The following is a 1,057,764-nucleotide window of genomic DNA, read 5'->3' on the forward strand; positions in this document are numbered from 1 at the left end:
TCTTGCTTTTGCAAGGTTTATGCTACTCACCATCATAGTTCCCATGCCATTTCGATAAGCGAGCCCCTCATCATTTGCAAAGAGCTTTCACTGGCTTCTTGCAAATTGGAGGAAATGAGCAATGGGTATACCACAGCCTGTGGGAATCTTCAGATCAAATCCTCCAATAACCATAGTCATCAACATCTTTCAATATAATGTTATTTAATAACAGTATCATTGGGAGATCATCTGAATTGATAGGTCTCTGGGGGAAGATAATGGACCAAAAAAAAGAAACCATGATAAGTACTCAAAATCTAAATAGACAATACTCAGAAGTTGTAGTGGCAAGGAGCCAGCAGGGGTAGACACATATACAGAGACAGACATTAAAATAAATACATATACATTTAAATTAAAATAGCATTATGATTCTTTTCTTCCAAAGCAAAGACAAAGTCAAGCAGATAGTTTTTTTTTCCTTCCTGATAGTCTGTATAGACTGTCTGCTCAGATTTACTTTCCAGTAAACTGAAAATAAAACTGATGTGAATATTCCAGGTGGGCAGCAAGGGGTCAGCTTTTCTGTCTCCCAGGCAAAATATTGTGTTTTCCAAATACTTAAAAGTTCTTCTTTGGGTATTTATGTGTTTTGCAAAAATGGCATTTTGCAACAGAGAATCATGGGAAATTTCCATCACAGCCTGCTGTACACAGGAGCTCAGAAAGCATTCAAAATAAAATAGCTCAAAAGTGCACCCAGGCAGCAGTGGCATGGGCAGTGTATGAAGCTACTCCACTCTGCTCCTGCTGTCAGTGCCAGCTGACTGCTTCCAAGAGCCTCTCTGTCCCCAAACTTGCCTGGCAGGGAAAAAAGTTACAGCTCTGCTGCCATACCAAAACAGAAAGGGGAGCATCACCCTGCCCACCTCTGGCTCCAGCGGTAACCAGGGATGGGGAGAAGACTTAACATGTCCAGTTCTTGTTCCCCTCCCCCTTTCCAGAATGGCCAAAAGTGCTGAGTTGTAATCTATTTCAGATTAGCAAATCAGAGTTCCCTACTCAACATCCAAATACATTATTTGCTTCTAGTCAAAAACAAGATCTTTGGTGATGATAAGCTGTTCTGTGAAAATATCTACTCAATGCTCTGTCAAAAGAGAAAATCAAGGTTCAAAAATTAATAGGAAAAAGAATAATGTGCCACATTATAAAGCCATTATGTGCCAAAAACTTGACAGGAAAGCAGTTCTGGTCCTATAAAAGCAGAGAAGAACAACAAGGCCAACTAGAAAAGCTCTAACAGCTTCAGATGGGGAATGATTATGGAGACTAGATTCTTTAGCCTAGAAAAGAGATGGTGGGTATGCGAAGGATTGTCAACAGGAGGCCATAACAGAAATCCATAAACTTATGAGTAGAAGGGAGAAGGTGAATAGAGCATGACTGTTCCTTACCTTCTTCTGTAAAAAACATGTCTGTATTAAATGTCAAATGGCCTTTGACATGGTCCCCCACAACTTCCTTCCCTCTAATTAGAGAGATATGGATTTGATGGGTGGACTGTTCGCTGGATGAGGAATTGGTTGGATGGCCGCATCCAGAGGGCAGTGGTCAATGGCTCAATGTCCAGATGGAGATCAGTCATGACTAGTATCCCTCAGGGGTCTGTACTGGGACCAGTACTGTTTAATATCTTCATCAATGACATAGAAGGTGGGATCGAGTGCATCCTCAGCAAGTTTGCAAACAACACCAAGCTGAGTGGTGCGGTTGATGCACCTGAGGGACGGGATGCCATCCAGAGGGACCTGGACAAGCTCGAGAAGTGGGCCCATGTGAACCTCAGGAGGTTGAACAAGGACAAATGCAACGTCCTGCACATGGGTCAGGTCAACCCCTGGTATCATTACAGGCTGGGGGGTGAAGGGATTGAGAGCAGCCCTGAGGAGAAGGACTTGGGGGTGCTGGTGGATGAAAAGCTGGACATGAGCCAGCTATGTGCGCTCACAGCTCAGAAAGCCAACCGCCTCCTAGGCTGCAGCAAAAGAGGCATGGCGAGCAGGTCAAGGGAGGTGATTCTGCCCCTCTGCTCTGCTCTGGTGAGACCCCACCTGGAGTGCTGCGTCCAGCTCTGGGGTCCTCAGCACAGGAAGGACATGGACCTGTTGGAGTGTGTCCAGAGGAGGGCCACAAGAGTGAGCAGGGGGATGGAACACCTCTGCTATGAGGAAAGGCTGAGAGAGCTGGGGTTGTTCAGCCTGGAGAAGAGAAGGCTGTGGGGAGACTTATTGCAGCCTTTCAGTACTCAAAGGGGGCCTATAAGAAAGATGGTGACAGACTTTTTAGCAGGGCCTGTTGTGATAGGACAAGGGGTAATGTTTTTAAACTAAAGGAGGGTAGATTTAGACTAGATATAAGGAAGACATTTTTTATGAGGGTGGTGAAACACTGGCACAGGTTGCCCAGAGAGGTGGTAGATGCCCCATCCCTGGAAACATTCAAGGTCAGGTTGGACATGGCTCTGAGAAGCCTGATCTAGTTGAAGATGTCCCTGCCCACTGCAGGGGGATTGGACTAGATGACCTCTAAGGGTCGCTTCCAACCCAAACTATTCTGTGATTCTATGAAGATGCATGGTGGTAGACTCAAAATAAACAAGAGATTCTTCTTCAGTAACACAGTTAAGCAATGGGGAGCCTCTAGGCATAGGACTTTGTAGGTACCAGACAGTTACATGGGCTTAGAAAGCATTTGGGTAAGTTCAAAGAAGAAAAATGATGTTTAGTAGCCTTCCCTCATATGAATGATACTCCTGTTGGCTAAGGGATTCCTTGGCCACAAAGTGCTTGAGCCTAGAAGACTGTCCTGTAAGAATTATCAGGCAGTTTCCCTGTTGTTATATATTGCTTGGCACCAGCTAGCAGCCACTTGCAGAGACAAGTCGACAGAATAAATGGACCTTCATGTATGTCCTATTGAACTATTCAGATGTTCAATATTCATTTTTCTTCCAGACTGGTACAAAAGAATAGCTGGTGCTGAAAAGCAACAGAAAAGAGCTATTCTGGTACACAGGTACCTCTAATTTTTCAGTGCTGGCAGTATGTCTGCAGCATGGTTAGACACCTGTAAAATATATTGACATGCATTCCAAATCTTCCACAGGCATCCTCTAGTTCACTGATTTGTACCATCACACTCACAAGCTCCAATAAGTAAATACTTATCAGATACATTTCTGTTGGTATTCAGCTCTCAGGCCTGAAGCTTCTTAAAGTCCAGGTGTTGCTCTAGGTAGAACCATGAACATAATAAAATGGAAGCTGTCTCCAAAACGAAAATCATTGTCTGGAAAGTCCTGTACCATCTTTCACCTTGCAATGTTTCCAGCACATTACCTAACACCAAACAATCCAGAAAGTGAACTTTGTTCTGTATTATCACATTGGAGCTTTCCCATCTGCAGCCAAAGCAAGCAGTAGGATCACAAAGGCTGACTGCATATTGATTTTGCAAGAGAATGCACATAACTTCAGAGAGCACCAATGACAGCTTTTGCTGTCAACACACCTCACTTTCCAACAAAGTTGGAAATGAAACCTTATTCACCTTTCAGCTGAAGATTTTCTGTGCTTCTGACCATTTCTGATTAACCAGCTCATCTCCAGATGCTTACAAGTTAGATACCAGATGTCTGAGACAAACAGGTCACTTTAACATAACTACTTTTTTCCTTTAACAAGTGAATTGCTGGGTCACTTATACCCACCCCTCTGAGAAAAAGAATAATGGAGCCCATAGAGCCCTCTGGATATCTATGTTTTTGCAATGATACTTTTTATTACATGGCTGGTAGGAGAAAGCAATTTTCTTCCGCACACTTATTTGCCTACAACTGAAAAGCATTAAGTGTTTCAGGCTGTAGTAATTACCATATTCATTAAAAGAATCCCACTTAACTCGGCCATGCTGGGATCTTGTGTGTTCTTTTGTCCCAATAAACTATCCCTTTTGACATGAATTACAGGCATTTCACTGGATGAGACCCAAACACATACATGTCTGGGGGCTGTATCTGTCTGCTCTGCATCTGCACAGTGCCTATTTGAACCTGGATGGCATTCCATGACAAAACTAAAATTCTTTTTATTATTGCAATAAAAGATAAGCACAGCTCAGCAGTCTAAGCATCATAAATAAAAGCAAAAATCTCAGTATTTTTGCCTGCAAAGACAGTTTCTTCCACAATGATACAGGTAATTTAGCTAATAGCTTTTAATTGTTGCTCATACTTGCTTACTGTTTGTCTGCTTACCACAGCTGTACGGAATAGGCATCAGAGCAGCACAGGGATAATGCAAACATTTTAGGAAGCTAAACACGCCTCATAACATTTGATGTCCCCAGACATCCCTCAGTGCTTGGTCGGGTTACAGATTATTTAGCTGTCCTGAGAATTTCCCTGACCTGAGTTAACTGTGGCTAAAGTTTATCTCTCATTTCCTGCCCTATCCCCCTCATAAACCCCAGCTCCTGGTTACACTGTCCAGCACTGAAGTCAAGCCTGAGTGTGTCACAGCTTAGGAAGTCCGGGACAGCTTCTGCCCCATCCTCGAGGCTGGCTGCTTCCTACTTCTTCCCCTCTCATGCCTTGTATGAATTGAGTGAATCTTAAACAAAGAGATTCAACAAAATCTCAACACTGGTTGTCAGAATACTGTGAGCCTAGAGACAGCTTTACTAGCCAAGATCAGGTCCCTTTTAGTGAGGCAAAAAACACCAGAGGACTCCAAAACTACTCTAATTGAATTGCTTCAGTTGTGCTCCAGTTTCTTCACCAGAAAAAGTATCTATTATTCCATCTCTTCCCCATTTCTCTTTTGTGATTGTATAGGTTAAACTATTCATTAAGTTTTCTGCTAATATATATTGTCTGCCAGCTGCTTCTGAGAATATATTTGCCTTTCAGCAGGGCTGCTTTGAGCTCTTTGGCACCCCTTTCAAAGCGTCGCCCCTGCACTGAACTGTGTTGCAATCAACGGAGGGCAGACTGTCAGTTCATAAACGTTTCAGTTTCAAAGCAGCAGAATTGTTTTATATTCCTTTACTGAGTGGAACTCGAAGCCAGTAAATCTGCTATTGAATTGGAGCGTACGGCAGAGTGCATGCTCCATTGGAAGGGGAGACAGGCGACTGTCAGCACAGAGGATTTACTGCTGCCTCCCCTAGTCAGGCATAGCCTTGCCCTATAAACTCGGCCATGCTGTCTTCTCACACTAACTCTAGCATCCTTAGAAAGCCAAACCCGGCTCCGCAGCCTACTTTGTTCCTAGAGCATCTACCAAGCATCCTTTGAATGAAAGATGCTGTGCATGCTTGCCAGTCCAACACATATAAAATCCAGACTCTCAGTTGCAGTCTACACAGGCAGACTGTCTCATGTCCTGCAACACCGGTGACTATGTGCAGGCCCAAGCACACAACTTCCATTGTACGGAATCAAGGCCTCAGTGAGCACTGAGACAGAGAAGTAGCAGAGATGGCTAAGGAGATGTAGAAAGTAAAACAAAAAGGTTCCAGAGTCATTAAATTCAAATTGTGAGTAGTTTAGGCTGGGATTTTTCATAGATGTTCAAGCGAGTGGGGCATCTGAATCCAGTTAAAATTCAGTGCAACTAGAAACATTAACTCACATAGGCTGTTTTAAAGATTCCAGGATCCACAGGCTTGTTTTTATGAACAGTAACTTCCTCTGTGTCATTTTTGACTGATATTTGAATAACCATATTCTTAGACTCATTGTTCTCCTCTAGTTAAGAAGACTGCCCCAAGAACTAAAACACATGTTAGACTGCCTTACGCAGAGTTAGGAATGCTAGTTAGTGTCATTACTGCAGAAAACCTTATCTGTAAAATGCTATAGAAGAAGAGATTTTTCTTGGGTAAAGGAGCAAGGAATCCAGCAGACAAGCAGGAGACCATAAAATAGCAACTTTAACAGTGATGGCACTGTGTCTTAATTATATACCCACTTGAGCTGCTTATATGCCAAGCAGATCTTTAGATGAAAAGGCAAACTCTCCTCTTCTAGCAGGGAAAGAGAAATTCTGTCTCAGTGTTTGCAGCAGAAGAGGCATGGAGAAAACAAGGAAGCAGAGTGGTGGGTGAACAACCACACAAGCTCATCTCTTACAGGAGTCCAAGGAAGAGGAAGCACACCCACTGATTTAGACCTTACATTTTACCCTTTTTTAGTTTCTAGGTTTTTAATGGGTTTAGTTACAGACTTATTTAGGTCACCTATTTCAGTCTTCCCAAATCTAAAAGAGAAGAAACTAAAAGAGAAAGAGCTAAAAGGTACCCATTGTTTTTTACTGCACAGTGTCTGTATTTTCTAAATCCGAGTTTTTCCCTATAAGTTCTTAATCCTGTGATTGCTTCAGACAGTCACTGAATATTCTTCCTTTCAGTTTCTTCTGCTACACTTAAATTTAGATCAAGGGTTGCAATCTGTCAGCTCCTGCTCTAGAGTTCTCTATTGGGTTACTTCACAATATTTCTCTCTAGAAAGCATTTACAGTATGTCCAAAGCACTATATAAGCATACATTAGTTAATTCCTACAGCTTTCCTTTACCATAAGCACTTTGTGTACCTCATGCTGTTTAGTAACCTGAGGCAGATCTACGGTAGAAACAGTTTATCTGGATTAGCCTCCTTGATTAAATTGCAACACACCATGCCTTGCAGAAAGCAAAGCTTTATCCACCATTCCCTGTATTTGGTTAATTTCTAATCCCTAAGAGACTTTTTATAAGAAGAGTGCCCCCAGCAAGTTCTGCTCACTGCCCCTTCTGGTGTCTCTTCCAGGGACCATATCATCCAGGTTAACAACACACCACACAGGCTCCCTTCAGCATATTTCTCCAAGCCTTCCTTACTTGAAACTTTTGTTCCTTTACCTCCATTCCACTCACGTCATCACACATCCTTTTTTTTAATACAGAAATCACTTAAGTGTAAACCCAGCTTGCAGCTAACTCCTTTAGCCTGCTACTGTTCATATTGCTTCAAATGTAGTGGCCTTTAAACTCACCTTCAAATCCTTGCTTGTGCCACTGCTGTTGAAGGTGTACTTGTTTCCACCTAAATTCAGCTTTTGTTCTTTGAATTACCTCGTCTTCATTCTCTTAATTATAAGTACAACTTGTTTCCTTAGACCCTTCTATGCCATGTTTGCTCAGGCTTCCCCTGTACCCACTCTCACCACGTTCTTCTTCTGACCTTGGTAATGTGTATCCCAAATCAGCTATGACCAGTTTAATGGATTGCTGTTGTTATTGTGGAGGCACTGATGTCCCACTGCAATGCCTGTGATTGTTTTATGCAATTGCTTTGTGTGAATGCTTATCAGCAGGACCAGAGAGGCCTTATGTTTTTGGCTGCTCTCTCATAGCACACTGCCTTTAATGCCTGGTTAGCCATCACATCTGTGGTTTCTCCACTGATCTCCAGCAATACTATCCCTCACAGCCACAAAAAATTCCAGTTCCCTGGTTCATCATTCCCTCTTCATTCACTTCTAACCTCTGTGTGGGTTTATCCAAGTATCTGTTACTGTAAGATAATGAATCTTTCCTGTCACCTCTCCCTGAGCTATCTTTACTCAACCTGCTCATTGCGTTCTCTTGGTACTGAATCATTTGGATGCTCCCCGAATGTACCCCATAGCCCAAAGGCACTTTGAGAGACCACTCAGTATCATGATATGAAACCTATATTAGCTCTGACCAGTATTTGTAAACATTTACAGAGGTGGGGATTTCCCAAACAGTCTATCTTACACTGTCATTATTACACTTTTCCTAGTATTTAAACCAAATCTTCCATCCTAAGGAATGATTTCTGAAGATAAAAGCATTTGAAAAACTGCTGAGAAGTAGAACTTATTGCCTTGAGCACACTCCCATGGTAACACATCTATTTAACTTCCATACAAAATCTTTGTGTTTCTGTCCTTTTTTCTATAGCATATGGACTTTAGTTATCTTGTCTGTCTAGCTAAATTCTTCAGGGCAAGTTTTCCTCCTCAGTATATTCACATAGTTCATCCAAAGAGGGAAATGAGAATGAGGAGTATATGAACTCCTCACTTCTGTATGCACCAGTGCAGAACAGTCAGTTGAAAATAAAAGTCATTACATGAAAATTTCCACTCTTGATCCTTTTTCTTCTTCCCTATAGTTACTGTTTCATTATAAGATTAGCATATCAGTAGTCAGAGAACAGGAACATTTTAGAGACCACCTATGTAATCTTCTTTCAACTGCTATATCCAACAGAAAAATCTGAATTTGCAAAATTATTCAGGAAAAAACTAACATCTTCATACTGTGAAAGATGTTCTTAAACTGTTTAGCTGGAGTTCTGCTATATATGAAAGGTATCCCTGTTTTCAGGAGTTACAAGTGCACTGGACTGAAATTTGATATACAAATTATTAACCTCAAAGAAAGTTTTCAGATCAGAAATCTAGGGCTCCAATTACTTGCCTTACCAAAGCAATACTTAGAGGGAATTAGATGGTGAAAGAAATGTATGTTTGAACTTCATTGTTAGAACTAGATTTTTCAGTGCAAGCAATACACTTGGAAGTGTGTCTAGTGCCTTCCCTCAACCTAGATTTTCAGGATTTTTAAATATAATCCAAACCTATTAAGTCACTTTCAGTCAGCCCCGTGAAAGCTGAGTATGGGTAGATAGCACCATATTCTTTTCTTTGAGATGCAGGTGATGAGATTAGAAAATTTGCTGCTACTCCTGTTCAAGAGTGCCAATCCATCTGTCCAACTCAGTCTCCTTACAGAGCATGTCTGTTTGCTTTACAGACAAAGGAGATCAAAGCCCTACGTAAGGATTGTGTTTGCACACCTTAAATACCTGAAGCAGCTCTCATGCCAGGGTCACAGCATACAAGTAAAACTTTATGGGCCAGTTAGAAAATCAGAGTGTAATATCACTTGACCACAGCTGCCTCTGGGATAGAGATATCAGCACATTAGTTTGCTTACAGCTTGGCTACACAAGAAATAAGGGAACCTCACAGAAAGTGAGGTTACCAAGATAAGAATTTCTCCAGGATGCTGCTTAAAAATTTCATCTTTTTCTTACATGTTTTCCCTGTTTATTCAGCTATAAATAATACCTGGAAAAGCATTCATGCTCATTTTCTCAGGCAGACATTCCTGCTCCGTTGCATTTCCAAAAGCATGGTAGCTATGGTATCAGCACACAGTTTTAGCCTATTAGTTTGCTGGCAATTTCAAAAACATTTGTCCCTAAGTACAAATATATTCAGGGTGACTCAGCTGTGATTTTCCACAGTGACTATTGAATTTGCATGCAAATTTGGAGGCTTGTGTAACTAGTTAATGAGCCCAAAATCTGAGGAGGAATAGAGGAGGATAGGTTGCGTATTTGCCTGAGCCCAAACACTGCATCTTAAATGTTATCCGAACCACACAGTCAGTGGAAGTTGGGCCAGTGGTACTGGTAGCATGTATCTGTCGAAGTACACAAATATCATACTGTGTTTCCATAGTATAGAACTTACTTACATAAGTAATTACAGAGCAGGCAAGATGTGGTGCTTGTTCCAGCAATGTGTCATTCATCTTGACTTTAAAACAGGGTTGAAAATAACTTTCAGAGAAATTAATTTTGCATTCTAGAGCCACATATTGTGCTCATTTAACTTGCACAGTATTTACTTCTAATATATTTGCACAGCATGTTTTTAGTTATAACTCTCTGCTGCTGAGCACAGTTGTAGCAAAAAAAAAGGCGAGTGACCTCACCTCCAGGCATGCAGAAGAAAACTACTAGCTAGCCCCGACTATTCACCTTGAATAGGACCAGACTGCAAAATATCTGAGCATGGGTGTGTAAATATCTATAACAAGCATTCCAGTCCTTCAGTATTTTGGAGCCAAACCTGGATACAGGAAATACAAACACCATGTGGGGAACTCCCATCACATGTTCTGCCTGTTGTTGGTCAAAAGAGTGGTGCAACAGTTCAGCCAAGACGGACTGTTTAATGAAGAGCACAGGATGGGGCTTCCATCCCCCATTATCCTGAGAGCAGCTTCCTATACCAGGAGCACATCTGCTCACAGAATAAAGACATGTCCACACCTTAGTGATAACATTTGCATGCAAGATGCGCATCTCGCACTCATTCAGTAGCCGTAGACAAATGCTACACATTCAGTGGGGCTGCAAGAAGCAGTTAAGGCCATGCCCGAGTATAGCAGCCCTGAGGATCTCAGTGGCACGCACTGAAAAAACAAAATGACCTTTCTCTGTCGTTTCCTCAGTACACTCACCCAGCAGTGCTCCATCCTCAGTAAGAAAAGGTGTGAGATTAAAGGAGAAAAACATAAAAAGAATGAGAAGAGACAGGTGGAAGAATGAGCTCATGCTGTAAGCAATCTCCAGATATCACAGAGTTACTTTATTTCTATTTTGGGTATTTTTTGGTTAATCCATTTTCTCAGGAAAAAAAAAATGAGTCTGAAGACAGAAAACAGCTAAAACCTGACAAATGTGTAAAAGCGTGTTCAGCCTCCTGCCTTTTGATTGCAGAAGCCAAACTTGAGAAAATAGCACTTGTTTTCTTGCAAGGCTTGTGTTAAAGATGCAGAAAAATTGAGGTAACGGGAGATTCTTGTGGAAAAGAAAATAAAGAAGGAACAGGACTCACTGGTAAACAAGACTTTTTTACAGCTAAGAATGGTTAGGAGTGGAACCAATGCAAAAATAATGAACACTAACTCAAAGCTGCACTATGTTCCTCCCATGCGTGTAGTCCTTCAATGGTCCGCTGCACCTCCCATCGGCTCACTTACCCTCAAGCCTTGCTACAGATGCTGGCTCCTGTGCAAAAGGGTTATAATCAGACACTCTGCTTCCCCATAGCTGCAGCCACTTTTTGGGAGGAGTCTGTAATGGAAATTTCAACTCACATTTGCATCTTTCCTCAGCAGTACATCTGCACACTGTTTTCAAAACACTAACTCCAAGGAGATGGACATTGCCATCACAATTGCCATCATTGATGATTGTGTGCAAAACTGCAGGTTGAGCCCACAGGAGCTCTCACTGTCTTTGTGCCGAGGCCTTGCTTTGCTTGCTGGCATTCCATGGCACAAGGAAGTAAGTCTGCAAACCAAACTTGAAAATAGCACAATTTTGTAAATAGAGAGCTATCTGACGCCTCCAGGGGAATCCTTGAGCTGGAACCAGCCTCTCAGCTTTATCTTTACAGCCTGCATTCTTGGCTGAAAAAAAACCAACCAGCACAAACCCAACAAAAACGACAAAAGCAGAAAAATGAAAGAGGAACTAAAGAAACTGAAATAGTTCAGAGAAGGAAGACAGAATATACTGTTCTTTAGCAGAGAGTAAAACCAGACAGGCAGGATTCCTCCATTATATACAGGTGTCAGGATGAAAAGTTTTGATGCAGTACATTGCAAACATGATCTCACAGCATGAACTGCAACAAGATGTGGGGACCAGTGATTGTTGACCCAGTGGTTGCTACGATTTTCGTGTGAAAGATTAAAGAAGTTTGAGTCACTGTGCAGAAGTGTGCCTGGCACAAGGTACTAATCATCCTTGGTGCAGCACACCAGTGGTCTTGATAAACTGTTTTCAGTATCTGCACCATCTCTCTCTGTAGCACAGCTGGACTGTCTTCTCACGCTGAAAGATAGTGTCACGAACCTTTACAGGGATTCCTCTTACAAAGAGATGAACTCAGGTGGAAGACTGGGCCCATGGGGCTTTGCACCAGTAGGAGTACTATAGGTATTTCATTGTCATAACTGGAACTACACAAGTCTGCATTAATCCCCCATTATGGCACATGCCAGTAAAACATGCGTACATAGCCTCTCAGTTTTGAACAGTGCTCAGAATGGAGTAACACAGCCTGTGGTGACTTTTGTAGATGTAAATATGGAAACAGATATAACCCATGCGTCAGTGAGTGTAGAACCTCTTCTGCTGGCCATATCAAATCTGTGCTTAAGAAGCTGTCTTTAATATTTAAAAGTAATTTTTTTTATAGTGTAGAAGTTCCCAGTTTGGTCATCTGTGTGAGACAAAATGGTGGCCACAACACAGGGAACTCCAACTCCACTTGTAGCATATTTGGCTTTGGAAATCTGATGTTACCGACTTTAGACACCTAGTTCAGTCATGCAGCAGTCCCATGTGTGTAGCACTCAGCTAGCACATGTCACAGTCTCACACTTCATTTATATGGTCATTAACTTCACCTTTCAGTAATACACCAGAATGAACTAAGACTGAGAAGATCACACATCAGTTTTCCCAACGTACTAATGAAGACAGCAACATGCATAAGAAATATAGTTTGGAAAGCTAAGGCCAGTGATTGCCTAAAGTGCTACCCCAGTGTGCACCCCTAGATACCATAAACATGAAGCTACTTGGGATGGAAAGGGAGGATGACTTAACCCAAAGGTGATCATAGTTCTAAAGCCAGGACAGTGTCATGAAGATATTTTGGAGTTAGCAGTCATAAAACGAACACAAATTATAGCCCAAAACCCTTAAAACTAGCTTCTGATTCAACAGCAACATGCATGTTTCTTGACCAGATTTTGTCCGCTTAATATTCTGAACAAGATTTTCATAAAACAGTGATCAGGCATCATTAACTTTCACTTTAAGCATATGAACAGCTTCAGTGATATTTATGATTATTTGATTTCTCTTCAGGCCAATCGCTTTGTGAACTAGAAGCAAACAACTCATAACAAAATGTGTTTGTGTACCGAACAACTTGAATATATGTATTCTCATAAAGTGAAAATCTTGATTAACAAATGAAACAACCCTGAAAACAAATCAAAGTGGTGTACAGGATGAGCACTACCAACAAAATGTGTGGTCACATAAATAAAGTTTGATTTGCTACAGGATTATCAGTAGAAGCAGTACAAGTCATGACTTCCCTCAGTGTCATAGTAAAGCAAGTTTTAAGAAATCTTGTCAAAATGGATGCCAGTTTTAACTATATACACCAATGCACGTTATCTTCAAAACATATAGCTTGATATTTGGAGTTGTTATGTAAATAACATGAAATTTAAGAATCTGTTTTAGGACTGATCCAATGCTCCTTTTTTTAAAGGATGATTTTTCACTGATGTATTTGTTTACTGATAATGCAAACAGTAAGCAATAAATTTGTGATACAAGGCTCTGAACAAATATAGCAAGTAAGCTATATGAGTTTACATTCATCCACAACTTTACTAGAGTAGTTTTTGTCCCTTCAAAATAAGATTAGAGAAAAATAAGAAAATAAGAAATTTTTTGGGCAATTGATGTGTTTTATCACAGGTGACTCCTCCACTATCCAGCAAAGCCCAAAGTCTCTCCTTTTCGAAAAAGAGGGAGTACAGGGGATAGAGGGGACAGTGAAAACAGTCTCCAGCTTCATTTAATTGTCTATTAATGCAGCTTCCATGCAGTTAGTGTCTTAGTGAACTTAACCTCTGACTGAAGTTTGTCAAGACAATCAAAACTTATTTGCATAAACAAAAGCTGTGATTACATTTTCCTCAAAAATCAGATTAGAAAATAACCCATTGCTATTGGAAAAAGAAAACTAACAGTCTTGCACTGGAAAACAATGCCACAAATAGGTGTGATATAGAGAGGAAAGAGAATTGTAAGGCCCACTTTCTTATTTGACAAGCAAAAGTGTGAAAATATTAATAGCAAATTTTCCCTTCAGTTTTCCATTTCCTTCTCCAGGTATCTGATGCCATGACACCATTCACAAGGGTCCTCCCTGTTTTCCTCTTATTCTTTCGGCACTAGGCCTTCAGTGCCTTAAAGTAAGGCAATTAAAACATTTTTTTTCAGTCTGAATGCTACCTCTACCCCTCAGTGTAGGCCCAGGAAAAGATTAAGCAAACATACACAGAAAATCTAAGCTATGAGATAAAAGCAGTAGTGCATCATCACCAATCCAGTGAAATCTAAAAGTTCTGTTCATCCGCTTTCACCCATACAGTTTCAATACCTGGCAATCTGAAAGCAAGTGCTAGAGCTAAACAAGCTGCAGTAGCTGATCAAATGCATTTTTTGCTCCCTTTATCCAGCAGGAGCTTTCATTATGCATCCATGACAGCACTACTGAGAAAATAATCTTCTTACCAGCTTCTACTTAAAATTAAATCCCACTATGCTAAATAGCCTGATATGTCTAAGCAGCACAGACTTTAAACTTTATTTTGCAATGTTTCCTGGCTATTCTTTACTATAAGAGGAAACAATTCAGAGCTTGTCTGGGCATTTCATCCACAGAACTGCAAAATATTTCTGAGAAATTTCAGAATATTGAATTTTCCTAAGACAAGACTTAAAGCATTTGTGTCCCTTTCCCAAGTTTACTAGTTATGTTTCATTTTATGATGAGGTTATCAAAATCCTAAGGTGCTTTATTCAAATTAATCTTTAATAAGATGAATTTTTCCCTCCTGATGAAGTGATCTAGCTCTCTCCCACAGGAATACTGTAGTATATATTCTATGTGTGTATAACATATATATACATCTATACATAGCTACAAAACAATCATTTCACAGGAGCAGGAAAACAATGTTGTGCATAGTCAGCCTGGTTCTCAGTGCTTTGCCTTTATGCTTGTACAAATTGGTTACAAAAGGTCAGTATGCTCCATTCACTTTACATTTCTATACATGGAAAACTGTTTAACTATACTAATTTCGTAGTTTTCCTTGTGTGGATTTATAACTGTTTTGAATTAGTTTTTCTTATTTCAACACATTTCTAATCAGGTGGAATCCATACAATCTGTGAAAAAGAGCACCCATGCAGAAATCCGCACCAGTTTATCTGAATCTATTCCAAAACTACTTTTAGTTAAGTGAAGGCAAATAATGTAAAGACCAGCTTTTACCTTGGTTGCAGTATTTTTATCTATGTCACATCATGTATGACCTTGAAGAAAAAAAGTCTTAAATCCAGTCAGCCACTAGAATTTGAAACACCATTTAATATTCAATATAGTGTAACATCTTCAAATATCACATTAGTCTTACCACCTATTTTGATCTATGTATGAATGTTTCTACTGTATGGCAATAAAAATGAAATCTTTCTTTAGCAGATATTGCAATTCTTAAAGAGGACTTAAAACTTCAATGTACCGCAGATAGGCTGCCCAACAAACTACATAAGTCCAGGATGAAGCTAATCCATAGTAGTTATTAGGTAGTAAAAAACAGTTTGATTTCATACTCTAAACTCATGGCACAACATGTTTTATGTACATAAACTATTTATATCTAAATAATATTAAGAAATTCCTGTTCAGGAAATGATCCTATTACATAGAATCAGTGGGACACTTCCAGGTACAGCTTTTTTTTTTTTTTACTCTTTGATATATTTTCTAATTTATTATCTTAATTATACATACATGTATGAATGCATAAATATGCGTACATCCTTCTGCACTTTTCTTTAAAAGTGCTGATATTAGAATAGTAAATCATATAAAATAATCACAGTTCTCAACCTATGACTCTAGTCTGTACTATACATGCCCAGACATAATCAATGTACAATACCCAGATTGCTCAGAAAAGCTGTGAAGAGGAAGCAAGAATTGACTGTGTTCTACATCTATAGCAGACATCAAGGTCTTAAAATGAATACTGTTAAGGCAAGCTCAAGTACAAATGTCACAGGAAGCTAGGGTTTTCATACAAGGAAAACACCACCCAAGTACTGAAAACAAAATGTAGTTTATTGGATATTTTATGCCATAAAGGAACATGTCTATGTTTGATTTAGAAACCTGTATGTGTATTACTACCTTTTTACTGCATTCTGTGTCACGCAGGTTGCATAAAATAAGGAAGGGATGTAATAACTACATTCACCCACAACTAGAAGCAGCAGTTAAAGACCTGCAATCCCTGAACAAAAGAAGGGAACAATAATGGCAATCTTCTGTAAGGAGTATTTTCTTCAGCTGAGAGGTAGGGGAAGATGAAAAGCGTAAAGTGCAGTTTGATGGAGCAAATTTTTTCCAAGAAACTACAAATCAGGTGCTGGCACTGGAACTTAAGCCTCATGAAAGGCAATAGACTTCAAGTGACACTGCAGAAACAACACATGAGGAAGAATGGCAAAGGAGTATGATAGACAAATTAAGGTACTGATGTAGGAATTTAATACCTGACTGAAAGAGGTAGAAGCTGAAGGTTCAGAGTGTTTTGAATTCCTTAAAAGGTTTGCATATAAACTCTAAAACACTTGTCCATGTAGGGAAAATACATTTATATGGTTTATTACTGCTTAGAGCTGTTTGAGTCTTACATTAGTTACAGTGATTTGGTTTCAGATTGACTAAGAAATTCCCAGGAGCTTCCCCATAGAGCCTGAGGAGCTGCTCCATTCATTCCCTGCCAACCTTCATGTGCGACTAAAGCTATGAACAGTGCTGAGGCAGCAGGACCCACAAGGCTGGGCTTCTGCACCTAAGCGTGCTTTGCAAAAGTGGTGCCCCCTGCCCAGCTGCCTGGGTTTGGCAGAAGGATCATAATACTGAACTGCTACATATTATTACAATCACACAGGGCTATCACACAGGACCAAACAGACAGCTTGATGGCAGTAATATTACCAATCTAGAGCCAAATCCTGTGCTTTTTGGTCAGACCTCCCATCACCTTTGATGGGAACAGAAAGAGTCATAATGGGAAACAGATCCTCAGCAACTGTGGAATTTTCCTTTAAAAGAGGCATGTGGAAATGAACTAGCACGTTCCCCATCAGCATTTGATCTAGTGTTTTAGATAAACCAGAGAAAGGGGAAGGATATGTTTGCTGAGAGGCTGCAGGTAGTTTCATTCCAGGTGTTTAAAATACCCCGGCATTAGACGTAAAGTGAAAATTAAACTAAAAAAAAATCCTCTTCACCTGATCCTTCAGGATGAGCTACTGTTGACATAGATGATATAGCAGTATTTTTCAAAGCACCAGCTCATTTAGGAGGAAGGAAATCCCCCTACCTCTATTTTCACAGAGGAGTTTTAATAAAGAGTGCCAAGAGCCATAGACACTGCTCCTACCCTGGCATCTACAGGACGCATCTTAAAGTTAACAGCTGGCTTTTTTGAGATCTGCAGTTTTGAGTTCAGGCTGTTTCTCAGTGGTAGCACAGCAGATGTGCACTGGATGCACAAATGCATGCCAGCAATTTTGCACAGTGGGCTTGTACAGTATCTTCAATTTGTTATGAAGTGTTTGGGAGGTAGGCGGGTTGTGACCTGTCAGCAATTCAAGTGTAAAGTTTGTCTTTCTGGACAAAGGGTCCGTTTCATGGTTAACTGCAATTCCAGGAATATCCTTCCTGGCCTATCTCCTATGGCCAAAGAGCCAACTGCTGCATTATCATAACTATTCACATTTAGTAGTTGGTAGGGCTGCCTGGGAAGTAGACAAGGGCAAATTTTCATAGAAATCCTGAAATGCATGTTCACTTTATCATAACGACATTAAAATGCAATGTTGTCTTGCTAATATCTTACTCTAACATCAGTCTACCTTTCAAGGTAGATTAGGCAGTGGTAATAAAATAAAGGAGAAAGACTGATTTCAAAGTCTCAGGCTCAGGAGATCCAGTCTTTTTTGCTTTGACGTTACTGATACGAGATATCTATATAAATAATGTCACAAATCCTGTGAGATTTAAGTGTGTAGATAAATGAAATGCACTGATGTCAAACAATCATTATTTCTAATTGTCAAGACTTGTGTGCTCCTAAAATAACCAGAAATCCAGCTTATTATAATGCCATAAAATAAGATAGATTACACTACACTTTAATTTGGAAAACTTCAGTAAGCAGAAGACTTAAACCCTAAGGCAATTCAAGTACTTAAATGCTATATATTTTATTTGCTATAGGAAGGGAAAACAGTGAGTCATCCAAGCTGGTATTATTTTCTACCATAGACAAGTTTATACTTCAGTGTGAGCAGGTCTCTAATTGAAAGTGTCAAAAAAACCTTTTTCTCTTACAAGGTATTGCTAAATTCTAATTAACTAATCCACCTAATGGATCCTGTGCAAAAAAGCAGATGTTGGAAGCAAAGCATTTTTATGTGTTTAGGTTGATATCCTGCATGTTACTTCATAAAAAGCAGAAATTGGTAGAAAACTACCTTTAATTAGTAACACTAAAAGAGCTTACACAAAGAGGCTTTCTAGAGTTAAACCCTATAGCTGGTAGTTGCTAAATAGACTCAAATTTGAAAGCCCTCTGAGCAGAGGAGTTTAACAACTGGTTTGAAATGATCAGTCACATCAGATGTATGGCAGACAAGGAAGTTATTTTTTACTCTGTAGCTCATAGATGCAAGGAAGCAGCAGGCCCTATCTACCTTAGAAAATTTAACATTGCACATTTAAGAGTGCAGTTGAACTGGTTTTGAACATAATTGTAAAGGGGGATAGGATCAAAACATTTACCACAGGTACTGCATAGTTCTATACCTGTACCTCCATCACAATTTCTGAACAATGAATGCAGACCTGAGCATCAGCTGAGTGTTTATACTTGCACCAAAAAACATTTGACTACTTTTCTGCTTCAGCTGTTGACAATATCCTGGAGGATACACAGTAGGAGATTTAATACACACAGACAAGTTTTGGCAAACCACGTTTTCATTATCACACTCCATAATGCAAGACAGTTAACACTTTTGCTTTGATTTATTTGTCTCCTATTCATTTCTTTTCTCTGTTCAGTAATACAGCAGTTTATCCCTATTGTCTCTGAAATACTGCATGCTTCTTAGACTTTCTGTTTGGGAACAGAAACCTTAAAACTAAGTACAAAACAAGATGGATACTTTTTTTCCACATAATTTCCCTGTGTTTGGAGTTCCTAGTTCCTCCCTTACCTTTGAGAGAGGTAACACAGGCTAAGAGGAACCACAGACACCAGGAAAACAAATTTATCTTGTGCAAACAAAGCTTTCATCTTGTCATCTCCATGTAGAGTATATCTTGCTTTACTAGTTTTCAGTTACAATTAATGTTAATACCTACTTTTATTGTTTTTCTCATTCCTTTAAGGACATGTTGTAGAGAAGAAAGACAGGTTCCTTTTGGTATTCATTTCTGTGCTGACAGGAATCAGCCGGACTCTGCATTGCTTGTGTGGAATCCCTTGGGGAGGGAAATTACAGGACAGAACCACAAATCAGGTACATTGAGCTTTGTGCAGTGCTCTTCACCTGTGGTAAGAAGGCAGGAAGACCTGAGTGCAGTTCTGGTTTGCTCGGGTTTTAGCAACCTAAACTACTACAACCCAACCAGATTTTGCTGCTTATGAGACTTATCTAACTCCCCATAATACAACTGGCACATAGAATCATACAATCATAGAATCGTTAAGGTTGGAAAAGACCCTTAAGATCATCGAGTCCAACCATTAACCTAGCACTGCCAAGTCCACCACTAAACCATGTCCTTAAGCACCACGTCTACCCGTCTTTTAAATTCCTTCCAAATGTAAACTTTTGAGAAGTATTGAGACCTTTTGTGCTCAGTGATGTATTGTTAAAATCACTGTGCCTGCAAATCCATCAGGGTGGCTGCTTTTACAGTCACCGCCACCTCCACTGAGTTCCCACACCTGAGGGAGAACAGAAAATAATGGGCTTGGGTGAATGTCTAAATGTCAGCACAAGTATTTTTCATGTGGTTTTCTTCTTCAATGCTAGCGCTCTCGATTAAATAACTTTCTGGTAACATCAGATCTCAGGTACAGGCACAGATGTAGCCAGTGTACATTATTGCCTAGATGACTAGAAATAAGCAAAAGCTAAAAATAGTTAGCTGAAAGTAGCTAAAAATAAATAATGAGACCTGAAATAAAAGAGCAGCAAAGGACATTTCAATAATAAAGGCAAAACCAGGCATGGTAAAATCATTTGGACAAGTGCGGATTTGAAAAGGTTGATAATTTATATACGTTGGCTAATCTGAATTAAGCATGCCAACAGTTTGTCAGGTTATAAAAGTCAGACATATTGATTAAAAAATATTGTCAGATAATTAATAATTTTCATTCTTTTAGTTTTCCCTAGGTATTTTCAATCCATTCAAGAAGCATTTTTCCTTGCCAGGTCTTGAATTTAGATGACATTAACAGGAGATCTAATTCAGCAACAGCTTCCATTTCTATCTGCATAATGACACTTAATGATAGGTTTCTGTTGCATTTTACTGTCACGTAAAAATGTTGGTATATACACAGTCTGATAATGTTAGAAACTATCTAGACATCACTAATCCAGGATAGTGTCAGCTACCCACTTCATTCTGCATTTGAGGGTAGAAACTTAATACATTGTCTTGCCAAAAAAAAAAAATCACTAGAGAAAAAGGGTCATGACTGAAACAATCCACAAGGGTTAAATGCAACCCTAGAGACCTTGCTGTAATCTCAAATATTTCCATTTAGCTTGTTGTCCCTCATTATTTGCCTATGCTTTTCAAAGCTATTGATGTTCAACATCATCTTTTCTCTTAAACAGCTATGGGCCGCATTAATTTCCCAGCTGTAGTTCCCATCACCTTTCTGCAGTATCGGCCTTCAGCTTCACCTTTGTTTCTTGTCTTGTTTGAAATTTTTTATTGTGCCTGTAAAGATGTTTTATGTTGTAGATGTTCTTGCTTATTTATAAGCTAAATGTCATGTAATCTGGAATTGAATAATATCAACTTCAATTTCTACATTACTAATTAAAATACTAGTTGAAACCTCAACACAAAACATTTACAGACGTGCTTCATTTTGACTCCAGCGAGACTCCTCCCATGAGTCAAATGTTCAAACTTAAGCAAAATAAAGACATGGAGGGACCTACTCCACCACCAGGTAATCCTTTGGCAGGTCAGAAATTTGTTTTCCAAGCCACTGAGTGGAACAGGCACAAGAAACATCCCAGGAGTGTGTCCCACCCACCAGACTATTGGGTATTGTAGAAAAGCCATCTTAATCTGTTGGCATTACTCCACTTGGGATAATAATTAAATATTCATTGAGCCAAAGAGAAGGAGACAAGGACTTTCAGGCCCAGTGGTTAGGGCACTGAGGTGGGAACAAGAGATTCCAGTCTCTGCTTCACTGAATATTTAATTATTTATAAAGCAGAAGAGCTCCAAAGATAAGATTAAGAAAGACCCTCTCAAGAATAGATAACAACCTGCAAATTATCGTATGTGGAATTCTAGATTTAAGTCCCTACCTCTTATCAGACAGGGTAAAGATTCAAAGCTCAGCCTTTTATATCCATCAGAGTACTCCAAACACTGGGCAGTTGAGTAGAACAAACCTAATCAGCATGTCCCCAAAATCTCAGCCTTCTTACATGTGACACCTCATGGGAAGGGTACATGATTTGGGAGTGCTTAGCTGGATGGATTTGCAGCTGCAAAAGATAGCAAGAGCCTTAGCATTTCATCAGGGTTTTGGTGTGGGCTAGTAGCTCCAACTAGCAAACTGTGTGGTTAGAAATCCACTTTTCAGCAGAAAGTTAGGGGCTGAACACTTAGTCAGCAGAACCAAGTGTGGACAGCCCTGCCTAGACTTCACCATGCTGAGTCAGTGAGGTGCAGACCGTAATGGCATAAGAAGAAATTGCATTTTTATATAATTTTTTTCTTTTGTTATTGGGTATCATCATAGGTAAATGCGAGGATTTATTTCAATTTTTAAGTAAAGACTTGCATAAGCCTTTAATCTTATATAGCTTGGCTTCCAGGTTGGTCTGATAATTATTTAAGTGAGTTTACTTTGTCATTATTATTTTACATAAATTTCTGTAATTGTTTAAAGGAGTTGTTTTCATCTACATTGTCTTTTTATCCCTCCCCCCAAACATATGAAAAGATTAAAGCATCTGATTTTTATGTTCTGAAGAATAGGTTTAGAAAAGTTTAAATCAGCTATTGGACTTGAATCCGCTAGCCTTTGCAGGCCCACAAAAGTCATAGCACATCATGAAAGGGAGTTAAAAATGCAAATAGAATTTGTCTTTTTTCCTCCTTCCCTTATAAAAAGACAGACACTACCCACTTTCTTTAAAAAGCAGACAGAAACAAGATTCTCATCCTGTCAGTAGAAAACAAGTGATGTTATTTCCACCAATGCCAATACCCATGGCATGCCTATGGTAAGAATCTGCTGTTCGATCTAAACTCTTTTCAACCCTTGCTCTGTTGGACATAGACACTGAAAAAACAGGAGTTCCTTACCCACAGCAGCTGCACACTATAGTGATAGGGCTAGAAGGAGGATTATGACTACAGCGCTCGGGATTAGGGGTTCCGAGTTCCTGGCGAGGCCACAGATTTCCTGCGTGTGCTTGACTAAATCATCAAGCTTAAGTGAGCCAGATTTTTTTCTTAAGTATTTCAGCACTTCGTCATGTAGATTGACACCTAATACCTTTAAATAACTCACACATGTTCCTTCATTTCCTGCACTGCTAACTGGGGATAATGCTGTCTTTTCCCCATGGAGTGGTGTGAAGCTCAAGTCATTAACATATGTAAAATGCTCTGAAAATCTCACATTTAAACCTGTGGAGACCAATAAAGCACACTTGTATTCTTGTTTACGATTTCCTCAGGCACAACAGTCTCTCCATAAAATTAATATTTAAAGAATGACCAAGTTCTATGTCAAATGCTTGACCGAACTATTAAAAAATACCACTTCATACTATGTGTAACATCAGCACAGTATCTTAAAATGACATTCAGTTTCTTTGCCACGTATACTGGAAACACGCATCTTGATTCACTGATGAAAGTCTGGGAGAGGCATGTTAGAAAAAGTGAAAAAACTTATATACTTCTAAAGCAGTGCACATTTTTCAGAATACAATTAGTTATATACAGTAAAAATCTACACAATACCTTCAAATCTTTTGTTATTCTGTGAAACAAGGAGACTTTGTGAAAATAGATTTATGTCCACTCTTATTTTACCTAAAGACTTATAGCAAATGCATGGAAATGTAACTGTGAATTAATAAAATGCTAAACTATTTTTAGCTGGAATAAAATGATGGTATACTGTGCATGGTTAAGTCACAGAATAAATAAATAAGTTTAGAGTATTGCTGCCATGTCAACTTTAGCTAGGTTTAGCTCAAGTGCCATGTAGATTTTCAGTGTAACATAGCATACTTAAACAGGTGTGTCACCTGCTTCTTTGTGAACATAGGACAGAATCTAATTCCAGAACTGTAACAGGAATGAAATGCATCATCTCTGTGTTATGGTTTTACTGTATAAGGGCTTTAAATGGTTTATTTATTGATGTTCTAAGCAACTTAAGGATATTAATATTCTATTGCATAACTACTTCAGAGATAGTCAAAAAACATTAATCTAAAGAAACTCCTGACCTGATGACTCCACAACCATCTTAAAATATATACTAAAATAATAACCTTCCATAAACATAGTTTTAATCATGTTTGTTTGTGAAATTTTTCATTTGTGGCTTAAGATCATCATATGATCAGTCTTTTTTTTATCTGGGAGTACAGTACCATGTGTATATACATCTTCAATTGTGAGGTAGCTTCACACAATTCTAAAAATATACCTGATACAAAGTACCGACTCACGAAACAGTTTCTAATAGTGACCATTTCATCTGGACCCCCTGGCAGCTCTCCACAGCACAGGTCCAGAGTGAGGAATTTCCCCTCTGAGCTCTACATCCCAAATCCTTGCTTTGCCAGTGGCTTGATCTCCTTACAGGAAGCTCCTGCTGCTTGTTCAGTTTGCTTAGGCTCCTCCATCCAGGTAGATTACCTGGAAGTAGTGCCCTGCCTGAGTCAGAGATAGTGTGTCGTTACAAATGTTTCTGCCCTCTGTGTTTATATATTTTGTATATATGTCATATGTATATGTTTTGCTCTCTTATTGTTTTTGAGACTTACTAGAGAAAGTTGGCATCTGCTGATCATCTGCCATATACAGTTTCCTCTGCAAAATATGCATTTTTGCCATGTACAGACTGTCTTAATGCCTCTGTCCTGGGTAAACTACAAAAGTCAGCACATTAATATATTTATATGTGGATTCTTGAAGATATAAGACTTTGGGGGAGCTTTTTAAACTTTATGTCCCCATATGAGAAAAAGGAAGCCAATCAGCCAATACAGTACAGAAATTTAGAAGATCTCATTAGAATATTTTTATTTCCCCTTTCTCTCACACAGCACAAATGTATAGGATGACAGATCTGGAAACTCATATTCTGGTATTCATCTACATCAACCTCAGGAGAAAAACACTTGCTTCTCAGCAGAGGCAGACAGATACTGTCTGTCCCAGTCAGCAAGCAATGCCTCACCTCCTGCCCGGGTCCTTTTGTCATTGGATTCAAGAAACATTTAGTGCTATTGTAAAAAAACAGTAGCAAACCATAACAATCGAGGTAGAGGAATGAGATGTAGCTGCAGCTGGGAAGCTACAGCCACAATTCCAAAAAGAGAAACAAAGGGTGGAGCAGGCTAGAGGTTCCCTGGTGAGGCGTAAAGCAACCTGCCTGCTGATTATAATTCAGGGATAGGTTTTGTCTCTTAGAGCATGGAGTGTTACTCTAAGTCAATCCAGCTCTCTTAGTGCTACCTGCGCTTTCTATGTGAGTGCTAACAATATGCTAGAGGTGACCCATAGCAGGTCGGAGGCGATTTCAGTGTGCTGGAGGCTTAGTTGGAGTAATAAAGGTAGAAAGAAACACATGAGTAAAGGTCAGCCAGGTATAAATGCATTCTGGAAACAAGCACTGTTTTGTACTGGGGTCAACTGGAAAGCTTTAGTCTCTTTGACAGAGAATGTCCGAGGAAGGAAGAACTGTAGCAAAAAGTTGGGTCCAGCTCCCAAAGAGATTCTCAGTCCTAGAAAAGAAGGCTTTAAAATTTGAAAGGGGCAGGTGATAAAAGACTACAAGAAAGCAAAATACAGTAATAGCCTAGTCAGAGAATTAGCTTCTAAGGGAAAAGAGAAAGCAGCAAGAAGACCATATGGGAGATAGGGATAAGACTTATTGGATCACATTCTGATGTCTCTACATGTGTCAGGAGTGTAGGAAATAAAGAGAAGCAATGAGAAACTGAGCATGCAGCCAAAGCCATGACAGAACCGATATCAAGGAAATGTGGTAGAACAAACTGTGAGATAACTACTGGTATAAGAGTACAAATTATTCACAAAGAACAGAAGGGAAAATGCAAGGATATACTTTTTCAGTATATGTACTTATTCTGAGCATCAAGAACAAGTCAAAGGGTAAAGAAAAGTGTGAAGAAAGAAGAGTAATGTCATGGTAGGGTTCTGTCTCTGGTTAACTGTGGGAAAGACGTAGTAAGTCTAATGCTACATGAAAGTCCCAGCCACTTAAATACCCTTTTAGACAAACTTGCTAAGAGATAATTGGATAAAATGAAGGAAAAGTCTTAAAGAAGAAAGAAGAATTGAGTAAGTATCTGAAGGTGGAAGATAATTTGCATGAGTTTAATGAGAAATTAGGTGTTATTCTAAGAAATTGAAACATCAAAAGAGGGATAGTGTCCTACAGAAAAGCAGACTTCAGTAAACTCTGGTAATTGATAGATAGTATCTCTTGACAGATAGCCAAAGGATTCAAGGAGCACTAGCTGTAATTTAAGAAGAGGTGTTCAAAGCACAGCAGCAAAGTGTGACCCCCAAAAAAGAACAAATAGGATATGTATTGAGAGTGCCTTATGGGTAAGAGACTTATAAGCCCCATAAGACCTTTCAGGAGCTTTCTAATTATTTAAAAATAAGAAAGAACTTAAAATTGGAAGGTACATAGCTGAAGGTAGCCATCAGAGCCCAATTGTATGATGTAAAAATAAAAACTACAGGTAATCTAACTTTCAATGTGAAGGACACATAAATAAAAAATAAAAAATAAAAATAAAGTTCCACAAATTTATTAGAAATGAGAATATGCAAAAGGAATTAGAAGAAGCTGAAAACAAATAATGAGACATGATATATTTTCTGCTCCAGTCCTCACACATACAGATACTCTGGGTGCATTTATTCAGTTAAATAAAAGGTAGCTATGGAATGCTCCATGTCCCCAAAAGGCAGCTGATATTAGTGCAAGCCTCTTTGGATTTATTTGTACTTATGAACAAATCTTTTCTATTATGAAAGTACAAGAATTGTAACTAGTGTCACATGAAAGATGTTGGATGGCATTCAATATTGTATGTGACAACTGGTACAGGAAAGCTGGATGTCCAAACACTGGATTCAGAGACATAATGCAAAACTTTCAGTTCACGGTCTTGTTACTGCTTTATCTCAAACCTTAATTTTTCCAGTGGTTTTGAGTAGTTTTAAATTGATACTCCTTTATAAATATATTAAATAGGCCTCCTTATTACTAATTAACACTATAGGTAAATGTATATGTTAGGGTTGCCTTTACCAACATCCTCCATGCTACAAAACTTGGGTTACAGTGTTTCTGTTTGGATTCAGCAAGAGAATACGGATGGGATTCAGAAACACTTTGGAGACTTTGGAGGAAAGGATCACAACTAACAATGATGAGAATTCCTTAAAATAAATTGCAAAAATTACCTGAAATCAGGTAATTTTTCTATGTCATATTTGCAGTACGGAAGGTCAAAACTATTTAATGCATTTGTAATACAATATGTGCTGTTCAGTCATTTTTACTGCCATGACATTCCCTTTCTGATGGAACTTCTCAGGGGAAGAATAGTAAGGAAGGATATGGCACAAGAAGCAACTTCCCCTATAAATGTATGAAGTGATTTGGTATTCATTGTACTGGCAATCATCAGGATGGATTGATTGAAAATGCACCTAGTAAAAGATAAAAAAAAACACCCATTATTGGTATTTGTTCTATTTAATCCGTTCTTCCAAAGTCACGCTCCCTCACTCCATGCGCCAGTCACACTCCTACACAGCAACAGCCACCTGTTCTGAAGAGCACTCTTTTGCCTACCTCCGGTTAGGGCATGTCTCATTTGTTTAATATCTTCCCAGTATTAACAGACCGAGTTAGTACAATAATAAATACAAAGGGTGATCCCTTGACTTCTCTTTGGCATTAAAAACTGTAATCTTCTCTACATTAACCAGCAAGAGACAAGGTTGTTTTAATAGAAATGAAGCTAGGGTTTGGTTTGGAGTACTTCACTGATTTGCACAAGTCTATTGTGGTTTTTTTGCCCTTTTTCTTCAGGTGATCAGTCCCTACATACTACGATTATGTTGAAGAGCAACAGCCTACCTAAGAATTATGTTCATCAGCCTGCAACATAAAGTGGATTAGGAATATATATATATGTAGTCCAAAGATACCTATTCATCATTATGATTCATGATGCATTGGAAAAGTTTCTCACAGTGAATTTCCTGACAAAAGGTGCGTGGGAGGGGGGGTGGAAAGAAACACACACCAAAACATACTCAAATAACGGATAGCTAGCTTAGGAAAGTTCATTTGTTTCTTTGCTGTTAAAATATTCTAGACACTATTATTTTCCCATTCCGCAACAGGATAAAACCAAGATATTTGTAAATAATATGAAAGATGCATATGAAAATCTTTACTGAAAAAAAGGAATAAGAGGTATAAAGTAATTCCGAGAAGCCTAATGATTAGGGATCTGATTTGGGATGCAAAAGACCCAGTTTTAAGCCCTTGGTATGCATTATTTAGTGGCAGGACTCTCTGGTCCCCTGTCTCCCCAGTGACTGTTCTAACTTCTAAGCTGATCTGACAAGTTGTGACTGAAGTTATCCTGTGGAGTTCTGGTTGTATAAATAATTGAATGTTTTTTTGGAGCAGAGATTTGAACCTTATTGTTCCCAAATGAGTACTCTTAACTGCTGGGTGGTACAGTTCCTCCTCTCACTATTTTTCACTGGTTCAATGAATATTCAATATTTTATATAAAGTGGAAATGTTCCAAGAAGAGCAACAGAAGAACTGTATTTTCTTTTAACTCAGCTCTTTACCATGACTGCTGCTACGCTGTCTTGTGTTCCTGTTAAAAACACGTCTGGCTCAGCACCATGCAGTCTGTCAAATTCCCTTCATCCTCTTTAAGAACTGTATTTTGAAGGACCTTCTTTTCCCATTGGTCTTATAGTGTGTCCTATCTTATTATTTGGTCAGTAAATTTTTAACATTCTCCTCCCTACCTTTTTGCACTGCCCCCAATTTCTGTGAAAGTGTCATCCATTTTCACTGGCAGACTTTTCACAGGTTTCAGTGTGATCAAATTTGAGTTCCATTACTTTATCTGTTGTTGGCATACAAGGCACCACAGTAAGGAGCAAGTGATTAACTTCAATTGATCAAAGGAACAGAGGGGAAGAGGAAGACAACAAAAGGTAATATGACATTACTTCAAAATGTGATGAATCCAAAGGCTAGTTTCCACCTCTTTTTGGTATTACATGGCACAGCAAAACTCTTAGGAAGGCTTTTGACATAGCAGGCATAAATGCATATTTGCTGCTTTTTAAAAAAGTAGAAAGTTATAAAAAATAATACTAAAAAACCCACTAAAAGAATAATATTTATTCCTGAAAAAAGAATATCACAAAGAAAGCTTGAAACTTTTTTATTTTAAAATAGAATGCCATTCTGCGGTGAAAGAAAATATCAAGACAGCAGTGAAATATGGATGGTACTCAAGAAAGGGAAAAGAAATCATTAATATGTCCTATGGCTAAAGCATAGTTCATAGGGATGTATAATTCTCTTATTCTGCCTTTAACCAAAGTCCTTAAAGGAAAATTCTTAAGTGTTGTCTTCTTATGACATCCCTAGAAAAGAGAGTCATTAGTGGGCCTTTTTGCTATGCTGTATAACAACCCCAAAAATATCTCAACTGCAATAAGATCTCAGGAGAAAACTCAGAGAGTTTTTCCTTTTGAGGAACACCATCATTAGGATGGAAAAACATGCACTTTTTCAGTTCACAAATTAAAACAAGAGCCATGTTTTTTTATGTTTTCTTTAAAATTAAATTATTACCAGCTGCTAGCAAATGTGTTTGAGGAGCAAATCTTGTGCTCTCAAGAAACTCATATCAGCCCAACAGTCAGTCCCTCTGTGTGACAGTTGTCTGAAACATGCAAATCATTCCAAATTCCAATGTATGGACATATCATACCATGTAAACTCTGAGTCAGTACTTCTTAGAGCTAGATGTACTATTCCACTGAGGTTTCAAAAATGACGTATTTTGAGGCATTCCGTTTAACCTATTGCAGCTGTAGTCTTTGCACCCACACTTCTTAGGTTTTTCCCACTTTTTTAATTTGTCTATAGCATTTTGAAAGGCCTGGGCTTACCAACCCCAGGTGTAGGAATCCAGGCATTTATTTCCTCAATGGTCCTAAATGCCAAAGGGTATCTGAGTCAATCTTCTTCAATACATGGTTGAAATAAGTACTGGATGGGATAAAAACGTTAATTGCTGTACTGCTGAATGACTGAAGTCTTTCTTATTCAAAAAATTAAAAAACGAAGACATCAGGTATTTAGGCAGCATGTTCCCTCACTCTGGAGGGAAAACTCACCTGCAGTTATTCTCCAGTGCCGGAGAAAGGAGCAACTTGTGGAGTCTTCCATTTTCCTGAAATGTTCCTAGAATATGGTGCATCTTGAAGGATGAGATCATAAGACACTAATTGTGAAATCTGGTGCCCAACCAGCACATTCTTCTTTTCTGCCTCTCTTAATATATTATTTCCCAGCGCACTTAGTACAGAAACCCAGCAGATGCAGACAAAGACAGTTGTGTCTTTGGTCAGCGAGCTGGCCCAAACCATAACACTCCCATCCGTCACTGCTTTCTGGGATCATTACTTCCAGCAAATTGGAGTTCTAAATTTGGTCTGAAGACTGAAAGGCAAGCTTAATGGCTCTACAGAATATTATCACAAGCCATTGTTGACTATTTTCTTATGTTTCAAGTGAAGTCTTAATTATGGTATCACAAGGCATTATGCCAACGATCCCATTTTGTTTGAGCAATCCCATTATCCAACTTTTTGCCTTTTGTGATTCAGCTAGATTATATTTTTTCAATTGAGTTTCCATTTCCACTTTCATCAGTGATGTAATTCTACTTGTACTCTTTTCCATTACCATTTCTTGGTAAATGGATTAGTTTGAATATTGTTTTGTGTTTACTTTCCAGAATTAGCAAAAGAAATGTTCTAGTGGATGAAGCATTTTTAAGTAAAATCCACTTTCCTTTGGAATATTATACATCATTTCATAAAGACCTCACACTGTTTTTCAGCTGTTCAGGAGGCTATAGTAAACGTAGAATGGATAGTTTAGATGCAGAAATGTAAGGAGTAGTTAGAAGCCTTTTATCCTAGGACACCTGTGCCTAAATTCTGTTTAACAGTTGGTAGCATAAAAAGTGGAATTTGATGCTATCATGTAACTTACCAGTGACACTTATACACTTCTAAGTTGTAAATCAGTGCAGCTGAATTACACCCTTCTTGCTAGAGAGCCAGGACTGAAGCATACAGACTTGAAAGGCAGAGATAGAAAAAGTGGCAGAACTGTGTTACACTGAGAAACAACCAGTGCCTGTCATTCTGGGTACTGAGACTGGCAAGTCTACAGAGGTATACCACATATTCCCTCCATCAGATTATGTGGCTTCCCCCCCTTTTCTTCAGTTGTTTACTTGTAACTCTTGAGGATGAGCTAGAATATAAAAGCTCTCCATTTAGGGGTGACAGGGACACAACATAAGCCACACCCAGAGAAGCATCTTTGATTTGCTCTTCCAGGGCAGATCTCAGATGGATCTCAGATCAGTGGAGCAGGAGAAGCTGACACCATTCCCTGCCACAGCTGGAAAGCTTCAGGGAATGAGAACAGCAAAGTGCACATATCTCCACTGAGAACCCAACTGTCATTATTGCAAGAAAGAGAACTCCTTCTGGCATCTCTTGACTTGTGTTGAAAACTTTCTATAATAGCAATATTCTACCTTAAAATTTCAATGTAAAGGTTATTTCATTTGCAGTGACTTAGTTTCTGATGGGATGAAACCATTCCTTTTTTCCTGAAGGGACTTTATTTATTTTTTATCTCCTTTTACTTATAAAAGAAAGACTATGCATCATGTGCTGGCTTATCCTTTCTTTCAGTGTAAAGAGAGATCAGAAGGATTCTAATCTCCTTTTTATTATTTCATGTGTTTCATCTTTTTCTTTACTTAATGCAATAGGGGCTATAAAAAATATTCTTCCTGTAAATATATATACATATTTCCAGATATCAAGGGCTGAGATGTGGTCTGGCATTTTTGAATGACATGTAACATGGGGGGATGTAGACTGTAATTGCTATGATGTAACAGACAAACTATTTGGCTAGTGCAAATGCTACTTCCTTTCTCAATTAAGTCTGCTACTGCGTAATACTACAGGCTACATTCTGAGGAGAGGAACTGTTCAGCTTCTAGGAGGAGACACAAATTTATTCCTCTAAACTGTTAATTAAAATACAAACACAATGGCTTTTGAATCAGATTTAGCCTGCATTATTGGTTCTGGGTTTTGAAATGGAGATTGTTGTTGGCAGCTGCAGGCTGCACACAAAAAGTTAAGACATAAAAGACTAATTTCTGTCTTATCACATGGAAGTGCAAATTACCCCCTTTCTTTATGATGAACTGAACTAACTGCTTAGGCTTCAGAATATCACTGCAGAATTAGGCCAACCCATTGGGATAATTTCAGTGTTGGAGAATCAGCAGTAAATTTGGGTCTTCAATAAAGGCAAAGTAATGAATAAAAATATAAGGGAAACTAGTAATATGTAAGGCTTTGCTCCCAAAAATACTCAAAGGTTAGGATTTAAGACAACATTATGTTCTTTCCTATATCTGCTTACTTCCGGAAATACATTTGTGTGTTTTTCATACAGAGCTGAGCTGCTTTTTTCCTCCTGCTGTTGGGATTACCTTCACGACATTTGAAAAACATGATTTTCCTTAGTTTTCCAGTATTCTAAGAACAATAGTTTAAAGCAGATATACAGTGGCCCCACTTATTCATATAGGTTGCTGAGGAGACAAGGAACTAATGCATACAAGAGAAAAACAAAAATCCCTGCAAATACTCATCTGAGCTATTAAATGAAATCAGTGACATTATTTTTGCATCCCTGTTGTGCTTTCCAATAGTCATGGATGAGATGAGTTACTTGTCATGAATATTCACTAGAACAGTAAATTTAAGTGGCAATATATTCATAAAAAACATATTTCAAATTGGTATTTACCATATTCAACAACAGAACACAATGGAGATAAAGCTGCACAATCAGTCACAGCAGCCTGAATTTGGAATATTCAAAAACAACTCTGGAAGAAATTTCAGACCTTGTATAGAGTAAAATGTCAAACACTCTCATAGCCATAACTAGTCACAAAGAAAATGGGTTAAATACATTATTTGTCTCCAAACCAAATTTTTAAAAAATCTTAGAATTTTTAAGGTACTTTCTGCTATGGAATACTATGCAGTCTTCTTTACAAGCAAATCTGTCACCTTTTTCCTTATTCTAATAAACACAGGTGTTAGAAATCAGAGAGTCTTGTGTGATCATCTGTACCACAGCTCTAAAGCTGTTATTGCTTTCTGTACAATCCCTAGGGCTGCACCACATGCGTGAAAGTGGGCACCGTGCGTGTTAGATGCCCCATGAATGCAGACTAGCCAGGGATGGCGCTGGTCTCCCAACAGCCCCGTGTCACATCTGCCAGGTCTATGCAGGTTCCTAAAACACCCTTGCCATTAAAGAAAGATGTCACTAGACCCCTATGCATAGACTGCCGCAGTAGAAATCTGAATAATCTAATGTTACAGAATTCCAGAACTAGCGTTTTTACCATTGCTTTTAGAAACTCTCCCACAACGAACATGGCCAAGTTTTAAAGGCACTCCCTTCCCTATATACTGAACAACATTTTTCCTGACATGAATGTCTTTACCACACAAGGCCCATTGCTGGAGATGCTTCTTGTTCGTTAGCACTAACAATATTTACTGCACAGAAGAATTCTTGCAACACAGTATAAGAATTCTCCGGAGTTCAGTCCTTACAAGGACTATACAACATAGCACAGTAAAGTCTCTTTGTGGAGCGAGTACTTTACAAAGCTGGCACAGACTAAACATTTCCATTTTTTGTCTGAACATGCCTTAGAAGGAATAATTTCTAAGTCATGCAGCAATTAGTTAAGGCATGTGGGTGCAGATGTACTTCTGCAGCTCTGAATGCTGCATGTTGTTGCGAGCTCTTCTGTATTTCAGTTCACTCTCACCCTAACCTGAAATTCTTATGTTCAGTTGTAAGAAGCCTGAAAAGATATTTTTTTTAAACCCAGCATTTAAAGGTCAGTATAATAGAACATCTCAATCATGCATTTTAATATGGAAATCTAAAGACTAAAGACAAAAAGGAATTTGGCCTTTAGTTCTTTAAGACATATTAGAGGAGTTTCTTTAATTATTAACTTATTAAAAATGAATCTGTGTGTATAAAGTATCTTTTGTTATTGAAGGAAATGTAATACAGAGAACATATTTAATATCCTATTGAAATGGGGGGGGGGGGCGCAAAAAAAGGCAAGAGAAGAAAGCATGCAACAAAGTTCAGCCATAAATCAGAGACAGAGTATAGATAACTCCTGGCTATTTAACAAAGTGCCACACACAGGAGCCTTTCTTCAGAGAGCTCTCTGTTTCTGAGCCCTATTCACACATGACTGAGTGTATTTCTTGAGGTAGCACAGGCCTCTACATATCAGCCTCCATCAGAGCAACAAGCTAACAACATGAGGTAAAGACCCTGCAAATGGAAAGGCCTGGATCAGTAGGCAACATGAACAATCCCTGTTTGCAATTGATATGCTACTGCTGTGGATTGCTTTCCTCTTTTATGTATTTACACGTGAAATGGTTCAGCTAACCATGGCTGAGCTAACCAGAAAGACGTGGAAGGGGCAAAAGACAAGAGAGGTAACAGGGCAAAAGTAGAATGCAGTGGGTGAGCGAAGTGAGGTCAACCAGCAAGGGGAATCTCAGTGAGGACAAGGCTGAGGGGAGTGGAGGAGGCAGCCAAGCAGTGAGGGGAAGTGAACGCCCGGGGACAAAGCTCTGTAAGGAACACTGCTAACTTCTACTCCAGGAGAATGACCTACTGCTGAATCTACTCCTTCGTGGCATGAGGAAGAGGGAGCCATGCAGCCACAGAAATCGGAGACTGAGTGACAAATTTAGGCTGCCAGGGATCTCTGGAGATCAGCGAGTCCAAATGCCTGCTCCAAGGAGGACTAATTGCAGGGTCAGATGATGCTCTAGTGTCTTATTGCCCTTATAATGAAGAATATATTTCCTTTTATGATCCAGCAGGAATTTCCCTTGATGTAAATTGTGACTGTTGCCTCCTGCTCTTTTGCTGTGCAGCTCTGAGAAGAGCCTGGCTCTGCCTTCTTCCACCCTCCCTTTAGGTTGTGGAAAGATTGCTGCTGGATGTCCTTTCTTGTCTCCAGGTTAAACAACTCCAGTTCCTCCAGCCTCCTCCAACTCCTCAACACGAGTGGTGTAAAGTACTGATGGGACTAGAACTTTCAGAATATCCAAGATCCTTGTTATTTCTGATTATATATAACCTGGATCTGCACAACTTCCTTTGCTTTTTCAAGGAATAGTTTACTTTGCCATAAAAAAGGGGGTGATGGGAAAGAAAAGAAAGTTGTTATTCTATTCCCTGAACTGAATTAGTTGGCATAAAATGAAACCAAGTCATAACTGCCTTTTCCTGAGGCCTGATCCTTTTGCTCTTTCACATTTAAGCTTCTCATGATGAGCAGATGCAGAGAAGAGAGTTAAAGACCTGCTACAGAAGTTCAGTACTAATCCTCTGTTTAAGTTTCATGCCAGGGGCAAGTAATATTATATGCAAATCTGCACACAGCAGAAAGTTGAGGAAACTTGGATTTCTAAGAAATCTCACAGACATAAACTGACAAAGAACATTTGGAAAACACATGTTTGTCAGTGTAAGAAACTGATACCTTGGAAGTGCTTGTAGGGACAAAGATTAACAGCAGTTTCAGCCCAGATGTAAGGAGTCGTCATAGTACAAGTGGCCAGTTCCACCTACATGTGTTACAAGGGGAAAATGGAACATAAGAAACAGTTTAGAGATTAAAAATATGCATTTCCAAAGGAATAATTGAAAATTATTATAATTACAATTGTAATAACATTGTATTGTTACATATCTCCACTTGAGGCACAGAAAGAAACAACACGGACCTCACCCTCCCTAATTTATCACAAGCAATTTGCAGCAAATGCAAGACCAGTGTTCCGCAAGAGGTTTGGCCCGTAATTCCATGAAATAAGCCCTGATCGACATTCAAACCCTTTCCTGAGGTATATGAATGGTATTTTGGAGCAACGTGGCCTATTGATGTTTTCACTGTGACATTCTAACACTTGAATCAGGAATTTATGTTTGCCAATACCAGAATAAAAATTTAATTCTCCTCTACTGAACTGAATCCTTTTGATTTGAATTTCAAAATAGTTTTCACCATTTTCAAGAACTTAAAGTGAATCCACTACACAAAAATGAGGCAGAAGGGTAAAAATAAGGATAAAAATAAAAACAATTCTAATATCTAACTAGACCAGAAAACCAGGTAACATTTTCTCCCAGTGATAATGACTTGTGAAACTAAGGTTCAAACTGTTATAACAATCCATCACTTTATTAATATATTTTAAAGAAGTTCTTTTGGCAGGTAAGAACTAGAATGATGCAGGGGCCTCAATTATCCATGAAGTTTTGAGAAAGCAGATCTAGTGGGAATGATAAATTGAGAAGTTTTATGGCCAAAACAAATATCTGTGATTCTCTCCTGTGGCTCATTTAGGTTTTTATTATGTTGCCACCAGTCCCATATGTTGTTTTCATTAGTGACTCAGCAAAAAGGACAGTCTTTATGACCCCTGACTCTGTCTGCCTCCTATGTAAGTATATCTGGAGCATCCTTGGTGCATTAAACAACTGTCTGGAGCGCTAAGCACAAAAAACAGCCTCCCTATTTTAGAGCAAGGAAGGAGACCAGGGAGAAGAGGAGAAGGAAGAGACAGGGACATGATTCAGATCCCATCAACCTGCCTGGCTGTGCCTGAGCAAGGGCAACCGATGTTCTATAAATGTAGCAGGCAGCAGGCAGCTTTTTCAAGGCATTAAAATAACTCAAATTTAATAGCATACATAGTCTTCTACATTGAAACAAGCTTTGCCATATGACAGCAGTTTAACCCCATTCAGTTTCTTCATTCTTCATGGGGTCCTCACTAATCACTTCCTAGACAAGCTGGGGTGACCTGGGTCTGAGGACATATGCACTGGTAGACCCACTACAGCTTGAGACTCCATGCTTTTTTGCTTATAAGACAGTCTCGGATCTTTCCACAGAAAATGTTCCCCTTGGATCCTACCAGCACTACAAGGCCAGTAGGCCAGTTTTCATTTGAATAGGATCAGTGAAGCCACCCTACAGAAATTCCTTTGGATTTCACATTTCTGCTGGTGTGAGTGACGCAGCGACGACTCTGCTTCTGGGTTCCTAATAGCCCCTCCAGCCCTTTTCCTTCTTGGATCTGACATGGCTGCCCACATCTGTAGCCCTAACACACAAGATTAACTAGGAATAGGAAGCAAAGTTCACTCTCTTTGTCCTAACAATGAAAGCCAATGAAACCTCTTAGAGGATGTTTCAGCTGTAGAAGTCATCTCTTTACAAACTACCTATCACAATCTTTATTCTACTCGTTAGCGAACTGAGTTACCAAAAGCTGCAGTTACTTATGCAAGGCTCGCCACTCAGCTGATTCAGCTTTCTCAAAGAGAAAATGTTAAAATTCAGCTCCCATACAAGGTACCAAATCCATGTAAAAGGTGGGGATCATTCTTCTGAGGCTCAAGAGATATCCATAAGATTTAGCACACACATTCCAATGTGAAATAAATTTCTGCAGGATTAAGAGATGTAAAATAGCTGTATAAATTAACAAATTAATTTTTAGTCATATATGGCACCCTGGACATGACTCTTCTGTATTATTATATGAGTTCTGTATATAGTGCAGTACATAGCCAAGAAGAGAAGTCTCTCACAGCAACAGCTTTAAGATCACTCTGGTAATGAGCTGTCTGCACAGGACTTAATAAATAAATAAATAAATATTATTTCCTCCTCTTTAGAATGGCAATGACTCAAAATGCTAAGTTAGCGATACCATGAAAGAAAACTAGGACCACTGGCACGTAAGCCTAAAGCTTTCCATGCTATCAGCCAGATTACCCAGACCAAGGGTAGGACATACTTCTACTAAAGAAAAACATGTTTGTCAGAACTGGAAAGCATGGCACATGCCCCAAACTCCAGCTCAAATATTACTTTACATGCTCAAGGAGCCTTCAAGTGATGCAATTAAGCCTAGGCACCAAGAAAGACAGAGAAAGAGGAGGGGAGAGGAAGGGGAAGGGAAAGGGGAAGGGGGAAAGGGGAAGTGGGGAAGGGGAAGTGGGGAAGGGGAAGTGGAAGGGGAAGTGGGGAAGGGGAAGTGGGGAAGGGGAAGGGGAAGTGGGGAAGGGGAAGTGGGGAAGGGGAAGTGGGGAAGGGGAAGGGGAAGTGGGGAAGGGGAAGGGGAAGGGGAAGGGGAAGGGGAAGGGGAAGGGGAAGGGGAAGGGGAAGGGAAGGGAAGGGAAGGGAAGGGAAGGGAAGGGAAGGGAAGGGAAGGGAAGGGAAGGGAAGGGAAGGGAAGGGAAGGGAAGGGAAGGGAAGGGAAGGGAAGGGAAGGGAAGGGAAGGGAAGGGAAGGGAAGGGAAGGGAAGGGAAGGGAAGGGAAGGGAAGGGAAGGGAAGGGAAGGGAAGGGAAGGGAAGGGAAGGGAAGGGAAGGGAAGGGAAGGGAAGGGAAGGGAAGGGAAGGGAAGGGAAGGGAAGGGAAGGGAAGGGAAAAGGAAAGGGGAGGAGAGAGGAGAGAGGAGAGGAGAGGAGAGGAGAGGAGAGGAGAGGAGAGGAGAGGAGAGGAGAGGAGAGGAGAGGAGAGGAGAGGAGAGGAGAGGAGAGGAGAGGAGAGGAGAGGAGAGGAGAGGGGAGGGGAGGGGAGGGGAGGGGAGGGGAGGGGAGGGGAGGGGAGGGGAGGGGAGGGGAGGGGAGGGGAGGAGTTTAGTGGATGTTTATGTTATTGACACAAATTTAGAGTGATCAAATACTGCTTAATAATTTGCTCCAGACAGTCATTATTTGTGTGTTACATTTTCCTGAACTGGAGGACTTATGTTGGGGGATGTCTGTTGTGTAGGGCTGCAGCACTGCCTGATGTGCTGTCTGGATCATATAACCAGGGAAAGGCAGCAGTTACCTTGAAGTACCACCTTCCCCCAGCACAAACCTCTCCATCTTAGCACTGTGTTGCTTCCAACTCCTTGAATTATACCAAATAGTAAATCTCTACACAGAGACGTGTCATCAGTTCAGGGTGTTATATGATGTAGATATTTATGAGCTTCATTCTTCTGTGTATGTTTGGGAACCTTTGTTTCTAAACGAAGTTCTGTAGGAGTTAGATGGAAATTGTCATTATTTAAGAAGGGTGCCAGTGGATACAGAGGTGAAAGATAGTGTAACTGTTGAAGTGCAGTGCCATTTCTCTTCCTTGATGTTGCTGGTGAAGAAAGCATGATTACTAATAGATCTTTTTAAAAACGTCTTCATGTCTGCCCTCTTGTTGAACAGCCTCCCTTTTAGCCTCTTTTGGGTTAAGGGGTATTCAGGGGTTCCTTAGTATCTGCTGCAATAGTTTGGGACCTCCTCTGAGCTACACACAATTTCTCATAGATAGTGAAGAAGATAGAGAGGAGAGCCACCAGACCCATTCTCAGCACATGCCCTCTGCCTGCAGCTGAAGTTTTAGCAGCAAAGAGCAGTTCTGGCAGCTGCAGACATAACTCTTTCCCAAAGGTTCCTGGAGACAGTTTTCTTTTCTTTAATGCCCACAGACCTGAGCAGAGAAGCCATTCCACAGTTCTCTTCTCACACATCAGTGTGGGAAAGCCAGTTCTTTACTTAACCATTCCCTCTGACACATAAGCACACACCCCCCTACATAATATATATATATATATATATATATATATATATATATATAACATTAATGAACTGTTTAATTTAAAATACATTGAGGCTTGTCCTCTGTTTAGCCCTGAGGACTAACATATGACAAACCTGGCCTGACCTTTTTTCAAAACCTGGTTTTTTGTTTGCTAAGCCAAGAGGAAAAGGTTTTTGTTACTTTGGAAGAACTCCATTATTATGTGAGAAACAGCTCTGGCAGCATCCTATCCCTTATTTGGTCACCCGTTTTTGGCTACCCCTTTGAGGAATGTGGAACAGGATTAATTTCCCCAACTATAAATGTCTACACTGTAGCCACCTACATCAGAGCTAGTCATCTGGACTCCCTGTGCAGTGGGAGGAAAGGAACAGGCACTTGTAAAATGCAATAAATCTTGCTTATTTTAGACATTTCTCTTAGAATGAGATGAATCACTCTCTGCATGCATTTATTTTTCTTAATTTGCTAGAAGATCTCAGAGATCTCAAAGAAAACTATACTGTAGATTTCTGAAGATGAGCTGAATCCCACCCATCCATTATTATGACAGAGTCCTTTATAAACAGAATGTTGTGCTATCATCTTTTATATTTCACACTGTTGTCATGTTTTTAAGTGCTTCTGAAGTTTATTAATTTGTAAATGGTTTTTGACAATGTGTTTAAATGTAGTTAGCATACTGAAATGTTGTGCAAACTGTGTGAGGAAACCATTGTTCCTTTCTCTGCTTTAAAGAATTGTAATCCTTCAGCTAGGCAAGTATAGCTGAAGCAATATAACCAGCTCAGGATATATGCAATTATCTCAATATAAAGAGCTCATGTCTTTTATTCTAGACCAAGAAGGGAAACAATAATCATATATTGAAATAAGGCATTTTTGTACAAGGAAAACTGTAGTAATCCTGTGGACTGTACTGGCATAACTATGTATATTGAAAACACCAAACTCTGATGTTGTTACATGTTTGTGTAGCTCAGGCCTTATGAGAAACACATTTTAACAGTGCCCTTAAACATTTCATACCTCTGAGCTGGTCCTAAGCATGCTGCTTTAGTGCTGAATCTGCAGACATGGGCAGTGTAGTCATCTTCCCTAACTTTTGGTGTCAACAATGTAGATACCTATCTCCAAGCTAGCAGACTTCCTTTATAGTCAATCGAGTGGGATGCCTTTTGGCGTTTTAAGGGCACAATTCATCTGACCTATTTTAGACACGTACTTTAAGAAGAGCTGAATCATGCACTAGAAATGCCTGTTTCTTTTAATTGACTGTAGTCTCCCAAAGACTAACACAGATGTACATTTCTCTCTCATATATGTCTGCTTTTCAGCAAATTAATTCCACCTCACTCTTTTCCACAGTCTTTGTCTTTCTGATCTTGTTGCTGTTAGTGAAACAGGACCACAGTGGAAGTACTTGCACAGGCATACTAATATCATTATTTTAAGAGCACAGCTCCTGGCATGGTTTTGGCTCATGCCAAACAGCAGTCTCCCAAAGAGAGGAGGACCAAGGACCATTCTCAAAAGGCAGTTTGACTGCAGTAACCTTATTATCTCTTAACATAAGAGATTTTAGGCCTATGGACATGAGCCATGCTATGCCTTGCAGCTTTGAGGCTAGAGAACTCTCCCTTTGGGTACTTAGACAACATGATCACTATGGTACCTGGCTACAAATTGAAGAGTTGATTCCAGCCAAGTCCCATAGCTAATCTCTGCTCCACCAAAGATGAAATTTACTGTATGCCAGTGTGTTCACTGCACTCAGGAACTTTTACAGTGTGGAGAATATAGCCTGTGACAAGCTTTTAGTTTATGGCATTCATAAATGCCTTTTATGAAGCATGAAGAAATCCATTATCAGATTTTAAGTGAGTATGTTTCAAAAATGTCATTATGTCTGTGACTAACCAAACACCTATGATTAGTTCTTTTATTGCTGACATTTCTAAGAGAAAATTGAAATGTTCTGTGTGGTAACCATCTAGCTGGTTTTCTAATTGCAGTCTGAGAAGACCTGCACAAACATGTATTGATTGTCATTTATTCTTACAAAGCATAAAAGCTCTGTCAACCTTCTGGTCCCACTTCTCACATTTAGAATTGTAGAGGGCTCACCACAGAGAAAGCCCTGCCCCACACCTGTATCTGACTTTGTACCTCAACGACTAGATGCAGACCTATGGACTTCCTGGCAAATAGCCCCAATATGTGTGCCCATCTTTGCTGGCACAAGTGCTGGGATCTCCAATAGGTGAGCTTTCAAATGTGAGGATTAAGACTAGGAATATATCTAGAAATTACATTTGTCGAGGTGAAACATCAAATCCTAGAAAATACATGACTGTGCACTTGTTCAGGAAACTGAAATAAAGTAGAGCCGTCCACACTCTCTAGTTTTGCTAGCACTACTGGGCTTGATAATTCCTCCATGCTTACTGGCCAATAAAGACTGTTGAAAATTTTGGTAGCTGTGAGAACTCATTACAGAAACCAAGTCAGCTGGCTAAATTCTGCTCATTAAGTAGTGGTGTATACTCTGGAGTATATCTGCCTTCGTATTAACATGGAATAGAAATAAAAAAAGAAGTATATCTTAGTGCAGCAGAATTTGCTATTTAATCTCTTTTTCCCAAAGCTGTTAGTGACATTACTGTAAACTCTTCACACAGACATTAAGCTCCTGAGACAGAAAGTTCTTGTACTGTGTAGGATGCCTACCCCAATGGGACTCAGACTTCCAACCTTTAGGCCATAGCATTACACAGAAATTTGAAAGAAAACCCAAAAGCTGTCAAACATCACACAAATATCAGTTAATTTCCTTAGCAATCCTATCTATGCTCCAAATTCTATAATATCTCCAGAGATGCTACTTTAATCTCCCTGATAAACAAGATTTTTATTCCTTATTCCTGCTGGGAAGCAGAAGCCATTTTCCTACTACAAAATTTGGAACAATTTTCCGATAGAGGGTACAGTCCAAGAACCTTAATTAATTTCAAGACAGAGACCTATTTCTTAGGTGGTAAAAAAGGAAAGGACTCAATATCCAATATGTGCCATCTGTTCAAATGTGCTCTTATTCCTAAATGTCCTTGTTTTGAGAAGGTTAAAATATCCAACCAGTTCTGAAGAGCTGTTGTTTTGATAGCAGTTATCGTAAACCATGTCATGATAAAAGGAAGCTACACTTATTACTTAGTCTAAAACAGTCACAGTAAGATCCTACTAGGCTGTTTTGTAGCTTAACCAGCAACTTGTAAGACATGAACAAAGTGAAAAAGGACAGGGGACATCAGAGGCAAATACTCTTCTTCCATCATTCTGCCAGGTCTACCATATCACTCTATGGATTGTGTTAGAGAAGAGCAAATGCTGTTCCCCATTGAAATCAAAGGCAATGCTTTTAATTATTACAATAAAAGCTGGAGCAAGAGTTCCATGAGATTTCTTGTTATGATCATTTGCTTCAGTTTTATTTGCTTTGTTGCTTTTTCAGTATAGGCGTTATAAGGCAGAACTGAAAACAGATCACAGTTAAAGGCAAAATGTGTGTGCTTAGGTCTCTATTTTAAAATATTTTTTGTTAAGAATCATTGTGGTTCAGTGCATTAGCATACTGACCTATAGGTCAACAGAGACATGTTTTATTACTTATTCTGCCAGTAAATTGCCTTGAAGCCTGAAGTAAGTCACAGTACCTTCTGTTTTAACATGCTATATCTACACAACATGCTGTGGCCTCCAGTCTCAACGCATTCTAGTGATGCAAACAGATAAACTCTAAAAAAAAATATCATTCAAACAAGTAGGTTTAGGAACAATCCACTTTTGTAGAGTCCTCCTTCTGTTCACTGACTAAACTTTACATATAGGAAAATAAAGCAAACGTGAAGCAGCTTTAGGTATGAGGTATTACAAACGTGCTTCTTGTATCAGCCTCTCTTCTAACTTTTTTAATGTAACTTCGCCCCACCATGAAATTATGCTGGTGATGTCTCCTGGTCTACACAAGTCTACTGGCAGGACAGTCCACTCCTTGGCATAAATTACTCTCATTTTTTGAATGAAAAGCTTTGATGGCAAAAGGACATTTTCTTTAATGATGGTATCTCTGCCTGTATGAGGGTTTCTGCTGTGTCAGTTAGGATATCAGATTTAAATGCAGACCAAGGCAAAGATTGTGCCAGCTTTTCCATTAAAAAAATTATCTCCAATTACTCATTACTTCCTGAAATTGTTTGGTTATAATTGCCCTGGGCTAGTTTTTGCCCAGAGCTGTCATGGTGCTTCAGTATTTCAGCAAACATGAATGTCCTTTAAGTCTGAGAAAGCTGAAGGAAAAAAACACTTTCCATACAATAATACATTTTCATTAGTGGTCAAGGAACTTTGAGAAAGAGAAATATTCTGGCAAAAAAAATAGTCCTCAATGAAGAAAAATGTCTTGAAAAATGTTTTTGGAAACAGTGACAGTGATGTTACTGAGTTATGCAGAGTTCAAAATTGTATTTTGGGAATTATTCTGGTTTCATCACTTTTTTGCCAAAGCAGGACTGTGTTTGCATGTGCACTTAAATTAGCTGATGGGAATATCTCCAAGAAATGCATTAAATGGATTCATAATTAGGAAGAAAAAAAAGTCAATGTTTGCTATACCCATATTCTTTGCTCTTGAAAAGTATTCAGGGTGGGAATTGCATTAACTTGTACTCTGAAAGCTGTAAATCAGCAGAGGGTGAAATTATTGTGTAATCCTCAGGAACATATTTTAACAACACTTCTTTTTGCCAGATACTGTACTGCACATTTATTATCACAAGGTAGTTCTTAACATATAAGACATATGACTCTCTATTCAAGCTCTCATTCAACACATTTACATCTTTGATGAATTCATGAGCTTCCTAGTTGAAAGTCTACCTGATGACTGTCACAAAAAAGGTCTAGTATGGTTTGAAGGGGAGCAAATGTTTAAGTCAGAGAATCTAAGTCAGAATTGTGTGACCCGTATACAGCATCCTGCTGCAAATGTTTCTGCAATTTCCCTCCTGTTGAAAATGTCACTTGTTTCGCTGTTCCTCACCACAGATCAGAGTTTGATGAAAGCTTTAAAGGAAACAATAAACGGGATGAGGAGCTTAACACCCCCCACCTCCCAATTAAATATCTTGGAATAGAAGAATAAGTCTCCAAAGACTGGAATGCTATCTTGAAGCTATAACAACAGTGCAAATCCTATTGCCCTCAAAGGAATAATGTCAGAAAACAAGATCCTACGGGTTCAACCTGCATAAACCTGCTTCTAGCCTTGCATATATTTATGCTCTATGGGAAAATCCTTCTGAGCATGGACAGGGGATTATGTGTCTTGGAACACCAGACACAGGCCTGGTAATTAAATTTCTAACCAAACATCCTTCCATCCCCACTCTCTCAATTAAAGACAGTTGCTCCACATGTCTTCTTTTCTGGAGGCCAGCATGTTTCTCTGTCCCCATGTCATAACCCAAAATCCTGGAATTGTTCCCATTATCAGATCTCAGGGAAAAAACAGAAGACAGAGACTCCTTGTAGGAACAAATCCCAGTCGTTTAACCTAAAACACAGTGTGTGATCTTGACGTGTGAGTTTTTGCAATGTGGGTGTGTCCTTATCTCACATGGAGGTTATGGCCTTGCATGTAATTTTGTTTTTTTGATTTGGTCACTCCTCCTTATTAATTCCTGTACAATGGGGTCACTGTTCCTTTCAAGCAGAGTCATAGGATCTATATAGAAATACAATCACAGAGCATACGATTTGCATCTGGAATCAGACCCATGAAATTCAGGGTCTACATGAAAGATTTGGCAGAAAATATGTGGAGACTGCTGCCAGAACTATCCCAAATAAAAAATGATGGGAATTACCCATCTATTTACTATCCCAGTTTCAATCTTCAGGCTTGACAACCAGAGGTACGCCACAGAATAACTAACACCTGACCAGGCTGTGAACATTTTCAGAAATCAGTGTGAGATCTGTTTAGAGATTCTTCATGAGTGAAGATTCATTTTTAAAGTTACCTCACCCTAGCTTCAGTCACTGCAGTCTTAACTATGAGGCATATTGAGCTAGCTTATGAAGGTATTTATAGATTCCCACATAAAACCAGTGCTGCAAGTTTGCTAAAATGATTTTTCATTTCTTTGCTTCTAATACACATGATATGTTAGAAGCAACTCGTCTGGCTTCCATTTGGGATCACTTCAAATACACATGCAGAAATTCCATGTTAAGAAACTTCTTGTAAGTGAAGGGATCTGTCTTCCTATTTCTGTACTAACTGAAAAATGTTAGGCTTGTCCCATAGAATCTGAATTACAAAGAGAATTTGGCCAGATTAATCCTTTGTCTCGTAACACACCCAGAGCATACACAAACACCTCAGGCTTGCACAGCCTGGTCTGGTTTATTGCTATAATTAAGCACTAGACCTGTCTACATCTCTTTTTTTTTTTAACTGAAGTGGTTTAACAACAAGCACTATCAAATTTTGCTTTGCAGTTTCAGCCATCCCCAGTCTCATCATAATGCCATGCAGCTGAACGTAAAAGAAATGCTGAGACAATTTCTTGAGGCTCTCTTGGAGTGGGAAAAGACAGAAGATATAAAACAAAGTTAAGTGTCCATGCACATAGCTGACTGGCTAATTTTCTGTCTGGAAGACAGCTGGAGTGGAATTTACAAATGGAAATAAAGACAATTAAATTTTCTGGGCACTCTAAGAGAGTTCTGACCAATTTCTCAGGGATTATTTCCAATTCTGTCAAAATGTATGGAACAGCTAGAAACGCAAAGCTTAAAATGTATCCAGCTCATGTCAATTATTATTTAGCGATACTTAATTGAAAGGATAGATCAAGAATTGTGTTTTTTCAGTGTTAATGCTACAGCTGGGATCCTACTGCTGATGAAAGGGGTGGGTCAAACTGTAATATTTGAGGGGCATTACCAACCATGTTTTCCTCTGATTGATAGGTACATCACTATCCTGGCTTTTTTCCTCTCCTATGCTGGCCCTGTGATCATAGCCTAAGTTATGCCACTGCCCTAGGCAGTGAGCAGTTAAAGCAGGCTATAAGAGGAGGAGAGCTCTTCCTGCTCACCAAGGTGCACTGGCTGTTCATTGCGTCTGAGCGGAGCGAAGCAGCAGAGGAGTAGCTCTTGCAGTGCTGTCTGAAGAACAGGGACAACTGAACTCCTCAGGGCACACAACATTATTATATCCACATATGCCTCATAATGCAAGAGAGACACTGCTTGGGGAGGGATCTCTGTGTGTAACTGCAACACGTAAAAAGCACTATGATAAAGATATGCATTTGCACTGAGCATTCAATATACAGAATGATACAGACAACTTTAATTAAAAACGTAATATAACAAGTGACCCAGGTGAGACAAAAGTCTGTCTAGCCTCGTATCCTGTATCATGCAGTGACCCAGAGTGGATGCCTACCAAACCCAATAAGAACATAGTAAATGTACTGTGACAGTTCACGCAATGCACTCCCCAATTCCAGTTTAAGGAACTGCTGATTCAGAGGTGTTTGTCCTCATGATTAATAGCTCGTGATGGACTTTTTTCTATGTTTTCTGTAATTGGCTTCCAAGAGCACGTAATCTTTCCACATTCTCAGCATCTTGCAGCACCAAACTCCAGAGACTAACTACATGTTATCCGGACAAGTATCTCCTTTTCTTGTTTTGAAAGTGCCATCTGACAATTTCCTCTTTGCCTTCTCCTTGACAGTCCTGATTTTATAAACATCCATATATCTTCCCTTAAATGTCTTGTTCCCAGGTTGAATACTGCTAGGCAGTATACATATGTAAATCTTTACGTACCTTTCCTGCTGTTCTCTGTATTCTTTTTATTTCTCTTTACCATTTTTGGGGCAGTGGGGGGTAACTGGAACTACACAGAGTTTTCAAGGAATGTGTGTATCATGGATTTCTGCAGGATTTTTTCTGTGCTGTTCAATATTTCTTTTCTGAACATTAATATCCTATGCAGGTTTTTTGTTTGCTTTTGGTTGCTATTGAACACTGAGCTGAAGTTCTCAGTGAACTGTCCACAGTGGCCTCAAAATAATTTTTTCTGAGTGATATTAGTTAATGCAAAGATTTTCGTTACATATACCTTCTCAAGACTGTTTTCCCTAACACATTACATTCCATTTATTAGCATTTAGTTTCATTTGCCATTTTATAGTGCAGACACTGATTATGGAACTTTCCTGCAACTCTTTGGATCACCACACATCATCATGCTCACCCTGTTCCCAAATCATTCTTGACAATGTTTAACAGCACAGAGTTCATCATAGCTTTTTATGGACTACACTGAGAAGCTCCTTCCACTCTGAAAACTCACAGTTTATTTCTATCTTTTAATTCCTGATTTGTATATATCATAGGCCCACAAGAAGATCTCATTCCATAACACTATGGTTTCCTTAAAAGCTTTTGGAGAGGAACTATGCCAAAAGCGTTTTGAAAATCCAAATAAATATTATCATTTTTGCCAACCAATCCATATCATCAATGATTTCTTCTAAGAATTCTGATAGAATTATGACATATGATTTTCTGTACAAAACAAGTGTTGGTTATTTGCCATCATATCATAGTTATAAATGTGTTAATTAATCTCATTCTTTAGTGTGATTTTTATCAATATGGTCTGTAGTTCCTTGGATCACCCCTGAAATTATTTTAAATTGGTGGCATGTTAGCCATTTTCCAACCCTCTGGTACCAGAGCATTCAGTGTAAGGCTTATTTAAATACAGTTCAGCAATTTTATATCTGAGTCCTTTTAGAACTCTAGAGAGAATACCATCTGCCTTAAGCAATTAGTGTTCATTATATTGATTTATTTTAGAACCTCTTCAACTCTCCCTTTATTTGAGACAGTCCCTCAGTGTAATCTCGAATGCTAATTAAGCTGATTAATTAAAATATATTATATATAGCTGAAAGTAAAATCCCTTACAGTTCTTAAGAACAATGGATGCAGAGCACATACATAGAATGAGTGACCGCATCTTGGAAAGTTATTCATGAAAAGGATGTAGGGATCCTGGTGGAAAAGCAATAAAACCTCAGCTTGAAGGCCAAAGACATTGGCAAATTAGCTACTACTACCCTTTGACCAAAAAAAGTGAGAAAGTAGGAGCTAAGAGAGGAAGCAGGAGCTCCTAAGTAGGAGGTAAATTGAAAATAGGATCTACACAATTTTACCTTATGTACAGCAATGGTAAAACATTACTAGAGCATGTCAGTGCTGTTGGCTGCATTTTATAAGACTTTGAAATATTGGAAAAAGTACAGAAGAGAGTAAGAAAAACCATTTGAAGACTGGAAAAGACACCATCTCCTCACAAAGGAAGCAATTAGTTATTGAATAGAGGCCCAAGGGGAGCTAGGTATTCATTACTCTTTCATGTCTTCAGAACAAGTTGGAAAGCCTTTTTGGTACATATGCTTTGCCAAACCAATCTCTCCCTTCCCAAACTTCTGTCTGTAAGGGACAATTTTTTCATATGGGACTTACAAACTCACAGTTTCTTCAGGATGCTTGAAAATTATACAGTTTCTTCCCCAGAACTCCTAGGCCCATAGCCTGAAAAAAAGGGGAAACAATATGGATGCATGTGGATGTCAGAAATTCTGCAATTCTGTAAATAAATACATAAGTAAATAACTCAGCTGACAGTGTGGTTAGGCAGAAAAATGACCCTGAATTGCTTCTGACAACCTGTGAGATTGCATCCTTTTCTTTGGTAGAGATGCATTTCTTTTCAGATCATTTGTCTTTCATGTACTATTGAATGTAAGATGTGTCTCAGTGATTGATTGACTGACTGAAACAAGGACAGAAAGAAACAATCATCATTAAACATTTAAGCCCTTTTCTGGGTCATCTTTGAGGATGTATCTTGAGGAGGCCAGGCTGCCATTGAAGGTAACAAATCTACCATCACATATCTGTTGTGCCAAATGCTTATTTTGATTGTTTGAATTATGTAACTGGAATTTTTTTTTTCTCAGAAACACCAATGCAACCAAAACCAATTAAATAGCTATGGGTCTTCAGGTTTGATTGTACAGTTATACAAAACACTCTTTGCAGAATAAGAAAAGAAAGCTCATCTAGCACTTACAGTGGAAGAAGTCCTGTTGATAAGTCATATTTAGGTTGTAAGCCTTGCCAGAAAAAGCTGGTTTTGCTTGTACATGAGGTCTTATGCAACAAATGAGCCACTTAAAATTTTACAGTGAAATGTGGAACTATAAAGCTCATAAATAATTGTGATCTACATTTCAACCCAATATGAGCAGAAAATCATGACTGTGATTACTGTCAGGCTCATCTACATGAATTTTCCAAATCGCAGCTGGCTGCAAACAAGAGAGAGAAACAGTCGCAGTCATGTTGATTTGAAAGCCAAAGTTTCCTTACATTTAAGGCACTCAAATATGAATGAAAAAATCAAGTCTGGGGTGAAGGTTTGGCTCTCAAATTATTAAATGGAGACCTGGATCTATTCAGTGCTAATCATTCTGCTAAATCAGAACCTGTCCTCACTTGTTGTGTAACTTTAGATGCTGTATTCCCCAGCCCCCTCTTTGTCAACGTTTGCAATTAACTCTCTACCGAATGGCAACACTGCGTGAGAGCAATTGATCTGCTGGCAAGGTATCAGTGCAACACATCAGTAATCCATCATTATGCTTCATTCATTGATGAAACACAGTAGGGAGCTGAACACCAGCCAGCAAAACAGTCCTGGCTGTGCTTCCTGGCTCCCACCTGATTAAGACAGATGGACTTCAGGAATGAATGGTCAGAAAGAAGACAGACAGGCCAACAGTTTGAGGACATGCTCTCCCAGAGCACCGCTGGGGCAGAGAGCAAGCTAACAAAGCCAAGTGGGAGAGAAATCTCCACCAAAGGAGAAGCCTCCCTCACACCTTTGACCAAGTTCACTGGGAAAATGGACCAAGTCCACTTACCTTTCACATGGACCATCAAACAATCCCAAACAGTCCCTAGAGCCTGCACCCTGAAAGTTACTTCCTTAGCAGTGAGCCACCCTTGGCAGACATGAATTTAACAGAGGGCCTCAAGCTACTTTGGTGCCTCACAGAATGCATGGCCACACATGTCTCTCTGAACGGCTATGGTTACTCATGTTCTTTCCCTCTACTCTTTCCTCCCTCTTCCTTTGTCAGCATCCTTCTCAAAGAAAGAGAGTTGTATTGCAGGGTCGCTCAGTAATCAGAGACAAGCCTCTGGCAGAGGCCAGGTTCACGCCAAGTCCCTGAGCCCTGCTCAGCATGGGTAACTTCACAGCACACCACCTTGATCCCGCTGGCTTGTACCAGAGTCTCATAAAGATATAGTACTTTCCTCTGTACAGAACAATTCCCAAAAGCTGTTATTGTACAGAAAGGATGCAAACTGACAGCCTTCTTGGTTAGAATCTTCCCATTTTGTTAACAAACATGTTCTTAACAAACAAGTTCTTAAGCAGCAGAAAGTCTGCCACTCCAAGCTTTACCCATGGGATTACTTGTACACGCCATAGCTGTAGGATTGACACGTTCTTTCACCACATTTTTGGCCTCCATGATACCAGAGAAATTGTGTGCTACCAACACATGAGCAGGGCTTCCAGTTATTTCCGTCAAGGTAGCATACTTGGACAGGACCTGTGAGATGTACCTGTGTCAGAGCATGACACAGTGCTACATTTGCGCACCTAGAGTTTCATTTGTGCTTCCTGCAAAGTATGTTGAGCACTGTAAGTTTGCACTCTCATATTTACAAGTTTATGAAAGAAAAAGTTTTCAGAAGACACTTTACCATTTCAAACATAGCAACAAGACAGTGAAACTGCCTGTTTTGGCATCACTGACAGGTTGAATTTTTGTCATGGAGGATTTCTGGTCTTCTTTTTATTTCCTCAACAGAATTAACTCAATCTGGTTTGAAACTCTCTCAATAAAACTCCCATATCAGTATTAGCAGTGTGCACAGCATGAGAGACCCACAAACAAAAAAAAAGGCCAACAATTGCACAAAGGTAGGGTGGAGAAAGTCTTTGCAAAACAGTATATATGTTGGTGGAGCCAGAGATTCACTTCAAAGGAAATGGGGGAGAAATACAGAAGAGAAATGTAGTCATATCCAGAGAGCAATAATCTGTTTCTGTAAAATTCACCCTTAGGGGTGAAGTTAAGGGCCTAATAATTTCCTTGGGTTTGTGACAAGGTCACAGTGGTTCATGGTGCCATTATAGCTCACTGATCACTTGGTCTCATAGGCCTCCCAGACACCCTGAGGTTTCAAGGGCCTTTGGAACTGAAGAGTCTGTCCAAGTTCAGGGCATGTCAGCACTCTTCCAACAACTCTTCAGCAACAGTTTATTCCTAACTAATTACTCATTTTAACCACAAGCATACATAGGCTCCTATTCATAACACTCAGAAGTATCTTAAAAACCCGAATGCTCAGCTGATACTCATACAAAATCTGCCCTTTTCCTCAAAAAATTTTCCCCAAACTTTACTTTGGTGGAAAACAAAAGTTTGGGGTGCATGATAAAAATACTTATTACAGTAATCTCTTTGATCTAGTGATCTGATTTTTATATGGTTGTTTGACATTTTACAACTGGTTAGAATACAACAGTACTGAGTGAGATTGTTAACTAGCCTAATCATTTACCAGCAAAGGACACCTAAAGACATTATGTTCCAGGAGAGCCAAACAGCAAAGCAGTGGGAGAGTTGGAGCTTCCAACAATAATGGCAATCAGTCGTTCAGTCCCTCAAGAAAGTAATTAAAATGAAAAGACAAAACAATTGCAATGATCTAATAACATGGCTTCTTCACACAAGCATGTTTTAAAAGTTTATATTTTTTCAGAAAGCTTGGAATATGACGTCCCCCACCTGTGTCCAAGGTCCCTCAGTTCCCTCAGAAATCTTGCTGTATGTTCTACAGTAAGGCATTTATTTCCATGACACTCTTCAGTCACTCAGACTGGCAATCACATGGCAGCTCTGAAAGAGGTACAAAATGTTAATATTTTATTGAAGTAAATGTGGAAATGAATAACAAAATCAGACCAGTTCTTTCTTTTTAATTCTTTTCTTTTTACTGATCCCAGATTTTTTAATAGCATGCCATCTGACGTAGGATAGCCCCAGAGGTACTGTCATGCAAATCACATTTTAAAAGATAATACTGAAAATGTGTATCCACAATTACAGAATTGTCACAAGAAGCCCATTCTGAGCTCACATTGTGCCATCAACATTAAGGAGGAAGGAAGTTTTAGATGGGGAGGACAAACTCATTGCTGAAGTATTAACAATTCTGTTAAACTGTTCACTGTTAAGAAGTATATGCAATTCATTTCAAAAAATAAGTCTCACTACAACAAACTGAAAGCTATTCTGGGAGAAAAGGGTACTCCTCACTCTGGCTGAAACTCTGCTACTGCACAGAGATTAAAGATTCATTGGGCAAGAAAGCATGCCAACTCCCTTGTGTAGGAAGACGCTGTCGCTGTTCCCTGGCACATGTGAGCTATGCCTTTCTTGGGTGCCAGAAAGCATTTCTCCATTTTACCCAGTGACTGTTCAACATGAAATGAGGACTGTCCCTAGAACAGGCCTGGGACCCATGACGTTGTCTCCCTGCCGTATGTACGGACTGGAACATGATGCTGCATTCCTGAAGCAATAGGCTTGGAGAAGCAGGCTAAGTACCGTGCTCCACGTTATCAGGTTCTGAATCCTTCATGGGTGGAGGGATGCCAGAGATCACTGACGAAGGTGAAAAAGCCTTGGTCATGCATGGGATTTAAGACACACTTTTGTTGTCAGGGTTCACATGGGAGTACTCCAGGGATCTTTTACATCTCTCCCCTGAGCAGAATCTCATCCCAAGGAGTTCAGCCCTCCACTTAAACTGTATCGAGACTGCAGGTAAGGCTTTGGATTCCCCTGTAGCATGAGAAGATAAAATATTGCAATGCTGAAAAGTGTGGCAGCCTCAGTCTCTTTTTTAAGGAATGCCTCTATCACCACAAAGCAATAGGTTCATACAGAGATGATAGTGCCTGGATAGATAAAAAATACCTCGTGGTAATAAATATCCCTGTAACTGTGCTTATCTTCACTTCTGTGAGCAATAGAAAGTTTGTGAAGACTTGAATTTTGGTATCTGAATTTGCAAAAAGGTAGGTTTTTCTCAAAATGACACACCTGCAGGCTTGCAGAATATAATGGTTTCAGTTAAAACCAGGACAAATCCAAAGCTGCAACTACCAAGAAGAAATGAGACAGCAAAATTTTGAAACTGCAATGCTTCAATGAACATCTGACACCGTATTAGCCACTACAGCTTTCTAACCCAGGGAACATTTTGGAATATGAGTGCATTTGCTGAGAAAGAAGGACAGTCTGAGGGCAACAGGACCTCCTCTGTAACTCTATTCATTCTTTCTTTAAGCATTATCCATTTGGTAGACACTCAGCTCTACATATATAGGCCAGTCATAGGCATGGAATAACTACCCTCTGAAAAGGAACATTCATATCAGAAAGGGAAACTGCTTTATTTAAATATGGTCAGAAAGAATTAAGTAAAGTCAGTGATAGGGAAAAGTTCACAGCAGGAATTCGTGACAATGATAGGTCATGCTTGCACAGTGAAAGCTTTGACACAAAGCTTGTGTCACTGTTAGCTCAATGGAAGGTTAGTCACTCTGTATTAGTAAGCACTTGACTGTATGATTTCCTAACAGAAGGTGCAGGACATGTCTGAACACTTCTTAAAATAGTGAGAATTCCTTTTTCACATTGCAGAGCCTTGGCTCTTCCTGGAGGTGGGAGGGAACATGCAGTGCAAAGCTGTTCTGGTACTTTACAGAAATACATATTGATAGGGATGTATTTCTAATCTGTAACTACTCTCCAGCTCTGCTTTCATTAACAGTCTGTCAGGCTTTACCTATAAATCTCTATTTTCATGCCTTATAGCTCAGCTCTAAAAATTCACTGCAGTGTAACATTTGGCAAAAAGTTTCAGCCTCAGCACAGGTCTCACCATCACTTTCAAACCAAAAATTAAAACAACACCTTAAAAAAAGCGAAATAAAAGAAAGACCACAAATATACTACTCCTGCACTGAATTCAGAAAGAAAACACAGGATTGACACCGAAGGCTAAGTTAGATGTTGAATGCCACATCTAGCACTCAGATATTGAAATAATTTCCTACAGCAGACCATCTTCCTGTGCAAACACTGTCTCATTGTGTACACATGCATTAAGGCTGAAACAGGGACAGGGTTGGGCTCTGCTTCTCCATCTGTGCCTGTGAGAATCTGGCTGATCTTTGCAGCTCAGTCTCCTCACTGCTTGCTAAACGCAGGTAGATGCTGGACCGCTCATTTTACTAGACCTAATAGTAAAGTAGATCTAGTACCAGATCTTAGTAATAGACAGATCTACTATCAAGTTCACTGGTATGTTAAAGTTTTTCCCAAGCTTGGGAAAACATAGCAGAGAAATGGCTATAACTTACATTGACCAATGATATTGCCCCAGAATAATATGCCATGAAGTGTCATTTCTGGGTGATTCTCCTGTCCATGCCTGTGCTGGAACCCGCAGGGAAAAGAAGAGGTGGTGGTTATGCCAGCATCATATTCACCAAGGACCCCCCCCACAAGCCTTCCCAGCTGGGTAGGGTCTATTTGTTTTGCAGTCCCTGGTTGGTACAAGGGGATGGAAGAGGACAGACTTCCTTCATCTTCTTATTTATTCTAACTTCTACTGAAAACACATACACTCCAGGGTTCCTGCACGCAATACAACACAGGTGGGAAAAGCACTCTTCGGTTTCCTTTCATCTCTGAAATAATCCTCCACCTCAGTATCCTTAGGCACTTCCTAATGACACATCACTAATTAAACAGAGATAACATGGCCAAAACCCATGAATGAATGACAACATAACAACCAGGCTCGTTGTACTGTCATTGTAGGGAAAAATAAAGGGCTGAGAGCAGAGTCTTCGGGGATCAGTGATTTACTGGACATAGACTGAACCCAATTTCTTAAGCTATAGCCCTTCTTAAGCTGCTATACTTCAGGCTTTGTGCCTCAGCTTTTCTGTAGGATGTTTGCAATATGTTTCAGTCCATCACATCCGTGGCTTTTCAGATAAGAACTCCATACTTGTGCAGTGTGACATGCAGGGTGGAACTGAGCCTACAGAGACTAAGACTCCAGTCGGTACTTGAATGAATGTTTGGAGGATTTGTTACTTAATTCACATGATGGCTTACATACTTGGTTTTTAAATGAACTAAATCTTTCATATAGACCTCATTAATTGTAATTAAAATATGTGTAGTGCAGCAAGATTTTAAAGAAATGTCCTTAGAGCTATCCAAGCAATCTTTCACGTGACAACTAAAGATTTGTACCTTTACCTCCAGTAAAATGAGATGCTACTGACACTTAAGAATTTCTTGGAGGAGCAGCTACTTTTGCTGCAAATATGGAGTGATTATGTCACAAAACTTTACATTTAAATAGATAATACATATGTGACTACACCAGTGTCAGGGATGATAGCAGTGGCCACTATTAGAATTTTTTGTTAATGTTGTTATCCTCAGTACCAGTCCACAACATATAATGAAAGGCATCAGAGGTCTTCCTGCATCATAAGTGCATTCTAAAGAACAAAAGCATAACTGTATTTTCAATGGCTGGAATTATTATTAGGTCATGCGAGTGAGGAAATGATAGATGCTTCCAGAGAATGTAGCATTGCTTGCTGATGCAAAAGAGGTACCTGGAAAAAGTAAATATCAATGACCATTTAAGAGCAGGCTTTCCTTTTGATGTGTAAATGCAACCCAAATTTGCATTAATTAGAATTATTCTTGTAGTATGAAAAAAAAAACTTGTCTAGGAAACTACCCTGCTATATTGTCATGTAATAATAAATAAAATAATCACTATATTTAAAAGGAGATTGTTGCCACAATGAAACCATTGGATTTGGTTTATTTATAGAATTTTCAAGAAGAATTGTTTCTCTGTCTTTTTTCAGACCTCATTAACACATAAAATACATCTGTCTGCTTATGTCTAATTTTCTGCTTGTAGCACAATTTCTGCCACGTTCACGTACTTCTGTCAGTATGTCTCTCTGGCTGAATGATAGAGATGTATACTTTTTATTGCATTACTTAGGAGACACAGGACAGAAAGCTTAGCCCAAGAGGGCTTGCGAAAAAAATCTAGTGTTAAGCAACTGTACCCCTCTGCTCACCATTAAGGCATGATAACTCCCCACTGCATCTCACTGGTGACTCCCTAGAGACCTTACAGGCTGCTTTTCAAACAAAAATGACCCCAGTCTACAATATTTCAGCCACATCCCTCTAATTGTGGGTGCTATGAGGAGGAACAACATAAAATGATTATGTCAAGTCCAGACTGCAATTTACACAATGAGAAATCCCTGAGGTTTCATTACAGAGTCTTTGCATGCCATCATGGAGTCACTGAGAGCCACGGTGGATGGAAAAGGAATTTTTCTCAAAAGCTCTTTCTTTTAAAGGCAAGTTACAACAGATATCCCAGGTCCTACAGCCAAATTACAAGCGCTGACTCCCATGCAAGCTAACCACAGCGGAATTCCTGCAGTGGCAATTGCATTCATAGCACTTAACCAAGATGTGAAATTGATACTGTAAAAAAAATTTGCTGAAGCTTTAGACTTTTGGTTATCCTTGTTTGCTAAGCATATTTTATATTTTTGTTCTCCTCTTTTCCCCATCTGCAACTAGAAGACGAAATGCCAGACAGAGGAAAAAATGTTGCTCTTGCCATGTTTCTGATTCAGATGTAACTCATACAAAAATATCTTCAGATTCTGTTCCAAAAAACTAAATCCAGTTACAAGTTAGAGTGTTTTAAGGAAGCTTCCAGCAAGCTGAACATTTGAGAGTTTAGTCATTATCTGAAGCCCATCCATTATTAGTGCTTTCACCCCTTAGGGTGAAAGTCAGGCAAGTAGAGGTAACCTTATGCAAAGCTCACTTTTATGCCACGCTGGAACTGAAAATGGTGGTAACCGAAGGGTTATCCACAGAGGTTAAATTTATCTTTGCCCCTGAACAGAGAACAACACTTCTAAGCTAAAACACAACTGGTAGTACTCCTATGGATCCACAGATCCCAATCACTTGCACAGCCTGAACAAAGCATTTGTGGTTGGTTTTAATGCACATAAATTTAGACAAGGATATGAATTCTATCTCCCCACAGTTCCTCATCAGATAGAGAATTACTCTTTTTTGTGCTTTTGTTGTGAAAAGAGGACAGAGAGAGCAGGAGAAGGGAAATTTATATCAGCCATCATAATTAACTGTTCATAAGTGTTACATTTCCATCTCCACATCAGTGTCAAGTGATGGGATTTAAAGATGTCAGACTGAATTAGTCTAAAAGAGGTATCGAAAATTAAGCTTTATTCCAAAAGGCATGATATAGGGAGAAAAATTGAAAAGTAGTTTGGCAATTGGTTGAAAAAAAATCCAGATTTCTTTCCTGCCACATTATGTTCTGTCTGGCAACATAATGTAACACATTTAGCAACACGTGGGCAACGCAATGGCAGGCCACAAAGTACCATGCTATTCTTTCAGTTATGCATATTTACTTAAATATATATACATATATATTTATAAAGAGAGAGAAATATGTTAAAAGAGACATTTGTTTAGCATTTCCCCTTCAAAGAAAGCAGGATAAACAACATTTTTTTTTTAATCCAGTAGAGCTGATTTGCAAACTAACTGCTGCAACAAAGAAGGGTCTAGTTCCAGCCTTCTTGCTAAAACCTATTAAAGAAGCAGGTGCTAACTAGGCTGTTGAAGTTGCTGAGTGCATGACAATCAGCGAGTAACAGCATCTCCCTTTGTTTTTCTACCTTTGTTTTATTTTTCATTATCTTACTATTCCATAATCACAACTCCTAATCTTCAAAACTGACAAATGTTGCTTGAGAATTTAATCAATGAACAAGTCTAGGACACTCCTATGCCACACAGCTGTTCCTGTGTCTGGGTTTTAGTGTCATGGCCACATCAACAGATTTAAAGTGCTGGCAGAGTGCCAATTTCACATTTCAGCCTTTGCTGTTATGTCTTTAGATATGGCTGGTATAGAAGAGAAAGATGTTTTGGAAAAAAAGTGAGAGGTTTCATATTTGTTGGTGTTATATCCAAGCAAGCTACAGAGAACTTACATTGAGGGCCTTTCTCCTCCTGCTCAAAATAGGTCATTTTATGTGGTTGCTTTTCTAGATTTTAATCTCTCGGGCTGCAATCCTGCAAACACTCATGCATGTGATTAACTCTGACTACCCACATGCGTGAAGTGCTTGCAGGATGGGGGCTTTAATTTACTGTGACAATGTCATGGGGGAGGGAGCTAAGTGGCTATATGTGAGGAGAGCAGTATAACTGAGGCCATCAAGTGCAGGCTGTGTTAACCCTGCACTGGGAAAGACTTCACTAATGACTGGTGCTTCTCCCCAGACCAGTAGTTCATGTTATACTGTCTTTTGTTTCTGGAGATGCCAGAATCACTACCAAGAAGGTGAAAGGAAAACCCAAGGAAGCTCATCATTATGCAGATTTTTTGTTTCAAAGAACTTTTTTCACAATGCCTTTCTATTACCAGTTGACTTGGGGTTTACCCATGGGAGTGTAATGGCTTTGCTCTGCTGTCCAGGATGGCAGGACAGAGACACATCAAGTGTTTGGCACTCCTCAAAATTGACATGCACATAGAGAAGAGTGTACCTCCTGCATTTATGCAGCACAGTGCGATGGCCTCTTTCTCTGTCCATGATCCCCTGTGCCAGATGCAGCTGGTCCACAGATTAGGGTGATTCCCTAATTGTTTGCATCTAGGACAGAAAGCAGGAGAGAAGGCTCAGTGCTGAGTTGTGTCCAGTTCTCAGAGGAGCTCTGCTTTGAGGCATATTCCATAGCTGCAGTTTAGTGCCAAAACAACATGTCACTTGCCACAGGACTGGCCCCTACAATGTGAAGACAAGAGGTGTAACATGCAAAATGGAGCGGGCATACACATATCCAAGCCAGGAAAAGATGAGCATGCTGTCTCATGTGCTAGAAAAGACAAGACCTGCTACTTGGCTACCTGGTTCAGTTTCAGTCATACCAGTTCACCAAATATTGCTTTTCCTGAAGTTCTGCAGGCTTTTTATGTTATTACTGTTTGGCATAGGCTGTGCTTACTAGATACACCACACTGACATCTATCCCGTTTTTTCTCAAGTGAAAGCTCGGTATTGCTCTCATCCTCTTAAACATTGCAGGACAGAATAATTTTTCATTTTAATCACAATGTAGTAAACCTTGGCAGACGAAATGACAAGCAGAACTTGTAAGAAAATATTGAAATGTCACTAGGAAATGGAGAGAGTGTGGGCCACAAGCATTTCTTCCCAATCTACACTAGCACAAGGGACTATAAAGCTGCTGTTGTAATTTAATCAGAGCAATTTAATAAGAGCAAAGAATACGACCTTTAGAAATATGAGTAAAACTAATTTGTCTAATAGAAATTGGACAACATAATGCAAATGCTTATAATTTTAGCAAGTAGCTGAGCCTCTTATATAACTCCCTGCTTCACTAGACTGTGGGTGCCTGAGGAGATTCTGTCATCAGAATGTATTATCAAGTGCCTTACCTCCAGTTTTCAGTTCTGTGAACAATTCATCAACAGCTAGAAATCAAAACTTCCTATGAAATGATTGATTCACTCCAGAGGTGTCTGTCACAAAGATATAGGTAAAGCCATAAGGGATTGCCAGGTGTCAAACTGTAAAACAATGAGAATCAAGTGATAACATTATTGTGGTCATAATTCTGTACCGAAGATAGGGGGGTTTATAAAGCAAGTTCTATAAGCAATGGAATGGATAAAAAGTGGTTGCCCATGGCTTCCTGTAATGCGGTTAGATTCTTCTCAAGGAAGAGCAAGCTCTGACTGATGCTTTTCCTCTTTCAAAATGTCTGTCTCTCATGTAGATTCTCAGATAGATATTAAAGATGGGAAATGATAACACTGCAGCACTTCTGCCAGTGGGAGAACAGGAGCATCTCTCACCATATACTTGAGCCACTACTTCGTAACAGAAGGGAGACTTTAATATCTCTAAGCACCCTATACCACTATTAAACACAGAAGATATTGGCCAAAATATTCAAAATTGCTGGTAGAAGCATACAAACTCTGACTACATAAACTCTGCTTCTTTTGGAATTCAGGCTAGAAAACTATACATTAAAAGCTTTGTAATTTTTCCATATGGCCAGATATTTTGAACCTACATCTGTAGACAACAAAAAGAACATGAGGAAGGAGAAAAATCTTCCAAGAAGTATTTAAATTGCAGCTTAAAAGACTCAAAATAATTCAGGGCACCACCTCACAACCTACTGTGTTGCAATGCGCACCAAAGACATAAGCTCCCTGTAATCTAAACTAATGTACAGTATGTCTACATATAGGACTCCCAAGTATGTCAGTGCATCATTTGATCAAAAATCAAGGATACAGTTTGGCCTAGAGTGTGTCTCGGCATATCTCATTGTGAAGAGTGGAGAATTTGAACATCTATCTGGTGGTTTTTATGTCTTACAGGATTGAAAAGCGTTTAAAATAGCCATGGTCCTTTCAAAGTGTTTTTGCCCCACTAGACATGCAGAAGCAGCTATCGTCCAGCCAGGTTTTGAATTTCCTTCATGTCTTATTTTGGATTTCCTTACTCTCTTATTTGGTCTATGGCAGCAGGGTCTATTTATTCACAACAGACAAAAGAAGCTTTCTTCTGGCCATATTCAGTGCAGTTTGGCCAGATGAAGAGCTGTTGTTCTGTTGCAGATTTTTGAGCTAATAGAATGGGGCAATGTTTGTACTGGAAAAACACTTTAGCACATTCATACATAAATGCAGAGTCTGTGATACAAACACATTTTCTAAATTTGATTTTAGAAAATCAAAATATTTTCTGTTTCAAGTCTAAAAGATTACTGCTTCTGAAGTCTTGTTAATTTTTGTTTTTTTTTAAGTTTGATTGCAAAACTAGGCTACTTGTCCAAAGACAGCGAGATTCAAAGTCAGGCACCCAACAGACATGGTACATGATGCAGTCTAGGACCAAATTACAGGTTCCAAACAAGTTGGAACATTTACCTGATCCAACACAGCTCAGACGCCATGTGGCTGAGAAGATGCAGAGTATGGTGCTACCTGAGCTAAATTACCTGCCCCCTTTGTGCCAATTAATTAGGGTGTAGCACTGTGCTGACATAGCAATTCTGCAGCCAGTTCTGGAATTAGCTCAGATACCTCTGCCTGTCGCTGAGTTGCAGGGTGTACACCCTGCGAAATCGTTTCTAGAGAATGTGATAGTGTTCTGCACTATCCTATGCTTAAGTTCTAATTCATCAAAACTATTAGAATATGCTTAAATTCTGATATGAGATGATATTTTTTTTCCTGTATCAGAGCCTTTTATCCCTCAAATATAGAGGTGTGGAAAAGACATAGGGAGATGAAACAGACTACCACAAACCGGATTCATACCCTCCTATATGTTGCTAGCACAAATGGCTTGAATAGCCAGCAACACTTTTCTAATAACAAAGGTAAAACAATATGGAAAAAGACGCCATTTCACCTCTTCTTGAAGTGTATAGGATATCCCTTTTGACCTTTTTACATGTTGTCCTTCCAAAAGGAAACCCAGTGAATGCTTACATCGCCTCTAATCAATCCACTGCCAATATTCCAGGTGGCATAACCAAGCAAAAAAAACAAAACAAAACCAAAAAATCACCAAAACAAACAAACCAACCAACCAACAAAAAAAACCCAACATGACTCCAATAGCAGTGCCAAAATCTCTAGCAGATTTGCAGTTTGTATTAAAAGTATTTTGGGTTAAGTCTTTGGGGTGGGTTTTGTGAAACATGGAAGTCTGCATCCGAAGTGTCATATATGAAAGACTTTCTCCTAAAGATGGTCAGAGTCTGAAGTTAACTGCTCCCCTGTGGAATATCTCTTCATAGTCAAACCTCCAAGGCAATTATTTTCTTCCCTCCTGGTCTTTCTGAACATAGGAATTTTAATTCGATTTTTACTAAGATGCTAGGTATGTCTCCCCTGCACAGATATGTATACTCAAGCCAGCATTAAACATGCTAACTCAAAAGCAAATAAGGATGCCTCTGCACTGTTAATTTCAGTACACCTTGGGTCATTCCCAACTCTGAGACTTGAAATTAGCTGGCTGAAATTAGCCCATTTCTAGAATTTAAACTCCCTCACTGCCCCAAACATGATGATCACATCTCAGCTGCCTTTTGGCAATGCTCCTTAAACCGTGCTAATTCCCTTGCCATGTTCAGGAATTGTTTGGCCCAGAGTTAGCTGGCTCAGGTTAAAGGTGTGCCCAAGTCTAATGATCTAACAGTATAAACAATTGAGTTTCAGTGCCCAGGAATGCTGTCTAGCACTTTTTAATTTAACTGTATAGAGGAGTCCAACAATCTACCAGTGAGAACACGGACTTCTGGACAGGGGTATTTACCCTGACTGTCTAGCAGGGCTGAACAGTCTGAACTGAGCTCTGTGGTGCAGCCACAGAACTGCTAATCAAATTGCTCTTTAAAAGCACTGTAAGCTTCTGTTGTGTAGATAAGATGTGCCCTGTCCTGTTCCAAGCACTGTACACTACTCAAAAGGAAACTGCAAAGACACTGTGGCATGAGTGGCCCCATGACATCCTGCAATCTCTACCCACAGCCTTCTCTAAATGTACAGTGCCAACTGTTATGCCCTGTTCTCCCTGACAGGAAAGACATTAAAAGTCCTTCTGTAGTAGATTACATTAAGTGTCCTTGATTCCAGACGAGATCAGGCTCTCTGCAGAGGCTTAGCCATTTATGTATTCTGCGATCATTCAGGAGTGGCACAGTGACAGAGCAGTCCTGTGGAGATTGTTAAACACTTCAGATAGCTGTACTTTATTACACAGCAGTACACAGTTAACAGCATGGGCATCTAGCTGAACTATTTAAGAGGCCTTTTTGCCAGAGTGCCATCCAACAATGTTTGTATAAATACTTCAGTGATCATCCCAGAGCTCGTTTTGGCCTAAATGTTAGTAACAAAGACGAATTATTAAGTTATGCAGTCTGTGCCCTGTCACTGACAATGGCCAGCACTAGACACTGCAAGAAAGAGGTCTGAGAAACCCCATTACAGACAATGGAGGAACAACTTCTCCAATGGGAAGTTTCATTCTGCTCTCAGGCAATTATCGATTGACTCACACTCTAAAGCAACAATCTTTATATCTCCCCTGTAAAACTTACCATCTTTTATGTTATTGTGGGTGATTATGTTTGCACAAGTGCCAAGTGGCTTTTGAATTTTTTCCAAGTCTTGGCCTCACTGTATCTTTTGGCAAATAGTTTCCCAGGCTGAATATCTTTTCCCTTTTTAATATATGCTGCAATTTCAGTATCATTGGATTCTCTCCCCATGGCATGTTTTTTGATTAGGAAATAGGACCACACAGTTTACTTTCACTCAACTATTCCTATCTCTACCATCTCCCTTTTATTGTTTTCTTGCCTAAGCGTTGCTGACATTTTCCAAACTCTAGAAGGAAACTATTTCAATAATACATACTTGATAGGATATGTCACATACTCCCTGCAGCTCTGCATCAAGAAGATTTGAAAATAGTCACCATCTGTGTGGATGTCTCTAGGTTTGTAATAATTTAGAAAGTGCTTGGGGTTTTGATCCAGGGTTTTGGTTTTTTTCTTTTTTATATATAGTGAGAAATCTTGCATTGGAATTAAAAGAGATGTCTTGTTGCAAGGAATCTTATTTCTGTTGTCTGCCTAACAATAATTGGAAGAAACAACAATAATTAACAGTCAAAAATAATTAAAAGAGAAATTAGCAAAGATCAGTCATGAGACAACAGAATGTGTTACCTCTGTCCACATGCATACATAATGCAATGTATTTCTTCGTGCTTTGAATGTCAATCTGAAGTGGAAAGGAAGTAGAATCCTTTTCAAACAAATTACAATTATATGCTCTGCCTGAGAACAAAAAGAAACCAGGATGCTAGCCCTGCTCTTTTCCTTTTCTTCTCTGCAGGCTTGGTGACAGTGAGAGAAGGTTGCACGTCCTGCTTGGATATAAACATTGAAGGATTTGCTGACACAGAGATATAACCTCAAACAGCTCCTCCACAAGACGTATTTTGTGCTGTTCTGTTCTTACAAGTGCCTCTTTGAATGGCTATTTTGGACTATTTATCCAGGTAGAGAAGCTTCTAAATGCTAATTTATTTCCTTTCATCTATCGACCTTAAGAGTATAACAGCATAAGAATCCATGAAATGCAATCACAAATACCTGCTGTTCAGAGACTATATTACCAGGGAATGGTAATAGTCTCTGAACTATGGATCTAGACCTGGTCCCTGAGGAGTCAGCTTTAGATCCCTTTCATAGCATAGCATAGCTCTTTTCTCTACAAAGAAACATCAGCTGACCAGTTTTTAAAATAAGGCATTTATGAGGATAAGCAAGAGGATCAGAATCAGGTCTTCAGTGAATAACATTTATAAAGAGCTGGGAAAATGCACATGGCTCCTGGGCAGAGAGCAATACCAAAAGAGAGGAGGCCTCTGGCAGGTATAGCCTCTCAAGAGCATCTTGTAGTAGACACTCTATTTAGGCCCTATGGCTATAGGTATTAATCTGTCCCCCTATAACTGTCTGAAGACGCAGACATCAGACTGAAAACATTATGCCTCAAAAAATGAAGAATGAGATCTTCTAGGAGAAAAATCCTATGTATTCAGAACAAAGCAGGAGAGAGGATAACACGGCAAAGATAAATGCAGTACCCTGTTGCTGCTGATGAGGAGGAACAAACATCTCTTTAAATTCTGACAAAAAAAAAGACTTGTGCAAAAGTTTGTATCAGTGTAAAGTAAACACAGCCATATAGAGGACTCTAAGATTTAGTATATATAACAGTTTATATTCTACTGTCAGGAACAAATCCACATTTAAAATACCTAGACATCTCCTTAACAGGAGTTTCTCCAGCCTTTTTTTTTTGTGTGTTTTGAGACATGTATTTACAGGTTTAAAACTTTCCACACATAAGAAAACTTTCTGTCATGTTTTGTTTATGTTTTTGCGGGCAGAAAGTACAGAAAACTCCAAACCACCAGTGAAAATTTAATGGTGACAAGTACATCAAAATGGAAGGGACAAGATGATTTCACAGAAGAAAATTGTAATTTTCTATATTGAAAAGGGTTTGGGTGGTTTTTATTGTTTAAGCAGAGATGAGGTGTTAATTTGAAATTTAAAGTAGTGGGAGGTTTAATGATACAGAGATAGAGAATGTTTGGAGATTACATGATTCATCACACCAGCATGGTTGCTTTAAAATACATATTTACGTAGCTAGATAGATGGCTACAGATTTTCCACTGTTTCACCCATTTCACTGTGCAATGTTTTGGCATGCAGGATATGCATGGCTCTGAGGTCAAATAGAATCAACATACTATATATGCATAGCGATCAGTGTGCTCTCATTCCAGATTATTACATATTTCATGAAAGTTCTCTGGACCTCAGAGTAACACAAAGTCATAACACCTTCTGTCCTCCTCCATGTTTGCGTTAGATCATTAAATCATGAAAAGCGCAAAGCCAGTGTCATTTTCCTTACAGACTTCACACACACCCTCTCCTACTGAAAAGGTAGCAGCAGTACTACTGATACTAGATGCCAGCAGTATGGTGCTCAAATAGACTAATCACTGGAATTTACCAAGCACTCAACTGGGTCTTGCAGCCCATGCTGGGCTCTGTGCTACTGATACCCACATCAGGCAGTTTACACTACTTTGGGTACATCTACAAGAGAGGCCACAAGAACAATATCAGCTTTACAGACTAACTCCCAAGTTGTTAATACTACCAACCATCCACATTTTCTGTAGGCTGCTGGGTACCGTTATGCTCAAAATTTGTGTAGAAAACAGGTGCAGTGCTACAGACCACTCAGCATGGCCTACAAAACTCCCGTGAGACACAGGAAGCACTGATGGAAACACAGCCTTTGACTTTATTGATGTTATGGGTGAATGGGAGGGCCAGAGGAACTGCACAGATGTGGAAGATGGTGTGCTGCACCCAGTACTATTGAAGGAGCTTTGACCTTGTCAGCCAAAGCGCGTATCTGCATCTGGATCACTGAAAACAAATTGACCATGTTAGTAACTTGCAGTATTTCTATAAAAATGACTGTATTTGTGTTTGCTTTCAATCATGCTTCCCCATCTTTGTCAATAATTCATTTTATAGCAAGGCAGGGAAGTCTTTATCAAAGAGGTAGTGAACTGTAAAGGGTGGAATATATAAATAGAAGCATCTCTGGCCTACAGAAATCACTGCAAATTAGTGATAGTTTCAAGATTTTTGATGTATTGGCCTTTAATCCTGGGAAGAGGAGAAAATGGGTCATCCTTTTCACATTGTTCTGCAGAGAGTAAAATGTGGTGAAATAACATGAGCTTGTTAGTTTCAGTTGATAATTTCTACCCTTTTCACGAACTGTCAAATCGATCAGCTGAGAAATGCAGTGCTAAGGGTATAAGAGAATAATGCAATCAGGGGAAAAAATACTGAAAGATATTTTTAGACAGTTCAATACAATAAGAAAAGAAGTCACCGTGTACAGTTGAACAGAAGTTAAAGAAAATGTGTCCATTCCCATAGGTGCTTGAAATATAGAGCAGAGACACCATATGTGTATTATGAGTAAATCACATATGGATTGAAGTGTTTCTTACAAAAGGAAATTTTCAAAGCTAATTGTCAAATGTCAATTTAAAAATACAACACACAACATTAAATAAACAATTTAATAGGCCAGCTCTTCATATAGAGCAGCTAATTTATACTTCAGGCATATGAGACAAAGAAATTTATTACCTCAGATTTGTTATATTGCTTTAGCAACAGAAAGAAGTCTGGAGAATCGATTAGGGACTGCTAATCCTGAGGAAAGGGCAAAGCAGCCAGGTGAAACAATCTGTCAGTCTTGGTCACAGACAAGGCACTTAGTTTTTCCTCTCCCTTTAGTACCATTCTGAAATTATCTGAAATTAGAGGCCTATGCTATTCCAGAATTTAAAAATAGAGAGATTGATCCTTTTTTTTTTTTTGGTGCTTCCTGCATTCTGGGAAGGAATCAGAAGTCAGCTCAACCAGCAGTGTCAAGCAAAGCAGCTTCCAGGCTGTTCTTTGTGGTCTGTTCCCACAGCATCCAACAGACTGGAAGTGGCAGCGCAGAACTGGAGCATAACAGCCCCCCGCCTAGATTACAGCATCTTGTGGCTACCTGCAAGATGCTTTCTTTGTTAGCAGCTGGTAGATGAGTTGGCTTAGAGTTGCCCAGCTGTTCTATGGCTTCTATACAGTAACCTTATTGGGTTTTTTCCACTGAGGCATTGCCTACTCTTTTATGTTGTAAAGGGGCTGACATCCCACTGTACCCAGCCAGGAACTGTGCCCAGTGCGGCACTAGGAAGATCACGGATCTGATGGGTGCCAGGCCTGGTTTCGTTCCAAATAAGCAGTGTCCAGACTGTGCTGTTTAAATAAAAGAGTGCATGAACTCCTGCATTAGATATTCACATGGTGTTAGCCCAGAGCACAGGAATAAGATGTTCAATTACTTTTGGGGAGAACAAAAAGTGTATTAGCATATTTATCATTATACTTTAAAATAAGATTGAATACTCATCAAGCATGCATAAAAGAATGTAAATGAAATTAAATCCTCGCAGGCAATTTTCAAACACAGGACTTCGCCACTTCAACCAAAACCTTCTGCCATGGTGCTATGTCGAGATTAAATGTACATGTAAATTGGTGTTTTCCTACTGCCTCTGCAAAAAAGCAATTACATTTTCAGAGTCGTTAGTATTTACTTCTCCTTTTGCCCCTGCTACCACCTTTTCATCCCTATAAATCGGATGATATAAGGAAGTAGGCTACGCTCTTTTTCTAGTCCAACAGTCTTTTCTAACAGCTTCCTTCCTGTACCAGTTCCTGAAAGCTTTAGGTATTTAATAAAATCAGTATTTTTTTCCCCTTTGTGATTTATAATCTGTTCAGAATAGCATGGGTTGACTTAAAGAATCATGTTGCTTTCTGTGTACTCATCTATGAGTGTGTGTGTTAACGGGAAAAAATTGTGATATTTAAAATTGTTTCCAGAAGCTAAATCTGTCCTGAAACTAACACCATGTATTGACAGAATAAAATAGCCTGTTTGTTTATCTGTCAAATCTATGTTGTTATTTATTATCTATATAGCTCCACTGATAGATAGGATGCTTATAAAACAAATAAGATGAGTTCAGTTTTCTCTTGATTTGAACCATCAGAGCAGTCTTAGAGTCTTGCATAACAAGTGCACCAGGCACGGGTTCAACCCCCAGCCTTCCCAAAAGCAGGAACCTTTCTTACTAAATCTCCCTTACTATGCTAAATTCACTTTGAAACTCTGCAGTTTATACCTAGTAAGAGTAGCGTATCTGCTAGCATATCTTCACTAGGATTTTAGCTGGAGAAAGACTGACTAAAATCTGAGAAATATTTCACAATTTGGACTAATGTCAGTAAAGAATATTGAAGGAGTAATCCTAGCCCTGTTCTTAAAATGTTTTCCGTATTTCTATTGCCAGAACACTGAAATAATCACAGTATCAAGTATGACAGACATAGAAAATCAAGTTCCTTTCACTCAATTTGCAGCACTTATGTCAGAAGAGGGGTTAGTTTATCTTCTATAAAGTAAGAAATTACAAATATAGAAGAGAACTTCCTGACGCAGCTGGTAAGCGAGCCAACCAGGGGAGGTGCCCCGCTGGACCTGCTGTTTACAAACAGAGATGGCCTGGTGGGCGATGTGGTGGTCGGAGGCTGTCTTGGGCCCAGCGACCATGACATGATAGAGTTCTCAATTCTTGGAGAAGTAAGGAAGGACAAGCCAGCAGTAAGCCAGTAAGTAAGTAAGCCAGCAAAACTGCTACCCTGAATTTTAGAAAGGCAGACTCTGGATTGCTTAGGAACCTGGTTAACAGAGTCATTTGGGAGGCAGTCCTGAAGGGCAAAGGAGTCCAGGAAGGCTGGATGTTATTCAAGAAGGAAATCTCAAAGGCGCAGGACCAGGCCGTCACCATGTGCCGTAAGTCGAGCAGGCAGGGGAGAAGACCGGCCTGGCTGGACAGAGAGCTTTGGCTGGAACTCAGGAAAAAAAGGAGAGCCTACCACCTTTGGAAGAAGGGGCAGGTGACTCAGGAGGACTACGAGGATGTTGTGAGGTTATGCAGGGAGAAGATCAGAAAAGCGAAGGTGCAGCTGGAACTTAAACTGGCCACCGCCGTTAAACACAACAAAAAAAGTTTTTATAAATATGTTAGTGACAAAAGGAGGGCCAGGGAGAATCTCCCTCTTTTGTTGGATGCGGAGGGAAACATTGCCATGAAGGATGAGGAGAAGGCTGAGGTACTTAATGCCTTCTTTGCCTCAGTCTTTAATAGTCAGACTGGTCATCCTCAGGGTTTTCAGGCCCCTGAGCTGGGAGATGGAGATAGGATGCAGAGCGAAGTCCCAGTTGTCGAAGAGGTGGCAGTCACTGACCTGCTCCTCCACCTGGATGCTTACAAGTCCATGGGGCCAGATGGGATCCACCCAAGGATACTGAGGGAGCTGGCAGAGGAGCTGGCCAAGCCACTCTCCATGATTTATCAGCAGTCCTGGTCAACCGAGGAGGTCCCAGATGACTGGAAGTTAGCAAATGTGACGTCCCTCTACAAAAAGGGTCGGAAGGAGGATCTGGGGAACTACAGACCTGTCAGCCTGAATGGAGCAGATCATCTTGAGTGCCATTACGCGGCACATGCGGGACAACCAAGGGATCAGGCTCAGCCAGCACGAGTTTATGAAAGGAAAGTCCTGCTTCACTGACCTGGTCTCCTTCTATGACAAGGTGACCCGCTTAGTGGATGAGGGGAAGGCTAAGGATGTTGTCTGCTTGGACTTTAGTAAGGCCTTTGACACTGTCTCCCACAGCATTCTCCTGGAGAAGCTGGCTGCTCACAGCTTGGATGGGTGCACTCTGCGCTGGGTTAAAAACTGGCTGGATGGCCAAGCCCCGAGAGTGGTGGTGAATGGAGCCAAATCCAGTTGGCGGCTGGTCATGAGTGGTGTTCCTCAGGGCTCAGTACTGGGGCCAGTCCTGTTCAATATCTTCACTGATGATCTGGAGGAGGGGATCGAGTGCACCCTCAGTAAGTTTGCAGATGACACCAAGTTGGGTGGAAGTGTCAATCTGCTGGAGGGTAGGAAGGCCCTACAGAGGGACCTGGACAGGCTGGATCGTTGGGCCGGGGCCAACTGCATGAGATTCAACAAGGCTCAGTGCCGGCTTTTGCACTTGGGTCACAACAACCCCATGCAACGCTACAGGCTGGGGGAGGAGTGGCTGGAGAGCTGCCTGGCAGAAAAAGACCTGGGAGTGTTGGTTGACAGCCCCCTGAACATGAGCCAGCAGTGTGCTCAGGTGGCCAAGAGGGCCAATGGCATCCTGGCTTGTATCAGGAATAGTGTGGCCAGCAGGACCAGGGAGGTGATAGTGCCCCTGTACTCGGCACTGGTGAGGCCGCACCTCGAGCACTGTGTTCAGTTTTGGGCCCCTCACTACAAGAAGGATATCGAGGTGCTGGAGCATGTCCAGAGAAGGGCAATGAAGCTGATGAAGGGCCTAGAGCACAGGTCTGATGAGGAGCGGCTGAGAGACCTGGGGTTGTTTAGTTTGGAGAAGAGGAGGCTGAGGGGAGACCTTATTGCTCTCTACAACTACCTGAAAGGAGGTTGTAGTGAGGTGGGGGTCGGTCTCTTCTCCCAAGTAAAAGGTGATAGGATGAGAGGGAATGGTCTCAAGCTGCACCAGGGGAGGTTTAGATTAGATATTAGGAAAGACTTCTTCACTGAAAGGGTAGTCAGGCATTGGACCAGGCTGCCCAGGGAAGTGGTTGAGTCTCCGTCCCTGGAGGTTCAATTTAAGTTTTTTAGGAAGAAAATAATCAATATTTTTTCAGCATTACTGTTGGAGCATGTTAGTTTATACAGCAGGGTAATTCCAAAAGACCCAGGCTGTTAAATAACAGATGCATATACTGGACAGAACATCAAAACCATCTGTATCTTCACAGACAATACGATGTTACAGCAGATTTGACCTTGGAAATATAGCACTTAACATCCTTGGTTTATGAGTACAATGCTTTTTATAAAACTCGCAGCAAAGCTTATTAGAAGGCTTTGAAATTTCTGATTTTATTATTTCTAGGTACCAAGTAAAATAAAAATCAAACCTTGCTCAATAGCAAGAGGCTTAAAAGTCAGTAGCAAGCAGACAAATGAAATCAATATTCTGATCACACAGTGAATGTTTATTTCAAGCTTGAACCACTAAAATGCAAACCCACAATTTTTTTAATTCCTTCAAGAAGTCCAATCAGCAAAAAAGGGCCAAAGAAGTCTGAAATTTACAACTCTGAAACAGATTAAAGTGTTAAAATACTGACCACTGAAGTGTTTAACCATTTGCTGTTTACCACAAGTGGGATCCATAGTCCCAAGATAAGCATGAGGACAAAGCACCTCCAAAAACTTTGCCAAGTCAGGCACAGAGCTTGCCAAACTCACGAAAAAGAAATATCAAGAAAGACAAGTGTTAAACTTTGTACTTCTGAAAGACTTGAACAACTTTCCCCAATCTGTAGAGAAGTGGTTCTGTTTTTTCAAAGGTTAAGAGGTTCAAGGTAGTTGCCTATGCTTGACCAACCTGATCGTCATCTCTGTAGAAATGACTGGCTCTATGGATGAGGAGAGAGCAGTGGATGCTTTTTACCTTAACTTTGGCAAGGCTTTGGTGTGGCCCTCCACAGCACATTTATAGCAAAACTGAGGATGAGTTTTGGATAAGTAGGTTGCAAGGTCACTGAAGAACTAGCTAGTAAGCAGGGTTTTACCACTGCAGTGATTTACCATTGAAAGTATAACCTCCAGTTACCCCCTCAGGAGCTGATGTGGGGGCTGATATTGTTTAACATCTTCATCAAGGACAGGGACCATGGGATGAACTGCACCCTCATGGATGGCACTAAACTGGGGGACTGCTCAGTACTAAAGGGGAACTGGCTAAGGGGGAATTTAGCTGCAGTCTTCCACTATCTGAAGGATCGTTATAAAGAAGATAAAGCCAGACCCTTTTGGATATGTATAACAAAATGACAACAGCAACAACAAGTGAAACCGCAGTTGTACATGAGGGAAAAAATTCTTCACAGTGAGGGTGGTTAAGCACTGGAACAGGTTGCCCAGGGAGGCTGTGGGATCTCCATCCTTGGAGAGTTTCAGAACTGGAGTGAACAAGGTCCTAAGCAAATTGGTCCACCTGTTAAGTTTGCCTTGCTTGGAGAAGGAAGTTGGATTAGATGGTCTACAGAAGTCTCTTCCATCCTGAATTTTTCTAAGACTCTGTTCATACATTCTTCAGATCTGTATGTGTGACAGAGGTTTATGGGCAGGCACAGCTGAATCTTTTTCCTGAACCAGGATATTTCCTAGAATAAAGTTCACTTTTTACCAGTTTGCATTGGGGGAAAAAAAAAAAAAAAAGAAGAAAAAGGACTTTGCACTTTGAAAAGTGCAGGTAGCTTTCAAAGAATCTGAGAACTCTCTCCAATAATAAAGATTATTCTGTCACAGAAAGGAAGTCCACTTACGTGAAATTCGCACACATAGAAATACATTCATTTCTGGGTGGGCAACAGCAGAAAGACATCTTGAGCCTTGCCCCCTATAAATCTGTTGTATGAAAATAAATAAATGAAAACTATTACATTGTTCTGACACCTTAGACTTCATCAAAGTTTTTATACAGACTAGAAAAGCACCTGATCATTCATAACATTGTTTTGTTAATGGAACCCAGCAGAGTGCAGAAAAGTTTTACTTTCCCACCCATGAATCTAAGGCAGATTTGCACTTAAACACCAAAAAGATAACATTAATATCTAGTATTACTTTGAAAGTACTTCAAGCCCTGAAAAAGCTCATGTTAAGAAACTTGCTTACCAGTATCACTTAAAGAAAGGTTACTTGATAGTGCCATGTGAACCATGACTTATACTTCTTTTACTAGGCCAGTATCCTAGAAGGACATTGCAGAGCAGTTAGTAATTTCAACAGGTCTGATGCAGCAATGTGTTTATGTGTGAACTTAAAGGAAATTTCTGAAGAGCTTGAATGTAAGAAAATAGCAAATGAAGAACAGCTTATGAGTGATCTAAAGTCCCATAAAACTGTTGAGATGTGAGCCAGTGATGTTTACCAAATTCCTGCTGAAATCCCCTTGATACTTTCAAACCTGTATGACAATTAATCTTGCATTACAACTTCCTTTTCCAGCTAAACAGACTTTATCAGACCTCAAGTCTAAAAACACTTTTTTGCACTACTAATATCATATGTATGCCAATGCTGAGAAAGAATTTGGAGTACTCCTATGATTACCTTCCTATCTGGAAAAAAAGAAAAAATTACTCTGTGGTTGCCTTTAAGCCTAATGAGAATATTTAAGGATCTATTCCCACTGGGAGAAATCCGCTTCCGTCAGCCAACTGTGAGTTAATACGATGTATGTACAAGTGTTCAGCAAGAAATTCTTCCCATGTCCTCAGAGTACCTGCACAGCAGGGCAAAGATCTCAGAGCATTGCCACAAGGGGGCTGGGAAGTGAGGCTGTAAGGCATGGCACACATGGCATGTTCCTAGCCTCACAGCAGGACCAGTAAGCGTTGTGTTCCTTTTCAACCTGTTCCCGAAATCTATTCAGTATATGCCACAATCTTATTAACTACTTTTAAAATGCCTCAACTTTCTTCTTCACTATTATACTACCACAGCTTTGTTCCCCATGCAAATTGGCTCCATTGCTGAGGAGCACACTCTAAACTTCAACTTAATCTATGAATTAACCATTGCACTATCTATATATAGCAAGCTTGCACTGGCCTGCAAAGTACTCACCCCGGTTTTATCTGGATGACACTATATAAAATAAAAGAAATAAAAAAAAAACCCAACAAACCAAACAGTTTGAAGGAAAGGGGGGGGGGGGGGGGGCATTGTGTTCCCACAGTAAACAGCCTTCTATTCAAGGCATCTCATTTATTCTGTAAGAGTTCTTCACTCTTCCTCTAGATGAACTTCCCTAAATTACCTATAAAGGATGCGAAAAGGTCACAGGAATCATCACAAGCTCCATCATGCAGAAAATGGCCACGCAATCCCTATCAAAATTGGCAAACCTCAAGGAGAGAAAGGTGTCAGAATTTAACTCTTCATTTTTACTTGGCCATAGAGTATCATCGAATTTTTTTTCCTCCCCTTTTTTTCCCCCCTCACAAATATAACCTACTTTTGTAGATTCACACAAATAGAAGATGGATAGGACATTTTATTTTTGAAAGTAGCATTAATTCTTGCTCCTTCATGGGGTAAACAAAAAATAAATTACACTATATTTTATGAGAGATAATAAAAACTGAAATAGTGAAAGTGGCTAAGTGGATTTTAGTGTCATCAATTTCAATACAAAATTAATTTGGAAAATAGAGTAGAAGGGTAAACCACAAAAAGAAAATGGGAAATATTTAACATGTAAAAGCTAATGAGTCTTTTAGCTGAGTAGCTGCAGATAAGCAGGAGAATGTGTTAGAAGTGTTAAATTATCTGGCAGCATAATGACAACTTTCTTAGATTTTCAAAAGAGAATAATGAAATTGAGTGTCTCAATTTTGTTTGTTTAATGGGTTTTCGTTCAGGAACCAAAAATGTTCACCCACTCCCTGAAAAACATATCTTCCTTTTAATCTGGATAAAGATGAACTGCTTACATTCAAGAGTTCTAAAATTCAGCTCTGAGTGGCACCACTTCTTCTGTAATTAACGAGATTTTAGTCTTCTTATTATAATTTTATATTTTGCTGCACATAGTATTTATAAGCCACATTTAGCAGGGAAAGATTGTTTAACTTCTGATCTGCATCAGCACTGATCCAGTTCTACTTCCAATAATAGCAAACCAGAGCAAAGAATAAGACTGTGTGTTAGGCAAACAAATCCAGTGTTTTCTGAGGAACTCCAGCAAGGTCAGATGAAGGGGAAGCCAAAGGCATGCACATTCACACTAGAGGTGTGTGATTGCTTTGTAGGCAACTACAAAGACTAAAGGATAAAACACCAAAGTAAGAATCAGTTGAGATAGCAAGGAAAGCAGCTGATAAAGAAGCACAGAAAAGGTGGGATACCAGCCATGCTTCTCAGGTTGTCCTATACAGTAAGAGGATGTCCTGTATTAAATGACTAGGTCTTAGTATACATTAAAAAAAACAAAAACAAACCCAAAACAACTCAAGAGAGAGTCCACAGATGGACACAGTAGGTGTGATCACCACTGCCCATTCCAAGCAGCCTGAGTGTAAGCCAGTTCCATTCACAAGCCATACAGCTACACCATACCCAAGCTGTCTTTTTTCAGGGTGTATTTGGGATGACAGCTATGAGGACCAGAGATGCTTGCTTCTGACCAGCTTGGAGGAAAAGGAGCATGAGCTCAGGCCTGTCTGCTTCTGCCTGTGGAGACTGCTCAAAAGTCATGTCTGTGGGCTTGATCGTGCTTTTTGTTTAGGGTAATAGTTCACTGATCTTAGTGGTGTCAGACCAGGCCAGGCCACATCATCACTTTGCTGTGTTCTGTTACCCAGGTGTGTCACCCAATGGCCTATGTCCCCTACTTTGCCAATGCCAGCAGCCTTTGTATCTTGGTCCGACAGCTAGCTCTGTGTTTTTTCCATAACATGCCCTCTGCACAGAGTGCCTGTCCTGAGTCGTTCTGCAAGTTCACTGTCCTGAATTCTCTTAAGTCCATCCCCCAGACACACTCCTTTCACAACGCCTTAGTAACATTAGCCAAATAGGACACTCTAATTAGAATAAAACAACAAACAAAGAAAACCCCTTAACTGCATTATACCAAGCACCATCCCTTGCCAAGTGGCCACATAATCTTACTGTTGTTCCTTCTGTCATTCATCACTGCCTTATTACTCAACAATTATTCTGTGTCTATAATTAGTTCACACTGCTGCAACAGGAGATACTAACTCAGCTCCTTAGGCCTGTCTGAACATTTCCTGAAATCAGAAGAGTTTTGCAGAGGACAGCAGCCACTGGTAGCAACTGCTCGGCAAGGCCCTCAGGAGAAGGGATCTCACGTCCTTTCTCTTCAGAAAGACGCTTAGCCAGCCCTTATCAGCACTAGCCACATTCCAAAAGATCTGCGATCTCAGGCCCTTACCTAACGAGAGCACTGGCAACAAATACAGCTTTTCTTTCTCAGTGCAGTTCTCCTGATATCAGTGGAACTGCTAATGTGACCCATGTGAGCATAATTTACCCAAAATAAGCACCTAAGGCAATAAGAAGTGTCTATTCCATTTAAATTAGGTAATGATTTCACATTCCTTTGTTTTTGGGAAGCATTCAGCAGGGACAAAGAAAGAGATGCCTTCTTAAAATGAAACCAGTAAGTTAAATTCAGGCAAAATGACAATTTTTTTTTTACATTTCTTTATTGCTCTATTCAGGAAAGAAGTCAAATCAGTGCTGCAATTTGCTGTGCTGTACCTTAAATACTACAAGGTTTCTTCTAAATTTAACTTAAAAAGGTGTTATGGATTTACTCACCCCCAGATAATATTAGGTAGAGTCATTCTACTTGTTCTTTGTTCCTGCTTTAATCTTACTTTGTAAGCATTCTTGAAAGCATGAGATGTAAAGGACTTAGAGTTTTATGGTTGTTTTACATCTGTTCACTAGTAGAAAACATTGGATAACTGATCCCTTCTCTAGCAAACTCAGAAAGCCTTTTATAAGCATTACTGAAATTACAAATATGAAAATGCTCTTTCTTTACGCTATCAAAGAGAGAATTAATTTAATGACATTTCTAAAAGTCTTTGAAATGGCAGACAGTATACTAATTACATTTTCCTCCATTTTCTAGTTTAGCAGAGTTCAAATTGGTTAAAAAACAACATTTATAAACCTCTGCTATTGACCATAATTACAACTGCAATGTCCAATACTCAGCCTTAGGAAATGGTAGAACAAAGGTTATTCGTACAACATAAACTGGTCACATAATTATAGGATCACCCTTTGTTTTTCCAAGACCCTGGTTTCAATAAATCCACAGCATAAATCCCCTGTTTGTGGAAAGTATTGGGATTAAGTAGAAAATGCCACATCTGTATATAGGATGCTTTCATGTGTTTGATTGCCTTTCCCCCCCCCCCCCCCCCCCAAAAGCAAGGTTATCACTAGTTGCAAGTTCCTCATCCTCCAAGTTCCTACTTTGAGAACCCAGGACCTGGTTAGGAGAAACACTGAGCAAGAGGAGTAGTAATTGATACCAGTAAGAGCTCTGAACTTTTGATAAACACTGGAGAAAGAAATCTCAAGCTGACAGACGAATTCCCTCTGAGATCTGTTTCACTTTTGCAAAATGGATGTACTAACGCTGCTTATCCAACAGGCTCATTCTGCATAGAAGTGTGATAGTATCCAGAAAGAATTTGTGAAGTGGGAAGCCCTGCAGAAGAGCCCCTACATACTAAACAGATTCCCAAGGGGACCTTCAGCACTCCAGGTATGAACTGGGTGGATATAACATTCAAGAAGGTGAACCAGACTGTGACTCACAGAGACAATGATGCTATAGACTCTCATTTTGGGCCAGGCCCCTGTTTCATGTTACTGAGTTGTTACTCTTTTCAGGTAACTGTATTTCCAATTTCCACCCACCTCCCTGAAATCTGTTTATCCCATAAAATGTCCTTCTACTTGTGTGTTCCAAATGGTTCAGGTTATCTGAGCTCCGTATGCCAAATTTGTGATATCTGGATACACAAGAAACATTAAGGCTCCTCCTGCGTGGTATATTTGCTGTTGCTATTACTTAGGTTAGCTAATATGTGGGTTTTCCCCCTACTTTTCCACTTACACAGATGCTGCATGATGCGAAGTTAGCCAGTAACTAGTAAAACCAGGAGATAGGAGGCCTACTGTTTTATTTTTTGTTTTACTTTTCTCATTGAAGGATGGACAGTTACAATGACTTTCTACTCTGCTTCTACATCTGAAACTATCTGAAAAGGTAAACCTGAGGCAGAAGAAGCAATCTGTTAAGAAGACACTAGTTTCACTTATTATGGATAAATTAGAATTGGTTGGTTCTAAAAAGGCCACCCATATGTCACACACCTCAGGCAACAACTGCCATATGCCTGGTCACCCGCACCACATAGTCCCTGACCAGTCAGGAGCCCAGCTTCATGGAAACAGGTTTTAGTTGCCATGCGTGCTGTTTAGTCATTAGCCTTCTTCCCTCTGAAGACTTCCAGCAAGGATACCAATTAGTGCAAATGGCTTGTAATTAGCAGTGATGATTTTTGTAATGTGGATACCTTCTCAGTATGAACAGGAATGAGCCACCAACTCATTTCACATGGTCCATAGGCAACCATCAGGAGGTAAAGATTTGCAGTTAATAAAGGCCCATATGAGAACGAAACCGGTGACTCAGAGGAGTAATGCATTGTCTTGCAATACTGATCTCCAGTGCTAGCACCTCTAATCTAACTGGATCATTGTTAATCCTTTGTTTTACTGAGAATGTGAAAAATGCTTCACATTTAATTTCCTCAGAGATGCACATTGTGTGTAATAAACGTGCTGCCTCCTGACATGGCACCTTCTCCATTATGTGGAGGGGAATTCACTCTCCCTGTGTTATCTCCTGCTTTCGCCTGTCCTGCTCTACTCCCAGCTCCTCCTGCCTGCACGCCACCTGCATCTACTGCCTTCACTCTTGCACCGCTCATCGTCCGCTTGACACACTTGAGCGCTGCTCTCTCACCTCTCCTGCCAGCAGATGTGGAAAGGCTCATAATAAGTAAGTTCAAGTATTCTCCTTCTGTTCTAAGCTCCATTTAATGTGGAAAGGTTCTAATTTTTCTGGGATTTTGAACTTCTCCACTTGACTCATTCCCTTCTTGTTTCTTGATTCCTGTTGCTGTCTTTTCTCCGGTCACAACATTTTCTTCCCTTGGTATTTCACCCCTGATCCGTGCCCACTTTTGTCACCAGCGCAGCGTGCCGGCTGTCTTCTCTGTCATCTCCCATCCCCTCAGAGTACCGTCTCTAACAGCTTTCTTTGACACAAACTCGTGAGATGACACTTGAGCTCGCTCCCCTGCTCTGAACACACGAGCTCCCACTTACTTCTTCTTCTTCCTTTTTACTGACTGATAATGGATCAATTCCTCTATGGCTTTTATTCACTATTATTTTGTCCTCCAAAGACCACTCTCTTCTTCCTCTCTCCAACCCTGCTATGACCTGTATCTGCGTGGTAAAGGTGGCCGCAAGTGGGCCTCCGCCGCCCCGGGCCTGCTGCGAGGCCTCCCCTGGGCCTGCCCCAGGCCTTCTCCGGGCCTAAGCCTGCAGTGAGACCTGTCCCAGGGCTGTCCCCGGCTCCTGGGGCCTGCTGTGAGGCCTGCCTCAGGCCTGCCTGATGCTGCCCCACCAAGCACCTCACCTGGCTGTCTCTTTCCTCCCTGCCTCCACTTCCTTCACAACATGTTCGCTCTGGAGGAGGGTTCAAAATGGGTGCCTCTGCCTCCCAGGATCTCCCCTCCACCGGCTGCCCCAGCCAGCCCCATGTTTCCTTCCCAGGGCTCCCTCCCCTGAGGCATGGCTCTCCAGCAGCTTCCCTTCCTCCTGGTGTTACGAGCTCCCTCACTTTTTCCAGAGCCCCTCTGTAAACCTACATGTTCCCACATACCCTCTTGTGCCGTGACTCACCCTCCCAAGCTAACCTTCTAATTATTTATAATTAACAATAACAAGAAGGAACTGACATGATGTGGAGATGATCAGATGTGAAGATGAGAAGCTCAGTGTAAATGCTTAGAGAGACAGAAACAGCATCATATACTACTGAATAATCCTATAATCGCTCTGTGTACATTCCCCTTTCCATAACCTCTGCCTGACACTATCACACCCTGCATCCTGTTACGAGATAGCTAACCTCGATTGTAAGCAGAGACCATCCACTTTCGTTTCCATAGGTGCTCAGTGCTAACAGAGGTTGGGGTGTCTGAAAATCAGGCCAGCTTTTTTAATTTTCTCTGTAAAACATCATATACAACCATTGCAGTCTGTGCTAATATATAATAAAACACATTTAAATTAGCATGAGCTTGTCTCAGCTGCCTTGGATTCCCTGTACCAAAAAGTCCAGCCTTTCCTGTTCTAGCCGCTTATTGTATCTCTAATGCATTTTTTTACTGCAGCTATCCATGACAATGTGATGGCAGGCATGAGAAGCTGGCCTTGAGGATGATAAGCAAATTGGTTTTTTTCCCTTAGAAGATTAAACTTGCTTTGATGGCATAAGCTTGCTTCCTTTCTTCCACTCTCATCGACTATCCTCCTCTGTCATACCCTACTTTATAACACAGTATACTTCCCCCTTCTCCTCCCATCAGAATCAGTAGTTTTCATCCACTAGAGCCAGAATCCCACTACAAAAGCCCTGTCTCTTTCTCTCCTCCAGTGAATGCCAATCCAAACCGATAAACCTCCTTCAAATGTTTCAACATCTTTTTTTAATAATAAATAAGGAAAAAAGCCTTATCACCATAAGTTATAAAATACAGAGGCTACTTTTAAGAGCAGAAAATTTCATATGTGTAGCATTTTTGTGAATTGTCAGAGTTTACCTATTAATTTGATTCTAATGGTTGTGTCTGTGAAATCAGTGCTTGAAACATGAGTGGGAGCAGGTGAGGTCTTCTTGAGTCTGCAGTTAAGATTAAGAAGATGACGTCAAAGCTTCTTTTACTCATCTTGTTGATGTGGTTGTCATTTGTTGTGAAATACTGTGATTTGAGTCCCTCAGAAGAATGGCCCACAGGAATGATGTCCAAGATGACCAGGTTTTAAATGGGTTATTTGAATTACTATAGCACTTTGGAGTCATCTTTGTCTAGGAAGACCTAGCTGTGTGACAGGTATCAGCCTCAGAGATCTTAAATCCAGGTAAATAATCTAAATGAGCTGGTGTTTATTCTCCAGGCTGGGATCTTGAGAAAAAAGAACAGAAAATCAGAGGGTGGGTAGAAATGAGATCTGCAGGAAGGGAAAAAGGATTAGCTGAGACCTCTAGTAATAATAGCAGTAAAGCACTAAATATGCTGTGGAGCAAATATCTAACTCTTCTTTTTTTCTTTTAAACAAAGTGATAGATTTAAAAAGAATTTTAATCTGAACTATTTATCTATTCAATATCCATAGTCAGAATATGAGTATTTCTCTGGACTAAGTCAGCAGAGAGATCAAGATTGTTCTCTGGTGGGAAAGCTACAGAGGTTGTGCTGAAGTCATTGGGAAGAGTTGGTGAGGAGAAACGGAGCATTGTGCATGTTTGGGGCTCTGGGCTTATTGCCTGTTCCCTCCACTTTCTTTTGTCCACCTCTGCCTAAGATTCTCAGTGTATGGAGCAGCACCTATCCACTCACTCACTCATGGAGCACGCTTGTTCCACTTTCTCCTTTATCTGACTTTTGCAATTATTGATGGAAAATAAGCAGTCATTTTCATGATCATTCAAGGTAAGTAAGGGAGGCAGAGCATGGAGTAATCTTCATTTCTGTCCTGCCGCAAAAGAAAGCGGCACCACGTTCTGGCAAAGTGCTGGGGAGTTGATTCAGTTCTTCCACTCAGAATCCTTCGTGGAAGCAACTGTAAAGTACCTCATTGCTTTTTAACCACTGAAGAAAAAGTGTTTAGTAACTCCTTACCTGGGCTAGTTTGGTACCAATAATGCCTCTGTGAAAGGTACTGTTGATTCCATTAACTTTTTTATGTTCCCATTGTGACAGTTTAAGGTATTTCTTCAAATAGTAAGTAGGAAAGAGCAGTAAATGGTCAGTCAGGATAATACCTTATTCCTGTTCAGATCACATCTACATGATATGGACAATGTAAAATGTTTTTTTTTTCCCCTATGATTTCATGGTAGAGAAAAAAAAAACAGCAAGTGTTTCAAACTTAGCCTAATTCGATGTCAGTATGACAGAATCTTTCAAATCAAATTTGTTTCCATACTGAAGCTAATTTACACAGATAAATCCCAGACGCTATATCTTTACATTCTATTATACTAATTTCCAAACATTGATGAACCATGGTATTTGTTTCCAATACTGTATATTTAAAAGGAGTTTAATCTCTTCATTTGTATGTATTGGTCTAACATTCTGGAAATTTAATCAAAGACATGTCTGCCACTATTGATGTTAATAAGGCATAAAGAGTATAAAAACAGACCAAAAGAAAAAAGCTATGGTCTCTGCCATGCATGATTCTGGTTGATTCCTTTGGTATGCATCTAGCTGGGGGTTCATAATTACCTATGAGAACCTATAATTTTTTTTTTTTAAATTCACATTTACATTTAGAATCCATCTAATCAGGCAGGAAATTCGCAGTTATTGATGGGCAGCTGAAGGGTCATCCTCCAATATGACTGTTTTCAGAAGCAATGAAATAGCTTTGGAGTGACTGAATCTTTTTCAGTTTCCTAAGTAACCTGGACAATGTCAGAAAGCTTGTTCAATATTGCAGAGTAGCATATAACTCAAACTCTCATCTTTTTTCTCATATACAGTATATGAAGTGATATAATGGAGTAATTTCAGAACACCTTAAATGGATTACAGAATGCCCTAGAACACTTGAGTGACTAGTGGCATCACTGGGTAATGCATTACATTAATGTTGAAGCATGACCTATTTCAATCGTTTCCTTGACTTGTTGCTTCTGGCAGGTTAGCACACTGAGCTGTACAAGTACGTATACTTGCAAAAATATAATTTAAGATTTGATAAAGATGTTTTGATAACAGTACAAAAGATGTGGGGTTTTGGCAATGTTATTTCCTGTGTCCACCACTCATACCTGAGAAACCTATGTGCCAACTTTCACCTAATCCTTTAATCCCCACATTTTCATTCAAGTACATATGCTCCTAAGCTAAACTCTTATGCTACATTTGCTCTTGTTTTCCATAGAGAAGATTAGGATCACTGCCTGACAAACATAAAAGCCAGACCATATACCTTTCTTTCAAGAGAAGGTAAGACATTTGTTATATAGAGAAGTGGATAAGTACTTTTCTAATATTACATTACGTGATTGGGTAAAGGAGGTCAATTAGTACACTACAGTGTCTTATCTAAGACAGGATCCACCCTGGGAAAGAATTTCAGAACCATTGTTCCAGATGCAAGTTCTTATATTACAAATTTTAAAGGAGCTTTCCCTCCCTGGGCTGAGGGACTAGGGCAAAGGTAGTGTACTTTGAAATGGGTATTTCTCTTTAACCTGATCTAAACACCTCTTATTTTGCAATATGAAAATAAAAAGTGAGGTGAGGGTGCAGAGCACTAACCAGAAAGATACAGAAGGATTTAGAAAGCACAAAGCACCCTGGTACCACACATAATCATTGCATACAGGTAACTGATTCACTTAACTGTATTTGAATGAGGTGCATTACAACTGTCCACAACCAACTAGCATCCTACAATAGCATTTGGGGTCTTTACATCCACTTTTAAACATCTGACACTCGAAGTCGGTTTCTTTGCTTACACTAGCCTGAATTTCAGCCATAGAAAGATGATTTTGATACTCAAAGAAATTACAGCAGCTGAAGTAACGGTTTATACTTTCTCTGGCACATATACAGTCAAACAACTGTTTTTCCATTTGAAGAAGTACTCAAGTAATTTTTGTGTTTCAAATACACACAAACTGTATGCTTACTGGTGTCACAAACAAAAAGTGAGATCTTACTTTGTAAGAGAGAAGGGCTCAACAGTGACTGTATGTGTGCAGCAGAATTAAGTAAGTCATGGCCTTCCAGGAATAAAATCAATCATTATCCCTTGAAGAAAGTAGACAGCTGGGAAGCTGAATTCTGCTCACTATAGCAAGTATATATTTAACTTCACTGAACTGCCTGGAGTTACATTAATGAATCCATCTGAAGAACTCAATTACGTCTTCCTGTCTAGACTTGAGAAGTAAATAAATATTACCTAATGCATGGTATTGAATACAAGGAAAACAATCACACTTATAGACACTCGCTGAAAGATGAAGCAAGCCAGTGATACCTCCTCTGCTACGTATTTTGGGTTGACATCTGTACTTTGCTTAGTCTGCACTTTATGACATTGACTGCCTGCTCCTTGCATTCAGCTGCTTTGACTGAAACTCCCATGCCAATTGAGGTCTGTCTTTCAGAACAGACATCATTCAGTTATATGAAGATTAATCCAAATAAGCAATTTGAACTACTGCTTGCTACTGCATCAGAACAGTTGCTTGAAGACTGCTATGCGTTTATATAGCTCCAGGTGCTATATAGTATCTGGAGAGAAATAAGCCCAGCCCACAAGTAGTGCAGGGGGAACGTGTGAGTCATGAGTTCTCAGTAACACTGTCTATTTGCACAGTTTAAATGACAAATGGCATTGCCTTCAGTTTAGGAAAGCAATTGCTCTAATAAGTGTATACTTATTAGCAGTGGGATTGCACTAAGCAGCAGGCCATCCCTATGCTGTTCTCAGCTGTTTTGAGCTACTTTACAGAGAACTTACGGCATACCATTAATGATGTTTGGTCTTAGTAACACTTGTGGTTGCCTAATGTTACCAACTTGGTAGAGTAAGCCCAAAGTTGATACTAAGTCAGCCTTTAATCTTCTCACCATTTTGATTTTACTTTACTGGGGTTACCATTTAACCAAGGGCAGAAAGACACACACACACACAATAAAGAGCAATAGAGGGACAGTGATAGGTATGGACAATTCATTCTGCCTCTGAGGTGTGAGGGTGCTTCAGTCCCTTGGTGAATAAGAGCAATACTTCCACAGCAAGTAAGAGGAGGAAGCTTATAGAGCTCATTATCATAGCTACTGTCCACTGAGTATCATCCAGAAGTAAGGAGTTCTATTCAGTCAGTATAAAACATCAATATCAATTCTGGAATGTAGTATCTTGAAAAGATCTGTACTTTTGTTTTTAGCCCCTAGGACAATAACTAGGTCATTACTTTGCAAGCTCCATCAGCAGATGCTTTAGGGTTGCTGATATAATTAGCAGCAGGATACTAGTGCTTGTGACTACGTGTGTGCATAGACATGGACAAACTGCTCAATGTTACAGCCTGTCTTTCATATCCTGACCTGTAGCAGACTTTTTAAAAATGGCATAAGGAAAGCAGACCTGCCAGGTTTTCAGTAATGCGAAGCAAAGCATGTTAAGTTGTATTGTAAAAAGAGCAGAGAATGATGCTTCAGATTTCCTTTCTCTTTATTGCCAACAGATTTATATTTAAAATGCCAAGGTCCAAAAAAAATGTTGTGTAATAAATACTTCACTTAAGGCTGTAATAAATAAAAAAAATTATTAACAAGGAATGCACTTTGCCAGCCACAAGTGTGGGTATTTTTGAAAAATAAGGGGGGGGGAGAAGAGAGTATGGCCATAAGTTCACAGTTAAGCAGCCAGAAGCTGCTTATTACCGCTATTCCACAACAATGGAGCTCTCCCTTCCCTCCCTTTCCAGATGCGTATTCACAGTTTAACTCCATCAGAAATGCTCTCTTACAGAGGCAGCAGTCACACTCTGCTCAGAGTTCAAGTCAAAAATATCTTTAACACACACACATGAAGCAAGGAAAACTATGGTCCCAAGAACTCCTTGTCACACCATTTTAGTCCAACAGTAGGTTTAGGCTTCTGTCTAACAGATGTGTGCCCAGCACACTAGGACAGTCAAGTTTTCGTACCACCGCACATCCATCATCAACATACTAGTTGCTCCACCATCTCCACTGTAGATGTCACAGTGAACAAGAGGGTCCGTTTGGTTTAACGGAGTCAGTCCTTTCAGTTACATCGCTGCAGCAGCATGTTCAGAGCATATTCCATTCTGTGTTTTAGTTCCAACGAGCATCCAGAAACCAGAAGAGTTGTCAGACGAAACGTTGTGGATATCCTGTCTTCATTGATGTAGGTAAGGAGATACTCCTCACTCTGATTGCAAATGATGATTTTCGTGTGATCATGATAGAAGTTCACCTGTAAAAGAGAAGCGAGTTCCTGTTTGTATACTTTCTCCTCTCAGTTTCTGGCACTTATCTAGTTCTATTGCAATAAAGCATTTGAGGAACATTTTCTCTGGTGATGCTACCAAACTTACTTGAAACGTGCCATCATTGAAGAGCATCATTAATGCTTTATCAGATTTAAGCCACTGTAAGAGGTAAAGCCTGGGCCTGCGTACATCTGTTAGGCTGGGCAAATCTCCACCCTAGGAAAAGCAGCAAAGGACTACATTAAGCACTCAGTTCACATTTAGTGCATTTTTACAGCTCAAGATCCAGAAGGTGCTGAACTTACATCCATGAGGTTCTCTTCCATGTAGTGAGAGAAATACTTCAGTACAGTTACTTGGCTAATGAACTGTTCAGGAGCCTCTGTGGCTGAGAAAACAGAGCACTGGCCTAGCTCAGCATAGTAGTGGACTGTCCTGTAACAGGAGAAATAAAGTAAGAAGGTTAGGAGATGAGATAAAAGTATTTCATGTTTAAACTGCCTTAGTGAGTTGTCAGTTTTGTAATCATTCTTACTTTTTGTCTGGCAGAAGGCTCATATGCGCCCCATTGTTGAAAAGGACACCAACAGTGTGATCTGACAGCTGGTACCCAAAGCCGTACTTGTTAGAATAGTCCACCCATTTTGTAACCCACTGGAAGGATGCTGTCAGCTGTTCTTTGGGAATGCTGTCTGCTTCTGGCATGTTCTCCAGACATCCTCGCAGTACCCTTGCGACCGTATCAGCAACGCTTCCCATGGTACTGTCTTCCAGACCTGCAAGAGAAGGATTATTAGACTGACAAAGAGGACACAGAAGAGCAGCCTTTAATTCTAAACCTTTCAGTTATCTAGACTGTAATTTTAAGAAGTTTAGCCTTTATGGCTTTCCAGTTTTAATTCTTCCAAAATATTAGCTGTAAAATTTAGAGCCTCAAAAATAGGGGGTGGGTGGAAAGCAGCTGTTGGTTTCAAGCTTCTGAGACATGAAGAAAGTAAAAGTGGGATTTAGAATTGGAGATTACATTTTGCTGCACTTACATTCACTGCTACTGCTGCAGCTTCCCAAAGTTCCTCTGACTATCATCCGAATAGAGTCTCCAGTCTGTTTAGTTTCTGGTAATGCTCCCGGCTTTGCTACTGTTGTGATAAGAGGCTGGATCTCCTAGAAGAGATGTCAGACTTGTAAACATCAAACATAACACAAGCCAAGGCTCATACACAAGTTTTGCATGGCTCTCCTGTCTCTCAACAAATGATAAATTCTAGGGAAACTGGTATTAATGTTTCCAGCAAGTACAAAGAGCTGCTGTTAGACTGAGCTTAAAGCAGCACACCAGGTCTTTCCATTCTTTAGATCTTCAATTTGCATCTTACACGCTATTAATCAGTCCTCTGCTCTCCTGCCCTAGCAGAACAGCTCTGTGCAGGTCTGAACACCAAATGGTAAGAGTTAGATCTCAGCAATTTATTCTTTAAGAAGTCCTAGTTAATCGTGAACTGAAGCCCTGTATTTGGAATATTGGGAAAGAACACCTGGCAGACAAGTTACCACATAGACAACAATGGAGTCTAGGCAGATACTGTTATTACTCAAAAACCAAAATTGATAGTCTCCCTACAAAGGCTACCATACCTTGGTGAAGCTTTGTTAAGCCCTCTTAAAGCAACTCTGCTAATCATTTAAGCTTGATTATGCTGTGTACAGCCCCAGCTCTGATATCCAAGTCAAATATAATTTAATTATAGCTACTCCACCCAACTGTTATTGGATTTGAATTGAACTGCACTTGCATTTACCTCATCTGTTCTGTGTTTGTGAGGTTGCTGGGTTATCGATGCCTTCTTCAAATCATGCCTGAGCTTGTAGATTTCTTCGTCTTCTTTAGCTAGTCTGTCTGTAATACAGGAAAATATACTCAATGCTGCATCTGGAAGTGCTGTTCAATTACAGAAAGCCTAATAAGTTAGCTGCAGAAAGCGCATTGTCTCCCTTCAGTAGCTTCCTCTAAACTTGCCATAGTCTCCCAGAACAGTGGTGACATGATACACACAGATCACTAAGAGACTAAACTTTATTAATAGACATTACAGACTAACAGATGGCCAATATAGATTGTCAGTATGCCTTAAGAAGCATTTACTTATGTAAGTTGGTGTAAGTTGCAGGCTACCATCTATATGTATTGATAAAGAGGTCAAAGCTAACCCAGGGAAGCTCTGAGACATAAATACAAGTGCTCTGTTGCTATCTCATAGCTGTACATTACTAGCGTGACATTGATGGCATAGAGACAAGTTTCAAGCATAGCTACAATCTACTTACTATGTGTGTCGAAGTATCTGGCTTTATCCTTTTTACCACCAAAGAGAGCAGCAGCTGCTTTTTTGAAGAAATTTTTAGCAGGACTTGACAAATGGAAATCAGGAACGGTGTGACAACAGCTAGCAGAAAGTCTATCAGGTGTAAAGCCCTATGAAAATGAGATTCAAAAAAATAAGTTTTTAGACTACAGAGTGCATTTTTAGGGTGGATATTTTCTTCAGCCAGAACACTAGACAGTACAAACCTGTAAGAAAAATTCATGCCGAATTATTTCATCTAAACTGGGCCGATCTTCAGGATTTTTAGACAACATGCTAGCTATTAAGTGTTTCGCAGGTGCCAAGAGAGATGAAGGCAAGCTGTATCTTGCTTCCCTTATACATCTGTATGTTTCTTTAAGATTTGTGGTCTCAAATGGGGGTCTTCCCAACAGCATTGTATACCTGTTTAAAAGCAAAGGAAACCAATTTTATTTATTTTACATACCCACAATACTTATCTACAACTACTGAAAAGGCTTTCTTTGTCTCTTAAGACGAAGGAGAATTTCTGCACTTGGGCTATACGTGTATAAAGGGCTGCAGTACTGCATCCCCTTTGAACTCTTAAAAGGCTAAGCCAGTGACAGAAATATTTCATTTCAAAGGCAGCGAAGTACTTACATTACACAGCCTAAGGCCCAGATGTCAGATTCACAGCCGTGCCCTTGTTTGTTGAGGACTTCTGGAGAGAGGTAATTTGGTGTGCCACATATTGTTCTGCAAATCAAAGAGGCCACAGAGCCGGTTAGTATTTCAGATAGAAAGAGGAGAGAAGCTATTTTTCATAGAGCAGGTTTTCCTCTCAAGTTTGGACAAGAACTTAGAGACTCCTAAAGAGGAGCTGTATGAATATTAATAGTGTAGACATGTTTCATGGTGTCTTAATGATACAGGAAGAGCAGACTCGTATCTGCACTATTCGTCAGTCAGGTACCCTGCCGCTGGCATTTGCTATTATTCAAATGCTCAGAGGAAAGCAGAAGTCAAAGCATGGCAGCCTGATTTCTAGAAGGGGAAATCTTGATCCCAGAAGCAATTAGCTTTGCTGTGGAACAGGATTTCTCATTTCTAAAGGAATTTGGTTTCATTTACTACTAGACTTTACATCTTTTCATGCTCCTACCTCCTCCTGTGCTCCAGTGGTTCCAGCCTAGCTGCCAAGCCAAAGTCACCCAGTTTCAGTTCCATGTTCTCATTAATGAAGAAGTTACCTAGCAGACACAGAAATTCCAGTTAGTCCTTCTCTTGCAGGGTAGGAATGCATTTGCCACAGGTGCTGAGTCATTCTTTGTTCAAAGCCAGAAGTTAGCCAAGATCTATTTTTTTTTAAAGTAGGAATGCTTAATGTCATTCCTTAAGCACTCGAAGTTTCCACTGTAAAGACAGACTGAGCTGATTCTATTAATTAAGCTATCACCATACAAGTGTAAAGTGGTACCCTGCTGACAGGGCTGGAGGAGTGTGTTTTGAAGTCGGCGAGGTGCAGAACTTACCTAGTTTAAGATCCCTGTGCAAGATTTCCTGTTCATGAAGATACTTTAGCCCTGACACAATTTGCCTGAGGTAGTATCGTACTTCTGGTTCTGTCAATACCTTCCTCGCTTTTAAGATGTGAGCCATTGACTGCAGAGGGAAAACAAAGGCAGAAATGTCACCGAGCATTCATGCACAAGATTCACCTTAAGCAACAGTAAATCAATGCATGGATAAATGACAACTGAAGAAGCCACAAAAAAATACCTTTTACACATCACACATTTAAATTAGTTGCAGATTCCAGGTAAGTAAATACTGGTTTTCTCCCAGTTGATGCTCACCCTTCTACTGCAGTACTCCAGAAGAATGTAAATGTTCTCTCTGTCTTCAAAGTAGTGGTAAAACTGCACAACATGTCTATGATTAAGCATTCTGTGCAGCTCAATCTCTTTATCAATCTGAGGAGACAAGGGGAGAAAAAAAAGTGTTGTTAGCCTTGCATCCACAAGGTTGAGCAGAGGCTCTATCAGAACCATTTCAGGGAAAGGGCTGGGCAATTCAGCACACAAAGAGAGTTTGAGGAGGGGAAAAAAAAAAAAGAAAAGTCATTCATGCACACACACCTTTTCCCTTTGATGAGGTTTTGCTACTCTGCTGTGAGGAATGATTTTTGCAGCATAAACTTTATTTGTTGTCAAATCTGTCATCTCATAACACTTGGCGAATCCACCCTAGAGAGACATACGAGAAAAAGGCAATTAGAGCAGGTATGAAAGAAGTCCCACACTTAGTCATTCCCCAGCTCACGCATTAGTCAAGGAGCGCAACTTCCTTTGCACGGGGCAATTTGGTAAAAGGCAGGTCTTGGGTTCATCGCCTACCTGAAGGATCGCCTTGCGGCTCCCCCCCCCGCCCCGCATGCAACACCAGAGTCATTTCTGTAGGCTTGCCCGAGCTGAAGGCACGGTTCCCCTTGTATTTAGGGGCAGAGATGAATCGGGGTGCTCGGACCCACTGCCTCTGGACCGGGGCAACGCACGGGCAAATCGGTCTCCGGGCGGCAGCGCGGCGTTCCCCGGAGCAGGCAGCCCCGCAGAGGCAGCGTCCGCCGCACGCAGCGCCCGCACCGGCGCCCCGCACCGCGCCGCGCTCCGCCGGGGAGGGCGGCCGGGCCGGGGCACAGCGGCCGCCGCCCCGGGAGGGCACGGGGCCCGCCGCGGCCATTACCTTTCCCAGCACCTTCCCGCGGCAGTAGCGCTTCCCCGTCGTGGGGTCGGTTATAATCCGGGAGACCTCGGCGGCGGGGTGGGCGTGCGGGTGCGGGTGCTGGTGCGGCTGCTCCTCCGCCTTCTTCCTCCGCGACTCGCCGCCGGCCGCCCTGCCCAGCGCCGCCTCGCAGCCCTTGGCGCCGCCGCCGCCGCCCGGCGGGTACGCGATGGTCCGCAGCAGCTCCATCACCGCGCCTCGCCGGCTCCGTCCTGCCTTCCCGCCCCGCTCCCGACGCGCTGCCGACGCCGAGCGGCGCCCCGGCTCGTCCCTTATATCGCGGGAGGCGGCTCCGCCCCGGCGCTGCGGGACGGCCCCCGCCGCGCTCTCGCTCCGCCCGCCCGGCTTGGCCCGGCCCCGGGGCGGCCCGAGGGGAGCTGTGCCGCAGCGGGCCGTCCCGCACCGCACCGCAGCGCAGCGCACCGCACCGAACCGCCCGTGCGGCGGGAGCAGCTTCGCCGGGCGGGCGGTGAACCCCGCTGGAGTCCGGGGCAGCCGGGCCGGGCGCCTTTGGGGTCTCCCTGCCAGGCGCTCCGACTGCGGCGGCCGCTCTGCCCGCCGCCGGCCCCGGGCGGGAGCACCCTCAGCAGAAGGTGTATTTTCCTGGCTAGTGGATTGCTGCTTGTGGGGCGGCAGGAGGCTCTGATAGACGATCAGTGCCGTGGCCTGTATGAGCAGCCCCCTACAAGTGTCTGTTGCTGCATGCGAGGAAGGGAAGGAGTTTTCCCACCTATGCCTAAGCAACTCCCCCACAGCAGAGAGCCGGGGTCTGCTTTTTCTCTCAGCGTCAAGCTGTGGCCCATGGACTTGCTCAGCGCAAGTCATTGGGGTGCATGCCCCAGTGCCAAGGAGCTACCCTGTCCCTCCCTTTGCATGGAGAGCCCATGCCAAGTGACACCCCCCCCAGAGCTGTCTGACAACACTCAGCTCTCAAATCTTCTTTTCACAAGCAGAAGCATTTCCTTAAACATCCCGAATGCACATAAATTAATTTTGAAGACCTCTGAAGGAAGCTGTAGTCCAGGACCTCTGACCTAGATGTTTGAGTACAGACAACTGTTGAAGAGTGAAGTTTGCGTATGGGAGAAAAGTTTCAAAATGTGAAATTGTTTTGCGTTTCTCCCGTTCTGAAGATGCAAAACCACTGAAGTTCCTTACTTCCTTGGTTTGTTACACATTTCTGAAGTACTATTTGCTTGTTGGCACACACTAAGAACACTTCTACTCTCTTCCATTGCTGGTAAAAATCAAAGTCTAGTTGATTTAATACAAATGACTCTCAGACCATGTAACCGTATAAATTATTTCAGTGTCAGTCTCTGAACATCCCTCATTTCAGATCTTAAAATAACAGCAAAATAGGCTTATTTTACAGTGTTAACATCAGGATGCATGCTTTATCAGAACCTTCCCCAAAACAGCAAAAGTGCAGAACAATGGTATCTAAGTTTCCCTATGTAGGTATTGCATTATGAAGGTAACAGTGCTCAAGTCTCAAATATATTGGATTGCGTACACTCTATTTCTACCCATCCACAGTTTTTTACTGGACATGCACTCTTACGTGCAGGTGTCTTAGAATCATAGAATCATAGAGTGCTTTGGGATGGAAGAGACCTTTAAAGGTCACCTAGTCCATCCCCCCTGCAATGGGCAGGGACACCTTCACCTAGATCAGGTTGCTCAGAGCCCCGTCCAGCCTGGCCTTGAATGTTTCCAAGGATGGGGCATCTGCCACCTCTCTGGGCAACCCGTTCCAGTGTTTCACCACCCCATTCTAAAAAATTTCTTCCTTATATCCAGTCTGAATTTTCCCTCTTTTAGTTTAAAACCATTACCCCTTGTCTTATCACTACTGGCCCTGCTAAAGTCTGTCCCTATCTTTCTTATAAGCCTCCTTTAAGTATTGAAAGGCTGCAATAAGGTCACCCCGCAGCCTTCTCTGCTCCAGGCTGAACAACCCACTTACCTCACTCTGCAAAGTCTAGTCAAGTCATGTTAGCATTACTAGTGATTAACCATAAGGACAGAGGTGAAAACAAGAAGAGTGAAAAATTGGGATACCTGGGATGTATTCAGTCCTGTGCCCACTCACATCTTAGCCTTACAAGCATTGGCTTCCCAGGCTAATATTTTTTCCCTCACACAATTTAACTTTCTCTAAATTAGTATCCATTATTGCAAAATAAGTTGCTTAATGTAAACGTGATTTCTTGATGCTTTGTTTTCTGTCAGTAAGTTGCTTTGGTCTGCTGTGCTGAGAGATGTATGGGGAAAGGAAAAAATAGGCAGGATAGACGTACACGTTTTCCCTCCACTGGAAAGAAGTGGCACTACACATGGTAAAAAGCAAATTTGAGAAAAACAAGCTTTGTTTGGTAAAGGGTTAGGGGAGATTGCTAAGCTTGTCTTCAAGAAGACACAAGGACATGTTTAAATCTGAATATACAAAGTGTTCTGCTAAGCAAGACTAGGACTATTTGTTCTCACAGACTTTGCTGAAGCAAAGTCTTTAAGCTATGTTCCCTCTGAGTTACAAAAGGCCATGAGGCTGCCCCATGCAGCCTGTTCAGTTACTCTAAGATTGCTTCTCCCACTCTGGTACAGGTAGCATAACACTTGTGTCAAGGTGCCAAGTTTACCATACTACTTATTGTGAGGTTTTACAAAGGAAAAGCCGTTGCAATAATAAGAATTTTTGACAGCATTCTTAACCCCAGTGATGAATTGTGTTTCTGCCCTTTCTGCCTCTGAATTTGCTCCTCCATCTTTTCTCTTCTCCAGTCGTTCCACTGTCTTGTGAGTTCTGCCCTGCCTTCGAAGTCCAAATATGCACAGCTCATCAGGTAACTTTAGCTGTAGGTACTAAGTTCAGTACTTCAGTGCTCCAGAGGCCTCTAAAAGCTTATGTGCTGGCACTTAAATTTCTTGCACTTACATTACTTACATTTCTTAGCTTCTGCGGTGAGCTACTGGGTATTTTGCAATTAATTTATTTCACTTTTTCCTTCTAAAGCTGTTCTCTTGGATAAAATAACATTAATGCAAAGGCTTGAAACTGACCCTTTCGTATCTTGCAAGAGGAAAGCCATCCTAGCCAGCGCTATGTAATCTCCCACTTCTTCCAAGTTACATCAGCAGAGTGCTCATGCAGCCTGCATGAAAAGCTCGTTTGCAAGCTAGCTAAGATAGCAGCAGCTCTGTAGCCAGATCAGTACGCAGCACTGCAGTTACCCTGCCAAGAAACAGGGCAAACATTGCCTGAACTCAGGCTTCACACATGCCTTCTGTCTCTGGCTCCAGAAAAAAAGTAATCCCTTATCCCTACAGCTTCACTTTGACACAAGTGTACAGCTTTTTCATAAAAGCCTGATTATCGAGGGTCTGGGAAGCCTGGGCATGCATAAATCCCTGGGTCAGATGAGGAATGGCAATTTGACAGAGTCATAAGTGGCCTAATTACAGGCTTGTGGGAAGAAGGTCTTGGCAGGAACCTCTCATTCTTACCCTAGCATTGGGAGAAAGAGGTGTTTGAAGACTTACGTTTCCAGAAAGAAGCACATTAAATCCTGGATGTCCCACTCCCTGCATGTTACAGAGCCTTGGCACTCTGTTCATGGCTGTGAATTTGCCAGGGCAACCAAGTCCTTATGTGAAATCAGTATCAATGCCACCTACCTGGCCTCCAGACTGTCTCACAACTGAACTTCCTTCCTACGGGGCCGCTAATACGCTTTTTCCTCACCAGCATGCCAGTCTGAGCCAATTCACTGTGCTTCGACAGCCCCACGCACCGACAGCCCCGCGGGCCACGCTGGGCTCAGGTGGCAGCCCACGCTGGTTCGGCGGGCAGAGCTGGCCTTTACCCGGGGCTGGCCTCCTCACTTGATTTCTGCTATCAAAAGCTCTGCTCTCCTGCCTCAAGCTAGCTGTCGGCAGGACCGCATTTTCCACTTAGACAGTCATGGAGTGCCCTCAGCTGCTGAAATGAAGTTATGACAGTTTGTCCGAAAAGAAGCATATTCTACTTAAAGATGGGACAGACTAATGAGCCCCATGAATAGCATCATCACTGGAATATGTACCAACATATATGGGTGATAAAAATTACGCAGCTCATTTCTAGAACATCACACTATAGAAAATGTGTTATTAAAATTGTGGCTTTTACACAATGTGCTTCAACGATCCTCTGCGACTTGTCAGAGAAGAGAGTAGTTATGTCTGGAGAAACTATTGCTAATCTTACTGTATTATAGTGATCGACTAAGTCTCATTTCTCCTCTTGACTTCTTCCCTAGCTCACCCCCCTCATTTCATTCTTCTAGTTTAACCTTTTCTACCCCACCAGCTCCACACCAGCCTTGTCCCACTACCCCATACAGGTCTGTACGTGCTCTCCTTTTGTGTTCCATGCTTTCCCTGCTCTCCAGGGCACTTGCTGTTGTGCTTCCAGTGAAGTACTCATTTAATAGCCTGTAGGGTATGTAGCATAGGCAGCCTCACCAAATAAAGTATAAAACGCATAAAAGCTGAACTAGATACAGAACTAAACATTTGCTCTGATGCTGCCATGCAGTTTCAGTGTGCCACTTCCCTTGCAGGATTTTATTGTCACAGATCATCCTCACACACAGTTGTGATACCATTTATCTTCCCTAACTCACTGCAGAGCTAGTGCAAAGCACTTGTTTCTGCTATATTTCATGTATTTTCGTTTCCTTTGTTTGAAGCTTGGCAAAGTTTCCAAAGATCTGAATTCTTTCGCAGTTTCATTTGAAGTGATCTACTAATTAAAAAGCAGGCAGACTACCAAGAGCTTAAGGCAATCATATGTTTTCCCAGAAAAATCTCCAGAAAAGAGGGTGCTTAGCCCAGTGGTCACATAGGCTGTGCTAGTTTTTTGTTCCTTCTGGGGTGGTGCCAAGGTCTCTTCCTGCTCTGCCACCTCGGTGTGGTCTCCCTGCGGCTGGCAGGAAGGCAAGGCTGCAGTTGTGGTGGTTATAGGATGCTGTATTATGTCCCCAATGACACAAAACTCTTTTTATTTCCTGGAGTTTAATAAGTACCTACATGGTCAGGATGGCTGGCTGGCTCTGAAAGGCAATCCCTTGGTGCAAAGATTGAGTATGGGAAATAATATAGCTCCAGTCAAGCGTCAGTGTCAAGTGAAGACAGTGTCAAAGAGACTCAGCTTTCTCTTATCCCTCATTGCTCTCACACTCCTTCCCTGTCCTGCTTGGGTTGAGTAATGTCTCACAGCTTGATTTCAGGCACTAGCCCCTGCGCTCAGGAAGTGCAGAAACACCTTCATACAGCACCTACTTCTATGACTGAAGTAAGACCACAGGTTTGCACATTGTGGTATTTTTCTCATTTTGTTTTTTTCACAGCTTGACTTGTTTTTCTTGTACATCCCAGACCAAAACAACGACTATACTAACCTCAAAGTTAACAGTAAAGTGTCTAAAGCCTCTGCCTTTACCTCTAAAGGTTGATCAAACTTGTTATTTTAAACTTTGCAAGGTTAATAGTTGAGGATGTGTTTGCACAGACAATACTGTCAGATACATCGTTTCCTTCAGTGAAATTCTCTACGGCCTCTATTCGACCCCCTTCCAATGCACTAGGGAGAACCAAGAGTGCCAACTGTATTACCCATCCATACAAAACAGTTTAACCTAATGACCACAAACACATGCAAATACTTCATGCAGTGCCCTGTAGGAATCACACTCACTCCGCCTGCAATGTGAATGCTCCTAAGTGCTCACTTAGCCAAAGAGTATCTGTCCACAAGATATTTAGTAAGACATTCTGGCACCCTGGGCACCCTTTCTGCCAGCAGCAGCTTTGTTTTTTGCTGCTACTGCTTCTTCTGAAGCACTGGTGATTTTCATACGCTGTTGAAGGTGCTTGGAACTTCATGAGACCGGGACTTAAGATACCACATGCCAATGATATAATGGTTATGCCCAGAATTAGCCTGCCTCCCATATAAAAGACCACTAGGCCCATTATGCAACTGCATCAATCATGCAGAAGGAACAAAGATCTGTGTGATGGTAAAGCATCATGCCCAGTATTAGAGACACTTGGCTTCAAACCTGAGGAACAATTGGAGTAGTGTTTTGTGCCCTAAAGAACTGTCTAGATTCTTTTGCTTTTTTTTTTTTTTTTTTTTTTGTAGCCCTTCTCAATGCCCAAACATCTTAAACATAAAACCTCCTTGTTAAAGGAAATAATGCCAAAGGGTAGTCAAAATCCTCTAAACAGAACAAAGAGGTCACTACTTCAGTCAGTTTGTTTCCTTTCCTGCTCTGCCTTCCCCTTTCCAATTTCAGTCTTCAGCCACTGCAGGACACAGAACAGGAGACAGTTTTCTACCGATTAGGCTAAGCACTTACTTTCTTTCTATAGGTAGGAACGCAGTTTCCTGAATCCACAGAGCAGAATTCAGTGTTACTGGTGTTCAGATAACACAGACAACACAGGAACAGAGTTATGAGATATATGGGGTAAGAGCCCATATCCCAGGTTATCTGTCTCCATGACACTCCTTTCTGTCAAGAGCAATCATATCTGTTTTTCACACATGTGTTGCTAGTAACTAGACATGTACAGGCCACTTCTGACTATATGTTATAAACATGAAACACAAAAGAGAAGAACAAGTATTTAGGAGATTGAAAGCATTTGTTGCCTTATTTTCTGCAATTAACTAAGCTTGTAGAACACAATAGCTCAAAAACCTAAATGTTCTGGCAGACAGGAGTACAAGTCATTATTCCTAATCCTCAACAGTTGCATATAATGTTCAAACTCAGCAAGACAGTGATGCATGTTTTATGCATGCCTAGATACAGAGGAACTCTGGGAAGTTAGAGTTGAAGGTAGAGGAGTTGATGGTCTACAGAAAACTAAGATACAAGGCCAGCGCTTCCTTTCAGCACTGCAGGTACTAGAGAGGCTCTTTGCTACCAAAGTGAGGCATGCCAGAAGCAATCCTGGAACAGAGCAGAAGAGAGAGCCTGTTCAGGAAGAAACAGTGGACTGAAAGCTGCTGTTGTCAGAGCCAAGTGAAGCAACCATATAATCTATGAAAGATGGGTATCCTATCCTCTTTTGCCTATTGGGATTAGATCAGACCCAGTTAATATTTATTGCCTTTCCTAGATTTCTTCTATCCACGACTCTAATATTAAAGCAACCGGCTTAAACAAAAGCATGTAGAGAGGAGAGTTAGCACCATATGTTACTATCAAAGTCATTGTTTATTAGACACAACATGACAGAGGCACATGTTCAGAGATTCTGTGGAAAGCTTCTGAGAAGCACACTTTTCAATAAGCTGTTTACTGTCTTGCATACATTAGAAGCTTTTCTAAGTGTTTGTTACCTCCATTTTGTTTTATACATAGATCACTACAGCTTTTCCAGGTAAGAGTACTGTCTATATTTATGTAAATATTTGAAAGTGACTGGCACTACGTTTAGTTTATTGGAGTTATACTTGTCTTGACTGCTAATCTGAAGAGTTGAAGCATGTCATTAGTAAAGCCAGTATACCACAAAAAGTAAATCATACACAAAAAGTGGCCTCTGATGAAAGTTAAGGTATCTAGGAAATAGAGACATATAAAATCCAGTCTGCTGGCCTCTTTGAGAATAGAAATGAGAGCAGGTGGTGGTTAAGACAGGATGGATAAAAGAAAAAATGAACAAAAAGCATGCCCTAAATAGCTAGGTGTGAAAATGAAAATCCCCACTAGATTTTTTTTTCCAGCAACTCACTTTGATCTTTTTGTTCTAGCATCCTTTTCTGATTGAAGCTATTATTAGCATCAGCCACCCAGGGAAGGTAGGTAGGCCAGCACGGTGCTTTCCTCTTCCTGAGCTTAGCTGCACAGTCCACCAATGGCCAAAGACCTAGTGTGGCTATTGGACATCTGCTTTTTTAAATAGGGAAGTCAGTACCTTGAATAAAGCTCCTCATCAGTACAAAGAAAAAACCCAGGGGAAGGTATTTGACAAGTGCAAACAAAGCCAGAGCTGTAACTGAAAACCTGCTGGCAAAATGACTAAATCCACTAGCCAGAAGGCCCTCCAAACATGGAGAATCTGTCTGGGTGCAGTCACTGACCCCACAGACTGGACACATGCTGGGCAGTAAAAAACACATATTCCTCCCAGCATCATAGCAGATGCTTTTCTGCGCACCTGCATTAAGAAGAGAAAGTCAGGACTACCGAAAGGGAAAATGAGAATTCAGTACCACAGCTACAAACTGACTCGGGCATTTTGGCCAGCACAGGGGATGTTTTGGGAAACTTTAGTTCTATCTAATCTTTAGCTCTATGTCAAATTGATATTTTAAGCAGGTTTGGGTTGTGGTTTCTCTGTTGGCCTTTAATGTTCTCTATTGCTTGACGTGGGGCAGTTGTTTTTAAGTTTTGAGAGCAGTTACTATTGGCTTAGATCAACCGCAGCGAATTTATTGTGTAACAAGTACATCACACTTTCATGTCTAAAGTGCACAGTTGTAGCCCACAGCAAACGCAAAATAATACAGAAAGATAATGCTCAACTGAACTTACGACAAGGTAAAAACGTGAACACAAGTAGTTATTGCAGCTCTGCGATGCCAAGAGAAGCTGTGATACCTGGCAAAGAGTGAGCCTTCAGAAAGGAAGTAAAATATTGCAAATACAAGTTTAGCAACAGGATGCGATAGCTTAGCCCACAACATGGATTATTGGACTTCTGAGATGGGACTGAGCTAATTTTAGCTCTCATTTCAAGTAGAGCAGGGCACTTCCTCCAGTGAAAGAGTAGCAGTGACCTTCACAGCGAACCGTGATGTTTCTCCTATCGAAGTCTGCATTTAGCTTTAAAAGTTCCTGCTTCTATTTTAGACTTCCAGGAGGGCTGGTGTGCTGAAAGACCTGTCTCTTTTTTTAGATACATCAACCCGAGTAAATAAAAAAATATTACCTCTCCCTTGTCTGGTTTACATCTTTAGATTCTCATGGCAGAAATACTGCCACCACAAGCTTGCTGATTTTTTCTTAGTTAAGTAGCTCATCACTGTTAGCCTTAAATGACAGATTTGAGAATCGTGGAATCAGCAGACTTCTGATTCTAACAGACATGGACAGCTTTTAGTCATCTGTCAAATGGTGACAGGGGCTTATGGTCAGGTTTCCAAGGAATACCCATCTGGTAAGTAAAATGTATGAAGGACATCTTCCAATACTCACTTGCACAAAACATACCTACTTTTAAAAAATTAGAACTTTGCTTTCCTGGCCTTTGGTTCCCTGGTGATAGTCTTTCTGGTTAGGCGTATGGTGCTTAAGGAAACACGGCTGCTTCTAGAAGAGCAATACTGATTGAGAGGGGCAGAAAGAGAGTGAGCAGCTTTAAGAAGTCCAGTGACAAGAAACTCTGGTTTCATGCCCTTTCAGCAGTCAGACAGGCTGTTCACACTTGCATGTGCTTTGCCAAAAAACAGGAGAAGGTCATCTAAGTGGAAAACAATGTGGTGAGTGTTATTTTGCAACTACCTTACAGTGCTTTAAAGACATACCAAGATGTTAAATATACATAGCCATTTGTGGTTGGAACAAATGTTTTCAAACACACTTCAGTCCCACACAGAGCACTGCATCACAAACCCACTTCAGAGGTATTCCAAGTTCAGTTAGACTGATCCCCAAGCTTGTCTTTGTACAGAAAGAAACAAAGCAGATAAACTGCTTAGCAAGGTCTCTGACCAAGAAGCGCGGATGCCCAAGCCTATACGCATTAAGGACTACAGACTTCGGTGGACTTTGTTAGACCCAGGCTTACCAGGTTATTCTCCCCTGTCAATATGGAGATACTTGTCACATGAGCCTGCCAGTAGAATTCCTTCTCCTGCACAGACCTTGCCATACCTGACAATATTTACTAGGTACTGGAGGACTTGCTCCAGCTTCAGACTCAGAAAAACTCTATTTTCTTATACCACTGTTCCCCATAGATTACTGCCAGATAACCAAGACTTTTCATAGAGATAAACTCAATGCACAATCTTGTCACTGATGAGAACAAAGAACTGACCAAAGAGAAAAATAAAACAGACCATATTGTATTCTGCGCTGAAGAAATAAAGGAAAAAATACATGGAATTTGCATTGGACTGACATACATTCATTCCTGGTTGAGAAACGGACTTAGCTATTAGGACTTCTTTGCTAGAACTGATGGGAGAAAACTTTGGGAATAATGATTCTGTCCCCTAATCTTTTCCTGCTTCCCCCATCTGTGACTATTCTTTTGTTGTTGGTTTTTGGGTTTTTGGGGGGGTTTGGGGGTTTTTTGGGTTTGTTTTTTTGTTTTGTTTTTCTGCTTTTAATGTATCTTACCCTCTCTTAGCCACTGTGTCCCTCTTATGATTTTTAATTGAGTGATATCCTCTGCTTCACTAATTTCTTAAGCTAAGCTGGCCTCCACGAGTCAGTCTCTTGGGCAGCTCTCAGACCCTCTTCTGCAGCCTAAACCTTTTCCAGCAGCTGCCTGGGGCTGTCTCCCACTTGCATTAACTCAACCTGTTCACTTTGCTCCAGGACAAAGTTTGAAAACAAGGGGAAAAAGCTCAAAACCAACTTTGGAAACATCAGGAAACAACATGTGGAAGCATCAGAAAATTAAGTGTATCGTGAGAGGAAGGGAGAGTAACCAAGTTGAATAGCCAGTGGAAAGAACAAAACAATGCAATAAATCCAAAGCAGAGACTGTATTAGAAGCTGTTGCTTTGCAAGAAGTTGATGCCAAACACTAAGCTAAATGGATTTTAAGGTTAACAAGTTTCGGAACAAATGGATGTGAGTCGTCTCACCTGAAGTAACTCCTAAGTTCCTTCTCCCTCACTGCTCTCTAAGAAGGAACAATGTATTCAACAGTCTTACTGAGATACTGCATCAAGCAGCATTTATTGAATTACAAGGGGTTTAGAAAGAGAAGAATATTATGGGAAGAGAGCGCGCACACCTCAGTAAACAGCAACAGGCTCAAGAACTGGCAAGTACCTCGTTCCATGAACACTAATTATACAGTTGCTTCTTCTGTGGACATCATCCTGTGCCTCACGAAACAAAGCAGTGCCTGTGAGGGAGTTGAGAAACTCTCCAAATTACAGTTATGAAGATACTCGTCCACTGCATATTCTCTCAACAGATTTGATTCCTTAACGTTCAAATTAGTTGCAGGGGAGAGGGGATAATAAAATAGATCACCTGCTTTGTAATCTTATGAGAAGTTATGAGCAACTCCTTTCTCAGGGACTGCAAAAGACAGATTGATTCAGGAATGAAAGTTGCAAGGTGTTTATCTAAGGTGTTACATTTTGTTGTATGCATGCCTTGTGGCTAAAACCTGTATTTTGCTCCCAAACTGGAGAGAAATCTGCACCTGCAAAGATGTGCTGACTGATCTGCTCAGGCCATCTGAGTTACGTTGTACCAGGGCCAGAGAGTGTGTGTGCACGTGCAACTGGGGCACAGCTCCCCAGACATGGAGGGTGCAAAACAATTAATCATGAAACTCATCTGGCTCTTTAGAGTTAACACAGTCTGAATTAATTCACTGGGCAGTAAACGGATAGGAGGGATCTTCTTGCTGGGTGCAAAATACTTTTTTTTACCATTAAACAGGACCCTATTTCAAACAGTATGAGAAGGGAATAGCTAATGCTATACGCTCTTTCCATAACTGTGTTGGGCTCCAGACCAAGTAAACTCCTGCTCCTTTCTTCAAGCATTGCTTCTGCTGGGTCCACAGCTATGACCCCCCATCACCTCCTCGTAATTGAACTGATACACGTGGGCACCATTTGGCTGGTTCCTGACTGCCCCATCCCCCATGCACCCAGGACTGTGGTTCAATAGGCTGCAGCCAGACACTCCAAAGAGCCTGCTTAAAGCACACTGCAAATGCTTTAGCAGAAAGAAATGCATAATGCAAAGGACAAGAAAAGAATATTAGAGACTCTGCATGCGGTTTTTATCTAAAGGCAAAGAGGTGTAATTTATACCCCCATCCTTTTGGGGTATGACAATCCCCAAAAGAGTGATTCCCACTGATATCTCTGCAGATTCCCTCTTAACAATGACCTCCTTTGGCAGACATAATGGCTTCAAAATGAGCTGAACTGCCATGTCATTTAAGTGTTTAAGGAGTGTATGACAGTTCATCTTCAGCTTTAGGTGTATGATGCTTGGAAATGCTGCTTCCAAACAAGTCCAATAAATACCTCCAGCTACCATTCAAAAACTCATCATTAACATTACTCTTGTGAACTCTTAACATGTAACTTAAAATCCATTAGACTATGCTACAAAACTCCCACATTTGTATAAACTCACCCAGGCACGAGGAATTTGTCTGAGCTGAGTTCTAAAGAACATAAATCTTTTTGTGAAAGCCATAACTGCAAACGTGAGCAAACCGTTCTTCTCCCATCCATGGGAGGAATATATATCTTTTTTTCTGGCAATAAGTGGACAGGACAGAGCCACTAGTAGTTTTTCTAAGAACTCTCTTGCCATAAGTCATTCCAAGCAGATGCCGAGCACACCTGTGTCAGCCCGCCCTCCCCTTCTCCAGCTTATCAGGAAGTATGGACACTTCCAGGGTGAGAACACCAGAGGTTTCTTTTTCTCAAGACTTTCCTCTGAGCAAGAAAGCCAGAGTCCATTCTCCCTCTCTGGTGCCTGGAAATAGCAAAGGCAGGCAGGCAGCTTAACCAAAGTTTGAGTATTTTCAGCTGCCTGTTTCTGAACTAGGGCCCAATGCTGCTTCTTGCTGTGAAGCAAATCCATGAAAAACCCTTCAGTCCAGGACTGGAGCAAGGCCTTCTGGTTCTTCAAAATGCAAAAAACTTCCTATAGCAGCAGTCAAATCATCCATCTTCAACCCCCTGATTTCAAATCCATTTCAAGGCATGAATAAATGCCTTGGGTCCAACTTTTTCTCAGCTCTGTCTTTCTATGTTCAAGTGGAACATTGCACTGAGAGGCAGAACACGGCATGTTCCTCCAACAAGCACATTGCTTCCTTCCAGCCACTTGACCGGCAGGTCTGAAGGATGAAGGTATACTTCCATCCTCAACACGTGGCTCATGCTCATGTAAGTAATAGTCCCAGTGCCCACAAGTCAGATATTTCTTTAAGTTTAATGCCTCCAAACCACTCAACTGATGTTATCCATCTCCTTACATGAATTATGTGAACTGTGACTGATGGAAGCCAAAGCAATATAATGATTTACTGTCTTTTCTTAGCCAGTAATGTTTGTGTGGACCCTGAGGGAAGATTAAAGGAAGTTTTTACAATCAGCAGTGTTAAAAATTGTAGCTTGGTGTTACAGGTGCAATTTTAGCTCATAACTAACTACACTTACCTTTCTTTACAATACACAAATGTTAGTAGCAGGGCTAAGCCGTAGTTCTGTTTTGGATATCTCTCTGTCTGAACACATTTGGTACTCAAACAGATCTCAAATGGCTTAAGCTACACAAGGAGAAAAAAAAAAAAAAATGCAAGATTTAGGGGACCTGACACAATATTTGTATGAAGAATATTGGCATAAAGAAGACACTACGTAGATGGAGGTACATGGAACTCAAAAAGAGGAAGAGAAGACACAACAGGAGATTAAAAACAAAGCAGTCACACCTACTAAATATTTCCAGGTTCCATCTTTCACAGACATTAGAGAATACCTTTTATGAGAGATAAACTACTTTTCCTCAAGGGTTTAGTTCATGAGATAGTGCTTATGAAAAAGTAACAGAGAAATGTTCCCGTAAGTCTGCCCAGCAAGAAGTGCTCATACTTTACTACAAGCAAAGCAATGTGCAGTTCAATTTTAAACCATATATCTGCAGGCTATCACTTCCACCTACTTGAGGAAAAACCCTTTAATACTAAGACTTCCTCAGAGCAGACTGTTTAGCAAGAATGGCCCCAGGCAAAGGATTCACCCACTGCAAGAATCACTAGGGTTTTCTCTGCAAATAGCACTCAAAATCCAAAGTAAGCCCATATTTGCTGGAAGATGTCTCAGCAGTAATGCCACATTAAGGATAATGATTTTGTATTAGAATGTGCAGCCCTGGATTGGTGATCATTTATTTAGAGGCTGCCTTACTAAGGAATATGGCTACTGCTACAGTCTACATGTTGCTGTTACAAGGGGAATTTCCAACCCTTATAAACAGATATTATTTTGGAAACACATGAGCTTTCAAGGCTAATCAGCTTTAATTTAAAAATGTTCTTTTACAAAGAATCTTTAAGTGAGAAAGCCTTTGAAAATGAAGCCGTTCCCAAGCAATGCTTAGCTTCCAATGTAATTATCTCCTTAACAGATAATAATTTTCACAACTGAATGTGTTTTTTGGAGACATAGCCAACCACAGGCAGGAGAGAGATTCCAGTTCTCGCCCCTGAAGAGACAGTTCCCCTTGCCCTCTCCCACCCGCATGGCCTAAGCTTTTCTAATATTTGGAAGAATACACAGAAAAGCAAGGTACTACAAAGAATTACTATGAAAGTTTCACTTTTCCATACTCTCCTCAACTTCTTAGAGCAGCATCTTCCACACTTTCATACTCATCACTCAGACAAGTATTTTTATAAAGGTAAACTATAGCTACAATAGATAATAGCATCTCTTCATAAGTTTTAAGAAATTAGAGATTAAAACATTGCCACAGATGAATGTTAGTTTTTAATTAACAAGTTCTTATCACATTGTCCTAGCATCATCTAAAACGAAAGGGGAAGAAAACAGAGCAGCTATTTATCTGGCACCTAATTGATTATTCTTTTCCATTCAGATAAGAAACCAGTAAATAGTTATGAGTACGTCTGTGCAAGGTTGTTTTTTTTAATAAGAGCTCTATTAAACTCCTATTGCATCTGACTTGTTGCGTCGTTTGTGGGTAATAATCTAAGTATTTGAGTTTTTCATACTTCTGAAAGAGGAACTTAGTGAAAATCATATTTATGCTCAAATCATACACTTAGATCCCACAAGTGAGGTGGAAAAGATTAATAGCCCTATTAAAAGACAGCTGGTTGTATAGTTTTAGATGTATGTGTTGGCTTTAAAAATACAAAGCTATTGCATGCATTTTTTAACCATTAGTTCCAAGTTGTATACATCAGTTTCTGATTTCAGCTTATTCAATCTTTCAAGATACAGACGTAGTTTTGTCCTGCACTATGTAACTGTATACACTTTCTTTATATACAAAAGCATTTATTTTCCTCTTTTCCCTTTTCAGTATTTCCAGTTCACAACCATACTGTTCAAGCCCCTTTAAGATGTGCAGTATTTGATAAATAGAAAATTCCCAGTAAAAGCAGGAAGAAATATTTCTATCCTTCACTGGCACAGAAAGGCAGCGTACCTGCTAACATCAGGCACCTGCTCCCTTACACTGCCCACAATTCAAAGCAGAGTATTAAAGACTGTCAGCGTTGAGTTCAGTGATTCCAAACATCCCTGAAGTTTGCTGGACTACTGTGACAGAAGTGTTAAGACATTTTGGAAATACTTTGCAGTACTAAACCAGAGTTACAGTAGAATAGTACTGTGGAAAAAAATAGTTGGCTTTAAGCAAGAGGGGAAAACAGCATTCAGCTATTGCTGCACAGCCCCTGCTCTGTACGTGGGTGCAGTGTGCTGCCTAGGGCTCTTAAGAGTCTGGACAATGATGAGCTGGGGAAAGCAGCAGAAGCAGTTTTCTGGACATCTCCTCTGGAGATGGATAGTGGATTTAGAGACCCCATGTCCTGAATCTCCAAGTGAAACTGGAATAAGCGGCATTGCTAGGGGGTTCCCTTTCAGTGTGGGCCCAATACAATCACAGTAGTCACAACAACTAGCCCTACACTTAACCACTTTAACTGCTTTTTTCTTCTGTGTGCCCCAGCACTTTGGAAAACGTTGATTAACACACACATGCAATGTTCATGCAGTATCCCCTGCTTATCAAAACACAGAACAACTCTAATGCACATTATTAAACAGGTGCTATCTGAGAAGATGATCACAGTTTGACATGTGCAATCCTGTTTATTGCAGTGGATTATAAATGTAAAGATGTCTGGAGCATAAACATCTGCTTTTGGGTGCCCAAGTTTTGGTGAGCTATTGAATCCCATGCTTCACCTCATAGAAACATTAATCAGAGCTCCAGTACCCTGATTTTTTTGTGTGTTTTGATCAAAAATGTAGTAGCAAAGGTGATGCCATTTTGAAAGACCTCTGCTTATCCCAGCATGACAGACCCATTGGGAAGCCCGTCTTCTCTGGGAGGTTGAGCAGAGCAGACCCCACTTGCCAGGATCTTCTGGGAACCACCACCCCCTTCTTTCCCTCGCTATGCACCTGATGCAGCCAGCACAGAGCCACTCCAGATGTCACACCTGTGAAGGAAACTTTCTTCTGCATCAGTGACAGAAGAGGAAAAGGAAAAGTAGAGAAAAGATCCTTTGTATTATAGGGAAGCTAAGGCAGAAGAGAGGCTATTTTTAGCAGGCAATCATTTGGACACTGACATGAGAACCTGTTGTTGCAAGAGATGCAGTAATACAAATAGTACAGTTTGTTCCTTATCAGGCTTCACATTGTTTTATATCTGCATTTAAAAATAACATTTTCCAGCTTGTTTACTCAGCTCTTTCCTTCCCAATTTTATCTGCTGTTAATTACAATTGGAAGTGATAAAAGCCCAACAGCACAAAGAGCACTTTGCAGCAGCCAGCCACTCTCCTGTTAACAGCACTCACCCTACATTGCATGGCTGCTGGTGATATCCAGCAGCTTGCTGTTCCACAGAAATCAGCAATAAAACAGGCTAAAGCAGAATCAATGCCTTATCACTAAAGACTACAGCTTGCGTTGTTAAGAAAGAAGGAACAGAGATCCCTTTCTGATGTAATTTGCAGCAAGAAAAGGCAGTTTAGGTAAACCTACAGAATTACAATATGTACAACACAGCTAATCTATATTGTCTCTGTACAACAGCCAATTATTAACTATAGCAACCCAATTCAATTCAAGGAATTTTCTGTACAAGTGTTAAAGACTTTAAATGCAAGCGTGCCTGGTCAGTTGCTACAGAACATTGGCTTTAGAAGGCTGCTCAGGCAGGTGCTGCCACTGGGCTTGCCAGGCTCACCTATGTTTCCCTGCTGAAACATGCAGATTTGTCTTTTAAAAGTACAACTTTTACTTTTAATAAAATAAGTTTATTTATTAAGGGATAAATAGTTTTGTTTAATTACAGAGCAGATATAATGTCTAGCAATAACATAAACCTACCTACTAGAGTGCGTCTGATGTAGTAACTCTGAACACAGACTATTAAGGGCAATTTACATGTTTGTCAATTAGCACAATTTATGTTTTTCAATTAGCACCTTAGTAAAACATGCATGCAAAGTAGGCATATATTTAAGGAGAGCTCTTGAGCAGGTAAGCTGGGTAGTGGTGCTTGTGTTTTTCTCTGGGTGTCTGGGGGAAAGTCATAAGGGGGTCAACTATAGAAAGAGCTATATTTTTGGTGACTTCCTTAGCAGTATACTGGTGTGCAGAGTCTCAGGTAGACTGAGTTACTTCTAAGGTAACTTCTTGCCATGAAGGATGAGGAGAAGGCTGAGGTACTTAATGCCTTCTTTGCCTCAGTCTTTAATAGTCAGACTGGTCATCCTCGGGGTTTTCAGGCCCCTGAGCTGGGAGATGGAGATAGGATGCAGAGCGAAGTCCCAGTTGTCGAAGAGGTGGCAGTCACTGACCTGCTCCTCCACCTGGATGCGCACAAGTCCATGGGCCCAGATGGGATCCACCCAAGGATGCTGAGGGAGCTGGCAGAGGAGCTGGCCAAGCCACTCTCCTTCATTTATCAGCAGTCCTGGTCAACCGAGGAGGTCCCAGATGACTGGAAGTTAGCAAATGTGACATCCCTCTACAAGAAGGGTCGGAAGGAGGATCCGGGGAAGTACAGGCCTGTCAGCCTGACCTTGGTGCCGGGAAAGGTCATGGAGCAGATCATCTTGAGTGCCATTACGCGGCACATGCGGGACAACCCGGGGATCAGGCTCAGCCAGCATGGGTTTATGAAAGGAAAGTCCTGCTTCACTAACCTGGTCTCCTTCTATGACAAGGTGACCCACTTAGTGGATGAGGGGAAGGCTAAGGATGTTGTCTACTTGGACTTTAGTAAGGCCTTTGACACTGTCTCCCACAGTATTCTCCTGGAGAAGCTGGCTGCTCACAGCTTGGATAAGTGCGCTCTGCGCTGGGTTAAAAACTGGCTGGACGGCTGAGCCCAGAGAGTGGTGGTGAATGGAGTCAAATCCAGTTGGCGGTCGGTCACAAGTGGTGTTCCCCAGGGCTCAGTGTTGGGGCCGGTCCTGTTCAATATCTTCATTGATGATCTGGAGGAGGGGATTGAGTGCACCCTCAGTAAGTTTGCAGATGACACCAAGCTGGGTGGAAGTGTTGATCTGCTGGAGGGCAGGAAGGCCCTACAGAGGGATCTGGACAGGCTGGACTGATGGGCCGGGGCCAACTGCATGAGATTCAACAAGGCTCAGTGCCGGCTTTTGCACTTGGGTCACAACAACCCCATGCAACACTGCAGGCTGGGGGAGGAGTGTCTGGAGAGCTGCCTGGCGGAAAAGGACCTGGGGGTGTTGGTTGACGGTCACCTGAACATGAGCCAGCAGTGTGCCCAGGTGGCCAAGAGGGCCAATGGCATCCTGGCGTGTATCAAGAATACCGTGGCCAGCAGGACCAGGGAGGTGATAGTGCCCCTGTACTCGGCACTGGTGAGGCCGCACCTTGAGCACTGTGTTCAGTTTTGGACCCCTCACTCCAAGAAGGACATTGAGGTGCTGGAGCGTGTCCAGAGAAGGGCAACAAAGTTGGTGAAGGGTCTAGAGCACAAGTCTTATGAGGAGCGGCTGAGGGAGCTGGGGTTGTTTAGCCTGGAGAAGAGGAGGTTGAGGGGAGACCTTATTGCTGTCTACAGCTACCTGAAGGGAGGTTGTAGTGAGGTGGGGGTCGGTCTCTTCTCCCAAGTACCAAGCAATAGGACAAGATGAAACCTGCCTCAAGCTGCGCCAAGGGAAGTTTAGATTGGATATTAGGAAAAACTTCTTCACCAAAAGGGTAGTCAGGCATTGGACCAGGCTGCCGAGGGAAGTGGTTGAGTCTCCATCCCTGGAGGTATTGAAAAGACGGGTAGACGTTGTGCTTGAGGACATGATTTAGTGGTGGACTTGACAGTGCTAGGTTAATGGTTGGACTCGATGATCTTAAGGGTCTTTTCCAATCCTAACGATTCTATGATTCTATGACCTGCTACACAGACACACCTCTGCTCTCCATATTTATTACTTTCTTCCCTCAATTTTCCTCTGACCACAGACCCTGACACAAGTTCACTCTCCTCCTGGCTGAGCTTCAGATCTGAGAGTCTTTGATTCTGACCCCTCCTTGTGCCCTTTGTAACCCTCCGAGGCTTCTAGGCCTGTGGCTGAATTAGCCACAGTATCCAAAGATGTGAAATGCAGGAAAACTTCTGAATCATTTCTAGCAGCAAGGCAATCCAGGAAATCCATGAGATGGACAGGCAAAATGAATAGACTCATTTGTGCAAATTCCTCAATCAGATCAAAAAGTAGCATACCCATATGGATGTATTAGATACCCAGTGTGTCCCACAGAACCATTAGATCTTGCATCTTCTGAATAAAGGTTTTCTTTCAGGACACCATACTACTTGGAAAGGCTATTCTTTCCTTTTTTCATGTGCTAGTTATTTATTTGATAACATTTGCAATTAACACTTTCTAAAGTGGACTTTTTCCCTTAGACAATTCATTCAAGGACTGCACTTGAGTTTCACATCTCTGCTTACAATACACGGGAAAAGTGGCAGACTAGAAGTACCTGCCTGTCTTAAAAGTCCTGTCACTATCCCTTGTCGTGGTTTAATCTCCCAGCCCTCTAAATTAGGTAAGCAAGAAGTCCGAACCAGGGCACAAAATAAACTAGAAGGCTGATCTTGTGCTCTATCTACCATGGACATTCAATTTTGCTACCCAGGGAAGTGGTTGTGCCTCCATCCCTAGAGGTATTTAAAGAACGGATAGATATCGTGCTCGAGGACATGGTATAGTGATGGACTTGGCAGTGATAGGTTAACGGTTGGACTCGATGATCTTAAGGGTCTTTTCCAACCTGAACGATTCTATGATTCTATGATTCTAAGGTGAAAACTTCGAAGAAGGAAGGATTGTATTATTTTCCTCAGGCAAGTAAACCTTGGAGGAAAAAAAAAACCCAAACGTCTGGGTAGATAAGATGTAGTTATCTAACTCCTAGTCTAACAATTTTTGATGTGCTTTGTTTCTCACAATATGTGTGGCTGCTAACATCTGGTGTTTTTTTCTTGTTGGAAGCAGGGGTGACTCATAACCTCTAGGAAGAGATGATGTTTGTGTTCACAGTGTTTGTGTGTACCTGCATGAGAATAAACAAGCTAAAATAAGCCTTTTATTCTTCTCCTGAATAAAGTGTAATGAGGAAAGCGCAGAGAGAAAGATACATGATATGTTAGTGACTATTCCAAAATATCTCAATTGTTTTGACTGTTACAGTCTAAGTATAATAACATAGTCAAATAGGGGTTGACTATTTCAATGATAATATTAAGAAAAATCAAAGATATGATGAGATTGTAATTAACACATTTCACAGAGACTAGGTATAAGATTTTTCAGCACCTAAACACTATTGTGGAGAGCAGCAGACTTTTTAACTACCAGCAGCATCTAACAGGAGGGTTATATGCCTCAAAACTGGTTTATCTGCTGCTTTCTTCCAAAAGACTTGCTGCCAGCAGCCAGAAACCTAGCTAGTAGTCTGGGCAGTAGGATGCTATGTGTAACAAGCAGCATTCTCCATTCTCAAGGATGAGCCTAGAGGTTTAAAACCAATTAATCTTACTGTGAAGGAAATAACAAATCTGGGTTTGAGCTTACAGTATTGGTTTTATTCTGTCATCAGTATTGCCATGTTGGCAACAGCACTGAGAGAATTTCCCCAGAATGGCTGCGAGCAACAGAGGCAGTGTTACTCTTTTGCACTGTGCAGCATCATGATTTATTATCTATGGGTGATGATGTCTAATCTAAGGACAATTTTTTTAACGGTGTGTTGTGGCAGGGTAATAGTGAGCACAAAATCATAAATGGTTTGGGTTGGAAGGGACCTTTAAAGGTCATCTAGTCCAACCCCCCTGCAATGAGCACGCACATCTTCAACTAGATCAGGTTGCTCAGAGCCCCATCCAACCTGGTCTTGAATGTTTCCAAGGAAGAGGCATCTCTGGGCAACCTCTTCCAGTGTTTCACCACCCTCATCGTAAAACATGTCTTCCTTATATCTAGTCTAAATCTACCCTCCTTTAGTTTAAAAACATTACCCCTTGTCCTATCGCTTGGCCCTGCTAAAAAGCTTGTCCCCATCTTTCTTATAAGCCCCCTTTAAGTACTGAAAGGCCTCAATAAGGTCTCCCTGCAGCCTTCTCTTCTCCAGGCTGAACAACCCCAACTCTCTCAGCCTTTCCTCATAGCAGAGGTGTTCCAACCCTCTGATCATTTTTGTGGCCTCCTCTGGACCCGCTCCAACAGGTCCATGTCCTTCCCGTGCTGAGGACCCCAGAGCTGGATGCAGCACTCCAGGTGGGGTCTCACCGGAGCAGAGCAGAGGGGCAGAATCACCTCCCTTGACCTGCTCGCCACTCTTCTTTTGATGCAGCCCAGGATACGGTTGGCTCTCTGGGCTGCAAGAGAACATTACCAGCTCGTGTCCAGCTTTTCATCCACCAGCACCCCCAAGTCCTTCTCTGCAGGGCTGCTCTCAATCCCTTCATCCTCCAGCCTGTATTGATACCAGGGGTTGACCTGACCCATGTGCAGGACCTTGCATTTGTCCTTGTTCAACCTCCTGAGGTTCACATGGGCCCACTTCTCGGGCTTGTCCAGGTCCCTCTGAATGGCAGGAACAGCTAGCTATGACTTTGTTTAGGACAGCTTTTGCTCAGGTGTCTTGGTTTGCTCACTGCTTCAGAAGACATCTCCATGTTACAGACCTTAAGTCACTGCCTGTGCACCAGTTCATCTTTTCAGGGAGGAAACCGCTGTACATTGAGGTTTCTGTTTTAAGTGGAGTGCTTCCCTTCCTGCCTCGTGCCTTGTTCAGGGCTCCTTCACCCTATTGCTCCAGGATGTGATGAGAGCCCCCAGGTGTGCTTAATGCAACTTTCTTGTTAACTATTACCAAGCAGGGAAAAGGTTATTCTATTTCTTGTATTTGAAGTTTGGCAATTGTGGAAATTAAAATTATGTTATTATTCAAAAGTCCTGGCTTGTTTTTTAATCCTTTAGCAATATCATGTATTCAAAATTTAAGAAAGAAAAGAAAACAAAGGTACAGTCCTGAATAGGATTTAAAGTAAATGACTCTAGGACCAGACCTCATTTGTATTCTGCTTGCTAGAAGCCGCCAAGAGAAGATTGCCTCCCAGTCTGAGATCTATGTCCATTTGTCTGGACTTCTCAGGTAGGCTTCAACACTTCTTTTTCCTGCCTACCAGCAGGCATCATCAAAATAAGCTCCCTCCACTTCTGAGTAGCTAGGATTAAAAACATCTGATACAATGCATATTGCCCTTTACCTGAAAATCAGAGCTGAATATAAAAGAGATATCAGGTAGAAAATTTTCTCCTCAAAAATTACTTCTCTCCCCATGAAGCCTAATCTAGCCCCTGTGGTATTAATCTTAAAACTGCCCAAAGTTATACTGAAGTATACATCATACTTTATCCAGGTATAGGTGACTTTGACTAAGCAATCCTTATATGAAATTATGCTTCCTAGAATGAGTATAGAATTAAGATTTGCTTCTTAAAGTTCAGAGGAGAGGTTTAGGTTTTATTTGATAGTCAACAGAGGACATTTAACTGCAAGGTTTTTATTTTAGACCTATAAGACAGCCAAATATATAGACTACTCAATTCTGTATCTCTTTGCTGGTGACCAGCTGTTTGCAGCCACTTGAGCTGTTTGCAGCCAAATATATAGACTACTCAATTCTGTATCTCTTTGCTGGTGACCAGCTGTTTGCAGCCACTTTGTACCTTTACAAAGTGAAAGGTACAGGTGGGAAGATGAATGTGACTAGGAGAGGCAAAACTCAAATCTTAAGCCACAGTTTGGACTTCCCAGAAGAGTGCTAATGCACCATATTTTGTGAGGCCTTTAATGGAAAAAACTGCCCAAACAAGAGAGTTTTCATCTTCATTGGGAATCTCCTTCCTCTCTACTTCAGTGTTGAGATTCCTCCTAAAATTTTTTTTTTGTTAAAGGCAGAGAGAAGAATACAAACACAGTAAGCTGGCAGCATTTCCTGGTAATGCAGGAGAAACTGCTTAAGAACATTCATTTTTCTATCCCCATTGCAACAACAGATGAGGGGGTTGATACAAAACCATTTTTAAGATGTTAGCTATGGTGTGAATTTGCAGTGCTCTCATCACATGATAACTGAGAGGGAGCTCACACTTCTCCTACATGGACAATCAATTAAAGCATGAATACTGATACTTCTAGGCTCCGAACACTAAACTCATGTTTCGAACTGCATATGCTGCTATATCCTGAGAAGTTCATGACTTTCAGTGTATTTTAAAGTTAAAAACCCCAACCAACCAACACCAAAGATAGTGATGTTTCATTTATCCTTCTTTCCTTTTGTTTGCAAAGGCAATACTGAATGTGACTTACCTAACTGTAGAAAGGAAGTGTGTAGCAAATGAAGAGCATGAATCTTTATCTCCCAAGTGCCAGCCTAGTACTTTGTCTTTATATTGCTCTTCCTGTGCATTAGACAACTTACACTTTGAATCATTAATTTAATAGAAAACAATATTCCATTCATTTATATTTTAATTCAGGCAAGACAAGAAAGAGGCGTGGATATATTCAAAATCTTTCCCTTACCTTTCTGATCCAAAGAGTCTTTCAGGAATTGTCTCTTGCTGTAAGTAGACTTACTAAAACCAGTTTCCAAATCAAGGTATTTCTCCTACCAATATATGTCATATACCATGCAATAGTTCAGGCATAACTAGAATGTCAAGTTTCATTGTTATCATTGTAATCTTACATCATGATGCTTGTGTTGTCTTCACAAGTTAAAAAAGCAGCTGGTACCCTACAGCTATTTTTTTTTTCAGCAAGCCTAAAATGATTTAAGCATTTTGATCACAAGCTGGGAGAGGACCCATTGCCTGTAGCCTTTAAGTGTCCTCATTAGCTGGAATTCTTGTTCAGAACTGCTCCAAACTCTCTCCTTTGCAGAGCTAAGCAGCCACAGGGTGGACAACTAAATCTTCCTTTCAGGTAGGGTAAGGTGCCAGGTATTCCACAGGGTGCAGGGGGATGCAGCAGTAAATGTTTCAGAGTTGTAGGAGAATGCCAATTTTAGTATGGAGGCTGCCAGCCGAAAGAGGCAGAGATTAGAGAGGAGCACTTACCTTTTGGTTCATTTGTTGAAAGCGGCAAACATCTGAGGCAGCAGTTAGGAGAGTACAAGGAGAAGAGAGATTTTGACGCTGCATGTAGATCAGAAGATATGTAACCAAAGAAGGTCAGTGTCTAAAAAGAGTGTTACTTTAAATCAGTTGCATGGGTTTTTTTTTGTTGCCAGATACAGTGCACACTCCAAATAGGATTTTACAACTTGTGAACATTCGAGGTCCCATGGATGGGAGTTTACGCTCCCCCAGTGTTACAGGGCAGTGCTTGGCATTGATTTTTGCTGTTCTCAGCACTTCCTCACAAACACGACAATTGCATCGCTGAGGACCACTTTCACAGGCCCAAGGGTGAAATGGAAGTTTGTGGGTTTCTAATGGATATTTCCCCAAGAGGAGAGATTGGATATGTGCAGAGACCACCTAAGGACCCAGTGACAGCAGCTGGTGAAAGCATCAGCCCTTCATGCACTGATCCTCGGGGCCCCCTCCGACTAGGCCATGCCAGGCTCTGTGCTGCCACCTGGCCAGCCTTCTCACATCTACATTTTATGGTTCTCCTGCAGGAACAAGTTGTAAGGAAGGTCTTGGTGCCATTTTCAGGCAGTAACTTTGTCTTCAGGATAGCAGTGGTTTGAGTAGCAGCTTGCATGCTTGGCAACATTTGTCTGATATCTTACTTCCAGTTCACCTCATAAAAAGCCATATATCAGACAATCCCAGCTTCAGACCAGATCCATACCTACATCACAATTTGGTGTTCTGGCCCTTTCTGTGCAGGTGAAATTCATTCAAGTACAAACTTTAAACCTTACTTAAACATCACTTCAGGGTTTTTAGGGTCAAATTGGATCAGGCAGACCAATGTTTACTGCAAAGACAGTGCAAATGAATGCAGAAGAGAAGAAAAAGGGTCTTTCTTACCTAAATTTGTACAGAGCAAGGCATGCTGTCTGCATACAATAAACAAATCAGGGGAGAGAAGGAGGAACCGACAAGTGAAACTGGAAACTTAGCTTTCACTATGATGGCATTATTCTGTTGAAGGTAGTTCAGCATTATGCCAGACTTCTACAGTGCATAGTAATTTAGGTCCCAGATCAAGACATGTCAAATGGTTGTGTCCATAATGCCCTCCCTGTATGGAATAGAAGGTGTCCCAGAACAGAAACCTTTAGTTAGGAAAAGCCAGACTACCTGAATGGTCTTAATTGGTTAGGTAATGAAGGCTTCATTATCTGCTCAAAACACAAGATGCAGTGTACTTCAGTCATGCATTATGTTTCATTTAGCAGAATTAGTAAGCTCCTTACTTAAACCTGCATTATGTAATTAAACAAATAGATAAATCATCAGGGAAAGATTCAGTAGAAGCTTCTGAAGCCTGATCTATTTCAAAATATAGGCTGGTTATTAAAGGGGGCTAACTGGTAAGTTAAAGGGTTGAATACATGTGCTGCTGTGACCCTTTCAAATGCTGTGATTCTTCCCAGTGCCCTTTCTTTTGGACTTGCAACACTTGATGCTTCTCCTCAGGCCCTTCAATGGCAACAGGCCTCTCAAGAGCACCGTAACCTTTTCTGCGCCTTGGCTCCCTCCCAATTCCTGTTTCTAACATTCCTCAGCACCCTGGTCTTGCCAAATACCAGCCTTTCAAAGGCATTTTCACAATGCCAGTCGGCTTATAAAGGAAAGCTAAATCTTCTTTTGCAGTGCCTGGTGATTCAGTTATGTCCCCAAGTCATCCAGGTGTGATTACCCATGCTGTGTCTTCTATTAGTCCCTTTTCTAATGGTGGGAATTGGCTGTTTTACCAGTCTCTGGCCTTCCTGCTAAAACACCCAGGGTGCAAAACCCAGACCTCCTTTCTGACATTATACCCTCGGGCTATACACTTAGCAGGCTGATCTGCAGCTCTCATGAAGAAAGTTTGGTTTTTTCTCGTTAAAGAGCTTTGCTAATTGTTGCAAATATCAATGTCTGAGCTTTATTTGCAAGGACAAGCTCCCTACATGGGAAACTCTGAGCCCAGAGGTGGCTTTGCTGATACGAGATGAACTCCTAATGCAGAGCTCTGTGGCTTGCAGCGGCTCAGTTGTTTATTCAGAGGCAGCTTCCAAGTCTCCGATTACTTTGAAGTCATTGGCAACTATGATGAAACACAATTAGAGAATATGAAATATTCAGGTTTTTTATTTCCTTCGGGATTTTTTTTTTACTAAACCCAGCAGTGACCCAGATTCCTCATCAGATTTAGGTTTTGCTTCTGTTGCCTGGAAGCTGGAATAACAATTGCAGCTGTCTGGTGCAGATCATGAGCCCTTTGCTCTGATCCCAGATGTCTAAATAAATTCTGACACCTTGCAGGAGCACTTTTGCAAATAGTGGGCAGGATGAGTATGCCAGTTACATTCTTTGGTTTTGCTTGGTATATAGAGAAGCGACAGTGATATTAAAAAGAGCTTCCATTAATTCACCCTGAATTGAAGTTTGCATATTCCCCAGTCTTCCCTACATTTACATCTACAGATGGTACATGTTTGTTGTGCTGCTGAAAGACATAAATAAGATTTTTATCCCCTCATCTTATGGAAATGTACAAAGAAATATTGGACAAAAGGGTCTTATTTGCTTTTGCTGGACAGAGATTTCAACAGAGCATTTGAAGACTGCCCCGACTGTGTTTTGTTTTTCTCAGGTTTTAATAAGGTGGCAAACTGGCTCTGATTTAAAATGGTGACAAGGACAGATCTGCTCATATTCTATATCAAATTGTGATACATAATTTGACCTCCCTTCATCTTGGAGGATGTACTTTGGCTGTGCTGCCCAATTGTTCCTTTTATGTGTGCCTTCCTTCAGGGTAAGGGAAAAATGGAGTGAGTTTCTTCAAGCTTCAAAAACCTTGACAGTGATAAAGACTCACTTTAATAAGCAGAGTTTTCCAAGCTCTAAGATCTTAGGCAAACAGCACTGAGGAAAACATCTTATTTCAGCAAGAGATTATAATGCTAAAGAATAAAGCAACAGAGGAAAATGGGGGAGAGAGAGGAAATTAAAAAAAAAAAAAGTGGCTGACTACCAAAAGCAACTACAAAATTATATTCGTTCCTCCTCATATCCTAATATGAGACCAATCAAATAAACATCCATAGCTTTATTTTCTGGTTCCAGCAAATGTATGTGTAGCATGAAAATCACTGAAATGGATATTTTAGCCTGAAGACCAGGGACTGAAAGGATGGCTAATTACTTCTCATCTTTCACAGCACCCTTCACTCCGTGACAAGCGCAATCCCAGTTGAACACTGTGCCTTAGCAACTCTTCTCTTCCAGCCTCAGCTGGTGAGACACTCTCCTGAGAAACAGAGACATCTTTTTCTCTGGTCTAGGTTATGGAAAGCTATAAATAGCTCCTAAGGGTGAAATTAAGGTTGAAGGAAGCAAATAGTGCCATAGTTAGTGTACATGCATTTATGGTACCATCTGCAGGGCCCATTTCAAACTTGTGCTTTATGGCAGACCTGTAGTTGGTAACACTGAACTGGAACCAGTTGCAATTGGGAAGTGAATCAATGACACCAAGACTATTCATTGCAGGTTACTGTCCAACCTATTCACAGACAGGTATTGCTAATGCTTAACTAGCCTTTCTCTTAGAGTTTTCCTCATGGTCAAAACTTTGCAGCAGTACATAAGCCCATCATTCCCAACCCCATTTCTGGCAAATACAGAGAAGAATTTCTTACTTTCCTCCCTTTCACATATTTGAAGAATGTTGTATTGCCTCCTAGTCTCTTCTTGAAGAGAACCCAATTTTTTTTTGTCTTTCCTTACAGAATTTCTAAACCTCTGTCTCTATTTACTGCCTGGACTCCTCCAGATACTTTCCAATTTGCCCATATATTTTCAGATGCAGGATCATCATGTCAGGACTGCAACCAAAGCTTTGCAAGTGTGGGAGGACTGTGTGGTATGTCTCCCCAGCCGTGCTCTAGATTTCATATTTTAGCTGATCCCATTTTTCAAAGTATTGCTCTTTTTTGTAAGCTGGTGTTAATCATTTGATGTTCTTCATGCTATGAATACTCTTTTGTAGAAGTGCAGCACAGTCAGTTGTTCTATTTCATAAGCCCGTGCTCTTGATTGCTCCTATTCCATGTGCGGAAATTACTGCTTTCCCTTCACTCATTCCATCCTAATTTTTCAGTTGATTCAGTCCAATTTGTTTTTTTTTTTTTTGTCTGTGAGGTAGGGCAAAGAGAGGGAAACACCTTGCACAGTTTTCACAGCTGGTATTTTCAGTAGTTTAATGGAAAAAAAAAATTATCTTTCATAACTTTGTCTTCTCAAATTAGGGCAATACGTGGTAAATGCTAGAGAATTCACCACTCAGTGTAATCCTGGGCAGTATTGAGGACAAGGAAGAGGCACACACACAGTCAGCTGTGTCTGTGGTGACAACCCACAGACAAACACGGAGATCACGTCTGGGGTTTAGATGGGCTCTTTATACTGCAAAAATCCCATCCTACCAGTGAAACCGCATGGCCTTCTGTATATGGTCTTTCGTGAAGGGTCCCTGTCCTATGCTTTCCCCAGGGCTGCACCTGGGCAATGCCTCAGGGGTGCAGACTGGCTGTGCTGGGGAGCACACTAATACTTATGCATGTGGGGTGGCCAAACCCCCTTCCTGTGCTCAATCCCATGCCCTAGTCTAATTAGGTCTGTTGCAAAGATGTAGCTGCAGCTCCCTTTGCTGTTTGCTAGCTTACTTGCTGCTGCACTACTGACTTACTGTTCAACCTCCTTGATAATCATGACTAAGGAGCTGAACAGCTGTAACCTGAATCCTGGTTTTGGAAGGATAATATTCATCCACAGCACAACCTCTTGTAGGTAAAGATGTGTTTTATGCTGGCTTATAAAGTCAGCTTGCTACCCTCTGCTAGCCAGGACTGACAGTGACCTACACTGTGATGGCACCAGAAAGCTCTCTGCTTTGTTCTTAAGTCAATTTAAAGGTTCAACATCAATTCCCCCAAAAGCGGACTATTACAGGACACGCTTTTCCTTGCATTTGCAGGTGATTAAAATAGCCCAGAATGACTTGCTGTAACAGTGCACTTAGCAGCCATCAGCCATTTAAAATCCCAGATATAGGTAGAGGGTTATTATATCCCCCATCCTCTGCCAATAACTGTCACTCCCACTAAGATCTATGATAGTAATTTAATTTCCATAAAGGACACTGTTAATTCAGCAGACATGCAGAGAAAAGTACAAAAAATCTAAGCTGAAATGACAAAAGTGTCAGGACATACAGGGCTTCCAGAACAGAAAACCAGCATTTATTAAAATATGTATATGCATATATATCCTTCATTTTGTACTCTTAACTCTGAACACAGACAGCAAGGTGAGTCCTAAATGTCTGGGCTTACGGTTTTAGTCTTGTCAAACACATTTTGGAACATTTTGCTTGTGTTTTTTGGAAAGTAATTGTATTTGTGAATAAGAGAATTGTACTGAAACCTTCAGGAATTCACATCTTGGCTACCATAATACCTTATTCATCTGTGAAGCGTATGCTGTATTTTATTAACAATTACTGTATTCAGCAGGATTCTTTCTCTTTCTAAAATGAAAAGAGCAGGCCTGAACCAGTCTGACCAAAACATTTGATCAGGAACAGGAAATAATGGTTAAAATTAGCTTGACCTTTTAACTAAAAAACCTTTTGCAACTGAGGGAACATTTAAAACAAGGTTAGCTTGAAAGATCCTGGTGGCTCAGAGATGGTTACTGTTTTCTTGTTGGGTATGGTTTCTTTGCACACTTTTTGGGTGCCTTGTCCAGCTGCTGTCCCATAGCAGTTGCCAAGTAAGATCACCATGTGTGAGAGTCTGTGCTTATTTCCCATAATGTCAATAATAATGGCTAGAGATGAGCTCTAATTCTACACCTTAAACTACAAGGCATTTACATTAGACTTCTTGACTTTTGTATCTTGGGATGATGAATCCTATGGGCTGTGTCGAAGTGAAGTGAATGTTGTTGTCCTTTCATATAACACTGTCTACCCTCCAGTAATGACAGTTCACCCGCCGAAGCCTTTCTCAGATAAATAAACCTACAGTACAACATCTGCTTGTTGTATTTTGCTAGTTTCCTAATGCTTTGTGTCCCCTGTGTTTTCAATTTTTCCTATTTTCTTCCTCCCACTGATCTCCTATCTCAGATAATAGTAAACATTTTAATGTTTTTTTTAGCCCAGAGAAGGTAATTTAGTCTCTCCTGTCCTAAAAATATAGATCAGAGAATTTTGCCTAGCGATGTTTCATTTAGCTCTAACTAGCTTTTGCTTGGCCTGCTGGTTTTAGGTTATTTTAGAAAGTCACCCAGTGTTGATGCTTCTTTTCCACCACTTGGAATTTTTTGTATCTTGTTATCTCTTTAAATGCTTAATTGTTCTTTCTGTTAATCCTGCATTATCTGCAGTTTGAACTTTGCTGACTTCAGCTTCAAACTTCTTACATCTTGCCTTTCTCTGCTATACTGAAATAATGTGCTACCATCAGCTCTCTGTTCACCATGTCTGCAGAGTGCAATTGAATCATCTCTTACCCTCTCTCTCACAAGCTAAATCAATTAGGCATCTGTCAGCTGTTAAAAAAAAAAATAATGTTTTTTTGACATTTCTGAAAAGTAAGATCTTCTAACTCCAGTGCAGGTGAGTCATGTTAAGGATACAGGAAGACTGTATAAGGGATACCCATGTGTATAAAATACTTTGGTGGCCTGAAATGGTGTGGTTCAGTCTCTGACCTTCCATATCACTCTGTCACATGTGGAACAGTATCGGCATCCTACATTTTAGTATCCTTCTGCCAAAGGCTTCTTTGTTCATTAAGACTGTTTAAAAGACGACAGGCAGAGAGAAAGTGTCACCTTAAAATGCCTGATGTTAATAACTTGAAAGCCTGTTAGGAGTTATTTTTAATATAATGAGACCATCAGCCACTAGAGGCCCTTCATGTCTAGGAGACTGGCTGAGCCAAGATGCCGTAGAATATCCCTCTGGTTTGATTTAGTGCACCCGGAGGGGAAATATTAAAATGATAAACCACCTAACTGAGAAGCAACATTCAGAGTGTTTGTGTTAGGCGCCTCTGACAGTATTTGGTCTCTTCTCAGCTATTGTGTTATTCAAAAAACACCCTTGATATTAAAGTCTCTTCACTCAGGCACATCTTTTCATTCCCCCTCTTCACCTTATTTTCTCCATTTCTTAAATTGAAGTATGGATACTGATCTTTTATACTGTTTCTGGTGTTAGTGCTCAAGGCACCTTATCTGGAAAGCAGCAGGGGACCCTAGGGCCCAGGTGGGAGAAGCAGCAGCAGGACACATAGGCAGCACTGCTGTATGTCTCTCCCCAGTTCAAACAGACAAAGTAATTTAGGTTGGATCTGTCACAAAATGGGGACTCAGACCTGCAAATATTTATTGTGAGTGCTTAGACGGAAGGATAAGAGTCATTTTATGACTCTTCCCAATATACTCTTGGGAGAGGGGATTCACAGTGAATTACAATCATTTACGTTACCACTATGCCAGAGCTTCAATCTGAATTAGAGTTTTGTTGTGCTGAATGCTTTTCAAATAATAACACATTATTGTCAGCATATGATGCTGGTCCAACTCTCAACTCTAGAGGGCAGAGCTTAAGATGTACTGTTATACTGAGAAAAGTGGCTGCCAAAAGAAAAATGATCCTTTGCCTTGGAAAAAGACTAGTATATTCTGCAAGTCTACTTCCTGAATGCCAGGAGTGACGCCTGGCCACCTGTGCCGTCACGGCCCGCCACCTCTTTCACAACACACACAAGTGACAAGGAAAACACGGTGTTTCTCAGGTGTTGCCTGGTTTTTTGTTTTTTGGGTTTTTTTACTGTGTATTTTCTCTGTGGCAATTAGTTATCACTGTTGTGGTCTTTAGTGTTGTTACAATACTAATACAGAAATTAAAATCGGATCCCAACTGGAGGCCAAATGACCTTTCAAGATTGTAGTTAAGTGAGAAAGGAGTTCTTTCAAATGACTCACACCTTGCTCAGGATCAAAATAACTGTTTGAAATACCGTAGAAAAACTTTGGAAGGCTGGTACGATCAGAAGAGTCCTTGAGCTAATCAGACCAACGATAAGAAGTGGAAGAGCTATGTGTTATTTGGAATGTTGTAACATATAAACCATGAAGTGATTTCTCACTGTGCTATCACCACCACGAAAGAAAGCAGATCTGGGTGAAGGAAGGACATTAAGCTTCAGCAGGACAAGAAACTCATTGCTCTATAACACTCTTAAAAGTTGTGTCGAGTCAACAATCCTGTTTGGGGTGGACAGATTGTGAGCTCTAAACAGCATGATTAACATGGAGGGCCTGTTAGAGATTACCAGCTTTAGAGCTTTATAACAAAAAACCAAACTGTTCTTGATGGACATATGCCCAGCTTTGTGTTTTTCTTAGTCTATATTCCTTCTTTACAATTTTCAAAAGAGTGTATTTTAACAAGAGCTTTTTCTTGTACTTGGCTATTAATGTGACACCAGGTACTGGCTCATTAGCCAAGAAGGTAAAATATTTTCTCCTTTTGCAGGAGAGAGTGGTAGGAAGAAAACAGAAGCAGCAGAATGGCCTATGACTTGCACAGAAATACTCACCGGCTGAACAGAACGCAGATTGCAAGTGATGAGGCATAACTGTGGGGGTAAACAAAGCCGAAAAGAGGCTTGTGCTCTTTCAAAATTCCTAAAAGTACAAGAAGTGGAAAAAACACATGGCAGAGGATATCTATCAGCATTTTTATTTCACTGTGATATACATTTATGCAGTGCGGATCTTCTTTAATCTTTCTTTTCCCTTTCCTTTATTATCCTTCCTTTTACATATATGAAGTTGTGAAGGGGGAGGGAGAACATTTGTAAAATGTTTGAGCTGCTCTCCAATTTTTCCCCCAGATGAGGGTGGCAGGGCATAGCTGGAGGGAGGGTGTGAAAGACTTGAAGGACTGCCAGCATGTGTCTGCCTCAGCCTTGCCAGACGGCACGAAGCCCATGGGCACTCCGTGCAGGTGCTGTGGCACATCGGCTGTAATGAGCAGACAGGGCATGACCTGCGTCTGAAACACGTCATGAGCTGAGAAACGGTGGTGCCCGGAGAGGACCCAGCGGATCCTCAGGGAGGTCCTGGGGTTTGTACCACAATGAAGGCAGGGGCAGCTCTGGCCTTTATTCTTCGCTTTATCTAGCTGTGACCTTCTGGGGGCCATTTTCCTGGAAAAGCAAGGCGATGTGGCCTGATGAAAATTCAGACCCCAAGGCGATGGAGTGGACTATTTCATTCTTCCTTTGTCATGATAAAACCCGTCCGCCTTGTCTCTGCCGGGATTTCCCACTGCAGGCAGACACTGTGCTGTGAAAGGAAGCCTGAGATAATTTTTGTCAACCCTTTCCACCAAGGTCCTTACGGCCCTGTCCTGAGTGTCTGTGTATGTTCAGCTAGGAAAAAAATGAGCACAGTTTAAGGATGTTAGAGGTCTTGGACAAACTTCCTTTTTCTTTTGGACTCTGCTTTTTCAACACAAGTTGAGTGTGGACAGAAGTAATTCAAGTAGACCAAACTCAGAAATAACACCCCCTCTTTCACAGAAAACACCAGAGGCATGTCAGTTTTGGGCATAAGACCTGGGAAAACTACAAGTCTTACCCTAACAAGACCTCCTAGAATGGCGGTGACCAGTATCTCATGTAACACTTGAGCACAAAATAGTCACTATGTGGCCATCACTGTGGACAAGAGGAGAGGGCAAAGACTGATTCTCTGGGAAGACAAACCTGTATGGAGACCAGTGTTTTCATGGACTTTAATTCTTCCAGATCAGTTTGTACAAATATATATAGGAATCTTTACAATATCAAACTGCATGGAATGAGCACCAGAAAACATTACTAATGTTGTATCAAGCACCCCAAAATGACAAAATTAAGGCTGTCTGTGTAAGAGAATTCAATCTCCTTGTGTGGCTGCATTTATGATAATCTTCTCAATTTCAGACTGTGTATGTTTTTCCAGTGTCTTTGCATAGGATAGGCATAGGCAGCACTCAGTTAATGAGCTTCCATTTAATATTTACTGCCCACAAGTCAGCGTCTGCTCTGAAGACAATATTTTTCATTTTCTCCGTGGTTTTCAATGGTTCTTGCTGATATATTATGAGTACCTAAGAAACTTTTTTTTTTTTTTAGAGAAAACTACTGCTAGAGTTTAGTCATTCCCATTTTATAATTAGTAACAGAAAGATTTAGGTAAGAGAACAGTCACCTTTTTTTTTTTTTTTTTTTTTTTGTATGCCCAATCCCAGATCTCTTAGATGTAACTTGAAGAAAAGTGGCACTATTCAGTATGCTCAGAGTCCTGTTCTTGTGACCTGGACAGTTTCCTCTAGATTCAGTGCTGCTGCTAAGCAATGCTATATATTCATGGACTTAATGGATAGCCTTGTTATTAGATAATATTTAGTTTTGACAAAATCAAAGTGTCACTAGAGGACACTGTTTTTTTAACTACATTTTCAACAGGAAAGTATAACATTGTTTTGAGGTATTTTCTGCCCACAGAAATGGAAAATTCTAAGCACAATTTTGCAAAAATTAGAAGCTGCTGACAACTGTCTTACAATAGTGGGTGTCTGGCAGTGCTGGGGTAAGCTATCAGTCCCACTTACTACAACTGCAGGACTTGCTGTGAAGCAGAGTGAGGATAGCTTCTTCACTTCTCATTCATTTTTTTGCCATTGAAAAAGAAAACCAAAGGGAAAAAAAAAAAAAAAAAGAAATTTCAAGAGTCTGATCATAACAAATTGATTCTCTTTTATCATGATCTTGCCAGACTCTTTCTGGGTAACTCATGCTTTAGACTTGCCGCCTTTTGTGAAATCCACAGCTGTTTGGAAGGAAGGAATGGAAAGGCTTTTACTTACAAGCTCCCAGTCTTTATCTCTTGAAATTGCTACAGCTGCTAGAATTGAACTTTGGTTACTCGTGTCAGGCTCTTCAACTTATGTTGATGTCTGATCTTTAAGGCATTTCTTTTAAAAGCAATTTTCATTACTTTAATACACTTTCCCTCAGTGCTCAAATGTATACAAGTTAACAATTACTGAGAATGGCTTGATACACAACTGTATTCCTGCATTCAGTAGCAATAACATTATGCCTAATCTTTGTTGATAAAACTATCATTTTAATTGAACAGTCTTTTAAGAAACATTTAATGAACAGTAAAAAAAAAAAGTAGGGCAAAGTCCCTAATGATCAACGATACCTGTTAAGTAAATGAAGTTGTGTTTGCTGTTGCCAGGATGCAGGCTGGAAAAAAAAACAGCCAATACTTTGAAAAATTGTACAAAAGGCATTGGTTTTAAATTCTTTTAGCTCAGATGAATACAAGAATCTTTTTAGCCTGTACTTTAATTGTCTAAGTCTTTTGGCTTGCTAAATGTGTAGATTCTGGAGTGTTTGTGGTTTTGTTTTGTGAGCAAATTCCTTGTCTTAAATTAAAAATTCTTGATCAGTGTACGGAAAAAATGGGATTATGCACATGGATGAGAGATGATCATCTTTACCTTTCACATTTTTTATGTTTGCAGACCACGTCAGCATATTTTAGTGGATGGACAGAGTGCCTTACAGGGAGTTTAAGCCTGCTGTTAATTAGGCTTTTTTAAAGACACTCTTTTCCAAATGAAGTGGTTGAGATATCCTTTAGGTTGAAAATCATGGACTAAGTGTTTTCCTGCTAAGCAAATTTCGAGCTAGAATGTGATTTATGTCCTGTCACATCATGGTTGTATTGAACTATTTTTGCTGAGTATTTCTGAAAAAATGGTGTACGTACAATTAATTTACTGCATAAGTTTGTCGTAATGAAGATCAGCTAGAGAAATTAAGAGACGCATTTGGGGTAGCAGTCAGAGCTGCTGAATCTGATTCTCTATTCCTTCAAAGTCTGCATGGAGTGGGTTACACTTGCAAATACTGGTGTAAATAAGCAGATTTTGCTGTGCAAAGCTGCAAAGAAATGGCAGCCTTTACTGCTGAATGAGATCACATCAGATGCAGGCACTTGGCCACTTTCAGGATGGACTTTTAGGACTTTTGGTGCATAAGATGTGCTTTTCAAAACATGAATACTGCAAAATTGAATGTCCATGGTAGATAGAGCACAAGATCAGCCTTCTAGTTTATTTTGTGCCCTGGTTCGGACTTCTTGCTTACCTAATTTAGAGGGCTGGGAGATTAAACCACGACAAGGGATAGTGACAGGACTTTTAAGACAGGCAGGTACTTCTAGTCTGCCACTTTTCCCGTGTATTGTAAGCAGAGATGTGAAACTCAAGTGCAGTCCTTGAATGAATTGTCTAAGGGAAAAAGTCCACTTTAGAAAGTGTTAATTGCAAATGTTATCAAATAAATAACTAGCACATGAAAAAAGGAAAGAATAGCCTTTCCAAGTAGTATGGTGTCCTGAAAGAAAACCTTTATTCAGAAGATGCAAGATCTAATGGTTCTGTGGGACACACTGGGTATCTAATACATCCATATGGGTATGCTACTTTTTGATCTGATTGAGGAATTTGCACAAATGAGTCTATTCATTTTGCCTGTCCATCTCATGGATTTCCTGGATTGCCTTGCTGCTAGAAATGATTCAGAAGTTTTCCTGCATTTCACATCTTTGGATACTGTGGCTAATTCAGCCACAGGCCTAGAAGCCTCGGAGGGTTACAAAGGGCACAAGGAGGGGTCAGAATCAAAGACTCTCAGATCTGAAGCTCAGCCAGGAGGAGAGTGAACTTGTGTCAGGGTCTGTGGTCAGAGGAAAATTGAGGGAAGAAAGTAATAAATATGGAGAGCAGAGGTGTGTCTGTGTAGCAGGTCATAGAATCATAGAATCGTTAGGATTGGAAAAGACCCTTAAGATCATCGAGTCCAACCATTAACCTAGCACTGTCAAGTTCACCACTAAATCATGTCCTCAAGCACAACGTCTACCCGTCTTTTCAATACCTCCAGGGATGGAGACTCAACCACTTCCCTCGGCAGCCTGGTCCAATACCTGACTACCCTTTCGGTGAAGAAGTTTTTCCTAATATCCAACCTAAACTTCCCTTGGCGCAGCTTGAGGCTGTTTCATCTTGTCCTATTGCTTGGTACTTGGGAGAAGAGACCGACCCCCACCTCACTACAACCTCCCTTCAGGTAGCTGTAGACAGCAATAAGGTCTCCCCTCAGCCTCCTCTTCTCCAGGCTAAACAACCCCAGCTCCCTCAGCCGCTCCTCATAAGACATGTGCTCTAGACCCTTCACCAGTTTTGTTGCCCTTCTCTGGACATGCTCCAGCACCTCAATGTCCTTCTTGGAGTGAGGGGTCCAAAACTGAACACAGTGCTCGAGGTGCAGCCTCACCAGTGCTGAGTACAGGGGCACTATCACCTCCCTGATCCTGCTGGCCACGGTATTCTTGATACACGCCAGGATGCCATGGCCCTCTTGGCCACCTGGGCACACTGCTGGCTCATGTTCAGGCCACCGTCAACCAACACCCCCAGGTCCTTTTCCGCCAGGCAGCTCTCCAGACACTCCTCCCCCAGCCTGCAGTGTTGCATGGGGTTGTTGTGACCCAAGTGCAAAAGCCGGCACTGAGCCTTGTTGAATCTCATGCAGTTGGCCCCGGCCCATCGGTCCAGCCTGTCCAGATCCCTCTGTAGGGCCTTCCTGCCCTCCAGCAGATCAACACTTCCACCCAACTTGGTGTCATCTGTGAACTTACTGAGGGTGCACTCAATCCCCTCCTCCAGATCATCAATGAAGATATTGAACAGGACCGGCCCCAACACTGAGCCCTGGGGAACACCACTTGTGACCGACCGCCAACTGGATTTGACTCCATTCACCACCACTCTCTGGGCTCAGCCGTCCAGCCAGTTTTTAACCCAGCGTAGAGTGCACCCATCCAAGCCGTGAGCAGCCAGCTTCTCCAGGAGAATGCTGTGGGAGACATTGTCAAAGGCCTTACTAAAGTCCAAGTAGACAACATCCTTAGCCTTCCCCTCATCCACTAAGTGGGTCACCTTGTCATAGAAGGAGACCAGGTTAGTGAAGCAGGACTTTCCTTTCATAAACCCATGCTGGCTGAGCCTGATCCCTCGGTTGTCCCCCACTTGCTGCGTAATGGCACTCAACATGATCTGCTCCATGACCTTTCCCAGCACCAAGGTCAGGCTGACAGGCCTGTACTTCCCCGGATCCTCCTTCCGACCCTTCTTGTAGAGGGATGTCACATTTGCTAACTTCCAGTCATCTGGGACCTCCTCGGTTGACCAGGACTGCTGATAAATGATGGAGAGTGGCTTGGCCAGCTCCTCTGCCAGCTCCCTCAGCATCCTTGGGTGGATCCCATCTGGCCCCATGGACTTGTAAGCATTCAGGTGGAGGAGCAGGTTAGTTACTGCCACCTCTTCGACAACTGGGACTTCACTCTGCATGCTATCTCCATCTCCCAGCTCAGGGACCTGAAAACCCCAAGGATGACCAGTCTGACTATTAAAGACTGAGGCAAAGAAGGCATTAAGTACCTCAGCCTTCTCCTCATCCTTCATGGCAATGTTTCCCTCCGCATCCAACAAAGGAGGGAGATTCTCCCTGGCCCTCCTTTTGTCACTGATATAGTTGTAAAAACATTTTGTGTTATCTTTAACGACGGTGGCCAGTTTAAGTTCTAGCTGGGCCTTTGCCTTTCTAATCTTCTCCCTGCATAACCTCACAACATCCTCGTAGTCCTCCTGAGTCACCTGCCCCTTCTTCCAAAGGTGGTAGGCTCTCCTTTTTTTCCTGAGTTCCAGCCAAAGCTCTCTGTCCAGCCAGGCCGGTCTTCTCCCCTGCCTGCTCGACTTACGGCACATGGGGATGGCCTGCTCCTGTGCCTTTGAGATTTCCTTCTTGAATAACATCCAGCCTTCCTGGACTCCTTTGCCCTTCAGGACTGCCTCCCAAAGGACTCTGTTAACCAGGTTCCTAAGCAATCCAGAGTCTGCCTTTCTAAAATTCAGGGTAGCAGTTTTGCTGGCTTACTTACTTACTGGCTTACTGCTGGCTTATCCTTCCTTACTTCTCCAAGAATTGAGAACTCTATCATGTCATGGTCGCTGAGCCCAAAACAGCCTCCGACCACCGCATGACCCACCAGGCCCTCTCTGTTCGTAAGCAGCAGGTCCAGCGGGGCACCTCCCCTGGTTGGCTCGCTTACCAGCTGCGTCAGGAAGTTCTCTCCCACACACTCCAGGAACCTCCGAGACTGCTTTCTTTCTGCTGTGTTGTATTTCCAGCAGAGATCTGGTAAGCTGAAATCTGCCACAAGAACAAGGGCTAGACATTGTGAGACTGCAGCCAACCGCTTGTAGAAAACTTCGTCTGTTTCCTCCTCCTGGTCTGTAACAGACTCCCACCAGGATATCTGCCTTATTAGCCTTCCCCCTGATCTTTACCCATAAGCACTCAACCTTATTATTACCGTTGTTGAGTTCCAGACAATCAAAACCCTCTCTAAAGTACAAGGCTACGTCACCACCTCTCCTTCCTTGCCTGTCCCTTCTTGTAGCCATCCATTGCAGCACTCCAGTTGTGTGAGTCATTCCACCATGTTTCCGTGATGGCGACCACATCATAGTTTTCCTGCCACACAGTGGCTTCCAGCTCCTCCTGTTTATTGCCCATGCTGCGTGCATTGGTGTAAATGCACTTCAGTTGGGCTGTTGATCTCTTCTCCAACACAGGCATGCCACCCCTAGGCTCATCCCTAGGAAGCCTGGTTTTATCCCCTTCCACCTTCGCATCTAGTTTAAAGCTCTCTCAATGAGGCCTTAGACTAGATGCGAAGGGGGAAGGGGATAAAACCAGGCTTGCTAGGTCAAGCTGCAAGGGCAAGAATCAAGTGTTTTAATTGAGAAAATAAGAGAAAATCAAGAACTGAAAAAGAATAGATAGCATGGACTAGGCAAGATTAGCATTTTTAAAGCTATTAAATTAATTGTAAGGAGGAAATTAAGATTAAAAAAAAGGTTTAATAAAAGGTGTATTTAAGTTTCATTCTAAAGTTATTCCACATTCAGAAAATATCCAAGGTCAGGCACACATGACGGTAGGAAGATTAGGTCTGTCAAAGTTAACAGAACTAAAAATAATAAATAGTATCAGTGTATGAAAAACAGATCCTGGATGAATGTGGTCAGCCCTCAGAAATGGAAGGACTGACTGCAGTCAGAGCAATCTGGACTTATAGTTATCACAAATAGTTATTTGATTCAGTGCCTTACAAAAACTTAACACAATACTCAATTAAAAACACCTCCGAAAAGAGCAGTGTTAAGTGAAAAGAATCTGGCTGCATGTCTGTAAACAAACGATGGTGACAGGACGAAGAACTGCCGGGATGAGGGTGTGTATACTTACGTGGGTGTGTGAAAAGCACTCTTCTCCAAGAGTCTGTTATGCCAAGCTGAATTTCAGTTCTTTGTTGGTGATTGATCCAGAAGATGGAGTAAGTTTTTAGCAAGTACTGTACTGGCAATACTCCCTGTGCTCATTTAACTTCCAGTAAGAAATGAATAAACCCAGAAAACATTTGCTAATAGATTTGTGAAAAATCAGTCTCCTAACTAAGGATTCAATAGAGCAGTAATTACTCACAAAGGAGAAACAAGACACCAGACTGCCTGCAAGAGGAGAGATAGCAGAAAGCTACTTAGGTATCAGGTTGCTGCAAAACTAGACAGATACAAACAAATGAAGAAAAGAGAAAACCCAGCCAGTATAGCCTTGACTAACATGTTAAAATATTTGCCCAGTTCTGGGTTTAATGTGGTGATTTTTCCGTGCATGTGAAATTTCTGTATTGAGATTCCTTTCTTGGTCCATAGCTATCAGAAAGGATAGCTGAGAAGCATGTCGTTTTGGTCACAGGACATGGAAATGCACACAAAGCTGAGACCTCTTAACTCTTAAAACTGCATAGGATCTGAGGGCCGAATTTAATGATCTGACGAAAAATTATTATGACGTGAAACATCTATGAATAAGAATTTTAGGTGAAATGTTAACACACCAAAGAGATCAGAAGATGCAAGTGGCACAGATGTCCACCCTCTGAATTCCACTTGGCTGTATAGCATGGGATGGAGGGGGGACATTCTGCTTAGGGCTTTCCATCACCAAACTTGGGAACAATTGCTGTAAAAAAATAAGTTAAAAAGCTGCCTGGATGTATATTTAAAATGTGATGTGCCACAGTACTAATATTAATCTTTTCATTATCTTGTAATGAAGAACTCTGAATAACAATATTAGGAAATATTCTGAAGTAAATATTGGGGAATACTCTGAAGAAGAAAGTAACATGAGTACTTGAAAGTAATATATGACAGAAAGAGGGTGCAAATGGTACAAAGCTGTTGATGATCTTATTTAATTGTCATCAGAACTGAGTACTTTGAGGATATGTTTTCAAGAGAACAACATTTGTTGAGTACCTAAAATGCAGTGAAGAGTAGCAAATACATTAAAATTGTTTTGGAGACATTAAGCTTTGGTTTAGTAAGTGTTTAATTTGAAACAATGTAAACAAGTTGGATAATGAGATTGAGTCAAATATAATCAGAGGCTATGGGGAGTGTTTATTTTCCTTTCTGTGCATTCGGGGATTTGTATTCAGTAGTTAACTCCTGTGAAGCTACAGAAGGAGGTAGATATGAAGAGTGAATCCATTGTGAAACAGATCCCTGTGGCTTCAAAGGGCAAACAACATGAGCAGAGATGGGTTAATTCTGTAAAATTGTTCTGCAGTGCTGGTTAGAAGTAAAAGAAAACAAGTCCCGAGCCCATTTCTAAAGATGCTGTTCACTAGCAAAGACATGCTGACCTCATGGAAATTAGTGGCAAAACTGTTGACTTTTATGGACCTGGAATTCATTGAAGGTCTCCAACACTTCAGCTGTCCATCTGAAGGAATTCTTGCACTAGTTCAAAAGCAGAATTCCATATGTTTTTTAATGCGCCTTGTTAAGGGAATGATCTCTGCGACACAAAAAGCATACCAAGGGAACTGAGGCATAAGAAATGTCAAGGGACTAATTACACTAAAGGCATCTTCACAGCCACTAACATTGATGATTAAGATCCTGACAAATCTTGTCCAAAAAGCGTTTCTAGCCTGCCTACCTGGAAGAGTCTCTGCTGACCAAAGAACAAACAAATAGAGTGAGGAAACAGTGCAAATTATTTTAAAGTCCCAGTCAGCTTAGTCTAAAAAGGGGAAAGTCATTGCTCTACTTAAATATGGGAGAATAATCCTCACAACGATACAGTCATCTTGCAAATTGCAAACCTCTGGATATTATGCTTAACTGCACAGTCTGAAGCTGAGGGAAGGCCTAGCTTATACAAGCCTATATAAGCCAAGCCTATATAGCTTAGTCTATATAAACTAATCATTACCTCAGATAATACAGGCAGGATTCTTTGGGTGGAAAGGTGCAAACAAAGCAAAGTGTCAAAGTCATGTCTGAAAATCAGTGTTACACAGCACTTGAACATAGAGTTCAGGATCCTAGGAAGAAGACATAGAAGGAGGTCATCACTGAAGTATAATAAGATTAAAATACTCATAGATTTTTTTCTCCATTTATCTCAGTTTCTGGAGGAGAATGTTCAGCAGTGGACATTTTGTAATGACATAAGTTATATCTACTAACACAAGCCAAGAACTTAGCTTAGCTGCTTATTATTTTCTTGTTTACTGCTCCAACCAATTTTGCTCTGTCAGTTATCAGGTGGTCTGCTAAAAGAGATACAGCATGTGAGGCTGAGTTTTAGCCATTGAAGGCACAGTACAGCTAAATATAGTTGCTGGATATAATTACATGTGAGAAGTCAATTCTGATTGCTCTGGGGTGAATTATGGGTGGATGTAGTCATGACCTTGCTTGGTAGTTTGCTGACAGTTAAGGTAATGCAGACTCAGACAAATATGTCATAGTGTTCAGGAATGGTAATATTAAACTACTTTCTAATTTTCTGCGAGGTGAGAGCATTTAAAGAGAGGCAGCACATGTGATCCAGCACTGCCCACTTCCAATTTTTTTTGTAGGTGAGGAGCTGTATGCTGCTGACACTGTTTCTCCAGAGAAAGTCTTTGAGGAGGGACTTGCCAGCTTTTCCAGCATCCATTTAAAAGTAAACACAAATGTTTTCCGTTATCAAATGCAGAAGGAGATGGTAGAGGAAATGGAGTAATAGGAGTCTGAGAGCAGCCTGAAAGGGCTGTATCATGACATCAGCCAGCCCAGATGTGACATCAGCCTTTACCAGGTTTCCGAGAAAGAGCTGGCAGGAAGGGAATGTGGAGGATAAAGACTGTGTTTAAAGTACCCTAAAGAAACTCAGTCTTCCTGTGATCACTCCATGAGGCTTAAATAATCTTCAGTCTCCATTTTTCAAAACAATTATGCTTTACACAAAAAAATACACTGATAGCACTTTCATGTTTATCACAGTGTAATGACATGACTCTGACCCAAAATGAATACCCCTTTCCTTAATCATCTGCAATTATAGAATCATAGAATCATAGAATCGTTAAGGTTGGAAATGACCCTTAAGATTATAGAGTCCAACTGTTAACCTGTCACTGCCAAGTCTACCACTAAATCATGTCCTCAAGCACGTCTACCCATCTTTTAAATACCTCCAGGGATGGAGACTCAACCACTTCCCTCGGCAGCCTGGTCCAATGCCTGACTACCCTTTCGGTGAAGAAGTTTTTCCTAATATCCAACCTAAACTTCCCTTGGCACAGCTTAAGGCTGTTTCATCTTGTCCTATCGCTTGTTACTTGGGAGAAGAGACCGACCCCCACCTCACTACAACCTCCCTTCAGGTAGTTGTAGACAGCAATAAGGTCTCCCCTCAGCCTCCTCTTCTCCAGGCTGAACAACCCCAGCTCCCTCAGCCGCTCCTCATAAGACTTGTGCTCTAGACCCTTCACCAGCTTCATTGCCATTCTCTGGACACAGTCTAGTACCTCGATGTCCTTCTTGTAGTGAGGGGCCCAAAACTGAACACAGTACTCGAGGTGCGGCCTCACCATAATTTTTTTTTTTCTTGGATGAATTTTCCTCCTTCCTCCCGTGCGCCCTCCCCCTCCCAGCCTATAATCTTAGACAAAATAATTCTAAAAGAAAGGAAACATACACTTTATTTGTGTACCCAGTAATTAAACATTGACCTGCCTTAAATGTAAATTATACATAGTTAATAATATTGTCTTTGTTCAATTTATCAAAAATGCCAGGCAATAAATAGGAAATATCCTATGATACCTACATATTTATTTTGAAAAATATTGCTGACTTGATGCTAATAGTACTCAACATTTTACTAAACTAATATAAGCATTGATTTATTACATTGAAACACAGACTTCTTTTATGCTTGCTTCCTATGTGTACAAGAGAAGATTTTTGATACTCTTAACAGTTTGATCTTCTTGTCTTCAAGCAGTTGAGATTGTAGTGGATATACAAGATACATATATTATTATCATATAGGAAAATTAGCTGTGAACAGCTAAATGTTATGAATTGCCTTTTTTACTTCTGATTTCAGAATGGATGCTACAATCTACGGCAGAATAAATACAGCGCAGCCACTAGTATTGTAGAGAGCTGCCAACTCTGAACTCTGTTACTTAAACGGATATCTGCAATACACAGATATGCAATGTGAATGTAAATAAAAACCTCCACTGCGTCTGTTCAAAATAATGTATGTGTGATCTATATGCAATTCTTGTTAGCACAGAGAAAAATCTCCCTCACTGAAGATGCCTTCAGAGCTTAATACTGTCTGTTCTCAGTGCTTTTACCAAGAAACAACTGATGATGGTTATTAGGAAGAGGCAACCTAAAGAAAATCATGAGGAAAGCTTAGAGACCATCACTGGAGACTAACACCATGCAGGTCAAAGCTGCTTGAGGACAGTATTCACTCATTGTTCCTTTGCCAACTATGCTGCACTATTAAGTGTCCTTTATTACTAGATGCACTCAACAAGATTACTTACACTACCCAGAGCCTGAAATACTGCTATAGACCACCTATTCAAACCCTGGAATGCAGATCTATGAACTTGGGAAAAGCAGACTACTTTAGATACCTAAAACCCGCAGGAGCAAAAAAAGCGCATGGTAGGTAATCAGATCTGTTCTCTTATGGAAAAGTGTTGCGAGTAGAGGCCACTAGTGTAAGTATTTGGGTTTGAATCTGGGGTGGTTTTACTTATGATGTGTGGCACTTAAAAACTATGCTTGTTCTCAGCATCAGCTGTCTTTTTTTCCCAGAAAGCATCAAATATTCTTTTAAAGAAGAATCCTGGGGTCATGAAAAGTTTGTAAGGTCTTTTTCCTCTTCTGGCGATATGTGCAAAGTGCTAGCCAACCTCTGGGCAGTAACATTTCTATCCTTTCTTGTATTATTCCCCCGCCTCCTGCCCCCACACGCAAAGGCAAACACAATCTATTTTGGCATAAGGTCATTGCAGAAAATCCATTTCCCCTGAGTGTCCACAATTATACGAATTTCTAGTGCCTCAGTTGCTCACATTGTTGAAATGTGCGTGTTTCTCATTCTCCTTTCCATTCAGAGCCTGGGCACTGCACCAGTGTGTACATTCCTGAGTTGTGGAGGCAGCTCAGGCAGGCTTTCTTGAAATTCTTCCCTATGACAACCCTCTCTCTTTTGGTAAATACTGTTGCTGCAAATCAAATACAATATGCAGCGATTTTCTACTGAAGAATAGGAGCAGGTGCCATATCTGTGATAAACCTTGACTCTGAGCCAGGGAACCCAGTCTCTTGAATGCCGTTTGGCATGGCTGACTCAAGAGCTGCTACATACATACAGTGTATTGATCAATACATCTGCTTTTCTTCTGTATAATAGAAGCTCCTGCTGGCTTCTGTCTTCACTTCCTGATGCATTGTTTTTAGAAAGCAACATTATGTTTGTTACCTGTGTAAAACCAATTGTTCATGCAGTGAAACTACTCCCATTTGAGATGGACATGCAGCAAAACTCAGCAAGCACCCATGATAGAATACACATGCGTGCAGGTCTCAGGCAGAAAAACAGGTTCAGCTTTTTCATTATTCCCAGAAGAAATGAAATCAAAAGGTTTAAAAATACATGGAAAACAAGTTTTCTGCTTAGTTACACTCCAAGCTTTTTGATATTAGACCTTTCAAATAAAACAGAAAATATATGGCTTTGTCGTCATGTTCCTTTAGCTAAAAAAAGGGCCATCTGGGTCTAACAGATGACTTCTTTGTTTAGCCCAGTTCAAAGAAGGTCTTTGCCCTGGCTTCTTGCAAGGTATGAGAGCTCAGAGGTGTGATCTCAATAGATCCATGCATGAAAGATATGGTGTGTGTTTCTCCACTGAATGCGTTTTTCTCCCTCTTTACTGATGTCTGACACTGCAGCTCTGGCCACTCTAAAAATATATATTTGAACAGTAGAGCTCTTGATGTAATGCTTTGCCTACGTGCCCTTAACCAGAGTATTCACTGCCATTGTTGGTTGACTGAACTTGTCATATATTTCAGTAGCTGTCATAGGGCTGGAATGATCTGGGACACTGGATGAATACAAACAGGTTGACATTACCACAGTACATATGTTTTTACTTTACAAGGCTGACAGGTGAGTAATTATGAAGGCAATCCTAGTGACAAATGAGATTAACAACCACAAATCTACATTTCATATTCTTGAAACTAGAGCCATATGACCTTGCTTTGTGTTTCTAACCAGCTGAGAATAATAATGTACTAAAATCTGAGGAAGCAGATACAGCTTAAAGTAAATCCTTCCCTATGAATGTACCTATTCCAAGAACATAAAGAATGATTCATAAACTAGAAGAAATTTCAAACACAAACCATCAGGCCCTGCTGAAAACTAACTAGAATATCTCAGTGGATGAGTTTGGAAGTGTGTATCCCATGGAGACTTTTGTTTTCCTTCTGCCATGCAAAGCTAGTAGTGAGACTTTGAGAAATATTTAAAAAAATAACATTTTCTAGAATCTTGCATTTTCTTGAAGGAATATTTTTACTTAAAGTTATTTGAACTGGAAAAATGCTGTCTGAAAAACTATGCCAGAGAATGTTAGCAAATCCAAAGAAAGATTAAAATTTGTTGCCAGCACAACATTAATTCTCATTCCTCTGCATCTCAATACCGTTACCAGAAATACAGGAACAAGCTCCTCACAGTATAGAGTTCCAATTGTAGAATTAATTTCTTTTCTTCAGAAAGTGTATAATAGATGCCGCTTCAGGAATAATTGTCTACTTATTATTTTTACCCTTATTTGTAAGTGTCTCTCTTTTACTGGATCACATTAAGCACCATTTTCAAAGAACATAATCTTATTAATTTCCTCAAGATCTTTTTTGTTGGTGTTTTTCTTCCTCCCAACTGTTGTTTTTTCCCCTCCCTAACACCTTCAAAACTGGCACCAATTAAGATGAGGTAACAATATTATCTTATTTTACACAAAAGGAAATGGAGACAAAGAGACTTCCTTAAAGCCACCCAGTGAATCAGTGGTAAAGGCAGAAACCAAACCTACTTTCAAACAAATTTCTGATGCAGCTTGGCATTTTGATTGTACTTGTGAGAACTAAACATTAGATTAGATTGCACTTAGAATCATAGAATCATAGAATGTCCTGAGTTGCAAAGGTCCCACAAAGATCACCGAGTCCAGCTCCTGTCCCTGCATAGGACAACCCCAAAATTCACCCCATATGTCTGAGGGCGTTGTCCAAATGCTTCTTCAATATTGCCAGGCTTGGCACTGTGACTACCTCCCAGGAGAGCCTGTTCCAGTGTGAAGAACCTTTTCCTAATGTCCAACCTAACCCTCCCCTGGCACATCCCCCTGCCATTCCCTCGGGTTCTATCATTGGTCACCAGGGAGAAGAGATCAGCGCCTGTCCCTCCTTTTCCCCTTGTGAGGAAGCTGTAGACCACGATGAGGTCTCCCCTCAGTCTCCTCTTCTCCAGGCGGAACAGACCAAGTGACTTCAGCCGCTCCTCATATGGCTTCCCCTCTAAACCCTTCACCATCTTCGTGGCTCTCCTCTGGACACTCTCTGGTAGCTTTGTACCCTTTTTGTACTGTGGCACCCAAAACTGCACCCAGTACTCAAGGTGAGGCTGCCTCAGTGCAGAGCAGAGCGGGACAATCACCTCCCTCCACCGGCTAGCAATACAGTGCTTGATGCACCCTAGGACACGGTTGGCCCTCCTGGCTGCCAGGGCACACTGCTGGCTCATGTTCAACTTGCCATCGACCAGAATCCTCAGATCCCTCTCCGCAGGGCTGCTCTCCAGCCTCTCATTCCCCAGTCTGTATGTACATTCAGGGGTGCCCTGTGCCAGGTGCAAAATCCGGCACTTGCCCTTGTTAAACTTCATACAGTTGGTGATTGCCCAGCTCTCTAATTTGTCTAAATCTCTCTGCAGGGCCTCTCTGCCCTGCAGAGTGTCAACAGCTCCTCCCAATTTTGTGTCATCAGCAAACTTAGATAGCAAACTTTCAAGTCCTGCATCCAAGTCATTTATGAAGACATTAAAGAGCACTGGCCCTAAGATGGATCCCTGTGGAACCCCGCTAGTGACTGGTCGCCAGCCCGATGTAACCCCATTTACTATAACCCTTTGAGCCCGACCCGTCAGCCAATTGCTCACCCATTGCATTATGTGTTTATCCAGCTGCATGCTGGACATTTTGTGATACTGGATACTGTGACAGACAGTATCAAAGGATTTACTGAAATCCAAAAAGATTGCATCAACTGGCTTCCCTTGGTCAGCTAGGTGGGTAACCTTGTCATAGGAGGAAATCAAGTTTGTCAAGCAGGCCTTTCCCCTCGTGAACCCATGATGGCTGGGGCCAATGACTGCGTTGTCTTTAAAGTGTTTTTCAATAACTCCCAGAATAATCTTCTCCACGATTTTGCCAGGCACAGAGGTGAGACTGACAGGCCTGTAATTACTGGCGTCATCCCTGTTGCCCTTCTTGAAGACTGGGACAACGTTTGCCAGCTTCCAGTCAACTGGGACCTCTCCAGATTCCTAAGACCATTGAAAAATCATTGAGAGAGGTCTCGCTATGACATCAGCCAGCTCTTTAAGTATCCTTGGATGAATCCCATTGGGCCCCATTGACTTACAGGGATCCAGCTGGAGCAGCAAATCCTGCACAAGTTCGGGGTTGGTTGGGATTTTATTGTTCTCAGTCATGGTTCTCTAGCCCAGGGCTCTGGTGGTTCAACACCCCCATCGGTGTTGAAGACTGAGGCGAAGAAAGCATTAAATGTCTCCACTTTGTCTATGTCCTCACTTAGGCACCCCAAAAATGAGGAACATGGAAGCTTGACCATGCTGAGTTTCACTGCAGCATGGCAGTGTAAGGGAACCTTCCCTGAGCACTGCCCATTACTCCTCCTTGCTAGAGGTTGCTACTACAGGGGAAGAGCTAATGGAATGACTTGTGTGAGCGCCTATCATCAGCTCTGGTGGGAAATTGGCCAGCTCCATGCAATGTCTTAAAATGACACAATGGTTTCTGTAGTGAATATCTAACTGTGGACTCTCTGGCCAGCTGCCAATAGTTTGCTCGATAGCTTATGCAGAAGTCACGATGGTAGAACTGGGTTCTTTTGCAAAACATGAATCTACCATATCCCATCTTTATCCACCTGCCTTTATGGTCTCACTTTCTACATATTTTGCAGTTTCCAGAGCACTTGGGACAGACTATGCAAAAAGCCTGATTCCCTTCCTGATTAATTCCTCTGCACCTTCAGTCCTGCGTGCCAAATGAGCATACCCCTAGGACTGCCAGGCAAAATGAGCTAAACCATGTTACTATGGCTGAACCTGCCCTTAGGTTCAGATGTTCCTGTTCAGTTACTATTTTGGCAAGATGTACAATTTTGCAATGAGCAAAAGCAGGAGAAGGAAACAGACATTCAAAATTTGGACATACTCACATGGGACACGACCCCCCAATGCTTTTTCCAAACAGATTAAGAGACAGTTGCAGATAATAGAGATAGGATATGATGATTTGTCTGAAACAGTTAAAAATCTCTCCTTTAATGGAAAATAATGGTGATCTAATGCCAGGGGCTACTGCCAGCTCCCTAGCATGATAATGTACTGTGTGTATAACAAGGAAGACGGTGAAGTGTGGAAGCATTTAACTTGGAAATAAGGAGTAAAATGGAGGCAGACAATATGTCATTAATCATGTATGGAATCTGCCGACCACTCAATGTCTCTACTCTGGTGAAAAAATTACTGGCTGCTTTTAGAGACTCCAAATGATGCTCATAAAGCTTATGTGACATTTAAGGCCAAGTTGGGGCTCCTTCCTTTGTTTTGAATTTCAGCCTGAGATCTCAGACCTGAGAGAAGGTGGATGCCTCTAACCGAAAGCTAATGAGATCTACAGGGGATCAGCATCTCACAGAATTACATCCTCACATTTGAGCTCCAGAGGCTTATTCTTCATCTCCCTGATGAAACAGGACTGATGTCTGAGTAGGCCTGGTGATTGGTGTTTTAAGTACCTAGGCAGAATAGAAAATCAAGTAATGATTCTTTTTCTTCCTGAGTCATGCATAGCTAAGGGACCCAAAAATAGCCATTAGGTTGTTTCCTGCCACAACAGCCTCTTCTAACACAGCTGCAGAATATTCGTGGGAAGTACTTGATAAAATCATCATGATATCATTAGCAGCAACTGTGTTTCTATCTTGAAATGCTTATTAGATGAGAAAAAGTAAGCAAAATTAAATTATATTAGAGCTAGATGTGAATATATTTATTTCCTCATTCATTTTTACATTTTTGGCGGAAAAATATGCAATCTGACTACCTGCAGTTGTTTTAACTAAACATTTCTTCTTTTCACCTTCTTTTTTTACTTCAGTCTGTAGTTACTGTAGCAGACACTTTCAAAAGAAAATCTAGTGAACTGTAGAACTAGTGAACTGTAGCAATATCTGTCTCTGTCATTTCCATTAATTATTGGAAGCTTTATGCTAACATGATACTGAAGGAAGACAGACAAGTCAGATGTAAAATGAATGAACACAACATCCCTAGGAGTCTCATTCACTCTGTGTGTGTATCTGATAAAATCAGTAAGATTATTTCTTTAACCAACCAGCCTCTCACCAAGAGTAGAAAAAAAAAAAAATCAGCCTGTTTGGTCTGAGAGCCTAAACCCCATTGTTTTACAGCTGCTGCTTCCCTTGGCTGGATTCATTACATGGCGTTGGCTGCTATGCTCTTTTAACAGCTATTTTAGCAGTACACAAACGATTTGACAGGAGCAACTGTGTGAAAATTCCTACCAGAGCAGTAGCCCCAGAACCCCTCTCTCTACGTCACCCAGTTGATCTGAGCTGCTGTCCACACTGAGCCATCGACGTCATCCAATGATTGTCCAGAATTGTGACGTGGTATACCATGGATCTGACAAAACTCTGTTTTGTTTGCCATGTTTAAGAATTTCCATGCTTGACAGAAACTAATGCATGCTTTTTTCTCCCATCAGAGCTTCCTCTTGTCTAGGATGGATTGTGAGATTAATGGTATAGAAATGCATGGACAGTAAAAGAACCATTCTCCTGGTACAGAAAAAGCTTACGATGATGACATTTCATCATGAATATAAAGCTTGTTGCAAAAGCATTACATAAGCAGTATGTTTAATATGTAATTTAAGTGCATTTTTTAATTTGATGATGCACGCACTGCTACTGCATATCTCTACAGATATATGCACAATTCCAAGCACGGGTTTTAGTTCTGTAATTTCTATAACGTACATAACCTGCCCATCATGATGAATCTACGCTGTTTGTATCTTCCCCTTGAACGGTATGCAGACTCTGAGTGTAAAGCCTGTGTTCAGGAAACAGCTGAGCAGACATTTTTAAGATTTTTAAAGTTAAATTTTGTACCAAAAACTGTGCCGGAAGACTTAAAGTACTGCCACCTTCAGCTCCAGGTGGCAGTTTGTCCCTTGCCTGCAGAGGTCACTGGACATGCCCATGCATAGTGGTGTGAGTGTTCAGATTAGGTAGTGACCGGAGTCAACCATAAGAAGCTCTTTTTCTTTGGTCCCAGGACACGTAGCAAAGGAAGATGCCTTCAAAGGGAGACGTATGAACTGCCTGTTTGATCTCCACTGACCCAGGTGAGCTTACTGCAGACAAGACAGTATGCTGTGCAACAGAAAATGAAAAACACAATGCAAGTTTTCCCTTTTGTATACGCCAATGAAACCATTGCATGTAGAATATGAGGATGCAGGAAATGTGATGGCGTATCTGGTGCTGTGACCCAGTAGCCATGGCAACAACAGTGCAAAGACAGATTACCCCAGTGCTCATTTCCATCAACGGCAGAACTGTAGTGATTTACGCTGGTCCCTTATGCACAAACATGAAAAGCTACATTTCAGTTCTGTGTTACCATTTTAGTGGTTGCAAAGTTTAACGGGGAAGAGACCGACAGTACCTTCTATACTGAAAATCAGGAGAAGGAAAAAAAGTATCACTGACAAGAACCATTTACTTGTCTTTCATTGTAACGCAAACCTGTCAAGTCTCATGTGATAAGCATCAGACTTGCTCTTTTAGCCACTGCTTTCTCATTCCCTACTGTGGCATCTCCAGTTCATGCATCAGCAGCGTGCTGTCATGTGGCCTGACGTGTGAGTCTCGTCTGTTGGGATTTTAAGGACTTGCAGAATCTGGCAAGGTCACAAAACCAAGCGTCTACACAGCAGTGAAGTATCTTCATCTGTTGCAAATATAACAACTTCCTTGATTTACCCCATGACAAGATTTTATGTAGTTTATCTGTCTTCTAGCCTGATGGGAAGTCCCCACAGACTTTTTTGAATGACTGTGTACCTGAGATCTGTGCTTGAGACAGATCTCGTCTTGTTTCAGTGTCACATCTGCTCTCAACAGAATTTCTAGTTTCATTTCAGAACCGCATTTTGTTAATTTATGCTTGCCTTCATGATGAAATAATGTTTAACACTGTCATTGGAAAGAAACATTCCTGAGATCTTTAATCACCATTTTCTTGCTCTCTTCATTTCCTGTTTACCTAGTCAAATATAAAGATTGCATACTTTTTTTTTTTTAAAAAAAAAAAAAGGCTAAAGAAGGCATACCTCAACATTTACATTTTGCAAGCATAAGCCAGACTTGCATATATGACAGACTGAGTCAGGGTGAAAGACCTTTACTGCTCAGTGAAAGACCCATGACTCTTCTTTTCCTTTTCTCTGCATCCAAAGTCCAATCCCAGGGTAAGTCAAATGGCATGCAGGAGTAAAAGAAATACTGTCTTCTAAAAGGTCAGGGGAAGAAAGAAAGCTGTTTGACATTAAGGAAGAGAACATGAGAGAAAACATTGTCAAGATGTATAGATATTTCAAAATGGCTGGCATTTTGTACCTAGCAAGGACCTTTATTTTCTTAAATCAAAAACTGAAAGGATTTGTATTTCAATCTAAAAATTACAAGAGAGGAACAATGATCATTAGTTAACTCTCTTTGCCTTATTATTCTCCCTCTTAGCGTAGGCTTCTTCTACTTCTGAGTCTTACTTACTTGTTAATTTTATAGCATGGCCTACACTTTGAAAGTTTTGAAAGCACAGAAAAAATTTGCTCCCAATACATGCATTGAACTTGTGAAATAAAAGGTACATTCCATTCATATTATTTTTACTTATGTAGACCTCTAGTGAGAAATTGAGAAATACCTTTGTCAACGTGTCCATCGTTCCAGAATTCACTCATCCAAAACAACTCAGTTGCATACAAACCAGCTGTCTGATGGTGCCTTTGTTAATACAAAATTTCTTATATTTAGTATGCAGCCCTGAAAATTATTATCTTCTATGTACTGTAAAATTAGTGTTTTGGGCAAAAACCAAAATGTGTTACACAGACTGAAAAATGTCCTAAAATCACACTGTTCTACATCTAGATGAGCCAGATTGACTGTATGAGCTATCTCATGGGGAGCATGCCCATTCTAGGTTAGCTTTTGTGATGACATATGTTATTTGAATGACTATTTGCCATCACCTAAGGAAAATGAAAATTTCTCCTTTTTTCTATAGTCCAAATTAGCAAATAATGACTAACATGTTCTGTGCATTGCATGATTCAGCATTTGTTATGAGAAAAAAAAGATCACTCTTGCGAGTGTTAGCAAATGAAAAGGAGGTAGGATAATCAAAGCAGTCACTGAAAACCTGAACTGATGTTCATGACTACGTCTGCAGTGTTTCTACTATTCCGGTTAAAAGAATTAGACATTTTACTAAACTGGGTCCCTTGTATGTTAGCACCTGGTGAAAGTAGCTAGTTCATAGTAATTATGTACAAAAGACAGCTTCAAGCACACCATGTTCCAAAAATGTTAACAGATTGTAACCCAGTGATTAGTAATCAACAGAAATTCCTGCCCCATGAAAACAGTGCTCTGTGGACAAGAGTATCCGGGAGTATTGTCATAGCATGCCACTGGACTAGGATGCTTGAGGTACAAAACCTTAGTTGTGTCTAGCATTATACTATTTAATTCTGGTCCAGTTCTTTTCCATACCATCTTCAAAAGCCTCTGAAGAAGACAGAAAGAAAAGGACAAAGTTACTGCCAGATGACAAATAATAAACAAAACCCAAGGAATTAAAAAAAGCAGTATTGTCTCTTCAACCAACACACAAAGCAAAATCTCAGCATTACTTCTTGCGGTTTTATGCCATTTAAAAATTAAACAAAGAAACAGAAAAGTATTGTTTATGCAGAGATGCTGTTTACTTTAACATTTTTAGTAAAAAAAAAAAAAAAAAGATCCCATGCTTTAAAGAAGGACATATGACAATCTAAAAAGCAACTCTGCTTTATATTCTATTGATAGTTTCCTATATGGACATTTTAGGTGAGAGATTGCTTAGATACTTCAATGCTAAGATAAATGCTAATTTAATAAAAAAATGTGGAGGATCTTTGTCTTGGGATAAATTTGGGAACCCAGCATCATTTAAGTCTTGTAATTTCTAATACAGTATCTGCAGTAAATCTACTTTAAAAGTTTAATAGAATAATAAATCCAGAGTATCTACTTTCTAAATTCTATAACCAAAAGCTTCTCTGACTATTTTAATCTACAGTTTCACATATCTATTTAGCTAAGATTTAAGATGGCATTCCAAAATGAGAACTGTTTTATGGAAAGCTATAGTTTAATATATTCATGATTGTGTAATATAATACTTTCTTAAAAACAAAACTCCATAAAACACTTTAATAGGAGGAAGAATATCTCTGTTTTTCCATAATTGCAATTGGTAACAAATATAATGTGCCCTGTTTTCAGAGGGAAATGGGTTGTTACTCATGACTTTTTGGTATGTATTCACCTAAAATCAATAGCAAGAATAAATCACATGCATTAAAAAAAAAAAAATCAACTTCTAGCATTCTCATGCATGCATGCATATATACAGATGGTCTAAAATGTTGAGCAAATTCATGATGTCCACATGCCCACATTGGCAGAAAGAGTAACATTCAGTGTTTCATGTAGGAAAGAATCAGCTGCCAAAATGCATGATGTCATCATGTCGTTGAAAAAAACTCCATTTAATTCCTATTTCAGATTATAGTGAGGTATGTTTAAATAGCTGTAAATGAAGTTAAAACCCTGCAGAGCTGGAATGACATTACTTCTGACATACACGTTAATCCATATTAATGTCTCTATTATACCATTTGCCTGCGTCATAGCTCCTATAGGTGATTTACGTGACTTTACACATACCACATACGTAGAAGTGGGTAGTCCACAGGGCAGCCTGCTGTTTCCATGCTGCCTCAGCCACCTCACCTGCCTCCTCCTGCCCTTCCCCTCTGCCCGGACAAGGTCCAGTTCTCAAACCTAGGGCAGACATCCCTAGAGCGAGTCACCTTTGCTGCTCACACCCACGGTTCATCCTCACCCTTCCAGTAGAGGAGAACACGCCAAAGCTTAAATCTGAATACAACACTGCTTATCCATTTGTCTACTCTCTACGGACCTGTATATTTGGGCCCAAGATAAATATGGGCTCTGTGTTAGAGCATGAGGTTATGGAAAAAGTGCCAAGAAGATGACAAAAAACCATCTTCTCGGACAATAAAATTCAGCATTAGAGACATGCACAGAAGGTGTGGTGCTTTTTTGATGTTTTACTGTCATTCCCTCATGATGACCTCGATACTGCCATCAAAAACGAGTGCCACCGCCCAGAAGCGATGACGCCATGTCCACGCGGGGCTGCCGCCATCCTACAGTGGCCTGGCCTGGCCTCTGCCTGCCGCTGTTTGTCAAAGGCCGGAGAAAATCCAAGTGAGGAAAGAGAAAGCAGGGACAATGGGATATGATGAAGAGGCGGAGAAATCACGGCGGTTGTAGGGACTGTTACCACGCAACAGCACGGACACCAACCAGCAGCCGCCATGCCAAAGGGCGCTCGGCCTGGCTCGGCCCCTGGGCCGGCTGCGGGCAGGAGCAGGCAGGCAGGCAGGAGAGGGACAGACGCACGCTGCGCGCTGCGGGCGGCCCTGGCCCGACGGGCGCCGCACGCCCTCCCCTCGGGCGCCCGCGGGCCGCTGGGCGCGGCGCGGCGGGGCCCGCCCGCCTCGGAGGCCGGCGCCACGGAGGGGCGGGCCGGGAGGTGCGGGCGCCCCCTGCCGGCGGGGCGGAGCCCGGCTGCGGGCGCGGGGACAGAGGGACGCTCCGCTCCGCCGAGCGACGCCCCGCGGCCCACGGAGAGCCGCTGCCTGCCGCGCCCGGCGCCGCTCTCGCTGCCCCGGCCCGGCTCTGCTCCCCCGCGGTGGGGCCGCGGAGGGCAGCGCATCCGCCCAGCCGGCGGGGCCCGGCTCCGCTAGCCCCGTCCCTGCTGTCCGCCTCGGCGCGGACAAACGACGCCGCGACCCCGGCCGCGGCGCCCCGCGCTGCCGGGCCTCTCCCCAGCCCCACCGCCTCTCCGCGGCCCCGAGAGGAGCTCGCAAAGCGCCGCGCTCGCCCCGCCGCCGCCCGGGCTGCACCGCCTCCGCCCGCGCCGTCCTCGGCGGCGGCGGGCCGCCGGGCGCAGAGCGTCCCGGGAGCTGTAGTCCTTCCTCCCCGCCCTGGCGGCGGCGGGCGCCGGGGAGCGGGGCCGGGGGACTACAGCTCCCGGGGGTGCGCGGGCGGGGGGGCGGTGCCGGGGGAGGAGCGGGGACAGCTCCGGTGCTGATCGTGACGCGGGTTTGCCAGCAGAGCCCGGGCGGGCAGCGGCGGCGGCGGCGGCTGTTGGCGTGAGAGAGCGAGCGGCGAGCGGCAGCGGAGCGAGCGGCGGGCCGCGCCCGGCGATGAGGCACGAAGCGCCCGTGCAGGTCGGTCCCCGCGCCGGGGCCGAGCGAGCGGCGGCGGGGGGCGGCGGGCGCGGTGCGGCCGAGAGCCGGGCGCTCGCGGGACGGGGCAGGAGCCCCTCCGCCCTGCAGCGGCGCGGCGGGGCCGCTGGGCCGGGATCTCCCGCTGGTGGCCGGGAGTGTGAAGGGGGAGGCGGTGAGGACGCCTGTGTGTGAGGGGCCCGGGGTGCGTGTGAGGGATCCGGAGTCTGTGAGGGGCCCGGGGTGCGTGAGGGGCCCGGGGTGTGTGCGATGGGGCCCGGGGGGGGTCGTGTCCCTGTGAGAGGGCTCCCCGGCGGGCGGTCTCGGGCAGCGCGGGTCCCCGGGGCGGGGGGCAGCCGGGGCGGGAGGCTGTGCGGCACGGCCCTGCGGTGGCCGCCACCCCGCCGCCGTGGCCGCGGGTGGGTTCCGGGCCTCATTCGGGCAAACCAAAGGGTCTTTTACAGATACTGCCCTATGAGCGTTGGTCGCAGCTCCCCTGGGCGTGAATGGGTGTAAGTTGTTAGGCGATGAGATGTAAAGAGGTCCTACCTGGCTGCGCAGGAAGCTGGCAGGGTGTCTCCACCTGTTTATTCAAGGAGCAGTTATCTGTCTGCACCAGGGAGAGGTGGCTCATGGCTAGAACCGGGGGTAGCAAAGAGGTGGCCCCTTTTCAGCAGTTTTTATGTATAGAAAAATACAATGCCCCTTAGCACTAGAGGAACAGATGCTATACAGATACAAGTCACATTATGCAGAGTTTTTAGCAGTTTCTAGGCTGTTGGTTCAACACAGTTTATGCTGGTGAACTGTACTTCAGTTATTAATTAGCACCTATTTTATAATCTCATGCAGGAGCTCTGGGGGCCCCAGACTATACACTCAAACACATGATTGTTTTTTAATAGAAGATCGGTCATGTTACCAGTGGCTTGGTAACAATCAATCCTGCTGATTTTATACAATGCAAAGAGCACTTCTGCAGTCTGCTGTGATTTAAGTTATGAACTGCCGCTCTGTTAGCTAATGTTTTTCATGCTGGATATCTACTCTGGCAGTAATGGAATTTCAGCTTGAAGGAAAGGTCTGCATCCTCTTCAATATGCATGCTCAAAAGAAGTCTGAAATCTTAAGTTACACTGATATGGAGTTGGGTTTGCTTGACTTTGGACAGAGACTGATAATCTCATGAATCTTTTGCAGACCAATAGCTCGGATGTTACATGCTGAAACCTTTCAACCAAAGAGGTGCACTAGAAATAAGTCATTCTTCAGTAAGAATGTCTTTCAGTTTCCTGATTGGAGAACAGCAATAATTATGATGCTCTTTAAAATGCCTAGTTCTGCATGCTACATGCATGTGTTGGAAATGTTTATGTGGTATTTGCCATTTATTTACACGTGCTTATTGAGATTCTGAAGTCATGTTTAGTATGTATTGGCTTTGGAGAGCATTTCATTAAAAGCAAATTTCTTTAATAAACGATGACAACTACAGATCAGTCACTATTGCATTTGACATTTTTGACAGGTGTTGAATTCACTGATGTTGTTAAATAGGTGTGGAAACAAAATGGTGGTACAACATTAAAATAACATCTAAAGAAAGGAAAGTCCAGATATAAAAAAGTATGTACTTGACACATATCACAGAACGGCATCTTGGGGTTTTTTTATATGATTGTCAGTACAAACGGAATTATTGTTAAACATAATTGAATAAATGTCAGCAGAAATCACAGCCTTAGTATAAAAAGAGACAGCAGAGAGCTATAAAAACCCCTACAAATTCCACTTTTTCAAGGCTGGTGAGATGGTCAAACAGTGTCTATTTTTAAGCATATCTCATCCAAAATGATAATCACAAGCATCTGGATTTTTCCAAGATGTGAAAATGCAGTCTGCCAGATGAGCTTTGATTTTCACTTCTAGTTTCTGCATTTTTTTTTCCTTTCTTCTACTTACACTATTCCCAGCATACTCAAATATTGTTCTTATTAAAGATTCCAGTAAAACAATATTCTGTTGTGGTTTCTTCTTCTTAAGAGTCTTTTTGTTTTCCAACGTTAGGCTAGTATGGTTGGGCCTTGTTCAAATGTGGTTTAGACTGGCTGAACTAATTGCTTGATTTATCTCTTTTAGCTATCTGATTTCCTCTTACATGAAACAAATGTAGCTGCTTCTTTGCACACAACAGATTTACGGAACAGTCTGTTACAGAGCTACCATCTCTGAATTGTAGAGCAACAGAAAGAGTGATCAAGTGTATGTCTTTTGATCATGATAAAAACAACTCAGAAGAGAGTGTAAACATTTTTTTTTCCATTTCCATCAAGCACTAATTAAAAAGAAAACTAAAAAGTTAAAATATTTTAGCAGGATGAGAGAAAGGGCCTGTGCAGTGGCACTGTCTTTCTATATTTATGAATTCTTTGTTTCAATCTCAAGCTCATGCCATTTCTCTGCAGGCAAGAAGGGCCAACAATTAGCAGAAAGGCAGCCCAAACAGTCCTTCCAGAGAAGGAGTTACCTAGTGTAAAGGTTTGCTATTGTCATCTGTTGGATATAATTGTATCTGGGTCAGAGTCTGTGACTACTGATCATTTTTCTAGCCATGTTTGTTGTCAAAGAACAGATATAAGTCTTAGTAGTGCTTATGGCCATTGAGAGGGCTTTGGTTTAGAATTCAAAAGCAATGAACTCTCTTTGCAGTGAAACATATTTGTTTAAGAATTGGTCTGAATTAGTTGAAACCTCTGTGTATCTCTCAGTAGTTTCCCCTAAGGCTTTTGGGAAGTGAAGATTCAACAGGAAGTTCTCGGTGATTCATACACTGATTCACTCCCTTCAAGTTTCACTCCTTATCTGATTGTAGCATGCAAATTTTCCACATACCTGCACTTTGCCAAAATAAAAAAGCAGGAGTATAGTTTGAGTAACCTGTTCTTCATGTTTATCAGAGCATATGGGCATTAATGGTGGTAGTTTGTAGAAAATGCTAGATGTCTAGAGACCCTCTTTTTCATTTGCCAGGGCATCAGATCATTTCAAAGGCGACTGAGGCCATAGAGGTGAGGGAAAACTAGGAAGTGGGGAATAATCTGTAAATAATCTGCTTTGCCAAGGAAATAAATGAGAACATTTTCTTCTTAGCTTTTAATATCCTTTTGTCACTGGCAATGGTTACACCCAGACAAAACAGGTTTATAACAGACACATCCAAACACAATGGAGAAGGGCAATAGCAGGCAAAAAGGCTGCTTCCAGATATTTAAGAGGTTATTATAAAATTATGATGAAAAAAGCCAAATCAAAGCTGTTAGACACAGGAGTTAGCATGGCAAATCATCTCCTTTCACTCAGCAAAATTATTAGATATGTCAGTCTTGGTTCAAATTAGAAGCACTGGTGTAGAATAGCCTGCCAAGCCACTGACTCCATAGAGCAAGTTGTATACACCTTTTTGTTAGCCGGTCAAGCTGCATTTGGAGTCAGTAGTCCTCTTTCTGTCACTAACCCTTTTTGGAAGTGTACTGTGGAAGCTCATTCCCTTGCTGGTTAGATACTCTAGTCTCCAGCTCAGAGGCACTCAGGCCTAGTTTATACTGACTTCTTAATGTCCAGTGTCTGCTCCAGTATACATCAGTTTAAATGGTTCTCATTCCCTAATGTTCACTCCAGATTACTATCTAGAGAAACAAGCTGATGTTTTGCTTACTCCTTTTTTTAGATTTCTCTCATAAGATAAGCTCTTCATTCTTCTGGTCTTCCTAATAACCTTTTTCTGTACTTTCCAGTTTGAACTCAGCTTTCATAAACACACTTGACCAGAATTGTTACTAGTGGCATCTCACCAGTGCCTTAGACAGTGGCATTAGTATTTCACTTTGTCTCTTGGCCTGATGCAGCTGCTCTGGCAATTGAGCAGCTGCACAGTCTTTGCTAGTCTCATGACCCTGAGTGCTGCACTAAATAGGGCAAATGGCAGAGGGCTGTAGCCATCTTGTCTTCATTCTCTTTCCTGCCCCTCGATAAATCCAAATTTATTTCTACTGGATTACGTGGCCTGACACAACTTGTATTTTTTCTTTTCAGAGTTGCACTATTTCGGTGGCTTCTTGACATCCTGTGTTAGACTAACCCACTTAGGACTTTATCTCTCGGTTTGCCACTGTTTGGAGAAGGGGATTTAGGCATACTACCTAGAGTGGGAACTGGAAATATGTTTCTTAAGCTACCCTTTTCATGGAGAAGGTAAACTTAGGTTAAAGAAAGACAAACAAGGGATAATGCTCTAGCTCACCACAAGCAGATTCACCAGAATCTGTGTGCTAGAGCCTTGACAGAACCGTTCTTTACTGCACCTTGCATTCTGCTGTCCTGGACAGCTGCCAGCACTGGCCACGTTCATGCTACTTCTGCTGATATGAAGCAAGTAAAGCTTCTTTAAAATGTTTTAGACTCTCACCTCTCTGTATCTTCCCAATATTCCCCAACTTGGCATCTCAGTATGCTGCTTATAATAAAACTTTGCATTTCTAACTACACCTTTCAGACTGGGTTATAATATGCTTACACATATTCATGAATCTAACCTCATAATACCTTGAAGCAGATAAGCTTCTCCTGATGCTGCCAAGTACATTGGTTCACAAGCTGTGCTCTGCAGATGGCTGGCAATCCGTAAATTCCAAGTAAGTGGGTGGTGCATTGTCCACTGAACTCTGTTAAGTCTTATTAATTGGTCAGTTAAAAATTAGGTGATAAGTATTTGTGAGAATTGGCTGTGGTCTGCATCTGTGGATACTGATGTATTTGTTGAGAGCACACCAAAAGTAAGAGAGGTTAAGCAGCTTGCCCAAGATATAGAAAAAAGGAAAACAAAAGTCATAGGATGCCTCTGAAAGAGTTAGGAATAAAATCCAATATCTAGGTTATTGCTGTGGTATTTTACCTAGAAAAGCATTGGTTTCTTCAGGACTGGGTTATATTGTCATAGCATTCTTATATGTAAGGATCTTGGCAACATTTTGACTACTCTAATGATGACATTTGATATGCACATTGAAGACACTCACTTGCAGTGCATCCTACCTACAGTCCAGTGAGTTACAAACATTAAATTTTCCCATTGTATTTCATTGTTTCAACATCCATTGATTATGTTTGACTAATTATATTCTACAAAAAGCAAAAAGATCACCTCATAAAAAGCTACGTGTGCAGGGAACTCTGTTTTTTTACTAAAATAATGACTAACATCAGTTTCTTTTTAGAAAGCAATGGCAATTTATATATTTCTACACTGTATATAGAAAAGGAGTGTTGCTCTTTGAAACAACTGTAAATTAGCTAATGAGTGTCTGTCTATCTTTGCTATAGATAGACAAAAGGCATTTTCCCTGGGCTTACTATCAATCTTTTCCTTTAAGACATGCCTGTTATTATAGTTTTTATAAGAAAACAATATATTTGTGAAAGGCACAAAGGAATGAACCTCAGTATTTTCAATCCCAGCTTTTCTTGCCCTTTGCATGATATTTTTCAGGGGCAATTCATCCTGCATTAGGCATCCAGAGTGGCATGCATATATAAGTGCAAACTGAAGTGATGTGCAGGCCGGGGAGATCATGGCATGCTGCTCTGCTTAAGTGAGAAAGCTGTTCAAATTAATTCTGTCAAAGAATGAGGTCTTCTAAGGCCATAAAGAGTAACATAGCCAAGTATTTTGTTATTAAGACGAAGGTGGCAGGTGAACACCTCAACCCTTTCCTGTTTTAACCTGTTTCTTCTGGTATCAAGGAAACAGCTGAACATGAGACTTGAAAAGTACCTGGGTCTCATATAGAAAACTCTGCTTAATGGTTAAACTTGCCTATGCCCATAAATAATCAACATTTAAGGAGTTCAAAGATGTGCTGTAAGCAGGGAAGCATACAAAGCTATCCTTTTTTGTCCTTGGACCGTATTCAAGCTGGGGACATACCTTCTCCCAGTTTTGATAAGGAGCAAGCATGTGAGACCTCCTGACTATAGGTCTTCTGATCGTTGTCTTTAGATTAGATTTCCCAGTGGACTCTAAAGTCTGTCCTGAGTCCTCTAGGAGGCGGCCTGAGACTGCCTGAGACCCATCCTGATGGGTGTAGGGATCTGAATAGGGACTCATTCTACAAAAAAGCAAGTATGCAATATGCCAATGATAATAGCCTTGTGCATTCTGTCTTCAATTTTACTAAATAAGGGGAAAACTCTACGGAAAAGAAAACTCAATGTGTTTTGCTGAAAGTGATGCTTGTTTAGTATATCCATTTAATCATTTGAGAAGAGAACTTTGTTAAAATAAAGGTAAGAGTTTTGCTTTCTTGGAAACAGAATATCGTAACATTAGTGAAGCTGGCATGTTTATTTGGTTCTTGTCCATGTATGTAGCATTTAATTACAGGTCTGAACTTGGCATTTCTGGTGATTATTTCCAGCATTGTTTCCAAAGGAGGAACATAACATCATCACTACCTTCTTCACATTTCTTTGCCAAATGCCTCTGTAGCAGGGACACGTCCTACTAGGAGTGAACTGAGATATTAATACATCGGGAAGTGGGCTACAATGCATCCCATACTTACTTGAAGTCAGCAGCTTGCATTTAAGAAAAAGAAGCACTGCAGTCATATTCACAAAGTTCAAGAGGCCCAAGCATCTAGGTTTCCCTTACAGTCAGCAGAAAAACAGAGACTCCTCTAGAGTATCATTTAGAGCGGGAGCCTGATGTAGGTGAATTGTACTCTGAAGAATCTGTCTGTGCGCTTACTACTGAATGAGTGAGTTTGGGAAGTAGTGGCAAAGTCTTAGCACCTGTGCTGAGTTTGGTGTTTCTTCAGACCACTGCAGGCACTAGTACTTTTCTAAAACTCATTTGGGTTTTGGACATGAGCAAGGATCGCTATCAGTAGTGTAAGGAGACTGGCTCTCTAGGCTAAAGTTAGTCTTTCCAAACAGTTTGAATTATTATCAATACCTCACTAATCATCTCATGATTCCCCAGGTGGGAGATGGAGAAATTAGTCCTTTCCCATGCCTTTCCTATGCCTTTTGCATCCTGTAATAGGCAGACATACTCCTACACCTGAAATAAAAGTTGGTTGCAATTCTGCGTTCAATGTGCCCATAATTTTGCCTATGGTACTGCAAGTAATGAATCCCTAAGTTCAAGGCACAGTGAAGATGTAGGGTTTTATCTTTTTATTATTTTTTAGGAACTTTTAAGGAAGCTATTGCATGGGCAGTGCACATGAACACATTAATTCAGAGGAGCACTGAAATTTCTTTGTGGGGCAAGTCTGTGTTTAAAACCATCCACAGGAAACACATTCTTACTCAGGGAGGCTCAAGATTTAGCAAGACTATTATTAGAATCCAGGTCTCCTGATTCCTCTGCTCACTGATTCATACTGTTCCTGAAGTGTTAGGCATTAAAATACATGGGGATGAATTGTAAGGCACATAGGACTGAGGACAGCAGATGAAATAAAAGCCAAACCCGCTTTTTGTAAACCTTAAATGAGTTGAAGAAGCTACATGGAAGGCTTCCTAGGAGATAAAATCAAGAAAGAAAATGATTATTCTTCTTGGTAGAAGTGATAACTACTGGTTTCAGCTGCTGCATTACAGAGAAGAGCCAGAAGGGCAGTGGAACAGGCTGCTGGGGAGAGTGTACAGGTTACATGCTGGGATCCCCAGCTGCTGCACAGTCTTTTGTCGGCTGGATTTTATTGACCTGTTGTTGCAAACTGTACACATCATCAGCATACTCTTTATTGCTTTATAGGCAGTTGTGATTAGACTGGTTTAAACAGCATCTGATTTTGTTTTTCTCATGTTCTAAGCAAGATCTCCCCAAATAGTTTTACAAAAAGGGAGAGTAGTGAAGGTGGACAGGATTTGTTTCTGTGTTTTGCTATAGAATATGTATTCGTGGTAATATTTAATTTTTTGTTCTGAAACTTCTTTGTTGCATGCCTGTGAAAGAAGTGAATAAATATTAAGGCCGATGCAAACACTTAGGCTGCAAGCACGTAGATATCCAAAACTACATTTAATCAAGAACTTTAGTCACTACCAAATAAAAGGGTAATTCTGTAATCAAACACACCATACTGCATTATTTATGAAATATACATCTTACAGTGAATTTTCTCTCAAAAGCTTGCTACTTCCGTTGTCCCCATCAGGACTTTTTGTCCCCACTTCTATATGCCTCTTCAGTAGCCCAAAGAAGCTGGCATACTGTACTGTGAGACAGCAGAATTAGTTCAGAAAATTTATGCAGTAATTGAAATGCTGCTGAGAAGGTGGGTTAGTGTACAGCCCTCACCATGGTTCCAGCTGTCCTCTCTGATTGCCCAAATGCACTCTGAGATGTCTAACTTAGACAGTTTTGACGTGAGCTGCTTTGCCATAAACCTTTCTTTATGTTAGGATATGATGTCTATCTTTCTGTCTGAAAACAATGTGCAAAAGTGTTGCCCTTAGTATTACCAAACTCCAAGAATTTAAAATCCTGCCAAGCTCCCAAAATACTTGAGATTTTTTCTTAAAAAGCATATCAGGTGAAACACGACCTCCTTCTAAGTTCTTTATTTTTGCCATCTGTTTTTTGAGCATCCCAGGTAGAATTTTGGTCAGGTTTTCAAGTTAATCTCTGCAACTCTCCTGAAAACCAAAAGTGTACTTTTTTATAAAGTACATGGAACCCATGATCTTTGAAGTCCCTAGAGCAAAATAAACTTGCTATTTAGCCGTATTCAGTAATCTGTGCTTATTCAGGTGTTTTCTATAGTTTAGAAACTGTATTTTAAGGACTCAAATTTGAAAACATTGACAACTTCCACTTATGGTGACATTGCATTAACATTGCAAATTCCAAAACTATGAAATAGACTAGAACTAGAAAAAATCAAGACCTTATTTCAGAGGTATATACCCAACTCACTATTTAATGGTATGGTAACTGAAAGCTGGTAAAGGCAAAATGCTTTGAATAAGGTTACAGGCATTACAAAAGACAGCGGCATATTTACAGTAAAATAAATGGTTCAAGAATTTTATCAGATATAAAACATAGTAAGGTTTTGCTTGGAAATATACCTCCTGTGTCATGATGGAGCATTGATCTCTTATTTCCTTCTTGTACAAGTGAAGTATCTTTGTCTATATTTTCAGTGTCTATTTCATTGATCACACTTTCTGAAGGTAGATCTTTTTAATGATATACTCAAGAACTGTCCTGGATTTTTAGAATTTTTTTTTTTTTTTGTACCAGTCAGCAGTGTTGTTTGCATCCTTTTTTCCAACTGGAATTATTACCATGGATACAAGAATCTTAAAAAGAATTAAACCTCTGTGGACTTCTTCTTGAGTTCATTCATATCTGGTATCAAAAACTTCAATAAAATCTGAGTGTTTCCAGTTTTATATGATACCAGAGACAATAAACTATTTCTTTTTATTTTGAATTACAGATGGCATCTGCTCAAGATTCCAGATATGGCCAGAAAGATACATCTGACCAGAACTTTGATTACATGTTCAAACTGCTCATTATCGGCAACAGCAGCGTTGGGAAAACCTCCTTTTTGTTCCGATATGCTGATGATTCCTTTACGTCTGCATTTGTAAGCACGGTTGGGATCGATTTCAAAGTAAAAACAGTTTTCAAAAATGAAAAAAGAATTAAGCTACAGATTTGGGTAAGCCAAAAATAATAATTCTATGAACTAAACAAGCCATAGCAGTTTGATAGACAGCATTTAAGATACTGTAGGTTTGCACTGAATGTCATAACCTTTACATATATATAAATATATATATGTAGCATAGTAATGAAAAAGCAGTAAATTATTTCCTGCATCATTTTTCTGTCTTGAATAATAGAGTGTAGACAGTATTTTTAACGTATTGAAGTGCAGCAGAGCATATATTCAGAGTTAAATTCCACTAAGCAATAACACAGGTTGACACATATTGATATCTGTGCAGTAAGGTATAAACTGTGCAATCTCTAGGCTATTAAAAGTGATACACGTCATTAAAAAGTACCTGGAAATACCAGTTGGGATCTGGTTTCTTCCCACAAAAATTATAAATTTATGTAGGAGCTATGATAGTGGATGCATAACAGAAGGCATATTTTTTTGCTCTGTTAGTTATGTTTGTCATCCTGATCACCTGAAACATCTTCCTTCTTCTGCTGAGGAAGAAAAGGTGTGGAAAGAAAGAGTGTAACAGCTGTGTTGCCCAAGTGTACAAACACCCTCGTCCCTTGCCTACACCTTAGAGATGGTAGAAAGATGCTAAATGTAGGAAAGTGTGATGCCATGGAATAGGTGTTCTTTTCTGCAAACTTTCCTCAGAAAGAAAGGATAGCCAAAACTTATTTATGCAGGAGCCACTGATGCTCACATGTCCTAATTCTTGGGTGATAGGGTGATACTCATTTAAAGGAGAGGGAGGGATAGCAGAACATTTAACAATGTGGGACCTGGAGTTAAAGCTTCAGGTCTTTGCCATCTTCCTTGGGTGGCTGAAGATTTTGAGCAATGTTTCCTTTGTGAGATATTCATAACAGCCTTATTAACCAAGATTTTCTTTTTTGTGCATGAATACAAGTCATTTAAAAATTTATTTAATGACAGGCAGCCATTAAATATTAGGAAACCTGGGATCAAATACAACAAGTTCACCTAACACGTTTTGAACAGCAGATAAATTGGGTATCTTTTTAATATGGCACAAAGGTGAATTTCCCAGAGTTGTCTAGGCTATATCTCGTTCATGTCTTTTTAGGTAGGCTTCAGCCCTTGATATCTCAAATGATTTGTTCTGTGCCCGCTAGGAACTGGAACACGGGCTCTTTGCCTCTCAACTTCTCTACATTTTTAAGCTTAGATTCTTGCTATTATCATGAGCATAACAGTGCTACATACTAAGTAACTGTATGTCATGTGCATGCTTTCACTGCAGTAACTTGCTAGTTTCGTTGTAGTACTTTAATGTTGGAGATCACATGGTAATTCACATTGATACTACCTTATTATTTTTTATAATGGCACAATAAAATTGTGTTCACATTATAGTCTTTACACAGTTCTTTTAATCATCAAGTATCCTCTACAATAGATTTTATTGTTCATGTCTGCAACAGCAGCAACGTTAGTTTACGACGTATTAATGTGATTAGTTTGACACCAAGTATATTTCTCGTAATGCCTCTCCACAGCAGACTACAAATATGTGCTTGGCTCAAAGCAGTCCATTAATCTAAATGGGTTCAGGGCTATCCATGGCATAGAGAGGATGTAGCAGCTGTATTCTTGCCAACTGGAATAAACTTGCACTTCTAGCAAAACAAACATTTTGTTGTTCTTTGCATGGCAGTAACATGCAGTGTCTAAATGGTCTCTGACAGTCCTGCAATTGAAATGGGTGAAACAAACACAAGGGCTCCATGTCCCTTAGGGAAGTGGGAACAGAGGCTCAGAGCATGGAAGAGACCTTCCTAAAGTCACCTACCAGGACGTGAGGTTAGAGACAGGACTTCAGATCTTACTTTCATACTAAAGCTTTTTACCCCAGCCAGCACTGCATCTTGGTTTGTTATTTTTTTTTCCCATTCAAATTTTAATGCCAGTTCTTAAAAGGCCTTGTCATATTGCCAAATTAACCCAAATTGCAACAGCTCACTATTGCTGTTCGCACTTTTTAGACTGAGAATTCTGCATTGGAGCATTGTGTTGCAGTTATGCTTGCGAGTAAATTAGTTGACTGTTGCACCTCTGGGACCTTAAATAAAATCAGTTAAGTATCTCAGAAAGCTATTCTAGTGCATGAAATCTGAAATAGAGCACTATTATCCCATCTCATAAGCTATATCAGCAGCCATGTTGTTAGATAAAATATAAAATTGAATGAGTCATAGTGAGTGTGATTTGATGTTAATTCTGAGTAGAAACATGCATGAGGTTATAACACTTCCTTCAGAATCATAGGCAAAGTATTTGGTGACATCATGTGGTAAATGATATTCACCATATATGAAATAAAATATTCTGAAAAATCTCACAGGTTTGATTAGTCAGCAGAAACTGGAAGTGCAACTTTAAAATGTGTTCTGAATGACAAGATCGGAACTGAATTACTTTGCTATGTACTGCAGTGAAGAAATACATGGAATGCCACTGCTCTGCTGTCCTTGCCTGGCAGTAAGATGCAGAAATGCGTAAATAGTAATGCTGTTAAGTCACTAAAATTCCCTAGCTAGAGACACAGTTAATCTAACGTGTCCTGTTAGAATTTTGTACATAGTCTTCTTGGCTAGACATTTAAAATTTGTGTTTAATAGCCCTTTGAGCATGATACTTTGTGTTTAACTTGAAGCATGTTGGAGCTTGAAACACTGATTTCTTCAGAGTAAGATTCTCATATGCTTACCAGTGAAGGGTGCAAGTTTGTTTGAACGTCAGCATGGGCGCTCAAGGAAGCAGATTCATTATTTCTTAACAAAATTCACTGTGTGATTATCACAGATGAACTAGCACAGGTTAAAAGGTTAAATACTGGGATGCCCTGCAGATCTTTAGTTTGTTTGAGGTTTTTTCTTGCTTTGAGGCAATGGTGTCTTATTCTTGGATTCAAAGGACCTGAATTGAATTGTCTTCTTTCATTGTTCAAGTCAGGGAGAATGGGGCTCTCTCTAGTACTGACCGTTATATCTCTTTCATATGGTCAGAAAGAGCCTGCTGGGAACGCTGTAACGTTTGCTTTTTTCCCTTCTGAGCCAAACACCTTCTTTCCACAATATATCTTACTGGAATTGAGAGATACTCAGAGTTCAAGTGCTATATTCATTAGTGATAGCACATTACCTTGTCATAGCACCACCAGCTGGCCTGAAATTTTGTTTCACAGCAAGTTATAAATGTGACAACCCTGGTATGGACATTATGAAGGCAGCATATTAACAGTTTTTTTACCTTTTAAAGGAGAGAAATCCATAAAAAAGGCACTTTACCTAAAAAGATATTGATTTCTCAACAGAAACTACAATAAATTTTGGAAAGGAATTGTGCATGTATGTAGCACATACCTGCATAGGATAAAAGTCCATCAGAGGGCTCTAGGATGTTTTACAGTGTCAAATAATAAACAGCAATAAATTTTTCCTTTATTTGGTTTGAGCTAGTAATATTAAAGGGATGGGATTGGAAGGCTTTAAGATTCTTTTGGTTTCAAACTGCTAGATTTCAAATTATGTTGAATTAAAAAAAATTGCTTGTCAATACTAATTCTGACAAAAATAGCTCAGAGGTGTAAATCAGAAAATAAAATTAAGTTTAACCTTAGAAATCTATCACTGTATTCACTGTATAAATCACTACATTCAGTATACCTTGTAGCTGTGATGCCATAAAGATTTGCATTACTTTTGTAAACTCTGCCAATGGTTTAATAGAAATAATAGACTGCAAGAGCTTATGGAGAAAATATAGGCTAATTTGGAGAGCAGAATATGTTAGCTAATGTTTGTCAAAATAAATCATTAGAATGGGGGAAAAAAAGGAAAAATAAAGTGCAGATATTGATTCCTAGAAAACAGAATAAGATTTACAAAGACAGGTCAACATATTTGTTTAACTGACATACCACATCTTTAGCTCATGTTTAAAATTTACTTGATCAGAACTCCCAGTGATTTCTAACTGATTTCAGTACAAATTTTGTTTGAGGAATAAAGCATCAAGTTTTCCCTCTCTGATCTGTTTATTACACGAAAATGTTCTAACTGCATTCATACAGCAATGTTCACATAGTTTCTATCTGATTGCAGCACTTTGGGGCAAGTATCAAATAAGAACACGGCACCTCCTTTTGTGGCTTAGATGGCTTTTCCCTGGGACTAGTCATAGACTTCATGGACTAGGTACAATGATCACACACAAATAAAAGATATCCTCCTAAAGAAGACAGTGTAAGAGCTGCTTGTGTCAGCATATCCTTCCTAGAACTGTGTGTGACAGTTTCATTTGATACCCAAAATGTTGCTGTCTTCACATCGACTGTTTCCTGTAAATTGTCATAGGGCTTAGGGACTAAGTGAGGACTAGGTTTTATACACTGAATGAGAAAATCCAATGTGATCATTCAATAATTAAGATTATAGTAGCTGTTAAACAAAAAAATCAATAAATGTTAGGCACCTGAGGTTTTGCTCTACAAGCTCCCTAACAGTGCTTTAGCAGTAAAAAAGGGTTCAGTTAAAATGAGAATAATAATTTTGTGTGTGTGTATGTGTGTGTGCTAGAGGGGTCTGTGGGAGTACCAGTATGAATGAAAATTGCCTTGGTATTGAAGTCTTGAAGGGGTATCCTGCAGTAACTTGCAAGTGTGGAGGCAGTGCAATATTGCAGAAATATCCTGTAACAGTGACTAAGGCTATAGCATCAGTGCAAGAATCACTAAATACACTAGTTCAGAAGAAAGGTAGTGAAAGCTGAAGCAATAAAAGAGGAGTTAAGAGTAGCATGTGGAGATAGTGGATAGCGAGTGTAGCAAATGTTTCATCACAGGAATTTCAGGGCCTGATTTTGTCACATCTGACTCATCTGAGTATTTTTAATTGGTATGATAGCCACATCAAAGTTTATTTCATGATTCCTTTCTCAGGTGCTGGTGACAACGTGTAGCTCCTGCTTTAAATACACAGATCTCAGTCAGAGAACCACCAGGAGTTTTTAATCTTTGTGTAGCTTGGGCATCTTAATTACTTACAGAAGTTGTATACTTTCCTTAATTTAGGGATTCTTAGTGCTCTCTTTACCTTGCCCTGTTTATTCTGTATTCTGTTTCTTGTACCTGTTCTTCTGTTTATATTAAAGTTGCACCCATGGATCCAGTTCAGCTCAGGTTTCCATTGTTTTAGGTAAGTAGCCAAGAAAACAATGGTTGAATAGTTCACTTTTAGCCAGTCAAGTGGGAATGAACAGGTGGGAAGGGCAGATGGCTAATGTAGATATTTGCTGGGGAAAAGAAAACTGCTTACTTAAAAAGCAGACAAGACAGCTTCCTTTTCTCTAACCTTTAGTAGATGCTAGTAGTTTATATAATCTGTATAATGTATACATAATGTAAGTAGTTTATGTAGCTTAAAGTTTAAAGACATCAGAGCAGAAGGAAATATAAGCAGAGACTGAAAAGATAATATGTGTGTTATTTGAAGTTTGACTACAATTGCTCATACAATGAGGCATGATGTGAGAGAAAGCACCAAAGAGTCTGAGTGAGAATGGGACCAAGAGGTTATGAGACAGGACACCATAAATGGTGTAAAAACTCAGAAACAGTTCCAGGTACTACGTGTGATGGCTTGTATTATTTCCTTGCAAATCACACTGCAAAAGCGGTAACAGATGTGATTCTACAGTCCTTTACTGGAAAACACAAAACTGAACTCTGTAAAACTTTTTGCAAGAAATGCTACCTTGGGATCTATGCTGGGTGCAAAATATAGATGCATCCATTATAAACAGTACACATCTTGTAAAACTACTTGACGTATTTCCTGTATAGAACCAGGGCCCAGTCTTCAGAGCCAAGGAAGATCTTGGCAATGTAAAAGGCATACACAGTTCAGATGGACTTCAGTGCAAAGAGCACGTGCTGTATGCTTTGTGAGACTGGCCACGTTGGCCAGTGATGGCACTTTCAAAATTTATATGCTTTTATTTAAAAAGTAGCACTGGCTATTCAAATATTGATGTGACATTACAATTTTATTGCTTTAAAAAGCACATGTCTTGAGGATTTCAAACATTGGCTCTAAACCCAACTCAAAAAAAGGATGGTACCTATCACTTCAGCACCCTGGGTAGAAAGCCCTGTGGCCTGCTGCCCTGTGCTTGCTGTTACACTCATACACACCAAAGTGGTTGCAAACTCTGGCCTCAGATAGTTTGGAGAGGAAACTTGAGGTAAATGTGCAACTGTAACTAGCATTAAATTCCCCTATTTTTCCCAATATTTCAATGGTTTTGTAAAAGCCTTCTGTAATATTAGGTCAAAAAACTTTGTAAAAGTTCTGTGCTTTACAACCTCCCCCCATTGCCTACTTCAGTAATTTTGCTGTATAGCTTTGCTTGCAGCATAGAAATCAGGTCCCTGTGACCAGCTTAGCACTATATATATCAGCTGGACTTTAAATATTCTTTAACAAAGGCTCCTCTTGTCAGTGAAACGATACATCTATATTCAAAGGCAAAGATTAATTGGAAAGAGAAGGTGGCATTTAGCATAATTAAAATTCTAAGTAAGGGTTATCTTGATGTTTAAGTGGAAAGTTCCATGGGGATTCTTTAAAAGAAACTGAACTAGTTTAAGACACTTTTCTGTAGTGTGTCTTAGGCAGTTTTCTTCATCGGACTCCTGGGAAATGCATCTTTCCATCGTTTAGGCCAAAAAATCATTATCCTGCCAGACCTAAAGTAATTGCAGTTTCCCCTAACCCATCACCAGGAAGTCTGGTGTAACATTTTTTCATCTGCCTTTGCCTTCCACATCATGATCTGTGAGTCACCAGCTTTTCCCATGTAGGGAAGCACATACCAGCGGAAGAAGTGTCATGGATCAGCACTTACATGTGTGCAAGCATCATATAGAAGCTACATAGGCTCCTTAAAAACTGGTGATGAGAAAGGGAAAGGGAAGACAGAAAAGTCTTTCATATATGTGTATCTGAACAGCAAGATCTTTGATTTTGCTCGAAGTGAGGAGTCAGGATGGGAAGGAAAAGGAATGGAATGATTTTGGTGTGATAGGGGTCTGAAGCAAGAACAGTAACCTTAGGCTAATGTTGAAAAATAAATGAGCTATTTTAATTGTTCAGGCTCAATAAAATCCAGAGAAATCTGACAGTATACTTTAAACTGTGAGATGCAACTTATGCTTACTAAGCTATAGTTTTAAGAAGCAAGAATAAGTCTATTTCTAAAATGAAATTAATGTTGACAGCATTCCTTAAAATGAAATCAACCATGCTACTAGGTCCTGTGAACCATTTTAGCGGCACATTTAAGACATCTATGCAGCTGCAGTAAATCTACAAAGAAGAAAAAAAAAGCCCATGCAGGCTCTTTGCTGCATTTTAATAAGATTCGTGTTGTAGATTAGAGCAAAATGTTGCACTCTTGCTGTGCAGTTGTTGCTTTGAAATCGGGGAACCAGAGCCTTGGATGGGAGCCATAAAGTAAATACCATGAAAAGGGGAGTGTAGAAACAGTATTTAAAGCTCACTTTTGCATTCTCCTGCTGCTCAGTGCAAGCTGTTTCCCTGTGCTATGTTGGAACAGCTTGAAGTAATTCTGAAATTATGCTGGGTTGAGAAGGGCACAAATGACTGAGGGAGGATGGGGGTCACACAAAAGCAACTCATTTTTATTTAACACTACCCAGTTTGCATTATGTTCTGGAAGTAAGCTTAAGTGCATTTTGTAAGAAGCCAAAGCCATAAGGGACTCTGTGTCACATCAGGATAATGTTTGTAGTAGCTATCACATTATGGACAATCCACTCAGCTTTTACATGTGAAATGATAACATCAAGCACAACAGCATCCCTGGAGGATTTAGCTCTGGACTTACATTGTTATTTCTTGGTCAGCTAAGAAAAATCAATTAGAATATTGGTTGCATTTTTTTCTAGTACAGAAGCTGCTTTTTCCACTTTTCTTTCTTTTTAGTGTAGTGGAAGGCTAATCTCCTTCAATCTTTTCTGAATAAATATATTGTTCTTCTGTAATCATCTAGGTATTTTCTGGTTTAACCCAGATTGTTTTATTACTCCCTGCTCATAAACAAATTCTTTCCACTGTTTTTACCTTTTATGACTTTATTTATTCATTAATTGCAGTTTGAGAAATACAGAGAATTCTGCCTCAATGAATTCAGTAAACAACTCAGATGGAAGTTGTTGATGGTGTAATTTAGACAACTTGTTTACTCTAAAATTAAGATGGTACCTAGGTATAGGGAGTTCTTACTTTCCTGCCCATTGGGTTATTATTTAGGTGTATTTATAAAAAGAAAAAGGAATTTAGGTCTGTCATAGGAAATCAATTGTTCTGTTCTGACAGCGAGAATGATACTTGGTGGACATTTTTGCCCCCTATGTATACATTGGTTACTATTGACTTTGGTTTATTTTATCTGGAAATAAAGCCAGCCCTGCAGAAAGGAGTATGAAGTAACCTCTCATAGCGGTTTCTGGTTTTCCTTTCTGAATGGTTTGGTCTGTCATACTGGCTAGCAAGGCCTATATTTGTTCAGCTTAATGAATCATTCTAGGATGAGCTGAGCTAAAAAAAGCCTATAAGTGTAATATTTTATAATTCTATAGTCATCTATAATTAGGACTTGTATTTTCTGCAGTGTCCTGAAATCTTCTGGGGCTGCTTATTTCTGACCTGTTCTCTAAAAGATATTCAAATTCTAGTCATCATATCAGACTTCTTAACAGCAATAAGTGCAATTTACTTCAACTGTAATTTCTCTGGAGAAATCTGTTTGTGATTAGGGTTCCTAGATTTTAGTGGATATGATCACACATGAGACAGCTTCACCTATGCTAACTGTGAACTAGAAATGCGAGAGTGAAGTGTGGAAACATCCCAGCTGGCTGGATGTAAATGTAAGATTCTTTAACTGGAATCAAGGAAATTTCCTGGAGAAGATGGAGTTTAGTAATGAAAAGAAGTGTGGGTAAGGAACTAATGACAAGCTGTCTTAAAAGGAGAGGACATCTGACTTAGAATGCATTGTGGAAAGGTTTTAGGACTTAAACAGTTAGTGAACTTAATACATAATAGGTATATGCTAATAAAATTTGTTAATGATGGGAAGATGGGAAGTCTTACCGCTATAGAAGAGGATCAGTATACCATACAGAAAAAAATAGTCACTTTCAAGCGTCAAGTAATAGAAATATAATTTAATTTAACAGTACCAAATTGGGCACTTTGGGAACAACAACAAGAAATTATTTTATCAGCTAGAAGTTACTCAGTTAGCAACCACTGAAGAAAGGTACAATCTGGGTATACAAGAAAGACAGAAGATTCCTACCAACCATCCACTGAAAAGCAGTTAATATGGCTCTTGCATGTGCCTGGTGAAGTATTTCCAGAGGAAATGGGACTATTCCATTATCTACTGCACTGGAGATATTTTGTATGGAGAAAGGAACTCAAACTGAAGACAGGTGCAGAAAAACCCTATTGTAATGAGTAGAGGAACTAAAGGAAATAGAAAGAAACAAAAAGTGTGGCTTTTTTACTCCAGAAAACAAAGGCAAGACTAGTGCTTTGTTTTTTGATGAAGTAATTTTTTTTCAATAAATATACTTAATTTTGCCCAAAACGCACAATTCTCTGCTGAGAAAGAGTTTGGATGGGAAAAATGTGTAGGCAGGCCTATTGTTTACATGACATCAATGTGCTGTTAGAAGAAACCTGTAACAAATGGACAGGACATGCACTGGTGGTCTGCGTAACACACAGAGGCATTCATGAATTGCCTTAGAAAGCATGTGTGGAGGTGGGCTGACAAATGGCACATGCACTGTTCTGAATGCTCCCAATTGCTCCCTCCCCAAACACACAGTGGAAATCAATGCTTGTCTGACATTTTGTATACGGCAGTGGTCTTACTTGCAGCACCTCAAAGACTCAAGTATTTGTCTTGCTTCATGTCCATGAGACACCAGCCTTCCTCCTGTTCTTATTTAGGCTGAATTCCTTTTGGAAAGTCCATCCATGCAGGTGCTAAGAATGCTTTTTTCACAGTGCTCTGCTTCAGGCAGTTTAATGAAATAAGGGGGTCAGAATAGTGTCATTAGCTGGCTGCATCCCATGAGATAGAGCTGGTGGTAGGTAGGAAGAGTCATAACAGAAGCGTGACTTGAGAGCGATCAACAGGATATCAATTTGGTCATTGGGTATGATGAGTCTGGTAGACAAAGAAACTCACTAGACAGCAGCTGAGTGTGAACATGTCTTTGCCATGTCGCAGGGAGTATAGAATCTATCAGGGTAGAAAGGCATTAAAAAGATCATATAATAGCAAGGGGGGTTATAGTTGCTTTGGCTGGGAAATGGAAAGGCTGAGAAAAAACAGTGTTGTGCTAATTAGAGGGGAAGAGAGAAAAAAATGATGTGATTGAAGCATATATGAGGAGTCCTGTGAAAACGAATGTCAGGCCTGAAGCAAGGCAGTAATTAACAGCCTGAAGGATAAAAAGACCTTACAGAGAAGTCAGATAGTCCAGGAGAAATGCCTCTACACTGAAGACAATGAATGCCGTTATGATTGTACAGGAACAGGATTCTTAAAAGCTAAATGGAAGAAACAATGATAGAAGATGACATTTGTATGTAACACCCTTAATTGGACATCAGCTCTGGGGATTAAACTCCATATATAGTTAGAGCTAAAATCATGAGCACTTCTTGCTTTGAAAGGCTAAGACTGCCTACAGAAATGTCCTGTTGTAAACCAGCCATTATAAGGGCTGGTCTATATGAGAGGAATGAGCCTGTGATTTTAAAGGGATAGAAAGAAGAAAACCTGGAATCTCTTCATACATTCTGTCAGTCCTGTACGTGTGGATAAGCAATGCAAGTCTTTGCTAAAGGACATTGCACATGCTAAAAGTTTACATCACTTAAGAGAAGTCTGGGCAAATTCATGTAAGAGGTAGATACTCACTGAGAGTATTTATAGACATAGAAACTGCTTCTAGCTCAGAAAATCACAGAGCTGCATGTGGTTGGAGGTCAGGGGGATGTTGAAAGAATTATTGTATATGTCCACCTTGCGGTTACAATTTTCCCTAAGCATTTAATCATCAACACTGTGACAGAGGATACCGACTAGGTATACTTTTGATCTAACCCATCAAGACTGGTTGTACATTAATGTTTATTTACTTGTAAAACAGATCATTTTTTTGCATTCTTCCAGGAAAACCTTCCTTCTTTTTATGAAGCTATATTTCCTAGCTAGAAAAGTGCAAGAAAATTCAGTCACAGCCATTTTAATACTCAGGCCTCTGTCATGTACAAATGTGCCTTAACACTTTGAAAATAATCCAAGGAAACAGGAATTTTACCTGCCTGTCCCTTACAACAAGGTTTTCTGAGAGCTGTCATGTAGTAGTACACAAGTTGTCACAGAAGAGGTTGGAGGTGAGGCATGGCAGAACTGCAGTCTTCTTGTTTCATCAGGGTGAAAGATGCAGGTCAAGAACTGGGTAGATTCCAGGAAATCTTATGGTAATACTTGTGCTTTGATTCCCATTTTTAAAGTATTGCTAAGTGGCTAAAGTTGGTATAATTACCATGTAGTTCCTGATAGATTACATACTAGCTGTCTTTTGCTAAATTATAGAATTTCTTGACTTATTTTTAAGCCTCAGATATCACAGTCTATTTGCTTCTGAATTCCTTTAGAAATCTTAGGCCATAATGCAGTGGTTCTTAACCATTCATTTGGGCCCCCAGTGTCCTGTAGGACAGCCAGATGTGGTCTGTGCAATGACTGCAAACTAAAAATAAAATACATTCTCACAGATGTAAGCAAGGGAACAAAATGAGGGAAAATTAGTAGTTTAGATTATTAGCCCAACCTGTATTTGGCTAGAAATAAAAACTCTTGTGGGCATCTCTGAAAAATAAGTTGAGTAACCTTGACTTAGAAAGCCCTATTTTCCTTCTGCAAACATAGGAATGCTACTATCTCCTACCTCACTTGCAATAACTATTCTCTCTTGAGTTCTTAGTTTCTTTTTTCTTCTTCCTTTGTATAAACTATGGAGTTCACTCTGAACACAACACAGCACAGCCCTTGGGACTTAATGCTTTGATATTTTCCATTTTGTGTTGCTGCTAGGAAGTGAAATAGAATTGTAGGACTTCCCTTCTCTTTGCATATACAAGAAAAAGTAAATATTTACATCTTCTTTATAAGAGTGGGAGAAGGTTTTCAGGGAAGACTGGCTTTGGTTTGGATAAGGAGATTGTTGTATTTTTAACATGTTCTGGAAAGATGCTAGGTGCTGTCTCTGTTGACAATGGTGGACACATGTTCATCTACTACATCTTTTGTCTCAGTGCAACCGCTGTGCAAAGCAGTTTCCAGCACATACTGTACTACCACACAAAGGGTCTCAAACACAAAGCAATGACACAGGAGCACAGCATGGCAGCCCTCACATAGTAGAAACAGGCAATGTTTTTCTAACCTTTTTTAAGTTCAGGGGGGATTTTTTCTTTTCCCTTTTGCTTTTTTACCTGATTTACTTCCATGTAGTACAGTGAGAACATAAAGAGTACCCAGTGGGTTTGCCTAATGTTAGCTCAACTCCAGATAAACTCTACTGAGTGCAAAGGTAAATTTGTTTTTTTTTTCCCTATGTACAGAAGTTCTTAGGAAATAGGATCATTCTGCAGGCCAGGAGAATTCACTTCCTACAGCTGTTTCTTTCTGATTATGCAGAAGGGAGCCTGTGTTAATGATTTGACCAAATATAACTTTCAAGAGACCAAAATGAATGTATGTCTTTTGTGAGAACTTGAGTTTTCAAGAGCAGCACTCATCCTTTACTATGGCTATTTCTTTTGGAAGCATATAATTAAATCCACAGGTACAGCCCAGTGACACAGGTATATCTTGTTTAGTGTGTTTATAAACATGGCCTACGTAGAATGAATTTTAAATGCTGGAAGTTTCTTTTCTTTCAGCAATGTAAAAAAAAAGTAGGGTCACCCACATAAAATGTCCATTAGTACATTTTCCATTGATTTGTCTCATTAAATATAACTCCAAGCCTAAGTAATATAGGATTTTTTTTTCTGACTGGCTTGTGGATTTTGTCAGTAGTGTATGAACAAGGGGTTTAGATGTGGCTGACAGTTTCATAGGTTTTTATCACATATAGTGTTTAATAATAGCACAAAGGCAAACCACTTCCAAGTCTAAAAGAACCAATGTTGAATTACTGTGATTCATCCTCTTTGTAACCCAAATTGTATCTTCAGGGCTGCCAGACTACCAGAATTTTGATGATTAATAGGCTCTGTTTTCTGTTTCTGGAAGGGATTTTGTAGTCTGGCTTTGAATAGGCTAGGGGGGAAAGAAATAAGTTTAACAACTTTTGATGTCCTTGAAGGTCTTAAATTAACTGATGGACAATCCTTCATCCAGAACAGAATCACCTGTAAATCTAACTTAGTAATTACTCTATAATTTGCATTTCTTGTACACAAATAAGGCCAAACTCCTTAAAATGAAGTAAGGATTTAGGAAAGATTTTAGCATCATTACAGCAAGGAAACAGGTGAATTTGACAGCATTATATTAAGTTCAAGATCTAACAGTTTTATCAAGTGCTGTGACTCTTGTGACTAAGTCAGCAGCTACATTGTGGAAAAGTCGGATCTCTGACTATTACATGAGAAGATTTTCTCTTACACAACTAAATTGAGTGATGTTTTCTGGACCTATCGTGATGAGATTTCCACTCAGATTTCTAAATCTGATAAGCTTGTGGACATAACTTCCAAACCTGGTGATGTTTGCTCCCGAGTAGTTCAAATAAGAAAGCTTTCAGAAAAGCATGCAATAGCAACTTCTTGTTTTATCTATTCTGGAATTGTAAGTAGCTGTTACACTTAGGGACAGATTGTCAGTTGATATACATCAGTTTTTCCACCAAAGTGAAAAGAGCAAAGTTAACAAGCTTGGTAAGGCGGACATCCAGGTTTTATACTGGAAAATGGAGGAGGGAGACGTAACACAGAATCGGAACCAGAAACTTAAGGTCTTAGACAGCTAAGATTTTGATATCTGCTCTAAGCTAGTAGTCTACCATGGCTCTATTACTGGTGGGCAGAAATATCTATCTTCAGAAAGTGATTTATTCTGTGCTAAAATACATCTCTAAAAGAAAAATTCCCTGTAAAAATTTCCTTTTTGGAAATGTATGTTGTATGAAACTGAGAAAGAAGTAGGCCTAAAATATAGTAAAATAGATGCTTATATTTTAGATGGCTGAATCCCACCCTTAGCAGCTGGAAAACAAAGGGATGCATTTGACAACAAGAACAACCAGTGGTTAAGAGATTACTTTTGGTGTAGTCATGGCTTTTCATAACTTTTGCAAAAATCTGTATGCTGTAAATTAATGACCACCAGAGCACTTTGGAGTAGCACAAATGATATTAAGGAGACAGACACTAACCAATCAATCAGCGTTATCCATGCAGAAGCCTCCTTTAGCTGGATGCCATTGCTGAAATGATGCCAGTGGCTAATAACATTAAGGCATTTTTTGTTTATTAGAACCAGGTGCCTATGTTCTCATTCTGGATTTCACTGTCTGGTGAAAAAAGGGATTTTGCAGAAGGAAAATTAAGATGGGTACTAATAATTATTAGTCAGGAAAGTTTAGAGCTCAAAGACATGAATATGCCAGCTTTGCTAAATTTTTGAAAAAGGGGGTGGGAAAAAGAGTGGCCATCGAGACAGAATTTTTAAGCAAAACAATAAATTTTCTAATCTCACACTGTATGGATAGATGTTTGCATCCATTTTATGGAAAAAAAGTTGTATTAATGATTTGGTCTGATGTCTCTGTGGAGACCAAATAATTGTCTGAATTTATTGTAATCATGGGTCTATCTTGAAAAACCTTTGTGGCAGAATCCAGAATATTCTAGAAAGTCTCTATACTTTTTGGTCCAGAAAATGTTACTGATGCTATATTTTTACAAAAGGGTGGAGAACTGAGAATAGACCTCATACAGTTTGTTTTGGGTTGAGGTTTTATTTTCTAGTCCTTCGAAGATGGGTCATAATACCTGTTGCAGGCTGATAGATTTATCTGTACACCGCTAATCGTTTCCAGAGGTGGTGTTTGTGATGCATGCTTCCCAGGGAGAAAAATGCTGCACTTCCTTAAATTTGCTATTTTATCAAGCATTTTTGGGCATAATTTTTTGTAAGCAAAAACTACTTTTGTTACAGTCAGTGGCATCGTACCTCATAAAGAACTTACTAAGGAGGCCTTTCAAAATTTTTAATAGTCATTTTTAAAACCACTTCTAAGAGTTATCTTCTTTCCCCAAAATCTTCTACAAATGGGTATGTTTTCATGTTTGGAAAAGGGTCGCATGGATTTTTCCAATGGGACATGGGCCAGGCAGCCAAAGGACTCCTGGGGCAATAACTGAGATCAAGAAAGAACTCTAAAACAACCTAGCAAGAATGTCCTTGTTTTCTCCTGTTACCTGTGGGAGTGAGCAGGAATCTGTGCTTCATAACCATAGCTTAGGAAAAAGATATGTAATTGATTCTCTCAGTGGTGATGTCTGCTCACCAATCCATTTTCTGATTTGTTTATATTTGTCAGAGAACACTGTGTAATGCCTGCTGCCATTCTTCTTACTGTTAATTATCTGGACTGTAATTTAATTGTCCCTTATATTGTTCTGCATCAGAAATCTTAAATAGTATTTTTTCCTAAAAGCCAGGCATTTCTCTTGAATGCAAGCCAAGATTTTGCAGCATATGTCTTAAGTAAATGAGCTGCATGTGATACTAACCATTTTGTGTTTCTCTTTTTCAGTCTGTAATAGGCTTTGGCACAAATCTATATTTTCCTGTGTCTTTTCAAAATTATTTCTGGGGATCTTCAAAAGGGGAGAGTTGTAACTCATTTTTGTGATTTGGCCTCCATGCCAGTAAGATGTTCCCTTGCATGAAAATAACATGCTTGCCTCTACCATCCATGAGTATGTGTTCAAGAGAAATTGTGTTCGTTGTCTTTGTACTCCCTCCTGCTGTCAGGAGCTTCCAGAATTGAAATCACTCGCAAGTGACAATCCTAATTGTCCATCTTAGATCTCAGTTCTGCAACCTCTACGTGCATGGTTCCTGGTCACATGGATTAGACTGTTGCAAATAAAGACATTACTCAGGCAAATAAAGACTGAAAGACCAGGCCCATATTACCTACCCCTTAGAGGTCTGCATCTGCAATCATTGAGCTTCAAATTTTACCATCAACTTATCTCATTTGAGTCATGGCTAAATATATTTCCACCTAGTAACAATTAATCCCTGGTGGCAGCTGCCTGTTTTCAAATCACATTCTGTACCCATGTGCCTGCAACACATGTAGTTAATTATGACAGAGGACCTGGAAATGTTATTAGAGTCCAGCCACTTAGAGACCCTCATTAATTACATACAGGGCTACCTGTGATTGGTTACATTGTCCACTCAATATGATCTGTGTAGTACTGAGTCTGCATAGAGAAAAATCATAAGAATTAAGATGGAGAAAGAAAGCATCTACTTTCTACTCTGTGAAGGAGAAGAATGCCTAAGGATCTTCAGAAATATGAGAAAAATTCATATTGATATATTTCTTGAGTGTCTAATCTGTGATGGAATATCCGAAATGTCTATGTTAGATGAATGTATATGTTCCTTTCTTCTTGTTACTTGTCAGAAAAAATTACTATCTTTTGTGAGGTATATTAATGCCCTTTGGGTTCCCTACTGAGTTTTTGAGAAACGAAGGAGGAGGAATAACATCAGCTGAGGGGTGCGCTTACAGACACAAGAAACCTACGGCTTTTCACAACAGACTGTCACATCTTCAGGACATGTTAGTGTTCTTGTTTGTACACACATCACCTGCTCATGTAGAGTAAGGCTAGAGTGGGACCTTCTCTTTGCAGAAAAAGAGGTAGAGAAAGTCAGAATAGCAGCTAGGTAGGGTGAAATAAGAGAGAACAAACCATATTTAGGAGCAAAAGTATGCTATAGCATTTTTTCCTCTCTTAAAATATTCTCAAATATTAGAGTACCTCCTCTCTCATTACTATTTCTTTCTATGAGTGCCTCATGTTATGCTGCATAAGGAGAGGGTTTTTTCAGCACTTAGCAGATGTGAAACATGGAGTCAGCATGGCTTTTCCACTTTTATGACAGATATCACTGGACCTCTTGGAATATCCTTGTAGTTGCTGGGAACGGACTTTTGGCAATAAGGTAAATAGTGGTGTCTTCCCCACGACATTGACAGACCAACTGAGGCGCGGAATATTGTCACAATTTGCCTAGGATTACAGAGCAAAGCTATCATTCCTCAGCTTTCCTCTTGCTCTTTGATGTTGTTTCCACCCATTGCCATTAGTTTCTCAGAACATCTGTGAAGTAATCAGCATATGGCCTTCCTATGTGATTGCTAATGAGCTTATTAAAAGCCACAGCACAAAATTGCAGTTGCATGTGATTTTTGCCTTACTTTACACTGGGCTTTTAATTACCTACAGGCACTTTATGAAATACTTTGGCTTAATAACTTTGCAGTATTATTCTCTAATGATATTTGAAAATAAGGAATTCAGTGGGCAGGGAGTAATTAGCTTGGCAGAGAAGTTTAATGACTTTTACTTAAAGCAACATTTCTCTCCAGGCCTTTGCTATAGAGAACATGCTAGATGACAATCCTAAGAGTAAAACAATGGATTCTGTAGAAGTTAGGTGTACCTAAACAGTGTGTAGATCTTGTGCTAGCTCTTTGTATAGGGATAGATATCAGTCTTAATCCTAAAATGACAGCTTGATATCAGAACATGGGAGTATTTAAATAGTGAAGAATTTCTAGCTAAATTCCCAAAGATTTCCCATAGAATAGCAAAAGTCACTGAACTGTTTTCATGCTAAATAAAAAACAAATTTTCATATCTTCTAGTACTTGAGAAAAAGGGCAACTAGGAAACTGGAAAATATTGCTCTTACTTCAGAAAACAATAATTCTGCATTCATGTGTTTTGCTTTGGTTTTATGTGTTTCTTTCCCTACTGCCTTTCAAGACTTCATAGTGAGTGATTCGGTTTAGTTTGGCATGTTCATTGTAAGCTAAGCAAGATGTTTGTTGCTCATGTTTTTTCTTCTTAAGGGTCAAACTCCACAATGGTAGGAATTAAGTAGAACTAACAGCACTAATGATTCCCCCTGGATGGATTCTGGGAGTAGCTGATTTAGTCTGCTCCATTTTCAGTAATTAGCTCATTAGGTTCCTCCTCCTGTCATTGTTCTGAACTTCACTGGACCTCTGCGTTTGCAGTGATTGGATTTTAAATAGAGAACCTAACACAGGTAAAAGATCACAACTGTTCATTTTAAAATTATCTCAATTTTTAAGCACAGCTTTCTTTGGTTTTACTATACAGCCTCTCTGTCACTGGGATATGGAGTGATGGTTTGTGTGAACTGTGAATGACACAGATACATTTTTGTGTGTGTTGTCTTCAAGGAGGCAGCAACTGGCACAAGCCTAGTGTGCAGATGCTTCAGTGGAACTGATGCCTCAGGACATGTTTATGGCACTCTTGAGCTTGGGACAGCAATGTCCAGAGATTACTGCGAAGCTGCTGACAGCTGGGAAAGAGTTATTTTTATCACCTGATATAAAAAAATATCCCTTCTGTATGGGGTAGATAAGAGACACATACTGAAGTCCCTATGGCATCACAGATCCCTTACAAACTCTCAGGATAGTCAGTGTGGCATGAGTATCATTCCTTATTCTGTCAAAGGAATTTAAGCTTATTCTGTCAGAGGAATATTATATGTTCCTTGCAACAAAATAAGGTATTAGTGACATTCCTGCCAAAGCAAATCAATCTGGACAAGTAGATTCATTATCCATTCATTATCCACACAGAGCTGTGAATGGCTTGGGGTTACTATATACCAATTATTATACAATCATCTGTCCAGCCTTGCTCTTTCTAGACTTTTTCAAGGCATTTTAGTTACACCTTCATTATAGAATTTTTTTCTTGGTGTTTCCAAATTCTTTAATCAGTTGTCCAAGTGTGAGGTAGATTAGGACTGCCTTTTTATTTTATGCAACACACAGTTTTATAGCACACTAGATGACCAGCTGATATAAGTCTGTATTATTTCTTTGGCTTTTGTGGAGCTACCCTGACCTACATGAGCATAGGATCTAGTCCAGTACCAATTAACACATCAGCTAATATGCTTGAAAACAATATTCCTTATTCCTCATTGCCTCTGAGTAATTCTGAAAACTGTGAACATTAAAGCTGATACTCCTCTCTAATGGAACAATATGTGTATTATTTATGCAGGTAGCAGATCCAGATTCAGATAGACTTTTTGAAGGGCCAATTTATTTTAGACATAATTATTAGACTTGAGAAAAAGCCGTACAATTGTCATGAAAAGAATGAATCGCTCACCAGTTCGAATTATATTAACAAAACAAGGACAAGGTAAATTTGTCATATTAATAAGTTACTGAAAGATCTCACTTCTTGCATATATTTAAATCACTGTACTTTGTGGGGCAGTTTAGCACTTGTTTCTGCCTTCACTGGTCAGGCTAAGTTTGACTGACAAACCTTCCAGTGTCAGATTCTGTGTGCTGGCAACCTTGAAACCACAAGGATGACAGTCCTAAACAGGATTACTGATGTGATTATTGTGGTGATCAGGTATATGTTACCATGGACAAGAAGTTGTTTTGCACTGTAACACAGGTGCTGCCTCAAGAGTAGGCTAATACTGAAAGCAAAGAGTGGTTTTTTTGCCTTGTCCATGTCCTGACACTGCTCATGGAACCTGATTCACTGAAATTTGCTCCTGTTAGACTGTAGTAGGCAAACCTAAGATACTTCTCTCTGTCATTTGCTGGAACCTGAGTGACTTATTCAAAGCTGTACATTTTGTTTCCATGTTAAATGTATAGTGAAACATTCAGACTTCAGTTTTTCCCATTGCCACAGGGTTGGAGCTCTTTTGATCAATGAGAGGTGTACCCATGTAGTAATGAAGGGCAACCACTCTAATAATAACAAATCACGAAGGGTTAATGCTGATTTTTTTTTCTTGTTTTCTTTCTTGGCTTGTTTCTCCAAAGTCTCATTGTCTCATAAAACCGTAAATTTTGATATAACAAAACATTATATTACTGCATTTTTAAGTCAGGAGAATAACGTTCTTCTCCAATTTATCTTTGAACTATAGCTGGTCTCAACAGAACATCATTTAAGCTTTGGATGGCATCTCTCTCTGTTCTTTTTCTCTTCTGCTTAGAAGTATTCTTAACTTCTGAAATCCTGCAAAACCTTGGCTTTCTACATCAAAACCTGAGAGTGGACAGATATATTAACTGTAGAGTAAATGACTGGAGTTCAGGACAAAAAGTAGCTACTGAAGAGCATTTGCTGGTAATTCTCTGTTGTTTTGTTGAAACTAAAATTTTCCAATCAAATTCTTGCTGAGGAAGGTTTCTGAGGTTCTGCATAGAATTTCTGTCTGTAATCACGAAGTGGTAGAGTCCAAAGCAGGCAGTAGATAGCTGGGTCTGTCACATCCCGAATGTGTTCTCACTGCTGTTTATATAATGACTGTTCTGGGGTGAGCCTGTTTCTCTCTTCTGTTGTGGGTTGGGTTTTGGTTTTTTGTTTGTTGGGTTTTTTTTAATGAAAACCTTTTAAGTGTTTTTGGTTTTATCTGAATATGACCAAGGAGCATTTTAAGAAATCCCTCCGATGAAATGGAGAAAATTCTTTCCAATTCCAGTATTCAGTCTATGCAAGAGAGCAGGATTACATGAATAGAAGAGAAAAACTGTTTTGTTTAGGTTTGGGGTTTTTTTTCCTCATGGTTTCCCTTTTAAATTTGCTAATTTCCTGGAAAACTTTTGCTGATACATACAAGGAGTAAAATTTGAGTCGAACTGGAGATTCAACTCTGCTTGCAAACTGGGCTAAACTAATTGTGTTGGCTTGTGCTTGTGTTGGCTAATTTGACTGGATCTGGCTGAGCTTCAGCAAGAGAGTTAAAGAATGTATATTATTTGCATACATTTTCATGTATTGCATTGTGAAATTAGAGGTTACTTTGGCAACAGGAATTACTGGTACGCTTTGGAGCTTTCTTAGGAGCAATTAGTGGCTAGAAGATATTTTATTTTTCTAGATATCTCGATTCGTAGTTCTAGGAGATGAATCAAGAATGATTTGTCACAAAACTATGATTTGCCACATCTTAATAGTAGTAAGCCTACCTCTCCTGGCACGATTCTCCATGAGGGATGAACTAAAATCACCAAAATTCCTAAGGTGTTAAACATCTCTGATACCTCTTAAGGCCCAACATCTTCAGGCTCTCTTGGGAAAAGAACTTATGAACCTGAAAATTATTTGGAGAACATCCTTCCTTCAAAGAAATGGTCAATCATTAGGCTTCCTATCTAAGGATGAGGGAAGATAAATGTCATGAATTGAGACAGATTGATCTAATTAGAAGGCAACCTGGCCAGTATGGCCAAGTTGGAGTTAGTCCAAGAAAAATAAATGCAGAGGTGAGAATAAAAGTCAAATCAATCTACCAGGTAGAGAAGAGAACAGCTGGGGGTGTTTGTGTCAATGTCATATGGAGCACACAGAGTGAAGAGAGCAAAATCAAGGGATAGTATTGCTGAGTATGCTGCTGAATGAACCTTGTGCAGTATGGATTGCCTTTTAGTGTCCAGGAAAGTCCTTGTGTGTTCAGGTGGAACTGGATTCCTTAGCTATCTTCAAGTTATTGTGTCTAAAAATAATTTTACCTATTGGTTAACTGAAATTACTGTATCCAATGCACATGTATACACATACATTTTGTGTGGTCTTTAATAATATACACACTACATAGAGATTCACCGTTCGTGCTGCTGGCAAATTTATAAAAGAATTCTGTACCATTGGGGACTCTATTGGCAGGAGCACACCCCTCCTCATTAAACTGTATTTGTGATACTACGTTGCGTCCCTTTTGAGAAGCAGCTGTCCTCCTGCTCGTTTGCCCTGTGTATAAGAACACTTTTTTTTGGAAGGATCTTCAAGCTCTCTGCTTGATGCTGTGGGTAGGTCTTTTACCCAAACCTTTTGAGTTAACTTCTTACAGAGTAGATAAGACCTCTTTCTGGAAGGACATTTTTTGTTGTTGTGTTTTAATGAATCATATTTGGATTTGGGGTTTAACAGTTCTTGAGAAAATCTAAGTGGAGGAGAGTTCATTCTCTAGTCAAAGTGAAATATGGATGATATTTTGTAATTCTCATGATGCTCTTCTGTCCAGGAGATAAAGAATAAAGAAAAAAATTCAGCTAGGGGGCATTTTGGTCCATTTCATCAAAATTAGAAGTTTTTTTGTTTTCACCTGGTCTCTGTTTACAGGTTCTTTTCTGAATTGAGTGTTTCCATAATGTGAGACAAAACAGCTTCCTAACAAGTTTGCCATATACCTGCGTATTTAATCATGTGCTATGTATAGCATTTATATTGCATATAGTTCAGGCAATGGCAGTTTCACAGAATCTATGAGAACACTCCCCCCTGCATCTCCCCCAACACCTGTGCTGATGTTTCTTTCTCTGTCACCTGACATGAGCATGGGAATTGGAATAATTTTTCTCTTCTCATCTTCTTCATTAAAATTAAGAAGTTATATATATTTCACACATTTGAGAAACATTTTGGAGAAGGTGCTTGTGCAGCAAGAACAATCATGAGTTTTATTTTAAAACCTAATCCCTGTTTACAGTATATCCATTGGTTATGTGTTTAAAAAAAAAGGGGGAGGGTGGCGAGAGAAACAAAAGAAGACCCAAACACTTCAAAAGTCTGGTATTCAGCAGCAGTGCAAGTTTTATAAGTGTGCAGGCAGTAACAGGGAAAGATTAAACCACCTGCCCAATGTGTCCGGTTGCTGAAGGCCTGCTTCTCTGCTAAGACTCCATTTGTTTTTCTTTTTTCCCTCCTTATTTTACATGGGTTATCTGAAGACTTATTTCAGGTTTTGGTACTTTTTAAAGGCATTCATGTTGTCTGCTGTACTGGCTTGTGTGGCTGAAAATACCATTATTTAAGCTTTACAACTAAAAATAGTCTTGCATATAAAATATTTTCCAAGCCAGTCGCAATGTGTCAGAAAACTGTTCTGAGGCAGTATGTGTAGAGCAAGTAGCAGTCAGTGCGATCAGTCAAAATTATATTCTAAATCTCTGATTGCATCAGTGTCCCAGAAGTGAAGAGCATTTTAATTCTTGAAAAAATAATCATTGAAATTAAAAGACTTGTTTTGTATTAATGCTACCTGGATGATTTTCAGTTGATTTGAAAGCAATTAACAATGGATTTTCTCTTCCCTTTTTTTCCACTGTACAAGAGGTTCTTTGAATTAAAAATATTCAGCTTCCTTACCTAACTTTTTCACTCTAGATTTTTTTTTTTTTTTGGTATTGTCATTATTTCAGTGGAGATCTGGCATTTTCCCTTTTATGAAACTTTAAAAATGTTTCCGCTTTGCTAGTAAATGCAAAAAGTGCTTTTAATCAAGGCAACATTGTACATCCTGGTTCATCTATGCTAGTCAATGTTGATTCAGAGTCATTTCTTGCTGATAACTCTGCAAAAAGAGGTTATTTGGGGACAGAAGATGAGTTCCCAGTATTCTTCCATTGCTTCAGATATTGGATGTTCCCAAGAACACTAACAATGCAGACTACTGATAGCTTTCAAAAAGTACACTTTGTATCTGGTTTGCTGACCCAGAAATATATTTTGCACAAACCCCATTCATAAATAGGTGAAAAGCATTCTGGATACTTAGTGAAATTGATGTTCTTAATTCATTATGAGCAGAAACATGCTGTAGGCTACATTAAATCTTATTTCTTGACTGATGCTGTCTACTTTTTGGACAGCTCAGGTATATTCTCAGTGACCTCCACTCTGGCAAACATCATCCCATGAGGCATCACTGCTGAAAAATCAACTGCAAAATGGATTTGAATTCTTAAATAACTTCTGTGTGGTTCTGGTCTCTGCTCATAGCATCACTTCACTTTCTAGAATCATTGAATTGTTCAGGTTGGAAAAGACCCTTAAGATCATCGAGTCCAACCACAAACTTAACACTGCCAAGTCCACGGCTAAACCATGTCCCTGATTGCCACATCTACACATCTTTTAAATACCTCCAGGGATGGGGACTCAACCACTTCCCTGGGCAGCCTGGTCCAATGCTTGACAATCCCTTCAGTGAAGAAATTTTTCCTAATATCCAATCTAAACCTCCCCTGGTGCAACTTGAGGCCGTTTCCTCTCATCCTATCGGTTGTTACTTGGGAGAAGAGACCGTCCCCCACCTCGCTACAACCTCCTTTCAGGTAGTTGTAGAGAGCAATAAGGTCTCCCCTCAGCCTTCTCTTCTCCAAACTAAACCACCCCAGTTCCCTCAAGCTGCTCCTCATAAGACTTGTGCTCCAGACCCTTCACCAACTTTGTTACGCTTCTTTGGACACAGTGCAGCACCTCGATGTCCTTCTTGTAGTGAGGGGCCCAAAACTGAACACAGTATTTGAGGTGCAGCCTCACCAATGCCGAATACAGGGGCACTATCACCTCCCTGGTCTTGCTGGCCACACTATTCCTGATGCAAGCCAGGATGCTGTTGGCCTTCTTGACCACTTGGGCACACTGCTGGCTCATATTCAGGTGTCTGTTGACCAACACCCCCAGGTCCTTTTCCACGGCGCAGCTCTCCAGCCACTCTTCCCCAAGCCTGTAGCGTTGCATGGGGTTGTTGTGACCCAGGTGCAGGACCTGGCACTTGGCCTTGTTGAATCTCATACAATTGGCCTCAGCCCATTGATCCAGCCTGTCCAAATCAACGCTTGAAATCAGTAGTTCCTTGTGCATCTTCACTCCCTGAGCTTATCCTTCTTTCATTGAATCATTTGCATTGGAAAAGACCTTTAAGATCATCAAGTCCAACTGTTTATTTTTTTGCATTTTGGGATTTTTTTTTTCACGGGTGCTGGTAAAGTTTTGACTTTCCCAAATAATTCTTTTGTAATGAGGACATGCCTGAAGACACAAAGCCAGCTGAGCAAGGAGTGCCGTCGTTCATATATGAGTATGCTTTCCTCACAGATATTCATATGATACTGCATTGCTTTCATAGCAATGACATTTCTTTCCCAAGAAAAAATAGTTTAAGGACATTTGTGGAAGAGGCAGTAAAAGGAGAACAGAACTAATTGTATTCCAATCGGATTCAATTAACTTGTTTCCAAATAACTATTTTCATTATTTTTCCAGATCTGTTCCTCAGTAATTAACAACTGAAGAAAGTCCTAATCTTTTAATTAATATATGGGTAAGTTACAGAGTGGAATACTAGGTCTGCATGTGCAGATGGCCATCTCCACTGTGAACTGTTATGGCTTAGTTTCAATGTAAAATCACGGAATAACTCTACTGGAATATAAATGTCTCTGTGGACAACAAGCTTACAGAAAATAGTTGCTTGTTCTGGCAGAAAGGAAGGTAAAACTAATTATTCATGTCCTGTGAGTGACTGAGATGAATGGGAAGCAGCAGATCCTGAAACTTCTTCTGATACCTGAGAATGAACATCTCAGAGATCAATTGACGTTTTTGTTAGCCTTAGTTTGCAAACCCACAAAACTGACAAGAGCTGGGGTTTGGATTTCCTAACACTGACTAGGTGTAGACCCCAATGTTTCTCATCCTCCTGACTTTTCTTGATGAGGACTTTCTGCTTACCATTCTCCCTTGCCACATGACGGGAAAGCTGTGCTCTGTGAAGCATGTGGAGGATAGAATTGTTGAAGGGAAAGAGCTGGAAATCTTACTTCCACTGAAGTGAGTAGTGGGTTTGGCTCTGCTGCCGTCAGTGCCAAGATCTCCTTCCTGGGCTGCAGAGGGAAGGAAAAGTTTTCTCTCACAGTAATGACTACCTGCAGAATGCAGTAAGAAAAGAAGTAAGGATGCAGTAAGAGAAGAATCACAAATCAGATGGATTATAGCTAGGTGATAAAGGAGGAAGATATTTCAGGGAAAATAACATCACTCTTCTTCTGAGATAGCAAATGTGATTCAAACCACCGAGGAACTACTAGGTTTAATAAATCATAGATTTCTATCAACATATTCCTGTCAGAACTTCCATATTCAGTTTTGGCTCTCCTGTGTTCCCCTGAGACCTATGAGACCTAGTTTGCCTTACTAAAGAACCCTCCAGTAGATTCTTTCATCCCATGTCTATGTTAATTTTAGGTTTCTTTTCTATAGAGCATATGAAGGGGTATGAGATAGACCAGTTAAAAAAGCCTACGTTTTAGCAATACAGCATTAATGAGAAGAAAATATTTGGGGTCCACCATTCATTTTTGTATGAGTAACTGATTTATTTCTGCAGTATGAGAAGTGAGCAGATATTTTTCTAAAGAATTATTTTAAAATAGTATACAAGAAGATTATCTGCAGGTCTTCTGGAACCTAGTTAATTGATCAAACTGACTGTAGATTACACTAATGATATGGTTGCAACACCTGACCAGTGGTTGTATTCACCACAATGTTCATCTTCTTACGGTCCTACAGGATGGGAACAATGAGAATCTAGATTTTATGAAAAACTTTTCTTCTCTATACTTCTATAATTTCAGAATTTTAATGTTCCAGCTCCTAAGTGGTACAGGAAACAACAGGATCATAAATGCAAGTGCGTAATTCTCACAATTAACTGTATTTAGTAGCTGATGCTCGAATGCAAGTAACAGACTTTTCTAGCTAGGAGGAATCACATGAAAGTTTTGGAAGTTCTTCCTTGCTTTCCCTAATGAACTCCTCAGTAAGTTGGCCATTTTCCATATTATGGACTAAAGTATTGCTTTGCGTATGCTACTGCCTGATTGTCATGGCTTTTAATCTGTTGTGTACCCATCATGTACATCCATCTGTACTACTACTTGAATTTCAGGAAGGTCTAGCATGGCTCTCTGGAGCAAAGTTATTCATATTAAATATTTATACCTGATAAATATATACAGAAAAATAAATCATACTCTTGCAGTGTTTTAGGGCCCAATCCATCTTATATATGTAACATTACCAGGAGAGATGCACACAGTTGTCATTTAATCCAACAGTAGAAGCCAATACTATCTGAACATTTTCTGTCCACCCATTTTGCAATAACATCATGGCTGTGCAACTCTTGCCACATTGATGACGTTATCACCAAGGCATATGCTTATACTTTAAAGTCATTGGAAACTTTGCCCTTATTTCTATGGAGCCAGATTTTCTCTGCAGAGTTCCTGCTGCCAGCTGTTCCAAGGAAGCAGGAGATTCCTTTCCCTTAATCTTTTGCAAATGATAGTCCAATGCTGCTTTTGAATGAGTAATTTATGTGGGGCATTGATTTCCCATAAGGAAACCAATGTACAGGACTTAAGATGAAATGGCATCATTCTTTGAAGTGAACTTAATAATGGGATATGATGTTCTGTTTATAAAGCAGTGCATCCTTGTTTTATTACAGTAATAAAAAGAAGCTCTCAGAAGAATAATTCTGCAACACTTTGTGGAACATGAAAGCTGTGTGCTGTTTAAAGAGTGTTTCCATCGGGCTCTAACTCAACTATCAGCCTTTCAGCTAGCTTCAGTTAGCATCCTTAGCAGCTGACAGCCTAGCAAATCCCTACCAGCTGAGGACTGGCCTATACAGCTGACTTTGTCTCCCTGCTAATGTATAAGGGAATCTCAGTTGTATCCCATTGCTATTCAGCCAGTTTCTGGATTGTATTATCTTCAGCTTTTACTTTATTGCCCCTGTCTTTGGCTCTGTCCTGATTTGTGTTTCAGCTTCTGCACCATATTCTCCCAGCCTACTAGTTCTTACCTTCATCCTTGTTCCTGATCTTGTTTTTGGTCACACTGATGGTAATACCTCTTTCTGACTGACTTTCTTAGCCTTTCTGCTGTCATGCCTGCTTCCAGCTGTGGACCCTGCATTACTCTGTGGTTGGCATTTCTCACCCTTTACCTGCCTTCGAACTGTATCTGGCCTTGCAGCATGTGTACACCTCTGCTTGCACCTTAGCCAGACTTCTCATAACTCTTTTGCTTGATCTTTTAGCTTTTCTTTCTGATTTGGCCACACTTTTACTCCTGCTTCTTCTTTAGGTCCTATATTCAAGTTGGAGCACACTGACACTCGAAGTTTCCCATCCGCAAGTGCTAGATTAATTTGTGTTGTCAGTTAGCCTTCAAGTCCCAACTCCAATAGTAGCTGAGGATGAAGGTCAGAGGATGTCAGTGTTTAAAAGATAAAACCAGAAGGAAGTTGAGCAAATTTGTATGGAGAATGACTGTTTATATGCATATATCTATGAATTGACTAGATATTCTCCAGATCTTCTTCAGCCCTTTTCTGTTTTCATAGCAGCAATCCCATAAGTGTTCTCAGTATTTCTTCTACAACTTTATTTTTCAGGCCCAGCAGGACCTGTACAGGAGAGCCTTTTAATGTGGATGAGCTCTCAGGCATTTTCCATCCACTTCAGAGCTTATTTTAGACCAACATTAAGTGCAAAATCTAATTCTGCTGAAGTGGGGAAATGCTCCAGGCTAAGAGATGATAAAATTATCAAATTCCCCTCTTTTCTCAGGATAGACTGTCGTTTTAAGAGAAAACAATACTGGATGTAGAGCATGTATTGAATCACAGTTGCCACTGCACCATTGCATATAGAAGGCACTGATCTTCTATAAACTCTTTTGCAGGATCAAATTTGCTTGATAAATGCTTGTGATCTCTTTGTATGAGATAGCTTTATATCATATTTACCTGAGTCATTCTAATCTTACATTATATCAGTAATGTCTGTCATTGTGCAAATTATATACCATCATGATGTCAAATTAATTTCTATAAGGGTGCATTCTGGGTAATTGGTAAAAATGTGCCAAGCTGCCTGTTCTGGATTTGGATCAAATTTATACTGCAATGTGTTCCCATATACTTTTGGAAACATAAATGTCATTAGCAAATAACTCAGGATTTGCTAAGATAAAGCTGAAAAAGACAAAATTTCTGGCAGAATCCAGTTGCTGTGATAGCTGTATGTATACTCCACAAGTCTTGATAAAACAGACTTTATATAAACATCAAGCTATAATACACCAGAAGACTACCTTTGTAGTCTTAAGATCACCGAGGAAAGCAATGGAAATGCATTCATTTGTTACTACCCTTCAGACATGGACAGATGCAGAGAAGATGGATATTTTCCATACTGAAGTGTAGTGCAAATTGCTTATCACGTTCAAGGGTTTTCTCTTAAAAAAAAAAAAAAAAAAAAAAAAGGCTGCAAGGGCATATTATTGTCTTAATACTACTTAGATATAGGTTTCATTCATAGATGGAAATATGGAATTTCAGTATTTCAGTGGAGTAGCCTTAATATTTAAGCTGATATTTATGTCGATGTATTTTTCAGGAAATTGAAACAGCTTTTAGATTTTTACATAAGAGCTTTTGTGGAGGTGCTGAACTGGAATAAATCACCCACATTTAATGGAGATTATCTAAAACATTACCTCTCCCTTAGTGGGAAGCTATGGGTAGATATATTGCAGCATGAAGAAATCAATCCTTTACCCTGCTCACCCTGAAAAATTATTGGTACAAATCCAGGAATACCTCTGTCTTAAAAAATGATTGTTTTAACCTAAACTGCCTCATATTAAGAAAACTCTGCAACACAGATTGTACCATTTCTGTGTGAGTTCAGAATACAGAGAAATTAATCTCTCCCCACAAAGGTACTTTTTTTTTTTCTTGACAGATGCATTTATCAAGATATATAATGTGGGGATGTTGGTGCAAATGTTTTTAATTTCTCTGACAACTGGCCTACCATAGCTAGTCTAAAGGACATGAAAAGCTGTTTCTTTAAATGTCTGGTGTCAAGATGATTTCTATAGTGATTTGCACAACAGACAGTAAATATATTATACTCTTGTCAAATTAAAATAGGTAGTTGAACCTTAGTAATGCAAATGCTGTTATGCAGCTCCCCCGTTATAAAGTTTCATTAGGATAGTAAACAATTAAAATAATAGTGTGCTCTTCTACTAGAATTCACATTCCTTTGATCTGTTTTTTTGAGGAACTAAAAAGACAAACTCCTAAAAGAAAAGAAAAAAATACAAAGGAGTTGGTGTTGCTTCAGTTTGGCACAATTAAAATTATTCTGAAGGTGTTGTAAGTCTAATCCTGCAGCCCTTACAAACTGGCCCATCTATTTCAGCAGGCTTGAAGAGAGTCTTGCTAGAAATCCACATAAATATAAAACCTTGCAGTATCTCATGAGAGGAAGCACGTAAAAGATGTAGAGAGGGAAAAACTTTAAATAAGATAGATTAGCCTAGCTGCGCTATGTTTACAAACATAAACAAATAATTAAAAAAACCCATCAGAATGGTTAGGGTCTCCACAAAGAGAAAAAAGTGGACTCTCAAAAGAGAGAGGTAAGTGTTCTTTTCTAATACTGCCAATTGTAGCAGACTTGGTCAGTCCTTCTTAGGCAAATGTTGGTTGTATGGTTTAAATCACAGTATTTTCACTTTTTGACTAAATGGGAAAGAAATCTCTTGAATAAATGTTAGGAGAACTACAAAGACAAGAAATAAAATACTCACTTAATGTGAGTGGTGACAACCTTCACACTAAGAATACAGAAAGTCAGCCTGGAGGGTCGTGAACAAAACCAAGAAACAAGCTAATGTTAGGTGCTTAGTTCAGGTCAGAAACATTTACTCATTCTGTGGGTTTGAAGTGAAATTATTTCCTATAAAAAGTTTGGAAGAAAAGAATTCATGATAAATGAAATAGGCTACTATATTTACTTTTCATACAGTTCTCTTCCTAAATACATAACGTGGAAAAGTACCTATTTGTAATAACTTAGAAAGAAAGCTGTCAATCGAATGAGTCATAATAGTTGTCTTCGGATACTTTTTATATATGAAGAAAAAAGTAATCTATGAAGTAACCTGCTTTATTTTAGCTGATTTACTGGGCTCTATGAAGTAATGACTTCCAGACCTTTTTAGCTCAGGCTAAACTTGCATCACAATACTTGATGTGTTAGTGAAGTAAATACCCACCATAGGTCAGAAAGCAATACAAGTCTAACACAAAATAATATGAAAACATAGTCCACCTTCTGTACAGGCTGCTTGGGATGAATATGCTAGGCAATCTATGCTAGAGATTTCTGGGAACTGCAATTTTGAACTTTTGAGAATTTTGAAAATACTGCTTTGTGATATTATAGGCTTTGAAGCTCTAAAGGAAGAACATTAAATGAGACAGATTAGTTCGTGGGGACTGTGTTTACAGAATCAACCAAATCCAAGAACATATAACACAGAATAGAAAGGCCTACTGAATGGCAGAAAAATATATTTAGAGTTAAACCATTCAAGTAACAGATCCATATTTACCTTAAGAAAGACTGATAATGATCAAGTCTCATCTACCTGTCAACCGTACTAAAAAAGAACACTTAGCTCTGTCTTTTAAGTTCAGAGTCCATTTTTTTGGTCCAACACTCTAGTAGGATTAGAAATCCAAATTACTCATGGAGACTGTTGTGGGGTTTACATAAAAACTACATGTTCAAGCTCCTGGTCTTTGAACTTAATTCTGTTGTTCCCATTTGTGAAATAACACATCTTGTTACGACAGTGAATTACACTCTAGGAGGAAGCTGCACTCTGAAGTACTCTGTAGAAAGCTCAGTTTCCAGTAACAAGAGAGGCATGCTCTGTGACTCTCCCTCCGACTGAAAAATGCTGTTTCTCCAGCATGGTGTTTAATTTGTTTGCACCCCGTAATACAAAGCTAATATTTGAATGAAGCTGGAAAGGATGATTTAGCAACTAATGGCCCTGAGCGCCGGTATTTCCTGACCTCGCAATAGCAGTGTAAATTGAAGATCTGCCAAAGGCACATGAAAAGGAATGAAGGATTGTGAAGGATATCAGAGTTCTGGGCAAGGCCTGTCCTGGTAAGAGTAGCTGCATTTCCTGTAACCGTGACTGTGTTTCTCATGTGGAAATAATGTGTGTGTGCATGTCTGTATTGTCACTAAATCTCTCCTTCATTTTCTTCTTTGTTTCTTGATATTTAAAGTGCTTTAAAAATATTTTCTGAATAGCATTTTTTTCTTTCTTTTTTTCCTTTAAGCGAGAGCATAATTTTTGGCAAAGGTTTAGCACAGGAATGCTTGAATTATTGCTCACTTTGATCACTATTGATACAAATCTAGTAGGTATTTTATGAGCTATTCATATTTCTCTAATTTGCAGTGAGATTCAACTCTGAAGTTAGTCTATATTAAAGAATAAACTGTGACTTTCTATGTTTGCCCAGAATTGGCAGCTCAAATGTCCAATTAAAAATTAGAAGTTCCAGGCCTGGTAATTCATGTCTTAGTAAACAGTTAAAATCTTGGTCTCCTTTTAAATTCTTTTTTTGTTCTAAGTCAATATCACTGTCAAAAATTCAAGCTCTAGTCTGCTTTTTTCCTGATGAAATTAGGGATTGGCTCATTCTGCTTTTATTCTAAATTTAAATAACCATGGTACAGTAGCACATGTCAGATGTGGGGAAAATGTTGCCAATTTCATATAATGATTATGAAAGAAGTTTGTCCATAGATCAGTGGTTAACCTCCAGTATATAGATAATGGCACATGCTATTGGGTTTTATAGCAGAGAGGTTTATCATTACTTTGTTTACTGTTTGTGTTCATATTAATTTATTACACACTCAATTTTTTACTTTTAATGTTTCTTTGTAACACAGATTGGCAGCTTTTGCAGTTTGGGGGTTTTACTCTGTCTTTTTCCTAGTCATTAAGACACAGATCCATAAAGTGATTTAGATGTGCCAAGACCTTTTCTAGAGGCCTGGTTCCCAGAGTAGAAATCATATACCTAGATTAGACAACTGCATTTCCTAGTGCATACAGGTAGTCGAACACATAGGACCAGAACTTAAAACAGCCAGATGGTGCCTGGTGTGAAGCGCTGGTATTTGTAAAACAGCAGTAGGAAGCATGGGAAATGATAGGTCTGAAATTTTCTGATCCTAAATTAGTTACATTCATGATATCAGAATTCACAGCATAGGAGCGTAGAAGCATAGAACAGCCCAGGTTGGAAGGGACCTTGAAAGAACATCTGGTCCAACTTTTCATGGGAAGGGAAGCCTAGATTTGGTAAAAAAAATTAAAATTCAATTGTTAAAAAAAGAATGGATGGGTTGGAAATGCAAAGCAATTTTTTATGATTGTTATTATTTTTAAGTTTTCCACAGATTGTCCCCTAGAATTCTCTGTAGGATATATAAAATAATATGGTTCATAGATTTTAAAACTGGGAGAGATCACTATAGGCAGGAGTTTTTAAAAAAAAGCAAATGTCAACAAAGTCTAGCTCAGGAATTCCTTCACCTAACCCCATAAAATGCATTAAAACATCTGCTGGATTTAAGTGGCTTCTATATTCTCTCTCTGTATGTTGAGTAACCAGTTTATTCCTAATCTGTTGGAGGTGATGGTGGTTAAAGAATTTAGCCAGGATGGGAGAATTCAGTTCTTACTGCTGCCAGGAGTCAGAGCCACTGTTCTCATCTGCATCGAGAAAGTCCAACCTGCAGGCTCTGGAGATAAGTGTTCTCCTTCCATGTCTGTTTGCCTGTCTGTAGAAGACACAAGTCTTCTCCTTCTATGTTGGTCTGCCTCACTGAAGGAGCAATATGAATTCCTAAGGCCAAAGACAAGAGAGGGCATTCACTAGATGAGGGGAGTCAAGAGATAAGAACATTTTCTTGAGAAGTGGGAAACAGTCTTCAGCCCTTGCACTGAGCAGGGCATTGAGCCTTTTTTTCTTCTTCCTGGATAAGAGCTATAACTGTGAGGTTACCATGTAAAAATCGTCACTGACACCATACCCACCACAGAACTGTAGTTTTCATTAGAAAAGAGAAGTGGCAGTAGCTGCAGTGTTTTGTGCTGAACTTGATACTGTCAGCATGTGTCAAAAGCTGCTTTTAAGGGTGGCTTCTTGGGGTTTTAGGTACATAGGTTCCTAGTTTGTGGTTTCCAAATATATTTACGTGTAACAAGAGGGACCCTTGACCTATACAGGAGCGGGAGTTTTACACATGTACAATGAAATCTATTTCTATCCTGAAATCTACGGGACTATTACAAATGATAAGGTGAGCACATAGAGCCTAAGCCAGGCAGGAAAGCTGTGGATTGTATTCTTGACAGCTGGATTCTCCATCAGACATGAGTATTTCACTAAGCATTGGGAGTGGAGCCTCGCAGTACAGAAAGACAGTAGTCAGTCTTGCTGCTTTAAGCACTTGCTTCCAAGGTCAAAATTTCAGTCCTTGGTCAAAGTTCTTACACCGGAATTCATTTCAGGGTCAGAGGAATTCTAATCCCAGTTAGTCAAAAATTGCCCCAATTTAACTTTTTTCTGATGTCTATGGTTTATATTTGATGAAAGGGTGTTCTTGATCTTCACTGGGCTTTTGAGTGATCCAGGATAAGAATTATTAATGCTGATTTGAGAAAAGTAAATTACTTTATACCAGTCTTTTCTGTCATTTTTTCAATTGCCAAAGGATTCTAGGAGTCAAAGTTTCATATACAAGAGATGACTCCAACCCAACCATCAAAATTCATTTTAGAGAATAGTAATGAAGTTAGAGCTTATTTTACCTTTAAGCATCTGTCTCATTCTACTAACAGAGGACTCTGAACACCATGTTTAAGATTGTGTGAAAGTGTTTTCCTGGATCAAATGTTCCGCACCATACAGGACTCAAACAACTCAAGAGATACTTGACAGTTCCTGGGTTTTAAGAGAGAACGCACAATCATGTATGTGTGTGAAGCTTCTACAAAAAATGGATAATAGCAAATACTATAAGTATTAACAAGTAAATCACCACAAATCATGGGAAAATGTGTTTGAATATCCAAATAGGTATTAGCTATACCCACAGCTCATATTAAATGTGGGGAATGGAACATTTGGCCTAAACTGAATTATCTTCTTCAAATAAGGCTGTCTCTTCTGTGTTCAACTACACACTGACTGTGTAGTTCAAATGACCTTACTTATGTTAATGTAATTTATAGATTGTCTTCTGAGAGCATGCAGCAGGGGTTGGAAACAGCATGCAATTCACAATTAGATTAGTTTCAGAGCACCACTTTGTATTACCCATGATACACATCTTTGCATACAAAACATCTGAATCACAGTTATATTCTTGCTTTTTATTTGCAGCAGTGTCCCCGCTGTTCTTCCTGTTTTCCAGAGACTTGCCCAACTCTTGCTCTAAGCAGCTCAGTGTAATACTGACCAGAGGCGTAACAGGGGGCAACTTGCAATAGTTGATCACAAGAGGTTAATGGCTCATTGTAAGCAGTATAGCAGAAGTGTATAGCAGAGGACCTAAGCAGAAAAAGGCTAAAGGTTTTGGGGCTGCGCTAAGGGAGCTGCCCCATGCACAGTGCTGGGTTGTCATATGTGAGTGGTGGCTGCCAGCTTGGACGATAGGTCCTGAGATTGAACAGGGGAACTTCCTCCAGAGCTGAAAGCCTGAGATGCTGTGCTGGAGCTGCACCGGGAAGCCTCAGCAGCAAGAGGTGTAACAGATTCCTCTTCTGCTGATAGCACTAGAACTCACACTGCAACACATCCTCATTACTGTTGTTGCCAATTATCTTCTGAAGATAAAGATTCTCATGTTGAATTTTTCAGTTTTCAGCAATTTGGGTAAATGCTTCTTTTTATTTTCATTTAAATGCATGGTAGTGAATCCCCCTAAAAATATGCAGCAGTTATGATCCCTGTCCCTGCTTAAGAAAAATGCAAATTGACGTGACAGGTTTTTCACTAAAAAAAGATGTCATGATTAATTCTTAAAACTTCTTTGAAAATCAAGAGTTGTCTTATCTGATCTAAGTTTTGGGTTAGGTTATAGGTTGGATTAATATAGCATGCATTTTTATATACTAAATAAAGAGGATATTGTCTGTGCTATTGTTTCCTAATGACATAGGTCTAATTTATAAGTTTATTCTTTATGATTAGTAACATACAAAATGCAGAGGAATACAAGATACCTGTAGAAAAAGTTATCTATATTTACAGAAGTGAATATTTTTAACTGCGTCTTTCTTAAAATTCAGTCCTTAGCCTTATGTCAATTAATTTTTATTAACGTTATCAAATTTTGTCGTATAATCCAACAAAATACCCACTACACATCTCTGAGCGTAAATGTAAGTAATATAATAGTGGGAGGCATCTTTGTTCTGCAGGCATTGTGTTGCAATTGCGTTTTCTTTATTAGAGGGAAGACATGTCATGATAGTATACAGCAGATTTTACTGCTTTAGGAGCAAATGAACTCTGTACTAAGGATTCAGTCACTCTTCTCAGCAAGCGAGAGAGTTGGAAGGGAAGAGGAAAGCTGGCATGATTAAAACAGGTCTTGGTTTTAATATTCTGCACCGCTCTACATGGATAATTCACTCAAGCTCTTTCTGTGTTTCAGACACTCCAGCTGGGAGGTATTCAGCTTACCTATTTCATTGTACTGTAGAGATACATAGGTTATTAATGCACAAAGGAACTTCAGTAGTCAGAGAGAAGACAGAGAGGACAATGCATCGTGTTTAAACTGCAAAGTATAGCTGTTGTATTGAGCACTAAGAAAGAAAAAAGTTCATCCTGCAGAGATATTTCTTGCTTTAGTCTTCAGCATGCTGTTTTACTATTTACTGAATTGAAATACAGACAAACAAATCTCCAAACAATTCTGAACTTCCTAAATGAAGTGAGTTTTTAATTGAGCCACCATCATGGAATATGAATGATCTTAGGTCACCAGTCAGGACCCATGTTTCATTCATTGTCACTGGTGCCTTATGACCCATACCCTTGCCCATGCCTCATGCCATACTTCAGTCAGTTCAAACTTTACTAGCCCTAATCATGCTACGTGGATCCTGGGGTGATGGTCGAAGGAGAAGTTAGATGTTTGTTTGGACCTCACAGGTTGAAAGTATACCACCTACCTTAGACACTGTATTCCTGCCCTACCCCCTTTTTGGTAAGATTTAGCCTACATTATCCTATCTAAAAATGAAATTGACAATTTTATGTTTGAACATGTATGCTTTCTTTTTTTAAAGAAGGGACTTAGATACTTTATGTGTGTGTGTGTATATATATATATATATATATAGCGCTATACACTTTTCTGCTAAACATTATTGGAATGGATAACAGTTTATTTTCAGCAGTCCTTCCAAAGACTTGTTAATTCACATGTTCTGAAAAATTAAAGGGTGTATCTGACATTCCAGTTTTTCTATTTTAGATAAGCATATGGTAAGTCTAATAAAAGATTTTAGACCAGAGAATAATTTTTGTGGTTAGTAATTTTGCTCCAAGTTCTGTTAAATAGTGCTGTGAGATTAAGATCATGCTTGGATATATGAAGTGACTAAATTGAGAGTATTTTGCTTAAATTTGTCATTTAAAAGTATTAACTAGTTATTGATTGAATGTACTATTTCTCTATATTACATTGTCAAGTACATGTCATACTTTATTATGAAACATCCACGCTGGAACCACTTGAACTTTTACTATATAGTATCTGGTGATGAGTCAACAGTTTGTGTAATTTTTCTGTAAATACTTGTATTGGGTTTGCTCCTGGTATATCTGCCTTGGGAAAGGTCTAACCCTGAAATAGCATCTTAATTAAACAAAAATAACCCACATAATTTTTTTTTCAGGAAGTACTTGGAGGTTAATATAATTAAAACAGAAACACATAAATACAACACTGCATTATACAAAAAGGTAAATGTTATGGTGAAACCAATGTCCAATGTAGGAATAAATTACCCAAAATTTTAATTCTGTCATTTGGGAAGTTAGATCTTTACTTTGGTTTGCATCAGTCTGGATTTCATTGAGCTATATGTGCTTGTTTAATTTTTTGGTGTAACTAAGGACAGAATTGGGCCTCCTTCCTTTTAGATTTCAAATCCTATTAATCATTGCTATTTTTTTAGTGTCAGTTACATCCTCAGCCTTCTTGAACACCTAATGCTGTCCTATGGAGCTGTCCTCATTCACAGTTTTGAAGGCTGGCTACCTGAAGTACTCGGAAACTCCTGTACGGGTACAGAAGAGAAGTCTTATTTTCATAAGTTTGGAGAACATGTAACTTCCTGCAGCATCCAGTAACTTTGATGGCACTTGGCATCAAAGAAAATGTAGTACAAAACAAAGGATTGTAGTACATTCATCTTAGCCAAAATTGTTTGTCATACGGATCACATTTTCATCATACTGAAGATTAAAAGGGAAAAAATGGGAGAAAAATCATATGTTCCCTACATTCATTTGTTGCCTCTGCTCATCAGTAATGGTGACTTTGAAACCCAAAGCACATTTCAATGCTCCTAGAACTGAATGTAATTTCCAGGTTTAAGTAGTGAGTTCTGTCATCTTCTAAAATTGTTCTTTATGATGGCAGATGTTTGGAAAGGGCTATTTCCCCTCCCTCCCCTCCCCATTACCATCCGTTAGATTTAGCAAAATCAATAGCTTCTGTTTGAGCTATGTGCTGTGGGCTGAAACACGAACCCCTGGGACCCTATGTGGAACTGACTAATAAACAACTCTGGCAAATTATCCTCCTCTTTCTTACTTCCTTGAAGCATCAGTCTTTAAGCATGCTTACATGTGAAATGACCAGAATTTAGGTTGGGTTTTTTTTATTCCCCTCCCCAGCCCCCAATATATTAGAAAGTATACCAGAGAAGAACTCCTTTCTGGGGTCAATTCTCACTTTGATCTTTCTTCATTCAAGTCTCCTCTTTGGCTGTCAGTCTGTCTTGTCAGTCACAGCAGCATTTTGTCAGCTGATGGATGATAATTCAGTTATGTCTGCACAATGAGAGAACATGTCCCACAATTTAATCAAATCAGGGTAGAAATAATCTTCAATTTTTATCTAGGATCAAAGAACACATGGTTGAGTGTCTAATAATGCATTTTCCAGTTAATATGCTGGTCAGTGTTATATTCAGTGAAAAGATTACTGGGGTTTCTATTCAGGTTGCAGCAGCCAAAGGCAGAGATCGCACGCAGAAAAAATACATGTCCACACAAAAAGATGTCTTCTGCACTGAAAGAAGCCTGGAGAGGCATGGTTAAGGAACCTGAATGTTAACTTTGCTGTGTACTTAACAGCTGCTCTATCAACAGATTTCTTAACTTGGCTTTTGAAATTAATTTAGTCTAATCTGTAATTGAAAATGATTCATTTGATTGGCTATCATTTATATTTAGCTTTATATTTTATTTTCTTTGGTAAATAATACATGAATCTGAAACAATTACAATGTCTTACTATGCTTGCATTTCTGATTCATATTCCTGAGTTTAACTCTTCTGTAAGGTAACTCTCCTCTTTGTTTATAATTAATGAAATGTAAATGTATATGGGAACAATTATGAATAGGTATATTTTCTTCTCTTCATGCTTTGATGAGGTCAGTCAGAATTCTGGGACTGTAGGCACAAATTTGCAATGTGAAAAATTTGCTTTCTTCATACCTGACATAAAGACATAATACTGAGGGCAAGTTTACAAAAAAATCTTTATATCACAATAGGAATAGTGGAATACATATGTTTTATTTATGTTATATACATATGGTCATATTATATACATATATATATATATATATATATATAAATTTGTGTATATACACAGAAACATGCACCTGTGTGACTATATTGTTTACAAATTCATGAACCCTACTACTGCTATAAAACCACTATTATGTGACAGTTAGAAGACTGGGAAGGAATGGGATAGAGCTGTAGTAGGATACAGTGGCTTCCAGGAAGCTGCATCATAGTTTTACTGAATTTTTAAATTAGAGAAGAAATAGCACAGTGTATAAATTAAAGCAGAATTGTTGTCATCAAACATCTACCGCTTCAATGTAGTCAGTGCTGCACTGTAGGCAGTGAAGCCCTTTGAAAGTTATTTACACTCAATTTGTTTTTAGGCTGTTCTCTGACTGTGTATAAGCCGAGTGTCTGATTTTGTAGTAGCTAGTGCTTTAATGTAGCTCTGATTATAATTATACTTGCTACAGATTTCACAGCTGGTTATTTTTCTGCTTCCATTAGACTATAATTTCCTATTCCTTTATGATGCATTAAGACAGAATAACTCTGATTACTGCAAAAATACCTGTAGTTTGAAAATCAAAGCTGAAGAATAGCACTAATTATAGTACCTCATATGTGATCTTAATCCTACCTTTAGAAATTATTTATAACAGCATGTTTTATTTTATTGAAATATTTGCATTCAAAACTTTTCAAATAACCTGTGGCAATCATTCTGCCTGGTAATACATATAAGAATTGTAGAATGTTTTTGGAAAGAAAGGTGCATTTCAATCAGGCCTTCTACTTTAACAGGTCAAAATCTTCTCATTCTGTTTTTCTTTGGTAGTTGGTTTGACCTCTTGTGATGACATTGCAGTTTCAGGACTGATAGAATTGTCCCCCTTTACTTGACCAGCATAAATGGTTTTGGATCTTCCTAAAAGGTTAATTAAGTTACTAATTATATGATCTAGATTTTCTGTCTTTAAACTTATATGTAGTTAATTAAAAGAAAAATAAGCATGGATATGATGTAACTATTACAGCTACAGAAACAAGAAGGCTTTTTTCTTTAACTGTAAATGTGAACTAGAAGACAGCCTGGGATAGTCAGGCCTACCATATCGAACAGTCTCTTTCAGCCAACGCTTTTATGATTCTGTTACTCTATGGATTTCTACAACCTATGACCTAGTACCTGTTTCTGGTGGGACTTATTTTATGGCTTTAGCCAGTAATTCCTTGATGGATTGGATTTGATCCAATTACCTGCTGTAATGAAAACTTTCACACAAACATAATCTTCAGCAAAAGTTCATTTGGATAATTCAGCATTTTCCAGTGAAATAACATTACATCAAAAATCCAAAGTGGCAGTATTATTTCTTCAGTTAATTTAGCACTAAAATCATTAGTATTTTTAGTGAATAAAAATTTTATTTGATTTTTTTTTCTATAGGGTTATATTATTTACTGTCTGTGAGTAGTCAGCAAACTGCTATTCATATGTAACAGGTAAAAATGGTCATCACTTGTAAATGACAAAGCATCAGCAGTTTCACATTCTTTTTCTGAATTTCTAAACACAAAGTATTAGTTTTACAAATGATGTTGACCCTCACCTCTTTTTCTTTAACTAAGTCTAAAAAATTTTCTTGGATTTTCTTAAAAATCCAAGACGTAATGTTTGTTCATCTAAGATTTGATCCCAGAATGTGATTACTGTTCTAGTCCTCATCCAGCAAAGCACCTGAAAGCTTCAATTCCTTTCAGAAGTTACTTCTCTGCATGGGGACTTCTGGACATTTCCTTTTCTTAAAGTGCATCAGCCTACCTATGCATTTATAAAGTTTATCATATACTTTTTTGTTAAGAACTCGTTCTAGATTCTCTTGCTAAGTTCCGTAGACACTTGTAGAACTTCAAAGCCTATTCCTTCAAGAAATCTTGCTGCTGCTTTGTTTGCCTGATGCTTTTTGAAATACAAATATAGGAGGAAAATTTCCTAGTTAATATCATCCTTTTTCTTTTGATACCTGTTCTTTGCTTCACTTATTGCTCCATTTATTGAAGAAACTTTTGAATAAATATATCTTTCTTTGAACTCTTGTTGAAACCACTGTTGCTCATGCCTCTTTGTAGAAAAAAAAAATCAGATTTTCTAGCAAGATTTTGGTAACACCTGACACTAAATACTAGTTCTGAGCCTTCTTGAATGTTAGAATGACTATATTGCATCAGACCAAAGATCCAGTTAGTCCTGTACTTTCTCTATGTTGGTTGCCAGTATTGGATGCTTAAGAAAAATGGCTGAAGAACAGGTAAGTGTATTCCTACATAAATAGACTTTAAATGCTACCTGTCTTCTATTTTGTCCAGGCATGTGAATTTGCATACTCACACCTACCTACATGCCTATGTTTTTCTCACAAAGGTTATAGTTTGCACAGGGAAGTCTGTTGCAGCCTACCTGGCAGGTGACAAGTGTGCTGAAGTTGTGTTGTCTTCAGGAGGTTAGAAAGTAAACGCCCAAATACTTAAAGCCTAAGTATGGAAATTGTTTAGACATTTAAAAACACAGCACATCCAGTAAATCCCCCTAAATATATTTAGTAGCTTTATATGCTTGCACTTTGATAAAATCAGGATCCAACTTAATGGCCACTCTTTTTGAAGACTTTTGTGAGAGGTGTTTACACCTAGGGCCAAATCCTTATGTAAGGAAAACTTATATAGCATTTTTTATAGAAGTGCGATGTTATAATACTTTAAAAAAAGAAAAATAAATGTCCAAACTCATAAAATAACTTTGCAGTGATCTAGGCAGTAACATCACCTCATTTCCTCTAGTGCTGTAACATGAAATGTCTCTGCTTACAGATTGTCAGGGGGGGTGTTCAGTGTTCTGCTTAAAATGATACTGGAAACTTATCTTTTAAATAAAACTTGCTAATTATTTCAGGATTTCTGTGGACAAAAAACTAAGGGAATAAAATGTGACCATTTCTGAGAATAATAGAATGAGATAATGTGGGTTTTTGTTCTGCTTCCTATATGAACCTGTAAGGGTGGTGCTGATATCAGCTACTGTACCACAGTCTATTGCACAGTGGCCAGGACTCCAAAATAGCTGCCATATGTAAAAAGACTGAATTTCTCGTTACTCAAATAAAGCAAGAAATATTAATATTATATTTATACTGTATTTATATTTGTTGTTGTTGTTGTTGTTGTTGTTGTTGTTGTTGTTGTTGTTGTTGTTGTTGTTATTATTATTATTATTATTATTATTATTATTATTATTATTATTATTGAATGAATATATTAATCTTAAAAGGTTGCTAAGGTACTTGAATGCATCCAGAGGAGGGCAACAAAACTGGAAAATGCTGGAAGGCATGTCTTATAAGGAGTGGCTAAGGACTTCGGGCTTGTCTAGTTTGGTGAGAAGGAGCCTGAGGGGTGACCCCATTGCTCCCTACAGCTTCCTGAGAAAGGGAAGCAGAGAGGGAGGTGCACAGTTCTTCTCCCTTGTATCCAGCGATAGGACGTTTGGGAACGGTTCAAAGCTGCGCCAGGAGAGGTTTAGACTGGACATGAGGAAGCATTTCTTTACTGAGAGGGAGGTCAAGCACTGGAACAGGCCTCCTAGAGAGGTGGTCGATGCCCCAAGCCTGTCAGTGTTTGAGAGGCATTTGGACAATGCCCTTAACAGCATGCTTTAACTTTTGGTCAGCCCTGAATTGGTCAGGCAGTTGGACTAGATGATCGTTGTAGGTCCCTTCCAACTGAAAACTATTCTATTCTGTTCTGTTCTGTTCTGTTCTGTTCTATTCCATTCCATTCCGTTCCATTCCGTTCCATTCCGTTCCATTCCATTCCATTCCATTCCATTCCATTCCAGTCTAGTCTAATCTATTCTAATAGGTCTAGCCATTATGCTTTTTGGTGAGACTGTGTTTCTCTCAAAAGTTTGAGTTTAAAATTACAAAGAAGTCATTAGAATTGCTAAATATGATTATACATATGCTAAACACATAGCTGTCAACCAGTCTGAGCTAAAGAAGAGAGACCAGGGGCCAAATTAAACAGCAATTCAGCTGAAATCTAATTTAATTATGCCACTTTATGCCAGAACTCCCTAAGAAGAGAATGCAAGGATAAGGGCACTGTACTTGAAATAATGTAAGATTCATACATTAATTACACCTGACATATTTAACTTCTTTTTACAAGTCTCTCTTTAATAATTTACAGTCTTAAACTAGAACAACATAAAGGTCATGACTGGTTGATGTGCATTAAACTGTGTCAGCTGCTAAAATGTTTTCAGGGTAAATAAATATTTCCTTGTCAGAATAACCTGTGCTTTCTTAAATTACATTTCTCTCATCAAATACCAGGACATTAGAGAAGTGTCCTAGGTATAACCTTTTGATGTGCAGCCATAGTGCATAGGTATTTACTGACAAGCAAGAGAACACAGAGGCCTTTAGTTTAAATAATATATTTACCAGACAAAAATTTACCCCAAATCATATAGTAGATTATATTGTTGTTTCTATTTGGCATCTTTAACCGTTCTTTCCTTTGTGAAGAGATTCTAGCAGTGCTATCACTAAGTATATCTAAGAATTACATCTAAGATACATTATATCTAAGAATTACATCTTGTTTTGATGAGACTTTTTTTTCTTGGTGACTTCAATACAATTTAAATATTCCCCAAATTAATAGACAAATCTTATCTAGGTGTAGATAAATCTAGCAGCATATGGATGGCAAAGGTATCTTTTCGTTATATAGGGTGTGTCCTCTTAATTTTTCCATGAGGAAACTAAAATGATTAAAAGCCAGAAAAACAGATTTTCTAGGGTCTTGTAAGAGTTGTTAATTAATTATCGGCTTTGAAAGAACTAGAGAATTCATTCAAAGTCTAAAAGTCTTGGAGACAGATTCTTGGTCTTTCATGAATCACCTTTGTGTCAAAAGCTATCTGGATGCAGTGGTGGACTCCCATGCTGTAAAAAAACCCCTTCCAGCACCTGATGGCTGGAATAATCTGTTCTGTGCCACCTGTCCTTTCTCAGTCTTTCCCTTTAACACAGAAACATTTTGTACAGGTTCATCTGAATGTGTTGAAGATGACAGAAGAACTGACCTGGAACATGATGTTCTTTAATGATTCTGGCCAGCTGACGACACCGTATAATACCCATCATTGCAAACCTAAATTACTAATTGCTACAATCAGACCCAAGAAAAAGAAAAAGCTAAGATGATGGGGAATTCAAAGATCTCACCCACAGTCACATATTAAGTGAGTGTTTGGTGATGACACACTTTTGGAGGGCAAAGGGGTTAAAAGCGGAAGAAAGGAGAGTTTGATGGACACTGTCCTGCAAACACAGCTCTCAATATTTCTGTGTCAGGGGAGGGAACAGCTCCCTGAAAGGTGTGAAGGGCTGCCTTGCTAGTGGAGAAAAGATGGTGGCATTCTGCACCTTCGATACATCACTGGAGGAGTTCTCCAGAAAGCACCAGGTGCTTTTTCAGCTGAGCCTTAGAATCTTAAAATACCTGCCATAAAAAAGTATGGTATACAAAGAGCTACCGGAATTTCTTTAGGTATCTTTGATGTCTGCCCCAGAAGACAATGTCTACCACAGTCATAGAAAGAGTATACAAAAGTTACCTACAGATCACTGCACAAGGAATCTTCCAGACAGCTCCAAAGCAGCATTATGTTGCCAAGGCAGGAGGAAACTGTTGTAGCACAGACCACACTGTAGTCCAGTACTTTTGTTCTGCAGGTTTTCTAGAGCGCTAAGCTGTGCCTTTTACCAGCCCTCATGGAAGTTCTGAATGGGATCGAACTTCAGCCATGTCTGAATTCTTCCAGAAATATTGCATTTATAGTTTTGTGTTTAAAATAGGTAAAATGTGGCTTGTTCCGTGTTGCAGATTTGTCTTTTCCTTTTTCTAGGTAGTTGGGATTTAAAACATTTTTATGTAAAACACGTAAGTTGATAGTAATTCTAACGAGCCTTTAAAGTGTTTTGTAAACTCAATATTCTGCACAGAAATGCATTCTTTTACTCCTGGGAAGGTTTGGAAGGTTATTAATATTTAATAGGAACGTTCCTGTAATTTGTTCCAAATAAGAGAAACTTCACTGCAGATTTAAGCACAGGGGTTATCACAAGGAAAAGCAGAGGTGGAGAGTTTCTGGCAAGAGTGCTTAGTTAATGGTTTTAAAAGGTCCTTTTTACCACTAATTCATTTTTCTCTTAGAGTTGGAGAGTTACAAAACTGTGCTTCTAAAAAAGGCCCAGAACAAAAATGTGCTAAGCTCGGTGTTGTCATGAGGAAAGAATTGTATTCATAGCTCTCAATAGCTAAGAGGTACTGTTAGCTAACCAGTGGACAAGGATTTGCATAATATTGTAACATGATGACACTATTATGCAAATTTGTTCAGTGCAATGAGCCACTAACATGTAGCTATTATCAAAATGGCTGGTCAAACTTTTCTCTATCCATGGATCCCACCTCATCCTGAATAACAAGGGCAAGTTAATTAAATATAAGTAGTGAATATTAATAGAGAGAGCTGTCTTCAAGATGCAGAATAGGACAGAATGAAAGAGAGAGAGAAAGCTGAGAGCTTATTATTTTATGAATAAGAAGTAGATAATCCAAAATATTTATAAGTATATTTTCAATGTACAGCAATAGGAAGAGGAAGATACTCTCGCGTTCCAATATACCTCGAACTTGTTCTCTGTTTATGTGATAATAGTTAGATTGACTCTAAGTCTCTGAACTTATGTTATAGCTCAGTGTTTTTTTCCTATCTATCTCTGCTAAATGAAAGGCAAATGCCCTTAAACAATGGTGGAAGATCAGACAAAGATGTCAAAGCTTTAGTACAGCTGTAAAAAACCCCGACCAAAACCAAACACAAAATAAAACAAAACAAAACAAAAAAACCCAACACCCCATCCTCCCCAAAGAAACCCAACAAACCAAAAAAGACATTTATCCCCACATTTATCATAGGGCAAGAACACACCTCTTTTTAGGCTACCAAGTGCTTTACAGATAGAAGAGCCAGTTTGAAACACTGGCAAGTTGCAAATACCTTTAGCAGTCACCAAAGCCAAGTGAGACAAGGACTGAAGGACTGTTTAGTGCCTTCTTCATGTGTGGATGAAACAGCTCTGCTTCTTATTTTCCTAATAGGGTAAGTCTTACAGCGTTAGGATTGACTTTTGCATCCTATCCTCATCCCACTGTGAGTATGACAACCACTGTTTGTTTAGTGTTTAAATTACCAAGTACACTCCTGGAGCTTAAGGAGACTTTCTGTCAAGTCTGAAGATTGTCCATAGTGTATTTGAGTGGCAGGTTTCTAAGATTACCATTCCTTGTAATGTTATTATAGATCTAACATTTCTTTGTGTCCCTTTCACTCAAAAGCAGGTTGTTCTAATCCTCTCGAGATCTGCCAGAATTCAGTGCCAGTTGTCAGCATTCCAAAATTATTTTGGTTTTAGTAAAAGTTTTATTCTTAATACAGTAATTTCAGTCCATATTAATGCCTCTTGTTTTTTCATTATGCACTGGGACACATCTCTGACTACAAAGATTAAAAAAAAAAGAAATAAAAAAGTTGCTGTTCTTGTACAATCACAGGACTCTGGGAGCAGGAGCTTTAAAAACAAAATATGACAAAACCAAGAATATCGCATGTTTTTCTAGTGCTGCTTCCAATATGGTAATAGCTGCCTGTAGACCAAAGATCCTTATCACAGCTTTGCTGGGGGTTTTTGTATATAACTATTTTTTCAGAGTGGCTCTCTGTTGCTTCATTCTTTTTCTGAAAAATACGAGGAAATTTTTATAATCTGACTTACAAGTATTTAAAAATAATACAAATAGAAAGTTATTCAGCTTATTTTTCCCTAGCTGTAGTTACAAGCAGGGCTCCAATATTAATTTGCCTTTTAATTTTACTCATTAAAAAATACTTGCATTATTATATGAAGTGCAAATTAGATTTTGTAAATTTATGATTTCCACTATACATTTTTGGCAGCTGTACTTAATGTTTGATTCTGTAACACTTTTCATAAAAGAAAAGAAAAAAAAGATCTGGAAAGAAAAACCTGAGCCTTTCCAGAAAGAGAAATTCTTCTTAAGACCCAACATGAAGCTAGGTTAAAATATAAAGTGTAACTTTAATTAATCTGTTTTCCGTTTGAAGAGAATGCCAAGTCCTACTGATCTGACAGATGCTTTATAAAGTATGTCCAGAGATGGGGAAGAAGTACAAGAGGAATTGATCCTCACCTCCAAGAGAGCAGGACAGGCCACAACCAAAGTGAAGACAGGGCAAGGGGAAAGCTGCAGCTCGTGGCAGGGAAAGAAGGAGGCATGCACTGAAATGGCAGTGGGGTTCAAAACTTGTGTCCAGAACCGATGGCAGCTGAGGTCAAGCTATGCTGGGCTAGAAGGGAGACAGTGATACCATGGCTTTCTTAAACTTTGTGCTTTAGGAAGGCATGGTAGCTGAACTGCAGCGAATTAACATTTTATGCAAGTCTTAAAAATACAGAAGGGGAAAGAATTAAAAACAGGAAAGGAGAAAACCAGAAAATTTAAAAGGAAATTAATTTCGGGCACAGTCACCAGCTGCATGGATGGAGTGAGAGAAAGCAAATCTGGCAGTAAAGTACTTTTACAGTCCCAACTTGGACTTTCTAGGAGCCAAACTCTCTCTGCAGTGCAAGCTCTGCCCCACCTTCTGCCTGCCAGGACAGCCCTCCCAGGCCCTTTTTTACTAGCTGCATTTGGAATAATGCCTCTCCCCACCGCTCTGGCCCCAGCTATATCCAGCTGGCCCTGCCATGCTCCCGCATCCCTCTCGTACGATGAATGAACTGTCAGCTGTGATTTTGGGGCGAGTTCCAAGGACTAGCATACAGATCTAGCAGATGTGTACTGGCAAGCTGAGTACCTGGCGTTTCGTGCTCCAGATGTTTTTTTGATATACATCTATATATTTCTGCAAACACATGCACGCATGCACACAGGCACGCCTACATATACACATGTATATATATAAAAGACAAAATCCCTGGGAAGCCAAAGCTATGAAAAGTCTGGGAAGAGCTGCTGACAGAAGATAGGTACATAAGCAAAGACTAGGTTGGCAATATGCAGTGTTACATTTTTTGTCCATATATTAGCTAAAGAAACTGTTTTGAACTGTGTTTTCCATTCCTGGTGCTAAATGTTCATGTATCTGTGTTTCTATGTGCCTAACACTTTCTGTTGGAAGTGCTGTTTGTTGAGAAACAGTGCTCCCAGGATAGATAGCTCCTCCTGCTTCAGCAGCTTTTCTCCCTGTCCTCTTTCTTTGTGCCCTGCCCAGTTGCTTCTGCTGTAGACCCACAGCTGCTCTTCTGGGGTGGTTAGCAGGCTTCAGGTGGGTTTACCCCTGTCTGCCCCCCATCTCAAAAGGATTTTTTCAGAGGCTGTCCCTTGCCTCTCCCTGAACAGCTCTCTTACAGGTGTTGTTTTTTTTTTTTTTGCTTGTCATACTTTTCTTTTTATCCTTTCTTCCCTGGGACCCCAGAGATCCCTGAGGAAAGATCAGAGACATCTTTTGTGCTGCTCTGAAAAGAGCCAGTTTAGATTTTTTTTTCATTTACTGCCTTGAGTCCTTTTATGTATCAATAGGAGAAATTAGAGAAATATAGAGTCTCTTTGATGGAGTATATAAATAACCCTTGGGAAGTAATGGCAGGAAAGAAATATGAAATTCATAAAGGAGCAGCAGTTCTTGATTGCTGTGCCAATTTTGTTTACCTTAACAGAAAATTTTGACCTGCAAAGTAAGAATTCACCCAGTTCATATTTCTAATTTTATCTTTCTGTTTGCCTTGCCTTCAAATGTTGTGGATGTGCACCAGAGATATAAACACCGTCCAAGAAATCCTCCTCTCCTGCTGCCAGATTTTTGGCACATAACACAAGCTGTATTGTGATATGACTAAAACTCATAATGTGGGGAAGAGGATCTAAAAAGATATTTGTATGTTTACCATATAGGACAGAAATGCAGAGGCACAGAGTCACTCAAGTGCGCTACAAAATAAGTTTGTGTTTTGCAGACTGAATTCCTTCATGACAGGCTCATTAAAAGTCCTTGCAGACAAATGCTGTTTGCTTTCACCTTCAAAACTGTTTGCATTAATAATGAGCAACTCCACTTGGAAGTTATTTACATAAAGTATTGTTCCTGTCAGTGGTGCAGTGCTAGGCGAGGGTGGGAAGGAGAGCACACACTCAGCAAATTAATTCAAGGGCCTGATTTAATGTATTGCTTAAAAACATTGGTATAGTCTAAGCTGGTATGGCACATTCTAGATGAAGTCTAGCTTAGCAGGACTTGACAGTAAGGGGGATTTACTTACTTTACACTGCTAAGTTAATTCAGCTAACTGTACTTTGCAAGCCTAAATAGTTATTATTTTCAAGATAATAGTTATTATTTTCAAGATTACTATCAGAACCTTCTTTTCTCTGTTCCATATTTTGAGCCTTTCCAGCCCCGTAAACAATTAACTTCTTGAGGAATACAGGTTCTTCTTGAGTCAGCTAGCTTGCTTTTCCTAAGTGTTTCTGTTTGCACAGATGGCTATTACGTTATCTCCCTGTTCCTTTGAGAGCGTTGTTGTCAGCAGCTGGTGCATTCCCCAGACACTAAGGCCTTCAATGGCAGTTGGTATGGCAGGTATGGCAGGTATGGCAGTTACACAATAATAAGGAGAATCTGTAGGAACTTTCCCATAACATTATTAAAGGGTTGTTTCAAGGGAGATGCACAGGACAAAACCTGGGTCATGTGGTTACTGTAAAAATAACTAACATATCTTCACTTTAAGCTTTATTGTCCTGTCAAATGCACAGCTTTAAGTTTAACTCAAATGAACAGACAAGGTGAGCTAGAATTATCTATCTCCATACCATTTGATACATATACGATAAAGGAGAGTTGACCAAATACAGACCAGATTGCTGTCTTCACCCTGAGCCAGAAACAGATATTTTGCACTCAGTCTATACCTCTACTGTTCCTCTTTCACTGCCTATAGATATACCTGCCCTATTCAAGATCTTTACTGATGGAAAAGCTTTACCAGTCCTTTTAGCTATTGAATTTCTGGCAAAAGGCAATGAATTTTTGTAATATGAAATTATACATATCGGGATCTGGAGCATAAAAATGTTTTCAAATATCTAATTTCAATTAGAGGTTAAAATTAATTATGAAAAGAAAGACCAAAACATACTAGAAACACCAGAGCACACAAGACCAAACCACGCAAGCCTCAGAATCCTCCAAATACTCAGGACCATAGGCAGCATGCTGTATTGAATGCTCAGAAAATGGATAATTTCTAAAGTACTATGTCCACTAAACCTTGTCATTCTGTGATTTAATATCTAAAATCTGGTGCCCATTAAAAAAGATTCACGGAGATAGGATCACCTAACCAGAAGCTAATGGAATTGTGGGAATTTTATTAAAAACAGAATTTATGAAAGTGAATATAGTATTTGAAAATATTTCCTGCAGCTGCTGAGACCCTTTTTGTTTTGTTTTGACTAAGATGTAAAATATTTTTTTTTGTCTTCTGTGCATGAAACTTTTTATAAAGCATTCCCTCGCTGTCATTCATTCGCTTCTACTTTTCCACTCTACTTCTTTAACGAACAGTCGGTCCTTACCAGCCATCACCTACAGGAATGAAAGGGCCCCCAAGACGATCTACGTGTCTTGTTTTCTGCCCATCAGAGATGGAAATGAATCGCCCTGATTAAAATGCTAGTCAATGATAGGTCAAATTTCATTCTTCCTTAGGCTTATTTTATTTAGTTTGCTTAGAAATAAACATCAGTCAGTGTGAAATACAGATATTATATTTCAGAATTTAAACCTAAAATGATGGTCATCAGATTAATTCCATGGTCTTGCAAAAAAGACTAAGATAACATAGCAGCAGCCAGCAGCCATGCCAAAATTGGCAAAGGTTTTCTTCAAATAAAAGTACAAAACAGTACCTGAGGATAAAATCATAGTGATTTACAGATATAAATTTGATGAAATATGGAAATGAGTTATTTTCTGCTGAGTTATTCCATAAGAATAAAAGCTAATGAACAGTGAGAAAGGCCACTTACATTGTTGCATTACCTGTTTCAAATAAATTAAATCATTGTAATAAAATATAGTATTTAATATTAAAGTATTTGATGTTTCTAATGTGCTATTTCTCCTGACAAATGGTATTTGAGTTCCTTAACCGTCATACAAAAGGAGCTGTCTTTAGGGCATTTATGAATATATTCTAGTCAGAATACAAAGGAGATGCTTATGAATGTGTGGAACACAAAAGTTCTGACAACACTGATTACTGATATTTGGGTTCATTTCTTACATGATCATAAACACTCTACTGCATGATTTGTACATTAGGTGAATTAAAATTTCAGTTGCTTCCTTATAACAAGTGAATAGAAAATACCAACAAGAATGTGATTATCAATGTTTGAAACTAATAAACTCCACTTTCTTCATGGTTATCCATCTATGCCATATACTGAAACACTGCTTTAGAAAAATCTTCTGTTTTATCATCATGTTAATATAGCATTGGCTACAGGCACATATTAGATGCCTGTATCAAGAGCAACCTCAAGTATCTGCTTCCTTCCCAGACTGACGCAAATGAAATGCCTAGGTCCAGAAGAGCATCTCTTATCCCAAAGTTAGTCAGTTTTTGGATATTCATCTGCAGCTTCACTTCCCTTTCTGTAAAATTATTTCAGAACTTTTATCTTGATTTGTCTTCCTTTACACTCATCTTTTATTCTCTGTAATCAAGAGTGCGTCAGCCCCCACTAGCTACCTTTAACACTGCGCAGAAAATAGTTGGCGTCTTGGATAGGAAGCTTCACTGACTTATGGCTTTATTGCTAGGGCTGTTCACTCTTATCTGCAGAGAGGCTTCAGTGGAAATCACCTGCAGCAAAGTAAGATTTGCTTCAGTAGCAGTGGGTTCCTGCTTGTCATACCATCATATTTCCAACCATACACGTCTCTGACTGACAAACAAGCACAAAGACACTGACAAAACTTGTTTGAAAAATCATATCTCTTCTGTACAGAAAGGCTGCGTGCTTGCTATAGGTCATATTTTCCTCCTGTCCCTCCCAGCTCTTTTCTCTAATATCAAATCAAATAAATGAAGCCAGCAAAACATGTGAGAGTAAACCTCATTCCATAAAAGAAATACAAATAAATGTTTTTAAAAAATGAGAGGTGATATTTCTTCTGCTAATAAATGATTTTACTCAACATTTCAATGATACTTTCATCTTATTGACAGACTATGACCTACTGAGAAAGAACTGACCTTTGAGTATTGGAATATGCACAGGCTTAGCGCAAGGGTCTTAATACCTTAAAATTCAGTAATACCACCAGAAAATTTGGGAGCAGTTCTGTTAATGTAGCTATCCAACCTCCAGACCACAGTTGGTATGGGCTTAGACAGCTCAGAGTATAAGCAGAAGTTTAAGTCTCTCCGTCTTTTCCCGCAAAGACATAACCTAACCTCCTGTGAGACTTGTTAGAGTCTACCTTCTACATTAGATTTCTGTCTTGGATCACTGAAACTACTTCAAAGCAGTAGCGGCTGTAATCCAGAATGAACAGAATCCATGTATTTTACCTAAGACCTTGTTTGGTTTCAGTAACTGTCTTGATTGTTTCTTATTCTATAAGTGGTTTCTGAGGTATGTAGAAACTCCTTATTTTACTTTATTAGTTTATGAGATGAATGATATATTTTTAAAGAAGACCCACTTAATCTATTTTTCTCTTGTTTGCAAGGCAGTACTACTAGCCCAGGAACCATTTCAGAAAACATACCAAATAAAACCTTGTTTATCACTGGTTATTCTTCTCTCTCTGTAGGAAGGCAAATTAAATAAATTTGTCTGTATTGTAAAATAAACTATTTCTTATCCACTCAAAAAATCTGAAATAATGAAATTAAGTTTCAAAGTTTGTTAAAATTGAATGCATGCAGATGATCTGTTAAACAGTTACAGGATTGCACTGAAATGTTATGTATGAGCTTTTAATGTTTATGCTTTAAAAATATTAAATAGGTATGCTGGAACAGGAAATAGCTATGCATTTCCTGTATTTTAGTTGTCGCTGTTGACTCACAATCTTAGTACAGACATGGGTGGTTATGCTAGACATTGCATATAAATGTAGTAAAAGGTAGTCCCTGCCCTGAAAATTTTTTAATGGAAATAAGTAAAGTAAGCAGTAGGAGAAAGGAAGACTCACATTTCTGACTTTAAAGGCAATTGAATGAGATATGGAGAATGAGGGAGAAAACGGGTTTCAGTTAAGGGACTTCTAGCAAACTTTTTTTTTTTTTTGTCAGATATCATCCTTATTTTAAAGGCAGTGCCCTCCAGCTTTTATTTTGTCAGCACAGATCTGTCTGTATTGATGCTAAAGTTAACATGAGCACCGATAGCTTAAAATTGCAAGACCAGAAAGATTAGACATTGCCTTTTTGGTCAGGATGTTTCCAGACTTCAGGAACCATCCTGATCTTATAATGAAGATCTTAATGATGCTATTTTGTCCCAGCATTTTATCCAGGACAGGAGATTTTACCTGTCCCCTCTGTCAAATTGGGAAGGTAAAAGGCAGGAGCAGGAGACAAGGTTCTTACCCGACTCTCAGGTTGAATGACATGAATCAGTGAACAACTCAGGATATATGACCTGACAGAGGGCCATGCCTTTCTGCTTTTCTCCACTCTCACCTCATGACAGAATGGATGTGCCCCTCCTATTAGGATTCAATGCAGAATTCTCCTTTTTCCTGTTATTCTCAGTTTTCTCCCCCTTGATTAGTTTTATGAGTAGGATTGCAGAGTTGTACAATAACTGTTGTCAGAGTTTTCTTTCTATTAAAAAAAAAAATTATCATTTGTCAATTCATTTGCAACATGTAAAAATTTTGTTTGTTATTGTTTCAGGACACAGCAGGGCAGGAGAGATACAGAACAATTACCACGGCTTACTACCGCGGTGCAATGGGCTTCATTTTAATGTATGACATCACAAATGAAGAATCTTTCAATGCTGTGCAGGATTGGTAAGTAAGACTTGGAATCCATATTAAACAGCACAGAGAATATTTTATATCACTCACCTGCTGTGACGGTGTAAATTATTTTGGAAAACTTATTTGCAAGTACAGTCCCCAAGCATTCCTATACCCAAATATATGGTGGGGTTTTTTTTCTGAAAAGACAATGAATACTTTGAAATGAGTTGCATATAATTCATTGTAACTATTGTGTTTTCTGTGATTTTGGTTAATGTGCATTATTCATACTACTAAAACCAGCAACATGCTAGTGTGAAGAGTAACTGCTAAGATACCAGAAAGTGTTTCCATATTTCATGGAAAAAAATGAGATACCATCTGCAGAGGTTGTCTTTTATTTTAATTTTTCGTCATGTTGCTTTTAACCATAGGTGGTTATACATTATGCTGTCAGTCTTGTACTCAAGTGTAAAAATGATGAGCAAACTTCGTCAGAATAGCAGAACCTAAAATGGCTGGTACTTACATTGCCTTGTATTATGTGAATGTCAAGATGTCTCCATAAAAGTGTGTCATTTTAATCAGATATGGGTCAGTCAGGATCCAAACAATCTAAGGCTTTTTTAAGTAAAGCTGACCCAAAAGGAAAGCTAGAGTTAATCTCAGTGATCTCTTCCTTTACAAGTTATTTTGATATCTGAGGGCCTCCTATCAGTGCTCTGAGTGATATGAATAGCATTTGTCATGTGTGTTCCACGTGCTCTCTTGCATGCTGTTCCCATAGGAGAACAGTATTTGAGAGAGGATTTTGTTCAGAGCTTGTGTGGTTTGTTCAGTATGTTTCTCTGACTTTTTTAAAATTTATTTTATATGCACTGTGTACTTCTTTCAGGACAGGCAAGGTCAGAAACATGTTTCACACTTAAAGTAAAAGGCAGTGATGCTGTGATGCCTGTTTCTAACAGGAGTTGTTGCCCAGCCTCAGACTCTCCCAGAAAAAAACTTCCTCTCTTTCAGACTCTTCTGCTTACTTTTGTGGTAGTAAGTGCCACTTTCTACTGGAGCACCTTCCCTCTCTACACCTGGAGTCTTTCCTGGTTGGTATATGCTCAGCCTGGCCATTCACCGCTCTGAAAATAAGAACTGAGAACCTTAGCTTGATTCTGCTCTACAAGAAATGGGATCTTGGGTTGCCTAACGTTTCCTGTGTAAACACTAGTGATGTAGTTTTTCACAGTCCTCCAGGCGAAAGGGGCAATTCCAGAGTATGTTCCACCTTCTCCTCTCCATCTGTTATCAGTACGACCCTACACCAAATTGCTCTTACGAGCATCTCTTTCCATTTACTAGAGAATCGATAAGCTTATATGACTCGTATAGACCAGACAACTAGCTTTTGGACAATTGAATGTATTTGGGAGGAGTCTCTGCTTGATACTCAAAGACACGTTTGCTCACTGTGACTCATTACACCAAAGGGATGTTCTGCCCATTTTGTACAAGCTGGAGACATCATGCTGAGTGCTTGCTGTTACACATGATTCTATGATTTGTGAGTACTGCTCTGTTCAACAGAATGAGACAGAATCTGCTACCTAACAGGAGGTAGCTGAAAGTGTTATTCATAGACGCTGCTGTGAAAGTTTAGCAAAAACAGGGAATTAAGGAGTACACCCAGCCTCCCAGCTGAACGTGCAGTTGTGGCTGCCAGCACCACTGCTTACTGGGCCTGCCAGCTGAAGCACTTTCTTGCTTTGCCTCTGCTGTTCTTTGTCTGTGGGCTGATTCTCTTCAAGCACTGTTTTAACTTGGTGATAATGGCTGCCTAGGACCAGCTGTAATCTGCAAATCTCATTGCCCCATCTCTGGGCAAACCAGATGGCATGCCATGTATTATCTAGCTTCCTCCAACACAAAGGTTTCTTTATAGCAAGTGTAAATATGAGTACTTATTATTAATTTTCCTACCTGTTTGTTTTCCAGCCTCCTAGATCTGGTATGGTTGCCACCCTTTGTCTCCTGGTGAAAAGTAACTAGGCTTCATACTAATTAAAAAAAAAAAAACCTCCCTGCAAGATAAAACAAGAAAATATTTAAAAGCTATGGAGTTCTTAAGTAGGCTTGTGAAATATGATTTTTCCGTCATTTTATCTAGAAGCTGTACAAAGAGTTGGCAGCTACTATAGAAATTTGGTGGACAGGAGGGATTGCATTATTATGTGCTGAGAGCTACTGAGCAGTCATCTGCATGATGAAAGGGATGACAGAGAGGCAGAATGCCTCACTTGTCAGGATGAGACATAGATTTGCTTGTTATTTTTATTTTTAATTTCATGAGCCCAGTTGCTGCCCTGCTATTCTTCCTCTGTTTTATTCTTCCCATCTCACAGCTGATAATTGATTTTGATTAGCCTATGGACCAATTTTGATAGTAATCACAAAACTACAGCTTGCTTCTGAGTGTGAGAGAAGTTAAAGAAAACTCGCAATTACCAATGCTGCAGAAAAGCAAGCATGGCTACATGCATGTGTCTGTGCGTTTGTGAAAGATATGGGGGAAAAGAGTGGGAGCTTTTAAGCCTCTCTGGGGCTTAAAAAGCTTTTCTCTGTGATAAACGTGCCTCTGAAGTCAGTGGTGCCATTTCATATACATGCACAATGAGCCAAATCCAAGCTCAAATCATATCGGCTTCAAGGCTTGATCTTGGAACTGCACTGCAGTCAGGACAATGAATCTACAGGTGCCTTTTAGATTTGGATAAAAGAGTTTGGTTTAAAATATTGTTGGGATGATTCTTTAAAAGCAATTAGTTCTAAGAGGTTGCACTCATATTGAAAGGCATTTTATTCAGTCTGAAGTCTGGCTGACATTTCTCCTTTATAACAACAGATGGATAGTTGTATTTCTAGATGCCGTGCCTAGGTCAGCATGAACATATTCAGCTGTGAGAAATTCTATATCTAATTTGACTATTAACATTTTACATTAAAAAAAAATCAGTACCTGTAATTTTATCTAAACCTATTAGCACCAATATATACCACAATATAGTAGCCAAGCATTTGTCCACCACTCTGTGAGACTGAGAAAGGGTTTTGTCTAAAAGCTTAGCTAAATGACTTGAAGGTCCAGTAAATTTCAACCATACTGCAGACTCTTCAGGAAACATTAATATAGAATCATAGAATCATTAAAGTTGGAAAAGACCTCTGAGATCATTGAGTCCAACCGTTAACCTAACTGCCTTCTCCACCTCTAAACCATGTCCCTAAGCACCACATCCACACATTTTTTGAACACTTCCAGGGACTGTGATTGCACCGCTTCCCTGGGCAGTCTGTTCCAATGCCTAACCACTCTCTCCATGAAGAAATTTTTCCTAATATCTAACCTAAATCTTCCCTGGCACAACCTGAGGCCATTTTCTCTCATCCTGTTGCTTGCTACCTGGGAGAAGACACTGACCCCCACCTCGCTACAACCTCCTTTCAGGTAGTTGTAGAGAACAATAAGGTCTCCCTTCAGCTTCCTCTTCTCCATATCTTACCTTCCCTAATTAAAATTAAAAAAACCTTAAAGATTGCAAATGAAAGTAACAACAAAAGTTGTAACCTCAGTAGAGATGTTTTTTGAGATTCAAAAACTTTTGGCACGAGAAATCTTGAGTTGGTACTTCTGATAGTTCTGCTGTATGTATACCCAGTGATTTATTGCCTTCAGTCTCATCCAGAGGATAATGCTAGGAATACACTGCCAGTGCTTATGTTCTAAAATTGTTTAGTCACTTCAGAATTGCTGCCTTCTAGGGTATGTTCAACTAACCTGTGCTCTCTGAGTAGCTATGTTCCCTGTATGGTTTCACACGTACTACAACAGATGCTGTTTAAATGAGCCTAGCTTGGCAGATGGTTCAGACTGACCTACAAAATTGACAGGTCCTTAATAATTTTTTTAGGAGACACCCTTCTGAAGGGAACAGAAGGCCTAATATGCAGACTGGACCCACTTCTTAGGGAAGTCTGCTGCCTCCCTGGGGCCCAGGTTAAAGATATGAAGAGAAAACTTCCTAGCCTAGTACAGCCCTCAGATTATTATCCGTTATTGATTTTTCAGGTAGGCAGTGGTGAAGTTGCAACTAGAAGTCCAAGGGCAATCAAGAGAGACTTGAGGGCCTTGGGATGACTGGTTAAGGGATCAGGAGCCCAAGCAGTGTTCTCCTCTATCCTTCCAGTTGCAGGGAATGATGAGGGAAGAACCAGGATATAAACAGCCAATACCTGGCTCCGAGCCTGGTGTCACCAGCAGAATTTTGGGTTTTTTGATCATGGGTTGGTCCACACGACACCAGGCCTGCTGGCAACAAACTGGGTACACCTGCCTCAAAGGGGAAAAAAGGATCTTTGCACAGGAGTTAGCAGGGCTCATTGAAAGAGCTTTAAACGATATTTGAAGAGGGAAGGGATAAAACCAGGCTCGCTAGAGATAAGCCTGAGGGCGGCACAACAATGTTTGAGGGATGGTGTGCTAGCCAGGTCCTTCAGTCTGCCATCTCAGAGGACGTAGGGCATGGAGATCTATGCAGCAGCAGACGCAAGGGTTATGGATATGTTAGAAACCATGGAAGCACCTGAGAATTATCATGTAGGAATTAGGGCTTCTTCCTCCAAAAAGGTGGTGGGATCAATAGTCCAACTGAAGTGCATCTACACTAATGCATGCAGCATGGGCAACAAACAGGAGGAGCTGGAATCCATTGTATGGTAGGAAAACTATGATATTATGGTGGGATGACTCACACAACTGGAGTGCTGCAATAGATGACTCTTCAGAAGGGATAGGCAAGGAAGGAGAGGTGGCAGCATAGTCCTGTATGTTAGGGAGTGTTTTGACTGTCTAGAGCTTAATGATGGTGATGACATGATTGAGTGTTTATGGGTAAGAATCAGTGGGAAGGCCAACAAGGCAGATATCGTGGTGGGAGCCTGTTATAGACCACTCAACCAGGATGAAGAGGCAGACCAAATATTCTATAAGCAGCTGGGAGAAGTCTCACAGTCGTTAGCCCTTGTTCTTGTGGGGGACTTCAACTTACCAGATGTCTGCTGGAAATACAATACAGCAGAGAGAAAACAGTCTAGGAAGTTCCTGGAGTGTGTCGAAGATAACTTCCTGACACAGCTGGGGAGGGAGCCAACTAGGGAGGGCGCCCCGCTGGACATGTTGTTTGCAAACAGAGAAGGACTTGTGGGAGATGTGATGGTTGGAGCCCGTTTTGGGCATAGCGATCAAGAGTTTTTGATTCTTGGAGAAGTAAGGAGAGGGGTCAGCAGAACGGCTACCTTGGACTTCCAGTGGGCAGCCTCTGGCCTGTTCAGGAGCCTAGTTGACAGAGTCCCTTGGGAGGCAGTCCTGAAGGACAAAGGAGTCCAGGAAGGCTGGACATTCTTCAAGAAGATAATCTTAAAGGCACAGGAGCAGGCCATCCCCATGTGGTGAAAGACGAGCTGGTGGGGAAGAAGACCGACCTGGCTGAACAGAGAGCTTTGGCTGGAACTCAGGAAAAAAAGAAGAGTTTATGACCTTTGGGAGAAGGGGCAGGCAACTCAGGAGAATTACAAGGATGTTGTGAGGTTATGCAGGAAGAAAATTAGAAGGGCCAAAGCCCAACTAGAATTTAGTTTGGCTACTGCCGTAAAAGACAACCAAAAATGTTTCTACAAATACTTTTGCAACAAAAAAAGGGCTAAGGTGAATCTTCATCCTTTATTGGATGCAGGGGAAAACATAGTGGCAGAGGATGATGAAAAGGCTGAGGTACTTAATGCCTTGTTTGCCTCAGTCTTTAACCCCAGACCAGATGTTCTTGGGGTACCCAGCCCCCTGAGCTGGAAGACAGGGATGGGGAGCAGAATGAAGCCCCCATAATCCAAGGGGAAAGCATCCTGCTACACCACTTAGACATACACAAGTCTATGGGTCCAGATGGGATCCACCCAAGGGTACTGAGGGAGTGTCCTGGTTTCAGCTGGGACAGAGTTAATTTTCTTCTTAGTAGCTGGCAGACTGCTGTGTTTTGGATTTAGGATGAGAATAATGTTGATAACGCACTGATGTTTTGGTTCTTGCTGAGCAGAGTTTATACTAGTCAAGGACTTTTCTGCTTCTTGTGCTCTGCCAGGTGCATAAGAAGCTGGGAGGGAGCACAGCCAGGACAGCTGACCCAGACCGGCCAAAGGGCTATTCCATACCGTATGACATCATGCTCAGTATATAAGCTGGGGGAAGAAGAAGGAAGGGGGGGACATTGGGCGTGATGGCGTTTGTCTTCCCAAGTAACTGTTACGCGTGATGGAGCCCTGCTTTCCTGAGGATGGCTGAACACCTGCCTGCCAATGGGAAGTAGTGAATGAATTCCTTGCTTTGCTTTGCTTGTGTGAGCGGCTTTTGCTTTACCCATTAAACTGTCTTTATCTCAACCCATGAGTTTTCTCACTTTTACTCTTCTGATTCTCTCCCCCATCCCACCAGGGGGAGTGAGCAAGTGGCTGCGTGGTGCTTAGTTGCTGGCTGGTGTTAAACCACGACAGGGACCTGGCAGAAGTGGCCACCAACCCATTTTCCGTCATTTATCAGCATTTGTGGCTAACCAGGGAGGTCCCAGTTGACTGAAAGTTAGCAAATGTGACGCCCATCTACAAGGAGGGTCGGAAGGAGGATCCAGGGAACTGCAGGCCTGTCAGTCTGACCTCGGTGCCGGGGAAGGTTATGGAGCAGATCATCTTGAGCAGCATGTACAGGACAACAAGGCGATGAGGCCCAGTCAACATGGGTTTATGAAAGGCAGGTCCTGCTTGACTACCCTGATCTCCTTCTATGACATGTTAGATCCAGTTGGCAGCTGGTCACAAGTGGTGTTCCCCAGGGCTCAGTATTCGAGCCAGTTCTGTTTAATATTTTTACCAATAATCTGGATGAGAGGATCAAGTGCACCCTCAGTAAGTTTGCAGATGACACCAAGCTGGGCAGAAGTGTTGATCTGCTGGTGGGTAGGAAGGCTCTACAGAGGGATCTGGACAGGCTGCATCAATGGGCCAGTTGTATGAGGTTCAACAAGGCAAAGTGCCGGGTCCTGCACTTGGGTCACAACAACCCCATGCAACACTACAGTCTTGAAGAAGAGTGGCTGGAGAGCTGCCTGGTGGAAAAGAACCTGGGGGTGTTGGTTGACAGCCCCCTGAACATGAGCCAGCAGTGTGCCCAGGTGGCCAAGAGGGCCAATGGCATCCTGGCGTGTATCAAGAATAATGTGGCCAGCAGGACCACGGAGATGATTGTGCCCCTGTACTCGGCACTGGTGAGGCCGCACCTCGAGTACTGTGTTCAGTTTTGGGCCCCTCACTACAAGAAGGACATCAAGGTGCTGCACTGTGTCCAAAGAAGGGCAACAAAACTGGTGAAGGGTCTGGAGCACAAGTCTTATGAGGAGCAGCTTGAGGGAACTGGGGTTGTTTAGTCTGGAGAAGAGGAGGCTGAGGGGAGACCTTATTGCTCTCTACAACTACCTGAAAGGAGGTTGTAGCGAGGTGGGGGTCGGTCTCTTCTCCCTAGTAACAACCGATAGGATGAGAGGAAACGGCCTCAAGTTGCACCAGGGGAGGTTTAGATTGGATATTAGGAAAAATTTCTTCACTGAAGGGATTGTCAAGCATTGGACCAGGCTGCCCAGGGAAGTGGTTGAGTCCCCATCCCTGGAGGTATTTAAAAGATGTGTAGATGTGGTGCTTAGGGACATGGTTACTGGTGGACCTGCAGTGCTAGGTTAACAGTTGGACTTGATGATTTTGAAGGCCCTTTCCAACCTAACCGATTCTCTATGATTCTATGATTTACCATTTGGACATTTTTTCTATTATCTATAGACTATCAGCAGTTAGTCTAAATGATTAAGAAGTTTGATAAAATAATTGAAGAGTATTTCTCTTCAATTTTAGATAAGTCTCTGCATATGGTTCCTCTGAAGAAAATGCCAGTGGCAGTAGTCACAGCACTGAACAGTATTCTCCCTTACAGATAAAGATTTTCAGAAGTTCTCAAGGACCAACAGTTTCTGTTTTTATTCAGGGAGTGTGGATGTGTGCTACAAATCTGGCTGCTAGCAGAAACAGCAAATCAAACATGCTTTGACTCAGCAGGTCTCCTATGGAGCTCTGCCTACATTTTGAAGCTGCCTTTTCCAGGAGGCTTTTTCCTTCAGAAATGCAGCTAATGCTGCAAGTGCAAGGTATGTACCTTGCAGTAGTTTGGTGCATGTTGGTCTTGCCAGCCTAAAAAGATGCAGATTTTGGGAACACATTTATTTCCTATACATAGGAACCACTTGTAGGACATCATTTTCTGCCTGGCTGAGGTCTAAATTAGAAACAGGGAATAATCAAAACATCCGATTTAGCTGAATTCTTTAGACAGCATCCACACGTTTCAAGTAATTGGTCTAGTGGAATCTGATTTTCTTCAAAAATTCCTTCTTATCAAATCTGAAGGGGAAATAAGTGAATGTTGAGAGTGGCTCCATGCCACTTGAATGCATAGTTGGTTTAGTTCAGTTATAATGTCACAGTGGTTGTGTTCATTCCTCTCTTATACTACCACATGTAGCATTTATGTTTGTTAGCCTTTTCCATCATTACATTTAACTAGGAGCTGTTATGCCCCGTTTCCTTAGTGGTTCAGCCCACATAAGGTGTTAGCTTTATGGCAGTGGTACCTTACAGTAGAAAGGAGAGGGTGAAGGCTTTGTATGGTCTCTGCAAATGCTATCAACTAAGTATGTTGAGTTCTATAGAAGTGCCAGGAAAATAAATGCCTCTGAGTTGAAGTTAAACCTGTTTTTATAAATACAACCTTTCTAGACTTATAATGACTGAATTGGAGTCAACAAGTTATTTATACTCAGGATATTTCTAACACAGTGTCTCCGGCTAGGTCAGAAACAGCAGGAATGTAAACCATGATCTAAAAGCCTGAAGTTTTATGTTCTAGACTGAAACCCTAGACTTGAAACTTTTCTAAGACCAAAGGCTAGGCAGGGACAGAAAGCACATTGTGTGTAGTTGTTTACACTGACTTTAAGTTGTTCCTCTGCACCTGAAAACATTGTCCCAACTTCAGGTGCTCATCCGGTGATATCTTTATCATTGCCTGGTGAATGCTGAAGGCACAGCTGTGAAGTGCTTCCTTGTGCAGGAATTCAAAATTTGAGAATTCCACATTGCTGAAGTCTCAGATTCAGGGATGCTTGCTTGGGAGACACACAAGACTGAAGGAGCCTAAGAGGCTTGAATTATTGAAGTTTTCAGACTATCTGTGTTTTTTAAGCCTGTCAAGGTCTACAGAATTGGTTGTTCCTGCATTTTTGGCTGAAGCCTACGGGAGCAGGGAGGACAGCATCCTAGGAAAAACTTCGATTGCCTTCACTTTTTAAAAGATAAAGTATTTCTCAAAAATTATAGGATGGATATTTTTTAATGTACCTGTTGGAAAGGATTATGATTACACATCTTCTTAAGAAATTCAGAGGGTCTTCCATGAAAGATGTTTCTCTTTCCTCTTTTTCTCTTGCTTTTTTCTCTGGTGTCATTTAAACGGCTCCCTCTTACCAGTCTGCTCAAGCTAGTCACCTTTGAGAAGGAGTCAGCTGGCAGAAGGTACATAAACTGCCTATTTTATGGAGACAGAGGCTTAGGACACAGCAGGCAATTTGTGATTTTAAGAACTCTATTGTGCTGTGTTTTCTTCTGTATTTCTATAGAAACTATTTGCAGAATTTAGTACTAACCAATATGCTTGGAACAGCACGAAAATGAAGTTAATTTCAAATTAAAGCCAACAGAATGCAATACTGATTGTGCGTCCTTCATCTGTGCCCATAATAAATGGGAGATGGTTATTGGGAACTGGGTCTGGACAAAGACAATAGAAATGAAACAGTAGCCATCAGGTAAGACCAGAGTAGATCCTGAGCTGTGCAATATGAGTTTAGCCATTACCAGAAATGTGAGGATTTTTTCCTATAATATACATGGCTTGAATTAAATTCTTCAAGGTATCATTTGAGATTGTTTTAAAGCAGAACCTTAAAGAGTCACTATGCTGCTATCAGTTCAAGATAACATTCAGAATTAAGGCTTTTAAAATATGAGCATTCACTACAATACAGCATTTGGCAGCTGGATTTACTGGATATGCCAGTATTAGTTGTCATTCTGGACAACTTTGTGGAAAAAAATTCTTCCATTTCTTCAAATTATTAGCATTTTCTTTCCTTTTAGCACCTAACTAAACTATAAGTTAGCATCTACGGCTACAGTGCACTAGAAATTGTTTTTTTCTGTGTTCTGTAGTGTCTCTCTTATTACAAGAATTTGCTAGTTTTGGCTGGGGTAGAGTTAATTTTCTTCATAGTAGCTAGTATGTGGCTATGTTTTGGATTTGTGCCGAGAACAGTGCTGATAATACAGGGAGGTTTTAGTTACTGCTGAGCAGTGCTTACACAGTCAAGGCCTTTTCTGCTTCTCACCCCACCCCACCAGCGAGTAGGCTGGGGCTGCACAAGAAGCTGGGAGGGGACACAGCTGGGACAGCTGATCCCAACAGATGAAAGGGCTATTCCATCCCATGTGATGTCATGCTCAGCATATAAAGCTAGGGGAAGAAGAAGAAAGGGGGGGACGTTTGGAGTGATGGCATTTGTCTTCCCAAGTAACCGTTACACGTGATGGAGCCCTGCTTTCCTGGAGATGGCTGAACACCTGCCTGCTGATGCGAAGGAGTGAATGAATTCCTTGTTTTGCTTTGCTTGCGTGCGCACCTTTTGCTTTACCTATTAAACTGTCTTTATCTCAACCTACCAGTTTTCTCACTTTTACTCTTCCGATTCTCGCCCCCACCCCACTGGTGGGGAGTGAGTGAGAGGCTGTGCGGTGCTTAGTTGCCAGCTGGGGTTAAACCATGACAAAGAGACATGATGGCATTTTTTGAATTGTCATTAAGAGAAAAAATAAAATTGGAAAATACATTAGCATGTTAATGGGCAAGTGTAAGAAGTCCTCAAAGCAAATTAAGCCCATTAAGTTAATGTCAGCACTGCTACATGCACTTCTAAAGGGCATATGTTCTAAAGGATACCTTCTTTTTGCTTCCACCTCTAAAATTTCAGTCTAATATTCATGCTCAGCACATGCTTGATCTACAGACAGACTATTTTTCTTTTACATCTCAATATTGAACTTAGTTCTATAATTTAAGAAAATTCCATTATTTGCTGTATATGAGGGAACAAATCTGGAAAGTGTTTCTAGTCAAACATAGCCTCCATCCCTCTTTGCCAAAACGTATGACCTGACATGCAGAACAATTTGTGTGGTTCTACTGCACAGAGCGCAGACGCAAGCCATGTATACCATCCCCTGCGCGCGCCCTCAGGAGGTCTGTACCATGGGTCTCTGTCGGGACATGAGCTGTATCACGTCCGCTGGTGATCCACGCAGAAACTGAGAGTCTGCCATGGAGCTGACAGCAACCTCCACACAGTAATGCGGCTTAGAGCCAGCTGGAACAATATTCTGATGGAGCATACCGATATTAAATGTATTAACTTGGGCTTGATATAGACAGAGATTTAAGGAGATTCCCTGTTTTTTTGACATAGCTATAGTTTTCAGCCAAGCAGGTGCAAGAAGTTGCATGTTGGTGGATAGTTTCATGTCATTCTCCTAGTTAAAACAAAAGAATGAAATGCTAGTATTGCACAAATTATATTCTGTGAAAAGAGGAGGGTGAAATTTAAGCATGAATATTTCAGAAGAATCACAGCTTAGTATATTTTTTCATTTGTGTCTAAGTCTTTCTTCTGCACAATGGATGAACATAAGGGGAAACAGGACGGGTATTTTTTAGAAACTTAAATATAGGAAACAAAACCACATATTACAATTTGAAATATTGTTAGTGGTTGTAATTACATGAAATTTACAGTTTTTCCTTTTATTGCTCACTGTTGGAAATGGACTTTTGTTATGCACAAAATGACACTAAAATTATTTTCATTTTTTCTTTTCACTTTTTACTCCTGTGAGAAGAACTAAGGCCAGTGGCAAATTAGATATTTTTTCTAAAAAATATATTTTTCTCACTCAAAATCACATCAAGACATTTATCAAAAAGTTATTCCTGGTAGAACTAATGTGTTTTAAAAAATTTAAGCAAAACTCTATATTCCAGGTCAGTTTGCTTAGCCATTTTTCACCCATTGTTTGGTACGGAATTCCTGATGTAGTAAATTGCATATGGAAAACCGGAAAACTTAGTTCTCTGAGATGACAACTTATTTTTTCCCTCAAAAGTCTGTCATCAAACTTTGGCTCACAAATGCTAAACTGGTGCTAGCTCAAACCACCTAAATGATTTCCAGTTTCACAGACCCACTCCAAAGTCTTCCACAGTGTTTCTCCCAGCATACGCAAAAAGAGTATCCCACATTTCAAACTCAAGGGCGGGGCATATCCCTAGAGATTTGAGGAGCAGCATCTACTGCAACTGAGTCTCTCTAAGGAAAAAAAAAAGCCATCTATGATGAGAGGAAAGTGTTGCAAATAGATTGTTTTACGTTTTTAATTACAGGTTTCTATAATTTTCAGCAGATCACTCATGACAGATCAACAAAAAATATTCAACGTCATCCAAACTATCTGTTCATTGCTTGAAGTTTTGGATGTGCCAGAAAGTAATGCATTACTCTCTCTTATCACTGACATTGTCAAATGCATGGCTTTAAGTTTGCCTGGAAAACTCTCAGTGACAAAAAAGAACATATGGATGTTTTTTTAAAGGCTCTTCCTAATAGCGTATCTGATGTTAGGCTTAAACAGCACAGTAGCTTGGACAACATTGCTTTGATGAAGATATTTTCTTATCTTTTTCTTTCTACTAAACCCTGAGTTTAAATATGCATATTATGTGTGGAAATTTATGCAAATCCTTATCCAAGTGTTTTTGTCTTGAAAATAGTAAACCTTTGATTTAGAAGTTCAAACCTCATCATAAAATGTTTTCAGTAGTTTACTGTCAAAAAAAATTATTCATGCATTATAGCAGTTAATCAGGAGAGACAGCTGTTAAGTTGTCATGACATTTTTCATTCTTTCCTATTTTTATGGTCTTAAACCACAGAAAGAAACATACTTGTGCAACTGAAATTATCCATATGTGGTTCTTGGTCCCATTGGCCCTAACTCACACTTGCTCATTTCATTAATTTTGCTGTGGGACTAAGCACTTCTGCAGAAGGTCCTATACCCCCCTTGAACCTCCTTCACTTTAGATGTGCCATTTTCTTAGATACTAGGCAGCCACCCGGTATCAGGGTGTTCATTCAACTGTCCTCAACTGCATCAAACCATATTAATGCTGCCAGCGGGGAGTCTAATAAGAAAAGGGAATAAATAGTGCCTGGACAGAATTCTCTCAGGGTGTTCCATGTCTTTCTTTTCCCTCAAATCTAAGATCAGGCAGCACAATCATGAAGTTGTTGATAGCAATCACTCACGCAGATCCTGCTCAGTCACCCGTGGCTGAGTGGAGCTCCTCAGTGGAGCTAGTCTCACTAATATGCTTCAGGAGTTCACCAGCAAGATTGTCACCCTTGACTTCCACTGGAACTAACTGGCCTAGCAAGTGGCTTAAATAACTACTGTTGGTTTTTTTTTTTAATTTCAGGTCACACAGTAGTTGATTAGGACTGCTGTTGATCATAACTATACATGACTTATTTCGGTATCATGGATTGCAGCCTCTCTGTTAGCACCAGCTGCAGACTGGTAACTACCTCACGAGTGTGGCTGCACCTCCTCTACAGCCCCCACCCCTACAGATAATGGCTGCAGTTCTGGAGATTAATTTTTTTCTCTTTTTATTAGAGCAGGGCAGTAGTAAGGAAGGCTGCATCATTCCATTCCTAGGCCCTTTTTCCTCACTCATAAAAATGTGGCAGTCCTGTCTGATACGAGACCACCAAAGTCTTTTACTTGGGAAAACGTGACAAACTAGCAAATCATGCCTGGCTACTATTTACATCTGGCAAGAAGAGACATCTGGCTTAACTAGTGCCATACTTCAGTTCTAATCCCCAGAAGCATATGTGGCAGAATTATCCTCTAGTTCATGAGTTTCTGCCTGTTGCTCTTTATGATCAAGCAAGAAACAGAACATACCTATTTTGTAGCCTGCTGTCTCTCAGCCAGTAACTGAACACCAATAATTAATAATAATAGTGCAGATGTGACAGTGTGAACATAAACTCACGTTGTTGGACTGGAAATTTCACAGTGGAGTTTCATTGCATGGCTGATGAGGCAATATAGATACTCAGCCATTCAGAGAACTGTTGTTAAATAAAGGAGGTGTCTTCTGTTCTGTACCAGATCCTGCTCTTCTTCAGATATGGTCACTGAGGGGTACACTGAGGTAGATGAAAGCAAACCAGATGATGAGATTAACATCTAAATGCTGCCATGCTGAACCGCTATCCATTAATTAGGCTATGCCATGATACTCTTAATGAGATTTTCAGTTTTGTCTGGTTTTTCCTTTGATAACACTTTTATTTTTCAAAAAGTTCAAGTGGAAAATGCCTCTGAGAGGCCAGTGGTGAGCTGCTGGAGTTTATTAGGAAGATAAACAAACTTAAGCATGGTCATATAACTGTATGCTAAAGGAGGTATACGGAAGACTGATTCCAATATTGAGTCTAGTCTGTCTCTTTATTTTATAGAGAGACACAGATAGTAGCAAAAGAAACAAAACCTGGCATGTTATCATCAACTCACAATATTTATTTTTGTTAATAATAAATGTCATAAAATCTTGTGGCAATGATAGTTGTTATTGGCTGAACAGTAACTAATGTATTCTTTTTATTTCCTTGTAACTGTGCATGTTGACAAAATTACACTGTCGTGCAGTGTTCCCAAGTGAAATCTCTGCTGCAAGCCAACAACATGTGAGTCGTATCAGTGACTCAGTAATGTCCCTAAACAGTTCCCACTCTCAGCTCAAGTTGCAGAAGATTTACTTCTCTCCGTACTCTAATACTCTAAATCTGTTATTCTTAACTTCAGAGGATTATCATTGCCCCTGCACCAGACTCAAACCTTGAGATTCTCTGAAGGAGATGTTCCTTTGGGAGATTTCAGATTTGCAGTTATCTTCTGTGGATTGGGGTATATGTAAGTAGCACCAAAGGCTGCAGTTTCATTCATGCAGCCTGGAGGTTATTTGTTAAAAAAGCCAACAAAACCGAGACCGCGCGAGCCAGCTGCAAAGTAGTGTACAGCCTTGTGGGCAGTCTGAAGAAGTTTAACTGAGTTCCCTCTCCCTCATTAGCTTCCTCACCTCTGATCCCCTCAGGCTGCTTCCTTTCTCCTGCTAGCTCCTCTGGTTTTGATTCCTCCTTTCCTCTACATCTCATTTCAACACAGCTTGTTTAGAGTGTTAAGCACTGGCAGTTTTAAAAGGATGATAGCTATGTGAGATACAGGCTGTATGTGGGTGAGTACAACAAGTTTTATTGGAATTCAGCCATCTGATCAAGCAGCAAAAGTGCCGTCAGTGTTCTTATATTGAAACCCAAGCTGCAAAGTGACATGGCAATGTAACCCAGTAATAGTGGTTATTTTCAAAGCATAACTTAACACTATTTAGGTCTGACCTGCAAATGAAGCAACCTTTAGAGTGTCTTTCACCAGAATATTGCAAGGCCTTGACCATTAAACTAAGGCATTCATAGTGAATGCTTAATAATGAATGTTTTCAATTAAAAAAAAAAAAGTTTAGTTTTTTCAGTCCCATTGTTGTTTGAGTCACTGCCAAATCCACACAGACAACATCAGAGCATGAGCAATGTAACTTTTGGCAATTTCAGTTTCAAGGGAATAATGAACAGTGACTTAAAACAGATCTTAAAACTGTAATGGTGGTAGGTTCCAGCTGGCTACCAGAGCAGATTGCATGGTACTTGAAGAACCGTGTATTTCAGCTTCTTAGGAAGCTCAGGAGACGGATATTTTCTGAACAGACTATGTCTGGTATAAATCCAGCAGACCTGTAGAAGCATTACAACCTAGCTCTCTCTGATTGTTACAAAAAATCCAAAGCTACTGCCTCAAGAAGGAGTTTACATCAGGAAATCTAATTTTATCATATGCAGGTGTGGCCAGCACCCCCTGCTCCCAGCCCCTGGTAATATGGTTCGCATAAATAACACCATTTTATAAGTCTAATGGCCGTTCTCTGTGACCAAGCTGGTCACTTATTCATTCCCTTTCCCCTCATTATCAGTCCCTGAAGGTCTTGTGCACCAAGTAGACAAACCAAACAGATTTCTTCTTCCCCTCCCCACCGGCCTCAAGATTCCTGGGTGCCAGGCCGATCACTCCCTTCCTCACCAGCCCTGAAAGTCCCAGGCACCCAGCCAACCAGGTGGTGATGACCCTGTCATGGAACAGGGAAGCATAACAGCACCCAGAGCACTGTCTATAAAATTAAGCAGTTACAAGTCCTAAGTGAGGAAACTGGACTGGAGTTGCTGCTGGGCACTGAGACCCGGGACTCCCCGGTGGCCAGGGTCTGCATCCTCCAAGGACTGAGTGAGTGACTCGTCTTCTTTTATATGATTCTTGAGTCTCAATTATGATTGCTATATTGATACAGCAAATCATGTATTAAGGTCTGACCCAGTCTGCAGAGGGTCTAAGTGATTAGAAATCATAAGTTAAGTTAAGGTCTAAGTGATTAGAAATCATAAGTTAAGTTGTAATATAAATTCTGTATTATGCTACTTATAGATTGTACTACATTGATTCTGCTCCTAGAAATTCTGTGCCATTCTAATCATAAATTCTGTGCTATACTAATCATAACATTCTGTTAAGAAAATAAAGCTTTAATTGTAACTACAATTTAGTGCCATCGTCATTGTGCCAAGGATCCCTAAAAGAACCTGTCTGTCCCCTTAGCATCAGGTGACAGCATGTTACAGACAAATAAACATTTCTGAATTTCTCTGAATATAGAGTTATTACAAAATAAGGAAAAAGAAGGAAAAATATCTTGTTAATCCAAATTAGAGATTCTACTTTTGCCCAGTGCTCACTCATGTTTCCCACAATACAAGAGGCAGTAGGGCCCTTCTCTTTCTGGAGAATAAGTAGGACAGAAGAGCCTGTCTTCTATTTTGGCCAAGGTTTTGTGTGTTTATTAAATAGGCTTTAGTGGAAAACATACTTCAACAGCACCTAATTTCTCCAGACATCATGTGATGCCCTTGCAGAACTGGCAGTGAAAACAGTGAGCCTTGTAGGTCACAAGCTGCTTATAAAACTCCCCAGGGGGACCAGAGGAGGGACTGCCTTTCTGCTTTAATCCTCCTCTGTGCTGGCCACCAAACAACCGAGGAGCATCTCAGTGGCTGAATATGTTGCTGTTGCTTTTGCTGTATAATGCAATGCTGCACAGAAAGGTGCAAGCTAGCTGAGATGCCCCAGCGAGATTCTGGGATAACACTGTTTCCAATGCTTAAGCTAATTTGGTCCACCCAAACTTGGATATCACTGTGCAGTCCTTAGTTCATGCAGTATAGACTTTAAATACAAATTATTCCTGCAAAGTCATTGCAGGTCTCCCTGTGGCAAAACCCAGCATACATAGCCTCAGCAATTTAGGGATGTTCACTGTAAGGGGTCAGGCAGTGACAGCTCAGTGATCACTTGTGACAGGTATTTCATCTACACATTAGTGCTTCAGCAGGAGATTGTGAGCTATGGTTTCAGTGGAGTTGGGGAGAGGAAATTAGAAGGCACTGGGTCTGTGCACAACTCCTGGAAACACTGAGCAAAATGTGGAGAAACAGATGCTGTTACATATCAGTTCAGCTCTAATTCTACCAGAGACAATAGGGACCTCACTCCATCCTTTCTTCTTTCTTGCTACCATTGGGATTTTAAAAAGTGCAGCTAAAATTTGATTTACACATGAAATCATGAGAAGAGTTGTAGCTGTCCGGTGTTCACAGCAGGGAAAGCTTTCACAAGCTCTTCGCTCCCCCCTACTTGTAGCAAACATGCTCTGCCATGAGTTCACATCATAAGATGAACACACTCCAAGGGGAAGAATAAATCAATATATTTTATCTTGAATTGCCTCCTGTCACTTGCACTGTAAATCTCTATTTACAGTGCTTTGTTCACAGCAAGTGAAAAGAAAGTGTTATATCAATTAAAAAACACTTGATAGGGAATGGCTCCCTGGAAAACCATAAGAGTGACAAAACTGATTTCAGGCCCAGTTTGACAGAGACAAATCTGCATGACGTCCCCAGTTTTTCCATATCTACGTTTTAAACTGTGCCTTTCAGATGTACACTAAACAACAAAACTAGCATCTGCCATGTGAGGTGGTTGTTTTTCCTGTTGTTCCTGGAGGGCAAAACTCTGTAGGAAATCCATATTAATTGAACACATGAAATTCACACTTAGCTATGTGCATACATTAGCAAAGGCAAAGTGTACTAAAGCAAGCAAAAATAAAGACAAAAACCCAAATAAATTATGTTTCAAAACAAGTCTGAAGAAAGAACAGGACTCTAGCAGTTTCTCTTGATAGTCAGTGAGAGGAGCCTGGGTATTACAGCTCCCTTGCTACGAACAAGGAGATAAAGGAGCTGAATGTTACAGCCTCTGGGAAAAAAGGAGAGAAGGGGATGCAAACCTTCCTTTAATGTAATATTTAATATCAGTCCTTTCAGTTTCAGTTGCTGGGGCAGAATCGGCAAACACATCATTAAGACCCAGTGACAAGTCACCCACAAGAAACCTGCATCTGCAATTTAAAAAAAAAAAAGAGACAGAGAGACAGACAGACATAGATTAAAATTGCATGCATGTAAGCTGTGGAAAGGTTGAGAGAAATCATAAATATCACTTTTGTATTATAGTTTTAGATGCACAAATTGAAATTAGCCACCTTAGCCTCTCTCCTTATTTAGTACAGCCTTTTTAATCTACCATTTTTCTGAGCTTTTAAACCACAAATGCTCACACTTTACATAGCAGTTAAAGTTATATTTCCAAGCAGATATAAAGATATTTCTTTCATAGATCAAGGAAAATCAATATTGGTAGTTCATCTTAAATACAAATGTGTATTCATTTTTATAATCTTCATAGTTTTGTTGTCTATATGTGTATTTACATGAGCAGATTACAGAAAATACAAAAGTAACCAAAAATGATCAGGAAATGTTGCCTCTAGCTGAAAATTCATACAATATCTGTTAAGAGAGATTTATATTCTGAAAGTCATGGGTGTTTAAAATGACTTTTCAGTCTCCATGGAGACTCTTCGCTGGGTTAGTTACTGCAGTCAAAGCTTAGATATATAAACAAAAGTATGAGTACCATGGCTAGAGGGGAAGTCTGGGTTTATCTGAGGTTGTTAAAGGGCTTTTCAAACTGTCTACCACAGTAAAACAGTCTTCTGGATCTAATGTGTTACTAAGAAAGTAAAACCTAATCTTTTCCTCACGTTTAAGTTAAGATGTTAAAATTTAAATAGTTTTTTGCCCTCCCAAAGCAGAGAACTTCCAGGGCTCATATTTTCAAGAAATTTGGGTTTTAGCTCTTTTATAAGACTATCTAAACTGCAAGCCTTGAGCTAAAGCTTAATTTTTTTTTAATTCCAGTTCCATACTTAATTATTTCTCTCTTTCCCAATACAGTCACACAAGGAGAACCCAGTCAGAGCTTACAAGAGCTGTCCTGCCAGCTTAATGTGAAATGTCCCAGGAGGCAGAAGGGAACCGTGCAAGGGGGTGACAAAACCGCATCTCTCTTAAAGAGACCAAAAGTGCCGTCCCACACAGCAAACAGGGAGTGCAGACAGAGAGCGAGAATGATCTGAGGCCTTGTCTTCTTTTCGAAGAGGATGGTGAAATCCCAAATGGACAGAAAGGAAGGTTTTAAAGAAGGGATCTGAAAAAAGAAATAGGTCCTCCAAGTCAGCCAAGAAGAAGCAACGGTGTTTGTCAAGAGTAGTAGTTATGCTGGAAAGTAGATATATCTCTAGTAGAGAAGGACTGGAAGGTGATCAGACATCCTTCAGAGATTTCCTCAAGTCAGCTTCTGCAGTAGGTGAAGGACAGCAGCTCTTGCTGAGGAGCACAGTCCTTGCAGCGGGAGTGGGGGTCACAGGGCTGCAGGAGATATCGCAGGGACCTGCAGGAACCAGAAAATGCCACTAATCAGAGGGAGCTGAGTGAGGGCTGGGAATGAGGCAGCACAGATCATCCCCCACAGCTTGAGCACCTGTCTTCAGACTGTGACTAGGATAGAGCAGGAGGGCTCACACAGCAAAATCACTGGGGAACTGCTGCTGGAAGCTTGTCGTTATTTGGTATTTCTCTTATTGATCTTTGTCTAATTCATACATACCCTCATGCTGATTTCTCTCCCTAGTCTCCACTGCAGCTCTTTAAAAATAATTTCTCACTACTCTGTGGCTCTCTTCCATACCCTCTAACCTATTGACATCTTCATTTTCATTGGTGTTCTTAGTTTTTCTCCTGAGTCCAGAACACCAGCATCTTCTTGAGACTCCTTCCAAAAATGTGGTTTATCCCCTCTTCACTTAACTGGCAAAAGCTGTCATGGGAAGGGATAAAGGAGAAAGGGAAAAGGCTTTTTGTAAACTATATTTAAACAAGTCTTGGAATGGTTCTGTTTTCACTTAGGTTCTGCCAGAGCCCACTTGTGGACACATACATATTGCTGGAAAATCTCTGAAGCAGCTCTCACATTTCAGTCTGATTTTATGTAATAAACTGCTGAAGTTGACTTTTCTGACAGCAAAGGTTATCTTGAGAACAGTGCAGCAAAAGACCAAACAAGGGTGTTTCAGTATTGATCTGGTATATTCATAGCACAAAGCTGAAGCTGATGACAGTCCTTTCCGCAAAATCACTTCCTGAGCACTAAGGGCTAGAATGCACTTCCAAAGCACGCTCAGCTTAAAACAGCAGAGAACTGTGCTATCCAAGAAGAAGTGCTGGGTGGCTTGGAAATGCACAGTTATCCCCACTTGTATGGGCAGCACCCTGCTGTAAGAACACAGTCAGCTCTTCTCCCTGAGCATGGCTGGTAACCCACACTGCTTTCTGCAGAAAGAATTTCAAGTACTAGAGTTCATCCCATGAGTTACAGAAAGGTGATGAAAGTAAAGGCTTACATTAAATTACTGGGTAGGTTAAGGCGTTTCAAATTTCCATGTGGTGTGCAAAGTGAGGACAGCTGGACACCGTCTCCCATTCTCCTCTGTCCTATTATCATATACAGAGGAAGTGCTTAAGTTTGCTTTCATGGCTTCTAGACTAAAGCTGCCTCATATGCAGCCAGCTTATTCCCCAGCCACGGACAGACCTTGCTAGCCTCTGTCTGTGCCCAGCCAGTCAGGCAGAACTGGGGGAGCATTTTGAAGTGTAGAGTTGCACTGTATGTGCTTGTTAGATTAAAATGTTATTGTAGAATCCCACAGATAAGATGGGTCCCTGTCACAGCTTTATTACATTCAGGTGGTTTTTGCCTTTGTAAAGACAACAGTCTTCTGATGTGCAGCAGTCTCACCAAAATACAGTATATTGAAATCAGTTTCTAGATTTCATTTTCTTTAATAAAGATTTTGGAGGAAATGAATAAAAATTGAGATTTACAAGCTGCAAAACATGTGAAGGCAAATTATAACGTAGGCTCATTCTTATTTAGTAGAATACTTGAATCATTAGCTGTCTTATTCTATGATGTATGTACATGTCCAATTTGTTTCTGTATTGCCTGTCCTTATTCACCATGTTAATAGTGCTTTCTTGTGGTGGAGTCAACACTGATCTCTCCTGGACTTGGACTAACTTGGACTAAAGATCCAGATTTTGAAAACAAGGATCTTCTAGTAGTAAAAGTCACAAGGAGCTGAATGGCATCATAAAGTAACTACTTTGATACTTGAATATACTTAAGTTATTTTTATTAGGGATTACTGGTATGACAATTAATTAAAAACTCCAGGAAATGCAGCACTCCTTTCTTATGTGGTAAGATTTAAACAGAAAAACATACTCAATACATTCTGCATGAGAATCCTAGGGAGGGAAATGCTCATAAACACAAGTGTTTGGATTCACTTTTAGGCATTATTAAGTCAATCAGTCAATACAGATTTCATTATCTTCATTTTTACTGTATTGCTTTTTGGAGTTTTTTGTTTATGCTGAAGGCAGTGTCGCACTTTTCCTAGGTATACTTAATTGAAAACTATTGATTCATTACATTGGTTGCTCTCTTTTTGATTTTTTCCTTTTTTACAGCCATGGCCAATTTCATACACATAAGGACCTGCTGCAGAGAGCTGAAGTCCTCCACACTATTAAAAATCAGGTTTTAAATGTCTTTTGCTTTCTCATTTTCACCTATAGCTAAGGACATCAAGGATGAAATCAGCCAATCCTTCCTAATTAAATGCCTGAAAAATATGAATGCTTGAAGTATTGCTTATTTAATATTCAGCAGTTAATCAACATTTTTAGCATTTCTTTTGATTACCATTTCATGGTGATTTTTTTTTTTAATTGAATTCTGCATTTGTAAAAATACCTCAGGAAACTAACAGAGTGGAAAGAGGGAATTTCTGTAAAGAATGTATACATACCTTACCGTGGAGTACATGGTTTCCTTCTGAGCCTTAGCAATGAAGTCTGCTGGGAACGTCTTTCAGTTTTGCTCAGGATTTAGACAGGGGGGAAAGAAGCAAAAGGCATGAAGAAAATGAGGTGGAATCTTTTCTGTTAAACCAGGTGACTAACTGTTTTGTTGTGTTTTTCTGCTTGCTCTTTGCAGACACAAAGTTGTAAATTAGGATATTTGGGGGATGTAGATTATTTCTTTGGGCTTTGGCTTTTGGGGAGATGACTATATAATAAAGAAGAAAAAAGTGCAAAATAAAAGGCCCAAATTAAATGGCTATAAGAAAGGGGGGGTTAAGAGTGTGAATAGTGAGAACTGTGCTTAAGAAGGATAGCAAAATATGGTAAGAATCATTTCACTCTTTTGAAGAAAGAAAAATTGAGAAATAAAGTGGTTCTGATGGGCTGCCATCAGGTTAGCGGCATTGGCTGTACTCATTCCAGCCATTTTCCGTTTTGGGAAACTCCCCATGTCTTCACTGATGGCTGACGAGCGGTGCATATTTTGTGCTAGCTCACTGTGACATGAAAGAGCAGTGCTGCTCGGCCTCCAGGCCTGGGGCAATTTAAAGCCAGAGCAAGGTGTTGTATTTAGAAGCCACAGGAATCTGTCTGCTCAGCCAGGGCACATGCCAGGGCTGGCCAAGGTTCCTGGAGCAGTGGTGCCCTTGACGTTGTCAGCAGAGCTTTAGACCTCCGTGGGATGGGGTTCAAGAATATAAGCCTGTCAAGTTTTAAACAAATTCCAGCCAAATTCTAAGACAAAATGTCATGTTCACAGTAAAAATATGTCAAAATGTATGCCTCCTGACATATATAAAACTGTGGAGATGAAAAATGAAAATAAAATACGCAGGAGCTGAGCTTGTTTCTTCCTCCAGACATTTATTGCTTTGCTCAGTATATTAATTCATTGCAGCAGTTAATTCATAATATCCATTTATTTAAACACAATACTATGAAATAATGTATCTGTAACTTAGTGAGCAGGTGGCAAATATAATATAAACTAGAAACATAACAAATACCAGAGTGTCTGTTCAGCAAAGCACATCCAATGCTCAGTGTCTTACACACATTAAAGAAGACAGTGACACGGGGTTTTAAAGTATCTAAAAAAAACTTCAGCCAGCATGGTGCTTCTTATGGTGATTAAAAGGACATTGCCACTGTATTCGTTGAACAAGTTTAAGTCTTAAAGTAAGTCGTTTATAGATCAGCATTAATATTGTTTTTTTATTTTGGCTATACCTCACACAAATTATACATCCAGAGTGCTTTATTGTCACTTTCAAATATGTATTACTGTTAAAGGAGTACTTGGAGATCTACCAGTAGAACACCATTTTTCAATATTCAGAATTGAAGAAATAGCTGTGTTTCAGCTTTTCAGCTGAAGCAACTGTGCTGTTCATGAGGAGCCTGTCTAATATCAGCTTTACTGCATACATTTAAATGTGATTTTCGATGTTGCTGATCTGTACTGAGCTATGACCAAAAAAAAAAGAAAAAAAAAATCTAGGGAAGAATAGAGTCACAAACATGAAAGTATTAACTTACAAAAGATTTCTGGTTTGGTAAAATGCGATCTGTGATGATACAGCATTGATAGATGTCCTAGGAAGGAAGGTGTTAATCTTCAACTAGACAGAGTTAATTAGAATAATGGAAGGATATGAGAATGAGGTCTGTAAAAGATATTACTTATTCTTGTATGTCAATACATAACAGGAAAAGCAGACAATTCGACTTTGGGGGCCTTATGAACTGCAAAGAGATTATAGCCTAATTGTTGACATTTTTTCTATATGAATGATTTTTATGATGGATTTTTAACCTCTATTGTAAGAGTGTCAATAATTATCTGACCTGAACATAGTATACACTGAAGAAGGACCTAGAAATAAATGCTCCAATAATAATTTTCACCTATGGTCTGCCAGATACATGCCCAGCATTTTAAAAACAAGTAGGTTCCTGTATACAGGTAGGGAGTATATCCTATCTGACCTGCAGCTGGCTGCATCATTGGGCTAGGCAAGTCCTGTTTCTGTGGGCAAACTAAAACAAAATATTTCAGTCAGTCTGAGAATCTTCTTTTTTTATCTCCAAAAGAATATTATTACCAAAGTAAGAACTGGGGGGAAAAATCAGAGTGAAGAAAATATTTTATTCTCTCTTAAAACTGGTAAGACTTTGTGGTGAAAGGGACTGTGTGGCTTGCAAACGGCTCCATTTTGTTTTGTTTCCACGGGTTGAGGTTCTGAGGTACCTTTACACCCTTTTTGGTGTTTTAAATGTTTTCAGACCTTTACCAAGGACCATGAGGGCCAATAATATCCCTTTTAAAAAATTACATGTAATATCACAGTCTCAAGAGCTGGTATTTCAAAGAAAATGGTGAGTTTTATGATAAATTTTAAGAAAAATAAAATCTTGGCATTTGGAATGCTGCAAACTTATAACCTTTAATATATTTCCTTGCAAGAAACATACCCTACCACAAACAAATCCATTTGTTCTCCCTGGAAATTACTAAAAAATGGATGGCTTCAGAAAATATTATCACAATGACCTTAAGAATGGCTCTAAAAATCACATTATCACTTAGACATGATGATGTGAACTAACTGTACATTAGGAATGTAGCCGAATCCTGTTTTCACAGTATTTTGTGAAATACACAGTGTGTATTTCACACTTTATGCAGTTCCCAATTATTTTCTTCCTTCATCAGGTTCAGCTGAATTTCAGCTGGTGAGTTTTTGGCTTTCCTTTCTTTCTGCTCATTCGCCAGCTTGGGCTTTCTATGATGCCAAGGAGAAGAGAGTAAATTCACCCAAAATAGTTCAGACCAGATGATAATTGGTATATGCACCAGGCAGCAACCTGACTGCTTCTGGGATTTGATCTCATGTCTCTGTGTGATGCTGTGTTGCGTTGTATCACTTATACATCCAGATTACCTAGGAGGATCCCTAAATTAGTAACACATGGTGCTGTACACATGCTCTCCATCTGTATTTGTGTGTGTATATCATCCCTACATTAATTATCCTTTCTGTTTTCACTTTCCTATACCCTGAATTTTAATAAGATATGATGAGAAAGGTAGATTGATTTAGTCACAGTTACCCTTCTATTGTTAATATACTGCATTAAAGGTCTTATCAGAACTGAGAGCCAGTTGTAATAGGCTTCATGCAAAAATGCCATATAATATGTCAGTTCTTACAAAAATAAAATAAACCTTTGGAGCTGAGGTTATGGAAGACAAAATAATGCTAAATATCTGGTGGAACTTTATTACAGGTTTGTAAATTCTGTAATAGGATGGGAAGTGGCTTGTTTCCATAAACAATTGTTTACCTATATTCATTAAGTAGTTATTGTAAAGAAGATAATATGTTGGCCAAAAGGCGTTTAAGTGTTCACAAGTACTTCAGATACATTGGAAACAAATTCTTGTCAAGGAGATTATCACATCCTTCTACACTTTTGCTTTTCTGTTGTCAACTATGTTTCTCACTTTAAAGGCTTAGAAGTGTAGAGGAAACAAAGTAATGCATTTAATCAGTACACAAATACTGAGTGTTGATAGGAAGACCTTTTTGTATGAACTTTGCAAAAAGTTCCACCTTAAATCGGTACACAGCTGTTGGAAATAGGTCAACACTGAGCATCTTGTTGTTTGATGAAAGAATTCAAACCTGTTTCCAAGGTAACCAATCCCATCCTCTATAAATCTCTGCCATGCTTCCACCTGTTTTGTGAAGCTGAATGCTTTTTTCATTTCCTGAGATATAGTTTGAACTTTAACACACACGTGTACACACACACCACATGCTGCTTTCTTTCCACTGTGACAAAGGAGACAACAAAAGTAAATAGGAGATGGTTAATATTTAAACTGTTAATGCAGGTGTCTCAGTAGCACATTTTTAGAGGTATTGTAAGTGGTACCAAGCAGCACTTGAACAAATAGCTCTTACAGGAAAGGCAGATTAATTTTGGATGAATTCCTGGCTACCTGGACGCCAGATCACTGTAGTCTCCTTTGTTCTCTGCTCTCTATACAGGGTAGGAAGGATACTGTATTTTATAGAGAGTAATGAGGATGTGTCAATAGAGGCAATGACATTCAGTAATAACATTTAATGCATAAATTGCCATCTTCTCCATTGCATTAAGTAGTTGCTCCACACATCGGATAATAGCGTGTAAAGGCAGAAAACTTACTTTAGAGAGTTTTCTTTGCACATTCCACACATTTCTACACACATTAAAGTATTTTCTGTAAAAGATCTGAAAGATCATTCTTTCTTTTCTTAAGATTATTTTTTCTATTGAGACAGTAAGCCTTTGGGAGGGTTGGAACACAAAATGTATGGCAGGAGAACACAGAAGAGTAGAAAGTGGAGGGAGGCAATGAAAAAAAGCCTCACAAAAATATCTTGTTTTATCTGGAAAAAAGCATGGACATGGTACCTGATTAAGGACATTCTGAATGTTGCCAGAATTTTATAGAAATCATGTCCAATTATAATTTATTTTGCTTTTGCTTTATTTAAATATTGACCATACAGGCTATTTAGAATTTCCTAAATGGGTCTCAGAGTAAAATAAAATAAAGCAATTGCTGCAAGACAGAAACTGCTCCTGCTCTGATGCAACAGGAGATGTATCAAACCTATAGCTCACTTTTAATAGATGACTTAATAATGATATAAAACATGATCTTCTGTATCCAGTAGTAATGCTCTAGATCTACTAATCTATTAATCATATAATTCACTAGTATTAATCAAAGAATGTCTAACTGCCTTAAGTCATTCATAATATACTTCCCTGCGGTCTGATAAACACTGTCAGTTTAGCCTCTGAAACTTTGTTATCTGAAAAGTGACCAGTTGTATCACTTACTTAGATAAATCAGCTTAATAAAAGATACTGCCTGTGACAGACAGTGTCTCAAATAAAAGAAACAGCACAGGTGATTCACCAAATAAAATTCTGCCAAGGCCTCTTCAACTATATATGAGTGAATACAGTGTTGTTCAGATACCCCTGCCTTACATTTAATTTGTAACACCAAGGATCATCTTAAACTTCAGTTTGAGAGGGTGTTGTCTTCTATTGACAGAATTAGAAGAAGAAAGCCACTGTCATGCGTAAACTTCAAGGCTTGCAATTGCTTTGGGTAACTCTAGTGAAGGTGACTTTCAGAAGCATTTCTGTCTGTAATGGAAGCTCTGCAGAATCTCAGTGCAGGGTGCACAGTTCAAGAAGAAGCAGTGAAATAGATTCATGTTTCTTTTATGAAAGTTGTGAGTGTTTCTCTAACTGACTCTTCTGGAAAATGTCTTGTAACAATCAGCATAAAACACATCATAGATCATTTCTGCCTAGATCATCAGGAAAGCAAAATGCACCCTTTGTACATGGGCATATTTATTTTTAAAGTACTTATTTACAATATTCCTTAATTAAAGTTGTTGATATCGCAGTATCCTGTTTAGGTCTTGTTCAATAGCCTTTAGCATTTTGGTCACAAAAGAAGACCTATTAATTGTGTTATTTCAAAAACTGCTTATTATCTTGATCATACAGAAGTTGCAGAACATGTACTTCATGTTCAGTAAATTCCTACTTTGGGGGAATTTTGGAGCTTGTCAGTAAACATTTGTCTTGGTAATTGCTCATGTCACTGCTGGATGTTTTTTGCCTTTGATATCTCTTTATATTTCTAGTCCAAAGTTAATTTTCTCTATCTCTTCATATCTAGCATCTTCAACCTCTTAAAAGTCTGTTTACTCTCTCTATATATTGCATATTAATAAATGTTCATTTGCCTTTGACCCTTCAGATCTGTGTAAATATAGATGATTAAGCAATATGCTTAGCTGGTTATAACAGAATCAGTCTCTCCGAACTTTAAATTAGGTGTTAGTCTAAGCCAGTCACCAAAGCTCTATTTATAATCAAAGAAGAGAAATAATAACCTGAGAGGGGAAATTCAACTACCAAACTTTCGCAGTCATATACAGTGGAATGAATTGCTCTCTGCCAGGTCCTGTGCCTTTGCTTTGACTATGGAAGTCATCAGGCTTTCAGAGGCTGAAGTTAAAAGTGCTGAATCCTAGCCTTGCTGCATTTTGTTTTGGACTTATGATTGTTTGCTGTTCCATGAAGAAGTCGTGTAAAAATATTGTGGACGTTCAGGATCAAAATGTCAAGACACAATGTTTAACTAGCTAGCTAAACAAGTATTCATTTAGTAATTTTTCATGGATAAAGACATTTTGGCTGGATTTGGGGGCACAGGACTGTTTCACCCACTTTAACATATCATTCCATTCTTGGAGCCTGGACCCTCGATTTGTGTCAAATATCTTGGTTTTATCTTTTGTTAGAATTTTATAATAAAAGGACTCTCACAGTTTGGGAGATTCAGAGACTCATCATGTTTTCAAATGTGGTGCCGTAATGCATGTAAAGGAATTTTCTCTGGAATAGAGTGTACATATCACATCTGCAAAGCACAAAGAAAAATGCTGATCTGTGCCTCGGTGACTCTAATAAGAAGTGCAGCAAACTGATTTGCCATAGAAAAGGATATTCAGAACCATAGTAAGCCAAGCTTGTCAACTACGTCACTAAGAAAGATGCAGCATGAAATCAAAATGCTCCCTGCCAACAGGGGCTGTGGAACAGAACAGTGTCTAGACATTCCCCATGGGCCACTGTCAGTGCTCACAATTTCTCATGGGCTATACAACTTGTCTCCAGCTGAGGTTAATAATTTATTTTTCTTTGTACCTGTTTTTTTTTAAGTATTAGAGTACTGTTATTATGTTGCTGCTTCTACCACCCTTTCTAAATTAAAATTATAATCCTTTAATATTTGTTCACAAGTTTCTAAACCTCTGATCTGTCTTGTTTCTGTCTTCTGTAATCCTCCTAATTTGTCTTAAAGTGTAGCACACCAAACAGAGCGAAAGTCCTGCAAATGCTGAGTAGAATGAATAATGCTTATTCTTAATAACACCTCTTAACTCTGCCAAAAGTCAGATTTGTCTTATCACTGTGTTACCCATACTCAGTTTTTGGTCACTGCAGCCTCAGACTCCTTTTCTTTAGAAACACCATCCAGTCAGTTATTTCAAAGTTCATAATTATGCATTTGCTCTCTTCTTCCAGAAGGTAGCACTTTGCACTTGTCTGTATTAAAGTTCATCTCATTGATTCCAGATTGCTCCATCAGTCTATCAAGACCATGTAGAACTCTGATCCCGTTCTCTGAAGTGCTTGCAAATACTTCCCTCCAGCTTGGTGTCTTCAGATTTCATCAGTGTCTTCCTTATTCTATCATCCAAGTCATTAATACAGCAGCAAATAGAAACGTATTGACAACACATGTTCACGAGTGCCTTTCTAGCTTGACAGTGTATCATTCATAACTAATCTGAGGGCAGATGTTAATTTTGCTGGTTTCGCTTCCGCATATTTCCTTTGCTGCTGTAGAGAAAATTCCTGTATCATGTTAACCTTACTAGACTCAAGAGGAATCTCATTCATTTTCTCCCCTGTATGTGCTAGGTTAGTTAGCCTATCAATGAAGGCAGCCAAATTGGTCTGATATTCTTTGTTATTGACGTAGCAATGTCAGTGACACACCTATGGTGGCTATGTCTTATGGACTTGTTACACCTAAGGAGTCAGGAAACTGTTCTGGTGTTAAGTATTTCCAGGCATTAAGTGGGCTTATTGGTCTATAATTCCTCAGCTTCTGCTTTTAACTTTTTTTTTTTTTTTAATGTATTCTAAGCTTTCCTATGTTTAATTTCTTGGGACCTACTTCACAAGTACTCAAAGGTAATCACTAATATTTTAGAGATTACTTCAACAGTTTCCTTAATGCCTTAGGAAGCATCAGGCTCTGCTGACTTAAATATGTCTAAATTGCCTGAACATTCATTAACGTCTTTGCTATTTTGGCATGCTTTTCTCTTCTGTTATTAAACTTGCATTATGCATGAAAACCAATCTTTATTTTAAAGACTGAATAAGGTATCAAGTACAGGATATCTAACACTTGGACTTCATTAGGCCATCATAGCTCTTCGCCACTCAGTCATTTCCCCTTACTTCCAGCTTGTTTCTAATGCATATATAGAACTTCTAATTTTAATTTTCTTATTTTTATATCCCACTCAAAATTATGTGAGACTTCACTCTTGCTCTGAAACCAGAAGGATTTAGGTAGGTACTCTTAGCTTTGTTCCATGGAAAACACTTTTCTGCTTATCACCAGTCACGAAGGCATTTCCACAAATGCAATTTCTGTGTGGATGTGTTCTCCTGCTTTTTGGGTACTCTGGAAGACATGCTGTGGAGCTAAGCACTTTTATTAAGCTGCACCAGAATCCCCATTTTCAGATTCCTCTCCACCTTAGATGACGAAACTTTCAAAATCACGCCTTAGTCAAGTCAGGTTACAACTGAATGCAAATAAAATCTGCTTTTATTGGGCCAAGTAATACAGCTGGAATAAAGAGACAAGATTTTAGGCTTTTTCCCTGAAGACTTAATGAAGGATATGTGTGACTGAAAGCTTTTCTGTTTTCCCAGCTCTGCCACTTGGCCTAATAAAAGATATTACCTCCTTGGGCGGTCTCCTTGTATGCAGCTGACATTCTGTAGATGCTTTCCTTATACAGCCAGTTAGGAATTTTTTCACCTGGAGTATTCTCTGTCTTAGATTTTACTCCTCAGGAACAAAATAGTCTTCTGATGGAAAATGTTATCTTTTATAACTAAGCTGCTTAGAGTCCTTCAGGAGATTCAGACAGATTTAATCTTTCCTTCCAAAACATATTTACTGCAAACTTATTCAAAGAATGGTCTTAATGCACTATCTGAATTAAGGACAAATTTATGTCTTCAGACACACAAATGCCAATTGGGTGGATGTGGAACTCTGTACTGTATTTCATTGGTCAATTAACAACTGACTGAGTGAGAGTCACCTCCTCTGCTATTTTGTGAATCAATATGCATTTTTTACTGTAAAACAACACTATCCACTGAATCTTATGTTTTATATTAGCAGATATTCTTCACAGAAAAATATGAATGGTATAAATGCATGTAATAAAACTGAATTTTGACCGAGACTAGACAAAATGGTCATACTTTGTACACAAATTCTTGGCACAATGGTAAACCTTTGAGATGACTGAATTCAAAGCCTCTTGACAAGGGATATCATAAAATACTAATGTGTGATGGGTGTGGGATGGACAGCAATGCCTTGTCTAGTGTGTGTTGCTCACACTTTTGAGCAATCCTCTGTAGGTCTGCATAACTTTCCATCCGTTTCTGATTTAATAAAGATAATTCAGCCTAAATGCTGGAAGACTTTTACATACCTGTTATGACAGACTTGAAGTAGGTGCTATATCTTTCTTCATCCTACTTAACAGTTCTACCGCCCCTGTTTCTCTGTGTAGGAATGCCATAACATAAACAAAAATAATTTTGGAAAAAGACCACATATGTTACATCAACATACTAATTCCAAAATATCTTAGTCCTCCTACAGGAGATCTGTTTTATTCATGTATTTGTCTGCTCCATAATTCTTTGCATGATTAGTAGAATCACTAGTAGTGTCAAAACTGAAAAACAGGGAGGTCTGAGCAAAATCTTCATTTTTATACACAAATCAAACCCCAAAATTACTGACATTCACAGGGGATGGTACAAGTGTTGTTGTAATTGTGATGGTCTAAAGACATAAGTAGAGAGTCATCAATATGCAAAGGTTTAATTTTATTAAGCCATTCGGTGTATTTGCAAATTGCAGAGAAGGCTTTGGATTGCCTCGAATCACTCTAAATTCAAGTCACAGTAAGCAGGATACAAATAGTTATGTTTAAAATGCATGACATTGTTACAAATATTTATAAAGGGAGGGGCTGGCAAGCTGGAAAAAAAAAAAGCATACTTTGTCTACTTACATAAACATTAAATCAGAAGGACCTTCTTCCACTATGTAATTAATTTGCTGTAAACTATCCTAAAAGTATGCTGGCACTGAACAAGTCCCTGCAGGATGGATTTTGTTGTGCTTCTCTGACCCCATAGCTATCTATGCGAGACAGCTGAAGAAGGCACTGACTAACTTCATGCCCTCTAGCTCTTTTATCATGGCAAGTTGTTCAAGCTCTCCTTCCTAACATCTTCAGAGAACAGCAGGTTTCTGCTGTGTATGGATTCAAAGATTTTTAAACAGACTGTTCTACTAATCTACAGTTATTTGCAAACTTGTCCCTTCAGTGCTTTGGTTTTTTTGTAAGAACTACTTGGCTATGGGAGGGTTAAAAACAGCCCTATTATCTATACTTATCATAAGGCCTTGAATTCCTTAGTGTTGTACCCAAGCAGACAACTCCAATTTGTGTATGGCAATCATTGTTGGATTTAATGGGAAAAATTAGATGTTGAGCATGAAGAATAAAATTAATTTAATGTAAAAGGCTGAGGTCTGGAAAAACTATTTTTGAACACTCTTTTTTGAGGCCTACAATTTTTTAAGTCTTATATTCTCTTCTCAGATAAAATTATTGGGTTTTGGCTTCCATCTGCTACACATTAAATGAAGATTCTTTTTTTTGTTATTTCCGTCCATCAGTTACAACAAAGTAGATGAAGACTTTCAGCTTCTTGTGTTCATATGCCCTAAACTGGCCATACCTCTTGCTTGCAGCTAAGACACCTGAAACCCCAGGACAGGCTTTTGTCCAAGTACCAGACAGCTATGATCTACTCAATTATTCAGTCCACTACAAGACAACAGAATAATTTTTAGTACTTTTCTGAAAATTTCAAAAATAACCAAACAGTTTTGCAAAATGAATATGACATGCTTCTGTCAGTGAAACTAATAAATTCACTTGTCTGAACCAAAAATAAATGTAAATGAAGCCATCATTTGTTTTAGGTACATAGGACACTGACAGTTCACAGGACACAAAATTCCAATTTCCATATCATACAGTATGCTTTTTCTCAAGTCTTGTTTATATCTCAAGGCTACATTTATTTATACATTTCTGTGCCAGCATGATTAGAACTGAGCACCTTGTTCCAAGCAAGCTTCTGCAAACAATTTATGTATTGGAGTTATTGGTTTTTTATGATGAAGGTCAGGTGAAACTATGCTGTTGATACGATGTCCATATGTCATTAAGAGTAAATGGAAGAACCAGTAGAAATTCCTGTTTTGGAAAAAACTAGTTAAAAGGTTGACATTTTCTACTCTCTTTATACATACACTATTTTGAAATACATATATATTCAAAATATACATACAATATTTTGGAAAAAAAAAAGAAGTTATGATTGAGCTGGGATCATGAGATGTTGACAATCTGTAAGGCTGGCATTCACCTGGCAAGATGTCAGCATCTGCCCTGTGCTAGTTATTTTAGGCTTGCTTTACACTTGCAGAGAATTGGACACTTTTGTCTCATAATTTGTCTCATCCTAAGATAGATATCTCAAATGGGTTGTGTGATTTGTGCTTTGAAAGTGCCTTTCTCTCTGCAGTGAGGGAGTCTGGAGTGACTGACTTGCAGTCATGAACACTTGCACTGTAAAAGTCTCAAGTTAGGTAAGGGGGAGCCTATTCTATGTATTTAAAGGCAGAAGACAGAGAAACAGCCAAAAACAAAAAAGAAAAAAAATGTGAAATGTGCTCCTCTGAGAAAATGCACGAGTTCTTTGTGCAGGGATTTCTCTGGGGAATAGGCTGGTTTTACAAAGTTTGGGAACTGCGAGAGAAATTACTCTCTTATTTCTATGGTGACCTCAGCTTTGAGCACATTTTTTGTATATAAGAAAACTGCATCAAAGATATGTGTGATACTCTCCTACAAACATGAAAAAATAAATAAACCAACAAAAAACCCTAAAAGAACCCTACCTACAAAACCCTAAACTTGGCTAATGACCTTGGGCAAGAAGGAGTTTTTTAGCATTCTCCTCAATCGTGTTATGCATGCAGCCAACATTTTGCCTGGTTGTTTAACTGTTGCAGCATATTGAGCACCAGTTTTCATTTAGCAGCTTGCAATGACACTTGAGGTTTTTCCTAAGTGATTGTAGTTAATTTAGACTTCATTAGAGAAGATGAATAGTACAGATTATCCCTTCTAATATGCACGTTTTAAATTTATCAGCACTAAATTTTAGCAGCCATGACTCTGTCCATTCATTTAGATTCCTTTACTCCTGCAGAAATTTTTCAGTCATCTTCCATCCTGACTATCTAACATAGATTTACCCATGTGTTCTCATTTTACTTTGTTTTTCAGAATGTTATTTTTACTGTTTCACAAAAATTGGAGGCATTGCTGTTCTTTTTTCACCAAATTAAATGTTGGTTTTCTTTCCCTCTTTGTCTTGTGTCTCTTAGCCAGCTCCTATTCTATGACGATATTTTAGTGCTTGTACTATACTGAACTACTTGTGTTTACTACACAAATAGCTGCAATACCCTGAGATGCTACTTCCCTGCCTCACCTTTCTGTAACTGCTCTTCCTCCATATTATTGCTGCTATACACAACTCAGCAGAACAAAACATATACCTGCACCTCAACCAGCTCACAGCTCAGAGCCATAGCTCATCATCAGATAAGCTTATATGCTGCTATTGATGTAAGTATCTGAGAGACATCATGTTTAGTCTGTTACACTAAAACTCCAGCAGGAAGAGTGGGGAGATGACTGGGATTTCATATGTCCAAATCCTCAAGCTTCTTAAAAAAGTTTCTAACTTTTTAAGAGTCCAAATAAATTATGTCAACCAACTGGTTCAGAACTAAGAGGAAAACAATTATTGAGCTTTACAGAAAACATTTCTTCAGAGTACTTGAGCTGAGTACAATTTTTCCTTCATAGGTTTTGTTGAAAAGAAATGTTATTCTCTTTGACCTTGTAGAATTACACATAAAATCCTTGAAAGTACAATAAACATCAAGAGTTTATATTATGTTTTTGTTTTATTACTAAAGCCTCAGAATGCTATGAATTGTGGGGGGTATTTCATGATGCCTGTAAAGCACCCCACATCATTCTGTCATCATAGCAATAATTAAGAGTAACTTTAAATATAGATGCATTGCTCTTTTAATATCATTCTTGTTTTCTTCTTAGTGCATGCAATTAGCTGATATCAGCCTTTAGCACAGCTGTTTCTCTGTGATGGAGAAATTTGTTATTATTATGCAGGTGTAATATCTTTTTCATTTGCAAATACGCATGCAGTGTCCTGTTTCCCTGAGCACAGTAGAAGGAAACAGGAGCCAAAGGTCTTCATGTGTTATCAGTCCATAAAATTCTCATGTCTTCCTCCTGCATCTAGGTCTGGTTTTGGTTTCCTCACTTGGCTCTGTTTTGGCCCCAAGAGTGAGACAGCTACAAACCAATACTATATTGTAATCCCATGTGCTTAGCTCGAACTTGCTGTCTGGCTTAGTCCTTGGGCTTTTCCTTCAGTGTTTGCAGCTCTCTTTATTATTGTCAAGTCTGAGGGAGTATGTGACATACCATTGTGTTAATCACTGTACATTAATATAAAAAATAAGAATCCCTGACCAAAAAAGTATGAGTAAAGCATGAGCAGAAGAATAAGGAATAAAGATATAAGGCAACATGAAGAAAAACAGGATACCAGTGAACAGTGAGAATTAGTGTAATAACTTCATTCACAGCATCCCAGCTGGCTACTCATTAAACAGAGACATCACTACACAGGTTATTTTTCAGCAGAGATTTAAAGGAGGATAGCATCATGCTGCTTTTTAAAAAGGACAGCTTGGAAGAATGTGTGAAGGTTACTATTAGAATAATGCAACATGTTGGCCATCCAGGCTGGAGTTATTAGTAAGGCAGAGGTGAGGTTTGGTGGCATCATGAAATATGGGAAACGTGAGGGTTTTTTTACAGAGGTATTCCAACCAGAAGCAGTAATTTGGGATTTCAGAGAAAGAACAGCAGCTTTCTTCCATTTGTTTTCTTTGGTACTGAAAGAATGAGCCAGATCATGTCAAGATCACCTCAAGGTCACATATGTGGATGTCTGATGTCCAAATATCACACACTATGCTGGAGACCCTTAGGAAGCACTGAAAATGAGAGGCTTGCAGTTATTCTCATGGCTTGTGGGCAAACTCAGAAAGAGGGATGGTTTAGTGTTTGCATCCATTTAGGGTATCTGTGAGAGGTCAAGCAGAGCATAGCTGTAACCATTCTGTGACTATTCTAATTGACAGCCCAAAAATAGACTCATAAATCCATATTGAGGCACTTGAACAATCAACATAGTTTAGTAGAAGTCAACACACAAATAAAAAGCTCAGGACAGTGTGACTCCAAATTTTAGATGTCCTTTCTCTGAATATCGTTGTCATCAATGTTGAAGTGTTACAGCACAAAATGCATTGCTAAAAAACCAAACCAAACCAAAATCTGCTAGGATGCTACAGTTAGTATCTGACAGTGATTTATACAGCCATATTTCAGATTACAGGTAGAAATACTTGTCTTCCTTTTGTCCTCAGTCTGAGAATTAAAAGTTGTGGTGTGTTTGCTTTTCCCTTTACATTTCTAATCAAAGGTGTTAGACCTCCTGCTATTCACAGTGAGTCCTCAGGACCACCTGTGCCACCTTACTCCCTGCTGTGGATTTGCGGTCAGCAGTAAGACTGTTACAATCAGGATTAGATCCCAGGTATCCTGCTGCTCGGAGACATACACTTAACACAGCAGGCAACACTGACTGTTTTACCATGAATTCCTTAGCTCTAAGATCTGCATACAAGGAATGAGCATGCAGCATGCCTGAGGTATAATTTTAGGGAAACCTGTTTGTGCCGTCTTTCAGGTATCAGGATAAGGGCATTGTCCTCAGTTTCTTTCTACAGTGATATAGTGGAGGGTCTCTCCCTTCCCCCAGCCTTTAGCATTTATACCTGCATTACAAAGCATTATGTATTCTTTTTAAAGCCCTGAACAAAGGTGAGGGACAGAGGCATATAAAGAGATCAATTTTGTATTACCTACTGTTTCTCTGCGTGAGGGTTTTATAACATAAGTCATTTATTTGATTGCTAGGTATGCTTAAAGTGGTTGGCCAGAAAGCTTTGAACTTCACTGAAGTACAAAAAGCAAGCTGTTCATTTAATCAGCACATTTAATTCATCCTGCTTTGCATGCTGTGCCACACTGTCTTCTTTCCATATAAGGATTCTGTGGTATCTTCCTGCAGCACCCCTGCCTCTCTTCTGAAAGCAGCCAAAGATGGCTTTGTGCATATCGCTTATATATGCTATAGGCCCAACTCCTTTTTGGTGTGCAATGTAGCAGCTACATCCTTCTCAAATATCTCTTCTCTTCAGGTGAGTTGTTTATATTCACGTTTGTTTTTCAGACTGACTGAGAGCATGTTCTTAATTTATCTTGCTTTTAAATATTTATTTTTGTCTACGTGACTAAGTGAGAAGTGAATCAGCAAACCGAGTTTTGGTTATATTAAGGATTTATATCATTTATAGGTGTCTTCTGCGTTTAGACATTTCTTTTTGTTTAATACCAGCTATTCATCAGATTCCTGTTTAGGCAGCCATTGTTTAGAATCCAGTGAGGGTTTTGTAATGCTATGCAAAAATTTTAGAAACATGTTCAAGGCAGAATTGAGGAGAGGGAGGAAAGATTTTCTAATTGAGCAATCATATAATATTAACAAAAATATAGCATATTTGTTCTGGACTTTAGGGAGATTAGGGCTATTTGTTTTTTTGCTCAGACTCACTAACTCACACATGATACATGAATATGTAACATGCAATTTATAACAAATTAATAGGACCTTTTGTGTCACTTTCGGTGGTCTCTATTTTTTATCTGATTTACCTTCTTATTCTAAATTGTTTAAGGACAGTGTGGCACTTCAGCCTTCAGAGATTACCTGCCACAAATGTTAGTACAGGTACTTGATTATCCCTTAGCATCTGTTCATGCATACCCCACTTTACTTAACTGGACGGGTTTCAGATAACTCATAATTTCTTTCTCAGTCACATCCTCTCTTCCATTCTAAGTCCTTTCCCTGCCAGATGTCCAGAGGATACAAGTTAAAATTTGTTTATTAAATGATTGATCTATTCAGCACCGCTGTGACAAATGGGAAAAGAAAATATAAACTTTGCGGTCCAAATTCTGTTCTCTACTTCTGTGTGGAAGACTGAAGCTATTGATGCTCACCTAGAGGTCATGGGATTGCCATGGGAAGCACTAGGTCCATGGAAGAAGCCCTGTTTCTCTGGAAACTCTCTGCATGTTCCCCAGGGGCTCTGTGGCCCTCAAGAAAAGAGAGCAGTTCAGTTGCATTGCAGCTCATTCTGCTTCCCCTCCCAAACCTCCCACATCTGTGCTTCAAGTTGGCCTTGGATTGCACACATTCCTTTTTATGGACTGTCTGAGAGGTAGTCATCATTTGTGTCTTTGAACACAAGCCCTGATGAAACTGAACTGTCTGCTTGAAATGTCTTCTTTTTTCTGTTAATAGAGTACCATTGACTTTCTCTTCACCACTTGATCGGTCCCACTGGCAGTTCTCCAGTCTGCAAGTCTACAACCCACAGTACAAAAGCCTACTTACAGAGGACACCTCGTGTCTGTGAGCAGAGCTATCAATAAAGTCCTTGTGTTAGTTAACAATCTGGAGACGACCTTTTAGCTGTCTTGGGCAAATCTTGAAAAGAAGGATCAACACTCAGACCACAGTAAAATTTGGTGGAGCTAGGAACTAAACACTTAAATTCCTTTTGTGACTCTGATGTGCAGCCCCAATGCCTATAGAATCATAGAATCATAGAATTGTTTAGGGTGGGAAAGATCTTTAAGATCATCAAGTCCAACCGTTAAGCTAGCACTGCCAAGTCCACCACTAAACCATGTCCTCAAGCACCACATCTACCCGTCTTTTAAATACCTCCAGGGATGGAGACTCAACCACTTCCCTGGGCAGCCTGGTCCAGTGCCTGACCACCCTTTCAGTGAAGAAGGTTTTCCTAATATCCAACCTAAACCTCCCCTGGTGCAACTTGAGGCCATTTCCCCTTGTCCTATCGCTTGTTACTTGGGAGAAGAGACCGACCCCCACCTCGCTACAACCTCCTTTCAGGTAGTTGTAGAGAGCAATAAGGTCTTATATAGGGTAAATGAGCTCAGAGCAGCACACATCATTGCTTAGAAGACAATGAGGGCTGGCTGAAGTTTCTGAGCTGTAAAGGTTTTATACCCAGTGATTTCTTGCTCTAGTCTCATCAGATGGTGTCAAAGGCATGTATAAACGACGCCAGGTTTGCTGTAACCTCCCATTCAGCTGTGAACAACAGAGACCTCATTTTCAAATGTTGCTATGCAGAATTGAGCTTCAGTGAAATCCAGGAACTTTCCTAGATGAAGACAGCCATGTCTCTTTGTTGTGGGACCTGGTCGTTCATACCATCAGCCTTTTCAGATACATCACTCCTCCCTTTTAGTCTTTCTTAGCTCTGCCGATCAGCATAGGAAAACACATGGTTATCCCCCAAATACACTCACAGTCCAATGTGGCACCATTCACAGACAAATGGCCAGATGAGAAATTCTCATCCCCATGAACTTCCTAATAGGCCTTTCTGAGTTACATCCAGCAGCAGTGAATGAGGCTGTTGGTAGCACTTGGGCTTCTGGTTCCCTGCGTATACAAGCAGTGGCATTGCTTTGGCCTTCTGTTGTTGGGAGTTTCAACAATCAAAATGATTGAAGTTTTACCTTTTCAAGAAAATAATGAATGCTGAGATTCTGCATAGCACACTGAAGCTTCAGAAATAAGGAGTAGAGTCATTGCATCTTGAGTAGTGGTCACAGACTTGATATAGTTGAACTAAACTCAAGGGAACAAATGAGGTCTGTTAACCTCAGTATCTTCTGTTTCTTTTTCTTTTCTTTTTTTTTTTTTCCCCCAGATTTGTTTTGTGGCAGTTGGGTTAGTTCTTGGGTTTCCAAAAAAAAAGACAGAGAGTTTGCCTTCTCTTTGAATACACATGATTGCATTTGAGTGTGTTTAGTGCTTATTTTACAGCTCTTTCTGGGCATAAATAGTTAAATGGTTCATACAGAGACAATTGCTGCAGCATGTAGGATTCTCACAAGGAATTCTTACTGATTGTAAGTGATCCACAGAATTCCAGTTTTTATAATTAAGTTAGAGTCCCTACCAGCACCTGGTCTGTGGGAAATATAGGTCCCTGCACCCACTGTCTCTCTGTCTCCAGGCTGGGGTTTCTACACATCTCAAATGACGAGGAAAAGGTAAAGCTGGGCCTACAACTTGGTCCAGGGTCAGGATGATACCCAGAGGATTTCCACATGACAGAGGAGCATCACATTGGCATTTTTCACCTGCTCAGCCTAGGAAATGTGCCCAGACCTACCTCAGAATTATTCATGTCCACCCATCAGGTTTTTTTTCCACTTGCCCTGGGGATCCTTGGTTTAGACTGAAAGCATATGAAGGAATATTAGGAGAATAATGCTCTGTCCACACCAGAGATGAAAGAGAGGCCCTCTGCTCCTTCTGAGAAAGAGATCAGATGGTGGAGACCGTAAACGAAAGGGGGAAAGGAAGCTGGATGGCAGGAGATGGTGCCATCTTGCCCCAGACTGTAACCCTTCTGCAGTTCTGCAATACACACTCAGGTGTATTCAGCTGTCCTCGTAGTCTGCCACAAGCCAAGTCCTGTGTTTTTCTTTCTTGAGTTACAGATAGTGAACACGCCTTAGGGGATCAGCCTTGGCTAGAAATGTTTCATAACAACAAAGCTTATCTAAGTTCACTAGCTAAACTGTCTCCTGAGTGTTATAGCTCTGCAGAAATCTTTGATATAAGTCTGCTTGGATGTTTGCTAGTTTATATTTGTAAAGTAGAGGTGTATGGGGAACCTTCACCTGATACTGTTGTTCTGTAGACAAATCTTGTAGTCTGTCAGTGAGTTCTGTAACCCTGGAGACCTTGACAACATCCAAAGCTGTGGATGAGTCTCCTCAGAATAAATTTAGCTGATACATTGCAGACATCCATATCCAAATTAAATGCATGAGAATCCCTTCTAGTCACTGGCAAGAAACAGACACCTTTCTCTCATTACTCATCTCATTCTAAAGTAGTTGTCTAGAATAGATCAGATTAATTCCACCCAGAAAGACCTCTGCCAGCCCATCTGTGTCAGAGCTGTGACTCTTAACCTGTCTAGCTCTGCCAAGAGAAATCTCTAACGGGGATGTGGTTATATGGGCAAAAGTTTTACTGCTTTATTTTGATTTGCTATAGGATCAGATCTGGCAGTGCATGATAATTCATTACATTCCAGGGCAAAATATAGTTTTGTTGGTATAGTTACGTTCACACTGGAAACACTTTCTGGTAAAGCGCAGTCATTTCCTCTACTCCATGCCTTACAAAGACCTGCTGTCCAACTCATTCATTCACACTTACTTGTTTGCAATTGTAGGCTTTCATTTCTGGAACAGTGCATAGGAATTGTTTTATTCTCTTGATTTTCCAGTACATTACTTCACTCTGCCGCTCTGGGGATAGAGAATAATTTCACTGATGAACTTTTGATTTTGTGATGCTTGCCCTTATAAGCTGTCCATCCAAAGATTACTGTCTACCAAAGCACCTATCTAATGCACACAGTTATGTCCTCTGAGAGGGGTCTCTCCCCGCTGAAGTCAGTGACAAAGTGTCAGTAAGACAGTATTAAATACTTTTTTTTTATTACCAGAGAGAAGCTGTAACCTTAAAAATGTGTTAGCTAACATGATTTAAACAGTATGCTTTAAAGTGCTCACAGGCAGACTGAGATAAACTTTAATTTATGAAAGTTCAACATGAGCCCTAAGATGTATCATATTGAAATGCCACTGTGTTCAGTTTTCAAAAGTGTTAGAAAGTTTTAAATCGAATCTCCAAATTTTTTATTAAAAAGTTGTATTCATGCCCGCATATGTTGCTGACAGCTTCCACCATACTGAGGATTTCCTTTTAAATCTGGCTTCTGGGGTCAGGGACAAGCTTTTATTTTAAGATTTTTTTTTTTTTTACTTTTTATACTTTTTATTTTAAAATAAAATACTTTTATTTTAAGAATTGCAATGGAGAACAAAATTCAAATATATAATAGCTAGGGCTTGAGGGGCAAACATATATATATATATATACACATACATATATATAAACACAGTCTTTTGATTTGTGAATCAGGTAGCAGCACAATCGACATGCTGAACGAATACGCAACTCTTTCATTTTTTTTACAGCTTTTTTTCTTGCTTTATGTTTAGTCCTAGAAATCAAATCTAAAGTCTAATGCCTCCTGTTATCCTCTGTGAGTCAGCAGAAATAAACCTGCAGTTTACTTGCTTGCAGGGTGAGTCAGCAAGACAATCCTGCCACCCTGTGTCAGGCAGGATGTAGACAGTGAAATGCTTTTTACTGTTGTCTTTGGCTCCTGGCAGCCCTCACAAAATGAATTTTGATCAGCAGTATCCTGAAAGCAAAGTGTGACCAGACTAATTCAACCTTCAGGGCCTCAAAAAAAAAAAAAACAAAACCAAACAAAAAAAACCCACAGGTACAATTATGTAACTCATGCTCATCTGATTAACCAGTATCAGTTAACAGTGAGATTAAGGTAGTTGCCATTTTGCCAGTCAAGTTTCAGGTATCGGTGAAAAAAGGCAGAAGCTCAAGTGTTCAGATGAAAACTAGGCCAAACGTATTCTGACTCAAAATTTCAGACCTCGTATCTCTTGTGCTTGCAAGTCTACAGCCGCATAGGCAAATTACTTCCAAAGAGGTATTGGTGCAAGGACACAACAGTGGAATCACATTTTTACGCCTAGGGTTCAAGTATAGCTCTGAATGTTTCCCTTGCTCTGCTTCCAGAAGATAACAAGATAAGTAACTTTAAACACAAAATGCTGATAGGATTTATACCAGTTCTGGTAAAAAATGTACTTTTAGTAAAACAATGCTGTCTATCTTACCAACAAGAAGTAAAATGACTCACATGACAGCCCTGACTCATGGTTTGCAAGCTGGGTGAATCCTTAACAAGGATAGTCCACAATAATTTATCACAGCTGGCTTCAATGACCTAGTAAGGTTTTTCAGTGATTAAAATTAGGTCTGATTGTTTTAACCCCTTCATTAAAACATGAACACAGGCATTTCAGAACACAATTTGTGTGCATATAAGACTGAGTTGTTTATGAAAGAGTTTGTGCAAAATACCCAATGAGAAAAACAACCCTAACAAGATCAGATATAAGTGAAGCACTAGCAGAATTCATTTAAACTTGAAAAATGAAAGCTAAAACAATTGAGGAAATAAAATCCAAGCCAGTGAATTTGAGAAGTGAGAGAAACTTAGAAGGCACTCCGGGCAAAACAGGCAGAAAGAGATTAATAGCCACAAATAGGCAAAGAATTTCATAATGAGCTATGACAGCAAAAAGTCAAGGTCAATCCAGAATTCCAGGGAATTGTTTAATGAGAAGTTCCCTAAAATTGGATGTCTTGTTGCCAGACACTTGCCATATATATTGCAAATATGAATTTGGATTTGCTATTTAAAAGAAAAAAAGGAAAAATAAATAACTTTGTCTGACCCAGCTAAATTATAGCTACAGAACTATCAATGTTGTTACAAACCAAAAGAACTTGACCGTGCCTGGGAAAATTTTGCTACTTCCAAAATGCCATTGCTGTGCAGGTGCGACTTGGGGCTGCAGGCAAGAGGCTAATAGATAACCCCAGAAGTGCAAGAGAGGCTCTTCGGCAGAGTAGTGCAGTCCAGGGTTAAGGGACCGTTGCTGGCGCAGTGAAGAGGGAATTATTAGATATAAGCATGTAGGACCTAAAGGACTTGCTCAGCATCAGTATCGCTTCGTTCACTATTTTTTTTTTAAATTATCAAAAGCACATCACTGTGAGAAAGAAAAACAGCAAATGTAAGCACACATACATATGTGTCTGTATCTGTTTCCTGATATATATGTATATGAATACAAAATGGCAAGCAAAAAATATATTTTTAAGTGACAGCAAATATAGCTCATTTACTTAAAAGTGTAATATACTCACATAAATGCTGTAGTTGCTTTAGTAAATGACTTCAGTACTCCCTTATTTCACAGCTATGTTTTTCAAATACCAGAGTTAGGATCAGCTGTATTGATTAGGGTCATTACTCAGAGTTCCAGCGACAGTCTGTGCAATCAACATAAATTGATGATTAACAGGATCATTTATTTGGAAGCATCTGGAACATGAAACCATGGGGACAGTCAAAAGATGTGCATTTGCAGACTGTATTTTGCCTTTTATTGTTTCCATGAACATTATTTTCCTGTAAATACTTTTTTCCACCCCTTTCAAACCCTAATTTTTGATGATTGTGTGCACTGTGCATGTGTAGTAGTAGCTTTGAAGGATGATAATTTAATGGTGGGTCTCGCAGTGGGGAGAAAATTAAAATGTACAGCCTTTTGTCTGTGTGGTGAGTTGCTAAATCACTTCCCACAGTACGGCGCAGCTTGTGGCATTTTACATGACATAAAAACTCTTCATTAACATGTGTCGTTACTGTATCCCACTGTGAAAAATGTGTTATATTAGTTGGTCTGCTTATAGGTAAACCTTGTTGTAGGGAAGGATTTTGTACTCCTGTGAATAAAAATTAAATATTGAAATGTATTTCATATAGTTTTATCATGACACAAAATTCAAGGAAATAGGTTGGAAGATCTCTCTGCCCTTAATGTCTAACACAGTATTTGTTGTCTCTTCTCCACTGTCTGTGTAAACATCTGTTCAATTTTTCTAAACAAAAAGCCTGGAAAAGAAGTATATACTACACATTAGAAAAGGAAAGAAATACAGTTGGCTTTGACAGGGAATTACTGTCTTTTATTAATTCTGCACACCTTCAACCAAAGTCCACCTTGCCTAGGAGTAGGTCAGGAGCTTCCATATGAGTACTCTGTCATCTGCCTCCATGACAAAAAAGCCTCCAGGGTGTGCAATGTCAGTGTGACATACTGTGTGTCGGGACCTTACTCTGCCTAACGCTGTTCTTAGACTTACTGCCAGCTGTTTAAGTGCCAGCTGCAGTGTGCTGGTTGTGCAGGTACAGGAAAACACCTCACCTGATGGGCTTTTCTTCTAAAGAGGTGGCCATCAGAGCTCAGGCACTGGAGGTAGTGGGGAGGAGGGATACAGAGTATAGTACTAACTTAGAGCACAGTCTTTTTTTTTTACCTTTTTTTTTTTTTTAAATGTAGTAAGTGCATAATTGGGCTCCTGCTACATTAGAAAGTAGTTTCAAGGTGTATTTGACAGCTGGGAAGAAAGCAGGGTGCAGAGATTGTGCCAAAGATGCAAAAATTAAGGACATCTGCAACCTGATTAATACAAATTAAGTATGCCCTGCAAGCTTGTGGTCCTTCATTGTAACTCCAAGTAAAGGGACATACATAAGAATTACAGTTTGAACACGAATGTCTTTTGCCCACAATATATTCATTTGATACCATATACCATTATCAAGTGGATTTGCATTTTAGTGTCAGAAAATAATCTTCTGACAACAACAGACACTTGGTACTCTTATTTGAAACAACACTGTACGGAAAAGGCACCAAAGCTAATTCACGGACTATTAAGAAAATTATTTGGATATTACATTAAGAATGGAATGTAATTCAATAAAGTACCCAGCAGAGGCACTTCTGAGTGCAAGGTAAGAACAGATAGAAATGGTTGATTAGAAAGAGAGAAAATTCTGATTGATGAATCTCTGTGATGCCTACCTCGCATCTTAAATACCACACAGAATTACATAGTTATCAATGCCATGTCAGTTCTTATTGCATTGTGTTAAATGCAGACCCAGACTGGACATTATTGAGCAAGCATATACTTCCTCATTACAGTTATGGTAATGGATTATCACTAAGATACTTACATAAGAAAAAATGTCTTAAACACACAGAGAATATCAGGTCTTACATCTTTAGTAGTTCTCTCCTTTTTCTTTTTTTTTCTTTTTTTTTTGAGTTACTACACTTTTTGCAAAATAATATGTCATAGTTCCTTGCATAATGTCATAAAAATGTATATATTAAAGATTAGCTCAGTTTTACCCTCCAAAAGAATTCATTCTGAGTATCTGTATAACCTGTCAAAACTGAAATGTGGTTTTCTAAAATGAAGTTATGGCTTCAGAAACTTGTAGCGGAGTCTTCTGTTAAGGTAGCTTTTGTGTTTTGTTCACTGCCAAAGCTAAATTTATTTTAAGTAAAGTAGACGCAGTTCCTACCAGAAGAATGAAAATCTCTGATGCTCTGGGTAACGTGCATTTTGACTAGCCTTCTGGCTAAAAATGAACGAGAAATTTGTTAGTGCCACACCTGTCATGCAGCTTCTGCATCATCGATTTATCTTCCTCCAAGGGAAGGTTAAACGTCTAGCCTTTCATTGCATGGTGTGCATTCTTTGGCTCTGCAGAAGGAAGATAAAGCCTGTCAGAAGGAAGTCGTGAGTCATTGGTATTCTTCTGGTTTCTTCAATATCAGCTTATTTCACAATCTGAAGGCATTTTTCAATTCATTTGCCCTTCAATCCAGACAGAAAACATAATATTGTATAAACAATAACTGACATATCAAATACAGTCAGTCCTGCCCAATATTCATATCTCCCAATCTGTCGCAAGAGTAAAGGAGTTGGTATATCCCATTTTTGCTATTACATCCACTTCTTCCCAGATCCTTCTCCCTTGCTGCTTTATGATACTGAGGATGGAAGAAATTTATTTTGTTCATTTTTTCCCCTTTTTTGCCCCCATCCATCCATGTTCAATACTCCTGTGTTGCTGGGACATCTTAGCCTATTCTCTATCACATGTTAATAAGCACTTGCAGTCAGCAGGTGCTGGTACCATCACTGAAAATAAACATTGCAAATTCAGTATACGTCATCCATTCTGAATAGAAGTGGAGATGCTAGGATGTGCACTAGATTTAAATTCTCGATGAGACGGATTGAGGTGCAATTTCCCCATTCCTGTCACAGGTTCATCTACCTCAGCTTTGTATTTTGATATATTTCCTTTATTGATTGCTTTTCTTGGTTTTCACTAATTGCTTCAATAATTATAAAGGGGTTCATGAATGCAAGAGGTAAAAGAATCTGTATTAGCCATAATCATTTAGCTTTTATGGCCCTCAGCTGGGGCATGCCACAAAGATGAAACGAGTAGCAATAGTTTGAGTTTAAATGTTGCAAATATCCAGATCTTCCTTGTCAGTAAGGGAGAAAAGATCCTGAGCTATTTCTCAAAGCTAGTTATGTTTCTTGGGACTGTGTATGCCCCCAGCGGCTCATCAGTTCAACTAAAATCTGGCAAATGTTAGGATCTTCTTTTTATTATTACTGATGTTATTACTAATTATTTCTAATATAATCCCACTATGCCAGTAACCATGGCCACAAAAAGTCTAGTATTCAAGTACTCCAGGACCCTTCTGTCTTGTTTTTACTCAGTGCTTCAAATTTTTAACCTCAGCACTGTCTTCAAAATCCCAATCAGAAAGTTGAGCTGGGGTTTTTGCTTGGTAGGTTTATACATTTTGGATGGCTTGTCTCCCACTAACAGTAGATTATTTACTGGAGAACAGATGGAAAGCCTGAGGCCACCTCTGTCCCTGCCCTCCCTGTGGCAGGGTCTGAGTGCCAAGTGCAGAGCAGCTGGTGCAGAGCCAACTTCCACATGGCCATCAAGATTGAGCACTGCAATCATTTAACATGCCGTATAGAATAATCCTATATAGGCCCCATCTCCATCATGTCCCCAAGATGAGTGGGATAGAGGAGACGGAAAAACTCCAAGATACAGGGGCATTCCTAAGGCACATAATCTATCAGGATTGCTGGGAAAAATAAGGGTTTAGGAGATATAAAGGAGGGCATGGGGAAAGGAATGGAGCATATGGTACACACTGAAGTATAGAAGACACTTGGTAGTATGAGGGAGACCTCAGACTCCCCCTGTGGAAAAGACGGCTTGAATGGGGACAGTGCCAGAGCTCCTCACAGACAAGGAGGGTGGGAAAGGGCTCCTGACATGATCCTGTCCCCTGAAAACATGGGAATGGCAGAGCTTCCCCTTACCATCCCAGTCTGTGTCAGGGATTGGAGAGGGCTGTGCCATACCTTCTGACAACATAAGATGGGGACTGGGGGAAGGGGGGAAAGATATCCTCCATTGCCTCAATTACAGAAGGAAAATCATGTCTCCTGAAAATGCTAGAAAGCAAGCCTTCCTGCTCAGAGGTAACCAGGCATTTGGCATGCTGCTTGCAAATAAAGGAAGGAAGTTCAGCTGGGGGCACTGAATGCTTTTGGACACACCTCCACACCTCCAAACTCATAGCTGCTTCTCTGACATTCCCCCTCACCAAACACTTAAATAAACTGTGCAAGTTTTAGAATAGATAACCTGGACTCCACCCCAGATCCTGTTACTACACTGCAACCCCTCATAGTTCAGCTAATGGGCTTTGGAGGCAGCATGCTATAGACAGAGATGGGAGAATTTTAAGGATCAATCACTGAACTCAACATAAGCCTAACTTCAAAAAAATAAAAAGGTTTTGATACAGGTTTTGTTAATTTGGCTTTGGGTTGGATTTTTTTTTTGCTTTGTTTTTTTTTATTTGTTTTCATGGCAAGATGATGCACTCCAGTTAATTGCATACTCCTTTCTGAAACCAGAACATCAGAAGCACAACATGTTCCCTGAACTTGCTGGAATAAACATTATACATGGTCCCCTCTGGAGCATTTTCATTAGGGTGCTTCTCTGCTGTCAGTGCGTGTGACTTACTACACAATTAATCTAAAAAGCCCATAGAAACCAGCCCCTCTAGGGATGACAGGCATCTTTGGAGGGCTTAGGCCCAAACAGTGGTGCATAGATTGCGGCTGTCTCTCAAAGTTCATGTTCCTGATATATTTAGTGTATGGGCATATCTTTACTGAATATATTTGTTTGCTATCCTTGCTGTCTGTGGGTGAGAATATACTGGAGACTATTCCAGGTTAAATTAATGTTTGTTCTGGACATATATGAGTTAGTAAAACGTGATCCTCTGGAAGAGTGAACCCTAAGGTGTGCCAGTAAGTGGGTTCTACCTGAAATGGGTCAAGTACAAGTGGCAGTTTTGGTTTCTGTAGCAGTTTCTCCAGGGTACAATGCAGCGTTACCCAGGCGTAGCCGAATTAAGTCTGAACTCTTAGGGGAAAATATATCACGCTGGATCTGACAGGTCGAGAAAGGCAAGGCTGCTGCAGCTCCATGCCCCAGGTCCAACCAGTAGTGAGGCTGAAGATGTATTCCTAGCAGGCACGTATACACAACACACGCATGTACAACACATATATATGCATATATACATGGCCAGCCACACAGATCACAGACAGACACACAGAGCACTCCCACAAACAAAACAGCACCAACAGCCTCATCCTGCTCCCCTCCCTGGCAGAGCAGCATGGAGGTCCACTAGTGAGAATACATATCTGTGTAGACATATATACAGCGTGGGTCCTTCCATCAGCTGGGCTCATATACTCAGTCTACCCAGTAGCTGCCCCTGGATCCTAGTCTCCTCCGTTGCTGGCACCTGGACATACAAGCCTCCAGTGTTGACCCATGGTGATTGGGTTTCACGCCTGGACAGTGGGGCTGAGGCTCTTCTGGGACAGCCCTGGGAGAGGCCTGGATGTGGCGTCCCTTCTTCTGAGCCCTTAATTTGGGTTGTCACCTGTGTTTGTGCCCCTGTGCTCCTCTGGGCTTGTGGATATGGGCCTTTGAAAGGCTGATGGCTTCTGCAATAGTCCTTGAAGCAGCCAGGGCCAGGATATTATTTGGGCTCTCCCACCCGCCACCGTCTCTCTGTGCTCCTTTGCGAATAGGCAGATGAGTTTTATCACATAATTTAATGTGAACAAGCTAGTTTGCACAATGGTAACATCACAGCAGTGCTCCTATATTGCTCTGTGCTAGCTACCTTGGCTTCCAGCATGTCAGCTACCTCAGCCAGCTGGGGCTGTGCATTTCTGAAGCCTGCTCCATCTTACTGTGCAATACTCCTTGTAAGCTGCCCACATGAGCACACGCAGACACCCCACCATTGTTGCCTGGACAGTTATTTGAAGCTCTTGCATGTTCAGGAATGCAGAGTCACACTGCGGCACGAAGGTTAGTTTCCTGCTTCTATGAAGGTTTTGTTCTTTCATGGTTGGTTTTAGTCTTCCTGCTAGAACCAAGTTCTTTATTAAACTGGTTCTTTTATAGATGTCAAGCAGAGTCTTACCTAAGAATAGACATAGCCCTTTAAGCTTGTACCTGATCTTTTCGCAAAAGATAAATGTGGTGCAACATAGATCTTTTACCTACTGCTTCCTCTCTGTCATGAAGGTGCATTTCACTATGCTTGGTTATAACCAGAACTGACATTTAATTTTTTGGCAGACTTGGAGGGGGGTAGTGCATGGTAATAGTGTCTTTGGTCTTTATAGTGGTGTTTTCACCATTTTAAGCATTGTAATATTCATTTTGAAACCTCTGTGCTCATGAGAAATGAGGTAACAGTGGATAGTTTTGCCTAAGCAACACTGGTTTTATTCTCTCCTTCAGTAAATGACAGCGTTAGAAGTGGCAGCAATACAAAATCTCATTATACTCTATTGAACTAAACAGCAATATCTTCAGAAGAATATTTTGTGAACTAGCAAGTATTACAAGGCATTTCCTAGGAGCAGAACTACGTAGCACAGTAATACTGAAGCAGTGTGCATATGGACATATGCCAGTGTGAACCATTTAACTTTGCCTTTCTTTTAGGGTTCATTTCAAACAAAGTAGGATTTTTGTGTTTAAAACACAAAACTGTTTTAAACATTTTTTTCACATAATATTTCATTCCATCAAACAAAGGAAAAAAGCCTCCATATTATCTTCGACAGTCTTCTGTCATAATAGTCCAAAACGCTTTTGGAGATTTATTGATGTAACTTTATAGTACTTCAAACCAGTAGTGGAAAATACAGCACTGCTTTAAGATGAGGAAATAACATTGTTTTAGTTAGCATTCAGCAAGTGCTCTTTTCTGACAAGGAATATGGCAGAATTACAGTACAGGGAGAACAAGTCTTGCGTTGATCATTGAAAGTAATGGATCATTGAACTCCTACATTAATCTGCCCCTCTGGTGTCCCATACATTATAAAGATTCAAGCATGTTGCAGATTGCCTGCCTGCCATACAACTAGAATGTGAGAGATTTACAGGGTAAATTACTATTGACATACACCAGGTCACTGAGACTGAACAAGAATTGCTGTATTCAGCTTACTGCAAACATCAGCTTTGCCTTTCCACGTCTTCAATCTTCCTGAGGCTAAAGTTCTTTACAAGGACAATGGTTTGTGTTTTGGATTAATCAGAAGCCTCAGTCATTTGAAAGGTCATGTATGCAAGGAACAGCAAAATCTCTTTTTTAACTGACCTGTGTGTTGGCTTTTGTGGAGAATTCTGGAAAACAAAATCTATAGAAGCCGTTAGTGGAAATGTATGTCTAAAAGAAAACATAACAGTGATAAGCCTATTATATTCTTTGAATCCAAGCTCCTACTGATGTAGGGTTGGGTGGGGATACATTTGACTGATTTTCATAGTCAGTCATTTCTATTTTTGCACTACAGAGTCTTTTGCAAAACGTAAGCCTTTGAATTGTTATGAAGGACAAGATCTCTTCTCTTGTTGCTTAAAAAATTCTGTATACCTAGAAGATGAGACATAAGCAAAGCAGATAAAAAAGTCTAAGAATAAAATAAGTCACTTTGGTAATGAGAAGCATTTGAATGCACAAGTTCATAGTTCATAGAATGAAAAATCACATCTGGCTGCAGTAGAATGAAGGGTGTTACATTCTTAAGCAAAGAAACTCATGTAAGGCTCTGGATCAAAACCAAGACTGAATGAATACTCTTTACACTGATACGATGATATTTCTTCAGGTTGTATTTCTTAATTCAATTTCTTATATTTCACCTTTGAAGAATATGCAAGTAATTCCTTCTGTAAAGCTTAATATTTTTACTGTATACTTTGCTTTTGAAACATCTTCAATTTCCTGCTGACATAAGGGGAACAAATTGACACCCAACTCATAACTGTTCAAAGCTAAGCTCTTTTAGAGTCCTTAATGGACTAGCATCCTCTGACGTTTGAGCTACTAGTATTTGCAAAGTTGCTATGGTGACAAATGTAGTTCTGGTTAAAAAAAAATAATAATTCTATTTTGCTTAACCACAAACTCCAGAAGAACTCATCATGGTTCCAAAAGGACATTTCTGCCAAAATGAATGCACGGTGCCCTTTTTTCTGAGCAATTGTATCTTTAGTAAAATGTAAGCGTACAGGGAAGTCTGACCTCGCTTTGGTCACGGTACCTTATGACTGCCTACTCAAATTACTTTAAAACAGGTTTAAAATAGCACAGTGTCCATTTCTTGAAGGAAAGATCAGGGCACAAAAATGCCTGAGGCTTGCTTCAATTTGTTTTTGGTCATTCCGATGAAGTATAGCAACCCTAAAGGCAGTGTGATCCTTCCCGTTAGGTTCCTCTGCCCAGCACAGCAAACCAATCACACATGGCGTAAAGGTGCTTTGACTCATGCAGGGGGGTCTGGGGCTATGGGCAATGGGCAATGGGCAATGGCATTGGACCCAGGGTTACAAAGATAGCTGTAGCAGTTTTTGCCCATGTCCATCCCTCTAGTCTTGCAATAAGCAAAGCCAGCTGGGGAGATTTGATCCATCTTCTGTCTTTCACTAGAAATGGTTGTCAGACGACATCATGATCTTTTTTGTGCATGAAACATTTTGCAGACAGGGATCTGAATATGTAGAGATAATAGCTGTGTTATGAGAAGGGGGCACTAGTGAACTTGGCACCCAGACAGACCAGCTTCCAAAACACTTAGGAGACAGACTTGTGAAGCTATCTCATCTTTTCTTACAGAAACCCAGGGCCCTGATATATAACCGGATTCCCTTCCAGGGTGCCCTCTCCTAAATGTGTAGCCAAGCAGGTTAGTTTCTATTCCAGTGCAGTTTTCCTAAGCACCCTATATTGTCCAAGGGCCAGGGGGAGGAGGCAGAGAGAGAGATGCTCTACATCTTTTGCTCTCTCCATTGATCATATGGGAACAGAAGGGAGATTAATATCCTACCAAGCACTTGACTCAGAGCCTAAAGCCAGACACAGTCACAAGTTCAGGGCTTAGAGTAAGCTTGCTGCACCCTGCGTTACCTTCAAGGGCAGGTACTGCTCTCAGTTAGAAGGTGGTAGCCCAGACGTGGAGCTTTCCTTCCTACAGAGCATATCAGTATCAGCAGAATGGTGGCAGTCAGCAACTGAGAGGTGCTACAAGTGTGCTCCTAAGTTGCCCATTAGCTGTATCACATTCAAACTGCAGAAGAGAGCTTTGTAGGGTAAGCTGTTTCACCACCATCACTCAAGGTACCTTAGTCTTTCAAGGCCTCAGAAACTCCAGTTCAGCTGTAGCCATGGTTAGGGTTTGTATCATTTAAATGGAAGGTAAATCAAAGTCCAAACTCAGCCCCTGTCCGTGGCTTAATGCACGATATAAAAGTTCCTGGTAGGTCAAAGACCTCTAGTGCAATGTGCTGAAGAGAAACAACAGAAGGAAGACCAAATGGCTTTGAAGTTTTGCTGATAAATTTAGACCTAAAAGGTGAAAAATAAGAAATTAATAAGCTTTTGATTTTGTTTCAAAGCTCTGGTTTTAGATGATAAGGTTTGCATTAAAATGTGAAAATACTTTTTTAATTATGTGAGAGAAAGTGTCACCACTTCTTTCTAAAAATATCAATGGCAGGAGAAAATATTGGAAGACTATCTTGTTTTTCCAAGGAAGAGTAAAACCTGTGTTGATACTATTCCTGTAATAATAATTCCTGACAGATAATCCTTAGTTTATTTGAAATCCAGAATTAAACAGAATCATGTTACCCTAGATGTCAAAATCAGTATTATATTTCTTGTCTTGTTACAATTCTGTTTGAAATTGATTTAAGGGGAATTTGCTTTGTTTTGACTTCTCTCTCTCTCTCTGTGTCTCTCTTTTAAGGTCAACTCAAATCAAAACATACTCTTGGGATAATGCCCAGGTTATTTTGGTCGGTAACAAATGTGACATGGAGGATGAACGGGTAATCTTCACTGAGAGAGGCAAACATTTAGCAGAGCAACTTGGTAAGAAAAGAGATGACAAAAGCTTTACCATTGCTTGTGAGAATGCACAAAGTAATGTCATTCATTGCTACAGTACTTCTAAGGAAATGTTTGTGATACATTCACTATAAAGGAATAGCCATACACCGCCTCCCTTTTGTTTCTGCAGGCTGACGTCTGAACTGTCCTTGTTGGTATCACTAATACTGTAATATCATTAGAATGGACTTGTGTCCAGGGATGACCTTATGCAAAGTTGTGACATGTCTGTCATCTAAAAGTGTCCACAAGACTAGTGCTGGCTCAGACGCTGGCTTAGACTAAGGACATATCTGATAAAATGTTCCTTATGCTGCTTTTTAGATAGGAAGTACATTATGGTCTTTGTGATAAACAGCAAGATTAGGCGTGTGTCTGTATATACACAATATGTTTAGACAGTTATATCTATAGGCAGATACGTCCTAGTCAGGGAAAAATTAAAAAAAAAACACCAACAAACCAACAAAAAAAAACGAGAGGAGAGGAGAGGAGAGGAGAGGAGAGGAGAGGAGAGGAGAGGAGAGGAGAGGAGAGGAGAGGAGAGGAGAGGAGAGGAGAGGAGAGGAGAGGAGAGGAGAGGAGAGGAGAGGAGAGGAGAGGAGAGGAGAGGAGAGGAGAGGAAAGGAGAGGAGAGGAGAGGAGAGGAGAGGAGAGGAGAGGAGAGGAGAGGAGAGGAGAGGAGAGGAGAGGAGAGATTGAAGAAACAGCTTACTCAAAATATGAACTAGACCTTTTTGCAAATTGAGAATATTTGGGTATGATTTCCAGTACCAATAATCCAAAACAGAAGGATGCCAATATCCAACTCCTACTGCTAACAGTTCACCTACTGCACATTTACACAGGTGTAAATAACATGAACCTCTGTTTCATAAAGTCTCCCTCTAGGAGGCAAATGTTGTCCACAGAGAAAATTACAGAGCTGTGACCACCTCTGTTCTTTGTGTTTCTGCCCAGCAGTGGTGTCCTTTCATACCATGAAATGTTTTTGAGGTGACACTGGACAAACTGTAACGCAAAATCTCCAGACCATCATCATAATACTACCACCCAGCCTGTTTTTTTCCTTCAAATTTGCTGATCTCTGGAGACCATGCTCAGCAGGTGTACAAATCAAACCCTGGCATCACTGGAGGTCAATTTCTGTGCTCTGCTGGGCATGGGTTTGTTGTTATTTTTAAAACTGACTGTGCTAAAGGGTCAGTCTGGTGAACATGTGTGTAACTAACATCTCCTTGTCCCTATTGCTATATAGGTGTTTAGAGGAAAGGGCATTATAAGAGTAACTGCATGGGAAACAGAGAGAGATGGTGGCATTTCACAGTATACCACCTGTGCTGAATTTAATCCCATGCTGGTGGTTCTTAACATATGCATATTCATGGCTTGCTGACCTTATTTTTTAAAATATTCTTCCTAGTTGTACAATTGCTTATCCTGGTAAATAATTTCATCAGAATAACATATTATCCTATTGCATCTGTCTAAATATTCAATGGAGAAAAAGATCTGAAAAATGCAACTGCATACTTTTACCACAAATTTAGACCAGGCACTAAAGTGTCTGGCAATAAACAAATTGACAATGTAGAGTTTGAAGGGTTTTTTTAACATCACATAACTAATCTGAATTTCTGTTCTTGGAACTATTTTCCTTTAGAAAGATTAATGCAGTGAGTTGACAAGGAATCCCCAGGGTCATGAATTTAGCAAGACGAGAAGGAACTTTGCATGTTGTACAGTCAAGAATCCTCAGCTGTAATAACCAATGCTTGCAAAAAAAGAAAAAGAGTAATGAGATAGATATCGAAACTCATGTTTCAGGCTTTAAAGCAAACTCTAACTCCTGGGACTTAGAATTCAATCTTTATGGAAGCAGATTATCCTCTGTTCCCATCTTTATCTACTCTGGGGTTTTCGTTTCTCAGATGTACGTCCTGTGGCTATCTCAAGGGCAGATTATTGCATTGGATAAATTGTGGCTCTGATCCAGTATGTCATTTACTGTACTCAGAGTGCACACACAAATATTTATATGTTTCCTCTACAGCTGCAATCATTTCTTAAATCTGCTCAGAGATTGTGGGAGGTGGTGTCAGGAAAAGCAGAAGAATGAGTTTCCCTGAATTTTAGTAAGTGCTCTGGCAATGTTGGCCAGTTTGAAGGGCATGTGTTGTGTCAGACACTTGGGACTGTCTTTTCTTTCTCTGCCAGTGAGATGACAACATCTCTTGCAGGCAAGTTTTAAGAATAAGGATGTAGATTTTTGTGTTCAGCAAGACATTTTAAGAATGTGGTCCCTTTGAATGCCATGGTTTTCAGTGTTGATTGTAGCCACAATTACAAGCAAGCACAACACGAGTGCTGTACAAAGAACACGTTGTGAAACACTCTGTTCTCAAGCGTGGTTTTATTTTCAGCCCTTGTTTATTTGAAGTCACTGAGAAAATGAATACATGTACATTTTGGGCGAGGTTTTCAAAAGGTCAAAAAGAGCACTGGACATTTAACCCGCCAGGAACACAGTATTCTCTCGAGGAGAGTGTTATTGGAAAATTGTACCTCCTTTGTGGCTGCTGACCTCTTTGAAAAGTGTGGCCTTCAATTTTATTAACAAAGTGTAATCAATCATTTCTTTGAATCTCAGTGGTGGCTTTTTTCTCAAGTGTAACCCAAACAAGTGGTTTAGATCAACCAGCAATAGGCCTCATTACTTGTGAAGGTCTGGCTAAACCAGACAAGTATCTTGTGGTAGGTCGAGTACCTCTCTCATAACACTAACAGGAGTTATAAAGGAGAAGAATGGTTAAGAAAACCAGATCTGACCTTGAAGGGAAATTAGCAGAATGTTTATGAAGACAGAATTTGTCTTGTTTTCATTTTAGATTTTTTTAAAGTTTGTTGTTAATGACATAGGGCAAGGCACTGGGGATACCACCACAGATCATAGCTGCAAGCAGCATACTACCTTACCTAGGGTAATGGACAGAAGTAGGTGCCTTTTGAAAGGTGTAAAAGGACAAACATATCGTGATACTTTCCCAGACTGTAGCAAATTATATTCATGGGTCTCATGAACCAAAGGCAGTATCTTTATATTCAATAGCCCTTTCATGATTTTTTTTTTCCATGGACTTGTCCAATGATGTCTTCGAAACCATATAAAATCTTACCATCCACAGCATCCTTTAAATATGTGCAGTTTATCTGGGTTATCTGTTTCTGCTTTGAATGGCCACTTGCTAGTTTTATTTGATGTTTCTTCACTGTTATATTCTGAGAAACAGTGAAAAATCGTTTGCTGTTACCTGGTCTGTAACACCATTGGTTTCGGAGACCTCTATCATACCCCTTCTTTTTCTCCAGGCTGAAATTCCCTGACTATTTCATTGTTCCAGACACAAAGACCATCTCACACTTTAGCCATTCCTTGTCACCCTATTCGGTACTTTTTGTAAGTGGTACAGCCTTTTTTCAGAAATTAGTTAGTTCATGGTTGTTTAACATAATAGCATCATCAAAAGAGTAATGTTAGAATGAGGTGAAAACTGACAGGATTAAATAAATTCAGTTGAGTCACGTAACTTCACCTCACAGAGGTATTGTACTGAGAAAATACAGAAATGTGACAAACCAGCCATTAGAGAGAACTAATTAACATAATGTTAATATTGACACGAGAATCACAGCAAACACATTTAAACAAGTTTATTCACTAATCACTACCAAAAAAAGCGTGTGGAACATAATGCTTATGCTATTTTGCCTCTTCATGAAGGTTTGCTCTGAGCAGTACATGCATTGGCTATTGAGTGAACGCCCAATATAGTCAGCACTTACGTGCTTTAAAGCATTTTAGTTAAAAAGGCTTGGAACTTCTTGCAAGCAAAATGCATGCACACTTGCTAGCTGCATTACTCACACAGCTATTCTGACATATTCATCTCATGCATCTCAGCTGAGTTCAAAGCTTCATACATTCATAAAAGTTTGGTGTCACTTGTCAGAACAAAAATAAAAAGAATGACTCACAGATGGCATGAATTTCTTGGTTCCTTTTACTCGTGGTCTGTATGATATATTGTGATCTACATTCTGGCAAAGGATTAGCAGGCAGAGGTGTGCACAGAGCTTTGAATAGACTCTGAGTAACTGCACACGCAAATGGACAGTTGCATATGCAGTTTGACATACGGTTTCTCCATTTATTTATGACATTTTGCTGTGCATGCAAATTAGGTACATAATTTTATATGTGCTCTTTGGTTGTTCATGTGCTTCTGTACAACTCCTATTTGCCATGTTGTGCTACAAATTACTTCAACACTCGTTAGTTTTTAATTGCAAGTACTGCCATTACAGAGTATATTATATCTTCAAGACCAGGGCCCCTAAGGCTGCTGCAAAAGTACAATCCTGCCATAGGTCCAAACCATGCCTATTGTGCTCATGCTGCACCAGGTACTACGGGGGTACTGCAAGATCTGCCCTAAATGTCTGGCCACCTTTTCTGTAAGGTCTTGTTTGTCCTGTCACACCTTTTTGGCTCAGGTTGGTTAAGGCTCTGGGAAATGGAGCTGTTATAGAAACGTTGGCTAGAAGGGACCTCTGGTGATCATCTAGTGTGATGCCCTGCTAAAAACTACCGCTGGCTCTATGTTCTGTCCAGCAGTTTTCAGGGCAGTGCCCTTCCCATCAGATTTTCTGTGCCTCCACTCTGCTACCCAGGGTCACCCATGGCTGGGGGCATCCAGCACGTCTGAGCATGCCTTCAGGTGCACTCACCTGCTTTCTAAATGTATCCTGGCACACCGTCTCTCCCAGAGGCCACCAACCAATGTCAGAAAACGAAACAAAATGGGCCCTTTCTGGGTGAGCTCCCACATTTCCTTCTGCAAGGGCTGGCAGAAGCCAGGCCTCATGATGCATTCAGGGCACCCCAGCGTCAGCAGTGCCCAGGGCTTCAGTGCACGTCCACAGCTTGTCACTGAGAGAGGCAGTCATTTTACCCCTCAGATTATAACACATACCTTATTTTGCATATTTTGGGGTGGTTTTCCCCTCTCCATCCTTTCTCTTCTCATCTGTTTTGGGCCATTTCTTCCTTAAAGTCTTTATTTTCAGCTTTTCTTTTCTTTTCTTCTCCTGATTCCCAGTGCTTTGAAAATAAATTCCACCAAAAATGAGAAGAAAATTTCTCACTTCAAACCAAAATCAGCCTGCCTTGCCTATTTGGTTTTCATTTTCTTCTTGGCTCAGGCCTGTATGTACATAATGGTTATGCTGGGGAGATGCCAGAGACCCGATTCAGGGGTGATTAGATTTCTCCAAATTAAACCCATTTAGCACCCCAGCAAGCCTGCAAGTGGAGTGTTTGTCAGTGCCGTGTGCTTATACAGAGTGCAATTTGGCATCCAACACTTCTGTGTGATCTGACCAAGCCTGCAAGACCAGGCCTGCTGCTGCGATGGGGCAGGAACATGACTGGTTTCTGAATCCCACCAGGGCTGAGGCACAAGACAGCAGCTCCCCAGTGTCCAGACTGGAGTGAAACTTCACTTGCCTTGGGGTATGAGCCCTGGGGGGTAATGTGTACATTAGACATCTGTGGGTACACTGGGGCTATTAGGCATCTGTGAGTTTGGGCAGCAACTGAAGAGGCATTTTTAGGGCTGTATTTTTGGCATCTAAATCGGGAATCAAGTCGGACTTGGCACCTCAGCACACAGCTTGCTAGAACAGCAAGTTCTGTTTTGCCTCCATGGCTGGCTGGAGGCCCTGGTGCAGAAGGCAGGGTCGCAAACAACTTTGAGAGCATGGACATATGGCTGTGTCTAACTTTGCATTAAAAATGAAAGTAATTGGGCAGTGCAGGAACATGCCTGTTCATAGTTCCACCCTTCACCATTTTTTAGCTCTTTTTAAAGGGCAAATGTTAGTGCCAGAGGAAGGAGACCGACTGACAGCACTGACAAACAACAGAGTCTTCTGTTCAGTTACAACACACACAGGGTACTGGCAGAGCAATTAAAGGCTCCTGTCCCCAGGATGATTTTTCACAGGAGGGAAATGCCAGCCTGCCATTGCTTTCATGCACTTGGAGCTGCGTTACAGGGAAGTTACTTAATGACAATGGAAAGTAAGGGATTGTGTTTGCTCAACAAATGTCTCATGTAAACAAACAAAAAAAATTTCTTTGCCAGGAATCTAATTTATTGCCCAAATGCACTCATTTAAAAGGTATCTGGAAGTGACAATCAAAATCAGTACAACTGGAATTTATATGGAAACTTTCTGTTCTGAAAGACTGGAAAAGAAGGTGTTTGCCAGAGCATTACCAGTACCTGCCCCTCAAGTCTGTATGTTCTGTCACAGCTGAGAGACCCCCTTTAGCTTTTTTTTTTTAATAAATTTGGCCACCCCAAAGGTTGGATAAATATCTTAGCATTCCTGTTAACAGTCTTTACTCTAGCTCTATCCAGAATGGTGCTAAAGCACTGCTCTTTGCTGAGGTAATATTAGCAAAGTGCTATTTTGGGGTTTAATGTTGCTTTAATACTTTTCTTAGCATCGTCCAGCCCTTGGGCTTGCTTGGACAGCAGAGGTCCCATCCAACTGATCTACAAAGCAGAGCACAGTGTAACCAGCTCTGCCACCGTAGTTGCAGGAGTAGGAGATACTTTGAAGAACAGCAATGGTCACCAGCTACTTTCAGCCCAGTTTCCTAGGACACATGACCTTTGCAATCATGCCACATGTGTCTGTCGCTCTTTGGGAGAGGGGCAGAGGTCTCAAAGATATTAACAGTTCTGAGGAAGTGGACATCTCAGCAGAGGAGAAAGGTCTTGCAGTTGCCTTGACTGACAGCCTGCAATGTGAATGCAAACCTTATTAGATACTATTCACAGCAGGCAAGAAGATAGGTGCCTGCCAGCGCCCCCTGAGAACTGCCCACAGGATGCAAATCCAAGAAAATAAGGCACCATTAGTTCCTCTTCTTTATATACTATGACATTGTTAAATGATTCATTCCCATGGCTTCCTAGATTTTGCCTTTTGTACACTGCTGTCTTACAAAGGTAGCAGCTTTCTGCAGCCACTTCTTGCTCTGATGTTGCAGTCTCCTACTACTCCTCAAAATACTGGATCGAACAGGGCACTGGCAAGAACAGCACTAAGGATCACAGTTCAAGCTTGTCTTCAAAGAAGGACAGTTATTGCGGAAACACACCCTTGAGGACATCTGTAAAATGTAACATCAAGGGTGGTAGATAAAATTGTCTTGGTTGTGGACAAACACTCTGAAACCAGAAGGTCTTCCTGATCAGCTGGTGAAACATTAACATAGCTTTGTTTGTATTGTCTGTGGAATTGTGCTTAAAATTTGCTAGCTAGCATGTCCTCTTGATATCAAATTTTCTCAGAAAGATGAGAGGGTGCAGAGTGTTCTTCCCTTTGCATATCCTTTCTGGTTTTTTTCCTTCCTTATTTTTCAAAAGTAGGCATAAACAAGTGTTAATGAGCATTGATGAAGGAGCCTCTGCAGAACCATGACAAGTGTGAGGCAGAGAGGGAATAAAGTCAGTAATTCAGGCTGTTTATGTGTTTCAGCATGGCCATCTAAACTGCTCTGTGTGCATTACAGCTCACCAGGTGAAAAACAGCACCGTGCTGGTGTCCTGGCTGGCCCCTGCTGCTGTAGTACTCTGCGGGGGCAGCTGAGAGCTTGCCAGCTTTCTTTGAGTCAATACTATTGGGAAGAAGGGAGGTAAGGGAAAGAGACATAGTGTAAGGACAGCAAAAGGAAAACTGAATTAAACACAAAAGAGGCATTTAAATTAGACCATCCTGATGCATGTTCCACACACATTGCTCCTATGTTCAGGCAGCACTTTGATATTTTGGATTTTCTGTTTCAGCTCTCTTCTGCCTTACCTACCCACTTGCCTCTTGGGCTTTGTCATATCTTTGCAGTAATCTGCTCTGCCCAGTCTCATCCACATCAGCAGTAGAGATCATCACAGGTGGTGGGAACATGGTGTTCTTTGAGCTCTGCTGCCCTGAACATCACCAGAGAGTCGCCTCACTTCAGGCTTATACTCGCATGCAAAACCTTTTCTCTCCATTAGTAACGAGCAGTGGAAAAAAAAACCTGAATAAAAGCATAGATCTGAGGCCCTCATACACAGGCATTTTAGAAGCTTAGGGTGTCTAAGCACTATTAGTAAAATAATCACAAGATGAGTCAGGAAGAGGAGAGGTCATGGGAAAAAGGTCTGCAAAATATTCCATAATAAAATGCAAAACAATCAGAATTCAGGTATTTATTCCAGGCACAGTCTGCTAGAAAAAATGCTCCATATCTCTTTGAAACTGTTCCACAGACAGAGTTTCTGTTAAAGAAAAAAAAGAACCACCACTCTAATTTATTGGGATTTTTTGCATAAGGTAACACCCACGTGGGGAATTGAATCCACTGCACAGGACAGTCAGTTGCTGTCTGGATGGCAAGAGGAGCCTCTGTTGCAAGGGTTTTCACAACGGTGTCTTCAGCTGCATCAAATGAGACTCTCTGAACTCTTGTTCTGCTGAAGTCTTGTAATCCAGCTGGTCCTGTGTGGCCACTACATACCATGATCCTTTGGCAGCGATTACTTTAAACTGTGCACAAAGCATCTCTTAACTGTCTTAACTGGCTTCAAAAGACTGTTCTGTGTGACCATTTCTGCATCTGCAAGAACAGTTTCCACAGACCATCTACAAATGTCTTACCTATGTGCAGCTGAATCCATTCTACAGCAGGAACTGCCTGGGGGAAGCCCACCAGCATGCCCTGTTCTCTGCTTAGCATATTTATCAGCACATTTAAGCATATAAATAGTTCCTATCAGTTGGCCTATGGACAGCAGGGGCTGCTTGCGAGAATCTCCAGAACCGTCCAAAATTCTCACCTGTACAGTTCCTGTAAAGAATAAAACAAATAATTTGTTGTGGATGCAGCTGGGAGTTCAGTCACTTTCTCACAGGCCAGTGCATTGTCTCATCTATGCAGGGTCTAGCTGGGGAGGTCCTATGTCACTCAGGCAATTAATGACTAAGTTGATGTATACAGGTGTCTAAGCTGGTGTATACAGGCATAGCCTGATACCCAGCTACACCACTACTGTGATTACAATTTCCATCTTATATCAAAATTGTAACTGAAATTCCATAGATTTCACCACAGCTGTAGTGTCTGTTTTTCTTTTATTTGAACAAATATGTTTGTGCTTGAACGCTCTGTAAGCCTCTATTTTACTTAGAGAATGGGCGCCTCTTTTTTCAGAGTGTTCTTATGCAGACCGCCCTCACTCACTGTGGTAGTGGGCATGTTTTCTTGATCCTGTCCATGTTACAGTATTTCCTGACATGGGTCTCCTCTCTTCTTTGTGACCCTTTTCCTTTCACTTTCTGCTTTTCTCTGTCCAGATCTCTTCCCTGCCTGTCATACCTGCCATTTCATGATCATCTCATGGGCCAGTTATTCTGTCTTCTTATCTGTGAAACCTGCTCCTCTCATAAATGTCCTTAAGATTCATTCTTCTTCCTGTTGTCTGCTCCAATGCTTTGGTGTGCCGTTTCTCAGGCATCCTCTCATTGTCCCTCAACCCTTCTGCCCTCTAGTCCTGCTTGCTCCTCCTTGGAACGGCTGCTTTCCTCCTGCTTCCCACTAACAGTTGTGGAAGGATCAGTCTGTGTTGCTGTGCGAGAGTTGCAGCCAGGTTTCAACACAGAGCACTGCAAATGTGGAGGATCTTCCTTCCCCCAAGCAGTCCCCAAGCGATCTGAACAGTTTTCTCCTGCCTGTAGCTCTGCAGGAGGGCTGAAGTCACCAGCAAGTGAGGCTACGCTGGCTTTCCCCATTTTCCTTCTAGTGTAGAACAAAGAAGATGTGTAAGCCAAGCTGAACTAAAACAATGCCATGTAGATTCAAACCTCCTCCCAATATGTGATTTCTGTAGACAGTCTTTTATTATGCACAGTTTTCCTGCTTTCAAGAGAAATGTGGAAAGGAGAAGTTTTCACAGCAATGTGTTCTTATACCTGTGAGGTTATCCTTACGCTACTTGCTGATATTAATAGAAGTTGTATGACAAAATCCCTGTACAATATTTATACCTCTTTATTATCTAAGCTACCTATGAACACTAACTTTGGCCCGTGTTTTGCTCCTATGAATTTAAATAATTTACAAAAAAAAAATCCCTTTGTGACATTTCAGCATAAGGCACCTTATGTAAACTAAAAATATATTAACATATATTAAAAATATGAAGAAAATTCAGAACCGAGAGTTACATTTTTTCATTGGTTATTAGTGCATGCTGGGATATCATGCCAAGGTAAATATAATTATCTGCTGTAATTCTAGGCTAGTACTCAAACACACAGAAGCTACATGGTAAGCAGTTATAGGACTGAATGTGCACATCCTGTTTAGATGGCGTATTGAAGACATAGTACTAATGAGATCAAAGTAGTTGCATTTAAATTTCAAGTGGCCTTTTGAAATAGAAGATTAGCCCATTCACTAGAAAACACACACAACATTAAAAAAAAAAAAAAACACCACCACCAAAAAAACCTGTTTTGTGCCATTCTGCCAACAGTTTCAAGTGACTGACATTTTCTTACTGGGATTGTTCTCATAATTAAACATGGTGGTAGTTGCACTTTGTTAGTCAGATTTAACTGAAAGAATCAAAATAGCTGTACAAAGGTGAAGCCACTTCTGTAAAATTACCAGTGGATTAGACATTTTGTAAACTATTTTAATATTGAACCCTTATGTAGTGAAAAGACAGAAGTAGGAGAAAGTTTTAAATTACCAGGGAACCCTCAGGTGAGCAATGTGGTAGCTGTGGGAAAAGGTGGAGCATGACGGAAAAGGCTTAGAAAACAAATTTAAAGCGACAAATGCTTTGCAAAGGAAGCAAGAACATGGGAAGACCCAGTGCTGGCAGAAGCCTGCTGCATTGCAGGCTGACCAGCAAGTGGATGAAGGAGGCAGAGGTGGGAGATGAGACATGGGACATATAGGGAGAAGAGAGCTTAGGAAAGCTGACTCTGCTCTTTAAAGGCTTCCAGTGTCCCTTCTGGGTTAAGGATAGCTCTGATTTTTGCCTTTGGGGTAGTTGTTGGGAACAGATAGATAAAAAGTCCTTCTATATAAAATAATTAAGGAAGTTTTCTTCCTTATGTGCATTTGTGTATTTTTTATTAGTTTGATTTGTGGGATTGGGAGTCCCTTTGGTCCCATGGATTCACCTCTAACTTAGATATCAAACTCCAGAAATCTCTCCTTGTCTTGCTTAGTTTTTTACCTGGTTATTTCCAAACACAGTTGTCTGTTTTGGCACCAGGTTAATGACCCGATGGAAGTGGCTGTTTCTAGCTGAATAATGCTCAGAGGAACATAATAGTCAGAGATGGAGCAGTAAATTATTCTTTCACAATGGCAGGATCTATAAGGCATTTCTAAAATAATAATACTCTCAACTGGTGTTAATTTTTAGATTAAACTGTTTTTTTAAAGTAGAATTTGTCTAAGGGAATGTATTTGGGCCAGTCCTGATTTTATCTGGCTTGGTATAAAGCAAATAGCACTAGTGTACTTACTCTGATTGTATTACAAATTTAACTGCTCTTCCAATATCACTCTTTTATATGTGTGCTCTCAGATCTTTGCTTTCTGAGTGCCTCTCCACTCTTCCTTGCCCAAGAGAAGTTTGTACATTTATTGGAGATACTGGAATACACATTGAACATAAAGGTGTTGTTTATTTTCTTAGGATTTGAATTTTTTGAAACAAGTGCCAAGGACAACATTAATGTCAAGCAGACGTTTGAGCGACTCGTGGATATCATCTGTGACAAAATGTCAGAAAGTCTGGAGACGGATCCCACCATCGCTGCCAGCAAGCAGAACACACGGCTAAAGGACACCCCTCCTCCACAGCAGCCCAACTGCGGCTGTTAATGCAGCTATCAGCAAAGGCAGCTCCAGTGTGTTCTGTTGCCAACAGAGTATTTATGAATGGTCTATATGCCTTTATTTATACTGTCTTATTAATTTATTTGGGAGAAAAGTCTTTTATTTCACATCAGCAGCTGGTCGAGTATGTGTATGGAGATGGAGAGGTTATTAGTTTGAAAGAACGATCCATTTTTAGCATCTGGCTTTTGCATGCAGGATGGCTATTAGTTTATCTTTTCTTTTTACTATTTTACATGACACTTACTTCAGCTGGTGCCATGTCCTCAGACCACATTTGCCTAGAATTCACTCCTGCTTCATCAGTTTCAAATTATATGGTTGAATCCTTAGGGTAGTGGCCAAGATGTTTTAGAATAAGCTTCCTGATGCCACTTATATTTTCTCCTGACAGAAAATCAATTTAGAAATATTTCTATAGTGAGCCAATCCCTCATTCTGTCCAGATCATTTGTATAAGGAACACTTCCTGGAGTGTATTGCCTTGGCAAATCTACGCTCATGATGTTACACATCATGGCTGATTGAAAATTGCAGAAGTTAGAAAGAAGTTAGTTCCTGGACCCAAAGCCACCAAACTTCCCTGTGAGTTTCCAGCTGGATGTGGATGTACAGTGCAGACCCTCAGAGATATTAGGCACTTCATCCTGTTTGGATAGCTAGTATGTTTACATTTCCATGGGAGCTGCATGTCTAATATCTTTCTGAAACTGGACTTAATTTCTCATTCCATCATTATGGAGATCCCGGTAGTACTTACCCCAGTAGTGGAGGGCTGACTAGCTCTTTTCATTTCTACTTGCATGAGATATTAAACACACAGTTCTATATTACCCCTGACAGAGCCAAATCCATTACACTTGGTTGCTCATAGCCAAAAACTGCCTTGTCATGTTGCTGTCAAACCTGCATACTTAAGTTTTCAGGAATTTCATCTCCCATGTCACTGAGATAACCATCACCACACTGGCTACAAACACCTGTATTTTACTCAGATCTATTGCAGAAGTGCTCCTGGTGTCAGTGAACTGGAGTTTGGCTTCATTTCTACTTTGATGAGGATATCTATCTTGAGAAGACCATCAGAATTTCACAAGATCTTTAAATACTTCAGGAGTAACAAAAAATTGTCAACATTTCTAGTGTTAGACTGAATACATTCATAAGATCAGCAAAGGCTGTGAAGATAGCAGAATAAAATACACAAATTCTTTTTTAATAAAGTGTTAAAAATAGTCATATTTCACAGTTTTTAAAAGTACTCCTCCAGTAATTAGTGGCAGTTTCTTACATCTGTGCTCTGGAGTACTTTGTACAACTGCTTTACTTGCGTCACAGTGACATTTTTTAACTAAATGGCATAACAGAAGAAGCATTAACTGTTTTATTGTTCCAATTAGACAGAATTTAGGACAAGGCTGACATTTCTTAATCTGCAATAGGAAAAATCAGAAGACAAGTTAAAAAAGGGAAGTAACACAAAGTACTGAAAACTGCTCACAACTGCAAAGAAATCCCTCTGATTTTTACATTACTTTTTTTGAAGGTAGTTTATACAACTCCTGAAACACACTAAAAGAAAATGGTCACTTTTATTTTACCAATTAAATAACCTACATACACTTTAACACAGTAAAAGTGACTTCCAAACAAGGCATATAGACACATATAAAATGGATATGCCATCAGGGCGCTACGTTGGCTGCCTAACTTAAATGAATAAATGTTATGTCTTCAGTCTGGGGTTTTAAACCATGTCTGTCCTGTTAGCTAGTTTACTTAAGCACTTGTTTTCCTAGTAGACATGGAGACTGGACTTCACTTGTTTACTTCCATGAAGAGATAGCACTGTCCTCTCTGGGGCCGATGAACAGCCAGGTGGAAGAGGTATGTGCTATCCCAATAATAATCCCGCCTCTCTCTAGGGACGCTGATTTTCTCCCCCCCATCTAAGGCAGCATGTTGATAACTGTGCTGAGAGACTTTCATTAATACCTCTTCACCCACTAGGTACCAGCTGCTTCGGAAAAAGAAGTGATAAGAAGCTGAGGAAGATTTGTGTGAGACGGTGGGCAGTTTTCCATCCTTTTCTTGTTATGTGCAGTTATTCCTGCTGGAGAAAAAGGAGCAGGCAAGCCTTGAGACAGCACTCAGCTTCATCCTTCAAGTCCTTTAGAAAAGGTTTAGGTTGTATTATTAGTCTGAGCCATCTAAGTCAAGGCAAGGAAAGAGGAGGACATAGTCATACTTACATGAGTTTGGGCATATCCTGGATCATGCAGAATGGTTACAAGTGCAAGTATTCTTCCAGCTTTGCTCTGGGGTGCTTGCTGCAAAATGGCCATCTCCTGTGCACGTTGTAACAAGGAAAAAAGACTCCAAGATGCCCCTTGCTACAGCCACACCTTGCTTGTACTCCATTGCAATGAATTCCAGACCCTCCCTGCCTCTTTACGACCATGTAGACTCTAATCAGTGGTGGCAATACATTATTAGCATATATTTTTTTTAAACAAATTGAGTGATAGATAAATAGTTCTTTACTTAAATAGGATTAATTAATGGCTTTTCATTTTGCATCAAGACTCTGGGCAGAAGAGTGACAGCAAAATCAAAGAGGGAGAATCTCTCCTTCACATTTCTGAAACAACTAACCTCCCAGGCCTCCAACGTGTCTGACCATCTGCATGGGATGGGGAGGATAGGAGAAGCAGCTGCCAGAGTAACATTGTTCATTAGACTGCCAGCCATGTGTTACACGGAAAAAACTCGTCTGAAATACAGCAGCAGAACCAGTCAGGATTTAAAAACTCCTAGGATCTTTGTATTGACACTCAGACATTGTCATAGAGTTCAGAACTAGTCAGATTAAATTTTAAAGTGTTCACATCAGATCCTTGGAGGTTTTCAAGATGAGAGAGGCTAAAGCCCTAGGCAGACTTCTCATACCTCTTAGTTGACACTGTTTTGAGCAGCAGGATGGATGACCTGCTGATGTCCCATCGAATCCAATTTATCCTATCAATCATCCCTTCCTCTGAAATTCAAAATGTATGGAAGGTCATGTAGGCCTTTTCTTAACAATCAGGGTTACCTACTGTTAGAAAAGTAGGCTTTGATTTTCCATCACAGGTTGGCTTTTGCAGCCACGTGTTTCACAGCAATATTGAGTTTTCTGCTATAAAGTGTGGTCAGATTTAGATCAGGAGCATCAGGATCTCAATACCTCTCTCAGCTGGAACCTGACTATTGTAGAGAAACACAAAAGAAAGACTTTTGGGAAATAACTTACTAGCCCTTCCCCAAATATTCTAAAAATGTAGCTTGAATTCTGGGGAAACTATCAGGATTGGGATTTGCATTCTATTTAAAATTATGCCATGTCCTCTTCATAGGGTAGGATATCCAAAAGCAGCCTGTGTCAATCTAGTTCGGCTTCTATTGACTTATGTGAAAGAACTGCAATTTTCTTAAATGCAAGTAGAGTTAGGCTAGCACTTTTGGAAATCCCATCCCAAGCTGATCAAGGGCCAAAAGTTAAACAATCAATGGCTTGTTCTTCACACATATCCAAGTCACTGATTATGAGTTGTTGGAGGATACAAGCAGGATTTTTTTAGATCCCTGATCTATCCACTGGTGTAGCACAGTCCCATCAAGAGAAAGTACCAGGCTACAAAGAGTTCTATTTTAGTCATGAAGAGGGCTGGATCATTAAATTGAAACCTGGGATAAGAGATCCAGAACTATTTTCAGCCTCATCGTAATTCTTGGTGAAAAAGTACTCACACACTTTGCACTAATTTGTTGTCACTCTCAGCACAGAAATAGGACTGAATGTCTTGGAGCGTTATTGGTCCAGCCACAGATATCTCCTTCAGCTGAGATTTAGGCCACTTGGTAAGATACAGCAGTTGACACACAGAGCATATTAAATTTCTGAGAAATTAGATGCCTTTGGGCAGAGGGTCCTGAGCTCCATAGTGCCAGCTGAACTAATAATACACAACCCATTTTCCAAGTTATGATCTAGACTAAAGCTTTTTAGCAGCAGGCTAATCCTGTGCATGGGTAATGCACCAGCCTTATCATGTCCTGACAGTGTCTTGCTTGCTGCATGATCAAACTAGTGCTCAGAAAATGCCTTGGGAGCACACAAGAGCACAGGACGTGACTGGTTGCTGTGGTGCCTCCTGGCACCGACCTGACGAGCAGCTAGCGAGCCCTGCTGGGTTGAACTTTCAGATGCATGTTTTCGATTCTGATAGGAGTTCATGTTCACAAGTGTTCTGGTCCTTATAACACAACTAACTTAACACTTTATCTTTTTGTTGTTGTTGTTGGTTTGCTTATTTAGACCTGTTTGTTTGGTGTTTGAAATACATATGAGCTAGCCTGATTTTCTGTCAAAAAATACTCTTTCTGAACAGCTGTGTACGTGACTGTTACCTGGAACTCTTTGTTCCTTTGTGCTTATACTTAATGTAACACCTAGAGAAACTACCTGAGCAACTACATCTATGTGGCCTTTCCAGAGCACCAGTCTGAAAGATTAAGTTTTCTTCCCAGTCTGCTCAGCTCTGTATATTCAGCTGTACCACCTGCACCTTCTTTATTTTAGGAATGAAGTGCTATTTCAGGGTGCACAAAGTCTGCTGGAGTTTGATCCTAACTTTGAGAATGCTTTAATTGTAATTTTTAGAAAAAAAATGGTGGTACATATTCTACATCTGATGATGATGCCTTTGTTTGTTCAATAGCAGATGAATTATGCTGCATTTGCATTGCAAAAGAAGCCCCCCTCCCAAATTCCACCCCCCTCCCCGACTACTCTTTTCTATATTTGTTTGTGAGAGGCAAGTTTTATTACTTGCATTCTTAAGGGCATCAACTAAATTACTGTTCTGCTGATGGACAGATTCCCCTTGGCCTGTTTCATATAGGCAGACACACAGTGTATGAGCCTAGTTCTTCTTTAGGATGACAGATTTAGCGATGTGAGGCCATGAGTATGTAAATCCTCATAGATAAACCCTCAGGGGGGTGTAAAGCAACATGTCTTCACTTATGCCAACAGGGGAGTGAGCTGTGTGGATTGACACCATTTAATCCATACACATAGTCTCTTCAGTACATTCTGACTCCAGATTGTCTAAGGTTCATCATTTGTCAAGTCTCATGTAAAGTGGCAACTTGTTTCAATTATTTGAATGATTTCTATCAGTTTTCTTTATTAAGGGGTAAAGGTAGTTCACCTTTGCAATTTAAGCTTTTCTTTTCCTTTTTTTTTCTTCCTTTTTTTCACCTAGTTTATCCATGGATGTTCATTGAAGCAGAAATTGTAACTACACATGTATAGTATACACATATAAACAGCAGTACATCTTTGACACTCATTCAGTTCCCACTCTTACTTGTTCATGTTCAGTGCAGCCTTCCTTAAACACCACAGCAGAATTTATCCATAAATTCTCATTAGCACCTGAAAACAGCTGGGTTACATTTGCAGACCATACATTATCCATGGTTCCAGCAGATGTAGATGGCTTGTCATTTATAGAATAAGGTACCTGGTATTTGATTTCGGGGGGAAGCAAAAGTCCTAATCTTCCAATAAGTTCAGCATAACATGCAGAAAGGAAAGCTAGAGATTGCTTACTACTTCTGGTGATAAATTTCCTCAAGTAATTCTGACATGTACCTGCAACTAGTGTTAAATGAATTGTTTGTGCTGTAACTCCTGTTTAATATTTTGTCAGTAATGTCAGATGTGTCGTGGCTCAGTTGGACTGTCAGAATGTGTAACCTATATACTAGTGTTTGTGGAATTCAAATGTCTTAAATGTTGCATGAAAATATGTTATAAAAATAGATACGTTTTCTATTTTTGAATACCTCAAAACTGAGGAATCATGGGCCAATAAGTGCAATATTTAATTATTTACTCAATGTATATAAACTTGTGTGAAAGGGAGAAGTGTCATGTATGTGTGATAAGCTGTTGATGATGCCTGTGTGGCTTAAGATTTCCAGTAGATGTATGTGTCTTGTAGTAAAATATATATAGTAAACACTTTACCAGTGTAGTGTAAGAATACTCTATTCCTAAGTCATTTAAACTATTTTTCATATATGAGACAATGGCAAAAGATATTTGTATGTTTACTGCAAGTGCATGTCAATTTTACTTTTAGAGTTGTGAGTGTCCTTTTTGAAAATTATCATGTTACACCAACACTAGTGGGACAGCGCTTTCAGTCAGAAGATGTTTGTAACCATTTCTAAACTATCTGCCTATATTTTTTAAGCATGTTCTCTAGAAGTATTAAAAGAACCTCAGCAATTATGATGAGTTATTTGTTCTTAAAGAATCAGTTACATGCTCTGTCTGCCTGTATTGCATAATATCACGTGGGCATGTTTTCTTTAATCTGATACAGTTAACTCATAATACTTACCTGAAATATTAAATAGGAGTACCCAATACTACTTCAGATGACTCAGCAAACTTCAGCTGATGCCCTGAGTTAACATTTTTGGGAAGAGTTTGAAGGCCACAGTCAAAATGATCCAGCACAGTGGATGGTAACCTTAATTAGTCACTTCTGCCAATTAAGTTTCTTAACTTTTCTAGAACCTAAAGATGGAAGATGCATCCTTAAATATACTGACCCAGACTCTTCACTGAACTGTTACATGGCCCTCAATGTTGAACAACTCCACTGTTAGCAGTAAAGCTGAGGTATAAATGTAAACAAAATGCAGACTAGAATCTAACCATGAAATTACAAGGAGACATCCAATCATTTATTTTTCCTTTCCTGTTATCCTTGCATATTTCTAATAGTTCTCTAAGCACACGAGCAAGGCCATCACTATTCAGCAAAACCCTTGCGTACATTTTGGACCTTTAACCCTGAATCACTGCCCTGCCATCGGTTCCCAGCTGTGCCCACAGACTCTGAAGAGAAGCTCATTCTGTTAATTCTTGCTACATCTCTGGTTTCAAAGGAACGTGTCATCCAGCCTTGGGAATTTGCTAAATAGAGATGGACCAGTGAGTCTGGGCCAAGGGGAGTAACTAGTTTTGCTGAACAATTTTCATAACAAATTATTTTAATTAGTACCACATTAAAAGGTACATAAGTAGATTTTTAGTTTGATCTGATGCATTTTTGTAACAATGTACACCACTGATTTAGGTTTGGGTTTGGTTTGTTTTGTTTTTTTAATTAGCTTGATCAGGAAAAGAACTAAACTCTAAAGCCTACTGGAAACCAGTATCATGGGTTTCCTGTCATCAAATAGTTTCTCTGAGAAAGCAAAGTAGACAGATTGCATTAACTACTACAGGACGATACTTGCAATGACCTGAGCAGCCCTTAATATTCTCCCTGCTTTTATACCTTCCACCATGAAAACTTCTGCAAAATTATACAGACCAGAGTGAAATGAAAATGTATATGGAAAGAAATTTGGGATTGCTTAAAAAAAAGGAAATTCTCGATATCTTTGTAGCTGAGCAGCAGACAAAGTAAGAGTCATAATACAAGGTACCACTTTAATACAGATATACAGACTGCTACAGGACTGAGGATGCTTTACCTAAACTTTTTATTGCTAAGTGACCTGACTGTTCAAGGGCTGGCAGATAATTTTACCTAGCATTTTTATTAGTCCTTATACATATACCATGATAACTGCTTACCTGAAAATATGTAGCTGTTCTGCCTCCCTCAAGCTAACTTGCTTGCTGAATTGTTCTTGAAGAAAAGTTGAAGTGCTTGCTTAGGATACATTTGTGAGGGGGTGTGACTCAATCTGTCCCTCCTCCCCACAACTCTTACTGCAATATAGTTACTGTGGTTCTAAAAAATATATTAGTTTAAAATGCTGCTGGGTGACAAACTTTGTGAATCTTCTGCATACATCCACAGGAGCTCTTGTCTGAACGTGAAGTACAAGTTTTATCCATGTGCAGAGTTTTAATTCTGTGTGAAAGTAGAGACCATGTGTATTCCATTGGATATTCTGTTTGTATGTGACTTCTGTATACCAAGTGGATTTTGTTTGTTTAATTTTTTGTTGGAAGTTTTTTTTCCTTTTGCGACTACAATAAATATTCAAGAGACTATATTCATGAATATCTCAGTTGTGGTGACATGGTCTTACCCTCCTCCTCCTTTTATTTCATTTCACTTACTAAAACTGGGAGAGAATTACTTCATTTTTAACAAAACAATGGACAACGATACCACATGTGCAGTAATTCATTTCATTAATACCCTCTCAGTAGCACTGGTGAGTCGTAGTTCTGTCTGAATCCCACAGAATTCACTGCAGACTTTGCCCTAGGAGTCTGCAGGAGAAAGTAGACATTTCCCTACCAAAAGCACACTGTTGTCTCAGCCTATACACTGACCCTTTAAAATGGGGCAAAGTTTTTTCTTTTGACTTTTCACTGTATAAACTGTTAAAAACTATCTGTGCCTTTTGGATGCTGTTATTAGTTGGTCATGTAATCTTAGCCCGAATGAGCCATCTCAATTGTAGTGGGTGGTATTTCACACAAATTTTGATATATCACTGTTCACATATTGCTTTTTTCTAGACACAAACCCCACCTTGTGCTAGTTTGAACCCTACTGTGACTCCTGAATTTATCTTCCCTCCACATAAGTCCTAATCTTCAATCGATCTGTTGAACAGGTCACACTGTCCCCTCTGTCCCCCCAGCTCCTGCTCCAGCTCCTGACCTGGAAACTCCTCTAGCCCATGTTCCCTCTTGTTCCACTGTGTTTCAATCAAGTCCCCCAGTTTTTCTAGTATCTTTACATATCATCTGCAGAGTAATCATTGCCTGATTAATGTCTAGTTCTCACTCTGCACCAAATGCTACCTAGCTTATTGCTTGGGATCCTATATCTCTAAGTAGGTTTCTGCGGAGGGGTCTATATCTGTGCAGCTCACTGCCCTCACTCATAAAGCTTCTCTTTCTGGAACCAGCTCTTGTCATCGAATCACCTTTGAGCATGAAAATCCCTCATTCCTCCTGGCTACCAGCAAACGTAGTCTCTTCTCCAACCACCTTCCTCATACATTGCCCTGTGAGACTGGCCCTAATGTACTGCCTACTAGGGTGAGTGGAAGAGAAGAGAATGAGGGGTAAGAGGGGGAGGATAACAGAGAAGGAACAGACAACTTCTGACGGATACCTTGGAACAAGGTTATCTTTGAATTGCTGTTATTTTGAATATATTGTGTCTTCCAACATACAGAACTAGACCAGAGAAAATCACAGATGGGTAGATGAGAACGATGATCTACTACGATAAAAACTGTCTCAACAACAGGTGGTTTTGCTCAGGAAAACCTATTTTTATCTTATTTCCTCTCAGAAGGCTGGAGACAGAGACAGAAAATTCCTAACCACCCAAGAAAAAGGTGTCAGAAAAGATGCTGGAAAGGGGAGTTATAAAGTGGCACAGGAAAGATTCCCGACGTCGAGTAAGAAGGGGCAAACAGGCAGAATGTGTCAGTGAAGTGAGGGTGGATGACTTAGCAATGTGATCCACCAAAATCAAAAAGGACAAACTGTGAGCTTACACCTGACTGAAGGGACTCTGCAAGAGGAAGTTGAGTGCAAGGAGGGTTAGTTGTTTTTTGCACAGATCTGTGGAACTCTTGAGCTGTAAAGCGAAAAACAAAGGTCCTTTCAAAAATCTTATGAAGTGCCTGCTATATCTGTGTGTCTGTTTGCACCCAAGCAAGATCCTGAAGAATTAAACTGTAAACCAGAAGATTTACAGCTTCACTGGTTGACACCAGGAAAAGATGTGTTTTGAGCCATGGTGAACTCAGGTCATCAGTGGCACAGGCACAGGTGATGGGAAGCTGGTGTAAGGTCCTGTCCTCTGTGATGTCCTAGCCAGAGGGTCTGGTCCCAGTGCTCCACTGGGGCTCGAGAAGCTGGAGGTGCTGGAGGAGTGGCAGGATGAGGAGACACCCCAGCCCAATGAGTGACCAAGCCCAAGAGTGAGCTCAGGCAGCTCTGCAGCCCACCTCAGTGGGACGGAAAATGAGACCAGAGATCATTCCAGCCTTAGAAAAAAGGTCTGGAAAGGCCAAAGCCCACCCAAACCCCCTGCTGTTAGGAAGATAAAAACCATCTTCTTGAGGAGTTAGAAACTCTAGTATTACACTCTTCACTTCCTAACAGCTGCCCCAGGGGAGGGTATCTGGCATCTCCCCTAAGCAACAACATGCTCTCCTGAGGAGACACTGCCTTTTCCTCATGTCCAAGCACACACCAAGAGTGGCCTTGGGCAGGCAAATTGTCACCCCTAATGATGCAGTGCAGCTAGCCCGATACAACTCGGCCAGGCGCAGACATAAGCACGCTCATAGCACAGCAGCCTCGCTCTGTGGCCCGTGCTGGGTTTTCTGAGGCCCCAGGAAGTGCGTACATACTTGTTTCAAACCAATGCCTGTGGTTAGAAAATAAGTCTATGAATAACTGTAGAACATCTGGGGATGCCACACAGGATGTCTGCCTCTCATCAGCCTCTTAAAGTTCTAAAGCTTAAATAAGGTTTTGGGAATATACTATCAGGCAGACATTTTTTTAAAACCCTTCCCTGCTTTTCTTTCAAGAAGCTGTACCCTAAGAGCAAAGCTGGCCACAGCATGTCTTCATTTTTGCTGTTATCTTTAATACTCAACAAAGCAGAAAAAGCTTAGCCCTGACCCTAATACTACCAGGTTCTTCGCAGGCCAGCAATGCAATGCATACAGTTTGTGCTGCTCCACACGCCGCCCAGCCAGCCTTATCCTGCAGCAGCGAGGAGGCCATCGGCTCAGGCAACATCTGGTGGGTGTCTCAGGTGGAACTTGCCTTTGGGCCATCTCTTTTATTTCTGTTCAGGAACAACATCAGGAATTGTGTAGAAAATAAAGCCCATTTCAAATGGCAGTTTCTCTCTTCAGCAATTAACAATAGGAGGTCGAGTTTTCTGATGTCTCCCTTCATGAGGGCACATAACTGTCCACATCCCACCTGGCAAAGCAGAAGAACACTGAGGTTGTACTGTATAACTAAAGTCAACATGCAACAAATGTTACTTTGCCTCTACCCAGGATAAAAACATCTGCACTAGCATTACTGACAAGCTGGTTAAACAGCCTCCTTTCACGTTGCAGGGAATGGGGACCACCTACCAGCACGGAGGTGGCCATTTCAAGCCTACAGGAGGTCACTTAACCCAGGGCACACACAGGATTTCAGACACAGCCTTTCATTTCATGATTCCTACACTTTTGGTCAACAGGCTGGCTGCTATCCACTTTTATTATATGGGTGTTTTCCATACCATGGCATTAGAGGACATAAGCACCTGGCCCTGGGATGAGAATTTCAGTCTGGAGATTGCCTAATTCCACTTCTGCATGTGACTTCCAGTTTTCTTCCACTAATTACTTTCCTGAAAAATAACAATAGAGATTCCTGAAATATAAGTGTAGGGATTTTTCCTATTGCATTAGCAGATAATGACTTCCCTATTACATTTCAGAGGGACCCAGAAAGACAACTCATTGACATGCTAAGCCTTCTCTCTTGCATTACCAGTCTTGGCTAAAGATAATCCACGCCTGCACAGACCCATAATGCAGAAATCACTAACTTAGCATGGCAGGTGCCTGGCAACTGCTACCAAAGCGAACTACATTTCGGAGATGTGCTGGCAATGCACTTTCCCCCTGCATTGAGCTCATTGATGGGTTAACCTCATGAGCCTGGGTCAGTGGCGTTGGCATCTCAGTGCTAGGCAAACAGATGCTTTCTCCCCCATTCACCACTTTTACATACCAAAGAGAAACTGTGACCTTTTAGTGCTGGGATTCTGGGAAGTGAGTCTTATTTTTTGAAAATTATGTCACATAACCAGAAGAACCATTCACTGTACCAGGAAAGGTGCGGATAAATGCTGCGCTCAAATAATAAGCCACGGCTTATGCGCATGATGATGATGAGAGACAAGCCACAGCAGGAAAAGGCAGCTGGGCCTGGATGATTTTGACAACCGCAGATACTGTGCAAAGCCACTTCCAAGTATGAGCAACGGAAACTATGATATTGTGGGCAGCCTCTTTCCTGGTTGTCTGTTTGCCTTCAGCCACCCTTCACGATCCAGCCATGAGGTTTCTGAGCACTGCATTTGCTTGGAAGTTGCTGCTCCAGCCCAACAAGTGGGGAGTCACACAGCTCAGCTAATGGTTTCATCTCATAGTGCTAAAAGAAGGTGTGGAGAAAGGAGAAGGGGAGGGTTTACGAGAGCCGCACAAAGTCTTGCTGTAAAAGCAATACTCTTCAGGAATAGGAGTAAAGTTAGTAGATCAGGAATGACCTAGTCCCTTCATCCATTTTAGAGGTCCAAAGCCTTCTGGGAAGTCAGAGCCCTGATGTGTGCAGTTGGTAAACTTGCCATGGGTCTTTCTTACACCCTGTGCTACGCATGCCTGGGTACAGAGATCACACAGGGTGGTCACTAGGACTTGCTGCTGCAGCCCCATGCTTCTGTGGTCAGCATGGCCAGTTCTCAAATTAACTGGGTTACTTCAGCATGACATTTAACTGCCCTGTGCTGATGGGCTTATCTAAAAATCTTGCTTTCTCCCTTCCACCACTGTGCTTTTCTTTACACTGAAATGAAAATCAAATGCCAAAAATGTCTTTTAACTGACCATCACGTCTGGTCTCAGAGCAAGAAACAGCCCTTGTGTTACCCAGCACCCCATACAGGTGCTACTGGCTCAAATCTCTCCCAGCTCCCTCCCAGTCCATTTTTCCCCAGGCCCCTCGGGAAGAAGCAGCGCATGCCTTTCTGCTGTGCAGTTTATAATTGCATTAGATAGCCCTCTAATGTGTGTGTGCCGCAAACGCACCTTGCTGCACATCGCAGCCATTCGGAGCTGCCTGGCAGGGCCCCGTCCTTGTCCCTGTCACCTGCCAGGCAGCAAGGGGAGACACAGGCACACAAGAGGGGAAAATTAACCTTTTTGTATTACATTGGTTAAAACAGCTGAGAGGAATCTGGATCAGAAGTGACTTTCCTGACTGCTTCTGCAGGCTGAGGGGTCGCTGCTGGCCTTTTCCTTCACACTGCTTGTCAAAGGGCTAGTTGTTATTTATTACTTTCGTATTTGTTATCGGTATTACTGTGATCACCAGAGCATCCACTCAGCTTCCCAGATTACTTGTCACCTACCTGACTGGAAGCCATTTAGAATGCGGCTGGCTCAGAAACTGATCCCGTCCAGCAGTGACTTCAAACATCAAAGCTGGGGTTTTTAGGAACACCACAGGGATCTGTACTGGGAGAAATCAGGGGAGGGGGCACAGGCTGAGGCATGCGCGGGGCAAGGTGGGCACCACAGCTGACTGTGGGCACAGCCAAGAGGCAGGATGAAAAGGGGCAGCCTTGGAGTACACAGCTGGAGCTGGGCAGCAGCTGGGGACACGGCAAGGGAGGTGGCAGTGCTGGTGGCAGGGGCACGTAGAGCTGTGGGGAGAGCTGGTAAACGCCAGGACTGGAGAATGTGGACTTCAGGGAATACATGACAAAGGGGGAGAATTAAGCAATCTGGGGAATATGAAGAGGAAGAAAAAGATGGAAGAGTTGGAAGAGCACCCTCATGATGGGAAACAAGAGTGGGGTCTCACCACAGAGCTGCCGAGGACACCTGTGCAGCCGCCAGTGGCTCTGAAGCTGAATGTCATGTTGAGATGTTCATAGAGGCTAGAAAGGCTGCCTGATTTGTTTTAGCAAATGTGTCTAAAATACTTTAAGACGTGATAATTTTTTGTTTGACTTAAAAATGAGGACAAAACAAGTCAAAATACAGTAATCCTTTACAAAGGCCACCTCTGGGGAATAAACAATCTGAACTTCCTTTATTCAGTGAAGAAATCCCTTTCTTCAAACAGCAAAATTTTTTTCAGAGCATTTTGCCTTGGGAGCAGTTTTGTCATTTCAGCTTTCATGGGAAGAAGTTTCCATTTTTAACCTGCTCACTCAACACCAGGCTGCTGCTCAGCTCGGTCGATAGATTGAGCTGCCCCATCATGTGCAATTCACTTTTCCCATCACTTTAATCTCTGTAGTTGAGTGTCAGGCCTGAGCCCCAAGCCAGGCTGCATTTTCCGGCTGCATCATTGCCCCATCATTCACCGCGAGCCACAAGTCCAGCGGGCGTGCAAGCGCAGTCCCTCGGTACAGGAGGGGGTGATGCTTAAGAGCTGCTCTCCTGATCAGAACAAGAGCTCTAGTGGGGGCTCACTGAGCTTGCAATGCACTCTGCTGCCCCGATGACCATGTAGAGTCGCTTTGACCCACCTTCCTCTGCCTTACCCCACAGCTGAGTGCCAAAGAGGGACTGCTGCAGAACAGGATGCACAGAGGAGCACTACTACATCCCAGGATGTAGCCCGGGTCTAAGCTAGACAGGATGACATCTGATGAGGGGGCACTTTGGCCCAGCCCTTCCCCACCGTTTTCTGTCCGGAGCGGCGCAGGACGGGGGCTGCCCCACGCCGCCCGCCCCCCTGGGGCCGGCGGGGAGCGGAGGGGCCGCGGAGGCAGCGCCCGGGCCGCCGCCGCCCGGCGCCCCGCGGGGCAGAGCCCCCCGCGGCCCCCTCGGGGCGCAGCCGGGCTGCTGTGCCCCTTTTATGCTTTGCTAATGTTTTCATGTGTAATTCCCTGCAGCTCGCCTTTACGTCTGTCTACAGCTCCTTCCCTTTTTTTCTTTTCAGAAGAGGGGGGAGAAGGGCTGTTCTCTCCGCGCCAGAAATGAGTGGCCTCTCTTGGCCACGATGTGGCGACAAGGCCTTTTTTTTTAGCTCGGTGCCGCCTGCTGAATCCCTTGCAGCTATCCGTATCTGCTACCTTTTACCTGTCCGGACCCAAGCATGGGAAGGATTTCTGCGCCGCTGAGGCCCTTTCCCTTTTCCCACGCGGACCCCATCCTGCTTCGCCCGCAGCACACATTTTGATAGCAGCTGCTGACGCTTTTCAACTCTGTCTTTAATTATAGATTTCAATATTGTCATTCTTCTAATTTCCCAAGCCATGAGTCTGACTCCAGGAAAGTTGTGAGATAGGCGCCTAAAAGCTATATAATATATTGGCTTCATCTCTTCTATTGTCTGGTGCGTAGGGTTTTTTGTCCATACTCCAAGTGCGTCTGAGATGTGTGTTTAGTGTGTTAAGAGTTGCTGCTTAGGTGAAGGGAAGAAAGAGCAAGAAGGAGAAATACGTCATGCTGTCAGCTCTCCCGTATATATAAAGAAAAGCGATCAAAGATGTTCTCCCGCCATCCCTCAAGGGCACCCTGGTCTCTGCCTCCCCATTCGAGCTCAGCACCGCAATGCTCCATCTGCCCCTGACACCTCCCATGTTGTCAGCCTTGCTCCGGGCACCAAGGGCTAGAAACTCCCTGGAGAATTAGGGCTGAGAGACTCTTTAATCATTTCCTAGCAGCTTTAAGACAAGACATTATGGTTCCATAGCCAGAAACACCTCAGCATTGACAAGCTTGGAGGTTTACCCAAACTTCTGCATTTTTTTCAGACAGCAAGGTTAGTGGTGCATTTGCCAACACTTCCAGGTGGGCTCACAGGGCCACCCAAACAGGCTTTCCTGTTCAGGTCCTGCGACCCAGCCAGAAGCAGGAGGTGCTGCTGCACAGGACCCGCAGCCTGCGGTGGCCTTGGCAGGGAGCTGGCAGGCAGACAGCTTCCCAGCCGCAGCAGAGAGAGGGAAACACACAGCTTTAATGTGGGCCCATGATGCAGGGCGTGCTGTTTGTGTGAGCAGAGGTTTCATGTCTGTGTCCCGTCCCCCCCCCCATTTCTTGTCCTCGCTGTGATCCCAGGGATAGGAGTGGGGCAGAGCTGGTTCCAGCCAGGAGACAGGAAACACCTTTCCCCCCTTCCCTGTAGCCTAATGCATGGCCACCCTCCAGTGGAGAAAGTATCTTGACATGCCGTGGGAAGGGGTTTCACCAAGATAGCAAAGCAAGGAAACTTTACACAGTGTATAGGAAATGCTCTTTAGCACGCTATGAACAATCCTTTGCTACCTTTGCTTTGCCACGTGGCAGGCATGTGGTGCATGAGGCTACAGTCTGCAAAAATGACGTATCCCACTGCTAATTCACATGATATTATTGCAATTCACACACTTTCTAGGGATTTGCTTAAAACCCTAGCCCTAAGACTGACTCACCAGAATGCTCAAAAATGTTTACATTTTTCAAAACATTTATTATAGAAGTAAGCTTGCAAACTTGAATTTTAAAGGCTGCCAGACCCAGTAGTGAAATAGCAGGAACACCAACTATGTTTTTTATTAACTTGTCAGCCAGGAGAAGCAGGCCTGCTCCTGACCTGTGGTCCTCTGCATGGGCAGCACAGTGCACGGGGTTGTAGAGTAGTCAGGGACAGACTGGCTCCATTCTGCACTGAGCAGAGGCTGTGGATATCTCAGTCCTCCCCATCCTTCCCATCTGCCCCAAAGATGGGGGCCACCCGGTTTGGAGGCTTTTGGCTGGCATTTACATTCACTGGAGGTTTAAAGCTTTGAGAGAGAGCAGAGCTGGCTGCAAATGCTCAGCTGACCTCCTCCTCAAATATCAGGGGAGCTTGTTCCATTCCTGTACGGGAGAAGAGGCTGCTTCTCTCCTTGCATCCCCCACATCTAAAATATCACAACCTACTGCTCTGCCCCTGTCCAGCCAGAAGGCACGGTGAGAAGATGCTCAGCTCAGACAGACGATGTTCAATGCTCCTGCCCTCACCGCGGGTTCCCTGGCCCCCATGTCATGGCAGTGGCGGGGCGGGTGGCTGGGAGCACAAAGGCTCCCTTAATGTGGCGCCTGGTGTTGTCCCCTCTTAACCTCTATTGCAGACAACACAGAAATATTTCTAAGCAGGGACACACACAGGGCGTGAATCCCAGTGCTGGCTTATGACTCCAGAAAGGATGCTGACCTAATTTCTGAAGGCTTTTGGGGGAGGAACACATGCTCTTGCCCTTTGCGTGCCAAAGTGGCTGGGAGGAACGACTGAGGGAAAGGGCACTGCCAATGCTGCTACCCAAAAATGTGCTCACGGAACGGGAAGAGAAGGGAGGATTTATGTTCCATGTAAAATCTACTAAAGCAATGGATTTCTCCCTCCCAGTCTTCCCCATGACTTCTCCTTTAAAGGTGTGACTCCTTTTGTACTCTGTTTTTCCCCAAGGGAGACAGCCTGGCCCAGCCCATGGCCACAGACAGCTCTGCCGATATCTGGCTCTGCTGGGGCTGTGCTCCTGGATCTCAGCATCCTGCCTTAATATGCCTGCAGCAAGTGATTAGGAGAAATAGTCCAGCTCTAATTTATATAGCAATGGCAGTAATCATTGCACACAAGAGCATGAAGCATTGAAAACAGGAAAAGCAAAACCCACAAATGGTGACAAGACAGAGCAACTCTCATGAGTCTGCTGTGCAGTGGCTTTTCCTGGGGAGGACTGCTGTGACCAGCCAAGGGACTTGCCATGTCCACTTTCACCCTGTTATCACCCTGCTTTATCTTGGCCATCAGTTGATTGTAGTACCAGTCAAAGCTTTCTCTCTGAACAGTGTCTCTGGGAGAGAGAGCTGTGTTTTAAAAAAACATACTTTGCCAGTGGGCCAGGAGAGGCCTGGGACACCTCATCCCTGCTCCCAGCACCATCCTGGCTCTGCCTCTCCTGCAGTTTCCACCCACTCTCAGTTTCTCAGCTTAAACCAGGAGTGACTGGTGAGGCCCGAGGAAGCAGAGCGGGTTCTCACCGCAGAGCAGATCAGAGGAGGTCTCGGTTGTCAGACAGGGAGAGGCACTTGCAAGCATAAGGGGCAGCATGGCAGAGGCTGCAAATTTAGACCGTACTGAGAGATGTGGCAGTGAACGGAGCCATTTGTGAAGTGTCTGGGTGAAGGAAATGGCATGTGACAATTAAGAAGTATCAAGAACAGAGCAGGTTTTGAAAGCTTGAAGATATTAAGTGAAAAGTGCAAACAATAAGAAATGTTGAAACAGAGAACATGGGAGCTGCCTCAGACCATGAAAGCATCTTATTTTTTGTACCAGGCATCTCTGAGGTTGCTCCTTTTTGAATGAGGGGAGGTGCTGCCATGCTGCCCTTCTGTGAAGGCACGCAGAGCTTTTGCAAGCCAGGGAGGGCAGGGTGACAGGGATTGCACGTTGCGTGACCTGCGGTCACCCGCACTCTTGTCCTGCCCCTTCGTTTGACAAGAGACCTTGGAAACCTGCTGGTTTGTGGCTGACTCAGAACAGCCCCCAGGGACAACACCAATGCTCTCATGAGATCAGTTGCTCCCCTGCTGCCTGCCCTAATGCTGGGTGAAGGCTACCTTAATCAGGGTCCAGGAATTGCGGTGGCCCAGGAGTGACTCTGCACAAAACTCTGCTGCAGGATCCAGCGATCCCAAGGAGTTGGAGAGCCATGAAAAACTGCCGGAGATGGTAACTGCATCTGCAATGGGAGCATAATCTGCTACTGCTGGAATGCTTCTGCTGATGGCTGGAGGACACAGATAAAGTCATGTAGAGTCTTCAGCCAGCAGTCCCTGCCAGGGAAACCCTGAGTGCAGAAGAGCCTTACAAGATGAGAGAGACATTTCTTATAATTTTAGTGGAAAAAACCTTCCTTGGACTCATGGGTTCTTACTGTAACAGCTCTCCCAAATTCCTTTAAAGCTAGATCATACAGTGACATACAGAGGAAAAAAGAAATCTCTTGGACTTGCCATGAGATAATGCTGACTGCTGTGCTGGAGCCTTCCAGTTCTTGATGCCCAAACAGATTCTCCCAAAACACACCACTTCCAGCAGATAGTGGCTTCTCATACAGTTTCAAGTGAGCATTGTCTCACGACAACTAGGCTATAAGTCTCCAAATAAAAATAATTTCAAATACCTGTTTGCAATTTTATAAATATCCTACAGTCTCTTTAATTCTCCAGTACCTAGGTTGAAGTATCCTTTTTATTTTATATTTTAGGCTTTTGGAGATTAAGGTTTTACCTGTATTATAGCCACTTAGTTCTCATCAGTAAATGCCACTGTTTTCAGGTTTAAAACAGGAGGAACTCTTCAGTGAAAATGTCTGTGTTTTTTCTGTTAGTTATCATGATGACTGTCTCCGGATCAAGTTCACAGTGTGAAACGTTTTCACCTTTCAGCAAAGCAAAAGATCCTCCCAAAAGAGTCAGCCTCCTCTCTGCCATACTCCTCTGGCTCATCAAACACTTTTCATATGGTCATGGTGGAGACAGAAGTCTCCAGAAAAAGAAATTTTTAACATAGTCCAATGAAACATTTGTTAAATGCCAAGCCCATCCCAAATTTTTTACATTGCTACATGACTTTTTATTTCAGTTGGTTTTTTTAAAAATAGTTTTGAGTCAGCAGCGTAACACAAATTAAAGTCTACTGTCATTATGTGCTAACAAAAGTTGCCTTGCCCCTGCAAAAAAGTCAGAATCTACACAAAAAAAGAAGAGAAAAGCAGCATTGTGTATAAATAGAGGTGTTCAATGCAAGACAACGGTAATTATCTAACATAGCACATGGATGAGTGCATATTAAGTGTGTGTGTGAAGTCTGATTCACCTTTCATGCTCACGTTAAACAAGAATTTCTCAATAAAACTCAAAAATTACCTACTGCAAGGTTACCAGTTCATGGTGTTTTATTTCCAAAAAGGGCATTATAGTGCTGCTGCATGTACAATGAAGGCTGGAGTATGCTGGCCAGTAGGTGTGTTACTTGCTTTAGGATATGGTAGTGATAAAATGGTTAACCACAAAATCCTTATTTACCTAAATGCTGAAGATTTCTCTCACCTCTGTATTTATATGCATTGAGATCTGTGGGTGTGCCTCAGGTGCATCTTTGTTTAAAATTTAGGAAACCAGGTGTGCACAGGAGAGAGGAAAGAGGATCAAAAGCTGAGCTCTGAGGAAGAAGTGCTGCTAAAGCCTGTGCGAAAACAAAGAGGGACAGAGCGAGAGAAAAATGCAGGTGGGTCTGATGTAATTAGATTCAGTTTTGCTTGGTTTGGAGGGGAATGAGGACTTGAGTGATAGTCAGGAATCACTGCAAGAAGGAATCCATATACTTCTCATTCCTGTACCTCTTCAGAGTATTCAGCTGCTCCTGCCTTGCCAAAGACATTGGTATCAGGTCTGCAGCTGTCCATACAAGTGTCCATGCACTATAATTTCATAAAAGGCTGAAGCTATTGGTGGTCTGATATTGTCTCTCTGGTCAGCCAGAAGCAACCACGTTGGTATTACTTTTCAAAGGGCAGCTTGGTGCATCAGCTCTCCTCTGTCATATAGCATAGGATCAGGTACCTGCACCATCCACTTCCTTCCCCAGGACCACTTGCACCACAGCATTACCTGTATACGCTTTGCTGTGTCCTTCCTGAGCTCCAACGAGGCTTTCTAGGAACCCACGTTGTCACTGTGCTGCTACTTACTTTAGGGTCCTCAAAGATCCCTCTCTTTTCCCCACAGAAATACTCTGTCAGAGTAGGGAGGGTGCTGACCATGCTCATATATACTCTTTATACAAATAAACCCTGCTCTAATCACGTACTGCTAAGCAGCACTGTGACAGCTGTACTGACAAATTCCTCACTCAGCATGGAAACCTGGACATTTACGCTATATAGAGACTTCAGGTGGGATTTCCGAGGGCATCCTTGTGCCCTTGCTCAGACACAGAGGGACTTTTCTGTCTTGCCAGCTCAGACAGGACTTGTGCATATAAGCGAATTTCACTTTTGAAGACGATGATTAGTAAGAGAATGATTCATAATGCAGCTGGGAAGCCTGTCAGTCCAGCTATGAGAAAAAAAGTACCCTCTAGAGAAAGAAGTCTCTTCAGAAGAGGCAGTTTCTCCAAAAGAAAGATAAAGCACTTTGGCATAAGAGGGTAAAAGAAAAGTGTTCCAGCTACTTGAATGTCATAGTGGAAGATTTTTTTTTTTTTAGTCAAACGCTGCTTTGAGTATCTACATGTGATTCCAAGAGCTGAAAAGGTCAGGTTACATGATCTAATGACTCTGCAATCCTCCAAGTCTGTGTGTGGATAAGTAAATGACGAGGGAGCTGGGGATTTTGGCTCTTCTCAGCTGAATGACTCCAAAGTCGAAACCGCAAAGAATTCCTGCCTCCACTTTCAGTATCTATAGTGTTTCCGTCACCAGGACTGATGGTTTCTTCCCCACAGATCATGTCACTGGCTTTCACTAGTGGATCCACACGTTGCCTAGTTCGTATGTGACACGCTAACTAGAGCAAATCTTTAAAACAGGCATTTATGAGTCACCTGCCATTCAGCTGTGCTCTCCAAAAACCACACTTTGAAGACATAAGACAAGGGCATGAAGAAACACTCTTAAAACCCCTGAATCATTTCCCCTGACGCTGTCATTCTCAAGCAGTCTGAAAATGCTGCACGTTCCTGGAGCAGTGCAGCCTGGTTTAAACACAGCGAGCACACCTGACTGTGGCTCAGGGCTATTTTATTTTTCTTCAGGCTGACAACTTCGACCAGTACCTCTGGAAGCACGAGAGAGATCTCAGGGCAACATGCCCAGCTTCCCGCTGCTGCCTGCCAGGCTGGAAAGCCTCACATGTTTTCCTACCGCAGGAGCTGCTAAAAGCTGGAGATATTGGGGGTGGGGGGGAAAGAAGGAAAAAAACCTCACATGCCTGCAAATGTGCAATTTTTTTCCACCATTCTGTGAGATACTTTTGGCTTTCAGCTCATTTTCGCATGGTGACATGTTTGACCGTAAGTTTTCAGTACGTAGAGAAAAAATTTTCATGAATGCATTTACTGCCATCAGCTTCCTGAAAGCAAGCCTTAATCAGTTCTCTATGGCAGGCATTTAAAACTCTCCATGTTTCTAATGAGGCCTGCATAGCTTCAGGTGGAAGAAAAAACATGCTTTAGGTATATAACTCTTTCTACACACACCCCCTGAGGTCTGCATAGCAAGATTTTTTTACTTTAAATTGATCAAATTAGGGTATGATCAGGTGGCACTGCCATGCCATAATGCAACGTGATGCTGATTGTGTTGGAGGTGATTCAGTAGAGGCAATGAGCTAACATTATGATACTCCCTCTCTAGTTCCTGTTGTTTTTATTAGGAGCCCAAATTTCCAAGGAACATCTATGATTCTAGTTACAAGACAGCTAGATGAAATTTGCACCTGCATGGGGGATTCAGGAAGACCAGTGCTCCACTTATGTCCCACTTTTAAGCAATGTTTTGAACAGCTTAGTAGTCTGCATTGATTTTGGGGAAGAATCACACCCATCTTCGGTATCAATCAGATGTGAAGCCACTGGGCACATGGTGGTTTACAGCGGTCCTGCCAGGTCACAGCACAGATTCAGCCCTAACCATGGCCTCCTTGAGAATGTGGTAAAGATGTCAGCTTCAGGTCCCTGTTCTGTTTGTGACATCCTAAATGTGCTGAGTGGGAGACAGGGTGCAGGCTAAGCCAGAGAGCTCAACCTTTTGCAAGGTATTGAGGAAAATGAATACATCAAGCCAAAACATCTGCTTGCTTATGCTTGTTCACAGCATCGAGCCATGCAGACAGGAGGGATTTACAGCTATGTGTTATCCTCGTCCCTTTGCCTCTTCCCCCTACCCCAAAACTTTCAAGTGCTGTAAAAGTAAATTGTAAACAAAACAGCCCCTGGCACAATTTTTTCTTTCATACCAGGATGTTCCCTCTGTGGTTGAATTAAAAGCCTGGGTCAAAACACAACACTGCTATGGGAAGTGAAGTCTGAGGCTGTCATGGGAATCATAGAATCATAAAGGTTGGAAAGGACCTCTGAGATCATCGAGTCCAACCTGTTAACCTAACTGCCTGGTCCACCTCTAAACCATGTCCCTAAGCACCACATCCACGCACTTTTTGAACACTTGCAGAGACTGTGATTGTGCCACTTCCCTGGGCAGTCTGTTCCAATGCCTAACCACTCTCTCCATGAAGAAATATTTCCTAATGTCTAATCTAAATCTCCCCTGGCACAACTTGAGCCCATTTCCTCTTGTCCTATCACTTGTTACTTGGGAGAAGAGACCGACCCCCACCTCACTACAACCTTCTTTCAGGTACTTGTAGAGAGCAATAAGGTCTCCCCTCAGCCTCCTCTTCTCCAGGCTAAACAGTCCCAGCTCCCTCAGCCACTCCTCGTAAGACTTGTGCTCCAGACCCTTCACCAGCTTCATTGCCCTTCTTTGGACACGCTCCAGCACCTCAATGTCCTTCTTGTAGTGAGGGGCCCAAAACTGAACACAGTACTCGAGGTACGGCCTCACCAGTGCCAAGTACACGGGCACCATCACCTCCCTGGTCCTGCTGGCCACACTATTCCTGATACAAGCCAGGATGCCATTGGCCCTCTTGGCCACCTGAGCACACTGCTGGCTCATGCTCAGGGGGCTGTCAACCAACAGGTCCTTTTCTGCCAGGCAGCTCTCCAGCCACTCCTCCCCAAGCCTGTAGTGTTGCGTGCGGTTGTTGAGGCCAAAGTGCAGGACCCGGCACTCAGCCTTGTTGAATCTCATACAGTTGGCCTCAGCCCATTGATCCAGCCTGTCCAGATCCCTCTGTAGAGCCTTCCTACCTTCAGGCAGATGAACACTTCCACCCGGCTTGGTGTTGTCTGCATAGTTACTGAGGGTGCACTCGATCCCCTCATCCAGATCATCGATAAAGGTATTGAACAGAACTGGCCCCGATACAGAGCCCTGGAGAACACCACTCATGACCGGCCGCTAACTGGATTTGACTCCATTCACCATCACTCTCTGGGCTCGGCCGTCCAGCCAGTTTTTAACGCAGCACAGAGTACACTTATCCAAGCCATGAGCAGCCAGCTTCTCCAGGAGAATGCTGTGGGAGACAGTGTCAAAGGCCTTACTAAAGTACAAGTAGACAACATCCACAGCCTTCCCCTCATCCACCAAGCTGGTCACCTTGTCATAGAAGGAGATCAGGTTGGTCAAGCAGGACCTGCCCTTCATGAACCCATGCTGGCTGAGCCTGATCCCCAGGTTGTCCTGCACATGCTCCATGATGGCACTCAGGATGATCTGCTTTGCAAAGTTGGGCAACAGGCATTAGTCCAGAAGGCTAACACCTTGGGAATAAGCTTTTCCCCAGAGCACAAGGGAGGTGGGTCTGGCCTTGACATGAGCAACCCAGGGTTAAGCTCTGCCATGGTCAGACTGATGACCCTATGCTGCAGAAAAATGAGGCAAGGGGGTGTTGTAATTCTACCTCGGACAGGCTGGCACAACTCTCACTGCTTTAATGGGCATTGCACACACTCAGCTGATAGCCCAGTATGACCTCGTGCAGGCTAACAAAACTATCAATGCTGGCCTTGCCCTGCCACTGCTGCTTCTATTCACAGATATTCGTATCGACAGATGTCACAGCGAGAAAGCGAAAAACCAAACACTACCTTATTTTCCCTCCCTATAAAAACCTATCACTTCAGAAGCCTCCCTTCGTGCCCCCTTTCTCATCAAGCTACATATACCTGCCCAGAAGATATAGGTGAGAAAAGAGGGTAGGAGGCATCAGTCATTGCTTCACATGGTTTGGCATTAGCATGTCACCAGCATATCAGGGGACTCATTGGAGGCAAGAATAGCAGGTGACTCACAGGCAGTGGTGTGTCTGTGCTTTTGTACATCCCTGGTTCAGGTAGTGTATTAGCTCATCGGATTTTATGTGTCATGCAGTTGAGATGGGGGATTTGTCAAGGCTGAATCCACCTGGTGTTGGCTGTCAGTGTGGGATCCCCGCTGCTTGGTTCACAATCTGCTTCCCTCGCTTGTTGAGATGAGCTTTCCGCAAGGCAGTCAGTACCTAGAGAGGTGTGCTTGCTGCCAGGGCTGGGTACAGAGCAGAGAGGCTCTTCATGGGGCAGTTCCCTGAAATGGTGGGGCCCTAAGACATGTGTCCTACTTGCAGGTCTGTATGGCTGCACCCATGACACAGAAGGGCAGATGTCACAGTGTGCATCGCACCGGGAGGAGCACCTGCGCTGGTGTAGCTGCGGCTCACTGCACACACAGGCCCTCAAAGAGCTTGTTCAATGGTCTGTGCTGCATGATTCGCATCCTAATACATGGACTCTGATCTAGGTCAGCAAACTTGCTTATTAGGGTGGTAGCTGGCACAGGCTGCAAGGAAAACTGCCTTGCAGTCATTGCTTTTCTACATCCCTAAAGGAAAATAAGCCTTATGGCTGTCTTTTCTCCACCCCGCCCCCCCCCCCCACCCCCGCTTTTGCTTTTTTCTCCAGTGCGGGAGAAGGAATCCTTTCAGGATTTCCTAAGGAATGTCTTTCTCTGTGTCAGGTGTTCTGCTGCAGAGTGAGTCATGAGTGTCCTGGAGACCTGGTGGCGTGATCTCTGCCGGCTCAACAGCTCCCTGCTCATTTCAGCAGCAGAGAAGAGCATGCTGTTTTCATTACTGTCTCTAATTAAATACTGGGAGGATATCCAGAACTAGCACTAAGGCACCCAGCCATAATTTGGCTACTAGCACATGTTTTCCCCTGCTCCAGGGGGAACCCAGGCTGGAGAGGAAATTCCTTTTGTTGGGAGATCCCTCCATGAGATAGGGCAAAGCCCTGGGCTGCCTCCAGGAGCCAGAGGAAGCCAGCTTGCACAGCAGTGCCCTTCTTTCTCTTTCACTTATCCAGTGCCTTGTAGGGCCTCTCCCCTAGTAATGCAGACGGAGGCTCCTGTCAGAGCCTACTGCCCTGCTTGCAGGCCAGACAGTGTCCTGGGCCTCCATTTTCTGCTTGAAACCCTCCTGTGAAGTGATCTTTGCAGTTACTCCGTTGGCCCCATCTACGTTTTACCTTGGTGGTCATGTGAAATTACTCGCTCAAACCCAGTTCATGTACCATTTTGCCAGGCCAGAGGGTGCACCTGGATCTGACTGCTTGTAGATACCACCTTCCCCCCAGCAATTCTAAGGAGACCAAGTGACCTGCCTTAGTGACCACATACCTGCTGCCAGCAGGGCTAGGCACAGTGCTCCCACCCAGGCAGCCCACAGTAAAGCATGGTGTCAGCACGAACATCTCTTCTTTTCCCAATATATGCCACTCAAACCACTTCTGGTTGTGGATATCTCTCCAAATATAGTGTGAGGAGAGGTAGGATAAAGCAGGGCATCAGAGCATGGTCCAAGTCATATAACCTTAGATTTAACAGGTATCTTTGAAGTTAGTGGTAAACCTCTGCCTGGCCCAGGCACTGCTCTGTCCTGTCCCTCTTCCAGGCACATGCAAATAACTTTAATGCAGGCAGAAGATGCTCTTGCCCCCATTGAACAGATGCAGCTCAGAATATGGGCTTGAGTGCAGGTTTCATCCTTTTCCAAGTGGATCACCAGCTTTTTCTGCACTGAGAACTAGCCTTGACAAGTTTTCGCACTGCTAGGCCTTCTTGAGCCATCCCACAGTTATACCTGGGCACTTGGGCTGTATTTTCCTTTTTTTTTTTTTTTTTTTTTTTTGCTTTTACCTTTCTCCTATGCTGACATCTGCCAAGAACAGCTCAGCATTTTACCTCCATATTTTTTTGTTCTGGTTGAAGCTCTCCAGGCAGCAGAGAAGGCTGCTGGGTGCTTCAATGCAAGGTGTTATCCTTGTGCTGATGGACGACAGCCCCACGCTTACTGAGCAGCAACAGAGAGCCTGTGTGCACGCACAGTGAACCATCCCACTCCATCCTGTACAGAGATGTGGATAGCGTCAATGTGAAAGCAGCTACACCCATCTGGGTCGGTAGGTGTATGCGATGACAGCACACCATTTACACTGGGCTGGCTTCTATATTCTCTGATGAGCATCATCTCTGCTGTTTGAGAAGTTGCCTGCCCCTTTCCTCTCCAGAGACAGGGGAAGGGAACAGGCACCCAGACATTAGTCGTTTCAGTGCACATTTCCACGGCTTTGCACAAATCCACCTTCGGTGGCAGTGTCATCGGTGATGCTGGGCTTTGCGTTGCAATGGTTGAGTCATGGGCAATGTTCCCTGCGGGTGACTGTGCTGTGGGAGAGGTAGCTACCCCAGGCGTACAGCAGGCAGGTCAGGGATCCCACATGCTCAATATCTACTTCATCCAGGGTCATCAGAGGGAACCTTGCACCTCCTTGTACCTGGAGCGAGCCAGCTTATTCTCTGATGGGAGAATGGGACCAAAATCCTTTTGCATAAATGCTGCAAGGGTTTATTTCTAATGCAGCATCAAAGATACCCTTTACAGTTGAAAATACTTGCTGTTGAATTATGTTTACCAGGAAGGAACATCTGAGGAGGATGTTTCTGGGACACTCAGAGCCACGAGGAGAATTAGTTTGTTTGTTATGTATCTAATGACCTATATCACTTGCTATAGTTATCCATTCCAAACAACATAATATGGTAGAGGTGAGTTCCCCCATCCTAGCAACAGCAAAAAGAGCAGACCAACATCCTTTGCAGTGCTCAACCAAGGAAATGGAAGGTGCGAGAGTATCGAGGTGATGACATACGAAGTACAAAGAAAGAAACCTCGTGGGACCAGGGAAAATGACAGTGATTGAATGACATGGCCTAAAAGGAAAGGACCCATGTGTGCAGCAAAATTGTGAGAGTGTGGGGTGTTACTCAGAGGAAAGGTGTGAGAAGTGATAACGAAATGTGATGAATATGATGAACTGCAGTTAAAATACAGTTGACAAGTGGGTTAGTTCTGCAGCGCTCTGAGAGAAATGGGTTTGGAGGGGGGGCAGACTGAGGCTGCAGCCCCTCCGGCTCTGTGACTTCCTCCGACCCCTTCCCTCCTCCCAGAGGCTGAGTGCTGCTTCGGGGAAGGAATTTTGTTACAGCCTAGCCACTGGAAGGGGATGTGATATTTAATCCCTTTCTCAGTGCCTGACAGAAAAAGGAGTGAAGATTGGATGTAACATGTTTAGGGGCGAGGGTGCGGAAGCTAGGAAGACGAATAGGCTGCTAACACAGCCACAATGACAGCACTTTGCACTTTGCCCATAGGATAGGCTTGGTGGTACAAAAAAAACCCACTCTGTTATTGAAAGTGCTCCAGCTAAAGTGCGTTATTTGACCCAAAGGGGGCTGGAGTAAACAAGCCTTTGAGCAGCAATGCTGGCAGTGAGTCCCTGGAGAGAGGTCGTAGAGGTGTCAGTCCCTTTACCACAGCTGCTGCAGAAAGCTCCAGGCTTGCATGGGGTCCCCACTGACATTCAGGAAACTTATTGACCATTGCAGATGAACATAAGATTAACCAACTTGCATCTTTTGACTCATTCAGTAGTTTTTTACATGGCCCTGTCAAAACTTACTGCCAACGGCTTTGTCATGAAAAAAACCCAGACATAAACAATGATAGAGTTCTGCAATTTTCTGTTTTAATCAGAGACCCTGCTCTGCTCTCTCTCTTCATTTAAATTGGAAAAAAAAAAAAAAAAGAAAGAAAAAGATGAGCCAGTATCTTACCACTTACTCCAGTCTGCACAGCCAGCCTCTGAGACTCCCTTGCCAGCTTGCTCTCCTGCAGCTAGGGTGAACACAAGCAACAGGGCTGTGAGCTTGCTCCATTCCTCTCAACTGAGTGTTAAATTCAAAGTCTATTTTAATCATTAAATGCCATCACTTGTTTGATCCTTGAGACTTTCCTGACCACCCCAATATGGAGTATATTAAATACTTTTAAAGTCCAGGCAGAGTTGGTTCTGTTGCATGATTTCCCCGTGGCTCTGTTATTGTGAGACATTTTAAGGAATGTCTCAGCTGTATTCCTCATATGTAACACAGGAACATCTTACCTTGTACATGCATGTGCGTGTGTGTTTATAATTACTTGTGTGTAGCTACTTAATTGTCTTAAATCTTGCTTCTAAGGTGCGTGCATTTTGCTGCTTGTGTCTGGAGGAAGGGAGGTGGTACTCAAGACTGCGCTCATCCCCGAGCTCTCTGCCCCTTCGCAGCAGAGCTGCAGCAGTGAGAGCAGCCACAGCAGTGCATTGAAGCTGTCAATAAACATTCATACGTTCCTTCTTGTTGATACTTTTGCAAGGAAGGTTCGTTCTTATATACAGCCTGACCAGACATTCACTCCTGACAACTTCTTGAATTGCTCCAGGTAGACTAACTAGCCTGGGCACGAATGAGCTGTGTGGGACAGCTGTTTTCTGCTTAGTGCAACTACTCCACAAGACAAACATGTTCACCCACACATCCACACAGAGTTTCACTTCCTCAACAAGTAAAAAAGGGACGCGTACACATACATATATATGTGTATATATACATATATATGCTTTTTCACACCAAGCTTAGATGATGCCATACGTCTTTCATTGATAGAGACATAATAAGCTTTCCTAAGGTACTAATTTCAAAAGGTGACTAAGCAATAGTCATTTCTGTACTGTAAAAGCTTTTTGGAAAGCCTTAACTCACAGACATGTGCAACGAGCTCCATGCTGAGCTATAGCTATAGCTTGTTAGATGATGTCAAACACCAACCCACCACCTTGACATAGACAATTGCTTAAAGTAAGCAGACATTAAATTCCCTCTGTATTGGAGGAAGTTGCTACTTTATTCTTGGTGAGGAGAGATGATAAAATAAATTGTAGATGGACTGAAGTAGGATCCCAATCTGCCATGCACATGGTTAAGCTGTTCACCAGGGCCTGACTTACTCTACACAAGCTGTCCTGTAGATGTTTCTCCAAGGAATTTTTCCCTCCACATCCCAGGACTGTGGCAGCAGGAGGTCCCTCTCTTGCCTTGTAAGCAAGCTGTGGCCCCTCTCTCTCAACACTTGCTGGACGTGGAGCTTTACTTCTACCCTAAAGGTGCTCCCAGCATTGCGCCATCCACCATCACTCTCCATGCTCAGATGCTCACTGAGAAATAATTCCTCAGCCAGGATTATGCCCTGATTTGTGCCTGATTTAAAAAAAGGGAAGGGAAATCCAGCGATTACTAGTGAGAGCGAGTATGAATCACTCCTTTCTCTTTCTGCAGCACCACCCTGCCCCGACCATCAGCCCTCCCCAAGAGATGCATAGGTCAGAGGTGGGGGCCAGGCAAGCAGCAGAGCCAGGCACCTTTGCAGAGCAGATCTGGGAGGTCACGGGGCACCGGGGGCTGGGCAGTCCTTCATCTTGCTGTAACCTGCCTCATGGACAAACGCAGGCTGTTTTAGCTGTTAATTAAGGGATGCTCAGAGGGCCTGTGCTTCCCTCTCTTCTAACAAGCCTGGTTATGTTGCTGTGTGAGACTTGCTGCAGATGTCAAGGTTGTGTTTTCTGTTGTGCGCTTATTTCCTCCTCCTGGGGAACCTTCACGTCCCCTTGGATGGTGCACTCAGCTTCTCTCACCTACCACTGTTAGCTACAGCAAGAGGCACAGATTTTGTTTACTTCTCTTACACACCCAGCTGTCCTTTCAAGAGCTTTGGTGTAAGAGCAGCTGTGCAGATCTGCAGACATGCTTCCCCTTTGGCTGTGACAGAAGACAATGTGGCCGAGCCCTGCTTCCCTGCCGTATTAATTATTAATGAAGCTGAACACTGGAGCAGTTCAGCTGAAGCAGCACAAAGGAGAAAGAAGTGATTCATACCCGCTCTCACTAATGCTTTCAGAGTAATTCGCTGGATTTACAGTGACCCACAATTAAATCCCCCTTCCCTCCCCTTTTTTAAAATCAGGCACAAAACTCTACCTTGTTAGAGAAAATTTCAGTTTATCAGAGGCAGAGTGGTCTGTATATGATTCCATCTAGCCATGTACAAACCAGCCCCACAGTGATACCTGAAATGCAATGTGGGGGTTTGGATATGAAGCCTGTTTCAAAAGGGTTTTTTCACCTATTGATCTATTTTTCACAATAATATGCTGCTCTATACTGAAATGAATGTGTAGAGATTAGTGTGTGCCCAAAGCAGCATTTCCCATTCGCCATGAACAAACAGAATACCATCACAGCAGTGACCAGCCCAGACGCTCCTCCGTGGCGCTGCGCCGACAGCACGGCAGCAGGTTGTGCAATGAGGGTCCCCGTGGGTGCATGACCTGTCCCCAGAAAGCGGTGGGAACCCACCGCGTAGCTGCTGGGAGGGGAAGGGGAGGCACTGGGATTTCATCTCCGTTCTCTCAGAATCCAGTACAACAGGGGAAAGCTTGGGTACCACCGTGAGGATACCTTTTGCTAAAAGGAGCCAAACCCTAACAGCTGTGTACCAGGAAAAAAGCTGCTGTTAGTGCTGCCAGGGAGGGCTGTGACTACAAGGAGAGCTGCAGGAGTCTGCAGAGAGGCAGCAGAAAATTGCCCAAACATACCTAAAAATAAACCCCCAGGCTTTTAACGTTGGCTGTGGGTAAGCAAGAGTACAGGTAGCCCAAAACCTCACCCTACTCACCACACCACACCCTACTCATCCCCACACAACATCGCCATTGCACTCAATTGTGATTTTCACCGTTCATCAAGCACAAAGCCCTGAGGATTTTGCCAGCCCATCAACCTGCCAGAGAAACATCCTGCGTTGCCACCCACACTTCCTCCCGCCTGGCAGCTTGTGCAAACAGCCCATCTGGAGCAGACAAGTTCCAGCACTGCCGCTGCAGCTGTCCCACAGGGAAACAGCGGCGGGGCCTCACCACCATCCCTGGCTGGTGGAGTGCCAGGACTGGCAAACCCAGCAGAGCAGAAGGCCTGAGTCTTGAAGCCACCTAAGTCAGACACGAGAGTTGAATGGGATCTGCAAAACATATTTTGAAAGGGCACCCCTATTAGTCTCTCTGGACAACTGTGGGCCGGTGAGAAGCACTGGCAGGTATTAATATTTAGGCAGGTGGGGCTTGCACAGGGAATTTTGGTGGGGAAAAAAGGGACAATGCTATCAATCAAATACTTCTAATAAAGCATGAGTTTGAGAGTTGCTTTGCCTACCTGCAGGGAAAAAAAAAACAAACCATGATCGGTTCAGTTACAAGTCATGCTGCTGAAGGCTTTTTCAGCTTGGACAGTCTAACAGATAAATTGTTTGAATACTAATGGTGTTCATTAATACGAATTACTGACTGTGGAGGAGGGCAGTAGGACGCAGCCTGGGTCTTATGGCTCCCACAGGGCAACTCCTGTGGCCCTGCTGGGAACACTGCCTGGCACCACATCTGCCCTAGCCTTGCAGTGCTGTTGAGTGTTGCAGATCAGAGGCTGCAGTTCGCTGCAAACAGCATAGCACCCCACTCCCATTTTGGGAAGCAGGATTTAAAGACCCTTTAAATTTACAGACTGTTCCACCAGGTGCTGGCCAGCTCCAAGTGAGGGGGCAGCAGGGGCGATGCTGCAGGGTGACCCACAGGAGCACAGCAGGTTTCCCTCCTGCCACTGCTGCTTCTGGCACCACCTGGGAGACGTTTGGGGATGCATTTCAGCCTGAGGGCACTGGCAGTTTTCTGGGGGACCCGTCCCTCCAATAACTTCACAGGAGCTGGCACTCCAACCTATGCACTGCATTTAGCAATGAGCAGCCAGTCTGGCTGAGCCTGAGCAAGTCTGCTGCAGTACTGTGTTAGCAAGAGAGCAAGTGTACAGACCAGAATATTGGTACATAACAGCCTCAGATCACCATGGGGTTTTTTAGTTGAGATTTGTAGCTCTTTAATCTGTTCCAGAGCAGCAGAGTGTCTGTGGTTGAGCCATTCCTTGAATGAGGCTTTGTTCCTTGGTTTCCTCCCGTTTCTCCCTCTCTGTCCTTAGTCCCCCCAGCCCCTCCACAACTTTTCAGCATGAAGGCCCAGGTGCCTACAGCACAGGGGGACTGCAGAGATCAGAGGACACAGCAGAAGGTTGTATCTCTGCCAAGAAGTGTCAAAACCTTGGGCCAGATGGCAATCATCTCATTTTCATACTTTTTTCCCTGTTTTTCTCTGAATTTCCTTGAAACATTTCTCTCTTCCCTTTCCTCACTTGTGTGTTTCCCTGAGGGTTTCATACTTGACTTCAAGGCAATCCCAGACAGACCAATTTTGATAGGTTTCGGTGAGATCTCATTAGCTGATTTCACCTGAGGGTAGTTTATATGAGTAACCTTCAGCAAAACTGGAGTTGTTACAGAGGTACTCTTCTGAAAAAACACGCTAGCTGACACCTACTGTATCGTAAGTATGCTCCTTCTACATACAGACACTAACTTGTTTTAGTAAACTGAAGTGTACCAGAGGGCGGCACTCACTGCCCTGCTCCTCTCCCCACGTTGCACAGCACCTTTCCCCTTCCCACAGCCGACTGGTGCTGAGGGGTGGGAGGCAGAGCCGCTCCAGGAGGGCATCTGCCGCTCCTCTCATATTTGGGATGCACTGGGAACGATGATGCTTCTTTAACAGACAGTACTTGCCAGGGAAATGGTGCCTCCAGCAAAGCAGCTCTTTCCTCTGGGGTCTAGGAGACGGCTGCTAATTGTAAGGAGTGGAGTCCCCGTCCCCCCACCACTAGGAAACACAGCCCATGCACCAACACCAGATGCCTACATGGCTGTCCTCTAACTTTTGAACCCGTAGCCAGATTTTACCACATTTAAGGGCCTAAATTTCTAATAGATTCATGAAAATAAACAGCCAGCTGGAGGAGAAAAACCCCACACGTGTATCGGCTCATGCAGGGGTAGGCTCAGCCAGGAGTTCACGACTTCAGAAAAAAATTCCAGAGCAGAAGAAAACCAGCCTTGTAAGCTCTGCAACTCGCAGAAATGTGCGGTTGTCTTATGGCAAGAGTGCATCTCCCACTGAGAAGGAGCCCCTGGGATTGTGTGAGGTGGGATGCTGTCGCGCCACACATCATCACACAGCCCAGCACAGTGCTCTGGCAAGTCTCTGGACAAACTTCAAAACTTTCCTCTCCCGCTGGCCAGGATGAGTTTCTTCCAGCACTGGCAGTGCAGTGCTCCCTCCTGCAGGGATTTTTGGCATGGTGTCACCCAGAGAGCAAGAAACTGGAGGAATGGGCCAGGCTGTCCTCTGGTTGTGGGGAGCGTCTAAGCACATGAGGGAGGTTTCACAGCTCCTGAATAAGAGGTGTAACTGCCTTCCTTAGGGATGGGGGAAGACTGGTATGTGAAGCACAAGCTCCAGGAGCTGGTGAGGCTATGCAAGGGCAAACTTATTTGATGTATGTGGAAGACACGTCTGAAAATGCACACACATAGCTGTGCACACAGCTTAGTCATACCACAAGAGCAGAAAGCAGGAGCCTGCCTCCATGAACTGCACCCATCCTTCCTGCAACAGAGGCATCTTCTCCCCTGGCTGGACACAGCCATGTTGACCAACACAGTGAACCAGCCCCATTAAACTCAGCTACCTGATGATGGGAGGAGAAAGCAACCCAAACCCAAACATGTGTTTGGGTAAGAGAAAGAAGCAGACCAGCCCGGTCCTTTCGGATGCCCTCACCCCAATGGCAGACTGGCCAATGAGGGCTATGCTCACTAAAAAAATGCAATTGCACCCTGCTGTCTCAGTTCAGCTGAGGAAAACAGGGCCAACACTGTGCTGCTAATGCAGGGTGACATACAACTGCTGCTGTGAAGGGCACAATGCAATGGTCGGAGCACTGCAGCCCCATTCCCCTCACTGTGTGGCTCACAAGCCCAGGACCCCACACTGGCATTAGGAGGGACATGACTGCCAGCACCCATAAATCCAGCACTGTCCTTTCCCTCCTACAAGCAAGTGGGGAAGGAGCCAAACAATGCAGAAGGTTAAGTGAGAATACCAGTTCAGAATGGAGGCTGTTACTAGAAATAGAGACGGAAAGCTTTTTGCCTAAAGAAAATACTTTGCTATTTTGCAATAAATAGCCCTCCTGCTTTATGGTTTGAAAATACTATAATAGAAAAAGCCCTTTCAAAGAGCACTTCCCTCTCCTTCACCCCCCACACCCTCCATCATTTGCACAAAGGACCAGCCCATTCTCAGGCAAAGCTAAACCAAAGTGAACTGCACATATCATTAAATACCTTTAAGGGTAAGACCTGTGGCACTAAGCAGTGTGTGTGTGGCTCCCAGCACACACAGCACACAGCTCACTTGTAATGGTGACATTTCCCCAAGTCCTCATCCCCAGCAAGATACCTGCAAGCATAAAGAGTAAATGAAACCAGCTGATGCAGCTGCTCTGTCCTGCAGCCTGAATTTGTCGCATGTCAGCTTCCAGTGATTTGGCTCCCTTGCCAGCAGCTGGCTTTCCCTGCTAGACAAAAAGATGGACTGAGGGACTATCACATTTCTGTCACCACATGATCAAACCATACCTTAACCTTCTCTTAGATAAGATAAATAGGTCATATTCCTTGAATCCCGCTAGACAGCAAGATTCCAGGTTGTTAACTTATTTTTCCATTGCATTTTTTTCCCCTTCAAACTGCATCTCCAAACCACTACCAAATCTGAACACTATGATTCTAATAACATCCTTAGCAATACTAAAGGTTGTCTAAATAGTCTCCCATTTACTACTGCTCAAGCATTTTTTTAGCCCTTTTACAGGCACAGCTTTGTAAGGGACATTTCTCTGCAGCTGCCATCAGCACAGCATCATGGCACAAATGCTGTATCACTGATTCATTGATAGTCTCTCACCTGATAAATGTGTCCCACATTCTCTATCCCCAGATGCATGTGGTTATTAGAGACATACTGCCCCAGCTTATGGGAGGGAATGAGAGAGAGAAAGCAAGAGAGCAAGCAAGATTGCTTTGAAGTAGGGCTAGGGCTGCTTCTTTGTTTGCTGCAAGCTTTGTTTTTGTGGTACACGTGATAAATAAACATACAATTTTAAAACTCCACAGAGCGCTTCTGTTCTCTTTCCATGTGACAGCAAAGATCCTAAAACCAAGAATGGCTTATGTGGGGCCCTGTAACAAACCCAGGTGCCAGCAGAGATCCACAGCCAGCTGTATTGTAAAGGCAGCTCTACATCAGCTGGTGCTGCTCTTTTCATCAGAGGAGGGGCACTGCTCAGTGTCTCTGGACACAAGCGATCCCTTGAATCAAATAGGCTTTGTATCAGGCTTCAACCAACGCCACAGTTGAGATCTCCCCCTGGCCATGGTCAGGACAGCCAATATAAGCCACTAACCACAGTCTGAGAATGCAACAGGCTACGCACAGCTCTTAGTTTGGTCAACGCTGCAGTCAGTCAAGGTTTTGAAAAATTAGGTTAATAAGAGACTTGGAGTGTTAGTTTTCTGGAGAGTTTCAACTATCAGAAGGTGCTGAAGTTTTTAAGCCACCTTGAACTGTCTCCATCTAGCCCCACATAATGATGGCTTATAGGCATTTGCTGTAGGCCAAGTTCTACACACGTACAACACACATGCCAACTCTACTTTCATTAGTACGTGCCGCATAACCTGTATTTTATTTTCCAGCCTTGTTCAGATAAACAATGGTCTCTGCTGCATATTAGAGATGCTGATAGTGTAGGCATCTGAACTCCATGCATGCTGGAGGAGGACAGGGTGAGGACTGGTGGGAGTGAGAAGTTCAACATTTGAAGGTAACCGCGCAGTGTGACTGCTGAGTTTCTGATACGCATTTGCTGTCTGTACAGCTCATCAGTACTAGACAGCTAATACGAGCTGGGGCCACATGTCCTGTATCTTCTCCCTCTCACCTCTTTATCCAGGTATGATGTCGTCATCCTCCTCCTGCTCCATGCTAAGGGCTTGTTTAGCAGAGATAGTCATCAGACATTTTTAAAGCCGTGCTAAACTCTGCATTGTATCAAACCATTTTTGACTTTCTAAATGTGGATCTTCAATACATAGGTAGTTCTTACTACCACAATAACTCCAAGGACCTCAAAATATTTGCTTTGTGAGAAGGAAAAATACAGCTTTGTACCTGGGGAACTGAGACAGAATCAAACTCAGACTGAGATCTAATGTCCACATCCAAGCCACGGGATTGCCTTTGACGAGATGAGATTATTTTAGTTGGAGAATAGTTCTCCCTGCTCAGGTGTGCTCCCAATTTGTCACTGTGATTTCTGTTTAGACTCCTATCTCCCCTTTATTACTTTTGCAGATTTCTCAACCAGTTTGACAGAAGGAAGCTGGAGATTTTCTTCACCCTGCAGGCTAAACTAAATTGAACTAACTAAAGGCTTTTATAACATCTTTGAACTTTTGTGTTGCAGTTGTTTGGTTTTTTTTTTCCCCTAAAAAAAACTAAGCAAAATTATTCACAGCTGGTCAAGAAATTGGGCTGGCCATCCCAGTAAACACTATGTGTGCTAGGAGCGTGACTTTTGTTTTCAATGCAACAGACAGATCTAACAAACGAAGCTGCAGCTATTCAGACTATTTGTCTCATTGAGAAATACTGGAGTCCTGTGTTTAAAAATACATTCAACTCCTATAGCAGCAGCTGGCTGCAGTGAAATGGGGGTTCCATATTGGTTTTGCTCTGAAACTTGCCTATTCTCGCGCATTATTGCCATGCGCAGAGACTGCCTGACAAAGTGCTGCCAGGGGATGTAGGAAGCAGCTGGCTAATCCTGTCAGCTTCAGGCCCACCACGTGCACAGCTGTGGTACCTGAGCCCCTTACTGAAAAGGTCTTAGTAGTGCCAACAAGAATTTGGGATTCCCGCTTCCCTTCACAGTAGTCATGATGTATTCAAACCATTTTCCCATTACGGCCACTGGGAACACACGAGGATGAGCCTGCCAAGAGCGACAGGCACCACCTGGTTTATCCACCCCGCTGTGCTCAGTGCAGCATCCTTCATCTTCCCAGCACAGCATTTACCAGCCTCTTCTGCCACCAAGGTGTGACTAAAAAGGAGTCCTAAGGATTGGTACTCCTTGCAAACTAACCCCGAACCCAAAGAAGGATCAAAGAGACTTGAGGAAAAAATGGACATAGAATTTTTTTGTATTTGATCAGAAACTATTTTCAGTTAAGCAAACAACCAACCCCCCCCAAACAGCAAAACCCTAACTCTGATCAAGGAGAAGTGCATGAAAGCCACTTCAAGAGCTGGACCTGCATTAAGTCCACATTTCTTCTTCAAGACAACAGCTGTCATTTATTAATTTTATTTAAAAAAACAATTTCTTTTTCTCATCCATTTAGAGCCAACATTGTCTAGCCAATATTTAACTATGGTTAACTCTTTCTTTGTGGCATCCCACCATATTGCTCCTCTAGGCAATCTGTAGTCTTCTAGTTTCTTTAAAGCTGAAGTTTTATTTTCTCAGGATAGGCTGCTTTTGCCACTGAAACCAATGGTAAAATTTCCTGAAAAATGAGATCAAACGCCTTTCTATATAACTGCATAGCACCTTTGTGGATTAGACTTTTTTATGAAATACCACGTTTCATTGACTTTTCTGATTTGCCCCCACATTTATTTTGTATTATCTATGCAAAACAGTATGATGACAAAAATATGGTAATCAAATTATTCTGGAAATATGCTTTCTCTTAAGATGTCACAACTATAGTATGTATGTAAAAAAAAATTTAACTTGCAAAAGAAAATCAAATACAGTAACTAGGCAGAATCAACCCATGCTTTTATTTCCATTGCATATAAAATTTCATATGAAGGTATTGATGTACAGTACTATCCCATAGGCTGTAAGAGAGGCTAAGAAACGAGTGAAAGAATAGTCATGTGCAATGTTCACACAAGTTGCCACTCTCAAGACATACCCAAAGGAAAAATCAAATTAAAACAATAACAAAAAATTGTTCAGGATTTCTGTTGATATAGTGTCCCTTTTATACCGTTTAAAACAAAAGCAATCAATTTACTTTGGGCCAGGGCTGCTAAAATCTACAGTTTGTGTCAAAAAGGAGGCTCTGGTTTTCCTTGAAAAAGAATCTCTCCTTTCACAAAGAAGTCGCATGCTACAAGGGCTGGGCATCGCTGGAATGGAGGAGAGGTATTTACCTCACTCTGGCAAATTCACTGATATCAGCTCTAAGTAATCTGGAGCAACGTGACAAGTCAAACAGCAAGAGATGAACAGTCCAACCTGCAAACCTAATACTAGTGTTATTAAAAGATCTAAGGGTTTACCACTCTCCTGTAGATCTAGTGCATTATGCTATACGCACCTGTACAAAGCCTTAGATACATCTATATAAAATAAAACTTTGTCTGCTTCTAACACTAATATTGGTGTTGGAAAGCATTTCCAAGATTAAAGTTGTCTTTTGTCCTCCTTCATGGACTCTGCTTATACAGTGATAATTTGTGCTACTAAATAAAGAAGGGATATTACAGATAACCGTAAAAGTGTATCAGTTATACCCTTTTAATTCCAATTATTCCATTTCCTAATATGCATTAACATCAAATGCTTATCAGAGATGCTTTCCAAAGCTGTTTCAGTGCAATTCAGTACTGAAATACAGCATCAATTTTGGGGTTTTTTTTAGGAGCAAAAAATGGCTGCAATAATCCCTGATGATAGCCTGTAAAAAGATAATAAGAGAGGCAATACAATTATATTGCCAGAAGTCTGGAAAAGCTTGAACTTCCAAGTAGGGTCATGAATGAAAACTCATTGTAGTACCATGCATATTAGCTCATGTGAGTAACCTCATCAGTTAGCAACTAAAAATATGGTAGAAATGCCCAGCCCTAGCCCCACAGCTACCTTACTTTCAAATGCAGCAAAACAGAAGAAAATATTGTTTAAAGTTAAGGCACAGCCCTGGGACCAAAGACCTGCAGCTTTTTTTATTGATATATCTTTATGTATTTCATACTTTTCTTGAATCCTCCATAAACAAGCTCTAAGGTGACATAGAATATATTACAGGACAAAAAAACATGTACAAGGAATATGTATACACAATAATCATTCTCTCACCAAGAGTTTCCAAATATAGCAACACCACCCTGACAAGGATGATGTTATAATAAGAACTGATAATTTACAATTAACATTACAGTATGTACATTACAATAAATACATGGTTGTAAACAGAGACAAACAAGACTGTATTACAGGTAAGGTCATTTGGTGAGAAAAATGCATGGCACAAATAAAATAAATAATGCATTTGAAAAGAACTGTCAAAGCTTTCTATAAAATCCATTTCATTCAAGTTTTTTCAACTTCTGAATGCTATTTGTTCTATCTATATTCTTTCATTATTGTTTTTCAATAACGACACAAAACAATTTAAGAATTCAAATACAGCATTACTGAGCACAGTAACTTGCAAGCTAAAGTGTACTGTTATAAGCAAGGTGAATCCCCTCCCCACCCCCCTCAATACCCACTCACTGCATTTTCTTATGGCAGAAATATTCAGAACACATAAAGCCACTTGTATTGTTTTAAAGCAGTGTGCAATGCTAAAACACACTTTGGCAAAAACGGAAAAAAAAAGATTGTACAGTGCATTATATCCCCAGCTCTAAGAAATGATATATAATTTTCTATTGTTTGATTGTCCATATGTATGGATGTATATCTCACAATATGGTGTTATTCTTTTCATTTACTTTCAATTAGTGCAGATACAAAACCTTTTCAGGTCCCTATTGGTTATTTTGGAATTTATATTGCTTTTCCGTTATTAAGGTTCCAGGCACTCTTGGGGACTGAAAGGATTTTTAGATGGATCAGGTTCAGGAAGAAATGATGAAGAACAAAAAAAATAGTCAAAAACTGAAAAAAACCATGAGTTCTCTTCATTCTCTTTCCTCCTTCAGCATCTGTGCTAAGGCCCTGTGAGGGCTAAAGGTAGATAAAACTATGACCTGGATACAGAAAAATGCAAAATGCATTTAAAAGCTGAATTATTAGCCAATTGTTTTTAAACAGGTTTTTATTCTAGATCTCAGACACTTAAAAAACCCTCTGTATTCATATCTGAAAATTTACTACAAAATGAATCCAAAGGGAAAACAATGGCTGTTGCTTTCTTCTTTCGTTAAGGAATCGTCTTGGTATTGTCATTTTACCAGAATTTTAGAGTGGGAGCCTACTAGCTTCCCTAGGGAACTATTTCCCAACTTCTATGCTCAAAACTACAATTCTAATGAAGAGTAAAGCGAAGGAAATAAAATTCCTTCTTCTTTCATGTGACCAAGCAACAGGACTGGAAAATGACAAATACGAACTCCTACCTCCCTTTAACTTTCGAAGTTACGGAAGCTTTCAGTACCAATCAGACTGAAAAGCAGGATTCCCTCAGCACAAGCTGGATAAAGGATGAAAAGATTGAAATAATGTGGAGTAAACTACAACTCTCATGATGCATTGCTCATTTACTTAAAAACATAAAAAGACAAGACTGACCTGGCTCTTCTTGCAACAAAGACATGAAAAAATAATGCTAATCATTATTTTTATGTTGTACACATCTGAGATTAGCAAATGGTTTAACTAGATACCTGACACAGATAAAAAAGCTATTAAGAGTCAAAATTGGAAATATTACACTAATGCTTTTTTCACCAGAGCAAATATTCCATACATTTTATTGGCCTGTTCAGATTTAGCAATCTATAGCTCCCAGCCAAAAATGGTCTGGAAACCATGTTTCAGAGGGACAAATTTTATTAGTACAGCAGAAGAGCTGCTTTTGTATTCAGACAACAATTCATTACCTTTCTTATGGGCTCTAGTCCTGCAAATCCTAATCTTGCAGTAAGACAGAATTGGCAGGACCAGGCTACTATGAGGGTAAAAGCACAACTTAAGTTCCTCTGGTACGTTTGGGAAAATTGTGATGGTGATGAAAAACAAACAAAAAAGACATCATACTGAAAGAGTTTTATGTAACATAAAGGATATTCATGGAACTCACTAATATATAAAATAATAGACTTTTACAGCTCAATATTACCATGAGATTCTAAGGTGCAAAAAAAGAGAAGGAAAGAAATAAAACTTAGAAGTATTATCCAGTGTAGCACAGATTTGGACTGAAAACTTGCAAGTTACTCTTTGGAAAAAAAATAACCAGTGGCAGATGACGTCTGAAAGTGTTTTTCTTTAAATATAATACCTTGGTACATTTAATAATAAAAGTAAGCTCTACAAAAGATCTCTCTTTTACATATTATACAAAACGCAGAGGTTAGTGCAACCCACTGGGTCACACTTTTCAGTCACGTATCAGGAAGACTTGAAATTAGAAAATTATGCAATTTCCACAGCTCATCTTCCTATTGGTAACAGAATCATGTTGTGTCCCATCATTTATGTGCATTTGTTTTCCAGTAGGAACTTCAGTTTATTTTCTGTCTGTTTCCTCTCATGATGAACATTATCCAATGCTTTGCTTGTGAAATACAATGAATTCAAAAACTATCAAAGCATACCAGCATTCGGTTGGCAGGTGGTACTCCTCTGAAAACATTTGCTTTATTTAATCAAATCTGCCAAATGGAGAGCTTATTAAAATGTAGTTTATGGATGTTCTCCCCCCTGTTTTCTGGCGCCATGGAGGTGAAAATTCTGGTTACAATATTCCTGAGTGCCAAACTGAGTCATCAAGGTCAGTTTTGATCAACAAACGTCCTGGCAGATGACAGCGAGTTGTGACTATGGTTGTAGCATATGACATACACTTTGGAAACCATTACCTAATAAAAACAAAACAAACAAAAAACAGAAAGAAAGAGGAAAAGAAAGGGAGAGGGCAAGAGAGAAAGAGACTGCGTCTTCATTGTTACGTGTCAGGAGAATGGTCTTCTACCACACAAGGTTCTGTCTGGTTCTCCTCCTCTTCTACTTCTTCCCCTACTTGCTCATCAAGAGGAATTTCAGTGGATTCTGAATCCTGGGTGCAAAGAGTCTTGGAGTCACTGCAGCTGGTGTCTTCTTCTACTTGACTTCCACTGTCCTTTTCGGTGTCTGACTCACCGTCTTCCTCCAGTGTTAGTTCGAACTGGAATTTTTCAGTTTGGCCCTGCCTACCCTCTTCCTGGTCATCAGGTGCAGGAGAGGGACTTTGAGGGATTGTGCTCTGGTACCATTCTCGATTGTCCTCCAGTGTATCTAAGATATCCTGGGCATCTGGGTGAACAAGATCTGCCCACGTCTCCCACAGAGGATGAACAATGTAGTCTATAAAACCCACCTGTTTCAAATAATATAAAATCAGGATGAGCTGTTATTCACAAAGAAATAAACAACTATGCCTATAAGCCACACGAAGTATGAGAAATATAACGCTAGTAAGAGACACTAGATGCACTACCCTTAAAGGTGGCTGAAAGGAAACCATGTTGTTTTATGTAGTAAACAGGGTCCTTTACATTTCAGGTCTGATTCAGGATATTGGATAAGGACTTGGAAAGGATTTGTTTTCAAATGGACTGTTCATTCCAAACATCTCCACTGCATCTAGTGAGCCAAACAGCTGCTTTATATTTAATTCTGCTTGTGAAGGAAACGCTAATGATCAGCTGTACAATACTCTCTTTTGACATGTATGCTTCATTGCAGATCATGACAGTGATGGAATCCTTTCAGCAAACACACTACCATGCACTATGTTTTCAGAGTAAAAATTTCAGCTCCCCTCACTTACTACTCAGGAGCTGAATTAATTAACTAGGAGGAAAAAGGAAATAGTGCATTCAAAAATTAATCAAAACATGGCTATGGACCATCCTTTTCTGTTAAAATGTCATACTGTGTTATTTAACTGCCCACTCAAATCAATTACCTGTGATTTTTCTACAGATGCATTGTGTTTATCACACATGGGACTTATCTCCATTCCCCTCTCTCTTTCCCGATCTCCTTGACGGAAAAATTCCTCCATTATTCTGTCTGTCCATTGGCGGTAGAGATGGAGTGGCTTGGTTGGATTGCTTAGATCTGCACAGTGCACCATATTCTGAAGAACCTGAAATAGATTGAACACATGTGGTGTTATTACACTGGAGAAAACCAGCTCCTTTTCCATTTACACTTTTGGTGGCTGTGAAACAGAATCTTGAAAATACATGTAGTGCAAGATTTATTCTAAACAGAAGAAAACTTATGTGCTTGGGTGTTTTTCACACTTGCAGTAATAGCTATGAATTACCTTGCCTTTGCTGCTTCTGTCTGTATAAGGGACAGAAAAGCTTTGAGAGAAAGACTAACCAGGTGGTGACAATTTGAAGGGAAGGCCAAAGCCTCATTTAGTCTAGAAGTACTCTAGCACCTCATTACTCTCTCAGAGAGTCACTCACTACGTAACAAAGTATGTCACAGGTAGGAAACATAAGAGGGAGTAGAGGGAAGGTAGTGAGTCATGGTGTGAGAACGGACAGCTGATTTAATCCATGCTGGAAAATGGGCAGGCCAATGTTATTAAGGATGTGAGTTAATACAAATGACCATTTGCAAATGAACTTTCTTACCTGAATCCTGTCTGAATAGTTATCAAGAAGTAGGACACCAGAACTGGTCACTTTTTTGGTTTCAACCATAGTTTTTAAATCAGCCAATAGATTCATATGCTTAGACATGTCTGTTGCAAGTACCTTGAAAGAAACAAACAAAAAAATGAATATTACATAAATTATTCTACTGATTTTTAAAAAAATCTTTAAACACACAAATAAACAGTTCTGGGGGGAATCCATAACTCCTGTGTCTAAATACACTATAAAAGTCTGAGTCCTGTACGTCATTAGTGTCCAAAATAGTAAGTTTTAATTTTGGTTATTTTAAGAATATGACAAAATGATTGTTCAGAATTGTTCAGAATGATCTGATCAGCCTAAATTCATCATCAATTCAGTAGCAAATTTCTGTGTACATGTCAGTACAAAACCAGCTTGAAGCAGGACCATATACCTTCTAAAAAGGTATAATATTGAAACTGAAAAGAACCCCCTATTTATGTTGGGTAAGGCATGATAAATCTTCAAACTTTTACTTCATTGGTTATGGGTCTAATCACATGTAATCTATCATAAAATGTTTCTGTGCTCTATTATTCAATTTGCTAGCAGTATGGAAGAGAGACTCTCAAGCAGAACTTACAATGTCAATGACCATTTTCCTCAATGATTGCCTCTGTTTTTTCGTCAAATTCTGGAAAATGTCACAATTTTCTTCCTGCAGCAGCTTGAAGCCCACAGCTAAGTGATGATTCTCCAGTACTGATGAGTCATTGTACATCAAGGCGAGTTCAGAATCTGCAGTACCAATCGCAGGGCAGAACGTTACTAACGCCTGTGCTTCTACCAAATCCCTTAAGATTTTTCAGATTCGTTACATTCATAACAAGATTTACAGATGAACTTTTAGAAACAGAGTTCCTGTAGTTCACACAGTATCAAAAGTTACAGAATTAATGACTGAACATCTTAACAAATCAAGGCAAAGTATGTTGAGGAAAATAAAGAAAACACTTTGCAGTGAAGCATGTACATGTGCCTGGAGTGGCAAGTTCGAAAAAATACAAGGAAGGTATTTTTCAGAATATATTTTCATATCTGCATGAGGTCACATGGAAAATATTATACACATAAACACACCTAAACTAAAACACACTCTGATGTTTTCTCTTCTCATGCCTCCTTCCCATCACAACTACTAAAATTCCATTGTTTAAGTCAAGTTGCAGCTATCCAGCACTCAGACTGGGAATACACAGCTGAGGCTTTGCTGCAGGTCAGGCAGAGAGCACACATCTTGGTTTTCAAACCATGTCCTTCTGCAGTTAGCTAAGGCACTCAGATGCCTAGCCAATTAGGCCTACGGGTCATTAGACCATGACAATTGGATATTTTGAGAGGAGGCTGATAGGATGGTAACAGTTTCGCTTCTGGTCTTTTTCTTGGAAGGTCATGTGGCTTGAAAATGCAAGCAGTGGCCTTGCCTACTGCCTCATACTTGAGTGTGGTCAATGCCTCATGTTGTAACACTGTGCCTTCTTCAACAGAAGTATTCTTAGCTCCGTCACTCCATATGGCTGTGAGAATAACACACACCTGCCTAGCAACGCCTGTGCTAAGGCATACACACAAGGTCTGCATTTGTCTGCTTAGACCTGCTGAGCAGCCAGCTCTGACAAATAAAAGCAGTTACAACAATTTTCTGCGCAGCTTTAGATTCTACGCGGCGATACTGCACCGTCAGCTTGTGTATGTTTTAAGACGCAGCCTGCAAATGAAGCTGTCATAGAAACCAAATACTTGTTATGCAATCACACTTTTCATGTGTGATATTAACTTCTATTTATTATAGCTGTTCTACCCTAAATCTAACCATGCGTCAGTCTATTCTACTCTTTGTCCTCTTTATCTTCTTTTACAGCAGCTTTGTTTTAAAATCCCTCTGGATCGGTGGGGTGCATATAAAATCTCTGCTCTTCAGATTTCATTAGTCTCATTATCCATTCTCCTGCTGTCTTCCTCTCCTGTCTTGAATATATCAATCTTTTGAATCAGGAAACCCTTCCTCTACCTTTCCTTATCCCAATGGCAGCAGAACCGTAATAGCAAAAGGAAAAAGAGAGTGAGTTTGTCAAATGATTTCTCTTTCATCTTGTACAGAACATTTACAAAGCTTGCCTATTTGCTATTTTTCTTACAAAGACCCCAGGCACTAGCTTATTTTCCTTTCAAACAGTCTTCTGATGAGCCCCAACTGCAAAACACTCAACGTTGCCAAAACACTTTGGAATGGCTGGAGCTACAAGACAGAGCTAAAATGGGCTCAACTTTATAACAGACGTGGAAATGGAAGAAAATTCCCTCTTGGTAATCTTTGTAACACATTATAATCTTCAAGAGTATTTATCTGGAAGGACAGAGTTACAATCATCAAATAAGCATCTCCTCTGATGCTAATACAATCCATATTTGTTATTTAATAGCATTCAAGGGGGATCAGATTTTTAGACAACTGTGTAAATAGACTTTAAGTCCTTAAATAGGGAAAGAAATATCATGTGAGCAATTATAAAGAACAAGCTGAAATATGGCAAATATGTACACACTTTAACTAACTGTAAGTCTATTATGCTTTTTAAAAATGTATTCTTATATTTCTTAGTGAAATGTTAATACATTGCAAGGTTCACTGGAAAACAAAACTAGGTAGAAGGAAGTGATCTTCTAGAGGTTAGGAAAATCTAGGATTTGAGAGACCTAAATTAGACGGTCTTTGTCCCTACAGTTTATTCTTAGTACACAGAACAACTCAAAATGGATAAAATTCCTTTGTCTCTTTCAGCTTGGCAACAGCAGTTCCAGTTAGTGATATTACTTGATTGACATGGAAGCCTCCTCTATCAAAAGCTGAATTGAGAAAAACAAGACATTTCTTCTAAGCCATTAAATAAGCAGCATCAAAATCACTCCTAATGCAGCTGAATTTCAACTGTCTGCCTAAAAGTGAAAGCTTTATGTATCACTACTGGTCCCTTCAACTAGCCAGTCATCTTGCTTAAACCTGAAGAACTCAGTGGTTTCCCTGTAGCACCTCAGAGTCACCAATATATCCTGATACTCAATTTCTGATTAAACAAATAAAAACTTTACTTATATATGCCCACTCTTAAGAATTTAGGTATTACACACTGTTTTGTGCACAAAGCTTGATTCACTCTCTTCCTATACCACGCTGCTGAGCTGTACTGGTTATCAATAAAGCACTAGGAACCTAGAGTCAATCCCAATCCTCCTCCTTGCAAATGAGTCATCAAATTGAATTTCACTACAGGGCAGCCCTCAGGCAAATAAAATTAGATGCAGGCTAAACTGGAGTGCAGGTCTTATTTGAATATACAGCAGCAATGAGTCAGAAGAGGAGCTCCCTTCTTCAAACTATACTGCTGATTTGGAGTCATACTATTTTAGTACCAGTGCAACAGAGTCACCCAAGTGTAGGAATGACAATCTATAAATGTGCAACCAGATAGGTCAAATACACAACCCTAGATACGTTTCCAATTCTGCAGCTTTTTCTTCTTCTGTGCTTGGATTATTAGTATTATTTCAACTTTTGTACTTCTGGGTCAGTTATCATAAAAGGAGAAGTTGTCAGATGGCAAAAGAAGTAAAATCGTATGACAGAACTTGCACTGACCTACAATGTGCTATCCACTTATAATAGTAACATAACGCCACTGAAATCAAAGCAGGTTACACTGGGGCAACAAGCCATTCAGTAAATGTGTTATGATCAGGTTCAACAAAGCTAACAGTATTTTTCTTCTAGTAGAAGATTAAAGATGGGAGAGGTTCATGCAATGCTGCAGAGAACAGCCTTGAGAAATGCAGAACAAGTACATTGGGTTTCAGAATTGGAGATGACATTAAGGACTCATTTCATTAGGGCTTTTTCCTCCACACATGGAAATGCCAGCAAGAGACTCACAAAAAAAAACAACCCAAAAAAAAACACAACCAAAAAACAACAAAACAAAACGGTTTGCCATAGCCTGCAGGGACAGGCAGAGAAAATTCAGTCCAAGAGGAATGAGTATGCAGAGATCAGAAACCAAGTACAACAGCCAGGGAGAGACAGAGATGGGCCTGTCAATCTGCTAAAAAGAAACTTGTTTTCTAAATTTCTTAAAAATGTATGGCTATCCTTGGTCATATCATATGCTTCCAACATAAACCCATAAACCGTTGTCTTACTTTTTTTTTTTATTTTTTTATTTAATCTTCTTTCATTTTTCTCCTACAACTTTATTTAATGTAAACCAACTAATTTCCAGTAGAGACCGCATCCAAGACCTTGAAACAGCGCCAGGATTATAGTTCATGTCTTAGTAATTCTTGGTAGAGGGTACTATATATATTATTTCTAAAGTTACAGGAAATGCAAAATAGTATCCAGTTTAAAATACAAACACCTATCTATTTACTGAGTAAAAGTACACATAGAAGCAAACAAGGAATGAACTGTGTATTTTTCATGTGGTATGTGCAGATCTTGCAGCAAATTTTTGAGAAAACCGCTGAACATCAAACTTACTTGTGTTGATAAGAAACTGGTTTGAAACCCCAGGATGATCTACATCATGTATTGCACTGGCAAAAATTGCTGCAAGAATCTCCAAATCAGTGAACACTGCCTAGAAAATCATGAAACAGAAATGACAATCACTAATCAATGAAAAAGTGTTTTCAATAAAAAGGACTCTACTTTGAATCTAGATCTGAACAAGGAAAACACATTTGAAATGTATCAGGGATCTCAAAAGATTTTACACATAGGCTATCACAATCTTTTGTAAAATTGTCAATTATGTAGAATTTCATAAATATTTCAAGTTTGGCCAAAGTAAAACCATCCTTACTTCACACTGACAGCATCACTAAATTCCATAATAACTGAAGTTTTTTCAGCTTCAGTCTGTAAATAAATCCACTTTAATCAGATCATTAAGTACAGATTAGATCGTTAAGTACAGGTTTTCTAACCTATAGCACAAACTGAAGTTAAAAATTTCAGCCTGACTCCTACGTATAGTCTTATACTTGAAAGATGCTTATCTCCTAAATGATGCTAAAGGAAATGGTGACAGACTACAAGGCATCTTACTTAACATTTACTCAGTTTTCTTCTGTATGAGATTATTAGGAAGATAGGAAGAGAGGACTGCAATGGACCTGGCATGTCACTGAGGCCAGTCCCATGTTGTCACAAGCACCCACGTTATATAATTGCCTTCATAATTGATCAAGAACAGCTCAGAAGTGTGTAGGTCAGCAGTGGCACTGGGCAGACATTGCTACTGTACTGGCTAAAGCTCTGCTGAGAACAAGGCCATGAAAAACAGTTGATCTGGAAAAAAACCTGAAAATGCTACTGACGACCAGTTCAGCTGTTTGGTGAAGCCAGTGGTGATTTAAGAACATAGTCTGATCTTCCTTCTTAAGATAAAGAAAATCTTTCCCCAGAGAATTCCTGAGTCTTTGAGGATCGAGACCTGCCAACAGTCTTAGGGTTCACCTATAAACCTCCTCTTAAGAAGGTAAAGCAGAAGCATTCCATAACGTGAAAGAGTGGTCATTATGAAAAAGAGTCAAAATGCAGCCTTCTTTGAAAATGAGGGCAAATGCTTTTCGATTACTGAAATTTCAACTGCTTGCTTTATTTACCTTTTTCCACCAATTTACTGGGATATATCAATGTTTGCTACGCTAAGACTTGAACTGAGCTTCAAAAAGGGAAAGTAATCTCCATCTTTCTTCCACTTCCTTCTACTTCAGAGATTTAAGCACCTTCTACAAGACAATTCTTCAGAAAAGAACATACAAAATGTTTTTTTTAATCCAAACAATTTTGAAATATTTATGAAAAAATGGAGATAGTCCAGTGGAAATTTAGTACATGTTCCACTCTGCCAGAGGAACAAACAACAAAGTAGCCTTTCAGGACCAGAATGAATATGCACAAGTTAAAAACAAAAACCAAATGGCCCTATTGAGGGAATCCCATTTTATTACTATCTTTCCTAAGCAATTCCACTAACTGTGGTTAGTGAGAATCCCACATGGGAAACAATGACAGAACAGTATGTAGTATTAATAATGAGATGGTGGAAACAAGTTATGCATTGTGTTACAATGAAAAAGGTTATGACAGCACAAATCTGCAAGTATAAAACCATGATTTAAAATAAAAAGATGTGACATTTTCTGCACAATATTTACATGTAAACAAGCTTTGATCCTCACAAAATATCTTTAAAAGAGCACAATTAATGAAAGAAATGTTAAGATTTCTTTTAAAAATATTGCAGAAACTAAGATCTTCAATATTAAATTTAGAAGAGTCTCAGTATATCCCTTTCTCTCATGCCTGCCTCTTTTCCACCTCAGTGTAGCTTACCTCTAATGCCGGGGTTGATAGCAGGACATGGGTTGACTGAACAACATCTGCAGCATGTATGTTATTGTGATATGCCACATCTGCATGGTAATGGTCTTCTAGGGTCATCAAGTAAGTTATTAAAGTGTCTACTGGAATCTTAAATGTTTTTAACAAGTCCCGTTCCTACAAAAGGAAAAGATAAACAATTAAGATTACAAAGCCCAGAAGAATCTCTAAAATAAGCAAAAAGCAGCACGGCTGCTGCTACTTGCCTGAAAAATGGTGTGCATGATGACTGTCAAAGGTCTGTTTCCAGATAACTCTGCTACTCTGAAAACCTGAAGGCCCCATTTGTTCACATCTTCTAGTTCCTAGAGCAGAATCAAGCAAGAGATGTTGAAACCTAACACACTATTTCCAGTGATTTTTGACTGGAACAGCTACAAACAGCAGACTCATGAAGGTTCAAACTTTGCCCCTGTGAAAATTATACGCTAAACTTTGAAAGGGGGAAAGCTGCTGCTACTGATCTTGTAATATGTGAATTTGCAGCTACCAACTTTTTAGATTTTAATTCAGTAAGCAGGAAAGAGGGCCTCTTAAGTGGATTGCTCCAGAGGTAAAAATGTTACAGTATCTTGAATGAGCTGAACTGACACAATTTACTATCTCACTGCCCAGTGACAGCAGAGTTCAGCAAGGAGGAAACCTCCAGAGATGCCGAGGTTCTGCTGCTGTCTCCCTGGTTCTCGGAAACACTCTTCAAATAAAGGGGGAGATTCCTGAAAACATAAGGACAAGCATATTTCAAAATGAAAAACTCTAAAATTAAATGAATAATCATTTTATGCCAGTTTTAGATTATTGCCAACTAGTTAGCTGCTGGTGCAAGAATCATAGGAAACGTCACTACAAACAAAACCACAAATGATCTACGTAAAATGATACTGCTAAAGACAGGACCTGGAGGGATAGCTCTAATGCAATACACCAGTTGTGCTTTTTCAGAACACACAGGGCTGCTATGTATTTTCATTCCTGTGACAGTATATGGTATGTTTACTCTTCATTCCTCACATATTATTTACGAATAAGCAGCTTTATTAATGCAGACACAAATGCTAATTTACATTCCATCTCCAGATGAAATCCTGTTCACATGGAAATTAACCCTTATAGCCTGATTCTGATTTTACTTGTTATTCTTCCACTTCACCAAATTTATACTATTTCAAGTGAGACAAGCCTTTGGTGCTACAGATGGAAATCAATGGTTATAAGCAGGGGATGGAATAATACTGACAAATCCACCCTTTATTTTAATTCAATGGTTTAAATTCAAGGATTTATATATTCTTTACCTTGGCAAGAATATCTTCTTGGTCTGTTTTAACTCCAAATCTGGGAATACTGGAATTAGTTAGGCTGGAGCTGTGCATCAGCTTTTTGACTCCACTGATCTGGGACATTGGCCTCTTCTTTTTCTCTTTCTCTTTCTGTGTCGGAGAAGGGATTTCAACTTCATGTTGTTTGTCTTCAAAAGAATGAAGAAAAAGTGAATAATTTTTAAAGGAATTACAAATATTTTCTTCTACTTCACTGTTGAGTTGCATCTTATGGCTATTTTAATTCTTAACAAAACTGTTTTTATGTTTGGAGATTTTGAAACAGATACTTCATATCAAGAGCAGTAAAAATATGAAAAGATAAACATAGATCAACACCTCAGTATAAGCAGATCTCTATTTCACAAATTGCCTTGTTATTTCCGAACTGGCTTTAAATGTGACTTGTGACTGTCTGATTTCAACTTCTGCTGCATCCCTAGTGCTGTAGAAAGGGTCAATCCTTTCATTACAAAAATGTTATTACAACTGAACAGAAATCTAAATTTTCATTTTGCAAGAAAATTTAAAATTTCCTCTTTTCCAGGAAAAACACTCTGTGAAATTGCATTTCAAAAACCATGAAAATGGTATCTCATGTAAACCTTTACAAAACATTTTCAGGACTCGAAGGACCTAATACTTGGGGACTGGTCCTGTTTGCGTTAAAACTCTGTAAAACTCAGAAAACCTTATGCCAGCTACATCTACAAGCGCTTTGTATGTAAAGGCAGTTCACGCCAGTAATGCAGTGCATTTTTGCACCTCCCAACCAGAGTAAGCAATACTGACAAAAGGACTGTTTTGCTAAAACGCAACATCTTGCTGTGGGCTTTTGCCACCATAGCAGTATCAGTGGCATTGCTTCATACACCTCATCAACGTATGTACCAGCAAAACTTTAGATAAGGATTAAACTGAGAATAAAAGTATATTTAGGCCATTGCCAGCTGATCACTGCAGAAACGGTAAGGGGGTGTGTGGAGCATTGCAGACATCTGTGGTCCCCAAAGAAACTTAAGTTAGTGCAACAAAGGACTCTCCTGCCAAAACTGCTATGAATTTGCATTAATTTTTGTTCTTTTTATTCATACTATATTTCAACACAGAGTTTTAATAACTCCTTCCAAATTATCTCTTCTTTGCTGAAATGTACCTGCACCTTTTCTAGTCTTCAAGGAATATTCCAGCAAAACGAGGAAAATCCAGAACAGATCTTTCTAACACAGAAGCCTACCAAAAACTACAATTTAAAAAACACCTTAGAACAAAAGAAATTAAAAAAAAAAAAAAGAAAGAAAGAAAGAAAATTTGGGCTTTTTACAACATATGTCTGTTTTTCCCCATTTGAAAATGGTCATTTTCAATAAAGTCACTGAAAGCACATGAGGGTAGCAAGTCCATTTCTAATTCCCAGATTGTTATTGTGTTCGCTTCTTCACTTTCTTTCTTCCATTTCTTTTTTTAATTACCCTTTAGCAGCCGCATTTACTGGACACCTCAATTTCCAAACAAATCACAGCGAAGAAGAGACTGTGGAAATGTCACTAAGCTTTAGCCTGCAGCACTGAGCTCCCCGATTGCCCCTGCCATCCTTCAGCACTCTCCTCATATGGACAATCAAGAAAAAGGGGAGGCAGAGCGCTGCAGCTCTTGACTGGTGCAAACCGACAACAGATGAGGAGCAGTGACTCGTGTTCGTGCTTTGATGTTTATGGTTTCGGTCATATGCACAAAGTTTAGACCCATCAAAGGGAGGTTCATAAGCTGAGCTGTCAGACTAACTCAAGTGAAAGGAAGTATCTGAATGACTTTAGATCTCCGGAGGAATTCCATGGGTCTGCCTCTGCTTTTGTAACTATGCACACACAGGGCAAAGGATCCTGTGCCCATCTGAACATCCAGAAAAGACAGCTTGCCATTTTGACCCTGATTGTGCTATGCTCATTGGCAGGTTCTCTTACATTTTACGTTCATAGGAAAACAGGATAATGACACTGAAAAATAAAAACCTTGGATGTTATTATACTCAATGTAGGAGCCTTAATTCTTACACAAGGAATATATTTGTTGTCATTATGAATAACTTCATACATGTCATATAGCCCTACGTGGGGAAAACAGTCTTTTTTTTTTTTTTTGAAAAATAAGAATAGAAAAAACTGTTTTCTCATGACACGTTCCTAACTCAAATGTGAGAACGTCTGTAGATGTTCAGGAGATAGATTATGTATTAAAAAAATTCACTAATTAGATTCATTAAAATTTGCTACGGAGAGAATATTTTCCCTCTTCACATTGTTGCTCAGAACCCATATATATTTAGAGTGCATATTTTGAAAGTACTCTATTTAAGCAATAATTCTGTAGATGAGGTATTTTCCCCATTGTATTCCTCTCGTACCTACAATTTTAAGTATCCTAGGTTTTCATGCAGCCACAAAACAATATCCATGGCTCATTAACTTAGAAGTGATTGCCTTTCCAGCCCTCTTTGTGCTCAAGACTTAGGTCTCATGTGAAAGGCTGACAGATGCATTTCCTTACCCTGTCAAAATAAGCCTTAAGTTTTCAAGTAAAAGCAAGCAGAAACTGGTATCTCAGTCTTTTTAGCACAAGTGGCTCATCTTCTCAGGCAACTGTACACTGTGACTTTCAGGGCTCCTGAAGATGTGCAATATTGCTTCTCCATGACAGAGGCTCGTCCCTTTCTTATTGCCTGAAACCCTGCTGTGCCACGGTGCTCAGGCACACTGCTGCACTCATAGGTAAACTGCACAGACACATGAAGCAAGCCATTTAGGATATCGTGACAAGCAGGATAAAATGTACTTAAAAATACCTGCTTCTTTCAAAAAACAGAAAAAGCACCACCTATGGTATCTCACACAAATAAAACAAGATGTATCTTAACACATGGGACTGGCACTTTTTAAAGTACTTGTTATCCTAATTTAGACGTATTCAGCTGTGCCTCCCCCTGTATGCACAGTCTTTATGAACCAATGGTGTTTTGCTCAAAACATGTTTGAGATTGGTATATTATCTTAATCTTCATGTTCAAAATCAACAGTATGGAACCAAGTTTTATTCATTTTCACCCGTTTGGGAAAAAAAATATACTTAGTTCTGCAAAGCCATAGAGGAGGAACCATACATACTCTTTGTAATATTGAGTTGGGCTGTTTTTAATGCTCACATCCCACCATGCAAGCTCTTGAGCCACACAAATTCTCCTGGCAGCAGTCTGTTCAGATGTTGACTTAGCCATACTCATCCACCCAGTCATGTGCAGGCAGGGAATACCAAAGCATCAGAACTGTGTGCTACAAGATTTTATGAGGCTACTTGTGCTTGTGTGCTTCCAGCACACTGAAACCTCTTCACTGTAACTTTCATAAGGGAAACAGAGTGGAGGAATTCTTTTTAATATATAATTAATTCATTATATATTCATTTCTTAATACGGTAGTAATATAGTAGTTGTGATGTTACACAAAAATATGTCTATGAATATTTATCTGTAATTACGCATACAGGGAAACCACATACACAAACTAAATGAGCTGTGAGGAAATGTATGTAACATGATTTCTCTGCTCAAACACTGAACAATGAGATACTAAATGTACAGTTTCTGAAAACAGAAAGTAATATGGAAAGCTACTTGCTTTTAAGCTCTGTCATAGCCCAGACAGAGATAAAAGAAAACAAAAGACAAAAAAGTTAACTCCCATCATAGTCTTACCTAAGAATGTGTTTGATATATATTCTGAGACCTGATTGCCTGACCTGCTCATTTCAGATAGGTGGGTTAGCTCCCGGTTGAGCATTCTTTTAAACTGGAAAACAAAACAAAAAAAGCATAATGTTAGCTATCAAGATGTATTTTAGTTAGGATGAGAAAATGCAGTCAGTTTATAATTTGGGAAAGGAAATGACATTAAGAATATGCACTAAACTAAGATAACTATGAAAGCAAAAAACACATGTAACATTGCTCTACCCTACTAACGTATTCATGGGTTGACAACGTAATTCTTAACCTCCTAAAATACTCCATAGTGATTCAATTACTAAGGCACAGTGTCCTACTAGTAACTGAAAACTATAAGACATATGTATACACACAAATAATTAATATTACTGTCTTTTCATTTTTTCAGTTTTAATTTGGAGAGAAAATACAAATGTATTTACATAGGACCCCTCCTCTGCTAGGGTTTTCTCATCATATTTGTAAATTAATCTATTTGTGCATTTTTTGCAATTCATTTTGTAATGCTTCAAGTTTATCTTACCTCTCATCATTAATGTACTCAAGTATATTTGACAGCACTGCTCAAAACGACCAAAATATTTACTGATTTCCTACACACCAATATGAACAGAGGTAGGTTTTGTTGTCTTTGACTTAAAATTATGATACTGGATCAGCCCAATGACTTGACCGTTCCACAGTCTCAGAAAATTGTCAGTATCTGTATGAAACACTGGAGTAGAAAACAGCCATCTGTGGAAGCATCTTCCTTTTCCCTCAAAGTTAGCAATTCACTCTAGGCACTCTATAGGATAGAAGTGGATATTAACATTCCACGAAATGTGTAATTGATTAGGTACTCATCATTGAGCCTTTCTTGATTCCTTCTAGACTCCAGGATTAAATGATATCTTGTGCCATTGTTCGACAGGTTAATTGCATAATACAGCTCTAGCTAGCTTACATGCATTTTCACTGACTATAGCTCTGCCCTGATATTATCAACAAATAGAACTTAGCAATATTTATTAGCAATTCAAACAACTCTTGCCAATGTAAATTAGCATCCACCTGTTGCTACTGAATTCTGCCTCCCGTTGTGCCATCGTTTCATTTTGTTGTTAGATTTCTGTCATCTTTTCTCTTAACAAAGCCAAATGACTTGTGCCATTTTCAGAATCATCCTTCACCTTGTTCACCCAGTTATGACTATTTATTACATCAAGCAATAGCTATCCTTAGTAAATATTCCTGTAAACGCTCCTGTATGTTGAAAACCGGTAATTTATTATTCTATAGGACATAAAACACTAGACTAAACATTAACCGCCTCCTTTCCATCCCACTGGAATCATCAAAGCCCTTTCTTCAAAGAGGCCTTGCATAGTGAAAGGTGTTATTTTCTTCACAATGTCTTTGTAAGTCACCAATTACCGTATTGTTCACAGTGTGCCAAATAAAAATTACCTTTAATATAACACTAAACATTAGCCACTGCATTTTCCCTCCATCTTGACATGTCATGAGCTCAGGAAGTTCCTGCTACAAAGACTGAATCCTGCTTTAGTCACAAGCCAAAGGCTCAGCTTTGATCTTAGATATAGCCGTGTGCTAGCAAGTGTTCAACACATTTCTGAAAATTAGAAACATACTGCAAATACAGTTACACATACTATGAACTACAGGGCTATACATTCTGCACAAAACCAGTATCAATCTCTATAGTAAGGTCTGATGTTTGTCACTAATAGCAAATGTTAAAAAAACAAGTCAAGCTTGCCAAGCAGTAAAGTGACTGGTCCAAAAATCCTACGAGTATTTTTAAAAGCCTTTCTTTAAACTTTTAACACACCTAACTCACTCTTGCATGCTTTTTCTGCTGTACCCATGAAGGTGAGAAACTGCATTACTTAAGGCAAAAACTGAAGATCTCATAGAATGGCTTGTCTCCAGAAGGTATCCAGAAACTGCAGCTTTAAATTAAATATCTTCTATAGGAATCTTAATAAAATGTCAGAAGTTGACAAAATCACATTAACTTCCAGGCCTGTCATCAGTATATCCCTTAACACTCCAATAGTCTCTCCTCCTTAATTTAATCCAGCTAGTTCACCAGATTCCAATTAAATAGGTTCTTATCTGTCTGGTTGTTTCCTAGTAAACCCTTTTAGATGATGCCCGACTTTGCAATGCTGTTTTTACTGCAGAGCAACACTACTGGGTCATGTTCTGCACTTCAGAAAAAGACCATGTAGCCACCGCTGGTACATACTCTTCAGGAACTCTCCTAAAAAATTTCCCAGCTTTGAAAGGAGAATGAATTGGTGTTTGTTTGCACTATGCTTTTTCTGCAGCTACGTGACACAACAAATAGGAAGGATTTTTTTTTTCTCTCCAAATCGTAAATTTAATTGCGGGGAGCAGGTAGTGAGAAGGTTTGTTATTGCATACAGGGAATCATCTTGTGGAACTTAGGAGTATATGTTCTTTAAGAATTTCCAACTAAATATTTATTGTATGGAGGTCCACAACAAAGGGAAGGTGCATGGCAGTCTTTTCTAATGCTATGTTCCCCACTAGTCTGATGCAAAGCCTTGTCTTCCCACCTCCCATCACTCCGTAAGTCACCAGAACATAAATGCTCAACCATCAGCATGAAACCTGCAGAACAGTCTGTGTCGCTGCTGAACATGGGTGTACAGTAAAACAAGTCCCCCAGCAAGGCTGCTGCAAGGCCCTCCTGCTAACAGTGAATTCAGTAGGAGAAGACTTTGGCTTTGAAGAACTGTAGCAGCATGATTTCCTCATACTCTTTCACATGTTGCTGACACCACAGCAACAAGACTTTAATTTACATTTATTTTGAAAATATCTGGACTAAACAGTTTAGAGAACTGTTTTGATTTTCTAATTATATGACAAAGCCTTATGACCATCATCCATATTGAAACAGATGAAGTTGAAGACCATATGCAGACAGTAGTTTCTGATGCAGAACAACAATGCTCTTTGAGAACGTAAAAAAACCCCAAGACAGATGAACAGTGATTGAGATGTTCAGACATTTTTGTTGGTTATAGCCTGTTTCAGTGTATCTGTATGTTACTTAATCCTTTGATGTTTAGTAACTTGTCCTTTGGCAAACAAAAAAAAAAAACTTTTTTCTAAGGAAAAAAAAAACAAAACAAACATCCCAAAGCCCCTACTTTTTCCTGATTTTAGCGATTTCTCCAAGATTTCACTTGAGCCCAAGTGCACCCATACGTAGTTGCTGCTTCAAAGAGCATCAGCTTTCCACATATTTATACATCCCTGCACTATTACTTTCTAATGAAACTCTGCCTAACTCTCACATGGCTCCCACAAGATCTTACTGCAAATCAGAGAAATTTGTTACATCTGTGAGTCAACACTGTTTCAGTCATCCAGCAGATACCTCTTAAGTGCTTGAAACTTGCCTAGACTGTCCATACTCTCATCATGTCCTCTCAGAAAGAACGTTTAGCACTTTATTCAAAACAAGTCAAACAAGACATGAAACCACCTTGTCACTACTCGTAAATGTTAAAGAGAATATTTTAAATAAGAATTTAAAAAATCTGAATGCCATATACTTTCCTAGTTGAAGAAAATCAATCATAATGCACCAAAACTCCTGTTACTAATAAACTTTTACACCATACGCTTTAATTATGATACTGTCAGCTCAGCACGGGGAGAAAGCAGAGCTTTTGGGCTGATCGATGCATATATTGTGTTCTTCCTCAGAAAGAAATATTTTCCCATGTTAAGACTAGGCATTGTTAGACTGGAAAAATGACACATATATATCCTTTTGGAATATCACAGCCCTTGATTATAGACTAGGAAATTCCCCCTGGAAATGGACAGGCTATAAAATGTCCATTAAGCCAATTATACAGTTCTCCACTGCTGAATACTGATGTCACAGCAACAGAGCAGTCAAGTATTGTCTGAAAAAAAAATCCTAAAAATATTTCCTTAAGGAGAATTTTTTCATTTCATTTGTTTCTATTGATTTCAATGTTTTTGTTTTACTCTCAGCAGTACTTGTGCACTTTTAAGTCTCTTAGGAAGTCTGACAGAAGGAGAACTCTAATACGCAAGAATAAACATGCATACATTGATGAGACAAGAACAGTTTCCTAAATAGTGGTCACCTCCAAAGGACAAGTTACAAATGAGGGACTGAGCTTGGTAGTTTAGATCCTTCCAGGCTGAAGCCCAATGTGAGCATATCTCTGCATATATATTACTGCTGTCAACCCAGGACAAAGATACATGGGTTTTTTTGGAGAAAGAACAGGATACTTTTCTGATGTCAGCAAAAGTACACAGAAAAATTTAGACAAACTTCTGCAGTAACCATGTTGCCAGATGGCAACCAGAGCACTGATATAGTTTTGGGAAGACTTTCCATCTGTACTAGAAACTTCAACTCCAAAGACATAGAGAAGATCCAACTAGAGACAATTCATAGCCTGAAAAAGTTTGGGCTGCGTGCTTAACATAGATGGGGTTTATTGGTTACACTTAAGAACGTTTTACATTTTTTTGCGTAAAGTTCTTGACTCAATAACAAGAAGCTTAAGTGAATATGCAGCCTGCAGTTAGTTGTGTTGGGAGAGGAAGCATGCAGAACTACACTTGGTGTAGATGCCCTGTACTTGTAGGGCCTCTTCCACCCAGGCTTTCTGTTCCTGAATGGGTGATCTCCTGCATCCCAAGGATTGTAATGAGGCTGCCTCCACTACAACCTTTGGCACCTGCACAGAAAGTGAAGCTAGAACTAGAAGGTAGTCCATGGATCAAAAAGCCCCGTCCTGCCTGTCCTTCAGTTTGAGCGTTTATCAAGCTCCAAGCCCAGCGCAGGCTGGAACCAAAATGCTCAAGAGCACCCAGAGCCTTTCATTGCACTGGCTCCCAATCCCACATGGCAACAGATCCCAGTTTCAACCTTTCTGGCTGCTTCTTTTCTAGGTGACATTTCTAAGAGCTTACAAGAATAGAATACATCCATGGAACGTGCATTCAATACTTGGAACATTAAACTTACATGACTATATTTTGTTTCTGAAGTATCTATCAATGTTATTTTAAAAAGACGTTTGTAACTCAAAAAAGAATGAACTGTGTTATTTTACTGGATTTCAGAAGTCTTGTATTCTACAAAAACAAGACAAGGAACTTAAAATAGGCCAGCCTTACAAATTAATGTAAGGATTCTGTTTATATTGTTTAATAATGCAAAACTGTCTTTGATTTTAGCAGCATTCTTAATAACTAAAGATTTGGGTTGGAAACCCATGTGTTTAATTAATATCAGGGTCACCCACTGGTTTTTATACATAAGCTATAGTGAGGTACATGTCTCTAAGCCTGGTGTTGTGATAGTGGTGCTCATTGTTTGAAGATACCCAATGAAAGCCAAGGGTAAATACTCCACATAACAGCCATTCTCTGAAGCATCATTAACAGCAGATAATAAAGTACAGCCTGAAGCATACTGAAATTACAGAAATATATGCACAGTAAGGGATGTAAACATATATAGTGATCTCTCAGACTAACATTCTCAGCAACTGTGTGCACAGGAGGCATACTGAAATGAAATCCAACCGCGTGGTCTTCCGATTGTATAAATGCCATTTGTAAAACTCCAAGCATTCAGAGGCAACAGTGAAGAGACATATTGTATGAGCTGAAGAAATATCTGAAGAGCTAGGGATATGCATATAGTGATCTCTCTGACTAATGTTTCATTCTTCCTTACAATTTAATGAATACCCTAAATCATTCCATTTTGAATGTCATAAAAAGCAGATCTTCTTTGCCTCTCTTCACTTTTTTCCTATAATGTGTATACTGTGAACTCAAAAAGCACTGTATTAAAATTGTGTTCAAGTACTATTTAGCTTCTTAACTAAAATCATTGTCTGTAGACAGTATAGGACACTGTCTATACAGAGGACTTTTTTTTCCATGTGTAATCAATTATAGCTACCATGCTCTCTGCTGAACTTCAATTACCAAAAACTCTATCAATTTTAAAGGCTGAACTAAAGTAAAAGTAAAGAATTTTTTAAGACTGGTGATTGAATTTTTCTAATTTAGCAAGCAGGAACATGACAGCAGCTGCCTGGAAATGCAAGAAATACTTCCAAGTAAATTACAATAAATACCTCACTTTTAGCTGAATGGAAAGTAATTTCATCTTATTTTTTGGTAAACCAGAAAAGAATCCACCTAGCTAGCGTAATGGGATCCAATTTCTTCACAGATAACTGATCAAAATCCTTGAGAATATACTGTAATGATTATGCATTAGCAGAGAATGGTCACAATGACCTAATCGGACACAATGACCTAATGAGGGCTTTACATTTCTATTTAAAAAAATAATCTATGATAAAAGTAGATATTAATACAAGCAAGCGTAAGAGATTCAGTCATATGTGAATACAATGCTTGTATTATTTTTAGTCATTTAATTCAACACTTGCATTATTTAGTTCAGGAGAAATCAGAATTTTCTTTAAAACAGGATGTTTGGAACAGTTATTGCATGTCAAACACAGGATGACGTTTCTTTTTCCTTTTGCACACACTTGATAATAATTATAAAGGCAACATCATCTTTTTAAGTGCAAACACATAAGGAGAGCTAAACCAAAGCCCAGCCGTGGCTTTGTATTAAGTGAATTTCCATTCTGTATGTTGACAGGCATATTAATTTAATTCCTTGGTGCAAAACTTTTCCATGAAGATAAAAGCTTATTTAATTCCATTTTCTAGCAGTATTGCAGTTTCAAGCTAGCTCAAAGCTGCTCTACATAATAATGTAGATCAATATTAGACGATGACAATTTCCAGTGTTTTAAGCTGTCACACACACACACACAGAGGCTACCAAAAAAATGCTGCTGTAACATACTGTTGATAATTTCACATTTCTTTAGGTATTAAAACTAGTATGAGTCATGTATTCACCCATTATCCTCAGCCTCTTTACTCATGCTCTCTCCTATTGTATGGTATCTCAGTTTTGATGTGTTTTGGTTTTTGTTTTTTTTTTTTTTTTTTAATCTTTTAATGTCTAGAAATACAGTTTTGTAGCAATTTTTTTTTTAAAAGAATACAAAACTCTTCTGAGTTTCTTTGGCTTTAGACTTGGACAGATTATCCACTGAAGCAACATTATTTTAAGTCCCAGCACGATTTCTAAGAAAGACTCTATACTGTGCAGTTCATTCGCTTTGCTGAACAAAGGCTTCCTTTTCTGATTTTTTACTTTATATTCATATTACTCATAGTCATATCACCCACAAATACTCATGCTATCCAGTGATCATGCAAATCATGCACCACAAATCAAGGTTCTTAAAAGGTAAAACAAAATCCTACCTTTATGTAGCCCCAAGAAACTGAGAGTAAATAGTTTGCCTCAGGCATTTTTGATTTTTTTTCTATACTACCAAACTAAGCTAATCAGTTCTTTGCTATCTGATACTGCAAAAGACTTCCAAGAAGAAAGATTCCTTCTTTTCTCTCCTAATTCTTTTTGCTGATCTTCAGGTTCTCAGCAACTGTGTGCACAGGAGGCATACTGAAATGAAATCCAACCGCGTGGTCTTCCGATTGTATAAATGCCATTTGTAAAACTCCAAGCATTCAGAGGCAACAGTGAAGAGACATATTGTATGAGCTGAAGAAATATCTGAAGAGCTAGGGATATGCATATTTCCTGAACACCAGGACTTCATGAATAATGTATGTCAAGATGCTCAGCTGCTGGAAAGACTTGCTCTATCAACAGCTACCAAATAAGGACCTGAAGGGGAAGCCACAAACAGCGCCAGTAATCCCTCCCATAAAGCCTAACTAGCAGCCAATAGTATGTCACCCTAAAAGATATAAATCTGGGGGGCTGGTGACATGATGTACAGTAATTTCCCATTGGCCAGCACCGGGGACTCTCCTGGGCATGGGGTATTTCGTTTTTTTTATTTTACGGCACATGCCATTTAATAATGGCATCCCCGCCTGAAGCATTCACATGCCATTCAAAAATAATTGGGTTAAGGTCTCCTCATTTCAGCAGCATTTACCAGCTCTCTTCAATGGACGTGCCATCCAAGCAGTTAAAATTAGTATTGTATATATTCATGCGGATTGCCTAGTCGTTTTAATTTTTTGTATGGAAGGGAATGTATTTTGAGTTTTTTGTGAAGAAAAAAACAACAGAAATAGAGCTATCAGGTTTCTTGAGCAGTCTGTGATGTACTGAAACAATGAAAATGTTTTTGGCTTTAATGCCATCTAGATTAAAAACTGATCTACTCAGACCACTGGGCCAGTCTGCGAGTTTCTATTGCTTTTTTATTTAAAGAGATAAAAGCAGTTATTATGAAGATAAAGCAAGTCATGTGTCTTACAATTCCCAGTAAATGTTACGTTTCCATGGAGAAGTCAGAAGTGAGATAATAAGAGTCCTCAAATTCTCGCTGTATTTATTTAACCTTTCCTCTTTCTGCCTTGGCAGATTAATATAATCAATTACAGCTATACATCATAGAGTAAAGAGGGATTAATTGAAAGTGAAGTGTGCCAGTGAGCTGACTCAGAGCATTAAATAAAATATCCCACCATCTGCCATTCAGAGACCAAAACTTAAAAGGAAGAAAGCACTATCTTGCACCATTCTGTGCAAGACACATGCACAACTGCGGCAAATTACTGAGTCCTTGTTGTATCAAAAGAAGGGAGAGTTTCCCAATATGACAATGGGCAAATGTCTAAGGACAAGCTGAATGAGGTGCAGCGTTCAGCCTAAGCCCACACTGCTGATTCACTGGAAGACGCTGACTGACAATGGTCATAAGGGAGGTTTTGGCTGAAGTGATTTCTACTTCTCTGCATGATGCTACACAGCAATGTCAGCAACACTAAGTGCTTGAGAAAGAATTGAACCTGCGAAAAATCAATAGGGCAAAATATGATATTAACAAATTTCTTGCTTACAGAGAAATGTATAGCAATGTCACAAATGGATACAGTCCACAGATCATCCAGCACTTATATATTTTCATATGGAAAGCATATTGTCTTCCTTAGAATAGATAATATAAAAAAACCCACATGAATGAACACATTACTGATGCATTTTCTGTATAATATGCACAGTTATACCTGTCCTGGATCTATACAGGTAGATAAATATAAAACAACTAAGTTTTGAAAACTGCCCTGGGTTATCGAAGACTCAGCAAAACACAAAAATAGCCTAAAAAGTATTTCTAGAAAATATATCTCCTGATTCTTCCAGCTCAGCTTTGTAATGCTGAATACAAAGCTTGTCTGCATCTGCGTTGCATTCTTTTCTGATCACCCACAAGAGAGCACTGCTGCCACCTACCCAGCATCAACACTGAGAAATGAAAATATGCTGCCTCCCTTCAGAAGGCAATTTCAATCACGACTTAGAAAATGGTAAAAAAATAGCCATTATACTTCTGGCTACTTAAGAAATGAAGCACGTGGATATGAAAGCTCCGTTGCAATAGCTAATAGAAACAGACATTGGAAAGCCAAGTTTTTAAATCACTTCTCTTACTTTGTTACTTTAAAGGCTGGTTCGTCCTTACATCTTATTAACAACTGTCCCAAAATGCACAGAACTCATTTCAGATAAGAAGTATTTAAAATGGCTGCTATGTAAATTACACTAGTATTTTAGCATGTACTAAAAAAATCTTCTCTGAATTTTTTTATTCCCCACCAACGTATAGACACAAAGACACATCTGTAAGACTTATTGAATTATAGTTCATTGAATTTATCGAAGGATAGTATTTATAGAGCTATTAGCTAGATAATTTTGATGTAAAACCATGAAAAAACATTCTCCTCCAATGCACATATATGTTGAAACAATTTATTTTAGCTGCATATTAACTATACTGATAATAGGAAATTACACCTGATATTCACAGCTTATTACTAATTTGTACGGTTTTTCTAAACCCCACAGCCTCAACCTTATAAAACTACCAATTGCTGCGCTATAATTTACTAGTATGACTTCACTGACTCAGAAAACATGCCCTCTGACTTCAGCTACATGTAAAAGTATGACCTTAGAAATTTATATTATTTATTTAATCAACAAGCCTGGACAACTTTCTCCACAGGAGTCATAAAAAGAGGTGGCAGACATCCCAGGAGCTGTGATGTTCAGCTGTAGTAAATTTTGAAAGACTGCAAAAATGTTAATTTTGTGCCAATTAAAATTTGCAAGCAGGATGGCTGGGTAACTTCAGGCCACTTCACAAAACATCAGTCCTGGGTAAAATACTGGAAAAGCTGAAATACACATATTCTAGGCATTTACTTGATGAAGAACTAAGGCATAGGAATGTAATTAATGCCAGTCAATACCATTTTATGTCTCTGAACATGTAATAGTCTTGGATTGTTGTAAGGCATTTGATTTAGTACTGTACAATATTCTGCAATAGCACTCCCAATGTTGAGAGGAGACACATTAAATGGGTTAAGAACCTGATGATTGACCCGTTTCTAACAACCATCAACTGGCTGTCTTCATCTAATGGGACAGTTTTCAGTCAGGCTCTGCAAGATCTGAGACTATTTTATGGTATTCAATTTTTTCACTGGTGATCTGGAATTAAGTCACAACTATGAAAACTTCCACAGCGTGAAAACTTCCAGAGAACAGAAAAATTGGGGGGGTGGGAAGAAACCCAAGATAAACTATGAGGATGTGGAAGTCACCAACAGCAGCCTGACTTGTCTGGCAACTCTAGTGATGGAATAGTGCATACAGCTCTAGTGTGTCTGTTTTCCTAAATGCTGTCATGTACAGTGTAGGCAAAAATTTATAAATTTTATGCAGAGGATAGAGAAAATGTTTTATAACAAAAGAAAAAACTCAGGCTGTTTAACTTAAAAAGAAAATATGGCTACTGTGTAGAACCATGACAAAGAGGAAATACCATGTACCAGACCCAGTTCATTAGCGCCAAGGAAGCAATAAGGAGCAATAGAAGGCAGCTGAAACTGCCTCAAACCGACTGAGCTGAAACCAACTCAAACTATGAACAAGACATGTGGATGAACAATGAGAATTATTAAATTAGCATACACCAACAGTGAAGTGGTACATTCTCCGCTGCTTGGTATCTTCAAATCAAGAAAAGTCATCTTTTTGGAAGATATGTTTTAACCAAATGCAAGTCATGTATTAGCCAAGCACAATCAGTGAGTTCAATACTTCTACAGTTATGTGCAAAGTAGCCATCTGAGAGACACGGGAGATCCAGCAATCCATTTCGCCCCAGGAGTCTACGACAACTCAACCTCTCTATTGCAGGTGCTCATTCTAGAAATTCTACCTTCTAAACAGCTTGTATCATTAAGGCTGTTTATACATCTTCTGCGAACATGCTCTCCTTGAAAGCAACTTTAAGAATTTAAAAGCTGCGCATTTGTGATGAAATCAGGATTGCAGTGAGTTACCTCAAATATTCTTCTTAAAACTGAAGCAGTAATCTCTGCCTCTGCGCAAACGTCGGGAGCTGCCAGCACTCAAACTATTTCTTTGGTCTCTATAAAGCTCTGTACCATTGACAGTCAGAAAAAAATTACTGTTAACCTAAATTTTATTGTCCTTCCACAGGAATGTCAAGAATTTCATTATTAGGTTGCTCTTTTTCTTAATCATTCCAAGTACATGCAAAGGCATGCAGATTTCACCAGTATTAGTGAGGTTTTCATCCTTTTATCTATTTCTCATATTGATAATCACAACTTGCCAGAAGGACCTGTAGCCTGTAAACCACTGTAGAGCACAGAGATCAGACCTATGCAATACAAGACATTCAAGGAAAGCTCGTTTTCCCCCAAGATCCAGGACAGGGCTTCTGATACAGAAACACAAGACTGACAAGGACAAGGAAGAGAATTACATCCTCAGCAGCCTGGGAGAAACCTTGAGCCTCTGAAATAAAGTATCTGTGTTCATTTCTGGCTCTTGTTAGTAAGCAAAGATTCCTGAAGGTTCAGTCAACAGGAAAGTAAGATGGCAATGTTTCAGGCTTGAGGAAAAGGACAGGAAGAAGGGCCGCTTTGTTGTTTCAGTTGCAGTACTTTTGAACTGTCCCACAAGAGACCTACAATCTTGGTCTTTCCTTCCACAGGTCAGTAATGGGTAATACAGGAGCTCCAGCAGAAATGTGCTTAGCTTTGAGGGCAGGAGAACAGTGCTTTTTAACTCTCAACTGCAACCCCCAGACTGACTATGAAGCTGCACTAGGAACTTCAAAGAGATGCCCGAGCATCAGTCCTGAAGGCAAGTGTGTTGGATCTAGCGCATATTGTCTAGTAAGCGGCAAAAAGTAAAACAAAGAGAAAGACAGCTAAACACATCACAGATTTTAGTTTTTAAGGTTGTATGCATTACAAACAGGAACAGATAGCCCGAACATACCTCATGAGCCAAATGAGAAGCCTGTCTGAAAATACCAAAAAACATTTTTAGGCTGACCCTCACACACCAGAGAACAGCAATAATCACCCATGTCCAATCCAACTCCTACTGGTCACAAACACTAGATTGTTTTCACAGCATTAGCCAAATCCAGCTGGCATTTATGCTGGCATGCACCCTAGCAGAAAGCCTCCCCACAAAATGGAAAGTCTGCTCAGTGCTGGGAGACCACAGCAGCAAAGAATGGTTGTTTCATCCAGCAAGCAAGGGCATGTGGATGGACTCAACTGAACCAAAAACTAGAAAACTAGAACTGGTCTGGAGGAAGAAGCAGGACAGCTGGGGACAAGGAAACTACACTGAATCAGCCAGCCTCACCAAACTTCTCTGTGTTCCACCTAAGACTCCCTGACTGGAAGGAGAGAAAATGTAGAACTTAATTTAACAACAAAAAAAAAAAAAAAAAAAAAGGAGGAATTTCACAAATATGAAGAGTTGCTCCAGCTGCAGCAATCAGCTGCCACATACCAAGTGAGCAGCAGGGGTGGAGACAAAATTGGGTTTTACACCGATATCAAGAAGGGATGAATTCCACTGGTGCTGTAATTGGAACAAATCCCTAACTCTTCTGAAGGAGTCTCAGCTTTAAGGATCGTAACCGTAGCATAATTACGCTGCTTTAAAAAGGCTTTCTTGGCAGCTTCCTGCTTGTCAGAATTACATTCATTAAACACGATGGAATAGCCTAAGCTATATCATTTTACAGATCTTTTTATTTGGGAATATATAATTCTCATGCATCAAATATGTTCTGAACAGACTGAGATGACAACGTTCTTCTGAACTATTTTAGGGGAAATATGTAGTAGAATCCAGGAGCTGAATTGTTTAATAAAGAGTAAGGCTCTTTTATTAATTAAAAAAAAAACAAAAAAAACTTTCTGGTAAAATACATAATTCAGTGTTTGTATTTACTGCCCTCTAGTGATAATATAAACATTAGCTATGAACATATAGGAATACATTAAACTTTTTTCAGACCAGAAATCTCACAATGTAGTCCACTCATTTTCAACCATACCACAGCAGTGTCTTTACAGGTAGTCTCTACAACTGCAGTATTTTCAGTAGACACTCCTGAGCAATTGCACAAGCAACAAAAATTACACCATATTTCAACCCGTGTTTTGGGGACCACTGGCAATCTTTAAGACACAATATTCACCTGCAGTTTTCTTGCACAAATTCTTCTACATAATGATGAAGTACAGTATGCATATAATGGTTTGTAAAAAAAAAAAAACCCTGCAGTAAATGGAGTTGAATTTCAACAAATATTTTGCTGTTTACAATATTCTGCTATATATTTATTTTCCTCTCAATTCAATGCTGTCAAAATGATGTAAATTACAAAAAAGCTACTGTTAAAAGCTAATTTAGATCGGAGAAAAGTGGATCAGGGTGTGATGACAGCTGCAGTTATGACAGCAGATTTGAGGAGGCGGTCGCTCTAGCAGAAAGCAGTGATGAATAACTCAGGTGGTTATCTCTCTGTCAGGCTCGGCAAGTGACAGAATCAAATGCGTAACCACAATCCTGTGGTTTCATCCATGAAATTACTATTGTGAACAGTACCTGATGGAAACAGTAGGCTTTTCAAGTTTCACCCCAAAATCAATGTTAAAAAAAATACTTCACCTTTACGGAGGGGAGGGGGGGATATCACATCATAAAAACACAATACTTATCATATTTTTATGCATGGGTCAATATTTATCTATAGCATATTGATACAAACACACAATACGTCTGCATCACAATGGGAGAAGTTGTGAAACAACAGACCAGAGTGCTTTATACCTCTGGCCTGGAAATGCTTCAAACAAATATCCTGGGTTAAGGTAATATCTTTTAAAATCATGTTTAAATTATCGCAATGTTAGTGGAAATCCCACTCAGTTAATTCATCATATCAGCATATTTCTCAACAGACACCAAACTGTTTTGCTCAAAATTTCTCTCTGAGTCTATAAAAGATGCTGGCACACAAACCAAATGGGTGCTCAGCTTGCACTGGACATGAGGTCAGGGAACCTGGAGCAAACTGTGAGATTTCATATTTCATATTTGTCGTAGTAGCTACTTGATATATAAAAATCCACTGTATTTATGCAAGCCATTTTAACGGTGCACTTCTCTTGCTATTATTCCTCCAACCAACTTTGTAGGGAACAATCTAAAACAAATCTTTCAAAACAGCTCTGGTAGAAGCCACAAAATACTACCATGACAGGGCCCTAACCTGGACTCTTTAATAATGATTCGTTCCCTTACAATACCCTGGCAACAATTTGTTTGCTTTACAATAATTCTTGAATTTTATAGAAACTATAATTTTGATGGAGAAATGGAACATAAAACAGAAATTATTTAATTATCACTTCACTTCTAGGAGTCACCCCAACACACCTCATACATGAGCCGCTCAGGCTTTACAGTGACCAAATATCAGAATCAAATAGTTCTCTGTGCATCAGGAGACCCACTCGCTGGCCTTACAATCTCCTTTTACAAAGAGTCCTCTCTTGGAAGAGCAGAACCAAGACCTGTCACATATGGAAGGAAAGAAACATTTATTCCCCTTCCATTAATGCTTGTTTGTGTGTGTGTGTGTGTGTATACAGTGACTTGTACAGGACAGTGAGAAAATAAGAAAATAAAATAAGAAAAAAAAAAAAAAAACAAACGAGTGAAAAATAAATCAGATGTGGGACAAAAGAAAAAAAATAAGACTTCTTCCCAAAAAGTGCATCCATGGATGGCACAGCAACTCATTCTTAGTCAGAACTTTTTGTCCATTTTTTCTTAGAGACTGCTGTTGGGGAGGATCTGCTACTGCCATTTCTGGTCTTTCTCCTCAATTCTTTCCATTACATATATTCATTCCTGTCTTGGAAGCAATGACAACCAAACAGCCAGAGCACTTCTATCACCTTCACTCCCTCCCCTTATCTGCACACAAAAACACATCCTGCCTCTCCACCTCCTCCAGGCAAAGCCCAGTGAGAAAGGCGGGTGAAAATCTCAGCCTCAGCTACAGCCACACAATTTAGCTTATACCATATTTTGTGTTTCATTGAGCTGCCACTTCTTTGTCATGCTCTGAATTTGGACATTTTCCAAACAACATATTGATACCCACTCCGCGATTCCCGAAGTGCAGCCCCAGCCAAGGATGCTTTGTCAGATCAACTAATACATAAAACTGGCAAGTTTTGCTGTAAGTGGAGTCTCAGGGCTGCTCCTACGCTCCTCAGCAGTAAGCTCCTATACTTTATAGACACTTCAACATGCTTTACAAAAAGCAAAGAAGAAAAATTAATCTGACTCGAAAGACAAGCATGATCTAGTACATGCATCTCCTTTACATGGCTATGCCTACTTCAGTGCAGCTGTGCAGAGACTTTCAGTCCAAAGGCATTTAAGAAGAATAAACATGTCAGAGGTACTGCAAAGACATAACACTTCAATAATGACCTGAAGTTATGCAATACCAATGTTGAAGGAATGCCGCTGTTAAGAAAAAATACCGTGCCATGGAGATACACATGCTTTTAACTTCAGCTAACCACTCGTGCCCCGCAGCACAGGAATTCCTACAGCTTGTATGTGTTATCCCAGCTACAGCAACTGCAGATGCCTTTTCTACAGCTTATCTGCAAAAGCAAGATTTACAAGCTACATCAGTGTAACGCCTCATAAAGATACTTGTATTATGGGATAAAACCACAGTAAAGTTTAAGCCTTTCCCAGGACAACTTGTGCTGAATCCACAAAGATATTCACACTAGAGAAACGATAAAGGTGATTTCTTCTAATACCAAAATGCTCCTCTGCAAACAAGTACTTTGTCATTTAAGTATCATGAAAAGAGAAACAGGATTTTTTTCCTAGAATATATTTTTAGGAAATTCTAACAGTTCCCTTCTTACTGAACGGAAAAGATTTGGCTGTACAGACAGCTGTGTCTACGAATGTGCAAAGAGGAGCGACACTTCACTCAGTAAGCTGTGATGGCACACTCAGCCGAAGACTGATACAGCTATACCAGCAAAAACTGAGCTTTATGGATATTGCCTATTTCATGCAGAAAATTGGCTTGCTATGTAAGGACAAAAACCAGCTTCACTGGTATTGCTGGATTAATCTTACTTCTCCTGTAACATCACATTCTTATTTTAATGAGGTGTTCCTACTGTAGACCTGGCCAAGAACATGCTTTAACAGTTCATCAGAAATCTTGTTGAATGGTTGCCATTTCATACTAAAAGAAATGAATCTTTTAATCATCTTTTTTAAAGCTACAGTCATGCTTAACATACATACTGTTATTGTGAAAAAGCCAAATTTAAATATTACTTTTTTTTCTAATTCTAATGTATATGAAAACCAAATATAAACCAAACTATTTCCTATCCTTCTAAATACTATTGCTCAGTTTACAAAAAAAGACAGAAGGTAAAAGCCATCCTGTGAAACAAGCAATGATAGTACAAACAAAAGCAGAGAATTGTGGACTGCAAAGTAACTACTGACACTGCAATGAGCTCAGTACAGTTCTGATATAAACACGCCTTAGCAAGTGCCCATAAACCATCCACAGTAGACACCAACATTTTGAAAGCATACTATACTGCAAGTTGTTTCATGCAATTTTGTTGGTTCAGGCTCCAGTTCTTATTAAACCGTGTCTGTTGTACTTCTAACTGAAGTGCACATGATAGTGTCATTGTTCTTTCAAGGAAAAACTCAGCAAACATTATTCTCCAACTGATACTCATTCCAACGTGTCCTTCACACCTTTCATTTGATTATTTATTTAGATGCTCTAAACATGCTCTAAATCTATGCAGATTCACAAAAAATTAAGATCTATCCATCCATCCACAACAGGAGAAAAAAACCAGTGTCATCCATTAGACCCTTGTCTCATGCATACAGGGAAACATAAAAAAATGTAATGCTTCGTCTTTTGTCCAAGTGAGCGCTTCAGCCAAATGCCTCTAGGTCAAATTCAGCGAACAAGCACAAAACCCAAGTGGTTTCCAGTCCCATAGTCAGGTGTACTGTGAGGTTGGGTTTACCGGTACATGAGAGAGATGGAGACAAGATAACAAAACCAGGCCAAAGGCAGCTCTGTAGTTTCCTGAATTGCATACTTATTAACCGTATGATTTAAACCCCTCTTACAAGAAGTCTCAGTATTTGCATGAGGAAGCTCGTGGTATATTCATATTTCCATACTCCACGTCTATTGATACCAGTAATTTGCCTCTTATCCTACACACAGGATCTAAGTGTCTTTTTGGGAGCTGACTTCTTGTGTCGTGATGACAGCATGCAGTGGGGTGCTGCAGAGCCATCGCTCCGGTCCGTCAGCTGGTGCTCAGTTCACCAACCGAGGCGTTGGCCAAGTGCTGGTAAGGACAAGCGACACACCCACGCCTGACGGAGAACACTCCTCGCCGTCCCATGCCAACACGGATGGGTTCCTTTGGGTTTGGTAACCCTGTTTTAACCTTGCATTGGAGCAGAGCGGGTGAGTGCCCAGACTGTCACAGCCGAGTCTCAGCTGGGCAGCAACCAGCAGCTGAGAGGCAGCTGAAGAAATGGACTTTCAGTATCCTTCCTCTCTAGCTACTGGAAGTTTCCACATAGCTTATTGTTTGTAATATAGACAGGAAGGAACAAAGGATCAGACTTGCTCAGGAGAGCACGCTCTTGGACACTGAAAGCATCAGGAACAACAACTGAGGGCCAGGAGATGCAACTGAATGCCTAGTTCTTCCACAAGTGTAGTCCCACAATGTCACTATCTTCTGAATATTTTGTTCCTTCCCACCCCACACCATGGACTGTTGCAAGACAAGGGCATTAAGCCAGAACCACTCTCCTGCTACGTGGCTCATGTACCCTCCAGGCTGGAGGTGGTTCTCCTCTTGCCAGCTCAGAGCCCACAGGCTACAGCTAGGAGCCCTCCCAAACACAGCCGGTTTTGCATTAGGTTTTATTTAAGGTAGCTACAAGGAGCTGCTGAAGTACAACAACTCCTACACCTATTAGGTTCTGATAGAGTCTCACCACAACAGCTGAAAGGACTTTGTAGGAGCCCTCTCACCTGGGTGAACTTCACTTCTTGTTTCAAAATGGAACTAAGACCAAACAAAGCACCAAGATTATCTCAAGTCACACAATACATAGGAGTATAAATGTATGCATTTCTCATTAACTTTGTAGAACTGGATTTCAGGTGAGAAGCACCCTTTCAGTAACCCTCCACCTTTTTTTACACTATTTTTGAATTATCCACAACTGATTGTTCAAACGTAGAAAACCTTTTTATGCTAACTTTTCTAGAAGAATAAATAGTATGGAACATACAAATAGATATCAAGGTTTACTTGCCCCATCAATGTACTCACCCCTCAGTAATGTTACTGTGGGCTGCTCCTGAGCAATCCTGTTTTGACAGAGCACCAATAAATTCATATTTACAAGGAAACAATTTTACTACTAAATCAATATTTCCTTTGAAAATTATCAAATGCGGCTTGTATTTAGCAATTTCCAGTATGTACTGTAACAATGTACAGTAATCACCTTTTGTAAACACTGCTTTAATTCATGGTTTATTACCAGTGAATATTTTGTATTTAAGAATGACTAAATGTACATTAGTAATGAATTAATTAATATGCTTTAGCTTTGATAATTTAGCTCACTTATGAACTTCTATACCACAGCAAACCATTGACGATAATTTCATTTGAAATGTAAGATCTCTGTTTAATCAATGATAATGCATGATCACTTATTTTCTTTTCTGAACACTAAACTGTAAAGAATCGTGCCATTCATGTGAAATTAGAAACCAAAGGTAGACTAAAAATAATGAAAAAAACATCACATACTGAAAACTGATTGGGTTCCACTAACAAAAGTACATCATTAGATTGGGGTATATTCTCTGACGAACTTGCAATATGGATACAAAATACACAGACATTATTCAAGTAAAAGATTATCTATTAACCTTTCATTATTACTAGGTATCTTATCAAGAAATAAGGTATTTTTCATATTTCAGTTCTCTTAAATAGATACTATAGTCTCTATAAAAATCATCCCTAGTTTGAGCAACATCTTAAAATCAAACAAAACCAACATGCTCTAAATAGATATGGCATGATCTTCATCTTTGGCTTGCATTTTTATTAGTTAAAAAAAAAAAGCTTGGAAAATTTGGCTGCTTTTTGCCCATTTACATATTTACATACAACATTTGGAGCAGCTGGAAAAGCCCTGAGCAGCGCATGAAACACTGGAGAGACCTCGGTGGATGCAGAAAGACATCAGTCTGTCCATTTATGTGGGGGCTCACACATTTTTGCCATGAGACGGACAGAAAAGTTAAAAAAGCTCACAGTTTGCAACAAATTAAACTTCCTCCAGTCCTCCAAAGCCCCTGCTTAACAGCCAATTCTACTAACCCTTTATCAAAGAGATAATGATGTTACATAAAACTGGCTACGGGCTCCCTCCACAGCCCCATGAGGTAAATTTAGACTCTCACTAGCTCCAGCAGGCATTAGATCAAGTTCTAGTTGAATCCGAACAAACTGTTCAAATGCAGCAGGCATGGGAGCAATGCTCTGGTACCACCTTCCAGCACCCCAATGCCATACTTCTGCTCAATCTCCAAACCAGAGAACAGAAGTGAAAGGGTGTAACAAGCATAGTTCATCTGTATTGGACTGTAGAGTTAACTAGGGAGTTTATGCCTTGTCTAAGGCAAATTCAATAAAAATTAGTTAGAATGTAACATTTGATAACTTCAATGAATATTAAAGTTAATTTTCATACCCACTTCATGAGATTGATATGCCTATTCTATTATTACTGCTTAATTTAATGCTACATGTGTAAAAAGCATATTCCTAGCTTTTAAAAAACTAAACATGCTGCTTTTAGACTGTTTTCTCAGCATGCATTAGGTGACACGAATTCCCAATATTGGCCAGTCCACTGTAAGCACAACACAGTTTTCCTGAACAGAACAAACATTTGCCTTGTCTGTTGTTCAGTGTACTGCTGTATTAATCACCTCATATTAAAATAACAGTATAAATACATGAAGTCCCAGGTCTTGATTAGAAAATTTTCCAAGAGCAAAAGGGCTATGAAGCAAAGCTGAGCTATTCATCCAAGTCTGCAAACAGACTCCTTGAAGTCCCCTGGTAGTCAAAAGGTACAAGTCAAAATGGATCTTACGACTTCCAGTGCTGCCACCTACGAGCCCCTGAGCAAGCCACCCGGCAGCTGCAGCGCAGGTCGGCGTGACTCTCACCGTTCAACAAAGCTACGTGCATCAGCAAAGGCAAGAGACCACCACCAGGCAGGATGTGGGGTGAAAAGGCAGATTGGGGAACAGATAGATTGGTGTAGAGCGTGCTATTTCACAACAGCCAAGACACTGTAGAAGGAACCAAAAAAAGAAAACAAAGACAAACCCCAGATGACTCCTTCCCCAAGGGCAATCAAGGGATGGTTTCACACTTAGGTACGCTATTCGAATGAGGGGGTGTAACAAGATGTAAGAGCAACACCTGTCCTCTCATCCTCCACTTAGGTCAGTCAGGCAGCTTTAGTTTTCTACAACCAGGACGTTTTTTCAAGGTCTGATAATACTTGCAAGAACAAACCTAAAACCCCTATGTACATCAGCATGCTTTTACTTACATCACATCTATAAAATCTAAAGGACACATGAGCACAGGCATAGTATCTACCTGGAAAGACAAAAAATTCACCACAACATATTTATCAAATTCTTTTTCTTCCTGCAGTTCTACTTTATCCCAACAGCACAGTTTTATTTTGTATTGTTGTATCATTCCTACAACCAATCTATCTTTCACAGCTCTGTGAAACACAGATCAGATTACAGGTATATATTCCTGACCACCAAAGAAAAATCGTTACCTAAGTTTTAGCCCCTGAATGCCAAGGTTTGTTTCTGCAGAAGTTTTCCAGAGCACTTTATCTTCTTGTATTTAAAATTTAGTCACTCCATTATAAAAATCAAGTTCTGTAAGCAGGGACATACTGGAAATGCCAGGCTCTGACTACGTATCAACTAACTGCATCATCTTCACAGGGATGAGCTTTAAGAGCTCTCCTATAATAAAGCGTCTGAAACCTTGTCAGCAACAAGCAAAAAGAGCTGTAGAAAATCCCTCCCAGCTAGAAAACGTACATATTTGTTTTTACTGATACTAAGAAAAGAGGAAAAAGCAACTAATTACCAAATTATGAAATGCAATCTTACCTGGGTCCAGTATTCAGACATACAGAACTTTGGCCATGCTTCACAGTACAAGAAAAACACAGACATTTTACTGAGAAATCTGAGCTCTGGACTTTAAAGTTTATGCATCCAAAGAGATAGTCTGTCATTTGTCAAATAATTCATCATATTAATATTTCTCAGGAGTAAACGTGCTTATAAATTTTCCAGCTAAAGTCTCCACTGCAAGTGAAAAATAATTTCATTTAAAGACACCCTTACATGCTTAATTTCAGATTTTGTTTTTTTGTAAGCTGTCTTCTTGCAAGTAGTGTGTTTCAGAAAACCTCTGACGTGCACATACAGAACAGCTTTGTTAATCCAGCAAAGATACTTTCTGGCTTCTTGTTGAGCCACACTAGCCTGCATTTACTCCAAAATGGCACCCTCATCTCCGCTTGTTGCTATGGCCACACCATACGTCAGGCTTGCACTTTTTTTCTGGACCTGTTCGTTTATGACAGGCCTAGGTGCTTCCTATTATGGTGCCTGCATCAGCACAGCGTGCATTCACAGCAGCAGCAGCGGGAGCTGGCAGCCGCCACTGAGGTGATCAGCATGCAGTAGAGGACAGAGATGCTGTGGAATCCGAGCATGCTCCCTGCAACGCCGCACACAAGGGCTGCTTCGAGACATGCTACACGGCCTGCAAATAATGCATCTGGATTTTGCTGAAGAAGTCCTTTTAACTCTAGTTTTCTGTGGCAGAAGAAGCTGAACACAGGTGAGCTAAGGCGAAGAAAGGAGAATCCCAGGGAACCACATGTTTAGAAAGCAAAATAAATACTGCATTTTGCAAGGTCTGGAGTACTTGTCTGTCCCCCTGGTTCTGAGATGCTGCTATTGAGCATCAAAGAGGCAAGCATTTTAATTGACATAACAAGAGCACAATAAAAAACACCTTTACAAACCTGCTTATCATTAACTTTCAAATATAAGTCTAAAATTTTATAGCTTGTTTCATTCATTTCAGCTACTAAACTGAAAACATTTTGTTTGCTTCATGTGTACTTGTAGGGGAGGTCCCTTTGTGCATGGGGAAAACATGGCCAAAACCAAAGGTCTGATAACTCTTCACACCACCCACTTATCACTTCTAATGTATCAGGGCTTACCCACCATACAGTAGGAAACAAAGTCACCAACACCACATTTGTGGCAACGAAGCTTACCAACAATAGCCAAAGATTCACGATACTGCTGACACACTCAAGAACTCCAACCACCTGCAAACCCAGCAGTAGCAAAGCTTAAAGCCCAGTCATTATCCTTCAGAATCATTTGCAGAAGCACACAGCAAAGCAAACATTTTTTCTCCAAAAAAAAAAAAAAAGTTATCAAATCTTTACAAAAATAAAAATTCAAATGTTCCTTGCATTTGCCATTACTTATCACAGTCCCAATAAAATCTGGCAAATCGCCAGCACAGAAAATACGTTAACTGCTCAAAAGACTGTGTGCATAAAAAGTCTATTTTCTAGTCCATCTTGCCCATTTTGTCTTAAAACATGCTCAAAGATGCTCAAGTCCACAAGGTCTACTTGGCAGCGATCGCTACTCAGGGATGGGCTGGGTATTGGTCAGCGGGTAGTGAGCAAGTTGTACAGTGTACCACTTGCTTTGTATATTATTATTTTATTATTATTACTGCTATTACTATTATTCTATTTTATTGTACTTCAATTATTAAACTGTTCTTATCTCGACCTATGAGTTTTCTCCCTTTTACCCTTCCGATTCTCTCCCCCATCCCACCAGTGGGGGGAGTGAGCGAGTGTCTGTATGGTGCTTAGTTGCTGGCTGGGGTTAAACCATGACACTTTGTTACAACTGTTCATCCTGAATTGTAAAAATCAAGTTTATTAAAATGTTGGTATCTCAGCTGGCAGTGTGAGGTTGTCTGTAATTCTGGGTAAAATTATTGCAGTCAACCTTGGCCACAAGATCAGATAGCCTGGTTTAAATATGTTAACGCCTGCTTGAACAGGTCCTTTCATTCATGTAAACTAATTCAATTAAAAACCACACATCATTATATCCATCAAACAATACTCCTGGCCTCATGTATCTGGGGAATATGACTGATGTAGCAGAATGGTTAGGAGGTTGCAGTTAACCATACACACTTCCTGCAAGATCCAGCTGTTTACTGCAGAACAAAATGAATACCGACTTTGTTTTGATTCCTTTATATGACTTTGAAAAACCTGCTTGTAAACTTCTTCAAAAAGACAAAATTCAGGCAAAAAGAAAATGCCTCTGCTTAGTGTATGGTGCTTATGAACACGGGCAAGCAAAAGCTACGATTAACACACATTACATTAGTGATGGAGAATGATGGAGGAGCTTAAAAACCTGCCTGGACCAGTGCCCATTAAAGTCACTGCTGCCTCATTAACATTTTGCCAACGTCTAGTGTTGATGAGAGGGGATTGCATTCTGATGTTCAGGGAACGTGCTAATGAGTGATCTTTCTAGCTGAAAGCTGAACTTACACGTGAATGTATGCAGTGGGGAGTGCAGGGAGTCCTGCCACTGAGCTGTGCCATGCAGGCACCAACTGGACAGCGTGGCTGAACACGTGAAAGCGGCAGCAAGATGCTCTGATGTATGTTTCCAGGCTTGGACCACCACAAACACATCTTAACCGCACCACCTCAGTTCCCCAACCTGGGAAACAGAAATACTTCTGATCTGTAAATCAAGTGACATGAATGTCATGGTATATCACTGTAGCACAGCACAGGCAATTTTTTTAAAACATAATTTGCAGTACAAGGAGATGAAAAAAGGACCTTAAAGATCTGTGTTGTTTCACAGGTGAAAAGCTAACTCAGATATTGATGTTATGTGGTTTATATTCTGGGCTGTTTTAAATAGATCCATAAGCTACTTCCATACTTCTTGTACAAATTAGAAACTGTCCTTGACCAGGAAAGATAACTATTACTATGCAAAACTACATATGTATATTAATTGCAACTCTGATATTTCTTATCTATAATAAAAGATCAAAATCCATCAAATTTAACTGGAAGGTCTGCTTCCAGTTTAACTTCCCTTTTTCCTCTTGCTTTTTCCTCCCCAAATAGCAAAAATGCATAAATCGGCAGCCTTTCCCATAGCAATTATGAGCAGAGGGTTTAGTTAAACATTGTCTTGCTGAGGGATTTTATAGAAGTATTCAGTCAGCTCAATTTCATTAGCTGATCATACATTAGTGGGTTACAACTTAATAGAAGTAGCAAGCTGTTTAAATTTTATTTGTAGATAATCTCATAAACAGGCCCTGCACATCAGCTTGACTGAGTGTTGCTCCACTGCTTGTGACTTATAGCAGATGATACTGCCAGTGCAGCTCCATTTCCACACTCAGAGGAGGCAAGCAGAGCCAACGACAGGCAGAACTTGCCCTAGCACAGCAGCATCTCCCACCGCTGGAGATTCAGATAAAGCAGCAGTCCCCATCACAGCACGGCTCCAGCACCTGACACGTAACAGGGCAGCCACACAGAAGCTGCACCTGAACTTCTCAGAGGTGAACCCCAGCTCAACAGGCAGGGGCTGGCCATCACCCTGCTCACATGGTTGCAAGGCAGGGTGAGTAGCATGACTTTCCACCATGCTTGCCTACATCCAGTGTTGCAGCTACACAGGGGACTGGCTACAAGTTAACTACAACTGGGATCAATTTCCATTGAGATACGCTCCATTTAAAAGAAACAAAAGTCAAAACAGGACATACCCATCCATAAAACACTTAATTCTATGGTAAGTCTCCTAAACATGGAAAGTTTTGGCAGATGATACCAAAACCCCTACTAATGTAACTGAGACAGGAGACTGGTTTCTTAGTGCAGTTTCTTCTTCAGCAGAAGCTGAACTGACATTTCAGCAAACACCATGTTCACTGTGCCAAAACTTTAGATAATAGCAGAAGCTGCCTCTTACTGGAAACACAAAATTTATTAAAAAGAGAAAAAAGAGGGGAAAAAAAAGAATGGCCACTGCACTTGGAAATGCTTCATATCTTACAGTCTAACCTTGGCTAGAGCACACTACCACAAATGCAATGCAGGAGTTCTTGGCTCTAAATACTGTCACAAGGAGCCCCAAGTATTTAGATACTTATGCCTTTCAGTAGCCATTAATTCCACCTTTATTATTAAGCAAGAAGTTATGAAGTACTCATGTCCATGAAGCCTTTTTGAAGTAAAACCTTTGAAATTAAAAAAAACCCAACAGTATTTTTTGTGAATGGCACTAAAAGGCATATCTATGTTGGCGTTTTTAAAGAAATTCTTTTAAATAAATTTAAATAAAACTTTAAATACTTCAACTACTGGAAAAACTTCATAATTTTCAAATCTTCTATTATGGTCGTTGAAAGTAAAGTTATTTTCCCACATCAGGTCCTAGTTATTTACTCCATAACATTTTGTCTATGTTATTCTATGCCATTACGCTAAAAGGAAAGAATCTTTCATACCATGGCATTTCCTATAATTAAAGAGGCTACAAAAAGGGCTGTTTGTGTGCTGGAATGGACCATTTGCTTATATATATGGAAAAATTATCAAGTTATTAGTGACTGGAAAGCTATGCAATCCTAGAAGCAGCTAAAAAGCTGAAAAGTGTTAAATCATAGCAACCCTCAGAAAGGTATCACTCCTCTTACGTAGCTCTCACATCCAGGACTTTTTAAGAAGCAGTGAATGAGAGATGCAGAAATCAAGTAGTTTTTTCTAAAATTGAAAGTACAGACTGAATCTGTGAGATTAAAGGGTCCTAACTTGTTTTGGAGTCTTGAAACGTCAGTGTTCTTTCTATCAGCCATTATGGGTCAACTCTAGGCTCCTTTGCGCTGGTGCAGAATGGGATAGCCTGTGTGGTGTACTTCTGTTATTAGAGAAGAGCCCCAATAAACAGCGGAAGGGACTCACCCCACCACCCAATTAAGATGTTTCCAAATCACAAATGCCTGCTTGTCATGGCCCAGGGAGACAAACATTTGCCATCATGTACCCAGACAAGGAGAAGGGGCTGCTCACAACTCAAGACACTTTGAGCCTCACCCACAATGTTTGCTTCTTTCTCAGCAAGAGACCTACAGCTCTATCATACCACCAAAGCCCCCACTATCTCTGCAGAAGAATGGGGCGTTTCATGGTTTTTCTCATTTGACACAAACCCGACAGCTCCTATGGAAGCAGCATGTGTTTGCACAGAAGATATCCAGCCACTGCTCAACTGGCGCCACTACTCCATCCACTTGTTCCTGAGAAGATGGAAGTGTTCATAAATGATAAGGAGGGGTTGGCGCAATCCATCTGCACAAGAGCAAGTTTCACCCATTATCTCACTGCAGCACGTCCATGCACAATACAGCCAGCAAAGTGCTGTTTCCTTGTCATAAATATATATATATATACACACACACAAACCCCCCACACTCATCACTGCGGTTACCCGAGGGTAACTCTGCTGTTATCCAGAAGTGTGACTAGTCTTACATGGGAGCTAGTAAGGTTGTCCACAGGGAACTTCACTCCAGCCCAGAGGTTTTAAAATCCTTTTGGGATGACTTCTGTGCATGGAAAGGGAGGATCGTGCCTGTGAAGGTAGTCCTTCCTTATCTCCACAGTCCTCTCTTCCTTTTCTCTTGTCATGAAGTACAACAAAATTGGGGAACCTGCATAAATATGCATTAATTCAAATTCAGGCTCACCACTTTATCAGTATCCCTTTACTCTTGTCACAGTACGAACTGAAATCCTTAATGAATGAAACATTTCCTGATGCTGCACTCAACAAGCTTTTTCTTGCTAACAGCTGCCCCTTAATTGTAATCTTCATCAGAAGCAGCACTCTAAAGAGCTAACCAAATCCTCCGATTTTCCTAGAAAGATCTGGCAACATCAGAACAAATTAAACTATGTCAGCCAGCCAAGTGCAGTGGCATTGCCAGACATTTTATAAAACGACTGTCACACAACAAACCCCATCAAATTTTTCATCTGGATATCCAAGCTCTTTAAATCTGAGAAGTAAAACAGAGATGCTGCCGGCTCTGCAACAATTTAGTCATGACAATAACAAATTTCTTTTCTACTGTTACGTTGCCAGCACATATTTTTCATGTGCAATAGCTGAAACTCAAGAGAATGACTGATGTTTAAATCCTCTTAAATGGATATGACAACATTATCCTGTCCCTTAATTGGAAACAGGTCACGCTGATCGTTGACTCTGACAGAAGAGGATACAATTTTACTCTGGCTGAGCTTCCACGTTTGGAAAAAGTATTGCAAAAAAATTATGCTCCTACATACGGAATGTAATTTCTGCAGACAAGCTCCTAACTGTGCGATGAACCTGTCCCCAAAGTTGGCAGCAAGAATTCAAAAACGACAATGCTAAAAACTACTGTGTTAATAAAAGACTGAGCCAGTGGCATAAGCTCTGTTTACTAGTTCTAGACTCAGCCCATCTAGGCTCCTACAAAATTAACGACCACCACAGCACTTCAGCTTTTCCACAGAATAAGACAAAGATAAAACAGATGAATGGACTAAATCAGGAGTCAGAGCCTGTCGTCAGCTCCATAAATTCTGGGCACAGGGAAACCCAGAGAGCTGCTGTCAGCCTGCGGGAACACGATGCTGCTTCTCCATCCAGTGGCCGGTGCCTGTGAAGAGCTGCCAAGAGGCAGGAGACTCTTTCTGGCTCTGCTCCTTTCACCCCCAGGGGGGTCACGCAGGAATGTGGACAGCAGGGCTCTCCCCTGCCCCTGGGAAAACCCAGCAGAGGTAAAACAGGACTTTTGTTCGAAGCACGTTAGGGAATTTATACATGGTCCATTATTTGAACTAAGTAATTAGTTTAGCCTCACTCTTTCCCCGGATATTACGTTAGTCAGCTCCCCGTTGTCTGTGTGAGCCTTTTAGTGCTGTAAAGGAGGAAAGGAAAAATACTTTTAAGGAGCAGGAAAATGTGATTATAAACCAGCTCAAATTGGCAGGGGACTTCAGGAGGGAATGTAAAAAAAGAAAAAAAAAGTAACTGAACAGATTTCAAGGTGTCTTTGTTTCCTTCAACTGTAATTTTAGTTTACATTCAATGTTTACAGGTGGGTAATTTTTTAAAATAAAGTATCCTTAAGATTATTGTTTAAGCATACGTAATGGGTGACAACTACAGGACCATAAACATAAACCAAAATCCCACTAATATTTGTTAGTTGGTTGATAACACTGATGCTTTGGGCATCTTCAAAGCACTCAAAAATTTCAGAAAGTTTTTTTTAGTAGTAACTAGCACTATTAACTGTCTGTAAGTAGATTTCTACTTTAATCTGTGAGCACTTGCACATACTGGTATACAAACTGGACAACTATAAGATAGTTTATACTTAAAAAGTGGTTTCATAGTTAACAGTCAAACTAAGTGAAACCTAGATCTTCTTAACTTTGATACCTAAAAAAGCTTCCTGGAGAAAAGGCATTCATAGAAGTTTATAGTGGGAAAGAAATACCCAGAGAATGACCTTTTGCACACTCCTGTTCATTACCAGTTATCAGCAAATCTTGCAAAAATGCTGCCATCTGCAGTAAACTTGAAACTGAAACAGAAGCACATGAATTGAAACTTTTTCCATGTCTAAATTCAGATTCTCAAATACACAAAAGCAACACACTAGAGATGTTTGCAAAATCATGATTACAGAAGTGAAAATACACTTTTGCATATCAGTTTCATTATAAGTATTCCTCCACATTTGACTAATCTACAATTAATGCTGTCTAGCAGAAAGCGGTTGCTACATCTTTATTATTGACATTCTTCATTTATTTATTGTCTGTCATAGAACAATGCTCAGATCCAGAATCAGAACGTAAGCTAGGTACCGCATACTGGAAGAAGATAGCTCTTCTCCCAGAGAATTTAAAATCTATTCATTTTTGCTTTAATCTTGTTTGGCAGAAAAAGAAGAGGGGGTTATTCATTAAAAAAGAGCAAATGATTAAACAAATAAAAAACCCTATCACTCTGCAACCTGTAAGTTTTAAAAATATTATTTGCTTGTACAAGTGTATCAAAGTGTACCTCTGCCTGAAGTTATAAACCACAATCAGCAAGCTAGTACCCACCTAAAAACTAAGTTTTTCAACACAGATTATTACTCATAATTCAGTTTAGCAGAAACTGATATGGGTTATCATGTCTGGAAATCAGAACAGTTAAATATAAGCATCTAATTATCCCTTGGGGTCCTATCTTTAGTGACCCAAATTGGTAAAATATTTCCTAAAATGAATTTATTTCTGTTCAACTAAGCATCAAGCAGAAAAACAGAACAATAGAGCCACAGTCCACTGACGTCAGCAAGTATTAACAGTACATGGTTAGAAAACAGAAAATCAGAAATAGGTCTCCAAAAATTTAAGACATTTTAGCTGATTTTCCAAATTTAAGGTGGTGCTTATTTGTTTTCTAGTTTTGGAGCCTTTCAAGACTTTACAGGGTTTCTACAGGAATATGAGGACGAGAAATTTCCTGTGCTTTTAAAAAGAAGCTGGAATTCTCTTGGTAGTACCCAATTCTAGAAGCTGGTAATTTAAGACGACACCAAGTACTGCAAGAACCATAACAACATAATGACAACTGACAATACTTTTAAATACTACGTCCTTTTGAAATCAGATTTATTTACGAACTACACCTATGGGTGTATCACAGATTTATCCATCAGTTACTTCATGTGCAATGCCTCCAGGCACTTGGAAATCTGCTTATCACAGGGATGGCTGGGACATGGGACGTCATCTGGATATTACAGTCATCCTGGTGTAACTTCGGCAGCCAAGCATTATGGCTGGCTTCCTACAGAGCAGACCTAGAGCACATTTTCAAAACTTTTGGGGTTACACTTACTGCCACAACATGCCAGGATCCATCTGGAGATTGTGGAGAGCATCCCATGCCTACTGCTTCAAGCAGTTTTACACAGGGAGAAGAAGGATCTTTTCGTCTGTCTGCGTCATCCCACTTTCAGTAATCCACGGCTGTGAGCTGGCACGTCACAGACTACTGCTAACTGAGCACGAGGGGCATATAAACAAAACAAATACCCTTGGACTGGGATATGCTGACGCAAGTCCTGTGCAGGCATTACCGACGGTAAGGGGATTCCACACAGACGCAATCGACAGTTCAGACTGCCAACTCACCGCACAGAGAGGAATTGGAGATAAGACTCGCTCCCTGGCCTACTTCAGGACACACAATACTGTTTCCTCCCTGGACTTTTTTCCTCTACTATGGCAGCCTTTGCACGATGGGCAAAAGCTCTTACCTGGTGCAGAGCTCAGCTCTTATGCCACCCCTTACGTCTTGCACATGCTCACAAAAATAAGGAAAACTAACTCTGATGAAAACGCTGTTACATACAAAAAAAGGGGGTGGCAGAAATAAGGGAAGTAGATGAGCGTCTGGAAAAAAACCCAATCCATCAATCTCGTGAGCTAGTTCTTAAAGAAACCCAGAGAAAGGGAAAGAGGGAAACACAGTGAGGAACCATGTTCTGTACCAACAACATTCCTTTTCCTGATTTTCTCATCTGATTTTACAGGACCTACTCTTGGAATAGTGAACTGGGTACTCTTGCATATTTACTGCTGTACTGAAGTCTATGTCCTTAGCCTTGAGCAACATTTCTCTATTTCAGTTTCTCTGTAAACTAAAATAGTATAATTTACCTGTATGCCTCACAGAGATGCTGCACTTTGCAGCTGTATTACAATAGGAGGTGTTGGAAAAATGCCAGATACGTTTTAATAATCAGGAATAAAATGATTCTTTAGAACAATCCATTACACACCTGAAATCAAAATCCTCCTGCACTAAATTTTCTCACATTATTAGATGGGCTTGCTGGTTTATATTCAAGATTGTTCACATTATGGTTAATGGCACTGATTTACCTTTTTTTTTTTTTTAAATTTCTTTAAAAAAACAAAACAAACACTGAAAGATGTCACAGATTTCTATAGAAGGGGGGCAGATTTCCCAAAAAAGGGGGAAAAAAGTTTACCTTAAGAATTGAGTATGACCTGCAAAGCCAAACAGCAACTATTACTTCTCAACATAATAATACCAGGCTCTTCCTAAATACTGCAATATGAACCAGTAAGTAGCAATGAAGTGCTTTAGACATGTACATTCATATTTGATAGACCAAGCAGACTGAGGCAATACATTACTGCAATATAAAAATTCCAATTTTGATGTAAAGCTTGGCATCACTCTTACTGACCTTCAGATTAAGTATGACAACAAAGCTTACTGCGTACCCCACATTGATCCCCTGTCTGCATGATCTTATGTTGGAAACAAGATGAAAAACTTTATTTGAATCACATTTTCCTTTTCATTTGAATAAATGTGCGAAGAATGTTTATCCTGTAATCTACGGCAAACAATTCTTTAACTAGTTCAAACAAATACAAACAAAACATGGTATCAGATGCAGCACGTTTGCGTTTACTTAAAGATGCAAAGCAGTTGTCATGTTTTATTTTAAAAACAAATCCTCTTTAGGTAAAAATCTGAATATACTTGGCAAAACTTAAGACACATTGATTCGCAATTAGTTTTATCTTATTCTAAAAATGGCTTGTCCTTACTGTTCATAAAATACACTGCATATCCTACCTGTTTTAGAGAGGTAATAAATAAACACCTGAAGAATGTCCAGAATCTTGTGAAACAGTGGCTATACGGTATCACAAATCAGGGAACTGATAGGTGTTTAAACTTGTTCGCAAGGAAAGATCAAGCCCTATGTGTTGGTCTGATCTTACTCCATTTGAAAACAAAGTCACTGGATTCAAACAGTGCTAAAACAGACTCCAAAACTCTTGACTTTGTAACTTGCCGGCACATATGCAATATGCCCTGAATAATGAGATCTTTCAACTGGCAATAAAAACTGAAAACACAGTTCTGAGAAGAGGGAAATGCCAGGCAGATAACTTGTAAAACAGAGATTTAATTGCTGCTAAGAGTCTCTACAGACAAGAAAAGCACAAGGGATGTTATATTATGGGACTAAACCGCACAAGAGTGCAAACACCTCACATCTTACACGCAGGATGAGTTGAACAAGGACTTAAAAACAGTCAGTAAGAAACAGTAGGTGTTTGGTAAGGGCAGTCAAAACAAGACAGCAGAATTTTAAAAAGGTATAAGCTGAGTCAAAACCACTTATTATTTACTGACTTTAAAAACAAAAAAACTAAGTGCAACTAAAACAGTTAAAAGGTGCTAAAATACAGATCATCAGCTGCTTTTGCAGACCTAAGAGAGGCAAACCCAGCCTATTTATTTAATTAAAACTTTCTTCTTCTCTCTCATTGTACATGTGGCTCCCTAAATACTCAGAATATCGGTTGACGACAAATATAAACTGTGGAGCAAGACAGCAGGCTTATTAATTCAGCATTAAAAATGAACTCCAGAGATGTAGCTACATAGCATCTGCAAACCAAAATCACGGAAGAAAGTGTACTTATGAATGGAGCATGTGGAAACTCCAATTGAAACTGCAGAACCCACACAAACAGATCAGACACCAGCACATAGTGCCCGGCTAACAGCATCCTCAGCTTCCAGCAAGGCAAGGAAGGGCGCGCTCTGCCTCAGAAACACGCCTCTGGATATAGGTGTCTATCGTGACTATTGTGATGGCACCTGGGTTCTAAGAGAGAACTTCGGTAACAAATCGTGTTACGAGAGCTGTCAGCATTACTATGTACAAATAAAATTCAGCCTGCTCCCCTGGGATCCAGAGCTACCTTTACCACCTTTTCACGCTACTTTCTACACCATTTTCTAGGAAAGGTCCCTAGTTCGGAATGGGATGCTGTGAAAAGAAAGAGCAACTGAAGGGATCATTGCTAACAGCCAAACCCAGTCTCTTTTTGTTTTTAAATTGAGACGCACAGGGAAAGAGCAGAGCTTTCCAAGACCCGCATCACTTCCACAACTCGTCCTGAAACTTAAGAGAACCGTGTGTAAACCAGAACAAAACCCTTTCCCGCACCCCAGGGCCCATGAGGAGCCTGTCGCTTCCCGCGGCAAGCTCGGCCGCCCGGCGCTGTTTCACCCAGCGGGCCCCTCCGGCCGCTGCCGACACCGGGGTCGCCCCGCCGCCCCCGGGCTGCAGCTGCGGCCCGGCCGCCCCCGGCTCCTACCTTGTTCGAGGCCATTTCGCTGACGGAGTGCCTGGTCTGCAGGGTCTCCAGCTGGTCCAGGCACCAGTCCAGCTCCTCCAGGGTCTCGCCGGCCAGCTTCTGGTAGGCCTCCTCTGCGAAGAGACAGGGAAAGGCGTACTCAGTTCGCAAGCGTTTCGTAGGGCTAACGGCCAGCTCCAGCGGGTCCATCCTCCGCTGCCCGGTGCCCGCACATGAGTGCTGCTCCCTCATACTGCCAGCCCGGGCAGTGGGCGGCGCGGCTCTTCCCCTCCGCGGGGCCGCGCTCTCCTTCGGAGCCACCGGGTCGGCGAGCGGCGGAACCGGCAAAAACTTTCCGCCGGCCGCTGCTCGCCGCCTGCCCCGCCCCGCCTCACCGGCCCGCCCCGGGGCCGGGACCGGGACCGGGGCCGGGGCCGGGGCCGGGGCCGGCCGCAGCGCCGCCCCCTCGCCGGCAGGGCCGAGCTCCGCGGGCGCGCAGCAGCCCGGCGGCCGTGGCGGGAGGGCGGGCCCGTCGCCGGCGGGGCGGCGCAGGCCCGGGTGAATCAGCGCGGCCGCCGGCTGCGGGCACCGCGCTTCCTGTTTTCGCAGCTCCGGCGACGGCGGCGGGGCTGCTGCGGGGACCCGCCGCCCCCCCGGGTGGTTTCACACCCAGCCACCCCCCGCCCGCCGGCAGCCGCCGCGGGGCCGGGAGCCCCGCAAAACCCGGCGCGGAGCCGCCCCGCCGTGCTGAGCGGTCGTGCCCGTATTTTCTTACCTGCCCACAGGGGTACCATGAGAATGTACTGGGTAATGTTTGTAAAGTGTGGGGAAGATGTAAAACCACTTGTAAGCTCGGGATAACGATGACCGGCCGAAGCACCTGCTGCTGAAGGAGCGTTCAAATAACTGCAGCAGCGTTTGCTCTAGCCCCAAAGCCTCTCTCTGTGCCTCTGTGTGTGCACAAAGTATCGCATGTTGGCTGTGAGCAAAAAAAGGGCTGATGAAAGTTTTGGAACTGGACCCAGCAACACAATATGGGAAATGGACCCAATAACAGTACGGAAAGCCATGTTTTAACCAAAACTGCTGTATGTCACATTGGAGCTACCTCTCTTAACACTTAGAATCATAGAACCATAGAATCGTTCAGGTTGGAAAAGACCCTTAAGATCATCGAGTCCAACCGTTAACCTAGCACTGCCAAGTCCATCACTATACCATGTCCTCAAGCACCATGTCTACCTGTCTTTTAAATACCTCCAGGGATGGGGACTCAACCACTTCCCTCGGCAGCCTGGTCCAATGCCTGACTACCCTTTCACTGAAGAAGTTTTTCCTAATATCCAACCTAATCCTCCCCTGGCGCAGCTTGAGCCCCTTTCCTCTCGTCCTATCACCTTTTACTTGGGAGAAGAGACCGACCCCCACCTCACTACAACCTCCTTTCAGGTACTTGTAGAGAGCAATAAGGTCTCCCCTCAGCCTCCTCTTCTCCAGGCTAAACAACCCCAGCTCCCTCAGCTGCTCCTCATAAGACTTGTGCTCCAGACCATTCACCAACTTCGTTGCCCTTCTCTGGACATGCTCCAGCACCTTGATACCTTTCTTGTAGTGAGGGGCCCAAAACTGAACACAGTACTCAAGATCCGGCCTCACCAGTGCTGAGTACAGGGGCACTATCACCTCCCTGGTCCTGCTGGCCACGGTATTCCTCATACAAGCCAGGATGCCATTGGCCCTCTTGGCCACCTGAGCACACTGCTGGCTCATGTTCAGGCGGCTGTCAACCAACACCCCCAGGTCCTTTTCTGCCAGGCAGCTCTCCAGACACTCCTCCCCAAGCCTGTAGCGTTGCATGGGGTTGTTGTGACCCAAGTGCAGGACCCAGCACTTAGCCTTGTTGAATCTCATGCAGTTGGCCCCGGCCCAATGATCCAGCCTGTCCAGGTCCCTCTGTAGGGCCTTCCTACCCTCCAGCAGATCGACACTTCCACCCAACTTGGTGTCATCTGTGAACTTACTGAGGGTGCACTCAATCCCCTCCTCCAGATCATCAATGAAGATATTGAACAGGACCGGCCCCAACACTGAGCCCTGGCGAACACCACTTGTGACTGGCCGTCAACTGGATTTGACTCCATTCACCACCACTCTCTGGGGCTTGGCCGTCCAGCCAGTTTTTAACCCAGCGTAGAGTGCACCCATCCAAGCCGTGAGCAGCCAGCTTCTCCAGGAGAATGCTGTGCAAGACAGTGTCAAAGGCCTTACTAAAGTCCAAGTAGACAACATCCACAGCCTTCCCCTCATCCACTAAGTGGGTCACCTTGTCATAGAAGGAGACCAGGTTAGTGAAACAGGATCTCCCTTTCATAAACCCATGCTGGCTGAGCCTGATCCCCTGGTTGTCCCGCACGTGCTGTGTAATGGCACTCAAGATGATCTGCTCCATGACCTTTCCCGGCACCGAGGTCAGGCTGACAGGCCTGTAGTTCCCCAGATCCTCCTTCCCACCCTTCTTGTAGAGGGGCGTCACGTTTGCTAACTTCCAGTCATGTGGGACCTCCCTGGTTGACCAGGACTGCTGATAAATGATGGAGAGTGGCTTGGCCAGCTCCTCTGCCAGCTCCCTCAGTATCCTAACTTGCAGAAGTTTCACTTACAGAGAGGAAGACTTTCCCTTCTTCAATAACTCTCCAGCAGCAGGAGATCTGTTGGTATGCAAATAATTTCAAAAGAATAATTCCATGTCTAGGGTGTGAGCCTCTCCTACAAAGGCTGGCTATTGTTTTTTCTGATGTAGATCAGAAGGGGAGAATGCTTCTCCACACTGAACTTGGAGCTGAGTGAGTTTTAGCCCAGGCACACTGTCTTGCAAGCTGTGTATCTGAAACATCAAGTTTTGAAACTCCTGGCATGCATGCTTCTGGATCGGCTATGTGCAAACATAACTCCAAGGTAGAGAAATGTTTGTTCAGTGGGCTTGTAGAACATGTCCCTTAAATCGTTTCACATCAAATTAACCTTATTCTCAAAATGTCAGACAAGCAAAAAATCAGGCAAACAAATTAACTAAAACTCCTTTTTAAATAAAACACCCCAGCATGGACTACTGCCAAATAGCTCAGTGCATTACTGTTCAACATCTAGGATACCAGATTGTATCTTTTTACATTTCAGAGCACATGCTTAAAAACTTCAGGTTCCTTTGCAGCTGTAAAACTTTGCATACTTGTGACTATTGCAAAAACACAGTTTTGAATGATGTCCGTTCACCTCTGGAAAAGGCAATGCGAGATGAAGATGTCTGGACTGGGATTAATTGGCAGAACCATTTAAAGAAAACTTTGCAGTGCCTGCCTGTATGATGATTAACCTACCCCTTCAGCCAACACAACATTAACCAATACTCAACAAAAAACATCCCCATTGAATTGTAAGCACTGTCTTTCACACGTGTCATAGTTACTATAAATGCTATCTGATCCAAAAGAATTCCCCTGGCAAAAAAAGTCAGGATTTTCCAGCCTGTTTATCCATGAAAAGAGAATCTGTGACGTTCTGTAACACAGCAGACATCACAGCTCACTAGTTCTTGAACATGACTGGTTTACTGACCTCACGGTGTAGATCTAATCAAGATCAGTACCGCAAATAGCAAAAACTTTTTTTATAATATGTTTGTAAGTGTACTGCGTTAAGTGCTTTTGAAGAAGCGGAGATGTGGTTAACATATGCATAGTTATCTGATGACCTTATACAATGATTTCATTGAGGATAAAATGCATAACGAAGTGAGGTAAAACGAATCAGTATGATGTTATTTTGTTGCTAGCCTGCAGCCTGCCCTTCAGCAGTTCATGAAGATCAGATACTAGGAAACTTGTGTTTTTCTTCACAAGTAAACATAATCCCTTCTAATACTTAAGAGAGTAAGAGGGTAAGGTTTTTCCGAGAAGCATAAAAACAACAAAATAAACTTGAGGGATACCATATTAAGGCAAAAGTAATAAAATGCTTAGTTTGTTATTTATTTTAAAACTTATTTTTCTCGTTATCCATGCAGCAATAATATGTATTACCAACAGCACCTTACATTCAGGAGTATTTATCTGCTATCCACCTTCCCGGTATATCTCAAAGCACATTAGAAACCAGAATCCATCACTCACAAGAAAGTCCCATCACTCTTAGGATGTTTCTCACCATCTGTCACTTCCGACTCCCACGCTTCAAGAGCCTGTGGCTGCCGTGGGGACCCAGCTGACCACTCAGACTAAGTAACCTTCTGATGGCCAATGCTAGACTAAAGAGTTGCTGGACTCAGCACCTCCAGCCAGTTCTCAGATCGCAGAGCCGTCAGGCCAGCCCTGATAGATTAAATAGATATAAAAGGGTTTCTAACTGGTGACAAAGTACCCATCAAACAAGCACACCCGCTTTGTTCCCACAGTTCTGAAGGCCTAAACAACCATAGGAAAGCATTTTTCTAAACAGTACTGAAGCTTTAAATTTGGCCCACATTTTTGTTGTTATACCATGTGGTGGAAAATGTTGTCGAGGTTAACAGCTTTTCAAGTATAACACCCCGTCACCACTAAGCTAAGAATAAAAAAATAATTATCAGCCACGCAGCTTTGACAGCCTCACAACACTGTTTCTGACCTCTATCTTACCTCTAAGGTAGCACCCTGTAATTATTCCCAGCCAAGACTGATCTACTAATCAGTTTTTTTGGTATAGGTACATGATCAATCTCCCCCTCCTGTCCCCCTCAGATGATGAAGTCCTAAAACAATTTAACTTCTGTAAACAAAAGGGTTTTTGAAATTTCAAAAGTTCTTTTTCTATCTCATTAGGCTTTAATAAGAGGGAGAGAAATACAGTTTAACACCAGTTGCTTTAACTATTTGCATGTTATTTCATATATGCTTTTAGAAAAAAGGAAGTGATAGCAAATGTTCTCTTTACAGTTCACAGATTACTACAAACAATTCCACCACATGTAGCTTTCAGTATGGTACATAGAAAAAACAAATGAAAGGCTAGCAGAAAGAAAAAGCCCACCTATAATAATTTTGCACTGTTTTTCTAAAAAGGGTGTTCTACTGTCTGTTTTTATAAAAGACTTGATTCTTAGCACATCTCCTAACACAATACCAGAGATAACTGTACTTCACACCCTTATTTGGGAACCACTTCTGTTCAAGATTTTCAAAGGGGAAAATTACTATATGGCAATAACGAGGAATAGTGTCCACTTTGCTTAACAGTTCACCATGATTTTTATAAGCAGTGTCCTACTATTCCCAGAAAAAGCAATACTACTTTTCTACTAGTGCTCAAGTGTATTTGTACTAACCTTTGCAGTACTTTAAGGAATTTCAGCACAGCAGAAGGAAAAGGTAAGTACAGATTCATCACTGTTGTCTCATCGGTTGAGATTATCTTGAGTGATGCAGAGGCTGGAAAAGAGTTGACTCAGCAAGCACACAGCCAAGGGCTTTGACCACTGTGTTGCCTTAAAATGGGAGTGTTTTGGAGGCAAGACAAGGTCACCGCCAAGCAGTGACGTGATCCAGATAAGCTCGGCATGTGTATTGTCTTCTGGGGGTGCAGGCAGCTGGAAGAAGCTCTGGAAACATCCAGGCTATTCTGAATGAAGATGAGCTGAATAACTGCTGTGAGACTCAGAGCCTGGACATCTTCCCTAAATCTTCTGTCTGTCTTTTTGCTCTTCTACCTAGTGTAAGCTTGAAGTTTGGAGCAACAGAAAGAAGTGCTGGGCCAAGAATTTCAGTTTATCTTACTACTACAGCATTTAAAAAAAATCCTCTGTGGTTCAAACTAAGAATTTTTCTGTAAATGAGGATGTTCCTACTTACAGCCTTAACTGATGGCCTATATATTGACATGACTGACATTTTAGTCAATGTTGGCACCTTCTGTTAAACATAGCCATATCAACACTGATTCAACATAGAAACAGCGTCCATTTTCTTAGTCACCCATTTTACCATTGAAAAAAAAAATTCATTTTCTTTTTAGGTTTTACTGAGAAAATCGTAAATATTGTGACTTAAAAGGCTATCTTTGTGGAGTGTTCATATGTCTTGCTGTTGATAAAATGTAATTATGAAAGACATTTTTGTTTAACATCTAGAAATTTTCAGACATCCCTCCACAATCAGAAGTAAACCAAAATACTCTTGACGAGCTTTTGGAATGAGCATCTGGGAAGACAACTCAGCTGCAGCAGATTTCTCACAAACTGTTCTGATGGTCCCACTCTGAACACTCACTTTCTTCCATGCCAGGAATCTCTCCAAGTTTCCACTCTAGTGAAGAAAAATCCTTTGTTCTGGTTAGTAGTCTTATGCATAGACAGACTGTGTCCAAATGACCAGGACTAGTCTTCTCTCAGGATGTGATGATCTGCAGGACTCCCTCAACATACTGCATTATACAATGCCAGTAGCACTGGTCTTAGGCTACGGAAACTGCCTTACCTCCTTGAACAGAGAATGTAGTAACCTCCAGGAAATAATAGGAGCAAAATGATAAAGTCCAGTTATGCACAACTCGTCAAAATACTTGACTACACTTACATTAAAAGGACTGTATAAAGAAATACATGGACAAAACACAGATTAAATGAGGATCTAGGAAAAAAAGTGTGTTTTTTTTCCCCCAACATTTTCTATTTGAGAGCATGGTGTCAGAGAAATCCACATATGCCATATAATAATCTCTCTATACCCTAAGACTGTATTTCAAGGGCAAAGGTATGAGCAACATGTGTTTATATTCTTAACAAAACCAGGTAACAGGAGGGCTGCAGATATCTATGAAGATGTTATTGGGCCCTTGGAACATGTCTGTTATAGTTAGTTCAGAGTAAATAAGGCACTTTTGACTCTTCTAAATATAGAACTGTATCATTAGGCTCTCAATATGTAGTTCAGTTTCACTGCGTGGGGATAGGGATGTTACTGTGCTGACTTCCTCTCTTTTTTTCTGTGAAACATTTGGTCTACTTCTGTGAAAAAGCTTTGGAACGAAGTTACTTATACGGATATAATTTGTTCTAAAGTCTGGAAGTATTTCTGTATTCAGTATTTGCAAATTCATCCTAAGAAATAGTATTGCGATGCCAAGGTAGTATGGCAAACTATGAGAAAAGTATCTTTCATTGAAGCCGATCAGGAAAACACACATTCACTACATACAGCATATTTAAATTCTTTACTGCTTTAATGACAGAGCACATCAAAATGTTTGCAGTGTGAATGTTTAAATCCACTCTTTGCTCTTATCAAATATCCAACAAGGCCAAATGGACGTTCTTCTGTTACCATACATCCCTACCCAGTGCTCCCTTCCCCCCTGACCACTTTGGTGAAGGACGAATGCATTCCTCACTCCACTGCCTGTAAGAATCTCCCAGAAGGACCACTGTCACTCAGTCACTGGTGAAAAGAAGTAAGCCCTTCCATCAAGCAATCAACCTTGCTCAAAATAAAGAAAAAAGAGGAAAGCTCTTGATTTTCAAGTAGCAAAATGTCCTTTGCATGTATTTTTATTGCTTTCTCTTAATGAACAAACTGCATTTTGAGAAAAGGTCTGTTTCTTTTTTAAATCTCTTTTTTTCCCAACAGCTGTAATTACATTGATTCTGTACTCTGAGGCTTGTAGGCAAGGAGTTCAATAATGGGTTCATTGCCCAACCTGCTTTCTTATCCTATTTCTTGTATCATACAAAAAATATTTTTTCTAGGTGAGAGGATGTATCCTCAAGATTAGTTCCCCTTGTAGCTGTAAAACAGTTTGTTTCTGAGGAGGATACTGCTGTTGATTCAACATAATGAGAGAAGTGAGAGATTTTCAAAGTAGAACAAAATTAGAGGCAACGGGCACAAACTGAAACACAGGAGGTTCCCTCTGAACATCAGGAAACACTTTTTTACTGTGAGGGGGAACAAGCACTAGCACGGGTTGTTCTGAGAGGCTGTGGAGTCTCCATGCTTGGAGATCTTCAAAAGCCATCTGGGCATGGCCCTGGGCAGCCGGCTCTAGGTGGCCCTGCTTGAGCAAGGGGATTGGCCCAGATGACCTCCAAAGGTCCCTTCCAGCCTCAAGCATTCTGTGATTCTGTGATTAAATTAGCAGCTGAAAAAATAAAAGCCATTTTGGCAAAAAGTAGGTGGTTCAAATAGCCACACTGTCATGTTTGCTATTCTGTAATAGCCTCTGACCCTAATAGAAGGATCAAAGGATATCACATTGTCCCCATCAGGATTTTGCTGAAGAGCTCAACTCATATACATTATTCTGGGCATTATGATTAAAACAAGAAATACAAATCATTACATTTATATGTGTAATATTTTACTGTTAAAAAGACCTACTAATAATTTTGTTTTCCTGCTTTCTTAGAACATATGATAAGAACATCAAGGAACAGCTTGAGTTTTTGTCAAAAAACAATACAAGCCCATTAGAAACCATCAACTTCACTTTTAAGCAGATTACTGCTGGTTTCATCTGAGATGTCAACAGCTCCAAGACACAGAAACTCTGTTCTGTCACAAAATCTTTATTACCAACTGGAACTTGTTTAGATCAAGTTGAAATGTGAAAATTGGGAGTCCCATCTGTGAAAGAATTTCAGGATCTCTGTCTGGTTTTGAGAGTTCCTCAAAAACCTTACAAATGCATATTCAGAAATCACTGCAGAATAAAATAAAAATAAAGATAACTGTAAGTACCAGAAGTAATAAAGTCTGTTTCCCTAAGCATTTGTGTCTCCTGGTTGATTTGATTTCTGAACTTCACAACATCCAACAGTGCAGCCTGAGCTCACGCTATATTAAAAAAAATGCCAAAGTTTAGAAAAAGCTTCAGCTGGTCTTTGCCAAAGACACCTCAATAGAATTCCTGGTGTCTGATAAAATGGGAAAGCTGAATTAAAGCTTTCCAAGAGTTGAGGCATTCATATTGGCTCTTCTTCATCTAGATTCTCTGGTGTCTAACAAGAAACGTGCTCAAACTGCAGGTTTTTTTTTTTTTCTTAAAAGACAGTGTTAATAGGCTCCTTTATAAAGTTACCCATTTTTACATAGTTTATATTTAATAAATTTCATAAATCACTACCTCACTATCAGATTTAGCTAGCAGTGGTCAATGATTTCAAAAGTTAATAGGCGGCTGTACTAATACATACCTATTTCCTAAGGAAAGCACTCTAAAAATGTCCTGAGTGTTTTTGGTGGTAATTCTAATTTGAACCAGATTTGAATGATATTGATAAGATAAACAAAATGAACTGATCGTAAGAGAGACCAGCGGGAGACAGGGTTTATCTCAGGGCCCTGGAGATTGCAGGAGAGAGGAAACCTCTCAGCCTTGCCCCAGTTGGGTAGCAGGAAGCCTGCTCTTTTTCCAACAAAGCAAAACGAGAAATACAAGAACATGCAACTTCATTCATCTTCATTCCTGAAAGCAGCAGAAAGGGCAGCAGTAGGAATGAATTTTCCTCCTTCCCTTTTATGAAACTGTTCTTCCCTTCACATTGGGGTGTATTTACATGACACAAATGGGCTACACTTCTGCACTCTTCCCTGAGCTAAGAACACAAGCAACCAATAAATATCACTTTTAGCTTCAATATTTATTTAGCTTTTAATGCTTCCTTCTCAGGTGAGGCGATGTCTGAATCAGCCTCTGGGCTACAGCACACTCCATATCACTGGACTCTTGTGCCCTACTAAAGATAACAGAAAAATGTGAAGTTACTGTCTGAATGGATGCTCTTGATGGATTATTCCCAGTGAATATGTGCTGAATCAGACCCTCACTCTATAAAATCTCCAGATCATCTACTGCATCTCCTGTAAAATTCTACACTTATCTCTGACACTGCTGAAAAAGAGAATAATCTTTTTGCCTACAAATTATAAGACTAAGGAGGTGGATAAACTTAGTTTGGTTTTAGTAAGATAATTCTAACAGAACCTTTACTGTTATCATAAATATTTTTATAATCTCTTTTCGTTTAGTGTCATTGCTTATTAATATATTAAAAATATTATTTTATTAGTGCCCAAGAGCCCCATTCAGGATTAGATCTCATTAAATAATAGATGATGCAAATACATCAAAACTGTGGGTCTTTTCCCCTAGTTTTTTAAGCACAATCTCACTTCCTATTTATGCTGGTTTTAAGATAATACTATTTCCACTGGTTTGATTTTTGGCTTTTGCAGAGGAACACAAACACTCCTCTGGAAGTCAGATACACCTCACTATTATCAGATTTATGTCATAGATAAGAAAGCTACGGTTTAAACTGAATGAACTGTGTTAGTCATACAATTTCTTTACACTGGACAATGAGTCAATCATTATTTCTGCTACACTTCTGTGTCATGTTGCCTCAGGAAATTATCCCAGAGGCTACTAACCCTCGAGCTGACACTGTAAGTATCAGTCACTATTTCTGTGGCTGTGAAAAGGCCAGGCTGGGAGATGGTTTGTTTTGGATGACAGGTAGGCAACGGACAAACGTCATCCAGCAAAACCACAGACAGCTCAACCTGCTCCTCCATGCGTCAAGTTGAAAACTCAACAAACACTGTGTCAGTCTTTCCCTTACAGCAAATTTCAGCTCTTTCACAATATTCATTAACAGTTCATTTCCCTGAAACCCACAGAAGGATTTTTTTCCCTCATATTTTCTTTTAGAAGCCCTGCGCCAAATGCTCAGCACTGATTTACGTGGTGCCATGCTCTTTCATATTAACTGATGACCTGCCCCTAATTTGTGTAGATGAAATAAAAGAGATCAAAAGTAGGGTAAGAAAAAAAAAGGTTCAGGTGAGCTACACTATAGTAATGATTAATCCACCTCATTCTGGAGCTTTTTTTTTTTTCGAGAAAGATTGCCCAACATGTTCTTTTCTCCTCCTATGGATACTAGAATTAGAACTGATGGGAAACTTTTTTGTATCCCAGAAAACTTTTGAGATTTAACAACCCCCCCAAACATATACATATCCTACTCTACAGAAGGGTAACACCAAAATGGTTCAAAGTTGTGTTTTGTGTTTTTTTCCTGAAATACAATAAAATAAAATCTTAACCTAAAATAGCCTGATTATTATGCAGCTGTCCTGGAACAAAGAGGATTCAAAATTTTGTGCTAGTTTCCCACATACTGTGTGAGCATCCTGAATGCAGGGTTGTTGACTATTTTTGAGGTGGATCTGTTGATTTTTTTCTGCTAAAATTCTGGTATGGATAAATAATAAAAAGGAAGCTTTTCTCATCCTAGCCCTGCAAATGATCAGTATCTCTGTGGTTCAACTCTTTACTTATTTATACAAAGTGGAGCAGCTCCAAGAGAAGATGCTGAGATGCACACCACAACTGCATTGTTTGAGATCCCTCCCCTTCCTCACTATCATGAAGATGGGGAGATGCTTCGGCCTGAGAATACCCTTGTATTGCTATTCTCTTAAGACTCTCTAAGGGAGCTCAGAAATTTTTCCCAGAGTACACTTCAGTGCTACCGGTACACTTCCAGGAAAGTTTTTGGGTTTTGAAAATGATTATTTTCTAGTGAAAAATAAAACTAAGATTTCTGAACCTCTGAAGATCATCACCTACATTTGGCAGTCAGTCTGGGATCTGAGCAGAGGCAATTGCTGTAGGTTTCATAGTGCTACCTGAGGCTCACGTGCAAATTTGCCCTGAGAATGAAGGAGCCTTAACAAGCTCTCTAACGATTCCTCATCAGTGCTGCAAAAGGAAACTTGGCAGAGTAAAGAATCAAAAACTTGTTTCTCAAAATGGTTGATTTACTAACAGCAAGAAAGAGCACTGTGGAATTAAGATCCGTACCTCGTGATTCAATTCATCATTAAAAGCACATTGTCCTTAATCCTAGGACACTGATCTATTCAAAGAGACGATTTCAACATGTCAACAGGTTCTCTTCCCTTTTTTTTTTTTTTCCTCCTGAAAGATGAGGTTTGTTAATCATCTTTTAAGGTTATCTTTACCAGGTGAGCCAGAGCTGTCCCAATTTCAAAACACCATTTCTGTAAGACTTTCTCATCTACATGGGTTTCAACATAAATACTGGAACATACCTAAAGAAAGACAAATAACTGTATTTTTCACTATATATAACTTCTTTCCTCTTTGTGCACATACCTGTAGCTGGACCCTATAGCTCTGTCTCAATATCCTACACAAGAACTGCACTGTCTGTTCTAGGATACAAAACCAAGCAGAAATCCACAGAGCTAAGTGCAAAACCATTAAAGTTCTGCAACTCAAGGTACGAATATGAAGGCAGCAGGAATATACAGACATTGCAGTAAGAGATTAATCAGTTGTCCAGGCCTGGGAGATCTGGTAAAAGTAATCTGTGGGTTTTCTGCCAGCAGGGAGGGTTTAATCAAAGGAAATCCTCTCTTAAATGTTGTCGGGAAAAAAAACAGCTTTTTCCTAATTCAGATGTAGTTCACATTTTATTCTGGTCCAGCTTCTACTAATAACCAGTCTAAACAGATAAGTATTTTCCCAATAATTACAAATATTTTCCCATTACCAATTTAGAGGACAATTTCTAATTTTGTACATTTATATAACAACATTTATCAACATTTACTAGAGCAAGCTTCACCTTAATAAAGACTAGTCCTTGTTGAAAGTCAAAAAAGAGTCATTCAGGATGGCTACTTGTTGCCTGGGCCACAACAGTCTGGAGTGCTGCAGCTGCCAGCAGGTCCTTGGCAGCAGTGCTGTGCAGCTCTCTCAATTTTTAAAGCAAGTTGAAAGGGGCCATTATTACATTTTGAAAGGGGAGCAAATTGTATTTCTTTTAAAATAAATAATAATAGTGTTGAATCTAATAAGAACTTCAATGCAGTACCTTCCTTTAACGGTGTAAGAGTGCATTAACAAGCCATATCTAAATTACATCCATTTACATTATGCTCATTTTGCTCAACACTGACACGCAAGAGTAGCGGCACAGCATTTACAGATTGGTACAGTGCACTGCACAAATGATAACCAAAAGTTATATAGATTATAGGATATACCTGAAACTACAAGAGCAGTTTAGCCATGACCATTTTTCCAGGCAAGCCAGCCATGTCTACAAACACCGACTTCATACCTTGACAAATATATCATAATATTTTAAACTGCCAACCATGTGACTGCCTACTAACTACTTTAGTTTAGTGTTGATCTGGAGGAAAGGACACCAGCTCCTGATTTAGGAGCACCTTCTCCCACTGCACGTTCCTGAACACACTGTGTTGGTGTGACCCAATATGACTCTACATTTCCTTTGAGACCTGACAAGTTCAAAACTTCTGGTAAAATGGTTTTATTCTGTTTGGCAAAGCTTGCTTAGTCATCAGTTACAACCAGTTTCAAAAGCACTGGTTGTTTCTTCATAGCATTTTAGCTAATTTTAAATTAACTAGATTTATGTGTGTAGTTAGATAAAGCAAATGATGCTGTGCCCAGGCAAATCAGCACTGGCTTTTTGTTGTTGTTTTTTTTTTTCAGAATCTATTTAGCAACTTTCCATGTCATGGGAAGTTCACTATGATATGGTGCTCAGATCACAGGAAGTTTTGCTACAGCTCAGTTTCTTTAATTCTTGCTTAGGAACACGAGAAGTTTATACAACCACAGGGAAAAGCCTCAAAAAAGAGGCAGCACAGCAGACAGCTCTCAAGAGTAAGCAATGTCAGTCATTGCTAAACAGGTTCTCACAAACCTACATTTATTGTACCTTCATTGGTGTTTTTGTATTTTGTAATATTTGTTCATTAGGTTTAATTCAGTAGCATTTTTGTATTTTATATATATATATTCATATATATAATTCGTTTTTTCCATGCTAGTCATATTTTCATAGACCTCTATCATGTGCGATAAACATTTTTATGCACCTGAGTACATTTGTCCTTCCAAAACCTGTATCAAATTACCTGCTGCTCAGACATGGACCATGGAGAAATGTCCTCTTCCATTTCAGTCCAAATCTGCTCAGTAATAGCTCCTTGCTATAAATTACCAATGTCACCACATTGCTGGCAGAAGAAGTTCAAGAGAGCTAATATGCTTGAAACAAGAAGAGCTAAGACAGCTCAAGATGTTTAAATAGCAGATCTGAGCTAAATTAGCTGATTTTGTCTGGAACGTATTAGGAAGCACACAGAGAAATTACTTCATTGTGAAACAAATCTGGACAGTAACTTTTAGCAGCCTGTAGTAACCTCTGTGATGAGAACTTGAAAGACGACATCTGCCTATGGCTTTAAATAGTGGTATTTCCCTAAAAGCTCAAAAAGAAAACAAAGTAAGACCCGTGGTGCTCCTCAGTTCTCAAGTTCTCAAGTCTCAAGACTTCAGCTTCAGAACAACTATGCTTGTTGCTCTCTTTATTCAACAGAAAAGTAGTTACTTCTCACAAGCTGACATAATGAACATTGGTAGCTTTATGACAAAGTTGTTGCTGCAACCTCATAAAATCTCTGATATATTTACTTTATTGTACAGCTATTTATCCAGGAACTATTAAAACCATTTCTTTCTTGCATAATTCATCTATATTGATAGAACAATTCTTGATTACATCTGAGACTACATGAAAGGAGTAAACACCTTTTATTTTTTCAGCAGAATTACCTTTAAAATTCAAAATATTTTTTTGTTTCACAAACCATCTCTATGACCCAGAAAAAAAAAAGTATAAAAACCAGGAAATTAAACTTCTGAGAACTCATCTATACACCAGGCCTTTGGCTGCATGCAAAGACACATACTGCGTTAGCATAAATGAGTGGAAGTAATTCACAAAATACTTTTGGGTTTGGATGTCTGCCTGTGTTTAAATCTTTTGGTCAACCTCAACCAAACCTAGCAGAGTTGTAGAGATTTCAAACACACTAGATTCTGGCAAGTTTCTTGAAAATAAGTCACCAACTAAAGGGAAAATCTTTATTAATGCCTTTACTAAGTGAAGAGATGTAGAGTGTGCTCACTGTACCTGTAGAGCATACAGAAGCTGCACAGGCGAGAGGGCTATGCACTGGTAGGGAAAACTTCCACTGGAAGTTTTATCTGTTAGAAACAAAGGAATCCAATAATAAATCCATAGAAAACCAAGCATTGCTAAGCCTGCTGGTTGCAGAACTATCTGTTTTCTAAAAAAAAATCTGATTAAAGGTTTTTTATGTAATCATCTCTTGTGGTCATTGCAGTTTTTTTTAATGTCATCATAAGAATGCTGCATAGTTTTTTCATTTTCGCCAAATGAAATCAATAATAGTCCTGAATAACCTTTCTTTTTCTTTCTTCCCCTTACAAAATCCAGTTTGAGTACCCTACATGGATGTGCCTGCTTCTGTGATAATATTGACCCATGGTGGTGACACACACATAGAAGGTGCCCAGCTTTACCCTGAGCTCTCACAGAGACTTCCCTCACAAGAGAAGGCAGGTAGGTAGGAGGGCAAGAGATCTTTTTATTTGCAAGCTGATAAAATATGGTAAAGGCAAATATGAGAAAATATGGGATGCAGCAACAGCATTTTTATTTCCATGAGGAAAGTAATTCCTAAGCAGATGAGGTATTTTCTCCGTGTAGTAATGCATTTAGTGTCGGAGATGCGCAGTTATGATATAAGTCAATTCTTTCAAGTAACAGATACAAAAAAATGCAGGAGCTGGCTGTACTTTCTGTACAAAACTGACTGCCTAAGCCATTTTTGTAGTGTTGGTGCTGAGAAGCCAAGAACCGGTGGTAAAGAACAGATGGTATAGCCATTGTACAAAATATAGCCTTTATTTTAAAAAACTAACCCAAATACCTAACTCAAATCCTAATTTAAGGTATGAGTGAATTGAGCTTCTAAAGAAACTTCTCATCTGACAAAAGAGTGGAATAAATTGAAAAAAGGTACTTGTAAATTTTAAGAGTGGTAAAAGACAGAGGAATCGCTGGCCCCTCTGTGCCTCTCCCAGCGGTTACTGAGGGGCTGTTGGTGGGATGTCACTCTCGTCCCTGGCAGCCCTTCCTTGAGTCCCAAAAGTATAAAACAAAATAATGCAGTTTGTGTATATCATGTTTCTGAAAATGGATCAAAAATACTTTGCAGAGGATTATATAAAAGACAAAGAACCTCTAATAAGTAAAATCAAAGCAGAAATGGAAAAAACCCAATATGATGTAAAAAAAAAAATACAAAATTGAACCATGGGAAATAATCCAAAACCTTTTTTTTTTTCTAAGAAGGAAAAAAATGGGTGACAGTTTTAGTCCCAGTAACAAAATTCTCGTGGGGACTTCAACATTTCCAGTGATTGCATTTTGAAATCAAAATAAAATGTCTTTAGTTCTGGCAGGCGTATTTCTCCTGCGACAATTAGAGCATCAGGAGCTGAATGGAGCAGAGCTCCTCTACACATTACTGATGAAATCAGCCCACGTAAGGGAAACACGAGTCTTTCAAATTGTGTCAGGGAAGAACAGACATTTAAAAATATTTTCAGTTAAAATGCAGGTATTGGAAATTAAGATAAATGCAATTTTTAAACTGTATTATGTGTCTCATATTTTAGGGACTGCAGTTCATCTTTAAACTTGGGCAAAAATGCACTACTGCCAATTGTTTTTTGAGGGGAGAGAGATTGAATAATGTGGAAGAGGAAAGCGATAATTTAAAATCAGCTATTGCGTGAACTAACAGGTACTTTTTAATAGAAGACAGTGAAAGAACAGAATAAGAAGAAGCACAACAGGATGGGTGAGCAACATTCTTCCAGAAATAGGCAAATACAAGTAACTTCCAGTGAGGGCAACCCAAACTCATGGTAACCTTTTAATTGCAAAGGAAGCTCATGCAATACGCGAAGGAAAGAGAGACCAGCAGTCAGTGTATCTCCAAAAGTAAGAGGAAGTGGAAGCTCCAAGGAAAACATGTAGATCCCTTCTTTTCCTCCTGCTTAGTCTCTACTGGGTACCTGTGCAATATAAAAATAATGCTAAAGGTCCTTGAAAGAAGTATCTGTTGGTTTTGATGGCAGCATACACACCGAGATTCCTGTATGTAACGGAGGCAAGTCTCCCAGGGGAGGGGTTAAAAAATACCAAATCTGGTTTATGATGAACATTTTGTTTGATTGATCTTGAAGTCATTGTTGTAGATAATGAAACTCAATGAAGTATATATGAGCTGATTGAAAAAGAATAAGATTAGCTATAAAATGAGAAGAGATACAGAACTTGGCCAGACTCCAGAATGAGGCAATGAATTTTCCAAAAGGGAAAAAGAAGAAAAAGGGGGAAAGTTATAAAGTGAAAAATAGTCATTATGTCATAAAACTTTTAAACAGGAAAAGAACAGCAGTTAAAGCCCTAGCTCCAGTGAATTCTTGCAAAAAAGTCCCACTGATTGCAACAGACCAGAATTTCACTGAAGAGCCGCTCCATAGAGTTGTCAGGAGTGATAGCAGGCGTGATGAAAAGAGGTGGCAAAATGACAGTGCTGGCTGTGTTTTCTTTTTTTAGGATTTGAAAAACAAGATGCTACTATATGACAATTTGTTTACACTTCAAACGACCTTTTTTTTACTAAGGGTTTCCAACAATTGCCATCCAACATGCAACTAATGTTAGCTCTAGTTGGATGCAACTCTTTTTTTCCTAAAAGATATTGAAAAATTACTATTTTAGAGGCTACTTTTGGAAAACTTCCCATGAGAAATACAGTGTACGGTGCACATTAGTGTGCAGAGCTGCTTCTTGTACATCTGGAAAATTGCACATCATACCTTTGTGGGGAGTTTCAGACTTTTGACATTCAAAATTGATTATTTCAAAAGGAATGTTTACTTAGTAGAAACAAACTCATAGCAAGCTAGTACAAGTAAAGTAGCTGAACCTTCTGCTGGAAGAAATACTAAATCAGACTTCGACTATTAGGTAAACTCTCTTAACCTCTGCGACATAACTCATGTAGCACTCTAAATTGCATCTTTATCTTAATGGATTTCATAACCTGTTTTAACCTTAAACACAGAACAGTGTTCTGCTTTAAATTCCATTTGGTCTAGTGTAAAGAAGGACATTGTTTTTTAAGGCAAGAAGAGTGTTTTATACTCAGGATATAGTTTTAACACCTTATCCTCTAAAACACAGTAAGTCTTTGCAATGGAAAGTATAGAAAAATAAAGGGCTACATCTTAGCCAATAGGTAGGTATCAGTGATTTTAATAGTGGCACACTGATTTACTGCAGCTGAGGATGTGACTCATAGCTTGCGCTTGTTTACACAAATGTAGTAAAATATACAAAGACAACTGAATTCAAACTCATGAGTAAGAAGGTAAATACATACAAAAAATTCATCAAGCAAACATGACAAGCCACGTGTTCCTGTGAGATTAGATGAGTGGTCCAGGTAATGAAATGTGCAAGGCAAAAATGAGTGTTTCACATAAACTGCAAAGTTATCTCATAATGGCACAAACCTTAAAATGGTTCACTGTCAACACAGAATGGGTTTCACAAAGAGAAATAACAGAATATTGTTGTTTTTTAAGAGGAATCATAACCTCTTTTTTCAAACTGTATGATTATTTCCTTAGGAAATCATTTACTTGAACAAATTTTTGTTAGAATTTTTTTTAACATAAAACCAACCAAACAAATCAGAACAAGGGAATCACTTCCCCAAAGCAGGTCACTCCATGGCTGAGTGCTGGCTGCACCAGCTTGTCCCAGCTTAAATGGGGCTGCAATTTTGAATTTTTTAAAAAAGAGAAATCTTGTGTACACCAAGCCCTAAAACATTAGGTATTGCAAAGATTTGACCTCCTTGCCTCGTGAAAAGCCATGCACTAGATCATGCAGTGATTCTCTCTGTGAGAAGAGTACATCCAGCATGCTGGGGCACACACAGCCCACATCCTTGCATCTTGTTTTTGGCATGTCAGGATGTGCAATTAGGAAGGGCAGACGGCATTTCTGCTACCAACTTGGCAGAATCCCTGACCTTTGTTCAGCAAGGCTGGCCCCGCTTGTTGGGTGCAGATGGGCAGTGACCTGCAGCTCAGGCTGCCCTCGTGCATCTGGCACATGGAGTTACAGGATGGGAGAGACCATGGTGATGGGCTGCATGCTGGGGAGATTACGGGAGGAAGGTATGTCCAGTGTACGAAATCAGACAATCTGATTTCCTCCTCTGGTCAGGTTCAGTGAAGCCAGACCACATGCATCTGTCAGTCAGAGTTGTGCATTTTCCCTCTCTTCCCAGAACTATTTCTCCTACAGAATTTCTGTCCTGTAAAACTCTGGGCACAACTCTTAACTTGTTTTGGGGTCAGGTGTTGCATAATAAACAAAATAAAACTGAAGTGTGAAGACTGCAGTGGAACAACTATCATTTGCCTTGTTGAGAGCTTGGTCTAATTCATAACATGGCAAAACAATAATTTTAAAAATCAGTCATTTTTGATTGAAGTTTTGTTTTGAATGGAAAAGCAAAGCATATCAGTTACCTTATGCTGGATCAACTTTGTTAGTATATCATCACCAATAAACAAAATTATACCTGAACATCAGGGAAATGAAAAGATTGAAGGGATGGTTCCACACTATTGGTTCCTGGTGGTGATGCTGGCACAGGCTGTTCTATCCTTGCTCTGATGACTGCAGTCATCATTAGCCATCTGCGTACTACACTTCTTTTGGGGACACATGGTGATGTAGACCAGAAGACCAGACTTCTTAAAAATAACTGCAAAAACCAGTTATTTTTAACCTGCCTAAGTTCTCGCCAGTTTCTTCTGTGCCTTCATAAACAACAGCACTGGCACAGATGAGGAGATGTCCCCAGGGTATGAAAGAATGGCTTGGGACAGAGTATAGATCTCTTGATGCTGGCACTGTGCCCAAGGTATGTGGAAATGAAGTCTCAGTGGAATGACAATTCACCAGCAAAACACAGTTTCATTAGAATTTAAGAATACATATTTTGACCAGTAACATACTAGTGACAATAATTTTGTCTGCAGGCTTGCAAAAAAATGGTTCATATCAAAGCGCAACTGCACTTTCAGTGAAATGTACAAAATCGGGGGAACATTTGCTAAACCCTAGGCTCTTGGTTGCCATAGGAATAGTTTTCTAACAAACTGAAACCAGTAAATCCTTGTGTTAAAAAATTAGCCGTACTCAGATTGATTCTTTAAATGCTAACTCTTTAAGGCAGATGCCAATAAATCTTGATACTGGTATTTTAAAGGTGATATAGCGCAGACAATTGCCAGCTTTGACTGTGGATCGGTAAAGACCTAAGTAGTTTAAAGTCTTTGAGCTCTTCCTTGAGGACTAGGAGAAATAAACTCTCTCTCTCCCATCCCTTCATGTTGAAGGAGAAAAATATTACCATATAGTCTAAACGAATATGTATGGATCAAGAGTGGGAGAAGCACATAAAAAGTGTTTGAAGACAAGAAGACAAGACAGACTCACCTGACCAAAGAACTCTAATGTCTCTACATGTTACAGATCACAAATCTGAACCGGCACAAGCCGGCTTTTGAGGACATTGCTGAAGTTTAATAAATAACATGTATATCAGGATCTAACAATTCTTTTAGCAGTCCACACAGTGCACCACAACTACTTTTGCCAGCAACCTCTGTGTGCCAGCAAACAGGTTTTTAGATTTACCAGAAAGTCACAAGAATGATTGGCAGAATATGACAATCATTAGAAAAGCAAATGGAAAGAAAAATGACTTAGATTAATTTCCATCTGTTCCAAAGAAAACCAAGACTATAGCTGGAAATTACGATCCCTTTCTTGAGGGCTGCATGTAGCTTGTTTAATAAACATATAAGGAGTCAGCCAACAGGAAGCTCAGCTTGCCACTGCGGACTAATGAAATGCTTTGAACTGCAGGCAACATGCACACCCAAATTACATACTGTGGTACTCACAATATTTGAGCTGGTCCACAGTGCAGAAGCCAATTATTCTTGGCAAGCATCCTCATCATGTGTTCCAGCTTCCCATCATTCACATGTGGAGTAGTGCCACATCAAAAGAACCCAGCCATAAATTCTATAAATCCTTACACATGAAGATCAAGTGGAAAAAATACTCAACCTTTTGGAGCAAGTAAGATTTCAAATAGAGTAGCATTCATCTGCTCAGAGGTGTTATCAGTATAGCTCTTTGCAAGAAAGAATAGCTAAAAATTCAGTTTAGATAAACTTATGATGCTTATCAGTCTAATAATGACTTTTTGTTATACTATAGAGCAATAAAGTGAGGCAATGGGAAATATGAATTACATTAAATGAAAAAAAAAAAATCTAACTTTTTATGGACTTCTCCTGTACATTTCTATAGAAGCTTGGTCACTAGTTGGTGTCAGCTTGATTTTACACATACTATAAAAAATCACAAGACATTCACGACTGAACTTTTAAGTCTCTAGTGCTACTTCCTGCAGAACATTGCATTAAGAGACAGTCCATGACCTAAAATATCCATATTCCATCAGACAGAGAAGCACAGAGGGGCAAAATGAGTTGCCCAAGTCTATACTACGTACCTTGTTTGTCCCACAACTGTGACCAGAAGGCAGGTCTCTGAAACGCAATCCAGGGTTCCACCTAGGAATCACACTGCCTCAGAAGTGATTAAAAATGGTTCACAAGGTACGCTGTGACTTTCAAAATCTTCTATTTTCCTTCATAAAACAAGAATCGTTTTGGGGCACAAGTTGACTTGCAGCTCCAGTTACACGAGAATCATTTTGGGGCAAAATTTTACTTGCAGCTCAAGTTAATATGGTAGTGACGACAAGCTCTCAGAGAAAATAAAAGACATATCTAACTGAAGTGTTCCATAACACTGCACCACCAAGGGCTGTGATACTTGAATGACAGTCTTCAATGTACCCAGAAGAGCAAAATGTTATGCTTGGGAAGGGAGCAAGTGTTCCACTTATATCTGCTGCAATAAATAAGAATATAGGAGCTTTCCAGTTGAGGCAGCTAGGGAATCAGATTAAAGAATTAAGATCTGCTTGCTTATCATAAGAAAAACTTTACTGTTAGCAAAACAGTTAAGTGGAAGAAAGAATTTCTGAAGGAAGAGAATGTGAGAAGTGGTGCAATCTCTATAGCATTCAGAAGGAATACGATATACTTGTTGGGCTGCCTGTGTGCTAACAAAGGCCACAACTTGGTGATACAAATACAATTAGTGGCTTACAATAAAGTCATCAGCCAGCAGTCCTGCGTCAGGCCTGACAAAAAGCAAAGTTTGGGCCAAGAAAAGAAATACATTGGTGCCACATAGATCATTTTAAAGGGGACTGTGCAATTAGCTCTGCCAGAAAACAAAACTTATTACTAGGAAAGCAAGGACATCAAGATGATAAGCTTTTAATCAATACAACGAACATAACAAAAGCCTTCAGATGCTTGGGCCATGCAGCCAAATGTGACATAGAAGGTAGATGCAGAAAGAAAAGCATTCCTAAAGGAAGTTTGTTCTCTGTTGTTCCATGGAGAAATTCGAAGCGCAATCGAACAGACAGTCAATTTTCTCAGTTTTGTAATATTTTTCTTAAGTTGTAAATTATCATTTCATGAGAAACAGATTAAACTTAAATCAGCAAAATTCCTAACAGTTTGCTAACACCTGGTTTTATATTTAAATAGAAAACGAGACTTTTATAATATATCATTTAAGCAGGCATTGGCTGTTGGATGGGGCAAGAGCACGTTGAACTCAACAGTGAAGCATGAGGCCAAAACTCAGGTGTTTCTTGGAACCAAGGACTTTTTATTCAGCTAATCCACCACAAATATGGCTCCTACCAACTGAAACTGGTCCTGTATTAAATAATTGGAGATAGAAAGTTTTATCCTGTTACAAACTCCCAAATGATTCAGTCCTAGCACACACTAGGGCACAGCTAAAGCACATTCCATGGGATTAGTAATTCATATTTTAAATGTTTTTGGAAATTTACAGACAACTGATACCCAAAAGAAGGCAGCTGTCATGGGGCAGCACAGAACCACTGTATTTGACATCATAACTCCCACAGATGACCGCAGCAATGGGGTATGTCCTTAGATCCTCGCACTTGGCAATGTCCTGAAACAAGACTAAGGTTAATCTTCCCAGACTCTTGAATTTACTCATAGTTTCTCTCCTTCTTTAATATAAATGAGAGCAGTTTTGGTTTATTCATGATTTGAAATAATTCAGATTACTTCTATTTACTATTTTGGATGATCAAATAATTCAGCTAGTGCCTTTAACAGTACTTTCTTTTTAGTGTTAAACTGAAATCACAGCTCTAATAGCTCCCAAAATTCAGCAGCGAGTTTAGGATTCTCTGGCTATATGTTCTTAATGCTTTTTACACAGACCATTGGTTTATACTCCCTACACAGAAACTACAAAGGATTTCACTGCACTACTCTACTATACAAATTCCCATTGAGAAGCACTGCACAATCTGCCCAGGTTAGCATTTTTTATCACTATAAATACACCAGTGTAATGACACTCGGTTAAAGTCTCTAATATGCATAAACATTCAGAACCACTCACCCAAATTCACCCCATCTGCAGCAACAAAGTGTGTGAAGCCGGTTAGTGGTGGGATGTTGAGGAAGAATCAAGCCCTTGCCTCACGCTGTCATGTAAAGATCTGATACCAGAAAGGGGTTTATCACTGTGCACCTGCACGCGTGAACTCAGAGCCTGCCCTGTCATGTCTTACTCACTCAGTATATAAGCCTCCTTTACACAAACACCTAATTACAAATCACCATGAACATCCGTGAGTAGTGTATGTCTGAGTTTAATTTCTCCTTTGCCTCAGTTATAAATATGCTTTTAAAAGGATTTTAATTTCCATTATTTAACCTTTCTTTTGATGAAAGACTGAAATACAAATTCTCACCAAAGGAGTACAAACTGTTCTTCAAGTTCCTGCACTCCAGCCACACCATGTGCAAATTAAGGCTTTCATGGAAGGCTATTTCTGCTTATTTATTTGTTAAGCAGACTATAGTTAAACAGAGAGAAACTATAGCACAAATATACTTTTCTGATTCCACATGGTGCCTCGATCACTCTCTGAAAGATTCCTAACAAACCAGTGCATGCCGCAATATAATTAAAATTAAAAAACCCACAACAACTATTACGACACTAATGAGGTAAAGTATATGTCAGCCAACATCCTCTGCTAAGAAAGTTGAAAGAGTAAGGGAGAGGATATATATAATATCAACAGACTTCAAAGAGAGTGCCAAGTTCAAATGTAAACCAATGTAAAGCACTAGCAATAAAATTTAAGTTAGTGGTTTGCAGTGATGTCATCCAGCAGCCTGATGTCAGGCCTGAAGAAAACAAGATACAGGCAGTGGAGCGAAGCACATTTCTCCAGAGTCCACAAGAAAGGGCAATGTTTTCCCCATACAATTAAATTTTAAAAAAGCCAAACAAATAAAAGCAGTACCCAGGGCAGGATGCTTATTAATTTTTTAAAAGCTGTTATTCTGTAAGTGGGAATGTATCAAAATATTTCTTTTTTTTTCTGCTTTGGCTATTGGAACTTGCTGACACAAAGGGACATTTTTGTTACAGTTAGCATAGTCCCATATACATAGTGTTAATGGAACAAAGAAATATTATTGATTTCGTTTCCTTTCATTTGCATTTTTAATGTTCAGATAAAGTACCTACAAAAAAGGAGTGTTTTATTATTTTATTACCAAGTTAAACAGAAACATGACCTTTAAAAAACTCTCTATAACAACCTTGGTGGATGCCTAACAATTTTTCATTGTTGAACATTTTCTGAGCTATTCAATTATCTTACTGAAAATACTTACAAAACCTGTATACTATGCTTTTATTTCATACCCTGTTTCGCTATTATTTCTTTTACTGGAAATTATGCAAGAAACAGAATGATTTACTAGATATTCTAGTATTACTATCCGAAGTCACAAATAAAAATTAAACATGCACTTTTTATTCTTGCAGCTTTTATTCTTACAGTTTTCTTGAATTCAGGATGAGCATCATTTAATGACAGCATAGCCCTATTCATTATTAATCTTTAAATGAAGTCACCAAAGAACCTTAAATTGTACAGCTGGCTAACGACGGGGCACAGGCTTTCTAATTTTCCTTGAGCTATTGCCCAAAAGACCCTAGATATTATTGTTTATATCAATTAAGTGTAACTCACTTCAGGCTTTAAAACCTATTGCCTTTGCTTCTCATGTTGTTAGCATTGATTTGCAGAACCTAATAGTTCAGGCTTGCACAGGCAAATCTGGAAAATAAATAGCTCCTGTAATGAACATGTGTTAACCTGTTCAGAGAACATCTACAGCATATACCTTGCCTACTTTGCCTTCCTTCTGTCAGTAGGAGAGCTGTAGAAATCAATGCAATTGCAGTAAAAGTAACAAGAGCATCATTAAGGTACAAAGAAACATGCTTATTAGATGCTGCTTAGAAACAATTTTCAGAGCCTGAGAAAGAAGATACCCAGCAGGTGCTGCATGGCAGCAGGACCTGGCAAATGGAGGTACCAGCTGACATGACCCAAGTGATGACTTCCATCAAAACAACAGATATCACAATAGATGTAAAACTCTGGGAAAATATGGATATAGATCTGAACTCTGCAACTCGTTCAGTCTCTGTATGTTCACATTATTCATGACACCCCTCTTCTGGCTCCTTTTTTTCCAGTGTGACAAAAATAAACTATTTAGATTAGGTTTTAAGTACTTTACAAGCTATCTCCTCCTGATCTAATTTCTCATTCAGCCCTGAGACATTATTTTCCCTCACTGATCAGGTCACTATACCTTTAAACTGACACATCTGCAGTTCTCCTGTCTTGCTTTCACACATGCAGGATCTTGTCTATATGTTAGCAAAGCTGCCTCTTCTTTTTCATTGAAATTGTGCCCCTAAATTCTCCATTGCTGTGATGCATCCAAACCCTTGCCAAGAATGAGACTGCTGCTGTGTTGAGTCCATTGTTTCTCATGCCAAACAATACTGTCAATATTTTTTTTCCCCTCATAATCCATCACCTCATTCCTTTCTTTTGAATCTACCCATCTTTAACCTTCTGCCTTTACATTATAAATAAAAACCTCTTTGAGACATAGACCACCAGTTACAGCTTATCAGTATAAGCCCTAGCCTGGGCCTGGGGCTCCTTGGTGGCACAGCAGCACTGACAACGAAATGACAAAAAAAATGTTGACATTTTCCTTAAGTTTGGGAATGTTTGGATATATGCATCGCCTCTAACCCAGTAAATGAGGCTTTTCTTTCTTGTTGTTAAATCAGTGATGGCAACGCTCAAGAAAATCACAGTGTAGACTCAATCATCTTTGGAAATACTGAAAAATCCCATTTTAAAAAGTGTATCATAAGCTGCAACTTGTAAATTCTTCTGATACTAAAATATTTACTGTACTTCAGAATTCAGCCAGTGAGTCCTGACCCTGCAAACTTTAATCAGATGACAAAATATGACAGCGTGACATCTTTAGTATTTTAACATGTTCACACAGAAGGTCGACCTGACCTCACTGCCTCTGTTACAGCCTTCATATTTCTTATTGTGTAACAGAGGACAAATATTCAACATCCAGATTTAAAAATAAATCTTCTAGGACAATTTATTAAATGTTAATCATGTTCTAGATTTAAGAATCTGCACAGGACGGAACTGGTGGAGGAAATAACGTACAGAAATTATATATGTGCTCATTATTTGCCAAAGTTGACTATATCAATAATCTTTGTTTTTACAGGATATTTTAAAAATAATATGCAGATCTTTCACTATAAATGCTAATCCTTTAAGAAAAAATAAGAGTGTTTTTCTATGAGTCTGATTCTGAAAGGCCACAAAACAGCCTTGTGCTGTTGTCTTTCAAAACAGCACTGATACCAGAGATGTTGCATCACAAAAAAATCCAGGACATTTGCAAGAGTCACCAGTTGCAAGAAAGCTGCTCTGTAAACTTCCCTGAAGGTGACTGCTGCACGCGCTGCACAGAATAGCAACTGCTCCATCCAGCAGCTCAGGCTGGAGCCAGCCGACTGCCAAAGGCCACATGAAAGGACAAATCTTTTGTAACTTTAATCGATGTTGGCTGACTAGTCCCGGGAAACACAGTCAGGCCTCTGCTTCTGTGACTCACGCCTTTATTACAGCATATATTTCCCGGTTAAATTGATTAGGCTGCACCATACATACTACCTTGTGTGTTAATAATGTACGCTTAATCTGCAACTTTATCACTGGGGTACATTTCATTACATGAAGTGATATAAATACAATGACTCCCATTCTACTCCTGGTAGCTACTCCTGGTAGCTCTTATACCTTCATGATATTCATAAAAATATAGGCCTGCATTGTGATGTTTTGAGCAAATGTATCAGAAATATTAAAGATAAAAGTCAATAATGAATTAATGCTTTGCTATCTAATTCAATAATGCACAAACAACCCATGGTAAATATTACAGACCAAGGCAGAGTCACTCTAGACTTATTTCAAGGACAGCTCAATTACAATAAAACTACTGTAACAATTAATGTACATTGCAATAGTTCTGATATGGTTTAAGGATTTTAGACGGTAAATGAAATCAGGTCATGCACCAAATAAAGGAATATGGGTAATACTGCTTGTCTTCTCCTTAGCTCAGTTATTTCATGGAACAGAATATCTATGTGCAGGAAATTTGTCATTAAAGGGCTTTAGGCAAATCCCCTTGGAGAAATACAAAAAGTATCACTGTACATCATCTCTTTTTTTTTTATACATCTGTCTTGTTTCCAAGAGATTTTATGGATTACGTAGCAAATAGGTATGATATTCATACAATATCAGATATATGATGTATAGTGTTAAGCTGAAGAAAGCTATAAACGTAGCTAGAAAAATGAAATAGGAGCTAAGCAAGCTCAAAGTGCTTTACAGCGGGTCATGTGTCCTTAGTGAATAGGGGCATTCTGATTTCAGGGCAACCACTGCTCTCTGAGAAATTAGTTAAAAAGTGTTTCATTTAAGTGAATTCATCCCTACCTCCATAAGGCTATGAAAACTTAAGTCATCTTAAACAGCATTCAGTTATAATCCAGTTATAGATTGCCACAGTTAGACAAGCACAGATTGTTTCCTTTAGCTGTTTTCTGGACTATCTCATCATGTGTCCACTTTTCATTCTGAAAATGGGAACTGTTTCACATCACTAACCTGGATTTTCAGAGGTCACAGTGACACATCCGAAGTCAACAGAGGGAAAGGCATGAAGAGTTAAAAGATCCTCTAAGCAGATTGCTGACCCCCAGGCTTAAGAGGAAAGGAGTTTTTTTGATCACGTGTTAATGTTCTAGGTAAAGGAAATTTGCTTCTTTCCTGACACTATTGCTGTTAACACCCTAATTAATGGCCCTCGAGTGGACTTGAAAGACAGAATTCTCACTCATTACACGCACTCATTACCCAAAATCTTTAGAAATGTGGAATATGTCTTTATGTGCAGTACCGTAACATAATCCCGGCCTAAAACAGAGAAACGTGGCATCCTACTGACGCTATCTCACTTGAAGCCTATTTTTAGGCATGTATTGGGGGGGGGGGGGGGGGCATTACAATTATCCAACGTCAAAAAAGAGATAAAGCCATAAATGAGATTAAATGGAACAGCTATAAATCTGACGGACTTAAGTCAGAGATGTTGAGATTTGCTTTTGCAGCTAGAAAAACACATCTGATTTTGATGTGACACTTTATTTATGGGGATACTGGTGAGTTAGGGAAGATTCAGATACAGTAAATACAAAATTATTTCTACCGTGTGTGAAAGCGCATCGATCTCTGCCTTGGCAACCGCAGAATATGTTCACGGTGACTCCAGTTCAGACTTTGTTTTCTTCCCCACCAGAAACACAAATTTACAGGAGCGTCTAGAACGGCTCTCTCCCTTAGAGATCCAAGTAGCTACGAAAAACAGTCCATCAACATCATCGCGTAGATTTCCAATGCTGCAGAACTACCCTGCAAAACACCGTGGGCCGTACAGGTGATACAATTTGCTCCCTGTCTTTGGTTTTACTAGGAAGAGCTGCTCTCCGGCAGGCTTTCCGAGCGGGAGGTGCGGGCTGGGGCGCAGAGCCTGCCTCGCCTGCGGCCCTACCGCGGGCCCGCGCCGCCGTGACGCGCTCCGCGCCCGCGTTGTCATTCCTCCTCGGGAGCCGCCCGGGGCTCGGCGCCCCGCAGAAACACGGGACAATTTGCCTTGGAGATCAGCACCCACCAGGTACCGATTTCAGAATTTTTTCCTGAAGACCTGCTCGTCATACCTTTTTTTTATATTACGCCTGGTTTAACTATCGACGTGTAATTATTTCGAGTGATTCCGCACACAAATGAAAGAATTCACTTATTTCTGCTTGGCGGCCCGGCGCGCCCGTGCAGCGCTCGGTCGGCAGGGTTCACTTCGCTGGGGGGGGGGGGTATCATCCTAAGCGGCGGCTTTCGGGTGTGTTTCCGATTCCCCGCTGACAGCCCCGCGGTCCCGCCCGCCGCCGCTGCCGCCGGGCTGACGTCAATGGCACGCTTATCGCGCCGCCTGCCACAGCAGCGGCAGCCCTCGCAGGCCGCCGCCAAGCTGCGGAGCGGAGCCGGCGGCAGACGGGGCGGCCGCCCGCCTCCCGGCGCTCTGGGGAGGCTTCTCCCGAGGCGGGGCGGGGGGGGGGGTCTCCGCCTGGCAGCCGGCCGCCACCGGCGGCGGGCGCGACGTCCCGGCCTCGCCCCGTCCGGCCTCCTGCCAGCCTCCCCCAGCCGGCAGCGCTCCAGTCCCGCAGGACGCTCTGCCTTTCCCTCACACGCAGCCGCCCGCCGCCGGGCCGAGGCGGCCGCGGCACCGCGGAGCGCTCCCTCGGCCGCTGGCCCTCGTACCCCGCGCTTGGCGGAGCCTGTGCCGCTGCGACGAGGGGGCTGAGGCGGCGGCCGGACAGGGAACCTTCTGGACGGCGGCGGCGGTGGTTCCCGCCGCCCAGAGCCAGGGAAACGTTGTTTTCCTAAAGGCACAGAACGTCTTAAAAATGCGGCTTCCAGCTGACGTGTCTAATCTAAAACATAAACCCCGAGGGGTCGAGTCTTTCCCTTCCCATGCCTGCTTCACGTCACGCTCAGCCTCTTTGCTTTCCGTGGTGTTACAGCTAATGACAGCAGTAGGAGGGAGGACAAGACCTGGCACCTTACGGCTTCTTTTTGCGCCGTAGGCGGCGAGTTCTGCGAAGCGGCATTCCTTCTGGAGCCTTGCCGCTGCGCCGAGCCGACAGCGTTCAGCGCCACGCTGCGAAAACCTCGTGGAAAGAACAGGCATTTAAAGCGCGCGTGCCAGCGGGGAGGTCGAGGCTGCTGATGCGCAGACGGGATATGACGTCAAACTGCGGAGGCTGCGTTGTGGAAGACAAAAGGACAAAGACCTTCTGAGATTTTATGACATTAAAATCCATCCTATGATTCCAAGCCTGAGCTGGTGGGAAAACTGTGGCAGAGGCGGACAGCGATTAGTTTGTCAGGCTGGTTTGGTGATGTCAGCTCCAACTGGATTTACAGTGAAATCTGCAGCATCCATGTTATTTAAATGCTCACAAGGTGTAGCGAGTCAGTCTGGTTTGCACCTCACAACTGACTCAGCCGATTGATAGTTACCCTCATCAGCTGTTACTGCAAATGGCCCAAAACGTCTGTTCTCACAAGCCTTCCTTTCCTGTCTGCACCCTTACTAAATGTCCATGCCTCTATGTGTTGTCTGTGCGTATGTATGTACACACACCTGATGTATTCTGTACATCCATATGCCATATCTACAAAGTCCAACAAATTGAATTGTACAAAATGATTGCAGTTTATGTCCTTGTCTCTAAAGCAAAATTCCTTTTTGAATGAAATTCATTAGCACGATTTAAGCCCCCGTTTTTCTACATACCCGTATCAATCCCCAGATTGTTTCTTTTTTTACAGTCAGACACATGCTAACACAGTGTTTGCGCACCTACTGTGCATGACTCTCCCACTCACCCTGTGTATGAATTTGGCCCGCAAAGTGGGAAGCAGCACCCCGATGGGTTTGCAGAGGCAAGGCGTGACAGACTGGACGGCTGCAGACACAGCTGCTGCTCATGAGGTTTTTGCACTGTTTCATCATAATACCTATGCTTCGCAAATGTTGTTACTTTTGTTTTGAAAAGCTTTTCTTCAAATGGCTGGCTATGCACAGATAACAAAATAGAAAAATGATATAGAAGCTATACTTGTTCCTTTCCTGCTCAGTAAGCACATCACTCATTTCAGATGCCCTTTTTTCAATTACAGGAAATGAGTAATTTCTACAGAAGCCAATAGGACTCAAACAGTTTGATCTATAGGCGAAATGAGTGGGAATCTAGCAACATTTTCTTAATCTGATAATCATGTGCTATTCCTGGTCATGGTGGCAGCTGTCGTTTGCAAGAATGGAAGAAAATGTAAGGGAGAAAATAGAAAAACAGAGTCTGTTCTATATCTATGTTATTCAAAATAGGTGATTCTTCTTCAGAAGAATCAGATGTGTTACATCCTGCTGCATGAACAGGACTAAGCCACAGTTGAAAAATAACTGAAAAATAACTGAAAAAAACTGTGCCAAAAATGGTTTGTGGCAACCAGGCTTAATCCATTCATAGACAGCTCCCTAAAGCCGGGACTAAATTCCTTGTTTTTTATAATTGGCCTGTTGTCATCACTCTTCCAGATGCAGCAATGAAGGTGCAAAGCTGAGAAATTAAGTCAAATCTAGGCCAGGCCTGAAAAGGCTTAATCCAATCCTGCTTCCTGAGGTGGTTGTTTCAATCCCAGACTGGACAGTCAAACCAAGAACAGCAACTGAGATGTGAGTGAAATGGAACCCAGCTTTCCACTCATTAAAATACACTTAAAAAAAATGGTTAGGCTTCATGGATACTGGCCAGTGACAGAATCTTAGGAATCAATTTTGCCTGAATTCTGTTCATATTGAACGCAATAGTTTTAAGATCCAGTGGAACTGGCAGCCTTGAATGGGGAGTTTTATGCCAAAAGTCCATCGCTGTAGCCTATGATGAACTCAGAGTCTCTGGCACCAGGAAAATAATATTTTGCTCTTTGTTTGTCTATAGATTTTGAATGAAATTCAAAAGTTATTGTGAGATCTCTGAGTGTAAGCTTATAAAAAACAATTCTGATTGTGTAACTCTTTTAAATGGGATAAGAATTCTGTTTGTCCAGGATGCAGAGTCCAGTTAAAATCACCAATATAACAGCAAAGCCTGCCAGAAAATAATTTCTAAACTACACAAAGTGCTTTGTCTCTGCACTTGCAAGAGTAAATAACATCCCAATGATTGTGACCTTTATAAAGGTATTCTGAGACCATCTGAAAAGATTATAAAATTGACTCTTCTTATTAGTGTATTTAAAAAAATAGACTTGTAATGCTTTTCTGAGTCTAGTATGAAGATACTAGAACATTATTGACCTGGCAGATACCTACATGTACAAATTTACTATATACGCTGTACCAGGATGGGATATCAATATATTAAAAAGTAAAAGTCAAGCAGTTTTAAGGTTAGAAGCCAGACTATATTTTTTTCCAGGATTAGTAGCCAGAGGATATATATTTCCTCAAGTGTAATTTTTTAGCTGGGTATCTTTGATACATCCAACGAGCAGACACATGCACAATTAAAACGGCTGATCCATGCTCTTTGCCTGAGGAGTAGCCTAGAAATTCCACTCCCATTTACAGTTGTGATGGACTACAGTCTGTTGTGCTAACATTTCCACTTCACAGGAGAGCCTGACATTTATTATCAGCTAGACATTTCCAAAGTATTAGTAACACCAAAGCCATCTTTTTGCATTACAGGAGTTTCTGTAATGGCAAGAAGTGGAAATTGCAGTCTTAAAATATGGCCAGATACACGTAGTGGCTGTGTAAGTATCATGAATAACATTCTCTTCATGGAGAAAGCCTTTACAGAAAAATACAATAAGCAGAACCTTTTTCTCCCCCTTTAAAGAACAATTCCCATTTCCAGCTTCAGCTAACAGAACAGACTGTATGGAGAGAACACATTTAAGAACAAAATCTCCTGAATCCTCTTCCTCTGCTAAACAACTTCACACATTAAACGACTGATTAGACACAGGGAGCTATCTTGTCTGTGAAAGAGTTCATGCTTTAGTTTACTATGCCAGTTACATAGACAAAAGCCTTTTTTAATGAACTGACTGCCATCTGGTAACAGTCCACCCTCTAGCAACACAACACATAGCCGAGTTTGAGAACTGCTAGAAGCAATCTTGTATAACAGGAAAGTGGCTAGTTTGGACTTTACACACGCGGTATGTTTTGTTTAAAGCTATGTTGCCACTGCAGCCAGGGATGTGATCATAGCATGAGCAGATATAGCTAAACCAGCTTTAATCTGATACCTATGAGAGTGTGGGCTTTAGCGTGGGACTTTTCCTAATACTGGGCTCTTACTAAGGTGGATGAAAGGCACACTTACCTCCTTCATTCCTGTTGGTACCTGCTAACTAAATAGTGAGCTCAGGTGTATCTAGATGTCTTGCAGTCCTCATCATTTGCAAGGCTGCCTTAGAATGTGCTGGGGAAGCTCTTTGCCTGTACTGAAATATTGATAGAATCACAGAATCATAGAATGTCCTGAGTTGGAAGGGACCCACAAGGATCACCGAGTCCAGCTCCTGGAGGTGGTTGTCCCACTCTACTCTGCATGGGTGCGGCCTCACCTCGAGTACTGGGTGCAGTTTTGGGCACCACAGTACAAAAAGGGTACAAAGCTACTAGACAGTGTCCAGAGGAGAGCCACGGAGATGGTGAAGGGTTTAGAGAGGAAGCCGTACGAGGAGCGGCTGAAGTCACTTGGTCTGTTCAGCCTGGAGAAGAGGAGACTGAGGGGAGACCTCATCGTGGTCTACAGCTTCCTCACAAGGGGAAGAGGAGGGGCAGGTGCTGGTCTCTTCTCCCTGGTGACCAATGATAGAACCCGAGGGAACGCCAGGAAGATGTGCCAGGGGAGGGTTAGTAACCTTTCCTAAGCATTGGCAGATGATGAGATAATCAGTAACTCGGACAATAAAATGGTAATCTACTGAAATAACTGTAATACTGGGCTTTGTCATGGGGAATATTTGAGCTAGTGTTAACAAATTCATTATTTTCCCTGGAATAAAGTTTATAAGGCATTTAATATTAATCATTTTGTATTTAGGAATGGTGAAACTATAGCATTGGCATAAACTGCACACAAGGTAAAAAAAGAATGTTCTGAGTGAGTTCATTACCCAACAGATAGAAATACTCCTTGATAAGCAGCAGTTCTGAAAGAATTAAAAAGTCTGCAGTGATAAATATTGATTTGAGAACTATTGTTATTTAATAGACTAAAAAGCATTGAAACACAACTGAATCCAGTATTATGAGTAAAGGTGTAAAGGTGCTTGGGTCCAGTTCTGCTTTTATAAATGCTTATACACAATTTATTTTGTCAAATTTTTCCATGTACGTCTAGAATTATTCTAATCTCTCTAAGCCTCTGCATCTGAGATTTTTTTTTTTTTTTTGCGGCTGCTGCTGTTGTTTTGGAAAGAGGATGTGGAGGAAAATAAAGATAATAAAGATAATAGATTGTAAAATATGATCACACTGCAGGATTGCATTTAAAGACAAACATGAAGACATTTAACTAGGAGAAAATGGGACAGATTATAAGTCAAGCCATAAGAGGGGTAGAAGAAAAACTGAATGAAAGAAAAATAGGCATAAGGAGAAGAGAGTAAAGCAGGGATTTTCTGTGTTTTAAGGGAATAAATTGAAGGAAAAAATAATTTGAAATTAAGAAAGAGCAAACATTCAATTTCTAGCAAGATTCTCTGCTTTGACAGAAACCTTTTCCACCCTCTGCAACTTGCTGAATAAATGTAAAAAATGACATTAAATCTGTAATATACCTAGTGGACTGTTTCAAGACGTTTTCAGGCTTCTTGCCTTCCCCATGCTATTCCAGACTAGTATGATCACACCATATAGAGTTACACCCTCTGTCTCTCTCTGCAATTGGATTTTCAAACGGCTGATCACCAGATTGTCTGCAAGTTTCTCGCAGACATTAATGGATTTGCCCTCACAATGAGGTAGGCGGCCTGAGAGAGGAAGCCACATGTGCATGTGTGATCATACAAGAAAGCTTAGAACTAATTCCAGACGTGAGTCTCAGTGCAACGCTCTGTCCGCACAGCCAGCTTCTGAAGGCAGCCTATGGTGCAGTCAAAGGCTTTAGTGCTGCTGGCCATAAAAAATCTTTGTTGTGCAACCGTGGCAGCACAGTTTCAGGACCATGGAGTCCTGCATGGGCTGCAGACCCAGCTGCACAATGAGCTCTGTGCTGAGCTTGTTGCTGTTTTGTCTAAATTGTCTAAGCTTTCCTCTGTGGTCAGACTTATGCACGTGGACTCAAACAACTTAGCCTAAAAGCTACCACATATGAAAATGTCTTTCAAGTCCCTTGACAGTTTTGTCTTGTTGGAAACATCACTGTGCCTCTTGCACCTTTTTCCCAATGAGAAGACTGAAAACTGTCCAAAACAGTTTTAGAACACTATGTCTAAACTGAAAAATAACCTGCATGATAATGTTTAGTTACTGTTTTTGAATATATTAACAACTGATTGTATTTATTGCATTTTGAAATCCAAGTAATAAACACTGTTAAACTTCACTAAGTTAATTTTTAACAAGCCATGGATACTTATGACATACAGTCATTTTCTTAACAAAAGGACGATGAAACTATTTACCTCAGCAAACTGCTCTCCAAGTTAAGTATTTTGGGCAACAACATCATTGTTCATTTCGGTTTTTAACACACTTTGCTTATACTCGCTGTACAGTGGAGTCTGTACAGTTAAATCTTACTTTAGACCTTTTCTGTCTAAGAATTACATGCCTTTTCAGCTACAATCTGTGTTAGAGTTGATGGGAGATTGTTTTGTTTTCTTCTTTTCTCAGAGACGTGAACTTGCTGTGCTGTGCATCTGAGTTTCATGTCTGAATGTCACATCTGGATAGTGATCTCCTGCACTTTGATGTGCAAGACTTTTTCACATATATGTGAAAAGGGCAGCTAAATCTTTAAAATGAATCACTGTTGTTTCAGAAAGAAATTCACTTGGGACAAAGAGGACGAAAGAAAGTAAAAAGGCATTTTGGAGGCATGAAAGCTGAATGTGTGCTTTTGCGTTTTACATGTTACTCAGGTAGATGAAGGAAATGTACCTCTATGTAACATTTCCTGTAATTTTGATTTATTTCTAAATATTTTTGAAAGACTCTAAAACCCAAGCTTGATTTATCTATTTAACTGAGATTCCAGTAAAACGAGTTTTGCCGTATGAACCCTACTGCCATATTTCAATTTATACTTTCATTTTCAGCAATTCAGATTTCACTTTGTGAGGATTAAATGATGACAGCATGATGAAAAGCAGGCTCATGGGTTCATATACTTCTACACAGTTCCTTAATTTATTTTACAAATGTCACTATTGTCAAATCTCTTAATCTCTGTAACCTTTTTAATGGGATTAAATTACTTCAGCATCATATGGAAATGTTTGCCTGTGATCTGGGCCATCTTCCTGCCAGTCAAATAACAGGTTTGTTTTTGTGAAACTTTCCAGCTCTGGAATGCGGAGTGCCATATGCCTGCTAAAGGGTTTCAATGGTAGCTAATGATATAAGGCAACACTTCACACATTTGTATCTTCAGAAACCTGTATAAACTCAGCAGTGCTCTTTTGCGGTAGTACTGCTTAAGCTAATTTCAAGTTCCCAGGCTATCCAACCATTTGCTGCTTAAATCTATCCTTGCAGCCATCCATTCACTTGTTTTCAGACAAGTATGTGAATAGCTGTGTAGTGAATAAAGTGGAAAACTTGTAAAAAAAACTTGTAAAAACACTGGAAAATAAAGTAGAATGAGTCTGTGTATCAGTGTGCAAGGCAGACCTGGAGAAACCATTCAGAACACGAGAAAGTCAAGTGGCCTTCTTTGATTAGGGTCCCAACTGTGAAACAAAAATGTTCCCACTTGTTGCTGACACATCTACAGTAAGTGTAGACAAAAAGTCTGTAGATTTTCAGGAAAAAAAGGCTCCTGAGAAGTATAAAAAATTAAGTACAGATACTACATACACTTCTTTCAGTTGATTACATTATCTAGTATGCATTACAGAGTTTAGATGGTAGGCGTGACTACTTTTAAATAAGGATTTAACTCATAGCTGTTTCATACCATTAATGACTCCAAAGGAAATTATATCAATCTAGTTTTAGGAACACTTTTTCAGACATAATCACAAAAGTTTGCTTTAAAACGGGACTCATGTCCCTTTGCATGATCACTTTTCATCCCCCTTTTTAAAACTGAGAAATTTATTCCTAAACATTGCAGTAGTAGTCAGCATCTTGAAATATTGCCTCTGGAAGGCAGCATCTAACATCTTGGGAGAAAGATGGATATTTTATGGTGTATTGTAATTTCTGGTTGGATGGAGTTACTTCTAGTCAAAGAACTATGGCTAATGTGAAAACTTTTATTATATTTTCATTTTATTCTATGAAATTTTATTCTTAGAATACTGATGTCAACCTTTACTATTTTGCAAAAGGGGAAATCTGGCTCTAGTAGATGTTTTATAATCCAGGTCTGCAGGACTGAGCTGTGCTTGGAAGGAGTGCCTATAGTCTATCAGTAAACCTATGTATACTATGAAGGAGAAATACCTATTTATTTTAACAACCAATCTTCAAAGACAATTCTTGGAAAATCTGTGCTATTTTTATAGGCCGTATTTTATAGACAAGACTAGCACCATCTTTGGAGAAGAGAGATTTAGAAGTAGAACCGGCAAGTATTTCAACACTCCAGGTCCTACCACAAACACATATTATTTGTTGAAGCAACATTTACTCCTTTGAGCATCAACTCTGTGTTCCAGTGGGTATGTTTAGAAAATAGCATTTGTGGAACAGAACCGTGGCTTCCTTCTTTGGAATGGGTACTGAGGCTACAAGGATTCTTTGTCTTCCTAGTGTCTTCTCCTGCTATGGCTTATCACCGCACTGTATCTTACTGCAACCTGTACCTTTTAAAGTACAAGTAAGGCAAACAGGGAAGGTGGTGAGACATGGAACTCCAGGGAGTATAAATCTACAAGTAGGGCAGAACTGCAGTAGACCAGAGAAAAGTGTTGCAATAGACTCATTGATGCTGCAGCTTCAGGTTTTACTCGGCAAAACAAAGGCTTGCAGATTTCATCATGAGAATTAGCAGGAGCAAGGAAATCACATTTTGGGTTCACAGTATTGTACAGTGAAAATCTATGGCTGATCAGTAACATGCTTACATACATTTCCAAGTAGCAGAAGCATGTGAGAATTAAGTGGTTTCATCACCTGACTATTGCTTTCCTGTGTGAAAGGCATATACGTAGTATGTGTGTCAGCTGCTTGCTCTTTCTCTGAAAGTAGTGTCTTGAACTGCAAAGACATAGATTGCTTTAGGACTAATCCTTCTCTGCCTGCCTCCTTTGTCTGATAGATTTTCAGAGTTGAAGATTGAACGGGGACTGACAAGGTTCAAACAGCCTTTTTAGCTGATATGCCGAAAAAGTTTTGAGGAAAAAAAAAAAAAAGGACCACACTGAAGAAGAAAATAATTTCTGCAGCTGAAATGCTGAAATAGATCATACAGATCCTTTTTTGTTCAGGAACCAGAAAGGACAGAATACAAAAAGCAGGTTGGGGGTCTCATTTGCCACTGATGCTGCTTGTATTTGCTAAACTCCAATTAAAAAGAAACAAACCCTCCCAAAATGCTGATTTTGCTATTTCCCTTTAAGAAGTGGGATTCAATAACAACAACAACCACATCAACAATAATAACAATAATAGTACTAAGACTACTCCCCAAACAAATGTTGGTTTCTTTCCCACTAGCTCCTTCCCATCATCTGTCAGACCTTTCTGCATCCCATTGATAACATTTAGCTAGCCAGACTGTGTCAAACTGTTTTCTGATTTTCTCCTTCGTTTCTTTGGCACTGACTTCTTCCTGGGCTTTTTCTTCCAGTCATCTTTGTACTCCTTCAATTAAAGACTCATTAGACAATGGTTCCTACAGTATGTCAACTGAGTAAGCCACTAACATATGGCTTATTTAATACAAGGGGAATTTTCAAATGCTCGCTAATCCAGTAGTCACTTCTATAATATATTCCTGAGTTATTTCATGTTTCTTTAGCTTAGTAATAAGTTATCTAGTGGCAAAATTCACTCCCTCAGATGTAATCCTACCTTGTTCATTATTATTAAGGAAAGACACCTTTTATTTTTATCATAGTATTCTATGATTTAAGAGAGACTACCTTAATTTATTGTTGGTCATCTTCATTTTTTATCTGGCTTAGAATTAGTTCAACTTCATATCTAATTTACACGTTCAAAGATAAATATCAGTTGCAGAAATTAATTTAAAATACTGCATGGAGAAAGAATAATGAATTAGATTGGCAATTTGCTACTAGTATTTTAATGTAAATATTTGAGAATAATTTTTAATATTTAGTATCAACTAAAACCTTATGCATGTGGCCACAGCTGCTTCATTAATTCAGAATATCATCATGATGGGGGTAAAATCAAGACATTCCTGGTACGAAAAAGTCTGCTCCTACACAAGATGGAGCTGAATCTTCTTAACTGTGAGCTGATTAAGGACAGTGATAAAAAAAAAAACCCAAATTTTCCAATTCTATTAACAGAAAGCAAGAGTCATAGAGCTGTGCAAACCTGCCTGAGTACTATGGCTTGGATTTGATTAGGAAATTTTAAAGTCATACCCCAGTGCTTTTAACATTTCAAGTGAAAACTCTCTAGTGGCTCTACTGGCTCTTTCAGTGCCTCCTCTAATTTCCCCTGAAGTCCCAGAAGGAACTTTGGTAAATTCCTTGTTGCAACTCTTCCCTGACAGGTTTCTGCTACAAATACCTTACAATATTTGGGACCATGTTAGGCTGCCCATGCTGGTGTCTCAGACACCTGCCTGCCTCCCCTGACTATAAAGAAAGCCTGTGGCTGTTCAGAGGGATTTGATATACTGAGCCAGCCAACTGGAAGCGTGAAACACAGGGGCATGTCTGAATACGTGACTAAGGCATGCCCACCAGTTATGTCCATGCTGACCAGTTACTTCCCTACTTCCCAGTTCCCACCACCAAAGGTCTTCTGAGGTGAGTCACCTAATGTAGGTAAAAAAGGTCTTTTTGTGTGAAGATGTTAGAACTCCTGGCCAGAGAGCAGCAGCCTGAGTTTCAGCCGTTTCTGATTTTTGAATTTTTTGATCCCAGTTCCTGAGAAAGTGCAGTAGGCACGAGTTGATTTTCCTACCACCAGACCTGGAATAACTCCTTCCAGCTGAAGATGAGTCACTTTGCAGAATGTTATGCAAAATGCATGAGGTCAGAGAGAGAATGAGCAAAAGGGAGGCCGTCCCTGTTGTCTAGTGATGAGATCACTCCTGGAGAAGGTGTTGTGCAGGGGCAGATCCTAAACTGTGAGCACTACTCCTAAGGTTATTTATTTGTTTTATCTGAGCACGGACAAAAGACCATGTGGAGAGACCTGCAGAACTTCCTAGTGCACCAAAGAAGAGCTGTTATTCTTGCTTCTCTCCAGGGTTGTCTGACCCTCGCTGCTGGCTTCTCTGATTCATTGCTTTGTTCAGGCTCCATACTCGGGAGCTTGGATGTAATAAAAGCAGAACCTAAGCACTTTAATGGGTGATCTCAATGTAGCCCTTAATTTTTAAATGGATACTCGGGAAAGTGAATAGGCTTTAATGGACCAGTTTCTTGGTAACCTGTTAAAGGAAAAGAGATCTACTTTTAAATCTATCTTTTCAATTGGGCAGAAGAGAATGTATCACTGATCGGAGCTGTCAGAAGCTGGATGAAGTGTGAAACAGGTGCACTCATACTGCATCCAACGGTCATACCAGAAGCCACATCTGCACAGTTTTATTTTCTATATTCATCAGCCAACGGGCTGCATTCGTAACAGGAATGAGAAAAATTACATAGGCAAGAGTCCTATTTTTCTTTCTGATTCTTCTCACCTCAGTCCTACAAACCAAACTACCTTTCACTCTTACCAGTTGTTCTGCTGTTGTTATTGATACGGTAAATGCAGCCTTGGGTCATGTACAGTTCTCAACTACCAGTGACCGTAAGTGACACAGCTGGGCTGAAAGCAGAAGAGGAAGCACATGAAGCTTGTCATCCTGTCTGTTTTTCCAGTAAAATGGATAGTTTGGGTGAAATGGTGATACAGGAACTTTTACTGATGCAGCAAAATATGAGACCAATTTAAAGGTAAGAAGCGAAGATCTGTGTTGGGTTGCATATCAGATTACTGGTGTGGAGACTGGTAATGCCTTTCATGTTTTATTTTTAAATTGATCACTATTCTAACTCCAAAATGTGTAAGTCTATTTCAAAATCAAGGCTGTACTACACTGCAGTCCTAAAGAGAAGTAACCTGAAGTGCTGGATGAAGCTTACAAGCAGAGGTCAGCCGTATGCTGCCTTTTAGTCTCTATGCACTTTGATAACCTAACCACACATTTCCACTGAAACAGACTGTTAAGAAATTAAAAATCATACATAAGGGCCCAGTGTTGTAGTCTATACACTGCGAAACAACCATCCAAATTGTTGATCTGGATGGTTAGTTTCAATTACATAGACATTCTTGCCAGGAATGTTTTAAACTATGATTGTATTGTACTTCTCTCTTTAAGTAACTTGCTGTTTTATGAAAGCTCACACATTTGACTATCAGGTATCAGTGTTGAAGTGCAAAACAAAAGGTGCATATAATACTGAGAAAAATGTATCTTTTCATAATGCATGTTAATTAGCATTTTTAAATGACATTATGTAAACCACCATTTTGCAAGTAGTATAGTCAGGGCAAGTCATTGTTTAAACATCCTTGATGATCCTGAAAACTCTTAGGTTCCTCATACTTTCACTGTATAGAAAGCGTGAATTTTTCAGATTTTTCTGTGGTACTGTGCAGTAATCAAATGTGGAGAGTATTCTGTTTTGTACCCCGGTTTTATTCACTTCCTTGAATGTGAGATGATACATGAACAGCTTATGCTGTCCAAACCCACGTCAGCCCTCTTCCTGTTGTTCTGCCTCAAGAAAGTTAATCACTGTTCAACAAACCCACCAAACTTAAAGGAGCACTAGATAAAGATTTCATTTGGAATCTCTCATTCAGTTAGAAAAGTTTTGCTTTTTAAAGTTAATTAAAGGTCTAGAAAACAAGATGGAGAAAGCATTCAGTAAGCCTTCAAAGATGTATCCTGTCAATAGCAACTTCTTCCCTAAATCAAGGAAGGGGGTGGAACTGGAGGCACAAATACTATTCCCTTTAAAAGGGAAACACAATTTAATAGTTATCTTTTCCAATGACCCATTTTAAACAGGTATTTTCTCATTATAGCACATGACAGTGCTGCACAAACTGTGACACAGAGAGCTAGTTTTTCATAGAATATAAGCAAATAGGCCTCCATTTATGAGTATCAAATGCCCACAAACTCTGTATGTGCAAGGAAAGAAGCTGCTAGTTCACCCCTGAAGGTGACAAAGTGACTGTGAAAGACTGGGTGGGGAGCAGACTCCTGTCTCTCTGATTCCCTGCCTGTTTGCTGCATATGTTGTTTATTATGGGCAGGAGATGTATGAATGAATTTCAGTCTGAATGTCATTTGTCCCCTGTATCTCACAAAGCAATATGATTTTCTTTTTATTGTGGATAAGAAGGCTGTAAATGAGATAACTCTCCTTTTAGCTATCATGACCTAGATAAGGCATTTAATGATTAACTGAAAAGAGAAGTTGATGTAAATATTGCTGTTTTCCAAATCTGTTTTATTTATGCAAAATATTATTGATCATTTAAAAGAACAATATACAAGCCTCTTTAAAGTACTTTGTACAGTAGTGATGGGATTTGGTTCAACTCCAGTGAAGCAGGTGATTGTCAATCCTTTGTTCAGAACGTTTGTTGGAAAATTGTGAGCTCGTTTTGCAACCAGAATAGCTGAAACTAGATAAAACAGAGGACATCTGCATTGCTAATTGGTTATTGAACTACATGGACCAGCTGGAGGGATTTGGCTGGAAGCTAAATCTATATTTGATCTTGATTGCACAATATAAATCTGTTTCTTCTTATCTGCTGTCTGAATTCACAGAGTCATAGAATCATAGAATGGTTTGGGTTGGAAGGGACCTTTAAAGTTCATCTAGTTCCAATCCCCCTGCCATGGGCAGGGATACCTTCCACTAGATTAGGTTGCTCAGAGCCCCATCCAACCTGGCTTTGAACACTTCCAGGGAAGGGGCATCCACAACATATCTGGGCAACCTGTTCCAGTGTCTCACCACCCTCACAGTAAAGAATTTTTTCCTAATACCTAATCTAAATCTACCCTCTTTCAGTTTAAAACCCTTACCCTTCATCCTATCACTACACTCCCTGATAAAGAGTCCCTCCCCATCTTTTCTGTAGGCCCCTTTTAAGTACAGAAAGGCTGCTGTAAGGTCTCCTGGAGCCTTCTCTTCTCTAGGCTACACAAACCCAACTCTCTCAGCCTTTCCTCACAGCGGAGGTGCTCCAGCCCCTTGATCATCTTTGTGGGCCCCCTCTGGAGCCACTTCAGCAGATCCACGTCTTTCTTATGGTGGGGGTCCCAGAGCTGGACGCAGTACTCCAGGTGGGGTCTCACCAGAGCGGTGCAGAGGAGGAGAATCACCTCCCTCGACCTGCTGGCCGTGTTTCTTTTGATGTAGCCCAGGATATGGTTGGCTTTCTGGGCTGCATGTGCACATTGCTGGGTCATGTTGAGCTTCTCATGTCAACCTGTGCATTGCTGTTCTTCAAAGATAGCTCTGTGCAATCAATCCCATTTTTGACACAGAGGGCAACTCCCTCACCTTTCCTTCCTTGACTGTCCCTTCTGAATCCTTTATAGCCATCAATCACAGCTCTCCAATTGTGTGATTCAACCCATCAAACTTCTGTGATAGCAATCAGGTCGTAGTTTTCCATCTGGGCAGCAGCTGCCAGCTCCTCCATGTTTGTTTCCCATGCTGCGTGCATTGGTATAGAGGCACTTCAGCTGTGCTATTGGCCACATCCCCTTTTTAGAGGAGCTTGCCCTAATTCCCTTGAGGCAGTCTACAGGGGTTTCCCTGTTGCTTCCTAATGCCCCAGCAGCCCCTGGCTCTTCTTGAGTGCTTAGAACACCATCCCCTTCCCCCACTAAATCTAGTTTAAAGCTCTCTTTATAAGTCCAGCCAGCTTATTGCCCAGGAAACTCTTGCGTCACTTTGTCAGCTGAGCCCTGTCAGCTGCCAACAGTCCTGGTTTCTCAAAAGTATGCCCAAGATTGTAGATGCCGAGACCTTCAGCATGGCACCAGCTACGCAGCCAGCCGTTCACCTGTTGTGTTCGTTGACTTTTTCTTGAACCCCCTGCTCTGACTGGGAAGATAGAGGAGAACACCGCCTGTGCTCCCAATCCCTTTAACATTGTTCCAAAGGACATAAGGTCTCTTTTGATACTTCTGAGTCCCCTCATTGCAGCATTGTTTGATCCTACTTGGAATAGTAGGAACGGGTGATAGTCCGCAGGCTTTACGAGGCTCAGCAGCCTCTCCATGACATCACAGATGCGAGCTCCAGGCAGGCAGCAAACTTCTCTGGAGATATTGTCTGGGTGACAAATGGGCACTTTGGTGCCTCTCAGCAAGGAGTCTCCAACTACTAACACCCTATGTACTTTTGTGGCAGCACTGGTTCTAATGCAGGTGGGTGGTTGGACCAAATTTGCACAACTGGCCTCTCCTGGGTCTTGCCCCGTACTCACTCTCTGTTCATCCTTTGGCCCCAGGGCATCGTACCTGTTACGTAGGGGCACTTCAGGGGGAAGGGGAAGATTGTTCCTCCTGCCCTGAGCAGAGACAAGAGTCCAGTCTCCTTTGTCTCATGAGTTGGTTGACTCTGTCACCTCAGGGTTTGAAGCAAGCTTACCTACCCTTTGCAAAGTCTAAAGGCAGGGCTGTTGCTCAGCTTGTGACAGTGCACAGTACCATGCGTCGATCTCTCGCTCAGATGCCTGGATACTGCACTGCCTGTTAAGCTCCTCTTGTAACATGGCCACTTGCTTGAAGAGTTCCTCCAGCTGGGCACACTTGCACCCATGACATCCACCTCTGCCTGGGAATTCCAGGTTCTGGAGTTCCATGCAACTTTGAGTCTGGGCAGCTTTTTCAGTTCTTGCGGGGTCAGTCTGGGTGTACATGTCCACAAAGGAAGGTTTTATCATGTCCACCTGGGTTTCAGTCACAGCTTTGCAGATACGATGGGTGGAAACCGTTTTGTTTCAACAGGAGGCTACGTCCGTCTGGCTCCCAGAAGAAAATAGCCCATTCTCCAAAGCGTACCCTCCCTGTGCACTCTTCCGCGCAAACTGTCGCACAAACTGAATTGCACAACAAGAAAAAAAAGCTAGTCCATAATGCATCACCCCAAATCTTCAAACGTATAATTTCTTTTCTCAGACTGAGCTTGACACATATATTCATAGTACAGTTTATCACATAAAGGTGAATTGGGCTCTGGTCTAAAAAGACAATAGAATGGAGGACTTTCTAGGTTCAGCTGAATCTTAGATTTTACCTGCAATTGCAATATTGCCACCCATCAAAATAAACCTATTCAAAAAGGCACTGTACACCATGTAGACCAGTCATTTAGTTTTTAATCTTCCTTCCATGTCAACCATCTCTTTCTGCTGTCCTTTCAGTATGTAAAGCCCTGAGATCAGTACCTTATGTTAACTCTAAAACTGAACAAGGATGTAGACCACAAATAAAATTCAATATTATATAACAACAGCTTAATTAAAAATGCGCAAAGCCTTTTGAAACTCCATGCCATACGAAGGACTACTGATCTTCTTCTAGTTGCATTCTTATTTCATGTATTAATACCAAATTTAGATTGATTAATCCAGATAGTGGATTACAGACCAATGTTAATTGCTTTAAGTTATGATAAAATATATTTTTTCTGACAAAAAATATGCTTCCCTTTTCCTTAGCATTTTTCTCTGTAGTTTCAAATTGCCTACTGAGTTTCAAAATTTGATGCCACTGTGGATCCTTAAAGGCTGTCAGAAGTACCAGCAGCAAGAGAAAGCAACAACTGAGGAGAATAGTTGTCCTTTCACATTGGTCTGTGCCGTACAGAGGTCTACATAACACCAGCAATATTTTATTTTTTTAGAAAGGAAATTACTTCTCTATAGAGGATGAGTAGGTTCTGAAAGGATGTTATAGAGATGAAAGAGCAATAGGGTTGCACAGATGATAATTAAATGACTAGCTGTGCAAGAAACCAGGATATCTCAGTCAACTTTGAATTCTACGAAGTTTTTTGTGTCAAGTACTTCAGTTTAATATAAAATAGAATATTAGGCCTGGGATGTGAGTCTGTAAGAGGCATTTTATTTTTAAAGGCAGGACTTGAGTTGGATAGAAATAACAAAATGTTAAATAATTATTTATCTTATTGACAGTGACAAATAGCACTTATATGTATGTGTGCTATGGGTATCTTCCAAAAAACACATTTTCAGTACTCCATTAATATGAACAGCTTAATATAGGTATATAACCTTCCACATAGTTTTCTTTCAGTTTGTCAGTTCCTCTCTCTTGTTCTACTGCTCTTCACGTAGCGTAAAATCCACACCAAACTACACAATGTACTATTTTTTTGGTCTATCTGAGAAAACAGTTGTCATGAATATGGCTGTCTTCACACAGTTCACATAAAGGGGAAATTTCAAAAGCATTCACAGAAGTTAAAAGGACACATTTAATTGACTCTTACTAAGAATTCTGGTCCTAAATGTGAGTATTGAACTTATTCCCCTAGGAAGTAAACTGAGGTGGATCGGCATGTGTGTGCCAGTAACTTTTGTGCATATAAAGTACTTGTAATGCTTGAATTCAACCACCGGTGATGTATACTGTTAATCTGCCGCGAGTCTGCAGATACACATCTGCTAATTTCTCAAATAATAGATGGCATTTACCACAGACTGAAAGATGTGAAAAGGCTACAAATCACATTCACACTTGAAAATATAAGTGTCTGTGGTATTTACGCTGAAATTAAAATAATTGTCTGAGGTGACACAATGGTTGGACTTGATAACGGTTGGACTTGATCTTAAAGGTCTTTTCCAACCTAAATGCTTCTATGATTCTACAATTCTATGAGTTAAATTCATTAAAAAATATCTATAGGTGTATGGGTATAAGCAAAAGTACAAAGAACAGAACATTTACATATCATTCAACATACTGCACAGAGAAAAAGGCCAAATGGATCAAAAACATCCCCCTTTAAAACCAGTGTGTCAGGTTTCTCCAGTGCTTCCGGAAAGCACCCTTTACTCAATAAACTTGAGTGAGGATTTCAGAACATTTTACCTCACCTCTGCCAAAAGTCTGGTGGTGCCGTTTACCATAGGAATAATTCTATGTAATAAGATAAAAATATAGTCAGTGGGCAAATTAAGTAAGAGTGGGAAGTTTTCATTATAAATGTAATCCTGATGACTAAATGTAAAGCATTGATATGTATACTGCAATTACATCTTGAATAGGGCATGTTTTGTATGTCTGCCTAAGTCTGGGTATGAAATCTAAGGTCTTTAGCATTCTAAAATGTGACACTGATACTGTATTATGAGTTTTCTTTTGTTAAAAAAATGAAATATTCTTTATTTTTAAGTCTCTGTTTTCATAGACATTAGGATCTCCTCAGTCCAATATACCCACTCCCAAGCTAGTGGCAATTACCCCAGTATTGCATGAATTAGCATCTGTAAGGCATGCATTTTTGCTTTTTTTTGTCCACTCCTGCTCTCATGTTTACTTTATCCCCTGCTGTGCTCTGGCAGAATCCCATACACAGGAAAGAATAAAGGGCATTTGGACTATTGAGGACATCTCCATGCAGTGACACACTGTACAGTCCAGTCAGGCCCTGGAAGAGTCAGCAGGGTATGTAACACTTTGCCTTCTGGACTTTTGAACAGTTTAAAGCATATCAAGAATATTACTTCTTAGTGAACAGGAATTTATTCTATTTTAATTCCATCCTGTTATTCAATAATATTTTTCAGTTACAGGGGTGGTATGAGTGAGAGATACACTTACACAGAGATATACACACTCAAAATAATCTATTATTCCCAATGCCTTAAGACATGACCTACTGCTTTTCATCTGTAACCTTTGTTTTCTCTTGTTATGTCCAGCTGCTTGTATTTAGAAGGAGTTTAGTCTGTATGAATATAGATGTTTACCTTACCATAATGATATTTGTTTAAGTGTATCATACTGAAAGACAGGAGGCTAATTTTTAATTAATTAATTAATATTTAATTATTAAATAATGATTGATTATACTTTCAATGTAATAAAATGAAATTTCTAGCAAAAGACTGGTAGATCCCATTTCACAACCATAAACAATTGGGAAACCTGAAGCTAATCAAAACAAATCATGAAATGTGTTGGACAAAGTCCATGAAAAACATGCAAGAAATTCCATTTAATTAGCAGGATATTGATTTCTGCTGGATTTCAGATGCAAAGCCATGCATGTAAAGACTGTAATTCAAGTCCAATAAGAAGCAATGAAAGCATGGAGTAGCAAATTAATTCAGTTAGATTTATAACCTCATAATCTTTGCAAATAGTTTATTTCTCTATCACCATGTTTTTTGTATAAATGACAAAATCTGAAGGGGTTTTCCTGACACTAAGGCACATGCTTTCTACATTTTAATAAATGAAATGTAAGTTGTTATTGAAAAATTCCATATATTTTCCTCTATCTGATGAAATAGGTTTGGGTTAGTTTTTGATGCAAAATTGTAAAGTGTAAATAACTTCTAAAAAGTGCAATTTTGCAATTATGATTATTTTATGATTAAATTAAATGACTTTTTTGTTACATATACAAGTCTTCACTTACAGGTCCTTTGGCACTGTATTTGTAATATAAAGGGCCACTTATGTAGTTGACATTTAAATCCAGTTTAAAGCTATTACTATGAATTATTATGTCTATCTAATATATGTATATATTTGAATCAGGCGCTGTGTCTGTGATTTCAGGTGAACTAAGACTTGTCGGTTAATCAGTGGTTGTGATAGTATTCAGAGGCTCAGAAACTCATTCTTTTGGACAAACTGACTTCTTTCTATGCAGAACCTTTGCACATAAAAGCAGCTGCCAGACTGAGTTTGCAAATTGTCATTAACGGACAGAGAAATTGTGAGATCTCCTGTCTGTTTTAAATGACACATATCAAGAAAGACCTTATATGGTTCCTTCCTAATTCAAATTATTCTAATTTAGAAATGCAGGTATTAGAACTGTAATAATCAAAAGATATCTAATGCTTGCTCATTTTTTTATCAGTCAAAAATTAAAATTTGCAAGCTCAATCCTTGAGTCACAGCTAGTTTCAGTTTTTTGAAAATAAAATGTTATATATAATCACTGGTTGTGTTAAGAGAATTACTATCAACTTGAAATGAAACTCATTGCCTGGAAAGCGTGGCTCAGTGAGGGGAACCCCTCTTCTGGTTGAAGCACAGAACACCATGCACAGAAGCACTGTACAGTCAACAGGGAGTTATCCCAGGCTGGCCTCAGTCATGGGAGAGAGGCGGCACTTTTAGGGAGCAATTCATCTCCCTTTAAAGATGACATGTAACATAAGTCAGTTTGCATGTCTGCTTATTCACACTGACTATAAGGGGACTCTAAAGAGCCTTGACAAAACAGATATCTACATCCTAGATGTCTAAATTTTGCTCTTGCTATGTTAGTCACTTGGCTTTACCGAATCCCTTTTTATCTTTCCCTTGTCGTTTTCCCTGTATCTTCTGCAGTAGTTCCCTTTTGCTACCCTTTTTCTTTCGTGATCATCCCTTTCCTCAGTTAGAGTCTTCCCAAAGACACTTCTTCCAGGAAGCTTAGCAACATAAACTCTCTATCTTAAGTGTCTGTTTCTGGTTTAGCGTTGACATAGTTTAGTAACACTGTGCCTTCCGGTCACCTAGTTTGTTACACCGGTGATCAGTTCTCACTGACATTGCTAGCTGAGCCATCTGGATGATGTGATGGGGCTCTACCTGTCTGGTGTATTGTTCTGGATACTCCGTGACATGAACTCTGAGAACAGCACGATCAGGAGGATTTCTCAGCAGGAAGGATCTGCACAAGCTACATTTCAAACATTCCCCAGAAGAACTGAAAAGCTTAGTAGCATCTGAAAGAGTTTTCAACCATTCTGTGAAGAGCAGGAAAGGTGTTTGTATTATATCTTTCTTCATGGCATAGTGCTGTAGTGCAACATGTTTTACTAGGATTTTATATGCCCCAAGAAAGCACCTAAGCATACTTCTGTGCTTATGCCATGAAATTTGTTGCTATGGAAATATCAAAACCAGTCTATGACTAGGAACGGGCAAACCCATTGAGGCAAAATAGTATCCAGCCTCAATCTCCATTCAACAATCAAAATTAATAGTAGCGATTTTCATGCTTTATAGTGGCTTAATATCTTTCCTGTGTCATTAAAGTCTTTCAGCCACTTCTATCCAATGCACACAGGCCCCAGCTCACCCAGTTCAATTCATAATTTGGGCACAGCAATTCCAGTAATCAGATTAAACTAAATTAGATTAAATTATCCTTACTATTCTTTGCCTTCTCTTGCTTCCTTTAAATTTCTTGGCCCAGGAGCATTTTCTAGATTAATTGCAGCACTGACTGCACCACTTTCCTTCTAAACATTAAAACTTCACCTGATTTATTGCTTCTGACATGTAGAGTGCACTCTGAGGATTAACTGAATGGAAACCCTGAGATCGGAGGGAATTTTAAAAGAGCAACAGCATCTTCCAGCAGAGTGTGTCTTGGGTCCTGCTCTCTGAGCAGCTTCTCTATTGGAGAAAAGCTGACCTCAGGCAAACAACTGTGGGAAACAATGTAAGGTAGGCTCGCTGCGTGTTCACGTGCATGCATATCTGCTCTTCTGGATATCATATTTTATTTTACTGTCAGGGACTTTACTGTGTTGTAGGCTTTCTAAAGTTAGTCCCTTGGAACGAAAGAAAGAACCCTATTTTCCAGTATCTCTATTTCCAGTTAAGATAACAGACTTCTGGATGACTGTGTTGTATGAGACAAATCCCACAATTAAACATATGTGTAACATCTATCAATAACCGAAATGTCTCATGGAGAGTAATTTGAAACCAACGCCCAAAATTATCTCTTAAAGGAATACATTAACAAAGGTTTATGATTGTAATTGATCTAAGCATTTATCTGTCTCCCCTTCCTATTTATTTAATTACCATGAATTTCAGTATGATTGCAGAACATTCTTAACTAAGGATGCTCTTCTGTTTATAGAATAGATTTAAATATTTAACTCTCTGTTCCCTGATGAGCCCTACACACAAATGCTCAGATTACATGATGAGTTCCTAGGAGAATAAAATTGTACGGAACTGCCAAGATTGGGTCTTTTAGAGGTAAATATGGATGTTGTGTGAGGCTAGATGAAAAAAACTAACAATGTTAATGCATTCCAGAGCCCAAAGACAGAAACTATTGAACATGACAAAGCCACACTTCTCAAAAGAACTGAAGTACCATTTCTTCCTTGAGTTACAAATCTATAATAGAATAAAAAAGACAAGAGCTATTTTGAAAATCCTGGAAACATTAAGTTTTTGGTTGAAATGATAAATTGTCTGTTTAGTAAGTGTCTGTATACTTTCATCAAGTGGCAAAGCAAGAGCTCTTTCATTCTGCAAACACGCCATAGAGAATGTAACTACCTGGAAAATTACACAGTGTAAGAACACAAGGATTAACATGATGTAAAAAATATGAGGTCAAATAAAGTGTGTTCCCATAAAGATGGGACGTTTCCATAATAATAACCAAAAGTGCTGCAGGGTAAAATTTTCAAAAGTGTTCACATAACTTATAATGCTAGTCCTGTTTTCAAGTTAATGTTTTTTTAGAAATATAGTGTCTTTTACAAAGGAATTATTTTTCTCTTACACATCTACAATGTTATAGAAATAGAATTTACCATCCTAAATCAGAAAATCAGTTTCGAAAATTACTCCTCATTGCCTAAGGGTTTGTAATGCAAAGACTTTGCCTCCGTATAGCTACAGAACTCCATATCCCAAGTGAAAGATCGATGCATTCCTCATACCAGTTCTTTCTACTACATTCCACTGCAAAAAGTTACTAATGAAGGTAATCATGACACGGTCATACACTGGTATATAAGGAAAAAAAAAATTGGGAAAGAACTTAAATTAAAACCAGGTTAAGAAGACAGAAATCAGAAAGCTAACATGATACAACACGAAAAGTCACCAATTTGAGTCACGACATGACTCAAATCCTCTTTAATAAAACAGATATAAGGATATGAAACAATATAAGGTTATTATTATAAAATGCATTTTTCAGTGAGACTTTTTAATAAATAAATACTAAATTTAGAAACCCATGATGGTTTCACAGAGGAATTTTAGTCATATTAATTCTTCTTACCTGTTATAGTTGCTTTGTTAATAGATGGTTGGTTACACATTGGTGATCGTCTGTTTAAAAGAAAAGAAAAAAAAGGTATTAACCTGACAAACTCACAGATGACTGAATCCTTGAACAATATAATAGAAAATACATTTCCTTGGGAAATTGTTTGAGAATGCAATACCCTGGCATTGCCAAAGAAGAATTTCGTTTAGAACAGATATTTCTTTCTAGTGTAGAAGTGAATTAATACCTGACCCTGAAACCTCTCTGCAGATTGGGAACTCCAAGAGAGAAATATTTTAGGAATTTACAAGTTCATTAAAAACCTGCCTAATCATACCGAGAGCTTATACCTAGCTTGAAGTTTGATTTATATACATAGTTATCGTTATTCTAACATGGGTTGCACTTCCCACGTTTTCTGACCTGAAATACTTTTTTTAAAAATTATTTTTCACTCTATTGTTTTGCATATACATTTCACACATTATTTTGTATATATCTTTCACAATAATCTTTAGGGCAAACAGCTCAGTGGACTGCTTTGCCCACTGAAGAAAGCTAGAAGTTGGTGGACTGACACAGCTGCATAAGGATGTGTGGATGATTGCAAGCAGGGCCTCATAGGGTCTGCATATTCCAACCAAGGGCGCAGAAAATATCTTTTAGTGGCACCACATGTGCAATGGTAGGCAGCTGTCTTTGGAATGTTAATTACTTCTAAGTTCTTGAGACGCACATTTGGGGTGAGGGAAATGACTCCACTACAAAATTTGCCAGTATAACTAATGTTAATGTTAACTGTGACGCTGTAACACGATTGGAGAAAGATCATATTTATAATGTCTCATTTATAATCATGAACTACTGTGGGTAAGTGGGATGTCATTATCTTGGTTGAGTTAGGCAGAGTTCTAGGTTCAGATCATGCAAGTAGCTCACAATGAGTGTAGCTGTCTGCTCACTTTGGTTCATTTGCAAGACTCAGACTCTGCCTGAATGATCATCTTTGAATGATCTTTGACATATGACTAATTTACTGAAAATCATATAAATTGCACAAAACCACTCTAAGTTTATGCAAGGACAGCAATGCAAAAACAATTAGTAGGCAAGGGGGCTGTTGTCTCAGCTATGAAGTATAGCATCTTCAAGGGATTAATAAACTCATTACTCATCCACATGTTTTATGCAGGTTTGGTGGCAGAGACTGAAATCTGTAACATCTAATTGTTGTTCCTAGTTTATATTTAAAAAGTATCACTGCAAAAAGTTCAGTGGACAAAAATTGACACTCACTTGCTGGGTGCCCGATCTTGTAAATTGGTTAATGCAGCAAAGTTATTCCGTACAGTACGCAGGCTGGCCAGCACCTGGAACAGACAAAATGGTTTCAGTCTAAATTTCTGCACAGGTGAGACTGATTTATCTCTGCTCCACTGTGCTGAAAGAAAAAGGAAAGGACATTGCAAAACAACTGTAAAAGGTTTCCAGGGTTGGTTTGTCTGAAGCCTTTGACCGTTATTTAATAACAACATGTCTGTAATACAAGGGCAACAGTTTATTTCTTTTTTTTTCCTCATAAACAACTCTTTATTTGTTTAAAGACAGACTTACTTGAAGAGGAGGAAAGTTTTTCACAGAATACTACTTAGTTCTTTAAAATGACCACAAAAGCATTTGTGTTTGGAAGATAATAGCCCATTCAAGCCTAATACTTCATGCATAAGAAATGATTACAGAATTTTCCATTTGCAGTTCAGCCCCCACAAACCTCAAAGGACAAAGGGAATGAGATTGTCTAGACTGCCAGGAAAAATAAAAGTGGCTTCTTTAAGGGGCGCAGTTGATTTGGGGACTTAGTGCAGAAGGCCAGAGTAAGAGGAAGGTGTCACCTAAGCAGGTGGGAAAAGTCTGCAGGCTCTTACAAGCTTTGCACATTGGGAAAGATGACATAAATGAACTACTTCCTTTCTGGACTTAATTTCATGGAAGACAGCAGCTAGTGGAGGCAGTAGAGGAGCGTCTTCTTGTTGTAACTGGCATAGGCACTCTCTTCTGAAGGCAGTTAGATAAATGCAACAAATTTTGTGCGACGTAAGGGTAATAAGAGGCACCTCTCAACTAGGGAGAGGCAGTTCAGCTGATGTCAGAGAGGAAGCAGGGGTTGTTTGGAACCAGACTGGGAATGGGAGGAGACAGTGACACTAGTCACTGGTATGACTTTGCAGAGTTGCCCTCTGTTGTTTCTCAGCCCAGACTAGGCTGGTTCCCTGGTGAATCCATCCTAGGAATAACAAAGGAAGGAATGGGAATGTGGCTTCCAGAGGTCTGAGTCAAGGAGGATACAACCTTCTTTTTATAGCCCCTTGAATTCATACATGAGGTAGGAAGGGGGTAGGATGCTGAAAAGAAAAGAAGGATTTAGTGAAAGGTTGTAACAGACAGAAAATAATCAGGAGATAATAACAACTGGCAGTGTTCAAGCTATTGTAGGTAATTCCCAAATGAGTTAAGATAATAAAAATAAAAAGACATTTGTTGCCTGATTAGACAGTATTAAGTTCATTATGTTTTCCTCTCCAAAGATCAGGAGGCAAACTCACATATTTTACATTCAGCACAGAATAAAAATAATTATATATGCCATCAAATTTGCATGGCCAGGATACAGTGACACTAACAAATGTTGTAACACAGATGGAAATTAGGCATTAATGGAGCAGAAGGGGAAAGAAGATCTTGGAGTTCAAAAGTTAAAAAATGCATACATAAAATACAAAGAAAAACTGAAGCTGAAGTATGAAAATAAACTGTAAAAGGAAGGGATGAGTTGAAGGTGGAAGGAGAAGGAAAGCATAAACAGAAAAAATTTGGGCCTGTTAAGGTAAGACACACATTTTAGTGACTGCAGTCCATTTTCAGTTCTCTTCAGTCAATCTGCCTGGGTTCAGTTTATGTGTGCCAAGATGCTGAGATGGCTTTTATGTGCTAGTATTATCAGAGAAACATATCTATGTGGCTCCCAGAGCTGTCTCAGGCCATGAAAAAATGTAGTCGGCTTTCCTGGCTGCAAGTTCCTGCTCAATAAGCCCTCTTGGACTCAAATTGGCTGTATATTCAGCTGCACGGAGAATTGGAAGCACATACCAAGGTAGCTAAGTGACTTGGTGAGTCATCGCAGGTACAGCCATGCTTACTAGCTCTGGCTCTGCTGGGCTGCCGCAAATGACTGTACCTGCTGCGTAAGGCTGAGTTTCAGAAAGGTTAGTAGGCTAGGCATGATGCCACGTGAAAACATGAACCTAGCTGAGGTATGTGTTGGATCTGAAATAACAGGACATTTAGCACCTGGGGTGCTGGGGAAAGCAGTGTGAAGAGCTGCAAGTTTGCTCAGGGCCAGTTACAAGTGGAGGCTAATGAGCCTTGCTGGACCCACGCTTGGATCCCTGAAGAGCTGTGAGGGAGTCTCTCTCCTGTGCCCACCACTATGCACATTGACCAGATTTTTCCACTGTCTGAGATACTATGAATCTCTCCTTTTTCAGAAACCAGAGACTTGACTAACTGGTTTGTATCTCCTTCTATTTGTTCTTCTGGCAGGTGAGATAACTCTTTTGTCGGTCCAGGGGTGAAATGTCCAGCATCTGCCCAGTATCCCAGCTGCTTTAGCATACATACACATATTTTGAGTTTCTGCAAGCGCAGGGTGTCCCCACATACATAGCAAGGAATGTGAAAATGACAGCAGAAAGTTTGGCCATTGGCTACAGTGGAGCTAAATAACTTGATTTATTGCATAAAGGTATTAATATTTATAAGTCTATTACATTATAGTACAAGTACATAAAATAATATTTCAATTTTTCATTATAATTTGATTTAAGTGACAGTTTCTCTTCCCACAGAGGTTCCACTTGTGCTTAATGTTTCTAGAGTTAGTTTTGTGAGCAAAAAGCAACCAGTCACCTGCAAACCTCTTTAGGTTTAATCCCTAAGTAAATAATATTATTTTCAAAATCAAGTTATATACAAAGAGTTGCATGTGAATTAAAAAAATCAAACTTTTTTGATGGTAAAAAACTACAGAATTGGTTCTTAAATTTCAAATCACTCAAATGATTTTATTTTGCAAAGCAGAATTCTATCAATAATTAAATTACAGCAGTTGCTGTATATTACAATATAGTGAAGTGCAACTAATAATATCCTTGTGATAGATTTTTTAATTTTAGCTTACAAAATTCCATTCTGGTAAAAATAGTAAATTATCTTGTCCTGGGGCCAGATTCTATGTGGGGAACACAGCATGCCGCTCCGCCTCCACTTAACAAATGCAGCCACACTACCATGGTGATGTGCTGAATAGTAACTGAAATGCTAAAATTGGAACTATTACCACCAGGTGGCTCATGAAGAGATGAAACAAGCCTCCTGATCAATTGAAGAAAATACGGATGGTTTGAAATAACTGGAACATATGTTCCACATGCCATGATCTACTGCCACCAGGAACCCCTGAATGGATTAAAACAGTGCTTTGGCTGTTTGCAACACAAAAATGCATCTACATGATGAAATATTGCTCTAGGAAGACACTAAAGGGGTGGTCTGTATGATGTGTAGACGTTGTACTGCCACATGGGATCCAATTTCTGAAGTCCTGAGTGAGCTGCCAATGTAACTCAGAGCGGCGGGCCCTGTGCTTAGCTGCCAATGCAGTCTGTGAGCAGGCTTCACTGGGAGGTGGGATTTTGCATATTCAAATAATTTTTAGATAAGGGCTACATTTTTTCTAAGAGTCTAATCAGATGTCACTTCCCCTCTATTAGACACGCTCTCTCAACTGCATCTCAATTCCCCCTGTGTCAGGGAATGTGACACGTGGTAACTCACCCTGTGAGTGCTCTTTCTCCTGTTCAATGCAAATGAAAACAGGTTGATTTAAACCACTGCTAACAGGGTTTTGCACTGAAATACTAAAAGCTCTCAAATAATCAATTACAGAACCTTCGTGCAAGTAGCAGTAACATTCAACTGCTCCTGCTCTAATTGCTGAAGCATGTCCATCAATGCCAACCAGAATATGAAACCGTCCTTAAAACAAATAGGATGTTTTGTCCCAGGGAAAAAATATCCATAAATGGGGTGTAATATTTGCTGGTTTTCTTGGCATACTATAACCTGTCTTATCTATGTGGCATAATTTGTAATAAAAATTCAGATGACAATGAACATGAACTCAACTACAGTAAATATTATTGGATTGCGTGACCACCATACCATTTGTGTTTTTTCTGTGCTCAAGAGTTGGGGTTTTTATGTTTCCTGAGGAACTAAAGCCAGAGGTGGTTTTACTTTTTTGTTTTTCTCTTGTTTTTCCTGTAATTTCTTCTCTTCCGTTATTGTTGAAGTATATTTACCATTTGAGAGATCTTAAAGTATTCTTAGAAAAGGCCCTGGCTTAATCTTTTCTCTGCTAATAAAAGATGAAGGTATTCTTCATATTAAGGATTTGATCAGTCAGTGTCTTATAAATGCTGTATCTGTTTACAGTATAATTAAATATATAATAAACTATTAAATTAATATTAATTGTTTTAACACCTGATCATTAGACCAAAGCAACCTGCATATTCAGACTGAAGTTGGACACCTTCTTGATTGAGACCTTTCTCTTTCCATTCACCTTCAATCACATATGAGTTCCAGACTTATTTTTTCCCCCTGTAGTTACACTGAATTAACTTTCATTCCTGTCTATTACAGGGTAAAACCTGTCATCATGAGTTCAAGGAATATCAGTGTTAACATTTCATACATGACAAGACAGCTCTATTGCTAAAAATTGTGGAGTTTCGATCTAAATTATATAGAATTTTGAGCTGATATTTTATAAAACAGAATCTGAATGGAAAAATCAAACAAATAGAGATGGTTTTGTAAAGGAACATAAGTATGCAGGGTAAAACTTACCTTGCATCTAAAAATTACCTTGTCTTGAATGCATAAAAGATGTTCGGAAGGAGAAATCTTAATTATAAAAAGCAGGGGAATAACAGAGAGCACAGATTTGTCTTCATCATGACTGTCTGCTACAGTATTTGAAACGAGATCAGTCAAAGGTGTTTATCATGTTGTTGCACTTCAACTTTTCAGACAATCAAAAAGCATTAAAAAGAGAGGTATAGATAACAGTGGGAGGTTTATGACTTTCTGTTTAGACAGTTTTTTCCTGTTTCAAGCAAACATACCTTATATGATATTAACAATGGAAAACAATTGGTTTGGCCATTTGGTCTTTAAATTGCAAGATCGTGTGAGAAATATGGCAAAATTGTGCCTACCTGAGCAAATGGTGTCACAATCAAGTCATCTCCATGTCTGAAAAAATGAGCAGAGTTGTAAGTTAGGTATCACTGAAAACTTATCTCACTGCTTTAACAGAAAGAAAACCAGATTTTTCAATGCACTGTAGGTAACTCCAGTTTTATTCTTCAGCAGTTACTCACTACTGCTGCTTTACATATCCTTTGAAAAGTAAGTATCAACTTAGTTATTGCCCAGCTGCCTGGCATGTCTATGGGATGGCGGATGAACTAGCTGTTTCTGTGCTACACGTTGGGTGGGTGACCGACCATTCAGGACCGATCTGCAGAGATTTAATCGCAAAGAAAATACCTAAAGCAACCTCACTGAGGGTTACCAGCAAGTTTGTGAGCACTCGACGGGCGAGTAACTGCAGATGTCCAGGCAGTGCATTGCAGATGAATAAAAACCTAATAAAAATTTCAAACTGACTCACACCTCTGTAGCTATAGGGGGTGTGACCAAGTGTGTGCTGTTGCTGTGGCAACCTCACCCACACCACGGGTGACATATGGGCAATGTGCTGGGATGACACACTGTAGGGGAGAGGAGAGGAAGGGAAAGAGGGGTTCCTTCACTTCAGCACTGAAAGCTGCCGCTTGAAATGGTTTCCAAAAAATATAGTCTTGTAAATACAGGTAGGCTGAAGGGCTGTTGATCTTAAGAGTAGCATCTGTAGCACTAAGGATATGGAGTCAGACCTCTCCAGGGGACAACGGGGACAGGGAAAACTTGGAGTTTTCAGTTATCATACCTAGTAGACGATAGTAATCAAGATGAAAATGAATTTTCTAATGACAAAAATCCAATATGATTTAGTTTTTAATTCTCCTGTATTTTCCTGCAGTGAATTTATAGTGATGAGTTACAAGTTGCAGCTTTCAGCAGAAATTACCATTACTTTGGTGCTATTTTAATGTTATTTAAGTTTAAGCATAAAATATGAGTATTTAACAATGTATTTCAAGTCCATGAAAATCTAATCAGAAAAAGGCTTTCTGATAAATGGAGAAATATGATTTGCGTTTGAGTTGCTACATTCTTATAATTTATATACTGTCCACAAGGCAGTAATGTTTTTGCAGGTATTGCAAGAACCTAATAAAAAAACAGTTAAGTACAACCAGAGAGCCTGTAAGGACGAAACAAAACTCCCCAATATTCAAAATTATCATAATGCTTAGTATTTGTGTAGCTGTTTTTACTACCATCTCTTATTCCTGTTAGTTGAAATAGAGAAATTGATTTTTACAGACCCTGTGGAAGAAGTCTGCAACTTTTAACAAGGTCTCTGCAGGAGTGGTTGGAATAAGGTGTTGCTTCAGGTGAAACCACAGTCCCAGCCTGGCTGGAAAGCATGGAAGCCTGATCATCACACCAAACCAGAAGAAACATGGCACCGTGGGAGGAACTCAGAGGTTTTATTTGCCCAACGAAGCCAAATCCAATCGGTTATTATGGATATCATGAATCATCCCAGGGCATTAACAGGGGAGTTAATGACCAGCTGGGTTTAGTACCTCTTCACATTTTCATTGGGTCATGAAAACACCAGGAAATGCCCTAGACTATCATTTCCGATCAGGATTCTTTAATGAGTTACACAGCTACACAAAGGCTTCAGTAGAATATAGGCCACATCCATCTTTCCCTTTCCTCTCCTCTTCTCCATTTAAACAGCCATAGTGTGAATATGTATGCTACCTCACTTCCAGAAAAATTATGCTCTTTGTCTTCGAATTCTGTGAAATGGTATTATCTGCTGTGTGGCAGCTGGCTTACCTGTTCCTCACTATCTGTTCACTTCTTCCCTTTTATAAAGAGTATTTTTACTATTTGCATATAGCTACCCCATTTTCTCCTGTGTTTTGACACTTAAAAGTGGCACAGCTGTGTAGAGCAAGGAATCCTGCTTTAGTCATCTGAATGACTTCTGTAAAGATGGAATAGCCTACAGCTTCAAGTAAATTATTTGCCAGTCTTTCTCACACCTACCCACTTTATCTGTTACTCGGGTTGTTTAGGCAAAAAGCAAAGAAAGGGTTGAGTGAATTCTTAGAAATGAATGTGTTTTCTGAGCGATCAAATTCATTTTTTTCATGATCAAATTCAATTTCATTTTTTACTGATCTAGTCTAATTCCCACATTTGGAAATGAAGAAGGGGCGGAACCCTGGAGATGAAAAGTTTTACAAGTAGCAGCAGCACTGGACAAAGAACAGAAGTATTAAATTGTTTCTACCTGTAAATAAGCAAGATAGAGTAGAGCTAGTTCTTTCTAGCATCACAAGCATCTGTCTGTGGCAAACAGTCTGAATGCCCAACATATGACACAAATGCACAAAATACTCATCAGTGCTTCAAATTCCCAGGCAACTGCTACAACATAATTATTAACTGTCAAAGTGCAGATTGGCAAAACTATGAAAATAGGATGGTTCTTCTTCTCACCATCTCTCATGGGCTTCCTTACTGGAGGTGGTACTTTCTTGCTCTTCTTCCAGTTCAGTGCCCCTGTTTGCCACCCCTTGAGTGCTGAGGCACTTCTAAGAGACAACATGTACATGTTTCTGGGTTTTCTGCCCTGGAGGTTTTTTTTTTTTCTTTTCTATAAAACAGCATGACCCCACTCCTCTAAGTTTCATCCTACTTGAGCTCTTGCTGGACTGCATTTCATTGGAGAACACTGATAAAATACTGTAGCTTGTTACTTGTTAGAGGAAGCATTATTAAATATTAATTTAATGCACTGAAACCAACGCAGGATTTAATTTGCACTTTTCAAATGCACCTTGTGTCAAGAGCAACAATTCCAGAAATTATCATTAATTTGGTGAAAGCATGATACTGAAAGTACAGATATCCACAGCTTTTGCAAAGCAGTTTAGCACACACCAGACCCTTGAATAGAAAAGCAATTGCATAGTGTGGTGAGTAATCTTTAATCCACATTGGGTCAGGAAATCTGGAAAAGGTGGGAGTGCTCAAAAAGGGAGCAGACACATCTAAAGCGGCTGTGTTATTTTTTGTACAGAAGAGCAAAAACGTATGATTCAATCAAAGTGCCATTGATCCACAGTGTAATGCAGTGTAGTAAACACTACAACATATAAGTGACCTGCTGTTTTCTTTTCAGATGATACGGAAGCTGATAGATGATTCTGTCTGGATTCTGGACAGGATAGTGCCACACATCTATATACAGAAGCAGCAAAAGGGAGTGTAAACCCTCTGCAATATATCACAAGCTTCTAAATATAGACAGAGCTGTTAACCTTCAAGGTTCAAAGAAATTGCTCACATCAGTGTTAGGCTCTGTTCACTAGAATGCCTGGCATACTTGTTCACATCTTCATTTTTCAAAGGAAAGGCAGATTTGAAAGCAGAATAATTTTCACATAGCCCCAAAATTTAAAATTATCAAATCCACCACCGCCAAAAAAGACTGCTAAAGCACACAACAGTCTACATGAGATGAATCACTGTTACATAAAACACAGGCCAAACTTCCATTAGCAGACCAAAGATTATGCAACACATTGCAAGTTATTTACCACATTAAAATGGTGAAGCCTGGCCTTCTGCAAAGTTTCTGGGTTTTACTTCCTAACCTTTCCTATGGGACATAGTTGAACTCAGCCCATATAAACTATGATGGTCCCCACCCTGGAGAAGAGATAAAAGTGCTGTGCTAAGTCAGAAGTTAGACGAAATTGTTCAGCTGACTGTTACCAAATAAAAAGTACAAAAATTTTCCTTTCTTTCCTCAAGATTGGCATTAATTTGTCTCTTCTATCCCAATTACAGGGCAGTAATTAACTTTGCCCCTACTAAAAAGGAACTTAGAGATGCATGCATGGACAGACAAAGAAGCAGGCAGGAAGATTAACACAAGCATAGACAGGGTGAGTGCAGAACCTTTATTTCTTAATGAAGTTGAGATAATTTAATATATTCATCTAATAACAGGAGTAGCTAGACAGACATTCTGCAGACCTGCTAGGATACAGTTAAAAAAGCGAGGGTGTTTTTTTAATATGGTTAGAAAAAAGTCAAGGTATCCATTAAGGAGAAGTGAGTCTCCATTAACAGAATCATAAAATCATAGAATCGTTCAAGGTTGGAAAAGACCCTTAAGATCATCGAGTCCAACCGTTAACCTAGCACTGCCAAGTCCACCACTAAACCATGTCCTCAAGCACCACATCTACCCATCTTTTAAATACTTCCAGGGATGGAGACTCAACCACTTCCCTCGGCAGCCTGGTCCAATGCCTGACTACCCTTTCGGTGAAGAAGTTTTTCCTAATATCCAACCTCAACCTCCCCTGGTGCAGCTTGAGGCCGTTTCCTCTTGTCCTGTCGCTTGTTACTTGGGAGAAGAGACCGACCCCCGCCTTGCTACAACCTCCATTCAAGTAGCTGTAGAGAGCAATAAGGTCTTCCCTCAGCCTCCTCTTCTCCAGGCTAAACAACCCCAGCTCCTTCAGCCGCTCCTCATAAGACTTGTGCTTTAGACCCTTCACCAATTAAGGAGAAGAGAGACCACTAGAAATGTGTGTCTGCACTTGCCAGTGTGGAGCTTTGCAGGGAATGTCCTGAATAAGGTTTGTCTTCGTAAAGGCCATAGTAAACTCAGATTAAGACTTTCTAGACACACATGAAGAATGCCAAGTGAGTGATCTTGAGGACACATATTGCAGATGGGAGACATCAACAGGACAAATAAGAGCTCTGTCTAAATAGAGGGGGGAAAATGTACGAAACATATTTACACCAATTTGACTCATACCTTTTCATGGACAAGATATGGTCAAGATAAAATTCCTCGTTAATCCTGACACAATTTTTGTAGCATAAATTATAAGACTAGTGGAAAGAATCTTGATGCTTTGTATCAGTTTAAAGCATGATCATACTGGTTTGCCACACTCCTCCATTTGAATGAAAAAGTCACTTATCTCCCCAGGATAAGCACTGTCTGAGGATGCTGGCCAGGCTTTAAAGCCAACTGGCATAGTCTGCGTTGGATTCTCTGGCTGCAAACTTGGGACATAGCCTATTTGAAAGATTAAAGCTGCCAACAGACTTTTAAAAGCCCTAGGGGACAGTGGCTGTCTGGAATCCCTGCACTGTGCTCCACAGCACGAGCTAAAGCTTTTGTCACATTGTCACAAGAATTGACTCCATCTTTATAGAGTTGTTTTGGGGCATTTTTTATTATTTTTTTTTTCTAATAGAGAAACATAGGAAACATAAAAGCAAGGAAAAATCCATACTGTTTATACAGAATGTACAAAATAGGAAAGGAGATGAACAGGAAAGTAGTCTTCTTTTTGAACCAGAAAATCTGTTGCAGCCTCCTTTTTCAGTGTAAACATCCAAATTTGGATTAAGCACGACATCCACTCATTGCTGTATATAAGGCTGATTCAGACTTACTGTCCAATAACATTTTATAAATACAGCTTAGATGAGACATTCGTGTTTTCCTTGCCCATACGCTGGAACACAAATATACCACGTGCAAAACCACAAATGGAGAACAGAGAGTAAGGTGATAGTTTACCCTAATTGTTAGGATTTTTTTTTGCTGCCCCTATAACATTTTATAGGTGAAGCCAAGTAAGCACACAAGAAACATATGAATTAGGTATGCTGAAATATGCACGTTGCTCAGATTCAGATTTTAGCAGCAATGAACTCTGATTCTAGATTGCACTCTGATACAGTAATGGAAATATCATGTAATGACACTAGCCAGCAGAAGCTGTGCTCTAAGGACAGCGAGCAGGACGGGTGGCTGGCTGCTCCATGCAGCTTACACTTTATCGTCATCTGCATATGGAGAATCCAAATGGCTTGGTGTGTAATACTGATTTTGCGGAGTCAGAAATCATAGCTCTCCAAGTTAGTTTGTTCTGCAGGAACAGTGCTTAAGTCATGTCATCTGAATTTCTAAAGACTTCAAAACCAATTCTCTAGTCCTAATATGAGATAGCCGAGGCCTGGCTCCAAAAGCTAAGGCTGACTGGAGATAAGAGACACCTCTCAAGGTTGTGCCCACATCATGGGGTGTGACAGAAACTGGCTTACAGCTTTTCCCAAACAGTCAGTGGCTTGTCAGTGATTTGCAGCTCATTGAAAAGCTGAACACCATTTGGGGGCTGATCAGGCATCTAAGGCAGGGGCTAGAGACTACGACATTGTGGGCAGGTTGCAATTTAGGGCTGAAAGAGCAAGCAATTGAAGTTGTTGATGGAGTCACAAGCTACAGAGGACGGGGTTGTTTTTCCCACAGCATTTCTTTATTTCTGGGAACATGTACCTTAAAGGATTTTTATGAAGAGTTACTTGAAATCACTTGTTCTATCATACAGTAGACAGAAATTAGACCCTGAATGAAGCAGACTCTTGTCAGCTATTGTCTGAGTGTTCCTGAACACCACATTTCACTGTAACACCATGCAGTTATGTCCTCCTGGTACTTCTTTCTAATACAGCAACAGAGCTTGCCCTAATTAGTCAACAGTATTGCTAAAGCACAAATCAAGTTACTCTGCTCTATGGCATGTTGATGAAGAAAACAACACTTGGCTGCCTTATGATCACAGATCCAAAAGACAGCTCAAAACAAATGTGGATTATTACACATGGCTAATACACACCAAGATATGCCATGTACTAATGCACCAGGAACTTTCCAGGTGTAATGGATATTTTGTACAAGAAACTACTTTAATTTTTCATGCCACCTTTTTAGCATGTCAGTTCCTGAAGATATACTTTATTAGTTTTGAAAGAAGCCTTTGAATACTCGGAGTCTACTCTGTTGAAGTCATCAGTGTTAGGTTACCTAAATTACAATCTTACTTCCAATTGAACTGCATTAGCACCCAAGGTGAGGAACTCTGTCAAGACTCGGAAAGACACAATGATGATATCCATTACAGACTAAGGGACTGGAAAGGAACAGTGAATACCAAGGTGCTTTTAAATCAGCATTTTGAGATTTAATCCAGGCAGTATCAGGAAGTATTACCTGGTTACCTGTGTACCTTACTGTGCATCACCAGCATCATATCATTGGTATAGATATGATATGATATATATCATCATATCATGGGTATAGATGGACTTGGCAGTGATAGGTTAATGGTTGGACTCGATGATCTTAAAGGTCTTTTCCAACCTTGACGATTCTATGGTTCTATGATCACAGTGCCTGTGCTTTTGAGCAGACTAGAAACAAGAGCCTTTGCTGGGTGATAAGGGCAGCTAACTATGTCTCAGTGATGGTGATCTGAACGAAGACCCACTGAATCCAGAAGCTTCATTCAGGATTGCTGGATGCACTGGAATCAAAATCAGCTGACTCAAAGAAGTGGAAGTATTACTATTTTTCCCCATTCTGTATAATATGGTATAGGAACACTATCAGGCTTCTTCCATCTCCCATGAAAGTATCATAGCACCCTTGGAAGCGTTCAGGGAAGATCAAGACCTCTTGTGTCAGACCCAACTACTTCTTTGCTCAGGAAGCTGAGCAAAGAAGAGACTGTACTCGCACATCCGACTTGGGTAATCTCCCTGGGGAAATCATGTAGGTACTCATGTAGTGGGCCATCACAGAAGGATGCCAGCATGATGTGCAAGATATGAAAACAGGACAACTCAAGAAATCACCTGTATCATATTGTCCCAAACAGCCACCAAGCTTCAACATTTTAATACTATCATAATATAGCAGACCATTTAGATGACAGAACAGTGGACAACTCTGAGTAACTGGCCTGCATTAAGTCTGACAGAGTATATTATTCAGTCCTAAAAAGAAACACATGGACTTGCCAGAGTGTTTCACTGGTGTAGGTGGTATTCCTTCTAAAATCAGAAGGCAGTCTGCCTGGGGGGTCACTGAGGAGATGACAATGGAAAAGAAGCTACTGCAGTGTGGGGGTTTGGTTTGTGTGTTGAAGGAAGGGCTGAATTAAGCCAGAGGATGTAGGACTTTGAACAGAAAAGAGCTGAACTCAATCAGAATAGTCCAGGTCAATTCAGCAGTGCTGTTCTAATATTACAGAAATTATGATTTAGCTCTAAGCAAGGCTGTAAAATAAACAAGCATCAGTGACTGAAGGATAGGTTGGTTTTCTGCTCAGGTTAGAGAAAATTAATGAGTGGGTGTGCACACATGACTGGAAGCAATCAAGTTAGTGCAGCTTAACAAGTTACTGTTAATCAGTTTTGATTGCATTAGCTCACACACATAAACTCTTGGCTTTTTACAAACAAAAATAAAATGTATTACCTTGAACTACTTTTAAACAGCAGACATTTGGTTGCTGGCTTGTCCCTGCCTCGAATGCTTAAGCATTGAGAACAGATATGATTGCGTTACTTCTGAAGGATAAAAATACACGACTTTCCATGTGAATCTCCTACTGATGCAGGCTGAAAGATTTTCTCTCTAGAAGAAATGAGAGCAGAGCTGCTAAGAACAGCACCTACTCAAGGTAATTTCCCAGCCTGAGCGAGCTTGCACTCAGCCAGCCACAGGAAGATTATTTCAGCTTCAAGGTTTAGAAAAAAGGGTCCCCTAAACCAAAGTCAAAGGCTCCTAAATGTATGTATATAAGAAGAAACAAGACTTCAAGAAAATCAAGGCAAAACCATCAGAATATCAGTTTGTCCATTTTCAGGGAACGAACTCTGCAGCTAACACAGCATTAGTGCCATTGCAAGCATACAGAGTGGTGTTTGTGCCCTGAGGGGTGAAACAAGAACTAATCTTCCTCGGTTGTGAAATAAATTCAGCCTGTGCATGACAGTGATCACTGAGCTGGAAAAACAGTCTAAGAAGCATCCCCAAAAACATTCGAGTCCCTCTTTACAAAGTTCCCTTTCTCCACACTGCTCCCATCCTTCAGTATTACAGGTGCATGCACGCACACACAAAACACGCCCATCCTCCCTCCCCTCCACTGCAGATCTGTGTAGCAAGCCCAGAGATGACTGGTGTTGAGATGTAGCTGAAATCCCAGCTAAGAATTGGTTTTGGTACCATGTTTTTAATAGCATGCCACCTTTGACTGAAGAGGTTTAGGAATTCAGTCTGCTTTGTTTAGCACAGGAGTAGTAACTTGCCATTTTGTTTCAAACACCCATTATTTCCAGAAGAGGGGAAAAAAGAAGCCTGAAATATTAAAAGTGTTTGAAGGGAAAGTGATGGGTTTAACAACTGAGAATTATATTTGGAAAATTATTAGGTTTTGCAATTGTTTAGTCTGGAGAAGAAGATGCTGAGGGGAGACCTTATTGCTCTCTACAAGTACCTGAAAGGAGGTTGTAGCGAGGTGGGGGTTGGTCTCTTCTGCCAAGTAAAAGGTGATAGGACGAGAGGAAAGGGGCTCAAGCTGCGCCAGGGGAAGTTTAGGTTGGATATTAGGAAAAACTTCTTCAGTGAAAGGGTAGTCAGGCATTGGACCAGGCTGCCCAGGGAAGTGGTTGAGTCCCCATCCCTGGAGGTATTTAAAAGATGGGTAGATGTGGTGCTTGAGGACATGGTTTAGTGGTGGACTTGGCAGTGCTAGGTTAACGGTTGGACTTGATCTTAAGGGTCTTTTCCAGCCTTAACTATTCTATGATTCTATGATTAGGACATAAAATCAATAATGATTCTGTATTGTTTGAACGTAAGATAAAATCAATTTGCATTTCATCAAAAAAGATCCTGATTCAACAACCATATAAAGGCATATTAGAACACCTTCGAATCTCGTGAATTAAAAAGCAGATCAAAAGAAGACTTCTCAATGTGAAAATATTCTCTTTTTGTTTACAACATAACTGATTTCCTGATCAACAAATGAAGTTAGTGCAAACTTATTATATACATCTAAGCAAACTGAATATTACTGAGCTCTTTGTTTTGGATTCCATTTGTAAAATGTCCCAAGCAACTGGAAAGGACACAGTGGTCTTCTTTCAAAATGTTTTTATTTCTAACTCAAAAAAAGATTGTAAGTGACTTACTAATTACTTAGCTTAATTTAAGCTGCAACCTGGAAGTTTCTTCAACTTAAAAGATCTTAAGAACAAAAAAGGAAAACCCAGTGAAGCAAAACATTGGCCTATTTTTCCTAAAGCCATGTAAGCACATTTCTTTTCATGGACAAATAAATGTCTCAAGCAATTTAATACATTTTTTCATTCAAAATTGTTTCTGAGCTGAAACACACATAGAAAATGCATTTTAAAAGGTTTTTTAAAGCAGGCTGGACTTTGAAGTTTAACTGGCTCTTTTCTGCCAGTAATATCTGTGATACAGTAATATCACAGATTCTGAGAGAGGAATCCCATAAATCATAAGGAATTTCAATAGCAGTTTATCTGGAAAGACAGACAATTATATCTGATTTGTTAAACTGAGGTGCAATTACTCTGCTCAGTAGCTGCATGCCTTTTCTGCTCTCCTAGAGTCTTGGCCAGAACCTTTCAGGGAAAAGTTTTTTTTCGCTGTAACTTCAGACGCATACTCACAGCATTTTATTAATAAATCCAGGCCTTCCTGGCTCAGAAACAGAAGAATAAGCTGTATCACTAGTAATTTGGCTTCCTGTTCTGGATGCGAAAATATATCCTCATTTCATGATTTTATTGGCATATTAAAGGCTCAGATGAACCTTATTATCTCTCCAGGTTTGCCATCCTTGTCTGCCATTATTTTAAAGTACATTCCCTTTATGAATCTGAACCAGATACAATACAATGCAATTTTTTTAAAAGGTGAGCAGACTGTTGAGAACTGGGAAATGTATGCAAGTTTACCTCAAAAATTCTCTTCTCTGGCAGTTGTTCCACATGCCAGTTAAAGGGATATTTCAGCCCGTTTGCAGTTTCAGATCAGGACCAGACCTGCCAGTCACTGACAAATAAGGGAACTCCCTACCGTGGAATTTCCCTTTATTTAAGGTAATTTTTGCAGCCAGAATAATTCTGTTATTCTTTATTCTTTGCAAAATTACAGATTATTTTGGCTTTATTTCAGAAAAAAAACCCCACACAAATTAAAAATCCCACAACTATTTCTCCACCTATTGAAGAAGGGGATAATTCATCCTGACAAATAACTCAAATCTCTGTATGTCAGTATCTGTGTTTATTGGAATACAGAGACTCTTTTTGTTCCAAAGTAGTCCACATTTGGGGTTTTGTTTGGTTTGGTTTGTTTTTTTTTTGTAAACATGGAGCCAAGGTTTACAGATACGTTCAAATGCAGTCTGTAAAGCAGCATGTCCTCTAGGAGAAGGCAGGATAATACTGTAGTTACGAGGAAAAAATCCTGGAGTAAATTGCATCCTCTTGACATTTGTTTTACCAGGGAAAGCAGCAGAGGGATGCTACTGTCTACAGAAGGTATTTGCAGAATAGCAGTAGGCTGGCCAGTTTGGGGAATGGGTGTACTGGTGGCCATTTACCAGGCCAATGACCCTGCAGTTCCCTACGGTCAGTATTCCCTGGCTGTGTTCTGGTGCTTGAAAGGTGGAAGCAAGGTTTAATAGAAATTAGCAAATTTTGTGTAACTATACTAATCGGAGCTTATATTGATATTTCACCTGATCAAGGAAACAGTGCTGAGCCTCTCTAAAGAAGCCCATAATACTCCCCACACCAGCTACTTTTTTACTGAGTGAGGTTCAGTTGGCCAAGTCCTGGAAAGACCAGGATTTTGCAGCCAGGCTGTGTTCTGTGACCTTGTGGAAATGGGGAAAGGGTAGACTTAAGGAGTGCTTATTGTCACATATCTTTTCCCCTAGATACATTCAGAAGACATAGTGGAGTTCAGACAGACTTCTGTACTGAGAGTGTCCTGGTCCTCTGGTCTGGTCTGCTACACTCTGGTCTGCTTCTTCAGGATCGCAGGGGGACTACACATGCTTTTCTCCCTTTAGAGTGGCAGTTAAAACATGGGCTCTGCCCTAGCTAGTGGACTGCTTATTGGCTTCTTTCTAGTGTTCATGAGAGTGCTAATGATTTCTCTGAAGAATCCATTTTTTAACCTGGTTAGAGACTTGTTTTTTGCTAAAATGGAGACTCTCCACAAATTCGATCTCATGCTCTGTTAATTAGAGCAGTGATCCCTTAACAAGAAAGATATAAAAAGTGTTACCACTGCTGCCTCTGTCTGCATTTGCAAGCCCTGAGCAGCAACAGCAGTTCAAACAGATGCGTATTAAGTACTCAGGCCACCTCTGCAAGACAACCACATTCAGAGCTCCCTGCTTCACTGATGCCTTGAAATGTAAACCTGACAATTCTTCCAGTACAACACTGATGACTTCTGTCATATTTCAGCTGCCTTGTTCCCTTTTTTCCCAGTATTGGAACTGTGATGTTGGGAACATTTTTTCCCCAATTTTCCATTCTTTATTCTCCTTCTTTTTAAAATTGTTTTCCTGTCTGTCATCACAGATCCTGGCCTGTAATTCCTTATATTGGCTCACTGATCCTCACTGGCTTGCTCATTCACTTGTCTTTCTCTTGCATATCCTCATCTTTCTGCTGGAACTCCCATAGCCAGGCTTTGCAGTGCATCTGTGCTCTTCTGCCTTTGACATTGCATCTTCCTGTCTAAACCACCTGCCTCTCCAGTTCACAACCTTCAATGGCTTTTTCTTATCTCCTCATATCATCTCCATGTTCTGCTTTTTTTTCCCCTCTCTAGGACCATGCTATTTCTTCCAAGAGATAATAGAAAAAATATGTTACTCCCACTTTTTTTATGTATTTTTCCTTTCTTATCATATGGCAAGCTGCTGGTTTTGCCTTTTTCAGTACCATAACTTCACCCACATTTGTCCCACTAACCTTCTCTCATTTGAGCAGCCTTGCACTCATCCTTTCTTTTATTCTTTTCATTAGCTAATCTGGCTCCTCACTTTAAAACATATTTCAGTCTCTCTGATTTTAAAAAACTTTCCACTTCCCCCTTCTCTGCCCTTGTTTCTGTTACTTTCCATCTCAACTCACTGAATGAAACTCCCTTTGGTAGCTCTGTGAGATTTACTACTTCAGACACAGGGACTTGTGTTGTACCTTCTCCTGGGGTTAGTATCTGACTGTCTCTTGGTTATCATCTTATGCTTCGACTTTAAGTTGTTTGTGGCAGAGCCCATCCTTTCATCCTGGGCTTCCAAAGAACTGAGCCTGACTGTGTTCCCTTCCTGGCTGGAGCTCAGAGCTGCTGCAGCAGCGCAAATAATAAATAATGACAGAATGATGAATTCAGTACTTTAGCACTGCCATCCACTGGCTGTCTTTTATCACGACACTCCATATTTGACTAAAATGTTGAAGTTTTGTTTTTGTTTCATCTGCTGCTACTGAAATGGAATGTATTATTGTAAGCACACTATTTGAGACTAATGGAAATGCCAGAAATCTTTGTGTTATATTCCCTCCAAATTAAAGATGCATGCCTTTTGCTTTCTATTTTGCTTTACAGCTTAAAATATTGATGTTGGTAACTCAAGTACTGAAGATTCAGGGGATTCTAGGTGAAACTGTTATGTACAATTAATTAATCTGCATTACCTGAATGATGTGTATGTTTTGTAATATATTTTGCTTATGCTTAAGAAACATGCAATACTTAAAATTAAGCATGTAGAGAGATGCAAAAGGGCAATAGGATAATTTAGGAGAAATCTAAAATTTGTATGGTACTTCCCCTGACAGCTCTTCCAGCCTCCACCTTGTTTAGCAATGTCCTGAACCAGAATGGTTTCCTTTCCATGAGCACATCCAGTTACTCCTTGAACCCATATATAAAGAGCTTTGTGGTATTTTTTTCTTTTTTTTTTCCCCCTCACTATTTTATCTTTTTAAACTTTCCCCTCTTTCATTCCTTGGTTTTCTTTTACTTCATTTCTGTGAAATAACCAAGCTTATTATAATTAGGCTTACTGATATATGAGTAATATTCCATGGTTAAAACAACTTGCCTTTTACATTTCCTAATGTGCTCCCATCCTAAACAGCAGCAGGAATATTTACCTTCTTAGTACAACAACTCCTCTGTGACAGGAGACTGTGAAAATCTATCCAGATGTGAGGTCCAATGAATTTTCTATGCAGATTATTTTTAATTTTATGAAAATTTAAGAAAATTTTGAAAGGAAGAATAGATACAGATGTCCAAAGGAAAAAAGCGTGCTCAGTGTTTCAGTAATTCAATTGTTTGTCCAATTTACTGCCATGTGCTGTTACCCAGAATTGTAGGAAATGCAGAAGCAGATTATGAGTTCAAGGACGGAGCAGTAGTTGAATTCTTAATTGAAATGACTTATCTTAGCGACACAGTGACCTGGATTGGCCCCCTGAACATAAAAGTCTTTCCAAATGGTATCCTGATGCCGGTGCCATGCTAAAAGCTTGACTGTTGTCCAGCTAAAAGGAAGGTTATCCGTCAGAGGAAGATTTGCTGGAAGGGGGTCACTATGTGCAAGTGAAATGCATTTTTCCTTATGACAAGGCAAGATGGATTGGTCTTTTTCTCACTCATTTTGTTTCAACCAGAATTGATCACACTGGGCACAGAACTTACTAAGTACTTCAATCTACAGGGCTTAACTGAGGTATGGACCTTACACCAACCCTCTGTAAAGGCATGAATTTTTCTCTTCTTGACACTTACAGAGGAAGAGAGCTATAATTAGATGGACTAATCAACATTTCTAATAATGATATGTAGAGCTGAAAATAGAAGTGTTCAATTATATAATGACTGCAAGTTAAATATCAGGTGAAATTTCACTCATTATTATGAAAACCTTTTTCCTTTGTTCTGCATACTGACTTATTTTTTAAAGAGGATATTGATTGGGTTTTGCCTCATTAAAGAACAGCATTTATATTAATGCTGGACTTTCAGTGCTTTAGGGTTCATTGTTCACTAGGGGACTCTCACAAGCCTGGTCCTTTATTTTAGTGATGTATAATTGAACCAATGAAATCTGGAGCAGATAAGGCAAACAAACAAACAAAATTATTCTTAATTTCTGCTACTTACAAGTGACTAGAAGCTAGGACACAGAACATGTTTTTAGTGTCTTAGAAATAAACAGAGATTTGCATCTGACTTCCACTACCCATGCAACCTGGGGTCTACACATACTTGAAAAGTATGATCCACTAGCAGAAAAGACACACATCATGGAAGAATAGTGAGAGAGAATAGAATAACTTTCCCAAGGTCTTTTGTTAAAATTTTGCCATTTAGATAAAATGATATGTGAAATAGTTTTTGCCTCTCTTGAATTTATTAATTTCTGCCAGCTGGTAAATCTTTTCTCTAAAAACCTAAAAATACCTGGTGCAAATAAATGGAATCTTTTTCTTAAGAATATGAAGAAGTAGAAATTGAGTTTGAATCACTTTTCTGAAAAGAACTTAATAGCCAGGAAATCAGAGTTCTACTTAGTGTTTTGATACACCAGTATTGACTGTCTTCATTATTCTGTCAAAGCTAATAAAGTGCATAAACACATCAAGTACACCCTCATGATATCCTTACTTTCAAAAAACTGCAAAAACAAGTACAAGCTTCATTAAAGAAATAAACAAACAATTATCCATTACTTCAGTAGCGTAAGCAATTACTGTCTTTGATTTTTGAAAGAAATTTCTTGTGGCTGGAGAAATCTTAAGACAGAGGACAAAGCATTGGCTAGAAGTATTTTATAATGTACTTACATATCACTGGCAATGGAGGAGTTCCTGGACATGGACTTTGGAGAAAGGTCATAGTCGCTGTCTGACCGGTAAAGGAAAGACTCCCGACGTTGACTGTGAACAAAATTTGCCTGAAGAATTAGCCCTGATCCAGGGCTTGTCATGGGATCCAAGGGACTTCGTCCCGATGATGTACCATTGTCTACATCGAAACTGCAAAAAGAAAGGAGAAAAAGATTTATGCCATTGACATAAAAATTTTGAAAGTAATAAACACTCTTCTGACAAATTTATCACTAGGTAATTGCTTCTTGATAATAATGCGGAAATAAAGACCTGGTCAATTCCACTGCTAAGCCAAAAACCAAGGCACACAAGAAATATACTTTAAAATTGCTGATAACCAAAAAGAACAATTCTGAAGGAAAAGAAATCTGGAAGAGAAAGAAAACACTATTAGGAATACAAGAAGCCTTATGCTTCTCTGCATGTAGAGTATCCATGAGCTCTATACCTGAGGAAACATGATGTTTCATAGTTTTCTTCCTCAGGCCCCGTCTCTTCTGAGCTGGACCCTCATTATCCTGTCTCCCACTGTTGAGGGCTCTTTTGTTATCGAGTACTCAACCCTAATATTTCATTACTACCTAAATATTTCAAGAACATATTTTGTTTTATCCCAATAAACAAAGTGCTGGATTGGGATTAAGGTGCATGTGTGTGCTTGGGCATGTTTGCATGCATTAGAGTTGCTATTTTACAACAGATCAAAGAAATGAGTTCTTTTCTCACTGCCAAGCAGCATGACTTTGTGGCCATTGGTGTCTTTGAACTACACAGTTCAGATCCAGCACTTCTAGCTATTGTATTTGGTATTAAGAGCGGTAAACAGGTTTATCATTCCTAGGGCACACCGCTGTCATGAGAGGCAGAAGTGTGAGGAGACAGAAAGAAAGAGAATGAGAGAGAAGATGCTCTTCACATAGTCTGTGATGTTTCCACAAAGAGCTTTGAAAATCAGTGCGAAGACCTTGAATGGGAGTCTGCAATCAACTAGAAACTAGCGCAGGGTGGGCGGTGCTGGCCAGACGTGCTCACGGCAACCCATGTTGCTTAGCAGCCTGACAGCTGAGTTTGGTACCATATGGAATCTTTTTGGAGTATGTGACTCTGTGTTTAGACTTAATGTGCTGTGGTATGCATGCTCAGAGGTCACAAATGTGTGGATTAGCAAGATTACGTCTCCATCTGATGGGATGGAGCACATTTTATCCGGTCAGAAGTGGAAGATAGCTTTTGTTTTCCTAGTTGTTTGGACCTTGGCCTTGGGCTCATTTGCCATACTAATGGGAACTTAAATAATACTGCTAAAGCATTTGGGAATGAGGGATGAATAGAGGATCGTTCGCATGATTTTTTAAACATGGATAAGTGTTAGCATCATAATATGTATTTGTAATGAACGCATCTGAAGTACTCATTTTGAAAACAGTGTTCACATGAGGGACACCCACTGGTTTTCAATTATATCTAATGACAGCAGAAGAGAAAATATTCAGTATGTGTCATCTGTTGATTAGACTTAGTCTGGTGCAAGTGTCACAGCAGGTACATGCTACTCTCTGCACTAGCTTCTTTCTTGCTGTTATCTACCATCAACCTGAGGTTGCAGTGAGGTTGCCACTTTAATGTTTCACTGAAGTGACAGCATTCCCATGGCCTGTTTTTCTTTGTTAAATGAACTAATCAAAGAAACATATATTGCTAATTTTGACAGAGATGCACGTTGCCTGCCAGAGAACCTTGGTTTCCTGTTACTTTGCATATATTCCTGGAATGGCAAGCTTTCTACTGCTTTCAGATTATATTATTTATTTTTTATTCACCTTTCACAGTTTGAATGTAGAAAAGCAGATTTTTTTTTTTTTCAAAAAATCTTCAGAAACAGGTATTAAACAAACTTCAAGAGAGCTTAGCCATTTAATCCTCTTTTCACTGTTGTTTTCAGAACAATTCACTGTCAGTAAATCCTAACACATACGCATCTTGCCAAATTTGATTTCTTTTGATTATGCCTGAATACTTTTTCTGTGTCCTCAAATGTGCTACTACTACATGACATTATCAGTCTCAAGCTAACAAAGCTTAATCAGTAAGGTATCAAATAAGAGTTCTGCCACCAGCCTGCTGGGTGATCTTGGACAACGCAAAGCTCCTCTTTGTGTTTCATTTTCCCTGTTCACTGCATCTTTGTGATCATTGTGAGATCTGCTCACAAAAAAATATTGAAAAAAATATTGGAAAGGACAAGATAGCATGAATACTACAAGAAAACATCCTTTGCAGCTTATAGTGCCATAAGTTAATAACCATATTGCCATTACTACTAGCATGACTACTATTATTCACCAGCAATCAGTATCTTTTGAGTCTGAATTACTGAGTATTCCAGGAGCACAAAATACTCACAATGCCAATGAAGGGTTTGGAACATCTGTCAGCTCATTATATCCAAATTTCCTAACACCTCTATTTCATTGCCTAAATAAAATAATTTTTTTCATTAAACAGCTGCAAGAACACACAGACTCCTAAACAATACACAGTCTGTATGTTTTGTTTTTCTATTGAGGGTAGGAGGGCAGATCTTTCATGGAATTTTAGGTAAAATAAAAGAGGATTGTTTACTCGTGTGCTCAATAAGACTAACTTCTGCAATGGCAGTATCACTTCAAATATATACAAGCTTGTCTGAAAGCTCTAAAGCAAAAGTTAAAAGTGAGTTAGAAATAAATGAGGCTAAATGTAAATCTGTCTCACAGCAGAAAAATTTGGAATAAGGAGTGCCTATTAAATTGAATTCTTTAACAGTGGACTTAATTATTCAGCTGATTAAAAGATATTTATTGGATTAAAGGAACATATGGTTTTGTTTGCAGATTTGTTTTATTTTCTTCACTCACCTTTTGTGGACCTGATATGAATCTTTTATTACCAGTCTTATTTCTCCCAGTCAGAAACTAAGGCAGGCTTCTATGAATGATTTCACTGTCAGATTATAACATAGTGAGTTTTTAAAATTTAAAAGTCTATTAGATAAAGTTGCAGTTTCATCAGCTGGGAAAGGCCTTGTGGTTTACATCACCAGGTAAGTATGTGCAAGACTTGCACATGGCTGTTTTGACAGGAATTTTATCCTGTGATACTGTGTAGTGTCCACTAGATGGGTGTCAAAAGTAATCAATGGGATTCAAATGTATCAGTTGTTCGGATTTGTCTCATACTGCTCAACGAAAATGTCTCTTATGTAAATATGCATCAAGGAAAAAAAATGTTCAGTTCTGCAGTCAAAGGGGGAGTGTGAATACAGCACTGGTTTGCCAGAAACATATGTTTATATTAAAAAGTTTCTAAAATGCTAGAGCAGTTGTCTTGTTTAGCTCCTACTTACAGAGACATTTGCTAACACTTCAGATACAAAATCTTGTAGAAATCTAAATGAAAAATGTGTTATTACACTAAAAATCAAATTAGTTGTTTCTTAGGCTGAATCACAGGTCATAATTGCCAGAAATGGCGCTGCTGATGACACTGCATCAAATGAACAGAGAATCAGAATGGGGAATTGAAGACTTTCACACAAGTTGTTTATTCTTTCTTGCTGCATGCACTGAAAAAAATTAAAAGTGTAAGATGCAAAATAGGATGGACTCTTTTATTTTCCCTGGACAGAAACTGCAGACAGTCAGCTGTGGTTGCTTCATATTTATTTTTCCACTCCTGTTAAGTTCTAAACCACAGCAAGAATATCCTGTGAATTAGAAAGTGCATGTTCAGTGACAAACCAAAAGTTATTCTCTCCTTAGTGTGTTCCTCAGCCTCTTTGCACTTTTCATGGAGGGTAGTCTTTGGAAAGGAAGAAGGAGCATGGAAGTTGTTACTGAAAGCACAGGAACTGTTTTGCTACTGTTTCACAGGCAGAAAATGGCCATTTAAAGACAGAATTTTCCGCCGTTGTTCTGCATCCAGCTTTGGGCACTTTGCACAACACAAGCAAACTGAAGCTGCTTCTAGTGACAAGAGCATTTGGCACATCACAGAACACATCACAGAACTTTCTGTGTTCAAATCGCTTTGGTGCAACTCCAGAGAGGCCGAAGCTATGAAAATCCAGTGCTAATTCAACAACTTTTGTGTTTGCATTTTGACAAAATGTTTTATGACATTAGTGGATACTGTTTATCTTTAGAGCCTGCCTTATTCAGTGTTCAGTGATGACAAACATGACATGAGATGAAAGTTCAGCCTTTTTTCCTTTTTTGGCTATTTATCGTGTTTGCTTGTCTTGCCCAGCGTGTAACATCCATGCGCTGCACTCAGACGGGGAAAAAAGTGATGAACTTTCTTGAGCAACTTGTAAACATTCATGTCTGATCTTCCCTGTGCTCCTAATAGGACAAGAAGTAATAACATCACAAACAACCTTTAGTAAGATTACTAATGATTTGCTTCAGGCAATAGTAAGGCCCTGTGGCAAGGACAGGAGAGGTTCTGGATCCTGGATTTCAGCAGCATTGCTTCATTGTTAACAACTGCACAGCTGCTTTACCCAGTGAAAGAAACCCTCTGTGGACTTCCTTTTGAGTCCTTAAATAACTCCCTCCTACTGTCTGCAAGGCTGCTAAAAGAAAAAAGGGGAAGATCTGTGTACAAAATATAGCATTTAGTTACATAAGGAGTAATGGCATCATAATGAATATGCGCAGGAGCTTGTAATTAAGGCTGCATAGAAAATCTTAATGCTGCTCTTCCTGATCACTGAGAGTTTAGCAATTTAATCCTGTAGCTTTTTGTTGCGGATTTTTGTTTTGTGAACTCAGTAATAGTTGAAGAGGGAAAGAAATAAATTCCATCGCAAAATGAAGAATTTACTAGACTTTCTGATATTCCCCTTTTCAGTCTCTCTCCACCTTCAGCCTGTCCTATCTTGGAAACTATGGGGAGGGAGAGAGGCAGGAGCCAAATTAATTGATCCTCTTGCAACACCTTATCTTTTAAGGCCATCTTTAAACATTACAGAGGGACAACCAAGTGCTAGAGGAGCAAATTTTGTCCCCCATCAAAGGAGTCCATTGTCCGAGTGTCATGCAATCTCTCCAGCCATCTGTCGGTGCTATGACCTACCTACACATGTCAACATCCTTACTTCCCAGAAGTCCCATCCTGTATTTTCGCCTGGAAGCACAATCCCACCATCACACTGAATGGGTGCATTTGGCAAGGCAGCTGTAGTTCAATGAAATTATCACAGAAAAGCTGCCCTGTAGCAACTTCCTTTGGACAGGGTCTTATTTAGAGCAAAAGCAAGGTAATAAAACTTTATTTATGTCTCCAAGGAAAAGGTAAGCTATTTATCACTTGTGCTCCAGGACAGGAGCCCACCCCTGCACCCTGCAGGAGGCAGCCTGCAGCTACTGGAGAAAGGGAAGGATCGAATGATACCTTCAAACACAGAATCCAAATTTGTTAGTTGGATTGCTCGGGATGAAAAAAGCAGTTGGCCACTTCAGCTGGTGGGACCCATTGTGGACATGGAGAGTTATAGAGAAAGGCCACAGTGTGCCTGTCTCTAGGATCATTTGGTATAAAAGCCCAGGGTAGGGGAAGGCTCATTCACTGTAAGATGGGATGCCATGGGCAGAGTGTAGTGTGCTCTTAGACCTTGTGTGCGTTAATTACTGATGATACTGGGGATGTGTGTGTCTCAAATCAAAGCAGGACAGTTTAAAGTTTTGTTCTTAGACGTGATAGATTTATTCTGAACTAGTTACAGGTTATTTTAGTAGGACAGACCATTTCAATTACTGTGGAAATCACGTCCATTGTAACCCAATTCTTCAAAAAATGTACAGAGACTCCTGAAATACCATGTCATTAGAAAGCATTTTGTGTGAGGTGGACACTGATTCCATTATATTAATTTTACAGCTCTCAGTCAGAGAAGGCAATGCAAGGAATAAAGGAAGACAGAGACAAAAACCTCTTCCTCTGGAACAGACATTACTTGCTAATAAGAACTGAATTTTCATTGAAGCATTTTAGGTAGTTAAATTCTGTTTTACTTTCTACACTAAATATATTCACTGAATTCACTGAATTCAGCTGTAAATCTGTCCCAAGATTTGCTAATACACCAAATAATTATCATAATTTCTTTGTGAAATACTGATTTTAGACACACTTTACATTCATTAGCTAGACTGGACAAGCACTTTGGTTATGTCTTTGTGACTTCTCTTGGGCCTTTTTATTGCTTATTAATAAACTAAGCAATACATTGAGCCAACAGCTGACTTAGGTGTCCTCTCTTTTGCCAGACATAGTTATCTCCAGAGCTTAATAAAGAAGAAACTTTAGAAGTTTCTTTACCAGAAGGAAACAAGTTGTCAGTAATCAACCCCCGCCATAGACTCCCACTGGACTTCAAATGTTAAATAGGTTAACCTCCAGCATCAGAAAAAAACCTCTAAAAATAAATCAGTAGATTTATAAATTGAATAGAAATCCTAAAATTTATTTCTTATATTAATTGTCTGCTTGGGACCTTTCAAAATGTTTCCTTTCTTACAGTGTCTACCCAGTGATGCAGGAGAAACCACATCTGGTTTTCTCTTTCTACTTTCCTTGCTGTCTCTTCCCCCATGCCTAGTAAAAACTAAAGACCTCAGTAAAATGAGAGGAAAAAAAAGATGAATATTTATACTGACATTTTAGAAGGAATATCATATCAACTCTACATTTGAAGAAAAAAATCATTTATATGTGACCTGATATTTTTATTTTCTCTGTAGCAAAGTTAACAGAAACTTTTGCCTTCCATTGCTTAAAAATATGTTCAGCGAATTGTAAGAAAATGATATTAAAAGGAACATATGATCTAAATCTGGATTTTCTTGTACCACTGGAGAATTCAAGCCAACTATCTACTTGTGGCTTTGGGTTTCCAGTTAAGTGATTCAGCAAGCAAGGCCTATGATTAACTCCATTTTTAGAAGCAGTGTAGATAGATTTTCCAGTATCAAAACTGCAAGCAAAAGAAGAAAATGTGACATTTCATGAAATTTGCTTTTAGCAGCAGAACTTGGCTTTTGCTCTTGGCATAACTGTTTTTGGAAACATTTAGAGTGTAACAAGTCTTAATACTAATATTAAAAACCCAGATTACAGGTGAATAGAACACATGTAGAACAAAAAATACACTGAAGTAAAAAGGTTTGTAAGAATCAGTCTACTCAAACATATTAGCAAAGGAACTCCAACTATCTATTTGAGCTTGTGTCTCATGATTTTCTAGCAAGCATCTGAGGAAATGTAGCCGATCTTTCTAAACAAACCGTTTTGTGTTTTGTTATGAAGTTTCCAAGCATGGAGTTTTCTGTGATGACTATTCCATATCTTTGGGCATTTTCCTTAGAACATTCTCCTCATACTCAATTCAAGGTGTACTTTTTGTAATGCCACCTCATTATTCTTAATTGTACCTCTGTGGTCTAGGTATTTGGCACACAAGCCTTTGTTGCACTTATTAAATCAATTTGCTTGTTGTGCTCAGCCACACTGGGATTCTTTTTGTGATTCCTTTTATTCTTTCCTTGGAGAGAGGATCGTCCCTCACCTGGCAATTTTTATTCTCTGAACTCGGCTCCTGCAAGTGAACATCTTCCTACTAATTTGACGTTCAGATAAGGATGCCAGATTCCAGTTCCTATTACATGGATTCGATGTTTTGATGTTTCTTTGAAGCTGAAAGTGTTGTCTTATTGCAGTATAATGAAAATACAAACAAAAACCACAAAAGAAACAAAATGCAAAATAATTTCCAAGAAATGTGGTACTGTTCAGGCTTCTACTAGGTTTAAGTCACTTTGTATGGCTCTTCTGATCTAATAATCCTACTGGTACTAGTATCCTCATTTTTAGATGATAAAAAAAGGTCACTGAGACATTAACTGTTTTCCCCAAGGCTTCTGGTAAAATCTGTGGCAGGTTGAGGTCTGAGTGAGGAAATCTGCAGAAAGTGTTGAAGAATTGGAACTATTTTGGGTAACCTGAGGTAAGGAAGGCTGAAAAATAGAATGACTTAATCCAGACACGAGGAGTACGCAGCAAATTCGGAGGTGCTCCTGAGCAGCCCGCCAGCCGGCTGGCCCCAGCCACCCGCCAGCTCCCACTGCTGCAGGCACCTGTCAGCACCCCTGCATTTCTAGGAGTGCAGTCTCAGCAGGACTAATGTGACTCCACTTTATTATTGTCATTATTTAATGACAGTCTATCTGTCACCATTCACTTAAATCATTCCATAATGTTGTCTGCACTTATTTTCCATAAAGTACCTTTTCTCTGGGCTCTAAATAATAAAGTACCTTCAAACTCTTTTTAAAACATCACTTTACCTAATTTCTTCAAGAAATTCTAGAACAACACTGTTTTTCTTTCCAAAGTGAGTTTTGATCCAACTATCCCCACTTCTTTTTCTGCAGCACTACTTTCTGAGCAGTATTTAGACACTGGGATACAAAACCAACTTGCACTGTGTGTGACTATATAGCATGTATTTACTGTAATTCACATTGCTATTAATTTTCTCTTATTTTAAATGTATTGGAATCAAATATCAAAGCATTTAAAATGTTTATCTAGCAATTTATAAAAATATGCAAACCATCCATCAAGCATACTGACTAATCCTAATTAAAATGCAGCTCCCCTAAGATATTAGCGAAACAACTTTCTTTCAGGAAAAACTAAAATATAAAAATGCATGTAAGATCATGGTTGAGAAGCAGACTGCTGCCAGAGAAGGAAGCTCCAATTCACTTAAAGTGCTCCTCCTTCTCCTTCTGTGAATTCAGTTGGATGCCATTATCAGAAGTGGCCAAATTGCTTATATATTCTTTCTGAATTAGTGGTGTGATAAAGCAAGTATGTAGGACAAGAGGTAGTTCCTCAGACCTGTAATATTTAAATCAATACCCTACAGTACTGATGAAAGCACAGGTATAAATGTTCCCCAGGACTAACACTGGTATGCACTGGGAAGCTTCCTGGCACACATCCTTCTGAAGAATCATCATATATAGCCAAAATGATGATAAACACTTGGCACGGTCACAGAAGATATGGTTACATGTACCTTATGCTTAGTGGCAGAGATCTTCGGCAAAGAGTGCCCCAGCCAGAAGCTGACAGGAAGCTGACAGGAAAAAGCAGTCGTGGTTACAACTGGCTGCTCTCCAATCCCAGAGAATGCAGCACAGAAGGAGGTCCAAAGAGCCAGGAGGTGCGATTGTCATGACAAGAGGAGGTCACATACCTCAGCATCACCCAGCTCATAATTATTAAGTCTTTTGCACAACTGAGCTTAAGCCAATCTGCCTCCAAAAAGTGTGTCTTCCAGAAAATGGTTAAGGGCTGTGGACAGAAAAGTCCAAAGAGAAGAAGGTCTATAGCCCAAACTATAAGAATCCTGCACATAGAAGATAAGATGGTTTGTTTCAGCAGTGCACACATAGATACCTACAAGAAATCAAGGCCAGCTTCAGAGGAGAGAGGACAGGAGGCAGCTGGATAAAAAAAATGCAGTTGTCTCTTTAGGCAAAGGAAGTGTTTTCCAATGTTGATCTGGATTTCCTATGCCAATGAAAGCTCCATGAAAAGGAGACATAATTATATTTGACAACCAATTTTTTTCTCACACTGTTGTAAAATTCCTCTAATTGCAATAAACAATTGCTGGCAATAAATCACATATGAATTCTACTTCCACAAGAATTCGTGTTGGGGTATGTTAGTAGCATTTATCATTTAAATCATGGCATGTATTGTTTAAAGCTTAAAAGCTCAAGGTATTAAGAGCTTCAGAGCTCTCAAATTTTTGTACTTCACTTTTTCAAAATTGTTTCATTGAAATCCTTTCCACTTCAGTTCTTTCCATTTCAGTTCTTTACATTCTGGGTGTTTGGATTTTTTTATTATTTGTATTTTTTGTATTGTATTATCTTGTATTTTGTATTGTATTTTTGTATTTGGTTTACCAAATTTGCTAAATTATTAATTGCTTCTGCTTCCCTAGACTTCTACTAAATGTATCAAGGTCCACTTCATGATTTGGGTTCTGGAAATCCTTTCTACAGCTTTGCCACATACAAGCAACAACCTTTAAAGGGAAACAAAAAGGTCAGGATCTTGCCTTGGAAGGGTGCCGAGACTGGAATATCTTGAGTGTATGCGCTCATACTGTATTTTATTTTATACTGATTGTAGACCCTGAGCACAGTCACTGAGCACCTGGTATGTCAAGAAAGATAATTCTTGTCACTAGTCCAAAACAAATTATAATCTACAATAATGGATCATTTGGGGCTTATTTTTCTTGATTTTTATTACATTATTTTAATGCTATATTATATTATTATAATGCCTATTAACATTACCTAAGAGGGCTGCCTGGTGCTCTGCATTATAAGACTGTATTTTCTTTTTACCATTACTAAATTCTCTTCCGTGGTGCTGAAATTTTCCTTCCAATTTTTTTTTTTTTGAGGGAAAATGGGTCAGCTGTTTCTAAGAAAGTGGCAGAGAAATGTATCTTTTTCATATTTAAAAAAAAAAATCTGGAAGCAGTTTTCTGAGATATTCTAGTGACTCATATTTTGCAGCAGAGAAGTTGAATTTAGCCAAGTCTCTGCAAAATGCTTTTTTTTGCTGATCCTGTGAACATCTTCATAAATTTCAAGAAGTTATAAGCTTAGGCCAACCTTAAGTCGGTCACCTCATGTATCTGCATTATTGAAAAAATATTAAGTGATACTATATTATTTTTTTAAAAATCTCCTGCCTTGCCCAGGGTCTAAGAGGGCTCTAAGGAACAAGCCCTTGTCAGTAGGATATTTGTCTCATTCACTGCAGAAGATGGGTGAATCAGGCAAAGGACAACAGAAAGGTAAAAGTGCTTTTATCATCAGGAACTGGAAATAATATTTGCCCAAGCTGCCGAGCACCTGATACTGAACTAGTCACTTACACAAACTTTATCTTATGTCACTAATTACGTGTTTCTCATTCTCGAGGTATCCACTCTGAAAGGCTGTTGCTTGAGCTGTGTGGGCATCAGCACTTAAAAATACAGATTAATTCAAAATATCTGAGCAGTACTGGATGGATCAAAGGTCCATTAGATCGACTATTCTGTCTCTAGTAGTGGCCAAAAGCAAATGCCAATGGGAGACGGAAAGAATAAAGCAAGTAGAAGTGATACCTCCCCAGTGTATCCCAGCCCTTCAGCATTCTCTCAGCCTTTCATGAAAACTATGCTCTGAATATATGAGTCATTCTATGACAAGTAGGTCAGAAACCTGAAATCCTAGACATTCTATTTTGAATACTAAAAGGGAATACTTTCACTTTAATCTCTGTGTTTTAACTCTCCTTATGTTAAGGAAGGATGATAATACATCTTCATATCACGTGGGTGATATGAAAATTAATTTAATCGTCTCTGAGAAGTAGTATGGTATCATAGTGATGAACACCATAGAAAAGCCAATGAAAACACTATAACTGCTTTTCCAATATGTCTGAACAGCAGGTTGTCAGTAAAGCACGCGGCCATATAAGGAGCAGCAAGAAAACAATAGAATACCAAATATCTCATGAATTGAGTTGCGTTCATTCTGTGAACTCAGTGAAGTAAAAGCAGTATGGAATCATTTAGGTAAAGTCTTTATCAAATTATTTATGCACAGGACTAAACCAAGGTTCCTAAGTCAATCGTAATGTTGGCATTTCCTGCTTTTGTTCTTGACTTTTCAATCATAATAATGTGGATATGAGGTTATTGTGTATACGTTTGTGCACATGTTGGAGAGATGGCCTAATCTCTCTGAAGTCTTGCATTTGCTGTTGATTTTCTCCAATTTTCTTTTTCAGCCTACTGTAACACTATCAACAGCCATTACTGGTAGACCATCAGAAATTTCAGACTTCAAATGCAGTGTTGCAGATTTGCTTTCTAATGGTTAGTATACAGATGAACAAGTTTCATTTTGGTTATAATGCACATTTGATTAACCTCATCTGCAGACTGCAGGATCATTAGAACATCTCATTCATAGTCGCATTATGATTAACTACTATTGTAATATAAGCATGTTCTCACTAAAATCTCTTGTGCTCCTATACTGTCTATGAAGTTTCTGTTAGTCACTGCAAGATCCCTATTGCGCACATGACTGTTGGACTCTGAAAGCAAAAGTTATAAACCAAAAGCTACAAAGCAAAAGCTACAAAGCTATAAATACAGTGCTTTAACTATTAACAAAATAAAGAACATATTAGGAGGTGTAAAATTACATGTTATGCAACTCTTGGTAAAATACCTAAATGAGCAGAAGTTTATGAATTCTCAAGAACTATTCACAAATTAACGAGAAACCAGAAAAACCCAAACACTAGCTGCTACAGTCTTCAAATGCCACACACAGTGCTAAGCTAAGCTAAGCATGTGTCACCAAAGAAATGAGTCTTTCTCTGTGGAGGAATGTGGTAACAGAAATATCAGTTTACACTCTTTACTTGCAACAAGGCATTTTTTCCAGGATTAAACAAATTTAGAAGCAGATTTGATGTAGTGGATTGAAACAGGAACCGAAAAAAAAATACACTTTTTATAAATGTGAGTGATCTGACAAGCCAAAGCTGTTAAAAATCACTGTGTATTGCAAAACAATATAAAACATTTTCCTCACAAAGCAATACCAAAGTGTTTTACTAAAATTTACAACTCAGCCTGCGCCATAGAGAAATATGTATCTATAGAACTATCAATAGATTTAAGGACAGCTCAAGCTTTTCTCAACAGAGTTATCTGTAAGTGCAAGCCAATTCCAGAGAATGAACTTTGTGCTCCAGTTGGCATTAAGAATTTGGGAGGGGAGGAGGCTGATTGCTTACTGCTTTGCTCATCCATCAACCATTCTCCCTGCTGAAACCGCTCCTCTGCTGCCATTCTCTGTCACGCAAAACGTGCTGCCTTTCCTCATCCTTTCTGCAAGCCCTCCTAACACCAAGGGATTACTCGTTTAAACTACCAAAAGCATTGCAAAGTTTTGTCAAATCGTAACAACTGAATTACAGAGTTTCTTAGGATAAAACCAATAAAATGCCATCTGTTTACAAATAGAAAAAACAAAATAAATCAAACACATAAGGGCATCTTTTGCATTAAGTCATTTCCCTTTTTCAGGAAAAATTGTGTACGATTTATTTCACTTTGTGCATAAAAGCTCTTTGGCAACTTGATTCCAAAAGTCTATTTTCTTGATACCTATGTCATTACTAAAATTGGGACAGGACACACCATAATTGCTGGCGCCAGGGAGGTGATTATATCACTCTGGAAACATTACAAAACGTGCAATCCAGGAGACCAAGAAGGAGAAATGCCATCATCTCGCACCAGTCCCTACAGCTGAAAAAATGTCACCGTAACATTGTTGCTTTTGGAACAAGCTTTGTCTCTCACTATTTTCCCCTGACATCTGCTTATTTAATCCTGTGAAGTGTTCCCAGGAGAATCAACAACTTTGCCAAATAAAAAGTACTTTTCAAGCAGTTCTTTTCAGCAAAACTCAACCTACATGTCCAAAGCGCTGCTAAGCTGCTCACACGCGTGGCCCTGTGATTACATGCCCTCCCCAGCCAGCACCAGCACCATTGTAGATGCACCATCCATCACCATGTCTAGCCTAAGATTCTGGAGCAGAACTAATGGTCAAAGTCTTTGGCTCCCAAGGAGAAACCTTACGCAGACTTGGGGCCCCCCAGGCAGCCGAGGGAGGGACACTGCTGGTTTACTATATAAGCTATCAGGAAACCCTTTGTTTCATTCTTTTATTTTGCAGGAATGAAGCAGGATAAGAGGATACAAAAACCTGTTCTTTCACTGGATGAGTCATTCTGAGTGAATCATTTTACCCCCTTCTGTGCTTCCATTTCCCTACCTGCAGAATGGGTACTTTGTAAAGTGCTAAGAGCTCTGGTCATTAAAAAAAAAAAAAAGATTTTGTAAGAGCTAAAATTAGTATTACTGGGAATAGCAGTAAGAGCAGTAGAAAGATCAGAAACATAAACGGTGCTTTTTAAGAACCTATCAAAAGTGGATTTAGGTGGGAAAAAGAGAAATTTAGAAATTTTACTGTTTTTCCTCATAGGAAACATTGAAAGTAATACGAAGAATGGAAGGAAAGAAAGACTTGTTTATTTACTTGTTTTGGTACATTTACTTTTCAAGATCTTCTCATCATTAAAAATGGAGTGGAAGAAGATGTTAGACCTGGTATGTCTGTAACATTTGGAAGCAAATGGAGGGAATAATTGCAAAAACCCAAACAAACAAGGAAAAAAAAAGATAAAAAAAGCTTCACCAAGAATTTATTATAAGAAATGTTATGAAAAAAAGTTTAGAAAGAAAGAAGAAAATCTTTTTCACTTCAAGCAAGTTGATTAGATTTTTTTTTTTAAATGAAATGTGGCTTTTATTTTTTGTCCACTCTCTTCTGTACTGCTATAAGACACAGAAAATCATTATGAATTCTCCTTTCAGGCAGAATGAGACAATATTTTTTTTTTTCAGAACAAGAAAAAAGGACTATAGAATTAAAAAAAGAAAAGGTTAAAAAAGTTAAACAAGAGTAATTATTGCAGCAGATGAAACATTACTGAGGTCTAAAGAAGAAAACCCTGACAGTGGCCAAATACGTGCTTGGCATACCCCACTATACAGCCATGCCAGGACAGCACATGGGTGAGGGACTCCTCCTGGGAATCTGGTAGTTGTGCCTTAAGGAAGCCTCGACAGTACATATTTTCCTGTACTATTCTTTTTTTACCCCCTCCAGCCATGGCTCTTTGTCAACAGATAAGAACCTGCCCATCCATGAGAAAGACATGCTATTAAAAATGATAGGCAATTAAGCAGGCATGTGTACTGTTTACTTCTTCGAAATTTTTCTTTGAGTGTTAAAAGTTAAGGCAATAAAGATAGAAGCTATCTGACCTCTCTAATGCATGAATGAGGTAGTATTAGTGAAATACCAATACAGTTTTCGCTAATAAACTTAAGTGTCAACATATGACTGCCACTTAGAAACAGTAAGCATAAATTTGCAGAATATTCATGGGTTTGTGCAATTTCAGAGATTTCTACATGGATGCTTGCGACATGAAGCATTTGATTAAAACAAAACAAAATCCTTAAGGAATATTTAAAGTAGAGAAGAAAGTAGGGGAAATCTCTGCTTATACTGCAAATATTAAACTTCATACAACTCCCTGACAACCTGAGAAAGTGAAATAACCAATAATGGGAATATCTGCATATTTTTAATCTTCATGAACTATGATGTTACACAGTAATGTTTGTGATTGTCTCCATGTTCCATCCTTTATGGAAAGCTGGATTTAATTTATTTTCCAAGCAGCTGCAATAAAGAATATTGCACAAGAGCTGACTCTGCAAAGCTAAATTTCAGGAAATGGGGCCTTTTCTTTTTCTTCAATGGATACAATGTCTGAGGCTAATTTAAGATTAAAAGAAGTAGGAGGTAACTCTGAAACCAGGCGCTGATCCTGAGCCACACACAGATCGTACAGCAACATCAAAGAGGTTCAGAAGTCTTCTCTAAAAATTGTTGTTCACCAGGATTATTATGATAAAATCCATAACATTATAGAGAATACTCAGACACTTAGAGAGGAAGAGCAGCAGGCAGGGGTGGAATGGACTGGACATGTGTGTGGAGAAGGGGGAAGAAATACAACACAGGGTCCCTATCCTGCAAACTCATCCTTTTTAGCACATAAATATCTCTAGCAAACAAAACTCTATTTACCAATACTTTTCATGAAAGATTAAAGAAAAGGGATGTGCTCATGAGCAAAAGCACATTCCAAGAGCTGCTAGCCCTTAGATTTTCTTCTCCAGTTAAAACAACTGCATTGGATTTTTAATTAATATTATCATTTTACTATTATTGTATTTCAATAGTCTCTTCCAAGGAGTTTTGAAAGTAACTGGAAAGTTACTGGAAAGTAACTTTTTCTTTGTTTTGTCATTCTGGATTTCTAATTGCCAATTAATATTTAAATTAAAATAAAATCTTGTTTTGAAGCAAAAGCCCAAATATTACCACAATCAGTATCTGAAACAGAAAAATTGGAGAAGGCAGAGAGCAGCCAGTCTGTCTTCATGATGAAAGAGTTATAGTGCTTTGCTTTCAATTGCAGGGAATTATAGTGAACAACTATTTCTAGTACCAGCAACCAGTAAGAAAGTAACTACCGGTTAGGAAATCAATCCATTTTAGGTGATTAAGCAAAATGTTCTGAAGAGCTACCAGAAACTGAAAAATACATGCTTCCCACCCATCTAAAACCTTGTAATGATACTGATAGCATAAATACAAAGTTATATTTTACTGCTGAAATAAATAATTGTGAGAAAGTTGCAAATGCACAATATCGGTAACAAAATCATAAGTTCATGTTACTGACACAGAAGGGAATGCATTTCTGAGGTGGAAAAGCTGTTTGGACAAGATTAAAAGCTGTGATGGCTTTACAAAATGTCATTTCCTAGTTATTCATTTCCAGCCTTTTCCAAGAATGGAAATTCCAAGAAGAAAAATACATTGCTATGCAGCTGTGAACGCCCTGCTTGCCAAAAATGCAAATGTAATCACTATCTGTGAATCAAAGACAAATGATGGTATTGCTGATAAATATCAGGAAGGACTTCATGGAAACATAGACCTCTAGAGCTGAAAGTCAGATTCATTTGGAAGGGCTACCTGTGCATGTCCATAACAGCAAGCACATTAGCTATAAACTGGCTGGTACCAAGAGGAACATAGTCGTAAGAGATTAAATCCTTTTAATAGGCGATTGTGACATTTGAGTTGCCACAAATGCTAAGACTTTACGAAGGCTGACGCCACCCCTAGTACCAGGGGTTCAAAGAAAGCTTCCTAACATTTTTCCAGCTCAAATCTCTGGCCCTTAAAGAATGGAAAACATATGTCAGCAATTAAGTCACTCAACATAGTGTTACCAAGCATAAAAACAGTGTCTGCGCCAGTATCGACTGAGTCACTTTATATGTTTTCTCAGATGTCCTGGAATTGAACCTAACATGGCATTGAACCTAAATGGTCATTTCAGTCATACTGAAACCTGGGCAAGCATGGGTGTTTCCTTAACAGTATGGAATTCAGAGCAGATGGCCCCGAGGTGACTATCACAGGACAAGAGGGACATTAAAACAAAGAACAAACCAGACATTGGCTTGGCCAGTGTTTCCAAGAGGATAAATCAAAAAATAAACTTCTGCAGACTAGGCTGGAAAGGGCACAGCTTCAATATCACTGAGCCAGCCAGCATCATTTTCAGGCTCATTAAAAGAAGGTCATCTGAACAGTTTGCTTGAGAACTGACACAGAATAAGTTGAACTTTTTACAAGTAATTAATTATGCAATTGTAGGCCCTACCACTGGTCATCAGCAAGGTTTGAACCAGGGGTCCCATTGGCTTTGATCCGTGTGTTACCTTACCATGCCTTCCAAAAATATTCTAACTTTTAAAAGATCTCTTATGCTGGTTATATTTCCACTTGAATGTTGCAGGTTTTTTTCCTCTGTGCCTATTATGCCTTGATTCTTGTCAGATTTCCTCGACATGTGGGTACAAATGAAAGATTAATATCACAGTGATTTCCTGTGGTAACAGGTAACAGCAGTAACAGCCAGGTAAACAGCTTTACTGTCCTCAGGTTCTATATCACTTATTTCTTTCTCTTGTGAAGCTTATTGGCATGTTTTGAACTGCTAGCAACTTAAGGTAGACAAAAGTATCAAATCAGGACTTAAACATAGTAAAGCGGGGGAGAAGGTAACAATCTAGTCAGGTCTTTGGACACTGACTGTCTTCCAGAGCTAGTAGAGTAGCTATCGAAATGGGCACTGAACGATGAACAGTAATACTGGAACTTTATTTTTCGGATACTTACAGTGCAGGTTTTGGTGTATCATGAGCTGCTGAGGAGGGAAATATTAAATTTCAAATTTTAAAAGTCTGTTTGCTAAAGCACAAGAAAAGAACTGAAAATTACAAAAAGTGATGTAAAAGTGGATCTACAGTACTGAATGCTTTGTGGACAAAACAGCCAAAATGCTCACGGTGCAAGATGTAAACCAAAGAGCAGCCAGAGTGACTTAAGCAGAACATTTTTTCCCTTGCCACAGAAAAGGCACATGTCTACTATCTCATTATCTGATTCATATAGAGGTTTATACTGTAGAATAAAGACAGAAAAGAAGTCAGGGAAACATCATTGTTTTCCAGTCTGGAGAGAAACAAATCACAATAGTTCCTGACACACACCCAATTCCTCTTTTCAGCCCTACTTTGTAGAAAGAACACTATCAGGTCTGGTTTGACTTTTTCAGAAACTCCGAAAAAATAAATTGTGAAACAGCGGGTATTAAAGGGTAAATAAATTGAAAGAAATTTAGAGAAGAAAGGAACAAGAGCCAGTATATGAGCCAGGAAGGAAAAGCTACCCAAACCCAATTGTCTGCTGCTGTAAATAAGCATTTGCTTAATTTATGGTATAGAGTTTCTTCCATTTAAATGAACAGAAGATTTGTTCCCAAGTGCAGAGTCTATTTGAAACAGTAGCCTATATTGCATGAATTGTTCAACATCCAGGTGGTTGAATGATTGGCAAGAGATAATAAGAATAGTAGGAAACTAAATTATTGTAGGATACTTCAGAATTCAGTACGGTTTTAAGACTAAAGTAATGTAAACTTGAAGGAGACATGAATAAAACGTGAAACTTATTTGGAAGCATTAGCAACATCTCCCTAAATGTCCCTTTCAGCCTAGCTGCCTAGCTAGCTAGCTACAAACTGCTTTCAAGCTGTACTTTACAGAAGCATGCTCAAGTGGAGCAGTCCTTTGTACATTTTTAATTGCTTTCACATCACTGAACACGCTTAGAAGAAAACTTGTGTTACAATGGAAGTGGGTGGAAAAGGGGACTTGGTTCTCCAGCATCAGCAAGGGATCCCTTCAGGGCCTTAGTTCCATTTCCAGTCCAAAAGAACATATGGTGGTGTTTTTCTTTTTCCATTACTGACCTTCTTAAGGTAACTCTGTGTGTGTTTCTTTTCAGTAGCCAAAAAAATATGCAAGAACAGCTACAAGGGACTAGTATGGCTTCTACTATTGAAAAACATCTAATGCTGAGTATAACCAGAACATTTACCAGCAGATGTACTGATGTTACCGTTCTTCTTTTGCAATTTGACATTTTCATTTGTTGTAAATTTTCATTTGTCATAAGCAAACACGTTCCATTAGTTTTACCATTATTGAGTCTTTCAGAGCTAGCTTAAATAGTGGCCTTACACTCTTACTGCAAGTGCCGGCCCAGTAACTTTTAAATGTTCATCTTTACTTCATCATATTTCTGTCTACAAAATGGGGCTATACCTGCCAATAAATTTTTTATGCAGTTTCAGATTTAACAGACTAAAAGTGATGAAAAACTGTACACAGGAATTGGACAAGATCCATCTAGCATTTGTGAAATGGCATTTCAGTCTATCAGACGTCCTTCCTCTGTATTTCCTTTTTCCTGTGTACGTCCCAACCCCAGCAGATAAAGGTGTTATCATATGATCTTTGTGCAAAGCATGAAAAGTAAATATACACATGAATCAAGAATAAGAAGTAAATACACAAAACAAAAAGATGTTTTTTTGTTTTCTAAAAAGTTGCCAACATCACTTGGCAAAACTTGAAAAAACATTTGTTTATAGATCATGCAGGGAAGATTTACAGTACAGATTTGCACAGATGTCTGCACGTGGAGGCCAGGCTCCCCAGCAGTCCCTGGGGAGAGAGCTCAGAGGAAAGCTGGGAGCACCTGCCTGTGTTAGGATGTCACTCCTGATTTTCTGAACAGCCCTTTAGACCTATGCCGTTTCCTCTATTGACTATACAAGTATGGGTGATGGGATTGCCTTTAAAATGGTGAGATTCTAAAAACAAATAACAGAGCTTTTTCTCACCTTTTGACTTTTGAAACTTTGAATTCAAATTTACAACCTTTTCTGTCATCATTAAATCTTTATTTTTAAATGTGAGAGCTGAGGATTTCACATCACTATAAGACTTGGGTTTATATAAAAATTACTGGAACTAGGCCAAGTGGAAAATAATAGAAGCAGATGTATTTTTATGAATGAAAAAACTTGACTGGAACAAAAGTTAGGATGGGGAAAAGAAAACAGTATTTACACATACAATTTAGTTTAGACACACATTAGGATGTCATGAGATGATAGCAATAAGACTGTCTATTAAGACAAAGAGGGTCACTTACAGAAGTGTGATGCGCTTCATTTGATCATATATACCATAAGGAGTACAGGCTTTACCACACTGTGGCTTCTAACATTAAATATAAAGAAACATAACTTGTGAGGGCTAAATCAAATTTTTAACACACTGGACACATTTGGAAAATACAGAGATACCAAAGAGGAAACTGCAATGTATAGTATATAACATACATGATATATTACATGTAGATACATATATGTCCACAAAAGCACACTTATCCAAGTTTACAGGCATCAAGCATCTGAAGTGCAAATAAACTAAAAGGATTAAGCTGTTCACAACATAACTAGATTTGTGATATAGCAATAAGGGTGTCAAACAGTGTAGGAGAGGTTGAACAAGGAAGGATGCAAGCTGCAATAACACAATTATGCAATTGCTCAGTTTTAGGCTTATAAATACCTATTTTATTTCTGGAAGTTTTGAAGGCAAAAACTGAAACGAAGTGGGGTTTTTTGGTGTTTTGTTTGTTTGTTTGTTTGTTTCATAAAATAAAGTTAACATTATGAAAATAACTGTTTTGTTCCAGTCTCACAAAGGCAAATTTTCATGACATTCAAATGAGGAAAGCTATTTCAAACTCAGTTGGAAAGGAAGATTTAAATGCATATAAGGAGGACAGAAAAAAAGCAAAAGAAAAAAGGGGGGAAGTAAAAGTAAAGTTGTTATGGAGCTGGATCCCAGATAATAGTGCAAATGCATAGGGGTATGACAAGAGGAAAACAGATGTTGGCTAAGTCAAGGAAACAACACATGTCAAATAACAGCACTGCTCACAGGCTTCACATCGCTAAATATGGAATTTCTGAGCCAATAAAGATGATTATGAATGTAAAGCTCTAAGAAGGAAGATGATTTTATGTAACTGATCTTGTGAAGGGGACACCTCAGGGCAGCAGCAACCAAGAAGCTTTTGCAGAGATTGGCTGTTTTTTCTCTCTCTATATATCTCTTGGAAAGAATTTCCTAAAAGTGCTTGCTGGAATCCACCCTGATGTTTGTGTGGGTGGGTGGGCGGATGCTGGCAGCAGCTATGAGATGTAGTATGACAGCATGTGGAGTTAGTCATTGGTGTTCAGAAAGCAGCGTAGCCATGTCACTGTGGTGGAGGGTTAACTGGCCTCGGTACAGCATCATCCCACCAGCTCCCAGAGCAGCACAGCTGGCACCAACGTGCAAGTCTTTGCCATGTGTTGTCTTGCACCCTACGTATGTAGCATCTATGTCCTTTCTTTGAAACATGTTATGGGTACATGTTATAGAGCTATATGTTTGTAGAGTCTACATGGGAATTTCTTCAAAATGTTAATAACTAAACAATATAATTTCACAAAAAATGAAACTTCTAACAAAAAATTTTATTATTCTTATTCTTATTCTTATTCTTATTCTTATTCTTATTCTTATTCTTATTCTTATTCTTATTCTTATTCTTATTCTTATTCTTATTCTTATCTTTTCTTATTCTTATTCTTATTCTTATTCTTATTCTTATTCTTAATTATTGTTATTGTTATTGTTATTATTGAAAGAAATTTAAGGATAAATTTCAGAATTATCAAAACTTTTTTTCATCAAAATGAACCCCTTTTTTCTAGTCTGACATGATTTTTTATTCAAAGAGTTGATTTGAATAATAATTTTAAATTATTAAATTGAAATAAAGCAAAATGAAACTACTGAAATTAAATTTTTCAATTGATCTTCCTTTTTTTAATGATTAACACTTTCATAGAAGGGGAAAAGTCTTTCTTAAATGTCTATAGAGAAAAGTATTTTTGACTCAGCACTTGAGGTTTTGAGTGTATTAGTGTTAAATATCACCATCAGGTGCTGTTATAAAATAAGCAAATGAAATGGAGAAAAACCAAATTTAAGTCATGAGCTCCTCTCTGTGGTTCTTGAATCCTTGAAAGAGAGGTCAGATGAGCAAAATGAGTTTCTGCCATTTAGCTTCTACGGCTGTGCACAGTTCTGTCTTTATACATAACAGGTTTGAAAATGTTTCATAATTTTTGATGAAAGAAAAAATATTTTAAAAATCATATCGTATCATACTATAGCCATGTTATGCACCTATTTAAGTCATACATGCACACGTCTTCACAGTATCACCAATGTCAACAAATAAAGAAGTGCAGAAATCTACTTACATGTTTTGTAACATGACTTAAGAAACACACTGTAGTGCATCTTAGTCTGAATGAAAACCCACTGTAGCTGAAATTTGATGGGAATCACAGTAATGAGGTTGAGTCATTTGTGCTGCCATTAGAATGACGACATCACTGCTTAGTGACTTCGTGTATGTAAATTGACTACATTTTGAGCACAAGGTTCTTTCAATATTACTTTCAGCCTAAGTAGTTGGTTTATTCTTGCTGCTGTGTTCCAAAATATTATATTCCATACTGGACTTCCCTTGTTTTATATGAATACTCTCCTTATATTATAAAATAATGCTACAACTACTAAATATTGAAATATGTATTCAGCATAAGCTAAGTCAGTTGCATTAGAAAGAATTAATCTGGTTAAATGTGCACACTGCAGGTGCCCATGTACAAGTTAGATTCCATTGATATATATTATTTATATTCAGTGGAGCTTTTGTTGATAAAATCATTGACATCAAGAGCACATCTCCTCCTGAGGCAGGCATGTAAAACATGTGATATAAGTCATACCCTGAAAACAAGTATTTCTTGGTTACTAGTTCAGGTATGTCAGACATCTGCCTTAGGTGAGCTGAATCCTGTCTGTTATGACTTAGATGTAATTGTGCTTCTCAGGAAATTGTGTTGGAAGAAAGGTGACCCTTATCTTGAAAAAAAATGCAACCAACTAGTTCAGACGTAGTGTAATGGAAGGGAATAAAAGGGAGAAGACTTCTATCAAGGAATAAAAGGGAGAGGACTTCTATTAAGGCATCTCAGCATTGATCCAGATTTGGGCTACCTCCTATCCTCAGTTGAACCAGCTGTAAATGGGCTTCTGGTGATTCAGGCTGAGCTGTCAAGTGAGCTCCTCATGAAGCTTTCTGTCCTCTCCCTTACAGTATGCTAGGGATAGACACTGAAGTGCCTCATCTCCACTGGCCTCATGGTCCAGTTAGATTTGAATGGAGTTTTGTCCATGACCTGATAATCTACAGATGAGAACAGGGAGAAGGTGTGAGAATAAACCGTGCTGTAAAAACAAGAGTATATCTTCAGGAAAATGGAGAGTGGATTGTTTGTACACTAAAGTGAGTGGCAGAAAACTACATCGTGTGCTTGCATGCAGTGGGGAAATAATATTACGTATGTTTTTCTGGATGTAGCTTGAAAGAGAATGTCTCTGAGGAAGTGCCCTTTCTTTGCTGGAGTCAAACTTTGCCATTTGTTCTGTTTGGCATGGTTTGCAATATCTTTGTTTAAAAAAGCATTTATTATTTCAAGACAGCAGTTCTTATCACATTTATATTAAAGTAATTGGATTTTATGTTGGCAAGTCTAATACTCATGCTATAAAAAAATGCAGAGATGAGACCATGCCAAAAGATTGTATTGGCAAGAAAAAACCAGTAAAAATTCTCTAAAATCACAGACTCAACTTGAAATGGCAGTCAAAAAAGCTAACAGCATACTGGACATCATGAACAAAGATACTGAGAAAAAAAGCAGGCGTAATTTTACTACTGCAGAAAAACCTTGTTGTATTCATATCTTGAGTAATGCGTGAAGTCTGGTCTCTATATTTCAAGGACACAGTGGTGTTTGAGGAAATACAAAGAATGGCAGCTAAAATTATCAAGGGATGGGGCAACAGCCTTTTCAGGAAAATCTAAGAATGCTACAACTCTTCAATTTCTATAGGAAAAGGCTGAGAAGGTTATGACTGAGCTTTACAAAATCATGAAGTTAGTGGATAAAGTGAATGCAGAATCTTTCACCAAATGCCACAATGACAGAACTAAGGGACACCCATTGAAATCAGTAGGACACCACTTCAAAGCACAGTAAAGAAAGTGCTTTCCTACATAGTCAGAAAGGTTGCCAGAAGGCTGTGGAAGACAGTATCAGCAAATTAAAAAAAGGGATTAGACAAATCCATGGCCAACAGGTCCTTAGATGGACTCTAAGGGGAATAGGCAAGGATGAACCCTCTAACATCTCTAATACAACATTAGTAGATGCTGGGCAATACGATGGGAATGGATTGCAGAAATTGGACAGGCTTTCATGTTCTCCTGTTGCTGCAGGTGAAGACAGAATACTAGGTTAGGTAGACCATTGGTCAGGCCCAGTAGGACATGTCTTACATTATTAGAAAATAGAATACTTGATCACCTCAAACTTCACCCTTAATTTACTGGAGAAAATAGCATTTCTTCCCTTTTCATTTTGTAAAAATAACACTGTTTAACATATCACACTCTGGAAAATAGTGCAATGCTGACTATGCAGGCTTCCTCATTAGCACTGACACTGGCAGAATAAATAAAAGCACATATACCACCTCGAATATCTATTGTTGTTGTGATTTGAGGCCCATACTGCTTATGAAAGCCTATTTTGCTAAATGAAGTCACCTACAAATGCCATCAAAGTCAGACTTCATGCAGGAAAGGTCATCTCTAGCTTTCAGGCTTTGTTCGGCACTCAGAAATCCCCCAATTCCGTGTATGATATTTGGTACTTCAGCGTCCCCATGAATTTGGACACTGTGCAGTTTGCATTGAACTTTCCAAGTGGACTGTATTCAACATCTTCAACTAGTGAAAGTGTAACTGAAAATTATGTGAGGTCCCAATCCTCTTTTCAAGAGTAGTTTCATAAGCTATGGCAACAGGCGACAGGTAATATCGCCAACAATGACAACAGGCACCTGCCTCCAACAAACAATGATAATACCGGAGAAGAAAAAAGATTCATCCACTAGAAGAACAAAAATCCTTAGCTCTTCAACAGCCAATTGGTATGCATGCTGTTAATATTCACAGTTACATTTACATACTGTTTTCTGCCCTGCAGACAAAGACTCCTTCAAGGAATACCCTGTTTTTGCTCTTGATCTCCCCAGCACTGGGACTCCCAGTCTCAAGGTCAGCAGTTACTTGAAATGTAGGCCAGATGCCAATAACCTAGAGGTATACAACTCATTCAATAGCATTTATGATATATATTCATCATCTTTATAGTGCCAATAGGCTTGCTAGCACCAAGCGATTAACCAAGGAACTTAATTGTTTTGGGATGGCCAGCCTCTAGGCAGTGTGATGTACCCATAGCTTCCTCCTGCCAGATGTGGGTACCAAAACACTGGGTCATGCTCATGACAGATATCTCCTTTGTGGTACCTTTAAGTCAGGAAGCCAATGCAGCTACCTCAGGTCAGCACAGCTGGATCTCATTCCATTCTTCTATCCTGGCCCTTCTGCCCCAGAAACAACACTATCCACTGATGTCAGACCACAAGCATTTTCTTGTCTCCATTCAATGAAACTTTTATTTAGCATCCCTATTGTGATCTACATATTAACAGTACGGTCATGAAAAGCTCATCCAATAGATCAGGTTTTTCCACTTACCTATAAATATGTTATAGACTGAGAAAGTCATACTTGACAACATCCTTCAGCAATTTCCAATCTACCGAACTTCATGATATCGCAGACAAACAATGTCACCCACTTCTGCAGTTAAATAAGAAGAGATGCATTGTTCTACAGCATACCACAGACTGAATCATCAAAGGCCTCTGCTCTCAGGGGCACTGGGGAGGCTAGGATGTGCCCTTTGCAGATCAGCCAACCCTAAGTTCCAAAAACCAGGAAAGCCCGAAGTGGCATATGTTACAAAAAATAAATAAAGACAGAGGAAGGCCAACCCACAAAGTAAACAGATAAGTATCAACTCTAGACACACCATGCAGAAAGGATTGTGGCAAAAAGCTGACAATACTCCTGAAACTTATTAGCTCTTCAGGCTAACTATCTGTATCATGAAAAAAATAAAGAAGTTCTAAAATCCGATAGCTGCACCTTTTCCAGCCAGTAAGCTGTTGTCCAACAACCCTCGCTGCTTGCTTGACTTGCCATCAGTTCCTCTCTTAAACTTCCAAAATTTTAATTCAGTTCCTCCAAAACAGTATTTTTTTATAAGTTCAAACTTTTCCTTCATTACAAAAGAAAAAAAACAACAGAAATATGACATTTTCTGTGAACACTGCTGCTCTGCTCTTCAGTGGCAAATAGTCAAGAAAGTGGAGTCATATTCTCATTTAAATGAATATACTCCTGTCTCAGCCAAGGTTTTACCTTACAGTGAGTTTCATTACTACCTCGTTATTTCTTCTCAGGAATAACAAGACAAATCAATCATCTTCATGGAAAAGTCTGTACCATCATTTATCCCTTCTAGACTATTCCCCAGAAATGTTCTGATTCACAACCACACTTCACAATCACATCCTGAAGTTAGGAATGAGTAGAAATGAGTGGCAGAATTGAGGAGCATTAACGTAACAGGTAATAATCCTTCAATAAGTCACCACCTTATTTTGCATAAATACCAACCATCTGCTTTTACTTCAGTCACTATAACGTCAGGAGAAATTTTCCAAGGCACATCAGAAAGAGAAGGTTTGCCTACAGACTGTACTGTCATGCTAAGCAGCAGCCAGCCCCAACTGAGCCAACTTTGGAAGAGGAAGCATCAGCACAGCCTGGGCTCACTTGCCTATCCTCAAAGCCAGCTGGTGCACCTCTGCACACTACCAGCGGGTGATACCCTTTGGATGCTTTGTAATATTGATACTGAAAAGAATATTATGCTTTTACCACATACCCTGAAGTTATTGCATCTTTTGGACAGAGGGTGAGTGTGATTTCAGGGAACCAAGAGCAGATGTTTCTCTGCCTTGTCTCTAAGTCTATTCCATCCTCTCACTGGTCTCTGTGTCTTGGGAGCACGGTTTCTGTTCTTCACGGGAACTTTGTTCCCATGGGAAACAGCAGTGCAAGGGCATCCTGGGACCATGTCTCTCAAACCCTTGCAAGAGGGATATCTGTACTTCAGTACAACCCTTTCACTCAGTCCCTATGCTCCTCGGACCCACAGACCCCGCTGTGGCTTTTCTTCTCATGTCCTCCCATCTTCTCTTTTCCCCCAGTCACCCCTGGTCTTCCAACACACAGCAGGATTGCTATGTTAGCAGATAAAGAAAGGAGAATTGCATGATGTAGCTCTCCTTGCCTCCTGGCCTGAACATCCATCAGTGCTCCTGACTTCATCATGTTACTTGTCCCTAAGCATTTCAGTGCTGTTTAATACTGTGGTGAGACTGTAGTGTTGCTATTCTGCCCCACAGAACTGCAGGGAGAGGTGCTGACCCACAGGGACAAGTCCACAGACTCCTGAGTCTGGTGATTAAGAACACCAACCAAAGTCATGCAGGTGATTTGGAAACTGGTCCTGCTCAGGCCCACCATGAAGGTTACTGGGTTGGGCAGTGTGGGTAGGGTGGCGCACCGCAGCTGCCACCTCCCCGGATATGGCTGGGAGCTGAGCTCCGCACGAAGTGGCCGGCAGCTCCCTCCTCTTCTCTCCTCCCTCTGCACTCCAGTTTCCCTCTGGTCTCTGACTGGGGCAGGGCTTGCCTGGCTTCGCTCCATGCTGTCAGAGAACATTATGTACCTTGTTTAGTCAGCCTCCAAGGATTTCCCTAAGAGCCACCTCCAAGCTCAGGTAGTGTTTCCAAACAGCAGGGTACCAGAAGACCCCCAATTTACAATTAGCAGAACAGGTATTCTTACCTACCAGATCAGTGTTATAACTAAAGGCATTGGCAACAAAAGGGAGGCAGGCAGGTATTTTGGACAGAATACTTGGTGGTCAAATCAGCCTGCACATATAGGCTACAAGAACTTTTTTCTTTGAAATGATTTCTTTCTTTCCTGCAGGAATCAATGGAAGCAGTCAAAAAAGAAATAATTGAAAGGCAGAATAATTAATGAGAAAGACACTGATTTATTTGCACAGTTGTACATAATAATTAATGTATGTATGTTTTAGCTCACTACCTTGGAGACACCCCACACAGTGTGACACTTTAGCAATATATAGTTCACCGACATTGTATTACTTTATTACATTTTTGAAAAGATACAGAGCCACAATTTACTGAGTTATTTCAGCAAAACTCTTCCTTAGCAGTTTCTGAAAACAACTGGGACTACTTTTTAGCTTGAGTAGTGTAATTATTTCATTTTCTTTTAATACAAAATGGTTTTAGTAAAGGACAACTGGAAAAAATTACTAACTGCTTCAATGGTAGTACTGACATGGCTTTAACTCAGAACCAAGACTATTTGAAACATAAAGTTTTTAATAGACTAATGTTTAATTAACTTGATATATTTCCTCACAAAGAAATGTATTTGGTTACTAGTCTATCCCACAGTAACACATCAGCCATTTATTTCTAAACAAATGTTATATTTTAAAATACATCATTTTATACCACTTAATTACTGCCCTGAACAATTAGTCTATTATGTGTTTATTGAAATGATGGTGGTTTTATTAATAACTCAGAGAGAGGAAAAAAATGCAGGAGACATTAAAAGCGAAGAGGGAATTTATTTCATATACCCAATAGAAATCTGTCCTGTCGGTGCCTATTAAGCTACATAAAGCATAAACTTCTCACAAGAAAAAATAATTAATCAAAAGACAGAACTTTGCTGATTTCAACTGAAAAATCTGCAAGCAAATCATACACACAGATGACTGTTACAGTCTGCTTCTACTCCTCTGAGCCTCTGAGAGGAGGGGAAACGCACAAAGTATAACACAGCACAGTCTCACATATGCCACTATGAAGTCTGTCTCCTCCCAGGACACTTATCTCTACCAGTCAGTCTATTTATGCAGCAAAACTACATGTAAGTATCCCAAAATAGCTCACGCAAACTATAGCTTCATTTTACCCTCCAGCCTCTAGAAGTGCAAGCTTTATATTATAACTTTGTTCCTGAAATAAATCTACTGAAGATTTTTAGAAGGTATCTGTAAGTGCAAGGACTGAACCTGACTAGTGAATGGGAAAAATGTGTGAAATGGGTTAAAAAAAAAATGCTACACACAATATTGTACAAGAAAAAGCTAAATAATTTTGTTTCTTACTATTAATTGTGAAACTCAGTAGCTGAACATGTTCTAAAATCATGTAGCAAAATCTATCAAGTCAAAATTAAACCCTGTGACTTTCTTGGGGAGCTTGAAAAAAACAAACTGAACACGTTACCACATTGCATCGGCAGTCCTTAAGGAGCTGGTAGATCGGGATCTTGGCTTCATAACAATGCTCATTTTGAAAAATTCCTTCAGTATTTCTAGAAGTCAAACATCAGTTGTCCTTGCAAAGCTCATTCTCAAAGTACTCCATCTCAAAGTATTTTTTCTAAATCCTCTGCTTTTTAAAATCCTTGAAATCTGTCTCCTGTAATAATCCAGGCTGTGGAGGAAGAATTCTAACACGCTGCAACTCCTTCCTTTTTCATGCTGAATTTACTCTAGCACTGTGCTGTTCGGAAATGACAGTGCTTTTCTCTTCTGTCTTGTATTGCCCTGGGAGGAACTAGTCTATTTTGAATCTATTCTCCCTGCAGGTCACATGGGAACAAAGGCAGCTGAAAAGAGTCTCTATCTCTTTCTTGCAGTTTGATAACAACAGGTTTAAAGGTTAATCGCATTAAAAAAAAAAGGAACAATACTGATGGATAACAAATGAAAGGAAAATATGAATATAAGTTACAGTAACATTAGTGAGTTTGCAGGGAATTTCCACTTAGAGACGTGCTAGATAAATTAGTCTTTGTGGAGTAAAGAAAGGAACAAAGAGTTTTCATTCCACATTAATTAAAAGCCTTTCCTAGAAATTTAATTCTTGCCTTTCTTTTTCTCCTAACCCTTGCCTAGATACTGTGAATAAGTACTATAGTCTAAATTCACAAAACAGAAAGTATTCCTTGTCTGAAAGACGTTCAAAACATCGTGGGGAAGTTAAGTAAAAATAAAATTCTTTGTTGACTGTTAAAGTCAAACACACATACAGACAGCTATTGTTATAAATCACTGAAGGACAAAATACCTCAGTTAAAGAACTCTAACATGATGTCCTCTCTACTGTACTGCAGAAAGAGATTTTTTCTGTTACAGTAAATACATTAATAGTTTGTGCATTACGAAGAAACTTGCATTTATAATTTCTAGCCAAAAACTTACCATAAAAGCTTTTAGAGTTAATTCTTTTTAGGAAATTTTAGTGTAGTCATATTTGGCAATTTCAGTGTTGGAAGAGAAAAAAAAAATGCAGAGAACTGGATAGCGAATATACCACTTAAATTATACATTTTGAATTTGCTCTGAACTGTGTTAGAATTGCTTTTAAACTGAAAGAGCAAAGTTATTGCTCAACAAGTGGTTACATGCATAATAGCCATTCCTTTGTACAGTCTTTCCAAGTGTTGCAGTATATTCCGTTTGATGGTAGTGCAGCTAGGTTAATAATGAAAGCAAGCTCTAAAAATTGTATTTATAAAATTTATATAGACCTGGCAAATAGAAGGAAAAGATGATAAACAGGCTATGCATTAAAATATCAAAATTTTCATCAAATAGGAATGTGAGTAAAGAACCTTTGCACTTGATTTTATAACAGTACAATAAAATGCATTACCAACTACATTGTGTATCAACAGGAAAGATCCTAACTGCCCTGGAGGCTTGTGCCAGTCATCTGCATATAAAGTGCTCCACAACAGCAGAAGGAATGTTAATAAGGTTTCTTGCTAAGCAATCTGTTCTTCCTGTTTTCTGGTGCCTATCTTTCAAATATCACTTAGTGGTTAGCACAGGAGCTTTTGTAAGAGTCCTGTGGAAGCATAAAAGTTAACCTCAAAGTGAAAAAAGCATCTGTGGAAAATTTAGCTCAAAGGGTCATACAGTCATGGGACCTTTAGTAACAGTTGGGTCTGTCACTGTGCAGGTCACACGTCTATAGAAGTGGACATAAATCAGGCACCATGTTGTGAAACTTTTTCATTCCTTAAACGGATGGAATAGGTTATGAAGAAAAACAAAGATCATATGAAATAGAGATGCTGGGTTATTACAGAGTAGCTGGCCACTTTAAAGCTTTTTTTTTTTAAAGTTTGCCTGATTATTTATTATTGATAAATATCAACATTATTCCCATATCAATGAAGAAACACAAAATGAAAAAAAATAAAGCTTTTGACTAAGAGTTTTCACAATACCGTACTGGAATAGAATATTCAAGAACTACTTCTGCTGTGCCACACAGCAGTATGGTTTGCTCTCAAAAGTATATCAGTCAAGATGCTGCCTCTTACTTGTAATTAATAGAAATATAGCTAGAAATATACTGTAGTATACTTATATAGTAAATATTACTATACAATATAAATACACTGTAGTTACAGGTACTTACATAATTAAGGTATTGTTTTTCAATGCAGATTCAGAAAAAATAGCTTGATGGAGAAGCAGATCACCAACGAAGGTAAATACTAACACTTATTGCTAACATGCTTTCTTTTTTGGTCTTCATCAGCTCCTTAGAAATAAACCTCTGCCCTCCAAGTGCCTGCCAACTTTGGAAAATGTGCTATTATGAAATATATATTAATTAGCAACAAGAAGACTACAGTATTACAACCATATTCCATGTAGTCAAATCAGAGCCTGTCCTCAGGTGGCAACCTTAGAAACATAGGCTTGCTGCAAAAAGGAATGTATCAGTAGCAGAGGGAGCTCATGGTCCTCCAGGGAATGTTAGTTTTACGTGAAATTCAAAAATTGACTTTGGTGAAGCTAAAAAAAAAAAAAAGGAGAGTTTTGGAAAATGAGGCATAAAAAAGAGCAACAATAAGCAATTTAAAAAAACTTTAATTTTTCATCTGGACTGGTATCTCGCAAGACACCTGCAAAGCAAAAACCAATTGTCTGTAATTTGTCAGCTCCATTAGTGGGAAAAGATTTTTGCAAGGAACCCAAGGATTTGATAGTCAGTATGAGAAACCTTTCCTAGAGAAGTTTCTAGGGAAACTATTAGACCAAGTTTGGCAGTTAGCAATACCGTCTAATTTGTACATAAATCCTGTTGTGCTACCATTAATACCAATGATAGTTTTATCGAAGATTTAAATAAAAGATAAGAGCATACCAGCCCACTGTGCTCATAAAAGATGACACAGCATTTAATTTAGGCCTCAGGTCTTGGTATGGGGTCAAATAATATAATCTCTCAATTTCTCATAATTTGAGGAATATAGAGAGAGAGAAATTAGGAAAAATTAAGAGAATAAAGAGAGAAATGGCTATTCCACTCTGATAGAAATGGAAAATTGTGATATAAATTAATTAATTGTTAAAATAGCCAGTAAGAAGCCATTAGCAAGAGAAGTAAATGAAACTTCTCAAAGACATAAGAAATCACAGTATCAGATTCAACTTCATTGTAAGAGCTAAGATTTACATATTGGAAGACGGAAATGTATCTATGTTAACTGGAAGCATTCTTTTTTTCCAGAACAATATTTTATGAGTAAGAGCTACTGCATTTTATGTTATTAAATCCAAAATGCCAAGATGCAAATGTACAGATATATATTTGAAGTACTATAAAGAAGATAAATATAAGCATATTCATTATTGTGTACTACATGTGTGCATGGCTTTATAGATGCATGTATAATATACATAATACATAAATACAAGTATTTATTTGAGACAAAAGCAACAGGCATTTGTAGATTATGGTTTGTATGTGTAATTCTGTAACTTCAAAAAAATCTTATTTCTTTTGCTTTTTGGAATCCTTTTTTAGGGCAGCAGGAACAAAGGCTTTCGAACTGAGCTCTTGTTAGTATGCCATCACAGTTAAGGCAAGTGTTGATTGCATAATGGAAATAAGGGAGAAAAGATTTTAAATTAACGAAAACACTAAAAGATGGTGCCATTCGGTACTGCTAAATACACTAATAATAAAAGCAGCAAGAAAAGCACCGATATTTTTTATCTGCATTTATCCCTTGACTGAGTTTTTGGCTGTATAGTTAAGCTGCCTAAGGTAGAAAAAATACAGAAGTAATTAAAATGCCAATAATAAAATGTATGCAGGATTCAACCCACTTTGAGGATGCTTGCATCTTAGTTACTCATCTTCAAATTAGTATGTAATTGAATTAAACCAGTGTTACATTGCACAAAATTGAAAATGAAAATGAATTGGAAAAAGCATGGCTTAAGGAATGAGATGCAGGACTGACTGTTCTGTTTCATGCTCGAGAACATCTTTGTCTTGAGAGTATAGAAAATTTGCTTAAATATTGTGAGTTTTGGCTTCCTCATTTGTAAAACTGGGAATAACGCACATCATGCTGCTTGAAAAGCACTTGGACATCAAAGGGCTGAAAACATGCCATAGGTACCAGGTTATTATTGCTGTTGTTGTATACAAGCTGAAGAAATAGATTCACAATCTTCCTTTTTAAGGCAAAGTGAAAAGACCCTGTAGTCTGACAAGACTCGAGTTTAACATTGTAAATTAAACCTGCAACAGCTGATACCACTTTTCTTGTTTACTGGGATGAAAAATTCAGGAATTTCTAGCAAATATGTGTTGCTTTAGGACACGCAGGAACACTGGCAATGTATCAGCAGAAACAGAATCCTGGAAGCCTAGAATCAAGCCTTAACACGTAAAGAATGACTGGGCTTTTAAGTATGTTATTTGGAATGCTCTTTAGCAAATGAAAGGTATACAACAAGCTGCTGTTTTTTGATGTGCAATCTTAGTTTCATTATAAATTTATTTCAAACAGGATTATTAAAGTATCTCTAAAAACCTGGAGCTGGGCTCATTCACTCAGGAGTATCCCCAGCATTGCTTAGCTACTGTTGTATCTGGTCTTGTGCACACTTTGTATCTTTCCTTTCTTTTCTTCATATATTCTTGCCAGTTTACATGTTTATAAGAAATATAGTTTTCAATATACAAATATGCACTGAGATCTGAACCCAACATTTCTAATCTCTAGGAGCACCTACTCCACAAGAGGAAACATTTTCTCACAAGCTAAGCACCATACCAGTTAGTTTTGCTAAACTGTGAGTTGCACAGTTTATCCTAGTTCATCCACAGCACTAGTTTATCCTCTTATGTCCTGTACTTCAGAACAAGTCTGAAGGACAGAAAAGATTAACAAGATGTTTTTATATTACCTGCATGGGTGGGTTTGAGAACTAGTAATGCAGATGTAGATTCAGAACAGACATCTTTCAATAAAAAGCATTAGAGCAAGAGAACTAGAGAAAGAAGTTTTGACTCACGAGAAGACTTCGCCACTGCTCACCATAGCAAATGATTTAAAAAATATTCTTTTGTAGGGTGTTGGCAGAATGCCAGGGAATTAAACTGTGCCGTTCATTTCTAGGTAACAGGATATTTCCTTTTCACTGGAGTGACTTTATCAAAGAGGAAAAAGGTATAGGTAATTACATAAGTAAAATAACAGAAAAATGTAATAATTACAGCTTAGAATTCTTAAGAATGGAAAAAAGCAAACCAAAGGGCAGAGAAGAAATACAACATATGTCATTAGTGTTTCCTTTCTATGTTCATTTACCTTTAGCTGCCTGGTTAAAGCTACCTTACTTATGAATAAATATGGTTTATTTACTCAGTGATTACAGTGTAAATAAAATTACTATGTGCTCTACAAAGGCTTTACCCAGACTCAAGCGTGCAAGGCTCCTCATAAGTAGCATCGAAAAGAGGGCCTTATATGAGGATACCCTATTACTGCCATGATGCCTTGTCTGAGGATACTCAGTCTTGGTACCCTTTGAAACTGCCAGGTGCTGCTGCCTGAGCTGTACCATGAGCAGCAAACAATGGATGTCTTGGAGAGAGGCCTTACAGTGCCTCATTCCTTCACATACCAAAGCCAAGTTCTTGATATATGCTGGGCTGAGAACATGTCCCTCTGCCTTTATTCTGGCCAATTTTCATTTGATTTGGTCTGTTATGCAATTAGAGATTAGCAAATTCAGTACTAACTGACCATTGCTGGTCCATGTAGACTCGGTTGCAGAAATAAAGCTTTATCAGAATAGGTCTAGTACCTGTGCAAAGTTCCATTGCTAGAGATTCAAAAAGAAAAAAAAGAGATAATTTTCAGGAGTAGGAGAATATTTTTTTCTGACAAACATTATAGCCTAGGAAAACAGTGTGAGTTCGTGATGTCAGCCATGGCTGTTGTCTATGGTTACATCTGGCATTAAGACTGGAATAAAAGGTACCTGCTAACGTTGGACTAATACTGGATAACAGTGAATAGTCTAAAGTTAAATACTAGCCCACTGGAAGACTTTGGACTCGAGCTGAGCTAAGGCTGCTTGGTGTGTCAGGCTGTTTGTCTCTTTTTTAAAAATAAGACATAAAAAATCCCCCCAGATATTCAACCATGTCTCTCTCTCTCTCTCTCTCTCAAATACTATAAAAATATGGTTAGTATTATCAAAACAGTCTTTTATCAGCTCTAAATGGACATACTGCAATAATTACAGAACTAATTACACTGTTAAAGGGAAAATCTATTGATGTTTCCATGAGGCCTTCTGTTTCTCAACTATTTGCTCCACACAAAATTAGACTACAATTTCTTAGCTAAATAGTTGCTTAAAAAATAAACATTTGGTGTTTCATACTTACGTCAGTACAGAGTTAAGCAGTAGCTATGTTTTCTAAGTGCAATATGTCAGTCTTCTTGGCTAGAAGAAAGGTAGAGACTAACATCTTTTTCTCTTTTGTTAATGAAGCAGTGGCTGCTAGGAAAAGCAAGAGAGAACTGTATTCCTTTTACAAAGATTTCATAATTAGGGCTGGTCCTGGGCAAAGTTACTGTTAAGTGTCAGGCTTAGAACTTTGAGAACAATGATATTTTGTAGGATATATCCTCTTTCATCATCATCCTGTTCAGAAGAATAGGATAGTTCTGCTGAATATCACTCAAATGCAAAAGTAGGAGATTAAATAGAGACATCTGGAAGGCACTTAGGAATACCACCGTTTCAAGAAGACTATGTATATATTTCAAGAATACAAAATATACCACCATTTCAGGAAGACAAAATTTGTATATACGATCTCAAAATTTACACATACATTTAAATTTTAAGTATGTTAGCTAATCTTATATATTAAAGCTCTTTTTTTTCAACTTTATCTTGTGTAGAACAAAAAATCTACCATTAACAGCAAAGCTGTATTCGACAGCCAAAGATATTCTAAAATAAATATGTTTCAGTTACACTTTTGCCTTTTTGGAAGCAGAGAAGCAATCAACTTTTACTATCAGAAAGTCTTCCTGAAAACAAATCTGAGGTGGGGTATTTACATCGCTGTAACAGCACAGTTCTCTACAAAAGTGGAGAGTGGATTTCCCCGTGTTCTTCACTGGAAACTTGGCATGCACAGGTATTGGACCATGACCCGAGTAAGTCAGACACAGATAAGACTCTTGTTTGGTAGAATGACATCATCCATACTTTTAAGTCCTTCAGAAAAAATGTGAGGAAGTAAAATTAAATCTAAATTATTAATTATGCTACCAAGCCTTTCTTGAAGAGGAACTACATCTCTAGGGCATTTGTGTTTCAAACAATCCACTTGAATTTGTATAAAATTCTCTAATCTTGTTTATCTCCTATTTGTTTTCGAGGCATGGAAAACTCCAAAGATTTAATCTAGCTCGTACAGGGAGAAGAAAGAAAAAAGCAAGAATTTTACGTGAACACTCAGAAGTATGAAATTTGCTTGATTTTTTAACACAAAATTGTCAAACTCAAAACTGTAATTGAAAGAAAAAAGCTATGTGTTTAAAAATGTGGCAACTTACTAGAGAGCATTCTATGAGCACAAATGAAGGTTAAATTGAGAGTACATTACTTGACATGAATTATTCACTGAGAACTAAACCAGGCACACTAAGAAAGAAATTTTCTCGCTAGCCTTGATCTGTCAGGTTTGGTTGCTGATTTAAACTGGTCAGCTAGGCTCCTGCTATAGACAACTCTGATACGTACTTGCTGGGGCAGTCTATTTCCCTAAGTCAGACATCTATTTTAAGACAGAGAGAACTGCTCCTCATAGCTGTCTGTCTCTCTGTGGACTATGGCTGCCTGCCTATTTTACATTAGAAACCTAGATTTTGGGCGATTCAAGATATACTTGATAAATTCTATGGTACCAGCCTAAAAACTATAACCTTCTATAAAATGTTTTTTTTTTCCCTCTTCATTCTCTTACTTGTCACAGTTGAACTGAATGTAGATAGGATCAAAAATTTTGCTTTTATAGAAATGTAAATTTCAAAATATTTTCATATTTGGCCTCACATCTTATCGTATTTGGATCGCATGAGATGAACAATGTCAAGACATCACCTCCCCAGTCCATAATGAATGTACTGACTATCATGGTTCAAAAAAGCTACACTGCTGACCTCCCGCCCCTTCCTCTCCACAGGGGGGAAAAAAGTAAAGTGATCAAAAGAAATATATATATAGTACATCAGCTATGCCTACCACTTAAAACTTACATAAGACTGACTTCTCCTGAATACCCAGACATCTGCAAGAGGAGATAGAGTGTGTTATCATGTTCACTGATTCTAAATTTCTCCCCAATTTAGGGCTAATTTATTAGTTCTATCTGAACTTTTTATTTCATTTTTATCTATCTGTTTGAATTTTCCCTTATTAGACAACGTACAGGCATAAGAAAAGGATGTTGCAGAATAAATCTCAAAGAAACTGACAGCTACACTGATGGTTAAATACCATCAGAGATGATGATAGCCAGAAACTTCACCTTGTTATGGATGCATAAATTGTATAAATTGGATGCAAGCATTTCTGTATTGCCAATGCAGTGCCACACTAGGCATGGACAATGTGCATCTTTGCCCTTCTAGGAGTAAAACATATACTTCATGTGTAATCAAATTCCTGAAAATATTTCATAGCTCAGCATATTATATAGGTTTCCATAGAGGCATATTTATATGTAGGACAGCAATTCTGAAACTAGCAAAGTTTTACTTAATACTTAGTGTTTTCCTTTCACATACTCTAATGACAGCCTTCTAATATAGCAAATCAATCTTTCCTCTCTTCTTGATGCTCTCTTTCAGTAGTTGATTAGCAAAGCTATCTCTATTTTTAACCACTGAATCAAATCCAGCTAACTCCCTTCTAGAAGTTTGCTGCTGTGTTAAATGCAGAAAGAATCTTTAATTAAAAAAAAGAGGAAAGGCACAAATCTTTCTCTTTCTTGATTTATTTTTTTTTTAAATAAAGCATGTTCATCAACCTGATAACACCACATTTCCTAAAAAAAGAATCATCAATGCAATGGGAAGTCCTACCTGTTCATTACCCTTCTGTGATCAACATGTCTGCAAGTCCATTACTGATGTACTACTTCAGATAATTTTCAATGATGACAAAGAGCAGTTCAAATTGATTAAGGGGCCTGGACTTAACTCATTCCTTTTCTAACAAAAGAGTACCTCTAAAAGAATACAGATAACCAGGTGCCTCTCAACTTGATATCTTTTCAAAGTTCTAACACAATAAAACCTAAATATTAAATTGTCACTTCTTTGAGGAAACATGAAACTTTTCTCTCCACTCTTTTATAAATCAAACTAACTGAAAGTAACTTTTCCTCTAATAAATTTTCCTTTAGAGGAATATGCTTCTTCAGATAACATAACCTTTGTCATGGTAGCTTTTTAGAAAGATTAGGTTTACACATTCTTCATGAATGTGTAGAAGAGCTACATGGTCATGATTGTTACCCGCTATAAAATAAATTATGTCTCAGTTGTAAAGTACAAAAGTTTTAAAATGTTACATCAATTATGAGTTTTGTCCTCTAAATAGCTGTAATTGGATTGATCTAAACCTCACAGATTTTTAGTATTTAATATGCTTTTGTATCAATCAATGCTTCAAATGACCTCCTCCTGACCAAATGTTATTTTCATTCTCCTTGAGCTCTGAGAGATTTTGAAGCCAGAAACTACTCCCTGACTCTCTTCTCAGATTTCAACTCTGCTTCCCAATTGAAATCTTGTTTTCTTCTCTGTTTTACCCTGCATCTTCTTCGAAGCTAATTCCATAGCCCTCTGTTTTTGACATCTTCTTTCTTATCCACTATCTTATCGTTAACAGTTCTTAAAGAGTTCCAAACACCAGGTTTGTACTGAGGAGCCATTATGTAGCCTTCTGTATTAAATTCTTACCTCATTTTACCTAGCCATGCTTCTCATACCATTTTCTGATATTTCCATACAAACAAAACATTAAAACTGAGCTTTAAATGAGCATTATCTCATAGGCTTTTCTGTCACATCAGTAGCACTCTCACTTATTCATGCTATCCTAAAATGTTTTCAGCTTTGATCTTTTGTTTTGGCCAAGCCAGCCTTGCTATAGCTCAGTATCATTGCTTCCACTTGGACAATATTTCTAAGAATTACTCTGTCCAGAGTCCCAAAACATGATCAGACCCTTACTCCCCACTGGACTCGGCTGGTATCACCACTTCCTGGGCAAAAGACTGCCATGTCTTTCTGACTCATTACTTCAACAGTATAATTCAATTTGTATGTCCCTATGTATGGCCTATTCTTGTATGAAATTTATATTTTCTACATAAATTCAATTGTCTTTCCTCTAAGACATTTTCATCTCCACTGTATCTATTAGTTTGTCAAACCGTTGACTTTAGTCTGACAATAAAGACTGCTCCGGTCACCAATTTTTTTCATCTTTCACAAGCATTTTGGGCTTTTCATGCAGATCCTGTGTGCAGGGAAAAAGACCCCATCAAATTTCATATCCCCTCAACTTTCTCTTTTAAATTACTCCTCAAAACATGCTCTTCCTAGAATGGCCAGAGAATGGCCATGTCTGACAATGGCTAGAGAACAACTTGGACTTCTGTTTTGTATAAGCTTGAGTAAAATCCTAGGCTTACTATGGTCATGGAAATTTTGCTACTTCAGTAGATCCAGAGTCACGTTGTCTACATTTTATAGTGATTACTTCTTCTCCAAACACTGTTGTTCGAGTTGCCTTTTTACTATTGCATCATATTTCTCACAAAAATCATGAGCTCCTTGGAAAAGTATGTCTATGCCACACCTTGAATCTGTTTTGCACATGCCTGAAACTTGAGAATATTCAAGAAATTAAGAAACAGTTATGCAAGGACTAAATTAATTTTAAATTATTTTAAGTCTGTGTTGAAGCTGTCACAGATAGAGTGTAGAATTAGAGTACACGTATTAAATTGTGTTTAGCGGTTTGCTTTATATAAATAATGTCCTTGTGCCAATTTATAATATGCTGTATTGGAAAAGTATATTTAATGATTTTATAGAACTTTACAGTAAAAATAAATCTAAATTGCAGCAGTGACCTAGAGGCTCTATTTCAGTGTGTTTGCATGAAACCTACAAAAACTAGAGTCAAGTCAGCATTTTCATTCTACTGTCAGCATTTTACATGTAACTTTGAAAGGTGGTTTGGTTGGTTTCTGTTACACATCCAAGGGAAGGTTAAAAAATAAAACATACCTGGTTACAAAAACCATTCTGAATTGTTATTCTCTTTTAATTCCAACCTTAAATTACCTATGAAAGAACTACAAAAAAGAAAATTCTCTAAGCATATGTGAAAGTTTGCCTGAAAATAATTGATTCAATTATAGAAAACATCAGAAAGATTTAGATCTACAAATATTTCAATAGTAGTTTTTTCTTTGATATTCATACACAATTTTAACAATTCAGAAAACTATGTTATATTTGATATTATAAACATTGTTAAAGACTACTACTGACCTCAAATGTTGGCTGTAATAATATCTTCTAACATGTTCCATGCTCATAGGTACGTATTTCATAACTATTATCTAACTTGACCTACCATTCAAAATACACTGGCAGTTTTACAAATCACAGCAAGAGGCACATTTGTGTCTCTGGCATATGAAGCTATAAAATGTTGAAATTTATTTTTTGCTGTTTAAGCAACTTCTATATGCATAAATAAACTCAGTCCTGCAAAGTCATATCTAGCTGATCAACACCCAGATAAGGAGACATTTAAGAAGAGAAAAACTGGCTGAGATTTTTTTGTGTTTTTGTTTCTCTCCATTGTGTTCTGTTATTTTGGACAAGAACACAAATAAATGATTCACTTTTGCCTTTTACAAGTGAAAAAAAGGCCTTGACATATAAAACATTTCTCTGTTAGGACAGCAGTCTTGCAAACATAAGGATGAGCTACTAGGATATTGTACCTAAAAAGTTCTCAATCTAATATCTATTGTGCTGACTGCAGTTGAAAAACTATGACTTCTTCAATGTTTATTTTAAATTGTATTTAACAGTGTTAATTAATTTAATAATTTTATGAACATATGAAGCTTAATTATCCCAATCTTTCTCGTCCAAACCTCCATACGGTGCATTGGAAGTTCTCCTAACACGTTTTGCATCTGCACTGTTTTTCCTTCTAGCATAACAGTTTCCCCACTCAAGCTCTCTACTAGTTACTTGCTTTACGACCCTTGGCCAGATGGTTCAAAAGTCATCATTTTAGAGAAAGCTCTGGGCAGAATTCTTTCTTCTGAAAAGGCTTACACAGAAGGAGATTATAACAACCACTAATTCTGGCAATATTCTTTCTCAGAAAGACGGCTAAGGAAAATAAGAGACTCAAATATCATTCTAGTTTTTAAAAAATTTTCAACTATCTAGAGAAAGAGAATAACCTAGAAACAGAAAAACATTATTTTAACTCAAGCAAATTAGAAACCCATTTAAAAGCCACAGCTACTAAAATTATGATTGCAGTCCTCAGAGGATTCATGTCCTCTTGTCTGAGTATATGCATGTTTTATTAATACAGGACCCCCTGCACACAGTCACATAGAATGAAGCAGTAACATCTGTGGCTACCTTGCTTGCCTGCACAACACTGGAGGCTCAGAGGTGTCAGGGAGGAGGCTGAGCTCTCAGGAATGCACAGAGTACTGTCAGGTCTACTCATTCACAACCTTGTTAGGGATGACTATGTATTTTCAACATAGGGACCAGCAGCTATTTGTACCAAAAAAATGTCTGCTCTTAACTTGTAAAAGAACAAGGACATCAGAGAAGGGTTGCTTTGTTTTTTGATATAAACAAGGGCAAGATCTGAGACTATTCCTCTAGGATCTGAATCCAAGTTTTCAAAAATTTAGATATTGACAATGAAATCTGTAGTACCAAATAAAGACCTTAAATGTGTTAATTTTGTAAGTTCATAATCAATGCAAGCCATTTCTAGAGAAGTCAGGTTCAAAGAAGATGCCTTTCAAAAAGTGAGTTGACAGTACTAGGAAAAGGGAAAAAACTTTCTGTACACAATCCTTTCATCTACATCTAAGAAGCAGTAAAAAAAGACTAAAATGAATTAGAATCAAATGTGTTCCTAGTTTAATCTAATTCTGTTCATTAATTAGACCTAGAGAAAAAAAAAAAAAAAGCAGTACCTGTGAAGAATAAAGGGATGCTGGAAAGGGAACAAATAGCAGATCCACAAAGAGCAAAGAGAGAAACAGCATCTATAGAATAGAAGGTGGCCAGTGGGAGGATGGAGAAAAGAAAAGATAAGATTGAAAAAAACAATGTCTTTGAAGATTCTGTTAATTTCGGTGTCCAGTAAAATGACAATCTTTAGTTCCCAGGCTTGCCTTTTGAAGCAGTTGCTAGGTGTCTTTTGTGTGTCACACTGAGGGATGAGATACAACATGGCTGCTGTTGTTTCTGACCTTCCTCCATTGCTTCAGAAAGATTATTCTAGATTGCAGAACTTCTGTATTTTGACTTATACAGTTTCTACAACGACATCCAGTGCATGGGATAAAGTATATTACACTGATGAGAAGCAGATGTAGCATCTATGGATTTTGATATTTCTGTTGTGAAAGATACTGATTGTGGTGGCTTTGGAGATGCGTTGGCCTTCTTAATATGTGAAAACATTAAAACTCTGCTTGTGGGCCTTTATAGCTTGGTCTGGTTTTGTTTTGTTTTCTGAGTATGCCATTTAAAATAGGCCTCCTTCAGCTCAGTATACTGAGATGGAGAAGGGGTTAACAGAGCATTAGAGAAAATAATAAGAAAAAAATGCATTGGAGCTTTAGAAAAATGAGAGTTATTTCCCTGACACAAAGTTCTCTTCAACTCTTATCAGCAACAAAAATCTTAATTAAAAAAAGCCATTGAATATCAGAATAGTTAAATCACTTTTCTAATCAACCTTAAGGCCCCTCCTACAATACAGTCTTTCACCCTTTACATATCCTGGTTTTGGTCTAGTTTTAGTTTAAATATGAAACTTATATCTTTTATCTCTTACAATATGTAGTATTTAAAACAAAATTAATAACTCAAGTCTTTCTCTCCTGCAGTGATTTATCCACAGATATATGGAACTAGTAGAACTTCAGTAATTCTCATCTGTGGTGTAGACATGAATCTGTGGTTTAAATCTGAATGTGCATGAGAGCACCACAATCAAAGTTATCCCACTTCAGCTTTTTTAACATAAGACCTTTTGACAAGCTGGAGCAGCTACATTGGAGCAACAGAATATGTTGCTCTTCCCTTGGTAGGTGTAACACTCAAAAAAGTAACCTGTTTTCCCTAAAGTGGAAAACATGACACATATTGTAAACAAATACTACTACTACTACAAAAAAAAAAAAAAGACATTTTAAAATAAGACCTTACAGAACATGCTCCAATAATACTTCACTTGCTTTTCTTCAATTTAGACTTCAGATCTCAGTTCTGCCTCTATTGTTTATTTTCTTATCCATATCTGAAAGCAGTCTGGGATCTCCTTCAGGTTCAACTGATGGGCTATTATTCCCGAAGGACTAAGCCCTGCTACAGCCGACACGCCCATTAGGTATACAAAGTGATATTTAATCGCTCAGTACATTTAGTTCACATGACAGATTTTAGATACACACACTGATTTTTACTCTGTTGTAACTGATTTAGAAATTCAAGTTGATGATTAATAATAACACTTTCCTGATGATGGATGCCTCATTTTGCATTATAACTTCAGCAAACACCATCTCTATGTTATAGGTAAAAATAAAGCACAGAAAAAAACCCAGTAAACTGAGTGGTTATTTACATTGGTAAAAGAAAAAAGCACCACCAATAACGTATTATGATACTTTTTTAAAAGTTAGTTTGCAGGAAGAGTAAGATAGAAACCTCACCTAACAAATATGACCCTATTTCATTTAAAAACATAACTATCGCCAACAAAAAATAAAATAAATAATAAAGAATGAGCCAAAGCATTTGCAGCTTAGTTAAGCAGGTTTGTATTTGGATGAACAACTGGAGATGCTCTTCACATCTCAGGGGCGTTTCTTTGTTCAGGTGTGCTCTGCTGTCACTTTTCTCTCCCAACATACGAAAGTTAGACATATGAAGATATCCATACTCCCATGTTATCTGTTTGAATTTCATGTTAAATGATTCTCAAAACCTCTCACAGTCCAGGTATTTTCCTTGGTTTTAATCAATCTGAATTATTTATTATGGTATGTCACTTTCCTGACATCTCAGCAAGTGGGGTTCAGTTCAGTTCAGTTAACATGGTTTCATGTGTATCTGGGAAAGCATTTTTTCCTGTAAATTTCCTGGTATAATTAGCAAGAAGCTGAACTATCTCAGCTTTTTTTTTCGCTGAGCACTATTTCATAATTTCTTACTACTTTCTCACAAACCTGCAAGTCTCAAAGTTGAACCAAATCAAATAGATGTCAAAGAGGTAATTTCTGAAAAAAATTTCCTTGTACTTCAGTCTGTCTAACATACTGGACAGTAACAGCACTGTGCTACAGAAGACTGTTCATGAACTTCAGTGCATACCAAACTACAAGTAAAATGTATGGTTGTTTTTATAGTGTATTTGGCTTCTGTATAGTAGGATCAGGAATGTTCAACATTGAACAGTGTCCTACAGATGCACTGCATTGTCTAGTTTAACTAGGCCTCCAGAATTTTTCTTTTTTGGAGAGGAAAAATTAAGTACAAGTTTTGTATTTGAACTAAAAATGGAAAGCAATAACAACAAAAATTCTTGACTTCCTCACCAGCAAAAACTAACTTTGCATAACCATCTCAGAAGGACTGAAGATTAAATGCAAGGTTTCAAGGTGATATTTTACACCACCTAAATTTTGCAGTGTTGACTAGATCACTTTGCAGTGGTTCAAAGAGGAAAGACCTCAAGTAGTACTGGTTTAAAGTGCCTACTGCTTTAAAGTGTACAGACCTAAGGGCACATGTGGAGTAGGAATGCTGTTTTGGTCCTATGAGTTGATATTCTAGGAAATGTCAGCACTTGCAGGCCACTTTGGTGACCTGGACAGTAAGGCAGCTAAGTTTGTAAATTAAGTTTCCAGTAGCATTACTTAAACGGTATCTCTTTCATTAAAAAGGTTGTCTTTAGAAAGCCTTTAAGTTTTTGCCATATTTTTTATTAAAATTAATTGATGGAGGCATTAACATGTAGTTTATACATTCTGAAAATCTGTCAACAAGAACCACAAACAAAATCTTTTGTCTTGATACTAAATTCACCATGGTAGTGTTGCTTTGAAAAAAAAATGAAATAAATGCTTCTGCAATTACAGGGGCTGTGAGAGATATAGAGTTGATAAACAACAATGAAAAAATTTTATTGATACAGTCTGAGGCCTGGAAGAGGAACTTTCTGCATGGCAGCACCACTGGCCTGTCGTTTGTCTACAAAACAGCTAGAGATTTTCCATAAAATTTTGCCTTGAAAACTGTAATTAAGCTGTTAAATCATAGAATCATAGAATCATAGAATACCAGGTTGGAAGGGACCTCAAGGATCATCCGGTCCAACCTTTCTAGCACAAGCTAGACGAGATGGCCCAGCACCTGTCCAATTGAGTCTTAAATGTGTTCAGCATAGCGGAGTCAACCACTTCCCTGGGGAGATTATTCCAATGGTTGACTGTTCTCATTGTGAAAAGTTTACCTCTCGTGTCCAATTGGAATCTCCCTAAGACTAACTTGTACCCGTTACCCCTTGTCCTCACCATGTGACTACTTGTAAAAAGGGAGTCTCCATCTTCTTTGTAGCTCCCCTTTAAGTACTGGTACGTGGTGATGAGATCACCTCTAAGCCTCCCTTTCTCAAGGCTGAACAAACCCAGCTCTCTCAGCCTATCCTCATATGGCAGGCTTCCCAGACCCTTGATCATCTTGGTGGCCCTTCTCTGGACCCCCTCCAGCCTCTCCGCATCTTTTTTGTATAACAGGGACCAGAACTGTACACAGTATTCCAGGTGTGGCCTGACAAGCGCTGAGTAGAGTGGGATAATGACTTCTTTATCTCTGCTGGTGATGCCCTTTTTGATGTAACCGAGCATCCTACTGGCCTTCTTGGCTGCAGCAGCACACTGCTCACTCATGTTGAGCTTCCCGTCCATCAGGACCCCCAGGTCCCTTTCCACAGAGCTGCTCTCCAGCCAGGTGGATCCCAGTCTGAGCTGCACTCCTGGATTATGTTTTCCCAGGTGCAAGACCTTACACTTGTCCTTGTTAAACTTCATAAGGTTCTTGTTAGCCCACTCTTCCAGCCTATCCAGATCTTCCTGCAGGGTGGCTCTCCCTTCCAGAGCGTCTACTTCCCCAGTCAGTTTGGTGTCATCTGCAAACTTCATCAGGCCACACTTGATCCTGTTATCCAGATCGCTTCTGAAGATATTGAATAGCGTTGGGCCCAAATTGAATAGCATTGAGCCCAAATTGAAATGACTCTAGTCAAGGTGCTGCTTGTTACTGGCTACTTGGGATGGCTCTGACCTATGCCTGGCCATTACACAAATTATTGGTTATTTATTATATAAATAATTCTGATAGGTTAATTTATATTCAGGGAAGGGGAATGTATATCTTGATCTCTTGAACTCAGAAAGGTATATCCATGAAGGTAACTGAGTGGGGTAGACTGTCAACTCCAGGAACTCCTGTTCCTAAGGAGCTGCAAATCTTGTTTTGCTAAAGACAGGTACTACAGATCAAAAGGCTCTAGGCAGCTGGGAAAGGATTTCAACCCTGCAAAAGGAAGAAATAAAAGAATTGAGCTGCAGCAGTCTGATGCAGCTTTTGCGAATGATTGCTTAGACAGTGGTTGTACATCACTGTAGTACACCACCTCTTTCATCTGCATGCTTTTCTCCCCCTAGCAGTTCTTTCTTCTCTCCTTTCCACTCTTTGCCCCATGTTCTTCTGTCATGTAGCCAAACCAAAGGTGGGTATTAAAGATGTAAAAGTTAATTCTGTGACTCCTCTGAATTTTGTGCAGTTACCCATTTTTTAATTTGCAAATCTCAGTGCACAGGTATGAAGATGCTACTGTGCAACCCAATATTTGTAGACAAAAATTAGTATCAGACTATTTTGAATTTTAACTTAAAGAGATCTTGACAAAGCCTAAGCAAATCACTGGATTATTAGAAATACACAAAATAAAGACATTTTATCTTCCTGTCAAGTATCAAAATGAAAGATTTTTCCATAAATGTGCTATGAACAAAGTGTTGTTCTATTACTGGTAAATCAAACTGTAGTGCTATTACATACACTTAGTGACACAACAAACAGAAAGAAGGTAACTAAAGCAGGCAATTTGTTAGCCAGAAATAAATGACAAAAACATGGCAGAAATTCTGCAATTACATCTTTTAAGGAATAGGAATAGATAGCAACTGTAATGAAAAAGTTACTTAGGTTATACACAAAAATATTGACTATAAAAATGTTCCTAAACTACAGATGTAAAATTTATTGAAGAAAAAAATCCCTTTCCTTAAGTATGTAGAACCATAATGTCTTTCTAACAGTATACTCATACTTCTCTTTCCTAACCTATCCAGTATAAATGCCAAAATGATGCTGCACCAAAGTTAGGATAAGAGCTGTAGGACTTCAAATGCAGATGCCTAAGAAGGGTTTACATTGTTATCACACACTACTTTACATTGCTTTACATTATTACCATAACTCCTAAAGCAGCTATTTTGAGGGATGTGACTTTGTTTGTAAACCCAAAGAGCTGGCATGAACAAGCTCATGTCTTACTGAAACTTGGAAGCAGTTTTACTCTTATCCTTTTATAGTAACAGAGTGTATGACATTTAACGGTGAATTAACTGTTCCAGGATCAAAAAAACATATTGTACGAAAATGAAATGTTATCTAAACCATTTAGAAGTATCATATGAGACAATATTTACAATAAACTGCTAATAACATCCATTTGTTTCTCTTTATCAAAGTTAAGAAGCTGGCAAACTGCAGCTCTGTCAAACAGTTCTGCACTGTAATAATAATATTCTCTGACTACTTTTTATCCTCCTTCATTTAAACTTATATTAGCTATTATAAACTATAATCAAAATGACAAATTAATTCAAAATGAATGGTTCAAATTATGAAATATCTTCTTGGTCAAAGATAAACTGTTCCTTTGAAAGGGTGAAGACCGTGCAAATTTAACAAATCTCTCTCTCAGTGGAGACCACAGCTTTTCCAGGATTGTCTGCTGCTTTCTTTACATCGTAAAACAGTCCCATTATACAGCTGGGAATTCTATATCTTGAAAGAATATCAGGGAAGAAGAGGCTGGTGAGTTTTGCATGCTAATAGCCGCCTGGGTGAATCCCTTATACTAACACATAAGAACTTTCCAGTTTGAGTTCCAGAAGAAAGAGCAGGGCATTGTGAGGAGCAGTCTGGGTCACATTTCCACCCTCTGTGCTGTGAAAAGTAGAATTTTAGATAAATAAAGTTTTCAGGGTGTGACTGTCGAAGTTACATTATCCTGGCCTGCCAACCTCTGAAATGTTATTTCCAGTCTCACAGATTAAGGTATCTTCCTTAAAGCTCCTAGAGTCCAGCTATTAAATGAAAATCTCAAACTGCATCTTAAGAAAGCTCCTAGCTTTTCTAGTTTTGGGAAACCCTTTTAGATTTAACCACTTGTGGATGAAACAAACAAACAAACAAACAAACAAACAAACAAACAAGCACTTTTTAAACAAACTGTTGTGATTCTCCAAGGCATAACTAAAACCATTTGGAGTTGATAGTACTGTAATATAATAAAGTAGCATATAATATAGTCCAGTAGAAAACTGTGATCAGTTTATTTTAATGGAGCAGAAGAGGAGCAAACCCTTCTTGGTTTGGAGGCTACCATGGACCACCTGAACCCTGGACCAAGGACCTCTCCAGATGTGTATTTTGTTGCCTCACATTTTCCTCTGGGGAGCAGGAGAGAGAAGCATTATGGACACTAGCCTTGTCATGTCAGCTAGTCCCAGTTCACCAGCTGGAAGGATTCCTGGGTTGTTTTATTTACTGTGGAGATACAACCAAGGAAAAATCAGGGCCCTCACATGGCACTCACTAAAACCAGTCCAGCTAGCACTTTCTGATAGCATCAAGCTACCTCAAAAAGAGCTTTCACATCAAAATTTTACAGAAACATACAGCATGGATAAGACAATCATATCATGGTATGATTATGTGTTTAACAGACACTACCTGGATTACTACATATTTCTGTTTAAATTTTAGATGGATTTGCAGGCTAATATTTGGTGTATTTAGAAGTCCAGACTGAAAAGTATGCACATTATAATTAAAATTTTACCTCTTTTTATGATATCCTAGCAGGGATAGCCAAGCAGGAAGATCTGTGACAGCAAAACTTAAGCCCTTGGTAGATCACAGTGGTATCTGTTTCTCTGCATGTAAGGATGAAATTTTGGCTGTATCTTGAAACAGATTTTTAATGAGATCACACTACATTTTGCTGTTAGATCCAAGTACAAATTAGTACAACATCTGTATTATATAATTAATATTCTTATCTATAAACAATAAGTATTATTTTGGCATTAAAATGTGCTCATATTTGCACTGCAAAACCACTCTGGCTAGAATTCCTTCTGTTTTCTATGATCCCAAGCAGAGTTTATCGGAAAACAGAACTACGTGTATTTTTATGCCAGATTCAGATAAGCCTCAAAATATGCCATGTTCCAACATACGCTGTACTGTGTCATGTGGGAGGCAGCTTAAACAGAGACTGTGGCCAAGAGGAAACATGAAAAAAATACAGTTTGCAACTTACATGCTTGTTAAGACTGCATGATTCCCTCATTAAAGGAACCATCTGGATGCTGGGATTAATGTTAAGAAATTACATGAATATATTTTTTTCTTTCTATTTCAAAAAGAAAAATATCTGCAAAAAATCAATATTTTGTTTCAGAAGGCTGACATGATTAACCACACATGCTAGTACAATGTAAACTTTTTCTGATTCTCAGTGACGATTCTGTTCAGGAACCCATCACTTCTAGTATCTCACAGCAAATTCATGGGAGTATTCTCCTTAGACAATGTTTAGAGAAAAATTAATTTTCTCCTCTGCCACCAGTAAAAGCCTAACTCAGTGGATTTTACTTCTACTGTTTTACAGACATACCCCAGTTTTCAAATTATCAATTTTCTGACTGTTCAGTCCCTGGTTTGCAAATGATGTTGAAACATTTGGCTTGGCTTCCAAAGCAGGATATAAACCAGATGAGCTTTGTTGCTTAAAACAGCTGACTTCTCTGCTTTTCCCATTTAATGTTTGCATGACCGTATTCTTTTCCATTTTCTTTTTATTTTATGAGTAAGATGAGCAAAAAGCAAGGAGAAATTATGTAATTGGATGGCTACCTGGAAGTTGAAACGTTTCACACACTTAGGAAAACAAAGTAAACATAAGAAAATATCCACACGTATTAGTGTCATATGAGTTAAGGAAAAAAACTGCATCATTTGCATAGTTACATGATGCTTCTGCCTTACACCAGAGCTGTCCGAGCAGCAGATCTTGCTTCATCTGCAGTATTTTAATTGGCAATTATGAGTTCCAGGTATTGCCACATTTCAGTTTATAAGAAGGACAAGAGAACTTTAAATTGAACAGAAGAGACTAGAGTGTTTCTAATTTGAAAAAAAAAAACAAACACAAAACAAAACAACCAACCCTGATGTACTGTCCCCTAGGCATGCATTCCCCGTTGGAAGGGGTGAAAGCTTAAGCCAGCCAGCCATCCTCCTTGTGCTCTGTACACCTAAAATGGTCATATACAGAAGCAGAGAATTCACCATTTAAGCAAGTGGCAAACTTTCCCTTGGAGCATGAACTCCCTGTGTCCTCTCTGCGGGTGAGAGGCTTTTCACAGCAGATCTGATGTAGGCCAAATATAATTCCTGACAAAGCAAGTGGAAAGAAAGTCATTGAAGAGTGTCAACCTGCCCAGGTGCTTTGTTTGGTGTTAGTACTTCTGTAGCAGCTTGTAACAAGGGCTGTAGGTGTGTAGTCATGTCTGGAAAGAGCTCGGGAAAGGAAAAGGTGCCTCCAGGTGAAGTGTCATGAGGACATTGAAATATCTGGTATGGCTTGCTTCACAGCAACTGCAGATTAAGTTGGATTCACAGGGTAACTCATAGGGTATATTAGAGTAATACACATGTAGCTTGAGCTGAAGTTATTTTGTATTTTTCTTTTTTATATTTGGCTTTTTGCTTCACTTATATCTGTTATAACCAAGAAAATATGAGGCCTCCCATTCTCCATCTGTAGGCAATTATATTCCATTTAAATAGTTTTGCTTTCTTCCATTTTAGGTTTCTTCACTAGCTGAATAACTTCAGCTAGTGTTAACAGGAGTTTATCTGATCCTGCTTGGGAGAGACGATAGATGTTCTTAGGCTTTGCTGTTGTTTGTTCTGCTGTGTCATTTTGCTTTTACAACTTCAACAGAAATTTGTACCAAAGCCTGTGAAAGCTAAGCCAGTAATGAGCTGAGTATTGACTGGAAATGTTGCAAACGTAAAATAAATAAAGGAAAGGCAAGTTCATGTGGCCAAACAATAAAGTAAGTACTGTGTATTCAGCTTCTTCCTGGCAAACTTCTGATAGTTTGCTCACTTTAATGTAGGACATACATACACACACATATGCATGCGTGTGTGCATACTGTATATATAATATACATGTATATAATGACCAGCTGTATGAGTATGTTGATGGGAAGCATCTGTCTCCTCCTACTGCCAAGACCCCTGATTTCTGCGGCTGCCTGGATTCTGGCAGCTTGCCTGAAGGACTTTGTAACCTCCCAACAAGACAGGAATCCTGAAAAAGAGAAGCTATAAAAAGATCTAAATCACATTTTATATTTCTTTATCTTAAAAAAAAGAAATGTTCTTCCCGTAGAAAATTGTGTGAAACTGGCTATTCATCATGAGTGACCGTTTTTTTTAGAAATGCAAAATTTCCAGTGAAATTGAAATTCTACCTCCTGCAATGATCCCTGTTGCCTTCACTCAATACTGTGTCCTTGTAAACTTCTCTCAGAGGAAAGAGGATGGGCATGCATGAAACAAGAGAAAAAGTACATAGTAATGGAAGTGAAACTATTCCAACAGGGTTAAAAACACAGAATATCTAGTCTGGCCAGTACAGACACTACCAGGTATTTAAGAGAACAGGAGTTTATTGCCCATGACTCAAAATTAGTCAATCAGCAAATCTGTTAAACTACATCAGAAATGAGATAGAGGGTAATAATGGAAATGCTATAATAGAAACATTATTAAAATTATATTTCCATAAGAATAGGAATATTATAATTTATCTAGACCATGAGTCTTCATCAGAAGCTCTGGGTTTACTTCTAGTCACTCCACATTAGAAGGAACATTGCAACAGGAGGAGGGGTTAAGAGATATGCAACATGAATGATATGGACACAAAATTTTTTCCATGTGAAAATATAGATTACTTAGAAAGCTGATGAGCAAGAGTGGTATACAAATACATAAAACAACAACTAATCCTTTAGCAACATAAGGTTGCAATACTAAAAATGTTCCAAGGCAAAAGACAACAGAATGAAGAAACTCCTGGACATCACAGAGAGTTCACCTGTGGAAGAGAGTGTCAAAAGAGACAGCTGAAGCCAAAAATTCAGCAACTTTTTTATTAAAAAATGATCAAAATTTGGTGTGAATAAATAAAATACCCAGACTTGTTAGAGTAAGCAATACACACAGTAAGGAGAGTTCTGAAGTACTCATACATAGAGAACTACTGAAGATGTTGAGAAGATTCTCCCTCAAGGAAGACTATACTGTAACCACCAAGTTTCTTACTGTTCTTTCTCAAATGTTTGCTGCTGGCTGCTGGTACAGACCAGGAGCTGGATTAGCTGGCATGGACCACCCTGTGATGAGATAGCCTCTACAGCTAAGGACACCAGACTGGTGTATGTGTGCCAGACCCTTCTTTTTTTCTGTTTTGCCTCATGAAGAAAGGCACGTTAGAGCCTTAAATTACCTTTTAGCATATTGCAGAAGTTTTCAATTAACACTCACATATGGCTTTCATAGAGACAACTGAAACATGAAATGACCTGTAGATCTTAGTGGTTTCTGGGGCTCAGAAATAAATTGTATTTAGTAGTTCCAATAAGAAACTCTAGTTTTCAAATTTCCTTTGCAATAAAAAACCCAAATTGTCTATTCAGATCCACAATGGACATAAACATATTCTACAGTGGCATAAAATAAACATTTTTAGGTTACCCCCATACCACTTTTCTTCTTGTTTAATGTAGTATCTAGAAATTAATTACAACATTTTGGCATGGTACATGCTGAACTAGCGTCAGCTTGTTCCTTCTGTATTTGGTATCAGATGGTATGATAGTTCTATTTATAGTGCTCCTAGAATTTGTTATACATCAGGGATTTGCAAGTGAGATAGTCCTGACATTAACATAAATATCCATGGACATCTAAAATTTGTAAATCAAACTGAGTATTTCCTGGTGTTTATGGATGGTGTAATCTTTTTCTGCATCCCAAGGGATTCTAATGTTTGCTTCCAGCCTAATCTGGAAGGCCAGCTTTGTATGGGGATTGTTTCAGCCACAAACAGCAAAGCCCAGCCATTTATTTATTGTAAACTGTAGCAACACTAGTAACCATAATTCACTTCGCTGTGTATAAAAGAACATTTCCTGATGGTTATTCATACAGGTTCTGGCTCAGCATCAGTCTAGGCTGTTAGAACTTCCTTAAGCATAAATTGGAAAAAAATTGTTGATAAAATACCTATAGATACACTTCGGTTTTCAGTTCATTTCACACTAACTAAATCACTTCCAAGGCAGTAGGAAGAACAACAAAATCCCACAGAATAAGCACTCAGGTAATGCTCGCCGAAAGCAGCATTAAGAAATATTGACAGACTCAACCTGTCCCACTGTGTTAAGACTCACTCAACCTATCTGTGTGAGGATCAACTACATCTGAGAAATTTAAGCAAAAGCTGAAACTTTTGAGCATGTTACTTGTTTTCTGCTTTTTTCCTGCTGTTGGGCACCAATGGACTGGGACTTGACTTTCTGAGGTTTTAGGAAATGGTGTAGGGACTCTTTATATTTAGTCATTATCAGGGACTCTCTAGGCAGTTTTGTCAAGGACGTAAGTATGCGGCAACCCCAAGAGTCAAGTGTGATTCAATTGCACCTGCTTTCCTACTGCTATTTAACCTGACTAGCAATATGCCTTGCTATTTTTCCACTTTTCCCAAGATTTCATATTAACATAACCAAATGTCTGAATTGGGTATGATGATATTTTGGTATGCAGATTTGTCTAAAATAAGTCTGAGTGAGACTCAAAACATCATTTTAATGGTGACACGGCTGTGTGGCTCATCGTGTTCACTAGAAAGGTCTACACTTACGCATTCGAATTTTTTACTTCCCAGACAATGTTGAACTAGACAAAAAGAACCAAACCAGTTCCAGTGTGCAGGGACTCTAATCCTTAAAAAATAAAATAATAAACTTTAATCTGGTTTCTATTCCCATTTCATTACAAGGCTTACAGTAACAAAAAGAATATTACACTCTGCTCACTAAGAAAGCTTTAACATCATTAAGAAATCCCCTTAGAGAAGAGATTCCTGAAAATTGCTGTTTGAGAGAGAGATTCCACTTTCCAGCCCAGCTCCCGACAGTTTAGTGGCTTGGAGTACAATTATCTGGCAGGAGGGAATCTGCCTCCTTATGTACGAATGCTACAAGCAGCTGGCTGCAGAAGTGGTGTTGGCAGTAGCTTCAGCCACATGACCATTCCTCTAGTCCAGGGAAATATGCCAGATGGCACCCAAAGAAGAAAAACAGAAAGAAAGCAGAGGAAGGAACAAAAGAAGCTCACATAAACCAACAAAGAATCTTTCTTTCTTTTCCGTGTGAAGATATAAATTTAATGATTACCATCTCAGGAAGTGTATCATAGCTAACCAAACAAAGATACAGTTCTGACACAGCAATAATTTAATGAACTTATTAATTCTTTGATTATTCAATTTAACGCATACTATTGCCAGTGTCATTGCTCCACAATACCCAGTTTACTTTGGAGCTTACAATCTGTACAAAAATGTCTCCACAAACAGGCCTTACTCAGCAGATTTTCACTCTGAGTTATTCACAAATCCTTCATCATGAAAAAAGACTTAATGACCAGCCAGACAACCAGGGCAGATCCTGCTGTCTCTGGAGAATCTTCTAAGGGGTCCTGAGGGCCTGTCATTAAGTCAGTGGGAGATATAAGTGTTTAGCATCTAGCAGGACTGAGTGTCATATAACATGTTCTTATTCATACATCTCACTTCTCTGCAGGAAATGTTGATAGGTGTTTTAGTTCTTTGTCATCCATGCATGATAGGATTTAGAGGTCATGAAGAAGGCTTCTGTCTCTACCCATTCTTCAGAGGTCTTGGGAGGCTCTAAAACCTAACTGTGCTACTATTAGCACTCAGTTTTTAGTCACATCTAATGGTATTTTCTTGAGTAAGGCTAACTGCAGCAGGAAACATGATTCCTGTCTGCATTTCAGGAAATGAGGTGTGCTTCATTTTAGAGAGACTCAAGGCTTTAAAAAGAAAGGAAAAAAAAAAGGAAAAAAAAAAAAGAAAAAAGGAAAAGAGGTAAGCTTGTCTGTGAGTACTGCAAACATAATACAGATTTACAAATATTTTGTTTGTATTGGACTAGAAAAAGGTTCATCTGCCAGAGACCAGGATGGGCACACCTCCCTACAAAAGTCAACAACCCTCCTCCTTCTCCAGCCTGCAAAAATATACAGAAATTGTGAGATGATTTGGTGGTCTCCCGAGTTTCCTTATCTGTGAAGTATCCACTCCTGGCCTTGGCTCTACACCTAATGCTGTGAATGCTTGCACTTCTGGTGTATAGTGAATCATAAGTGAATCTCTACCAGTTTTTTTGGTCTGCCTTCCTGTTTTTGTTCAGTACAATTGGCCGAGGCTTTAAGCTATAGTTTATTTGATGGGAAGGGCAGAGGAGGAGGAGCTCTAAGTGACTGCATTGCATTCCAGCTCTTCCTAGAAAAATTGCATTGTCTCAAGGCATATTTTTTTCATACTTCAGGAAAACTTGCATTAGCCTGGCTCTTCCACCACCTTCTGAAAGACGTGAACCCCAGCGCTTGCTGATCAGCAAAGAAACTCAAATCACTATTTGGCTATAAGGTGGCATCAACGTATCACAGAATCTCCCAAAAATGAAATACGAAAATCAAAACATGATGATTCATTTAATCAATAAATTCTGAGTATCCCACAGAAGAAACACTATGTTTTTGCCTGAAACGTAGCAAAAGACATTTTAAAATAATGGCCAACTTCACAATTTAAATTAAGATTATGAAGTAGAACAGCATGGTTTGCTAAACAATGTTCATCATGGAAAGCCTGGTCAGTACTATCAGGTATTCAGTTTTAGAAACCAAAGCCCCTTGACATCAGATAGTTGAGTGACGTGAGCAGAACTGTCAGTTGACATAAACAAGGTTATTAAATTACATAGGGACTGGGTACTGTAAAATTTTGTAGTAGATTTCTAAATATATCCTACAGTGTGAATGGAGCCATGGCAGTGACATGGCAATATGTATATTAAGGATTTTTAATCCTCTTCTCAGTCAAAACTTATAGTTAAATTAAATAGTAACAATAAAAATGGTTCAGATTCAATAATACAACTATGACCCAGATTTTATAAAATTATCTTCAACCTCATGCTAATTCTTCAAAGCTCCTGAAAAATAAACATATAACACTTTCTCTACAGTAAGAAAAAATTCATTCACACCTCTGGACTTTAGATAGGGGTTCCTTGCTTTTTATTTTTATTAACAACTTTTAAGACTATTTTCCCTTTGTTAGATTAAAAAATTAGACAATGTGCTATATTCACATAAGTTAATCCTCAAACTAATCAGATCCTATATTAACATGCTACTTGAAATATTTTTCTTTTTGCTTCTGAAACATTGATTTAAGTTTGCAAAAGAAACATTAGTAGCTTTCTTTAAGCAAAAAAATCCATTATAAGATTGCCTTAAGAGAATCTCAATTGAATTATATGATCTAGTTTTGAACTTTTAGAAACTATTACAGATACCATCTTTTTATTCTGTATTTAAATCCCTTCATCTGTTATTATTGTTTTTTGTCACAAAACCAGCTCCCTCTGTATGAACAGCCTAGCTTTTGCAAAAGAAAACAGAGAGAAGCTGGACTATATCTAGCCAGGTTTTTTTACAGTATTCATATAGACAGTGTTTGTTATCAATAATCCTACATAAAGCATTTAGCTTCTTGGGCATTTTATATTGTACTCATGTGCAAGTAAATGTGACTATTGTATCAATTAATATTAAAAAGTTATCATTAAGATGATATGTAGTAAGTTCTTCAATGAATTATATACAAACAGGAGGATCTTAAGAATTTTATACTTGAAAATTTATATTCAATCTATTATAGATGAAAGCAAGGGAGTTGGAAAACAAGTATTGGTTCAATTGCAAAAAACAGTATGATGAATAGTGCAAAGCATACTTTGCTATTGTTATTTTTAAATAACAGTTAAAGAAAAAATAAAAGCTGTGGTTTTCTGATTGATTACACTCACCTTTAAAATGCTGACCACAAAAATATTTAACAAACATAGTTTTCTGGTTATGCAAAAGCCCCTCAACTATAAATATTAATTCAGATTTGGTATGCTGTATCAGTGTGTCATACTTATGACTAAATATGTTTACTTATAATAAGTACTGATAATATTTAGAATTAATATTTTTATAAGAACACTGACATAAATGTTAGTCTTATTTTTCCCCAACTTGGAGTGCAAAAAAGATTCAAAATTATTATTTGCTTGAAAAGTGCAGTTTCATAAATTTCCATGGTCACTTATTCATAGTATCTTCCAGTCACACAGAAACAATTACTATTTTCCTGATATACATGTTCAGCAAAGCCTTTACAAGCTTAAGAGAGTCACAATTAATACAAGACATTTCCAAATTTTTATATGCTATAATCCTATAGAAGAATAAAAAAGAGCCATAGTTGCAACTATTATCACTGTCAATTACAGAGTAAGCCACTAGAAGAAATACCTGTAGGACTTCAAAAAGCGAAATCTCATCTTATTTCTTGGAGACGGACGAGAGGCATAGGCTCCAAAAGGATCCCACAGAAAGGCCATTGGCAAAATTAATTCTAAAATTGTCTAAAAAATATATCCCTGACGGGAAGCAGGGCAGTTGTCCTGGAGGTGCCCTGCACTAATCATGAAGCACTTATAACTGTGTAAGGGACGTCCTTTTCCTATGGTATGCTTTGGCAGAGATGTGGCTGGCTGAGAGCACGGGCTAGAAGGGATAACTGGGATTTCCTGCTACATGAGACTTGCCCTTTGCATGAACGTTTCCTATATTCAGGGCTCTTATCGCATTATTCAAGTGAGAACTCTTATGGTAAACCCTTAGTTAGTTATAGTAACCACTAAAGAGCACAGAACCGTAGATCTGAGACAGACCAGAAATAGCCAATGCTCTGATTAGCAACTGCTGCCCAGAGAAAGGTCTTCAAACTCTTAACAGTCTGTTGAAAATATTTTTAATATGCATTATATTTGAACAATATGTTTTGGCTGGCATCAGACAGCTAAGGAGTATGCAGAAAAAAACCCAAATCCCTGAAAAGAACCCCAAACCAAAATCCGTTATGACGTTCCCCAATGTGTCCCCCCAAGACACAGTAAAGAGCTAGTTATGAGGGAGTAAAACTGCTATTGAAAACATGCCCAAAAAAGCCTCCATTGCCTCTTTGTTTAATTCTTAACTCTCTTCAAGCGTGTCTTCCTCCTCACAGTTTCTAAAGAGAATCAGTTTATAACATTAAGTAGCTTTTCTGAAAGGGCTTAATCACCTACGAGAGATCAGCCACTCTAAGAAAGTACATCTCAGACTGGTAGATAATTTTCAGGCCTCTTGGCAGCTTTTCTCAAAGACATCACTCCCCGTACTGAATTACCACCAGTGACTTTGAGAACTGAACTCAGTTCCCTGCTAGCTGGGGTCATTCCGGTTCGGTGTCTTTTTGTTGTTTGTTTTGCTGTTGTTTTTTTTAAATATTTTTTATTTTTTATTTTTAATTCAAGCCCCAACTCTTGCATACAATTGTTTCAGCCTAGTGCTAGTAGTGTTGAAGGCAAACAACAGCCTACAATTCAATTCTGACACCAACTGAGGTCATGCCAGTGAGGCCACCATTATTTCCCCTACCAAGTCTGAATGTGGCTATGATCTGCCAGCACTGGTAAGCAGAGAATTCTCTAATTCAGGTGATCTTTGAAAGAAATCTAACCAGATATTTTTATTCATAAGAAGAGTGACGGATGAAAACTCAGCCAAAGGAAGGTTAAAAATTAAAATTTAGGATTACTCAGGGCTCTACTGGAAAAGGTCAGAGAGTTAGAAAAATAAATTCCCAGGGATAAATTATGTCTATCAATCAATTATTGGATGAAATGTATGTACCTATTTTCATGGTAAAGGGTACTATGTGAAACTACAATCTTTAGAAAAATTATAAATATAATACAGCTGGGCACGTGTTGCTCTTTGGAGGACCCATTTTTCTTCTGTTACACTGACAAATGCACTACAGGTCCAACTGACAATAAATCTCTTCACACCATGAAAAAAGTTTTGAATATATGGGATTCACAGGTGAAATCACTGTTTCCAGGCCAAAAGTCACATTATTTTTGAACAGTTTAAAGAATATACTATATCATTAAATTATAATAATATAGCATCTAATTTCCACAGCAATAGAATTGTGGTCACTCCAACAATGGTTAGTAAGGTGCTCTCTGGGTATCATAAGGTATAGCCTTCTTCACAATTATGAAATCATTAAAATTTGAGTGATTAATAGATCTCTTTAAACATACCTGAAAGATAATACTAGATGTGAGCATTGCCAAAATCAATATTTCTCTTCTGGCAAATAAAACCAAGGTAGGCTGCATTTTTATGATTACATCGTAAATAACTTAATATTTCCAGGTATGTTTCCTTTTCACATTCTGTTTCTAAAAAGAATTTTGTACAACACATTAATACAGCAGCAACATTTGTTTTTTTCTTTATTTGTAAAGAAGACTGAACCAAATATGCTTATTATGAGCTCTTTTTCCTCCTCCTTAGTGCCCTTCCTTCACTGTTGCACTAAGCCTGCTAATGCAGCCAACCACAATAAGGTCATAGAAATAAGCTTCTCACAAGATTACTGAAGACTAAATTTACACCTCGATATCAAAAACACTTATTGTCACTATGTAGTGGCATGCAGTAGATCATTATATCAAAACAAATCACAGTGTTTATGGAAATTCAAGGAAATGAAGGAGTAAATAACTCTGTAATACACCTTGACTTTTACAGAGAAGTTGCTAGGCTCTTCCTGCCTTTTTTCTTTTCTTTCAGGTAAAAAGGAAAGCAATGTTTCTAGAAGCACTCAAAGAATATAAAATGATTTGACATTAAGTTGTTATTTGTAGGCAGTGTTTTATGGAAAAAAATAGCTCAATAGCATGAGCAAACAAATATCTAGTTTTATATAAAAGAGGTAAAACCAATCATTGCACTCAGTGATAATCCAGACCTCTTACAGAAATGCATACTGTAATAAACATTTATGGTGCAATATCTTTGATATTCTATGCAGTTTTGTGATTGCAGCTTTTGGTCTACATTTTTGACAGATATTCGGATATCAGCTTCACACTCCTAGCTGGTCAGTGGCACCACTATAGTATGTCATTATTGATGGCTTCAGGTTTACAGGATCTACAAAGAGTAATTATTAAGGAAACATGTCTTTTACTGTCCTCCAAGATATGTAAACTATTGCTATTTTTTTTAGAAAAGGTTCATATAAATAAATAGCAAAATAATATTTTTCATAATTAAAAATGTGAAAATTAAATTAATAATGAACACACAAACCCACATGAAATTAGACTCCTTTTTTGGTCAGCTGAAGTCATGTAAGTGTAAAAGCTCTTGGTAGTAAGCAGCTCTGGTGATAAGCATAAATATCTTTACAGACTCGGTTTACTTTCCCAGCCGTGTCCTGATGTGTTTTAGAACTCAAAGGGCCAAATTTTATCCCTAAATTCCTCCCAATGTATCCACAGCTCAAACAATTACAGCTTTAAGGGGACCGCAGCCAGGAGGCTCACCAGTGGTGGCAATGGTGTTTTCCCAGAGATCTCCACTTTACTCTAACCCAGCTCCATGCTTTGGGCCATATGATGTGAACCCACTGCAGCACTGGGATGCATGACAGATTGTGCTGTTCAATGGAGCATGTGACAGAAGTATAGCCTGGACCTGGACACTACGACTCCAACCATGGTTTCTTTAAGTAGCCTCCCCCTCATGTCTTGATCTCTGGTCAGGTGCAACCTGTGACAAACTCATGTCAGCTTCATCAGCTGCATTTGACATGTGCCATCCTGAGTGGGCAGTGGGAAGGACATTACGCTGGCAGTGCAACGCATCGCACCAGGGAGCACAGGGACTGCAATTCAACCAGTGTCTCTTGAGCAACATGGGAAAGTGGATGGGACCAGTGCTCCCCGTTTTGATAGATGAAGTAGTGGTAGATGTAGGAAACAGAAAAAACAATTGAGTTTATTACTTTGTAAGTTGTGGAAAGGAACGGGGCTTTCCTACATGCTCCCTTCATGGCTCCTGCATACTGCAGTCATGCTCCTTCCCCAGGCAGCCTTCCCAAAGCCTCTGCCCTGCGTGTTGGGTCTATTGTATGCAGTGTTGTACTTTGAGAAAAAGGATGCTACAGTTACTATTGCGACAATAGCAATATATAAACTTTGTTGTTTAAAAAAATCAACAATGGGAAACTCTTTCAGAGTTCAAACTGGGGTCGTTACAATGGACAGAATGGTTTACATTAGAGTATACAGTATTTTACAGTTTCTTCTCCCAGAGTTATTCCTTCTGTTTTCAAACACTGCCTGATGGTTTAGTTGGACATCTCCAAACAGAATGCCACTAAATATTATGTAGCTAAAAATCAAATATTTACTCACTGTTTCAAAGAGGTGGCTTGCACAATCTGAATTCTAAACAGTTTAATAATATTTACGCACATTCTATTACAGACAGAATATTTTTCCAGCTTTTTTTCCCCTCTCTTGCCATTATGGAGACAGGAATGAAAGACAACTGACAAAACAAGAATTAGGAGTAAACCATTTGAATATAGGATAAACTTGCATTTTAATTTTTCCCAGTAGCATGATAGTGTCTAGAGTTTCAAATAGAGCTACCTCAATAAAAGTTTGTGCTGGAAGGCTAAGAATACATAAGACCTAGAACTAAATAAAATTATTTTCCACATTTCAGTTAGTTGTTAGATAATTTGATGTTTATTTTTGTAAGGTTTCTTCTAACTTGCAATTTTTACATTATTCCTGTTCAGAATGTTATACTTCCATGACACAGGTATTTTCTCCTGAAAGAAGCAGACTAACTTTGAAGTATTCCTTTTCCACCTGAAAAAAGAATCACCCCAGCAGAAAACACCCTGCCTAATTCTGACTTTGAGTAGTAAACTGAAAATCTGAACTTTCAGCCCTCAAAAGGCAAGTACATTTTCTTCGTCTTTCATTTTTTCCATTACTCTGATATATTTTAACAGCTCAGAAAGTCTGAATACATTGTTTATGATACCAGCTTGGCCCTACTAATGTATTCAATGGAAAAAAAAAATAATCACAAATTACTTCATGCATTTCAGCATGTGCTGACTATACTTTGTTAAGCTTAAATAAGATTCTATGCAGGACTCTTACCTCTTTTCACTGCAAATTCTTTCTGATTATTATTACTTATCATCCCTTGGTGGCTTTAATGCTTAATTCTGCAGGCCTTGTTTCTGTAAAAAAGTCTGGCTGCCTTATAGGTGGCTAAATGGGAATATTTCTGTAAGACTTTTTCACTTGAACAACAGTTTCTCAAGTGGTTTGTAGTACTGATACTATTCCTGAGGTTGGAACATTCACAAGAATGCTCTCCTGCAAGAATTTTTTGGTGATTAATAAAGAGTCAGTATAGCCTGCAGCCCTTCTGTCAAAAAAGCAGCTCTAGGGTGTTTTACATATCTATTCTACTATAATTGTGAGCTTCCAACAGTTTAATTACCTCCCAGATTCTTATAAAACCATTAATTTTTGTGGAAATCGTACAGAGCTAAAAATTATCTAAAAGGAAGACATACAAACATGCACGCACAAGCATGTGCTCACTCACACATTGATTCTGTAAATAGGAAATATAAAAACTCTGAAAATATCACAAAATACCTGAGTTCTGCTCTTTCAGTAACTTTATAGTAATGTAATTTTTTGCTAGTGCTAGTTTTACAGATTATAACATAACCTGATTTGCGATGCACATATGAAGGGTTTTGTCTCATCAGGCATGAACTATTTGTGGCCTCTCATATATCTATTGCATGGAAATTATTCTTAAATAGTGGTGACTGATTTAAAGTGAGAGAAAGTTTGGTGCCCTGGTCATTGTTACGAAAGCCATGCAATGAAGCAGCAAGCTCTCACTCAGAAAGTGAAATGAATGTGTCTGTGCTGGAAGCAAATCACACGGAGAACGAAACGCATGTAAGATAAAAAAAGTGTGAAATTCTTTCCTAGAGATTAAAGTACTAATACCGGAGAGTAAAAAGAGAGATGTCAAAAATGTACTGGCCTAAACAGATAGCTCAGTCATTAAACATGCATACAGACACTACCATAGGTGACAGCATCAAGAAGGGAATATCAGAATGAAAGCCAGAAGAGACCTGAGCTCAGAAATAAGTTGGTTTAGTCATGAAGGAAAGGAAGGTGTTAGACCAGGCAGGAATCTTAAGGCTATTGAAAAGTGTCTAGTCAAGTTTGCTATGGCATTTTCACAAAAAGCTTTTAGTGAGCAAGGTTTTTCTCTGAATTCATTGGCAACTTCTGCAGCCTGTGCAGGGCAGATACTATCCTTGGTACAGAATTATACATTGATCTATGGCCATTACACAAGCACTGCACACTGATCTGCAGCTTAAAGAGTTATAAACTACAAAATGCTGTAAAAGCCACAACTGAAAGTACTGTTTTTAAAAAGGTAGCCAGATTAAACAACGTGGTGTAGAAATGCTCTTATTCCTGATAATTTTCCAATAAATTGTATTATCTGTATTTACAAAAAAAAAAAAAAAGACAAAACTATTTTTTAAATAATTGCTTAAATCAAAGCTCTTCTATTTATCTATTCTTTCAAAGGATGCTGATATACTTCAAGGACAAATGGCATCTCAAGAATTACTGAGGAACCTAATTTTAGTACAAATGAAATTGAAGAGCTTGTGTAAACGATTACCAGGCACCTTTGACTCATGTTTGGAGCTGGCTCACTGGAAGGGGATCTCACAAATAAGCAGAATGTATATTCTGAAAATTAGCTAGGAAAGCTTTCAGTTGTTCCTAAGGACATCAAACAATCCCCTGATTCCTCAAAGACCTCTCAGAGAACCATGAATTAGAGTCATTCCTTGCCCTGAATGCTTCTAATCCTATGTTTTTAGTGGAATTTCAAGAACTATTTGGCAGGAACCCATTCTACTTCTAGCTGACTGCAACAGAAGTGGCATCAGAGCCACTTAGATCAGAGCTAATTTGAGAAGTCCTGCCTTAGGACAAGGGCAAAAATGGGACAGCTTTGGACGGTAATGAAATGTAAAAGAAACAAGCTACGTTTATAGTCTACATTTTAATTTACTGAATTTACTGTTAACACATATAAGAAATTCCATTTGCATCATGTATAGTATTAAGTCATCTTTTGTAAAGATGGAAATAAAAATCCTACTTTAATGTCTGAGCACATGAAGGTAGAATTATCATTGCCAGCAAGACTTGGGAAATCTGAGTCTTAAAATCTTTGCAACTCAACCTTGCTTGTCTGTGTGACAGTTAAAAAGCATGTATCAATTCTCCCGATGCTCAGATAGGCAAGTTAATCTGTCTTTCAAAGATGATAAACAATATTCATAGGTAAGTCCTTAAATGGGGACATATGTGTTATGTATCAAAGTCTTATTCAAAAGAAAGGAACCATTAGAGGAAAGGCATTAGGGCTGCCCAGGACCTATTTGCTAGAAAATTAGCAAACTGTGGTTTTGTTTTAGCCTCCATGAAAAATATACCCTGTGAAAATGAGTAGAGTGGAACGGTAGCCAACATGGCAGACAAAAACACTGGAAAAACCCAGAAGAGTTGCCTGCAAGAAAAGAGTGGAGATCAACTATCTTGTCTAAAATACGTAAACATTCATTTAAAATGCAAGCTTCCCAGGAAGTGCTAAGGTTTTCCTGAATGAATTGACTGAACCAACATTTTCAAAGAGAACCTCAGTTGTGAAACTACTTATTAAATATCACTTTAAATATCTATTTTGTTTTGTGTTTTTAACCAGCTTATTAAAAAGCAACTCATCCATCTGGAAGTAAAAAGTATTTTCTCATTTAACAAAAATGGAAGCTGACGTAGGGAACTCAGCTGATTTAACCTAAACCAAAAAGGAAATCAGTACCTGAACTAGGACTGGAATCTTGCTTAACACATGACTCTAATGTAATCAAAACCTGTAATAATATAAACTGCATCTTTAAACAAGGAATTATACTGCAGGTAAGAAAAAGTATTATATTATGTTTTTATTAATTTTTCAGTATATTCATCACCATTAATTTTCTCCTTAAGTCTTTGGAAATTAAAAAAATTATATTTATAATTAATTCCCTTAGCTTTAGTGACTTATTTTATTGCACAATCCTAACACAAGAATTGCAATATGAGATGATGAGAACAGTTTTATTTAGACTTTATATAGAAAGTACTATCATAAGGTTCCTAACATAAATAACGAGAATTAACTTATGGAAGAGGATGAACTAGACACGATGCTTGGCATTGCAAGTTACCCTAAAGGCTGAACAGATCCTAAACTAATATTAGACCATTTGTTGCAGATGACTGAAGAAAATTCACTATAATTAATGTCCTGAAGATTTCTTGATTGAAACAAAAAATGACACAATACTATAACATAATAGTTTTTGGCCACTTCATGTTCAGTGCACATCAAAACCATGAATAAAACCGTAAAGTTATCAAGTGACACGGTCTTGGACCACCCGGTCCAGGTGACCCTGCTTGAGCAGGGGGTTTGGAGTAGTGGATTTCCAGAGGTGTCTTCCTGCCTGAGTGATTCTGTGGTGCTCTAAACCAATCCAGTTTCCCATCGGTTTTGAGATTTGAAGGCTATGGGAGTTCAGAAGTTCTTTAACTTACTTGCAATGCATTTCTCTCCCCCTGGAAATACACTTTCATGCCCTCTAGTGTTCAAAATCATAAAAACTGTTTCTCTTTGATCAATTACATCTAAAATAATACCACATCCTGAACTAGGTCATTCCTCTGATCAAGAGAAATAGTTCAGATTGTGATCAAAAGAGCGGCAAATGGAACTGTTTGTTAGGTTAGTTGATATTTTAGTAAGACAAAATAATGTAGTAAGTTCAAAGATAATAGTGGTTCAATGATTCTAGCATAAAGGCAGTGAGCAAAATGCAGGGCTATATTGAGACAGCTCTTTCTAAATGGATGAACTTCTGTGTATCTTGCAAGAGAAAAATTCACGTGAAATATACAGTAAGTTCCTATCATTCAGGTGATGCACAAGGAATTGAAGCTATAGTTCAATGGTGAACTATCACAAATACTTCATTTGCTAAATTTAAAGAAAACAATTATAAACATCATCACGGATATCATCAGTATACTTTAACAGGACTCAACACTATAAGATTTGTTCTGTAACAAATATTTTACTACGACACACATAGTAAAGAGGATGAACTCGCACATATAGGGACAAATGTTAAGCCGTAAACACCAGCACTGTTTTGCTGAGTATCAAACTCTAGATTTAGTATTTTATTTTGTACCATCTGTTAAGGAATGTCAGTGACCTAGTAAATGTTTTGAAATACTAATTCAGGCTTCCCATTTTAATAATAAAAAAATGTAATGGTGAGAAACAACATAAAGAAAAAATACCTATCATAGATATCTTCTGTCAAAAAACAGATCAGGAGAAAATCCTTACTGCCACAGAAGGATTCTGGCATTCTGATCTATGGTTCTTTAGCCTGTTTTATCTTTATTCCTCATTTTGCTCCTCTTTGAATACATAATGTAAATAATTGCTGGAGCAGGCACAATTAACCATAGACTCTTAATCTAGTACTTGCACTAACTACCAGTCCGAAGAGTTACTCTTCCACTGACTCACTTAATTAATATTTTAATATCTTAACCAGATTAGACCAAATTAGACAGAAGACAATCCTAGTCAGAAAATATAAATACATGAGGTGTATTAGTGTCTAAGAAATCTAAACACAGGTGTTCAATTTCTTTCCGCAGGAGGACATGAAGATGGGAATCCCGCAAACTAAGTTATCTGATTGCTAGGTGTACTGGGTCCGGCTGAGATGGAGTTAATTTTCCCCACAGCAGTCGTCACAGTCCTGTGCTTTGTATTGGTAGCTGGAAGGATGCTGGTAACACACCAGTGTTTTGACTGCTGCTGAGCAGTGCTCCCACAGGATCAAGGCTGTCTCTCCAACATTCGCCCCTCGCCATTGGGCTGGGGGTGGGCATCCAGGGGTGCCCTGTGCCAGGTGCAAAATCTGGCATGTGCCCTTGTTAAATTTCATATGGTTGGTGATTGCCCAGCTCTCTAATTTGTCCAGATCTCTCTGCAGGGCCCCTCTGCCCTCAAGAGTGTCAACAGCTCCTCCCAATTTTGTGTCATTGGGAAACTTAGAGAGCAAACCTTCAAGTCCTGCATCCAAGTCATTTATGAAGACATTAAAGAGCACTGGCCCTAAGGTGGATCCCTGCGGAGCCCTGCTAGTGACTGGTCGCCAGCCCGATGTAATCCCATTTACTCTAACCCTTTGAGCCCAAGCCGTCAGCCAACTTATTCAAGTCCATGTTCAATATATTTCACAGAATTTTGTTTTGTGTGTGTGAAATGCTTTGAAATTTTGCAACAATAGTGCTACACAGAAAGACTTAGAAAGAATGTAATCTGACAGACAGATCTAACTTACTTTCTCTGGTCTTATGGAATACTGAATATATTTTTTCATATTCTATACTTGCTTTTTTGTTCCTTTCATAGCAAATCAGTCATTCTTAAAAAAATCTAACCTAAACCATACTATATTTGAGAAGAGCATCAGAATGTGTCCAAGCCCCGACTTTCATTAGAAACATTTTGACTATCAGGAAGTACTTCTATAATTTTCAAGATAGAAAAACTTTTAAAAGAACTACACGACTGTGTAAAAAGATCACTGAAGTACTCGGATTTTGGAGGAAATAAGTTCCCATCTCTCAGAACAAGAACATTTACAGCACTTTTCATACCCAAAATGCCTTAGAAATACATAGTGATTAACACTATGGCAAGCTTGGTCTTCCTTTAAATCTGCAGGCAGGCACAACAGAAGGCTAAAAGGTTAAACTTATGGAAACTACATTTATTGTGCACTGAAAGCAGACAGATTGACAATGCAGATTAGATGACAATAATAAATTCCTCTTTTCTTCTTTTGAAATGGTTTGTTCAGCTAGCCATCACCAGATGTCTGGATGGTGAGCTCAATTGATCTTTAAGCTACTCTGACGGTATTGACTTAGCTGTCTGTTGACTGCAGTAGCTCCAACACCTGTCATACATGCATAGATCACCTCTTTATATAGACAGTTGTCCTAACCTGGAGCAAGTCCCATCCCTGGATTCTTAAGGACTTAAATCCCTCAGAAAATGGACCTTAGACAGCATTTTTAAAGGGAGAAAAATGCCTGGATAGGTTTAAAAACATGAGCTGTGTACAACTCAAAGTGCTTAACATAATATTATTCAACCTCAAAAATATGTGATTGTAAGGTAGAAGTAGTAACAAATACACCAATTCAAACTAGAGGCAATTCCAGCAGCAAAGCCAACTTAGACCTGTCTTCCCAAACAAAGAATCCTAGGAGCTGGGGTTGAAATACAACTTTTTTGTTTAAAACAGCAACCATCTGAACTTTACATATATGCATCTCTTCAATACTCCAAATCAGGAAGGAGGATATTGGGACCATCTCCAATACACAATTCCCATACCAACCGCTGACATACATCCTCAGCATGAGTCATAATTTAGAAAGCAATTCAGTAGCTTGAGAATCAGTCCACTGGTAATGGCTTGTGTCCATTACGAAAGAATCAGATCCTCGGTACATTAAAACCAAAAGTGTACATTTCCAGGTTACCTCATGGCACACAGTTTGGTGGTGTCTTACACAAGGGCAGCCCTTTGTTGCTGCCCACTAGATGTCCCCGTGCATACAGCAGCCCTGTCTCAGTGGCAAGGGGCATGCTGCCACCTCCCAGCTCCACTGAGGCAGCCCGTTATTCCACCAGCCAGGACTTAGTCTTTATATATACTTCAAATAAATGACTGAGATTTTCACTTACCATGAAAAAACAGAAAAATTCAAAAAACCAAACTTGCTCACTATTAAATTCTTAAAAAAAAAAAAAAAAGAGTTCATGGAAAGCAACACCCTTTCAGGCAGTCTGTTATTAAAAAATGAGTGGAAACTAAAGATTATTTTAAAAAAAAAAACAGTTTTAGAAAGAGGTCCTGAAATGGAGTCTGTGAAAACTTCTCTTCCTCTCATGCCCTCACAGAAATGAAGGAAAATGCCATCATGCTGCTTTTCATATACCCAAGAAATTTTCAGCTTAGTTCTTTTAATAATGAAAACAGGAATAAGAACTACCACCATTCACAACGTCATGAATGGTTGCAAGACAGAGAGTGCCTGTATAGAAGTCAGATACAACTGTGCATTCATGATGATTTACTTTAATACGAACATGTGAACAGATTCGTATGAACAACATTTCTACCCCAAAAGCTGGAGTAAAAGTATGAGAAGGATCCGATCAGAATATTTTTTCTTCTTTTCAGAAAGAAAATACGAGAAAGCATGAATGAGAACATATGGGGAAACAGATGAGTAGCGCACCTTCCCTGAACGAACAAATATAGTTGATGTTCTGGGTAACCTCTGTAAAAAAGCTATTAACCTAGTGCCTTTTTCGTGTTATATTTCAGATTATCAAAACAGGTAATTTTGTCTTGCATTATGCTATCTTTTACTTATTGGTCCAGCAAAATGTGACTTTATAGTAAACATATTTGTTCCTTAGTTTCACAGGTGAAATTATATAGAATATAGCATGTTTATTGAAGCAGATAAATTAGGTCCCCTTGTTCAGAAGCGATGTAGCAATGCTCTTTCACGAGAAGTCAAGGCCTCAGAGAAAAGCAGTGTATCAGCCCTGGAGCCAGGTGCATCTAGGTGAACTTTTGAGCAAGCAGAAGTTTTAATTAAAGCCATGGGACAGGATAAGAAAAGGGCTCCACAGAGAATATCATAGAACTCTCAGAAAACAAGGAAAGGAGGAAATTGACCAGAACAACTGTAAAAACAGGTAGGAGTTAGGGGACAAGGAAGGAGTAAGAGATGTTAAAAGAGGCACAGAGATGAAAGAGAAAATATGACTGAAGAGAGCTCCAGTTTTAATCCAAGAAAAAATTTCTGGAGAAGGGAGAGGGGTAATTTTTAGTCTAAATTCTTTTTTCCTCTCCTGTTTTTATTTTCAATTCATGGAAGAAACTGCTTCATTACCATGTACGTATTTTGGTCAGGGAGAGACAATGTGTTCTGTACTTCCAACATTTTCAGCCAAAATTTACTTTTCCCTCATAAGAAAGACAGTCTTGAAAACCTATGCAAAAATCTGAGCTATTCCCCCAGATTTACCTGGAATATTTTATGTGACTTTGGCTGTATTACCTTGGGAATTTGTGCTAGGCTTTTACAGCTGCATTAACTAGTAAAGGAAGTCCCGAGCTTCATACAGAAACTTTACTCATACTAACAATATAATTTTGGAACAAAACTACAAACACTTTTAAAAACACAAGTAAAAGGAAAATAGAGATCTGAAAGTTCCCAGCAGTGATCCTCAACTTGGTTTCATAACAGGATTTCTTTTTGCCCTATCTGCAAGGTGTAAGTCAGCAGTTTTGTTCCTCGATATTCTTAAATTATGTAGAAGTTGTGATTATATATTATATTGCAAGGTTACATTTAAATATAATGTTGAGTACTATGCTGATTTGCAACATTAGTTACCAGTGCACTAAATCATTTTTATCAGCTTCACAATTCTGGAGAACAGACAACATTTAGTTGAATGACTAAAGATATTTTGGAAATTACTTCAATGATATTTCTGTAAATTGACAGTTGACTGTAACAGATGAAGCTGAGTCATCAGTCAATCATGGTTGAAATCAGGAAGTGCAACTGTAGAGTGGATTGATTTCATGTCTATTATGCTGTGAAGAAAGTTTCAAGACACTTTAGCCTTTCTGATCAGATTTTGACTCATTACAGGTCATCTTATATCATTTAATAATTTAATCTATAACAAAAGGCTTTGCAGAGTTCAGATAGCTGGACTCTTCTTGTCTTTTGTTAACTTTTCTCCTCATTAGAAGCCTAGATATTTTAAGTATTTTCAACCATAAACTTTTTTGATGGATTTGCTTTAAGAAGCAGTTGAAATGCATCTGCTGTAATGGACATAAATGAAGTGAGATTTTCAAAAAAATCTTTTGCTGTCTGTAGAGCTGCCTTTCCAAAATTTAGATCGACTCGCTATGTTTATGTACACTGCTCATTCACTGCCTTATTCTGGGAAAAATCTCAGACCTAATAAATTTTCACTGAGGTTAGTTTTTTGGAGATGTCATGGATTATCCTGACTGTCTGACATCAGACGGACAATGTCACTGCAAGAATAGGTGAAGGCTGCCTGGCTCACCACAGTTTATCATGACCTAGTCACCTGGCAACTAAAGACACTGTTAAATGATATCAATCCCACAAGCTCTGATGAGTTTTCCTCCCCAGCCATATGTGCTGAACTGCCTCCAGATTTTTTTTTAAAAACAAAGGAGTCTATGCAGAGAAATATTTGAAAAAAAAGAAAATCTCACCTCAAGGCTGGTCTCAAAATTACTGCACAGCAATATTGGTATAGCCGTTGTTTAACAACAATAACACTTTTCAACTAACTTCAAAGCTAAAGAGGAAACTAAACACTGCCAGTTGAGTAGTAATGCTACAAAATCTTGCTAGTTTCTCTTACAGCATCCTGCAAAAAGCAACATATTCTGTATAGGAAGGTTCATCTTGATTTGAGGGCTACAATGAGTTTTGAAATAGATTATGCTTCTAATATTGTACACAGAAATAGATTATCTTATCTAAAGTTAGTCTGTGATTTACTAAAAGTGTTTTCAAGAGCAGCCGTTAGGAGAGTAGTAACAGTGCCCTGGCATTTCAAATTCAAAGCATACCTGCACTTTTGTATGTCGTTCACCTGCTATAGTCTGGTCGCTATGACTGATATTAAGCCTTCTATTTTAACGATGACATTACAGTCCCTGTCTGCAAAAGCTTCTTATTTAGATCCAATAATACACATTATTTTTTAAGGTAATTGCCCCCACTGATGAAGAATTTACATTGAACAACTTAATTAAATGTTCATGAAGATCCGCACTGCAAACATTTAATTAAAAATCAGCAAACTAGGACAAGAAAAAAGAATTACTTTGTTTTCCAAGGTTACACTTAGATAAATACTTAAGAGTCAAGATTAATACAGTATCTCAGAAGTGTTAACAGTATCAGGCAGTCAGCTTCTGTGCAGGAAACAGCACATTACAACCACTTGATGTTTAAAGTCTAGTTTCTGCCCTTTTAATTCACCATGTTTTGCATGGCTTTATTTTAGGGCCTTGGCATTATGTAGTTTGCTTTGTAATAGACCACTTTTTGCTTAATAAGAACAACTACATAATAATCACATGAAGTATTTGGGCAGACCAAATAATTGTATTGGCCACTTAGTTTTATGTAGTTACTGTGTTCTTTGCAAAACTGCCTAGCACATGAGACACTGAAGAAAGTGGGAAGTGTGTACTGTTCTGATGACTCTGTTGGAAAATCATTTTCCAAATTTGCAGAGATATCACTCTTATGTTCCTGCGTCCCCCAGAGGCTCAGAAAAGGACAGCTATAAAGTCCCTCTGACTCACAATGAAACCACACGGGTGTCTGTGCAGGAAGACATCCAAAAACTCATGGGATCCATGAAGTCTGGCCTTGTCCCACCATTTACAAAGAAAATACATGAAACAACATCAGAGAGAAAAAGCAAAAGTGAGTCAGTTCAGTAGGAGCTGCCACTGGCTAACGCACTTCTCTTACTAGTGAAAAGAACTCAGAACGTGAAAAAAATTTATTTGCAATTTCCTCAAGGAACTAGATTGCCAGATCCTGCTGTACCTTTTCCCTTTCTCTTCTGACTGAAAATGTCTCAGCAAATTACACTTCTTCTAAAAGCGATTTCTGTGGGTACTGAAGAGGCCCAGTTGTCTCGTTTCACTATTAAAGGTAACTCATACCCTCCTTCCAGCTTCTAAGCAGGCAAATAAAACATAAAGTAAGACAGGGTTTCAGGTGAGGAAAGTGCAAGTAACTAATATTCCAACTTTTCAATTGAAAGATCAGGAAGGAAAATATTTTCCAGAGCAGAACACCTTTTTTGGGTGAGATGGAGAATCCTTTATTCCATGTCTACAAGACCTCACAGGTCATGGCATTGTCTCAACAAGCCTGGGTTCAAAAATCTGCAAGAGAATTGGATTAGACAAAATCTTCTTTATCCTTGAAAGCCTCTTATCAGTTACTGGGGGAAATATAAAGACCTCTGGCTTTCCACTAGCCATTTTATGAATCCAATCCTGACTATTTATCCAATTAGTATGCCAGTCAACATTTGTTAAATATTTTTAGCTAGCTTACAATTCTTAAAAGAGTATTCACCTGGCTTTATTTCAAGCAGCTAATATCCAAAGAGGACTGTATCCCTTCTTGTGTAAAAAGAATACACTGAGAATTGGAATGGATACATATAATCAGTATACAATTACCAATATTTTAAATACATATAGTTCAGGAAACAACAGGCTAAAGGTTGCCTATACAAATTACTTTTGTTCTCCTTGTACATGTGCATTGTGCTACAATCTTTAATGAAAGGACACATACAACTTTTAACCACTGGAGTCTATCTCATCCACTAAGATTGAGCTGCAGAGGGGAGAGGAAGTATGGACAGAGAAGAGGAGAAGACAGATATGTCTCATAGCCATGCTTTTAGCCCAAATCAAAAGGTATGTAGTAAATGAGATGGGAAATTACAGAAAAAGAAAGGATGATCTTAACTGAGTGCAGAACTAAAGAAAGTCATAGATAGCAATTATATTTTCCTCATATTCTGGCTATCTGAGCTTGCTTTGCTAAGCTGCTGAGTTTGTAAACATAGATGAAGTTAAAGGAAGTTTTTTCTGAACACGTGAAGAATTTTATCACAGGTCCTTGCGGCATCCAACTAAGTATGTAAAATTAAGAGTGAAACTTTGACCTTACTTTTGCTATATTCAGTATGCATTTACAAGAAGAGAGCAATATTAGTCCCTCATCAATCAGTTCTCATTGTGAAGAAAAATAACTTCTGCTGTAAAATACTCGAGTATTGCAGAAATGAACCATAGAATCACAGATTGCTTGCAAAGGGTCTCTGGAAGTCACCTCACCCAGCCTCCTGCTGGAAAATGAGCTATCACCAAGACAGAACAGTTCAGCCATGATTTTATCTAGTTGAGTATGATAAACCTCCAAGGGTGAAGATCTGACAGCATATCCAGGCAACATATTAAAGTACTGCACTACACTCCCAGTAGAAAAAAAGAAAAATTATGTCAAAACCAGACACCCACCTGCCCCAAAGCCACAACTTGTGACCATTGCCCCTTTTTAGATCATTGTCCACTATGAAGAAGAGCTTGCTATGTCACTGTTTGCAATTATCCTTCAGTAGCTATTATTAGACTGTTACTAGCTGCAGACTATTACATCTCTCCTTAGTTTTCTCTTTACTTGAATAAACAAGCCCAGCTCCTTCAGCCTCTCCTCACTCCATGCTGGTAGCCCTCCACTGGATCTCTGATGGCTTCTCCAAATCTCTCTTTAACGGGAACCCCAAAACTACAGGATGTTTTTCAGTAACTCACAAGTTCTAAGGCAAATAACTACTTGCATTGATCTGCTGGCCACAGTCCTCCTAATGTAGCTCAGTATGCAGCTTGCTTTGTTCACGACTGAAGTGCACTATTAGCTCACATTCAATCAGATTTCCATCAAAATCTCCAGGTGCTTTGCAGCAGAATTGCCACTCAGCCACTCACTCCCTGTCTCAGTTATTCTGACCCAGCACTCTGCATTTCTCTTTACTGAACTTCATGAGGTTAGCCCAATTCTCATGTCCCTCTGGTCTGAAGTTCTGACATTTGTCATATTAGTCACTTCCCTTTTGCCCTGCAAAGAAAAAGGCAATCTGGATGTGTTTTGCTTCCTTTGGAATGCATATAGTCTTAATTTTGCCTCAGTTTTTAATTCCCAAAGGGTATTTATCAAGCAAGTTAAGTCTAAATTAAACTGTTGAATATTTAAAAGTTATGAATCAGTTAATTTTAAAAGTACTGTATTTTATGCTATTTTCAGATTATTTTGAATTTAAAAGACTGAATGAAAAAGATCAAGTGAACTTCACACTAATAACCAACTAGTGAATCAATTTTCCTGCAATGATAAATTCAGATAAAAACCTGTTTAATTCTTCAAAAACTTACACATGCATTGGCAATGACTCATACTTCACATGTGCATTTAAAACAGCAACTTTTATGGATGTGCCATTTTGTGCCAGTAATAATTAAAGTTTTTTCATTCTTAAAAATGAGACTTGTATCTTCAAGGATAATTCTGGGATCTCCAATCTTTCCTCTTTTAGTAAACACCCTCACAGCACAGTTTCAATCTCAAAATAGACTCTTCTTGCAGCAGGCACTACACACGCCCAGAGGAAAGGTAGCCAACCTCCATTTCATAAAAAAAACTTATTGCTTCTATGTATAAGGCTTTTTCAACACACCTTCTGGCATTGCTGTTGAGAACATAATCAAGAACCTGGTTTTCCAAAAATATTACACGTTCCCTGTTCTATACTTGGACACAGACATCCCCTACTAGCCACCACTGGAGACAAGATACTGCTTTTGATGGACTCCTAGTCTAATCTGCTATAACTGCTTTTATGTTCTTTTTTTCTTAATAATTTGGAAAATTTTTTAACATAATACGAAAAATAATTTTTACTTCTCTTCCAATGGTCTACATTGTTTCTGGCAACTCGAGTAACTGTTCTAGATGATAGTTTTACTTGTTCCTATTGCAAAGAAAGGAGGATGAAAGAAATCTATTGTTTTATTAGGAACAGAATTTACTTCACTTACTTTCAGTTATTTAAAAGTTAGGTGTTTAGTTCAATATATTTTTACAAGTCTACGTATAGCAATGGACAAAGACAGGCACCTTGAAAAGGTGATTATTCCACCTGCCTTAAAGGTCAATTTTGGACAAAATTCTGGAGATGCCTTTCTCTTTTCAATACCCACAAAAGAAACGGGGATGACTATTAACAAAGATGCTTGCCTTTTGAATGACTATGGAGTTGAATCTCAACCCAGCTGCTTAATTACTCGTATGTAGCTATATTAATTTAATTTCTTTTGCTAGGTCAGCCTCTTTTCTTCAGGCTTCTGACCTTAAAAACACATTATTTTTTGTCAAAGAAAATTACTTAAGAGCCACACAAAAAGGATAAAAAAAATTAATTCAGAATTATGAATATCAATGTATTTTTTCATTTTTAAACAATATTTTTAATTTTTTTTTCTTGGTTGTGGAATATTGGATTGCAGAATATGTATTCTACACATCTCTTGCTACATAGTGAGAAAACCCAACATACAGTTATTTCTCTTCCCATAAGCACCTTTCTTTTATGCAACTTGTTATGCTATGTTTGGAGGATTACATTTCTCATTTTCCAAATAATAATATTGTTGGCCAGTTTATCACCCATTTTCAAATCCTCACTCCATGTGGCTCTCAGTCATGCCTTGCAAATTAGGGATTGGGGATAGGGGGTTGTTTGGTTTTTGTTTTTTTTGCAGGGGGGAGAAGAGGGGAATTGGCCTAGGAACTCTCTGGCTGTTCTAGCTCTGAAATGCCATAGCATGATGGGAGAGACTAATAGGGCACTAGAGACTTACGATGGACCTATCCCAGACTAATTATCATAAAGTTTGCTCTTTCTAATTGAGACAGCATATTCTGCCTGCTGTGATAAATCAGTAGAATAGGTCCCACTACAGCTGTCAGCTTGAGTATGGCATGTTTAGTGACAGTCCTGGTATTTCCTTGTGTTTGATGACATTTCCTTTGGGAGATGCTATTTTGTGATATAGAAACCACAGTTCTAATAGTTTTATTTTGTGAAGCTGAATGCTATTTCCATACAACCTTCAAAAAGCACTTTACAGCAATTCACATCTAGCTTCCCTTTGATACGTAACATTTCTTCAATAGATGTTTATTTCGGAGAGCTGTCATATTGCACATTTCGGCAGTCATCAGTACTAGGCATGTCTACCCCTACGCATTTACTTTCTCATCAGTAAGACAATAACTTATCTCAAAGTTCAACAACTGTATTTGTTATTATCGCTGCTAATTATCTGAGGCACCATAGTACCTAGGAGCCTTCAAAGTGAACTAGGGCTCCAGGTTGTTAGCTATGAAACAAGCACATTCAAATCACAGACAGGTTTTTATATTAATTCAAATATTTCCAGTGGGAAAATCAATCAATATTGATAGCAAAAAGTTATCTAAATTTATTAAGGTTGATAATTATGTCTTCACTCTTCCTTTTTTGAGTAAAATATAGCTTTTTATGAAGTGCCTTTCTGTACATCTTGAAATTCAACACAAAATCTTTGGGTTTCTGAACTTTCTTGAACATAGTTCAGAATTAGCTATTTCTGCAATAACACACAGGCATAAAATACAGTGATACAATAGCTATATCAGCCCATGAAGATATATTAATATTCCACTCTAATATCAGCACATTTTAGGAACCACTGTTAACAAGTATCAGAACAATATATCTGAGTGATGTTTAACTTACAAGAAAAAGTTAAGTATTTCATTAAAAAACAAAGTTTGAAGAGAGGATTAAATCATCATCCTATATTCCATTTAGAGATCACTATAGGGCTTAATCACTACAGCAATTGAGCAGATGCAAATGAAAGATGCATCTGAGCAATAGTTATAATACAGAGGACTACATTTGTTATGTGAGGTTCTAAATCCTGGACAAAATTTAACTTGTTTAATGAACCAGCAAAGCACACAGAACACTCTTTCTTCAAATTATTGTATCATCAAAAAAAACCAACTGCAGTAGTCTACCCATGAAAGAAAGAGGAAAAAAAAAGGGGATAAAGGGGAGCAGCGTGATTAGAAGGGATTGTAATTACAAGTAATCATATGACTTAGAAATTGAAAAGGATAGTATTGAAAATCCACTTGAAAATAACAACCTGCTTTTAAAAAAACCTCAACACTTGTCTTCTTTTTTTTGAAAGGCAACTTGGCAAAATCTTGGCTGTAAGGAGCTGCAAAGGAAGTTCACTTTCCATTTAGGGCTACTTCAGATGGTCAAAGCAGTATAAAGCAAATTGCAAAGAAGAACGCAAGCAAGAAATAGAGAAACAAATTTCAGAAGAGTGGAAAAAGATGTAAAAAATACATTGGAGAAAGTAACTTTATGTCATTTTATGAATGGAGAAAGCCATGATAGAATGAACAAGTAAGACTGAAAGTAATTGTATGGCATGAGAGGCACATCAATATCATTCCCCGAAAATATAGGAGTAAAATAGCAAATACCAAAGTTAGATTTGTGGCCTAGTACTACTAGTCCTTACTAGCCACTAGTTTGTAACATGAAACCTTCACACCTAGGCATCTCAGCAAAACTAATCTTTTTCCGAAAGCATAGAAGTGCAAGCAAATAACTGAAAGAGTCTTCATATCATCTCAATATTTCTACTTAAGACACCAAGCACATATGGCTCTGGAAACAGTTGCAAACTCAGAGGAGCATATGTGAACACAAATGGGTATATCGCCCAATCTTCCATTTTGCATGTATGCAACTCCTGCAATGTTAATGGGTGATATTCACCCTTATCAAGTCATGAACATACCCCAAAATGTAAGCATCTGCTTCAAATTTCCTGGCCTTTGTTGATTTGTCTCAGTCATAAAGCTATTTAAATGTACATTTCCATTACTAAATAAAAAAAGTAATAACAATACAGTTGCTGTGCTTATCTATTCGCCAACATCTGTTGCGTTGTGGCTGGTTCTTATTATTTACTTTGTGGAAGACATTTGTTAGTTGACATCCCATAAGCTTTTCTAATAGCTATTTGATTTTGCTTTTATTGAAAAGTAATGAGAGATTAAGGAAAATATACAATTGTGCTACATGTTTACACAAACCATACATCTTATAATTTATCAGGACTCTCGTCAATTAAAGATCTCAGTGGAGCGCTTCCTAACAGTTTTACTTCTTATCAGTTATTTCATTAAAATTATAAATGTGTGATTTGAGAACAATGTTATGATGGATATTTGCCAGATGAGTTACAAAACAGAACAGGATTGCTAAAAGCAGAAAGAAAAAAAGTAGGAGCATATCATACAAAGACCTTTTCCATGTGAAGGAAGCTGCAACTATACAACTGAGTATTGTATCATATAGAAAATCTTAGCTGGGTTTGTGTATAATACAAGGGGAGATAAAGAGACAAACTCAAACCTAGTACTCAACCAGTTTTTGAAAGCTTGCATCAGCTTTGGCCAAATCTCTAGTCTGAAAATTTAAATGGGGGGCAAACTTCTGAATCAGTGCAATCTCATTTAATTAGTAGAAAGACATACAAATGAACTTCCTTTGGAATTTCTTTGAAAATTTTGCAGCTAGATTTAAGTAACAATGCCTCTGCACTACTTCATTAAAGGACTCATAAGCCAACAGGAATGTTAGTAGCTGAAAAAAAATATTAGTTAACTTTTAGACAAGGCTGAGGTGAAATTCAGTGACGTATGTTAGAAAGGAGGTTCAGATGACTTCATTCTAATTGTCTAAAATGTCCTTAAGTCCAGGAAGCTCTGAAAAGCTTTTTAATCACATTAACCTTTGAACTATACCTTAACATTAATTCATTTAAAAATGTTTTTCTTTTGTACTGAGAAGAGACACATGTTAATAAGAACCTCAGAAAGTTTTTACTATACAATAATGTACAGCTATGTGACTTAAGTGGGCAGATTTGTAACCAACAAAAGTAGAAAACGGGTGTCAGCTGTAGAAAAAGATAACCATTGGCTTTGCCACATGTACAAGGTAACACAATGCATTTTGTTTCTTCATATTTTGCTTTTTCAAAATAATCTTTCTAGAGCACATCCAGAATCCACATGGCTTGCACAACAGCTCTCCCGTCAGACAGTAAACACAACACGCAGCTTCATATTGAGTGATAACTGCTGTCACTCAATATGTCAAGTGTTGCCCATCGATCCCATATTTCAAATTCCCTTTGCGCAGTCCTATAGCCCATTTGGATTATCACAATAAGCAGAGCTCAATCAGCAGCTCAGTCCAGTGATCACTGTGATAGGTTGTTCATCCTCTTCTCCCTTGAACATGTTAGATACAGCCCAAGGGTCAGGGAGGTCATTATCAGCCATGTTCTGCCTCAGACTTTAAAAAAAAAAAGAGGGGTGAGGGGGTGGGGGGTGTTAATGGCATGCTCTGAGTGCAAGCTAGCTATTTACCACATTGCTATTAGGAGATCTTTGCTATCAAAGAGATCTAGCTACAAGTATTTTAGCAAATAGGTATACTTCCATTGCTGCCTCTTGCACTATTGTTTTGCATTGTTTTTTGTACCTTATAAATAAAAAGGTTAAACTTCCAGTGTGTTGCTGTTTATTAATCAAGTTTTAATATTCTAACATATATTTTCATACTAAAGAAATAGAACTGACTGAATAGAATTTGTCAGAGTAAGTATTAAATGAATTCTGACAATTGTGGTTTGCAAATAATTTGTACTAGTACCCTTTTATTGCAAATATATAAATATATATATATATTCCAAATCGCTTGAATAAATGTTTTAATGACTGAAGACTTCCTGAGTTAGAGTTTGGGGATTTATTCCATGAACATGTCCAATTGCTTTTTTAACCCATGGAAACTGTCAATGTTCAAAACATCCTTTGATGAGGATTTCCATAGCCCAACTACATGTTTCACAGACATGTGCCTCCCTTGGTCTGTCGCAGAACTGCTGCCCACTCCTTCTGACCAGTGCTTTCTCATTGCTCTGAAGGAGATGCTGAGAAGTCATTACCCAGCCATATTGTTCACAATCTTTCTCACACTTGTCAGTTGTCTTTTTTCCTAGGCTGAAATGCCCTGATCTTTGCTCCATTCCTCAGATTTTCATACTTTTGATCATGTTAGCTATCTTTCTCTTTGGCTTTTTTCACTACTCTGCTTTTGAAATCAAGGGAAATTAGAGCAGTTAACATGCAAAACATGGCTATAACATAGCTATAGATAACGGCATAAAGTTTCCCTTTCTTTTCCTTATTCCTTTCCTCATAAAGGAATTCCTTTCCTAAAACATAGAATCATAGAATCGTTAAGGTTGAAAAGGACCTCTGAGATCATCGAGTCCAACCTGTTAACCTAACTGCCTGGTTCACCTCTAAACCATGTCCCTAAGCACCACATCCACATATTTTTTGAATGCTTCTAGGGACTGTGATTGTACCACTTCCCTGGGCAGTCTGTTCCCATGCCTAACCACTCTCTCCATGAAGAAATTTTTCCTAATATCTAATCTAAATCTCCCCTGGCACAACTTGAGCCCCTTTCCTTTTGTCCTATCGCTTGTTACTTGGAAGAAGAGACTGACGTCCATCTTGCTACAGCCTCCTTTCAGGTATTTGTAGAGAGCCATAAGGTCTCCCCTCAGCCTCCTTTTCTCCAGGCTAAACAACCCCAGCTCTCTCAACTGTTCCTCATAAGATTTGTGCTCCAGACCCTTCACCTGCTTCACTGCCCTTCTTTGGACACGCTCCAACAGGTCCATCTTGTAGTGAGGGGCCCAAAACTGAACACAGTACTCGAGGTGCGGCCTCACCAGTGCCGAGTACAGGGGCACTTTTCTTCTTCGGCTGCTCCAGAGTGCTGAGATAATGTTTTCAGAGAACTATCTACCAAAACACCAAGATTTTGTTCCTGAATGGGACTTGGTTGTTCAGAGACCTGAAGTTCAAATTATTTTTACCATATGTCTTACCTCATATTTACCTCTGTTTGTTTAAATCTGCTCTTTTATTAGGTATTTAGCACACTGAGATCCTTCCCCAGCCTGTTTCTGTTGGTACACTTGAGAAGGAACATCATCACTGTGTTGTTTGTCATTCACCACAACCTATAAGTTCTCTACTAATAGTTGCCTGCACAGCTGCTGACCTGTTTATATTTACACAGTCTGTTCCTCCTTTCTAATTACTTTGTATTTGTCTGCACTGAATTTTATCTATATTTGATCTCAGCTATCCTGCTAAGCCTTTGCAGCCCTCCTCAGATTGTCATTCATGCATTTTGCAAGTACTTCCTATTTCAGCACTTAAATCAAGATCTTCACACAAGCTCACTTAATTAATCCTAGTTGACATTAAATGGTTGTTATTTTCTGAAAATACATTTAAGCCAGCTGCATTCTCAGTTTGTAGTAATTTAACCTAAACCGCATTTAACTAGTTTGCTTGCAAGACTCTCATGGGACAGTACCATAAGCTTTCCTATAGTTACACAAAATCATCTGGGTTTTCCCTAATACTAGTCCAGTTATACTGCTAAAGAACAGTATCACATTGATTGGACATAATTTGTCTTAATCCACACTGGCTGTCAAGGTTCTTTTCCACTTAATTGTCTGCTAGTTGCATATAAATTGTGTGATAAATCATTAACTATCCTTCTGAGCATGAAAACTAAGGCTCAAATATGCAACTAAGCTTGAAGAGTTTCCATTCTTCTGCAAAGCCACAAGGACAGCATGCTTTTAGGCTAACGCAAGCCCCAAGCAAAATATTTTAGCTCTGATTTCTGACAGACAAAAGACAATATATTAAATCAGCTAAAAGTTAGAAATAGCAGAAGGTATTTCTGCCCAGTAAATTGGAAAGTAAATTAATACACAGGGCCAAAACCAGCCACAGCTGGTTCAGGAATTGATTCACAAATAGATCAAACATCTGTTTCAATATTAGGAACAGAGGAGCTTGCTGAGACCACTGAGAGCTTGAGTTACCTGGTTTTATTTGTGACAGAACATCTGTCCAAGCTCTCAAATTTCACTAGTGGAGACTGAAGCTAAGGCATTTTTTTCCTCACATTGCAAAAGACTAAAGGGTTGTTATCAAAGATCAGCTGAAATGCAGTAACTCAGCCCTGTGCCTCAGCCATCAAGATGACCGCTGTACGATTTCTTCAGCCAGCTTTTTCCCCCAGCGTTTTAAGGATGGTGCCTTGTTTGCCCTCACTAGTTCTCTTGATCTATCCCACTGTATGAAAATATAGAAGATACTCATTAATTATTTATCTAATTTCTTAGATATTTTCATTTAAAGACATTAAGAAGCATGTCTGTCAGCAGTATAAAACTACATGTTGGTGATAAGAGCTGCTTTTCATTTATGACAGAATTGCCTCAAATGAAACAGCATTTTACATTCTCACTGGTAGAAATGATAAGACTTCAACATTCAGTACTTTTGCTGGCACATCCCCTAGTGCATAAATCTACCATCATTCATTTGTGTGCTTCCCTGAAATTTAGTGTTGCCTAAGTCAGGTCATTTAGGATGTATCAGTACTCGGTTTCAGCACATTGCTCTCACTGAAGAGAAAGTTTGAAATCAGTCTCTACTTGCATGCTAAACTAATACAAAATAAAATTACTTAGTTGGTCTTACTTTTTTTTCTCCCTCAGCCATTGCTATTGACTATATAATATTTAATAACTGATTAATGAACTACATTCTAACTGCAACAAGCCATGTACAATTCAATAATAACTCTCCTGTACTTATTGTTACAACAAACAACAAACTTTATTTCTGAACTACTTTCTTAATGTGTAAGTCATTATAATTCCTGAAAATTTGCGGTGCCATCATTTCTTTCCTGGGCTAATTCTGGTTATGCTGTTCAGACTGCTTTTTAATTTTTGTTCAAAAGCATCTTCTGCTTTTTCTCTTTAAAAAAAAAAAAAAAAATCAATAAACACATAAATTTTTAAGAACAGTATTTCTCCAGTAATCCTGACTGGTGGGAAAAGTCACCAAAACTGAAGTAACAAAACATCACCAAAAATTCATCTTGTTTAACAACAGACTAAACCAAAAGAAGCCAACAAAAACTCTGATAGTATTTTCACCACTTGAGTCATCATTTTAGTGCTTATACTTGCCTAGTAGTGTTGACAGCTGTGACAATTCCCTTTATTGTTCTACTTTGAGATCTTCATTGCTACATTATGTTTCAGACTCTTACTGAAGCTTCTCTCCAAAACAAAATTGAAGTAACTTTCAATTTTTAAGAAAATTATCTTTACTGCATTGTACATGAATATTTACTGCAGTTGTTTTAATCTTAAAAAAAAAATTACAAAAATCCATGCAAAAATCTATTTCTCTAACTTTCCATATAATATGCAAAATATGTTTTATTAAAAGTATATAGAGACACATGGATGTATATGAAAGATATCTATTTCATGTTTTAGGTCATGAAAGATATAAATACTTTGCCTGTGTTCTCCAGCTAAGGCTTCTTCAGAAAATTTTCTCCCAATTACAAGGTGAATCCAATGAAAGAGAGGAACAAAACTTTAGATGTAAAAATTAAAACTGAACTGAAATTTCTTCCATTTAAGTGAAAAAAAAAATAAAGGAGGGTTTTTTTTCTTTTTTGGTTTTATTTTGGACATACTTGCATAATATTTTCATGCAGTTTTTTCCAGACTAACAGGTTTTAAAACTTAAGAATAAGCCTAAGATTCTCACCTCACAATTCATCTCAGTGAATTAGAGTTGAAAGTCATGCACTAAAAAACATGCCAGCTAGTAAAAGAGACTATGCTGTAAATGCTTTTTTAGTCACAGTTATCTTAAGCCTCAATTCAGATGCACCAATGTTTCTAAAGAAGAGCAAACAGACAAAAAAACAGTAATTAGAGTCTCAGTGAGCTCTATGCAGCAGCAGTCAATCATCCATGGTTTTCTATTTTAAAGGAAATTAATATAAGAACATTTTTAATGATAGAAGTTAAATAGCAGATATCTAATAACATTTTATTCATGCCTGTGAGAAGAAAAGCCAGAAGGAATAAAATGGATGGTTTAATGTTAAAAAAAAAAAACAAACACAAACCAAACCTACTATTGGAAATCAATTAAAAAACAAATGTCCTTAATAAATTATTATTCTAAATCTATGCCAGTACTGCTCACAAACAAGAAGCAAATAAAATACATAAACACAAAGCACTTTATTAGCCTCCACACAGTAGTTTATATTGCAGGGATGCAAGGCGGTGGGAGTCAGGACAGTTGAGATCACCTGATATTCACAGTGGGAAAGAACGTGTGTTTCATAGAAACTATAAAGACAACCACAGGCAATAAGCAAATTATTTCAGGCACTTTGCCCACAAAAAGATCATATATTAGGGAGAGGACAAAAGGGACAGAAATTGCAAGGTAGTGCAAGTGAGGATTGTGCCAGTGTTGTAAGTATAACGTGATTAGCCATCTTTTCTATACTGAAAGGTCAGGGGATATAAAGCAAGCTTCCAAACCAGCTAAGATGAGGTAGGAAAGGGAATGGGAATTTTACCATAAGGAACAGTTTCGCAAGTCAGTTGAAGATCTTCCTCAGTGTGCCATTACAGTATGATATAAGCTGATTTGAAAACACCATCACCTACTAAAGCAGCATTTATTTCAGGAATCCTACAAGTGTTGAAAGTTACCATTTCCAAAATAATCTATCCAATGGAGATTTTCAACAGGGCAAACTGAAGGTATATGATACAGTTTTCTTATGATGAAACAACATACCTGAAAATGACACCAAAACAAAAAGCAGTTTTCAGAGACTACATTTCAGACGGAATAGAGCATGAGTACTAAAATGTTACAATGCAGGACCTGCTTGTGAAATGAAGTTGCTCACATCAACCAGAGAACAGAATAGAAATAAATTAAATAGCTAGTCAGCTCCCTGTTATGGGACAACTTGTGTCACAGATAAAGAAACATTAATGATGTGTTTTAGTAAGCAAGATTTATATAAATTTTAGACTAGCCAAGTGCTCATTACTTCCAGCTCTACCAGTTCACCTAAGCACTGCACAAGCAGTGCATACTATATACTGTATTTGAAAAAAAAAAAAAAAGTTTGCCCTGCTATATGGGATATAATTTCACCCTGTATTCTTTTTTCAATAGAAGAAAAAGCAGGGCTTCCTTTATATCTCAGTTAGAACAAATAACTTTTTTTCCCACCAATTAGTTTCCAATCAAACCAATTCCTTCTTGGAACACAATGTGCTTTGCGGCATGGTTCACCATATGTTGGGGCTCACTGATTGTTTCATTCTTTTTTATGGACATGAAGATACAACTCATATATGAACATTAGTCCAAGTCCTAATTCCCACCATTGTATCATCAGGCTATATCCTATCTGTATCATTCCAATTGAAACATTTCCATAGATACCATTATAAAATCATGATTAGATTGGCTATTTGACAAAAAACCCTAATTGTACTCAGACGCAGGCCTCTATGAGAAACAGTCTTCTTGCTTTGACCGGCAGTATTGCAATTCTGAAATTTCATCCTATTCCACAACAGAATCCTAATGCAGAACGGAAATTTCAAGCTACTCACAATTTTAAAAGGCTTGCATTTCAGGTTAATTGAAATGTATTAGGTATTAAAACTTGAAATATTTCTTTTTTTAGTTTTTTCTATTAGACTTTGGAAGCTTCATGATATAAAAATCTAAAACCAAAAATCTCCTTTGAATCAAAAATTTGGCACATTTCTTCCTAAAGACAAAATGGAATTATCAGTTTGAAAACCTCCAAAGAATTTGGTGTCATGCAATTCTGTAAAAAGTTTTCACTTTCAAGAAACACTTGGAAATATTCAGCTAGCACTATTAAAAATATAAAAATGCTTGTCTCAGTTTTGGTAACAGACATGAAAACAAGCATGACAACATTTCAAAATGTGTATATAAATGCGTGCGTATGTCGAAAGTTTACATGCGCACAAAGAATCATAGAATATCCTGAGTTGGAAGGGACCCACAAGGATCAAGTCCAACTCCTGTCCCTGCATAGGACAACCCCAAAATTCACACCATATGTCTGAGGGCATTGCCCAAATGCTTCTTACATATTGCCAGGCTTGGCGCCGTGACTACCTCCCAGGGGAGGCTGTTCCAGTGTTCCACCACCCTCTGGGTCAAGAACCTTTTCCTAATGTCCAACCTAACCCTCCCCTGGCACATCTTCCTGCCGTTCCCTTTGGTTCTATCATTGGTCACCAGGGAGAAGAGATCAGCGCCTGCCCCTCCTCTTCCCCTTGTGAGGAAGCTGTAGACCGCGATGAGGTCTCCCCTCAGTCTCCTCTTCTCCAGACTGAACAGACCAAGTGACTTCAGCCAGTCCTCGTACGGCTTCCTCTCTAAACCCTTCGCCATCTTGGTGGCTCTCCTCTGGACACTCTTCAGTGGCTTCGAATCCTTTTTGTACTGCAGTGCCCAAAACTGCACACAGTAATATGAATGATTGGGTTTTTTTCTCTAAAAAGAGACCTGCAGTTATCAAAAAAATTCATAGTCCTAACTCCATAACCTCGATATATCTACCTGGCACCTCCTGTGAGTATCTGGCTATGAAAGATGCAATTACTTCCCCAAACCTTGATACCTTTTTGCATGGATGACAAAAATCAAGTCAGCCGAGAGATTTCTTGCACATTAAGTAACACTAATAGTGAGATCTTTGAGAGAAACTCTTATATCTCATACACCTACCAAAAGCAAAAATAAACAAATGCTACCCAATGGCAAACAATTCCCCTAAAATTCCTTCTATCCACACTCCTCCCAGACAGTTAAATCTGCGTTTTCTTCTATTAGTCACGCAAAGTCTTGTTGCAAATCCACACTCAGGAAGACTAACTTGGTGTATTAGGAGGTAGGAGTTTTCTTAGTGACACAGTCATATTAAATATTGTATAGTCTAATTAAGGTTCTGGATCTTAAATTCCAACAATTTCTTTCATTTCCACTATATGAATACTCCCAGTAACCGTAATCTTTTAAGATATTTTAATCATGAGTTCTACTCTCTCAAGAGCTCCTAAATAATACTTGGCACCACAAAACTAATAATTACATTCTGCTTTGAAATTGTTTTCCTACTATTTTTTGCAAGTTCTGCCTTAAACTAGTGCACTGGAAAATATAACGCATTTTGTGTAAATTTGAAATTAACTTGCGCATAGCACCTCTTCACCCTGAAAAAGACAGCAAGGAGTTCCAGTTGCATGGAGTACAATCTTGCACTGTTGCTTGCATGAGTTTTCTAAAGAAAATGAAATTACAGGTAAAGAGCTATGAAATTGCTTGGCATGTGGAAGAGCTTCAGTTCTTAATACTATTTTTAATTATTGATTTTTAACTGATTTGGGTTTGAGCTTAGATAAAAAGAAAGCAGAATGTACAGTCACACAATGCATCAACCTCTTTTATGAAAACACTGAGATTAAAGTGTTACATCAACTATAAAAGAGGTTAAAATCTTAACTAGAATAGTTATTAAACAAAAGAGAGTCTTCTTCCTTCCTGAAAGGCAGTAGTACAGTGGCCTCAGATTAGTGTGATGCCTTAGAAAGGCCTTGGAGATGGAGACCGACAGATGTATCACATGGTATTCAGCAGATACTAGCATCAGCCTCCATGTTCTTCAAAGGCAGAAGAAACTGAAATATATTCCCCATTCTTAATACAGTATAAAGGAGGAAATTTCTCTGGCTTACACACACAAATGAATCACTGGTGGTAAAATCAAGTTATGAATTTGTACAACAGCATTTGAATTTCACTTTTTTTTTTTCCTCCCCAATATCCCCACCAGCTCGGATGAAGTTATATTGATATGTACTCACCAAAGATGGGAGTGTACGTGGTGGCAAATTGTTTACAGAACAGAGTAATATGCCCTTCTAATACCAAAAAACAAAATTCAGGCTTTAATATTAACAGCATATTCAAGAGGAAAGCAGATTTTGAAGAAAACTCTTGGAACTCTCTAAGCATCTTACATTAAATCAATGAAGCAATTCCCTAACTTGTTAAAAATAGGAAGTTTTCTTGAAATAGTACTCAAAATTTTCTTATTAGTTTGATTAATTTTCTAAGAGTGTTATTTTTAAAGTACATTATCAGAAATATTGTGGAAAGGCATCTTTTTTGGCAACTGGAGAAAGGTTTTCAGTGAAGTTTTCACATTAGATTTTTCATTCTCCAAGTTCAACTTTTTCTGTTTAAAATCTACATATAACCTTGTCATTTCAATAAAAATTATTATATACCATATAAGCACATGAAGGACTTCAGATTATAAATAGTGATTTAACCTGAAACTACTTTTGGGAAGGCAGCTGGAATAAAAGATAATTTTTCTTGAGGTGTGGGGTTTTTTTTATTTTTTATTTTTTTATTTTTTTTTAGAAACTCAGTAGTTTACCTTTTACTCAAAAGAGCCTCTGCTAAAACACTAATCAGATATTCAGCAGTTCTCTGATCCTACATGGAACTTTACATCTGATTTTTTCACTCGGACAAAATCAAGGGAGATCCATTTTTTTATACAAGAAGTTTCAGTAAGTCTTTCAATTCCATTCATGAAGGAAGTTTCTCTTCATGGCACAGTTTGAAAAAACTGAAGAGAAAGAAATTCTGCCACACTGAACAATATGCAAAGGCTGTTTCAGCTATTTTGCTAAAATATGAAACAAATATCTTCCAGATAAAAAGACAGAAATTGTTCCATGTAATGCATAATATCTGACAAATATGTTTAAGAAATAATTTGTAACTAATCAAACTCCTAGTATATTTTTTGCTTGAAATTTAGAGACAATAGCCCTAGTGTACTCATATTAAAAAAAATAAATAACATTTCTTCCCTGAAAAAGCGTCTAATTATTTGTAACTGCACATACATACAGTACTGTCCTGTCCAATCAGTAAATATACCATTCATATCTTTATGTAAAACAAATATAACTTTGTTCTGCTATATTTGTTGCTGTTACCTGGTATTGTATTTTTCCTCTTTTCACTACACTTCTCTTCCGTGATTCAATATTGAATACAAACACAGTGAGATGTTTTTTTTTTATAGCATACCCCTTCACCCCCCTTCTCTACACACAAGCACAGAAGGTTTAAAGGAAGCAAGCTGTAGACAACGCAAACACTTTGCTGAAGAATAATAAAGTCTCATACCATCTCCTTTGCTGTTTAATATCAATTGGCTTGTTAATAGCATAAGGCGATCCGTGAACGTAAGCACTCCGGAATCTAGCCACTTTCTCCAGAGTCAGGTGCTCACAGCTAGATGGTAAACTCATTTTATCCCAACAGAAGCAGCATAAGACTAACAGCCAAAAAGATGCATTCCTGGGAAAATTGGAAACAAAATGCTACATAATCAACTTCATTGAAGTATGCTGTTCCAACGAAGGCAAACACTCCTGTGCCTGGAAAGCAAATGCTCCTCATCTCAACTGCGGCTGCCACTCTCGTGGATGCAGGAAGTTGGCTGCTGATTTCCACCCAGTCATACTCCAACCAATTACTGATTAAGCAGATAAAGTAGAAAGTCTCTCAGGAACAGTTTCCCCCACCCCTAGGCACTAATCTTTTCTCTAATCTGTTTTTGGTGGAGACAGATCATAAGCATAGTTTAATCAGTTAAGACCAATCTCTAAAAAAGCCACAGACTGAATTTACTTTGAAGCAGCAGGTGGGCCAGGAGAGATACTTTTTCATATATCAAAAAAATCACCGTGGGAGGAGCAGGATCTACCCACTGGTACATTTGAAAAGGTCAAATAACTTTGCAGATTCACAGTATAACTCAGACTGATTAGATTTGTTCTACAAATTATTTCAGGATTTAATCTATGTAAAGACAAAAAGATGATCATATAATTTGTGATATATTTTGTGAATTTTTATGTTCTGTGATATGTTTCTTATTGCATAGCAGCACATTTTCCACTAACACAAAGTAACAAAGTAACAAAACATGTATAAACTAATATAAGAACTTATTCTGTCTTTGATCAACAGGATCCCTTATTATAAAAGAGACTGTGGGATTTTATACATTCAACTACTCAAAATTATCCATGGGATTGCCTTTAAGAAAGTGCATCTACTTGGCCTCCACTGTCTCAGCCTCTGTGCAATGCTCTTAGAGGTCCCAACCACAAAAACCAGAAAAGTAGTACTTCAGTGCTACTTTCACACGCAACCAAATTATGAAGTGGATTTTACACTCCAGCATAAGAATTTGAGGGATACAGAGGAGATTTAAGTTCAGTACAGAAAAAGCTCTGTCATGGAGAACTGGAAAACTGGGGGGATTTTGTGCATATAATATACAAATATTATATGCACCTAAATCTATCTGGCTAATATTAATCCTCTTGAATTGCTGGAGTTAAATCAAAGGAGGCTGCAAAGGTGGAACCCCAACAGGAAACAACACAAAAAGAAAGATAAGGATCCTTGCAAAAACAATGGACGGGGGAGTGTTCCTGAAAGGGGAATACCCTCTGCCTGGCTCCAGCGAGGGTGGCAACATTTACCTTTCCCAGGCTGCAGAGCACTAGAGAAGGAAAAAAAAGTGAGTGGCAAGAACTTGCCCACGATGTCTCAGCAAAAGCAGACAAGTAGCAGGGATACCCAACAGAATGGGAAGCAGCCTGCCTCCCGTTGGCACTGCTAAAATGAACTGGAAGGAGGGGTTCTTGCATGATGTGTGAAAAAAAGTTCAGATGCTAAACTCCGGGCACATATCTTTGTTTACTTTTTGCTCTATGTGCTTTACACTTTTGAAGAGACAAAAAAAAAAAAAGTAGTTCCTTCTTTGAAAAGACTGATCTGGGAATTAATTTAACTAATTCTCAGGTCAGAAGTAACCAAAATGACTGACTTTGCACCGGACTGGTGCTCCGGGCTGCAACTGCAATGTGGTCGCTCCATGTGCTGCCACCCCCAGTGCCTTGCTGGAAACAAAAGCAATTTGTCCTGTACCTTTGGCAGCTGTCAAAGTCCTTGCAGAACTTTGTTAGGTGACAAAAAAGCCAGGCAAAAGGTGGACAGTCATTAGCCCTCTATCCTTTAGCCTTTCCTTGCATCTAATACAAACTGCCAGTGTAACATATAAGCCTTTTTTAGGTTGTTCTTTATTCTATTTGTGTCCTGAAACTTTTTTGTCTGTATAACTGATACACAATTTTGTATGCACAGCTATTGTAAGATTGAGTTCAAGTTAGGTAAACTTCATACTGCATTAACAGCCACTCTAAGGAAAGAGGTGTGCATACTCTTGAAAAGATGAAAATGACTCAAGTGAGAACACCTGAAAATCTGCATTAGTCTTTTAAATGTCACAAGAACAGTCAAGGCTACATCTGATCCTATTTAGGGTATAAGATATCAGCAATTAAAAATCCTTTAGAAATTAATTCAACTTTGTACAACAGAAAGCTAAAATGAATAAATTAGTCTAATCTAAGCCCCAAGCTGGAATTCTCCAAATTGTAAATACAGATATTATGAAGAAAAAAAATGAAAAAGCAAACAACCCCCAACCCCCTTTCAGCTTTTTTACTTTAGTTAAGAAAGAAAAAGGAAAAAATTTAATAGAGGCAGGGAAGTTTAACAATCATTTAAGAACAAGCAGATTAAATTCAAACTATGAGGTTTTTTTCTTGGTTGTGGTTTGTTGGGCGTTTTTTTGGTTTGTGGTTTGTTTGTTTGGTTTTTTGTTTCGTTTTGTTTTGTTTTTTTTAAAGTGCAACTACAGACAGCTGTAAAGCAGTGTTTCTATATATAGAACAGATTCTTCCCTGTTAATGAGGTGGAATAGGTTCTTTCCATTTCATAATGTGTACATACACAGAACTGGAAATATTTGTTCTAGATACAAAAATTCACTTAATTGATGCACTGAAGATTCTTCTCCGAGGAAAGAGTTAAAGTGTGCACAGCAGCACTTCAGGAGCCAAGCTGCGTCAGTGAATTCTCGGTTCCCTATGCCCCAACCAGTGCATTCATTGGGCAACCCTTAGCAGCATTGGGCTGGAAGACCTGGGAGGCTCCAGTCTCCCTCCCAGCAACCTTCCCCTCTTTAGAGGCAATGCTGATTTACTGGGAAATTTACAGTAAACATTGTCTTCCCATCACATAGTCTGTAGTCACACGTCAGATGCACCAACTGCAAAGCACACCCTACAGGTCCGAAGAGCCCACTGAGCATGACTATTTCTATCTTTTCTGGGTAGATTTTAAACATGGAGCTATTCTAATTTTGAAGTCTCATTGATATCAGTTATGTTCAGTAAAACTTGGCTTTTACCTGAGAGCTCTGTTTTCCTCACTGAAGCACAAAATTTCGAAAACTATACCATAAACACGTCTTCAGCTTTAATACCTTTGTAAAGCATGCATCTAGAAAAAAGTGAACTTTGACATAATGTTTCAGAAATAATGCGTGTGTAGGTAATTAAACCATATCCAAATCACTATCAACTAGAGAAATTTCAATGGAACAGTATAGCATCAGGATATATTGATTGAATTTTATGGAATTTTAGGAGAAAAAATAAAAATTCTTAATTTTGATATTTTAAGAGCAATCTGAATTTTTCACTGAGATGTGGCTTAAAGTATTTTATAATATACAAAAATAAAGTCAAAATTTAAGTGAATGAAATATCTTACATTTCTCAATATAAAATATTTAAGTTGGTATAAAATTAATCCATCAGAGATTTTCCTTTGTGGAGGGATTTTGTTATTTTGGGTTGCGACGCAGCTTAATTTAGGTATCTCAAAATTCTTGGCAAAAATGAAACTTTAATCATAGTTTATGTCCATGACGTAATTCAAGATTCAAGTGTTACCTAAACATCTTCCCATTTACTGATCTTATAAATAGTTTTTCAACACTTTTTTTTAAATGTTGAACTTTACAAACAGCTACATTTTTATTAGCCTTTTTTCATATACCCAAACCCCAGTGAAACAGAGAAGACTACCATTGTGTCTTTTAAGGAATTCCATTCGTTGTGGCACATGGTATATAGGTATGAATATTGTCAGTATCAAATTTTGACAATGTCTGCAAAGCTTTTAAAAGTTAGTTTGATTTGTGTTTGTCACCAGGAAATAACCAGATATTAAAAAATAATTATGAAAATCTTCTCTTGCTGTATGACACATTTTATATAAGATTATAACTGTTATTACTACTATTAAATAGCACTGCTATTTAGACTAGATGGCCTCAGCCAATGTCATGGGTTTCCCTAGACTACAGAACCAGAAAAGGCAGGTGTTCCTCACATTCACAGCCCAAACATATGAAAAGGTTTTTCTTGATCTATATACTGTCAGTTTGTCTACTAACTAGATCTCTTTTCTTGTGACAAGAGGTTCTTCCTAGAAATATCCCGAATGACAGAAAATTAACAGATGACATGAGAATTGTTTGGCAATATGTGACAAATTTTTCTGATGAAGATATGGTCTGTCCAGAAATAGTTAAGAATCTTCTTTTTTATATTCATAGATTGGACAAAGCTTTCCCCCTCCTCTACCTGTTTGGAAGATTTTCCCTTTATATATAAATATATATTTATTTGTTTAACTCACTCTTCTAAATCTTGCTTTTGAGCATTCCCTGACTGCTGAATACTGGCAACTACTTACCTTTCAGCAGATAAGCAAAAGAAATCCAGGAACATAAGTGTTATTTCAATTCTTATGTCCTTGACTGATGAATATTTGATTGTTCTTCCTATCTTTTAGAGGATGAATTTCTTCAAAAATGTGCTGCTAATTTACTTATAAAGATTATTGCAGGAATTGTAAAAAAATTTCCTCATATATTTTTATTAAGTGCCAAATGTACTTGGATTGACAGTGATCTGAGAAAGTATGCTATGTGTCTCAAGAAGTGTCAGCCAAAACAAACACACAAATGAAAGTCCCTAACAGAAGGGTCACATAATGAAGTTGTGAATAAGAACAAGCTCTTACTTATACCACTGCACAGCTTGTGTAGACATAGTACAAGTCCATGTGTTATGTATGGGAATAACAACAATAGTTTTATATAGCGTATCAAACACACATGCTGGAAAAGACCCCAGGTTCAAAGGAGTGTGACAAATATTCACTAATGGCACATTTGGCTTGACTTTGTAATGTTTTGTCATATTCTGTCCTTAAATTTGCCTTACAAAGATGAATCTGTTTTTAACATACGCTCTTTTAACTCTGCCAATACACACTTTTGTTATTGAAACGTGGTACTTCATACTGCTGCCCTTGAAGATTCTTTTTTTATTTGACTCCTACAGATTTTTCTTGCCTTTATTTCATTAAATACCACAGAGAACCTTTCATGAAGACCTTCTGTTCTCTCCCTTACATATCATAAAGCCATTAGAATAGCCACACTGGGTCCATTCAGCTCAGCATCCCATTTGCAACACTGGCCAAGAAGCCTACCATTTATCTGGCATCATCCTAATGACAAAACCAGAAAGGTTTTATAGATTCAATTTCAATAATCATGTTGCAAAAAAATCACATTGTTCTGACAGAAAAATTATTTAAGGGCATAAAGTAGTTGATAAATGGAAGTAATTAAAAAAAAATCAAAAGTTTTATTAAATCCTGTCACCAACCACAGATAGTCAGTGTCACTGTATATGATGTTACTTATTAAAAAACATTAATGACATACTGCTGTAGTTACACAGCAGAACAATTCTGTTTATTCATCTCTCCAAATGAACATTTTCCTTGAACATCAGCTGCTACTACTATATTTAGAATAGCAAGGTAGCAATGCCAATGTTGTTTATTGAATAGGCAAAATAAAGACATTTTAGAAATGTTAGGTGCTGTTAATATGCATTACTTCTGTAGCATACTGACTACCAATTTGGCCATTTAGGATTAAATTTGTATATTCTGTACAGGGTAATAATCAACTAATTTATGAACCCATTTCTTAGGTATATACCTATGTTCTTTTTATGTAATATCACCTTCCATGGATTTATTTCTTACTTTGCCATAACCAACATGTATCATGTATTTACACACTATTCATCAGGCCTAAATTAAAATTTACAATCTAAAGATGAAAGACTATGTATCCCATTACAGTTTTCCACTGACAATTAATTTTCAAGAAAGATATTTTTCATTGTCAGTTTATGAAGGTTATAATTTCTGGTTAATTTTCAACTTTTATTGGTTGTTTTATTAATAACTTCACGAATAAGTCAAAGAACTATGCTGTCCTCTTTAACACTGCTATTATCAAGACTTTTCGGTTCCCACAGAAACACTGCAAAGAGTAGACATCTCTCCTCTGTATAAGTTGACGTCCACATTCTATGACATCTGAAAATGTATAGTATTGATCTAGCAGTATTCATTATCTCTTCCCAACATGATATAACCATGCTGTCTTAAAACCTTCCTATATAAACAAAAAACCCAAAATACCCCCCCCCCCCAAAATATTGTCCACGTGGCTCTCAGGTTCCACACAAATCACCTGTGAAAGAAAAAGAAGGAGGACATGTCTGCAGCTTAGTCTAACTGATGAAAAAAGCTAGAGTGATATCCTTTCCTGAAGGCAAAGGAGTCTTACGTTCTACATTGTCTAGGAAAAAGGAGGAACTTTTGCTCTAAAAAAGAGTGATGTAGCATAATTATGGTACATAGCTCAATGCTGGTCCTAACAAGCTGAGTTCTTCCTCTGAAGAATTTTCATAGTACTTTGCGTACAATGTTGTTTAGTATGATCCACCAGTCTAAAGACTTCAGAGTTTCTTTAGGAATCAAACCTCAAATATCTTTTCCTTATGTTTCAGTTAGAATCACTCTTAAGCTCCTGAGTGTCTCACAGTAGTCTTGAAGTTACAGCAACCTCTCAGAGTTGAATGTGGATAAAGGTGAGGGTATGTATGCATACATACAGCTAAGCTACATGCCAGCCTCCCTTTTGCTCTTGGTAATACACTCCTACTGCTTTTGTTGTGTTGGCTAGGGTGCTCATCTGAGGCCTTGGTGAAGTGATTCAACTTGTTAACCGAAAGAGCAAGAACAAAAGTAAGGAGCGTTAAGCATTTGAACTTCTAGAATGAGATGAGTTATTCCTTAAGAATACCAATGTCTTTCTATTAAGAGTGCTTAGTGCAACATCCCCAAACATAGTGTCTACAATAGCCAAGTGGGTCCTATCCTTATTGCTCCATTTGTAGAAATGTTGAACATTTTCATTTTTAAGTGAGGTTGATGAGAGATTTGAGCAAAAAGGTGCTATTAAAAAAAAAAAATTTGAAAAATCAGGACCTTGGTATTTAAATTCAGCACCCGAAATAATTAATGCATATTTCTGTCATTAATCTTCCAGTGTCTGGCAACAGGAGCACTGCTACCATTTTATCTGTTAAGGTTACTGTAAAGATAAACGTACAGACATTTGTCAAGGACTCAGATATTACATGGCTGAACATTTCAGAAAAGCGAACAAAGGAACTAACAATTTGTTTTCCTGGTCAGGACTCACAATATTATATAGACTTTGGAACTGAGTTGTTTCTTTTTAAAAAAGACAGGAACTGTCCACAAAGAACAGTGAAGATAAAGACCAGTCAGTCCTGTCTATCTTATTGCATATATGAGGTTAAGGTCCTTTGTAAAAGCTGGCAATTATACAACTGAAGACTATCAGTCCACGTATACAGAGGCAAAATTAAGTTTATAAAGTAAGAATAATTTAATCCTTTCCAAAGTTGGAATGTCAAAGTTTGCAACACAGATTTTTCTTAATGCATTTTTTGTTTGTTGCAGCCGATAACGTAAATTGAAAAATGGTGAAAATATTCAGACTTATGAAAATAGTGCAGAAAACATAGCTTGTATGCAAGAAACAAAATCCCTTCTTTCCACAGAGATCTTAGAAGTACTGCACTTCAACATTTCCACTGTGATAACTGTAACACTTTTTTGTGCTGCACCAAACTAAAACAGACTATTGGATTCTTTTCCTTGCTATCATCATCCCAATTCCTGATCTCTGTTGGAAATGAACTTCAGTCATTGCAGAGAAAATTGCGTGCTGATTTGCAACTGAAATCAGTAGAGAATCTGCTTTCACACACAGGGGCATGGCTTCTGCATTACTGCATGTGGTATTGTGACAGGTATGCTATTATGATTTTCTTTTGAAAGAAAAGAATGGGTTCATTTCTCTTGCAGGAAGTGTTGGGTAGGGTTTCCTTTCCCTTTTCAAACTGTTGAAAATAATTAGTAGTTAGCTGTCCTCTCTTCCTATGTAATGGATATACCTGTTTCTGTTCTATGTCTATTACGGATAAGTTCTGATTTCTATCAAGATAAAACACAACCCACCACTGTCTCATAGGAAATCATTCCCTACAAAATGGCTTCATTGTATGAAATGAGTCACTGCTTCCCAGGGTAAGCTGCAGAGCAAGAGTTAGGGAAAACAATACACTCGCTAAGTATTTGCAAAAATTGCTTCACGCCCCTCTCAAATTTGATGAGCATGTGTTGAAGATAACTATAAAAGTGAGGAGAAAAATAAAAATCAAGCCATTATCTCACTTTTGTATTGTAAACAATCCTTCACACACATAATCATTTACAGTAATGTATAAGTAAACATCATCATAGAGCTTTTGAAGCTTTGTAGCAAAGGCTGGTTTTCCCTTCATCACCTTAAATTTGAAGTCCATTCAAATGCGTTAAACATATGGCTTTGCTAAAGACTACCAATAAAGGCTACCTATTCCTGTGTTACCAGAGGCTTAAACTAGCAAAGAAAATGAATTCTGCTGTGTAGTGTTGATACTAATAAGGATCTTAAAATTAAAAATGCTAGAAGTGACGCTTGCCAACATTTGAATGTTTTCTATGGCTTGAGGTTAAAACTGTGAACAGTCAATAGACGACACAAGACCATCTTAGGTATAACTGAAGCAGGTAAAAAGCCAGAGGGAAATTTCAGGAAAATTGTGCTGCAAGCCCTGAGACAGAGGTAGGCAAGTTATTTCCAGAGCTGAATTTGGGTGAATTATAATGGTCACCATCCCTTTTGTTTTCTTTAAGTGTCAGTGTAGATCCCATTGTGGACAACTGACAGATTTTACCCGCTCAGGGTGGTGGAAATGAGAAGTGCCAGCATGATCAGTCAGAAAAGACTGTAATGGTACTCTTAGACTTGTCATATGATCCTGTTAACATTATATGTTTGACACAGCTGAACACTATGTTGCTTGTTTTGAAGATTTTGAGAACTGCTCTATCTCCAAGTTGGCAGAGTCTTGCTTGAATGTGGATGAAGAAGCCTTCACGTTTGATGAGAGAGATACTCAAAGATACACTCTGTTATCATAGCAGGACAGAACTCAAAAAGAACGGGTGGAACTTAAAATCTTTTGATCTATTCAGACAGACTTTGTCGCCTTTGAAAAATTCAGCTCTTTTTCAGAAATCACAGAGAAGACTCTGCATCATGTTGTTCTTTTGATATAATAAAGCAAAGCTCAAAGCGAAATTTTGAAGATTTTACTGGTGAATGAGTAACTTTATTTAAGTGGAATTTTGAAACCACTTTCATAACTGGTTTAAGAAGATGTTGCTGTGAAGAGTCCTTTAGGGAGATTTGGCCATTATTGTGCTCAAAGCCTTTGCACTCTTCTAGTTGAGGAAGTAGCCATTAGGAAAAAAAATCTGCAGAAAGGAGTGGTGTAAGCAGAACAGTTTGAAGGAGACCGAAATGAAACAGTTCATGAGTCACAGGGAGGTGATTCTAAGTCTGAGGCAGGAATGCATTCTTTGGTACAAAGAGAAACATTCTCTGGTACAAAGTATGTAACAGAGTCAGTTGCAATGACTTTGCATTTGGGTAAACTATCTGACCATAACGTGAAATCAGACCTTGGATCTAGAACGGCACAGATTAAATTTCTGTCCTGGATGTAGTCACTGTACATCACAGTTCCTTTCCAGACCAAGTATATAGATTTACCTACAAAAACTGAGTACAGAAGATGTGGCCTCATCTGAATACAGTTTCAGAATATGGGCAAATTTTCTGTTGAGAACACCAGCAACTAAAAAGCATGAGAGCCACCATGGCTTATGTCTGGCAAGTCAGTTCCCTTTCAGTGCCAAACTCTTGAAGCAAAAAAGGCTAAGATAGAGAAGCAGCAAGAGTTAAATTTTGTAGGATAATATCACGATATAGTATAGTAGTGCACAACTACAAAAGCAAGATCTCAAAATATGGTTTTTCACTTTTTAAAATACTAAAATACTTGGAAACACAGGACAAGTTTTGTTTTCTGGAAGCCTCCACTGAAAAAGCAAGTACTGTCTTGAACATCATAATTAAGCTTAAAAATAAACAAACTATTCTAGAATAAATCTCTATAGCAGGAATGTAAAAAAGATCCAATAGATATTGCTGTTGTCACTCTGCCACTTTGTGGCCTAATAACAAAACCTTCATAAAATCATCCATCTAAACATATTAACCACACTATGAGTCCAATAAAATGTCCAGCTACTCAACAATAATAAACAGATTTCCCAAACAAGCTTTGTATTTCTTTCTCTTTTTTTTAAAAAAATAAAGCTGTACTAAGAATTGTATTCTTACCCTTTGCTAGTCTTGTAGTTCACACGGTTGGGGAGGACAGACAGAGCATATGCCCAAAGGGTGGCTGGAACAGGGAATGGAGTCATACTGAGAAAACAGGGCAGGAAGAGATGAGAGACAGGACAAAGAGCAAGAGCAAGGAAGTCCATGGTTACCTAGCAATGCTGGAAGTTTCATGCATGGGGGAATAAATGAGATTGTGTTTTACTTTGACGAGATGCAGCTGTGCCCTTGAGGCTTGTTACAAACAGGTTCGCAGGAATGCAGCTGTGGCCTTGAGGCTTGTTACAAACAAGTTTGTGAAACTTAGAGGCAGAAAAATAAGGATGAGATTGGATACATCCCTGAAAGAGGAATTCGCGTGTACCAACTTGAAGAACCAATGGGTAACGCTGAGGGAACGTGTGGACACAAGACAGTAGCCAATGAGATGGGTTTTGCTTGCTTGTGAACACTAGATCATATTATAAAAGGGATAGATTGTAAAAATAAAGTGTCTTCTTCTCTTGTCTTTGCTTGTCTTCGCCTAAACTCATACGCGGAGTCCGTGATTAATTGCCACACATGCAGACCTCTGGTGACAGGGTGCAGACTGGCATGCTGGGCTGCGTATGTTAGTTCCAGGTCCATACTGGAAAAGGATAAAGCCATCCAACTTGGGCAAGAGGCAGAAAACACACTACTTTTCTGGACTCAACAGGGCAATATTAAAACATTTTTGTGAATGGCATCCAACAGCCATGGACATTTGTTACAGAGAGCATAGAAGATATGAACTGCCACTATCTCATTTGATTTGTAGGGAAAGAAAAGCCTGTCTTCTTATTACTTACTCAGTGGAGTGATTTAGAAAAATCTATGAAAGGTTTACTACTTCCAGATCAGTCACAAAACCAAAATTAAACAGAAAACCCCAGCTCCCACAATTTCCCTCTAGATCCCTTGTATTTTCTATCTGCAAGAGAGTCAGTCACTGTACCAAAATCAGCTAGCCCTATAGTTCAGACTTATTTGTATTAGGGGTTTTCAGCAGTCTCTCTGAAGAAACCACATGGTATTACGCACTTTACATACACTCCATATATGGAAAGTATACAGTATGTTACCTTATAATTATCTGATATTATCTTAAACATGTGAGAATATTTGCCTCAAACTGAGATTTGAACAAAGATTTTGATTTTATCTCAGCTGCCAAAAGACAAATCAGGTGCATTTCCGTTTCTGCTGTCATCAGCTGTAGCACACACTACCCATGACTGCTTGTCTTCTATTAGAACATTTGTTTTAATACTGTGATCTACTGCACTCCTGTCCCTATGAGTACACAGCTTTAATTCTTCTAACAGCCTGTTAGAAGGTATGTTATTTGCTCTTTTGAGGAACACATTTTCAGTGCTTAATTCTGTGCCTGCACCATAATGCAGCAAGTATGGAAATGACAAGGAAAAGACATTCAAAACCAAGTAAAAGCCCACTGTATGCTGGATATCAAAAGTTTCATAAAAAATTCTAATAATCAAGCTAGGTCAGTAAGACTCTGCTACTAAATACAGGATTTGCATCCAGTCTTCCTCTAACAGAAAGAACAGCTGCATATTAAATGGGTTTGACAAAACATGTTAGAAAAACATTAGTAGAGGTGGCTAGAACTATTCCAGGTAAAATGTCAATATTTAAAACCAAAAAAGATTAGGTTAAAAAAAAAAAAAACAAGCAACTCCGAAGCAAGGCTGCATTTTAGTTCAGCTTGGTCTGTGTTTATGAGCACACAATTATGTTTGTGCCATTTCTCAGCACCGTCACTTGTGCATGCAGGAGATACTGTAAGATATTGTGTGCATACACAAGATACTACCTAAATAATACGATTTGCACAGTTAAATGGTCCCTGCACAAATAAATAGGAGACCTTACCTGAAATATGCCTTTTTCTTTATTTTGCATAATACAAAAAAAAGTCATTCTACCTTCCAAGCCCCAATTCCTTTCCTCTTAGGGACCCCTTTCTGAATCATTCTATTATTTCAGCTGAAGATGGTAATACAGGGATTGCAGCAGCCAATTCTCAACAGGCTCCTTGTCAAAGGACTCAAAAAAGTCAGATTCAACCTCAGTTTCTCTCAGAAAGCATTCCGCATTACAAAACGTGCTTGTACAAAAAGTGCAAGGTTTGCCAGACCTGTGTCTCACAGTTGGTTTTTCCCATATCATGCGACACACTTCTCTCCCCCAAAGGGTGTTTTAAATGAGAAGAAAAAAGTTTAAAGTTGTAGGGAATGGACACATAGTACCAGTGGGGTTTTTTACATATATTTTAACACAAATTAATCCTCTCCCTTTACATGCAATGCATTATTTTGAAAGAAATTATTGTGGGACAGTATATTTCTACTTGTATCAAAAGCTTTACAGGACTGTATTGGTTTTTATTTTTTTTTTCTTTCTAGAATTACAGAGCAAAAAGATTTTTTTTTAAATCACTGAGCAAGACAGTTTCCATTCCATGACAACTCAGAACAAGATACATTATTTTAGTATTATGAGCAGCAAAATATAGTAACAGTAGGTATTTTGTGTGAACTTTTAAACTATTTATAATAAAGTCTTAATGAGCTTTCTCATTTCCCTATTACAGCCACATAAATTTTGCTATTCCAAAGCCACCATATTGCCCTCTACAGGTTGATTTAGTAATGTACTCTGTACCAAACTTCATTCTGTTTGTCTCAGCCATTACCTCCTATACACCTGAACTATGATGTCTATTATGAAAAACTTTAAAATTATGTCTTTGTTACAATATTAACCAGTATTAGTCTCCCTAATATTCTCAGAACAAATACAGAAGTTTTAAAGATCTCAATATAAAGTAGCTACATAGATTCATCAAGAAAGAAAACTGCATCGAGTGCCACAAAAAGAAGAACACATTGAATGTGAAAAGAAACAGCACACATGGCTTTTGATTTGTTGTTATTGTTGTTCCTTTGAACTTATTTAGTTTTTTTTAATTAGAAGAATAGTGGATTCTAATAGCTGGATTGAATAATTTCAGTATGTGTTATAGACAAAAAGAAGCTTGTGTTGAAAATAGAATCATAGAATCATAGAATCGTCAAGGTTGGAAAAGACCCTTAAGATCATCGAGTCCAACCGTCAACCTATCACTGCCAAGTCCATCTATACCATGTCTTCAAGCACCACATCTATCCGTTCTTTAAATACCTCCAGGGATGGAGACTCAACCACTTCCCTGGGCAGCCTGGTCCAATGCCTGACTACCCTTTCAGTGAAGAAGTTTTTCCTAATGTCTAACCTAAACCTCCCCTGGCGCACCTTGAGGCCCTTTCCTCTCATCCTATCACTCATTACTAGGGAGAAGAGACCGACCCCCACCTCGCTACAACCTCCTTTCAGGTAGCTGTAGAGAGCAATAACGTCTCCCCTCAGCCTCCTCTTCTCCAGACTAAACAACCTCAGCTCCCTCAGCTGCTCCTCATAAGACTTGGGCTCTAGACCCTTCACCAACTTTGCTGCCTTCGTCTGGACATGCTCCAGGACCTCGATGTCCTTCTTGTAGTGAGGGGCCCAAAACTGAACACAGTACTCGAGGTGTGGCCTCACCAGTGCCGAGTACAGGGGCACTATCACTGCCCTGGTCCTGCTGGCCACACTATTCCTGATACAAGCCAGGATGCCATTGGCCCTCTTGGCCACCTGAGCACACTGCTGGCTCATGTTCAGGCGGCTGTCAACCAACACCCCCAAGTCCTTTTCCGCCAGACAGCTCTCCAGCCACTCCTTCCCGAGCCTGTAGCGTTGAATGGGGTTGAGAGGAGACATGACATTCTCCTATTTTCAGAAAACTGTAACCATTTAAGGGAATATTCCTCTATGTCTGAACATCTTTAGTTACTGAAAAGCTGAATAAGTCATTCTTTAAAATGAGGGAAGTACTGAAAATGTTGCCCCTGTTCTTTTTATTTTTAGGCAAGATAGAAAGGTCCTTATCCATCCTTCCTATAATTGCAGTAAATACTGTCTAGTCTTCTCCTTTTTAGCCTTTGAATCTTTTTTCAGGTGAAATCTTTTCTATGGAGCTATTTTCATTTCCATTTTCCAAACTCAGTCTAGCTCAAAAATACTTCATTGAAGATTTTGTCACTGTTTCAGATACGTGTGTGTGCGCCTGTGTCTCTGTACGTGTGTGAATACAAGCAGAGGGAAATCTAATGTGGGCAGACTATAATTAGGCAAACTAAAATTCATGCAAGATTAAAGTTAATAATTACTTTTCACTCATGTGCCAGAAAAGCTTTAACATCTACCAAGCCCAAGATCTTGAGTTTTGCAATGAAACATGTGTAGATTCCTAAGCCAATACCAGTCTTGGGTGATCCACAATTTGATACTGGTACTAGAAAGGACAGGTAGATGGATGAGATCCATCTCTGCCAGTATGGCAGCCTTCAATGTCATGTCCAGGACCCCTGGAATCCCCTAAAGCACCACTAAGCTTTCAAAGCTCACATTTGGAGAGTCCAGAGAACCTCACCATGCAACATCGCCACTTCCAACACCTTTGGTTAGGTTCTGAAAAGCACCGGAGTGTGAGATTCATGTTTCTGCTGCAAATACCGTCACTTGTGTAATTTTCCTTGTAATTATCTGTTTTTCAGTCTCCTCCTCCTCTCTTCCTCGTTTTCCTCTCCTTGGCCTTCTAACTAAAAGCAATCAGTCCTAGCTGGCTGAGGGTGCATCCTGCATTTCTGTGACTATAACTACAACAGAAGCTATCTGCAATGTTGTAAATAGCTTCAATTCAGCACAGGACAGCCAGATTTTAGAGAAGCTCAGAAGGCCATTTGTTTTACCTGATACTGCTTCACCAAATGGTTGTGAGACAAACTGCAAAGCACCAGTTTAGCCGCACTCTTCAATCTTTTTAACTTTCTACTTTTGTTTGTTCTTGCCTTGTTCCCCTTCAAGGAAGCAAGATCAAATTGTACTTAATAAGAGCATCACCACCACTTCAGATACCTTATGTAACCCTTTTCACAAAAGAGCAATTTCTTCCATGTTTGATATGATCAAAATAACTGTCAAACATAGAGATATCTGCCATCAAAACTCTCTGGCTATGCTCTATTTCAACCTTTTAGGAAATAAAAAGCCTTTACATTAATAACGTCATCCTGGACCACGGAGAGGAGGGAGTGCTGCCTGCAGTTCACCTGGGCAGCCTGCAAGTGCAATCAGCATTTCATGAACAGTTGCTGTAATCAGCTTCTCTCCTTTCACCAATTCTGCCCAAATGAATCCTCTGTAATGGTCGCATTCCTCCAAAAATAAAGTAGATGTGCACATAAACCAAAGTGAATTCTTACCAAATGGCTCTTCATTTTCGTTGTCTTCGTTTTTACCTCTTTTGTTGCACTTTGAGAAGTCAGAGAGGAATGTTAGGTTTTCTGTCAGTTTAATGAAGAAGAATACAGAGTACTTACCTAGAAAACAGAACATTAAGAAAGGAATTATTAGAACATGGAAGCTTACCATTTTTGCTTACATCATTGGCACATACATTTACAGAAGCACTAGGAAAATGGATTGTTTCTATTTAGGCATCAATGCTAATTTTTTTATGTCACAGCACCATGAATGTAAACTTAGCACATAAATATACATATAAGGACACTTTATTTCATTGATATTCAAAATTATTTCAAAATTTTGTTATGAGTGTTTTTTCTTACAGGCACCGTTCATTAACAAGTCCCTTAGAATGCTTAATATTTGATACAGCACTTACATTTGACAGCTTCTGTTCAATATATTTCTCTTTTTCTGTGGACATTCTCATATAAATTTTTATTTCAATTATCAACTACAAAATTAGCTGCCAAAATATATTTTTGTGCAGTTGAGTTTAAAATTAGTTTTTAGTTTAGTATTATTGAATATCACTATATTTATTAATATTAAAACATGTAAGTAAAATGTGAAGTCTCAGATCTTCATAGAAAATGAAGTTTTGCAGCCATTATACATAGATCAAATTTTATATCGATTAAAAATGAAGCATTGCAGGCATTTTATGATCTCTAAAGTTCCTTTGCTATTTAATTCCATAAAAAAATTCTGTACCATGAGTTTGGACAACAGAAAAAGATTATAAAAATAACTTCAATTATAGGAAGAACTATGTGTGAGGAAACAAGAATGCCCTGAATTTAAAATGTGGCTAGACCACCAGGAATTTCACCAGTCCTTTAGACAGTGTTTCTCTCTAGTAATTTATCCAAATCATGCTGACAATAAACAATAAAGAATTAGTGTTTTTAAAAATGTCATCTTCAGTAGTCTAAAAACATACATTCTGTCACTTTAGTTACATACACAGGGAGGTTCCTGGCCAAAAAAACCCCACAACCTAAAAAAATAAAACCAAAGAAGAGTAAAGCCCTATTTTTCAATGCTACTGAATTTCCAATCTATTATACTTTCAGCGGAAAACCATGAAAATATGATTAATGAATGTCTGAATGCTCAGTCCAGAAGCGACACTGAAGAGCCTCATAAGGAATACAAGGCTATACAAATGGATCTGACACATGTTAGAAGTCATTGCTACTGTAAGACACTTCTCTCCATGCTTTTCTATTCATCATTTTTCTGGCCTGCTTTTGATGATCTCTTTCTCAGTAAAAACCAAAATCACCCCCTGGTGTTGTTGACTGTCCTGACATCTGGACTTTCGGGGCTTCACTATCTGCTTCCTCTTTGTATAGTCAACTAGACAGAGTTAATGAGACTCCAAGCACACACCAATCCAGATGTTAATTAATGACAGGTGCAAAACTGGAGAATACCAAGTGGGAAAGTTACTTGCCTGCCTTCAAACTGATCAGACTGCCGTGAATATGATCTAAACTTTGTTTCCAAGATCCAGTTCTAGTCAAGGGAAAAATCATTCTAAACATGTAACAAACTGTTTAGAATCCTGGCCATCAGATGACTGTCACAAACTGTGGCATTTACTACTCTAAACAAATAAATAAAACCCCCAAACATGAGATCTATTAAAAGGTGAGAGTACAAGAAAACAATTCATTATGTGCATCAACTGGTTTTTTTATCATAACCTCACTGTAGATGAATCTGTATTTTGTCTTACTGTTAAATCACCACATTTGTTTGCTAGAGGTCCTATAAATCTGCACGATAGCAATTGTGTGTGTATGATACGTTCCTACAAATGCCGTAACTATCTTGTTTAAAAATGCCATATTTCTATTCTTAATAGTTTTGCCTAATGATTTAGAAATAGAAGCTAATAATACAGCTCTAGCAGAAAAGTATGATAAAGAGCCTTTTATTAGACTTAATTTAGAGCTGTTACAAAACTGACTTCTATATTGGGCATAACTCTTAGGGAAAAAAAGAGTGGAAATATTTTCTGGAGGCAGGTACAGCATTCAGCAGAAACAGACAAGAGGATCTTAACTGACTGAAGAAATGAATACTATTCATTAAAGACCTCATTACAGGAAGATTAATAATATTTATAATCAGGAGAAGCTCACTACTGACACTTTCATGTTTTACATCTGTAGGTTGAGTTACATTTTCACTCTTTTTCAAAATGGGTTTCTAAGACACCTCTTTTGCTTTCATGATAGCTATTCTGCAGCCCTTAGGGGAATAGCAGAAATAAGAAGATTATAAGAAAATACCTGTGACAAATGCCTTGAGGAATATTTTCATATTAAGGAAAAAGAAAATTCAGCAGTTAGCAAAAAATGTCCATTTTAAAGTTTTTTCTCTTTTAACGCATTAAGGCAGCATAGAAATGCACGTTTTACTGGTGTAGAGTATAGCTAACTCTGCCAAGAAGGGTAATTAGCTTTAGAGGCTTCTTCAGACCCAGAGGATCAAAACAAGACACACATCCCTGCATGCTATCCCAGAATAGCATTGGCTATCTCCTTCTCCCCTTATACTTGTTTCAGTGATAAAAGAGGTGCAAACCAGTTTTTCGAAAAGGAAGATTCTATATGTCATACAACCAGAAAGGGGTTTAGGGTAACTGGTTTAGCTTTAATTATTTATTATTAATAATAATTATTGTAGTAATTATTATTATTGTTTATTATTAATAATCCTTCCCTCTTTGGATAAAGCTATAGCTATTATGTACAAAGCTAGAACATTTGTGATTTTCAAATAGCCAGGCCTTCAAAGGATACCAGCTTCTGACAAAGAGCTGTAGCTTTGCTTGTTGAACTACAGCTCATAGACCTCCACTTCTCCCACCACAGCAGCAATAATTCATACACTCCTGGGTGCCACACAGTGTCTCAGCTTCTGCTAGCTGCCTTAGGACCCACAAGAAGCTGGAAAGCTGGGCTGTGTAATTGTATTGGACAAAGTCTAGCCCAGGTTAATGTACGCTCTTTCTCGGTGGGGCTTATTAGCTTGTCTGCCAGATTGCCTTATATCTCGGGCACTTCAGAGAATTAATGGAGAGGGTAAAGGACAGAGGGTACATTGACACTAGGAAACTGGTGAGAGGTGAATGGATGACTGTCTCACTGAGACATATGCTGAGGAGCATTGCGCAAACTGGGTCTGGATAGCATGAATAAGGGAAGAGAGACATAATTATTGTATTCAACTACCTATAGAGAGTATATAGGGAAGTAGAGCCAGACTCTTGTCAGTGATTCATGGATAAAGAACAACAAACAACAGTTGCAGTTTGCAGAAAGTAGTGTTTTGAATAGACATAAGGAAAAAAAAATTATGATGGTTAAGAACAGAAACCAGCTGGCCAAAACTATTGTGGAATCTCCACTCTCAGAGATGCTCAAAGCTTCACTGGTGAAGGCCCTGGGAAACTAGCCCTCCTTTTGGCAGAGGATTAGATGAGATGGCTTCCAGAGAACCCTTCCAGATTAAATTATTTTATGATTCAATGATTCTAACTCTGTAGTTACAACTAATAATAATAATAATATAGTTTTATAGAAAGAGAACAGAAATTAGAAGGCCAGAGCATTCTTCCTAGCTTTCCCTTTCCTTCAGGTGCCACCATGCATTCCTCAGCTGTAGGCATCACTCTGTTCCCTCCCCACAACAGGACTGAATTTTGTTTTCTGTGCTTAAAACTAACAGCTTCCTTATTGCCATCATTTTTTGTGCAGTCCAGATGCTCTGTGAACAACTGTCCCCAAAATAAGAAATTAATCTACAAATGCATGCTCCAAACATGTAAGTATTTTTAAACATTTCCTGTTTCAGTATGTACCATGTTATAAAAGTTTTGCAACACAGGAAACGGAATAAACACTTCCTAAGGAGCAGACGGTATTACCACTGTATTAGTTGTACCCCTTATTTGTGTAAATTGATACTAGTTTTTGATCTTTTCTAATCTAATCCATTTGAGATTTACTGTTTTAATTCCTATAACAATTTTGAAATGTCTGTAAACTTTTCTTATTGTGGCATTGTTTCAATCATGTGGATTCTGGGCTAGACTATGTTCTTTCGTAATAGGGTCTGCTGAAAGGAACATTATGGAAATGACACACAGGAACAAAAACAGGGTAAAATATTAAATATATTACTAACAATAACATTTCTTTCTATCTTGAATTAGTATAAGAGATTAAATATGTTATTGCATAATGTCTGTCTACTATTACATATTTTGTCAGCCAGCCATGCTTCCTAATGCCATATGAGAGACACCGATATCCTGGAAGCATTAGGCAGGGCTGTATTTGTATGTTTTCCAGTCCAGAGGGAGAATGGAAAGGATGAGCTTCTCTCATAGTTTGAATGAGCTTCTCTGATAGTTTACTTATTACAATTGACATCTTCATGACGTCCAAAATTATATACAACTTTAAAGTTCCATCTTTATAAATCTATTTTCTTTACATGCGAGACCAGCGTACATTTATAATGTTCAAATCTTGGCATTGATGGCTAGACTCTCAGTGGTGCTGTTACAGAACCCTAATTAAAGCCACAGCTGGGGGAAGAATTGTAAGGACAAGAAGAAATCTGGAGCAATTTTAGTTTCCTCCCCTCCAAAACACACTCAAATCCTCTCAGCCTTTTTGTAGAAAAGCTCAATACCAGATGAAGAAGTATAATTTGCTTCTCACTAGACTGCAGAATAAAAATACTTGCATAATGAATATTTGAAAACTGATTGCTATATGGCACTGCCACCACACACAGAGCATTAGCTCTCCTTCTCCTCTTTCTTTTGTTTGCTCTTAGGGAAAGAGATCAAAGATGCCCACTTTGAAAATAATGACTCCCAAATGCTGATAGTACACATCAGGCAGAGAAAGTCCTCTCAGCATACTTCTGCTCCCAGTTTGGGACAGTGTAACACTGACAGGTAGAGAAACTGACAACATGAGTGACATGTATGGTCTAATGTTTTCCTCATGTTTTCCTCATGTTTTCCTCATGAGGAAAAAATGTTAACTGCTGTCTACCACAATATTTCTACCACCCAAAACTGTTTTCTTCCCTCTTTCCTCTTCCCTCATACTTTCTCTCTTCCATATACTTTTCTTTCCTTACTTTTGCATAAATTCACTGCCTTCATACTTGTCCATTTTGGAATGCTACTTGAACATTTTTAGGACTTGGACATGTACATGCTTAGCAAATGGCTGTGACTTTTGCTTTTGTTCAGCAGCCCATTTCCTCTACCCTCCCAGCAAGGTATCCCTGTGCTCCTGGGAGAGGCTGCTCTTTCCAGGGAGAAGCTGGTGAAATGGAATATGCGAGTGCTGCCGAGTCATTTCAGCACAAAGACTCATTTCAATGGCTGTTGGAAGTGAGTTGCACTAAGCTACTGGATTTTGGACCGAAGTGGCCAAGGAGTGCTGTCAGGCTTCCTCTTCTGGCCAAGCTCCGGGGAATGCAAACACTGTGAGGGGATGGTAATAAAAGCATGGGGAGAGAGAGATGCCTGTAACTATTTGCAAAATGATCATCCTGAAAAAGAAACCAGTGAAGATCCTGCAACTGCATCATCAAGAAAGGCAAGGACTCAGAAGAGATTTTCCACCAGCAGAAGCAAGAGCAGCAGGGCAGTCGCTAGCCCTCTTGTCAGAACAGCACCCTCGGTAACAACACCCTGGAGAGCTAGGGCAGAAAGCTTCTTCCTTTCTGTGCAGCAGCAGGTTGCTTTGTTATTACTGCACCTGCAGCAGGTCCTGCAAGGATCTTGCATTACCATGTGGAGTGACTGAGAGTTTCAGTCCTGGCTGCATCTGCTTACACTGCTTGCTGCAGTTGCTCCGGTGCCAGGGAGATCAGGCCCTTTCTGAAAGCCTGTTTCCTATGACTAGCAAGTAAGAAAAAGCAGCAATGACTTTTCACCTCCTGAACACATCATGTCCATACCTATGTCTCTGAGCCTTAACTATGAGCATATCTTAATGTGCTCCCATTTGAAATTTATGCAGGCTTCTAAATAACATAATCTGGAATCATGATGGCTAGGGTAGAAAATACGTTTTAAATAGATTATTTAAAGGATCTCAGAGAAGCTGTAGTATTAAATTGCCTTCTACCTGCTGCTGCTCTGTCCTCTTCACTACTGCAATTCCTCTCCTCACAACCTCTCTAGTATTTAAAGAGAGAGTTTGCTAGTTATAATTCCAATAGTCTTCAAACATTTCAATGAAAAACATACCTCTGGAAAACAAATACAAATAGCTGACAGCCTGATCTGATAGCTCTTCTTTTAAGATTATGTAATATTTTGTGCGTAACTATCTGACTATTTTAGCAATAAGACGTGACCAATATGACATTTCTGATATACTTTGCAGTTGAATAGGACTGCATTTCAAAGCAAAACAACGTGATACATTATATTTTAAGGATTTCAAAAGTTGCTATGACAATGAAGATGCTGTGTTATTCACAGAAGTTATGAAAAATGATTAATGACATCAGTGAAAGCTGATCAAGATAACACAAATTGTCTTACGTTTGTTAAAGGCAAAAAACACACATAGAAAGGTATGGCTGATCAGGTAACTCTAGGTATCATCCTCTTCCACAGACACCATCTTTTCTTATTATTAATTATTTATTGGTAATGTCTGTATCCTTTTACTCAAGAATATTTACACAGGTAGGATCAGGAGCTTTTCTATGAGAAACTGCTGCTATGATGCTCATAATGGGTGAGACAGCACTTCTCAGAAACATTCCCAAGAAGGGGCGAGCAGCTCCATGCAACTCTGGAAACACTCAGCAAGAAATAACAGACACGCACAGAAGAACTGCTTCCCATAATTTCTAGTTGAACCAACAAGTCTATGATCCATGCTACCTAGCATGACAGACCAACCCTAACAACTGATAACCTAAAATTTCCTTACAACACGAGACAAACCAGCTCACTGTTTAAGAAGAGTTACACAGACAGATACTTCAAAAGTTTAGGTTGTGATACATGGCTAACACATTAGTTCTGCAATCAATATCCCCATCTGTGGCCAGTCAATTCTTCTTTAAGCCCACTCTTGATTTCAAGCTGTTAGCAACTCCAGAAACATTTGCACTTTGAAGGGTACTGTATTATGGAGCCTCATTCATGTAAGAACTGATAAGCATTCTTTAGGATAATTGTGAATATAAATGAAGCACAATAAATTATTTGTAATATCTTTACAGCACCACTTGCTATAATTATTTTGTGGGCAACTATGCAAAAACATAAGCAGAAAAGATCCTCAATTCTAGGGGCTTACTGCATACTTTTTTTTTTATTATTTGCTGTGAATTTTTACTTCTTAAGTACAGACTTTAAATTCTGTTATTTTTTCATGACTTAATAATGCATCAAATTTATTCTCAATAGCAAAATAACAAAATGTTCTGCTAAGATGCATTACCTTTTGCATAGAATCCAAAATTCATACATCTTTACATGATGTTAAGTTACTCAGAGCAGAAGCCACTAATATAGCAACACTGATTGGCAAGAAAACATTTATAGTTGTACCTCTGCCTAATTAATTCAACAGTGACATTCATCGCTATAGCTTTGGGTATCCCAGAGTAGTGTTAATTACTAGCAACATACAGTTATAAATATTTTAACAGCATATTTTCTACTAATATTAGATTTTTCCATAATAAATGTCTTGTAAACACATTGCATAGGTTTATAAGTTAATAGTTCTATTACAATTTCTGATCTGTAGGTTGAGATAATCGTTGGTGAATGTTGCATCTGCATACAGCACACATTAAGTATAAACAAATGCACATTTATGTCTAGATATAGTGAATTCAATGAGCAACACATAGTGTTCTGCATCAACAAGATGATCAGTTAGTGCTACAAAAAAATCTGCAAACTGACTTCTGAGTAGCAAAACATATCAAAATTAAACTCTCTAGAGATTATCTAGTCTACAGTAAACTCATTTTCATTCTGCTTTTTTCTCAGTTCTTCAATATGCAAACACTTTAAAGTAATATGAAATACAAAGTAAACTTCTTAGAATGGGATAAGATAAGCAAAAAATGTCCTTGGACAAGAAAATGTGTATTATCAACAAGATTAGTGTAAAGTTACTAATAACTATTACTGTGTTTCTTTACAGGTATACTTAGATATTTTTTATGTCATGCAGATGATGTAATAACAGAATGTAATAATAGATCTTCTCTGGTGGTAACAGAATATTACATTGTATTACATGATCATGATGAATGAAGGCCACAATTGGACTCTACACTTTTTAAATAAAAATAAATAAAATTTCTTCACTATTTGATCATAGAGGGGATCATGTAAAACACAGTGTTGATGTAGTTAAAGACTTCAAAATAGCACCCACGCTCAGACAGGAAGAATTGAATTAGCAGCAACATTATATCAACAAGGCAAAGTGCCAGGTCCTGCACTTGGGTCACAACAACCCCGTGCAATGCTACAGGCTTGGGGAAGAGTGGCTGGAGAGCTGCTCAGCAGAAAAGGACCTGGGGGTTCTGGTCGACAGCCGGCTGAATATGAGCCAGCAGTGTGCTCAGGTGGCCAAGAGGGCCAATGGCATCCTGGCTTCTATCAGAAATAGGGCAGCCAGCAGGACTAGGGACGTGATCGTCCCCCTGTACTCAGCACTGGTGAGGCCGCACCTCGAATACTGTGTTTAGTTTTGGGCCCCTCACTACAAGAAGGAAGGACATGGAGGTGCTGGAGCATGTCCAAAGAAGCGCAACAAAGCTGGTGAAGGGTCTGGAGAACAAGTTTTACGAAGAGTGGCTGAGGGAACTGGGGTTGTTTAGCCTGGAGGAAAGGAGGCTGAGGGGAGACCTTATTGCTCTCTACAACTACCTGAAAGGAGGTTGTCTCTTCTCCCAAGTAACAAGCTATAGGATGAGAGGAAACAGCCTCAAGCTGCGCCAGGGGAGGTTTCAATTGGATATTAGGAAAAATTTCTTCACCAAAAGGGTTGTCAAGCACTGGACCAGGCTGCCCAGGGAAGTGGTTGAGTCCCCATCCCTGGAGGTATTTAAAAGATGTGTAGATGTGGTGCTTAGTGACATGGTTTAGTGGTGGACTTGGCAGTGACAGGTTAACGGTTGGACTTTTCCAACCTAAACCATTCTATGATTCTATGATTTTCTGATTCCTCAATACTTCGCCTGAAACTTTCTTTTGAAAGTAACTAGATACCTATTTTCTCCTCTAAAGTGTGACTTTACTATGATAGTCCATGACTGTAAACCAGGAAATCTGGGTTCAGTTCTTGTTTCTACCCAGAGAAATTGCATAACCTGGGGCAAATCACTTCACTTGCTTGCACTTTAATTTGTCCGTAGGAGCCTGAGAAAAGTATGATTCCAATAGCTGGCACTTCGTTAAACAAAAATGGGAATACTGCCCATTAAAATAAAATGCAGCACTGAAAATCATACACAGCTTTCTCTATCAAGTGTCAATAATCATGGTACCAAAAAGAATCCATCTGCAATTCTCATGTGTCTTCATACTAAAGCATCTAGAAGACAACTGCATTTACATTCGAGATTTACAATCTGTAACTTGCTTCACTACAATTTGATAAATACTTTAACCCTTCTGCAAATTCACTCTCAAAGAGCATATATATGAATTACAATCTATAATGTGTATAAAAAGTGTAACAGAAGATCACCCCTTTTCTCTGTTCTAATTTTCTCAAGAAAAATCTCAGGAAGTAGGAATCATCTGTCTTCAACAGAAGTTTTATTTAATACTTTATGTATTGTGTTGCTTCTTTTAGTACATGTACACAGAACTCAGAATAGTTGGGTTGGAAAGGAGCTCTGGAGATCGCCTAGTCCAACCTACCTGCTCAAAGCAAGGCAGGTACTGTGATGCTTTTGATAAAGAAACATGGCAAGTTGTTGGAAGAAAAAGGCAGTCACATTTGTAGTATTTCTTCCCTCTTGTTGAAGTTCACATTAAATTTCTATGGATTGCTTATCACAAATAGCAAATGAATCTATTTCTCCCTCAATGCTTAAAAAGAAACTTCCAAAAGCCCAATGAAACACAGTGCTGCTGTGCTGCTGCCGCTTTGTCTTTTGTACACCTACCAAGTTCCATTAGCTTTTGCCTGCATCCACCAGAGCAAGTGGAAAGAAGCAAAATCCCATAAAGTTTTACCTTGAAAACTGTAGTGTGTGCTCAGAAAAGCCATGATCCTGCAACTGGACCTACATGTTTAGACTGGAACACAGGCATCTAGATACATATCTATATCCTAGCATCGTAGAATGGCTTGGGTTGGAAGGGACCTTTAAAGGTCATCTAGTCCATCCCCCCTGCAATAAGCACGGACATCTCCAACTAGATAAGGTTGCTCAGAGCCCCGTCCAACCTGACCTTGAATGTTTCCAAGGATGGTGCATCTACAACCTCTCCAGGCAACCTTTTCCAGTGTTTCACCACCCGCATCATAAAAAATTTCTTCCTTATACCTAGCCTGAATCTATCCTCCTTCAGTTGAAAACCATTACCCCTTGTCCTATTGCAACAGGCCCTACTAAAAAGTCTGTCCCCATCTTTCTTATAAGCATCCTTTATGTACAGAAAGCCTGCAATAAAGTCTCCCCAGAGCCTTCTCTTCTCCAGGCTGAACAACCCCAACTCTCTCAGCCTTTCCTCATAGCAGAGGCGCTCCAGCCCTCTTAATTGTTTTTGTGGCCCTCCTCTGGACCTGCTCCAACAGGTCCATGTCTTTCCTGTACTGAGGACCCTAGAGCTGGACGCAGTACTCCAGGTGGGGTCTCACCAGAGCAGAGCAGAGGGACAGAACCACCTCCCTCGACCTGCTGGCCACGCTTCTTTGAGGCAGCCCAGGAGACGGTTGGCTTTCTGGGCTGTGAGCGCATATTCATAGAATCATAGAATCATTAAGGTTGGAAAAGACCCTTAAGATCATCGAGTCCAACCGTCAACCTATCACTGCCAAGTCCATCACTAAACCATGTCCTCAAGCACCACATCTATCCGTTCTTTAAATACCTCCAGGGATGGAGACTCAACCACTTCCCTGGGCAGCCTGGTCCAATGCCTGACTACCCTTTCAGTGAAGAAGTTTTTCCTAATGTCTGACCTAAACCTCCCCTGGCGCACCTTGAGGCCGTTTCCTCTCGTCCTATCACTCGTTACTAGGAAGAAGAGACCGACCCCCACCTCGCTACAACCTCCTTTCAGGTAGTTGTAGAGAGCAATAAGGTCTCCCCTCAGCCTCCTCTTCTCCAGACTAAACAACCTCAGCTCCCTCAGCCGCTCCTCCTAAGACTTGGGCTCCAGACCCTTCACCAACTTCGTTGCCCTCCTCTGGACACGCTCCAGGACCTCGATGTCCTTCTTGTAGTGAGGGGCCCAAAACTGAACACAGTACTCGAGGTGTGGCCTCACCAGTGCCGAGTACAGGGGCACTATCACTGCCCTGGTCCTGCTGGCCACACTATTCCTGATACAAGCCAGGATGCCACTGGCCCTCTTGGCCACCTGGGCACACTGCTGGCTCATGTCCAGCTTTTCATCCATCAGCACCCCCAAGTCCTTCTCTTCAGGGCTGCTCTCAATCCCTTCATCCCTCAGTCTGTATTGATACCGGAGATTGCCCCGATCCAGGTGCAGGACCTTGCACTTGGTCTTGCTGAACCTCCTGAGGTTCACATGGGCCCACTTCTCAGGCTTGTCCAGGTCCCTCTGGATGGCATCCTGTCCCTCAGGCGTGTCAACCACATCACTCAGCTTGGTGTTGTCTGCAAACTTGCTGAGGATGCACTCGATCCCACCTTCTATGTCATTGATGAAGATATTAAACCGTACTCATCCCGATATGGACCCATGGGACTCCACTCGTCACTGATCTCCTCCATCCCAACATTAAGCCGTTGACCACTACCCTCTGGATGCAGCCATCCAGCCAATTCCTCATCCACCAGTCCATCCATCCAATCCATGTCTCTCCAATTTAGAGAGAAAGATGTTGTGGAGGACCATGTCAAAGGCCTAGATCACATCCGTAGCTCTTTCACTGTTCACTGATGTAGTCCACTGATGTATATACTGTCCAGTAGTCTCAAATCGCTGTGTCATTCATATACATTTATATATATTACGTAGATTTATATCAATATTTCACTACATATTTCTCCATGTCATTCACTGACTATATGTACTAGTGTTTCTGTGATCAGTGTTTCTGACTGCCCCCAACCGCAACAGAGCAGAGTGCTGCCCTTTCTCTCCAAGTTCCCTCCACTGAACCAAATGTCATTTGCTCCATTCCTCTGCTTTTTGAAACACTTCCTACATGCTGAGCCAATGCATTAACAAAAAAAGATTTCCAAACTGCAAAATCAAACAGTCTGTGTTTGAAAATACTCGGTAAGATAATAGAGTTTTCTATTAGTTATCTAATGACATTACATTTTTCTCTCCCACAGTTTCTGTGTGACTTCCTCATTTAGCAATCTTTAACATGCCAAGAGGAGTTACACAGACTGGAAGCTCAGGCTAGCAGTGGAGGCAACAGTGAGTCCATGGTGGAAAAAAAGAGTCCTATGACAGGATTGCTCTGCTGTCACCAACCCTGCTGCTATCATTTCTTTTTCTGGAAAAACCCTTACTTGTACCTCAGATTTACAAAATCAGAAATGTTTGGAAAATTTTCTGTATTACTAAAAAAATGACAAAAAACAACAGAAATGCTTTTTCATAGAAGCATATTAATTTTGAATATTGAAAGTTTGATCAAGAAAGATTCCAGAGGTCCACAACTGAATTTCCAGGCAGACTTCACATGCAAAAGGAGTCAAGGTCTCACCAGGGCAGTGTCATCTCCAAGCATCCCAGTGGTCAGGAAACCTTTCCACTCCAAAAAAACCTGTTTGAAAGTCATGTCTCTCATTGCTTTAATGTCTGTCCATGCAAAGGCCTAATTTCTCTTTTTTGTTAAAAATTGTAAAAGATGAAGCTTTTACAAACAAATGAACAACAAAGCTAGACCCTTGAAACACTTAGTGATTGGACCCCTTTTTTTCTAACCATCCTTTTTCATATTTACCTGAGGTAGTGCAAATCAAACAAGAAATCTGCTGATTTTGGTAGCCATTTTTTCAGTGTGACAAACACAAGATTTATTTTACGCTCATAAACAAATAAAAGACCAACATACATGAATAGAGTTACACGTTTAATAATCTGCAGGACTGGGCTCTGTAATGTTAGCAGAATAGATATAATGTAAACTGCTAAAGCTTAAGGGAACAGTTAAAGCTAATTTTCTTTGAGAAGCATAAGGGATTTAGACTCCACTGAAAGTCCCAGCATAAAATAGTTTTATGAAAACCAAATAAAACTAATTTTTATTTATTAAGTAATTTCTATTCTTTGCATTATAAATTATATAAGTTTATACTTATACGTTTATAAGTATACAGTTATAGAAGTTTAAAGTATTTAAGTATACACAGAAAAATATAACATCTAAATATATAAGAATAGAGAAAAGTTTATAAATATACACTTAAATATACATTTACAGATATAAACAATGATTTACATAAGCAAAAGCTGCTTTTTGTTTTAGAACACAGCATTTGGGGCATATTTACAATTCAATGTTATAAAGCCATGTGAATTTCCAAACTGCATTTCCAAATTGCATCATGATGATGTAAGAAAGGGCACTATGATGGCATGACTGGCTGGGTAGGTGAGGGAAGAGCAGGGTGTGTTTCCTACCTCGACTTCGGCATGGTTTTTGACACTATCTCCCATAACATCCTCATAGGTAAGCTCAGGAAGTGTGGGATAGATGAGTGGACAGTGAGATGGACTGAGAACTGGCTGAATGGCAGAGCACAGAGGGTTGTGATCAGTGGTGCAGAGTCTAGTTGGAGGCCTGTAGCTAGCAGTGTTCCTTGGGGGTGAGTACTGAGTCCAGTCAAGACTTGTTCATCAATGACCTGGATGAAGGGACAGCGTGTACCCTCAGCAAGTTTGCTGATGATATAAAACTGGGAAGAGTAGCTGATACACCAGAAGGCTGTGCTGCCATTCAGCAAGACCTGGACAGGCTAGAGAATTGAGCGAAGAGGAACCTTATGAAGTTCAGCAAAGGCAAGTGTAGGGTCCTGCACCTAGGGAGGAATAACCCCATGCACCAGTACAGGTTAGGGGTTGACCTGCTGGATAGCAGCTCTGGGGAGAAGGGCCTGGGAGTCCTGGTGGACAACCAGTTAACCATGAGCCAGCAATGTACCCTTGCGGGCAAGAAGGCCAATGGCATCCTGGGGTGCATTAGGAAGAGTGTGGCCAGCAGGTTGAGGGAGGTTATCCTCCCCCTCTACTCTGCCCTGGTGAGGCCACCTCTGGAGTACTGTGTCCAGTTTTAGACTCCCCAGTTCGAGAAAGACAAGGAACTACTGGAGAGAGTCCAGTGGAGGGCTACAAAGATAATTAGGGGACCGGAGCATCTCCCTTATGAGGAAAGGCTGAGAGAGCTGGGTCTGTTTAGCCTAGAGAAGAGGAGACTGAGAGGGGATCTTATCAACAGTTACAAATATGTTAAAGGCTGGTGTCAGGAGGATGAGACCAGACTCTTTTCAGTGGTGCCCAGCGACAGGATAAGGGGCAATGGGCACAAACTGAAACACAGGAAGTTCCATCTGAATATGAGGAAAATCTTTACTTCGAGGGTGACAGAGCACTGGAACAGGCTGCCCAGAGAGGTTGCAGAGTCTCCTTCACTGGAGATTTTCAAAATCCACCTGGACACGATCCTGTGCAACCTGCTCTAGGTGAACCTGCTTTAAGAGGGGGGTTGGACTAGATGATCTCCAGAGGTCCCTTCCAACCCCAACCATTCTGTGATTCTGTGATAATATTATTTTTATTAAATAGTTCCCCAACCTTCAAGAAATATTAAACTAATCTCACTGATCTTTTTCTGCCCTTGGAGAGATGCCACTTTTTTCTGTGAACACTGCCATTAAATGCTGCTTATGGTTTGGAGCAATCTCATCTAAATGCTGCCAATGATTTTCTTTGAGTAGAAAAAAAAGATGCCATTGGAAGTAACTTTAAGTTATTTCTTGCTTCACTAATTTTTAAACATAAAAGGCCAGTGTGATTCCAGAAGAATGAGGGGGATTCCTAGGTTCTCCTTTTCCACTGCCATGAACTTTGCGCAGACATTAACTCATCCTTCAAATAAATGGCAGCCAAGTTTAAATTGCTATGGCTTTAGTTTGTTGCTGTTTTATACTCACCTTGCTTGATATATTCTTAAAACATTAGAAGTGAGAAATGGACTTATCACTAGATTCTTAACAGATAAGTGATATTCTTAATATATTACTTGTCTGCTTTGAAATAAATAACATTATAAATTTACTTCACTTAAATCATGCATGTAATTCCAGTAACACCTAGCATGTTTGTACTTGTCAAAAAGGGGTATAATCATGATCTAAGGACGATGCAAATGAAACACCAGTAAGACACAACCAAAAAGACAACAACTTGCATAAAAGTGAGGCAGACTTACTACAAACAGTATAGTACACTCATGTAGATATGAAGTCTACAAGGCTATTTTCTTTTCTTTGGCTATTTTTGCAGCGCACACTCACTACTACCCCTTTGCCAAGTATTTTTCTGACATAACTGCTGCTATTCCAGACACAGCCGAGAACACATATGCACAATTCAAGTTTCATTGCAAAAGTATTGTATCCAGACAACTAATTAAAGACAATTTTGTCTAAAAGTGTAGTCTCAGAGAAAAGGATGTTGTTCATCTTAATTTACACCAAGTTGAATATGAATTTCATTCCTGTGAGTATATGTCTAATGGAAGAATAGCAAAGCCAGGACAGAGCCTTAACAGAGCTTTGTGAATCAACAATTGAGAAAATTCAGACCAGAATATAGACTCAAAATTACATGAGTATGTTATACATTCTTAATTTTACACTGAGTCTCAGGTTGCCTTTACATGCAGAAAATTAAAAGCGCAGACACCCTCCTTGCCAGAAGAATACCCACAGAAGCCAACTTCCAAATGGTTTTCAGCATTCCCAGTGCCATCAATGGCAGGTTTCATCAAAAGCTGTAACCTGCATAGGCAGCTCCTGACCTCTGTGAGAGTCCCCTCTCTCCAAAATTATTCCCAACTTAACCATCATAACTTTGCTATATGGGCACCAGTGATTACTAGAATTCATTCATTTCTAATATCTTTTCTCTGACTTTTTTTTAAAGTAATCAATGTAAATGTTCATTTTCCATTAATTTTTATTGAAATTCTCAACTAAAAAGTTTGAGATTTTTTTGGAAGTATTTGGAGTTAACTAGGGCTGGTTGAGGGAAGTCTTCTCTTGCCACATAAATGCTAAGCTTTGTTTCACATTTTCCTGCATGTTTTGTTTAACAGTCTTTAAGACAGATGCCACCTGTGCCCTGAGCAGCACAGTGCCTGTTGCCAAGGAAACAACATTCTTCTTTTGCATCCTCTTCTCTTCCTTTCCCCTCTCCTTATTCCAGTGCCTCAGCATCCTTTGCATCAAGGGCAAATAGAAAAAGGTTTCCATGATTGCTGTCATCTATGAAAAAATAATGCCTTCAAATACTTGCATAAAGTAGCATAATGTTCCAGTAATATCTCAAATTTGGAAGACTTGTTAGCAAGACTGCAAATCATAAACTGTGACTTTTCATTAAAACTTTATTTCACCATGAATATGGCAAATCAAAAAAATAATAATAGATAATAAGGTATTTATAAGCATTACACTCCTACTAAGAGCTGTAATATGCAGGCTCAGCCATATGCACAGAGCCTTTTTGTTTGCTCTGAAGAAAAAACGTCTTTATCATAATTGCCGGAAGCCCAGTGGAACAACTCATTAGATGTAACCACAGGTACAAAGATTTTCCTTAACAATACAGCCAAGATTTAGTAGCCATTTACTTGCAACAAAGTAAAACCCAATCTAAACATTAAAGGTGGATCACAGAAAACTGTGCATTCTTATCATGCTGGGTTTTCTACACGGCTCTTGTTTCCCAACAGCCCACTTAGAGTTGTCTGAACACCTAAACGAGAGGTGAAGCAACCTGATCTGGAGATGATGCCCCATTTCGCAGAACCAGAAGAGTACACCTGCACACCATTATTTCACAGCCTCGTCTTGGGAAACAAAACCAGTTCCCAAATACTGTAAAAAAAGCAAAAACAGAAGAGGAGCCCAGCTACAGAATAAAAACCAAACACAGAAATGGACTCAGAAATGGATAGCATTATTCAGCCCCTAGAGAAATCAGGGATTAACTATTCCCAACTGCAACAATAACCGCATCCATTTCTGCCTTCAGCAGAGTAGGAATTACAACCAGGCAGTAAATGTTATGTTTTCAAACCTTTCAATGCCATTAAGAAATAGGAGACAGAGGTGCTGCCAGGGCCCTGGGTGCACCAAGTGGCCATGCCCACTCTGCCCAGGCTCGCCCCATCCCCAGGCATCCTCAGCCCCGGTCCCAGCCCCGTCCCCACTGTCCCCCACGGTGCTTCCTGCACATGAAACCTCACAACAGCTTGCCTTAATGGCTGAACATGCAACCCGGGACAGCAGTCTGTGGCTCCCCACCACTGATCAGAGAGAAGGAAGAGACAGAAGAAATTGGCTTTTTATTATGAGGAAAGGTGAAGCTTTCCCAAAACTCTTCTACAAAGGCTTTTAGTTTTCTTTCTTTAAAAACAAAACAAAACTGTGCACTTATTGTTAATAATTTTGTAGAAAACAGACATAACATTGCTGTGCCACATATTATGCTCAGGTATTTTGTACCTGCACGTGAGGATACCTTCACTAACAAAATACAGCATCCCAAATAAGAAAATACTGTAGTCATGGAAGGTCCTAGACCACACTGTAAGAACGTGAATCCTCTAAAACAAACATTTAATGCAAATAACTTTCATTTTTGAGGGAGTTCTTAAATATATAATAATCAAACCGGGCTGCTAAGCAAAGGCACATGTACTGTATGAATGAGTAAAGACCAGGCAGGTTCAGGAAACCTGGGCTTTGCCGCTTTCTCTCATGCAAGATCAATGATGCCTTGTGAGTGATATTGCATTTAATTTCACCGAAAGTTTAAAAAATATTACTTTTGCTGACAATTATGTTCACAGATATCAGTGGAACCTTCACAGTAGCTAGGCTAGGTAGATATTTCACATATTGAAGGGTCTCATTGCACAGAATTCCACCTTGTATCTTGGATTGTGATCCTGCACCACTGAAGGAAGTCAAATTTATATTCACAGACTTCTCTAAGCCCATTGCAAACTTTTAACTGTAAGTGAAGCACTTAATATTGTAAAATATATACAACCTTATATTTGAAAAATGACAGTTCTACTGACTTTCCTAAAATTTTAATGGAAATGATCCTATCATCCTGCACCACATAACAGCCAAATTTGTCCCTGTATTTGCAGGAAACACACTAAAGCCAAGCTTGATGTTTTTCAAGAGAATGTATTTGAGTATACATTTATAGAATTAAATCTCCAGTATTTGACGATAGCCACGTGCCTTTCAGCAAAAAAAGTCACACTGGTCTCACCAACTCACAATTTAAATATAAGTGCTTCTGAAGAGACTCTCCTAAAAGGTGACTAATCTTTTAAGAACAATACATAAGAAGTCCCAAGAGATCACAAACACTTTATTATAGTGTTAGCAGTGCACTAGAGCAAGAAACTCATTTTCTTCCCATCTTTGGTCTTTTCAGCACCAGGCAGAGAAACTGAATGCATCATGGTATGTCTGGAAAACATGCCTAATGAGGGAATCCCAGTTCAGATTGTGAGGTGTGGTAGAAAGGTGGTGGAGAGATTTACTGCTAAAGTAGGATGGCAATGGGTGGAAGCTGGCTTTCTTTTTTCTTATATGACCTATGAGGTCATATAACCTCTGAGGTCATATAACTAAGTAGACAGCAATCTTAATTAATATACAGCAGAGTGTCCTGAACTATAAAAGGAGTATCCTGCATTTCATAGAGATTGAAATAAACTATTCAATCTCACCAAGTCAGAAGTCTTTATGATGAAGTCCAATTTTTGTCACATTTTTAAATCTGTTGCAAGAGAGTCACCTTGCCTATACTTTATGCTCTAACAAAAATATTATTTATTCAGATAATTGGAGGTTTGGAAGAATAATTCAGGATTTTTTCTAGAAATTTGGAATAAAATTAACTTCTCAAGCAGAATTTAACGGAGATGAGCTTCTTAACCACATTTGCTCTACTGGATCTCCTGGCATCGTATGTGACCTTCTCCAGTGAAAGTAGTAATAACTCCATTGATGTGCAACAGTACCTTACAAAACGAGTCCCTTTTCACATGAGTGGATATATTTATTTTGACAGAATAATAAACCTGATAATGAGTCACTTTGGACACACCCTGCATATGCTTTGAAATTGGATTTTACAAACTGAATATTCTGTATGTTGATTACATTTTGGGTTTATCATATTGTATTCTAAAATATCCTAGGTAACTTAAATACACTTACCTAAAGTTTCGTTTGTCCTTCCATCATTTAAAGCCCTACATACATATAAAAATAAAAAGGCTTTTCAATCTCTCCTGCTTTGTAACAAAATGAAGTTACAGCCAGAAATAAACAAGCTATTATCCAGCTTAAATTAATTCTTAAACCCTTAACAAAAGGCCAAAGAAACTGATATTTCAATAAATAATATTTCCATATAAAAAATAAGCACACATTAATGTTTTAAAGAACACTATATTCATGAAGCATTGTTGTGCTCCTATTTTAGCATGTTTAAAATAATATGTGAGATCAACATATATGAGTAAAAGTAATAGTCATCTGAATTAGAAAAGAATAAGTACAATACCAGAGTATTCCTATTAAATATTTCTACTATTCTAACAAGTTTTAACAGTTATGACTAAAAGTAATATTTTCATACAGTTCCAAAATAATTAATTTATGCTTCTGTAAAAGGCATTTTGCTTTTTTTTCTGGCTGTTTTTTTCACAGTCATAGATGATGACAATAACGTGCTCATGAAGAAATACCCATGCCCAAGCAGTAATTATATTTGCTTGCTACTTCTTCCCTCTAATTAAAGGAAGATTTATTTTTTCTCCTTAAAGTTAACGATGTTAACAGCCTTTCATCATAAACCATAGAATGTCACAGCAGGAAATAATACAATCATATCCAAGTAACCAAGCTATCTTTTTTTTTTTTTTTTTTAACATATTCCAGGCTTGACAGGAGGTGGTGCTGAGAAGCTGAGAAGAATAAGAATAAATCTGAGTATAATGTACTGTGATACTGAGCAAAATTATCTGCTTCTAGGTGAACAAAACTCCCACTGAAAACACCTCAATAGATGATTCAATCTTTTAGGACAACAGAATTTGTTCTTATAATTCAAAACAATTCTTCATTTCTTATGCTGTACCTCAAAAATTTTCGATGCTCCAACTCTTGCTGCATTAAGGGAAGCCCTGTTGTTCTTCTGTAGTCTACGTTCATATCATTCTTGTCCATTAACACTGAGACATATTTTATAACATATTTTACACCACTTGAGCTGATGGATTGCTGCAGCATGGAGGCATCTGCAAGATAGGGTCCTAACACTCAGTATGACTCAGAGGTCCTTGGGGATGATTCAAGGGCATTATAACATTTTCTTCCTTTCTGTTTTTTTGGAATGTGATGCACAAAGTAGCCCTTTCCTTAGCACAAAAGCTGAATACATGTAGTTACTGAAGCAAGTATATCTTACCAGTGTAGTAGCAACTTTATGAATGGGTTCAGGTCATCAAATCTTTCAAGACTTTTTTTCTTACACATATCAACGGAAATGTGCTACCAGTACAGCTTTTTTGTTGCTGTTTTCCAAAGTAGGATCTTTGAAGTTTATTGTTGCATTGAGGACTATCAACACACAAAAAAGCAGCATTTAAATGATTTCATATATATTTAATATATGATATGGTGAGTTGTGTTTTCTTATATAGTCTATTGCCCTGACAATAGTTTTCATTCCTTATAATGAAGGCATAATCAGAACACTGCCTGAATAAAAGCTTTTTTAATTTTAGACAACTATTACATGAGATTTCACAGTCACCTTGGCAGCAGCCATATGTATCACGGCATAGGGAAAGATATACTATCTGTACTTTAAGTAACAGAAATTGCATTAGAAATCGTGAAGCTGGAAGGGACTACGGTGATCACCTAAACCAACTTCTTATATAATGCAGATCATTAAACTGCCCAAATGTTCTGAAACAGAACATATCTCTAAAATATACTGTTGAATAATCCATGGCAAACCTTGGTAAATCCACTTAGTAATTACCTATTCTATTTAAAATGTAAATATTATTTCTACTGTTAATTTCCTAGCTTCAGCTTCCAGTCATTTGATGTTATTTTTTAATATTTATCTCCTAGGTAAAGTGGTCTTCCCTTATTAAACTGTTGTTTATTTGTCAGTACATCTGTGCTGTCATTGGATTACCTTTCAATTCTTTGTTGGAGAAGTAAAATAGATTGAACTCCCTCATTTTATCAGTACAGATTACTTTTTGCAATTTTTAAACCTGTTACTTTTTCACAAATGGATTTCTGTTCTGCCTGCTTCTCCAACTAAAGAACAAAAATATTAAATTCTTTTACTTTCTTAAGATTGTAGGCTGACAGCTTTCATCTCATACTGCATAAAGTGGATTGCTAAGATGGTTTGTCTAGCAATCTTGAAAAACGCTCTTAATTCTCTTGGTTTTAGATTCCTCCTTGCATCCTTGCACTTTATCAGTTTTCTACACTGATTAGTTTCTAATTTATATACTTTGCTACTCTCAACCCCTGTTTTTGTCACAATTAATGTACAGTTGTTTCAAATAAATATTTGTCTTGTTTGATAAGACATTTTTGTTTCCCCTGACTGAATTTCATATTTCCAATGTACTGAAATAAAAAAAAATATTGCAGACAGTTGTACATACTCAACATTGATGATGCACAAGCAAGCTCTGAATGTAAGCTTTGTAATAGAAATTGCTGAGGGTTCTCAGGGCATCTGAAAGGTAAAATATTTTTGCATAGGCTGTCCCTGTGTTAATACATTTTAGAATCAGAGGTAGCCTGCGCCTTCCCCTCATCTCAAGGCATTCCTTCATTTCATTTCCTGACATTACATAGCCCTGAAAATATAGGAAAATATAGTGAATTCTCAGACAGGATTTGATAAAGGATAAATTATTATTTGGCAAATTAAAGTTGAGTGTGTTCTATTTCAAAGTTTAATCCTCTTCCCTCCATTGTCAGAGCAAATTCTTGCATAAATCTTTGCTCTGCTACATCAGTTAAACTGAAGAAACTCTGTGGGACTTAGGGTAGCAAAAATTCATTCTGAAACACAGTCAGGATCACAGTCTCAGCCTTTCAACTCTCTGTGCATTACCAAGGATATAAACTAAACAAATACAGTACTTTTTTTATTTGCCCTTCCCTGCAGAGATAAACCTTTTCAGCTTAGCTTTTTAACTTGGTACAGTTCCAGATTTCTGAGTCTGGTGATAAAGATGTTTTTAGAAGACAGCAAGTCTAGCAATTCTGGCAACCCTGAAGGGAAGAGAGATCATCAGGGCATTTAGCAATATCTATTACTATAACAATACTTGAAAATGTCCACCAACCTAACAAAGAATTGATTTTCCCATCAACATTCTTCCTGGAATATGTTCATGCAACATTTTTAGCATGAGACTGCTGAAAGAGGAGCAGGAAATTAGATTTCTTTGCTTCTTGATTGCCTCTTACAAATGCATTATGTAGGTGTGCACAACATCAACTCAAATACCAACATTTACAGAAAAAATATTATCATGGAAAGAGAAGGTGGCAAATATTTAGTATACAAATCAGCATGATTTTGAAGCCGAAAATTTAAATTGTCTTACATATAAATTTTCAGAACTAAAATATTTTTTCTTTCTCACAGAACATGTCTGTTACCAGATCCTTAGGTTGGGTACCAAGGGTAGTTGTGTCAAAATTTATTTCTCAAAGGGAAGCTTTCCTTCCACTCGTTTAAAGTACAGACCAGTCTAGGTATCATGACAAGATTAGATAGCGATCCATGTTATTATGAAATGACTCAGACCTGGAGTCAGCCAAGAAGAAACTGTGTTGGTATCTTATCTTTTAACCACACTTGGTTTCAAATTACAAGCACATAACATCAACATATTATTTAAAAAAAAAATAAAGAAATAGAAATCCTAATGAATTCAACCTAGTAAAACAACTTCTTGAAATCTTCATTTTCACTTTAAGTTTGCATTGACTATAAGGGCAAGAGTTCCATCTATATTCTTTAGACAATCATTCCTACCAGTTATTTGCTAGGTGGCTAGGACCAAATTCCTTGATCTGACTCAGCTTGCACATCTGTATAAGTGTAAAATTTCAAAGAAAAAGCTTTATGACAAGGCTTTATCATTTGTTGTAAATGACCAAGCAGTACAAATCATAGGGGCATCCTACAGTAGAGGGAGCTGTAAGACAAGCTGTGTGATCTAACAGCACCAAAGTCAGAAATAAATTATAAAGTGTACTAGGAGAAAGGAATGCAAGGAGGAAAGGGATTTGATGAGAGACAACATGTAACGAAAGTCAGAAAACATTTTCTAAATGTATTAGAGAGACAGAAAAGAAATCACTGATAGTAACTCAAAATATGGTGCTAAATACAGAACATTATTTTATGGATTAGAATTTACTAGCATATAGCACAAAAACTGTCAGAGAGTTCCTGCTTACAACTATGGCCTGAGGTGGAGAGGAGGTGAAAGGCAAGTCAATGACAAACATCAAAAGGAGTTTGACAGACCTTTGGAAAGAAGAGTTTCAGACAGAGAAGCTCTAAATGTATCAGTGAATTCTCCTCTTATAAAAAAAAAAAAAGTATTTGAAGAACAAGTATCTTCACTTTTCCAACATGATTAACAGCTCATTTATATCTCAGTAAGCTACACTAGATTTTGTTGGTGTCTTCACATTGATTTTGCACTTTTTCAACTGATAATTTGAACATTTTTTTCAGGACTCTAGTAGCTTCTTTTCAAACTGTTTTTTGTCATGATTATTGTCTTACAGCCTTGGGGGTCACATAGTAAAAAAAAAAAAAAAAATCTGTTTTAATGTCTACTTGTTTGAACAATTAGGTAGATAAATGTGATATGTGATCAAGTTCTTACAATCTGTCTGGTGGAAGCAAATATTTTATGCAAACTGTAAGTGAGAGTGGAAAATTCATCTTCAGAGGAAGATGGTCACAGCTTTCTAGATCACTGTAATACCCTCGTCCCTGCTTGCAGAGCTAAAAGCAATATAGGGCTATCAAGAAATTGTATGTATCATAGTGTCCCAAGAAGAACTTGAAATACTAAATTCCATATAGACATAAATACACAAAGCCAAGATAATTAAATAAAAAAAAAAGTGATATGACCAGAATGTTATCTATGCACCTTTTGAAATTAGCAAGTACTCACTGGTGCAGTACTGACTGCATCAGTATTGGTTTCTTCTTTTAAAATAATGTATATTGCACATGATTCTACTACAGAGAGAAAAACATCCAAAATAGGGACATGAAGATAAAAGAAATTCTAAAAGCAGTAGTAACAAAAGGCTTTAGGACTTTTTGATTCATGAGCCAAAGCAAAATAAAGTCTGACACAATGAAATTAAATTCACAGTTGTTTCCCACTTTAACTAGGAGAAAAATAATTTAAACACTTCAAGGAAACGAGTAAAACGTACAAAATTGGTGAACATCTTAAGACAGCTTTATGAAAAGCCACAACCAATTATGAATAGGAGACATTGTGAACATGTGTGTAAGAGGGCAATGCCATGCAGAAGCTATTTACTGATCTTTCTCATCCTCAAAGTGGCATTTCGTAGCCTCAATAGCTGTTAAAACAGGGGCATGGCCACTAATCTTCTTCCTTCAGGACAGGCTGGAAAGTCCCAGATATTTCTGAAAAGATAACTCTGTGAACTGCTTTGTGTATGTGGGTGAGGGAAGTCCTCGCATGGACTCTGCAGCAAATCAGCTGGCATTTGGAAGCTTATCTAGCTATGCCTCTCCTGGTATGCTCAGCAGTAAAATGTTATTGCTGGTTTCTAAAAATATCTGGCATCATTTGAAATCCACTACTGCATTTGACTCTATAATAATTTCCCGCAGCACCGAATCACACAGACTAACTAAAAATATGAAACACCGTTTCCTGAATTTCTTTTATAATTTTTTTGCATTTGAATGTATACAGCAGCCCTTTTTGTTGTTTCTGTGGGACAAGGTAATTAAAAGGCAGATTCCATTCTCTGTAGTTCTCTAATAACTCTGAAAATTACATTTAACTAGTAACTAGAGGCAGTGAGTGGCCCCATAACTAGTGATGATAGTTTTTCCAACTTCAGAGGTTGTACAGGATTTCTGCGCATATCCTAGCTATAAAATTATGACTTTGCAGTTCAGGCTGTAAAGCTTTAGTTTCATCACTGGAGGTTTCTCCTGCCTAAACCTCCAGTGACTCAGCCAGGATGGCAAGTATCACACTAGGTCATATGTATACACATTTTATACACTTTGGGAAATTATAGCTGTATTGAAATGCAGAGAGCAGTTCTGCCACTGAGAGATAAGCTACCACTTTTAAAATAGAGTGTACAGAGCCAAAAAGAGACGTGACATGAACTATGGGCCTAATTTGCAAACCACATGTATTTCCTCCTGAAGAAAGCATACTAAAAAGCTGTTAATAAAATGAACAAAAGTAGATACTGCTTGTGCTTTAGCTGACCTGCAGAGCACTTTGTGAGTGGGAGTAAAGGACATGGTTCCCTGCTTAACTTGGGCACAAAGTGTGATTAGAGACTAGATTTCCTTAGTGTCCTCCCACCTTCCTTCCCACCACCCTATCCCAGCTTCAAGACAGTTAATTCATTATTAGGAATAGACAAGTAAATTTAGCTTTGAACAGTAAAAAAAAAAAAAAAAAAAAAAAGACTAATAGATCTATTACATATAGTAAAAAGACTGACAAGGCCAACCTGATGAATGAACTGAATTAATTTTCTAAATTAAGATTTGTATTCCAGTAACTCCTACAGACTCCAGTGAGTTACTGTACTCAACACTGTGTACAAATACGGGAGACAGCTGCTGTATCAAAACCTCTAGAATTTAAAGGGGGAAAACACAGAAAATAATTGGCCAGCTAGACAAGGGAATCAGTAATGGAAATTTGATTAGCTCAATTGTTTTTAAGATTTTTTTTTAGCTACTTAAATAATAAAATATAATTAAAGCTACTAAGATGATTTCTCATTTCAAGTTTTTCACATTAGAATAAGAACAGGAATGAACAATCCCAAAAAACAATTAAAACTCAAATGCTTTATTTCTGTACTTTATTTCAGGATATTCTGAAATTAAAATCTGGTAAAGAAAGGTGTTAGTGCTTGCAGAGCCATGGAGTTAATGACATCAGATGACTGTGTGAATTCTATTCCTTCCCTTACACAGGGGGGAAAAATCCTGGAAAAGCAGGATAAAAAACCACCATGAAAAAAAGCGTATGATACGTATGTGTGTGGGAGTGTATGCACATGCAAGAGAGAGAAATTACCACTTTAAAGATTGTACTTACACTTTTTCAGAACATCAAAGGTAAATGTAAAAAGGAAAATAAACTAGTAATGCAACATACCTCCTCAGTTGCTCAAGAAACTTATGTCTGCTAAATAGGCTTAAGAGCGCACCTGAGATAACTTCTTGACCTAATTACCTTTGCTTTCAAGTTTTGGCCTATTTTTCATCAGAAATATCCCATTTAGTTGAATTGTACCAGTGTCTTTGGGATCTTTAATAGAAGTAAGTGGGAACTAAGATGAAAAGCATTTTAATTCATTAGGTAATCCATTAAAAGGAAATAAAATGGATTGGTAAATTGCTGGAAGTCTAAATTGGGGGTGGGAAATCAAATAATCATATATTCTTTGTGCCCTTTCAGCTCTGTCATAATAAATAGTGCAGAGTGATTATAATTAAGCTTACACAAACCTGTTCTTTCATTTTATGAAAATATGATTCTATGGACCTGATCAATATGAACTGGTTTCAGATTGCCCTAGATTTTCTTCTGACAGTTTGTCTCAATCTTCTGTGATTTACTGTGATCAAGAGTAACAATGAATTTCTTCATGTTTGCCCATGCATATATTTATCTATTTTGAGAAGCCTTGTTCAGTTGCAATGAAGAAACCTAAAATATATTTTCATCTATTTACCCCAGAATCAAAGAGAGTACTTCTAATAAACGTGATTAAATGTGACAGAAAGGTAACTGCACATATTCTGAAGCTATTTGCTCTTTTCCAATCACCACTACCATATACTTGAGCCTGCCAGATGCTACTGTAGGCTTAAGCCTGCTACTCCAGGCAGAGAGGATTGCTGGGGAGGGTAAGGATCCACATGGTGCAGGATACTGCAAGGGTGACAGGTTTCCAGTGGGAAACTGGCACTAAGCAGAATAGTCATACACTACTTCTATCTTCTTTCAGAGCAGCATGACTTTGAGATGAAGGCCAAAGCTGGTCCACGTTGTTTTATTATTTATCTATATTATTTTAAACATACAAGGTTATTGATCTTTGATGCAGACCTGAAGCTACATCAGAGGAGAACTGTTCAGAGTAAAACATAAAATCTATTCGACCTGATGGCTGAATCTTTATAACTTAGTGTTGAGAAATGGATTAGGTTGATCACAGTTCAGAGTAAATCTACATCATAAAGTATAAACCAAATTTGGTTAATATTTCTCTATACGCTGAGAATATTTAATGTCTATGTTGAAGATCTGAATAATTCATAAATAGATCCGTCTTAGAGGTATTAATATCCTAAGAAGTTTTAGAGACTATTAGAAATATTTTAAAATTCCGCTTCAGTAACAGTGAAAAGTATAAATTCCTATCTGAATAATTAAAAAGTCTTCATAGTTTTAAAAATCTAAACACATTTTCTAGCCAAATTAAGCAATACTTTTCTGGCTGCTCTTTCTCACAAAAGTAGTATGCAAAGACCTATCGAGTTAAACTGAAGAAAATAAACAATACGCTGCTCACATGGTTATCTCCAAGCCAAAGTGCATATTCATACAAGCATATAAAACCAGTATTTATGAACCTGTCTTCTTGTTTCTGTAGGGAACAGTATCAAGAACAGAAGTGCCTAGTTTTGGGAATATCATATCAGCCATGTTATGTAGTTTAAAATTTGCTCGTAACACTTGCAGCACCCCAGGTACACTTATTACATAAAATATCTCACAAAATCTCTCCATTACTGGCACTGAGAGTTCTACAGATAGAAATTACTGAGTACTTTTAAGATATTATGATGCAAAGGACAAGCAGACAAAAATATTTGTTTACTCAACATAAAAATATATAATTCAGAGTTACTGTAAAAGCTTGTTAGTAACTTTCCCAGTTGTAGTAACTACTTCAAAGCCTGTTTAAACACTCTAAAACACTGTTTGACATTTGTCAAAATAATGACCGGATATTCTATTTTCCCCCTTAATATAAATATAATACAAGCATTGTCATACTATTAGGTATCAAGCCATTAAAAAAAATAGTGGCCAAATAATGATACTGGAAATATTTGGTAGAGAATCAGCAGGGCTAAATGAAATTTATGGGGGTGTGTCTGTGAAACTAGCTGAAATAATATCTAAATCATAATTGATTTTTTTCATGAACTGCAGAATAACAGTAAGAGCACAGGGCGCTGGAGAGGGCACACAATGTCAATATGGAAAAAGGAGCAGGAGCCAGCTTAACTTTAATACTAAAAGCAAATCACTAATCAGTTTGTAAGAATCTAGAGGATAAGCTGATAATAACCAGCCAAAATAGCTTAAAATCTTGCCAGACCATTATAACTTTCTTTGACAAAGTAACTGGTGAGATATAGGTTGAAACTGGAAGCTATAGGTTTCATCTATCTTGAATTTAGCAAAACTTTAGATACTGTTTTATGTGATGTACACAGAAACAACATAGGAATACCTGGACTAGATTCAATTAATATTTGGCAGAAGCAGATATCGTGGACTAAAGTAAAAATAGAAAACATAGTAAATAGTAAGAATACTTCTCCCAAGTAACAAATGATAGGGCAAGAGGAAATGACCTCGAGTTGCAGCAGGGGAGGTTTAGATTGGATATTCACCGAAAGGGTAGTCAAGCATTGGACCAGGCTGCCCATGGAAGGGTTGAGCCCCCATCCCTGGAGGAATTTAAAAGATGTGTAGATGTGGTGATTAGGGACATGGTTTTGTAGTGGACTTGGCAGTGCTAGGTTAACAGTTGGGCTTGATGATCTTAAAGGTCTTTTCCAACCTAAACGATTCTATGATTTTATAGCATTGTTCAGCATGGTTGGGAGTAGAATAGCATATAGGAAGTCAAGTCATAGTTTAGATTTTCTGTATGTTGTGACACAGAGAGTGGCATACAGGCTTACTTAAGAACCCATGCAACATTTATCAATAGAGCAGATTAGCTAACTTATTGAGCATACATAGGCTTTGTTTACATTCAGAAGTCATAAGATAGAGGGGAAAAAAAAGATAAGCAGATAGGTAAATTAACTTCCATTTGCCTGCTTCTGAAAACTAATACATTTTTTTGGACTCTTTTCAGACTGTTCTCATGGAAAATTAAAATACTGACTGCCAAGCAAGGCACTGGAGATTTTGATTCTCCCCTCCAGTTTAGGTACATAACTTCCTGTATAAAAATCAATAGGCATTAGGCACTTAAACAGTTCTGCCCAGCACTTTGGCCAGAATAAATTATGCTGAGAAAAAAGTCACAGACCTTAAGCCCAAAACTTTTAACTTGTCCTTTTACCACTATCATTTTCTGCTTTATTGCATATTTTTGTGATATGTAAATTGACTCTTGTGTTTTGGCACTGTTTAATAACTGACCAGGCAATACTTTTAGATTTTGGCCTAAATTGACCAAAGAGGATAGGCTGTGAATTCTCTCAACTGCTATTGATATTATGTGCATACCACTTTAAAATTCATGATTATATATTAAAGGTGCAAAATAAAAAGTCGTACACAGTGACAAGGAATGTAAAAAATGTGACAGATTCCACTATACATAGAAAACAAACATATGAGAAAAACATATTTTCATTTCCTCTTTTTATGTAGAAATAGAGAACTGAAGAATGATTTAAAATATTAATTTGACCTTTGCAACTCTGGTTCAAGAAAAGATCAAAGACATTCTGGTGAAGCTATAAGATGAAGGCATAGTCTAGAAAGTAATGGGGCTGGAAAGTATCATAAGAAACAGGTGAATCACTGTGCTTAATTTGGAACATGCTTACATGACTTCCTAAATCCCAATGCTAGAAGTCAATATTTTATTTCTTTTTCTTTTCTTTTTTTTCCCCCAAATATATAGTTTCAAACCTAGATTAAATAACATATAATTCTTTATGATTGCAGTAGACTCCTACACTATGTATGGATAAATTAGATGCATATTCTATATTTATGTAAAATTCATTACTTTTCAAAAGATAGCAGAATCTGAAGAAAACAATAGCAAGGTGTTTTAAACTCACAATTAAACTAGTAAAATACAAATACAGAGAAAGATAATAGTTCCATTCCAAATACTTTTCCAGCTAATTTAAGAAGAAATTTAAATTCATTTAAAAATAAAGAAGTCATACTAAAACAATATGAGGAAACCTCCCTGGCACCAACTTACTCGTCCTAGGACTACAAAAGGTCTAGAGAACCCAAGCATACATCCTGCATGTGGTTTTCCTTGGCATTATTTACTGCAGGGAGTGTTCCTGCCTGGTATATAAAGCCTGGCCAGTTTTTGTGCAGAGCACTAAGCCTCACAGTCACTCTAGTTGGTACTTAGGATGCCGGATTATGATGGAATTCTTAAAATTATAAAAAGCACAAAAAGCACAAGAAAGAGACATTTGCTCTGCAGCCTGCATATTGTTCTTCAGCCAGACAAAAGAGCAGGAATATCTAGTCCTGCCAAATTGTCTGTCACAAAATATGGCACTTTCTCTGTGGAACCATTGTAATGTCCATGTTACACATATTTGGGCTGTGTAGAAAATCACTGGTCCAACCAATTTCAGCATGTTACTAAGGGCTTAAAAGTACAGAATGTTTTTAACAAATCTTCATATCCCTAAAGATTTTCTCTCAAACCCTTCTTAAAATCCTCACCTTTAGGATGTCAATGAGAATTCTGCCATTGGCCTCAGCAGGATCATGCTTTACCTCAGATCTTTGAAGAACAATTTAAGGTATTATTTTTTATTGTAAAATCATAATTTGAAATTGCTAAGGCATTTTACTGTAAAATTTCACTAATTATGTACTATTCCACCATATTTATAATTGAAAACATAAGGATCTTCAGGCTTCTGAGTCGAAGCAGAAGGCAGACAACAGCAGAACTGAACTTCAGGGGTTTATAATTCATGACCTCTGTATATAAAACTGTCTTCCCATTAATGTTATTTAATTTTTTTTTTCCAGGACTGCCTTGAAATGTCAGCTGTTCCCAAGTAACGAAAAACGTTTCTACACAAACTCTACAAGAAACTAAATGGGGCCTTTTCAGGCGACAGCACTGTAGATGCTTTTTTCTAAATGGCTGGTTGCAGCTGTCATTTCAAAACCTCACATTCTTGGGCTATTAGGTAACTACCTCCACATCAGTTATTCTCTGTTCCAGTGTAAAGGTGACTTCCATGCAAAACAAGTCGTCTACTCAGATTATTTTAAAAACAGAGGTGATCATTTTCAGGTATTTTCTTATTTATTGAATGAAAACACTCTTACTTTACTTATTTTAAACATCTTTTTTTAAAGTCAGCTTTATCATTAATTGTTGTTATAATCAGAAGTGACTTCTTTCTCTTCAGATACCTGAATTTTAGAATTTATTTCATGAACGTACTTTTACTGTTATCAAAGTTACTTCACAAAGTGGGTATTTTTATTTCCATCTTTTTCTTGTCTCAGACACAGCCTTTCAAAATTAATGCAATCTAATTTACAAGATTTATGACCTTTAATGCTGTTTCTGAATTTTTTATGGAAAAAAATGTCATTTTCTCCAGAAAATTTGTATGGATATATTGAATTTCTGCAGGTAGAGTTAAGGTAATTACCTTAACAGAGATTTGTGTGTTCCCATTCAGTCTTTTTATTTCTATTCACCAAGCTCTTGTCTCCTACCTGAAGTTACTCTGCAGCTGTTTCACTTACCTGTTGGATAGCTAACCCTTTCCTTGTGCTGAATTTCAGTATGTAATTTACTTTTAAAATTCACCCTTACATTTTTAAAAATAACATTCATTTAAGAATGGTGGATAGACAATTACAAAGATTTCAACAGAAAGTATCTTGTCAACAATAGTTCCAGTTTTCTAACGAAGAGATGCAGATGTGCAAATATGCATATTTGTTGTTATCTTGAAGCTTCATGCAACATGAAGTGCAATATTAATCAGCCCATTTTTCTAAGAGGCTGCAGTATTTCTGCAAAGTTCTGTAGGAATGTCATTGTTCATTATACCACTACACAGTCTGAGAAGACCTTGTACACAGTCTGAGAAGACCTTGAATTTCTTTCTAAAACTTCAGCTACGGAAATAGTTGTGCAAGAGTCTCAACTTTTACAGCCTATTTGCAGCTTCTCTAGGGAAAACTTGAAAATGCAATGCAGTGCAGAGCCAGTTTCATGTCTGCAGTTGCCTGTTGTAGCAGGCCACCACGGGTAACAGTGGGACCCCATGGCGGGGGGGGAGCCTCCAGGCTGGGGAGGAAGAGGACCAGCTGCCTGGGAGGCAGAGGCTGCTTGAACATCAGCTCTCCTCTTCTTTCTCACACAGCCACACACAGAGCCAGCAAGGCTGCATCCACTCATATGACAGTGGTATGTTGGAGGATGGATCTGCGTAGGCTGAGTGGTGACTATTGCTGTGGAGGTGACCTTTTTAAATAGCAACTTTGCTACTCCCAGCTCCGTGGTGGCAGTAGCCAGGGAAGCAAGTTCATCTTTCTAGGGCACTGAGCTCAGCTCAACAGCTGGAACATATTACAGTCTTTGTCCTGGAATGACAAATCTTATCTGTACTACTGAGAAGCCTCAAGCATCAATCAAACAGCAAATACAAAGTTTGGTTGTTTGGGTTTTTTTTTAATCTAACAGTTTTATGGACAAACTTCAGATTTTTTTATTTTTTTATTTTTGATCACCCAAGGTAGAAATACTGTTGATTAAAATGTGTGAGGTTATCCCTGTCCTGGTAGTCTTTTCACACAAAATGAAGGCATTGCTATAAACTGCAGATGTCATTAGAGAGTTCCTCTGTCGTCACCTCCTTTACTGTTCAAGTTTTCACCACTTGGAAAAAAAAAAAAAAAAAGAGCTGAAAAGGGAACACAGAAAACAACAAAGTAGCAACACGGTCTGTATAAACTAAGCATATGGCCATTTTGCCCTCTCAGTGTATTTCAGACCTATCAATGGCTTACCACAAACTTACTCTTCCCAAATTCTCTAAGAAATGGGACACGCAATCTTGTGTAATGTTTGCAACAAAAAATTTTGCTCTGATAAACAGATTGATAAAAATTTTACTGTGGTTAAATAAATACATTAAAACCAGTATTTAGTTAGAATCGGCAAGAGACTTTTCAGTGTATGTTTTCTCTAAAAATGAGAATATCAGGGCATGGCAAATTGCAAAGTATTCTGAAGGAGAACTTACAGACTGAGACTTCTTCCCCCCTCTTTGAGGTCAGAAAAAATACTGCTATGTGAACCAGTTACTTGCCTGTGATGCTAACCCCCTTCACAAATACTTCTGCCAAGCCTTCAATTCCAGCCACAGTGCCCTCATTTTTCAAATTCCCAGGCTCAGTTATTTATTCAGGACAGCTCATTTCAACAACTAAATGATTGGTAAAGTCAGACTACATTTAGCCGCTAGCATTCTTTGGATGTCTGACCTGTAGAAACGTACGAAAATATATTACAAAATGTACAAGTCCAGAGCGGAACTGCAGAGCCTATCTGCTCTGACAAGCTCTCTGTCAATGCCAGTTCAGGGCTCCTGTCACAGCTGGAAAGACATTTAGCCTTTTTTTATGAGGGGCTCAATAGTATAGCAACAACAGCTTGTAAAGCACCCAAAACATTTCAATAAAACTCTTACTAAAACCGTTCAGTGAAATCTCAACCCAAAGAACTATTTTCCAGTTCTCTTCCCATTTCCTAGCTTGTAGGGCCATTTCCTTACTAGTAATCTCCCATTACAGTTATGAGGTTATTCTTCAAGTACCTATTGCTATGGTTTTCCATAAAAGATTGTTATTCTTTTCAGAATACGCTTTTATTTTTTTTTTTTTTTAGTAAAGTAATGTCACCCTTTCATGTAAGTTTTTTCTTAACACATGCTTTTGAAGTAGATTTATCACAGTGAGGTTACATACTTCTTAGTGTATATGAAACAATTAAGAAATCTCCCAACAGTGTTGCTTAAAGCGCCAACATTTTCAGAGTAACAGCAAAGCCATACATGTAATGTAATTTTTTAATTCATCTACACATATACACACACAAAGAGAGGAGCACGGAGGCATGACAGCAGGAGGGGGAACCCCAATGGCCCAGTCAGAGAAAGGGAGCCCCAGCCTGGCCCCTCCCTGGGAAGCCTCAGCCCTGTGGGCTGAGGGTGACACCCACCATGGTGAGTTAATGGGAGAGGCTCCCCACAGCACCTTACAGACTGAGGGGGGACTGCCAGGGGGCATGGGACACATTATGGGAAGAGCACTTTGGAACTCCATGGAACTTATCATGGGATGTACAGCGGAGGAAGCAAAAGCGGGGAAAGGGACAGATCAAGGTGCTTTAGAAAGGAACAAGTATGGGAAAATAGAAGGATAAGGGGTTAAAAAGAGCTGGTCAGTTCCCTTGTTGTCCGTGCCCTGCACCGGATCCCCACAGTCTGCCCTGTCCCCTTATTAAACTGCACTTCTAACTCTCTTCCTGGGCGGGGGGCTTTGTGTTCTATGTGCACATGTGCCAGCAACTGGGGTCAGACCACTTGTTACTGTGTCCATGGTGCCAGAAACTGAAGCAAGTTCATGTGTGGTCACTAATGAGCATCAAGCCTGACAAGCTGGGGAGTAGGTTGAGTGGCCTGGGAGCCATGCGCTGGGAGCGAGGCACCTGGAGGCGGCGGCTACCAGAGGGACCGGGTGTCCAGGCTATGGGGGTTGGAGGTTGACCAAGAGGCCCATGTGCATGTGTGTGTGTCTGAGTAGGAGGCAGCAGGGCCAGCTATGGGGTGGGCTGAGTCTCTAAGCCTGGTCATGAAGGGATCTGAAGTGTGTGTGCACGTGCGCATGTGCATTCACACAAATGAGGAAACCAGGGACCAGCTACTGGATATGTAGCTACGGGGCATCTGAATCCAGCTCCCAGAGGGACTGATGACGTATATACGTTCCACTAACGGACATTCATCCTGATCAGCCAGAGCGGGGAACAGGATGCAGGCAGCGGTGGTGTTTGTGTTTGCCTGAATGCTGAGTGCTTCTGTCTGTGCTGATCTGTGTGGCTGTGACTGTGCACGTGTGTTTACCAGTACTGTACACGTGTGTGTGCCTCTGGGGAAGGCATGCTCATGCTGCACATGTGGACCTGACAACAGCTGCAGAAGCCTCACCTCTATCAGGCATGTATGAAAATACAAAATCCAAGACTGTGTGCAAAACTGTATGCGTCGTTACACTGTATGTAAACACTTAAGAAAAAAAAATGCTACTTCCCCCCATAAAGTTTGAAAGAAAACTCAAAAGAGAAACTACTATATTGTTTCAAGACTAAAAATCAATACAGGAGAAGAATAGAACCCATTAGTGCAATCAGCATTCATGTTGTTGGCAATTTTAGTATCCATGACTAACTTACAAAGTGTGAATTATTTACTCTTTTTTCTGGTTGGTACTATAGAAGAAAGAAGAAAAAAGAATCTGCTGAATCAGATCTTTGGCGGATGCTTTCGTCTGAGCTGTAGAGGAGTTTTCAGTAATTAATAGCCAGCTGCATATCCTGATATAATGCCAGATGGGTCCTGCGTCATTAAGTATTACTGAAACAAGTTACTATTTATCAGGTAATGGTCCAGGAAAATAAATCCTTGGAAAAACAAAACGGTTTTCTTAAGAGACACAGGTGTATTTAAGGAGTAACTCGATGGTCATTATTTAATTCCATTTTTTAAAAGTGCATAAAATACTACTTTCTTGTGCAAATTAGCCATATATGGGAGGGACAGAATCTATTACTAATCTACATTTACATTTCAAAGGAAGATCTTTTGACAAAACTATCAGCACTGTTTATAGTTAACATTCCTTGATATTTCTTTTAAGATGTTATTTTTCAGCTATTTATATCTTTGCCTAAAATTATCCATCCAGTCAGAAAATTTTCATGCCGGGTATATATCCCAATGTAGTTCATTATTGACATAGTAGTTTTGTAGAATGAAATTCTGAGCAGCCATGTGATAATGGGATGCCTAAACCCATTCACACCCTTCACAGATGATCTCCATAGGTACCTCCCTCAATTTTGGGGGTACTGAATTTTGAAGATAGACTAGTAGGAACGCAGAGTATTCCCAACTGCAAAAGAAGCTGATTTGAACAGTTTTTGGATTGCATTTTGTACTATTAAAGTCCTAGAAATGCTGGATAATTAGTCTCTGAATACTTCCAGTTACTTACTCCACATTAGTAGACACTTCTTAATATCTCAAATCTCCATGTGTAGAATAGATCTAACGATATTTTGTCAGTGCTGTTACAGCACATCCTTTAATTTTTGTAAAGCACCCAGATTCTACAACGGGAAGAGCTAAGGAAGTCTCACGAAGAAATAGGCCATTTTGAATCTGGTGCAGGGTTTAAATTATTTATTTTGAGAAAGAAGTGCAGGGCTGTCTACTGAACAAGAAATATCGGGCAACTGCCAAAGCAGTGAAGGAATAACGTGTTCTGTGGAAGCTATAGTATGCCTTTGTGCATTTGGAACAAGTAACTCACACACATAGGAATGCCAACTTTAAAGTCACCATATGGTGCAAGTCACCAGGATTGTAACATTCCCTAACTTTTGGATCCTTCAAAGCTTCTTGTTTTTAACATGATTATGTTTGTTTTCACATAAGCTGATAAACAACAGTTTCACTTTTGCTACAAAAGTGAATTTTATAAGGTGCTAAATTTATTCAAACAGCTACATGTGAAATTATGCCTTAGTACATTCTGTATTCTTTAATGGGAGGAAACAGGGATTCTATTAGAAAGCCTCTTTGCAACTACTCAATTTGCATGTGCATAACAAGCTCATGAGAATGTAACTGGTTATTTCCACATCCCCCAACATTATACTTTTTGAACACCTGAGACTTAAAAGGCAAGAAGTTGGTCTGGTACAGCCAGGAAAGTATTTAAACACTTTTAAAGAGGTATGTAAATATTTTAACTCTGAATCAGATTAATAACACTACATCCCACTCTATGGAGGTACACAAAGTAAGGATGGACAATTGCTTGTCCTGACATTGCCTTCAAAAGTGGGTGTAAAAGGGTTTTGGCTTTATATCTCTATTCCCACCCATAGCTGGGTCTGAAGGGAAATAAGCCAAACCATAAATGTTTTCCCTATAGTGTAAATGACAAGACAGAAAAAAAATTAAGGGGAGAATAAAATTTGAACACAGATAAATAAAAGACAAAGAATCGTATGACATCCAGAAATTGTTAAGACTTGTTTTTCTCAGACTTTCTCAATGATATTATCTCAAAGAGGGTAAATCAGGGTTACAGGCTGACAGGTAACTAGTATCAGCCTCAAAGATTATTTCTTTTTTACATATGACATAATCACTTTGTTAAAAAACAAGATCACAAGGTAGCTCTTGTTCAGTGAGAAACTGATAATATCTAACAACAGTACCAAGCATTCCCTCACTAAGTTTCACAACTCTAAATTTCAGTGAGTAACCAGTTGAGACAAAAATAAGATTTAACGTAACATAACCTGGTAAGATCCACATTTGAAGTGAAAAGTGAGGGTGTTCTCCATACAACCAACTATTTTTACTTGGGGGATTCCCTGCCAAAGGATGTTGTAGATGAAAAATTTTACATGCCTTCCAGAGGAGATTGGACAAAAACTCAGGAAATATTTGAGCCAAAAATAATTGGAGGCTGGGAAAGTATTTGTGGGAAGTATCGTATTGCAATTTTGTCGTATGGACATCTGCTTACAACCACAATACCAGTCTAGAGGTACTGTTGGTTTCAACCATTACATCCACTCCGATAATATTCTTACACAATATAGCTTGAGCATATAGACTAAGCTTGAACTAAAAGAATTTTATCTGGAAAAGATGACAACTAACATGATCTAAAGAATTAGAAAGAAGTTAAGCTCCAGGCCCCATCACCATTGTGCCCTTGGTGTGCACTTCTCTCTGTCTTTGAATTTCTACCCCACCCCTGCCCCCGCATTAAACTTTTTGAGGCAGAGATTACTTCCTACTCTGAATTTTAACAATGCCTACCATGAAAACAAAAATATTAATATTCATTATAATCTTTACACTCAACTGTGATAGTAAAGAACAAGTAAGCTGTTTCTTAAAAACAAACACTACAGGAGAAAGTGCTTTTCGTGCTTCCATTTATCCCTCTGTAAATGTGGTAAACAGAAAGGAATGTTACTAATCACCTTACCAAAATGCAGTTTGATATTCTCACAGGAAACAGAATATTAAATCAATCATTTACTATTAAAATCAAATATCCTGGAAAATACAGAAATAAAAGGAAGAAATAAGGAAATAAGGAATAAATAAGGAAATAAAAAGAAATAAACCTTCAGCTTTTTCATGTAAGAAGTATTTTGAATAATAAGCCATTCATGTAAATATAAAACTGTATTTAAAATACAGTTCCTGATTTGTCTCTAGAATAGTGTCCATCATACAACTGGGTCGTTATTAATCAAAATAGCTGTAAGGACCTTAGAACTGCAGATCCAAATTCCAAATTTCTTAAGAGAAGAGAAAACCATTTTTCAGCTTCTGGGAAATAGATGTTGCATGTTACACAATTATTTTTTGTCCCCTGAAAGCAACTTCTAATTCCTATGAATAGAGGAAGGTATACATTCTATCATTTTCAAGACTGGGGGAAAAAAAAAGTGAAGTTCCTGTAGTTTAAACAAGAACTAAAATATACTTTTTGCATTTAGGTTAGAAGCTGCCTTGTACCTTCCTAGCTCCATTGCTGACAGACAGTCACAGAAAATCACTGTGTCCTCAGGGGAGACCTGGGGGATATACAAACTTCAGATTTATCTATAATCTTCCCACAAGAACTGTCACAGAAGACACTTCAGTGGCTGACAATCTTTTGTGGTCCTCCACAAATCTAGATCTAATGTAACTTGTGCAACAGAATCATAACCAAGGAGAACTGGAGTCAAACATATCAAGCAAGATGCCAAGAAGGCGGCAGAGTTAAACAAAGCTATGTCTTTCAGTACTTGAAAATTCTTTATTTATTCATTAACTCTGTCACATACTCCTTCCTGCAAGCCACCCTATAAGTCTCAGTGCTTCACATCTGCTAATGTCATATTGCATACAGTGGTATTCTCTGCTATAAAAAAGCACCAAAATTAAGACACTAGGTTGACATTACAGATATTTCACTATTTCCTCCAAAGGTTCTATATGAGAGAAGAAGCTTTTTTACGGTTTTACCTGTTACAACAACACAAGGTGTTTTGTTTTTTTGTTTTTAAATATACTTGTAAATGTGTTGTTTCCATTTTTACATTATATTGTTTGAAAATGTTAGCAGATCTTTTTTTCAATAATGAAATAAAGACACAGCTAAATGTAAAATAAACTTAAAAACAGACACAGCTTTAGTGTTCTGATGACTGACAAACAAACAGGATGCTTAATGGAGCATGGAAAAGTGAAAAGTTCTTTTTCAAGTATTGTGTCACATTATTTTTTTAATCCTTCCAACAATCACGCTTTGTATAGATCTTATGTTCCAAGTTAGTGGTACAATAAACAAGCAGTGAGAGAAAACCATGGTAGATGGAACTGTACCCTTTAGCATGCTGGGAATACATTGCTACCTTTGAGATTTATAGGCCATCTCATTCCCCCTTAAATTTTACATTAATGTATTTTTATTGTTAATAACCTTAGTTTATATCTCTTGAAGAAAACCATGATGCAGGTAAGTAATTCACAGTGGAAAACAGCTTTAAGAAACATGAGTCTGATCTCTTAACAGTACTTATCAAAATTTGATTGAGAAAAGACTCTGTTTCCATTACAAACCTATATAAAGTGATAAGTATGAAGCGCTCACAATGACAGATGAGGCATAGCACTTTTTTTTCCTCTAGCAGTTTTTCTGCTTTTCTGAAAATTGCAGGAAAGCCATGTCTGACCAAAGCTGACAAATACAATTTATGAAAAATTTTAGAAATATTTTTTTCCTAAAGAATGGTTTGCAAGAATAATAGATCATGCAGCAAATCACAATAAAAATCAAAACTGCATTACTCCTTCTTTCCTAGTGTTATCAATATCTTACATTACCTTTTCTGGTTTAGCTGGATGCAGGAGCTTTCCTGCCATCTATTTCTTGAGAAAAAGATCTATACAATTTTCTCAGGAAAAAAAAAAAACATCCAGCCAGATCTTCCTACCTACACTCTCAGAACAATTCCAGCTTCCTATGAGTTCTGTGGAAGACTGAAGTATTCCAATCTAGGTCTACCTGCATGCAATTTTTCTTTTAACTGTTTCTTATTTCTAAGAAAGGGTAATAGGTGGTCCATCAAAATTAAGCAAAAGGTCTTGGTCTCTCAAAAAAATTCTAGCTATATGCACAGTTAACCAATTACAATTATCAGCATCAAGCTTGATAACCTATAGACTTTACATGTGATTACTCCCCCAATCTGTACTCTGATCTATGAGTCACTTTTGTTTATTACCTGAAATGTGTCCTAAATGAAACGATAACCCTGGAGGATTCTGAGGACTCTTATCTAGTCTCGCATCTTAAAAAATCTGCTTTTAAAAAGAAGTCTGGGTCAAATGCAAAATGACAACTTTTTAAGTAATCTTCTTAGATGAGATTTAGTGAAAATTCAAATATTTGGATTGGCATAAAACTCTCAGATTTGTAAAATACATCTTCTCAAGGCATTTAAGCCACAGAGTGACACTGGCTATATAGCTTTGTCATGAATAATTAGTGTATGAAAACAGAGGCCAGTGTCTAATTTATTTTTAAATATTTAATTTTATGACTCATGCACAGGACAGGCTCAACAAAAAGCACCTCTTGTAATGGAATTATAAAGATTTAATCTATAAGATTAATAATTGGGTTTGAAAAGAATACAAGAAAACAATGTACCGTAAGAACCCTGCTGAAACACTAATTCACATGGGAACAATTAATCCAACTTTCAGAATGGTATCAGAGACTTTGTTACTGAGATCAGCCCTACACTTTTAATAGGTATTATTAACAAAATATAATTTCAGAACATTTAATATCTTGTAAAAACATACTTTCAAAATTATTCAGAATATTATTAAACAGACAAGGGTTTGATCTCCAACAATAACCATCCTTTTACAGAGGACATTATCGCCAGTAATAAGCACACTGTGGCTCTGATGAGTGTAAGCCTCAGGTCTTCCACCACACACAGCTGAATGGGTTGAATGCTGGGCCGTGGGGTGTTTTGGTGTTTTTTCTTGTCACAACATAGCAGCTAAAGACTTTAAAGAATCCCTGGGAACACAGCAGCTCAGTGTCAATATGCTATTCGTCCTATACAGGAGGGGGGTCACTTCCAGGCAGAAATGCTAACAGTACTCAGTGTACTGTTTAAAACAATAAAATAAGCTGTTTAACACATAATCTTTTGTTTCTTATTCCTGAAAGGCAAAATGTTTATCCTCAGAAATTTGTTTTGACATTGAAAAGTCTGCAAACAATGAGCTTACTAATTTTGGGGGGTAGCTAAAGTATAATAATTCTGGAATATTATATTAAATAAAAAGCTATCCAGACACAACTTGCAAATTTGCAACCTGGAGTTGGGCACATACACATTAATAAATGGCTTGACTTTGACAGATACTTAGCAAGCTCAGCTCTCTTTGATTTCTGTCCATATTTTCTAAAATTAGAAATTGATTATGTCACTGGTTCCAAAAATCAATTTCTTTTGCCAGCAAGTGATGATTTATTGTAGTTTATTAAAAAAAAAAAAAATCCCTGAATATTTGGCTAAGCAGGGGTAGGGTATAATTTTGTGGGGTGGGGGAAGGTGGGGGATCTGGATTATTTTAAATTCCCACTTTCTAACCAAGATTTTTCATTTGAACACGTTGATTGCATTAGATCAGGTTTCGGATAAGAAAGAAATTGCAGTGAAAAGAAAAAGTGAGAGAACCTCACTGCATACATCTGGGGAAGAAGAGGCTAATAATTCCAAAACAACACAGTTTCTTAATTGGATATTAATGAACATAAAATATAGACTGTAGGCAAACACAGGAAAACCAAAGTCTTCTTTTTTATTTTCCCCAATCTGTCTCAGTATGTTCCTCTGTGTTCAGCAGTGCCAGTGTTTGGAAAGGCATGACCATCTGTATCCAAGGCTGACAATAAGGAATGACTGGCTCTTTCAGTGGCAACACATATTTATATCACCTTAAAGAGAAAGAATTAAATGCCAAAGACCTGGACGTTGACTTGAACCCTGTAATCAATTGATAGAGAAAGGGGAAGGCAAACTGAACACTACCACTAGATGATGTTTAATCATTTTATAATTATAAAACAAAACTCATTCAAAAAATCAGTGTGAAGTCCTGATTCTGCAGAATGAAGACTTAAAAAAAATAACTGAACCAATTACCTCACAATTTTCAAAGACACTTAAGTAGGCCGTTTGAGAACTCTGACATAGGTTTTCATTGTCACCATTAAAAATGAAAGAGCTATTTAAATTGTCAAAAAATACCTTTGATCGAAGAAAAAAAAATCAAATATGCAGTGCGTTTTGCTCCTACAATTATAGCAATTTGTCATATACCTTTTGAGATAATTTCTCTCAACAGAAGTCTATCAAAGACAGCAACTATTTTTGTGGTGCTTCTGCAAAGTGATTTTTTAACACTGGCACAATTTTCCAATTACCCACATTTGCTACTTGTTGTTAGAATCTAACAGGATTTTAGAGAACTTCTGGAGCATCATCCCATCTAATTCCTTTCATAACCAAATCAAGCCTTCTCCTAAAACTACCTTGAGTTTTTGGGTTTCCACTGTATCCACTATCTTTCAACTGCTTCAAGTTAGAATTCTATTTAATATTCAGTCAAAATAGATTCAAGTCTACTAGAAAGCAAAAGACCATTTGCAATGGAAAATTTTAATTATCCTTATATTCCTTGTAGCAATGTACCCTTTTATCTTGTTTGCAGATCCATAAAATTATTCTATAGTTAATGTGATCAATGATGTTAAATTACTTTGGCTGGATTTTCTGGTTGTTTCTGCGTGACTGTGATGAGAACACAGGCCCATGTTTACCAAAAATTTAGTTCCGAAAATCTGCACATGATTCTCTTTTTAATAAGATGTGAATGTCAAGGTGAAGGGGCTAAATCATGACACAGTAGAAATGAAGTCTAATAACATGTGTTGCAAAGTTAAAGATAACATTAGGACTAGTGAAAGAGGAGAAGAGCAGTCACATGGGTCCTTAAGAGTGATACCAGTAACGTTAGTGAGAATAATAGCTGCTGACGTCTCAAAGAAATCAGCTACAGCAGAGCTGGATTATGAGGCACTGAAATAGTACTAAGAGAACTCAGAACTGACCTATTAATCACATAGAGAGCTAAAAAGCCCTACTGGGTACTAAAAGCCTGCTTCTTCTCACCTATGAAAATGTAATTCAATAGAAACTTTCTGATATTTATAGTCACAGTCTAACACAGAAGTAGGGTATGTGAGAGAAAAATAATGAAATAAGTATTCTGAAACTTCTGCTAAAGAAATTACAACTTGATTGAGGAAAAAAACAAGAAAAGAAGGTAATAGGTTTTCTAGCTTATCATTTCTGGAAAACGTTTTCTCAAGAATCCACTACCCTTATAAAATTAAAGATAGAAAACTCTTTATTAGGTTCCAGCAACAGTCATCATGTTTTCAATCTTGTATGTATTAGTACTGATGTTCTATAATGCTTACAGCAAGCTGTGCAGCAAGAACAAAATAGAAAAAATGTAGCAGAGGTACCAATTTTGTCTTATGAAGAAAAGATATAAGTATTTCATAGGAAATATAAATAACTGACAATATCACCATAAAAGTATTGAAAACAACTGTGAAAATTGAAATAAAATGCAAATGAACAACAAATGTACCAAATATTACTAAAAAAATAAAAAAGGTGAAAGCATTGTTAAATATGACACAAATTACGTGCTTGGAAAGTTATCTGGAAGTTGCTGAACAAACCTCTTTTAAAACATCAATCTATCCTTTGTCTGTAGTGAGGAAAAGCAAAACCATTGCAAGGTATTGCCAAATACACAAGCTAAATCAAAATAGAAACTATTTATATAATTGAATGAGACAGAAAAAAACTAGTATGCCTGTCACTGTATTTCAGATATTACACTACTGCTCCTGACAGAATACACACAAAGAAACTAAAGTGATATAAAATTTCACCCAAATAAGCCATGAATAATGTAAGAGAAAATTAGGCTGTCAGTGAAAGATATCCAAGTTGGTAGTATCTGTTTAGCATGTTAGCAAAAAAAGTCTACTATATTTCTTTCAGTTACTTAGTTTATTAGAAAACATTAGAAATCAGAAATTTCAGAGAACAATGTATTTTGTCTGGATATTCAGTACAATACAGAAAATCTTCAGCAGAAATAACAGAATTATTAGATCTGTGACATAAAGGTATTAAGCACATTTAATACTTTATATTTAATAGATTATTACATTGAGACTATTTTACAGATATATTTCATAACAAATCAGGTTGAAAGTACTTGAATTACATAGCATAGTGAAACTGAAAGCTATCATCAAAGTTATATTCAATTGTAGAAAGCAGTTGTGCTCGATTGTGTGCTAGTTTTTTGATACAAACGATGTATGAGTCCTGTGTATTAAAAGATTACAATACAATCTAACATGGAAAAGGGAAAATAAGTTTGCAAATAACACTACTGAAGTAACTAGATTTTTGATTCAGCTATCTAATTAAAAAAAAAATTAAAAATCAATTTGGATTATTCATAAATTATATTTAATCTGTTTTTCTCACTGAGATGAAAACCCTATTGAGATAAGAAGCTACTGCTATGGGCACCATAATTTATTAAACAGCTCAGCCATGAGACAACAGGATCTATATTTAATTGCTTCTGCTGTTTGCAGATTGCCCTATTCACCTTGATATAGAACAACTACTATGGGAGCATTCTATATAAAATATAACAGCTCAGAGAAAAGGACAGAAATAAAGACACACAAGATTACTGTGTGGCCTAGCATTTAGGGCATTCTACAGGACTATGGAATAGGAGAAGACTTAAATATAATTCTCTGCATCCTTGGTGATATTTTTGGTAGATAAGGATGCCATCAAAACCATAAACTCTCATTTGAGCTTGGCAGACTGCTCCAGCACAGAACTACTTCCTCCTATCTACCACCTTTTTACACGTTGAAACTATTTATGCAATAGGTGAAGATCAGGTTTGAGACCATCTAAGGAACCTGAAGGTGTGCAAGTCCATGGGACCTGATGAGATGCATCCGCAAGTCCTGAGGGAACTGGCGGTTGAAGTTGCTAAGCCACTCTCCATCATACTTGAAAAGTTGTGGCAGACTGGTGAAGTTCCCAGTGACTGGAAAAGGGGAAACATAACCCCCATTTTTGAAAAGAGAAAAAAGGAAGACCCAGGGAGCTACAGGCCATTCAGCCTCACCTCTGTGCCTGCCAAGATCATGGAGCAGATCCTCCTGGAAACTATGCTAAGGCACATGGAGAACAAAGGGATGATTGGTGACGGCTAACATGACTTCACTGAGGGCAAATCATGCCTGACAGATTTGGTGGCCGTCTACGATGGGGTTACAACGTTGGTGGATAACGGAAGAGCAACTGACGTCATCTACCTGGACTTGTGCAAAGCATTTGACACTGTTCCACGCATCATCCTTGTCTCTGAATTGGAGAGACAAGGATTTGATGGATGGACCACCTGGTGGATAAGGAATTGGCTGGACGGTCGCGCTCAAAGAGTTGCGGACAACGGCTCAATGTCTGGGTGGAGACCAGTGAGGAGTGTCATTCCTCAGGGGTTGGTACTGGGAACTGGCACTGTTTAACATCTTTGTCGGCGACATGGGCAGTGGGATTGAGCACACCCTTAGCAAGTTTTCTGACACCAAGCTGTGTGGTGCGGTCGACACACTGGAGGGAACGGATGCCATCCAAAGGGACCTGGACAGGCTTGGGAGGTGGGCCTATGTGAACCTCATGAAGTTCAACAAGACCAAGTGCAAGGTCCTGCACATGGTTTGGGGCAATCCAAAGCACAAAGACAGGCTGGACAGAGAATGAATATAGAGCAGCCCTGCAGAGAAGGACTTGGGGGTACTGGTGGATGAAAAGCTGGACATGAGCTGGCAATGTGCGCTCACAGCCCAGAAAGCCAGCCATATCCTGGGCTGCATCAAAAAAAGCGTGGCCAGCAGGTCGAGGGAGGTGATTCTGCCTCTCTACTCCGCTCTGGTGAGATCCCACCTGGAATACTGTGTCCAGCTCTGGGGTCCCCAACATAAGACAACACACACCTGTTGGATCAAGTCCAGAGGAGGGACACAAAGATATTCAGAGGGCTGGAGCGCTGCTCCTGTGAAGACAGGCTGAGAGAGTTGGGGTTGTTAAGCCTGGAGAAGAGGAGGCTCCGCAGAGACCTTAAAGCAGCCTTCCAGTACCCAAAGGGGGCCTACAAGAAAGATGGAGAGGGGCTTCTTACAAGGGTATGTAGTGATAGGACAATGGGTAATGGCTTTAAACTGAAAGAGGGTAGATTTAGATTAGGTATAAGGAAAAAAATTCTTCACTATGAGGGTAGTGAGGCACTGGAACAGGTTGCCCAGAGAGGCTGTGGATGCCCCATCCGTGGAATTGTTCAACGCCAGGTTGGATGGGGCTTTGAGCAACCTGGTCTAGTGGAAGGTGTCCCTGCCCATGGCAGGCAGCTTGGAACTACATGACCTTTAAGGTCCCTTCCAACCAAAACCATTCTATGATTCTATGATCCAATTTAAGACAAAATTGCTACTGATATTGACTGAAACCACATTTTCAAACAATGCGTTATTTACTAAAATGAGGTTAGATATCTTGGTACAAAAGGTTTCCACTGGCATCAATCCCATTTTCAAAGGTTTAAATGACTTTTTGAACCATCTTCCTGAATCTGTTATTAGATGAATAATCTATTTTGCTGATGGTTGCATCAATCTCTCTTCCCTTGTTTTAGTAACTTTAAGAAAAGTAGCTGATCACAAGCAATTTATTTTCAGACCGGTAAATAATGAATACATTATTTTAAAAGGATAATAGTTAAAAAAGAAAGAGAGCTCAAATGAGTATCAAAGATAATTTAAAATATACTTAAATTTTACATTTACATATTTTACATATTACTTATATTACAGATACAATACAGGAACTATTTGAAATGTACCAGTTGCATCGCTAAAGCAATTCTATCAGGTCCCTGTTACTCCCAAAGTTTAATCCTCAGAAATGAGAGGCGGTGCTACTTAGTCATTACAGACAAATATAGCAGACCCCACAGAATATAATTTGGAGTTATCTTTCAGAAATACATCCAAAGATGATTTAAACTCCTAGAGTGAAAAAAAAATATAGCTAAATTATATTCATTCACCAGAAATAAACTTAAAAGTACATGGGACTTTCTGGGTGACACAGTCTAGCTGCCCTGCTGTCACAGGCTCCACATCATACAGTCCTTTTCACAGCTATTTTTAACATGCAACTGTCAATTACTTTCATGCTTTTCTCCAATATACTATTGGAAGGCTGTTCCAGAGCCTCCCTTGTCTGACAGAGTTTAGGAGTACTCTAATTTCCAGCCTGAAGGTCTGAGTGGCCAATTAAACCCCATTGATTTGTTCTATTTTGCAACACAGCTCTAACAGAGAAGTATTAGAAAATCCAATAGAACTATACCTAAATCTGCCTAGCAGATGTTGGTTTACCTTGCCCTTAAAACTCTACAACAATAAAGGATCCATAAGCGTGATGTTTCTCTTACCATCTGAAGCACATCTTTGTCAAGAATAACTTTTCTAAAACTTGAGGTTTTTTAACCAGAATCCTCTTAAGCTCTGCAGCCAACCATCTCCCAACACTGCAGGTACATATCTAGAATACAAAAATTCTCTGATGTTTGCCATTTAATTTCACAGTGCATAAGGAATTCTGATGTTCAGTAATTGAAAACCTCTGTGCAGTAACAAAATATATTGCTGAACACATTGTATTCCCTGCACAATTTGTTTCATTTATTTCCCTCTCCTGACTTCTAATGTAAATAAAAAGAATTCAATGAAATCAGATATTTTTCTCCTGAAAAATGAAACTGCATCGATTCATAAAAGCCTCACAGAAAAATCCTTGATTCTAGCTTCCTAAAAGTCATGGCAGCCAGGTGAAGTCCCCGGTGACTGGAAAAAGGGAAACATTGCACCCAGTTTTAAAAAGGGTAGAAAGGAGGACCCTGAGAACTACCAACCTGTCAGCCTCACCTCTGTGCCTGGGAAGATCATAGAACAGACCCTCCTAGAAGCTATGCTAAGGCACATGGAGGACGGGGAGGTGATTTGAGACAGCCAGCATGGCTTCACCAAGGGCAAGTCCTGCCTGACCAACCTAGTGGACTTCCATGATGACTACATCAGTAGACAAGCAAAGAGCCACAGATGTCATCTATCTGGACTTGTGTAAGGCCTTTGGCACGGTCCCCCACAACTTCCTTCTCTCTGAATTGGAGAGGTATGGATTTGATGGATGGACTGTTCAGTAGATAAGGAATTGGCTGGACGGCTGCATCCAGAGGGTAGTGGTCAATGGCTCAATGTCGGGATGGAGGAGATCAGTGATGAGTGTAGTCCCTCAGGGGTCCATATCGGGATCAGTACGGTTTAATATCTTCATCAATGACATAGAAGGTGGGATCGAGTGCATCCTCAGCAGGTTTGCAGACAACACCAAGCTGAGTGATGTGGTTGACACGCCTGAGGGACGGGATGCCATCCAGAGGGACCTGGACAAGCCTGAGAAGTGGGCCCATGTGAACCTCTAGGAGGTTCAGCAAGACCAAGTGCAAGGTCCTGCACCTGGATCGGGGCAATCTCCGGTATCAATACAGACTGAGGGATGGAGGGATTGAGAGCAGCCCCGAGGAGAAGGACTTGGGAGTACTGGTGGATGAAAAGCTGGACATGAGCCAGCTACGTGCACTCGCAGCCCAGAAAGCCAACCGCCTCCTGGGCTGCAGCAAAAGAAGCGTGGCCAGCACGTTGAGGGAGGTGATTCTATCCCTCTACTCTGCTCTGGTGAGACCCCACCTGGAGTACTGCGTCCAGCTCTGGGGTCCTCAGTACAGGAAAGACATGGACCTTCTTGGAGCAGGTCCAGAGGCTGGGCACAAAAACAATTAGAGGGCTGGAACACCTCTGCTGTGAGGAAAGGCTGAGAGAGTTGGGGTTGTTCAGCCTGAGGAAGAGAAGGCTCTGGGGAGACCTTATTGCAGCCTTTCAGTACTTAAAGGGGGCTTATAAGAAAGATGGTGACAGATTTTTTAATAGGGCCTGTAGCAATAGGGCAAGGGATAATAGTTTTCAACTGAAGGAGGGTAGATTCAGACTAGGTATAAGGAAGAAATTTTTTACAATGAGGGTGGTAAAACAATGGAAGAGGTTGCCCAGAGAGGTGGTAGATGCCCCATGCCTGGAAACATTCAAGGTTAGGTTGGACGGGGCTCTGAGCAACCTGATCTAGTTGAAGATGTCCCCGCTCATTGCAAGGGGATTGGACTAGATGACCTTTAAAGGTCCCTTCCAACCCAAACCATTCTACAATTCTATAATTCTATGTGCTTCTCATGTCGGATCCCACAAGAGACTGAGAACACTAGACAAAATGTCTTCCTTATTTTTCTAGACATGCAAGCACATTTGCTATTTCTTCACAGTATCCCCTAACAGACATTAATGATAGTGCAAAACTTACACAGATAAGAGTACAGGACACCAAAGTCTCTTTTGACATCAGAAATATGATAACTCTTAAAGCCTGTAGCAGTCACCATTACTATGACAAATCTCATTCCAACTGCATTGATGTCATCAACTTATGTTCCTGAAAGCTAAAACTGATGCATCTTCAATATTCAGCATTTTTAGAGCACTTCAAGCCCTGGTGAACATCTAGGAAAGAAAAGTAGGTTTCTCAGAACTTTAGATGTGCTTCTAATTATCTCATTCTGTGTTTTCTGTAGTTGACAGTTAAAATACTAAGTACATTTTCAATAAGGAAAATATTATGATATCATGGTTGTTCTGATGAGGTTTTAAAGGTTTTCTGGTGCTTTCCAAATCCTTGCTATTACCTACACTATTGGTAATGGGAAAGAATAACACAACTGTACTAGCCTGTGACTTTGTAAGTGAATTCTTCTTCAAGAGTTCAGAGGCAGCTTAAGCACTTAAGATCTAAATGAGGGGCTTTTGAAAATACTCAGAATATGATGTTAACAGATGAAAATATCTGGCTAACAGAGATATGGGTTCATCATCACTGCGAACTCCATTCTGTCTGCATTTCTGTCCTGAACATGTCTGCATGGATGACGCTTTGACTCTACTGTTTCTACGCCCACATGTATGTAACAGATTTCACTGGCTTCATTTTCACAGTACACCTGAATTGCAATAGTAAGTTGTTCAATGAACATGAAACTTAGCCACCTCCCTCTCCAGTGACTCACCCACATATACTTATTTTGAGGGTACAGCAGACAAGAAGTGCTGAGCTGACAGCAAGCTCTGCAAGGGCTTTGCCTGGCCAGCCACTACCAGGAGCTGCACTGCCAGGATGCAGAAGTCCTTCCTTCAGGGAGAGTACATTCTGAAGGCACTTTCTAACCAACACATTTTTTTAAAAGAACTTGTTTTAAGACTTCTATCCTCTAAAATTTGGTTGAAATCAGACAACAGGTTCCAAAGCTATAAAAGGGGGTAACAGATACATATGATCATGTAGGCCTCATTTCTTTAAGAAACCAGGAAAAAAAAAAATCTCATATATAAATAGTTATACATTAAAATGAGAGCCCCAAAGTACTTCTTCCTGCCCAGAATTCTGCATCAGCTCCCTTGATTAATACCCAGTAAAATACCTGCGAAAGCAACTAGCATTTCAGGAAAGCAGTAAACTCACAGTCACAAGTATGCTTACATATTTTATATCTTCCAAGTGTCAAAATCTTTATTAAAAGTACTGCATAAGGAGATGAGCAGTCCTTTTTTGGGGGGCGTGGGAGACAGCAGAAATGAAACATTTCAGTGAAGGATGAAAAGAGAAAAACTGAAAATCTTGCAGTTATTACTCTTTATGTTTGTTCTCATTAGTGATTTTTTTTTTTTTTAATACTGATGCCACTACCTATCTGAGCAGATCTTTTCTAAATATAGGTTCTAAAGGTAGATCCTGATACATTGTCATGTATTCTGTTTCAGGAAGTAGATTCACTTTACTTCTCAGAATTTTTTTTAATATGGTGTAATGAATGGAACAATGGCCTGAGTATCTGATCTTATTGCAGGATTGTGTAAACTGATGGTTCAAAAATGTACATTATGCAAAAAACTCTTAAAACTTTTATTCACACTCACTTTGCAGGGGATAAGCAATGCTCTAAATCATCATCTCTAAGATCCTTCTTCTACTTCACGGAACAAGTGAGTGAGCCTCTAGCTGGTACAATCCCTGCCTTATTATGGCTTAATCTCCGATTCCTGCTTGGTTGCCATAAATAGCCATATATTAGCTCAGCTGCAGCTCAGCATGCATACCTTTTTGTGACTGTGGTATTCCCAATGGCAGTTACTTCACCACAAACCACATCTACTTGCAAAATGCAATCCTACAGAAAGAAATGTGATTGGGCTGTGAGGATTATACAGCATATAGAGATTCCACATATCTTACCAACATATGCTGCAATAATTTAAGCATCACAGCATTTAAAACCTGAAAATGTTTATTATACAGATGACCAACATAGCACCTTAACTGTCTTTTTATCCACCTATAACTTCCTAACAAATAAAGATAGTCAAATATCCCAAACTAATCCTCCCATTAAAATCTGCCTAATTTTGAAAAACATAATATCAGTATTTGTGGGTTGGACATTCCAAATACTGTTAGATTAGAAAGGGAAAAAAAAATACCAGTCTTTAACTACTCTCCTTCTCTGGGTAATTCCTAGGATTATTCTACCTCCATATGACAGGTCAGTCTGGGACAGATATCCCAGGAGGGAAAGATCATTTTCTATGGCAATTATTCAAAGGGCTTGGAAATTCTCTGGGGAAATGGCATAGTTACCACTGTACCTTTACTCTGAAGAGCATTCCAAGGACACTTAAGATCAAAAGCCCAAACAGCAACAGGGAAGGAAAAGGTATTTGTTGATTGGTAAACTTCACCAAATCTCCATTTCAAGATCTCTGTGTTAAAGTACAGTCAAGAAAACTACTCTCTCACAACATTAGAGACAACCAGCAAGAAATGTGGAAGGGCTGAAAGTATATAAAAAAAATAAATGAATGTAGAGCTGGGTATCTCTTGGCCTGTATATGAAAATGTGCTTTCTTGTATGACACTATCCATTCAAGGAATTTATCTCCTACTTTTCTCCCAGGTGTAAATTTCTCTATACCTCAATACTCTAAGTACAAGATGGGGAAAAGGATTATTTTTATTTCACCATATCAATTTAGTTTATGTCCTGTTTGGAAACTAGCATTATTTCTGTTGCCTATTACCATCGCTTCTTTGTTTTATTTGCAGGCTGGTAAAAGACACTACAAAGATGACATGATAGGATGCCAGATGAAAAAATGTGTCATATAGTAGGACATGTAAAGGAGCCAAATATAGTGCAAAAAGATGAAATAGTGTGGCAAATTTGGAATGTCTCTAAAGGTTCAGACCCACTATTTACAAATTAATATATTAAGGAAAGGCAAACCACGAGAGCTCAATAGCAGTTATAGGCCATGTTTGTTAGGGCAGTTATGTCATGAGATCTGTTGCATGAAAGGATTCTTTATAATGGGCAGGAAACACTGGAGTGATGGATTTCAAGAAGGTTGCTGGGAACTTTCCCATCCTCCATGAGTTGAAAAACATTGGATAAAATACCTCTATCTGAGTTTAAGAATTAAATAAAGTATCTTGAGTTGGAAGTCTAAATTATTATGTCAATGCCCAAATATAAATAAGCTGATGAATGGATGCAATCAAATGCAATGCTAAATATATTAAGTCCTTACACCAGTATTTTTTCAGTAAATAATTCTGCTGTTGGAGGATGGCATGATATGTACATTGGTATTTCACAATATACTAAATCCAACCTATTAAAATTGCATGTTTTTATCCTTAATATGTACATTTTAGTTTAGTTGAGCACTGATTTCCAGACATTTCTGAATGTATCTAGATACTGAATGTGACAAGATACTTGTTCCTCTGTCTGATGTTCTGAAAGTAGGTATGGATGACATGCCTCATTCCTTTTCCAATTATTACACTTACTCAATTAAAGATGAATTATCCAAAAAAGTAATACTGGAAGATGATGTTCTTAAATCCACAGCTCATGAAAAAAAATTTAACAAATGGTCTAAGATGCATAAAAATCTTAGACTTGGACATGCTAAGATGATTCTTAATTGGTCAATATTTGGTCAATATCATAATTAACAACTAAAGTCCAGATTCACCAAAAATTCCCCTTAAAATAGCAGTCAAAAACACAGTTAAACCGCTATTTTTAATATGTCTCAAGTATGAAGTTGTATACTAAACGAAAATAACACTGTAATTAATAATTTGATAACTAAAATCTACTCACTTCCCTGAAGGCATTACTTGCCTACGGAGAATATAGCCAGATACAGAGGCAAACGAAACCAACTTTTGAACCATTTCTTCCCTAGTATCCAGACACATGTATCACTGGGGCATATGAGCCTCTGTGCTTGATGCTTCAACTGTAACCAGAAAGGCTATTTTACCTTCAAGGTCTTGTCCAGTTCTGAATCTGCCATGTATATTACAAATGAGCTGTATTCTTTTCCAGTTTAAAGGAAGTTAAACTTTGAAAACTTTAAACTGCTTGTGAATAACAGAAGGTATATTGGCATCATCAGAAAACAAATCACTCTTAAAAACTGATGGTTTAAGAACTCGTTCCTTAAAATTTGTTCCAATAAATTTGTAAAGAAAAATAAATCCAGTAATAACACATGAATAAGACACATAATAACAACAGAATAAGACACATGAAAGGAATGAAATATAAAATGTTATGACACAACATGGAATATGTTTTTTCCTAAAATGTTCTAAAGATCACGTGATTGTTCAACTAGGCATAGAACTGACCTTTGAATTTCACCAAATAACTGTTGTGTCAAGCCCAACAACTGGTGAAGGACACACAAACTTCCTGTTAGATTTACATCCATATGATAAACATAGGTAACTGATTTAATCCTTAGCTACTGACATCATTAAAAATGTGTCTGTATTTCAGATCAAATATCAAAGACCATTTGTTAGTGGCTGAAATTAAGAATTTGATAAGTGCTATACAAAAATAATGAAATCAGGAGCTACATTTCATTGCAGATGTTAAAGTCATCTTTTCATGCCAGTAAGAATTGTCGGTTTTCCTGAAGGGGACAAGCTGTCATCTGTCATATCAAAGTAACCCAATTAAAATGAGACAATACAAAATAACACAATCTAAACCAATTGACTCAGACAATTGAAAATATGAAGCCATGTTACTTTAGAAAAAAAAATTAAGCCTTCCATGTTTTTTCTAAAATTAATGAATAAAGTCATTCTGTAAAATTAAAAGTTGTGATATTAAGAAGATTAGAGATCCTCCTTTTGAGAGATTAACTAAGCTAACTAAAATTAAAAGAAACAGTTCCCTTCAGATAACTGAATTCAAGACTCAGGTATACTCAGTTTCACTATAGCTTTCCAGTGGTTGAATATGTTTAATATTCAGGCAATTATTTTAATCAGTTCTCAACAGAAAGAGGGTTACTGCCTAAATAAGGTAAAATACTACTTTTCATACTATTTTTCCATACTCATATTTAAAAACAGTAATAAATTCTCAAGGTAATCTAGGAATATCAACTTAGCTAGTTTTAAAAGTAGCAAAATAAACATCCCTTCCTCCTGTTAATATTTTTACATGCTTTGTAATATAAATGGATCAGACATTTAAAAATAGTTACGAGTTTCCTAAGCAAAATTGTTCATTCTTTTTTCAGTTGTTGTGCTTGGTTCTTTCCACTTATTTAAACTTTTTATTTTGTGCTCTCCATTTTGCTAATTCCATGGAGTGAGTCACACAGGGAAAATGATTCCGTTTATTAACAGCTACTGACCAGTAGGTTTTACTGGAAATATTCTTTTATTTTTTAATGGTTCAAATAAAAATTATCGTAAATCATTCTGCTATTCAAAGAGTTAATCCAGTCAGTTAAGGTTTCAGCAGACAATACTGAATTAATATTAGCATAAAAATTGCCATTTAGCATAGTGTCCAAGTGAAACCTAACTATTTCTTTTTTAATGAGATGAAACTATAACAAGCTGTAAATTACATTTCTTAACTAACCTTCTTCAGTTTTACAATTGTCAGCTTTCATCATTTTTAGTGGTTCTCCTCTCCCCTCCCTCTACTATTGTCTTCCCCGTGCCCACAGATACTATGTTGAAAATATCAAATAAAGTAGTAAATCTTCATGTACAGACCCAGACAATTCTTTGGTTGTCTCCAAATGCCTAATATGTGGATTACAAGTAAACCTGCTAATCTACTAGAATATTTAACACTATCATTTCTTTTCCCAGTAGGAGCCAAATTGCCATCCTCAAGTGAACCCATCTGTGAACGAAAGACCATACCCACTTAACTCAGGCCAGTATGTTTAGAAACAATGTAAGTACCCACAAATCCACTCATGAAATACTTTAAAAATGAAACAGCATAAATAATATCAAATATTTATCAACGTGTTTATTGTAATAATTAATTTTTTTCTTCATTATTAAACTATTGTTTAAGAGGTAGATTTGTAGGGTAATTTTTGCAGAGTCAAAGTACAGGTACGGATTAACTCTTCCCAAAGAAGAGAAGGTGGCCCTCTGTAAGCAGGTAAGAGTGAAAAGACTGTAGAAGAGCTGCATGAACACTCAACAGGTGTTTTAGGAGTAAAAGAAGCTTCAATTTAGTTTCTATTATTGTGACTTGAGTTTCCAAGAAGTTATAAATAAGGATTATATCCAGAGACAGCAAGACTTTCTGCAAGTTTATAGAATCCTTCAAGAAATAACTTGACTTTAGCCTAGCCTGAAAATGACTGGTTAAAACACGTACTCCACTTCTAATGAGACTCAGTGTTTCAAAGTGTTTTCCATCCAAAGTAACAAAACAGTGCATCCAAAGGACAGAGGTACAAAATAACAACTTCATTTATGGATCATAGGCAGAAGACAGGAGAGCAAAAGGCAGGCCTTGGCAAGAGTATACATTTCAAAGATACAAAAGCTGAGTTTGAATCACTTGCAGTAATATAAAGACAATTATATTAGTGATCTGAAAATGGAGGTTAAATGATCTCATTCTTCTGGAACAACAGATCAAAGTCCCAACAGGATACTCATCTGTCTAGGACACCCAAAGCAAGCAACGCCAGTTTACATTAGCTCGTATGCTTAAATTATCTTACCTGAGCAGAAATTTTGTATGCAAAAATGCCATAACTATTGTGTGGAAGACTACAGAGCACTTCAGTGGTGAGGGATGTAATTTACATACACTGATACGTATCTAACCTAGCCATCAGGGGTGTTGTCAGGCTTAGCTGACTAGTGTATCTGGAGAACTTTCAGCTTTTCACATGGAAACATCACAGAAAGTTAAAGCACTGCTAATATAAATTATAAACAAATAAACTGTTGCCATATTTGCAAATAGTATGTTTTCATCTCTTCACTGATATTCAGCATGCTGAATGCTGGTTAGGTGCCATGGGGCAGATAAGGTGTTAGAAATATGACGGAGAAGGCAATAGATACCTTAAAATGAAACTCTTTGTTTCATTCGTCATCTGACTACATCATACTACACTCATCCTAACTTGAGCAATAAACTTCAACAATGCCTGAAGGAAAGTAAAACCTGTCACTGAGCATAAGAAAACAGGGAATAAGGTGACCTTTCATACTTAGCAGTACTCTGAAAATCTACTGGACACAGAGGATTAAACAAAACTCTGGTCTTAAAAAGATTTCTTCTTAGTTTAAGAAACCATGATTTTTTTCCCAAAATTCAGGTTCAAATCCAGATTTCCAAAGGAAGAACAGAGGTATTCCTCTACAGTTTTTATGTTAATGTCTTAAGTATAAAATATCTAAAAACTAGTTAAATACTGTGCTGAAAAGCAGTTCAGAAAGAAGCCTTTTTTCTTCCCCACTATAAAATACACAAAATTTTCTAGAACAAGCAAATGAGTAAATATCTGTATGAAACATTTCATTCAAGTTTGGGTTAGAAGAGAAAAGTTATGCCATGAGAAGAGCATAGTAATGGACAGACTCAGTTCCTCATGATACCTTAGTGAGCTGAGGTGACTCATCATGTCCTAAGAATATAATGAAAGTTTATTTTGTGCATTAGCATTGAGATCTTAATTTTCCCTCAGTTTTCTTCAGTGTTACATATTGTTCTGTTGTCACAAAATGGAAGAACCTGCATAACAGTGGAAAGCCAAACCATTTTTGGCTGGCTGAAAACCATGTGGGGTTCTATAAAATGTACACATAAACAATTTAGCACCATTATTTTATAATACTGGCAAAAACAGCAGACAGAAGGTTATTAACAATTGCATTCATTCAGGGATTTACTAAGGTGCTTTTCAAAAAGCAAGTTAGTCATCAAATTAATCTGAAGCAAGGGATAACATGTATAACCATGCATCTGCATCATTTTGCATTAGATGAAGTATATATAACAATAATGATCAAATCAAGTAAATATAGTGGGATTAAAAAGGAACCAAGAAAGGAATTTTTCTTCTTTATTCACTGCCTTGGTAAGCAAATTAAATTTCATTCAATCTCAATAGGCCAAAAGTTGGCAGAAAAGGATGCACAATCATAGGTTACATTTTCATTCTGAAAAGTTAGTGTATTCACCTGTGGATTGATTTCAAATCTTTCCCAGTTTAAAGGCAGATATTCTTGAACGCAGGTTTTTCACTTCTATTTTTCTTATGGTAAAGCTAAGAGGCATATGCAATATTTGTTTATGCAATTAGGCAAGACAAAATTGAATACCATGTTTATCTTTACTTGGTTTAGCATCAAAAAGGCAGATAAAATGTAATGGAAAGGAAAGCTAGGTTACACAATTCAGCAGTAAATGTTTCTAAAATTGTTTTCAGTGTGAATGGCAGTAAACTGCATATTGTTAATACATAATATATGTTGCATAGTGTGTAATATGGGAAGTAGTTATAAAAACCTACTCCTACTATCATCACAAATGTTTCTCACTATTGCTAGGACTAACTTTATCCTCACCCGGGACATCACTTGCTCGAACCACTGCACCGCTTTAATCGTATGTGTTTTGTTTTTGCTTCACTACAATCCAAACTGTTTGAAACAGCTTCAGACAAAATACCTTTTTTGTCTACTCCAGTCTCAGTTTCTTATGCCCTTTAGAGTCCATTCAGATTACAGCTACCCTTGTCTGTCTGATATAGTTGTGCTCCCATTCGTACTGCCTGGGAACATATATATTTTATAGCTGCTTTTTACCAGTAGTTGGTTCATACCTATTACTAACATTACCAGGAGGGTTCAGATGCTGGAATTCTCACTGCACTTCCAAAAGCTTACGGGCTCACATTCAAACCCTACTCTCAGGGCCATCACTTTTTGGCTATTCTTTCCCTAAACCCACATAGAGGACCAAACACAAAAAACACGTCCACCCCCTTGAGTGGTTACACAACATTAAACTTCTGGACATTTGAAACAGCAAATTATATTTCAGAAGGGTTCATTTTTTATCCCCCCCAACTCTTTCTCCCCATATTCCACGTGAAACGAGCAGGAACTAGCACATGAAGGCATAGTGCATGTCCCTAAGGTACAGAAAACACCTTAAAAAAGCAACATTTCTAAGGTACATAAAATTATTAGTCTTACTTCTGAAATTGTTGGTTCTGTATGTATATAAAGGTTACAAATATTATGATGTATATGATGCTGGCCACCTTTGATGTGTTGTATCAGCATTGGAGAAACATTGTTAAAGATAATCAACTAATATTTGTATTAAACAAACACAAAACTAACTGGGTCCCATGAAAGATATCCTTTCTTTTATCTTTATTATCATCCTTTAATGGACATCTGAAAGTAGCACGAGGGGAGGTTATATACATATATAAGACTTTTCTTAGTGCCAATTCCTATTAACAATATAAAATGTTGGCATACCTTATAGGCAATGAATGGATTTGTGAAGGTTTAGATTAAAAGAAAAGCTATGACTGGCAACTTAAAACCATAAATGCTCCTTACAGACCTACTGTAGCATGAATAAGCAAATTTGCCAATTCTCTCAGAGCTGAGATGAACAATAGCGCGCTAAAAACATTGCCATTCTAAATTAAGGTCTACGATTAGGTGAGCACAAACATAGACATGGTATAGTTTGCATTCAGTTAAAACAGTAAATGTAGAACATATCATTATCTTCATCTATCTTTCCAGCAAACACTTCTGCCAGTCTTTCCTAGACAATGGGTTCACGTACTGTGGCAGACAGCAAGGGGCTGGCAAGGAGTACACAGGGAAACCAGGAACTACCTCTTAGAGAAGGTAAATAAAAAACAGTTGGTTTGTTCCAAACCCCTTTCAGCAAACTTCAGGACTCATGTTTGACAACCATTTAGTCAGAAGATGAACCCTGGGGGTTAGAACATGCTTAAAACAATTTCTCGAAGTTATTAAAACCAGAAGCAGGCCAAATTCTTGGAAGACAAAGGAAACCATCTTTCTGTTAGGTGTGGACTGCAGTACCCTTTCCAATACAATTTGCTAAATAAACTGCCAGAACAAAAAGATGAAATACATTCAAGATTACGTTATTCATTTGTTAGGTGATGTGGTTTGAAGTTGGCTCTAAAAGGATTTTACGTATACTATAATGGTCTTATGGAAAGGAGGAATAAAATGTAATTAAAAACCCCAATAAGTGCGTTCAAAGGAGAGCGTGCCCACTAATTGTTTATTAAAATTTAGGTGGTCCGAGCAGAGGAAGCGTCAGCGCCGCCGCGCCCCGCCCCCCCGCGCTGACGGGTGCTCTCGGCTCCTGCCATTGGCTCGGCGCGGAGCAGCCGGCGCCTCCGACAGATGACACCGGGCTGACGCCAGCGCTGGTGCTGCCAGGCTCCGGGGACCCGGCTTTGTACCAGCCTTCTGAAATACAACTTTGAAATGCCATAAAAATAACGTGGGTTTAAGAACTTTGCTAACACGTTTCCCAGGGAAAATCCTATCTTAGGTTTTCCGGCAAGCCGGTTACATGCAGAGGCTAACGTACACCAAGGGCAGATCTGTCAAACAAGCGTGCACCCTGAAGCCAGTCCCTCCACTTGAATGCAATTTTTTTTTCAATGAGCTTCCATAATATGTTTGCTTCTAATATTTTGAAAGACTCAATATTTACCCAAAGCGCAGAAGTTTTCTGGGGAATTATTTTTGCTTTAGCTAATAATATTCATTAAGCACTAACCAAGACATTAATTCAAACACCAGGAGCAAGACATGACGCAACAACCACTGGTAGAATTTATAAGCAGGTTAACTGCACTATATGGCAAAGAAAGTTACAGAGAGATTTTTCAGTGAGCAAGAACTATAGGTGCCTGTGGTTCAAAGAGGAAACAGATGTTTTAATGATGATAAAGGGATTTTGATGCTATGTGATTGTCTTCCAAACAGCCACGTTTGAGAACCTACCATACACATGCATTTATTAAAGATTACTGAATTATCATATGAATGAGCATTTTTTCCTGTTTTCAGGAAATATACTTGAATGTATATAAATAAATAAGTTCCAGGACAAACAACACAATATCACAGAGGGAAAATACGTCTTCATGATTTCCTTCAAGTCACACTAAGAAAGAAATGGGAAGAAGTGATCCTTTGATACAGGAAGAAAATACGTCTCCCTGCTCAAAAGGCTTTTATCATGTAAGAAAACATGACCATAACAATACAATTTTTATGACTTGGCTATTTTGTAAAGGCAAAGAAGTGCCAAACTCATATTACTTCACCACTACTATCCCTGTAAGATTTTCATTTTTCTCATAGCCCAGTTAGTCCTCATTTGACATTAATGCAGGGAAAAACATAGCATCTGGTAGTTGCCACAGTATTTTGCAACAAGCATTTTCAGTTTAACAATCTGTAATGTGTATTGATTACTCACCATATCCATGAATGCCTCCTAAAGGGGAAATTATTCACATGCATCATGTTCACAGATCTTGCAACATCAGTGTTTTTCTTGTCAGACAGATTTATGTGTTATGGCATTCATAGATGCATTCCAGAACAACTGCATGAGCAGTTAACAGCAGGGATTATTGCAAGAATTACTGTAATCCACAAAAATAAAAATTCCCAGGATCCGAAGAAAGACTTCTCACAGGGTTTTCTAGGTACACGTCCATCCATTTATGCATCACTTGCTACTTAAAAAACATGAAACTAATCAGTATACAGAAACTGTTATGACAATGCCAACAGTTTGCCTTGATAAAAATCCAAGTGCTTTGACTGTGAATTAAAGCATCTTCATATGCAGCATTTTGGACAGTTGGAAAAGGTTAGTCAAAAGGTAGTTTCTTGTCATCCATGCCAAATCAGTGGTTAGGGGGAGATGTGTAACTTCAGATTGCTTTGCCATGTTCAGAAAGGAATATTGCTTTTTCTTCTTTCTTAGACACATATTCATCAGTGATTGCATTAATGCAGTTTTCCTTTCTTACAAGCCCAGGGAACAGGATGATGTTTAATAGCCATGTACAACAAACCCAAACTTCTTTCTGAATTTGATACTGTGGGTTTATTTCTTCAACTAAGAAAGAAGGAAGTAAGCTTTTTCCGCTCCATAGGACAGGACTACAGTTAGATACCGTCAAGAGGTACGATCATATCCTGATCAAATTCATTTTTGCTGTCTAACCCCATAATAAGGCTGCCTGCTCCCTTTAAGTAAAATGACTAAGCTATCGACTCTTGCTCTGCAGAACCTAGTTCTGTTTCGATGTTATACTGTATACAAAACCCCATACATCAATTTGTACGTTGCAAAATGAAAGAAAAGCTGTAAGTCCCGTGTTACCTAAGCATTCTTTCTCTGCTGTCCTTTTTTCCCCAGTTCAGCTCCCAGATAGTAGTTATCACTCCTGACGCTCTGGTAAATATCCTCGGGAAGATTCTTAAGCCCAAGCTCAAGAGACGCCGTACGTTTTGAAGCAACGCGGGCAACAGGCTCCGGCTTCCTTCTCCCCTGGCAAGAATTTCCAGGCTACCCCTCGGGTCCTCGTCTCCTCGCCCAGCAGCAGCTCCGGACAGCGGCGGACCCGGTGGCACCTACCCTGCAGCAGCCGGGGCTCGGCTGCGGCGCGGCGGTGCCCGGCGGGGCTGCGCTGGCGTCACGGGGGCCCTCTAGGTGGGTTCTCCCGCCACAGCACCTCGCCGGCGGCCGGAGGGGAGGACGGGGGCACCGGGCGAGAGCAAAGCCGGAGAGCCTTCCTTCAGACAACCTATTCCTCTCGGGTGACTGGAAGGAAAGCAAATTCTGCATGGAAGCGCAGAAAATCCGCAGGAAAAGGGACGTGCAGGGAACAGAGTTCCCTGCGACGATCTCTACTGAGATGTAAAAGATTTCTAGGCAAGCTTATGTACTTCAGCGTGCCCGGGCCATATAGCAGTGGCTTGTCATTCTTTTTAAATGGTTCACGCTGCACGAAGACTTTCTAAACTTCAAACGACCCCTTGCCCTTTTGGACAGGAAATCCTGCAGTGTGGAAGCCAGCTGCAACTTCAATGGCATTAAAACATGTGGTAAGACTGTGTATGCGATTAGGGTGTGGGTGGACTGGGGAGCAACATGATAAGATATTGCACTGCACATTTGTATAGATACTATTTCCTTAAGCTCAGTTCTGTTGCTGTCACAGCTCTATTCTACAATACCCCAAATTAGCCCTAGTACAGTTGATGCCATTCTGGAGGAAGAATAAAATATTAAACTACTTGAATGTCACAATGTGTTGACAGTGAAATAGCATTTATTTCAATTCAGTAATAAAAAGCGAGCCTGTACTGCTGCACGCGTTTGTATATTACTGTATTTTGAAGACTTGGAGCACCAAAATACAACATATTCAAAAATTTAGAGGGGCTGTAGCATCATTTATGTCCTACTACTCTGTGCAGAAGGTCAGGTTTTCTTTTTTCATTTAAATGCAACCATGATAGAAAGCAGACACAGTTACAAAGAGTAAGAATGAAAATTAGCCTTTTCTCACTAAGAAGTTAAAAAAAAAAGTATATGGTCATGTTCCATAAAGATAAATATTCAGTATAACTTTTGAAAGGACCAGGTAAGCCATTACAGCTGTTACAATATGTTCATACCTTATGTAAAAAGCACTGCCCCCCCTCAACTACTTTGGGAATTTATACTGGAGACATTTGAAAAGAGTACAAACAAAACTGTGAAAATTGCAAGGTTGTATGATTAATCCGAATACGAAAAAACATTACATCTGACTAATCCGGTTGTCTGTTGCTTTCTTTAGGCTAGATCCACTTACTATGAAATATTAACTACACCACATGCTACACAAATCTGCACTATCATTATTACTTCATATTGCACTTACCTAACTGCATACTTGCCCGATCATCCATGGTCACCGACATTTTCAACACTAGACTTACTTAATGCCTTGTACTATCTTGAGAAAGAGCTTCTCAACACTGGCCTGGCACCTAAGGCATTTGAAATCTGCGAAAGAGTCTATTCTGCATCTATATGCCAATTTCTGTGGTTTTCTCTAGTATTAAGTTCAGCAAAAAGCATAGCACCCATTGACTCAACTAATTTCATTCAGAAGCAGAGTTGCAGAAGGAGAGTGGGCGTATATGAAGTTACTATATAGCATTATAAACCAGTCAAAGAACTCAACAATGAAGTGGAATACACAATAGATAGGCTTTCCAGTGAAGTGATAAATTAAAGCCAGAGACTTTAACGAGTAAATAATTTTTTACATTTCCAGTATAGGCTGCCTTGTGAAATCCTTCCAGTTCAAGCCCATAATAGTTTGCTAAACAGTTCACCTTGAAAAAAAATGCAACAGCTAAAAATATTTAGTGACATTAACTTTAGTGGCATCGTTTTTTTTGAGTGGATAAGCATTTTGGTATGTCAGTTCCAGTTCAGGTTCACCAAGTTCTTTGAAAAAGTAGTTCAAGCACAATTTCAATTCAAGAAAAAAAAAAGATGAGAAAAGCAATTCAAAGCAGATTTTGCTTTGATTCCTTGGTTCTGCTACCAGAACAGTACTCTGACCATTAGAATTTAGGCTATAGGAAGGTCTAGTGCTATCTTCCCCATTCGTGCAGAATCTAGGCTAGGCATAAAGAAGCTGGAGGAAGAAAGACGGAGACACAAACAGGAGTCTGCAAGTGATATCAGCTCTTCCCTGAGATGGAGGAATCCCAGATTCCAGTCCCTTCTATAAGGTCTCCTTGAGAATTTTCCACTAAAATTAATTAGGTAATGGACTAAGTATATTTGTAGCAGGAACCAGATTATCTGGAAGCACTTCTTGCTTCCAAATAAATAGTCACACTGGACTACAGAGTGAGGATCTATCCTCTTTCTCTCTCTTACTGGTCCTGGGAATCTTGCATTTCTGACTGCCCAATAAAACATCTAAACAGGGAGGAGTGAAGAATATGTCTTATAAACCTTGTTTTTAATAAGCCTATTAACAGTGCAAAATTGTGAACACCTTTCCATTTTGTTCTTTGGGGGTAGGAGAACCAAGGAAAGGATTATCTGCATCCCCATTTCTTAATTTTAATATTGTCTTACTCCCCCAGCACTCAGCTTTTCAATTAATAGTAGTATCAGAAAATTCACTTAAAAATTAACTAAGGTCTGTGTCTGTTAAACTGAATCATAGAATGTCCTGAGTTGGAAGGGACCCACAAGGATCATTGAGTCCAACTCCTGTCCCTGCATAGGACAACCCCAAAATTCACACCATGTGTCTGAGGGCATTGTCCAAATGCTTCTTCAATATTGCCAGGCTTGGCGCCGTGACTACCTCCCAGGGGAGCCTGTTCCAGTGCTCCGCCACCCTCTGCATGAAGAACCTTTTCCTAATGTCCAACCTAACCCTCCCCTGGCATATCTTCCTGCCGTTCCCTTTGGTTCTATCATTGGTTGCCAGGGAGAAGAGATCAGCGCCTGCCCCTCCTCTTCCCCTTGTGAGGAAGCTGTAGACCGCGATGAGGTCTCCCCTCAGTCTCCTCTTCTCCAGACTGAACAGACCAAGTGACTTCAGCCAGTCCTCGTACGGCTTCCTCTCTAAACCGTTCGCCATCTTCGTGGCTCTCCTCTGGACACTCTCTAGTAGCTTTGTACCCTTTTTGTACTGTGGTGCCCAAAACTGCACCCAGTACTCAAGGTGAGGCCGCACCAGTGCAGAGCAGAGCGGGACAATCACCTCCCTTGACCGGCTAGCAATACAGTGCTTGATGCACCCCAGGACACGGTTGGCCCTCCTGGCTGCCAGGGCACACTGCTGGCTCATGTTCAACTTGCCATCAACCAGAACCCCCAGATCCCTCTCCGCGGGGCTGCTCTCCAGCCTCTCATTCCCCAGTCTGTATGTACATCCAGGGGTGCCCTGTGCCAGGTGCAAAATCCGGCACTTGCCCTTGTTAAATTTCATATGGTTGGTGATTGCCCAGCTCTCTAATTTGTCCAGATCTCTCTGCAGGGCCTCTCTGCCCTCCAGAGTGTCAAGAACTTCTCCCAGTTTTGCGTCGTCAGCAAACTTAGATAACAAACCTTTGAGTCCTGCATCCAAGTCATTTATGAAGATATTAAAGAGCACTGGCCCTAAGGTGGATCCCTGCGGAGCCCTGCTAGTGACTGGTCGCCAGCCCGATGTAACCCCATTTACTATAACCATTTGAGCCCAACCCGTCAGCCAATTGCTCACCCATCGCATTATGTGTTTATCCAGCTGTATGGTGGATATTTTGTGATACTGGATACTGTGACAGACAGTATTGAAGGCTTTAGTGAAATCCAAAAAGTTTACATCAACTGACTGCCTTTGGTCAACTAGGTGGGTAACCTTGTCATAGAAAGAAATCAAGTATTTTAAGCAGGTCTTTCCCCTCGTGAACTTGTGCTGGCTGGGGCCAATGACTGCATTGTCTTTCAAGTGTTTTTCAATAACTCCCATAATAATAGGACTGAAGTCCTATAGAGTATTTTCTTTGCCTCTTCTCATAGTGGCAAGTGCACTAGCAGACACCAGAGGAAGAGTTTCCCTTGTGAAATTTCTGCCCATAATCACAGAGTCATAGAATCATGGAATAGTTTGGGTTGGAAGGGATCTTTAAAGGTCACCTAGTCCAACCTCTCCTGCAATAGGCAGGGACATCTGCAACTAGATCAGGTTGCTCAGTACCCCGTCCAACCTGACCTTGAATGATTCCAGGCATGGGCATCTACCACCTCTCTGGGCAACTTCTTCCAATGTTTCACCACACTCATCATAAAGAATTTCTTCCTTATATCTAGTCTAAATCTATCCTCTTTTAGTTTAAAGTCATTACACCTTGTCCTATTGCTACAGGCCCTACTAAATTATGATAGTGCTAAGAGAGGTAAGAAATGCTGTTCTACCAGAGTCAGATTTTTAACATAAAAATCAACAAAACCAATGAAAATATATAATACAAACCATACAGGTCATGAAAAACAAAGTGCACCAGGGGCATATAGAACTACCATTTGTATGATAAGAATGAGTACAAATTTTCTGAAGAGATTAGTTTAACTTACTAAATCTTTTGATTTTTACAAAAAGGGGCCAAAAATGTCATTGAATCAAAAATTTTGGTGAAAATACAATAACATATAGGGCAAAACGTATATCTAGGAAGGCAAAGCTAATCCTTAAAGAAATGCTGAAAAGCCAGCTCTTAACAAGAGTACACCGAATTTCATCAGTGTCAATGCTAAATAGTGATAATGACCAATGGTAGCTTTTTTGAGACAGTATGCAAGATGAGCTTGTGACTTCAACCAGTAGATTGCAGACAAATATCAACAAAAAAAACCTTATCAAACTTGGTAATTGTATAAAAAGTCTCAAAATGCCTTCCAAGAAATGAATAGTTGTGGAGCCTGAAATACGCTATCAGTGACAAGGAGCATTCATTGAGATCAAGTCTGAGGTATGTGATAGAGGCTGATGCAAGAAATATGCTGCTAACATAAATATTGGCTTCTTTCTGTATTACCAAGCATCATATGTATTCCGAACACAACTATGTTTTGTAAAAGGAATGATAACTGCCTGAATTGAACAATACAGTAATGGTTTACAGAAGGAAATGGAGAAAAAGGACTCTTCATTGACCTTTTTATGGAATCTTACTTAGACCTACTTTTTTTTGACACTTTCCTGTCTAGGTGGCATCTTTTCTTGGAGGGGGAAGGGGAAGCAGTAGAATGGGACACATTAAAAATAAGGGACAATGCTTTGAGACATTTTTTTCTGAAATGTCATTTCTCTTACCATATCTTATTTTTCTATCAAGTACACTTTTCTGATGTCCTCAAATACACAGTTTATCCAACTAAATTTCAATTTATGATTTATAGTAAGGTTTAAAACATTTGAATTATCTTTTTAATAATCTCATAAAAACTTCATAAAGCTTTGAGTTGTAGATCAGCGTATCAGAATTATTAATGAGCAGATTCCTGTTTTGTCTGGAGCTGCTTATTCATTGAAAACATTTCTTGTTACTTTTGAGATGGGAATAGACATACTGCAATTCTTTTGCTTTTAAGAAACTGAAATAAGAGGAAATTTAGGCTATTTTCTATGTGAGGATTCCTGAAACTTCTCCAGACACCTTAATGAATTTTGCAATATCATTTTTTCATATTAAACAGTCTAGATCCTCCAGCTTTCTGTCAAATTAGAACCTTTGATATAGCTTTTCTGAGAAAAAACCTGAACCACATTAGTATAATTTCTTTCTGAAATCAGAATATGAAGTCAGATACTTGAGAGGTAATGTACACTAATGAATGAAAACCTTTCTTATTGGCCCTGATTTGCCTTGTTTTTGTTGGTTTTAATTTTATTTCTGAGTAAAGAATTTCTGTCTGTTTGTAACTTAGTCATCGATAAATGTATTATGTCAAAACCTTCAGGGCCTGCAAAATCAAATAATTTCAATATTGAGATTATGTCATAAAAAGGGTTAGCAATTACAAAAGTAATATAAGTAGTGTTGAGTCACTGAACTTGTCTTTCCCCTGTGGTCAGCTTACCCTCACTGGCATCAACAGACTTTCTATTTTCTTTCATAGGTTCAAAAAGTTTCAGGACTTAAAACTTCTAAGCATTACATTCCCTCCCAATGAACTACTCCAAGATCCTGTTATCTGATTCTTCTCTGTAGTGATAGTTTCCTAACACTGAGTCATATGCAAGTGTCACTAGTGCACTCCTACAGCCTACTGTTTTTAAGAAAACCATGAATAAAAATACTAAGTGAAATCCTAGAACTCAAGTAGCATTTTACTTGGGAAGTAATACTTACCTTCTGACAGTCCTTTGTTGTCTTCTCTGACTAGCTACTCATCTGCCTTAAAATTCTTTCACTGATACCTATGTTTTACATTTTAATTTCGCAAGTGACGTTATAATAAAGATCATCTACATGAGTCCACCTACTACTTTGCTTGGAAAATAATATTAAGATTGCTGAGAGCAACTTAATTTAGTAAACGCATATGATTTTATCTCATTTTCTATTTGTCTTGATGTCTAGTAAATCTGGTCTTCAAAATTTCTTTTTTTTTTTTTTTTTTTTTTAAGAAAAAGACAGTGGTACCTGTCTCAATCTCTTCCAGTCTCTTTAAATACAAATAACACATTTACTATTATATTATTCCTGATTTAATAATCTTATTAACAATCTCTACTACAAGACTGAGATTTCCTGTACTAGTTCTTTCAAAGTTCTTGAACAAAGATCGTCCAGTCCCCATAGCTTAAGAGCATTAATGCCTGAGGTTTGCTTCCATATCAAGTGTAGCAATTAAGATTTACATACCTTTGTTTCTATTATCTATCATGCCTGTCCTGATGCTTAAAATAATTTTCCTGATTAGAACTAAGACAAAGGAAGATATTCCTCCATTTCCTGTAACTCCAAAACCAACCCTATAGCACAAGTCTGTGCTGCTCCTTCTCTTTATTTACATTGCTTTTAGAGTTTATGCACCTTTTGTTTTCTGTTGGTTTATTGAGTATTTGATAAAGAAATCAATCAGTTTTATCTTGTTAGACTATGTAATCCTTACCATAGTTTATAGATTTTTTTTCAACATAAACATTGGAAGCTTAAGTTTCTCATAATTTAATGAAGTGGGGATCTTTCTGTCCAAATCCAAGCACTCTTTCAGAAGAGCCCCTTCTGCCAGGTAACACTGACCCAAAACAATTCTTTTGCATCTATCCAACACCTTCCTTTTCATTTCCAGTATTATTTTTTTCAATTCATAGAACTGTAATTCCCCTTCCCTTACCAGTGGACGTGCACATCCTATAGAGCTAATTTCTGCAAACTCACATTGAAGTTATTTTCTCATTGCTTTTCACAGATGCCTTTAGAACCAGTCCACCAACCCCCAGGAGTCTGCAGAGCACATGTATGATGCACAAGCACACACTGCACAATGCTGTCCTCCTACCTATACACACATGTTCTTATGAATAATATTTTATTATTTGGTAGGACAGGAATTATCATGGTAATTACCTTTTGTACACAAATACTTTTTTTTTGTCAGATGTGAATAAAATGTGAATGTGTCGCTGTATATTCCTGTCTCGCAATTTCTAGCATTAAGTGACAACTTGTATTCTAACAAAAATACATATATTTGTAACTTGGATTAGAGTACAAGAACTAAAACTCATCACTAAAAAGACATTGCAGCCATTGTCTGCTTCTTAAGTAAAAAGTGGTTAAGAATCAACCCCTAAACTCCTCTGTTTTCTCAGAATTTAAGAAAAACACATAATTTAAATTGCAGAGTGCCCAAATGAAAGCTAATTCAGATAGCAGTTCTGTCTCCCAGCTGCAGAAGGTAGGAAAAAAACTAGACCTTTTATAGTATTAAGAGATTCCCACTGTCCCAGGAATAGTATACAGATGTCGCTCTAATATATACTGCTGGATGAAAATTTTGTTGTTTGTGCATATGTAGCTGGAAAGTGTATAGACAAGTACTCAGCAATAAGTACACAGTATTTTATAGCAACATAGAACCACAGACACTTACGGTAACTAAGAAACATAAAAGAGACAAGATCTTTATCTCAAAAGGTTTACAGTCCTAAATTAAGCAGAAAACAGTGAGAAATTATTATTCACTACATAGAGAAGTGGACTAAAATGTTCTTAGTAGAAGCAGAATAATAAGCTGATTATAAAGTACTTAATGAGATTTATTAAATGAATATGGGCCAATATTCCCTGTATACAAAGCTATTCTTGGTTTCTTTTAATTTTTTATTTAGAGGAGTACAGTAAAAAGCAAACATGTGACAACCTAAGTAGCAAACCTCTCTGGTTTGCAGATCGAAGTACAAATTTGCATGAGTTTATAGCAGCTTTTTCTAAAGACTGAAGTCCAAATCCTACTGCATTTACATCACAGAAAATGCTGAGTAACCCAATGCCATCCATGGTGTTAACCACTACCAGTGTGAGTGTGAACAAACTGAGAAGTCCTGAGAAGCTTCCCCACAACATATCTCAGACTGTGAAAAGTATAATGTTTAGAAACTGGAGAATCAGCTTTTATGAAGCAAATGAAACATAAACTCACACCTTTTTTCCTATATGCTCCCAATGTTTTTGAAGAAAAGACTCCTAAATTGGGTATCTCTGAGACAGGCAGCAACTTTAGCTGCTTTAGACAGCTCTACTACAGAATGGTCTTTTGTCAGGCTACTGAAGTATTCTTCAGAGAATTCCTTCCATTTGGCAAATTATTTAAGCAAGATGAGACAGTGAGACACAATGGGACTCATACACCTTAAGTTAGACATATATTTGATGTCTTTGCAGGATTAGTTGCATCTAGTTTGTCATTATCCCTGGAGACTGATAGCAAGGTGTTGCACTATATTGTATACTTACATGCTAAATATTAGATCTAGTCAGGGAAAGTGAGAACTTATTTACTTTCCAGTTCTATTAAAATATTCCTGCAAACATAAGTCACCTCTGTGACTATAAAAACAAACAAATTAGATCTTTTTCTGTATTTAATAATTGAAAACGGGACCATATAACTGGTACAAAGGCAGGCATCTATAGGTCCAGTTAGAAGATTAGGTCTCTGAAGCCCTGTGATCCCTAGCTACCAACACTTGGGAAATTTGGAAAGCTGTCATGACATAATTTGGTCCTACTTTATTTTGCCAACATAACCCATGAGAAATATGGAAACTTTTTAGCACTATGGAAAGCCAAGGCACCACCGTTTGAAGTAGAAAACATTTATTTCGTATGCTACGCCTGGGCCATAGTGACTGCGCTGCTCTTGCTATTTATCCAAAACTACGTATATTAAAAAAAACTATTTGCAATGCCTCAGTAGTAACTATCAAGTGCAATGTAGACAAAATCTAAGAGAGTTTATTAGAAAGATTAATCCAGAAAATGGATACATTTGAACGCTATTTTTCCCTAAATGTTCATTTTTCAGCTTTCTTCATTTAACTAAAGTTACTAGAATACTGTTATTTCCTAATAGTCTGGTAAGTAGCCATAATTCTCTAAAAACAAGTTTTAAAAGCTCTTACTTGTGGTTGTCTTGATAGGAAATTATCCAACAAAGTTGCATATGGGTTAATGTAGCTAAAGTAAAGGAGAAAGAGAGTGTGCTTTCAAAGTCTTTTGCTGGTGTGCCCTGTTTTCAAAATTGTGCAGGTAATTTTTGATAATTAAATGAAACAAAATATCTGTCTGTATAAGTTCCAAATTTTTTTCCTTAGAAAGTGATGCCCATAACATGTATGTACTGCAGTCTTCTGAGAAGGCTCTGATTTTTTTACTCTATAGCTTGAAAGCTTGTGTGTATGAAGAAACAGATGTTTATTAGTAATCATAGGCCACACACTGATTTTTTGAGTAAAAGACATTGTCCTTAAAGGAGGATAGCAGCCTTGATATGTTGAATTCTCAAATTTTCTCCCTCAGTTAATGTAGATAACTGGGTAGAGAACCATCTCACTACCCCTACAAAATGATAGTAAAGCTATACACATAATTTCTTACTGCCCTCATGATTTGCATTTTAAAATAATGAAACACTGGTCTGTGCCCAAGGTATTTCTTGTGTGGATTAGGTAGATAACTCATTGTGGAAATGATCTTTAGCACCTTAAATATAAGAATAAAGTATCATAAATGTGACTTATAGCTTCCTGTTGCAATATTAAGCTAAAACTGAAAAGCTACTGAATAACTTCTTCACAAAATACTGGTTTAGGTTGCCAACTAAATAAACGTGTTATCAAAATACAATATATCATTACCAATAAAGTCTGATGCCAGCATCTGACTACCTTATATCATCTCATGATGACTCATATTAGTGTATTTTGTCAGGTATTAACTTCAAACTTGTTCCAGTACTGGACTAAATAGAAAATTGTTGCTGGAGCATTTTCTACTATTTATTGTTATACTTTACTGTCACTTCATCCAGGAGAATCTCACTCTCTAGAAAATATTCTCTTGAGTAAAGAATACATGAATTTCTTGGTAATGAAATGATTCATCTTGCATTTGACACAGGTCAACCAAAAACCTTCTGTATTATTTTACAGATCTTTGTTACGACTAATACAAGTTTACTACTTATAAGAAGGCTCAGAAAATTTTCAATTTTCTCAAGAGATGTTGGGTTGCAAAAAAATTGGGAAAAACAGTTCTAAACACTCATTTAAATCAATATTTAAATTCTAAAAGGTGAAACTTTAACTGATTGACAACTTTAGATTTTTTTTGGTTATTGTTTGATCACTTCAAAAGGTATGATGCAATACTCTCTTTTTAAAAAACTAACGTAAGCTCTGATTTTCCAAAGGAAAAATTCAAGGGCAAACCAATATTTTTCAAAACTAGGAGAATAATAGAATTGCCTAAATTAAGATTTGAATATCTGAATTTGTCCTCTAGAGGGCTGGACATACAGCAGCTCTGCTGAATGAATAGGAATTTGGAAAGCTCAACGCTTGAAAAATCAGGCAGTTTCTGACCTTTCTTTCCTATCACATACAGTTTCTTTCTGTACTCTGTTTTCTCCATCACACCTAGCTTCAATATTGCCATTGCCTTTTGCTCATGAGAGATCATTAATGAATTAAAGAAGAAAAACCAAACCATAATATGAACAAAACCAACACTGTTGTTTTCCATGTTTTGTATATCTATTCATAGTTTTAACTAATACACACTATGCTTGTAACACTGAAACCCAGATTTTTTTTAAATTGGGACAATGCCAGATTAAATTAGTGCAGAAATCATACCCAACTTAAAATTGCCAGTTGCTACTTCAAGAAGGAGGTGGCTGTTGTAGATTACAAGTGTGAGTAATGGCCCGCCTGGGCAGAAACCATGACATCTGCATGGAAGATTGCCTAAATCCAAGATCACGTGCTCTTCCTCTCACTCTAGTGCTTAGAAAACAATATTCAGAAATAGATATGAAACTCCCAGCTCCATTATTTGAGCAGTAAATACCTCTTTTCACTTACCCTTTAGAAAGCTGATAACTGAACCTAGTTTTATTTTATTTCTCATATGGAATGAAGTTTGAAAAAGAAACCCTGAAAACATCTGTAGATACACAAGCAATAAACTTCACAGGAAATTTTCAAACATATTTTGCAATAACTATTGTAGCAATAACTATTTACAATAACTATTCATGCATTTATAGCATAAAAATGTAACATAAAATTCACATTTTTCACAGCTGGCAAGAAGTAAAGTTACATTCATTAGTTGAAGAAGAAAAGTTGTAAACTGAGAGGACATGTACTGTAATAGACATACATAAAATTATTACATGCAAAAGTATTTTTCCTTCAATGTCAGTAGACCCAAATGGAATTTTTTATGTTAAATCAAGTAATGCAAAATCTTGGCATGTAGGTTTTCTATAATTAATTCAGGATGTTTAAAATTTTAACTTGCAGCCACTAGTGCAGCTCATCTTGACACAATCAAAGCATGTTTCAGATAATTTTACATAAATTTATTAAAAGGTAACAGGCAGAAATTGAAGTGCATTGAAGGATTATGTCATAATGCTTTCACTGGTTGAACTATTCTTACACATTCTATTCTGGGATGTTTCTTAGGCTTATGAATATCTTCTGAATCTCTTAGTTACAGTGTTTTTCATTCAGTCTTCATGTATTTCTCCATGTTAATATTTCAACAGTACACAGATGTCTGCTACACATAAGGAAATATTATACTCCATAACGAACCTTTAATAAAGGCTTTCACAAAAAACTATGCATAAGCCCTACCAAAAAGGATGACCAGAAAGTTTTCAATATAAAGATTTTTACTTTAGTATTGTACAGTACCTGATCTATGCCACACAAAAAAAATCACTCCAGAAGAAAATATTTTCAATCTTAGTTAGATCTATCTTACATGATTTTGCAAAGATTAATTACTCTTTATAAAGTGCTTTAAAGATGTAAAGCTAACCATGAATGCCAAATATAATTAATATAGTTAAAGCAATAAAGCAATGGTGTGTGTAGTACTGTTCAATAATAAATTCCTTTGTGATACTTAGATATGAGTTTGAGGGCCAATTGCAATTAACTCTTAGAGTGTACTATTTTTAAACCATGACGTGTCTCCTGGAAGATCTTTTCATGACCCTTCATGAATTTTCTAATGAAGATACATGTAATATGAAAAATTGAACAAAGATCTTTGAATATGGTAGGAAATAATGCTTAAAGAGAGTTTCACTAATAACTAAAGCCTGAATATGCAATCTTCAAGATTTCATGTGAAAAAATACATGGAAATAATTATAGAAAATATTTTTAAATTATCAGTTTTTAATGTATTTCTTAACAGACCTGAAGACTGAACAGAATGGCAATTCTTTATTTTCAAAAAGTAGTCATGGATCTCACATGAATATACAAGGAAGATCCTACAACAGGTGATGTTTCATATTATCCATGCAGCTAATACTACACACCTCAAATTAATTTCAGGTTCAAGACTCATTTGATAAAATTTCTCTAAGTAAGTTTGGACAGGGAAGTTTTATGGGAGCAATCTTCTTCATCTGCTCTAAATTTATTGTGATGTTTTAAATGTTATTTACAGAATACTAGTACAGTGACCCAGATGAAGCATTTAAACACACCCTCCTTTTTTATAACAATGAAAAAACAGCTGTCTGTCCTGAAAGAGAGATAATGGAGATTGCACTGCAAACCCATACATTTGGTTTCAAACCTTTTTCTGCAACTGCATTCAAGATTTTTTTTTTAAGGACTAAAATATACGCATTCCTTAAACAATGTGTTTCTAGGCACCTTCTTGTTTTGGATCAATTTAGTTGTTAAGATTTCAAGCTTTACAGGTTGCCAAGGTTGTAACTGAAGAGTAGTACAATGGTGGAAAGCTTTGACAAATTATAAGGAACAATGCACCTAAAATGTCTGGCTGTAGACAATAATCACAGAGTCACATGACTGGTGGAATTAATCATAATTCCCATTAACAGCCTCATCAATAGCACAGGCACAATATGACAAGGGTTTGGTGCCTTCAGGTCAGAATGTGCAGCTTGAGGTTCATTCTAACATTGACATTTTGTGCATCCTGAAGGCAAAAAAAATTAGGTATCACAAATAGTGCTAAGTCAAACACCGCATTTGGGCATAGTATCCTAAAATTTTCAAGCTGCCATGAGATACAGCGTGCCTTAAACACTGATGTTTTAGCTATGAAGTTGGTGGCAGTATTGAAACCAGATGGTATCCAGCCACATCTAAAAAACAATCATCATCGTGCAAATATTCATTACAAAATATATCAAAACATAACATTTTTTTAAAAGTCTAAAAATGTAAAAAAATCTCATAAAATTTGAGGCACGTTCTTAAGCAAGTCTTAAGAATATGTCTTTACTTGTTCATGTGTAGTTTAGATGAATGTACAGTTCAATCAAGTGATGAAGACTCTAGATTTACATTAATTTTACTAAGAAAGACACTTTTTCCATAGGATTCTGTAATTTTTTCATTGTTCATAAAAACCTATTTTTTCATACAATTGAATTTAATTCAAGTATGAATAAGAAAAATACAATTACAGATTTTGGTGACAAAATTATTTGCTTCTCATATAAGAACACCCCCTCCTCCAGCACCAAATCTCCATATTTTTACTGATCAACTCTCAAAAGGTGCCATTCCAGAAAACAGACTCTCTCTTTTGAGTTTTAGGTGTGTTCATATGATAACTATTTTGTAAATTAATAACAATCCTATAGAAATTTCAAGGCAAGACCTGGAGGACACAGATTAAGCATTTTCTACTTATTTCAAAATAAAAAAAAAAGCTAAATTGTACACATTCATTAAAAAATGTGTAATTTTCAGGGTCTCTAGGCATTTTGTAGGTACACACATATGCAGAAATAGCTGAAGTCACTACAGCACTATCATGTTCAATAGAATGCCTGGAATATCTGATAATCAGCTCACAAGCATATTGAAAACACAGCTGTTAAATAATGACAGCATTATTCCAGAAAAGTAATGATCTGAAACAGCCAATGTTTATAAGAAACTATAAACACCTGGACTACCAAAAGTAGAAGATCTTATATACAATATGGAAAAGGTTCCAGGACAATTGAGCAAAGCATGCAAGAATGCCCTTTAAGGGTATGCTGCAGCTTGTGGAATATTTGGAAAAATGGAAAATACAAATTGGCTGGGGTTTTTTTGCAAGAAAAATAAATGAATTCTTGGGAAGATCAGCCAGTTCTGGTTTATGGGGGTTTTTTGTTTGGTTTTAGGATAGGTTTTTTTTGAGTGTGTGTTTTGTCTGTTTGTTTGTTTTTCAATGTACAGAGACAAGCAATGCTTCACTGATCAACATTTGTACTGAGCTGAAGGTCAGACTGCCAGCATTTCTGCAAGCCCATACATCTGAATTAATAATTGCCTTTCAGGTACTGGTGAACTACAAAATCATTGCAATGCCATTTAGAAACATGGAAGCGTAGAACAGCCCAGGTTGGAAGGGACCTCGAAAGATCACATGGTCCAACCTTTCATGGGAAAGGGAGCCTAGATTTGGTAAAAAAAAAAAAATACAGAATTTTTTAAAAACGAATGGAGGCATTGGAAATGCAAAGCAATTCTTTATAATTGTCATTATTTTCAAGTTTTCCCAGACTGTCCCCTAGAATTCTCTGTGGGATATATAAAATAGTATGATTCATAGAGTTTAGAACTGGGAGAGATCACTATGGGCAGCAGTTTTTAAAAAAAGCAAATGTCAACAAAGTCGAACTCAGGAATTCCTTCACCTAACTGAATAAAATGTGGTTTAAAGATTTAGGTTGCTTGTTTGTTTTTTGTTTTGGTTTTGGGGGGCTGTTTTGGTTTGGTTTTTCAACAGAGCTAGTCTAAAGACTTCAAATGTTGGACAGCTCATTTCACATTGAAGTGATTTGTTTTAAAATATCTTTATACACCTTGCTAACTTTATACAATGATGGAATATTGTCACAGTTCTCCCTGCCAGGTTAGAAAGCATATACACATTAAGTATTTTAGCTCTGTGTAGTCTCTTGTAGTCTTTCCACAGTTAATATCCAAAAATTATTTTAATCATGATCCAGTAATATCTTTCATGGGCAGGGTGTGATTTTGCTCAACACTGTCTGCCCAAAGCTTTGGTGCAAGCCTTTTGTAGTATATGCCATTCTGTTTGGGTAATAAATTCAAGCCTAAGGAACAAAAATAACCTTCTGAAGAACAAGATGCATCTCATGTTACAAAGGTTTACCACTAAAAATATTCAAGTAGAAATACCTTACTAGTTTCAAATATAAATCCCTTCCTATTTATTCCTTTCGTAAATCAGTGACCTGTCCTATAGTGGTCCTATAGATGCCATGAAAATATTCTCCAGACTTTCAAGTCATTCTTCTTTGAAACGTCTGTGGTATTGCACTTCTTTCAAGTAATGGTATTGAGAACTGGACAATCTTCTGGTTGTGGCTGCACAAGCATCTTGAATAAAAATGTATCCCTACTTATAATCCCCTTTTTGCATTGCTAATGACTAACATTAGCTCTCCTCATTGCATTGTTGCTCTGGAAAATGTACATTTGTATTTCTGCTCTGATCCACCATTTCTTTCTGTTCTACTTTCCAGAATGGATTCTCACATCAGATGACACATGTGCTGGCTTTGGTCTTACATTTGACTGTACTAAATATTGATATAGTTCTCACATCCTAAGCAAATGAGACCAATAGCAGTGACTCATCTTCAATACTATTTCTTCATCCCCCATTTTCTGGTTCTTACAGTATACAGAAAGAATTTCCTGTTACACATTTTTTCACAACCCACTCATAATTACTTTTAGCACATTCTACCTTTTATAGTGCACTAACTGTGCATTCATGCATATTGATATTCAAATAAGTAAAAAATCAAATTTAAGTTTTATTTTAAAAAAGAAATATAGCAAGGCATGAGTATGTATATGTAAAGTAATACTAATTTCAATTTAGCAATGAAATAATCTGTCTAATTCAGGATAGTTCTCACCTGAAGATATACAATAAGTTGCTATTTTAGAATTTTTTTTCTTTTCAAACTTCAGGAAAATTTAAGACTAGAACATGAGGTTGCCAACTTCATGTTCCTCATATAAATTTAAAATATCTTTGAATTTGCTATTGAATGTAATAATTTTTATTATTCCTAGCATCTGAGGTAACTACATACATTCCCTTTACCAGTCATTACAGGCTTTATCCTTGAAACAAATTCTTAACTTTCCTTGCGTCACAATCAACCTGAAAAGAAATCTGACATTGTGCAGTAAATGATGTAGCCCACTAAGACAGGTAAATCCAACCTGCTACATATGTGAATAAAAATGGAATATCAACAGCATTTGTTTTAAACTGAAGTTGCAATAAAACAGCATATTTGTAAGGATCGTCTAACAAAAGTCATTGCCAGAAAAGCTTGTTACATGGTCAATTAACAGAAGTGGGAAAAACAAGTATAAAATACACGTATATGAGAGATTCATCATGTAATTAACTATCTGTAGTAATTATTCTCCAAATACTTCTCACTTAGCCCTGAATAAGTAGATAACATCAAAGTATTTGCAATAGTTCTCCATATTTAATGAAATGAAATTTTGCTACAAAACACTGCTAAATCTGAGTGAGGTAGGGGTTAATGAGTTGCAGCGATTCTGTTTTTAAGCACATATCAACACCAACATGCATACGTGACTTTTTAGTCTGATAAGACAAAGCAGATTGCTTTATTATCACAGAATCATAGAATCGTAGAATGGTTTGGGTTGGAAAGGACCTTTAAAGGTCATCTAGTCCAACCCCCCTGCAATAAGCAGGGACATCTGCAACTAGACCAGGTTGCTCAGAGCCCCATCGAACCTGACCTTGAATGTTTCCAGGGATGGAACATCTACCCCCGCTCTGGGCAACCTCTTCCAGTGTTTCACCACTCTCATTGTAAAAAAATTCTTTCTTATATCTAGTTTAAATCTTCCTTCTTTTGGTTTAAAACCATTACCCCTTGTCCTATCGCAACAGGCCCTGCTAAAAAGTTTGTCCCCATCTGTCTTATAATCCCCCTTTAAGTACTGAAAGGCCGCAATAAGGTCTCCCAGAGCCTTCTCTTCTCCAGGCTGAATAACCCCATTATATACCTTTCAATACTTACTAATGGATGAAATCTAAACTATATTAAGTTTTCATTTGTCATCATACTTATGTCAAAACACTCGTGACTTCACTGAGACCAAATATCCAAGATTTTCAAAAGTATTTCTTCAATTTTATTTCAGAAAAGAATGCCAGTAAGGTAGCATTTATAGTTACCGCTATTATAACAATGTATTGGAAATTCAAAACGAAAAATAGTTTGGGAACACGAATGGTTACTAGTTTCTTGCTTTCAAGAGTCTGAAAATACCTTCAAATCAAAAGCCCTGAAATTATTATTTTGAAGCACATTACAGAACTATACCTTTTGTATTAAAAAATAATAAAATGCTTTAAGAAAAGTAAATAATAGCTGCTTTAAGCTTTAAAATATGCAAAGTCTGCATTGGGAAGACCAAAATATGTGTCCAAGTGTTTTTAATATGGGACATTTAACTAATGTATAGGGAGGAGGCTGAATGGTTTTCAGTTGTCCTCAATTATGTAAAGAACGTTATTCCTTTTCAGCAAAAGTAACCAGTACTAAATCAGTTTCTGAAAATGCCTCTAAATTCCAAGAAAGAACCAAATAAGTTCAGATTAAAAGATTCAGATCATGAGGTTGTCTAGCTCCCCACACTCAAAGTTGCTTTTGATCAAAACACATATAGGATGAAGACTAACTTCCTTAACTACCAACAGCATTACTACCTGTGAAACTGCCAGCCTCAGCATGGGCTGTGTCCACATTGCAAAACAAAAGGCGGCCCAGGAACTGCCCAGTTCTGGAGCCATGACCTCTCCTTGGCTCTTCTTTAGAGCACTCCAACTAGCTCTCTCCAAGATAAAACCAGGATAGGGTCCTGAAGACGACTCTCAGCAGGTGATGCGGACCAGACTGCATTAAGTTTGGTTTCCTTTCGCCTACACAATCCTGCGGCACTACCCTAGAGTTTTTGATCCCCAAACATCACTAAATGGCCTATGTGACATCTCAAGACATGCAGTGTAAAAACAACAGTGCAGTGGTCTGTATTACAGCCCGTGTTATTATTTATTATTTCAAAAACTTTCTACTGAACAAACATATAAAAAAAAATAATTATCTTGCTGTCACAGCAGCATCATACAGGGCCCAGGGGGAATTCAGAACCAAGTGCTGGGCAAAGACAATCCATGCTGGTCTAGAGTCCTGAGCATCTTGGGCCACTCTGCATCATTTAATTTATGGGTTAAGCATCACACCCAGGAACTGATGTGTTTTGCAGGACAGATGGATGACTTCTTCGGTCTTCATAAAATTCATGCCATGAGAACACGCTGAGCAGAAAGCTCTGAAATGGACTAAGGTCTGGATCCAAAACATACTCAGGAAATTAGGCAGGTCTTGAGAACTTAGGATAAAGGTTCTTCAAACACAAACCCAGAAGCCTAGCTCCTGTAATTTTGTTGGATAGATTTAAATAAATTATTTAAATCTTCAAAATTAATTATGATTTAAATTAGCAAGTAGAAATAATGAGTTAAATAATTGATTTAAATCTTGGTTTGCATTTGCATTTTTCAGGTTTTTACCTAAAGAAATGTTCATTCCCTTTAAAGTTCACACTTATTTTTACTAATCAAGATACACTATACCTACCCATATTTTAAGTAATTACATAGTTCAGTAGACATTTAGTAAGTTTCTTAGCTCTTCATACTATTTTATGATGTTAAAATATTAAATGTCACCTTTTCAAAATTTGATGATGACATCTTTTATTCAAAGTTTCTGGAAAGCTGCATTTCACTGGAAACTAATATTCAATTGCAATATAGAAATCAGCACTTTAGAGTGTTTGTTGTTATTAGAGTTGCTATTTATAGAAAGAAGTACTATGCTATAGGTATTTAAAGAAAAACAGTGGTGGGCATGGATTTCAACTGGCATGCAAATAATTGAAACTACAGCAAGAGACTTCTTTGTATCCTTCCAGACTTCAGAACTGAGATTCAGCCTTGGAGGGGTTGAGGGATTTAGGGGATTTTGGTTTTTTTTTTTTTTTTCTTTTATTAAAATGATGAGGAGAAGGAAAGCAGTAGCTGGCATAGCAGGAAAAGTAATCAGCTTTTCTATTTCATTAATGACGAAAGCAATCTGAAAAAAATAAATTTTTTTGGTTTGTTTGGTTTTGTTTTGGTTTTTGTTTTTTTTTTTTTGCCTTGGACTGTGAAGAATAAGCTACTGTTTCTTACAGCCAGTTTAACTATTCAGCATACTGGTTTTAAGTGCTTGATCAGGAATTAGGACAACAGCTGAACTCTCTGCACAGCTTTGACAGTAAATATACTCAATAGTCTATTTGAAAACAAAAAAAACAAAAAAAACCAACCAACCAAACAAAACCACAAACAAACTAGCTTGCATTATTTTAGTAATTACTCATTCTCTACTCATGAAATTATACTCATGAAACAGAGTGGGAGAAACCCATTCATCTATTGTGCTCTTCACAAACAGAAGTCTAATTCACAGAAATAACTACTAGACACAAATACAAAAGGCATAAAACCTAATCTAGCAGTCTAGGTTAGACTACATGAGATTAGATCACATCACGTCAAATCCTGGAAGCAAAGAAAAAAATATCTGGTGTTATCTTCAACTACAAATAGATACACCACTACTTGTTAAACTGTAAGACATTCATTAACGGGTCTGAAAGGTGTCCTTTCTATAATTTTTTAATTTGGAAGGATGTGACTTACTTTTAGCATGAACTCTCTTTATACTTATCCAGAATCAAGATGATGTTTTATTTTTGAAGTTATAAACTGTAGCATAATTATATGATCAATGTATATTTAACTTAAGGAATATCACTGTTCAGCCACAACTGGGCATATTATTATTCTGGGAAGAAACAAACAAGCATAATTCCCAATATTTAGCAGTGATTTCACAGTGGATCTAATAAGCAGAATATGAGAGCATTCTACTTAAATAAATTAACAAACAGTTTAAATATTTATTTACTTAAATATACTACTTAAATAAACTAGTAGATTCAATGAAGCTGAACAATGAGGTGCAAAACCATTAATATATTTCTCTATTGTATAAAAACTTATAATTACATCATAATTTATAATTATATATTATGTGTAATTATGTGTAATGCATGTCTCTTTATTCCAGAACTGTGGTGACTACATTTCAGAGGTCTTATATACAATATGATTTCTAGTCATTTGTTAACTTCTTCCTTAACATAATACTTTTCCAGGGTAGTAATAAATGCTAATCAGCAGAAATATATTTTGCTACTTTGATAAAATATTTCTTTACCAAAGCGGACCAATTCAATAAGATAATACGTATTACATGATAGTTTATGGACCCAACAACATCTTTCTCAGCCGAATGCGTGTGGGAATTCTTCCTTTAAGCAGTTATGATACAACTGATTTTAACACTATTTTTTCAAAATAATAGTTCAAGAGATTTCATTTTCAATTTACCAACATTTTTAGAAGTGACATAAAAAACTCCTTTCGGGAAAATTTAATGCTCACGACAAGACTCAATAACTCACTTTACAAATTCGTATTCTTTGTATAAACATTTTACCCAGTCCTGGTTTCAGGAAAACTTTCCTCTTCATAGTCAAGATACAGATTTTAATTAATTATTGGCCCTTTTGTAATTATTAGTTTCACACTTCTACTGTATTCAGGCAAAGTTAAAGTGACCAGTTCCCACTGAATTGAAACTTACTGCACAGTCATTAGATCATAATTTTCTGCAGCACTATCTCAAGCTTTTCAAGTAGTGATTCAGAAAAGTCCTGTATCAAAAATCTGCCAAGCAATCTTTCTTAGTTAAAACTTTACAAAACATTTTACAAAAAGTCCTTAAATGCATCCTTAAACATATTGACAACAATAATACTTACAATACTAACACATACAATGCTAAATTGCTCATTTGTTCCCAAGATTTAGCATGTCAGGCTATGCATTCTGGAAACTTAAAAAAAAAAAAAAAATCAAATGTCAATGATATAATTTAGCAATGGATATATTACTTCACATCTGGTTCCAAAAAACTGTGACCAGACTCTTTCTGAAGAAATGTAATCGTTTTAAATATTTATGTTTTGGCCTCCTAAGCTTTTCACCTTTTGTTGCAACAGCTTCAAAAGGAAAAAGAGACTGAAGAGGCAAATAAGAACAAAAGCTGAAAGAAAATGTTTCTAATAAAGTTGTTTGTTCAACATTTTCCAATTCAGCAGAGGATGGAATAGTAATGAAACTACCTTTTCTATAGGTTGTGAGGTTTTTTATTATTTTTATTTTTATTTCCAGTGACATGGAAAGAATATTATAATCTGCAATAAAGTGTTTCTTGCACTTTCAGTTTTTCTTGGCATTGTATCAGTCTACCAGGATGTCAATATCACGTTGCTAAAGCTTGAACAAAACTATTAGTGTTTCATCAGATGTTTCATCAGATTTATAAAGTGGGATTCTTTTAAAAATTATTTCTTTGTACGTTGTTTCCTAAAGAAAGCCTGGTTTTGGTTTAAACTTGGGCATGAGACAAACATACATGAAATATCTGGCTACAGTAGTAATACTGTTTTCTGAAGTAAATGGCCCCAAGATACCATTTTTTAATCTGAAACTATGCCTAGGAGATGCGGTGTAGAAATTCTGTGAATAAATCTGTCTCTCTGACATTTTTCACAATCTAAAAAAGCGGGGGGAAACAGGAATTTGTTTCATGAGCTAGCATTTCATTGCATGAAATAGTTGATTTCTTGGACTATTTAAAAGAGTCTCATTTTATTTCCTAAGGTATGCAGCTTCCAACAGTACTTACTTAGATTTAGAAGGCCAGGTAGTGCTAAATATATTTAATAGATATTTCAGTTGCTGGGGGCTGAAAATGTATTTCCAGTTACAGTTATAGATTTCACCACATTTTACTCATTTTGATGACACTGCTTCATATGTTCCATCAGCTGATACCCCAGACTTAAGATTTCATATGTTGGCAAAGTATTTTTTTGATGATCAGGTGATAGGGGAAATACTGATATTAAATGATATTATTTAAAATATTTTATTTTAATCTGTTTGGTTCAGGGATTCTATGTTTCCTGTGTCTGTGGGCAATTGTTCATTTTTTTATTTGCTATCATAATAGAAGTAACAGTCACAATATATATTAATTTTTGTAATGTCATCATTGGTGCTGTCAATAAATAAATTTAATACTGGATTTACAAAGAAAGGGGTACATTTTCTTTCCTGTTTGCAAAGCACTAAGTACATTTTTTGCTGTTCTTCAACATAAAGAAATATTACACATTCTTAAACATTTTGGGTAAGTAGAGAGTAAAATAGACTAAAATTAATGAGAAAAAACTGGAGATTAATTTGTATTGTTATGACAATAATAGGGAAGCTATGCAAAATTGAAAAAAAAATATTAAGAAAATTGAATATAAAACAAAAGGATTTTGAACATAGTCTTTTAAAGTACTAGCTTACAATGATAACTTGCAAAAATAAACTTAAAAGAAACTTGCCCTGAGTACGTTACATAGATTTAATATCAGTTCATGGTTTGTAGATTAAATGGTCCCTCTCCTATTAGTATCTCTAATGTTTTTCTGTCTTTATCCTTCTGTTGCTTTTTGGTATAAAATTGTTTTAGCTGGTGCCATTCTTCAATGAACCTTGACTATGCTATCCTGCATGCCAGCAAAATAGGTTCCAAAGAAAAACTAAATAAGATGAAATAGTTAAATACTGCATCACAACACATGTATACAGGGAGCAAAAACGAAAGCCACCTGCCCAGCATAAAGCTAACATTTTTCAATTTTCCCATGTTCCCACTTTGCTAATTAATACTTTTATGTTATGTTTAGTGTCATAGTCTTTCATGGAGGAGTGAAATGGTAGAAATGTTTTTAAATGTGTGCAGTACACCCAGATGTGATCACAGTGCACTTTCATCAAGATGGTGTATTGGGAGCCTTGCAAGAAGACATTATATTCAAGGAGTCAAGGATCTTTAACAGGCCATGTCTGCTCTATTGGGCCTCATACTTAGGGCTTGAGAAACCCATATGTCATTCATATCATCTGTAACTTATCTCTTTGGGAAATGTAAACTGTATGCGGATCAAGGGGTGGAATGTATTGATGCTGACCAAGAGACCGCTGCATGTTTAGTAGGTAGCGATCCCACAGAACAGTTAACCCGAGCAGGCACCAGCGCTGTGCTGCACAAATCCTGATAACTTCAGCCAGCTCGACTGCAACAGGGGAGCCTGTGGGCAGCTCCCACTGGGCACCATGATTACACCACCTGCATGGCATTGCCTTTATCTAACAGCACAACAAGAAGTTCTCATGAGAATGTTCTTTGGGAATAGACTTGTTTTCTTGTAAGGAAAGTATGTAATAGCTCAAAGGACCAAAACGGAGAGCTTCTCTCCATGGGCAGGATCTGTTCTCTTCTATGCAGTGTGCTGTGGGCAAATCCATTCAGGCTCCGTTTGATGCTGCATGAACATAGGGTGCCCAGCATCTGAAGGGATGCAAGATTTACTTGCTATCTGTATTGCTCTTCTTTTTCTGTCTTATTAAAGCAGTTATCATATTAAATCATTTGTTGTCAGGCTTTTTCTTATGGAGATTCAGGAAGAACCCTGCACCTTCTCTCCCTCTCTTTACCTCCCCACCCCAGCACAGAACAGAGGGAGACACTATATTGTACAAATTTCCACCACTGGAGGTAAAACACTTGCAACATAAGTTGGAAACAGAAAATTAATGCTCCACAAACCTTGTGGAGTGGTGTGGCAGATTGGAATTCTCTTTCCCAAGATAAGCAGGGTAGCTACTAAACAGGAGCTGGGTGGTCCTACCTTTTTTACAGAGTGTGTGAAACTGATAAGCAATTTCTTTAGCCTGAAGTAGGAGCACTGCAACGCCCTGGAGTCTGGGTCCCCAGCAGAGCTGGCAAGGGAGGGCAGCTGCCTCCAATGGCTCCTTGCTCACATCCCACACCAGACATGTGAGGTGCCACTGGGAGCATGCCCATATGATGTATGTGGACCCTGTGCCATACAGAGGTGATGGCCTTCTGTGGGAAATGTCTGATATCTCTACTGTGGCTGTGCTCTGTAGCTGGGGGCTAGGTGTAAGCACTGCCTAGGAAGTGTTAAATCATAATACCCCTAGTGAAAACTGTGGGCTAAAACTTGGTCAGATTGTGGGTTGCCAGGGCTATACATGTTGTGACAACTGCCCCATCAGCTTCCAGATGTGCCCACTAAAGTCTGCTGCTGTTGCCTTTTTGATGGGGCAAGCTCTGGGTTTTAGATAGTTTGTGTGTTTAGTTGCTTTGGTAGGCTGCCAAACCTTTCTGAGAAATACAATCATTAGAAGGAAAATGGTATTTTAAGCAGTATAATTAAGCTAAAATTGAGCAGAATTTATCAGAAAGAGAAATTTCTCTATCCAGAGAGATTTCATACTGCTGAATGTTAAGAAATCTCAGGGGTTTGCTGCAAATATTGGAGGTATTAGAAACTTCTAAACATATGTTTTGTTTGTAACTCTTTCTATAACACCAGGGCTAATTCAGAAGCAAAAGAAAGCGAAACAACAAAAAAGAAAACTATTGCACAGTAGGTTTTATACACATTCTGCTATTAATTAGAAAATTCACAGCACTTTCAACTGGAGAGTGGGAAGAAAAAGCAGGACACCAGTTAAAGATTTTTCCTCATTTTAATACCTATGGTGTTCTGCTTTTGTAAATTCTATATCCTTGAAATCTTAATCCAGCCTAGGGTGGTGAAAGCAGAGGGAAGGGGGCAAGGAAAAAACATGTCAAGCATTAAAGAAGATAAAAGAAAAAAAGATCATTTTGCTTTGTCCTACTAAATGAGAATTGGACCTGCTGCCCTGCAGATGGTGACAGGCTAAACAGACCAAGGAAGCACTAAGTCAGTCTGCAGGCTTAGGTTGCCATTCCAGGGAACCCAATGCTTAGTTGTCCACTGTTAGAGGAGTCAGCTGTGTTTTGAGAAATCCACATTAAAGCCTTGATGCTGGCACATGCAGAGCAAGAACTTGTATCTGGGCTTTCTAGAGCACAATTAAGTGGCCTTTTAACCACTAGCATATTGGAAAGCATGAGGGACTAGCTGATCACTGTCACCTGACTTTATGATAGTAAATTTACAAAGTTTGGATTTGTTCCAGAACACAAAGGAAAGACTAAAATCTGTTCTCCCTCCAAAAGAAAATTATCATTTTCCAGCCAGATCTGGATATCCAGGACTGTACTTTTGCCCAGTGTTGTGGTTTAACCCCAGCTGGCAACTAAGCACCACACAGCGACTCGCTCACTCCCCGCACTGGTGGGATGGAGGAGAGAATCGAAGAGTAAAAGTGAAAACTCGTGGGTTGAGATAAAGACAGTTTAATAGGTAAAGCAAAAGCTGCACACGTAAACAAAGCAAAACAAGGAATTCATTCATTACTTCCCATTAGCAGGCAGGGGTTCAGCCATCTCCAGGAAAGCAGGGCTCCATCACACATAACAGTAACTTGGGAAGATAAAACACCATTGCTCCAAAAGTCCCCCCCTTACTTTTTCTTCCCCCAGCTTTATATGCTGAACATGACGTCATACGGTATGAAACAGCCCTTTGGCCAGTCTGGGTCAGCTGTCCTGGCTGTGCCCCCTCCCGGCTTCTTGTGCACCTGGCAGAGCATGGGAAGCTGAGAAGTCCTTGACCAGTGGCAGCACTGCTTCACAATAACTAAAACATCAGTGTGTTATCAACATTATTCTCATGCTAAATCCAAAACACAGCACTATACCAGCTACTAAGAAGAAAATTAACTGTAACCCAGCTGAAACAAGGACACCCAGTGAAAGCACAAATTATTTTCTTTTGCCTCTCTCTTAGACTCCGACAGAGATGCATATATTTCTCATTTCCTTTTTCCCCTTTTCCAGACAAACTTGTTATTCTCTGCTCATTGCTGAGGATATCGGACATCATCACTAGGCATGCATAGTACTTATAATATTGTAGTATACTGTATGCAAAACAGTCCAATACTAAATATCCCCATCAACAGTTCTCTGTGTACAACACTACATTTCATACAAAGTCTTTTGAAAATGTTAACTGATGTAATGACAGTTTCTTTAGGAAGAAATCTATAGAGAGGGAACACTGTCATCCTCTGTTGGTCAATCTATGACTAAAACTGTACAGAAAAATTGGAAAAATACGTTTCAGTATCTACATTCACTTAAAATAACAAGAAGAATTAGAGTAAAAGTTTACTCTAGGGAATCACATTTTGTTAAACTTCTGATAACCATCTTCTTTGATGTCATATATACAGTATTATACGGAAAGAAACTAACAGCAATGCTTATGAAATAATAGAGGCTATTACTGTAGCACTTTGACAGAAGAAGGGTTTGCATTTATGAAGTTCCAGCTAGAGAAACAAATAAACTAATATTTTACTACAAAAAAACAAGTCCATGAGACTCTTACATGACCTTTTCAGTTGTATACGATTCATGAATGCACTGTCATTATTTCTTCCTTGGTAAAATTGTAATAGCTTCCTGATAATCATAAGCTAGAGTAGCAAGCTCCAATATTAACACCGTATTAAACACTCATTTCTAAAAGACGTGAGTATACAGCACCCCAGTGTAGGAATCTACAGTATTGGTTGTCTCATTTTATTTTGCTTAAATTTCCCTCACTCTTAGCCTTTCCAGTAAGCTCCTAAGAAATTAAATAACAAAAAGGAGGTATCTTGAGAGAATAAAATGAGTGATTTACCTTGTCCCCCAGGAAGAACCTTCAGCTTAGCTTCAGGCTTTGTTTCCAAAATGTTTTATATCATATAACACTAAAACAGAAACATAAACCCAGGTAAATTTATCAGAAAATCTAGTGGCAAATTTGATGGCATGTTTTGATAGTCACATGCCAACATCATCTGTGTGCTGGGTCTCTCAAAGAGGCAGTATGGCAAGTTATTCAATGTTCAGCATCACTAGGACTAGAAGGCATTCAGAAGAAACTAATAAGGTGCTTTGAAAGCATAGGATTGACAGAATTCCCATCTCAGTCCTAGTTCAGTGAATTGCCACTCTGTTAACATCTTAAATTCACAGTTTCCTGCTATTATTTCCTTTCTTTCTGACATCAAAATGCAAACATCTGCTTGAGCTTTCTCAGAAGTTAGGAAACTTTAGATCTGTCTTTGATGTCTCACTCCATGGTCCCCATCTGACATGAGGATTTGACTTTTTTTTTTGTTTGAGTAGCAATAGATGCATACCATCTGTTGGTAGCACGTGGCAGCAACATAAACATTGTAATAATAACGTAAAGTGTTTTCTTGCTTTTTTACATTATTTTAAATTGCCTCTCTCAGCTCCTGCTATTCCCCACTTCCCAGCTCATGAGGATTAAGAGGCAACTACACCTTTCTTCTCCCCGCTGACACCACCCCTTGGTACCATCTCATCTATCTGAACCAGCATTACTGTTCTGCCTCCACAAATTTTTCACCTTCTTGCTTTGTAAACATTTCAGTGATCTTGAAAGAGGTGGGCTGGGTTCAGTGTACCTCCTGTAGAAGCTCCTTTGCTGCATCTCATCTCCCTGATAATGTCTGCTGCTACCTTATTTCTGTAGGGCTAGCTTTCAGTATCGCACCTGCTTCAGCATGGTCCCAAAACTAATCAATCCAAGAGATCTTTGATATTAGTACATCTCACCAGTGAAGTGTACACCATTGCTTGGTAACTTGCTTGAGTGAGCTGACTGATTGAATCCAGTATTGGATTACTGAGAATGATATATACAGAGACATGCAAAAGTCAGGATCATCTCTCTGTACCCCATCCATTTCCAAAACACAGAAGTTTCCTTTCACTGTCTCCAAACACTTGCATGTTTGGTTGTTATTATGCAAACTGGGCATTCAAGATCATAGCACTGCTGTGGGAAGGATTTGCTAGCAGAAAGATATGAGGGTTTGGAATTGTCATTTAAGGTACTTGCAGGCTTGGGGAAAGACCAGCACTAGATGTGTTCACAATTTTTTTCTGTGAAAGGTAACTAAATGCCTGTCTTACAAAAATATAGACACACAGCCTAATTTTAAGTTTAATGAATATAGTTATTAAGAACAAACATGGCTGTTTCAACTCCAACTATTCAAATCCAATTGTTTTGAAAGATACGTTGTTTCTAACTGCTAACAAGAAAGAACAATGATGAGTTAAAAAGGTTCCTAGCAATAATGCATTTTCATGCTTATAAGCCCTAAGAATCTAAATCCCTTTTTGTTCCTTCAGTGCCATGGGCTTTCATGGCTTAAAGCACTATAGCTTAGAATTAGCTAAGCTATGTCAGATACATAACAAACCTCCAAGGCCAGCCTGAACATAATAAGAACTATGCTGGTATGTTCCTCATTAATATGACAACAAAGTGGTAGTTTTGACTTCATTTGTCAGTCTGCAGAGCTCCAGATTTCCTATTTATAGCAAGCACTATAGGGAGGTATGATGCACGCTGGAATGAAATTCAGTTCAAGACATCAGTAAGTGAAGGTTTTACCAAGGACACTGAAAAAACAGTCTCAAAAACCAAGGCAGCAATTTAAGAAAAGAAAAGAAAAAACATGGCTATATCCCAGGCCTACTTTGTTATTATTGATAGGTTTGGAAGATGCTGATGGCAACCACCAGAGCATAATAGTGATGGTGGCCTGTATCCCACAACTATAAAAAGCTTCGCTAATTCCAAGGAGTATTTCAAGCACTCTTGGGCTCAGTAAAAAGGGCAATTAACAGAAGGCAAATAACAGAGGTAAGAAACTGTGAGTCTCTTACCAGTCTCTCTGGTCCAGTGAATAATTGATTATAGAGATGGAAACAGTTCTCTTGGGAACTACTGAGAGACCCCCAGACCAGAATTAACTGCAGGCTGTTGGTCAGGTCAAAGCCATGACTTGGGCCACATAGTCCAGCATTAAGAATTCACATTCCCCACCCCAATATTTTTTCTGTTCAACCTGTTATGTAAAATAATCACACTAATGAATTTACCTAGAGCTTGAGGATAAGTTATGAATCTGAATCTTTAATTTGCAACAATATGAATCAGTTTCACCATGAAAATTCACTTCAGTTTCAGAAGGAAAATTCTATTTGTTTTTGCCAAGATGGAGTTGATATTCCTTTTATCTTCAAGTTATAAAACCCTTAAAATTCATAGCCTACATTGCAACTAATAACAAGTACAGAAACATAAAATAAACATGTATTTCTATATTATATAACATAACTGTGCACATATTTAGACAGGAGAGCATATATATACATTCAAGACAAGAAACATTTTAGAAGTGGGAGATTATTTTTCTATTTTATATATATAAAACACAATAACACACACAAAATATAGAAGATTTTTAAACATGCAGTACATCCTGCATAGATGGATTTCTCCAAAGAATTTGAAAACATGGCTGCAAAATGCTAGAAATGCTGCCATCCAACTAATTTAATGTAAACAGCACAACATCCTGTTGTACACATTTTGTCCTGAAGTCCATTCAGAAAGGATGTCTTATAGTAACTTGAAAGTAACAAATTTTGTGTTGGAACCACTTATGATATTTGTATTTAATGTTCATATTGAAATAGCTTTCTGAGATTCCATTTGCATCTGTCTACTACAAAATAATTTGGAAAGTCACAGCTTTTTCCCACGGAGTTTAGAAGATGAAACTAATGTTATAGCATATAAAATCTCTATGTTAGCTATTTTAAGTATGAGATCTTAAGTCATCAATTAGCCCATGTATGCCATTAACTTCTGAACATATGCATTAGCTATCTGATTTTCAGAAAAGCTCCATGAGAGGTTTAACTAGTGAAGGAATAGGAATGAATATACTGGATCTCACTTAAGAAAAAGGAAAATAGATTTTTAAACGTTCTAAGAATTTGTTTTTCTAAGGTATGATTGAATTGTCCTTATTCAGGAAACAATAGAATATAAATATCTACTGAATTGTTTACATGAACTATAGCTTTGAAAATTGAAATAGTTTCCTTTCTTTTATAGTAATTTTGGACAAATAATATTTGTCCTTCAGAACCAACTTCTTTCCTAATGAATATAGCATACAGCAAGCAAGAAGACAACATGCAACATTAACCTGCAACTATTTATAACTTTTGTCTACACACTGTAAGACAAAAAGACTAAGACAGTCAATTAGAACACAGAAAAGCTTAGCTCTAACAATGAGTGCCTTGGGAATATTTGAAGTAGGTGCCCTTTGCACATCCTTAAGAGGATGGAGTCAAATAGCCGGGTGGTGAGACCAACTCGAGCACGGTTTTGAAAGAGCTCTGCCTGCACTTTGTCTTTGAGATAGGCACATCAGATACACCAAAATTACTTTTCATCAATAAAGGTGACTTTTCATCAATATTGCTGACCCACCCAACGGTGGGTTCTTCCCTTAGAGTTCACCTTCAGTCCAACAGCAAACCTCCTGAGCTTCTGCCAACAATACATCCCCAGCCACGTCCCTAGGAAAAGCCTCTCTTTCTCCCATTGCTCTGGTCTGGCCATGCGTCCCACTCTTCACTCAGATTATGCGTCTCACTCTCCTGATGCTGTGGGCTCCCAGCATTTTGTCTCCCAGCATCTCCCCTGTCCCACTCATCCTTAGCTGCTCTCTGCAATGGTAGAAACTCCCCTTTTTCCACAGAGCTTTGCCTATTCAATGTGAAGTGGCTAGAGCAAGGTGAATGGGCAGCCTTCATTCCTGCTGTCTGGGCAGAGAACATGAGACAAACAGGCAGTAAATCACAACCAATAAAACAAATCATCCAAGACATCCCATTTTCTTTAAAGAAGAGACCTCTCTATTCTTTGCAACTGTTGTTACCTAATTATGTTTCAAATACTCACTGAAATATTGGACAGCTTTTCAAATGCCTACCAGATATATTCTTGAGAAAAATAATGACATCTAGTGACAAGACAGAAGATTACAGCTCTGTTTTCCCTATGCACGAATGAATACACATTCACCTCTACACTTGTGGCAGCTTTCCACTGCAGCTTCAAGATTAACTGTTTCTTGTGTTAAAAATCAGGAGAAATGATAAACCAAACAAGACTTAAATTGTCTGGCTTGCTCGGATCTGTATCCAGCTGCATTTTAAATGCACAGCATTTTAATTTCACAAATTAAATGTCCCTCATACTTTACTTTAAGATCTTATACGCTGACATATTCAGAAAGCAGTAAACTATGACATACACTTGACAGACTTTTTTGTAAAAACTAGTAAAAATGACTGTACTATTTATATACTCCCCTCCCGCTCCCAATATGGATGCTACAGGAAAGTTCAGAGTTTTGTATTATTCTGCTAGTAACATAAAAGCTTGGTGGTAACACTGTAGTTCTAGATTACAATACATGAGTTCAGGCAATACCGGTCTCTGTAATCTTTTCCAAACAGTTGTTGGGTTTTTTTTCCCCAGAGGCCATTATTTCCCTCTCAGTGTCCTAGACAGTGAATGAATTTCTGGGATATAAAATTTGTACACATGTTTCTGCATGATAGTTCTTCTTAATATTGATCTCAGCCTACAGATGCCTTTCTATAGTATGTATCTTTTCCAGCTTTTACTTTACCAACTAGACAACACAACATTGTGTAAAACAACATTTGTACAATTTGGCATTTCATTTTATGTTCTATTAATTATGTGACACAAAACACGGCACTGAACTACATCACATTATTGTAATGTAATTTGCTCTGTTGTACCATTCTGGACTCATTTCCAGCTGTCCTTGATTGGAAATTTGTTATAGAAAACCATAATTCTTATTTTCACAGTAGCTACATTATCAAATGTGTCCTATATATCATCTTACAGCTCTTTCCTTTCTTCCTGATAGACTTTAGAATTCATCTAGAAGGCTGTTTCAGTAATGATACAGTAATTTAATCCTCTATTTCCTTGTTAAACAAAGATTGCACATGATATACTGGCCCATTTTAGTTCAGGAAAATACTGGAGCATATTCCTGAAACATATCCTTTTATCCCAATGGCTAAAGTATGTATCAGAATTCCATTGGATAATTATGAAATTTAGACATATTTGCAAGTGCTGTTCTGAATAGTACCATAAATAAAAATGTACTCAAATTTCAGGCTGACCTTAGATCATCTCTGTCCTGTTACATACACAAAGAACAATGTTGAAAATTCCTAAAAAAAGGCATTTTGAAATAAGAGATTTATTTATATGTATAATTATTCCCATTAATAGAAGTGGGCAAAGATGTTTTGCCTTTCAAGTCTGCACGAAGTTTTAAACAGAGCAACTCTGCAGCGACTGAATGAATTGGTAAACACATCTCCTTTCATTTTAATCCCATGCTGACTCCAAGAGCTGTACCACAGAACGTCAGAAAAAGCAACCAAAACAACCGCATTAAGAATTAGTAAATTCTTATTATAGATGATGCGTGTCAAAATATAGCTTCTAGTTTAGACTTCTCCAGCTGTTCTGTTTTTTCCTGCCTAAACAACGAACATTTAATTATTAATAACTTTATTAATAAGTTATTAATAAAATAGATTGCATAATTTAGATATAAAATATATTGTTTCTAATGATAACGGAAAATCTGAACTGCCAACTTAGTTGTGATGACGATAAAATAACATAGTAGTAAAAACAATTCCAGTTTGCCTAATAAAAAAAAAATAGTAAAGTAGGAGGATTTACAAGCAATTATGCAATAAACCCCATCTGGTTTTCCACATAAGAAACAAAATATGAGTTATGAAGAAATTTGTAATTAGAACTGCAAAAGATGAAATGGCTTATTTAGTTAACTGGTCCATATGGTTGTTCAGGGTGACAACGGCTATCTTAAAAATAAATACAAGCCATTTTTACATATAGCTGACCAAATTTTACATTTCTGAAATAAGCACAATTTTTCATTCATTTCAGAGTACTTCAAGATAAGACCCATGTTATGGTACTGGTCTGTATAGAATCTAAATATATTCTCTTTCTGTAAAACAGGTTAGAAAAATCAGCAACCACAAAAGCTGTTTATATGCCCACAGTTCAAGGATGTATCTATATTCGTGTTTTAGTTTGGCTCAGGAGTGCATTTTGAAGCTAGTCCACCTTTACCAGTTTGGTTTGAATACTGTAGAAGTCCTCGTGCACAAACAAAACACAAATGAAGTGAAACCAGAAGGTATGTACCAGGCCTATGTACACAGTGCACTGTGGTCATTAGGACCTAACTAGAGTTAATCTGAAGTAAAACCACTGAAACACAGGCAATGTAGACACTGTGTTTTCAGTACTGACTGCTTCACGCTGCAGTAATTTCCCCCCCCATTATGATACCTTATTTTGCCAGTTAAGATACAGCCTAAGAGGTCTTTAAAGGTAACAATCCCTTTGAGCAAAATCCTGACAAACATTGACGATGTCTACAGTTGCACTGTAGAAATCACTGGTTAATGTCTATTTTATCATATACCATCAATGAGATTGACAACTTCTTAGTAGAAAAGTCCCTAATACCTATGCTGGATGAAGTGAATTTTCCAGTCTTCCTCTACACTGAACCTGGAAGACCCAAAGGTATTGGGATATAGTCTCCTTCTCCCACTTTGCAGGGAGAGCAGGTCCTACTTTGAAGACACAGGCACAGAAATGAGTTTCAGAAGGATAACTATGTGTATGAATTTCTAATATGGAACCTGATCTGCAGTAAAAGTCCAGGAATATTGCCCAGAATGAATGTGGGGAGGGTAACGAAAAAAAAAAAATGAGCTTGCCCTACAGAAGAGTAGTGCCTACCTCAGTGATTCAAATCTTCAACATATACAAACATATCTGTACAGTTAACGCATCTCTGTGGGTCTCTGAATGTGTTGCTGCTTCCTAAGGCAGGAGGTGCATAGTCAGACATGCATCAGTTGTGAACAGAGAAGAAAATTGTCATTTTCAGTCTTGTACCCAGCAAATTTTCTTAATTTTCTGTTTCCTAGTATGAAGTGGAAATGTAACATCTGACAATACACTATTGTTTTGCATGAATGTTTAAGCAGCTCATGTACCTACATATAGTCCAGAGATTCATCAGAATTATTGAAACCTAAAGGCTCCTGCTTTGTAGTATGCTGAGTGTTTCAGCTTTCACTCAGGTCTGCAGGTATTGCAGTTAGTAAAGACCACAGAAATTTCATCATTATACAAGATTTCTGTGTATCATTTGGGTCGCAATGTATTTAAAGATATCATTGTATCTATGCTTTAGATCACAAATACTCATATAAATGATAAAATGCCATATATTTAGCAATTTCCAACCATCTGAGAATATTAAAGTGGTTTATAGCATCTGTTAATTCAAATGTATAATTTAACCTTGCAAACTAGACATTAGTAGCCTTGAATGTTACCCAGTGATGCTCTATTTTCTTTAAACAAAGCCCTTGGTATAGTTTGCTAGAACACATCACTATAGGTCAGAATATTGATTTCTGCAAATTCCAGCCAAGGCTGAATGCCATATTTTATCACTGAACACCACACTACCACTGGGTAAATAGCTCATATTCTGTCATAGGTATGTTCCTTAAAAATCTTTGCATACAAGCTTCAAGAGCGTTGGAGGAAAGACCACAGAAACTCATTGTCTGTTTATTGATTTGTTGCTATAAATCTTGATGCAGGTCTGCAATTTATTTTTTAAAATGGCAGTATTCAAGGTAATTCATATGACTTTAGATTTGCGGTAAAGTGAGAGTAATGTGCCAATATCATCGCTAGTTGAAAACACTGCAATTAAATCATCTACAGGTTTTCTTACTCAAGTTCCAAACACCCAAAAGTTCCACAGAATTGACATGAATATCGCCTAGGTTTGCACTGATTTAAACCAGCACGTGTCAGAGGAGAGGATAAGAGTACACATTTCAATGTATTCCTACAGATGTCATCCAGAATCCAGAGAACACAGCAGAAAGATTTCATTACACATAATGCAATTCCTGATGAGTTAAAAATGTCAAGACATTAAAAGATTTTGTGGGTACTCACTGGACATATGAATTCACAGAAGGACACAGTGTAAACACTCACCAAATCATGTACTTCTTCATAAATTGTACTTACCTACAAAGCAAACATACAGAAAAAAACCTTAAATATCTATACAGACACATATGTATATTTTAGCATCCTAAAAGATGTCAGAGGACCACCATATTCTACTCATTTCTACAAAAGGTTCCAGTCAAGACGTCTTCCTAGATTTACAACTTACACACCATGGGCCATGTATATTCACAGACACTTTAAAAGGATTCTTCTATCAATCAGCTTTATTTTGCATTTTTCCTTCTTACTTTTGGAAAATCACCACTTTTAAGGTCTAAAAAGGCTTGCCAAGTTTTGCTACCTACCCTGCATTCAAATTTTAAGAATCAGTTATAGTGCAAAAATATGTTAAAAAAGTACAAGGTTTTAGCTACAAAATTAAATAATACAAAAATAACAACTGTAAGATGAAGAACTAGCATATTCCTAAGCAGGTTATCAAAAAGATTAAAAGTTTATCTTTTTTATACAGCTTTATGCTTCAGTTTCAGATAATGCTACTCTGCAATTCCAACTATTTCTAATATTACAGCTCCAAAATTGTTCCAATATTATAAATATGTAGCACTAAATACCATTGTTTATTCATAGGTCTGATTCTTCAATCACATGTGTTGCCTACCTTTGCTAGAGTAAAAAAACCAACATGGCACATAACTGACTTGGCCAACTTCACAAAAATGAGTCAATAATCAAATTGAAATAATACTTTAGCCCTCAAATACCCAGTCATGTGACATATAATGGAGAGTAGATAAACATGATTAATCTTGTCCTGTAGAGTCATTTCATACCATTAAATTATGAGGCATTCTCTTGTTTTCAGTTCTTTCAGAGGGGAAGAAAAAAAAAAAAACACAAAAAAAACCGGGAGAAATTTCTTAACTGGTAGGAATTTCTAAGCTGTGAATTTCTTGCCTGTGCTTAGACAAAGGTCACCAGAATGTGATCGTATTCTACAGCTGTGTAAAATAGGCCCTAAAACCCTGTATGCATGTGTATACAATGAAAAAAAAAAAAAAAAACAAACCAAACCAAAACCCAAAATCAAGCTTTATGACCAAGCACTGGCATTACTGCATAGGGTTGGTCCATACTCTGGTACAGCTGTTCTAAATCATTTTGTGTTGCTGCATGCAAATGTTTCCATACCTATGTGTCTGCAAGCTATAACAAAATCAGTTATTTCCAGTACTCCACAGCAACAAAGACAGCATTTGTTAGCTACGGAAAGGTTTCAGTTTCTGTTCAAACTAGAGGTAAGAATGAGATTTGATACAAAAGGTCTGTTATGACACTGGCAAATGTAAGACTGTTTAATTTGTTTCACATCATGTTTTATTGGTTGTGAGCTACTTCTGCACAGCAAAACACAGTGTCAGGGCCTACACCAAACTGAGCTATATTACACATTTATGAATTAGCAGTGAAGCTGCTGCACTGGGTATTGTAATGTTGTGCCCAGTAACCTGGTTACAGTAGTAATTTACCTTGATTTTTCTGTTTTCTTATCTAGGCTCAATAACACAAATGCTCCACTTTTGCCAACCTAAGAATTTTGTGGTTCAAGCAAGCATGGCCGTCTGTGCATGATGTGCATGACAAAGCTGGAAAGATGCACATATATTTTTAGAAAAATCTCTTGCCTTACTGACTCTCCTCATCACAGTCGTGACATACAGCCAGAACAACAGCCAGAAAACCATCAGACAAAAGTGACTTTTGATAAAACAAAGTTGTTATCCCAAACGCAAACTCAGAACAGCAGATATATATATATTAGACCATCCAAAGCGGTAGATGGTCCTGCTCCATACAGTCTCTTTTTATTGTAATCATTGTAACAGCATACACCTGAATTGGAAAAGTACTGGAGATATTTCCTCAGGGCTGACAGGCATTTGAGTTTAGGAAGGCTTGGAAAAGGCATTGTAATTCAGAATTTTCCATTTCAGCCATTGAAAAACTGTTAGCCACTGAAAAACTCTTCCAAACAATATCTTTAAAGACACCAAATGGAATTTGCAAGAGTTGAAGTTGCCTTCAAAATGTTCTTGCTCCAGGTATTAAACACTGGGGCGGGGAATCATACTATAAATTGTCACAAATGCCTTTATATTTGTAAATATATGCACAATTTATATCATTCCTCATGAAAGAAATATCAGGTTGGCATTCCTAATCTATATCTATTCTGTTTACATAAATTTTTGATATCTTGGTATTAGTTTTTGAAAATTATTTACATCAAGCTAAAGAATGATGAAATGACGGTTACATAGAGCATGACATGCTCTAATAGAAAAAAACCCATAGCATTCAAGGATTCCTGGAAAGATTGATCTTATCAACTTCTTTAATATTTTCCAACATATCGAGCCCCATATGTAAGTCTCAGCAGACTGATAGGTGTGCATGCTGCACATAGCTGTGTAAACTTCCACCTATGTCATGGAAAGCTCATCTGCAGAGACCTGAAGAAATCTAATTGCTCAGGAAGATCAACTGCATTACCTCAGTACTTTTTACTGTCCTGCCTGAAGTCTAAAACCTAGCTTACAGTCAAATTGCATGAAGTGCTCAGTACTGATTACTGAATATATCCACAGATAAAAAAAAAAAAAATTATTACTTTTTTAATACCAAAGGGAAAAAAAAAAAGAAAACAAAACAAAACAAAAAAAACCAAAGAAAATAATTTCTTCTCCTCCATCCCAGTTCTTAAAATACTGAAAATAAAATTGGAGACTCCAATCAGGTGCTTGTCAGTCTTGAAATATCCTAATCCAAGCGACCATGCACAGAAGTCTATATGAGTATGAAATCACATTTCTAGCTGAGAGTACCTATATGCTTAGTACCACTGAAACCTTATCATTGCTAATTTAAGTATAAAACAATGGCAATTTTTAATACTCTATAGCTCCAGGATTTTTTGTTGGTTTTAGCTGATTTGTCAGTTCAATTTATTGCAACTGAAATAGCTTAAGAGTGTGTCTCAGTAAGCAGTGGCCATTCTACCTACACAACTGTGCCAAGAAAATTTACTTCCAAGCTCCAGGTCCTCTGTCATTCTACTTTTGTATCACTCTAGCGAACAGAGCAACAAGTAAGCTTAAGCGTACTGTGGGTTTATAAAGCTATATTAATATTTTCAAAGATTTTTAAATATGAATTTTAGAGGGAAAAGTACTTTTTCCATGGTATGTTACATAGTATTGAGTTAACTAAACATTTAAAAAGATTAATATTTCAAAGCTACAAGTAAACTTTCCTTGTGGCTGATAGGATGGGAAAGATTAGAATATAATCCTCCTTTCGTACCAGCCCAAGTGTTGTGTTCTTGGTTGTTACCCAATCAAGCATGGTTTTCTTTGTGGCTGCTCTGGCTTTTTCCCTTAAACATGAATCTTAACTTTTCTGATTTCTCAAAAACTCAAGAACACTCACATTTTTCCTGTTAGGAAACAATAATCCAAAAATTAATTTGGAGCATTAGAACTCTACAAGGATTACCAGAAGTGAAACTAGTTTAGACAACTGATTCACATTCATTTCATGGCATTAAAAGGACTTCAAAATTCTTGGCAAACTGCAGTTACCAATGAATTTAGTTGTATTAGGATGACAGAAATCATAAAGAAATTAACCAGAAAGCGCAAGTACACATTTTCTGTATCGACTTGTGCAATGTTGTGGGTTTTGTTTGGGTTTTTTTTATTATTATTTTTTTATTTTATTTTAGCTTGAAAACATTATAATTAATGCTTAAACATAAGAAAAACAGATCTTTACAAAGCACACTGAGGTTTACCACATCAGGAGACATAAATGTGAAAGTCTGCCAACAAAATGGCAACCTAACTGTGCAATGTATCAGACATTATGCAACAAAAAAGAATTACAAATTTAGTCTATATAAAGGATTAATTCTCCTTCATTAAACTTAGGCTGTTTGCTTTCTTATGAATTATTAAAACTGGAAAATATGCTATAAAAATAATGCAAATACTCAGCTGGAAAATTGCACGTTCAAGGAGTTATTTCCTCTCAGATTACTTTATCAAGGGCTTTATAGATATCATTTATTTATTTTTCCCCTTATTTCTAAAATAAGGACTTCCAAGTAGCCTGAGGCTGACTGCCTACCTACTGAATTTGCAGTAAAATAAATAGGAACTGAAAAACTATTACCAGTCCACAGACATGACCTCTTTTAAACATTAGAATCTCATATGCAGGAAGTTGTCTCTCACTGTCTTTAATTTCTCAGTGTATGCAACTACCCAAAGCAAATTAGGAGGGACTAGTTGCTGAATATTGTTGATACAAAAACATGGGGTTTTTTTCTATGTAAGCATAAATCTTTCATGTTCAGTCTGATGACATACATTCAAAGTTGTTAGCATTCTAACACAAACCTTTCTGTTGCTATTTTCTTCTATTGGAATTACAGGCAACAGTATCCATCATTTTGTATTCTTAAAAGCAACAGAAATTGACTACGTTGTATGCTGTCACAGAAGATATATTGATCAGAACAGAAGACCAGAACAGACAGGCATTTCTGAAAGTCTACAAGAAGTCCTCTGCCACTGATGGTGGTGATCTTTTCATGCCCAAAACAAATCTTGTGTCTTAAAGAGGGAAAAAAAGAATACACCAACTGACCTAAACCTTTTTTTCTTACTATTTATGCATGACATTCACCACGAAATGAAAAATAATCATCATCCCCCCAACAATGACTTTGCACTGTGCAAAGTCACCTGACCAGGAGAGGATTCTTCTTTAAGAAGTCTAATAATAAGACAATACAGAATTTAATTTCCTTAATCTCAATGCTGTTCCATAACTGCAGATATATTCCTTATGTCTGTTATCTATTAGATGGTCAAAAACATTTTCTCAAAAGCAGCCACAGAAATTCAACCTTTCAAAACATGTAAACCAATCTTATTACTTTCTACCAATGAAATGACTGGCTTGGTAGATGAGTAGAGAGCAGTGGATATTGTCTACCTCCACTTCAGGAAGGCTGTTGACACTGTCTCCCATAAGATCCTCAAAACACCAAAACTCCAAAACACTACTTCTTTTTCCCCGGGAAGCTCTTTCTTTCCTTCTGCTTTACTGCCCTGCTCCTCTGCCAACATGCTCTCAATGAGAGATGGAACATAACTCAGGAAGACTTCAGGTCTGCTGTGTGAAGTGCAACAAGAGTCACTGCAACCCTCTTGTCTTCCTTCAGCCCTCACTAGAATTTCCCATTCTTGCTTCTTTCTTACTTAGGACTTTTCAAACTTACAAAAAGGCTGCAAATCTGTGCCATTCATATTCATTTCTCGGCAGACTAAAAAGGAGAGAGTGAGGCTAACCCCTATCACATTCTTCTCCCTAAAACTGGAGTAGAGGGTCCATGCAAGCAGCTACTCTCAGAGGGGGCCAGGGAAACAGTGGCAGAGTAGAACCAAGCAACACTGAACACAGACCAGCTTCCAAAGACCTGCACAGAACAGCACAACACTGGTATCACAGATGCTGGTTTTGTGGCTAAATGCTGCTGTTTAGCTTTATATTGTGTAAATACAATTAAAAAGGACATTACAATACTGGAACATGCTGCATCAATGACGAACATATGGAAAGCAGGGGACATGCTGCAAATTCACACAGTAATTTACTTCCCTATAACATGAGCCGAAGTCATAACAGCTCATCAAATGTTAATTTTTAATCAGTTGTTAATTCAGACATTCTGGTCTGCTAATAAATTTTTCATGTGTAGCCCTTTTTTCAGGATGTCTCAATCCAGAATATCCTACTTGACGTAATCAATATGGATTGAAGAGGATATGCAGCAGCTATTGCCATTTCATCTTGCCATTCATTAAAACTGACTTGCAGTGAACATATGCTTTTTATACATGTATAAAGCTACAGTTCTATGAATCCACAACTCAGCTGGATACATTTCAACCTCTGGTTTCATTTCTTCTACTTGACACGTTTAGCCCATACTCTAATCCAGCTGTAGATGGTGAGGTGAAGATTCTTAATTTGCTAGACAAAACGCCAAATATGCATAAAATATTAACAGAGAAGGTGCAACATAATTGATAAAAAGGATATAATTCAATAAAGTATATGTATGTATGTACACAGAAAAACACCTAAAATCTTTCCAAATGAAAGCAGATAGAAAGTCAGTGAATTAATTTACATTTTCCATCCTTAAAAAACTATGCAGAACATGAAAGAGTTGTAAAGTAATAATTTAATTTCATTTTTATGCCTTCTGCAGTAGACTAAACCTTGTGTTATAACACTACCCCAAAATGTCCTTTAAAGAGAGAAAATGTGACGAATACTTTTTCAGTAAAAGAAATATTAACCACAAATAAACAAGTGATCAGAGAAAATCTCTACTAGTCTCAAACCAGCTTAAATGCTCTCTGAAATTCCTGGGAATCGTATTTTTACCTGACAGCATGCCACTGCCTCCCTGCTTGCTGGTCTTTAGAATAAAAAAGGCTCTTCTTTGCCTTACGCATTTCTGATGCATGTCACACACATGCTGAGCTAAAGCACCGTGGAAAACAACAGCGGATTTTACATTATTCTACAAGAAAACCATTTTTAAGAAGAAAAAAAGACAGCAGTGGTCAACATGCTACTTAATTCTTTCTTGAACATTCTTAATCTGACTCTTGAATAACAAACAACAGACATTTAACAAAGGCAATATAGTACTCCCATATCCTAAAAATCATAGTGATGGAATTATAAATACTCTTGAAAAATTTCTACTCTTTAATTATTCAATGACAAAAAAAATCAACCTAGGCAAGAGGGACAACATGGTATTTTCATTTATTTTCTGCAATATCAAAAAAGGCTAGTTTTAGCAATAAAACAAGAATAAGATATTCCCAAGTCTCTACAAGTAGCCTTAGCAGTGTTGTATAGTTCCCCCCCATATCCCCACCCTAATCTTATATTAAGTTCTTGGGCTTAAACACAAAGAAACATACACAGGCACATTTGGGATTTAAGTCACTCCAAGTTAAAGTGATAAATCATATCAATCAAGTTACCAAAGAGCAAAATATTTAAATCAAACCTTACCAAGTTGTTTGAGTTTCTTGGTAGAGGTTTGTTAGATATCATCTAAGTTACTATGTTTACCTTTTCCTTTTCCTCATCTCAGTTTAGTCAGTGTTGTTTTAAGTAATAAAGATCATTAGACATGATGCTGTTTGCATTGAAAGCAAGTGCAAAATCCTTCAAAAGAAGAATTAGCCAGTGTTCTCTTGGGACAAGCAATGATGTTAATTCAACATAATTTGAGGCTAATGCAATACTGTCTAGCAGGCAGATAAACAAAATTCAGAATATATGCAAATGACTTAGCCGATTCAGGTAAGCAAATTAAATCTTCACAGGGACTGTTATTAATTACTGAAAAGCATTAAAAGGAAGGGAAGGATTTCTTGCCTCTGATACAGCCAATTTCCATACTTAAGTATTGGTGAATAATTTCAGCCAAGCTGACAGCGCTGAATTCATATTAACAGCTCTCAAAATCTTTCTTTTCTCATTGGGAATGCTTCAGGTTGCACTGGTTGGATACAGACACACAAACAACTTCCCAATCACACACACACATGGATACAGCCTCGCTGGATTGGAACATATGTTCACCTAGCTAGATTTTTCACTCTCTGACAGAGGCCACTAACAGATACTCATGAAAAAAGTGAAAATAATACTTTAATAATAGAATGGCATTTCTCTCAATATTTCCTGTCAAAATATGGCAAGCTGAATTCATGGTTGAATTCACATCATCGTGTTGAATAGCTCTTATTAGACTTTTATCCTAGGATTTTGCCTAATCATATTTTGAACTCATGTATACTTTGGCATCCACATAAACAACTTTACTGTGCATTCTGTGAAAAAATACTTTGTTTGAAACACGCTGCCTGATCATTTCACTGAGTGACCTCGTTCTTACATCAGAAATAGCAAGTGACTTTTCCTTATTCACATTTCCTCTGCTGTTCACAATTGTGTACATGTTCTCATAAACCCAAGCTCTTTTCCAATCTGCAGCATCCTAGTCTATCCAATCACTCATTGCCGTTCTATTTCTTTTCTAATAGTTCTTAACAATCTGACCATCTTTTTGACTCCTCCTTAGCACCAAGTTGATATTTTCAAAGGACTACCCACAATGACTGCTAGAACCATGTCCTCTGTGGTGTTATTTAAGATCACGTTAGTTACACGTAGTTAAAGTTGTTTTTTCCCATATGTATTAATTTTTATTTATTGTCAATGGACTTTCTTCAACATGTTGCTGCCCATCGAATCAGTATTGCATGACAGCTTTGTCTCTTTAGGAGCTCTTAACAAAGTACATTATAAAAAGCTCTTCTGAAATCCATATATACAAAAACAACGAGATCATCTTTACTGATGTTTGCTGACTCCTTAAAAAAAATAAGAAAACCCAACCCACATATACAAAAACAAACACAAAAAACCCCAAAGAAACAAAACCATAAAACCCCCAAAAACACAACAAAAAAACCCCAACCTCCAACCAGTTCTGAAGCATGCTTTTCTTCTATAAAAGCCCATTTCACACTTCTCTACTTTATCAGATGCACTAAAATGTTTAATTTCATTCTAAAAGTTTCTGGAGTTCATTCAGTACAGAAATCAGACATGCTTTCTTACAATTCCCTGGATTCTCGTCCTTCTGTCTCCACAAACAGTTCTTTTAAAAATCCAGCATCATGTTTGCCACCATCTGATTTTTTGGTAATAACACTAATCTCACTGATAGATGTAAGTAATAGCTTTACAATTTTGTATTTGAGTTATTTTAGATATCTTGAGTGAATAAGATCTGGATCTGGGAACTTACTATTTTTACCTTAATTTTTTAGTTTTTAATTTTTTTTAGAGTAGACATTGGTCTCTGCTTGAAGCAAGCCTTGAACTCAACACTTGTAAACAAAAGCTCTAGTGCAAGACATAGCCTAAGTTATTTCTTAGTGAACCATGACAGAAAAAAGTTGTTTTGTGTTTCTGCTGTTGCTTTGACTTCTTTGAATACTCCTCTTATCTCTCAATCATTTATCTGCTTGTATACCAAATGTTACACATGCTAACATGGAGTTCTTTCCAAAATAAATTATAAAGTGGGCTAGAAAAAGCCCATTATTTACCTGTGTGAACCACAAAACCTGAAGCAAGCTCTGACAAAACAGAGGTATGTTACCAGCTTTTAGGTATTACACAATACACTTTATTCCAAGAGGTAATGTACGATAGAATTTACACAACTACAGAAATGCTAATACTGGACTTTAACACTGGGACTTAGGATTGATCAAGTACAAGGTGTGATACAGTTAAATTCGGCTACGTAGAGAGGCATGCAGGAATCTAGAATGCTTTACACCAGCAGTGTATTCTTTTCCACTAAAAACATAAAACTTAGAAATCGTGCATTATCAAACATTAGCCTCTATTCTACAGCTGTTTAAACAGAAAGAGCTAGTCTGTGACAAATAACCTGATCAATAACACAACCTTTGGTTTTATCCTTTGTATTACCAACGTATTATTTTTTTTCTTTCTTTTTTTAGGATACTTTACACAAAAAATAGCAAATTTCCATTAAATTGTATAGGATTCACTTGTCTTAATTCATTAAGACTGTTAATTCTAATATTTTTAATAAGTATTTTAAATTATAAATATTGCAAATATTTAACAGTGCAAGACACACAATACTTCCTGCTTTAGCAAATGGCATAATGTACCAAAGTTTGCCAGGCATGAAACGATCAGTTATTCAGACAGGATATTAAAAATTGCCATTTTGATTGTTGGAGTTAGCTCTGTTTTTCATTGAAAAGATGCTGCTGATTAACAGAACTGAAATAGCCCTATATTACTGAAAAATTCTCTCTTATTTTTTCTGCAGTATTACATTATACTGAAATGTAGCAGCACTAATCACACTTTAGAAAAAAAACACAGTTAATGGATTTACCAATGTTTGTCTCCTAAGTTGTGTTCTGCTCAGTGCATATTCTGTTCTGACGTATCAAACACTACAGCACAGGAAAGCTGGGGCAAGCTGCAAATGAATGAGGTCACTTCACTTCAGTTTCCAGGCAACACAGAAAAGTGTAATGACTGCGCAGCATGCTGGTCATTGTTCCAAAATGTGCTACAACTCATAATTATCGTGGGTTTTAATGTTAAGAATTTCTGTTTCTTCCATCTCATGTATTCCAATCCATCTCTTTTTTCTTTTTCCTCTTTTTTTTTTTTCATTTGTTTCCTCCTTCCTTTCTAGTCATCATGTGTGGAGGACATCTTTGTTCTAAAATACTGTCTGTCTGTATAATCAGTGCAGCCACTCCTTGGAGAAAGGTCCTCGGTAATTGTCTGTTACTAAAATGATATAAAAGTCAAATGATAACCACGTAACTTTGCCAGCTCTGGAACTTGTTCCTCATTTGATCGAGATGGATTGGAGAATGGAGAGGAGGTAGGATTCTGACAAAGGGCATCTAGCAGCTTGAGCACCGACTGTTTCACAGAAGATTTAATTTAAAGGGGCTTACTTAAATTATATTGAACAGTAATAGAGATACTCATTCTGAGTTAAAGTAGTCTTACTTTATTTGGTGAAACTTACCTCCAAAATAAATAAATAATTAAAAATCATTAAAACTGTTTAACTTATAAAATGAGAATTTAAAGAAAATTTTAAAACTAGTCTTATTAATTTTGATTTACTTTCTGGAGTGTTCCTGTTCACTTTTGCAGGCATCATGCAATCTCTGTCACTGGCAACCAGAATTTTAAAAATCTTTAACAAATCTTTACTGTTGCAGATCTCCTGCAAATTTAACTATGTTGCTATCAAAAACAGTAGAATATTTACTTCTACCCAATTGCAATAGCTTTTCAGTCACTACATATGTGAAACGTATTTATGTAGTAACATACATTGACGTCGCTTTTGCACAACACTACATAAATACATGAATGTATAAAATGTTAAAAGAGAACAAACAAAGCTTCTACTTCCTCTCCCTAATTAAATATACAGTTATATGATCACAGTGATTACATAGAGACAATTTATTCCTCAAGCACATGTAATTCTGGGCTGAGACCGTGGGAGGAGTCCTGCTCAGAGCCACAGATGTGGTATCACACCCTCCGGGCAGCAACACTTCACTGCAAAGTGATCTCTAACCCGAGCAAACTCAACAACCAACAGACTTTTTCTGACAACATACCACCCACACCCTTATCCTACATGTTCAGACCTGGTCTTTCTCTGGCATCCTTGGTCTCTAACAACTGAAAGCAGTGTAGTTCAAAGAACAATAAAGTCTCACTACTCCAGTATTTATGTTCTGTTCAATGGCTGAGAGGAGTCAGTTTGCAAGAAAATTTTTTATTTTGCCATGTTGCTGTTAATTCTGTACATTCGTTCTCCCCCCAAATGAAACAGAACTTCTATATCAATCGTCTAAGTTGGTCGGAAACAAGGATAGGCAGATTGTGTTTTCTGAACTAAGTTATTTTTATAACTAGTTGTTGAGTTTCTAAATGGATGGATGATTACGATAAACAAAAAAATAAATTCAAAGCAGTACAACAATATACTCATGTAATTTTAATATATTCAAAAAAGTCTCATGTTAAGATTCACTTCAACAACAGCAACAAGCCACTTTCCTTTAATTACACTTCAAGATGTAAATGGTTTACTTGTGCTTTCTCTCTCTTCTTTTATTTATTTATTTGTTAAACTTTGCCCTTGTCTTTCATTCCTGATTTAACTTTTTTATTATTTTAGTCAACATGTGTTCATTTCACCATTGCATGCATATCCTCCTGCATTGGTAGCAATAACTGTTCATGCACTTGGGATTTTTTTGTTTAAGACACAAAGAAATGTAATCTGCATTTAAGAAAACAATATTTACATTTTTGTTGAATTCAGGATATGGAAAAAGCTTACTTACAAAATAATACTCTTGGCAAAATTAATCCATTATAATTTCTTTTAACGAAGCTTTCATAACATTTTAGCCACCCCTCCCTCCACATATTTCACATTAAGGAAATCACCAGCATCACATTAATTTTATATTTTCTTTTAATTTCTTCTCCAGAATGCAAGAGCAAAGAGAATTTGAACGACATTCAAGTTTCATTATCTAATTTCAGTTTATGTTTAAATTATTTTGCTTTTAAAATAGATTTTTAGTTTTTTTCTTTTTCCTCACAGTGAAACAATTTTAAAACATTTCACCTCCTGAAGAATCTCAGTTATTCACAGTACAGTAATATTTGCATTGCCCCACCTTGAATTTTTCATTAAGAAATATTTCTTTGCCACCATACAAATACTCCTGCTTTTCACTGGAAGAAAAATGTTTTGTGCTTCTAATGTCAGTATTAAAACTATTACAATAAGAACCTTTTCTTTTACTTTCTTACCCACTTGCTGTTATTTTCAGAGCTGTAGAAACAGAATCATTTCTTTATACAATTTCAGTGAGTGCTCTGCACAAAATTCAGGCCTACATGTGCAGAAGTAGTGCACGTGAAAGTCTCAGAAAAACTATAACCCTTACAATATCCAAGAGGTATCAGACTGCAAACAAGCTGTTTACTTTGCCACATTGGTCTTAACCTCTTATCTACAGAGTGACTCACCACTCATATAATAGATATTTCATTGAAAGCAATGCCATCAGTGACAAGAAATTTTTACAATGCAGATGGTGAAACGCTGGAACAGGTTGCCCAGAGAGGTGGTAGATGTCCCATCCCTGGCAACTTTCAAGGCCAGGCTGGATGAGGCTTTGAGCAACCTGATCTAGTGGAAGGTATCCCTACCCATAGCAGGGGGGATGGACTAGATGATCTTTAAAGGTCCCTTCCAACCCAAACTATCCTATGATTCCATGATTCTATAAGCGTGGACTAATAGCCACAGTTGTGAGTATGGAAAAATATATAAACAAGAAGCAGAATGTAAAATTAAAATTAATTAAAAACCCAAGAGAATATATGTTTAGACTTTAAATTTCCAAATTTAAATTCTTTAATATTTAATTTGTATGTCTATTTCCTGATAGTGTTTTTTCATTTCAGATTTTCAGTTCAGCAGAAAAAAACAGAACACTGTCCCTTACAAGTACAAAACTTCAAAAAAACAGTTTTAGATTCCAACTAGTCACCATAGCCCTTCCAGCTGAGTCACTGATAGGTAATCATTATAGAAATATGCCAAGGTCAGCCAAGATTTCTTTGCTGGAAAAGATACACCTTTTTTTTTATTTCAGAGGGCTTAGATTACTTTTAAGTAAGAGAAATTATATTTAAAATGGAATATTTAAATTTACTTGCTCAATAACAAGCTGAACACCTGGAAAATACAATCCCGCAAATGCAAACGAATGTGTAATTTCTGCAATGTTGCCTGTTAGACGGTTACCAGTATTTTAGAATCATAGAATTGTTAAGGTTGGAAAAGACCCTTAAGATCAGAGTCCAACTGTAAACTTAGCACTGCCAAGTCCACCACTAAACCATGTCCCTAAGGATCATGTCTACCAATCTTTTAAATACCTCCAGGGATGGAGAGACAACCACTTCCCTGGGCAGCCTGGTCCAATGCCTGACTGCTCTTTCAGTGAAGAAGTTTTTCCTAATATCCAACCTAAACTTCCCCTGGCGCAACTAGAGGCCGTTTCCTCTCGTCCTATCGCTTGTTACTAGGGAGAAGAGACTGACGCCCACCTCACTACAGCCTCCTTTCAGGTACTTGTAGAGAGCGATAAGGTCTCCCCTCAGCCTCCTCTTCTCCAGACTAAACAACCCCAGATCCCTCAGCCGCTCCTCATAAGACTTGGGCTCCAGACCCTTCACCAACTTCGTTGCCCTCCTCTGGACACGCTCCAGCACCTCGATGTCCTTCTTGTAGTGAGGGGCCCAAAACTGAACACAGTACTCGAGGTGCAGCCTCACCAGTGCCAAGTACAGGGGCACTATCACCTCCCTGGTCCTGCTGGCCACACTATTCCTGATACAGGCCAGGATGCCATTGGCCCTCTTGGCCACCTGGGCACACTGCTGGCTCATGTTCAGGCGGCTGTCAACCAACACCCCCAGGTCCTTTTCTGCTAGGCAGCTCTCCAGCCACTTCTCCCCAAGCCTTTAGTGTTTCATGGGGTTGTTGTGACCCAACAATATTTCTAGATGGTCTAATGCACTTAGTCAGGTGTCATGCTGCTTCAGCATCCCAACATTAGAAAGTTCATTCATTTCCCTGTCAGTCCCTCTTAATACATGCATGGAAGGTCGATACAGCACAGTTAAGCCTGCAGAAGAGTAATGAAGGAGACATCATAAAATGACATATGAAATTTTTTTGCATTAAATAACCAACCAAAACAAAAAAAAAATCTGCAACCTACACTCAGAAATTCCTTACAGAAAAGGATATTAAGAATGTACGACAGCTTCTCAAATCTTAAGAAATGCCAGAATTGTTTGTCCCAGCAGCCATAATTTGCCCTCTGTGTACAGCACACATTATGATTGATAAAGGTGGTCTTTAACAATGACCACAACCATCTTTTCCATGAGACCAGTACTTCTTTGGTTGAGCAGAACAGACACATTTTACAGACAGAAAAAGAGTCAAAGATCTGTTGCCCCTCAGTTTTTGCAGACATTGGAAACTGTAACGAGCAAAGTAGGGAAAGTATGCTTTGTATTTAAGAAAGAAACACTACTCTGTAAAACTGTGTTTTGGTCTTTTCTCCATTACAGAGGATGTCTACACCTTTCTGAAAGCAGGGATGCTTTTGCATTGCCTGGTATTTCTGTGAATCAGACACAACTGAGCTTCGAACTGCATAGTCAAGGTTAGTGTAGCATATCCCTGAACTGGTAAGTCACATGACAAGCAAGATAAACAAGTTCAGATGTACTTGTCATACTCAAACTACATAAATGTTCCAGATTTTTGCTACAGATCAGCATGTAGTCTTACAATTACAAGGAAAATGCCCCTAAAACTTGTATTGGTTTGGTTTCTGCTACAGTTAAAATGTTCAAAACAAGGACAATGTTTTCTTAGATTCCTGCAATACCTAAAATGTTAACACTACAAGAAACTATAAATGGATATTTAATATTTAGAAGACGAAAAGTGAACATTCTCTTGATCTGTAAGCAATGATAGCACTTCATACTTGGAAGGCATTGGAAAAATACTAACAAAACATTCCTGAGATAAGTATTATAATATTTTATTTCAAGTATTTAGAAATTAGGACAATAGAGTATAAACAAGTCTGATGGATCCAAAGAATGGGAACTGGTGGCAGAACTAGGTTTAAAATCCCAGGATATTTCAACCCGGTCTTATGCTATATCCACAAGGCCATTTGTCCCTCTGCTTGAATTAGCTTACAAGACTCAGTAACCATAGCACTTATTTGCCTGTTATTTTTTTAAGTGGGAGTTGGATTTTTATATTTTTTTAATGCACGTATCTTCTCTTTGAGCTGAGAATCTTGTTTTCTAGAGCTACATGACTGCTGCACACCACATCACACACCAATCATGCTTTTATTTCAATAGAGCAAAACAGATGCATAACTGCAGTTGATCTTTGTTTTCCATTGTGACCTCATAGTGACATCACTATGATGTCATAGACATTGATTTAAAAGGAACACCATCATTTTTTCTACTGATTAAAGTACTCCTTAAGAGAATATTTATTTAATCAAGAAAATCTTTCTCAAATGTTAAAACTGTACTTTAATATTCACCCTGAAAAATTTAGAGGTACCCAAAGTTCATATTCTACTATGTTCGTCAAGTCACTTGAATTTGTTTCCTCCTCTAAAGCATTTAAGCAGTCAATAATTAATGATTAGATGTTATAATTTAGTACTCTATTTAAATAAATGAATGGAGCAGAAAGAGGTTTTATAGAAATGCTTCCTGATCCTCACCCAAAGATTTTTACTCAGAGTGAGTCACAAGCTACCAGTTTAAGCAATGTTGTATTAGTCTTTTTATAGAAAAGCTGGACTTCTCTTTTTGCAGTTACAAATAAGGAAATTAATTATCCAGAAAATCTTATTTTTGTGGTAATAATTTTATTTTTCACACTATTAAAAGTATTTTTGAACCACATCACATTTTATTCTAAACATGATACTGATTATTTTTATTCATTACATGAAAGTGCAATAAGATTCAAGTACCATTATTTTAGGGTCAACAAAGCTCCTGAAAAGGTAAATCAACTTCAGATTAGTACCAAGATCCCTCATGTAACTAAGTAATCATGTAACTACGTCAGGATGAGTATGAAAGCAATTAAGAAGTTTGCTAGAGAACTGCTGCGAAATTAATTTGCCATTGTTAGCAAATAGCACACAGAAGAGGGCTTTGCTAGAGAAACAGTCATTATTTCTCACTCTTTAGACTAGGTGCTCTTGTTAAAGTAGTCTGAAATTAGATGGCCATTTATAATACTGCATGTGGCCTGCATTATAACCCATTGGTCAACATACTGAGGCATCATTAGTCTTCAAGAAGACAAAAAGTGAGTCAGACAGCTGCAGTGGCTTTCAGTCAAATGACTTTCATATAAGCCCCAGCACTACAATACCTGCTTTTCTCCAGCCCTTCTAAGCCTCCAATCTAAATGTTACTGACAAGACATTACTACTAACTGGTCAAGTTTTGTCCCTTGCTCTCACTCATGTAACTTCATCTGCATTCAAATGCTCCAAAACTAGCTAGCCTGCTACTTCTCAAATTCCTTATCTAAGACTACAGTTGTTCATGAGTCCTTTACCTTATTGTCTGCAAAATGTGATATGCTTAAGCAGACTACTTCTTTGCAAAAGCACTCTAACTTTCACAGTAAAATTGGGTGCTTCTACTATAAAACTGTATGGATGGAATTCATTATGCAAAAGTCATTCAATATTAGTAACCTTTGCAGAATCTATATAATGAGCTAAATCTAGTCCAAGGTCTAAATATCCTTAAAAGAATTAAAGTACATTTTATATAACTACTTAATTTTATGAATGAAGCCTGTATCAAAGAAAACATAAATTATCCATTGGTCACTACGTCATCCTTCTACTGAAGTATTTTTCTTTCACCTTATATACAATAAAGTCTGGAAGAGCCCTAGTCTTTTCTGACATAGGCTTCAGGAACTTTCGAATCAAGTTTTCTAAGTGCAAGTTCTTACATAAGCTACCATATGCCACCCTATTTGTTAGTAAAGAGAGGATCCCCTTTATAATATTATTCCATTTCAAAGTCATTCTTTTTTGTCTTCTGTATAACTCCCTCTATGACAACTAAAGCATAACCTTCTATTACCAAAGGCTGTGGATGGAAACAGCAACTATTGAAGAGTTCCAGCTCATAGCACAAGCTTATATCCCAAAAATGTTACCAAACAACTTTTACAGACCAAGGTCACTTCATGGTTTTACCTGCCCTTACTTTCTCTATGTATTTTAACAATGATGTTCCATTGTGTGCATTCAATTAATTGATGATATTTTTATAAGGCTTTTAAACATTTAATAGATTCATTTATTTTTGATTGGTGATGATTTTTGCACTTTGGACATGCAAGTAGCAGCTTGTAGCAAAGCCACAATACACAAAGCATTTTTTATTGTGTAAGGTATGTCTAGAGTGACTTTGTAATTAAATGCAGCATATAGTCTGGAGAACTAGATAGCTCTGAGAACATATGGAGAATGAAAGACAGAGGCTTTCCTCCTTGGACTCAGGTGAGATTTTATTTTTATTTCCCCTGACATGTGAAATAAGCTTCACATCACAAAAGGAGCTACTTCTGCTCACCATGTCAATGCATTTGCAGCAGATGCTCCAGGGACTGAAGGGGTTGTGAAAACCCTTTTCAATGCTGTCTATACAGAGTCTAGTTTAATTTACAAATTAAAAATTCTTAGTAATGAATCCCATTTTGTAACAATTCATTGGATATTAAGCTTAAACTACTCTTTTTTGACAGTTTGCAAAAGAATTGATAAAAAAATTTTCACTATTAGTGATATATTCCCAAAGGTTCATAAGGCATGTCCTTTAAATTCATCAGCACTGAGATAAAGTTCTACGTTCTAATATACCCTCTGAAGGGGGCAGATATTAAATCATCCTCTGAGAAGCCTTATAATTAAAAACCCCCACAACTGTTACATGAGGAACAGGCCAATGAGATGGCAGATCATTTGTACTAAGGAGAAAAAGGGTGCTGGAGCAACTCATCCAAAAACAATCTTGACAAAGATTCTGAAGAAAAGATTGACAATTGTGAAGACAGGTTTTCAATTTTTTGTGGTATATATTTACTTGATAGAAACACTGACAAATCGTATTCTTGGGAAGCACATTCTTTTAGCAGCTGTCAGTTTACAAGTCAGATTAAGAGATTCCTGCACAGGTCATAGAAAAGTTTAGTCCATTGTCCCAACAAAATCTGGTGAACATAGAAGATTATTACCAGCAAAATATTTATGTTGTTTCTTACAGAAGAACTTCCATGTAATACAATATAGGATATGGAGGTTCTGGAAGAATGGTTGATAAGCCACTGACCTTCCTAGGTGGAATAATGGGTATCAGACCACCATTATGAAGAGACAGCAGTGTACGATAGTGTTTCAAGAACCATTTCATTAAGGTCTATTAAGATCACACTGAGATCTTTAAAAAGGTAAGGCTTCCAGATTGGAGAATAAAAACACTAAACAGATCAGAAAGAAATTTTGGTAATGTAAAAGGAGAAAATAGAGAATAATTTTCAGATACAGCCACTGAGTGTACAGTGAATTTACTAAAAGAAGTGTGCTGGTTTTGGCTGGGGTAGAGTTAATTTTCTTCACAGTAGCTAGTATGGGGCTATGTTTTGGATTTGTGCTGAAAACAGTGTTGGTAACACAGGGAGGTTTTACTTACTGCTGAGCAGTGCTTACACAGAGTCAAGGCCTTTTCTGCTCCTCACCCCACCCCACCAGCGAGTAGGCTGGAGGTGCACAAGAAGCTGGGAGGGGACACAGCTGGGACAGCTGACCCCAAATGACCAAAGGGATATTCTATACCATGTTACATCATGCTTAGCATATAAAGCTGTGGGAAGAAGAAGGAAGGGGGGCACATTTGGAGTTATGGCCTTTATCTTCCCAAGTAACCGTTGCACGTGATGGAGCCCTGCTTTCCTGGAGATGGCTGAACACCTGCCTGCTGGTGGGAAGTAGTGAATGAATTCCTTGTTTGGCTTTGCTTGTGTGCGCACCTTTTGCTTTACCTATTAAACTGTCTTTATCTCAACCCACGAGTTTTATCACTTTTACTCTTCCAATTATCTCCCCCTCCCACCAGGGGAGGAGTAAGTAATTGGCTGTGTGGTGCTTAGTTGCTGGCCAGGGTTAAACTACAACAGTCCTTTTTTCACACCCAACGTGGGCCTCAAAGGATTCAAGATAACAACAGGTTTGATTGGACTGTGCTAGATCAAATTTACAGGTGTTATTGCTGTCTAGCTATTAATCGGCAGGCTCCTGTGCTTGCCACGGGGCTTGCTTGCCTTACTGTATATTAGAGTCTAGTGCTCGTTAGTGGCTGCTTTTAGCTTTCGCTGCTTGCTGTACTGCTTATCATCTTACTCTGCTGTGCTTGGGAACATTTTGATAACAGCAATGGCCATGCGCCTGGGCTGGCAGACAGCCAGGGCATCGCTGCTCTTTCTGTGCTGCTGTACTGGACAGGCTGGAACTCCAGTGTGAACTCGAGTTGAAGGGACTGTTACCTGTGGATGAGTCCACACAGGTGCAGGACACCCTGAAGCATCTGTGGACATGGATAAGTGCATGCCAGAGCAGATATATCTCAAAGCGTTTGTGGCCGTGGTTATGTCTGTGCCACAGCAGGTATACCTCTGAAGGGATTGTGGCCCAAGGATACGTCCACACTGGAGAAGGTACACCTCGAGCATCTGTAGCTGTGGATAAGTCCATGCTGCAGCAAGTACACCTTGAAGCATCAGTGGCTTGCATGAGGTCATGCTGGAGCACCTCAAAGCATGTAGCCCTGGATAAGCCCACAACAGAGCAAGCACACACCCAGAGGGACTGTAGCCATGGGTGAGGCTACATTGGAGCTGGTTTACTTCTGAAGGGACTGTGGCTGTGGGTGAGGCCACACTGGAGCAGGTATATCTCTGAAGGCATTGTGGCCCATGGATAAGGCCACACTGGAACAGGTGCACCTCAAAGCGACTGTGGCTGTGGATAAGTCTATGCCGCAGCAGGTATACCCCTAAAGAGCCTGTAGCTTGTAGATAAAGGCTCCACTTGGAGCAGGTGGACCCCTAAGGGACTGCAGTCTATGGATTAGTCCAAGCCAGAGCAAGGGCAAGGAGAGAAGTTCATTGCAATGTTACACTCAGTGGTCTGGTCCAAACGGAGCAGAGGTTGAGACTGTAATGAAAATACCTTTAAATTGTTGTAATCCGGATGTTATGGGAATTACTGTAGCAGGAATGCCTTGCTGCTAGCTAGGCTAGGAGCAAGGGGAGGAGTTCATTGCAATATTAAACGCTATAACCTGGCCCAAAGGGACCAGGGGTGGAGATTGTAATGGATATACCTTTAAATTGTTGTAACCCATGATTTGAGTTACATGTTATAGGAATTACTATAGCAGGAACCACCTGAACAGGTGGAGGACAAGCCTTACAAGAAGAAATGCAAGTGCAGCAGTGACCCAACCTGAGCTGACTTTGGTGCCCAATGACTCCACGCAAGACACCACCTCTCCTGTCCTGAGTGACCACCATAACAGATGAAACCCAAAGTCATGGACTAAATGAACTCAATGGATATTTCATGGATATTTGTGGAGATTTATGTACATTTTACAGACATTTCACAGGGGTGGCCCACAGACTAAGGGAATGATATCTGTGTATTGTATCAAAGGATGGGAAGGATGGTGGTGGGTAACGAGAATGTATTGGATAGCGTGAGACCTGAGCATGATGTAAATGGTATGGAATAAGGGGTGGAGAATGTGCTGGGTTTTGTTGGGATAGAGTTAATTTTCTTCACAGTAGCTAGCATGGGGCTATGTTTTGGATTTGTGCTGAAAACAGTGTTGGTAACACAGGGAGGTTTTACTTACTGCTGAGCAGTGCTTACACAGAGTCAAGGCCTTTTCTGCTCCTCACCCCACCCCACCAGCGAGTAGGCTGGAGGTGCACAAGAAGCTGGGAGGGGACACAGCTGGGACAGCTGACCCCAAATGACCAAAGGGATATTCTATACCATGTTACATCATGCTTAGCATATAAAGCTGTGGGAAGAAGAAGGAAGGGGGGCACATTTGGAGTTATGGCCTTTATCTTCCCAAGTAACCGTTGCACGTGATGGAGCCCTGCTTTCCTGGAGATGGCTGAACACCTGCCTGCTGGTGGGAAGTAGTGAATGAATTCCTTGTTTGGCTTTGCTTGTGTGCGCACCTTTTGCTTTACCTATTAAATTGTCTTTATCTCAAACCACCAGTTTTCTCATTGTTACCCTTCCGATTCTCTCCCCCATCCCACTGCGGAGGGAGTGAGCAATTGGTTGTGTGGTGCTTAGTTGCTGGCTAGGGTTAAACCATGACAAGAAAAGGGGTGGCTTAAAGGAAATCATAGATCATAGAATCATAGAATACCACACTGGAAGGGACCTCGAGGATCATCTGGTCCAACCTTTCTAGGCAAGAGCACAGTCTAGACGAGATGGCCCAGCACCAAAGGTTCTTACAGCTGCACAGTGAGACTGGAAATACAATAGCTAGTTTTTCTGATTCATCATTCAGTGAACTTTCTCATCCCCAAAAGTAAACAGCATGTTATTTGTGATTGTATATGTCTTCTATAACGCAAAATTATATTTATGGTAATATTATTTATTTAAAAATAATTATTTAATATGGAAATATATATTGTTCAGATAAAGCTGGAAAAAATTACACAATTTATAAAATCTATTCTGGATAAAACTTATTTTCTGTCATATTCTATTTTTGCGGGGGAAACGAATATACAGACAGATATTCTTAAAACACCTTGTGGAGATTCCTTCTCTAGCATGCTCCTACTACTTGTTCTGATGATTATTTGTCAGGCTCAGCAGATGCAGATTTATCACAGAAGCCCAATAAAACATACACCACAAAAACCCACACATGTACACAAACCCCACAGTTTACATGTTCAATTAATTCATCCACTACGATTTTTTTAAATTATCAGGGTAATGCTATCAAGAGATAATCCCAAAGACAAATTCATGCATTAAAGAACACTATGAAAGTTCCTGAATATTCCAGCTAAAGTTAGTCTGACATATAAAGCTAATGTACTTCATTGTACATCATTCTTTCTCACATATTATTACACCTTGAAGCTTACTGGAACAGCCTATTGTCCATAACATTCTGTGACTGCTAGTCTACAATAATCAGCCTCACTGTCAGGAGCATACCTGTGGAGCACTTGTCACAATGAGATTCTAACTGATTAGTTCTATCTGTTATAATATTTAATGAGTACTGATAAATTTGGTAAACTGAAGAACAGAGAAGAGATCTGATCACTGTCAAAAAAGTGCAATCTAAGAGGAATACAGGTTACAATTAAAACATTATGACATTACCACAGATGTTTCTTTATAAAATAATAAATGAAACAGAGAATGCCATTCTTGTCTTACATTGTGCATACACAAAATTTTACTTTGTTGCTCCATTAATTCTGTACATGTTCTTTTTTAAAGAACTGAATGCAGAGGCTTAGCAAGAGTAAATTGTTGAAAATAATGGATAGAAGATCCTGAATGTTTATTAAGAGAGGAATATACAACTACCAGAAAAGAGGTTCTGTGCTAACATGAAGTGTTAGCCATGTAGTGTTACATTACGTCTGATGAAGGAGAAAGACGATAAGAGTGCTTGCTGAATTTTGAGGGTTTAGAAAATGGAAAGTCAACCCACTACAAATTTATTAAGTGTACTAATCTACATAGTATAAAGTGGTAGAGGTTTTACAAGATTACTCCCTAAAACTTTGCAGTGAGGGGAAATGCCAATATTACCAATGCTATCTAGTGACCAAGATTAAACATTAGTTGGGCATGAGTGAAAGGACAGGTCTGGTAGTGCATCCTACCACAACAGAGTGACCACACTCTCCTGCAGACACAGTCTAAGCACCAGTAATTTGACCCAGCTAGAGTTCTAAGACTGGCCATTATCCCTAGATCAGGACAGGAATAAGCCTCCTGCTAGCAAAGGTTTCACTGCACTTCTGTATAAAACAGAAGTCTGCCAGTACTCTGCCCTTTGACAGAGTAAAATTTGCTGGTTCCAATCAACAGTAGCTCCTTATGGGACTGGTAGCTTGACAGACAGAGATGCTGAGACCCCTTTCCCACTCTTCTTTCTCACATAAATGTTAACTTATCTATTGTTGGAATGAACTCTTGCAAGTTTTAAGCTCAGTGTTCTCCTGGACCACCAGTGGAAAAATCATGCTAGGTACTAGATGAAACAGAAGTATAAAACCCCAAAAAGTTCATGAGATACAGAAGAAATGTCACAAGACAAAAAAAAAAAAAAAAAAAAAAAAAAGGAGTAATGCCTACAAATCTCAAAGAAGATGAAACTCTTAAAGAATGTATGAAAGGAAAAGCCAGCTAGTTGCTAGACTGTGCTAAAGAAATTCTAAGACTATCTGTTTCCATAAGAAATATATCTATTAAGAGATATGAATTACTATGAGAAATCAAAAAGGAAAAGAAACTTCCGAAGCTTTTATAACACATTTGAAACTTTGAGGTTATGTATATGCAACTATACAATACCTATGAAAACCTTAATTTAAGGCCAAGGTAGAGTGGAGTTTTGAAATTCAAAATGGAGAAGGCGGCTACCATGGGATACCAATGTCAGCTTGCATAAAACAATGAAAATGTGTCAAACTACAGGAGAAACAGAGAGGATTGCACGGGCTGGGGAAAGAACAAACAACCTGTTTTAGCAAACCACAAATAAAATAGTAATATACACATGCAAAATGAAAGTGAAGATAGCAAGTTTGCATAATGCAATCAGAGTGATCCAACAAGAAGCAATGTGGAAGACTACTTAAGTCTAACTGGCTTCCCAAGACATTACACAGTAAGCTAATAAAAACATTCTACAAAAACTATTGGAACTTCCTGAAAATTCTTAAAAAAAAAAAGGGTAACAAAATCAAAGAATTTATCATGCTGGAAGGGTACAATAGTTAAAACCTTTGCAGTCACACATAATAACTCCTGATACAATTACAGTCAGATATAATAAAAATTTGTGGATGCAAAAGCACCCTTGCAAAGCAGTTCTTTGCTTTTGAGGTAACTACTAAACAAAAGTAGAACTAAATTCAGTTCCAGTTCTGCTAAATTATTTGGAATTTCTCCTAAATTCTGTCCAACACAGAACACACCATTAAAGACAATATATCAAACAATAGCATGGCCTAGGCAAAGCACTTCAGCTATTAAAACTTAGGAAGAAACAGCAGATCTACAAGGCAAGGAGGTCATCCACAAGAGAGAAAGGCTCAGTGAAAATGGTTGAGATTCCTTTTGTTTTGGAAGAAAAGGAGAGATGCAACAGGTACTGCTATAAAAGACAACTCTTGTATTAGCAAGTCTAGCCAGCCAAATTTATTGTTTTTTTCTCCTTCACATCATTCTTCCTTACTCAGTTATTTGTCACTGTACAATAAAGACTTAGAATTTAGTCTTTGATTAGTTCCTTGATTTAGTAATTTGGTTAGTCTTAGTTCATTCATCTTTCTGAACTGGTTTTGGGTTTCCTTTCTGATACCAGGAGCTCTGCTGTAGCATGACTCTTATTTGGGAAAATGCATCTTTGCCTCTTCCTTTTTTATCGGGAGGTGAATTTTGTCCTCATCTCCCTCCTCAGGTTTGAGCTGTGGAGAAACAGTATTATTTCTCTCTAGTAAATTAACTTCTCAGTAGTTAACACCATTGTGCAGCATCTTCAGCTCATTGCAAGCCACTCCATAGATATTAGACAGCATCATGTTCCCCTAGCTTGTTCCTTGCCTCTGCTCCACTAACCCATGCATATGTGTGCACAGATCCTATCAAATACACATACAGTCTTTGCATGCCTGTTACCTGTTTGTATACAAGCATCCACACAAGCATGCCCTTCTTTACATGACAGAATTTCAAGAAAAGAGTGAATATGTGGATTGGGTTCTCTTACATATTTGTAGAATGTCTCTGTCACAATATTGCAAATTAAATTATGATTTATGCATCTATTATGAATATCTTTACATTATATGTGGAGAAGATCACATACTATTCCAGAAAGGGAGTAAGGTTGCCCATTCTAAAAAGTCTGAAAACTAATGGAAGAGAGCCCTCCGTAATATTCCAGTTGTTATCTTGATGAAAACCTTATGTAATATTTGGTCACTGATTTAGAAAGTGTGAATAAAACTTAGGTGAGAAAAAGCAAGGAATTAGGAGAAGAAACTCAGATATTTTCTTAATTCAACAGAAACAATAAGGTCACCTATGCGAATGTGCAACTTATCTTCATCTTGCTCAAATAACCTTCTCTTCTTAAACTTTACATTTTACTTTAATAGTTCCAAAAGGATGCTACTGTTAATTAAATGTTATTGCATTTGTAGCCTGATTAAACACTGCCTTTAATCTCATGAGTACATGGATCTAATTAAATTGGGAAAATATGCTCCAATCTGGCTTCTTTTCGAAATATTCTTCCATAACACTCAAATTTTTTTCCACAGAAGTTTGAACTACTTTGAACTACTGCACAACTCTCTAGAACATTTCAACTGTTAGTATAGCGTATACATACATAGAATATAGAGACTATGAATCCTATCCTTCTCTAGTGTTCTTAGCATAGTTATCATCCTACTCTGCTTTGATGGATCTTCCTTTTGAAATGCTTTTCATACACCAAATCGTAATTACTTTAGTTCCCTGCAAAGGACTGAGTAGTGAAGGAGAGGAAAACATAGACAGGCATTAAAAATCTTTGAAGAAAATATATCTTTAAAATGGGAAGAAAATTGTAGTGAGAAAAAGTCTATAGCTTCAGTTTGGTATACCTTCAGTATAGGTTAGTAGTTTCAGAATAAATACACTGAACCAGGCAACGTAGAACCGCATAAAATTAAATATGTTTCTCTTCTGTAATCTACCTGTAACGAACGCTTGAGGTTTTGCTGTTTTTTGCAAGCAGTGCTAAAGGTGCAAGAAAAGATATTGTGCAATAAAAATAAACAAAGTCCTGAGTTTATCAGTACCCTCATGTCAGTTACATTCCTGAAACTTAAAATGGCACACCTTACCCGTATCTATCTCAACTATTTCTAAGGCATCTATCGTTTTCATATCTGAATGCCAAAGTCAATCTAAAACTATTTACTATGGGTGGGGACAAAGGTTGACTGAATTCAGAAGAAAGTACTCTATACAACTGAGCACATACTTGTATTCTTACAGTCAGTAATCAAATTATTAGGTTTGCGGGTGCATGTTTTAAAAAAAGAAGTCTAAAGAGCAAAAACATAAAAACCCTGAATATCAGAAAGTACTGAATGAATCCCAGAAGAGCTGGAGAGGAGACAGATATCAAAGAGGAAGACTGACAATGGACCCATGGATAACAAACCCACTTTATATAATGAAAGTCACATATCACTACTTGCTGTATCTGAACACACACAAATAAATCACAAAGGCAGCAAATATTCTGTCCAAAGTTATATACAACAGAGCAAAAACAACTGTTTGAACATTTTGTGTTCACTGAGAAGTATTAAAGCAGCAAATAATAAAGGCCAAAGAAACCAAGCACATGAATGCCATGACTTCAAACTTCCAATTAAATAGATACAATTTAGTTGCTATGTTGCACTGACTTTACTATTCTGCTCCAAATATTTATGCTTCTTGCTTCTCCTCCCTTTCTTACAGACAGGAATTTTTCATGGAAAATAAAGGAAAGCTGACTTCCCGCATGAGTTACTAAAGCTGTATTATTTAAAGTATCTAAACATCCTTCCACAGACCTTTAGACATGTCTCACACACACTGGCTGTTCACACAGCTGGAGAACCAACAGTCTCCTTGCCTGTAACTGAAGGCCCTCTCTTCTCACAAATCCCAGCACGTATGAACCCACCCTAATGATCTCTCCTGCCAAACTGCACTGGGCAGCTTAGAAAATGCGTATGAAGAGCCAGCCAAGACAATCCAGAAACTGAATTTGTCAAGCACATACCAGAGGACTTAATTTATCTTGTCTGTGTCCACTTGTAATACGTGCTGCTGTGTCATTATATTGACCAGATATTAAAGCATTATGATTACTTTTACAGTAAGACAATAGAATGCATATTTTTTAGGAACTTGAATTGGTTTTGGCTAGACTATATTTGAATTCCTGGACAAGAAGCTTTGAAACACTTGTTTCTTTTCAGTTGCTACGGTTGTTTCCTATAGACTGTAGACTGACATTGTCTATAGACTGAGAGTGATCCAGCCTAGAAGTTCAATATGTCTTAAGTAGTTTTAATTTCACAGTTATAGGCAAGACTAGCTGTAACACTCTCTGAAGCTATGTTATTCAGAAATTTCTCCAACAAAATTGAAGACTGCATGCATCTCTACTACTTAAAACCTTCTATTTCCACTCACTCTTAATGCTATATTTTTTCCTTTCTAAAAACCTAAAATTAGTAGTTTGTCTTTCAAGTGTTAGAATGAATTCAGAGTTACAGCTGGGGAAGGATAAAGAAGAAAAGGAAGGAGAGAAGGACTCATAAAATGTCTGAGGTTAATGGCTAGTGATGAACTCTGAGTTGAAAGAAATATTGCCAAATTTTCCATTATACTCTTGTAAGGAAAATCACGTTATATAACCACATTTCTGAACATAGTGCATGGAAACCTCCTATTAAAAACAAAGAAAGAAAATAAGCTATTAAGTCATGCCTTCCTGAACACAACTGATACAGAGAGAAAAGATTTAAATAAATGGTTCTATCAGTTTCTTAAGCACTCCCTAGTTAATGGCCCAGTTTGTGCACAATATTCATGACAATCTTTATGCAAGATGTGGCTTTCGGAAGACACAATGGTCCAACTTTTCTAGAAAGAAAAACTATAAAGCTTTTTAAAGAGGTCTTAAAGCCTTCCATACTACATACCCTTTTTTAATCATAAGTAGTTAACATGCTTTTACAGAATATACCATCGCCCCACTGTGTAAATGGACGTGTATGTGAACATCGCATCCTATAATTGTATACCTCATCATATATCAAAAAAATGAAGGCATTTTGACAGTTCACAACCAGGCCATTTATGCAGTGCTTACAAGACCAAATATTCCTACCATATGACTAAAAATGATAGCTTGATTATTCATGTGAAAGGAAAAGAGTCACACAATAAAGAAAATGCATTTTGGTGTCAACAGTTCTACATCCTAGGCCCTTACGGGGGAGAGCTATGGGCCTTATGAAAGAAAGGGGGAAGAACCGGGTTGCCAGAACAATTCATCAATCTGCCACCCACTCCTTGACTATATCTGAATGCCATTTCAGAGCCTGGAAATCAGGGAGTTAGGTACAATCTAACTTGAGTTGTTCTGGTGCACTGAATCTGTGGTGGCTGTATTTGGCATCACTGCAACACACAGCAATACCTTTAGCGTTATACATTTAGTTCTTATGCTACCCATCACAAGCAGGGTCCTCCAGGGATCGATATTGGGCCCAACGCTATTCAATATCTTCAGAAGCGATCTGGATAACAGGATCAAGTGTAGCCTGATGAAGTTTGCAGATGACACCACACTGACTGGGGAAGTAGATACTCTGGAAGGGAGAGCCACCCTGCAGGAAGATCTGGATAGGCTGGAAGAGTGGGCTAACAAGAACCTTATGAAGTTTAACAAGGACAAGTGTAAGGTCTTGCACCTGGGAAAACATAATCCAGGAGTGCAGCTCAGACTGGGATCCACCTGGCTGGAGAGCAGCTCTGTGGAAAGGGACCTGGGGGTCCTGGTGGACAGGAAGCTCAACACGAGTGAGCAGTGTGCTGCTGCGGCCAAGAAGGCCAGTAGGATGCTCAGTTACATCAAAAAGGGCATCACCAGCAGAGATAAAGAAGTCATTATCCCACTCTACTCAGCGCTTGTCAGGCCACACCTGGAATACTGTGTACAGTTCTGGTCCCTGTTATACAAAAAAGATGCGGAGAGGCTGGAGGGGGTCCAGAGAAGGGCCACCAAGATGATCAAGGGTCTGGGAAGCCTGCCGTATGAGGATAGGCTGAGAGAGCTGGGTTTGTTCAGCCTTGAGAAAGGGAGGCTTAGAGGTGATCTCATCACCACGTACCAGTACTTAAAGGGGAGCTACAAAGAAGATGGAGACTCCCTTTTTACAAGTAGTCACATGGTGAGGACAAGGGGTAACGGGTACAAGTTAGTCTTAGGGAGATTCTGATTGGACACGAGAGGAAAATTTTTCACAGTGAGAACAGTCAATCATTGGAAAAATCTCTGCTGTGACTCCGCTACACTGGACACTCTTAAGACTCAGCTGGACAGGGTGCTGGGCCATCTCATCTAGACTGTGCTCTTGCCTAGAAAGGTTGGACCAGATGATCCTCGAGGTCCCTTCCAACATGGTATTCTACGATACCTATATACATAAACTTCTAATCATAAGAAAAACATAAGAAAATACTAAATTTCTAAAACTAGTGATATTTTACGAAGTTAGAATGGCTTTCCAACTTATTGGTAGCTTTAATAAGATCATGTTAATAAAATTTTTAATGCTTGTGTGAACAATGGACTAAAGAAGATGTATACACCAATTCAATTACTATTCTTAAAGGACAAAACAGATTAAATTAGAAATACAAGATAATTAGAGGACTTACAAAGAAGGTCATAACTATGGTGGAACAAATTATATGCACTAAAACCAAAATGGATCCTCCACAGTACAACATTTTGGAGTAAGCCTACAACAGCTCCATTTTCAAAAGCACTTTTTTACTATGAGCTGCCTAAAATGGATTATATGGATGTGGAATTAAAACCACTATACTGCCTACGTAGCCAAAGGATCTAGAAACCATGTGTCCATCACATAGCATCTCAGTTTTCTAAATAGATAACCAAGTGAAGACATATAAGTAGCTACAGACTTCATGGGATTTGGCAACAAATAAGTTTTTTAAGCACACAGTAGTGCTCTGCTTCCCTTCATATGCCTGTAAGTGTGATCACATCCATTATTATTTAAGATTAGTGTTTTTTTCTCCTCCATCTTCACTTCTGAAATACTATTCTTTGCAGATTCTCAGGTAATTTATTGTAACTTTCTGCTTGGATCTCTATTTCTCTACTTGCTGAAAAAAAAGTGCTGCTAAAATGATCCAGTCTTACAAATAATTTAGAAATAACTATGAATTGTTCAACAACAGTATTTTGCAGGCCTAGTATTTCACATATTTGGGAAAAACCCAAGCATTTCCTACACTCTACATCATGCTGGAAAAGGCACTCTACCCAAACTCAAAACTTTCTGAAGCTCACTAAAGGAAGTGCATTTAAACAAAATTCCACTTTTTAATACTATGCCAGCCTTTGCCCTTTCATGTTGCCCAAACCTGTTTGTTCACTTCATATCCGTCCCTTTTAATACCCTTCCTTTCTCTCTCTTCTTAAATTGTCTACAATAACTGTCATAACACATACATAACCACACATGATAATTTCACTCTGTAAACATTCACAAATTCTTACTTATTTTCATCTTACAATGTAAAACACCTCTGCCTGAATTATTTTTTTTTATCCTGCATGTTCTTATGTATAGACTGTTTTATAAATTATTTCATGCAGACCAGCAGTTAGAGATCCTTAATATTGTTGGGATTTATGCATAACTGTTAAAGGAACATGAAATATCCTAATTTAATTCAGTTTTCTCTGTTACATATGCAATTTCTGACCAGGTACACTGGTTTCAAAACAAATATTCTTTAAGTATAAAGGCATACTTGTTCTTCCTCATCCTTTTCAAGGGTAAAAGTATTATTTTACCAAAGGACTATTTTAGCTACACAAATGTATACATAGTAAAGATTTAGGCATACATGTATACAATGTGCAATGCACATAGCAGTCACATAACTATAGTGTAAATCTAATTTCAGACAAATGAAGATAAACTTGAATAACATATCAATTTCCTGGTTAGAATGTATGACTTACTTTCTTTGAACATATTTCATTGTCCTCCTTTCTTTATATTACATTTTTATTTGAAAAATAACGGGGGAAAAATCTCACAAGAAAAAACAGAACACAAAGATCTCTGGACCATCAAAGCAAACAGGAATGTATTATTGAGTTACAATAATCTCATATGTAACATTTTATAAAAATGATACATTAAATAATGAAATTCTGATGCTGTTTTACAGAAGATGGATGCAACAAAATGGATGTCTTTTATAGATTTGATCAAAAACACGTCTAAGAAATGATCGAGTTACAAAAAAAGTAGTAATAGTGAGTCATTTAACAAGGGGTTCCCTTTCCATCTTTCCTCTGTTTATTCTAGCAACTGCTTTAATCAAAATCCCTGTTTCATATACAATATTTATTCCCACCATTCTTCTCTATCACACCCTTCTTAATTTGAGCACTATTACACAAACTTATGCTATTCTGCTTAGGTGCAGAGGGGTCATTAATTGTCAATAAATAAATAAATAAATTTAAAAGGTACATTAAAGAAAAAATTGCCTACTCACTCTGGCCTGAAGAGCACAGAATGAGATAAGTACTTTTCTTTCTTAAGACTCCAGTTTTTGTTTCTGGGGGAGGCCAAGAAAGAAATTATTACCTAAGAAATCAGAGGAAATAAAGCAGCTTTTCTGCTAGCAAATATGTTTTCTTACTTTATATAAATTACTATTTTAAACTTCAGGTCTGAAATTAAGCTGAGTGTCAAATTAGAACTGTCTCTTTCAACCAGAGAGATTCATGCAGAGATCAAACCAACAAATATAAGCACTGACATCGAGGACATAAATGCTCTACAAAAAGAAGTTCAGCTGATATTTCATGACAACCCGCTCAGTGCTTACCAGGTATGTGCCACAGTGAAACGCCGCTGTTTTGGTATGTTGCTATTTAAAAGCATCCTGCGCAAAAGCCTTGGAGAGTTTCGAGGAGAAATAACTGGAGACAGCCGGGGAGAAGCAGATGAAGATTTCCTAGATGTCTTGGACTTTTCATGTTGCAACAGGTTTTCCCTCAGGGTCTTCACAAGATCTTCATTTAACCATGGATTTTGACAATGTGTATTATCCACTTCAGGAAGAGCCAAAGTGTCCGAACTTGTCTGCTGAGCCATGCTTCCCAAGTAAGTTTGTTACTAAGGTCTAATACAACTGAATATTGGCTTAACTGCTTAAAATATTTCCTTTCTAAATCAGTTCCCAAGAACTGTGCAGAGCTCCAACTCCAGTTCAGCCTATTCTGTTTTCAACATGGTATCGCCTGCCCTTAGTGTCTCTCTATAGATAATGATCTACAAAGAAAAAAGCAAGCTAACTCCTCCACAGAGACCTATTAAACATTACCACTCCTCTCACAGCCCTGCTTGCCAAAGATCACTTATTAGCTATCAGCAAGTGAGCACAGGAGGAAGAAACTGCTTTAGCAAAGCCTTTGTCGGAGCTGTAAATCTGCCTGCTAAACTATTGGAACTAATGTGCTGCAGCTGCTTGAGTGACTTCTGGTTACGTACATAAAAAGTGCTGGAGGAGGGCTTAAACATCAGTTGCGTGCTTTTTTTGTTTGCTTATTCTTTCCATTTGCTTATTCCTGAACCTTCAGGGAGGCTGAAAGGAAGGGGGACTGCTGAATCACCTCTTCTGTATTTTTCCAGGATCTACAGTATTTATCTTTGTAGTCCCCATTTACAAATCAAGATTACAAACTTTTACTTCTTAAGCTAAATATCAAATGCTACAATTAAAAAATGTAAAAGGGTTTAGGTTCTGGCTTCTTCCTCCCCCCCAGAACCTCCAAGTCAGTTTATCACAACCAGTTTTCAAATGCGTTTAGGAAAGGCTAATACATGTTACCTTACATTTTCCAGAAAAACAAACCAAACATTTCAGGCCTGCACACAAACTGAAATCAGACTATGACTGCTACTGGTATCTGTTTAATAAGATGTTCTTAACTCAGTATATCATCATATCACAATCACTAGTTGAACTAAGGAAGTGCCTTTTTTCTATTCACAGCTAGTGGGGAAATAAACTGTCAAAAGAAATTAAAAGAGAACTTCCAAAATATAAAAGTGCAAAAGTACTTGCATTTATTTCGTCAATACATACTGCTATTAAATTTCATTTTCAGAATCTATTTTTTTCATGGCATTATGCAAACAAGATATTGGGGCAAACAAAACCTTTGTCAATCAATCCTGAGATTTATTTTTTCATTTTTAATTAAAATAACTCTCGTCAGCTATTCCGAAAGACAAAATTTTTATAAACGTTCAATTTTTTTTATAACTCACTGAGACCAGACAAAGACCTGTAATAACCAGCGGTAGGCTAATATTTGCTTAAGCTTGGTACATTCATTTTTAGACCAACAACCACAACAATCTTTTCAATTATAACCATACTTCCTGTTCATCCTACAGGAACAAACCATCATCATTTTGTGAGAGATTTCTTTTTAATGTCAGAACATTGGTTATATACACTTTAGTTGGTGCAATATATTTTTCCTCTTTTACTTTGTCTTACAATCCAGCTTTCCTTTGTGAATAAGAATTTCCTTTTGAAGCTCACACAGTGTCCAGGCTTTCAGTGGGGTGAAGGGTGTTTGAGCACAATTACATGACCAGGTGTGAAAGGCAAATACTGCTTTCTGTCTTATGGCAAAATCAGAAATGCTGCAAAAGCAGCCTTCTGTCACAATGGAGAGGAATCACCTCTGTACTTAGCACCAAAGCCACAATTCCTGGTGAGGATTATAAAGAGAACATCATGATGCTGACAGAAGCAGAGCAGAACAGCAACTGAAAGGTCAACTTACATTAAGAATGACATTGCTATCAGGAGTCAGCCCCATTATGTAGACAAGTTTAACTGTACTGCGTCATATGCGAAATTTGATAACAATGTATTTACAAATTTAACTCAATATTGAACAGCACCACAGAATGCAGAAATCAGTGTGCATTATGATTTTGTGTATTTTTCTAAAATTTTATAGAAGATTTAATCACTATGTAAAAACTAACACTGACCAAATACAGAATAAAGCCCAGATATTATTAAAACTACAAAAACAAAATTTTAAACTACGTTTTATTAAGAAAAAAAAATAAACTGGAAATGAAGTGTTAATCCACAGACAGAATCGGATTAAATTGTAACTAACATGCAACTAACACAATAACTGCTTCCACTCCTTTTCCATTGGAAGAGTAATACACACAGCACTGGTCTCAACAAGCGGACAAAATAAAATCATACTATACGAATATGTTTATTTTATATTTATAGAGAACAAACATACTGGTTTGTATTGAGAGCAGTACTGTTTAATATCTTCATCAATGACACAGAAGGTGGAATCGAATGCACCCTCAGCAAGTCTGCAAATGACACCAAGCTGAGTGGCATGGGATGCCACCCAGGAGGACCTGGACAAGCTTGAGAATTGCACCCATGAGAACCTCAGGAAATTCAAAAAGACCAAGTGCAGGGTCCTGCACCCAGGTCAGGGCAATCCCCAGTATCAATACAGGCTGGGGGATGAAGGGATTGAGAGCAGCCCCGAGGAGAAGGACTTGGGAGTACTGGTGGATGAAAAGCTGGACATGAGCCAGCTGTGTGCACTCACAGCCCAGAAAGCCAACCGCCTCCTGGGCTGCATCAAAAGAAGGGTAGCCAGTAGGTCGAGAGAGGTGATTCTGCCCCTCTACTCTGCTCTGGTGAGACCCCACTTGGAGTACTGCATCCAGCTCTGGAGTCCTCAGCACAGGAAAGATATGGACCTGTTCCAGTGGGTCCAGAGGAGGGTCACAAAAATGATCAGGGGGATGGAACACCTGCTATAAGGAAAGGCTGAAAGAGTTGGGGTTATTCAGCCTGGAGAAGAGAAGGAAAGAAAGATGGGGACAACTTTTTAGTAGGGCCTGTAGCGATAGAACAAGGGATAATGGTTTTCAACTGAAGGAGGGTAGATTCAGACTAGGTGTAAGGAAGACATTTTTTATGATGAGGGTGGTGAAACACTTGAACACGTTGCCCAGAGAGGTAGTAGATGCCCCATTCCTGGAAACATTCAAGGTTAGGTTGGACGGGGCTCCGAGCAACCTGATCTAGTTGAAGATGTCCCTGCTTATTGCAAGGACTAGACGACCTTTAAAGGTCCCTTTCAACTCAAATTATTCTATGATTCTACATCACCTCTCCATCAGTCATAGAGTCATAGAATCATAGAATTGTTCAGGTTGGAAAAGACCTTTAAGATCAAGACCAGCCGTTAACCTAGCACTACCAATCTACCACTAAACCATGTCCTCGAGCACCACATCTATACATCTTCTAAATACCTCCAGGGATGGAGAGACAACCACTTCCCTCGGCAGCCTGGTCCAAAGCTCAATAACCCTTTCTGTGAAGAAATTTTTCCTAATATCCAATCTAAACCGCCCCTGGCACAACTTGAGCCCATTTCCTCTAGTCCTATCGCTTGTTAGTTGGGAGAAGAGACTGACACCCACCTCACTACAACCTCCTTTCAGGTACTTGTAGAGAGCAATAAACAACCCCAGCTCCCTCAGCCACTCCTCATAAGATTTGTGCTCTAGACCCTTCACCAGCTTTGCTGCCCTTCTTTGGACACGCTCCAGCACCTCGATGTCCTTCTTGAAGTGAGGGGCCCAAAACTGAACACAATATTGGAGGTGCGGCCTCACCAGTGCTGAGTACAGGGGCACTATCACCTCCCTGGCCCTGCTGGCCACACTATTCCTGATACAGGCCAGGATGCTATTGGCCTTCTTGGCGCATGGGCACACTGCTGGCTCATATTCAGCCGGCTGTTGACCAACACCCCCAGGTCCTTTTCTGTCAGGCAGCTCTCCAGCCACTTCTCCCCCAGCCTGTAGTGTTGCATGGGGTTGTTGTGACCCAAGTGCAGGACCTGACACTCAGCTTTGTTGAACCTCATACAGTTGGCCTCAGCCCATTGATCCAGCCTGTCCAGATCCCTCTGTAGGGCCTTCCTACCCTCCAGCAGATCAACACTTCCACCCAAGTTGGTGTCATCTGCAAACTTACTGAAGGTGCACTCAATCCCCTCATCCAGATCATTGACAAAGATATTAAACAGAACTGGCCCCAATACTGAGCCCTGGGGAACACCACTCGTGACTGGCTGCCAGCTGGTTTTAACTCCATTCACCACAACTCTTTGGGCCCAGCCATCCAGACAGTTTTTTACCCAGCAAAGATTACACCCGTCCAAGCTATGAGCAGCCAGCTTCTCCAGGAGAATGCTGTGGGAAACGGTGTCAAAGGCTTTACTAAAGTCCAAGTAGACAACATCCACAGCCTTTCCCACATCCACTAAGCAGGTCATCTTGTCATAGAAGGAGGTCAGGTTAGTCAAGCAGGACATGCCTTTCCTAAACCCATGCTGCCCAGCCCTGATCACCTGCTTGTCCTGTACATGTGATGTGTGATGGCACTCAAGATGATCTGCTCCATAACCTTTCCCAGCACCAAGGTCAAACTGACAGGCCTATAGTTCCCCAGATCCTCCTTCTGGCCCTTCTTGTAGATGAGCGTCACATTTGCTAACTTCCAGTCAACTGGGACCTTCCCAGTTAGCCAGGACTGCTGATACATGATGGAAAGTGGGTTGGTGAGCACTTCTGCCAGCTCCCTCAGTACCCTTGGATGAATCCCATCTGGCCCCATAGACTTGTGTGTGTCTACGTGGTGTAGCAGGTCGCTAACCATTTCCCCTTGGATTATGGGGGCTTCATTCGGCTCCCCATCCCTGTTTTCCAGCTCAGGGAGCTGGGTACCCTGAGAACAGCTGGTCTGACTATTAAAGACTGAGGCAAAGAAGGCATTAAGTACCTCAGCCTTTTCCCTCATCGCTTGTCTCTGTGTTTCCCCCCACATCCAATAAAGGATGGAGATTCTCCTTAGCCCTTCTGATGTTGCTAATGTATTTATAGAAACATTTTTTATTGTCTTTTACGGCAGTAGCCAGATTAAATTCCAGTTGGGCTTTGGCCTTTCTAATTTTCTCCCTGTATAACCTCATGATATCCTTGTAGTCCTCGTGAGTGGCCTGCCCTTTCTTCCAAAGGTCATAAACTCTCTTTTTTTCCTGAGTTTCAGCCAAAGCTCTCTGTTCAGCCAAGCCAGTCTTCTTCCCCACCAGCTCATCTTTCAGCACATGGGGATGGCCTGCTGCTGTGCCTTTAAGATTTCCTTCTTGAAGAATGTCCAGCCTTCCTGGATTCCTTTGCCCTTCAGGACTGCCTCCCAAGTCTGTTATTCTTTCTCATTTATTAAAAAACACTAGCAATTCCATATGAGTCCAATCTTTTTTTTTTTTTTTCAAACAACACAGTCTATATAATGAGAGCTATTTTCTTTTATGCTATGAAATACTGCCATCTGACGTCTATTCCAAAGCATGGTCTTCAGATAGCTGCAGTGGCTTTATAAAACTAGACAAATCAATCCATTGGAGATCAATGAATCAATGACATCAACAAGATCACTAACATTTATTACAGTGGGCCCAGGATCATGCTTTAAGTTGCACTGCATTACAAAGATTATTATAGAAGAGTGAAGTATTAGTCCACAGATCATCAAATTTATTACACATGTTCATAAAAATATTAGAATATATTAGAAAATATTAGAAGTAAGTCAACACGGACCATTAGCTTGACACCCTGCATTACAGGTATTGAGTGGGTTTGCCACATATTCAGAGAGGTAATATGTGATGCATATAGAACAGCAGGATAAGGCCTTTTAACAGGAAAAGTGAACTCAGTCATTGTAAAGTAGCACCATTTGCATGAATAGCTAACTAAAATGATTTTCCTTACTTGATTAATGGGTTCAGTTTCTGAATGTAGATGTTCCATTCCCCCAGATACCTTATTTTAACATATGTCTGCCTCTTCCTCCTCAAAAAAAAAATGTCTGGGAGTACTAAATGAGGTCTTCACACACCCAGAACCACAGATCAATAATTTCAATAATTTTAATTACTATAAACAGTCTCAATGTAAACATTTTAAGAATCTGTTGAGGTAATCTATGTAGTGCCTAGCACATATATGTACTATGAAAACTCTCAAGCATGCTCATGAAGTTAAATGAAAGAAAGCCAATGAACTCATTTTTATTATAGACTAGAAACATGAACAGCCTTCAACGTAACAAAAAGCAGAAGTCCAACTTCCAGCAATATTGAATAACCACTATGTGAGTTAGACAAAACGCTTATATTACAGTCAGGACTGCAGAAGGCAGAAAAAGGGCAGTAGCATGAGATAGCCTGCCCAGGTGCTACAATAAAGCCTTGAAAAAAAACTATTCCATAAGGAAAAAATATCATTTCCAGTTCCCCTAGCTACAAATTAAAAAAAGACAGTAAAGTACAATTATTTTTTTTCTATAAAGATTCTGATTAACTAGGGAACAGCCCTACTTGACATATAAAGACATATCTAATTTTCCTACAAAGATCACCACAATTATTATTAAAACTGGAAAACATTGTCAGCTACTCCTTTGAAAAACTTCTTGAGGTAAAAAACACAGTACATGTTTTTCACACACATTAAGAAAAGAAAGTAGAGGGTAGAATTCCAAAAATTGCTGAAGGGTTTTTAATCAAGATTACAAAAAAAGTACTTCTAAATGTTTTTTTACAAACGAGTTAATTTCTGAACTCTTCCCCCATCCTGCCTGTGAAATGAGATCACTGAAAGTGGTCTGTGAAATTCCACCAAAAAAGATATTTACTGCTTCTTTCAAAATTAGAACGTTTGAGAGCTGATACATATCATATTTCCAAAGGGTAATACTGATAGTGCTCTAAGTATGTTCATGTTGTATGTCCTAAATGCGTTTGATTCACTTTCTGATTAAATGTTCTAATTTAGTACACTCACAGTTAAATCTAATTCTGCAAGTTTTGCTTAGTCACAGCTGTATAAGTAAAAGTTATATCAAGATCAGACTTAATTCTGCCTGCTATACATTAACTAAGGCTCAGGACAAAAGCAGAGAACTAGCATCTCCTTCTAAGTGAAATTCAGTATTACAAAAATCTAGAAGTGCCAGTAGTTTCTGTTCTCTTCCAGTGATGACTTAAAGATAATAAAAATGAAATACAAGCATTTAATTCTTGTACTTTTCATAAACTTTCTTATGAAATACGTTCCTTATGATAAATGCACTTAAATATTACAGGCTTAAAGTGCCCACATTTCTGCTAATCATGAAGACTAGAAAGCTACAGCATACAGAAGAGAATAAGCTAACAGGTTCTGCAGGTAATACTGTGCAAGATTAAACATGTATTTAATCTCACATAAAAAAGACTAAACAAGGATTAAACAGTAATTTCTGTGTTACAACTACTTTGAACACAGAGTATGAGAAAATTATTTAATATTATGACTACTAATCAACATATAAAAAACATTATGTGATTGTGGCTATTTTAAATTACCTTCAACAGAATTTTTCTCATTAGAGCATAAATGCAGTCACTCACAAGGAGAAAAGAACTCTTTCACATAAAATATGAAGAGGAAAAGTTATTAAAATATCTTACTTGGGACCAAGTAGAGAATTCCAGACACATAGGACTGCAAGCGAAAGAACAACCCTCCGACGTGTTGCTTCTTTGAAAGCAAGCAGATCAGTATCACAGGATCATAGAAGAATTCAGGCTGGTAAAGACCTCAGGTGATCAAGTCCACTCTCCTGCTCAAAGCAGGACCAGCTGTAAGGTCAGATCATGCTGAGGTACTAGAGCACCTGAGAATGGTGCAGAAGAAGTGGAGAGAAAAGAAGACAAAGTCAGAGGTGGTTGTGAAGAATGGGTGCTATACTATGGTTTAATTTCCTGAAGTAAATAACAGAATACTGAGGGTATGGTGTGACTGAGGAGAATTCTAATTCTAGATAAGGTAGAAAATATGAATCTTGGATGATGCTATGATTCTTATTGGGAAAGAGAAGTTAATGCATGAATTGAGGAAGAAAATAAGGATAAAAGAAGAAATTGGGATAGGAAGTCTTAATAAAATGTTATGTACCAGCAAAGCTCATAGTATCACTTTAATACCTGCTAATTGTCACATTCTCAAAGAGATGATACAATATTATGGATTTACCAAGTGCAGGGTACTGCTTATCAGACCATTTTCTTAACAGTTACATGCACAGCCTGCTGGGGAGACATAGGTACGATGGAGCTGCAATAGGTGACAAAAAAGACGATTGGTTGCACTTAGCATAGAAATGGCAGGCATCCTTCAACAGATAAAACTCTCTAATAGACAAAGGTATGGAAAATACATGCGATCTCAAATATTCCAAGGCAATTGCAGGTTGCTGTGTTTACTCTGCATATATGATCTAAATAAACTTTCAATAATATCCTAATAGAACAATGGTACCTAAAATGGCATTAAAAGACCAAATCAGGTCAAGTTTCCAAATAATAGTCAGATAGACATACATTTAGAATTATATTTTCAGAAGGAGAACAGAATAAAGTAAGAACAGCTTGCGGTACACCCAAAGTCGGGTATGGTATGTTTACCACCATCAACAAAACACTTGCTATCACTTAAAATTTTGGAGCACTGTTATTCTTGAAAAATTCCTAATAAAAACTGTTTTCATAATATCAGCTCAGATTCACCTTGCAATTCAAGAAAGTGTGTTGTATTTAGTCAGTCATTTCTTTTATTATATTTTTTGAGTGTTTGGAGATATTGTCATGATTCTATGAAAATAAAATACTGTTCAGTTGCTGATTCCCCCAAATGAGCTGCTGGATTTTTGTTCTCTTTTCTGTGCATGGCAGAAACAACAGAAATAAGAGAACACTGGGTACATGATAACAAAGAAAAGTAGTAGCTACAACAGCTACATATTACAATATGTCCAGGTTCCATTCTAAGAAAAAAGAGGAAGATTTTGCAATCCATACACAAAGACCTTAGCAGTATTTTACGCAAATGTCAGAGAAAACACTTAGTCTTATACTTTCAAAATAATTTGCTAAATGGAATACGGACCCATAACAGAACATCTAAAAAATCTCTAGACTTTAAATAGAACAGTACAAGGTGTTTCTGAATAATGAATTGAAAAGAGAGATTCTCTGAAATCTTTGCAAGATTCTACAGTTCTTTATATAATTTGTACTGCTATAGAGAATGAATTAAGGATATTTTCAGAATACATTTTTTTTCTGGAATAAAACTCTATAAACTGAGAGCTGTTGGGGGCCATTGACTGTTGTCCTGTAAATAATACAGTTTAAAAACACACATTGCCATACATGCACACAAGAAAACAAAGCAAAAGAAGTGGGGGAAGCGCTCTACTTAGCATTTGGTTATAAATGAAATCATTATGTCAACACTGCATAGGATAACCTAGAGATTTCCTTCTAACAAGATTAGATGTTCCTTAAAGAAAAGGATCAAGAAAAACTGCTTCTATAATCATGAGCTTCCATTAGAAAAGACTGCCAACACAATCCTGTTTGACTACACAAAGAAAGCTATCAACATTTGAAAATAAAATGCCTTTATCAAACTTTGGAAAACAGGCATCAGCCAGTGTGACACATGTTAGAATACCTAACAGATACTTTATATATATAAAAGCAGCATTTCTTTAAAAAGACGGTATTTGGTGTGGCAAGAAGCTTGGCTTGCCAGGAAGAGATAGGCAGATGTATCATTTGCCACAGATACGTGTTAACAAAGAAGTGAATGACGTCATATGACAAATAAGAATAAACAGAGTAGCAATAACTGTAATTTCTAAAAAATTGTGTAAGAAAACATTTCCTGTGGTAAGATTAAGAGAAATTAATGTACTCCTACACAATTACATCAAAGAACAGACAGAAGCATTAGGCAGCATTCCTGGCACTGCAACGCATAAAGATATCTTTAACTATTAGTTAATTGCAATTGAAGGACATGAGCCACATGAGCAGAAACTAATTGTAAGCATAAATTGCTTTGCAGAGCAGTTCTGAGGAGAGGGGAAAGGAGAGGGCAGTAGAGAGGAGAGGGCATAGAACGAGCCAAGCTGAGCTCCACCTCCCCAGTCTGTATTTAATATGGATATGGGTTTGATTAAAAAGTATACCAGCTAGGCAAGTTATGGTTGTAATCCTAGGTTTCTTAGGGCTAGACCTATGACAGATACTGTTAGAACTTTTGGAAAATCAATTAGCTTAATGATGAGAGCATAATTTTGCCTGTTGATGTCAGTGAATGCATGATGGCTTTGTAAAAATCTAAGGATTATAAAGTATCACAAATACTTGGCAAAAAGCATATCAACATTCCAGATTCCCAAACTTCAGAGTTTATTTCTGAAGCTAGCAGGAGCAATAGCTCTTACCAAACTACACTTAACCCAGGCCTTCCAAGCATGGTGGTTAAGCCAGAGTATAATGTACAGATAAACAAGTAGATTTATGAAAGGTCAGACACACGCACAGAAAGTTTACTTAATAAGGAATCTAGACCATCTGTTATATTTCAAGTAATTTGTTATTTTGACCATGCATTAAAAGCTGGGAGGAATTCAAAGAAATATTTATGAAATCAAGAGAGGTTAAAAAATAAAAAAATTAAGTCTAAAAGTCTACAGTAAGGTTACATAACTAATTCATTGTCTGGAGATGAGCTACTACTTGATGGCAAAAAATAAGTGCACTAAAAGAGTAATCATAGCTACTGAGAAAGCATTAATACTGCAGGATGCTTCAGTTTGGAGATTTCTGCTTAGACTGTTGAACTTATGAATGGTTCAATTCAAGCTTATTATTGTAAATTGGGTTTTAGAACTTTCAACTTACTAAAATTTTGAGTAGATATTGAAAATATACCTTTGAAGAAACCCGTTCATACAATTCACTTATAGTCACTTCCATATCTTTTCTATATATATTTAAGCGGTCACTTTACATATTTGTAAAAACTAGAATTTACACAACACAAAAGATTTGCTTCTACAATGTTATTAAGAATTGACAGAGGGTATTCCCAGTCAGGTGATAAGGCTCTGTGAACAAGTTTTGGGGAAAAAAGTTCCTTCCCTGCATGGAAAAACTTGGGATTGAGGTACTATGAATGTATCACACCTTTATAGAGTTCCCCAGAAAGTATGATTTTCATAAATCTTTCTGGAATCAACAATAGGTATTTGTGTATTTGCCAGTTCTATAGTGTGTCTATCTCCACCTTAAGAAGTAGGACTTAAATGGTTTCAGGCAACCTTTTGTGGATATAAATGGAAATTTAATTCTACCCTGCAGAATTCTACCCTGCAGTCTTAAATACCGTTATTTTCTTCTGAATGTACAGAAAAAAGAACTTCAAAATTCCTTGCTACTTTTGGTTACATATGGCTTATTAACTTGTTGTATAATAAGAGATCTGTTTTTGTATAAGCAATTTTATTCATCCTAATAGTTGCCCAAAGCTTTGCAGAAATTTTCCTTTAACTTTTACAAGGAAGAAACTAGGAACCAGAAACTATAATATATAATTAATGCTGTAAAAGAAAATGGTAACAAAGTTATTTTTTTTAGTGCATCTTACTAGAGACATCTCAAATAATTTATTGAAGTATGGCATATATAATTACAGAGGAATAAAAATATGATTAATTATGAAAGTGAAGTATGGCTGCTCTCAGATACTCCAAAGTACCGCAACAGCATTTAAATAAGAGGGTCATATATAGCCTATCAGGAAAAGAAAATTAATATATTTATGATAGAAAGCAAACATAATTGGCAGACCTTTAAGATCACCTTATAGACCGCCAAAACCTAATACTATAGGGAGGTTTTGTGTCTGAGCCTATGTCCACTGACTTCAAATGGGGACAGGAATAATCTCTAGAAGTAGGACAATGAAACAGTAGAAGAAATCATCAGTCCTCTGTCACCCACTACAGGAGAAATCCTAACCCAGAAGCAGTTGTTACCTACTACAGAATTATGCACATCTATGCCACCAGTTCATCACTGGTTTAAGGGACACTTCTATTTTCAGAGAAGTTAATGCTTCCAACGTTCTTGTTGGATATAACTGTAATGAAAATGTCCCTTTTTTCATTTATAAAGCAGAGGGCAAGAAAAATTGTCAGATCTTTATAGAATATGTAAAGCATTTGTATTACATTAACACCCCTGGGTTACTGACTGAAACCAAACCAAACTAACATAACAAAAAATCATGTGAAACATTTGAGTTGCAGTTGCAGAATCCAAAATTCTGAGCTGAATTTTAAACTATCCTTTCTGTGCTTAGATAGGATATTCTGGTTTTAATGTTAACAAAGAACACATATAAGAGCTCACTAAAAATAACGCTTACCAGCAAGTGGAAAAGGAACTAAGGACTCAGAGGGATTTTTATGCAATTGAATGTAAAACATGAAATCCATTAACTGAATGGGATAACCCAAAGGCCAGACCATGAAGCAGCTTAGAATTTTTTAAGTTTTATAATTCTGCTGTTCGTTGCTTGCTTTCACAATGTTTCTTTTTATTATTAGATTTGAGATCGCTAGATAATGTCCTAAGATTAAAATAAAGAATAAATATTGAGTTTATTTATACCTTGACTCTAAAACCAAAGCCAAAAAAAAACTAAAAAAGAGAGAAATTCTTCCTGAGGTTATATTATTTTCATTGACTAACGTAGCACAGCATAATGAGAGATAATTTAATTTTCTGTAGCAGGAAGATTTATCTTCCCAAGTTTTATTATCCTTGTTGCTTAGAAAGAAAACATTTTACAAGTGGTAGGCACTTACAGCTCACAGGGCCCTGAGCACACTAACGGGCCCTGGGTCCACTCTGTGTTGGAGCCCCACATAAGTGCACAGAGATTCACTGTGGCTATGTTATGGCCAGCTGTTGTCTCAATTGGCTCCACTGGTGTTGCCTCCAGTCCTGTCTCCTGCTCCTCCTGTCTGGACTCCCTGGACCTGACTCATTCCCTGGCCTCACCTGGGGCTGCTGGCTGCTGTCCCCATCACCAGCCCTGCTCCAGTGCTGCAGGACTGCACCCTTCCTGCACCGGTGGGATCCTCTGCTCCCAGCACGTGTGAGCTCTCGCTGCTCCCTGATGCAGTCATACCACTAACTGTACCTAACTCAGTGAAATGTATTATTATAATGCATAGTCAAAAGGGAATATTCAAATGGTCTGTCTTGACAGAAGTCAGTCAAAAAGCAGTGCATGAAAATACTACAAGTTCATGCCTTCTGTGACTTTCGAGGTCACAAAATTGAAACTGTGCTGTTCACAGACTGCAGAGATGTAGAAAAGTAAAAAAAAAAAAAAAAAAAAGCCATCCATGCTTAATTTACTTTAAGATAGTTATGCAGTGTACCTTTCCGCTATAAAAATTATTCCAGGAAGAATCAGACAATGCTGTAGGACTATCAAAAGAAACTTCCACTAGCCAAAACCTCTTTCCAAAAACTTTTTCTTAATATTGAGGGCACCAGGCCTGACATATTCAGGTTAGAAGGGTGCCTACAGACAGTGTAGTAGTTGCATTTGGGGATTCTTGCTGCCTGTCCTGATACAGAATCAAAGCAGTGGAATACTACAGTCTGGAAGAAGGTGCCTGAGGACAGCCCATTTTCTTTTTAGGAAGGTCAGACTACCTTTAAAGATTTTAAAGTGCCTCCAGAATCACTTGTAGAATGCATAATCTTGTCCACATATGAGCTTAAATGTCCTTTGCTATCAAAGGAGATTGGGACTGGGTACCTCTTTAGGGAAGTAAGAGATCAAGACTGCCTCTTGACACAAGTACGTAACCACAGAGCTGCATTTAGGATATTGGTTGCATAATGAATTATTATCATAGTAATGAGCTCCCTCTCTGGCAATCAAGACTCCTGTAGATGCTTGGTGGAATGAAAAAAGGATTAACAGAGTCAGCAGATTTTTGCTATACCTGATTAAAAATGCTGTCATAGAAATGAAGAGTGTCAGAAAAAATATAACTGTTCAGCCAAAGCATCAAGGCACTTACATTCCTTTGTGAACACTGGGGCTCTGGCCTGTCTGTTACTTTAATGGCAGCAGTTTGCATTAGTGAAGAAGAAACTCCTATCTCCTATGTAGATCTTTTAATTATTTTTTTAATATGGTCATATGAGAAGTCATTTTTTGCCAAATGAGATTGGCAGGATCCAAGATGGCAGACCTGATAAATAGTGTCACCTCAACCAGTGATAGAAGGTGTCCAGAAATGAGTGTGATGAACCTGAGGAGAGTGCTTGATACCAAGAAAATAAGAACCACGCTGGGTCAGACCAAAGGTCCATCTGCCTGGGTATACTTTCTCTGACAGCTGCTAGAAGTAAATAATTGAGGACTAGAAGACAAGAAGCATGCAATGACACTTCCCAGAATAGCCAGTTTCCAATAATTTGCAGTGTTTGGGACATCTCAAGCTGGATGTTCTCTTTTTACTTAATAGAAAAAATGAATGGATTTTTCTTCCATGTGTTTGTCCAGTCATTTCTTGAACCATCTAAACTTTTAGCATCCACAATTCCTGACACAAGGACTTCCACAACTTGATTAAAAGTTTTGTAGAGAGCAATGCATTTTGGTTCATTTTAAACCTGGGAGATATGATAGAAAAAGGAATGCATAATCATATTGGATTCAAGTCTGTGGGACCTGCTGGCCTCAGTGCAAGGCTTTTTTAGAAGGGCAATTCTAAATTGCTTGAAGGAAGGAAAGATAAAGTGAAATACTTTCTCTGCCCCAGCCCTAGAGTTAGAGAGTGGTGATATGGTTGTGCTGGGATGGTGATTATACCAAAATGGCAGCATTCTATTGCAAAATAATACCCAGCTAAGTGGTCCCAAAAGTAGCCTACTAGAGAGCTCTGAATATGTACCATGGTGGGTAAGATGTTGCAGAAGAAATGTTTCTGGTTCCCTGAAGAGCTTTCTCTTGGAAGCTCCATTTTGATCACATCTTGATGGGTACAGAGAAAGATTAGAAAGGATTACAGAGAAGACATAGGCTAAGAAAAGTGAGGGGCTGAAGTGCTGTCTCTTTCCTGTCCCCAGGAACCTCTGCACAGGTGAATAGTGCAACTCTTAAACTGACTCACTTGTCAATGTTCTTCATGAATCCCATTTTGCAGAAACTGTAAGGGACTTACGAAAAATGGCCAGAAACACCTCTAAATCTCCCATCTCTAGAAAAGGACCTAAGGGTGGTGTGTGGTGCTCTGAGAAGGCATATGGCACCAAGGGAAGATGAAGCAATTCAAAAAAATGCTTGAACCAGAAAGTACACTCTATGTGTGCCTTCTTACTGTGTAATGCTTAAAGTGTTTAGTTTTCTTTTACCCCTGCTCAACTGCAAGAATGCATATATCATATTCAAAACAAGCTATCCTGACAACCTAAAGGTCAGACAGTCTTGTAGCCTACAAGGAAAGAGAAGAAACAGGAAAACAACCTCTGTGTCCTGCAAATGTGTCTGAGATCCTTCCATTATCACATAAACTGCTCTTACAGGAAGATGAACACCTAAAAAAAATGCTAGGATGAAAAATTGTCTAACAGCACAATAAATATGCTCCATAGTGTAAATGGGCTTTCTCAAAGGAAAAAATGAAAGTACAAAAGAGAAAGGGTACATAGGAAGGACACATGAAGAATGGTACACAGAGGACCTAGAAAGAAAACCTGGAGGACTAAGAAATAGCAGTGATAGTGCAAGACAAAGAACAGTACTGTTAGTTCTGTCAATTTTGGTAAATGAACAGCCAGTACTCTGGAAACTTTTTATCTCAGAGGAGACCAAAACTGTGATGGGATGTTTGTGTTATTGTCTATAGATTGTGAATGTCATTATGCTGATAGAAAGCTTTACAACTTCAACATTGTAAATTGAGAACCTGGGGAACCAGGTTCTGACCAGGACAAAAAACAGTGTGAGTTTGTGCCTAGCAAGCAACTTTCAGAGTCGTATGATGATGTAGCAATCCCCTCCGTCCACACAGACAGAGCTCTCGTCCAGAAAATCTTTATCGTCTATGCTTTCTCCTGGTCTTGACAAATACAGTCTTGTCAGCAATTCAGAACACTGCTGACAAGAATAGTTTTCCCAGCCAATCATTCTGATACAACAATCTACTCAATTTTATCTGCCTGTTTTCCTTTTTTGCTGACATAGATGGCCTGCCTTTGCTTCTAAAAGTCTTCTCAGACTATTCCACCCTACCTCTTTTCTTTCATCTTGTTGAAATGTCAACTTCCACTTAAGATACCCATTTCCCTCAGCGCCCTGTCATTACTAAATGCCTTCAAGCTGTCTTCAAGGATAGTATTTCACTTAGGAGAAGCCACCTATAAACATCTGGAAACTTTATCTCATTATCTACCTTCAAATTCTTTCTTGCAGTGACTTTAGAAAAGTGGCAAATGACTACTGAAAACAATACTTACTGTAGTCACATACCCACTTTTAAATCTCTATATCAATATGCTGCCATATGTTGCTTTAAACTGCAAGATCTCTTTGGCAAGGAATGTTGGGTTTGGAATATGCTTGTGGGTTTTTTAATTATGTATTGCTTAGAACTTGGGACAACATAAACAATAAACAAAAAACGACAGTAACAAAGAGTGCTTGAAAACCCAAGTCCATGGTTTTCTTAATATCCAACAACAGACAATGATCTATAAGGGCTAAAGAGATATATGACTATCAATTACCATCTGCTTTAAGTCAAGTCGATGCTAGCTACAAAGCTTGCAGTAAGAAAATGCTCAGAATTTACCAAATGGGACATCTGTAAACATTTGGGGAAATACAAGTAGAAATTCTTCCTCTAGCAGACTCGAAGGAGAGGTACAGGGTTACAGTAAACCCAAGCAAATAGAGTGATAACAAGCTCTTTTTTTTACCATCCATTACTAATGAATGTTTTGGGTTATTTTTTTAATTATTTAACATCTCCCCTACTGCAGTAGCTCTGAGCCATAGCAAGAACTACAGCCCACTGGGGCAGATTCTGTACAATTACAGAATAAAAACGTTCAATAAACAGCTTAAAATTTAACAGAAATCATACTGAAAAGAGGAGTAAGACAAAGGGAAAGGAAGAGTATAAGGAAACAGGATTTTTCACATATAAAGTAGTGATTTGTATGTAGTAGTAAATTCTCAAGATTTTGAACACAAGTTCAAAAAGGATTTCAAGAACAATTAAATGTATGTATGTTCTAAAGATAGCTTCTGCCAAGCATGAGGGGTAGAGACAGTAGAATACATAAATACTTATTAGAAATCTAAGAGGAAGGCATTATAGGCTCATCTATGGACCGATGAAAGCCAGGTGCTCATTTCTTGCAATGGACATCATTGGTGAGCTGGACAGCTGTAATGATGAAATTTGGAGGGGAAGACAAACAGCTGGTTTTTGATGTAATAGAGTAGTGAGAGTTAGAAGACTGGTGCAAAAAACGAGTGGACATAAAGGAAACCACTCTATTGTTTTCATGCTTTGCCTGAATGGATGTAAACAAAATGGTTTTACAGTTTCCAAGTCCAGAATTACAAAGGCTAACACAGCATGATAAGATCTAGTTTAAAATTTCATCACCATTATAGGAAAACTTATGTCTTTGAGTTTTTGTTCAGCTTGAAGGATTTTATATTTAATTTTCTGGAAAGTGAACAGTTAAAGTAGTATTTGGATTTTGGTTACTAAGAGCTCCATATGGTTGTCCTCTCTGGTCAGTCCCAGTCTCTTTCTCTCCTCCCTCGTCCACTCACACACATGATTACAAACCCCATTGCCTCTCTCTTCAACCTTCTGTTCATAATTTTGGCTTAATTTCAGCCCCTTTCCTAGTCCAATTTTCCATGTTGCAGCTGCCATTTCCCCTGTTAATTTTTGCCTTCTGAGCATAGTTAGAAATTACAACCTGCAGTCCAGATGAAGGGAGGCACAGCTGCAAGTCCTACAGCCTGAAACAAGAGAGAGGTTGGACTTGATTAAAAATGTGATCCAGGGTTTGAAGTGGAGGAAGCAAGGCAGAAATTATAAGTGGCAGTTTCGCTCAATATATTTCAAAGAGTGGCAGACAAGAAAACCCTGTGTTTACTGAATAAAATGAAATTCTAGAAGAAAGTAAAATTACACACAGAGTTGCAAGGTAATCCCAAATTAAAGGAAAGTGCAGAACCTTAATCAAATGTAGTTAAATCAAGTACATCTCTAATATGACCAGTGATGCTTCATCCCAGCTGAACCATATCTGCTTGTAATCACTGCTCAATAAAAAAAAATGTTTGTTCAGAACTTTCCATCTGAAGGGGCAAAATTTGTACATTTCAAACTGAGTTAAACATGTCATACTGGCTATACTGGGAAACACGGAGTGTGTTTGGCCCTCAGTTCTTTTCCTCACAGGAGGCTAGTCAGTTCATACAGCTTCATTTTTTTCAACTGATGAAAAAATGAAAGCACTGAGGGTATAATTTCTTGTACACAAGGTGACAAAGTGACTGGAGGATGGGAGGAATGACATATCAGCTATGGGACAGGTAAAGTGGCAGGCACCAGGCTGAAACTGAGAAATGTGCTTCTAGCTGAGCTCCTCTCAGTGCGCTGTAAGCACTATATGGCAAACGCATTAGCTGCAGAGGCAAGCCCGTCAGGTATGCATGGCACATTGGATCCCAGAGTGGCAGAAAAACTATGGTACCTGAAAACTTCCTAACACTCCTTAGCAACATCTTTTTGGCCTTTGCAAAACATCTTGCTTTGCACTGACCTTAGCAAGCAGGTACTCTCTTATACTTCGTCATGTTTCAAATGCAGTTTGAACATTCTTTATTAGTGACATAGTAGTTTTTTTCCCAATAATAAAAAGTTTCTTTCTTTGTTCAGACACATTTAGTCTCGAGCACTCACAAATCTGACTTTCTATTTTTCCCCTGCACCTCCAGGCTTCTTCTGAATCTGAGTTTTCTGCATCTGCAATAGGTTGCTGCACTGGAGGGTAAGGCTGCTATTCAGGACATAAACAGGCTGGAAAAATGGGTGGACAGGAATGTCAGAGAGTTCAACGAGGGTAAATGCGAAGTGTTGTAGCTGGGATGGAATAATCCCATGCAATGGAACAGGTATTTTTTTGTCTAGCCAGAAAACAGCTTCCCAGAAAAAGACCAGGGGTTCTTGGTGGACAACAAGCTAATACGTTTCAGCAGTGCACCCTTGCAGCAATGAAGGCCAACCACATGCTGGGCTGTATTAACAAAAATGTTCTCAGCAAACTGAGGGAAGTGATTTTCCCTGTCTTAAGACCACATGGAGAATACCATGTTCAGTTTTGGGCTTCCTACTGCAAGAAAGATACTGACATACTGGAGTGAGTCCAGAGAACAGCCACAAAGATGAGGCTAAGAAAAGTGGGTTTGTTCATCCTTAAGAAGAGAATACTAAGCAGAGATCCTACTGCTGTCTGCAGCTACCTAACAGGAAGGTATAGAGAAGATGGAGTGGGACTCTTATCCCCACTCTTGCATGGGGATAGGACAAGTGGCAACAGATACAAATTAGAACATGTTAAATTCTGACTGGATGTACCACAAAAAAAAATTCCCACGAGGATGGTCAAACATTGGAACAGGCTGCCCAGAGAGGCTGTAGAAACTCCATCCTTGGAGACATTCAAAACCCAGTTGGACATTCCCTGAGTAACCTGCTCTAGCAGCAGGCTGCACTAGAGATCTCAGCAAGTCCCTTCCAACCTATGCAACTGTCCGAGCCTGCACGCTGTCCTGTCACTCACTGTTATGGAACAGGGAATGCTTTCTAAAATTAATTCAAGTTTTCATAATTAGGTTAAGCCCATGATACTACACTGCAAATTTTTAAGAAAACCAGAATGTAAGCAAATAAATGCAGGAGAGACAGGCAAACCCATCTACAAGATTATGGATAGGGAAAGGGGGTAGGCTAAATACGTTCTTCTGTTTTCTGAGTTGAGAACTGGGCATAATATGAAGCTACTGGGGATGAAGTTCACAGATAAAAAACTTAGTTCTTCATGTAATAAATAGTTGAACTGTGAAACTCTTTGTGAAGAGCTGCTGTAGATAACAGAAGTTTCAATAAGCTGAAGGGCACACTAGGCAAGTTCATGGAAGAGAAATCCATTTCACGTTGTTAACTCAATAGGACCCACATCCTGCTCGGAAAGGGCCGCAGCTGAAAATGGCTGGGAGATGAAAAAGTCTTAAGTAGGCTTATCATAGATGCTTGTACTGTTCTTATACATTTTCTTAAACACTTAGTTATGAAGAAAAACAGTCAGAAACAAAATAACGTGCTTGATGAACCCTTGGCTTCTCCCCAAACAACTGTTTGGAGGGAGGGAGAGAGAGAAAACAGTGCTCAGCTAATTAACAGTTAAAAGACATTATAACGTGCAAGAGGGGAAAGCTAGCGGAAAAGAATTTCTGAAATGGAAACTGTGCATATATTGAAAGATAAGCAATTTGAGTTTCAACTTCATGTGAAGTAGAAAAAAAAGAGCAAGCAATTGCATTCAACAATATGTTTAGGAACAAAAGGAAAACCCTCGGTTGAACAATAGGAATGGACTTGTTTAACAACAGTGTTCTACATATTACAGTAAAGGAAAAAATGGGCAGACCAAAAGAAAACAGACCACAATAGATAACTGAAGACATCAGAATAAACATAAATTTTGCTTGTGGGGTCAGAAAGAGAGAGTAAGGAATTCAGAAACATGCTATAAAGAAAGTGGAGAATTTTAAGAGTGCAGTTTTGACAAAATATTTGACCACAATGTTGCACGCCTGAAAGACTAGATATGCTGAAGTACCAGGGGAGAAAGAATAAAAGGAACATAAGTATATACAGATTTTTGGAAAACCACAATGAATTTTTGAAAATTTATAGCGATGACCCCCCAACACTGGTTATTGCAAATCCCATTTCTTACAAAGGTGCTGGGTTTTAGTCATCTTCAATTCTGAATGGACTGAGAGTAGATTTAAAAGTTAATCTGGACTCGAGTATATATGAAATGAAGTTATTTCAAGGGAGAAAACACTACTGTCTCTGCTTGCATAAAACATGCTTATTTGGATAAAAAAAACAATAATGTAATAATTCTTGAGGAAACACAGAGGCTTTTAGAGACTTCTAATGACGATGTTATATTGTTTTCAAAACACCACTTGAAGTTAAAGCTTTTTAAAAATCCGTTTTCCCCTCACATAATTGCCATCCTAGAGAGCACTGTGCAGCAGGAGAGAATTCTGACCTTTGAAAACATTTATAAAGGGCTGCATTAAAAATACAGAAATATAATTTAAAAGTCTTTTGAATGCACTTCCTACAACATTGCCTCAAATTCTCATGTACTTCCTATCTTTAACTGTAGTAAGTGTACGGTAACTCAAATCCCATTATTCTGTCATAAAGGGACAGGATATTCAGCTAGTTTTGGCTCAGGCTAAAATTAAGAAAATCCCATTTCCTGATTCTGTTAATTGGGCACATAATACAGTAAAAATTCTTTCCTACCTTTTATCAAGAAGTTCCAAGGTTTTCATACTTAAAAGAGACAACAGATCAGTAAGATAAATCTTTCTCTTTGCATACCACAAAGACTGCCTTTCACAAATACCTTTTTATTTTTTTCAATAAAATCTGGATCATCCAAAGGACTTCTAAATATGTCTGGCAAGGTTCTCTTTATTGGATCTTAATTTGTGCAAAGATAAGGAAATTGCCTTCATAGTGTTAGAACATGTCTTAAGAAATCCTTTTATTAGTAGCAACAAAAGAACATTTAAAGTTCTCACTAATTTAAAAAAAAAACCACCAAATTGCTATCATTAAAACATCTATGAAACTGACCCAGAAAATCCCGTCTCCATATCTTCAACAGTGTAATTTCTGTAGATTCGTCATCAGTAATTAGGTAAGTAACCTGTACCTGATGCATCTCTTTTCTTTACCAGCACCAGGAAATAGAATTAGACTTTTTTTTTCCCCAGACACCAGCATAAAAACATGGCTTTCTTTTTCTCTGTGCTACAATTAAATTTATTTTTAAAAGTTTCATTTTAATCATAAAAAAAAATCTATTATTCAAATACATATTTCCACACCAATAAATAAAATCCTGAAGCCTGCGTGATGTTCCACAGATGGAAGTACAGATGAAGAACAACAGTGGCCTGAAGTTCTTCAGTCAAAACATGCAAGCTATAGAACTGACAAACAGTGCTGAACATGAAAACAAATTTGAGATCATTTCTTTAGTTAGGTCACAGAGTCCTGTAAGCTGTCTTTTTTTCCTTCTCACCACTATTTTTTCTGAAGAATGACAAGGAATTACAATATTTATTTGTTTCTTAAGTAAACAAATGCAGCTTAAAGAATATGAAGTACTGCCTTGAAGTTATGATGATTTTATCACAGACCACAGCCAAAGCTTAGCAAAATCATAGGAAGTCTTTTAATTGATTTTTTCAGCTTTGGGTCATGCTTTTAATGAGTTGGTTCATGAATATTAAAAATAAATAAAACCATAACCCCATATTCTTTAAATGAGCTCAGTGGCACTGTAATGATCAAATTAGCTGACCATCTGATTCCACCAAGGATTCACAGAGACCTTTCTTTCCAGTTCTTCCCACTGAAAATGTAATTACCATTCCACAAACAAAACTTTGTAATTTTTCATTTTTCTTTTTTTTCCCCTTTACTTACACATACTGAGGTGACAGTCTTTTTATTTCTCTATCATAATAAGTAGTTTGTAACTTTCTGTTAGCTGTCCTGTTTCATTCACCGTGTATTTAGGTTAATCGTATACAAAGAAGCACAAGAAAATAAGCCTACAGATGCCTGCAAACTATTACCATTAAAAAAAAAATATATTGGCCAAGGTATGATTTAAATACTAAAATGGGAAAACAATAGTTTCTCTGTTTGGGGTTTAAGATTTCCAAACCTGAACTTTATTATTTAAAAAAAAAAAAATAAAGAAACATGTATCTTCTTTTGAATTGCATATAGTCACCCTAATAATAATGTTTGCCTTTTTTTCTAAGTTAGTCAAGTTCCTTTGTCAACAAAATTTAAAAAAATAATTACCATGGCATGTACTATATAATAATGGAATCTCTTTGGAGCTTTTTTTTTGGCGGGGGGGGAGGGGGGGCGGGGGGGAGGGAGGGAGATTCTTACAAAGAATGTTCAAGTTATTTCAGAAAAGTGCCTCAAAAGCTCCAATGAAGCATCAAAAACAGGTTACAACAAACAGTGGTGAGGTATATTAAAAATACACCCAAAAAGGGCTTCTGTATAATATTAAGCAACTTTTAATCTTAGGAAATCAATAAGGATAACACACTAATGAGTACTATCACTTGTGAAAGATCACAATTAAAATGTAAAAGACAGATTTTGTGCATATAAGAAACTGCCTCACAATGCATTCAAAAAAATATTATTGAATATCTGTTTGTTCTTCTTGATTTTATAATACACAACAACCTCTTTCTGGGACACTGTTCAAAGTTATAACTGTTCAATCTACAAAGTTTACACATGATTTTCTCTTCAGTCCTCACACTAGAATACAGTGTCCCCCACAACAGCAGTTAGAAAGCCGCATTTCCAAACCAGCCATAGCAGTTAATTTGCGAAACTGAAACTAAATAAATTACACAGATATTTGTGATTTAGGCACATCACTAGAGATTAATGAATCAGTTATCCACACAGTTAAAACTGTGTGGATAACTTAATTTTACATACAAAGCTCCATACATATACATGCATGCACAAAGTGGTTAGGGAGTTGAAAGGAGGCTTGGAAGAGATTTGTTCACACCACCTCAAGCTCTCAGAATATGAAACAACAACAAGATCTTATGAAAGCAATTAATTTTTTATATGGGCATCTATTACACCTTTCCTACAGAACATAATAAACATTTTTACAGAAATGGAAAAAAAAAACCCAAAACCACAACATTAAAAACCAAAGCAACCTAATTGCTTTGGAAGTGTAAAATATATTTGCTTGCTGTAGCCTTGTCACAAGGGCTAAAACAAATTAATTGAAGAAAAAAGAAGCAGGGAAAGATATTCAACAGCCAAATGCCAGAATGATTGCATTAAAATAATACTTTAAAAAAAAAAAAAAATAAACAGGGAACTGAACTTTTTTATAAGCTATAGAAGTCAACGTTAAGCAGAATATTATCTGTTATAGATACTCAGAACAGAATATTTCAAAGTCTCTGCATTGCAGGAACCTGCATTCTTCTGTGGTGTAATTAGCTCCAGACAAAATTCTTCCCTAGAACCAAGTACTGGTAAAACAGAAAAAAATTGCACAAAACAGATGCTCAGAATTTTACTCCACTACAGATTAAGCTGATCATACTCTGAAACTGGGTCTCCTCACTCATCAAGCCGTGTATTTTTACCTTTTCCTTTGAATCAGCCCTATCACTTGTATGGTAAATCAGGTGAGAAAGCAGACTCAGCTGAAATTATTCCCACCAAAACCTCCACAGAATCCCAGTTAGTTTACAGGTACATTAAATACCAAGTTAGTTCTACAGCATCTGGAGTAAAGGAGGCAGATGGAAGGTAGATATATTAAAGCTGCTCTGAAACGCCAAGAAAAGTTCAAGAGGGTCTATGGCTGTAGTTAAGCAGGGTTCCCTCTCTGCAAACTTAAGTTTAAAAAAAAGTTTCCTAACATGAATATAGTCTTAAACTTCTACAACTACATATTTTTAAATAGCTCTATACCTTCTTTTGACAATTATGAAAACTTGCATTTTTAGGTATTATTCTTGGAGTATTTTCTAGCAATTAAACTTTGCATTTTGGGATGAAGAATGGTTTCATTAATAAAAGTATAAACAAATCCTTTAAAGAAAACTTTTTCGATCAACGTTATCAGAAATAGACTTTTGGCTAGAAAAAAAGGGGTTTAGGTTGAAAGATTAAATATTACTCTACCAAAATTTCCTGATTGAGTCTCTTTTCCTAAGAAAATTAAGCTTTATAACACTGTTATTTTCATAACAACCTTGGAAGAAATTGACCAGTTAAAAGGAAGAAACCATAAAGATAAAGAAAGTCAAAGCAGCACTATTTATAGATTATAAATTCTCCAAGACACCTATGTAAGATAGAAGAATGATGTTTGCAGCTCCACTAAGCAGGCTTAGTGTGAACCTTACATCCAAAGAATACACATAGAATAGAATATTTATAAATGTCTCGACTTCATTTAAAAGATTCATTTTGAGAACATATTGCTTCAGACACCAAAGTCAATCAACCGCAAGACACCAATCTGTAGCTAAGGAGGCTCTCTTAGTTCTGCTGTTCATTAAACTTGTTTTTCAAGGCTAGAAAAGGGTAGTCCATGGTGTTAATAAGGTATGCAATCAGGACTATGGATATTCTACTTGTACCATTGGCCCACATTAAAATTATACTAGTATTTACCTCTTTTTCTGAGAAAGAAATTGAAGTTTTAATAATGATACACTGCTTGCTAAATTTGCATATACTCTAACATGAATGTCTGTAGTAGATGTTGCAGACAGTTCAGACATGAGATCACAGATCCGATTTTTGGAAGTCAAGTTTAGATCAGTTCGAATGGTTATCTTGAACTGAGATACTTATCCTAACAGAAATATTCCCACAGTGTAAAAACTGTACAGTACAGCAGTTGTATTTATTACAAAATGTTGATTAAGAAGCTAAATCTTAAAATCTCAGGTGCTTTTTGAAGAAATACTTAAATTTTATCAGATCTACATATAGAGGAGTATAAAATTATTTATGCTGCCAATAGTCTAGGGAAGTGATGGACTGCATTCTCTTTTGGCTTTACCAGGTGTTTTCTCTAGTTGTAAATTCAGGGATGGATCAGAAGATATATTAAATGCAATAGTTTATTGGTTAAATATTCCCTCTAAAGAGTTACATTGGGGGCCAATTATCTACTTTCTAAAGCAATAGTATTCTGCTGTCATTGCTGTTATACTTCCTGATCCAATTTAAAAGTATGTTCTCTGTACTCTACTATTGCTTTTTCAGGAGAATTGCTAAACTTAGCACTCTCTGCTGGCCTCAAAGGGAATAACACAAAGCACTTAACAGGCTGATGTTTCTACTTTGAGTGTCCTGTACGAATGAGAAAACTACTCCATGTACCTTGAACTTCAAACATCTTTAAAGACAGAAACTACAGACAGAATATGGTAAAAATAGTTTATTGGTAGGAAAAGATACAGGTGCTGTCTTATTGCTCAATTTGGTACAGTTTGATACTGAGCTTGGACCTGCTTCTATCTATTTGACTGCAAATTATATTTGTGTCATTGAACAGTATTTGACAAATTTTAGACAGTGCATAGGGGTATTTAACTTTTTTCATGATGAAACACCTGTCAATTTATTTTTAACTCTGGAGTTTTAAAAATTCCTGCTATTCTTTCATTCATTTTCTTTGTTTTTTACATGACATTAAATAACAGTTTCCTTGAGGAAACTGGTGTTTACACACATGATTACACGAGTATGGCTTTCTATGACATATAATAACTATAAGAAATATTTTCAGAGTATTCAGTGTAACAGGTATTCAGCATAACTGGTATTCAGCCTACGTACTCAAAACAATTCTATGCTCAGTGTTCCTATTGTTCTCAAAAGAGTCCTTCAATGCTGAATAGATGTGAAAACAGATAATTCAGTTGGGTGCCTAAAGCAGACAAGGTTTCTCTTGGAAAATCTGCCATCTGCCTCATACTACTGTGGCCATAATCTTCACCAGCTGTCTGCTGGCAAACTTTAAAATCATATTTTAGAGTTTAGGACATTTTAGAGAATATTTAGATATTTTAGAGAGTCTCTAAATACTTTTGAAAAAGTGACCTCTTCAAAGAAGTGCCTTAAAGCAAATAATTAAATTCAGATCTGTTTAAAAACCCCAAGCCAAAACCATAATTAACAGCCTTCAGGCACAAGTTTAAGAAGAAAGAGAAAAATGAAGGAGACGATTATCTAACGCTGTGCCTACATTAGGAACCGGTGAGGCCCAACAGCAGCATACCTGAAGAGTGAAATAGCTGGTACAGGAGACCCAACATCCATGCTATTTGTTTCAGGGGCTTTAGTTCAGTCTGCTTCTGTTCTTATCCCATAGACAAAATGCTTGTTAATGGTTGCAGTGTCAGAGAGTGTGCTCTAACATCTTCTGGTTTAGGTTTAGAATATCAGAGGATTTAAACTAATGTGTTCCAAGACACCTACTCAGTGCAAACCAAAATAAGATAAGGGGTTTATCAAAAGTTTTTTAAAAGCATAGTACTGATCCAATCTACAATGCATAAAGTAGACACATTGTCTCTCTTGGAGCAGACACAGTGATAATACATAATAGCTCCAGTAACTGGGTCAACCACAATTTTTCTGTATTACATATGCTTACCTTCAGATTCTGTTTCTGAACTACATGCATTTTCTCACCCAAAGAAAACATGATGCTAGGCAAGAAGACTGTCATATTCTGATCAGGCGGAGGCACTGGTCCGAATACCATGATTTTGATTGGCAATACCATTAATGATATTGGCAAGAAAAGTTTGTACATCAGCATATCATGTTCATATTTTCTTCATATGCAGTCATACACAACTACAAAAAAAAATTTCTATTATAAAGTGAGCTTTACTTCAAGGATGAGATACTTTGCTGATATAAATATGGATCAGCAATCTTTAAACTACTAAAATGTTAATACTGAGGGCAAGCATTCCCTTTGCCCATATATGACTGTGTCCATAGATTGTAAACCTGTGGCAAAATGATCACTAAAATGTCATAAAGGTAATAAACAACAGAAACTGGAATAAACAAAACTAAAATAATAGAATATTCTTCTGTCCCTCTTCCCATGACTTAACTGGGCAGCTAAAGCTCATATACTTTTTAATAATGAGAAAAGATATTTAAAACTCGGCAGTATCTGCAAGTAATCATTTCCATGTAAAGTGTTCTAAACTCGCTTTTAAGTAAGCTGGAAGAATAATTACTGTTAATGAAAAATGAAATGTTGTAGTGCACAACATGATCTCATAAGATAAAAGTATTTTAAATGGCAATAAACAGTCTGGAGGAATGTGACAGTGGTTTTGTTACAATACCTCTCTGATGGTCCTACTTACGTATAGCAATGATAAATTATCATTTCAGTTTGTTCTGTCAGGTTCTATCATTTCAGTTTGTTCTGTCAGGTTCCTGACAAACAAATGGCAGGCTGAACACTAGGGGTTAGAATCAAAACTAGGGAAACTGATCCTACACAGAAAAATAATAATGACCCCCAATTTTTTTCAGGACAACTGTATTGTCCCTAAACCACCAAAGTTTCAGCATAAATGTAGCAAAAATTACCAAATTGCACTGTTTTATCCAGTTCAATATCTTTACTTCAATTCCACCAAAAAGAACACAAGTACACACTTTAAAGTGAAAAGAGTTTGTCCTTGGTAATGTTTCTTGATAATGTTTCTTTAATGATGAGCAATTACAGCATAGAGTTAACTGGATTACCATTATTATAGTGTTAAAATATTACAGTCGTAAGTGAAGAAAATATTAAAATGTTCTATAGCCAGTATGGAAAAATCTGTAGACTCACAACAAATATTATTCACTACAATTCTGCCTTTTTTACCTTGCTCAAAGATTTTCACACCCCTCTATGTGATATGTAGTCTCAATTTCTGGATATCTGACCTTGGATTTTACTATTTTAAAACGTGGTTTTAATTTTACTGTGTTCTAGATCACTTTATGGGAACCTGCTGGTATTTCATCTTTATTTATGACTTCACTGTTTTCTTAATCTCATTTACAAACTATCTGGCCAAGCTTTATTTTTTATCTCCAAACCCTGTGTACACTAAGTCAATAATAAAAGGACGTGACATCCTTCTAGAACCACCTGCATTGAAGATTCTCTACCAGAAATTACTCTTTGACATTACAAGTTAGGTCTTACTCAGTGCTACACTGATTTTTGCATAGTCTAAATTTACAAAATCAGAGTATCATACAGTTCTAAGTCAAACAGCTCAAGGAATTTGAAGAATAAAATAACACACTTTGGTAGCCACATTTTTAGTCTCATTTTAAAATAATATTAAATTTATAAATATAGAAACAAAAATAAAAATGGTGAATATGTATCATCAAGTGCCAATGAAGATATACTGAACATCCCACAGAAGAGAGTTAATAAACCAATAACTCACATATGAGAATTTCCTCAAAGACATTAAATCATATACAAAGGTTTTCAAGATAGCAGTCTTCAAATGAAGACAATTACCTGCAACTGAAATTATATTTCATTTATATAGTGTAACATCACTTTAGCTATCTATTCTAAAGTATCTCAGTCTCTAAGTACTAAGATTTCTAAATTGTACTACAATAAAAGCATTATTTTAAATTAACCTGAAGTACAAGTTACAATTCTGTATTCTCATTCCCACCAGATAGAATTCTGCATTTAGAATATCCCTCTGTTCTCTAGGGAAATATATGGTCTTGAGTGCTTAAGGAAATGTGAGTCATACAATAGGTTGCCTTCTACAGAGCTGCACATATGAGTTTATAGTAAAAAATATTAGCATCCAGTATTCTGTAGACTACTGTAATTACAAATATATTGTATCATCACTCTTCCATAGACACTTAATATTAAATTTTACAAATGTCTTATTACCTAATGTTCCAGACAAAGTAACATTTTGATGAAAACTATAAAAAGGCCTGTGGAAAAAAGCTGCATCTCATTTCACATTTTAGTATTTTACAGTTTTATTTTATACTCTGCTATGGGATGTCTAGATCAAGATGTAAGATACAGAGCTTTCATTAGCTTTTAAAATTACCTAAGGTGGTAGAGCAGTACTTAAACTAACCACCCAGTTACAAAAGTAACCTCTGCCATAGCTGTCTTCCTTTGTAGTTGGAAACCTAGAAAGCTTCTCACGGGAGATTTGCAGAATTTGTTTCATTTGAATAATGTGGTAGGTAATTTAATTTTACAAAAAGCAAAGCAATGAAAGGTATTCTTCTAAGTAAGGTAATTCCTCTCTAGTCTTCAGATAGCACAGCATACCCTCTCCCTGTACTATTTAGAATACCTCACAGTATGCATTGCTGTATCATTTGCCAAAACTATCAGTAAAACAGAGTAAGTACTGGATTTCAGTCGAAACACATAACTAGTTCTGCATAATTTTATAGAAAACATGTCCTGTGATAAAAAAATACAAAATGGAATACACATTTGGATATCATAATATACTTCAGATTTTGGAAAGGGGCAACATCATGCTCTCTTAAAACTGTTCATCTCAGAAATTTTTATCCTCTAATAAAGGTGACTTCAGATTACCCAGCTACAGTTAAATTTTTGGTCAATTCCACATTAAGCAGCAAGGAAGTGAACAGTGATAAAGTTCAGGGCTTACTATCAAAAAAACAAGGTACAACTCAGAAAACAAAACACATTCATAGATTGTGAAATTGGCCATTCACCTGCATTTTTAAAGGAGTTTTGTGCTTCTAGTGACACTGGTGGAAAAACACTGAAGAATAAGTTTTCAACACCATGTTCAAATAGGACTGGGACTTAAAGATTCATTTCATATATGCATAGAGCCATATATAAATTGAATAATAGCTAGCTTGACAGGACCTGATAACCATTCTCTGAGTAGATCTTTTATATTCTCTAATGAGAAACTGAAACCACAGAACTGATGCATGTTCCAGTTGTCTCACTACTTGTACGAATTCATGCTGTAAGTTTAAAAAGTAAGACTCCTCTTTCTTGTTCATCCCTTTGCATGCCACATGATCAAAGCAGGGAATAGAGAAAATCCCAATATTTCCCCAATTTACAATAAATTCATTTTACAACTCCATTTATCAAACTGGTTATTTATAAGGTAACTGCAAGAATAAATTATATATATGGTTTTAAAATTGAGCCCTACAGCAAAAACTTCACTAAACTTCCCATCTAGTGAAAATGTAGAACTTTTATGTCTGTTAAACATAGCACTCTATAAAGCGTCTACTGATTTACTTTATTTCAGTTACCTTACTGTATTTTCTCATGTGCATACTTAATCTCCATTTTAATCAAGGTGTGACAGTCATAATTAATGTACATTGCTTAGTCCAAGATACTTCATACTTAATCTATTGAGTATTATTGAGTCTACACTTTTCATTAAGTTCTATAGAGACAGTAGAATGTCCTTGCTTCACACAGACGCAGACAATGAAAGATGTCCAGTGAGCCTTAGTATTAACACAGAATAACTGTTTGTACGTATATTTAACTTATTTTTACAACCTCTCTGTTGCTGGTCTTTTATCTATTTTCAATAAATCACCAGAATCACACATGCACATGAATGTTCAGATAATATGTATACATATATAAATATTACATATTCACAGAAACATCAAATAATAGTGACAGATGGATGAGATATATTCCAAAATTTCCTGCCAAGCCTATCTACCCAATTATTATATATTCCAAGATTCACTATATTGAAAATTATCTGAAAAGATCGATAACTGCCAAACAGTCCAAATTTCTGACCTAATTTTTTTTTCATTTGAATGAATGCAGTGCTTCTGAAGGTGAAGTGGTATTTATGTGCTGAACAAAGTCTGTATGAATAGTACCATACAGAGCTACTACTAGGTATCCAAAGTCTAAATATCTGTTATTTAGCCATTGCATAAAACTGTATTAACTAATTGCTGGGAATTAAACTAACACATAGGGTTTATATTGCATTAAGACAAAGTAGCTCCTTGTTTTCAACCCTAACCTCATAGAAAATGTGGAGTAGCTTATTCCTCAGTTGCAGTTATTCCTGAATTAGAGTTCAAAATTATAATCTCCTCAGTGAGAATTTATTCTGTTGTAATTCTACAAGAAACTTTAAATTTCCACACAAGACTAAAATCTTATTTTGTGTGACCTTCCATTTTAGCTGGCCATCCCTGTGCAAGTAAATTTTTATATCTTCAAAATGGGAGTTTTGTGAGGGCTTTATGAATAATTGAAGTACTTCACACGCTATAGCCTCTACAGTGTGTGCTAGAAAAATCTAGGCTTGTAATCCCACTTCAGGCTACAACACTAAATGAGTTACTCACAGTTGCTTCCCCAGCCAAGTCTGGGGAAGTACATGTTTTACTATACTGATATTGTGAAAATCCACTTTCATTTCCCTAATGCTTTTGTATTTCCTCCCAGAAGTTTTCTTATTTTCAGTCATGATCCTTGTAAAAGATGGGTCTATTGCCACTTTTTAGAAAGCTGAAAGGGTCTACTATGCACTAGAACACACTCCAACCTTTCACTTCACATTACAACTTAACATATATGTTCAGACTTTTTGGAGTGCATCCCTCTGCATAAATTCCAGCCTATTTACTCACTGTCCTGGCTCTAAAGCAAGTAGTTCAGATATGTTTTATGTCCTTCTAATGTCCGAGTTTTCAGGTATTTCTATCAAAATCGGTTAAATAACTAATGAGACCTAATATATATATAATATATTCAGCTTGATTTAAGTACCTCCCTGAAATCCAGAGGTGCCAAGTAATTCAGAATTAAGTTCAAGTTTTCACCTTTTTTTCCTTTATGCATAAATATTATTGATTTTATGGTGATCTATTTTGTGAAATTAAAAAAGAAAGGGTGGCAACATTAGACTGGATCAAAACCCTTACTGCTTATATCTATAAATACTTGAGCATACTGAATGCAGGGATGACTCCTCTTCTCAATGCTATATATGACACATGCCAACAATGCCACAAGGTCAACAAAGACACCAAAACCCTAAACTGAAACCTGTAGGTCTAAGGCTGGACCCATCAGGCATAGATGGCTTTCTGCACTGAAGGTAGCTTAAAAACCTTCATTATCCATATATATGGGGAAAAAAAATACACTTCTTCAGTCAGTTGACATGTAAAACTTATTTTAGTTCTGCTGTTAAATTAGTGCAGTTTCTGTCTAGCCACAATGTTTGTTTGAATAGTGATGTAAATGCCCTGTTTTGACAGTTAGGATGCAGTCTGATATCCCCTTAAACTCACAGGGCTATACTCAATTCCTAGCTGACATTTACAAATATTCCTACATTTATAGAACAGGGCTATGAAGGTTTTCCTAAGCAAAAAACTCCCAGTTCTGCAATTCACTTCTTCATTTATACTGAAACATTAAGACTTCAAGCAATTACATGACAATATCTACAGGCAAGACATATAAATTTGGCTTTGAGACAATGTCTGTCAAGTAGGATAGGGAGTTCACTGTTTGTTTGTTTGTCTGACACCTGTGCTGGGCAGAAATGGCTGTCGTTCATTGTGAACTGTTTTATGAATGCCTTCTTAACTTGGCCTCTATAGGAAAGTGGCATACGGGTATGCAAACACATTAAAAAGCTGAGATGTAAGCTAGAGTGCTTACGGCATGTCTTCTATTCCGCACAGCTATCCAAGTGTACCGAGCTAAACATGAAGTAGCTTCATCCTCAATAAAATTTCCTGTGATGGCACAGCGTACAAGTATGCAATTATCACAAAATAGCTGAAATTCAGCCTGCTTACACCCATTACTTCCACATAACCTGCTTCAGGGTTTATACTCTTCACTAAATAGGGCAAGCAACTGCAGCAGCTATGAGTTCAGTAGCAGATGGAGTCAGTACCTCTGAAAATACTATATAGTCTTATATTTACATGGCAATAGTAATTTTGCAAGCAACATGTACTTTGGTAGAGCACAACCCTTAGGAAGAAATGGAGTTTCATTCTTAACTGTTTATCTTGATTTTTGTTGTTCTTTAACTAAACTCTCTGTGCTACAATAATATAAATTTCCATGTAAACTATTTGGCCTGTGATTTCCAATGCTGGCTGTTGCTTAGTTTCCATACGCTTCCTGGAAAATCACAGCCCCAATAGTAAGTAAACACGCACATGCAGACATACAAATAAAACATTTCTGTTTACACACCCGTGACTAGCTGATATCTTTTTAATCAACTTCCTACCCTATAGTTTTATCATATTGCCATCTTCTTGTTACAATAGACCTGTAGCAAGTGGTATGAAACTCTATTAGCCCACATGTAAAGCATATCTACCTGTCAGTTATAATTTTCCTCCTTTGATTTAAATATATATATATTCATCTCTGACTGTCTGAAGTGAATTTTGAATTATAGGTGCCTACAGTTTCAGGCAGAACCTACTCTCTCTTAATAGATACATCATGTTTCTTAATATCTTATTAAAAGATTATAGCAGACGTGAGCCTAGAAAATTAGTGGGATTGAGTAACTTTGAAAAAAGCATGCAAATACACTTTTTTTCACAAAATAAAAAATTGACCAAAAACATGTGTAGAGAGCTAAATTCATCACTGGAATGCAGTCAGAAAATATTTGAAACCTGGTACATTGCAACTTGCATTCTATTTGTTACATTATCATAATTCAAAATACATTAGATATACTGTGGGATCAAGTTACATCCATGTGAACAGTTACTGAATTCTCTTATTTCAAGTATTGTGATCCATGCTTTTCAGTCATTTTTATAACTATGTTCTGCTAAGAAAGAATGGGAAAATATCACTGAGAGCAGAGAGTAGTGCAAAGTAAAAATTGTAAAAGGAAGCCCAGAAAGAAAAACTTTTATTACAGTTCCACAAATACCTCTCAAGGTATCGTTTGGATAAATTGAGTTCATTAACTTTGTCTGATTATTAGGACATTAATATTAGCAAAGAAGCAGCCATAGCCTAAAAGAGATTGTTTTGATGAAATAATAAGAGGATTTGCCATAATGTAACAAAATATATTAATGTAGGAGTCTCATTCTCGAACAGTTGAGTGAGATAGTTGAGCACAATCACCCACATGTTGCTGAAAGAGCAGACCTTCCTGGCAATATGGACAAAAAATCTGCAGCTACCTTTTTCTGTTACTAATAGGCACAATCTAGACATGCTGGGAGACATCGCTCAGGGCTTTTTTTCCTATTTCACTTACAAATGGATAACAGGTTAAGTACCATTTCATATTTATCTAAAATCATGTTGCAACATTCCTACTGAATTACCTTAGAAAATATGAATATTTAGAAAAATACATAGGAAATGACAGACATCAAGTACTAGTGTAACATACATAGGATCTTGTACCTATAGAATCCCCAAAATAAAATCAGACAACGCACAACTCCTCTATACATGTTGAGCTTAGATGGTGCAAGGAACAAAACAACGGTGAATGTAGCTGCCTACGCGTATGACTACCTTTTGTAACTGATACTTGTTCAGGGGTGTTCTATGCAAGGTAGTAAGTGCACACCGAAAAGCAAAACCCATTTTTCAGGTTTTAGATGCAACTTTTCCTATCCACCTGCAAAGATAGCACTAACATCCACAGTCTCATTATTTTATATCTCCTTTATTCACCTAGAATGCTGCTGCAAAGAAAATTACCTAATCAATTTCTTCAACATCTCTGTCTCCCTTGGTGCATTCCCCTGCTGTCTTTTTCCCCTTTCTATAGTATCAAACAAAAGCTGCTCCTTTCACCTTCAAGGTTGTTCGTTAGTTATCCCCACCTTATTTATATCTTATTTCCTGTATGACAACTTCCACTTCCAAATCAGCTCACAATGCCAACCCTCAATTAACACGTGTCAACTTTTCAAACAAGCTGAAAATGTTATTTCCTTATTGCTAGGGAGAAATCCACCAGAAAGTAATTTGCAAAACTAACCCATTACTCTGTTTTAAATTCCATTGGAGTGGCTGCTTTCCCATCATATTTGCAAAAATATTGATAATGTTCTACATGAACATGACTTAAAGTTATTAAGCCTGACCAGTCAAACAGTTCAGCATGGGATCAAGTAGATTTAATTGCAAACCATACATCCTGCCATACATTAAGCCTATTCAAATGACAGGTAATATCCAGTGTTAGCATCTCACATAAAATTATCCTTCAATATCACAGTAATGGCTGACATCTCCTGATGAAAAAACAGAAACAGAAAAATATTAAAGTCTTTTAAAACAAAACAAAAAACCCCCTTAAAATTAGCATCTGCACCACTTGTAGCACACAAGAATTTCACTGGTGTTAAATTTTAATATTTTCCAAAAGGTCCATTAAGTTCCTTCTAAGTAATGGAAAAAAAAGGCAATTTTTTCTGACTCCACTACCTTCCTCCTACTTAGATACCCTTCTGTTTGTCCCAAGAGAGAGAAGTTCTAACAGATCATAGAGAAATAAATAAAATTCAGAAGCATTTACAAAATCTGTGGAAGCAGAAAAGTTCATATAATTTAAAAGCTGCACAGTGCAGGTACAGTGCTTATGGGATGACTTGGAAATATGCTTCCCTTCTGAGAATGAACATAATCAGACGTTGCTGCTTTTTCAGTATCAACACTTGTTCATATTTTGCAACTACACTGCCTTATGTAAATGCTAAAACACTGGTTTCTTGTGCTGATCCAATGTTCCGAGACACTCCAGCTGAGATGCTTCTCTCCACAGTTTCAAGTGAGCAAGAAGCTTCATATATGGAAGGAAATCTTTATAGGGCACTTTGGAATTCTGAACTAGGTTAAGCTGCCCATAATTACTGTCTCTTTTCTTTGCATTTCTGCATCTGCAGTCTCCTACCACATAGCTAAATTTTAGGATCTTTTGAATTACTACTGGATGGTTTGAACTTTGGAATGAGTCATCATTCTGTTTGAGGCTTCAACACTACCAAATGATAAAAGGATAACAATAATAGATATAAAGAACAGATATAAATAACTAGTTGGTATCTGAGTCAGTTAGAAAATAATACATATTTTCTGGCTTTTATAACTTAATATTGTACCTCAATAAAAGAATGCTTTGTATCACTTTGAATAACCAGCTACATCCTATTCATGTAAATGAAATCTATTTTATATCCACAAGGTGCCATGCATATCAGAAATCAAGAATTTTTCCTAGGAAAAAGGAGAAGAGTTTGTACTAGTTTCAAAACTTAACATCTAATAATGTGAAAGATACAAATAATGTTGTTACACATTTTTAATTTCCAGCTATGTAGCATTTTTATTAATCAAACCCAACACTAAATTGTTTTCATCAGCCATGTATTTATTATACTAGTTGTTCTATATAGTAAATAAGTTATATAATTAGAATACATAAATATAATTAAATCTTGATTTATGTAGGATAAAAACACAACATTATAAATTCTCTGGATTTGATCCAGTTCCTTCCAAATCCACCAAAGTAACCTATTATTGCGTTGGATTTTATTAATGTGGATTTCAGCAATTTCTCAAAAAGCAGTTATTTTACCTAGAGTTTTCAGATTTTTTTTTTCAGTTTAGAACAGCATTATATATATGGAATTAACTTCTTTAAAATAAATAACATAAAATAATGTTTAGGAAGCTTAATGTTGAAGAATCAAATTTAATAATATATAAATGACAAAAAGAGACACTAAGTATGTTGAAGATTATACAATCACAAGTTAAATTAAAGCTCAAAGATCCAGCTGGGAAATTAAGTATTGTGAAAGTAACATATTCTTTTCTCTCTGCTAACATCCTTAATGTTAATATGATCCATGTCATAAACTAAAATAGCTATGTAAGTCCCGGAACAAAGTAATTTCTTAGAAGCATGTAAACTGGTGTACGTTTAATACATAATTGGTTAATCATCATTATTACCTAGAAAAACAGATAGGAAATCATAATTGAACACTTCCAAACTATTCAAGATCCATCAGCTATGTTTTGCTTGTTTTACAAAGTCTGCTCAAATGGTGTACTTTTACATGTATATTGTTGTAAGAACTTTGAAAACAGAACAGTAACACTACCTTTGTCTTTAAACATTTTTTTTCACGCTGAGGAATACATATTCACATACATATTTGATATTCTTACTGGGTTTTCACATATGAAGTAAGACTTGATACAGATGGTCATATCCTCCCTTATAGCCAAGCGACTATAAAAGTAGGGATCAGACACTGAGGAACTTAGCTCCATTCTGCTGAACCCTTTGCACTTCAGAAATCAACACAAAGCACAGGATGCCTTGGCATCTTTATTTTTTTCTGCTGAAAACCTGACTGCAGAAGGGTGGTCTACACTTGAAGACGCTGTGTGCTTTAAGCTTATTTTGGCAAATGAAAGAATAGGATCCAGGTTTTTTAAAATATGTACTTGCTAAGTTCATAATACTTCCAACTTTTGGGAACATGAGGAAGTTCACCTTGAGATATTCATTACTGATTTTCACTAATGATTTCAATTATAATAATAACCTTTTATATTTATTTTTATATGTTTTAATTTTATATTTTATTTATTTTTATTTATATTTCTTATTATTTTAATAATTACAGTAACTTCTATTTTGTTTAAGCTGCGCATTAGGGTAAAACTGGAGCATGAAAAATCTGGAAGACTTAAATAAAATTTCAGACTTCAGTACATTTGAGATATAGCAAGAATGGGGGTAAATTGGTATTAGAATTTGATATCCTACATATCAAACGTGTGTTCAGCTCATTATATCACATTGCTAATGACTGTATTCATTGCTGTCACAAAGCAGCATCTTGAAAAACCATTCAGCTTATCTGAATAAAACTGTAGAGCTGAAAAATGTTAGGACTGTTTGAATGTATATTGCATACCTCTCCTTTGTTTTCTCTTTCTTTTGGTGACAAGGGCAAACAAGTCATGAAGTTGAATTTGAGCAATGTTAAGGCTTGTCTTAAGCCAAAAATCTTTTACTATTAACAGAAGAGTTTTTCTCCTAATAAATAAGCTTGTAAAGATAGCAATGCTCTGGGATCTCTCAGCCTTATCACCTCCCTGTTGCAAAGTCTAAGGAGGCAAAGTTCAATGAAATTCAGAGTTCAATTAGATTATTACACGTAGCTCAAAGGGGAGGCAGAGGCGGAAGCAGAAGAGTTTCTCTTTCACTATTTGGTGATGGTAATAATGCATAGTCTTAAACTAAAGGTGATGGACCTAAAACAAGAATGAAAGTGATTAAGTTCTGTGAATTGAAACTAATTGACATTTAATTATGTTAATTTCTCAGCTAATTTCCTACTTACGCACCAGTGAAAAATATTATATGGTTGGAAGGGCAAAAAATTTACATGTCGGTTTCAGTCTGCTCATTTCTCTAGGTTTCTATACCAGTTTAAATTCTTTATTCTTTCAGTTTTATTAATGCCAACTCAAACCAAATTTTTTTTCTCTGACCTGTGTTTCGATTTACACTTTAAGATTCCTTACCCTTGCTAAGTGCAGATATACTTCGATAAAAGAGAGGTTCGTTCGTTAGACAGAGGTAGAATCAAATACTAGAATTCGCATTTTGGGCATCAGTGTTTTCTAAAACAATACAAAAAATATTTGTCAGATCTTATAATTTTCTTCTTCTACTCTTCCTGGGTCCAGTCATTAATTTTTCAACTACATTTATAGTCATTAAAAGTTAAATAGGTCAAAAAAGATTTAATGTGCATTCTGGACAAGCATATAGAAAAATTTTACAATAGAAACTTTGCTGATACAGTTTTGCTTCTGAGCGTGATTCAGGTAAGGATTAGTCAGTTGTTTCCATTCATGTGGATTATGCTATACTGATGCATTATTTAACAGACATAAGAATTTCACAATGAATAATTTAATTATTTGCTGCATACTTCCTTACCTATTTTCTTTGAGTATGCATCTGTCACTAAAAAAAATCCACACTACATTTTATTTTTATACTACACTACACTTTGTATTAGACTAACACTTCTATTACCACACCATCAATGTTTGCTTGTTATTTCAATGGGACAATCAAGTCACAAGCTTTTCTTCTAGCTGTTTATAGAACACTAAGTGTTGCATCAAAAGTCTTAGCAATCTAATAGGGCTTCCTACTGACCCTATACTACAAGTAACATTATAAAAGTAAAGACATTTTTATTATAGTCATTTGTCATGCTTCATAAACTCAAGGAAGTACTTGATCTCTATTTATTATTATAGGATTAGCAGGAACATACAACTGGGGGAAATGGCAGAACTGCAAGGTAACAATTAGACAGCAGTTCTGTTGAAAAGCATTTGGGGTTACTGTGCATTAGAAGCTGATTATGATACAACATTGCCATGCTGTTAGAAAAAAGTCAGTCATCAAACTAGGATAAATAAACAGCAGCATAACTTGCAGAACACTTAAGCTATGTTTCTGCACTATCCACTCTTAGCATTTCCTTAGCTGAAGGCTTTGATCAGTTTTGAACGTGTCATGTAATGAAAAGTATGAAACAAAACTGGAAAGAGTGTAGAAGAAAGGAGCAACTAGATTAGAACTGTAAAAATATGGAATACATAGAAAAAATGAAAGAAAAGAAGAAACTATCTGACACAGGTATAGCTGATTCTGCTATGAGATCTCTTCCAGCTTTATGACTCTAAGACAATAGAAAACAAGATATTTTTGCCATACAGTTTTAAAATATGTATGTAAAAGGTCTGCTATGCATTTCACAGAAAGTAATTTGTAGTTTTTGAAATATTGCAGAATGTTTCCAGAAGAAAAATAGGCTGTAAATATGAAATACTCTTTAAGCCAAGGAACTCTGCTAGTCTTCAAAAGATCAATAAGGGAAACTAGCTTATTTGTATTTTCACGATGACACATAGAGTTTCTGGCAGTATGAGCTGGGAGAAAAACTGCTTTGCTCAGAAAAATCTCCTGCCATACACCTAAACTACTCTGTTGGCAACCCTATTAAAATCTACATTTCCCAGGTGACCATCTTTCTTGTTACTGGTTTCTAGTCAGTAAGCATGAGTGTAAATTTGTTTAGTTCCTAAGGAAAGCCAACAAATCACTGTAGAGGTAGATTGATGGAAGCTAGTCAGAAAAGTGGTTAAATGATGGTGAGACTTGCCAGACAATTTTAGTGAAGTTTTAGTGGTGGGCTTTGTTTGCTCAAACCAATTTCTATCTCTCATCCAATATCTTTGTTTCTTAGTGTCCTCAGAGTGTTGTTATTTGTTAAAATTACCAGTTTCTTTTGTATATTTTAAGCCACACTAATGGAAAACAGAAATTCAGGTAACCACCTCAGTAATTTCTTTTTATGGTATTCAGTATTTACTCCTTGTTAACTGATGAAAATATGATGGATCTTTAGCGAAATTTCTGTAATGTTAAATATCACGGAGGCATTCTTTCCCTTTATGGGAAAGCCTATAAATGATGTCAATATATCAAAACACCTATCTTAAGTGTAAACTGCTTTTATTCTCACAGCCAAGCACAGATTATGCCTAAAAATTCCTAGAACATTGGTGCATAGAGAAATGTGAGTTGCTGATAATCTAAGGTTTATAAGTGGACAGAGGAAAATGAAATGAACATCAGTTCCTGAAGCATGTGTATACGTGGAGCAGTCCTTTATAACATTATCCTGTCATTAGAGGGGATGTTACTACTGTTTTATTTAATGATATCTCAAGTGCCTGAGAGAGAGAGAGAGAGAGAGAGCGCACGCAAGTGCATCTGCAAAAAGGCATTTCAGTCCTAAATCTGTGATATTTTTTATGTGATATTATAAAAACAAGTAGAAAAGTTCAGTAGAATATTTATCCTCCTTTAATTTACTACCATACTTTCTTATTAATAGCACCTCTATTCACTTCTATAAAAAGTCCCTTCACTGTTTCTTGAGAACCCAACTGTTGCCTTGAAATGCTTGGTGCTATTTCATTTTCTAAGCAGCAAGAAAAAAAAAATATAAATAAATAAATAAATAAATAAATAAATAAAAGTTAATGAGTTTAACCTAAAATTATGAGTTTAGAGCTAATAATTGAAAACAATGATGAATGTGTCCAAAACTTGAAAGGTAATTTTCATAGCAGCTGCTCTCACTCTCATCATTTTTTATGGCCAGCTGCTGTGAACACGTGAACATGACCACATCCCAAAACATAGGTGTGATAACCTGTGGTGATAACTGAGTGCTGTCCATCCAGTGATTTCTCAGTTTCAAAATTTGACAAGAAATTTTCATCCCTCTGTCATAACATATCCTAGGGGAGTGGAAAATGCACTTTGCCACTTGAACTTGCAGATCCTTTGAGCACAGCTTTGCACCACTCTATATTCTGCTAAAACTCTGCTCTCTATATTTAATATAAACTTATATTATTAATTGACTCCCCTAATTCTAAGTTCAGCAGCTGGACTTACTTCCTTATGACTGAATGTGTTTTCATTGTCTTTGCAATGTGTGTGTTTAAATACACATCCAAATATCTGTTTACACATAGATTTTTAATGTGGTGGTTTTGATTAGTCCCCCTCATGTATGACCAAGTGCTCATTTTACACATTTACTTCCCTGTGGGAATGAAGCTCTAAGACTTTGGTTCAGGAGGAATAACTAAGCTAAGCTATTATTCCAAATATATTGAAGTTTCTAGTGATTTTTAAGACCTCAGAGATGGTGGATTTTTGCTTTTCTTTCCTCTATAGCCTTCTGCTGTTGTTTGAGAGGAGCTTCGCAGCAGTTTTTCTACACTGTACAGTCCAGAAGAAATTTTCCAGGGAGGCCAAATTTGGGAACATCTTTTGGAAGAGGTTCTAATGAGAGCAGCAAAAGGAAAGAAAAGAATTGGGTTTGAAGGCTCATTTTGCAATCTCCGATCTTCATGGCATCGCATTGTGTAATGCTCTCCATCTGAAACCTTAGAATAGTAGAAGTAACAGAAAGTTAAGCTCAACAGTCAGAGGCATAGGTTCAAGTCTTGGACCTAGGGACTTATGTTTGAGCTTTATTCTGAAGTGTTTTAATTTCTCAAATGGGTGGGAGGGCTGACTGTACCTGGAGCAAACCATTCCCACCATGTCTATTTTTCCTGTCTGGAGCTGGATGGCCTTAGATCAGCATGGGCCAAGGTAGGAGGAGCAAGAGTGGGAATGTTCACAACATCTCTGAGAGATACTAAATTGCCCAATAAAGTATTTGATAGGAAGGCACAGTTCTTTTTTTTCCCTCTTTGTTTCCCCTGACCATTCTTGCAGCTGAAGTCTCTCCCTGAAATCGGAGAGAAAAGAGGTTACAGGTCCCTCACAAGGAGAAACAGAGTGAAGGGATAGTCTATGCAAACAAATCTATCTAACCACCCAGTCATTCCTAGAATCATGTATCTAATAAATAGCAGTGAAAAACAACACTTTCAGCACTAGACTTTCCATTAGATCTGTGGAATTGCTCTTCAGCACTTGTGAGACCACACCCAGAGAGCTATGCTCGGTTGTGTGCTACCTCCGTGATCAGAGATAGGATACAAAGAAGATGGAGCCAGACTCTTGGAGGTGCACAGTGATATGATGTGAAACAAAGGACCCAAGTCAGAACATAGGAAATGTGTTCCAATATCTGATTGGAAAAATGTTGGAAAAATGTTTTACCATGAAGTGGTCAAATACTGGAACAGTTTGTCCAGAGAGGCTGTGGAACCTCCATCCTTGGGAGTCTTCAAGACTGAACTGGACACAGCCCTGAGCAACATGTTCTGAACAGACCTGCTTTGAGCAGTGGTTGGACCAGGTGACCTCCAGTGGCCCCCTCCAACCTGAATCATTTTATGATTCCATGATTCTATAATGCTATATGTTGTTATTTTCTCTTTGGCCCCTTCACATTTATATGCATATACTAAGTTAACTGAGCATGTGAACTTGTCTTACTTATTATCAGTCTGTAGTTATTTTTCTCTAATGTACTAGAAGACACTCAGAAACTATCGTGCAAATACTGTAGTGTAATACTGTAATACAGACCTATTTAAAATAACTGGAACTAGGCAAACACTTATGTGTGATAGCAGCCGCATTACTAAGCTAAATGATCAGTTTGAAATCTTCACAGCAGGACACGCTAAGTCATTGGGAAGACATGGGAGAGGGGACAGATACAACTGAAAAGAATTTGGGGAATGAACAATAGTGGGGCATCTCCTAGCTATTAATAACTGACAGATGCTGCTCCCCTCCTGTAACCCTTGCTATACATAACTTAAGACCTTAATACATCAAGGCAGAGATGTAGATAACAGGATTGTTGCATTCAAAATCATCAACAGAATTTAATATCTTACCTATACATTTTCATTCCTATTAACAAATGTTATTATCACCTTTAAATATGCAGTATAAACAATCATCACTAAATGTAGTTTCTCTAGATTACCAGAAGAGCTTTGGATTTGATCCAGACATGGTGGTGATCCACTATATTACCAAAAAAGAACCCTTGTTCTCAGAAATAAGCTACATTCTTGTTTACAAGAATAAACTTTTCTAGCAGCGCTCTTCTTTTCTAGAGCTGCAATATACCTTATACTGATTAAATTGGGAAAGGAAAGTTGACATTCCTCACGTTGGCACGTACCAACCTTCTTTCAAATTATTCTATCAAGTGACATGGAGTAGGGTGTTTCTAACACCCTTTCTTCATGAAACTCTTGCCTTCCACTTGCAAAAAATTCAGTCTTGGAACTTGTCCATCAAGACGATCTATTTAGCAGTCAAATGGTTCTGCCTTGCTTTTGGACCTATACATTCCCAGCTTCCTCTCACATTTACAGTTTTAACACATCAACATAATCTCACAGGTTTTCCAATCATCTGCTAGCTCTAAAGTCTTCTCTAACAGAGGAGCACCATGTAGTTAAAATTATTTAACTCCATTTAAGATAACTTTTATAAGAAATCACTGAGGTTCTTTCAGTGTTTTATGCAAAATGCCCATCTAAATTACCCCTCAGCTGTGCACCTGGTGTCCCAAGGAGAGACATTTAGAACGTCAGCTGAGTGCCACAGAGCTGACACCATGGCTCTGTGTGTTCCTTTACATAGCCACTTCTTGGACAGACATCTCTACTAATACTTCAGTAATGTTGCTATATTAAAACCTATTTTAAAAATACTAAAAGAAAACTGCCTTACATAGTTCCCATTGAGAAATACATTAAACAGTTATGTTAGTAATTTTAAGAACTTTACATGGCTATGTCTTTAACGAAAAGTGTTTAAGTCCTGATTAATCTCTATTTGATTATGATGGGCTTGTCCTGCTAAATTAGCAGGTTTCTATACTCACTAAATTAGGAAATTGGCACCATTCATTTGCAGCAACATTCATATTAAAATAAACGTATTGGAATATGTGAATTTTAAAAGCTAGTATTTTTACAAATTCCAACAGCATGCAAATTAATGCTATTTGTATTGTTCAGTTCACACAGCTCTAACAATCCAAAGATGTAAGCCTTTTGAAACAAACACGAAAATAAGGCCCTTATAGTCACTTAATTAAAACATTTGACAATATGAGTTTCTTATTTAATTTATCTTTATGGACAATTCATAAAGAACATTAATCCAACAATGTTTACTAAGTTGTAACAATTATTTGTATCTTTGTGGGAGGGCTAGCATATGCCAATTATTGTAACATCTTGCATGCCAGTACCACTTAGTAGTAAACAAAGCAATAAAACACTGCCAGACTTGTAAACAACAAAATTCTTAATTAGAGACTGCTACTAAATTCTGAGAGCATTTTCTATTGGCTTGTAAGTTGGAAAACACTCATCTTCCTTTTCCTTAGGTTGTGTGGAAGTAGTTAGGACATAATAGATCAAGAGCAGCTTTTCAAACCAAGCAGGAGAACAGAATGGGTTTTAGGATGGAAAGAAGGGTGCATTTTATTGAAGCACACAAGTCTTTTGCCAAGATTTGCAAAGGCACCATTATTTTTCCAGGTGCTTTATTTGTAGCTACAGAAACCAAGGGCTTATCTAGCTAAGTGATTACAGTGTCATACACTATCCCAGACTTCAGAAAGTGGAGAAACTAACACCTAAACCTCCTGTCTTCTCCTGATGGAGAATAAAGCCTCTGGGCCACTGAACTATTACACTGCATTCAACCTTGGATGTTATTTTGTTTTCTTAACTCTTTGTTGAGTGGTATAAGGACAAGACTGACCCTTCAAGAAAAAAATGATACTTTGGAGCAATCTCCACATGTAAGCAATGCAGTGGTGGATGCTACCTGGTTAGACCTAGTCGCATACAAGGAATGGAAAGGGAAAGGAAATGAATTTTTTTAGCAGCAACAAATTTTAATGGGCACTTACCAACGTACAGTTTTAAAATAGACAGCATTAGAGAACAAGCACCAGGATTACTGGATAGCAAAAGGCTAATGTTGCCTCACCTTTGTGCAGTTGCTTATGTATAAATACAGATGCAAAGTTGGTTTCGTGAAGAAGCTTAGACCTGTAAATCACTTGAGATAAAATTTACGTGAGACTTACTGTAAAAAAAAGATGGCCTGGGAAACCTGATAAAAAGAAGTCTAAGGTCTAAGAGATTAGGATGTATCTTAAGGATACAACATCTTGGGAAATTCCATGACTAGTGGAATTAGGACTGATAGTATTTCTTCTTTATTTTTTCCAGTCTGAAATTTCAGCAGTGAAAAACAGAATATAGAAAGATGATATGGCAAGATGGTTTAATTGACATATGACTAATGGCCTTTAAAAATGCTAAGCTTTTTTTTAAAACAACTAAACGCTGAATATAGATGATGCAATAATGATAGTTATGTGAGAAGCAAACAGAGGTACCTGAAATTTTTAAAGATAAACAGAACATCAGTTCCATTTATTACACTGAATGTTTCTGCACTATTGACTGGAAAATTATTTGTATTGAAGTATTTACTTCCCAGTTCCACTAGTACTATTTATTATTACATAGCACCTTTTATTCTATGATCTAAAAAATCACTTTAACATAAACCTGTAATGACTCCATTTCTGTTTTTATTTTACACATGAGAAAACAGTGCCAGCGAGCCATTAATTGACTTGCCCAAGACCACACAGTAAACAAATGGAAAAAAAAAAAAAAGATCACAGATATTCCCAGCTATCTTCTTGACTCTTCTGGCTTTTGTATAGCTCTTGTATATATGAATTCAAAGCACTTAGCTTCTCATTTGAAAATATAGGAATAATCTTGACTTTTAAGAAAAAGACATCAGTCAATGATTCTGATACATTGTTCTGTGTAATGAAATGCTATTGTATTCCTTGAAGGAAATATAGCACTGTACTAAATAAGTTGTGTACAAAGTTACTGATGATTATATGGAACCAGAGTAAGCATTAAAACGGTTATAAAAAATATTTCATTTTCCAAAGTACAAGTGCATTGTGTTTTTCAACTAAATCAGTTTAGAATTTTTGCTGGTTTATTTTGCCTTTTAAATGTTTACGCTCCTCAGTCTGGATAATAAAGATGTACTGGTCTGTTCTAACTCCGATTTTAACATAGGTAATTCCTTCTCCTCGCTCCTTTTGGGAAACATAACTGTTGCATATTTTTAAGTTTTCTACAAAACTTAAAATAGAAGAAACTTCAAAGTTGTATATTTGGCTTCTTAACTGTTCCTTTATGGTTTTCATTGAGGTTTTAAGAATTAGGATGTTTTCAGAGCAAAATAAAACAAATTCTGGAAACACAATTCTATAGGTATAATTTTTGCACATTTGAACCATTGATGTTTAATACCATCCCTAATACATGGTGTGTTTTCTGTACAGGTCTATGCACAATTTTTCCCACCCTTTCATATTCAGCTTAATTTGGGGTTTTCTGAAAGACAAGTTTATCACCCTAGACCATAAAAAAATCCACGGGAATCCATTAAGAAATGTTCTTCTGAGAAACAGGTTAAATAAAGGAGAAATATTAAAAAGTCTTAAAATGAAAAAGGAACAGAAATTCTTCAAAAAGGACTGGTGTCTTTTTCAAAAGTACTGGGATTTTTTGCAAGTTACTGGTTTTACAAGAATACTAAGAAGATATTTTGCTTTGCTTTCCATTAAAAATAAGCAGTTGACCCAGAATTTGAAGTGAAAGTCCTGGAAAGACCAGCCTTTTCTGATATTTCTTGAACATATTTGTAAAGCATTTTGTTACAGTTCACTTTGTGTTTCTATATTATAGCTGTTTGCTTCATTCAGAATGTTTAACTGTGAGAATTTATTTTTGCTGAGAAAGTCATGGAATGGGCAATTTTATTGAGCTTCTTTACTCCGCTTTGCTTTAGTACTTCTAACAAGGAAGCACATCTGAAGCATTTTTACCAGTCCCATAACATAAAAATAAAATCCACTGACCCCCATTAATTTTAAAGGAGCATGTCTTATCAAAACAACGTTGTTGCACTTATGAAAAGAACAGAAGTTTAAAAAGACAAAATACTGTTCATAGAGAATTTTAAATTCCTATTTAAATAGGCATCATAAGAATTGTAATTTAAAATTTTAAAATGGCTCTAAAACCCTAACAAAAAATAATATGTGTACTTTCCCTTCCCACCTTGGCTTGTCATCCCCTCAATAACTAATCACTTATGGAATAATGCTGAATGCACTCAAACCAACCATTATGATTTACAAAAATTAAACTTCTTTGCATTCAGAAAACAGAAATGCATTCAGTCTTAAAGATCGAAAACCCTAGATGCCTAGTGTTTTTCCTATAAAAGAAACAGGAATGTATTGAAAAGAGCATTAAATTGAACATCTGTTCATTTTTGAGGCATATGATTTGTTCTTTCAAATCTTACATAGTGAAAATTTAACATCATTAACTTCGGACAAGCATGAGTTCACACAAGTGATACAAAGGTGTAGCAACAGAACAGCTGTGTAAAACCCAAAGATATTAAAAGACAGATTTTAAAGATTACTGATGTGAAAGTGTAGCTTTATTTAGAATTGCTGAACGTCTTTTTATCTCTCAATTATATACGAAGTGGAAATGAAGCCAATGTTAGGTAGAAATAGAGCAAACACTGCCAGAGAATATTCAAGTATGTCTTGCTCAGATTTATGGCCAAAGCTCCATAATAAAGAATACAGTGTGTATCACAGAAACACACAAAGCAATCTTCCTTCAGAAAGGATTCTATTATTCATTCATCGAACATATCATGCTGTAAAAATCTGATTATCCAAGAAATCAAAAATCTACAGAGTAACTGAGTATTAAGCATTGTCCCTCTGCCCACCATTCTCTCCATAAATCCTTTATTCTCAATGTCCGCTTAATATTCAAACACAAGCGTGTGGCTTTCCACTAAAAGGAAGTGGTTCCAGCTACTAAATATGAAGACTGAATAATAAATTGATCGATCAAATACAATATCCTACCGATTTTGACAGAGAATTTGATTTTAAAACAGATGCCTGTGATAGCAATCAAGGGCAAAATAGGCATTGGTGAGCTACACACTGAAAAATAAATCTACAGCTCATTTAACAGGGAACAATAGACTAGTAGATGACGGACTCCTCCCTCTGGCTAAGAAACCATTAGCCTATTTTCTCATCTAAGCCCATTCAAACTGGCAGGACCCTATCCCTGGATTTGCCAGACTGCCTCCCACCTCCCAGAGCTCTCATTGTTGTAACTTTGTGCGAACAGCAGATGAATTTCGTCCTTCCCCCTCGGCACCGGCGCTGCAGGTTCCCGGGGAGCGCGGGCAGCAGGGGCAGCTCCGGCGCGGAGGGGCAGCCGGGGAGGCAGCGGAGCCGAGCGGGGCGGCGGCGGGAAGCGGGGCCGGGGCGGAGCGCAGGGCCCCCGGCTGCCGGCCGCCCCGCACAGCCGCCCCGCTCGCCGCGCCGTGCTGCCACAGACGCCGTCCCGCTCCCACCCACGTGTTTCGCGACTGCCTTTCCACCCGCGGACAGGCGCGCGTGGGACGACGTGCCGCCGCCCGTGCGCCGCTGACGCCCGCCCCGGGCGAGCCCGGCCCGGGGGCCACGGCGAGGCGACCTGCCCCGCTCGCCGCAGCCTCCCCCCCCGGGCTCCCCAGCGCGGCAGCCCGGCCCGGCCCCACCTCCCTTCGGAGCCTCCGCAGCGGCAGGGCGTCGCTTTCTTCTCCCCCCGCCGCGGGGAGCGGGGCCGCTCGGACGGGGGTCCCGCTGTGCCCGCACCTCAGCGGCCCCCGCCGGCTCCCCGCCCCGCGGCCGGGAGCAGCCATGGCGGGCGGGAGAGCGGCACCCCGCCGCCGCGCCCCCGCACAGACACGGCCGGAGCGGTGGGCCGAGCCCTCTCCTACCGTCTGAGCCCCTGGAAAGAGGAGGGCCAGGACATCCGCGATTTCTTCAGGCCGGGCCGGTGGCCGGTCTCCACGGCGTAGGAGGCGCGGTCCATGGCTCGGCAGTAGAGGTACCGCTCCGTGTCGGAGTAGCCGCGGTGCCTGACGCGAGCCCCGGCCAGGCAGCGGCCCCGGGAGGCGGGCGGCGGCGGCGGGCCGGGGGGCTGCTGGTGCTGGAGGAACTGGTGCTGCCGCAGCTGCGGCGGGTAGTGCTGTTCGTGCCGCCACAGATGCTTGGGGGCTTTGAGGCTCCCGCTGCCCGCCGCGCCCTCGCTGCCGCCGGCGCCGTCGCTGCTGCCGGGCAGCGCAGACAAGCCGCTGCCGCCGCCGCGCTCTGCCTCCATGCTGCCGGCGGGCGGGCGGCCGGGCCGGGCCGGCGGCGGCCGCCTTCCTCCGGACAGCGGCGGGGAAACTGTGCTGAAAAGTTGGACAGCTCCTGCCGCGCCGCCCCTCGCCCGGCTGTGGGAGCGGCTGGGGCCGCCGCGCCGCCGAGTCCTCCTGGCCACTCGGGAGGGGAGGCGGGGAGAGCGGGAGGAGGAGGAGGAGAGGGGCTGGCTTCCCGCTCGGAAATACTTAAAGCCGGGCTGGAGCCAGCGCGGGGGAGAGCGGAGCCGGCAGCGGGCTGCGAGCGGGGCGGCGGGTGCGCTGGGGTGTGCGGGAGGCGGGGGAGGGCACGGCGGGGAGCCGGCACGGCGGCGAGCCCGCCCGGCCCGGCCCGGCGCAGGGGAGGACCGGGACCGGGACTAGGAGGGAGCGCGGAGGGGCTCCCCCTGCCGCCGCCCGCCTCCGCCCCGGGCGCCTCTCTCCCTTCCGGAGGCCGAGGGAGCCCGCGGCACCGCAGCTGTCACCACAGCCGCCGCTGGCCGGAGGTGACTCTCTCCCGGAGGGGCTCCAACTGCAAAGCGACGGCAGGTGGCAAAGTTGCTCACGCTCCACTTCAGCGAGAACTTTGCAGTGGGTTAAAAACGGGTTCTTACTCCCTAAACTCCTCCTCCCGCCACCCCTTATTCCCTGGATCGTGCGTTCAATCTTTGCCGCATCAGCTTCGGAAATGGTCTGTTTCCCAACTTGAAACCTTCCCTGGTCTGCCATCTTCACCTATGAGTAAGCTCTCTCCTCCCTGCGAGTAAGACTGGCTGTAAATCAATGCGAGGAAGGATTAATTATAGCGATGCGGAGCCTGCTGCTACAGAGAAGCTTTTATATTATAAACCACTAGTTTCAGGGGTTCCTAACTGCCACAGAAAAAAATCATTTAAAGTTAAAATTTACAGAAAAGGAACTTCATCCTGAAAAGCATTTTTAAGTTAGTTTTACATTTCAAATTCATTGGTGCTCATGTACAATCAATAATCCAGAACTGAAGGAAGTTGCATTTTTTTTAAGTTGCCTTTTTTTGTTTCCTTGCATTTTTTTTTAAGTAGCATTCATATTTGTCCTCTGTGGTAATATTCTAAAATCTAACATTTCTTCTTATTCACAACAAAATTATAATCGCTACACTCCTGGCAAAATATGAAATAGACACATGCAGGTGTTCATTTGAAAACTATTAATATGTATTTGTCTGGTCCTTCTATTCTGTTTGCCAGAATATCAGTACTAAGCAAGGATGCATTGCAAAATCTCTCTCCTACAGTATCTTTACAAAAACATATTTTCTTCCAATCAGTGTTCATCTACTCATTAGACTGGTCTGATTAGCTTCATGTACAACTTCTACTTCCTTAATCACAAAATTGCTCTTGCCATCCTTTTTCCCTTTCCATCGCAAATCTGCAATCATTTTAAACCTTATAAATTTCTTTCTAAACTTCTTAATTTCTTATTAATGGAAATGTACACCTATGTCAACTCTGTAACCTGTTGATGCATTTTTTTCTGTTTTCCATCTTAAAAGTCAGCCTGCCTTCCTTCCCAGACACACAGCTCTCCTAAAATCAAGAATTACCCTCTAACCCTGTACATCCAAGCTTCTGTTGAGCAAAACTCCCAGTTTGTGTTTTTCCAAGCCAATGGTACTTGCCTGGATAATTCTGATAGTCATCCATCACCACTTCATTTCTTCTTTCCTGCCTTAATAACTTTAGGTTTTACCAAGCAATTTCAGACAGGATAATAAGTTGTGATAAATATTGTAAATACTGGAAAAGAGCAAAAGTAGTACTTCCATTGAAGGAAACTTGAGCTTGAACTCCTTCATTTATCAAGTTCTGATTCTCCTACTATTTATCCAGACAGATAAGGCTATTTCCAAACCAGACATCTTAGATACTACCACTTGCCCAGCTGTAGCAGGCTGTGACAGTTTTCACAGCATGTACAGGACACAGAAATTGGAAGAAGATGGAAGGAAAAAGACTGAAGTGAGACAAGAGAGAATGATATCCAAAATGAAATAAACAACAGGGATAATTGCAATGTGGGATACAGGATATAGGATGCAAATCCATGAAAAACTCAGAGAAGATAAATTTCTCCTCTCTTTACCTCCATTCCCATATTGAAATGGGACCATATTTCACAATTGCTAGTTCCCTCTACTCTCTTAAAATTAGACACAGCTTCTGTGACCAATCTCACTACAATTTCACAGAATGACAGAACTGCTGTTTGGAAGGGTCCTCGTGAGGCTGTCCAGTCCAGCCTCACGCTCCAAATGGGACTATCATCAACACTAGGTCACATCAGCCATGGCTTTGTCTGAATCTCAAAAACCTCCAACAACAGAAATTCCCCAGCCTCCCCCTGCTCCGGTGCTGCACCACATTCCTAATGGAGAAGATGTTCCTGATGTTCAATCTGAACCTCCCAATCAGGGGCCCTTGCTCCTCGTTAAACAGCCACTGAGGAGAGCTTAAATTTGTTGCCCTTCGCAACTACCCTTCCAGCAGCTGCCATTAGATCGCCTTTCACCTCCTCCACAGCAGACTAAGTAAGCTCAGCCCCCTCCAGGGCTCCTCAGTGATCGTGTGCCCTAGGCCCCAACCCTCCTGGGAGCCCCGCCCTGGGCACCCAGCGTTCCCCTTCACCCACTAGCTACAGTCGCTTTGGCACGTAGTTTGTTTTAGTTATGATGAAGAGCACAGTGTTTGGCTGCTACCCACCCCGCAGTCCATTGAAACCCCCAGATCCTTTCCAGCAGGGCTGTGACCCGGTCAGTCACTTGCCGGCCTCTGCCGGTGCTTCAGGTTATCCCGTCTGGGTGCTGAACTCTGCACTTCAACATGGGCTCTAGTATCAACCCCTCATGGTGATAATGTGCTCATTAACAGCTGCCAGCCAGATGCTGAGACACAATTCTCTACGCTTTGATCCCGCCTAATAGTCTCTGTTCATCCAGTCCAGACTTCCTCAGTTTCCAAATGAGAATGTTTTGGGGGATTGTTTCAAAAGCCTTGCTAAACTGAAGGTATGTTACGCCCACTGTTCTCTCTTCCAGAGTCTTTTCATCTTGGAAGGCAGTCAGGTCAATGAAACATTATTTGCCCTTGGTAAATCTGTATGTTGGGTAGTCCTGACTATGTTTATGTCCTTTACAGGTCTGAAAATAGGTTCAGAGATGTGCTTGGACCTTTGCAGCAACTGAGGTGAGGCTGATCAGTCTATAGTACTTTCATCTTCCTCCTTGCCTTTCTTAAGAATAGTGTAACATTAACCTTTTCCCAGCTGACACGGACTTCCCTTAACCATCATGACTTTCCACAAATGAAAAACAGCAGCCTCACAGTCACACTGGCGTTGCCCTTTGGATCAGTCTGATCTGATCTTACATATTTGAATTTATAAGGGCACTTCTGCAATTCCCAATTCAATCCAATAGTTTCAGAGTACACCTAATGTTTTAGTGACCAAGTACAATTTGACAGATAATCAAAGCATGTTAGCATTTAAAATAAAAAATATTGGATCCGAGAAACACAGAAAAGTCAGTAAAAGTACAAGCTTATCTATATTACACTGCCAATACTTTTGCAAGTAGAATAGAAAGTACTGCATCAGAATTAATCTAGACAACCACAAGAATTCTTTTCAGACAACTTTGGTTTTGGGGGGGAGGGGGAATTGTGTGTGTGTGTGTTTTTTTTTCTTGTACAGAAACCTTACTGTAACTTCATGCCAATGAGACTTGCACAAAAGTAGGTAAACTTTCCGTAGGCTATCTTGTTTCAGGTCAGTAGTGTAAACTGCATTAGGTTATATACTGATGTAAGCTAAGATAGATTTGCTGACAGCCATTTTTGGTAAGAGTCCATCCCTACTAGTCTTTTGACTTTTCTTCTGAAGTTGGAAAGGGAACCAAATAGACATATGGATAGTGATGGCATATTATAAATGGGTACCTTTTAATTCAGAATTAATGTAGTTTTCCAGTCCTTCACATAGGCCATATTGGACAACTTTCAGTTGTTATGAACAAAGACTGATTAAATACAGCTACACTAGTAACTTTCTAGTTCATAATCAGTTTTCTGACTTTTTTCATTTCATTTCATTTCATTTCATTTCATTTCATTTCATTTCATTTCATTTCATTTCATTTCATTTCATATTTCCATATTTCTTTTACCTTTTCATCTGCCCTCAGTTTAAGAAACGGGTATGCTGTCAATCCTAAAGGACATTTTGATATGAGAAAGAAAATAATTTTGCAATGTCATAACTATATCACTGTTTCAAACTGTAATCTTAATCCATAACCACAGATAATATTTATAAAATCCTATTTAAACTGTAATTATAACTAGGCTTAATAGACCAGCAATTTAAAATGAACAGAGAGAAAGTCCAGCTCTAATCTGTCAAATCTTATGATGACAGTGACTAATTTAGTGGATTTTTTTAAGCATGAATAAGCTTTTTGTGTACTTTGAAACACATTTTACAGTTTCTTCTGTGGTAACGCTACAGAAAGACATCTGAGTGAAATAATGACAATTCTCATATATTTGAAATAAAGATAAGATAGAAAAGCAAGGGTGTCAGAGAGAGATGACTGGCATCAGTGGCCAAGACAGTCAGAGATCCTTCCTCTGCCACCTGTAATTCTTATCATGCAGCAATTCCTTACCTACTCAGGTGTAGCAGAATAACAGCATGCAGAAGCTTGCTGTAGACCAGATCACTATCTGGGTTGTTTCACAGGTTGCTGAACTGATCTAGCGCAAGTCAGTGATCTGGTTTACAGGGCAGCATGGCATTATGGTGTTCAAACACCCAGAAAGCTTTGCTTGACCACTGAAACAAGTGTCACAGACTAAAGCCTTAGTTTTACATTGCCATGTAGCATTTGTGATCAGCTTCAGTTTCTGACTAAATTAATACTTATTTGTGGTGATTATAATTCCCAATATAGAAAATAATCACCAAGTTTCTGTAAGTGAAATAAATGCACTAGTTCATCACTACTTGTGTAAAATTCTTATTTACACAGGGGTAAAAGCAGACCACCTTAACTTTTACAGTACTATTAACTTCTATTAATTTTGTAGAATTCATTTAACCTAGCAATTCTATGACTTTCAAAATTGTCCAGACATAAAGAAGCCAACAGCTCCCCGTTTGCTAACAAGCTATGATGGAAGACTTGATTTTTTAAGATATATTTTGTTTGTATCCTCTTTAGGATAGGAATTTTTATTGACTGACATAACAGACCTTTGAAATTATGGCACCATACAAACAACAAGAATAAAACTGCACACATGCATCCTATGGCTCCAAACCCTTTCTTTTACATGAACTCTTAACAGTCCCACCAAAACCTAGGATATAAACAGAAGTTATTTTAAATTTGTATTGGAGTGAGACAACTCATGACTCCATATAGAAGGCAGCTATGTTGGGGAGGGGGTCCATTTTTTAAAAGTTAAAAAAAATTAAATATTTTGAGCAAGGAGTATTGATTACTGCAGTGGCTTTTGGAAGATGGAGAATAATTTCTAGCAGACTTAAGATAAGACACAGACAGACACAGGTGCGGTTTTGGAGCCTGAGCCCTATGCTGGAAATTAGCTCACAGTTTGACACCTGCTTTCCCTGGAGAATGTGGGCCTAAATTGTTTTTTAAAATTTTACTGGAATTTCAGGGTTCAAGAATGAAACTAACAATATATGAATATGTTTTTTCCTGCATTGTAAGCTCTATAGAGCAAAATCTTTAGTTTTTTGTTGTTTTTTTTTAAAGCTAGCATACAGCAAGCATTAATACAAGTAAATTAAAAAAAAAGGAATATGTTAATCCTCTCTTGCTAAAATTTCCATTTTTGAAGATCAGTATAAAATTGAAATTTTCCCAGTTACAGAGAGAAACAGTGAAAGAACAGTGGCTGAAATAAGCTGTCCCTTTGCAAAACCTCTCAAATAAAAGCCTGTACTAAAAAGATGCTTACAACCAAATGGTTTACTTTCTAGTCAGTTGTTAAAGAATCCAGTTTCTGCATAACTACAGTTGGGAGATTCATGTTTGCTCTCAGAGGCTGAAAGGAGCACAGTATGGAGAAAGAAGGTTAGATCTGTTTAAAATGTGCCTAGCTAAGCTTAGCTCAGAATGTCTGGAGGAATTATTTTCTCTCTTTAGAAGTATTACCTGCTTCTCTGCTTAGAAGCTTCAAAAATTTCTCTGAGCCTCCACCTACAAAAAACTTGTTCCTATAGAGTAATCAGATTAATTATTCTGGATGCAGTACATCCACATTAACTGGCCCAGACCATCTTTCTCTCCCACAAACTGCAGATCATCTCTTTCTTGGTTCTGGTGGTTAAACGGTTCTACTGAACACCCTCTCACTCAGTTTTGTGAAATGATACACCCTAAAAAAAATCACATCAAGTTAGAGACGACCCAAGCCAATAGTTTAACAGACCATAGACATGGTAACCTCCAATGGAAAGGAGGTGCTAAGACTTGGGTCTCACAAAGCCAGATCAGTCTCTGTGACCATGGCCCTTTTCAATACAGGCTGTGGTGGGTTGACCCTGGCTGGATGCCAGGTGCCCACCAAAGCCGCTCTATCACTCCTCTCCTCAGCTGGACAGGGGAGAGAAAATATAATGAAAGGCTCATGGGGAGACATAAGGACAGGGAGATCACTCACCAATTACGGTCACAGGCAAAACAGTCTCAGTGTGGGGAAATTAATTTAATATATTACCAATCAAATCAGAGTAGAGTAATGAGAAATAAAACCTAAATCTTAAAAACACCTTCCACCCCTTCCTTCTTCCCAGGCTCAACTTCACTCCTGATTTCTCTACCTCCTCCCGCCAGCAGCACAGGGGGATGGGGAATGGGCGTTGCAGTCAGTTCATCACACGTTGTCTCCACCACTCCTTCCTCCTCAGGGGGAGGACTCCTCACACCCTCCCCCTGCTCCAGCGTGGAGTCCCTCCCATGGGAAACAGTCCTCCACATACTTCTCCAAAGTGGGTCCTTCCCACAGGCTGCAGTTCTTCACAGACTGCTCCAGTGTGGGTCCCCCACGGGGTCACAAGTCCTGCCAGCAAACCGGCTCCAGCCTGGGCTCCTCTCTCCACGGGTCCACAGGTTCTGCCAGAAGCCTGCTCCAGTGTGGGCTTCCCATGGGGTCACAGCCTCTTTCGGACATCCACCTGCTCTGGTATGGGGTCTTCCACAGGCTGCAGGTAGATATCTGCCCCACTGTAGACCTCCATGGACTGCAAGGCAATCTCTGCTCTGGCCCCTGGAGCACCTCCTCCCCCTTCTTCTCCACTGACCTTGGTGTCTGCAGAGCTGTTCCTCTCATGTATTCTCACTCCTCTCCCGGCTGCTGTTGTGCAGGGGTTTTTTTCCCCCCTTCTTAAATATGTTATCCCAGAAGCGCTACCATCATCGCTGATAGGCTCGGCCTTGGCCAGTGGTGGGTCCATCTTGGAGCTGGCTGGCATTGTCTGTATTGGACATGGGGGAAGCTTCTAGCAGCTTCTCACAGAAGCCACCCCTGTAGCTCCCCTGCTACCAAAACCTTGCCATGCAAACCCAATACACAGGTTTCACAGAATCATAGAATACCAGGTTGGAAGGGACCTCAAGGATCATCTGGTACAACCTTTCTAGCACAATCTAGATGAGATGGCCCAGCACCACGTCCAGCTGAGTCTTAAAAGTGTCCAGTGTAGCGGAGTCAACCACTTCCCTGGGGAGATTATTCCAGTGGTTGACTGTTCTCGTTGTGAAAAGTTTACCTCTCGTGTCCAAGCAGAATCTCCCTAAGACTAACTTGTACCCGTTACCCCTTGTCCTCACCATGTGACTACTTGTAAAAAGGGAGTCTCCATCTTCTTTGTAGCTCCCCTTTAAGTACTGGTACGTGGTGATGAGATCACCTCTAAGCCTCCCTTTCTCAAGGCTGAACAAACCCAGCTCTCTCAGCCTATCCTCATACGGCAGGCTTCCCAGACCCTTGATCATCTTGGTGGCCCTTCTCTGGACCCCCTCCAGCCTCTCCGCATCTTTTTTGTATAACAGGGACCAGAACTGTACACAGTATTCCAGGTGTGGCCTGACAAGCGCTGAGTAGAGTGGGATAATGACTTCTTTATCTCTGCTGGTGATGCCATTTTTGATGCAAACCAGCATCCTATTGGCCTTCTTGGCCACAGCAGCACACTGCTCACTCATGTTGAGCTTCCTGTCCACCAGGACCCCCAGGTCCCTTTCCACGGAGCTGCTCTCCAGCCAGGTGGATCCCAGTCTGAGCTGCACTCCTGGATTATGTTTTCCCAGGTGCAAGACCTTACATTCGTCCTTGTTAAACTTCATAAAGTTCTTATTAGCCCACTCTTCCAGCCTATCCAGATCTTCCTGCAGGGTGGCTCTCCCTTCCAGAGTATCTACTTCCCCAGTCAGTTTGGTGTCATCTGCAAACTTCATCAGGCTACACTTGATCCTGTTATCCAGATCGCTTATGAAGATATTGAATAGCGTTGGGCCCAATATCGATCCCTGGGGGACCCCACTTGTGACGGATTGCCAGTTTGAAGAAAAGCCATTTACCACCACCCTTTGGGTGCGGCCCGTCAGCCAATTCCTCACCCACCACACAGACCACTTGTCCAGGCCATAACACATCAGTTTCTCCAGGAGGAGGAACTGTACAGGGGAACTGTATTGAAGGCCCTGGAGAAGTCCAGGAAGACAACATTGACTGCTTGCCCCATGTCAACCGAGCAGGTCACTTTATCATAGAAGGCCACCAGATCTGTCAGGCACGATCTGCCTGTAGTGAAGCCGTTGTTGGCTTTTCCCAATCATGTGCTTCATTTAACTCGTGATGGCCCCCAGGAGGATCCGTTCCATCACTTTTCCAGGGACTGAAGTAAGACTGATGGGCCTATAATTACCTGGATCCTCCCTTGAGCCCTTCTTGTAGATAGGGGTAACATTTGCCTTCCTCCAGTCCTCTGGGACATCCCCCGATCTCCATGACTTCTGGAAGATTATAGAGAGTGGCCCCGCAATGACATCAGCCAGCTCTCTCAATACACTTGGGTGGATGGCATCAGGGCCCGTCGATTTGTAGGGGTCAAGCTCCTGTAATAATTCACATACTAACTCCTTTTTCACTGATGGTGGGTCTATGTTTGGATCCTCCTGGATTTTTGTTCCCAGCGCCTGGGATCCAGCAGTGTTGGTAAAGACAGAGGTGAAGAAGGTGTTGAGAATCTCTGCCTTTTCAGCATTGTTGGTGACTGATTCACCTCTGCTGTTTAACAGTGGGCCTATGTTTTCCTTCTGTTTCTGCTTGCAACTTACATACCGGAAAAACCTTTTCTTGTTTCTTTTGACATCTCTGGCCGGTTCCAATTCAAGTTGAGCTTTTGCCTTTCTAACTGCATCTCTGCACACTCTGGCAATGCCCTTGTAGTTCTCAGTGGACAATCTTCCACTTCTCCATCTCTGGTATGCATCTCTATTGGTTTTAAGCAGACCCAGGAGCTCGTGGTTGAGCCAAGGGGGCCTCTTGCCCCGCTTACTTCCTTTTCTTTTATGGGGGATAAACTGGTTTTGTGCTTCCAAGAGAGCACTCTTAAAGAACTCCCAGCACTCACTGGCTCCTTTATCCTCCATGGAAGCTTCCCACGGAATGCCTCCCAGCGGAGCTCTGAGTGAGCTGAAGTTTGCTCTTCTAAAATCTAGAACCCTTGTCTTGGTGCTAACCTTCAGCATGCTCAGCCGGATCCCGAACTCTACAATATTGTGATCACTGCAGCCAAGGTTGTTACTGACCGAGATGTTACAAATCAGGTTTTCTTGGTTTGTGAGTAGCAGGTCCGGTAGTGCCTCCTTCCTAGTTGGCTCATCTAACATTTGTAAGAGGAAACAGTCCTCGACGCATTCCAGGAACTTGATGGATGACATGCGAGCTGCTATATTGTTCTTCCAGCAAATGTCTAGGTAGTTGAAGTCACCCATGAGAACCAGGTTCTGTTGACCAGAAGCTTGCCTTAGTGTCCCAAATATTGCTTCATTGGCTTTGTCATCATGGTTTGGGGGTCGGTAGCAGATGCCTGCTGTAAGGTCCTGCTTGGAGATGACCCCTGTGATTTTAACCCAGAGGCATTCAATAGAGCACTCACAATCATCATAGTTGACTTCTATACGTTCAAGGTTTTCCTTAATACAGAGTGCGACTCCTCCACCTCTTTTTCCTTGCCTGTCTTTGTGAAACCACCTGTAACCGTCCATCGTGATTCCCCAGTCATGTGAGCTGTCCCACCATGTCTCAGTTACAATGATATCTATGATATCATAACCTTCTGACTGGGTACGGAGCTCCAGTTCCTCCTGTTTGTGTCCCAGACTGTGTGCATTTGTATACATACACTTGAGGTGATTGCTCCTCTGGTACACATTTTGAGAGACAGCTAAGGAACACCCGTCACCACTCTGGTAGGTCTGACTTACTCCCCAGTTGGATGTGGTGGCATGAGCATTTCTGTTTTGGACCCTACTCCCCGAGTCCTTCAGTTTAAAGCCTGCCTCACCAAGTTAGCCAGCCTGTTGCTGAAGATTCCCTTGCCCCTTCTAGACAGGTGGATTCTATCCCTCCCTAGCATGTTATAGTCATCGAAGAATGCCTCATTGTCATAAAAGCCAAAACCCTCACAATGGCACCAGCCACATAGCCAGGAGTTGATATGCATTATGCGCCTATTTCTGGATACCCCCTTCCCTCAAACTGGCAAAATGGAGGAAAAGATAACCTGGGCACCAACGTTTTTCACTTGCACCCCCAGGGCTTGAAAGTGTTCCTTGATTTTACCCAGGTTTTGGCTTTCAGTGTCGTTCATGCCTACATGAAATAGTAACAATGGATAGTAATCCGTTTTCTTGATGAGTTGTGGCACCCTCTCGGCCACATCTCAAACCTTAGCTCCTGGAAGGCAGCATACTTCTTGTGACTCCCTGTCAGGTTGGCAGATGGGTGCCTCAGTACCCTTCAACAGACTTACCCAGGTTTGATTTTAAAAATGCTTTATAATAAGGAAGAGAAATGCACGTATATTGTAGTAGCCATATGTTAATTATAGAATTGGTGTATTCCATTTGTATACCTATTTTATAATTAGTAACAGTATTATGTTATTAAGAATAATGGGGGGTTGCATTTACATAGTGTTTTTCATCCACTTCATCTAAAAAATACAAATAGGATGTTGCTATCTGTATTTTACACAAGTGCAAACTGAACCACAGGGCACAAAACATGACACAATATTAAGGGAGATGTTCAATTACAGTTAAATAGCTGACTTTCATTCCAGTCGCCTACTAATCTTTATATTTAAATTTTAAAAAATAACATGTGTATGACCAGTTCTTTATTATATTGGTGTGTTAAGACACTGCCAGAACATTTTATTCCTAAAGCACAGAATATTTACACTTCCCTGCAAAATATGCTATAAATAGGACCTAGCAGCTTTATCTAAAAAAAAAAAAAAAAAGGTATACAGGTATATGATACCTTTTTGTCAATATTTCATATATGAAGTCAAGGCAAATTTTTTTTCTTACTTACCCAGCTTATTTCACTACAGAATCCTGAAAAGTACTAAGTCTGCTGAAGACTCAATAGCAATGGAACATTCTACGTTTGAGAGTAGTAACTGAAAATGATTTAGAAAAATACACTTCTTTTCATTTTCCTGGAACTTGCCTGAGCCTTCTCACAGGAGACTGGAACCTCCCTAGCGAGTTGAGGCTTGAATATGAGAAGTACTGCTCCGGCTGTACCCACCCATTAGCCTTGTATTAGCATCTCAGAGCTCTCTGTGTAAAGCACACCAAAATGTGCAGAGATCCATAAAATAAAATGTAACATTTTACCTCATAAGAAAATGCCATTTTAAGTTAGCTAGGATTCTTAACCTTTCACATCTCTTTTTAAAAACATGTCCTTGCTTTTAAAAAATACTTAGAAAAATAGAAAGAATAGTGTTTCAAAAAAATAGAAATTTTGTTTGCTTTTATATCTTTGTTTACAAAGGTTTTGACATTATTTCAAGGCTCTGTTCAGCTGATGGTGATAGCATTAACAGTGTACTAGATAAACTGTTGCATCTCTTACTCTTTCAGAATGGCACTGCAGTTCTTAACACATATCTGTGATGATACTGCAGTGAAGATAAGTAATTCTAACATACAGAAAATAATTGGGAGCCCCTTACTTTGTCCCTTCATTTCCTGGACTAATAATGACATGCAGTCCTTACAAACCACTGTGTTTTATTTTTGGCCTGAATATAAGGGAAGTATGCTGTCTAAATGCAAGAGCAATCATTCAAAATTGAGATAAAAATATAACACTGAAGGTCAATACATCAAGGAGATAACAAGTGTAGCTAGATCAGAAAAGAAAATATACAGCAATTTAATTAGGAAACTAATAATGTCCACCCACTTCATGTCAGAGAAGATATTTCTGTAATAGTTTACATACCTTGTAAACAGTGGTAAAGTGAGAGAAAATCACTTGCATTTTCTGTGCAAGAAATGAACCAATGCTAAAACACACACGTTAGATGATGATAAATTTTGTTCAGTAGTATTCACCACTGACTACAGCACTGATAGTAATCCTGTTATAATTCAGCACAATGTCACTTAAGAAACTGTACTATATTTTACATATAACCATAAAGTTTCACTGAGTTGTTTTAAGTCCAATAAGGTAGAATTTCAGATACAGTGGACAGTCACTAGCTGTTCATATACATTTTTTTATCACGTCTGACTCATGAAGCAGAAACACATTCCTGCTGCTAGCAATGGAAAAGAAATTCAGCAGATTATCATTCTAGAAATCAATTGAAAACATGAATTATTAAAGAGGAAAAAAATGAGTGCTTTAAAAAGTAGAGGTCTGATTAAATGTAGAAGATGTTGTTAGATGTAGAACTACAAATCATAGAAAAAGAAAATATTACAAGAACATACCCATATAAGTCTCACATAATCTACCTGTAGAATGTATTCACATGAATCATGAACTTCTTTACCATTGTAAACAACGGGACAGTCACGATAAGAGCACTGTATCTGTTTCAATGTATATTCTGAAATCCTAATTCAGAGAGAAATTAACAATTAATGGTCTTTTTTGTTGAATGCCTTTTGTAAATTATGGAATGACTCCATAATTTAATTCTACTAAATTTACTATTAACATGATAAAAGGGGGATTAGTCTAGAACTGTATAATTATGCAGGTTTGACACTTATCGCCTATTAGGAAGGTTGCTTTTCCAGTTTGCAGAAAGATATTCCTGCAGGTAGCTCCATGGGGACTTATTTTTGGTACAGTTTTTTAGTGAGAAATAACACTTTCCAGTTTTGAAAAAAACCCAACACTGTAATCTTATTAGCTATCTAATCTAGTGCCTTCCATACATAAACATAATTAAAATGCTTAATGTATTACCCTACAGATGATATTTTTGAGCGTTCTTTAACTTTACCTGTGTTCAGTCACAATTGATTCAAAGATATACTTTTCTTAGAATACGTGTGGTATAAATACCAGATTAATTTATAGTATAAAGTAAAATAGAAATCATATCCATTTAAATATTTACTACAATACAGACTACTACATGGCTTTCAAAATACAAACCTAAAGCTAACAGTTTCTTGTGAGCACACAGTTTCTGTTTCTTACAGAGAGTATGTATGCTAGAAGGATGTTTCTTTGAACTTATCAAAATTTCAGTTGCAAGAGCATAGTCTTTCTGTATAGATTGTATTCTTGTTCTGTATATTAAAGCACTGAGTTCAGTCCTGTGGAATACATTCATCACAACCCAGCCACACAGAAGAGAAATATCCTGTCACACAAAGCCAGCCCTCTCCTCTTACCCAGGTAATTTAAAATCTGTCAAGTATGTAAGGACCATGTGTTTGATACTGCAGGTACGTGGACAGACAGAGCTAAAGCTTGGGCTTTGACACCCCCAGGCTGATGCAGAGCTCTACTGATGAAAAGCTGAGCTGACTGAGATGAAAGGCATTTTGCACCCACTAAGATCCCTATTTCCTGTAACCTCCCACTTGGAGCAACGAGCAAAGGCTCACTCTATTTCAGAAGCACACTAAAAATCACAAGCTAGATTCTTGCTAGTGCTATATAATTACCGAACGTAAAAGGGGGCAGATCTTAAAAACATTCCCTTGACTGCCTTGATTTGCAGCTGGAGGAGGAAACAACAGCAACAGTTATTATTTTCCCAGTTGGATAGCACAGGAGCAAGAGAGGAGGGATTTAGCACAGTTGGTGCTCTTCCCACCACCTCCTCTTCTCCACTGTACCACAGCAGCAGATTAAAGGAAGCATAAGCCCTGAGAGAGGCTCTGTGGAGTTTCCTCCTTTTGTAGCAATAGGGGATGGTGCTACCTTGATTCAGACTTTCTTTCCAAAGTAGTTCCTGAATAATACAACTACACATCATCTGTTGATCTGGAAAAATCACAAAGAGAGAATCTAGCCCGTTTTGAACAAGGTCTGGAGGATAAAGGTACTTCTCCGGTTTATTTTCCACTCTATTGGTTGAATTATTGATTTGCTCACTTCAACCAGAGGAATGTGGGTGGCATCCAAGATATTTTATTAAGGGTACACTTGTATGAAACATAATGACTTCAGTTTGCAGGGGTTTAGGAGTGTTTCATTCCTATAAGACTTGCACAGCATTAAACCCTCTTGATTTTACTCTGACTTCTACAAACAAGAAAGCCTACAATTTAAAAGCAAACTTCATTCAAACCTAGTTTCACTCAGCTTTCAGTGTAAAAACATAAAACCACACTGGAACTTCCAAAAAAAAAAAAAAAAAGAACTGGAGTGCTTAATCAAACTCCAAGGCAGGTGAGTTTTGCATGATTCCAAGTTTTAACCAATCTCATGGAAAAGGTGCTAGAAAATTCAAGACCATTCAAATTCTAATTGGTAAAGATTGTGCTTTTGGATAAAGCTGGATAAGATGCTTATTCAGAACTAGGCAGTATAATTCTTTGGCTCCTTTATACTACTCAAACCATATCTGAACCTTGCTACTCATTGTCTTAATTAGTTTGATAATTTCTAATAAGGGTTTGGATTACGGAACCCCCCTCCAATCTAAAATATTTCTGCTATTTAAGTTCTCTTAAAGAGACAAAAAAGGCAACTAGGTATTCTACTAATTCAACTGAATTAACATTTTTGCTAGGGCTAACCTTGAAATAACTTCTTTTAAGTAGATATTTTTCTCTCTACATCCCTTTAATTCCTTCAAGCTCTCACATAAGCTTTAACAGTTTTCTCCAACTTTATCAAGCAAGATAGAGAGTAAAAGTAAAAATGCTTTTAAAATAAGTTCTAAAATTGTCACTTTGCAGGAAGAGCAATACAGGTATTTCAGTTGACAGTTCCCAGGTAGTAAGAAGGCAAATGAATGGAAAAGCTCATGCCAATAGATTTCAGTTAATTACACTCAAAGCCTCCTAAAATATTTCTGGATTTTAAATTTTTTTTAAGTAAGGCAGCAGATCTACCCACCATTGTTAGAATGAGTAATAGCGTTCATTTCCTTCTTGGAAACAGCATTCAAAAGACGTTACATTCTCCTGTATAATATATTTCAATTACTGGACAGCTTAATTAACATGTACCTAATCTTAATTTTGTCAGACACAGACCAAAATGTAAAAATATAATGCATTGAAACTAATTAAAGTGTTGAAATCTCTAACATAGCAGAAACTGCGTATTTTTTAATTAGAAAGTTAGGAATCAGTATCAGTCATTTTTTCAATAAATGATTTTTAAACAAATAAATCATATAGATGTAAATTATCTTAACAAATTATATTTCCAGTAAAAAGTTTCTTAATTACTTGGTTTTGGTGAAACAAAAATATTAACAGTTTGAATAGTAAAATGTAATTTTGCATGTCAGTGGATTACTTACTATTTAAATGAAGGATAGAGGGAAAAGTAGCATTCATTAATGCATGCAAGTGAGTGTGAATATTGCCTATTTAATTTCCCATCTGTAACTGCCCAAAGTAAAGGCCTTTATTGAAGGATATTAACTTGAGATATAAAAAAATTTTAAAGTGTTATTTATCAAAATTGTCATTTGTTACTTGCGCATCTCATTTTCACTGAAAATATCCTGGTGATATTAACGGCTTTATTTACTAAGCTCAGCTCATTTTGGCTTGGTAGTCGTCCAGCTAGAACTACTAAGAGGTTTTTCTGCTGCCTTCATGGAAACTTGGATTGTTCAGCTCATATTTGAGCTACAAGTGAACGTTATTTGAATTGCAATATTTGCCTGTAGCCTGTATAGTATATCAGTTTTAGTTATGCTCTGAAAATATGAAAATCACTGGCTGAAAATTCTTTCACATCTGTCAAATGAATCATTTGCATAAGAAGAGTGCTGCCCTCCAGAGACAAATGTGAAAGATCTCATGGACAACTGTTTGCACAGTAAAATGCCATGTTTTTCAAGTTACTTACTTTACAAAAATGGTGGAATGCTTTGATCCTATCTTATCACTTCAGCCAGCACCCACATCATTCTCTTCAAGCCTCTCTTTTCTCTCACCAGTATTGTCAAGTAGAGAGAGATAAAGATTAAATGAATAAAAACTACTTTTCACTCCATTTAAAAAAAAAAAAAAAAAAAAAAAAAAAACCAAACCAACAGAAGCTGAGCTGCTTCTGCTTGATATTTGCTGGGTTTCTAAACCCTACAGGGATGCTAGCCAGATTGTGACTATTCAAGGCAGCAATCACAAAGAGGAGAAACTCTGAAACCATTCCCAGCTGTGTCTCTCTTGGGCCAGCATTCACCAAAGCACTGTTGCCCTGCTTCCCCTGTATCTCATCAATGGAGCCTTACAGAGGCAAGAATAGCAGACTTAGAAATTATTACCTCTTTTAGAGCAGTGTGACTACATGCTGCTTGTACTAACGTGGTCCAGTGCAATCAGGACATGTTAAATTTGTACTTGAAAAGGGATTAAGATGGGGTCAGAGATACTGGAAACTATCAGTGCCTAGCCATTATTGTTAGAATGTGATTAACTTCTTAGGATTAATGGGGAATACTTGTAAGATTTTATCATTGCATTTTTGTTACTGGCAGTTTGGAGGTTGTGTGTCTTGATATTTTTTTAAAAGTGAACGCTTCAAAGAAAGAAATGTTCATATATTCTGTATCATTAGGGTGCTCATGAACAATACAGCAGCTTTCCGTACACATAAGAAGTTGGTTGTGAATACTTTCTGAAAAACTTGTGTAATCTACATCCTTGTAGGAAGCAATGAATATTGCAATATCTACCTACAGAATAAATTAAGTACAGGTTTATTTTCTTACAATCTGCTAGGTATCATAAAATATGGAGCACTAAGTTCTGTCCTCAGGTTCTGCAAACGAGCGAACAGCTCGTACTTCAGGGAATCAGGACTTTGAGTGTTGCTGATCACTCAGGCAATGAAATCATCTGGTTTGGATCTTATTCATGATGGATAACTAAAGTTCATTTAATGCTGCAGGAAAAACCACCACCTGTAGCTCAATACTTATGATTTCTCTGACTGAGATATAGTACTGGGTAAGAAATCATAATCCACTTACTGCTTTAATTACTGAAATAATTGCTGACAGCAAATGCTGTCATAAATAGAAAGTGTTGGGAAGTTTCAGCTGAAATCATCGAGAGAAAAAAAATGCAACTATATCCTCTAAGTGAAGTTCATATTCTTAGTTCATACTCTTACACCACTCTACTGGTAGAGACAATATTCCTGCTTTGTTTTCTTTTATCCATGTTATCGTGTCCACAGCTTTTTGCATTCTTCAATAGGTTGTGACATACTGACTTAATTCTTAGTTAAGCACATCATATAATAGATACGTTTATGTTTAAGTAACTATGCAGCTATCCAGCATCATACAGGTCTTGATTATTCCTATGAAAAATGCTATACAAGAGAGGCATGATGGTAATTTAAACAATTTCAACAGCATCATTTACTTAGTCTTGTCACAGTTCCTTGGCACTCTGTGTTACTTCAGTAATACTCTATGCACACTTTATTAGCCTTGACACAAGGTGGAAAACTGGTAGCATAGCTTTTCTGTGAGATTTCTTTGCTTGTCTTCACTGTGCTTCTTGGCAAAACCCTTGCCACAATTAATCTTAAATTAATCTAATTTAACTTTCTGTGTTTTGCAGAGTGAGAAAATTTCTCCAGATATCTTCAAAAATTTTTATGGAGTGTAGGGTTTTTATCTAGTAACCTTTCTAAGCTATCTGTATTTTTTAAAGTTATTTTAATTTATAATTAAACAAACCAGATGACACTTACTGAGTTCCCTGTGTCAAAGCTGCCAGTCCTACCTCCTGGAATGACACTGATGAGCAGCAAAAAAAAAAGTTATTATTGGATTTTTAAATAGAATTCAAACCCAAAAGAGAGCACCCAAAACAATTCTCATTGTAATGCTAACAGCATCTCATGAATTGGTGCAAAAGACAGTAGCAATTCCTACTGCTATATTACAGGACTACCATGAATATAACTTCTCTTATCCCGCACTATCATCAGGGCTTATTAGAAAGCATACTAGAGAGGCTTTGCAAATTATTTTTACTGACTATGCTGGCAATCTGAGACTGAAAAAAATGTTGCATCGTCAATTGCACTGCAGCTTTTCAAAGGTCTAAATTCGAATTTAAAAGTTCTAGGTTTGGATCTCTCATACTTCAGTCATTCTTAGCTACCTAGCTGCCAGCAGAACATATTCAAGCAAAAAACCAGAATCCTCAAATGTTCTTAGAAAACTGCAACATCTACAACTGTATTTCAATTATCTTTGAAATACATGTTCTCTGACTGATAGTAAATCCTGATTATCTTGGGCTATTCCCACTCAATCCTCTTAAAATATCTTGAAAAAGTTAGTGTTTACTTTTCTGGATTTTTTTGTCACAGGTCAGGAAGGTCTGTTTTTCACCTTTACTTGGTCTTTCGTAGATTGCTCTCACTACTGTTTTTAACAGTTGTTTGGGGTTTTTTCCAAATTCAAGGTGTATCAAAGACAGGCAAAATAACCCAATATCAAAGTGACTGTCCTCAAATCTAGGGAAAACTCTTACATCTAGCACCTCCTAGCAATTCCTCACCTTTTTCAAAAATTGCAGATTTCACATCTGTCAGCAAGTATTGTGTAAGGGCAAGCACATGTTTCCAAGAGCATCAAAGGAATAATGGATCTTCAACTCAGCTGGTAATTGAAATGCCACTCACATTTGAACTGGGATTCAGGATGCTTGGGTTCTATTCATGGCTGTAAGGGAGATTCCAAAAAGTGCAACAGTCGTGATACCATTACTCAGTAGGGCATTTGGCAAGAAGAAAAATCCTGAGAGGTGAGGTTATCAGAACCACAGAAAAGCTTCTAATACAAATTCAGTACTAACCAGTGTTGAAGGAAATCTGACTCCAGAGTATATTCATCTACAATGATGCAGTTGCTTTTCAGGTTAGCAACTTCTACTTTATTTTGTGTAACTCTTCTCTAAAAAATTATGACAGAGTACATCTAGCTGCTGGTTTATCCAGCAAATCAATGACAATCATCTCAAATACAAGCATGTTAATGGAGAGCTTAAAAATTTTTAAACTACCAGAGAAATCAACACTGTCTTTTTTATGTTATTATCTTAATGCTGGGATTTTAAAGGCTTTTTCTATACCTCCCTCGTTTTTGGTGATTTCCTCCTCTACTACAATAAAAATATTGTAATTCTGTAAGTAAGTTTTAAAATAATTGTTATTTACTTTAAGCTAGCATGTCATTTATATTTAACAGAGCAAGTCTTAAGATCTTTTTTTTTTCTGTTGTCAGTTAAGGCTAAATTTACAGAACAGTCTCCAGAGGAAACCGCAGACTACTGATGACTTTACATTAATCTCCCACACAGCTTTTAGTACCTCTGTGTAGGCCGCATCCTGTCCCCATTTAATTAAACAGGATTTTGCCACCATCTCTATGTGCAGAAAAATCAGGTTTTGCAAGTATATTCTACATCAAGAAATTTTAGCATCAAACATAAAGATGACAAAAGCATAGCTATTGTCCAGATTTATACCAATTAATCTGTGAATCAAAAAGCACAATTATATATTCACAATTGATGAAGAGGAGCAATTGCTACTGATTCATGCTTACATAATAAATGAGGCATCTCAAAAGAAACATTTAGGGCTAAGGATTATTTCATACATTTTACTTTTGCAATTATAAAATCAGATTAGACCTTTGACTGAGGAAAATTATTAGGATGATATCAAGTTTCACTACTGATTATTGAATATCTTGCTCTAGTTCTCTCTGTATATTAAAAAAAAAAAGTTGTGCTATTCACACCTGTATTTACGTTACCCAAGAAAAAGCTGAAAATTCTTTTTCCAGAATTGCATAAAAGTTTCTATAACTTCATTGTCATAAAATGTCTTGGAAACCATGGTGCTGAGTATCATGTAAGTTACTTGATACATTGTATAAGTTACTTGATATAGTCTACTCAATGTTCTTCATCAATCATGCTCGTGTCCAGTGGTGATAATTTCAAAACACATTGAATTCAGGTCTTCTGCCAAAGATGAGGAATAGTTACAAAAATGATAGAGAACATGAAAGACAACTGTCTTACATTGTGGCAGACTAAGAAAAGCAGAATATGTATGATTAATAGATGTTTTAGACAGTGACAGAGATTATAATAAAGATCTGTAAGCATCAGAAACATGTAAACATCTGGAGGAGAAAGGAGAGATAAGCCAAAACAGAGTAACAGAAGGAAACTAAGGAAGGAAATGTTGCAGCAAGGTTGCAGTCAGAGAAAGACACTCAAACTTTTCAGACAAAGTTGTCATAAAAATACAGTTGCTCGAGTATAAAACTAGGTAAAAGCAGTTAAAAATCCACACTGCTGATTTGCCTCCATTGAAAAGTCTCAATTTCTGTATGTTCAATGAATTTCAGATCATACATAGCTATCAAAAATTATCTTATCACCATACATTTATTTCCTGTTAGGGACATGCAAACATGTCTAACGTTAGACCTGATAAGGCCACAGACTGTCGTAATGAAACCTTTTATTGTAGAATCCGTGAGATTCCGCAGCCACCTATTCACACATTTCTCATCGTCAAACTGTTGCATTTAATCACCTTGTCACCTATACCAGAAAAAAGACCCAAATTACTTTTGAATTAAAGAAGATTATAGTTGAGATGGGATGTGGCAAGAGAGAACAGAATGAGACCATTACATAGCCATTACTTGAGATTGCACGGAAACTTATTTTGTTGAAAGTAATAGCAGTCAACGAGATCTTACTCTATCACATGGAGTAGATCCTCTGATAAGGCCCACATTTTTACTCTGTATTCAGAAGTTCAAGCAACAGACCTATGAAAAACATTTCATAAAATTGATTCACTGCTGGGAAAGAGGTAAAACCAGAGTTACAGCCTTGCACGGCTTAGGTCTTCTATTGTCTTTGATGTTACAAGAATTAAAAATTATCTGTCCATATATTTTTGCAAGATAATTTTGAAGTCCTTTCTTTTATTCTCCATTTTATGGAGATTATCACTGTTAAAGAAAACCATTTTAAGGAAAGCAAAAATTATGGTATATTCAAGTCCCAAGAGGATCTGATCCATTTACTTTTCAGAGAACTAATGTCAAACTTCATCTGAAGTGAAAGGGAAAACTGTAACTAAGATGTTTAAAAGAACCGGAAGAAAGTTTGCAGGTTTAGACTAGAAACAGAAAAAGAAAGTCAGTAGATAAGTTGTACTTAACAGGCTGTTCTCAGAGAGTACACCTAATATAAAATATGTATGTGGAAATCACTTTCTATGCTTGATCATTTCAAAGTATCATTTTGATTACAATTGTGAAGAAATCAACTTCCTCCTGTTTCCAGAAAATTCCATTTATTCCCCTGTGTTCCAATCTGGAATATTATTCATTGTCTGCTCTATGAATTTTCCTTTTACGTTTTTTAGTGGGAATCAAAGCACCATATCAATAAATTCAAATCTTACTTTCTGCATTTGAGCTTTCTATTTAATAGGAGACTATATTTTTCAAATCAAAAAAATTGCTCCAGAGTGAAAAGAAAAAGTAAGTTCCATCTGTAAGAATACAAAATGATTTTTTGCTCTAAATAAAATTTCAACAAAAAATCATGTCATTTAATGAAATAGCATTTTGATAAAAGTGTTGCATTATAAAATGTTCATTCCATTCCAATAGTGTGTAATCCTGCAAACAAAATGCCTTATCACCACTATCTAAAATATTCTCTATATATTTGGATGTGATATTGTACACTGTTTAAACAGCTACCCTTAAAGGTGTTAAATGTTCAAATTCCAAAGTGAGATTTCTGCATTAACTGCATCATTTGCTTGTCATGAGAAATGTTACTGGAAATATGTTCAAAAGATATAAAGTAAACTTGTAATTCTAAATCTGTACTCACCCAATCATAAAACAAATGAAGGCCTTACTATGCATATGCTTATGTACAAATATTAATTTATTAGTAAAGTTATGGTTACTAATGGTCTGAACACAGATGAAAATTCTGCAGAATCAAGTTGAAGGAAGGCATATTATGAACAGACGACAATGGTCTAGAAAAGAGAAACTATTACAATCCATTTTATGTGAGAATAGCCATACTTAGCCAGACCAAGAGTCTTTCTAGCCAACATCCTGTAACCTGTACTGCCCATAAACAGGTACCTGACAAAAGAGACAACAGAACAGGCATAGTGGATATGCTTACCAAGCAGACCTTCCCAAGTAACCTCCCAAAGTCCATCAGCTTTCTTGTCAGATGATTTCCTTAGCCAGGCATGTTTTAAATTATAAATAGAATAAGGCTATAAAGTAGCATCTAATTTTATTATGAATTGTGTGTACTAATTGTTAGGTTATGCGATAAAATGCTTGTCTTCACATGGAATTGTACTGAAGCAAGAGAGGTAAGGAATGCTGACAACAGCTTGATTCGCTGCCTAGCCCAAATCCTTCGGCTGTGCACCACCTTCTCACTTCTGCTGATTTAGAGAAAAGAACACATGAGAAAAAAATATACCTGTAATCACTCTTAATAGAGATGATACAACAGTGACTGTGCATACAGACCTATAGAAAGACTGGGTCACGTAAATGCTCAGAATTAATGTGCTTCTAGTTTGATTCTCTCTCCCAGGTATGCACAGACTGCAGAGATGCTAGGCACTATTCTGCACACAACCGCACAAGGTGCCTTTGAGCTGCTCTGTGCTCTCCTTTAATTGTTCACCACGTCCTTCCAGGTCAAGACAGCTTGGATGGAATTGTCCTAAAGGCTGGATTCACCCACAGCTGGATCACCCTCTTGAAGTGATTCCTGTCTTTCTCTCAGCTTTATGTGCCTGTGGCAGTCCAGTAGGTTTTTTGTTTGTATTTATAAATTGCTGCTTATAGGGATGATTGAAATGCAAATCAGAAAGAGACGAAGACATCTTTAAGAGTGAAGCTAATCCAAAGTGACAATTTCCAACATGAAAAAATCCTCATAAGGAAGACACTATGTATTCCTCTAACTGGATAAGCTTTCTGATTTCTTTTGTCATCTCTAAATTGACATTAATATGACATAGTGAAAAAGTATATATTAAAAGATTATTTTGTTATGCATTTCTTTTCACACTGCATTTTCAACAGTGAATTAAAAATTGTGTGTGGGCTTGGGTATGGTTCATTGCCCGAAGAAATATTTTAACAAAATAACTATTTTACTGGTTAAATGCTCAAAAAAAGGCAATACCTGAAAAGTATAAATATTTTAAAAACTGTTAACATAATACCTCTCCATTTATGGTACAGAAAGTAAAGCTGATCTTAATGAATTCCGAGCCTTCCCCTACCTCACTGCAACTTTAACCAATTATAATTAGAAGCAGTCTTCTACTTTTTGAGCTTTCCCCTGTAAGGTGAGCCATTGCAGCTGTAGACCTTGGCACCAATAATCATCTAAGCAGACAAGTGAGCAACAGACTAGGAAGAATCATCAGGAGAAATCATTTAAAGAGATCACTTAGCAAATGACCAGTCTCTTTACACCTACCATCAAATCAGCTATGAAACAAGAAAACAGTCTCTCCTACTCTGTTTAACACAAATTATGTGAATGCAAAAACAGAGGACAGAGCGTAGTCACATTAAGAAATCCCTCCGGTTTATGGAATGCATATAGAATGTAATAATAATTGAAAAATTAAAGCAATATTTTATCATAAAAATCCTACATAATCAGCCAGTGACTCACTTTCCTGTAGTATACTGGATAAACTGTGATTAAGGGCTTAGAAACAATAGCAGGACACTGAATTAGCTGAACAGGGAAGTTCATATGGAAATGAAATGCAAAAAGCAAAAGTCCAGGAGGTGAAAGAAGAAACACATTTCCAAGGAGGAATATGGAAGTATCACCTAGCTTTTCAAGAATGGCATCAGTCAAGTCAAAGCTCAGCTGGAGGTGAAACTGACAATGGAGATGAAGGGCAACAAAAAGGTACATCAAAGGCAAGAAGAAGAAAAAGGAGAATGTGGGCCTGTTGCTGAATGGAGTAGGCAACCAAGTGATGAAGGACACAGAAAGGCATGAAGTACTCAAATCCTTCTTTGCCTTAGTTTACTGGCAAGGTCTGCTCTCAGGCCTCCCAGGTCACCTTGTCCAGAAGGAAAGTTTGGAGGAGTAGAAGGGACCACCCTCTCTAGGGAAATATCAAGTTAGGTTCTGCTTAAGTAAATCTGTCACATTCAGGTTCCTGGGACCACATGGGATGCATCCAACGGTGCTGACAAAGCTGGTCAATGTCATTGTGAAGCCATGTTCTATTTATCGTCTTCGAAAAGTTGTGGTAACCGGCAGAGGTCCCCAGTGGCCTGAAAAGGTCTGACAGTATGACCTTCTTTAAAAGGGAGAAAAAGAGGACCCAGGGAACTACAGGCTGCTCCAGCCTCATCTTAGATCCTGGGAAGGTTATTAAGCAAGTTCTCTTGGAAGTCATTTCTAAGCATAAGAAGGACAAGAAGAGATTGGGAACACTCAGCACAAAAAAATTTACTGAGGTCAAATCATATGTGACGAACCTGATTCCCTTTCATGAAGAAATTCCTGGCTCTGTGAAAGCCAAGAGCAGCAGCAGCAAGGTTTTTGACAGACTTTCATTGAAACCTTGTAGACAAGCTACAAGACACGGGCTAGATGAGTGGACTACAAGGCAGACAATAAACTGGCTGGACCATAAGGCTGAAAAGGTAGTGGGCAAGTGGTTCCAAATCTAAGCAGCAGCTAGGTAAGAATAGAGTACCCCAGGAGTTAATACTGGAGCCAAGACTGATTAACACCTTCAACAACTATCTGGACAGTAAGATGTAATGCACCCTCAGCAAGTTTGCAGATGACACCAGAATGATGGGAGCACCTGATACACTGGAGGGCTGCCATGCACAGGGCATTGGCAAGCTGGAGAAATGGCATGAAAGAAATCATATAAAGTTCAGCAATGGCAAAAAATAACCTTAGCTCAGACTATCATCTGCTGTTACCTGACGTTTTAAAAGTTTATCTCAAACTTTATCTGTTAATTATATAAATTATATAAATTATATAAATTATATAGAGGGCTATACCATGTTTTAGATTTTTTTCAGATATATCTATTGATTAAAAGTAACTGTTTCAAAATGCCTATTTAAATAGTAGTTGTAAATTTCAAACTAGAAAATACGTGCACACACGCTATTCATCCACAATTTACAGTAATGTCTGTTTCCAGTCTACGATATATAAATAATGATTTCAAAGGGCAAAGAGGTCATTTTTATTCTTGAAAAATTGGAAATTTTACAACTGCTGAATAAATTGGTAGCATTTGATCAAAATCTTTTTTTTAAAAAAAGTATTTCAGAATTGCTAATGCAGGACTGGACACAGTATCTGCTGTCTTCCATAGTCTACCTGTGCATCAGATCTAAATCATCCACTTAATGCTAGGCATAATTTAAAACAACCCTTTGCTTTGGGAGATGAGGGACTGGAGATAAGTGTGAGATCTGAAGTCTTCCACAGACATCAAGAATTACTATTATGCAAGTATTTGGGTATGGGACCTGCTACCTTCACAGCTTCCTTAATTCTGTTCAGCCCCTACTCAATGCAAGTCTTGACCAACAGAATTATTTTTAAGTTGTTCTCCAAAATGATTCCAGAAGACATATAGCAACATAGAAATTGTTGATGCTGGTCACCAGAACAGAAGACTCTCTTAAAACCAACGCTTGGATACCACAGAGCATTAAGGCTTCTAACATCCACTTAACCTTACAAATTCCCACAGATTTTTCCCACTCACAGATCTCAGCTTAAATGCTGACTCAATTTTGGTTTCCACACTAATTAAATATACTTTTCTTTGTAACAGATACTGCAGTCAGGGTTAAATGAGACTGAGTCAGTATGATAGAAACATAGGTTCAGTGTGAGTTCGGATGCATAACAACAGTTACGTGTTTAACCCCCACTAATAACAATTAAAAACCTCCTCAGACATGGTCAGTAAAATTATCCTTGACATACCAAGTTTATTTTTAAAGGTTAAGATAAATGTGAGGCTTTTCTTTTTTTTTTTTCCCAAGCTCCATCCTCAGCTTTCTGACAGGTAATATAGGCTAGACACAAAACCAGGAGCCAAAAACTCTTGAATTCTGTTCATAGTTTGATTACTCGTTTGTTCTGTAGCCTTGGCCAGTTGCACTACCCCTTTGCATGCAAGTTTTCTTATGCATAAAATGAAAATAACACTACTTGCTCACTAACTGATCTCCCAAAGGTAACATGAGGATTTGCTCATGTTTGTAATACTTCTAAAATAAAGAAATGTGCAATAAAAGTGCTAAGAATTGTTGTGCTGTTCTTCATTATTCTTAACTGGCAGGTGAGTCAGGGAACACAGCTGCTGTTGAAAACAGCCTAGACCCATGAGAATCTTCCTGAGAGGAGTTACAGGTTGGCAGGCCCAAGATCATAATTCTAAGTTAAAAAATAAATGAAATAGCAAATGTCTTTTTTTTTTTTCTTTCAACACTGTATAAACCATAGTTCCCACTTATTTTCACTGCATACACTACCCTACTGAGTTGCAAATAAATAAATCTGAAGAGCAGCTTTGCCCCAGCTTTTATTTTTATTACATGTTACTCTGCTAAGGTCCAATCTCCTTGGTTTCATTGTCTCTCTCTAACACTCAGTTCCTTAAAGCAATAACCAAAATTTGGAATTCTAGCTGTTGTTTTAAAAATACTTTGCTGGTATAGTAAGTGAATAATTGCAAAATTATGGCTCAGGATTCCCACATTTCAGTCATTTAATGTTTGAAAAAGCTTTTCTTGCCCTGACTACAAAAGACAAAATCTAGTCTTTGAGGTATTACTCTGACAGAGGGAAGACAATGAGTGAGCAAATGGTAGACATTAAGACACATTTAGTTTGAAATTAGGACTCTCACTCTGTATTGCCGTAGTATCAGACTTACATTGGTGATGCTAATAACAACTTTGTAATGTTTCCTTTCAAAAACAGATATTAACAAGTTTAAGTGCATCTTTAAAGGGCAGAAAGAAAAATTGGGGATAATTTTAAATCAAGTTTTTATCTGATTTCCAATATAGAGAGTTTTGATTGCTTCTTTAATGGATAATAAAACACAGTTGTTTTTAAGCAGTACCGTGCCTATCTAATCCACAGAACTTAACTTAAGGAAAAACTGATAAATTAGGACAGAAGGAACATTGCAAAAACAATACTTCAGAAATTAACTATCATGTAAGTCATTCTTGTAGCTCTCTAGTGTTTCATAAAGACACTAATACACACACTTTCAGTTGTACATAAGCAATACAAAAGCAATTTAAAATAGATCCTATGTTGTACAATCTCTCCCAAATGATGTTTGAGCAAAGAATAGGGTAAACAGTAAGAAGAGACACTATATATATTGAATTACAGATAACTAAATGAAACACAAAAAATTATTTTATATTTTTCTGTAGTGAAAGCCTTTCTAACCACATCTCAACTCCAAAATAACCTTTTGCTTTCAAATAACCCTTTTAATGAAGTCTTCAAGCACATGATATACTCTTACACTTCTGGAATTTACATCCAATGAACATGACATTTCCCATCATATTATGTCACTCATATGTATTAAGAGGACAGAAAAATCACAGCAACAGCTGGGGTAGTTTGCTCCTTAGTAACTGAAAAAGCTGTCCTTTAAAGGGAAAATGAAAGACTACATCAGCGTCTGTCACCTTGGATCTGTACCACTGAGAGTGGGGTAAGTATATGTGCCATTGCACTTCATAGTGTCCAACAAATGCTGGTCCAGCCAGCTCAAGAATATCTATATCCTGTCCTATCTTCTCCTATCCAATCTCTTCTTCTGAGTTAAACAATACAAAGAGGTAGTTTCCATAACAAAGGTGACTGAAGAGACTTTCATCATATTTCATGAAGATTTGGACAAATCAATACCATCATTTCATATAGATTTGAGCAACTGCCCTAAATCACATCCAAGTGTTTGAAGGAAGAAATCTAATTTATGATATCACACTTACTATCATAATATAAATATTTGCTTGAGTATTGCATCAGGGTGGGAGCTGTCGTGGCTGAGCAAAACAAATATAGAGGTAAGTAAACATTCTTTGAAATAGTTATTAGAAAGGAGGTAAGATCAAATACCTTAAATCTCCTCAAACAAATAAGTTCACATGTATAACAGTCCCCCACCCTTTTAATACCAGCTGCTTTGGTGACAGCAAAACTATTCTGCTGTTGTTCCCTTCCTATCTGTACATACCATCTTGTATGGCATCATAGCTGCTACCTACATCAAAACTGTTGGTAAACTTAGTTACAGTTATCTGAGGAAAAACTGACAAAATTTAAAGCATGTGGTCACATGCATGCTCCAAATATCCTAGCTATCCTAGCTTACAGTAAATATAACATTTAATATTCTATATATATGGGCTAATATTTAATATTCTATATATATGGGCTAATATTTAATATTCTATATATACAGGCTTATTAAAAAAAAAAAAAACGACAAAACAAAACAAAACAAAACAAAACAAAAAAACAAAACCACAAAAAACCCTGACCAACCAAAACAAAACAAAACAAAAAAAAACCAGAAAAACAGGAAGAACTGAAATATCAAAAGCAATTGCCTGCCTATTTCTAATGCTCCCCATAGAAGGTCTGGCAATTGTTACTTTTCATAAATGTAACAGTCGCTACCAGCTGCAGGCTCAGTCTATCAATTTGCAAGCACTTGTTTTTATAGCTCATGTTAGCCATATTGCATGTGAAACTTCAGTATAAGACATAAATCCTTCATCTGAATGATGATCTTTATTATTGTCTCACTTTAACCTAGGTAAAAAAAATCAGATTCTGGCTCCCTGTATGCATGAAAAGAAATTAGAAGGGTGAAAGGAATGACAAGACACTGTGATGTCTCCTTAGAGTCAGAAGAGTAAGACTTTACAAAATGTGAAAGATTTACAAAAACATTAGTGAATATTTACTTTATAGTTTTTCATCTACTCTGCTGTTTTTTTTTTTTTAAAGGAGAAGCTTTATTTGAACTAGTGTAGCTCATTCCTCTAGAAAACTAACATAAACCCAGAAACAATCCTGAGACATCATAAAGATAAAAAGAGAGAGAAAAAGAGAGTGGAAAAGCGTGGGTGGGCGTGTGTGCATGAGTATCTGTGTGTTGAGGAATAGAATGCATATTTTAATTTAAAAACTACATCCACTGTCACTGTTTTTAGTTTTGCACATTCCAGGTATGTAAATCACAGCATAAGATGCTTTATAGTGCTATCTTTGGGATCTTTTAACATATTGCTTCAAAAACATACATTTGTAATTTAAGATTTTTTTCAGTGATGAAATTCTTCTGCCTCAGAATTAGTTTCTATGACCCAAAAGCTCTTCTACCTCTCACCTACCCATCAAAGACAGAGGATCTGTCTTTTCCTTTTCTCAGCTGCACATTTCCATAAATTCAAAGGCAATGGAGGTAAGCTGTATTTCCACAAACATAATAGTTCTCCTAAGTTTGTGTACTTTCATGCAGACATGAAGCCGGATAAAAAGGTAGGTTCCTCCAGCTGTTCAGCTGGCATTACAAGCACGTAAGCGGGAAATGCATAGCTGCTTGAGAGAGCTAACAACTGAAAAATGGCACCAAACATCTAGAGAAATTTAATTTCCTGAGCAATATTCTTCCTGTAGCAGCGTATTTGCTCTTCAGCTAAGAAAGAATCATAAAGGCTAAGGATTTTATATTACAAAGAAACATCAAAATTATAATTGCTTCTGCTGTTGTGCTCAGTTTTGCTTTGTTTGTTTGTTTAAACAGCCTGGCAACTTTATTCAACAATCTGTAGATCTGCTGTTTCCCTGTCACTCTCAGAAATAAACTTACTGGTAGATAAATCTTGTTTTGTCCAGTTTCAAAATGCATTCTGCCAAACACAGGAATGAATGGCATAGGCAGGATACAAAGTTCTTTCTTAACACCCAGGATAGATTCTTAGCCACAGAGAAGCCTCTCACAGAAGCGATCATTCTCTGAGCACAGTAGATATAGCTATCCATAATAACCAGTATGTTTTATGTTTGTTATTTATTTGAATACCCTTCAAACTGTCTTGGTCTTGCATATTTGAATCCAGCCTAGAAAATAATGCAGTCTCCAGAAATCTGTAACCACTTAGACTTTTTCATAGGACATAAGTAGTTTTCACTCTGATTTCTGACCTTCTACCACATCAAAAGCATACATTTTTTTTTTCAGTCAGTGTTGCTAAAGCTAACAAAACATAAAGCACCTCCTATGTATTACACAGCTTACAGAGGACATCCCAAATACTATTGAAATTTCAAAGCCAAATACTCTGAAGTTTAGAAAGGCCAGGAATGTGAACTTTCATTATTCCACCTATACTTATTTTCCTTCCATATCTCAGACCAATCTTCTCTCCAGCCTCCATGGATAGAAAACAAAAAAAATCGAGACACCAATCTGTCTTCAAAACTTTACTAAATGACATTATATTTATCTCTCCAAATAATATTTAAATTTGTAAACAACCTAAATGTTTACATGCTTTTATGGATGTAGTCAGTGTTTCTATGAGCATGTTTCGAGAACTGGTCTCACCTATTCCAAAAATAAAGAAATCCACATGGAAATAAGATTTGCGAGGTGATATTAAATTTGAAGTTAGTATTAGATTATTTTTGCCATAGCACCCTAATGAATACTTATGTTTTTTCCCATGTACTACAAGTCCTTCATTTTTTTTCACAGCTACATTATTCAGAATACAATATTCTCTCTGAAGATATGTCTAAAAGTTCTCAAGTAAGTCCTGTATTTCAGCTCTCAGTGTGTCATCTTTCCTTTTCCTTATATATGCTCAGGTTACCAAACAGCTGCATTGCCTTCACCATTGTAAGCAACAGTTTCATTCTAAACAATACACATTTTGGAAAATAAAAACAGAAAATAGGATGGTATCAAAAACATTTAAGACCCGCAAAGGTTACTCTAGAAAACATGCATGATATAAGAGGTCACAGACGTATGAAGAAACTATAATACAAATCACTATCACCAAACAGGTTCAACTATTTACATTACAAATAACGAAGATATACAGGAGCAGGCATAATCGTCTCATGATTCCTTGAAACTTGTCTTGAAACCTCATCATGTAAAAAATTTTCTATGTACAAAAAGGCTCCTATCTTTATTACAATAAGAAAAAAATGGTTATTTGAGCCTCCAGAAGTCTTCTTTCTAAATATAAAGTATTAGCTATGTTCAGAGAAAAGGTTTTCTAGTGCTTGTATTTGGACATGACCAAAAGGTTTACAAACAGTATTATCATGTGTCAGCCACAAATTTACATACTAATATTTTATTCTTCTTTTTCACTTATTTAGGGGATTTAGAAAAGAAATAAACTTCTGTCCTAGAAGCAGCATCTGCTGTCCTGAACCTGCCACTGAAAATGTTGAATCAAGAAGAAATTGCTGGACCTTACCTGCTGGACTCCGCAGCTGTAATGGCAATCAGAGGAGGAATCCTCAGTGGAAGAGTCGTGGGCCTTGTGATCTCGGTATCATTCTTTTTATCCCAGTCTGCCTGTTCTAACTGCCTGAAAGCCAAGGGGGGAAGCTGGATGTTACGGGATGATAACCTCCGCACAAGATAGGGCTCCATTCCCTGGGAAGACTCTTCGTCCTCAGTGCTGTGATGCAGAGCTTCTTCTGAAACCTATGATCAAGGCAAAAAAATACTCATCATGTAGGAAAATATCTATAATGGTAATTTGATAACTCTTTCAATTCCTTTCCATAAGCTAGTTTCTTATAAATATTACTTATACTTTACTATCATTATTGAGAAAATCATAGAAACATAGAATCATAGAATCATAGAATCATAGAATCGTTAAGGTTGGAAAAGACCCTTAAGATCATCGAGTCCAACTGTTAACCTAGCACTGCCAAGTCCACCACTAAACCATGTCCTCGAGCACCACATCTACTCTTCTTCTAAATGAAAAAGAATGAAAAAATGCGGTAAAAAGTTTGTAAGGTTTAGATAATTTGGGGTTTTAAAAGCAAACGGAAAGCTCTTTTATGATGAGATTAGCACACTGTTATCTAAGATATGTACTCATACCTGTATAGGGAACAAACATGCTCTGCATTAGACAAATTCCTCTCCCATAATATGCTTGCTTCCCTACAAGTTATCTACCTTTTGGAAGAAGTGAAAGTCCAAATACCAATAATAAAATAAAAGTAGTAGTCAGAAATTTGCAACTATACACCTCCTGACTGAAAACAGGAGAAAATTCACCTTAAATTCTCTCAGCTGTCCCAACTCCCATCTTCCTCTCTTGCTCACAGCAATTTCATGGTAATAGTAAGTGATGAGTACTTAAAACAACCACTGTAGTGCTTAGTAACAGTGACTAATTAGAATTGCTGAAGGTCAGGCCTTAATGAAATCTTAAGCCTATGCATTAGTAAACATTATTTTTAATTTAATTATCTAAACTGCTGGTAATATTCTCTGGGTCATGGAAGAATGGCAGACAAATCAGGAAAGAAATGTCCAACTGATATTGATTTAAAAGGGAGAAAGTTTCCTCAGAAAGCTTTCAGAACTTTTAACAAACAGCTCACCATTGTGAGAGAAAATTCTCAAAGAATTACTTTTCTGAGAGCTCTGATGTTCTGAGAAGCCTGTTGTAATAATGAGAAGAAATTGGCCTTTTTTCCCCATGTCTTACACAAAGCCTTTTACCATTGCCTGATAAATTCCCCAGCACAGATACCACTGTCTGCAGCTATTGCCTTGATTACTTGTCTGTGAAGAAACCCAAGCTCTGAGCAAGTCTAAAGATTTTCTACATCTAAACTAAGAAGTAAGAATACAGCATATATAGCTATATATTATTCCACCTAGGTCAGGTATCAATAACTTCATAGTCCCAATACAATACTTGAGACTGGTACGAGTATTTGCCTCTGCCAAACTAGAGTTCACATGTATATTATGGTATACATGGTATACAAAATAAAGCAAGCTAGACTATGTCCAGAAATTACAATCACACCTCCAGTTACAGTGCAGACATGGCCTTCAGTTTGACCTGTCTCATGAGGACTGATGCACACCTGCAAGAAAACCTTGCACAGAAATGTATTTATTCTGTCCGCACAGGAAGAGCCATTAATGAAACACCTTTCATGATGAGTAGTATTAATAAGCTCCATTTATACTCAGAGCTTGAGCAGTTGCTGTGAGCAAACCATTTCTAATTAAATTTTTAATCATAAAATCTAAATTCATAATTTAGCTATTTTTCTTCACCTAGCTGTAATGTAGTTTAAGGAAACAAAGATTATAAAATGGTATGCATTAATGCGTGTACTCTGAAGCAAATCAACAGCAAAATCAATCACTGTGAAAATGCTACAAGAATTAATATGTTATAGTCATCCAGGGAGAAGTTTAACTTCAGGCTTGTATTTTCAGTGTGTGCATAGTAGATATTCAAGACAGCTGAGTAAATTAAAAAATACTAATGAAATTAATTATAGCTCTGAAAGAAATGAAAAATGAAAAATATCAGAGCTAAAAATAATCTATCACATGAGGTTATTTGATCTACTTCATCAGTTGATTTTTGAGCAGCTCTGAAAATCATAAAAATCCTTGAATTGCAGCCACAGACAATCAGAATGAGATAGCTGAACTGAGAAAGTGAACTCAGTGGGCACCTTCTTCTTAAATTCATATGCAAAACTGAGAGAGGTAGAAGATTATGGCATAAAGAAAACCGTATGAGAAGGGAAGAATTCCAACCCATATATTAAAGCCAAGCTCTGTAGAAATCAAATAGGCACCTAACGTATATTTTGCCGACAATGGAAAATTAAATCAATTTGTGGAAAAATAGGTCACCAATTCAGGCATATTTTTATTTCAGGCAATATTTATTCAGTCATCTAAACCAGGAAATGTTGATCATATTGATTTTACTCATCTTGGTTAAACAGAAGAGAAACGTGCATTTCTTGTTTTGCCTTTGTGAACAAGGTTGTAAAGAGTGTTATATTTGTTCACAGAATGACAGAACTGCTGTTTGGAAGGGTCCTCGTGAGGCTGTCCAGTCCAGCCTCACGCTCCAAATGGGACTATCATCAACACTAGGTCACATCAGCCATGGCTTTGTCTGAATCTCAAAAACCTCCAACAACAGAAATTCCCCAGCCTCCCCCTGCTCCGGTGCTGCACCACATTCCTAATGGAGAAGATGTTCCTGATGTTCAATCTGAACCTCCCAATCAGGGGCCCTTGCTCCTCGTTAAACAGCCACTGAGGAGAGCTTAAATTTGTTGCCCTTTGCAACTACCCTTCCAGCAGCTGCCATTAGATCGCCTTTCACCTCCTCCACAGCAGACTAAGTAAGTTCAGCCCCCTCCAGGGCTCCTCAGTGATCGTGTGCCCTAGGCCCCAACCCTCCTGGGAGCCCCGCCCTGGGCACCCAGCGTTCCCCTTCCCCACTAGCTACAGTCGCTTTGGCACGTAGTTTGTTTTAGTTATGATGAAGAGCACAGTGTTTGGCTGCTACCCACCCCGCAGTCCATTGAAACCCCCAGGTCCTTTCCAGCAGGGCTGTGACCCGGTCAGTCACTTGCCGGCCTCTGCCGGTGCTTCAGGTTATCCCGTCTGGGTGCTGAACTCTGCACTTCAACATGGGCTCTAGTATCAACCCCTCATGGTGATAATGTGCTCATTAACAGCTGCCAGCCAGATGCTGAGACACAATTCTTTGATCGCAGCAGTGGAATTAGTTTTCTGCCCATCTAGCAGTCTTTTCATCCAGCCCAGGTTTCCTGACTGGAATTCAAACCAGTGTTTTTTAAGAGAGTGGTCTATTAAGTGAGATTTGAAACAATAAAGGGGGTGTGAGGGGGAGAGGGATCAAACAAATTGCAATCTCAGGCAAAATGATTGAGAAATCCAGAAAATAAATAAATCGATAAATTACTTGTGAAGCTCTGAGGGCTTCAAAAGATATTAGGGGTATTAGGGGAACGAGTGACACAGGGTAAGAGACATTTGGTGATGCAAAGGGCTTCAGAGAGAGATCCAAAAGAGACTACATAAACATATGTATATGCAAGGATGAGGAACAGCATGCCCAGGACAAAGGACATTTTTCTTTGGACCCAGACTGTCTTACTATGAGGATTATTAGGAAGTGAAATAGAGGCCAAGAAGCTCATATTTGTATCACTCTGTGGAGAAGATGGAACAGGTCATGTATCTGAATATAGATATACTTAAAATGGTATCACTATATGAAAGACAAGAAAACTACTAACCAGTTTGATAAGAACAAAAATAGAAAACTTAAATTGTGCAGCATGAAGTTGCATGAGGGTAGAGATGATACTTTTATGAGCTCCTAATTACCAGATGGGTAAAGGTAAACAGCAAACAATGGAACATCAAAAACAGTTGTAAAAGATCTGAATTTTCAGAAATGCAAGAAATATAAGGAAAGCAAAAGATTTGGTGTTGGCCATCTTCCTGCTGCCTCTAAAGCATTTACTGAAGTATAGAAACCAAGCCACACAGCATCAACACATAAAAGACCTTTCAGCACTAACATTCACAGCATTAACACATGAACGTGAGATAGACAGATTGTACACACATATAAAATATATACTAAGGTAGTGTATCATAATATGTCATAATACCACCTTTGTGATAAAAAGAAAAAGTTTGGAATGCCTGATAAAATTATTGGGACAGTATATACTCTAAACTGTTTCATTTAAATCAGTTTAATTTTAAAACTATAAAGAACTAAATAAGGGCACAAGTCAGCCCTTCTGAACATTCTTTTAGACTAAAAGAACTCAAAGGAAAAAATTAATCGCTCTCATATGGCATGCTTATACAACATAAACCAAAACCTACAAAAACAACACTAAGAAGGTTGCAGAGTCATACACCTAAATATTAGAAAATGGCAGATTAACAGTCATGTGTGCTACCTCAATTCAGTATTCTTATGTTTACACATTACAAAACAGTGATTAATCACATGATCAATATGGCCATATTTCAAGAAGATCTTTGTCTTATTTATTGCACAAATGACACTTCTCAAGTAATGTGTAGCTATTTAATATTTTATTTATCCTCATTGTTGACTGTGACTACACGCTTTATTTACTACACATTACACAACTCCTGGCTTGCACACACAGTTAGTATAATTAAAAAGAAACAATGGAAGTGGAAGTCAACTCATTTAGTAAGGGTTGAAGAAGCTTCTCCTAAGAGAAAGCAGGAGAAAGAATCAGAAGAGGCAGACTGTTCTGCAGCAGAGCAGTCACAGGAATAGAAGGAGGAAGGGACGGAAATTATAAATGAGACAGAAACCACTCGATCTCTAGCCCTAAATGAGCTGCGAGATATACGAAAAGGTTTCAGCCATCAACCAGGCAAGCAGATTCTCAGCTGGTCACTCTGATGCTGAGATACGGAGGGGCAATAGTCAGGAATTAGAAGGTAAGGAAGCCTGGCAGCTGGGATCCCTTGCTAGGGATAAGGCCATTGGCAAAGGGATTGGAAAAAGGGCAGGAGTCCTCAGTCTTTCGAGGTGACTTGGGTTGTGTGTGAAGGACACAGGATCTTCCCTTTAAGGAAGATCTTGCAAATTCCCAGAGAAAATGGACCACAATTGAGGGAGGTATCCAGTATCTGAGGGAATTAGTTGCAGTGCAGATGATCTACAGCAACCTGGATGACAACCAGATATCCAAAGACCCGGATGAAATCTGGTGCACATGGTCCATGTGGCGAAAATTTGTACAAAGTGCACAGACATCATATGCCAACATCCTGGAGATAATGAGCTGGACAGGATTGGCCAGCCAACCTGAATTCAGGGAGAATCTCACTTCCTCCCTGTGGGTCTCAGCTGTGGAGAAACTGACCCAACATTGTCCCAGCAATCCAAGAAGGATAGGTCTTCCTTACCCACACTTACCAATGTCTCAGCTATTAAGAGCCAGCCTTTTTCTGTTCAAGAGAAAGGGTACCAGTGGCACACACCACATGCAACCCTGTGGTTCTTCCTGCATGACCAGTGGGAGGACATGAGGAAGTGAGATGGTGAACCTACTTGGAGACTAGAAGCTCGGGTACAGGAACTGCAAGGAAAAACCACAGCCAAAAGGCATCCATCCAGGAAAATTACTGCTCCAGTGTCTGTTGGGAAGAGCAGAAGGGCTGATCGTACTTTTGACCCTGATGAAGAGACTTCTGTTTTGCAGTTACAACAATAATGAAGACTCTGAACAGGAATAGAGGGGCCCTGCCTTCAACTAGTCAGGGAAAAGGGACAACCGGGTTTACTGGAGTGTGTGGATTCGATGGCCTGGCACATCAGCCCCATAGGAGTATAAAGCTCTAGTGGACACAATCAGATCACAAAGGGGCAGAATCCATCTGTATTTCTGGAGTGACAGGAGGATCCCAAGAACTGTCTGTGTTGGAAGCTAAGGTAAGCCTAACTGGGAATGTATCCCATTGTGACTGGTCCAGAGGCTCCATGTATCCTTGGTGTGGACTACCTCAGGAGGGGGTACTTCAAAGACCCAAAAGGCTACCAGTGAGCTTTTGGTATAGCTGCCTGGAGTATGGAGAAGATTAAACAGCTGTCTGGCTTGCCTGGTCTCTCAGAGGACCCATCTGTGGTGGGGTTGCTGCGGATTAAAGAACAACAGGTGCCAATTGCTATCATGACAGTGCCCCAGTGACAATATCGTACCAGTCAAGACTCCCTGGTTCAAATCCATAAGCTGATCCGCCAACTGAAGAGTCAAGGAGTGATCAGTAAGACTCATTCACCCTTTAACAGTCCCATATGGCCAATGCAAAAATCTAACAGAGAGTGGAGGCTAACAGTGGACAATCGAAGCCTGAAAAAAGTCATGCTGCCACTGAGTGCTGCCATGCCAGACATGCTAGAACTCCAATATGAACTGGAGTCAAAGGCCACCAAATAGTATGCAACATTGGATATCGCCAACGCATTTTTCTCGATCCTTTTGGCAGCAGAGTGCAGGCCACAGCTTGCTTTCCTGTGGAGGGGTATCCAGGACACCTGGAACTGACTGCCCTGGGGGTGGAAACACAGCCCTACCATTTGCCATGGGTTGACACGGACTGCACTGGAACAAGGTGAAGCTCCCGATCACCTGCAGTATGTTGATGACATCATTGATGACATCATCATCCTTACACAGTGGAGGAAGTGTTTGAGAAGGGGAGAACAACAATCCAGATTCTTTTGAACACTGGTTTTGCTATAAAACAAAGTCAAAGGACCTGCACAGGAGATCCAGTTTTTAGGAATAAAATGGCAAGATGGGCGTCATATCCCAATGGATGTGATCAATAAAGTAACAGCTATGTCTCCACCAACTAACAAAAAAGAAACACAAGTTTTCTTAGGTGTCATGGGTTTTTGGAGAATGCATATTCCAGGTTATAGTCTGATTGTAAGCCCTCTCTATCAAGTGACCCAGAAGAAGAATGACTTTGAATGGGACCCTGAGCAGCAGCAAGCCTTTAAACAAATTAAATGGGAGATAGTTCATGCAGTAGCCCTTGGGTCAGTCCAGACAGCACAAGAAGTGAAAAATGTGCATTACACCTCAGCCAGGGACCATGACCGCACCTGGAGGCTCTGGCAGAAAGTGCCTGGAGAGATTTGAGGTCAACCTCTAGGGTTTTGGAGCTGGGGATATAAGGGATCTGAAGCCAGTTACACTCCAACTGAAAAAGAAATATTAGCAGCATATGAAAGAGTTGGAGCTGCTTCAGAAGTAATAGGCACTGAAGCATAGATCCTTTTGGCACCTCGGTTGCCTGTGTTGGGTTGGATGTTCGAAGGGAGGTTCCCCTCTATGCATCATACAACTGAGGCTACGTGGAGTAAGTGGGTCACACTGATAACACAACAGGCTCAAATGGGAAACCCTGGCCGCCCAGGAATCCTGGAAATGATCATGGACTGGCCAGAGGGCCAAAACTTCAGAGTGTCACCAGCGGAGATGACCCGTGATGAAGAGACCCCTCTGTATAATAAATTAGCAGAAAATGAAAAGCAATATGCCCTGTTTACAGATTGATCCTGTTGTATCGTGGGAAGACATTGAAGGTAGAAAGCAGCTGTGTGGAGTCCTACATGACAAGTCACAGAGACTGCTGAAGGAGAAGGTGAACCGAGTCAGTTTGCAGAGGTGAAAGCCATCCAGCTGGCTTTAGATATTGCTGAACAAGAAAAGTGGCCAGTACTTTATCTCTATACTGACTCATGGATTGTGGCAAATGCTCTGTGGGGGTGGCTACAGCAATGGAAGCAGACCAAATGGCAGAGCAGAGGTAAACCCATCTGGGCTGCAGAACTGTGGTAAGATATTGCTGCTCAGGCAGACAACCTGGTTGTAAAAGCACATCAGGTAGATGCTCACATAACCAGCAGTCATGTCACTGAAGAACATCGAAACAACAAGCAGTTGGACCAGGCTGCTAGAATTGAAGTGGCTCAGGTGGATCTGGACTGGCAACATAACAGTGAGCTATTCATAGCTCAATGGGCCCATGACACACCAGGACATCTGGGAAGGGATGCAACATACAAATGGGCTCGTGATCGAGGGGTGGACTTGACCATTGATGCCATTGCACAGCTTATCCATGAATGTAAAAAGTGTGCCATAATGAAGCAAGCCAAGCGGCTGAAGCCTTTTTGGTATAGAGGATGATGGCTGAAACATCACTATGGGGAAGCCTGGCAGGATAATTATATCACACTATCATGAACCACCATGGCAAGCCATATGTGCTTACAATGGCAGAAGCAACTACTCGATGGTTGGAAATATACCCTGTGACCCATGCCACTGCCTGGAATACTATCTTGGGCCTTGAAAAACAAGTTTTATGGCAACACAGCACCCCTGAAAGAACTGAATCAGACAATGGGACTCAGGAGGACTTGGAAGTCATTGTGCAGCTGGAAAACTATGAAGTAATTGCAATCATAGAAACATGGTGGGGTGACTTGCACAACTGGAGTGCTGCAATGGATGGCTACAAACTCTTCAGAAGGGATAGGCAAGGAAGAAGAGGCAGTGGGGTAGCCCTGTATGTAAGGGAGTGTTTTGACTGTCTAGAGCTTAATGATGGTGATGATACGGTTGAGTATTTAAGGGTAAGAATCAGGGGGAAGGCCAACAAGGCAGATATCATGCTGGGAGCCTGTTATAGACCACTCAACCAGGATGAAGAGGCAGAAAAAATATTCTATAAGCAGCTGGGAGAAGTCTCACGGTCACTAGTCTTTGTTCTCGTGGGGGACTTCAACTTACCAGAAGTCTGTTGGAAATACAATATAGCAGAGAGGAAACAGTCTAGGAGGTTCCTGGAAGGTGTGGAAGACAGATAACTTCCTGACACAGCTGGTAAGTAAGCCAAGTAAGGAAGGCGACCCACCAGATGCATTGTTTGCAAACACAGAAGGACTTGTGGGTGATGTGATGGTTGGAGGCCATCCTGGGCATAGTGATCATGAAATGATAGTGTTTTCAGCTCTTGGAGAAGTAAGGAGGGGGGTCAGCAGAACGGCTACTTTGGAATTCCAGAGGGCAGACTTCAGCCTGTTTAGGGGCCTGATTGACAGAGTCCCTTGGGAGGCAATCCTGAAGAGCAAAGGAGTCCAGGAAGGCTGGACATTCTTCAAGAAGGAAATCTTAAAGGCACAGCAGCAGGCTTTCCCGATGTGTGGAAAGACGAGCTGGTGGGGAAGAAGACTGGCTTGGCTGAACAGAGAGCTTTGTCTGGAACTCAGGAAAAAAAGAGAGTTTATGACCTTTGGAAGAAAGGGCAGGCCACTCACGAGGACTACAAGGATATCATGAGGTTATGCAGGAAGAAAATTAGAAAGGCCAAAGCCCAACTGGAATTTAATCTGGCTACTGCCGTAAAAGACGATAAAAAATGTTTCTATAAATACATTAGCAACATCAGAAGGGCTAAGGAGAATCTCCATCCTTTATTGGATATGGGGTGAAACACAGTGACAAGCGATGAGGAAAAGGCTGAGGTACTTAATGCCTTCTTTGCCTCAGTCTTTAATAGTCAGACCAGCTGTTCTCAGGGTACCCAGCTCCCTGAGCTGGAAGACAGGGATGGGGAGCCGAATGAAGCCCCCATAATCCAAGGGGAAATGGTTAGCGACCTGCTACACCACGTAGACACACACAAGTTTATGGGGCCAGATGGGATCCATCCAAGGGTACTGAGGGAGCTGGCAGAAGTGCTCACCAACCCACTTTCCATCATGTATCAGCAGTCCTGGCTAACTGGGAAGGTCCCAGTTGACTGGAAGTTAGCAAATGTGATGCTCATCTACAAGAAGGGCCAGAAGGAGGATCTGGGGAACTATTGTCAATTTGACCTTGGTGCTGGGAAAGGTTATGGAGCAGATCATCTTGAGTGCCATCACACATCACATGTACAGGACAAGCAGTTGATCAGGGCCCTTCCCAGTCAAAACTGCTGCACACTGTAGAAGGAGATAAGGTCCCCATAGTACATATAAGGAAATGGCTGGGAAAAACAGTCTGGTTTATTCCTCCCTCAGGAAAGGGTAAACCTATTTGTGTGACTGTATTTGCTGAAGGACCTGGGCGCACTTGGTGGCTAATGTGGAAGGATGGGGAAGTCCAATGTGTATTTCAAGGTGATTTAATCCTGGGTGAAAATATTCCATGATTTAGGTTGTATGATGGCAGTGTTAGATGATGCTGTATGTCACCACTGCTGTGGCTGCCATATATCAAAGGTATTATAGTAGGAACCTCTTGCTGCCAGCCAGGCTAGAGGCAAGAGGAGAAATTCATTGCAATGTTAAACCTGATAGCATAGTTCAAAGGGGCCAGGGGTAGAGACTGTAATGGATATACCTTTAAATTGTTGTAACCCATAATTTGAGTTGTGTGTTATAGGAAGGACTACAGCAGAAACCACCTGAATCAATGAAGGACAAACTTCACAAGAAGCAGTGCAAGTGCAGCAGTGACCCAGTGTGAGGTTATTTTGGTGCCCAGTAACTCCACACAACACACCACCTCCCCTGTGCTGAGTGAATACCATAACAGATGGAGCCCAAAGTCATAGATCAAATTAACTTAGTGGACATTTTATGGATATTTATGGACATTTTACAGACATTTTAGGGGGGAAGGGGTAGTTAATGAGTACACGTTGTAATAGTGTGGGACCTGAACATGATGTAAATGCTATGGAGTAAGGGGTGAAGAATGTACTGGGTTTGGCTGGGATAGAGTTAGATTTCTTTATAGTAGCTTGTATGGGGCTATATTTTGGATTTGTGCTGAAAATAGTGTTGATAATACAGGGATGTTTTAGTTATTGCTGAGCAGTGCTTACACAGAGTCAAGGCCTTTTCTGCTCCTCACACCACCCCACCAGTAAGTAGGCTGGGGGTGCACAAGAAGTTGGGAGGGGACACAGCTGGGACAGCTGACCCCAACTGACCAAAGAGATATTCCATACCATATGACATCATGCTCAGCAATAAAACTAGGGGGAAGGCTGGCAGCAGGGGGCCACTGCTCAGGACTGGCTGGGCATTGTTTGGTTGGTGGTGAGCAATTGTTTTCATTTGCGTTCCTTGTCTTTCTTGGGTTTTATTTTCCTCTCTCTTTGTTTTGTTTTTTGTTTGTTTCTTTTATTTTCCTTACAACTTTTTTTTTAAACTTCTTTATAATTATTAAACTGTTTTTATCTCAACCCATGAGTTTCTTTCTCATTTTTACCCTTCTGATTCTCCCCCCATCCGGAGGTGCAGTGGGGGAGGGGAGTGAGTGAGAGTGACTGTGGTGCTTAGTTGCCGCCCAACATTCCTCATAGCACCTTTTTCTTAGGTGCTTATTGTCTCAATAGCTCAACATTGCTCATAGCACCTTTTTCTTAGGTGCTGTCGTCTCAATAGCTCAAGAGCTTCACAGTTATTAACTTAACTCCGTAACACCTACTGAAGATACAAGGATGGCATTATCCCATTTTCATAGCCAAGAGTCAGAGAGACAATGACATAAACTGAAAAACAGCTTCTAATTTCACTTGACCAATTTTGGAAATACAAGTTTCAGAATACTTCACCTTAGCTTCCCTTAACATCGTCAAGTGTACTGTTCCTCTGACTTCAATTTGCAAGAGTTTAGCTCAACTTATTTGCAAGTAACACTACAGGTTCACAGTGGACATTCAGAAAATAAGGAAAACAGTAACTGGACAAAAAGTTTTCTTTAAGCAATTTATTTAGTGTTATATAGCAGTGTTATATTCTATCATCAAGTTTTATAGAAGCAAGTTTTCTTCATGGTAAGAGTCTATTATCTTAACTTTCAGACCATTGTTTCACTCCAAATCTTCCAAAGCATTTGCTAAACATCTTTCAAGTTCTGCAAGTAATGGGAAGAAGACTGTAGTAACCATTGCTACACAGTCCTTACTGATCCTACAAGCAGCTTTAGCCTACAAGGTCATGTCTAAGAGAATATGTGATCATGCCATTAAAATTTACCCTACTATATATTATGTATCATAATATAAGCATTAAGGACACCAAAAAAAGGTAATTCTGGCACTGCCTGATTTTTGAGTGCTTGACTTTCTACCTTAGTGATTTTTAAGACAAATTTGGCATGTAACATTTAATTTTCTTTCAGAAAATAGATGGCACATTTCTATCATGGGGAGTGACATTGACACACACTTAATTCCTCAGCTAAGCTGAAACTTTAGATAGACTACAAAAAGCAATGACATGCAAACAAGTACTTAAATAGAAGCAGTAAGTTGTTGTGAGCTAGTCATCTATTTAGACCTGCAGTCAGTGCAAAATAAGCACTTTTCCAGTGAATTCTCCAGATCTTCAGTATGTAGGAAAACATGAGATTTAGGAATTATTGGTTTTGTTTTCTGTTGGAGTCCTGGATTCTGCTTCAAGCTAAATATTTTATGGAACACAAGTTATTCTTCCTCCCTGACTCCAAGACTGCCCCTTCTCCCCCAGACCCTGCAACATGTTGCTGCACATGGTCAATGTTATGTTTTGCAAGGGACTATCATAGCTTTACATAGCAGAAACGCCCATTCTAAAGGTTGCAAGGAATACATGAAATGTAGTTTGTTCTTGGTGAGAAAGTATACATGCCATGTACTGTTTCCCCCACTCCCCAGAGAAGTAGCCAGAGAGGCTCAGAAGCATCTTGCTGGAGTCCTGTTGCTGATGACATCTGCAGTAATAAAGAAGGTAGACGCTCCTGGATGCTTCAGTACCATGTGTTTTCCATACAAACATGTTACTTTTCAAACCTAAACTCAGTTTTTCCTCTGCTTCCTCAAAATCTATCAAAATTATCTTCCCTATTCTTTTTTCTTCTCTTGCCCTGCCTTTTGCTCCTGTCCATTTCTTGAATTGGATAATTATTTTCTTTTTATTTTCTTAACATCAGCAGAAGGCCTCCAAGAGCCCAGGGAGGGCAGGAGAAGGCGGGAGAAAACTGCACAACTGATTTCTGTAATTTGCTTTGGCATCTGTACCGGGTCTGGCTGGGATGGAGTTAATTTCCTTCATAGCAGCCCATAGGGTGCTGTGTTTTGGATTTGTGACAAAAACAGTGTTGATAACACACTGACGTTTTAGTTATTGCTGAACAGTGCTTACACAGCATCCAGGCCTTCTCTGTTCCTCATGCTGCATCCCCAGGTAGTAGGCTGGGAATGCATAAGATGTTGTGAGGCAACACAACCAGAACAGCTGACCCCAACCGACCAAAGGGGTATTCATTGCCATATGACATTGTGCTCAGCAATAAAAGCTCAGGGAAAGGAGAAGGAAGATTGAGGGCATTCAGGGTTATGGCACTTGTCTTCCCAAGTAACCATGACACATGCTGAGGCCCTGCTTTCCAGGACAAAATAGGATTGAAGAATATACCTTTTTTTTCCCCAGAGGTTTATATTCTGACTGTCCCTGTGCAAATTTTCACAAGGATGGCAACAGATGGATCTGCAGTCTAAACTGTGACAGTGCTGAGTTATTTGAAAGAAAGTTTACCATCATATTTTAACCAGTGAAAAAGCCTCATTCTTGTTAACAGTTGAAGTCTCTTGAGTTAGAGTTGTGAAAATAATTATCCTAAGAAAGACAAGCGATATAGATAATGTTATCCAAGGCTGCAATTAAGGCTGTCTGAATTGTAAGCAATTTATACCAGTATTCCATTAAGAAATTGTTGGGCAAGCATAACAACAGCCAGTGCTGTCATTACCACAAAACCACCGAGAATGACAACCAAGCTTTGGAATGGCAGGTATCTGACTTGCTACATAAAGTGATCCAAGATCATAATTGCTAATAAAAACAAAGCAACTCCAAGAAATATTTTCTGCTCCTGACATTCCTGATCTCTGAGAATGTGCACAACAGAAAGGAAGTTCCTGTAAGGTGTCTGTTAGTGAAATCAGTCAAATAGAACATTTTAGGCTTTCTTTTTTATGTTAGAGGTCTGGAAGACTCTGTTAATCCCTGCCCTGTAACCAATTAATTGAATTCTGGAACATGACATCCTTTTAGATACCAATTAACCTACTTCAGCTCTTTTTGTATAGAGCAGACTCCAGGCTGGGTCATTTATATTCCATTTCTTCCTTAAGTCCCTCTGCTAATTTGATGAATCATTTGCTGGTTAACTTAATGCTCATGAGATCATTTGCTAGCCTTCCAATTAGCAGGTATGTTTCTTAGTTCTTATCAGTAATTGCTCATTAGTAGGCATAGATTTTTGTGCAACAATAAAAGATTGTAATCTAAGGAACAAAAGTGAGCCACATATCACAAGCTTGCTAGAAAATAAAAATAGCCTGAGAGAAGTCAAAAAGCAGAGTCCTGACATGGAAATATGGATTGGCTTTTGTTGCCATTTCTCTGCAGGCCTCTTGACAGACTTAAGATTATCTATTTCTCACCTTCCTTAGCTTTTCTTTGAAAAACACTTTTTATAAGTATCACAGTATGCATCTCTAACAAAGTAGTTGTGTGGTGCCAGTTCTTGAATCATCCATAACCAACCCACCCTGACACACCCTCCCATCCTTCCCATCTGCTGCTCAATCTTGTGACGTGGATCAAATGACTACTGACATCCTAAAGTTTATCCATTCTCTTCCAAGAACAAATAAGGAGATTTCCAAGTGCTTAAAAAAACTCAACACTGCAGTCATTCTTCTAACAACTTTGATATGTCGGTGTAGTGCTCTTTAAAAGACTACTAATTGGGGAAAAAAAAGGTACAGCTTCTTAACGTCTGCATGTGTTCTTGCATTACCATGTCACAATATACATCATGCCCGTACAACAATAGAATTAAACTAGAAGGTAGCTGAAAAATAGGTAAAAATAATCACCTTGGTTTATTTGCAGCCCAGAGGCATACTGACTACCAAACAGCCAGAGGCCACAATGAAAATTCATTTCGGAGGTTTGACACATGAGGCAAACAATTTCTCCTAATGAATGATGGGATTGTTTCTAGCCCACCTACAGAACAACTTCTTGACTCAGCTCTATGGTTCGCTTGAGTCAGAAAATAATAATCTCAAATAATGCTGCCTACTTCTGTACAAAATAATTTGTACCAAAATATTTTGAGTAAACTGTCCAAATATTTGTTTTATACTTTTACTTAGAATAAGTAATTATTATTTTATGATTACTAGAAGCTGACATGGTAGTATTTATGGTAACTTAAAGTATTCAAACAGTTCATCTAACAGACAGTGGGTGGGTATTGACTGTTTTAAATGCCACTGCTACATTACAGGACACAAAGAACAGGTGCTGGCTTCAGAGTATTAATATCTGGACTTTCTTCTTGGCTTTACTATGGATGTTTGTTGTTACACTGGCAATTCTTTCACCATCACCATGCCTTAGCTTCTACACCTGAAGAACTGATATATTTATTCCTGTAGAGATGTGAGTGTGTTTGAGATCCACTAGCACTGTTTATTAGCATATCTATTTTAGATCTAGACTAAACAGACTATTCTTTCAGGCATTTCTCTACTTTCCATTCCTACATATTCTCCACTTCTTCCTTACCAATAAACATTTTAATACTTCGAAAATACAACCCAAGGAAACTATCAAATGAGTAAAATGTTCTTGTTCTTGAACTCTTTTATTTTTATTAAAAAGTAAATGTGCCTATATTATTCACAGCCCATTGCAATGCTGCATTTCACTGTGACTAGATTCATTGCTGCTCATTATTTGCACTATGGAAAAAAGAGAAAACGATGATTCATACTCTTAATCTCATATCTTTTTTCAAGTGATGTAAAATAATTACACCATTTTCAATGTGATTGTGTATCTCGGCACAAGGTAAGAAGTATTTATATACATAAGAAAATGAAGAATTCTTAGTGATAGTACAGTTAATTAGATGGAGATGGTGGAATTGTTAATGGTGCAAGAAATACCCATGTTTATTTCTGCTCTGTATTTAGAAGGACACAAATTATTTATTCAAATCAAATGAAGTATTTTCCAGGCCATTATTATGGGGAGTTTTCTAAGAAAAAAAATTTTCGGTCAGCAGATCAAATTATTTCCACAGAAAAATCCTAAAAAAGTTGCCAGAGAGTCCTTTAGCTCTTCTAACAATAACAAATCCTGGAAAGCAAGGGAAGTTCTAAAGGACCGGAATAACACTTGTTCTAAAAGAACAAATTAGATGATCCAAATGCCAATAGAAGAGCAAGCCTACCAACCTCACAAAGAGAAATAAATCATATTACTATAAAGATGTAAGGATAATCCAGTGAATCTGACTTTATAGGAAACAAATCTTCTCAAACAAACCATTGGCATTTTGGTTGTACAGACAACAGAGTTTTGTAAGGCACAATTTCAAGTCAAACAAAAATAATGCTATACGAATATGACTGTCTCTGAGGCAGATACCCTGGGAACTTGCTACAGTACGTTCAGGTTCCCAGCTCCATTTCCATGAGGTTTTAGGCTTCTTAATTTAGAAAACTGAGCTCTAGCTCAGTAAGCACTCCCTGGTCCTGAGCTTTATTCTTAGAATCATAGAATCATTTAGAATGGAAAAGACCTTTAAGATCATTGAGTCCAACCGTAAACCTAACACTTCCAAGTCCAGCACTAAACCATGTCCCTAAGTGCCACATCTACATGTCTTTTAAATACCTCCAGGGATGGGGACTCCACCACTTCCCTGGGCAGCCTGGTCCAATGGTTGACAACCCTTTCGGTGAAGAAGTTTTTCCTAATATCGAATCGAAACCTCCTCTGCCACAACTTGAGGCTGTTTTCTCTCATCCTATCACTTGTTACCTGGGAAAAGGTAGGGTAGGTCTATCCCAGAGGTAGGGCAGGTCTACCCCAGAGGTAGAAAACCCAGCCTCAGGACTGTGTGTGCATTTCCAACATCCTCAGCCCAGGTATTGATTTATTAGACAGCTTTCCTGGTCCTGCACTTCCTCAATCAGAATTTTTCCTACAAACTGCTCTTCTTATCTCTAGAGTCTATTTGTCTGACAGTATAAGTTTTTTTGAAAGGATGTCTGCAGTTAGGCAGATGCTCAGCAAAGAAAAAAAATCATGCCAAAAGCAAGAAAAAAAATAACCAAAGCAAGTTATTCAAAGTCATGGTGATGATATAAACAGTTCTGCATTTCAGATCAGTTAAAATAGGAGATTATGCCAAGATTACTGCATTCTCTGCTGCACATATAATGAAAAACTGTAAGTTTGCAGACTTGGGTTTTGTGGGCTTCAGTCAGGCAGAACCACACTGATTTCAGCTTCATGATGCACTGTCAGTTGTGTAGGAGGACCTCATTCAGTAATAATCTCAAATCCTATGGAATTCAGTAACTAAGCTAAGAACATGTGTCAGGCAGCTGCTGTCATACTTGTCTAAATGTTTCAAAAATGGTAGTACAAGATTTAGCCTCTTAATGGCAGTTCAAAAATCAAGAAACAAAGGCTCACTACCTGGAGTTTTCCTGCTAATTGTACTCAAGTAGACTGCCCTCTGCATGGGAAGGAAGTTGAGATGGACACATGCAAAAAGTATAGTTCCTAAAATGGGCAAATCCTTCCATTCCTTTTCATAAGGAAAAGAGTTATGTGGCATCACAGATGTCAAGTTTTTCAGGATAAATGAAAGCTTTGAAATAGATACTTTACTCAGTGCTGTAAATGCACCTTTCTGACAGGGGCATACAAGAGGAAGCTGACAAAAAAATCATGTCAACATTTTTCTTTCAGCTCCTGAACCACTGTTTGGGCATTTCAACAAGTAACTTGATTGCCAGAAGTCCTGGAAAGAAGTCCTTTTATTGATCTGATTCAACTGCTGGAAATAAGGCTATTCTTTAGTGAGTTTTTTCCAATAAACGTTATGAAATAAGGCCGTGACATTCCAAACACATTACAAAACGTTGGGAAACCCTGATAGGGGAGCTTGATTGTATGACACAGGCTTAGCAAAGGAGTGGACAGAGGTCATTCTATGTCATTTGTTTCCCAAAAGGTAAGTTCAACTTTTTGAATGCTAGTCCAGATACAACTCTGAGTACAGAGCTTTTCCCAGAAGTCTTTACCACCTGCTTTTCAACTCCCAAAATTATAGTTATTTAGCAGCTCATATGATCACTTAGGCACACTAAAATACAGATTTGGCCTCACTATGTTTCAGTGTATGCTTTAACATTTTTCAGGCTTAGATATTGCCAAGTCTGCAAAATCAAATCCATTTCAGTTCAACACAGAGCAGGTATCAGATATTAGTCATTGAGCAAGATTAATATCAGAGAAAATCTGATAACTCTCTAGTAAACTTCAGGCTCCAGGACCCAAGACAGTCTTCCACTCCAGATTCTTTAACTTCACAGATATGTAACTGTAAAACGGTATTTACAGTGTGCTTATACACTGTTATCCCAGCATTTAAAGACATCTTTAGTGCACTTCCAAGGAGTCAGTTTACCAAGCCTGGTAACTTATAGGACTGAGTCTTCCTTTCCACCTTGGAGGAGATAAAGGTTTTTGCCTTTCTTATGCAACCTCTCAGAAAAAAGTTTTGGGCACAAGTAATTTTTAATATCAATATTTCTGGATTATAGTCTTCCAACCATCCAGCTATTACATTGCTACCATATAGAAAAAGTATGCCAAGTTGCTTTGTTTTAAATACCTGGTATGGTTCCTTTTCCTTTAACTTTACATATCTTTGGTTTTGAACAAAAAAAGAAAACAAATGAAGATTTCTTATAAAATTGAAGAACTGGTAGATCCACTGACCAACAATATGGTTTACAGACCTAATACCTAAACAAAAATACGGAAGAGGATATTTCCAGTTCAAGGCTAATAAAAACAAAAAAGTCAAAGTCATTACTAAAAGTTAACACTAGACCCTACAAATTTCTCCATGCATATGTCACACGTATCTCATATTTTATCTCCAATGCTCCTGTACATAACAGACAGAAATACTGAACTTTTGCATAAACTAGAAGTAAACTTATAGAATACTAAATAATCTTCTGCAGAAATGTAATTAGCAATGCAAATGAGTGAGCATGTTCAACCAATTCATTCCTTATCTGTGCATGCTGCAGATCATCACAGACTCTTCTGAAGAAGTATTTTACATCAAGCTGGTGAAAACTTTCTACTCTTTTACCTTTCTGTAGATAATGAAGATAGTCACAAAGGGGACATAGGGAAAAATTACCAATACACTCTCTCCATTATGGTCTTTATATCAATTATTACATTTTTGCTTTCTTGTTTTTACAATAAGCACATAAACATAAACAAGGCAGATAAGGTGGCAGTTAGGAAAGAAGGGAAGGTAGGCACACTGTAACATTGTTACCATGATTCAACAAATTACTGTTCATCAAATAGAGCAAATGATTACATATGTACTCTTAGGTTCTCACAAATGCAAAGTAAAACATGGTATCCTCAATGTCAGCGAAGTAAGTTTTGTCTTTTTTTGATTACAGACACTACCTGTGTTCATTTCTTCCACCCTTGCTACCATTCAAAAATTGCATGACTGAGTTTTTCAGGACATTCACACATCTGAAAGAATGTCTCCTCAAAATTTCCTCAAAGACGCTCTTTCTGTTCACCCAACTTTTCTGTTGCCACAACTAATAATCTTTGCAAAGATTTCCATCATCAGGACAAGAAACCAGCATGTTCTGTGGAAGTCTGTCTGAAGAAAAAAATGTATAAAAAAATCTTCCCTCCAGCAAGAAAGGATAAATGAAGCTAGTTCCATGGTTATCTATTACAAGTAACATAAGCTTAGAAACTTAGCTCCCTGGACAAAAAGAACATTTCATGTAGAAAAACTTATTTTCTGGAAGTGAGTTTTACTGGAATATGTTTTGTGACTTACCTGAACAAATAATTCTGTTACTTTTCTTTGTACACAGATGACATATAACCCACTACTTGTCAAAAGTCTGTAGAAAGCAGTATCACACTTTCAAAATGCTCTTTTTTAGTGTTGTGAGACTACAGGTTGTTCATAGGCTGGTTTCTGGCTTCACCTGTTTTTTTATCCTCCCACTGTGAATGGAGCTGAATAACATAATAAGCCTCCTAACTTGTAGCAAAAATAAATTTTAGAGGGATGGGAGTGACATGAAATAAAATATCCTACCATTTAGAAGAAAAGTTATGGAAAAGAGTAGCACTGAAAAATTGTAAAACAGGATGAATTACCACTTTGAATAGACACCTCCAGTTGCACCAACAGTAAGAAACAATAGATTCTGATCTAGACGTAATCCAGCTCAGCTACATCTACCTGTCCTATTATGTTGCTCTAGGCATTTGCAAATTAAAATTTACTTTTATAAAATTTTAGAATTTTATAAATTTTAGCAGATTGTAAAAAAACAAGGAACAAAAAAGTTTAGGTAAGCAGATGATATTTAGAGTTAGCTTCCTTGAAATTTTTAATTTTCTTAGAGAAAAACCTATCAGAGGTAGTTGAACTAAATAAAATAACACAAAACAAAATAACAGAAAATAGTCTTCTGTAATAATGCAACTAGATACTATTCCATGATGTACTTTAACAAGTGTTCCTGAAAGATGCTAAACTATAAGTAAAGAAACTTGAGTGAGAAGCTTCTATATATCAAAACTGAATATTTCAAGTGCTGTTTTCTAAGGTATTATTTTATTATAATCTTTTTATGATCAGGGATCAGAACTGCTTTGAAGCAATTCATCTATAGGGAAAAACACTTCTTCCCAGGTGCTGGGACATACTTCTTGCATTTCAAGTTGTTTGTAAGCAACTTCATAAGCAGGACAATACTAAACTTGACTATACACAATTTTGGAGACATGACTGTACCTTTAAGTGTATGTTATTATGCAGTTCATTTTATCCAGAAAAATTACACGAGAAAGCTGTTTCTGCATTTCACACAAGAAGTACATTAAGGAAGCTTCTGAATTCTGCATAATGTCCTTTGAAATTGCATCCCAAGTTACAGAAGCCATATCCTTTTAGTTCACTAAGACTGAACTACTGCGTGAGCAAGGCTTTGCGATATACTTGTTTACTAGTGATGGCTTCAGTTTTATTAGGGTGTTCTGTTTACCCACCAATAGTAAGCAGTCCACACCAGAAAGCCTCTCTTCAGAATAAATAAATATTTGAGAGTGCTGTTATATATCCAGTTTAAGTTCTACAGTAAACCAAACAAATTTGATATCACAACAGTTTCTTTATCTTGTTTGACCCAGGGAGAGATGGTCATACAGGGTCAAATTAATACTAGTAGCCCAGTACCCTCTCTGATGACAGTTTGAAGGAGATGCTTAGGGAAACTGTATTAGAAAAAGGTCAACAGTAAGAGCAATCCACCTCCCACTTTGATAGCTTCTACTGTCTTTCAATCAACAACTTTAAGATTTCCTTAGGTAGGGGTGTCGTTTGCACTGCTGCATTTAATAGGCATCAATAGAAATTAATAGCTAATTCCATTAGTTTATGCTCTTTTTTTTTAAACTATGTATATAATTTCCTTTTACATTTTGTAATTTTTAGTTCCACAATTTAATTATATCTTCTGTCAAAAAATACTCCCTTTTGCTTTTAAACAGATGCCTGGTAATCACATTGTTCTCTATGCCTTTCTGGATAATCCCTAATATTCTATTCGACTTTCTGACCACTGACGATTATTGAGTTGCTTTTTGCAGAGAAATAACCACAATAATGTCCAAGATCTCTATTCTTAGTTGAAACACATCTCTAAAAAGCTCTTACTATCAATATATAATTATTTTATATTTCCTATGTGCATTTGTTGGTACTTGTCAATACTGCTAGGTAAAGCATAGAATCTTTTGAAATATGTTAAGATCAATTCAGTGGAATTATTAGCTTTAAGCAGTTTAAATTTTTTTTTTTCAGCAAATGAAGAAGTGGCTTTTATTTTTAGCACACTATCTTGCAAACAGGTACCTATAAAGTTACCAGTTAAAGATATTTGAGAACAGTCCCTGACAAAGAATCTTTGTTTGCACCTATAGGTTCAGACTAATTTCTTAAAGGAGAGAAACTGCAAAGCCAGGACATTCTTCTATTTCTTATCCTCAGGTCAAAAGGGAAACGGAATGTCTACAATTGTATTTAGGGAAGACTTTGAATAATGCTGGTATAGGAAGACAGACTGGGAAATAATTTGCAACTTATTTCCTACAGAATTATCAGCAATCTGACAGGAAGCAACAGGCTGGGAATATGCTGAAGCACTAGCTAGTAAGACCATTCAGCTCAAGTTAGATACTTACATTCTATTAAGTGGTAAAGAGGAAAAACATTTTATTGCATGTAATTGTAAAAACATAGCTTGACAAATGTAAGTAAAACAAACAGCGCATAAAACACAACGAAATCAGAATTTCAGGATAGTCATCCTGTAAGTGTTAGTAAGCTATTGTTCAATAACAAAATAAAAAAAAAAAAAAAGGAAAACCCAGGGATTATTAACCAAATCCTACAAGCTGATAAAAAAGTCTTACAGAACCTACTGTTTCAGCAGATGTATATGGAGAGTTCTGCTAAAGACATATTTGATAATTAACAAGGCACTGTCATATCTGAATACTCAAAAAAGAGAAGATAGAAAAATGTAAAATGAAAGGACAAGGAGTGAAAGTCTAAAGCCAGACTCCACAGTGTGGTGTAGAAATCCAAACATCCACACAAATATATGGCTCTATGAATAACCCCAAGAGTATAAATTTATTTCTATAACCATCTTCCTTCCACAAAACGCTTGTCTTCATTACAATCAAGGTACAGTTTAAATACAATTTAATTCTAGCACTCCCATCTACACATAAAAACATCCAACCTGAGTTGAATAACAATTTAAACTCAGGTCAGTTGAACTGCCAGAGTATGCACAGAAATTCACGTGGTAATAACATTCAGGATTATAATCTTACAGAGGAGACAGACAGGGCTGCTACATCTCTGTGTTCTTGCTTCACCGTGTGATTATTATTGCTTGAGTTAATTCAATTATAACTCAAGCTAAAAACTCGGTAAAAACCAGCTCCATAACAAGGACATCATATTCACATTTCAAGTAACATTGCACAAGCACACTTTCTTCCAAGAAAAACATATGTCATCAGAGTTGAGTAGGAAATTGTTTTTCTACCCTGCCAAACTGTTCAACTTCAGAAATGTTCCCATTCCATGTCATATGGAAACAAAGTTCTTTCAACATTTTTGTGAAAAGCAGAGTTTGAAATACATGTTTTCTCCCATCTTTCTCCTCACAGTCAAGCAGTCCAGGACACAGCACAACCTCCTGGAAAGCAAATGAACCAGGCTCTCTTAGGTTCACATCAGAGAATCACCTAATCACTTAGCTTGGAAGGGGTCTCTGGAGATCATCTATTTCAGACCCTTTGTTCAAGCAAGCTCAGATAGTATGTTGCCCAGGAGTGTTCAGTCAGGTTCTGGATAGATCAACAGAAGGAGACTGCACAGCCTCTCTGGGCAACTTGGTCCAATGTCTGACCACCCTCTCAGTAAAAACAAGTTTTGTTGTGTTTCAGATGAAATTTCATGTGCTTTAATATGTGCCCATTGCTTCTCGTCATGTCACTGGGCACTACTGAGAAGAATCTGGTTCCGTCATTAGTACACCCCCCCCCAAGAAGCATTTATACACATTGATAACATCACCCCTAGGCCTTCTCTTCTCCAGGCTAAAGAGTCCCAGCTCTCAGCCTCCCCCTCTATTCACATACTCCATTTCCGTAATCATCTTCATGAATCTTCACTGCACTCGTTCAAGAATGGCCATGTTTTTCTTGTAGTAGGGAGCCCAAAACATGACACAGCACTCCACATGTGCTTTCACTAGGGCTGAGTAGAGGGAAAGGATCACACTCCTTGACAAATTGGCAGTGCTTTTCCTAATGCGGTCCAGCATGCTCTTGGCCTTTTTTCGCTGCAAGAACACACTGCTGACTAATGTTGAGCTTGTTGTCCACCAGGATGCCAAAGTACTTTTCTGTCCAGCTGCTTTCCAGATGGTAGCCCCCAGTGTGTACTTCAAGTAGTTTGGTGTTTTCCCTGTCCTTTGTCATCAGGTCTCCTGACCCATTCAGCAGCAGACCCACATTTTCCTAGTCTTCCTTTCACTGCTGATGTGCCTGTAGAAGCTTCTCCTGTTGCCCTACACATCCCTCACCAGATTCAACTGTAGACGGGCTTTGCTTTCCTAACACCATCCCTGCATGCTCAGGAAGTATCTCTATATTTTACCTGGGTCACTTGCCCCTGCCATCACCTCTTGTATGCTTCCTTTTGATATGTGAGCTTTACCATGAGCCCTTTCTTCATCCATGCAGGCCTCCTGCAACACCTACTTGACTTCCCCTTTGTTGGCATGCACTGTTCTTGAGCTTGGAGAAGGTGATCCTTGGAAATCAACTAGCTCTCCCAGACCCCTTTTCTCACCAGGGCTAGCAGATCCCTTAACAGGACAAAGCCTGCTCTCTGGAAGTCCAGGGCCATGATCCTGCTATTTGTCTTTTCCCTCCTCTCATGATCCTGAACTCCACCCATCTCACAGTCTTTGCAGCCAAGGCTGTCGCCAACATTCAATTCCTCTACAGGTCTTCCTTGTTTGTTAAGTGTCAGGTCCAGCTGAGAGCCTCTCCTTGTTGGTGCACTGGTCACCTGTGCCAGGAAGTTGTCATCAAAGCACACCAGAAACCTCCTAGGTTGCACGCGCCTTGCTGTGGTGTCCTTCCAGCAGATATCAGGGTGGTTGAAGTCCCCCATGAGGACTAGGACCTGTGAATGTGAGGCTTCTTCCAGTTTATCTACTCGTCTACTACCTCTTCCTGATCAAGATGTCTGTAGCAGTCCCCTACCATGACATTGCTGATGTTTGTCTGCCCACTAACCCCAACCCATAAGCTCTCAGCGGGCTCATCACCTCTCCCTATGTAGAGCTCCTTGCTTTCCAAAGCTGCTCTCTTAAATGAAAGGCAACTCCCCTCCTCACCTTCCTGGCCTGTTGTTCTTAAAGAGCCAGTATCCATCCATGACAGTGCTCCAGTCATGAAACATCAGGCCTTAACTCACCTGCTGTTCTCCCAGATGGACTTCACTAAAGTATTGGCTTTATGCTGCGGCATATGCTGCGGTAGGTCTTTCTTAATTTCTCCTGCTGAAACAGATCATTACCTACAACCAATTACTTGCAAGGTGGGTAGGAAGAGACCTGCTCTTCATCTAAGTAGACAAGTTACTGGCTAGTACTTTTTCAAATTAAACATAAAACAGAACAGCACAATGCATGTGGAGAGGAGAGAAGAGCAAGGAATTGAATTCTTTTAACCAGAAATCCAGCTCTGTATCCAGGGTAATTCTCAGTGAATGACTCACCAGATCTCTCCTATAGTTGTATGAAAAGTTCCAGTCTTCACAAATTGCTTTCTTTTCTAATGATAAAATGATAAATTAATTAATGATAAATTAAAAATCTCACTGCATACATGTTATGGGACCTTGGACACACAAACTGATACAGTCAGTGTCTACGGTAATGAAAAGGAAGTGTTATAATGCAGGACATGATCTGCTGCAGCATAAGTTAACCAGTTTTGAACTTGTATGCAAAAGACCCAGGAAGGAAGGTTTAGTGTCTTATTGTCTACAAAACATTGTATACAGCAACAACTACAGTAAGACTCACTAGAGATGATTCAGCAACTACTCCCTGCAGTAGTAATTTCTACCAGAAAAAAAAATTACTTTTTTTTAGTAGAATTCCATAAGGAAGAATGAGCTATACTGCTCATTAAAATCAATTTTCTAAGAGAGAGAAGCAACTCTGACCATTTTCTTAATTTGTCATACAGTGCTCCAAACAGCATACTGCTTTGTAGTTCTGACATACTGAGTTTGTCATTAAAAAACACAAAGATTTGTTCATATTAGAATGCACTGTAGGAGCTGATAGTCCAGAACGTTTGTAAGTGGGAATGAAACAATGATACAGTCAGTGCTTTGCTGGATGTCAGTATGGTGGGCAAATCCAAGCACTTACTTGTACTATGGCAGCAGAAAGAACATTGCACGGTCACAGCAGAACTGCAACTTTTATCACTGTCCAGACAAGACTGGGTTGAATGAGTTGGACCAAGCATACACGTTGCAGGCACCAGTAAGCCCCATCTCTACCTTGCTATGCTGCAGTTGTTAGAGGCCAAATCGGGGAAGGGAAAGAACGAAGAAGTAGCAAATATGATATATCAGTGCTCGAGTTCTGTGCAGCACAGGGATGGCAGCATTTTGTCAGGGCAGTCTGATTAGTGGTGGGGAATCCCTTCCTTCCAGTGTCTCTTCAGTGTCTTTGAACCTTGCCTAGTTACTCAGACCTGGCAAAAGCATGGGACAGAAGAGAAGAAAAGGGATTTCTGCACCTATAATAGAGAGGTACCCTGTGAGGAAACTGCTATGCTACTGATATGTAAGCAAGTAGTTAAGAAAGGAGAGTATCAGAGCGGAGCCCCATGAATCCTCTAGTGGAAAACAAGTTCAGCTTTATATATTACACTAAGTGACTCAGCTCAATATGACTCCAAATAATACTGCTGTTCTGACATATCAAAGTAATAAAATTTATCATCATTTAAAGTTATAATACTTTAATATTTTACACTAGACTGCAAAAATGCTTTTATATCTCTTAGCATCCACTGGCAAAAGTACTGTGCTTTTTAAAGATCATTTATAGTTATTTTCTGAATAATCTCATTCAGTTCTTTGGGGTTGCATAAAAATTCTAATAACCCATCTTCTTAGGCACCCATGCATATGTCACACTTCTTCTTGTTTCTAATTTGTATTTTGCTTCTGATGTCCTCCCAGCCTAAAATGAATCAGCCCACCTCTGCTGGAAATCTGTACAATTTCTCTCTACTGCAAATCTCTTTCTTCATGTTATTCACCGTGCTGATATTCTGAACTCCAAAGCAACATAACAGATGACTCACCTTCAGCTATCAGTCATTCTCACCTATTCACTTTTTGAATTTTGAGGTTCTTTATTAGAAATTTATACTTGACCTCCAATTTCATCTTAATTCATATTTTACTTTATTTCTAATTTATTTTTTCCATTTTCATTATTAAACTACCAATACTTTATTAGCATTTTTAGCTAGCCTGTGACACTCGAGTTATTACTTAAAATGACTAATGTCAAGAGTTATTATTGTTGATTTATAAAAACCAAATCATTCATCTGCATTCATATTTTGAATGTATTTAGGATGCAAGAGTACTCACAAGATACCCTTACCACTAGCTGATCCTGCTGTTTCTTCCATATATACATTCATCTTTTGACTTTTTTATGGAAAACACTCTGTTCTGTTCTAAAACTGGTACAACATGCATGCGCCTTTCACTCTCATTTTGTCTACCTGTTGAACACTGCTCTTTATATGCAAAAAAAATATATAAACTTGCATTTCCTGAGCCTGATTTAAATAACATATAAGATACACATACATTCCATTTTTGTGCCCTGTGGTCTGCCTCCTGTAAAAATCAATGACATTCCTTCTCCATCTGCACAGTTTTAGAGACATGCTAGTTTATTCCCATAGTAAATATTCTTGTCAGAGTCTCATACACCCAAAATTATTTTGTCACTTATCAGTGAATCCTCAAAATTAGCAAAATTACAGCTTACTGACAGTGTTCAAAATTTCTGACATTCCAGACAATATTTTCATTTCACTCTTATAATTTGTGAAAAGTTTCTCTCTTCACCATTTCACTCTTTCAGGGTTACACCATTTATGACTTTAGTTATGATTTTACCCAAAATTTTCATGCTTGCTCTTTGCTTGGTTTCAAACTGACTACTGCAACACTGTTTCTAGTAAGAGCATGAGACATCATAATCTTTCTTTTCTTTACTGCACAACATCATTGTTAATTCATTATAGTCTGAATCTTTCCTCCACCTTTCCTCCACGTTCCTACATATGGAAAATATTGGTAAATTATAATTTACTTTGTTTAGGGCGGTCTTCTAGTTCTTTAACTATTTCAGTGTGACTTTTTCAGGTCTTCATTTGTTCTACAATCTCTTATTCTCATACTGCTTCCATCTACATTATAACAATATTATGCATTTTCTTTTTAATTGATAGCTATGCTCTTTGATGAGTTCTGCTTGTCAGGCAAGGAGATTTTAACTTACTTTCTATCATCACAGCAATAGCTCCATTATTTTCTCCTGGGCTAGCTGTGGTGCACAATTTTGGTACAAACTTATTACTTGGTTCCTTAAATCACTAAAAAAATTCAAGATTATAAGAAGGAAATTGAAAGTGTTTGTGTAACTCCCAGTTACCTTATGGTCACAGACACTCCATCCAGCCTTTTCCAATACTTATGCTACTAGAAACAATGAAAAACTACTGGCAGTAATCTCCTTGCCATGGCAGTAAAAGCATATATACAGTAGGACCCATGGCCACAGGTCTTAAGGCTTCCCTTCTTCATAGGACTCTATCCACAGCGTTGTACAAGGAGAAGAAAAGCCTTATGTACCTCAGACCTTTATCAATATTTTCAGACTGCATGTGGATGTATTTCAGTCCAAGAATTGTGTTTGTAAGTGGGAAACCTCTACCTACCACTGATATCATGTCTGGATGCCTTTTCTGAGAACAACAGAAGCTATTACAGATCTTTTCAATCTGGTAGATGAGGATTTTCCCCCTGAAACATAGTTTCTCTGAAGTCAGAAATGAGAAAAGCTAAGGAAGAAGAAAGTCCTTTAACAGAAATAAATTAATGCTCAACCCATTTTCCCCACCTTGGACAGCAATGAACATGGTAAATCCTGCCACTCATCACTCCAAAGGATGCTGAGACTAGAAAGAGGGTAAATTCTTGCTTTCTTAGTACATCAAGACTGCTGTCATGTTGTGGCCCTTCTTCTCATTAAAAAAAAACCCTAAGAATTAACTCCAAATTTATATAAATAAATCCAGTACAATTTTACTTTTGTTCTATGATGCATTTAATCATTAATACAAGACATCAAATCCATCTGTGATAAAATGTACCATTCTACTAATGTTTGCCTTACTATAAGATATGCTTAAGAATATCCCAAATTACGGAAAATAATAGGCTATTCTGCAAAACTAGAAATTATAAAATCACGTATTGTATAAAAAAATATTCTTCCTTTATGTTATTATCTGAATGAAATGCCCTTTCAAATCTAATTTTTTTACAGATGCACAATCAAATAGATTTACCTGTTCTAGATGTGGATACTGATCTGGTCCTTATTAAATCAAGATGATCAGGATCATGCTAACTTGAACACTAACTGCAGCAACATAGAAGAAACTCATCTGGTCCTAGCCAGCAGAATACAAACTGGAAATGGTTTTGGAAGGCTAAACAGTTGTTCATCTTTTACTGAGATACCCCTATACTTTAAAGACACAATGCTCATACAAAGGTAATACACTACATTCCAAATGTTTAACTAAATAAGACTGTCAGTATTCTTCAGTTGTTTTAAAAACATAGAAAGATAGAATATGTTTCAAGGTGAAGCTGTTTTGTAGTAAGATAAATGTTACTTTAGCCAGCATTTATTTAATCAATTTCTCCCAAATATCTCTACATATTTAATACCTAAACACCACTGTACTGCATCATACTGTGTGACTGTTCTCAAGGAAAATATAAGCTATGCAGAAGAAATAATTATAGTAGGTGTTTTCAAAGCATGTTCTTATAATTTAGGGAGTCAAAAAAGGATTTATGAGAATACACTGACATCTGCTCAGTTTATAACAATGTACAAAATCTTCCCCTGAAGCTTTAAACATATTATATTGTGATTACAAACCATTATATCCATATATACACATACATATATATATGCACATGCATATAAATATATATTGCTGACAAGTTGCCTTTTTGCTCTGGGATGCACACAGCATGCTTAGATCTTAGTTCAGTCTTTAAAAAGAACCTAAGTGATACAAAATAAACTACACTGCATAACTGATGGCTGATAAATAGAACTTTAAAACCAGCTTGAAATACTAGTCAAGTATTCAATATTCAATTCATTTAGTATTCAGTACTAGATGTTCTCTAGATTTTCTTCAACACAGACTTGTCCAGTCTAGGCAACTCCACAAAAATAATTAGACCTGTTGCCATTTACTAGGCAGCATTGCTGTACATGCTGTCTACAGAAGAAGAGGTTAAATTATGATGAATTTTTATTTTTAGACTTTCTTGAGAAGAAAAAGCAGTAATGGTTACTGATATTTAAGTTAAAACAATTATTTCCTATAAATATAAGATTCAAACAAAAGCTGATTGTCCCATTCTGAGTAAGAACCTACATCTAAGTTTTTTATGCGCAACTTTCTTCCATTTATTCTTGAAAGTATAAATTTGGTACATCACTGAACAATCTCAGTTCTTTAACTTTACATCCCTTTAATCTCTTTCAAACCCTGCCATTTCTTAGCATTTGTCTAACTGTATGTACTTGCATCACTTATGATGTACTCTATAACCGTAGCATCAGTAACTTATTATAGGAAATATTTTTAGAACCAAATCAGAATTATTCCTGTAACTGTTGTTCCTGGCTTTTCTGCAACTCCTGTGACTTGCAGCAGAAAAAACTTTGAAGTTTTAAATGTACTAGGAAAAGGGTATCTACTTTCTTTGAACATAGTTTGAAGCATAACTCCTGTACCTCTGTTATAGCTTAGGTCTTCATGGTAGCAGCAGGGCAGCAGGAGCCGTTTCAGTTAGAACAGAACTAAACCAAGAGGAAGTATGTGTTCAAATAATAGCAAGGTATCTTTTCTAGGCTCATCTGAGGCTCAAAGGTGAGAGGATTATTTAAATTAAAGATTAATTGAAAAACATTCGGACATCATCATATAATCTTCCCATTGCATAGCGTTAAGAGTTTGACTGCAGCTGCTCATATATTTGTAGACTCCCCCTGACTGGTCGTTCTGAATTGTCTGCAATTCATACATTTACATACACACACAGAGGAAAACTGGAAAACAAAACCAAAGAAAACATATGTGGCAAATGTCATCTTTAAAAAAGTCTACACTACATTTATCAAAGAAATGACTTGGTGTAATTTCCATACTAGATCAGATTTATAGTTAACTATTGCAGTTTCAGGGCAGCAAAAAATGTATCAGAAGCAGGTAGAGAAAAACCCTGGCAATAATCAGATTGGAGGAAATCTGATCCCTATCAAGTTTTATCTAATCCTAATCAAAAAATATCTTAAACCCAAAACCATGAAGTTTTGTATCTTTCTTGATTTTTCTTCCATCCTGTTTCTTCAGCATGAACTGTTATAATTCCAGATAATATTCCAGATCTATATAAACAAGTAATCCACTGATAAAAGTCCATAAAGTTCTCTATATCAACAGTATACTGTGACAACTAATTACACATTTTGTTTATGTATTTAATACCAAACTCCTGATAATTTTATTTTTCCTGACCCACGCTGTGTTCATTATCCTTTTGTAATCCAGCCCCAGCTCTTCAATATCTTTTAGGAGATGAGGTAATCAATATTTCATATGATAGCTCATGGTCAAAATCCCAGCAAATCTCTCCATTTTGAATCACTGAGTTACATAATCTTAATCTCAATATTTTTAAGTAGGTCTGTGCAGCAACAAGAATTCCCAGCCCATGCTAAATTCTGTGTTTCTAATTAATTTTAAATGTAGGCTGATTTTTTAAAAGCTAAGAATTTCCACAGAGCATAATTTTTTAAGTATTCTATCTTCACAGGAATCACAAACAGTGTTAAAATTGCAGACTGGCTCACTGGATTAGACTGCCATGGAACCCAAGAAGAAAACAGTCTCGGAGAGTCTGTTGGCCTGCCAAATTTCCAGCAGAAATTCTGACAAAGTTATCATGTCCTTTGCATGATTTTACTGCACTCTTGCTACCTTTTGCCAAACTAATTCCCTAAAAAATTTTTACGTCACTCCACTCTGAGCATTCATTTCCTGGTGTTGGCCACAATAAGAAGAGAGTAAAATGTTAATTGAATTATTCTCAGCAATGCCCCAATCCCTTTTTCTAGATGATCATGTTATTATTTAGAACCCTCTAAGCTCTCTAAGTACCTTCAGCTCACAAAGAAATAATACAAATTCACACAGAAAATAATAGCCCTGCTAAAATCATAATAAGAAACCAGATCAAACATGAAAGCCCCAGCGTGCTGAACATTTACTTTGTATCTGCAGGTTTTCCCTTCTTAGTTTTCAGTTCTCTTGTGCAAAGGTCTTTACAGCACAGAGAAGAAAACAGAATTCCCCTCAGTTTTTGCCTACATAGTGCCTATACCACTTTCCATGTATCATAAGAGGTATTGGATTTATGTGTTGCAGTGTAGGCATAAGTCACAATAGACTGACACATTTTACACAGCAACCTCTTTTTCCTCTGTTCAGGCATGGGATAATGAGGTTCTCATATACTCTCAGTCACCCAATCACCCCCCAAGATGCTCAAAGCAGCACTGGGTTATCCCAACCTGTATCATAACACCTTGTACTCAATAATGTTCAATGACTGTGACCCAAGAAAAAATGTATTAAAAAGTTCTTAGGGCCAGACAAAACATCTAAGGTGATTTATTAACATTTGTACTGTTAAAGAGAAATTGGTGTTGCAAGAATCTCTTCAATTCTAGTGAATTGAAGCGGGTGAAAGGGCTGGAAGGCATGTCCTATGCGGAGCAACTGAGGACTCTGGCTTTGTCTAGTTGGGAGAGAAGGAGGCTGAGGGGCGACTGCATTGCTCCCTACAGCTTCCTGCAGAGGGGAAGTGGAGAAGGAAGTGCTGGTCTCTTCTCCCTGGTATCCAGTGATAGGAGGTGTGGGAATGGTCCAAAGCTGCACCAGGGGAGGTTCAAATTTGACATCAGGAAGCATTTCTTTACCGAGAGAGTGGTCAAATACTGGAATAGGTTTTCTAGAGAGGTGGCTGATGCCCCAAGCCTGTCAGTGTTTAAGAGGCATTTGGACAATGCCCTTAACAACATGCTTTAGCTTTTGGTCAGCCCTGAATTGGTCAGAGAGTTGGACTAGATGATCGTTGTAGGTCTCTTCCAACTGAAAACTATTCTATTCTATTCTATTCTATTCTATTCTATTCTATTCTATTCTATTCTATTCTATTCTATTCTAATTCAGTGAGCAGATCCAGGACTCTGCCTTTTTTATTGAAGACATTCCATGTACCACAAGGACTTAGTCCAAAGGGAATCTTACGTCTTCAGAGAAAAATTTGAAAGTTTATTCCAATTTTTGCCTTGGAATCCTTTGGAGTTTTCTTTGGAAGTGGTGATAGCAAAACCATTTATTAATCAACAAGACATATAGTTTTTAACTAACTACCTACTTCAAAGAAAAAAAGTTTGTATGAAAAGCCTAAGGTTGAGGGGACACAAGTCCAAAGCTGGGATTAGGGTTGTTTAACTTCAGCATGTAACACAAAGCTCTTCTCAATTTGGATGAACAAAAAACCTGTGGAAAAAAACAGTGATTTCTACTGGCATAGCTTTTCTTTATATTTATTTCCTCAAAATGTCTTGTTAACAAACAGCCACTGCTGATAAAAGAAAGTGGTCTCTATCTCTACATTCTGGCAGTTATTACAAGTTCACAGCAAAGATAGAAACAATGAAAAAGTTGATGAAAACACCCAAAGAATCTAGAATGGATGTGTGAAAGAGCTATGCTTAGCTTTTGTGCAAAGCTAAAACCTGTTTGTACAAATACAAAACAGTAATGACACTAATTATTAGTTACTACTATTTTATTGGTATTCTTGGCAAAACTAGACACTTGATTTTTAAGTGCTGCAACTCCTTTGCTATAGCATACAAAACTAGAAACAATCCACATGCTACTTCATACCAAGAAACTACGTTATTATTTTGAAGGACACCGTTTCATCATTAAATAAAATACTTATTTTAAGTGTATGCTTGCAGGGGTGAGGAACTGTCATTTGGTCTTTAACTGCAGCATATGCGGATGTATAGTAAGAAGTACTCCAAACAAAACACAAACATTCCATCCTCCCTCTGTTTTTCTATGTTGTTTTCCAATAAAGCTACAGAATCTGTGCATCATATGCTTTTATAAATAATGGACCCTCATTTAAATAATACAGTTGTCTTACGTCACCTGCCTTAGAACTGGACTCTACTAAGTTTATAACATTGGTGTCTTTCTGACATACGCACTTCTGTCCTCTTTCCAAGATGCGTGTGAGTCTACTCCAAAATCAAAGTATAGTGTTCTCTTTTTTCTTTTCTTTTCTTTTTTTTCTTTTCTTTTCTTTTCTTTTCTTTTCTTTTCTTTTCTTTTCTTTTCTTTTCTTTTCTTTTCTTTTCTTTTCTTTTCTTTCTTTTCTTTTCTTTTCTTTTCTTTTCTTTTCTTTTCTTTTCTTTTCTTTTCTTTTCTTTTCTTTTCTTTTCTTTTCTTTTCTTTTCTTTTCTTTTCTTTTCCCTCTCCTCTCCTCTTCCTCTTCCTCTTCTCTTCTCTTCTCTTCTCTTCTCTTCTCTTCTCTTCTCTTCTCTTCTCTTCTCTTCTCTTCTCTTCTCTTCTCTTCTCTTCTCTTCTCTTCTCTTCTCTTCTCTTCTCTTCTCTTCTCTTCTCTTCTCTTCTCTTCTCTTCTCTTCTCTCTCTTCTCTTCTCTCTTCTCTTTAAAAGCAGTTTCTAGTCCAGCGTAGTTACGTCTAGCAATATTTTTCAATCATTGCACTGACCACAAAAAGAGCCACAAAGGAGAATAAGACAAAGATGATCTACAGGTTTGGTGAAGGCCACAGCTGCTTGGAAAGGAATGTGAAAGCTTTCTTGAAGCTGACATCATTTGGTAGAACAGAGGGACTGTGTTGCCCTGTTGCTCCCAGAGGAATACAGAAACCACAGCCACATGCCTTGTCAGATGCAAAAGTAGCTTTTTGGCCTGGCTATCACCTTTTCCATAAGAGCAGTACATACTGCCTTCCACTCCAGACATTAGAAAGCCACAGGTAAAAAAAAAAATATTAAAACAAACCAAACAAAAAAATTTAAAAACCCCAAAACATCAAACCCAAAACCAAGAAATACTGTTACCCAATGCCAGGCCTGCCTTCTCTTACACAAAGTTTACATATAGATGTTTTGAGTCCAGTTCTAAACCCAAGTTAATTTTTTCTCACAGGTAAGAACTCCCTCCTCATCGAAATATAATTTAACTAGGTGTTCCACTTTTAATTCCTACAACATTGACATCTGCTGCACATGAGGCTATGCAGATCAGACTGACCACAATCCAGTTTATTAATGATTTCTGGTATACATGAGGCCATCACATATCCTCCTTTGCACATACTGACAAAAAGTCTGCATTCCAGTACGTTTTCTGGAATTGTCCTTGTTCTTTAAATGCTGCTAGAAGGATAGTGTCAGCACACAATTTGATGTCATACTTTATGGCAAATTGGCATCATGGGGATGTAGAAAAGGTTCTACAAGAGAGAGTTTTGAAGTGCCTGAAAGCCCATCTCACAGCCATGCTTTTCTTATCAGTGACAACATCTACTGTATCCTATAGAAAGACTGGATTTTGATCAGTATAATATTGCTCAGAACTCAAAATCTGAGACACACTATGAAAAATAAGCTCATTAGACAAATAAAGGTTGTCTATGTCTGGTTCTTTATTCAAATGGCATTTTAGTGTTTGGAATTTTTTTTTTTCACATGCTGCTTATTCAACTCCTATGTCTGCCCTATCATTGACTTGAGTTGACCTCTTGCCTTAAAGAGATTTTTTTCTACACCTTCCTAAGACAGAAGCATCAGAAAGCATACAATAACTGGACAAACGTTACACAGATAAAAGTTTCAGAATCTGGACCTGGTTGAGCTATCTAGCATTAACCACCATCATCAAGGTGGAAAGTTTTCTCTGTAATCTCTTCCCCATGGGACAGCACAGTACATTAATCAATGACAGTCACTTGGGCCCCTCTTCTCTCCAGGATCTACACCTTGTATAAATTCTTTGATCTGTATTAACACATTGTTACGGAGTTTCATGACAAGATTATTAAGTGTCTGATACATCCTGCTGGGTAATAACTTAATTTAGCAACAACAAATGAATCATTAGTAGCTGATTAAAACCATAGTCTTCCACTTGGCCTCATATTCCTTGAGGGAGCAGTTCAATCCACACCTAACCTCAGTTAAGTCTTTCTGACATGGTAAGTGAAGTGGCTGGTCATTCTCTTTTCAATCTAGCATTTAAGTGTTGGGCTTTTTTAACCTCTCCCTCTATACTTCATATCTACTCAAGTTACAACAGGACATAGTCACTGTAGCTAAGTCTATTGGTTTAGGTTTGTACAGCTATAGGGCACTGTTAAGATGCAAGTGTGAAGAATTCTTGAAAACAAGATTTCAGACAGGCTTGACATGGATGCTATAGGCTAAGGATATGATTTCAGCATTTTGCAATATATAACCCAGCACAAAGACTATGCATGTCTTAAGACTGGAGCAGTCAAAATACATTAAATAACCACCGACACTCAGTCATTCTTGTCAACCAGCCCTTCAAGCTCTTTGTATGCATCTTTTAAAGGTTTCCCTCTTTCATCTCCCTTTTTCTCCTTCCTGAATTTTTACTAATTATCACTTTTATAATTTTCACTTTTTATGCTGAAGTCTTAACATTTGCAGCAAGTATGCACATGCAAGTCACATGCCAAAACTAAACCTCCTATTTACACTTTCCTACCCCAAATGTTTATTTATCTTCTTGCAAGACATCCATTAAAACTGAAAATAGACCTCAAGTGTGGAATTTTTGGTGCCACTTTTGTAACGCATGTTTCTTCAAAATATTATTTTCAAGGTCATTCATAAAATGGTACTGAACTTCAGCTTCTTAATAAAATCTGTTTGAGCAGGTGCAGTGACAGATTGATTCAATTTTTGTTTAGTAGGTCCAGCACAATTGCTGTTAAACACCGCAAAAATGCACTACAATTACAATTTTAATTAATTTATTCATTCTGTAAAGAATTAGAACTGTGATCAGATTTTCAATTAAAAATATGACTGTGCTGACTAAAACATTACAAATAGCTACTTCATGCAGAATTAGAAAGGTAAAGGACACGATTATTTTTCTAACACGAGCAATGGCGTAGATTAAAATAAAATATCACACAGAGGGATTTATATCTGTTTAAACAATTTAATAATCTAGGACATGCAGCAGTAAAAAAAATAATCTCAAACCTGTTTTTATGAAATGGTAAATAGAGACGTGTTTAAAGCTTTCAGTAAATAGTAGTAAAGTACATGCTCAGTGTCCCTCCTCCTCGAAAAAGAGAACTTGTAGAACTAGTCTGTCAAGTAACCTACTAAGCAGCAATTTACCTGCAAGGCATTAATGAAGTGCTTTGGTCAAGAATTGCTCTGCTTTCTTCTAACAAGACTTTCACCTTCCAGTTCAAAAGCAGAAGGCCCACTGATGTGCCTGAAGGCCAGGGGAAGTCAGGCTTGAATACATGTAAATAAGTGCAAAGGCACCCATCCCCGCCCCCAATCAGAAGTTTAAGCAAAGCTGCTGCCCGAATTTCGATCATGTTCTGAGTCATGTATCAAAAAGAAACAGCAGACAGTTGCCACAAAGGACTGAATAGAGACTAAAGTAAAGAGATTACCTATTTGCATTTCCACTGAGTACCGGTTTTCTTTGCCAAATGCTAGTAGAAGACAAAGCAAGGTGCAGGTCCTTGGCTTCTATACAGCATGAACTGAAAAGAACTGTTTGTATGTCTTCACAGTAAATGTGAATGGTATCTTTGCAATTGCACAACTTCAAGAATGGAAAATGCCTGCAGCAAAGCCCTTTGTCCTTTATGCAGGCAACCCAGAGCACGAGGGAGATAAAACAATGTGAATGCAATGCTTATCGTGATGTCCTTAGACTTCACTGTTGGGAACAGATGCTTTTCCTCTCTGCACAAAGATCGTGTACTCTGCCCCTCCCACAAAATAATACCACCCGCAAAACAACACATCTGAGCATAAGCACATAGGTCCTGCATACTCAAGGCTGAATTCACACTGTTCTGGAGATTTCTTTATTTTATTTGCTCCTCCTGTTATGACTTGATGTTACAAAAGTGTATTTTACAACCCTTATCTTCCTATGCTTCCTGAGCATCAGAGGAGACAACATTGAAATTTTCTTCTCTTAAATTATTGAAGCTACAAAGACAATAGCTTTAAAATAAGCAATTGACTTTAAAAGCCTTTTTTTAAAAGTCAGTGCCCTTCAATAGGAAACATGCATAGTTGTAGAAGCAGAAAATATACTTGTCTATCTCGAAAAATTCAGAAGCAACATTTGCAGCATCTTAGCCTCTGTTCTAGACTAGCTTTTAGACCAGTATATTTAGGATTGTGGATAAAACCAAGGGTACCCCAGAGTACTAAATACAGTACTGTGAAGAAATTTGTCCAAAGCAGTTATAAAATGGAGTTCTGCTACGTGGCACCAAATCGTGAAAGAACTGAGTGCAGACCAAGGCAGCTGGACTGTCAGTGGAACAGATCCAAGTGAATATTGGAAACAAAATTACTATAACAGATAAATTACATCCAAGATAGCACTGAAATTTTATGTAGGCCCAATAAAGCATTAATTCAGATGGAGCACAAATTTCAGAGAAGGATAAAGTAATGAAATCAGGGGCCAAATTAATCCCTAGAGTTATTCCCCCAAAGTCAAGTGAGCTAGGCAAAATCTTAGTTTACTTTGTTATTTCAAAGAGAATCAATACCTGCTGAAGCTGCACAACACACTTGATAAAATCAACATATTTACACGCCCCTTTCCCAAGCACATCCATGGAGGAATACCTCTCTCCAAAGCCGTACATCAGAGAACACCCATTCACAATTCCTATTTGATGAGAAAAGCAAAAAGATTTCACATTCCCCAGTATTCCCATTGATTGTGCAGACTTGGGGCTCCTTTTTTTTTTCTTCCCCTGTTAAAACAGCTCCAAAGAAGCCATACTTTCTGCTTCTTCAGAGAACATATTCTATACCAGCAGGAGGGTCCACAATATATATTTGGCCACATTCCCATGGCTATGACAGCAATTGAATTTAGCTTCTCTTCAAATGAGTGAGTGTTAGCTACTGATGCAATTTAGACTCCAATCCATGTAGAATAGTTTGGTTATATGAATTTGCTTTAATTTTACTTACTACAGAAACTGGGGGGAGGGGGGTGGTGTCATGTGATTTTTAGAATTACTCATTTATTTCTCAGACAAGTGTTTTGCTATGAGTTCACCATTTCTTGGCCCTCAATTGATAGGCACTGATGCAACGTCATGCAGTAAAGTAACAAGTTGTGGAAGTTACTATTCCTAATTCTGAAGATGCACAGGGAAAACTGGACCACCAGTTTGCAGACTCAGAAAAAAGGAGCTAGCCGAAGTTCACAGTCCTCCCCTTACTTCCACTCTTCCTGCTGAAGGTCTTCTGTGATATTATCTTGGCTGCATTCCAAGGATTTGAAATGCACTCTCTTGGAATCATAGCTAGTAAATTTTCTTTAGCAACATCCAAATTAAGTAATGCAATCAAGTTGATGTTGCATTTGTACATATATATGCAGGTATGTAATAATTCTAGTGGGAACAGCATCTGGGCATAGAGGTAATTGAATGCAGATTTCAGCTCTTAATGGTTACTATTATTGAATCAGCTTCTGCACAGGAAATTCCTAACAGAAAAATCTTCCTTTATATGATGAGCTGTACTCCATGTCTCTGGTGGTCAGTCATAAATAGCCTATTCAGCTGACAATTCATAAACATATAATTTTATAAAATGTTCCATTTCACAAAATTTTGTTACTGAAAGATCATAGATCAACATACATGAACAGCATGTGAGTACTTCATGTGTTTCAAATGCATATTATAGTAAATGAGACAATTTGATTTGTAACACTTATTATATATTAGCTTTTCATTCATGCCCCAACCAATGTATGTCCCACTTGAAGTCATCTTTAATTTCTGCATTCTCTTTCTCTTTTCCTACCTGTACAACCTAAGTAAACTACTTACATACTTTCCTGTTACTGTTGTTTCACAATTTCATACTTGGATATAATTATGTTCAAAATTCTATTGTGTTGTATGGATCTTTGACTATCCCCATGTTAGAAATGAGGAACAGAGGGAAAAAAAATTGCAACTATACCCTTAAAAGAGCATAAGTGTGGCAAAGACTTCAGAAATTTGTAGAGAGATTTAGTGGAGTAGAAGCACATACTTATGAATAATTTCAATATCCATACTCTTCCTCCTGCCTAAGTTGTAAAGAAAATATTTAGAAATGTGAAACCTAAGATCATACAATAATAACTGAAATAATGTGTTCATATATACATTTATACCTTGAAAAATTTTTATTTTCAATAAGAAACACTTCCAAAGTTAAAGGAATCTTGCCTAATGGATCAATTTCTGACAACAGCAGTAGCAAAACTGAGTGAAAAGTCAAAACCAACCAGGTCTCCTACCTTCATGGAACATTAGACTGAGAAAAATGAACAGTATCTCATAACTAACAAGTTCCTATCAAGTATTTAGTCGTGACTGAAAATCCATTAGTAAATTTATGAAAGATCTGAAGGCTATTTCAGTTAGAATTACAGAAGATACATTAATGTAGTTTAAATTTATTTGAATTCATTACTCTCTACATCTATCTGCATTTCAGCATAGCAGAACCATTGTATACAAATTGCCAGGAAAAGCAATAAACTAACGTTCTACAGATAGACATATAACAAAGGCCATTAAATATCCCAGGCCAAATCCCTGAGAATCTCAAAAAGGTTACATTTTGATTCTTACCTTTCAAAATTAAACACTGAAGTATTTTATTACCTGATTTCTAGAAAGAAATTGGGTGGAAATAGACTGTTTCATGTTTATCAGGTGAATCTGATCGTTACATGCTTTTTTAATGCTATGGCAAATAAACATAATACTGTCATACCAATTGGTGTATCATTTGAGCAGGTGCATTGAGTACAGGATTGACCCTACAATTACAGATAGAGAAAAGAGTCAGCATTCTGCTAATCACTAATCTAATGTGATTATCAACACATTGATACACACAAAATAGACTTGTTTTTTTTGCACATTTATCTGACAAAAAAAGCTGAACATAACAGGTACTATAACCTCCCCAAACACGTAAGTTCTATGATGCAACCCAAATCTAAGGAGGCAAACATATTTTAATCAGTAAGTAAAAAAAATATTTTAATAAGTAAGTGATGCCATGCACTTAACATATATACTTAATGCTCTAAAAATAACACTCATGGCAAAAATCCATTTTTGCAGCCTTGGCTGCAAAGACTGTGAGATGGGTGGAGTTCAGGATCATGAGAGGAGGGAAAAGACAAATAGCAGGATCATGGCCCTGGACTTCCAGAGAGCAGGCTTTGTCCTGTTAAGGGATCTGCTAGGAATGGGACACAGCCCTGGTGAGAAGAGGGGTCTGGGAGAGCTAGTTGATTTCCAAGGATCACCTTCTCCAAGCTCAAGAACAGTGCATGCCAACAAAGGGGAAGTCAAGTAGGTGTTGCAGGAGGCCTGCATGGATGAAGAAAGGGCTCGTGGTAAAGCTCACATATCAAAAGGAAGCATACAAGAGGTGATGGCAGGGGCAAGTGACCCAGGTAAAATATAGAGATACTTCCTGAGCATGCAGGGATGGTGTTAGGAAAGCAAAGCCCGTCTACAGTTGAATCTGGTGAGGGATGTGTAGGGCAACAGGAGAAGCTTCTACAGGCACATCAGCAGTGAAAGGAAGACTAGGAAAATGTGGGTCTGCTGCTGAATGGGTCAGGAGACCTGATGACAAAGGACAGGGAAAACACCAAACTACTCAGTGTTTCTTTGCCTTGCCTTTTACTGGTAAGACTGGCCCGGAAAACCAGGACCCTCAGACCAGAGGGGAAATCTGGAACAAGGAAGACTTACCCTCAGTGAAGAAGGATCAAGCCAAGGGCACACTGGGCAGCATTAAGAAGTGCGCTGGCAGTGTGTCAAGGGAAGTGATCTTTTTCTTCTACTTGGCCCTAGTGAAAGCACATGTGGAGTGCTGTGTCATGTTTTGGGCTCCCTACTACAAGAAAAACACGGCCATTCTCAAATGAGTGCAGTAAACCCCTACCACCTGAGTATGTTGGCAACTGGCTTAACACAAATAATTTGGGGAAAAAGAAGGGGAAAAAAAGCAGTAACAAGAATTTAATGAAATTCCTTCACCATCTTACAAATTTTCTTAAAATAGATTGCATATTTCAAGTTACTCAGTACGCAAAATTACATACTGAGTCATTTTTGTGAAGAAAGATTGTATCGGTGTTCAATTGAGAGCAGTTCATAGTCAGCATTTGTATTCATAACTTGAACTGTGGGTATTGTGACTACAAAACACGTTACAATTCTTTACAGAAAATGTTAAATCTTCAATGTCTTTTAAGTTGTTACTTTCCTTTTTCTGCAATTAAATGTTCTAAGTATATGTTGTTTCCTACTAACACAGACATGGAGATCTGTCTCCTTTCATTTTTGCAGAGGCATGTTCTTAAAGAACACAGAAGGATACTTTTGAAATACAGGGTAAGCTTCAGTGTCTACTGAAACAAGGCTTCTGAAATGGAGGCAAGCCTTCTTTCATATTATTTTAATTTTCTCCAGGAAGGGATTGAAAGAAATGAAAAATTAATTTGTGCTGCATGATAAGGCAATTCAAATGTAAGAATTCCAGTCAGGCCTTGCAGACCAGATGGCTTTTAATTTTCTGGCAATGATGTTAATTGGAAGTCAGGATGTAAACTTCTTTTTTAATCAACTTTAGGCAACTGAGGGTTTTTTCTAATCATATAAACAGCTGCACACTAGAAGCATCTCAGCATCAGTATTACATTGTACAGTACACATTAGCCAGGACAAGTAAAACTATAAACAACAATAATCTTAAGTAAAGTTGTAGACCACTGATAACTACTTTAAAGACTCTAAAAATGAAAGTTTGGGTTTCTTATGAATGTCTTACATCTTCCTTCTCAATGTCTGCAATAAAATTTCTAAAAATCTCAAAAAAAATTTGACATTTATTTAGTCACTAAGAAGTTACACTCTTAGTTCAGCATAAAAAATTAAAAGCCTCAGTGCCCTGTTATAAAACAAGTAGGTAAGAATTTTATAATTTTCTTATTTTGCTACACTTGTAACAGAGTACATACATAGACTCTTAATTGTATTAGCACGTTAGTGATTTCAGCACTCTTCAAACTGAAGAAAAACTAGAGGATCTATCTTGAAGTAAAAATGATGTTATAATATCAAATTAGGAATTAATTATAGGAGAAAGCAAAACTAGAAATATATTTCAAAAGCTAGAAATAGGTTTTCATGTTTGCCATAGTAGTCATCACTCCAGAGGTTATTAATTAAAAAAAAGACATTGAATAACTAGTATCTAGCTTTGCTTTGCCTCCCTTTTATTTCCTGGAAAGCCCAGAAAAACAGAAAAATATTCTAGATTGCCTATTTGTATTACCTTCTTTGACAAACTTTGCATGTTACTACAGTAATTAACATAATATGGGACAAACATTTGTCATGCTTGCAAACATGATCAGTATCATTTGAATACATGCTCAGTTTTTCCTCAGGTTATTTTGACACAGGCCTAAGATTTTTTTGTCTTCTGGTTTATTATTTTAGATATTTGCTACAATAGCACAAAAAACTCCATGTTCCTGACCAGCCCTAAAATAAACACCAAATATACACTATACAAAGAAGCCGATGTTTTTGTAAGCATGAGAAAATACTTACTGTATTTCCTCCAACTAGAGCATTCTTAATGCATATTATCTTATGAAAAACATGAAAAATATGCCAGAAGGAGCATTCAAAGGGAAAAATCAAAAATGCATAAGTATTTTGCTTGTTGAAAATAGAAACATAAAAGTACCATTAAACACTACATTAGCATCTTTTATTTTTCCCCTGCAGCATCCCAGTATCTCCAGTTTACTTTCACAGTGGGGTTACCTACAGTTTTGCCAATAAATCATAGTGTTTAAAAAGAAAAAAAAGCTCAAAATAAGTCTTATGCTGCCTGTATATATGCGTGTGTCTCTGGTTCTGTGTACATCCTTTCTCTCACACCTTCTCTACCAGATGATTTTAAAAATTTTTGACTAGTATCAACAAAATATGACAAGAGTACACGTACTGGCATTATATATTTTTGACATTTTTGTGAAAACCTCTGAGTAGAGATGAAACATTTGGCAAGTGTCCTAATTGCAAAAAAACTGCATAAAGAAACCATATTTTATAAGACATACGGAGACCCAACAAACCTAAATAAAAATTAAAAAATCAGCCCCATAGGTCCTTTAAAGGCAAATCAATCATAGAAGCAAAACTGGAAATCCAGTTTTCACAAATGTTGTTTCAACAGAATCCTCATGAAGTTCAATAGGTATGGATGCATCTTGGAATTAACTTCAAACCTATACCAGGCTGCAAAAGCACAGCCATCAGTCAGGGGAAGTGACTATTTTGCTGTTCTCAGCACTCATGAGGCTGGATCTGAAATATGCTGGATCCAGTTTTGAGCCTACCCAGTACAAGAGGGAGGAGGACAAACTGGAGAGAGTCCAGCAGAGGAAGAGCCACCAGTGTGGTCAGGGGCTGAGGCAAATGACATTCAAAGGGGAGGTGGAGGTAGGTGGGCTGGTTTGGCCTAGAGAAGAGAAGGCTCAGGCATGGGGGGAACTAATTTCAGTCTTCCACCAGCAAGAGGGTGGTTGCAGAAAAGAGAGAGATGGATTCTTCTCAGAGGTGCACAGTGAAAGGCCAAGAGATATCAACCATAAATTGCACCAAGGGATAACTTGTTGGGCAAAGGGGAGAAATTCTTCCTGTGAGGGTGGTCCAGCACTGGCAAGGGCTGTGCATGGAGGCTCGGGGGATCTCCGAAGTTCTGAACTTCAGAATTCATTGGGAAGTTCAGTCAGGCTGGAAATGCATATTATTTCTGATTTCAGCTTATCCTGAAAATCTTAAACAAGCTCTTGCATAGATGCTCATATTTGAATTTCTAATCCCACATGAAGCTGTAAAATGAAAGGATATTTTCAGTTGATATAGGCAAGCTTTCCATTACATCCTTATTTTATTTCAAATCATTCATTATTATTTATCAGTGCATTTTAACAGCTCATCCTCCAAGTCATGCTTTGGAAGATAAGCCCAGTCTGAAGCTTAGACTTTAAAAGTTTGCCACATCCTGAGGAATCTGAGGTCTGAGTCTTAAAACTGTACTTGTTTTTTCTCACTGTAGATAGAAAAACCTGAAGTCAACTACCTTAATTATCAGAAAAGTTTATATCTGCTTCTGGATCTGAACTCTGTGGGTCAGCTCCATCATTACTTACATGCTACTCTTGAGAGGTCCTGTTTTGGAGCTGCTTTAGAATAAAAAGTTTCTGTGACGTTTTTGTTCAATAAGTCATTAGCACTAGAAGAGAATTACACATTATTAGTCTAGAAAAGAACTTTTATGATTATATAATAAATTGGTAGTTACCACTTCTTTCATCTCACTGAATATTCAGAGTTGGGGTCATTAAGTTGAACAATAGTAGAGCTTTTAGCTAGGTTTCTGGTAAAGTCACTATCACAGCTGTCAGCTACTTCTATCTGATTCTTGGCCAGACTGGTGAAAAATAATGTTAATAGCACACTGTAGCAGCTATCAGTGCTCTGTGTCTGTCTCTGTATCTCTTCTAACCAGCAGTTATTCAGAAAGGCTGCACTGAAATCTGTTTGATAATCATCCATGACAGTTTCAGCGTAACAGACAAGAGGTAGGATCATGTCCACATACTTCACATTAAAATATCAGTACTTTAATACGTCTCTGTTCCATGACATCTTAACTATGTTAATTGTCATTTTTCCTTTACCCATTTACTATATTTCTGACATTGGCTTGGGTTCCTTATTCTTGGGAAATCAGAGGCATGACAACAGGATATTGAAGTTTTGTTCATGGTAATGTCTACAGTCAATTTAATTTTATTTATGAGTAGATGCTTCAGTTACTGGCCCTGTCATCACTTCTAACTGTAATTATTTGCAATTGACTTCATATTGTCCTTCTGTACAACCAGATTAAAAAAAAAAACTTGAATACAGATATTTGTTAGCAGTGCTGCTGTCAGTGTTCATAAGGCAACTAACTACCAATTAGATTACATCAAATTTCTTTCGTTTTGTCAGCAAATATCAGGTCTTCCATGGTGTGAACCTGCATAACCCTATATTATGATTAGAATATTATTTTAGCCAAGGGACAACATCAAAGACATTGACTGACCCTTGAAAACTCAGATCTGTGCCAATAACAGAATTATATTTTATAACACCTTCTATTTGTGTCAACAGGACTCTCTCATAGTAACGCTTAACAGAAATAGTTAAAAATTGTAGTATGCTTTGATGACTTCTTTCCTATGTCAAGTTTTTATTTACCATCACCAATTTTCTGCTTCAAACTGTACTTGCTACAGCATTCACGACCCAGATCAAATGTTTGGTTTTTTTTAATTGTGGCATTTTAAAATTATTTGGAATGCAGATTTATTAATGTATATTATACGAAATCAGTATTTTTCTTAGTGGTACTATAAGCAGAGATACTTTTATTTTGTAGGATTTCCTTGAAGTAGATAGCTGAAGAAAAATGTATTAACCAACCCTTCTTTCAGAATAGCGACATAGTGTGTACACTGGGAAGAATATCAAACTAATTGAAGTCTTCCTGTATAGAAAAGTTTTCTAGCACTTAAAGTAATGAGGGTAGGAAAGATTAATTATTAAAGAACCTTTTCAAAGGTCAGTCATAACAATGCAGTCTTGTACAGGCCTGCCCAGAAACAAAAAATTACCAAGCAAAATATTTAAAATACGTTTGCAAAGCACTAGTTCATCCTCCAATTGTTGCCTAACTGGACAACATAACACAAATCGTTTAAAAATTATATATTTCATATGTTTTTAAAATGTCTGTGTTTGTAATAGAATATTAAAATGGCAAGGGAAAAGAATTCAAAACTTTTTAGGATTTTTCACAGATTTTTTTTCATGCTTTTTCCTCTTGAATTCTCATGTAAATGGAGCAACAGAAGGATTAGCAGTCCACCGAAGCACTAAGTTATTTGATTCTCAGTATCAGTGAAGTAAGCAGTAATATATTCACTCTCTATGGATGCTGCATACGCAGGCAAAAGGACCAATAAAAGACCAAAATTTCTGAACATTTCAAGTAATTTATTTTTCTCTGCTGGACTAGAGAAATCTCCATTTAGCCTGCATGATGTTCTCTTGCCTTAGGAATGTTCCACTGGGTTTTTGGTTACCATTCTTCATTGTCTGGGTTTCCCAGCTACACGTGTCTATTCAAGGGTTTCCTTCTATTGGCTGAAAGGCTTTCCTATAGAGATGGAACTTCCAACAATATCCTTTGGTGATCCAAGTCCTCCACAGCTCTCAATCTCTTAGTTCTGATCTTCCTTTTCTTCAATCAGTTTAGCCTTTCAAAAATTTTCTTATTAAATCATCCACTCATCTTCCATTCTACATATCCCACTAAATAGTTGTATTATAGGACCACTGATGATCCAGGCCAGAGTCAACTTTGCAGGCACAATGCACATATCTTGCTTCCCCCGCTCGTAAGAACAGAGTTCTCTTAGGTAAACTGTGGTGTTCAGACTGTGATACCAACTTTGATTTCATTTGATTCTCCTCTAGAGAAAGCTCCATGTTGGACTGTGTCAGGATGCAAGTCCTTAGCAGGACATTACTAACCATAAATCTGCCCACAAAAGACTCCCCTCAAAAGTGATCATATGGGGAGTGTGTTAAAAGACAAGTGCCAGTAAACAAAAAGATCTCACAGTCTCATTTCAGGATAAGCCAGAAGAAATTATGAAAATAAAGTTAGCTATGTAAATCTACTGTTTTAATGATATCGTACATATGCAAGAAAGACAGATTTAGCAGTCATATACAGAAGTGTAATCTCCCCATCCATGGCTATTAGAACCACTTGAAGAAAACAAATACTTCTGTTCTGATAAGGTAGTCATCATTCTTAAAAGCAGACAGCAACCACTAGTGACTCATCAGCCTCTGGATAGCAGCAGGATTCCTCTATAAGTACTGTACATGTTATTTCAGCTTCACCTACATAATATTAAGAGCAGCATGCTACTTCTGTTACTTTAGTAATAACAAATGTAGTAATTTTTCATTAATACACTTCAATGATAACTAATTTAGGGAAAGACACATTAGACATACTTGCAACATTCAGCACTCATTTTCTGATGTCTACTGTGTTGCATACTGTGTGCATTCTTCTAACTTGGGGATCTAAATAATATTAAAAAGGCTACATACATACACACATCTATGACAAACATAAATGAAATAACCACAAAAATTACCTTTAAAAATCTATTAACCACTAGAAACAAAAGTCCATTATTGCAGAGTTGGTATAGTGTTTCATTTATGTTTTGCCTTTTTAAGGACAACTGTGCTGCTGTTCAAGACCACTATGATTCCATTCAGCATTTGGTAACTCTGCACTTCCTAGTTTTATTTTTTTTCATTATACGTCCCCCAAATCTAGATGCTTTCAATTTCCAAGGAAACAAAGAAAATACAAAACAAAAATCAAAACACCCAAGTTAAGTTTCCCGTTACCGCTCATGCTCTAAGGAGAGAAGTAGCATATCTTCATTGCTGGAGGACCTTGTATTAAACCTGCTACTATTTACACAGATTCAGGGTCATTATGTGCAAGGAAGGCAAATTGATCTAGATAGCACAACACATTTCAAATAGGACATGGATTCTGCTTCCAAGGTGGCAACCAAATCTCCAAGCAATTAATTATCGTAGAATCATAGAATCGTTAAGGTTGGAAAAGATCCTTAAGATCATTGAGTCCAGATGTTAACCTAGCACTGCCAAGTCCACCACTAAACCATGTCCTCAAGCACCACTCTTACCCTTCTTTTAAATACCTCCAGGGATGGGGACTCAACCACTTCCCTGGGCAGCCTGGTCCAATGCCTGACTACCCTTTCACTGAAGAAGTTTTTCCTAATATCCAACCTAAACTTCCCCTGGCGCAGCTTGAGCCCCTTTCCTCTCATCCTATCACCTTTTACTTGGGAGAAGAGACCGACCCCCACCTCACTACAACCTCCTTTCAGGTACTTGTAGAGAGCAATAAGGTCTCCCCTCAGCCTCCTCTTCTCCAGACTAAACAACCCCAGCTCCCTCAGCCGCTCCTCATAAGACTTGTGCTCTAGACCCTTCACCAACTTCGTTGCCCTTCTCTGGACAGGCTCCAGCACCTCGATGTCCTTCTTGGACTGAGGGGCCCAAAACTGAACACAGTACTCAAGATCCGGCCTCACCAGTGCCGACCAAGTACAGGGGCACTATCACCTCCGTGGTCCTGCTGGCCACACTGTTCCTGATACAAACCAGGATGCCACTGGCCCTCTTGGCCACCTGGGCACACTGCCGGCTGTCAGCCAACACCCCCAGGTCCTTTTCCGCCAGGCAGCTCTCCAGCCACTCCTCCCCAAGCCTGTAGCGTTGCATGGAGTTGTTGTGACCCAAGTGCAGGAGCCGGCACTGAGCCTTGTTGAACCTCGTATAGTTGGCCCTGGCCCATTGATCCAGCCTGTCCAGATCTCTCTGTAGGGCCTTCCTACCCTCCAGCAGATCAACACTTCCACCCAACTTGGTGTCATCTGCGAACTTACTGAGGGTGCACGCGATGCCCTCAGCCAGGTCATCAATGAAGATATTGAACAGGACTGGCCCCAACACTGAGCCCTGGGGAACACCACTTGTGACCAGCCACAAACTGGATTTGGCTCCATTCACCACCACTCTCTGGACTCGGCCGTCCAGCCAGTTTTTAACCCAGCGTAGAGTGCACCCATCCAAGCTGTGTGCAGCCAGATTCTCCAGGAGAATGCTGTGGGAGACAGTGTCAAAGGCCTTACTAAAGTCCAAGTAGACAACATCCACAGCCTTCCCCTCACCCACTAAGTGGGTCACCTTGTCATAGAAGGAGACCAGGTTAGTGAAACAGGACCTCCCTTTCATAAACCCATGCTGGCTGAGCCTGATCCCTCGGTTGTCCTGCACGTGCCGCATAATGGTACTCAAGATGACCTGCTCCGTAACCTTTCCCAGCACCAAGGTCAGGCTGACAGGCCTGTAGTTCCCCGGATCCTCCTTCCGACCCTTCTTGTAGAGGGGCGTCACATTTGCTAACTTCCAGTCATCCGGGACCTCCCCGGTTGACCAGGACTGCTGATAAATGATGGAGAGTGGCTTGGCCAGCTCCTCTGCCAGCTCCCTCAGTGTCCTCAGGTGGATCCCATCTGGGCCCATGGACTTGTGAGCATCCAGGTGGAGGAGTAAGTTGGTGACTGCGACCTCTTCAACAACGGGGGCTTCGCTCTGCATCCTATCTCCATCTCCCAGCTCAGGGGCCTGAAAAACCCGAGGATGACTAGCTTGACTATTAAAGACTGAGGCAAAGAAGGCATTAAGTACCTCTGCCTTCTCCTCATCCTTTGTGGAGATGTTTCCCTTCACATCCAATAAATTATGGAGATTCTCCCTGGCCCTTCTTTTGTTGCTGATATATTTGTAAAAACATTTTTTGTTATCTTTAACAGTAGTGACCAGTTTAAGTTCAAGCTGGGCCTTCACCTTTCTAATCTTCTCTCTGCATAACCTCACAACATCCTTGTAGTCCTCCTGAGCCACCAGCCCCTTCTTCCAGAGGTGATAAGCTCTTCTTTTTTTTCCTGAGTTCCAACTGAAGCTCTCTGTTCAGCCAGGCCGGTCTTCTCCCCCGCCTGTTTGACTTATGGCACATGGGGACAGCCTGCTCCTGCGCCTTTAAGACTTCCTTCTTGAATAACATGCAGCCTACCTGGACTCCTTTGCCCTTCAGGACTGCCTTCCAAGGGACTCTGTTAACCAGGCTCCTCAACAATACAAAGTCTGCCCTTCTAAAGTTCAGGGTAGCGGTTTTGCTGACCCCCTTCCTTACCTCTCCTAGAATTGAAAACTATCATTTCATGGTCGCTGAGCCCAAGACAGCCTCTGACCACCCCATCACCCACCAGGCCCTCTCTGTTTGTAGGCAGCAAGTCCAGCGGGGCACCTCCCCTGGTTGGCTCGCTTACCAGCTGCATCAGGAAGTTCTCTTCCACACACTCCAGGAACCTCCGAGACTGCTTTCTCTCTGCTGTGTTGTATTTCCAGCAGAGATCTGGTAGGTTGAAGTCTCCCATGAGTACAAGGGCTAGAGATTGTGAGACTTCAGCCAGCCACTTGTAGAATACTTCGTCTGTTTCCTCATCCTGGTCTATAACAGACTCCCACCAGGATATCTGCCTTATTAGCCTTCCCCCTGATCTTTACCCATAAGCACTCAACCTTATCATTACTGTCATAGAGCTCTAGACAGTCAAAACACTCTCTGATGTACAGGCTACCCCATCACCTCTCCTTCCCTGCCTGTCCCTTCTAAAGAGATTGTAGACATCCATTGCAGCACTCCAGTTGTGTGAGTCATCCCACCATGTTTCCGTGATGGCAACCACATCATAGTTTTCCTGCCATGCAATGGCTTCCAGCTCCTCCTGTTTATTGCCCACGTTGTGTGCATTGGTGTAAATGCACTTCAGTTGAGCTATTGATCTCTTCTCCAACACAGGCATGCCACCCCTAGGCTCATCCCTAGCAAGCCTGGTTTTATCCCCTTCCCCCTTTGAATCTAGTTTAAAGCTCTCTCAATGAGACCTGCTAACTCCTGAGCCAAAATCCTTTTCCCGCTTTGTGACAGGTGAACCCCATCTCTCTCCAGCAGGCCTGGTGCCATGTAAACTGCCACATGATTGAAAAACCCAAAATTCCACCTCTGGCACCAGCCTCTGAGCCACGTGTTAATGAGATGGCTCTTCCTGTTCCTTTCCGTATGCCTCCCGGCTACTGATGGGATGGAAGAAAACACTACCTGCGCTCCTGATCCTTCAAGTAATTGCCCCAATTCTCTAAAGCCCCTTTTGATCGTCTTTGTGCCTCAATCAGATCACTGCCAACCTGAACAACCAATACTGGATAATAATTGGATGATTTTACCAGCCTAGGGAACTTCCTAGTAATGTCTCTTATCCTTGCCCCAGGGAGGAAGCAGACTTCCCTATGGGATGGGTCGAGACAGCATATCAGGTCCTCTGTTCCTCTCAGAAGGGAGTCGCCTATGACAACTACACTTCTTTTTTTCTTACCAGTGGCTGTTGTAATGCGTGGGGCTGACTGGTTCCCCCTAGTCAACCCCTTGGATGGATCACTGTCTGTATCTTCATCGTCCTCGCCTTCGAGTTCCAGAGCCTCATACCTATTAAAGATAGCTTTGTGCAATCAATCCCATTTTTGACACAGAGGGCACCTCCCCTGTCTCTCCTTCCTTGACTGTCCCTTCTGAATCCTTTATAGCCATCAATCACAGCACTCCAATCATGCGATTCATTCCACCAAGTTTCTGTGATAGCAATCAGGTCATAGTTTTCCATCTGGGCAGCAGCTGCCAGCTCCTCCTGTTTGCTTCCCATGCTGCGTGCATTGGTATAGAGGCACTTCAGCTGAGCTATTGGCCACATCCCCTTTTTAGAGGAGCTTGCCCTAATTCCCTTCTTCTTGAGTGCTTAGAACACCATCCCCTTCCCCTGCTAAATCTAGTTTAAAGCTCACTTTATAAGTCCAGCCAGCGTATTGCCCAGGAAACTCTTGCCTCACTTGGTCAGTTGGGCCCCATCAGCTGTCAACAGGCCTGGTTTCTCAAAGGTATGCCCAAGATTGTAGAAGCCGAGACCTTCAGCATGGCACCAGCTACGCAGCCAGCCATTCACCTGTTCAGTTTGTTGCCTTTTTCTTGAACCCCCTTCTCCAACTGGGAAGATAGAGGAGAACACCACCTGTGCTCCCAATCCCTTTAACATTGTTCCAAGGGACATAAAGTCTCTTTTGATACTTCTGAGTCTCCTCGTTGCAGCATCATTTGATCCCACTTGGAACAGCAGGAACGGGTGATAGTCCACAGGCTTTACCAGGCTCAGCAGCCTCTCCATGACATCACAGATGCGAGCTCCAGGCAGGCAGGAAACTTCTCTGGAGATATTGTCTGGGTGACAAATGGGCACTTTGGTGCCTCTCAGCAAGGAGTCTCCAACTACTAACACCTTATGTCCTTTTCTGGTGGCACTGGTTCTAATGCGGGTGGGTGGTTGGACCAAATTTGCACAACTGGCCTTTCCTGGGTCTTGCCAGGTACTTACTCTCTGTTCATTCTCTAGCCCCAGGGCATCCTACCTGTTACGTAGGGGCACTCCAGGGGGAAGGGGAAGATTCCTCCTCCTTTAGTAAGAAAAAGGTTTCATGCTGACGTTAATGCATTTTTAGCCAAATTCTGGTGGTATTTACCACATAGGATAAGTCATACCTCCAAAACTGAACTGTAGGACCTGATAAATCATTTACCAATTTACAGTGAATAACTGAAGAGTAAGCCCAGTAAGCTAATTAATTATTTCCCAAATCTCTGCACTGGGTAATGAATCTCAGATGCAGAACTCCAACATGTACTATGTAACAGTACAGAATAATACACATCATTTAATGTCCTCCCATTGAAGCCAATGGCAAAAGTTCCATTTCCTTTCAACACAGTCAGAATTTTAGCCAAATAATAATCCTAAATTAATTGTTTCTGTAAAACAGAAATTAATTGAGCTCACTACTAATCCTAAATTAATTGTTTTTGTAAAACAGAAATAAATTGAACTCACCTGATGTTTTGAAGGCAGAAGGCCAAAGATAAGAGAAACAAATTCCTAGCAGTTAGAAATTTCTCAGTGCCTGTATCTATTTGCCAGAAAGAACAGTATACATGAGAGATGAGACTGGCAAGTCCTTTTAAAACCTTGCTGCAATTATTTATCTACATGAGGGAAATGCCAGCATACAGAGTCAGTGTTCATGAACACTTCAGGAATTGTTTTAACAGAAAGATTCATTTATAGTCATGTACTGCAGTATAAATGACATAGGTATTAGACTTATTTTGACTCATTTAGAGGACTTCCTGCCAATATTAGGAAGGGGCCATAGCTTCTGTACATGTGACATATCACATTCAAAAGAGGATTTCCCAGACAAAAAGGTATGACAAACTATCTATGCATACTTATAATTTCATTTTGTGAATTAATTCTGCTTGTTCATGGGTACACTGATTTAGTGGAATAATTAAAAAAATTGGGGGATTTTCACTGTAATATTCCATGCTATGGTGATTTACAGTATAACAGATTCCAGGCACAGGCTTCTGCCTACTGCAAACATTTCAGCTAGGAGTTTAGTTTGTTTTCTCATTTCACAATGCTCAAGACAGACAATTCTGCTTCATGAGGAAGGAAAGCATTTTCAGTGAGCCCACATCTTTTAAATATTCTATAACTTATTTTGTTACTTACTATTCTTACCACTGGAGAAATACTCTTTAATCAAAAGAAAAAGTTCTATGTCTTTTTAGCACACTGTAGACAATGTGTGTTGTGTTAACAAGTCTAGATTTAATTTAGCACAACAATTCTCTACAGATGCAGTAATTAGTTAAAAGAAAAGAAACAGAAGATAGGAGTAAATGGTCAGGTTCTGCCTTGGAAGAAGATTATCATTGGAGTTCCATGGGAATCTGCACTGAGGTTCTTGCTATTCACTTAAGTCCTAAATAACCTAAAACAAATAAAAAGAAGACTGAGCAATGAGATGACAAAGTTTGATGATGATGATAGGTCACAGTAGTAAAAGTAATGGCTAACTGTGAAGAAGAGCAGAACACAAGCACAGGATTGAGTGACCAGACAATAAAACAGCAGCTGAAATCTAATATAGAAAAATGTAAAGTAATGCGCATGAAAAAAAATAAAATCTGGTTTTACATCAAGAACGCTGAACATACCATTACCACTCAGGAGACTGTGGAGTTAAGATTCCCAGGAAACATAACCTCACTGCTCAGTAATGGTTAAAAAAAAAAAAAGCAGATGTTTGATATTATTAGGAAAGGAATAGGAAAGGAAACAGAGCACATTATACCGCTGTATAAGGGTTCAGGCACATCTTGAAACACTGCATGTAGTTTTGGTCTATCCCCATTTCAGAAAGAACTTTATAGACTTCAGAGAGGTTCAGGGTCAGTAACAAGGGTGATTAAATGTATGCAAAAGCTTCTTTGCAAAGACCTTCTAAATAAAATAACAATAATAACCACATTCAGAAGCAGCATGAAGAGATAGATTAGACTGATCCAAGAACCATTCAAGCTTGGGAGGAACCTCTGGTTGTGTTTATTCCAGCCTCCTGTTCAAAGAGCGGTCAATACTGAATTCAGACTTACATGCTCAAAGCTTTGGCCGGTTAGGTCTTGTTGGGTCATCCTCCAAAGATGGAGACTGAACAGTCTCTCTGTGCAACTTGCCCATGCTAAGTTGGTCTTCACTGAAAAATGTTTTCTTCATATCCAGTCAAAACCTCCACTCTTTCCATTGAAAACCACTGAACTGGCTCATCTTTATCAATATCTTTAGTCTCCAAAATAAATATAAAAATTACAGGGAGGAGTCATCAAATGAAGATGGCAGGAGTAAAGTTCAAAACAGACAAAGGAACAAGAGCATCCACACAGCTGGCTGAATTGTGGAACTCTTGCTGAGACTCTTACAGACTATGAAATTTTATGTGGGTTCAAGGAGAAACATGGCATATCCATTCATAGGAGAATAATCCACTCAAGTTTCCTAATGAATGCTTAGAAGAGATTATATTTGGCTAAATGAACACTTGTTCTCACCTGACACAGCTATTCTTACATTAATGCTCTTTTAACTAACAGTTTCTTGTAACACATACCTGCCATTGATGGGAAACATAGATTCCATTTTTTCAGATCAGTTTTATTCCTTATTAATTCTATGTAATGATAGCCCATCTCTCTACACAGAGCTTGTTTACACAATGTGTATTAAACAAAGTTCTTCACAGTTTTAAACATCATGATTCTACGATCTGCCTCTGATAAACCCATCTATGCTGGCTAGAGATCCAAAGCATCAGCATTGCAGGCAAGTGAGGATTTGTCAAAAATACCATCAAGGCTCACGAGACATTACAAATAATAGTTCTGATGGGCAAGAAACCTCTTCCGTGAGTGCTAGACCTCAACCTGAATTTAGTACTCTTGAACATTAGGGATTAATGTTACTTGCTACATTCAGACAAAGTGGTCCTAAAATCTCCCCCAAGCCCCTCCACCAGTGCACTTCATGACTATCTGCAGCAATACCTCACTTATTTGGCACTAAACTTCTCCTGAGTATATTTTGCTAATCATTAAAAATTGTCTCAAATGTCCTGTCTCATACTTCACATCAGCTGACTCCAGAGTCTAAATTCATGCAATTTAAGCCATTTCACTTGGGAAGGGGGAAGGGAAGAAAGATAAATCCCCCAAACAAATGAAAACAGAACAAAACCCAAAATTGAAGACCACAATTCTCCATCTCAGAGAAACTTTGCTGCTTGTATGGCTTACTGACAAGCTACAGACCTTGAAGTTAAAAGCTGGAAGTTAAAATATTTTAATATCAAAAATGAAGAGCCCAAATATTAATGTACCGTAACTGTTTTATAACCGACACATCTGCTTTTGTGATGGACGCCATTAATACTGTTATTTTATTTTAGATAATAAATCCTGAAGACCTAATCAAATGTGAAAAATGAAGCTAGAAACTAGTACAGACACAAGGAAAGACAAATCTGGAGTAGCGTTTGTAGCTAGGGAGAAACCACTATATTTTGTAGAGTCCATGAATGATATGTAATTCCCATGGTGGTTATATTTGCTGAGCTGGCTATTGACATTTTGATTTTTAGAAGCATAAAAAGCTACCTGAATTAATTTCAAATTAGGATGTGATTATCCTTCCCATAATATGTTTTATTTTATCAACTGAAAGCAATTCTAAATGTTGCTGGCCCAAGATTTAGTTCAAAGATGGGAATATATTGAAATTGTGTGGAAAAGGTGTTCAAAGATGAAGAAGAGATGAAGAGGAAAGAAAGGAACAAAATTACTCAGGCCAGAGCCAAAAGCTATAAAGTATCTGTATAACCTGTTTTTTTTTTTGTTTGGGTTGGGTTTTTTGGGGGGTGGAGATGGGGTGGGGCTTTCGTTTTTATTTTTATCCTGAGTGGTGGAAAAATTTTAATAACTCAGTAGACAGAAACATGAGAAATCTGCCAGAGGTAAAAACAGACTAGAAAATAAGTCTCCCTAAAGAGAAAGATGTTATTACATTGCTCTGTTTTCACTTGATTGAAAGGTATGTCAAAAATGTCTCTTTTGAAACAGGGAAGAGACGTGTCTTCTAATTTTACCAAAGATGTTGTCCAAACTACCTTTGAATATTACAGACAATGCAATCTAAGAGCTCCATAAAATCTTCCAATGCATCAGCTATTGCATCATTTCAGGCCAAACACTACTGAAAGGAGTTGCCAGATAAAACAAAACACAAATCCCAGCAGAGGAAGTAAATCATATCTTTGGAGTCAAGTCCAGATTTCCAAAGGTAAATCACCAAATTTCATTACAAGCAGAACTGAATATCCTAAAAAACAAAGCATGTATGCATATGTGTTTACTCCCCTCATAAGCGATATTCTTAGTTTACATTTATGAGATTAAGAAGATTTTTTTCCAGAATGAAGACACAATTTCACTTTGTTTTTCTAGTTTCAAGATATCCTCTCCCCAAATGGCTGATAGTATTAGAAGAGCTGTACAGAATGATATAAAAGCAAACATATTTGGCCAATACAGTTTTCTCCACAGCATTTAAAATCTGAATGTGCAGACTTTGCTGGAAAATTAAGTGTTCAAGTAAGCAAAAAAATAATCCAATATTACCTTAACATCATTTATTCTCCTCTTCTTCCCCCTCCCAGTAGCTTCACAACCACTTGAAAACAAAGCCCAAAGTGGAAAGAATTTATGTCAGGAACTAGACAGGAAAGAGGAATAGAATTTTCTAACACAGAAATGAGGAGCAAGTCATAGATATTCATTGTCTGAATGTAGGAATGTGACTTAAATCAGGAACCTATATTCCTTACCTGTTCAGTAGGCAAAAGGGCACACTCACTCCCATCTTAGATACTCTGAATTGCCCTGGAGATTCCCCAGTCAGAGGGGAAACACAAGCCCTTAACCTCGGCATCTGTACAGAGTACCTGTGGTATGACTGCCAATGACCCCCTTCGCATCCCGAAAGCAACTATATCCCAAGCAACTCTGCTTTGATACCTGAAAGCTCTGCCCTCATTACTTCTTTATCTGTTCATGGGAGCCATAAGCAAAATTCCATCATTTAGATAAATTACTTCAACAGAAATAGCAGCTATCTTGTCAGGTTGTCAAAAGAAACTATATTAAGAAGCCTATGAACTACATATCCTATACCTCTGGAAGGACTAACTGTGAATCCAGTAACAGAACTACAAACTAGAAAAGGCTCCTCAATTTTATCTTACTGTTAAGGATTCTGTTAATCTCGCTTCATGATCAGATTAAACCTCCTACTACCACTACAGCCATATGATTCCTCTCACAAAATAATCAAAATCAACTGTTCCAACTCACCTAGTTCGAAGTCTGTTCTGAAATCTCACTTCCCTCACAGTCATCTTATATTCAGCCTAAATTTATTCCTGGCCACTCCATTCTTTTTATTTTTGTACTGATACTTCCTTCAGTTTAAGTAAGGTCTTAATCCTTTCTGGTTCCCAGATTTTATTTCTCCATTGCTATAATTTTTAATCTCCTCTTTAAGAGGATTCAGCAGCATGGCATCATATTACTGGTCCACATCATACTTCTCCCAGTATGGATAAACCTTTCTCAAACATGAGTAATGAGAAATGTATACTAGATTCCAGCTGAATGGTTTTCCATTATACAAGACAACAGTATTCATTTCACTAGTGGAAAAAGTTTGCCTTACGCATTCTAGAATCCCATTTTTCTTTTCCACAGCCATCCCACATTGTTAACTATAAGTGACCTACTAAGAGACTGAGGTCTGTCTTGTCTTCTGTACTTTGAAGTTGATAAGCGTCCAACTTATAGAAGAAATATTTGTTATTAAGTCCCCTACGTGCATGACTTTTTATTTCAAGTTATTAAATTTTTTCCTATTTCAGCTAGTCCACTAGGCCACTAATATCTTCTCAGGAGATAATCATAGTCTGCCATTTATCGATGATGCCTCACGACTTAAAATAAATCAGGTCAACCAAACCACAAAGGAAATCTTTGTGTAACTTCCCACCAACCTTATAGATATCACTCCGTAGAACCTGCTGCCTGTCCTTAGATAGTTCTTTGCAATTCTTAAACTTATCACTGCCTTCTCCGCACTAATCAACACATCTGGGATGTCATATCAAATGTTTCAGTAAAGTCTGACTAGATTAAATCTATTGTATTTTCTTCTCTATAAAATGAGTTAGGGAAGAAAGAGAGAAGCTTAGTCAGAGTACTCTATTGCAAAGCAGTGATGCATTTTACTATTATTTTCTTTTTAACTCCATATTTATTTTTTTCTCCTTTAAAACATGTTCAGTGAACTGTCAGACACCATGCTGCCCCCACCCTAAATGACAGGAAGCCAGTAATAACCTTTTTAAAAACAGCAATAATTCATAAGGGACAAACTTTCAGGCACAACAAACAAAACTTTTTTTTTTATTTAAGAACAAAAAGTACACATTGGACAGATCCATTTGGCAGACATGACAAGGAAGCAGAATATGATAGGAAAGTAGGGGTATGACTGCCTTTTTATACATTTTAAAATTTAATTTATTCTGTAGAAATTTTATCCTAAAAGAGTGTTTTCATTCACTATTTAAAATCTAGTTTTATGGGGGTTTTTTCCTACTCAACAGTATTCTTCATAATATAAAATTTTCTCATTCAGCTGAAACCTTAAGCTTTTCTTGCAATGAAAGCATTAATAAAAGCACATCTTTCTGATTCAGACATTTTATGACCTATACACACATCTTAGATTCAACTTACTTAAAAAATGCTTATGTATATCTTTTCACTGTTTTTCATATGGATGCCAGTACATCATAGGGCTCTGCATGCTACTACTATGTACCTTCTCTGTTTCAGGATGCTTGAATACAAGGTTAACTCGAAAATTCCTAGGCTTATCTCAAACCCAAGAATTTCTAATTACTGTTCCTTAGAAATTCAATTACTCTCAAATTAGTAATATATGCATTCCACATGAACTCAATTTAGATATTGCTTTGTATGAAGTTTTTTTATCTGTTTATTTTCACAATTGTATATCTCTACAACAGCCAATTTCTACTCTGACATGAATAGATTGTGGTTGAAATATAATTTGCTTTCAAGTTGCAGTATATATTTACCAACAACAATATGTATAGTAAATATATTACACATACGTATTTTCCATTTTTGTCACTCACTGGTGTTCCTAATCCCTTATAAATTCTTGATTTGGAGAAGGCAGTCCAAGAGAACAGATCATATTACCCCACAGATTTCAAGTACTGTGGTTTTAAATCAAGTCTTTCCCAGATTTCAGTTGGACAAAAAGGCCTAAGCTATCTGACAGCTGTAAGTGAAACATTTAACTGAATACCACTGGTCAGTCTAAGCCTTTTACTGAGTTAAAGACTAATAGACAGTTTTAACTGGTGTATGGCCACGTTTCCAAAGTGGTCTTTTGATTGAAAGGTATGTCAGTGGACTTTTACACCCAAAATGCAATTCACAATAATAGGTTTCCTAAGGAAGCCTTCTTTAGACCTATACAGATTCATATTTATGAGGCAGAAGAGTAAGACTCAAGAGTTAACTAAAGCATATTTATATTAAATTAAGCTGGCTCATAATAGTATTTGTATAATAAAAGTATTATAGCAAAAGCGTATAATCAACTGCAGTGCATGCAGTGCACGCAGCAGGCTTAAATCCATGATGTTTGATGAGTGATTTAGCTTCAGTGAATAAATTGTCAGAATCAAACTACAAATTAAACTTGTCTCTTTAGTAAGCATTTGCAAACCACATGTGGTTCAAGAGTTACAGTCTGTCCACTTCTGACACAAGCAATAACATCCTTGTGCTTTTCATCCCAGCAGTGAAAGGGGCGAGACTGGTAGTCCCATCTATTCAGCCCAGAGTAGGGTTTATAAAAAATATAAAAATATAACCATTTATGTTTATATATTTATAAAAATATAACCATTGCTGCAGTTTGTCATAGACAACTGTAATTGTACCACTCGATTAATATTTTTTCTATCATTATTGACTACTATAAACACAGATACATACCACTTTTCAATTTAATGTCTTCTTATCTAAAAGTAGCTTACCATTTTCAGATTATTCTTCAGTTATTTTATACATCTGAGTCTTAATGAAAAGGAAAAAAGTTGAAATGTGTTTTTCACCATATGTCACAGTGAAAATGGGAATTTTTTCCTCCACTTCCAAAGTTCACATTAATTAAATAATCAAACAAAGAAAAAGAAAACACAGCTAAATGTCAACAGCTTTCATTTGCATGACAGTTGAAGTGCTCTCCTGTGTCAACATAAGGCCTTGATTATTTTCAGACTGCATTACCTGTCACGGTTAATAAAAGCTGGTCAAGCAGGGAGAGTTGCAGCATGTGCTGAATTTGGCAATAGCATATCAGAAATTTATCCTAAGACCTGCAAAAGTGCAGGACACAAGGAAGGGCTGCTCCAAAAACAAATTTCCAAATAACTTCCACAATAGATTCCTTTCTGCAAATATTAAAAAAATTAAAAATGGGAAACTTGCTCCAAAGAGGACAGAATTGGGGTCATACTGTTGCCACTAACATCCTAGATTCTTCTTCTGTTTAAAAAAAAGAAAATAAAATGAGACCTGAATTCTGGGATCATAACTGCCCGTTCTGTACATGTTTAAATTCAGTATCCCTTTGTTTCAAAGCAGCAAACAGAATTTACTCTAAACACCTTCAACAAAACTTCCATAAGGCTTTTCCTTTCAAAAAAATCAAATTGATTGATTTAATTAGTTCTCCCCTAAAATAACGTGTATAAAAATGGTGTTATGATGCCAAAAGACAAGCCTCTTCATCTAAATTGTGTAATCACTCCAAATCCTAGACATGGGCCTCACTGCTGTCCATACTTGCCACAAATCTCATTGGTCTTACACAGATCTTTGAACACAGAAGTATTATATTTAATAAATATAAGGTTCTATGGCTGGTATCGTGAAACTGCAACAGCATGAAAAAATGATTGTGACTGTAGGCATATGTACAGAGGTGCCTGCTGTTGAACTTCAATAGAATCCACACTCCTTGTGTCCACTTATAAAATTTTCTGCAGCTCTTAAAACACAAATTTAGCGCTTGAGCTCTGAGTCTCCAGGAGCACTGAATGAGCACAGAGGAGCAGATTTCTGGCACTACATAGAGTGCTGTATAAACATAACAAGTAGCTACAACTCAGCACATGGGCAGGAACATCTAATCATGCTGTGTTCACCTGAGAATCAGGCAATTAACCAGTAACATGACATTTCTCACAGCCAATAAATAAAAGTGCTTACAAATATAAGCCATCTTACATCCGTTGAAACCATTTCATAGAATAACGTTATAAATATATTTTTTATAGAGATCTGTTATTTTAAAACACATTTTTAAAAAACCAATATACTGTGGAGAGAGGAGGGGGAGGAGGTAGATTGTTAGACATTTGGATAGGTTTGAGAGATAAAAATGTGGACACAAATTTGTAGTGCCTTATTGAAGAGCTCAAGATAAATTGCTTGTCTCTGTCCACACAAGCATTCCCTATATTGACAAAATTTTCACCTACTGCGAAACTGGCACTGTAGAAACTCAGTCCCATAACTAAAAATATTGTCCTTTTCCAAAATTTAAGACTTCTCTAGTAATAGTATGCAAGCTTCCAGAAATTACTCTTAGAATATCTCATGTATCCATTTATGCATAGTTAAAAATGTTGAGACAAGGTTCCCTAAAAACATTACACAGCAAGAGCAAAAATTCCACGTTTTTACTCCAGTAGAGGAGTGTCAATGAACGGTGTCAACTCCAGATGTCCTGAGCTTATAAAGGATTTTTTTTTTTCAGATTGTTGTTTTCATATAATCAACTTATTTGGTAGTTTATTTTGTATTTATGTTCCAATAAGAAGTCCCAACTTTAAAAACATTTTCCCCCACTCTTCTGCTTATCAAATGCTATATTAAGCCGTGTATCTTACCTTTACTCTCTTTGCTGAAGACACAGCTTCCTAGATTCAGTTCTGGTACTTTGAAAAACTATCACTTCTTAGGACTTCATGAATGAGAGTAATGGTTAGAAATACAGTTTATTGTTTGAGTCTTTGTCCTTCCCTGATCCTGTTCAGTAACCCTGCCAACAAATTAAAATCTTTCCTAAACAATCATCCTGTGTGGCAGGCTTGTAACCTCTGACCACCAACTAAACAACACACATCTTCAAACACGTCTGCCACTGCTAACATCCAGTCCATAATTTCAGAGTTTCTCACACCCCTAATGAAAGGATGCTTACGATGTTATTTCTGTGTTGCCTTGCTGATGTCATGAATGTACTTTTGTTTCTATAGCACCCAGAAAGGAATTCTTACATCGGAAGTAGATTTGGTTTTTTAATATCACTGGACAGCTGTGATAGACTGCTGTATAGGGAAGAACACAAATACATTGTTTTGCTGAGATTTATGTAAGCACGTTTTTATTATCAATTTCTCTGAGTTGTAACACCCCAGACTTTTCCCTCCACCCCAACTAAGGCAAACTGCACACTTCTTCCCCTTGATCATTTCCTCTCTGAAAACGCTTTTGTAACATGACTGTTTATTTTAAAGCCCCAGAAGGACTGGGGCAAGGGGGAGGGGAGGAGGTGTGTCATGGGCAGAAAAAGGCAGAAAAGAGTGCTAATGCTTGAAGTAGTTGCCAGTATCCTTGGCACACAGCCTTGGGTACACACCAGTGTATTGGAATTAAGTGTGTTAGCAAACTGTTTTCACTCTAGGATGCTTCAAGAGTCATTACACCAGCATTCTTTCCTTTCCCCTCTCCGGCTCCTGTTCTCAGAAGTAAGGAGAGGATATTGAGCACACTGAAACAACCCCAGCAACATTGGTAACTTTCATGTCTCCTTCAGGCTTTTCAGACTGAACAAGATTCAAAGATTATGATGCTTATTCTCCTTGTAATGCAACGGTTTTCTTTTTGTCCATCAACTGTCTTCAAAATATTGACAGCATGTCATTAACAAGTCTACAGTCCCTGGCTGAAGAGACAGTTTTACTTCTGTATCTGCTCTCAAAAAGCCCAAAAGACATCACACAACAATTTTGAAATTTAATTTGCACCAAGATTCTCCCATTCTTATTGACTCATACATAAGGTTGGTAGGGGAAAAGATAAGACTGCGTAGACAGCATTACCATTGGTTTAGACATGGTCATCTGTTCTACATTTTTCATTTAGTAGCTGCATATTGTCCCATCATTTAGACTTCTCTGGCTGAGACTGCACTTGACTGAAAACCAGCACGCAGGAACTCGTTTTAGGTAGAACATAGCAATTAAAAAAGCTAAACAACCAAAGGTAAGTGTGGAAGGGAGACCATCCTTTTGGCATCAATTTTGTATCCGCCCTATAAAAGTAGGCTGGACATTCAATTGTACATATTCTGTTTACCACAACCAGACAGCACCAAGTAGGAAAACAGTATTTTTGCCCTTTGAGAATGAAGATTCTGGGTTTATAAAACTTCATCATTCCCAGCAAAGACACCTGTGCAAAGCTGCATAGCGGTTTTCAAGGCCACATAAAGTGTATCTTCTTCTGTCCCAAACTGCTCCTTTTCTTTTCTGTAAAATGCCAACTAAGGTACCTTACCAGACCTTTGACAAAAGAACTAAATCAATTTTAAGCATATTTTAACTTGCAGTCTACCAAAACCTGAGGGCTTTCTTTTGCCAGACCTTCAAGGCATATTGTAAAGCCAATAGATACTTTTCCTGAGGGAGTGGGTTTTTTCCAGGTGAAAGAATATCATTGAGCTCTGTGAAAGTAGTATTTTGGTATTCTTGACCATATGATATTTAGTTTTCTGCACTATTAATTTTTTTGTTTTTCCTTAGTGATACTGTGGATGAATTGTATCATATTTATTCTTTCAGTCTATGCATCACAGCTCATTTTCAATGCTCTTGGAGCCAAAATAATGTTCTCTCTCCCAGACTCACTACTTTTACGTCTCTGTGGCTTCTCTATTACATCTTTATTCATTGATTCAACCTTAGAATAATACAGTGGCCTTTTTTTTTTTTTTTAATTACTTTGCATTTACCATTTAGAGGGATTGCTCATGGACAAACACAAGCAGAAGGGAGGTTAAAGTTAAAATAGAGCCACAAAGAGAAACTGGAACAGTACAAGGAATTGTTATGCAGTGAGAAACAGAATAAGAACATATGGCTAACTAAAGGAAAAATGAACAGAGACCTCATACTTCTGAATACTGGGGAGAAGGAAGGGAAAGGCATGAATAAGGAAGAAATATCAAATAAATTTATTCCCTAATTTGCATCCCATTTTATCTTGACTATTCTGCTGTCTGATAAAGTCCATTAGGCAGCAACTCAGCAAATGACATTATGGTCAGCACAAGCTAAATAATTACTGTATATTTAGTTCTAATTAGAATTTCTGGGGAGAGGAGGGGAATCTCAGTTTCTCTTTCCCTTGTCCATAGGCCCACACTTTTCTACAAATATAAAATCCTATAATTGAAGGAAACAGGTGAAGATTTAAGACATACTCAGCCAGAGTTAGCACGTTGAGTCTTGTAATTGGAACAATCAAAACATGGCAGTTTGCTTTCCCAGGGAATTATGCAAGTCACACTTCATTCACTGTGCAACACACTTGAGATATTGATGAGCTTGCCGTGACAATATATAAGCTTTAGAGGTTCCAGTTTCTACCTCTGCTGCTGACAACTCATCCAAGAACACAGCATTGTGGATTATTTAATGTAACAAAACAGGAATGAAACAAACAGCAGAGAACATTGTCAGTAGGAAATAAGAAAAGGATAGGAACTTCACATCTCCAAAATATCTTTTGCAAAGACTGTAGGTAACTGTTGAAAATTCCCATGTTATTAGCTATTCAAAAGGTGCAAGACAGCAGTGATTAACTAAACTTGGTACACAAAGTAATTGAAATAAATTACAGAAACTTAGTTGTTTTCATTTCTGTTCAACCACAGAGGAATCTCAAAGTGCTGACTTGTAGTTGTGTAGATCACATCTGTTGCCTGTTATTTTAACTACTTTAATTAAATCTTTGTACCAACGTACAGATGAAAAGTAAGAAGCAATCATGAAAATAGCACATGCTTGAAAAATAGCAACAGTACTGATCAGGCTTCTGATCCAGTGCCTGATTAAGTATATATAAATGGTTAGTTGCGACTGCATTGCTACACAAAGTACTGCACAACCAATGAAACCAGAGGACAGTCTGGAAAATATGAAGCACTTTCAATAGAAGTATTTATGGCAGCTGTTACAACCATGTTCAAAAGTTGTCAAAGTGTTCCAATTATTTTCTATATGCTCTTATTACCTAGCAATCTAGATAGTATATTTCTTTAAATCTTGCAACCTAGATAGTATCATAGTAACTTTTGATTCTATCAAGAGAAAACACAAAAAGCAAATTCAAGACAGTTATTTTTATATAATTTTATTACCCAAGATTTTTCAGTCTGAAGTGATCCCAAAACACACAGGATGGAAAAGAACTATAAGAGTAATTAAATGGATAACTAACAGGTATCATTGTTGTCACTTCTTTAAACCAGCTTAGTCTTGCTTAAAGGTACGTAAGACGCAGTACCATTTGATGATGTAAGAAAGAAAAAAAAACAGGATTAATAAAAGTTTACATCAGATACCAGTTTTATGATGCTTACAGCTCAATAGTTTATGGCAAACAGTAGTACCTCTCCTTAGTGAGGACTCTGCTAACCCTCATCACAGTGAGGGTACTCATTTGATATAAAAGTAATTTTCAGCCTTGAAACACAGAATTTAATATATTAAAAGTATCATCTTTTGCCCCAAGGAGAATGTAGTTTGAAGAAAAACAGGCAAACATTCAGAGTGTGGAAGGAAAGTGGTGCAGCATAAAGAAAACTGTAGCTGTCTCCAAACTCCAGTTTGGGTTGGTATTTGGTGTTTTAAACTGATTCTGTATGCAAATGGAGTGAATTGCTAGATAACATGTAGAGTGAGATGCTAGAACAGCCTGCAAAGAAACTTGGAGAAAGGTCCAAGTACAGCCATAACATCTTGCTGGTTTTGTGATGGTGACCTCCATGCCTCCTCACTCAGGTCTTATTAGAAAACTACACATTCTCTACAAAACATTATTATTCACTGCTTTATTTCATCTCATTTTCCAATGTAGTTTCTCTTTTTTTTCCCTAAAACAACCTCTTCCAGGGACAGAGGAGCTGCCATTTCAAGAGATGAACATAGAAAGCCTAATTTCTCTATCAAGACAGGATCATTAAGTAAGAGTATTTAGACTGAAATGATTGCTTTATTTTGAAAACTGCATAGCAAAAGCCTTGAGACTTGAGCCTTTACTGTCTAGATTGTGCCATTGAGCTGGTTTCTTATGAAGAGACTAACAGCTGAAAATTGTTTCTAGAAGGGAGTTTTTAAAGATACCAAGAAAACTTTTAGCATTTTATTTCCTGAAGCAAAGCTACCAAAGAAGAGGCCACAAGTAAATGCTTGTTGATACATAACAATTTGATCAAATTTTTTCCTCACTGTACATGTATAAAGTCTTCCCCTCCCACACTAGTTCATTTACTCTTATGTTGCCATTTAGAGACTAAGTTACTAAGCAATATCTAGGTCTCAGCATGTCATGTAATATAGATACAGATATAGATGATAGATATAGATACAGATATAGATAGACAGATATAGATCCCTGCTGGAAAATCAGTGATATAGAATGTTCTGCCCCAGAAAGAGAGGGAAGTTGGCTATTGAGTGACATTATTTATAAAGCACATGCAGTGAAAAGAATGTAGACAACAGTGTGATGTCAGCCTATGTCTGTTTCAAACTTCATTAAAAAAAAAAACAAATAAAACCTCAATAATTTATTTACCTAACGGAGAAATTGGGTAGTATTGCCTCTATGTATTTTCAACAGTTCACTTATGTTTTGAAGTCAGTTTTCTCAAGACTTGGTAATTCAAAATTTATCAGTAGAAATACAGCATATACGCTGAAAAAATATGCCCCATCTCATACAAAATTTGATGTTTCTCTAAATCTCTTAGCCAAAAATATTGACTATGTTAGTTCACTTTTAAAAATCATGTTGCAATCAGTTGTAGTTTGTATTTATTTGAGTATGCAAATTGCCTAATTGTCACTTTGATATTGCTGCATCGGCTTTTTCAGGTGAGCCCTAACTTTTTTCTTTAATTTTGTTTTTATTATTATTACTACATTTTACAGCAGAATGTCCTGATAAGGATGATGTTATATGACCTGGTAAGATAGTAACCAGAAATTGGCTCAGTTTACACGTTTTAACAGATTAATTATTTTGGACATTGCAGAATTGCTTTCATTACCTTTCTGGATCTTACATAGGAAAGGAAGTTGGCTGGTCTAACATCCTATGAAAGATCCAAATAACGTTCTAAACCAGCAGGTAGGACCATGAAAGAACTATAAGCAAGTCTGAAAAGCATAGGTGCAAGCCAACAGCGAGGAACCTGGAGCAACTGCAAAGCTTGAAAGTTATACCAAAGAAAGCCTTGTATTCAGGAGGGTCATGTATCATAGTGAAATTCTGACAAATTTAAAGACTTCCATTATTTTCTATTCTGAAAAACAAAAGGTGAAGTCATTAGTAACTGATTCTATTGGTAGAGAATCCTGAATATGAAAATTAAAAAAAGGGGGAAATGAGAACAGAAGCAGAGTACAGTGCAATAAGAAAAGCAGATATATCTGAAAAACAAATAGTTGTCTAGAATGCAGGATCTGAAATAGGAGTGTTAACCTAGAACAAGTTTGAGCCTCCTTTATTCTTCCACCTCAGGACTGACAAGGCAGAGGCTGGTAACCCAGCCAGATGTCTTTTGGAGGCATCAAACTAATAAGCTGTTTTTGTTACGACTTACTGAAAGTGTGATGGGCTGGGACAATTTTAAGTGGTTCTATAAAGAGACAAAAGGGAGGAACTGGAAAATTTCTAGCTATCCTGCATATTTAAATGTGAAAAAGACAAATAACAGAAATGGTGTAGAGAAGGACAAACTGCATGATTTTGTTCCCTCTCAGCTCTCTCTCTGTACAGGGACATGGAACAAACACCTCATAGTTTCTCATTTGGGCTTTTGGGAATCTTATTCAAGATCTATCTCCAAAGCATCAGCTGCAACCAACTCAAAAGTTTCATCAAAATTCTTGGAAACAGCTTTGTCTCCTAGATTCACTTTGAAAATCAAATATTTACCTGAACCCAGCCCCAGCTCTGAAGGAAGAGACCAGCACTTTATAGGGTCTTTTTATGCACAGGCTTGGCTAAAGATAATGCTGCTTGTTTCCTTCTGTTAACTGTGTTCTCAAACTGGATTGAAGATCTGTCAAAAGACATGTTCTTTGAAACCTGATGAAGACCCTTTTTCGCTGAGACCAAAAATGTGAGAATGATTTTGTCAAGTGCTTTAAAATCCACAGGTAGATTGATTTAACTCTCTAGAATTGTCACTGAGTAAATTAGTATTAATTCAATACAGATAAGACAAAAAGATTCCAGAAACAAGTTTGCTAAATATAATCATTAGAGGAATTTAATGAAAAGCAGAACTTCCCAAGAACTTGTACCTTTTCTTCTTTTTTTGAATCTGGATTTTGGTCCAAATCATATCAAAGTTAAAAAGGAGAAAGAGAGAGAAAAGGAATGGACAAACCAGATTTTCCCAGATCCTACAGTGCTGAAGGAAATAGGCAAGAACCTGAAGATTTAACCAGCACTTTCATGGATATTACTAGGTTTCCCAGCCTCAAGCCATCAGAAGCACCTGTCCAGAGGCTACAGTTCATTCACCTTCCCTGTTCATAGGCTGGCAGGAGGACAGTTTGCAGTGTTCCATCTGAGATGCTATGTAAAGTAACCAAACTCAAGTTACTCTGAATGCAGTGCATTAGGTGAGAGAAGCCTAATATTTTGTAGAAAAGCAAGTTTGCTATTAGCTGTTTTCAGGCCTATATTTGAATTTTTTCTGAATGGAACTATGTATTCATTTAGGGAAAGATAATAGTTGTTGTTTTTTTTCATTAAGGGCTTCCTGATGTACATTCATAGCATATGCTTTCTGCATTTCTAGACTGTGTATTTATGTGTGCAGACATGTATGTACACACAAGTAGGAGATACATTGCATGTGTCACAAGGGAAAAAATTGTATAGCAGATAAGAAAAAAAAGCTCATTTTGCACATAGAACCACAGCTGTTTCTGAAGACACTGCTAAAGGAACACAATATAAATTATAAAACTCCAATAACAAGAGAGGAATCTAAGAGTTCAGAGGCAGTCTTAATTCTGAAATTTACTGTTCTCATCAGCCTGCTCAAACTTTAATAGTTCTCAACTGTTACTCGCATTCTGTTTCAAATTCTTCATGCTGCCAGTGGCCAAAGAACAGTAATCCTCACCAGGGAATTATCTATGTTTTTCCATAACAACTTGCATGAAACCATTTCCATTTTCCACAAAAATATCTATCACAAAAATATCTATCAAATCCACAAAAATATCTATCAAATTATTCTGCCATTGACTACACTATTTGTTCCCCTACCAACATTGTCCATGTAACTGCTTCTTACCACTCTTTAGTACTCTTAGCATTTACATCTATCGCACTTCCAAATGCTTGACAGTTGTATATTTCTATTAAAACTATTTAGTATTTATATTGCAAGTATGCCAAGAACCTCAGCATGCTGGAGAACCAGTTGTTCTAGCCATTGCAGGTATTCTGACAGACACAGGAATATTGACCATAACAACCTGCAACTTAAAATGACAAGTGAAAGATAAGTAGGAAAGGAATGTACTTTAGGAAAGGAATTACATAATATTGCATTTCCTTCCATATGTAGTGTGCATCAGTCGCATGCTCATTCCCCTCATTCTATCAGCATCAGTCAGCCTTCTCCAAGGCATTGTTACAAAATTTGGTCTGAAAGAGGGAGTCAAAAGATGCAGTGATTGCAAAGTGAAGAGCCTGAAAGACCACCTTCATATTTAAAGAAGAAAGAACAGTTTGAAGAAACTCAGTCATGGATTAGAAATATACAGTAACAAATAAGTGGGAAAGAAAAGTAGGGAGAGACCATGTTGTTTGAATCTCTAATACCACTATGCTTTAATTACATTATCCACCACCTTCATGCTTTTCCTCTACTTCTCCCCTGAACACCAGCCTTCTTCAGTGTTAAGTGCAATGTGTAAAGTCCTGATCTTTATAGTCTTTCTTCCTAATTCATCTGCTCGAGGCCCGTAGTCATTTCAGTTATCTATCATTTCCTTTCCTAACCCTTTCATTGGTATTTAATTTAAGTTTACACTCTTTAAGGTAAACGCATTCTCTTACGGTTATAGAGTAGGATCATAGAATCATAGAATGTCCTGAGTTGGAAGGGACCCACAAGGATCATCGAGTCCAACTCCTGTCCCTGCATAGGACAACCCCAAAATTCACACCATATGTCTGAGGGCATTGTCCAAATGCTTCTTCAATATTGCCAGGCTTGGCACTGTGACTACCTCCTGGGGGAGCCTGTTCCAGTGCTCCACCACCCTCTGCGTGAAGAACTTTTTCCTAATGTCCAACCTAACCCTCCCCTGGCATATCTTCCTGCCACTTCCTCGGGTTCTATCATCGGTCACCAGGGAGAAAAGATCAGCGCCTGTCCCTCCTCTTTCCCTTGTGAGGAAGCTGTAGACCACGATGAGGTCTCCCCTCAGTCTCCTCTTCTCCAGGCTGAACAGACCAAGTGACTTCAGCCGCTCCTCATATGGCTTCCCCTCTAAACCCTTCACCATCTTGGTGGTGCTCCTCTGGACACTCTCTAGTAGCTTTGTATCCTTTTTCTACCGTGGCACCCAAAACTGCACCCAGTACTCGAGGTGAGGCTGCACCAGTGCAGAGCAGAGCGGGACAATCACCTCCCTCCACCAGCTAGCAATACAGTGCTTGATGCACCCCAGGACACAGTTGGCCCTCCTGGCTGTAAGGGCACACTGCTGGCTCATGTTCAACTTGCCATCGACCAGAACCCCCAGATCCCTCTCCGCGGGGCTGCTCTCCAGCCTCTCATTCCCCAGTCTGTATGTACAGCCAGGGGTGCCCTGTGCCAGGTGCAAGATCTGGCACGTGCCCTTGTTAAACTTCATACGGTTGGTGATTGCCCAGCTCTCTAATTTGTCTAAATCTCTCTGCAGGGCCTCTCTGCCCTGCAGAGTGTCAAGAGCTCCTCCCAATTTTGTGTCATCAGCAAACTTAGATAACAAACCTTCAAGTCCTGCATCCAAGTCATTTATGAAGCCATTAAAGAGCACTGGCCCTAAGGTGGATCCCTGCAGAACCCCGCTAGCGACTGGTCGCCAGCCCGATGTAACCCAGTGTAACCCAACATAACCCGATGTAACCGCCAATGCGATGTAACTCCCTTTGAGGCCCGACCCGTCAGCCAATTGCTCACCCATTGCATTATGTGTTTATCCAGCTGTGTGCTGGACATTTTGTGATACTGGATACTGTGAGAGACAGTATTGAAGGCTTTACTGAAATCCAAAAAGATTACATCGACTGGCTTCCCTTGGTCAGCTAGGTGGGTAACCTTGTCATATAAAGAAATTAAGTTTGTTAAGCAGGCCTTTCCCCTCGTGAACCCGTGCTGGCTGGGGCCAATGACTGCGTTGTCTTTCAGGTGTTTTTCAATAACTCCCAGAATAATCTTCTCCATGATTTTGCCAGGCACAGAGGTGAGACTGACAGGCCCATAGTTACTGGGGTCATTCCTGTTGCCTTTCTTGAAGACTGGGACGTTTGCCAGCTTCCAGCCAACTGGGACTTATCCAGATTCCTAAGAGCATTGAAAAACCATTGAGACAGGTCTCACTATGACATCAGCCAGCTCTTTAAGTATCCTTGGATGAATCCCATCAGGCCCCATTGACTTACAGGGATCCAGCTGGAGCAGCAAATCCCCCACAAGCTCGGGGCTAGTTGGGATTTTATTGTTCTCAGTCATGGTTCTCTAGCCCAGGGCTCTGGCAGTTCAACACCCCCATCAGTGTTGAAGACTGAGGCGAAGAAAGCATTTAACATGTCTGCTTTGTCTACATCCCTGTTTGTGAGGTGACCATGCTCATCAAGTAATGGGCCAATGTTATTTCTGGCCTGCTTTTTGCTATTTACATGTTTTAAAAAGCCTTTTTTATTGTCCTTCACAGTACTGGCCAGCTTCAGCTCTAATTGAGCTTTGGCCACGTGCATTTCCTCCCTAAAGTGGCGAACAGCCTCTCTGTAGTCCTCCCATGTCACCTGACCTTGCTTGCACTGGTCATACATTTTCTTTTTTTGTCTTAGTTCTAGCATAAGATGCCTGCTCAGCCAAGCCAGCCTTCTGCCTCACGTGCTTGACTTCTGACATTTTAGAATTGCCTGTTCCTGTGCTCTTAGGAGGTGGTACTTAAAAAGTGACCAGCACTGGTGGACCCCAGCACCTTCAAAAGCTTTTTCCCAGGGGACCTTGCAAAGTAGTTCCCTGAGCAGCCTGAAATCAGCTCTCCTCATATCCAGAGTTGAGGTCCTGCTGGCAGTTTTCATCCTGTTACCATAGCTTTTAAACTTGACTGCTTCATGGTCACTGTGGCCAGGGCAGCCACCAATCACCACTTCACCCACAAGACCCTCTCTGTCAATAAGAAACAGATCGAGGAAGGCACCTTTCCTGGTCAGTTCCCTTAGTACCTGTACCAAGAAGTACATCAGGTACTCCAGATGGTTTAGGAATCTTCTGGTCCTGTTTCTACCAGCTCTGTGGTATTCCCAGTTGACATCTGGCAAGTTGAAGTCACCCATAAGGACAATGGCAGATGACTTAGAAGCATCTCTTAGTTCCTTAAAGAATAACTCATCCGTGTCGTCATCCTGCCTCAGTGGCCTATAGCAGACTCCCACAACGACATCTGCTTTATTTGTCTGTCCCTTAATCCTTACCCAGAGGCTCTCAACTGTGCCATTGCCAACTGCTACCTCCGTGCATTCCAGCCCCTCCACTACATACAATGCCACCCCACCTGCCTCGCCTGCCCTGCCTATCCCTCCTGAAGAGCCTGTAACCATCCATCATGGCACGCCAGTCACAGGACTCATCCCACCAGGTTTCACTTATGCCGATGATGTCATATCTCAGGGACTGGGCCAAGGCATCTGGCTCCTCTTGCTTGTTCCTTGTGCTGCACGCATTTGTGTAAAAACACTTCAAATGCGGTTCATTGTGCCCATTACCTTGTGGAGTAGTCTGAGGAATCTCACTAGCACGCAGCTCCTCAAACTTTGGCATGCCATCCCGTTGCTCATCACTGACCAGCCTAGTATTCTCCCTTTCCCCCTTCCAATCTAGTTTAAAGCTCTATCACTTAGCCCTGCTAGCTTCTGAGCAAAAACCCTTTTCTCTTTCTGAGAAAGGCGCATCCCATTGGATGTCAGTAGACCTGGTGATGAATAGACCATTCCATGATCGACAAACCCGAAGTTCTGACGATGACACCAGCCTCACAGCCACATGTTGGTCAGCTGGGTCTGCCTGTTCCATACAATATTCTTCCCTGCTACTGAAAGGATGGAAGAAAACACCACCTGAACCTGATCCTTCAGCTAACCGCCCCAAGGCTCTGAAATACCCTTTTAATTGACTTAGGACTTTTCTTTGTTATCTCTTCACTGCCCACATGAAGAACTAATAACAGGTAATAGTCTGAGGACCTTACCAGACTAGGGAGTTTTCTAATGACATCTCTTACCCTGGCCCCAGGGAGGCAGCAGACTTCCCTGTGGGTTGGGTCCGGTCTGCATATGGGACCCCCGGTTCCCCTCAGAGGGGAGTCACCTATGACAACTACCCTTCTTCAGGATCTTCAGGTTCATTTAATTTTATTTTCACTGCTGTAGTAAATGATCACAAAGGTGAGAGCAGTTTCCCTCAAACAGCAAAAACAAGAGGCTGGAGCTTGTTTCAGAGAACAAGAACTGGTTTTGGGCAATTAGTAAGCAGGAAAACACAGAAGTACGTGTAATTCTGATATAAATGGCTGAGACCTCCTAGCCCTTCCCATGAAACCAGGCCTGAACACAGGTGGCCTCAATTCAAAAACTGGGTAGAAAGATTCAGAAGTATAAAAGTAATCTCTATTGCTAGGAAGACAGAGCCTCACATGTAGACAGTTATCTTTGGAAACAGGAAGAACTGGGACAGAGGATGCCAGTGACACAAATGTGCAAGAACTCCAAAAAGTAAAGACTCAGCTACACTTCAAGGGTTTGATAGTGTAGCTGAGCTGTAAAATTCTCTGTCAGACCCACTCAAACCATCAAGAGAATTCTTCTGTTGATGTAATTTAAACTAAAAAAATGTTATTGGCCCACAGATTATTTTTTAAATCTGCATAATTGTGGATGATATTTGAGTTACAGGTTAGGCTTGATATGTCTGTTACCACGTAGGTGGGGGTATTTTCATGTTCCAAAATAGTGCAGGTATAAGTTGCAAACTTCTAAGTACTGCCCAAACCTGCGATAAGGAGGTAAGATTTGCTTCAAAAAGGCTGGAACTTAGTTAAGAAGGTAGGCAGGAGCTGAACCAGGAGATGAGTCATGAAAAAAAGAGAGAATGATAACAAAAGCATGTGCATTAATGTCAGAAATAGCAAAGGCAGAAGGAAGAAAAGCATGGAGAACAGATTTTGAGATCTGATCAGAATAGGGTGGCTGGAAACATTAGTCAGAACATCTCTGAAAGACTGGAGAGGGTGGAAGACGGAAAGGAAGCAATCTAGAATGAGTGGGAGGAAAGAAACACATTTTCAATTGCTTGGTCAGGAATACACTAGTATCTTCCTGCTGTAGAGCTTTTTCTCTCTCTCCAAAAGATAATCCCACAATTAAAAAGGGATTGTCAAATGTACACATGTGAATACAGTAAATTAATCCAAACCAATTTAATCAATAGTAATTGACTATTAAAAGGATTAATTTATTAGGGGTCAAATCCAGCCACTCTTTCTCAGACTGGATTCTCACCATGGACATAAGTTACCAACCCCTGCAGAAGGAATGTTAGAAAACATGCAGAAAGGGTTAAAGTTGATCCAGGCATTACTTACTCTCTCTTCAGGCATTTTCTGTGCATCAGCTGCTGCTTTGCTTAAGGGAACTTGCTGCTTAAAATGTCTATTCTGCTAGGCAACCACAATAACTGACATTAAGGGAAAAGCAGCACCACTGGATGGGCTTCCATTTTCCCTTCAGCAATGTCCCACCTTTGCCTTTTCTATCCCTTGTTTCCTTTGCAAAGGCTGTATTACAGATGGAGGGGTGGAAGAAGGCAAAGAATACATAATATAATTGCCTCCCATTAATAAAGAGTGGTTAGTCCAAGCAATCTCCCCCTAAGTATCCTCCTATTAGCTAACAAATGGACCTAATGATTGGCAATGAGAGAAAAATCAATTTATTTGGAAGTAATGCAAATTTATTATGAAAAATGCTTCTGGAACACTGCAAGCTTTTCCCATTTCTATTGACGAATTGGTTACTTAGAACTATTCACCTAAAGCAAGGATTGTTGTCTGACAGAACTGCACTGTGACAGAAAAGGGTCTGGAATTGAACTTATTTGCAATTCGTTCACACTCTCTGTGGAGAACTACGTCACTCTACTCTTTGGTGTAGAGTGTCTCACCCTATTGCTGAAATAGCTATTCTAGCTGGTGAGCAAAGGAGTGTGCTGGATTTGGCTGGGACAGACAGTATGACATTCCCTCTCCCGGAGCATTTGCTTACAGGAGGAGTGGCGGACAAAAAGCCTCGTTCTTGTCATCTCTGTGAGTCATGATCTAAGCAGAAATGAGCATAGGAATAAAGGAAGTCTTTAACTTCCTCTTCACTCCCCCACATCATAAGCAAAGGTTGTAACAATCTAGCCTTAAGTACTTTGGATGAAAACATCTCAGTGAGTCAGCTGTTTGCAAATAGCTCTCCACCTTCCTTTGCGCTTCATCTCTATGGGTGCTCCGTGTCTGCTTTGCATTCGCATGAGTTCCACCCCACTTCCCCCCCCCCCCCTGCAACTTCTGCATGCAGCTAAGCTCTCAGGAGCTTTGCTGCAATCTCTCTGAGCATTCCCTTTGGACGTCCAGCATCTTTTCGTCCCACCAGTAGTCACAACTTTGCTTTTAAAGTTTTGATCACAGAATGAGACAGCCATTTTGTCTCCTACTGGTGATCTGTAGTTTATCCAGAAGTGACAGTTGTTGAAAATACACCTTCTATATGTAATACGTGTATGAATTCAAAACAGTCTCACACTTCTAGGCTTTTACAGATATTTTTAAGTTAAAAGGCTGACCAAATAATGTTGAAGCATGCAGCAGCCTTTGTTCTTTACAACGGCATAAATGCTCTAATTTTGTTTTCTGCCCCCTGCTCCTTTTTTTTGTTGTTGTTGAAGCTGTTGAAATTCTACAGTTTAAGCAGGCCCAGTTGCTAAACATATCCTCTTGGTTGGTTCATTTTATTGCAATATAGCTACTTTCTGATTTCACAAGACTTGACTCACTTCTGACACAATGTTCCAAGATGAACACCCACACAGTGTAATGTTCAGACTTCATTCTTTTCTCCACATACACCAGAGCTCTCATCACCTGAAAGCAGAATCTCACTTCCTTTAGCTGACCAAATATGCCTCCAGTATACTCCCATAGAAATATAGTTATTAAAATACTCTATTGAAAAGTTATTTACTATTGATGGTGTATTAATTGTCAGTAAAGCTGTGCTAATTTAACTGAAGACAGACTGAAAGTTTGATTTTAAAAATATCAATTAATAATGTATTTCATCATGCTTTTTGGTAAAGAACAAACTACGCTGAAATTTGTAAAGCTGTCTGTAGAAATATATTGGCTTGTTCATCCAGTTATAAAAATAATATGAAGCCTTTCTAAAACAAAAAATAATGAAGTTCAGTGTTTTATTATAAAAATATTCAAAAAAGTCTCTTTCCATAACTGATCAGTACTAACTAAAACCCCTATCCTATACTAGAATTAACTTTGTAAGGGGTGGGGGAGAGAACCAAATTAGAGGCAGGGAGGGAGGGATGAAAGGAAAGAACAACATTTAGCTGTATTTTCAGAAGTACCAGATGGTAAGTCATGGAAGTTAAAGCAATAAAACACCTAGAATATTCTAAGCAGTTCAAGACATCAGAAAATAGGCATTTCAGGAAAGGAGAAATTTATTTATGAGGAAACCAGTTAAAGAAACAAAAAGCTACCTAAGGAAACTGGATAAGAGGGACTAGACAAATAGTACGCGCAGATTGAAAGGACATAAATGCAGACATCCTCAGTGAATGCTGTGAGGAAGAGTGAAAAAAAGACCTGACGACTATATAAACCCTTATTACAAAACACAGTTAAATGCAACTTCATAGCCTACCAACAGAAGAATGAATAGCAATACTGTGCAAACCAGCCAGGGAGAGGGCAGAGGACTAGCAGGATTATACATATTGTGCTGTCTGAAGACATGAAATACAAGCAATAGAATAAAATCTATTAAAGGAAGTTTAAAAATAAACATTAACAACATCTTTTCAGTGACAAGATGTCCTGGTTATGGCTGGGATAGAGTTAATTTTCTTCCTAGTAGTTGGTATAGAGCTGTGTTTTGAATTTAGTATGAGAATAATGTTGATAACACACTGATGTTTTAGTTGTTGCTAAGTAGCGTTTATACTAGTCAAGGACTTTTCAGCTTCCCATGCTCTGCCAGGTGCACAAGAAGCTGGGAGGGGGCACAGCCAGGACAGCTGACCCAAATTGGCCAAAGAGCTATGCCATACCATGTGATGTCATGCTCAGCATATAAACTGGGGGAAGAAGAAGGAACGCGGTGGGTGTTTGGAGTGATGTTGTTTGTCTTCCCAAGTAACCATTATGTGTGATGGAGCCCTGCTTTCCTGGAGATGGCTGAACACCTGCCTGTTGATGGGAAGGAGTGAATGAATTCCTTGCTTTGCTTTGCTTGTGCATGGCTTTTGCTTTACCTATTAAACTGTCTTTAACTCAACTCACAAGTTTTCCCACTTTTACTCTTCCAAGTCTCTCCCCCATCCCACCGGGGGGGGAGTGAGCAATTGGCTATGTGGTGCTCAGTTGCCGGCTGGGGTTAAACCACAACACAAGACCACTTGCAAATGATTTTTTTAAAAACACTATTAGACACATTGTCAGAAAAAAATGCAAATGCTATATCTGCAGTTTGTATTATTCCACACTGTTAAACTAAGCTTCAGCTGGTTCATGATGCACAGCTAGTTCTACATTTGGTGAAAAAACGAAAATGTTTGCACATATCTGCAGGTTCTTCTTCCATATCAGATAAATTATGTTCCATGTCATCTGAAACCACTGAACCAACACTTTGATTGCCATGCTTCGAGAAACATAAAAACCTCTTTGAAAGCCATGTGACAACATCCCATGAAATAAAAATAAAAGCTATATTCCATTTTTAAGATTATTAAGATTATTCAGTTCACTGATGATATTTTACTTATTCATTAGGTGGTCTTTTGATGAAATTGCTGGTCTGGCAGACCATGGATAACTTTGACAATGCAAATTCAAATTGCCAGACCTGTAGTAAGATGGAAGATTTGATGTCACCATCATGTGATCTGAAATATTTGGCTGTACTCAAAAAGTGTAATGAGAAGCTTTTCCGAAGTCACTTTTGTTCAAATAGTGCCACTATCCCACTACAAGCAGTAGTCGAGGAATTATTTAAACAGCATGCTACCACATGGATAAAATGATTTCTTAGGGATTACATATTTTACAATTTGAAAACAACAAACAAACAGTAGGTAATATTTTATATGCCCAGTTTAAAGAAAAATAGTTGCAGGTGGTTATGATTAAGTTCACACAGCAAGATGTGCTAGGATTTAACACTAAAAATAATGAAGTTTATTTTATAGGTTAAAACATTCTCTTTCAGGGCCTGAAATGTTCAATATGTTTACTGAACTTTTAGAACTTAATTTCACAAAATATATACTAGGAAGTTTGTACTAAAATATGAAGATCCTTTGAATTAATAAAGATTAATTTATTTGATAAAAATTCATTCCATTAACTTAAACTGAAACAATGCTAGTCTTTCCTCCAAATTTGATGAAATCGTATTAGATCAGCTAACATTAAAATTCTACGCTTTGCAGTCTTTTAAAAATTTTATGGACAGCTTCACATAATTCCTCAACATGTCAGACAATAGCAACAGTGAAGCATTATTAAGCACTCTGAACACCTGTCTTCAGTCTATTGAGACATATCAGGCTGTTTATTTGATCCACATATCAAACCATGGCACCATGATGAATTTAGCATACTTCTGTCACTTTCTCCCTATGGCTGTACATACATATGCTGATAGCATGTACAGTAAAATTACAGGAAAGAAAAAAAAATATCTCTCATAGAGTTTGGGTTTTTTTTAAAAGGAATTCTTAAGAATAAGCCAAAAAGAGCACCTGCTTCCAATAGCCAGAAGCTCAAGCAGATACAGCCTGTCAGATTCAGAAAGCTCCAACAAGGCCTGGTCAGAGATGTCTGCACTGCCTTCCCACAGCTAAGACAACAGAAAGGAGCTTGAGCAATTCTGGATAAAGTCAACTAAGCTCATCCTTTTGCTCCAACAACCAATCCCACTCAATTAGGAAACTGAGGCAGCAAAGGGGAGAAGGAAGCAGACACACCAAGGCATTAGTGGCGACAAAGCAGGGACAACGGTCACAATGTCATTACAGGGCAAGGTAGAAGATAACATGGGAAAACAAAAAATCTGGATCCAGAGTGGTTTGGAATATTTCTCAAGTGAACTCTGTTTACATGCAAGCTGAGAGCCCCTCAGGAAACAAGGAAATATAACTGTATCCTCTGTCCTTGTGGATGCAGTGTTCTTGCAGATGCACACTAGAACTTTTCTATTATCACTTACCAAAGCACTTAAATAAAGTGTCCTTGTCTATTAGGAGAAGGGGCATATTCAACAGCTTAAACATAGCAGTGGCATATTAGAAAGGAACATTCCGTTCTCATCTGTGCCTGTAAGGCAGAGTCATTGGTATATAATACCATACATTAATGTTGTTCCATGAGCATCTGGAAGACAGAAAAGGCTACAGCAGCATCCAGACCTCTCTATTTCATTAGTACTCTTGGGTACTGGGAGACATAAATACATAGGATAAAAAAAACACCAGAAGGACTAGAAAACAAACAAAATTAAACCTCATCCAAATCTATGTCCATATTATTAGCATACTGTCTCATTGGTCTCCTGGAACATTACACAGTCAATATTTCAACAATGCATTACCAAATCAAGTGCAGTCCCTGATACCAACATCAGTGCAGGGGCATACATTTATGACTGAGTACATTATAGATAATATGTAAGCTTACATTTCAATGAATGCTCAAGAAAAAACTAATTTTTAAGAAGCAAGGAAAAGAAAACCTACTCACACTTTTGCTCCTCCCATGTACAGTATAGGCATTCTTGTTCATGGTGACTGTATGTCAGTGTTCTGCAAGTTTCAAAGGAGAGGTTTTATCCCTTGACCATCCAAATACCAGCTGTTATACTGAAAGGAAATTAATTTTCTCATTAGCATCAAGGTCTTTGCAAGTTGTACAACACCCAGGCATAAGCCACTGCTTCAGTGTATAAATGTTGCAAACATTCTAAGATCCAGTCGAGCAGATGTTTCATGTATCAATAAATCATACAACACGTACAGTTATGCTGAACCATACAAGCGTATCTATGAACAGTGCATGCTTTCCAGTCAATCAAAAATGCACTCCAACCCAAGCAATTACAGAAGGTTGCAGACTTCTGAGGCAGGGCTTTTTGCCACAGTTATTTAACTGGATATCAGCAGTATTGCTTGTAATAATGAAATAAGCCTTATTGGGTATTTTTAGCCAGTTTCTCAATCTAAGGGGATCTGTTAACTTATATACTATTCAGACCAGCAGACATATGCTAAATTTAGGGGAAGAAGGTCAGCTGGAGTAATTTTCAAATCCAGGTGCCTAAGGATGCTTAAACCAGCAGTTGGGTACTTTCATACAGTTGTCAGAGTTTGACAAATTGGTCTTTGTATTATAATAATAACTAAGCAAAAGTGCTAGCAACTGATGATGGCATGGCATGGCATGGCAGCTTTGAAACACAGCATTCATCAGCCTCTGGGTAACAGCATAGCAGTAATAATGGAAGAGTTGAAGGGAAATTCATATCCTCCAGGATCAGGAAGTTGAAAGATTTATATTCTCATTTTGGCCAGGTACATCTCTGCACACATATTTTTCCTTAGCTCTGTCAGCCAAAGATGAGGTAAAGTGCAATTTCTGACCAACAAATCTGTTCTAGTAAAACCTCCTAATATAGAGTCAATCATACCAGCAAAATTACACGTATGTCTTATTTCCCTCATGGGCAGGCACATCATTGATGCAACTTGTATGGGTACAAGAAAATTTTTCCTAGGTTAGGCATCATCCACACTAGCATAGTTTTGCTAGCGTAACGTATTGTTTTAAAATGACTAAGTTTTTGAGAATCTCCAAAGCCCACCTCTGCCAAAACAGAAAATGAGCTCTTAAATGTCAGCATGATACTAAGAGCCAAATATATTTACACAGGTATACACACATACAGGGTAGTTTCCTGCCCCCACAGGAGAACATCATGACCTGTGAGAGATCTAAAATTCTAGTTTTCCTTCCTAAGAAACCCACTCATCTCAATGTATGAGCAAGTCTCCAGCACACTACTTGATCTTCTGATTTGTTTTCTAAAACTCTGCCACTTTCTTCAGATAAATAATAAATATGTGTTGATTATTTATGTATTTAATTATTTATTGGCAGCATCCAGTAACAGAGAAACAAAGGCAACTGTTGAGGAAACAGATCATTTTTTTCATATTTAGATATCATATATACAAATATTGTTGTTGGCAGTTTTACAACAATGAAATAGAGGATCTAATTTGCAATTAGAACTGCAGAGTCTACACCTCCTCATGGTCCTGCTGGATGCCCTTCAGAGTAACCAAGTTAGCCTCTGCCCCAGTGTGATGGAGTTCTAGTTGCTTCCTCCCTATCAATTGGCTTCACCAACCACTCGATAGTTATTTACAAAGGTGAAACAAATTCTGCCATTGATTTTGTATCATTGCCCGGAGTCTGTGCCCACAGGTACATAGTTGGGGCTAGCCTGGCAGTTCTTTAGGGTAGTGCCGTCCGGCTTATTTATACCCTCACATTGTAATTGACAATATGGGTCAGACATTGAGGATACATCACGTATCAGTGGCCACACAAACGAGTCCATTGGACTTGCGAGACAAAGTGGTCGTCAGAAACATCAGAGATCACGAGAGACTGGTGGAAGAGGAAATTGAGTGGACTGGAGTTTATTAACTCAGGGATTGATGGTTTGGAATGGTGACATTCTTCCACCCAGAATGACAGGCTGGCCAGGCTGCCAGAGGTGTACGAAGTGCCTACCTCTCCAAGTCTCAGGGGCATTACCATCAGCCCATGCTCAATGGAGGCAGAGAGTGAGGAGGAGGAGAAATCCTCGCCCCCAGGAGCCATGGCTCAATTTTCTCCATTGCCATCAACACCTATCCTGGCTACCAGTGGAGATTTGCCAGCCAAGGCTACACCAGTTCTGAAAGTCCTGGACAGAAATCCATCATGTCCACACCGTGGGAACCTGATAGGAAAAATGTTGGGACTGTCTGAACACCGAAATAGAGCACATGGGAAGAGAAAGATCTTATTCCAGCATTCTCTGGAGTCCACTGAAAGAAGCTAAAGCAATACATGTATTGTTTCTGCACACAAGTGATAGAGTCTTTATGTGAGAAACCTAAGAATCACAGCGTAGATTTGGGAGCACATAGGAGGTGAGTAGTGGAGACTGCATTGAAAAAAATCCACAAGATCTTAATTAATTTGTGATGTATTGTTATAGGCTTTCCTTAAGCTAATTTGCATCCTAGAACACTATCGTATTATAAATTATTCATATACTACTCATATACTATATCTAACATATATGAATATTTAGGTATACATAAAAGGCATATCTATCTAAGTTTTGTGGAAAGAAAAAAGAATTTTCAGTGACAAGTCTTTTACTTGTCATCTCTACATAGAAATCAGTATCCACAAAAGAGTATCTTCACATTAATTTTTCTATCTAAAATAGCTACAGGATGAAATGGACACAAAAGTAAATAAATCATTGTTTAAACCATTCCAGCAATGCTCAAAATACACACAAGAGAAAAATATACTTAGCTAATTAAACTAGTTAATGCATTTAGACAAAATTAACAGAAGTCACATAAAATATCTGGGACTACATACGAAACCAAGGTACAAGTTTATGGCTTTAACTTAGGAAAGCAGTAGTAGCACATTAAATGAGGGTCAATTATTTGTTTCACATATTAAGAAACTTTCTGTCTCGAACACTTTCCGTCATGTTTATGCAAACATTCGTAATGCACAAATCCATACCACAGCCAGAAAGCACGATAGTGGAGCTCTTCTAGAATACAAGCGAGAAAACAAAGGCTATTCATTGCTAGGATGAAGTTTGAAGAGATTATTTCTTGCCCAATGTACACTTGATCAAAGAGACTGAAAAACATTCCCTGATCACTATTTTTCTGTGGATGTAATACCTAGAATTGGCACATGACATCACAAGAAGAGACCTCATTGAACTAGCCCAGAGGTGCTTCCAGCAGCCAGACTGGTGCAGTTTGTTTACAACAGGGACATGAGTCATACAGACAGATGCCCTACTTTCAGACCTTTAAAGCTTCCCAAGTTTTCATTCAAAGCACTATGAACCTTATTCCTGTTGAACATGACAGATCTGACCAAAATATTAGCCAAAGAAATAGTGCAAACAGAAGGTATTCATAGTGGACTTCAAGCAGAACCATATATATACACTTTTATTTCATCACCTTAGTCATTAAGCCATAATAATTACTATTCACGTAGAAACTGTCAAACACAACAGAGACTGACAAAAAAGCTAGTAACTTCAAGCTGAAGATTTTTCTGATATTGCTTATCTTATAAACAATAAAGGACAATTAAAATGCAAATGCTTCTACTGAGTTGGTAGATCAATTACAAAACACTTTTATTTTTCTGAACAGGAGATTAAGAGATGACAAAATAAATACAAGCAACTTCCTATTTGTGTTCTGTTTCGAGGTGTATGTTTTCGTTACTCTTTCAAGATATTTGCATGGAGTGGAGGTCCATTGAGTAAAACAGCATATTCACACAAAGCAAAACACTATCATTCACTTCAGGAAATTCTAAGATGTTTAGAAAAAAAAGTGCCAGAGAAATATTTGAAAGAAACAACAAAAAATTTGGCCAGACTGCTTGAGCAGATTCCAGGGTGAATCAGAAGATACTAAAAGTAAGTAAGAGACATTCTTGGAATATCTAGGATATTATTGTTGTTTGTTTTTTTGTTTGTATGTATGTCTGCCTCTTCACAGAAGCATATTTTATTTAAAAAGAGCTATAGAACACTGTGAAGTAATCCTTGCTGCACAGTTTGATGGGCTTGCATTCTTTCTGCTTGCCAGATAGCCTTACATTTAATTTTATTTATTTTTCAAAAATATTCACTAAAATTTGCACAGGCATACATTAAACTAGCCAGGAAGCTTTTACATTATTTTAATATTTATGACTTGACCATGAGCAACCTGGAGTGTTTAATGCTTGTGTACAACAGCTGCCCATCCACCCTCTATGAGGTATTTAACAAACAGAAAGGTGAAGACATTGTCTTCCCTGAGGAGTTAACACTCTCCATGCCTGTGTATTGTGCTTTCTCACTCTTACATACGTAGTTTCAGTTTGTTTACCTTAGGTACTTATCTAAAACCTGAGCAACGGAATTTCAATATATGAATTGAGAACGAAGTGATTTTGGGGAGCAGACTGCTGGCAGCTAGCAAGATTCTGGTACTATTTATTATCTTTCTAAAACTGACTCTAAAGGCACCTCTGTCTGCATCAGAGCTGTGTTTAATAAAATACAGCTCTAGGCTTAAGGTTTTTTCTCCTTTCTGATTGACAACAATACAAATGTTACATTTTATCATTTGGAAACATTCATGATCTAGAAAGATTTTTAACAGTGATTTAGGTTGCCAGTCACTGCCTAAAATCTTTCCATAAAAGGTGTAACAAGGGCTTAAGATATGACTTACTCCCTGTTGCCACCCAACATCCATATGCACGAGTGAGACGAAGAACTCACACGGTTTATCTGTGACACATCTCTATTTCTGAGCAGTTCTGGGCTGATAAGGTAGCCAAAATTCTTTTAATTAAAAAGATAGGAAAAAAAGCACATCATCATAGAGGATTAGAGATCTCTTGAATGATCTGCCTGTCTCTCTGATCTGCTGTAAGAGACCTGGCACTGGTCTGAAAAAGTGTGTTATTTACAGATTCTAATCTCAGAGACAAACAAAGCAGTGTCCCTTTACAACAACTGAGGATAAAAATCCAAAAGGCCTGAGCTTCTCTCTGCAGTGTATGACTCATGCAGTGGCCAAGACTGATTCTGGAACACTTTAATGTTCACTTGTTTAATTTCACTTGGAGTTGCTGTTTAGGGACATTGTTCTTCCCCAGCACAAGAGCATACAAACACAAAAAGCTGAAACAAAAGAGCAAAGACACTCCAGTGAATGTGTTAAGCCACATGGACGAAATTTTCAAAGCAACAGGCTGTGAAAGACCTAAACAACTGGAACAGATGTGAAAGAAAGGCAAAAGCATGAGGAGGAAAGAGGCCCCAAAATAAGAATTCATTTAGATCTATCTTCTTCCAGAGTACATGCTCAATTTTTATTCATCCCTCCTATGCTAAGCAAGACACTGTATTTCTCTAGTTATTATCATTGAGTAGGAAAAAACAGCTTGTACGCATAGGCTATTACTGAGATATGAGAAATATATACTTAAGAGTGACCTGTGCCAATAAATACTTGAATATGCAAGGCCAAATATATTCCTATTATCATGCTACAGGCCATTTATTTCCTTAACCATCCAGTAAAGCATAACCCAGAAATCAGTCAAACGTGTCTACCTAAACTAGCTTTTACCCCCTTTCATTCAATACGACATATTTTCTGTATTGTCTGCTTCACATTGTAGACATTTTTCAAAACCATGGATTTTTTCAGAACAGAGAGAAAGCAATTTAAATAATAAAGTCTAAGGTAATGTTTAAATCAAAGTAGTTCCATTGTTCTACAGAAAACAAATATCCAGAAACTGAAGCTGAAAACTGAACAACCCTGCCAAAATCTCAGGTATTTTAATTTCTTTTAGAACAGTGAAATTTATACGGAATCTCATAATATCAAACAATGTTTATATACATTTACACTGCTTTTAAAAGAGCATAATTAGCATGACTGTGAACATTCCACATTCTTTACATTTGGCTAAATGCAGAGCAAGCAATAACATGAACATTGTACCAAAAAAATTTCAATGCTACATCAGTCAAAAAAAAAAAAAAAAAGAGGAAAACCTTACTTGTATTATTAAACTGAAAAGCTAACCATTTCTACTTTCCTTATATTGTCCAAAGTTTAAAAACACTCCTATAAAAGCCAGTCTTTCAGAACTACAAGGGAGTTCCCTGGAGAAATGTATTGTATACAACATTAACATCTCTGAAAAGTGCATAAAAATAGCATTTAAACATGGGAAATAGATCAAATTCATTCATAAATGTTTTGTATTTTAGTGCTTTTTTGGAATTTCCTGTTCCTACAATAATCTCTTCTGATAGCATGAATGATATGTGAACAATCTCTCCAGTGGAGAAAATGGGAATTTTGACACTGATCCGGGTAACATCAAAATTTAATTTTGGTAGAACAGACATGAACTCTTGTCACACATGCAGAAAACTGTATTTTTAGCCATTTTTTCTGTATTTTTTTTCAAAAGGAAATAGTATTTACCATTATTCACTTTAAAAATAATGCCTCTGCAAGTATTAATCACAAATCCAGCAATCAGCTAACAAATATTTTTACTGTCAACCCTCAATTGTTAAGTACTGTACTCTTGGTTTTGTTTTTTTTTTGGGGGGGACTCAAATTCCCAAGATGCTATTGAATAAAATTAAGCAATACTGGAGAATTACTTTGCTATATACTTTCTTCAACAACTGAAATGCAGGTAATAAGAACAACTTTTCAGGAAATTTTTGCAGAAGCCTTCTATTTTCAGAAGTTCTTTGAGAAGGCATATTATTGTATTGATATAATGCAAGTACTGATGTCAGAGAGTTCTGAGGACTTGCTTCTGGAAATGTCATTAGTCACAGCCATGTGTTGGATAATGAAGATTAGCCAGCAGGATGCTGGGCTTTTAAACAAAAAAAATGGAGTAAAATTACTGCAGCAGGTTATAAAGCATAGAGGAATGAAAAGATGCTCCTATTGCTAGATTATCTATTTGTTTCTTTGGATAAAGTTATAAAGCTTGGTTTTCTGCAGACAGGGAATGTGATTTTAGCAGAATACAGCATGACCTCTAGGGGGATACTAAAGTCCACTTAGTGCCTTTTTTCTTTTTTTTTTTTTTTAAATAACTTCCATCTATCCAGAAGTAAGTGCCTAGCACTTACCCCAGAAAAATGCTTTAGAACAGAAAGACAGAGACATGGAAGCTGGGGAACTCAGTCAGGCATTGAGGCTGGGAAGGGGGCATGAAGAAGCAATTTTAGTAAGAATATTTCCACTAAATGTATTTTCCTTATGGCTGTATATTTGATAACTGCATTTATAAACTTACAGACCAATTGCTAGTATGTCATTCATGAGTTTTATGTGTCAGCACTGAGGACTCACAGCCGGGGACTTGGGCTGACTCAGACCTAGGGATTGTATCAAGACTAAACAAAACAAGAAAGGCCTCCTCCAAAGTATATGCAGCCCTATTACATGTACAAGGCTAACTACGAAGTGTGACCACAAGAAAAGTGCGTGCTCACCTTTAACACACTGAGGAAAATCTCATCTTACAATCAAGTAATATTTTTCTTTTTTTTTTTTTTTTAAACAGTAAAAACATTCTTCTTTTTCTCATGCTAAAAACAGATCAAAGGAAGACAGAAAATATTGGAGACAGTACATCACAAAGTATTTTTTCCCTGGTCCTCTGCCTCTTCTGGCAGAGAGGAAATGAGAGTAGCATTAGATATCAACACTTCTAGTAATGTAACGCTAACTTCTACTTAAATAGAGTTTTAACTAAAAGAACATAATCTTTCATTGTCAGGGAAGTCCTTTTCATACTGAAGTGAAATAACATATTTGATACTGCCGCACATCAGTCTATGTCTGACCTGACAAATTAGACATACCTTGGGAGCATTGTCTGGCACCAAGGCCTGCCAGCCTGCATCCAAAACATTAAATTTAGCCTCAAAACCAGTATGGCAGCACATGTACTGTGTATGGGGGGGAGAATAGCCTGCCTGCCCTGGCTCCCAAACTACCACATCTGCCTGGGAGCACACCAGCAGGCCGGAGCCAAACCAGGGTGGGAACTACCCTGTGAACAGAACAGCAGAGTCCATTGTAGCTCCCTGTCCCCGTCCGCCTCCCCATCACCACTCACCTACCTTTTTTTATGTAGGCTATTGGGTGTAAACAGCAGGGTTTAAGGAGCCGGAGCAGCAGCAGTGCCTTGTGTGGAAGGCAGCCATACACTGCCCTGAGGCATTTGGAGCCAGCTCTGGCCGGTTCGTAAGTGCCGCCAGCAGCTCCGCAGGCCCCAGGGCTCAGCTGGTCAGAGGTGGCCATGGCCAGGGGCGGCTGGAGGTGCTGTGGGAGATGTGGCTGGAGAAAGGAGGCACTTCGCCCCAAAGGGTGCCCCTCTGAGGGGACTGCGGCCCATGGGCAACCTGCACAAGAGCAGGGACACCCTTCCTTAGGGGACTGCACCCACGACATATTGGGAACACCCCTCGGGGCCAGCCATCATTCTCCCTCAGACATCTCTTTCATAGCCTAAACTGACCTGGTCAGTCTAATGATTTCTCATCCTGAATCACCCCTGTCCCTCTTCTGAATGTGCTCTGTCACACTGTACCTGGGGCGGCTTCCTTCCTTCACAAACTTTTTGAATATCACATGTGCAAGAGAATACTGTGCGTGTCCTGTAGGCACCTGGGGCACCAGTCAGGCACTGCTAGCCCCAGTTTTCTGCCTGTTGGATAATGACTGTTCTAAGGATGCTTTCTTTTTAATGGAGGAAGGAACTGACTTAAAATAGCTGTAATATACTGCAAGTTCTCAAACACGTGCATATCCTCGCAGCACTGAATGGATACTGCATTTATTTAACAAAAATGGGTACACTTCAAGATGTCTGACCAGAACCTTCCACAGTGCTCAACATGCAGGTGGTCCTGGCATGTACACACCAGCATAATGACAGTCTCTCCTTCATTTTCTGCAGTTTTCCACACACTTCCTAACATTTCAGCTTCCTCCTTGACCTCTGAGCATCAAGAGAGGGCATTCATACAGCTGTTTACTTTTGCCTGAAGACCTCATTTCTACACAGCAATATTCAGTCAGAGCCCATCATGCAAGTTTAAGCTTGCCCCCCTCCTACCGTGCGCATCACTTTGCATTTCATTTTAGATTTCATCTGCTATTTTATCACATTCTGCAGTTTTGCAATTTTACATAGTTGTCTTTAATGCTGTGAACAGCTTAGTATCACCAAACTTTTTTTTTTCAAATCATTTTTAGTATATAGAACAGCACAAAGCTCTGCTTCCTGGCAAGGTGACATTTCAGACTTAGTAATTCATCTATTTAATTCCTGGGCTCCTTTAGAACTGTTCTGTTGATTGTCCTTGTCCACTTCACCTGTTTATTTAACAAGCTCTTCTACTGTTACCTAAATCTGAGGCAGATCATTTGGTGTCTCTTACAAGAAAAAAACCTGTCATAAGAGGCTTCTCAAGATTTTCTGTACTAAGCCTTTGCCAAATGTTCCTTTAATCCTAGTTATGTGCCTCCAATCTCTCTAGCTGACTTCATGATCTGGAATAGGTTTCTTAGCAGATTTTTATATCTTCCTGCCTTTGTTTCTACTGCCCTTTTTTGGTCTTCCTCATTGCATTTTTATATGTAACTTCTCAGATTTTATAATGCTTTCTATTTTCCTCATTTGGGCAAAACTTAAACTTTTTGAAGGATGTCTTTTCTTTTCAGGGACTGTCTCTATCCTGCTATTTCACTGTGTCAGCTTTCTTTCACTTTCTAAAAAACTGTAAACTATATATTCATATTCTCACGATTGTTTTCCTTGGGCTTCTAGTAGTTGTACAAAAAAAATTTATTTTTATAGAAGCATGTCCTTTTTCTTCTTTACTGTGTCTGATAATAATGGCATTGTTTGTTCTGTTCTTTCAAATTTCATATTTGATAAAAATTTTCTAACTCTACTTTTCTTCAGAGATATAAAAATTACCTAGGGGAATGCATCATTTTGAAAGGTGCTTTTTCAGAACTACCTGTGTTCCCTGACTCTTGAATTTAAAACCGCAGATATAACTCAACCTCAAAGGGTTAAAACCTTAGTACAATGTCTTGATTTGATACATATTACCTGCTTCCTTTGAGGTTCAAGTAAAGTCTATCCCTCTAAAAAGAATTCTTCTGTTCTAGAAGCATAGATCCCTCACATTCTTGTATATTTTCTCATCCATATGATGAAACTTCGGCCCTCTGCTTCTTCTTCCAGTTCTGCATGCAATACAGGAAGCACTTGAGAGAATACCACAACAGAGATGGAGTATTACTTATACAACTTTTGAAATCTTTTTCTGGAAGTGTTCACGCTTTCCTCATCTCATCATACACTCATTTGAATAAAGGATATCAATAACACCATTTCAGAATAACACAGCCACCTTTTCTTTTCTTTCTATTATAACTACATCTGTTAGAATTTACTGATACAGTTCTAGCACTCAAAATTCATATCTGATACCTTAATTTAAAAATAGCTTATTCTCTGTATAAAGGTCAGCATAGGCTGTCCCCTTTAAAAATGTTTTACTATAAGACATTAGTAATTGTTTGCTTTCCATCTTCCACACATGCCATGTATTCACATTATGACTTTTTCCTACCTTTTTATATCCAGCTGGACAGCAGCTTTCACAGATACAGCTAGCACGGGCTTCATGATATCTTAACTTTTGTCATCTCCCGCGCTGCAGATAAGATTTATCTTAACTCAAGACAAACTCCAGGACAAGCATTTGATTTTGGATACAGAAAAGATACATCTAAAGCTTTATCTCTGCAGTCCCAGGAAAGGCTGAAACACCTTGTATTTAATTGGATTTTTCTCCCTCTTCTTTTCTGGCAGAAGAAAGAGAGCAATTGAGAAACATACAGAGGACTCGGTTGTGCTCTGTTTCTTAGTTAAATATCCTGACTGCCTCTTTTGGAGTTTTGATTCTGGCAAGAAAATGAAAATGATTCCATGTATGAGGTATACCAAAACAATCACAGAAGCTATGAGAAATCAAAGTCATCACAGAAATTAAAGCAAAAAGAGGCCCACAAGTTGCCTACTTGTTATCAAAGAAGGAAGGAATATCAAGAAAATGCATGCTGTGTTAATTTGAAAGAGGACTTCAAGGTCCTCAATTTCAGAGTTAATTTGAAAGACAATGCATCTCCCAGCCAGAAAAACCTTTCCTGAACTTCGGATTAATGTGGAGGATGATACTTCCTCTCCAATGGAAGCCCCCATAGTCTTTTCTAATTATCTTCTTTATTTAAAAAATCTAAGTGCTCCCAAAGCTCTGGGAGATACTCTGGGTTGAGCTTCACCCCCTGCCCACTTTGGAAGAGGACCTTGAATATGGATCTTCCAGTTCACAAGGGAGTGCTCTGTGTAACATGTGATGCATGTTTTGTTGATTCTGAGGTGGCTCTCTCTTCTGGAGCTGCACAAATTACTATAACCAGGTGTCTAAAGGAGAAGAAAATTTGTGCTCTGTCCGTAAAGTCCCCCATTACTTCCTGCTTATGTTTTAGATCAGACCAAATTCAGTAACAGTATCAAAAGGGGACATCAAAGAATAGCAGTTAGTTAAGCTAATATTTCACATAGCAGGATATTATGTATTCAAGACAAATTCTGAGTCTGGAGTAACTTAGCCTTATTCTGTTGAACCTTCAATGAGAAAAAGGAATTCCCTTAATTCTTCTGCAAGGTAAGAATATGCATTGTAATCTGTAGAAAGAAACTGACACTCAGCATAAGTACACACACTGGCTTACTGCACAAGAACTTGTTCAGCAGCCCATAATCATAGAATGATTATTAGATTAATCCCCACAGGCAAGATACCAGAGAAACACTCCACCTGAAAATCTAGACATGCAGAGCATTAACTGCCGAACTCTTCAGTGGTGCCTGTTTATGGTGCAATGGACCAGTAGCAGTTTTACAGACAATGACACTTGTGAAATTTAGCTACCAGCGGGGAACAGATTTGAGGATCTGCATTTTAGGTCTAGGCATTTATATACAGACCATGTTCCAAGAGTAGTGAGACCTGGCATTTACATATTGAGGGCTTAAACTTCTTCCCCAGATGTGACAGTAGAGATACTGCTAAATTGTTTCTGTGCAAAGTTCAAAAAATTGTTAGGAAAAGTGAAACAAGGCAGGGAAACATGAGATAAATGCAAATAGCAGAATGCAGTCACAACAAACAGTACAATTACTATTAACATGGTGCTGATATTTCTGAGTTTCTACTTTTGAACTGATTATGATCCCATCTGAGCTGTGGCTACAGCAATAACCAGGATGAGCACACACAGACTGCATGGCCTGGCTCACTGAGCCAGGACTTTACCAGCTGGTTAAACAGGCTCCACTGTGTGGCTGGCAAACGAAGAACTTGCCATTCAGTGTGTCCTTGACATTTCAGAAGTGTGTGTTTTTTTCCAGCTGAGAGAAATGGCATGAGTTTATCTTAGTAGGTTCTTTAGTATTATGCTGAATCTGAAATACCACAAAACTGTACATAAGAAATGTGAGCATATTTGTGGCTAAAGTTTTCAAACTATGTAATTTGATGTCTGGATAATGAAATAATAGGAAACTATGACAGCAAATCTACATCAGGCACAGACCCACATTTATTTCTTAGTTCTAGTAACCTAAGTACATACAATGCCAATAAGTGGATGTTTAGAAAGTAAACAAGCTTAATTGCACATCTTTAACCTTATTCATTAGATATCTGTTGCTCGGTACTGGTTGAAATCATCCTGATACAATTACAAAACTGAACTTTAAATCCGTAAGTCTAGATTTTCATATTAGTTTCTAGATTACTCTTTTATATTCAAGGAATAATCTTTTTTGTTTTGGTTCTTCCACCATTCACAACAATAAGATTTTTTCTTTCTTTAAATTTCTTCTTACACAGCAAGCTCTGTCTCAAAGACTGTGTTATAAACCACTGTTACAGTAATCATTACATGAGCAGTGTACTGAAAATTCTGCTTTTCTGAAGCGTCCTCATGTCAGGCAATGAAATATCATCATCTGACAAAACCAATTCTGCCTGCCTATTTTTTCCACTATCTAGCATTAAATTGTTAGCCCAGGCAGTGTAACAAAGATCTACATGTTGTTGTTTTTTTTTTAATTGGATTGCCCAGTTAACCACTAGAATCTGCAGTTTCCACCAAAAACTAGTTTTGAATCCTATTGCTTTCTTCTTTGAGAGCTCAGCCTGGAAACAGATGTGTGAGGCATGTCATATTTTTACATATTTTCATATATAGACATACACACATACATTTGCCTGTGCAAAAATACACACATTTTGCTATATTTATGATGAGTGGGAGACAGAATTCTGAAATGCAAACACAGATCTCATACTATTTAATTAGAATGTGACTAAGATAATTTGTGTGACTGTGACTTCATGAAGCACTTAAAAAGAGGCCATAAAAATCAGCATTACTTATATCCAGAAGGGATTTAATTCACAGCTCAAGCAAAACACATGAAGGTGAGAAAGCATCTGATACCATATAATCCAGAAGAAAATCTTTTCCAAACTAAATAAGAGAATCTGCATTGATCAGAACTTCTGAATGGATAATTATATATATTTAGATTTAAAAGCTGAGGAACGAAGGACTGCCTAAAATCCTTCCAGTATGCTATTTCTGTCACAAAACACACAGTTTATGTGGCATATTCACATTAACAATCTAGACAAAAATGTTCATAATATGTCTATTTCTTCCTAGGCCATTGTATTGGGTCTGGCTGGGATGGAGTTAATTTTCCCCACAGCAGCCCTCACAGTGCTGTGCTTTGTATTGGTAGCTGGAAGGGTGCTGGTAACACACCAGTGTTTTGGCTGCTGCTGAGCCGTGCTCCCACAGCATCAAGGCTGTCTCTCCAACATTCCCCCCTTGCCATTGGGCTAGGGGAGGGGATGCAGCCAGGACAGCTGACCCAAACTGGCCAAAGGGATATGCCATACCATATGATGTCTGCTCAGCAATAAAAGCTAAGAGAAAGGAAGAGGAAAGGGGAGCATTCATTATTACAACATTTGCCTTCTGGAGCAACCACTGTGCGTACTGCAGCCCTACTTCCCGGAAGTGGCTGGTCATCACCTGCTGATGGGAAGTAGTGAATAAATCTTTTGTTTTCCTTTGCTTTTGCTTTATTAAACTGCCTTTATCTTGACCCATGAGGGTTTTTTTCCATCTTATTTTCTCCATGCCCTGAACTGCTGAGGTTGGGAGTGATAGAGCAGCTTGGCATCCAGCCAAAGTCAACCCACCACAGCCATCAAGTCACCATGTTAATAAGTTAAAAGCAAAAGGAATAAAAATTATCAAAATGGCACTTATGCAGCATAAGAAACGCTAAGCATCAACTCCTACAAACCAGCTAGGAAAAGGTTTTTCTTTGTTTCTTTCTCTCTTTCTCCTCAAAACATACATACCCATGCTCCAACCAGATATTATGAACAAGTTATATGTTATATTATAGGAAGATATTATTGGAAACCAGAAATCTAATACTGTCTTGACAACTTGAAATAAAGTTAGAAATCTGGGGCTTTTTTGTCCAATTCCTTCACAAGTCCTCATCATTTCAAGAAATTACTGAAGTGGTAAACTTTAATTCAACACTATTATGTAGAATAAAAGAAAAAAAATCAAAGGTATACAAATGAGAGATTACAACCAAAAGGAAACATTGTTCTCTAACTGCTGTAATTTACAGACATATTTCAAATTACATGCATACTTCAATCCAAGAAAAGCATTCCTTAAAACATTATAAATATTTCTGACCTTTAAATTTAAAGTATATGAATATGTATATATTGGTACAGAAACAACCAAATTACATAGAAAAGCTCACAGTAAAGCGGCTTCAACATTGTCAAATACATTTAAAGCACAAAGGATAATTTTTCCCAAATGCAAATACCATGTGTCCATCCCTACCTAATGCTCTGCCTTCCTTTCCTGTGCAACATCAGGTTACACTGCAACATCCCTATGTGATGTTTGACATTTTGGGGACAACATAAATAGCTTCATTTATTTTCATGTTGCCATTCACTAAACCTACTATTAGCTTGTGTCTTTGCTGCAGTTCCCATTTGTTTGTTAAACTACAATAGCTTTATTTTTCCTAAACTTGCCTTTTGAGAAATTTAATCTACCCACTTGTTCACTGCACTGAAGTCTGGACCCTGGCTTCTTGAAGTTCACTGGTTTGGTTTTGTTGTTCTCTAACTTTCCCTTCTTTTCATCAGTTTCAGGAAGTTGCCCTCCATTTTCACATATTCAAAGAAATCCCACTACTTAGGCAATATCCATCTGAGCTGTATTTTAGCTTTCTGTACCAAGAAGCTGTAACAAAGTCATCAGAAATCTGATAGACAGGTAATATCTTGTTGTATTCCTTCCCCAAAAGATGTCCGGGAAATCCGTCCTACTGCAGTATCCAATGGTTTGATTTAGTCTGTAGTTGCTCACAGAAAGCATTGTCTACCTGTCCTTCCAAGTTTGGTGGCATGCCGTGCAGCATCAACAGAATAGCATCTCCAATTTTTTCTCCTCTAAATATGGTCTATGGACTTTCAGCAGATCCCATTCCTTCCACATTCTGAATTCCAGACCAAGCATACACATCTTTGATTTATAGAGCAACATACATCTTCCCTCTTATCTGTCCCTCCTTTTATAGTAATATTCTACTCAGACAAGTTATTCCACAAGTCTCTGTTATGTCAATTAGGTTGTAAGGTCAATTGTGCATTAAGACTTTCAGCTCCTCTTGCTTGTTTCTCATTCTTCCTGTATTAACATCCAGGCTGACTAAAAGGAAAAAAGTAACAGGCAAAGACAGACAAGAATATAACAAGTGGACAATGGCCTTAATGATAAGGATTTCACAAATTTTCCTTCAAGCACTGACGATTTTTTTAAGCAGATTCCAAAAATTATTTTTATCCTCCAACTTATTCAGTTTCCCTTTGCTCCATAGTAAACTTCTGTCTGGGACCTATCAAAGCATCCTTTCCACATCTAGCTTACAGCTGTGTAACAGGATAAGCTCCTAGAACTGCTAAATTTTAATGACAGCTAGTAGCTGTCATTCAAGATGAAGTTTCTTCAAAGGGGCTGTTCTTGTGTCTGCACAGTTGAATGACACTAGAAACAGCTATCCTTGCATCTATGTTCAACCTGTGCTATGAAGAACAGTATAGATGAATTAATGATTTTTGAGAAATTAGAAGCAAATAGAGAAAAGTTCTTTGCACTTTCTCTTGGATCCACAGGTTGGAGTCAGTTAACCATGTCAATCCTCTGCTGAGGTTAAACAAGCCAAAAGTATAGGAGCAAGTCAAAGACATAGCTCTACTATGTACAGTGCATGATTAACAAAGAAAACAAAACAAAAACATTTTTATTTCTTTGCTAATGTCCTTTCTTAGTCGATCTTCAGGGATTCTGTAGCGTAGGAGTTAGAAATATGATCAGATACAAAGTACAGCAAGTGCTACTGCAGGTAGAACACAAGGTGGTTGAAAAATTAGAAAAATAGCTTATGATTTAACACATCAGGGAAAAGTGGAAAAAATTGCTTTCCTCCTTCTCTTACAAAAACTATTAAGACTTCTTGAATACACACTGAAATACTTATCTAAAATGCCACTTCTCAGAAATGGTGTTAATAAGTGCTTGATGATACATTTAATGACAAAAATGTTGAAAATATCCAGTTTTCTATTTGCAAACTAAGATCACTGCATTTGCACAGAGGAGGTAGCCAAAAACTCACAGACTGTATCATCGAAGAAAAAAAAAACCTTTATAACAGCATAAGTTTTTTTTCCTCTGATGCAGTCCCAACTATTCTTGAGGGAGGCAGAGGTGAGAGATCCCCTTCTTTTAGCTCATCAGAAATAAAGTAAAACGCAGTACCTTTCCTTAGAGATCTAACTCCCCAGTATAAAAAGGGCCTGGAAACCTTTTTCCAAACCTTATTTAGCACTCTGTGCTTATTCCAGGACCACATTACAAGTGTTACTTTGGTACGTTCATCTCTCTTTCTAGCCCTGTGCTCAGCTGTTTTCTCCTGCCTTTCCTCAAAAGCACAGGCCCCTTTACTACTTTGACAGTCAAAGTAATTTCTCAGCTTCCGCAACCCATCTTTTACTTAGTCCATTCTGCAGGCAGATCTGTAAGGCAGTGGCCTCCACTGAGTAAGCGCCAGTAGGACAAAGAAGTGGTTCTCTGTCCCCTCACTGAGTGGAAAGGTAGCTGCTATATCCAGGACACTAACCAGTTACTGCTCAGGACAGAAATCCTGCTGGAGATGACTAAGACCCATTCATTCCCCTTGTGTTTTCAGGCATCTTTAAAAAGATTTTTTTCATGCTTTTGTTTCTCCCCTCCCACAGAATATGCTCAGATGAGCTTCCCCGCCCAAGATAAGCGTGTTATAGATGAGGATATATTTCCTTTTTTCAAGTCCCTGTCCTGAACTTTACAGATCTGAGCATGATAGCACATCTGAAAAGATTAAAAAGATACATTAACTTACATAATTTGGGAGTAAAAGTAAACCTACTCCAGATTTACAAGTCTGAAAATCCCCCAAAAAAATAAATAAAAAAAAAAAGCACGACCCAAAACAAACCAAGAAAACCCATCCCACACCCTATAAATGCTCCTTTAAAAGTAAAATACAATTCAAATCCAATTCCATTTAGACTTTCTGCATGGCTCCACCTTTTTTTCAGCCCCTCTGTTATGCTTCTTTTGTTTTACATCACAAAAGATATTTGAGTTTGAAATCAAGATCTTTGTCACCATACAGTTTGTCTAACCAGGCCAGCTTCCCCACTGCATACCGAAAACTTCTTTTGGGCATCACTAACTGGTCTGGAAACGGTAACAGCATCATACTCAGAGGATTATAGCCAGAGTTCAGGCAAGGAGTAAGACCAGAAATTATTCACAGATGGGTGCTTACAAAGGCAAATCTCATTCAAAAAAAAAAAAAAAAAAAAACCCAAACCATGAAAATGCAGATGTGTATCTTCCTAGAGTACTTTATAGCTCATTTTATAGCACAGCCTGACCATTACTATTGTGTCTTTATCCTAATTGAGAGAAGCGTGTGTTGTGTCCAATCCACAGCCAGCTTTGGTCCTCACATTGACTGGTTGAAGAAGTTTTAAGTAGTTAATTTAAATAAGTGTATTTTAATTCAGGTAATTTGTCTATTTTCACATGATTAACAATAACTAGTAGTTTAAATGGAGATTTACTAAGGTCAGCTAGAAATGGAGTTTAGCTAAGCTAAGGAATCAAGAGCATCTATACAGATTTGCTCAAATTGTCTGACCTGCTTTAATTAAATTAATTCACCTCCGTCTGTGCACAAGGCCTTTCTCTAGCAATGTTATCTATCACCAGCCAAAGGAAATGCCAGCCAAAATTACTTTCTCAGGGACACACACAGACACAGGTTATATTGATTGTTACCATCACGAAGCTGGACAGGCAGCCATTCCACTGTGCGTGTGAGATGGTGTTAAACAGTCTGACAATGAGAAGAGAAAGCCAATCTACTGGGAAGGCTGTTTATGGCAGAGGTAGACACACATTCACGGAGTGAATGGAAAATGTTTTGCAGCCTAGAGCTCGTAGTTGCAGCAGTTGGGTGGAATTCACAAAACCCTAAAAGAGGTAAGTAATGGCCATTTACACTTTCGTAACCTGGGGCAAAGTGAAACAAATGGCCATGAATCAGCAGTGAAAGCTATGCCGGTTGTTTTACTTTGCCCTGAAAGGAGTAGGAGCTGTTACTGTGTTACTACTTACCCCAGCTAGTGGTGTAGTAACCCTAAGTAAGGGTTACTTTTTGCATAACATCTTATGCTACCTCACTAAAATCCAGTCTGACATTTAAATGTACCCTGCATCTTAGGGTACTGCATAGAAGAGATGATGAATGTGCATTATAAATAGGGTTAGCATGAAAACTTTTATATCAGGTTATTTATCCACTTTTTTGTTTTGTTTGGTTTGGTTTTTTTGTCTTTTGTTTTTTGGTTGTTGTTTTTGGGTTTGTTTTGTTTTGTTTTGTTTTTGTGAAGTATGTTTATAACTAAACAAACTGATATTGTGGTCAAAATTTAAAAGTACAAGGATCATGACATCATCAGATTAGAAGTCCATGTAACCCAATCTTTTTGTTTTTCACAGTGGCAAACACCAGATGCCCATGGGAGAGCAGAACACAGCAAGAGCATAGATAATGTTTTATTTGCATAATCTCCCAGAGTCCAGCAACTTCCAGTTCAGGGACACCATGAGCCAAAGTAATGTCCTTGTATTCAATAGCCTTTGACACATTTGTTTTTTATGAAATAAGTCACCTGAAACCTGTATAAACTGCATGAGCTAGAAAACTACTTTCAGATAGACTCATGCTTTTCACATAAATACATTTTAACTTCAAAGAAACTATAAGCACAGGTACTAGAATAGGTCCTTTTTACATTCCAAGTTATAAGTGTTTATTTTGCTATAATGTATATCACTATACAGTGCACAGATGAATAAAATATAAATGTCACCCATTTCAATTTATAGATTATAAAAATAACTGCTAATTTTCAATTGCAAAATATGTGAAAAAGTCTATGTTGCATGAACATTTTTCTACAGTCAGCCAAAGATTCAAATAATGACTATTCTCTTCTATACAATTTAGAATGATAAATAAATGTCATACTATATTGTAGGCTATTGGAATCTAAAGAGACTATACTGTAAAAATGCTCACTCTAAGCCTATTGGTAAGACAGAATATGAGTAATATAATAAAGGCAGTAAGAGAGGTAGAAAATACTGGTAATGGCAAGTCATTAAATTTGTTCGGCTGAAAGGCTTTTGGAATACATCATCTTTTTCTACCTAGAAAAAGAGGTCTACTTGCTTGATGAAGCATGAAGAGAAGAATGCACTGAGGATTTGATATTTACCTTTGAAGAAACTTTTAATATTTTTCATGAGACTGCATCTATCTTTGATCTTCTCTCTTTATAAGAATTTTCTCATGATTGAAATGAAGAGATAATATCAGTAATGTGCCACCTTGAGAATGGCAAATGAGACACATGCTCAAGAAGAAAAGTGTTAATCTGATGGAGCCTACTAAAAGCAAGTAGGAAAGCCTATCTGTTTCTCTCAGCTTGATAAATTTCAAGTGGCCATGACAAAAATAAGTCAACAATTCAGAAATTAATACTGAGGCTGTTAAACATTGCCTTGTAGCTGTAAGAGCAGACAGATCAAACCCAGAAAATAAAAGAGAACAATACCAAATTAATGAGTGGAAATGGAACTATTATGCTGACAGAAACAAGTGAAACATACCTGTAAGATGACACACATGAAAAAAACCCCACAACTCTTATGGTTCTATGCATTCTTGGAAGACCAACGTAGTAGTGCAGGCCTAGAAAATGTTGGACACCTTGTGAACCAATTAAGACAACAGACAAATTAAAAAGCCCAAACCACACAATGCATTGTGGTTGAAGAATTGCAAAAGATAAAGTTGATCTTTCCAACAGGAAGCATGTCAAACTGAGTCTTCATTCAGCTCTGCTTGTTTTGCTGATAAATTTGAGTATAAAGCAGCATGAGAAATTCTGACTTTGGATAAATGCCAAAATCACACTTTTATTTTAAAAAACAGTTGCTGAGTGTTAATATACGACCACATGACCACTCGTGTCCCACAGTATAGAGCAGCTAATACAAGTGACATGTATGGCTCAATATGTTTTTAGATTAACTTCTCACAGCCTTATTAAATGTCAGCAAGCAAGCAAGAACTTCTGAAGCAAACTGCTTTTCATTTACCTCCAAAGAGCAGAAATTACTGCACAATCTTAAACCTGTGTGCAACAAAAGCCCTTACAAACATTAGATGTTCTTTTATTAAAAGAATATTTAGTGCAATATAACAAAAATTTCAAAATGGTTTCAGAATCAACCATATGCACTTAATTGGAAAGTCTATCCAAGACTATAAAAAATTTTTATACACATGAAATCTTCTAACAGCACTCCAATGTATTCCCCCTTTCTCTACTTCTAATTTAAAATGGCTTACATGAATTACAAAATTTGAAATAATCACTGTGATGAGACTTGATTGCCTGCATAATCCAGACTAAATGATTGCCCAGGTTTAATTGTCATTTGAGAAGATGTATTCTTGAAATATCCAAGGTTAATTAAAAATGTTGCCACAATGAAGACTCCATGGCAATCTTAACAACTAGTGTTGTGATTGACTACACTCAAATTAAAAAAAAAAAAAAAAGTGCCTCAATCATCTGAACTTGTCTTGCTTCAATGTTCAGCCATTTAATCCTGTCCGACTTTCAATCCTCTGATCAGTTTGATTGAACTCCTTGAGTCCTTTCATGACAAGTCATATTGCCTGAACATTTTCTAATTTTTCATCACTCCTGAACTTCAGTTTCCATAACTCAACACAGCACTCAAGCAACAGTTTGCACAACTCGCAAATAGAAAGATAAATTGAGTAGGAAGATTATTCTAGCATTGGCCTTCTTACAAATCAACTTTAGAGGCTATTGTGAAAAAGTAAGTTCACATGGCTGCTGATTTTCTATCAGAGCTCACAACTGTTTTAAAAGTGCAATAATTTTGTTATGCCATTGGCATCCACCTAAATAATGGTATAAAAAAGTTATACGTCTCCCTTGTGAAAATACATTTATATTCAAATAATCAATAGAATAATACAAATGCTCATTATCTATTTGAATTTTATTCCATAGGGCCAAGTTCAAAGTTGATATTCCCTTATGGTTTTTTCCCCATTTTATTTTTGGGACATCACCTGCAAGCTTAAATCATTGGCCCTGCTTTTTAGAGCTGTATAAGATAGTCAGTTATAGCAAGAGTGCAAATGTTGCAAATAAATAATTAATGGATCAGACTTGAGTTGTTTTAGTATGAAAATCTTATAGAACTGAGAAATTACTTTATAGGCAGAATTGTCTTATATGGGGCTTCTCGAAGAAAAGACATCTCACAGTACATGAATGTAATATGTCTTGTATCTAGAGCGTTCTCCAAGTACTTCTTCACAAAGCAGCCATGAGTTACATCAGCCAAGGCCTGAATAGCAAGTATTTTTCATTCTAAGAGTAGAGATAGATGCAAAACACCTAACCAGAGAGCTTACATCTCCTTGCTTCTGAGATCCAGACCATACAAGATTAAATCATTCATGCCTTTTAAGCAAAAAAACCTCATATCTTTCACAAGAGATAAACCTTAAATAATGGAGTATTTGTTACGAATACTTAGGTCATATATTGGTCTGAACACAGAGTTTAATATCCTTGTTTTATTTCAGTAGTCCTATAGCATTTTGAATGATCAAAAATGAACAAGACCTCAGTTTTGCACTTCTGACATCTGAAATAATACTTTTATTGGTGCAGTGAAAGCTCTGAATTGTTCTGTAACTCCATATTAGGACAATACTAAAGGCGCTACTTGAAAGGCAGTCAGATTTCCTACAGAAGTCAGTAACTTCTTAAAAAAGAATAATGTTCAGAAATAGGTATCATGGACCTTGGGCTATGCACAATAACCTTAGTCTTCTGTTCTCATCTCCTGTTTTGCCCCATTACCTAGCTGCAGAGCAAGTTTGCAGTATCTGACTGATATTGTAATTCCTGAAATCTGCTTGTGCAGCATGTTAAGTATACAAAAAGTCTCCCACCAGCAAAAAAGTTGAGCAGTGATGGTGAGGTCTCTCATCTGCACATGCATCTGGAAAGATATAGAAGCTCAAAAAGCAGAAGGGAACAGCACAGGTTGGAGAAACATTCAGGGAACAGCACAGGTTGGAGAAACATTCTGAGAAACGGGTCAAGTCAAGAAAAGGAGAATGTGACAGAGATTTCCTCACATCAGTACTCCAGAACAGGTGGCCTTTGGCTGCAGTTTCTACCACAGACAGAGCAGAGTGAAGCCTTGGAGTCTGTGACCCAAACATGGGAGCAGTCACTCTCCTTGCTGCTAGTGCTGCTTCTTCTCCTTTCATTAGTAGAATTTCCAATGAAAACACACACAAGCCACGTTTACAAATGATCTACAGAAGGACTGTAGGAAAAATGTATTTCAGCAACTCTGTGATTAAATTTAGCTTTGACAGGCTCAAACGGAAAGACTCAAATCATACAACAACATGACCTCCCAAGAAGAAACAAAAATTGACTGACTTATCACTAGCGTGATCCGTGTCATTTATTAGAAAGTTTTAAGCAGCAAGCTTTTATATCGGGCATAAATTATTCTATTTTTTAAAGGGCAGCACTCAGTATAAGGATTACATCATTTTTGGAAGGTACCCCGCTCAACTGAACTCTGTCACATTTTTCTAATCTTTCTTCAATATGCTGTCACAGTACACAGGAAAAAACCAAGCAGCTGATTGATTAAAGGAAAAAGATTTTAATTCTATTTGTGTGAAACTGAAGAACTCTGACTTGACATGTAATCACAGAGCAGTTTAAAACATGTTTACTAAAAACCAAAAGGACTATTTAAGAAGTAGCAATGAAGCACAGTATATTTAGCATTGCAAGCCTAACAGGTTTATGTTCACCTCCTTCCTCCCCCAAAATGCAATATATTTGGCAGAAGATAAAGGGAAGGGTCACAGGAGCTACTGTCCTTCCCCCTTCTTTGTTCCTGTGCTCTGTGCAGTCCCACAATGAGGGGTTCACTGCACTGCTCCCCACAGCCCTTCCTGACACTTTTAGGGCCACTTTCAGCAATAAAAAACCAGGGCACACAACTGTGAATATAGAAAAAAAATCACAAATTGTCACTTTGTAAACCAGCAAGACATATGTCAGGGTATCTCATGAACCGCCTCAGTGGGGATCTGAGAGTTCAACAATGTGGTCACAAAGTGATTAGTCACAGGTTATTTTTGAAGCTCCAGTCCGCGGCACGGACTGCCATTGCAACCATTAAAGCATGAAATGTTTGCAGTCATTTTCATTTCTGCACTTCATGAAACATTTAATGCCAACTATAAAATCATTTAAAAGACAATTGATTTTTCAACTGAGAAAAAGCTGACACCCAAACAGTATCAGTGTATACTAAGTGTATACTTAAGGCTAAGTGTTGGGTCCTGCACTTGGTTTCATAACAACCCCATGCAACACTACAGGCTTGAGGAAGAGTGGCTGAAAAGCTGCCCTGAAGAAAAAGACCTGGGGGTGTTGGTCAACACCTGGCTGAATATAAGCCAGCAGTGTGCTCAGGTGGCGAAGGAGGACAAGGGCATCCTGGCTTGCATTAGAAATAGTGTGGCCAGCAGGACTGGGGAAGTGATTGTCCTCTTGTACTCGGCACCGGTGAGGCCGCACCTCCAAAATTGTGTTCAGTTTTGGGCTTCCCACTACAAGAAAGACATTGACATGTTGTAGAGTGTCCAAAGAGGAGCAACCAAGCTGGTGAAGGGTCTAGAGAACAAGTCTTATGAGGAGCAGCTGAGGGAGCTGGCGTTGTTTAGTCTAGAGAAGAGGAGGCTGAGGGGAGACCTTATTGCTCTCTACAAGTACCTGAAAGGAGGTTGTAGTGAGGTGGGGGTCGGTCTCTTCTGCCAAGTAACAAGTGATAGGACGAGAGGAAATGGCCTCAAGTTGCGCCAGGGGAGGTTTAGATTGGATATTAGGAAAAATTTCTTCACCAAGAGGGTTGTCAAGCATTGGACCAGGCTTCCCAGGGAAATGGTTGAGTCCCCATCCCTGGAGTTATGTAGAAGATGTGTAGGTGTGGCACTTAGGAACATGATTTAGTGGTGGACTTGGCAGTGCTAGGTCAACGGTTGGACCTGATCTTAAAGGTCTTTTCCAACCTAAACAATTCTATGATTCTGTGATTACAAAGCATCAAGTAAAGAACAGCTTAAAATCAAACAGAATGTGAATTTGTAAGACATTGACAGATTTTTAAAAGTATTTTTGGAAATAAACATGTAATAGCCAGCTGGTAGGTATTCATTCTCTGCCTTCCATTTAAGTCTCACTCCTGAAAGGATAACACTATAAAGGCCTGCAACATTTTCCAGTTTAAGACTGTTCCTAAAATTATAGGATTACCACTTGCCACACAACACTAAAACCTTTTGTATGCAGCCAACCAGATATAGCCAAATTGCTTAGATACCACCTAGAATGGTTACAAAACTAGTTAAGATAGCAGAGTTGTCCTTTATACTAGCTGCATCTCAGTTATGAAACGTTGTGCCTCTTATTCATCCTTTCTTAGAAGACATTAAATACATAACTAAATTGAGAATATTCACTGCACAGGTAAAATAAACTCTCACATCATCCAGATAAATTGGAAATTCTGCCTGAAATCACAGAGGCCCCCATAAAAACAGAAATCAGCAGGCTAATTATTAATCAAACTCCACTGTGCTTTACCATGGATTCTTGAGACTAGAAGGACACCGCTTTTATTTCCATTAAAATCCAAGAAAGAAATATTATTTGATAAATTCTGCATTAAAAAAAAAACAACACTGGCCTCAATCAGTAACCTTAGTATACTCATAGATAAGCTCATGCAAAATGTGGTTAGCGTTGCCTCGCCTTCATTCTACATTGGCCACCACCACCTGTAGACAGGAAGCATACAGAACTACAGTTTTATTAGTGTTTAAAAATATAACCTGAGGGAATCCCTTGGCCTCCCCTAAGACCTAATTTCATCCATTTTCAATCTCTAGTCTGCTTCCAGGTCTTTACCCATTGTCATAAGTGTTAGCATTGATAGTATAGTTAAATCTGCAATGTAATTCCTTAATAAAGAAGCCAATTGGGTTGTTCAATATTGCAAAATAAATTGTAGTTTCAGCTCAGAGTAATGACTACTCAAAAGTACAACAGGAATCCACGTATCATATTGGATTTCAAGTATATGGAATGATCAAATGCCCCAGATACCAACGCACTGAACCCATGCCTTTTCAGGGAAACACTGGAAAAAAAAGAAAAGCTGGAGATTGTGGGAAATGAGACAGCATCTACAACCAAGAAAAACTGACAGGTTTCTGCTATATCATTTTTCCATGCTGTCTTCCCTTCATTTACAGAAACGTCTCATTTTAAGCCAAGAGCCATAAATGGCCCGGCGTCCCAAAAGGGAGGATTAGTCAAATAGCCTACAAAGATATAAAAAGACATTCATTTTTTGCAGAACAAATAGTGTTACTCCTAATGCCTTTGCTATTTGAGTAAAACTCAAATAAGTACTTGAAAGAATTGAAAAGAGCACCTGAAACAGCAACAGGCAAAAGAGGAAGATGGAAGACAGACAACCTTCCCGTTAATAATTTAACTAAGAGGGTAATGTTTGGAATTAGTGCACTGTTCCCAGGCCAGCCTTCTAAAAGCAAAAATTATTGTGCCCTGAGGTAAAGTAACAAGCCTTTCCCTTTGAAATTTCTTCATCCATGATTACCCATGCTTTGCAGGCAGCTCAATTTCAAAAGAAAAATGCTGTATGAACTATTTGACTTTTATTTATGAATTTGGAATATCTGAACACCTCCCTGTTTTTCTGTTGAAGCACATTTGCATCAGGCTGGACCAGTTACCACAGAAGTACCACCAGCTCTAATAGCTAGGCAAGGTGGTAAAAACAAAACAAAACAAACACACATGTGAAAGAAGAAAGGAAATGATTGCTGAGGCTTCCTGCTGCCTTTTTTTCTGAAGTTCAGTCTCCACTTTCTGAAATGGTATAAGTGTTATTTATCGATGGTTTTAAGACTTTTCCTCATTTATTAATGCATATTTAGGAACCACTTTCATAGAGTCTTAGAACGGTTTGGGTTGGAAGGGACCTTTAAAGGTCATCTAGTCCAGCCCCCCTGCAATGAGCAGGGACATCTCCAACTAGATTAGGTTGCTCAACGCCCCGTCCAACCTGACCCTGAATGTTTCCAGGGATGGGGCTTCTACAACCTCTCTGGGCAACCTGTTCCAGTGTTTCACCACCCTCATCATGAAAAATTTTTTCCTTTTTGACTAAAGAAAACATTTGTACAGTTGCTGGACCTTGTATTTTGGGGTGAGAGCCACAGAACAATAGTAAATGCTTTCTTTATTTGTGGTGTGTTACACAAGCTGGCAGATGCACCATGCTTAAATGTGAGTTAGTAAACTGTATTCCAATCACTAATAGTTAAGATTCTTCAGAGTAGGTAATGCAAAAGTCACGGGATGTTTGGAAAGGCAAATGAGATCACTTAACCCAATCATTAAATAATGTTTGTGCATATCACAAAACCACCACACAGTTTAGCACAATTTGCCCTTTATGTTCAAGGGAGCCCCAGACTGAACCGGCAGGAATACTATGGATTGTAACCGAAGAGTTTCAGTACTGTCATGTATGAGAGTTTGCACAGACCTGCCTATTCAGTGATTTCCAGGAGTACTAGCTGGAGGCACTCACTATCTTGAGTATCAACTTCAGCCCCAGAAAGCGTGCAAAGGAGGTTCATTCACTTCAGCTAACCATAGACTGTATAATTTAACTGTACACTCGATATTCCAAACCAAATTTGCATTCCCCTGCTACATATCTGTTGGGACACCTAAGTGGTACTCAGAGCAATCTTCTCAGATTAGGGAGAGGTGGGAAGAAGTGACTCGCTGAATCTAAATGCATACTCATCAGCATGTCAGCACCCTTTTTAAGGCAGAAAAAAGTGTTTAAGCAGAACGCTTTATCGCAAAGCACTGCTGTGATGCAGTGTGCCTGAGCTGACTACCAGCTGGTTCCTTTGTTCCTTACTTATATTTTAACCCTACTGCCATCTTCTCATCACACTTGCTTAACATAAGGGTGTTGTTACTGAATCGATGTTTAGAGATATGTTAAGGAATCTAACCAGTTGAAGGATCCAACTGACATTAGATAAATTCAAACTACAAGAAGCTTAAGTAACCGTTGGAATATTTATTAAAGGACACATTTGATTTTACGTTAGTTGAAGCTTTTATTCCAGGCTGGATGATTTTCTGTATGTTCTGGGTCTAGTGCAAGACTTATTGCGGACTACTAGAGTTTGTGTTATGAGGGTCAGATTATATCACCCTAATGGTCCCTTCTAGCCTTTAAAATATACTGTTTATATACAGTGCATATTGCAAATACATAATGTGCATGGCACTAGCTTTTAGTACTGGTGCTATTTAGTTATGGCTACAAGCTTCTAGTCATTGTAGAGGTGCAACTTTAATCAATAAATGCAAATAATCTATCAACTCCAGACCAACCTTCACAAGAACCCTTATAATTCTGTAGACTCAGTAGCCCAGTAAATGTGCTTAAAAAGGCAGCAAGATTTGTTGGTTATTAATGGCTTCCCTGAAATCCGCTCTCTAAGAGCTCTCAGGAAACCTTGGATCTCTAAAAACTCTTTAAGTTTGTACCAGGAGACCAACAGGAACAAACTAAAATGTTCCTCTGGAAAGCAACACACACTGCCAAGGACAATAACTTACCTTCACATTTTCTTATGAGCAGAACAGTAGCATTAGAGGAACCAGCTACAACCTAACAGCTGAGGAGTTTGTCTTGGCCCAGGCAGAAGGATATGGCTTGCATCAGGTAAAATTCTAAGACAACAGAATGCAGCGACTAGGAGAAAAGATGAAGCTTTAAAAACAGATTAGAGAGATACCTCAAACAGAATATCTCTGTTTCAGGAATAGTACAACCAAGCAGCTCATTGGGATATCAGCACTTTTACTTATGACCCCAGGTTCACTTCCTTCACTAAAGCATATACTTTTCCTTTCAGCACATCGTTGTCTAGATATTGAACGAGATCTGATTTAGATCATGCAAACAAATAACATCTACACAAGAGAGTTAGCTGAGCAAGGAAGGAACACAGTGAAAGGAAATATTTGTCTCAATTTTACCTTTCTAATGCAGTTACACTGCTTTAGAAGATTAACGAGTGAGGAAATTACAAAATGCTGATCACATTGCTGCTGATTTTTCTTATATGTTCTATTACAAGTAGCATCTCATTAAAACAACAGAACTGAATCAGACTCTGCCCATGAGTTTAGGATGGCTTAGCAACTACTCTAACTGTAAAATTAGAAAGAAGTTTGCTGCAGTCAAAGCTGGATTTTAGGAAACTGAATTACATTGCTGGCATTTCCCTGTCTTAGAGGGAGTGCAACAGGAAGTCAGATTTTTCTCTGTACTTCAATTTATAAATGTGTAGCACAAGAATAAATTTGCTATCTTAGTAAGTTTGTAAACTGTCTCAATTAAAACACTGAAGCTATATTGATGTAAGCTGCTTTAGTTTTCCCTGTCAGAACTACTGGTCCTTGTAAATATAAAAATACAGCATATTTTACAATTATTTATATACAGTTCTCTGCTTAAATGGCATTCATAGGACTATTATCATGAGGTCAGCTTATTTTCCAATATGACATTAAAACTTAAGGCTTCTCATTTGTTTGGAAAGACTAAACTAGGCAGTTTAAGAAATTGCAGTGAAAAAGTTCCAATAGGATGATATACCTAATTATACAGGAGATACACTGCAGGGGTGTACACTTACAAGGAATAAAATAAATAAATAAATAAATCTTATCTTTCCTGCCTCCCCTCTCCACTCCCTAACATATCACTAGTAAATTATGGGTAAAGTTTTATCTATTGAATAGACAGGTGAAACTATAACTGATTTCAGAAGGTCCTTGAATTATTCCTGGCTTCACTGTCTATGCTGAAATCATTTTCTCTTCAAATTTATCAAATACACATCATACACAGCTTGATGATTTAAAAGGGCTAGATCACCTTAAAAAGTTCAAATACAATGCTTAAAAGAGGGTGCCATTGAACTAATTCAGTGAAATTATGGGAATAGTAGCTTTAAAGCATAAGAGAAAGTAGGCCCTATAATACTACAGAATTCTATTTTAAGTATTACATTTTCCTTTAGGCTTTTCATTCATTTGGAATTTTTAAACTTTGTAAATTGCATCAAGCACTTCTCTAACCTTAACAGTGCAAAATCACATTAGTCTGGTTCATATCTGACTAAAGTGACAGATAATTGAAATGAGAACATCATCAGAATAAGAACAGAAGCTCTTCACCTACAAAAGCATTCAGAATTCACATTGAGTCATGAATTCTAGGAAAACAAAATACATTTTCTCTTCTAAATAATTTTTCTTGATATTAATTCTTTTTTACTTGAATACAAAACAATTAGTCAGTTACTACAAGGGAACAAATACAAACTGGCTCTCAGTGGAAACAGAATCATCAAAGACTTCTTGATGTTCTTCCCATGCTCTCCCCATAAAAGAAAACCCTGGAGAACTATGAACTGAACATCAAGACATCTGTTTTCAGTTACCTACCGGAGTGCCATGAAGGAAAGAGAGATTTCTCTTTTAGGTAGTTTAAAGGTTGCTATTTTATATCTATAGCAGTTATGACACTAAAATTTCAGAAAGAATAACATAAGTGAAATTTTAATTTTAAAAGGAAATTTACATACTCAATCTACCTTTGCATTTACAATTCAGCTGACTTTGAAATAACTATGTCCTGTAGCATATAGCTGGTACTAGTGCTTGGATTTCTAATGCTGGCTGTTATGGGAAATATCGCTTTTACCATCTGGCTCCCATGATTCTTCTAGTATAGTCTGTTTCGTGTCAAAATACTATCAAAATTTAACTTCTGTTCTATTGGCAACATATTTTTCCTTATGGCTGAGTCTCCCATATTAAAACAAATTATAAAAAGTGTTTTTATCTCCATTACTGAAATGGTAGCATAATCTCTTGGTACATCATCATCTGTTAAAACTCAATTAAAATATAAATTAAGTCTAGACAATGCAGCAACAATTGCTACACATGAACAAAAGGCAAAGCCAGGTTCACCCAGAAATGAAAATGTTTGAGTTGTAATTTGCAATCATTTTTATTGGAATGCCTTCACAAATAGCATAGTAAACCAGCAGTGAATAAAGCCAAATGCAAATGTACTTGTTATCAGAGCCAGTTCAATGGTTATGTGAAAAATGGTGGGATCGGACAAAACCAGCAATATCTTCACAATTCTTTTTATTCCCTATTACATGCCTAAAGTGACTAAACAGGAATCGCTTAATAAACAATTATGGAGGAAGACAGAAATCTAAATCTGTTTGTGCTAGCAAGAGAAGAAAGATTTCTATCACCATATATTACAATGACAGTTGAAAAGAACAACAGGGCTTCTCTATTATTAAAGGTTTATCTCCAGCTTTCTTTCTTTTTTACAGAATCTCAGCAGTTTAATACTTTGTTCAAAGTTTGTGAGAAGACTGGTCTTTAACAATACCACAACCTTTTTGTTTCCTTCTTAGAAAAATGGGGATAATTTAAATATGAAGACAGATATTATATTAGTTTTTCATGAAAATCAATGCTATGATTCCAGAAGCCTTCTGTTTAATTCTTTATTCATTCTTCTCTGCAAGTATAGGAATCTGTGAGCAGAATAGGTCCAGCATAATCATGTCTAAGATATGTCTTACTCCCTGGGTGAATTGAAAAACATGAGCAGAGTTAGGCTGAGGTAAGCATTGGGGCAGCTGATGAAAGAGCAAGTCTTCCCTTGACAAAATTACTCCCTTTTATTAATAATATCTTTCCCAACTTATTTTCTGTTGAAAGTATGTGTAACACTTCATTTTAGGTTTTCAAAGTATCTGTTTTTTCAAAACATTTCATTTTACCATGTAACAATTATACCCAAATAGGCATGAAAGAAAAAATCTTGTATTGTCTAAACTGGAGAAAAGCAAAACTACATATCACCATTATTTCTATCTAATGAATTATTTCCATTTTAAGGCATTCTGTAATAGTCCTCACAAAGGCTAGGAATTAATGAGCAATAAGTTTTGCATTACAAATTCTCCATTTCCTATGTTATAGTATATAGCTTATTCTTGTAATTAAAAAATAGTAGCACAGAGAGTTTTCATACCATTTTATTTCATGCATCTAACTGAGAGATATGACTGAGCAATGAAAGGTACCTATATAGTCACTGGCTTTTCCAGTGAGGAATACAGAATATCTGAGGGTGGAGGTACCAGACACTTTGGCTCTTATAGCAAAGGAGTTTTAAGGCTCTCCTATCCCTACCTCTCCAGCTGTGTGTCACTGCGGTTTGCCTCCACAAAGGTATAGTAACACAACAGAGCCATCACAACACCATTTGAAACCAGATCACTGAAATGATTAAAGATGCCTCTCCCCCACTACGTGTTTTTGTAGAGGGCTGCTTTAACACAGATCATTGCAGCGCTTTGGTTTGCAGCCTGGTCTCTTGATGCAGCTGACAAAACAGCAAATCGCTGCACAGGGAAAAGCCGGCTAAGGTGGGATGGGGCAGATAAGCCCTCAACTGGCTTTACTACTGCCAGCATCAAGTGATTATGTGTGAGGTTAGCATCTTACCTTTCTCCAGCTGTGTAGGAAGATTGGATGTCTAACCTGGGCTTCAGTGTCAGACATAGTTAAAATGAGGTGTGGTGGGTTTTACTACCCAATTGGTTATGCTTACACACAGGAAGCTTGCCTTATATTTAAACACAGGGAAATTAACCTCCCCCCAGTAACACTGGTCCCTTACAACTTTGAGTATTGCTAGCCAGAGCTTTTGATGGGTTTCCATTAAAACAGAATGCATTAAAATTTTGCTCTATTTTCATATGCGTTTGTTCAATCTGTTAAAAACAAAATTTCTGCAAAAATAAACCCCACCATGTTCTCTGCCCCATGAAATGAGGATCAAACACTATTCCCTTCTGGTCAGTGTGCAGTTGGTTTTCTAGTCACAATAAATATGATAGGTCATTTCTTCTGAGAACTTAAAGAGCCAAGCACATTCCAGGTACTCATTGGTCCAGGAATAAGAACTATGTCTTATCACCTAGCTGCATTTATATAAAAAAAGTCTTTTTTCACACACCATTATTCAAGATGCTCTGAATCATGACACCACACTTGGAAGTGACTGCAGTGACCTTAAAGAACAGTGACATTTTAGGAAGTGCTTTTAAACAGCTGTGTAATAAACATTTGCAAAAAGCAAAGGCATGGTTATTTCTCTAATGGCTTTGCTAAATGTCCACCAATACCACAATCTTAATACTATCTAATTTTATGACGTCCCTTAAATAAGTTCCCCTTTAAAAAAAAAAAAAATTGTTGCCTTGAATTTCCTATTTATCTGTCCATTATTACATCAAGACTTCGGCTGTCCTTGGTTCTTGTTCACACACATCAAGGTAAAAAGACCGAAACTTTAACATCAAAGATATTCAAAGACTTGCTAGTTGCAAAAATTACCTAGTGAGAGCTTTGAAAACTTCAAGGCATCTGTCTTCCATTGATTTCAATAGGTTTTGCAGGAATAAGCACTTTTTGAAGGTTCAGGAATTGCCTGTCTAATTCTGTAGGTGTCCGTGGAACTCTATTGATAAAGAACCTTGTCTCCTGGGATACTAGATACTTCCGAAAAATAGGCATAGGGTATTTTCAGAATTTTGAACCAGATGTCCAGCTTAGATTCAGACATTTTTAGTATAACTCAATATTCCTTCCAGGATAGCTTTTCTATGCATCAAACACAAGAACAGGTCTGGCAATGACATCAGTGCTCAAAAATGCTGCACCACTTCTTCCATTTGACAAATGGACCAAGAAGACAGGTGAGGGGAACATTTTCTTTTAAACCTAGATTTGTACCTAACTGAAAAACAGAACATACAGGAGGGTTTACTTGAACTACATTGTAAAAAAAGCCAGTGTTTTCAAAGTAGCACTTGTATAACAATTTTGTAGACTACACTTGGGGAAATGGAACTAGTTATGCTTTTTCTAGTTATTTTTCTTTCCCCTATCAGATGTACTTCAAGAAAGATCCAATTGCTTGCACGCAATAACCACAGAGAAGCAGAACACATGTAATATAGGGTGGACAGGAATCTAGAAAATATGTTTTGGTTTTACATTTACTTTTTTTTCTTATTTACTTGAATTAAATAAATAATTTTCTTTTAAATGTTAATATGATACGCTACAGACACGATAGCATTAACTGCATGATCTGACATTTTATTTGCTGATGGACTAAGAGTGAAAGATTTAAATATTCTGGTTTACATGGTCTAGTAAAAGCAACATTTGCTGTTAATGAGTCACCTTGCTATCTAAAATATAATCAAATGCAGAGCTACCAGAGCAATGATGTCCCTGCTGCAGCTTTCATCTACAAAGTATTAGTATGAACAGCAGCAGATACATACACCTTTAAGACAGGATATCATTAAGAGTTGAAACAGAAGTGAATAATCACACATGAAAAATAATGCTTCCATGTGTGTAAGTAACCAATGCTTAAAATGCAAGCAACTTATTCACATTATTAAATTTGCACATAAATTTTGTGCTGTGTACCTGCCTCAAAGGCAAAAGTACATACCCACTTATGCTTAAAATACCATGGGGGTGAGAAGGAAGGAAGATATAATACAAGTGTAATGTAATACCTTAAAGGACATGAACCCACTTTCATGGAAAATGCACACTTAATCAATTAAAAAAAGATGGAAAAGAACAAAATGCAAAAATTACGTAGGGACCTATCAGTGAAAAAGTGAGACAAATTTTTCCACTATTGCTGGCATGCTCATTATTTTTTCAACAGTTTGTCTTACAAACTTGCAGATCAAAAACCTCAAAAGTTTTGATTCATAATCCTATCAGATTAATTACTAAATAAGTCAAAGATCTCAACAGGTTTTGGTAATAATTCACATCCTAGATCTCTGGCATTGTCTAGTTGCAAATCCATTTAGCTCAACTGAAAAAAAAAAAAAAGAGAGAGAGAGATTTGAGGACTTTGCACAGGTCTTGACAATTCTTGAAGACAACCACGGATAAAATACTATTTTGTCTGCATAACTGTGGCTCCTAAATGAACTCAGAATACATCAATTCAAATTAATTTTCAGTTGAATTAGTGAATTGATTCACAAATATTCTATTAGAAAGAGAATGGAAAAAAGGGAATTGGTTTCCACAACAACCAGTTCCACTGACATTACCATGATCATCTAAACAGCAGAACAATATCTGGGACACTTGTCTCTACTCAACACCTCTATGGAGCAGGAATAACAAGAATGCCTTTTGTACCCATATATTTCATCTTGGCTTATCAGGACCCTAAATTCCAGTTACAAAGGCCAAACTCCCAAGCACTGATTTATCTATAAAAAAAATTATCCATCAAAATTTTATAGACATAAGCAAAAAAGCCTTTTGTAGTTTTGCATAATTCAAACTTGCAAAGGAAATCACCAATCACAACAGTGAATGATTCACAAGTAACTTCAAGACTCTTCCCTCAATATTTAGCACAAATAATGTTTAAAATAAATGGAATTTAAATAGTTTAATGTCTTCCTTGCAAGACTATGACCAGTTTTGGAGCACTGAATTGAAACCATTTATTTCTGTAAGAAAGATAAAGATCTGATATTAGGGTGACTTTAACAGCACAGAAGGCAATGTAGTGCGATATGCTACCTGGAAACACCGCGGCCTCCTAGAAAAAACTCTCTTTTGAGTGGACATATAGGTATATTTAACTGTGCCATGGGACAGCAGCACAAGCCAACAAATTCTCTTCCGGCCCAGTGACTCCACCATAATGCTGTGAGCGAGTTAAATCCTGGGAAGATAACTCCTCAGTGCAACCTCCAGCACATAGAAGTTCCCTACATGTTAAATACAACCCATCAGATTCAGACAGAGAAATGAGCTACGTTCAACCTTAGCACAAGGTTTTTATTTCTATTCACCTCCCAATCACACACAATTGCAGAGTCTCTCAAGAAAGCAGTGGAAACACTCAGTTACAGCAAGTGAAGATCTGCCTTCCAGCCTACCTGAAGAAGCAAGGACAATACATTGAAATTTATCCTGTCTTGCCCTTGTTCACAACATAACTATGCAAAGCCCAGCTCGCAAGCTGAATTGACTGTTCTTAGCACAAGCTAACGAGATATCCTTTAACCTGTCTCTAAAGGAGGGGTACGTGGGACACACGACCCCAACCAAATGCCAACCACACTGTGTCACTTTCAGGTGACCCATCCCTACTGCTCAGCTGAGACCAGGCATCCTTGCTGCACTCTGTCCTCAGAAGTGTTTCCTTGCTCCTGAGACTGCTAGGGGTTGTTTTGACACTTCAGACTGGTCCTCTGCCCCTACACTGTTTTAGCAACAGTCCTTAAACCTTGCATTATAATCATGCATATATTGAATCTGCTCTTTGAGCCTCTGCAAGTGTAGATAGAAGCTAACGTCCATATCTTTCCTTTGTACAAGCTCCAAATGATCCACTTTTCAGTGAAGAGACAGCTAAGAATGTTAGCTGAGTGAAGGTGCAATTGAATTGTGCTGAGATAATGGTCTGGTACCATTCCATAATTCCTAAGCATTGCATGTTCCAGTGCTTCTGTTTACTCACTTCCCACTCTACTGCCTACACCAGAAAACACTTTCTAGTTCATATACAGTCAGCGTTTAACCCGTCTTTCCATGCAGCATCCCTTCATTTTTCAAACAGCTCACTGCAATTCACTCAGCAAAAGCCTGCCAAGCAGGCTGCCAGCTGAGCAGAGCCGCACAGGAACAGGCTGGGTTTGCACGCTTAGTTAGTGCCTCTTTGTTACAGTCCAAGCATTAGCCATAACTCACAGACTGTTCAAACAGCCTTGGCTCTCAATCCAGCCCTCTGATGAGCAGGGCATCAGAAGTGAGTCAGCTGTCCTTGGGGAGCCCGAACTCCCTGTATGTGCTGTTCTTTGGATGATGATTCACATCATTTGACATTTAATCACTGAGACCAATCTCTGTCCATGTGAGTGCTTCTCTACCATTTCAGCACAAAATCCAGGAAGGAGACTAACCTGTCTGACCATGCAGTGGAAGAGTGAAGAGAAGCGTAAGCATGAGAGGGAGCAGTTAAAACCAAAATACTTTAAATACCTTCTAGTGTGAAACTGTCTCAGAAAAGAGAGTGAAAGTGGAGACGAAGCAGAGTACCTAACAGCGTAAATAACATTTACCACAAATTTAAAGGTGGCAGGCAAAACTCCCTGTTTACCTGCCACTGTACTAAAAGGTTTGACCTTTTATGTCACCATTACTTTCTCAGCAGGAACTTTCTGTTTTTATGCTTTGAAACACTTAGGACTGAAACAGCAACAGAAAAGATAAAAAAATTACATCCAGATCACAGTGTACAAAGTACCCCAGACTTTAGTGTCCTGGATGGATAGGCTAATAGGAATCTTGCATTCACAGTTCGAAAAGCTATTCAAGGCTAAACCTCGAGAATCACTTATACAGCAGGCAAATGCTGATGCTCCAGTGTTGCCAGAGATACAGTTAAGTAGGAGCTACCGTATTCAATTTCTACTACAAGAAAACTTGCAAGAGGTATGGGAGGAGTTTCCTGGTTTTAACTGACAAAAATTACTATTCTGGAGGGTGCTGCATGCAGTGAAATGGCTTTATCTTTCATTATGAGGATGACAAAAAATATTTGCAATGAAGTACCTAGGCCAGCACAATCTGCCATTCTCCACACAGTCTTTGCAACTCTGCTGTACCAATTAGTTGCAGTTTCTGCCACTGAAGCTTTGCTCCTGGAAACCTGCATTATGTAGTCCTAATGCTGTATCTTTTGAAAAAGAGGAAATTTTTTTCTGATGTAAGTGCTTGGCTGCTCCGATTTATCTGTGGTGTGACGTTTGGGGAACAGCCGCAGTTCAGCTGTTCACAGCTTTCTGCAACATTCCCCACACTGTCCCCATTGATGATACATGCTGCTAAATTTGACTGCAGATAAACCTGAGGCACTTAAAGAGACTTTTTCGTGAGGGAATGGCTCCATAGCTTCAAGCAGAGTATGGATGGAGCTGCTAGCAGCTCCATTAGTATTTATTTCATCTGAAGGAAATCAGGCCTCCTTTATTCAGCCAGGTAAACATCAGATCTCTTTGGCAAAAATGGTATCCTGTGCTCTTCTGGAGTATCCTGTGTTGTTATTCATTTATCTGTCTTTGTGGCTGTTTGAGGTCTATCCAGAAGCTTTTGTGCCAAAACCCACATTACAAGTTTAGCTTTCTTGTTCTCTGAATGCCCACTATACCTAAGAGGTATTCATCCTGTCCAGGGTCCTATTCAGAGTCCATGTAAAGCATGCCATTAAGGTTCAGATTCACTGTAGTGTTGCCATATATCCAAAACCAGTGAAAAGAAAACCTGTATTTTTGTACACACGGGACTGCAGGTCGACACTTCCATATTCACTCCTTCATCTTCCATTAAATAGTTAACAAAGATAACAGTTGCAAGACTGCTGCTTTCAGCACAGAGACCTTCAAAGCAGGTGGCCTGCAAGTAGTTTTAAGATGGCAATGATTTTCTGTAGCTATTGAATCAGGTTGTATTAAAGTAACTAATATGTTTTTATACAACAGTATATTGCATCATCTTTTCCTGACCCCTTCCTGCCCTGATTAGAAATTCCTCTGAAATTTCTGTAATCACTGTTTTTATTTCCTATGCAAGAGGAAAATATGTAGAAAAAACAGTTGTGGTGAATTGAAAAGACATGTCTTTAAAGGGAGCAAAAAGTAACATAGACACTTCAGTTATGAAACACAACCAGTACATTTCTGATGCTTTGTCCTGGACTTTGAGCACTTGCATACGTGCTTCTATTCTCTGGTCCAAATCTTTATAAGAATAGAATTTTAATCACACATCCTCAATATGATGCAGATCACGCCAACTTCATTACATCTCTGGTATGAGAATTGGCTGATTATCTGATAACAAGTCTTCTTTCACACTTAAAAAAACACAATATGTTAGTATAAGCCACATTTGCTTTCTGAACATTTTAGCTGTCTGGTGCGAGGGAAAGCCCTGGAAGAAGAGAGTCTGTATATCTCAAGAGACTCTACTTAGACGGGTTTTTTTGGTAGAAGTCTATTTTAGTAAAGTACATTGCTCATTACAGTGTTTCCAGATGTTCCCTTCTTCCTTGGCCTCGCACAAAGTATTCTATATTCTCTTTGGATTAGGACACTTCAGGGTGTGTGTTCAGGGGCAGAGGGCACTTCCGACATAACGAAGGCCACGCAGCTGATTGGCACACTTGCTGCTCTACACCCACGCTCTGCCAGTATCTGTCTGCTACATAACAGCCCAGAGTGCCTTGGACTAACAGGGAGCTGCTGGAGGGAAACCACCAGAGAGGACTTGTGGGTAGTCAAAAGAAAAAGGTAACTTGAAATAGACAACCGATAAACATAGAACAGTTCCACCTCGGAGTAAATTCCAATTTCCACCTAGTAAAAATGGAGGGTTGTATGTAAAGGGACAGACACACTGTGGAGATAATTTCTGAAGTACATTAAAGCTTTCCAGTAGATGTAAACACTGAAATCTGCAATCTTTTGTTCTATCACTACACGCTCAGTACATTTTAAAAGTGCAGATGGAGAAGACAACAAACTACACACTAGCTGCTGCTCTGGATGAAAAACTAAATATGAGCTGGCAATGTGCACTAGCAGCCCAGAAAGCCTATGGCGTCCAGGGCCACATCAAAAGCAGCACGGCCAGCAGGTCAAAGGAGGTGATTCTGCCCCTCTACTCTGCTCTGATGAGACCCCACGTGGAGTACTGCATCAAGCTCTGGGGCCCCCACCATAAGAAAGACATGGGCCTGCTTGAGTGGGTCCAGAGGAGGGCCACAAAAATGATCAAGGGGCTGGAGTACCTCTCCTGTGAGAGCCAGCTGAGACAGTTGGGGTTGTTCAGCCTGGAGAAGAGAAGGCTCTGGGGAGATATTATAGCAGTCTTCCAGTACTTATTTCCTACGGGAAAGATGGGGAGGTACTCCTTATTAGGGAGTGTAGTGATAGGATGAGGGGTAACTGTTTTAAACTGAAAGAGGGTAGATTTAGATTAAAGGAAGAAATTCTTTGCTGTGAGGGTGGCGAGACACTGGAACAGGTTGCCCAGAGAAGTTGCGGATGCCCCCTCCCTGGAGTTGTTCAAGGCCAGGTTGGATGGGGCTTTGAGAAACCTGGTCTAGTGGAAGGTGTCCCTGCCTGCGGCAAGCAGCTTGGAACTAGATGACCCTTAAGGTCCCTTCCAACCCCAACCATTCTATGATTCTATGATTCTAAATGGAGTTAAAGTAAACATGTTGAAAATCATCCATGGACTTATAAACATATTTGCAGTTCACACGGTATGAGCCATCTGTTCTGTCAAATGTGCATATTATTGATCTCACTCATCACCACAGTAAAGGTTTTATATCCCATTCTGCCAAGTTAAAAGGTTGAAAGGCTCAAGTAAGAACTTTTTGTTGCTGACTGCTCCTGCAGCCACAGTAACAAGTGAGCAAAAATATGTTGAACATTGGAGACTCCAGTGAAAAATCTAAAAGTCATTCAGGAAATGGATTTTTCATTAATATTTTTATAGCAAAGCTTCTGTTGACTTTGAATCAAATAAGCAAAGAGTTACTAACCAAAAAAAAGGTGCACCAAGTGCAATAGTTCTACTATGGAACAGCTGTATTAAAAATTATTTGATAAGGGAAGGTACATAGACACAACCTGAAAGCATTTATAATACCATCTCCTTTCTATTCATCCAGCTAATACAACCCTATCTACTACACACTGACAAATACACACACCTCTGCGTAGACAACTGTTGAGAATGTGAGAGTCTGCCCTTAAAACGTCTCTATTTATAGCTCTTTCTTGAATCTGCCAGTTGAGGAGTAGTGAAGACACCTACACCATAACAAAACCCAAGACCAATGCATGTCATGGTTTTTCAGCTATAAATGGAAAGTAGAAACTCATGCCATATTTTTAGACATCTATGAATATTTGGAAGAATTGGTTGAACTCTAAAGCAAATGTGAGTGCAAAGCAGAAACCACTTGCAGCTGGTGTCCAAGGCTTCTTCCAAATTTGAATGATTTCAAATCTGAGTAACAGAGTGACACTCAAAGGGAACAAATCCAGACATTAAGATTTGTGACCTTCAATACTGTGGCTAAGAGAAATCTTTCAGTGAATAGCAAGTTTCAGTGAACAGCACAACCTTCGGTAGGATCAATATTATCTGTGAATTCATATCAAATTCAGTCATCAGTTTCAGGTTAAAGAAATGGGAGATATCCTTTGATACTAGCAGAAACATGGATTATAGTGGTAAGATTCACTTACATGAAGGTCCCATAGCATTTAAGTAACACAGGTTACACCCACCTGTTACAATTAAAAATTTTAATCATTACCATTGCTTCTGTTCCTCAGTTAATGAGTTTTTCAGGGACTAGATAGGAATCATTATTTGTAATGGATTTCTGTGAAGTAGAAGGCTTAGGAACCTGCTAAAACAGAGGGACCCTGGGGCTAGCCAGCTCTCCTCTCTGTGCCTAGAAAACCACATAGAGGAAGAAGCAGGTCTTGTTGCCAGCTGCCTGTTTCCTCAGGTATTAAACACTGCCTACTTGCTGCTGCTTCTTCAGTTACCTCCACCTGGGAATACACTCAATAAAACATGATTTCTGACAGTCTGAGAAAATTAAACTGCATCATGACCTACTCACACTGAGACAGCACACAAGTAAATCCAAACTTTGGCCTGGCACACTAAAATCACTTTAGATAGCAGCTTTTTACATTATTATTTCTGCCATAGTCCAACTACCCTGTTAATTGTCATAAAAATAATAGTATTTACAATCTCAAATTTAAGTGGTTTGCATAAAAATATATTGAGCAATGTCAACCTTGGTTACAACACCAAATGAGATGCTGCAGAGAGACTGTTTCGGCTTGACCCAGGAAAAGTGAAGGTTGCCACCTTAACTAGAAGCATAACTTCTTCTTCCCAGCTTCTTGGAGATACACAGAAGCAGCGCTAGCTTTCCTATCTGAACAAAACCCACCAAGTTCATAACAGGAATTTTATCTCCTTGTATTGTGTTTGCAGGGCAAGGTTTTGGTAGTGGGGAGGTTATAGGGGTGGCTTCTGTGAGAAGCTGCTAGAGGCTTCCCCTATGTCTGATAGAGCCAATGCCAGCGGGCTTGAAGATGGACCTACCGCTGGCCAATGACGAGCCCATCAGCAGCAGTGGTAGCATCTCTGGGATAACATATTTAAGAAGGGGAAAAAAAAAACCCTGCACAACTGCAGCCAGGAGAAAGGAGTGAGAATACATGAAAGGAACAGCTCTGCAGACACCAAGGTCAGTGGAGAAGGAGGGGGAGGAGGTGCTCCAGGTACCAGAGCAGAGACTCCCCTGCAGACCATGATGAAGCCCGTGGTGAGGCAGGCTGTCCCCCTGCAGCCCATGGAGGTTAACGGTGGAGCAGATACCTACCTGCAGTCCCTGGAGGACTCCACACCAGAGCAGGTAGATGTCTGAAGGAGCTGTGACCCTGTGGGAAGCCCATGCTGGAGCAGGTTTGCTGGCAGGACTTGTGACCCCATAGGGGACCCACACTGGAGCAGTCTGTTCCTGAAGTATTGCAACCTGTGGAAGGGACCCACGCTGGAGCAGTTCATGAAGAACTGCAGCCCATGGGAAGGACCCACGCTGGAGAAGTTCATGGAGGACTGTCTCCCATGGGAGGGACCCCACGCTGGAGCAGGGGAAGAGAGTGAGGAGGAAGGAGTGGCAGAAACAACGTGTGACGAACTGACCCCAAGCCCCATTTGCCATCCCCCTGTGCTGCTGAGGGGGAGGAGGTAGAGAAATTGGGAGTAAAGTTGAGCCTGGGTGAGGGGAAGGTGTTTTACAATTTGGTTTTTATTTTTCATTATCCTACTCTGATTTGATTGGTAATAAATTAAATTTCCCCAAGTCAAGTCTGTTTTGCCAGTGATGTTAAACGGTGAATGATCTCTCCCTGTCCTTACCTCGAGCCATGAGCCTTTCATTATATTTTCTCCCTTCTGTCCAGCTGAGGAGAATGATAGAGCGGCTTTGGTGGGCACCTGGCAGCCAGCCAGGGTCACCCCACCACACCCCTCATGACAGGAGATAAGAGGTGCAGCGTTATTACAATGCTTTGTCACTTCAGACACCAATTTCAGATCACAAGGCCATTCCTCTCTACCCTGTGGAAGAGCTGTGTCTACTTCCACCCGTACTCTGCACTAAAAGCAGAGAGAGTGACAGCCAGAGCTTTCTAAATTCCTTTTTCTTAAAGGAGAGGAAGGTGAAGGAGAAAAGTGGTTCCCCTGCCTCCCCACCATAAAATAAGCTCTGAACTGGCTTTCTCTTTTTTTTTTGGGGGGGTGGTGTGTTATTGGTTGGTTGGTTTTTTTTTCCCCCAAGTTCTAGTGGTGCTGCTTAAAACAATTCAGAGGGAAAATATTTTTTGAAAATACCACTGCTACTGTACCAAGCAAATGGCTGTTAGACACGATAGAGTATTTCCAAGTGCATCAGGCAAGTTGGCACCTGCGTTGAGGCCTGCGGGACAGGAGTTCTGGTTACTCCTGCATTCACCTACAGACACATGGGGTTGCATAAAGGCAGCTCCATCTGGCGTTAAAAGACTGACTCTGCTGGCAGTGATTGTCAGAAATGGGTCCCCTCAAGCAGTATCTTTTTTTCCTCGTCACTTCAGAAAGAAGGAAATGTGGTTTAACTAGAAATTGAAGCAGCGTTAAGTACTTGTTGTTTGCAAACGGATATTGAAGCCTTGTAAAAATTGTTGCAGTTTCTAGTATTATCAGGCTGTCCCAGAAAATGCTTGTTAATAAGGTAGAGAATTCACAAACAAAACATATACCCCAGTCCAGTGAGAGACACTACATTGAGGAGTACATTTTATGTATTAATAGCCTTTTTAAACAGCCTTCCCCCGCCCCTTCCTTCCTTCCCCAAGTTTCCATCACATTTCTAAGGGGAAGATGAAACAGTTACGGGCCACTCTATACAAGCTGCTTGACTGAGTTTGAAAGACAATATACCGAACTGCAACAGCCATCAGGTCTCCTAAACAAGGCTGATGTGCCAAAAACCTAGTACAGTAAGAGATGCATGAAATTGGCGTGCTCATGTTTCAGAGGCATGAACATGGCTGAGTTCAAAGACAGCTTGAAAGTGTGAATTTCCTAGTTACACAGCTGAAGAGTCAGCACAGGATCAATACAGTAGCAGAAAAAAAAAAAAAAAAAAAAAAAAAAAGAAAACCAAACAAAAAAACCAGAATCAGATTGAGAATGGATAAGCAAGAATATACAATGCAATTTGTGCAATGCAATGTGGTATAAGTTAAGGACTGATTGCTATTATTGCCTATTGTCTCAACTTGGGGTTTTTTTTATCATTTTTGTGCAATTTAAAAGGGACCATAAAGCAGACCCCAAAAATGGCACTTCGAAGCATAAATTACACACTGCACCCTCCAGATGTGAATACAGCACAGGCCAAAAATGCTATAAACCTAAAGAAATGTTAAGTGTTTCCTAGTGAATAAACATCCAGCTTAGCAAATATCAGTGCTAACTGAAGGTGTTACCTGTCCCTCAGCTGTTTTTTTACTGTTCATCTTACACAACCTCCCAATGGCTTTCCCAGTGGAAGGGATGGGTTATGAGGTACTTACACAATCCAGACCAATTAAGATAACGCAAACCACCTTCATCAGGTGTTTAATCTTGCCCAGCTGACTTTACCTGAAGGAATATAAGAAGCAGTCTTACAAACCCTTCTTTCAGCAGTGGACTTGTAGGTCAGTACTGGAGACAAGACAATGAACAACACAGAAGGGCTCTCTTCAGCTGGCGTAGCTGGATCCAAGGGAGGGCATTTGTAGCCTTCTACACACCTCTCAGCCTAAAGACAAGGAAGCTTACTAGAAGCTTATCTTTGACAGGACATGGGGTTGCATAGGGAGCTTTAGTTTTCTTAGCGGTTTCTGGCATACTACACCGCAGAAAATCATCAATAACAGAGCCATGGTCTTTTCTGTCTCTTCACGTCATTTCATCCAGAGCACACCCTCTTCCTCACCTTAGGTTGGGTGCCAGGGATAGCTGCGCTGAGGCAGCTGAGCATTTCTGCAAGTTCTTACAGTTTTTCTTCAAGAAATGTATTGAGAATTGCTATTAAATCCCATATAAGAGAATAATCCTAAATGCATATCTATTTTGGGCCTAAGGAGGAATGGATCTCTGCTCTTGATAAACAAATTTTTAAAAAAAACTGTCCTCATGACAGGCAGACACAATACTCTCTTCCCTTTATTTTGGTTATTTACTCCCATTCCTTGGAGTACATTTCTTTTTCCCTTAATAACAGAGTAGTTTCCATGCAAAAAGGGTTTTATTAGGCTTTCAAGTGGACTTATATGGAGTGATGTATGGTCTGTAAGCAAATATGCTTACAGAAATGAATACGACTATGAACAACGCATGTTACTTCACCTTCATATAACAAGAGAAAAAGAAATGAGAGGCTTTAAAAGGAAACAAACAAAAAAAGAGATAAAATGCCTTTCAATGAATAAAAATTCAGGCCCAAACAATGACATTAGCAGGGAGTCACCTTAACGACTGGTCAAACACTGTGTTTTATATAGAAAATATAGGGTTTGGTGTATTTCTATTCTTGACTTGACTAAGTCTCTTTCTATCTAGAGAATAATAGCCAAACAAGCCAGGCAGAAACAGAGAATTATTTCTATGCAACAATTAAGTAATCAGACATTCACCAAAACTGCCAGCTAATTATCAGAAAGACCAAGTGAGAAAGTGAGTCTATTTTAATCACATGCACTTCCTAGATGCATACAACATTAGTTAAACTTAGAATTTTTTCCCCAGAATTTGAGGTCCCCCATACCTCCCCACACAAAAATTTCATCACAGTAGGCACATACTAACAAAATGCAGAAGAAGAAAGAGTCCAGGAGTTCTCAAAGGAGCAAGTCTGGAATGAAAGCAAGAAAGCACACAGCTCCTACCAACTTTTCACCACCAGGGCTCTGTGGCTGCTTAGCCTGGGTTGCTGCATAAGACCAGTTACAGGTCTTTTCAGACTTTTCAAGGTTGGAAATGATCCAGGAGATTGGATTCCCTACTCGTGTTTTTCCTCCTCTCGTTTTCTCCACTTATGGGTTGCTTTTGGGTTTTTTTTTGTTTGTTTGATTGGTTGGTTGGTTTTTTTTATCTTGGTATGGAAAAAACACCAGGGATAAATAAGCAGGAGGAAAAACAATGAGTAGAAAACAGGAATTCAAGATTAAAGTTTGCATTTCTCCGTATCCAGCCAAAAACAGCATAAAAAGAAGATACTGAAATGTCTTCTAAGAACAAGCTATTTTAAAGTTTTAAGTGAAAAACTTCAAGATTTATCTGGGCAACTCTTACTATTCAGAAATGCCAGGAAGGCTATTTCCATATTTATCAGGTGGACAGTTAATAAATCTGTCACATTTTTAAAGATTTTCCTTCAATTTCCAGCACTCCTTATTTGAAAGTAGATGCTTGCTCATGAAACAGCTCATTTCTCCTTATTTTATGTCCATCCAAAGCTCTTTTGTAAACCTTTACAACAACTCAAGTTATAAAAAGCTTAGCATATTGCAATCATTAAGAGACATATTTCAGCCCAAACCTGCCAGAGAAGAAAGCCAAGAAGAAGCAAGTCTTCTTCCTAAGCAGGAAAAAAAAAGGAATCGCAAATAACTTGCTGTCTGGTTTAGTAGGGCAGAGGAACATGAGTGTACTTTATTCCAATTAAGACTCTCCTTGAAGGAATTGTTTAAGAAAAGGTAACATTTATTCACCAAAGAGGAGGAATTCAGATGCTGAGCACCTGACTGCAAAAGATTCATACTAATTATTTTCTGCATAAGAGGGTAAGTTGTCACCATTAAAAATGATCAAAGTTTACAAGTATCCAGTTTTTCAGCAGTGGTTTGTGGCTGCCATGCGATAGTTTGTCATCTTCAATCTTTTAGAAATCCATTACTCATCTCCATGCCTGAATGGCTTTAAAATTATAAGGACAAGTTGCTCATAAATATGTGACAAGAATTAAATCCAGAATTAAAGCACCGTGGCAAAATGCACTTGTGTAGTTCCTTCTCATTCTCAGCTTATTTTGCATTATTTAATACTGTTTGTCTCAAAATACTGTTTTGTCTCAATTACTGTGACCAGGAGAATCCATAAAAATATTGTCCTTGCCATCTTGGTCAGGAGATAGACATGGAAAACAAATCTCATTTTACTGTCAATTCCAAACCTTATCATTCTTTTGCAAGCTGTTTTCTAACACAAGTGCTTCATCTGCAGCCAGAGGCTGGCAGCAAGAGCTCACTCTGCAACTGGCCAGTCACGGTGAAAATAACTTGGAAATGGTGTAGGACAACAGGTAACAAGAAGGAATGCCATTCAATTGTTAGCTATACAACTGTAGCTGCATTTTCTGGATCAATAGCATTTCTTTTCAAAGTTGCAGCCTTTTCTGATTTCAGACAGCTTAGTGCTTTCTCCATTTTCTCAGCAAAGATTGGCTGAAAGATAACCTCCTTGCATTGAGGAGAAATGAGTCTGAATTGGTACTATTGTCTTCTTCACTGGCTTTTCCAAAGAGAGAAATACTTCACATTGACTTACTTAAACCATTGCACAAGAAAGCTAAAATGTTACCAATAGCTTTCTAAAGTCTATATGCTAGAATACACTTCTACTCTCCCAAAACTAATGTTTATTCTGCACAGTTTGTCACTTGTTTAAATGTCAGCTGTCTGGAAACTATCATACATTTTTCCCTCTCTGAGTTCTCCCGCTTCCCCCACACCATTACCTTTAAAACTAGCCACATTTTTTCTGGTAAAAGTAAATACTGCAATTTCCAAAGAGTGCAACAATGTCCAGTCATGACTTTTTACAGTTCCAAAAATGAGCCAAAAATCCTTTGGGGTTCTTTAGGTTTTTCTCACAAAGCAGTTACTTATTTTAAAGAGTGTCAAGATTTTGGAGACATCTTCCAATAAAAATGTAGGAAGTTTACCACAGAGACTGAATAAAGATGTAATGACATAGTAACACATTTTGATGGGGCAAGTTGTTTTCAGACATATACTAGAGTTAACAAAAAGTAACTTTCACTCTTCCTATTGACCTGCCATGTAATTTTTTTAAAAGGAATATACCCTTTGCAAGTTTTATATCCTTACTTATTAACATTTCAAAATAATTGTAGCCAAACTGAGGCTGCATTGCAGTTAAGTTACCAGAAAGTCTCATCTCACTTTTTAATTTTATAAATTCCCCAACAATACATTTTTCCACATACTTTAGAAATAAACAGCCCTGGTAACAATATCAGCACAGAACACTTTCTTCAAATGTAGCAAAACATACATGTTAATCAAAGGCAAAAAGCTGAAGAAAAAGGCAAGTGACTGGTATATCTATCACAGTGAATATTCAGGAACAGTAGTGCAGATTTTGTAAAAGTCAAGAGGGCGCTTGACACTGCATATTTCCAATCAGTATTCATAGGCAATATTTAACACTCTTGATCTAATGGATACAGAAACACTACAGTGCCTCAGGTGTCAAACACTAAGCAAGCAGATGAGGCCTGCAATCAACAGACTAGCAAGCCCACATTTGAAGCATGAAAAAACTAATGAAAAGACAGAGAAAAAAGGATACAAGAAGAGTAAGGAGCATAGGTTTTAAACAAGTGTTGAAAGTCATCTTAATGACTTTAAACATACTAAAGCACTGTGCCAGACAAGTTCTGGATATGCTGAATCAGCTTAGTTTAACTGAGTTATTTTATATTAGAGTAGAAAAGTTATAGATTACATAAAATCATTGGTAACACATATAAACTCTAAAACAGAGGTACAGAGGAAATTTTCATGTGAGCTATAAAATCTTTTAGGAATAAAAAGGGCATTCACCTGCTTCTGTTATCTCATGTTGCCAAGGCTAACTTTGCTACCACAGAGATCTCTTAATGAAATAGGAAATGCCCACACTTTCTTCCCACCTTACTAGAGTGACTGTAACTGCAGACAGTTGAATAATTCTCATTTCATCAAATATAAAGCAATGCTACCTCCTGCCAACACTTTTCTACCTTACCTACACTTGTTTTTACCTTGGGACCCTTATACTCCATTTTTCAGAGGTACAACAGCTGGCATTTCAACACTCTCTAATGTCTAATTGCTTGCATCTGTTATCGGTTGTTTGTTAAAGGAACATGTAACAGGTTGCGGTAGGCTGACATCAGGCTGAAGGCCCTACTGCATGAATTTTGATTATGTTATTCAGGTAGTATCCTTCATTGTTCTCAGTAGAAGTATAGACTACCAGGATTTCCTTTTCAGCATTTTATTAGAACACTCAGTCAAATACATTCAACATTGAAAGTACATGAGGAGATTCCCAAAGAGTCGTGTGTTCTCCCCTGCTGCTAAGCACACTTTTGCCTTCTCTACAGGAAAAAAAAAAAGAATCTTCAGGTAGTAGAAACCATTTGGAGGACTTCTTAATCCTCCACTATCAACAGCTAGAGAAAAATAAAACTATGGTCTTGACAGCGCTTCCTTGGGCAAATATTAACAGCGCAAAGCCATGCCCAATCCCAGCTTGTCTACGAAATCACACAAATGTGGACTCTACTGTGAGCGATAAGAAAGTAGCCTCACTTAAGTAGCCTCTGAACAGCAAGGCAAAGATACAGTGATAAAATAGAGTGGGAAAACAACAGCAGTTATTGCCACCACAAGCTCTTCTGTGGAGGAGAAAGGGATTTGATGCCACTCACTGAGTATTGCTTTTGAAGTACAGAAATACTTGTTCTGAGGACTTACTTTAGCTTAGAAATAGATGCTTAAAGTTTATCTTTCTCTGTTTGAATGGTTCTCACAAATAGGTCTGCCAGTCCTTTGGGAGGTTTCCTGCTGATTTCAGCAATTACTGAGCCACACCTGCTGGCACAGAGAAATCCTCATGCCAGCCAGCAGCAAACAGGGACAGTCTGTGCCAGAAAACCATCTTCACAAACCACAGCCACATGAAAGTTTCTTATTTCACAATCTCTCCTCCAGGAAAACTATACCCTACAGCTTACTTTTTTGTGTGACAAATGTCAGGTTGGATAAAGAAGAGGAACATCAGTATACTTAAACCTCTGATGCTGAGGCATTCATTAAAATTCAGGGCTGCTCTCCCTCATGTATGCCATGACATTAGCTACCAGATGCCTGAGGAAGGTTACCATATTCACATGCAGCAGAAATTAAATGAAGAGTCTCGGAAAACAAGCCATGATTTTCATTTAGCTTATCCCTCCTTCAAAAGTACAAGAGTAAATATTTCCTTTAAATAATAATTTAGTAAAAGCATGTAAATGTCATAAATACTAAAACAGCTTGGACATATAAAGAGACAAGACAGCTAAAAGCAAATCAATAATAAATGGTAGTATGTGTAAATAATCTAGTTCCACTCCTACCTCTTTCTTCCTTATGCAATTATATTGTCATTTTCTTTTGGGGAGGAGCATGGAGTTATTTGTTTTTAGGGCAGAACTAGATGGATAAATGATTAGTCACATAATAAGACAATTTTGTTGTATATCACTTGGCTTTAGGGTCTAATTCTGCATAGTTTTTCACATCCTTTACACTATCAAATAAAAGCCGTTTGGTAGCCTCTAAGAAATGTGTAGAATACCTTAATCCAGTTCCTCATCCTCTGGTTTTATAGTTGACACAAATTAGCTAGATGGCACAAAGACCAACTGGTTTTCATTCAAGAGCAGTGAAGACAAAGGGACTGAACTTCAATCAAGCTTACAAACACCTTTAAAATCTGCTTCTTTGTCAAATACTTGGGGGGGCGAGTGTGGAGACAGACAGACAGACTGACTTAAAAGCAACTTAATAAAAGGAAATTAGGCACTGAAGCTTACACTTCCTCATGAGGTTAGCCATCTGAATTCTTTGTTAAAGTTGATCATCAAAATCCCCGATTTAAATATCAGGTTTACACAAAGGGCGGGCATGCTTATCACAAAGCTTAGATACTCCACACTACTTGTCCAGACAAACAAAGCAGTTACAAAGATATAGAAAGGTATATGAATAATGAGAACATGCTCAGTTATGCTATATACCTGGATTTTAATACCAATTTTTAAGCCAACTACTAACAATTTTGTAAGGATAAAAACAGACCTGTGGGTGTTCATTATAAGGACTCCTGCCCTTAGCAGGAATTTTGTTTACTTTCAAGTAAATATGCCCACAAAGGTGAGATTATAAGATTTATTTTAGGACACAGGTAAACTGGTTACACTGTGTTCCATTGAGAAGATGCCACAGGCACACTGCTATGGCAGCGTGTCAGCAATTGCTGTTATTGTACCTGTTTGGAACACAGATGATTTCATCATTATTTCAGACTCCATCTTAGTCGTTTTCTTGCAAGTCTTGTGAAGAAATATGTATAATAAATCTCAAAACTGTATATGTTTAATTGTATTCTAAATACAAGTGCTGAAAAAGTAGCATGAGCTGAGATACTAGATTATAAGCAGCAGGAAATTCTATATTTTCACAGGTATAGTATAAAAAATAACTTTATTTTCATCCAGCAGAAATAAAGATCTTGTTGTTCATATCGCATTCCAAACTCCAATCACATGAAGCACCTGGGAAGTTATTCTGCAACCCAGGAAGCACTAACTAACTCACATTTGACTATAAAAAAAAGATTGATATTTGTTGTTCATTTTTATTGGAAAAGCCTGTGTTGTCCTGAGGATAATACCTTACTGAAATGCACTATTAAGTGAAAGAATATTCACAACATTTAAAGGACTTCCTCATAGTGCCTGCAAAGCAACAATCCTTTACTTATCAAGAGGTGGAGACTGTTTTCATATTCAGAATCGGAAAAATCTACTAATTTGTTATTTTCCTTGTTTACGCATTTCTGGAATTAACCCAAAACAAAGCAGATATTTGGAATTCAAACCACTAGTTTAATTTGCAATGCATATCACCATCCCAGAAGCTGGGAGGCTATGTCAGAGAAAGCATTGTTCTATACATGCCCTCTTATACTCTTCTATAAGCATTTGCTTCATGCTGTCATCAAATGGAGAATACAACACTTGGTGTAGCTTTAGGGTGACCAAGACTTTTATGGTTAACAGGTAGCACTACCGACCCAGGAGAGAAGTAAAAGGGGTAAAAAATAATGGGTAAAATGGGTAAAAAGTAATATAAAAAGGAAACAGCAGAAAAAAGTAATTTTGGTTATTTTTGTCCCTGGAGTTCTTAATAGATTCCACAAAAGCACCCTTCAGAATCAGTGGAACTAATCCCATTTTTTGCAGCAAGCTCAAAACTGGATATGTATAAAGAGCAGTGACCCATACAGTTGCACCAGTAAAACTGGAGAACATATAATAAAGGTTTTTCCTCCCTCAGAAGCTGATAGTATCATTAACTAGGTGAAACCTCATAAAATGTTTCAAGTTTAAAGCTGAAGTTTTTCCATTTCTGTCATAAATAAGTTCTACACAAACTGAAAAGATAAATAGGGACTGTTTCAAAATATAACTTCACTATCCCTAATTGGATTAGCTTCCACTTCATTACATTCACCCAGCAACAAAGTACCTTAAATGGAACCATGTTTGCTTTTTTGCTCACTCCTTCGTAAACCATGAAATTAAGCTATTAAATTTAATAGCACAAGTAACAATTCTTCATCGAGCAGCAGAGTGATGAAAGAGAAGCCCAAACAATGCATGCTCAAGAAGTAATACACATTGCAGATACATCTAGGAATAGTTTCAATTTGCCTGTACTATGCCTGCCATGTTTGTATCCATATGTGTATATCTCATGGCTCTTTTATTTAAACTCTTGATCCCTCACAACCATTCACACTAGAACAGAAGTATTTAATGTAATCTTTAGAGACCAAGAAGAACCTAATAGAGAATTTTTGCACATCCTAGTTACTCATGTTCCCCTGACCGTTGATCCTCAGGACTATGCCAGGAGGAATGTGAATCACAGGTGCATTGAGCCAAGACGTACAAGTAGAAGAAAAGCAACAAACTGGCAAGTAGTCCAGGAGTCACTTGGTACTCCACCATGCTTAGGCCAAGTCCGAAGTCATAAAAACACAAGAAGGTGGTCACCCCAGCTGAGAAAGTCCTTGTCCTACGTGCCTTGTATTCAACACAATTTTTTTCTGCAACCTGAACATGCTAATTGCATGTTGATTAACAACTTTTTAGTTTGTTTTATCTCTTCTTCTTAAACAGAGTTGCCTGGACTTCATTTGTTCCTGCTGTTTTGCCCTCTTACCATCCTAATGCTCCAAAGCAAAGCAGTATTTCTTTCAGAGGAATAAGTAGCAGTAACAAGCTGTTTCATGAAAACAAGAACACGATGTACACAAAAGAGAGCTGTCAAAAAATTACCTCCAAACAGAATTTCTTCGAGGTTTATATATTCAGCTGTTGAATTGTAAAATTATACAAATGGCATAAATTCAACATCAGAAAAAAACCTAAATGCTGATCTAGTAATCTTGAGAGTAATAGTTCCTTGTTATATATCAATTTCACAAAGAGTTCAGCATGATGCACAGATCAGGGTGTTGTGCTGACAGGTGCTGTTTAGTAACTTCGGTGTAACCCAGAGGTGGCAGCTGGGAACCCAACACCAAGAGGAAAAAGCTGTTCTATTAGAAAAGTTTACCTATTCATTAAACTCGTTACTCTGATGACTCTGAATCTGTATCTGATTCTGTCAGATAACCTGTCTGGGACAAGGACTTTCCCCAGACTATCTTCCATGTTATTCTTTCAAAATCCAGTATACACTAGCATCTTAGCAACTCAAATATTTAATGAAATCTGAGCTGAGACTTTGGGGAATTAAATAAGTTAATTTCCTCTGGCAGTTTATAAGCTTGTATTTTCTCTTAAAGGAAATGCACGTGCCTTCCCTACACACATGATCTGGTTAATGCATCCCTTGTGCACCTACTTTTCAGTGTGAACTGATAATGAAATCCATTGCTATGAAGTGTGTAATGAAAGTAGTACAATTTAAAATCATCCATCCAGTTAAGACATTTTTAATAAAATATCTAGAGATTAATAAATCTATATTCCCAACTAAACTGTTCAACAGTATTTGTATTTAAGTGACTGATCAATTTTAGACAAGTATCAGAATAACTTTACCTTGTAGATAAAAAAAAAAATAAATCCCAGAAATAGGCAATGGGAAGAAGTACTTGGACTTGGAGTTTCTCAGTTGATTCAAAATTTATGGTAATTCTCCCTCAAACTGGCTGACTTACAGAACAAGTGCACAGACAGCACTCATTTTCAAAAATAAGTATTTTGTACAAATGTGCTGAATTTAGAAATGAAAATCACAAACAAAAACACAGCATAAGAAAGTATAAATCCTTGAAATAATTAGCATAATAAATGGGTAATTTGGGGCTTTCCCAAAAATCATGAAAAATTAGAGGAAATAATGAGCAATTGCGGGAAAACAAAAAGCTGTTTCACAACTTAATGTACTATGAAAACTATGATACAGGGAGAAACTGCTATTCTACATGGTAAAAACAGTTTGCATTTTGAAATCAAAACAGCGTTATCAATGCTAAGGACTTTATATTAGTGATAACACACACATGAATGCCTATGAGTTATCCCTTTGTCAACTCTTAGGACATAAAACTTCTCAATGAAAAACAGCAACTAAAGATGTCTCATGAAACACAGTAAAAAAATCCATTAATATAAGTATTGGCATATTTCATGTTGCATTTCAGACAAGTCCTGTGATTGGATTTATAGAGCATACATATTGGTCTACTGGACAAAAACAAAAACCAGAGATGAGGCACAAAATACAGTCCTTACTAAGTTAAATTCAAAAGCAAACAGGATCCTGCACATTTTCTGAAGCATATATATCAGAGTCATTGCACATCAACCAGTGGAACTGAGTACAGCTTTACTTCTGTGCTGTTTTCACTATTCTAGGATTTCTTTTTTCCTTTCAAACCAGGTTAATCTGGTGAGTGATCACTGACCCTTACAATTTAACAGCATTGGAAAAAAAAAAAAAAGTTTTCAATTTATAAATTAAATTATTCAAGTTTCAGATCTCTAATGATGTTGCACTCTGAAGTGTCCTGGCCTCACATCACAAAGAGTTGTACTACAAGAGAACACTACCTTGAAAAGAAATATCACAAACTTTTGCCCTTTTCACATTTGCACTGAGCTGAAGAATAATTTCTGCAAAAGCTTGTATCAAACTGTTGGTATTTAATATCCAAGCAATCAGCACAAGGTTTTGATACACGTTCCAGATGGTACTTCAGTGGGCAAAGATCTTAACCTTAACTCCTTTGCATCTTCAGTTTAAGCAGCTATGTGTAGCATATAGGACTGATGCATAATCCAGCAAAAATACATGTGCAGCTATGTATGGGTTAAATTTTTATACCTCATGTTTTTCCTGAGTTTTACAAATATTCTCTCCTCCTTGCCTTCAAAATCATTACAATGCTATGTCCGGATAGGAGGAAGGAAGAAAGGAGCCAGATACAGGTTTTAATTTAGCTTTTGTCTCTTAGAATTTAAAAAACAACAACTCCTTTATTCCTTTATTATTGTTTTTTATCCACTTTGTCTTCCATCAATGATGATTCTTACAATAGTTCCTTCTTTAATGAAGTTTAATAAAAACAAAACAGATCTCTACCTTTTCACGTTAGTAATGTGAAGACGATAGACATAGACGATACTGCAGGCAAAAAAAATCCCAGCTGAAAGTTAAGCAGTATAGCAATGGAGCTTACACAAGGAAACATTTCATGTATTAAATAGTGGGAATGCTTAATATTCACTGCTCAATGCAAATGAATGAATTTGAATAACGTTCCCTGAAAAAGGTGCAAACAAGTGAGGGCTGAGTTATATTACAGTATGTGTTACAGTAAAGCTATAGGTTGTTAGCCTTGTATATCCACTGCCCCTGTAGTCCTATACTCGACTTCCAGAGAGTGTCAGCTCACTGAGCTGGTCAAAAACATCAGAAAACTCCTTGTGCACACACTGAAAATTGCAGGCTTATGCTAGAAAGTACCACAAGCAGCAAGGTAAAGGCTTTAAGAAAGAAATGTCCCATCCCAAGTTGTTATGGTAATTGAGCAAGCAAAGAATTAAGATATACCTAGAATCGGTTGAGAAATGGGAACTTTTGCAAAGTTTCTAATGTAACAAAGTAATTTTTATTCAAATGAAGTATAAGCCTTTTTTTCCCCTTCCATGGAAAATAAAAGGGGAAAATGATAAGAAAGATACAGCAAGGGAACAAGGGCACACTGTCATACATGCACACAATATTGGGGGTGGTGGTGGTGGTGTATTTTGTTTAATATTACTCAGTTATACTCCCAACAGCAAGTCCAAATTTGTCCTCTTCAGCAGGCAAGTCTCAACACCAACCTTTGCTGCTGCTGCCGGCTTTGTAAAGGATGAGGGGTAGGTTGGATTGCTGTGCTATCCACAGGCAGGGTACAGTGAGGTTAGATAAAAATCAGTTCTAAGACAACCTATCAGACACAAAAAGGAGCACAGTTATCCAAGAAAATGGGTGAGGGACAATAGTCATAAACAGGTTTTTAACAGTTTAAAAAAAAAAAAAATTAAAAATTGCAACTCAGATTTGAGGCTGTTTTTCAATGGGATCCACGCTACATAGCCACGGATTTCGGTCCAGGAATTCTCACTGAGAGCAATTCTAGCCCTGCATTATGGAAGATGCCATACTAATTTACTGTCAGCATGACTCCACAGAGGAAAGCTTTCAATACATGGAAGTGGAAGTCAGGACAAGCATTTAAGAAAAAATGGGAAGAATCATATGGTCTAAACATGAACATGAAAGGCAGGGTCATCTTCTTTTGATTTCTATACCACCTCCAGAATGATTGTGCAATTTATCTCACAAAAGCTTATTAAATCTGGTTGATTTAAGGAAGTTATTGCAATGCTGAATGCCAATAGCATGATATACACAATTTTGCTACCTAGTACCAGAGATTGTAAATTTCTACAAGATGGAGACAAGGGAGACTCAGTCCTGAGGACTACCATTGGAATGGCTGCAACATAGAAAAACAGAAAACCTGGAATCTATGAAATCAGGTTTGTTCTGCCTTGTCTATAAGGACAGGAAGGGGCAGAGGGAGAAGCAGAATTTTCCTGGAAGGGCTGAAGTCTATATATTTAGGAACTGGGAAAGGGACCCAGAAAAATGGATGATAAAAAGAGGAAATTTCAGAGACTGAGGAGGTCAAACAAGAATTACGTGTCTTAGAGATGCTCAGCACACCAAAGGAGACATGAAAATTTGAAAGCATCCTGACTCAAAGTCCAAAGGGCACACAGGAGTAGGAACTAACTAGCTACAAGGAATGGCAGACATACATGTTACTTCTTTATCCAGTCTAAAATGAATTAAAATGTGTAAAATGAATCACTGTTCTTCAATGCAAAGTCTCAATTTGATTTAACAATCTTCTGTTCTTGGAAACCACACACCAGAACAACGTCAGTGGGACCACCTATCCTCATAGTGGTATCTTTCAGGAATAGCACAGCGCTCACTGACACTGAGTCAGAAGGCCCCACTTCAGGAAGGGATGTGACAGACTCTACTCACAGAAGACAAGGGGTTAGTGGCCACTGTAGATTTGATAGCTATGGGGCTGATCCAAAAACCAGAGAAAGTTTAAAAACACAGGCATGCATCACGCAGTCCAAACAGCAGCCTGTCAAGGTACTATTGGGAGATTTTGAGCAGAGCAGCAAGAGAGCACAAATATTAGTTTGATTTGGATGTGGTCTAACTAATAGTACATGGGCCAAACCACCTTGCTTGCAAAACACCATTCAGCTCATTCTTTCTCCTCATCAGTAAGGAAGAGCTGATGTTCAGGCACATGTGTTACCACCAGCTAAATAATCACTCCCAAACCTACACATGGCTACCTGCTCAGACCCCAAACAGCCTGATACAGAGTAGAGGAAGGAGAAAGTTAAGGATTCTCCATATCACTGTGGCAGACAATATGTGGAAACTGGAAAGTACAAAATCTATGATTCCGTTGCCGCAACTTGTCCACCTTGCACAAGTCACTGGAAGGTTCAGTTAATCCTTATAAAAGACTTTGGAAATGGGAAGGGGTTTTTTTGCTTTGCTTTATTTTTTAAATGACTTAAGAAAAAGTGCCAACAATGCCAACTCTTACTCCTCCTTTTTGAAAAAAATTATCAAATGGAAAATGAGAACTGATGAAATGCAAGGGAATCATGCAAATTCTGCATTGATAAATTAGACATTTGATGGCAAGGGCTAAGAAAACCACCATCAAGCTGAAATCAGGCTTGCACTGGAACTTGCAATATTTCTCCTACAAAAAGAAAACTTGGATAGGAACTGTTTTAATGTTTCCTGAGCTCAAAACAAACTTCTCTACTGCTGAAAGCCCCTTGTAATGCCTAGGATATAGTCTCTATTTGTCATATAATCTGAGAACAAGCACATGGTAGTGAAAGAACTGTGTTAACATTCCCTTTCTACCCAAAATGTAAAAGAAGATGACCCCGAGTCATAAAAAATAGCTATGAAGATCACGAACGTAAACCAATCTGGTTGAATTACCTGGACATCTGCTAATGCTGTTGTGTGTTACCAAGGGCTTATCATGTGCAAAACACGTGTTTTGTATTAGATTTGGACCTTTCCACAAGAAAGCCTCCATATAGGACAGAAAGTCTCAAAATAGACATCTGAAAGCTTCCAAACTGTGTTGTTATTATTATCCACCCACCAAGTTAAATTACTAACAAAAGAAAAAAAAGATATAATACTCAGCAATGTCCTAGACAGTTTCCATAATTTTACATATCATGGGATGAATCTGGCTTTGTGAATAACTGTTGTCATGGCAGCAGTGTCATGGTCCCAAAGGGAAATAAATGCTCCTAACAATTTGTGACAAACCAGCCTAGCAAAGAACAAAATTACTTCAATCTCACTAAAGGATTATTGATTTATTATTTGAAGCTCAGCATTGGTTATTGAAAAATCACTACCATGTCTTTTTTGGATGTGTTTCCAAGAGCAGGATGGGAGATAGCTAAAGGTTTTCTTTAGGGAAGATTTTCTTTCAGAATATGCAATTTCTGCAAAACCAGACTTTCTCTTTCCACCTAGCATAAAATTCAAGCTTATTAAACAAAAAAAAAAAAAAAACAAAAAAAACAAAACAAAAAAAAAAAAAGAAAATGGGTGTTTATTTCTGGTTGATTTCAACTAACACAGCATATTTTGAACAACTGAAAAGAGGCAAAACTTTTCTCTTTAAAACAGTGTAATATTAACCTGAATTTCTCATTCATTGCCTGTAGAAGATGTGCTTGCAGTGAAGGAGGTGGATAACACAAAGCTTATACCAAGTTTATTTTCACATAATTAATTGACCTGTATGACTCCTACCCACATGGAAACCACACCCAGTTCAGGAAATCCCATACCTGTTTCAGCATAGGGACATCCTGGAGTGCATTGGAAGTTAGGAGAACATTATGAAGAGGCATTGTCTATGCTTGCCCTATTTCTACATCCTTCTCAGCCATTCTCCCACCAAAACTGAGACGGGATACGGGGAAAGATAGGTCTTTGACCTTTGCCACTACAGGCATTTAAGTAAGATTCAGGCATCTGAATTGCCTTCTGAAGTTATATTTCATTTTGCTAGATTAGACTATCTGGGATGAATCAGGCTTCTCTGCCACATGGTGTCTTCCATGGTGCAACATAACCCTCTCTGACACTGACATGCTATATCAAGGAATGGCCATCTCAAGGTAGAGGTCATGTAAATATGCAATCTAATAACTGGAAACCCAAACAATAACTCGAGTAGCCAGGAAAATTCAGTTTAATATGGAATTGATCCAATATTAAAGACTTGGATTGTTCTGAAGCTGAAAGAGAGTATTCCCAAATAATAAACATTTTGAATACTGGAATTCTCTGTAAGGTGGAAAGCTTTCATTTTCGCAGTTGCACCTCTAATTTAAGTTAAGTTACTCTGATGATCTCTCATTGCCCTCAAAAGCCATGCTGACTGCCCAAAATTTTAAATTTCTTCTTACAATTGAGAAAAGTTCATTTCATTATGACTGGGGCTGTTTACAATTTTTTAAAAGTTAAATACCTATTAGTCCAAATTGAAAAAGGAATTAGCTAGCAGTGACTAAATATCAATATTATGCTTGCAAAGAAACCCAAATAATTATTTTTTCTAATTCATTGATTCACAGCAATACAGGAGCCTTTTGTTCACTGTACCCTTGGATAATGTCTGATAATATTAAAAATAATGCTTGTAGCATCATGCCACTAGTCTGGCTGGTCTTCTGGTTAAGACTAAGGAAACCGTTTCCTCCCTTCAGATACAGATCTCCCGTGATGATCTTTTCCTATGCTGTTCAAGCCTAGCTCTGCCACAGCTCGCTCTTCCTTCAGTGACTCACTTGCTCTCAGGCTCTGAGTGCTGCTGGCTCGAAGCTGAAACCTAGCCCCAGCAACGATTCTGTGAGATATACCTGCCTCAATTAACAGAATAGGCGATCTGCAAGGCTAAATCAGAGATAAAAACTTAACTGATGTTTTAGGCTTATATTCACTACTGCCAGAAAGGGAGATTTCTCAGTTTAGCTAGAAGACTCTCAGCAAAGTATGTACCCAGCTGACGCTGAGTAGGACTTGGCCGTGTCTCCCTGTTTAAGGCTCAGTTTCACTCAATTCCCTGTTCTGACAACACAGGGTTGAAAATGGAGAAGGGGACTTCCATATTCCTTGCCCAGTCCAAGGAGAGTCACTGAACAATCTCCCCCTGAGTCCCTCTAGGCTAGAACAGAGAGCACATCCCAACGCCTTTGCCTTCTGACTTTGTCATCCAGTCACTGGACTGCCCAAGCCTCCACGGGCCCTTCAAAACCTTACCAAGGCTCATCACACCCTCCAGATGAGATAGGTATGATGAAGCAAGCAGCATTTAAGAAGCAATCATTTTGAGACACTTCTCAGCTTTGCTCCCATTCATCCATGGCAGGTTTTTTTTATTGATACCTGAGTCAGAGAACCAAATGTGCAATAGAGAAAGCAAACAGCTGTTGAGCACATTCAGCAGAAGGAAGGAGCAAGAAAGGGAAAGAGACAGGAACCATCTTAGTTGCAGAATGAGCCAAAAAAGGGTGGAAGCTACCAAAAGGAGGACATTTCCCACAGCAGAGAGAGCATTGCAGGAAAAAGAGACAGATGCCTCATGAGCAAGTGATAGCAATGGACTGGGAGACAAGATTAAGCAAACAGGAAAGGATCTGTTGTGGGCAAGAAAAGTTGCAGATGATAATTCTCATCTAATGTTTTATCGAAAGTTTTACATTTCTCATGTAGGGATGAACACACTTTTCCTCCACACAGGAACAAGGGAATTCACTCTCACAGAATTTTGTATGAGCGTCATCCCTCAGCAGAGCTGAAGCTGGCTTGTGAACTCCTACTCCCGTTGTTTTCCAAGTGCTTTATGAGCTGTCATACATTGAAATGCAACATTTTATCCCAAGGCAGACATTTTCAACAGACCCCAAGTCTCAGAGGAAGGATCTGAGAAGGCTGGCAGCAGTGATGTGGCACAAGTTACTAGAAATTCAGGAAGTTTGGGCAGAGACTAGAGAAGGGCCTGAAAGATTTCCTCCCAGGAGAGAGAAGGAGGGGACCGAAAACAACGTAGTTAAAAAAATTTAGACCTTGATAGAAGAATAAAGGCATAAAGGAACTCAAGTAATGGGAAAGAATCAGCAGCAAGGAGAAGAATATTAAACTAACCAATCTGCACAAGTACAGATGAAGTGTCAGTACTTTTCATTTGATTTCCAATCCCTTTGTGACAAAGTTTAACTCTCAGCATCTTAAAATATCATCGTCTTGCCAGCCTAGACAATACATCAGCCTGACACCAAACGTCCCTATGTTTGTTTTTATCTATATCATGTTTTGGTAACTCAGTCTCTGGGGTACTATTCCTGATTGCCACCAAACTGTTGTCATCTGAAAAGGTTATTGAACTGTACCCTGCACGTAACTGCAGCAGCTATACTTCACTGCGTATTGTGAAGCTTAATGAGTGTTCTTAATGAGCTTTCAAAGATCATCAAAACAAAGTAACTACCTCATCAGCACATAGGAATCAGTATGCATGGGGGTGATTGTTCATATGCATTAATTTCATCTGCCATTTCTCTGTGTGTTCCTTTCAGCTCCATAATGAAGCCATTTCAAACCAGACATTTAAGGTTACATCTGCAGCTACATTTTAAAACTACCAATTTAAAGTTCTAAAGAGCCATGTCCATAATTTCCAAATTCAATTTAATATGAGAAATATTTATAGATACAGTTATTACTTCTACCATTATACTATGGCAAATTGAATCATCTACTAGAGATACTCCAGCTGATCAAAAGAATTAGAATCAATCACTTGGAAATAAGGGAGTGAGAGACCTGCAGGCCTGGCATTCCAGCCTAGCAATATTATGGTAAGATTACTATGTTTCTTCCAGAGTTTCTTGACCTCTTAATGTCATGACTATTAGAAAACATGCTGTCTAAAGGTCTTTTTATCTTTTCCAGAATCTTCGTATATCTACTCTCAGTTCCATTTTACTGTTCTTTTTTCCCTGCATTTCCTGCTGTGTACTTCCACCGAGACTTTGATATCAAGAATCACAGTACTTTTCCAAACTGGATGCTGTCATGCCTCAGTTTCCTTGCTTCTGCAGAATGAACCTCAAATCCTCAGCTCAGGTGGTGAATTTCACTACAAACCCTTCTTATGGGCAACCCATTTATAAATTAACTTCACCCTTTTCTCTTGTGCATGGGGCTAAATATTTTTCTTGCTTTGGCACCAGGCTTAACAGTCATTCTTTGCTTTTCTTCTACACTTCATCAAAATACCAACCTCGTTTCTCAACTTCTGGCTGTGTTTGCTGCTGTACAGAAAATTTCTTGGTTCTCCACGCAGCCTGTGGTCGTGCTTGTCTGACATAGATGCTTGGCTGCTTTGTGCAGAGGACACCCCACTGGGGTCCTTGTAGGTCTCAGCCCAGACTGGCTGAAACTGATGGCAACACATCATACAACTGCATCAAAATCTGAACCTGGAGAAAAAAAGTTTTATTCTAATCACTGAAAGAACCAGGAGAGCAAACCTGAGGAGAATGTGGGGTTAGCTGAAAACGGCTTTCATCCAGAGGCCCAAGAAGTATGAGCTACTACTGGAGCATTTCTCCAGGTACCAGCTAAACACAGTTAAAATTTTTCCAATGAGATATTTCATCAAGGAAAAATGGCTACGTGGAAATTTATTCATTTCAAAGTAAGTTTGCTTCAAAAAGGCACTTACAGAGATAAAAAACATTTTGATATAGCTGAAGAATTGCTTTGACCTTTTTAAAAAAGGAACATTTCTTCTGCCATTTCAACAGAACTCTTCATGTTTTAGTTTTAGAGTACGCAGAATTACTGTCAAAATGGAAACAAAACATTTCATGTCAACTGAAATGGGTTTCCAGAGTTTGTTTCACTGAGAACATTGAAATGTATTGGTTTCATTAGATTTTGGGACAGATGTTATTTTTTTTCTAACCGTGGATTTGCAGATATAAACCAAGATCCCACCCAGTTCAAGTCCTTATTGTCCCAAAATACACTGCTGAGGGAAGCTGCAAATGCCCATGCTAGTACACCAAACATTAAAGGTCTCTTCTTGCTCTCCAGAGAATGGAAAAGAAACAGACATCTAATGCTGCTTTAACAAGCAATGGCAGAAATTAGAAGGAAAGCTCCTAAACACTTCTATTCACTCACATTCATTCCCAAAGCCACCTAGGGTGGCTTCAGACTGAAGACAGCAAGGTAATCCTTACCTAGAACACCTCTGGCTCATGTGAGTTGCTGAAGCAAAAAGTCACATATACTTATGCATATATGGGAAAATTGTTTTACTTTCTCTTAGATTTCTTTACAGTGGCTCACTTTTGTGATATTTAATGTTTCTGGAGAATGCTGGTTTACTTGAATTTAACTCCTTGAACAGACAAAGATGCAAAAAACATGGGAGTATGTGAACTGAGTCTATGAAAAAGTGACGACTTCATGTAACAATTCCCAGAAATTTCTACCTACTTGTTCTTAAGACTGCGTTTTTCCCAGAAACACTCCTGGCATTTAGGAGACAAGGATGCTAGCCTATGCATACCTGCTCCAAATAAGGCAATTGTTAAAGATTCTTAGCACACAAACAGTCTTGGCTTAAAGTAACATATAAGTCTAATCTCGGTGTAACTTGTTCTGCCCTATTTTGTTGGTAGGAAGAAAAGAGGCAGGGTCAGAGGAATGGAAAATTCCTAAACGAAAAACAAAGAATCCAGCTAACAAAAGTGGCTTTTAAAGGCTAAAATACTAAGGAAATCAGGAAGGTATAGAGGCACATGATTCTTAGTAAACAGGAGCTTTGACTCCCAGCGAAGCTGAAAGGAAGGTAGCACACAGGAAGGAGCCAAAGGAGCGGCCAGGAAAAACCTTGGTAGAGAGAACTTGCAAAAAAACATGGAGCCAAATCCCCCGAACACTCGAGCACACAGAGGAAACTGAGACCAGAAATGGCAAAAAAATGATTCACTGTGTTGCCCAGATCCTGTAGTCAAACTGAGCTTGTGTACACGGTGTTACAAAGCAATACTCCAAACAGGCTTAATAGTAAATGTGTTGATTACAGCAGCACAAAACAAAGCCATGCTAGACTTCTATACCTATAGAGACCACTACCTATTGCTATACATTCCCTGTACTTTCTGAAGCAAACAGCACTTGCTCTCTAAATACATGAGGATAAACTATACGCTACTTGCTTCCTATAATTTGACCTTGAAAGGATAAAAAAGTATACCAGAGCAGGGCGGGGGAAATGGGAAACGAGGAATATGTGCTCAAATCACTAGATGGTTTGGGAGATGTTCAATATTTACAGCCAAGTTGATCACAGTATCCTACTACATATTCCTTATGGACTCCTGTAAACATCTCTGTGTTGGTTATACAGCCCCTGTTCCTGAATGATTTTTCACAACCAGCACAGCTAGATAATTACTTTTTTCCTAAGTAAGGCTCTGGAGGAATGATGGGCATCTGCATACCACGAGGAGGTACAAATTGCTCTGTTCACTTGTCCTGTGCTCCCCGTGACAGGATGACAGGGGCTGTGCCAGCAGCTTTGACAATAGGTAGCTGCACATCTCACAGGACAGTGCCCAAGCTAGTAAAATCTGCCTGATGTGGGGCATGCTAATGTGCTATAGTGTCTCAGAGGCTCTCAAACTAGGGTCAGCTTGTTTCCTGCTGGCCTGGAATACAATAACCACATGATGATGCTTTGGAGAACTACAGCTTGCTTTCCACGTCCATCATGTGCCTCCTCTCATCATGGGAAAGGGAGGCAGCTGCCCTTCTTGCCTGTTCTGAAGTAGGGCATCAGCTGATGTTTTTCCCCAGAAAAGAAATAAACAGTAAAACCCAACCCTTAGAAGAGAGGACTGCAGGTCAGGATGATACTGAAAACTGAAGTGTGGGAATATAGCAATGGGAATGCTGCACTCCCAGAGCTGCACAGTGAGGGGGAAGGAGGAAGCTGAACAGCTGCTTTGCTTTAAGATATATATTTATATCATTTGTCAAACTTTGCAGCTCCTTACTACCCAGTAGACTCTGTGGGGGTGGATGGAAGAATGTCATGACCACCTTCATGAACCTCATAACCTTCCAGAGTGATGGATAATGATGTTCTGAGAAAGGGGCTGCAGTTCTGCCTGAACTCTGCCTAACGGGGCAAGAACTAATCAGCTCATGCAGAGGGGTCAAACAATACAGACACAGGCAAAATTTACCCAGGAACTGTTTTGCCACAGTGGAACAAAAGCCTCAGAAACTGATGGTAACAAAACCAATTCTGCATTGAGAAGGACTGCAAAAAACCTTTTCCACAGCCGCTTTGGAAAGTCCAATTCGGCACCTGCACCTTCCACTGCAGGACTCTGCATTATGGCCATTCCAGGCCAAAAGAATGCTGGGCTTGAAAGGCAGAAAGCCAGAAAACCCCCCCAAACCACAACCACATCGAAGCAGGAACTTTCATTATTGCATTCCCACAGATATACCTGGGCCATGCCACTTCACAAAATTCAGTTTAAATTAAAACAGAAACCTGTTTTTACCCACTGACATTGGATGGGGTTATATCAATATCAAAGGTGTTCACAATTATATTTGTAAGCATGACTGCTAAACAATAGCCTCTGAAAAGATGCTGTTTAAAGCAAAAATTGAGTTTATATAAGTTCTTAAATGGACAATGTGAGAGATCATAATTAAAAATGATGCTTCTATATCTGTATGTACACATGTGTATTGTCAGGGTTTGTGCTTTTTTTAAATGAGCTAACATGTTTCCCTTTACAAATCTCATTCCAACTAAGCAACTTTCTTAGGGCCTTTCCTTTTATGTACAGCTTCTAAATAAAGCACTCCTCTATCCTGCATCTCCCTTGATTTTTATCGTATGCCTGCAAATGCCATGTACAGTCTGCACTGGATTTCCCAGACAGAAAAGTACAAAATCCCTAACCATGACGTATTTTAAGTCATAAGGATCAAAACTACTCTTAGGAGAGGTAATAAAAGCAAATAAACATATTTATAACATCAGACTGACAAAGCATCTGAAATCTTTTCCTGGCCCATTTTACAGTGAATAAAGGACACGACTGACACAAGCAATGATGACATGAGAGAGAAAACTTGCTAGTATCTAAGATTAGAAATGCAGATTTCTACTTTTCTTCATTTGTACGTTGCACCAGAAGATTACATTTACCCTTATTTCTTTGTCATTTAAAACTGTTGTGCTTCTATGAGCATCAAGTTTGTATCACAGATTTATCTCTACCACTGTATTTCAGTATAACCAATATCTCCTTTACTCCACCCTAATCTTTAGGTGTTTTCACATTACCATGTGTCTCCCCTAGAGCAGAAGGGAACATTTTGGCTGCACTACCAGTTGCATGCCCAACTATACCTGGGAGCAAAGGGAAGACCCACACTCTTGGTGCGGAGGAGGGGAGAGAAACCAGTCTGAACTCTAATGCTGTATGGTGTCCTTGCTTATTTCCCCAAGTACTGGCCTCAGATGCCAATACAAAGGGACTCAAATACTGTTTTGCTAGACAACCTCGAGAAGCCTAAAATATGCAATCAGTCATTATTATATAAATCAGAGCTACTTTGTTGACTTAGGCAAATAATTTAACCATGATGTACCTCAAGTTGGCTTGTTAACTTAGCAGTAATAAAATACATATATAGACAGGACACTGAAAGAAGATTAGTTGCTCGCAAGTCACGAGGCAACCTTAAATGAAGCAAACCTTGTAAGTGAACAGTCTTATTTTTGTTGATTATGTCATAAACATAGATCTCTCCCATTCAGAAAGATCTCATTTTTCTTTAATTAAATATTTTTTCATGTTATTTTTCCTCTTAATAGTGGCTTCATTTTTAATTTTCTACTAAGATTATGCTTTGTTGGCTGGAAGATACATTCTATAAATTTGTGAGATTGGTCATACTTGGTTATAAACAGCCTGACCATATTCCCTGGCAAAGAGCAATTTTAAGTTACTGTGAGGCAAGGCATAAAAGTAAGTGTAATTTTGCCAGCCACATGTTAAAAATTATTTTGTTACTGATATTTGCAATCCATTTTAATATATGGCTAATGAATGTGAAGGATACCACATGAAAGTAAATGAACATTTTTCAAATTTTCTGTGCAGATTGCCAAGTTTACTTGGACTGTTCTTATTCATGTCTGTTATACTAAAAAGTCAGTGAGCAATGACAGCTAAGACAGACAACTTGAAGATTCATTATTTAATAAATTTCAGAGATTTTCCTGTGAAAGATGCATAACAAAAGCCTTGAACTGTCAGGAAGATAAATATCTTCAATTCAAGTGCACCTTTCCTATCTAGCTTCTTGCATGTCTTTTCCCAATATACATAGCCATTAGGCCTGTCATAAAAAAACACATTTAAAATTTAGCTAGGCACCTAACTACGTAAATAGGTAACTAACAGGTTTTTCAAAGGAAACAGGAGCATAAATTCCCTACATAGTTTTAATCTTCAGATACTTTAACATGTCCAAAAGATAGCCTAAAATTTTCTTATGTGGGTGCCCATGTTTAGGCCCTTGAAGTCACTCTTTGGTACTTAGCTAAAGCCAAGTTTAGAAAACTTCCTCAGCTGAGAAATCAACATGAAACATTAGTGAACACAAACGCTTTTCCCTGAGCAGCTTTATATACCAGGCTCTCTTGTTTAACCCTACATGGCACCATCTTGGCAGGCATCCCCACTCATAAATAAAATTTCCTGGATGAAGTGTAGCTAAACTAAGAAATGCAGAGTCAGAGAACACAGACTGTACATAGTAACTCACAAGTTCCCACTGCTTAAAGCTCCTCATCCTCATTTTTGGTCAATAAAATCCACAGTTATGCTTTAGTGCAAATGTCATCCCTTCTTTAAAAGTGTTGAAACTGGCAACTGAATTGCCTCCATTAGCTTATGAGTCATCTTTGATTTCTAGCTTGCAATTAGTTTGAGACTATTTTTGTTTTCACTCTCTGCTTCCTCTAATTTTCTCATACTGAATTGGTCAAAAAAAAAAGGAAAAAAAGAAACAAACAAGTAAGCAAACAAATAAAGGCTTTTTTACATCAGAGGTCTATTTCAAGGAGTTATTTCCTCTCAGCTTCATCATACCATACCTCTAGGCACACTGCTTAAAGTTTGAATTGCATTTGCAGGGTCCTTTCTGCATTCTGGAAAGCCATACTCAGTTTCTTGCCTACTGACTATTTGTTTTCTGAAAGTTTTCCCCGTATCATTAACTTCTGCTTACACGCTAAACATCCCTAGATTTCTTTATGCTATGTTTTTCATCTTCACAAATACTTTCATCCAGTTTGAATGTATTGTATTGGATATTCTCTACTACCAGATTTACACTGTTACTTGCAAGATTTATTTAGGCCATGACTGACACATCCTTGTGGATCTCTCTGCAGCACTACCTTGAAGTTCTCACCGTTGGCTATTTACCACAATTATTTGTACACAATCTTTAGAGACAGTATCAGAAGAAGCCCCATGCACATACCTATAGCATGTTTACAACTTACGTACAGCACACAGTACTGCTGTGTGTACTCACAGTAATCCCGTTCTCTTCTCAGAAATAGACTATTACTCTCCTTTCTGGACCTATTGCCATTTTAGTTGCATTTTACAGAAGCCTGAAAACCACATTCAGTTCTCAGTCCATAGAAGAATCACCTCTTTATAATCACATTTCCATCATGCGCTGTCAATTACTCTTTATTCCTGCAATACAGGATTTTCAAACACTGCCTAGCACATGGCCATCACAAAAAGGCTGTTCTTCATTTTAAGGAGCTGACCTCAACACAGAATACATTTATTTCATTTTCCATCTTGCAGCATTACCTCTTCACCCACCAGTAACATACCATACACTTTATCTAGTGTTCACCCCACTCTTCATCCTGTGGTATGAGAGCTGCCTTGAAGGCCAGGTTCCAGCATGAAATTAGGAAATTTACCAAGGATGAATTTCAGACATGTTGTATCAAAGAATGAGTTAGGGGTACAGTAACATCAAAACACAAGTCTAAATACCTAGGCAGTCCTTGCAAAGAAGGAGAAATTAGTGATAATTCTATGAAGCAAGTCCTTTGAGTGCTTTTTCTCCTCAGTGCATTTTAAGTAGAAGGCAGTAGTGGAAAAAAATAATTAGTCCTGGGGGCACTTGAGTGACTTCGGAAGCTTCTCGATATCGAGTGAAGAAATTATGTATAGATGAAGAAATGTGTAGAATTCCCAGAGTACCATAGTCCTTGGCAAACCCTTTTGCTTAGCAGATGACCCCACTCAACCCCATTCAATGCATTTATCAGGACCTGCAAGACCTTGAGCCCTCTACCTGCCAGGCAGCAAAACCTACGTTTGACAATTTTGAGGACAAACTCTCAAAAGGTGTACCCAGAATCCCCACTGAGACTTGAGTTTAACTCATTTAAATGCTATGGAGTTTTCTTACAAATAGGCTCACTTTTGTTGCAATGATTAGCACCAAGTAACCTCACAAACCAGAATATCCTTCTCAAGTTTCCTCCAAGCCAAGGGCTCATGTATTTTTCAGAAATATCCCACTAATAGAAAAAGGCAAATATGCTCCTTCCTCTCTCTGACATATCTCTTTTATCCAAAACATCAACCTCAGTTAGTGAGAGGGGGTCTCAGCTGGACCCTAGAGAAAAGGGGAAAATTCTGTCTGAGTTTCTTTCTTGAAGCAGACAAAAGTAAAATAGCAAAAAAAAACCCCAATAAACCACAACGAGGATCAACATTGTTACCTGTAGCCAAAAATCTTTAAGATACATTTATACATATTTACAAAATGTAATACTGAGAATTAATTCACAAGGACAGCTTGTATATAAACTTAAAGTTATTTTCTGTCCTGATGGAATCTGCCACCAGAAGAAAAATGCTGCTATAATCCTCAGTTCTGCTAGACACTGGTGTCATTGCTACAGGTGCTTTTTCTGCTAAATAAATACCAGCTGAGAGAGTTTCACACTTCAAGAGGACTCACAGGAAGCAGTAAGAGTAGCACTGGAGCACAACACTACATAGCTCTTTATTGCATCCTGTAGGTTGTGACCCTTTGAAGAATTTAATAAAAATAGTTTGAAGCCTACCTCTGGCACAGGCCAAAGAAGTATACTTTCCTGAATATTTAATGGTGAGGACTGGAAGGGATGAGGAAAGAAGAGGAAGAACTAATGATTCCAATTATAATCATTAGTACTTGTTTAATAGTGTTATCCGAGTCACACTATTCAGAAATTTTATTTCATTATTCCACTTCATTCCTATCAAAAAATCTTATTAGGTGATGAGGTCAAATTTTTATTTCCCTTATTGTTCCAATTATTTTTGAGATTTGACAAAAACCTCAAATATCTTTAAAACAAGGGTTTAAAAACCTCTGTCAAACACCTTGACAAAAAATACAAGGAAATACTGGAGAGAGTCCAGCAGATGGCCAGTAAGATGATGAACAGGCTGGAGCACCCCACATAGGAGGAAAAGCTGAAAGAGGTGGGACTGTTCAGCCTGGAGAAAAGGCTCTTCCCAGTGTTACCCAGTGACAAGAGAAGAGGCAATGGGCACAAACTGAAATACAAGTGGTTCCCTCTGAACATTAGGAAACACTTTTTTACTGTGAGGGTGACTGAGCCCTGGAACAGGTTGCCCAAGGAGGTTGTGGAGTCTCCTTCCTTGGACATACTCAGAAACCCTTTGCACATGGTCCTGGGCAACCTGCTCTAGGAGGCCCTGCCTGAGCAGGGAGGTTGAACAAGATGACTTCCAGAGGTCCCTGCCAACCTCAACCATTCTGTGATCTCTGAGGCTTTCCCAATGGAGACCACGGGTGAGTCCTTCTCCCCTGACAGCCCTCAGAGGAGCTGTGTCAGGGTGCTCCACTGGCATGAAGGAGGTCACCAGGTTCCCCGCCTGCATTGCTGCACTGCCCCATTGCCGGGCCGTTGCACTCGTGTGCACCAACCTCTCACCACGGGACCTGGCCTGAGGTTAAATCATCCGCACAAGGCCACCAGAGGATGGCCAACATCCTCTGAAGCAGGAGTATTCCCCCTTTGGGGCATCTCCCATCCTCGCTTGGATGGTGGCTGGTGGGAAGCCCCAGAGAACACTGTAACATCTCTGGGAGCATCTCTGATGGTGCCAACCTCGCTGCTCTTGAGCAACCGCAGGCTCTGCCCTGCCACATTTGGTCCAGAGCTCCAGTGGGCACACACGCACCGTGTGCAAGCTGCGACAGGACTGTGGGCCTACATTGGGAGTGCTGCATTTGGGCAGAGCCTTGGCTGGCCGAGGCTGCGGGTCCTGCACAGGGGCTGTCCTGGAGCCGTGGGCACGAGGAGGGTGCTGGCGCCCTTGGCACCACTGACACGCCACAGCCAGTTCTTTCACCTTCCCTGACCGCCTCCTGCAGGTAGGAGTGGTAGGGCACTTTCCAGCCTGCAAGGAGACCCTCGGGGAGGCCCTCACCTCCCCTCTCCCACCGCCCTCTCCGGCTTTCTTTGCTTTTGTGCTCCTGGCACCAGAAAATCTCAGGCACTTTGCACCTCTCTCTTGGCAGGACACAGCGTCAGGCACCGAGGAGACTCGGAAGAGGAGCAGCTCTGCCTCCACAGCCAGCACCAGCCAGGGGCAGCAGGCAGGATGGTGGGAGGTAGCAGCAGGCGGCCCATGCCCCATCTGCCTGGGCGAGGTGAACAACACAGCCCATGTTGACACCTGCTGCCACCGCTTCTGCTTTGTCTGCATCCGGTGGTGGGCTGCCACGAGACCTGCCTGTCTGCTCTGCAGACAGCCTTTCCACCGTGTCCTGCACGTGGTTGAGGGCAGACAACAACTACCAAGAGTACGTGGTTGGTTCATCTACCTGCCAGCAGCGGACTGCAACCAGGGAGCGGGTGTGCAGCAGATCTCCACAGCAGTGCTACCACCTACACCGAGGGCCCACCATCACTGGCCCCACTGCTGGGAGAACGGGGGCTGCAGGGAGGGACCGAGCAGCACAGGGCAATGCAGTGGCGGGGCCCTCCAACACCTCTGCCTGGGAGGCTGCAGGGGTGCACCTGGCCATGCCACCCATCCTCCACATCAGCATGGCGGTGCTGTGGCTTCTGTGCATCAAGCTCTCTGAAAGGAGGCTCCAGTAAACATCTGGATGCCTCCAAGCACCAGCACAGGCCAGTCCAAGCCCTCTGACCAGCAGCTGGGCTGCAGGTTCTGGGGATTTGCTAGTCCAGGTGCATGACAACACTGTCCTTGCTGGGTCCTCCTGAACAACCTGCTCTGCCTCACCCAGCTTGAGCAAGGGAGGGGGACAAGACGACCTCCAGAGAACCCTTCCAATATACTCCATTCTGGGATTATTGTTTTAAAACAAAACTGAGTTTTTAACTTGACAAATCAGGTGCCAACAGTGGTCAGAAATACTTTATTTCAAAAAAGGGGCATTTGATCAAGCTGTCCCCAAGAGGTAATATGTTTCCAAACAAGCCAGCACTTCTGTATACCTTGGGCTTCAGCTAAACAGGAGCACTGGTCCGTACAGCAATTGTACCAAGATGAAGAGAAGCAATCCTATCTATTCTCGCCATGGCACCACACTGAACCCTCTGAGACAGGCTGACAGGCAGAGAAGTGGTATTACCAAACCCACTGCTTCCTCCCCCAGCCAGTGGGACCCATTCCATTCCCCCATAATGGGGTCTTCCCCAGGACAGCCCATGAGGAGACTCACACATGTCCACAAGCCCCTGAACTGCATCCCCTTGCAATGTTGGGGCACCTCCAAATGCTCTTGCCCCTCACCTTGCAAGGACTCCCCCAGCCCTGCAGGCAGTGACCCCCTACAGCCTTGCAAGGCCCCTGGGCAGCATTTGTGCAGCTGAGCCCTCTCAGCTCTGCAGAAAAGGCCCTGGGCGTCCTGGAGGATACTCACGCACTTGAACATGAGCCAGCAATGTGCTGTCTCTGTAAAATGGCCTCACGGACTGGAGCACCCGCCATAGGAGGAGGGCAGGCTGAGGGATCTGGGACTGTTCAGCCTGGAGAGAAGGCGGCTCAGGGGCATCTCATCAAGGTGTACAGATGCATGACGGGAGGCTGCAAAGAGGACAGAGCCAGGCTCTGTCCAGTGGCAGGACAAGAGGCAATGGGCACAAACTGAAACACAGGTGGTCCTTCCTAAACATCAGGAAACACTTCATTACTGTGAGGGTGACTGTGTACAAACACAGATGGCCCAGAGAGGTTTTGAAGGGTATTCTACTGAGGGGAACATCAGCCATCTAAGCACGAATGCAATCCTATCTATTATCACGACAGCACCACAGCGAGCCCTCTGAGACACTTTGGCAGTGGGAGAAGTGGCCTCACATAAAAGAAAAAATTCCTGCAAAACATTTTGGCAAAACACAGTTGAGGCACAAACGGTGCCAAGTATTTATGGATTAACTAATAGGTTTTGGAGGATACTACCTGATGATATGAGGTATTCCTGCAGAACATTGATTTGCTCCCAAAAATTGAGTTCTTTTCATGACAAAGACATCTGGAAAGATCATGGTGCTCAGTAAAGTCCTTCATTTGATTTCCTATTTCACTCTATTTTACAGCAGATTCTAAATGTCCGTAACTTTTAATGTAATCTCATAAGGAACATTTTAATATATTTATATTACCTGCTACTGTACAAGAGATTTATTCCACACATTCCTACCTTTAGATCCCCATTCTTTTGCGTAGTCAAATATCTAGACAAAGCGTGCATTGAGATTAATCTGAAAGTTAGAAATGCCAACATCTGTGCAATACACAAACATTCAATAAAGGAAGAAGAAAGCAAGTAAAGAACAAACTAGGGCAGGGAGTACTCACACTCCACCATAAGTAAATACCCAAGTACTTACTGCTGCATTCTTCTCAATATGGCAATGTGTGTTTTTACTATAGAAATACATATGAAGATCTGCAGGGCTTTTATCTTTTTGTCAGCAAATAGCAAGTCTGCTCCTTCTACAGGTACATGCCTCAGTGAAAATAACCTTTAATCCACAAACTGTTTGGGGATAAACTTGGATACATGTTCTTTTTCTTTCCTGTTTGCCCCAGTTTTTGCTGGCCCAAGTCAAGACCCCCTGTTATTTGTTGTAAATCACCTTGTTTATTTTGTAGACATAATGCTGTTCTCAGGACAGTGTGTTTGTGATAACTGGGTGAGCCCTGAGGCTCTTCTGTTTTTTCAAATTTACTTTTAAAGGAAGTTTCAAACTTTCCTGTTTCCATAGCCTGAGAGCTTTTTGTGTTCCTTATGTGAAAGAGGGACATGTTTTTTAAGGGAAAATCATCTGGAAAAATATTTTTCCACCAAAAGAAGTCTATCCTGGGCAAACAGAGTATGATAGACACTTTCATATGTTGCCTGACTTAAATAGCAAAAATGTCTTGATAATAGAAAAATCGCAAAAGAAACTAAATTACAGGAGCTACCTGACTGGGCATAGTCCTAAGCAACCTGATCGAGGTGATCCTGCTTTGAGCAAGGGGTTGGGCTAAATGATCTCCAGAGGTGTTGTCCAGCCTCAACTACTCTATTCTCTCTATTGTAATTAAAAGGAAATAGAAGATTGCTAGGTACAGAATAAGATAAAAAAAAAAAATCCGATTTTAAGTTGCACATAAAACTTCATAGTGTCACAAGCATTGGTCAACTGTTCAACAAAACAGATATTCTCTTAAGTGACTGAAAGAACTCCATGCACTTTAAAATATATCTTTCAGCAGCTCTGACATACATTTCAACAGGAAGATTCATTCCTGAGTTTTCTTTGAAAAGGAGAGGCTGGATCTAGGGATCTATCTTTGTAAATCTGTCTTCATTTAACCAAACTATCATCTATACAGTTTCCTTCCATTATCCACTCGATATTGAAGCAGGAAATAGAAAGCATTATCTTGGATTTTTCTTAGCGGTTTTTTAACAAAACTAATTCAAGTATCAAACTAATGGCACTTAACATAACATTTATATAACAATATAAACATAAAATAACGTTTATATAACATATAAATATATAACATATAAATATATTATAACAATATAAACATTAACATAACATTTATATAACAATCATTTAAATAACATTTGCAAAACTGCCTTAAAAAATTTGCTGTGAGAAACTAAAGCCATAAACCTGAATTTAAAACTTCCATTTCCTCTGAAAAGCTTGTGAAAAGCTTTTAAAAATGCTCTTCAATTCACATCTGAGTTGGGAGAAACAAGTTTTTATTTGAGCTTGTATACCAAATCTTAAAAACAACATTTAGATTAAAAATAACAATAATTTCCTGTCTAAAACAGCTTTGTATTAAAGGTGAAAAATTTCCCACTGTACAGAATCTGCCCTGTACATATCAGCAACATATTTCCTAAGAAACAGAATTAAAACCAGAGCAGAGGGGAATGCTAAGCCTGATTTGGAAAAAATCCTTTAGAAATTCAGGGTCCAGATGGTCAGCTGCATCTCAAGTCAGGCTAATGCTGGTACGCAGATATGCTTCGTCAGATGACAACAAACACATGCGTGTTCTGGTTTAGGGGCGATGGTGTAAACCAGCTCCCAGCTACAGGAGGAAGCAAGGCAGCGAATACTGCCACATCTGCCATGGTTCATTGCCATGAAGCTGGCTGCCATCTAGCCTAGCCCCATCGTGTCTTTGAGCAGCACTAGGATCTCCCCTTCCTCGCTGCTCTCTGAAGAAACTAATGCCTGTCTTATCATCCTTATGGATATAAACCCACAAGGCTCATGGGGTAAGGACTGCTAACCACCCTCCAGCTACACCTCTTAGATAAAATTCCTTTACTCTTCTTCTCATATGAACCTATTTTCAGTTGCTGATAAATTTTGCCAAACGATTTGTTTGGAGCGAAATTTCCCTTAACAGATGCTTACTTCAAACGGAATTTTTGGGACACAGGTTAGCCACAGAGTTCAGTGAATCTGGAGAAGGCAATGAAAGGAAAATTTGGATAAATGAAGCGCATCATGGATGTGCTTTCAGCTATTCCTGTAAATATGTCTAAATAATAAAACCTCTGAGAGGAAGAGAAAAAAGAAATCATCTAACACACGACATGCACTACAGGGACAACTACCAAGTTTTCAGAAGACTTGGATCAACTGATCCTATTCTGTCCCATCTCAACTCCTGCAGGCATCACATCTATGTTATGCTGGAGTACACAGAGACTGAAAAGAATAAACCGTTGACATGTCTACAGCTGGAGAGTCAGAGTGGACTGACATCCCAAATACAGAGCAAGTACAGGTTTCCTTAACCACCACGACTCTCCTCACTATTACAAGACTGATTTTGATTGTACATGAGGCTAGTACTAAGGCATAAGCAACCACAGCAATACATCAGGGAGTGAAAATATCTGGATAGAAAAGGGAAAGACTGAGACAGAGAGATTAACAGGTTTGGAAAAACAGAGGAAAGTAAGTAGGAACAGGAATCAACATGGCTAGTTAGCTAGGAGGGGGGAAAAGCTGCCATAGAATGGCACAGAAAAATAGAGGAGAAGCTGCCATAGGTGAGGACTGGATTGGTGTACAGGAAGAAAAGATATATGGAGATACAGAGGGAGCTATAACCACCAGATTATAATCATAGAATCTCAGAATGGTTTGGGTTGGAAGGCACATGTAGAGGCCATCTAGTCTACCCCCTGCAATGAGCAGGGACATTTCCAACTAGATCAGGTTGCTCAGAGCCCCGTCCAACCTGATCTTGAATGTTTCCAGGGATGGGGCATCTATCATCTCTCTAGGCAACCTCTTCCAGTATTTCACGACCCTCACAGTAAAGAATTTCTTCCTTATATCCAGTCTAAATCTACCCTCTTTCAGTTTAAAACCATTTCCCTTTGTCCTGTCATGACAGGCCCTCATAAGAAGTCTCTCTCAGTCTTTCTTTTAAGCCACCTTTATAGATTGAAAGGCCACAATAAGGTCTCCCCAGACCCTTCTCTTCTCCAGGCTGAACAATAATCCCCCAGAAAACCTGGAAATGAACCCAGAATTCCCATGTCCCTAAAGGGGACTGCCCCAAGGCAGCAAAACACAGCTGAAACGGCTGCCCACATCTGTTCCTTTTCTCTTAATGAATCATCTGCACAGGAGTAACTGGTGGCAGTAGTACTAAAATTTTGCTACAGTTACATGTTTTCTGTGACCTGCATTTTGATTTCAAAGATCCAAATCAAAACTGGTGGGGACCAGGTGTGCAACACATGTTACAATCCAATGCTGGTTTATATTTATGCTTTCTTCAAATCTAGTCCTGTGTAAACTCTTGCCATGGAGTTGGCTTTGTTTAAATCTAGGGCTTTTACAATTACCAAGGTAAAATGTAATTTCGTGAATGGATTAATATTATAAGTGCTTTTAGCACTACACTGCTTTTAAAATAAGCTATTTGCAATTTGATGATTTATATGGTCTTATATAAGATATTTCACTGAATTTTGTCAATAAAAGTGTAACTGAATTCCAAAATTACTGTTTGACAGCTGATCACTTACAAATCTGAATGATGAGAAAATGAGTTTAAGTAGCAACTAGGGAAAAAAGAGGAATAATAATAAAACCAGTAAATTACTATAAATTTTCATTCTATAGTAATTACATGATTTGCATCTCAATTCACCTGTCCTTTAATTCAGTCATTAGTGAATATCTGATCATTACAGAGTATAGCACACTTTAAAATATTTAGTGTGTGTGTCAGCAAGACTCTACACACAAAGTGGCACCTGTAAATTTCAATTGTTCAACAGTAGCTTCAGGGTCAGATTTATTTCGCCCAGTGATATATCATATGTATGTGTGTATTTATATTTTCACAGCCTGCTTGTTCATGGATTAACTCTCACAAGCAACATCATTGTGTTATTTCTGATTACCTAAAGAATCATGGATCCGGATTTTGGAATTTTTATTTTATGCACATAGCAACCAATTCCATGAAGCAGCATGACAATTTTTTTTGCCCCCACAGGAGACAGCAACTTACATGTGTACATGTGTAGTATTGGATAGTCAACCATGATGGTGTAAAGCAAATCAATAAAAAACTAAGTAAATACAAAGTGCTTAAAAAAATCCCTGCACGCTAAGCTGCCCATGGATTATGCTTATCATGAACAGCAAAAGCTACAGGCTTTAATATAAAAATAGTGCAAGTACAAAAGCAGGGAAAAGTTGCATTTTTCAAACTTTTCACTGTAGGTCTCTGAAATGCATTACTAACCAAAGACAGCAAGGGACTACCTTAGTGCTTAATTTCAAGCAGGTAATTCCACTGAAATCCATTAGCTTAACTTCTTGTATACTTTAAAATGTTTTGTGCTCTTTCTTTGTGCTGTCTTGACATATTGTAAATGCAAACACCTCAGTGAGCCCAGATACAGCTTCCCATGGCAAAGACTCAATTCAGTGTTTTTTACTCAAAGATTTCTTAAGTCTTTCTGCACAAAACTCCCAGAGCACTTGCGAGCAACCAAAGCAGGAAAGGGGGCTGGTGTAGAGCCACACCCCTGGGATTACTCAGGTTAGTTGCAGACCGTGCCCAAAGCCCACAGGTACAAATCCCTGTACAAAGGACACAGCGGGTGCCCAAGGCAGCATACATCCTGCGGGAGGCAATGCACATGCAGTCCCTGCTCTGCGGAGAGGAATTCCTCTTACCTGTAGGGTTTTCTTCACGGAGCTGCCCTTCATGAGGCAACTAGAGGGCCGTTGGCTGGGGAGGACCTGCCTGCCCAAGCAAGGAGAGCTGACCGGGAAGCTGGTCAGCAGGCTGAGAAGTTACCCAGACAAAAGACAACGCAGTAGCACAAGTAAACACAGCGGATAGATCTGTACTCCTGAAAGCCAAACAAAACGTGGCTGGGGTGCAAGCTTGAACCCTGGACCACTGTTTCCCCACAGGAACTGCAAACATATTTCTTGGCACAGTACTAGCTGTGCCAGCTAGCACGGGGGACAACGCCTGCTAACTGGCATAGTCTTGAAGGGTAGCACATTAGAGGGGCTGTTCCCAGTAGGAAGAACAGACAAGGTTTCACTACGTTTGTCTCCCTCCACCCTTCACTGCCCCAAGCTGGCTTTTTACCCTTAAATACCCCCACCATGCCAGACTCCAGAGCATGCTGGACATACAACATTACATACTATGAAAATTTCACCTGCAGGAAATTTTCTGCCAGAAAGCATAATTTCAAGATAATTTTAGATACTTTCCACCAGGGAGGTGGCGGTGGGGAGTGGAAAAATAAATAAATAAATGAAGCCTGAACTGGTTTAGCACCATGAGACCCAGAGCTGCATAACATGGCTGGGTGCATAGCCTCAAGTTCACAGTGAACTTCATCCTTGCTTTATTAAGGATTCCACCACTGCAGTCTTGCAAACAGCTACCAGTTAAAAAAAAAAAAAAAAATCACAACCAGCACACAGACTTTGCTTATCATCAGGAAAGCACAGTTATAACTTTTAGTGATCAACTTGTAGCAAATTGTGATCAGGAAAGAGCAGATTACAGGGAGAATAAGTACAGAAGAAAATAAATGTATTTTTTCCAGAACAGGCTATCTTAACAGTAATACAATACACATGGTAAATTGCTTAATATCTCTGAAAGTGGAAACTGCAATGAGCCATGAAAACCTTCTGAGGATGGAAAGCATCCTCAGTGAAGAGAGGAATTTTTAAAGTAATGCTCCATATAGTTTAGATGGATCAAGAGTATCTAAAACCAGGGATTATATTAAAAACCTGGGAACTGGGGAAAGGACTGGAAAGTATTTATAATGATTTTATCACAAATTAGTAACAGACTTTGAAGGTGATATTTTGCTCATAAGCTGCAGTAAGACTTAGTAAGAGATAGAATTAAGAGTCAGTAGCTGAAGCTAGAGGAAGTAATATCCAAAAGTAAGGAATTTTGCTTTCGTTAAAACAGCACATAAGTGTAGCATTTCAGAAACAAGCTAGTGTAAGACCTCCAGAAAAATCAAGTCTTCAAGCCATAAAGCATCACCTTCAAATCTCTTAGTCCAACGCATTGCAGAAGTAGACATTTCCTAGCTTTTCAACTAATGGCTTCTGAAAGGGTTATTTCATACCTTTTTCCGTATTCTTTTCCCACCCTACCAAGTAAGCCAACAAATGTTGCTAAATGTCCTACAGAAAACTGCCCTTTTTTCCCCTTCTGCTATTGCTGTGTTTTCCTATTGCACTCCAAACCTGGATGTAAAAGGCCATATAGCCCCATTACACTGATGTAGCTCTTTTCTAGTGCTATTTTTTTCTGCATTTAAAATGCTGTCTTTCATTATTTCTCTTGCATGAAAAAATTACTAGAAGACTGTAATTCAATCAGTCCGTATTGCACTTTTTGGGGAACACCAGCATTATGACTATCTCTTCCCATGGGTTATCCTATACATCAGTATTCCCACAGCTAGGCACATGACAAGGCGATTCAATATGAATGTTTGAATAAAGGGCCTTACTGTTATTCCTGTGAGAAGGCTTCAGGAAATGGCTGTAATGACTGGGGTTTATGTTCTCAAACTTTGTTTTGTCATCAGGAGTAGCTGGCTTCATCCAAAATAAACTTGAACAGATTATTCAGAGCAACAGATGGTTTTCAAAGAGAGAGATTTTTGTTTAAATAAAAAACGCCACAATGTCATTTAGCGGGGCATTAGGTAGATGTTCCTATACCTTTTAATTTTAATTAAATGCACAGCATATTGACAACTAGTCTTCTCAGGTTTCAGCTAATTGTTTAGTTTACTGTATACACACATGCTGTGTTATGTTCACTATACAGGAATCTATTATAAAAAAGGTTAGTGATTAACAGCTTCCCCTCTCTCCATAATTAAATATCTTGATAGAAAGCATCCACCTGGAGATAACAGAGGCATATAACAGATTTTATATCCCTGAAGGCCAAGGGCAGCACACCGCTAGAAATTTCATATACCAAAAGACTGAAACAAGGCCAGTCTTTTTAATGGTTGAAGATAGGTGGATGTACAAACACATTTGTGCCAGACACCACATTGCACTGCAAATGTCTGGGACATCACAGATCCTACCATCTGTTTAAATGGATGAGCCACAGATGTTCAAACCTCCGTATGAGCTGAGTCCAGAAGCTGCATACAGTATTCAGATTCTGAAAAGTGCAAATATTAAAAATCCAGCCCTTGATTTAATTTTTAAGTGTGGTTTCCAGTATAAGTTGCATTTTGTAGCTTTTCTCTGTGTAAATGATGGCTTGTACACATAAATATCTACTCACCACAGTCATTTTGTCTCAGTATACATATTACTGAGAGCAAAGGAAATAGAAAACACATTCTCATACAAATATATCTTCTCTTCTATATCACTTTATTCATGAGGCAGAAAGATAGAAATCAATGTGGACTCCTTGCCTGTAAATGAACGAAACTACAACCCTACACCAATGCCCAGATCTCAAAGAGCTTAGGGAGGATGAGATCCCTAGATAATAAGATAAAGAATAGACAGACTACATTTCAACTTCTTAACTGCTAAATGTTGATTTAAAAAAAAAAAAAGAATCAAAATGTTTTGATACAGATTAAACAAAATCTTATATTTAAGATTTAAAAACAGCAAGCAAAATCAGCATCACCAAAATTCAATTTTTAACTGTGCATGTAAATTTTTATACATGTACAACCACACACCAACTCTGGTTTGGGGGTATATCATCATAAATATCACATGTAAACCACTATTTTTTTAATGCTGTAAAAATAACTACATTAAGGAACTTAATGTTAAGTATGGCCCTACATTTTCAAAATTCTAAGATAAAATGAGCAAAATCTTTTTTTTATTTTTAATTTCATTTGCAAAAAGTTTGGACCCTAGGGGAAATACAGCTATCACTGAAAACCAGTTGAGTCACATATTGAAATTCAGCATAGCAAGATCAGCTGTATTCCTCTCCCCTACTGTGTCAGATATTTATGTACTGCGGCCAACTGCATTTTTTTTTTAACAGTAACCAGAAAGCTTAAGATACAGGAGAGCTGTTTTGGATAACTACAACCACAGACAAACCTAGATGTGATTAATCATGTTTCATGGCATGCACATCCCTTATGTTCTCAAAATTCTGGTTTTCCAATGAAACAGAGTATAAGACAGCTTTCAAGCTTTGCCAGCTCAGTTTACACAGCAGAGTCCCTTTAGTCCATCTAGATCTTTTTCTGCCACACGCCATAAAGCCACCTTCTGCCTTCTTCCACTTCAGCTCCTAATGTGCCCTCAGACCACTCCCAAACACACAACAAGCACAAAAAAAAAGTTTGTCATCCACACCTTAAAAATAAAACAACTAAAAAAAACCCACAATGAATTCCATACAGATAATACACAAAAAGCTGTTTCTCTCCCTTTATCATCTTTTCAAATCTATTACTGAACTGGAATAATTTCAATTTTTAGTTTGGCAACTTACAAATTATATTCTTGCAGTCCTTACTTGAGAGCCTCTGACCATGAAAATTCAAAAATTTTTGGTCATGGTTGGCAGAACTGGAGATCATACTTAAGATATGGTGTATCAAGAAAGCTAACAGACTATCCATGGGCTGTAATTCAGATTCCAGGCTACAACAAGGCCAAGCTTTGCTAGCTCTCAAACGCACTGTGACAGGTAAAACTTGCCGGCAAATTATTTAATGCAAAGGACATCATCATTTCTCATACGGAGAACAGCAAGTTCCAGTAAGCCCCTGAAGGAACAGCATGTTCACTGTACACAAGCCAGGAGCTATGCTACTTGGGGAGAATATTTGTGTTACAGCCTGAAAATTTAAATACATCTGTATTCTGCTTTGGGTAATGATACTTTCATTCAAGGGAAGCACGCTGGAACACAGGAACAGAGTATCACTTTTTCAGATGCACAAAACTCAAATCCTGACACAACAAAACCAGAGCAATCCTGTCCTTGATCCTGAGAATGCAAATACAACCAGTACCGGTTTTGCTTAAGGCCTTTCCACATGTATACAAATGTAAATGCTCACCTGCTATGAACATCCACACATGCATCTTTGAAGTATATTTTAGTGTCAGGACAGTCACTGCACAACTGTTTACAGAAAATGACTGCAAAGACAAAATTACACCAGCAAGCCGTAAGCTGCTTCATTAATAATATGACTTGGAGGTTTTTTCTTTTCCCCTCTGGGCCAAATTGCATCACACACTTTTTTTAAAAGTATAAACAACATTTTCAAGATACTTTGAAGATATGAATTTGAACCACTAATATGAGCTTCAACTTTCCCACTTATTCCCTTTGGCTTCCTCTTGTCTTTAAATATGATTGGAACTCACTTGTTTTTTCTTCTAGATTTCTTTCTTTCCTCTCTCTCTCTGCCCCACACACTCCACACCTTTCAATCTGTTGAGTGATCTACCAGAATACACAGATATCACAGATATATGTTTTTGCTCTTTTAAGAAGATATATTACATTATTGTACTGATGTGATTATACTTTTTTTGCTTTTTCCCAAGACTGCTTTAACTTTTAATGATCAACCAGGAAGAAAGCAAACCTCCTCCCATTTAAAAAGAAAAGAAAAAAAAAATTTTTTTGTTGATCTTAATCTAGTTATTTATATTCAAGTTCTGGAATAATCTTTATATAGTGCATAGTTAATTCAGAAATTTAAATTGACCACTGTAAATGAGAGAAGAAAATGTTTTATACCTTAGGCTAAGCACAATTATTTTTTCTTTTTCTTGTGAACTCTAAATTTCTCGTTCTAAGTTCTATATTTTTTGTATGAAAGATTATAACATAAAACCATAACAGTGCAGTCATGTCCATGCATTATTCTGTGAAGCCAAAGTATTTTGGATCTGGGAAAACTGAGGAATATAGAAATGTTTATTTCCAAGATAAGCAGTGCCACACTCAAAGTCACTTAATGTTATCGTTCAAATAATATTACATAACAGCAGTAACAGAAGGCCCTGTCAGATCCCCTACTAATTTTGACCTGCACTTAATTCCCAAGGCTGCCATGAATTATTAGCAGAAGCAAGGGCATGGGCTAACTGCCCTGCTACGCGATGCTCTTGCTTTTCTGGGGTTTTGTAGGACCGCTCCTGTGTGTTGTCTGCATGAAGAACCCACCACTTGTACAGGCTTAAGATGCGTCCAGGGGCTAAGGTGGGCAAGTTTGTTGGTTTTTATTTCATGGTGTCCCCCCCATTTTTTTTTTTATTATGTTTTGGGATGGGGGTTTCTTCACACAACTGGCATCTGGCACACAGAGACACAAATCAAAGAAAGGCTTCTACTGGCTGCAAACAGCTTACCATTAACTGTCCATCAGGACACTGTAACACAGGTAAAAACCAGTACAAACTGCAGCCAGTACTCTGGTGCTGTACTGAGCAGACATAGTTTCAATATTTGTAAGGAAAATGTTTACAAAAATATTTTCCAAAACATGTTGGAGGTTTTATATAAATTATGTTGCTGACGTGGATGCTTGGATTCACACTGAAAATTCACTAGCAAAGCATCAGACCTTCAAGTTTAAAGGGAAATTTAGTTATTTTTATAAGCTTTTCCAAATTCTGTAAACCAGTTCTTCATATCAGTCTTACAGTCCAGCAGACAAACACGCATTAATTTTGTCTGCTTTGATCAAACACCAATACATAAAACTCAGCCAGCAGGACTCAAAGGTGAGTGCTATATAAAAGCTATAACTTGGAAAGTCTTTCCTGCAAAGTTAAGCTCCCTTGCCTTTATAAAGAAAAGCTTCTGGAATGTTTTAAACAAGGATGCACATCTGAGACTCTCTAGTAAACAATTGGGAAAACCTTCTCAGAGAGTTCTGAAAAAAACAGCTATCTAGACTTCCTAAAGTGGATGTAAAATATTGGAATAGTTATTTAACATAATAGGAGACAAAAAGTTTCTCTCAAGTAGCATCAGTATAGTCAAGGAGGCACTGAACTATGAACTAGGGGAGCATCTATACAAGAAGCAGTAAAATGTTCAGTGCAAGCTAATTCTGCCCTAATTAGCCTTGGCACAATGTACCTATACCGCTTCTGGGATCAAACAGGTGTCCTAATGTGGACCTTCACTGCCCCAGCTCTTTGCTACAGATATCTCTATTACATCATACTGCAGATATATTCCAGGATTTCATTCCTTCTTTGGCTGCTGACCTGCTCTGACTTGCCCAAGGTTATGTTTAAATTATGCGTATTTCCATCCTGCACTTACGATCCTGTTTAGTTTATAATCTCCTAAGGGCAGGGACTGGCTTTTACTACTTGTTTGAACAGCATCCAGCACAATAGGACTTTGACCCAGCCTGTAGGCACTGCTTGCGGTATGTTAGATTCCAAATATCACCTATAGAATTCTGTATCAATACAGTTTCAGATCCTGGAAACATGGTATTAACAGTATTGAAACAGTGCATGTACTCAGCTGCAGCACAGGACCAATTTTTCACATTACGCCCCTTAAGGTCACAGCAAACACAGTGCCATAAGAAACTCACTTAAACTTGCAAGTTTTTTTCAGTAGTCTCTCTTTTCTGTTGAGCACAGGAAAAGTAAAGTAGCAATGTTCAGAGCTAAATTACCTGACTAGATTTAAAAAATTATCACAGCAGAGATAACTTTCATTCAAATGAGACATGACAAGTCACATGGCTGTTCAGACCACAATACCACATTCTCCAGGTTTAATATCTCACAAAGTTATTTCCTTGTGCTTCGCATACGTCACAGGAACTATGCTGAAACCAGCCTTTCATGTCTGAGAGAACTACTTTGGATTTCTTATTTCAGAAATATCATAGAAACTAATAGTTTATACTATAATTGCTGCCTCACTTAATGCACACCATCTCAGTCAAATTCATTTTACTGTGGTTTAGGTTTTATATTACATATATAATAGTGTATTTATTTACTATACCTAACCACTAAGGCAAAGCTGGCAAAAGTTACCTCATATATTACCTGTGAGCAAAACACTTTTTTATTTAACTTCATAAAGCCATTTAGAGGAATTAAACAGTTTACTTTGCTGACCCACATCTAACAAAAATACTTTAGGCAGTATCACCATAGTATTGCCTTTCAGTTTGCGATGGTCACTTTAATCTTGCATGATTCTATGCATTACAACGTAAGGTGTGCAAGCAGCAATATTGTGTTCACCATAGGATGCAGTATGCATAGCTCACCATTTGAAGTAATACACATGCACACTCCTTGCAAAAAGAAATTCAATAAGCATAAGACCACTAATACAAAAGAAACTGTTTTATTGCAATATTAACCATAAATTCAATATCTGATTTTTTTAATTTTACAAGTTGTAGCTGACCACTGCATAAAATAAGAATTTGACAATAAATGATAAACATACTGCTAAAATTACTTTCTTATTTTCTATTACAGGTTCAGAAAAGTATTTCTTTGCTAGCAAAAAAAGATTTTTACAGAAGTTTTACAAAGGCATTTTATATCCCCAGAAGCTATAATATTCATTAGAAAGAGCAAGTCAGCTGTATGAAGAACATTTACTATTTTAAAATTATTTACTCACACAAATCCATCTGAAAAGCTATGGCTTCAAGAAGGAAAGCTAATAAGAAACAGCATAGGCTTATATCCTGCTAGCAGAAAGTATGTACTTTTTGGTACAAATTATTTTCCCACAAATGCTAGCTTTCTTACACCACACAATGAAATGATGTTTCCAGTGGAAAAACAAACAACATGGAAAGTTCTTTGCATGAAGTAATGCCTTTGTAGCAATGAATATGACCTTGTAGCATTTACTAGAGAGGTGTAGAGTACTAGCTTAGTAGCTTTCTAATTTCTGATTTCAATCTGCTGCTCTATTGTTTTAAACGTCAGTTGCACAGAGGTAACACCCGACAACCTCAGGAAACCAACAAGGGAATCACTGTGTTAACTCCATCTGATTAAATCACAGATCCTGAACAGCATTTCCCACTGGTTTCTAATTCACGGTGAGTAGAATTTGTTTTTAAACGTGTGAACTCTAACATGCTGGCATTTCACTTGCTACAAAAACAACATCTACAAATTAAGGAAAGCATCATAGCTCCATAAAAAAAAGGTGGGGGAGAGAAGAGGGTGTTAGTTAAGCTTTGCAGTTGTTTAAAATACCAGATGTTAACACTGCACTGCTTTTTACTGGTATGTCTGTTCTTATTTAGAGAAGATGAAGGGGGAGATTGCGAAAGGAGTGGGGGTTCTTTATTACACTGCAAGCTGATAATTGTTTGTATTTCTTCAATAGTTCTACTGCAATTGCTAGTATACAATATACAAATTGTATGAAAATGTAAGACACCACGTCTTGATTAGGCACAAATGAGGTGTAATGCAACATCATTATATTTTATCATAGAAGAACAAAAAATATAGGGATCAAACACAGCTTATTTCAGAAATGAATGAACCCCAAACGCACTGATCACATGCAACATCATTAATCTATTTTAACCCTAGCAAGAGAAGAGCTACAAAGTTAACTGTACCTGATCTCACACAGCACAGAATCTCAAGTGTCAGCTCCTAGTGAACTACTTCTTAAACACAAGCATTCTTGTTTACTGTATGTAATTAGCAGAGTTGAAAAAGTCAGAATTACTCACAGAGTCCTGAAGATGCAATAGCAAACTATCTAAGACAGGAAATTCCAGTGCAATATTATAAAACAAATAAGACGAAACATGCATAAAATCAGGAACTGACAGGCCTCTGGGTTACTGCAACTGTAGGAATCATGCTCGTGCATGCTGGGCTATAATTTATGAAACGGAGCCCAGGAAACAACCAATCACTTAGCTCCTCCTAACAAGTCCAACTGGCTAGGAAAAGCTGGAAGTGCTGCACAGAACAACGAAGAGGAGCTATACCACATATTAATCTGCTTATCTAGGATTGTTTTCTGTGTAGAGAGAGGGAAGCATTTAACAAGCAGAGAAAAAAAAAAAAAAAGAAAAATCGCAGCTTTGCTGTTGAAACAACACAATAAATTGCAATCAAGAGGCAAATCTTCCATTGTAGTCAGATAGCTAGTACTATAGTCAAACATTTGTAGCATCATCTAAAACATTTCAGAAGAGCACCATCCTCCTTAGAAGTTTTTTTTTTCACACTATTGACAGAAAGCTACGCAAACTGGATTTATATTTCCTATGCAATTGTTTCAGTGTTCTCCTGCTCTTAATTTAAATATAATGTTACTGCTTAATGTGAAACATCCTTCCATAAAATCTGATTAGAGTAGGACTTACTTTTTTTTTTTTCAGATCATAGGTGGCTGTTCATGGCATTAATGAGCAGCCTTTCCTGGAAAGCAATCTGCATGGTCTTAGGCTTTAAGTTTTAAAAGACCATCATTTACCAGGGAGATAAGAAGAGGAAAAAGAAAGCATGCCTTCAATTAATAACAAAAAAAGAAACACTTTAAACAATTTGGAACAGACCAGGATTTACACACTCTAGCACATGGAGCCAAAGTTGCCCTTCCTGGGAAATTCCATGGTTTTGAAATGTGGGTTTGACCAATTTGGAACTAACACCACTTTGATGTTTTCTGCTAAATAACTTTTCTGAAGTGCTTCAGACTAACAGAAAACATTTTATTTTCAATTCTCGTTCATTTTATAAAAAATTATAAAATAAGATTTATAGTTTCATCTAGTGAAGTATACATAGAAATCTGGCAAGATAACAAATTTTGACTTTACATAACTATCTGCCTATGCACATGCCCACTAAATTCTCCATGTTGTTAAATTTCTATTTACTCAAAAAAGAAGCAAGAAACAAAAACTTTACTACATAAAAAACTTACAGTTTTTGAAAAAAAGCTTTTAGCATGTTTATACAGAAATCCTAGTAATATTTCATGAAAACATAGATACCTTGGGGTGAGTTAGCATGAATTTTACTAGGATGTAAATCACATAGGTTTGGTTGCTTTATCTTTAAATCCTTTTTACATATGGTTATTCTTCATCTTCCTTCCCTTTTCTCCTTCGTCTTGTAATCCATGCCTTAATCATTTCTGAAATCTGCTTGGCAAAATGTATTTTATAAAACCTGCTCCGGTATTTGCTGTCATGACACCCACATTCAACAGCTTCTACAGATATTCTGCAGCTTTAGATACTTTCCCAGAAGACAGTAGCTGACCATCTGGACCACCTTGTCCTGCTGGGCATCATTACTTGAATTAGAGAAACAGAAGCCTTTAATCTCATGAATCAGATCTTTTTGCATACCTAAGCAGTCTCCTCCCCAGGTCTCTAGTCTAATACTACATGTAGTAATCATGAGCTATTTCAGCATTGCATCTTTTTAAATGGCTCTTGATGAAAAATTACTATGCAAAAAGAAAAAAACAATGTGTTGAAAATAAACAGTTTGTAACAGATACTCAAAGTAATATTCAGTTACCTTGCTTCCATTAATTAGAAGAAATTCTCAATGTCCAACAAAATTCTGAGCAACAGATAAAAGGAATAACTTTATTCAAAGATTCTACAATTCCACAATGACTGAAGAGCAGCCACCTCCAAAGAAGTGCAATTGCTAACCAAAGGGGCAAGTGGAAGTGATAGCATACATAAAAATAAAATACAAAAATATATTTTAAAGGGGTAACATTATACAATTTAACCTAGAAATCTGAAAATATTCTAGTCATACCTGTGGGACGCATACAAAATCTTCAGTTATCTATATCCATCCGTTGGCAACCTTGTCAGCAGCCCATATTCTATTTGACAAATACTAGAAAGAAACACAATGGCTTCACAGATTTGGAAACTGAGTTCATTACCTTTATAAGCTATGTCTCCAAACTGAAAAAGGAAACCCTGTAAATTTTAACTTCAGCTTCCCGATGCCATAGCATAAAGAAAATAAAGCAATTACCAGCTGATTTCTTTCCACAATGACTGAGGAACGGCGTCCTCCAAAGAAGAGCATTTGCTAATGAAAGGAGTAAATGAATATATGTACACGCACGCTAAGGTGTTTTTTTCAGACTAATTCAAGTAGCATGCTGCCTTTCCTCCTGAAAAGGCTTCATAGTCCTCCCTTCTGCCCTACCATCCATTGAGACTATGACAGGCTGTGCAGGTAGGAGGGAAAATGCTTCCCCCACCTCCCTGCCAAAAACATCCTTCTTACACATTTTGCTTCTCTTTATGACTTTCACAATTAAAACATGAAGGTGCTAGCTCTAGTTCTCTCAATAAGGAAAACTACCACAGCTCTCAGCTACACCCTCAAAGAGTGGCAGTCTCTGGTTTCCTTCTCAAGATCACAAAGAGCATTAGCTCCTACCATTTCCACCAGTGCAGGAGATATACATAGCCTGACACCCACATTCAGTGTTTTGAAAACAAAATCCACCGCGGTACCATAATAAATTGGTACCATTCCCTTATTTGCTGTGTAACTCTGGACAGTATCACATTGCCAGTTTACTGTTGTTAAATTTTAAACCAAATAATTTACTGAAACAAAATCCGCAGTTAAGAAAAGCCTTCACTGAATAACTGGAATGTCTGAGGTAAAGCAATACAGTTAATCCTTCAGTACTTAAGATATCATTCCTTGGCATTTCATTTTTTTCTATCTTGTTAAACTATCCATCTCCATAATAGGAGTTTTCTGGTGTAATTCATTCTTTCTGTATTAGGTTCACTCTCAGAACTCCCTGATTTATTCTGTTTCTGGGCCTGCCACACTGGTATCAACTTCCCATCTACTAATAAAGTCAGCAACCTTAAAAGTAATGCATTCCTCTGCCAGTTACATTTTTTTTTAAAGGGTTCACCCAAAAATGATTTCTCTTTGTCAATATTTGAAATAGTTTTGTTAGCCAAAAAACTGTAAACACATCAAGCTGGAACTTCAACACTTACTTGCCTTGAGGTTAGTCTTTCTGGCAGACTGAAGGGGAATCCCATTTTCATACATGAAAGTGTCTGGGCATAGTAGACTGAACATTTAATTGATTGGAAGAGGCAGGCACAGCCTAGGTATGAGTGAGGCAACTTGGTAGTCGCAGCTGTCTCTATGGGAAAGTGCTAATAGGTGCCACTTCCTTCCTCATCTCTCCTTAGCTAAGTTAGGACCTATGAAAAAAGGGCTACTCCTGTCAGTGGCAATTATGTTGTTCAAAAGAAGAATGCGAGATTAAGTTACATTCCAATATATTTCAGTTTTCTCAACACACTTGATTATGAATCTACACTTGTAGATTATGCTGTTCATCCCTTAGGTTTCACATTCCTTTGTTCAGGCAGTTCCAAGGGTGTCCTGTAGATGACCAGATATATATGAGCTGAAACATCTGCAGATTTACTTGATCCTGCAGAACATATTTGTGCTTAGCTTTCCTAGGATTACTTGCAATCCATGAAGTTCATACACAGGTGATTATTACCAATTTCTCTGTATGGACTAACCATACAAGCAGTATCTACAAAATCACTCCTTGCAATGCACACACAGAAAATATAGGGAAAGAAAGGCATATTGCTATTACACCCAGCTCTAAAAGCAGCAGAGAAATTCTACAGACTAGGACAGCATTGAAAATAGCAGATATGAACAATGGAAGTAGAGAACTGCAGGCAGGCTACAAGAGAAATTCTGACTGTTTACTCATCTGATTAATTAGCAGGAATAATCCACTAGTGAACCTTACATTAAGAATAAGGTTTCTCTGATAATATTAGGAAACAAGCACTGTGTGTTGAATGACTTGAGGTATAAACAAACATACAGTAGTTTAATAAACAAATTGTTCATGTCTTTAGATGCTGATTTTATTTTATACAGTAGCAATGCCAACAAATACCAGATCATAAAAGATAATTGTACTCCCTATGATAGTTTTGTGAAGGAAATCTTTTGAACAGTGCACAAAGAAACATGGCAAATATGCAAGAAATGGAACATATGATCCATGAATACACATCCTATGTCAGAAGCAGAAGGACTTCATCCAGCATGTACCTATATAATGATTTAGCAAAACAATATGTAAAAGAATGTGAAACTTCTGCTTACTGTAAACAAGAACAACCTCTCGTTAAGGTTACATTATATGGCTACAAAAAACAAGCTGAAGAAACAGAGTATACACAGAGCAGATTTTCCGGGGCGGGGGAGAAAAATCCTATATACATAACTTCATTTAGGAACCCGAGGATTCATCTGTACTACTGGTTCAGATGCACATGAACGAGCTCAGCTGGTGCTAAACTCACTACTACATGCACAGTTAACTGACAACTTCAATACAAAATCAATATAAGCAATTTTCATAGCTAACCAGTTCTGCATGGAGGGACAATAGTGTTGTACAGTCTGGCTGTATTACTTGCACAGCTTAAGCCCACATAAAATTTTGCTCTATTATATGCATGCACTAGAATTGTGCTCAGGATGAAGATGCCTCAAGACCCCAAAGAACTTCTAAGCCAACCTGATATTTGATAAATATTCTTATTTCAGTAGCTAGAATAACAACCTATTACTTATGTTGTTAATAGAACTGTTGCACTAAGTCAGACTGAAAATTAATTCAGCCCAGTATTCCAAATTTGAAAGTGAGCTATATGGAGTGCTTAGTGGAAGACATGCCGACCACCACAAAAATTAAAAAAAAAAAAAAAAAAAAAAAAAGAGAGAGAGAGAAAAAGATAGGCTTTATTATTAGTATCCTTTGCCTTTTAATAAAGCCTGGAGGGTTTGACTGAGATCTATAACCCATTTCACATACAAAGAAAGGAAAACCCCACACTCTGTACAGCACTTATTAAAAATATGGGAGTGTAGAATTCCTCTCAGTTTAACACACGCCAAGGGAGACACAACATTAAGCAACTTTTCCCATGAACACTGACTCTGGAATGGAATCCGGTCTTCCAAGTCTTACTCCAGGATTCAAGCCACAAGATACCTATCTCCATCACTATTTACTGCAGCGAGTTACAGCTTATAAACTACCTACGAGGCAGTGAGGTTATATAAACTGCTACTGTAGGACTGAGCATCCTGCATACATAGAATCAACTTCATGCCATCAAAGTTGTATTCCCTATATCCCAGACTAGCAATGATGGAAGACTGTTAAATCTCACTGGTCCTCTGGAAAGCAGAGTTGCACGTAGACTAAGGAGAGGTTGAAGCAAAGGGAAATCAGTCCACCCACACTGGCTGGTCCATGAAGGGAGAAGGTAATAGAATTATTCCAGGAACAGCAGAAGATATGGGGACATCATTAGGAGTCTCACTAACTAGAGAGATATAGATGAATTTATAGACTGTCACAGATACACAGGAAGCTTGATCCAAGGGAGAGAATCAGGGGAGACAAACATATTAAAAAATGTTTTCACTTGCACATATTCTGTCTCCCACAGAGGTAAGAAATTCAGATGAAGAGATGGAAGAGAAACTCCATGATCTAGAGAACCAATTTTCATAAGAAGGGACTTGTTTTCTCCATAGTTACTAACATCTGGTCAGGAATGATGAAATTGTCTCCAAAAGCCTAAGACAGCATGTCTTTAAAAGAATGATAAACCTTATGCTCAGACACATGCCAGAAAAGCTAAGAAAGCAGCCAACTGAAGTTCAGCACCCAGCAGACCCAATGTGTTTGCAGCCCTGTCGGTAAACCTAGTGAGTACCCAGCTGGGGAAGCCCTACAAAGCTTCCACCTTCTTGCCCCCAGAAAAATCTGATGGTATTAGACAAACTTGTTTGCACTGAGAACCTAAGCACTAGAAAGTTTAGAAATGACCGCTCTACAGTTGTACGCAAAATTGATGCATTCAGTCCCAGCAGTAAGAAAATCTGGAGTCCTTTGAGAATAGATAGTAACTGTTAGAAACTAGCTATAAAACTATAAAACCTGGCATTTCCAACTTCTGAGTACTAGATTTCAGAAACAGTGTAATATTTTGCACAGGAATTGCAGGGGAGGCTTTTCTTGGGGAGGGGGTAAAGGTGATATGTATGTAGCTTCTGAAGTTTATACTGAGAAAAACAGTATGCATTATATCTGCCACTATAAACCTTCAGTGATGTTTGGGAGGAGCTGATAGCTGTCAGCCCACGCAGCAGACTAAGCACTGAAGCATACAGTTACCATTTAAAGACATTACTGACAAGCCCAGGAACTTGGTAGACTGCTGGTGTGGATGGATCACTGGGACCAAGCACTGGCTCTCAAGGAGTGAGAATGAGTACTGAAGAATGAACCCTCCCACTATCTCTCTCCCTATCCTGACCTGGGAGCATCAGGCTTCTCTTTCATTGCTCCCAGTTGGGAAAAGTAGAAATATTCAAACTATTTATTGCATCTTGGTCTCCTATAAACAGAACCAGGTACAAAACAGAGTGGGGAAGATTAAACCAGCATGTTGCCTGCCTAGTGCAATTTCCAGAGGTGCTGTGAGTCAGGAGATCCATGCAGAGTGATATTAACCCCAGAAAAACCCAAAGCACTTTGTGAGACCCCCACCAAATCACTGGGAGAGGGAAGGGAGAAGCGCAAGGCTGTCAGGAAGAAATTAAAGTTACAATGTCAAAGGAGAAGAGGAAAAAAAAACCCATCCCACACTTTACCTTTTTTGGGAGCCCCACAGTTCAATGGTAGTGATGGATCTGTGCGGGGCTGGGCTTTTGCCTCAATCTTCCCTCTCACCCCCTCTGGCAGTCTCAGATGTTCTTAGTGAAGCAGCAGCTGTCACTCTGGCAGCAGCAGCGTGAGCCCAGCTGAGTTCATATGTGCAGTTATTTTAGCACATTGCTTTTTTCTTTCTTCTCAGAAAAAACTCTGGCAATTTAATACTTTGGATAGCTCAGCTAGACCTGGGTAGGATTTGACTCGGTAGAGAAAAAAAAAACCTAAACAAAACAGTTCTTTCAGTCCTGGTATTCTTTTTCTCAAACAACTGTTGTGAACAAGAGCACAAGAGATTTAAGAGGAAGAGTTTTCTTTCTGGTGGGAAGTATTAAGCAATCAAGTTATAAGCAGACCAGGTCACATTTTTGGTTGCAAAATGCCAACTGAAATTTTCTTAAGAACATGAAATAGTTTTTTAAGAACTGTCAGTGTCACCTCTAGACCACAGTCAAACTGCATAAGCCTGTGACAAGGAAAACCATGCTGGATCTTGCCACCCTCTCTTCTCTGTTGCTCTGCTCATAGGAAGCAATAGCCTGGAGGATGAGTCATGGTTTAAGTCACTTTTCTGCCCAAGTCTTCTTTCTCTAAAATCACAGTCTATCCACTGTCTAGACATAGATCATCCACAGCCTTCTCTGGTCAGAGGTTTTCCACTCTATACAAAATATGAAAAGTTTGGAGAGGACACTTGAACATCCTATATCCTCTTACCCTTATTCCAAAGAGAGGCCTATAAAAACCACATCCTTTAGTTGCAAATACAATACCTCTGCCTAGGTTCATTTGATGATTCCAAGTTTTTGTATTTGAAAATGCAACAAATCATTGTTCCCTATTCTTCTCTCTCTTTCATTATATTGTAGACATCAATTTTACCCCTCCACCATCTATTCTCCAGGTTGAAGATTGCTGGTCTACTTATTCATTTCTCGTGTGGAAGCCCCTCCAATATTCTCTATATGGCTACACCACTAACTTCTACACTGGCATAACAATATTCTTTTGATAGTAAATTGCTATATATCCTATACTGGCAGCAATTGTCCTAGCTGTCAAACAACTGTCATCTCTCATACTTGGACTCACTCTGTGCAGAACTGTAAGAAGTTCCCAGCATTGTCCATTCTCATTCTCTTCACCCTTATCTCAGAAGGGGACAGCTTCCACCTTCTCTTATAGTAATGAAATAACAGAAAAGCCTCGTACTGCACTGTACATCTGAGAATTTTCAATGTATACTAGAAGACCAGATATACGAATCATGGACACAAGGACGTTTCTTTCCTGCTGAAGATCACTTTCACTAATTCCATTTATTTCCCTTTTTAGGCTTGGATTAAGTCATTTAAAAGCTACATTGTTATTATTAATATTGTTGCTGAATCTGATCTTTTAGTAGTTATTAATTTTCAGTACTTTTATTATTTTTTCCTGTTAGAATAAGTTGCTTTGGCAGGCAAGGCGACAGGCTTAGTAGTTGTCTTCCTTGTGCTATCAGTTTTTCAACCGTCCATGTGAACAGCTTTGTTTTTAAAGGTTATTAAATTCATCAAAGGTTATTAAGTTCCTGGATCCTGTGTTGTTCGTTTTTAGAGATCGTGCATTTGCTAAACTACTGGAAAAGAGTTATATTCTCTGAGATTTACTTACGTTGTTGTTGGAACTGAAATCTGTTCCTCCCATTTGAGAGACAGAATAATGACTAGTTTTGTTTTATTGTCACATACAATGAGAACTTGACCTTTGCATTTGAGCACAGGTTGAATGGGAGAAATTATTCTTCAGGGCATCTGTGCAATCAGGCCCTAAATGGGATATCTGAAGCTTTAGTAGTAAGGGAGACCATTGTCTAAGACTGCTGCTAAACCTTTAACCCCTTTTCACATCCAAATGCATGATAAGCTGTTTGGCAGCAGGCACCAAAAGAGCAGACACCAGTTTGACCTTTATAGGGTGGCATGAGTGAAAGAATTACTTCTGTTATTGGAAGTTAAAGAATAAACAAGTTGAGACACATGATGAAAACCCTTTCAATTTCACATAATTAACGCAAGGCATTCAACTCAATTTAAGACCATAAATTCACATACATTCATTAAAAAAGCTAAGCTGTTTCTTGAGAATCAACTGCTGCTTAAAATAATTCTTTGATCTTTAAGAGCGTATATCTGGCTGACCTGTTTAAGATGGCATCTCTGCATTGCAAGGTCTCTCTTCTAGGTAAATATATGTAAATAGTTTTTCTTCCTCAAAAAAATTATGACACATTTGGAATTGTTACCGTTTCCTTATGCACATCTTTTAACTTCATGTGGTAAAAGTGCTTGAGACAAATTCCTGTGAAATTGTTGTTCATTATGCTATGCCAGATCTCTGAAGCAAAGATCAAACATTTTAGAAGAAAAAGTGTACATTCTAATTTAATGATGTTGTGTTTCCTTGAAGTATTGTTACAGCTGGAGAAGAGGAAGAAATCTTTATTTTCATAAGTTATCACAATATCAATAAAATTTTGGATTTTTTTTTTAATCATTCCATATCGAGACATTCCTCTCAACCCACTACATACCTAAAGAACTGAGAACGATGGAGCCAATGATTTTTCTGTTGGCAAAGTAAAATGACCTGACCTCCAGGCTGAAAATACATTTCAGAGTCAAATCAAGTGCCCAAGATTTAAAGGCAGATCAACAGAGTCCTGCAGCTGTCATTCACATACAGATATTTAGTAAGTGAATGGGGAGAAGCAATAGACTAAAAATCAGACCCTGTGTAAAGCTGCAAACAAGCCAAAGCCTTAAAGTAGTCTTTTAGGTGACCTAAAGTTTCTGGATGTATTGGGTTTGCGTGGCACGGTTTTGGTAGCAGGGGGAGCTATAGGGGTGGCTTCTGTAAGAAGCTGCTAGAAGCTTCCCCCATGTCCAATAGAGCCAATGCCAGGCAGCTCCAGGATGGACCTGCCACTGGCCAAGGCTGAACCCATCAGTGACAGCAGCAGCACGTCTGTGATAACATATTTAAGAAGGGGAAAAAACTGCTGCACAACAGCAGCCAGGAGAGAAGAGTGAGAATACGTGAGCAGAACAACTCTGCAGACACCAAGGTCAGTGGAGAAGGAGGGGGAGGAGGTGTTCCAGGCACCAGAGCAGAGACTCCCCTGCAGCCCATGGAGGTCCATGGTGGAGCAGATACCCACCTGCAGCCCCTGGAGGACCCCACACCAGAGCAGGTGGGTGCCCAAAGGAGGCTGTGACCCCATGGGAATCCCACGCTGGAGCAGGCTCCTGGCAGGACCTGTGGACCCATGGAGAGAGGAGCCCAGGCTGGAGCAGGTTTGCTGGCAGGACTTGTGACCCCACGGGGCACCCACGCTGGAGCAGTCTGCTCCTGAAGGACTGCACCCCATGGAAGGGACTCACACTGGAGCAGTCTGTGAAGAACTGAATCCCGCAGGAAGGACCCACGCTGGAGAAGTTCGTGGAGGACTGTCTCCCATGGGAGGGACCCCACGCTGGAGCAGGGAAAGAAAGTGAGGAGGGAGGAGCAGCAGAGACAACGTGTGATGAACTGACCCCAAGCCCCATTTCCCATCCCCCTGTGCCACTGGAGGGGAGGAGGTAGAGAAATCGGGAATGAAGTTAAGCCGGGAGAGAAGGGAGGGGTTGGGGGAAAGTGTTTTAAGATTTGGTTCTTGTTTTTCTCATTACCTTACTCTGATTTGATTGGTAATAAATTAATTTCCCTGAGTTGAGTCTGTTTTGCCCATGACAATAACTGGGGAGTGATCTCTCCCTGTCCTTATCTATACCCATGAGCCTTTCATTTTATTTTCTCTCTCCTGTCCAGTTGAGAAGGGGAGTGGTAGAGCAGCTTTAGTGGGCACCTGCATCCAGCCAAGGTCAAGCCATCACACTGGAGAACTATGTAAAGCAACAGAGAGTAACATATCATGAAGATTATGCACACAAGCTGAGCAGCAGCCATATGTTCTTGTTACCAAAAGACTGGTTCCTTACCTTTCCTCCTAACAGAGGAAATATTGTGCTACATACACACAGACACAAAAATAATATAGGACATTGTAATTTCTACAGTCTTATTATGAGAAGAAATGTTCATACTATTCTATAAATACTACCAAATATTCATACTACCTTATACTAGCAAAACATCAATTTCAGTAATCACTGAAAGGCTCAACCATATTTCTGTAGCCTGTTTTGTATAGTAGTAAGAGAAAACAGAAGAATATTGCTCCTTAAAACCAGTACAGAATGCCACTCAACTACCCTTAGGCAGTGCCTAAAGCACCTCAGCTACAATACCCACAGTATCTGTGAGACTAGATAGAAAGAGTCCTTATGAACCTGACGACTCAAACTGAACATTTAAATTAAATGCAGATTTTATAATACTTTTTCATCCACTATCTGCCACAATGAAAACTATTGAAATTTGGAACACATGTTCAAAAGCCTAGACAATATATCCTTCCTGTCTTCAGGCATTCATATTTTTTGTTCTAAAAAAATAAAACTGTTTCCAATGACTCCTGAGAAAAGCCTTAGAGTTCTGTCATCTGTTAATTATTTCTTCAGTTTTCTTTCCCTTAAGCTGCAAACATTAGTACTGAAACAACAGTAAATGTAAACAGCCAGACAATTATTTAGGTTGACTAGACACATCAACTTGCATACAGTAGTAGTCTGTAGCTTTTCAGTCATTTTATTTATGTCACTAACAAAGAGTTTCTAGATCCTGGGGATGAGGGGGCAGTGGAGAGGTATGGAGTAGAAGAGTACAAAAGAAGGGTCAGGTTATAAAAAACACATAGAAAAGAAATCCATAGAAATCACAGAGAAAAACTGTATAATCTAGATTTTTAAACAGATTCACATGTCACGTATATTTGTTTGACTAGTCAAGAAGTGACAAATGGGTAGTCTTAGGCAACCAGTGTCCACCCTCTGAACTAACAGGAACAAAGCCATATATTTAAAAAACCCATATAGTATGACCACTTTTGAAATATACAGTTTCCAAAAAAAGGAATTTAGTTCACTGTTCTATGTTTCTAAGAAAGCTACACTTCCCGAGCAACCTCTGATAAATACTGCTGAAACACTGCAAGCCAGATTAAGTTTTGCGATAGTTTGTGAAAAGTATCCAAGTTATCTAATTAATTTCATATTAGAGTTCAAAGTGGTTGATGGTTCACTGGGGACGATATTGCCATGGAGTATATTACAAGCCACAGCTAAGGACTTGCAAAGCATCCACAAGGACCTCCCAGCATATTCTTCATGCAAGTAAAGTAAGCAAATCATCTCATCCCAATGGAGAGCTGTATGTTGCTGTGCCAACTGCATTCTATAGGCTCAGCCAGTCATGAACCAAAACCAGCTCATGGTCCCATCTGTGTATCCTAAAAAGCTAACATTGCGACAGCTTAATGAAATAATTGGCACAAAATGTGTAAGCTTCCAAGTGTCAGAAAGAATGTTAAATTCCTTTTAGAAAAGAACAGAGTAAGAACTGAAAATGTTATAGGACCACTTTATTTTCTTATCTCTTCAATTATGGTCACTCAGTATCCAAGCAGATACAGCATAAATGGGAAATGGGAAAGGACTATCAAAGTGTTTAGAGGTGCTGAGAACCCTACATATAAAAAGCAATTAAGAGATATCATGACATAAGCTCTCTTTGGAAAAAGGAAACATATTTGTCTGAAAAAAAGCCAGAACCACTAGACATGTACAGAAATTAAAAGGCAACAAACCGACAAAAAGTTGTTTTGTTATTTGCTATTACATATTCAAAGTACTTAAAGATGTATAAATATCCTATGTCCAAAGTAAAAGTTTGTATGACTTTCCATTTTTCGTATTCAAGAAAATGGCCCTTCAAGCTATACCCAGGTAAGGAAGAGATTGCCTTTACAGACGTACCACAATGTAACAAATAAGTCTGGGAGTCCCTCTGGAAATATCTTTCGTTTCTGGTATGGAGTACTGGCTTTTTTCATTGGCATTACCTGTTCTCTTAATAAAAAAAAAAAAAAAAAAAAAAAAAAGCATGCAAAATCAGCAGTGTTTAATGTGCTTCTGGATATTTACATGAGATGAATACTGTATCCTTTTTAGGTGTCGCAATGGAACAGCACTAATTCTTTTCCTCTTTTAAAAAAACATTGTTCAAGTCGCTTGACAACAAAAACGTTAGACAGTGTATTCTAGCCAACTGACCTTTAAAATGTATTTGTTGGACTATCAAGCACTTTTTAATAAGTATGGATTTGGCACTAGACACATTCTTGCATAATTCCTGTTTCCATAATACATATCATGGAGTTCAGGATCTATTAAAGAAAAAAACCCCTTACAAAGTAGCCTTTGTCAATAGCTGAACTGTAGCTTTCCAGTTACTGAGTTTCCTGCGTCCTACATTAATGCCAGCAAACATCAGCACAAAGAACAGCACAAAGAAGTCCTTCATTCTCCCAGGCTAACAATGAACTGGAGAAAATATCACTTTTTTGAACCTACTGTCTTTTCCCTCAAAAGGATTTAACAGCTCAAACTTGTCTTGCCCTTCTAAGCCAGTGTGAGCATGCACTGGAGACAGATGTAACTGATCTCTCAAACTCTAAGTGATTAATATTGTAGGTGGTCTAAATAAAGAGATACTTATTTATACTTATTTTTATTTATAAATAAAAAATATTCTATGAAAATTCTCTATAAACTTTATAGACAAATATTTACGTGCTTTTATCGAGTATATTTGTCAATATAATGACTGCTGCAGAATCTATAAAGATCCAATGTGAGAGACATTTGATGCTGAATCTTACTAACAAGCCATGCAATAGGAGGGGGGAAAGATTTATGTTTCATTAGAGTATGGAACCTTGCTAGTCCAGTACAGAAGGCAATACCTAACCTAAGTAAAAAAATTCTTGTTGTAATTAGGGAGAATGACTGACTGTTTCCTGAAAAGGAAAAAGTAAGATGAGTTTCAGGAAGGAAGACTAAAACTTTATAGAGTTTTCAAGTACTACACCATACTGATTTTAAGACTCTGAATGAAAACCCACTACAACCCCTTTGTAAGCATTTTTAATAGTTAATTTTTTCTACTAGTATAATAGATGAGTGACTCCTAATTTCTAATCCAGATTTGTCTGAATTCAGTTTCTTGTAGCTTTAGCCTGTTATGTTTCATCTTGTAGACAATGAGGTTCTTATTACTAAAATTTCTCTCTTCATAATGAAGAAGTCATCTCTTAAAATACTCTGAATGTTATGCATCTTTTGTTAGGGACATCATTACAAACTATAGCAGTAAATTAAAAGGACATGTCCTGTAGGGAGCCATGACATTTAGGCATAGTAGATGAGAATTCTCAGCTCTTATGTAATACAGGAGATAAGCTTTTTTTGAAGCTTCATGTCAAAGAACACATACTTAAACCTTTTGGACAAGCTATCCAGGTTGAAGTAAAAGAATCTGTAACTGTGTAAACATGACAACCCTTACCTATGACAGTTTGTTGGGATTCCTAAGTCTGCTTGCCAAGAAAGGAGTTAAACAAGGCAGCAATTAGGAGTTATAAAGAAATACAGTCACTAAAAACAAAAATGTTCACAGGAAAACAGGAAGGGTGAAATAATTCAAGAGACTGCAGTCAGAGAAGCAAAGATGGTTTTGGCTTTTAAGCTGGGGGAGGTGAAGAATCCATGGGGTGGCAGGGGAACAGTAGACTTGTTGCAAGGAGAGAGGTGTGGCACACTAAGGTTGATGCTGAATAGCTGTAGCTGATATAAGTTTTGATGCCTGGATATTAGCCTGGAAGAAGTATGGATCTCACTGGTGTAAGGCTCTGGGGAAAAGCTTACCTATTAACTGAAAGAAATGCAGCTGAAAACAGACCCTGGAAATACGGTCTTGTGCTTTCCAAGAGGCATGGCAGAAGCTTGGCACATCCTGGAGGGCAGGCAGCCCTGTAAAGGCAATTGCAGCATGCTGCATGGTGCCGGTTCCGTGAGATTCACAGGCAACTGGTCCAAGCAAAGGAAAACCAATGTCTCAGTGATAACCCAAAGGATGATTAATGTGAGGCATTTTGTGCATTACTAGCAGTCTCTAAGATAAAAACCCATTATGCTGCTTTACCATCTAGGGCAATGCCTCTGAAGAACTTCCTGCACTGTCAAGACAGCCTGCAGTGCAGAAAAATTATTGTTTTCCCAGCACTATATCCAAGTGCCAGGCCCCAAAGGTACAGTGGCCCTCTAGAAGAACAGTATATTCAAAGCTGCCCTAAAAGAAGAAGGTACAACAAAACAGAATTCCAAACGTAAGGTATTTCAGCAACATCGAACAGACTAGAACTGCACTGAATATCAGAAGATTTCTAGGATCATCCCAAAGCACAGCCAATGAAACAGGCTTACTGAGAGAAGCATCATCAAGGTCTGAGGGGGAAAGAGAAGGTGCAATAGGGTGTGTAAAAAAAAAAAAAAAATAAATCCACAATACTAACAAACTGCACCATCTTTAGTAACAACATAGTGTCCTTTAAAGAATGACTAAAGTACTAAATCATACAGACAAATCCTGTGCAATTTATTATTCATATACAGATTGTTCTAGTGATATTTTTTCATAAAAAAAAAGAAAAAAAATACTGTTGTGTTGTACAGTTTGAACTCCTGCCTATAATAGAACATCATCCTCACACGTTCCCTGCAAAAAAACGGCAATTAGCAGCTGGATTGATTTTTGTTTGTTTACAAGCATTTGTAATCATCAGTTACAATCATAGGTCTCAAAACCTTCAGATCATTTTGAACAAAGTATATAATGCCCTGGTTGAGATTCCAGGAACATGCCTTGGATTATCTACATGATAGCATATCTATTCTCCAAACTTTTTTTGAGGCAGCTGTGGAATAACAGCAAAACATGCCCACATGCTCCCCACACACACCAATAGACAACTATGAAAAATAAATGGTGACAAAGTTCCTAATTTAACCTACCAGTTTGTACATCCCAAGAATATAATAAAAAAAAATGACTTTACAAAACCAAGATTACAATTAGCACCTGTTAAGCTTTTAAGGCAATCTGAGGAAATATCAGTCCTACTACTCCGAAGAGTCCTAAAAATGGGCTCCAAAAAAGGAAGAGTATCTCTGCTCATGGAGGCATTGCAGATGCAGAAGCTTACCCATCAGTCTCTTTCTTGAAACCCACAGTAGTTAACCACAATTTAAACTACAGCACAGTGTTGTGACGCAAGCATCCTTACAGAAAATGTTGTCTGCAATATAAAGAGAGGGAAATACTAACAAGACTGTAAGCATTTTTGACGACATCTTGTTATTTTAATTTCCCTTGTGTTCTTTAGATAGGGAAATGCACATGATACTGGCGAGACCATAGCAAGGTTGCAACAGTGGAGAGATGCCTCTCATCCCAAAAGGTAATACAGAATGATTAATAGTTTCAGCTTTGTTCCCAAAGATACTTAGTGGTTTTTCTATTTCTCTCTTCAAGTAAACTTGCAAGGGGTTTTCTGAATACAGAACACTACATGGTTCTTTTATTGCTTATTGCAAATTAGCAGTCCTTTAAAATGTTGTCTGAAAGATCCTTTCCTGCCTCCTGAGCACGTTAGCTTTCAGCATTTCTTCACAGAGAACTCTTGGACACCATTTCCCTCCCACAGTATTATATTTCATTTTGGCAAAGATAGAAACATGTCATCAGTAGAAAACAACTCAGCCAGCTGCAAGACTTCAAAGCAATCTATGGAAAGAAGTAGAAGACAACGGGCTTTCCTCCCCCCTGGTGAATCCCTAGCTACCCACAGGTAGCCATGTCTACTTTCCAAGTCTTCTCTTGGTTTAATTTTCATTAAGTAAAGAGAAAATCAGACTCATCTAGTCTCATTATGGAATCTTTCTTATTACCCTTTTGTGCTTTATTTTAATTTCTGGTGTTCATACGTTTATGTATACAGCTGAATGAAACCATATTAAGTACTAACAGTGCCAGACAATTCCCACATGGCTATAACAGGCATCTTGACAGTCAGAAAAGTTTTCAACTCTTTCCAGTAACATTACTTTATTGATTTTGACCAAACATTGCCTAATCTCATGGCTCACTTTTCTCCAGTCACCTGTTTTTTCCCCATTCTCTTTTTCTATTACCCTCAACAATTTAACTTATTCTGCCAAACTTGCATAATGGTCTTGTGCAACGTTTCAGTGTAACACTAAGAAGGTCCTGCTACTCTTGGAGGCAATCAAGTGCAATCATGACCAATCAAGTTTGGAGCTAGACTTATAGAGGTCATATACAGAACCTCGTCCTTACTGTGGTAACAGAGAATGCCGAAGTGTTCAATATATCAGCAGCAGAAAAAATTGTGAGAGAAGATTAGTCTCTGCATATACTATGTTTAGGCAATTTCCAACAAAGTAATAACCATGTTAAGGCAAGGACTAAAGATATGGGAAGCTGAAGACTACAACATTATCTTACTTAATGCTTTCAGTGGCATAGAAATTTTTTTGGCAGAAGTTTGTATTCATAGTGGCTGTTCTTCCCTGAGCAAAGATGGTTACATATATTGAAAAACCTTTCCCACCAAAAGCAAACACCTTGCAGGGTAGGGTTTTTTAAAAAAAAAAAGAAAAATATTTTCATAAAGTGGGATGATTCATAGTTTGTTTCTTTCTCCTCAGTCTGGAGCATGTGGATAGCATTCAGCCTCATTTGTTCAACACTTGTCTCAAGACAGCCTCTGCTCTGTACTAAGTCTTTAGAATGGTATCAGTAGTGTTACTTAAGCATACTTTTATCCAGTCATTGGAACAACCCACCTGTACCAATAGTGGTGGCCACTCTTCCCTGCTATGTCCATGACATGCTGCAGCATCATTATCAAGATATCTCACCCCCAAAAACATTAGGGCAATTCCTTTGCCCAGGCTGGATGGCACCAGACAATGTTCTTATTTATTTTCTAAATAAAAATGAAGTATGACAGAAATTCCTCAAGTAACACAGCAGAGATAATGCAAAAGAGAGACGTCCACATGCTCTCTGTGTTTAGCAATCAGTGACATCAGACATCTGTCCCTCCTATGTGAACACTACGTAGAGTTCCCTCAAGCAGCATCACACTGCTCTTTGCTACTCTGAGATGTCAATAAAGCACCCCATGACCCAAAGCTTCAAAACAAAATTTTAATTGTATACTGTGAACCATAATTTGTACAGTTTTTATTTTCTTATTGATTTTTTGTCCATGCAGGGCAAGAAAATTAAAGTTCTTACCATGTCACTGTCCTTCTCACGGTAGTTTACCCCTGTCTCTGCTTTGACCTTCAGTTTGTCAGGAATAATAAGCTAAAAAAATAAAAAAAAAAAAAAAAAAGACTTTTTTCCTCTGCATGTTAGATTTATCATTCAAAAACTTTTGAGGACAATGTCTTTCCTGCCTCCTTGACTGCTTAATGTCTCCTATCCAAATTTTTTGTTCTACTTTCCTTTGGTTATTTCATAGCTGGTACCCCTCTTATTGTGATTCCTGTGTCAGGTTGTTTTTCCCCTATCTTGAAGAAAATCTCTTTATGCATGTATGTCACAGTGCTTCTTTCATAGATAAATACTGAAAATAAAAGAAAATTTCACAATACAAAATTTCTTTTTAAGCCTTTAATTTTCCGTAGGTATATTTCTAAGGTTATCACTCATCATAACACTCTTTAAGATATGGCAGAATATTTCTTCATTTATCTCCTAAGTCATGTAGGATTATCATTTCCTTTCTTTAAATAGAAGTTTACAGTCCAGTTTTACTAATATTTTCGCAATTTAAATAAACCAGCAAGCTCATCAAAATAGTATACAAAACAATACTCTGTAAACCTATATTTGGATTAATGTGTTCTTCAAAAATTTCTGGTCAGAGAGCCTTTAAAATGTTCTTTCTCCAAAATACATATTTCATGTACCTACAATGAAGACATAGCCATAGCTTTGAGTTAAGCTAGCACTAGTAACAGTCCTAGCAAAGATTATGAACACAAGGGCTTCTGAGTAGGCCAGAGTACATCTCCATGGCTTCTGGCAGTCTTGCAAGCTGCACTGAAAGCTATGTCTCTTCACCATTATCACCTATGTTACCACATCAAATTAAGTTTAGCATATTATAGAGTGCTGCAGTCTTACCTAGATTTGGTTTCATAAACATGAGAAAAAAATACCAAGCTGGTTTTTTTTGGATGATAAAGTTTATCTACACTTTTGTTACATCAACAGAGCAATATAGGAACTTTCTGAAAACAATTCATTTCATCTCAAAAGGCAGGAGACAAGTAGTCCCCTGAAAATGGCAATAAAAAGGGATTCAGTTGTGATTTAGCTTTTACATGGCTGAAGTTTCATATAATGATTCCCACCTTAAATGAGAATAATGAGCCTGCCAAGCTTTCTCAATCACTCCACGTCTGAATTTAAATTTCTTTTTCATGGTTTCAGGCAATACTTTTCTTCATTAACAGGAATCTGAAAAATTGACAAAATCGGGTGAAAAGTACAAAGATTGCAGCATTTGGTACTGAACTTGCCCTGGTAGTGCAAGCTTGACTTCCAACTGAATATAAAGGTGGGGGGGGGGGGGGGGAACCATATTTTATGCCAACATTACAAAACTGATATTGCCTCTAAGAATATTTTATTCCAACCTGGATTCAAGTGTCCAAACAAAGGTGTTTTCTTAATGGAAGCCAGGTAACAATTGTATTTCAATGTTCCAGTGTTTTTCAAAATAAAATTGGAATAAATTTGAATTTGATTAAATAAAACCTAGATGGGTAAAGGAGATTTCTTCAGATGTTATAAACCAAGTCTATTCTTGTGTTTACTCACATATTTGGCATTGAATAGCATACAACTATTTTTTTTTCTTTCATTCTATTTCCTGACACAATAAGTACCAAAACCTACCAAAAAAAAAAATTTATGCTTTTAAATACCTGTGAAATGAGCAAACAGGTTGTCTAGAATAAATCATTAGTTATTTATATTGGTTAATATTTTGCAGATATTTCTAGTATATTCAGGCACAATACCAACGAAATATGCAGAATAGTTTGGGAGATCAGGCAGTAACGCAGGATGCCCAGCACAAACAACTTCTTCTTTCCTAACGGTAAGAAAACGAGCACTATCATGGTAAGCAGAAACATTACTGTTCCACACTCATATAATCTGCACAGCCTCACAGAGTAACAGATGAACATGGCTACAGAAAAACAACACCCATTATTATTGAAAAGAGTTATAAGAGGAAGTCAACAAAGGAAAATTTGAGCCTATTTGGCTCTAAGCAAGACAAAACCCTCATAGCAGTCTGTCCTGTAACAAGATCTTAAGGGTCTTTTCCAACCTTAATGATTCTATGATTCTAAGACTAGCTTGAGTTAAAGAAACTCAGACAGGTGTTTCCCAGATGGGCCTAAACAAAGACTTCACAGGCGAGCCTGTAACTTCAGGAAGTCAAACCTGATTTGTACAGTCCACTCCATATTACTAGTTTGTTAATAAAAATTAGGCCCTTTAAAAAAATTAAAATATGAACTAGTTACACATCATAGAATGTCTTGCTCACCAAATCTGAGCTGTCTGAATATATAGTGTTCCATGCCTAGGTGAACATGGTACAACTTTTCCATGCAGATTTGCACAATTACTCTCACATTTTCTCAAGTTATGTAAGCCTCTTGTATTGGGTTTGTATGGCAAGGTTGTGGTAGCACGGGGAGCTATAGGGGTGGCTTCTGTAAGAAGCTGCTAGAAGCTTCCCCCATGTCCAATAGAGCCAATGCCAGGCAGCTCCAGGATGGACCTGCCACTGGCCAAGGCTGAACCCATCAGTGACAGCAGCAGCACGTCTGTGATAACATATTTAAGAAGGGGAAAAAACTGCTGCACAACAGCAGCCAGGAGAGAAGAGTGAGAATATGTGAGCAGAACAACTCTGCAGACACCAAGGTCAGTGGAGAAGGAGGGGGAGGAGGTGTTCCAGGCACCGGAGCAGAGACTCCCCTGCAGCCCATGGAGGTCCATGGTGGAGCAGATACCCACCTGCAGCCCCTGGAGGACCCCACACCAGAGCAGGTGGGTGCCCAAAGGAGGCTGTGACCCCATGGGAATCCCACGCTGGAGCAGGCTCCTGGCAGGACCTGTGGACCCATGGAGAGAGGAGCCCAGGCTGGAGCAGGTTTGCTGGCAGGACTTGTGACCCCACGGGGCACCCACGCTGGAGCAGTCTGCTCCTGAAGGACTGCACCCCATGGAAGGGACTCACACTGGAGCAGTCTGTGAAGAACTGAATCCCGCAGGAAGGACCCACGCTGGAGAAGTTCGTGGAGGACTGTCTCCCATGGGAGGGACCCCACGCTGGAGCAGGGAAAGAAAGTGAGGAGGGAGGAGCAGCAGAGACAACGTGTGATGAACTGACCCCAAGCCCCATTTCCCATCCCCCTGTGCCACTGGAGGGGAGGAGGTAGAGAAATCGGGAATGAAGTTAAGCCGGGAGAGAAGGGAGGGGTTGGGGGAAAGTGTTTTAAGATTTGGTTCTTGTTTTTCTCATTACCTTACTCTGATTTGATTGGTAATAAATTAATTTCCCTGAGTTGAGTCTGTTTTGCCCATGACAATAACTGGGGAGTGATCTCTCCCTGTCCTTATCTATACCCATGAGCCTTTCATTTTATTTTCTCTCTCCTGTCCAGTTGAGAAGGGGAGTGGTAGAGCAGCTTTAGTGGGCACCTGCATCCAGCCAGGGTCAAGCCATCACACCTCTCATCACCCCAGACTGGGAAAAAAGAAAGTAAATTTTACCAGAATTTGTTTCCTAATAGGTATGTTGTTTATCTGCCTCATAATCTACCATGCTCAGTTTGAAAGGACAGAAATGGGCTGATGTTGTTTGTGTTTAATCCAGATGTGTAGAAATTCAGGAGTAACACATACTGGGCAAAAGTATTTAGATCTTTTGAAGGTTTAGGACAAGCTTTGTAGACAGCATCGCAGAAGAACCTAAGCATTGCTGTGTATTTCCATTCACCTCAATCACTTGTTTGAGGTAAGTTTATGGATGAGGTAAGTTTATGCACCCTTTACGTATGCAGATGTCTAAAGTCTGAAGAGGTTGCTAACCGAGGCTTACACACCCGGTGTGACACCTTGAGAAGCAGGCTGCTCTGTCAAAACCAGACCAGGCATTTCTGCACTGTATTCTCAAAAGACGGTGTGGTGGGGAGCACAGTGCAAACGTCCCAGTGATTTTCTGCTTATGTAGTCTTAAGTTCAGTTGGGTTTATTAGTTGCAGTACACCTGGACCCAAGCTGATTCAATTCAGAGCACCTGTCTCTGCACCTGCTTTTGTTTCTCTTTGTTAGAGGAAGGCTTATTAAATTGAAGAGTTGCTCACAAATCTGGCGTTTCTATATAACAGCTAAAGTGCTGGGCAAAAGCTATTGTGCTAAGCACAAAACATGCTTTTGAATGAGAGACTATTAAGACAGAAGAGTCAAGTACTCAAGATATAGGAAGCACCATAAAATGATAGTTACTCATGCAACATTAATTCACAATATCTTTTCTTTTGCATACCTTTAGGTTAGGGCCTAATTACATAAGCACATACTATTAAGTTCACAGGATGCCCAAAGCATTCAACACTATTTTCATTTCAATAGAGTGAGTGGACAGGAAGAAGAACAATGTACACTGTTGCTGATTAACATTAAATAGGGTTCTTTGTCTTAATAGTTTGGCTTTCCTATTCTTCAGCAAATAATAAACATTAAGCGTCCTCAAGAACATATTCTAAAAGAACCTGTTACAGCATTCTGGTCACAGCACACTAATAAAGGCTTCCATCTCAGGAAAGGCTTCCATTTTAACAAAGTTATTATTTTCTCTCCTAATTGGAGAACATTTTTGTAAGATAATGCTCTGTCTGGCAGGTGTTTGGGTGGTTTGTACCCATCTTTTGCAAAAGATAAACATAGTAGCTGCTGTTGCTCCAAGCTGATCTTGCCTCCTCGAAGGCAAATAAAAAAAAAGAGAAAAAGAGAGGAGGGTTTTAAAAGAAAAGCAAGCATTAAAAAGCACAGCCTCTATTCCTGAGGCTGATTTTTACTTGTAGCCTTGCTGCTGTGAGAGACACAGAATATGTTTTTATTAGCTACTCCAAAACATCAGAATATTGTTCTCATCACAGTATGTTTTTAATGTCTGAAAAACAACTTCAGAATACATAAAAAATGCAGTAACAATAAAGGAGTAAAACATCTTTGCGAAGTTCAGAAAACAAACTGGCTGAACAAAAAAAGGCAACGTTTTCCTAGTTCCCAATGTCATGCTCAGGTTATTTAAGCATGTTCTATTGCAGAAGACTCAGCTGCAGCCTTGACAATGCTGTTATTGCATATTCAGTTCTACTGTCTAACTGGATAAAACTACTTTGGAGCTAGCTCAAGGTACACAGAAGACTGTGTTTAAGCAAAGCAGAGCAATTACATCAGCTGCTGTTGAGTTTGCCAGTTGAAACTGAACTTATAACCCAGACAGTCAGCCAATTTAAGACAGGACTGCCACTACTTTTGATGAGGACTGTAACCTGAATCATCAACTTTATACACAATTAGACCCTTGTTAGCATTAAAGAAACCACCACTGATCATTCTAGCATTGTGATGCAACATAGGAATAGCATTTTACATTGTGAACAAATAATTTGTGCTTCTGAGCTGGTGTAGGGGACAAATACTGATTTCCCTCCACTCCCCAACTTTCCATTTTTTTAAGCATCACAAAGGAAAAAAAATGCTCTTTTATGGAAAGGTAAGAACGCCTTTTATTCTCATAGACTCTTAGAAAGAAGTGACAAAATACTTGCCTATTCTTCCCACCTCCCTCCTCACCTTTTCTTGCCCTGCCCCAGTCATTAATGTTATACAGACACACTACTTCAAGACATCATTGTGAACCTGAAGAATATAGTATTCAAACAACAGTTCCACATGTTCCCTCTTGATGTTGTTTCACCGAACTACACAAACAACTCTGGAAATATAATACTCTAAACAAATCAGTAAGTAGGTATTTTAGTATACCAATGAGGCTAACATTTGAGACAATTTGTTATAATTTTAGAAAATAATAAACATTCCTATTACATAAAGAGAAGTTACACTGAGACATTTAAGCCACACATCTAGCTACAACACAGTAATATCACACCAACTCTAATTTAAAGGAATGTATTTTATAAAACAAAATTCCAAGGGCTTTTATAATAAGAACTTTGTCTCTACTCCTTTTCTTTGAGCATGTTTTGAAAAATGTCACAAGGCTGACCTCTACTGGGTCATAAATTACCAAGCATCTAGAGCAATACACAAAACATTAAATAATTATCAAGGAGGAGAAAACAAAGGAATTTTTCATAGAATCCCATAATGTTTTGCATAGATTTCAACACCAAAAGGACATATTATTCTTCACACAGTCTCTTGCAACAAGAAAGTGAATATACTGCAAGTCATTATAACAAACAAGGAACTAATGATCCCACTACTCATTCTCTCACCAGTATTTGAATAAAAAATTAGCTGCAGGGCTCAGAACTACTGCTTTTTGAGAGATTAAATTTAAGAGTTAGCACTGCATATAAGAATTGAAATCACATAGGAAATCTTAGTCATGCACAAGGCCAGATCCTCACATGAATAAGCATTCAGGTTAAACAAGGAAACAAAAGAAAGATTTGCAAACATGTAAATATATTACATTGTGCCTTTTATTCACCTTTGGAGTCTGTCTAGAAGTGCCAAGGTCAGTCCATCCTCTCTTCAGCAAGCAAGCTCAGGAATCATTGCCAGAAGCTTCTCTCTCAGTCACTACTAAAGTTTCAGAGAACCTTGCAGTGATTTCAAACCGCAATTATAGAGAAAGTGTAAAAAATTCACAGGAAGAAGTAGCTACAGACAGCCTTAAGTTAGTGCCAAGACAAGAGATACTTCAGGCTGTTCTGGATGTTCAAGATTTGTCTTTCCTAGATATGAATATGATCAGTTCAGCACCACATAATCCCAGGCTAAAAAAAAAAGACTAAGACATACATTTTTAAATAGGTACTACTTAGATCACAAAGCAGTGATGACTATATTACTATAATTCATACCAGCCACCAGACCACATTTCTATGTATCTTATTCTCTCTTTCACTCTCAGGCAAAGCAACTGCAGCACACCAGAGACATACCTCACCCTTCCTGACCAGAGTGCCAGGCAGAGCAGAACTGATTTTCTTTATCCCCAGAAGCAGCTGTGCCCTGGCAACTCAAAAGGTGACCCCTCTTTACCTATTTTCACTGGGGTTTGGCTGAAGAACAAAAGTAACAAATGCTGTTTTCTCTAGTTGCCTCAAAAATCAAGAGAGGAATGAAAAATCAACTGTTTCACCTCACCTTCAGAATATCAAGTCACTGAGTGAAGCTAGTGAATTTGAGAAGATGTGTGACTCGTGAAAATCCATAGCATGCAAAGACTGAGGAGCCCTGAGATTTTGTCCAGTCTTCCACACATCATGAGTCATTGTAATTCCCCTCTGCTCACCCTGCCCTGAGCTCTATGATTTGGGTTTCAGTAAATATCCACCAGAGAAATCTTCCTCTAAAGACACCAGGAAAAGTTTAAATTCATCACATTCCCATCATTCAGTACCCTCAACATAAAAAAACCTATACCGAGCTCCATCTTCCATCCACCGAGTATTACTCCCTTCTCAACTCAAGTCTTTGCTGCTTACCAATGTAAGTACTTCTTTATGTGAATGTACTCCATAAGATAATCAAGTGACCTCCTGTTCTTGTTTCTCAACAAGATTGAAGTAATGCAAACTCTCAGTTTAAGGAAATAATTCCAAATACTTACCTTGCATCATCTACAGTTTTACAAAAGCTGCAAAAACTGCAATGTGTCAGTGTCAGTCAGTCAGTACTGAGTGTAGAGGTCACATGAGATGAGTCAGCTGATTTTATGTAACAATCTCCAATTTAGACCTTCAAGAACCACATTAGCCCTTTGCCTCAGCATAATCTCAGGAAGCCTTGTTCACTGTGGAAGAAACCTTTTACAGAGCTGTAGTTTTCCAGAACACAGTCTTTCCTCCTCTTTTTTTCTTTTTTACATGACCTACATATCTTGTTCTCATGGAACTTCGAAGTGACCACATTTCAATTCATTTTCAACCTGCACTGTTCCATATTAATGCCTCTATTATTACTGAACAGTCTGAAAACATTAATGAGATTAGCTATGATACTGTGATGACAGTGATTTTTATATTTATTTCCACGTCCTCAAGGAAAACACTGGCTGACAGGAAAATCTAGTGCTAATTTCCTGCAAAAATCCACAATGAGTATGTCCATCATGATTGCCTTGTGCCTACATTTAGGTAGTTCTTAAACGCTTATTGACATTATCCAGGAATAATTTTATTTGACGCTACTAAATAAAATGCCATAAGAAGCCTATTGTACCCACAATTTTCAGCCATATCCATGGCTCCATCAGTACTTACAAGGAATCCATAAAAAACAAATGAGAGTTAAGTCTATTGTCAGTTTACTGCTATATATACATCCCACCTTCATTGAAAAATTTTCAGCAGTCAAAAACTGACACACATTATAAAATAAACTTGTAATCGCCATCACTAACAAAAGCAAGTTTCCCATGCAAGACAATATACTCTCTATAAAGAATTAAAATAATGCATTGAATAAGCTTTAGCTCGGTTACTGTGCTTTAGGTTTTCCCACTAAAATTCTGTATCAGTTTTCCCACTGTTTTGCCCCAGTTTGCCATCAGACTCATTTGCTATTGGCTATTAGGATTATTCTCAATTATTCTCCTGAATAACAATGTATTTGTCACTGTTCTGGCATTTTTCTGCTTTTGCCATGACAAGCAAGAGATTTTTTCAGGCAGCTTTAGATACCCAGAGTTCCAAAAAAGCAATAAAATTGAAAATTGCTGTCCCTAACCAATACTGTTTGAATATCCTGCCTCTTTCAATTACTTTTAGAAAGGACTTCACAAACATGTGTCAGCTTCCTTCTTTTTAAACACAGAGTTGAGCATCTCCTCTATGTTATTTAATTGTCTTGACAAAATTAAATGGGAGTTAGGCACCCAAACAGAAACTCATTACGAGGGACTTACTTCACCAAATTTTATATGTTTATACTTTGTAAATTTGTCAACTCCTTTTACAGACAGTAGAATGCAACACTCACTTCTTAAACATGATTCACATAGAAAGAGGAGATAAATAGTGTCCTGGATGCATAACTGTTCTATAATCTGGGTTTCTGGAAAAAAAAAAAAAAACAAACCAACAACAGAACTGACATCTAATACAGGAAGACATGTTGATAAACAAATACCATACAGCAGATACTTGAAAACAGAACTAAAAAATCGTATAAATTCTAATCCCATTTTAGAGGCTTCGTTTTCCTGAAAAGCTTGCCACCTCACACTTCAGCTTCAAGCCTAATGAATTGATGAAAATAGTAATGTTAATGCATTACAGCTGGTATAAAATACACCAGCTGTTCCAAGTTAATAAAATTAATTCAAGTGCACTTATATACCTACAGAATAGTATCTATGAGTTTGTGGATTTAAAATCTAAGAAGTATGAGCTTACCTAGAGCTACAATAACTAGAATCATAAGCCCTGAGACAGTAGGAGACTTAAATTGTGATCAAGAGACAAAGCAAGTCATTTGAGTTAGCACAGTCTTTGTGAAAGAAAGAGATGCTCTTACAATGTAAAACATCTTTTTAGAAAAGAGGGAAGAAAAAGCTCTGGCATATCACAGCAATAGCTTAAAAAGTGTAGTATGTTAACATACTACCTTCTTCACTTTAGTTGTTGTTTCCACTTACTAGAATGAGAAGATGAGATCACCCAGATTTTGCCTAAGATTCCTCCGATATGAGGTGAAGTAACATCTGAAAACAGTTTCAGAAAATAACATCAATCATTCTCTGTAGTCATAACCGTAAACAGCTGACATCACAATCTTGGTAAATTAGGTGAGTTAAACAGACTTCATACAAAATATGAGCAATTAAATAATCTGTATGTATTAGCAACTAACAATGGAAGCTATTACTCAAAGAACATCAGAGGACTAGAGCAGAAACAGAAACGTGTGAACCGAAAGGTTTTCCAGATGACTGTTAATTTAGGAGCTGGAGCAAGCTGTGTTTGTGTAAGAAAAGAAAGCAATGCAACAATCAGCAAGAGAGCGCAATGTTAAGCAAAGACTCTGCTCGCTTACTAAGAAAGGTAGATAAATACTCTTCTTCCCTCTTCCAGGAAATGCTGGAGCAAAGCTGTCACAGATGTGTCACTAGGAACCAATAGGTCAGGAGACAGGTTATGCTCAAGGTGGGGTGGGGAGTGAGGGAAAAGAAATTGCTTTTCTGCGGGCAAAGAACTTAGCAAAGAAAAAAACAACAACAAAAACCCCAAACACCACAAAAACAAACAAAACCCTCACAATAGAATTTTCTACTCAAAGATCTTGACCAAAAAGCCTAACAGTACGATGACAGTTAATGGCATTACACTAGAAGTTTCAGTACTAAAGAGTTAAATAGCATCGTCCAAATTTAGCAAGAAATAGCTCTTACTTACAGGTGGATATTTCAGATGCTCCTTAGATAACAAACATTGGTCTAAGCAGACTGAAAAAGCAGCTGAAACATCTTCTACCTGTATTGAGTCTTCTACCTGGGGTACTTTAAAAGAATGTCAGCTAGTACTGCATTTAGGGACCCTCTTCACAAAATAGCCACTAGGTTAAGCAAAAGAATGTTTGGCTTATGGTCCTCACAGTTCAAGGGAAATAAACCCGGTAGAGTCCATGTTGGTCAGTCTTGGCAACATCAATACACTGCATGGCTTTAACACAGAAGTAAAGGTTAAATTCCTGAGAAAGTTAATATCAACACTGAAGTTTCTATTGACTATAGCTTAGGGATACAGAACCTGTGTTTTCTTCTAAGACACTTCATCAAGCCCACAGCCTTCTCTGAAGTAGCTTTCAAGCTTTCTTTTTCTAACCTACACCCTGAAAGGAATAGGCAAACTTACTTTTGTGTTCATACCATATTTGTCTTGGTTCAGTTTGTCAGCTGGTTCAGTTATGAGACAAGGAAGAGCTGTAAGCAGTGACCATAGTCACATACCTTCTGTTACTAAGATAAGCTTTCTTAAGGGTCTCCCAAGATAGGACAACCGTTAAAATTCAGTCTGTGAGATTATCTCAGATGAAGTTCCCTCCCCACAGTCCCTTCAAGATTTTAGAGGACATTTTGTCGTGGTATTTTTTGCAGGCTTGGGAGTTGTGAACAGATGGACTTGTTTAGTTTGTTTTTACCACGGTCGAGGAAATAATTCTCTGAAACAAAAGTGCAATTGATCCATAGAAACATATGACACATCTTCAACTTCTCCTCATGGAAACTAATGAGTAAACTCTAATTACTGATTAAAATACAGATTTTTTTTTTTGAAAGTAACAATAGGTAAAAGATTCAACATGACAGTAGAAAGCTTATTGGCAAGCAGTGAGATTAATTCCAATGGCACGTAGATTGGCTTCTATATCTGTTTTGCAATTTAGGAACTGATGTCAGAGATCACTTAGGGTGGGTTTCTACTTTTATGCAAGACTTGCTTTCCAACTAGCCTCACTCAGTATTATACTTCCTGGATTAGTGCTGTAACCAAATTATTATGTGAGAGTACATAGTCAAAGTTTTACTGCACATAAGCATACACAGAATACTATGACACATCTAAAAAGGTTAAGTCACGCTTGAAGGCCTAGTACAAAAAGGTGAGAAATAGCCTCAGACTACTTTTAATATTAATTTTAATATTTCCTTATTATTTGTAAAGTGTACCCTTTTGTATCATTTTTGCTTAAGAAAAAGATCATTGATATGATGTCCAAGTATAACTGATGTGTGAAAACAGACCATGGAAACATGTACTGTTCAAAAATCACATTGCCCAAGAAATATTCCAATCTATTAAACCAACAACCTTGCAATGTACGTCTTAAAGCTTATTGACTGGTAAGTTAGCAAAGTGAAAATACTGTCAATGTTGCATTACAGGATGGTCACCATGTTGCTTACTAAAATGTCAGACAGAAATCTGTCAAGATGTCATCTGTCTCTGATATTCAATAACATACGAAATACTGCTCTTTACGTCTCTAATGGATAACGTGAAATCACCACTGTAAGTAAATATCAGAAAAAGGTAATGCTTTAATAGCTCAAAAGTGCTGTCAGAATCAAGTATGTTATATGCACAGTCAAGTTTCAGGTACAGTAGATTTCATAATGCAAACCAAATGAAATCATTAAAGGCATGTATGCTTCAATGTCACTTCAATATTTGAATTCCATTTCCAGAGCAAATGCAAGGCTTCGGGTTTTTCTGATAAATTATGTTCTGTGGTCAAGCATCCAATTTTGTATGGCAAGATTTAGTAAGAGCATATGGGAAAAGACTTAAAAGACTGGGTTGCTTAAAAGAATGGGTCAGCACTACAGAAGTTAATGGAATTTCAACAGGAGTTGACTCAAGCTGTAATGCATCATATGAATTGGAAAATTAAGAATGAGTTTTTACAGTTTTCCAAAATAGATCTTACATATCAAGAACACTGAGGTGTACAACAGCAAAACAAAATCCAGTGTTTCATACTTATTCAAGCATGTACAGCAAATTAATTTCTCAAGCTATATGTTAACAAACACAGCCTAGTTTACACAACAGACTCATTTTCAGTGAAAAAAAAAAAGCTGTTGACTAGTTACCAACAATACATTACACACAACTACATTTAGACCTTGAAATAGTCAAATCAAACCACAGCAAGTGTACTTTTATCACCCATGTAGATTAATCACCTTGAGTTTGTTGGGGTTTGTTTTTTATTGGTTTTTTTTTTTTTAAAAAAACAGACACTTTAAAAAAAATTATTAACAGAAATACTGATAATGGCTCACATTTCTAACACCTCAATACTTTCATCTTCTTTTGACCTTTTCTACCATCTCGGCAGTATCTCCAGTGTTTTTTGAATAACTACATGCTGCTTAAGACTCCTTTTGCGCAAGATCCATTGATAATATGCTCTGACTCAGTGCATTGATGTATTTCAAACCATTTACATCCGAAAGCTTCTGGTTCTGTGAAATGGTTGAAAAGGCTTTTTTAAGGCCCACATCAGTATTGGTGGTTTCTGTTTAGTTTTTTCTGGAAATAGCACCGCTTCACTTTCAGGGGTAGGAAATCGTACTCTATACACTTCAGGGTAAGATTTCTGAAACTAGAAAAATACATCAATTTAAATGAAGAATTCACTCAAACTTGTAATATAAAAAAACTATTAAAGTGCAACCTCCATCTCTGGAGCAGGAAAATTATTATTTTTCTAATGGACTTTCTATACCTCTATATAGAAAATTAGGTGATATTTTCTAATATATCTTGATTCATCACAGTACTGCTATGCTAAATGATTTAAAAGTTTGAAATCCCCAAGAGTACCTACTATTTTAAATCTCAGTATTTCTCTAGAGGACTACATGTCTAAGACTTGACAAAGCTTTTTAAGTTAAAATTAAAGACACTGGAGGAATTTTTATTTACTTGCTTGAGCTTCTTCTTCTTATCTTTCGAAGATATTTCTTTATTCATTGCAATTTCTTCCAATAAAGCTGCTAGAGGTTCTTGAAAGCCAGTTGCCCTTTGGTATTCAAATTCATCTGTACTGATTTGGTGACAAAATGATGGAGGAGGAAAAGTTGCATCAGTATCAGCTCCAGCATATTTTATCTGAAGAGTAAAAAAACAAAAAAAAACAAAAAACCCAGCAGCTATGTTTTCTACAATATATTTGCAAAAACTAGCTTAATCAAATTGACCACCTAAAGTCATTAAGTCAAGAAGATATGGAATAAAGACATTAAATTGTACCTCCTATTTCCTGCACTAATTGAGTGAGTTCTAGTAAGTCAAAAAACATGACACAAAGGAAGTCTGTTTAACTCTTGGAATAAGTTAAAAGTTACTTTTTCAGTAGAAATTAAAGAAGGAAGAACTAAAAAGCATCTTTGAACAAAACAAAATATGGTATTAGGAAACAGAAAGAGTTATAAAAAAGCTGAGCAAGTAAGGGTGGCTCTAAAAGAAAATCAGAACATCAGTGAAAACACCTTTTAACCATTCAGTTTTCCTCACTACCTCACTACTACCAGTTTGCCCATTCTGTGGAAAAGATAGCGCTAACCAATAGGAAAACATATTTTAGAGTTCTTGTCTCTAAACCATTCAAGATCTGCTTAGTTTCATTTAAATACATAGTTAGGGATGAATATCAGGAATCAAAATTAATTAGCTCTTCCTAAGCTAGGAGAGACAGAAAAAAGTCTTTAAGAACTGTTGAACTTTGGAGCAGAAAGGATAAATCTGACCTAGAAGCACAGAGACATAAGAGGCTTTTTTCACTAGATACCTACTTGAACTCTCTGGAGATGTACAACATGTTCCTCTATAGAACATTTTAAGGCAGAAGGAACACTTAAGATCTCTTGATAATTGTCCATGAGAAAAGATACTAGTTTAGCAGCAAGAAGTTCATCCAAGTCCATTTCATCCTTTGAGCAGAGAATACAACGCGAAAATGCCTGAACCATCTGGGAAAGAAAAAAACCCACATCATTATTGTCTATTTTTCTGTTTGGTGGTGAGGGGTGGGGAATCAGACAGTATTTTAAAAAGTGATCTTTTAGAAAAAAAAAGATTTTAACAGCACAATACTTACCATACTTCCAACACATCAATATAAAAAAAAAGTATTACGTACAGTGACATTGTCCAAGTGAACTAAAGATGGCTCTTGCCTCATATACATAATCTGACCCTGACTTTAGACTTAGAATGCCTGAATTCCATTTTATTCTCAAGATTTTGTCAAATAGCCACTTCACATGGCCTTTCCAGTTAAACAGGGCACAAATATTTCAGAGATTTGAGAAATAACACAGGATTTTTATAGAGGTTAGGCACCAGAGGGAAAACCTAATACCATTATTTTGAAATCATCAAACCAAATTTCCGGTCTCACTCACTTCATGTAGTCTCATGCTCAAGCACTGAATTACAAGAGTTTTCTGTCTTTGCACCAGTCACTTCTAACATTAGAAGCACAGAAGGCAATCAAGGTTTTCTCTCACGGACCATAGGCTACACTGCTGAATTAAAACTTAGTACAAAATACTTGGACTGTAAAGGATTCACTTCTAAAAATAACATTTAGATTACAACATAATTATTTTAATCAAAGACCATTTACAGTTAATTAAATTATAACCTTAGCAGTCAAAAATGTAATTATTTTAATCAAATACTATTCATAGTTAATTAAAAACTTAATTGCTATGGAACAAATTTAGATTTATGCATGCCACTATAGGATTTTTATGAAGCAGATATACAGCTGAGTTTTCTGTTGCCCTTATTGCAAAAGATGTGAAAATTAACCAAAAGAAATACATGTTCTTAGCCAGCAGGAACTGCTAAGTTATGCCTAATAACTTTGGAATAACATGCTGCTACAAATATCAGTGATAACTCTACAAGTAGCCCTACAGAAAGAGCATTAGCAAAAACTAGGACTTTGTCAAAATCTGATTAAAATTACTTTCAGAGATTCCTATAGTTAAATGATGAAAAAAATGGTGAAATAAATGATGAAATAAACTGTTAGGAATTTTTTTTTTATGGCTGAAAACAGGTAAATCAAAACATTCAGCTACATATTTCTAACTATCACTGAAACAGGCAATCTCTTTCTCCCACACTGTCTGCAGTCATAAAGAACACCAGAGACCTCATCTACTGTATTTCATTTTTTTTTTTTTTACTCAATAGTGAAATCAGTGGTGATTTAACTTTGACAGATAAGGAAATCTCCAAATTCCGAGCAAATTCTTCATTTGCTTACAATTTACCAAGAAATCCCAATTTATTAAAATGTAGACTAGCTTTCCACATAGCTAGAATAGACAAACTGTTCTTCAGACAAGCAAACTGTATTTTGTATATGCTCTCCAGTAAGAATCTTTTATCTGTTCTACTCCAAAAGCTTTGTCTAGACCTTTGCCTTACACCATACGTACCAAGGTTCTGGTCCTCACTGATTCAGAAAGAGGTGGCAAATCCTTGTTAAAGCTAATTCTTGCCATCATCCTCACCAACAGCTGTAGTCTTTTCCGATTTTCTGGTGGCAGCAGGAGACAAGATATCTGAAGAGCTTCTACAGCCTTGTTGTGTTTTTGCAGCAGACCTGGTTTATACAAGATCAGGAGATTGAGCAACATTTCTCAATTATATATTTCTGTAACATTTAACATAACATTTCTAAATCTGTCTCCCCAAATTCCTTTCCTACTCATTCAAGACTTCCTTAGAAGTCCACTTCTCAAAGAGTCTAGGAAGATATCCCTAGAATTAGACTACTACTTCAGCCTGGAGAAGAGGAGACTGAGGGGAGACCTCATCATGGTCTACAGCTTCCTCACAAGGGGAAGAGGAGGGGCAGGCGCTGATCTCTTCTCCCTGGCGACCAATGATAGAACCAAAGGGAACGGCAGGAAGATGTGCCAGGGGAGGGTTAGGTTGGACAGGAACAGGTTCTTCACGCAGAGGGTGGTGGAGCACTGGAACAGGCTCCCCTGGGAGGTCGTCACGGCGCCAAGCCTGACAATATTGAAGAAGCATTTGGACAATGCCCTCAGACATATGGTGTGAATTTTGGGGTTGTCCTATGCAGGGACAGGAGTTGGACTCAGTGATCCTTGTGGGTCCCTTCCAACTCAGGACATTCTATGATTCTACTAGAACTGGGCACCTTGTTTAAGTATTTACAAGATTTCCTTCTGATGCGTTGGGAGATGTTAATAACCATAACCAACAACTCTAGATATTAGTAGACATGAAAAACTACAATGTTTTTGTTCATCCTTTGCTCTTTTATAACCGTCAGCTCAAAACACAACTGAGATGTATGCACAGATGTAGCAACCACATAAAGTTAAGTCTAAGGCAAGAATCAGAATTTAAAAAAAACCATGCTTATGCATCAATGACAGCTATGACAATACTGACATGTCCCTCACACCAACAGAAGTTAAATCTATGACTAATTCTACTTACGAACTCTTGAGAAAATACAGAATGTGAGCATGACGGAGATATTTGAAGACTGGACAGGCAGAGTAGAATTTGATAGTAGTTTAGGTACCTCTAAATAGGTCTCACCATCCTCTTTTGGGTTTCTAAGGCTCAGTAAAGGAAGCATCTACTGTACATTTGCCTGAATAGCACTAGTATCAGAACAAAACAGAAGTCAGGAGCAAAATACCTGCATGACTGAAGTCTAACAGTAATTTCTCTTAAAAAAGGAACAAGGAAGACCAACAAAGAGAGACATTTCTCTTTTTTCCATAGGATTATAGAGGTTGGAAGGGATCTCTGCATATTAGCTAGACCTCTCTCCCTGCTCAAAGCAGGGTCATCTACAGGAAGATGCCCAGGACTATATCCAGTCAGGTTTTGAATATCTCCAAAAATGGAGATTCCACAGCCTCTCTGGACATCCTCTTCCAGTGTTTGACCACCTTCCAATTAAAAAAAGCTATTTTCCTGTGTATAAATGAAGTTTCCTGTATTTCTGTTCGTACCCGTTGCATCTTGTCCTGTATTGGATATCACTGATAGAAGTCCGGCTCCCTCTTCTTTACCCCTCCCACATCACTCTTTTATACACATTAATAAGATCCTCCCTGACCCTTCTCCTCTCTGGGCTAAACAGGCCCTGCTCTCAGCCTCTCCCCATAGGACAGATGCCCTTAATTTTTGTGGCCCTCCACTGGACTCACTGACTAGTGCTGAGGAAAGATCTCCCTCAACCTGCTGGCAATGGTCTTAATGCAGCTAAGGATGCTGCTGGTCTTCTTTGCCACAGGGTCACACTGCTGGCTCACGGTCACATTAGTGCCCACCAGTACTGCCAAGTCCTTCTCAGTAAAGCTGCTTTCAAATCAGTCACCCCCAGCATGCACTGGTGCATGGGGTTATTCCTGCCCAGGAGAAGACTTGGCTTTTCCCTTTGTTGAACATTACGAGATTCCTGTTTGACTATTTCTCCAGCCTGTCAAGGTCCCTCTGCATGGCAGTACAACCCTCTGCTACATTAACTGCTCTTCCTTCATTTTGTATTATCTGCACACTTGTTTAGGGCGCTCTGTCCTTGTTCAGAGTGTCCTGTCATCCAGGTCATTAATGAAGTGTTAACGACTACTGGCCCATTATCGGCCCTGGGGTACTCCCTACTGATTGACCCCCAGTTTGACTTTGTGCCACTGATCACAACCCTCTGAGCCCAGCAATTCAGCCAATTTCTGGTCTACCTCACTATCCACTTCTAGCCTGTACTTCATCAGTTTGCCTATAAGGATGTGATGGGAGACACTGTTGAAAGTTTTACTCCAGTCAGCATAAACAGCATCCACTGCTGTCCCCTCATCCACCATGACAGTCAATTCCACACTGTGTAAAAAGTAGTTGTTTGTTATTAAAAAAAGAAGTGTGCAGTAGTAGGTAGGGCAGCCAAAATGGACAGTACTCCAAGAAAACAGTGGTAAAGCACTGTAGTTAATTTCATTTTCAAAGCAAAGCTTTTTCTAATTTCAAAGGAAGATTTTGCAGGCACACTAGTGCATATGTTTAGAAGAAGCCCTGAGAAATAATAGTTAACCTTAGTGAGATTTGTACGTAAAGTAAAGAATCATTATAATCTGGGCAAAGAGCAAGTTTAGTCCGAACAAGTTAGTAAAATATCTGATGATTACTGACACCTTAGTCCTATTTTTTTTTTTTTTAGGTATTCTTAAAACTAATTTCAGCCAGCCTCTTAGAAGAGAAGTGCTCTAGACAGTCTTCATTTGAAAACAGAAGCAAGTGAGGTATCTTGATATGGTTACACAAGGCACCTACGATTTCTGCAAATATTTCTCAGGTTTTAAGATGTAGCTTTTAGACACATACAAATCACATCATGACTGCCTCAAATGACTAAAAATATCATCTGATAACACTTCCTTTGCTATTTCATGAAGTCTTCCACTAAACAGAAAGCTTATCCACTGAAGGAAGAAAGAAGTCCTATAATCACTGTGGAATGGTTGTAATTCCCTGAGAGTAGCAATACAAAAAGTCAAAGGCTCAAAGACTGAAATCTTGGTTATAAATGTCTTAAGATTAAGAATTATTGCCAATATAGCAAGCCACACTCCTTTAAAAAAAACACAGAAATGCAACTGCAGACATGGATCTGCTTTTCCATGCTTTGTAAATGCACAATTTGCTAAGCAATTAACTGCTTCACAGGCAGCATTCAGTACTAGCATTGACACTTATTACAAAATAGTATTCTATGGAGTGTGCATTTACCTATAGCTTAGGCAGGTCTGTACATTAGCCTCATTGTTAAGACTTTATTACGTATTGAGCAGAACCCAAAACTTCCCCTTTCTCTCTCAGCTGAACACCCTAAAAATCCCTTCCTCCTCCCCCTCCCCCCCACCCCCAAGAATCACAGATCAAATCTCAGAAGAGAGTCTGAGTGGTTAGAGAAGACTTTGTTACTGACATTACAGATCAGGCATCTCTGCCTTATATTTGCTTGTTTATTTTCTTACTACTGGTTCTAAGTAGTTTTGAGCACAAAAAAGAAAGTTAGGCTTCACCACAGGTATGCTGATTTGTCTTCTTGAACTCTCTCTACAGGCTAGATAGGGAGCATAGTCTTGAATTATAAAAAAAGTAGAAGAGACACCTGGGGATCATCTCTTAGTGAGGGTGCCTAACTCAGGTACCCCAAATCATCCCATTAAGGCCAAATGCAGCTTTTTAATCATTCAAATACCTGTGTTAGGTGTCTGGAGAAGGCTGTTTAGGCAAGACTTCTAGAGAAACATGACACATTTTCAAACATATACTGCCAGTACTTTAAAGTAAACTGTGTAGGTATGAAGATGGAAAACAAACTAAGTAGTTCTTGAAAGCCTGTATTCCCATGATTTTTTTTGTGTAAATCTATTTTTGTTAGTAACAAAGGTTTCCGTATTAATATCTCATTTCTTGTGAAAGAGATCACAAAATGATTTTTTGACTTCTTGAAACAGCGCAGTTTCCTTTCATTTCCACATAAACATTGGCATGAATTCTTTCTTCTCATTTTTGCATCTGTGAAATACTGTGAAATAAAACTCTTGAAACCGGAAAGATGTGAAATGCAATGGAAAAGCAAAAAGAAAGAGTATGAAAGAAGAGGGAGAATTTTTAAAGATATTATCAAGAATATCTACGATCTAAGAAAAAAGTCAGAAAAAGAACTATATTTAGGTTGAAGCAAGATTGTCAACTAACAAAATGTAAAAATACTAAATTCCAGAAATAAAAGTGTTATTCTGAATTCCTTTTTCATCTCAATAGTTTATTAAAAGTAATGTTGTTCCCACTTAAAGAAGCTCAGTAAAACATGCTTACTTTTCAACTCAGTTCTTTTCAGAAATAGAAGCATAAAATGTAATCAAATATTTTCACATTTACTGTCTTTCAGTGGGCCATCTATAGCTACAGGATAGGTGAATTTGATATAGTGTGAACCCTTAAAAAGTTATAATTAATAATTAAACGAGTGTTTCTTTAAAGCACTAGATTAGCTAATGCCTATTCTAAGTTTAAGCAATGAAGGATTTCAATTTTCTTCAGGTATCGTATTGCCAGGGTTAAAAACAGTCCTTACAGCCCTAATCCTTTTTAATCTAGACTTGATTCAAGCAATTTCTAAAAGCTTATGCGAGTTTTTAAGATGCTTAAGCATTTGTAAAAAAAGAAAAATATGTTAAAATCCATCTGTTAGGTGTGGCAGTGCTAAGCAATGAACAGAGGCCTTTAAAAATCATAAAGACAAGCAATGGAAGACTTTTGAAGTAATGTGATCAAAAAGACACAAGAATAAAACGGCCTTATGATATGAAATAAATTTAAACTGTTCTCTATGTAGAATGGACAGGACAGGTCCTAAAGAAATGAGCTGTGATAGTATTTGAATATGGTAAGTTAATTCCAGGAAGTTAATTCAAAAGAATTATTTTTTCATTACATCCCAAACTACTTACCTAACACACTAACAAAAACATCAAAAAAATTAAATGTGAGAAGAGGTTCTTTTATCTGGCCAAAGTAGTCCACTATAGTTTTGAAGACATCTCTTTCAAATCCTGAGTATGTAGGCTGCTTCAAATCTGAGCAGCTGGGCCCTACAAAGAGAAGGGGGGGAGGCAGGGGAAGAGAGAGAAAATTAATTTGCAGCCACCAATGAGATTACTAGTTTTCATTCTAGCCAATAAAAAAGCAATGTCAAGTAGAAAAATAAAACAAAACTTAGACTCATTCTTCAAAATATAAGTGAAATTGTATTGATCTGTTGAATTGCTCTATTTCCAATAGGTCTAGTGAAAACACATAGTAAAGGAAAAATATGAATAAATAAAACCTTTATACATTTCATTGAAATAAGCTGCACTGGCAGGAGTATATATGCTGGCTGATCTTTTCCAACTTTGTTTAAGGCAATGATCAGAAAAAATATTGACTGTCAATATGAACAGGATTTGATAAAGAGGTAAAGGCACAGTCAGTTCAATTGATTTTTATGGGGGTGGGTGGTTGTTTGTTGGTTTTGGTTTTTTTTCCCCCCTCCTGAATTTACTTACAATTTGCTAGACATTTCATTGCTGATAATATCCAGTGAGGTAGTTCCTCTACATAGTGGAGAAAGAGACAGAAATTAAAAAGAGAAAAAAAACTGAGAAAGATGTTAAACTGTAAGATAAAAGTGAAGCTGAAAATTCTTAAAGAAGTTCCTCCTATACAGTAGATCAACTGATCGCAAAGGCAGGCTATACCTTAATGTAAGATCTAGCTTGAATTACATCTATACTTTAGTACCTCCAGTACTCAGTATCAACCAGTTATGCCTACTGCTCTTACAACTCAATCAGCAAAATGGATCATATCGCAAATCCTTAACCTGCCCTGCAAAAATCAGCCAAACTAGTTCAAGCTACAGCTTCACTAGTGCCTTACAGTGAAGCATTTTCTTTGCACTGAAGATGATGAAAAGCACTCATACATTCAGTTCTGTCATTTCTGCAAGGAGGAAGTTAGTATCTTGAGGTGCTCCAATTGTCTTTAAAATTAACATGTATATGCTCTGGAGGAGGTTTCATTCACAAACCAAACCAGGTTCCAATCTCATATTTTACTTCTTTACAAATCTTGTTGAAAACATGGTGGTAATAATAATATATATCACAGCAGCAAAGATGCTTTACTCTCTCCCTGATGTGCAAAGCAGCTTTAAACTCAGTACTAGTTTCAAAACACATTGACTGAAAACTCAAAACTGAGAAATGTTAAGGATCTCTCAGTGTACATTTTGATTCTTTCCCAATATTTAATACACATTTCCCTCATGTAAACATTCCACTTCAGGCAGTTAAGGGCTAAGCTGACAAAGACAACTTGAAGTGAATAATATCCTTATAAATGAATAATATCCTTATAAATGAATAATGAATAGTATCTTTATAAATGAAAAGTTGCTGCTATTTCACCTTCATCTTTCAACCCTGCTAAAGCAGGAATACGTTTAAGAGAGTAAATATGGAATAAACACTGATTCTTACTACTGGGATGTCAGAGGACAACAATGGCGTACTTGTTAAAAACTCTAGTATAGATGTGGTCATACAAGTATAAAGATGCTACATGTTAGTATAGATTAGAACTAATACTTTTTTTTTATACCAGTAAACTACAATATAAAAAAGTTAGATGAAAACTTCTAAAATACTCACTTGATTTGTCTTCTAAAGTGACAATACCTTGCTTATTGACATTGTATACATTTTGGACTATATGCTTTGAATTCACAAGTTTTGTGTCTAAGACTTCATCCAGAGAATCCAAACCCAAGACCTTTTGTAATCTGTAAAAATACATAAACACATAGTTCATACATGATCTAATCTGAAAAAGGCAAATGTAGTAGTAGGATAGATACGATTCTGAAAAAGAGACCTCTCCATTTCACAGAATATCTCAAGTTGGAAGGGACTTATGAGGATCAAAGTCCAACTCCCTGCTCCTTGCAGGACTACCTAAAACTAAACCATACAACTAAGAGTCTCATCCAGACACTCCTTGAACTCTGACAGGCTTGGTGCCATGACCACTTCCCTGGGGAGCCTGTTCCAGTGACCAACCACCCTCTCAGTGAAGAACCTTCTCTTAATGCCCAACCTGAACTTCCCCTGATGTAGCTTCATCCCATCTCCTTGTGTCCTATCACTGATCACCAGAGAGAAGAGATCAGCACCTCCCCCTCCACTGCCCTCCATGAGGAATTTGTAGACTGCAACGAGGTCACCCCCTCAGCCTTCTCTTCTCCAAGCTGAGCAAACCAAGTGACCTCAGCCACTCCTCCTAAGTCTTGCCCTTAAGAGACCTTTCACCATCTTGGTCGCCCTCCTCTGGACACACTCTAATAATTTGATGTCCTTCTTATATTGCGCTGCCCAAAACCGCACACTGTACTCCAGGTGGGGCCACACCTGTGCAGTGTAGAGCAGGACAATCACTTCCCTCGACCAGCTGGCTGTGCTGTGCTTGATGCACTCCAGCACATGGTTGGCCCTTTTGGCTGCCAGGGCACGCTGTTGACTCATATTCAACTTGCCATCAACCCAAACCCCCAGATCTCTTTCCACAGGGCTGCTCTCCAGTCTCTCATTCCCCATTTTGTATGTATAACCAGGATTACCCAGTCCTAAACAGAGAATCCAGCACTTGCTCTTATTAAATTTCATACAGTTGGTGATTGTCCAGATCTCACCATAAGCCCTCTCTACCCTCAAGGGAGTCCACAGCTCCTCTAATTTAGTATCATCAGCAAACTTACTTAATGTACATTTGATTCCTGCATCCAGATCATTTATAAACACATTAAAGAGCACTGGCCCTAAAATTGAGCCCTGGGGAACCCCAGTGGTGACTGGCTGCCAGCCTGATGTAACCACATTTACTATAACCCTTTGAGCCCAACCCATCAGCCAATTGCTCACCCAACACATTATGGACTTCTCTAGCTGTGTAGCTATGCACATCCAGCTGGAGCAGCAAGTCTTGAACAAGTTCAGGGTCAGCTGGGAATTTATCATCTCCCCAGTCATGGTTTTCCAATACAGGGCTCATCACCGGTGTTGAAGACAGAGGCAAAGAAGGCATTACAAGTCTCTGCTTTGTCTACATCCCTACTTGCGAGGTGACTGACTTCATCAAGCAATGGACTGATGTTATCTCTGATTCTCCTTTCACTATTAACATATTTTTAAAAGCCCTTTTTGTTGTCCTTCACAGTACTGGCCAGCTTGAGCTCTAATAGAGCTTTGGCTGCACAATTTTTCTCCCTACTGTGGTGAACAGCAGCATCTCTGTAATCCTCCTGTGTTGCCTGTCCTTGCTTCCAAAGTCCATACATTTTCCTTTTCCTCCTAAGTTCTAGATGATGATCTATACTCAGCCAAGCCAGCCTTCTGCCCCACTTGCTTGACTTCCAACACTTTGGAATTGCCTGCTCCTGCGCTCTTAAGAGATGGCTCTTAAAAAGTGACCAGCATTCATGGACCCCAACACCTTCAAAAGCAGATTCCCAGGGGATGTGCCTAAGTAACTCCTTCAGCAGCCCAAAGTCTGCTCTTCCCATATCCAGGGTTGATGTTTTGCTGGCAGTTTTTCTCCTATCACCAACAATTTGAAACTGAACTATTTCATGGTCACTGTGACCAAGACAGCCACCAATCACCACTTCGCCCATGAGTCCCTCTCTGTTTACAAACAACAACAAAAAAAAAACCTAGGAGGGCACCTTTCCTAGTCAGCTCCCTTAGTACCTGCACCAAGAAGTAATCTTCAACATGCTTCAGGAATTTCCTGGACTTGTTTGTGTCTGCTGTGATATTCCCAGTTGATGTCTGGGAAGTCAAAATCACCCATTAAGGACAAGGGCGGTTGATCTAGAGACATCCCTTAATTCCTTGTAGAATAATTCATCAGTATCATCACCCTGGCTGGGTGGTCAATAGTTGACTCCCACAACAATATCCACTTTATTTGCTTTCCCCTTCACCCTTACCCAGAGGCTCTCAACCATGCTGTCGCCAACTGTAAGCGCCATACAGTCCAACCCCTCCCTTACATACAATGCCACTCCCCCACCCTCACGTGTCCTGCTTATACCTCCTGAAGAGCCTATAACCATCCATCATGGCACCCCAGTCACACAACTCGTCCCACCAGGTTTCACTTATGCCAACAATGTCATAGCTCTGGGACTGGGCCAAAGCTTCTAGCTCCTTTTTCTTATTCCTCATGCCACACGTGTTAGTATAAATATGTTTAAAATGTTCTCCAGTGTACTCAGCACATTGTGGAGCAGACCGAAGGACCTCGCTGTATATCGTCCCTCAAACATTGGTGTGCAGCCCCCAGACTTATCTTGAGCAAGTCTGGTTTTATCCCTTCCCCCCTCAAATCTCATTTAAAGCTCTTTCAATGAGCCCTGCTAACTCCTGTGCAAAGATCCTTTTCCCCCTTTGAGGCAGGTGTACCCAGCCTGTTGCCAGCAGGCCTGGTGTCTTGTAGACCGACCCACGATCAAAAAACCCAAAATTCTGCTGGTGACACCAGGCTCAGAGCCAGGTATTGGCTGTTTATATCCTGGTTCTTCCCTCATCATTCCCTGCAACTGGAAAGATACAGGAGAACACTATTTGTGCTCCTGATCCCTTGACCAGTCGTCCCAAGACCCTGAAGTCTCTCTTGATTGCCCTTGGACTTCCTATTGCAACTTCATCACTGCCAACATGAAAAAAAAATCAATAATGGATCTGAGGGCTGTACCAGGGTAGAAGTTTCCTCTTCACATCTTTAATCCGGGCCCCAGGGAGGCAGCAGACTTCCCTAAGAAGAGGGTCTGGTCTGCATGTTGGGCCTTCTGTTCCCCTCAGAAGGGAGTCTCCTATGATAATGACCTGCGTTTTTTTCTTTTACAAGCGGTTTTGATGCAGGGTGTAGGCTGACTTAATCTTGGTAACACCTATGACCTAGACGAACCATTGTCCTCATCATTTTTCTGTTCCACTTGCAGAGCCTCGTACCTATTATGCAAGGGCACCTGGGAAGGTGGCGTAGCCACAGAGGAGACATGCTTGCTGCGCCAGGCAGGAACTTGTTGCCATTGTCCCCTATCACTTGAGTCACTGTGTACAGCCAGGTGGAGAGAGGACAGGGAATCCACTGTATCAAGTGTCCTATCTGCCTGACAGGCCTGTCCCAGGGAAGGTAGGGTGCGGTTCCAGGAATATCTCTCTCTGGCCACACCCAGGTCTCATCAGCCAGTGTCTCATGAGCTGCAGGCTCCTGGTGGCTCTCTTGGCGCCCCCGAGTCTACCCTGGTTCAGGAAACCCCACTGTGCGCCGCACTGGAGCACTCCGCTGCTGATCATGCCAGCACCAGAGCTGCTCACCTTAACATCAAGTTTATTACACGGAGATAATGTGCTATGTTTAGATTAAAGTAATCATTAGCAAGGCTTCAACTGTGCTGTAAAAATAGCTAATGTATGTCATTTTTTTCTCCTGCAGTCTAAAGCAACGCCTTTAACTTTGCATAGGATAATCCTTTCGGAAATAGTAAAGGATATCTGAACCTTAAAGCCCTCTGCAGTCAATTAGCTACTCCATTTCTTATCTCATATGAAGTATTGTACTTGTAATTGAAAAGTTTCATGGTACTGCACTTCTACAGAAGTGCTTCTATTTCATAACAAGAAAAAAGAGAAAGACTGAGGAAAAAAGTGATTAAACAAGCCAAAGCCCACACAACAAAAGGATTTGTATAACACAACAGAAAAATTCAAAAGGTATTAAGCACAATAAAGTTTCTTTGCAAACTTTATTTGCTGAATTCGTTAGCCAAATAACAAGCAGTATAGTTAGTCTAGCCAGTATGGCTTTGATAGCAGCGATGAAAGGTGAGTGGGTGAAATTACAAGCATTACCAGAAGACAGACAAGACTATTATCTACTACACAGTTTTACTCTAACAGCAAATGACTCACAAGTATGCTCACCGTGACATAGTCATGGATTTCCATATTTCTTCTATATTTGTTTGTGTTAGCTCTCTGCGGAACACAAGTTTGCATGCCGGTACTTCCCCTATAGCTATACTGTGTCGCTTGTACCACATCTCAGAGTTCTGAAATCAGAAGAAACACACCCCATTGACTGGTGACTTTTCAAGTATTAAACAGTATAATACATTTATAGTACAGCATGCTCCCTATTACAAGTATTTTAAATATTCCTAAATTCCAGTAAAGTCTCCAGGATGCAAATCCTGGATGTGCAGCATCTTTTCTCAGTTACGTAACTTGTCCAAAGCTGAAAAATTATGTGTGTCAGAATAGCCATTAAACTTCAGGGGTCAATGGCCTCTAGTCCTGTGTTCAGGTCTTCTCCGTGATTAAAATGAGTTCAACTCACTTGTTTTCAACTGCCACTCTAAGATTAAAGAACTGCTTAAGGAAAAATTATTGGAGAATTATTATATGAGATGTCAAAGACTTATATTCATCCTTGTTCAGCATGTACTGATCAAAACTAAACATTAAGTTCATTACAAGTTTCTATACATTAATAAAGTAAAAGCAAATAGCTACAGCTGAAGATACCCATCAGATCTAGTCCACCATTTTAACAGAATAAAGTAAAGCAGAGAATGCAAGAGACTACTCTCCTTTATTCAACATTCACGTCCAAGCTCAATACTTGAAGTGGTACAATCACAGTCCCTGGAAGTATTCAAAAAACGTGTGGATGTGGTGCTTAGGGACGCGGTTTAGAGGTGGACTAGGCAGTTAGGTTAATGGTTGGACTTGATCTCAGAGGTCCTTTCCAACCTTAACGATTCTACGATTCTAAGATTGTTATCAATGTGTCAATGGACAGACATACAACAGAGTTTGTGCCAGCAGCGTACTTTTGAAGGCAAAACTCCTAATCATTCCCAGTTCTTTGATTTACATCACAGAGCAGTCCTAAAACACATTAACAGTATTCCTTGTGATCTCAAATAAACCATAAAATGCACTTCAGGAATGCACTTAATTACTCCAAGCACTAATCATCTGTCATTCCATGACACCAGACTATCGCTAGTTTGAAACAAACAGCACCTTCTGAAATTAGTATCTATAGCACCTTCTGAAATTAGTATCTGGTGTTCCACATCAGTACTTCACTACACAGACCCATGCCCATCAATCCACAGACAGCCAAAAAGTGCTCTGATTGATGGTGGAGCAATTTAAGGTGCCACCACTTTCAGCTACCTGTCTACTTCACCATTCCAGTGGAAGCTACACCTTTCTATAAAAGAGACAGCAGAAAGAAGCTTATTCCTTTGCCTCAGTTACTTCAACTTATGGTCCACTGTATTAACCAAAACTGCCAATGAAAAATTTTGAGCTATGCCAGACTGTATGCTGTCGCATCTGAGTCAGATAGGCAGTCTTTTGCCAATTCTTATCAGGCCAGGATGCTTGGATGGAAATTTAGAGCAGACAATTGGAGGCTGCAACATGTTAAAGCTGCAGCAGATGCTTGCTCAGTAACTAAAATACTCTATTCTCTTTAGTTGTGTTTGGCACTATTTTTTCTTTCTTTCCTTTTAATCTTCTACCTGATATTGAAGTTCTAAGGACCATGCTTTTCCTCTTCAGAAGCCTATTGTAAATGAAAGGTGCACTCAAACTGCATATAAGTAATTGGATTACAAATACGGAATAACCATTCATTCAGGACCTCTAGATGTCCAACAAAATGGTAGCAGCTACTTTTCCAAACAGACTATCGATCACCAAGAAATCCAAGGCTAGTGTCCTGCACTGATAAGCATTAATAAAAAGGCCAGAACTATCAAAGAAGCCCCAAGAGTTCACAAAATACGAGAATGCTCACATACAAGATAAGCTAGAGGAAGGGTTTAGAATATACGTAAGGGTCTGGAGCACAAGTCTTATGAGGAGCAGCTGAGGGAACTGGGGTGTTTAGCTTCAAGAAAAGGAGGCTCAGGGGAGACCTTATCACTCTCTACAACTACCTGAAAAGAGGTTGTAGCCAGGTGGGGGTCGGTCTCTTCTCCCAAGTCACAAGCAATAGGGCAAGACAAAATGGCCTCAAGTTGCACCAGGGGAGATTTAGATTGGATATTAGGAAAAATGTCTTCACCAAAAGGGTTGTCAAGCACTGGACCAGGCTGCCCAGAGAAGTGGTTGAGTCCCTGTCCCTGAAGGTGTTTAAAAGACAGGTTGATGTGGTGCTGAGGGATATGGTTTATTGGTAGACTTGGAAGTGCTAGGTTAATGGTTGGACTCGATGATCTTAAGGGTCTTTTCCAACCTAAACAAGTCTATGATTCTGTAACTCCAGAAGCCTAGGCTTTAAAGACATTCAGGTGGCAAGAGTTGATACAATTTTGGTTTACTAATAAAAGCAACAGTTTTTTCAATGACTTTACAAAGGCTGGATCAATCCAGGTAAGTATGGGGCAGGATGATTCTCCAAGCTCACAAAAGGGCAACAATGAAACCAGGACCACTTCTCCTTAGCTACAACATATTCCTTATGAAAATGGAAACTGAATCACTAACAACCTCATAACAGCTAGGAAGGGAGTAATACTGTATATATTCTGCTACATGAAGTGTCTGAATAAGAGTTACAGTGTAAGTGACAGTAAAGTAACTATTTTGTCTTGTAGTATGATAAATGGAATTGGAATCTGAGCAAACTGGAATGCAAGCATACTGGCAAATACAGCCATGCTGAACTTAGGATGCTCAGGACATCAGAGTCTGTAGCAGAAAGAACACTCAAAGCCAGCATCCCCAGCAAATAGTTAAGAACAACTTTACTTCACATAAGTTTAAAATAAAAGTACTTCCCATTTAATTTTCTAATTAAATATTTTGCGCACAACAAAGAGATCATTAATTCAGTTTTGCTTTCCAAATATGCTGATGTCTGGGGAAATGAAAACTGTATGTCTTACCATTGTGACCGATTTCACTGGGATGTGTTCTTGGGAAGTGCCAGCCTTCGGTTCATTCCAATCTGGAAATTTAATTACTTCTTTTCCACATGAAGGTTTCTTTGGATATGGCTTCAGCGGTGAGGAAGGAGGAAATCTACAATTAGAGAATATTTTTAATGCCTTTGAACTCTACCCTATTCCATTTTTACCAATGCAAAACTGTAGCAGGCCTTCACATGCAAAAATACAACAAATGCCTTGGACAGTCACAGTGCGACTTAGTTGCCTGAAGACTGGTGTTGAGTGACACAAACATCCTAAGGTGTCTTGTTTGGCCTCCATCTGCTGCTCCAGAACAGGTCAGGTCCTTAGTACCTCCCATGACACAGCTGAGCCTTGGGTGAATGTCTGATAACCCAGTGCACCTCAAATAGCACCAGCTGCCTATGCACACACAACTGACTCAGGTCTTCATTAGAAGATGTTGATTCTGCTGAAAAAGCTGCAGGTAGATTTTCCCTGTGTCAAGTGCACTGCTCGCATGCATCTCCTAAAGCAAAGCTACATAACTAAGTCATGTGACTAACACTTGGATTTAATTAGTGTGCATGCAAGTGTCCACACAAGGTTTTGTCCACATTACCATGTTCTTCTGCGTTTACGTGTTTTCTAGGCGAAGAACATATCCTGCAGTTGTTTTCTGGAGTCTTTTTCCAGCTGGTTGTGCAGGAAAATCATTCACTTTTTAAGGCATTTCAAGAAGTGCCTTGAAGAAATTAGCAGAAATAAACCCTAAGCTAGCCCTTGCAGAAAACAAGGAAAACAAACTATCCCAGACCACATTCAGCTCAGTCATATCTCCAGCTTGACCAGTATCAAATTACTGCTAAACCTAGGTCAAAGCATGTACAAAGGAGTTAATGGTAGCACATGAGAAAGACAAATCAGTTTGATGGCAACATATCATCAGACTAGCCCAGATCAGATCTTGTTTACCTGCACTCCTAGGTTTTAGATGCTGAGATTCCTGATGCTTCTAGAAATTGCTTCAGCCTCACTCACTCTTTTAATCAGAATGTAAAAGACAGTTACGTCTATGACCATGCAACAAGAGCTTTCACACAGCTGGATAGCATGCATTTATGTCCTACCAGAAATATTCTCATGCTCAAGAAATCCTCAAGTTTTCTTTAAAATTTCACCCTATCCTCTCAAGGCAGTGACAACATTTAATTAGTTTTTAAATTAGTTTTGTATTGCAGTTTTGTTAGTCCAGTAGTGCTATACTGCATCAGTTAAACACTTTATGGTTTTGGCCACACACAGTGAGTCCATTTGCCATAATCCACAGCGCTCTTCAACAGAGTATCTGCAACTCAGGGAGGTATCACTTCCTTCAGACAAACCCTGAGGAGAAGTAATAAGCACCTTGCACTAATCCTGCAAGACTTACTCTGCCTTTTAAAAGTAACCCAGATTACATTGCAGATGTTCAGCTGTTGAGTATTCTCAACTATTTTTCAGCTATTCATTATTTCTTAGAGTTTAATGTTCAAACATCTGCAGCCTTTTTTCCTTTACCTGACAGTATTCTCAACAGCTCCCTGTTTCCCCTCCAGTTCTTCACAATTTTTAGCTTCATGTTATTTGATGCCATGATTCTCAACCAACCAGTAAATAAATTAATTCGTACAAGCAGAAAAAGGAGGTGCATTTCCTTTTTTCAGGTAGCATTACAGCAAGATCTGAATAGAGCCAAGTTTTTGGATAAACAATGAAAAGCCTCCGATTTTATGATGAACAGAATAATGTTACCTAAGGCTAGCAACTGAGGAGCATTCCGAGGTTGACATGTCAAGATTAGCATGGTTTACAACCAGCAACACAAGTTTTAGGAGTTTATATAAGGAGGAAACAGAGATACCTGTTTGTGTCCGCAGCAATGGATAGAGAACAGGGTCAACTAATGTTGGTATCAATGGTATAACTAGTACCACAGCTGAATTCCCAGAAGTTTACTAGCAATGCTTTTGCTTTTAATACAATTGCTTAGATTCCATAAAATGTAAAGCCTGACAGCTTCCAAAGCTGTAACTTCTCATTTATTATTGCAGACTACACTGAGACAGTAAGTCAGAGCACACAGACTTTGCTATTTTTAGAAGCCACACTAGTTCTCACCTTCATGTTTAATACTTGCCCAATACTCTCAGGCAAATCAACAGTTAGCAACATCTCTTTTGCATAGTCTGTGGAGTGAACAAGAGCGGGGAAAACTACACTTACATGCGATGTTAATGAGTGACACAACTGTGCACCGCAGTGTACAGCTAAAGTAAATTAACACAGGAATGTATAGAAAAGGTATGAAGCATATCAAGGTTTCCAGAGTAAGCTCTGTCAGTGGAATTAAAAGCTACTCGTACTGCTACCTGTATCAACGCGGTGGGAAACGTATTTACAGCGTAACATTAGGAAGTCCACCAGAGGGAGCTGCCAGGACACTAAATACATGAATAAAAGCGGGCTGAAAAACCGATGTTTCCCTCGATGAATAGGAGAAAAGCATGTTTTAATACTTAAAGCCGAACACCAAAACCACGAGTAGCATACACAGTTTATTTATGCACCAAGCTCAGTGGGAAAAATCTGGCTCCAATTAAACATGTATGAAAAGTATGTGGTTTTAGTAAAAAACCCGTTTAATTAGTAACTTAGTTATCTTTTGAATGGTAGGTGAAGAACACCATTAAGATAGCTATAACAAACGAGCTCGCTTGTCCAATAGCAGATCATTAGGCAGAGTGCATAGAAAATGAAAAGCACAGAAATATTTCACCCAACTAAATTCCACAGCCTGCAGCTTGCCACAGCCTGCAGCTCAGGGAAGTCATGGCTGAAAATATAAAGGAGAAAAGAACAAAATAATTCAAATGTGTCACAATGCCAATGCAAAACAAACAAACAAAAAACCACAGCCACACAAACACAACAAACCCAAACCAAAGAGATATAGTGTAATACCAGTGGTTACCAGAACGCATATTTAATCTCTTGACAAAGAGTCAATGCCCATAAAGAAAGGAGACAAATTACTTAACACCTATGGCACCAGTGAAAAAAACTGTGCAGGCAGTGCTGTCCTAAGAAGGATAGACAGAGCAGGACTGGGCTAGGAACATACCAAACCAATAACACACCTACCACCACGTGCTGTACCAGGACCTAACTGCTTTTCTAACTCCACTTAAACAGGTAAAAAACCCACTCCACATTACTCATATACATTTAACCTTCTCCAGGCCAAAGTTGAGACCTAAGATCCTCTGCAGCTCTTCTTGTCTTCCATGCCTGTTTTCCAACCTGAACTAGTCGATGACTAGGTAAACTATTCCAATGTCTTGCCTTTCTATAGCAGTCATAAGCAGATGGCAAGGGAAGAATTTAAGAACAGGACAAGCATACACGATACCTCCTCAGCACACTTCCCCAGCCTTTGGTCTTTTTCAGCTCACAGGCTGCAGAGCCATATATCATTTTTTATACTTAGCAACAGACTTTCTTGGGTGAGCTTCCCAAAATATCTTCAGATACAAGTCCTTTGAATTTGAGTCCCAAATTCTAAAATTTAACATTTTCCTTGATTAATTGTTACATGGAATTTCCCTTCATGGAACTCAGTTTGGAGAGAACATTCATTTTTTTATTCCTCCCAAATTATTTAAAATTTCTTCCATTAAAGTTGATTGAAATTGGTTTGAATATTTAACTTATCTGGCAGTGAAGCTGTAGCATTCAGTGTTGTTTCCTTCAGAAGGCAGGCTAAAAACCACCTACCACTTTTACTGAAAAATATCACACAGTATCATAACGAACAAGTTGAATTGGTGCTAATTTGTTACTACAGTTAAATACAAATCTGATCCAATCTGACTGGCAATGAACTGCACTGCACTGCAACAAGTTTAACGTAAACCGTGGCTCTTTTATAAGAAAATATCTTGACCCAAGTTTGTTTATGACAAAATAAGAGAATTAAATCATACATACCTCTCACTTTTAAAATATTCCAAGTTAATAAATAAAATTAGTAGAGTAACGAACAACTGCACTTACAGGATAGATGTACAAGCTGGAAAGCAAAAAAGCTTAGGCACACTCTACAAACAAACTAGTTAAATCATAGAGCAAAATGAAAAATTGACTTCATCCACATGAAGTGGAAAATTAGTATTACATATGTTTTTCCAAAGACAAGATTAAGAAACCATTACAAAAAATTAATACATAAAATTTCTTTAATTGTATAATATATATATATAATAAGTATAATAATATATATATAATAAGTAGAAACATAGCATTATTGCTGACCTATTTTCCCTATTGCTCTGCGTGAAGATAGCTCCCATTTCCTTAAAAGACTCATCACAATGTAAGTTACAGATCCATACTTAAGGTAATGAATGGTCATTGTTACACTACCTTTTCACTGAACAGGACATTACAATATGGTACAAATTCAGCACCCACAAATTCTGGACACCCAGACCTTTACTGAGGTCACAAGAGGTCAAGGAACCCCCTCCAGTAATGCTAGCTAAGCTTTCATTACGAAGAAAATTTTTTTCCTCTGTTAACAAGCAACCATTTGAGAGGCTAAACAGGGATGAGTAAGCAAGCATCCTTGAGGATGAGCAAATGAAACTTTGTCTCTTTTAAGACAATTTCAGTCTACAATCCAAGGAGCATAGAAAAAGGCTCTATATCATGAATGACTTTTAAATTCAGAAGGCCTTTCTCTTCCCTTAGGAGTGGAAACAGCATCCAGAATAGTCAGGGGGTTGGGGGAGAGAGAGGACAATGGGAGCTGGGTGCTTAATGGCATCCTCACTTCCATCAATGTCTTCTTGATACATATGCCAACACTGACAAACCTGATGTCTACCAAGAGCAAACAGAACTAACTACCTTGTAAAAGGTACAAAAGTTTTTGTTAGTGTTCATAGAACACAAACAAGTACAAGTGCCCTTCAAAAATATTTAAAAACAAACAAGAAAAAAAAAAAAAAACAAACAACCCAAACACTAAATCATGACAGTTGCCTATCACTGGAGAAAATAAGGTCTTTAAAGGGAAGGAGGAGGGAAGACACATTAGTATCTTTTCAAAGGCATTCTACAAAAACATTTGTAAGACCACTACACAAGAGTTATTACTCCCTGTTTCCAAAAACTAAAATTTTTCAGTCATCATATATAGGTTTACCTGTATAAATGGCCATCATCTTGAAAGTCCTCTTTGCCCCATCTTCCTTTAATATCTTCAATAACATGATTTTTCAGGAATTTTTTAAGCAGCTTAACCGTTTGATTGCGAGTCACTTCTGGGCCAAAGTTTTGATTAGAGCCAAGCAGTTCATGTAAACAGTCCACTGCTTCCGAGGCTTTGAAGCAACGCTCGTAGCTTTTGAAACGACACCGATGTTTCCGTAATGGCATCCCAGCACGAAAAAGTTCTATTATCTCATTCCACTAGCGAAGAAGAACAAAGCAAACCGTTATGGGAGCTCTTCTTCTAGAAGCATTTTAGTTGTACAAAGAGAGATCAGAATGCAGCCAGATCCGCAGGCAGAACTATGTCCTTTTTTGACCATCTGCATTTATAAGCACACGAAAACCTAAAACTATGCTTTAAACAATTGAGATCTAAGAACAAACCCCAGATTTAGGAAACTGAAAGATCTAGAGCCCCACACTACCTACGGCTCTACAGATTCAGCTTTAACCTCCCCTTGGCTTTTAACTTGGCAAAAGGCTGGACTAAAGCCCCGCTCTACAGGGCTCTGCCGCCGCCCCCATCCCGCAGGGCGCACGGGTCCAGCCGCCCCGCACAGACTGAGCGTGGGGAGTACCGACGCCCGGGCGGCGGTTGGGGACCGCCCCGCCGGATCCCGACCGGGGACCAGCTACCTGGGACGGGCCCAGGGCCCGCCCGGGCTAGCGGCTCTCGACCCTCAGGCTGCAGAAGCCCGGCCAGCGGGGCAGGCCCAGGCGGCCAGACTACCTCAAGGCCACCGGTCGGTACCCGGGAGACTCTAGAGAGCCGCCGTCGGGCACGGAGGCCCCCCACCCCACCCCACCCCACCCCGGTCGAGGCGAGGCTACACAAGGGACCAAGGCGGGGCGGGGGCAGCCCAGCCCAAAGGGGCACTCACCAGCCGGGTGGCGCGGTAGGGCCCGGGACCGACGAGCCTGGGCTCCATGGACGCGGTCGGGCCTCGCCGTCTCCACGGAAACCGGCAGCCGCACGCGCCGCGCCCGCCGACCGTTTGAATCCGGGCCCGAGAGGCGCCGCCTTCGCCTATTGGGTGGCGGCGGCAGCACGTGACGGGCCCGCACCGGCCTTGATTGGCAGGAGGGACTCGCTGGCCCGCCCCGCCCCGCCCCCGCGGCAGCCCCTGCGGGGGGCCGGGCCCTCCCGCCGCCGCCGCCGCCGCCGCCGCCGCCGCCGCCGCCGCCGCCGCCGCCGCCGCCGCCGCCGCCGCCGCCGCCGCCGCCGCCCCCCCCCCCCCCGGGGCCTCTGCCCCGCCGGCGGGGGCCGGGGCCGGCAGGAACGGGGCAGGAAACACGGCGGCCTGGAGGGACGGGGCGCAGGAGGAGCACCGGGGGACAAACGCGCTCCGCCCGGGCGGGCAGGTCCCCTCCGGGGCAGTCGGCCGCAGTGGGACCTTGGGGCTCCCCAGAAGATAACATTACTTAATTTTTTAAAGGGAACATTAACTACGTGTCGTTGTTAGCGCTCCCTCGGTCAGTAAGGCGTTCAGGACAGGGGCGCAGGCTTAGGTTTGGGAAACAGTCGAACCATGTCAATGAAATACTGTCTGGTGAATTGCCGCCTTGATAATACAGCCTTTTCCTTAATTAAAAAAAAAAAAAATCAGGACTCAATTTCTTAGGAGATGAGTAGCTAATAATACTAGTGTTTCTCCTCCACCAAATCTAAGGAATACAAAATTTCAGCCCCATTCCCCTCATTATCAGTAAATACCCACTGTAACATTAATGTCTTTCTATAACATCTTCTAGCATGTAAGAGGCACAATTTTTAGGTAGGATAAAAACGTTACTGTCCAGATCAAGACTGTGATTCTCACAAGCTGCAACACTAGGCGTAGGAGGACAGGGTGTAATAACATTTTGTACTGATGTCATGAGCATAGTTACGCTATATGCAGCCTTTTAGGGTACATCCATACAACTTGCTGAAACAATGCATTCTGTTTCTCCAAATGCTTCAAACTTACAGAAAACTAAACCAGTCTGCAAGAAATTAGGCAGTAGGAATCTGAAATGGCACTTGCTGACAGCCCACTGAATGATTAGCATCTCCAGTTTCTGCTCCTGTTTATTAATACTTAATCTCAAACAACTGACTGGAGGCCGTTGGCTACTGTACAACTGCTGGACTTCGAAGTTTTTCCTGGCTCCGTGCTGTTCAGCACCTGTCCATCTGCAAAGCTGCTTAGCTTTGACCGTGTATACTCTCAGCTCCTAATTAAGCCCAAGTGAGTCTGAAGAATCAGTTGCAGATCTAGATCCCAAATCAGCAAGCAAGCATCTGGCCCCTCACACCCAGCTGCAGGATGCATTCCTTCATGCATATTTGGGGGAGGGGGGATAATTGCAAAACTGAAGACCAGAACTAGGACTTCCCCTATAAGCACAGGAGTCACCTGCAAGACTAGAGAGTAATACCTAATTCCCTCCAAGAAGCAGCAGAAGGCAGCATCATCCAGCTTACACTACAGAGTAGCTATTACAGCCTTTCCCTGAAAGGTCTGCATTTCCCAAACACGTTTGAACCCTCAGGCTCAAGAAGACCTACCTAAATGAACCAAATTGTCCCACTTTCTTCATCAGTACTTAGTTAATAAATTGTTATATAAAAAATAGGCACCATTCAAGCTTTAAAAACAAATTTCCAGTTGTTTGAAAAAATGGCAATAGGTCTCTGTCCTTAAGAGATGACCCCCTACTTTGGAAGCCAAGGGCATGCACACAGGCTGGACGCTGGCAGGATTTGGGACTTAGAGCCAGTGATTGCATTTCCGACTGAAAACATGTATGGCCCTGATCAGCACCCCAGCTGTCTTGGATTCTGTGCTAAAGCACCTCTCTGCAGGCACTGCCAGGGAGCTGAAACTCAGCACGGAGGATGCCAGGATCAAGTGTCTAAAATGTAGGGGTTGCAATATACATCTCAAACCATCCAAATCCCTTCTGGGATCTAATTTCAATCTGCCATGACAGATGATAGCTACAGGGATTAAATAGTGGAAAGATAAAACAATTTTTTTTATTTGTTGTTATAAAGACTTGTATGTAATCTCATAAGAAATCATTTGCAACTTGTGTCCAAGATAAAGTTTAAATTCTTTTAGCATTAACAGTGCACCATGTCAGTATCCCCATAAAAGTATCCCCATAAAAGTATCCCCATAAAAGTATCCCCATAAAAGTATCCAGGTAACAAAACTTGATTTCTTGGAATTGTACAGCAGGGAGGCAATTAAAACCCACCCCAAAGTTTTGGGTATTTGAAAAATCCCACAGAGAGATCAAGCACAAAGCAAATACCGCAAGCTTCTTTTCTTAGTAGTGAACATAATAAAAACCAGTACTTTTAAAGTTAACATTAATTTAAACACCTTTAACTCCTCGTTTACAGGTCTGTTGCATGCACCAATTCCTTAATAAACTCATACAGTACGAATGCAACTTGCATACAAATAGCTAGGTCCTTTGATTTCTATACACGTTTGACACTAACAATCTGCCTAATCATAGAAAACAACATATTGGTTAATTCTACATGGACTGGGGTCATGCCCTTTCACCACTGCCTGCTCCACTCTCAGCAGCTCAGAGAATGGCACATATCTTTTTGCCTAGTTCCAGACAAGGTAACTGGTGCTAATAATGGAGAAACTTCAACCTTTAGTTGTTAAAAACAATAATAATCATGAAAAAAACCCAACAGAAAAATCTTTCTAGGCATGTATTTCAATAGATAATGGAAATGGAATAAAATAGAGCACGGTACAATCATGCTAGGTGACATTTAGGCTTCAATCAAAAAATATTTTTTTAAAACTTATTTGAGGACTAAGATTTTGGGTATTGAATTACAAGATTTTTCCCCCCCCTGTAAACAGCCTAGGTTACTAATATCAAAATACATCCATAGATACATTGAACAGTAAGTATATTAGGCTACTTTGGTGAACAAATCAGTAAGATGTTTTGATCATTACACTACAAGACAGTTCGGATAATCCTCAAATTAGTACATTTCTGACATTTAAAACAATGTTCAAGTGAGTAGAACATGAAATGAATTAAGTTATCTTAGTAAAAGACAGTATATCCAAAAATCTATGATCTTCAAATGAAACTCCACACCTTGGCAGATTAACATACATTCCTTTCTTTAAAGTAATATAGTTTGTAAACACATGTAACAATGTTTATGTATTAATTATATCGATAATAAGCTTTAGATTCTATAAACAGTACTTACTTAAGATTCATTCTTTTAATAAAATGCAGCTGACAGTCTCAATAACTTCAACATTTAAGGTGAAGTAATCTTTTCCCCTCAAAGTACTCAGTACTGGTCATATAAATTTTAGTTTTCCCAATGAATATCTTTATTTTTATGCATCTTCTAGACAGAGATCATCTATCCATTCATTTCTTATAGGATAAACATGAACAAGTTGTTGAAAAAATACCATTTCTTCTTTTTTTGTTTTTTAATCAGAGATCCACACTGCTTCCTCCACCCCCCAAATCCTGAATCACAAATAACTTAGGGTAAAAATACAAACTCTGTTTGGGAAGAAAACATAGAAAATATACACCGTGTAGTGTGTGCACCTAAATATCTTGATTGTCAAGTAGTGCAAGTTTCCACTTTGACATATACACTTTTTTTGTTTTGAGAGACAAGAGTTTGTTTCACTGATCTTTGCTGATCCCATTTTTGGCCATCTTTGGTAGTCTTTGTCCCTTCGTGTAAGCGTGGTACCAGAAGTGGAGAAACAAGACTAAAAACATAGAACCATATAGCCAAATAATAAACATGAAAATTGGATACTGGTACGGACAATCATCCATGATGTAGATTTGTCCTATATGGCCTGTAATCATAATAAACTGGACCTGGAGGAAGAAGGTGAAGAAAAGAAACACTTTTTAAATAAATGACAAACTTACTACAGAAGTTTAAGAAGATTCAGAAGAACTTGCATACAGAAAAACAGAGAGTGTGTTTGGGGGGAGGCTTTTTAAAATGACAGAGATGCACCTTTACAGCCTCTCTCCTAAAACATTACTCCACTGAAAAACATTTTCACAGAGTAAAGAAAGAGAAGTCCTGGGGCAAACTGAATTACAAGCAGCACTGAGAAACCCATACTAGAAGAATGGGAGTCTGCCCCAGCCAGTTCAGAGAAGAACGAACAGTGTTTGACCTGTGACAAATGGGAAGCTCCTTTAGAAAAATTAGCCAGAAAAGACAAAAAGGTGACCATTATAGGATTGGTGAACCTGAATTCCCACCTTCCTCGCACACTAGCATGTGACACAAAGGTCTGCAGGGCCCAAAAAACAATTTAATGGAGGACTTAAAAAAAAAAATTTCCACGTGAACTCCAAGTTAATAATCCACTGGTAGTGCCGCCAAGACAAAAAGACTTTAAGTTGTTAATGTTGAAGATAAATTGTTCAGAGTTACACGTGGTTACAGGAACTATTCTACTAACACCAGACCTGGTGCAAGCAGACAGCCAGGGCTGCTTCTCCCTGCTCCTTTCCCTCCATCAGCATCCTTGCTCAGGCCAAACTAACTGTTTAGCCAGAAGCTGAATTTGGAAAATTCGTCTATTAAGAAAGCAAGGCATGAAAAAGCACTCAAAGCAGAAAGCTTTTCAAAGTGATCTAATGATGATAAAACACTTCATGTAATTACTGCAAGAGTGTTTTTCTAAGGTAGAGAGAGGTAAATTCTCTAAACGCAAACATTTTCTATGAAAGAATGGACATGAAATGCTAAAGTAATACTTCTTTTTCCTTTTCTCACTGCTAGTCATATGTGTATTCTGTACATTAATTATGTTTTCTTGGTGTAAAATTACATTCTAATATTTTTTATACAGGCAATGAGTTTTGTAAATATAATTACCAAGTACTGCATAATTGAAAAGCTCAAGTGTCTAAATTTGTGATTATAGCAAACGTATATAACTGAGCGGAGCTCACAACTTCTGTTTTACTCAATTAAAACACGAGTAAACCTTTTATCAACTGTGAGCTACATTCATGAACATAACTAAAAATACAAATGCATTGCATTGCCTGTGTTAGCCACAATCAGCTTTCTGAGATGTGTTTATGCCAAACAAAGTTACTCACAAGTTGTATAGTTGTCATGTATTTTTTCCACCACAAATATTTATGATAGGCTGGTCCCAAAGAACAGATTCCATAATAAGTGTACATGACAACATGGACAATACAGTTCAGCAAAGCATGAAATGTTCCTAAACCACCTGTAGAAAAACAAAACGTAGTATTATTGCATCAGGTATTTAAAAAGTCACCTTAGGTCCTAGCAGTTTGTTTTGAGCTGGACTAGAAAAAACACATACCACGAAAGCTACAGACTTTGATTAACCCTCAAGGTATTTAACCTGAATTGGGTTGACACCAGTTCTGAGAGATCACATTAGTTTCCTTTCTCAGAAAAGGCTTATCTAAACATTCACAAAACAGCAATAAAACCTAGCTGATCTAATTATCTGTAGAAGGTTTTAGTGGAATTTTTTGGTTTTTAGGTTCATTTCTTTATTATTTTTTAAAAACATATATAGGATGCAGACACAGAGAATTTAGTCGGAACAGTGTTCCTCCTGTTTTACACCTCTTTTCTAGACATCATGATGAACCTTGCAAAGCTCTGGAGGATGAATAATAATTCTCTCCCCAACATAGATTTCCAGATTCCCAGGGAAAGAATCACAATTTCAGACAGTATGTTTTTGGAATCATGACCTAAGTGAGGGTCTCAAAATCCATGGTCCACTTCAAAAAAACCATACTTACAGTGAAAAGGAAATTTAAGGCCAAGTAGCCCCATTTGGGGCAAGCTCATGACTGAAACTGGTAAGATACGAACATTTCACAAAGCAAGTAAGGAAATACTTCCTTTTCCACTGGATTAACTATGGAGTTAGATCATCCTGCTCAAAGTAATTTTATTTTAATGAACACAAGAAATTATAGGTAAAAATGATCCAAGAAGTGGCAGACAGCAAAGTATTTAACAGAAACATGAACACAGAAATACTGAGCATCAGGAAGAAAACAAGATGACATAAAACCAGACATTTAGTGAGAAAAAAGCCAGTTTTCCATTAAAAATCATTCAAGTTAAAAATAAAACTTATTTTGTGATTTTAGTAGCTCACACTAATCTTCCAGCTTGACAGATCATAACTCCTCCAGCTGTGATTGCACACTTTCTTTGAAATTTAGCTCTATGTATTTTTAAAAATAATTTGAGTGTTCTTACGGTTCAAATGTACATACTTTTTTTGGCTTGCACAGTGAATATTCAAAAGAAAAAATAAATAGTTAAAGCAGAGGAAAAAAAAAGAAAAAACAACCTAATCAACAGTACAAAAATATGCTCCAAAAAGCAACACCGTACATAAGCACCATTTTACAATTTCCTGTTAATATCAGATCAGAGAAAAAACAGCACCTCCCTCCATTCAAACCCATTGGTTTGTTTGTTTTTTTTTTTCACAAAACAGGTTGAAAACTTGATCAATGCCACTATTTAGAAGGACAAACCGTGATGAAATTGAATACAAGATAATCATCAGCAGGACTGAAATTCTTGGAAAAAAGTTTAAATTATCAAACAGAACAATATTTGGAAAGATTAGTATAAAGATAAGCAATAGAGTTGTAGGAATAAACACAGCTCTGCATGAATATGAGGGACTATTATTAGCAGAGGACAAAACAGTTCTTGCACACTTTGCTGAAAGTGTTTGTCAAATTATCACATGGGAAATTTGAATCTGATGCAAAATCAGAAGCCTGTAGCTGGTATACTGATCTGATGTCCAGATAAAAGGCAGAAAGTTAATCACCTATAAATGGAAACTTTTCAAGGTTGAAGAGGAGGGACTGTTAGTTGCTGGTTTGGTTTTTTTTTTTTTTTTTGCAAATCTTTAAACACACTGAACTGTATGCTGAGAAAACTATTCACAATTTCATCATTAACTTAAAATACTAGTTACTCAGCAACATTTCATAAAGATATGATCAAGACACCAACTTCCTAATAACAGAAACTCAACAAATACAGCAGAAGTATGTACTAGGAAAATCTCCACACTGGACATGTTCAAAAGATCCCATCTACAAATCTTCTGTACTGTTTCCAGGTCTAACTTTTGTATTCATAAAACAGACACTAACAGATCTGATTTAATAAAGCAGTGGTTCTCTTCATCAATTCGTCACCAATTTTCTGGGAGAAAAAAACATGCCAGACAGAGAACATGAGTGAAGAAACATGTACAAAACAAACCTATTTCTTGGTAGAAACTCCTAAGAAACCCCCACACCCTCCTAGAAATGGACTACTAAATGACTGTGCGTTTCTCCACTCTGTGCTTATCAGGCTATTCTCATGGCAAGCTATATTTATTAGCGGTGCAATATGACATAGGAAAATGCATGCACAGACACACAGACCAGGAAAGGAGAAAAGTGAAGGTAAGCTAGAAGTGGACAAAGACTTTCAATTCAGTACAATTCAAGTAAGTTCCTATAATAAGTAAGGTCCAGAAAATATTTCTGTAGTTTTGTGAAAGCCAAAGTATTAGATGCAAATAAACCCCAATTATGCTACCTGAAGCCAGTAAAAATAACTGCAACAAAGCCTGAATAATTTTTTAAACATGCAAAAAATTGAGAACACAGTCCTCCCCTCCAACTCAGTTTTTACATTTCAGGGGAACAAATGGCTTTGAAGTAGTTTCAACAGAGTTATCTGCCTCATATGTCTCCCCTAGCACTTCTGATTTTGCAGTCACATCTCTTTTTCAGGTAATAATGCTCTTTGCTTATATACAGCTCTCTCCTCCGCATCTTTTTTCCCCCTACAAGAAACCAACACTACACAAAATGCTGTCAAATAGGAAAAAAGAGTACTCCCCACCCATTTAAATAATTATGGTGATCTCAGATGTTCAATGAAATACTGCAGATATCTAAATTTAAAAACATTGATGTTTGCAAGATTTTTAATTCTGTTCTTTAAATATTTTTGTCTAGCATATTTAACTTTTACTACCAGAATATATGTACAATTTAAACTCTCTCTCCACTACCTGCAGCAAATTTGACTCCAAACCACCAGGTCCATGGCATGATGGAATGATGAAAGACATGCAGAAATGTAACTTGGTTGTTTTTCTTACGCAGCACAAAAAATATCTGAAACAGATTTTTAATGAACAGAATGTTACAGGAGATAATCAAGCCCAACATGCTTACAGAAAACTGTATGCATCAGTGCTGGCTGCTTGCTACTATACATTTAAAAGTTCTTCACAGTTGCAGTCTTGGGCGAAGAAGGGAAACTGAGGCTCTGGATATGTGGACTAGTTTAAAAAAAAAAAAAAATTAAACGAGTACGTAAAATCCACCTGTGGACTCCCAAAAGCCAGGGCAAGCTCTGAAAGCAAATGTCCAAGGTTGAGCCGCCACCTACGTGTGCAACAAACAGCATGAGATGGACTTGCTTCAACTGAGAAGTATCTAGAAGCATCAGATTTTAAGTCCCCTGAACTACTAAGTCAAGGTCACTTGAGAAAATTAACGAAAGGACTAGCAACAGATAGAGACAGTAGAAAATATTGTTAGAGAAATAACACTTTATTGTGAATACTGCTTTATTATGAATACAAGCTACCCTTGGAAAAAGGCAAAATTGGACAGAATACATGCAGGTATTCTTAATCGATATTGGCGGGCCACATTTTAAAGGACAGACATCAAGGGAAGTGTTAAGGGAAGACAGAGCAAGGAAACTGTGTAAGCAAAAGTGAGGTCATGCAAAGGGTAGTGTCAGATGACATGCAAAGGAACACAGAAGAAAAGCAGCCCAGTGTGCCAGGGAAAACATTTGGAAATAGCTGACTTAAATACAGCTAGAAAATTACTTCTGCAATAAAACCAAAAAGCTGCTGAGAAACAGGTATCTGACTGGCTGGGTTCAAACAAAACAAGTTTTTAAAAAAAGAAGTTTTCAGGCCCAGGACTAATTAAAAAGGAGCAGTCTAACCAGTGGGTAGTAAAGGTAAATAGAGGACTAAACTTGTCAGGCTTTTCCAGTTTTAGCATTCTTGGCCCTTCCATTACCATTTCATTTGGCTCAGTCAGTAAGATCTTCCAGTGTTGAATCATGAGTATTTGCAGATGAAAGTTAGATAGCTAACTTTGCTCGCAGGGTGTTGAACATCCTAACTGCTCATGAGTCAGCTCCTGAATCACCACTATCATGCCCCACACAATAGGGCAAATGAAATAGCAGTGATTCCAACACTCAGAAGCTGGTTTGAGAAGAGCTAAACCAACCCCACTAAGTGCTGGTCTCTGGAAAAGGGGAAGGCAGATGGCTGCTGGTGGTGAGCGAGATCTGCATTCTGCTTCAATGCATTGCTGCTCAGACTTTTTTTGAAACAGGTTAGAGTGCCAGCCTGATATCAAACACAGCTATAGTCATGACCCCCAAGGCATACACAGGAATTTAGAGCAGGTAGGTATGGCAATTTATGCTGTATTCAGAGCTGGTGATGCAAATATTCTGAATGTGGAAGATAAAATCTGAAGATGATGTGAAAAAAAAATTCAGCATGATCAACACTGGTATTATCTGCAGTGTTGAGATAAGCATTGCCATAGCACAACAGGTTAGGGTATTCAGCTGTTAAACAGACAAGTTATTAGGGCTTCCTAAATTTTTAAAGGTGTGTTCCCTCATTAATATTTTTCCTGATAATCAAGGAATGATAGTGTAATGGGACAATAAGATGAGAAGACATAATAAGAGTAAACACCTTGATGGTATTCCAATAATTGAAGATTGGAGGGCTAAATAAAAAGCAATTTATGCCCCCAGCCCCCAACAGCACCGGTTCTTCTACTGTGAAAAGGAACATCACTACTTCTTTTATTAGGCCACAAATACTTACAGTGTCTAATAATTCAATGAACTTGGAAAAGTAGTAAAGCCAACAAGTTCGTACCATCTGCAAGAGTAAAAACCAGAAATTGTCAAATCATAATAGTAATAAATAAAACTAAGCAGCTGCAGGCAAAATAAATAACTATACAAAGGAAAGTACTGGGGCAAGTAAGTGGTGTCACAAGGTTGACAGAAATAATTAGATGTATGGTTTGTTTGGTTTTTCTTTAAAAACACAAAACATTTTTCAGTCCTGAAGGAAATTTTAAAACCAAGAAGAACAAATATGTTGCCTCTTTCTTTCTCCCAAACAATCAACCCCTCCAGTTAACTCACATGCTCTACATTATGCAAGAGGGCATTTCCATTTAGCCCATTCCACTCTCCAGCGGTGCATTTAGTTGTTCAAAGAGCATTTCTAAAAATAAAGTCACTGTAGCGTAATAATTCAGCTTTGTGTTTGGCAACTTACTCTTAGAGCTGTAGGTGACCTCGAGTAGTCAACGATATCGCACCGGAATGAGTACCCTGTGGCCCAACCCGACATAAGAAACTGGAGCAAAGAAAAGGGAAAGGGCAAAGATTTACTTTGTGTCTTTTGAAAAATTCATTAATTTCAGATTACTTTTGCAATAACTAAGCAGGAGGGGAAAACAATATTAAAAACTTGTTGAATCAGTGGCCTTGTCAATCATCTACATCTGTGTGGGCTCGCTACCATAAAATCCTTTGCTGTTGCAGATTAATTAATTTCCAATTCCAGGACCACACCTATGGACAAGAACTTTCTTCCTACACCCACTACCTCAGCATTAGTAACCGAAGAGGAGAAACAGCTGCATCTCAAAACCAATGGTAAAAAAGCAATTTGTTGTGTAAATGAGACGACAAAAATAAATCAAACACTTCGAAATTTTCTGAAAATTACTTTCACAGCCAACCATCTTAACACTGAAAAGAAACCAGCACAGCATCTTAAGACTGAAAGAAAACCCACACAACAGAAAATATGGCTTAATATCATTAAAGACAAGGAACGAATCAGTACACACTATACTTTTAGTATCAGTTTCTAAAATTTTGCTTAGTTAAACTGCATGATTCAATTAGTCTTTAACTGATACAAGCAATGAGAAGCTAGGGTTTTACAATTGAGAGCACACGCATGACCAAAGAACTGTATGTAACAAATATAATTTAATCTTTTCTCTTGGAATATATTAAAGCTCAGACAAGAGCAACATTGTTAATATTACGCTTCACTCGTTCCACTGACAGCCACTAGGATTACTGTATCTTACATCTGTTTATAAAGTGCTCCTCATCCATTGATCATTTTCATCCACTCATGCATGATATCCTATGGTTCAGCTCTCTTAACAGATGGAGGGATTTAGTCCATTTAACTTCCTAAAAGAATCAGTTGCTTAAATAAAACAAGATTTGAAACACCACCAAGACAGCACAATACTAAAGCACCCACTAAATGGCTTGGATCCAAAGATGGCAAGAATCAGCTTTTTGCTGACCCCCAGAGAATAGCAGAAATTCCCTCTGTTACACTCTATCCATGCATTCTTTCATGAAATTGTAACATGGAAGTCTCGACAGCAGGTTAATTGAACACTGTGCTAGTGTCGGACATTAACATAAGTTTGGTTTTTTTTTTTTTTCTCTGAGGGTTAAAACCAAAACCAAACTTGTCACCAAATCACAAAAAGAAGCCTGGCAATTTTTCAAAAGAGTCTCAATAGCAAATGCGTGTGTCTTGCCCACTGCTTTCCACACAACAGTCATGACACAAAGTAGCTGCTGCTGCACTGCCTTTAGAGTGCTGTTAGAAGAAACGTTGAGCAGTTCACTGTAACTCATGATGAAATTTATGCAATTGAGCTCACAGAAAGCTATCCCGCCAATTTGGCACAACAACTTGACAACTTTTCATTACCAGTTTGTCAACCCTGAAATAGCCAGATTTAACACAAAGAAGGTCAGTACTAGCATAGTGATGCTTCACCAAGCAAATGTGTAAGGCTATCATTCACATAATACTATTGTTAAATAGCTACACTTTAAAAAACAGCAAAAAAAACCAACCAACCAAAAAAACCCAATCCCAACTAACCAAAATAAAAAAAACCACCAACCAACCAAAAAAAAAAACCAAACCAGACATTACCTATCTTAAGGTTTAAGGTTCTAAATTAAAGTTTCTACATAGTCTATACCACTCATGGTTATGGATTTTTAGGTCATTCAACCTATAACGCTATACAACTCATCAGGCTTTCCAGTCTTTAAGTCTAACATTTGCTTCAATTATGTACTACAGCAAAATCTCAACATTCCTTTTGAGAGAAAGAGCATTTGCTATTTCAGGGGTGGGGGAGGAAAATCAATGATAAAGACTTTCATGCTTTGGGTTTTGGGGGGTTTGGGGGTTTAGTTTGTTTGTTTGTTTGTTTTTTAAAGTATGAAGATCCCCAACTTAGATTTTGTTAACTTCTGTTGTTTAAAAGGCAGATCAAACTGAAGATTATTCCATAGTAAACATACTCTATACAGTGTTTGAAACATCAGCGTTGAGTACCACGTAGCAGGACAGAAACAATTACAACGGACTAAGAAAAACATGTAGTCTGCTTTACCTGCTACAGCCCAGGGAAATTAAATAAGTTATGAGAATGTTTAATTTTGTAAATTATATATAATGATACATAAAATATTTTACAATCTTTCTTTCTAGGTATGACTTATTCCCTTTTTTCAAGTATCAGTTTGATTAGTTTAGCATACTGCTTGGAGGAATAAAATTACAACAATCAGAATAATAGTTTTTTTGAGAATTGCAGAGTGGGAATTATATTAATAAATTTATTAAAAGTTAGTATGAGGATCGTTAGAGACATGAAATATATAAATACTTTAGAAATAAAAGTAGTACTTACTTCATAAGTCATATACAAAGAGAGGGCTACCACACTAAAATTATAAAATGCCATTATCTGCCTGAGCTCAAAAGGTTTTTTATTTTCCATGAGTTTGGGTCCCAAGGAAGTGACAAAATAAATGTAGGTTCCAATGATAAACGTTGTTGGAAAAGGTGAAGACATGAGTGGCCAGCCTTCCAGTCTTGGATCTAGAGGAGGGGAGGGGAATAAAAAAGAAAAAAAGAAATCAGACCTTTCCAGTACTTACTGAATCCTGAAGCAGCTACAGAAAGGTACTTAATTCTTAATGGTTTAGGTTTTGCTGTCACTGATCATGTTTCAGCGCCCATTCACCTCAAATCCATACCAACTAGATAACAAGATTCAGCACCTGTAGGATTCAACATTTTTCTGCATCAATTTTTCACATGTAATGAAGAGGAGACACAGAATCATGAGTGATGGGATTTTCAGTCTAGAGCTCTCCTTCATGAAAAGTCTGCGTTTTCACACATGAACAGGGCTCAGAGAGCATCACAGGAAGGCACTGCACAAGCAGATCACTGAGGCTGCATGTCCCCACGAGACTTCATTCTTCTGGAAGACCATGAACCTTATTTCACAAGTTCAAGTTGCAGACAGGGAGCAGCCCCACTTTTCAAGACTCTCGAGCTTTATAAGCAGTACAACATCAGACATAGTAAGTGTGGGGATTTTAAAGTCAGAAGACCTTCTGTCCCATCAGTTGGTATTCATAGCCTAGAACTTGAAGCTTGTGCCTATTCAGTCCAGACACATCACCACTTTCACAGCACCACAAAACACACACTTTTATATTACAAGGCTCCGAACGGGAAAAGTGTTGCAAGTTTCTCTCCAGTTATCCCAGACAGAAGTATTGCAGAGAGTCCTTCTCCTACGCATGCCCCGCACCCTCTCTCTGCAGCTGTGGCTGGCAGGTGCTCCCTCTGACCTTCACCATGATTCCACTGCACCCTTTTCTGGTTCATCACCGAGTCCCAGCTCACCAAAGACTTCCACATTTCTCCATAAGCAGGAGAACTGATATGAACTTCATGGGGTTTTTTTAACATATATTTTTTAAATTTTTATAAACTGACTTTTGGAATATTTGTTTCTGAATGACCCCAAACTTAACTATTGACCGAGTAAACAGCTGCTTTCATGGTTTGCTGCTGTATTTTGGGGGTGAAATTATACCACTGCAATTTTTGTTAAATGTTTAATTCATGGCCAAATGCCTTCAGTCAGTGACTTTCAACCCACAATATTCAAGCAACCTATCACCCATGAGACCCTCTGATGCTGTTTACAGCCACTGGAAGTTTTAAAACAGACTGAGGAGGAAAGCCTGTAATGTGCCCAGTGTTGCTGCCCATGGACTAACAAGGATTGTGAACCACAGCACTAGGCATCTGTACGTGCTGCACTGCAAGAGAATCGCCAGCTCTTCACAACTGACTGCCTTTTCCTGCATTCACCCCTTGCATGGGTACTACCAAAACTTTCCCATCGGTCTTCCCAGCTCGATCCTGAGGAAACCATATCCCACCACTAACAGTATGCTACGAGATGCCAAATACAAGCACTGGTAGGCAGGAAGACAAGGAACTCAAATTCTGAAGTCATGGACACTGCAGCAGAAATGTTCTATCACTCAGCTCCATCCCAATCCACTTCACCCCACGAGCCATAGTGATAAAACTCCCTTCTCACTTGCATGCTGTGGTTCTATAGAACAAGAGAAATGGTTCTCAGCTATACTGGAAAAGATAAATTAGTAATTTTATTGATCAAACCATAACTGCTTCTCAAGTTTTGCCCAGGAATCAGCTAACCCCTGTCACTATGTGCCTACCACAGTGAGGAACATTGAGGGATGCCACTGCAATAGATGGGTCTTAACCCCAAAATTGAAATTATGTCTGTCATTTTTTGGTAAGCATGCAGAACTACAGAACAACAACATTAAAGCAACATGTGTTGAATATCCTCATACCAGCTGCAACAAGATACTAACATTCCTTTTCAAAACAGAACTGTGACAGAGTTAATTACTCTGAGGATAACTTCAAGATACAGTAACTCATCAGGGTTTTTATTTCTTTTACTTTGCAAAAGCAAAATACAGTAACACCACGCACCTAGCTCAATTAACTGAGAAAATACAATTGTTTGGTAATGAAAAAGAGTTAAAGCTTTACATTCTGCAGCACAGGAAAAATATAAACTATATATTCAGGCAAGTCAGAAACTCTTACAGAAGAATCACTGTCTGAACTTTAGTCTGAGGTTATACCCATAAACTGGCCGAGTTTTGCTTTTTTCCTTTTTTTTAAAATGTAGAAACTAGTCTGTTCTTTATAGTTAAATATGTCAATAGGTAACCTGGGAAGAGTTAGAAACATATACAGGAAGACAAAGCTACTTTAAGTTGATAAACAGTACACCTAGAATACCTACACATTGCTATTCAAAATTATTGAAAGTTAATAAGTTTTAGATTTAAATGACTCACCGGCATCTTTAATCCATTCATCATACAGTAGTACAGCCTTTGATGTCAGATTGCTAAAGGCCATTTTCACTTGATTATGATTTTATGATGCTGCCTGCAGGAAAACAAACCAAAACAGAAATACGGATTTTTGTAATTAATAAAATAAAGGTCAGTAAAATGTTTTGGAAAAGATTTTCAGGAAACAGAATGGAAAAAATAAAGAGAGGGCTAACAGAGCACCACATGTGAAAAACAGACCAGGGAGCATTAGCTGACCACATTGCACTATGCTCGGGGCTAATTTATAGCTGAGCTGTTACGCACAACAATATGATTTTGTAATCTCTACATACCAAACAAGGTGCTTCTATGCCATAAAGCGTTATCTCAAGAAACCATGCCGTGGTTAACGGTTACAGTTAAGGGGAAAATATAAATAAAGAGCAGCTGCTTAAGTTCATTTTTATTACCATCACCACTGAAAGTCCAAGTCACTGATGTGTGAAGAAGTTCGGCTTTGGAACAACTACTATAGAAAATTTTAATTTTCTAACTAAGTATTTCTAAGGGAGGTGGGAAGGAGGAAAGGTGTCAATATGTCTGCATACTTCTTTTAAACACGATAATTAGCTATGTTATAATTAGTATGCAAATCACACCGATGAATCAACTGTTTCCACACCAGGATCATGAAGTGTCATAGTACCACTGGTAATACCATTAACTCACAAAAATTATCCAGCACATCCAGTTTGCATGCAGCACCACCTACACACATATGTAAAACTTTTCAAAGTTGGTTTTTTTTTTTTTTAGTATTCTTATGTGAATACTGATTTTTCCTCCAAAATCAAGTACTCGTCCACCCTTCCCTTGCCTTATTCACCCTAGAAGGTACGTTTTAAAAATTGCAACACATCTGAATGATGTCTCTCCTATTCCCACTCAGTGTCTCACTTTGCCATATGATTTCTCTCCATACCCCTGTGCAATCTTCACACTGTATTCACCTTTGTTAGTCCAGGCTGCAGCACATATTGAGAACCAGCTCCTTTCTTCTGGCCGCCTTTCTGCATCTCCTCCAGGCTAAGCTAGCTGCAGGTTTGCAGAGCCAGTTCTGCACTCATGATGGGAATGCATTTCTCTCCTCAGATCTCCCCACTATCATCTTCTCGTTTGTCCTCACCTTAACACTCCCAAAAAATAATTTCACCCTTATCTCCACTTTTACAAGTGCCTCCTGTTCACTGCCGTTTCACAAGAGTTTTTAGGCACCTCAAAGTACACTACACCCACCCTTCATCACAAGATGCAACACAGACAAGTCTGCCTTCATTAGAGTTCATCTGATCTACCTCTTCCCAATTCGCATTTTGCTACCCACTTGTTTTCCTGCTTGCACTTCTGTCCTGTGTGTCTGTAACATCTGAAATCACGACCAATTTTGTGTCCAGAAAATATTCCCTCTGTGAGGCTCTTTAAAGTTCACATTTTCCAGAAATATCATCCTCCAGCATCAGCAATTCCCAGCTCAATGTCACTGCCTTTATGCTGACCATTTTCACATTCCCTGTGTTCATATTACAATGTTTGCTGCAAAGCTCTATATTTATAAAGGTGCTGGCAAAATCAGAAGCAACAGAGGACATCCTCTTCCTTTTCTAATGGAAACTTGAATGGCCCTCTTCCTTTTGGCACTAGCAATCACAGGAGAGAAAAGATTTTATGGTTAGAGACACATTATACATATCCCTGCCGCCTTGCTCCATAAGCCAAACTATGGATGATATCAAACATACGTAAGCCAAACCCTGTCTAGAACACCAGGTACTTTAGACTGCCCAACTATGACAGCCAGGCAAGCCAGCTGTAAGTAACTGGTGCTGGGGGGAAGTGTTAAAAATCTGTATTTTATTAATGATTATTCTATTAAAATAGATTGATTACAGTAAGTTATCCTTAAAATCCAGTATTCTTCCCATTTCAGTCTCATGAGAACAGTCTATCAAGAGACAAGACATAGCAAACAGAAGGTACCTTGTTCAGCAGTTACAATGATATTCTACCAAAGCCTACAGACACCTTGTGCACAGTATGGCTCAATATTTCAGTAAATATATTCACTGAATACAAATAATGACATTATATTTAATCAGTTCTTCAATAAGAAAAATAGTTTACTGATTTCACTGCCAGTCAGTTTTCCTGCTCTCATCCTGATGAAGATGTTACTGGAACTCAGACTGGCTAGCTCAACATGCTGACCAAAACCTACGTTAAACAAGTAACCTACGGCTTCAAAACATGCTCTCAAAAGTCCAGAAAATTCTGTGTGGATGCTGGCTCGAAGCAAACTGCCATTTATTATGGGCTTGGGGGTCTTGATTGACTTTTCCTCCCTTTTACAGTGCAAACCTCTCATCCTGACAACTGCAGTCTCACAAATAGACAATTCTTTACATTTATCCACTTGACTTGTTGACACAACTTTAATTTTGCTTTAGGAGTCAGACAAATGTGCTGTCAGTGTTTAAATAGCAACTCTTATGCCTGTTAGGCATCAGGACCAAAAGCAAGCTTTTTATCTGGAATCAGACTACTTCCAATACATTGCTTCTGCTCATAGTAGAAGGGCAGCAGGCAAAAATAGCAAATCCTCTTGTTTCCCAGCCTCTGCCATACTGATGGAGAGGTATTTGTCCCACCTCTCCTGACCCCAGCACTTGCAGCTCTTCTCCCTTTAACATTCCACAAGAGCTAAGACAGCAGAGACTCTTAGCCTTCAAGATACAACTCCACAGCAGTTGCTAAACTTATTCTGAAAGTTTTTGCAGTGTAGTTACTATCTTTGAGGGAAAGATGTACCAGCCAGGGAGCAGTCACAGCCTCACCACACAGACATACTGACTGATCTATTACTCTGATTCTGAAAGTTTAATAGGTTAAAACTAATTATTTTAAGAGCAGGAGTAATGTCTGCAAGAAAGACAGTGCTGTTGAGAACTTTTCTACAGTTAAAAGATTTATTTAAAATCAACTTTCATATATAACACTACTACTTTACTTTCAATGTGTTTTACAATTCTACTTATTTTCTTAACTAGCTACCTAGTTTTCCTTTGTAAGTCCATTTCTATGAACAATTGTTTGCATTAGTGTTAGGTTTGCAGGATTTTTTGTTTGTTAACTACCTACAGGTAGGGTTAATGGCAGCATGGAAGGTATTTTGTCTTATCCTGTTACACTTACGTCACACAAAAATCATACGTACTGGAAAATAAGATGATCAAGGCTTGCTTTTTTTTATTTTTTAAAAAAAAGAAGAGTAAAAAAGCCCCACATACCCACACACAAGGTAAACAACCAGCTTGTGCTTCAGCAAAAAAACAAACCATTTTTCAAAGACTGCTTTTTTAGAGTACAACCGTGTTGTTAAGAAGTAACTTGATAACGCTTTGACCATAATACAATCTTCGATAACATTTGGCAGCTTTGAAGTCCACAGAACTTACCCTCTAAATGTGAGTCTGGAAATATTTGGCCTGAAGGGACAGAGACTTGAGGGCAGAGAAGGCCATTTGTTAAATACACAGCTTTAGTTCTTCATCCTGTAAACTCACCTGCACATGAAGCATTTGTATAGCCACAGTTCAGTCAGGAAAAATAAACATTTAGTTTACATACCTGCTAATGTACTTACAGAATAAGCACATCAGCACTTTTATTTCTAATGTTCCACTTTCTGCTTGTAGCAAAATCAAAAAATGCAACTAAAATGCACTAACAATAGGAAAATTTCTTTTTTAAATAGAGTGTCTAGATTGTAGTAGACTCTCTCAAAATTAGGCAAGTCACACTAGCAGACTCATTTTCAAAATCAGGTTACTTTAAATGACATACTGGAAGCAACTTACATAAACTTAAAATAACGCAGTCAAATATGTTGTCTGCCCAGCTTGAGTAGTTCTAAAGAACAGAGAGGCAGTCCTCTCAAGCACATGCATTTGAAAAACAAGCACTGAAACCACCTCAAAAACATATGCAAGGTACTCAGCTCTTAGAAAGAAATAAGCGCTATTTTTTCTTTTTTTCCTTTTTATTTAAAAATGTCAATGGAAGTAATATTGTGCACCTAGGTTCAACCCAGTTGTACTAATATAATTTCTGAAGACATCTTTAAACAAATGTGTCTTCACCATTATAAACATAGGGGGTGTAAGTGAGGCAGAGGAGGGTAAGGGCTGTAGTAAAAGAGCAAAGTCATTTGCTGGCCTCTGGTCCCCTGCAGCTCAGCAGACAGCTGAAAGAGCCCACTAACTGCAGCTGAGTTAAGGCATACAGCTTGGCAGAACGAATTTCAAGTTGGACCATTACCTTTACTGGAGAAGCAAGGGTAGATAAGATCATTTATACCAGCCAAAAATGCCACAAATACCACAGCAAACCATAGGAGAATGCCTCACGATGACAAGTAGTAAGTAATAAGTTGTTGGAAGTGCTCAAGTTCAGTCAGTACACAAAACTATTAGTGATTCTTGTAATGGGAATTACTGGTATGCCTCAAACATTCCTTATTTTTAAATGAGAACAACTTGTTTCTCACATTCCTTTGCTTAACCCACATGAAAGATATTTGCCATTCCTGATGCTCATTTATTCCCCCTACATAGTTTTTAAATATTAAAACAGATATCAAGATTTGTTTTTAAATAGTAATTTTACAACAAGTGTTTTATGTTGATGGCTACTGAACTAAACAAGCAAACAAAAGGACTTGACAGAAAACCAAGCAAAATGAAACCATCTAGTGTAAGCTCTGTCACTCCAGAAAACAAATTCTAAAACTCAGTGGGAACTTAAAACACTTAAAGTTAAGAATTTGCATTAGAGAGCAAAGTTAATTATTAGAAAGACAGACAAACTACTTTTACAGGGACCTCCTAGCAAAAGACTGGAGAATATGACAATACAGTACAAACTTCAATGTGATATTTTTCACCCAAGAGCAAAGGTTCTGGAGCATCAACCCCCTGGCCTAGCAAGCAGGTAATGATGGGGGGACCCTCCACCCTGCAGAGCCCACTGGAAGATGGGGAGAGCCTGCAGAAAGCATTGACCCACTCAGGTCTGATTTCAAAATGACAGCTTAAGAAATGACAGTAATACTGGCTTACATATTCAAACATAATTATGAAACTTCCATGTTTCAGAATCACTTGGTATACTGTTGTTAATTCTGCTCTTGAAGTTCAGAAGGCAATTAAATCAAGATGTTTCACAGATGATATCTTAAGCTCTACCTGGGAAATACCAGTTCTGCCCTTCCTGTTTCCCAAGGCTGTGTGCTTACATAATTGCAGTTATTTTAACTACATTACTCCCTTATGCTACATGGCAAACAACTACAAACTGCCTATTACATTAGATGGATTACTCACCCATATTCTGCAACGAAGTTTTAAACTTTAGCCGGGTGTCGCCTGTTGTTACAGATTTCCCTGAGAGAAGTTTCCATCACCTTCCCATCCTTTATGCCTTCTCTCAACCACCCAACCCATTTTTGGAAAGATTCATCTCACAGGCAAGTTGGCTACATCCTACTCAGCATTAGGTGGCCTTTTCTTTTTTGATAATATTGCTTGTAAACACTGGTCCTGCGAGATGACAGTTCTGCCCAAGTGAGTGACAGAAGGCAGGCAAGGCAACTCTATGCAACAGAGGTACTTTGAGAAATTTCCAAGTTTTGAGAGATGTATTAGTTAGTCATTACCTTGACTAAATGTCAAACTTTGTCCTTGAAGCCAGTCCATTTAAAAACACAAATCCTAACTCCTTAGAGTGCATCAACAATCTCTGCACGTACATTCTAGAGTAGATACCGGGAAGAGAACAGCAAATTTCAAAATATATATAAATTCCTTTTAAAAAAAGTGCTCATCCTAAAAACAGATGAAAGATGTTTAGAAACTATATCAGAACATCTACTTGTAAAATTCCCCATTGGCAGTATTCAATATGAGATCTTATACGTAGCCTGTGTAGTCACCCTTACTGAATTATTTACACGGTACCTCTTTATTTAATGCTTTGCTTTTTAAACTAGCATCAAATCTGTCATTCACCTATGTAAATAAAGTAGTCCGTAAGCAGCAGAACTAGGGAAAACATGTTTCATTTCAATCATACTTCAGACTGGTTTTCTGCCAGGCTAATGGATTTCCCATTCTGATGCTGTGTAAAATAGACTTTCCTTCTACACCTGCCTATAAATTGTTAAAAGAACTGATACTGCAGACTTCACAGCAAGGCTGAACACTGACCACAGGCACAGAAAAGCCCCTTCCTATGGCAACTATGTCAGGGGTACAGCCCCGTTTTGTGCCCAGCTCCCAGCCAGAATCATATGGGCATTCTCCTGGTCCACGAATACTGATCCAATCACCAGTGACGGCTGAATGGGGAAGCCCCAGTGTGCAGTTCCACAGCATCACTGTTGACAGGTATGGTCCTCAGGCAGCTGCAGGATAAGACACAGCAGCTCACTGACCCAACTGAAAGCTTAGCCTTTTGAGAAAAAAGTTATTTTTCAATCAACTTGGACCGGAAAGACTGAACAGGCTCCTGCAATGGAAACACTGAGACACACAAATTGGGATGTTGCAGACAGGGAGAAAGGTGGGAGTAGCAGCCCTGTAGATCTGTTTAAACGGATAGTAAAATCATGCAGGGAGGACACAGGATCATCACAGAATCATTCAGGTTGGAAAAGACCTTTAAGATGATCAAGTCCAACCGTTAACCCAGCACTGCCAAGTCCACCACTAAACCGTGTCCCTAAGCACCACATCTACACATCTTTTAAATACCTCCAGGGATGGAGACTCAACCACTTCCCTGGACAGCCTGGTCCGGTGCCTGACAACTCTTTCGGTGAAGAAGTTTTTCCTAATATCCAACCTAAACCTGCCCTGGCACAACTTGAGGCCGTTTCCTCTTGTCCTATCACTTGTTACTTGGGAGAAGAGACCGACCCCCATCTGGCTACAACCTCCTTTCAGGTAGTTGTAGAGAGCGATAAGGTCTCCCCTCAGCCTCCTCTTCTCCAGACTAAACCACTCCAGTTACCTCAGCAGCTCCTCATAAGACTTGTGCTCCAGACCCTTCACCTGCTTCACTGCCCTTCTCTGGACACGCTCCAGCACCTCAATGTCCTTCTTGTAAAGAGGAGCCCAAAACTGAACACAGTATTCAAGGTGCAGCCTCACCAGTCCAGTCCTGCTGTCCCTGCTCAGAGACAATCATGTACCAGATCTGTAGTTAAGAAGTTCACACACTGCACCTCAACAAGTCATCACTCTGTCCATCACAAGCAACAAGGGACACTCTATACCACGGGAACTGAAGCCACAAAACTTACATTGTGCCTCAGTAAGGCAGGAAAAGATCTGGCATTGCCAATATCTTAAATATCTTTAATGTATCACCTGGGGTTGCAGTGATGCATGTGAAAGTGATCCTAGGGACTAACGTCCCACATCACTCAGAAAGATGCGTCAAGTCCAAACAGTCCCTGCAATCATAGCCTGGAAGGAAGTTTCTTTACAAGTCTGAACCCAGTTATCAGTTTAACTCCAGTATGAGAAAGACTCTGGGCAGATCCCTGAAAAGATTCCCAGTTTCACTTGGGAAGTGAACACCATGGACATCAGTGTATCTTCCCCAGTTTTCCCTGCCCATATTCCCAATGTTTCAGAGAAAGGCAAAAACATAAGCAGGGGGAAAAACTCCTAGAATTGTAACTTGTTTTCCGTGCTCCCCTGCCTTTACCAAAAACTCTTTACTTGAGCATTTGCATGTCAGACATCCTGCAGCCAATTAGTCTCACCTGCCTACTCTTTTGCTGCGGTGAGTGGCTCCTGCACTCAACTTAGGACAGAAGCTCTTCTCGTTGGTCCCCCAGTGCATGACTTGCACTTGGCTCCTTTAAGTTTCATTCCACCTCAGTGATGCCAGCTCACAAAGTCCCCTAGCCCTGCCTACATGGTGAGCCCTGTGGCACATATCATATGACAACTTTCACCTAGAAGTCAAAATAAGGTTAACCTATGATGTAATTATTTTTATTAATGCAACCTCACTTCCATTAGATAATGATATATTATTACCCTTATCAAAGACCTTTGGCAAAATATTGATTCAGTAATTGGGCCATATCCGACTCAGGTTAATCTCCTCCTTACCCAAAGGACTTAACAGATTCTCCTTTTTCCTCCTTGCTTATTATGTAACTAGAAAACTTTCTTCAGTACTTCAATTTTTCTTTCAAGACCAGATGAACTAAGCTTTGGGTCACTTTAAACAGACTTTCACAAAACGAGAACCAGGGGCTAGACAGCAGTAACACAATCTAGTGTTTTCAGCCACACTACACAATCATGCTAACTCACACATCCAGCGCTCCCTGCTCATTCCTCTATAAGTCAACATCTTCATAATAGGCTGAGCTTTTACCCATTCTGGTTTTTTTTCCTTTACAGTAGGGACAGTTCTGATAAATAAGATGTAAGAATTATTTACAGCTGTGGTGTTTCTAAAGTACATACACATTGTTAGTAAGCAAGCAAACCAGAATATAAAACTCTATACTGGACTAGAGGGGTAAGGAGTGGTATTTACCTGCACTGAAAAGATAGCACATTCTGGGTTTTTAACCTGCATAGGAAGTACATTATTTTTAAGACACAATTTATAGGTAAGCTCTAAAAAGGTAGAGGGAGTGCAAGTGCTAATCAAATACTTTGAATGAAAGGGATCAAAGATGTCTGATGACATCAAGAGTTTGCATTTTATAAGACTAAAAAGGAAAGGGCTTTCTGGACACATCCACAAAATAGGACTAATGACATTTAATTTCTTCTCATTGTGGTGATGAAGATTGCTTGTTTTGAGTACACACCATAGTTGTTTGAATGCTTTGGTAAGACTCTTCAGCTTTCTACCAGACACCCCTTTTAAGGTGAAACATATGGAATGCAGACAAGAGCATCCTCATATGAGTTATCAATACTTTCCCAATATACCTGACAAAGGGCAGGCCACAAGCGAAACAGACTCAGCTAACACTGCCAACATTTGTGATCAGTCTGAAGCTCTCCCTCCTTCTCCTCTATGATACCACTACCCGAAGTCTCTATCATTCTTGAACCTCCAGGTAGGATGGTTTAGAATTGACTCTGGTTATGAGTATTATTGCTTGTGTCTACCTGCCTGATTAAAGTTACTCATGTCAAAATATGAGAAGGGACATGAGTGGGACCGTCCCCTTCCTTCAGCGGCAAGCTGAGTCCCTGAGCTGGCTCCATCATATCTTCTATCCTTGTTAACAGTTAAGAGTTAATGCATATGAGTTAAGTGCATATGAGAAATCTCATACATCCAATTAATTACAATAGAAGCAGTTTGCTACCAAGGACGTAAATAACTTAGTTTGTGTTTATCCATCACTTACTAGAACAATGACGTAAATTGTCATTAAATAGTCACAGCAGGGGGTACCCCATGGAAGCTAAACAAGAAACAAAATGCAGAGCTAGACTTCAGCTTCCAGAGAAGACTCCTTAAAACAAATGTGAACAAGACTTGTTAGACAGGTAACATCTTGCTAATCTAGCCAATGCCAATGGAAAAAAAGGAGACAAGCCTTCTTATTTCCAAAGACATCGTGTAACCAAGTAATCAATGGCAATATACCTGGACCTATTCAGCACTAGAGAAAAATAAATACTGAAAAATGAGACCATAAATTTCCACCTGTGGTAGACAAAGACAGGGAAACAGTGCTGTCTTTTGTAACATAAAAATACAGCAGAAAGGAGTTTCATAGGAAGGGGAGATTAAAACTATATATATAATTACCTTAAGAACACAATATTCACCTTAAGAAAGAGGAGGTGAGCAAGTAAAGTGAAAAATATTCATCATTACCAAAGGAAGAAGTATTTTTGTACAGTCACATCTTGCCTATAGCATACACTCAACTCAGCTACGGTCACTGTAGTTGCCATGACAAAATGACATTGCAAAGTCAATGTCATTTCATGGAACTTTTATTGCACCAGCTGTAATCTTGCTGGGTTCAAATATTAGTAAGTAGTAACACTGATAACACCCATGCGGAACTGCAACATATTATTTTGTTCACTCTTCAATGCAGCAATTTACAAAAGCTGAACTGCTCCCACACCACTCTCTCATGCTGATGTGGGCTAATTTCCTTTACCATTGTTTCCCACTGCCTTGCACTTGCTCAACCTACCCACCCTCTGGGTCCTAGGCTGATATCCTAGGCAGCAAAATAATGCATTCCTTCTGCTCTGATTTTGCTTGCCTTGCATTAGGCAGGCATAAATTTTAAAGGCAGCTGACCTAGCACTGACACCCTCCCTTCCCTCCCCCCCTTTTCTCTAAGCTACCATGCGGCATAGCGATCTGCTGTTGAGCACTGTAAACATCAGCAACTGCACCCTCTCTAGGAGGCTCTTTCAAACCAAAGCTGGAACCAGCTGTGCCGGCACCTTCTACAACAACCCACACAGTGCAACCATGAACTTTGGGAAGTGCGACACAGGCAGCGGCTGCACAGCGAGAAGCGATGGCAGAGCTTGAGGGTAACAAAACTCATTTTAAAGGCAACCTGCGCTAAGTGTTTTTAAACTAATGTCTCAGAACACTCCCCCTACCCAAGAAAGGGTTCTAACAAGTATCATAAAAAAAGCTGCTGCCCCCATGTTCAGTCTTAGCACGTCAACCACTGTTGTGAATGTGCTTTTCGGAGTGCTCCAGGAAGCTACTACACTGCCACATCCTAAATCTCTCCAGTCCAGAGCTGGTAATTTGTACAGCTGCAGCTGGAGGTTCCAAATCACTGAGGGATATGCAATGAGATATAAATGCCTTAGGTTTTGGGGGTTTTTGTTGTTGTATAAATCAACATTCTTCAGTGGGATGAAAGGTCTAGTTTATCACTACAAAACATGCGTATTCGTGTCAGGCAACCCAGGAAGGTACATTATAGCATTGTTTGGAGACTCAGGCCTCCCAGCGAGAACAACTCCACAGAGCAGTAAGAACATGAATAGAATTCTTCGTTCTCCTGACACTCCTGTTTTTTCTCCTGCATCACAAAGAAGATCTCCACTTAAAAAAGAGAAATAATTATTTTATACTTGACCAGAGTTACTGCAGAAGTGAAATACCATTTCAGAAATGAAGCTCAGGTGGAAAAAACAGATGTTTTTCAGTAAGTGCCTGTTGTACTCTGTACTCAAGGAAGGAATAACAGAGGGATGGAGGACAGACAGCAAAGAGACATCTGAATGTTAGAGACAGCTGGAGGAAATTAACCTGCAGACTCATCCTGTAGTCAAAGCCACTTGTTAAGGTTGCATTGTGCTTATACTTTGAGTCCAGGGATGAATGCATGAAAATTAGTATATTATAAACCCCTGTTTGATTCTGTTTAAAATTTGAGTAAACTTTTGAGTACCATTGAATCTGTCTTGGATGCTGTTTACACTACTTCATAACCTTCCACAGCACCTTTCCCTTTTGAGGTGATTGCACCCCTTGGAGGGTGATCCAGTTTGACAAAGGTTGGGCATGCGGTGTGAACACAAGAATGGGACCACCTTTGCTTTGACTAAGTACTAACAGCAGTTCCAGAAACACTCTTGGAGTGCAGCTACCCTTCTAAGGACTATAGAAGTGTTGGACTTCCAAAGGGTTCCCGTGAAAGCCCTGGAGGTCAGAACTCAACAAACAGTACGGAACAGGAACATTCTTAGCTGCCTACAAGCACTAGAGAGAGGGAACATCCAGTCAAGGTGACTCAGAGCAGTCAAAGGCCTGTGGAGACAAAAGAAAAAGGTTGCTCCAAGGGCAAAGCAATGCTGTGTGGGACACTATTCAGATGACAACCTAACCTCAAAAGCTTACATGAAAACAAAACTCTTCATTGCCTAAAAACATTAACTGGCTTGATTAGGGAAAGTGTCTTACAACATTTTTTAAACCAGATCTTGTTATAAAAATCGAACTTTAAAAATGTATCAGTTCTTTGTTCAATTTCCAAGCAATCAACATGCAGGACTCTGCAGAACACAAAATGCAAAGTAGAGGCTGGTATTATGGGCAAATATATATTAATGACATTACACAGCTGTGAAGGTTTACTTCTGCTCCAGATCTAATTAGCTAGACCTTAGTTCCTCTGCTAAGAGGAATTTTTAGAAGTCTTCATTATTTTGCACTTTCAGGAAGCTCAAGAACAGTGTATAAAGCAACATTATGCAGGCTGTGAGTTTGTAACAGTAGAGCTTTTTAAAATCAGCTTAAAACACTGAATGATAACTTCACAGAACAAAAGAATGAAACACCACATTAGTGCACAGGTTTAATCACTGGTATGTTGTAAGGATTTTCCATCTTCTATCAGTATTTTGTACTACTACAGCAGAATGTAGTTTTTACCATCTTTCCAAGCATTCAGAGACCACCCAGGACCACAAGACATCTCTGCATTTAAAATAGATCAGCTCAGCTGGACAGCATGTAGGGATGAACCAGCTACATCTGGCCAAGTCAACTGCACTTATTTTTTTTCCTCTTTCCAATCCTGAAAGATTGCCAAATACAAATAGCTCAAAAAAATGTATTCTATCAACAAAGTGCATTAGGGAATGGATATGCCACATCAGAATAACACAGGAGACAATAATACTTTCAGCGCAGAAGCTTGGCAAGCAGCAGAGTACTCAGCCTAATACTGATGTTCCTGTAAAACACCAGTATACAAGAAACAGACAAGTGTCTAATAGTCTACTCAGCACGCAGCAGCAGTAAAAGAGAAGAAAACTGGACTGTTTCCAGTACAAAGAAAGATTAGGCTTATATATAACTACGCATTTAAGTTACCAAAAAAACTCTTAGATAGCATTTTTCATGTACAGGTTTCAGGGCTTTGCAGAAGAGGTCAGTGCGTTTGGTTCACTCTTCGTATGGAGCACTCAGTCACCAGAGAAAAAGGGGCAGCTTTTCCATCAGTTAGCACAGCAAAGCTGTGAACAAAAACAAAGTGTTGGGTGCCAGTTCAATATTCCAGCCACTATGCAAAACTACCAGGCCACACACCACTGTCTGAACCTAAAGCAACACCACAGCCCTCATCACCTGAGCAGTTTTCTAAGTGCAGTGGCTTCTCTCCACTCTTTCTCTACTACCTCACCTCAAGATTTTATTGTTCACACTCAAACCAAAGAATTAGCTTTCACCCACGCTCACTGCCTTCCATACACATTATATAGCTGCAGTTTCATCCAGCTGACTGAATCAAAAAAGTGTGATGCTTTCCCACTGACTGGACCTCTCCTCACTGCTGTGTGCTCAACAGATGAGTAAAGGCCATATAATTTGATGATCAGTAAAAGCAGCTCCCTTGCTTATCACAAAAGTCTGTCTAGATTCAATTAAGTTTTGTCTGATGTTCCAGCACCTTGGATGAAAGCAACCAATGGCATGCAATCGCACTTAACAAGGATATGTGTAAAGTCTCTACAGGATAAAAGCAAGAACACCAAATTGCGCAATTTCCACAGCTCCAGAGGCAATTTTCCATCCAATACTTTTAAATGTAGTTCAAATGGGGTATCTAAGCTGTTCAGTTTTAAAATACAGTAGCAGCCTGTTTTCAACAGATTGGGAAAAACTTTGGATCAAACCAGAACTAAGCATGGCCCAGGCCATGTTCAGGAACCTTTTTTCTGCACCTTTCAGATAAGCTTCCCTAATTGATCAAGTGGACCACTTCAATTTATGAGAAGCAGTTTCAGGATAATCTGAAATTCAGCTGGGGGCTTTTTCACCCCATAACATTTCAAACACTCATTAAAGGACTTGCTGAAAGGAGGCACAGAGAGCTCTAACAGCTCCTCTGTTTTGCACTCCCTCCTCTCAACCTCCTCCTTCCCCAAAATATAAGAGTCATGTTCATGGTTAGAAGTTAAAATGACTGGACTTCCTGAACACCAGAGCTATGCAAAAAGCTATTTACAGCCTTGCCTTACAGTTTTATCACTTCTTCATGTAAAACCAAACTCAAGCAGACTCCTCTTACAATCTAACTTGGTAGAGAACAAAAGATGCTGCAGAAACAATGTTGTCAGCACAACAGTAATAATGCAAGTGACCAAAGGAATCAGTATCTGTAACAAAGTTTCTGAGGAACACAGCTCACAAGTACTTTTGTGAAAGGTTTAATTTCAAAGTTGAGTGAACAGTGAGTTTATTTTATTAGTCTCTTGGCTTTTGTACACAGTGTCTTCTACACATCTGTCACAAGAGACAAGGGTGGACAGGGCACTTCCAAAGTGCATTACAATAATTTCATTAAGCTTATCAGATCCATTCTGTCCAGTTAAAGTCTCAAAAGTGAATCTTTTATTTCAGTACTGAAAAGACGAGTCACAGAACTCCAATTACAAAAGTGATTAAAGAACGTATTTAATCCCGATATTTCCAACTGTACATCTAACAAACGAAAAAGGGATTGTAGTGGATGTTACAAATGCATATACTGTAAAATACACTGAAGTATTTACTTGCAATTTACCTGAATCTAAGTAATTTTCACCTGTACAGGAGAAGGCAAAATTACCAGCTACTACTTCTCTGAACAGACTATAGACATTTCCATGCTGCTCATCCCCATCTATTTGTAATACCACATGGTAAACAAATACCACAGTATTTACTTAACAGAATAAATGAGCACATCTGACCAATAACCCTGATACTCTTGATGCTTCAGCCAATACCTTTTCATTAAAAACAAAACAGAAAACATTTCACCAGAAGAAAACAATTGAAAATATTGGCTGTAAAGTCTTTACAAAAAAAAAAAAAATCAGATACATTTGACAAATACTATATTTGAAAATGTAACTAAACAGAAATACTTGTCTGCCTCCCCCCCCCCCCAAAAAAAAAAAAAAAAAAAAAGAGATCTTTTCTCCTCCACCGGTGACAACAGTTCTAAATCAAGAAATTTCTCCTTCCCGGTTGCCTTGCACTCTGCTCAGGTACACATCAAAAAACATCAGTTTCAACTACTGGTAACAATTGCCAGGCACTTTACTTTTTAAGAGATCAGGCAAAACCCAATTAAAAAAAAAAATCTACTTGTGACCTCAACTAACTTTCCTGAAAGAAAGGGCACGGTACCAACGTGAACCATACTCATAGTCTAAAAGCATAAAGAGAAACACTGGATCAGGTTTTTGTGACTTTGCTTTAAGCCATTTCAGGACTGATGATACACTGCAAATTATTTCCAAACCAACAAACTGATCTTTGTGTTTCAGACTCCAGCAAGAGTTGTCCCCTTCTTTTGTTAGGAAACAAAGAATAGTTATTCTTAGTAAGCTATGTTTTTATCTCAGACATACACATAAACCAAGAATGCTGTCACTGGGATAGTAGCATTCTCTTCAATTCCAGTCCAGGAGATGCCTGTACAAACTTAACAACTTTTTGCACTGTACATACATACAGTACATTTTTGTACTGTACATCCTTTGTACAGGTTTTTGCAGTGCACCATACAAAGTTACACTCATACTCACACACATTTGGCAAGGTACTGCTTTAAAAAAAAAAAAAAAAAGGCTTTGAACAGAGGCTCCAGGCACAGAGCCCAATGTGCAAGGCACCATATCAATATAAAAGATAATCCAAACTACAAAGAATTCGCCATACAATTACACACACGCAGGCAGCATTTAGGAATTCATAAAGCTGCTACAAGCAGCTTCTCTTGAGCACAGCCTGCTCAAGCAGAGCAAGTCTGACTGTTTACAGGGTAAGTTTGCAATTATAAGAGTGCTTTTAATGGTAGCAATGTCATTTTAATCAACCTCTCCCCCATTAGTCATACCTGCTCCCATGTCACCCTTGACTTGTGCTAGAACAACTGTTTTTCTGGCTGAATAATAAAATAGATTGGGAAACAGGTCCAGGGCAGGGGAGACAGCCTTGCAGAAAAGGAAAGGGTATTTTTAACCCAGACCAGTTCCTCAGTGCTTTTCAGCACCAGCTTTCACCAAGGGTTATACCAGCACAACAGAAAGGTGACACAAGGGCAAACGCACTCAGGACAAAAGAAATGCTGGTGAAACTACAACATCAGCCTAAGTTGGTGTCATGAGCAGAATGGAGATAAGAGTTGGTGTTCACTGCTTTTACCGTGATGAGTAATACAGCCCTGACACAGTTAAGAGGGGCAATCTGAATACCATTGCTCCTGGCAAATAAGACGATTCATAGAGTTTATTGACACCTATATTTGTCCTCCCTGTAACATCTGTGCCACTCTGCATGGGGAACCCAGAGCTTGCTTTGAGCTGGACAGGCTTTATAAATAGTTTTTAAGAGATTAGTTTTGTGTGCTAGCTCAAGATTTCAAAGTTAAAAACGCTACTGAAATTCAGTTCCTCAGATTCTCATCGAGAACCAAGATAACAACCAAGACACTTTTACACCTGTGGTGCTCTAAACTGTGTATTCTTCTCACACTACTCAATTTATGAGCTACTTACAGGTCTTTGCTAGTCAACATCTTCAGTGATAAAATGTTTTGTGTAACCATCATGAGCAGACAGAACATAAATAGCAAAATACATGCAGAAAAAAAAAAATCAAGACATACATCAACAGACACATGGAAAGCATTTTACAACATGAATGTAGTAAAAAGAGACAAAAAGTAAAAAAACAAAACAAAAAAAAACCAAAAAAAAACCTATTTAACATTTCCAGTTCAATGGTCAGCATTAAACACTGAAACCAAAGACCGGTTGCTATGGTGTCTCCCATCAGCGTAAACTTGCATATTTAATTTCAGCTGAAATAATTTTTTACTTTTTGGATTTCAACTAAGTATCAGAAGGATAGAAAAAATTCTTAACTGCTACATCACTTGCAACTTTTCAAAACTTCTTGTAAATTGAACACAGGACAACAGGCTACAGAAAATAAAACTATTGCGTGACCCTCTGGCTTTCATTTTCTTGCCTTTTAAAGGAACTATGTTAAAAAAAGTACAATCAGGCTTACAAAATGAATTCTTTATTTTGTTAATGCTATGTTTTTGTTCTAATAATCTGATATTTCCAAGGAGTAAAAGGTTTACTTTTCACCATATTGGCTGCATTTGCCATCTAGATGCAGCACTGAGCCTGGGTACGGGAGGGAGGCCCCTGGACAAGCACATGGGACCTGCTCCCTAGCACTGTCCAACGATGCAGAGTAACTACCTGACTTTTAAATGATATGCAAAGTAATTTTAAGTGAGCAGAAAGATCCTAAAAATAAACCTAGAACAACCGGGAAACTTGTGACACACTTTAAATCTATTTTATGGCAAAAATTATTCTGAATGTTGGAATAGCCTTTGTTCGAGTTTCCCAGCGCTTAGCTCCCACTCCTTTCTGCCTCCGGGGCAGCTTCCAAGCACAGACCGGCTTCCTCCTAAATACTTGTAAAGGCCTACCAGAACTGCTGTCTGAAGCGTCCGTAAATTGCAATAGAGAAAAACACAATCAAGTCTGTCAGTTCTCAAACCTAATATGTACTACGGCAATGGGGAAACTGATAAAAACACTGCACCTCTGTGCGGCACCTGCTGTGACTTTGGGAAAGAAAACCAGAACAGTGAACAGCTGCTGTGAGGGACAGAGGAATAGTGAGAGAAATGGAGTATTTCTTCCTTTCCAGCTACCCAGGCTTTGGGAAGTAGCTTAAAGCTTCAGACATCCACTAGCCTGAAGTCAGCATGAGTTTTAGGCTATAAAATTTTTATAAAGTCATGCTGTACCACTGAAGAAGACACCACCCCATCTATTCATCCTTGCCTATGTGCCACAGCTCTACTATCCATATTTTACAAATGGTCCTTAATCCACTTCAGACAAAGCGAGTCAGATTAGTTTAACCCATAGTTGGGAGCTAACTATCTCATTTCGGCTGGGGCAGACCAGGGAGCTCACACCAGCCTTCACCGGGAGAATTACAGGGCGGCAGCCTCTGACAGCCATGCCAAGGCAGAGAGGCATCAGGGAGGGAGAGATGCCACCTGAAGTCTGCAAAGTTATATACAGAATATGACAAATATGATTTCACAAGCAGCTAAGGAAGATCCAGGAAGGGATCCTGGCTCCCTTCCACCTCCTGCACCTGAACACGGCAGAGGCGACGTCCTCCCACTTCTCTCACTGCCCACATGCCTCCTGTGCCCATCCCATGCACTGCTCACCCCTCTGCCTTGCTCCCCATCTGCCCATGCTTCCAAAAATCCGTGTGTTAAGCAACTGGACAGGGGCAGGCCAGAGCAAGATAAGCATTAAACCAGAAGCACTGGGCAGGAGTAGATTCAAGAGGAAGAGAAGGAGTCCAAGGTAGGGGGAAAAAAAAAAAAAAGCTTCCTGGTTTATTGCAGCGGAGTAAAACAAAGCCAGGAAGCGCACAGCACGGCAAGGGGAGCACACTCAGCAAAGGCCGCACACTCAGCAAAGGCCGTCACGTCATGTCAGGATACAGAAATGTACCCGATTAGTTCTTTTACTGGTATGTAATTAGTTGATAGCCATTTTATGGTATTCGGTGAGCTTCGTAACTACTTAAATCCTATTTGGCATGTATTACTTGACTAATACTGTGGCATCTTTCCTAACGCATTCCATGAATATTGCTTCCTGTACCATAACCTGCCTCACTCTACCAGTAAATAAATATTATTTAACATAAAGTTGATCAACACGTAATGAAATACCACCAAGTTACGTTATTCCCTGCACTTGCAACAGAGGTGCTGCCTAGGAAGACTTTAAGCCTACATTTGGATAGGTTTTCATACGCTAGGTCTTTGTACTTTTTCTTCAAGCAAGCATGTAAGTACAAGTGCTCCCATTCCTCAGTGAAGCATTTCCAGAGTACATCCACACTACTTAATGCTGTGTCAATAAACAACGACGCTATCTCTACCCGAGGCAGCTCCAAGGCAGCCTGCATGCTTCCCGGGCAGCACCCCAGAAGCCGAGCAGCAGAGTAAGTCAGGCAGCATGTTGTTCCCAGGCTGCTCCCGACAACCTGAAAAACTAGTTCAAACTTCTCCCACGTGGAGTTCAGTACAGAGCTACACACGGGTCTGGGAAGGACCGAGTTGCAATGGAGTAAGGAAGAGGGTGTCCATACACAGCTGTAAGGTTTCTGGTTTGTCTGAACAGCTTTAGTTAACTTATCTTGATTTCCTACACAAGCAAGCAAAGAAATTGGTAAGAGCTGGTCTGCAGCCTCACTACGTGTTTTCAAGCATCACCCAATTCTATCCTAGCGGCAGGGACACTCAAAACCCACCCAAAGCATCAACACAGTTAAAACGTATTTACAAATCAAGTATCAGCATACTTAGAATGCTCAAACAACATACACGACATCCACAGTTGCAGAGGGCAAGCCCAACAGACTAGCCCAATGCAGCCTCGCCAGCCGCACACGCTGGCACCCACCTGCTCCCTCCCTCAGCTCATGCCCTTGCTGCTGCTCCCAGTCCTTAGGGACAGGCACGCCATGCACAGCAGCAGAGGAGACCAGTCTCCGAGGAGGCGGAAGGCAGCAAGCCAGACAGCCGCCCCACTTTCAACTTGCTAGACAGCCCCTGACTAGACATCACCCCTCCAGCCCTACATTTTAATATCATTATCTTAAGCACATGGGCCACACCTCTGGCCCAGCTGCCTCCAACCTTTGCCCCTGCAGAGACAGAAGCCGCCATTTCTTGATGTCTGGGACCACTCTTCTCTCTGGGGTGCGCATAGGGGAAGGGGCATTTTTCAAGAACAAAATCCCTGCTGCAGCCTCCTGTGCAAGGTGGAGGCCATCCCCATGCCTCACCCTTGGTGCGACTTGCTCTTCAAGACAGGAGGATGAGCTCAGCGTGCGTGGGACATAGCCAGAGGGCTCGGAGGGACAGGCACCGTGGGGCGGAGGGCACAGCCAGAGCTTCTGGGGGAACGGGTACCCTGGGGTGTGGGGCACAGCCAAAAAGCTTGGGGGCCAGGCAGCGCAGGGTGTGAGGTGCAGCCAGGAGGGCTTACGGAGCAGGTACCGTGGGTTTGGGGGTAAAGCACGGCGGGCTGCAGACGGGGACAGCGACCGGGGATGCGGGTGCTGCCTGCAGCTCTGGGGTGCAGCCAGAGGACGGAGCGGGGAGGGAAGGGCACAGCGGGGGTCTGCGGGAGAGGTGCTGGGGATGCGAGGGCAGCCAGGGAGTTTCGGGGGGGGTCGGCGGGAGGCCCCCCGGGCCATCGCGCCCAGCCCTGCGCGCACAAGCGCGGGAGGGACCCCGCGGGCGCCCACCCGCGGCGCCCCCCGGACGCGTCGGGCCCCCCCGCCCCGCGCTCCCGCCCGGGCCCCTCGCGGCGCGGCCTCACCTGTCCCCGCGGCCGCCCGGCACCAACTGCGCGGCGGGGCGGGGCGGCGCGGGCGGCGGGAGGGCGCGCGGGAGGGGGCGGCCCCCCCCGCCCCGCCCCGGCCCCGCCCCGGTCCCGCCCGGCCCCCGCCGCCGCGGTGCCGCCCCCCCGCCGCGCCCGGGCAGCGGGCAGTGAGTCACCGGCCCCGGCCCCGGCCCCGGCCCCGGCCCCTGCCCCGGGGCGGAGCGGGGCTTCGGGCGCCCCTCGGCAGCGGCGCCCAGGGGCGGGCCAGCAGCCCGCGGCCGGGCTCCGCGGGGTGGCGGCGCTAAGGCCGGGAGAAGCCGCTGGTGTTCTACCTGTTGCGATACCCGCTGCGGCCGTGCTCGGGGGTTCCTGCGGGCGCCCCGAGGTCTCTCCCTCGCTAGCGCTTTCTGCCAGCGCGGGGAAGCGCGGATTGCGGCGCGGCTCCGTGAGGCTGCTCCGGGATCGGTGGGAACCAAGGGTCACGCCGCGGCACGCGAGGAAGACGTAGTAATTCCTTGTTGTACAAAACAAAGCACAACTGGGGAGCTTTAGCTGAATGCTTCAGAGCACACTCTTGTTGTCCCAAAAAGCAGACGTCCTCTGCCTTAACATCCTTTGCCTTATTTAGACTAAACACAAGGAAAAAAATTTTCACAGTGAGGGTGGTGAAACACTGGAATGGGTTGCCCAGAGAGGTGGCAGATGCCCCATCCCTGGAAACATTCAAGGCCAGGCTGGACGGGGCTCTGAGCAACCTGATCTAGGTGAAGATGTCCCTGCCCGTTGCAGGGGGGATGGACTAGGTGACCTTTAAAGGTCCCTTCCATCCCAAAGCATTCTATGATTCTATGATTGATTCTCGCATATCTCCAACACTCTCACCCCGAAAAGACTGCAGTACTCCTCTCTTAGAAGCTATTTAGGATGAAGATAACACTCCCCAGTGACTCCCATCTAGAGAAGTACGGGGCACGAGGAAAGGTGATGAGGAATTTCTGGTGTGTAAATAGCTGCTCCGTTTTAGTTTGTCTGTCACTTTAGTGACAGAAAGCTATAAATTACAGCTTTTTGAGATGGTTAGCATGGAGATGATAGCTGGAGTCAAAAGAAGAGGCAAAAACAATGAGCAGGGAGAGGGTATGAAGGCAAATTGAAAAGAAGCAAACTCCTTTTGTGACGTGGAGAAAAGCACAAGAGGAAGGGAGTGTGAGCTGATGCTGTGAAATGAATACATAGTTAGTGTGTAAGTACAGAAGGGGCCTCTGGGTTGGAGGACAGCAAGAAGCTCAAACCAGAAGTCTGAAACCACAAGAGGCATAGAAAGCTTGTTATGAGTTTGGAAATATTATGAGAGGCTGAGAAACAGGTGGTGGGATGGGGATGGAGAAACACAGCTTGTAGCAGAGATCCTGCAGAAACTCCACATCACTGAGCGACTGATTAGGCTGGAGATTAGAAGGAGGACCTTAAGCTTTTGGATTTGCTTTATGCTCCTCTTGGGACTGTTAGGATTATGACAGGTGAAGAAATCCTGGGGCTTTTGAAAGGGCATCTTAATAAGATCACTGGGTTTGGCCAAAAAGGATATGTAGAAATATGATAATCCATCGAGCAATACTGTATGTCTCACCTAGGAGGGGAAAATCACAAAAAAAATTTGAAACACCCCATTCCCCCCCCCCCTTAAGTTTCAGAAGTTGGAACCTTTTCTTTGATTTCTTGGCTCAAACCCATTTTTTCTGAGGCATCAGCCAAGAAAAACTACAAACAGACCTTAGGAACCAGCACATCCCTGCTCAGACAGAGCCCTTGGGAGCCTTAAGACCAATAAGTATTGACTTGTCCAGAGGGATGCAGCTATGTGGCTCAGCAAGCAGCTCATATTCTTCATGTGTTGTTATGTCTATTTTGCCATGTCTGATAGGACTGCCTTGGCTGAAACAAAATGGGACACTGTGGTGCATAACAATAACAAGTAAGTAGGTCACCTGTAGTCTTCAAAATGCAAGGCTGTTGTCATTAATGGAAAAAAATAACAATTACTAAGCTAACATGTTTCATGCCAACAGTGTTTGCAACAACAGCTGCTACTTCTCTCTTTGGAGCCCCATGAAGAGAGTAAGCGGCCTCGCCTTCCATGCACTTCAGGAGCAAGGGCATTTGAATCATCAAGCAAGTCTGTGAGGGTTGGGAGAGGAGAGAAATAATGGCTGACCTGCTCGTGACAGGTAAATGATTAACATGCAGCAGAGGAAAGGCAGCAGGAAGGAGGCAGCTGTGCCCCGCACAGATAAAGAAAGCAGAGACATGGAGGAAGTCAGAGGCAAGTCAATTGTAAAAGAGGCAGCTAGCAGCAACCAGGTTTTCTCAGTGCTTAACCTGTGAAAGCTGCACATGAGATTTACTGTAAATTTAAGTAATCTTTTAAGTTCCCTACATTCACTGTCCAAGAACAGGGCAAGAGGCAAATGAATGTAGACACTGGAGACAGGTCTCTGGATTTTACAACATCCTGAAGACTTAACTCCTGGTCTACACTGAATGAAGAACTGTGCTTGCCATGAATACTGCTAACCAATACTTTTCCTTATTTTGTTGCCTCACTACAATCCAGATAGCTCAGATGCTACTTTTCTACTGGCAAAAGGACGTTTAGACTGTCATTCTGTTGATGAGATTGTGTTTTACGAGTGTTTTAGAGATGAGTACTCCCTAGGACTGTATTTGAAGCCTGAAGGGCTGATCAGCAGGAGAGTCGCAGGAGATGCTCCCTAGTGCATCAACAGTGTTGGGAGCTTTTGCTGAAATACTAACAGTTGTAACCAAGCAAGGCAGTCATCCATAGCACACCAACAGATATCTGCATACCAATCCTGAAGAGATGCAAACGTTACCCAAATCTTGTTTGCAGGCTTTGCTTTCCTAGAGAACATTTGGTTTGCCTGTGCACCTGTACTGGTGTTCTTGAGTCACAACTGCCAAACCTGTCCCAGGCAGGCTCTGTTGCAAGTGGCCTGTATCCCGCAGCTGTAACAGCACAGAACGTTGCTGTGTTTGGCAGCTGGACTGGAGACAGAAGGGCCCTTCATGGCCCTTCTCATGTTCCAGTTGGAGTTACTTTTAGACTTTCCTTACTGCTTATTGCAGGAAAAAAAATGCTTTTTCTACCTAATCCTCTGAGCCAGAACAGTGTCCTTTGTGCAGCTGAGGCATTTCTGAGTATTTCTCTGCCCAGGTCTGTTCCAGAGAGCCATGCATGGTTCCTTGTGTAATGCTGGCAGTAAACTTCCAGGAGCAGTTTCCAAACGGCAGAGAAATTCCTCCTCAGGCACGTGTCATCACTTCTGCTGTGGCACAAGGTGAGAAGATGACAGAGTCCTGCTCACCTGTGTATGGCTGAGCTGAGTTGTGCAAGGAGGTTTCCCCCCTCTCTCTGTGGACATACACTGCAGGTAACAGTACAGAAGTGAGTAGCTGTTGCTGGTTTTGCATGGCTTCTTGACACCATGAACCCACCACAAGCCACTGCAGTATTGTCAAGTCAGCTCTGTTTCAATAATTATATGTTTACCTACATGTTGAGCTCCAGTTTTGCCATTTGAACAATAGTGAATTTGATACATTCTTGCAGATGTGACAAAGCTATTCAAATAGGGAACTTTCCATATAAACCCACCTATCTCAAGTAATAGTATTAAAACCATTAGGTCCTTACCATGAAAAATTGTTTTACTCTTACGCAGCTGAGACTGGTGCTAGGCAGGAGTGAAAGAAGGGGCTCCAAAAGTAGGGTGAAAAATGGCTGTTGCAAAAGTAGAAGCAATAATCTTAATTGTATGAAAAATGTCTTTAAAGGGGATGTTTAACAGAGGTAGTGTCATGGTGTCATATATATATCATATATATATGTGATTTATATACATTATATTACATATGTATACATTTTAAAGTTTATATATAATATGCCTATAGTACATACATTATAGACACATATATATACACATATAATATACTGTATATATAAATATACATATAATGCATATACATACACATTATATAATACAGTTTATTATATACACACTGTGCTTCTCAAATGAAAACTGGTAGTGACACAGCTCTTCACAGTGTATTCCTTAAATGCAGGCTGATTGCAACTCAATCTATACCTGGAAGGAGAAGTAAATCACCTGCAAACAGTGCATTGCAGTCAGCCAAAGAAGCCTTTCTCAACACAGTGAGAAAAGCAAAGCCAACACACCTGGCCAGCCTGTTTCCAAAAATCATAATCTTGCATCAGAAGATTTTTCATTTTAACCTGTCCCATCTCTGAAAACAATATGTGAAAAAAAGAGCCAACCTCGCTGACATTGTGAATGTAATCTCCAATTTTAAAAATGTATAAATGTGAAGATTTAAATGCTTGTTGTGCAGTGTGGGTAACCATTGAATGAATACTCCAAGCACGTTCCATGATACTGCAGACAATGGCTGTTCTGGAGCCCAAAACATCTTACAGCTTTTCACAGCTGAGAACTCTAATTCAGATGCTATCTACCAACTGTTCTGTTATACAAAATTTATAGCTAAATCTTTCATGAGTCAAATTGTAGCTGTATGTGTTATTGACAGTGACGACGGCAAATGTTTTATTCTGTAGGAGCTCACATAGATGAAGCTAAAGGAAGTAGTAATCTTTTCAGGATGTCGGATCTGTTTGTTGTACCTGGGTGACAACATTATGCCATAATCACAGCCTCATCCATGAGCTGGGTGCACAGACATGTCTGGAAAAATAAGTTCCTTTTAGAGAGCAGTGCTCCATGATTGCAAAAGCATTCTAACATGTGTCATAAAAAAAAAAAAGGCAAAACAAACAAAAAAATGTCAACAAAGAAGTGAATGTAACTCTGCAGAATACCTGTGCTGTGCTCGATAGGCTTTAGCTGGCCAAACTGGCAGGTACAGGAATGTCATGGTGCAACACACCAGAAGGGTGCAGAGATCTAGGAATAACAATAAGTTGTTAGTACAAACTACACCACCTTTAAATCAGAGTAATCAGTGAGGATTTTTACCTGATTTAAAGTTTGTTTTGTGCTGGTAGAAGCAAGTGAGTTAATTAGGCAAGCTGAAGATAAACCAGTACAGCCTAGGGAAACTCTTTGGTGCTAGTGAAGACTTAGCTGTGCATGTCACCACAGCATGCCACATCTTGCACAACATCTGGAAAGATAAAAGTAAGATCTTTCACAGGTGTGGGCTTGAATAGCTGCTGATCTGCATTTAGTCTGAACACAAAAGGGACAGCTTCTTTATCCAAGCAGTACGTGATGGCACAGAGATGTGTAGACAGCTGTATCTCTCACATCATTTTCCTATCCCCTCACTAGTGAAAAGACCACGCTCTGGGATTTCGTGGGGTGCCATGTTCCCTGAACAGGAGAGACAGGGATGCCTGTCAAAGAGTGCTGTCTTTGCTATGTTCAGTGTCCATGCAAAAGCTCCAGCTAATTTTGCCACTTCCCAGACTGTGAGAAAGCATTACAAAGATGGTACACCTGGGTTAAGGAGTGAGAAGAGACCTTCAAACCAGAGCCTCCGAGTTGTTTCATTTGTTTCATACTCAGACAGCCAAGGCTCAGAAGACAACTTATCCGGTAACTGAGTATCACAGTGAGAAATGGACATCTACAAAGCTTTTGAGGAAGCCGTTGAAAGCCCACCTCCCCCTCTTCAAAAACAACCTTCTATTTTTTCTCCTGTCTCTTCTCATATTTCTCATGCCAATGTCCACAAGAATTCCCATGAATGCTACTAAATTGCAGAGCCTTGCTAACAGCAAAGCAGCTTCTTTTTCCTTTCTCTGCCAATCTCTGAGATATGAACAAAACAAAGGACCAGAAAAGGGAGCTTTACCATCAATTATAACAAATCCACAGTCCATTCTGCCTTGACAGATATGCCAGTACTCACAGGATGCAAAACTACACTAAAATCATACCAAGAAATTACTTTCCAAAATTGATTCTTGGTCATACTAAATGTATTTAACAATGCATTGTGGAAACCTAAGTCTTTCATGGATTCTTTTGTTTTTTTTAATTTTTATAAAATTTTCTGCAGACAGGATTGGGAAGAGGAGCAGGAAAATAAAAGGAAAGAAATGGATAAGTGAAAGGTAAAGAGGTATTCAACACCATTTCTGTGAATACATTACAGCTTTCCCTGGTTGGGATTCCCATCTGATTTCAGGCAAATCACGCTATCTTTGTCCCTGTTCTCCCCATGACAGTAATGTCACCTGTGCTTGGTACACAGGCCACAGATTAATAAGTTACTTTGAAACTGAAGATACCCACTCATGCTCAAGGAAAGATAAACCATGGAAAAATAGCCTTGCAGCAGACATGCTTTTCAAGACACTCAGAAAAGGAGCTGTAGGCAAGATACGTTTCAAATGGGTTAAAATAAGTACTGCCACTTTCCTAATAAGGGCTCCAATAAAGTCAGAAGAAACCAACTGATTAAGGGTAAGAACTTGCTAATTTAGATTAATTTTTAGATAAGACGCTAAGAAGAATAGACTGGGAATTTCAACAAATTTTGAGTCTTGCAGCATGATAGAGGAGTCTTTGTAGTTCGTACTGTGTTGTCATAGCTAGGTTACGCACATGAACAGGTTGGTTTTGAAACTGAGCCTCTTCACTGACAATATAACACCTGTGAGACAATGATTCCTGAAAAACAAATCCCGTAAGCTAATTACCGATCAATCAAACAGAAATCTATATTACATTTCATAGCTAATTACGCTTCTTCTGTGGTCTCTCATACCTATAGTACTACCACAGATCAGGTATTTTAAATTATGCTTTTGAAATTAAGAAAAAAAACAATGACAAAGCAAAACAAAACAAAACAAACAAACAAAAAAAAACCAAAGAAAAAACCCAAGAAAAAAACTACCCAAACAAACAACAAAAAAATTCTTCACTTATGTATTTGGTTTTCTAGAAATGTTCGCAAAAGGCCTTAAGGACATCTTCCATTGTCATGCTTCTATATATAGAAATGTGGAGACCCAATGGCGTTCCTTTATGAAAGGATGCACTGTGCAGGTCTGCAGTTACATGCATAGCCTGTTAAGAGTCACAAAAGCCCACCTCACTCACAGTCTCGCAGTGGTAGCAGTCATGAAGAAAACGCTGGAGAGTCACAGATTTGTTTTAATCTGAAGAGTGAGAGAGCACTGTCTGTCACTGTCAGTAGAAAGGCTGTTTATGCTTCTCTTTGGAGTGAGGTAGACACCGGCCAAAGCAGTTAAATTAACAAGCTGCATGGTAAGATTTTACAAGAACTATCCTGCAGCATCTTAAATGTATTTTTTCCTAGGACACGTTACAATCTTCCAGTCTCTACAAATAATGATCTGAAACTGTGCAGGAGATATAGCAAATAAGGGAATGTGCACAAACAAAACTTTTGGAGTAAGCTCAGAAACAATTTCTCATAGAAACACTATCTTTACAGAAATCAGACTTCGATTTCTGAAGAAGGAGGCTGTCAGCTTGTTATTTTTCCCCTGTTATTTTCGGGAAACATTGTTTTTAAGGAAACAGGGTTGTACCAGAGAATATGCCCAGTTGTTTCAAGAGTTTCTTTCTAAAGAAAACCAAAACCATCAAGACTCTAAATGCTGGCTATATGCTGCACCCCGAAGAAGAATGCTCAGGGAGTAAAGCAGCTGATCAAGCCTTAGTTTTCTGCTTATTGACAGCATTCCCTGCATGGTGGATCCCCATCTTAGTTATGTCAGTGAGAATTTGGAGCAAGTTCATTGGTTCAGAAAAATTTCATAAACTGTAATAATTATCAGCAAAAAATTGCCAAAAGTTGGAGTTATTGTACATTTTGATCCAGAGGAATGGCTGAAAATAATATTAAGTGATACACCTTCATCCTGCATAAGCATAAGAAAGAGCAGTAAGAGTTGAATGAGTAACTAGTTCTGGTATTTCTTACTTCACACACCTAACCCTGAAGCTGCAGCAAATCACAGTTCCCCAGTAAGAAGTGTAGCAGTTGATGCACTGAGCCTCTCCGTTCAATTATCCATCTGCCCAGTGCAAAAGCCTGGGAAGATCATAGCTCTTCAGCATTCTGCCTGGGGTGGGGATGATGTAGATTCCGCCTCGCAGTGTTGTTACCCAAACAGCTTTACCCCCAAACCCTCTCCTGCTCAGTTCTGCCCATGGTCTTTCCCTTCCTCTCGGCTGACAAGTTCATGCCATGGAAACAGGCATCAATAATATAATACTTTCTTGCAACTTGTCTCTTTGGTACCTTTTACATTCTCTCCAAGGGGTAGCAGAGAGCCCATGGTCTGAGTTTTAAGATGTCAACAAACAAAGTGAAAATAAAATCACATGCGCAAATAGCTAAGCTGTGCTCAACAGGTCTCATTCACTTACATGAGTCTGTCCCTAGCTGTCTCCAAACAAAAAATTCGGATCCTTTCTACACACTCCTGACCAGCTAGCACAGACATGCATATGCATTGCTATCTTCTCCTCCGTGAGGAAGAAGGCAGACAGTGTTAGATTATAACAGAAACTTTTATTCAAAGCATAACTTGTTGTATCCCTCTTTTCTTTAACCTTTACAATCAAATCCGACATTTTCACAGGAAGCACCTGAGTCACCACCATGCACCAGCAAGACAATACATGCCTTCCCATTGTGATTAAAGTTCTCCTTCTAAAGAAGGGCACACACTTACATTACTATCACAACAGTTCACATATACATACCTGAACTCATTTTATTCTTCCCAGCTCAAGTGTCTGTAGTGGCATAACCACAGCAACAGCAAACTCAGAGCAAGTAACTAAAGCTTTCTCGAGGGCTGAGTAAACGCTCTTCAGACTGCCGAGCCTGACAACGCTGAGCTGTTCTTAATTGGCACCATGGTAGGAATGGAGGAGGGAGGAGAAAAGCTGACCCCATAAGGTTATCAAACAGTTGCTTGGGCTGTTATTGGGTTGGGCATCGCCTCCATTTGGGAATTTTACAGGTCTGGCTTTATCAGCGCCTCATGGCAAAAACCCTGCGCACCCCTTTGCAGACCAACACAGATGCATTTTTATTGCCATACTGTCCTTGATTTTCCAGGCACCCATGAGTGTCTTTCAAGCAGACACTACTAACAAGCAGCACTACTGCTGATACATATGTGACATGCTTACAGAAATGGGCTAAGTAGTCTGATTTTTTTACAAAGTGCTTGAAATTCCTTTATTACTACTCACCATAAATGTCACTTGCAACAGTTCAGAACAATGAGTTTTTGCAGATAAAGATGTCTTCTTTATGTGTTTAAAGGAGGGAAACAGAGCTATCAAACTGTGAGGCTCAAGGCAAGGCCTAAAGATATGAGTAGTAACATGACTGGAAAACCACATTCTGTCTTGGAGAATATGCTGTGAAACCTAAAATGTTCTGGGAAGGAGTCTAATGCCAGTATGGAAGGAAGGTGAGGAAAAATCCATCAAACAAACCAGTGAAACTTTTAGTCTGAACTCACTAAACGAAATGGTTTCTTCCAAAAGAGATCTTCTTATTCTAGCTGAGAAATGAGACTTGTCAGTGAGAGACTTCAAATGCAACAGGGTATGTTGTTGGTACAGGGTATATCCTGGGCCTATATTCCCACTGAGAACACTCTCCCAGGCAGACTCCTGTCATCTTCCACTATTCTCTGTTACCATTTTTAAGGCAGCTTGTTTCTTTTTCATGTAATGAAGATGAGGAAAAAGAAGTTATCCCCAAGCATCTTCGTTTTTTCCGGTGGCAGTATTATCATATATGAAGCCATACAGGAATTAGTGCTCTTTGTCAGGACATACCCCCTAATCCTTCTGGTCTAACATTCTGCAAATCACAGAGTATACTGAAGTAAATCATCCTACATACTACCGGTTAGTGTAATAACAACAACAACAAAAACCCAATTAAAAATAAATATTTGAGAAAAGCCAACGTCATTCCCTTTCTTCCACTCTCTTTTTGGTTGTCGGTTGGATTAGTTCTTGACCTAGGTTGTTTGGTCTTTGATTCCGCTAGAGGATCTAGATGCTTCCAAATCACAAATGATTTTATAATAAAACTAATTACTTCTATTTGTAAGGCAGAAATTGAAAAGCCATTTGAAATTTCACTGAAATTCCTAAAACCAAAGAAATTTCACAGTCTAGACTGCCTTATGCTCTTTCTTTAAAAAGAGTTTAGCTAATTCAGTCTAAATGGTGAAATGGCTTCTACCATGATTTTATGGTGAGGTAGAAACAAATATTTCAATATCACTAAAAAGGGACTAAGCAAAATGCTGTGTAGGAACCTCTCACTGATATTGGAAACGGCTTTTGACCACCTTGTATAAAGAAAAGGTCCAAATATCTGTTAATCTTACAGGGAAATCCAGGTAAAGTTGGAAAGTTTTGAGCATTTACACCATGTTTGGCCCCCAAATTCAACATGAGTGTAGATAACTTTTGGAAAACTTGTACCAGTGCCATAGCATTGAGTTTTCTGAAGCATACTGTGTGCTCTGAAATAGTAATCCCAGAGTTTTACTTTTCCAGCTGCACGTGCACATCATCCTCTCTAAAAAGCCCTTTTTTTGTTTGATGACCCCCACCTGGGCCTGATTTGCTGCATTCAGCCTTTCTCCTCTGTGCACAGGCATGTGTGCAACCCTCCTCTCTTCCACTCTGAAAGCGCCCAAGCCACTCTCAGAAAACTCACTAGCAAGCTTCATCAAAATCAAAATCTCCAACAAATTGTGCCACTGAAAGACAAGTTCTTATGCTTGGTTGCTCACAGGGAGAAGCATTTGTGGCTCCCCACCCAGGCATACAATATTAGCCTGCGTTTGTATATGTTCCATGCAGGATCTGAGCTTGTCTTCCTATCAACCTGTTAAGTGTGAGCAAGCTATTGAAGCATTACTAATAGCTGAGTTTCAGAATGTGGCAGGCTGGAGTCAAGTGTCAGGGAAATGTGTGCTTTTCCACAGATGCTTTAATGGTTAATCTTTAACAGTTAAAAGGCTTTTAGATTAGAGTTCCTAAGAAAACACCTTATTTTTCCGAACGGGCTACAAATAGAGGTGAGGAGGATGAGAATGGTCTAAGTAATGTAAAATGGAGGTGGACAAGACAGAAAAACAGGAGAGAAATAACCTGACCAGACAAAGCAGGAGAGTTTGCCTACAAGCTCCTTCCATTATGCTGGATTTGTTTTTAAGACTCTGCCAAGACATAGCAGGATTTTCACGCATGGAAAATAAAAAAGCAATCCAGTTCTGCACCAGAGCTTTCCTTCTTGTGACCTGAGGAGAGGTGAGGCAAAGTTAATTTTAGCCATTTTGAACTCTCTCACCCACTTGCCAAGAACATCCCTGTGCCTGTTTGGCCTGTCTTTAACTTAACAGCCCTGAGGGTCTCAAACGCTGCAGACTCTGGTGGCTGCTGTGGTGCAGCCCAGGCAGGCAGAGATGGTGGAGGCACAAACGGGGCTTTTTCTGCTGACTCTCCCTGACTTTGTCATCTCTGGTAACGCTTTTTCTTCTTGAATAGGAGATAGGTCTGAGCGTGATTGCATTGGGTGGACTTGGAATAATGCAGAGTATCTACTTATTTGCAGAGTCCAATCAAGGAAATCTTCTCTGCTTTGTGCAGCACGAGCTCAGATTGTATAAGATTTGGGAGAACTGTTATTTTCCTCAAAGCAGTTTTGGTAACAGCTTTTAATAAAGTTAAGCATCTCTGTCAAAGCACTGTAATGCAATGTAGCTTAGATATCCCCTGTATTTCTTGGTTAATTATCCCGTAATAATTTAGAATACACCCGTGGATGTAATAAAACACCATTTTGTTTTTCTGCTAATGTTAGATGAAGGTTTACCTCCTATATTAAACCATTCATAAATTTAATACACTTGTCTTGTAGTATCAAGTGATGTGAGTCCTGATACAACAAAGGGGTTAAAACTTTAGGACAGTAGAAAGGAAGAGGTGTGGATGATGTGATCGTGCAAAAGAAGCAAAGTCTAATGTTTGTCAGCTATGGTCAGTTGTCCATTTTCTGGGTTAATGATGGCCTGGGACACCCATGGCAAGGAGACAGCATAGGATGCAACTGAAAGCACAATGCAGAAATATCTCATGAATATTTAAGATGAAACCATAAATAAATGCCTGACTCATTTTCTAAAGACATAGTGACAGGAGTGAGTCTTAAAATCTGGTAAGAGTGAAAAGTTACAACCTCGGTAGACCAGCTTGGAGTAAGGTAATAAAAAGTAAAAAGGGTGGAGATAGTTGCTGGAAGAGTAAATGAACGAAGCTTGCGCAGGCAGGCTAGGTAAGGATTATGAAATGTATTGAAGAGAAAGAACAGTAATTTAAAGAGGAGGTGATACGTTGGGAGAATAAAAGCAAAGGTAAAAAGAAGGTGAAAAAGCAAAGGTAAAAATAAAATAGCTAGATCTTAGCACAGGAGCTATCTTAAAATTTGTGGCACCTTTCATTTAATAGGTGGCAGGTTGGAAATGTGGAAGTAAGTAAAGAGGAAGCCATCAAGATGGGAGGTGAGGGAATGAAAGTCAGTGGACTCTGGGCACAAAAAAGAGGTTAGGCCAAATTTTATGAATAGTTATACAGGAAAAAGTGGTAAAATCTCAGCACTGGATCTGTATTATGGATGCTGCTGGTCTTAGATATGGTGACAGGAGACAAGGCAGTGAGAACATTTTAAGAGAAATTAAGTAATTCAGTCTGGACTAGTGAAATGGCATTTAAGAAATGATGGGGAGAAAGGCAGAAACATGACTCTGGGTAAAGAAAGACCATGGAGAAGTAGCATTTACAAATGAGGATTGGCCCCAGCCAGCAACTAAGCACCACACAGCTGCTCACTCACTCTCCAGGGATGGGGGAGAGAATCGAAAGGACAAAAATAAGAAAATTTGTCAGCTAAGAACAGTTTAATAATTGAAATAAAATAAAGATATAATAACAATAACTACTATCACAACAACAATCATAATAATAAAAATGTAGTGAAAAGGAAAACAACAACAACAAAGACAGGAACAAAACCCAGGAAAAACAAGTGATGCAACCGCTCACTGACCAACGCCCAGCCTGTCCACAAGCAGCGATCGCTGCCCCCCAGCCAACTCTCCCCAGCTTTGTATGCTGAGCATGACGTCATACGGTATGGAGCAGCCCTGTGGCCAGTCTGGGTCAGCTGTCCTGGCTGTGCCCCCTCTCAGCTCCTTGTGCACCTGGCAGAGCATGGGAAGCTGAAAAGTCCTTGACCGGTGTAAGCACTGCTCAGCAACAACCAAAACATCAGTGTGTTATCAACATTATTCTCATCCTAAATCCAAAACACAGCACTACACCAGCTACTAGGAAGAAAATTAACTCTATCAGAGCTGAAACCAGGACAAGGATAAACAACAAAGCTGACAGCTGTTTTATATTGCACAAAGTTATAAAACTGAGAAATACTTTAATATGGCAGGTAGTAGTGCTGCTGATTTTCAAAGATTTCTGCAATACTTCAGCTCTACTTTTCTTTAACTAAGTCTCTTCTTAGATAAATCAGACCTTGAACATTTATATGATCACTTATGTTAGTGACTGTAGAATTTTAAGAAGCTGCAGATGACTGGGGAAAATTATGAACATAGGTCAATTATAAAATGAAAATAATATTTAAATGCCAGGTTTTCAAGACAACTCTTTTCTACTGCCTTTAATGAACAAATGCTGCAAGTGTGGGAACTAATGAGCTACTTCTTAATAGAAAAATATTGCACTGGGTCCAAGCGAGTTAGCAAGCAGCTAATGTTATTCCAGAAACTGCATGTATATGTTAACAAAGGGTTACGAAAAAGCTAATGAAACCTCCCTCCCATTTTCTTTATTCTGTGGGTATGGTTCTGCTCTAACATAGCCATATGGCTTTCAGATCAAAGCTCTCATGTTCTTCTGCTCAAAACACTGTCTGAACTGGCAAACCACTGTATGCACCTAAGCACGTAGCCATGCCAGCCCAATGGAGATGGAGAAGAAAGGGGAGGACAGGTCAAAGGACTGCCCAGAGAGGTTGGGTGATATTTCAAAAGCAAACAGAACTACCAGTTTTAAGCAGAAGAGCTTTATGAGTAATACTGGATGGGTAAAAGTCTGGGGACCTCAGTGTAGAGGCAGGCCACAATTAAGTCCTGGCTTGGAGAGCTGTGTGTGGGCATGGCTGTGTGCAGCAGAGAAAGGAGATGCAAATTAACAGCAATGATTATGAACAGCCTGCTGGGAAGAGAGGGAGAGGAGGCAGGAGTTGGGGACCATGAACGTGTTGTATTTAATTGACCCTAGGTAAGGCCATGGAGACTGAGGGAAGATGGAGCAGTGTGACAGCCATTGCTTTCACGGCTCCTGTGCACTGGCTCACATGGAGCAGGATCTTCACCTCAGGGCTCGCGAGATCAGGGAGCCACAGATGTGAGCACTGGCCTTGGTGATGCACCACTGCAGCATGGAGGACTGTCAAACATGCACACACTCTGCATCTTGGGGCACAAGCAGGGCTCTACCTTCCCTTCTATAAACTAGAATGATTCCTTTGTTTCCTTTCTCTGTCTTAATTTTTCTTGTGCCTGTCAAGCTTAATGCTTGAGCAGTCTTGTGAACTACTGGGTGACTTTCCACCCTTTGACTTGCATCATTTTTCCTCTCTCTGGCAGGAAAAAACTTTGCTGGCACAGTTTTCAAGGCCACTGGAATATATAATAAGCCTTCCTACTGATAAGAGATGTGCCAGTGAGACCTTGTACATGTTCAGGGCACACAGAGCAAGCCTCCTGAAGTACTGAAACCTATAATCCAATACAGAGGAATTCTGCTAAGAGCAATATAATTCTTATACACCACAGTTCTGCATGTCTCACAGGTATCTACATTTAATATAGTAGCCCATCACTGAGTGTTATTTAAATTATGTTGATATACTTCATTAGTCAACCTAAACTTTAATAGTTATCCATAGTGGCAGAACAAGATGAAGCAGCTGTTTCAAACATTCACTTAGGCCCTCAGGTATATTAGCTGTCTGCAAAACAATTAAATGTTCTGGAAACTTTCTTTATAAACAGTGATGAATAGCATTCAGATGGCAAAGTTCCATGCAACTGTAGAGATTTTTTTTTCCTTGGGTAACAATTTATGCACTACTCTAAGAACATGCAATACACTCCAACTAAGTGCCAAATATGATCATTTTCCACAGAAGATGTGCAGAAGAACTGCTCAGTATAAGGCTCCTGTTGCACTAGTGGCAGTGCAAAACCACAGAACAGCATCAGACCATTTGGATACTTAAGATGCTTAGCTTCAACTTACATAGGCCATAATGCATGATTCAGGTACAAAAATACATTCTCTGGGCCACATGCTCTGCCTGGAAGAACCAGTGATGGGCAAAAGAAAAGAGCTTCATTCAAATCTACTATCTTATAAAGTCCCAAAGCATTTTTTTCAAGTTAGCATGAAACATTTTTAGTATGCTAGCATGAGAATCATAATCAGCTGATTTCCTGAGGTGTTACAGAACAGTGTAGGAGGCGATAGCAACAGTAATTAACTGTTGAGCAACTCAAGACACTCCCTACAGACTGGCACAAAACATGAGAACTTGATATTCTTTCTTACCATACACCCACTGTTTGGTAGATCTTTTACCACAGCAAACATGGGCTCCCCAAACGGCATGTGCCCTGCTGACACAGCATATCTACAGAAAATAGCAAAGAAGCATATTAAGACAGTAACAAAGTAGTCTAGCCATGACAGTATTAAGCTCCACATAGGTGAATTGATGCAGCATCCCAGCAAGGTACATTAGCCTGTGGTGGGGTTGCTCACATAAACTAGAGTTAACATCTCTGTATTATGCTGCTGCCTGCAGAACAGACGTACCCTAAGTTTGAGGAAAGGATTCTCTTATTTCTCTTTCTTTTTCCCAGGCTACCACCCTTTCTTAAAATGGCACTAAAAGATTAAAGATCCACCATACAGACCAAGATATATTTGTGTGGATGAAAGTAAAACATTGCAGGCAAGCATTAATAGCTATAGTTCCTTCAGAGGCCATCCTGAACTACTAACAGAGAGGATTAAGAGTCAACTTTAAATTTTAAATACAAATGGAACTGGCTGGCTACCAAATGTAAGCTTATTCTTGCCAATGATCTCCAGTAAGAGCATAATATATTTCTACATTTATTATGAATATGTTTTGTGAGCTAACTTTACTAAAAATATGATTCCAAATTTTCTTAGAATGTTTTAATAATTCTGTTGGAGGTTAAGACCTGTAACTGGTATAAAGCAAGCATCCTGTTAAATAAATGCTTTGCAGTCAATAGAAAAGAAAAATGCCCAGTATCTTTCAAATGTGGTTGCTGAGAACAGCAAAAAAAAGTTTTAATACCCCCCCTTTCTCTGCCCCCCACATTAATCTATTTTGTATTAAACAAAGGCATATTATTGTCGCTGCTGAATAAATTACCCCATTCTTGCTTAAACATGTTACTCTAGATTACAAACATATGGCTGTAAAAATAACTGGTTGGACTGATTTAAACTGCTGATTTTAATCTCCGATTTGGCATGAGGAAATTTACTACAAAACCTGTTTAGGATCACAGATGCATCTCTGTCCCATAGCTGCAAGAAAAGGGTGGATTTGTAATCTTCCAAGGGTACAGAACTCTGACTGACTGAAAGCCTCCTTCTTAGCACAAAGCTAAAACACATAACTAACAACATCCTGGTTTCTTTCTGCCTTAATTTGAAAGCAAATGGTGATAAAATGCAAATTAAGAACAAAGCTGTATGCCTATGCAATTTTTTTTTTTTCATATTTAAATAGAAAGCTGCCTTAATAGCCCCAAATATTTTTTTCCACTCTCCTGGGCTTGGTGGAATTTGGCAGGACTGGGGGTGGTTAAGGGTTGCCAGCGTGGTGGATGACATTGGTTAGCTGTCATCTGGGCAGCACGTGTGGGCTGGTGGGTAAGGCTGACTGCAGAGCACACAGATAAGATTAAAAGGGATGAAGCTGTGGGCAGTAGTTAATGCACCTGCCTGAATTCCTGGCCACTCAGTCATCCCTTTTTATCCTCCATTCCCACTGTTTTTATAAAATAGACTAAAAGAAATCAAAAACAAGGGGAGGATGGAAGAAGGCATGTCCATTTCATAACTCAGCTTTAATGACACAAAAGGTCTTAGAATCATAGAATACTTTGGGTTGGAAGGGACATTTAAAGGCCATCTAGTCCAGCCCCCTGCAATGAGCAGGGACATCTTCAACTAGATCAGCTTGCTCAGAGCCCCGTCCAACCTGACCTTGAATTTCATTTCCAGGAATGGGGCATCTACCACCTCTCTGGGCAACCTGTTCCAGTGTTTCACCACCCTCATTGTAAAAAATTTCTTCCTTATACCTAGTCTAAATCCACCCTCTTTTAGTTTAAAACCATTACCCCTTGACCTGTTGCTACAGGCCCTGCTAAACAGTCTGTCCCCAGCTTGCCCAGGACCCTCTGGATGGCATCCCGTTCCTCAGGCGTGTCAACTGTACCACTCAGCTTGGTGTTGTCTGCAAACTTGCTAAGGATGCACTCAATCCCACTGTCTATGTCATTGATGAAGATATTAAACAGCACAGACCCCAGTACAGACCCCTGAGGGACACCTCTCATCACCGATCTCCACCTGGACACTGAAGTCTTGACCACTGCCCTCTGGGTTGGACCATCTGGCCAATTCCTCATCCACCAAACAGTCCAGCCATCAAATCCCTATCTCTCCAATTTAGAGAGAAGGATGTTGTGGGGGACCATGTCAAAGGCCTTGCAGAAGTCCAGGTAAATGACATCAGTAGCTCTTCCCTTGTCCACTGATGTAGTCACTCCATTATAGGCCACTAGGTTGGCCAGGCAGGACTTGCCCTTGGTGAAGCTGTGCTGGCTGTTTGGAATCACCTCCCTGTCCTCCATGTGCCTTAGCATAGCTTCTAGGAGGATCTGTTCCATGATCTTCCCAGGCACAGAGGTGAGGCTGACAGGTAAGTAGTTCCCAGGGTCCTCCTTTCTACCCTTTTCTAAAAATGGGTGCAATGTTTCCCCTTCTCCAGTTACCAGGGACTTCACCTGACTGCCAGGACTTTTCAAATATCATGGAGAGTGGCTGGGCAACTACATCAGCCAATTCCCTCAGGACTCTGGGATGCATCTCATCAGGTCCCATAGACTTAGGTATGTTCAGGTTCCTCAGGTGGTCACGAACCTAATCTTCATAGAATCATAGAAGGGACCTTTAAAGGTCCTCTAGTTCACCCCCCCTACAATTGGCAGGGACATCTGCAACTAGATGAGGCTGCTCAGAGCCCCATCCATCCTGTCCTTGAATGTTTCCGAGGATGGGGCATCTACCACCTCTCTGGGCAACCCGTTCCAGTGTTTCACGACCCCCATTGTAAAAAATTTCTTCCTTATATCTAGTCTGAATCTACCCTCTTTTAGTTTAAAACCATCACCCCTTGTCCTATCGTACCAGGCCCTGCTAAAAAGTTTGTCCCCATCTTCCTTATAAGCCTCCTTTAAGTACAGAAAGGCTGCAATAAGGTCTCCCCAGAGCCTTCTCTTCTCCAAGCTGAACAGCTGTAATCTTCTCTTACAGTGGGAAGATCAGACTTTATTGATATGCTTTCCATGCTTTTGTTTAGGTGGGTATTATAAGCATTAACTGCTGTCTACTGAAACCAATATACTGCCTTCAAGAATATCTCTCAGGTGTCAAAACCTCAGCACACAGCTTAGTGGCTAAGCATATGGCCAATACTCAAGGTGTCTTTCTTTATGGACTACTTCAACCATGTTAGTTGCTATGCTTTACATGCCAAAAGCATGTATCTGGACAGTTCCCGTGGTTTAACTGATATGCCCGTAACTTGACTATGTATCTCAAACTTTACTTGTGCTAGGCTAACAGGAGGCTTACCTCTTCATTGTGGCAGATCCTAGGCCAATGTGCACTGAAGAGCTTACCATTCTCAACTGTATGCACTAGACCTTTACTTGCATTAAAAATGAGGTAGGAAGAAAACCAAGAGCTATCCTCCAATGCTGCCAAAGCAGTGGCATTTTAAATATATTTGTATCTTGTGTGTGTATACATATATATCTCTATATCTCCATTCAAGGTAGGATAAGGACTATAACACAAGAGTAAACATCATGGAAAAAAAATGTAGCAGTCAATTCTACGATGTTCCCAAATCTAAGAATTTTTCAGCTTTACAATGACAGTGGTCTTAAATTCTGGGCCCTAAGCTGACTGAGCATATGAAGAACTCATTGTTGATTATAAAAACCCAGATGTCTTGTGCAGTGAGAAGCCTTGCCTGACTACAAATCCAAACAACACAAAAAAATGTGGCAAACAAATCCCTACATTTTTAGTCGTCAGCCTGTGTGTAAGAGTGAGTATACTGGGAATAGGGAAAAGGGCAAAGGGAGGTAGGCACATGGTGTTAACTTATTCTTCGCAATACTTGGGAGTTAACCATGTTTAAGTTCTTATGTGCTAATGCTTTCTCCCAGGTCTGTGTGCAGGAGGAAAAAAAGAACCAGGTTTTTGCTTGTATGTCTCAATACCAGATTCGTTCTGAGCATCATAACCTAGACATAAATAATCAGAGTTCTATCTTACTCAACTTTCAGTTAAGCTGAAGGAGGCTTGTCTTAGGCCCTCTGGATTTCTCCAGCTGGGCTGGCTCAGAATGACTCCCACCTCCATTGTTTCCTTAGGCTAAAAGGGAAAGGAAATTCTTGATCTCTTACAAGAACAAATAAATTATTTTCCCTCTTTTGGTACCTGCTATATCAAGCTCAAATAAAAATCTCTGCCTTGGAAGGCAAAGCAAGTCTTCTAAGCAAGAATCAATTCCCCAAACAGCCTGAAAAGATGAAAGCACTTCTCTACATATTCTGATACAGAGTATGACTACTAAATCCCAGTAGTGCTACTGCAATAAGAGTGCAGTCCATTTCAGCTTAAACTCTTTCTTTAAACTCTTAACTTTCTTACTGGTTTTAACAGGAACTCAGAATCCAGCTATCAGCTAGCTGCCTCTGAAGTGAATAACCTTATTTCAACATGAATACAGCAACCCTTTTGACACCTAACTGGATTTTCAAATGTGGTTGTTTTCTGACTGACATAAGGATGGGAAGTGCAATTAAGTCTATACTACCCCACTTGCTGCATTTCTGGTTCTAAAAGACCTCTGATACTATAAAAATACATGCTATAATCATAGAATAGGCATAAATGAAGGGGAAGACTCAGATTTCATTATCACATGTAACTTACAAGCAAGAGATGCACAGTTTTAACTGACAACATTGGCTTAGTACTTGGTTCTTTGCAGTGAAAAACAATATACAGCATATCTTCACTGTTTAAAATTTTTCATTTGAAGATACCAACATTTTACTTAGGAATTAAGTACAGCCATCGTAACAATGCAGGAGAAATAAAATAAAACAAAAATAATCTTTTTTTCTAGAAAAAACTTAAACTTACCACATCTACAGAAAACTAGAAGTACTGAAGGAAATCATAACATATATGGTGTTATTCAAAGTAGAATTTTCACAGAAATTCATGGTTGAGATGCTGGCTAATACCAAGAGGTTTCAAACCTTGCAAAGTAAACATTACCTATGAGCTACTGCCATTATATGGAGGGTTTGCAAGTGCTGGATTGTAGAATGTGCCTGGACTCTTGCCCAGATAAGACACAGATGTTTTTAATTTCCCTCACCAGAAACACCTCTCCTTCCAGCCGAGGACAACAGTCAAGAGAGAGAATGACATCATCAACTGATACCAGAAGAGAATTTTGAAAGATTCCTATGTAGAAGATACTAGCTGTTAGTAGGAGCAATAACCTCCCCAGGCAACTAATTTATATTTTCACCTGTTTGGGACAGCTTCACACACTAAACCAACAGGTGCCTAGGTGGGTAGATACTTGGGCAAATAACCCCCGGCCCACCTCTTCTTGACCTGAATCCCACATTGCATTCATGGTGCAATTTATGCAAAACTGATATGCAAAAAGTTATTCAGCAACAGTATGAAAATGAGCCTGGAAGAATTCCATGGGATATGGCCCTGATGAGAAGGAGGGTCCAGGAGAGCCGGTTGATTTTCAAGGATGGTCCATCTTCACATGCAGGAAATAAAGCAAACGTGGAAGGATGTCTGCAGGGATGAAAATGGAGCTCCTGACAAAACTCAAGATGCAAAAAGGAAGCATACAAGAGGTGGAAGCAGGGAAGAATATAGAGAAACTGTCTTAGCACGCACAGATAGGGCTAGGAAAGCCAAAACCCATCTGGAGTTAAATTTGGTGAGGAGTATGAAAAGCAAAACTAAAATCTACAAGTATAACAGCAGCAAAAGGAAGACTAGGGAAAATGTGGGCCCACTGCTAAATAGGGCAGGGCAACTGGAGACAAAGGACATGGAAAAGCCTGAGGTACTCCATGCTTTTTCATCACAGTCTTTAGTGATAAGACTGGGCTTTAGCAACCCCAGGTCCATGAGACCACTAGAAAGTCTGGAGCAACAAAGGTGTACCCTTGGTGGAGGAGGATCAGTTAGGGAACACTTACACAAACTGGACATATACAAATCCATGGTGCTTTACTGGATGCACCCACAACTGGCTGATGCCATTGCAAGACCACTCTCAATTATCTTGGAAAGGTCACAGTGAGCAGGAGAGGTTTCTGAGGACTGGAAGAAAGCCACGGTCACCCATGTCTTCAAGAAGCAAGATCCAGAAAATACACGTCAGTCAACCTCACCTCCATCCCTGGGAAGGTGATGGGTGCAAACTGACTTACAGAAAACTCCATTTAAACCTAAGAAGAAACTTATACTCTAAGAATGCTCAAACACTGGAACAGGTTTGTAGTTTGTAGAGATACTCAAAGCCCGACTGGACACAAGCCTGAGCAACCTGCTTTAGGTGACTGTGTTTTAAGCAGGAAGGTTGGACTAGAT

The 1,057,764-nt window shown here is 39.0% G+C and overlaps 5 protein-coding genes and 1 pseudogene across 12 annotated transcripts; 1 reads left to right on the forward strand and 5 right to left on the reverse strand.

Moving 5' to 3' along the window:
* Nucleotides 1-1,622: 1,622 nt before the first annotated feature.
* Nucleotides 1,623-79,778, reverse strand: LOC148055573 (uncharacterized; annotated as a pseudogene).
* Nucleotides 79,779-86,331: 6,553 nt separating this feature from the next.
* On the reverse strand, nucleotides 86,332-92,477 carry PLK2 (polo like kinase 2). Its single transcript, XM_087759730.1, has 14 exons — nucleotides 92,206-92,477; nucleotides 91,602-91,709; nucleotides 91,320-91,436; nucleotides 90,996-91,125; nucleotides 90,626-90,713; nucleotides 90,124-90,219; nucleotides 89,706-89,904; nucleotides 89,462-89,609; nucleotides 88,936-89,033; nucleotides 88,177-88,300; nucleotides 87,672-87,912; nucleotides 87,442-87,571; nucleotides 87,242-87,352; nucleotides 86,332-87,120 (listed from the first exon to the last, which is right to left on the reverse strand). Exons 1-14 carry the CDS (start codon nucleotides 92,431-92,433, stop codon nucleotides 86,929-86,931), a joined length of 2,010 nt encoding a protein of 669 aa, XP_087615856.1. The 5' UTR covers nucleotides 92,434-92,477; the 3' UTR covers nucleotides 86,332-86,928.
* A 58,017-nt stretch (nucleotides 92,478-150,494) lies between these two features.
* Nucleotides 150,495-291,215, forward strand: RAB3C (RAB3C, member RAS oncogene family). 2 transcript variants are annotated; one of them, XR_015705246.1, is made up of 6 exons: nucleotides 150,495-150,621; nucleotides 160,134-160,361; nucleotides 215,579-215,697; nucleotides 270,900-271,024; nucleotides 282,877-284,966; nucleotides 285,090-291,215. XR_015705246.1 is itself a non-coding variant. In XM_087759835.1 (5 exons), exons 1-5 carry the CDS (start codon nucleotides 150,598-150,600, stop codon nucleotides 283,062-283,064), a joined length of 684 nt encoding a protein of 227 aa, XP_087615961.1. In that variant the 5' UTR covers nucleotides 150,495-150,597; the 3' UTR covers nucleotides 283,065-291,215. The 2 variants fall into 2 exon arrangements, 1 of the variants encoding a protein (XP_087615961.1); XM_087759835.1 differs by having other exon boundaries at nucleotides 282,877-291,215.
* A 30,625-nt stretch (nucleotides 291,216-321,840) lies between these two features.
* On the reverse strand, nucleotides 321,841-855,426 carry PDE4D (phosphodiesterase 4D). 6 transcript variants are annotated; one of them, XM_087759654.1, is made up of 16 exons: nucleotides 855,321-855,426; nucleotides 772,510-772,742; nucleotides 448,586-448,777; nucleotides 432,808-432,844; nucleotides 427,760-427,833; nucleotides 426,476-426,525; nucleotides 373,431-373,543; nucleotides 339,230-339,323; nucleotides 335,458-335,630; nucleotides 334,369-334,467; nucleotides 334,115-334,279; nucleotides 332,252-332,351; nucleotides 328,301-328,455; nucleotides 327,673-327,795; nucleotides 326,988-327,170; nucleotides 321,841-326,396 (listed from the first exon to the last, which is right to left on the reverse strand). In XM_087759654.1, the coding sequence occupies exons 1-16, from the start codon at nucleotides 855,360-855,362 to the stop codon at nucleotides 325,986-325,988; spliced, it is 2,244 nt and encodes a 747-aa protein (XP_087615780.1). In that variant the 5' UTR covers nucleotides 855,363-855,426; the 3' UTR covers nucleotides 321,841-325,985. The 6 variants fall into 6 exon arrangements, with proteins under 6 accessions (XP_087615780.1, XP_087615781.1, XP_087615784.1 ...); XM_087759655.1 differs by lacking the exons at nucleotides 772,510-772,742; nucleotides 855,321-855,426 and adding an exon at nucleotides 688,949-689,217; XM_087759658.1 differs by lacking the exons at nucleotides 772,510-772,742; nucleotides 855,321-855,426 and adding an exon at nucleotides 619,289-620,462.
* Nucleotides 855,427-974,488: 119,062 nt separating this feature from the next.
* Nucleotides 974,489-999,573, reverse strand: DEPDC1B (DEP domain containing 1B). Its single transcript, XM_087759770.1, has 11 exons — nucleotides 999,442-999,573; nucleotides 998,493-998,758; nucleotides 993,242-993,377; nucleotides 990,258-990,385; nucleotides 985,923-986,053; nucleotides 984,777-984,824; nucleotides 984,180-984,320; nucleotides 979,113-979,279; nucleotides 977,451-977,627; nucleotides 976,582-976,767; nucleotides 974,489-976,258 (listed from the first exon to the last, which is right to left on the reverse strand). Exons 1-11 carry the CDS (start codon nucleotides 999,487-999,489, stop codon nucleotides 976,097-976,099), a joined length of 1,590 nt encoding a protein of 529 aa, XP_087615896.1. The 5' UTR covers nucleotides 999,490-999,573; the 3' UTR covers nucleotides 974,489-976,096.
* A 1,984-nt stretch (nucleotides 999,574-1,001,557) lies between these two features.
* ELOVL7 (ELOVL fatty acid elongase 7) lies at nucleotides 1,001,558-1,035,609 on the reverse strand. Of its 2 annotated transcripts, XM_087759863.1 has the most exons (9): nucleotides 1,035,548-1,035,567; nucleotides 1,018,520-1,018,627; nucleotides 1,015,026-1,015,119; nucleotides 1,012,505-1,012,695; nucleotides 1,010,029-1,010,109; nucleotides 1,009,564-1,009,620; nucleotides 1,007,698-1,007,803; nucleotides 1,004,702-1,004,838; nucleotides 1,001,558-1,003,450 (listed from the first exon to the last, which is right to left on the reverse strand). In XM_087759863.1, the coding sequence occupies exons 3-9, from the start codon at nucleotides 1,015,087-1,015,089 to the stop codon at nucleotides 1,003,247-1,003,249; spliced, it is 840 nt and encodes a 279-aa protein (XP_087615989.1). In that variant the 5' UTR covers nucleotides 1,015,090-1,015,119; nucleotides 1,018,520-1,018,627; nucleotides 1,035,548-1,035,567; the 3' UTR covers nucleotides 1,001,558-1,003,246. The 2 variants fall into 2 exon arrangements, with proteins under 2 accessions (XP_087615989.1, XP_087615988.1); XM_087759862.1 differs by lacking the exon at nucleotides 1,018,520-1,018,627 and having other exon boundaries at nucleotides 1,035,548-1,035,609.
* Nucleotides 1,035,610-1,057,764: the final 22,155 nt, after the last annotated feature.

This window comes from Nipponia nippon, unplaced genomic scaffold (genome assembly GCF_047370975.1).
Source record: "Nipponia nippon isolate SJK-2023a ecotype South Korea unplaced genomic scaffold, ASM4737097v1 scaffold_20, whole genome shotgun sequence".
NCBI lineage: Eukaryota > Metazoa > Chordata > Aves > Pelecaniformes > Threskiornithidae > Nipponia > Nipponia nippon.

Bases quoted from the DNA above. Each gene is read 5' to 3' on its own strand.
- PDE4D (XM_087759654.1), bottom strand. From the start codon at position 855,362: ATGAACAAGAATGCCTATACTGTACATGGGAGGAGCAAAAGT. The intron at 339,324-373,430 runs GTAGGAGCCGGG...TTTGTTTTCCAG, and splicing joins GCGAAATGGCCTCGAACAAG to TTTAAAAGAATGCTCAACCG. The intron at 334,468-335,457 runs GTAAAGAATATA...ATTCTGCTCTAG, and splicing joins AAGAAGATATTCTTGCCAAG to GAACTAGAAGATGTGAACAA.
- DEPDC1B (XM_087759770.1), bottom strand. From the start codon at position 999,489: ATGGAGCCCAGGCTCGTCGGTCCCGGGCCCTACCGCGCCACCCGGCTG. The intron at 984,825-985,922 runs GTGAGTATTTTA...TCCACTATGTAG, and splicing joins CACTTTAGAAGACAAATCAA to AGGAACTACCTCACTGGATA. The intron at 984,321-984,776 runs GTAAGTAAATTC...TTCTCTTTGTAG, and splicing joins AATGAAATGTCTAGCAAATT to GGCCCAGCTGCTCAGATTTG.
- PLK2 (XM_087759730.1), bottom strand. From the start codon at position 92,433: ATGGAGCTGCTGCGGACCATCGCGTACCCGCCGGGCGGCGGCGGCGGC. The intron at 90,714-90,995 runs GTAAGTTCTGCA...TGTGTCTGCTAG, and splicing joins GCACAGGGATCTTAAACTAG to GTAACTTCTTCATTAATGAG. The intron at 90,220-90,625 runs GTAGGAGCATGA...TTTGATTTGCAG, and splicing joins CCACTGGAGCACAGGAGGAG to AACAATATGTGGCACACCAA.
- RAB3C (XM_087759835.1), top strand. From the start codon at position 150,598: ATGAGGCACGAAGCGCCCGTGCAG. The intron at 150,622-160,133 runs GTCGGTCCCCGC...TTTGAATTACAG, and splicing joins GGCACGAAGCGCCCGTGCAG to ATGGCATCTGCTCAAGATTC. The intron at 160,362-215,578 runs GTAAGCCAAAAA...TTATTGTTTCAG, and splicing joins GAATTAAGCTACAGATTTGG to GACACAGCAGGGCAGGAGAG.
- ELOVL7 (XM_087759862.1), bottom strand. From the start codon at position 1,015,089: ATGGCCTTTAGCAATCTGACATCAAAGGCTGTACTACTGTATGATGAA. The intron at 1,012,696-1,015,025 runs GTGAGTCATTTA...CCCCTCCTCTAG, and splicing joins TGAATGGATTAAAGATGCCG to ATCCAAGACTGGAAGGCTGG. The intron at 1,003,451-1,004,701 runs GTGAGTAACTTT...TTCTTCCTCCAG, and splicing joins ACATGACAACTATACAACTT to GTCCAGTTTATTATGATTAC.